This window comes from Schistocerca americana, chromosome 10 (genome assembly GCF_021461395.2).
Source record: "Schistocerca americana isolate TAMUIC-IGC-003095 chromosome 10, iqSchAmer2.1, whole genome shotgun sequence".
Lineage (NCBI taxonomy): Eukaryota > Metazoa > Arthropoda > Insecta > Orthoptera > Acrididae > Schistocerca > Schistocerca americana.
Window position 1 is genome coordinate 199,892,053 of NC_060128.1, and position 1,153,433 is coordinate 201,045,485.

General features: G+C 44.8%; 4 protein-coding genes and 1 non-coding gene across 19 annotated transcripts; 2 read left to right on the forward strand and 3 right to left on the reverse strand.

Moving 5' to 3' along the window:
- Positions 1–242,950: 242,950 nt before the first annotated feature.
- On the reverse strand, positions 242,951–243,025 carry Trnas-cga. Its single transcript has one exon. It is a non-coding gene; the product is annotated as a tRNA-Ser (tRNA).
- A 28,809-nt stretch (positions 243,026–271,834) lies between these two features.
- On the reverse strand, positions 271,835–273,319 carry LOC124552392 (extensin-1-like). The gene is made up of 2 exons (XM_047126653.1): positions 272,207–273,319; positions 271,835–271,879 (listed from the first exon to the last, which is right to left on the reverse strand). The coding sequence occupies exons 1-2, from the start codon at positions 273,317–273,319 to the stop codon at positions 271,835–271,837; spliced, it is 1,158 nt and encodes a 385-aa protein (XP_046982609.1).
- An 11,593-nt stretch (positions 273,320–284,912) lies between these two features.
- On the forward strand, positions 284,913–931,131 carry LOC124552519 (fasciclin-1). Of its 15 annotated transcripts, none has more exons than XM_047126816.1 (16): positions 284,913–285,158; positions 782,358–782,499; positions 808,746–809,040; positions 831,898–831,994; positions 835,244–835,421; positions 839,163–839,323; positions 842,104–842,112; positions 865,529–865,534; positions 886,977–887,219; positions 894,032–894,049; positions 903,455–903,678; positions 908,758–908,920; positions 909,795–909,939; positions 913,646–913,675; positions 921,281–921,513; positions 927,574–931,131. In XM_047126816.1, exons 1-15 carry the CDS (start codon positions 285,036–285,038, stop codon positions 921,496–921,498), a joined length of 2,052 nt encoding a protein of 683 aa, XP_046982772.1. In that variant the 5' UTR covers positions 284,913–285,035; the 3' UTR covers positions 921,499–921,513; positions 927,574–931,131. The 15 variants fall into 15 exon arrangements, with proteins under 15 accessions (XP_046982772.1, XP_046982770.1, XP_046982771.1 ...); XM_047126814.1 differs by having other exon boundaries at positions 927,587–931,131; XM_047126815.1 differs by having other exon boundaries at positions 927,624–931,131.
- Positions 931,132–975,143: 44,012 nt separating this feature from the next.
- Positions 975,144–1,107,045, reverse strand: LOC124552404 (protein disulfide-isomerase A5). Its single transcript, XM_047126668.1, has 10 exons — positions 1,106,926–1,107,045; positions 1,084,685–1,084,920; positions 1,044,229–1,044,433; positions 1,024,578–1,024,804; positions 1,015,733–1,015,901; positions 1,013,285–1,013,389; positions 1,010,860–1,011,166; positions 999,449–999,651; positions 987,991–988,192; positions 975,144–982,145 (listed from the first exon to the last, which is right to left on the reverse strand). The coding sequence occupies exons 1-10, from the start codon at positions 1,106,971–1,106,973 to the stop codon at positions 981,892–981,894; spliced, it is 1,956 nt and encodes a 651-aa protein (XP_046982624.1). The 5' UTR covers positions 1,106,974–1,107,045; the 3' UTR covers positions 975,144–981,891.
- Positions 1,107,046–1,107,342: 297 nt separating this feature from the next.
- LOC124552517 (protein D3-like) lies at positions 1,107,343–1,108,124 on the forward strand. The gene has a single exon (XM_047126811.1). The coding sequence runs from the start codon at positions 1,107,399–1,107,401 to the stop codon at positions 1,107,987–1,107,989; it is 591 nt and encodes a 196-aa protein (XP_046982767.1). The 5' UTR covers positions 1,107,343–1,107,398; the 3' UTR covers positions 1,107,990–1,108,124.
- Positions 1,108,125–1,153,433: the final 45,309 nt, after the last annotated feature.

Below are 1,153,433 nucleotides of genomic sequence, written 5' to 3' on the forward strand. Positions count from 1 at the left end.
TCCTTAGGTTAGTTAGATTTAAGTAGGTCTAAGTTCTAGGGGACTGATGATGTTATGTCCCATAGTGCTCAGAGCCATTTGAACCATTATACCATCACGAACCCGTCAGCCTCAACGCAGAGCTACTGATGGTTTTAATTTCAAGTTAGTCGTCGGATAGTGAATGACGAAAGAAATTTTTTTTTTCATGTGATGTAATTACAAATTAACAGTCTCTGGATTTTTCTCCTTTACCTGTACTGTGAAACCTTACTTCTTGTCAAATTTCATCATTGTACATCAACGCCGCGCGGGATTAGCCGAGCGGTCTATGGCGCTGCAGTCATGGACTGTGCGGCTGGTCCCGACGGAGGTTCGAGTCCTCCCTCGGGCATGGGTGTGTGTATTTGTCCTTAGGTTAATTAAGGTTAAGTAGTGTGTAAGCTTAGGGACTGATGACCTTAGCAGTTAAGTCCCATAAGATTTCACACACATTTGAACATTTGAACATCAACGGGAAGAACCCAATCGGTTTTGATCAGTGAGTTAGCATGCGTCAAAGTATGTGACGTAAACGGCCATATCTTTTGGTTACGTTGACTAGAAGTTTACATTTATTACACCGTCAAGGACCTAAAGACCTTAATATGTGACCTAAATGTCACTTGATACATCTACCCCTCCTTGAGAAAAAGTTTTTGACAATCAGACGGACATGCAGACAGAGAGTTAGACAGCAAATGACATCTTTTTCGCCTGATATAATTACAGATGCACAGTTTTAGAATTTTTTCCTCGGTTCTGCTGTGAAACTTTGGTTCTTGGCAAATTTCATGTTTCTAGGCCAATAGAAAGTAGCATATAAGTTGTGATGAATTAGTTTGCGAGTGTTAAAATATGTGACGTAAGTGTCTGTATCTTTTGATTTATTGACTTAGGAGTTCAGTACGTGACATAAATTTCAATGTGATACAACAAAATGATGCTATACGGGTTCCGCTTATATAGACTGAAGCACGGAACGCTCAAAATGGAGCTATTATCCGTTTCCTGCATGTTCACATTATTTTCACTGTTCTCATACACGTAACTGTGTTGGACAGTACTGAGAAACAAAGAATCATACAAAGCTTTTACTGCATTTTTTCTTTGTCATCGGTCTTCTGACTGGTTTGATTCTTCTCGCTACAAATTCCTCTCCTGTGTCAACTTCATCATCTCAGCGTAGCACATGCAACCTACGTCCTCAATTACTTGCTGGATGTATTCCGACTCTGTCTTGAGTTTTTGCCCTCTACAGCTCCCTCTAATACCGTGGAAGTCATTCCGTCATGTCTTAACAGATGACCTATCATCCTGTCCCTTCTCCTTGTCAGTGTTTTCCACATATTCCTTTCCTCTCTGATTCTGCGCAGAACCTCTTCATTCCTTACTACCTAATTTTCAACATTCGTCTTTAGCCCCACGTCTCAAATGCTTCGATTCTCTTCTGTTCCAGTTTCCCCACAGTCCATGTTTCACTACCATACAATGCTGTACTCCAGACGTACATTCTCAGAAATTTGTTCCTCAAATTGAGGCCGATATTTGATATTAGTAGACTTCCCCTGGTCAGGAATGTCCTTTTTGCTATTGCTAGTCCGCTTTTGATGTCCTCCTTGCTCGCCCGTCATTGGTTATTTTACTTCCTAGCTATCAGAATCCCGTAACTTCATCTACTTCGTGACCATCAATCCTGATTTTACGTTTCTCGGTGTTCTCATTTCTGCTACTTCTCATAACTTTCGTCTTTCTTCGATTTACTCTCAGTCCATACTCTGTACTCATTAGATTGTTCATTCCATTCAGTAGATCATGTAATTCTTCTTCACTTTCACTCGAGATAGCAATGACATCAGCGAATCGTAACATTGATATCTTTTCACCTTGAATTTTAATTCCACTCCTGAACCTTTCTTTTATTTCCATCCTTGCTTCAAAAATGGTTCAAATGGCTCTGAGCACTATGGGACTTAACTTCTGAGGTCATCAATCCCCTAGAACTACTTAAACCTAAGTAACCTAAGGACATCACACACATCCATGAGCGAGGCAGGATTCGAACCTGCGACCGTAGCGGTCGCGCGGTTCCAGACTGTGGCGCCTAGAGCCGCTCGGCCACTCCGGCCGGCCATCCTTGCGTCCTCTAAATATAGATTGTACAGTAGGGGCGAAAGGCTACATCCTTGTCTTTCACCCTTTGTAATAGGAGCACTTTGTTCTTGGTCGTCCACTTTTATTATTCCCTCTTGGCTCTCGTACATATTGTATATAACCCGTCGGTCCCTATAGCTTAGCTCTACTTTTTCCAGAATTTCGAACATCTTGCATCATTTTACATTGTCGAACGCTTTTTCCAGGTCAACGACTCCTACGAATGTGTCTCGATTTTTCTTCAGTCTTGCTTTCATTATTAACCGCAACGTCAGAATAGTCTCTCTCCTGCCTCTACCTTTCCTAAAGCCAAACTGATCGGCATCAGCAAAACAAAAACAAGGAAGATCCTGTAGAGAGCGCTTCGCGTCTGTACAACAGATAGCTTGACAGCAAAGTGTTCCTGGAAGTGGTAAAGGAAAGATGAAGGGAAAATGTTGTAGGGTTCCGTGGACAGCTAGATCATTAGAGACGCAGCACAAGCTCGAATTAGGGGAGGAGGGTTAAAAACTCGGTCGTGCCCTTTCGAAGGTACCATCCAGGCATTTGCCTGCAGCGATTTCGGGAAATCACGGAAGACCTTAAGTCGGGTTGAACCGTCGTCCTCTCTGGTGCGAGTCCAGTTTGCTGCTGGCTGCTCCCCCGGCTAGAGGAGGACAGCACAGGGCGCCAACCACAAGGGATCCGCCCGCCGACCAGAGTTACACTCACGGTCACCGCGGTCCACTGTTGCCGAACGGGTCCTCCGGGAAGTCGAGATCAGAAATGAAAACCTCCAAGAGCCGACCTTTCCAACAGGAAACTTGTTAAACATCGTAACTTTAACAAAAAAATCCCGAGGCTCAAAGCAGGTTGCACGATCCAGAACGGAGTGAAAGCAGGTGCGACGGTGTTGGGTGCGTGCGGAACTCTGGAGGAAAAGCTCTGTCCAAATAAAGCGGCCCGCAGCTGGTCGCGAGGAAAGAGCAAAAATAGAGAGAGGCGTGCAGTTTGACTGGAAGATTGGTAACCTGATGATGGCGTTGAAAAGGCGAGATACGTACCGAAATTTGTGTGTAGAGCACGACACGCAGCGGTGGTGGTGGTGGGGGGGGACTGTAAACAGGGAGACAAACGACGACGGCGCGCCGTATATCGAGGCTATGCGCGGCCGCAGGGCCGCCAACTTTACGAGCGCGCCTGGCCTAGCGGGTATCGATCGCTGGCGAGTGGCGGGTCGACCGGCGCCCGCCTGGCGCCTGCGGCGGTGGCGGCGTCTGGGGGCGGCGCGGCGCCCGCTGCCGACCTGGACACCTGTGGACAGCCTCTTTATATACTTCAAGTGATCCAAAGGAGTTTGCCACTTCATCTAACTGGGGTGAAATTAGATTAGGTGTTCCACAAGGTTCGACCGTGGGTCCCCTGCTGTTCTTGATATATGTGAATGACCTCCCGTCTTATGTGAAACAAGATGCTGAACTGACACTGTCTGCTGACGATACATGCATAATTATTAATCCAGTAATAGGAAGTCTGATATAAAATTATACAATTAATGTCTTTGGAAAAGTTATTAATTGGTTTCCTGCGAATGACTTGCTCTGAACTTTGAAAAAACACAGGACATCCAATTTTCTGTTGCAAGAAGTATAATTCCTTCAATAAACATAACACATCAAAAGAAGTCAGTAGCCGGGGTAGAGGATACTAAGTTTTTGGGTGTACATATAGGTGCAAATCTTAATTGGAAAATTATATTTCGGATCTCCTAAAGCGACTAGGTCCAGCAACTTTTGCAGTCAGAATAATTGCCAATTCTGATGATGTAGAAATTAGTAAGCTAACATACTTTGCATACTTCCACTCTCTGATGTCATACGGAATAATATTCTGGGGCAACTCAACACTTACGCAAAAGGTATTCACTGCTCAAAAGAAAGCAGTTAGAATAATGTGTGGGGTTCATAGTCGCACATCTTGTAGGCATCTGTTTAAAAGGTTAGGAATACTTACAGCTGCTTCACAGTACATTTACCCAGTAATGAAATTTTTTCTCAACAACATGGACCAGTTTAAAATCAACAGCGACATTCATGATTACAATACCAGAAAACAGAAGACCTATACTATCCTTCACTTAACCTATCTTTGGCACAGAAGGGGTAAAATATACTGTTATAAAACTTTTTGATAAATCACCAGATGAAATAAAATGTCTGACAGAAAGCAGTAATAGTTTCAAAAATAAATTGAAATCATACCTCCTTGACAACTCCTTCTATACCATGATGAATTCTTGAATATGAGTTAATAAATCTATAAATATAGTACACGCATTTTGTGCCATTTAAGGGAATGGGGTAAATAATAGAAATATTTACGTATAACACTATAATGTAAAAAAAACCTTGTTTCCTGTGCGCATTTCTTCTGCATTTGACACGTTCCACATTATAACGGTTTTCCGTGCTCTTGATCAATGGAACACGTAAGTAACTAACAAACACAACTGATGCACGGTGCAGGGCAGAGGGTGCCTCCTGCCGACGTTACCACCTCCCTGCCTACATCCACATATACGTGCGGTACTCCGCAAACCGCAGTGCAGTGCGTGGTAGAGGGTACTTAACACGATGCCATGTGTTACGGTTTCTCCGCGGTCCAATGTCGTACAGGCAGCACAGAATGCGGGACTGCTCGAGTGCCTCGGCGCGTGCTGTGGGGCGACAGGGGCACATTTACGCGGATCTCTTTCCGAAATTTTTAAATTTTTATCCTTACTTTCATCGTTTTTAACATTGTTTGGTTTTGTAACACGGTGATTAAAGTACGTGGGCGGTTTGACAACTCTCGCAAATTTCCATGAAAGAATGGAACATTTTTGTTGCCCCTTCGCGGTTGGTAAGCTTGATTAGGCCAAGGATCGCATACAGAATTTGAACAATGTACAGCTTGCAATTCATTATTGACAACCGTCTAAATTGGTTAGTGTGTCGAATGCGATTGAAAATAGAGTTTCGTGCTGTAATTAAACATTTTCATTTGAAGGGTGGGACTGTCGCAATAATCAAAACAAAATTGGTTGAACTTCACGCGTACTCTGCACCATCATTGAAGATCATTTACTTTTGTATTAATGAATTTAAACGCGGTATGACAAGCACCGAAGACTAGGCGTGCTCCAGCCGTCCAGCTGAGGTCGCCACGTAGGAAACCATGATCAAAATCCACGATATGCTAATGCAAGACCACCGAATAAAAATTTGTGAGACTGCCAAGACTGCAAGTCTCTCAACTGAACGAGTGCACAATATCCTGCTACGAAGTAGCGGTGTGCGAGGTGGGTGCCGCGACTGCTCACAGTCGACCAAAAGCGTATCCGGAATGACATTTGACACAATGTCTGATGACGTTTAACAGCAATCTGCAAGTGTTTTGCGCCTATTTGTCACTGTGGACGAAACCTGGATCCATCTTTATACACCGGTCGAAATGGCAGTCAAAACAGCGGCCAAAGCCTGCTAAAAGTGCAACCAAAAAGGCAAAGACCATTTTGTCAGCTAGTAAGGTGATGGCTACTGTTTCTTTTGGGATTCCTCATAGATTACTTGGGAAAAGTCAGAACCGTAACTGGACCCTGTTATGCTACGTTGCTGGATAGTGTGCACCGGGTGATGCTTTAGCATTCAAAGACAGTTAGTTGTAAGCATGTGCCACAGTCCTGTGGCAATGGATTGTATAAAGTTAAGTAAATCTTTTGATCATTCTCGTAATATTTCGTATGTTGTACTTCCACTCGAGCTCCTGCCAGAGCAATGAAACAACACACAGTTATACTTGGCGATTGTACTTTCGTGAGGTTGTAATATGACCTGGTATCATTTGACCATGGCACAGAGCCGGCCGATCTGGCCGAGCGGTTCTAGACGCTTCAATCTGGAACCGCGCGACCGCTACGGTCACAGGTTCGAATCCTGCCTCGGGCACGGATGTGTGTGCTGTCCTTAGGTTAGTTGGATGTAAGTAGTTCAGGGGACTGATGACCTCAGACGTTGAGTCCCACAGTGCTCAGAGCCATCTGAACCATTTTTGATCCATGGCACAGACTGCCGTGTGCAGGACGTAGTAATATGGATCCCTAGTATAAGGAAACGACTGAAAGAGCTGAAAGGAAATAAGTCGCCATGTCTGGATAGAATCCCGATTCGGTTTCACAGAGAGTATTTTCCAGCATTGGCCCCTTACTTAGCTTGCATTTAGCGTGAATCCATCTCCCAGCGCAAACTCCCAAGTGACTGGAAAAAAGCCCAGGTGACTCCTGTACATAAGAAGGGCAAAAGAACTGACCCGCAAAATTACAGACCAATATCTTTAACACAGGTTTCCTGCAGAATCGTTGATAATATTCAGAGTTTGAATATAATAAATTTCCTTCAGGGGGAAAAGCTCTTTCCTCACGTGATATACTGCGAACTATGGATGAGGTGCAATAGGCAGATTCCATATTCCTAGATTTCCGTAAAGCATTCGACACGGGGCCACACTGCCTATCATTAACGAAGGTACAAGCATACGGAATACGTACCCAGGTATGTTAGTGCCTTGAAGGTGTCGTCACTGAGTGACTGTAGCAGGATAGTAGATGACTTAGACAAAAACTTAGACAAAATTTCTAGTTAGTGTGATGAATGGCAGCTGCCCTAAATGCAGAAAAATGTAAGTTATTGCGGATGAGTGAGAAGAACAGACCCGCGATGTTCGAGTACAACATTAGTAGGGCCGTGCTTTTGGAGATTGCGGCAGTGAAGGCACACGGTCTACTTCGTTTCATTAGAGGAATTTTGGGAAAGTGCGGTTCATTTGTAAAGGAGACCACAAATATGGCACTGGTGTGACCTATTCTTGAGTACTGGTAGAGTGTTTTGGATCCGCACCTGGTCCGATTAAAGGAAGACATCAAAGCAATTCAGACGCAAGCTGTTACCGGTAAGTTCGAACAACATGTGGGTGTTACAGAGACGCTTCGGAAACTCAAAACGAAATCCTTGGAGGGAAGGCGACTTTCTTTTCGAGGAAGATTATCGAGAAAGTTTAGAGGACCGGCGTCTGAGGCTGACTGCAGATCGATCTACTGCCGCCAACGTGCATTCCGGGCAATGAACAGCGAAGATGAGACAAGAGAGATTAGGGCTGATAAAAGGGCACATGGACAGTCGTTTTTCCTTCACTCCACCTCCAAGTGGAACAAGAAAGGAAATGGCTACTATGGTACAGGACAATGCTCTGGCTTGCGGAGTGTGTATGTAGGTGTAGGTCTAGAGTTCCGCTTCAACATTACATTTAAGGTTGCAAAATAATGTTACGTAGGCTCAGGTAGAGCTCAGGTAGAGCGCACAAACACGTCCCAGGTATGGGGCGGGCTGGTGCACCAGGGGGCACACGTTTACGTCTACCGTAGAACACAATAATGGTTAAAAGAGCATACTTTAAAATTTTCGAAATATGTGTTTTAGGCACTAAACTACATTACATAATTACTGTAACCAATTAACATGGTAAAACACAAAATAATACACTACTGGCCATTAAAATTGCTACACCACGAAGATGTCGTGCTACAGACGCGAAATTTAACCGACAGGAGGAAGATGCTGTGATATGCAAATGATTAGCTTTTCAGAGCATTCACACGAGGTTGGCGCCGGTGGCGACACCTACAATGTGCTGACATGAGGAAAGTTTCCAACCGATTTGTTATACACAAACAGCAGTTGACCGGCGTTGCCTGGAGAAACGTTGTTGTGATGCCTCGTGTAAGGAGGAGAAATGCGTACCGTCACGTTTCAGACTTTGGGGAAGGTCGGATTGTAGCCTATCGCGATTGCGGTTTATCGTATCGCGACATTGCTGCTCGCGTTCGTCGAGATCCAATGACTGTTAGCAGAATATGGAATCGGTGGGTTCAGGAGGGTAATACGGAACGCCGTGCTGGATCCCAACGGCCTCGTATCACCAGCAGTCGAGATGACAGGCATCTTATCCGCATGGCTGTAACGGATCGTGCAGCCGCGTCTCGATCCCTGAGTCAACATATGGGCCGCGCGGGATTAGCCGAGCGGTCTAGGCGCTGCAGTCATGGACTGTGCGGCTGATCCCGGCGGAGGTTCGAGTCCTCCCTCGGGCATCGGTGTGTCTGTTTGTCATTAGGATAATTTAGGTTAAGTAGTGTATAAGCTTAGGGACTGATGACCCTAGCAGTTAAGTCCCATAAGATTTTACACACATCTGAACATTTTTTTCAACATATGGGGACGTTTGCAAGGCAACAACCATCTGCACGAACAGTTCGACGACGTTTGTAGCAGCATGGACTATCAGCTCGGATACCGTGGCTGTGGTTACCCTTGACGCTGCATCGCAGACAGGAGCGCCTGTGACGGTGTACTCAACGACGAACCTGGGTGCACGAATGGCAAAACGTCATTTTTTCGGATGAATCCAGGTTCTATTTACAGCATCATGATGGTCGCATCCGTGTTTGGCGACATCGCGGTGAACCCACATTGGAAGCGTGTATTCGTCATCGCCATACTGGCGTATCACCCGGCGTGATGGTATGAGGTGCCATTGGTTACACGTCTCGGTCACCTCTTGTTCGCATTGACGGCACTTTGAACAGTGGACGTTACATTTCAGACGTGTTACGACCCGTGGCTCTACCCTTCATTCGATCCCTGCGAAACCCTACATTTCAGCAGGATAATGCAGGACCGCACGTTGCAGGTCCTGTACCGGCCTTTCTGGATACAGAAAATGTTGGACTGCTGCCCTGGCCAGCACATTCTCCAGATCTGTCACCATCTGAAAACGTCTGGTCAATAATGGGCGACCAAGCTCTGCATGGGTCAACGCCCAGGCGTATCGAGGCCGTTATTACGGCCAGAGGTGGTTGTTCTGGGTAGTGATTTCTCAGGATATGTGCAGCCAAATTGCGTGAAAATGTAATCACATGTCAGTTCTAGTATAATATATGTGTCCAATGAATACCCGTTTATCATCTGCGTTTCTTCTTGGTGTAGCAATTTTAATGGCCAGTAGTGTATTACTGGCCGTTAGCAAAATTTCTTGGCAAACCGCCTGTCAGCATAATGTAGCCTTCATGGATGTCTGAATCTGAATTAAAAGCCTATTCATCATAAAAACTTTCATTTTCATTTTGCAGGATGGTATATGAACCGGTTTTGAATTATTTCGGAACAATAACAGTCACGGTTGCAAAGGTATTTAATATAAATGACGTTTTTCATCCTTTTGGGGCACCAGGAGATTCTCCATAAAAACAAGACACAAATCTGTTGTAAACAAACAGAGGGTCCTATCTTGTAGGACTACGCAGGTAAAATAAAATAAAAGTATTAGAAACTTATTCAAAAGTTGCTGGATGTGTAACCCATCCGTCCTAAAAACACATAAAATACACTAAAGCTTCAAAGAAACTAATAGACACGCTTATTCAAACAGGGAGCATATGACGCTGCGGTGGATAACGCATATACAAGACAATAAGTGTCTGGCGCAGCTGTTAGATCGCTTACTGCTGCTACAATGGCAGGTTATGAAGATGTAAGTGAGTTTGAACGTGCTGTTATAGTCGGCACACGACCGGTGGGACACAGAATCTCAGAGGTAGCGACGAAGCGGAGATTTTCCCGTAAGACCATTTCACGAATGTACCGTGAATATCAGGAATCCGGTAAAACATCAAATCTCCGACATCACTGGCCGGAGAAAGTTCCTGCAAGAACGGGACCAACAACAACAGAATCGTTCAGCGTGACAGAAGTGGAACCCTTCCGCAAATTTCTGCAGATTTCAATGCTGTGCCATCAACAACGTCGCGTGCGAACCGTTCAACGAAACATCGTCGATATGGGTTTTCGGTGCCGAAGGAACAACGTCGCGTGCGAACCGTTCAACGAAACATCGTCGATATGGGTTTTCGGTGCCGAAGGTCCACTGATGTGCCGTTGATAACTGCACGACACAAAGCTTTACAGCTCGGCTGGGCCCTACACGATATGAGGCAGGTGTACCAGTTGCTTTGGCTCTTCATTGTAGTAAGTGGGCGTAGGTGGGCCAGTATATCAACGGGAACGTACAAGAAGGTGGCGGAGAAATTTCAACGATTGTCGCATCTTACGTTAAGCAGATCAGCTGACTTCGCCATAGCAGTAAAGAATAGGGCCACGCTTACAAAGTGAAGGCGGTGTCAGCCGCACACAGCACAGAGTATACAAATGCTGTTGTGACAGACCAGGACGCAAAAGACGCCAGGGATAGCGCGGCAACAGGTAGGTATCCACGCGGTGCGCGTGGCCGGCGACTCGGCTACAGTCCACGCTCTCTGTTGCCACCCCCATCAACAGCAGTTGCATTTTGTCAAATGTATGGTGCACCGCATTACTAACGTACTGCTCCATCAGTGCTCCTCAGAAAAGAATTGGGCAATTTGAAATACATTGCTGTAGGCAAGGCATACAGTCCTGCAGTTGTTGATAAACTACACTGCCGCAAAAAATTAGTGCACCTGGAAAGACGGTGTCGAGTCTGATTCGATGGCGGCGTGCGCCACGTGGGGATAGCGGATTTACTGACACTGGTTTCATCGTCGTTGGCCGACCAGTGTGGCCGAGCGGTTCTAGGCGCTACAGTCTGGAACCGCGCGACCGCTCCGGCGCAGGTACGAATCCTGCCTCGGGCGTGGGTGTGTGTGATGTCCTTAGGTTAGTTAGGTTTAAGTAGTTCTAAGTTCTAGGGGACTGATGACCTCAGATGTTGAGTCCCATAGTGCTCAGAGCAATTTGACCCATTTTTCAGCGTCGTTGTCCAGCAGATAGGGTAGTGGCAGAGCTACCAGAGCGCCATCTGTTGTCGCGAATGGGTCAGGTATGTGAGTAGAAATGCATAAGATGAACGTTTAGGAAAGCAACCTAACGTCAGCCAGGACGCTCAGAAGCAGGAGAGGTTGCGTTTATGTGGTATGGGACGCTGGGGCTACGTGAGCAGCTACGGCAGAATGTTCTGGGAGGACGACCGGACACGGGAGACGCGGGGGATTGCGTCAGGCGAGCCGCTGCTGTTGCTGGGGGATTCCTTCGACAGTTGCCTCAGACGCTGGACCTGTGTTACTCTGCCCTCGGGACGGGACTTGGCTGCGCAGGGTACATGCACGATTGCTCAACTTAATTCAGTGTGTTGGTGCTTCTTAGGGTTCGACAGTGGTCTTATCCTACCTCGTGTTTCGTCTCAGTTATTTCATCAGAAGTATACGTCCTTTATCCCACCGAGTTCTCTTATCTGCAAATAATTTCCAGCTTGTTTTCCAGCACCAGGACTTCGAGTTGGACGAGCCACCTCATTACTGGATTTAGCGTCTAGCTCCCATCCTGATCCGCTCTCAGGAAACTACAGACGCGACGCTGTGTCTACTCTTCAGTGGGGAATGCTCACAGCGAGATGGCTCAGTGTGGTGGGAACGTGTGAAGTACGGAGTCAACCGTACCACGGAGTCGCACTCGTGCTTCCCACAGCCAAGCGAATGAGTTCGAAAGGTGTCAAATTGTGGCACTCCGCGTGACGGGATTGTGTGTCGGAGAACTGACACAAGTCTGAGGTGCTGTGTATCAGGGGTCAGGTGGACATCCTCACATCCGTAGACGACATTCTGGACGTCCACTCAGCAAAGTCGGCCACCGGGATGGTCGTATTGTAAGGGCAGCGGTGTTCAGGCAGCACAGCACGCGTCGACACGGACTGTTGCTAAGCAGTGGTCGGCAGTCGTGGCCCGCACACCTCCAGCCTGTCGTTCACTCACGCCACGCCACAGCATCGGCGTGCACGGCTCGACTGGTGCCCTCAGGGGGTCGCTTCAGAGGTGCGACGCTGCGCCGTGGTCCTCAGCGATGAAGGCAGATTCTGTCTGCAGGCAAGTGGTGGGCGTTAGCGCGTATGACGTGGACCTGGCGAGTGCTGTCCTGTAGCGCTTTCGTCCTAGACGTGCTGGCCCCATCCCAGGCGTTACGGTTTGGGGTGCGATAAGCTACGACTGCGGTTCAACTTCGGTGTTTCTGGAGGGGACGCTAACCAGCGCTCGGTACGTGCGGAATGTTGTTGGACCTATTCTTTTGTCGTTCTTGCAACAGGATGGTGATGTGTTGTTCCAACAAGATAATGTTCCCCCACACAGAGCCAGTAAAACCCAACGTGGCGTGCAGCTTCCCGGGTTGTCCAGACTTGTCTCGAACAGAGCATGTCTGGGATGAGAAGTGACTCGTGCGGCTCGTCAACCGGCAGCTCCTACAGGGCTGAGTGGACAGGCTGAGCCACCTGTACGATCGACTGGTCGCCAGAGTGAGCGCCCGCGTCGCCGCCCGTGCAGGCCACACCTAGTGCTGGTGTGGGTGTTCCAGCACGGCTCGGTCCCTGCTACCTCTGAAGCGCTTGTCCTACTGATCTGTAAATGTAATCATTTAGTGTACTCCATATGCAGTGTTTCAGCAATTAATCTTGAGTGAACTGGAAATATCTAAAAGGGTGTGCTAATTTTTTCCCCCCCAGAGGCGCACACAGAGAAGAGACACCAGTAGCTGAGCACAGGCGTCTCCCCGTCTCGCTGCTTTCGAGGTCCAAATCTGGGAGGATACCGTTCACGGTGGACGCGTCTCGTGTTCTGGTTAAGCTTTTGCTAAACCAGGATTTACGTGTTGTTTTCACTACTGTTGATAACCGTCAGCATAATTATATAATGAAAGGCCCCATAAATATTTGTATTACCGTGTGGTGATTGTGAAGTGTCGTACATCGGCCAGACGGCAGAATGTTTAAGACCAGGTTCACTGAGCACGTGCCACATTAAACAGAATTTCGCGTTTGCTTAGCATCTTAAGTCAAGCACGCACCCGTCTCCTCCACTGGAAAACTTGAGGAACTACACCTTTCTCGGAAGGGAGGAAAGGTGAATCTTCTCGAGGAACTGGAAATTGTCATACGTCACTGTGTTGTGAAATATTACTGTATCTCGTTGCTGCCCTGTCAGAACCCCTCGGAGAGCATTAAAGATAAACACCAGTCCTAATTGTCCAATGTGAATAACTAAATAACTGTTTCAAATGCAGTCATTTCGACATAAAGAGCAAAATGTAAAGTGACCTTTTTCCAAATTACATACAAAAATAACCACTATTTCAGTATACATATAATTCGAAAACACTGCTTTACTGAAACCGTATGTGTAAAAGCCACCATGTGTATTTTGAATGTGCCAAAAGCATTTAACATTGTTCTTATGTGAGAAACACAATATAAATGTGAAATTAATACTGTAACCAATCGAAAGAAATCGAGCATATGGTCAGGATGTACCAGTAAACCTATGATTATAAAATTACTACAGCAAATAAATAGAACATATAAATAAAGCACGTTAATTGAATCTCCGATATATGTTAGCGCTAAAATTCAGGCACTAGTTGATTTGTTATAAACAAATTTAGAAATTTAGTTGTTACCTGTAACATAATTGGTCAGAAAATGCTATATTAACTCGTAACTAAGTTGAAAATAGGTTCACCTTGTTCAGCACTGAGACTGTAAAGTTTTAGCAATGTGTATCTCATATTCTGTTTAACTTCTAATTGTGATTTTACGTAAAACTGTAGTTTTCATTGTATGTAATTGTTAACAAAAGTATAAATAGAGTTCGCGCAGGCGCCTCTTGGGGGCCCTCGTTTTTTGGCTAGGGTTGCGATCACATGTGTTGCAGGCTCACTCGTTTGTTGACTTTCGTGGCGTCAACTCTGTGTCGTTTGATGTCAACTTTTGTGTACACGTGCTGTAATCGGTACGGTTCACCAGGCTCGGACACCAGACTCCTGGAAATATATTGGTATTAAAACTGCACTGTACTTTCGAATTTATTTGGGAGTCTTCCGCAATCATTTTCATAGGCTGCACAGCGACGAGACATGAAGCCAGGAATTTTACAAAACCCCGAGAACTAAATAACTCTCAATGTTGGTAGAATTGACGTGAAAACAGCAGCGCATCGACTGCGCATTTCACTCAAAACATTTGCAACGGAGAGGTGGATCAGCTGGACTATCTAATCGACAACGACGCGGTGGTGGAAAACAAACCTCAGTTGATAACAAGTCTCTGTGATATCAGCTGATTAGCAGAAAGCGAATATAGTAGAGTACAATGGCACCATCGTTTGGAATGTTGCTGCAATGATACCTTTTATTAAATACTGTAGAGCCAAAGAAACTGGTACAGCTCCCTAATACCGTGTAAGGTCCCCACGAGCACACAGAAGTGCCGCAACACGACTTGGCATCCACTAGACTAAAGGTCTGCTGGAGGGAACTGACACCATGAATCCTGCAGGGCTGTCCATACGGCCGTAAGAGTAAGGCGGCGTGAACATCTCTTCTGAACAGCACGTTGCAAGGCATCCCAGATAACTCAATAATGCTCATGTCTGTGGAGTTAGGTGGCCAGCGGAAGTGTTTAAACTCAGACGAATGTTCCTGGAGCCACTTTGCAGAAATTCTGCACGTGTGGGGGGTCGCATTGTCCTGCTGGAATTCCCCCAGGTCCGTTGGAATGTAGAATGGACGCGAATGGATTCAGGTGATCAGACAGGATGCTTGCGTACGTGTCAGCTGTCAGAGTCGTATCTAGACGTATCAGGGGTCCAATATCATTAGAATTGCACAAGCCCCATGCCATTACAGATCCTCCACCAGCTTCAACAGTCCTCTGCTGACATGTAGCATCCATGGATTCGTGAGGTTTTCTCCGTACTCGTACACGTCCATCCGCTCAATAAAATTTGAAACGGGACTCGTCCGACGAGGCAACATGTTTCCAGTCATCAACAGAACAGTGTCGGTGTTGACGGGCCCCGGCGAGGCGTAAAGCTTTCTGTCATGCAGTCATCAAGGGTACACGAGTGGACCTTAGGCTCCGAGAGCCCATATCGACGTTTCGTGAAATGGTTTGCATGCTCATACTAGGCCTGTTTTTCGAGTAAGTACCGTTTTGAAATTAAAAAAAGACGTGCTAAGATATCTCAATAATTTTATTTTTACATGAAAGCCTGTACCTTAATCTACTTTTCTGCATAATTTTCGTCAATATTGAGGCACTTGTCATAACGTTGTACCAGTTTTTTAATACACTCCTCGTAGAAGTCTGCCGTCTGACTTGTTAACCAGTGCATCACAACTGCTTTGACTTCGTCATCGTCTTGAAGACGCTGACCGCCCAGGTGTTTCTTCAAGTGCAGGAACAGATGGTAGTCACTGGGCGCAAAATCGGGGCTGTACGGAGGATGATCTAGTTTCCCATCGAAAAGATGTGATGAGATCTTTGGTCTGATTCGCCACATGCGGACGGGCATTGTCTTGCAGCAAAACGATGCCCTTGCTCAACTTCAATGGACTGTTGCTTTGATTCTGGTGTGACGTAGGCCACCGATGTTTCATCGCCCGTAACAATTTGGCTTAATAAATCATCACCGTCGTTGTGGTACCGCCCGAGGAAAGTCAATGCACTGCCTAAACGTTTGGTTTTGTGCACATACGTCAACATTTTCGGTACCCAACGTGCGAACAGTTTTCGGTAATTCAAGTGCTCGGTCACAATGCCATACAAAACTCTACGAGAAACATTAGGAAAGTCATCCCGCAAGGAGGAAATCGTAAAGTGTCTGTTTTCTCTCACCTTATTGTCCACTTCCTGCACCAAACTTTCATTAACGACCGAAGGACGCCCACTCCGTTGTTCATCATGCACAATTGTGCGGCCATCTTTAAATGCTCTCACCCACTTTCTTGCCTTTACATCACTCATAATTTCTCCGTAAACTGCACAGAACCCACTATGAATATCGATCGCTTTTAGGCCTTTGGCACTAAGAAATCTTATAACAGCCCGTCCTTCACAGTCGGCGGGACTCACGATTATCGGAGGCATTTTAAACATTCAATACACAACGTAAATAAGGAAGAATGAGACTGTAATGGCGTCAGTGCGTAGATTAAGGTACAGGCCTTCATGTAAAAATAAAATTATTGAGATATCTTAGCACGTCTTTTTTAAATTTCAAAACGGTACTTCCTTAAAAAACACGCCTCGTACTTTTTGATGAAATCTGTAGGAATTTGCGAAAGTTGCACTAGTGTCACGCTGGACGATTCTCCTCAGTCGTAGTTGGTCCCGCTCTTGCAGGATCCTTCTCCGGCCGCAGCGGTGTCGGAGATTTGATCTTTCACCGGATTCCCGATATTCACGGTGCACTCATGAAATGGTCGCACGGGAAAATCGCCACTTCATCGCTACCTCGGAGGTGCTGTGTCCAATCGCTCGAGCGCCGGCTATAACACCACGCTCAAACTCACTTAAATCTTGATAATCTGCCATTGTAATAGCAATAACCGATCTAACTGCGCCAGACACTAGTTGTCTTATATCGGCTTTCCCGACTTCAGCGCCGTATTCTCCCTGTTTACATACGTCTGTATTTGAATACGCATGCCTACACCAGTTCCTTTGGCGCTTCGGTATATGTCGACAGCTTTATTTTTTATCTTGCTCGTTTTGTTATGAGGGTCTTTTTAATGGCCTCACTTTATCGCAGATGGGTTTACTTTCTATTTTCCATAGTTTATATTTCTTTATTCTAGTGACAAAAAAAATAGGTCTCTAGTTTTCAATCTTTACGACTGCGCCTGGTCCTGATGCTTTGATGTGTGTAGCTGTTGATCTCGAATGCGTATGCTGCGCGTACACTTTAACATTTAGTTATTTTACTCTGCGCGGCTGTTTGGTGACGTGTTTCGATATTTTTCATCTCACTATGTTACCTTTCTCTCCGCTCTATGTAGGGCTACCCTATTGAATGTTTGATTTCACTTGATGGCAATGGTTTGCATATGTGCGACTTAATTTATTCGTATTGTGAAGTTTTTATTTTTTTTATTTCGTAAACTTGCCTCGCGTCCGTCGTGTGCGCCACGTGGACACCCCTTGCCGCACTGCGCTCCGCTCTGTCGTAGCAGTGTTTTGTTTGCGCGCCAGGCGGACATTTATGACCGTGTGCGGCTCATAACCGCGTTGTGCTGCTATGGAAGAGTCAGCTTGCGACAATTTCTGAAATTTCTCCACAAACTTCTTATACCTGTACGTTTGCGGGATATGGATGTAAACGTGGACCGCCGTGGCTGCTGCCGCCCCCTGGGCCGGCATTCCGCCGCTGGCTCTCCGGACGCCGCACTCGCTTCGTCGCCGCGTGCGCCGATCCCAGCAACGCCGGGCGTAATTAAATTTTTGTGACGCCCAGATGCCGGCATCCCTTTCGCCGCGGCTGTTTCGCGGGTCGCCTGTAGTCTCCACCGCAGGGGCTCTCTCTCGTGTGAGGCAACATTCTGGCGTTATTGGGACGGACAGTTCCTGTTTCCGTTACGTGCGCCTTTGTAGCCGTCGAATGCAGCTTTTCTCCGCAATGTAATAAAAATACCACCTTCGGTTTTTTTTATGCAGGACGAAATCGTACTATTTCAATTAAAAGTGAGTTCCCGGTATTGTGGTGGTGTGGCAATAAATCGACCTCTGAGAAAAAACAGACGGCGCGGAAGGTTATAATCACCATGTTCAGAAACGAGGATGTAGTGATAAAAAATAGATGGCGCGGAAGGTTATAATCACCATGTGCAGAAACGAGGGTGTAGTGATAACACCCGAAGGAGACGAGAGAAAACTATTAGTTGAGAGGCGAATGAGAGAAATTTGTACAGTTCCCTCCATGTTATTCGACTTGTACGTTGAGCACGTAAAATCATATTAGTACCGAGAGGTAATACCAACGAGCTACCTGCAATACGACGGACACGCGAAACCAGTATTAGTGAAGCGAATGGAAGATTTGGATTTGTTGGAAGTGTTCTGAGAGGCGGAGTCATCTCTAAAGGAAATCGCACACAAGACGCTCTGCAGCAGCTAATCAAAAGTATCCGGACAACTAGTACTGAGCGCACATTATGGCAGCGTGTGGGCGGCCTTCGGCTTTATGACGGGCCGAACGCTGCTCGAGGTACTTTCAGTCAGGTGCCAGAGTGTCCGCGGGGGGGCGCGTTCTTCCAGGAGATCCGAAACCAGAGAAGGTAGTGAGATGTCGAACGCCGGGGTACGGAGCGAAGTTGCCGTAAAGGCGTTCCACTGGGTACAGGCTGCCGCTCTGGGCAGGCCAGTGCATTTCAGGAGTGCTGTTGTCCACAAGCCATTGCCTCACTGATGCCGCTTTATGACAGCGTGCATTGTCTTGCTGATACAGTCATCGTCATTAGTCGACTCTACGCAGTACAAAATGCTGTAAGATAACTTCGTATCGGTCTGCATTTACCACTTTCTTAACTCGAATAAGGGACCACGTACTAACCCCGAGAAAGATCGCTATACGGAAACAAAATCTCGTCTGTGCTTCGCTGCTGCCACTACGTTCTCCAGGCGTTGGAGAGACGCAAGCCCTTGCACTGGACTGGCGGAGGATGTAGCTCGGTTCATCAGTCCAAATCACTGTTTTCCAGTCGTCGGCTGCCTCTCTCTTTACACCACTCCAAGCGTCGCTTAGCATCCACTACAGAAACATATGGCTGCTCCACCACTGTACCCCATTGTTTTCACTCCGTACCTGCGGTCGACGTGCTGTCTGGGCTGCTGGTGGCCGTTTGGGACTCTCCGCTAACTTCGTGTGACTTTTGACACTCACTTTCTACAATCCTGACCATTCCTGCCTGACAGTTCGTGAAGTCTTCCAGGTCTCTGTTTAGATGCGGTCGTTCCTTCTCGTTTTCACTTCACAGTCGCGGAAGACGATTAGGGGAAGCAGTGGAAGGGTTGAAATGTCCGTGATGGAGTTTCTACGCAGGTGACAGCCAATGACTGGTCGGCTTTGGAAGTCCCCTCTGCCATTTGCTGCTTCTCTACTGAAAACACAACACTGACCGCCTCTTTTCGTACTGGCGGGGTCCACCTCTGGCGACATGCAGCGATTACGTAGCGGTGTCTGCGTACTTCAGACCACACAGCGTACGTTGCAGCACGTGTAGCAGCAACGGCAGCAGCTGTCGAATGAATTGAGACGGGCGCTGTAAGAGGATGGGAAAGTGCACACGAAAGCGAAACACGAGTGTTTCGGGAACGTAAATGGAAGGTAAGACGCAGCTCTCGCGAAGCCCTATTAGGTAACTTTAGGGAAGCTAGCGCGGACAGCAGCGTCAGAGCAGTTTCCGGAATGCACATCGTTCGGCTGGAGTAGGCGACGTGAGGAAGGCGTACGAGCGCAGTCGCTGTGTGCGCCAGTACAGTGGCACAGAAAAGCTGCGAGGAGCGTTCGATAGGTAATGCAAGACATTGTTTATCCTGGAAGTAGATTGGTCTTATTTAGGATTGCAGTACAGTATATTATTCCCAACTCTTTTGGCTACAATACGCTATTTTTCAATACAATCTCCGTTGAGTGTGACGCCCTTACGCCACCTTCGTGGGACGGCCTGTACGTCCGCACTCTGCCCCTCTGCTGGTCGACGTCTGCTGCGTCAGTCGCCTCCCCGTCGCGCACGTACTGCTTCCCGCGGAGTGCAGCCTGCGTTGGGAGTCGGGAGGCGCGAGATCCGGACAGTGGAGCGGGTGAAGGAGAAGAGACCAGTGGAGACTTATGACCTCCTCTCCGGTGCACAGGCGTGTGTGATGTGTTGCCTTGTCACTGTAACGTCTGGGTTGTTTCCATTCTCCCGGCGACGAAAACGCTGAAGTTGTTGCTTCACTTTCCCAAGGGCAGCACAATACACTTGAGATTCGATCGTTGCACCATAATGGAGGAGAGGGCATGCAGTAAAGTGGCATAAACTCCACCGCATTGAACGAAGATTACGTTGAAAAATAGGGTCTTGTAGCCGAGAGAGTGGGGACTAATATGCTGTATTGCAATCCTGAATAATACCGATCTACTACCAGGATAAGCAATGTTTTGCATTGCTTATCGAACGCTCCTCGTAGCTACCGCATCTAACTTTTACTTCGGAGGAGAGGTGATGTGGATGTGGCGGCACTCCACCGATCGTTGTTTTATTTCCGGTTCGAAGTGACGAACACGAGCCTCATCTCCTGTGACGATGTTCGACAAAAAACTGTCACGGTCAGCGTCGTAAGGTGCAGGCAGTGCGTACAGGCGGTCCTCCTTCGTTGCTCTCCGTGGTCTTCTGTTAGGCGGCGAGGAACGCAGCGGGCGCACACCTCTGAGCACCCCAGCTGGTGGACGAGTGTGTCGGGAGTACCAACAGAGACGCCCACTCGAACAGCGAGCTGTCTGTGGTGCGCCGCTCACCTCGAACGAGAGTGTCCGCACGTCCCAACACTGCGGGAGCCGCAGTTCAGTGCGGCACGCGGGACACGGGACATGTTGGCGCGACCTTGTACTGATGACGACAGACTCCTCTCCCAACGAATCGCCGTCCTTTTGTTCGCTGCCAGGTCTCCGTAGACATTCTGCAAGCGCCTACGAAAATCTGCGAGTCTCTGCTTTCCCGCCGAAAGAAACTCAGCGTCCGCTCTGTGTTTGGAACGCACCTCCGCTACAGACTGCGTATAGCGGCGCCACCTATGGGAACTTCATGAAACTACAGGGGCTGAAGCAGATGCCAGACTGAGATTCACTGGAAGAATCCTAAGGAAATGCAATCCGAAAACAAAGGAAGTAGGTTACAGTACGCTTGTTCGCCCACTGCCTGAATATTGCTCAGCAGTGTGGGATCCGTACCAGATAGGGTTGATAGAAGACATAGAGAAGATCCAACGGAGAGCAGCGCGCTTCGTTACAGGATCATTTAGTAATCGCGAAAGCGTTACGGAGATGATGGATAAACTCCAGTGGAAGACTCTGCAGGAGAGACGCTCAGTACCTCGGTACGGGTTTTCGTTGAAGTTTCGAGAACATACCTTCACCGAGGAGTCAAGCAGTATATTCTTCCCTCCTACATATATCTCGCGAAGAGACCGTCAGGATAAAATCAGAGAGATTAGAGCCCACACAGAGGCATACCGACAATCCTTCTTTCCACAAACAATACGAGGCTGGGATAAAAGGGAGAACCGATAGAGGTACTCAAGTACCCTCCGCCACACACCGTCAGGTGGTTTGCGGCGTATGGATGTAGATGTAGATTCCACCATGTCCCACAGCAAACTCCTCATTTTTTAAACCGAAACTGACCGAGAAAAAAGAAGTGTTACATTACATATTGAACGCCCCTCGTAAAACTTGAAAAGAAGTTCACTCACATTACGTATCTCTGTAGCAGTGTGTGTGTGTGTGTGTGTGTGTGTGTGTGTGTGTGTGTGTGTGTGTGTGTGTGTTAGTTAATACGATAGGATATGAAATCCGTTCCGTCACACAGTACACATTTGTCTCGTATGTTATCGCTGTCAGATCTTAGACAGTGACAATTCTTGATGACGTCTGACGTAACTGTCAAGTAGTGCAAAGAATTGACAGGTCAAAGATTCTACATTACCTGTCTTTCCTTATTTCTAATGCGTTCATATACATATAAAATCCAGCCTTTTGACAGTCAGTATATTAAGGTACAATGTATGAAGGCATAAAATTTCAAAGTAATCCAACAAACCATGTCAAACTAGACAATTTTAACTGCAAGTTGCAGAAAGACTCCGAACCAAACTTATTCGGCTAAAGCACTGTTGAAATTTTGCCTATACATCTTATTCCCTAACTCTGTTTGTTCATTACGTATGGTGTGGTGTATGAAGAATGGTGGTGTTCGTATTAATGTCATTAGTAGAATACTAGCACTCTCTTAAGTGATCACTGAATCCTGAGGGATTGGCTTTACTAACATTAATATGTTCGCTGGGCCCCGTTTTGAAGTTTCTCCCTGTTTGTCCAACGTTAAATTTATCACATTCGTATATTTTATATGCAACTGCCATGTTATATTTTTCGTTCTTCTCTTTATTCTGTATAATATGTGATATTACGTTCTTCTCTGTGATGAAGCCAATCTACAGCCTAGTTATTCGAAACAAAGGGCTTAATGACTTGTGTGTAAAACTTTCCAAATTGACGTGATATGTCGCATTATTTTGCAGTTTTACACACACATCAAAAAAGGCAAAGGTCCCGAGTTCGAGTCTCGGTCGGGCACACAGTTTTAATCTGCCAGGAAGTTTCATATCAGCGCACACTCCGCTGCAGAGTGAAAATCTCATTCTGGAAACATCAAAAAAAGTTTTGCATCACCTCGGTTCCCAGAGTTCCGTAACCTGTACAGAAAATTGGAATAGAGGTAAACATAAACATCACTCCCGCCTTTATTGCTTATCAAAACCACATATTGCATGTTGTACCACGATATAGGCAAGACCTCCACAGATGGTGGTCCAGGCTGCTGTACATACCGGTATCTCTAATACCCAGTAGCACGTCCTCTCGCATTGATGCATGCATGTATTAGTCCTCGCATACTATCCACAAGTTCATCAAGGCACTTTTGGTCCAGATTGTCCCACTGCTCAACGGCGATTCGGCGTACATCCCTCAGAGTAGTTTTTTTTTTTTTTTTTTTTGGGGGGGGGGTGTCTGCCCTTTTCAATCTATCCCAGGCATGTTTGACAAGGTTCATGTCTGAAGAACATGCTGGCCACTCTAGTCGAGCGAAGTTCTTATCCTCAAGGGAGTCATTCACAAGATGTGGGCACGAATCGCCGTCCATGAAGACGAATGTCTTGCCAATATGCTGCCGATATGGTTGCACTACCGTCGGAGGATAGCATTCACGTATCGTGCAGCCGTTACAGCGCCTTTCGTGTCCAGCAGCGGCGTACGCCGGCCCCACATAATGCCCACCCCAAAACAGCAGGAAACCTCGACCTTGCTGCACTCGCTGCATAGTGTGTTTAAGGCTTTCAGCCTGACCGGATTGCCTCCAAACACGTCTCCGACGATTGTCTGGTTGAAGGCATATGCGACACTCATCGGTGAAGAGAACGTGATGCCAGTCCTGAGCGGTCTATTCGGCATGTTGTTGGGCCCATCCGTACCGCGCTGCACGGTGTCGTGGTTGCAAAGATGGACCTCGCTAAGGACGTCGGGAGTGAAGTCGCGCACCATGCAGCCTATTGCGCACAGTTTGAGTCGCAACACGACGTCCTGTGGCTGCACGAAAAGCATTATTCAACACGGTTGCGCTGTTGTCAGGGTTCCTCCGAGCCATGATGTACAGGTATCGGTCATCCGCTGCAGTAGTAGCCCTTGGGGGGCCTGAGCGACGCATGTCATCGAGAGTTCCTGTCTCTCTGTATCTCCTCCGTGTCCGAACAACACCACTTTGGTTCGCTCTGAAACGCCTGGACGCTTCCCTTGTTGAGAGCCATTCTTGGCACAAAGTAACAATGTGGACGCGATCGAACCGCGGTATTGACCGTCTAGCACGGTTGAACTACAGACAACACGAGCCGTGGCCCTCCTTCCTGGTGGTACGACTGGAACTGATCGGCTGTCGGACCCCGTCCGTCTAATAGGCGCTGCTCGTGCACGGTTGTTTACATCTTTGGGCGGGCTTAGTGACATCTCTGAACAGTCAAAGGGACTGTGTAATACAATATCCACAGTCAATGCCTATCTTCAGGAGTTCTGGGAACCGGGTTAATGCAAAACTTTTTTTGAAGTGTGTAGTTTTAGTAGCGAATCCAGCGACTGCTAAATGTGTACGGTAACTGGGTGTACATCCTAATGTCCTTCTTCCCCCCTCCCCCCCCCCCCCCCGTGTCTGCCCATCTCCTCCACCTCTTCCCCCTCTCCGTCCATGTCCTCCTCTCCTCTCTCTGTCCACCTCCAACCCCGTCCCTCAGCTGTTCCCCCTGTCACTCTCCACTTCTTCCTGTCCCCTATTTCTATATGCATTCCCTCTCCCCACACACTCGGTAGATTTCCTGTCTCCCACTCTCTCTGATCTTGTTTATTGTTATTGCCAACGAATGGTATATGTTTTGTGAGAGAAACCTCTCGAGGTGCTGGATCTGTGAGGATAGAAGCCTCAGCGACAGTATTTCGCATGGTTTTAATTTGTGACAGGCTAAGATTGCAAAGATTTGGTCGATTCAGGTTCTTTTTGTTATTCTAATCGTAATAAAAAAAGCCATAAGCAGAGTTTTTTTATTAAAACCGACCCCAAGAAAGAAAAGAAAACTGTGCACAGTTGTGTACTCAGTTTTTGTTTAAAGTTATACTCTGTATATCAGCGCACACTCCGCTGCAGAGTGAAAATCTCATTCTGGCACATAGAAAATGTTATGCGGAAGGCTAACCATAGATTGCCCTGGCAGGACACTTAGAAAATGTAACAGGTCTACCTACTAAGGAGAGTGCCTACGCTACGTTTGTCCGTCCTCTTTTAGAATACTACTGCGCTGTATGGGATCCTTACCGAATTGAATTGACGGAGTACATCGAGAAATTTCAAGGAAGGGCAGCGCGTTTTGTATTATCACTGACATAATACACGATGTGGGATAGACATTATTAAAATAAAGGCGTTTTTCGTTGCGGAGGAATCTTCTCACGAAATTTCAATCACCAGCTTTCTCCACCGAAAGCGAAAATATTTTGTTGTCGCCGACCTACATAAGGGGGACTTGATCGCCATAATAAAATAAGGGAAATCAGAGCTCGCACGGAAAGATACAGGTGTTCCTTTTTTCCGCGTGGTATACGATTTGGGTTGGGGTTGTTTTCGGGGAGGAGACGAGACAGTGAGGTCTTCGGTCTCATCGGATTAGGGAGGGAAGTCGGCCGTGCTCTTTGAAAGGAACCATCCCGGCATTTGCCTGGAACGATTTAGGGAAGCCTAAATCACGATGGCCGGACGCGGGTTTGAACCGTCGTCCTCCCGAATGCGAGTCCAGCGTGATAACCACTGCGCCACCTCGCTCGGTGCGCCATACGAGGATGGAATAGTAGAGAATTGTGATGCTGGTTCGAAGAACCCTCTGCTAGGCACTTAAATGTGATTTGCAGAGTATCCATCTAGATGTAGTTGTAGATGTCGCAATTTTCTTGTGCCTCCTCCCATTTTTAATCTTTTAAAGCAAATGAAGCATCGTACCTCATTGCTACCGCACTTCTTAAAATACTTTCACGAACTAGGTATGGTACCATTCTGGCGTACAACGGGTGCCTGAAGATGAGTGCGAGGAACCGCCGTACGAGTCCCGCACGCTGCGTGCACACGCACACACAAACCGTCTGACACGCCACGCCGCGCGGCAGCACGCACAATCTGCAGTGCTTCGCCGAGTCTCGTGTCACGTGTTTGTTACCAGTTTCTAATTGTAGGCATTGCTGTTAAAATAGTGGCGATCGCTATTCCCAGTGTCTATAATACTCCAGTACTTCAAAAGAATGGAAGTTTTACGAATGAACGTTACCCATTTTTAAAAATATTTTATTTAAAAACCAAAAATTTCAGCACTGCTGCTGCGACACGCTAATATGCCACTTTTCTTATCCTGTTATTACTACATATATCTACATCTACGTACATAGTTACTCTGAAATTCACAATTAAGTGCCTGGCAGAGGGTTTATCGAACCCTCTATTTCTGTACCGGTCGACTCTCGAACAGCGCGCTGGAAAAAACGAACACTTAAATATTTCCGTGGGAGCTTTGATTTATTATTTATTAGGTGATCATTTCTCGCTATGTAGGTGGGCGTCGACAAAAAATTTTTACACTCTGTTAAGATAGTTGGTGATTGGGATCTTTGGTGTGACGTCACATACAGTGGAGTGCTGTTAAAATCGCTCGCAGATACTTCATAAAGTTTTAGATTTCCGATACTTTTTTAAAAAGTTTATTGATGTTAATATTTACTGTAAAACTAAGTTATTAGTGGACTTTCATTCATCTCAATCTTTGTTTTTGTGTGATTGGTTCGAGTGGTCTGTTATTCGTGAGTGTGCTTCCGTCGTTCATCGAAGTCGCATCGGCGTGTTTACATTTCGTGGCGTGCGGTTGCAGCTGTAGCGGTTCTAAAGGTAAGTACTGACAAAGTTGTATTCGAATATTAAATTTAGTAGTTTTCAGTCGTTCATTCAAATATTAGCGGTGTGTTTACATTTCACGGCGTGCAGTTGCAGCTGTCGCGGTTCTCAAGTTCTGACAAAGTTGATTGATTACTGTTACTCGGTTATTAAATTTAGTAGTTCTCAACGGTGTCTCGTACTGTTTCTGGAGAAATAAGGGTTTAATAAACTTTCGGAAACTTAGCCCACTGTATTTTTTAGAGTTTTGCGTTGAAGTCATTTATGAATTCAGTACAGAGCAGCTGTCAGCTGGCGTTTCTTATTGTTTGAAGTGAAATATTTCAGTAAAATTTTCATTCACTGTGTTTAATTTCATCGAGTGTTCCAATCATCGCTTGAATTTTTGGTTTTAGATAAGAAATTGTACGAAGTTTTCGTGGTATTGGTATTAGTTGTGATTTAGTAATATTAATAAAAGTAGTTGTTTTCTTAGCATAGAGCGAAACTCAGGATCACAACTGCCAGTTCTTTAAATAGTTCTGCTGTTGTAATTGAACTTGGGTCACGTAGACGTTTAGTTTTTTCAGTAACTGTTAACATTTTACCATGAGTGAGAAGTGCTGGCTTTGTCGTAGATTTGTCAGTAGCGGTTTACGGTGAGAGATTTGTTCATTCATTGGGGGGGGGGGGGGGGGGAGGAGGGATGCATTTGGGAAGCCATTGCGAATCCTAGCGAGATCTCCTAGAAATGCAATATTTATAGCAGAAATAAGTTGGCAGAGGTACAGGAGCGTAAGATTTGTGCCCTTCAGGTGCAGTTAAAAGACGCAAAGGAGGGAACTAGAAAGGTTGAGGAGGCAGCTAGGAGACAGTTGTACTTTGCGTATAACACACACATTTTACCAAATGTCAGAGTTGAGTGAACATGAGTCTTTGTAGCTTCAGGTGGTGGAAACCTGCAGCAGTCCTCAGCAGTTAAGGCTCCTAAGTCAGTTGAAAACTGTAACAGAAAGAAGAAGGTTCCGCTGCTAGGTAGTTGGCACAGTAGAGGTGTGGGCCAGCAGTTGCAGGAAGTGTTGGGGAGTGAGTGCCAGGACACCAGCGTTGTGAAGCCTAGTGCAGGGTTGGCTCAGGTGACTGACAGCATAGGGGAGTTATGTAGGAAGGAGGATCAGGTGGTGATAGTGGGTGGAGCAGGGAACAGCCTTGATGGGGACGGGGAATATGATGTAGGTGCATTTGGTGCAACTGTTACAGCGTCATGATCGGCCTCATCTTAATGCGGCTGTTAAGCGCGTTAACACGGGGCTGGGCAGGGCGCTGATGGCAGAGGACGTGGGTCACATCTCTGGGGTGCCAGCTGAGTCTGTCAGTAGATCGGGTTTCACTGGGCATGGCCTGAACCTCAATAGGTATGGGAAGGGGAGGCTGGCAAAACTTATAGGTGACAGCGTAGTTGGCGGTGGTGGTGGAAAAAATTCCTGTATCAGTTAGTGTTAGAGCTGCACCGTTTTTAGACTGAAGTCAGCTGGTAGGTACCCCTGCTTAACGGGGGGTAGGACGTCAAACGGGCCGTCTTGAAGCAGGAGAGGCACCACAGGACATTTTAATTTCCACTGTCTATACTTCTGCGAATAAACTCATAAAACTTTGTCAGCATGACCAGGAAGGATTCAGGTTTCACAATCATAGCAGTGGAAGTTCAAAAACATAACAAATTTTTTTTTACGTGTGAAAGATCATTTTTTCACTTCTATTGGCTGAGTTTGTTGCTAAAGGTACACGTTTCTTCATAAGTAAGAGAGATTCTTCGATGAATTTTGCACAGCATACAAACCATACTTACAGGTGTATGAAACTCTAGAAATTATTTAATTTATGAAAAAATGAATGTGCTGTTATATTTTAAACTACATGTTCACAAAAAAATTAATCTCAATTTTTACCACAGTTTTTAATAGATTTGAAAAATTCTAGAGTTTCATACACCTGTAAGTATGATTTGTATGCTGTGCAAAATTCATCGAAGAATCTCCCTTATTTATGAAGAAGTGTACCTATAGCAACAAATGCAGCCAATGGTAATTGAAAAAAGGTGAAATACCAATGTAAAAAAATAAAATATTTTCTTATATTTTCTTATATTTTTGAACTTCCACCACTATAGGTGTAAATACTGAATCCTTTCTGGTCAATATGACAAAGTTTTATGAATTTATTTTTAAAAGTATAGACAGTGTAAATTAAAATGTCCTGTGGTGTCTCTCCTGCTCCAAGTCGTCCCGTTTGACGTCCTACCCCCCTCAAAGAAAGGCTCTCTAACAAAGCAATCACGTTCAGAGGAGGTCAGGTATCAAAGTAGCGAAGGAATTAGCATATTTCATCAAAGTATAGAAGGCATTAGAGATAAAATTAGTGAACTGCTTATAGATATTGACTCTAACATTATTTGTGTATCGTAGGACCACTTAAATAACTTGACAATTCAGAGGCTTTATTTACCAAGATACAGATTAGATGGTTCTTTTTCAGGCAGTTCCTTGCATGGTGGGGGACTAGCCATGTTCATAAAAAACAGTATTCCATTTGATTCCGTAGACGTATCACAGCACTGCAATGAACAGGGATTTGCATCTGTTGGAGGGACAGTTACATTTAGTGAAACTACACTTTTGATTGTTATTGTTTATAGGTCCACTGACTTCAAAGCATTTCTGCTCAAGCTACAGGGGATTCTTGATTCACTTTATAGGAAGTACCAAAAATCTGTTATATGTGGTGTCCTCAATATTAAGGATGTTAGAACATCTCCTGAATTCGTATGATCTGATGCAGATCGTGTTTTCTTTTTCAACAAGAGTTCAGGGAAACAATAGCACAGGTGTATATAATATTTTTATTCATTCTTCATTACTAGATGGACATTGTTAGTAAAAGGGTGAATGGCCTTTCAGACCATGATCCACAAATTTTAACACTAAAATGTGTTTGTACTCAAACAAATGTTATATATAGTTACAAATTACGTATAAAAGCTAATACTACGGCAATGGAGTTTTTTAAACCTCTTTAAGGAACAAGAATGGTAGGATGTTAAGTGCCAATACCATAGGTGACAAATAAACCTTTCTTTGACACATTTCTCATGCTCTTTGAAATTTACTTTCCATCAGAACCTTCTAAACAGGGTACCAGCAGTAAAAGGCAGCCTGGGTGGCTGACTAATGGCTAAGGATATCATGTAGAACAAAGAGGGCGTTACATCAAAATGTTAGAGGTAGTCACAATCAAGCTGCAGTAACCCATTACAAACAGTACTATAAGGTGCTTAAAAATGTTATTACGAAGGCAAAGAATATGTGGTACGCAAATAGAATAGCTAATTCACAGGATAAAATTAAAACCATATGGTCAGTTGTCAAGGAAATGTCTGGTCAGCAGCCCAAGGTCCACGATATACAGTCAGTTCGTAATAAAAATATTTCTCTTTCTGATGAAATTAATCTCGGGTGAACAGCCTACCGTACAAAGGGCACAATATTTCGGCAATCGACCTTGTTGCTATCATCAAAAGAAACATATTTCTGTTTCTGATAAGTCAGATATACGTACAGTATTTGACAATCATTTCCTGAGCATTGCTGGTGAATTAAATAAAAACTTTGTTTCCACAGGGAATCGTATAACTCTCTTCGAAAATGTGTTTCCGAGACTGTCTGAAATACTCCTGTGTGATACAGACAAGGGGGAGATTGAGTTAATAATTAAGTCACTGAAGACCAAGGACTCTCATGGGTATGATGGAGTGCCTAGCACAATATTAAAGTACTGTGCTGCACATGTTAGCCCTTTATTTAGCCATATTGGTAATTTTTCATTTAGGAATGATCAGTTTCCTGAACGATTAAAGTACTCAGTAGTAAAGCCGCTTTATAAAAAGGGAGAAAGGGATAGTGTAGACAATTTTAGACCCATTTCTATGCCATTGGCATTTGCCAAAGTTTCCTAAAAGGCTGTGTATGTAAGGACAACTGATCATTTTATTTCACATAATTTGCTATCAAATGTACAGTTCGGTTTTAGAAGTCGTTCAACAACTGAAAATCACCCATGCGGGGTTGGGGGTAAGAATAGGCCCGAGGTATTCCTGCCTGTCGTAAGAGGCGACTAAAAGGGGTATCTTATGTTTCGGCCTTCATTTAATGGTCCCTTGTAGAGTTTGACCTCCATTTTTCAAAGTTTTCCCCAATATCGAACCAGCTGGCGCAGAATGCCTTACATGGTGCATGGTGTCTGTCGTGCATTGAGATCTTCATCCCACTTTCTCGTCGTCGCGTTGCAGTCCCGCCTATTCTCCATCTCTTGGGCGAAGACACCTTCCTGGGTGCGTTTTCCATCATCCACTGTGCAGTGTCACTGTCTGTGCTTCGATGACCGTGCACTTCTTTGTACCTCATATCCAGCACGGTAGCCAGTCCGTTGTGGTGGGGCCGCCATGCACCCTGCCGGTTGTAGCCCCCTGACCACACAGGGATCGCTCTGCTGATGCCTGCGCCGTTAACTCCCCACGTATGCCAAGGAGTAGATGCCCGTCACCCTGGGGCATCGGGACTCCCGGCAGTGGCCATCCTGCCAGGTGGCCCTTGCTGTGGCTGGGTGGCGCCCGTGGGGAGGGCCCTGGTCGGAGTGGGTGGCATCAGGGCGGATGACACGCCATGAAGCGTAGTGCATCATCTCTTGCTGGTGGTCAGCCGCCAGCAGTCTCTAAGCGGGCCAAGTCTAGCTTTAATGCTAAGAAATATGACCCCAAGTCGTTCCCCTCCCTGGCCACACCATGGGAGGAACGCCAGGCTAAGAATGGCGGTGAAGCTTATTCGCCCCGGTACCTCGTATGTACGAGAGTTGATGGGGACTCCTTTGTCTATATGAAGCCTCAGTTTTATGTTGAACATTTGAAGGACAAGTGTGAGGAGGTGGAGGGCTTGTCCAAAATGCGCTCTGGGTCAGTTTTGATAAAAACGGCATCCTCTGCCCAGTCACAGGCATTACTCGCTTGTGGCAAGATGGGGGATGTTTCTGTTTCTGTTACCATCACGCCTCATAAGAGCTTAAATATGGTCTGACGACGAGCTACGCGCCAGTTTAGAGCGGCGAGGTATTCATTTCGTATGGCGCGTCCATCGTGGTCCGAGCGATAACCAGTTTGCCATTGATGCCTTCATCTTGGCCTTCGTGGGTGACACATTGCCCGAGAAGGTCAAGGTGATGGTCTACTACCGTAACGTCAAGCCCTATATCCATCCCCCGATGCGGTGCTTTAAGTGCTGGAAGTTCAGCCATATATCTTCCCGCTATACTTCCAGCCCCACCTGTCAAATTGTGGACGTCCATCGCATCCCAATACTCCATGCGCCCTGCCTCCCATCTGTGTCAACTGCAGAGAGCATCATCCACCTTGCTCGCCAGACGGCAGGATTTTACAGAAAGAGAGGAAAATCATGCAATATAAGACCCCGGACCGACTCACCTAGACTGAGGCTAAGAGGAAATTTGAGCACCTACATCCTGTGGCTATGACCTCCTCAAACGCTGCCGCTACGAGAACAGTTTTCGCCCCATCAGTTCCTCGAATTCCTGTCGCTTCTCAGAACCGGAAGACTACACCTGCCCTCTTGATGGTGGGAGGCACTTCCTTCCCTGTTGCTCCCGCACCACCTACTTTGGGAGCAACACCCCTTCCCCCCCCCCCCCCCCCCCCCAACCATTGGGGATTTCAGTCCTATTTCTGAGCTAGAGAAGCGTAAGGCTTCTTTGGCTCCTCTCGCTAGGAAGGGGTCCCTTGGGTCACTCCCTTCCCAGGTTTCTGCTTATGGGAAAGATGACACCCGCCAGAGGCTGAAGAGCCCAAAAGAAGCTGGTCGTAGGGCTTAACGCTGATCCTCAGTCCTGGAGACTGATTCAGTGAAGTCCTCCCACCAGTGAAACCCAAGGAACAGCGTGAGAAATCCAAAAAGAGTTCGGGACCCTCAGACACAATGGATATCGACTGCTCAGGCAAAAAGTCGGTGGAAGCAGGTGACCCTGAAGCGTAAACTGCCTCACTGAATGTTCCATGCCTTTCCAGTCTCACGATGTTATCCTCAAGTGGAATTGCGGCGGTTTTTTTCCACCGCCTGGCTGAGCTAAGGCAACTGTTAAGCTTTACATTTGCTTTCTGCATTGCCCTCCAGGAAACCGGCTTCCTGGCAATGCAGCCCCCTGCCCTCTGTGGCTATAAGGAATATTACAGGAATCGTAGCGACTATAATCGAGTGTCAGGTGGAATTTTCGTTTATGTCCTTAGTGAAACTGTGCCCCTTCAAACCCCTCGTGAAGCTGTGACTGTCAGAACACGGACGACACAGGAAATAGCTGTCTCAAATGTATATCTTCCTCCATAAGGTGCAGTAACCCTGAATGTATTAGCTGCGCTGATTTATCGACTCCCTAAACCTTTTAACGCCCATAACTCCTTGTGTGGTGGCACTGTGCTTACTGGCCGAGGCAAATACGTCGAAACTTTACTGCCCCAGTTGTAGATGTGCCTCTTAAATGCTGGGGCCACCACACATTTCACCGTGGCTCGAGGTAGTTACTCGGCCATTGATTTATCAATTTGCAGCCCAAGACTTCTCCCATCTATCCACTGGAGACCACATGACGACCTTTGTGGTAGTGACCACTTCCCCATCTTCCCCAACGTAAGGCCCAAGGCGGCCTGCCCGTATGGGCTTTAAACAAGGCGGACTGGGAAACTTTCACCTTTGATGCCACCGTTGACTCTGCCACACATGGTAACACCGATGTGATGGTTGAGCAGGTGACTACCACAACCATTACTGCGGCAGAAAACGCGATCCCTCTCCTTTTAGAGTGCCCCTGGCGAAAGACAGTCCCTTGGCGGTCGCCGGAAGTTGCTGAGACAATTACAGAGCGTCGGCGAGCTCTACAGTGACATAAGCGACACACTTCCCTAGAGCATCAGATAGCCTTTAAGCCATCTGATAGCCCGGCAGAAACCCGTCTGGTGTGGATAGCTATCGGCCCATCAGCCTCACCGTTGTTCGTAAGCTGGTGGAATGTATGGTGTGTTGGTGATTGTGTTGGGTCCTGGAGTCACGTGGCCTACTGGCTCCATATCAGGGTGGCTTCTGCCAGGGTCACTCTACCACTGATAATCTGGTGCCCCTTGAGTCTGGCATCTGAACAGCCTTTTCCAGACGCCAACACTTTGTTGCCGTCTTTCCATCTTTTTGATCCACACAAAGCATATGACACTACCTGGCGACATCATTTCCTTGCCACATTATACGGGGGGGAGGGGGGGGGGGGAATGTCTCCGAGGCCCACTCCCGATTTTTATCCAAAATTTCCTATCGCTCTGTATTTTCCGCGTCCGAGTTGGTGCCTCTCACAGTTCCCCCATATCCAGGAGAATGGGGTCTTGCAGGGCTCTGTATTGAGTGGCCATTAACGGTGTAGCAGTAGCTGAAGGGCCGTCTGTCTCGCCCTCTCTGTATGCGGACGACTTCTGCATTTCGTACTGCTCCACCAGTACTGGTGTTGCAGAGCGCCGCCTACAGGGAGCCATCCATAAGGCGCAGCCATGGGCTCTCGCCTGTGGCTTCCAGTTTTCGGCCGCTAATTCGTGTGTCATGCACTTCTGTCGGCGTCGTACCGTTCACCTTCATGACGATCCACTCACTGTAGTGGAGACAAATCGATTCTTACTACTGGTGTTCGACGCCCGATTGACTTGGCTGCCTCACCTTCGTCAGCTTAAGCAGAAGCGCCGGCAGCACCTCAATGCCCTCCGCTGCCTGAGCAACACCAACTGGGGTGGAGATCGCTCTACGCTGCTGCAGCTATACAAATCCCTTGTTCAATCTGGCCTTGACTATGGGAGTGTGGTTTATGGTTCGGCGGCGCCCTCAGCGTTTGCGTGTACTCGACCCAGTGCACCACTGTGGCGTTTCCCTAGCGACGGGAGCTGTAGAACGAGTCCGGAGGCTGGAGTCCCTCCATTGCAGATCCGACATGCACAACTGCTCGCCAGTTACGTTGCACACATTCGTAGTTCTTCTGAGCATCCGAATTACCTTTCTCCACCCTTGGGAGTTCACCTCCCACATTGGCGGCCCAGGTCAAAGCTAACGATTGCGGTTCGCGTGTGATCCCTTCTGACTGAACTGGATTCCTTCCCTTTACCACCTCCCATCCAGGTCCGTCCGCATACACCTTTATGGTGTACACCTAGGCCGCAGATTCGTCTGGAACTTCCGCGTGACCCTAAGGACTCAGCTACTGTCGCTCTCTGCTGTCACTTCCTCTTGATTCTTGACGTGTTCCGGGGCTCCGTAGTGGTTTCCACCTATGACTCGCTGGCTGATGGTCATGTCGGCTTCGCCTACTTCCACAGAGGCCATTTTGAACAGCATTCCTCGCCCGATGGCTGCAATGTACTCACTGCCGAGCTGGTGGCCATGTCTCGTGCGCTTCAGTATATCTGTTAATGCGCCAGGGAATCGTTTCTCCTGTGCACTGACTCCTTGAGCATCTTACAAGCTATCGACCAGTGTTACCCTCGCCATCCTTTGGTAGCGTCCATGCAGGAGTCCATCTGTGCCCTGGAGCGGTCCTGTCTTTCAGTGGTGTTTGAAACGTCAGCATCCCAGGCAACGAACTTGCCGACAGGGTGGCCAAACAGGTACGCAGAAACGCTTCTGGAGATGGGCATCTCCAAAACTGACCTGCGTTCTCACTTGCGCCTTAGGGTTTTCCGGCTTTGGGATACAGAATGGCATAACAATACACACAACAAACTGTGTGTCATTAAGGAGGCTACGAATGTGTGGAAATCTTCCATGTGAGCCTCTCGGCGCAGGGAATCAGCTGTCCGCTGCTGGCTCCACACTGGTCACGGTTTGGCGACCTACGGCTACGTCCTGCGCCCTGACGGCCCACCTGAGTGTCGATGTGGCACCCGGTTGAGTGGCCCATATCCTGATGCACTGTCCCTCCCACTTTGACTGCCCTGTGACGAAATATTGGGTTACCGAACTCTATACCGCTGATTTTTTTTTTTTTTTTCTGACAAAGCCTCATCGGCTGATTTAGTTTCACGATTTATTCGTGAGGGTGAGTTTTATCATTTGATCTAAGTTGTAGCGCATGTCCTTTGTCCCTCTGTGTCCTCCACCTTATTGCTTCTAGGGTGCAGGTTTTAATGTGTTGCAGAGTGTGGCTCAAAAATGGTTCAAATGACTCTGAGCACTATGGAACTTCTGAGGTCATCAGTCCCCTAGAACTTAGAACTACTTAAACCTAACTAACCTAAGGACATCACACACATCCATGCCTGAGGCAGGATCCGAACCTGCGATCGTTGCGATCGCGCGGCTCCAGACTGTAGCGCCTAGAACCGCTCGGTCAACTCGGCCGGCCCAGAGTGTGGCTTCTCTTTTTTTATCATCGTGGTCAGCCAGCCATGATAATCTGCTTTGTTGTTTTTATCTCTTCATCCCGTTTCTTGTTTTTTTTGTGGTTTTCTTGTTCTCTTCTGTCCATTTACAAGTTTGTTGCCCTTCATCGTTCTTGTGATTTTTTCCTTTCATTCCGTTTTGAGTTGTCAGTCTCGTTAGTTTTATTCTCACACTTGCGGCATTGTTTTATTCGGAACAAGGGACTGATGACCTCGTAGTTAGTCTTTTAATCCATCCATTCAACCGACCAACAACTGAAAATGCTATATTCTCTTTTCCCTGTGAGGTACTGCATGGATTAAACAAAAGTTTCTAATGCTAGGTATCTTTTTTGAGTTAAGGAAGTCGTTTGAGTGTGTAGATCACTAAATATTGCTCCATAAGTTGGAGCATTATACAAGACGGCGAGTAGCTCACAATTGCTTCACCTCTTACTTTAACAACAGACAGCAGAAGGTCATTTTTCACAGTGTTAAGAATGACTACGATGTGGTGTGTGAGTGGGGCAGGATTAAGTGGGGGGTGCCCCAGGGATCAGCGATGGGGCCACTCATGTTCTTCATTTATATAAATAATACGTCTTGTAGTATTACGGGTAATTCTGAAATATTTCTGTTTGCTGATGACACTAGTTTGGCAGTAAAGGATGTTGCGTACAACACTGGCTCTGTTTCAAATAGCGCAGTACATGACATAAGTTCATGGTTTGTAGAAAATAAACAAACGCTAAATCCCAGTAAGACCCAGTTTTTACAGTTTCTAACACACAATTCAAAAAAAAAAAAAAAACTGACGTTTTAATTTCACATGATGGTTATATGATTAGTGAAACTGAACAGTTCAAATTTCCAGGTGTTCAGATAGATAGTGAACTGTCATGAAAAGCCCACATTCAAGATTTTGTTCAAAGACGTAATGCTGCCATTTTTACAATTCTAACAGTATCTGAAGTAAGTAGTCTATTTTGCTTATTTTCATTCGTTTATGACGTATAGTATCATGTTTTGGGGTACCTCTTCCCATTCTCAAAGGATATTTGTGGCTTCATTTTGGTCGCACTTCCTTGACTTGTGCAAAAACGTGTGCAGCATACTGCTCCATCCATTTTCAGTAAACTACCACAAGAATTTAAAACTTATAGCAGTAAACCACGCACTTTAAAATCCAAACTGAAGAGTTTACTCATGGGTCACTCCTTTTCTGTCGAGCAGTTCCTTGAAAAATTAAGATGATTGCTGAGTTATAGTGTTGATTGCGTTTACATAAAGTTATGGCTTGTCTTTTTTTGGGTTCATAAACATTTTGTAGTATCTGTTATTACTTTTGTGTTGGAATTTCAGGCACTGACACGTTTTATCACCTTGGAGATTTGCTCCTCAATTTGGTCCTATGGAACTAGACGTCTAAAATAAATAAGTATTGAGATTTCGTGAACATATCTCGCTTCAACGATAAACGCGTTTGTTTCAGTGACTGCCATTCATTTCGTACATCATATCCGTCGCACTCTCCCTCCTCCTTCGTGACTCAACCAAACGGTCTGCCCTTCTTCAGACTCCTTGGAAGTCCTCCTTCAGCCTAAATGACGCAGATCTCACACCGCACAGCAATACGTCACGTCAGGGTGGACAAACGTAGTGTAACCAGTCTCTCTAGTAGACTTGTTGCACTTTCTAAGTGTTCTGCCAATAAATCACAGCCTTCGGTTTGCTTTCGACACATTATTACGTATGTGATCATTCCAATGTAAGTTATTCGTAATTGTAATCCCTAAGTATTTAGTTGAGTTTGCAGCCTTTAGATTTATGTGATTCGTCAAGAGTGAAATTTAACTGGTTTCTTTTAGTTCTCATGTGCATGACTTTACACTTTTCATCATTTAGAGTCAATTGCCACTTTTGGCACATCACAGATATTTTGTCTGATTCGTTTTGTAATTGGTTTTGATCATTTGATGACTTTACAAGATGGTAAATACATACATCAAATTAAAGTTTTTTCCTCCTGCAGGTCTGGTGGTTAGAATAGACCTGATGTATTCCTGCCTGTCCTAAGAGGCGACTGAAAGGACTCTTACACGTTTCAGCCTTTGTGTGATGGTCCCCTGTAGGGTTTGACCTCAATTTTTCAAAATTTTCTAGAAGACCGACCCAACTGGGGAGGGGCGCCTTATATGGTGCACAGTGTCCATCATGCGCCGAGACCTCTCACATCCTCCGCCGACGTGGATCTGCACTTCCACTCATTCTGCAGCTGTTGGGCGGGGTCACCCTCCTGGGTGCGTTTTCCTCCACCCTCTGTGCAGCATCGCTGTCTGCGCTGTCGACGACAATGGACTTCTCAACCTGATATCCAGCACTGTAGCCAGTCCGTTGTGCTGGGGCGGCCACGTACCCTGCTGGTCGTAGCCCCCTGACCACACAGGGATCGCTCTGCTGATGCCTGCGCCGTTAACTCCCCACGTATACCGAGGAGTAGCTGCCCGTCTCTCTGGGGCATCGGGACTCCCGGCAGTGGCCATCCTGCCAGGTGGCCTTTGCTGCGGCTGAGTGGCGGCCGTGATACGGGGCCCCTGGTCAGAGTGGGTGACATCAGGGTGGATGACACGCCATGAAGCGTAATACATCATCTCTTGCTGGTGGTCAACCACTATGGGAGGAACTCCAGGCGAAGGATGGCAGCGAAGCATATTCACCCCAGTACCTCGTATATATGAGAGTTGATGAGGAAACTTTCTTGGCAATGAAACCTCAGTTTTTTGTGGAGCATTTAGAGGACAAGATTGGGGAGGTGGAGGGCTTGTCCAAAATGCGGTCAGGATCGGTCTCATTCAAAACAGCTTCCTCTGCCCAGTCATGGTCACTACTCGCCATTGACAAGCTGGGAGAGGTTTCTGTTTCCATCATGCCCCATAAGAGCTCAAATATGGTCCAGGGTATTACATTCCACAGGGACCTTCTTTTGCAGTCAGACGATGAGCAGCACGCCAATTTAGAGGGGCGAGGTGCACATTTCGTTTGGTGTGTCCACCAGTTTCTGAGGGATAATTAGGGCGCCACTGGTGCCTTCATCTTGGCCTTCGAGGGTTACTTTGCACGAGAAGGTCAAGGTGATGGTCTACTGCTGTGATGTAAAGCCCTATATCCCTCCCAATACAGTGCTTTAAGTTCGGCCTTGTGTCTTCCCACTGTTCTTCCAGCCGACCGCTACGGTCGCAGGTTCGAATCCTGCCTCGGGCATGGATCTGTGTGATGTCCTTAGGTTGGTTCTGATGACCTCAGAAGTTAAGTCCCATAGTGCTCAGAGCCATTTTTTTTTTGTTCTTCCAGCGTCATCTGTCGGGATTGCGGAAGTCCTTCTCATCCCAATACTCCCTGTGTCCCGCCTCCCATCTGTGTCCACTGCAGAGAGCAACATTGGCCTTGCTCACTAGACTACATGATTCTCCAGAAAGATAGAGAAGTAATGGAACACAAGACCCTGAACCGATTGACCTACACTGAGACAGAGAAAGTATGAGAAGCTACATCCTGTGCATATGACGTCAACCTACGCCGCCGCTACGACAACGGTCCTACTATCTTCTGTTCCGCCGCGTACAGTCAGCTCTCAGAGCAGTCGGACTCCACCTGCCCCCTTCATAGTGGGGGCACTTTCCTCCCTGTTGCTTCTGCACAAACTACTTCAGGAGCAACACCCTCCCAACCATCAGGGACGTCACTCCCCACTTCTCAGCCGGAGAAGTGTAAGTCTTCTTCGGCTCCTCTCGCCAGGAGGGGATCCGTTGGGCCCCTCCCTTCCCAGGTTCCTACCAGTGGCAAAGCTGACACCTGCCAGTGGCTGAAGCGACCACAGATAGCTGGTCGTAAGGCTTCACGGTCCTCCTCAGTCCCTGAGACTGAATCAGTGAAACCTTCCCAGCCAGACAAATTTAAGGAGCAGCAAGAGAAACCTGAAAAGAAAAAGACTCCCAAGAACAAAGGCACTGAGGTGGCACCATCACCACCACTACCTGCAAGCTCTGAGGATGAGGATGAGGTGGAGAGACTGGCGTCCGCTGAGGCTCTAGATCTCGCTGATGCCTCAGAGACAGTGGACGTACATCGCACAGGTACTCACTGGTGGCAGCAGGTGACCCTGAGGCATAACCTGCCTCCTTGTGCACTTCATGCATTCCCAGCCTCGGGATAACGTCACCCTACAGTCGAATTGCGGCGGTTTCTTCCACCACCTGGCTGAGCTACAGCAACTGTTAAGCTTTACACCTGCTTTCTGCATCGCCCTCCAGGAAACATGGTAGCCGGCAATGTGGACCCCTGCCCTCCATGGCTATAGGGATATTACAGGAACTGTAGCGACTATAACAGAGTGTCAGGTGGAGTTTGCGTCTATGTTGTGAACTCAGTATGTAGTGAACCTGTGCCCCTTCAAACTTCTCTTGAAGTAGTGGCTGTCAGGATAAGGAGGAAATAACTGTGTGCAATGTATATCTTCCTAGAGTTGGTGTAGTATCCCTGAAAGTGTTAGCTGTTCTGATTGATCAGCTCCCTAAACCTTTCCTACTTCTGGGAGGGTTTAACGCTCATAACCCCTTGTGGGCTTGCAGAGTCCTTATTGGCCGAGGCAGAGATGTCGAAAATTCACTGACACAACTCGACCTCCGCCTCTTAAATACAGGTGCCTCCACACATTTCAGTGTGGTACACGGCACATATTCGGCCATTGATCTCTCGGATTGCAGTCCTGGCCTTCTCCCATCTATCCACTGGAGACAACATGACGACCTGTGTGATAGTGACCACTTCCTCATCTTCCCTGGCGTCGTGTCTGCGGACTCCTACCCAGATGGGCTTTAAACAAGGCAGGCTGGGAAGCCTTCACCTCTGCTGTCACCGCTGAATCGCCCCCACATGGTGCCATCGATGTTGTCATTGAGCAGGTCACTAGAACGTACGTTTCTGCGGCGGAAAACGCGATCCCTCGTTCTTTAGGGTGCCCCTGGCGAAAGACAGCCCCTTCGTGGTCGCCGTAAGTCGCTGAGGCAATTAAAGAGCGTCGGTGAGCTCTACAGCAACATAAGCCACACCCTTCCCTAGAGCACCTAATAGGCTATAAACGGTTCCATGATCGCGTTCGCCAGCTTATAAAAAGACGGAAACAGGAGTGTTGGGAGAGGTACGAGTCGACCATTGGGTACCATACGTCACCTTCCCAAATCTGGACGAAGATCAGACGTAATTTTCGTTACCAGGCCCGAACAGGTGTCCCTGGCGTTACCATCAATGGCGTGCTATGTACCGACGCAAACGCGAGTACCGAACACTTTGCCGAGCACTCTGCTCGAGCCGCTGTGTCGTAGAACTACCCCCAGCCTTTCGCACCCTCAAACAGCGGATGGAAAGGAAAGTTCTCTCGTTCATTACAAGGCACGGTGAACCGTATAACGCTCCATTTCATTCTGCTGCCCAGACCCGGAGAAAACCCGCTTGATGTGGATAGCTACCGGCCCATCAGCCTCACTAACTTTCTATGTAAGTTGTTGGAACGTATGGTGTATCAGCGGTTTGGTTGGGTCGGGTCCTGGAGTCACGTGGCCTCCTGTCTCCATGTCAGGGCGGCTTCCACCAGGGTCGCTCTACCATCTTGTGTCCCTCGAGTTCCATCCTTTTTGACATATGTGAAGCATACGACACGACCTCGCGACATCATATCCTCGCCATATTGTATGAATGGGGTCTCCAGGGCCCTCTCGCGATTTTTATCCGAAACTTCCGGTCACTCTGTACTTTGCATGTCCAAGTCGGTGCCTCTCATGGTTTCCCCGTATGCAGGGCTCCGTACTGAGTGTCTCTCCATGGTCTAGCAGCAGCTGTAGGGCCGTTGGTCTTACCTTCTCTGTATGCGGATGATTCCTGCATTTCGTACTGCCCCTCCAGTACTGGTGTTGCTGAGTGGCGCCTACAGGGAGCCATTCAAAGGCGATCTATGCCGAATCTCCATTGGCGAGTATGACATACTGGACCAACAGTGCCTTGATGAACTTGTGGATAGTGTGCCACGACGAATACAGGCATGCATCAATGCAAGAGGACGTGCTACTGGGTATTAAAGATGCCAGTGTGTGCCATCTGAAGGTCTCGCTGTGTGGTGATATAACACGCAATGTGTGGTTTTCATGAGCAATAAAAAGGGCGGAAATGATGTTTTTCTGTACAGGTTCCGGAACCCTCGGAACCGAGATGATGCAAAACTTTTTTTGATGTGTGTAATTGCATCATCTGCAAATTATCATTAAGGGCTGCTCAGATTATCTCCTAAGCAGTTTTTCTGGATCAGGGACAGGAGAGGGCCTGTAATACGGCCTTGGGGAGCGCCAGATGTTACTTCTGTTCTACGCGAAGACTTTCCGTCAATTATTACGAACTGTAACCTTTCTGAGGGAGTTTGGAATCTAGTCATACAACTGAAACGATAGTCCATAGTCACGGAATTTCGTTGGGAGTCTCTTGTGAGGAGCTGTGTAGCAGCAGCATTCCTGGAAGTCTAGGTGTGCGACTCGTGGAGGGTACGGCGGACGATGCGCAGCGACCAGAGGCCAGTTGTCGCCCAAAGCGCTGGGCGACTCCGTCCGTTTGTTCGGAAGCGGAGGCCGGTGAGTGTCTGCCACCTTTCGGCCGCTCAGCCATGACAGAATCGAGACGCGGCCTGCAATCTTTCCCAAACGATCTTACAGAAATTATTCTGTAAAAAAAATTTTTTTTGCTTTATTCGTAGCGTCATATGTCAGGTTCTTGGTGATTTGCCCATCATTTCTTTGACTACGATAGTTACTGATATTTATGTGAAATTAAGAAACTGTGCCATATTCGGAAAAGAGCCCAGTGAAAAATAGAGAACGCTATGACTTTGCGTTTGGTGCACATTACACCATATGTTATTGCGTTTGCAATTTAGGCAATGTATTGAATTTTCCTTTAGACTTGGGTAGAGGTATCTATCTGTCACCAGTCTCGAGAAACCTGATCTGATGTAGCACACAAATTTGTGATCGCGCCGCACCAGCGATAAAGCACAATCCAGAGCTAATAGAGAACATAATGACTGATACAGGGATTAGTGATCACAAGGTCGTTGTAGCTAGGCTCAATACCGTTTCTTGCAAATCCACCAGAAACAAACGCAAAATAATTTTATTTAAAAAAGCGGATAAAGTGTCAGGACAAGCCTTTCTAAGAGACAATCTCCATTCCTTCCGAACTGACTATGCAAATGTAGACGAGATGTGGCTCAAATTCAAAGATATAGTAGCAACAGCAATTGAGAGATTCATACCTCATAAATTGGTAATAGATGGAACTGATCCCCCATGGTACACAAAACAGGTCCGAACGCTCTTGCAGAGGCAACGGAAAAGGCATGCGAAGTTCAGAAGAACGCGAAATCCCGAAGATTGGCTAAAAGTTACAGAAGCGCGAAATTTGGCACGGACTTCAATGCGAGATGCCTTTAATAGGTTCCACAACGAAACATTGTCTCGAAATTTGGTAGAAAATCCGAAGAAATTCTGGTCGTATGTAAAGCACACAAGCGGCAAGACGCAGTAAATACCTTCGCTGCGCAGTGCCGATGGTACTGTTACCGACGACTGTGCCGCTAAAGCGGAGTTATTGAACGCAGTTTTCCGAAATTCCTTCACCAGGGAAGACGAGTGGAATATTCCAGAATTTGAAAAACGAACAGCTGCTAGCATGAGTTTCTTAGAAGTGGATACTTTAGGGGTTGCGAAGCAACTCTAATCGCTTGATACGGGCAAGTCTTCAGGTCCAGATTGTATATCGATTAGGTTCCTTTCATATTACGCTGATACAATAGTTCCCTACCTAGCAATCATATACAACCGCTCGCTCGCCGATAGATCTGTACCTACAGATTGGAAAATTGCGCAGGTCGCACAAGTGTTTAGGAAGGGTAGTAGGAGTAATCCATCGAACTACAGACCTATATCATTGACGTCGGTTTTCAGTAGGGTTTTGGAGCATATACTGTATTCAAACATTATGAATCACCTCGAAGGGAACGATCTATTGATACGTAATCAGCACGGTTTCAGAAAACATCGTTCTTGTGCAACGCAGCTAGCTCTTTATTCGCACGAACTAATGGCCGCTATCGACAGGGGATCTCAATTTGATTCCGTATTTCTAGATTTCCGGAAAGCTTTTGACATCGTTCCTCACAAGCGACTTCTAATCAAGCTGCGGGCCTATGGGGTATCGTCTCAGTTGTGCGACTGGATTCGTGATTTCCTGCCAGGAAGGTCGCAGTTCGTAGTAATAGACGGCAAATCATCGAGTAAAACTGAAGTGATATCAGGTGTTCCCCAGGGAAGCGTCCTGGGACCTCTGCTGTTCCTGATCTATATAAATGACCTGGGTGACAATCTGAGCAGTTCTCTTAGGTTGTTCGCAGATGATGCTGTAATTTACCGTCTAGTAAGGCCATCCGAAGACCAGTATCAGTTGCAAAGCGATTTAGAAAAGATTGCCGTATGGTGTGGCAGGTGGCAGTTGACGCTAAATAACGAAAAGTGTGAGGTTATCCACACGAGTTCCAAAAGAAATCCGTTGGAATTCGATTACTCGATAAATAGTACAATTCTCAAGGCTGTCAATTCAACTAAGTACCTGGGTGTAAAAATTACGAACAACTTCAGTTGGAAAGACCACATAGATAATATTGTGGGGAAGGCGAGCCAAAGGTTGCGTTTCATTGGCAGGACACTTAGAAGATGCAACAAGTCCACTAAAGAGACAGCTTACACTACACTCGTTCGTCCTCTGTTAGAATACTGCTGCACGGTGTGGGATCCTTACCAGGGAGGACATCGAAAGGGTGCAAAATAGGGCAGCTAGTTTTGTATTATCACGTAATAGGGGAGAGAGTGTGGTAGATATGATACGCGAGTTGGGATGGAAGTCATTAAAGCAAAGACGTTTTTCGTCGCGGCGAGATCTATTTACGAAATTTCAGTCACCAACTTTCTCTTCCGAATGCGAAAATATTTTGTTGAGCCCAACCTACAGAGGCAGGAATGATCATCAATATAAAATAAGAGAAATCAGAAATCGAACGGAAAGGTTTAGGTGTTCGTTTTTCCCGCGCGCCGTTCGGTATGATTGTGGTTCGATGAACCCTCTGCCAAGCACTTAAATGTGAGTTGTAGAGTAATCATGTAGATGTAGATATGTGCACAACATTTCTCATATTTGATAAACGGTTTGAGATATGGAAATGAGATTTTGGGAAATGGTAGCATGCAAATGCGACAGTTTATTACCGCATCATTATTATGTAAAACTTCATTATCTACCGTGTTATTTCAATAACTACAGACTTTTTCGGTGAAAAAATGTAATTTTTGAGGGCCAGCGGAAGATGATGAAACGAGAAATGCTACAGGTTTTGGTGCAATATATGTTTTTTGTACCGAGGATGTGCTTTTTCATAAGCTACTGACTTCGCATTTCCCCACTTCCTCACTTAATAAACCACTGTTTCAGAATTTTCTCGCAGTTGTGTCTACACAACACTTTAGTGAGGTGAGACTGTGTAACTCTGCTGTGTTTTGGAAAAGAAGCAAATCTTGACATGGCAGCCGCAGATACGTGTAGGTCTCACTCAAAATTCGCCACGCATGACGCTTCTCTGAAAGTACAAATGGTTAACAAGCCGGGCTAAAATAAATCGCTGCATTATCGGCGGGATTCTTTTTAGATAATGACGAAAGCAAGGGCGACAGTAGAGCTCTTTGAACGGTCACCACGCAAATGTGCACGTGGAGGGGCTGCAGTCAATGTTTACAAAAGATCTGAGCTCAGGCTTCTGTTTACGACGGCACCTCCCCCCCACCTCCCTGAGCACCGCCCCACCACCGCAGCTCCTCGCACGCTTGCCCAGCCGACTGCCCATCTCGCGGCCACGGCATTTTGCGCGCACTATACGGAATAAATTTGACATCCCCTGTCGATAGCACGCATTACGTCGTGAGAATAACGAGCAAGTTGTATTTCACAAGAACGATATTTTTTGAATCCTTATTGTCTGGTTGTCAATAAATCAGTTTCTTCGAGATAATTCATAATGTTTGGAGACAGAATATTTTTCAAAATCCTATTGGAAGAGAGCAGTATGGGTCTCTAATTCAGCAGATTACGCATGATTGCTTTGTTGGGTACTGGTGTGAGTTGTGCAACTTTCCGGTTTTTGGGAACCGATCTTCCGACGAGCGAGTGGTTATATGTGATTGTAATTGTGCCAGCAGACTTAGAACAGAATTTTTAAAGAAAGCCGCTATAACCGAGAGCGAATGAAAACAGAAATATACCGGTTATTGGGAACTAAAATACCGGTGTCTGTTTTAATCGACCTCTTGAGCCCTGAGCTGGCAGGACTTGATCGTCAGCTGTCGGCCCGCGCCTAGCCCGCCCCCTGCTGCGGATGACCGGCGCCTTCGCTCAGCGGGTGCCTCACCGATATGCGGGAGGACTCCCACCGACCGCCGCGTCTACCGCACCGTTCTCAGAACCACAAACCGCGGGGGAACGGCCGCGCTCTGCGTGACTCGTCCACGGCGAGAAGTAGCGCTGGGCTGGAATCGCTCGTCCGACGTAGCCTCACCACAGTCAGCGAAGGCGATCACTCTGCGACAGCGTTCTTAGCTGCGACTCGGGAGGCAATACGTTACAAGATCTACATCTTTACTCTCCAAGACAAGGTGTGTGGCGGAGGGTACTTTGTGTCTCACAATCACTTCTCTCCCCCCCACCTGCCACCACTCCGCCCCCCATTCCAGTTCCAGCTGTGAATGAGTCGCGAGAAGAACGAGAGCTGGTGAGCCTCCGTGTGGGGCAGAATCTTTCTAATTTTATCTTTGTGGTCTTTTCGCGAGGTACTGATAAGAGGAAGCAATAAATTTGTTGACTCTTCCAGGAGAGTACACTCGCGGAATTTTAACAGTGATGCGGAAAGCCTCTCTTGTAGCGTCTGTCGCTCAGTTTTCGCTCTTACCAAGTGAACCTGTAACGAAACGCACCGCTCTTCTTTGGAGATTCTCTGTTTCTCCTGTCATTTCTATCTGGTACGGATCTTTTACTGAATAGCAGTATTAAAGCGCCGGTCGAAGGAGGGTTTTTAGATCTACCTCTTTTGCCGTTGGACTACACTTACCGAGGAGTCTGCCGTCGAGTCTCAGCGTCACGGACCGAGCGAGGTGGTGCAGTGGTCAGCACAATGGACCAGCGCTGGGAAGGACGGCGGTTTCCCGAGACTTCCCCGGCAACGCTTGAGGAAAGTGCCGCGCTGTTTCCTATGAGAGACCACTGCCGCGGTGTTTCCTTCCCCATCGTTCCCTAATCCGAGCTTCTACCCGTAGAAACACTGGAACACGTGAGGCAATACTGACCTTACGACTTATCTTAGAAGAAAGGTTAAGGAAAGGCAAACCTACGTTTCTAGCATTTGTAGACTTAGAGAAAGCTTTTGACAATGTTGACTGAAATACTCTCTTTCAAATTCTAAAGGTGGCAGGGGTAAAATACAGGGAGCGAAAGGCTATTTACAATTTGTACAGAAACCAGATGGCAGTTACAAGAGTCGAGGGACATGAAAGGGAAGCAGTGGTTGGGAAGGGAGTAAGACAGGGTTGTAGCCTCTCCCCGATGTTGTTCAATCTGTATATTGAGCAAGCAGTAAAGGAAACAAAAGAAAAATTCGGAGTAGGTATTAAAATTCATGGAGAAGAAATAAAAACTTTGAGGTTCGCCGATGACATTGTAATTCTGTCAGAGACAGCAAAGGACTTGGAAGAGCAGTTGAATGGAATGGACAGTGTCTTGAAAGGAGGATATAAGATGAACAAAAGCAAAACAAGGATAATGGAATGTAGTCTAATTAAGTCGGGTGATGCTGAGGGAATTAGACTAGGAAATGAGGCACTTCAAGTAGTAAAGGAGTTTTGCTATTTGGGGAGCAAAATAACTGATGATGGTCGAAGTAGAGAGGATATAAAATGTAGGCTGGCAATGGCAAGGAAAGCGTTTCTGAAGAAGAGAAATTTGTTAACATCCAGTATTGATTTAAGTGTCAGGAAGTCATTTCTGAAAGTATTCGTATGGAGTGTAGCCATGTATGGAAGTGAAACATGGACGATAAATAGTTTGGACAAGAAGAGAATAGAAGCTTTCGAAATGTGGTGCTACAGAAGAATGCTGAAGATTAGATGGGTAGATCACATATCTAATGAGGAAGTATTGAATAGGATTGGGGAGAAGAGAAGTTTGTGGCACAACTTGACCAGAAGAAGGGATCGGTTGGTAGGACATGTTCTGAGGCATCAAGGGATCACCAATTTAGTATTGGAGGGCAGCGTGGAGGGTAAAAATCGTAGAGGGAGACCAAGAGATGAATACACTAAGCAGATTCAGAAGGATGTAGGTTGCAGTAGGTACTGGGAGATGAAAAAGCTTGCACAGGATAGAGTAGCATGGAGAGCTGCATCAAACCAGTCTCAGGACTGAAGACCACAACAACAACCCCCACTCCGATGACGACGCTGTGGACGAGACGTTAAACACTAACCTCACCCTCCTGCCCTTCCATCCGCCTTATCTGCGGTTAGTTTTATGCACACTGAAGAGCCAAAGAAACTGGTACTGCCGTGCGTGTTCAAATACAGAGATACGGTAGCGAGCAGAGGACGGCGCTGCGGTCGGCAACCCCTACATAAGACAACAAGTGTCTGGCGCAGTTGCTAGGTCGGTCACTGCTGCTACAATTGCAGGTTATCGAGAGTTGAGTGAGTTTAAACGTGGTGTCATAGTCGGCGCACATCGAGGGGGCACAGCATCTGCGAGGTAAAGATAAAGCGGGGATTTTCCCATACGACCATCCCACGAGTGTGGCATCCGGTAAAACATCAAATCTCCGACATCGCCGCGGCCGGAGAAAGATCCTGCAAGAGCGGGACCAATTACGACTGAAGAGAATCGTTCAAAGTGACGGAAGTGGAAGCCTTCCGCGTATTGCTGCAGATTTCGACGCTGGGCCATCAGCAACTGTCAGCGTGCGAACCATTCAGCGAAACATCATCGATGTGGGCTTTCGGCCGGCCGAAGTGGCCGTGCGGTTAAAGGCGCTACAGTCTGGAACCGCGTGACCGCTCCGGTCGCAGGTTCGAATCCTGCCTCGGGCATGGATGTGTGTGATATCCTTAGGTTAGTTAGGTTTAAGTAGTTCTAAGTTCTAGGGGACTGATGACCACAGCAGTTGAGTCCCACAGTGCTCAGAGCCATTTGAACCATTTTTTGTGGGCTTTCGGAGCCGAAGCCCCACTAGTGTACCCTGGATGACTGGAAACATGTTACCTGGTCGGACGAGTCTCGTTTCAAATCGTATCGAGCGGATGGGGGTGTACGAGTCTGGAAACGACGTCCCGAATCCATGGACCCTGCATGTCAGCAGGGGACTGTTCGAGCTGGTGGAGTGTCTGTGGTGGTGTGGGTCGTGTGCAGCTGGAGTGATGTGGGACCCCTGATACGCCTACGTACTGAGCCGGTACGGCTCGCTGTTTAATTTTTGTTTTGTTTTTAACATCACGAGTCTTCCCAGTATTCGCCGCGATGTCAATATCGAGACCGGTTTGGAGTCTCTGGTCCCCACATGTCTTTGGCGGGTTGGCTTCCCGCGCGCCGCGAGGCGACAGAACGAGGAAAGAGGGGGTTTCTGGGGGGACGAGCTGTGGGCTGTGCGCGAGGAGCGACGTCGGTGTCGGGGGGGGGGGGGGGGGGGGAGGGAGGGGAGGGGGGGAGGCGAGGCCGCTTGGCCGGTGAGCCCTGCTGGAACAGTGGGTCGGGGACGGAACACCGTGGGTTCGAAGATCCCAGTGTGGACGGCCGGTGTCGTCCCGATGGCGGTCATCGTGCGGTCATTCCAGGGCTGAGAAGGGATTTCTTGGTACTGACCTTGGATTCCGAGGAAGAATTAACGCCAAGTTTGGTGTATGAGGTGAACATAAGAATTATAAGAAGGTGCTCGTTTGTGGCGCGTATATCAGACTTGAGTGGCGTTCGCTTTGCTTCGGTACTGCTGCCTCCAGTTAGAGCGCTGCTTGGGGGGAGAGCTTCGGTATTGGCATTGTCATCTACACTGCTGGCCATTAAAATTGCTACACCAAGAAGAAATGCAAATGGTAAACGGGTATTCATTGGACAAATATATTATACTAGAACTGACACGTGATTACATTTTCACGCAATTTCGGTGCATACATCCTGAGAATTCAGTACCCAGAACAACCACCTCTGGCCGTAATAACGGCCTTGATACGCCTGGGAATTGACTCAAACAGAGCTTGGATGGCGTGTACAGGTACAGCTGCCCATGCAGCTTCAACACGATACCACAGTTCATCAAGAGTAGTGACTGGCCTATAGTGACGAGCCAGTTGCTCGGCCGCCATTGACCAGACGTTTTCAAATGGTGAGAGATCTGGAGAATGTGCTGGCCAGGGCAGCAGTCGAACAGTTTCTGTATCCAGAAAGGCCCGTAGAAGACCTGCAACATGCGATCGTGCATTATCCTGCTGAAATGTAGGGTTTCGCGGGGGTCGAATGAAGGGTAGAGCCACGGGTCGTAACACATTTGAAATGTAACGTCCACTGTTCAAAGTGCCGTCAGTGCTAACAAGAGGTGACCGAGACGTGTAACCAATGGCACCCCATACCATCACGTCGCGTGATACGCCAGTATGGTGATGACGAATACACGCTTCCAAAGTGCGTTCACCGCGATGTCGCTAAACACGGATGCGACCATCAAGATGCTGTAAACAGAACCTGGATTCATCCGAAAAAATGACTTTTCCCATTCGTGCACCCAGGTACCTCGTTAGTACACCATCGCATGTGCTCCTGTCTGCGATGCAACGCCAAGGGTAACCGCAGCCACGGTCTCCGAGCTTGTAGTCCGTGCTGCTGCAAACGTCGTCGAACTGTTCGTCCAGATGGTCGTTGTCCTTCAAACGTCCCCATCTGTTGACTCAGGGATCGAGACGTGGCTGCACGATCCGTTACAGCCATGCGGATAAGATGCCTGTCATCTCGACTGCTAGTGACACGAGGCCGTTGGGATCCAGCACGGCGTTCCGTATTACGCTCCTGAACCCACCGATTGCATATTCTGCTAACAGTCATTGGATCTCGACCAACACGAGCAGCAATGTCGCGATACGATAAACCGCAATCGCGATAGGCTACAATCCGACCTTTATCAAAGTCGGAAACGTGATGGTACGCATTTCTCCTCCTTAGACAAGGCATGACAACAACGTTTCACCAGGCAACGCCGGTCATCTGCTGTTTGTGTATGACAAATCGGTTGGAAACTTTCCTTATATGAACACGTTGTAGGTGTCACCACCGGCGCCAACCGTGTGTGAATGCTCTGAAAAGCTAATCATTTGCGTATCACAGCACCTTCTTCCTGTCGGTTAAATTTCGCGTCTGTAGCACGTCTTATCCGTGGTGTTGCAATTTTAATGGGCAGTAGTGTACTTAGCTGGTTTAAGGCAAATGACTGTTTTGGATCGAAGGTGGATCCGAGTGAGGGACCGAATCATTGCTTGTCTTACTAAGAAACCTAAGAAGGCCCACAGCGTGTTAAACTCTGTTAGCTGAAATCATGACGAGTAATTTGGCACTCTGGTAGTGTCCATGAGTGAACTTTTGAGGTACTGTTAAGTGTTTGTAGTAAGGGAAAGATTGGCTGTGGAGCTTTTCAGTCGGGCGCTTATGAATCGACTTAATTGCAGTCCACTTTTTATGGTTTTTTTTTACAGTTCAACTTGTCGTGGTGAAATTGTCGATAGTATTTTCGTAGCTTAGCTTGGGATGTCAGTTTGTGGTTTGGTGTGGCCCTTCCGAATATTTTCTTATTGCCTTTACTGAGGTTGCCTTGAAACAGTTGTTGATTTGTCTCTTGTCTGCCCCACCGTACTGCTCTTTGGTGCGGTGCGGTATAGTCGAAGTGTTCAGTAGCACCGGATCTACTCGCAAGGCCGTTTTAAGATTTGCGAGCCGCATCCATATCAACGAATAATCGCAGTGTTGTGGATTGGCAGGAGAGCCAACCCAGGAATACTAGAGGAAGCCGAAAGGCACGCGTTTTAGCTCACGCAGGCTGGCGTGAGGTCTGGAACAGGAAAGGGAAGTTAGACTTTAGAAAATCGGACGTAGCTGGTGGAATACTTAACTTTAATCCATTAATGGTGAACGTCAGTCTGACGGTACATGCATCACAAGATCAATAGCAACTGATAATGGCGCCTTGCTAGATCGTAGCAAATGACGTAGCTGAAGGCTATGCTAAAATGTCTCTGCAAATGAGAGCGTATGTAGGTAGTGAACCATCGCTAGCAAAGTCGGTTGTACAACTGGGGCGAGTGCTAGGAAGTCTCTCTAGACCTGCCGTGTGGCGGCGCTCGTTCTGCAATCATTGATAGTGGCGCCACGTGCGTCCGACGTATACTAGCGGACCGCGGCCGATTTAAAGGCTGCCACCTAGCAAGTATGGTGTCTGGCGGTGACACCACATTCCTCCCCCGCAAATCGGCGTACGGTTGTCTTAAAAGGCTTCCGCCCGCCGTGGGGAGGACCCCATGTTGACGTATGCGACGAGGTGGGGAGCCTAGCAACAGGCGAGCCTGTGCCACCCGCACCCTACCATTCGGTCCGCGGGGAGCTAGGAAACGCCTGAAAACCTGCTCCAGGGTGCACGTCAACATGCGGTGTATGCGCCCGTAAAGAGACAGGAGGGCCGAAGGGTCGACCTCCATCGGGCCGGGGCACCCGACGGGCGAAGACGACATATGGTCCGGAGCGGGCAAGAGGTCCATGTCGGAGGACAACTCGTCACGGGAAGCGATCGGCGGCGCGTGACCCAGGGACGCGCCCGGCGGCTGCAGCGACGCGTCCACTGCGGGCGGCGCCGGCGGGAGAACAGGCGGCGGCTGCGGCGGTGGCGGCGGCGCGTCGCCATGGGGCAAAATGGAAGACAGCGTCGGTAACACCTGGGACCGAGGCGAGCCAGTAGATGGGTCCCCAGGGCGCTGACCGGACGGCACCGTCGCTGAAAGCAGACGGCGAGCGGCAGATCCCATGCGACGACAGAGGCGCAGCTGGTTGAGATGCCGACGCACCTCACTAGAGGCCCCCAAAACCAGATACATAGCGCGGCCGAGGCAGCGAAGAATGCGCCCTGCGAGCCAACGCCGTGAACCTCGATAGTGACGATAGTAGACAACGTCGCCTGGAGCAAAAGCAGGTGTCTGCCCCTGCACAGGAACCTGATGCGGCGAATGTAGCAAAGACATCAAGGATCGATGATGACGACCGTGGAGCAACTCAGCCGGCGAGCGACCATCTCGGGGCTGAGAGCGATACGAGGACAAAAAGAGCAATAACGCGCCCTCCCGAAAATGCGACTATTTTAACGTCAACATCTGTGACTTCAAAGTCCTGACCAATCGTTCAGCGGCACCGTTTGACTGTGGCGAAAACGGCGCGGACGTCAGATGTTGAATACCATTGGCCTTGCAGAATGACTGAAATTCTGCGGACATTAATTGTGGGCCATTGTCGGAAACAACAGTCTGTGGAAGACCTTCAGTGCAAAAGATAGCAGATAACGGTTGGATGGTGGCAGATGATGTCGTAGAAGACATCTGGACAACAATAGGAAAATTACTGAATGAATCTACCACAACCAACCATCGAGTATTCCAGAATGGACCAGCAAAATCGATGTGCAAGCGTTGCCAAGGGGAAGTGGCTTTTGGCCATGCAAAGAATTTCCGCGGCGGTACTGGTTGTTGCTCGGCACACGCCATGCAAGAAGAGCACATATTCGCAATCGCGGCATCGATTCCGAACCAAGTACAGTGCTGACGAGCAAATTGTTTCGTTCTCACTATACCCCAATGTCCTTGGTGGAGAAGCTGTAAGACAGAGGACTGTAACGAATGTGGTACCACGACCATGAACTGATCATTATCAGAACGCAACAGCAAAACACCACGTCGAACAAAAAGTCTCTCCATGTGAGCAAAAAATCGGCGAACCAACGGATCCCTGATGCGTGACTTTGACAAGGGCCATTGCGTAGCAACAAAACGCAGAACGGTAGCAAGGACAGGATTAGCAGCTGTGGCTGTAGCTACACGACGAAAATCAATCGGAAACGATTCGACCACGTCATTGGTTTCCGCATCAATGAACATGCAAGCAAGTTCGGAGGAATCGAATGCTCTATCCTCAGCAACAGGCAAACGGGACAACGCATCAGCGTTTCCGTGCTTAGCAGTGGACCGATACAAGATATCGTAGCGGTACTGCGAGAGGAAAATAGACCAGCGAATGAATTTCTGCGCTGTACGCGGAGGTACAGGCTTGTTAGGATGAAAAAGCGATGTCAAAGGTTTGTGGTCTGTGATGATGGTAAAGTGACGACCATACGAGAAATCATGAAACTTTGTAACACCAAACACGAGAGCCAATGCTTCTTTCTCGATCTGTGAATAATTTCTTTGCGCAGACGAGAGCAATTTGGACGCAAAGGCAATAGGGCGATCGTGCCATCCATCTTTGTGCGCAAGCACAGCACCGATCCCGAAATCCGATGCATCCACCATCAACAAAAGGGGTTTCTGGGGATCGAATGGCGTAAGGCAAGTACTGGAAAGCAACGCCGATTTCAACTGGCGAAAGGCGCGTTCGCATTCCGTCGTCCAGACGAACGGAACATCTTTACGGTGTAAGCGATGAAGCGGAGCTGAAATGGAAGAGGCGTGCGGCACATAGTTATGATAATAGTTGATTTTTCCCAGCACACCCTGTAGCTGCTTCAAATTCTGCGGCGAAGGCAAGTCCTGTATGGCACGGAGGTGCTCGGGACTGGGATGTTTGCCTTGGGCATTGAGTACAAGTCCCAGGTAGGGTAAGTCACGAGCAAAAAACACACATTTGTCCTTCCACAAGCGAAGACCATTTTGTCGCAAGACCTGAAATAATGTTCTGAGATTGGCTAAATGTTCTTCTTCCGTCTTTCCGGAGATCACAATATCGTCCAGATAGTTTGCTGCAGTAGGGACCGACACACAAACAGTTTGTAGATATTGCTGAAACAATGCAGGGGCGGATGCACACCCGAATGGCAGTCGTTTGAATCGATACAAACTAAGATGCGTGTTAACCACCAAAACGCGCTGGGATTCTTCGTCCACCGGTATTTGCAAGTACGCATCTGCTAGGTCCAACTTCGAAAAATATTTACCTGGGCACAGTTTGTCAAAAAGATCTTCCAGGTGGGGTAAAGGAAAAGTTGCAATCACTAGTTGTGGATTCACTGTTGCCTTGAAGTCCACACAAAGTCTCAATTTTCCCAAAGGTTTTGGCAAAATTACTAAGGCTGATGCCCAGAGAGAATCCTGCACACGTTCAATTACACGTTGTGATTCCAAATCGTGTAATGTTTTTGCGACCTCATCACGCAATGCGTGGGGAACTTTGCGTGCTCTGAGAAATTTCGGTTGCGCGTTGACTTTCAGTTCCAAATGTGCTTTATAGTTCTTAGCGCAACCAAGGCCCGGTGCAAAAATGTCTGCAAATTCTTCACAAAGACGAGAAACACTGTCTGAAGGCACAGTCGGGTTCACTGATAAGACCTGATTTACTATATACAAGTTACACAACTGAAATAAATCGAAACCAAACAAGTTCACTGCAGAAGAAGAACGAAGGACGTAAAATGACACAAGTTTTGTTTGTCCCTTGTATGTTGCAAGAAGGCTGCACTGTCCTAACACAGGGATTTCTTGACCGGAATAACTACTTAACATTTGCAGCATGCAACGGAGGTGTGCCCAGCTGTTTGTACGTGTCTTGATTGATCAGTGAAACTGCAGCTCCGGTACCGAGTTGGAATGGTATCACTTTGCCGTTAATGTCCAAATCTACAAAAAGTTTATTGTCCTGCTGACGACAAGAGCGACTGTCTCGTGCAACGTGAACTGACACTGGTACAGAATCACTTGCGACTTGATGGGATTTCCGACGATGTCGACACACACTATTTGTGGGATGAACACAGTCACTGTTAGAGAGAGTGGCACTGAGCGGAGTGGAATGAACTACATGAATTCCCATGGGCGCAGTTTCACGAGCCTGAGTATCCTTGGCTCGAATTCGGCGCGAGGCAAAGGGCCTGGAATAGTTGTGAGTGTCCGATTTGAGCTTTTTCTGGCAAACACTCTGAACATGTCCTTTTTTATTACACAAAAAGCAAATAGCCTGGTGTGACGGGCAATTCTCATGCGAATGTCTAGTAGCACATCGCGGGCATGATTTTAGCACTGCATTTGCTTGTCTGCGCGGCACACGTGGCTGAGAGCCTGGCGGCAGCTGCGCGGCCGGGCGCGAGGGCTGTTTACTGCTCCGTGCAGCTCGCCCAGCGGACCGGTTAACGTGACACACGGCTGGCGAAGTTTCAAATGATTCCTGAGCAAAGTCAAGTGTGTCCTGCCGATCCAATATGTCTATCACTTGTTGAAGGGATGGATTGACTAGTTTCAAAATCTGTTCCCTTATACGAACATCAGAAACGTTCTGTGCAATTGTATCACGTACCATAGTATCTGAATAAGGGAGTCCACATTGACACGCAAAAGCACAATCCCTAGTAAGGCCTTGCAAGGTTGCAACCCACTCCCGATTAGTCTGACCTGCCGTACGTTTTGTACGAAAGAAGGTATACCGTTTGGAAACTACATTGACTGATTATTTGAAATATGCATCTAATGCAGACAATATTTCGTCGTAGGACAGAGTCCCTACGTCGCGTCGGGGAAATAATTTGACTATCACACGGTACGTGGTCACCCCGACGGAGGAAAGGAGAAAATGCTGCCGCTCATTACCTTGAATTCTGTAGGCGGCGAGATGGAATCCAAATTGCCGTGATCACTCCGTCCAGCTTTCCAGTGCAGCATCAAAAGGACGAAAAGTTGGTGCAACTGCGTGTTGTGGCTGTGGTAGCGGTGGAGCGGCGGCTGCCGCATCGTTTTGCATTGCACGGTGACCCTGGACGAGCTGTCCAAGGGCATCCAGCAAGGCCTGCGTCTGCTGGTTCTGTAAGCGATAAAATTCGGACAGTACATCTGGAGATTGTGGCGAAGCCATTACACAAGTAAATCAGGGCAATATCGATACGAACGCGGATTGGCCTCTTCGCCAAATGTTGTGGATTGTCAGAAGAGCCAAACCAGGAATACTAGAGGAAGCCGAAAGGCACGCGTTTTAGCTCACGCAGGCTGGCGTGGGGTCTGGAACAGGAAAGGGAAATTAGACTTTAGAAAAATGGACGTAGCTGGTGGAATACTTAACTTTAATCCCTTAATGGTGAACGTCGGTCTGGCGGTACATGCATCACAAGATCAATAGCAACTGATAATGGTGCATTGCTAGGTCGTAGCAAATGACATAGCTGAAGGCTATGCTAACTATCGTCTCGGCAAATGAGAGCGTATTTTGTCAGTGAACCATCGCTAGCAAAATCGGCTGTACAACTGGGGCGAGTGCTAGGAAGTCTCTATAGACATGCCGTGTGGCGGCGCTCGGTCTGCAATCACCGATAGTGGCGACAGGCGGGTCCGACGTATACTGACCGCGGCCGATTTAAAGGCTGCCACCTAGCAAGTGTGGTGTCTGGTGGTGACACCACACCCAGTATGCAATTTGTGTGAGTTGGTTGCGCCCTGTTAACGTTTTGTACATTGTGGAAAATCTTTCCCCTGCCGCATGTGATCATGAAGGAGAGCAAGGTGCACAACAGCTCATGACCACGAAGAAATCAAAAGATACGTATTGTACATTTTTTTAACGGATGTAACCACTGATCCTGAGTTGATTTGTGTGCTTTTTATTTATTTTGAAAGGTAAAGATTTACATATCTCGTTAATTATAACATCTATGCTTAATTATTTGTCATAGTTCGTTGGGTGTAGTATGCATCACATGTAGGGAGGTTTATGGTATAAAGTGTTTAAAAGGAAAGAAAATATTTTGTGATACGGTGCGCATCGTAGAGGCTACAGGGCTTGAGTGTAAGTTGATAGTAATCAGATTGTATTACATTTGCCGGCCGGAGTGGCCGAGCGGTTCTAGGCGGTACAGTCTGGAACCGCTCGGCCGCTGCGGTCACAGGTTCGAATCCTGCCTCGAGCATGGATGTATGTGATGTCCTTAGGTTAGTTATGTTTAAGTAGTTCTGTTCTAGGGGACTGATGACCACAGCAGTTAAGTCCCTTAGTGCTCAGAGCCATTTTTTTTTGTGTTACATTTAAGTTGTTGTTTTAATTAAAATTTTGCGATCAAGATTTTGTTGCCTTTAGTGTTCACAGGTGATGTGTAGGAAAATTTTAGTATTGCCATCTGGCTTTAGAATCTTTTATTTAACGTCGCATTATGCGGTTAGTATTTTTTTCCTTTGCTTAAAAAGGGATTTTGTGTTTTAAGCGTTGTAAATTGATTCTGAGAGCTGTTCTTTGATCTGTTAAAATAATACTTCAGGAACTTTCATTAAGAAACTATCCTGAGGGTCTTGCCGTTCAGGATAACGAATGTTCACTTGGTATTTTAAAATCAAGTTAATAAAGTTGTTAAATTTTAAAGGTAAAAAAAGATTTTATTAGAGAAACATGCCTGCCCGTAGTCCCCACAACTTCCACGTATTCAAAGTATTGGCCTTCGGGCGTTGTCTGGTGTTTTCCCAGCTGACACCTGCAGAGCCACGTCAGATACGTCCCTGACAGGTGACACCTGCCTAAGCAGTATGTCTGATCACATTCGTGTCCATTGTGCATTCCGACGGACTTGGGCAATTCCAGCAGGACAATGCGACAGTCCACACTTCCAGAATTACTACAGAGTGGCTCCAGAAACACTGTTCTGAGTTTAAACACTTCCACCGGCTATCGTACTCACCAGACAAGAGCATTCTTGAGCATATCTGTGGTGCCCTGCAATGTGCTGTTCACAAGAGATCTACGCGTCCTCGTACTCTTACTGATTTATGGGAGCCCTGCAGGATTCATGGCGTCGGTTCCCTCCAGCACTGCTTCAGACACCAGTCGAGTCCACGCCAAGTCGTGTTGCGGTACTTGTGCGTGCTCGCGGGGGCCCTACATAATATTAAGCAGGTGTGCCAGTTGCTCTGTCTCTTCAGAGTGTTTTTCCGCTTTAGATGGCTCCATGGATCGATACTCGCAGTTACTTTACGGACGTGACTGCTTCCAACGATTGTTCTGGGATGGTGTAGGCACACTTTAATGGATCTCTCTGCTCAGTAGACGCAATAGGTTGAACTTGTTTACGTTGAGTCTCGACTGCCATCTCCTGCATGAAGCGCCGATCGTCTGTAGGCCTTTGTCCATTTCAATTACTCAAAATGACAGTCACAATCGCATTATTTATTTTGCCGCCAACCGGCTTCAACCCGCGATGGGGTCATCTTCAGGGCAATTCACACTATGCATAGTACCAACCGTGCACAGGCAGGGTGACGACTCCAGCGAGCGACCAAATGGTGTAAACTGCCCTGAGGATGACCCCATCGCGGGTTGAAGCCGGTTGGCGGCAAAATAAATAATGCGATTGTGACTGTCAGTTTGAATAATTGATTATAAGTAAATTAATCGCTTTTTATCTCCATACAACTATGTTGTCTAAAAATTCCTCCATTTCGCTACAATTATTTGGTGTCGCAACTCCTCTGTACACAACAGCATCATCCGCGAAAAGCCTCATGGAGTTTCCCGACGCCATCCACTGTGCACTGTGCTATCTACGTATAATGTGAAACGTAATGGTCCTAAAAAAAAAAACCACTGAGGGAGCTCGGAAGTTACTTTCACGTGTGAAGACTCCTCTCCGCCGAGACTGACGTACTGTGTTCTCTTTCCCAGGAGTTCAATCATTAGTTAACCCTGGAAATTAAGTGACCAGACTATTTTCCAATTTACAGACGCGGATCGGAAATGAAAGATCGCAGTAATGTACGAAGTCCTCCTTGGTATCCACTGGATTCACTACCGAAACAGGTTCGGAATGCTCGAGAATCCGTAAATACTGCAAAAATATACGTACGAATGTATGTGTGTGTACGAGAGTGTATGTATGTTCCACATTTCCTCGTAAGCCACTGGATCGCTTTGAACCAAACTCTGTACACACAACACTCACTGTCAGGCAAGAAATGCAGTTAGGGTAGGAGTCCATGAGGTATGACGTCATAAACACGGAAAACTGCCGCATTGTGCATGGCATTTAAATTTATTGCTTCTTTTCTACTAACTTTGTACGCAATACATACTGCAGATAGCTTGTACACATACCGCTTAGGAAAATGCCGCAGCATGCAAGCTGTTTTAATGCCTTCATTCTTTACTAATGCGACACTCCCACAGTCGAGTCAACTTGAGGTAATCCCCGACACGTGGCACCTCGTCTTCTGCACTTACAGACGAAAGCATCTCAGTGGTAGAAAACTCTAGCTTGTTAGATGAGTCCCAGCAAACAAAAGTGCTGCTGTTAACGGAGCCGATGGCTGCAGTGAGAGCAGTGAAAGGTCGGGGCTGGTCCAGGACACACGAGCACTGCGCTGTGAAAATACTGTAGCGCAGAATTCGACAGAACGAAGAAACCTGTAGGCGGACGAGGCAATCGGTCTGGGTTGAGAGTCACAGCGGAGGGTTGACCAGCTGGCAAACGAGACAGTTCCTTACGAGTGGATTCCGATTGCTCGCGAAAATTACTCTTCGCCCAACTGCACGAAAGCTGGTTCAAAATTAGCTCAACAGCCAGCTCGCCTGCGCGTGAGGGCCTAACGTCGGCGTCGGACTGTTGGTAGCACTGTTGTCGTCAGTCACTTTCTCAGAGTGCCGTGCTGTGCCGTATGTTCCAGCTGCTACTGCTGCTATCCGTACGCGACTAGTGAGTCAGAAGTGAATTGTAACGTGGAGCATCTGATAGGTGAAAGAGGCCACAAACTGATCGCTGTTGGAAGAAATAAATTCCAGAAAGACAGAGTAACACAACGTGGAATACCGAGCAGGTGCACAGTGAAAACACGTAAGTCACATATTTACTTAAACGATTCTTCAATCCGTATTCTATTTACTAATGACGTCAGTCGTGACCGTTCAGCCTTCGATAACTTTAATAGACATATAACTTACAATAGGGCAAAGCGGAAGGCTACTACTGAATAATGCGAGACAAGTGTCAAATTAATTCTTAAACAAGTTGCCTCCAATGGACTCCATACTTCTAGTCAAGGTGTTAGCAACAGTAAAAAATGTTTGTCCGGTCAGAAAGTCTGGCTGCCGTTACCAAAAACGTTAAACGACGTTCATGGTCTTTTGCAGGAAATGACTAAACTGTGAAAAAAGAAGAAAACGCTTTTCATCATCGACTCTAAAATCGTGTTCCGTTCAACTGAAAGTAATTTAGGACCGCTTTGTGATAATGATAGAATTGTTGTTGACGGTACTTTAGACTGCTGCTACAATTTTTTTTATCAGTTATTTTCAACTGACATTTCAAACACTGGTCAATACATACTCTTAGTATATTATTCGTTTAAAATTTTTTGGAACACTGTTCCAGGCAGAACAACGATCTTTATAATATTATAACTTTATTCAGTACATAGAGTCGTCTATTGTTAAACTGCTTAACGTAAAAGCGATCCCGACCGTGTGTAGTTATTTTATTTGTTGCCTAACAAAACAGCAGTCACGTACGAAAAATTATTAACTGAAATTGTAAATTCTTGAGACGATACGAACATTAAGTTTCAACCGTCGTCATTGTCTGATTTCGAAGTAGCTGTACATAGATCAGTTACTCGAGTGTGAGCGTTTCCACCGGTAGAAGGACGCGGGTAGGCGTCGCTTGACGCAAACCTAGTGGAGGGGAACTGAGCCGTCAGGGCTGTCTTCCGACTGTAAACAAACACAGGTGTAGGTAAATAGTTGCTCTAGGTGTCTGGTTTGGCTTTCCCCCTGCTGACGAATTTGGGGTATATTTATTGCAAATTTAATAAGCCTTAAATGTGAAAGTGTTTTGCTGATTGTTTGCAACGAATTTAATAGACTCAGAATGTGGGTTTACGCGCGAAATTTAGGCTTCCTCTGTTACAAAGAACAGCCAGTGCTTCTGGGGCGTTTCACAGGGCTTTCGGCCCTGTGTCCAGACCCCGCATCCCCATCCAAAGCATTCTGTGGACGCTACCTTTGAAATTCGGACGACCACCTACATTAAAATGGTATCTCAAGTCGTTGAAAATTTGAAGGGGAGTGCTGTAGTGCTCACTCAGCCTGTGTTCCCCTCCGCGCGCAGTTGACTGGATTCCCAAACTGACCGCAAGCTGTCTATTTCGAAAAGTGAAAGCGGCCGCAGCTGAGCGAGAACAGGGAAAATTTTGGATGTGCGTGCAGTCTGTATCAGCCGTTTCTAATAGACAACATGTCGGTATCAAAGCTCCCATATGAAGAATTTTATACCTGCCGGCATGAAGAATGGCGACTGATAGGCGATGTGGAACACGTCGAAACTCCTTCGGTGAAGGCACTAAAGGGATATTTACAGAATGAGATTTTCACTCTGCAGCGGTGTGTGCGCTGTTATGAAACTTCCTGGCAGATTAAAACTGTGTGCCGGACCGGGACTCGAACTCGGGACCTTTGCCTTTCGCGGGCAAGTGCTCTGCCATCTGCGCTACCCAAGCACGACTCACGCCCCGCCCTCACAGCTTTACTTCTGCCAGTATCTCGTCTCCTAACGTAGGAAATACGAAGCTGCGATGCGGCAGTTGTATTAATTACGTCTCCGGTACCCACAGGAGATTATTTCTCGTTACAGTGAGAACAAGGCGTAAAATATTGCAGGCGCCATTAAATTCACGTCGTAAAACAATTTATTTTGACAGTAATTTATGAACTCTTGAACATGACGACAGTAAGCAACTGTAGAATTATGGATACAATGGGACTCATTCAGCGAACCAGTTGCACGTCGGAAGTTTATCCAAGTGTCTACGTATGTTTCGATAGATATAAACTCGTCTTCCTCAGAAGAAGTAATAGCACGTTTTACATTTTGCATGAAAATGATGCATAAAAATGCTATGGCACAGCCATAAGGCTTATTTAACGATAAACATGATCCATGTAAAATCTAAAGCTACGTATATCATACACAGAAACAGAAAACTCCGAGCTGTTATTACTTCTTCTGAAGAAGACAGGTTCGTATCTGTCGGAACCAAGGTAAAGGTTTGAATAAATTTGTGACGTAGAAGTGGTTGGCTATATGATAGCCACTGTATGAAGTAAGTTATCTTACGGCTACAAACCTTGTGTGTTGTTACTCCATACAGTTTTAATGTGTGTTTAATATGGGCTGTGTTTCAACATGTATTAATGCCTGTTGAATATTGTAACTGCTTTACTTGTCTTTTCTGGTGAATTGATCGTAAAAACTTAATAATACTTTTATTGCACCCGAAAAGCCATACTAGTACAAAATGCTTATGTATAAAATTCTCGTGTCACAGTGTTAGTCGCCATACTCCTCCGAAACGGCTCTATCGATTCTGATGAAATTTGACATGTATATTCGGTACGTCTGGGAATCGGTCGTAACCTGTTTTTCATACCCTTAACTGATAAGGGTGGTCCACCCAAAAATTGTTTTTCTTATTTTTTGGAAAGAACTTTTTATTTTTTTATGATGTGGCATTAAAAAATACAAGCCTAAATTTTCACCCTTCTACCACCAACCCCTTATTTTTTAATAGCGATTTTAGTAATTTACTAATTTTCAACCCCGGTCGATAGCTGATCAATTATCACTTGATCAGTTATCTCCGCCAGGTGTCTACCGGTGACAGTCCTTCGCTATTCGATAGATAGGTAATTGAAGAAAACGTACCAAAAGAAACGACTCGAATATCCCTCTTTGAATCGACGTAACTAGACCGAGAAGTTTAGCTAGGTAGCACTCGTCATTCGCCAAACCGACATTTAGTCCTAGCGCACACGCATCGGTTTTTATCGTACTTAAAAATATTGTACTATCAAATTCTTTTAGTGGAGCAAAGAAGTTCCTATGCTCTCCTTTGTTCCTCTAAAAGAATTTAATCGTACAATATTTTTACTTATGATAAAAATCGAAGCGTGTGAGCTTGGCCTTATTCATAATGCTGGCGAACACGTTTCGACACGAAATTGCCGCTATGTCTGTATGCTCGTGGACGAGCCGTGTATCGGCTGCAATTGTTAAATCCGCGCGATCTACCGTAGAAACGCCAGAACTAATAGTGGTCGATACTGCCGGAGTTACCCCTAAGCTTTTCCTCACTCCCTACACACTTTTCGGCCATTATTATTGTTTGTGTCACGAGCTCCCGCCAACAACGGCTCTTGTGTTACACGCATACATTATTCTTATAGACTAGAGATAATTTATATGGCAAAACAACGTTTGCCGGGTCAGATATAACATACAAAGATTTTCAGAGGCGGGAAGAAGTTCGCCGTGGATAGCTAGTATAATAATAATATTGCTTTGGCCCATAAGTTCAAAAAAATGGTTCAAATGGCTCTGAGCACTATGGGACTCAACTGCTGTGGTCATCAGTCCCCTACAACTTAGAACTGCTTAAACCTAACTAACCTAAGGACATCACACACATCCATGCCCGAGGCAGGATTCTAACCTGCGACCGTAGCAGCAGCGCGGCTCCGGACTGGAGCGCCTAGAACCGCACGGCCACCGCGGCCGGCCCCATAAGTTCACGCCGTTTGTCAGTGTACTCGAGAACTGGCAGATGCGGTGAAGTACGATCATTCCACGGTCATTGGACGTTTCCATGCAGTGGGGAAGGTTCGAAAATGGGGCGTATGGGTACCGCACGCTCTAAGCCGAAATCACAAAAATCAGCTGGTGGTGGTTACACGTGCATCTCTGCTTGCTCGTCATCAGTTGGTTCGTGAACGACACCGACCACTGCTATCCTGGTACGTTCACTCGCGACGAGAAACCGCCTCTTTATGCTGATATAAAGGAAAATACAGGAATGGTTGAGCCCAAACAGAGCAGCAACTCCCCGTACAAACACCTGCGCGCATACACAAAGTATAAAGTTATACACCTGGTGCGACGGTGTGGTGTGCTACGAATTGCTTCCCTGAGGTGTAACCATCAGTGGAAACATTTGTCAACAACGGAGTCTAAGGACAATGGTCAGGACTGCGAGGAATGGCCGCCCGCCCGCATTCTGTCAGACTGGCGGACAGCGCTATATAGGAGTTGGGTCGGGAAGTCTCTCCGCACCCACCTTATTCACCTTTCCCGCTCTCTATCCATCACCCTTCAAGGAACTGCCTTTCCGGATGAAAATGCGCTCTGAGCAAGGCTAGACCAGTTTTTCACCTCAAATCTACTTGATTTCTACAGTTGCGGAATCGGAAAGTTACCCCAGCTTTGGCAGACTGTTATAAATAGTGAGGGAGAGTATATAATTGACTGAAGTCTGCGTTGTATGTGTGTGTTGTGTTTATTAAACTTCTGTTGTTGTTTTTGGGGAAGAGACCAAACTGCGAGGTCATCGGTCTCGTCGGATTAGGGAAGGACGGGGAGGGAAGTCGGCGGTGCTCTTTCAAAGGCACCATCCCGGCATTTGCCTGGAGCGATTTAGGGAAATCACGGAAAACCTAAATCAGGATGGCCGGACATGAGACTGAACCGTCGTCCTCTAGAATAAGAGTCCATATTAAACCTATGGAAGAACGTTCCGAAGTTGTGCTCCAAACCAATAATAGAAGAAATTAAAAGCTTACCTGCATAACGGACAATGTCGATGATCGACATCTGTGCAAAATACTTCCAAATTAATTCGTTGGCCGTGAATTTCCTGACACTGGCTGCACTGGGTATTGATCTCCTACCCAGTAGTGACACATGAAACTATGGGCTCCACCGGGACTAGAATCCGGATTTCGCCCCCCTTATAGCGAGCGATCGCGGTAACTGCTTCAGCTATTCCCGCGCGCTCAGCGGACCCACGCGAACTTCCGTGTGCCTCACTGTCCACGTCCTTATACCGTAGTGCACTAAAGTCCTCACCTAATGCTCGCAACATTACTTGGATTCGAGAATGGCGGCGACCTCAATGTTCCAATGATGCGGGGAGCCACAGCGGTGCTAGGTCACGGTGTGGGGAGCCACTATGACGTCATAACGGGCACGTCACGCACGTCCTGCGTCCTCACTTGCTGCCTCTCGTGTGACAGTGTGTCGGGGGGCCGTGTTTCAACAGCACAACGGTGGCCGGCGCGTCGCACCTGTCCCCATGAACTGTGGGCGGGATGTCGAGGCACTCGCGTCGCCTGTGCCCAGATGTGTCTGCGACGCGAAGCGAGTGGTACCAGCAGGGGACGCCAACCCCTCCCCCTCCCCCCTCCCCCGTTGCCGGTAGCCAGGATGCAGAGTAAGAGTTTCACAGCAGCTGAAAGTGTGGGCCAGCTCGCCCCAGGAGCGGGTGCGAGGGCTCTGCGACGCCCCTCCCAACCGAATCAGTGGATGCGTCCAGGCCAGGAGGAGTGACTGACTGCCACCTATTACTGGCAACTGGGCTCGCACTCTCAGTTTCTTTGTAACCTTGACTCCATTTCGGAAGTTTTATTTTATCAAAAATATGTCAATGAATGCCTGGGCGAAGTTATCGCGCAGTCGTGAGTAGCATGACGCATCTCCTAGTGTGCGTGCTTTTGTATAAAAGCACCCGGATGACATGATAGATTATTAGTAATTCATTTCTGGGGATAATTCGTATTTTGTTTTATTAAAATTAAATTTGGCCTCGTAAATACACAATTTCCTTTATAAAGTCTTTCTGTGACTCCACTGGCTGACTTAGGAACTAGCGCGAGAATAGGAGTGCTCGAGATGAAGTGATCGGCTGCCTGGCTCATCAGCGATTAGCGATTAAGAATGTTCCACGTTTTTAGAAGTGCTTCATGAGACGGTTCTGCGTACCTGCGAGACTACGGAAACCATCGTACAATGCAGATCAATGCTGAACCGCGCTAAACATACATGTGCTAATATGGAGGAAATGTTGCAGTTTGTCGGTTCTCGTTTCGTAATTATAAAGCGACTACATTTTCGTACATTTCAGTGAAGTATGCAATGTTTCGGTCGATTAGTTTGCAAGTTACCTGCGTGTGAACTTTCTTATCGTACTACGAACTCCGCATCGCGTGTTTCGTGAACATCGCGAGGCAGTACGGCGAGTAGCTGTTTCTAGGAAGCCCACCCACTGCATGACTTTACGTAGCAACTCGCCGACAGCTGTGGGCCAGTGGCTGCAGACAGCGTTAAAGTCACTCGCGTCGCAGTGGTGAACTTCTGATTGTTTTGGTGTCGAGAGCTTGTAGTGAAACTCTTTAACTTGCGTCAGCCTTTGTTCACATTAAATACGGACTCGACAGGATTTTGGAGGCAATGAACCCTAATTAGCTGAGATTTAAAAGATCATCAAGCAAACAACCTTCTGTCCATTGGTTCGGTGACAACGCTACTTCCATCAGTGTCAGGTCAAGTCACCACACACTACCGTTTTTCGATCGTGTATCGGAATATGTTGGCAGAAAGTTAAAAAAGACAAATGTCTGTCTTGTGTTGTTTATTCCAAGAAATGTTGGTAGTAGTTACAGACATAACTAAAAGGACCCTGGCGTTTATGAGATTGCCTGCAGTGGGTACTCCTAGAAATTTTTAGGTCAGACTGGGCGCAATTGTAATATACGCATTAGACAACACATAAGCTTCCCCGTATCACCTACCTCACCTCATCTAAAACATTGAAAAGAACTTGCGTATTATATTTAACAAGACAAAAGCAAATGTTTTAAATGTTTTGGAAGAAATACATATAACAAAGGCATTAAAGAGAGCCCCAGATGCAACTTTGAATAATCAAACTGAACTGAAACGCTACAATATCATATCGAATTTTGACTGAGTTCTCGCCGGGAGCTATTATGATGATTTTCAAGTTGATTTAGATAGTGTATAACGCTCAGAAACTACTCCTTTGCTAATTTGTGATACTGAGGTACGAATGTAACGCATATTACGTTTTATCTTCTGCTTTATATGACAATAAACTAGGGATTTCTTTAAAGTTATGTAATATGGCTCCCAGGCTTGGGTTGCTTTACTGATTTCCTCCTTGTAGCTGTTCGTATGTGTGTGGTTCCCCCCCCCACCCCCCGCCCCCCTCTTCGGCACGTCGGCCTTGCGCCTTCCACTGTACTGCTGGCCCCCACAGGCTGCTTACGCTACCTCGGCCTGTTAGCAATACGGGCAAGTACGCCCACCACACGGCATTTTAAGTTTCATTTGCACTGGTTTCGTACAGGTGGTGTGTACCAGATCTTATAGAGTCGTACAGAGTGTTATTTGGTAAGCCATTTTCTTGATTTCTTCCATTCTCGACATTTTCGGTTCTATATTAGAGGTCTTTTTTCGATGATATTTCCCGTGTGCCTATAGTACTTTCCCTAGACACTAGCTGATTTTTAAGTATTTTATCCCCGTTCACAGTAGTGTCTTGTTCATTATTGGTTTTTCCCTTGCTTTTTTGCAGGCTTGGCTCATTCAGCAGTCACGATTTGTACATTTTGAAAATTTTATTATATGGTTTGCCTGTTAACGTGGATAACTCTGCCAAAGCTGGGACTCCGTGATTGTCCACACCTACATTATGGAAACATAACCGCTGCGAGTACTTGTCGTTGTTTTCTGGTGAATGCCAACACTACGATTTTGTGTTAATACCATTTCATAAATTTGCTACAGTGATTTTTATTCTTGACAAATAACCCTGAAGATGAAACTTCCTGGCGGATTAAAACTGTGTGCCCGACCGAGACTCGAACTCGGGGCCTTTGCCTTTCGTGGGCAAGTGCTCTACCAACTGAGCTACCGAAGCACGACTCACGCCCGGTCCTCACAGCTTTACTTCTGCCAGTACCTCGTCTCCTACCTTCCAAACTTTACAGAAGCCTGAAGATGGGTCTGCACTGACGGCAAACCGGTATTTGCGAATAGAGCACCTTCATATTGCTCTGCGGCTTTTGGAAACACTTCACCGCTCTTGACTTTTTAATTTGTTGTAATTTTTATGATAATTTGAGTGTTGAGTGCTGTCGCTGTTGTTCACAGTTTGCAAGCAAGTTCTTCAGAATCCTGAACCTCTGGTACGGACTTACAGAGCGCTGCTTTCGAGCGCGAGGTGGGCGGCCTGTGCCGGGCAGGTGTTCAGCCGGCTTCAGCTGAGCCAGCGTCTACCAGCACAGAGTGAAAGGTACGGGCGGGAAGAAGTCTACTGAGTGGGATGGACTGAACTGTTAGGCGTGGGGAGTCGCAACACGCCTCGCCGAGGTGTACGTACTGCAGACAGGGTGTGTTGCCAACACTAGCGCCAGGGATCGGGGCTGCGCGTTCCAATCTCAGCTACCCGCCGCCACCACGGTACAGCGAAGAGATTCTCCCTGAGGATTGCTTGCTCTGTATCCTGGAGTAGCAGTGCTGAGTATGTACGGGAACTGGATGTCTGTCCCAAACTCCTCCTGCCCCCCCCCCCCCCCGTCCCCTCTTCCCCTCTACCTCTGTCCATCGTCTTCTCCCACTCCACACTCTCTATCCATCTCCTCCTCTCATCTCTCTGTTAGTATCCTCCTTCCCCTTCTATATACTGATGTTCTCCCCCTCTCTCTGCCCATCTCCTCTGCCCATCTCCTCTGCCCCTCTCTCTGACCGAACCTTCATTGGGAATAGAAGTCAAATGAGTGGGTAAACCAGCTGAAATCGTCTCCAGCTGGTCGATCTGTGAGGATAATAGCTTTGATGTCAGTATTTCACGTGGCTTTAATCTACGAACAGCGGTACAGCGAAGAGATTCTCCCTGAGGATTGCTTGCTCTGTATCCTGGAGTAGCAGTGCTGAGTATGTACGGGGACTGGATGTCTGTCCCAAACTCCTCCTGCCCCCCCCCCCCCGTCCCCTCTTCCCCTCTACCTCTGTCCATCGTCTTCTCCCACTCCACACTCTCTATCCATCTCCTCCTCTCATCTCTCTGTTAGTATCCTCCTTCCCCTTCTATATACTGATGTTCTCCCCCTCTCTCTGCCCATCTCCTCTGCCCATCTCCTCTGCCCCTCTCTCTGACCGAACCTTCATTGGGAATAGAAGTCAAATGAGTGGGTAAACCAGCTGAAATCGTCTCCGGCTGGTCGATCTGTGAGGATAATAGCTTTGATGTCAGTATTTCACGTGGCTTTAATCTACGAACAGGCAAGACTATAAAGTTAGCCATGTGACTGTACCTGATGATTTCTGCTGGCCACTGCCCTTCCAAACAGCAAACCAGCTGCGTCTTGTGAGGTAACGGCCGAGTTGTGGCGCCCTGGAAATATTCCAAGTTCGGAGTTGGCCAAAGCGAGAGGGGTCCTGCCGCGTGGCAGGGAGTTCCGTGGGGACGCTGTGTCGGTGAGGGAGAACACACCAGGAGTGCCAAAGATGGCGGACTTTGTGAAACCATCATGGCAGACATTTCACAATTCATATAGAAATTAATAATAGCCAGATGAATCATGATAACTCAAAAACAAACATGTACTTTACGATTATTTGCATGCCAATTCTGATGATATAATCAGATTTTCAATATCTTTAATAGTTTAAAGTTTAGTATCTGACTGTAAATTATACAAGTAACACCGAGCAACGGATTTCCAAAATATAAGCGGCTGATCCGATTTCGTCGATCGATGTGTCTTTGGAGAGCTATTAGTGTAAACCTAAATTGGTATACATTACAGGCATCAAATGGCTCTGAGCACTATGGGACTCAACTGCTGAGGTCATTAGTCCCCTAGAACTTAGAACTAGTTAAACCTAACTAACCTAAGGACATCACAAACATCCATGCCCGAGGCAGGATTCGAACCTGCGACCGTAGCGGTCTTGCAGTTCCAGACTGCAGCGCCTTTAACCGCATGGCCACTTCGGCCGGCTTACAGGCATCTAACTTGAATAGTACATGAGTTATTGGAGGTCAAAGTGACAGATTACTATCGATCACGTCAGGCCATAAGTACTCCACAATTACACAAAAAACGGTAGCAGCATGCTTAAAAATATATTTATTCATCTATGTCTTTGTTTACATTCGATATATACTATTCATGAAGAAATTGGTTAAATATTTACTGTTTTAGAAAGCACAAAGATATTAGGCTATTGGCCTACCTTTCGTTGCTATTGCTTTGATATACGTTTATTTAATTTGTTTATGTATTTAATAATGTGTGGTAGAGCGTGTTTGTGGCCCAGACATAGGAATATTTATTTAATTTCAAGTTATTTAAATGTAAATCCAGTATTTAGAATGTTTCCTTATGTTTATGTGGGTGTGTTAGCTTGAAGACATGGCGCGAGCACCCTAGCCAGTCACAGCGCTCATGAGTGGGGAGACTGCACGGAAGTGGGGGGAGAGTTCGGGAGTTCGGGAGAGGACGGGGGAGAGTTCGGGACAGTGCGGTGCGACGGACAGTCAGTCGGCGGAGAGGCTTGGTCCGTGGAGCAGTGTGCATGTGGTCGCGTAGGATAGGAATATTTCAGAGTGCCGACCTGTGCTCTTATGTGATTTCCGTGGCTTCTGCAGTGAAGACGCAGTAGGCGTTCAGAAGTGAACATCTTGCGAGCTATGTTGTTGTTCATAACTAATTACGTAAAGTAGGAATCTATTCCAGAATGAGGAGACGAGGTACTGGCAGAAGTAAAGCTGTGAGTACCGGGCGTGAGTCGTGCTTCGGTAGCTCAGTTGGTAGAGCACTTGCCCGCGAAAGGCAAAGGTCCCGAGTTCGAGTCTCGGTCGGGCACACAGGTTTAATCTGCCAGGAAGTTTCATGTTAGGAATCTATTGTTTCCCTGTTATTTAAATTACATTTTATTTAATTGCTGGATCATCGACACCAGTAAGTGTTTTGCAGAAATGTACCGCATTCTCAAAAGGACTCCTACTATCGTACTCATCATTTAAGGTCGTTAAGATAGTACCTGCAGATTTTATTTAATTGCGACCTTTCATTTATAAATTTATATGTTACTTTCATAATTCGCAATTGCCGAGTGACAGAAACCTTCAACCTTGCGATTCATGTGTGTATTCTTATCGTATACCGTAGACTCAGCAGTATTTGGCCTCTAATGCGGCAACTACGTATCCCAGCCCCTAGACAACGAAACGAGCCAAAACTTTTAATATTGCAGCTCTGAGTGGGAGGGTACGAAGGTGGGGGCCGTCACAACACCTCATTTCGTTTATGTTTGAAAGCCCGCAGTCTTTACCTGCGGATGCTCGCAGTTTAGGTACTTGGGCTACCCACATCTCTGAAAAGAATAGCTCGATGTAGTCACAGTCTGCTTCCGTGCCCCACAGCTGATTCGGTGCAAATACCAACCTGTAGCTGTGGTCCTGCAGTCCGTGCATTGGCTAGGATTACGACTTAATAAACTACACAGAAATACAAAATGAAGTTAAATGAATAATTTAATAGAAGGGTTCTATCCTGAAGTGTATAACTTCTGTAGACGACGAAGAAATGTTGAATAATGTTTATTCACGGGAAGTGATCCTACGATATTCACTTAAAATACACACAGAAAATACCCCTATCAAACGCAGTGAAGTTACTTTGAGAGCGTTACCAGCATGGTAGCAATTTCCCCAGACTAAATAATCATCAAACATACGCGGAAACTAAGTCCATTTCGCAAACACAACGCACGAAATATTCACCGGCTGAAAACAGTTCACAGTTCAACACGATGATTCACAAAATAACACACCCGAGGCGAAGAATAGTAACCCGTACTCTGTCCTTAGTTCCGTAAATCGAGCGGCAAAACCCGGAGCCGTACTCTGGATCACATTCAGACCTCTCGAAATCCAGGGTCCCTTCAGAAGTCAAGAGTCGTTCAGCAACAACCACCTACACAGCGGAATCGCGCACATCACTCCAGACAGGTGTGACTTCTTCGAGGTCTCGCCTAAAGGTGTCCAGAGCAGCTGCAAGCCTCCACTCGACTCCAGCCGTGTTCCGCCACAGTCCAACTCTCACTGGCTGACCGCCATCTCCACTGAGAATACGCCGATCTCTACCTCCACAGACACCATCTGATTCAACATGACCACTTGCCAGAGCAAACTAATATATTACAACAATATTTAAATTAAAGAAATGTTATACGCATTCGCTTGCATACAGATCGTTTACAAATATAAGTAATAGTTGGTTCATAAATAAATAAATCCTTATTCTTGCGCAAGTGCGCTGTCGTTGAATGACTGCAGACCATCCCTAAATGTTATTTAAGCAATTATTTATCCCGTCTTCATAGAGGCGTCCTTCGGTTCTCTTTTGAGATGTGGTGACCACCAAAACCTGCCACTGACCACTTCTCAACTGTCACAGTCTTCTAATAGCACTTGAAAACAACGTTTAAATAAAGTCACTGGGAAAATAATAAACTATGCATTAAATGAAGACAAAATATCAGGTATCGTGCTCTATTCATTAGCTGTGTAAATGTGAAGAATACGATGTTCTGGCCAACATTTGCACTACGAAAAACATATAATAGACGTCGTAACTCAATAAATAAAATAGATACATATACTTAGCTTTCAGGAACGATAGCTGCAGTGCAATGACGTCATCAAAGATATTGTATGTTGAAATCGCATGAAGCGATTAAAAGTTGTTGATTCAGCGGTTGATGGTGAATGTATTTAGTCTCTGCAAATTAAAAACTTTTGTTGTTTTAGAGATGCTGAAATATTGCTGTGTCACTGGATGTGCCTCATTTTTCTGGGATGGCAGACGTAAACAGATTTGCATTACTATTTGATATGAGTTATTGTAGACTCTCAAACAGCCGTAACTTGGCTATATTTATCCGACACTGTGCCACTTCCTGGAGCATACTCAGCACAGAGGCAGTGCGAGCATCAGGTGGCCAGCCAGCCCTGTGTGGGAGGTTTAGCCGCCTCCAGCGGCCCGCTCGTTCTGCCCCGCTGCACGTACCTGGCTGGCCGCGGGCGTCCAGCCAGCTCTCCGGGCGGGCACCGCTCCTCAGCCCTCCAGCCTTCAGACTCACCTCACCTCGTAGCAGTTCCGGGCGGCCGCTAGGCTCGCCTCGACACGCCGAACGTTATAAACACAACTTCCCCGTTTTCTGTTAAAAATGACCGCGAAATGGAAAAGAAAACCGCACATTTTCGCAGCACAGCTTAGAATGTCCTTTCGCACAGCTGGTTCAACGGAAAGTATTCATTGTACACCGTGTCCGTATCTCGAGTGCTTTAGGCTGCGTCTTATCTGTCACTCAGTGAGTCAGTCAGTTGGTCGAGAAGGCATCCATCCAGTCGAACCTTTCTTTGAATTTGTGTGGACTGAAACAAAATATGTTCAGTAAAACCACGAATTCAAAAAAATGAAATAATGGGAATTCACTGTTTTGAGAAAAATTTGTTGGTGTTTTCATCGCGTCCGTCGCAACGCTTGGTGAGGAACGATATTCTTTGGCAAACTGCCTCTTGGCTTCTGTCTCGGGTTCTTCGGCCGGCTTTCGACTGATAATTTTTCTGACGTCTCGCCAGCGCGAGTGGCTGGCATTGCAAAGCTTCACCCTCCACTGCTGGAGGTGGACTGGAGCCGAACTCGCGGCCGCAGACTATAATGTATGTACCTGGCGCGCCAACGTCCGAGGGCTTCTGCGTGGTCATTTCCGGTGCGGTTTCCTCTTGCTACCTGCAGCACGGGAAGCCAGGATCCGTTTACCTTAAGGCTTTCTTGTTTCTTATTGAAGCAGTTAACTTAGCCAAGCAAATGTTGCAAGCCCTCTGCTACTCTGCTCTCTACTAATGATTTCGGGGACAGTGTGAATAGCTCTAGACTATGTCTTTTACCTTCTAGCAAATTCATCACAAGATCAATACGAATAACAAAATGATTTGCGCAACACATCAGTATGGTACGAAAAGAGCAAACTGAGCCCGGACAATACAAAGCGTGAGGTCTTCCACATTAGTACTAAAATTAAATTGACTTAAACTTCAGGTACACGACAAGTAAAACAATTTCAAAGGTCCAAGCTGCCAAAGTTGGCCGTCATGTTGCGTGAGGTTTGTGTGTGTGTGTGTGTTTTTTTCCTTTCATCATGTAGTCTGTGACCAAACGCAAATGTGTGATGTCTTTTAGTTGTGCCTGTCTGCAACCTAACGTGTAACCTTTACGGTAAGTAGCAATCTGTCTTTTTGTTACATTCTTGTACAATTTTAAAGCTTGTCGATTCAAGTAAATATCTACCTGTTGCAACTCCAAATAATGGAACCAGCAAACAGGCAATGTTTTGGGAAAAGCAAACCAAAGGCTCCGATTTCTAGAGAGAAAAATGCAACAGGTCTACTGAAGAGACTGTCTCTACCTTACGTTTGTCCGCCCTTTTGTGGAGTACTGCTCTGCGATGTGCGATGCGCGTTAGATCCCACTGACAGAGGACATCGAAAAAGTTCAAAGAAGGGCAACTCGTTCTTTATTATCACGAAACGGGTGCGCCGTCTGAAATTCTTTTAAAAATAATGGGACAGGCAAACCGGATATGTGGTGCAGGTTACAGTGAAAATTAACAACAGCAATACTTTAGACGTATATTCGAGTTATTGCTCAAATAGTAAAACATGTACGCACCTTATTAAGCAGATTGCGCACCAAGGCGTGCTATCCGAACTAGACAAAGCAAACGAGAGTCTGGCGCTTTTTGTTTCACGCTGATACCAAAAAGAACACACACAATGATGATAATAATAATAATAATAATAATAATAATAATAATAATAATCCCCCGTGGAGGCCCGGGAAAAGAATAGGCCTCCGGTATGTTCTGCCAGTCGTAAAAGGCGACGAAAATAACAAACCACTAATAGGGCTAACCCTCCTTTTAGTGTGATTAGTTGGTTCAGGACAGAAGTAAAGAAGCCTCGGACAAGCGCTGTCATGGTCGGGGACGACGCTTGAACCCTATGCCCGCCCACAATGGTAACGACACTGCTAGCCAACTGGAAAATGATTTAAATCCAAATAGAGGTGTTTTGCAGGATATGCTTCCTGCAACCACCCTACAAGGAAAACAAAGACAGAGGATGAGATGGTCAGATGAAGTTAACACACACCTCATGTTCTGTTATTACCAAGCAACAAACCTAGGAACCAACACAACTGGATACAGATCACAAGTATACACAACATTTATTACCAAATACCCAGAATTAAAATTTTTAACAGAACAACGACTAGCTGAGCAGATCCGTGTAATAATAAAAAATAACAGGATACCCCAGTCAGAATTAGAAAACATCAAACAACAAGTACAACAAATACTGGAACATAATAATGTGCAATCAGAAAAGAAGAAGAAGAAAATACAGTAATGGACTCAAACATCCCAGAGCAAACAAACAAAGAACAACACGCACCAATTAAACAATCAGAGGAAAACAAATCTTAAGACAGCCACCAGAACAAGCACAAATAGAACACGAAGTGACACAGATGTTAGATATAGAAGAAAAATTTCAGCTGACATATATACAATACAAAGACACAAATACAGACATTAGACCATTCTTGCATAGACCACCAAATAACGAACAAGTCGAAACAATAATAAAAACTATCAACACAATCATACACGACAAAATAAATGAAAACACAACTATGGAAGAGTTACAACTACTTGTTTATATAGGAGCACTCACTACACTAAATATACACACTAGGCAGAGATCAGAACCAACCAACACACAGAAGAAACCCACAAAACCAGCATGGCAACACAGGCTACAGATCAAAATAGAAAAACTGAGAAAAAGTGAAAATAGAAGGAAACAAAACCAAACATTCAACAAAAACCAAAAGAGATTTTACCAAACAATAGATAACACACACATTAAAATAGACAATCCACCAAACATAACAGACATGGAACACTTCTGGAGCAACATATGGTCAAACCCGGTACAACATAACAGGCATGCACGGTGGATACGAGCAGAAACAGACTCATACAAGATGATACCAAAAATGCCTGAAGTGATAATTTTGCAACATGAAGTCACCCGAGCAATTAATTCTACGCACAATTGGAACGCCTCCGGAAATGATAAAATAGCAAATTTCTGGCTAAAGAAGTTCACCTCAACACATTCACATCTAACTAAATTATTTAACAGTTATATTGCAGACCCATACACATTCCCTGATACACTTACACATGGAATAACTTATCTGAAACCTAAAGATCAAGCAGACACAGCAAACCCAGCTAAATATCGCCCCATAACATGCCTACCAACAATATACAAAATATTAACTTCAGTCATTAAACAGAAATTAATGACACATACAACACGGAACAAAATTGTAAATGAAGAACAAAAAGGCTGTTGCAAAGGAGCACGAGGATGTAAAGAGCAACTGATAATAGATGCAGAGGTGACATATCAAGCTAAAACTAAACAAAGGTCGCTACACTACGCATACATTGATTACCAAAAAGCTTTTGATAGTGTACCCCACTCATGGTTACTACAAATATTGGAAATATACAAAGTAGATCCTAAATTGATACAGTTCCTAAACATAGTAATAAAAATTGGAAAACCACACTTAATATCCAAACAAATTCAAATAATATCACATCACAGCCAATACAGATTAAGCGTAGAATATACCAAGGAGACTCATTAAGTCCTTTCTGGTTCTGCCTTGCTCTGAACCCACTATCCAACATGCTAAATAATACAAATTATGGATACAATATTACTGGAACATACCCACACAAAATCACACATTTGCTATACATGGATGATCTAAAACTACTGGCAGCAACAAATCAACAACTCAACCAATTACTAAAGATAACAGAAGGATTCAGCAATGATATAAGTATGGCTTTTGGAACAGACAAATGTAAGAAAAATAGCATAGTCAAGGGAAAACACACTAAACAAGAAGATTACATATTGGATAACCACAGCGACTGCATAGAAGCGATGGAAAAAACGGATGCCTATAAATATCTAGGATACAGACAAAAAATAGGAATAGATAATACAAATATTAGAGAAGAACTAAAAGAAAAATATAGACAAAGACTAACAAAAATACTGAAAACAGAATTGACAGCAAGAAACAAGACAAAAGCTATAAATACTTATGCCATACCAATATTGACCTACTCATTTGGAGTAGTGAAATGGAGTAACACAGACCTAGAAGCACTCAATACACTTACAGGATCACAATGCCACAAATATAGAATACATCATATACATTCAGCAACAGAAAGATTCACATTAAGCTGAAAGGAAGGAGGAAGGGGATTTATCGACATAAAAAAACCTACGTTATGGACAGGTAGACAATTTAAGAAAAATCTTTATAGAACGAGCAGAAACTAGCAAAATACACAAGGCAATCACTCATATAAATACATCGGCTACACCACTGCAATTTAATAACCACTTCTACAACCCTTTAGATCACATAACATCAACAGATACGAAGAAAGTAAATTGGAAAAAGAACACACTTCATGGCAAGCACCCGTATCATCTAACACAGCCACACATCGATCAAGACGCATCCATCACATGGCTAAGAAAAGGCAATATATACAGTGAGACAGAAGGATTCATGATTGCAATACAGGATCAAACAATAAACACCAGGTATTACAGCAAGCATATTATTAAAGATCCCAATACCACAACGGATAAATGCAGACTTTGTAAACAACAAATAGAAACAGTAGATCACATCACAAGCGGATGTACAATACTAGCAAATACAGAATACCCCAGAAGACATGACAATGTTGCAAAAATAATACATCAACAGCTTGCCTTACAACATAAACTTTTAAAACAACACGTTCCTACATACAAGTATACACCACAAAATGTACTGGAGAATGATGAATACAAATTATACTGGAACAGAACCATTACAACAGATAAAACAACGCCACATAACAAACCTGACATCATACTCACCAATAAAAAGAAGAAATTAACACAACTAATCGAAATATCCATACCCAATACAACAAATATACAAAAGAAAACAGGAGAAAAAATTGAAAAATACATCCAACTGGCTGAGGAAGTCAAAGACATGTGGCATCAGGATAAAGTTGACATCATACCAATTATACTATCAACAACAGGAGTCATACCACACAATATCCACCAGTACATCAACGCAATACAGCTACATCCAAACATATATATACAACTACAGAAATCCGTAATTATTGATACATGTTCAATTACCCGAAAGTTCCTAAATGCAATATAACACATACCGTACAGTTAAAAGGAAGTGACACCTGATCAAGGTCCGCGTCACTCCATTTTTAACCGGACTTAACGTCTGTGAAAGTGAAGGAAATAATAATAATAATGTTCTGCCAGTCGTAAAAGGCGACGAAAAGAACAAACCACTAATAGGGCTAACCCCCCTTTTAGTGTGATTAGTTGGTTCAGGACAGAAGTAAAGAAACCTCGGACAAGCGCTGTCGTCATGGTCGGGGACGACGCTTGAACCCTATGCCCGCCCACAATGGTAACGACACTGCTAGCCAACTGGAAAATGATTTAAATCCAAATAGAGGTGTTTTGCAGGATATGCTTCCTGCAACCACCCTACAAGGAAAACAAAGACAGAGGATGAGATGGTCAGATGAAGTTCATCGACACCTCATGTTCTGTTATTACCAAGCAACAAACCTAGGAACCAACACAACTGGATACAGATCACAAGTATACACAACATTTATTACCAGATACCCGGAATTAAAATTTTTAACAGAACAACGACTAGCTGATCAGATCCGTGTAATAATAAAAAACAGGATACCCCAATCAGAATTAGAAAACATCAAACAACAAGTACAACAAATACTGGAACAAAATTATGTGCAATCAGAAAAGAAGAAGAAGAAAATACAGTAATGGACTCAAACAAACAAAGAACAAAACGCGTCAATAACACAATCAGAGGAAAACGGAATCTTAAGACAGCCACCAGAACAAGCACAAATAGAACACGAAGTGACGCACATATTAGATATAGAAGAGAAATTTCAGCTGACATATATACAATACAAAGACACAAATACAGACATTAGACCAATCTTGCATAGACCACCAAATAACCCACAAGTCGAAACAACGATAACAACTATCAACACAATCATACACAACAAAATAAATGAAAATACAACTATGGAAGAGTTACAACTACTGGTTTATGTAGGAGCACTCACTACACTAAATATACACACTGGGCAGAGATCAGAACCAACCAACACACAGAAGAAACCCACAAAACCAGCATGGCAACACAGGCTACAGATCAGAATAGAAAAACTGAGAAAAGGCATCGGACAGCTAACACAATTTATAAGAAATGAAATATCAGACAAAAAACGAAAAAGGTTAGGTAAAATCTCACAACAAGAAGCAATAGAGCAATTAGATGAAAAGAAGCAGAAATTATAAGCATTGGCCAAACGACTTAGAAGGTACAAAAAAAGTGAAAATAGAAGGAAACAAAACCAAACATTCAACAAAAACCAAAAGAGATTTTACCAAACAATAGATAACACACATGGAACACTTCTGGAGCAACATATGGTCAAACCCGGTACAACATAACAGGCATGCACGGTGGATACAAGCAGAAACAGACTCATACAAGATGATACCAAAAATGCCTGAAGTGATAATTTTGCAACATGAAGTCACCCGAGCAATTAATTCTATGCACAATTGGAACGCCCCCGGAAATGATAAAATAGCAAATTTCTGGCTAAAGAAGTTCACCTCAACACATTCACATCTAACTAAATTATTTAACAGTTACATCGCAGACCCATACACATTCCCTGATACACATGGAATAACTTATCTGAAACCTAAAGATCAAGCAGACACAGCAAACCCAGCTAAATATCACCCCATAACATGCCTACCAACAATATACAAAATATTAACTTCAGTCATTAAACAGAAATTAATGACACATACAACACAGAACAAAATTATAAATGAAGAACAAAAAGGCTGTTGCAAAGGAGCACGAGGATGCAAAGAGCAACTGATAATAGATGCAGAGGTGACATATCAAGCTAAAACTAAACAAAGGTCGCTGCACTATGCATACATTGATTACCAAAAAGCTTTTGATAGTGTACCCCACTCATGGTTACTACGAATATTGGAAATATACAAAGTAGATCCTAAATTGATACAGTTCCTAAACATAGTAATGAAAAACTGGAAAACCACACTTAATATCCAAACAAATTCAGATAATATCACATCACAGCCAACACAGATTAAGTGTGGAATATACCAAGGAGACTCATTAAGTCCTTTCTGGTTCTGCCTTGCTCTGAACCCACTATCCAACATGCTAAATAATACAAATTATGGATACAATATTACTGGAACATACCCACACAAAATCACACATTTGCTATACATGGATGAACTAAAACTACTGGCAGCAACAAATCGACAACTCAACCAATTACTAAAGATAACAGAAATATTCAGCAATGATATAAATATGGCTTTTGGAACAGACAAATGTAAGAAAAATAGCATAGTCAAGGGAAAACACGCTAAACAAGAAGATTACATATTGGATAACCACAGTGACTCCATAGAAGCGATGGAAAAAACAGATGCCTATAAATATCTAGGATACAGACAAAAAATAGGAATAGATAATACAAATATTAAAGAAGAACTAAAAGAAAAATATAGACAAAGACTAACAAAAATACTGAAAACAGAATTGACAGCAAGAAACAAGACAAAAGCTATAAATACTTATGCTATACCAATATTGACCTACTCATTTGGAGTAGTGAAATGGAGAAACACAGACCTAGAAGCACTCAATACACTTACACGATCACAATGCCACAAATATAGAATACATTACATACATTCAGCAACAGAAAGATTCACATTAAGAAGAAGGGAAGGAGGAAGGGGATTTATCGACATAAAAAACCTACATTATGGACAGGTAGACAATTTAAGAAAAATCTTTATAGAACGAGCAGAAACTAGCAAAATCGACAAAGCAGTCACTCATATAAGTACATCGGCTACATCACTGCAATTTCATAACCACTTCTACAACCCTTTAGATCACATAACATCAACAGATACGAAGAAAGTAAATTGGAAAAAGAAAACACTACATGGCAAGCACCCGTATCATCTAACACAGCCACACATCGATCAAGACGCATCCGACACATGGCTAAGAAAAGGCAATATATACAGTGAGACGGAAGGATTCATGATTGCGATACAGGATCAAACAATAAACACCAGATATTACAGCAAGCATATTATTAAAGATCCCAATACCACAACAGATAAATGCAGACTTTGCAAACAACAAATAGAAACAGTAGATCACAGCACAGGTGGAGGTACAATACTAGCAAATACAGAATACCCCAGAAGACATGACAACGTAGCAAAAATAATACATCAACAACTTGCCTTACAACATAAACTTATAAAACAACACGTTCCCACATACAAGTATGCACCACAAAATATACTGGAGAACGATGAATACAAATTATACTGGAACAGAACCATTATAACAGATAAAGCAACACCACATAACAAACCTGACATCATACTCACCAATAAAAAGAAGAAATTAACACAACTAATCGAAATATCCATACCCAATACAACAAATATACAGAAGAAAACAGGAGAAAAAATTGAAAAATACATCCAACTGGCTGAGGAAGTCAAGGAGATATGGCATCAGGATAAAGTTGACATTATACCAATTATACTATCAACTACAGGAGTCATACCACACAATATCCATCCAAACTTATATATACAACTACAGAAATCTGTAATTATTGATACATGTTCAATTACCCGAAAGTTCCTAAATGCAATATAACATATACCGTACAGTTAAAAGGAAGTGACGCTTGATCAAGGTCCGCGTCACTTTCCATTTTTAACCAGACTTAACGTCTGAGAAAGTAAAGAAATAATAATAATAATAATACGTTACAGATAAGTTTTTCTTTCAATCGCATTATTCCTTGACTTTCCGTAGAGTTTCTTTTACATAAGCCAAGTATAATTGCTTAATATCGTGAAAAAATATTTAATAATTTATAGTTGTCCTAATCTGGACCATGGGACGTCATATGGGGGAGAGAGTATCTCAGAGGTGATACGGGAGTTATGGTCGCAATCATTAAAAAAGAGGCATTAGTTGCTGCGGCAAGATCTTTTCACGAAATTTTATTTTAAAAATTTCTTCTCCTAACACTAAATTATTCTGCTGACTCTCGCCTGCGTGGGGTATAACGACCATTGTAATGAAACGAGAGGAATCAGAGGTCGCACAGACAGAGTTAGGCGTTTGTGTTTCCCACGCGCTATTCGAGAGTGGAACAGTAGAGAAACAGTGTGATAGCGGTTTTGTCAACCCTTCGCCAAACATTCGGATGCGAGTCGCAGAGTAGTTATGTGAATGTAGATGTGTAGATGCAGATGTGGCGAAACACTACGACCAGCTGCTTAGCCGTTTGACTACGGCCGGGACGCACTGTGTGTTCCACGATAGGTTAGCAGAGAACCAGTTGAAATTTAATGCGTGTTAATTGCTACGTATCTGTGTCGCACAGGTAAATGGAAGCGTGATAATGGTTATCAGAATTCTTACAATTACAGACAGGACCTGTAGGTTGTGCTGTTCCCAGGTCTCGTTTTTAACCCTCGTCGCCGTATTGTCACGTCGAATCAGTGGGCGCCTGTTGACGCTCGCCACATCATCACAAACAGAGCCCATACGGAGCACCTGTAATGTGAGTGACAACTCTGGAGACGCTCCGTCCACTACTGTGTGGGAGTGTTTTCTGTACACCTTGAAGGTTTTGCGCAACTGCCTTCTGAAACTCTGGAGTTAGTTATACACACACACACACACACACACACACACACACACACACACACACACACACACCACCCGAAACCCCCATGGAAAACGAGATGGCGTGAAGTTTATTCCTTTCCTATTGCAAGTCTGATTAAGACATTAATGAAAATAACCGTACTTTAATGTTTTTGAAATAAAATTCGTAGTCAAAGGATTAATAGTGTAATGAACCTAACTAGGGAACACAGTACGGCAGCGGCTGTTTGTGGCAAGGGGTCGCCAATTCCCTGATAGGTTCCCAGAGGCGCGTGCCACGGGACGGTCGAGCACAGGACACGCAATTCCCGTAAATTGGGAGCCGGTGGCTGTGAGCGCCACACCCACCCACCCACCTGTGTCCTGTTCTGTTCAGATCAGGCGGGCCTGGTGTGCTGGACGTCGCCAGTCCACTGCAGCAGCATTCCGGTCTTGCGGCAGCGACAGCCGGAAGACGCCATCGCCTTCAGGGAAGCCATTAAGTGTGACGGGATGCAGGTGGTCCGTAACAATGTTCACGTAATGCAGAACCGTCACTGCGTCTTCGTATTACCACCACAGGGCCGATGCCAACCTAGGTTAATGTTTGCCACAGGATGATGATATGTTGTTGTTTTGGTATTCAGTCCTGAGACTGGTTTGATGCAGCTCTCCATGATACTCTATCCTGTGCAAGCCTCTTCATCTCCCAGTACCTACTGCAACCTACATCCTTCTGAATCTGCTTAGTGTATTCATCTCTTGGTCTCCCTCTACGATTTTTACCCTCCACGCTGCCCTCCAATTCTAAATTGGTGATCCCTTGATGCCACAGAACATGTCCTACCAACCGATCCCTTCTTTTACTCAAGTTGTGCCACAAACTTCTCCCCAATCCTATTCAATATCTCCTCATTAGTTATGTGATCTAGCCATCTAATCTTCGACATTCTTCTGTAGCACCACATTTCGAAAGCTTCTAGTCTCTTCTGGTCCAAACTATTTATCATCATGTTTCACTTCCATACATGGCTACACTCCATACAAATACTTTCAGAAACGACGTCCTGACACTTAAATCTATACTCGATGTTAACAAATTTCGCTTCTTCAGAAACGCTTTCCTTCCCATTGCCAGTCTACATTTTATATCCTCTCTACTTCGACCATCATCAGTTATTTTGCTCCCCAAATAGCAAAACTCCTTTAGTACTTTGTGTCTCATTTCCTAATCTAATTCCCTCAGCATCACCCGACTTAATTCGACTACATTCCATTATCCATTATCCTCGTTTTGCTTTTGTTGATGTTCATCTTATACCCTCCTTTCAATACACTGTCCATTCCGTTCAACTGCTCTTTGCTGTCTCTGACAGAATTACAATGTCATCGGCGAACCTCAAAGTTTTTATTTCTTCTCCATGGATTTTAATACCTATTCCGAATTTTTCTTTTGTTTCCTTTACTGCTTGCTCAATATAAAGATTGAATAACATCGGGGACAGGCTAAACCCTGTCTCACTCCCTTCCCAACCATTGCTTCCATTTCATACCCCTCGACTGCCATCTGGTTTCTGTACAAATTGTAAATAGCCTTTTGCTCCCTGTATTTTACCCCTGCCACCTTCAGAATTTGAGAGAGAGTATTCCAGTCAACATTGTCAAAAGCTTTCTCTAAGTCTACAAATGCTAGAAACGTAGGTTTGCCTTCCCTTATCTAGCTTCTAAGATAAGTCGTAGGGTCAGTACTGCCTCACTTGTTCCAATATTTCTACGGAATCCAAATTGATCTTCACTGAGGTCGGCTTCTGCTAGTTTTTCCATTCGTAGGATGATGATGATAAAAAGCAATACAGAGATGCAACTCACTGAGGAACGAAGTAAACACGAAGTGCAGGGAAGCTAAGACGAAATGACTGCATGTAAAATGCGAGGAAATCGTAAAAAAAAGGTGATTGTCGGTAAGACAATATATATAGAAAAGTCAAAAGAACATTCGGTGAAGCTAAAAGCAAGGGGGGTAACATTAAAAGCGGAACGGGAATTTCACAGTTAAATGCAGGAGGAGAGAGCGGATAGGTGGAAACAGTACATTGAATGGTTATATGAGGGGCAGGATTTGTCTGATGACGTGATACGAGAAGAAACAGGAGTCGATAGGCAAGAGATGGGGTATTTAGTATTAGAATCAGAATTTAAAAGAGCTTTGGAAGACTTAAGATCAGACAATGCAGAAGGGATACATAACGTTCCATGCGAATATCTAAACTCATTGGAGGGGGGGGGGGGGGGGGGGGGGTACCGCAAGCAAAACTATTGTTCGCGTTTGTATGTAAAACGTATGAGACTGGCGATATACCGTCAGACTTGCGGAAAAACATCATCCACACAATTCCGAAGACTGCAAGAGCCGACAAGTGCGAGAATTATGGCACATCCAGTTTAACAGCACATGGTTGCAAAATATTGACAAGAATAATGTACAGAGGAATGGAAAATAAAACTGAGGCTCTGTTAGGTGACGACCAGTTTGGCTTCAGGAAAGGTAAAGGAAAGGCAGCAGGGAGGCTGTTCTGATACTCGAAGAAAAGCCAAGACATGATCATAGGGTCCGTCCACCTGAAAAAAGCGTTCGACGATGTAAAATGCTGCGAAATGCTCGAAATTCTAAGGAGGATAGTGGTAAGATATATATATAGAGAGAGGCGGGTACTATACCATATGTACTACAATCAGGAGTGAATAAAACGATTGACATACCAAGAACGAAGTGCTCGGATTAAAAGGAAGTAAGAGAAGAATGTACTCATCCGTCACCCCCTACTGTTCAATGTGTACATCGAAGAGCCAGTGAAGAAAATAAAAGAAAGATTCAAAAGTGGAATTAAGAAACAAGGTGAAAGTATATCAGTCATACGAGTGGCTGATAACATTTCTATACTGGGTGAAAGTGAAGAAGAATTACAAGGTCTCCCGAATGGAACGAACAAGCTAATGAGTGCAGAATATGAGCAAATCGAAAAAGATGAAAGTGATAAGTAGCGGAAGTGAGAACTGAGAAAAACGTAACATCGGGACTGAAGGTCACGAAGCAGATGAAGTTAAGGAATCATGCTAATAAGTGTACAATATGGACTGAGTGCAAATCGAAGAAAGATGAAAGAGATGAGAAGTAGCGGAAGTAGAAACTGCGAGAAATTTAGCATCAAGACTGACTGTCACAAAGTAGATGAAATTAAGGAATCATGCTACCTATGCAGCAAAATTACTCGTGCCGGAGCAAAGAGGACATCGAAAGTGGACTAGCACTGCAAAAAAGGGGCTTTCCTGGTCAACAAGGGCGTTCCCGGCCAAGAAAATTCTGCTACTAGCTAACGTAGGCGTTAATTTGAGAAGGAAATTTCCGAGAATGTACGTTTGGAGCACAGCATTGTATGGTAGTGAAACGTGGACTGTGGGGAAGCCGGAACAGAAGAGAATCGAAGCATTTGAGACATGATGCTACAGAAGAATGTTGGAAATTAGGTGAGGTAAGGAATGAGGAGTTTCTGATCAGAATCGGCGAGGAAAGAAATATGTGGAAAATACTGACAAGGAGGGGGGATAGGATGATAGAACACGTGTTAAGGTATTATTAAATGACTTTTATCGTGAAAGTCATTTAATGAGGTAGCTGTAGAGGATAAAAACGCAGAGGAAGACAGAGATTGAAATACATCCAGCAAATAATGAGGACGTAGGTTGCAAGTGCTTCTCTAAGATGAAGAGGTTGGCACAGGTGAGGAATTTGTGGCGCGCCGCTTCAAACCAGTCAGAAGAGTGATTGAAAAAAAAAAAGTATTATTATCCGAACCAGCCTCTGTCCGTGCCTGAGAGAACAGTTCGAGCAGCCATTTGCCTGGTTGATGGCGTACCCAAACACCACCATGGAGCTGATGTAACAAGGGACGTGATTCATTCAGCCGGGCGCCCGTTACCTTCCCACTGCATTCGACGATTGTGTTTCTACTGCAACCGTAGGTGTCGATGTCGTCGGATCAAAATGGGGACAGGTGTAGGGGTCTACCGTTACGGCGCCCCACGACCGCCAGCACGCACGAACGGTGTGCTCAGAAACACTCGTTCCTGCACCAGCGCTGTGCTTTCCCCTCAGATCTGCCACAGATGGCAGCCTGTCCCGCTTTAGAAAGCGGACAGGTCTCCGACCTGCACGTTCTGTGACGATGCGTGGGCGTCCACAGCACTGTGTACCTCGCACGTGGTCCCGCCATCATTCGAGCGCTTCCCACTGGCGCCCACGACAGCGGCCGACCTGCCCCGCCGAGTTGCTCGCTCCCAGGCACCGGTTCCGTAGCCGTCTGTCCTCTGACAAAGTTGCGTGCGTCAGTGTATTCGCCCATTTGGGACCCGTGTCGTCGGTAGAGTGGTTCCCCACGAGTCTTTGTTGAAGGCTGCTGCAGGTATAAGCGCAGATACTTTTATTAGTGGCCGAGGACATTGTGGTGAACTACATTACACCAGTATTTACGTCACTTGCAGCCTAATAATTAGAGCTGTTACAAGTCGTATGTTTTTAGGTTGGTTAATACCTCCACATACATGTGACAAGAGAAAGCCATTAATGGTTGTTTTCCTCTGGGTAACAGGTCACGTGTGGATGCAAAACGGTTAGTCTACACTGATGATGACGACGACGACGACGATGATGATGATTGCTTTGTGGGGCGCTAAACTGCGCGGTCATCAGCGCCCGTACAAAGTCGCAATTTTTTCACAGTCCAATTTTTTCACAGTCCAATTTTTTCACAGTTCAATTGAGGCACTGTCGCGAATGATGATGATGATGATGATGATGATGATGATGATGACAGCACACCCAGTCTCCAGGCAGAGAAAATCCCCTAGCCAGCCGGGAATCGAACCCGGGACGCCGTGATCCAGAGGCAGCAACTCTAGCCACTAGACCACGAGCTGCGGACCGACAGGCGTAGTCCACTTAGCGATGCAGTGCGACCGTGCAGAAAACTTCAGGTGAAGTTTTTGACGTGCCTCGGGGAAGATTGTTCGATGCAGGGAAAGAAAAACCGAAAAACTGATGTGTGTAGACATTAAGGTACCGCATATAAAAGAATCTGCACTTGTATCCGACACACCCTGTGTACCTTTCCTAACGCGTCAAAAGTGTATCCACCGGCACCGTGTGGCATCCAGTCGCGTGGTGGGCGGTAGGCGGGACGTTTTCGCTCATCAGTGAATCGAGACAGGGATTTCCCTAATTCCTGTGGGCGTAGCGCTGTCAGTGCTCAGTCGTGGGTAGTCCACGCACGCACAAGTGTCTTCCAGTCGTGACTCAACTGATCGCTTGTTGAGTTGAGTTTTGACCGCTGTCTTAGACGTATAATGAGGGTAGTGGAATGAAAAGAATAGCGAAGAAAAAGACCATTGTGGCTTAAGAAGTGGACTCTAAATAGGTTACCAGAACCGCATTGAACAGAAAAGGCAGACATATATAGCCAGGTGATATCAAGGAGAGCAGTTCGATTGCCTTCCCGAATGCGTTTCACCTCTGATTTGACACTAAGATACTAAACAGTCCGCGCAGAGACAAAAGCCCGAGCTACTTTATGCTATTAAGGCTCGGGAGATTCCACAAACGATCTGAAACTTCTATATTCTGTTAAGAAACATACAGTCAGTAAACCCACGGTCCATACCACTGAAGCCATCGGAAAGCTACTTACACAGTTCATAGAGATAAGGTAAATATTATGTGGTTTTCACTAGGAAGTTATTTACTGTTGCAATTCTGTTTATTTAAGATTTTGTTATAGGAATTGAGATTTTTGTAAAAGTTATGTTACAAGCGAAACTACAGAAACGTTGTATCATAATCAAAACACCTGTAATGCTCTCATCAGTGTTGACAACTCATGTTCGTCTAGAGATTACATCAACGCACAGGATCCGACACACATGAAGGTGTACTTGTTGGTAGTGACTTAATACGTGTGGGAGGGTAGTTGCTGAGTTCACTGAGTCTGAGTACTAATGTTGTCTTGCAGTCTCTACACCTGGCAATTGCCTCCGTGGATCGTTGCTAAATGTTCATTTGCCGGATCCGAAAGATTTCTTATGTAAATATTTCAGTGCTGGTGCTGGCTTTGTAGTGTATTTTCTTCATGTCCTGCCTTTGACTACGATTCAGCTTGTTAAAGTTTGCAGTCTACCGCAAGCACTTTTCTTACGTCTTTGTTTCTGCAACGTTCCATACTTGCATCATACAACTTCGTTTAACCTGCATACTATTTCAACTAAGCGCAAAATTTGACTCTATCGTTATTTCATACTCCGTCATGGCGGAGGAAAACTGGTGACAGATAGTCAAACAGCAGCCACGCCTTCCTGTGACGTCACAGTAACCCGAGACTTCTTGTAGATGATGCAGTTATCTACAACGAAATATAGTCTGAACGAAACTGCACAAATATTCACACAGGCACTGATAACATTTCAAAGGGTTTAATGATGGCAACTTGCTTTAAATATTCAGAAACGTTAGATTCTGCACTTCACAAAAGAGAACAACATACTATCGTATCAATATAATATCAGTGAGTCAAAGCTGGAAAGTTCGCTAAGGGTCGATACAAAATGATATCAAAATCGTAGCACATGCAGGTGATATCCAACATATGGCAAAGACTAACTAAAGACGTAGGAATGGGAATATGCTTAACAGAAAGAGAGAAAAATGAAAAAAAAAAAACAAAAACACGAAAGATGCAACTTCCAATGGAAAAAAATTAGTGAAGAAGGAAATATCAAGAATGCAATTTCGGACAAAATAGAAAATTTGTAAATTTTGTTATTGTGTATCGGACGCAATTAGAAATTGGCAAATACCTGCGAAAGCAAAGAGGATAATGTAGAAGTCATATTGTCTTTTAATTATGACCTGTGTTATTATCTTCACTCCAAAGACTGGTTTGATGCAGCTCTCCATGCTACTCTATCCTGCGAAAGTCTCATCATCTCCGAGTAACTTCTGCAACCGACATCCTTCTGAATCTACTTACTGTATTATCTCTTGGTCTCCCTCTACTTTTCCCTCCAGTACTAAACTGGTGATCTCTTGATGCCTCGGAATGTCTCCAACGAAACTATCCATTCTTTAGTCAGATTTTCTTCCCAATGCTATTCAATATCTCCTCATTAGTTACGTGATCTACTCATCTAATCTTCAGCCTTCTGTAGCACCACATTTCGAACGCTTCGATTCTCTTGTTGCCTAAACTGTTTATTGTCCGTGTTTTACCTCCATACATTGCTACACTCCATACAAATACTTTCAGGAAAGACGTCCTGACACTTAAATCTATACTCGATGCTAACAAATTTCTCTTCTTCAGAAACGCTTTTCTTGCCATTCCGGTCTACTTCCACCACCATCAGTAATTTTGCTTCCCAAATAGCAAAACTCAACTACTAGATTAAGTATATCATTTCCTAATCTGATTCCCTCACCATCATCTGATTTAGTTCGACCACATTCCATATCTTCGTTCTGATTCTGTTGATGTTCATCTTGTATCCTCCTTTCAGGACACTGTCCATTCCGTTCAACTGCTCTTCCAAGTCTTTTGCTGTCTTTGACAGAATTACGATGTCATCGGCAAACCTCAAAGATTTTATTTCTTCTCCCTGGACTTTAATTCCTACTTCAAACTTTTCTTTTGTTTCCTTTACTGCTAGTCAGTATACACTGAATAACGACGGCAATAGGCTACAGCCCCGTCTCACTCCCTTCAAAACCACTGCTTCCCTTTCCTGCTCCTGGACTCTTATAACTGCAGTCTGGTTCAAAAAATGGTTCAAATGGCTCTGAGCACTATGCGACTTCTGATGTCATCAGTACCCTAGAACTTAGAACTAGTTAAACCTAAATAACCTAAGGACATCCCATCCATGCCCGAGGCAGGATTCGAACCTGAAACCGTAGTGCTCGCGCGGTTCCTGACTGTAGCGCCTAGAACCGCTCGGCCACTCCGGCCGGAAACTGCAGTCTGGCTTCTGTACAAATTATAAATAGCCTTTCGATCTTTATGTTTTACCCCTGCCACCTTTAAAATTTAGGAGAAAATATTCCAGTCCACAGTGTCAAAAGCTTACCCTAAGTCTACAAATGCCATAAACATAAGTTTGCCTTTCCTTGACCTATCTTCTACGAGATATCGTAGGGTCAGTATTGCCACGCTTGTTCCCACATTCTCCGGACTCCAAACTGATCTTCCCCGAGGTCGTCTTCTACAAATTTTTCCATTCTTCCATAAGGAATCATGTTAGTATTTTGCAACCGTGACTTATTAAGGTGATAGTTTGGTAATTTTCACACCTGTCAACACTTTCTTTCTTTGGGGTTGGAATTATTATATTCTTCTTGAAGTCTGAGGGTATTTCGCCTGTCTCATACATCTTGCTCACGAGATGGAAGTTTTTTTTTTTATCATGACTGTCTTTCCCAAGGCAGTAGCTCTAACCGAATGTTGTCTACTCCCGGGGATTTGTTTTGACTTAAATATTTGAATGCTTTGTCAAATTCTTCACCAATACCGTAACTCCCATCTGATCTTCATTAACATCCTCTTCCATTTCCATAATATTGTCCTCAAGTACATCACCCTTGTACAGACCCTCTATGTACTCTTTCCACCTTTCTGCTTTCCCTTCTTTGCTTAGAACTGGGTTTCCATCTCAGCTCTTGATATTCATACAGGTGGTTCTCTTTTCTCCAAAGGTCTCTTTAATTTTCCTGTAGGCGGCATCTATTTTACCCTTACATTTGTCCTCTAGTCATTTCTGCTTAACTATTTTGCACTTCCTGTCAATCTCATTTTTTAAACTTTTGTATTCTTCTGTATTCCATATCACCTCTTTCACTGACTGCATTTTTATATTTTCTCCTTCCATCAATTAAATTCAATTCTTGTGTTACCTGTGGATTTCTACTACCCCTCTTCTTTTTACCTACTCGATGCTCTGCTGCCTTCACTACTTCGTCTCTCAAATCTACGCATTCTTCTTCTACTGTATTTCTTTCCCTTGTTCCTGCTTCCCTAATGCTCCCTCTGAAACACTCTACAATTTCTGGTTCTTTCAGCCCGCATCTCGTGGTCGTGCGGTAGCGTTCTCGCTTCCCACGCCCGGGTTCCCGGGTTTGATTCCCGGCGGGGTCAGGGATTTTCTCTGCCTCGTGATGGCTGGGTGTTGTGTGCTGTCCTTAGGTTAGTTAGGTTTAAGTAGTTCTAAGTTCTAGGGGACTGATGACCATCGATGTTAAGTCCCATAGTGCTCAGAGCCATTTGAACCATTTGGTTCTCTCACCGAGCGGGGTGGCGCAGTGGTTAGCACACTGCACTCGCATTCGGGAGGACGACGGTTCAATCCCGTCTCCGGCCATCCTGATTTAGGTTTTCCGTGATTTCCCTAACTCGCTTCAGGCAAATGCCGATTTCCTTCCCAATCCTTCCCTAACCCGAGCTTGCGCTCCGTCTCTAATGACCTCGTTGTCGACGGGGCGTGAAACACTAACAACCACCACCACCTGGTTCTTCCATTTCTTTGTGGCCGCATCTCCTTAAATTGATACCATTTTGCAGTTTCTTCAGTTTTGATTTGCAATTCACAACCAATAAATTGTCGTCAGAGTCCGCAGATGTTCTCGATTTGAATTCTAGAATACTTGTTGTGCCTTCTGTGATGGAGTGAACGTTTCATTACGATAAGTGGGTTCGACCTGGGTCGTCCTGAGATCTTTACTTGTAATGAGGTATGGATGAACGATTAACCAGAGAGCGACAGTAACAGAGTGAAGTTGTTTGCTGACTGCGGAGAACCGGACGTTTCCTCGGCCCGGGCAGCTTTAAACAGCAGCGGCCTTGTGGGTTACGTAAGGCCATCGACCGGCAGGAAGCTGCCGCAGCCGGGCATCGATCCGGGGACTACTTCAGGCCGGTCTAGCCGCGCCTCAGACGGCGTCTCGGCTCTGCGAGGGGCGAGCAGGGGCTGGGGGACTGAGGGACTGCACCACCAGGGGGCACGCACAGCCAAAGGGGAGAGTGCGAGCGCAACACGAGGGATCTGTCCCACACCGACACTCTAAAACAAACCAAAAAGAAAGGAGGAATTATCCGGATAATACGGAAATCACTATATGTGATGTACATTACTGGCCATTAAAATTGCTACACCAAGAAGAAATGCAGATGGTAAACGGGTATTCATTGGACAAACATATTATACTAGAACTGACATGTGATTACATTTTCACGCAATTTGGGTGCATAGACCCTGAGAAATCAGTACCCAGAACAACCACCTCTGACCGTAATAACGGCCTTGGTCCGCCTGGGCATTGAGTCAAACAGAGCTTGGATAGCGTGTACAGGTACAGCTGCCCATGCAGCTTCAACACGATACCACGGTTCATCAAGAGTAGTGACTGGCGTATTGTGACGAGCCAGTTGCTCGGCCACCATTGACTAGACGTTTTCAGTTGGTGAGAGATCTGGAGAACGTACTGGCCAGGGCAGCAGTCGAACATTTTCTGTATCCAGAAAGGCCCATACAGGATCTGCAACATGCGGTCGTGCATTATCCTGCTGAAATGTAAGGTTTCGCAGGGATCGAATGAAGGGTAGAGCCACGAGTCGCCACACATCTGAAACGTAACGTCCACTGTTCAAAGTGCCGTCAATGCGAACAAGAGGTGACCGAGACGTGTAACCGATGGCAACCCATACCATCACGTCGGGTGATACGCCAGTATGGCGATGACGAATACACGCTTCGAACGTGTGTTCAGCGCTATGTCGCCAAACACGGATGCGACCATCATGATACTATAAACAGAACCTGGATTCACCCGAAAACATGACGTTTTGCCATTCGTGCACCCAGGTTCGCCGTTGAGTACACCATCGCAGGCGCTCCTGTCTGTGATGCAGCGTCGAGGGTAACCGCAGCCACGGTCTCCTAGCTGATAGTCCATGCTGTTGCAAACGTCGTCGAACTGTGCAGATGGTTGTTGTCTTGCAAACGTCCCCATCTGTTGACTCAGGGTTCGAGACGTGGCTGCACGATCCGTTACAGCCATGCGGATAAGATGCCTGTCACCTCGACTGCTAGTGATACGAGGCCGTTGGGATCCAGCACGGCGTTCCGTATTACCCTGCTGAACCCACCGATTCCAGATTCTGCTAACAGTCATCAGATCTCGACCGACGCGAGCAGCAATGTCGCGATACGATAAACCGCAATCGCGATATTTTACAATGCGACCTTTATCAAAGTCGGAAACTTGATGGTACGCAATTCTCCTCCTTACACGAGACATCACAACAACGTTTCACGAGGCAACGCCGGTCAACTGCTGTTTGTGTATGAGAAATCGGTTGGAAACTTTCCTCATGTCAGCACGTTGTAGATGTCGCCACCGGCGCCAGCCTTGTGCGAATGCTCTGGAAAGCTAATCATTTGCATATCACAGCATCTTCTTCCTGTAGGTTAAATTTCGCGTCTGTAGCTCGTCATCTTCGTGGTGTAGCAATTTTAATGGCCTAGTAGTTTACATCTGCAGACAAATAAACGACTACAATTACAGAAAAATTGGATGATTTATTCGAAGCTTGAGGAACTGAGCAAGTCAGTAGTGCGTATATCCGCCTCTGGCCATTCTTCGGCTTGCCATCGATTGATGGAGTTTTCGGATGTCTTCCTGAGGGATGTCGTGCGAGATTATGTCCACCTGGTGCGTTAGACACTCAAAATACCGAGCTGGTTGGTGGGGCTTGCCCATAATGCCAGACACATTTTCAACTGGGGAGAGTCCCCGTGACCTTTCTGCCCACGGTAAGGTTTTGCAGGCACGAAGCAGTGAACTTCCACCGCAGGCCGATGTGCATCATGTTGCTGAAATGTAAGCCCAGGACGGCTGGTCGTGAAGCGGGGCAACGAAACGCTGTGCTGTGGGTTGCCGCGGAGTGACGACCAAACGGGTCCCGCTACGAAGTGTAGCTCTCCATGTGGCGGCCAGCAGTGACGCTGGTCTCCCACGGCTGCCTGCGGCGCCTCCCTACACGCCTTTCCTGATCGTCGGGGCTCAATCCGAAGCGGGGCTCACCGCTGAAGACAGTCCTACTTCAGTTAGTGAGATAACAGGCCGATGTTATTCAATCTGTACATTGAGCAGGCAGTAAAGGGAAGAAAAGAAAAATTTGAAGTGGGAATTAAAGCCTATGGAGGAGAAGTAATTACTTTGAGGATTGCCGATGACATTGTAAGTCTGTTCGAGGCAACAAAGGACTTAGAAGAGCAGTTGAACGGAATGGACAGGAGGATATGAATATCAACAAGGATAATGGAGCATAGTCGAATTAGGTGAGGCTGGAAGAATTAGACTACGAAACGAGTCAAAGTAGTGGATGAGTTTTGCTATTTGTGAAGCAAAATGACTCATGATGGCCGAAGTAGAGAACATATAAAACGTAGGCTGGCAGTGGTGTTTCTGAAAAAGAGAAATTTGTGAACATCGAGTACAGATTCAGTGGGTGGGAAGTCTTTTCCGAAAGTATTTGCATGGAGTGTAGCGATGTATGGAAGTGAAACATCGACGATAAACAATTTAGACAAGAAGATAATCGAAACTTTCGAAATGCGGTACTACAGAAGAGTGCCGAAGATTCGATGGGTAGATCACATAAGTAATGAGGAGGTATTGAATAGAATTTGGGAGAAGTTCGTAGCACAGCCTGACCAGAAGAAGGGATCGGTTGGTAGGACACGTTCTGAGGCATCAAGGGATCAGCACTGGAAGGAAGCGTGGGGGGTAAAGATCGTAGAGGGAGACCAAGAGGTGAATATAGTAAGCAGATTCTGAAGGCTGTAGGTTCAAGTAGCTACTCGGAGATGAAGGAACTTGCACAGGATAGAGTAGCATGGAGAGCTGCATCGAACGAGTCTTCGTACTATAAGACCGGAACAAGAAACCTCGCTGAGGCAGTCGCTGGCGCCCCGTCCTGCTGGACCCACACACGACCGAGCAGTGGAATAAACCAGTCGTGTAATGTCACGCGGCACGCCTTTTAGGTCACAGCACTGTCAAAGAAATGTGGGCCTACCGACTGGGTTGCAGACACTGCAGCCCGGACCGTGAGGCATGTTGGGATGTTTTCGAGTTGTTCTTAAAAATATGAGAGTTGTTTACTGCAGTACACGTTTTCCTCGCTCTTGCGCTGCGGCATATTGCACATTCGTTCGAAAAAACGGACACTTTTTCCGCCTTGGAGGAAGCGTTGTAAAGACATCGAGCATTCGCCCAGAAGCCTGAAGGCGTTTCTGCACACCATTATCACTCACTCCGTTTACAAACGAAAATTTCAGTGTATTTAACTTTAAACCTTTCTCGATACGTTTTTATAATGTCGAATATCGCGCTCCAGATGTACGTGACCACGGGTTGTTTTGGCGAACGTGCTGCAGCCTGCACACTCCCTCGCAGTCGTGTTGGTGGTCGTCGTGAGCGAGGTTCATCTTTAATGCAGTCAACTGCAAACGGCTTTGCCTTCCACCGTAAAGCTGTTTCTGAAACCTTAGAGTGAAATCATTCTGAATATCTCGCATTGACATTTCTGTACGAGCCGTTCCTCCGTGGCGCAAGAGGACTCACACTTCGACGTAAATCAGCACCTGCAATAATGAGAAACAGCAATCCGTTATCAGCTCTGTAATAAATAATCGGATTTCATTATCACTCTATACAAACTCCAGTGTCTCACATACCTTTCGACTTGAGAAAGAAATTTTTTGTTTGCTTTCCGTCAATATTCTCTCTTTCTTCTCCTCGAGGTAATGGATAAGCTAGTCCACCGTATTTTGAGGTTCGGCTTTTTTATTTTATCAGATCTGGTATACAGACGTGAGCGTGTCTCTCTACTTTGCGTCAGCTCTGCTGGACAGCTAGCAGGCGGAGACAGCTGAATGTGGGACCGCGGCACACGCAACATTCCGTATGTGAGCGCCTAAGCGGTAGGAAAGGATACTACACGAGAGAAAGGAAAACTAAAACCTTACACAAAATACGGAACTAAAGGGGAAGAGTTATTTTGCAGTCAGCGGAGTGGTAATGTATTAGGTTGGTGCACAACTTAGTACCATTTTTGTTTTGCATGTTGGCATTCCGGTTGCTATGGGTTTATTTTACGATTTCCGTTTTTATCTGTAATTGACTGCTACTATCTGAGATTGCATATCGTCATTTTGTGATTTGGAGACAGCGGGCAAAACTGTTGGTGTTAGAAAATGGAGTGCCAAGTGGGGGAAGTGGAACATTTCAGACGCAGCCTTCTGTCTGAGGGTCACCAGCGGAGGCGGCCGGCAACGTGTGAGGGGACAGAGCCACCGGACACAGCACGGCGAGAGAACGGCCTTCTCGTTAGTGGCTCTCCACGATTAAGGAATAACTTCGGGGTTGGGCGATGGTCGTCTAGACGCATTAATCCACAATGTTCCACGTTAGTCTACTCAAGTCCTGCCAAATGGGATGAACTGTGACCATTCCACCATCGTGCACATTCGCATGCAGTGATGAATGTTCAAAAATCGCCTTTATGAGTACCGCGTGTTCTAGGCTAAAATCACGAAACTGAGCGAGTGGCTACATGTACAGTCTTAGACAATAAAAGTGACCGCCGGCCGGCCGCCACAAGGACTAAGTCCGAGTCATTCACTTAAGGTGGCCAATAAAACTGACCGCCCCTGACAACTCTAAGTCCGCGAGACCATCGCGGCCGGCCTACTGTAAGCAGTTTGACAGCATAACACCACCACAACTACTGACAACCTGAACCATTATCATCACGCAGTTGTGTCTCTCAGTGGTTACAGGTTGCTGATGTTTGTCAAGAATAGCGGAAAGCGCCTCTGAAGTTCCATTTGCATTACGACTAGGACGGAGAGAATGCTAAATAACAGTAATAGGTCACCCAGGGAAGAGAAGTGTCCACGTATTGTCTCAATGCAGTTCATATAATGCAGTTCCCGACAGTTTCACACTAACGGGTTCTTTTGGCTTTCGAATTACTCATATGGGGATCATAAAAGTGTAATTGCTAGAACGCTCAACTACCTTAGTAACACCTCATTCTGGATTGAATACGACTCTGAAAGCGACGTTAATTTGACGTTTTCATCCATCTCCTGACGTCTCACCGAATGAAGTCTGAAGTGCACGCACAGTTGTGTTGCCTCCGCAAGGATTCTGTGAAGTGTTGTGGCAGCTGGCAGTCATTGCTGAATACACACATGTGCAAATATCCTCACTGCTCTAGCGGAACTCGTCTTTGTTGCATTTTTTCCATACCGTATTTAGCACTATAACATAGGCTTGTCCTGCTGAAGAACTTGATGCCCACAAGTTCTTAAATAAGATTCTCCTAGCGGGAGTAATACATGAAAGGAAACAGACTGTTGGACAAAAGAATGGACAGCTCCCTGCTTTTGGCGTTTCCGGTAGCGCCTACGATAAGAACCTGGTGTCATATTATGCTTCAGAACTCTAAACTGTTCATTTTTTTACTTCATACTAAAACAAAAGTTGTGATATGAGAATAGGAAATGACTTACATGCTTCTCAGGAACTTTAGTTTTTCGTGTTTATTTTCTCACTTCATATTAAAACAAGGGCGTTAATATGAGAAGAGGAAATGAAATACACGCTTCCAAGACATAATATTTCTTTGTGTGCTATTACCGCATACATGAAAGCCCTCCAATTAATTTTTGTATGTTGGATATATTTTGATATCACCTCACATTCCGTTGTGAGAAGGTTCCTATTTTCTTGGGATTCAAATAGAGTGGACATTTCATCACTGGTTAATATTCTGATGACTAATGACATGATACCCGTTGCAATTGCTCCATGGCACCTGTGAGTAGAGTCTCACGTTGGTTACTATAAGAACACGCAGGCAGTGATATCCGCTCACTGCAGTCAGAGCCAAGGTGATTTCTTTCTGTTTAGGGCGAAGCGTCTGCTGCAGTGTCCACGCTCAGCTAGCATAAACAAAGCGCGGCGGCATTGGGCACTGCTAATCGCTGCACTTGTCGCGAGACTCGACAACAAGAGCGCACTGTCTCTGCTAACGATACTATGGAGTTAATACATCTTACTTAACGTAATACGCAGGACGTGGGATGGGTAAAAATTCAGTTTGTAACTTCCCATCGCATTAAAATACTTTACAGTCATATTTGATGCAATATTTATTGTTTTTTGCCTCTCTAATGTTAACAGTATTGATTCAGATTGTGCGTTAACACGAAAACACACACACACACACACACACACACACACACACACACACACACACACACACACACACACAGTCATTGATTCCAGTGAGGAGGACAACTACTGTGTGTTGAACAACACATGCACCAGTCAGTTCCTCAGCTGTTTATCTGGCCCTGAAACCAATCTCACACTGCCCTGCTATGATGGATGGGTCTCTGCCCCTGTAAATAATCTGTTATCTCATTGGTTCATATATTTATATTTAAATAACGTATTTGTAATAATCACATTGGATTATTATTTTCCACAGTGTTTAAGAATTCAGGCCCTGTCATAGATAAGTGATCTGGATTCAACAGTCCGATTAAGAATGTGGTTCACCCAGTCTATCATATGATGAGAGCCGTAGTCGGATATCCAAATTAAGACTGACTGGCTGAATCCGATTAGGACGATCTTGTACGAAATGAAATTACAGAAATCGGATAATTTGAACGTCTGTATTGCAACAATTCTGCGCACATAAATTCCTATGATGGAGTAACAGCTAGCAACTGTCTAAGAAAAAGTGAGAAATATGTCGACTAGCAGCAGTGTAACGTAATTTTAATCCATATTTATCTGATGGAAATATTGAATCGAACAATACACATCTATTTCAGTGGTGGGAAGATACTCCATATCAGATTTGATGATGACATATTAATAATAATAATAATAATAATAATAATAATCATCATAATCCCCTGTGGCCGATAGGGGAAATCGTCCTCCATATGGGTGGTACCGAGGAAATCAAATACTTGGGGTGAACCAAATACTAACACAATCCTGAACGGCTACTCAATCCGTTGAACCCTAAATCCAGACACATCTGAGTGAAAATCACCGCTACTCCGGTCACCGTCTATTATCTCAATGAGCTTGGCTGAAAATATTTGCTTCCAAAGGCTTCAACACCCTCTGGTCCTGTCTGGTCCCGGTATCACCCAGGCCAAACCAATGAAACACAAGAAAACATGAACTATGCAAGCAAAGGTAACTTTACCCCAGGTGGTACACAACCTGGCCACCGATAGGCGGCAGTTGGATTTTCGCACTCTGGGGAGTCCAGGTTAGCACGGCAGAGAATATCGAAGATCTCTGGTAAATTTCCCTACAAGTAGAAAACATTCATTTAAAAACTAAACATCGGTACATTGATCCAAACAAGAAACTTCAATAATCTCACAAAAGAAATCGTCCGCCAAAAAATTCTCATCATTGCTCTTCAAGAACCACGATTAATTGACAATTAAAACTTGCATTGCGGAAACTATGGCATCTTCAAGAGCAAAATACAACAAAAGGTAGCGAAAGGCGTACCAATCTGCATTTCTCGAACACAGATCTGTCATCAACTCTGTCAAAGATATCGCATCCATCAACAATCGACTTATGACTATGCTCATTCAGAGCCCCTATAAAAGATATACACTCGAAAATACTATGAGCAAAATTCACCGAGATGACGTGAAAATACTAATGGGAGACTTCAACTCTCTATTTGGGACAGAAAAACCTGTAGAAAAATAATTGGTACAAATTCAACACACCGAAACGCTTAGACGAACGGCACACGTCTGACTGACATTTGCCAACAATTCAACCACAAAAGAATGTCTTCCCGCTTTAGGAAGTAGCCTGTTCCTAAGAAACATGTTTGGCTACCAGGTGCAAGCTGCTTTCGTTCGCCTTTCGAGACTCGCTGGGAGCCAGATTTTTAATTCTTTTGTAGCAGAGCTACAAGCAGGCAGATACAAACGCAATAAGGGAATCGTAAGACAACGCTCGAGCAAAATGCGCCTTGCTACTTTCAGTAACCCTTAGTGTCAGAGCGAAAACCTTACGGTACTGCCAAATTCATAATGACGATATATTTTTTGTTGTTGTGAATACATAATTTTATCTATGAAATGCCACATTTTCATAATGATTGCGAATGATACAGGAAATGAGGTAAATGCAGATCTTTTCGAAGTCAAAAGTCGATAATGTCCTACGAATTCGTGTTAAAATAGGCTCAATCGTCTTACAGATACTTAATGCTTTATTAAGATAGTCTGCCGTCGTCATGTTTCTGTAGTAAGCTGAATTTAATTTGTATTAGTACAGTGAATATTTTAATTGGATTTTCCATTAGTTTACTAAACGCAACAGTAATCATCAAAGAGAAATTAATCAGCAAAAGAATTTTCTTTCACGATATCTAAAACGATCTGACAATGCTAAAGTTGTTTACAAATTCTACGTCAGTAGAAACCTACTGGTTCCAACGATATCATTATACCAGAGTAGTTTTAAGAGTATTTTCGTCTAGAAATGAATTGCGTTGACGGTTGATCGATCAAGAGCGGGAAAGGTAAATCTTTACGAATATATGACGAGAGGGACAAGTGCTTGAGAGAGGACTTCTCTATCAATACAAGTGCTTGAGAGATGACTTTAATTTCAGTCTCCTGGATAGTTTTGTTTCTCAAATCAAGAAGTGCGTTATCATACAGTAACGCATGTGATGTAGCTGTATTACTCGATTTTCTTACGCTAAGACCGAAAGGTGTCTCAGTTGTTGGCAACAAATTCCAGCTGTGTTGCACACAGACCTTGGGGCAGAATTCGTAGCCCAAAACACACTTTTGGAGCTATCAGATGTAAAATATTATATTCATACTACTCTTTGCTCGAGTTTGTATCTTTTGGAGGGGCTCAGCCTTTCATTTCTTCTTAGGAAGTTAACGATAAAGGCATCATAACACGTCACCAGTAACAGTACTGCATACGAATGCTCAATGAGCGACCTGATGACGTTCAATAATAGTAACTCCATTGATTTTTGTTGTTTGGAATTAGAGCATGCAGTACTCCTACACCAGACTTCTGAACTTTGCCTGTTGAATGCAAATTTCGCGTGATGGTAAAATGGTAATCTATCACATATATCAGTAGTCGAGACTTCCTTAATGTGGAAAATCATTCATGCCAGAACGATCTTTGTTGAAACAAGAATATCTTTTCCTGGCGTATTTTTCCCAAAAGCAGTCGCTCCACACACAATTCAAATCTTTCTGGCTGCCTCCTCTGCATTCACCCCTCTGTTATACCAAAAGTAAACGTTGTGTTGCAGATGTTACACCTATTTCCACTTGCGACTCAGTTTTACAATGCTTAACTGTAGTTCATGATCTTCAAGTTTGCGAAATCCATTGCTTAGCTGCCAGATGATAACTAGAACTTCAAATTCGAAAATGACGGTTGAGAGACACACTGACAGCGTTGCGACGCGTTCACCTGGGCGGCGCCGGATATCAGGCGGCGGGTGGCGTCTGGCCGGTGGCCGGTAGCCGCTGCAGCGCGAGGAAACGCTCGAGAGAAAGCTGGTATGATCGCGGCGCAGCCACGAGCTATCCTGCGGAATTGTTTCTGGAATACTTGTTATTGCTGGTGGGTAGAATGTTAAGCGAATTATCTTCGATGTTCAGTCAGACTCATAACTTTTGACCGACTGCGGTTAAAAAAAAAAAAAAAGGTATGCAGTTGGACGCGAACAGGCGACTATAAGTTTAGAACGCACGACGCTTGCCACTAGACCACGGGCTCACGTAGTCCGGCAACCTCTCGGAAGTAGATAACACTTCCTCCTGACACTTCCGCATCTTACAGTGTTGCCAGATTGTGCATATGGCCGAACTTAGAGTTGTCAGGGGCGGTCAGTTTTATTGGCCACCTTAAGTGAATGACTCGGACTTAGTCCCTGTGGCGGCCGGCCGGCGGTCACTTTTATTGTCTAAGACTGTACATCTATGCTTGTTCGTCATCAATTGGCGGGTGAAGATCGGTGATCCACATCCTGTAACGTTACTGGTGACAGGAAATGGTGTGTCTATGCCATCATAAGGAAGAGAAAGGAATTAAAGTTAAAAGGGAGGTCAGTGTTGGCCGTAATATTGATGGTTCATTGATAGCAAAATCGATTTTCAATCACATAGTGATATCTTCAGTGCTGTGGTGTATAAATTAAACTCATAGGCGCTGGTATCAAGTTATTATCAGTAACCAAAACTGAAAAACGATCGTTTCTCAGTTTTGGTTACTGATAACTTGATACCAGCGCCTATGAGTTTAATTTATACACCACAGCACTGAAGATATCACTACGTGATTGAAAATCGATTTTGCTATCAATGAACCATCAATATTACGGTCAACGCTGACCTCCCTTTTAATTTAAGAGATATGGTCGTTGTGCACACAGGACTCAATGCAGTCGCCAATCAAGAGAAAGGAACGGTTGAGCCCAAACAAAGCAGCAACTCCTCGAACAAAGACTTGCGGGCATCGAGAAAAGTCAATGTTACACATCTGGTGGAACAGCGGCCGTCTGCTGTACTGTACTGTAATGTAAACTGCTTCCTCGCGGTGTAACCACATCACTGCTGACCTTTACTGTCGACAACTGCAGTCCGAGAGTAACGACCAGGAGACTGTGCGAAGCGATGCTACTCCACAACAACGCACGCACGTATTCTGCTACACTCACAAACAACACTGTACAACGAAATAATCAGCAACCCGCTGCATAAAAGTAATTTAGCTTCTTAACCGGTTTCGGGCACTTAATGCCCTTCTTGAGAGGCTTATACCTATCACATTATTTGCGAGTGTCAACAATAAGACGCATACAGCAAAGTACCGTGGTCCCGTGGTCCATAGCCCCTGTACAAAAATGGTATACCGTTGTTGACACTCGCAAATAATGCAATTTTTGGTATAATCTTCCGAATAAGGGCACCAAGTGCCCGAAAACGGCCATGAAATTAAATTTCTTATATGCCAGTGATTGCTGATTATTTCGTTACATACTACAGTTGCTGAGCATGGATCGAGTACTAAATAATGCTACACAGGAGCTGGGCTGGGAAGTCATTCCGCACCCACCTAATCCACCTGATGTTGCGCTCTCGGATTTTAGCGTTATCAGCTCTCTACGGAACGACTTTCAAGGAACTTCGTTTCCGGACGAAAATGCGCTCCGAAAGTGCCTCGAGGAGTTGTTCGCCTCAAAACCACGCGACCTGTACAGTCGCGGAATCGCAAAGTAACCCCAGCACTCGCACACTGTTGTAAATAGCGAAGGAGAATACATTATTGATGACAAAAGTCTCTTTTCTGTGTATCTGTTGTGTTAATTAAACTTACACAAGAACGCTACGAACTTTCGCGCCAAGCTAACATTAGAAGTGGCAGACGGTGCAAGAGAGGCGTTGTGCATCACGGAGAGTTTTATTGCGGGGACTGCGGTAGACTGCATTCCGGCAGGAGTCGGCCGACCAACACGTTACTTCGTGCCAGAAACGTCTCGCGAAATCACCACGAGGAGAAAACAACAGATGTTATACCGATTTTTGCGGACAGTCGATCATGCCACGCGCCATTCGCAAATGAAGCAAGGGGGAGGGGGGGCGACATGTAGATATCGGTAGCAGAAATGTCCTCCGCCACACACCGCAATTACGCCGGCGTAGTGAAGATGTAAACGCAGGTATAGATGACATGTCATTAAACAAAGCAAAGAGCACTTGCTAGAAAATAAAACGTACACGAAAGAAAAGTTTTAGTAGAGAACTTGCGCCCAAGGTCAAAAGATATTTAAAACCACCTCTGCTGCCGTTCTCTGGATACGTTAAACACCCGTCGTCAGCCTTATATGGAATGTGTTCGACACACACGAGCAAAATTCCAGGCTCTCAGGCGAAAGTGTTTCGTACGCAATTTGCTTTGTAGACTGACTGCACTTCCCCAGTGTCCTGCCAATAAACCCAAGTCTCAGCTGAACCTGTGTGACCGCTCCACTTCTCTTCCCTGCCAAGTGTAACATCCAGGTGCTCGTACGAGTTTACAGACTACAGCTGTAGCTTATTGATACCGCAGTCATGGGATACTAAATTTCCTTTTGAAAAGTCCACAATTTTGCATTTCTGTTCATTTTGCCTCACTCTCAAATGTTATGGAGGTGTGACCGGGTATTTGTGCTGATTTTGTAAGCCGGGATTTTGTTACAGGTACCTCCATCATCAGGAGAAAGTCTGCTAGTGTTGATACTGTGTCGTGGTCCACTAATGCGCAGCACGGAGGAGGAGCATACGCCACGCCGGAAGTTCGCCGTACTTCTCCCCACGCTGCACTCTCCCTGCGAATTCAAAACAGTGACAAAGTTCGTCCCATGTGCCGTACGACTGTAATTTCGATAATTAGTGCGTCTAGCAGACTGCCCTGATGTGTGACTTTTCAGGATGTGATGTGAGAAGAGCTTGCGTTGGGTTTCGTGTCACTTGGTTGGCGGTAATCGATGGTGGTCGGCATGGAGATGTTACATAGATGGCTGTTCAGTGGTGTACGCCTGTAATGTATACGCGCCTACATCGGGCGTCCTCACTGAACTCCGCTCTTCGGGCACGCACCCCGCACAGGACGGCCACCTCACTGGCGAGCGGCACAGACTCCGAAAGCGTCCACCGTACGAAATCCAACTCGCGCTTTTCTCACGTGACATCCTCTGCCACCAATCGAGGCAGTGAGGTAGGTGCAGTATTTCTACGCTATTTATCGAAAGTACGAGTGTATGGGGTATCGAGCGAAATATTTGACTGGACTGAGAATTCCTTGGCAGGGAGTACGCGACGGATTACCTCGCCGCACTGTCGCAATTGTTCGTCTCAGATCCTGCATGCATTCCTGCGGTTTTTAACACAGTGATGCTTGTCTGTAAGCACTGACAACTGTACGCAAACGCCGCTGCTGTCGGTCGTTAAGTGAAGGCCGTCAGCCGCTGCGTTGGCCGTGGTGAGAGGTGAGGCGTGAGATGCGGTATTATCGGCGCGCTCCTGGCGCTGTGGACCTCGGAATATTGAATTCCCTAACGATTTCTGAAATGCAACGCCCCGTGCGTGTAGCTCCTAGTATGACACAGCGTTCAAAGTGTGTTAATTCGCGTCGTACGGCCATACCCAAGTCGGACGCCACTTTTTCACACGAATCACCTGTGCAAGCCCCTTCATCTGGGAGTAGCTACTGCAGCCTGCATCCCTCTCAATCTGCTTACTGTATTCATCCCTTTTTATCCCTCTACTACGGTTTGCACCCCTCCCCCCCCCCCCCCCCCCCTCATCCTTCCCGCTTCCTTCCAGTACTGGTTGGTTCAAATGGCTCTGAGCAGTATAAGACTCAACGTCTGAGGTCACCAGTCCCCTAGAACTTATAACTACTTAAACCTAACTAACCTAAGGACATCACACACATCCACGCCCGAGGCAGGATTCGAACCTGCGACCGTAGCGGCCATGCGGTTCGAAACTGAAGCGCCTAGGACCGCACGGCCACACCGGCCGTCCCTTCCAGTAATAGGTGGCCTTGTTGCCTCAGAACGTGTCCTACCAACCGACGCTTTCTTCTATTCAAGTTGTACCGCAAATTTCTCCCCAATCCTATTCAGTACCTCCTTATCAGTAACGTCATCTACCCATCTACTCATGAGAATTGTTCTGTAGCACCACATTTCAAAAGCTTCTATTCTCTTCTTGTCTAAATTGTTTATCACCCATGTTTCACTTCCGTACATGGCTACACTCCGTACAACCACTTTCAGAAAGAACTTCTCACACTTAAATCTATACTCGATGCTAGGAAATTTCTCTTTTTCAGAAATGCTTTTCTTGTCATTGCCAGTCTACATTTTCTATCCTACCTACTTCGAGGATCATTAGTTATTTTGCATCGCAGTAGCAAATCTCACCTATTACTTTGTCTCATTTCCTAATCTCTCAACATCACCCGATTTAATTACTCTATATTTCACTATCCGCGTTTTGCTTTTTGTTGATGTTCATCTTATATGCTTCTTTCACTGTCCATTCCGTTCAACTGCTCTTCCAAGTCCTTTGCTGTCTCTGATAGAATTAAAATGTCATCGGCAGACCTCAAAGTTTTTATTTCTTCTCCATGGATTTTAATACCTACTCCGAATTTTTCTTTCGTTTCATTTACTGCTTACTCAATGTACAGATTGAATAACATCGGGGATAGGCTACAAACCTGTCTCGTTCCCTCCTCAACCACTGCTTCCATTTCGTCCCCTCGACTCTTATAAAATTTGTAAATTTGTGATAAGACCTTATGGGACCAAGCTGCTTAGGTCATCTGTCCCTAAGCTCGCACACTACTTAATCTAACTTAAACTAAGCTAGGTTATGGACAACACACACACATACACCGATGCCCGAGATAAATGCCTTCCGCTCCTTGTATTTTACCCCTGCCACCTTTATAATTTGAAAGAGACCATTCCAGTCAACGTTGTCAAAAGCTTTATCTAAGTCTACACTTCTTATACATCATTTCTTATACATCAGAAATGATGTTTATGTTACTCGGTTTAATTAATCAGTTGTTTGCAATTTCATTGATGTCTTATTTGGACTTCAGTGGTAGTGTGAGTGGTAATGTTCTAAGTATTCTCGTAATCTCCGTGTAGTTATCATGGCAGTCATTAAGTGGCACTTCCATCTGGTGAATGCTTCTCCTGCCCGACGTCCCGCTCCTAAGGGCGCCATAGGCTCAAATTCCAAAAGAAATTTCAGTCCTCGCAGTAGGACGTGCGAAAGTTGTCCGTGCAATGTCACCACTCGAGACTGGAGTCTGGTAGTATTATCAGCCCAAGAAAATCCTGGAAGAGGAAGACGACACTTGTCTGGTGATCAAAATTTCTCCCAGCAAAGTCCTCATCCTGCTCATGATCGTGGATTTTCGACCACAGTCGATGGGGAAGACAGCGCGATTGGTATGCACATCACCGATTGATAAAAAAAATATCGTAGTTACCGTTTCATATTAAACAACGATGTATTTTTCCAGCCGCGCGGTCTCTGGTGTCCTGTCACTGTTCGCGCAGCTCCTCCCGTCGGAGGTTCGAGTCCTCCCTTGGGCATGGGTGTGTGTGTTGTCCTTAACGTAAGTTAATGGCTCTGAGCACTATGGGACTTAATTACTGAGGTCATCAGTCCCCTAGAACTTAGTACTTAAACCTAACTAACCGAAGAACATCACACACATCCATGCCCGAGGTCGGATTCGAACCTGCGACCGTAGCAGCAGTGCGGTTCCGGACTGAAGCGCCTAGAACTGCGCGGCCTCAACTGCCGGATAGCGTAAGTTAGTTTACGTTACATTAAGTAGTGTGTAAGCTTAGGGACCGATGACCTCAGCGGTTTGGTCCCATAAGATCTTACCACAAATGTATATAAAATGCATTTTTTCATACTCTTGTTATACAGCAATAATTAGCGTTCGCGTTTAAGTCACTTGGACTTACTCCTTCATTAAGTTTCACAATTTGAAAGGCTCACCAAATGGCCGACTTCCAACAATAGACTCCATTAGCGTCATTCGGACTTCAGTACACGCCCCTCTATCTAGTCCGACAATTAACACCCGACTGTGCCTATTTCGTTTCCGCCGTGGCCTACTTGCGAAGTTTAGGGAAAACCAGTGCGTGCCACAGACCGCATAGCTCGTCTCTCGCAGGCACAAATCACAGACTGTCCCTTTCCTTTTCTCTTCTTTAATTACACTGCGTTACGTGACTGTGAGAGAGACGCACCAGTTCTTCTAGACAAAGACTGCACAACCTGGGCTGACAGGCCGAACAGTCGGGCAACTTCGATGACGGGTGCGTCTTCGAGCAGCTAGGCTTTTTAAATGCGCCGCCACAGCACACACCTTCGCTGGTGAAATTCGTTATAAATAATCCATCACACTCTGAGGAGAACAGTGATGTCCACACTTACATTATTAGAGGGAAAAACAGCTTCGTTATACATTATCAAAGCTGTCAGCGAGTCAGAAAGGGGTTGAATACGCAGAAAGAAAATTTTTTGATCGTTCGCCCAATAATATAAAATGTGTGACAGGTAGATTTTAAATCTAATTTTTAAAATCAGTTTTCCTGGACAATGCCTTTTATTTCGCCGATGAATTGTTGCTTAAAACCAGACAGCCAAAAGAAATTTTGTTTCTATTTCCGTGAGTAAGACTAAAAAGAGGTTTCATTAAGGCTGTACATACACTGCACAGTGACTCGTTCCACTTCATTTCGGTAAAAGATCATCTACGGAACATGTAACTAAGTAACTAAAAGTACACTACTGGCCATTAAAATTGCTACATCACGAAGATGACGTGCTATAGACGCGAAATTTAACCGATAGGAAGAAGATGCTGTGATATGCAAATGATTAGTTTTTCAGAGAATTCACACAAGGTTGGCACCGGTGGTGACACCTACAACGTGTTCATATAAGGAAAGTTTCCAACCGATTTCTCATACACAAACAGCAGATGACCGGCGTTGCCTGGTGAAACGTTGTTGTCATGCCTTGTGTAAGGAGGAGAAATGCGTAGTATCACGTTTCCGACTTTGATAAAGGTCGGATTGTAGCCTATCGCGATTGCGGTTTATCGGATCGCGACATTGCTGCTCGCGTTGGTCGAGATCCGATGACTGTTAGCGGAATATGGAATAGGTGGCTTCAGGAGGGTAATAATGAACGCCGTGCTGGATCCCAACGGCCTCGTGTCACTAGTACTCGAGATGACAGGCATCTTATCCGCATGGCTGTAACGGATCGTGCGGCCACGTCTCGATCCCTGAGTCAACACATGGGTACGTTTCCAAGACGACAACCATCTGCACGAACAGTTCGACGACGTTTGCAGCAGCGCGGACTATCGGCTCGGAGACCATGGCTGCGTTTACCCTTGACGCTGCGTCACAGACAGAAGCGCGTGCGATGGTGTACTCAACGACGAACCTGGGTGCACGAATGGCAAAACGTCATTTTTGCGCATGAATCCAGGTTGTGTTTACAGCATCATGATGGTCCCATCCGTGTTTGGCGACATCACGGTGAACGCACATTGGAAGCGTGTATTCGTCCTCGCCATACTGGCGTATCACCCGACGTGATGGTATGGGGTGCCATTGGTTACACGTCTCGGTCACCTCTTGTTCGCATTGACGGGATTTTGAACAGTGGACGTTAGATTTCAGATGTGTTACGACCCGTGGCTCTACCCTTCATTCGATCCCTGCGAAACCCTACGTTTCAGCAGGATAATGCACAACCGCATGTTGCAGGTCCTGTACGGGCCTTTCTGGATACAGAAAATCTTCGACTACTGCCCTGGCCAGCACATTCTTCAGATCTCTCACCAACTGAAAACGTCTGGTGAATGGTGGCCGAGCAACTGGCTCGTCACAATAGGCCAGTCATTACTCTTGGATGAACTGTGGCAGCTGTACCTGTACACGCCATCCAAGTTCTGTTTGACTCAATGCCCAGGCGTATCAAGGCCGTTATTACGGTCAGAGGTGGTTGTTCTGGGTACTGATTTCTCAGGATCTATGCACCCAAATTGCGTGAAAATGTAATCACATGTCATCTGCATTTCTTCTAGGTGTAGCAATTTTAATGGCTAGTAGTGTGTGTGTGGCTATGGGCACGTCCAAGAGCGATAGTAAGTTTCTGTGGCATGTCTTGCTTCGCTAGTTGCAGACGAGCGTCAGATACATAGACAGTGCTTCGCTGCCGTGACGTACGTCATTACATGACCGCTGGTGCCGGCTGCACTGCGATCCAAATCGGTCAGGGCGCCCTTCCGAGGAGGCCCCTGAGGTCGGCAGGTGGGTGATGCGGGGCCCGGGGAGGGCAGAACCGCCCCCCGGCTGCCCCAGACAGGGACGGCGCCGCCGCTGCGGGCCCGGCTGGCTGGCGCAGCAGTGACGTCACCCCGTGTCGAATCGTTACCCGCGTGACGTCACGAGGCCGGCAGCGCCGCAGTGCGGTGACGTCACTGCCGGCGGGCGCAACAGCGGCCAACCCTCACTGTCGCTATCACTATAGTGCACTAGCGCGGCGGGTTGTGGGCTGTAGTGTAGCGTAACGTAGCGTAGTGTAGTGTGGTTTAGTGTAGTAGTGGGTAGCTGGCTCTGCCCACACGTTAGGCGACTCTACCTGCGTGACGTGGGTCGCTCGACACTCTTACCTTACGAGGGGCAGGGAAAGGTCGGGGAGAGGAGGGGTGGAGGAGACAAGAGCGACTAGGAGAGATCTGGGCTGACAAGTTTTTAGCAGCACTAAGAAAAATCGTAACACAAGTTACTAGGTCTGCGGATTCCTACTCCGCGTGATGGCTATCCGACTACAGTTGAAATAGAGGACAAGAACGCCAAACGAGCACGTTACGAACTGTCATGTGATAGACATAGATGCGAAACTGCATTTCCACCAACAGAGAAGGCTAACCACAGACAAAGCAGGAAAAGTAGTACATAAATTGGTGAGGCTAACTTGAACACAGTACAGACGGACATACCACTGTGCGCCGGTCGCACGTGGACACAGCAGACTGAACCTGGTCACCAGCAAAGCATCAGCCAGTGTCCTACAGCGGCTGTGCTGCTCGGAATACACGCCATAGATATCAAGCTGCAAGGCACTGGTTAAACGTGGGGAGACCAAGTAAGGCAGACACAGCAACTGGTGTACCGGTGCAGGAGGCACGTCCCCTTAAAAGTTGGCGTTTGGATGGACGGCAACGTTTGTGGGACGTAGACTGCACGACCTCCTCTCTGACGTAAGGGAGCGGCTGAAAATGAAACGTACCGATCCCAGGTGCGGTGTGGTACATTTCTTAACAGGACACAGACGTTACCCATAACCGAGCGAGGTGGCGCAGTGGTTAGCACACTGGACTCGCATTCGGGAGGACGACGGTTCAATCCCGTCTCCAGCCATCCTGATTTAGGTTTTCCGTGATTTCCCTAAATCGTTTCAGGCAAATGCCGGGATGGTTCCTTTGAAAGGGCACGGCCGACTTCCTTCCCAATCCTTCCCTAACCCGAGCATGCGCTCCGTCTCTAATGACCTCGTTGTCGACGGGACATTAAACACTAACCACCACCACCTTACCCACGCAGTTGAACTGCGTGAGTCTGAGTCACTGACCTACACGCACACGCGGGAGAGAAGGTTCCCAGAACACAGTGTCTTCTTCTGCGGGAAAAACGCGAACAGTAGACATACACTATACTTAGACTACACAGAAACAGACGTACATATACACAAAAGGAATAAGAGGCAAAGAACAATGGGCACAACTAAATGCATTAACAAACAGTATTTTTTTAAAGCACCAATACTTGAAGAGTATTTGTGGACCCGTCATAAGAGACATGACTATATGAAGGGTACAAGTCCATTTTTGTTCATTTTGAGATACAGAGTCCTAAAGTTAAATGAGAGTTGAAAAATCTGCAGTTTCTTTCTCTTTGTTTGGATCATTAATTTCAGAAGCATTATAGGCAGAAAAGTTGAGATAATCGACTTGTACCACTATTGAAATAAGCCCTTCATATGCACTGTAACAACAGTCTCCAGAGGGTGAACAGTGACACTGAAGAGGAACAGGAAGAAGATGGGATGTAGTAGTAAATAAGACACCTGGAACTATGCATCAGACAAAACATGCTAAAATGCGTTGACAAATTGTACATATGGTTCAAATGGCTCTGAGCACTATGCGACTTAACTTCTGAGGTCATCAGTCGCCTAGAACTTACAACTAATTAAGCCTAACTAACCTAAGGACATCACACACATCCACGCCCGAGGCAGGATTCGAACCTGCGACCTTTGCGGACGCTCGGTTCCAGACTGTAGCGCCTAGAACCGCACGGCCACTCCGGCCGGCAAATTGTACATATCAGTCCAATAATAGTTAATAGCGAATTCTAGAGTAAACGTAATGTAAGCTGCTGGCATTATAGCCAAGAAAGAATTGAGTTTAGCAATACCGTTTCTCTACTACCAACTATGAACTATTTTGTTGTGACTGGCAGTGAACAGCCCTAAGAAACAGTTTCGAGGTATTCACCGTTAGTCAGAATTTGTGATGGCAGTAACAAATCAATCATCTATAGTATCATATTTTTACACTCTTCTTAAAACAACAAAATATTTATATATCAACCTCAAAATATTGTTATTTTTTAAAAAGCAGGCTGTTCTGTGTCAAATAATGTACCTAAAGTAAAAAAAAAAAAAAAAAATACGAAGAAGATGACAAGCGAAAACTGAATATCTGCATGCTTTAAAATATCAGGTAATAGGTCTTTAAATTTGTAGTAAATAAGTTAAGTAGCGGACTGCAGTTAGAGTTTTGGCCCCCGTCTCGTCGCCAGTGCTTCCTTCCTGCCGTGAAACAGCCGGTCAGGGGGTGGTCTCTGCTGCTACCAACATTTTAGCTTTACGGAATTCCATTTCGGCCTTGATCCGTCAAAACCGTCGTTGATAAAAAAAAAAAGGTCGTACAATCAAAATCACACGTCTGCAACAACGGGAAACAAGGCTAAAATATCAGAATATCTGTGAAAATATTCTTGTAAAGCTGCCAACGACTTGTTACGATTATGTAAGACTCAACAAAAAAAAAGAATCCCACTAAATATACCGCAAAAAGTACTGCAGCATGTTAAGCAAAAGTATAGAAAGTAAACACTGTCTTACATAAAGCGGAATATGAGCATGCTAAAAGTTGGTAAAAAGTCGTCGTCTGTGAAACTGCCTGTCAGATTAGAGTTGTATGTGGGCCGGAACTCGAACCTGGGACTTCAGCGCCTAGAGGCAAGTGCTCCACCAGCTGAGCTACCCATCCTGACAGTCCTACCTTCCAAACTTCACACAACATTGCGGTAGTGATACTGCAGGAAGCGAGGATACTGCGGAGGGAGACGGCTTGGCCACAGCCAGGGCGATGGTTTCCGGAATGACTTTCCACTTGCTGCCGGTGTCCCCCGCAGCCTTTGTAGCTGCAGTGCGTCAGCCTCCCCAAGGAATGCAGGAGGACTCGTGTGGCACCGGCGGGAGTAGAGCTGTGGGGGCGGCTAGCTCAGCTGGCAAGCACATGCCTGCTACAGGCGAAAGTCCCAGCCCCGAGTCCCGCAACGGCAGACAGTTTTAAGCTGCTGCCAGGCTGCTTCAGATCAGTGCACACTCTGCCGCAGAGAGAAAATTCGTTCTCGAATAATCTCGTTTAATTGAACGACGATAACTATAGTGCGTCCATGTAATACAGCGACCAAAATGCCAGAAAACGACATATGTCTCTAAGAATCCTCATATGTTCTAAAAAAGTGTAAAAGAGTTGCTACGTGTGGTTGACGTTTCGCATGTGGCTTAACAATTTCTGTTTCCTTAAATAACGTAACTATCCGGCTAACGGTCCGAACACATGGGTGATGTCGTCCAGGATACCGAGCAGCATACATAGCACACGCCCGTTGGGCATTTTGATCACAATGGCCATACATCAACATGATATTGACCTTTTCCGCAATTGGTAAACGGTCCATTTTAACACGGGTAATGTATCGCGAGGCAAATACAGTCCGCACTGGCGGAATGTTACGTGATACCACGTACTTGTACGTTTGTGACTATTGCAGCGCCATCTATCACAAAGCGAAAAAAGTGGTCCAACTAAAGCATTCATATTCCTTTACATACTACACGAATATGTAATAAAAATGGGGGTTCCTATTTTAAAAAACGCAGTTGTTATCTATTTGACCTATGGCAGCGCCATCTAGCGGGCCAATCATAGCCCCATCTGGTTTCCCCCTTCAAGCTAGACAAGTTTCGTTCGATGTAGTCTTTTCGTTTGACGCTTATTTCGTGAGATATTTGGCCCGGTCACTATCAATGGAACAGGAAACATTCCTCACACACAAAGAAAGAAAATATGTTATGTGGACATGTACCCGGAAACGCTTACTTTCCATGTTAGAGCTCATTTTATTACTTCTCTTCAAATCACATTAATCATGGAATGGAAACACACAGCAACAGAAGGTACCAGCGTGACTTCAAACACTTTGTAACAGGAAATGTTCAAAATGTCCTCCGTTAGCGAGGATACATGCATCCACCCTCCGTCGCATGGGATCCCTGATGCGCTGATGCAGCCCTGGAGAATGGCGTATTGTATCACAGCCGTCCACATTACGAGCACGAAGAGTCTCTACATTTGGAACCGGGGTTGCGTAGACGAGAGCTTTCAAATGCCCCCATAAATGAAAGTCAAGAGAGTTGAGGTCAGGAGAGCGTGGAGTCCATGGAATTGGTCCGCCTCTACCAATCCATCGGTCACCGAATCTGTTGTTGAGAAGCGTACGAACACTTCGACTGAAATGTGCAGGAGCTCCATCATGCATGAACCACATGTTGTGTCGTACTTGTAAAGGCACATGTTCTAGCAGCAAGGCGCTTCAGTCCGGCACCGCGCGACTGCTACGGTCGCAGGTTCGAATCCTGCCGTGGGCATGGATGTGTGCGATATCCTTAGGTTAGTTAGATTTAAGTAGTTCTAAGTTCTAGGGGACTGATGACCTCAGATGTTAAGTCCCATAGTGCTCAGAGCCATTTGAACCATTTCTAGCAGCACAGGTAGAGTATCCCGTATGAAATCATGGCGGTGAATCGAGGAAGTACAGTACATACTGACGAAACTAAAATGAGCTCTAACATGGAAATTAAGCGTTTCCGGACACATGTCCACATAACATCTTTTCTTTATTTGTGTGTGAGGAATGTTTCCTGAAAGTTTGTCCGTACCTTTCTGTAACAACCTGTATGTATAAAGGGTGGTCAGAAAATGTGTGAAATGCTTGTAGGGATGTTACAGGGCAGGTTGTACTGAGACATAAATGTTAAGAAAGAAATCCGATACGTTGCTCCGTTTCTGAGATATTTAGCACAGAATTTATCCAATCGGGGCGTCGCGCGCTCCCATTCAAGCGGCCTGCCAGGGGCGGTGTTGCCCAACGAGTGCTTTGTCTCGTTAGCTGGAACTTGAATTTACGCGCGCGACGATCCGATGGCTAACTTCAATGCTAAATAGCTCGGAAACGGCGCAACGTATCTAATTTTTTTTTGTAACATTCATATCTCAGTACAACCTGACCTGCAACATCCCTACTAGCGTTTCAGACTTTCTCTGACTATATATATATATATATATATATAGTGTCAGAGAAAGTATATATATATATATTATTGTGTGTGAGTGTGCGTGTAATGTTTGAATTTTCTCACGCTGAGAAATTAGAAGGAGCGCTCTGTTTTACTTGGTAAAAACTTTCTTTATTTTCAAACAACCGATTTCGACAGACTTCTGTCATATTCAGGTCCTCAAAAGTTTGTGTTATAAAACGCGCTCATTTTGAGGTGGATCTCACTCGACGTTGTCTACATGACAACTTGGCGTGAGGTTGCGAGGTGCCGGGGCTAGCAGTGTATTTAACACTAAATTCTTCTAGAATCTGCATATGTAAATGATGCTCTTACCCCCCCTCTCTCTATTCTAACTCCGACTTTTACTGTTGCTCATGATTTAAAAAGAAACGCGAACTAACTTTAATCGACCCTGCAAGTGGATTAGAAAAGAGTTTGCCACCTGCAATAATTTAATTTGATAAATAATTTAAATAAAGTAAAGTTTCATTAACGTAGTGAGAAATGATAGCATTGCTCTACCGATTAACAGAATGAAAGTTCTGTCCAAAATAACAATATGATTTATTATGACTAAAGTCAAAATAATAAACAAAAACACATGAAACATTTACAATACATCAAATTGGCTCAAATTGGATACTCAAATAAATGCTATGAAGGTGAAGTTGTCCCTAAACTAGATTGTGACATTTATGACGAAGTGGTATGTGGAGCCAATTCCTTGCAAATCAAATCTTAAGAGAGACACACAGCCAACCCAACATTAATTGCTGCTACATTAGTGAGAACTCAGACAATGAACACCCAAGACAGAACAAAGAAAAGACAAACAGGCGCGCTCTGCTGAGCTCTATCACCTAGCAAAATTGCCTGCTTTGCCGGTGCTGCGGACGTACAGTACCAAGTTGTCTTCTTAACTGCACGGACACGATCTGACGTACCGGAGGCGATGGCTGGTTGCTTCGATGTCCCGTTGTGGTGGTGATAATGTCGCGAGTATAGCCCGAAACAAATTATCCTGGTCTGGTTATTCCAGACTAAAGATTTCCTAGCAATACAAATGCGCCTCTGAGGGAGACGAAGAACGCTCGCCACACAATCACTGATGGTACAGTGATTGATTTTAACAAGTGAAGTCACACAGTAACTCCATACAGTCAACTTTAGCCAAAACTGCTCAAGACAGAGAACATAGGCCGCTTGTACGCAGAACGCTCAAATGCCAACTGTACTCGGAAAGTTACGTTGAATTCGAAACTTCAACAACTTCGTAAAACAGTTACAATTAAATAAAAGTATATTAGACAGTCAACGGAAGGCAGGCTGTCCAGACCAGCGAGAGCTCAGTCTTGTAACCTACTCCGACCAAAAGGCGTGAGCTGACCACCACAAGAGCACCTGTACAAACCGAACACAGAACATTCCCGCCCCCACGACAGTGGCCGTGGTTAAACGTTCCAATCAGCAACTCGAAAACCGGCGGAAAATTCCACTCTATTGCCGAAGCACTACCATTCCACCAATGGAGATTCTTGGCGCCAATTTCTGCGCCGATTTTGCTACGTCATGGAGCTATGCCCTGAGCAAGCCAATCACAGTTACGATGTTGCAGAAAACGCGGGAATTTGCCCAGCAAGACTGCCTGGGAACACAAGTCATTCCCACGCCTCGCTGGTAGCCCGCCAGAAAGTGTTTTCGCTAAGTTTCTGCGAAGTAACGGAATCCCTAGCCCAGCCGCTCCTTCAGGCCCCTGCGGGCGTGTCTCCGCCGCTATTGTGACAATGTTGGCGTCTGGAGCACATTCTCCCTCACACCCGTCGGCTTAACCCTTTCAAGATCAGCAGAGCCCGCCTGTCACCGGACCACCCAGGTGACGAGAGATGCTGCGTGGGAAGTCCGCGTGTGAAGGAATAGCAACTTTTCACCGCATGCAATTAGAGAGGAAAATCGAATTACTCAAAGTAAGATAGAAATATGAGAGGAGGCTTCTGCCACCTCTCAAGGTTCACCTCAAAATGAACACGTTTTATAACACAAACTTTTGAGCACTTGAAGACGACAAAAACTGTCGGAATCGATTGTTTGTAAATAAAAAAAATATTTGTGACCTTATGTTTAGAAAGTTTTTACCTACTGTATGTATATGTGTGGTGGAGGGGTGAGGTGGGGTCTGAGGGTCCAGCAAGAGGCGGACTTGAGGGGGCGGGTCAGTCTGTTAGGCTGACGCATTGAGATGATTTACCTGTACAACTCTGCGTTGCGCGCAGCTGATCTTCCAAAATTAACGAATCTGAAGGCCTGTAGAGACAGTGTAGCGTCGACTAAACGATGTAAGGCTGGAGGCGACAAAACGAGAAAAGAATACTATCCTGTGTTTGCACTATGATTTAACTACAGTTTGACCCAGTGGTCTCATACAAATAACTGGGAGTATGTAGGGATATGGGATTGCTTGGTCGCATAGGCTCAGTCGCAGGCAAAGCATGTGAGGGGCCAGCACTCGTTGATGAGCTATTGGGAAAGTAGTAAGTCTAATAAACGAGATTGCTTACAAAACACTCGTCCGAACCATTTGCTAAACTGTATACGACACATATCACATTGTTGCTTAGTTGGGGATATTGAATGTGAACAGAGAATGGCAGGACCAGTGGTCACAGCTTTCTATTACCTACGGAGGAGAACCACTGACACGCTGAAGAAACTTGGTTGTGAGGCGCTTAGCCGGCCGCGATGGCCGAGCGGTTCTAGGCGCTACAGTCTGGAACTGCGCGACCGCTACGGTCACAGGTTCGAATCCTGCGTCGGGCATGGATGTGTGTGATGTCCTTAGGTTAGTTAGGTTTAAGTAGTTCTAAGTTCTAGGGGACTGATGACCTCAGATGTTAAGTCCCATAACGCTCAGAGCAATTTGAACCATTTTTTGAGAGGCGCTTACAGATAAACATGTGCTGTGTGGCGGAAGTCTACTCGCAAAGTTTTGACAAGTAATACATTGTCCGTCCACGCCAATCTGGCAGCCTATGTTCGACGACGACGTGCAGCAGCCGCCCACAGTCGGCAGGTGGCAGCACCAGCAGTGGAGGGAACACAAAGCGTGTCGGCGGGACGCGGGAAACAACGCAATCGCTGGCGTATAATCCGGAGCGATTTATCTGACGAGCAAAAGAGCATGACCTTTGGCTTTGGGGTCTAGGGTGGAAGAATTTCCGAAGCGGCTAAATCTGAAAACAGTTCGCGTGTCGCCGCTGTTGAAGCATAGCGTGCGTGGCTGTATGGCGCTATCCAGTACCGGGGCTGCGACTCACCACGGGCCACAGATTACAGATAGGGTGGACGGCGGCGGCGGCGGCGTGTGCAGGCGACGCCGTCTAGTAATTAACAACCACCACACTCACAACAATCATAACAGAGGTACTATTTGGCAAGAAGCTAAACATTTGTCTGGAACCGTAAGTTTTTCAAAGTCGTATTTCGCAAAATAGAAGTTGCTTCTTTTGTCGCTCTTTCTTTCGCTATTCGTCATTGAAGTGGTAAATGTGTAGTTTCCGTGAAGCTATTAAAACACAGTTAGTGGCAAACGTCTGGGTAACGTGATCAATGCGGCTTTTGTTATTGGAAAGCGAATAAAGGACAGGTGAATTTGGAAGATGAAACTTTTCCGTTGTGGATTTTCTGGAAACCGTGTCTGCGTATTCAAAATACACTCCTGGAAATGGAAAAAAGAACACATTGACACCGGTGTGTCAGACCCACCATACTTGCTCCGGACACTGCGAGAGGGCTGTACAAGCAATGATTACACGCACGGCACAGCGGACACACCAGGAACCGCGGTGTTGGCCGTCGAATGGCGCTAGCTGCGCAGCATTTGTGCACCGCCGCCGTCAGTGTCAGCCAGTTTGCCGTGGCATACGGAGCTCCATCGCAGTCTTTAACACTGGTAGCATGCCGCGACAGCGTGGACGTGAACCGTATGTGCAGTTGACGGACTTTGAGCGAGGGCGTATAGTGGGCATGCGGGAGGCCGGGTGGACGTACCGCCGAATTGCTCAACACGTGGGGCGTGAGGTCTCCACAGTACATCGATGTTGTCGCCAGTGGTCGGCGGAAGGTGCACGTGCCCGTCGACCTGGGACCGGACCGCAGCGACGCACGGATGCACGCCAAGACCGTAGGATCCTACGCAGTGCCGTAGGGGACCGCACCGCCACTTCCCAGCAAATTAGGGACACTGTTGCTCCTGGGGTATCGGCGAGGACCATTCGCAACCGTCTCCATGAAGCTGGGCTACGGTCCCGCACACCGTTAGGCCGTCTTCCGCTCACGCCCCAACATCGTGCAGCCCGCCTCCAGTGGTGTCGCGACAGGCGTGAATGGAGGGACGAATGGAGACGTGTCGTCTTCAGCGATGAGAGTCGCTTCTGCCTTGGTGCCAATGATGGTCGTATGCGTGTTTGGCGCCGTGCAGGTGAGCGCCACAATCAGGACTGCATACGACCTAGGCACACAGGGCCAACACCCGGCATCATGGTGTGGGGAGCGATCTCCTACACTGGCCGTACACCACTGGTGATCGTCGAGGGGACACTGAATAGTGCACGGTACATCCAAACCGTCATCGAACCCATCGTTCTACCATTCCTAGACCGGCAAGGGAACTTGCTGTTCCAACAGGACAATGCACGTCCGCATGTATCCCGTGCCACCCAACGTGCTCCAGAAGGTGTAAGTCAACTACCCTCGCCAGCAAGATCTCCGGATCTGTCCCCCATTGAGTATGTTTGGGACTGGATGAAGCGTCGTCTCACGCGGTCTGCACGTCCAGCACGAACGCTGGTCCAACTGAGGCGCCAGGTGGAAATGGCATGGCAAGCCGTTCCACAGGACTACATCCAGCATCTCTACGATCGTCTCCATGGGAGAATAGCAGCCTGCATTGCCGCGAAAGGTGGATATACACTGTACTAGTGCCGACATTGCGCATGCTCTGTTGCCTGTGTCTATGTGCCTGTGGTTCTGTCAGTGTGATCATGTGATGTATCTGACCCCAGGAATGTGTCAATAAAGTTTCCCCTTCCTGGGACAATTAATTCACGGTGTTCTTATTTCAATTTCCAGGAGTGTAGATGCAGATAATCGTTCAAAATGAATCAAATGGCTCTGAGCACTATGGGACTTAACTTCTGAGGTCATCACTCCCCTAGAACTTAGAACTACTTAAACCTAACTAACACAAGGACATCACACGCATCCATGCCCGAGACAGGATTCGAACCTGCGACCACAGCGTTCGCGCGGCTCCAGACTGTAGTGCCTAGAACCGCTCGTCCATTGCGGCCGGCCAGATAACCGTGACCCGTCACCCAAAATGGTTGTGGAGGCTTTTCAGGCTTATGTAGAGGTGGGCCATGCAGAAGCGATACGCTGACTTCGGTGTGTGTGCGGCAATGTGGGCCGTCCTGCAGCTGCCACCCACCTACCAGCTAACACTGTGATTGCCTGCTGGCCCCAGGTGAACCACTTTGCACACTAACATAACTACTGGGTGTCACTCTAAGTCCACCAGGCACCGAAGCGGCAAAGAAACTGGTACAGGCGTGCGTGTTCAAATACAGAGCCGCGCGGGGTTAGCCGAGCGGTCAGGGCGCTGCAGTCATGGACTGTGCGGCTGGTCCCGGCGGAGGTTCGAGCCCTCCCTCGGGCATAGGTGTGTGTGTTTGCCCCTAGGATAATTTAGGTTAAGTAGTGTGTAAGCTAAGGGGCTGATGACCTTAGCAGTTAAGTCCCATAAGATTTCACACACATTTTTCAAATACAGAGATATGTGAACAGCCAGGATACGGTGCTGCTGGCGACAGCGCCTATATAAGACAACAACTGTCTGGCGCAGATGTTAGATCGGTTACCGTAGTTACAACGGCAGGTTGTCAGCATTTGAGTCTGAACGTGGTGTTTCAGCCGGCGCGCGAGTGATGGGACACAGCATCTCCGAGTAGCGATGAAGTGGGAATTTTCACGAGTGTACCGTGAGGGCTAGTAGAAATCCTTGGGTAACAGAAGAAATATTGAATTTAATTGATGAAAGGGGAAAATGTAAAACCACAGTAAATGAAGCAGGCAAAAAGGGATACAAACGTCTCAAAAATGAGATCGACAGGAAGTGCAAAACGGCTAAGCAGGGATGGCTAGGGGACACATGTAAGGATGTAGAGGCGTATCTCACTAGGGGTAAGATAGATACTGCCTACAGGAAAATTAAAGAGACCTTTGGAGATAAGAGAACGACTTGTATGAACATCAGCAGCTCAGATGGAAACCCAGTTCTAAGCAAAGAAGGGAAAGCAGAAAGGTGGAAGGAGTATATAGAGGGTCTATACAAGGACGATGTACTTGAGGACAATATTATGGAAATGGAAGAGGATGTAGATGAAGATGAAATGGGAGATACGATACTGCGTGAAGAGTTTGACAGAGCACTGAAAGACCTGAGTCGAAACAAGGCCCCCGGAGTAGACAACATTCCATTGGAACTACTGACGGCCTTGGGAGAGCCAGTCCTGACAAAACTCTACCATCTGGTGAGCAAGATATATGAGACAGCCGAAATACCCTCAGACGTCAAGAAGAATACAATAATTCCAATCCCAAAGAAAGCAGGTGTTGACAGATGTGAAAATTACCGAACAATCAGTTTAATAAGCCTCAGCTGCAAAATACTAACACGAATTCTTTATAGACGAATGGAAAAACTAGTAGAAGCCGACCTCGGGGAAGATCAGTTTGGATTCCGTAGAAACACTGGAACACGTGATGCAATACTGACCTTACGACTTATCTTAGAAGAAAGATTAAGGAAAGGCAAACCTACGTTTCTAGCATTTGTAGACTTAAAGAAAGATTTTGAAAATGTTGACTGGAATACTCTCTTTCAAATTCTGAAGGTGGCAGGGGTAAAATATAGGGAGCGAAAGGCTATTTACAATTTGTACAGAAACCAGTTGGCAGTTGTAAGAGTCGAGGGACATGAAAGGGAAGCAGTGGTTGGGAAGGTAGTAAGACAGGGTTGTAGCCTCTCCCCGATGTTTTTCAATCTGTATATTGAGCAACCAGTAAAGGAAACGAAAGAAAAATTCGGAGTAGGTATTAAAACCCATGGAGAAGAAATAAAAACTTTGAGGTTCGCCGATGACATTGTAATTCTGTCAGACACAGCAAAGGACTTGGAAGAACAGTTGAATGGAATGGACAGTGTCTTGAAAAGAGGGTATAAGATGAACATCAACAAAAGCAAAACTAGGATAATGGAATGTAGTCGAATTAAATCGGGGGATGCTGAGGGAATTAGATCAGGAAATGAGACGCTTAAAGTAGTAAATGAGTTTTGCTATTTGGGGAGCAAAATAACTTATGATGGTCGAAGTAGAGAGGATATAAAATGTAGACTGGCAATGCCAAGGAAGGCGTTTCTGAAGAAGAGAAATTTGTTAACACCGAGTATAGATTTAAGTGTCAGGAAATCGTTTCTGAAAGTATTTGTATGGAGTGTAGCCATGTATGGAAGTGAAACATGGACGATAAATAGTTTAGACAAAAAGAGAATAGAAGCTTTCGAAATGTGGTGCTACAGAAGAATGCTGAAGATTAGATGGGTAGATCACATAACTAATGAGGAAGTATTGAATAGGATTGGGGAGAAGAGGAGTTTGTGGCACAACTTGACTAGAAGAAGGGATCGGTTGGTAGGACATGTTCTGAGGCATCAAGGGATCACTAATTTAGTATTGGAGGGCAGCGTGGAGGGTAAAAATCGTAGAGGGAGACCAAGAGATGAATACGCTAAGCAGATTCAGAAGGATGTAGGTTGCAGAAGGTACTGGGAGATGAAGCAGCTTGCACAGGATAGAGTAGCATGGAGAGCTGCATCAAACCAGTATCTGGACTGAAGACCACAACAACAACAACCACCGTGAATATCTAGAATCCAGTACAACATCAAACCTCAGACAGCCCTGCGGCCGGAAAAAGATCCTGCAAGAACGGGACCAACAATAACTGAACACAATCGTTCAATGTGAGAGAAGTGCAACACTTCAGCAAATTGCTGCAGATTCCAATGCTGAGCCATCAACAAGTGTCGGCGTGCGAACCATTCGACGAAGCATCATCGATATGGGCTTTCGCAGGCGAAGGCCCACTCTTGTATCCTTGATGACTGCACGGCACAAAGCCTTGCGCTTCGCCTGGGCCCGTCAACACTGACACTGGACTCTTGATGACTGGAAAACAAATTATATCGACTGGATGGACGTATAAGGCTGTAGAGACAGCCTCTTGAATGAATGGACCCTGCTATGAGAGGGGTACTGTTCAAGCTGGTGGCCGGCCGCTCTGGCCGAGCGGTTCTAGGCGCTTCAGCCCGGAACCGCGCGACTGGTGCAGTCGCAGGTTCGAATCCTGCCTCGGGCGTGGATGTGTGTGATGTCCTTAGGTTAGTTAGGTTTAATTAGTTCTAAGTTCTAGGCGACTGATGACCTCAGAAGTTAAGTCGCATAGCGCTCAGAGCCATTTGAACCATTTGTACCTACACGATATTAGGCAGGTGTACCAGTTTCTAAGGCTCTTTAATGTAGATAACCGTTCTAAAATCGAGAGAAATATTGCGTCCGCTTTTTGCGAAATATACTAGGTACCTCGCTATGATTATCTTTCCATCAAAGAGTTCCTGAAAACCATATTACCTGTTTAATTTTATAGTACACTTCCAGCTTCTGCTTCACTAACAAAAATAGCACAAAATTTTAATGAATTCCAAATACAGATTTACTGTATGACCTGACATTTAATAATAATGTCTGTTTTTAATGGTGTAGTTTCCGGCGTAAGTCACACATTATAAAATCTGGAGTAGTTGATTAATTACCGATTTTCAGACTCTGGTTAGAAAGGGCGTAACACAGAAGCGGAGTGTTTCGGCCCTCCTGTACAATCTTTAGATGAGGGAAGTGACTGCGGAAATAAAAGAAAGCTTCGGGACTGCGATCAAAATTCTGGATGGAAAGATGTCGATGGTGAGAATCGCTGGTGACATCTGCTATCCATGGTGAAAGTGAATGTTTTCATTTCCGCCACACCTTTTTCGATGTTCAGGCAGGCTGAATAGTAGCTGAGAGAGGTTCCGTCCGAGAACTTCTCCCTGCGTCTCCCGTTTTCATCCTTCCCTTTTGGTTTCAGCAGATAATAACCGCATTGCCCTAGAGGTCACACGTGTTTCTCTTATATTTTCGAACATCTTGCATCACTTTATGTTAGCAAACGATTTTTCTAGGTTCAAAAGTCCTGTAAACGATCCTTGATTTTTCTGCAGTCCTGCTCCCAGTTATAATTCGCAACGGCAGAACTGCCTCTCCCGCGCCTTTACCTTACCTGAAGTCAGACTGACCGCCTCCTAACACACGGCCACTTTCCTTTTCCATGCGTCTGTAAACCATTCTCGGCAGCAACTTGTAGCTTTTATTTACCTTCGCTATTTTCTGGTTACTGTGCATGATAGTTTTCGGAAACTTTGGTGGTATGTTTCTTGTCCTGTAGATTTAACACAATAACGTAAATAATCGTTTGGGTGGCAGTAATAACAGAAATCCGGAAAGATTGTCGTGTACCCGTCCTGCCTGGCTCTCTCCATTTACCTCCTACATGTACATGTACATGTGCATGTGTACTCTGGAAAGTGAAGACTTAGGGTCTGCGGCGGAGGGTACTCTCTGCCCCTTTCAGTTCCAGTCGCCTATTGTTCACGGGGAGAGCGAATGCTGGTAAGGCCGTGTGTGGCCTTTAATCTCATTTTACCTTCGCGGTCTTTTCGCGAGATATGCGCGTTGCAGGAAGCTTTTCGCGGATGATTATGATGATGATGACGTGTACAGGGAAGTCGCGACGCTGTAAAATCGTGGTGAAGAGCAGGAAGACGTGCAGAGGACAGGCGGGTCGTGCAGGGAGTGGCAGTTAGCCCTCTACATAAACAAGTGTGACGTACTGCGCTTACATAGGCAGAAAGCCCGGTTACTAAGTCGAATGGCCACATAAAAGTAATCGCAGGTGGGTAGATCCGAAAAGGAGACAGATTACAAAACCTCTTATTTGACCAATACTTGAATACTGCTTGCCAGTTGGAGGCCCGCTCCAGATAGAATTGACAGAGGAAATAGAGAAGGTCCAAAGAAGAGCAGCGCGCTTCGTGACTGCTTCATTTAGTGAGGGCGAAAGAGTCACAGAGATTCTCAGCCAGCTCCAGTGGCGGGCGTTCCATGAGAGACTTGTAATGTTGTTACTTTATTTTTCTATGAAAGCGGTGCTGATAGACAATAAAAGCGGGTTAAAGCTGTGAGTCGTCTGGGAAAGTTAACCTTGCATTACTGAGCAACTGTTTCACCAGACATCCAGTCTAGCTTACCGAATTACCAACCAGACTAACATTAATTATAATCTTTTAATAGTCATACGACAACCGGTGATACATATATAAAAAAAAGAATTTAAATAAAAAGAAATAAATCAGTTAATATTTGGAAATTTATTTTACCATTGATCATTGAAATTTCAGCATATTAAACGTGAGTCATAACTAAGCTGGTGCCTTATTTAGGACTGTGAAAATGTGAGTTTGTAATCTTACGGAATACATCAAATAGGGAGCCAAGATTGGGAGACTACATACAACACTGCATTCATAATATAACACACAAAGAACGTTGAAACATATGCAAGAGAAAATTAACCACAACCAACCGATTCAATTTTCACCCAAAGAAGTTGCATTCGTAGCACAATCCTGTCCGTCGTGTAATTACCACACACTGGTCTACTAAATTCATACTAACTCTCTGTGAAATCTTCCCAAAAAGAATAGCTGAGGGCTACTTTGATGATTACACCACATGCTTCACGTGGTCAACTTGGTTTACACAAAGCGTGTAACTCCACAATAATTTTGATAATTAAAATAAATTAGATCGAAAAGCAATTTACAAAAGAAAAACCTCGAACTGGTTACTATCGTCTTACTATTAACCTGATGGGTCAAACAATTCTATAAGCACGTGGTACTGGTTTCACAAAGTACACCCCACGTGGGTTGAACATAAAGAAAAGTTGCTATATTGAAAAATATTGTCAAGACGAGACGTATTAATCTCACGCACATTCGCATTTAAGATTGATGAACTTAGTTAGAGTTACTGATCAACACGTGGTTCCACTTTACTCACAAAGTAGTGACAAAGCAACTACCGGAATATATTCTGAACTTCACACGAGAATTACACTGCGCTGCAATTTAAGATAACATTAGATATTTTAGAGCTAAATCTGAAATAAAGGTGATTAAATTTTCAGTCAGGCTGAACTTAAGAAATCCATTGTCCTCCGGACTTAGCAGACACGCGCTTAGCCGGAGATCTTACCTCTTCAGACGCTCGCCACGGACAAACTGACCTGCGCTCCTACCGAGCGTGCTTCCCAGATACAAACGGAAGTGCCCAGAGGGGCAGCTTCCTATACCAACATGACAAGGGACGGACAGGACCATGCTAAGAATGGAAATCTCTCTGTTTTTAGAAAGCGTAGCTACCTGTTCCGACATTGGTCCTACTGTTCTCTAGCAGGCAGGCTTGTCTGCTACCCTCAAGCATGCAACTAGAAACACATTTGCTCGTTCATCCTCTCACACAGAAGGGAAGGGGGATGACAGTATCTTATCATATACAGTATACAAAAGAAAGCGGATGTAGGTTCCGTATGAGACTGTGTGACATGAATTACATATAAACTGTGTTTTAAAGTGTAGTAGTGTGACAGATCGTTCTTGTTTATGTGTAAAAGTAACACGTTCCACTGCTCAGTCTCCTCCCAGATAGTCAGAAACGTCACAGTAAATTTAGAAGAGGAATTTATGCCGTAAATGACAACAGATTTAAGAAATCAACATGAAAGGAATCCAACAGAGACCTTTCAGACTTTCCGAGGGCGTACGTTGCTAGAAGACTCAACGCGCATATCTCGCGAAAAGACCGCGAAGGTAAAATGACGTTATGCCTTTGTCCACTGACATATATTACTAGCTCACCCGACAGACGTTGTCCTGTCCACATTTCAATAATTTTGTTTTGGAAAGTTTTGCTGTCGTACGTCCGACCTTTCTATCTGCGCAGTGAGTGTACTAATGTGTTCAAACTTAGCTTACCACTTAGCGCACAAATGGACAAAACATCTGAACTGTCCTCTCAAGCCCAGGGCCTCAAACAGACATTTTAAATAAATATGACCCTGGCCCTGTAAGACAGCTAACATCAGGTGCGGATCGTAACAAAAATCATTAGAAATGCCGCTGTCACGTACCTAGAATGCATGAATTCATAAAAGTAAAAGTTTGGTGTCTATTCTAGAAAGACAAAACAGCTTTTCCCTTTTTATTCTACATATAATTTACCAAGTGTTGCTTTCAGGGGTCAAGTGATAACCAACAATCATGTTCAATTACTTTTGATGCTCAATAACAAAATATTCAAGTCTTGGACATATTGAAATAACGATTATTAAAATCGTTCTCTCTATGTATGGAAATTTTTTTTATGACAGGAAAGAATGATTGTTTAAAATCCTCATCAGCTCATTTAAAATGTACATTGTCGCAGCTGCTCAATGCACTGAGTTGGTGGAGAATAAATTTATTTTCTGAACCAATGAAAAAAAGAAAAACTCTCATGTGCTCAATGTGAGGGTAGGTTAATGTCCTAGCTTTCGATATTCAATGGTCAAATCGTACGCAAGTTGGCGTGAGCAAAATCTAGACTCAACATTTACTCTGGCCTAATGCGCTATCGTACTTCACCAAGCGGCATCTGCAATGGCATTCTCTCTGTGCTGGATCTGAAACGCTAATTCCCTACTCTGACCTGTACTGCATTCACTCAGTTGCAACTTTCCTGCGTTTTTTAGAACGTTAATCTTTCCCTAGTCGAAATAATGGCTACTGCACACCCGCTGCGGGTTGGAGCGACATGCACAATTTCTTTACCCGCAAAAATTCCTGCAGGAATAATTAACTACCGCTTTGCTATCTGTCGCCACGATACGTGAAGCGTATCGTCCTCACCTTGCAGGAAGCAAACTCTCAACGTCTTCGCTTGTTTCCACACACGTGTACGGTCCGCCGCGAGACGAGAGGGAGGGAGAGAGAGAGAGAGAGAGAGAGAGAGAGAGAGAGAGAAATTTTAGGTCTCAGAGTGCTTTTATGTAACGGACATCTCCCCATCGCGTCGCGTCTCCGTCGCCAAGTATGGCTTCAGCTAATCACCGTCTCACTAGAGGTGGATACATTTTTATTTTTCTTGCTGGGTTGCAGCCTAGCCCTGTTAATGATGTGCAGCCGCTTACCCTCGGTCCCAGCCGTATCTACGTAAAAGGAATAGTGTATTGTTCTGGCCTTATCCCTTTCTGCGCTGAAGTTCGCCGTTCTCTTGCTAAAAGGAATTTTACATCGTTTACCACCTGCTCGGTTCGTCTCCGAAATGCGTTTCGCTTTAACTAGTTTGTTCATGCCAGTCCATATATTGGTAGATATTGTCTTGTTAGTTTTCGGTACATAAGATTAACTACAATTGCCTTCTGCTGATATAATGTAATTATTATTTTCTGAGGATCGCATACTGTATCGTTCTGTCGTTATGGATAAAGCTCGTGTAAGGTCCGTAAAATCCGGACGCCTTACATTGTAAATTCGCGTAAAGCTACTAGAAATACGGAAACAAAGTAAAAATGAGAAAGAAATGTTTATCTGAATGATTATGGTATATATTAACGGCTGTGGCCGCGGATATGCTGTTTGAGTAGTAGTACATTCAGAAGTGCAACAATGGGAAATTTTATCTGCGGGGCAAGCATAGAATAATGATAATAAATGTGAGACGGAAAGCGAAAAGGGACCTCTTGTGGAAAATGTTGGGTTTTGGGTTACTGTAATTTTTACGTTCACCATTAAATTCCGAACAGTTTGAAAAAAAAAATAGATTTTTATCCGTAAATTTGAATGAGTAATGACAGGCTGAATGTATGTGATTGAAACGAGATGTTTTGGGATAATGCGTTTTAATGTTTCACTTTATTGCCATTGTTTAACTGGAAATAACTAAGAAACAATTTCTGCATATAAGTTACCCTTGAAATGTCCTTTGACAAATGGTGCAGGGTTTTTTTTTTTTTTAAGTTAACATCACATTTCATGTGGTTAACTCCTTCAGACGTATAGCACATTGCAATCCACGTAAATTTCAAATCGAGTAAATTGGCCCCGCATTGAGAGAAATTAGTGAACCCTGTGGTGCTTTTTTTTGACAAAGTATTTGTTTTTTTTCTTTACATTATGGCTGACTGCAAAATTGGCAACATCTACAGGCATTAATGACTCTGATATAAAAAGGGACCATTTGTCTTGTTGTAATCACAAGATGTTCTTCTTTTATACAAAAGTACTCTGAGCTCTTTAAAATTTAGAGATGCTATTTTGCGAAGCGTTGGATGCACAGCTGCGATACATTAAAAAAGGGCCTCTGCTGGGGCCAGTGTCATTTCTCCACAACTGCAGGAGGTCTGTTGTCACAAGACCAACGTCAATTGCTTTTAATGATGTTATTGACTCCCGTTGGGTTCGAGCAAGCCTGAAATCGATACAGGCATGTACAGAACGAAGCAAATCAATGGAACACACAAAAAACTAAAATTAATGCTTTAGACATTTTCGGACGTTTTTACTTGTACTGAAAATTTTACTTCTCAGACAAGAGTTTCCTTTTCGCTTCGTGTCTCACTAGTGATGATGATGATGATGATGATGATCATGATGATGATGTTGTTGCCGAGTAATCATGTTGTGTGGAAGTGTAGAATGATGTGATTTTGTTGCAATCACTGTGAAAGTGGGCGTGAAATTGTCACCAACCACATTTGTTGCGCAAATTGAAGTCACCTGATAGCAACTGTTGTACTTCTGGATTTGTGTTGGGAAATGTGCGGAAAATGTTCGTGTTCCAGAAGGCAACGAGCGTAATGGTTCTCGCTGTGCGACAAACGGCGCCAGTTTGACTTTGCCACCTGCGCAGCGAAATCCAGGGGTTGCATTTCTGCATTCGTCTGCACTGTAATCAATTGTCACAGCATAGCGGAATGCGTATTCAAAGCAACATTTGTTCGCCTTCTTGCACGATTATTCAAATTAATACTCCCGCTATTGGTCTCTACTGACAGATGACGTCTCGTTCCGTGCACATCGTCTTCGTTTGGGTTTCCTCTTTCTGCTGCTGTACGTGCTGGTGAAAGTCGATTCCCGTTCGATTTCATTTCGCTCTTCGCGTTTCTCTGTAGTTCGGTTGGATTGAAAATTCGCGTGGTTGGCAGCACTCCACTTCTGAGGTCATCAGTCCCCTAGAACTTAGAACTACTTAAACCTAACCATCCTAAGGACATCACACACATCCATGCCCGAGGCAGGATTCGAACCTGCGACCGTAGCGGTCTCGCGGTTCCAGACTGTAGCGCCTAGAACCGCTCGGCCACAGCGGCCGGCACTGAGAGTTCTGCGACCTAAGTTGCTCCGTCTTATTGGCAGCGTTGCAGTACGATTAAACTGTGTCGGATCTGTTCAACTGTGGCGACTGCAACGCAGTGTCCGATACGTACAGTCAGAAGTCGCCTGAAAATGGACAACTGATTCACTTTGTTGTTAGTGTATAGCCGTTTGTCACTTCAAAACCCACGGTATTTCGTAGGCAAATCTGTAAATTTATTAGAGATAAATTCGTGAAATGACTCGATGAACTAATAACACAATAATTGAAAATAAACGGCTGAATCACGTTTTCGTCACCGCGTAACCGTTTCGCTTGATTCACAATTTGACAATGAGCTCTTCAACTACATTTGCGTACGCAGTAACGAGTTACACCGGAATTGGAATAGAAATAAAACAACTACATTTGACGAAGAGATTGGGAATCAATACAAAAGTAAAAAGAAATGTACATTTATTTTTAATTAGGCTGGAATGTGTTTTTTGCTAGATTTGTATCCACATCTCCCAGATTTTGTTCCAGTTGAAAACATTCAGTTGAGATATTTCCATCAAGGGAGCGTAACGAACCAAAAAAGAAAAAAAAAGAAAAAGAAAAGAAATATGTCGTTCCTATCGTGAGTTACGATCGAAAACGCGTATAAAAATTATAATCTTTTCACTCTGACCTAATATTCCGACTTTTGTTCGTAGCTATCCCGAATTTTTTTCCTGAAAAGAGTTCCAGGACCATAACGAAAAAAACAACAAAAGAACTACGCGTACCCATCTCTCGAATCGTGAGTTACGGGCTTGAGTTCGTAGAAAAATTCCATAGGCAAGTTTTCACGGGTTTCCCAACTTTCCTGGCAACTTTTCGAATGTTTCTTTTCCTAAAGACCTTATTCGGGCTATTACAAACATTTTTCAAAAAAATTGTCAGATCTGTGTAGCCGTTCTCAAATGATGCGCTTACCAGCTTACCAGCGAGCGCCATTTAATTTTGATTCATACAGGTGACAAGTAATGGTCGCGTACCATACCACCTACCTGATGTCGCTGTTGCCTCTACAGCCGTTGAGGACGACACGGCGTGTGGTGTTTGCTAGGAATTGAGCTGCTCGTTAACACTGCCGGTCAACGAACTGTCTGTCAAACACTGACTGGTCGAGGTCCTCTAGGTGGTCAGCAAGTGTTTCTCCGCCTCTTTCCAGTGAGTTGCTTTCAGCTGCTGTGGCTAAGTCGTCGCCGCAGCTAAACTTCACAGAAGCAGAGGTGAGTACGGTTATGTCGCTGGTGTAAAAATTAAGTAACAGCGGACGCAGCGGCGGGCCCTGTGGCACATCATTCTTTACGGTATGGAATTTACTGGCGGTTTCTCTAATTTTAACTTCAAAAGAGCGGCTTTTAAGCGCGTTTTCCGTTAGTGCTGCGCTGTTTGAGCTCGGAACCGTTTGATTTGCACATTTATCCGTCCACGTTGTACCCCGCGGCAGACGCCTACCGCACCATCAGACCGCGACCCGCAGAAGCAAAAGCAAACAAGTGTGTGGCACACCCCAAAGCGCTCGAATTAAATAAATATTTATTCGTTCTCGTTTTGCATCTCAAAGTTCGTTTCATTTCCCACAGCACTGGGAAACCGCACGGGCTCCAGTTTTATGCATTACCTGCTTACGTTTCCACGTACATCTCGCGAAGTGCGCGATAGTGAGTGCTTTCGGCGCCGCGTTGTGAAGTGCCTGCCTGCAACTGTCAGTTAAGCCGTGCCGCGAGGGCAACCCGACGCTACGTTGTGGCCCTGAGAGGAACGTTATAAATCTGGCCAGCTCTAGACCGCTTACAACAAGAAACTGCGCTACAGTCTTGTTCTTCCTATCTTCCCACAATTTCTTCGTGCGCTGACTGATGGTCTGCATTTGGCATTATCCTCCGAGGTTGTGGTTTTTGTCACAGGGTAGGAATTTTCGACGTACTGATGTGCCTGAAATTTGCCCTGTCCTGCATGGTCTCTTGTGTAATATTAGCTCTGCTCAAATCCCAACTTGACTCTTCCAGCCATCCTGTGGAGATTATTCTTAGTTTGGAAATGAAACCGAAAATTTTCTTGATTAGCCGATTCTTATTCATACCGTGAATATGACCGTAAAACTTGAATCTCCTGTTCCTTACTCTGTCTCTGATTGCTTCTGTATTTCTGTACAAATATTTAATTTTCCTCTTCATTAAGCTGTTACCTTTGTTGTTTTGTGGTCATAAATTTTTTTTCAGTATTCCCCTTTGCTTTCCACTTCTTTTTTTTTCGGTGTAAGGCATTCAGATCCGTACAGTGCTTCCAGTTTAATTACTGTTGGGTTGTGTCTAATTTCTGCGTGGAGCGACGGCAATTTTCGTTATATGCTTTTTGCGTGCATTTGTACACTGATTCCATTTTCTTTCATTTTCCCCTCACTTCTGGTGTTATCTCACCTGTCTTATTGTGTCCATTCTCCCAGATATTTACATTTTGAAACTCTTTCAATACCTCTGTTGTTTTTATATATATTTTCTGTTGTGCTTATGTAAATGCATTCCGTTTTGTTCAAAAATGGTTCATGTGGCTCTGGGCACTATGGGACTTGACATCTAAAGTCATCAGTCCCCTAGAACTTAGAACTACTTAAACCTAACTAACCTAAGGACATCACACACATCCATGCCCGAGGCAGGATTCGAACCTGCGACCGTAGCGGTCACGCGGTTCCAGACTGAAGAGCCTAGAACCGCCCGGCCACACCGGCCGGCTTAACTCTTGAACAAATATCACAGAAACCAATCGAAGATAAGAAGCTTATCAGAGAAAATGTCGTACCAGGTACGTAGAAATAGACGAAGCTGGCTTATTTGTCCTGCTAACTTACTAAGCACATTCTTAACTGATTTCTGCTGTTAGCTTCTTTCTTCCTTTACAGATGGTTCGCTCTCTCTTTTCGCTGGTCATAATGCACTTTCTTAGTGTCAGTAATATAATAAAAGCATATTTACCTAGCTAAACAGCAGAAGATCCCACGCCGCTCCTGTTTTCTCAACTCTGAACTCACAAGTAAAGAAATTGTTCCTATCAGCAGACTAACAGCAGGTCACAGGGTACTAATGGTCAAATCTGATACGTGTCCCACACAGATGAACAGTATTCTAGGACGGGCCGCACGTTTTTTTTTTTTTTTTATCACTTTGTAGACCGACTGCACTTCGCCTGTCTTTTACCAATAAACCAAAGTCTACCATCTGATTTACCCACAACTCAACCTGTGCGATCATTCATTTTCATGTCCTCACAAACTGTTACACCAAAGTATTTGTACGAATTGACCTATTCCACCTGTGACTCATTGATATTCTAGTCATACGACACGAGATTTTTTCGGTTTGTGAAGAGGACAGTTTTTCTGTGCATTTCAAACCAAGTTGCAAACCTTTGCACCACTTTCAAATCTTATCGAGATCTATTTGTCCAGCTTTAATTTCAGACAGGACTCCATGGCAGATAATTTCTTCACCTGCAAAAACTCTGAAGATATTATTCCCTTCTAGATCGTTAATGTAGAACATGAACAGCAAGGGTCCCAACACTCTTCCCTGGGAGGAAGCCCGAAGTTTGTTTTACATCTGAAGTTGACTCTCCATCCAAGTTACCTAGTTGTCTTCTCCTTACCAGAATAATCCGAAATCCTGTTACAAACTTCAGTTGATACTCCATACAGTCTTACTTTTGACAATAAGCATAGCTGTGGTAGTGCGTCAAATGTTTTTCGGAAATCGAGAAATGCTGCACCTACCACACTACCTTGATTCATGGCTTTCACTAGATCACGTGATAGAAGTTTACCATGGGTTTACCATGATCAATGTTTTCGAAATCTGTGCTGGTTTCGGCATGTAGGAGGTCATTTCGATCAAGATACCTCCTTACTTTATAGTTCAGGATACGTTCTAAGGTTCTACCATAAATCGATGCCACGGGGGTTGGACGGTAGTTTCGGGGACCACTTCTGCTCCCCTTCTTGTAGACAGGCGTGACCCGAGCTCTTCTCAATCTAATGGACTTTTTAACGTTTGTAAGGTAGATTATAGTTAAAAGAGGCTAACTTGGCCGCATATTCAGCATAGTAGCTGACAGGGATTCCATCGGACCTTGGATATTTATTAAATTTTATCGATTTCAGCTTTTTCTCAACACCACTGACACTCATCTCTATCTCTCATCTTTGCAGCGGTGAAATAATTAAATTGGCACAATAGCTTTGGATTTTCCTATGCAAAGGAACATTTGAAAATGCACTTCAGCACTTGTGCTTTTGTTTGCTACCCTCAGTTTCAAATTCTTTCTTAGACGTGATAGTGGGACACTAACTTTGGTACCACTTACAGCATTACGTAGGACCCGAAGTTCTTTGGCATTGTCCAGATGTCCAGAGATGCTTCGATGATCTTCAGCTACGGCGGTCGCTGAAAGCTACACGCATTGCCCCTTGACAACCAAACTCGTTCCCTTCAGCATCTCTCTGTCTCTAGTATTATACTTTGCTTTGCCTATCAGGCAGTTACAGTTACAGTCCAGCTACTTACTGAGTTGCAGTGTGGGCTGTAATTATCGCATGGCAGCAAAAATTGGCAGATATGCTAACACGTTAATGCGGAACCTATTTACGCCGGAAAAAAACAGTTGCGGCTGTAGCCACCAGGTGCAAATCTGGCGCTTAACACTGTTTGACGGTATGACATCCACGATGTCGTTTGACAAGCCATAACGTTTATGAACAGTGTGGCTATCTAGAAGGGAGACCGTGCGGAGTTAGTGAAAGTGTTTTGTGTGGACCGCAGCACTGAGAGAGTATCGCCGGGTGAAAGATGTGGGGAGAGGTCCGCTGTCGTTAAAAGGTTCAAAGATGATGATAATGAAATTCGAAAAACGTGGGTGAGCTTGGCGTGGCACCTGGAAGAGCGAGGCGTCCTCTCACGGTGGAAGCTACTGACCTGATCACTGCTGCTGTAGCTGTAATGGAAGTGCCCGTGCAGTGTTACGAGAATTGTCCATGCCGTGAGCAACACTACGGGAAGTCTTCCGGTCTATATTACACTGGTACCGGTACAAGATCTAGAGAGACGGTGCACCAACTGAAACCTCGTGATCCGCACCAACGTTTCGGATTCGATCATCGGTTTCTGGCAGCGATCGAAGTTGATGACATGTGGCGGGGCAGTATCCTATTGAGTGACGTGGTACGTTTTACACTACAGAGTACAGTGAACACACAGAGCCACTGAATGTGGGGAGCCATTAACCCGCGTGTTTTCACGCAGAGCCATTGCACTCGCAGTATGTCAGTATGTGGTGTGGATCCATGGATCCGCAAACACCCTTATCCTTGGTCCGTTTTTTTTTTTTTTTGTTGAACCGAATACATCTAGAGTACCTTCGGGGCTGCACGTTATCCAGACCACCTTGCGCGCCGTGGGATTCCTGCTTTGGAAAAGCGCAGTGAGACGTGGGTACTTACTGGAAATAACGAAAACGTGGAAGGTATGACCTACAATTATAACTTTCTTTTCACACAACCTGCTTATTTAACAATATATAATCATAATTTTTTTACAAAATTAATAAATTTGTGAAATGAATAAACTTTTTCAAAAGAAATCAGAGTAAGAACAACATGGCAATAATTACAAGACTAGCGACCAGCAGCCCGGCCGTTATCGGGTGAAACAGCGGTGTTTACCACCGAGCTGGACACAGTCCGTCTTATTAAATGCCCTTCTGCAACACGCGAAAACTATATAAGTATCATTGACGAGAAGAGGGATTCAATTACTCAGAACAGATGACGTAACTCGTGGAAACTGTATGTCGGAAGGTTCGGAGTTAAGATGCGAACCTGTGCTTAAAAAATGGTTCAAATGGCTCTAAGTACTGAGGGACTTTTAAGATCTCAGGTCATCAGTCCCCTAGACGTAGAACTATTTAAACCTAACCAACCTAAGGACAACACGCACATCCATGCCCGAGGCAGGATTCGATCCTGCGACCGTAGCAGTAGCGCGGTTCCAGACTGAAGCGCCTAGAACCGCTCGGCCACAAGGGCCGGCCAATCTGTGCTTAAAGCTTAAACAGATTGTCATAATTGTTTCCTGATGATAAAGCTTACTTCAAAGCAACCAACCTCTTAATTTCAATCACCAACCGAGGTGCGACTGGATCCCAACCCGTCCCTTTTGACAAACTTATTCTGACTAAAGCCCTGGTGACAGTTGGCTGTTAATATTTCAAAAGTTAAACTGATCGTCAGTTATGAAGACTGCTCTGAAGGAACGTTTTAAAACATTACGTGTGAATACTTACTACAAGACAACTAACTCGGCGGAACCACAAGATACACTAATAATGATCCGGACTTTCAAAGACAGCAACGCACAGTGTAGTGGTTAATAAAGAAGAAAAATAGATAAGAAAAGAAAGAGGTTGAAAATGTGGGAAGAAATGGTGAATAAAAAGGGGGTTTTAAAATCGTAAATGACCGTGAAAAAGGGAAAGAATGAAATGCAAATCGTATTACAGAAAAGCTATCGGACTTCGTGATTCGGAAAAGCTATTGTTGGGGTGGTCCTTGTGGCGTTTTTGAGCAAAAGTTAAACCAATTTCCACTACAAAAATTATTTGAAAGAGAACCGAGACTAACAAAATGTAACTGACTGGGGGAAATGGCGTAGATAAGAGTTCATCCTTTACCAGGTTAAATGTGTTCTTTCGTGCGGCGTCCAGGTCTTCAAAAATCTCCAACTTCATTTCTGCGTGAAAAGTCTGCTCCAAAATCTTGCAATAAGTGTCATTGTCCAGCAATTTCTAATGTATACAAAAACCGTCTTGATATTAAATGCAATTTATTTTACGTTGCTTCCCTCCTCCAAATGTCATAACAACTTCCACAATATGCCTACAAACAATGAATTAGTTTTTTCGTCTTAATCAGATCACGTCTGCATTAAGCTTCTGCCCTCGAGAGAGAATAAAGAAAAGGATAGAAAACAAAAAAGGAGTTACTCTCTGCCTTCGAGCGCTCATAGCGCGGCGAAATTCAAAGTCCCGCTACAACAGCTTAGTACAACAGGTTGTTCAGATTGTAACTAATGCAATTACAATCAAGGAATTGAACCGGTTAACATCTAAATCTAACCACAAGACCCTTGTTGGTTTAACGGGAGCCTGTGCCCTGTGCAATTGTTCCGACTGATTCATCAGAACATTAGTGGTCGGGTATAAACCAGAAAGGAAAGGCAATATAATGGCGGGACAAATTTTTAAACGACAACCAGTGTCTTAGTACGATACTACGTTCTATATTTACGACCAAGGAGCCGACCGAGTAAAACTCCGACGGTCGGGTACAAACCAGGCAATAATTAGGAGTGCAGTGGCACCAGTCACCACGAGGATTACAGAATGTTACTCCCCTTTGTCGGCAAGCAGTTCCGTGGACCCACGGTGCGTCCCGGCGGGTACTGAGCGAGTGGTGCCGATGAAAGCCAGAGCAGATGACGTAACTGGTGGAAACTGTACGTCGGAAGGTTCGGAGTTAAGATGCGAACCTGTGCATAAAAAATGGTTCAAATGGCTCTAAGCCAGGCCACGAGCGGTCGTCCGACACGAGTGTTGCCAACCAACCGACGTGACTGCGGCCGGCTGTCGGTTGTCGGCGCTGACCCCGGTGAAGCACTCCCGCATCTCTACGCTGCGCAGGCCCTCCTGGCGCAGCTCGTGGCTTCGGCCGCTCGGTCCTCGTGTCCGCCTTTGTCGTGTCGCTACCGCCAATCCCCAAACTTGGTGTCTCCTCTCGGGCCAGCGAAAAGACCTTCTAAGGCACAACCCAAAGACACAAACTGTTACTCACAGATATTAGCAATGGCGCCGCAAGAGGAATAGTCGATACTACCCTTGAGCTAGTGGCGCCAGACAGGTCTACTAATCGGATGGCGCCACGGCTCACGCAGCTGTATGGAGACCACTGTTTCCGTGCAAGATGGGGCAACACCTCGTGTCGCATTAAGTAGACCTATCCGGTTACTGGGCGTGCACGAACGTGTAAGCTCCACAGGTTTCTCAGATGCGTGGCCTGGAAGATCACGTCATCTGAACAGATGTGACTCGTGGCTCTGGGGATATGTAAGAGAACGCGTTTCCCAGGAACACGTCCGGCCTCTACTTGATCTGGAGGCCAGTAAACTGGAACACGTTGCTCAGATTCCACCGCCAGCAACTACTGATCACGCTGAACGGATGCAACATATCCTCGATATGTCTGGTGCTTACACTGAGCCGGCCGGGGTGGCCGAGCGGTTCGAGGTGCTACAGTGTGGAACCGCGAGACCGCTACGGTCGCACATTCGAATCTTGCCTCGGGCATGGATGTGTGTGATGTCCTTACGTTAGTTAGGTTTAAGTAGTTCTAAGTTCTAGGGGACTGATGACCTTAGAAGTTGAGTCCCAAAGTGCTCAGAGCCACCTTATACTGAACCACTTGGGTGAGGGACAGTTAATAACAAAAATCAACATTATGCCTTTTCTATCCACGTCCCGTTCCTAATACTTTAAATATGGAAACATTTCCACACGTCTCTGTTGCATTCACAGCGCCAGATTTGCAACCGGTGGGCAAAATTGGAACTAATTTCTTCCAGCGTAAATCGGTTTCGTACTAACGCATTAGCATTTCTACAAAGCTTCGATACGATACGATAATTATAGCCCACACTGGACCTCTGTCAGTAGCTGCAGTTTAATAATTACCACCAGCCGGTGTCATGCAGTATTCCCTGTTTCCTTTGGAGTCTCTTTACAACGAGTGTATACTATGGACGGTCTCTCCCACCATTAATTGATCTCCTGAGCACATATGTCAGGAGCATGGTCAACCATTCTTCTAAACATGAGCCATTTTCGTCTACATGCCAGTCTCCAGAGCTAAATGTTACGGGACCCCTACTGAGATGCGACACTACCGGCTCTTCATTTAATCTGCTAATAATAAAGGCCCTTCTACTTCTTTTGTCACCGTTTATAATTTAGTAATGGGCTCCTTTGGAGAATCGGCAATTCAAGTTGACTGCAGAACGATTCTACTACGAGTATGGACCACACAGGTAAGATATCCCTTTGGACTCTTTCCTGTGGCGAGAGATGTGCAGTCTTGTTTACAATACCCTGCTGAATCAGAAGAGGAGCTGGTTGCCCCGATAACGGCAACTGGACTGGGAATTAAGGACACTCCCGCATACTTTGGGCATAGACAGAAGATGATCGACCGGTGCCACCTCAGTTTATAAGTTGATGAAGGCATTTTTGAACCACTAATTTAAGTAACTGTGTTGCGCTAATGTTACTGTGTCTTGGTTATAAAAAACAAAAACTTGCTCGTCTTATATTTTGTCCTCAAAGGAAAGCCCGTTAGAAAAAATGTTTTCACTGCGCAGGCAACCTCCGAGAGTTTGTTGCTTTAGTTATTTTACATCCAGAGAAAATTCTCTCTGCCGGTTTAAAAAATGCTCGTGCGAAAATATGACATTGGAGACAAATACCTATTTCGGCGTGTCTTATAATCTCTACACCTGGATACGTTCTCTGCTAGGCATCGTACGGAGGGTAGCCTGTATGTACCACGACTAGGCGTTTCCTTCCTGTTCCACTCGCAAACAGAGGTAGGGAGAAACATCTGACTGTGTGCCTCCGCATGAGCCCTCATTTCTCGTACATCTTCGCGGTCCTTACGCGCAGTACAATCGTTCTGCAGTCAACTTCAAATGCCGGTTCTCTGCTCCTCGAAAAGAACGTCGCCCTCCCTCCAGGGATTCCCATTTGAGTTCCCAAAGAATCTCAGTAACACTTGCTTCTCGTTCGAACCTAACGGTAACAAATGTAGCAGCCAGTCTCTGGATCGCTTCGATGTCCTTCAATCTGACGTGGTGCAAATCCCAGTAATGGGTGGCACTATTGCCCTGTACACGGTCTCCTTTACAGATGAACCACACTCTCTTAGAATTCCCCCAACGAGAAGAAGTCCGCGGTTCGCTTTCCCTGCCGCAGTCCCTACATGCTCATTCCATTTAATTGCATTGCAACTTTAAGGCCCACGCACTTAATACACAAGACTGGGCCAAACAGCTTTGTTTTTCTCACTCATCTGCATTACTTAACAGTTTTGTTCTTTGAGAGCTAGCTGCCATGCATCGCACTAACTAGAAATGTTGTCTCAGTCGTCTTGTCCGTACATATGTTCCTACAATCACTCGACGACGACAGCAGAGTTCGTCGATTTACCTGTGTAATAAAACGGTTAGCAGCTAACTTAGGAGATTCAGTTCAGGATGTCATATTACGTCTTCCGTGCTGCAGGCCCAGCTACACAAAAAAGTATTGATGGCAGAGGAACACTCTGGTGGTGGTTGTGTCAGCCCCCTGCCGGGCACTCGAGTGTGACGAACTGCGGAGTAGACAGGAGCGGTCTTGTCCATCTCAGTCGGTGAGCGGCTGTTGACCCGTGTGGAGAGCGAGCGGCCAGCGCGGCCCACATCTGGCAATAACAGCAGCACGGCCTCTCTCTCTCTCTCTCTCTCTCTCTCTCTCTCTCTCTCTCCAGATATGCTGCGACCAGCACAGTGGAGCCTCTCGCACAACCCTCCCACCTCCGCGCAGACCGCCAGCCGCGCAGCGCAGATCCTACTGCGATGTGCCCTCTGCCGCGTTGGAGGACGCGCAAGCCCATAGTTCTCCCACCTCAGCAGCGTCCCTAACCAGCAGCCTCTTTCGCCAGCCTTCCGACTGCTTCGATGCAACCGTGCCGCGAATTCCTCTGCTGCGAGGTCGTAATTCACCGCAGCGTAGCTCTTACCCCTAACGCCTAGATTATTTCCTGATTCTATTACAATCTCTGTCTTCCCCTGCAGTTTTCACCCTGCATGGCTTCCTCTAGAATCATGGAGGTTGTTCCCTGAAGTCTTCACCCGTGTTCCATCATCCTGCCCTTCCTTTTCCCCTCCTCCACGATTCTGCTGTGACAACCTCTTCATTAACTATTTCATCAGCCCACCTAATTTTCAGCATGCTTCTGTAACACCACATCTCAACCCTACAATTCTCTTCTCTTCCACCTGTATGTTGTTGTTGTTGTTGTTGTTGTGGTCTTCAGTCGTGAGACTGGTTTGATGCAGCTCTCCATGCTACTCTATCCTGTGCAAGCTTCTTCATCTCCCAGTACCTACTGCAACCTACATCCTTCTGAATTTGCTTAGTGTATTGATCTCTTGGTCTCCCTCTACGATTTTTACCCTCCACGCTGCCCTCCAATGCTAAATTTGTGATCCCTTGATGCCTCAAAACATGTCCTACCAACCGATCTCTTCTTCTAGTCAAGTTGTGCCACAAACTTCTCTTCTCTCCAATCCTATTCAATACCTCCTCATTAGTTACGTGATCTACCCACCTTATCTTCAGCATTCTTCTGTAGCACCACATTTCGAAAGCTTCTATTCTCTTCTTGTCCAAACTGGTTATCGTCCATGTTTCACTTCCATACATGGCTACACTCCATACAAATACTTTCAGAAACGACTTCCTGACACTTAAATCTATACTCGATGTTAACAAATTTCTCTTCTTCAGAAACGATTTCCTTGCCATTGCCAGTCTACATTTTATATCCTCTCTACTTCGACCATCATCAGTTATTTTACTCCCTAAATAGCAAAACTCCTTTACTACTTTAAGTGTCTCATTTCCTAATCTAATACCCTCAGCATCACCCGATTTAATTTGACTACATTCCATTATCCTCGTTTTGCTTTTGTTGATATTCATCTTATATCCTCCTTTCAAGACACTGTCCACTCCGTTCAACTGCTCTTCCAAGTCCTTTGCTGTCTCTGACAGAATTACAATGTCATCGGCGAACCTCAAAGTTTTTATTTCTTCTCCATGGATTTTAATACCTACTCCGAATTTTTCTTTTGTTTCTTTTACTGCTTGCTCAATATACAGATTGAATAACATCGGGGAGAGGCTACAACCCTGTCTCACTCCTTTCCTAACCATTGCTTCCCTTTCATGTCCCTCGACTCTTATAACTGCCATCTGGTTTCTGTACAAATTGTAAATAGCCTTTCGCTCCCTGTATTTTACCCCTACCACCTTCAGAATTTGAAAGAGAGTATTCCAGTTAACGTTGTCAAAAGCTTTCTCTAAGTCTACAAATGCTAGAAACGTAGGTTTGCCTTTTCTTAATCTTTCTTCTAAGATAAGTCGTAAGGTTAGTATTGCCTCACGTGTTCCAACATTTCTACGGAATCCAAACTGATCTTCCCCGAGGTCCGCTTCTACCAGTTTCTCCATTCGTCTGTAAAGAATTCGCGTTAGTATTTTGCAGCTGTGACTTATTAAACTGATAACTCGGTAATTTTCACATCTGTCAACACCTGCTTTCTTTGGGATTGGAAATATTATATTCTTCTTGAAGTCTGTGGGTATTTCGCCTGTCTCATACATCTTGCTCACCAGATGGTAGAGTTTTGTCATGACTGACTCTCCCAAGGCCATCAGTAGTTCTAATGGAATGTTGTCTACTCCCGGGGCCTTGTTTCGACTCAGGTCTTTCAGTGCTCTGTCAAACTCTTCACGCAGTATCGTATCTCCCATTTCATCTTCATCTACATCCTCTTCCATTTCCATAATATTGTCCTCAAGTACATCGCCCTTGTATAAACCCTCTATATACTCCTTCCACCTTTCTGCCTTCCCTTCTTTGCTTAGAACTGGGTTGCCATCTGAGCTCTTGATATTCATACAAGTCGTTCTCTTCTCTCCAAAGGTCTCTTTAATTTTCCTGTAGGCAGTATCTATCTTACCCCTAGTGAAACAAGCCTCTACATCCTTACATTTGTCCTCTAGCCATCCCTGCTTAGCCATTTTGCACTTCCTGTCGATCTCATTTTTGAGACATTTGTATTCCTTTTTGCCTGCTTCATTTACTGCATTTTTATATTTTCTCCTTTCATCAATTAAATTCAATATTTCTTCTGTTACCCAAGGATTTCTATTAGCCCTCGTCTTTTTACCTACTTGATCCTCTGCTGCCGTCACTACTTCATCCCTCAGAACTACCCATTCTTCTTCTACTGTATTTCTTTCCCCCATTCCTGTCAATTGTTCCCTTATGCTCTCCCTGAAACTCTGTACAACCTCTGGTTGTTCCAGTTTATCCAGGTCCCATCTCCTTAAATTCCCGCCTTTTTGCAGTTTCTTCAGTTTCAATCTGCAGTTCATAACCAATAGATTGTGGTCAGAATCCACATTTGCCCCTGGAAATGTCTTACAATTTAAAACCTGGTTCATAAATCTCTGTCTTACCATTATATAATCTATCTGATACCTTTTAGTATCTCCAGGATTCTTCCAGGTATACAACCTTCTTTCATGATTCTTGAACCAAGTGTTAGCTATGATTAAGTTATGCTCTGTGCAAAATTCTACAAGGCGGCTTCCTCTTTCATTTCTTCCCCCCAATCCATATTCACCTACTATGTTTCCTTCTCTCCCTTTTCCTACTGACGAATTCCAGTCACCCATGACTATTAAATTTTCCTCTCCCTTCACTACCTGAATAATTTCTTTTATCTCCTCATACATTTCATCAATTTCATCATCATCTGCAGAGCTAGTTGGCATATAAACTTGTACTACTGTAGTAGGCATGGGCTTTGTGTCTATCTTGGCCACAATAATGCGTTCACTATGCTGTTTGTAGTAGCTAACCCGCACTCCTATATTTTTATTCATTATTATACCTACTCCTGCATTACCCCTATTTGATTTTGTATTTATAACCCTGTAATCACCCGACCAAAAGTCTTGTTCCTCCTGCCACCGAACTTCACTAATTCCCACCATATCTAATTGTAACCTATCCATTTCCCTTTTTAAATTTTCTAACCTACCTGCCCGATTAAGGGATCTGACATTCCACGCCCCGATCCGTAGAATGCCAGTTTTCTTTCTCCTGATAACGACGTCCTCTTGAGTAGTCCCCGCCCGGAGATCCGAATGGGGGACTATTTTACCTCCGGAATATTTTACCCAAGAGGACGCCATCATCATTTAATCATACAGTAAAGCTGCATGTCCTCGGGAAAAATTACGGCTGTAGTTTCCCCTTGCTTTCAGCCGTTCGCAGTACCAGCACAGCAAGGCCGTTTTGGTTAATGTTACAAGGCCAGATCAGTCCATAATCCAGACTGTTGCCCCTGCAACTACTGAAAAGGCTGCTGCCCCTCTTCAGGAACCACATGTTTGTCTGGCCTCTCAACAGATACCCCTCCGTTGTGGTTGCACCTACGGTACGGCCATCTGTATCGCTGAGGCACGCAAGCCTCCCCACCAACGGCAAGGTCCATGGTTCATGGGGGGTTCCACCTGTAAGGAGTACTGATCTCTGATGCTGTGACCTAGCGATATTGTACTCTTAATTTGCCGCTGCGTTCTGGAATTTTCCGAGTTGAGCCCGCTTTCTCTCTGGAATAGCGCTTCACAATCTGTGTTCCGCAGGATGTGAATGAGTGCTCCGTGAAAAACTAGTAAGAACGGGAAGTTTTTTTTCGTTATTTTTTCTTAGTGTTATGATTTCTGTGTTATTAGTTACGATTTAAAGTTGAAGTAATCGCACTCAGTTTAAATACTGCGGGGAAATCATACAAGAAAATCATCTGGAAAAATCTGCAAACGAAGATCGCCGTCAAAAAATGACAACTGCATTCAGATTAACAAAAAAATTTATAATAAAAAATCAGTTACTAAATTCAGTAAACTTGGGCGTTACAGCTCTGTAATCAAACCTGAATGTCTTTATGGACCAGAAACTGTAATTTTAAATAGAAAGAGGGACATTGAAGAAATTCAAAAGAAAGAAAGAAAGAAAGGAAAATTGTTAGGAAAATATTACCTCCCAAAATTACTGATGGAGAAAATTATAAGCTGAGAGGTAATAAGGAAATGGAAGAATCCACAGACATACATGGTGACATGAGAAAACGATGACTTACATTTTATGCGCACACTAAAAGAATGGCACGCACTAGATTGACAAAACAAACAGCAGAATTCTACGACAACAGAAGTAAGGCTGAAACTGAGCCAATTAAATGGGTCGCTGCTATTAAGGAGGATCTTAAAGTAGGAGATATAACTCACACAGACGTTACAAACAGAAAAACAGTCAGGCAAAAGATATTTGCTTGGAAACTTGCTCAGAGAGTAATTAGAAGGCGGACTGGAAAACCGTGGTCTGATGAAAGGAAGAGACCTCACTCTGAAAGGACGAAACAAATTTGGGCAAAAAGGAAGGCGAACAGTCAATAGCGATATTGTACCGCACGTGGTCCTATTGGGGTTATACCTGAATACTAATGGATAATACAAGTTTTTTCATTTTTTAAATAAGATAGTTTTATTAACCTTCAATATAAACAAGGTGTTCTATCAAAGTATCAGGATTCTCAGTGTTCCGTCAGAGGGAAAGTTTGGAAAGCCCTGTTATGAAGGGAGAAATGCCTCACTTTATAGTACTCCCAGAAAAGAACAGGCGTCTTTGTCAAATTCGCCCTTGTCCAGCCGTGGATTTTTCAAACAAGGCCAAACACGTACAAAGTTTTCCAGTTTAACCTCACTTTGAAGCAGACGATGTTCGTGTTCGTAGGTATTTTGACAGTAGTGAGAATGACCACAATTGCAGACGAAGCATTCCTGGCTATGACTTTCACACTATGTTTAAAGAAGAAGAAGAAGAAGAAGAAGACGCTGGCCCAGGGAACAGTTTAAAATGAGAAATACACTCACGAAAACCTGTCAAAGGAAATGTTACACTAGAAACCTAATGATTACCTCCATTTTTGCGGATAGGCAGTGAGGCTTTTAGTACCTTGTTCAGAGTTACTTCGCCCCCCTCGCATTACTTGCTCCCTAACGACAGTCCTTCAAAATACGGCAACGTGTAGATATATATGACGTCTGAGCAACAACCAGAGAATGTAGATTTTTTTTTTCATTTCATTTCACTACCGCTTGCATGTTAGGTATAGAATATTGATTCTCTTCTGAACCTCTTCCTGTGGAACATACGGCTGGGAAAGACGTGATACCTCTACCAATTTGGTAATTGCCAGTGCTGTTTTGTTTTTATCCTTGATCACAGTTTCCTCAGTTGGGAAAACTCACGATACAGTTTGGTATATTGCAATAAAAAACGATTTCTTCCTAAAAATGTGCGGCAAAACATCGACACAAACAACATCCGTCATCTTGTCAAATTTTGCTCGATACTTGACAAACACTTTGTAACACCCCACCCGTCACTTATCTGGTTTTGGCGTGTGTTCACCCCAGCTAATTGACTAACAGATCAACAGAGAGTGCAAAACTGCCGCAATATCGGATAACGCAAAGGCAGTAATAAGGCCCTGTGACTCGTGATTGAACTACGGTGGCAGTGTTGACATTAATTGATTCAGAATTGATCCCTTTTAATTAAAAAGGGGTGCACATTGATGTTATATCCAGCTATTGAACACCAGATAATGTTGAACATAAAATTAATTAAGAAAGTGACTTGGGATTTCAACTACTTGATTGAAAACAGATGTAGTCGATTAGCACAAATTTATTTTAACTCACGACCTTCGATCATCACATTACATGACTCTCCTAACAGGCAGTGGGGATAAATTGCGTTTACTTGGAGTAAAACGCGATAAATCAAAAGTAATTCGTATCGACTGACCCAGGCGTAATGCGAAGTGCGAGAAGAATTCTACAATACACGGCCCATGAAACCCTCGTGGGAACTTTGCCGACGTGATCCAACAAATTAATCAGTGGCTGGAGTGGGCGCAATATCACCGAATTCAGCGTGGCGGGGCGGCGTCGTTGTGTGGACGTCGGCCGGCCTCGTGGTGCTGCAAGGCTGCGCTCGTCTATTCACTCCCAGCTATCCTGCTCAGTACATAGCTGAACGAAAACTTTCTATCTCCAAGCTCAATCGTTCCGTTTGCTAAACCCTAAACTGCAGAGATGCTCACTCTTTCCCAGGCAAGCTGAATAAAGAACGCCACGTCCGCACTCTAGGCAAGCTGGGAACGGAAGACCTCTACGGAGACTTCTGCCACTCCGCTCTTCGCCTCGGTTTCCCCTCCAGCAAAATCACTTACGCCAATTGCAGCGCAAGTCGCGTTAAGTATGCGTCGCTTCCCAGCGCCGACCAATGCTTGCTCTGGGAAGTGAACAAATTCCCATGAAATTTCCTTTCCTCTCAACTTCTGCTATTTAGCTCCTCCCAGGCCACCCATCAAGGTTAGCATCTGCATAAAACACCATTTTTTCCGAAATTCTGACTCCCAGGAGAGCACTTCAAATTCCTCGGTCCTACGTTCCCATTGCAGGCCGGCGTATTTCGTTCTGTCGCTCTTCACCTGATTTACTTCAGACTCTGCGGACCGTGAATTCAGTGTGAAGTTGCTATAGTCACGAACACGTATATTTTAGCCTCTGTTGACCGCTCCAGCGTAGCTTTCTCACATGTTTCACTGAAAACGGGACGATGGACATTTATCAACAGGCGTACTAGTTCTCCGTCTGCTTCCCGGTACACCACCCCCTCACTGTCACTCATCTTAAGGCAGCTGGAGGCCGCGCCGCGTTACCGCTTTCTCAGAGTTTGAGCCGCCCTGAGCTGCCTATTGTCGCTTCCCTTCGCCGCTCCCCAGCTGCGCGCCTCCACCTGGCTGCGGTCAACTCTGAATACTTCCCTGGGATAAACTAGCCTCCAGTAAATCGACGCATTTCCACAAAGTTTTCATTTCGCGTGAATTACTTTAAAACCATCACCCAACATTAATTATTCCAATATGTGCATACTATACTCTCTACAAGATGCATTGTGCCTTGTCAGTCATTTTTGTTCAGCCCTACTGTTCGCTGAACGTGAGTTCGGTGATCTTCAGTGACTTCATGTAAGGGTCATAGTTCTTGCCATCTTACAACTTCAAACAGCTGTTTCCACGATCAAATATCTGGCAAACGTGGTAAAGTGTGACAAAGTTTTTGCTGGTGTACGGGGGCTTACAACGTCAGTGTGCAGAAGAGCCGCCGAGCTTCGGCACGGAGCGGCCGCCCATACACACACAATGAAGAATCTGCTGGAAAGTGTAATTATGAGTAGAAAAGTGATGTCGGGTCGTAGGAGAAAAGTGTTGGAGTGAACAACAATATGGGAATTGTGGGTCCACCTTGATGCAAAACACTTTCGTTATTTATTTATTTTTTTGTTTATTCATTTATTCCCAACCTAGATTCAGCGAGAAATATTGCCATCATCAGTAGATCTTTAATTATTATTTAACAGACGTCACAACATAGTTTTTAAGACTCCTGTCTCTGTTTCCGGCATAGTTTCTGTGTTTTTCTGTTGCCTTTTCTCTCGGCATAGATCATGTCATCTGCAAGTTGTTGCACGGCTTGCAGCCACTTTTATACATACGAAAACATAACTTTCGCACATCATTTTTGAATTATGAACGGAGTACGAAAGTTTTCTTCTGTGTATAAAAGTAGTTGCAAGCCTTCCAACAAATTTGAAGATGACGTGGTCTATGCAGAGGGAAATGGCATAGAAAAACACAGAAAATATGCCGGATACGGCGCTGCGGTCGGCAATGCCTATATAAGACAGATAAAACAGCAAGTGTCTGGCGCAGTTATTAGCCCGATTACTGCTGCTATAACGGAAGGTTACCGAGATGTGAGCGAGTCGTGATGCGGTGTTACAGTCGGCGCACGAGTGATAGGAGACAGCATCTCTGGGGTAGCGATGAAGCGCGGATTTTCCCGTATGACCATTTCACCAATGTACAGTGAATATCAGGAATCCGGCACAAGATCATATATCCGACATAGATGTAGCCGGAAAAAATCCTGCAAGAACGGGACCAACGACGACTGAAGAGAATCGTTCAACGTGACAGAAGTGCAGCCCTTCTGCAGATTGCTGCAGATTTCCGTGCTGGGCCACCGACAAGTGTCGGCGTGCGAACCATTCAACGAAACATCATCGATGTGGGCTTTTGGAGCTGAAGGGCCACTCGTGTGCCCTCGATGACTGCACGACACAAGCTTTACGCGTCGCCTGGGCCCGTCAACACTGACTTTGGACCGACTGGAAACATGTTGCCTTGTCGGACGAGTCTCGTTTCAAATTGTGTCGAGCGGATGGACGTGTACAGGTATGGAGACAACCACATGAATCCATGGACGCTGGATGTCAGCAGGGGACTGTTTAAGCTGGTGGAGGCTCTGTAATGGTGTGGGAGGCGTGCAGCTGGAGTGATACGGGACACCTGATGCGTCTAGATACGACTCCGATAGATGACACGTACGTAAGCATCCTGTCTGATCGCTGCATCCATTTGTGCCCACTGTGCATTCCAGCAGGACAGTGCGACACCCCACACGTCCAGAATTGCTACAGAGTGGCTCCAGTAACACTCTTCTGAGTTTAAACACTTCCGCTGGCCACCAAACTCCCCAGACATGAACATTATTGAGCATATCTGGGATGCCTTGGGACGTGCTGTTCAGAAGAGATCTCCACCCCCCGTACTAGGGAAATGTGTTACGTACCTAAAAAACAAAATGATTGGGTTTGTAACTGAAACACGTAAGAGACGCGTACTCGTATTAGATACACAGACAGGATTGTTTCGAAACGAAGCGTGTTGTTTTTGTAAAGTTCCGATAGCCGCAAGAATTAACGGGAATGAAACGAAAAAGAGGAGCTTTACACAGTCCGTGATCTACATCCATACAGTCTCGTTCTGCAGAAATACAGCACATTGCTAGAAATTTCTATCTGAAACTGGTAGCTCATGTTTGCTACCAGTAGAATACTTTCTGTGAGGAATTTCCGTCTTTGCCTGTCCTGTCTGCTAATAATGCGAGCCTTTTACATTGGTAATTTGGGTGAAATGAGCGACTTGCCTCCTCCTTTTCCGGTTTATATTTCCGTCTATATGCTGTTTTTTAGAACTTTTTTTGCGTGGGAAAAGCGGCAACATCTAGACGATTAAGGATTTCTTTTCCGAAGTTTACGGTTTCATTTTGGTTCACCATTGTGTCAACGCATTAAAATATTTTTGCTTCCCCTGGTATATTCAGTATTCGCAGTTTCGTTTTTTTTAAGTAGATCAGTTGTATTGATAAAGTATTTTCGGCCAGTCTTGCTTGTTCGATGAGCCGTTGCTCTGTCTATACCGCCTCCCACAAGTCGTCACTTAAAAACGATTTCGCTGCCTGCTGATCACTGCCGTATGTCCCGTACCCAAGTTCTGTTCTAGAATATTCTAGAACATTCGAAAACAATGGTTAACGTTGTAGAATATGCAGTGGCGTGCCAAGACAGCCAAGCCACTCGGAGGTAGCCGAAAGGCACGCGTTAAGCTCACGCAGATTGGCGTGAGGTCTGGAACAAGGTAAAGTAATTATCCTATAAAGAAAAGAACGTAGTTCTTGGAATACTTAACTTTAATCCACAATTGGAGAACATCGCTCTTGTTTAGACATTATTACACTGAATATAAACTGGTAATGGCGCCTTGCTAGGTCGTAGCAAATGACGTAGCTGAAAGGCTATGCTAACTATCGTCTCGGCAAATGAGAGCGTATTGGTCAGTGTAGCTTCGCTAGCAAAGTCGGCTGTACAACTGGGGCGAGTGCTAGTAAGTCTCTCTAGACCTGCCGTGTGGTGGCGCTCGGTCTGCGATCACTGACAGTGGCGACACGCGGGTCCGGCGTATACTAACGGACCGCGGCCGATGTAAAGGCTACCACCTAGCAAGTGTGGTGTCTGGCGGTGACACCACAGAATGTTCGTGAACACTCACATGTCAATCACAATTTTATCAATTCCGTGTTTCAGTTCAAGATAGTTATAATTGCCGTTAATGTACGAGCGGCGTTCAATAATTAATGAAACAATTTCTTTTCTGAAAGCGGGTTCGGTTTATTCATGTTTCCAGTACACCATACTATTCCCCACTCTTTTGGCTAGAAACCCCATTTTACAATGTAATCTCTACTCACTGTAATAGCCTTATGCCAGCTTACTGGCAGGACCTGTGTGTCCGCATGCTACCACCATACTGGTCGACGTCGGAGCCAACGTCTCGCTGCACCAACAACCTCCCCATCGTGAAGTACTGCTTCCCGCGGAGTCCACCCTTCATTGGGCCAAGCAGATGGAAATGGAAAGATGCGAGATCTGGGCTGCAGGCTGGGTGAGGAAGAACAGTGCAGTGAAGTTCTATGAGCTGCTGTCGGGTGCAGACTCGTGTGAGGTCTTGCGTTGCTGGAGAAGTTCATTTGAATTTTTGTGGCGGCGAACAGGCTGAAGTCGTTTCTCGAGTTTCCTGAGTTGATGTTGCACTGTGAGGGAGGACATCAGACAGAATAAACCCTTGTGAGTTCTGGGAGACCGTCACCGTGAGTTTACCGGCTGAGGCTGCGGCTGCGGCTTTGAACCTTTTGTTCGGAGGAGAGGTGGTGTGCCGCCACTCAGTGGACTGCTACACTCCTGGAAATGGAAAAAAGAACACATTGACACCGGTGTGTCAGACCCACCATACTTGCTCCGGACACTGCGAGAGGGCTGTACAAGCAATGATCACACGCACGGCACAGCGGACACACCAGGAACCGCGGTGTTGGCCGTCGAATGGCGCTAGCTGCGCAGCATTTGTGCACCGCCGCCGTCAGTGTCAGCCAGTTTGCCGTGGCATACGGAGCTCCATCGCAGTCTTTAACACTGGTAGCATGCCGCGACAGCGTGGACGTGAACCGTATGTGCAGTTGACGGACTTTGAGCGAGGGCGTATAGTGGGCATGCGGGATGCCGGGTGGACGTACCGCCGAATTGCTCAACACGTGGGGCGTGAGGTCTCCACAGTACATCGATGTTGTCGCCAGTGGTCGGCGGAAGGTGCACGTGCCCGTCGACCTGGGAACGGACCGCAGCGACGCACGGATGCACGCCAGGACCGTAGGATCTACGCAGTGCCGTAGGGGACCGCACCGCCACTTCCCAGCAAATTGGGGACACTGTTGCTCCTCGGGTATCGGCGAGGACCATTCGCAACCGTCTCCATGAAGCTGGGCTACGGTCCCGCACACCGTTAGGCCGTCTTCCGCACACGCCCCAACATCGTGCAGCCCGCCTCCAGTGGTGTCGCGACAGGCGTGAATGGAGGGACGAATGGAGACGTGTCGTCTTCAGCGATGAGAGTCGCTTCTGCCTTGGTGCCAATGATGGTCGTATGCGTGTTTGGCGCCGTGCAGGTGAGCGCCACAATCAGGACTGCATACGACCGAGGCACACAGGGTCAACACCCGGCATCATGGTGTGGGGAGCGATCTCCTACACTGGCCGTACACCACTGGTGATCGTCGAGGGGACACTGAATAGTGCACGGTACATCCAAACCGTCATCGAACCCATCGTTCTACCATTCCTAGACCGGCAAGGGAACTTGCTGTTCCAACAGGACAATGCACGTCCGCATGTATCCCGTGCCACCCAACGTGCTCTAGAAGGTGTAAGTCAACTACCCTGGCCAGCAAGATCTCCGGATCTGTCCCCCATTGAGCATGTTTGGGACTGGATGAAGCGTCGTCTCACGCGGTCTGCACGTCCAGCACGAACACTGGTCCAACTGAGGCGCCAGGTGGAAATGGCATGGCAAGCCGTTCCACAGGACTACATCCAGCATCTCTACGATCGTCTCCATGGGAGAATAGCAGCCTGCATTGCTGCGAAAGGTGGATATACACTGTACTAGTGCCGACATTGTGCATGCTCTGTTGCCTGTGTCTATGTGCCTGTGGTTCTGTCAGTGTGATCATGTGATGTATCTGACCCCAGGAATGTGTCAATAAAGTTTCCCCTTCCTGGGACAATGAATTCACGGTGTTCTTATTTCAATTTCCAGGAGTGTATTATGCTTTCGGTTCGAAGTCCTCAACCTGTGGTTCATCACCTGTGACGATGTTCGACAAAAGGTTCTCGCCACCAGCCTCGTAGCGCGCGAGCAGTTCCGCACAGCCGGTTCTTCGTTGCTGTTTGCGGTCTTCTGTTAGGCGGCGAGGAACGCAGCGTGTACTCGCCTCTGAGTAGCCCAACTTGTGAACGAGTGTGTCGCAGTACCAGCTGTGCAGCGAGGGGTTTGACTGCGATGCGTGCATAACTTCAAATTAGAGTGTCCGCACGTTCCAGCGTTTAAGGTGTCAGAGCTGTATCCGGCCGACCGGCAGGCGGGAGATCGGGCAGGTGCCACCTTGTTACGATGAAGACGGACACCTCGCCCAACGGCTCACCGTGCTTTTGTTACCTGTCAGGTCTCCGTAGACAGTCTACATATTCCTATGAATATCTGCGAGTCTCCGGTCCCCCCCACCAAATAAAGTGAATGTCACCGCACTGCTCGGAAGGCACGTCCGCCGTTAGAGGCGGCGTTTTGAAGGCTACGTATAGTGACAACATCTGCCGGAACTCCACGAAACTGCAGGGACTGACGTGGGACTAATGGACGGTGATACACAACAAATTCCGCATTTTCCCGATCGATATGGGCCCACAAAAACTATTGACCTCACTACTGGACGTCTCTGGTAGACCCACACAGCTCAAGACCCGCTTTCCTACGCCCTGCACTGTGTGCTGTGCGCCGCGGCTGCGGGCTCCACCACGAGGCCTTCCCCAGCGTGGCACCGCACCGCACCGCACCGTGGCCTGTGGCCGCGCACCAGCTCTGGCTGTCGGAAGAAACGGCGGTGAGCGCGCCGCGGGGCGGTCCTCACTAGCGTAGATAAGGCCGGTGTCACACTGTCAAATTTCTTTGTCCAATATCTTTGTCAAAGATATTTGATAGTGTAATAGGGACTTTGTCAAATGTCGTCCAATATTTGATCAAATCTAGGGCCTCGCTGTATATTTGATCAAAGAAACCGCTTGTTTTCTGTTCACTGCAATGTGACATGTTACCACATGGAGCGCTAGCATCGCTGCAGCGTTCTGTCGTCTGTAGTGTTTTTATAAACATTGCCGGTAAATACAATTGGTGTGTGCCGACAACTACAAAATTAATAGAGGTGTCTGAAGCTGATGAGGCGCTTTACAACGTGAGGCACCCTGAATACAAAAATAGATTAAGAAGATTCGAGACCTAACCCGACCTAACCTAACCTAACATAACCCTCTCCTGTAGCAAGGAATCGGAGTGTTACAGTGAGCCTATCTTCTGCAGATGTAGCAGTTCTTAAGTGAATGTTGTGCTTTGTGATATGAGGATACACTTCATTGAGCACATACATAAATGTATGCTCATCCATTCTTAAGTAATTGATGTACGACTTGACGTCTTCCACTGTAAGCTCACGTAACAAGTTTTGTTGAATGCTTTTATCGTGTCGTCGTAAAACCCACGGCTTCACACAGATTAGATTAGTTTTTCGTTCCATAGATCCGTGCTGAGGAGATCCTCGTGGATGTGGAACATGTCGATTTTTTTAAGCTGAAATAACAATACTAATAGTATGAATAAATACAATACATCATTTGTTTCTATTAAAAATTTCGCCAATGGAGTAGAAGGAGTTGGCCAGTAGTAAGTCTTTCAGGCTCCTTTTAAACTGATCTTTATTTCAAATTATTGAAGATGAGTGTTCCTGAGTAGTGGACCCCTTTTTGAACTAAAGTGCTTTTAAGTCCTTGTGCAGATCATTTTTGTTCCTGGTATTGTATGTATGAACTGAGTTGTTTGTTGGAAAAAGAGATATATTATTTACGACAAATTTCATTAAGAAGTAAATATACTGAGAGGCAGTAGTTAATATACCCAGTTCTTTGAAGAGGTTTCTGCAGGAGGTCCGTGAATTTACTCCACAAATAATACGTATTACACGCTTTTGGACCTTGAAAACTTTTGTTTGACTTCAAGATTTACCCCAAAATATTATCCCGTATGACATTATGGAATGAAAGTATGCAAGCTTTTTCATTTTTATGTTGCCTATGTCTGCTAACACTCGAATTGCAAATACAGATTTGTTAAGGCCTTTCTGCAGTTCTGTGGTGTGCTCCTCCCAACTGAATTTATTATCAAGTTGTAATCCCAGGACTCGTATGTATGGTTCCATCCCCCCCCCCCCCCCCACTTCTTTTCCGCATGTGCACACAATGCAATTGGAGTACGTAGAGGAGGAGGATATTAGTGTTTCACGTCCCGTCGACAACGAGGTCATTAGAGACGGAGCGCAAGCTCGGGTGAGGGAAGGATGGGGAAGGAAATCGGCCGTGCCCTTTCAAAGGAACCATCCCTGCATTTGCCTGAAGCGATTTAGGGACATCACTGAAAACCTAAATCAGGATGGCCGGAGACGGGATTGAACCGTCGTCCTCCCGAATGCGAGTCCAGTGTGCTAACCACTGCGCCACCTCGCTCGGTAGTACGTAGAACTGCTGCGGTTAATAACAAGTAGTTGTCAGCCATCTTGAACTTTGACGAAAAATTTGATGACAGTGTAATACCCCTTGTAGCGCCACGTCAAAGATCTTTGTCAAATATATTGGGCGGAATATTGGATCACATCTTTGATCAAATCCTTGACAGAGAAATTTGACAGTGTAATACCGGCCTAAGGTCGGTCGGCGTAGCTGTGTGTGTGGCCGCGATATGCCGAAGCTGCGCCCAGCGAAACCCGTGACCGCGCGACAACCTGCGCCCAGTTCGCCTGCAGACGGCACGCCCACTGTGTCACGGCCTGTGCGCAGAGTCCTCGTTCGTCCCGGTGGATCACCGCTCGGTACGACTGTGGCTTTCGTAATATTCGGCTGGTGCGCGTCGTGTTTCTCTGCTGCCGTGCGGTCGATGCGGAAGTGGCGAAGAGTAGAGGCGGACAGGTGCCTGGCCGCTGTCAGGGTCAGCTGCTTGTCTCACAGAGAGCGCCGAGGCAGGCGCAACTGCGGCGTGGTGCCGTTCGAAGCGGAATTCAACGTGAAAACCGAGCAATGTCTTAAGACCCAAGCTCGTAGGCTGCTCGGCTGAAACCACAACCATGTTAGAGCTCCCGATGACGCTCCCATCAAGATACCTCACTTTCTGAATTCTCACCTCAAATCTTATTCTTTGGAGCATACTGTGCCTTTTCAAAATGTTCAAATATATGTGAAATCTTATGGGACCTAACTGCTAAGGTTATCAGTCACTAACCTTACCACGGTACCCGTGGTCTAGGGTTAGCGTCTATGATTCATAATCAAAACGTCTTCGGTCCCGGGTTCGATCCCCGCCACTGCCTAAATTTTGATAAATAATCAGCATTGGCGGCCGAAGAATTCCGGCATAAGAAGTCAGCCTCATTCTGCCAACGGCCTTGTCAAAGAGGGCGGAGGAGCGGTTAGAGGTTCAGGGCACTCTCTTGTCCTAGGGGTGGGAAATTGCCCCTAAAGGCGGAAGAATCAGCAATGATCAACGACATGAGGATGGAGAAGGCAATGGAAACCACTGCATTAAAGACACACAGCAGACCAACACCGACAACGATAGTTCAGGTATACATTCCGACGTCGCAAGCTGAAGATGAACAGATAGAGAAAGTGTATGAGGATATTGAAAGGGTAATGCAGTATGTAAAAGGGGAAGAAAATCTAATAGTCATGGGCGACTGGAATGCAATTGTAGGGGAAGGAGTAGAAGAAAAGGTTACAGGAGAATATGGGCTTGGGACAAGGAATGAATGAGGAGAAAGACTAATTGAGTTCTGTAACAAGTTTCAGCTAGTAATAGCGAATACCCTGTTCAATAATCACAAGAGGAGATGGTATACTTGGAAAAGGCCGGGAGATACGGGAAGATTTCAATTAGATTACATCATGGTCAGACAGAAATTCCGAAATCAGATACTGGATTGTAAGGCGTACCCAGGAGCAGATACAGACTCAGATCACAATATAGTAGTGATGAAGAGTAGGCTGAAGTTCAAGACATTAGTCAGGAAGAATCAATACGCAAAGAAGTGGGATGCGGAAGTACTAAGGAATGACGAGATATGTTTGAAGTTCTCTAACGCTATAGATACAGCAATAAGGAATAGCGCAGTAGGCAGTACAGTTGAAGACGAATGGGCATCTCAAAAAAGGGCCATCACAGAAGTTGGGAAGGAAAACATAGGTACAAAGAAGGTAGCTGCGAAGAAACCATGGTAACAGAAGAAATACTTCAGTTGATTGATGAAAGGAGGAAGTACAAACATGTTCCGGGAAAATCAGGAATACAGAAATACAAGTCGCTGAGGAATGAAATAAATAGGAAGTGCAGGGAAGCTAAGAGGAAATGGCTGCAGGAAAAATGTGAAGACATCTAAAAAGATATGATTGTCGGAAGGACAGACTCGGCATACAGGAAAGTCAATACAACCTCTTGTGACATTAAAAGCAACGGTGGCAACATTAAGAGTGCAACGGGAATTCCACTGTTAAATGCAGATGAGAGAGCAGATAGGTGGAAAGAATACATTGAAGGCCTCTATGAGGGTGAAGATTTGTCTGATGTGATAGAAGAAGAAACAGGAGTCGATTTAGAAGAGATAGGGGATCCAGTGTTAGAATCGGAATTTAAAAGAGCTTTGAAGGACATACGGTCAAATAAGGCAGGAGGGATAGATAACATTCCATCAGAATTTCTAAAATCATTGCGGGAAGTGGCAACAAAACGACTATTCACGTTGCTGTGTAGAATATATGAGTCTGGCGACATACCATCTGACTTTCGGAAAAGCATCATCCACACAATTCCGAAGACGGCAAGAGCAGACAAGTGCGATAATTCTCGCACAATCAGCTTAACAGCTCATGCATCGAAGCTGCTTACAAGAATAATATACAGAAGAATGGAAAAGAAAATTGAGAATGCGCTAGGTGACGATCAGTTTGGCTTTGGGAAAAGTAAAGGGACGAGAGAGGCAATTCTGACGTTACGGCTAATGACGGAAGCAAGGCTAAAGAAAAATCAAGACACTTTCATAGGATTTGTCGACCTGGAAAAAGCGTTCGACAATATAAAATGGTGCAAGCTGTTCGAGATACTGAAAAAAGTAGGGGTAAGCTATAGGGAGAGACGGGTCATATACAATATGTACAACAACCAAGAGGGAATAATAAGAGTGGACGATCAAGAACGAAGTGCTCGTATTAAGAAGGGTGTAAGGCAAGGCTGTAGCTTTTCACCCCTACTCTTCAATCTGTACATCGAGGAAGCATTGATGGAAATAAAAGAAAGGTTCAGGAGTGGAATTAAAATACAAGGTGAAAGGATATCAATGATACGATTCGCTGATGACATTGCTATCCTGAGTGAAAGTGAAGAAGAATTAAATGATCTGCTGAACGGAATGAACAGTCTAATGAGTACACAGTATGGTTTGAGAGTAAATCGGAGAAAGACGAAGGTAATGAGAAGTAGTAGAAATGAGAACAGCGAGAAACTTAACATCAGGATTGATGGTCACAAAGTCAATGCAGTTAAGGAATTCTGCTACCTAGGCAGTAAAATAACTAATGACGGACGGAGCAAGGAGGACATCAAAAGCAGACTCGCTATGGCAAAAAGGCATTTCTGGCCAAGAAAAGTCTACTAATGTCAAATACCGGCCTTAATTTGAGGAAGAAATTTCTGAGGATGTATGTCTGGAGTACAGCATTGTATGGTAGTGAAACATGGACTGTGGGAAAACCGGAACAGAAGAGAATCGAAGCATTTGAGATGTGGTACTATAGACGAATGTTGAAAATTAGGTGGACTGATAAGGTAAGGAATGAGGAGGTTCTACGCAGAATCGGAGAGGAAAGTAATTTGTGGAAAACACTGATAAGGAGAAGGGACGGGATGATAGGACATCTGCTAAGACATGATGGAATGACTTCCATGGTACTAGAAGGAGCTGTAGAGGGCAAAAACTGTAGAGGAAGACAGAGATTGGAATACGTCAAGCAAATAATTGAGGACGTAGGTTGCAAGTGCTACTCTGAGATGAAGAGATTAGCACAGGAAAGGAATTCGTGGGGGGCCGTATCAAACCAGTCAGTAGACTGATGACCAAAAAAAAAACCTTACACACTACTTAACCCAAATTATCCTAGGCACAAACACACACACCCATGCACCCATGCCCGAGGGAGGACTCGAACCTCCGCCGGGACCAGCCGCACAGGCCATGACTGCAGCGCCTTAGACCGCTCGGCTAATCCTGCGCGGCTGTGTGCCCTTTGAAGGGGTACGTTCCTTAATGTGTAATTTTATAATGCGCATTCTCTTCTACTTGACACTACCGACACTGATACGGACTATCGTAATTCCAAAGAAAAATTGTTTTAATTTGCGATGTTGACGTTCTGCAGTGACACGTAGACAAGACGCGTACGTAGCGCCAGCAGCGGCTGGAGCGGCTACGTGCAGCGCCCGTACCGTACGTACGTCGAGTATCTCGGCCCATTAGCTAGTATTGCAACGGAACTTGGCTACGTCACATGTACCATATCCTGATCCATGATTATAGACCATATTTTGTACTACGTAACTTTGACAAGAGCAAGTCCCAAAATTTTTAAATTCCGTGTTTGTTAGTTGCTTTTTATGCTTTCTGTTGCAGTTTTTGAAGATCCACTTACAAATAAATATTCTTTAATTGTGTCAAACAGGAGTAAAATTATGATCACTTCCGATTATAAAAAATGTGAGACAACCTTGCTCGAGTATGTGCCGTGCTTTTGACGAGGAGTTGTCGCATAGTAAAACGCCACGTGAGAGACCGCCACAGTGTCAGACACAACATCCTTATACGTCAAGAAGTGCGAACACGTAATCGACCGGGGAACGTTGTGGAACATGATGGTTTTGGTGGTCCAGTGTTACGGTGTAAGCAGAGATAATGTTGGACGGGCGTACAGACCTCCAAATCTTAGAACGCGGCACACTGAGCGGTAAAGGTGAGTACTCGTTCCCCACGTACACGTTTTCAGCGGTGCATCCGGCCCTGACTTCACTCTTATGGGTGGCAATACGCGACCACATCGAAGGCAGCGCACGGAGTAGTTCTCGGAAAGAGGGGATATTCGCCGAACGGACTGGCCCGCCCGTACCTCAAAAAAGCATCGAGCACGCGAGGGACGCGCTGGCGAGGCGTGGGCCAGCCTACTCAGGAGCTGCGCGGGCGCCGATGGCCGTCCAGGGGCGGAGGACAGCTGCGCCCGTGCAGGCCTGCTCCGAGCGGACCTCGCGGTCAGCATGGCAGCGCGGCGCAGGGCGCGCACTGCTGTGTGTGCTGGCGTCACCTCCTGTTAACGACAAAGTCCCGTCTTTTGTTCAAATACCTGAGGAACCAAACTGCTGAGGTCATCGGTCCCCACACTTCCACACTACTTAAACTAACTTACGCTAAGGACAACACACACACACACACACACACACACACACACACACACACACACACACAGACACACCCGAGGGAGGACTCGAACCTCCGGCGGGGGGGGGGGGAGCCGAGCGGACTTTGACGTGGCGCCTCAAACCGCGCGACCACTCCACGCGCCCACCTTTTGTAACGTCTAGAGGACCATCATAAATAGCGCTGACTTCAGTGGAATTATTCTCCTTAAATAAGTGTGTTTTTCTGTTACCTTCTCCAGTATAACGATGATGATGATGATGATGTCCCATACTCCGAGGAGCGTAGGTGACGACGATGCGAGAGACCCGCACCGCTGTACTAGGCAAGGTCGTAGCGGAGGTGATTTTCCATTGCGTTCCTCCGTAATGGGGATTGATGATGATGATGATGATGATGATGATGATGATGATGATGATGATGATGAAGACAACCCAACACAACAACAGCCAGTCATCTCGAGGCAGGAAAAATCGCTGACTCCGCCGGTAATCAAACCCGGGACCCCGGGCGCGGGAAGCGAGAACGCTACCGCAAGACCACGAGCTGCGGACATCAGTTGGTCCAAGTTCCACCTTTGTTACTCGACAGTGGCACATCACGTGAAGCTACGCTCAGCCTTAACTTCCGTGCACCATTGCGTCTCGTAGGTGCTGTCCACCTCTGCTCAACACCTGGGCATTCGGAATTACGTCTATGCCCCCGTCTCTGCTGCCTTCAGTTTGTATTACGATACTCTACTGACCTAAAGAGCTGACACGAATTCATAAATACGATCGACACTGTTTCGCAAAATATTATGTCCTAATGTTACCGAAATATCAATTTTATAAGTCACGGTTGTGAAACACTAACAGGAAGACGGCCGCGCCCAGCGGACGAGCCGTACGGTTTCCCGTGTCGACCCGAACACGTCGCCTGTGCACGCGGCTGATGCCCTGGACTGCACGCTGTATCGGCGGCCGTGCCAGACAGGGAGTGGTCCAGGGTCGGCGGGTGCAGTGCCTGGAACGCGACCCGCCACACAGGCGGCAGGCGGCAGGCGTGCTGCGACCTGCTGTGTGTCGGGGGGCGACCACACACGCCCACCTGGGCTGAGACGGGGCCAACGGCGGTGACGGTGGAAGGCGCCGCGGCAGCTGTGCGGTACGCGGCCACCACTGCATCATCTTCCTGGTCCACGTGTTCCCCGACGGCGGCGGCGGCAGCGGCAGCTTCCAGAAGGACGGCCGCCCCTGTCTCGAGCCCGGCGTCGTCATTTCAAGTCGATGATTCTCAACTCACATTGTAGTCTTTCACACCATATTCGCTTGCTCCGAACCAGATGCAACACGTGTAGGATGCTACTGGGAGCCACTTTCGCAAATCACAAACCAGCTAATCTCTTCAGAGACATCACGTTTCCGCCAGTGACTGCCACCACTGCAATTTCGGCCTTAGGCCATTACCAAGTGCAGATGATTTCCCTTTAAGCCATGTCTACTTTATACAAGCTGACACATTTATATGTCGTTGACACTTGCTGTTATATACATCGGCAGCGTTACGAATGTATATAGCGGCCGGCCGGAGTGGCCGAGCGGTTCTGGGTACTACAGTGTGGAACTGCGTGACCGCTACGGTCGCAGGTTCGAATCCTGCCTCGGGCATGGATGTGTGTGATGTCCTTACGTTAGTTAGGTTTAAGTAGTTCTAAGTTCTAGGGGACTGATGACCTCAGACGTTAAGTCTCATAGTGCTCATATACATTCGTGAAATCGGTTCAAATGGCTCTAACATCAAATGACAAAAACATATAAATGTGTCAGCTTGTATAAAGTAGGCATGGCTCAAAGGCAAAACAACTGCACTTGGTAATGGCCTAAGGCCGAAATTGCAATAGTGGAAATAAAAACTTTAAAATGATGTATTCCAAGAAATTTCCCATGACTGTAAATCCCAGTAATGAAACGTTAATTAACAAACCAGCTACTTGCGTATATTAACATACGTAGTCTCAGAAGTACTGTGAAGTGCATGGCAAAGTGTGTTTCCTGTTGTGGCAGTTACTACGGTTTTCTGTGCGCTGCATCAGGGGTGTGGACCGCGCGAAGGGTGACTTCTCGAACGCCTCTGTAGGTGCCGTGATCTTACCTCCATTCTTGTTAAGAGTGCTAGTGGTACAGAGTTACGGTATATTCGTATGCTAAGCACTTAAAGTTACTTCTAGAAACTCTGTAAGTAAGCTTTAGCGGGTCTAACTGACGTCTGTCTGTCCAAGCTCTGTCTCTGTTCAGCAACACAGTCCGACAGGATCCAAAGAAACCCGTGACCATTCGTACTGCCCTTCTCTGTACGCGTTCGGTACTCCCCGTCAGCCCTATCTGGTACGGGTCCCGCACATATGAGCAATATTCTACGATGACCCAAACGAGTGTGTTGCAAGCGATCTGCGTTCTAGACTGTCCGTTGTTCCCGGAGTCCTGACAACGAAGCCAAGTCTACCGTCTGATTTACCTACCACTCAGGCTATGTGGTCGTTCCTTTCTGTATCTCCACTGATCCTCACATCGAGGTTCATTTCTGTTGACGCATTCCAATTTTCACTCGTTGATATTGCAATAACAGGTCACCAGTCTTTTGCGTTTTGTGAAGAGCACAGATCCACATTCCAGAACATTGCAGGCAATTTGTAAATCTCTGCAATAGTTTCTCATCTAATCAACATATGGGTGATTATTTGAACAGCTTTTTCGGGAAGTGCATCGTTACTGATAACAGCATCATACGCGCAGAATCTGAGGCTAATATTAATATTTTCTGCCACCTCATTAGTCAACTCACGCAAATATACTGCCCGGGGTTGACAATTTATGGGTGTATCAAACGAAACGATCGCACAGGCTCGGTAGGAGGTAAAGCAGGTAGCAGACTCCGGTTCATGTTATACTGGAGAGAATGCAGTCAGATTCGTTAAAAAGCACTCGTGCTACCCTCGTAAAATATTCCTCGGTGTGTGGGACCTGCACCATGTAGGACTGACACGACCTATTAACTGTACACAAAGCATTGCAGCCCATTTTGTTTGCTAAATAACAACTTTGTGAAACTTTGAGCTTTGCTGATGACAACGTTAATCTTCAGACACAGCAAAGGACTTGGAAGAGCAGCTGAACGGAATCGACGATATCTTGAGAGGAGTATGTAAGATGAACATCAACAAAAGAAAAACGAGGATAAAGCAATGTTGTCGAATCAAATCAGGTGATGCTAAGGGAATTAGATTAGGAAATGAGACACTGAAATTAGTAGATGAGTTAGGTATTTGCGCAGCTCCAAGTAGAGAGAGTATAAAATGTAGGCTCGGAATGGCAAGGAAACCGTTTCTGAAGAAGAGAAACTTGTTGACATCGAGTATACATTTGTCATGAACTCTTTTCTGAAAGTTTTTGTATGAAGTGTAGTCATGGATGGAAGTGAAAAATGGACGATAAGGAGTTTGGACAAGAACAGAATAGATGCTTTTGAAATGTGGTGCTACAGAAGAAGATTAGATGGGTAGATCACATAACTGATGAGGAGGTATTGAATAGGATTGGGGAGAAGAGGAGTTTGTGGCACAACTTGACAAGAAGAAGGCATCAGTTGATAGAAGACATTCTGAGGCATCAACGGATCGCCAGTTTACTACTGGGGGGAAGCGTGGGCGGTAAAAATCGTAGAGAGACACCAAGAGATGAATATAAGCAGATTCATGTAGGTTGAAGCAGTTACTCGGAGGTGAAGAAGCTTGCACAGGACAGAGAAGCATGGAGAGCTGCATCAAACCAGTCTTCAGGCTGAACACAACAACACAGCGAAGCATCACCGAGACGCTGAAAATCTTTAAACTTCCAGGCAGATTAAAACTGTGTGCTGGACCGAGACTCGAACTCGGGACCTTTGCCTTTCGCGGGCAAGTGCTCTACCATCTGAGCTACCCAAGCACGACTCACACTCCGTCCTCAAAGCATTACTTGTGGCAGTGTCTCGTCTCCTACCTTCATATCAGCGCACACTCCGCTGCAGAGTGAAAATTTCAGCGCTGAAAATCTCGATCTATTCCACGAAAGCCTACTTATTTGGGAATGTAATTGCATTTCAGTTGTTGAACTCTCTGATGATGTCTCCGGCGTTGGGAGATGAAACGCCAGGCAGAGAACTGTGTCTCGAACCTCGCACGGCCTTTTGTCCATACATAAAATATGAGCAGTAATGAAAATATGGGCTGCAGAAGTCTGCAGTCTACGACCTACTCGCAAAGTTTCATCAGCCAGTATTGATTGAAGAATCTCTCGGTCCTAGTGCTGCCTCCTTACGATCGCTACTGCTACAGCTAGATTAATTACGGCTCCATCCGTACGCGAACGGGACGGTAGGAGCCACTACTACGTGAAGTACCCCCTGTCGTGCACTTGCCGCTGCCTGCACGGTATAGAGGCAGAGCCTACAGCCGGGGGCTGGGCTGAGCCGAGCTGTGCTGAGTCAGCCACCGGCGAGCCTAGACGCCCGCTGGTCGATGGCTGGCAATCGATAGCGCGCCAGGTCGACCGACTTTGCGAGGTCGCAGCAGGAGCACCGCCTTATAGCCGCGAACGCTCTCCGGCTGCGGGCGGACGCCACGTCAGGGGCCAGCAAGGGCAGCCACAGAGGCCGCCAGTGCCTGCCAGTCTATCGTCGGGCCATAGCCGCTCTTTGAGTACTGGCTGTGCAGAAAGCCACAGTTAGGTTGGTCGCTACTGCAGTGCCAGTCTGTACAGTCCACCGTCCTCCTGACCTACACACACTGGAGGTTTTATTTAAATCAGGATCCAGAAAGAGCAGCCGCCCGCACTGTTCAGGTGCTCTCCGGAGGCCCGTCAAGTCTGCCGGCAGTCGGAATAGTAGGCCATACACGTCAGTTCATGTGTGCGTGACATAGCTGAAAGAAGGCTCACAAGCTCAGGGAAGGCTGGTGTTTCAGCGGGCAGTAATTGGAATCACGTTCGTGGTAAATGAATCTGCCACCGTTGTAAAATACTTTCATTGACCAAAGTGTTGCACGACAGAGGTCGCTGTACATTACTACGGTTTCGTGGTCTTAGCCCCATCATCAGGTATATGTGAATTGTAGCAAAAGTAGGACTTCATAGCCATGCTGAAACAGATATTAGGCAAATGTGTGCCGTACGCGGACCGTCAAAGAACATCCCAAATTGTTGTTCCAAAGAATCCCAGGTCGTGACTGAAAGTAGTAGTTCTCTGCAGTCACAAGTAACGTCGCTATTTGACAGTCGACCTACGGTAGATGTTTGCCCGTACTATTACTAGATTTCACTCACTCCGGATGATGGGGCTAAGACCCCTAAACCGTACTAATGTATAGGAACTTCCCTCATGCAAGACTTCGGTGAATTAAAGTATTCTATCATAGTGGGGGTTTGTTTACAATGACAACAGTTGCGCATGTCCCAGAAATAAATACGTTAATTGTAATTATCTTATTGCTTGGGAATCGTGATAACTAGTCAGCTCGTTGCACAATGGATGCGCGAATGTACGACAGGCACTGGGACACGAGGTCATCCTTGCTCCCACTCAGGTAATGGTACTAGTCCTTAGCTGATGGTATCCCTCTCTCCCTCTCTCTCACCCCCACCCCCCACCCCCCCTCTCTCTCTCTCTCTCTCTCTCTCTCTCTCTCTCTCTCTCTCTCTCTCTCTCTCTCTGTCACAGGCTCGCCTCATTGCGTAAGGCTTTTATTTAGCAACACTTTCAAAATCCTGAACAACTACCTTTTTCAATGCGGAGAGCACTGAGAGACACAGGAGGAGAGTCAGTGGGGTCCTGGAAGGCTAACCACATCACACAATATTTCAAGCCGTTTTTGGGCGTTTCTCTGATCGTGGTTACTTTCAGACGGACTAACGTGCAGAGAGACGGCGGATTGCGCATACAGGACCGGGTTCTACAAGTTATTGAGACGAACACTAGTACAAGCTCCAGGCAAATGCCCCAATAACAAGGTGTAAGCGAGAGTATCCTGCATGACAGCCGCTGCTACCCCTGTTACCCGGAACGAGTGCAAGGATTATCAGCAGCGGACTCCCCTCTACGGGAAGCATTTTGTCGGTGCTTTTTGCCATAGACCATCACAGTTATGGGATTTCTGTCATCAGTCCTTTTCACCGACGAAACAACCTTTATCAGAACTGGCATCATCAATCTGTATAACCGTTGTATGTGGGCTGCAGACACGGCACGTGGTCAGAGGAAGTTTTATTCGTCCGCGCCATCTACTCTGGCAACGGTGCATTTCCGGACATATGTTCATAGGTGCTCTTTTCCTCCATTTCATCTCAGGAATCCGTCCCTTAAATTTGTCGGTTTTATTAGTTTTCACCATGTCTACAACTACGTGATCACTCTGCTATTCACAATGCCTGGCAGAGGGTTCAATGAACCACTTTCGCCGGCCCGAGTGGCCGAGTGGTTCTAGACGCTGCAGTCTGGAGCCGAGCGACCGCTACGTTCGCAGGTTCGAATCCTGCCTCGGCCATGGATGTGTGTGATGTCCTTAGGTTAGTTAGGTTTAATTAATTCTAAGTTCTAGGTCACTGATGACCTCAGAAGTTAAGTCGCATACTGCTCAGAGCGATCTGAACCATTTTTTTGAACTGCCTTCAAGCTGTCTCTCTACCGTTCCACTGTTGAACGGCATGCGGGAAAAACGAGCACTTAAATTTTTCTGTGCGAGCCCTGATTTCCCTTGTTTTATCGTGATGATCATTTCTCCCTATGTAGGTGGCTACCAACAGAATGTTTTCCCAATCGGAGGAGAAAATGGTGATTGAAATTTCATGAGAAGATCCCGTCGCAACGAAAAACGACTTTGTTTTAATGATTGCCACTCCAATTCACGTATCATGTCTGTGACACTATCTCGCCTATTTCGCCATAATACAAAACGAGCTGCCCTTCCATGTACTTTGTCGATGTCATCCGTCAGTCCCACCTAATGCGGATCCCACACCGCACAGCAATACTCCAGAATAGGGCGGACAAGCGTGGTACAAGCAGTCTCTTTGGTAGACCTGTTGCACCCTCTAAGTGTTCTGCCAGTGAATCGCAGCCTTTGGTTTGCTCTACCCACAACATTATCTATGTGATCGTTCCAATTTAGGTTATTTGTAATTGTAATCCCTAAGTATTTAGTTGAATTTACAGCCTTCAGATTTGTCTGCCTTATCGCGTAATCGAAATTTAGCTGATTTCTTTTAGTATTCATGTGAATAACTTCACACTTTTCCTTATTCAGGGTCAATTGCCACTTTTCGCACCATACAAATATCTTATCTAAATCATTTTGCAATTCGTTTTGATCATTTGATGACTTTACAAGACGCTAAATGACAGAATCGTCTGAAAACAATCTAAGACAGCTACTCAGATTGTCTCCTGTGTCGTTAATGTAGATCAGGAGCAATAGAGGGCGTTTAACACTTCCTTGGGCAACGCCCGATATTACTTCTGTTTTACTCGATGACTTTCCGTCTACTACTACGAACTGTGACCTTTCTGACAGGAAATCACGAATCCAGTCGCACAACTGAGGCGATACTCCGTAGGCACGCAGTTTGGTTAGAAGACGCTTGTGAAGAATTATGTCGAAAGCCTTCTGGAAATCTAAAAATATGGAATCAATTTGACATCCCTTGTCGATAGCACTTATTACTTCATGAGTATAAAGAGCTAGTTGAGTTTCACAAGAATGATATTTTCTGAATCCATGCTGACTGTGTGTCAATAATTCGTTTTCTTCGAGGTACTTCATAATGTTCGAATACAGTATTCTTGTATAAACGTTCTGTCAAGTAGGCTCCCATTGCCACCTGTTTCATTGCTAGTTAAACAGCTAACTCGTGTGCTTTATTTGTGCCGCCTGTAAAAATCACAGTTTATGTCGTCTGTTGGAGTGTGATCGCGACTCTTAACTGTTAAGTGCTGTGAGCTACCTCTGTGTCCTGAACTGAGTAGCCAGAAGCGACGGGAAGGGCTACCCCTGTCTCGACACGCGCCGCGTAACGTCGCAGGGCAGAAGCTAAATGCTGACCTCGCCGATGCAAGACTCGCGGCTCACAGCGCATCGGGGATTACACGACAGTTCGGGTTCCCGAGGTCGGCAGAGTCCGGGCTGAGTCTTAAGTATCGCAGAGAGAATGTCTGTGCGTCCTTCAAACGCCGTGTTTTGTACGACCAGAAGCGTGGAGCTCCTATATTATACGCTGAATCGTACGCCATGTTTTCACCAACTCTGAGGATTCGGGCATATTTACCTTGTCGGTAGTTAATCTATTCACGCAACATTTTACAATATTTCTTATGAAATATTTGGTATTGGGTGTACGAAGTGTGCCGTACACTAATTAATGTGTGTAGAGGTACTTAGAATGCCCTTTTTCATGTAACAGAAATCTGAAAAGTATTATTACACGGCTGTAGAAATGTAGGCTCGGAACTTGCGTGGTAGTTTGCAGTTATTAAATGGAATGAGATAAGAACTCCGTATCGAAGTCTTCAAATATGGGTGCTGTGCACTAAGACCCTCTGCCTGTTTATTAGTTTTTACCCGTATATAAGCCCTTGGAGAACTGATGTTTATTTTTTAATCGTAATTACGTACTTCGAGAATTGCGGCATTTATATTTTACAGTGAGGGCCGGGAGTATAGTTTCATACTACGGTCAAATGAATTTTTATTAGAAGGACTCACAGGTTTTGCAAATATTTTAGACATCTCGTTTAGAAAATTTTCGATAACAATGCATTAGTTACAGAGAAATAAGCATTCTCATATGTGTATGTAAGAAGCAAACAGGAGCCGGCCGGAGTGGCCAAGCAGTTCTAGGCGCTTCAGTCCGGAACCGCATGACTGCTACGGTCGCAGGTTAGAATCCTGCCTCAGGCATGGTTGTGTGTGATGTCCTTAGGTTAGTTAGGTTTAAGTAGTTCTACGTTCTAGGGGACTGATGACCCCAGATGTTAAGTCCCATAGTGTGAGAGGTGGCATGAGCCCCATCTCATATTTCTATCTTACTTTGAGTAATTCGATTTTCCTCTCTAATTGCGTGCGGTGAAAAGTTGCTATTCCTTCACATGCGGACTTCCCACGCAGCGTCTCTCGTCACCCGGGTGATCCGGTGACAGGCAGGCTCTTCTGACCTGGAGAGGGTTAAGCCGACGGGTGTGAGGAAGTCGAGTGAATGCTTTGCAGACGCCGACATTGTCAAAAGACACGCCCGGAGGGGTCTGAAGTAGCGGCTGGGCTAGAGGTTCCGTTACTTCGCAGAATCTTAGCGAAAACACTTTCTGGCGGGCTACCAGCGAGGCGTGGGAATGACTTGTGTACCCAGGCACTTGTGGCGGGAAAATTCCCGCGCTTTCAGCAAAATAGTAACTGTGATTGGCTTGCTCAGGTCATAGCTCCGTGACGTAGCAAAATCAGCGCAGAAATTGGCGCCAAGAATCTCCATTGGTGGAATGGTAGTGCTTCGGCAATGGAGTGGAATTCTCCGCCGGTTTTCGAGTTGCTGATTGGAACGTTTAACCACGGCCACTGTGGTGGGGGCGGGAATGTTCGGTGTTCGGCCTGTATGGGTGCTCTGGGGAGTCGGCTCTCGCCTTTCGGTCGAGGACGTCGAAGCAACCAGCCATCGCCTCCGGTACGCCAGATCGTGTTCTGGCAGTTAAGAAGACAGTTTGGTAATGTATGTCCGCAGCACCGGCAGATAGGGATTTTCCTAGGTGATAATCAGAGCTCAGCAGAGCGCGCCTGTTCGTCTTTTTCTAACTTTGTTCTGTCTTGGGTAGCAGCAATTAATGTTGGGTTGGCTATGTGTTTTCTCTTAAGATTTGAGTTGCAAGGAATTGGCACCACATACCACTTCGTCATAAACCTCACAATCTAGTTTAGGGACAACTTCACCTTCACAGCGTTTGTTTGTGTATCCAATTTGAGCCAACTTGATGTATTATAAATATTTCATGTGTTTTTGTTTATTATTTTGTGTTTAGTCTTAATAAATCATATTGTTATTTTGGACAGAACTTTCATTCTGTTAATCGGTAGAGCAACCCATCATTTATCACTACGTTAATGAAACCTTCCTTTATTTAACTTATTTATCAAATTAAATTATTGCAGGTGCCAAACTCTTTTCTACTCCACTTGCAGGGTTGATTACAGTCAGTTCGCGTATATTTTTTAATCCTTGTGCAACAGCAAAAGTCGGAGTTAGAATGGGGGGGGGGGGGGCTTAGAGCATCATTTACATATGTAGATTCTAGAAGAATTTAGTGTTAAATACACTGCTAGCCCCGGCACCTCGCAAGTGCTCAGAGCCACTTGAACTTTTTTTTTTTTAAGCAAACAGGATGTTCATTGAGTATCGACATGGAATATTAACAAGCCACAGCAGTGGTATTATTGAAAACGTGATCCTGGCGATGACGTACCTAATATCGGCTTCTCATAGCGTAACATTAACGACTATGGAAACTGAAAGGTTGTATCGCTATAAACCACCCCGAAATTGCACAGTGCATGAAATCAACCCTAGAAGTATGTTCATGTAGACCTCCTATCCAGAACTAAAATTTAATGTTATTTTTTGTTTATTAGATTAAATTAGTTCTTACCCAGTAGAGAGGTCTGAGTAACTAGCCTTCTACACACAAACTTTAAATTCTGTGTATCTTGAAATCACGCTGTTGTTAAAGCTCTTCGTCATTAACACAAAAATAAGACAAAATTTGTTACTTGTTGAGCTGTGGTAGAAACTTTTTTCACTGAAGATTATGTTATTTGTCCAGCTTCTCACAATGACAAATCCACTAGAAAGATATCGTAATTATCACTTGCCCTACCGTATCAATACAGGGTGAATGACCTAAAACATCCAGCGCAGATATTGCGGAAATGGAAAAGTGCTACTGATGTGCGGTTTTCACAGAATGGATTGGTATTCAGGGGCTCGTATTTTTACTCAACAAACCCACTGTAATAGCTCTTAGAAAGTATATTTTTTTTGTGGAAACGTACACTTTTTAAACGGAACGTTGGCTACTGACATTAAGAAACTAAACGTAGGGTGAATTAAAATGTCAGTGTTGGTTGTTGCAGGTATCTGGCGCGAGTCGTTAGCGATATATCGTATTTTGAGAAGTTTCCACACCGACGCTTGTACAATACATGCGGTAGTACAACACAAATGCATATTGTGGTTATGTGGATTCTGACCTGTAACGAGACAACTGGCCATCACAGGTCGTGTTCAAAATGGCCACCGGCAGCGGCAACACAAGATTCCAGTCTGATGTGGAAATAACTTCTGCAGACCTGCTAGCACTTCAGTGGAGATGTCAGAGCAGGCTGAGCAGTACGTCGTTGCATACCATTGGCTGTAGTTTCTGTTTCCTTGCAGACAGCGTCAGCCACCTTTCTGAACAGAAGAAAGTCTACAGGCGTCAAATGCGGGGAACTGGCCGGCCAACGTACAGGTGCTGTGCGTGCGATTCAGCGATTTGCAAACAATTCGTGAAGACACGCTGTCTTACTTCCTGCACTATGAGCTGGAGAGCCATGATGTCGCTACCACAAGTTCTTCCTAGTGTGCAGAAGAACATTTTCTAGCATATGTAGAAGGTAGTTTTCGTAATGGTTTCCATGCAGCTCTTGATGGAGAGAGATGTGACCGGCACGGAACCCACGTCGACGGCGGATGCGTGGGACGCTTGCCTGACTCGCGCCGCTTCCTCGTGGGATTGCGAGGGAGCTGACGTGCGGATCGACTGCAACAGCAGCAAGAACATTAATTTCCCCCTCCTCTGTCGTTAATTGTTTCCTTGTTTTACGCTTTCTAGATATCACCCTGCCACTTTCACGTAACTGGTCGAAGAGGCTGATAAATAGTTGCCGAGTTGGTTGACGTCTATTGGGATATATTGCGGCATACACCGTACAAGAACGAACTGCATCCTTCCTGCATTCTCCACACACCACGAGCATGTCGGCTTTTCCTGCGTTGGTAAATCGCATCGTCCGCCCACCACCTGCTGCTTGGACTATCGGACAGTGTCTGACTAGTAAGTCGCGATGCACTCGAGGAACAATCGAGCACGCTGTACGCAAACATAACAGATCGTATGTAGGAACTACGCAGACTGAGTGGCACAAACAAGTGTCGGTGCGGAAACTTTTCACAACACGATATCTCGTAAACTAGTCGCAGCAGAACTCTGCAACAAACATCACTGATACTTTTAGTTCGATGATGTCAACAGGCATTGTTCAATTTAAAAAGTGTATGTCTTCACAAAAAATGCACTTTCCAAGTATTATTAGGTAACAATACAGCCCAAAACTCCCAATCCATTCTGTGAAAATTGCACATCGGTAGCACTTTCCAGTTCCGCAATAGTTGCGTTCTAAGTTTTAGGTGATTCAGCATGTATAAGAAATGGGGTTGAACATTATTCAGTTTGAGTATGTTGTTGTTGTTGTTGTTGTTGTTGTTGTTGTGGTCTTCAGTCCTGAGACTGGTTTGATGCAGCTCTCCATGCTACTCTATCATGTGCAAGCTGTTTCATCTCCCAGTACCTACTGCAGCCCCCTATTGCAGCTGTGACTTATTAAAGTGATAGTTCGGTAATTTTCACATCTGTCATCACCTGCTTTCTTTGGGATTGGAATTATTATATTCTTCTTGAAGTCTGAGGGTATTTCGCCTGTTTCATACATATTGCTCACCAGATGGTAGAGTTTTGTCAGGACTGGCTCTCCCAAGGCCGTCAGTAATGATGTTCAACCCCATTTCTTATACATGCTGAATCAGCAAAAACTTAGAACGCAACTATTGCGGAACTGGAAAGTGCTACCGATGTGCAATTTTCACAGAATGGATTGGGAGTTTTGGGCTGTATTGTTACCTAATACTACTTGGAAAGTGCATTTTTTGTGACGTATGTATGTTTGTGATAATGCCGTATACACACATGACAGTAAACGTCCATCACTTCGCCAGTTGCAAAATGCAGCTGCCACGTGGCGCAGAGTGGCCGTGTGTCTTTACTCACACCGCGACTGGCGGAATGATGTCGCATCTGAGTAGAGGGAAGTAGTTCGCGGAGTGACAGCGCCCTCTGGCGGCTGATACCACAAATGGTGGGTCGATGTTACGCTCGGGCAGTCTCCTAGCGGAGGCGAGAAGTCGGTGCTGTATGGTGACCGTCGTCTAGGCGGGAGTGGGTTGGAACTCAGTGGCCGGCGCGGCTGTCGTGCGGCGCCCTGGGATGCGTGTCGTTGCGTGCCAGACGTGAGCGACACGGCGGGGACGCAGTAGTGTCACCTCTGGGCCGCACAGCCGTAATTTGGACAGCAGAGCTTAGACGTGTACTCAGTCAAAGCTGGTGGCTACGCCCTCTACTCGATTGTCTTCGTGGCATTGTCTTTCAACAGGGTAACACAAGACGGCACGTTCGCTGTGCTGCCCTAATGCAGCACGGTACAGGTGCCGTTGTCCAGCACATTGTGCACACGTCCCGCCCGCTGGACACACGCGGTCGCGGCCTACCGACAGACTGGCGCGCCACCACCCTCCAGAAACTGCGACAGAGCTGAAGCGGCGTGGAGCGGCGTTTGCCTCGACGCCCACCGAGGTTACAGCTGTCGCTCCTGAAAGAGGTGGCAACTGTGTGCACTGAATTTCGCACCCTAAAATATCACATGAAATTTTAATAAATCGCGATATTCGACAAGTTAGCAGTCCATCACCCACTTCCATTTAGTTTATGTACTGACGACCTAGTAAAGAAACGGAAAGATAAAATACAGTTGTGAACTAAAATAGATCCAGCGTACCATTAAATACTGTTACATTCTGATGAATAGATAGTAATACAGGTAACAATAGATAATTCACAAAGAGAAATATATAGACTGACCCAAAACACTATACACTACAATTTAACTACACTACCGGCTATTAAAGTTGCTACAGCAAGAAGAAATGCAGATGACACACGGGTATTCATTGGACAAATGTATTATACTAGAACTGACATGTGATTACATTTTCACGCAGTTCGGTGCATAGATCCTGAGAAATCAGTACCCAGAACAACCACCTCTGGCCGTAATAACGGCCTTGATACGCCTGGGCATTGAATCAAACGGAGCTTGGATGGCGTATTCAGGTACAGCTGCCCATGCAGCTTCAACGCGATACCACAGTTCATCGAGAGTAGTGACTGGCGTATTGTGACAAGCCAGTTCTTCGGTCACCATTGACCATACGTTTTCAATTGGTGTGAGATCTGGAGAATGCGCTGGCCAGGGCAGCAGTCGAACATTTTCTGTATCCAGAAAGGCCCGTACAGGACCTGGAACATGCGGTGGTGCATTATCCTGCTGAAATACATGGTTTTGAAGCGACCGAATGAAGGGTAGAGCCAGGGGTCGTAACACATCTGAAATGTATCGTCCACTGTTCAAAGTGCCGTCAATGCGGTGACCGAGACGTGTAACCAATGGCACCCCATACCATCACGCTGGGAGATATGCCAGTATGGCGATGACCAATACACGGTTCCTATGTGCGTTCACCGCGATGTCACCGAACACGGATGCGACCGTCATGATAATGTAAACAGAACCTAGATTAATCCGAAAAAATGAATTTTTGCCATTCGTGCACCCAGGTTCGTCGTTGAGTACACCATCGCAGGCGCTCGTGTCTGTGATGCAGCATCAAGGGTAACCGCAGCCGTGGTCTCCGAGCTGATAGTCCGTGCTGCTGCAAACGACGTGGAACTGTTCGTGCAGATGGTTGTCGTCTTGCAAACGTCCCCATCTGTTGACTCAGGGATCGAGACGTGGCTGCACGATCCGTTACAGCCATGCGGACTGCTAGTGATACGAGGCCGTTGGGATCCAGCACGGCGTTCCGCATTACCCTCCTGAACCCACCGATTCCATATCCTGCTAACACTCATTGGATTTCGACAAACGCGAGCAGCAATGTCGCGATACGATAAACCGCAATCGCCATAGGCCATAATCCGACCTTTATCAAAGTCGGAAACGAGATGGTACGCATTTCCCCTCCTTACACGAGACATCGCAACAACGTTTCACCAGGCAACGGCGGTCAACTGCTGTTTGTGTATGAGAAATCGGTTGGAAACTTTCCTCATGTCAGCACGTTGTAGGTGTCGCCACCGGCGCCAACCTTGTGTGAATGCTCTGGAAAGCTAATCATTTGCATATCATAGCATCTTCTTCCTGTCGGTTAAATTTCGCGTCTGTAGCACGTCATCTTCGTGGTGTAGCAATTTTAATGGCCAGCAGTGTATGTATATCTGCATGCAAGAGAAGATAGTAGCTTTCATGGGAAGGAATACAGTCAGATCGAAAATGATAATAATTGAGGAAATTTTACAAGTATCCTATTCTAGTTATCTAGGATCTGTCATCAGTTTTAACTATGACAAGGCCATTGATAAGATAGTTGGTAAATATCAAGCTTTGTTCAGAACAATTCGAAGGAAAATTGGAAGAAAAACAAGAAAAGAAACAAAAAACGAAATTCTGTTAAGATTTTGCTGTACCTGCTGTTGTATATGGTTGCGAATCGTGGACAATAACAAAGAAGAAAAATCACGTATTGTAAGTAGGCTGTTTAGGTTTTCTTATTGGTAACGCCACGTAGCGCTCTGTATGAAAATCACTGGCTGTGCTGTGTGCAGTCTGTGGCTAGTTTGCATTGTTGTCTGCCATTGTACTGTTGGGCAGCTGGATGCGAACAGCGCGTAGCGTTCGGCAGTTGGAGGTGAGCCGCCAGCAGTGGTGGATGTGTGAAGAGAGATGGCGGAGTTTTGAAATTTGCAATAAGTTGTGGTGCACCACTTTAATTACATAGATATTAAGATGTGAATAGACATTTCCCTTATCTGCATTGTTGTCTTTAGTGTAATATTTTTTTCTGCTTGAGCTATGTCATGTTTAGATATAAGTTATTTCATTTGCTGCTGCTGTTTGCCAGGCATAATGTTACTGAATTTGACTTTGTATTACGCATTTAAGCCAGTTTACTACTGATTTATTTTTCTTGTTTGTTGTACAGTGCCTTATATTAGTTGTAATATTGTAATTGCTTTGCCAATTTGAATTTTTTGTCATTGATGTTTGTGTTAATTGTTTTGTGCTGCTGCATTGCCTCGACCCTTAATTTAGCATCTGAGCTCAGTAGATTTAAGTTATCTTAAGAGGGGGTAGACTATATAAGAGAATGAGTTATGACGAATTGGAAGAAATGCATTGAGAAGCTATAAGAAAATGTTTTGGCCAAAAAAGTAGTGTACAGTGGGGAAAAACTATTTTTGAAAGAGGATATGAACAAAAAAATTAGGGTTTAGAGACAACAAGTTTAGGTAGGATTTTCTTGGAAATAAATGATGTAAGATAATGGAAAATAAATAATGAGGTAAGAAATATGTGAACATATAAATACAGAAAGCATGCGTGGATAGGATGTTTTGGTGGAAACAAATGTTGAAATAAGACGAAAGATCTATGGAATGAAGTTTTGGGTTGGACTGCAGTACCAAATGTTACACTGAAAACAAACCCTGTCCTTTCCATCGTGTTATCCCCCTATGTGTTTGTGTACTCTTGTGTATTTCTGTTTTTCCTGTCTTTATATGTTTAGCTAATAAGAGTTATGTTGTAGAATTTTTCTAATAATATGTTATTTTCTTTGTAAAGATGTTTAGACATTATTTATTCTCTTTTGTTTTAATGCTCAAGTGTGAAGTTGATGTTTCGAAAGTTATTCTGATCTTTTATGTATGTACTCATGTCATAATTCCTGTAACACTAATGTATATGTTATTTCGATTCTTTTGTAAAGCCTGTAGTACAAATGTTATCTGTATTATTATGTTTTCAATCATGTTTTCTGTATCTTTGTAATTGTATTCTCATGTTATAAAATTGTAATTGACACCAGTTCATAAAAAAAAATTAACTTGTAAGTTACATTTCACTGCACACGTTTCTGTTGGTCATAGTATATGGACAATATGTGAGAAGTAGGGACTGTTAGTGTTTGCACGTGTGTTAATAATTCAGCAAGGGACTGGATAACAGCATTGCTGGTTCTAAGGACAATGCCAAAAACTTTGTGAGTGCACAAGTGGTGGTTATGGACTTGCTATATTATCCGCAAGACTCTTCAGTGGTGGTTGTGCACCTGCACAGTAACAACAGATGGCTGCTGGCCATCTCTACAAGGACTACAGTGGGTCTGCACCTCTGGTGGCCCACCAATACCATACTCTCTACCAGGACTACAGTGGGTCTGCTCTGTGATGACCTACCTACCAATACTCTTAAAAACGTCGAATGACTCTGCTGTGGGTTTGCCCTGTTGTGGCCCATTACCTGTCTGCATGTCAAGAGTCAGCACTGTCTTTCCGTTGGAAGGACAACACTACTTCTTCAAGACTGCATGGAAATCCATTACTTCCGTGTGCATTTTCTTTTACTGCTCAGACTTTGAGAAAAACACTGCAATTTTACTGTGATGAATGATCAGGACTGTCTTTATGGACTGTGAAAAAATTTTAGCTTTTGACCAACATTGTATCAATAAGTGTGTGCATTTGATATCTTTGTTATTGTAATTATGAAAAATTTTATCAAATCATTATTGGCCACTGCCCAAAACAATTTGTAAAATTTTTTGTCGGGAGTGTGGTGGCTATGTAAGTAGGCTGTTTAGGTTTTCTTATTGGTAACGCCACGTAGCGCTCTGTATGAAAATCACTGGCTGTGCTGTGTGCAGTCTGTGGCTAGTTTGCATTGTTGTCTGCCATTGTAGTGTTGGGCAGCTGGATGTTAACAGCGCATAGCGTTCGGCAGTTGGAGGTGAGCCGCCAGCAGTGGTGGATGTGTGGAGAGAGATGGCGGAGTTTTGAAATTTGCAATACTGGATACCATGAACTGCTGTATACATCATGACTTTTGAACACTATTGAGGTAAATACATTGTTTGTTCTCTATTAAAATCTTTTATTTGCTAACTACGCCTATTAGTAGTTAGTGCCCTCAGTAGTTTGAGTCTTTTATTTAGCTGGCAGTAGTGGCGCTCGCTGTATTGCAGTAGCTTGAGTAACGAAGATTTTTGTGAGGTAAGTGATTTGTGAATGGTATAGGTTAATGTTAGTCAGGGCCATTCTTTTGTAGGGATTTTTGAAAGTCAGATCGCGTTGCGCTAAAAATATTGTGTGTCAGTTTAAGCACAGTCATGTATAAATTTTTCTAAGGGGACGTTTCATAGTATATAGGCATCAGAGACGATGTCCATGAGATACATAAGGTACTGCAGTAAAATGTATAGAGTAAGGAGTGAAACAACAAAATCAGATTTAAAAATGATTTCCGAAATGACAAGATACGAGAGAATAGAAAGAAGTCGGAGGATTATCTTGATAGAATCTTAGAGAACAGATTGCCAAAAAAAGTAATGACCTGTCGGGCGATTAGCAGGAGAGAAGGTAAGAGGTGATGGATGGATGGGTGGGTGGCTGGATGAATGAATGAATGAATGAATGAATGAATGAATGAATGAATGATTGATGGAGGCCGGAACGCGTGATCTTATCCATGGAAGGGAATGACTATGATACATGTAAACATTGTTCTGAGTATGGTGAAGAGCACAATGTAGCGATATCAAGCAGTTCTGTTCGCAATCCATACGAGTGCGAAGCGAAACGAAAAGTTGGCACCTGTATGCGTCAGTGGACGCCCCAGTCTGTCTCGGAGAGTTCTCATAGTGCCTGCCAGCGTGATGGTCGCACTGTCTCGAGTTGTCTCCGTGCAGCCAACAGAACTACATCGACTTTCCTCAAAAGAATCCCGCCAATGGTCCCCGTTACCGCTTTTGGGCTGTCCCGACCTGTCACGCTCCTTCAGTATCTGCTCCATAAAGTCTCCGGATGCAGGATTTATTTAAGGAGCCGTCAAAAAGTTGCCGTTCGAGGACGTCGCTGCAGCGTATCTGCAAACCACCGCAACTCCGATGCGGGTCTGTAAGCACCGACGTGTAGGCGAGGGATTCGCGTGATATTCGTATCTCTCCGACGTGCATGCGGTAAATGCGGAAACGTCGGCTACGGTGGAGTTATTACCAAATGCCTCCAAAGAGACCAACGTGGCGCTATTCTCTCCAACAAACACCGTTGGACATCCGTCGGAGGGTGAGGAATGCTGCGGCGCAGCACGTCTGTCGTGAGTGACCGCGCTGGCTGCTTCACGACGACGCGCGCCCCCGTATCGCCAAAGTCGTAACGCAGGAGCTGCGCCAACTCGCGTGGGAGCCGCGATCTCCCCGCACGCGATTACCACGCCCTCGGTCCCAGAACGCCCACAGGGCTCAAACTGACACTTCTTTGTTTTTAAGTGATACCTGTGTTTCACAGAATGATTTTATAAGTTTTATTCATTTGGAATCTACTTTCATTTTACCGAAGAACAGCTCATTTTGCACAACTGATTGTTTTGTTGCAGATCATATTGATCATATTGAACCCTTTAACATAATGTTACAATATTCTTTATTGGTATGCCTTACGAGTATATCATGCACTCTTCAACTTCAGCTATTTTACTTTGTAATGCAATAATTAACTTCTGTTCCTATTGTTGTGGTATGAAGGGATAACAGTAGATTCAGATTATCTTTGTTCGTCATTCCCTTCCAAAAATTAGTGTTGCAAAGGTGACAGTGAGGCGAAGGTTGAAATGTATCGAACACATTTACGTAAAGATGAGATACTTTCAGACTCACAAAAAGTTCTACAGGATGAGCAGAAATAGATACCACGAAATTGTCAGATTTTTGAGGTTCGACGAGAAGTCTAAACGCTGTCTACGTTTACAAACGAATGAATTTGCATTCATCTCCGCTCTATGTAGAAAATTTGTAAAGAAACTGCGCCATGTGTTACAAACCCGGATCTGACCTAACTATAGGTGAGCAGCTGTTCCTGAGTATAGACGAAGGTGCTGATCAGCTCTAGGTGTTGACAGCAAGTGTATTCTCGATGCTTTCCCTTATGTTGTTATACGTGTGACACCAGCCCAGGATAAAAAGGGTGTCGTATTATGTAGCGATGTGTCTTATGCAACCATTTGTATCCAAAGGCAGAAACGCCATAACAGACAATTGCTTTACCTCCCTGAAACTTACGAAGAAATTGAAATAAAAGTCAACCTCCATCGTAGCAGCAGTAAACAGAGCAAGGAGGCTAACACCACGTGCTGTTGAGTCTTCGAACGCTCCTCTGCATTCGACAGACATTTTAAAATGTGATGTTTCCTGGACTATCAAGCAAAGAAAGTAAAAAATGTGCTAGCGAGGAATTCGCTTCATCGGAGTGGTACTACGAATACAAATGAGGAAACACTCCAGAAACTGTAGGCTATTACAACAAGACAAATTTTGGGGTTGTCATAGTAGACAAAATGGCGATGCTGTATTCAGTGAGGGCCTCCTCAAGATGATGGCCAGTACACTTCTTCTACGATATTCTTGACCCGATGGTGGTAATACTATCCAGGGCTGTTGCTGGGAAGACGATAAAGAGAGACATTATATTCGGTAACCTGCTGGGGAACTACGCTCTATGTGAAGAATCGTTCACCGAGTGAAATTGCAGACGTTCATGAAAAGAATGGAAATGAGGACGAAATAGCACATAAATATCATGAAAGTCGAATCCTTAAATTGTGGAAGCGTAATAAACACTAATGGCAAGTGTGTTGCTTGTAAGAAGATGGTTTGTGGAAAGTGCTCGCAGAAAACTGAATTCAGAAGTGTCAACTGTGTAGAAGTATGAGCTAGCTAAAATTGCTGTAGAAGCGAATAATTGAATTTTTTATCAGTTTAAAAATAAGTAAACCTCCTCAACTGCTCAGTCTTCATCGGGTTTTACGGATTTCAGGGAACTTTATTTTTTGGTAACTGGTATTATTCGTGTTGTGTTGCATCTTACAATTCTGTCTCTTGAATCCAAACAAGTAATAGGTTCAAATGGCTCTGAGCACTATGGGACATCAACATCTGAGGTCATCAGTCCCCTAGAACTGAGAACTACTTAAAGCTAACTAACCTAAGGAGATCACACACATCCATGCCTGAGGCAGGATTCGAACCTGCGACCGTAGCAGTCACGCGGTTCCGGACTGAAGTGCCTAGAACCGCACAGCCACCGCGGCCGGCCAAGTAATAGGAAATCATTAAAATATAATAATAACGGCATACAATTCTGAAATATTAATTCAGAACACTGATGTTATACAGGCTGTTCGAAAATTCCTGTTACAGACTTCTAGGATTTGCAGAGGGGATTGAGTATATAATATTCTGAACAGGAGCCCGTGTCCTGGAGCGCACCGTTCCCGTGCTGTTGTCGTTTGTAAACACGTGTGCCAGGGTAGCCATGGTGGGGGATGGTTACGTCGTATCGGCCGATGCCAAATGACGTCTATCCTATCTCTCTGACCTGGTTCGAGTCTCCTTCACGTGTGTGTAAATGTTGGAGAAACACGGTTGAGTACACGCTTGCGGAATACACCGACACGATCCTTCTGTATTTTTAAGCTCACGGTAACAGAAGAGATCGTTCTCCACAACGTCCGACTCCATCGCGTACACCCTTTCCGCCACCATTACGCAACGGGTTCGACAAAGGGTGCCTTCACCATCAGCAGGCGTGGCTCTGGTGCTCCAAACAGACCCGAACTGGAAGAGGCCGTTCTGCTTCACGTTGAAGAGAACCCGTCAACGGGTACACAACAATTTCTTTGGCTGTTAACGAGTGGAAGTGTAAAACAACTGATGCACTGGGTCACGCCTAATCAGTTACTTCTAAAAGTGGTCGCGTTGCGAACGTGTTTTGAAATGGTTGTAGCACGGAAACGGTACGTTTCCGGACATGGTTCCGATTCGAAGTATTATATACTCACTGCCGTCTACAAATCCTACAAGCCTGTAACGGGAATTTTCGAGCACCGTGTATAGCTGGCGTCAAAGTGACTCCACTGGGGTTTAGACAGCGAATGGAAAGGCTGGGTGTGGTGTTGAGAAAGGCCTCGAAGGGTCGGCGGTTCGTTTCGGACGAGGAAGCGCTGCAGCCAGTTGCGGAGTTCTCCACACGGCTGGACTCGGTGTTCTTAGCAGACGGGTGTCTGCAGCCTGGTGCGTCCATAGGGTGACTGCCAAGATGCTCACGGCGGGTTCGCCCGATTGGGATACCGATTTCTGACACTACGGCCTTCCAACGGAAACTTTTTGATCGCCCCTCATACTCAACGGCGCAATGACATGCGATTTGGTTTCCAAGCGCATCGCACTCTGCCAGCAGCCTCCCAACAACTGCTGAGGTTCTGTTCGCCTTCGCAGGTTTGTCCTCGTGCTCATCCCACTAAATCCGTGGAGTGGCGCGTCCAAGACGTTTAGCACAAATGCTGTAATCAGAAGCTAACTACTTTTTTGAATTCGTCACGCGCCTTCTCTTACGTTTACCGACATTTAAAGAGCGCCGTCAGTAATTACACCGAGTGAAAACGTAGTCCACGTCTTCCTACTGTCCTCCGAGATTGTCCACTGGCGAAACTTTCTTCCACATGACAGCGTCGTCAGCGAAGATGCGTGGATGAATACTTCTGCAGGATGAATCCGACACGTTGTGGAGTTCACGCTTTCAGACGTTACGAGCGGAAGTCGTGGGAAAAATGAAGCTATGTAATAATTTTTTTTTTATCTTGCAGGTAGATTGCGTGTCTGCGCCCCGTCACACATTCAGATCCCCGCGGCATACTCCGGTAGCAGGTCGCCTAGAAACCGAAATAAAACTGCGCAGCCCATTCGTAACACAGGCTGTCGGGCGGCGGTTCACTTTCTGCATATCTACATCAACATACATACTCCGAAATCCACCATACGGTGGTACCTCGTACCACAACTAGCATCTTCTCTCCCTGTTCCATTCCCAAACAGAACGAGGGAAAAATTACTGCCTATTTGCCTCTTTAGGAGCCCTAATCTCTCTTATCTGTGTGGTCTTTCCGCGAAATATAAGTTGGCGTCAGTAAAATTGTACTACAGTCAGCCTCAGTTGCTGGTTCTCTAAATTTCCTCAGTAGCGATTCACGGAAAGAACGCCTCCTTTCCTCCAGAGACTGCCTCCCGAGTTCCTGAAGCAGTTCCGTAACACTCGCGTGACGGTCAAACCTACCATTACAAATCTAGCAGCCCGCCTCTGAATTTCTTCTATGTCCTCCCTCAATCCGACCTGATAGGGATCCCAAAAGCTCGAGCAGTACTCAAGAATAAGGCAACCACACTGCGAAAGCAATGCTGTGTCGGTGGAACAGCTCGCTTTCGTGTGGCGCGGTGCTTGGGTGGCGTACCGCTTCCAGTCTGAGCGGCTGTACCGCCGTGAGAGAGCGAGCGGTGGAGGTCTGTGGCCAGAGCGCCGCCGAGAAACGCAGACACCCACCGTGGTGCCGAGTGTTGCTGGCGACTTCCGTGCACTGGTGCTGACAGACTCCGCCCGTAAGGGGCCAACCATTTCACCAGCGTGTAGTGGAATTTTTAAAAATAAAGTTATATTTTTTATTAGGGATAATTTTTTATTCAAAGAGACTAGAATTTTCTCAGATACGGGCATTTTATTATTAGTTTTGGACTCGTCAAACTCTACAACGAACGGCCGTGGCTACACCTATGGTGCGCATCATAATGAGAAGAAAGGAACTACAGTTTCACTTAGCACTATTCACTTAAGTACAAAAGACCTACAATTTGTGAGAAGAGCAAGCCGTTAATAAAAGAATACGTTCATGTTTTTGTACCACGATTGAGTACGCACTGGCAGCCGCCCGGGTGTTTTGCATTGTCTGTCGCGTTTATACGCGAGACCACGCACGTGACTTGTGCTCCTGCCGGTTGTGGTGGGTCAGTCGGTAAATAAACTAAACACACTTCGGACGACGGGTAGTGCAACAAGTTCTTTCTCAAAGCAGTTTGTTTTTATTTACTATTCCAAAACACCGTATTATGCCCCACTCTTTCGGCTGCAAAACCTTATTTTTCAACATAATCTGCGTTCTGTGCGACAGCTTACTGGAGGGCGTACATGATGACAACATGTTACCACTCTGCTGGTCGGAGCCGCCAACGTCCTGCCGTATCAACAGTCTCCCTGCCACACACATAGCGCTTCCCGCCGAGTACATCCTTCATCGGGGCAAAGAGATGGTCCTTCGTCGCTCTTCGTTGTCTTCTGTTAGGAGGACACGAATATTTAAGTGCCCCAACTGGAGAACGCGTGTGTCGGGAATACCAACAGAACTGTCCAGCTGTGGAGTGGGCCTGTTTGACTGCGATCCGTCGAGCACGTCGAATGAGAGTGTCCGCACGTTCCAGCGTTCCAGTGTTCCAGCAGTGGCAGCTGAGTGCGGCTGGCCAGCGCGCGGGAAATCGCACAGGTGTTGCGCGACCCTGTTGTGGTGATGGCGGACGTCTCGCCCCACGACTCAGCGTGCATTCCTCCACTGCCGGGTCTTCGCAGACGCTCTGCAAGCGCCCACACGGATATCTGCGACGCTCTGCTCTTCCGCCGAAGAAACTCAATGAAGGCTCTCTGCTCGGAACGCTCCAAGGCTACGTATAGAGTCATCACCTATGAGAACATCGTGAAACCACACAGGCTAAATCGGGAGTATTCGACTGTGTCCCACAAGAAATTCTGCATTTTTTAATCGAAACTGGCACTGAATTATTTATTGAACGGCTCTCGCATTAGCTCGGAACCATACTTTTTACTCAGTAAATGCACTTGGCTCTGAAGCAAACTTTTTACCCTGTCGGCAAGAAGGAGGAGACAACGTGTAGAACTCTAATCTAAAAACATTTCGAAAGTTCTTTTCCACGTCTTTTGTCCGAAGAGACAGGATTAGCATTTAGAGGCGCACGTTCACGTGTAGCGTTATTTGTGCCACTGTATTAGCACTGAAGGAGTCTTATTGTAAGAAAGGAAAAACGAGTAATAAAAAATGATGTGAACGTATGCGAAAACCTTCTGATCTTTCCTTGCTCGTACTGCACTGCGGGAATCCCCTGACGACGTCACAGCGGGCTGTCCGTAGGAGACACGCGGTCACAGCGCGCGCTGCTAGTCTGTGCCCTCAAATGCACCTGCGGGTGGTGCGTACGTGTAGAAAGGTCCCCGGTGCCTCACTGTCTTTCTGTCAGACAGTGTCCGTATGTGAGGGGCCGTGCTGTGGCGGTCAGGGGGACACGAAGCTGAGCTACAGGGCAGGTCCGGACTGCCGCGGCTCAGGGGGAGGGAGCTGGGCTGTTCTGAGCAGGGCAGAGGCTGGCCGTGTCGTACGCAGTGTGTCCGGTCTGGCCATCTGTGTGTGTGTGTGTGTGTGTGTGTGTGTGTGTGTGTGTGTGTGTGGCTGCGCCCCAGTGCTCTGCTGAGCCGAGGTCGCCCGCACCCTCCCCCGCCAGGAGGCAATCAATACATACCGCCGCACACCGCCACGCCGCCTGCTGCCTACCAGGACAGCTGGCGAAAGAGAGCCGAGTGTAGGAGCTGCCGCCGGCCGGAGTGGCCGTGCGGTTCTGGGCGCTCCAGTCTGGAACCGAGCGCCCACTACGGTCGCATGTTCGAATCCTGCCTCGGGCATGGATGTGTGTGATGTCCTTAGGTTAGTTAGGTTTAATTAGTTCTAAGTTCTAGGCGACTGATGACCTCAGAAGTTAAGTCGCATAGTGCTCAGAGCCACTTGAACCATTTTTTTTGTAGGAGCTGCCGTCACAGGGCAGGTGCACCGCTGAGAAAATGACGACTTGGCTCGTCACAAAACACCGCCACGCGCCCTACTCACGGACCGACCAGCCGACCGACACAATTTACGTGCAGCGTACGCACATCCCCTAGCAACTTCACACAGCGATTGCGGCGCCGTCCTCTTCGAATCGCTATTTGCGAATTGTTTTTAGGACATTCACTGGGGTTAGTTTCGAAGAGATGCTGCTGAAGCGAAAACTGTGAATTGCCTTGACTGTTTTGGATGTTACAACGCCAAGAAAAACCGAGAGAAAGCTGTGGGCAAAGAAAGACATTAACTCACGTTCTGTTACTTCAGGAAATCGGAAACGGCCGATTTTCACATTATCTTAGAATGGAGTGTAAGTATGCTCTTCGGAGCTCTTGAATATACTGAAACAATTTCATAATATGTATCAAACACTTATGACACTATTGTGTGCTATTCATTGTATCAGATTGCCCTACAACGTTCCTACTGTAGGAAAGTACATACCTTCTTCAATTCTCTTTTATAAGCCGTTCGAATATTATATATTTATGACTCAGGGTCAGAGCTGTGGCGCCTGGATTGAATTCATTACAGATTTTCAACGAAGATGTGAATGCTGCATTTCTTGCTTTCTCGTCACTATATTCGTTACAACTAATAAAACAAAGGCATTTCCTATTCCAATAATGCTGTCGTTTTAAGATGATCACCCTCGGAATCTGTGGTGTTTGCCATTTAGCTGTTGTGACGGTAAGTTCCTGCGCACAGACAGCTGCCAGCGTCACCGAGGCAGTTTCTCACAGACCAGTTTCTTGCAGACCACCACCTGTCCCTTCTTAATGATGGCTCCCCTACTCATTTCAGTGCCGGCCACGGTACCTTTTCTGCCATTGATCTTTCTCTTTCTTCTCCCTCCCTCCTCCCTTCATTACACTGGTCGCCACACGACGACCTTTGCGATAGTGACCATTTCCCGTTGATTATCACGCTCCCTTCCCGCTCCCCGATGGAGAGGTTACCTCGTTGGTCTTTCCACCGCGCCGATTGGCCCCTATACACTGCGCAGGTCGAGTTTTCTCCCTCTTTGTCGGGTTGTATTGATGACGTCCTACGTGACGTGTCTGACGCGATTGTTCGCGCTGCTAGACTTGCTGTCCCGCGCTCATCTGGACCATTTCGTCGCCGGCAAGTCCCGTGGCGGAGTGCGGCCATTGCCGTTGCCATCCGTGATCGCCGTCGAGCTTTGCAACACTTTAAGAGGCACCCATCCGTAGCCAGCCTTACTACCTTTAAACGCCTCCGTGCTAAAGCCCGTTATTTAATCAAACAGGGTAAGCGGATATGTTGGGAACGATTCGTTTCTTCCCTTGGTTCCACTGTCCCTCTGTCACGGGTATGGGCTACACTTCGCTCTCTCCAAGGTTGCCATCGGCAGTCCACCCTCCCAGGCCTTCACCTCCCAGATGGCATTTGTACGGACCCATTAGTTCTCGCAGAACATCTTGCGACCCATTTTGCAGTGGCATCAGCGTCAGCCTCCTATCCAGCTGCTTTCCTTCACCAGAAACAGCGGGCCGAAGCTTCCACCTTATGTTTCACCCATTGTGAGTCAGAATCTTACAACGAATCTTTTACTGAATGGGAATTTCTTTCTGCTCTATCTTCTTCTCATGATACGGCCCCTGGCCCAGATTCAATTCATAACCAACTGCTTCAACATCTCAGTGCTCCACAATGGCAACATCTTCTTCGGGTGTTTAACCGTATCTGGCTCCAGGGTGACTTCCCTTCTCAGTGGAGGGATAGCATTGTGGTTCCTGTCCACAAGCCTGGTAAGAACCCCCTATCTGTTAACAGCTATCGGCCAATTAGTTTGACCGATGTTGTTTGTAAGTTACTTGAACGGATGGTAGCCCGTCGGCTCAATTGGGTCCTCGAATCTCGGGATCTATTGTCCCCTTAGCAGTGTGGCTTTCGAGAGGGACGGTCTCCAATCGATCATTTACTTCGCTTGGAATCTGCAGTTCGGCAGGCTTTTTCCCAGCGCCGCCATTTGCTTGCAGAGATTTTGATCTTCGCAAGGCCTATGACACGGCCTGGCGCCATCACATCTTACTTGCCCTCCATCATGTCTCTACGTGTTTGTCGCGCAGTATTTATTTCGCCTGTGACGTCATCGTACCAGAGTCGGGGCCGAGGAGATGTACAGGGCCTGTGGCGTACGTCACATCACGTAACACTGCAAGTGTTAAAGAGCTGCAGCGACCGTTTCCACCGCTTTAATACCTCGCAGATGCGTGGTGAAATACACTCACGCTGTCGATGACATAGGACGAAGGTAAGGAGGTTATTGGGTACTTTTCTGTTGACATTCTGATTTCCTGCCTGTATGGCGGAAAAGCAACTAATGTGACGTCACAAGTTCGTTGCGGGGGCCCGTCGAGTGCAGACGCATCTGCGCGATGGCTGCGGATTAGCTTCGCGCAAAGCATCGAAACGCGTTTAGCTGAAACATTGATTCTGGTGCGACTGTGGCGGGCTTGCGCAGCGGTACGAGGACCCAACATGAGACTCTAAAAATTTTCGTCGCAATGCAAGTTAAAATCGGTACTACGTTGAAAATTACAAAATAATGAAAGCTGTCGTCTCTTTCTATCGAGTGGTCACTCTCGTGGCTGGCTTGATGCGGCCGCCACGAATTCCTGTACCAATCTCTTCATCTCAGAGTAGCACTTGCAACCAACATCCTCAATTATTTGCTGGATGTATTGCAGTCTCTACCTCTAGAGTTGTTACCCTCTAGAGCACACTCCAGTACCGTGGAAGGTGTCCCTGATGTCTTAACACATGCCCTACCATTCTGTCTCTTCTTCTCAGTGTTTTTCACATATTCCTTTCCTCGCCTATTGTGCAGAGGATCTCCTCATTCCTCACCTTATCAGTCCACCATGTTTTCAACATTCTTCTGTAGCACCGCATCTCAAATGCTTCGATTCTCTTATTGTTTTCCCCTGATCCGTGACTCACTTCTATACCGGTTATTTTGCTGCCTAGGTATCAGAATTCCTTAAGTTCGTCCACTTCGTGATCCCCAGTTGTGATATTAAGTTTATCGCTGTTCTCATTTCTTCCACTGCTTTCGATTTCCTTTGATTTACTCTGTCCTATTCTGTACTGATTAGCCTGATCATTCCTCTCAACAGATCCTGTAGTTCTTCATCACTTTCGGTGAGGATGGCAACAGCGAATCTTATCATTGAACTGACTCAACTCTTGAACTTTCTTTTATATCCGTCATTGCTTCTTCAATTATGGATTGAACAACGGGGGTTAAAGACTCCATCCCTGCCTTACACCCTGTTTAATCCGAGCAATTTCTTCTTGATCTCTTAGCCTTATTGTTCCCCCTTGGCCCGTGTACAGTACAGTGGATGAAGGCTTTTATGATTTTATTTAGCTTGGGTACCCGGCTTCACTCAGGGAGCTGATATGAGACTGTGTCGTAGTGTAGCCATATGAGAGTGTGTGAGTGAGACATTCCTCGATTTTTCCATTCGTTTGTGTACATCTATTATATAACGGCATCAAATATATGCTATTTTGAGATGACTTCAATGAATCTCATTTGTTTTTGTCAGTAAACTCGGGCTATTATGTCGTGTCAGTGCATGGGCGCTTCTCTGTATCTCAGTTCATTGATTTCTGGCCACAAGAAGTTCCATGTGAATGTTATGAAGAGGTCAGATCGTCCATATTTTCTTACGTAGGTCATGGCACCTTAAGTGTATTCGTGCATCTCTCGGACTTCCTACATATGATGAGGGTAAGATTACCATTGCTACAGTGTCATCAATGTTTTCGTCATTTATGACTGCGTCTCAAAGGTGAATGTATTTTTCCGTTCGTAGTTTCTTCTGATTTACTTTTATTTAAAGCATCCGTCCCCCTTCTATACATATCTTCTATACATATCTACCAGGAATTGTTGGAATAAACGGCGAGTGTTGAGAATGTGATTTTATGATTCATTGTCCCTGATCATTAAGCGGCAAGCAAAGAACTCCTTAGAATGGAAGTGACTTTGTTTCTACCCTTATTTCAGGTTGAATTTGTTTCACAATGAAATGATATCCGTCATCGCAGTGCAGAAGTAGTAATGGGTATTGGAGGGCATCATATGAACGGTGTGTCTCTGCTATGCCTTGTAGTCCTTCTCTTCTTCGTTGTACAATTATGTCACGGCATGCGTTTCCATTGTCCACATTTACGATGGCGACTTCGTCTACCTGGCCTGCATTAAATCGACGTTCGTGTTCTCCAGGTGCTGTTCTGTCGGCTCGAATCACACTCCTGGAAATGGAAAAAAGAACACATTGACACCGGTGTGTCAGACCCACCATACTTGCTCCGGACACTGCGAGAGGGCTGTACAAGCAATGATCACACGCACGGCACAGCGGACACACCAGGAACAGCGGTGTTGGCCGTCGAATGGCGCTAGCTGCGCAGCATTTGCGCACCGCCGCCGTCAGTGTCAGCCAGTTTGCCGTGGCATACGGAGCTCCATCGCAGTCTTTAACACTGGTAGCATGCCGCGACAGCGTGGACGTGAACCGTATGTGCAGTTGACGGACTTTGAGCGAGGGCGTATAGTGGGCATGCGGGAGGCCGGGTGGACGTACCACCGAATTGCTCAACACGTGGGGCGTGAGGTCTCCACAGTACATCGATGTTGTCGCCAGTTGTCGGCGGAAGGTGCACGTGCCCGTCGACCTGGGACCGGACCGCAGCGACGCACGGATGCACGCCAAGACCGTAGGATCCTACGCAGTGCCGTAGGGGACCGCACCGCCACTTCCCAGCAAATTAGGGACACTGTTGCTCCTGGGGTATCGGCGAGGACCATTCGCAACCGTCTCCATGAAGCTGGGCTACGGTCCCGCACACCGTTAGGCCGTTTTCCGCTCACGCCCCAACATTGTGCAGCCCGCCTCCAGTGGTGTCGCGACAGGCGTGAATGGAGGGACGAATGGAGACGTGTCGTCTTCAGCGATGAGAGTCGCTTCTGCCTTGGTGCCAATGATGGTCGTATGCGTGTTTGGCGCCGTGCAGGTGAGCGCCACAATCAGGACTGCATACGACCGAGGCACACAGGGCCAACACCCGGTATCATGGTGTGGGGAGCGATCTCCTACACTGGCCGTACACCACTGGTGATCGTCGAGGGGACACTGAATAGTGCACGGTACATCCAAACCGTCATCGAACCCATCGTTCTACCATTCCTAGACCGGCAAGGGAACTTGCTGTTCCAACAGGACAATGCACGTCCGCATGTATCCCGTGCCACCCAACGTGCTCTAGAAGGTGTAAGTCAACTACCCTGGCCAGCAAGATCTCCGGATCTGTCCCCCATTGAGCATGTTTGGGACTGGATGAAGCGTCGTCTCACGCGGTCTGCACGTCCAGCACGAACGCTGGTCCAACTGAGGCGCCAGGTGGAAATGGCATGACAAGCCATTCCACAGGACTACATCCAGCATCTCTACGATCGTCTCCAAGGGAGAATAGCAGCCTGCATTGCTGCGAAAGGTGGATATACACTGTACTAGTGCCGACATTGTGCATGCTCTGTTGCCTGTGTCTATGTGCCTGTGGTTCTGTCAGTGTGATCATGTGATGTATCTGACCCCAGGAATGTGTCAATAAAGTTTCCCCTTCCTGGCACAATGAATTCACGGTGTTCTTATTTCAGTTTCCAGGAGTGTATAACTTTATAGTCATCAGAAATCATTCGTTCTAGTACTGTTGCCGGCCGCGGTGGCCGAGCGGTTCTAGGCGCTTCAGTCCGGAACCGCGCTGCTGCTACGGTCGCAGGTTCGAATCCTGCCTCGGGCATGCCTGTGTGTGATGTCCTTAGGTTAGTTAGGTTTAATTAGCTCTAAGTGTAGGGGACTGATGACCTCAGATGTTAAGTCCCATAGTGCTTAGAGCCATTTGAACCATTTGAACTAGTACTGTTCTAAATACGTGAATCAGTTGATTGTATTCGTGTAATATCCTCTGTAAATCTCGCACTTCTTCCCGTCTCAATCCACTGATATTTGTGCATCTTTGATCTATTTGTATGTCTTCATTTCCGATGAAATACATTTACAGAAATTTATGGTCTTAGTTGGGTAGTGGTAGTAATGATCCCATGTCGTGATAAATGTGCTCTTGGATGAAGAAAACATAATCGATTTCATCTCTGTTAGTGTTATTCGAAGTGACATCGAAAGAAGTCATTTGGAAACAGGCGTTATGCGCTTTTATATATTTTGAAGAAATTGTTTTGATTCTAGACTTTCCCCGGTCATGTAACGTAAAAATTCCTGCGGAGATGCTTCCAGTGGAGGTAATCGAATTTTTTCATTCATGCAACAGAATCCTGGTGTTTCTCTACTAAATTTTTTCCCGTTGCGAAATTGGTATATGTTATCCATTTTTCCGATTACAGCGTGTTTACGTTTGTTATATTCTTTGTTCGGGTCGTCGTGCAATGCTTCATTGTTAGGTTGTACTTTCTTATCCGCGCTTCTCGTAGGTTGGTATTTTCATGGCTGGTTAGAGTTCGCAGTCTTTTATATAAAATTGTTTCGTAATTCTTATGTCGGTTCATTTCGTTGTTCTTCGGTTTCTCTCCTCCTCACTGTGGTTATTCTCATTCGTTGGGACCTTAAACGTGCTTCGCGCTCTTCGTCTGTTTCGTTTTTTCGCTGTTCTTTTCGTTTCCGCCGTTTTGCTTCAGAACTGGCAAGATGTCCTCTTTTATGTTCGGACATACACACTTTTCTCAGTGTATTTTCGATCTTTATTAAGTCATGTATCATTTCACTATTAGTTTTTATTCACTCACAGCATTACTTTTTCGGTTCCTCCCTTCGTCACTGATAAGAAACTGAGGTTCGAATCCACTACGGATCTTGCTTTATACACTCCTATCAATGGGTAGCCCCACCAGGGTCAGAACATACTAAAAAGGCCTCAAATGGTCCACAATGTTGCAGAACATTCCAAAACATTCGAGTGTGTTCTGGAATGATCCACAATGCTCTGTGATGTTCCCGAACATTTTGAAATCTTGCCGAATGTTGCAGACTGTTTGCGAACATTCCAGGATATTCCTGGACATTCCAGAACATCGCAGATCATCGTAGAACATCCAGACCACTCTGGAATATTGTGGAATGCTCTCGAATACTCTGGAATCTTCTGGAACGTTCTCGAATGTTCTAGAAATTTCTAGAGGGCGGAACTTCAAAAACACGCCCTCCAGATAAAAACTGGAACATTCTTCATGGATTGGGGACAGAGAGTTACGACATGTAATGTTATGTGTGCCTCGCTGCTTCTTTTTTTAACTAATTTGTGCCTGATTGTATTCTGAGAAGCTCAGTAAATACCGTAAATGTAAATGTGATTCAGAAAGTACTTGAAACGCAGCTGGACAGCAAGAAACTCTTTAGCGCGCAATCCCTGCAACGATAGAGAATCTTTGAGTATGGACTCTAAAAAAAGAAAAAAAAACAATTGATTTATTAAAAACAAGAAGAGAACTGTTAATCTGTATCTTGTGGAAAGAGGACGTGTTGCTAGGCCGTCGCTCAGAACCTATTGTTACATTTAATGAAAATTGATATTTTAGTGATAAAACCGAGTAAAGTATGTGTAAGAGTTGCCAAAACGTTATGTATACAAATTTTCTGGACGTGAAGAATAGAAATATCTTGTTTTTGGAAAAGGAGGTAAACTTCATTGTCGTCGCCGTCTATCAATCGACAGAATAGTAAGTGTGCAAATGTCACTAAAATACAGGAAAAGAAATGCATTCTCTATAGTTTTCATTCAATAAGTAACAACCTCTCATAATTTCTTAATTACAGTAATTGGATTATGTTCTTGTACAATGCTATGGTGCTGAACTCCACTGACCAAGTTTGATGCAGCAGGACGTGTAGTTTGAAGGAAGTTTGTGTGCCAAGCAATCTCCTTTTCTCACGAAAATCAGATTGCTGTTTTATCTTATTTACTTACAACAGTGGTCCCTTAGGTATGAAAAGCTACGAAAACTTGTGCTCAAGGCTATCCGCAATACGGCCAAGTAACTAACAAACACAGTTGTATTTTAAACCTTAAAGAACGATAACTTCCTCCAAATTGTAATACGTCACCAACTGGTACAGAGGCTGATCATTCAAGGAGGCAGCAACCAAAATTAAGGTAACAGTTACGATTAAAGTAAAAATCTCAATCAAAAATCTCTCTCTCTGGACACATATATAAGTATTCATATTATAAAAAAAAGTCATTTTATACACACCATATCACTCCCCTGATCTTACCGGGACTCGTTCCTGAGTTCTAGCAGCACGCATATTGTACAGATACTTTTATAATACAGGGTGATTCAAAAAGAATACCACAACTTTAAGAATTTAAAACTCTGCAAAGACAAAAGGCAGAGCTAAGCACTATGTGTCGGCGAATTAAGGGAGCTATAAAGTTTCATTTAGTTGTACATTTGTTCGCTTGAGGCGCTGTTGACTAGGCGTCAGCGTCAGTTGATGCTAAGATGGCGACCACTCAACAGAAAGCTTTTTGTGTTATTGAGTACGGCAGAAGTGAATCGACGACAGTTGTTCAGTATGCATTTCGAACGAAGTATGGTGTTAAACCTCCGGTTAGGTGGTGTATTAAACGTTGGTATAAACAGTTTACAGAGAATGGGTGTTTGTGCAAAGGGAAAAGTTCTGGACGGCCGAGACAGAGCACTTCATCACTGGCCTCCAAGAAGCCCTGATCTTACCCCCTGCGATTTTTTCTTATGGGGGTATGTTAAGGATGTGGTGTTTCGGGCACCTCTCCCAGCCACCATTGATGATTTGAAACGAGAAATAACAGCAGCTATCCAAACTGTTACGCCTGATATGCTACAGAGAGTGTGGAACGAGTTGGAGTATCGGGTTGATATTGCTCGTGTGTCTGGAGGTGACCATATTGAACATCTCTGATCTTGTTTTTGAGTGAAAAAAAACCTTTTTAAATACTCTTTGTAATGATGTATAACAGAAGGTTATATTATGTTTCTTTCATTAAATACACATTTTTAAAGTTGTGGCATTCTTTTTGAATCACCCTGTACATATTGATTGCCCGTCTTTTCCTGTAGATTACCCCTATTTTTCTCATTATTTCGAACATTTTGCACCATTTCACATTGTTGAGCGCTTTTTGTAGGTCAACAAATCCTATCAACGTGTCGTGATTTTTCTTTACTCCTGCTTCCAATATCAGCTGCAACGTCCGAAACACCACTCTGGTGCCTCTACCTTTCCTAAAGCCAACTTGATCGTCATCTAACAGATCCTCAATTTTCTTTTCCATTTTTGTGTACAGTGTTCTTGTCGGCAAGTTCCAAGCGTGAGCTGTTACGTTGGTTATGTGATAATTTTCGCACTTGCCGCCTCCTGCAATCTTCGGAATTGCGTGAATGATGTTTTCCCCAAAATGTGATGATATATCGCCTGTCTCATACATTCTACACATCAACGCGAATGATCGTTCTTCTTTTAACTTCTCCCAATGATTTTTGGAAATCTGACGGAATGTTATCAGTCCCTTCTGCCTTATTTGATCTTACGTCTTCCAAAGCTCTTTTGAATTCTGATACTGGATCCCCTCCGTCTTCTGTTTGTTCTTCTATCACGTCATCAGACAAATTGTCCTCCTCATAGAGTTCTTCAGCGTACTGTTTCCACCTGTCCGTTCTCTCCTCTGCGTTCAGCAGTGAAATTCCCGTTGCACTCTTAATGTTACCACCCCCTGCTTTCAATTTCGCCGAAGGTTGTTTACGCTTTTCTATGTCCGGAGTCAATCCTTCGGGTCAACCATTTATTTTTCGGTTTCGTCACGTTTGTCATGTATCCATTTCGTCTTAACTTACTTGCACTTCCTGTTTGTCATTCATAAGTGAGTAGTGTTAGTATGTTGCTAAATTTCTTCTGTTTCCCACGGTTTCTTCGCAGTTAGCTTCCTTGTGCATATGTTCTTCTTTCCAACTTCTGTGATTGCCTTTTTTTTATTTTTTATTTATTTTATTTTATTTTATTTTTTATTTTTTTTTTATTATTTTTTTTTTTTTTAAGATGTCGATTGGTCTGTACTGAGCTGTCCACTGCGTCAGTACGTACAGCCTCGGAGGAACTTGAAGTGTATTTTGATCCCTTAATACTTCCGTGTCCCGCGTCCTTACGCACTGATTCTTCCTGAGTACTCGCTTAAACCTCACCCCACTCAGTCGTGTGATATGATTCGTAAATGTGTTCTAAGTTGTAGAAAACGCATGCCAGAGCAACGATTGTCCCGAAAGCAATACAAAAAGTCTAAAAAGTTCAGCGCCGAGTGAATGCGACGGCAACGGCAACGGCAGCGTCGGAACGGAAATGAGGAAACTGGCGCAGAGCTATTACGTAGCTGAGGGGTCGAGCGTACGAGCGCTCGTTCCGATGTCGAGCCGGCTGCAGCTCGCCGGGTGCACGGCTGAGGTGCTGCTTCGGTCGGCTGCCTGCTCTACGGGGGACGCCGCCGCTGATGGCGGTGCTACACTACAGGCCGTCTGTCGGTGCGCTTGTTCGGCTTCGTGAGCGCACAGGCGCTCCCTACAAGCGACAAGCACCTTCTGTGCACCCATTGTACTAGTATGCTGTGTATCCCTATTGAGCAGATTGGTAATTGAATTACAGACAGATACGAAACAGTTACTATGATTGTATCCCTACGTTTCCGCGAAAAATCTACGGCGCGGACCCGAACGGCGCACACGGAATGTGTGTGTGTGTGTGTGTGTGTGTGTGTGTGTGTGTGTGTGTGTGTGTGTATTTTGTATTGCTATTTCAACAGGGGGTAGGGGAAGTGGATGCTTGCAGCCGATAAAACCGCTCTCCAGACAAGGGTTCCCGATTTGTCAAAGTGTTAATGTATGCCACAGATGAAAATCAATTTCTTTTTCCAAAACATACATTGACGAACAGATTTTTCAAACTTTTTAAATGATTTTGTCCAAGAGTTAAATTTTAATCTCTGACGATGTCAAGATATAATGATGACGACGCTGACGCGGGAAAATGGCCACCGAGATAAAATGACGAGTACTACAGTGAGGCCCTGTGAACATCAGCTGAGGCAGGTTCGTGTTACTGACAGGAGGCTGGCGGGTGTCGGCGGTCGTCGGTTGAAGCTCCGGCGGAAGAGGATGAAGCAGTGACGGAGGTGCAGCCGAGGTGGAATGCGGGTGGAGTACCGCAGCAAAGTGCCTGGATCGGTTATTACTGGGTGAGATGTTGGGGGATTGTTGTATTGGATCCGAAGATGCTACAAGAAGAGAAAAGAGCGAGGGAAGTGTATGAGATGGTATACCATGCGAGTTGCGAAAGGCAGGCGAATGTGGAAGGCGAGGCGGAGTCAGTGCTTTTACAGCATTTCCAGGGCTTTGTAGCACTTAGGATACAGGCGGATGAGGGATTAATGGGATGATGGCAGAAGGATGGGCAGCCCAGGAGCGGCCTTTTAGTGACTGTAAGCCGTTTCGGTCTTTGTGCCGGGTGGCAAGGTGGTCTGCACTCCACACCGATTTTATGTCCAGGGTTATTCCGAAATACTTAAACTGTATTACTGACAGTAGTGACTTGGTTGTAGATGCAGAGGTGGAAATCTTGATGCCGGAAAGCGGAGTCGTCCGAACAAAGATCGTGGCCCGCCTTTCCCGTGGATTCCTGCTTGAAGTTGCCACGAGCAGGAGATACAAGTAGCACGTAACGGAAGCACGTCGGAGGGGCGGGGGGGGGGGGGGGGGAGGGGGGAAGTGAGGTACGTAGCCACGTGTGGGCTGAGGCGCAGTGGCTGGTAGAAGAGAGTCCGTGGCGTGCGGGCGGCGACACAGGGACGCACTGCGCCGGTTCGCCACGCCCCGTCTGTGCACCTGTCTCAATAATAAGCACCGCACGAGCACAATGCGCAGCAAAATTAAAGGATCACTTCGCGGAGGCCCTGTAAATCCGTCTCACTGCCGCGCATAAGTTGGGAATTTGGCTCAAAGGCGCCCCCAGCCTTCCTCTGTAATGGTGCAAAGCAGTGGCGCCGTGGGGCTCCGTGGCTCTTCAGACTGCGATGTGTCGACACGTGCGAGAAAAACAAAAAGCCCGTTGCTCGAAATTTCATGTCAGCTGTAAGGTGGGTTTGTGATATGTTGGCACCAAATTTTACCACAGTTCTACTCAACGCCAGGGTGGACGTGTCACACTATACAAACGTCATCACACCTCCCTCCGACCCGCTTTTTTTTCTTTTTTTTCTCTTTTTGACGCCTCTGCTACTGATGTCAGAACCGCGACTCCGGCGTTGAACTCACACGATGTTCTTATCGGTGGCCGAGTGACAGATTTCAAACCGTCGATACGAAAAGGCCTCTGCGAGCGGCATAAAGGGCGTCGATGGAACCAGCCCCTTCCCTGGGGCATCGATTCCCAGACATTTATCTTTGGAAAACGGCAGTTGCCAGTACGACGAGCAACAGAATTGCGTTCTTGACAAATCTATCCACTGCTGCCAGCCGTGAGGCTTTCCACCCTACTCTAAGGACGTCGCGGGGCTACAACCACACTGAACGTCGTCTCACCAGTGTTTGCTGTACCATACAGGGTGCAACCAGTAGGGACCACTCAAAGCAATTCCACGAAACTTGAACGTGATCCGAAGCAGAAAAGTGTTTTTACGCTTTCTCATCCCTTCTTTCATACAGGCTGAACATAAGTGCAACCGACAAACTGCAGGTACAAATTCCTGACTGAAAATGTAGGAAAAAATATCCTACGAACATGTGTCCGAAAATGATCCGCTGTCGCGGTAGATGGCGCAGGCGAATGAAAATTCCTCTGACCACGTGCCGTGTTGTCCTCCTGTGACCGACGCAACGTACTCTAAGCAGCAGAGTTGTCCGGTATTCGTGTCGGGAACAAGCGGAGATGGTGTTCGCTTGCGGCCAAGCAGGTGGAAACGGTCGAGAGCCAGAACCTAAGCCTTCACACGTGATGTACGCACATTCCGCCGCCTCTTTGGACATTCGTCTCTCTGAGAGGACCCATGATCTCTCAAACGCCCAAAAAGGGCTTCAAATGTTGTGTGGTGTGGCTCGTGTCTGCGGGGGTACTTGTTTTCGTACAGCCGTGCTGCCCCTACACCGTTTCCACCTGCTTGGCCGCACACAAAACACCATCTCGGCTTCTTCCTGACACGAATACCGGTCCACCCTGCTGCTTTACAGTAGGCTGCGTCGGCCACACAGCCTGCAGCACACGAGGAACGCCCGGCACGTGGTCGGGGGAACTTTCAGTCGTCAGCGCCAGCTACCGTGGCAATCGATTCATTTCCGGACACATGTTTATAGGACTTTTTCCTGCATTTACAGTGAGGAAACCTGCCTTGCAGTTTGTCGGTTGTATTATTTATTCTGTACTTGAAGGGATGTACGTGTATGGGCGGTCCAGATAACGAACCGTTGCAGCGTTAAGAAAATGGTTGGTCGTAGAGTATTTGTTTTCGCGAATAGCTAACTCTCGAGTATGTCAGCGTGCAAGCAGTATCACTGGAATTGAGAGAGGAGAGCAGGAGAGTGGCACTGTGGTCCAGTCAGTAGCTCCCGCTGCGGCACAGTAGTGCTGACGGCGAGGGAGTGTCGGCGCAGGGACTGACCGACGTAACGTTGGGTTGGGTTGTTTTGGGGCAGGAGACCACACAGCGAGGTCATCGGTCTCATCAGATTAGGAAAGGAAGTAGGCAGTGCCCTTTCGAAGGAACCATCGCGGCATTTGCCTGGAGCTATTTAGGGAAATCACGGAGAACCTAAATCAGGATGGCCGGACACGGGATTGAACCGTCGTCCTCCCGAATACGAGTCTAGTGTGCTAGACTTAACGTAAATGCAGGGCGGCGACAAGAGAGTGGAAACGCGGAAAGACAATGTATTGTCCTGCCTAACTCGGTGCAGGAAAACCGTTGGCATTCAAAACAGCTTCCAGTCGCCTCGGAATGGTCAGGTACAGGTTCCGTGTGGTTTTCAAGGGAATCCCTCCTGCAAAATAGCCGTAAATTCAGTTAACGACGATGCAGGTCGGCAGCGATCACGCGCCCATCGCCGCAAAGTTGAAGACAAAAAATGCTCAGCAACAGTGAGACGCGGCGACTGTGGTGGGGGCAGACGCGACAGTTCGTCCTCGTGCTCACAAATCCGGTCCTGGACGATGTGAGCTGTGGGAACACGGCGCCCCGACGTCCCGGGCCACTGCGGGACAAACACTGTAGCGTCGGATGGACCTGATCAGCGACAGTGGACCCACAGTCCGTGGCGGCAGTGCGAGCTCGCAGAAAACCCAAGGGGCCCGTGGAGCACCGCGGTGCGGCCGCCCAAACCGCAACACAACCCGCCACACGTTTCAGTCTTGGGACGCAAACTCGGCCACAGAGACGAAGTAGCTTGAAACCAGAATCATTCGACCAACTGACTTCCTTCCACCTTTCCACATTCGAGTTCTTACGGGTCCGGCACCACACTTTCCTGTCGAAGGACATTCACATCACTGTTGACCGGTTTCGAAAATCCAGTTCCCCCTGCGATTCCCTGCTTCCGGAGCTCCCTGCGTGTTGTTTCGGTGCTGACAGCGTTCGCGCGTTTCTGCAGTGGCTCTGCAGCTGCCGTCGGCTTACCTTTCCTCGCGACCCCCTTCTACGACGGTCACTCAGACACACTTCCGTCCGCGTCGTGACTTGGCGGATGATGTTTCGCCGCTTTCCGTAGATCTGCACCTATTCGATACGGTGTCTCAAGAAACAGGTGGGTTATGTTGGTGACGGAAGCACCCACCAATACGAGCACCAACAATCAGTCGACGTTCGAATTCACACAGCTCCGACATAATGCGACCGCTGCCACGCAGAACCCTGTTCTCACCGCGACTTCCCCGTCGGAGTTTCGACTCCTCCCTCCGGCCTCTGTGTGTGTGTGTGTGTGTGTGTGTGTGTGTGTGTGTGTGTGTGTTGTCTTTAGCGTAAGTCAGTTCAAGTTCGATTAAGTAGTGTGTGAGGTTAGGGACCGATGACCTCAGCAGTTTGGTCCCTTAAGATCTTACCACAAATTTCCAATTTTGACCGCGCCTGATACTTGCCACGCATCGACGACTCCGCACAGCCGCCGCACAGCAGCCAGACCTGCGGGCCTGACCAGCGCCAGCATCTGTACACACCCGTGCACTCCTCGCGGTGTTTCTGCCCAACGCCTTGCAGGCCACAGCGACAGCACGGACTCCCGCGACAGTTGGCAAACGTCGGTTGCGAACACAAGCCTTGCCATTTCTTTCACGCTATTTCTCGCTGTCGTCTTTAAATTTGCTGCCTTTACCCCCTATAAGCACGACAAGAGTACTGTACCAGAACACACAAGAACGTCGAGGCAATGCCAAAAAGTTTACGAAAATTGTGGTCACGGTAAAACGTTTATGTGAACCAAAACCTGCATATAGTAATTCGAAAATGTATAAAAGGTTCTAAAAGTATTTCCATTTGAACCAGAGTTCGTCCAGTGTCTCAAGGCAGTGTATGTAGCTGGCTGGACTTTCAGTTTCCTAAACCACGAAAGGTTTCTTGCGACAATGTTGGAAAGAGAGATACAATTCAGATTCTGTCCCCTGTCTATATCCAACACAAATTTTTTTCCTTAGTTGTACCAAATTGAGTATAATCGTAATGTGGCCACTCCCAACACTACAATAAGGAGAGGATCGCGTCCCTTCTTTGGTTTCGTTGTCAATACACTATGTACAAATGTACACTACTGGCCATTAAAACTGCTACACCAAGAAGAAATGCAGATGATAAACGGGTATTCATTGGACAAATATGTTATACTAGAACTGATATGTGATTACATTTTCACGCAATTTGGGTGCATAGATCCTGAGAAATCAGTACCCAGGACAACCACCTCTGGCCGTAATAACGGCCTTGATACGCCTGGGAATTGAGTGAAACAGAGCTTGGATGGCGTGTACAGGTACAGCTGTCCATGCAGCTTCAACACGATACCACAGTTCATGAAGAGTAGTGACTGTCGTATTGTGACGAGCCAGTTGCTCGGCCACCATTGACCAGACGTCTTCAATTGGTGAGATATCTGGAGAATGTGCTGGCCAGGGCAGCAGTCGAACATTTTCTGTTTCCAGAAAGGTCCGTACAGGACCTGCAACATGCGGTCGTGCATTATCCTGCTGAAATGTAGGGTTTCGCAGGGATCGAATGAAGGGTAGAGCCACGGGTCGTAGCACAGCTGTTCAAAGTGCCGTCAATGCGAACAAGAAGTGACCTACACGTGTAACCAATGGCACCCCATACCATCACGCCGGGTGATACGCCAGTATGGCGATGACGAATACACGGTTCCAATGTCCGTTCATCGCGATGTCGCCAAACACGGATGCGACCATCATGATGCTGTAAACAGAACCTGGATTCATCCGAAAAATGACGTTTTGCCATTGGTGCACCTAGGTTCGTCGTTGAGTACACCATCGCAGGCGCTCCTGTCTCTGATGTAACCGCAGCCGTGGTCTCCGAGCTGATAGTCCGTGCTGCTGCAAACGTCGTCGAACTGTTCGTGCAGATGGTTGTTGTCTTGCAAACGTCCCTATCTGATGAGTCAGGGATCGAGACGTGGCTGCACGATCCGTTACAGCCGTGCGGATAAGCTGCCTGTCATCTCGACTGCTAGTGATAAGAGGCCGTTGGGATCCAGCACAGCGTTCCGTATTACCCTCCTGAACCCACCGATTCCATATTCTGCTAACCGTCATTGGATCTCGTCCAACACGAGCAGCAATGTCGCGATACGATAAACCGCAATTGCGATAGGCTAGAATCCGACCTTTATCAAAGTCGGAAACGTGATGGTACGCATTTCTCCTCATTACACGAGGCATCACAACAACGTTTCACCAGGCTACGCCGGTCAACTGCTGTTTGTGTATGAGAAATCAGTTGCAAACTCTTGTCATGTCAGCACGTTGTAGGTGGCACTACTGGCGCCAGCCTTGTGTGAATGCTCTGAAAAGCTAATCATTTGCATATCACAGGATCTTCGTCATGTCGGTTTAATTTCGCGTCTGTAGCACATCGTTGTGGTGTAGCAGTTTTAATGACCAGTAGTGTAGTTTCTGACGGTCACGTCTTCTCGAAGGACTTCGTGAAACGCTGTGCACACTGCATGATTCGTTAGTTATTTTCTACATAACAACACAGGAGCACCGGAATATTTCTGTATTAACAATTGTTAGACGAATGCTTCAATTAGGGTACACTTTATGCTATTACATTTGTAGTGGGCGTGCGAGCAGGATCTTAGACACAGTAAAGGTCTGTTGTAAAAAGGATCCCTTAGGAGTCAGCGATGGGTCACCATCAGTCGAATTCGTCGTCAGGACCGCCTTTTTACCCCGAGAGCAGGCTGAGTGCCTGGGACATTCGCCACTGCCCGCTCTCATTTCTGAACTCCGCTGCCACAGGGCGTCAGCGAGTGCAGGACAGTCGAATGTGTGTAACGCAGTCGGCTGAGCCTTCGCTTTCCCCTTCGATCACATTTCCTACCTTCGCAACGACATTGACCGATCCCGTATTTAACGCTCCGACTGGCAGAATGTTACCATATCGCCCGTAAAACTCGTCGCCACGTCGTTCTTAATAATCCCCTCCAAGAGATCCGAGTAGGGGATTAATGTAGATCTTTTACCAGTGGCCATATGTCCTGTGGACACACGTTACGTGTCCTTGGATTGGCTTCTACATCTTGGCGCCGTCGATCATCGCCGTTTCTCCAGTTCGCCACCGCAGGGGGGAGAGGAGGGGACAGCCGCGAACCTGTGCCCTTGTCAAAACGACGCTGCTGACAAGCCTTTGGCCGCCATTTCTCATCATTTTTATTCAAAAATACCTGCACTAGGCCACGTGTCGCCGAGCCTCAGTCCTATTCAAATGGAAAACGAAGAAAAGACGAACCACACGTTTCTGATATGCATGGGAATTGGATATACGTCCTAAACTTCTTCTCTCCCCTATCTGCATCTACAGCTACATCTACATGACTACTCTGCAATTCACATTTAAGTGCTTGGCAGAGGGTTCATCGAACCACAATCATACTATCTCTCTACCATTCCACTCCCGAACAGCGCGCGGGAAAAACGAACACCTATACCTTTCTGTTCCAGCTCTGATTTCTCTTATTTTATTTTGATGATCATTCCTACCTATGTAGGTTGGGCTCAACAAAATATTTTCGCATTCGGAAGAGAAAGTTGGTGACTGAAATTTCGTAAATAGATCTCGCCGCGACGAAAAACGTCTTTGCTGTAATGACTTCCATCCCAATTCGCGTATCATATCTGCCACACTCTCTCCCCTATTACGTGATAATACAAAACGAGCTGCCCTTTTTTGCACCCTTTCGATGTCCTCCGTCAATCCCACCTGGTAAGGATCCCACACCGCGCAGCAATATTCTAACAGGGGACGAACGAGTGTAGTGTAAGCTGTCTCTTTAGTGGACTTGTTGCATCTGCTAAGTGTCCCGCCAATGAAACGCAATCTTTGGCTCGCCTTCCCCACAATATTATCTATCTGGTCTTTCCAACTGAAGTTATTCGTAGTTTTTACACCCAGGTACTTTGTTGAATTGACAGCCTCGAGAATTGTACTATTTATCGAGTAATCGAATTCCAACGGATTTCTTTTGGAACTCGTCTGGATAACCTCACACTTTTCGTTATTTAGCGTCAACTGCCACCTGCCACACCATACAGCAATCTTTTCTAAATCGCTTTGCAACTGATACTGGTCTTCGGATGACCTTACTAGACGGTAGATTACAGCATCATCTGCGAACAACCTAAGAGAACTGCTCAGATTGTCACCCATAGGACAGGAACAGCAGAGGTCCCAGGACGCTTCCCTGGGGAACACCTGATATCACTTCAGCTTTAGTCGATGATTTGCCGTCTATTACTACGAACTGCGACCTTCCTGGCAGGAAATCACGAATCCAGTCGCACAACTGAGACGATACCCCATAGGCCCGCAGCTTGATTAGAAGTCGCTTGTGAGGAACAATGTCAAAAGCTTTCCGGAAATCTAGAAATACGGAATCAACTTGAGATCCCCTGTCGATAGCGGCCATTAGTTCGTGCGAATAAAGAGCTAGCTGCGTTGCATAAGAACGATGTTTTTTGAAACCGTGCTGATTACGTATCAATAGATCGTTCCCTTCGAGGTGATTCATAATGTTTGAATACAGTATATGCTCCAAAACCCTACTGCAAACCGACGTCAATGATATAGGTCTGTAGGTAGATGGATTAGTCCTACTACCCTTCTTAAACACTGGTGGGGCCTGCGCAATTTTCCAATCTATAGTTACAGATCTATCGGTGAGCGAGCGGTTGTATATGATTGCTAAGTAGGGAGCTATTGTATCAGCGTAATCTGAAAGGAACCTAATCGGCATACAATCTGGACCTGAAGACTTGCCCGTATCAAGCGATTTGAGTTGCTTGGCAACCCCTAAGGTATCTACTTCTAAGAAACTCATGCTAGCAGCTGTTCGTGTTTCAAATTCTGGAATATTCCATTCATCTTCCCTGGTGAAGGAATTTCGGAAAACTGCGTTCAATAACTCCGTTTTAGCGGCTCAGTCGTCGGTAACAGTACCATCGGCACTGCGCAGCGAAGGTATTGACTGCATCTTGCCGCTTGTGTACTTTACATACGACCAGAATTTCTTCGGATTTTCTACCAAATTTCGAGACAATGTTTCGTTGTGGAACCTATTAAAGGCATCTCGCACTTAAGTTCAAATGGCTCTGAGCACTATGGGACTCAACTGCTGAGGTCATTAGTCCCCTAGAACTTAGAACTAGTTAAACCTAACTAACCTAAGGACATCACAAACATCCATGCCCGAGGCAGGATTCGAACCTGCGACCGTAGCGGTCTCGCGGTTCCAGACTGCAGCGCCTTCGCACTTAAGTCCGTGCCAAATTTCGCGCGTCAGTAAATTTTAGCCAATCTTCGGGATTTCGCGTTCATCTAGACTTCGCATGCTTTTTCCGTTGTCTCTGCAACAGAGTTCGGACCTGTTTTGTGTACCACGGGGGATCAGTTCCATATCTTACCAATTTATGAGGTATGAATCTCTCAATTGCTGTTGCTACTGTATCTTTGAATTTGAGCCACATCTCGTCTACATTTGCATAGTCAGTTCGGAAGGAATGGAGATTGTCTCTTAGGAAGGCTTCTAGTGACACTTTATCCGCTTTTTTAAATAAAATTATTTTGCTTTTGTTTCTGGTGGATTTGGAAGAAACGGTATTGAGCCTAGCTACAACGACCTTGTGATCACTAATCCCTGTATCAGTCATGATGCTCTCTATCAGCTCTGGATTGTTTGTGGCTAAGAGGTCAAGTGTGTTTTCGCAACCATTTACAATTCGCGTGGGTTCGCGGACTAACTGCTCGAAATAATTTTCGGAGAAAGCATTTAGGACAATCTCGGAAGATGTTTTCTGCCTACCACCGGTTTTGAACAAGTATTTTTGCCAACATATCGAGGGAAGGTTAAAGTCCCCACCAACTATAACCGTATGAGTGGGGTATTTATTTGTTACGAGACTCAAATTTTCTCTGAACTGTTCCGCAACTAATCATCGGAGTCTGGGGGTCGGTAGAAGGAGCCAATTACTAACTTAGTTCGGCTGTTAAGTATAACCTCCACCCATACCAATTCGCACGGAGTATCTACTTCGACTTCACTACAAGATAAACCACTACTGACAGACACAAACACTCCACCACCAATTCTGCCTAATCTATCTATCCTGAACACCGTCTGAGACTTCGTAAAAATTTCTGCAGAACTTATTTCAGGCTTTAGCCAGCTTTCTGTACCTATAACGATTTCAGCTTCTGTGCTTTCTATTAGCGCTTGAAGCTCAGGGACTTTCCCAGCACAACTACAACAATTTACAACTACAATTCCGACTGTTTCTTGATCTAAACACGTCCTGTATTTACCATGCACCCTTTGAGATTGCAGCCCACCCCGTACTTTCCCGAGGCCTTCTAACCTAAAAAACCGCCCAGCCCACGCCACACAGCCTCCGCTACCCGTGTAGCCGCCATCTCCGCTTCTTCCCTTCTCTCCCCGTCTGCTCCTGCCGAATCTCCCCCCCTGTCTGTCCACCACCTCCTCGCCCTCCTCTATCCACACGCTCCTTCCCCCTCTGTCCGTCCATCTCCTCCTTTCCGTTTTCTATGTCCACTTACTCCCACCTCGATCCCACCATTCTTCGCCCCCTGTCTCTACCAACCTTGTTTATTGTTATTGCCATTCAGGTTCTGTAGTAGTGGTACTCTATTCATAAGCCAATAAGACACAAGTACAACTTTCCTGTTTGCTAACAACATTTCGGTATTACGTATTTAGAAATGATATACAGGGTGGTCCATTGATCGTGACCAGGCCAAATATCTCATGAAATAAGCGTCAAACGAGAAAACTACAAAGAACGAAACTTGTCTAGCTTGAAGGGGGAAACCAGATGGCGCTATGGTTGGCCCGCTAGATGGCGCTGCCACAGGTCAAATGGATATCAACTGCGTCTTTTTAAATAGGAACCTCCATTTTTATTGCATATTCGTGTAGTACATAAAAATAATGAATGTTTTAGTTGGACTATTTATTTCGCTTTGTGATAGATGGCGCTGTAATAGTCACAATTTTAGACGAACAGTTGGTAACAGGTAGGTTTTTTAAATTAAAACACAGAACGTTTGAAAATTTTATTTCGGTTGTTCCAATGTGATACACGTACCTTTGTGAAGTTATCATTCCTGGGAACGCATGCTGTTACAGCGTGATTACCTGTAAATACCACATTAAAGTAATAAATGCTCAAAATGATGTCCGTCAACCTCAATATATTTGGCAATACGTGTAACGACATTCCTCTCAACAGCGAGTAGTTCGCCTTCCGTAATGTTCGCACATGCACTGACATTGCGCTGACGCATGTTGTCAGGCGTCGGTGGATCACGATACCAAATATCCTTCAACTTTCCCCACAGAAAGAAATCCGGGGACGTCAGATCCGGTGAACGTGCGGGCCGCGGTATGGTGCTTCGACGACCAATCCACCTGTCATGAAATATGCTATTCAATACCGCTTCAACCGCACGCGAGCTATGTGCCGGACATCCATCATGTTGGAAGTAGATCGCCATTCTGTCGTGCAGTGAAACATCTTGTAGTAACATCGGTAGAACATTACGTAGGAAACAGCATACAATGCACCATTTATATTGCCATCGATAAAATGGGGGCCAATTATCCTTCCTCCCATAATGCCGCACCATACATTAACCCGCCAACGTCGCTGAGGTTCCACTTGTCGCAGCCATCGTGGATTTTCCGTAGCCCAATAGTGCATGTTATGCCGGTTTACGATACCGCTGTTGGTGAATGACGCTTCCTCGCTAAATAGAACGCGTGCAAAAAATCTGTCATCGTCCCGTAATTTCTCTTGTGCCCAGTGGCAGAACTGTACACGACGTTCAAAGTCGTCGCCTTGCAATTCCTGGTGCATAGAAATATGGTAGGGGTGCAATCGATGTTGATGTAGCAATTTCATCGCCGACGTTTTTGAGATTCCCGATTCTCGCGCAATTTGTCTGCTACTGACGTGCGGATTAGCCTCGACAGCAGTTAAAACACCTCCTTGGGCATCATCATTTGTTGCAGGTCGTGGTTGACGTTTTACATGTGGCTGAACACTTCCTGTTTCCATAAATAACTTAACTATCCGGCGAACGGTCCGGACACTTGGATGATGTCGTCCAGGATACCGAGCAGCATACATAGCACACGCCCGTTGGGCATTTTGATCACAATAGTCTTTTCCGCAATTGGTAAACGGTCCATTTTAACACGGGTAATGTATCACGAAGCAAATATCGTCCAAACTGGCGGAATGTTACGTGATATCACGTACTTATACGTTTGTCACTTATATTATTACATACACTAAAAATATATAGCGTATCTCTAAAAATTCGTTAAAATAGTGAATAAGATTTTTAAGAAAATTGGTCATGAACTTTTCGAGATTTTTCGTAATAACATTTCCCCTTGATATATTACATATTTCTTTCTATATCATATACGTTGCAAAAATAGGTACATAAAGATGCGCAGATTCGAATGCATTGTTTCGGCAAAATTTCAAAGCAATTGATTCACAACTTTCGGAGATACACGATTCTGAACGAAGAAACTCATTCATATTTTTATTTATATAAATTATTATTTATATAAATTTAAGCACTGACCGGGATCGAAGCCAATATATTTAGATTAGTAGTAGAAGACGCTGCCCATAGAGAACTGCTTCTTAAGTTTTCTTTTTCTAAAACACATTGAACTTATTGTGTCGTGAAGGCTCAGTATCAAAGTGCCTCAGAGTCCATTCCCAGTCCCTCCTACTACTTTTGTTTGTGAAGGGGAACAACACACCGGTAACGACGAACAATGCTTGTCATGTCTCTTAACATGGTACATGAATAACAGGAATTCCAGTACACGATATTATTCCAAACGCTTTGGCTACAAACAGCTATTTTTCAACATTGCCTCCTTCAATGCGACAGCCTTACGCCATGTTAGCAGTGTGCGATTTGCAGGGGGGGGGGGGATGGGGGGGATTTCCCCCCCCCCCCCCTCTGCATCAGACCATCCCCTCCTCTGGCTTTAGTTTATGCATCCCAACGTGGGATGTTTATTTCCCACGCATTGCAGTAAAACTTTACATATAATTTAAATTTGTGGAGCGGAACACTGAAAGTTTTTAATACAGTCTTACTATTAATACTATTAATATGTTTGCTTATTAATTTTGAAAAAGTGTTATGTAGTAGTTAAGCATTTCAAAACATGTTGCCATTGTTGCTTTCGCCTAAGGTGCGTCATCCGTTTACTTGCGAGCTTGCAAAGGGAAGTAGTGTGGCAGTCATACCGCAGAGTTGGGTGAGCTGGGGGCTGAAAGTCCCACCCACAGGGTGGTGACCGGCCCGGTACCTGTGCCAACATTCACCGTTAGGCCACCTTTTGGAGAAAGCACACATTACTAAATAACGCACCATCATCTGCTTCTAGTTCCTGGGATACTATTTCGTGGACCTTCTTTAAATACTCTTCTCGTCCACCATCGTTTTCTTTTCCTTTGGTTTTCATTTCCGTTGTTAGCTGCATGTGCAAGTACCAAGTAGGCCGCCGCTGCGATACTTTATCATCCTTTATACTGCAAGACTGACACACGTGTGGCACAAATTCTGTTGCTGTGGTATAAATTAACCTGCCACATGCAATATACGCCGCAAGATGTTGCCTGCTGTAGCATGCTACAAGACGACGCACGCCACATTTCCGTAGCATGCCACAGTGTTGCAAGACGTCGCCCCAGCGTAAACGAGGCTTTAGAGCCAGGTCTGTACTGTATGGAGGGTGTGATGTGCTGCGTACGAAACTAAAACCTGCAATCAGATCCAAACGTCGTGGAGAACTGTGGAGAGGTGTCATCCTCGCCCACATTCTGCCAAACGGACGAAATAAAGGAGTTGAGATTCGAGGTGCTGGAACACCCACCATACAGTCCAGACCTGGCTCCAAGTGATTCTCACATGTTTGGACCCTTAACGGAAGCACTACAGGGGAGAAAATATAAAAGTGATGAAGACGTCATTGCTGGTCGGTTGGTTACAGATGGAACCGATAAACGTATTTTCTGATGAAATAAAAAAACTCGTAAAACATCGGGAAAACTGCATTGAAGTCCAGGGATGTTACGTAGAAAAATAACGCATGTTTCAGTTTTCTATCATCAGAATAAGTACTGCTTTTCACAAATGTGCCTTTACTTTTCGAATTTCCGTCGTATACCTGTATGTAGATGATTTTGTAAATAAGCTTTACCTATAATGTACTTTTAAAGATATAACAAGGGATAGCTTTTCTGATAGTGTATACACGTGAATAGTGAGTTTCGGCCTTAACATCTATTTATAAATAACTGTTTAACCATGGGTAACGCCACGGTCCAAGCTAGTAACATATGTAATTATACTAAGCCCCTAAGACATCCCCCCCCCCCCCACTGGTAAAAGAACAAATCGCATACTGCATGTCAGTGATGTCGCCTATACTCCCACATGGTCGAAGCCAAGGTCTCGCTTCATCAGTAACCTCCCAGTCATCCACGTACTGCTCCCAGCGGAGTGCGTCCTCCATTGCGCGAAGCAGGTGGAACTTAGAAGGTGCGAGGTCCGGCCTGTGTAGATACCAGAAGGCACACACCTCGACTGGCTGATGAGTGTGTCAGCACTGCCAACAGTGACGTCCACTTGTGGAGCGATGTGTCTGATAGTGGTACGTCCACTACCTCGAGGGAGAGTGTCCGCACGCTTCAACACTGCAGGAGTCGCAGCAGCGTGCGGCCGGCCGGAGAGGGCTGCGACGACGACAGGCGCCTCGTTCAACGGCTCACCCTGCTTTTCTTCACCACCACATCTCCGTAGACATTCTGAAAGCGCCTACGAATATCTGCCATACTCTGGTTTTCCTCCAAAAGAAACTCAGTGACAGCTCTCTGCTGAGAACGCACCTCCCTTAGAGACACAATTTTGAAGGCTGCGTACAGCTCCGCCACCTGTCGCGACTTCGTGGAACTATAGGGGCTGAAGCGGGAATGGTCCACTGTGTACCCCATTCTGCACTATTTCAGCCTAAACTGTCCGAAAAAAATGTGTTGCTTACTTACCAAACGCCCGTCATACATTTCCAACCATTTTCTTCAATTTGACAAGTACAGGAGAGCGCTTGCCACATAATCCGACACTGCATTCAGCGAATTCATGAAGGGCACTGACGAATAACACATGCTGTTTCCTCCATTAGTGGAGGTGTATGCAAACTGTTCAACTCTTATGTTTGCAGGTTGAACATGATATTTCCTTTAGTGCATTCGTTACGACGTATCCACCGACGGAGGCCAATGATGAGATCTTAACAGGTTTAAACTGTCTATCCAATTTACAATTTGGAAGTTATTGGTTCTTGATCATTACTTAAAAGGGATATATTTAGGGAAAATGTAAATTTCACTTTCCTAGATTATTTTAATACTGGTAGGAGCCTAAGACAATGACTATTACACACACAAAGACTTTCATTTCATAGCACGCGTAGCAGCTTAACAATATGAGCAAGTGTACTTTCTCGCTGTTTTTCCTTACACTGTGAGGTGGTGATGTTTCCGTATGCCAATTTTTCCGTACTGAAAATGTCGTTTCGTCAGTGTCTACTGGAATTACATGGAGAGGGTAATTTGGAAATCTGCTGCGAATTCTACCTGTTTTCAGAATCTTTGGTTAGGAACAGTTTTATAATCTGCGTTCGTGAAATGTTGAATGCAAACTGCTGATGAAACAGATGCCGTATTTGGTGCCGAGATTTCTTGAGAAATCACTCGTAAACACGTAGGAGTTTTTTCCTTTTTCACTCTCACGGAGCGGCACGCGGCAGTAAGGTATCTGTATAGAGTAGTGGCTGTATTTGGGATTATCATAAATCGCAGAAACGTAGTATCGGCGTACTTTTAGCACAAATATTCAACACAATGAGCAACACAGACAACAGTAGCGCGAATGCTAACAGTTCAGCAGTATTTGGAACGGCATATCCTTTCGTTAAAAGGTGGCCGTGATTAGAGGCTAATCTGCAAACACAAAAAATGCAGCACATCATATATTGTATAGTCACTACTGACAGCCTACACGTCCACTTGTAATTCTGACGCTAACTATTCCAGGGTCCAGGAATGCCTGCGGAACTGTCAGTGTGCGCGGTGAAGTACGGGAAAAATTCAAACGCCAGCGACACGCCCACGCTCATATTATCTCGCAAAGTGCCGCGGCAGCTGGAGCGCACTGGCGGCCTGTGGGTTACCGAAGTGTTTATTTACTGACAGTAGAGTCTGTGGCGGGAGGCTGAATGTGTTGCGGTGCGGCCGAATCGTCCAGGGGAACCACGTAGTTCGTATCTGGTGGCTATACTCGTAAATTAATGTGCAGAGGTCCCGTGTGGGCTGTGGTTATCGTATGGCAGCCAAACTTGATAGACGTTCTAATGCGTTAATGCGGAACCCATTTCCGCTGGAAAAAAATTAATTCCAATTTTGAGCGTCTGGCGCAAGTTTGGCGCTGTGACTGGAAGAAAGACGTATACAAATGTTTCCATATGTACTGGATTAAGACTGGGACATGGCCAGAAAAAAAAAGTGAGAAAGGAATAATGTCGATATTATTAACCCTCACTTACACAGTTTCTCCAAAATACTGACGAGATGCTGTACCGCGCCAGATTTACACCTCGTGGCCGAAATAGGAAATAATCTTTTTTCCAGCGTTAATTGGTTCCGTATTAACACATTAGAACATTTACCGAATTCCGCTCCCGTACGATAGTTGCAGGACACATTGGACCTCTGTCAGTATCTGCAGTTCTCTTACAAGCACTCGGTACCTAGAGGAATTTAATTCGTGACGACAGCGAAGCAGGGCCTGTGAAGCCTGGCATCTCAGCTCGTGTTTTCCACGGTTCGTGGAATTTGGGGAGGCGTGGCAAATGCAAGTTCGGTGGTGGCTTGACAAAAGCGGAAAGGCGAGAGGCTTCCCACCGGAAAATCTCGCAGGGAGTGGTCGCGGGAGGAAGCTGCGTTGAGTACCTCTCGAGCCATAGGGCTAGAGGGCTGAGCGAGCCACGTCACATCCTGAGAAATTTGGACACAGCCCACAGGTCGTCAAGAAGACGGAAGCAGAAAAGCGGGGCAGCCGCTGCGTTCCCGCGAACCGTCGGAATCGAGCTGCATCTCTGCACCCAGGTATCTTTGATAACAGAGAACACGACGAATGCTGAATTAGAAAATTTAACGGTACCGTCACAGTACGTATATTCTCTAATGAAATTCGTCGTGAATAATCAGTCACAGTTTGAGAAGAATCGTGATGTACATAGCTACAAGAGTAAGGGGAAAAATGACTATGGTCAAAGCTTTCAGTTGTTCAGAAAGGAGTTCAATATGCAGCAACAAAAATTTTTGATCATTTACTCAATAACATAAAATAACTGAAGGATAGCGAAGCAAGTTTTAAACCTAATTTAAAATAATTTCTCCTGGACAACTCCTTCTATTCCATTGACGAATGTCTGTTTAAAAACTGGTAGCTAGTAAAAAAATAACTGTTGCATTGCTGCTTTATACTGGCAGACATAGTTTTCAAATTTGGAAACGAAGTAAGAGTCTCGAAAATGAGAAGAATTCTATATAACCGTAAACTGTGTTTAACCCAGTACGCATTTCACTTACGATACAATTCCAGCGGGGTAGGAGGGGCCCACACCCACGCGTTAGCCACACCTGCTGCGGGCAGTGTGTCTGACACGGGGCGTCGGTGCGTGGACAGAACTGGGAAATTGCTAGGACTAAGGTGAAACAGACAGTCAGACAGACAGAGAGAGAGAGAGAGAGAGAGAGAGAGAGAGAGAGAGAGAGAGAGAGAGAGAGAGAGAGAGAGAGAGAGAGAGAGAGAGACTGCATTTAGGAAAAAACGGCAACAGTGTGGCAGCCCAGGAAAAGAACAGGACACGTTAAATAAACCGAAAATAAAAAAAGACAAATGTCTCAAACGTAGTCAGAAACGACTTGAGGGAACAGCGCAGCCGCAGTCAGCAGACCTGTCCTCGAGTCGTTCTGTGCTGCTGGCTGCGAGTGGGATGTGCTGACGATACCAGTGGTGGGCGCGGGCTTCCGTTTTATGTTGCACAAATTTCGCCGTTATCAGGGCTGAGGCAGTTTTTTGTATCACACTCCTTAAATCAGTTGTATGAAGTGTGTACCTCCCAAATTTCCGGACGAATGCTTTCCGGATTCTATATTTCTCTTGTATTAAAATTTCTTCAGCATTATGCTACAGCGTCGTACTAAGTACTGCTGCAAAGAATTATTGCTATTATTACTTCACAATACATCACATATTTTCGTGTTTCTGCCTCTTCTTTGTTTCGTACTGTCCATTTGTGAAGCGCGCGGTTTCAACTGGGCCTTGCCTTTCCCTCGCACCCTGACTCTTCGGCTCAGCGTTCCCGCGTTTGCTTTCTGTGCCATTCCTTAGCACACGTTCCTCCAGGTTTTAATTTTGGCTTTTCTTGCCGCCTATTCCTCAGCGGAATGCCTTTACGGATATCCTCCCCCACTGCTGTTTCCTGTGCTTCCTGCAGGTCTCTTCCTACCGCGCTGAACCTCTTCTCCTCGGTTTTCCTGCTGAGGAAGTGGCGGAAGACTCGACTGCCCAACCCTGTGCCACTCATACGGGAAATGTGGGCATAGAAAACAACCTTCCTCGTTCAGATGTGATGTTCTGTGCACGAGTTTGTTCTTGTGTCGTCTCCTGAGTCCTCACCTTCTTTGATCGGGTCTACGATTTTCCCCAAGATCTGCGTTCGTTGACGTATATACGTAGACTGAAGCGACCAATGAAAATTTGTATCGAGGTCGGGATTCGAACCCGTGTCTCCTCTCACTGTGCAGTTCCGCTAACCACTACGCCGCCCTGGCAAACTATCTGTGCACGACCACACCCACCACCCTCGCGCTGTCCTCCTCAATCCAGACTCCAATTCACACCTCAGCGTACTTGATATTCCCCCTAAACTCCAACAGCATCCGGAGTTTCTCCAACTTGATTGGAATAGCACCTCAACATCGAGCGAAACAGATCATGCCCAAAGTCCGAGCATAGGTGCTTTAATCCAAGGGAAGTGTATGGTTTTAAAAAAGAACGGCTTCGAGGTGTATTTCCAAGCACGAAACGAACGAACTTACTGACATGCAGCAAAATAAATAATGGCCAAAATAGAGAAGATATCAAATGTAGACTGTTAACAGCAAGAACAACGTTTCTGAAAGAGAGAAATTTGTTGGCAAACGTATATTTATGTGTTAGGCAGTCTTATCTCGATTTTAGAGAGAATCCTTGTAGGGAAGTGGAACGTGGATGATAAGAACTTTGGACAGTAAGAAAATAGAAGGTTCTGAAACGTGATGCTAGAGAACACTGTTGGAGATTAGATGGGTGGATCGAATAACTAATTAGGTGATGCTAAATAGAACTGGCTGGAGAGTGTGGTGTGGGGAGAAATTTATGGCGCAACGTGACTAAAAAAAGTGACTACTTCATAGGACTGTTCGCGAGGCATCTGACAGCAGTCGCGATTTGGTTACGGAAAGAACTGCAGGAGTGGGGCAGATGCAGAGAAGTTTGAAAACGGATGAACGCTGTGGTAGTTACGCAGAAATGAGGAACCTTGTACGGGATAGAGGCGTGTGAAAAGCTGCATCAAAACATTTGTTGAACTGAAGACCACAGCAGCAGCAGCAGCAACAACAAAAACAACAACAAATGTCGATTGCACAGCACAGTTCAGTCTGGCAATTGTCAAGTCGCTGGATTCACTCTTGTTGCTAGTAACTTTTTTTATTATTGTTGAAATTCAGTATTTATTAGCAAGTGGGAATGCTAATCATCAGTATTGAAGATTACTTTTTGTAAAGAATAATTATTTCGCGTGGCTCAGTGGCGTGGTGCAGGCCATTCTATAGAATGTGTAAGTAGGCTGTTTAGGTTTTTTTTATTGGTAACGCCACCTCTGTATGAAAATCACTGGCTATGCTGTGTGCAGTCTGTGGCTGCTTTGCATTGTTGTAATACTCGCCATTGTAGTGTTAGGCAGCTGGCTGTGAACAGCGCGTAGCGTTGCGCAGTTGGAGGTGAGCCGCCAGCAGTGGTGGATGTGGGGAGAGAGATGGCGGAGTTTTGAAATTTGTCATGAACTGCTATATTTATGTATGATGATATGAAGGTAAATACATTGTTTGTTCTCTATTAATATCTTTCATTTGCTAGCTATCCCTATCAGTAGTTAGTGCCTTCCATAGTTTGAATCTTTTATTTAGCTGGCAGTAGTGGCGCTCGCTGTATTGCAGTAGCTTGAGCAGCGAAGATTTTTGTGAGGTAAGTGATTTGTGAAAGGTATAGTTTAATGTTAGTCAGGGCCATTCTTTTGTAGGGATTTTTGAAAGTCAGATTGCGTTGCGCTAACAAAATATTGTGTGTCAGGTTAAGCACAGTCATGTATAATTGTTCAAAGGGGAGGTTAAGCACAGTCATGTATAATTGTTCAAAGAGGACGTTTCATATGTCGACCCTTAGCAGAGGATGCCTCACTGGAATCTTCAGATTTTTTTTTTGTAGTTTGTGTAATTAGTGTAGATTTTGTTTATTGCTAGCGCGTAATTGTAGAGAAAATCTCCTTTGTAGTTGCAGTCTTTCATTGTTGTACAGTAAAACAGTTGTGGCATGCATGTAGATTTGCACCAAGTATTTCGCAGCTGCAATTAACTAGATATTTTTTTTAGTGCTATGTTAATGTGTTCTCTTATTTTTGATCTTCAAATTGTGTTTTTCTGTGTTGTCGTGTGAAATATTGTGACAATTATGGCGTGTGAAAAACGTAATACTAGGCTCCAAAGTAAACTGAGAAATGACAGTGAAGACGAAAGCAGTGTGTTAGCGCCGCTGAGTAATGAATTAACTAATGTTCAAAGTAGTAATTTGGTAATTTCGCATAGGGAAATGGAGCGGGCGGCAAACAATGGTGTAGACAGTGAAACAGGTAGTGAACAGGGAAGCGTTATCGATCGATTGGTCGGCAACAGCTCGCCTAAGGAATCGGGAATGACAGAACACAATATTGCAAATACTGCAGACTCAGGTTTTGGGTTCTCACCGTTTTCTCAAATGAGTCAAGACACATTTTCCGCTTGTCAAAATGTGAATGTTGCCGGTGCAACTTCACTGCCGAAAAGTACTGAGGAACATGTTTCAGACACCAGTGCATTGTTATTACAATTAATGCAACAAATGGGACAAAAGCTTGAAAAGTTAGACACAATGGAACAACACCAGAGACAAACACAGCAACAGTTAGACACAGTGGAACAAAATCTCAAAAAGTTAGACACAGTGGAACAAAATCTTAAAAAGTTAGACACAATGGAACAAAATCAGAGACAAACACAGCAACAGCTTCAAAAGTTAGACTCATTGGAACAAACTCTTGAACAAACGCGTGAAGATTTAACTACTGAGTTACATAACATTGAATCGAAATGTCAAAAAGTCTGTAATGACGTAAAAACTCAAATTTGTGAGCATTTTCAACCTATTTTTTCGCGGCATGAAAAGGCATTACAGAATCACGAAGCAGCCATAAAAGAACTGCAAACCATTGTTCATGAAAATCATGAGACCTTGCAAGCTAAAATTGACTCAGTTGCATCTACCGATTCTGTTACGCAACTTGCAAGAACTCAGGAAAACTTAAAGGACACAGTAGATACCCTGAAAATTGGTTCAGAAAGACACATGGAGGAAATAAGTACACTATCGGAGAAAGTAGCCGAACTTTCGGATCAGGTCACTAACTTATCTACAAAGGTAGATGATGATCTGAATGACACAAGACCCGTAGCCTTCACTGACACAGAAGAGTATGAACAAATAAGAAAATTCAAACAAAATCAAAATCAAATCAATACACAGTACAAAAGAGAAATCCGGGAAGTACAAGATCAGTTGACGCAGGTAATACAAGAATTACGTATTTCAGAGGACACTCGCGCTCCAATACGGGAAGAGGGACATAGAAATACGGAACAAACACAAAATAATAACACAGGACACTTCGGAAGTTATGAAAGAAATTGGCAAGGTGCACCGAATTTTGAAATGGAACCGCCGAAACGACGTAACAATGACCGATATGCGACTCGCCGACATGATGACTTTGACTATAAGCTGTTCATTACTACACGTAAATTCAAAACATTTAAGAATTCTGGCAACGACATTCATCCACAAGCATGGCTCCATCAATTCTCTCATTGTTTTCCTCCCAACTGGTCATTAGAGCACAGATTAGAATTTATGTGTGGCTACTTAGAGAATGAACCAGCTGTAAGAATGCGGTCGGTCATTCACGATTGCCACAGTGAAGGAGAGTTTTACCATGCCTTCCTCTCAGCATATTGGTCTCAGGCCACACAAGACCGAGTAAAACAAAGCATCATAATGATGAAACGTTTCGAACAATCTGAATTTTCCAGTCTTATGAAATATTTTGAAGACATGTTGCACAAGAATCAGTACCTGTCAAACCCATACAGCCCCTCAGAACTTATCCGCATTTGCTTAATCAAATTGCCTGAACATTTACGACACATTATTTTGGCAGGACGTTGCAAAGACGACATTGAAGCTTTTCAGGGACTGTTACAAGAATTGGAAATTGACACTGACAATCGCGGAATGCGGAAACAGGAACACAACAATTACAGGTCACATCCGTCACATTTCCTCGATAATAACTGGACGCGACAAGGCTATTCTCACAACACAAATCGTGACCAAAACAGACACCACCCGTATGACAACCATTGGCAGAGTAGTAATAATTACAGGGAAAGATCACCTCTCCGCGGTAATGACTATCACAGAGACAATCAGAGAAACAGACAATATGGGAACCAAAATAATTATTATTACGGGAGACAGAATAACGTTAGACGCAACGGTCCAGCGCGCAGTTACGATTCGGGGAGAAATTCTCCACCACTTAACCGACAAGAAAGAAACTACAGGAACTACCGACATGACGACAGACGATATATTCGTAACGACAGACCTGAATTGCATCAGAACTGGCGGGATTCAAACAGGGCAGGGCCTTCTCGTCAGAGTGAATTTGTAGAAGTTAGGTCTCCTAATCCCAATAACGGCGCGCGCCAACAAAGAGACAGACAATGACTAGCACAGCAGGCAGCCGCGTGCGCCCGCTGGCTCCGAGAAAAATAACATAAGACGCTAGCCTAGAGAAAAATTTTAGCATTCTTTACCGATGTATACAACATGATAATTGCTTTGAAGTTGAAACTCTGTGCACTAGGAAGAGTAAAGGTTTACACAACATTTCACATGTAAAACCGTTTATTGAAAGATAATCTGCTTTTTAACTTTGTCTTTGCCATAAAACGTTTCACTTCACGTTACTAGTATGCTTTAGAATCTGTTACCATGCAACAATGTTTGAAGTTAAATATCCAGCCTAGAACCTAGGGAACATTTTTAAACAGAAATTACGAATGCATTGTTATAGTGAACAGACGACACAGTGTTGTATTTGTACATTCTTGCTTGTTAGTTGCACGATTACGTAACGACTATCAGGCTTACATACTTAGGACACATACTGGTACTGCTAATGAGATTTTAATGCAACTTTTGGTTTACTTGAAAATACATTCTGGGTTTAAAGTACTTTCTGTGAGATACCAGATGACACAGTGGTTAGTTTATGTGACAGCTACACGATTTTATCACGACGCTACTAATGAGTGACAATATACAATGTTGCTTTTGCGGTGTTTCTGTTTTATATCCGCACAGTTTTTCTGAATTCTTCTGGAAAGCAAAACATGTTTTAGTAGTAACTTTTGTGGTATAGCAACAATGAGACAGCCTTTTTCGTAGCATAACAATACGTTACTGTACAGTACTTTCTTCATCACGCCAATAAGCATAATAACTACGATATCTATACGCAAAGCATTTCACTTTCGTTTATGATGGGGTAAGTACATTGACTTCTGCAGAACTTAGCTTTCGGAGGACGATAAGTACGACACTTCCACAGAATTATCTTACAGCAAGACGCACATTTAGCGCTACAGGACACGCATTTGAGAGATTAATTTTGTACTTAAGCCATTTATTTTTAAAGATTTTTGAATTACAAAGAAGGTTTTCCGTGATACATTTCATTCCATTGCAATAATCTATAACACCTGAGGGTATAATTACATTAATCCTCAGGGGGGTACACGCTTACTTTGTGTACCATGTGTGTGGCAACCACAAGGAGCCCTAGCTAATATGGTATTTGCTTACACAACTTTACACATCGGTACCATATTTCTCTAACACATAATTACACAGCTATCTGATCATTTAACTGAGAGATAAACATGTTTTTTACTACATCAGTGACAGATGTTTACGTAATTACACCGTTGGATAACTTCACACTTACGAAATCGTATTTTGTCTGTACTGTGTGAACTCTTCATATTTTTTCGGAACCATTGTGATACTATGAGAGCTTTGAATGATGTATTTGGTATGGATTCATGATTTTTAAAGTACGTTTGAGGCAGATGACACTTTTGACATGAGCAGAGAATTTTTTTAATTATTGGAGGAAGCTACGACGATTTTGAGATTTGACTGAGGTGTTATGATGTTATTTTTACGACGACGATGTGTATTATGCTGCTGAGGTATGTTTATGATTAATAGGCTGAGGCTATATGAGATATTTGATTATGCTTCATATTTATAATGACGAAATATTGACGAGTGTCGATGGATACGTATATGTGTAATAAGGTAAGGAATAATGAGTAGTGATTAGGGACTCTGATTTGTGGAAAAGGTTGTTGGAAACCAAGAATCGTACTTTAAGAGTTATGAAATGTGCGTAAATGCGTGACTGTATCACAATACTGACGAATATTTTATTTGGACACTTATATTTATAGGATTTTCTTTCTACAGATTTGCAACGCTAATTCTTGACCTGTGAAATATTTTTATGTGAGACTATCACTGTAGCGGAAACTGGTGCCGTAAATATTTCCGTAAGAAAGTTAAGTGACCACCTGCACGTAATGCGTTGTGGGCACGCAGCTGTGTCAAACACCTGGAGAACAAGCCATTAGGGTGTGCCTTTCAGAGCACAGGAAAAAAAAGGGAGGCCATTATCCTGGCCATTGTCATTCCTTTAGAGAAAGCATCGCAAATCCTACACGCTGATTACTTGGAAACATATCGTACTTTCTGATATTTACTGAAATGCCTAATGAAATGACAAGAAATAGTTTGTCTACACACCTGACTATGACTACTGTCTTTCTAGATGAGAGATTTTTTTTACTACTTATGAAATGCCACATGACTATTGAACGATGTTCTTATGCTTTACTTTGTACATAGTTGCTTATTTCATTTGATATCTAGTTTCTAGCTGCACTGCAGCATTGGTTAAAATAAAACTTAATAGATGTACTAATATAAATATTTTGTGCCTACAGATCCAGTAATTAATTTTATGAGCTATTCAAAAAAAACGAAGGAGCATAAAAAGACATTTCCATTCACAGGAATTGCATACGGAATTTTCTTTTCAACTACTTGGTAATTTTTTTGGTAGAATAACTTCTTGTGGTGCACCACTTTAATTTACATAGACATTAAGATGTGAATATACAGTTCCCTTATCTGCATTGTTGTTTTTACTGTAATATCTTTTCTGCTTGAGCTTTGTCATGTATAGATATAAGTTTTATATTTTTTATATTTTTTATATTTGCTGCTGCTGTTTGCCAGGCATAGTGCTACTGAATTTTAAATTGTGTTACTCTGTTAAGCTAATTTTACTACTGACTTATTTTTCTTGCTACTGTACATTGGCTCATATTAGTTGTAATGTTGCATTGCTTGGTAATTTATATTTACTGTAGCTTGCTTTGCAATTTTCCAATTTTTTTGCATTGCTGTTTGTGTTAATTTGTTATGTGCTGCTCCATTGCCTCGTCCCTTAGTTTAGCATCTGAGCTCAGTAGATTTAAGTTAGCTTAAGAGGGGGTAGCCTCTAAGAGAATGAGTTGCGATGAATTGGAAGAAATGCATTCAGAAGTTATACGAAAAAAAGTACAGAAAACAGGTTTAGGTAGGATTTTCTTGGAAATAAATGTTGAGGTAAGAAATGTGTGAACATATAAATACAGAAAGCATGCTTAGATAGAATTTTTTTGGTGGAAACAAAGGATGAAATAAGAGGAAAGATATATGAAGTTTTGGGTTGGACTGCAGTACCAAATGTTACACTGAAAACAAACCCTGTCCTTTTCTCCTGTGTTATTCTGGTATGTGTATATGCACCCTTGTGTATTTGTCTTTTTCCTGTCTTTATGTGTTTAGCTAATAAGATTTATGTTGTAGAATTTTTCAAATACTATGTTATTTTCTTTATAAATATGCTTACACATTATTTATTCTGTTTTGTTTTAATGCTCATGTGTGAAGTTGATGTTTCGAAAGTGATTCTGATCTTTTATTTTTGTACTCACGTCATAATTCCTGTAACACTGATGTATATGTTTATTTCTATTCTTTTGTAAAGCCCCTATTACTACAAGTGTCATCTGTATTATTATGTTTTTAGTGATGTATTTTGTACCTTTGTAATTGTATTCTTATGTTATAAAATTGTAATTGACACCAGTTCATCAAATTAAGTAACTTGTAAGTTCCATTTCACTGCACACATTTCTGTTGGTCATAGTATATGGACAATATGTGAGAAGTAGGGACTGTTAGTGTTTGCACGTGTGTTAATAATTCAGCAAGGGACTGGATAACAGCATTGCTGGTTCTGAGGACATTTCAAAAAAAAATTTTTTTGTGAGTGCACGAGTGGTGGTTCATGGACTTGCTATTTGTCCACAAGACTCTTCGATGGTGATTGTGCACCTGCACAGTTCCAACAGATGGCTGCTGGCCATCTCTACAAGGACTACAGTGGGTCTACATCTTTGATGACCCATCAATACCATTATTTCTACAAGGACTGCAGTGGGTCTGCACCTCTGGTGGCCCACCAGTACCGTAATCTCTACCAGGACTGCAGTGGGTCTGCACTGTGATGACCTAACTACCAATATTCTTCAAAACGTCGACTGACTCTGCTGTGGGTTTACTCTGTTGTGGCCCATTACCTGTCTGCATGTCGAGTCAGCACTGTCTTTCCGTTGGAAGGACAACACTACTTCTTCAAGACTACATGGAAATCCACTACGTCTGTGTGCATTGTCTTTTACTGCTCAGACTTTGAGAAAAACACGACAATTTTAGTGTGATCAATGATCAGGACTATCTTTATGGACTGTGAGAAAATTTTAGCTTTTGACCAACATTGATCAATAAGTGTGTGCATCTGATTTCTTTGTTATTGTAATTGTGAAAAAAAATTTTAACAAATATGTATTGGCCAGTGCCCAAAAGAAATTTGTAAAATTTTTTGTGGGGAGCATGGGGGCTATGTAAGTAGGCTGTTTAGGTTTTTTTATTGGTAACGCCACCTCTGTATGAAAATCACTGGCTATGCTGTGTGCAGTCTGTGGCTGCTTTGCATTGTTGTAATACTCGCCATTGTAGTGTTAGGCAGCTGGCTGTGAACAGCGCGTAGCGTTGCGCAGTTGGAGGTGAGCCGCCAGCAGTGGTGGATGTGGGGAGAGAGATGGCGGAGTTTTGAAATTTGTCATGAACTGCTATATTTATGTATGATGATATGAAGGTAAATACATTGTTTGTTCTCTATTAATATCTTTCATTTGCTAGCTATCCCTATCAGTAGTTAGTGCCTTCCATAGTTTGAATCTTTTATTTAGCTGGCAGTAGTGGCGCTCGCTGTATTGCAGTAGCTTGAGCAGCGAAGATTTTTGTGAGGTAAGTGATTTGTGAAAGGTATAGTTTAATGTTAGTCAGGGCCATTCTTTTGTAGGGATTTTTGAAAGTCAGATTGCGTTGCGCTAACAAAATATTGTGTGTCAGGTTAAGCACAGTCATGTATAATTGTTCAAAGGGGAGGTTAAGCACAGTCATGTATAATTGTTCAAAGAGGACGTTTCAAATGCCCCATCGGCGACCCGCGTATTCCTACCCTACGTCTACATCGATGCTCCGCAAGCTGCTGTACGGTACGTGGTGGAGGATACTCTGTACCACTGCTAATCTTCTTCTTTCCCGCTCCTCTCGCAAACAGAGCGACGCAAAAACTACTGTCTGTATGCCTCCGTATGAGCCGTAATTTCTCGTATCTTATCTTCGTGGTCCTTGCGCGGAATGTATGTTGGTCGCAGTAGACTCATTCGGCAGTCATCTTCAAATGCCGGTTCCCTAAATATTCTCAACATTGTTTCTCGAAAAGAACGTCGCCTTCCCTCCAGGGAAGTTCCCGAAGCATCCCCGTAACACTTGCTTCTTGTTCGAACCTACTGGTAATGCATGTAGCAGCCGGCCTCTGAGCTGCTTCCATGTCTTCCTTCAATCCGACCTGGTAGGGATCCCAAACACTCTAGCAGTACTAAAGAATAGGTAGCACCAGCATCCTATATGCTGCCTCTTTTACAGGTGAGCCATTGTTTCCTAAAATTCTCCCAGTAAAACGAAGTCGAACATTCGCCTTCCCTAGCGCAGTTTTCACATGAGCGTTCCAACATCATTCCCAGATATTTAAAGGACTTGACTGTGTCAAGCAGAACACTGGTAACGTTGAATCCAAGCATTACAGATTTGATCTTCCTACTCATCCGCGTTAACTTGCATTTATCCACATTTAGGGCTAGCTGCCATTAATCACACAACTGGAACTTGTCCAAGTCGTCTTGTATCTTCCTGGAGTCACTCAACTTCGAGACCTTACCGTACACCACGGTAAGCAGATTGTGTCCAGCCTGTCAGCCAAATTATTATGTATACAGAGAACAACAGCTTTCCGTGGGGCACACCTGAGACGATACCCTTGTCTCTGATGAACACTCGGCATCGAGGACGACATACTGGGTTCTATTACTTAAGAAGTCTTCCAGACGCTCATATGTCTGTGAACGTATTCCATATGCTCGTACCTTCGTTAACAGCCTGCAATGGGACACCGTGTCAAATGCTTTCCGGAAATCTAGAAATATGGAGTCTGCTTGTTGCCCATCATCCAGAGTTCACGGTGTACCGTGTCAGAAAACGGCAAGTTTCGCGCGAGTGGTACTTTCGAAAACCATGCTGATTCGCGCACATAAGGTTTTCAAGAAAGTTTAATTTACTCGAACTGGGAGTATGTTCAAGGATTCTGCAGCAAACAGAAGTTAGGGATTATGGACCGTAATTTTGGGGGTACGTTATTTTAGCCGTCTTATGTACTGGAGTCACCTGCGCTTTTCTCCAGTCCCCTGGGACTTTGTGCTGGGCGAGAGATTCACGATAAGCGCAAGCCAGGTAAGCGGCTAACGCCGTGGAGTACTCTTTTAAAACCGAACTGGGATTCCATCCGGACCTGGTGATTTATTTGTGTCAAAATCCTTCAGTTCATTAGATACGCTTATTACAGTGACGTCCGTACGGGAGTCTGTCCGATGGTCAAATGACGGAACATTTGTACGGGTCTCCTGTGTGGACGATTTCTTGAACGTGAAATTTAAAACTTCAGCTTTCGTTCTGCTGTCTTCAGCTGCCACATCAGACTGGCCCACAAGCACGCTTTCGAGCCGATTAGCGATTTTACATTCGACTAGAATTTTCTGAGGTTTCCTGCCAGATCTTTTTGCTAAGGTGTAAGGGTGGTAGTTGTTGTACGCTTCGAGCATAGATCTTTTCACAGACGAACGACTCTCTACTAATCTGCGCCTGTCGTCATTTATGCGTTCCGTTTGCTTCCATGCATTCGCCTACCCCAGTTACACATCCACAGAAGAGGGACCTCCAATCTAATGTGCAATCCGATACAAATATCTCTTCCGGAGGCTCCTCACATCGTTGAGAGGGGAAGGCTGAAGGCTGGGTCAAAACGAGGGCTGAAAAATCTATGGTCCGACCCGGATACGATCAACTGACCTTTTGTTTCCAAGCAAGCGCTTTACCACAACACCAGAAGGTACATCACTCTTAATAAAAATAACGTAATTTTATTTGTAATTGGTGGTCGTAGAAAAATTAATTACAGATTGATATAGACATGCGAAATGCTTTCTTGTTAAACGAAACAAAATGTATATGAATGTACAAAACTTGAGGACGGAAGTAACTTCCGCATGATGATTTCTGCCAAGTAAAACAGCTCGATGAGACTTGGGCTGTACGTAGAAAGAACGCACTCATGAGCACACGTGAACAGGAAACACCCGCAGTGGCAAACAGGTGGTTCACTCTCGCCTACAATAACAAAGCAGTCCACAGAACAGGCAACATACTCAAGAAACAAGGGCTGCAAATAGCCTACAGGACGGACAAGTCAACACAGAGAAAACTAAGGACAACCAATAGAAGCACAGACAAACACAACACATCTGGTATTTACCAACTAACATGCCAGGATTGCAAAGTAGCTTATATAGGACAGGCAAGCAGGAAATTGAATACCAGATACACAGAACACAGAAGAGCGTTAAAAAGTAACAGCTATCATTCTACATTTGCTGAACACGTCATGGACCAGAAACATAACGCAATAAACATCAATACTTATTTGAAAAATTCTCAAATGCAACAACAGCCTCCCACAAAAACTATTAATTGACGAAAATTATCAGATACAAAAAGCCATAGAGGAAGGCAAACAAGTGATAAATGAATACACAGCTCTCTTGATCGGCGACTCCATGGAGTGCTGTGTGCGCAACGACCATGTATGTTAAATTAAAGGGAAGGTCAGCGTTGGTCGTAATATTGATGTTTATTAATAGCAGAATCGATCACACAGTGATCATCTCCGGTGCTGTACACATTAAGCTCACGCACTGGTATCAAGTTATCAATAACTAAAACTGAGAAGCGATCACAATCAGAATCAATCATTGTGATCGCTTCTCAGTTTTGGTTATTGATAGCTTGATGCCAGTGCCTGAGTTTAATGTGTACAGCACCGAAGATGATCACTATGTGATTCTAAATCGTTTCTCCTATTAATAAACATCAATATTACGACCAACGCTGACTTTCCTTTCAATTTAACACAGCTCTCTGCAATAGAACTCTGTTCTCTGCCCTCAAAGAATTATTATACAAGACCAACCTATAGAGCTGTCACCCCCTCTTCCTACACACACACACACACACACACACACACACACACACACACACACACACACACACACAATAAATATATAAATATATATATATATATATATAATTTCAGGCATAGAAATAACAAGTTTTCAAATCGTAATTTTCGCTTAAACAATTTATCTACTTTAAGGTATAAGTGGTTGCAGATGACAAACTGTGGAACAAACGGTCACTGTAGAAACACAACACATCAGAAAAATCACACCATATGGTAAAAAGGTATGAATTCGTAATTTTTGTGTTTTTTCAAATATCTGTAATTACGATTTAAAAACTAATAGCTACATGTGTACAAACAGTAAAGAACACTCTTTATCTTTAACAGATGAAAAATAAAAGCCCACTGAAGATGCTGCAACTGCAGAGAAACATGTTTGGGTTAAAAAACAAAACTATGTTTAGCTGAAGGCGGACCCTATCCAAAAACATAGGTATTGTTAAAGCAAACGCGGAAAAAAGAGCTTCAACCCCAAGATGATTATAGAAAGAACTGCTACAGGATACTACAGGAGGTAACTGAAAGAAATAGGCAGTGGGGCAAACAGAAGTGGCGCTTCTATTCAGTGACGATAATTACAATGAACGTGATTCGTGGTGGTTCCCTGGACGTTGCAGACGATGCGTCGCAGGTGGAGGGGGGGGGGGGGGGTAAGGGGGGCGTCCCCCGCCTGCTGCCCACCGCTGGACGGGCTGGAGGCTGGAGGCCGTCTCCCCCACAAGTGCTGGGGTGGCGGCAGGCCAGTCCACTCGGCGAATATCCTCTCGTTCCGAGAGCTGCGCCACCTGCGGTGTTCAGTGCGCTCGCGCACTCTCACTCCTAAAAGTGTCAGGGCCCGAGGCACCCCTGAAAAGACGCACCTGAGGAAGGAGTAGTGTGTCACGGTAGCGCTGACCGCCGAGTGTACCGTGCTGAAAGATTTGGCGGTCATACACCGTGCAACATTGTTTCCACACCCACAACACCTTTACCACCAAAACAGTCATGTTAGACAATCCTAGACATATAGCGAGAGGTGGGAAACATAATGTTCCTAAGAACATTCTCGATATGAAGGGTATGTACAAATACCAGGTGATCAAAAAGCTAGTATAAATTTGAAAACATAATAAACCACGGAATAATGTAGAGAGGTAAAAATTGACACACATGCTTGGAATGACATGGGGTTTTATTAGAACAAAAAGAAAGTATTGCTAGACGCGTGAAAGACCTATTGCGCGTGTCGTTTGGTGATGATCGTGTGCTCAGCCGCCACTTTCGTCATGCTTGGCCTCCCAGGTCCCCAGACCTCAGTCCGTGCGATTATTGGCTTTGGGGTTACCTGAAGTCGCAAGTGTATCGTGATCGACCGACACCTCTAGGGATGCTGAAGGACAACATCCGACGCCAGTGCCTCACCATAACTCCGGGCATGCTTTGAAGTGCAGTTCACAACATTATTCCTCGACTACAGCTACTGTTGAGGAATGATGGTGGACATATTGAGCATTTCCTGTAAAGAACATCATCTTTGCTTTGTCTTACTTTGTTACGCTAATTATTGCTATTCTGATCAGATGAAGTGCCATCTGTCGGACATTTTTTGAACTTTTGTATTTTTGTGGGTCTAATAAAACCCCATGTCATTCCAAGCATGTGTGTCAATTTGTACCTCTCTATCTACATTATTCCGCGATTTATTCAGTTTTCAAATTTATACTGACTTTTTGATCACCCGGTAGGTGTGCATTACTTGTCAGTATGTGTATGAGGGCAAACCCACAAGTAGAAAGCTAGCTTATTGAGAGAACTCCGATGTTTTATCTGCGAGCCACAACCGATTTAGAAGGCAACATTTCTTATTCTCTGTCCATCTGCATTCTGGTGAGCCGTCCTTCGTTGCGTCGAATGACGTCCAGAATCGAGAGATTCTATCTTAAAACGTTTTCTAAACTTAATTAAGCATTCACACACGCTAGTGCACTAATGACCAATTTGGAAGTATGTGTCTCGGTCTGTTTCCTTTCTCACGGTACGGAAGTGCTGCATGTCCATAGAGGAGAGGCCTGTTCTCATATTTTCCGCTCTACAGAAAATCTGACAAGTAATGATGTCCTCCAGGGACTCTTATCAGATGAAATTCGTGCTACATTTAGAAAGGTCAGGCCGAAATTCTCCCTGGAACAAACACTGGCAACCAAGTTTCAGTGAATGTAAATGTAACACCTAGGCACTTCACAAGACATAAGAAAACGTTAGCTTTTAGCTAGTGAGTCAGTAGCGCAACGCAGATTCGGGAAAGTTAGAATGTCGGATAGGTCGACTTGTAGGCGAAACAGATAGGACACTGCCAAGATCGCTACCGTCATTTATTCACATAGATGACTGGTTTCGGTAATTGCCGTCTTCGGATCTGCAAAAAGTGGAACTGAAAATCGTAGGATACAGCTATTAACATAACAGCGCACACAATTTGTTGTGAATGACACTTCGCAATTTTTCAGAAACACAACTTTTATTGAGGTAAGTTCACAAGGTAGGTGACTCAACAACAAACGAAAAGGTAACAATAACGATGCTAGTAAAAGTCTCCAAATTTAGGCAAACAAAAGTTCACTTCTAATTTTCCACAAAGGTTCGTGGTTTTACACACACACACACACACACACACACACACACACACACACACACACAGAGAGAGAGAGAGAGAGAGAGAGAGAGAGAGAGAGAGAGAGAGAGAGAGAGTAAGAGTCCAATTCAGATACAAAGATGTAATCTTCAGCTGTCGAAGTACACGAGGACGGCATCCGGAGCGAACTGAACTTCAGGGCTGGTTCTAGCTCCTAAATAGCTGTCTCGAGCCAGTCAGGTTTTGGCGTAGAGATACTTCCTGCATGCCGTGGCTCGAGCTCCCCCTGCAGGAAGTAGTGCTCGGAATGTCTGTTTCCATTATCTTGTATGTAAGTAGCAGGTGTTTACCATGGTGCTTTTGGTACGCCTTATCCATAGACAACGCCGTCCTCTGTGGTGTAATATGGGTTGCCGGCGCTCAGGGGCTACCTTGGCTCCGGCATAACGCAATTAGTACAAAAATTACAGTACATGGAATAAAAACATCATTACAGAATCTCCTGCATGAGTACAGTAAGTGGTGCTGGACAGTGTATGTCGGTGTTGACATCGCGAGCTACTCCAGAGGTCGTCATGTCGATGTAAAAATAACAGCAGTGCACACACATCTTACTGCGCCGATTACAGGTGCTCACACTCGTGATCGCTTTATAACTGGTAGTTCCTAGCGAAGACATCCTTAGTGATATGTAAGTACATCAGACGGCGCAGTGGCAGTACGAATCGATTCTATCATCTCACATGAGACTAAGGCGTGGATATACTATTTCATATAATTACATATGCCTAATTATTATTATAACCTACAGCCAAGACAATATTACACATTTAAAAAAAAACTGTCTGTAAAATCCGTCTTTCGACGTGTAGGTGAGCTGATGAAATTCCGTGTGATAGAGTAGTACATGACACGTCAAACATTGGAAGAGAATTCACCTTACGTCAGGTGACAAGATCACACCTAGACGTCGGATTGGATCTCACCTACACGTTGAATGACAGATTGTCATACAGAAGCGTGTCTAAACAGCGTATTTGTTAACCAACTGTTAAAATTATTGTAGCCCCCATGTTGTCTTCTTCCTGTAATTTTTGCCTCTGTTTCCGAGTATTTCTGGATGCAATAAAATTGATCAAGATGATATCATTAGATAAACACTATGGCAAATTGATGATGGCCAAAACCATGCATGATATAATTCCAAATCAACAATTTGTTGTTTTTTTCCATTTGGTTGTACTGTGAAATCTAGATTCTTTCGAAATTTCATGATTTCTAGGTCAACGAGACGGACCCCTGTAGGTTTTGACGAGTGAGTTTGTATCAAAATATGTGGCACATGTGGCCGAAGCTTTTGATTGGATTGACTCAGAAGCTTCAATGTTTTTCGTCATAAATGGACGTAGAACTAAGTATGTGACCAATTTCAACTCGATGCGTCTACTTCATCTTGAGTAAAACAGTGGGACAGACAGAGTGATGGTACTGGAGCTGAGGTGTGAAACCCTAGCATCGTCTCACGTGGGAAACAACTCGTGTAGTCGCCACTCGTAGGAGTGCCACGAACAACGTAACTAAAAACGCTCACCTTTGCGCGTGATGGTGGTCGTGCGTTTGAAGGCCACTTTCGCATGTTTTTATTGAATAACTCGAAAACAACGTTTCCCGACACAAAATTAAACTACTGAAAATTTCCTACAATGAGGTCCTATTTCTCTCTCTCGCTCTCCCTCTCTCTCTGTCCCTCTCTCCCTCTCTCTCTGTCCCTCTCTCCCTCTCTCTCTGTCCCTCTCCCTCTCTCTCTGTCCCTCTCCCTCTCTCTCTCTCTCTCTCTCTCTCTCTGTCCCTCTCCCTCTCTCTCTCTCTCTCTGTCCCTCTCCCTCTCTCTCTCTCTCTCTCTCTCTCTGTCCCTCTCCCTCTCTCTCTGTCCCTCTCCCTCTCTCTCTGTCCCTCTCCCTCTCTCTCTGTCCCTCTCCCTCTCTCTCTGTCCCTCTCCCTCTCTCTCTGTCCCTCTCCCTCTCTCTCTGTCCCTCTCCCTCTCTCTCTGTCCCTCTCCCTCTCTCTCTGTCCCTCTCCCTCTCTCTCTGTCCCCTCTCCCTCTCTCTCTGTCCCTCTCCCTCTCTCTCTGTCCCTCTCCCTCTCCCTCTCTCTCTGTCCCTCTCCCTCTCTCTCTGTCCCTCTGCCTCTGCCTCTGCCTCTGCCTCTGCCTCTCCCCTCTCTCCCCTCCCTCTCTCCCCTCCCTCTCTCCCCTCCCTCTCTCCCCCGCTCTCTCCCCCCTCTCTCCCCCCTCTCTCCCCCCTCTCTCCCCCGCTCTCTCACCCCTCTCTCCCCCCCTCTCTCCCTCACCACCCTAGGACCAACAGCTCGCGCATCGCCAGCGAAGGAAAACTGAAACTGGGGCACATGGCGTATGCGCTGTAGCTTGGATGGTTTTTATGGTTTTTGTAGGCCAATTCGAGGTAGTTTCCCGAATTGATGGAGCACAAGTATCCTGTACCAAATTGTTCATCTCGGCTTGCCCTGCGCCACTGTGGTACGTTTCAAACAGAAACCCTTTGTATCCTGTGCAGCACGTAGACAACCGTCACCTGGCAGTGGTCTGAAATGAGATGGGAGCAAAGCGTCAGGCAGCGCTCCCAGGAGCAAAGCAGCCGCCGGCCTTGGGGGTGTGGCCACGGTGACGGCCGTACTGTGGGCGTGGCGTGGTGCGGACGGGCGGGCTGGGTATGCGAAAACTGACCGAATAAAAAAAAAATAAAAAAAACGAGACATAAAGGCGGCTTTTCACGTCGCATTGCGAATTTGTTTAAAAACATGACACCATTGGCACGACTAATGTTACCAAACTACTTTTTATACGTACTTAACAAACAGAAAGCAACAGGGTGTGGTGCTTAATTCAGACAGTGTAAGAAAGGTAGAAAATTTTCGAGAAAATCACGAAGAGACACCCAAAGGGTTCAATTTTGGGGGCATTCCTATTCCTTATACAGGGTGTTACAAAAAGGTACGGCCAAACTTTCAGGAAACATTCCTCACACACAAAGAAAGAAAATATGTTATGTGGACATGTGTCCGGAAACGCTTACTTTCCATGTTAGAGCTCATTTTACTACTTCTCTTCAAATCACATTAATCATGGAATGGAAACACACAGCAACAGAACGTACCAGCGTGACTTCAAACACTTTGCTACAGGAAATGTTCAAAATGTCCTCCGTTAGCGAGGATACATGCATCCACCCTCCGTCGCTGATGCAGCCCTGGAGAATGGCGTATTGTATCACAGCCGTCCACAATACGAGCACGAAGAGTCTCTACATTTGGTACCGGGGTTGCGTAGACAAGAGCTTTCAAATGCCCCCATAAATGAAAGTCAAGAGGGTTGAGGTCAGGAGAGCGTGTAGGCCATGGAATTGGTCCGCCTCTACCAATCCGTCGGTCACCGAATCTGTTGTTGAGAAGCGTACGAACACTTCGACTGAAATGTGCAGGAGCTCCATCGTGCATGAACCACATGTTGTGTCGTAAAGGCACATGTTCTAGCAGCACAGGTAGAGTATCCCGTATGAAATCATGATAATGTGCTCCATTGAGCATAGGTGGAAGAACATGGGACCCAATCAAGACATAACCAACAATGCCTGCCCAAACGTTCACAGAAAATCTGTGTTGATGACGTGATTGCACAATTGCGTGCGGATTCTCGTCAGCCCACACATGTTGATTGTGAAAATTTACAATTTGATCACGTTGGAATGAAGCCTCGTCCGTAAAGAGAACATTTGCACTGAAATGAGGATTGACACATTGTTGGATGAACCATTCGCAGAAGTGTACCCGTGGAGGCCAATCAGCTGCTGATAGTGCCTGCACACGCTGTACATGGTACGGAAACAACTGGTTCTCCCGTAGCACTCTCCGTACAGTGACGTGGTCAACGTCACCTTGTACAGCAGCAACTTTTCTGACGCTGACATTAGGGTTATCGTCAACTGCACGAAGAATTGCCTCGTCCATTGCAGGTGTCCTCGTCGTTCTAGGTCTTCCCCAGTCGCGAGTCATAGGCTGGAATGTTCCGTGCTCCCTAAGACGCCGATCAATTGCTTCGAACGTCTTCCTGTCGGGACACCTTTGTTCAGGAAATCTGTCTCGATACAAAGGTACCGCGCCCGGCTATTGCCCCATGCTAATCCGTACATCAAATGGGCATCTGTCAACTCCGCATTTGTAAACATTGCACTGACTGCAAAACCACGTTCGTGATGAACACTAACCTGTTGATGCTACGTACTGATGTGCTTGATGCTAGTACTGTAGAGCAATGAGTCGCATGTCAGCACAAGCACCGAAGTCAACATTACCTTCCTTCAATTGGGCCAACTGGCGGTGAATCGAGGAAGTACAGTACATACTGACGAAACTAAAATGAGCTCTAACATGGAAATTAAGCGTTTCCGGACACATGTCCACATAACATCTATTCTTTATTTGTGTGTGAGGAATGTTTCTTGAAAGTTCGGCCGTACCTTTTTGTAACACCCTGTATATGTAAATTACCTTCCAATTAACATTCAACAAACAACACTCATACTTCTTGCAGATTATACTACAATTATAACAAATCCCTTTAGAGAGAAAGCAAGAGAAAACTTGGTAAATGGTACATCTAAAGAATAATTAAGTTGTCCTCTTAAAATCGACTCTCCCTAAATATTGAAAAATAAACACATCCAGTGCCGCACAACATAGTCATACCAACAGTTGACGTAGCACATGAGCAGCAGTCAGTAAGTATGGCAGAATACTCCAAATTTTTGGGTGTAAATATTATTGAAAACTTGAACTGCATGAAGCATTTTACTAAGCTTCTCAAACAATGAAGTTCACATACTATTGCTCTTCGTATAATTGCTAATCTTAGAAAGAAACATATTTGGCATATTTCCACTCAATAATGTCTTACGAAATAATTTATTGGGGTAACTCATCACTTAAAAAGAAAGTATTGATTGCAAGGAAGTGAACAGTAAAAATAATACGTGTTCAGCCACGGACGTCATGTACGTACCTCTGAAAGGAGCTAGGCACCTCAGCTGTGCCCTCACAGTCCCTCATAAATAACCCACCACACTTTGGTAAGAACAGTGATGTACATACCTACAGCTCTAGAGGGAAAAATCTCTCAGTGGCTCACAAAGGTGTTCAATATTCAGCAACAAAAATTTTTGACCATTTGCTCAGTAACAAAAAATGTCTGTCAGGTAGCGAAGCAAGGTTTAAATTTAATTAAAAATAATTTCTCCTGAGAAACTTCTGTTCCATTGACGAATTTCCATTTAAAAACTAGTAGCTAGTAAAAACAATTAACTGTAGATGTATGAGTGGGACTAATGCGTTCATTAATGTTAACACTTAGCATGTGTATATATCGTGTAAACTGACTCTCTTCACATTACATAGAGAAAAGAAGAATGGTTCAAATGATCTATGGAGCATGTAACTAAGTAACTAACTAACGAGGGGCCTACAGCGAACAACTTTTTCAGATCTGTCAAAGATTAAATTGAATACAGTGGATATCCCAATTTTCATATAGGACAAACAGGGAGAGCATTTAAGACTACTTTTTCTGAGAATTGGTCAACAAAGTCGGTTAACAGGTTGGACGACGGTTAACAGGTTGGACAAGTGAACTTTTGCAGCACGTCTTTAAGACGAAAGACACACGCTTCCTCCACCATCTATACTTAATATGGAAATTTTCCACATAGTTGACAATCAATAATAAATGGATCGCTTAGAAAACCATTCCCACCTGAATTCTAAAGGTTTCCTGAACGACGATTAGATTCCGTTGAAAAAAGATAAGATTTCAATTATTTAGGATCGTCAGTGAACTAGAAATAACACTGAACCAGTTGCAAAATACTTAAATCTTGACCACGGTTTCGACGGTTTGAAAACCGCCGTCTTCAGATGTTGTACGTATTAAAGAGATGTCAACATTGTGTGTGGAAGAAAGTAACAGACAATAAGCAGAATTACAGGAAGTATTTAAAAAGAATTGTTGGTGAAGCACACTCGCGTAGAATCGCATTACCTCCAGCCAATGTCGTTGACTCTCATCGGTTAATCACCATTTAAAATACATTTTTATATAAAAGTCTCTGAAGGGCTTTGTCCTAAAACTTTTTTAAAATATCACGTTTGACGCTGGGTAAAACAAACTATAGTATGCCACTTGGAAGATTTATATAAAACTGACATTTAAATACAAATCGTGGTATCGGATTATATAGAGCGTAAACATGTCAGGTACAGAGCCAGAGCAGAGGCGCTGGCCTCGAGTCACCTCTGGCAGGGGCCGCTCCCGCGTAGCTGCAGTGGGCAGCGTCAACGTGTGTGGCTTCACCAGTACGTGTTGGCAACAGAACTAGCGTATTAACTAAACAGTTAAAAAGAGGGAGAGGAGAGAGTACAAAATTATATGGCTTATATACAACCTGCAGGCTCGAGTGAGCAGAGCAAGCCGGCCGGGGTGGCCGAGCGGTTCTAGGCGCTACAATCTGGAACCGCGTGACCGCTACGGTCGCAGGTTCGAATCCTGACTCGGGCATGGATATGTGTGATGTCCTTAGTTAGGTTTATTTAGTTCTAAGTTCTTGGAAGTTAAGTCCCATAGTGCTCAGAGCCATTTGAACAGAGCAGACTCTTTACAAAGTGTACAAATCGCACGAGAAGCACCTGTGCGTGAATACGCAACCGTATAAAGCATGAGCAGCAGAGCAAAACAGCTGCAGTGAACACCACCATTGTACCACACCCCCAACATTAGACCCCAGTCATGCTGGAATACCGTAAAAGGACGCACCGTAGCAGAGAAACTGAAAATGTTAAGACAAATGGAAATTGCGAAAAGACAAGGGGAAGTAGGAGGGGGCAGATCATCACTTGTAAAGCATCGCGCAAAGGGAAGTAATCTTCCTGATAAAGCATGCTATACGAGCAAATGTACTGAAGAGGGAATGCTATAAAATAACGAGTAAAATAATAATCGGAACCTCACTATGAAGTGTACATGCCCAAAAATCACGACTCCCACATCAGCTATAGGTAATGTGCTTCTACGTTGGTATGCTTTGCTAAAAAAAATTTGTAAACGTAGATTGTAATTTTGTTTATTGTAATGTTACTATCTTTGTTCCACACACAATGTTGTAATCTTGTTAACAGGTACAACACCTTCTGAAGAAGACGGTTTTCAAACCGACTAAACCATGATAAGTGTTTGATAAGCCTGTACTTTGCAATTGAACCTCTTGTATGCACAGTTTCTGAAGTGTAGCCATGTTCAAAATATGAATAGTATCTGTTACAATATGACGTACACTATCCTTAAGTAAGTACTAATGTTGCCAATAAGTGCAGGAGTATATGGCATACTTTCCATATAGCATGTTTGCTAGTTAGGTTGGATTGGGTTGTTTCGGGGAAGAGACCAAACTGCGAGGTCATCGGTCTCACTGGATTAGGGATGGACGGGGAAGGAAGTCGGTCGTGCCCTTTCGAAGGAACCATCCCAGCATTTGCCTGGAGCGATTTAGGGAAATTACAGAAAATCGAAATCAGGATGGCTGGACGGGGGATTGAACCGTCGTCCTCCCGAATGCAAGTCCAATGTGCTAACCACTGCGCCACCTCGCTCGGTCTTGCCATATTACATACATTTTTATGTGGTCTCTTCTGGTCACACTTAAATTGCAGTAGTTAAATGTGCACTAGTGTCTCCTGTTGTACTCATGTATTTTACTCATATTCTACACACCGTGTGTCTCGTTTTATTGTCTCGATCTCGAGATTCGCATGCCGTAGGGAGGGGCAATGGGCCAGCCAGCCGACTCCCGGCCGTTGTCGATTTTCCGACTTTGGAGCCGCCAGCTTTCACTCAGGCAGCTCTTCATCTGGTCTCACGAGGCTGTGTGCACCCTGTTCCAGTCCTCTCATCATGGAGAAACCTGGCCGTACCAGGAATCTAGCCCGGATTCTCCCCACACGCTGACCACTGAGCAATGGAAGCAGACACAGCCTCGATCTACTGTACATGAGCTGGAATGAGATTTTCACTCTGCAGCGGAGTGTGCGCTGATATGAAACTTCCTGGCAGATTAAAACTGTGTGCCCGACCGAGACTCGAACTCGGGACCTTTGCCTTTCGCGGGCAAGTGCTCTACCAACTGAGCTACCGAGCCACGCCTCACGCCCGGTACTCACAGCTTTACTTCTGACAGTACCTCGTCTCCTACCTTCCAAACTTTACAGAAGCTCTGCTGCGAACCTGGCAGAAGTAAAGCTGTGAGTACCGGGCGTGAGTCGTGCTTCGGTAGCTCAGATGGTAGAGCACTTGCCCGCGAAAGGGAAAGGCCCCGAGTTCGAGTCTCGGTCGGGCGCACAGTTTTAATCTGCCAGGAAGTTTCTGTGCATGAGCTGTTTGACTCCCACGTGCTGACGTGCTAAGATGTTAAAATTAACGCAATTGTTAGAATAAGTTATCTGCTTACAAGTATTTCGCAGTTAGGTTTTAATTAACTCTTACATGAGCCATATGCACGACACGCTTTTCACATTTGAAGGCAGTTCGTAAACATGCACACTTCTGCCCGTATGCACCTGACTCACCTCGTGCTGTGTTTATGCGAAGTCGCTTCCAGCTTCTCCAGCTCCGTTTCCAGGCTACTGGAAAGTACAACGAACTGCCACTACACCGTCGGCCCGTGGCGTCACCACCTTTCAATAAATAAAATTCTATACCAGGCTTTTGTTAGCTCTTTTAACCTAAAACTGTATATTGACACTTTCAGTTGAGCCTTATTGCCTGTCGTGGAACCTCCTTTTCGTGTCCTTCGAAAACAAATTTTTGCTGCTAGCGCAGCTACCTGGCTCTGTATGTTTAACCCGTGACTGGTACACCTTAGTCCTGGGCACCCGAGAGAAATTTATTTTTTCCAGCACTCCAATGTTTGCAGCAGCGCTGAGCTGCACTCCTGTGTACTCTCCCAGCATTCAGTTGGCTACCAGCCCGCAGCATTGTCGCAGGTGTCTCTTTGCCAGTTTTGTATCTATGAAATCACACAGCTCCCAAGGACCCAGTTGTACCTGCAGTGAAAGTTTTTTCCTTGCAATATTTTGGATGTATTGTATCAGATTTCATAAAAATGAGTGAGGAAGACATCGTCGATAGAACGAACCAGTGGACAGTGATATTGATGATATAAGCGGAAGTGACAATGAAAAAACTAGTGATGATGACAGCAATGAGGGGCAATCTACAGGTAATTATATCTGTAGGTGGAACAGATTCAAATGGTCAACAACAGCCAGCATACGTGGAAGAACCCCACAAAGCAATATCATCTCTCCAATTCATCTTCCTGGAATACGTGGCCCAGCTAGACAGGTAAACAAAAAGACATCTCTAGCATTTTGGTAACTACTTTTCACTGAGGAAGTTATTGCAGTGGTAGTACTCAGAACCAATGAAAATATTATATCATTGCCACCTGATTCTAAACGAAATTCTTTTTCAAAAGTAACAAACAAAGTGGAAATAAAGACCCTTATGGGTCTTTGTTATTTCTGGGGAGCCTTCAAATCAAACAATGAAGATTTAGATGGTTTATACGCTACAAATGGCACTGGTAGACCAATCTGTAGGGCAACTAGGCCCTTGAAACGTCTATTATTTTTATTGCGTTCTCTTCATTTTGATGATTCAGCAACCCGTGATGCCAGAAAACTCAGAGATAAACTGTACCATATCTGTTGGCTATTGAATTCATTTTTTAAAGCTTGCCAAGAAAACTATTCAATTGGAGAATATGTCACCGTGGACGAAATGCTGCTAGGATTCCGTGGCAGACCTGCCTTCAGGATGTACATTACTTCCTTGCCAAGGAAATATGGAATAAAAATATTCATCCTGGCTGATGCCAAAATGCATTACTGTTTGAATGAATGTCGAAATTTATAGTGGAAAATCAACTGTAACCACCCCACAGCGTATGCTAATTCCAACAGCAGTTGTCATTCGGTTAGTTGAACCAATTAGAGGAAGCCACAGAAATGTGACTGGAGACAACTGGTTCTCAAGTGTAGAAATTCGATTTGACTTATATTGGCACTATAAGAAAAAAATGTCGTGTGACGAGGGCCTCCCGTCGGGTAGACCGTTCGCCTGGTGCAAGTCTTTCGATTTGACGCCACTTCAGCGAATTGCTCGTCGATGACGTTGAAATGATGATGATTAGGACAACACGACACCAAATCCCTGAGCGGAGAAAATCTCCGACCCAGCCGGAAATCGAACCCGGGCCCTTAGGATTGACATTACGTCGCGCTAACCACTCAGATACCGGGGGCGGACAGTATAAGAAATAATAAGGCTGAGCTACCAGCGAAATTTTCGACAGCGAAAGGCAGAAATGTGTCTTCCTCAATCTATGGATAATCTGGCTGTACAACGCCACTTTCACACATTCCAAAAAAAAAAAAAAAAAAAAAAAAAGTAGTGAACACGATATCAACAATGCACCGTAGTGAATGTGAGGTGGAACATAAGCCTGAAATTATACACGGCTACAATAGAACAAAACGGGGTGTTGACGCTCTTGATGAAAAGACTCATAATTATAGAACTTCCAGAAGAGCAAGGCGATGGCCTATGGCAATCTTCTATAACATATTCAATATAGCTGGTGTAAATCCTTTTGTTTTACTCCATGGCAAAGATGATGATGATGATGATGATGATGATGATGATGATGATGTGACTCGTCGGGAATTCCTCGTTCAACTAGGACTTGTACTTGTGACCATATGAAAAGAAGACTGGATTCTCCATTTCTGAGAAAAGAAGTCAGAAATTCGATTTGTGATATTTTAGAAACGAATCCTAACGAGGCACCAGGAACATCCCAAGCCCTGCTACTAAATCTAAGAGGAAAAGCTGCTCACCGTGTCCCTCTAAGAAAGATCAGGAAAGCATCAGGACAGTGTGCCAGATGTGAAGCACTGTTGTGTTTGGAATGTTCCAGTGTTTTGTTTTTAAAATCGTTTCGGTGGTTTGGACGAGTAAATCTACTGAATTTAATTGGTAAAACCAATAAATTATCTAAAACCTTAGATATTTAACCAAGTTCTGCCATTTTTTTACCACTTTCGTAAATAAGGTATGCCATTCGGCTGAAAATGTTAATACAGAACCTCCCCAGAAGCTGTGCCTGCAGAAATCTTTATACTGTATTGGAACTTTTCTTTCTTTTGGTTTACAGCTTTGAAGAAGAGTCCATTTCGATTGTAAATGTCTAATTTCAGTTTTATAGGTTAAGGCTTGTAGCTCATGACTAGGACTTGACAAATGTATGTTTTTCACTTATTGTGCTGTAACTACTTCACTGTCTTTTTATATAGTTTCTGAAGGAGATGACCAGAAATAATGAAACAAGTTTTGTATTAGCATTAATACTACTATGATAAATAGTTGATATTTAAATTTTATCAACTTCATTATTTTCTTCTAAAACCTGTTCAAAATTTACCTGGGTCATGGGGACCCAGATGTACCTTGTGTGTTAACATTTTTGGATGAACCAGTTGGGGTTAAGTACGCACCCAATTATCGGCCAGCCGACCGACCACTTCCGTCGCAGTCCGCACGCGTGCCAAACGACTGTGTTAGGCGGTTACAGCGCCGGAGTGACAAAAGACGAACTTCCGTCCGGCGGGTGGCACTACAGCATCACACACAACAATTTGTTGGGTGAAGTCGCGGGGGAGAGGGGGGGAGGAGGAGGCGGAGGAGGAGGAGGAGAAGGAGAAGGAGAAGGAGGAGGAGGGAGGGGGAGGGGGGAGGGGGGATCGAGTGGAGAGGTGGGGGCGACTGTCGGGTATCCTACCAGACCGACATGGCAGCAAGAAAGGTTCGTTGGTCGGTTGGCCAACGCGCCTACAGCCTACACACGTCCAATTTATTTGTCGGCCAGTCAGTTGGTACGTGTCTGGGGAGAGGGGAGGGGGAGGGGGGTGTTCGTCAAAGGAGTTAAACCGCCCTGCATAGAGCCAACAGACCGACTGATCAACTAACTGGCAGACCAATCGACCGACCAATCAACCATCAAACGAACCAACAGATCGACCGACCGAGCAACCGACCAACCGACATACCGACATTTCACGGCAGCCTATACACGTCCCTACCGACTGCTCTCAGCGATTACCGTTGTTGTGATTTGTTCATTGAGTTCATGTTCGTCGAGATGTCGCTAGGTTTTACACGGAAACAAACAAAAACGGCCGTTTAGCTTGGCTCTTTTGGATGTAAGAAGTAAAAAAGAAAAACAGATAAGAATAAAAAAAAGCCGAGAGAAAGCTGTGGGCAAAGAAGTGGGTAATGTGAAGAAAGAAATTCACCCACGATCTGTTTCTTCAGCAGCTAGGGGTCAACTGTTTTCGTAGTTATCTAAGAATGGATGAATCATTCGAGCTACTTAATATCATGAAACCGTTCTTAACGAAAAAGAATCGGTTCGTGAGAGAGAGGCTATAAGCTGCGACGACAGCTTGTTGGCTACATTACGCTTTCCGGCCATGAAGAGCACATCAGTGATGTAGTAACCTCATGATTATTAACTAAAATAATTCCTGAAGTCCGCAGTGTGATTTATAGTTGCCTGAAGAAATGAATCGCCGTAAAGCAAAATAAGTAAAACAACACATTCACGTAAACTTCATTAATTTGTTTATGTATATAGCATAAAAGATGCCTCTGTTCGTTTAAGAAACTGATTCAAATTCGAAGAAGAAACACTACACATGGTGCTGAAGCACATTATCTAATAAATATACATAACAAATGAAACATTTAGCAACTGTTATCATTCTAAATGAGTTCCACACTTCTGTCTTCATAGCAGAGGGCTTGGGTGTAGGCTTGACTTTTTTCATTTGTAACAATGAAATATAGTAGTAGTAGTAGTAGTAGTAGTAGAGGGGTTGTTTGGGCGCACGACAGCAAGGTCTTCAGCGCCCGTTCAGTAACATAGTGAGACGGGTGTCAAGAAAAAAACTCAGAACGGGAATAGAAAACGGAACATAAAACACGGGTAACAATCGTTGAAAAATATGTGCCCACCCACACCGAAGCGTGGGATGAAGCAGGGTGTCAGCAGTAAAACATGGACAACACAGGAAGAAAATGATAGAGGGAGCTAAAACAATGTAGCAGATGGAAGTGGCTGGCTGGCCGCAAGGAAAAAAGGGGAGGAGTAAGCCACTCTGCAATACACTAAAACCTCCAGCCTAAAACTTTAGGCCAGAGTCCAGACACATCACAAAACTTTAAAACCCTAGACACACACGTCTCATCGTTAGCTAAACCACAGGGCAGATCCCCAGCAACTTGTGCTTCTGTTGCATCACGGTAATGAAATATATACATTTTATGAATTAACATCCATTGAATATCGATATTTCGGTTCTTAGATTTCATCTCCGGTGAGTATGGAGAAGGTAGGAGGGCTTTTATTCTCTCTATGTGTGGGTGGGGGGAGGGGGTGTCGTCTATCCTGCCAGCCCGACACACCGACAAGGAAAGTTTGTCGGTCGGTAGGTCAGAACGCCTACACACCTCCAGTTTGTCGGTCGGTTGGTTGCTGAGTGTTTAGGGTCCTTAATTTATAAGTCTGTAATTACAGTTACCACACACACTATGTACATTTTGCGATATGTCATGTTAGTATGGTTTATTAACGAAGCTGTCTTATTTTTTCGACTCTTCACTAGTGCGTATCAGAAAATTTTATGTAAATGTTTTAATATTTTGTAACTTAATTTTTTTAGGATTTCGTAATTGACCGCACCTAATTTGACGTCCATATGTCCATGTTATTAGGTAGTACCGAGTAAATTTTTTGTAACAATCCTCTTGAACTTTCACACACATTTATGACCACGTCCCAATGGTTTGTACCCGCCTCACACGCGCCTGTGCTGTGGTGTTCACCTCGGAGGTAAGCCGGTTCGAATCCTGGTGTCGCTCCCAGTGTTTGACCGGCAAGGGGATGAGAGGTGGTGGTGGCGGTGGTGCAGAGTTCCTGGTCGCCAGTCTTTTGACTCGTGGGTTAAATTCCGAACCTCTCCACAGTGTCTCGTGAAATGTGCGCATGCGGCACAGTCGGTCGTGCGTGATCTCTCCGCCGGGTGCGGGCGTTAGCTAAGGCTACACGGGAGGTCGTTTTAATGAAACTGTTGTGCGATAAATAACGCGATATGACATGGCTACGCTGTACGGAAATAAACTCGCTCTGTGGAAGGACAGACGCTTTCTCGAGGTCCCACCGCAGACGGATTTCCTTGCGTGAGAAGACGCGACTGTCGGGGGTTGCTCTGCATCCACCTTACTACCCAGCCCGACAGTTAACAATGTAATCTGATGTCAGTGAAGCGCTTAGAATGGAGGTTGAAAAGCGCAAATGTTTATAAGATGTTCGCGACACTGACTATAAAAATAGTTATAAGAAAAAAGATGCATGGCATAGTGTATGTCAAACATTTGTCGGAGATAGATGAGGAAATGGGGAGTAGAAGAAAAAATCAAATAGATCGGCATTTGAAGCGTTATTTATTATAATTCGTAAAATAGTATAGTGATAACAACTCCATAAGCGCGTTGATGCTACTTACTTTCATTAAATCCTAAGAGGCTGTTATGATGTACGTTTGACAAGTAATTAGGTGCACAGTGAAAACAATACAGACAGTTTTAAGGTTGTCAGTTACATCTCATTTTGTGTAGAATGTAACCCAATCCCTGAATCTATATGCAGTCATTCCGCCACGGAAGTAACCCATGACTCGAAGTGAAATACACTGCAAAATTTTCCCGTACGTCGATTCCCCCACGATTTCCTGCAGTTCCTCGCGGTGATACACTTTCGAACGACCACAGTAAGGTGTTTATCAACTCGAATCCAACCCTTTTCCTGACGAAGTTGTGTAACGACAAACATGTCACAATTATGGAATCCGCAAACTCAGCTCGAACGTCAAGTGGACAGCGAGAATGTGCTACTTACATGCCATTACTCCAAACTCGCAAATCCTCAGGTCTGCTGAGCCGATAATTGAAGATTTATTTTTCTAGATGTTAGAATTTTTCTTGGACAGGCTACTGGAAAGATGGTGGAGTAGTAACAATTTTGACTCATTTCTAAAAATGAGCGCTGACCACACCATACATTGTCATAAGCTGATAACATCACAAAACTAAGAGTTCTCTAACGTTGTCCAAGCTAGCCGTAGTAACCCGACCAATCAGAATTACCAGTAAGAAGGTCATGGGCACCATATTTACTTTTGTGATTCTGCTACTAGGCCTACAGTCGTTGATTCTTACTACAGTGTATTTACTTTTCTTACACTGCTTTCGATATGATCTGCCTGAAGTGAAGATTGCTTTCTTATTGGTGAACTGCTGTTGTATAACATGTTGTAGTTCTGCGGTTCCAGCGTTCCATTTGTGTTGTCCTTTGTTTGCCGGTTCCTGTGGTTTAATAGGATAGAATACTGCTGTTCGACAACAGCAGACGATGAAACTTCCTGGCAGATTGAAACTGTGTGCCGGGTCGAGACTCGAACTCAGGACCTTTGCCTTTCGCGGGCAAGTGCTTTATACAGCCAGGAAGTTTCATATCAGCGCACACTCCGCTGCAGAGTGAAAATCTCACTCTCGAATAGCAGACGATATTAAGAGACTAATATATAATTTTTCCTAGTGATTGGGAATTTTGTGACAAGGAGACGAGAAGCACTGGAGACCAAAGTAAGCTTATTGGTTTTTTAAAGCATTGCACACGTACGTTCAAGCAATGCTGTATGCTGTCCCTATTTTCAGTGCTGAAGTGAAGAACATAAGGAACAGTCTTCAAGATGACGCAAGCTAAATACAAACTCCGACCACTTCGGCACACTCGATGAAGTTTTCTTTTTGTGTCTTCTGACTGGTTTGATGCGGCCCGTCACGATTTCCTCTCTTGTGCTAACCTCTTCATCTGAGAGTAGCACTTGCAACTTCTATTACTAGCTGGATGTATTCCAATCTCTGTCATCCTCGACAGTTTTTGGGCTCCACAGCTCCCTCAAGTACCATGGAAGTGATTCCCTGATGTCTTAGCAGATGTCCTATCATCCTGTCCCTTCTCCGTATCAGTGCGTTCCACATATTCGTATCCTCTCCGATTCTCCGCAGAACCTCTTCATTCCTTACCTTATGTCGATGAAGTAGCAAAAATTAAACATCTGGGCAAAATTCAGGTGTTTATTGTCGCAACTGTAAACGCGGTGTCTGTATTACCGGCATGGTGCCGCCACCCAAACACTTGGAAGGCGCTCTCGCACTTCCAAATAATATTTGCTCTACACGCGGACAGGTGACGTGCGCAGATTTCATCCTAGGGGCGGCAGTGGGCCAGGAATGGCACCCGCTCACCAGCTGCCACTGTCCGCCCCGGGTAGCGCGACAGGCTGTCAATCCTAAGGGCCCGGGTTCGATTCCTGGCAGGGTCAGAGATTTTCTCCGCGCAGGGACTGGCTGTTGTGTTGTCATAATCATCATCATTTCATTCCCATCGACGCGCAGGTCGCCGAAGTGGCGTCCAATCCGAAGACTTGGACCCGGCGAACGGTCTACCCGGCGGGAGGCCCTAGTCACATGACATTTACTTTTTTACCAACTGCCACTTACGTAACCGCAACTCATGTAACAACGCCGACAACGTAAAGGAAACGAAGAACATGAAAAAGAAGACTCAACGTTACATATCTCACAATTGTTTTAGGCAGACTGTGAAAAATTACATTTCTCAGAGCATTTTCTATTTCAGAGTACAAAGCAAGGCGTATCCCGCGTTTGAGAGCAGTTTTCCAGAAGTTGACGCCGTGGCTCCACAGCCCAAGAACTGAAGCGCTATTTTTCTGTAGCTTTCGATAAGCAATACCGATGATTTGATTCCATACTTGGCTCTTGTTTGAGGTCTAGAAGTCAGTCTTTCAGGTAATTGGTAGGCCAATTTCTCTCCCAGTTCGCAAATTATTCTTTTCTTTAGCCTGTTTTATAATTCTCGCTCCATAAATCAAATCGACGTGTCGCCGAACAGCACCTGCAATCGTTTAAACAATTGCAAGCAAATCCCCGGTGGTTTTGATTTCATTCAAGCATGGTGAGACATCTTAAAAGTGTACGTCCTTGAATGTAGGACCGAGCAATGTAGATACGAATTACGGGTTAAGACAGGGCTCAACAACTGGCCGGTTTTGAGCGCGAGTACTCGCGTCTGCTCAGGCACGTGCTCGCGAGCAGCTGCAAGGTCGCTGAGTAGGGAGGGGAAATGGGCGCGCACGTTTGAATGTGATCTCGCGTTCTTAGCAGATTTAACTAGACATCTGAATGCTTTGAACATTTTACTACACGGTAAAGATCTGCTAATTACTCATTTCATAGATCGAATACGAGCTTTTAAAATGAAATTGACACTTTGGGTGAGTCAGCTGGAAACAGGAAACTTAGCTCATTTTCCTAAATTATCATCCATGCAAGATGTTCACAAAGACTGTGAACGTTATTCATATAGTTTAGTTGATCAGCGCTTTCAAGATCTGACAGCACTAGACAGTGATTTTGATCTGTTCTCTCCATATTCACCTAATATTTAATAGATTCGTCCTGAGCTGCAGCAAGAAATTATTGACCTGCAGTGTAACAGAGAATACAGAGACAAATTTCAGAACAAGAAAAACATTTTGGAATTCTACAGACACTTCCCTCAGGATAGATTTCCTCGTTTGCACAAACTGGCGGCTACAATAATATCAATGTTCGGTTCCACGTATATTTGTGAACAACTGTTCTCTGCAATGAAATGTAACAAGACGCGCCTGAGAAACGCATTGTCTGATCGAAATTTAAACTGCACGCTGCGCCTAAAATGCACAAGAACAATTACTCCGAATATAGACGCAATTGTAAAGGGCAAAAAGTACAAGATAACCGAGAATCCCACACTTCAGTGACACCTTTTATTGTGTAACAGTTCACAAATTAATGCGAATGTAGAGGCATACACTAAGGTAAAAAAATTATGTGGCACGTGTACATTGTCCTTTATTTGTTTCATTTGTGGCAGTAATAATTCGTGAGTGATATCCCTGCAGGTGGCCGCGGATTTACATTGACTGGCGGCAGCTGTTGCGTGCCCCCCACGTGACTCTCCCCACTCTCCGCTCTGGTCCGCTCTGGTCCGGTAGTGGGGGTAGCGTGCTCGCGCTGCTCCGTGCTCGCCCCTTGCTGCTCACATCTTGCTCCGCGAGCACGTATGTTGTGAAGCCCTGGATTAAGACATACAGTTCACAGTAAGACTGAAAATTACAAATTCGATATTTTCTAAAAAAAATTGCTCTCTCTTTCCCCTAATTGACGGCGAAGTGTGATTCGGAACTAGAAGCACACAGACAGTAAGTACTTAGTGTTGGCTTAGATTCCACCGACAAACGTTCGTCAGTGGAATGCGGTTGTTTAGATGCGAGGAGCCTTTGTCCCCAGTGGGAGTTTCCTGAACAATCCGTCCCGGTTGTTTCCCCAGATGGCTTTGCATCTGAACTGTATTGACAACGAGGATACCTACACGGCAGAACACTCCGTGCGGGGGACCGGCGTGTCTTCGCAGACAAACTTTAAGTGGTCTAGATGTTAAGAACTGGTGTGGTAACACGAATAAATAGATCAAGTCGTCATCTATTGAAGCCGATAATCAAGTGTATAAACGCAGTCTGAGCTTAGACAGCAGCAAGAGTAACACAGTAGAACACGTAGTACACCACGCAACAACGAAATCGATAGGCATAGCTTATACGCTTCAGCATCACACAGCGGTATAATCATTCAGAAAATCCTATCAGAATTGCGACTTGTGGATGTGGTCGGCTTCCAGCCAGAGTGCAATGTGATAATTTCTCGTGAATGTAATCATACGAGGGTTGCGCAGAAAGTGATGCAACGCATTTTTTTCTCGGCCGAAAGCAATTCCACGAATGCGAAACGTTTCGTATGTATTATTTGATGTCTCCCGAGTGAGCGCACCAAGTTTCCGTCACTCCTGACAGATAGCGTGGCTGCAGGACAGTTTCAAAATGGTGCCTGTAGGGGATGTTCGTTACAAGCAACGTGTCGTCATTGAATTTCTCACTGCAGAGAAAGAAACTGTGCGGAATATTCACAAACGCTTGTGCAAAGTGTATGGAGCATCTGCTGTCGACAGAAGTACAGTTAGTCGCTGGACACGGAGGGTGGGGTCAGCCGAAGGCGGTTCGGCGGAGCTCCGCGATTTCAGCGGTCGGGGAGACTGTCCACGGCTGTCACGTCCTGACACGCTGCAGCCAGCTGACCTCGTCATTCGCGAGGACACACGCATTACGACAGGCAGTTGGTGCTGCATCTGTCAATCGGCAAAGGAAGGCCACACAGCGAAGCACTGGCCCCGCCAACAGGACAAGGATTGGTACCGACGGGGCATACACACCGTTGTTCGCGCTGGAGGAAGGTCATGAAACGGGATGGAGATTACGTGGAAAAATAGTGTGTGTAGGTTCTTTAGCGTGTGTAGTTCAATAAAGAATTGTTGAGGGGAAAAAAATCCGGCGCATTACTTTCTGGACAACCTTCGTAATATTCTAAGCTAAAAATGCTCTATCACTGAAGCACTTGAGTAATTGTGTAGTTCGAGGGCAAAATCTGGAAGTGCTATCGTGAAAGCTGAAAGTGTCCCTATCCTTTCGTGTGCAAGTCCTTCCGTCATTACATAAGTACGCACACCGCAAAAAAATCTCTCACCGCAATCTGCATTCTGAAAACAGCACGGAACTCACCCTCCACAATCCGACAAGTAGTCATGCCGTAGAACGGGATATTTATTACTCATAAAGCGGCAGAACTGTATACGATTGGGTTGTTTTATTGCCTGTGCCACGGATAATCATTGAATAGGTTCAAATGGCTCAAATGGCTCTGAGCACTATGGGACTTAACATCTGAGGTCATCAGTCCCCTAGAACTTAGAACTACTTAAACCTAATTAACCAAAGGACATCACACACATCCATGCCCGAGGCAGGATTCGAACCTGCGACCGCAGCGGTCACGCGGTTCCAGACTGACGCGCCTAGAACCGCACGGTCACACCGGCCGGCCATTGAATAGGCAAAGGGGGATGTTATCAGTATGGCGTCACATAAAAGCCTGCATGAAAATGAAATGATTGATTTGGGAGAAGACAAATGAATGACACTAATACTAAAAATGATACTCTGTATTAACTTCACAGTGATCAAACGACAAGATATACAATACGCGGGAACGGCAATACACGTGAACAGCAATACACGTGAACATCAATCGAAGTTTTAGTGATCACTGAAATAAAAGTTTTCTATACGTGTCTTCCAGAAAAGCACTTAATAGTCCTAAACGCGAGCGGGAAAGATAAATCTGAGCGCAAAATGCAGCCGACTGAATAACGGCGACACGATCCTGTGATCAGCCTCCGACTCAGGAAACACGAACCACCTCTCTGTCTCTGGAATGAGTCGCGCGAATACGAATGTACCACGACTGGACTGTATTGTATTAAACGTTGCCTACTAATAAGTACTTTAACGGTGTCACCAAAATTGTCGAGAACTGCAGCCGCCACCTCCAGGTTGCTCGCTCCGACGCCCAGAACAAAGTGCCACACGTCCCACCTGAGCGCGCACTGCAGGCGAAACCTGCCAGGGGTGGAAGGCAGGCCTTAGTGTCTCACAGGGGGGTGGGGGCAACGCAGGAAGCGTGCGCCGCCTGTAACTTGACGATCACGGGAGATGTTTGTGAGATGGCTGTTTCCCGATCTAAAGAAAATAAAACAGCTGTTCGACACACATCTTTGAAAGTTGCACACGTGTTGCACTGATGTCATTACGACACATTTTCAGAAAAAAGTATCTTTCAAATAGCGAAAAGATTACGACAGCGCTGACGAGTAGCCTTTTGTTTGCTTCGGACACAGGAGGTTGGTACTTTGCGTCTAACTGCTGCGCCACTGTCTGGGGCGAGGCGGTTTCTCTCCTCCACTCTCCTACAGCAACTTCAGCTCACAGTTCGGAGTACAAGTCCTGCGTTTTGAGCTTTTCGTGAAGAAATTTCAGTCCACCTATATAGCTAGCTTCTTGAAGCCCGTGCCCTTGCCTCTTCGTTGATGGATACAGGTACAGCGGATGAAAATTAGCGTTGAAGGAACACCGAATAGCATCTACCAAGCAAAGGCCACGTAACTCAAGCTTGGAGGCGATATCTGTAAGTCCGTGAGAAAATATCGGGCGTTTGCGAGTCTAGCTTTTTGCATAAAATTTTCAGTGCGATAGAGTCCGCAACTGCGATGAATATTTTGAATGATTTCTTGAAGCCTTCAGCTGCCTATTTCTTTATTTGCTGTACGATTGTACAATTTCGGCCTTAGGCCATTTTCAAGTAGTGTATGGATGATTTTTTGGTAACAGATTATGTCATATTATGACAACATGTTTTGCTCATAAATTAGTTCGAGGTGTTCACGCTATTTTAGGTGCTCCTACCAAAAAATCATCCATACAATACTTGAAAATGGTCTAAGGCTGAAATTGTACAATTGTACAGGAAATAAAGAAAATGGCAGCTGAAGGTTTCAAGAAATCATTCCAAAAAATTTGCATTAAAGTTCAAAGTGTCAATTAATCAGGCTTTATTGGCTCCGAATAAATTCTAAATGAGTATAAAGTCGATATTTACTGCACAAACTACCATCATTGCAAGCATGTTACTGTTCGACTACAAGTCTCCACACGTAAAGCAACCAGAATTCTGCCAGCCCGTCGCCAGTACGTTCCGCGCTCCACGCCCTACACACTGACCCGCAGCTGTTCGCGGGCTGCCACGTGCAGTCGTTCAGTGGCCTTCTTCAAAAGAAGTGCTCGCCCCCATCTCCTTAACTTAAGCAAATATAGGCCAAGCGAACTTACCAAATTACGAAACCAATTTAAATAAAAAAAAGGGTCCGAATTTCCCGCCGGCCGCTGTGGGCGAGCGGTTCTAGGCGCTTCAGTCCCGAACCGCACTGCTGCTACGGTCACAGGTTCGAATCCTGCCTCGGGCATGGATGTGTGTGAGATGTCCTTGGGTTTGTAACACCATAGCTTAGACACTACATACCTTTTGTTGATTCATTTAGCTTTCTATTTTGTTCAACATCCCATCGTTGAACTTCTGTAATTAGTGTATGATTAATTCGATACTGTAATGAAGTATAATCTCTGTAATGATATGTTTTGTGTTTCTTACATAATCTCTTTGGTTATCTTTGAGGATGAATAATTTTGTTTAAATAATTTTTTATAGAAATGTTAATATGTGCAATGGTTCTGTTTTATTTAAAATGTTTGTTTGCTGTTATGTAAACTGCTGACCTTCACTTTGGATTCTCAGTTATTTTGTACGTAAAAGGTGTTGTGGTTCCCCTCTGGAATGGAACTGTGCAGCGCGCGCAAATTGTCTTTGGCCTAGGTAGAAAAGGTGGAACTGAGAGTCAGTCGTTGACGAGCTGCCAAACTATCAACTGCTCGTGTAAAAGTTGTGTATTTTGCTGGTTCCGAGAGAGGCTTTTCCTGACACTTTCCAATGCCTCGGTTGGATGGATGAAGAGTTGCAATTATTATGAAATTGGTATCTATCACCGCCACCAAGAAATGACAGAGTCCAGCAATTCTACCTGCAAATCCACCTACCAACATGCACTCGCCACCACATTGCACAATCACTGTAATGGAATACCGTAATACTGTACAGTGAAGGATCAGCTTATTACATGTGTTAGTGTGCTCAAATATAAGGTAATTTATAACTGAATTTATGTACCTACCTTGATTTTTTCCTTATCATAACACCTCTCAGGTTCCTCTCCGGTTGAACTAAAGTGATTACCGAGTGTCCTCATTGAAAGAACATTAAAGCCCAATGTTTTACTAATTAATGCCTCTTGAACATAGTAAAAAGAAAGTTAAAGTTAATGTGGCAAGAGAGTGAGTTAAAGTAAATGATACTTGCTGAAAATAATTTTCCTATTAAAAGTGCTTATTAATAATCTTGTTGCCAACTCAAAATTAAAAGTTCTTAAGACTGAGGCTTATAAAGTTTTGCTTAGTAAATGATCAAATTGATGCCTGTTGTAAATCGCAAAAGGTGAGTCAGTATCTTACAAATATGTTAATTTTGTGTCTCACTGTAGTAAAAGTGGAAAACTGCAATAGTGGAAAGTTATATACTCATGCTTGCGAAGCACTTGTTTCTTTTGGGTATTGAAAGTGCATATTAATAGTGTAATAGGATCCACAGGTTATCCTTTATGCTCACGATAAATAACAATTAATAGAAAGACCACTATTTATGAAAACAATAATTTTTTTATTCAAAAGACAGTGAGAAGTAACATGTTAGTGAATTCCAATTGCCTTCCATTCTAAATAGAATAGTATTTAGTTGAGAGAGACTTAACCTGTGATCAGTTCATAATTTTGCAGTGAACTACATTTACAATTTTATGTCAGCTAGGAAAATGTGTGAAAAGTAATACTGAACCTATATCCAATTTAAGATTCAACAGTGAATATTAACGGTAATGTTATAAAGACCATTCAGTTTGAATAAGCCATGAAAGTAATAGTGTGTATTGTTATCTGTTATATTTATGCCAGTAGTTTGTTCTGATCTGTTAGCTCCAACCTTAACCTGAACACACTGTATTCAGGTGCCAGAGTTCATTGCACTCGCATGTGGCAAAGTATAGGTTTTGTTTGTCCGTTGAAGTTACTCATACCTATTTTCTTAAACAAGAATGTTAATCATTCTCTTCCCTAATTAGGCTGGCGACCGTTCACTTTATTCTTTAGACAGTGTAGCTAGGTAAAATATTATTTGTTACTGTTTGAATATTTACGTAATTCTGACTTTCACTTCCGATAAGCCACCTCCGTTAGGTACAACGCGGTCAATATGACAAAATTCCTCTCAGAGGGTAGCACTACTCTGCTTCTTCATACTATAATTACTTGAATAAGAATAATGTCATTATACGAACTGCCTTCGGCTTTGAGGTTATGGTATAATAGTAGAAGGCGGTAGTGTTACAGGATGATTAGGTTTAAGTAGTTCTGAGTCTAGGGGACCCATTGTGCTTAGAGCCATTTGAACCACTTGAACCAAATTACCCCCGGAAATAGAATATTAATCCAGTTAATTGCTAATTGTCCTTCTGGCTGCTTTTCCACAAAAGCACGTTCACTGGACTTACGTCACTTGACTCCCGCGATTGCGCGAGACTATTCTCTCTCTCTCTCTCTCTCTCTCTCTCTCTCTCTCTCTCTCTCCCTCCCTCTCCCTCCCCACAACACACACAACAAATCATAATTAATCAATAATTTTGAAATGATCACTTTTACGTCAGAAAACTATTGCAATGAAAATTTGATATAACAGTTTCATTGAACTCATATATTTGTTCGTAGTTTTTAGATGACATTATAAGTAAATGCATTAAAATCCCTAACTCTGTTTTGTCTTAAAAGAAAAATTATTGTGAATTTTAGGTAAAATTTCATGTCTGCGGAAGTATTTAATATAAGGAGCTGAGATTTTTACACTATAAATAAAACGAAGTAGCAGCACAAGATTATATATGGAGTATAATTTTTTTTTAAATTCATAGGGGCTGTGAACACGTTTCGATAGTACTCTGCCCTCCCCCCCCCGCCCCCAAGCTCTCATCATCAGTTGCGCAGACGGGAGACCAAAACAAAAGCGACTGTCCCTTCCAGCTACGGAACGACACACAATAAGCTCGCGTTCTTCACTGCAAGCCGGCCGAAGTGGCCGAGCGGTTCTAGTCGCTACAGTCTGGAACCGCGCCACCGCTACAGTCGCAGGTTCGAATCCTGCCTCGGGCATGGATGTGTGTGATGTCCTTAGGTTAGTTAGGTTTAAGTAGTTCTAAGTTCTAGGGAACTGATGACCTTAGAAGTTAAGTCCCATAGTGCTCAGAGCCATTTGCCCATTTTTTTTCTTCACTGCAAGGAATAATAACTGAGAACAAAGCTCCAGGGCCGATGCAACTCCTGTCAGATTCTGTACTAAATGTGCAGCCAAGTTAGTCTCCCTGTTAACTACAACCTATCGTAGGTCACTCGACCAAAACACTGGCGCAGGTCACCCTGTCTCCAAGAAGGATAGTAGAAGCGATCCACAAAACTACCGTCCAGTATCCTTGACATCGATTTGTTGTAGAATCTTAGAACATATTCTGAGTTCAAACGTAATGAGGTATGTTGAACAGAACGACCTTCGTAATGTCAACCAGCATGGATTCCGGAAGCACCGATCGTGTGAAACCCAACTCGCACTTTTCTCACATGACATACTGATAGCCACGGATCAAGGCAGTCAGGTAGATGCAGTGTTTCTTGATTTCCGAAAATCATTTGACTCAGTACCGAACCTACATTTATTGTCAAAAGTTCGTTCATATGCGGTATCAAGTGAAAATTGCGACTGGATTGATTGATTTTTGTAGGAATGACGCACCATCTAACTTGGATGGAGTGTCACCGTCAGATGTAGAAGTAACTTCTGGTGTGCCCCACGGAATTGTGTTGCAACCCTTGCTGTTCGTGTTCTATATTAATTACTTTGCTGACAATATTTATGGTAACCTCAGACTTTTTGCAGATGATGTAGTTATCTGTGATGAAGACTGTCTGAAAGGAGCTGCATAAATAATCAGTCAGATCGTGATAAGATTTCAAAATGACGCAAAGATTGGCGACATGCTTTAAATGTTCAGAAATGAAAAATTTTACACTTCACAGAACAAAAAAAAGGAGTATCCTACGACTATAACATGAAAGAGTCAAAGCTGTAATCGGTAAACTCATAGAAATACTTGGGTGTAACACTTTGCAGAGATATGGAAAGGAATGATCACACAGGCCCAGTGGTGTGCAAGGCAGCCAGTGGAGTACTGGGGAAGTGCAGTCACTCTGCAAAGGACGTCGCTTACAGATCACTCGTGCGACCGTTTCTAGAATATTGCTCAAGTGTGTGGGACTCGTACCAGATAGGACGAACAGGGGACGTTGAACGCATACAGAGAAGTGCTGCAAGGTCGATCATAGGTTTGTTTGACCTGTGGTAGAGCATCACAGAAATATAGTAGGAACTGAAACTATCCAGAGAAAGCCTAATAACACAGCTTCGACAACCGTCCTGTAATGACGACTCCAGGAATATGCTACAACCGCCTACGTATCACTCACATAGGTATCATGAGAATAAGACGAGGATAATTACTGCACGCACAGAGTCATTCAGACAATCGTTCTTCCCACGCTCTATATATGAACGGAAAAGGAAGAGGCCCTAATAACTGGTACAATGGGGCGTACCCTCTGCCATGCAGTTCACGGTGGTTTGCAGAGTGCAGATTACGACGGTACTGGGCACCACACACTGAAGTTTGAATAGTTTGGCTCGAGCCCCCACGTGCTGCGGCACGAAAGTGTATACAGGGTGGTCCATTAATAGTGACCGGGCCAAATATCTCACGAAATAAGCATCAAACGAAAATACTACAAAGAACGAAACTTGTCTAGCTTGAAGGGGGAAACCAGATGGCGCTATGGTTGGCCCGCTAGATGGCGCTGCCATAGGTCAAACGGATATAAACTGCGTTTTTAAAAAATAGGAACCCCCATTTTTTATTACATATTCGTGTAGTACGTAAAGATATATGAATGTTTTAGTTGGACCACTGTTTTCGCTTTGTGATAGATGGCACTGTAATAGTCACAAACGTCTAAGTACGTGGTACCATGTAACATTCGGCCAGTGCGGACGGTATTTGTTCGTGATACATTACCCGTGTTAAAATGGACCGTTTACTAATTCCGGAAAAGGTCGATATCATGTTGATGTAGGGCTATTGTGATCAAAACGCCCAACGGGCGTGTGCTATGTATGCTGCTCGGTACCCTGGACGACATCATCCGGACCTTTCGCCGGATAGTTACGTTATTTAAGGAGACAGGAAGTGTTCAGCCACATGTGAAACGTCAACCACGACCTGCAACAAATGATGATGCCCAGGTAGGTGTTTTAGCTGCTGTCGCGGGTAATCCGCACGTCAGTAGCAGACAAATTGCGCGAGAATCGGTGTTGAGAATGCTACATGAACATCGATTGCACCTGTTCCATATTTCTATGCACCAGGAATTGCATGGCGACGACTTTGAACCGTCGTCTACAGTTCTGTCACTGGGCACAAGAGAAATTACGGGACGATGACAGATTTTTTGCACTCGTTCTATTTAGCGACGAAGCGTCATTCACCAACAGCGGTAACGTAAACCGGCATAATATGCACTACTGGGCAACGGAAAATCCACGATGGCTGCGACAAATGGAACATCAGCGACCTTGGGGGGTTAATGTATGGTGCGGCATTATGGGAGGGAGGATAATTGGCCCCCATTTTACCGATGGCAATCTAAACGGTGCAATGTATGCTGATTTCCTACGTAATGTTCTACCCATGTTACTACAAGATGTTTCAGTGCGTGACAGAATGGCGATGTACTTCCAACATGATTAGTGTCCGGCACATAGTTCGCGTGCGGTTGAAGCAGTATTGAATAGCATATTTCATGACTGGTGGGTTGGTCGTCGAAGCACCATACCATGGCCAGCACGTTCATCGGATCTGACGTCCCCGGATTTGTTTCTGTGGGGAAAGTTGAAGGCTATCTGCTGTCGTGATCCACCGACAACGCCTGACAGCATGCGTCAGCGCATTGTCAATGCATGTGCGAACGTTACGGAAGGCGAACTACTCGCTGTTGACAGGAATGTCGTTCCACGTATTGCCAGATGCATTGAGGTTGACGGACATCATTTTGAGCATTTATTGCATTAATGTGGTATTTACAGGTAACCACGCTGTAACAGCATGCGTTCTCAGAAATGATAAGTTCACAAAGGTACATGTATCACATTGGACCAACCGAAATAAAATGTTCAAACGTACCTACGTTCTGTATTTCAATTTAAAAAACCTACCTGTTACCAACTGTTCGTCTAAAATTGTGAGCCATATGTTTATTACAGCGCTATCTATCACAAAGCGAAAAAAGTGGTCCAACTAAAACATTCATATTTCTTTGTGTACTACACGAATATGTAATAAAAAATGGGGGTTCGTATTTAGAAAAACGCAGTTGAGATCCGTTTGACCTATGGCAGCGCCATCTAGCGGGCCGACCATAGCGCCATCTGGTTTCTCCCTTCAAGCTAGACAAGTTTCGTTCTTTGTAGTTTTTTCGTGTGATGCTTATTCCGTGAGATATTCGGCCGGGTCACTATCAATGGACCATCCTGTATATCTGTTGCACTCAGCTTAATTGAGTGGCCCAGAGATGTGACTGGTCTCAATGTTGGGCTACGTTTTTTTCATCATAGGGTGCCACCTCACACCTGTCTTACACTCAATTTTTTAAGCTGAAATACAATATTACAAAACAATATAGGCAGCTATTGCGGTGAAATTTAAAATATTTAGTCACTCACGTTCACATATAGTTTGAACGTTTATTTTTCTTCAGAATATTCACTAAACACTTAAAATGCAGTCTGATGGGCTCTTACGTAAGGGCTACAACAGTTCACTATTAAATTCATATGTCGCGGTGACGACACTCGACAGTCTGTTCACAATTCACAAAATACTCTCTTGTCTGCTGTCCTAAACTATATTACGCTCCATTTGATAGCTTTCGAACGTCGCTACATACATACTTGCCCCGAACGTGACAAACAACTCACTACTAACGCCAGATTCGCGGCACGTTCGGCTCTTAGCGTCGCTCAAAACCAACTCCCTTCTCATCAGAGACGGCCGCCCTATCCTACCTCGAAACTACTGCCTAACTCAAACCAATGTTAGAGAAAGAATAATTCTAAAATTAAACACAAAAAGGTATATGATACATCGAAAAATATGTCAATTTCCCGGGCAGTAACAATTTAAAGTCGAAATTTTTGTATCTGCCACCGAATCTTCACAAATAATGTTCTTGTGGCGTGATTTTGCTTTTCCCGGATTTTTTTATACTAAACTTAAATAAACAAATACATCCTTAGTTACTCATCTACCTCTTTAAACTTTAGAATGCTGCCGCTAATTTCGCCTCTTTAAATTTATTTATTACAAAAAAACAGCGAATCCCATATTCCGACCTCTCATTCAAAATTGGTACATGTTTTGCTTAATCGGCTATGATTGCTCAATGCAGCTCTAATAGCCGCATCCGTAGACACTTTGTTTATATTAATAGGCCAAGGCACTGCCGAGACATTAGCTTTTGAACTTTCATAAATTTACAATTTTTAAGACGACAATAACTTTTAAACTATTACATATTTTTGTGGCGCGTCTAGATAATTCAGTTTCACGTATTTCTCTGTCCACGACTGCCAACTCGCACCTCCGTGTCACTCTTAGTTATGTTTTTATCAATGTTTCTCTTGCGTACAAATTTCTCCAAGCGCGCCAGCACGGCCATATGCGCCCTGCCGAACGTCCACTCGAGTTTTTCCGACGCCGCGCAGACGCCGGCCGCTCGCCACGGCCCAGTAGCCACGTGCTCTGCTGCGGGAAACTCCAGCCACAGCTTGCACGCTCAGAAGATATAAATAATCCATCGATGTCAGGTTGTTTCATTGACTCCGGTTTCGATATTGAAACATCAATGTTTGACCTCCTGACACCAATATTTTGTAACTGTCGAATATCAGCCAACTTCCCTAACCGAATCATAAGCATTTTTTATATCTACGAAGGTCACTACGGAATCTTTACTTAGTTGTTTCAGGTAATGGTTGTTCATGTGGAAGCCATTGGCATCATTGCTAGTTTAAAAGTGGGGGACTTGACAAGTTGTAATTATTGAGTCGGGATGGGTGTTGTAATGGTTCTCTATTTACGTGACCATTACGGCACTCCAACCCCAGTTCTCGGTACCAGTAATATCGTACTACTTTTCTGCGAAGTCACAGACATATTTTTGTGACAATATTCACATTTGCTTTTATTAATGTATAGGTACTCCGATGTATCGATATATTACACTGATTTGGTTCTTGTGTGTATTCATTTCTGTGAGACTGTCGTAATCTTTGACTGACTTGTAACCGTTTTGGCGTGAATGCGCACAGAGCAGTCTTTGTTTCACTTTGCAGAAGTTAAGTTGTTACTTCGCTTTCTAAAAGAACAGTCAAGTCTTGCGTTTGGTTAAAGTGGAAATTAAATATATGTAGATTGATACAAAACTGTTTTCTTGATAATGTGACAACTAAGAAGTAGTATATGTGAATTTACAAGGAGTTTAATAAAAATGTGGATCGTGAACACCAAGTCAAAAATTATTTCTACCATACCATTGTTCTGATCTGGAATTGTTTGATCATTAAGAATTTCCGGAAAAACATATTTGTTAGGTCTTTAAATATTGCTAAAATCCAGATCTGGACCTTCTAGCAGTCAAAGTGGAATCACCCTAGAATCAACAAGATGAGCCACAACAACTTCGACGAAATCTACGTGGGAATCCATTCAAGATAAGTGCCGAAATTAATGACTTTTTTACAGTGACTTCATTATTTCCACTCTGAAGATACCATCCACAGTCAATAATTTTGTTGTTGCACGATAAAGCGAACATATGCTGCGTGAGGAACATTATTAATCTGATTTCTAACCTACTTTGCAAGTGGTGATATTGTTAGCGCGTGCAGGTGCGGTTGGCGGTAAAGACAGAAACAAGCCATCTCCCCCTTCCCCCGTCTCGTGCAGAACCAAACCGCGGAGCCTGCTTAACGCGTTGCCCGGTGTGGGGTGGTGCGATGCGAGCGACTGTCCCCTGCAGGCGTGGGGGACGCAGCCCGCAGCACAGGGGCGTCATGAAAATTGCAGGCCAATATGAGGCCAGGCGCGCGCCGTCTCCTGAATAATAACGGCGACCGCCGCGCGTGTGTATGTGGGACACGGGGCTACCCAACACCCCAGAACCTCGCCGGCACGCGCGCACCCCAGTTCCTTCCTCCCTTCCTTCCTTCCTCTTTATTCTCACTGCGGCCGCACTCGTGTCCTATTTGGCAAATGGCACCTTCTACATCTACGTATTACAGTTGTGGCAGGGCAGAGGCGACTGTTGCAGCGCGCTAAACTTCTGAGAGAGACACTGGTAGCCATCTTGTCACGGCGTACAGTGGAAACACGCTGCTGGCCTTTTAAACAACAGCACAGTGAGGGCGATATGTGACAAACTCCAAACTGACGTGAAGTGTACGGCTACTATACGCTTCGGTGTGCAGATGACTAGCATTCGTCGCAACGGCTCAAATCAGGCAGTATGCGCGCTGAAGCACCAGAGAAACTGGTGTAGGCATGCGTATTCAAATACAGCGATATCTAAACAAGCAGAATACGGCACTGCAGCCGACAACACTTATATAAGACTACAAGTGTCTGGCGCAGTTGTTGGATCGGTTACTGCTGCCAGAATGGCAGGTCATAAAGATTTAAGCGAGTTTGAACGTCGTGTTATAGACGGCGCACAAGCGATGGGACACAGCATCTCCGAGGCGGCGATGAAGTGGGGATTTTCCCGTACGACCATTTCACGAGTGTACCGTGTCATAAATCCGGTACAGCATCAAATCTCTGACATCGCTGCGGCCGGAAAAAGACCCTGCAAGAACGGGACCAACGACCACTGAAGAGAGTCGTTCAGCGTAACAGAGGTGTAACCCTTCTTCAGATTGTGCTGATTTCAATGCTGCGGCATCAGTAAGAGTTAGCGTGCGAACCATTCAACGAAACATCGATATGGGCTTTCAGAGCTGAAGGCCCACTTGTGTACCCTTGACGACGACACAAAGCTTTACGCCTCGCCTGAGCTCGTCAGCTCCGTTGATGACTGGAAACATATTGCTTGGACGGACGAGTCTCAATTATATCAAGCGGACGGACGTGTACGGTTATGGAGAGAAGCTCATGAATCCATGGGCCCCGCATGTCAGCTGGGGACTGTTCAAGCTAGTGAAGGCTCTGTAATGGTGTGGGGTATTTGCAGTTGGCGTGATATGAGACCCATGATACGTCTAGGTACGACTCTGACAGGTGACACGTACGTTAGCATCCTGTCTGATCACCTGCATCCATTCATGTCCACCGTGCCTTCCGACGCAATTGGGCAATTCCAGCAGGACAATGCGACACCCCACACGTCCCGAATTGCTACGGAGTGTCTACAGGAACGCCATTCTGAATTTAAACACTTCCAACGGCCACCGAACTCCACAGACATGAACATTATTGAGCGTATCTGGGATGCCTTGCAATGTGCTGTAGCATGTAGTAGACCTACATTTCGGTTTGAGGTCTGTTGCATGTCGCGTTGATGATGTGGTTTTAAATGCCAACAGCGTATTTCTTCTGTACACCGGGACTAGTTTGTTCCCAGTATGTCTCCCTTAAGTAATAAATTATGACGTCATGCCTCACGGGGTACTTTCACTGGATGAACAGCGGGAAAGTAGTAAGTGATAAACATTCTTCCATCCATCATTTTGTACGAATTGTAAGCTATAAAGAAGTTCGTAAAACTTTGAAATTGTGTGTAAAATTATTGTTCTCAAATACTGGACGGATAACTTCGCGAGTCACTGGCTACGCTTCTTTTTCACCCCCACCGGTTCTTACACGAAATTGTCGTCTGACAATAAGGTATATGAGGTACGACAATAATGTGATTGATGTAAAAAGATGTTGCTTACCGTTTTAGTCAAGTTTAGTGCTGTCTCCTTCAAAGTAGTTTCCTTCTGATTGCACACACTTTTTCCAGCGGTTCTGCCATTGATGGTAACATTTCTGGAACTCATCTTCTGTAATATCCTCCAAGACCCTCGTCACAGCTTTTTGAACATCTTGTGTTGTTTGAAAATGGTGTCCCTTGACCGCCGTCTTGACTCTTGGAAATAGAAAAAAGTCGGACGGAGCGATATATGGAGAATAAGGTGGCTGTTGTAGTACTGAAATTTGTTTTGAGGTTAAAAATTGCTGTACTGACAGAGCAGTATGGGATGGCGCATTATCGTGATGCAGAATCCAACTATCAGCAATGTTGGCAGAGACACGGAGAACTCTTTTACGAAGTCTTTCTAAAATTTCTTTGTAGTAATATTGGTTAACTCTTTGTCTTCGGTCAGATCGTACGAGTTCTCGCACCCTGGCCAAGTTGACATCCGTCTGTGAGGTTGATGGTCGTCCACTGCGGTCTTCATCTTCAACATTCGTTCTGCCTTCACTAAACATTTTATGCCAACGGAAAACTTAAGCTCTTGACACAACCTCCTCTCCAAAAGCCTTCTGAAGCTTACCGTGAGGTGTCGTCGCGTTTTCGCCCAATTTAACGCAAAAAGAAATGGAAATACTTTAGATGACATGTCAATCATAGATGTTCTTATCTCTATTTAGTGAACGTGTTTTCAGTTACGTTTTGAACATTGTCCCGCTAGACTTCTTCATTAACTAATGTTTTTAGAGAGTAAATTAATATGGAATACGTCGTTCTTCTTTTCAAACATTCACAAACCCATTTATTCTTTCCCTATTGTCTTTTGGGTATGCAGTTGTACTAATTAAAGTAGGCACAAACGCAGTGATCAGAAAGAAATGACTAGCGTACATTCGCATTCTCGTGTCATCGTGAAAGGAAGCTACCGTATAGACAGAGGAATCTATATTTATACTTGGCAGAATTAATTACATACTGACATAATCGTCGGTATTGCTTTCGTTTCCCAAAAGTTATAAATATGTCGATTTCGGAAAAGAAGTGCGCGACTGCTACGGTCGCAGGTTCGAATCCTGCCTCGGGCATGGACGTGTGTGATGTCCTTAGGTTAGTTAGGTTTAATTAGTTCTAAGTTCTAGGGGACTGATGACCCCAGCTGTTAAGTCCCATAGTGCTCAGAGCCATTTGAACCATTTGAAAAGAAGCTCTGTATTTGCCCAAGATGTCGAAGAAGGTCCCTTACGTACTGGTTGTATCGAGTAAGATGTGGAGACGCCGGTTTGAAAGCGGATAGAGGTAGTGCGGGGAAGGGCGTCCCTTACCTGAGGATCGCTACTCATGCTACCTGGCGAAGGGGCAAGTGTGGCGAATGTCCGGTGTGGCAAATGTCCGGCATTCGTTTTCCATCTGCCTCGGTGAATGCGGGCTGGTTACCCTTATTCCGCCTCAGTTACACTATTTGGCGATTGCTGCGCAAACAAGTTGTCCACGTAGGCGTACACCACCATTACCCTACCACGCAAACGTAGCGGTTACACTCGTCTGGTGTGAGACGTTCCCTGGGGGGATCCATAGGGGGCCGAACCGCACAATAACCCCGGAAGAGTGGTTCGGTGTGGGGCGGCGGAGGGGTGAAGTGGACTGCGGTAGTCGTCGTGGGGTTGCGGACCACTGCGGCTGCGGCGGGGACGGAGCCTCTCCGTCGTTTCTAGGTCCCCGGTTAACATACAATGTTGTTGAAAAATAAAACTACGGTCAAGACGTAAGAAAAGTAATTAAAGGTGCATCCAAATGCCCACGTCGGCTGAGAGCATTCTCGTGCAAATTACGAGAGTCAAATGTGTTTCGTGCTTTAATTCGTGGAGGAAGCGAGACAGTTTTCGTGTGTACAACGGACGCGGCACGGTGGGCGACTAGAGAAGCAAGGCGCGCGTACACGGCGTGGAAAGGCGTCTGCTCCGACGGGAGAGAGCCTCCAGCTGGACTGGAGCGGAGGTGCGACGCCGAGCAGGCGGCTGTGCTCCGCGGACGCGCCGCCGCTGCTCGCTTCAGATCGCGCGCGCCGCTCTCCCACCCCGCCGTGGAGCTCGCGCCGACGCCTGCGACAGCGCGGGGGTCTCGCACACCGCCACCTGCAGTCCGTGTGTAACCCGAGCGCCAACACTGTTTTCAGCGGCGAATCGGCAAACCGTAAATCATCGCCGCCTCACTGTCTCGGAATCGTGCAACGAGGCGGAGACTTTGGAAAACAGGCTGGCCAACAGGACGGCGCTCTTAGTTACCAAAGTCCAGTATTGTTTCCTCTTTAAAGTAAAAAGCTACTGTAGTTGTAATATTGTTTAGATCGACGGCATTGTCGCTGCACACGACCGACATATTAATGTACTGCTTGCTCCCCCCCCCCCTCCCCTCCCTCTCCTACAATTATTTTATTAGTGTGTGAAATAGTGGTCATATTCTCCCAAACTCATTCAGTGCACTCGCCAAGTTTTGGCCGATTCTGATTTGTCACAAAAGAAGGAAACGACTTCCTTCAGTGGCCAAATTTGCGAACCGCCGTTACACGATGTACGTGGCGGGGGAAGCTGTCAGGAAAGCTATTTTCTCTGATTGGCCTAGAACTGTAGCCCGCACTACATACGAATCTGACAGCAGATGTCCATGTGGAAGGGGTTTGCCTTGCGTAAATCTCTAACGGAGTTGAATGGGTTTCGCGCGTTAATGTATTGTGAGTAACTCGAGAGAATTTCTCCCTGCGTGCGTACTTATTCTTCACCAACATTAAATATACGAGCGTAATGTTGCAAAGCGATACGAAATGGGACGAGCTTGTAGGGAAGAGCCGGTCGGTGTGGCCGAGAGGTTCTAGGCGCTTCAGTCTGGAACCGCGCTGCTGCTACGGTCGCAGGTTCAAATTCTGCATCGGGCATGGATGTGTGCGATGTCCTTAGCTTAGTTAGGTTTAAGTAGTTCTAAGTTCTAGGGGACTGATGACCTCAGATGTTAATTCTCATAGTGCTCAGAGCCATTTGAACCAATTTTTGTAGGGAAGATGAATAGTCCACTTCGGCTTATTGGGAGAATTTTAAGGAAGTGTGGTCCATTTCTGAAGGAGACAGCAACTACGACACTAGTGGGACCCATTCTTGAGTGTTGCTCGAATGTTTCGGATCCGCAACACATCAAATTAAAGGAATCTATGGAAGCAGTTCAGAGCCGCGTTGCTAGGTTTGTCAGCGTTAGGCTCCAATCATACACACGTTTTACGGAGATTCTTCGTGAACTCAAATGAGAATCCGTAGAGGGAAGACAAGATTCTTTCCGAGGAACACTGTTGAGAAAAAATTTGGAGAACCGGCATTGGAAGCTGACTGCAGAACGATTCTGCTGCTGCCAACATACATTTCGCGTCAGGACCACGAAGGTGAGGAATCAGGGCTGACACGGAGGCATGTAGACAGTCGTTTTTCGGCTCGCCCTGTTTGCGAGTGGAACACGAAAGGAAATGACAAGTAGTGGTGCGGGGTACCCTCCGCCGCGCGCCGCACTGTGGACTGAGGTGTGTCTGAGTAGATGCAGATGCAGATATGCTAGTGCTCGTGCAGGATCACAAGAACCGTCCATCCCATGGTCGACAGTACGGGAAGTTTTGCGGTTTCCGTTACAGAGGTACCGGTACCAGATTCAGGCGGTGCAGCAGCTGAAACCTCTTGATGTGCGGCAACGTTCTGAATTATGAATAATCGGCGATCACGTCATTATCTGCGCAACTGATACTGAAGAAGTTTGTTTTTCGTGTTAATAAATGCGATTCAAAATGGTTCAAATGGCTCAGAGCACTATGGGAGCACTTAACATCTGAGGTCATCAATCCCCTAGGACTTAGAACTACTTACACCTAACTAGCCTAAGGACATCACACACATCCATATCCGAGGCAGAATTCGAACCTGCGACCGTAGCGGTCGCGCGGTTCCAGACTGAAGCGCCTAGAGCCGCTCGGCCACACAAGCCGGCAAACCCATTTCCAAGGGCTACAAGCAGATAAAAGCGTATTATGTAGATACAGGCAGCAGATGACTTCTTTCTATTTTTATTGCCTCTTACACTATGGATGAACTATTGTGCTGTTTTTAATGTATTACTACAAGTTCCTTCCTATTTTGTTATTTCATAGAAGTAGTAGACAAATCTGTAATCTCTTAAACCAAATGAAGCATTCTACTTCATTACTGTGTCGCTTCGGAAAAGTACTTCCAGACTAGAGCTGCGTGCCATTGTGCAACACAACGGATGTCCGCCGACGACAGAGAGGAACTACGGTGGTGGGGACCAGGTGGTGTGGACCAGGTGGTGCGGACCAGGTGGTGGGGACCAGGTGGTGGGGACCAGGTGGTGGGGACCAGGTGGTGGGGACCAGGTGGTGGGGACCAGGTGGTGGGGACCAGGTGGTGGGGACCAGGTGGTGGGGACCAGGTGGTGGGGACCAGGTGGTGTGGACCAGGTGGTGTGGACCAGGTGGTGTGGACCAGGTGGTGGGGACCAGGTGGTGGGGACCAGGTGGTGTGGACCAGGTGGTGGGGACCAGGTGGTGGGGACCAGGTGGTGGGGACCAGGTGGTGGGGACCAGGTGGTGGGGACCAGGTGGTGGGGACCAGGTGGTGGGGACCAGGTGGTGGGGACCAGGTGGTGGGGACCAGGTGGTGGGGACCAGGTGGTGGGGACCAGGTGGTGTGGACCAGGTGGTGTGGACCAGGTGGTGTGGACCAGGTGGTGGGGACCAGGTGGTGGGGACCAGGTGGTGGGGACCAGGTGGTGGGGACCAGGTGGTGGGGACCAGGTGGTGTGGACCAGGTGGTGTGGACCAGGTGGTGGGGACCAGGTGGTGTGGACCAGGTGGTGGGGACCAGGTGGTGGGGACCGGGTGGTGGGGACCAGGTGGTGTGGACCGGGTGGTGGGGACCGGGTGGTGGGGACCGGGTGGTGGGGACCGGGTGGTGGGGACCGGGTGGTGGGGACCAGGTGGTGGGGACCAGGTGGTGTGGACCAGGTGGTGGGGACCAGGTGGTGGGGACCAGGTGGTGTGGACCAGGTGGTGGGGACCAGGTGGTGGGGACCAGGTGGTGTGGACCAGGTGGTGGGGACCAGGTGGTGGGGACCAGGTGGTGTGGACCAGGTGGTGGGGACCAGGTGGTGGGGACCAGGTGGTGGGGACCAGGTGGTGTGGACCAGGTGGTGGGGACCAGGTGGTGTGGACCAGGTGGTGGGGACCAGGTGGTGGGGACCAGGTGGTGTGGACCAGGTGGTGGGGACCGGGTGGTGGGGACCGGGTGGTGGGGACCGGGTGGTGGGGACCAGGTGGTGGGGACCAGGTGGTGGGGACCGGGTGGTGGGGACCGGGTGGTGGGGACCGGGTCCCGCACTCTGCCCGCACCTCGAGCCACCACGCACGGCACTGCTGTACCGGTTCTCATGCCACGTGTTGCTTGCTTGTTCCCGTTGCCATAGTTATTAAAACAGCACAGATCACTTTTCTCGTTTACTCAAATAAAGCAATATTTCAAACGAATGCAAATTCTACGGATAAAACTTACTCCTTTTTTTAAGAGAGATTAATTTAAAAATGAAAAATTGTAGTGTTGGGTTATGGCTAATTGATACTTCGGTCTTTTTACTCGGTTATTAGTAAAAAATAAAAAAAACACCTGTTACAACCGAGACCACACAGATACAGAAAAATTCGGGCTACTCAAAACTAAAACACCGGTATCGGTTCCAACCAGTATCGACATTAATCGGTCGCGACGCGTGTGGGGCGAGTTGAGCCCCCCCCCCCTCCCCCACTTTCCCCCAAGCGTCTGCTCGTCGCCCACACCTCGCAGCCAGCCAGCCAGCCAGCCAGCCAGCCCTGTGGCTCTCTTTGTGTACGCCTCTCAGTGCGACACACTAGAAGGTGTTTCATTTTCTCACTAGGGAGCGGTAGCTAATTTGCCGACCGATCTTCCCTCTTTTTTGATTGACAATCAAACAAATGTGGTACAACTTGTAACGTTTTTTGAACTGTTCAACTTGTTCTCTACAATTTTTACGAGTATGCCTGTAATGGGTTACTAGGATGGCTGGCGCACCTGTCTTTTTGGTAAGTGATCAGCGAGCGTCAGATTGCTGTGAATCTATTTCAGTTTTCCTCTTGTCTCCCGTACTTCTGCTTGACATCACAACACTTTTAACGCTGTTCTCCACGACCGGACGTAGTGTCACGGGTGAGAGTGGGTGGGAGTTTGTATGAATTTCTCGCATTTTCTCCATTTTAACCGCGACCGTTTCTGTTTATTTCGTAAGGCCGCTGACAAACTACTCCTCCACACACACACACACACACACACACACACACACACACACACACACACACACACACACACACACACTCGCGCGCGCGCACGCACACACACAGTACTGCAGACATCTACCGGCTACCTGCAAACAAAAAAAAAAAAAGAGCAATTGCGTACGTTATGTTATTGTAGGTGATAATTACATTCAAGAGCCAAAGGAACTGGTACACGTGCCTCATACCGCGTAGGGCCCCCGCGAGCACGCAGAAGTGTTCAACACGACGTGGCATGGACTCGATTAATGTCTGGAGCAGTGCTGGACACCATGAATTCTGCAGGGCTGTCTATAAATCCGTAAGAGTACGAAGGGGTGGAGATCTCTTCTGAACAGCACAGCACGCTGTAAGGCGTCCCAGATACGCTTCATAATGTCCACGTCTGGGGAGTTTGGTGGCCAGCGGAAGTGTTTAAACTCAGAAGAGTGTTCGAGGAGTCACTCTGCACCAATTATGGATGTGTGGGGTGTCGCATTGTCCTGCTGGAATTGCCCATGTCCGTGGGAGTGCACAATGCACGTGACTGGATGCAGGTGATCAGACAGGTTGCTTACGTGCACGTCTCCTGTCAGAGTCGTATCGAGACGTGTCAGCCGTCCCATATCTGTCCAAATGCACGCGCCCCACGCCATTGTAGAGCTTCCACTATCTTGAACAGTCCCGTGCTGACATGCAGGGTCCGTGGGTTGGTAAGATTGTCTCCATACCCGTAAACGTTCATCCGCTCCATGTAATTTGAAACGAGACTCGTCCGACCAGGGAAGACGTTTCCAGTCACCAACAAACAGTCCAGTATCTGTGTTGACGGGCCCAGGCGGGGCTTAAAGCTTGGTGCCGTGCAGTCATCGAGGGTACACGAGGGGCCGATGATGTTTCGTTGAATGGTTCGCACGCTGATACTTGCTGACGGCCCAGCACTGATATATGCGTCAATGTGCGGAGGGGTTGCACTTCTACCACGTTGAAAGTTCCTCTTCAGTCGTCGTTGGTCCCGTTCTTGCAGGATTCTTTTCCGGCAGCAGCGATGTCGGAGACTTGATGTTTTACCGGATTCCTGATATTCACTGTACGTTCGTGAAATAGTCGTACGGCCAATCCCCACTTCACCGCTACCTCATGCGCCGACTGTAGCACGACGTTCAAAGTCAGTTAAGTCACGATAACCTGCCATTGTGGCAGCAGTAAGCGATGTAACAACTGCGCCAGACACTTGTTGTCTTATATAGGCTTTGCCGACCGCAGCGCCGTGTTCTGCTCGTTTACATATGTCGGTATTTGAATAGGCGTGCCCACACCAGTTTCTTTGGCGCTTCAGTGTATAGACTTTAACGGCTAGACGTGCTAATGCGAGTCGTCCATGTTGACCTTTGAGACAGCAGCGGTCGGCCAGACAGCCGCTGTGTCTGCACGGTACGTGTAGGTGTTGGTAGGTAGGTGTGTGTAGAGAGCCTGTATACAGAGAGAGTGGTCGTAGGTGAAGTTGTCCGTGATTGGTTGATCAGCTTTGGCGCCATTTTTCTGCCAAACGTCTGTCGCGCTTCCTATGTTCGCTATGCTTTTGAGTTGCATTGAAGTTCAGAGGACTTTTGGAAACGATTAAAAGGTATTTGGATTATTGAGAGACTTGTTATGCGTTGTGCATGCATGTTCGATTTAGTTGTATATCGTTTTTAGTACGTAATTAGCGTTTGCGATCTTAAATACGAGTTGTAATAGTGAAGCGTTTTGTGATGAAGTCGGTAAGCCTTCATGTTTGAAACAAACATGTTAGTAATTGTACAGTATTGTTTTTGACATCTGTAATTCCTTCTGCAGACGTTCGTAAACGATGCGAGGTTATGCTGCATTTGGTTATTCCAGTAGAGGCGAAGGTGGATTTCGCGTGTCAGCGTTTCCGCGCAATGAAGAAACACGAAAGCAGCGGGCAGTCACAGTCAACAGGGCTGACATAAATCAAAGAGGAGCCACGTGGAAACCAAACAAGTACTCTTATCCATGGGAAGTAAGTCGTTTTTGCTACATATAAAACTGTTGACGCAGGAAAGTTGTAGGCACGTTTTCCTCAGTTGTCGTGGTTGTTGAAACATTATTCGTAGTGAATAATTGTAGGTACTCTCGAAGACAGTTTTTAATAGGTCTACTTACTGTGGGGTAGAAGGGATACTGTAGTTTTCTTGTTATATTTGGTCGTTATTACAGTAGCCTACATTTAACGTTATAACATTACCTGATTTTTGAAATCTTTTTCGTTTGTTATCTACGAGAGGTACTCACTATATATATATATATATATGAAAGAAAGCTGTAAGCAGTTGTTTACTTGAGACATGCAAAAAGTTTGAAAACGTGACAAGGAGTACTCAGACGTCTCAAACTTTTTGCATGTCACAATTAAACAACCGCTTACGACTTTCATTCATCTGACGTAATACAGGTACGTTTAGCGTTATGCACTTCCGATACAAAATAAATGCTATACACTATATTTTTTATTTACGTTACTTTCATTGCAATATGTCTAGTAAACGAACTTTAAAGCAGATAAATGCAAGTAACGAATAATTTTTAGAGCCACTGTATCAAATTTTTCTGTGCTGTACGTAGTAGGCTACTAGGAGTATTTATAGCTGTAAAGAAAGGCATTTGACGAATGATTTCGCCATATTGTCTTGTGCTTTTGATTCGCTGAGTGTGTACTCCACTGCCGGCCGGTGTGGCCGAGCGGTTCTAGGCGCTACAGTCTGGAACTGCTCGACCGCTACGGTCGCAGGTTCGAATCCTGCCTCGGGCGTGGATGTGTGTGATGTCCTTAGGCTAGTTAGACTGAAGTAGTTCTAAGCCATTTGAACCATTTTTGTACTCCACTACTCCAGACCAGACCATTCAGAAGTCCCGCCCGCAGTTTGGCAGAAAAATGGCCGCCGTATCGTCCGGTTGGCCGCTCTCTCCCTATGCAGGCTCTCTAGGTGTGTGTGTGTGTGTGTGTGTGTGCGCCCCCTCCCCCCCCCCCCTCCCTGCCCGCGCCGCGCTGCACACCGTGTCCCGCCTGCCGCCCCCTGCTGCTGCTGCCGCCCCCAGCACCTGTTGACACAGGCAGCCGCCAGCCAGGCGACAGCACGCGTCCACGCCGACGAGCCCACAGACTATCGCGCCATCTCCAAAAGTGGCGCAAGCCTTTTCTCATTTTCAGACGGCATTTATTAACCGTGGAACCTAAAAGCCCTGCCCACTAAATACCACCGCTCACTATTTTCGTTATCCTGCCTATCACACGAGCACGCTAGAGTAAAGCTTTGTCCCGCTGAGGGCCTGAGGGCACACGGCACTCACGCTGTGTGTGGCGCCATCCCTGCCAACTGGTAACGGCCCGGCCTCACTTCGGATGCTTCGGGTACGCCGCGTCCAGCTGAATCCCTTTTGCTGACGATCACACCTCTCAGAGCAGCCAAATTGTGAGGACGCTGCCTGCTAGTTTCACCCGCTGCTCCAACCAGCCCCAGACATGCAGCTGGCCGAGGTTCTGGCGGCTACCCGAGTCCACCCAAAACACAAACGTACGCGTGGTAGGGCGGTACTCGCGAGGGCCAGTCGCCCTCCCTCCCACGGACACCTTGCTCGTAAAATAGCGCAGTTCAGCTAGGGGTTTACAGTTGGATAGCACGCACAATCAAGTTTATGACCGGAAGATCACGTGACCGGAAGTTCGGCCATCTTGGTTATTTAGAGTACAAAAGGAGCATGACAGCCGCCACCGATCAGTCTTCTGTGGGAGTTCAAAGTGTCAACATGGACTGCTCCCAAGTGCTTCACATGCCTCAGCTATTACGGAGGAGGAGACCAACAGACGAATGCTTTGGTTTATGGTTACTACTGCAGAACGACTACAGTCTTGTTTCTGACAATGGCAACGTAAATTACGCCGAAGATGGTACTTTCCTTAGCTCCTGTTACAGGGTCGTTTGCGATAACATTGTGGTAGTTAAAATCTGTGATCGAGGGACTATCAGGAGCAGTTAGAGAAGGGGCGATCTGTAATGCTGAAGGACGAGATGTGTGGCTCATTTAACTATTATCTGCGTAGTAAATTCTCCAACTTCTTCACGGCAAGACATGGTGTCAAGAAAAAGCTGCCATTTCTTCTACATGGAAACGGCAGTGTGGCAGCATGAGGAATATCGGAACAAATCGTCAACGAAGCACTGGAAACCATCTCGAAGAAATATAAAAACCCTGTGTCTATACCATATAAAGCGAAATTAGGCGATGTTAAATTGAATGTTCTAATGGCAGAGATGTTTGGAATATTGCAGCTGTTAATTGTAGACGATTATTATCTTTCTGAATTAGACATTGTAACGTCTGCTTAGAAAAATTGTAAATGACTGTGCTGATAAACCTCTTGCATTATGTACTCGGCCATTTCTCTCTCTACTTATTCTGATCATCACTAAACTGAGACACATTCCTTTTTTTTTTTTTTTTTTTTTTTTTTTTTTTTTGCGCTACGCAATCTCTCTTTCAATAATCTCTACAAAAGAATGCCCCTGACTAACAATAAATTCTTCATGAATCACTTACCTCACATAAACCTTCTTTACTCGAACTACTGCAATACAGCAAATATTGCCAGATAAATGAAAGATTATAACTACTGAAGGCACTAACTACTGACAGACATAGCAGATGAAAGATTTTGATAGAGAACAAACAATGTATTTACCTTAATAGTGTTAAAAAGTCATTATATATATAATCAGTTCATGACATCCAGTCTTACAAAAATGGTTCAAATGGCTCTGAGCGCTATGGGACTTAACATCTGTGGTCATCAGCCCCCTAGAACTTAGAACTATTTAAACCCAACTAACCTAAGGACATCACACACATCCATGCCCGGGGCAAGATTCGAACCTGAGACCGTGGCAGTCGCGCGGTTCCGGACTGAAGCGCCTAGAACCGCTCGGTCACGGTGTCTTCTCCAGTCTTACAAATTTCCTTTTTCTGAGGGAAACACATCCATAGATTCCGAGGCCTCGGTTTGAGGGGCGCTCGGCACTGCGGTCATCAGCACCCGCACAAGGTCCACATCTTCTTTCCATTTCCCGTTTCGGCACTTCCCGAAAGATGACGAGATGATGAGGACAACACAGTCCCCTGGCGGACAAAATCCCCGACCCGGCCGGGAATTGAACCCGGGACCTCGTGATCCAGTGGCAGCAGCGCTAGCCACTAGACCTCGAGCTGCCGACTGCCCGTGACACTGTAGGTCTTGCCACTGCCAGCAGCCGTCTACGGCGGGGAGCGAGCAAGTGTTTCAGACGCGTTTAATGACTCCTAACTGCTCGTTTAATTGCATGCGAGCTCTCTATAACACAGGAGAAAGATAAGACCTTCAGCAGGTACCTGTTCGTTGGCGTACAGATTTCCCGTGGGTCCAAGACGAAGCTGAGCGGACAAGGCGGCTAGTGTGACGTCACGCATTGGTTGCGCGGCCCGTATTAGAGATGGGCAAAGTCGTTCATCGTTGGCACTCGTTGACTGGTGATCGCTCTTTTTTGGGAACCGTTCATTTTCACTCATTCACCGTTCATTGTTCTTGGTATATGATTCTTATGAAAAATTGAAAATTAGTAGCATAGGTGACTGAAGATGGTGGCGCGCCAGGGGGGGGGGGGGGGGTCACTTAACTCCCCGCTGGAGTACAGTGTTTTTATTCATAACAGAATTCTCACACACTTGTAATTTTCGTGATTCTGCAAAGCCCCTCGTTTAGCCAACTGTAGCGTTACGTGGCTGATAACAGTGAAACAATATGAGATGGCGCACGAAAAACCGGCCGCGAGTACAGACTGCTCGCCATTTACGCTCGGTTTGTTGACCGCTACGAGCAGAAACATGTAATAATTAGGCAGTGAAGAAATAACAAATAAGGTAATGCGAACAACTTCAGATCAGTAGATGACGATTGGTAAGCGACAATGAGCAGTCTAGTACTCGGGGCCGATTTTTGGAGCGCCACCCTGTACCACTGAAATGATATTGTAGGAGTTACCATATTCTCTTTAAAAAATGTGGCACCATACACTCGATTACGAAGCGCGGGCTTCATTCGGCTGTAGGTCTGTCTGCTTTCCATAATAATGAGCACGCTCTTTTACCTTGGATGGAAAAAAACGGAAATTGGCCACTCGACTGTGCCGTGCTGACTTCCTTTGCATGTGTAATAACAAACAATCTTCCCTTTTTACAAGTATTTCTTCTGCTGTTTATAGAAATAGTGAAGTAAGCTGAAACGCCGTTTTGTTACCTGAAAATATGTATGTATGACATACCACGTAATTTTAATGTACTTTACGTAATTATAAAATACATTTTAATTGCCTGTCGTGGACACTGAATAGAATACGAAAAGAACCAGAAGTTCAGAGTTCAAAAAATGTTTGAAACAGATCTAGAATGGGCGTGCGAAGAGCGAATGAAAGAACAACAACTCGATACTGAACTGAGTAGTCGGCAGTGGAACTGCGACGAGTGGCCACGCGAAGGAGGACGAGTCCGGCCGAGCGAGGCCGAGACAGGCGGGAACGGGACGGGCCGTTTCCCGTTCCAAGTAGAACGCCGCGATTCAAGTGAACTATTAAAGACCGTTCCTTAAAATTCGTTCCTCGCTCGTTCCGTTCATCTTGGTGAACCGTTCCTTTGGACCCGTTAGTTCTCGACCGACACATCTCTAGCCCCTATTTCTCTCTGGCCCCGACAAACTCCCGCACTGTGGAGGCCAGCAGCTTCATTAGCTTCGCGTCGGAGAAAGCCTGCTCTTTTGCTCTGACCGAAAAACGTCGTCTGTATACCGTTCTTACGTACAATTCTGCTAATGTGGTCAGCAAGCCTACAAAATAATCGTAATCTATCAGAGTGAGAAGCTGTTTCCTCGTCCTTATTAGAGTAATTAATCACGATACATCGTTCTGAAGACCCGTCTACAAACGGACCATTGTGGATTGGCCTTCGTCGTGTTCTTTAGGGAATGGAACACTAATGAAGGTAGGCACATAGAGACAGAGTGTTGAGCACTGCGTTATTCATTTTACCCAAACAGCCCCACTTCTTCAGCATAAGTGGGGAAAACTCCGTTTTATAAGTGAACCTCACAGTGCGCTTCGATATTGTTCACAAGTGTTAAACCCTGCCTAGTCGTCGAATATGGGGCGTCGAGGAAACCTGCTTTCTCAGATCGCTAGACAAATCTTATTAATGAGTTTTAGATTACAATACTTAACTTTGTGTTACACAGGTGTGTCTCAAGCAAAGGGTGACCTACGAAATAAACAAGCTTCTTCAGTATGTACAATTCCTAAGTCGCTGCTACACGAGTGCCTGTTGTCGATCCTGCTGCTCAACTGGCCACAACCAGTCGGGGGCGGCGCTCGTGTCCTCTTCGCATAGAGGAGAGGCCGCTGCTGTCGCGTTGTCGTCCTGGAAAGGGGTCGGTCAGCGCGCGATTGGCTGACGCCTCCTCACAGCCCTGACTGGCGTGCCGGCGCTTCACTTTACTGAGGAAGATCGCAGCAGAAGAACCTGACACGGCCTAACACCCTACAAGATTTTATCACTTATTATTGGTTTCTCCATCTTAAGCTTACTGCAGTTAATATTTTTGTAAGCAGTACAGTGTCGGTGAGGTTTATCAATCTTGGGTAGAACTGACGTTTTCCGTTAGACTGGGTGTAACTTGTGGCTGTCTAGACGTTTATTTAGCTTTTAAGTTTGCAATCTTTTCTCTGTGGGTTTTTCATTTTCTCTACCACTGTATATATACGATGTCCAAGCTTGCTAACAAGTTCGGAGAACAAAGTGGTATTATTCAGAACTTCTGCAACATTGAGTTGTGCTCTGTATAGCTGCCCTTTCGGGGTTTGCTTTTTGGAAGAAACAGACTCGATTTCGTTGTTCCACCAAATTTTCTGAGCTACCCTGCTCTTTTTTTAGCACTGGAAAACAGTTTTTTAACCTATACAGTAATATATTTAGGCACAATATTATTTGATCTCCAAGCGTGCTCAAAAGGGGCTTCTAATCGTGTCCCTATGGACTATCGTCTCAGTCGTCCGACTGGACTCGTGATTTCCTGTCAGAAATGCCACAGTTCGTAGAACTTGACAGAAAGTCATCGAAGAAGTACTGTCTGGCGTTCCCCAAGGAAGTGTTATAGGCCGTCTGCTGTACCTGTTCTACATAAGATGGTCTACATCTTCAGCCTGTTAGATTGTTTGTAGCTGATGCTGTCATTTACCGTCTTCTAAATTCATCAAATGATTAAAACGAATTGCAACGCGAATTAGACAACATATCTGTGTTACGTGATCTACACATCTAATCTTCAGCATTCTTCTCTACCAATACATTTCAAAAGCATCATTTTATTCTTGTCGAAAATGTTTATCGTCCATGTTTCACATCTATACATGGCTACACGGACGGTAAACAGTTTAGAAAAGAAGAGGATAGATTTTGAGTAGGAATTAAACTCCACGGAGAAGTAATAAAAAATTTGAGGTTCACCAGTCACATTATAATTCTATCAGAGACAGCAAAGGACCTGGAAGAGCAGTTGAATGGAATGGACAGTGTCTTGAAAGGAGGATATAAGATGGACATCAACAAAACCAAACCGAGGACAATGGAATGTAGAGGAATTAAGTCGGGTGGTGCTGAGGGAATTAGATAAGGAAATGAGACACTTAAAGTAGTAAAGGAGTTTTGCTATTTGGAGGGCAAAATAACTGATTTTGGTCGAACTAGAGAGGATATAAAATATAGACTGGCAATGGCAAGGAAAGCGTTTCTGAAGAGGATAAAGTTTGATAACTTCGAGTATAGATTTAAGAGTCAGAAAGTCGTTTCTGGAAGTATTTGTATGGAGTGCAGCCATGTATGGAAGTGGAACATGGACGATAAAAAGTTTAGACAAGGAGAAAATGGGAGCTTTCGAAATGTGGTGCTACAGAAGAATGCTGAAGATTAGATGGGTAGATCACATAACTAATGAGGAGGTACTGAACAGAATTGGGGAGAAGAGAAATTTGTGGCACAACTTGGCTAGAAGAAGGGATCAGTTGATAGGACGTGTTCTGAGGCATCAAGGGCTCACCAATTTAGTATTGGTGGGCAGTGTACAGGGTAAAAATTGTAGAGGGAGACCAAGAGATGAATACACTGAGCAGATTCAGATGGATGTAGGTTGCAGTAGGTACTGGGGGATGAAAAAGCTTGCACAGGATAGAGTAGCATGGAGAGCTGCATCAAACCAGTCTCTGGACTGAGGGCTACAACAGTAACAGCAACAGCTGCTTCGGAAGATGGCCATATAAACATGTACAAGATTTTGCCTTCAATGAAAACGCCCGTGAAAGTCTGCAGACTTACAGAAAAAATTTTGTCCTTGTTGTTTTTGGTGTCCTGAAGACTGGTCTGACGCAGCTGTCCACGCCAGGCTCTTCGTCTCTCTACTGTAGCCTGCACGCAGCTCTTACTGTCTTCGGTCCTCTGTCTTCCCCTGCAATTTTTAGCTTCGCCCTCCTCTCCAAAACTCGGTCTACCTACCTAATCTTCAGCATTCTTCCATAGCATCACATTTCGAAAGGTTGTATTCTCTTCTTGTCTGAAATGCCCACCATTCAGGTTTCACTTCCTGAGTAATACCTTCAGGAAATACTTCCTAACTTTTAAGATTATATTGAATATTCACTAATTCCTCGTATTCCTATAGCCACTCTGCATTTCATATCCTAAATGCTTTGACCATCACCAGCATATTGCTTCAGGTCACCGCGTACAGTTGTTTGGCTCTGGACCGCTACAGTCACAAGTTACGTTTCTTTCTTGATGTGATATATTGCCAGGTTTCCACAGAAATGCCAAAAAGAAAGTGTGTATTTACTGAGGAAATTAAACCCGAACTTCCGTTTCTGAAGCTGGAACAGCAAAGCGAGAAATTGTTTCGAACATTTGTATGCACGTGATAACATTAAATGAATACAGTATTTGTTCGATTAGTAAAGCACGGTAATTTGATGTATTTTTAGTGTGGGTCATACCAAATAAACGCTACGATGAATGCAGTTGTAGTATAAACTAGTATTAACCGAAGTTTCCCCAATAGTCGATTCATTTGAAGATGTGATTTGAGTCCCATATTGCGATTTTGGAATTCTGGTTATCCTACAATAATCACACGAGAATTTCACTTTCGTGGGACACGGAAAATCTACAGAGATTTTCTAACGCCGCGGAAATCGCAGAAGGCCGTACTCGTCCCTACGACGCGACGTCGCAAATTCTGCTTTCTAACGTCGGTTTCCAACCGATTTAAATAGGACAACAGATTCGGCACGTTGACGAGCAAAACATTTGAAGGCGGAATCTAGCGTTTAATTTTGCCGTTGGCGCTGCTGCCCTTTGTTTTACTACACCTCTACGAGTGTGCCGTGTCCCGCCAAGAAATTGGCAGTCAACAATCGCGGCGGTGAGGGGGGGAAAAAAAAAGAAAAAGTAGCGGAACGTTGGCAGCCGTGCGGGGAGCGGAGCGGAGCGCAGCGCAGCGCCTCTGGCGGCGGCCGCGCGCACTAGCGCGACCTCGAGAGGCCGCCAAGCCGCGGAGCGCAGAGGCGAGTCCAGTCTGCAGCGGACGGCGGCCGGCGAAGGTGTGTGGGCGCGAGAGCAAGTCACAGAGTAGCGGATAGGGTTAGGTGAGGCGAGTGCTGAGGGGTAGTCAGGCAGGGAGAGAGTGCGCGCCGGCGATGGAGGGCCCGAGGCTTACCGCGCTGATGCTGCTGCTGCTGACGCTGGCCGCTGACAGAGCCAGCGCCAAGGGCGAGAAGTCGCTCGAGTACAAGATACGCGACGACCCGGACCTCTCACAGGTAAACACGGCCACACTCTGGCGCACTCCCGCTTCTGTAGCAGCCGGCAGCGTCTCCGTGTGCGCTGTAATTAGTGTAATAGTATGCCTTCACTGACCGCACGAGATCCACCTACATGTATACTCCGCGAACCACAGCACAGTGCATGGCGGACGATACATCTTATGTCACTATTAACATCGAGTTTCGTTCTGACTCCATACGTATGTTCAGCGAGGAAAATGACTACCGTACGTCTCTGTGCACATCTTAATGTCTCATCTTTTTCTCACGCTTCCTACGCGGGGTATACGAAGCGGAGCAAAGTTTCGCGTTCTGCTCCAAATGGGCCAACCGGGACCGACCGACCGCCGTGCCACCCTGTGCCAGTGCCGGCATTTGGATGCGGCTCTCCCGGTCGTTGTCGCTGAGCGCACCCGCTTCCCGCCTTCCCGCCAGCAAAAATGTCCCTGGCAGTGCCGGGAATTGAACTCGAAACCTCCGAATGCTAGCCAGGCACGCTGACCACTGAGATCCGTAGGCGGACTGACATACGCGAAGCTGCCAGCATAATGTTCGCGCGGTCTCCTTCGAATACAACTTCTCTAAATTTAACCAACGGCGTTCCGCGAGATGGTCTTACTTCCAATAACGTTCTCCGACCACCTCTGCCACACCTCCGTATTGGGTATACAGCTACCTAGCGGCCTCGTAACCGCGCCTCTGAATTCGTCCCGTGTTTGCTGTGACAACTACTGGATACGGACTCCATCACTGGAACAGTGCTCCAGAATTGCTCGCACTAACATCTTGCACGCATTTTCTTTCACTAACGCATCGCATTTTCCCAGAGTTCATCCAACACATATAACACTTCCAATCTTCAACCTGGATATTCATTTTTCTTGACAGTCTTCTGCCACGCCACTTCTCAGCATTCCGCTAAAAAGATGATGTGATATTTAGGGATCTGTGATGTGTACCTAGATTCTTCCGGTACTGAAACTTTGTAAGTAGGTTCTAAATAATGAATCCATTTTGAGAACCACTGTAGGATCTCAGTTTTATTATCCAAGAGTGCAACCATGTGTGCGTATATATAACATTACTTCCAATGTCAGGCGTTCAGCATTTTCAAATTGCCCTCTGTTTTAACTGACATTCGAACGAATTACGTGGGACTTTTAATTATTTTTTTTTTTAAGGAAAATGAGACAGCTACATATTCCTGTGTAGTTACATTGCCTTTTCTATTGTATTCCTTGGGTATTAATTGACAGTATCAGAACATTTGACCGTTGTTCGACTTCCTTCAAGGATGTTTGATGGTGCGAGCGACCATGCGTGAGGTGGGGAAAGAGTGAATGTAGTAATGTAAAACTTTTTCCCTCTTGTTTTCTAACACTGCTAAGACTGTACGTATTTTTAACGACATTCGTTCCTGCTAATTTTCGTAAGGGCGATCATGACGTCAAGGTTGAGTGCCCTCACCCGATACACACACACACACACACACACACACGTCTCATCTTCAGTGGTCTGCTACGTCAGGTTATGCCCGAGCACTCTGCGGCAGGTTAATCCAACACGTCGCCTTCTTCTCATTTCATAGTGGCAGTGCTTGGCAGACTCGGGTCAGTCACACGAGTGGGATACCACAGGGAAAGCGAAATGTGCAAATTATGCAGTAGAATAAAAATCAGCAACATTCACAAATCAGCAACATTTTTGATGTGTTCACTTCTTAGTGGAGGCTCTCTGATAACAAACTGAAGCCCTCGTGATGAAGTCTTTCCGAAGTTTGCATTACCATCGTAAGACGGACTTTATTATCACGTTTTCCAAATACATCACCGTAACTTTCACCTATCAACTTATACGTTTGCTATTTGGTTCAAATGGCTCTGAGAACTATGGGACTCAACTTCTAAGGTCATCAGTCCCCTTGAACTTAGAACTACTTAAACCTAACTAACCTAAGGACATCACACACATCCATGCCCGACGCAGGATTCGAAGCTGCGACCGTAGCGGTCACGCGGTTCCAGACTGTAGCGCCTAGAACCGCACGGCCACCCCGGCCGGCGGTTGCTATTTCCTGGAAGTCTAACTTGGTACGCGTTCGACACACTTGAGCAATATTCTATTACGGGTCGCACCAGCGCTTTGTAAGGAACGCTATTTGTAGACTGTATGTCCCCAGTACTCTACCAGTGAAGCTGCACCTGTACCTATAACCGAACCTATACGATTGTTCCGTTTCGTATCTCCACGAAGTGTTACACCCAGGTATTTGTGTGAATTGGCCGATTCCAACTGAGACTCGCTGGTGGTATAGTCATAAGGTACTACGCAGTTTGAGTTTTGTGAAATGGACAGTTTTAGATTGCTGAACATTTGAAGCTGTTTGGCATCACTTTCACAATCTCATTCAGAGATGCGTGGATAGTTGAGTACTTCTTTTCTAGTAGTATTCCATTAGAGACAGACACATCATCTGCGTAAACGCCGACGTTGCTATTAGTATTGTTCGCAACGCCATCAACGTACAGCATGTATAGGAGGGGTCCCAACAGACTTCCCTGAGGCTCGACTGTTGATACTTCTACATCTGTCGACTGCTCTTCATCCAACTTGTTGTGTCCTCCGTACCAAGAAATCCTCAATCCAGACGCAGTTTTCGTATCCGCGCTGTTATAGGCAGGTATTTTTGCGTTGCCCTGTTCCAGATGAAGATTGTCATCTTTAGGTTGTATCAGGTGGTTTTCATATCCATGTGGCATCGACGTCTCAGTTGCTGTCACAGTACTCTACTACAAGTCTGCTCCACTGATGTTGGTGGAGCAATTGTAGGAGTGAAACATTTGCTGTATACCACTGACATAGCTTTAGAATGGTATGAAAAAAGCATGTGTTCCATGTAACATATCTTCTGACCCAACTGTCAACACAGTTGTCAAGTAACCTCATTACGAAATCAACTTTCGTAATTCGACGACTTCACAAATAACTGCTCCAGCAAAAATTTAACACCTACTGTAGCTGCACACCGGAGGAGCAAACGTGTCCAGTACTGTGACAGCAACTGGGACAAAGACGCCACGTGGATATCGAGACCACCTGACATAACCTGGAGACGTGAACAACGCCGAAATAGGCCTCTTATGACAAACGATATTTTACAACGCTACAGCGTCATCATCTCACGGCATAACGTCAAACTTCCAGGCGTTCTGTTTTTACAACGTTGGTTTTTTCTGCACTTTTTTTTAGGAACACCACGATTATTGTGTCAGACAAGTGGAACGTATGACTTTATCCTGGATGGAGATAATATCCAGTTTTCTACTGGCACTAAAGTACTGTAGTTCTTGTTTTCTAAACAACTAACTTTCCGACATAATCACAAAGTATTTCGATAAGAATTATGTGCCTCGGTTGCAGACAGTAAGGCGGAGTTCACTGCAACCACTCAAGAAATCAGTCGGTTGATATGATAATGGACACGGGTGGCCCAAACCGGAATTTCGTGTTCAAATAGTGTGAGACTACAGCAAAGTGAACTGTTTCGAAAACGAGCACTCCAATAGCGAGTGACTGAGTTGCTGGCGTCTCCTCTCACGCCTAAAGCAACTCCTGGTGCGCCCCAAGGCACTGTGCTAGGACCGCTGCTGCTGGACACTGTTACTTGAAAACTTAGGTTTTCCGAAGCGGCTTGAGCTCTGTATCGGGTAATTCTCTGCGATAACGGTTGCCGTAATGTCGAGTTGCACATCGGCGTTCTGTAGGGCTGTAGCAGCTGGGGAAGTGGACCGCACAAACCGTCTCGCCTTCCGCTTTTCGGACACTTCTGCGAAAAGTTTCCGCGCCGACATTAATGGAGGTTACATCACTCCACTCGTATTTTCATAAACTCTCGATCGGTATGAAAAACGTTTTTGTTTCCATTTATCAGAAGCTATATTTCCTTCAATAGCTCGGCTGGTGGAAGAATTAAGAGGATTAGACAAAAGTCAAAATTACAGCCCAATCTGCGTGCTATCATTTGCCGGAAACCGCATTTCGACATCTTGAACCGTTCACGAAAAGAATGAATGCACCTGACGGTGCATGACGGAGAGAGGAAGAAACGGACTTTTTATCTTATTTTGACGATCCGTGCGGGAGATGAGCGACGTTCGCGGTGCAGCCTCTCTGGAATAAAGTTTCAAAAGCCAGCCACCGAGAGGTGCTCGCAAGCACGCCGTTTCTTTTAAGTTCCCTCAACATGTCTGTTACACTTTCGTGTTTGTGTGCCGGTTAATCAATTATTTCTACTCTGAACAGTGTTGTGAGGACTGCGACTATTAACAAAAAAAAGTACGTAATTGTGCGTCAGTCAGAAAGTCTTACTTCATCCACTTTACGCTCCGAAGGTTAACTACCGTCATCGGATAGAAAGGATCTTTCACATGCTTACCATTGACAGCGGTGCAAAAAACGCTTTGTGGATGAAAGACCACTTTCTGACGGACGCATACTCACACACTTTCATACGGACCGTACCTCCCTGTTACGGTCCTATGATCACGTCTCTCAATCCATTCGATTCGTGCTTCCACGCCTGTTTGATGAGGACCCCAAACACTGGAACAGTATTCTAGAGTTGGCCGGCTTCTACGTTGTGTCCTTCGCAAATGCACTGCGCTTTTCCGGAACGCATTCAACAAATCCAGGTCGCCGATTCACCTTTCCCAATACTGGTTTTTCACGCGATATTCCCGTTTGATATACTATACATTATCGCCTGATGTACAAAAAAGTGATGGACTGTGTAAGTTGTTCACCAATCCTGGCAGACACGTAATTGACGGTCAACAGCCACCCGGCTAAAGGCTACCTCCGAAGTGGTGTTCAGTGAGGAATACAGCAGTAAACTGCCCGTCCTCCCCGTGGGGACAGCAGAGACGAGGGTAGACTAATTACAGGCGCACACAGGTATCGCTCCTTACGTAAAGAAGCCATAATAAATGGGACAGTGTGAAGCGCCCTCTACCGTGCACCGCACAGCGGTTTGCACAGTATGGCTGAAGGTGTAGACGAATTGCAGTTGTATGCTAGAAACGAGAAAGGTAAGGAAAACAGGTAGGTGGAAGCAAGGCGTGATCAGAATGAAAGAGGTAATGTCTGTTTTCATTAATTTCCTCTTGCACTTACTTTCCTTTCTGTGTCGCCCCCCACTCACTCCGCTACTTGTATTCTGCTGTTGTCCTGCTTTCCGTTTACCCAAACCTCGTTTTCACATCCCTAGTAATCGTATACTTATTTCGAGCAACTAGTACTGTCTAATGGAAACTGTGACTGAATATTACACAAAGTAAACCAAAACACGTGTTATTAAACCTCCACAGGGCGTTTCGAGCACTTTCACTGCCATCCTCAGTGCTCCCCACTTGAAATTTTTGCTTCCTGCAGCCGGTCGTCTGCTTTGCCGTTACATCTTAGCTGTCATCTACGCCGTGGCACTTTACACTGTCAAAAATAGCATAGTTACTTAATACTGCATCCGCAGAGTCGCGTACTGAATGGTATTAACGTACAAACACCTCGCATTACTGACTGTATTAGCGAAGACGAACTGTCCATAGATTGTGCAAACTGAACTCGAAATCGTCCGTCAGAGTTTTTCCGCGTATTTTGTTACGAGGGGCCCGTCATCTCCAGTAGCTCGTCACAAAGCACTCGTATTTCGTTGTTTCCTTGCCCCCATTTATGCCGCCCGACGGTGTGTGGCGGAGGGTGCGTGTGGTGCCAGTGCGAATGACGCGTGGCTGGAACGACTCCCGGTAGTCCGAGTTTTTCGTTGCGCTCATTTCCGGAGACGTATGTGGGAGGAAGCAGCAACCCGAATCCCCACTGTTCCTGTAACATAATCTCGTAAAAACCTACTCCAAACTGTATTAAAATTGAGTTTAGATTTAAATCTAATAATCGGCCAACTTTAATTTACGTAAATCGCATACTGAGCAATTCTTTCTTTGGAGGAAACTTTATAAGAAGAAGTGCGGCCAAGAGATGAAATTATTTGTCTTTAATTTACCGTAATCTGTTTCCATAAAAGTCATGAATAATTAATAGTGCTATTGATTCCGTTCACTTAATCTCTGAAAACAGCTACGGCCCACAGTTAGGTAATTTCGAAGTTTTTTGTAATTGACCACGAAAAGAGGAAAAGTATTCCCTTCGGAAAACATAATCCGGAAATAATATCATACGTCGTAAAATGAATGTGACTGTAATTTCTGCGGATGTAACAATTTAATTGGAATCAAAACAAAACTGGCGCATATAAAGATCGGGGACAAAACAAAAAGCTTCCGTATTTAATCATTCTGATTCAGTTAGGTACTTTACTAATAAGAAGTCACAGTTGCAAAATACTAACGCGAATTCTTTACAGGCGAATGGAAAAACTGGTAGAAGCCGACCTCGGCGAAGATCAGTTTGGATTCCGCAGAAATGTTGGAACACGTGAGGCAATACTGACCCTACGACTTATCTTAGAAGAAACATTAAGGAAAGGCAAACCTACATTTCTAGCATTTGTAGACTTAGAGAAAGCTTTTGACAATGTTGAGTGGAATACTCTCTTTCAAATTCTAAAGGTGGCAGGGGTAAAATACAGGGAAGGAAAGGCTATTTACAATTTGTACAGAAACCAGATGGCAGTTATAAGAGTCGAGGGGCATGAAAGGGAAGCAGCGGTTGGGAAGGGAGTGAGACAGGGTTGTAGTCTGTCCCCGATGTTATTCAATCTGTATATTGAGCAAGCAGTAAAGGAAACAAAAGAAAAATTCGGAGTAGGTATTAAAGTCCATGGAGAAGAAATAAAAACTTTGAGGTTCCCCGATGACATTGTAATTCTGGAAAGGACTTAGAAGAGAAGTTGAACGGGATCGACAGTGTCTTGAAAGGAGGGTATAAGATGAGCATCAACAAAAGCAAAACGAGGATAATGGAATGTAGTCGAATTAATTCGGGTGATGCTGAGGGAATTAGATTAGGAAATGACACACTTAAAGTTGTAAAGGAGTTTTGCTATTTGGGGAGCAAAATAACTGATGATGGTCGAAGTAGAGAGGATATAAAATGTAGACTGGCAATGGCAAGGAAAGCGTTTCTGAAGAAGAGAAATTTGTTAACATCGAGTATATATTTGTCAGGAAGTCGTTTCTGAAAGTATTTGTATGGAGTGTAGCCATGTATGGAAGTGAAACATGGACGATAAATAATTTGAAGAAGAAGAGAATAGAAGGCTTTTCGAAATGCGGTTCTACAGAAGAATGCTGAAGATTAGATGGGTAGATCACATAACTAATGAGAAGGTATTGAATAGAATTGGGGAGAAGACGAGCTTGTGGCCAACTTGACTAGAAGAAGGGCATATTCTGAGGCATCAAGGGATCACCAATTTAGTATTGGAGTGCAGCGTGGAGGGTAAAAATGGTACAGGGAGACAAAGAGATGAATACACTAAGCAGATTCAGAAGGATGTAGGTTGCAGTAGGTACTGGGAGATGAAGAAGCTAGCACAGGATAGAGTACATGGAGAGCTGCATCAAACCAGTCTCAGGACTGAAGACCACAACAACAACTTTACTATCGTTTGCACTGAAAGGACGGTTAAATGACGTAATCTCTACACAGAAAATATTTTTTACATCTTTTAAATGTGAACCATCTGTTTCACAGATTCACTTTATGAAGTCATTCAGAGACACGAAGAAGTCGTAAAAGTATATACAACAGTTTAATAATATTGTCTTTTGTGAAAGAGATTTGTCTATTTTTGTATCTCATTAATGTTTGTAGAGTTCATGAATCGCTTCCTATCATAGATATTTAGAAAAAATGGAAGTTAAATATCACTTCAAAGAAACGCACTAGTCACTGTCCTCTGATACACGTCGCTCCTGACACGCGGGACATTCTCTGAGCGGTACTCTGATGTCACCCTCTCTCCCTGACTCTCAACAGCAGACCCCCCCCCACCCCCACCCCCACCCCCACCCCCACCCCCCTGCCCCACCACGATGAACAACGCCTGTCTTGTAGCGCCTGCCACTGCAGTTAGTTGAACATCTCATACCAGGAGACTACGCGAAGAAGGGGCCCGCTCTTCATTCGACCTTCTCCATCCCTTCCATCAGCCGCACTTGGCAAAGGTCGCGGGCTGATGAACAAGAGCCACGAATCAGTCGTGCCAGTGTTTTGTAAACCACTTTTTTTTTTCGTGGGTGAATACATTTTTGTTTAAGATTCTTCCAGTGAATCTCAACCTGGTATTTACTTTTGTCACTACTTCTTTTATGAGGCCGCTGGACGTTTGTTTGGTCCGGATGATTATTCCTAGGCATTTTGCGGTAATTCCTGTTTCCAGTCGTCAATTGCCAGCCAGTACTGTAATCGATCAATAACTGATCTCCTGGCCTGTTGATGGGCATGACGTCACATCAGTTCACGTTCAGGTTCACCTGCCAGTGTGTGCACGAGCCATCTATCCTCATGGAGCCGCGCGAGGTAGCCACGCGGTTTGAGGCGCCTTGTCACGGTTCGCGTGCCTTCTCTCCCCCCCCCCCTCCCCCCGTCGAAGGTTTGAGTCCTCCCTCGTGATGGGTGTGTGTGTGTGTTGTCCTTACGGTAAGTTAGTTCAAGTTAGCTCAAGTAGTATGTAAGCCTAGGGACCGATGACGTCAGCAGTTTGGTCCCATAGGAACTTACCACCAAATTTCCTCGTGGAGTTTTCCGCGCTATCCACTAGATGAGATATGTGTGCCGCAAACAGTAACGACCCTGTAACATCACTCCTGGGAGTACGTTTGCAGACGAGAGTTGTTGCCTTCCTCTCAATTTCGCTGTTGTTGTGAAATTTTGACAGAAACGAAGGTAACCCGGGTATTAAGGCGAATAAATCGTATTTATACCACTAACGAGGCACCGGAGATCACGGTTAGCTTGTATTAAATACTCGCAAAAGACGCCAGAACAACATTCTGAACTTTCTTGGTGGATTTGAGGTCGACCATATACAGATAAGTACAGGCAGTGGACCCTATGTCAAATAACACTGAATAGTTGCATGAGGACCTTAACAGCGTTATATAGCAATTCAAAGAAAAAGAAAACCTGGACCAATTCTTTTTTGTCTCACAGTTTTTTCCATCTTCGTATGTCCAAAGACATTTGTGTTACAGTGGCACTAACAACCAGTAAACTCACAACTGTTTAAAGAATGAAACTCCCATGTACGAAACAGCTTCAAAATTGTGGTTACTTAACGAATGAGATAATGTGTTAAATATTTGACTTTAAGCACGTAAGCGAGAAAAGGTCGAGAGAAGATTTGAAACTATGTTTAAAGTGTTTTGGAAGTTGCCAACTGCTCTTGTTCTCAAACACTGGGCGAATAAACTGTAGTTTGGGTACTTTTGCGCCTCGTGATCTTCGGTCCTCAAGATGTTTTAAACTTTTAACGTAAGGTTAGATTCTTAATGAGCAGATTGTGATGGCATTTTAAATTTCAAAATTCGGTCAGTAATAATATGCAATACTAGCTTACCGTCCATTGCTTCGCTCGCGTTCGTGTAGTGATAACAACAAAATTATTTTCGTAAACATATGTTAGACCTACTGAAAAGTTTATGTACCAGAGAGTCGTTTATTTTTCTGTGCAGTTCTGATAAAGCCAATCTGTCGTGGTGACTGTTAATTAGCTTTCTGTGATTTCGTTCACAAATTGCAACGCCTTCCAAACTTTTCACGCTAATTAAGCCCATAGAAGCACTTCCGACCAGAAAGCGATTCTCGCAGCTGGAGTGAGAGGTTTCTGTTAATCTCGCCTCTTTAGTTCTTGTGGTGAAATTTCCATAGAAACTTTCATCCCCTATCTCACTCTTAAGGGTGGAATTTCGAAAAATCCGTTCGTGAACGACGCTTACAATATAAGATCAACACCCTTCCCGAATCTGAGGTTTCTGTCCCTGGGCTTGGCGATTGGTGAATCCGTCAGGAAACTTCCTTTCACATACAGAGACTGACAACCAGATTTTTGTTGCGCCTGAAAGCCGGCAGATAGGCAGTCTGCAGTTGCCACTAAAAATATTATCTCTGCCACTTTTATTCTGGCACGTACGAGTTGCGTTTGATGTGACACGCGGAAATGTTCTCGATATTTCGTTTCTAACCTTTTTTTTTAGCAAATTCTCTTTATAATATTACAACACGAATTGTGCTTTCTGTTTGTTTTGTTAGCAAACTACGAGATACAAGTTCCCACGTGAAGTACGCTGTTACGAGTTCTATTATTTTATTACTAAATGCCATTTTAGTGTTGAATTTTCACTTTTACAGTAATAACCTTTGTTTTAGTGTCTGAAATTTTCATATCAAATATTACGAGAAGTCGTAGTAAACATACACTATCTTTTTTTGCACAGAGTTGTAATATATATAAAAACCAGGATCTAGATCCTGGTTTTATTAAATCTTTTGTCTACGCCTACATGATTACTCAGCAGTTCGCACTTAAGTGCCTGGCAGACGGTTCGTCGAAGTACTTTCACGTTATTTCTCTGCCGTTGCACTCCCGAAGAGGGCGAGGAAAAGATGGACATTTTTTTCTGTGCGAGCGCTGTTTTCTTATTTTATTACGATCATTTCTCCTTATGTAGGTGGGCGGCAACAAAATATTTTCGCATTCGCAGGAGAACGTAAGAGACTGAAAATTCGTGGGAAGATCTCGCTGCGACGAAAACCGTCATTCTTTTAATGATTGCCACCCGAACTCACGTATCACGTCCGTGACACTCTCTCCCCTATTCCGCGATAATACAAAACGAGCTGCCCTTCTTTGAACTTTTTCGTTGTCCAATGTGGTATGGATCCCAGATCGTGCAACAGTGCTGAAGAAGAGGACGGACAATCGTAGTACAGGCAGTGTCTTTTAGTAGACCTGTAATGTGTTTAGACCTTAGATCACAAGTTTCGCGGCACTGAAGACCTATCTTCAGATGACATCCGTATAACTGTGAATCATGGAAGAGTAAAAGATTGTATAAAATATGCTGTAACATCAAGAAATCGAAAAAAAAATCTTTTGAAAACATGTTAAATAGAGAAAACTGTACTCGCGTAACTTTCATAAGGACTAAGTAGCCGCCGGCCGGAGTGGCCGTGCGGTTCTAGGCGCTACAGTCTGGAACCGAGCGACAGCTACGGTCGCAGGCTCGAATCCTGCCTCAGGCATGGATGTGTGTGATGTCCTTAGGTTACTTAGGTTTAAGTAGTTCTAAGTTGTAGGCAACTGATGACCTCAAAAGTTAAGTCGCATAGTGCTCAGAGTCATTTGAACTAAGTAGGCCGGAACATGGAACACAGCATTCGTTACCAGACAGAACCAATAAACCGCTAAACAGCAGTACGTCAATGAATCAAAATGAGCCGGACGTCGGGATCAGAGTACAAAAAGGTCGGCGCAGCCTAAACAAGTTACATCACGCTAGGCGTGAAGATACGTAAAACGTAAGACAAAGATACGTAAAACGCCGTATAAAGGCATGATGTGCGGTGAAGGGGGGGGGGGGGGAGGAGGGGAGGGGAGGAACAGGCAGCTAAGTGCCGCAATAGCTCCAAAGACGCTGGACAGCGTTTGCCAAGCATGAGGCATGTTAGCGGAAAACGGGAGACACGACTCAAACAAAAACGTGCCACAGCTTTCCGCCGTGTCTTTCCGCGGCCCGCTGCGTGTGTTCTGTCGTCTCCTGTTGCCTGGCGCTGCTGAGCCGCTGACACTCTGTCCCTCGCTGCCGTCTCCCAGCTGGCGGTGGTCAGCCACGCTACGACGAAGCCCCAACCGCCAGCCCGGCGGTGCGCGAGCCGCACGACGCCCTTTGGCGCCCTTAGTGCGGCCCTTGCGGGAAGTACGGGGCGCTTGAAACTCCGTGGCCCGAGCACAGCAAGCAGCATTGTAAGGGTGGGCACAACGTGTATTATTCGCTTCCAGCCGCGCCGCTTTTGCTGTTTGTGACGATGTCTGCGAAAATGGGTTGTGCTTTCGAAGTAAAGCGCCTGAGATAATTTTTAACGCGACAATGTACAAGCAAAGCGAAGCACCTGAAGGAATATCTGTTGCGTTAAACGGCCTGGAATAGTTCCTTCTGAAGTGTGCAAAACAGCTCAGACAGGGTGACGGAAAATAATTATGTTTTAATTAACTGAGAGGACAAAAGTCAAGGGTTTAGAAAATATCGTTCCTGTGAAACACAACTAGCTCTTTATTTACACGAAGTGTTGATTGCAGTTGACAACGGATTTCAGATCGATTCCGTATTTCTGGATTTCCGGAAGGCTTTCGACACTGTACAACACAAGCGGCTCGTAGTGAAATTGCGTGCTTATGGAATATCGTCTCAGTTATGTGACTGCATCTGGGATTTCTTGTAGGGATTTCTTCGTAGTAACTGACGAAAAGTCATCGAGTAAAACAGAAGTGATTTCAGGCGTTCTCCAAGTTACTGTTATAGGCCCTTTGCTGTTCCTTATCTATGTAAACGATTTGGGAGGCAATCTGAGCAACCGTCTTCGGTTGTTTGCAAATGACGCTGTCATTTATCGACTGATTAAGTCATCAGAAGTTCAAGACAAACTGTAAAACGATTTAGAAAAAATATCTGAATAGTGCGAAAAGTGGCAGTTGACCATAAATAACGAAAACTTGGAGGTCATCCAGATGAGTGCTAAAAGGATCTCGTTAAACTTCTGTTACAAAATTGGAAGGAACACACAAAAAATGTTGTGGGGAAGACTAACCAAAGGCTACCTTTTATTGGCAGGACAGTAAGAAAATGTAACAGACCTACTAAGGAGACTGCCTACACTATGCTTGTCCGTTCTCTCTTAGAATACTGCTGCGCGGTGAGAGATCCTTACCAGGTAGGACTGACGGAGTACATCGAAGAAGTTCAAAGAAAGGCAGCACGTTTTGTATTATCGCGAAAAATGGGAGAGTGTGTCACAGAAATGATACAGGTTTTGGGCTGGAAATCATTAAAAGAAATGCGTTTTTCGTTGCGACGGAATCTGTTCACGAAATTACAATCACCAACTTTCTCCTCAGAATGCGACCCGGGTTCGATTCCCGGAGGGGTCAGGGATTTTCTCTGCCTCGTGATGACTGGGTGTTGTGTGATGTCCTTAGGTTAGTTAGGTTTAAGTAGTTCTAAGTTCTAGGGGCTAATAACCATAGATGTTAGGTCCCATGGTGCTCAGAGCCATTTGAACCATTCAGAATGCGAAAATATTTTGTTGAGACCGACTTACATAAGGAAGAACGTTCACCACGATGAAATAAGAGAAATCAGAGCTCGTACGGAAAGATACAGGTGTTCATTCTTTCCGCGCGCTGTACGAGATTGGAATAATAGAGAATTGTGAAGTTGGTTCGATGAACTCTCTGCCAGGCACTTGAATGTGATTTGCAGAGTATCCATGTAGAGGGGACGCCTCCTAGTATCCTAGTTGAAGTTAAGGAATTCTGCTACCTAGGCTCTAAACTAACCAATGACGGAAGGAGCAAGGAGGACATCAGAAGTAGACTTGAACTCGCAAAAACGACATCCCTGGCAACTCGACTCGAAGAGTCGCTGGGAGTCCCTTGCGGAAATACTGCCTGTGCAGCCGTCCGTAATTGCGAAAGTATTGCCGGTGCAGGATTCTGTACACGAACTGACCTCTCCATTACGTTCGATGGGATTCGTGTCGGGCGATGTCAGTGCTCAAACCATTTACTCAAATTGTCTAGAATGTTCTGTGGCCACGTGACATGGGGCAATGTCACCCACAAAAATTCCATCGTTGTTCGCGAACGTGAACTCGATGGGTACCTCTGAATGGTCCCCAAGTAGTCGAACTCCGGGGTAATTATTCTCAGTGAGAGATCCATGTAAACGCAACCCACAACGTACGCAGCCACAACCGACTTGCACTGGACAAGCTGGGTCCACGGCGTCGTGGGGTCTCCGCCACACTCCAACCCTGCCATCAGCTCTCATCGACTGAAATCGGAACTGACCCGACCAGACCACGGTTTTCCAGTCGTCTGGGGTCCAAACGATACGGCCACGAGCCCAGGAGAGGCGCTGCAGGCGATGTCTGTGCTGTCAGCAGAGGCACTCGAGTCGGCCGTCCGCTGCCACAGCCCACTAACGCCAAATTTCGCCGCGCTGTCCTAACGGATACAATGGTCGTACGTCCCACACTGATTTCTGCAATATTTCGCGCAGTGTTGCTTGTCTGTTAGCACTGACAACTCTATGCAGACGCCGTTGCTCTCGGTCATTAATTCACTGCGTTGTCCTAAATTTTCGTATTCTCGGCACACTCGTGAGACAGTGGACCTCGAAATATTGAATTAACTAACGATTTCCGAAGTGCAAAGTCCCATTTGCCTATCTCCAACTACGACTCCGCGTTCAGAGCCTGTTAATTTCCGCCGTAGGGCCATTAATCACGTCGGAAACCTTTTCACACGAGTCACGCGAATACAAACGAGACCTCCGCCAGTGCACTGCCGTTTTGCCGTCTATATGTGTGTGCATGTTGCTATCCCACGACCTTGTCACCTCAGCGCAGCAGGGCATCATTTGGGAAGCGATTTGACAAGAATCCGAAATAAGTGAAACAGACGACGTGAGTGACAAAGAAATACAAGCTTTGTAATAACACTTGAAGGTAAGCGACGATACGGCAGGTTTTCTACTTTCTATTTTTACATGGTTACCTGTTGTGTCTTTATCTTTAGGCGACTGCTCCGAAGAGACGAGATCTTCCTTTACAAATGGACACACAATCGCGGCCACAAAAACATTTATTTTGATTGCAATCAGTTTCGGACAGTTTTTGGCCATCCTCGGTGGTAGGCGGTGGGGTGGCGTGTGGTAACTCCACTCATGTCACACCGCCACGACCGACAGTCTTCTGACTGGTTCGATGCGGCCCGCCACAAATTCCTTTCCTGTGCTAACCTCTTCATCTCAGAGTACCACTTGCAACCTACGTCCTCAATTGTTTGCTCGACGTATTCCAATCTCTGTCTTCCTCTACAGTTTTTGCCCTCTACAGCTCCTCTAGTACCGTGGAAGTCATTCCCTCATGTCTTAGCAGATGTCCTATCATCCTGTCCCTTCTCCTTATCAGTGTTTTCCACACATTCCTTTCCTCTCCGATTCTGCGTAGAACCTCCTCATTCCTTACCTTATCAGTCCACCTAATTTTCAACATACGTCTATAGCACCACATCTCAAATGCTTCGATTCTCTCCTGTTCCGATTTTCCCAGAGTCCATGTTTCACTAGCATACAATACCGTACTCCAAACGTACATTCTCAGAAACTTCTTCCTCAAATTGAGGTCGATATTAGTAGACTTGTCTTGGCCAGGGATGTCGTTTTTGCGAGTTCAAGTCTACTTCTGATGTCCTCCTTGCTCCTTCCGTCATTGGTAGTTTAGAGCCTAGGTAGCAGAATTCCTTAACTTCAACTACTTCGAGACCATCAATGTTGATAAGTTTCTCGCTGTTCTGATTTCTGCTACTTCTCATTACTTCCGTCTTTCTTCGAGTTACTCTCATTTCATATTTTGTACTCATTAGATTGTTCATTCCGTTCTGCAGAACTTCTAATTCTTCATCACTTTCATTCAGGATAGCAATGTCGTAAGCGAATCGTATCATTGATACCCTTTCACCTTGAATTTTAATTCCACTCCTGAACCTTTCTTTTATTTGCATCATTGCTTGTTCGATGTAGAGATTGAACAGTAGGGGGAAGGACTACATCCTTGTCTTACACCCTTTTTAATCCGAGCACTTTGTTCTTGATCGTCCACTCTTATTATTCCCTCTTCATTAAATCAGATTAGATTAGATTCAGTTTTAGTTCCATAGACTCAAAAAAGGAGATCTTTCTCGTGGGTGTGGAACATGTCAGCAAGTATAATATAATAACATAAAAGATTTAAATGTAGTACTTACTAGCCTGATCATTTGTTAGGAGATTGTCGCAATAGGTGAATACAATTGCGCATATTGTATATTACCCGTCTGCCCCTATAGCATACTCCTATTTTTATCAGAATTTCGAACATCTTGCACCGTTTTACATTCTCGAACGCTTTTTCCCCAGGTCGACAAATCCTATGGACGTGTCTTGACGTTTCTTTAGTATTGCTTCCATCATCAACCGGAACATCAGAACTACCTCTCTCGTGCCTTTACCTTTTCTAAGCCTACCATCGTGATGTGACGGTCTGAAGATGTTCACAAACTGACCGAAATCGGTTACCATCAAAATAAATGTTTTTGCGGTCGAGACCGTTTCTGTCTATTCTTAAAAGTACTTTTAGCCAGACCAGTGTTGTCCACGAGAAATGTTCTCAAAAAGTGTAAAAGATAGTTTTTAACACCTAGAACCGCATTCATGACTCACAATCAGGCGCAAGAATTAGTGTTTCCTGTTCTTTTCGTATTCGGTTCTACATATTCATGCTAACAATCGTTTCGCCTCGTGAGAAGTCGTATTATTGATAAGAACATTGAACCGTGCCTAAAGTTAACGACATCCGTCAGTCTTTGTTATGAATCAGTTTTATGCATACCGTCCATTAATATACAGTACTTTTATTAATGTATAATATCGTTCTTACGTATGATATGAAGTTTTATTCGACGTACCTATAGTTTAACTAAGACCTAAAACTGTAAATAATGTTTACTAAGTTAATTTTAGGAGGAGTTGTGGAATGAAACAAATGTGTCCAGTACTGAGGAAGGTGTGCTCAGATGGTTTGGACACACAGTGGGTGGACGAGAGTAGACAGGCGAAACAAGAGTACAAGACGAGTGTTGACGGGAGAGGTGGGAGGGTAGATCTCAGCGAAAGTACCTCACTGACTATGATGCATCTGTGTAGTTGAAGTTTAAAAAATGTGTTTCCCGGAAGACATTTTACTCGTCGTACCGTCAGTGTTCGGCTGATGTTCGCCGGTCACCGCTGCAGCCAGCCTGTCTGGCAGGTGGTGCTGCGTGCCGCGCATCGCCGACTCTGGGCGGCGGGCGGCGCGGGAGGAAGCGGCGCCGCGTATTGGGGACAGCCGGCCATTAAGGCCGCGGCGCGCCACGCAGCGCCTGGTAGCAGCTACCAGCTACTAGCTACCAGCTACCAGGAACCAGCTACCAGGCACCAGCTACCAGCCACCAGTGCGCACGAGTGAGCGCGTCTCCGCTGCAGTGCGCGCATTACGTCACTGACGAACTCTCGGCGCCAGTGGTGGCTATGACCGAACGGAAACACCCGATTCACTCGGATATTCGAAAGGAATCGACGCATTCGGTTATAGTTTTGCGTAACGGTTGAGTTATTCAGCCAGTCTGTGGGAGCAACTGAATGAAAAAAATCGTTCAGTTGATCGGATTACTCATTCATTCTTTTGACTGCAACCAATCTGTGGGAGCAGCGGAATGAAAACGGTCGAGTAAGTCGGCTGTGGTTTTACTTCATATGGTTCAAATGTCTCTGAGCGCTATGGGACTTAACTTCTGAGGTCATCAGTCCCCTAGAACTTAGAACTAATTAAACCTAAGCTAACCTAAGGACATCACACACATCCATGCCCGAGGCGGGATTCGAACCTGCGACCGTAGCGGTCGCGCGGTTCCAGGCTGAAGCGCCTAGAAGCGCTCGGCAGTTTTACTTGCCGCTTGGAGTATTACTCAACTAGTTTTTCGACTAAAAGCAGTCTATGGGAGCAATTGGAACACTGTTGCAAAAGGCGGCCGGAGTTGCCGAGCGGTTCTAGGCGCTTCAGTCTGCAACCGCGCGACCGCTACGGTCGCAGGTTCGAATCCTGCCTCGGGCATGGATGTGTGTGATGTCCTTAGGTTAGTAGGTTTAATTAGTTCAAAGTTCTAGGCGACTGATGACCTCAGAAGTTAAGTCGCATAGTGCTCAGAGCCATTTGAACCATTTTGAACTGTTGCAAAAACAACGAAACAAACACGCCAAAATGTAAACAAACGCAAAATCCCCAAGATTGGCGATCCTTTACAGAAGCTCGAAACTTAGCGCGGAGTTAAATGCGAGACGCCTATAACAGTTTCCACAACGAAACTTTGTCTCGAAACCTGGCAGAAAATGCAGAGAGATTCTGGTCGTATGTAAAGTATGTTAGCGTCAAAAAACAAGGCATGCCTTCTCTGAGCCATAAAAATGGAGATACTATCGAAGACCGTGCTGCCAAAGCAGATTTACTAAACACAGCCTTCCGAAATGCCTTCACAAAAGAAGACGAAGTAAATATTCCAGAATTCGAATCGAGAACAGCTGCCAACAGGAGTAACGTAGAAGTAAATATCCTCGGAGTACTGGGGTAACAAATTACTTAATAAAAGCAAGTCTTCTGGTCCAGACTGTATACCAATTAGGTTCCTTTCGGAGTATTGAGATGCATTAGCTCCATACTTAACAATCATACACAATCGTTCGCTCGACGAAATATATGTACCCAATGACTGGAAAGTTGCACAGGTCACACCAATATTCAAGAAAGGTAGTAGGAGTAATCCACTAAATTACAGGCCCATACCGTTAACGTCGATATGGAGCAGGATTTTAGAACATATACTGTGTTAGAACATTATGAATTACCTGGAAGGAAACGGTCTGTTCACACACTTTCAACACAGGTTTAGAAAACATCGTTCCTGTGAAACACAACTAGGTATTTATTAACATGAAGTGTTGAGTGCTAGTGACAAGGGATTTCAGATCGATTCCGTATTTATGGATTTCCGGAAGGCTTTCGACACTGTACCACACAAGGGGCTCGTAGTGAAATTGCGTGCTTATGGAATATCGTCTCAGTTATGTGACTGGATCTGTGATTTCGTGTCAGAAAGGTCACAGTTTGTAGTAACTGACGGAAAGTCAGCGAGCAAAACGGAAGTGCTTTCTGGCGTTCCCCAAGGCAGTGTTACAAGCCCTTTGCTGTTCATTATCTATGTAAACGATTTAGGAGGCAATCTGAGCAGCCGTCTTCGGTTGTTTGCAGATGACGCTGTCGTTTATCGACTTATAAAGTCATCAGAAGATCAAAACAAACTGCAAAACGATTTAGAAAAATAACCAGCGGAAAGGCTCATTAAGCGACGAGGAGGAGGAGGAGGGGGGGGGGGGGGGGAGAGAGACAAGGGACTCAGCCCTTCGGAGCATGTAAAATCGTGGCAAATGTCCGGCGTGGCAAATGTCCGTACACCGGTATAACAGGCAATGTCTGGTTTTCATGAGCAATAAATAGGGCGGAAATGATTTTGATCTGTGTTCCAATTTCCTGTAAAGGTTCCGGAACTCTGGGAACCGAGGTGATGGAAAACTTTTTTTGATATGTGTGTGTAAAGATGTTGTGAGTTTGCCGGACTTTGAGGATGTTATCATAACGCTATCTACTCATCGAAGTCTTTTTTTTTTTTAATTTTTACACTTGGTCCAAATGAGCCAGTGATCTCTTGCAAACATTTTCTCAGAATAAAGTGGTAAATGAATGACATAATAAATGCTGATAATTTGCACAGTCATAGTAAATCTGTTCCAGAATGTCGTGTGAATGAAAAGTATCGGCGGCGAGTTTCGATAAAAGAAATAGTACATCCTTTTAGAGATTTCCGATTCATTCAAGGTTTGTTATTGTAACAGTGCGTATGGAGTATATGAAATGATAACATTTGTAATTCAAAAGCAGAAACGGCTCTGAGGAAGCAGGTGTGGACCCGCGTTAGTACGCGGTGCAGCCTCTGCAGGCGGAAATGCAGACGCTGACTCCGTCATCCGGTCTATCGTGCAGGTGGGGAGTGAGGCTGTCCTGGGAGCCGTTGCTCGGCCTGTTCACGTGGTTCTGCGAGAGTCGTTCGCTGACGTACCGCAGGAGTCAAGAAAATGGTTCAAATGGCTCTGAGCGCTATGGGACTTAACATCTGAGGTAATCAGTCCCCTAGAACTTAGAACTACTTAAACCTAACTAGCTTAAGGACACCGCACACATCCATGCCCGAGGCAGGATTCGAACCTGCGACCGTAGAGATCGCGCGGTTCCAGACTGTAGCGCCTAGAACCGCTCGGCCACTCCGGCCGTCTTGCACGAGTCACTTCTCTTCCTGTCGTATCCCACACGTGCTCGACTGAAGACAAATACGGAGATCGTGCTGGGCAGAGAAGTTGCTGCACGTCTTGCGGATCACGTCGAGTTTCACTGGCTGTGTGTGCGCCAGCGTTACCCTGTTGGAAGAACTCATCACTTTCTTGCAGGAACGGAAAAAGAGCGGGTGTAACAACATTTTACCCGTAGCGAGCGCCGGTCAGCGTCCCTTCCCCCTCCATAAACGACAGTGGCAGCTTATCGCAGCCCAGAACATGAGGCGTGCGGTGCGGCCAGTGTGTGTCGGATGAACGCACGCTACGAGGCACTCGCCATGTCCACGTTGTAAGCGCAAGCGGCCATCACTGGTGTGCAGGCAGGATCAGCTTTCATCGCTGAAGACCACGGTGCGCCGTTCCACCTTCCAGGTGATCCTCTGACGTCACGCCGATACAGTGACGTGAGTGGAATGCGGGCTGGAGGTGTGCGTGCCCGCAGTCCCACCGCTAGTAACTGGTCCGCAACAGTTCGTGTCGACACGTCTGCGCTCGCAGGCCCTCTTATCTGTGCTGTGGCAGCCGAACGCCGCTGCGCTTACAACACGACCATCCTAGCGGACGTTTGTGCCGCGTGGGCGTGCCGAAGCTCGTCTACAGCTGGCGTGACCGCCGACACCAGCACCGTTGCACAACTGTCGCAGCGCGTCCTGCTTGTGTGGCAGTTCTCCGAAAGGACTTTCCCACAACTCGGGAGGCCACCATTTGCCCCATTCAGAGTCGCTCAGTGTGCTGCAGTAAGCGCGAGGCCGCCTCCGCGCCACGTTTGGCTGCTCGCTTCGCACGTTGGCACCGCACCAGCCTTCCAGCTGCGTGCGTCCCCATCAAAGGTGGCGCCCTGGCAGCCGTGCCACTACGCTCCCTGTTGGCGGACGACTTGAGACCATTGTCACTGCGTCTAGTATCCCCAGGTGGCATATGCCGTCATCCGATCAAAATCTTTCCACGTGTACTTTTTTTTTTTTTTATTCTGGCAGTGTATTTTGAAGTGGTGGTCGTTCCCTACACATCCTGTCAGTCTGTATCAAATCGGTGAGGGGAGTTTGTACGGTCTTCTTCTTACGTGTAAAGATGCCATTAATGCAGGTTTGCCATTCTTTAAGAAAAGTCATAGGGTGAGTAATGTCTCGCGTGAACTGCATCAAAATGAGACCAAAAAGGCGGGATCGATTGCTGTGACATCCTGAGGCATAAGTGGTGGGGATCGGGGCGAAAGGGGGGGGGGGGGGATGGCGGTGGTACTGGACGTGCCGTCCACCGTGCAACCTTCAGTAGCTTGAGGAGTGTGGATGTCGATGTGGGTGCGGGGTGGGGGCCACAGCCTGGATCGGTCGCCACCGATGCCGCGGAGACACGGGATCGATCTCCGGACACGGCGAAGAGTAATTCTGTAGCTGCGGCTGCAGTTCCAATCAGCGGAGCCTCGCTTACCGCTGGCGGGAGGAAGCGGGCGGAACAGAACAGGAACAGGACGGAACGGAACAATGGCGGGCTGTCGCGCGCTGCGCTCAGGGAGTGAATGGAGCGCCGCGCCGAATGAGAGTCAAAAGCTGGCAGGCGGGCTGCCGTGCTGTTCCCGTAATGACGGCGAGGGAGCGGGGCAGGCTGCTGACTGCAGGTGTTCTAAGGGGCCGCAGCGTGGCACTCCGCGGTTAGTGTCTCCACCCATCCAGTAAATACTGCCTGTCCCTTCACACTAATACCTGGAGCCGAAATTCCGGCGCAGCTCCAGGCTCATATGGGGCTCTGTCCCTAAATGAAGTCGGCCTCTTCCAGACAAATAAATTAAGACCGCTCACTTCTGACTTGGATACTCTCTTCAAAATTATGAGGGTGTTGTTGTTGTTGTTGTTGTTGTTATTGTCGTTGTTGTGGTCCTCAGTCCAGAGACTGATTTGAATGCAGCTCTCCATGCTACTTTATCCTTTCTCCGAATAACTACTCTAACCGATATCCTTCTGAATCTGCTTAGTGTATTCATCTCTTGGTCTCCCTCTACGATTTTTACCCTCCACGCCGCCCTCCAATACTAAATTGGTGATCCCTTCATGCCCCAGAACGTGTCCTACCAACCGATCCCTTCTTCTAGACAAGTAGTGCCACAAATTCCTCTTCTCCCCAATTCTATTCAGTACCTCATCATTAGTCACGTGATTTACCCATCTAATCGTCAGCATTCTTCCGTTTCATCACTTCGAAAGCTTCTATTCTTATCTTCTCTAAACTACAGGTTGTCCGAAAACTCTTTCCCTGATTACATAAATTGATAACTCAGGCTAGAAGTAAGATACAAATATGAAACTGGTGTCTAATTGTTTACAAACTATTAAAGTTTTTTTTCACATCAGTAAATTTCCACACGAGCACCCTTGGTAGCACGTAGCACATCTAGGCGATATTCCATTCCCGTCCACACATTAGTAAACATCACTGGAGGGATCGATTCGACGACTGTGGTTATCCGTTGCCGCAGGGTTTCGAGATCTGGTACACGTGTTCGGTAGACCTCGTCCTTGACATAACCCCATAAAAAGAAGTCAGGAGAGCGTGGAGGCCAAACCGTTGGCCCATCACGACCAATCCATCGCCCAGCATAGGTTATATCGAGACAGGCACGGACGTATGTGCTACGTGCTACCAAGGGTACTTATGTGGAAGTTTACTGATGTGTGAAAAAACTTTGATAGTTTCTAAACAATTACACACCAGTTTCATATTTGTATCTTACCTCTAGCCTGAGTTATCAATTTATGTAATCAAGGAAAGACTTTTCGGACACCCTGTATTTATCGTCCATGTCTCACTTCCATACATACCTACACTCCATACAAATACTTTCAGAAAGGACTTCCTGTCACTTAACTCTATACTCGATGTTAATAAACCTCTCTTGTTCAGAAACTCTTTCCTTGCCATAGCCAGTGTACGTTTTATATCTTTCTACATCGGCCATCATCAGTTATTTTTCTTCCCCGATAGCAAAACTCCATTACTACTTTAAGTGCCTCATTTCCTAATCTAATTCCCTCACCGTCACTTGATTCAGTTCGACTACATTCCATTGTCATCGTTTTGCTTTTGTTCGTGTTCATCTTATATCCTCCTTTCAAGACACTGTCCATTGAAAGTAACAGGGGTAAAATACAGAGAGCGAAATGCTATTTACAACTTATAAGGAAAGCGGGTTGCAGTTGTAAGAGGAGCATGAAAGGGAAGCAGTGATTGAGAACTGAGACAGGGTTCTAGCCTATCGCCGACGTTATTCAGTCTGTACACTGAGCAAGCAGTAAATGAAACAAAAGAAAGATTTGGAGAAGGAACTATTCAGGGACACGAAGTAAAAAGTTTGAGGTTTGCCGATGACGTACTAATTCTGTCAGAGGCAGCAAGGACTTGGAAGAGCAATTGAACGGAATGGACAGTGTCGTGAAAGGAGGATATGAGATGAACATCAGCACAAACTAAACAAAGATGATGAAATGTAGTGGAATTAATTCAGGTGATGCAAATAGATTAGGAAATGAGACACTTAAAGTGGTAGATGAGTTTTGCTGTTAGGGCAGCAAAATAACTGGCGATGGCCGAAATATGGAGGATATAAAATGTAGATTGCCAATGCCAAGAAAAGCGCTCCTAAAGAAGAGAAATTTGTTAACATCGGTATAGATCTAAGTGTAAGGAAGTCTTTTCTGAAGGTATTTCTCTGCAGTGTAGCCATAAACACTGCGTAACACATAGGGAGCAGCAATGTTAGAAAGACACGAAGCAAAGGTAGCAAGAATCGTCATTATATTCATAAAAGCAGATCATTTATTTAGTTTAAATGCGAACATTTGACGGTAGTCTTTACCATGACTGTTATTATATCGAAGGAAACAAGCTTATGTTACCAGTCACTGTTCATTTATATCCACAACTCTTTTCGAAGGTTTAAACCTCCATCATCTTTCAAATTTGTTAGCGCGACACGCGTGAGTGAGTGAGTTTTTGAGTGTGTGTGTGTGTGTGTGTGTGTGTGTGTGTGTGTGTGTGTGTGTGTGTGTGTGAGATATGTTGCAATTTTAACTTGTGACACTGTGTCCAGTGCTCACACGCTCCTTTCTCTGTTGTAACGCGTCACATGTAAACTGTCATATTTCCGGACACCATCTTTGTTTACAAAATGTGATAGTCTACATGTGCTGTGACAGAGAACGGAGCCTGTGACTACTGGAGACAGTGGCACAAGTTACCCCGAAATCGCAACATAACACACTCGCACACAACTCGTAGGTTTTTTTTTTTTTTTTTCATCACTCTTCTAACTGGTTTGATGGGGCCCGCCGCGATTCCCCTCCTGTGCTAACCTCTTCATCTCAGAGCAGCACCAGCAACCTACGCCGCCAATTATTTGCCGGATGTATTCCAATCTCTTTCTTCCTGTACAGTTTTTGCCCCCTACAGTTCCCTCTAGTACCATAGAAGTGATTCCCTCATGTCTTAGCAGATGTCCTATCATCCTGTCCCTTCTCCTTATCAGTGTTTTCCACATATTCCTTTCCTCTCCGATTCTGCGTAGAACCTCCTCATTCCCTACCTTATCAGTCCACCTAATTTTCAACATTCGTCTGGAGCACCACATCTCAAATGCTTCGATTCTCTTCTGTTCCAGTTTTCCCACAGTCCATGTCTGACTACGATACAATGCTGTGCTCCAAACGTACATTATAAGAAATATCTTCCTCAAATTTAGGCCCATGTTTGATACTAGTAGACATCTGCTGGACAGGAATGCCCTTCCTGCCAGTGATAGTCTGCTTTTGATGTCCTCCTTGCTCCGTCCGTCATTGGTTACTTTGCTGCCTACTACTTCGTGACCATCAGTCTTGATGTAGAGCTTCTTTCTGTTCTCATTTCTGCTACTTGCAATTACTTTCGTCTTTCTTTCATTTACTCTCAGTCCGTATTCTGTGCTCATGAGACTGTTCATTCCATTCAGCACATCATGCACTACTTCTTCACTTTCACTCAAGATAGCAATGTCATCAGCGAATCGTATCATTGAGACACTTTCACCTTGAATTTATCTCGTACTAACACATGTGAAACCACCAGATGATGGAAGTTTAAACCTTGGAAACGCGTTGTGCAGATAAATAAACAGTGACTGGTAACCCATGTAAAAGATACGGACATCCCGTGCGCCGGTAACAAGGGAAGGGTGTTTGTCATCGACTAGAAGTCAGTTCGGGTGTGCCGCACGGCAGTGTGTTGGGACCCTTGTCCTTCGCGTTGTACAGTGAGTAGTACGTCGTGTAAGGGTTTCGTTTTTACCGTCCGATGCACGGGACCCAAGAAATGAGGGAATCCGCTGATGCTGGCTACATTTGGCCGAAACATGTACGGATGAGGAAATAAAAACTGTTTGTTAAAGGCAGAATCATTTTCAGAACTTAATTTGTTTGTGTGTGTCTCGGAAACTGTGGGCGGCGTCCATCCGAGCTTAGTTCGTGGACAGAAGATAGGGAGGAATACGCGGGACGCAGTTGGTGCAGCCACTGTGGGTGCCACGTTACCGTGGCAACAGATGCAGCTAGCTGCGGTGGCAGAACGGTGGGCTGGTGTAGGAGGTGACCGGCTGTGCTGCAGTAAGTAAAGGTGTCGGGCGGCGCAGAAGCCGCGGCGGGCGGCCACGCGCGTTCCACGGCCGTTATGTTGCGGCCGCGCGCCAGCCAATGGCGGGAAGCCGCGCCCGTGACGTCATGCACAGGTAGTCGTCAAGGTCGCAGCAGCGGTGTTTACGCTGCACCTCGGGACAGCGACAGCGGCGGCCTAGCAGCCGTGTGCAGTGCGGCCTGGGTATCACCGGTATTTTTTGGTACTTCTTTGCTCTCGCTTATGACAGAAATAAAACGTTTTAAAAGACGAGTAGTGTTTATTCTTAAAATTTCTAAAGCTTTAAAACAATGGGTCATTATAAAACGTAAGAAAAGTGGTATGTGATATTTTAATAGCAACACCTGAAATAAGGACCGGCACAGCGTTGCTCTTATGTTCTCCAAAATAATGTTTGAAATGCTTCAAACTTATGCTTCCCTTCCTTTACTGTCTGTTCTGCCAAAGTCGTATAATAATAAAAAAAAAGTACGTAACGATCAACAGTATGGATGGATCTTTTTGTTCATTTATTACATTATTAGAGTATTTTTATGTTGTAATCAGTGACATCAGTTAAACTCTCTCTTGTTGTACTATACATGGTCTACAAACATCAAAGATGCTACACCGAAGTGTGTAGAAGGCGTTACAAGCAGTGTTACCAACTCTAAAAAAAAAACGCGAGTCGCTAGATTCAATATCAAAAGTTGCTAGAAAGTCTCTAAAACTGATTTTACTAGGGGTGTACTGAAAATTTAGTGCTGTGAATGGTGCAATAAGCCAGTGGAGGGGGGGGGGGGGGGTAATAAAATATTAATAAAAATTGTCTCATACGTGAAACTTCCTGGCAGATTAAAACTGTGTGCCCAACCGAGACTCGAACTCTGGACCTTTGCCTTTCGCGGGCAAGTGCTCTACCGTCTGAGCTACCGAAGCACGACTCACGCCCGGTACTCACAGCTTTACTTCTGCCAGTATCTCGTCTCCTACCTTCCAAACTTTACAGAAGCTCTCCTGCGAACCTTGCAGAACTTGCACTCCTGCAAGAAAGGATACTGCGGAGACATGGCTTAGCCACAGCCTGGGGGATGTTTCCAGAATGAGATTTTCACTCTGCAGCGGAGTGTGCGCTGATATGAAATTTCCTGGCAGATTAAAACTGTGTGCCCGACCGAAACTCGAACTGGGGACCTTTGCCTTTCGCGGGCAAATGCTCTACCATCTGAGCTACCGAAGCTACCGCTGCAGAGTGAAAATCTCATTCTGGAAACATCCCCCAGGCTGTGGCTAAGCCATGTCTCCGCAGTATCCTTTCTTTCAGGAGTGCTAGTTCTGCAAGGTTCGCAGGAGAGCTTCTGTAAAGTTTGGAAGGTAGGAGACGAGATACTGGCAGAAGTAAAGCTGTGAGTACCGGGCGTGAGTCGTGCTTCGGTAGCTCAGATGGTAGAGCACTTGCCCGCGAAAGGCAAAGGTCCCGCGTTCGAGTCTCGGTCGCGCACACAGTTTTAATCTGCCAGGAAGTTTCATATCAGCGCACACTCCGCTGCAGAGTGAAAATCTCATTCTGTCTCATACGTAATTGCTATATTGTCTTAATTAAATGACGCATCGCTTGCAACAACAGACATATACAATACACTAACGTTTAATTAAACATGTTATCATAATTGACGCAACACATAAATTGTTGTCTCAATCACAGTAGTCAAATATACCAGAAATATACGACTATATTTGTAACAAAAGAAAGCAAGAACTCAAATTAGGTTACAAAATATATACATACCGGTATGTGAGCTATTCATCGTCGTCGCTCGGAAGATAAAATAGCTCTTCTGTTTCGTGCTCTGACAGAACTGTAGTTGATGGAGAGGGTTGAACATCGCTCAAAAGATGATGTTGCAGTTCGACTGGTTTTGTCGCAAAAGAGTAACTTTTGTTCGTTCCAATAAGCTCCAATACGTCTGAGGGTATGTCAAAAGATGCACAATCTTTATTTTGTTTCTTCAGCTGGTCTCTCAATATGATCAAAGCATTAATTGTCTTTAACGATAATCTGTTACGTTGTTTAGTTTTTATAATGTTCATAGAACTGAATATTCTTGCCGCTTCTGCATTTGAATGCGGTAGGCATAGAATAGTCATTGCTAGCTGTGAAATCAAAGAAAAAGGATTCTCCCCCGCGGCATTTTTATACTGCAAAACCTCACTCCAAAATCGAACAGTATTAGTAGTGTTATTCCACCTAATGAAGTTCATATTATGCCATTCTTGCAGCATACCGTCTATGAAATCGCTACTAAAACCCAATTCTTTGGCTGCATCCGCTACAGCATTATTTTTATTCACTTTTAGTGTTTCTTCAACATTCAGCACTGGCATTTTTTTCAGGATCGTAACGTTACTTGGCAGTCTTTGTTGAATTTCTTTTATGAGTTTCAGACTAAAATGAATGCATCTCTTCTTCAAATAAACTTTATTTTCTTCAGACAAACAATTTCTGTTCAAACATAAAGCCAAGGTTCGGATTTGCGCACATACATTCGCTTGGAACTGATGTTGTCAACAAATCAACAGTTGGAAAAACTATGTTTTGTCCGAGTGACTGCATGAGAAATACAAGTGTATCTAGTTATTTAGTGGGGTCATTGTCTTCTCCTTCAAAAGCTTTTATGCTATTTGTACGTCTTTTAAAGCATGTTTAAGGTAAAACATGTAAAGATGATTTGAGTCGTCACAATACATCTTGTACAAAAGATCGGCAGTGTAACAATTGTCTTGAACCATGGCAAGTGAAAAATGTAGCTTTAGTCCTTCCCACTGCTCCAGAATTCTTCGCATTGCTGGTTCAATTGAAAGCCAACGTGTTACACAGACCTTCAATTTATTATCTAATAAACTTTTTTATATTCCTCTTGTCTTTTGCGTGAAATGGAGAACCAATTGTAGGTTTCCCGTACAAGAAACTCTATGTTTCTAGGTATGGTATTCACTGAGGTGTGCGAAACTGCAAGCTGAAGAGAGTGACAAATGCAACGGATCAATACCAAATGCTTCAAACCATATTCTCTCTTGTTTATTCCAACCATTGCAGAAGCATTATCTGTGTCAGTTCCTACCATATTAACGATTGGAAGTTTGAGATCTTTCAAAGAATTCACAAGAACAGCAGCCAGATTTCTTGCATCTGCAGTTTCTACTAGAGAGAGTTTGAGAAATGCTGATCTAAGGGTTTGGTTGTTTACACTATAGTACCATATAACAATACCTAGCATTTTAGATATTGATACATCTGTGGATTCATCTATTAGTACACTGTATTTTTGGTTACCTATATCTTCAACCAATGATTGTGTAAAATATGGAGACAAAACTTCAGTTATAATGTTAGTGCACTTTGTACGATGTAATTGTATGTTTTTAGCGCCCTCATCACTGGAAAACACCTTCTTGCGCAGTATTCTTAAATGATCTACAGCTAAAATAGGACAACGTTCAGCAATAAGTAAAGAAAGGGCGCCTTCCGCTCTGCTTGCTATTCTAACTGTAGTTTTCGGAACAATTTTCATAGGTAAGGTGGTTTGTGTTTTTTTTAATCGATTTTTTGTTTATGCTTAATAGTTTTCGAATGCTTTCTAATATCACACAATTTAGCATAAAACTCTGTTGCACATACTTGACATCTTGCCTTGGATAAGTCTCCAACGGCTGGTTTGAGCCACCCATTGAATTCGGGTTCTGCTTCCCACGCATCCCGATATTTTTGAGCGTACTGCTTCTTCTTCTTCTGCGGTAAATCCATTATGTAAGCCACCACAACATAATTTTCACCAATTTATAATCACTTAAAATACATTAAAACTCAGGCGAACTAGAGGTCATGAAACAATCTACTCACTCGGTAACTCGATATCAGTCCTATTGTTCATTGTTTAAGACGTGATAATGTCTGAGATACCCCCACCGAATTGTTCTTGCGTTACCACTGTGCATGTGGTAATAATTTGACTGCGAGTTAACGTTTCGAAAAATTAGAGGAAGCTGGACAGAAATGTTACGTTTTTTTTTTTTTTTGTCAATTCGAAAAATAAAGTGAGTTCAAAAGTTGAAGAATTATAGATCGATACGCTATCGACGATTAGATTAGATTAGTTTTCGTTCCGTAGATCCGTGCTGAGGAGATCCTCGTGGATGTGGAACATCAACGATAACAGGCTAGTGGGTAATGAATAATGAATTGTTCTATAGTGAAGGTTTTCTTACTCTGTAGGCAATTCCCACATTCAGATTTACTAAATGCTGAGCAATGCTACATGATCTGCTAAGAACTTAATTGAACTTAGTAAATCTAGAACAAAGTCAGTGTAGTACCCATTCTATAATTGAAATCTTAGTTTTGTTAAAGAAAATACTGGCCCAAAATAGTTTTGATTTGTACTTCAAAAGTCGTCAGTACTCCAAATGTCGCCAGATAAGTCGCAAAATAATTTTTGTCGCTAAAAAGTTTTTGTTTTTTGCTTTTGTCGCTAAGACGAAGGCAAAAGTCGCCATTTCTAGCGACAAAGTCGCTAAAGTGGCAACACTGGTTACAAGGCAACAAGATCGATACATTGATAGTGAAGTCGAACCAAGCTTTGTTTTGGTCGCCATCTTGTTCCTGTTGCATAGTGGTGGTGGTCGTAAGGAATAGAGTTGTGTGTGTGTATAAGTGTAAGTTTACAAATTACTAAACGTTGTACAATAACATGCAGTTAGCCACAGCAGGGGACGCGAATGAATCCGCCACAAGCAGACAGCCGTTTCAGGTGAGCAATGTGATTTGTCATTTTCGCTTTTCTGTGTTGCCGGAAGAGCAAGATTTTCGTTAAATAGTTTTGTATTGACATCTTTGCCTCCAGATGTGGTTATGTGCGAAGGAAGTTCCAGTATTAAATAATTTGAGCAAGTTAACAAAAGCGGTTGTGTGTGGTACTAGTCCTCTGGAAGTTCTATTCATAAATTTTAACGGTGAAAGTTACTTAGTGGACACCCTCTCCCTCGTACTTTTCCCAGTTTATATACGATGTATGTAAATAATGTAAATGAAACTATTCGCCACAGACTTGCTCACAGTTTGATAAATCAGAATTTACCTTGCATTTTAATTTTTATGGCAAAAGATGCGTTAATATTGCAAATTGCATAATTAAGACGCTGCAGGTGAATCTGTTACCACAACCTTTATTTGGCATTGACATTGGTTGTCTTCGCTAACTCGCAAAAATGTGACGCCTCCAACCTATCCTAGACATCGGGCTACGCTGCAGATCAGTCTGTCACGACAGCCAAGATTTTTTTTGTGTGTGTGGGAGGGGGGGGGGGGGATGGGGGACAATACCACACAGTAGCCAATTTTGTCAGTTTCGGTATGTTTAATATATGCATTATTAAACTGGAAGTTAGGATGGATGCAGATTACGTGTTTTCAACACACATTAACGGCTACACCACCGTAGCCGTCACCTCCGTCTTTGCAATATTAGTTGAGTCGTCTGTAAGTAAACTGGAGAGCGAGCACGGCTCGTGGTGGGGAAGTGGGGCCATTCCCCGCAAAACCTCTCACCCGCCGCACAGGTTGACTAACAGCGAGTTTCCCTTCTATCAGTAGGAAGCAGCGTGGGGCGGTTCAGACACTTCTGTTGACGTGCGTTCCCCCCGTTATATTTCTCAGTAGCAACTGTACTCCGTATTTTATTAACACCCTCGGTTGTGTCTGTGTACTGCGTTGCGAGTCATTAAACGTGCGCTGCTTGTGTTGTGAAACTTTACGAGGGAAGAGAGGGCAGGCACTGCAGTGTAGTGACGTGGTCATGCACAAGGCAGACTTCTCGTTACTGGGCGGTTCGTAGAAAGAAGTCCCTTCTCGCTTTGGAGTTCTGTACCCAATGTACCGGCTGACGGGCCACAACCTTCTCCTTTAATGCTTTTGTATACTGCCGTCAAACCCGGCACTGCTCAGCATTTGCTAAATACGTACGTAATTTTGGATATATCCCCTAATCTCCTACTCTTACACCTCCCCCCTGCCCCCCCCCACCTCTCTCTCTCTCTCTCTCTCTCTCTCTCTCTCTCTCTCTCTCTCTCTCTCTCTCTCTCTCTCACACACACACACACACACACACACACACACACACACACACCGTCACTTTGAGTCATTACGACCGAAACCTTTATTGGGAAATAAAATCACTCAAAATGAGTGGGGTAAATCGGTTAACGTAAGGAATTCAGAACACGTCTCTCCAGCTGCTAGTAGCCTCAGTGAAGGTATTTCTCACAGTTTCAATCTGTGAACGGGTAGGAAAGCAAAGTTTCGTGTAAATGAGATTCCATAGTAGTTTTCTAATGACAACTCGAAAGCAATAAATACAACACTCCTCTTTCCTGTTAAACCTGACTACGAAGTAGAAAACAGACCACCACTCAGTCGTGTATTCAAAATCATGTGTGGAAGAAACAATTTGTTTCTTCTTTCTTCTTTATCGTCGCCTTGTCCCACGTCACTTAGGGTCGGCGTTGCTCTTCTGGATCCTTCTCCTCCATAGTTCTCTGTCCATTGCCTCTTCCTTCTTCCATCCTTTCGGTCCCCGGAAATCTTATCCTTCCACCTCATCTTCGGTCTTCCTCTCCTTCTTGCTCCTTCAATCTTTATATCTTTGTTTCCGATATACTCTTCCCCTTTTCTCTGCAAGTGTCCGTACCACCTTAATCTCCTCTCTTGTATCTTTTTCCCCATGGGTCCCACTTTCACAGCTCCTCTAACAAAATTTGTTCGCTCCTCTAACAATTTGTTTAATGGTTTACATGCCCTGATACCTAGTCAAAGCTGACTGCCAGGGAAAAAGGATCGAAACCGCGTATGCTCACAGCACAGCATTTTCTTTCTTGCAACCTCTTTTAACAGAAAATCTGTACATGGTTGTTTAAAAAAATATATAGCATATGTCTGTCTGAATGTTTCTTAGAGCATCGTGTAAAAATGTCAATTAAATCATATATAGTGCAGCCTTTGCCTGTCGGGACGTGTGTTAGAGTATAAATCAGTGGACTTTTGGAGAATTTGGCTGGTAACGTTTCTCCTTGACGTCTCCGTATATGAAAGGAAATATCCTGACTCGCTGACTCGTCGTAGCCCAGCCCAAACTGCTAAGGATAGAAACTTCCAATTTGCAGGAGGTCTTGATTTTATACTGTAGGCGTCGTATAAGAAGCGATTTTTTTTAAATTCCACCCCAAAGGAATGAATTAGGGGATAAATAAAAAAATGTCGTGTGACGAGGGCTCCCCGCCGGGTAGACCGCTCGCCGGGTGCAAGTCTTTCGATTTGACGCCACTTCGGCGACCTGCGCGTCGATGGGGATGAAATGATGATGAGTAGGACAACACAACACCCAGTCCCTGAGAGGAGAAAATCTCCGACCCAGCCGGGAATCGAACCCGGGCCCTTAGGATTGACAGTCCGTCGCGCTGACCACTCAGCTACCGGGGGCGGACAATTAGGGGATGAATGGTTTTTTGAAAACACGTCGCTGCTCAGGCAGTTTTGAAACTAGAATTATGAAAATTAGTATTTCATTTCTGGGACACAAATAACGGGACTTGCGTGTCAGCGTTTTTGGAAATTTAACTCCTGTGGGGGGGTGCAATAGTGGCTGATGTTTTGTTTGAGTAAATCAGTATTAAAAATTACTAAGCATTTTTAAAGCAACATCCCCTGTGGGAGTGAAATAGCGGCTGAAAGTTTTTTGTTTAAATAAATCATTATTAAAAACTACTAAATCATTTTAAACAACAACAAATAAGATATACGTGTTTCAGTAGTTTTGAAAATTCAGCCCAAAGGGACTGAAACAGTGTACGGTATGATGAAATGTTTTGTGAAGATTTGACATTAGGAAAACATTTTTAAAGTGAAATGTACGAAATTTTGAATCTGGCTTCGTGGTTAGAAGTAAAAAAAATTGCTTGTTGGAGGCTTTTTTTGGAAATTCAATGCTGAATGGGGTGAAATAGCGGTTTAGGCCTACTGATTCATGACGTATCACCACCCGGCCCAAATCGCTGGAAATTTGGAGAGGGTGTTGATCTCACACCGTAGGCGTCGTTTAGAAACGGCTTCTTCGAAATCCTAACGGTAAGGTGATGAAGGAGACGACGAAAGGTTATTATCGCAGTTTTGAAGGTAGAACTACGAAACTTGGTATTATTTCGTTTCTCGGTCCAAGAAATTAAACCACTAAGGGGTGGGAGGGGAGGGGGGGTAAAATTATGAGAGAAAGTGTATATTGAAAATAAATCATTATTAAAGAAATACTAAAACATTTTTAAAGATACATCTGAGGAAACAGGTTTTTAACTTGTCAGTTACAAATTTAAAAAATGATGTTCCAGTGTTTTTGAAAATTCAACCCCAAGAGGATCTGATAGAGGATGAAAATATTTTAGAGAATATGTCGTTATATTAAAACATATTTGAGGAAAAATGTATGAAAACTGGTATTCTAATGAAATCTGTGTTACAAGGATGAAAGTTTTTATGGAAATATCACCACAAGAACTGAAAACGCTTGATTAACAAAGACCTCCGACTCCAGCTAGCACAACCGCTTTTTGGTCACATTTACATTCGGAGAAGACAATGCTTTTATGGCCTTAATTAGCGTGAATAGTGTAGAAGGTGTTACTCTTTGCGAACAACATTAAAATTAGATAAAAAAATCCCTGCAGAGCGGGGGAAGCGACGTGCGCTAAGCTAATAGCGTGTGTGTGTGTGTGTGTGTGTGTTTTTTTTAATAATGAAGTTGATGATTCACACGTGCCGGGGCGATATTCATCGTAAAAACGGGTGAAACAGTAATTTTCTCGTCGTTGCAAACGCCGCTGTTTTACCATTATGTGATTGTTTTAAAATTTATGTACGAAAAGCGTTTACACACACAAAACTTTATCTCTTATCGCTGTTTGGCAGCAAACCAAGCGAAATGCTGTTGCTGAGGATAGCTGGTGACGTACAGTGGAATGTATTTTGACGCAGCATTCTCAGAATGCGAGTTCTTTTCCTTCCTCGGGCAGATAAGAGCAGTTTCGACGCATTTTGATCAAACTCTGTAACAAAAGATAAAAAAAATAGACACAGCAGGATTGCGTTAGCTGGTTGAGGGCTGCTCGAAGGCCAGAAGAAACTAACAGGGTACGAAGTGCTGTGCGTTTTTAACTACACTCCACTCGTCGGAAGGTCTCTGCAGAGCGCTCGTGGACGCTCAAAGTACGGTCCTTTCTCGGAAATTGATTTCTTTGCTGTGCCTTTCCGTTTCGTGCCTTTTATGAAAATATTAATAAATACAATATACCGAGCATATTCCGGTTTATTTTCAGTGTAAGTAACTAAGAAGTTGAAAATAAAAAAAAGGAAAAAAATCTCATTTGGAGACTCGTCGGATTACCTTTGTGAATCCACGCCTGCTTCAGAGTTACGCCAACATGAATGACTCACCCCTCGCCCTTACCCGTGGCAGAAGTTCTATTTTTTTTTATTTTTATTTTATTTTTTTTTTTTTTTACCGCTTGGCAGCCTGGAGCTCCGACTCCTGTGAGTTTAATTTCTGGGCAGGCCCTGCATACACTGCGCAGGAGCCGTCCCTTTTGCGAGTTGCACGTATTGCTACGTACACAGTTTTCGCGTAATATTTGAGGCGTGATGAACCTTTGCTGTAGTTGTGTGGGAGGTTGGGTTTTACGTAACCGGGGCGGCAGTTCGGTTCGACTGAGGCGACCAGACGTCCCGTATTAGCGGGGACAGTCCGTTTTCTTCTTCTTCTTCTTCTTCTTCTTCTTCTGAGTCTGTCTGTCTTCTGGCAATGCGATCGGCATAAATCGCCGTTGAGTATAGTTCTCAGAGATTCAGCATGTCCTTTTTTGCATCATTTTGATGAAAAATTTATAGATACTAACAAATGAGAAAGGGAAGCGGTGTTCGAATTACGGGTCTACAATATGTACACACACCCGAAAGCGTGAGGAGACTCGCTTGGAAAAGCAGAATTGCTGTCGACAGTGAAACACTGTCGGCCTGCGCTGTCTGCTAACAAATCGTAATCGTTCGTGTTCGTTGTGAAGGCCGCCAACGATAGCGAATACGGTAAGCGCGTATGTTAGGGTGCGAGTGAAGGCTTTGATAGAAGTTGGTATTGTATTCTGCATCAGTGAAATAACAAAATACAGTGAACATTTATGAACTACATAACCCTTGACATTATTAATAAGTCACCGCGGAAGAAGTAGTGTGTTGTGTATACTGAAAACGGTTCAAATGCCTCTGAGCACTATAGGACTTAACATCTGAGGTCATCAGTCCCTTAGAACTTAGAACTACTTAAACCTAACTAACCTAAGGACATCACACACATCCATGCCCGAGGCAGGATTCGAACCTGCGGCCGTAGCAGCAGCGTAGTTCGGGACTGAAGGGCCTAGAACTACTCGGCCACCGCGGCCGGCTGTTAATACTGACGTACTAAAGGAATATGCATCTACTTCCAGTATAAGCCTTGGGAAGGGGGGGGGGGGAGTGCGAACTGATCTATCACAGCATATAAACAGTGGAAAACGTTAAGGAACTGTGCCTGCAATAGCTTCCTGTAGCACCATATTGACTGACTTTTTTTTAAAAAAAATGTATGTTCTGGTGATAAGATATGAAGTTAGCAGCTTTTAAGCGCGCGTTCGCTTGCCAAACCGTCCACCACAACCAGTCTTTCAGATCAGTGGGCGGCAATGCTGAACTTAGCCGGTATACTGTTCAACCAAAATTTACTTGTGGCCGCAGCGAAACCGAGGCAGCTACATTAGATGTTTTAACACTTTTTGCCGTTTCTGAACCAAAATCTCACTTGCAGAGAGCTAATTTTATTTCAATAATGACGTATGTTCAAATGGCTCTGAGCACTATGGGACTTAACTTCTGAGGTAGTTCATCAGTCCCTTAGAACTACTTAAACCTAACTAACCTAAGGACATCACACACATCCATGCCCGAGGCAGGATTCGAACCTGCGACCGTAGCGGTCACGCGGTTCCAAACTGAAGCGCTTAGAACCGCACGGCCACACCGGCCGGCAATGACGTATGTAGCGAACTGTAAGGACGTAAAAATATTCGCGTAGGTTTAAACCTACTGAGGGGAATAAAGTTAAAATATTTATCTGAAATCTTTGCCTTCAAACTTGAGAAATGGTGGCTAAATTTTTAGCGAGTGCTTAAAAATTAACAACTTGAAAGAAAAAAAAAGATTCGCTCTTTGTGCAGATAATACGAACTGTAATTTTGGTGGTATATCTAAAGACGTTTAGGTCGTAACTTACCTAGGGTTCGGTGTTCTGCTCATAAAATCCACAATACTATCCAGATGGCTTCTGGTGTCCTTCCTGTTGACGTTGAAGGCATTGTTTCTATAGTGTTCTTATCCTGAAGTGTTCTTATTTCTGTTTGTGTACTGTAAGAGTTGGAAGTCTTAAAAAATTTTGTAAATTTGTAGACAGTATCACAAACAAGCTTTGGGCTATAGCAGAACAAGGTGGCCTCAAAGGCTGGACGCTGGGCGGCTGTATGGAGTACAGTACAGTGCAGTACAGCTACGGTACAGCAAGGTAGTAAAGTACGGGGTGTGCTCGTCCACGTCACTCGCTGCTGGCTGGGCTGTCGCTGATGTGAGGAGAGGCCGCGATTAACCGGCGAGCGAATACAGGCGCGTTAAGCGCCCCCCCTCCTCCCCCCACCCCAGCTGGCTGCTGCTGCTGTTGTTATTTACGGTGCTCGCTAATTACACACAGCCAGGTGCCGGACCGCCGGTCCCCTGTCCAAGCAGCCAATTACGTCGAGTGCCCTACCTAACTCCCCTGTGATCGTACTCCCACGGGCTACGGTGGCGCCAGCAAACCAATCCCTAGCGACGCCGTCGTCGACGGGACGTTAAGCCCTGGCCTCACACCCTCCCCCTCACACCCGCCGCCTCCCGCTGCCCCTCCCCTTCCCCTTCCGCCCACAGCCACCACCAACGCGTGACAACCGCGCATGCGCCACATTCCACTCTGTTTCCCTACATCCAGTGGGTTGTACCCTTCTTCTAAACTTTTTCCTCTTAATTATAAAAGAAATTTTAAAAAAAATAAAAAATGCACCTAACAGTTGATTGTGATTTTCTGCGCCGTTATCTTGCCAACGCTTCAGAAAGTCCCACGCATGTTGTATCGTTACGCTACGAAGTCTCCGATTGGCGCCGAAAAAACTATAAGATTTTATTTTTAAAAAAAATAGAGGTGACAGTTTGGCAGCTGCAAACGTTAAAAGTCACTGGCGCTTGTCACAAAATTGACGCATTGTTCACTGCAACTTAGCGAAAGCCGAAGGTTCACGTATATTTTCTCGTTCTCAATACTGTACGCCCCATGACCATTTCAGTAATTCCTGTATTAACCCCGTTTACAAGTTCTGATAACGCCGTAGATCTTTGCCCTGGAGCGAAAAAAAACATTAAGTATATGGTGCCCTTTAGCTTTAATACTTTTACTTACTCTTTCTGCAGCACCATCAGTGTATGCTCGTTATTTTTTGGTACACGATCATAATAATCGCCCGAATAGATCGCCAAACTGCAATGTAGTCACTTACAGGTCGCTTCATTATGCGAAACAACTTGTTCCCCTTCTGCCAGCAGTTTATAGTAGACCGCTGGAGCAACGCAGGGTACCTAGCGACTGGAAAACAGCGGAGGTCATTCCCGTTTTCAACAACGATTGTGAAATAGATACTCGCAATTATGGGCATGTATCAGTATAATATTTCATGCCCCAGCATGGATTCCTCAGAGACCCTGCGAATCTCAGCTGGCTCTGTTCCTCCAGGAGACCCACAGCGCAGTGGACAACGGCGGTCAGGCTGATGCCGTCGTCTTCCTTGACTCCAGGCAGGCATCTGACACCGTCCCGCACTGCCGTTTAGCGAAAGAAAAAATACGAGCTTACGGAGTATCGGAGCAGACTTGCGACTGGATTCAAGACTTCCCTTCAGGTGGAACTCGACACGTCGCTCTTAACGGAAGAAAATCGACACACGTAAAGCAAATTTCCGGAGTTCCCGAAGAAAGTGTGAAAGGACAGTTACTGCTTACATTGTGTGTAAAATGATCTGGTAGAAGGCGTTGGTAGCTCTTCCAGACTGTACGCAGATGATGCGGTTGTCTATGAGAAAGCAGCAACGCCAAGAGACGTATCGATCTGTAGAGCGACCCGCACAGAATTGGTGAATGGTGCAAGCTCTGGCAGTCGATTCTGAGCGTAACGAATGTTGACCTATTGCGCGTACTTAGGAAAAGAAATTCACTACTGTACAGGTACACTACTGCTGAAAAATTGCTGGAAAAAGAATCTGCAGTACAATATCTAGGAGTAACTACCCAGAGCGGTGGCATTACCACATAAAACAAATAGTAGGAAAAGCAAATAGCAGACTCAGATTCTTCGGTAGAATGTAAAGTAAATGTAGCTCATCCACGAAAGAAGTGGCTTATAAGGCGGTTGTTCGCCTAATTCTTGTGTACTGTTCATCTGTCTGAGATCTCCTGACAGGGGAGATGGAGATAGAGAAGATCCAACGGAGAGCGGCGCGTTTCGTCACGAGCTCGTGTAGACGGCGCCACAGCGTTGCGGAAATACCGAACAAACGCGGCTGGCAGACGTTACAAGAGAGTCGGTGCGCATCACGGAGAGATTTACTAGTGAAATTTCGAGAACACGCTCTTCGGGAAGAGTCGGACAATACATCTCTTCCTCCGACATACATCCCGCGAAATGACCACGGAGAGAAAGGTAGAGAAATCAGAGCCAGTACAGAGGCTTACCGACAATCATTCGTGCCATACGCCATTCACGCGTACCAGAAGAACCGCGCACCACACACAAGTGGCTTACGGGTTATTGATGGAGGTCTGATGGCGGGATAAACCGTTATAGCGTCTTGGTAATAACGCGCACCGGGTAAAACTAATTTTCCCTCTTTGGCGTGTCCGTAAAGTGGGAGACAGCTGAACGTGCAGAGGGCAATAAATACCTTTGTCATCACGTCGATCTCTACTTTTCCTACGCCGAGGCGGGAAAATAACAAGATATTACGATATACTTAGAGTCACATCTTTCATGCGTCAGGGCCTAGGTATATAATATCACTGATTTTTCAAGACACAGAACGTTTCTTTAAAACACAATAAACTTAATGTTTCACGCGTTTATCAGTTTGTGGAAACGAACAGATTGAAATGCGAAAGGAAGCTGATTCACTCAGGTGTTTTTCTTACGCCGCACACCCTCTGGCGACAGAATGCCTCTCAGTAACGCAGGGAACGGCCAGAATGAATGCAGTCGCCCGAGCATGCGGGACACGTGTACTACCTGGACTTAAATACCGTCCAACGAGCGGTGGCGGCTGTCTGTGTCGTACCGCACCAGCACGTTTCTCTCTCTCGTGGGAACACACACACACACACACACACACACACACACACACACACACACACACACACTGAATAGTTCGATGCGGCCCGCCACGAATTCCTTTCCTGTGGTAACCTCTTCATCTCAGAGTAGCACTTGCAACCTACGTCCTCAATTATTTGCTTGACGTATTCCAATCTCTGTCTTCCTCTACAGTTTTTGCCCTCTACAGCTCCCTCTAGTACCATGGAAGTCATTCCCTCATGTCTTAGCAGATGTCCTATCATCCTGTCCCTTCTCCTTATCAGTGTTTTCCACACATTCCTTTTCTCTCCGATTCTGCGCAGAACCTCCTCATTCCCTACCTTATCAGTCCACCTAATTTTCAACATTCGTCTGCAGCACCACATCTCAAATGCTTCGATTCTCTTCTGTTCCAGTTTTCCCACAGTCCATGTCTGACTACGATACAATGCTGCGCTCCAAACGTACATTCTAAGAAACATCTTCCTGAAATTAAGGCCTATGTTTGACAGTAGTAGACTTCTCTTGGCCAGGAATGCCGTTTGTGCCATTTTACTCTCCTACTGATGTCCTTACTCCGTCCGTCTTCGGTTATTTTGCTGCCTAGGTAACTGAATTCCTTAACTTCATCTACTTCGTGACCTTCAGTCGTGATGTTAAATTTCTGGCTATTCTCATTCCTGCTACTTGTCATTGATTTTGTCTTCCTTCGATTTACTCTCAATCCGTACTCTGTACTTATTAGACCGTTCATTCCATTCGGCAGATCATGTAATTCATCTTCACTTTCACTCAGGCTAGGAGTGTCATGAGCTAATAGTATCATTGATATCCTTCTACCTTGTATTTTAATTCCACTCCTGAACCTTCCTTTTATTTCCATCATTCCTTCTTCGATGTACAGATTGAACAGTAGGGGGCGAAAGACTGCATCCCTGTCTTACACCCTTTTTAATCCGAGCACTTGGTTCTCGGTCGTCCGCTCTTATTATTCCCTCTTGGGTCGTGTTCGTATTGTGTATTACCCGTTTCTCCTTATAGTTGAGCCTATGCTTCTCACAATTCTATACATCTTACACCATTTTAAATTGTCGAACGTTTTTTTCAGATCTACAAATCCTACGAAAGTGTCTTCATTTTTCTTTAACCTTGCAACGTCAGTGAACTAATTTTGTATTTTGGCATAATAAAAATGGACACGAAATGCTTTGTATTTACATATTGGTGTCATTTTCAGTTTATTAAGTGACTACTGATTTGTAAAAAGGCTTAACAGCTGTTTGTGTCTACCACACTGAAGAGCCTGTCTCAGGTGTAGCACGTTGTGGATGTGTAGTCGACAATCCAGATTTCATTGTCTCCATTGTCAGTGTCTGGAATACTTTCCACAGCATGAAGAGTATCAAATACCACCGCTCTCCCAAAATCTCAAGAGACCCAGACGCTTAAAGTGCAGTCCTTTACAACAGAAGTACGTCACCCGCGTGTTATACACCTTCATATATTTCAGCGTAAGTCAAGCAGTGCAGCGCAGTGCAGGGCAGCAGATTAATGTTGTAGACTGGAACATGATCCGTCGCATTGCAGCATACATATTCAACATCTTGGAAGCTACACTGTGGATGTGTACAAGTGGCTCTACGGAATGCAGAAATTCCTGAATGGAAGAGATTTGGGTAGCGTACCAGCAATACGGAAGGAAGGGCAGAAACGCTTTGGTCATTCTTCCATTCTTTGATTCATATTGTATGTTACTTGGTGGTGAAAGGACCGTACTTTGAGCGTCCACGAGCGCTCTGCAGAGACCTTCCGACCAGTGGAGTGTAATTAAAAACGCACAGCACTTCGTACCCTGTTAGTTTCTTCTGGCCTTCGAGCAGCCCTCAACCAGCTAACGCAATCCTGCTGTGTCTATTTTTTTTATCTTTTGTTACAGAGTTTGATCAAAATGCGTCGAAACTGCTCTTATCTGCCCGAGGAAGGAAAAGAACTCGCATTCTGAGAATGCTGCGTCAAAGTACATTGCACTGTACGTCACCAGCTATCCTCAGCAACAGCGCTAAGCTTGGTTTGCTGCCAAACAGCGATAAGAGATAACCTTCTATGCGTGTAAACTGAATTTCTCGTCGTACATAAACTTTAAAACAATCACATAATGGTAAGACAGCGGCGTTTGCAAACGTGCGCAAGACGCCGAGAAAATTACTGTTTCCCCTGATTTTACGATGAATATCGCCCCGCCACATGTAATATAAAAAAAAAAAAAATTATGTACGAAGTTCTCGTGAACGCCTGTCACACATTTCATGGAAATTTATTTGCAAATCCGAAAGTTTCTTTCGCCTTTCCTTCTCATGCCTTTTAGGAAAATATTAATGAAAAACAATACACCCAGCATTATTTCGGTTTCGTTTGCAGTGTACGAAACATGTAAGAGCTAAAATAAGAAAATGTTTCGGCATAGGGACTGCACTGGTTGGACCCCACGACCCTCAGAGCACCGTACCGTACCGTACTGTTTGCGCTGCGCCAGCCGCTGCCTGGAAACTACATTACACTGACATGAGCGGCTCACGCTCCATCACCTGGAGCTTCCACTCCTGGCTCTTCCATTTCTGACAGACACTTGCATGCACCACAAATCGGGACGAAATCGGTGGCGGTGAGCAGGCGCCGTCACCTTAGCGGAAATCTCGAGAATTTCTTGACGGAATTACTTCCAAGATTTACACAATACTCTAAAAAATGGACATAGGCGATGTATATACACACACACACACACACACACACACACACACACACACACACACACACACACGCACGCACGCGCTAAGTAGCTTAGCGCACGTTGCTCTGCAGAGCTATTTTTTGTTTTTATTTAATCGAATTTTGATGTTGTTCACAAAGGGTAACACCTTCTAAACTATTCACGCTAACTAAGGCCATACAAGCATTGTCTTCTCCGATTGAAAATGAGACCAAAAAGCGGTTATGCTAGCTGGAGTTGGAGGTCTTTGTTAATCAAGCGTTTTGAGCTCTTGTGGTGATATTTCCATAAAATCTTCCATCCCCCAACATATATTTCTTTAGAATACCAGTTTTCATATAATTTTCTTTAAATATGTTGTACTATGACGACATATTCTCTTAAATATTTTCATCCTCTGTTTCATCATCTTAGGGGTTGAATTTTGAAAAACACTGGAACATGATATTTTAAAAATTTGTAATTGACAACTTAAATACCTATTTTCGCAGATGTATCTTTAAAAATGTTTTATCATTTCTTTAATAACGATTTATGTTCAAAATAAACTTTCTCCCACTATTTCCCCCAACTGGTTGAATTTCTTGGACCGAGAAACGAAATAATACCAATTTTCATAGTTCTACCTTCAAAACTGCGTTAATAACCTTTCATCTCCTCCTTCACCACCTTACGGTTAGGATGTCGACGAAGCCGTTTCTAAACCATACCTACAGTATGAGATCAACACCCTCTCCTAATTTCCAGTTTCTGTCTTTAGCGATTTGGGCTGGGTGGTAATACGTCATGATTCAGTCAACTCTCGTTTCACCTCCTTAGGGGTTGAATTTCCAAAAAAAGTGCAACAAGTAATTCTTTACTCCTAACCACGAAGTCAAATTCAAAATTTGGTACATTTACCTATAAAATGTCTTCCTAATGACGTATGTTCACAAAACATTTCATCATACCGTATACTATTTCAGACCCTTTGGGCTGAATTTCCAAAAGCACTGAAACAGGTATTTTTTATTTGTTGTTGAAAAGTCAATTTTCATAGATGTTGCTTTAAAGTGCTTTAGTAGTTTTTAATAATGATTTATTTAAACAATAAACATTCAGCCGCTATTTCACCCCAAAAGGGGTTCTTGCTTTAAAAACGCTTTAGTAATTTTTAATACTGATTTATTGAAGCAAAAAATAAGCCACTATTGCACCCCCCCCCCCTCTCACACAGGGGTTAAATTTCCAAAAACGCTGACACGCAGGTCTTGTGGTTATTTGTGGCCCAGAAATGAAATGCCAATTTTCGTAATTCTAGTTTTAAAATTGCCTGAGCAGCGACGTATTTTCAAAAAAACCATACATCCCCTAATTCATTCCTTTGGGGTAGAATTTCAAAAAAATCGCTTCTTATACGACGCCTACAGTATAAAATCAAGACCTCCTGCAAATTGGAAGTTTCTGTCCTTAGCGGTTTCTTCGCAGCTACCTTCTTTGTACCTATGTTTTCCTTCCCAACTTCTGTGATGGCCCTTTTTATAGATGTCCATTCCTCTTCAACTGTACTGCCTACTGCGCTATTCCTTATTGCTGTATCTATAGCGTTGCCTCTGCAGAGAGAATGGCACAGCTGCAGTAAAGGGTGGGTAAGACACTGTCCAGATATTTACGTAGATTACAACCATATGCGTTACCTGCGTTAGTATTATCTGCATGTCGTGTGGTGTTGACGCCCCGAGGGCACGCCTGCGCACTGCCTCTGCCTCTCCAGTGTTTCGTGGCGCACGCTGTGGGCGGCGGGTGTTACGAGTCGTGGGTGCTTCGGGTGGCTTGGCGGGGCAGACGGAGTGGAGACTCAGCAGAGCTGTCACTTAGCAATTACATCATTGTACGACACTGAATCCAGCAGATCTGTCTTTATAAAAATTGAAGTACGTGAAAAATCAGCTGCTCTTGAAACGGCGTGGTCGGTAATGTAACAAAATGATTCATTTGCAAAGTGATCAGACGTCTGAAGTGCCGGCCGGAGTGGCCGAGCGTTTCTAGGCGCTACAGTCTGGAACCACGCGACCGCTACGGTCGCAGGTTCGAATCCTGCCCCGGGCATGGATGTGTGTGATGTCCTTAGGTTAGTTAGGTTTAAGTAGTTCTAAGTTCTAGGGGACTGATGACCTCAGAAGTTGAGTCCCATAGTGCTCAGAGCCGTTTGAAACGTCTGAAGTGGTTTCAGTGACGGGAGTTGGACTGAATCAGCGTTACAAGTTGCCGATCGTGTACTAGGCGACGGTGTGTTATTTTGTGAGAGAGATCCAGTGCAGGGTGTGAAGAAACCCGCCACCAGAGTGTGTGTGTGCGAGCTACTTGCTGACGTATCAGCATGCGTGCGGACGGTATCGCGACTTTGAGCGCGAGCAGTGCCTTTCCTCGTCCGTATCGGATGACGGTGTGAGTATTTTGAGAGTCGATTTCTTGCTGCAGATACTGTACGAGTGACCTTAATGGAACGGCCGCAGTAGGAAAAACAAAGCCCGCGGTGGTCTCTTTTCCTCTTTGCCACCGGGAAAACGAAAAGGCGGGTGAGGGAGGGTGGAAGTGACTCCGGTCACCTCTGCCCCACTGTCCCCCGCTGCACTGCGAGCCGGGGAAGGCTGCAAAGGATCCGACAGCGCCAGCAGCGAGCGGTCCCAGAAGCGCAGAACTTACATAAGCACAGCACAGCACGGCCCCGCCTGCTGCTTCCCGAGGAGGTCGTATGTAAAGTACACAAGCGGCAAGACGCAGTCAATACCTTCGCTGCGCCGTGCCTACTGTTACCGACGACTGTGCCGCTAAAGCGGAGTTATTGAACGCAGTTTTCCGAAATTCAAAAATGGTTCAAATGGCTCTGAGCACTATGGGACTCAACTGCTGTGGTCATCAGTCGCCTAGAACTTAGAACTACTTAAACCTAACTAACCTAAGGACATCACACACACACCCATGCCCGAGGCAGGGTTCGAACCTGCGACCGTAGCAACAGCGCGGCTCCGGACTGGAGCGCCTAGAACCGCACGGCCACCGCGGCCGGCTTTCCGAAATTCCCTCACCAGGGAAGACGAGTGGAATATTCCAGAATTTGAAACAAGAACAGCTGCTAGCACGAGTTTCCCTAGAAGTAGATACCTTAGGGGTTGCGAAGCAACTCAAATCGCTTGATACGGGCAAGTCTACAGGTCCAGATTGTATACCGATTAGGTTCCTTTCAGATTACGCTGATACAATAGCTCCCTACTTAGCAATCATATACAACCGCTCGCTCGCCGATAGATCTGTACCTACAGATTGGAAAATTGCGCAGGTCGCACCAGTGTTTAAGAAGGGTAGTAGGAGTAATCCATCGAACTACAGACCTATATCATTGACGTCGGTTTGCAGTAGGGTTTTGGAGCATATACTGTATTCAAACATTATGAATCACCTCGAAGGGAACGATCTATTGATACGTAATCAGCACGGTTTCAGAAAACATCGTTCTTGTGGAACGCAGCTAGCTCTTTATTCGCACGAAGTAATGGCCGCTATCGACAGGGGATCTCATGTTGATTCCGTATTTCTAGATTTCCGGAAAGCTTTTGACACCGTTCCTCACAAGCGACTTCTAATCAAGCTGCGGGCCTGTGGGGTATCGTCTCAGTTGTCCAACTGGATTCGTGATTTCCTGTGAGGAAGGTCGCAGTTCGTAGTAATAGACGGCAAATCATCGAGTAAAGCTGAAGTGATATCAGGTATACCCCAGGGAAGCGTCCTGGGACCTCTGCTGTTCCTGTCCTATGGGTGACAATCTGAGCAGTTCTCTTAGGTTGTTCGCAGATGATGCTGTAATTTACCGTCTAGTAAGGCCATCCGAAGACCAGTATCAGTTGCAAAGCGATTTAGAAAAGATTGCCGTATGGTGTGGCAGGTGGCAGTTGACGCTAAATAGCGAAAAGTGTGACGTGATCCACACGAGTTCCAAAAGAAATCCGTTGGAATTCGATTACTCGATAAATAGTACAATTCTCGAGGCTGTCAATTCAACTAAGTACCTGGGTGTTAAAATTACGAACAACTTCAGTTGGAAAGACCACATGGATAATATTGTGGAGAAGGCGAGCCAAAGGTTGCGTTTCATTGGCAGGACACTTAGAAGATGCAACAAGCCTACTAAAGAGACAGCTTACACTACACTCGTTCGTCCCCTGTTGGAATATTGCTGCACGGTGTGGGATCCTTACCAGGTGGGATTGACGGAGGACATCGAAAGGGTGCAAAAAAGGGCAGCTCGTTTTGTATTATCACGTAATAGGGGAGAGAGTGTGGTAGATATGATACGCGAGTTGGGATGGAAGTCATTAAAGCAAAGACGTTTTTCGTCGCGGCGAGATCTATTTACGAAATTTCAGTCACCAACTTTCTCTTCCGAATGCGAAAATATTTTGTTGAGCCCAAGCTACATAGGTAGGAATGATCATCAAAATAAAATAAGAGAAATCAGAGTTGGAACAGAAAGGTATAGGTGTTCGTTTTTCCCGCACGCTGTTCGGGAGTGGAATGGTAGAGAGATAGTATGATTGTGGTTCGACGAACCCTCTGCCAAGCACTTAAATGTGAATTGGAGAGTAGTCATGTAGATGTAGATGTAGATGCATCACTGACCGGGTGGGGCGACTTCCAGACCGCACGACTGCAGAGGTGGCAGCACGTGGTTCTTTGTTAAAGAATATATGGGCTCAACCACTTGTTTATAGTGTAAAACACTAAGATTGACGCGTTTCTGATGTTTTAATTTTATTATTAATTTTATTGTGTCTGGTGCATGTTCCATTTAAGCGAGTTTTAACAGGTTCTTTTACTTTTTATTATTCTGATGATGGAAGCTTGACTTCTGAAACGCGTCAATCTTAGTGTTTTACACTATAAACAAGTGGTTGAGCCGATATATTTTTTGACATTGAGATTCCCAACCACGACCTCTCACCCAGTACGGATAAAATCAAAGATCATTTCTTGACTTCAAATACGACCGGACAGTGCACCATTTGTTCTTATTTACGTCAGTTAGGCCGCTCGGCCTGTAGCTAAGCTCTGATACGCTTTAGACTGCGAAGCTTTCACAGTGTAATCTGCGCCAGAGTTTCTGTAAGCACGTCCGACGTTACCTCAGGGACACCATTCCAGGATGTCTGATTGGAAGAGGGGGAGCAGAAGATGAGCTCCATCGCCGGTGGCCTCCCAGGTCTTCACACCTCACACTTTGTGACTTTTATCTGTGGGGTTACGTAAAAGACCGCTTTTTTAATCGCCTCCTATGCCCGACAGTCTGCGACATCGCATTGTTGAAGCTGTGAATTCGATAACGAGTGGGGAGCTGCTTCGTGTGTGACAGGAAATGAGCCGCCGTTTTGATGTCTGTCGGTGCTCACATTGAATGCATAAAAATCTTTACGCAAACGTCGGAATTGTGTTTCTATCTTTCGTGGTTTGGAAGCAATAAATGTTTGAAATCTGTTCCTCATTTTGGAATCGCCCTGTATATTCGTACGAGCCGGAAAGTAAGCAGCATTCGAGTGTGTGGTTGTTCCGAGAGCAAAAGTTCTTCGATGTCGCAGAGCCCCTTTTACGAAAATGGCGGCTCGTTTCTCTCGTTGCCCTGGACACGTGACTGTAACTGCTTCGGAGAGCCGGTGCTGAACGAACGACACGTACCAAATGGCTGCCCACAACTCGTCGACGACGGCAGCTGAGGCGGCCGGAGGCGTGCCGCGTCGTCCTGCACGACGTGATGCAGACGCCTCGGGCAGCTCCTTGTTTGACGGAGGAAAACAGGGAGTGTGAGTGGCTCAGGTTTCCCTCATTCACGCCATCTGCCGCGTAACTGCTTTCTGCTTCGTTTCAAACAAAAAGTGCGCAAATAGTACTTTCGTCACTTCGAGTCGCTGTCGAGTCCTTCAAGGATCACGTTTTCAGCAGAGTGGCGGAAAAAGTGTTTCCATAATTGCTTCCATCGCGCGCACAACCGTATAAATTTTGAAGCCACGTATTTTGAGAAGTAAGAAAACGAGATGTATGAAAAGATGCTTCTGCTGGAACGCTTTTCCAAAAAATGTAGCGACCGGGGTACGAGTGCAGCGACACACCACGTCGCCGATGACGTCAGCGCGGCCTTTGCGAGCAACACAGGCCGCGGCGCGAGAGTCGCACGCTCGCTGGCTCGGCTCAGCAGATGAAATGCGTTTCTCAACCTGTTGAGTCGCAGCTGGGCGTGTACGTACTGACGAGACTTTCTTCAGTTGCTGGAATCTGCTATTATCAAGTCGTAGTGATGAACAGTACAACATCAAAATTTAATATCTACATCCATAGTCCGCAAGCCACCTGACGGTGTGTGGCGGAGAGTACTTTGAGTACCTCTATCGGTTCTCCCTTCTATTCCAGTCTCGTATTGTTCGTGGAAAGAAAGATTGTCGGCATGCCTCTGTGTGGGCTCTAATCTGATTTTATCCTCAGGGTTTCTTGGCGAGATATACTTAGGAGGGAGCAATATACTGCTTGACCCCTAGGTGAAGGTATGTTCTCGAAACTTCAACAAAAGCCCGCACGGAGCTACTGAGCGTCTCTCGTGCAGAGTCTTCCACGCGATACCTAAATGATCCTGTAACGAAGCGCGCTGCTCTCCGTTGGATTTTGTCTATCTCGTCCATCAACAGTATCTAGTACGGATCCCCCACTGGTGAGCAATATTCGAGCAGTGGGCGAACAAGTGTACTGTAACCTACTTCCTTTGTTTTCGGATTGCATTTCCTTAGGATTCTTCTAATGAATCTTAGTCTGGCATCTGCTTTACCGACGATTAATTGTATATGATCATTCAATTTTAAATCACTTCTAATGCCTACTACCAGATAATTTATGGAATTAACTGCTTCCAGTTCCTGACCTGTTATATTGTAGCTAAATAAGGGATCTTTGTTTCTTTGTATTCGCAGCACATTACACTAGTCTACGTTGAGATTCAATTGTCGTTCCCTGCACCATGCGTCAATTCGCTGCAGATCCTCCTGCATTTCAGTACAATTTTCCATTGTTACAACCTCTCGATATACCACAGCATCATCCGCAAAAAGCCTCAGTGAACTTCCGATGTCATCCACAAGGTCATTTATGTATATTGTGAATAGCAACGGTCCTACGACACTCCCTTGCGGCACACCTGAAATCACTCTTACTTCAGATGACTTCACTGAGAATGACATGCTGCGTTCTGTTATCTAGGAACTCTTCAATCCAATCACACAATTGGTCTGATAGTCCATATTCTCTTACTTCGTAGATTAAAGACCAATACCCGATATAAAATAATATAAATGGTATAACAGCTTGTTTGTAGCGTTTAATTTCTTTTGCTTGACAGTCCTCATTTCGTACAAGAAGTCGTGCCTTATTCAACTGATAATCACTTTGGCACGATTTCAATTTTATTGCACACCAGTACAGCCGTAACAAATTATAGCTACACCTATGGACTTGCGATCGTTGTACGACTAACAGTAAGACTCCAAAATAGCGGATTCCAGTAGAAGATGCAATTCTCGTTTTTACGTACACACCTAGATGATAGTTAAGAGGTACAGAAACGTAGTTTGTCTGCTGAGTTGAGCGAGCGAGCGAGTTTGGCGCCGCGGCCTGTCTTTCTCGCAGGTCTCTGGCCTTTGTCAGTGGTCTCTCCGCCGGCCGCGTTCGGGAGATAAGAGCCGGCTGCGTGTTAAGTTGTCTGCAGCCGACCACTGCGAGAACCCTCAGCACTCAGCCTCGCCCTTACACCTTATCTTAACCTCTGGCATTGTCTAGGCACGGCACGGGACGTCTGGGGAGATATGGCGGCCGAGCCTCCTACGGTCGCTTCGCCGTCTGCGGCCGAAGTGCGCGGCGGGCGAGTTGTGCAGGCTGTGCTGGTAGGCCGCCCAGGGGTGAGTGGCTGAGGGTGCTGAAGCCGGGGGGACGGGCCGCCAGCTGACCGTCTCTCTGCAGCGGCTGCGTCGTTCACACGCGACGCAGCAGGGATCTGAGACCCAGTAGCTGCCCGATGCCGCCGTCCTTGACTTCAGGAACGCAACCGACACAGTCCCGCACCGCAGGCTTAGCAACAAAATACGTTCGTACCTAATCTGAGACCAGCTGTGTCACTGGACCGAAGAGTTGGCAGCAAACACAGCTCAGAAGATCGTCGCTTCTAGCAGGGGTTTCAGCTGACTGTGAACATAAACTAGTTTACCGTATTGCGCATGAATCGACAGAAAGACTAGTTATTGCGTCTTTTCACGATTACGAAATCGTCGCTGGATGCAGTCAGTTACAGCCATAGAATACCACGTAGTACGCGTACGAATAAATTAAAACGACCAAATAACAAACTACTCGCAGGGAACGCAGATGCTTTGGTGGTACACCCAGGAAGGACGTAGCTTAGAAAACACAGTCTACAGAACCCTCGCTAACAGATATATATGGAAGATGCAAAGAAGAGCAGCGCATTTCGTATTCGGTTGGTTTATTAAGCGCTAGAGCGCTACGTGGATGCTGAAGTAATTCGTGTACCGGAAAGACAAAAGAGGTTTACTGTTCCGAGCCCGTACTTTGCAACAGGAGCCGATAAACACACAATCTGCTTGCACGTACGTCTCGCGAAATGACCAACACGAGAAGACTGGAGAAGTTAGATCCTTACGGAGACTCTTGCTAGAGAACATATTCTCAGTTCGAATATAATAAATTTTATTGATAACAGGGAGCTTATGTCCACGAATCAGGGGAGGGGGGGGGGGGGGGGGGCGGACCGTGACAAGACGTCGCAGACAGCGCGGCTACTCCTCGCGGCTCAAGTGCCATAACGCTGTTTCCCAGAAACTTCAGTCAGCGGAATAGGAGTCAAAATGAACGAACAAAATAAACGCTCCAATTTGTGAGAAAAAGTTTTTCGAGCTAATTTATGTGCCTCTCAGCGAGTAAAAGGTCTGACCGGAGCGTTGGGGTGGTGGCAAGCGTCACAGATTCACACTTTTGCTGCCTGTGTTCGAAACCATATTATTATTTTCGTTATTCATTTATCTACCTCTGTTCAAAATGCTTCAAATGGCTCTGAGCACTATGGGACGCAACATCTGAGGTCATCAGTCCGCTAGAACTTAGAACTGCTTAAACCTAACTAACCTAAGGACATCACACACATCCTTGCCCGAGGCAGGATTCGAATCTGCGACCGTAGCAGCAGCGCGGTTCCGGACTGAAGCGCCTAGAACCGCTCGGCCACAACGTTCGGCCTACCTCTGTCCGCAAAAGATTACTACACGAATGTTTTCCAGTGTGTATTGAAATAAGGTTCTCCTTATTCGTCTACTAATTGTATGTCTGGTGAATGCATTAGAAAAAAAGAAAAAGAAAATTATTTAAATCTGTTTTCGGTGAAATTCCTGTAGTGTCAGTTGCAAACGTCATTTTTCGAAAAAGTGATCCGTTATACGTGGATGCGCGCACACACACACACACACACACACACACACACACACACACACACACACACACACACACCGGCCGATGTGGCCGAGCGGTTCTAGGCGCTTCAGTCCGGAACCGCGCTGCTGCTACGGTCGCAGGGTCGAATCCTGCCTCGGGCATGGATGTGTGTGATGTCCTTAGGTTAGTTGGGTTTAAGTAGTTCTAAGTTCTAGGGGACTGATGACCTCAGAAGTTAAGTCCCATAGTGCTCAGAGCCATTTGAACGCACACGCACACGCACACAAAGGCACACGCAACTGCACTGACGGATCCCTGACTGGAAGGTCCAATGAGCATGTGTCCGGAAATGGACGGGGTGCGCAGTACAGGGCTGCATCGCGTCCACGCGACAACAGACGTTCAGGGTGGCCTGCACGGGACTGCAGAGGACAGGAGTGGTAGCGACTGTCGTGAAGCATACACACAAAACCGTACTTTGGCTCACACCGCGTTGGCGGGCCACTTGCCTGCAGCTTGTACCGGGGTTCCTCCCAGTGTCCTGTCGAACCCGGTCCCCCACATCTGGTCTCCCTGCAAGTTCGTCTGTCTGAAGGGACCCACCATCACACAGACGCCCAAAAGGGGCTTCAGATGAAACTTGCTGGCAGATTAAAACTGTGTGCCGGACAGAGACTCTAACTCGGGACCTTTGCCTTTCGCGGGCAAGTGCTCTACCAACTGAGCTACCCAAGAACGACTCACGACCCGTCCTCACAGCTTTACTTCTGCCAGTATCTCGTCTCCTACCTTCCAAACTTCACAGAAGCTCTCCTGCGACCCTGCAGAAGTAGCACTCCTGAAAGAAAGGATACTGCGGAGACGTGGCTTAACCACAGCCAGGGGGATGTTTAACGAATGAGATTTTCACTCTGCAGCGGAGTGTGCTCTGATATGAAACTTCCCGGCAGATTAAAACTGGTAGAGCAAAGGTCCCGAGTTCGAGTCTCAGTCCAGCACACAGTTTTAGTGTGTCAGGAAGTTTCATATCACCGCTCACTCCACTACAGAGTGAAAAATCTCATTCAGGGCTTCAGATGTTGTGCGACGTGGTCTGTGTCTGTGAGGGTACGTGCTTTGATTCAGCTGTGCTGCCTCTCGACCGTTTCCATCTGCTTGGCCGTACGCAAACACCACCTCAGCTTGTTCCCGCCACGACTACCGGACTATTTTGCCGCTTACCGGCGCTGCGTCAGTCTCACAATCTGCAACTCACAAAGAAGATGCAGCACATGTACAGAGGACCTTTTACTTCTTCAGCGCCATCTACCGTGGCAACGATGCGTTTCCGGACACGTGTTGATGGCATTTTTTATCCTCCATTTTCAGTCAGGAATCCGTTCCTGCAGTTTGTCGGCTTTATTAATGATTACGCTGTACAATAAATACCACACTTGTTGTGAAATAGAGTTGTGATTTCACAACTAATACAACGCCCTTGTATCCCCTAACTTGGTAAGAAACATTCGTGCAGTAACGTGCTACGGACATGGGTAGATAAATGAAACAATAAAATAAGAATAACTGTGGAATTTGCAACACGGGACGCAGAAGTGAGAGGCCGTGGTCCTACCCACTAAGCTGCGAGCTGTGCTGTTTCTGCCCACTAAAAGGCACCCTAACTTTGACCGTCGTCGTTTTTTGGAGACGGTCCGGTATCTACGGATAAGCCGAGACATGTCTGACCTTATTTTGACCCCTCTCCCACTCGGGGAAGTTTCTGAGAAATTGGGTTATGGCACCTGCCGTGTTCTCCTAAGTTTGAATAGTTTCCACGTTGTGCCACTGTACGAGTGTGCTGCATGAGATGTGAATTAAACGTCCGGATGAGTCTTCGAGTGGTCATTTCTTTCCGAGAGTAAATATCGCCGGTTTACGCTACTGCGGCACGTAGGATAATGTCGGGCATAAGTCGCAGAAGAGCACTCAGCGGCCGGTGGTCCGAGTTTGCCGATTGGATCGCCGCGCCTTCCTAATAAGACCAGCCATTTGTTTTGCGGGGTTATTGTGTTGTGGTGCTTGTTATCACTGGACGCGGCGAGTCTAGCGCGCCTCCATTATGATAAAAGCCGCGCAGCGCGTAATCTGTTTCCGCTAGCGCGTAATCGGATCTGGTGGTATGTCTGGTACTCGGCGGGTGAGAGAGGGGGAGGGGCGATGTGGGGGGGAGGGGGAAGGGGGTAGCACCGCCGCGGCGAAAAGGCCGGCAACTCCTCACGGAAAACGCCAATAAACAGGGGAAACACGCAGGGGATGGAGAGGGGCAGGGGCGCTTGGAACAATTGTGCAGAGAGAGAGAGGGAGATATTTCTCCGCAGCCACGGGCTCTTCTCGCAGATACGACGAAGGCACGCCAAGAATTTGTGTCCTGTCGAGCCGTATAGCACAGCGAGCTGTGCTCTGTCGTTATTTTACAGGCCGCAAGAGACTCTTAGTCGAATTTGTGTCTGTCCTAGGGAACACCACGACGACGTACTCTCTTTCCGATCCCCACCCATTAAAATTATTTACAGTATTTTTACAAGATTGCCAATGTGTATTTAGTATTCTCTTCACTTAAAACTTCCGGGCTGATAGGCCGTGGTCGAAGTATAAAACTCTCTCCTGACGTTTCGTCTCCGACTGCGGGAGACATCCTCGGAGATAAAGCGGCGAACTGAGGTGACAAAAGTCACGGGATAATTCTGTTATCGTGTCGGCCCTCCTTGTCCTCGGCGTAGTCCTGCAACTCTACTCAGCACGGACTCAAAAAGTCATTGGAAGTCCCCAGCAGAAATACTGTCATGTTGCCCGTATAGCCGTACACAATTCTAAAGTGTTCCTGGTGCAGGATTTTTGTGCACGAACTGACCTCTCTATTATCCCCCATAAATGCTCGACGGGATTCATGTTTGGCGTTACGTGTGCCTGTTCAAATGGCTCTGAGCACTATGCGACTTAACTTCTGAGGTCATCAGTCGCCTAGATCTTAGAACTAGTTAAACCTAACTAACCTAAGGACACCACACACATCCATGCCCGCGGCAGGATTCGAACCTGCGACCGTAGCGGTCGCTCGGCACCAGACTGTAGCGCCTAGAACCGCACGGCCACTCCGGCCTGCCGTGTGCCTGTGTCATTCGCTCGAATTGCCTAGAATGTTCTTAAAACCAGTGGCCCAGTGACACGGAGGATGTCATGTTCCATCATTGTTCGGGAACATGAAGTCCATGAGTGACTGCAGATGGTCTCCAGGTAGCCGAACATAACCTTTAGTCAGTGATCAGTTTAACTGGAGGAGAGGTCCCAGCTCGTTCCATGTAAACACAGCCCACGCCATTATGGAGCCACCAGCAGCTTGGACAGTGCCTTGTTGACACCTTAGGTCCACGGCTTCGTGAGTTCTGCACCATACTCGACTCTTATGAGCTGAAACCGGGAGCAGGCCACGGTTTTCCGGTGGTCTAGACAACAACACATGTCGTCACGAGGCCGGTAGAGGCGCTGCAGGCGATGCCGCTGTGTTAGCAAAGGCACTCGCGTCGGCCGTCTGCTGTCACAGCCGTTTAACTCCAAATTTCGCCACACCACACAGTGTTCCTTCTCTGTTAGTAGTGACAACTCTCTGTGGAAACGCCGCTGCTGTCGGTCGTTTAGCGAAGGGCGTCCGCCACTGCTTTGCCCGTGGTGAGAGCTAATGCATGAAATGTCGTATTCTCACCACTGTCTCGACACTGTGCATCTCGGAATACTGAATTTCCTGACGCTTTCGGAAATGGAGTGTCCTATGCCTCGAACTTCCAGTACCATTCGGCTTAATTCCCGTTGTGCGGACATAATGACGTCGGAAGTCTTTCCTCATGAATCAGCTGAGTACAAATGACATCTCCGCCAGCGCACTGCCCTTTTATGCCTCGTGTACGCCATACTGTCGCCTACTGCTGTCCCATGACTTTCTTCACTTAAGTGGAATTTCCTAGGTTGTGACGTTTTCTTGTTCACTGCAATTTTTGTGTGCGATTTTAAATTGACGACAATTTCGAGTAATTTAAGCTTTTCAAAACTCCCATTAGTCTTAATTACTGACTTCTTTTCTCGTCGAAATTAAGAAAAATAATCTGTGAAACCAGTGGTCGTGGTACTCTCCGTCTTACCGAAGATTTTTTACTAATTAAACATTTGCCGGCCGGTGTGGCCGAGCGGTTCTAGGCGCTTCAGTCTGGAGCCGCCCTACCGCAGGTTCGAATCCTGCCTCGGGCATAGATATGTGTAATGTCCTACCGAAAGCCGCCTGCTCTGGGCGACGCTGGACTCCTGCAACGCTCTCTCGAGTGACTCCGCCACACCGTGACCCAGGGAGTTAACTCTCTGAATGGCGAGCGGACTGCCCGGCGCGTGCATCGGCAGTTCCGCAAACTCCCGGAGAAACCGACTGGAAGGTTCCCACGAATTCCCGTGGCTGAAGCGACATGCACATCAAGTGGAGGCAGTCGTGTGCTCCCCGTATCTCGTCGCGACACGGGGCAGGCACACTGAGGTTAGTCACGGACGGCTCCGTTCGCTCGCTTTGACAGGCAGCCTCTTCCGTGCCCCTGTGCTGGAACACAACGTGGGAACACACGCAGCTGTTACGGTGCCTTAAAAGGTCAATGACGATTCCGAAAGTTGCTGCGTTCTCTGGTGTGATAGCGTGTGTCGCAAGCAGCGAGGTAGAACGAGACTTTACCTCTACTGGCTGTACCGGCCGCTCGAAAATACCTTATGTGAATCATCATAGCCTGTGGCGATGTCGACGCTGCACTGCCGGGGTGAGTCAGTGGCGGAAGTTTCCGTCGTGCCGGCCGTCGCCGCCGCTCTGCCACTTGCCGCAGTGTGCGGGAACTCACGTCTCGTCTCGGTAAATAACTAGCGCTTCCGATGGTTCATCTGTCCCTAATGCAGGGTGCTCAGTAAGGAACTGTGCCGCCCGCCTGGTTACTGGTTAGCCGTCCGGTCTAACGCGCGGCTTTCCAGGTTGGGAAGGAGCGGCTGGTCCCCGCGGCACGAATCCGCCCGGCGGACTTGTGTCGAGGTCTGGTGAGCCGGCCAGTCAGTGGATGGCTTTTAGGCGGTTTTCCATCTGCCTCGGCGAATGCGGGCTGGTTCCTCAGCTAGACTATGTCGGCGACTGCTGCGCAAACAAGTTCTCCACGTACGCGTACACCACCATTACTCTACCACGCAAACATAGGGGTTACACTCGTCTGATGTGAGACGTTCCCTGGGGGAGGGCGAACCGCACAATAACCCTGAAAGAGTGGTTCGGTGTGGGGGCGACGGAGGGGTGAAGTGGACTGCGGTAGTCGTCGCGGGGGTTGTGGACCACTGAGGCTGCGGCGGGGACGGAGCCTCTCCGTCGTTTCAATGCCCCCGGTTAACATACGAGTAAATGCTTTTTATTCCAGTCTCTGATCACAATACCAATTCTTTAGACGATGAGCGGTTTCAGACCGTAACGACCATCTTCAGATCTTTTTTACAGCATGTCCTAAAGTGATAAGGCTACAATGTCATCGTCAAAACATATAATCAGCACAGCATCGTGACATGGATCTAAAATAAGGTGTAGAATAGGCCACATCGTCCACATAGCCAGTTGCAATAATCACTACGTGGGCGATGTGGCCTATTCTACACCTTATTTTAGATCCATGTCACGATGCTGTGCTGATTATATGTTTTGACGATGACATTGTAGCCTTATCACTTTAGGACATGCTGTAAAAAAGATCTGAAGATGGTCGTTACGATCTGAAACCGCTCATCGTCTAAAGAATTGATATTGTGATCAGAGACTGGAATAAAAAAATATTTGACGGTATTGGATCACTGTTTGTGTACGAGATTATGTCGCAGTTGGTGACAATACAAGTAACTATGCAGTTCATAACTTGCCGTATTATAGTCATGGAATTTATAAGAGATGCTCGAAGTGATCCTTTTGAACAGTTGCACACGTTTCTGCACGTTCTCGAAGACGTCGTGCAGAACATATCGGGAGTGATGTTCCGCTTCTGATGTGCCAGTGCAGCTTTGAAGTTGTTGTACGGTGTGCGGATTGCCTTCATAGGCCTCTCCCTCCAACGTACCCGGTAGGAAGTAATCCGGTGGAGCCAGATCGGCTGACGCGGACCTTTATAAAGTTCACCGCCTTGTGGGCGGAATGTGCAGTCGCTCCCTCCGGTTGGATCCAGGCATTCTCAATTTCGTCCAGTTTCGGTTCACCTAGGAAGGGCTCCACAATGCAGGTGCAGTACCGTTCTGCATTTATGGTGTCCTGAAAGAAGATCGGCCCAATGACGCTTTTACGAGTCACGGCGCACCAAACACCAACCTTTTGATCATGCAGTGGGGACACCTTACATTCGTGCGGATTCTCCGTAGTCCACACACGACTGTTCCGGCTATTCACGTAACCGGAGAGGTGGAACCGTGAGTCAGCCGTGGAAAACGTTGCGTCAAGAATCCCCTTAGCATTCTCCTGCGGGAAGGACAGAAACCAGTTGCAAAAGTTCACACGCGCCGGGCGATCGCTGTCCCTCAGTTCTTGCACGACCGACATTTTGTACGGGTACGTGGTCAGTGACTTCCGAAGAATGTTGTGAGCGGAACCCACCCACACGCGGGCCTGCTGAGCTGGTCGTCTGGCCTATTTCTTTGGACTTTGCAGCATCGCGTTTTGCTACTGCGGCCACCTTCTCTTCCGATATGGCTGTGGAAGCCCTGCCTTATTTTGGAACGTTACGAACGCTTCAGGCCTTTCCAAACTCGGAGATGAGGTTCCGTACAGGACTGCGGCTAGACACCTCCACTCCTGGGAAATTTGCTACAAGTGCAGCCTCTACTACTGCTGAGGTAAACTGGTCTCCATTGCGGAACATGTGCTCCACAGGAAAATCTCTTTTTCGAATCGTCAGGAAGATGAACTGGATCACAATGAAGTTCACACAAGACGTTCGTCTTCAATCAAACAGGACCCGCGAACAAGTACAAACACCTGGTCACATGTGCCAAACAATGGAAAATGTTGAAAGCTTCTTAGTGGTGTTGCGGGCACGTGACGCATTGACGAAAGACTGTAATCGCAGTTATTGTAGCGAAGATACGGGACACAAATGCGGAAATTCACTGATGTAACCGGTTTTGACAAACGATGCATTATTGTGGCGCTGCATCTGGAAACGAGAATCTCTGAAAAGGCGGAGCTGGTCGCCCGTTGGCGTACCGCTGTCGTGAGCCCCTGTGGAAAGTGGTGGAAGGTCAGTGAAGTAACGAGTAGGCCGTATGGTACTGGACGACCACGTCTCACCACAAAATGTGGATGTATACTTGTATCAGTGTGTTGGTTAGGGACACTAAGAATGTAGTGTGTGGACATATAAAGTGAGAATATAGGTCTCGCGGGAGTCGTGGGCGAGATAGTCCCTGCAGTCGCACTATCCTCTGTGCCCTCGGTGGCTCAGATGGCTAGAGCGTCTGCCATGTAAGCAGGAGATCCCGGGTTCGCGTGCCGATCGGGGCACACATTTTCACCTGTCCACGTTCATTTATATGAACGCCCGTCGGCAGCTGAAGGTATTAACATGTAATTCTAATTTCACAAAACGTAGAGGTCGGAGAATCGCCCACTGTGTAATCCAGGATAGGTAGCGACCGGTGACAGGTCTGGCGACAGGGTACAGTCAGTGCTGGTCCAGGCGCCAGTGTTTCGGATCAGACTGTTCACAGGCCGCTGTTGGACGTGGAGCTGCACGTCGCGCGGTCCCTACGTGTTCCTGTGTTGACGCGACGACGTCGTCAGTTATGACTAGAACCGAAAAATACAGAAGTTCAAAAAATGTCCGGCAGATGACGCTTCATCTGATCAGAATAGCAATAATTAGCATAAGAAAGTAAGACAAAGCAAAGACGATGTTCTTTACAGGAAATGCTCAATATGTCCACCATCATTCCTCAACAGTAGCTGTAGTCGAGGAATAATGTTGTGAACTGCACTTCAAAGCATGCCCGGAGTTATGGTGAGGCATTGGCGTCGGATGTTGTCTTTCTGCATCCCTAGAAATGTCGGTCGATCACGATACACTTGCGACTTCAGGTAACCCCAAAGCCAATAATCGCACGGACTGAGGTCTGCATGACGAAAGTGGCGGCTGAGCACACGGTCATCACCAAACGACGCGCGCAAGAGATCTTACACGCGTCTAGCAATACTTTTTTTGTTGTAATAGAACCCCATGTCATTTCAAGCATGTGTGTCAATTTTTACCTCTCTATCTACATTATTCCGTGGTTTATTAAGTTTTCAAATTTATACTGACCTTTTGATCAGCCGGTATTTGACAACGAACTGAAACACATACAAATGTTATGTATGAACAAAAGATAAAGGCAGTTACAGTTAATAATACGTCCAGTCAGCCGCAGCATCGATTATTGCTTGGCATCTCCGAGGCATGTTTACAACAAAGTTGTCCGCGTATCGACGTGGAAGAGACCTGCAAACGCGACGAATGAGCGTTGGCAGCTGGTTTCAGAATCAGTTTTGCTGGCACTTGACGCGATGTTAGCAATGGGTTTCCCGAAAAAGGTTCATAAACATTTTTTTCTACTTTTGGAGTCACTTCCCCCATTGCGCCTCATTCTTCGAAGTAATCCACTTTTTAACCTTTTACAGCCCAAATTTTATGTTGCATTAGAAAAATAATGTAAAATACTTTTGAATTTGAAATTCTTCTAAAAACACATGAAACAGCATTTAAGTTTTTTCAGTTACTGTAATTTTTTTCTAGTGCGTCCGTATGAATGCAGTACTGGTGTTGGTGGTACCATCTAGTGATGTAGTTTACACACTAGATTGCATTGGTGCCATGTGGAACCAGTGGGGTTTCGTGGGTGTTGCAGAAATATGTAAAACTTGTAATGGTTCCAAGTGGAGCCATTGGGCTGGAAGGGTTAAGCAATTTACAGCGTGATACCCAACTTCGTGCAAATATATACGGTGACGTGACTCATTTTCGGACCTTTGCCATCTCAAAACGCGACGGGTAAGGTGCTCACGTGTCTCTTCTTGTCCATCTCGATCAATAATTTAAAGCAGACTAACGCTTTATGGACGTTGCACGGAGGACAAAGGTTTCCTCTAATGGGCAGTGAAAGAACTAAGGCGGTATCTTCCACCATTGTGTGTAGCGCCGACGACGCCCTTACTTAACTGGCTGTTTGTTGATCTCTACTATGTCCTTCACACATCAGTTATTTAACGAATCGCCGTACGCTGCGACCGAGCGGTTCTACGCACTTCAGTCCGGAACTGCGCTGCTGCTGCGTTCGATTCCTGCCGCGGGTATGGATGTGTGTGATGTCCTTAGGTTAGTTAGGTTTAAGTGGTTCCGTCTCGGGGAATGATGACCTCAGATTTTAAGTCGCTTGGTGCTTAAAGCTATTTCAACCATTTAACGAATCCCTGGATCTGACAATATTTGTGTTGTTTTTGTTATGCGGAAACGGGCTTCTTTGTCCATTTGTAAGTTTCTCTCTCTCTCTCTCTCTCTCTCTCTTTCTCTTTCTCTCTCTCGTGTGTGTGTGTGTGTGTGTGTGTGTGTGTGTGTGTGTGTGTTAGGGATTGAGACAGAGAGAGAGAGAGACAGAGACAGAGACAGACAGAGAGAGAGAGAGAGAGAGAGAGAGAGTGTGTGTGTGTGTGTGTGTGTGTGTGTGTTAGTGAGTGAGTGAGTCTGGTAATTTCCCTGCTCGATGCGACCCTGACCGTGTTGTTTGGTTTACAGGTAAGCGAGAAGCGAGACGGCGGGCGCGTGCTCCTGTGCTAGCAGTCTCAACCTGGTGAGTAGCAGAGCCTACTCTAAGCGTGAACGTTGCCTTGCTGAGAGAAAGCAGGCTTCTTTCAGAGAAGCGGCACGGATTCTCAGAAGAAGAAAGAACAGAGCTCTCGGTGAAGCCTCACTCAGACACGTCTCGCAAACCGCAGACGCGGCTGGGCAGGCCTCATCGCTGCGACTGTTGACAAGGCGAAAGCTTGTGCTACGGCCAACCGATTGTGTTCGTATAAGAAATGCATTCGCAGTCGCGAGTATCGGCAACCGCGAGCTGCACGGCGGAGTGACGACAGTGGAACATTTGCGCCAGACAGCGGCTCGAACGGGGACTCCTCGCTTATCGCAAGCGGCCGCCGTACCGTTAGGCTACCCGAGCACGACGCACGGCGAGACGCGCTCAGCCGTGCGTCTGTAGCCTGCAGTCGCGCATTAATTACGTGCAGGGTGCGGCAAATAAGTGGCCCCGAAAACGGACTTCCAGGATCACAACAGACGAAAGGAAGCACAGTACTGACCTGCCTGCTGAAAGTGAGCACCGTTCATCTCTTGGCACTTTTGGGCCCTGGTCAGCAAGCTGCTGAAGGCGGATCGGACGGTTGGAATGGCTGCAGTCTCATCCGACATGTGCTGTTCCAGTTCTTGAGGCCTATGAGGGTTATTGCGATACACCGTAGACTTGAGGGTCCCGCACACGAAGTAATCGCCCACTGGCAGATCGGGTGACCTGGGTGGCCAGCTATGGGCTGCGACCAGACTCACCTCTGCTAGCAACTCTGTCAGCCGCGAAGACTGTGTAAGTGTGCCCCAAGGTTCGCCCGGCTATATGGGTAATTACTCCATCCTGTTGGGAAGAAACTGTCGGTGTCTTCCTCGTCCCTTAATCCTGCCACAAATTCACGTCCAATCGTATCCACTGGTCCGGGCCACTTTCATTCGCCCCACCCCGTGTATTCCCGTACAGGGGAGGCACTTGAAAGTCGCTTGCCCGTTGTGGGCGGATAAATAAGATGTCGCAGTGCCTGTGGTATTTCGGATTACGATGCAGTGTTGCATCGGACGTGAATACGTTTCCGAGGTGTAAGCTCGCGTGAAGCGGGAGACGTGGGTTCGAGACCCGGCCAGACACAAATTTTCACTGTCCTCATCTCATTCTACAGCTGATGGTTGTCAATATTCGCTACAGCAAGTACATGCATGTGTTTCATAACGGTTGTAGTTGCCGCATCGTAATTCCTGATGGCACAACCACTGTAAAGTCGGATTCTGCTCGTATCTGGTGGGTCTCTTCTGCAGAGCCTGAAATGAAAGATTCCGAACTATTTTGGGCTCAGTACTCGCCTGCCTCCAGCCTCCCTGATCCCCTCCCCCCCCCCCCCCCCCCGTTTTGGGCGCAACTACTTCTAAAATTCGTGAAGCGGAATCGGCTCAAAATTGACAGGATCGACAGGTAAGTGAGAACCGAGCACTTTATCATCATCAAATATGTGGTCCGCAATCGCATAATTTGCTTCTTCTTCTTCCGTATCCGGATGCACCAATTATATCTTCCCTTCCCAGTACTTAGCAACGTAGTTTGCTTTGTCATTGACTTTCAGAATATCATCTTTAGTGCATGTTATAGACATATTTGGGCAGATCAGTAGGTGGTCCAAGTCCTGTATTGCTCCGCATTCACACCTATCGCTATCACTGTAACCCCATTTAAATAGGTTTGATTTGCACCCAGTTACTCCAGTGCGCACCCGGTTTAATGACCTCCAAGTTGTAAAAGGTAGTTGAAATCCTGCAGATCCCTCCTCGAGTAGTTCCATTGTGGAGTGTGGCACCATTTCGTCCCAAAGAGATAGCCGCCTTGCGACGGGCTCGGTGGCGAGCTCTTCAGTAGTTTCAATGAAACTCCTGCGGGATTTCAGCCGGACACGTCGTTTTCGGTGCTTATGCATTAGGTGTCGAGGATCATTCTTTTGTTTTGATCTTTCCATCTCGGCGGATACTTGTCTGCGGATTGTGGGTGGTGCTATGCCTATGATGGGATAAATGACGTCTGTGGGAGTTGGTTTGAGGTATTTACAGATAAGCCTTCAATATTGCAGGAAGTTGTCACTAGTGATGGTCTTGATAACGGCCTTTTTTGAGTCTCTTCGGAGAGTTGTTTTGTCATCTTTGGTTTTGGTGCTCCGGTGTTTGCAGGATTGGCCGACTAAGTCGTTTCCAGGGGATGCCCGATTGCTTGTTGTTCGAGTGGTGACCGCAATCTTCGTGGAGGCTCCTGCAGTGTCCCCCTCGAGGAAAGAAACCGCTACGACCGCCGCTTATGTGGCCGTTGTCAAGTTAACGCTGGTGAGCGGAAGCGCGTCTGCTGTGGCTGCAGAGAAGAGAACCTCTCACACCTATTCTGCATTTTCATTACCTGTATTTTTTTCCGTATCGGAGCTGGTGGCACTAGGAAGTTTAATAATTAATGAGGCAAAGTAACAAGGCAGCCAAATAAATTTCTCAGATAACTTCAATGACTAGGGATGCTGGTTACTGTAAAATGCCTTTTTGACTCAGTTTGTTTAAAAGTCCCCACTTTCCTTCGAACAATTACATGGATGGTACTTGCCATATAAAGAATGAAGCAAATGCCCTTATGGCGTCAGGAATATCTAATAATGCAATCCCCGAAGATTTGGCGGAAAACGAACTTGGTTTACGTTTCAAAATAGTTGTTTTTCGGGAATTAATTTTAATGCGTACCACACATAGAACAAAATCGCCCGAAAAATCTGTGCTGAAAGCTGATCACGACTTACGACATGGATGTCGTCGTTGCGTGCGCGCGGCTGTGCGGTGGCCGCTGCTTTCCCAGAAGCACATCGCTGTTTTGAAACCTGCGCGGTAGGCTGCCTTTCGACCCTGTTTAATTCCCAGTAGTATTGCCTGAAATACGTGCGACAAGGCTAGAAATTTTAACTCTTTACTAATCCAAGACATTCGACAAACTGGTTTGCCTACTCTGTTGTTGTTGCTTGCTTGCTGGTTATCTTACTAACCCGTCCGTTCCTTAGACTGCTTTTAACAGTGTTTACTCCGTGGCAGTCGTAGCGGTTTCTGTCCTCGCTTTCTACGAAAGTATGCGTTTGCGGACCCTGTATTTGATGATGGAAAGTGTTCAGCTGTCAGTTACGTATCGTGACGATTACCTGACATTGTGGGCTGTATCGCAGGTCTCCCCCTTGGAAGCAAGACACGGTGGTACGGAATGTGTCCACGTATACGAGGTGCCTCAATAAAGTAATGAGACTGATGTGAAAAAAATGCTGCTTACCGTTTTAGTCAAGTCTAGTGTTAGGTAACATTTCTGGAACTCGTCTTCTGTAATATCCTCCAAAACCCTCGTCACAGCTTTTTGGACATCTTGTGTTGTTTGAAAATTGTGTTCCTTGACCGCTGTTTTGATTCTTGGAAATAGAAAAAATTCGCACGGAGCGATATCTGGTGAATAAGGTGGCTGTGCTAGTACTGAAATTTGTTTTTAGGTTAAAAATTGCTGTACTGACAGAGCAGTATGGGATGGCGCATTATAGTGATGCAGAATCCAATTATCAGCAATGTTGGCACGGACACGAAGAACTCTTTTACGAAGTCTCTCTAAAATTTCTTTGTAGTAATATTGGTTAACTGTTTGTCCAGGAGGCACCCACTCTTTATGAACAATTCCCTTGGAATCAAAGAAGCACACAAGCATGTATTTCACTTTTGACTTTGACATGCGAGCTTTTTTGGTCTGGATGATCCCTTTGAGCACCATTGCGAAATTTCGCGTTTTGTCTCTGGATCGTACTGAAAAAACACTTACATCACCAGTGATAACACTGCTCAACAATCCTGGATTGATTTCCGTTTGCTCTAACAGATCGGCTGCCACATTTTTCTGTGTTCCTCGCTGTTGTGGTGTGAGATTTTTGGGGACGATTTTTGCACAGATCTTTCTCATGCGAAGATATTCAGTTATTATTAGACGAACCGTTTCTCGATTGATGTTCAGTTCTTCTGCAATCATTTTCACGGATCATCTTCGAGCAGATCGTACGAGTTCACACATCCTGGCCAAGTTGACATCCGTCCGTCAGGTTGATGGTCGTCCACTGCGGTCTTCGTCTTCAACATTCGTTCTGCCTTCACTAAACATTTTATGCCAACGAAAAACTTGAGCTCTTGACGTAACCTCCTCTCCAAAAGCCTTCCGAAGCTTACCGTAAGTTGTCGTCGCGTTTTCACCCAATTTAACGCAAAAAGAAGTGGCATAACATTGCGGAATATTATGCGGTTCCAATTCCGTGACGTGAGACACAAACACGTGTTAACTTATTACAGCACAACTCACGACTGAGCAGTTGCATCGATGTGCCGCTTCGACTAGAAGCAGTTTACAGACCAAGGTCAAAGATATTGTGCCTACGCAAGCCTGCAGAGTTGCCACATCGTGCAAAGAAAATCAGTCTCATTGCTTTATTCTCGCACCTCGTATGTCAGCCACTCGCTGACTGTTCTACAAACGGAAGAGACTGGGTTTTTGTACTGGACGGCTAGTGTTCCAAAGAAACCAGAGTAACATCGGGTGCGCCTCTAGCAACCGTAATGGAACCTCTGGCCTTAAAAATAAATAAATCGGTCATCAGAGAGAATCAGCAGGATGTAGCGTTATTCTCCGCGTTGGCGAAGTACCGTCGTTGGACGGTCGTAAGGAAATGCGGATGCGCGTGGATGAAATTTTCGCAACATAGTGCGTGTAACAGATGAAAACAAAAACCGTTGGCATTTGAGACGGTTCGGTGGTGAAGAGTAGTCGGAAGAGTTCCACGAAAGGGCGTTGCGTCTGTTAAAGGGAACGCCGTGCAGGACGCTCTACTGCGGCACGGAGTGAATTCAGAGACGCGAGGTCGCCAGAGGTCGGTGTTGTCCAAGTGGAACAGCGACAGAGGGGCTCGGGCAAGCTGAATGCGAACCCAGGGCAGGAGGCCGACCTAAACGGGGTACGAGGTGATTCGGAAAGAAAGAACGGACTTTATTACTGAGAAACTGTGAAAGATAGAAACACACTGCGCATGTCACTGGTTACAGGAAGGTTCGTAGTTTTCTGTTTGCGCAGACACTATACCGTACACTCGACGTGAGTACCGACCGGAGCTCGAGAAACATCGAAACGGCAATCCATTTGACTCCACACAGGAATCAGCACGTCGCTGTATTGAATGGACAGCTTCAGCAATTCGATTTCTGACCTGTTGAAGAGTGTCTGCCGTAGAGGGGACAAAGAGTCTGTCATTTACGTGTCCCCACAGAAGGAAATTGCAAGGTGTGAGGTCTGGTGACTCGAACAATGAACAAGATCTCGTTGTCCACCGTTTCCAATCCAACGTCTTGTGGTGGCGTTGTTAAGATATGGCCGCACCTCAGGGTGAAGGTGAGGCGGGGCGCAGTCATGCATAAAAGTGGATCACTGGAATCTTCGTGGAGTTCAGGTAACAACCAATTTTGCAGCATGCACTTTGGAGGACGACGGAAAGCTTTTGTGTCCACCAAATTTTTACGTTGAGGCGCTTTACTTTACCCGATGGACGAAACGTCGATTCGTCCGAAAAGATGAGGCTTCCGGAAAAAGGGCCCTCTGCCGTACCGTGGAAAACTGAAATGCAAAATTGGTTGGTTGATTTTGGGAGGGGACCAAACAGCGAGCTCATCGGTACCATCGGAATGGGGAGGGAAGTCGGCCGTGCCAACTCAAAGCAACCGTCCCCGCATTTGCCTGGAGCGCTCTTACGGAGATGTCGGAAAACCTAAATGTAGGTGGCCGGATTCGCGTTTGAACCAAGGTCCTCCCGAATGCGAGTCCAGTGTGCAAACCAGCGCGCCACCTCGCTCAGTGCAAAATTCGTGCACTCCCCGGGACTCAGTTGCGGCAGTAACTGCAACTTGTAGGGCTTCGTAAGCAGGCGCCGTTTCAGGACACGACACGCCACGACACGCCGCTGTTGGTCAGACCTTCAGTTCCCGGCCCACCCGTCTTCTGGACTTGCGAAGTCTGCGTGTGACAGAGAGTGTCGCGCCTCCATACGCTCGCTGCTTCCACCAGACGTGCGTGGCCGAACACTGCTGCTGCCTTTGGGTATGCAGCCAACTTGAAAGAATTTTGTACGCGAGTCATAAATCTGACTCTGCAGGGACGGCTCCCTGTTAAACCGACTACGGAATGCATGTTGTACTTGAACGGTGGATTGACTTTGCGCAAATTTCAACACACACAGAATGATTTCTCTTGTGCCGTATTCGCCATCTTGCTACGAAGAAACAGCATGACAGCTGTGTCATAACTCTGAACCTTCTTCTATCTAGTGACATGCGCAACGTGTTTCTGTCCTTTATAGTTTGCCTGTAATAAACAACTGAAACCTGCACTTCCTTTTTGAATCACCTGGTAGAGAGAATTTGGCTGGAGTGTAGTGCGGAGCCGTGTAGTGTAGTATAGTCTTGGTGTGACAGTGGACGGCGGTTCAAATCCCTGTACGACCGTCGAGTCTTAGGTTTTTCCGACGTTTCCCTAAATCGCTCAAGACTTGGCCCGATCCTAGATCGTGCTTCCTGTCCAGCGATAACTTCATCGGCGGCACGTTAAATTCTCGCCCAACCTTGCTTGTGGTTTCTTCCGGCGCAGTTCTCTGGAAAGCGGGGTGTGAGCAACCCTAGCGCGTGGCCGCCGTGTTGCAGCTGCCCCGCGTGCCTCATAGCGAACACGAAGTGGGGCTCAGAGGAGTCTGCACGTTCACATATAGGCGAGTAGAGTGTCATAGGTCCACCACCAGCTGCACGAGTGGCGCAGGACCGGAAATCGCCGATACCGGTACGGAGTACCCTCCGCCACGCACCGTACGCCGGCCTGCGTGGGAGTGGACGTTGTCTACTCTGACGGAAAGCTCACACGCTGAGCAGCAGTGTCAAACCTTCTGCGTATCGATCTTACGAGAGCACGTGTCGACTTGCTGTCAACACGAGAAATACTGGCGAGCAGCACTGGCGGCCCTTGTCAGCGTGCTCCGTTCGTAGTGACCGAGTGACGTCGAGTATTCGCGGTTTGACAATATTCGGCAGCGGTATATTGTGAGAACTTCATTTTTTATTTCAAAAAATGGTTCAAATGGCTCTGAGCACTGTGGGACTCAACCTAGAACTTAGAACTACTTAAACCTAACTAACCTGAGGACATCACACACATCCATGCCCGAGGCACGATTCGAACCTGCGACAGTAGCGGTCTCGCGGTTCCAAACTGCAGCGCCTAGAACCGCACGGCCACTTCGGCCGGCTTATTTAAAAAATGGTTTATTAATAGTGCATGTTTGTCAGACAGCATTGGTTTCCACCCTTTACCTTTCTCTTCCGTCTCTGACCTTAACATCCACCACATTCAATTTTTTATGTAGTTCTCTAACACAAAACAGTTTTAATAGGCTAATGCAGAGGTAGGCACTGTGTGTACGTCTTTGGACGGTCAGTGAAGGGATTCACAATGCCATTGTTTTCTTTATTATTTTGAAAACATAGTATTTTCTCGTCCAGCAGTGTGAAAAAACGCGTCTCCTTAAAAAACTACGTGAGATATATGCAGTGACTGGATATTCCTCCCACGTTTCCATAAGAATTCTCCTAATTGTGTTTGCTGATATTACAGCACTAAAGTTCAAGTATTTGAATGACCTTTTGTCTCCAAAACTGCTAACCTCTCGGCTACTGCGACTGACTCTCTCATTAACGTATTTTGTGTGTCTGCTTTGTATCGTACAACCGTTAATAATTTCCCGTACGAGGTGCAACTCATTCGAAAATAGTTTTATGAAATCTTCCGGGCCTGTGGTTCTGATTCGAGGCAGTACATTAACATGCGCGAAGTCCTTCATGTGCGTGCAGCAGTTATCGGCGCCGTTTTTTTTATCAATGTTTTCTCTTGTTTGTTGCCAGTTGTAGCTGAGGAAAATGCGGCACCCGCTTTGCTTTTAGTGTTCGACTTGTTGACGCCGCGAAATCGCCTTGCCAGATGACGTCTGACACATTTACCAAATTACTGGTGACCCAAAAGAGTCGCTTCAGTATATTCGGACGCCCGAGAAACAGCGTCGTCACTACATAATGAACGTGGATAGGACCCCCCATACTGCAGGAGGGTACGGCGGAAGCGAACACACGCGCCGCACTCGGAGCACGGCTGGGAACTGTCCGCGGCGTAAGCACTGCGCTTACACTGTGTCTCTGTGCTGTGCTCCGGTGTCCCGGCGGTACGCGCAGTCGGCGGTCTGCTGTATCCGGCTGAGGCGGCCGCCTAATTGGATGAATGGGGGAGGGTGGGAGGAGAAAGGGGGGGGGGGGAGATCGGCTTGACTTCAGCGGTCGCCACGCGCGGAACTCCACGTGCAGCTCAGATACACACTGAGGTGGCGGAAGTCACGGTATAGCGATATCCTGTAACATTACATGAGTATGTCCCAGATAGTCGAATCTACTTTGCGCCACATGAGTGTACCAGAGTCGAAACCAGTAGTGACCCATGACGTCATATCAACTTGAGATTTTTTTATACATGTCATTCATTTCTAAATTTTATTGATTATTTACAGAGTAAAGAATTTAATTAAGTATAACATTTATTGGTAATGTGTTTCAATGAGACAGATATAAATATGTTTCGACATGGCAAATGGTTCAAATGGCTCTGAGCACTATGCGACTTAACTTCTGAGGTCATCAATCGCCTACAGCTTAGAACTAATTAAACCTAACTAACCTAAGGACATCACACACATCCGTGGCCGAGGCAGGATTCGAACCTCCGACCGTAGCGGTCGCTCGGCTCCAGACTGTAGCGCCTAGAGCCGCACGGCCGCTCCGGCCGGCTCATAGCAAATAACCTTGTCGCATTACGCACGATATGTTCGCTTTGTAATAAAAAAAAATAAAAAAAAAAAAATTCCCTGTTGCTCGAGTACACGACCAAGTAGTCGTCGAGTGTGGATCTGCTGTAACTTTCATGAGTGGGCATAGAACTGTTAATTACAAGCCGAAGTTGGTTTGAAAATTATTCTAGGGAGCCACGGCCCTGCTTTGGTGCAGACAAATCGCGCGCAAATTCTCAAATATCGGCGCGGAGTATAAGATACGCGGCTGAATATCGGGCGTTATCGTCCCGTATGTGATTCAGTAAATTAACCGCAGTTTACGGTCATTAGCTTGATAATAACTATCAAAGACTTATATGAGCGGCATAGTAATCGTCTTGATGCTTAAGGCAAGCGAGAAGCGATTTACTGTCGGGATACGATAAATATTAATCATTGCATAGTCAGCTTGTTGATACGTTGCTTACCAACTCATAAACGGACAGCGATAGAATTATTGAAACTATCTTTGAAATATTAATGACTACTACACACACATCAGGAACTAATTAACTGTGAGTGACTTCTGGATTGGATGAGTTTTTTTCAGCTAATTGGTATTAATAAACTTCTTTCGAGGTTGAAACTCCATCAGTGGTGTCCCGCTCGTTCACACTTAGGTAACTAACAGCACCACACCTGTACACCCATGCGCACTGAATAGTACAGCTTGTTTAACGTCAGACGTACACCTTAGGCATTGTTGTGTGATTCATTTGTCATTTGTGGTCGACCACTATTAAATTACGATGCTTACAGCGCCATCTATTGCCACATTTTGTAACTATTTTTTTTTCTTCTGCCATACGTTTTCGCCCTTCTCCTATAATATTCCATTGCAATTTGACGTCATTCTGACCAGTGCTGTTATTTCAACAGCGGTCTGGAAGTTCTCAGTCATAGTTCGGAGATAATTTGTATAGCATGCATTTGATACATAGTCCTGTTGAAACGCTACTTTGGTACAGCCGAAAATGCTACTGAATTACTCCACCGCCATGTGCAATGACTGCTAATAATTGACAGCCAACTTTCGCGGTGTTGTTACAGACGCCCTATGTGGGTGTTGTTAGTAGTTACCAATACCAGTCTCGTGACTGGTTTGATGCGGCCCGACACGAATTCCTCTTCTGTGCCACAACCTTTAAACCTCAGAGTAGCACTTGCAACCTTCGTCGTCAATTATTTGCTGGATGTATTCCAATCTCTGTCTTCCTGCATAGTTTTTGCCCTCTGCAGCTCCCTCTAATACCATGGAAGTCATTCTCTCCTATCTTAACAGATGTCTTATCATCCTGCCCCTGTTCGTTATTAGTGTTTTCCAGAAATTCCTTTCCGCTCCGATTCTGCGCAGTACCACCTCATTCCTTACTTTATTACTCCATCTAATTTTCATCATTGTTATATACAACCATATCTGAAATGCTTAGATTTTCTTGTCTTCTGGTTTTCGCACAGTCTGTCTCCCGTTACCATAATGTGCTGTGCTCCAAGAATTTCTTCGTCAAACAGGCCTACGTTTGATGATAGTAGACTTCTCTTGACCAGGAATGCCCTTCTTGCGAGTGCTAGTTTTATTTTATATCCTCATCGGTTATTTTCCTGCCTAGTTAGCAGAATTCCTTAACTTGAACTACTTCGTGATTAGTTGAGATGTTGAGTTTCTCACCGTTCTCATTTCTGCTACTTCTGATTAATTTCGTCTTTCTTCGATCTGGTTTCAGTTCATATTCCGTTCTCATAAGACTGTGCATTCCATTCAGCTGTTCATGTAATTCTTATTTACTTTCACTGATTATAGCAATGTCATCAGCGAAACCTATTCGTAACCTGTCTGCTTGATTTTTTAATTCCGCTCTTGAACTATACAGCAACGGCCTTGCCGCAGTGGCTACACCGGTTCCCGTCAGATCACCGTAGTTAAGCGCTGTCGGGCGTGGGCGGGCCGCCATGCGCTGTTGCCATTTTTCGGGGTGCACTCAGCCTCGTGATGCCAATTGAAGAGCTACTCGACTGCATAATAGCGGCTCCGGTCAAAGAAAAGCATCATAACGACCGGGAGAGCGGTGTGCTTACCCCACGCCCCTCCTATCCGCATCCTCGGTTGAGGATGATACGGCGGTCGGATGGTCCCGATAGGCCACTTTTGGCCTGAAGACGGAGTGCGTTTTTCTTGAACTATACAGGCTGAAGTGGAGTTTTGGAATGATATCCCACAATAAATTCCGCATTGTTTTCAACCGAAATTGGCCGAGAAAGAGATGTTGCATTGCTTAATGAATGACCCTCGTATATGAGCGGAGCAGAGAGGAGAGGAATGGGGAACGATTCTGACAACAGTACGGACCGCAAACGAGCGAATTCAGTGCCGCAAGAGTCTCGATGCGTGGGGTCGGAGTAGGCAACGCTGGCCGCCTGTCGGCGCGCCGCCGCCCCCGGCGTCCGCGGGCAGGGGGTGGAGGCAGGCGGAGCGACGCGCACGCGGGGGCGGCGGCGCGTGGCGGGTGTAGGCACCGAGAGCAAAGCGCGCTGTGGGAACAAGTGTGTCGGAACAGACGCCGTTCATCGCTCGTTGCGGAATATTGGGTCCCGCAGCAGGCGGCGGGTACGTGCTGGCAGTGGACAGAAACGGCAGGGACGGCGCCACGGCGTCACAGAGGCTGGACCGCGGGTGAGTGGCGACGCAACGCGTCGCCTACTGGGACGGCTCGCGGTTCGTTCTCGTCACAACAGGGCGATGCCCGGGTCAGGGCGGCACACCGTCTTGTAGCCGAACGCCTGCTCGGAACGTGGACATAGGCCGACGGCGGCAACGCTGTGCCCTGAGGGACGTCCGCGTGGGCTTCCGTCGGGGGCTATGGGCTGCGCGAACGTCACTATGCAAAACGTGCGGCCGTTCACTCTCGACTGCCGTGGCAACTTCCAGCAAGATAGCTGACTACAGCACGAGGCAAAAGTCTTGCTACAATGTTTTGAGGAGTACGATAGTGATAGTGGTGTATCAGCCACCAAGATTACCTGATGTCACCCGCTGGAAGACATCTGGGGCGCTATCCACTCGCGCAAACCACCGATCGCTAATTTACGGGAATTGCGTGACGCGTCTTTGAAAGGTGAAAGACAGACACTTTCCGACCGGTAGGCCTCAAAATTAACCCTCAAAAGACCAAATCCAGGAGGCTCCATCGAAAACCAGTATCTGGATGTCGTTGTTGTTGTTGTGTTTTTCAGTCCTGAGACTGGTTTGATGCAGCTCTCCATGCTACTCTATCCTGTGCAAGCTCCGTCATCTCCCAGCACCTACTGCAGCCTACATCCTTCTGAATCTGTTTAGTGTATTCATCTCTTGGTCTCCCTCTACCATTTTTACCCTCCACGCTGCCCTGCAATGCTAAATTTGTGATCCCTTGATGCCTCAGAACATGCCCTACCAACCGATCCCTTCTTCCAGTCAAGTTGTGCCACAAACTTCTCTTCTCCCCAGTCCTATTCAACACCTCCTCATTAGTTATGTCATCTACCCATCTAATCTTCAGCACTCTTCTGTAACACCACATAGTGAAGTGAAATAATCGTATGGCATTATTGGCCAGGAGACCCCGTCTGGGATACTTGGGCCAACTAGTGCAAGTCCTTTTGACGATGATGATGTAGTAGTAGTAGTAGTAGTAGTAGTCCCAGAGAGCGTAAAATCTCCGCCCCGGGCGGGAATCGAACCCGGGCCCGCTGCATGGCCGTCAGGCGCGCTCACTACTCAACTAGGGCGGCTGAAATCTCGATGTAGAGAACGAATACGTTTATGTGGGACGTAATATCAAAAGTGGAAGAAGTAACGAGACAGCAGAGATCACGCGGGGAATGGGCCTCATCCCTGGATGGCATTCGCGAAAGTTGGTTACATTCTCCGTAAACCGACTGCTCCTGTACATAGAAGGGCAAGTTTGTTTGGCAGAGCAACGTGGAAACGTTCAGAAATCCCAAGTGGCAGTCGCGTCTGAAAATACGCCAACTGTCTCGCGAAAGGCTGCTCACAAAATTTCAGCTACCACTGTCGTAATACGCAGCCTGCAGGGACCGTGGAGACGAGACTGCAGTAATTACCACCTGCATACAGGCGTCTAAGTAGTCACTGCATTGCTGCCGCGCTCCGTACGCCACTGCAACGAGAAGAAACCCAGACATGTACCGACTACCCTCTGTCGTGCAACTGGCTGTGGTCTCCGGCGTGTGGATGGAGATGTAGAAGTGGGAGTCCAACAGCGCATTCGATATCATTACGACTGCTTTATGAGCACTGCATGGACTCTGAATGCGGCTGCAGTTGTTCTTCGCTGCCTGCAGTTTGCTCCGCTCACTCACTGCTAGCAACCAAAGAGCGGATCATTTATCTCGATTTTTCTCTCGTTGTCATTTAGCCGCGTTAATTAATTACTAATGCGTTTGTGTTGCTGGTGGTGATCGCAACAGGCGATACATCACAGCCGAATAAAGTAAAGTCTTCATTACTGGCAGTCGTAGTGCACGCGTGCGACATACGGCTAGCAAGAGTGCGCACATACCTGCATAGCGCTAGAGCACCTGTGCACCTGGAAAACGATCAGAATACACAAAATAGTCTACAACTTCATTACAGTCGCCGCTTAAGGTGTATTCTGCCTGGAGAAACTTGGTGCAAATTATTTGCAAATAAAATGTGGATAACATTCACTATGTACAAAGATTAACAGCGAACAGTAGGAGGAAAGCACCAGGAAGGTCGAATTAAAACAAAAAGGAAAGGAACTGCGCCAGGTAGGATCGCAGCCAGTCTTCACTACTGTTCAAACTCTGTATCGAAGAAACAGGGGAGGCAAGGAAAGGTTCGCAAGTGGCACTAGAGTCATGGTGAAAGAGTCCAAAACCAACACTGTAGCTGCACGGCGTGGCCGCAGTAATGGTTTGAAAGCTCCCTGACCACACCGCGCTGCGTTGCCCTATCAAGTGGACGGCCGCTGACCTCCGATCTCACTGTGTCTGCCCCACAGGAGGTGGGAGGGAACTTTACTGCCATCTCTAGAACATAGAACACGGAAGACACTGATAGTACTGCAGTGGTCATCTGGATCCTTCCTGCTGAAAAACACCAAGCAGAACGTCGGGCCATTGCGCCGAGCAAAGCCACCTGCTTGGCACGTGGAAACAGATGATTCGTGTTGCAGGCAGTCGGCGGCCTCACCGCGAATCCGCATGCACGCGACTGCATGCGCTACGTGACATGTTGCGAGACGCCGCACATGAAAACGGGAGTGTTCCGCGCCTCATACCTCGGGTTCTATTGGTAACAGAAATATAGCCCTTGCGCTAGGAACCGTCTCAAAGAGAACGATCTTCTTAGGAGCACTACCCTACAGTACGTGCTCAAAGTATGAGTGTTACACTCTCCATCCTGCTTCTGCAAATGGAGGAAATCTGTGACGGACTTGATGAGGCTTATAGAGACACCACTAGTTCATGGGCGGCTCCTCGGAAAACCCCAGAAAAAAATTATTTTTACTATATTTTCGCCGTCACCAGTGAGTCAAAACCCAGCCGGTGATTCGGAGACGGCTATCCACACCAAACGGCTGAAATTTTTGCAGTATATTCGTAAAATCACGACCTGTAACAACGTTGAAAATGTTCTTCCTACCTTTCTCCCTTTCCGAGATACAGAAGTTCAAACTTACTCTACTTCCACATGTAAAATTTGGTACAAGGCGAAATTTAAATAATAAATAACCACAGCAAATTTTAACGGTTTTATCTATAAGCATTTATCTAATAGAGCCCTCTCCACGTTTTCAAAAATATTTGTCCATTATCGACAAAAATTCCGAAAAACTTGTTTTTGGTACTAAAACGCAGCCACGGATTCCGAGACGGTACAGACAGCAAGTGGCTGTAATTTTTCCCGATCTCAAGCAACCTTCGAAAATCTTCTGTATCGGTTTCAGAGATACACAAGTTCAAAGTTACCCTACTTCTACACTTAAAATCCGGTGTGAGGCGACAATGTAGTTTATAAAGTGCCGCAGCTCGGACAGATATGCTGTACAGTGTCTCTGTAATGATGTGGGAAGCACATGTTGTAGTTCTGGAGCAAATTTTTTCGCGTAAAATGTGGTCTGAAGTGCAAATTTAGTTTTGCGTTATTTCAATTTCACATAAGTAAACTATCTACTTTTAATGTCGTATACATTGCTTTTCATATGACTTTGGTGCCCCGCTGCGGCAGGAAAAGAAGGCAACCAGCGGAAGAATGCTCCTGTCGGAGCAGAAAAAATTCGAATATGTTCCCGTTTATTTAAAAGACTCTGACTGAAACGTGGGATACCAGCTGCTTCACTCTGCCTTCCTCAGCACCTTTAAAAATTTTCACAGATTTTTGCATCAGAACATATTCGCACTTTTTTATGCTGAGAGAGTAGGAAACAGTGGCAGTGGCAAAGAGATGGAAAGGTAGTAAATATTGGATGATAGTAGACAGAGGTTGTGTCGTAGGAGCAAAGGAGACAGTGGCAGTCGAGAGGAAGAGAGGGACACAGTGGCAGTGAAACATAGTGACAGAACAGTGTTAGGAAAAGGGTGAGAGAGAGAATGCCATTGGGAGATGAATAAAGAGGAGGAGAAAATGGGAGTGGGTGAGAGCCAATGAGTGACAACAGAGGAACAGTGAGAAGAGAGAGAGCAGCAGTAGCAAGGAAGGAATGAGAGAGTAGCAGAAAGAGAGAGAGCAAAGGGGAGACAGCGACGGTGGGGGGAGACTGTAGCAGTGGGGCAGAGCGAAGGGCACTGTGGCCGTGACGCAGGAGACAGATAGAGAGAGAGAGGCAGAGAGATGACAATCAGTGGGGGCTGAATGAGGTATGGCAACTGCGAGTGACTTGACAGCGATGGACTGGTGGGTGTTAGGGGAGCTTGTGGAACTTTGAGGCGATTTGCATGTTAAAAAGAAAAAAAACTGAAATATGTTAGCATGCCAAGAGTTTTGCAGAACTTTTAAAGGTGCTGAGGAAGATAGAGCTAGGCAGGTTATAACCCTTTTTAAGATAGTCTTTTAAATAATCAGGAACATGTTCGCCTTTTTGTGCTCAGACAGGAACACTCTTCCTCTGCTAAGAGAATAATACTTCTGGCTGGCGAGAAGGGAAATCCGTGCGCCGCTCTGAAGATCGAAGCGTACGGGCAGAGAGGGCAGGCGACGCGTCGAAAGCTACACGTGGGGTGTGGTGCGGTCGACTGTACAGGACGGGAGTCTGTTAGTCGAGGCTGCTTCTCTGTCTGCGAGCGAACCGAACAGGACGAGGTTGTACGGCTGAATCGGTTACCGGAAAGCCATAATGGAGAGACTGACGTTAAGACCGATCTACGTCATTCAAAACTTATCTACCAGTAAGCTAATTCAAGGTGTTTAGCGGTGTCACCGTCTGTTCCAGACTGCGTTGTCCCATTCACTAACGGTGCGTGGGAAGATTTATTGTATTCAACCTGGTCGGTGTGTGGGAAGCGTTTAAGTTTCTGGTCGTGATTGTTTTGCGACACGTATGGAGGTGGGGGACGGGGACTCGAATGTCAGCTGACTCTTGCCCCAACACGCGCTGCAGTAAAACTCTCAGTGATGCACAGCGCCTCTCGTGCAGCGTCTGCCACTGCAGTTTGCTGGGCGTCTGAGTGAAGGAGCGCAGGCACCAGGCAAACGGGCAACAGGCGGTGGGTGCGGCCGAACCTTGGTCTACACTGCAGTGGCTTTTGGCTCCTAGTCCACAGAAGGGCTAGCGGCCAGCGGATTCGGACATGCCGATTCGCAGTTGGTTGTGATAACTTGCCGACGTTGTCACCATTTTGTTACTGTCATAAAGTAGCCTTTTAATTACAATTTGACCGGGCGATATTGTGAGGGAAGGAAAGTATTTAGCAGTCGTTGCATTTTACTGCAACAAGCTGATAATCATCATGAGACGAAGAAGGAACGACGGTGGAGGGCGACCTCCATTTTAAAAAGGAGGGAGAAGTGTGATGGGATAAAACTGTCTGACGTTAAAACTGAATCTAAATAGGGGCTATTTCATAATGTGTGTACCTAATGAAAGCTACAGAATTGTTGTAGAATGTGTAGGCCTTAAAATTTAGAAACGTAACACTTCTTGTAGGAGAGCTGTATGTACAGGAGAAACATAAATCCTCACTTCCAGTTTTGTGTTTTTATGGTCCACAGCGAAAAGCTCTAAATGCAGGCACCATTTTCCTTTTGACATCATGCGTCTCACTTTCTAATAGCTTAATTATTTCATTCTGAACGTCTAATCTTTTCAATTTGTTTTTATAGTTGCAATTCGAAGGGGCCCATAAGCATTGCCGTTCACGATAAAACTTTGTCAGCTGTGGTGCTGCCCCCATATCCGACTGTATACTCGAGTATTTGTAAACAGAGTGCATAGAGACCTTTAGGGACAGCAGGTATTGGCTGCAGGGGAAACAGCCGACTGTCGGAATTTAGTTTTTCAGGACAGCCGACAGCACTCAGTATATTTCATTGATCTAACAGACAACTACTGTACATGAAACTGTAAATTAAGGGTTTCTGATGACGCTGTTGTGTAATCAGAGAGCGAAACCGGCTGCAGAACCTACCGACCCGGCGTCCATGCTAGGCGAACGGTTCCAACGCCATCCAACCGCCAACGCCTTGATGTTGCAGCCAGCAGTCTGAACCGCAACCGAGGCTTCTTCGGTGGCTCCGGTCTGCCTCCCCCACACATCCAGCAGATCTCGACCAACGAAGCGGCTGGTTGTTATCTGTTTGCCTTCGTTGGTCGAATGTGTACGCACGTTAACGCTCTCGCGCCGTCTCAACGACCTCATGACGAAACACGTACCACTCTCCACTCTCTCTCTCTCTCTCTCTCTCTCTCTCTCTCTCTCTTCTCTGTCGTGCGCGCGCTCTCTCCTCCCCCTATCAGTAGTTCTACCCGGTAAGAATCCCAAATTGACGAGCCGGCCGCAGTGGCCGAGCGGTTCTAGGTTCTAGGCGCTTCAGTCTGGAACCGCGCGACCACTACGGTCGCAGGTTCGAATCCTGCCTCGGGCATGGATGTGTTCATGTCCTTAGGTTAGTTAGGTTTAAGTAGTTCTAAGTTCTAGGGGGACTGATGACGTCAGATGTTAAGTTCCGTAGTGCTAAGAGCCATTTTGAACCAAATTGACGAACAGTACTCAAGAATCGGTCGAACAGTAGTTTTGTTAGTTTCGTCTTCCACGTATAAGGTACATTTCGTTAAAAGTGTTCCACCAAATCTCAGGCTGTCAGTCTGGTTTTCGCAGACTTTGCCTCATGCAGTCATTCCACTTAAGGTCGCTCCACATATTTACTGCTCGACCTATAGGGTGGTTGCTGTTTCCAGCGATTTGCCACCAGTACCATATTCGCACAGTAGCGCACCTCTTCGCCTGTTTGTGCGCACTACGTCACGTTTTTTTACGTGCAGGGTCAGCTTCCAGTGCCCGCTCCATTCTCCCACACTCTGCAGGTCGCTGCGGCCTTCCAGCGTCGCTGCCTCCCTGCAAACAATGCGCATCGGCCGCCGATAGCCCTGCTGAGCCTCCAGCGCTGCCCGCTGCATCATTAACACGTGTTGTAAACAATAGCGGCCCTACAACACTCACCTCCACCACTCTGCAAATTGTAAACATTTTTTGTTTATTTGAAGTCGCAATCGCATTCTTATGACACAGTCATAACCGGTTTCGGCCCTACAGTGAACATCTTCAGATTCCAAAACAACACAAAAGAAAATTTAGAATCTCAAGATGTCATTGTGTGGCCGAAACCGGTTATGACTGTGTCATAAGAATGTGATTGCGTGCATAAATAAACAAAAAATTTCTACAAAATAATCAATCACTCACTCTATTGGCAGAATGTCGTTTTTTTCAAAAACTCTGCAACTTAGCTCTACCTTTGTCTATTTTTTTACATTTAGAGGGATGTGCTGAGTTGTGCCTGTTGTACATGTAACGAAGTTCTGCCTCCAGTCACAAATCTGGTGCGATATTCCGTAAGCTCTTCTGCCACACAAGCGGACAGTTTAGGGCATGACGCGACGGTTCTGCTTCGTACCATCACATATACACGTAATACTGTCGCCGCATTTCCTCGATAAGTTGAAGAAACTAACTGTGCCACTAAGCAACGCCCTGGTCCCTGTCGGTGCAGCTTCTTTGCTTACCAGAGTGCCGCCCACGTGGAGACTGACCTGCTGCACTTCCCCGGCAAGCCGCCACCTCTGCTGCTGCTCAACACCGACAACTCACGACTGTCGCACGACGCCTGCAGCTGGGAAAACAGACCACTTAGAACCGGTACCCGTATTTTAGTTCTGAACAACCGGCATTTTTCGGTACACATTTGGCTTCTGTTATAACGAGTGCTATTTATTTTTTACTTGTAACTGGGTAAAGAAACCAAAAATCCATTAGCCACAGCAACAGCGATAAAATTTTTGGTTTTAAATATAGCTTTTTTTAGAAAACGAGTAATTTTTATTCGACAAATTTCCATTACTGTTTAATATCGCTTTATAACAGAAAATGGGGAAAGCGATCAGTCCTATTTTAATAACGATACCGACAAAAACGAGCAGGAAACGCATGCCACGGAAGTTGCTCAGGCAGTGCTGTACCTGTCACCATGTGGCGTCGCCTGTTGGTTGGTAGGCGTGTGCGTGAAGTGCACAAGACTTGCCCCGCCTGGTCTGTGCGGTGGTATCCCGTAGTCGCCATCGGACACCAGTTGATTACAGAACGACACCGCCCCAGGTCCGGAAGTATTTTACGAGGTGTGACGCCAGTGAGGTACAGAGCTCCGTTTGCTTTAAAAGATTACAAACGGGAGGAGCCACAGCAGACTTGCGATATCATATGAGGAGAAAACTTCCAGCTTAACAATTAATTTGTAGTTAACAATAAAAATAGAAAGTAGGTGATCTCGTGCCCCTGTATGGATAACATCCTTTTGTTTGCTTCTGGCCCTTAAAAACGGACAAATTAACATGAAAAATATAGTTCTTCAACTTCAGTTTTCACCCTTTCGTGATACTCAGAAACGTACTGGTATGGTCGTCGATTACATCATGATTTTTGAGCACGCTTTCAAAAAATTTGAATCAGTGGGAGAATACTGGTGTTTTTTGTGGTATTCAAGAAGTTATCACTTTTCGAGGAAAGGGGCGAACGGTGGACGGACAAAGTTTCCTTTTATTTGCCTATTTAAATTAATATTTTGATTCTCTGTACTTTGAAACTGAGGCAGTCAAAAATTTTGAGTCTTCGTTCCGATTTCTATGTTTATTATTGGAAACAACATGAATAAGAAACCTATAATCGGTAATTTCAGGTATCGGTAATTTTGAGCGGTTTCAACAGTCGAGCTGAACTGCCATTGTAAGAGACCCGATATAACCGAAACGGATTGTTTCAGCGTCCTTAACGAGAGCTGCCCTGGCGTGACTCAGTCGCGTAGAAAAAAGGGCGCCGAAGCTGACACGCGCGCCACACGTCGCAGGCGTACAACTGAGGCAACCAATACAGACTGCGCTGTCTTCTAGGGCGAACGAGTGACCGCACAGTGCAGACTAACACCCGTGGCGTCGACTCATGCTTCGGGCAATCACGTATGGCTGGAACGCCTGGTCTAAGCCGCCACACACAACCCTCTTAAACCTGCAAAGCTTTCCTGATCATTTCACGTGCTAGTAGATACGTCCCAAGCACACACGTACGAGAACTACTGGACCAAATCTAAGACCTCCTTAATAGATATTATTTTTTTGTCTATAAAACTTTGTGTATGCTTGTGTAAACGAACATATAGTTGACGGATTGTCTTAGGACGACAGACTTCACATGACAATGCTTATGCTATCTCTACAAATACACAGTGTGCTGCAGTTCCTTTAGGACTGTGTTTATGAAAATAATAGTCATGGATTATTTTCACACAATCAGTATATTCAAAATGGTTTCCCCCTGAATCGATACACAGTTGAAATTGTTTTAAAAGTATTTTGAAACAATCATTGTAATAATAAAATAATGGAGGCATTAAGAATGATATTGATTAGATTAGCACTTTAGAAGCGTTCTTTGGTATTATAAGTAGTGGAAGGGATAATCAAAGAGGAGAGGATTGAAATGAAAGAGACAATGGCTGCTAAGAAAGAAGAGAATTTCAATAGAGAACTCTGTAGAGAAGGGGGGTGAGGGGGTGGGTTTGCCGATGAGGGGAGCTGCAAGCAGAGGTAGCTCTGGCGTGCCACAGGGGAGTGTTATGGGACCATTGCTTTTCACAATATATATAAATGACCTAGTAGATAGTGTCGCAAGTTCCATGCGACTTTTCGCGGATGATGCTGTAGTATACAGAGAAGTTGCAGCATTAGAAAATTGTAGCGAAATGCAGGAAGATCTGCAGCGGATAGGCACTTGGTGCAGGGAGTGGCAACTGTCCCTTAACATAGACAAATATAATGTATTGCGAATACATAGAAAGAAGGATCCTTTATTGTATGATTATATGATAGCGGAACAAACACTGTAGCAGTTACGTCTGTAAAATATCTGGGAGTATGCGTGCGGAATGATTTGAAGTGGAATGATCATATAAAATTAATTGTTGGTAAGGCGGGTACCAGGTTGAGATTCAATGGGAGAGTGCTTAGAAAATGTAGTCCATCAACAAAGGAGGTGGCTTACAAAACACTCGTTCGACCTGTACTTGAGTATTGCTCATCAGTGTGGGATCCGTGCCAGGTCTGGTTGACGGAGGAGATAGAGAAGATCCAAAGAAGAGCGGCGCGTTTCGTCACAGGGTTATTTGGTAACCGTGATAGCGTTGCGGAGACGTTTAGCAAACTCAAGTGGCAGACTCTGCAAGAGAGGCGCTCTGCATCGGGGTGTAGCTTGTTGTCCAGGTTTCGAGAGGGTGCGTTTCTGGATGAGGTATCGAATATATTGCTTCCCCCTACTTATACCTCCCGAGGAGATCACGAATGTAAAATTAGAGAGATTCGAGCGCGCACGGAGGCTTTTCGGCAGTCGTTCTTCCCGCCAACCATACGCGACTGGAACAGGAAAGGGAGGTAATGACAGTGGCACGTAAAGTGCCCTCCGCCACACACCGTTGGGTGGCTTGCGCAGTATAAATGTAGATGTAGCTGGTGTGGGCCAGTACTTGTCTCCTGAGGACTGAAAGGATTACAATTTCCCTAATGTCTTGAGGAAGATTGTCCCAAAGTTGTATTCTTGATACAGAAAATGAGAGAGATCCTGGCGGTAGTGTGTAGTGAGAAGATTTTTACTTCGTCGAAAACGAGTATTTCTGCTGTGTTTTTTGTTCAGACAGTAGCGTGAGGGTTGAGGATAAATGGGAAGCAGTGCAATGACTGAGAAGACGACACAGCGTACGACAATCTCTAAGCTTATCGGCACGTAGCCATGATAATTGTTCATAAGCAGGAGTGATACGGTCGAAATACACTCCTGGAAATGGAAAAAAGAACACATTGACACCGGTGTGTCAGACCCACCATACTTGCTCCGGACACTGCGAGAGGGCTGTACAAGCAATGATCACACGCACGGCACAGCGGACACACCAGGAACCGCGGTGTTGGCCGTCGAATGGCGCTAGCTGCGCAGCATTTGTGCACCGCCGCCGTCAGTGTCAGCCAGTTTGCCGTGGCATACGGAGCTCCATCGCAGTCTTTAACACTGGTGCGACAGCGTGGACGTGAACCGTATGTGCAGTTGACGGACTTTGAGCGAGGGCGTATAGTGGGCATGCGGGAGGCCGGGTGGACGTACCGCCGAATTGCTCAACACGTGGGGCGTGAGGTCTCCACAGTACATCGATGTTGTCACCAGTGGTCGGCGGAAGGTGCACGTGCCCGTCGACCAGGGACCGGACCGCAGCGACGCACGGATGCACGCCAAGACCGTAGGATCCTACGCAGTGCCGTAGGGGACCGCACCGCCACTTCCCAGCAAATTAGGGACACTGTTGCTCCTGGGGTATCGGCGAGGACCATTCGCAACCGTCTCCATGAAGCTGGGCTACGGTCCCGCACACCGTTAGGCCGTCTTCCGCTCACGCCCCAACATCGTGCAGCCCGCCTCCAGTGGTGTCGCGACAGGCGTGAATGGAGGGACGAATGGAGACGTGTCGTCTTCAGCGATGAGAGTCGCTTCTGCCTTGGTGCCAATGATGGTCGTATGCGTGTTTGGCGCCGTGCAGGTGAGCGCCACAATCAGGACTGCATACGACCGAGGCACACAGGGCCAACACCCGGCATCATGGTGTGGGGAGCAATCTCCTACACTGGCCGTACACCACTGGTGATCGCCGAGGGGACACTGAATAGTGCACGGTACATCCAAACCGTCATCGAACCCATCGTTCTACCATTCCTAGACCGGCAAGGGAACTTGCTGTTCCAACAGGACAATGCACGTCCGCATGTATCCCGTGCCACCCAACGTGCTCTAGAAGGTGTAAGTCAACTACCCTGGCCAGCAAGATCTCCGGATCTGTCCCCCATTGAGCATGTTTGGGACTGGATGAAGCGTCGTCTCACGCGGTCTGCACGTCCAGCACGAACGCTGGTCCAACTGAGGCGCCAGGTGGAAATGGCATGGCAAGCCGTTCCACAGGACTACATCCAGCATCTGTACGATCGTCTCCATGGGAGAATAGCAGCCTGCATTGCTGCGAAAGGTGGATATACACTGTACTAGTGCCGACATTGTGCATGCTCTGTTGCCTGTGTCTATGTGCCTGTGGTTCTGTCAGTGTGATCATGTGATGTATCTGACCCCAGGAATGTGTCAATAAAGTTTCCCCTTCCTGGGACAATGAATTCACGGTGTTCTTATTTCAATTTCCAGGAGTGTAGCTTACATCACAGATGTACACACATTCATAAAGGGTAAGCTAATTATTTTACGAAAAATCACGGAAATCGCCCCACCAGCTCGTACAAGGGTTAGGGCAAGAGCTTCTGAAATCTCAGAAAAGTCAAAAATTAACAGTTACGCGGCACTTAAGGAGAAACACTAAACACAAACGTTTACAGTAAGCAGACACGTCTCGAGTCCCCACTTTCTTGGAACCGCAGGCGCTGTGTGAAGTATGCCGGGCAGAGACCAGCGGCTATACAGAATTCAAAATCCGAATCCTCTCCTCGTCGTGGTGGACGCCACTTCGCCCCGATGCACAACGGTGTGCGTCTGCCACTCCACTTCACTCCTGCCTGGACTGGTCTGGATGGATGGCAGCCAAGGTCGTAGACACACCACCTGTGCTGGGCAGCCTCGCCCCCCCCCCCCCTCCCCCCGACAGTGCCAGGCCCTGTCTGTCTTCCCTTCCCCCACCCAGTTCCATCAAGCAGTTGAAGCCGCCTCCGCACCACGTACCTACACAGTGTGTCATGCCGTCGCAGAAAGAGCGCGCGATCTGAAACGAGAGTAAAATTTACTACGCCATTTGCTTGATTTCACGTGCATGGATCACTCGTACGATTAATCGTAATGACGCGGACAGACTCAGTTTTTACTGGTGACACCGTAGTATGAGGGACAGTGGCGACATTGGGTGACCGTGTAAGAGGATACAATATGACTTATACAGAATTTCCATTTGGTGTGATGGGGAAAATTTAAATCTTAGAAAATGAAGATGTCGAGGAAAAACAATCCCGTAACGTTCCAGTACAGTAGTACTGGAGTTATGCTTGACAGTCGTGTCGATTAAATATCTAGGCGATATGAAATGGAACGAGCACGTAAGGCAAATGGTAGATTTCGGTTTATTGGCAGAATTGTATGGAAGCTATCTCATCTGTTAAGGAGGCAGATGTGGAACAGTCGCCCGACTCATTCCGGAGTACTGCTGGATTGCTTGGGAACCCCACCAGATCGGATTAATGGAGGACATCGAATCAATTCGGAGGCGGGCTACTAGATGTGTTACCGGAAGAAGCGAACAAGACAAAATTGTTTCGGGAACTCAAACGGGAATCCGTGGAGGGAAGGCGACGTTCCTTTCGAGAAACAATATTGATAAAATTTAGAGAACTGGCTTTTGAAGCTGACTGCAGAAAGGTTCTTTTACCGCCAAGATACATTCCGCGAAAGAACCGTGAAGATAAGATGCAAGGGATTAGGGTTCGTACGGACGCGTACGGACAGTCGTTTTTCCCTCCCTCTATTTGCGAGTGAAACGGGATAGTTAATGATTGGTAGTGGTACAGTGTGGCCTCCAGCACGTTCATACTGTACTATGGCTTGTGGAGTGTGTATGTAGTCCTAGACGTTATTTCGTAGTTGCGTGACGCGTCATATGCTACTACCCGACACCGCGGCCCTGTTTACATGTTTAAAACGTGATGGATTGTTCAGTTTGCCTCACTGTTGTCACAATGTCACTTCCCCTTGGTCAGAGACATCCTGAGGAGGAACTGTCAGATTCGTAATGGACGGAACCCTAGAGGGAGTGTGTGTCTGGACTTTTACCGTAAGTGGGTTCAGACGGATGTGGGTTGCACTATTACGCAGAGATGCAGAGGCTTGCACAGGGTATACTAGCGCGTAGAGCGGCATCTTCGGGGATGAACACCACAGTAACGGCGGCAACCCGCCGCCCTAAACTCCTGCACCTTCTGGCTCACAGCCACCCCCGGCAGCACCGGCGACGCGATCCCAGCTGAGCTCCCAGGCTCGCGGGCGGGCGCTGTGTTAGTCACGCCACGCGGCCAGCTGGTCAGCCACCCGCACACCTGCACAGAGCGTGACTTCCGGCGCTGCCCTGTCCCGGCCAGCCGCATTTCTGCTGGCTGCGTGTTGGTCGCCCTCCCCCATCTGTGACAATAATTAGCCTCAGCAGCGCTCCACCGCATCGTAATGGTGTCCGGGCTGTGGCAGGGACACTCAGGGTCGGACGAAGCGTTCTCCCCGAACGACTTCAGCACTTCTTAGTCTCTGTGCTGTCGCCTCAGATGCGAACACGAGACGAGATTAACCACAGCCCGCACACAGGCATCTAACCAGTCATTCTTCAAGCACTCCGTACGCGAACAGAAATGGGAAGGAAGTTCAACTGGTACAGTACCCTCTGCCATGCACTTCTTTGAGGTTAACAGAGTACCGATCTAGATGCGACCTAGGACGTCGCAAGACGCGATATGTACGTCATCTGTTGGTTCCGTCACGGATAGCCAGGTCAGTGAGAAATTCGCAGTTGAAAGAGAAGTCGGGCGCGGATATTTGGTAGCATGTTGACTCATGCCAACGCTGCTAGTTAGAAATGTCAGCAGAGCCGTCCGGATAGTCTCATGGATTTTCATTCATTGTTTCGTTTAGGCCACTCTCGTAATCAGATCTGCAAGTACGCAAGTCGGGAGTGTTGATATAACAGGGAGTTTCAGCAGAAATAATAAGCGAGAAGAGGCAGGAAACTGAAAAGCGCATTAGCAAAATATACGAGGGTTGGAACTTTAACAGTGGCAGCTCGTACAAAATAGATACGTGTTTCAAAGTTTTACTGACGTTCAAAGTAGTCACCAGCATTGTGTATAACCCGTTTCGAGCGATGTAGAAGTCGTACTCTTAACAGTGCCAGTTGTGTTGACAGTTGGATGGTCAGGTCCTGCAGAAAGTGTCAACAGAAGTGATTCTGTTCATTCATGGGACACAGCCAGCTTAGAGACAGAAGTGATGACACCTTCTGCAGGACCTGACCATCATTTAGCAGGACAATGCTCAAGCACGTACAGTGAAAGCTGTTACTGATTTGTTTGACTGATGCGGCTGCTAAGCGCTATACCACCTACTGCACTCCCCTGACTTAAGCCCTCGTAAGTTCAACTCGATTGGAAGGAAACACTTCACGGCATTCGCTTCAGAACTGCTACATATTCGTCGAACAATAGACCCCGCCGCTCCAACTGTCAACACAACTGGCACTGCTGAGAGTATCCTACGACTTCCACATCGCTCGAAACGGGTTATACACAATGCTGGTGATTACTTTGAACGTCAGTAAAACTTTGAAACACGTATCTATTTTGTACGAGCTGTAAATAAATAGTTGCCAGTATTAAAGCTCCAACCCTCCTATATACGACTGTGTCCGGATGGCGCAGTGGTCAGCGCATTTGCCTAGTAAGCAGCAGACCCTGGCTCCAGTCCCGGTCGCCCACAGATTTTCAACTTTGGCTATTGATTTCAATCAATGCACACTGGTAGCTAATGTCATTCTTTCTATTAGGAAAATACCCACGCTTGTGAAATTTTTTTTATCCGCTCTTACATGTGAAACAAAAGTGTTTCAGTAATGGAAATGTGCCAAAAATCAATAGTCAAGTCGTAGAAATGAGTTAAAAGGTGAACTTGGCCGGCTTTGATAGTAACCACTGGATTTGTCCGTTTTTGAAACTAAACTGAAGTGTATCCACGTACTACTTAGATTGGTTTCCACTATATTTTTTTTAAAGAATGTTTAACAATCCATGCCTTATACGCTTACGTTTTAAAGATGGCCCTGTTGGGACTTAATACGAAATAGACATGTAACACAGAAAGGGTCAACGGTTTGAACGAAAAAAATTACTGAACGATCAAATTATAACGTTTATTAACTAAAAGTAAAATAAATAAATAATAACTAATGTGAATTTTAGCGTCGATTGCTCTTGAATAAAAAATAGAGGCGCTACACATACTTCAAAATCAACAAAGTAACAGTAATGAAGGAAGCACATGACCTGAGCACTAAATCGTCTTCTTCCATTTCCTCACATTTGCAGTGTTCTTCCTCCTCTTCCGCGCCAGAAGCGTCTTTGTCAGTGATGTTGCGATACCACTGCAGTCGCTTGCTTTCGTGCCATTTTTCACCAAAACGTTACTTACAATTTTTTTTTTACATCTGCAATCTTTTTGGAGTTCACGGCACACCTGAGAGATATTGCCGAATGAGTCGTCACCCCGAGAGATTTGCTTTCCTTTTTAACAGCGAAAAGGCTGCTAACGTCTTAGTTATAAACTAGCTCCCCAGCGGATTTTCGTTGGCAAGAAATCTGAAGCGTCTGCACGTCCCAAGGAAAATAAAATCGAAATTGAACAAAAACACAGTAATAGACATCGTTAACGCAGACACAGCCGTAACTAAGGACAATAATCGAAATTGAACAACAGCACAATAATAAACAGCGCTAACACGGACACAGTAGTAACCAAAGAGAACTAGATGGCTGCGGCGTACAGAGTCCTGTGTTGTGATTGGTGGGTGGTGGAGTTGGCCACTTTTGAAAGAATACCTGCTTAATCTCGGTTGTTTTTGAAACGAACCCACACTTTTAAAACCCTCGTCGGTTTTTTATTCTCAGTGAGGCTACCACCTGATTCAGCGGGGAAAGTACTATAAGCAAACATCGATATCAGAAAATCGAGAAAAAATGGGCTTTGCTGTCTTTGATACTGGGCTCCTCAAATATTTTAGGAGGGAGCCATATAGACTTATTCGAATCACATATTCCATACAACATCGTTCCAGTTTTCTTTTGTTACTGAGATTCGTTTTCCTATCGCGTGCCTGTACTCCAGTTACTATGGGTAGACTTTTCGATTATTGTTATTGTTTTTAACTGCAGTTTGTGCTCCAGTTGATATGATATAATTTTTAAACAATGGTCCTCGTCGAGATTTATTGCTCATGTTTCGTGCCATACGGCGCTACAAAAGCTTAGTATGCCGGTACGATTTGCTAAGACCAGAGCACCAGGGTCGAGAGCGTTTAGTGCTCTTCCCACTCAGCTGCTGCAGTGCCTGGCGGCCATATCTTATACGAACGTGCAAATGAACGGTGTGCATGCATGAAATTAATCAGTTGCTGGAACGTAGTCTTCAAAAAGCGCACGCAGAATTTCTGCACGTCTCAGTGTTCCACATACAAGAATACGGCGGAGATTACCTATGCACAGCCTCTGTCGTTATCATTAATAGCGGATTCAGCATCTTCGGAAATAATATGGAGATGAAAGGTTGGAATTTTGTTGTTGGGTAGTTCGAAATCACCGAGAAATCCCACTGACACTTTGTTTACTGCTTAATCCACTTTCACTCGTGACGGTACCTGGAACACTCGGTGATGCGACTAAAACCTGCGAGTAGACACATTTTTCGACAGCTCTTCCCTGTAAATGCGTAGTTTGGTGCGGCGCGCCGGCCGGAGTGGCCGAGTGGTTCTCGGGCTACAGTCTGGACCCGCGCGACCACCACGGTCGCAGGTTCGAATCCTGCCTCGGGCATGGATGTGTGTGATGTCCTTAGGTTGGTTAGGTTTAATTAGTTCTAAGTTCTAGGGGACTGATGACCTCAGAAGTTAAGTCCCATAGTGCTCAGAGCCATTTTGGTGCGGTGCGACAGTCAGTGGATTTGGGCTGTTGTATTAGACGGCCTCTTCACTGAGGCTTTCTTCTAAACGAGTTTCCAGCATTACTGGAAGAGGTTCCTTTGGCAGCATAACGGGTCCCCTGCCTCAACTCAGTATTCCATGGGGGATGGATCGCCGGAAGTGGCCAGATGTCGTGACCCAAACGTTATAACGCTTACGATTTTTGCCTATGGAGCTGGTTGAAAGCCAAAGTCTACGAATTGATCGTCCGGATTACAGAAAGAGCTGCCCTCTTGAAAGAACGCTAAGGCGACCTCAGAGAAGAAAAAAGAAAAAAGCTACACGGGGTGCTGTAAGGAGAGCTGGAAATTGCACTGAAGTGGGTTGTGGAATCTATGGAAATCAATTTTGAACTTAATCGTTTGCATTTGATTCACACCGTCTCTGAATACCTGTTTGGTCACATTCAGAAAGCTGTATCTCTTTAACCAACAACAACTGAACACATGTTACATGGAATCTGTCTTCAAATTAGACTATACTTGTGGTGTCACCCAGAGACACCACACTTGCTAGGTGGTAGCCTTTAAATCGGCCGCGGTCCGTTAGTATCGTCGGACCCGCGTGTCGCCACTGTCAGTGATTGCAGACCGAGCGCCGCCACAGGGCAGGTCTAGAGAGACTTCATAGCACTCGCCCCAGTTGTACAGCCGACTTTGCTAGCGATGGTTCACTGACAAATTACGCTCTCATTTGCCGAGACGATAGTTACCATAGCCTTCAGCTACGTCATTTGCTACGACCTAGCAAGGCGCCATTATCATTTGCTATTTATCTTGTGATGCATGTTCCGTAAGACCGATGTTCACCAATTATGGATTAAAGTTAAGTATTCCAGAAGCTACGTACTTTTTTTACTAGACTCGACTCCTTTAACTGTTCCAGACCTCACGCCAGCCTGCGTGAGCTTAAACGCGTGCCTTTCGGCTTCCTCTCATAGTGACTTGGCTGTCTTGCCAAGTCACAACAATACTAACACTTCGGAAAAACATTTTCTATTACTTCTGAAAGACATTTACAGTAGTCGAAAGCAAAGTTAAAAGAAACGTGAAAATTTGGAACTGGTAAAACAGAATTCATTTTGAGTATGCAGTAAAAACTCTGTGTTTGGAGGCATCAGCGGCCATCTCGACTCCACACACACACACACACACACAGTAATACCTGCCGTAAGTCCGTTAAACTTATATGTCGCCAAGATATATTGCCATTTGCTCACTGACAGGACACATTAAAAGAGCTACAACGGAACTGACTTGGAATATTTTTATAATAAGAATGGTCGAACAAAATTCCTGCTGTAGCTGATTGTGCGCGTATTAGCGTTGTTTTTTACGTTGTATTGAGGAGACAGGCCCACAATTCTCTGTTGGGTAGCAATAGGTTGGCTGGTGTGCGACCGAATGAAATTGCAGTACAGTGCGAGGAATTACATCGCACTGCATGGCAGGGAAAAGGTCGGACTTACGTAAGGCGAACGAGACTGCAGGCTCTAAAATACATGAACTAACTGATCACGCTATAATACGCGGGTGGCGCGTGGTTTTCAGATCATCGTACCTATGCTTCACTGCGGAAAGGTAAGGCTGAAACATAAATTGCGATCACACAAATAATCGTGTGTATAGGACAAGTATATGAAATAAACATAAGCTCATAGTCTGCTAACAATTACGGTTATTATTAGCAACTGACATGAGAGTAACAAGATAGATGTCTTACTTTTAAGACAGCAGAAGAAAGAAAGGCGAGTCTGAAGTACTCGAACATCTGTCGTTTGTTAGAGAGAGAGAGAGAGTGAGAGAGAGAGAGAGAGAGAGAGAGAGAGAGAGAGAGAGAGGGGTGGGGGGGGGGGGGTAATGAAACTGCGACAAAGATACGTATGATGCTATCACAATAGAACCTCAGAGCTCGGCTAATGTCGGTACGGCGCCTGGCGAGGGAAGGAGGAAGATCAGGGCCTAACGTGTAATAGACATCCAGGTCATTAGAGGCGGGAAAACAGCTCTGAATGTTTCACTGGTGGGGAAGGAAATTCGCCCTCTCCATTCAAAGGAATCATTCTCGCATCTGCTTAGAGCGATTTGGGGGGAAATCGCGGAAAACCTAAATGAGTGTGTCCGGACGCGGGTTTGAACTGTCGTCCTGCCGAATGCGAGTCGAGCGCGCCGACCACCGCCTCAGCCACCTCGCCGTGTGTATCAGTCGGACATCAGCTGAGCTGGACGACGTGGGCGCAGGACTCGGAAAGAACGTCAGTAAAACCCCTGTGAGCAGCGGAAGTCGGCTGCTCCGACTGATCACTTCGCACACCGCAGTGTCGCTGTACGCCAGTAACGTGACCGACCGGTCACGCACTAGTCAGAAGTGGCGGCTCTACGCGGCAGAAGGTCCCTCCAGTGGCTGGTGTCGCACAGCAGGCGCCTGCCTGTACTGACGCCGTGCAGCGGCTCGTCACGACGCAGCTGACGGGGGTCGTCCTGAGAGTGCGTGGCGGAGGGTACTCCGTGTACCATTGTTACTGCCCACCCTCTTCTCTTTTCTGTCGCAGTCGCGAATGAACACTCCGTGTGAGCTTGAATTTCTACAATTTTACCTTCACGATCTTTTCGCGAGATATTCGTAGGTGGAAGCAATGTATTGTCTGACTCTTCCACGAATGTACGCTCTCGGGACGTGATGCGGAACGCCTCTCCTGCGTCGCCTGCCACTGCAGTTGGCTGAGCATCTCCGAGACTCTTTGGCGCTTACTGAATGAACCTGTGACATAACGCGCTGCCCTTCTTTCGATTGTCTCTGTTCCCTCTATCACTGCCGTGTGACGCAGAACCTAGAGTGACGAGCAGTGTTCAAGTATTGTAAGCCGCCTGCTTGTGGGAGGACTACGTTTCCTGAAGACTCTTCCTGTGAGTCTGTCCGGCGCCTCCTATACCTGCGACTAGCTGTTTACGTTGCCCTTGCACTTCAAATCGCTCCGTACGTACACTCGTACATACTTATGGATGTGACCTCATTCAGGGACTGTTGCCCACTCGTTTTATCGCAGAATAATGGATCTTTCTGCTTGTTAATGGTCAACACGTTACATTTGTTTCAGGGGAATTCGAACTCCCTATCCCGACAATGTTAAATTTAGTGATTTGGCTTCCCTGTATTTCAGGAACCACGGCAGCCACAGACACGAAACATGTACAGGACACTAAACTGTATGTTATGGCTCTACTGACCTACAATAACTGCAGTTCAGCCACTGCTTTCGGAAATACAATTTTTTAATTACACGGTTAAAATTTTGTCTACTTTTTTGTACGTTATCCTAAATAATTTTAATTATACGTAGCATTATCTTCTTCTTTTCGTTCAATAGACTCAGGATATGTATGTTATTACTCCCTGAAAATTTGAATACTCTACTCGAAGTGGTTTCTGAGATTTAGGGAAAAATGCAACAGAAAATGTAAATTTTCAGGAACGGCTTCTAAAGTTTCAAATGTCTGTAACTCATTAATATATGCTTATTTTTTATTTTTTGTTTTTAGTCACTCAGAAGCACGCTGCACCATACTGTATATCATCCTCTTGATCTTTTTCCAATGTTTTTTCTTCTTTCTGGACTCCTCAGTGGCCAACTGTGCTTCATACTCTGCTTTATCAATGCGAGCCTTGTCCATCCGTCCAAGTTCTCTGATGCAGTTCGCTCCAGGATTAATTCCCATATGCCGTAGCACTTTCACCCCACCAATGTTCCCATCATTAAAATGAATAACAGCAACACTGACACCGCACTTTAGTGTCTTCATTCCAACAAAAACATTTTTTGGTAAGCGATTCCATACAAGATTGTTGAACGACTCTCGGCGGCCCAGCGCAGTGGCCTCGCGGCGTAGGGCGCCATGTCGTGTGTGTGTGTGTGTGTGTGTGTGTGTGTGTGTGTGTGTGTGTGTGTGTGATCTTAGCATAAGTTAAAGTAGCTACGGACCGATGATGACCTTGGCAGTTTGGTCCCTTAGGACACATTTGAACATTTTGACTCATTTTCAGTCTGACCATACAGACACTTCTTCAGTCATTTAGGATTTGCCAGGTCTCTGTAAATAGGTTTTATGATATCCATGACTGCTGCTGGGATGGAATGTTTATTCGGAAGGACGACGGTTCAATCCCGCGTCCGGCCATCCTGATTTAGGTTTTCCGTGATTTCACTGAATCACTCTAGGGAAATGCCGGGATGGTGCCTCTGAAAGGGCACGCTGTCTGGTCTCCTTCCCCAAACCAACCAACCAACCATGGAATGTTTATGGCTGTATGAACTTTCTGAATACTGGGCATTGCGGTAATTGCACCATGAATCAGGTCCAGGAGGGCAAAAGTGGTGTACTGGTTTTTCGTCAGTTGACAGTTCTTCAGGTTTTGCGAAATGAAAACTTTTGTCGGCTGGTCCCGGAGGAGATTCGAGTCCTCCCTCGGGCATGGGTGTGTGTGTTTGTCCTTAGGATAATTTAGGTTAATTAGTGTGTAAGCTTAGGGGCTGACGACCTTAGCAGTTAAGTTCCATAAGATTTCACACATTTTCGAACATTTTTGTTTTTGAAAACTTTTGTTACAGCAGAAATTGAAGAAGATTCGAAAGCAAGTACTTTCCTGTGTAACAAACCACGTTTACGAAATACCATTTCTGGAAAATAAGCTGTACGCAATGTGCTGTCACAGCTTTTTCAATATACCTAATTAAAATATCTAAACATTCAGTAATATTGTAGTTATTTATTTTACTTATTTGTTTCATGTTCTAAATTGTTATTTTACGTTTTACATCATGGTGTGCTTGCTTTATACAGTACCGTTCCACAGACGTGTCTTCCACTAACTGAAAATAACAATTAACTCATTATTATGGTAGAAAAAAATTACAATCACAATAATAATGTGTACGGAAATGCTTAAAACATGACGTTAACACAACATAAAATTCAGCAGGATTTGTAAAATTGTAATGGGTGATCCTCTAAATACACAGATTTGGATCAGGCATATTTCAGCACGGTAGTAAGCCTTGGCATACAGAGTTTATTATGTACTAGTGACTGCAGCTTGATTGTGTAGTTTCTCTTCAAGAGGAGGTTGACACCATAATCACTGAACAGAAGTAGATCTGGAAGTCTTCTCACCAAGTTCTTCCAGCATGGAAAGTAGTGCACGCCCCGTAGCCGCAGCTGCAGCGTCGAGCCCTTAGGGATCACCAGAGGAGCAGGTTCTTTGCCCTCAGACACGATGCTCTAAACGGTTCTTTCATACTGACCAGGAGGTGGCGCTGAAATCTAGCAATAATGCAGATATTTCCTCCTCACTGGGAAAGAAAACCTCTTTCTAATATCTTTTGACCTAATAAGACTTTTCTTGTCAGATTTCGTTAGTGTCACAACGACATTTGGGCTTCAAAGAGAGATACTCGAATGCTCAGTCAAAACTCACCATTACTTTCTTTTAAAACTATGAGTAGGCGGGTGGTTAGTGTGGAAAAAAAAATTTGAACGTCGTAGCCGAGGAGAAGGAAGATCCGGAGATTCCAAAAGGCTCGTCGGCATAGCTACAGCCGTGGTACATATACGGGTTTCGATGTTTGTGAGAATACTTTCACATCTACTTCTGTTCAATGATTATGGTGCCAATCTCCTCTTGAGAAACAATACAATCAATCTACGTTTACTAGTACATAATCTGTTCTCTTCGCCAAAGCTTGCCAATGTACTGAAATATGGCTGATACAAACCAAGCTGTTTAGAGGATAACCCGTTGCAATTTTAAATCCCGCTGAATTTTGTTTTACTTTGGCTTCTCCGTTGAGTATATTGCATGAAGAAATTTCGTTCATTTTATGTGCATGGTGTGAAAAAATGGTATGTTTTAACATTTCCTTACAGATTATCATTACTGTAATTATTTTCTATCATAATGAGTTAATTGTTATTTACAGTTAACAGAATACGCGTATATGAAATGGTTAACTATAAAAAAAATATCTACATACATACTTCGCAATCGACCATACGGTGCCTGGCGGAGGGTACCTCGTACCACAACTAGCATCTTCTCTCCCTGTTCCACTCCCAAACAGAACGAGGGAAAAATGACTGCCTATATGCCTCTGTACGAGCCCTAATCTCTTTTATCTTTGTGGTCTTTCCGCGAAATATAAGTTGGCGGCAGTAAAATTGTACTGCAGTCAGCCTCAAATGCTGTTTCTCTAAATTTTCCCAGTAACGATTCACGAAAAGAACGCCTCCTTTCCTCCAGAGACTCCCACCCGAGTTCCTGAAGCATTTCCGTAACACTCGCGTGATGATCAAACCTACCAGTAACAAATCTAGCAGCCCGCCTCTGAATTGCTTCTATGTCCTCCCTCAATCCGACCTGATAGGGATCCCAAACGCTCGAGCAGTACTCAAGAATAGGTCGTATTAGTGTTTTATAAGCGGTCTCCTTTACATATGAACCACATCGTCCCAAAATTCTACCAATGAACCGAAGACGACTATCCGCCTTCCCCACAACTGCCATTACATGCTTGTCCCACTTCATATCGCTCTGCAATGTTACGCCCAAATATTTAATCGACACGACTGTGTCAAGCGCTATACTACTAATGGAGTATTCGAACATTACAGGATTCTTTTACCTATTCATCTGCATTAATTTACATTTATCTATATTTAGAGTTAGCTGCCATTCTTTACACCAATCACAAATCCTGTCCAAGTCATCTTGTATCCTCCTACAGTCACTCGACGACGACACCTTCCCGTACACCACAGCATCATCAGCAAACAGCCGCACATTGCTATCCACCCTATCCAAAAGATCATTTATGTAGATAGAAAACAACAGCGCACCTACCACACTTCCCTGGGGCACTCCAGATGATATCCTCATTTCCGATGACCATCGAGGACAACGAATGTAACACGTAAAATAACAATTTAGAACATAAAACAAATATAAGTAAAATAAATAATTGGAGATAAAATAGAAGAAATAAAGAAACATTATAATGCAAGTTAAATGACGCTGCATAATAAATGTGTCAAGTTACCATTCAGACAGCTGGGTATTCACGTAGCCCTCCGCCTTGTTTCAGGTAAGCGGGGGCCAGCTACCGTCCGCCCTGCCACACAGAGAGAGTGGCACAGCCGACCCCACCACCCCACCTGGCGGTAAGCGCTTCAGTTCCTCACCTCTCACATCCCTCACCAGTGACGATTTTTATCTGCCCGGTTCTCGAACATGAACCACGCGTCTTTCAGGAAGAGTAATGTTATTGTAGTTGCATTACTCGGACAGTACACCCTGAACGACATTTTGGATTTCAGAACTCGTTGTAATGACATTTATACATCTGACCACGGAATTTTACGCGCAGTAAATTAAAACCTTTTACCTGGCGATGTCTTTTGTGACAGCAGTGAAACTGCGTAAGCAACAATATTTGTAAAAGCGAGAATTTACAGACTCAGTCTTGTTGCTTGCAAAAGGCAAATATAGTACAGGGGTCACTTTTTAAATTTTTATAAACCACCAGTAAGTGGTACCATTGGCACTACTATTATTTTATGAGTGGTTATTTTTTTAATGGAGGAACAACGACACTTCAGAAAACTAAATAAGTAGTTTCTCAACAGTGAGTGTTTGGGGAAAAAATATTATTAAAAATTGGAACTATCATACGAAAATTTTCGTTGCCTGACTTTTAGCGGTTTTCCTTAGATGTATAACTCCAAAATAATACGTCGAACTTAAACAATTGACAAATTCATTAAACAGACGTAACATACACTAGCACGTCAGCAAACCAAATACGGAGAACGAGAACTCCTTTGAATCAGAGGGCTGCAGGATTTATAAAGAGAATCCATAACAAGTTTGCGTCCCCGTCAGATCGAATATCACTGCTCTCGTTTAGATTAGCAAAGACTATACAATCACAAATGCACATGCGTCTACCAACAATGACAACGGGAAAAAACCAGGAAAAATCGAACAATTTAGGGAAAGACTAAAAAAATGAGACATCAAAAATATGAAAACACCACATAAAACTACTCATAGGTGACTTCATCTCACAGACCGACAGGGAAGAGAAATAAAAGGCAACAGCAGGAAATTTTCCTACACACAAACCCACCAGTAACAATGAAGAAAAACTCAACTTCTGCAGGCAATTCAACGTAAATCTAATGTCAAGATTTTTTCAGAAAATCAACAAGAAGAAAGGCTCATATCAACTGGATCATGTGGCAATAACCACAAAAATAAATAAATAAAGAAGACATGAACCTACGGATCAGAAGACTAGGTATACTATTTTTAACAGAAGTCAAAACCAGATTTCAACTTAAAACATTAGACACCAAAAAAAGTCAATGGAAACGACACAACATTTTTGGCAGAACAGAAACGAATCAATAAACAGTTCGCAAAAAGAAGATGGGAAATTGGGATAAGACCAGAGAAGTAGGGATAGAAACGGTGAAAGAACTAGAATAACCACTAAGAAGGAAACATAGATGACGAAGAAACAGGCTGCACATTAACAGCTTGGATAAATGGAACTCCTTCCAACGACAAAGACAACTGTGAGTTACTAGCAAAAAATTACAAAAACCTTGTCAACTGCGAGGGACCAGCACGACGACTAATTTTCAGACTGACTCAAAAGGAAATTCCACCTTGAGAGCCACCGTCACTACATCAAACGGAACAATACATTGTCCAGCTGGATAACTACACAGCGTCACGTGAAGATGGGATATTGGCTGAGTTCTGGAAACTGGGCGGGAAACTGGCTGCTGAAACCATTTGTGAGGTTATTAAAGATGCTGGGCGCAAAAAAGAATACCAGGAACACTGGAAACAAGGCATAATCCATCCGCTGCATAAGAAGGGCGGCACGGCAACCATCTGTTACCGAGGCGTATCTCTATTTCTAGTCACTACAAAATTCTATTCGAAGCTCTACTGAATAACAGAGAAGACCAAGCAGAACACCCAGTTGGCGGGTACCAAGTGGGACACAGAAAAACAATAGATAGACCACAGACTAAATTCTTAACTCGAAAACAATCCTCAGGATCAGTACAATGCAGAACCTTAACACAGTCGTTACTTTCGATGATAAAAGAAAGTCAACTCTAACAGCCCACTCCTTTTCTCTTTCGCCAGACATTGGCAGAAACGCCGGAGAGTGCGTAGGCGTCTATAGAATAAATGACTGGGGTAAGGAGTGGACTCTTATCCTATGACAGAGCACAGCGGTGTTTAGGCTGTGCACAAATTGGTTTTAATGCAGATGTTAGGACAGTTGTTAAGATAACGCATTTCGTCCTGAGTAATCAAAAAACTCTAAAACACAACAATATCAAATTTCTTACCAGAAGTTTCTTTACAAAATTATTCTTACTACTACGTCGTGAAGTTGGCCAATATTACGACGAATCATCCGATTCAAGTTCTAAGTTCGGTACTATGTAGGATGACAATCAAGTCTACAAAGGATGGTTAGTTTTTCGTGACAAGCTGGACAAAAGGTTACTCAAGGTTGCTCGAGTTCACAGTAGACTTCTCTGCTCGCGGTATTTACCTTGGCTGCTCTGAGCTGTCGGCTGCATGTATGCTCTCGTCCTCTGAAATTCCTGTAAAAGCTAATCAAAACCTTTGCTGCTCCTTTCATCAGAAACTGTCCTATGTTTCTCGTTAGGCGAGAAAACGTGTGCTCGTCCCCAGTCTTGAACTACGGCGATATGCAGGCGCATGGCTGGAGCAGCATGCATACCACAATGCCTTCTCAGTTCTCACAGGAACTATTAACTATGTGGCTGGTTTCTTTTTCTCTGCTACAGCTAATATCGAGCAGAATGTCAGCCGCAGTGTTCACACAAAATTCCTCCTCTGCGTCGCACAGAGCATTATGAACCCCATTCTGCACTTGACACCAGTTCAGACGAGAATCTCCAAAATTTTCGGTCTTGTGTCTCTCGTAGCGAAAACTGTCCCCCACCTTTCGTGCTCCACGTGATGCCTTTTTCCAACTAATAGCAGCATTCCTCTTATTTTGTGGAAACACTCTCTGCCATTCGCAAAAGGGCCTACCATTGAACTGCATCGAAATTTCGGCACTTCACTCCTTCCTAGTTCGTGTCAGCCAGTCGGTCATTTTGTGCCAGCTCCAGACGTCTAAAAGTTACACGCGTACATCACGAGCATACCACGTGCAGTTCACGAGATCGACTGCGTCACTCGTTTGTTCGTATCCATTTGGAAATTCCCCAGTGCAGTTTTATAAAGATTCTTTCCATACGACTCCGGTGGCCTGCTACTTGCCCTACTGGAAGAGTCACCTGGCCCGTTCATTGTTTCTCGCTGCCGGTCGCTTTTAAGAGCTTTCCATTGTGCTCTGCCCGTGATGCGCCCAGAATGTCGCCCCTCACATTTGTTTCCCAAACGAAACTTGTCCTCCAGCAGCTTGTTTCACCTCTTGCTCATTGACATGCTGGATATATTTTCGGTGTGTTAATACCGTCGACTGAGTGTCATGCCTTTGCATTGCATACTGTTCATTTTTACAGGAAAATCTGTTCATTTTCGCCGAAGTATGTCAGGTGACGTATTCATCCTTCCCGTTACGATATATAAAAACTCTCATGTAATGTGTGAAATTGACCTTTATTTAATCTGCCTCCTTACACAATGACAAAACAAGCAGACAATTAGTTGAACGAGCATTCTCAAATACAAGTTCAAAGTTAAATTCCAAGGAGAAATTTCTGAACCCTTCAGAATTAACATGGGCTCTCACCGATTCTCTTCAGTCTGGCCATAGTCAAGGTCATATCGGAGTGGGATAAAGAACTACAATAGAAAAACATCTAACGAAACCATCTACTCATAGGACAAGGAAGAGGAAGATTTGAGGCACAATGCCTTCGTATTGTTGATGATTCTACAGTCATTTCCAAGGACAAAAGTGTTGCAAAGATAATAATAGAAACATTTCACGAAATTGCAGCTAAAGTCGGATTACAAGTATCGTAGAGAAAAATGGAATACATTGAACATAAACACAACAGAGAAAAATATGTGCAAAACACCACACGGAAACATGAAAAAAATAAATTTATTTGAGAGAATGGATACAATCAAATGGGTTAGGCAATACCACAAGTAAAGAAAGATCGAATAAAGTGGAATTAGCATACAAACTCAGTCCAAATTGATACACTGATCCAGGCAAAAATTAAATACTACACAATAGTAATTGAACCGGAGGCACTATGGGGATAAGAATGCGTAACACTGAATAAAGAAGAACAAGAAAAATTGAAAAGAAAGAAGAGAAAATATTTAGAAAAATTTTAGTACCACAAAAGAACAAAATAACGATTGCACGAAGAGAAGAATTGAAGATCTATACCGAAACATAGAAACAACCGTAGCCGGCCGTTGTGGACGAGCGGTTCTAGGCGCTTCAGTCCGGAACAGCGATGCTGCTACGGTCGCTGATTCGAATCCTGCCTCGGGCGTGGGTGTGTATGACGTCCCTAGGTTAGTTCGGTTTAAGTAGTTCTAAGTCTAGGGGACTGATGACCTCAGATGTTAAGTCCCATAGTGCTCAGAGCCATTTGAACCATTTTGAAACAACCATAAACACAATGAGAAAGAGAAGATTAACGTTTTACAGTCACATTTACAGAATGAATGACGATAGAGTAAGGAAATAAATTTTTATTTCGTTTCCTAATAAAAAGTCACCACATGATGGCTGGAAGAGACAAGAAGGGCCTTGGGAAAACTTGACGTCACAGAAGACTCCGTGCAAGACAGTGAAAATTTCAGGGTGCTCGTCAGTGCTGTAAAGTTTTCTGTCCAAAAACAAAAACTGTAGCCTAGGAGAGCAGTGTCCATTGAACAGAGGGAGGCAATCAGCCAACGCATGAAGTAGTTTTGAGAAGATAAGAAGAAAAAGATTGTACCTGAGTATTAGGTTCTAAGCGGTCTTAACCAGTTCAGTTTTGTAGTAAAAGAGACAAAAATACGCCGAATGGGTTTGTTCGACTTTTTGGAAATCAGGCACCTCCACAAAAGACGATTGGTTTCCTGAATTTCGCCGAGGTCGTGATGCCGTCAGCACTGAATGTATTGAAGGTCGACCAAAATCAGTTGTTCCGAAAAACACCGATACAGTAAATTGGATTCTGCATGAACATGGACGATAAATAGTTTAGACAAGAAGAAAGTAGAAGCTGCATGAAGGTTTAGCGGTGGAAACGATCTGTTCCCGATGAATTCCTCACGCTTACACACTAGTTCAAAAGCAGGATATTGCCAAATGTTGTATGGAAATGCGAAACAATTCAATCAAGGAAATTCAGGATTCGTATACAGTATCGTAACAAGAGACGAATTCATGTGGGCGGGAAATAATAGCAGTCAACTGGTTGGGTGTTCCAGTACGCAAGGGAAACAACTGAAGTGGTTCGCTCGCGAAGCACTTCGGAGAAAGCGGCGTGCCTTTGGTTGCACGGCACATGTCGCGACCATTCATTCAGTCGGTAGGTCACACTCTGTAGACGGAATGAGTCATGGCTTGAGCGTCACACATGTTCGCGCGTTGAGTCAGCCGCCGTCTCAAGCTGACAGTGAGTGGCGAGTGAGTAGTTGAACTCAGAGCGAATACTACATTCACTACTATAAATTAAGGCATAGCTTTGTAATCCACCAAACGAGAGAGCCTTTCGCGATAAGAGTAATTACGGACAGCGTGATTTTCAGCTTGTTACATGAACTAACTTTTGAGATATATAAATTTACTTGAGTATATAAGATGAACATCAACAAAATCAAAACGAAGATAACGGAATGTAGTCGAATCAAATCAGGTAATTCTGAGGGAATAAGATTAGGAAATGAGACACTTAAATAGTAGATGAGTTTATTTGGGGAGCAAAATAACTCATGATGGTCTTAGTAGAGAGGATATAAAGTGTAGACTGGTAATGACAAGAAAAGCGTGTCTGAAGAAGAGAAATTTGATAACATCGAGTATAGATTTAAGTGTCAGGAAGTCTTTTCTGAAAGTATTTGGAGTGTAGCCATGTATGGAAGTGTAACATGGACGATAAATACAGTAGTTTAGACAAGAAGAGAATAGAAGCTTTCGAAATGTGGTGCTACAGAAGAATGTTGAAGATCAGATGGGTAGATACGTAAATAATGAGGAGATACTGAATTGGGGAGAAGAGAAATTCGTGACACAACTTGACTAGAAGAAGGGATCGGTTGGTAGGACATGTTCTGGGGCATCAAGGGATCACCTATTTAGTATGTGAAGGCAACGTGGGGGGCAAAAATCGTAGAGGGGGGCCAAGACATGAATACACTAAGCAGATTCAGAAGGATGTAGGTTGCAGTAGGTACTGGGAGATGAAGCAGCTTGCACAGGATAGAGTAGCATGGAGAGCTGCATCAAACCAGTATCTGGACTGAAGACCATAACAACAACAACAAATAATTTACTTCCAGAACTGAGAACATTGATGAGTCATTTCATGACATGTTAATGTATTTTTTTGTGATATGATTATTTACGCAGAATTACGTATTTATTTCGTTGTCTGAGTGAGTGAGAGAATAAACGTGGCGTGTAATTGAAGTGTGAGTCGCTGCAATTGTGAATAACGAAGTCCGTATGGGGAAAGGAAGTCTTTTGTGCGGCTCTGATGTGGGTCACATACACGAAAGAGGGAGGGGGGGGGGGGGGGAGAATGAGATCTGTGCACCGGTAGAAAGCTGAGGATGATTTGTTTTTTCTGTTTTTCTGAAATATGTTACATGGTAAATTCGTTTAAAGCAATACTGGAACTAGATTGGTCCGAAGCAGGAGAATACCAATTGTGTGTGTCATAATCTAAAGGTGATTGGCCACTTTGGGATTCGGCGAATGAGAAGAGAGATACTTCACTTGAGCTAAAACAATCGTAGATGGAGTTTACGGAAGTTTCAGAACTTTTTCTGTGCAAAGTCGAACTTTTGTTCAAAGGGCAATAATTCTGCGTCGCGTGCTGTGCAGTCGTAAAGGAGAACTTTCCAAGTCCAAAGTGCTGATTTGCAAACCATATGATTGAGCTTCCCATGTATAAAACATCCTGTTTCATTTTCAGTATAGGGTCCTGTTGAAAATCTTAAGGGGCTCCGGAACGCCCTATACTTGCAATGTTAAAATAACGCTTATAAATTACATCTTTCCTCACAAAGTATTTGAGGTAGGAAGTTGAACTTTTTACAGATTATTTATTGGAATATGGGCTACAACTTAACACAGGGATTTTACAAAATTTTAGTTCAGTTATTAAAGATTTTTTTTTCAATTGTAATGAAAATTCACAACATTTTTTGCAATTTTTTATTTATATATTCAAAAATATACAGTTTTTTGGAAAAAGGCTGTGTTAAATTATGCAGAAGGTACTGTGTAACATTTACTGAAAGTTTGAAACAAATATGTTTGGAAGATCCTTAGAAAACATGTAATTAGTATGAGAAAATAAAAGTTTTGGGAATCGAGCGACAAAGATTGGATTAACTTTTTAGTGCATTCCAGGTCCATAGGATGGATTATCTTCATCCTCTGCAAACTCCTCCAGCTCTCCAGCTTCCTCTTGTTCCTCCTCCTGTTTACTCTTGCTTGTATTTCTAGACTCTTTACAGCCCTGTCTGCAGCCCGAAGGCGTTCCTTGTCTAAAGCAAGCATCGCTCGTTGTTGTGTTCGTAGATTTTGCTACCATTTTCTTCAGTTGCAGTTACTGCAACACTGTTCCAAAAGGTGGTCATGTATGAACACTTATCACATTTCAGTTGTATTTCACTAGCAAGTCCTACGTGCTTTATTATGGAGAGTTCCAGACCAGCTTCACTACAATGAATACATCTTACACAGTTTGAAACTATTCCTTTGAGAACCGACATATCAAATATTTCATTCACATCCGATTCGCCCATAAAACATTCATAGTTTTCACTCATTGAACCAAGCTGCTTCTGTGAAGTATTTTCTTTCCCACTTTGACTGCTATGGGCAGGTGTACTTGAGAGGTTAGGTTCACTCACTTGGTTATCGTCTTTATTGTTTACAGTAATAACACATACCTTTGGCTTTCCAACATTTCTCCTTTTCTTAAAAGCCTTCAGAGGATTTCTAATAACTTTACTTTTACCCATTATTATACTTCAACAAAACAGAGACTCAAGAAACAGAATAAATTACGAATATTTTAGAGATAACGACAGAGTAAATAAACATGAAGCAATCGACAATCACACCAGCGATATATATTGAACCATCACAGGTTAGCCGCAACACATACTTTATCTCACATCACTAAAATGTACCTGATGAACACGGACGTTAATAATAACACCATTTGACAGCAGTTTAACAGCGCCACAGTGGGTCACGCCCATGTAGAACACATTTCAAAAAAAATTTAAAAATAGTTGTAGTCTTCGGAATTGAATAAATTATATATCTATTAAAAGGTAATAGTCTGCAGATTCAGAAAACGCAAAAAAGTAAAAATTGAACTTTTCATGATTTTGAGCCTTTCCGGAGCCCCTTAAACAGATTACCAAAGCGTTACTGTAAGTAATAATGGATTAGTACAGACTTTGTAGTGTTTCTTGCTTTTATGCTGAGAACTGTATAATACTACTGACTTAGGATATTTTTTTATAGAAAATTGACAATCTAGTGGAAGTAACATTCGATGACTTTCGCTCATCCGGTATTCTGGTCAGGACTTGAATTATATTGCACCCTATCGACGCGTCTAGAGCGGCTAAGTTTTTTTTTACAGGTTCTCAGCTAAAAGACACCACTCGTCGCTTTAGGGCAGCCGTCCCTGCGGAGACGGCCGTGGTGAGTGCTTTCCGGTGTCAGCAGCGGGCAGAACAGCAAACGGCGCAGGTTGCTTCAGGGGACAGTCAATGCCGGTCGGTGTACGGCTACGGTTCTGCTCCGAGTCGCCGATGAAATCGGAAACAGCAACCGGATACTTCACGCACCATTCTTCATCATGACAGTTGCAGGTCTCCCAGCACGCCAAGCAGCTCATCGTTTAACGGCGACAAACACGGAAACTGATGTCTGATTTGCCCGTATTCACCTGATTTATCGCGCAACCGCTTCCCATGCTTCTCTTGCGTCCCACGAAGAACGGTCGGACAGTCTGCTGAGCTGCTGATCCTTGCAAAATCGTGTCTTTGTGACATAGACGTCAAAGTGGAAAACTAAGTAGAAGTGTAGAAATTTTAAAGGCGATAATTTTTAGAAAAAAAAAATGAAATGACTTGCACACAAAAATAAATTTTTTTTTCAATATATTTAATACAAAAAATGGTTCAAATGGCTCTGAGCACTATGGGACTCAACTGCTGAGGTCATTAGTCCCCTAGAACTTAGAACTAGTTAAACCTAACTAACCTAAGGACATCACAAACATCCATGCCCGAGGCAGGATTCGAACCTGCGACCGTAGCGGTCTTGCGGTTCCAGACTGCAGCGCCTTTAACCGCACGGCCACTTTGGCCGGCATATTTAATACAAAGGCAGTCCTTACATTAGTTAAGGAAACAGTGTGGGAAGTTACGCGACTTATATAAGACGGTCCGTTTGTTTGTTTGTTTGTTTGTTTGTTTGTTTGTTATTCAAACAAATCTATAATTGGAATGCCGGCCGCTGTGGCCGAGCGGTTCTAGGCGCTTCAGTCCGGAACCGCGTGACCGGTACGGTCGCAGGTTCGGATCCTGCGTCGGGCATGGATGTGTGTGATGTCCTTAGGTTAGTTGGGTTTAAGTAGTGCTAAGTTCTAGGGGACTGATGACCTCAGATGTTAAGTCTCACAGTGTGCAGAGCCATTCGAACCGTTTTATAATTTCATTCCGAACTTGATCAAATTTTGCTCACTCTACGTTCAAGACGAGAAGAAGATCACTGTTTACGTAGCATTTGGTAATCTGATATGTCAGTTAGCACTGACAACTCTGCGCACTCTCTGCTGCTCTCGGTCGTTACGTGGAGGCCGTCGGCCGCTGCCTTGTCCGTGGTGAGAGGCAGTGAGTGCCTGGTCTTTGGTATTCTCGCCACACTCTTGACACTGGATACTGAATTTCCTAATGATTTCCGAAACGGAATGTCCCATGCTACTGTTCCGCTCTTAATTTCACTCGTGCGGCCATAATCATGTCAGAAACCTTTTCAAAGAAGTCAGTTGAGTAGAGATTGTACCTCCGGCAGTGCACCTTGTGTCATGGGTCTATGTGCATATTGCTATGCCATGACTTCGGTCACCTCAGTGCAGGAGTCGATGCCACGTACATTCGCAAACTCACACGTCAAAACATTGACGCAGAATCACGAAATTTGACACGGAGCAAGGTTTCACAGGGCAGGTAGAGGAGAAAAGTCGGAAAATTGTTGATTTGTAATTATATCACACCAAAAAAGTATATCTTGCATGTATGGATGCCGATAACAGGCAAAAGTCGTCTAGATTTTGGGTTGCTGTGGTGGATGAACTGTCTGTTTCCACACGTAATTAAGTTCGTGCGGAGCCCTGGGAGGGCGAGTTGTGCTGGCACGTGTCAAATCTTTTATACAGTCTTTGTCTGGCGGTTAAGGCACCCGCACAAGTCGCCGAGGAGGCGCTGCCGCCTAACAGACATGTGTGGCGAGCGCCTCAACACCTGTCCTAGACGAGCTGACACTGTCTGCGAAAAGGCGCTCCAGTACGTGCTGATACGTGTAGTTCTTAGAGGGCCGTGTTTGCCAAAACACGTGTGGCTGTGTGGTCGTACTTTCTACCCTCGATGTGTCAACGGAGTGCGGACCTAAAGTTTCAACGAAGCAGTTGAAACGCAGTGGGACGGGGCAGCTCGTGGCAACGACCCGGATGAAGTAATGTGGCTCCTGGTATCGGACCGCTGCCGGCCGGATGTACCGAAAACGTGTCAGCCTTCTCATCTGTCGATGCTGCTGCAGCTCGTGCTGGATATGTGTACGTGTTATGGGTCTGCCGGTCACTATAAGTGTTGCGACACTTTTCGGTGATGTTTTTTTAGTTGTTTTATTGGTTTCGTAATCGGATTTGTATCTTATTGATTTTTTAAGATTTCTTGTTTGGAGGCCTTCAGCCGTGAAAGAGCTGCATTCGGTAAAGGTCCGGCTTCCTGATTATCTGTTCTGGTCAGTACGACGTCATAAGCACCTTGGAAATGTATAGCTTACTTGCTATTTTCAAAATATACGATTTTCTTCCTCCGAGTCAATTGTACCCAATGGTGTTTCGTTTTCTCTCTCTCTCTCTCTCTCTCTCTCTCTCTCTCTCTCTTTAGTTTACGACACATTAAAAGTTATTCATGGTATTTGCATCTGAGTATCCCTGGGATCAATGTAACACCGGCTTAAGTTATTTGTTTGTTTCGTGACTGTAACTTTAACGGAAACGCAGTGATGATTCCGACTTATTTTTGTACCCATTGTTGCGGTTTCTTGAATCAGCTGTTGTCGTACCCTTACTAGTATCACTGGTGTCAATATGACATCGCATAATCTTTTCGCAGTGAGTACCACGGGGTTGAACATGCTCCCAATCTAAATTTGTTTGTTTCATGGCCGTAATATTTCTTAACCTAGTCATTATTGATACATTGGCCAAATGTAACGTACGTTTTTATGTTAGTCCATAAGCTGTACCAAATTGTGGGTATAGCACCGCCACGCATTCGAAGGCAAGCTGCAACAGAAGTAGAGAAGGAATAACAAGAAATCGACCCTAGACATCCTTTGTTCGGACATAACCCTCAACAGCCAAGACTGAAGTCAGGAAAAAGTTTCCTACAGAAAACTATGGCAATTCGTTCATCTCCCAGAACTCGCAGAGAGGAGCTTTGGCGAGACTCCCTAGCTGAAGACAATCGCGGAACGGTCGAGTAGGAAATAGCCGAAGGTTCACACCTGTCATACGTGACCTGGAAGACTTTGAAGAGACTGCGAGTGGGGGTGTCAAGGTGCAAAGCCAACCTCAGGAAGTGGGGCTTCAGTTATGTGGGGGAAACTTGTCAGTGTGGCGACGTACAGGACGAACAACATCTGCTGGTCTGCAGGAACCTACCGGCTTCGTGCACTACCTGTGAACCTCCTGCAGCCAGCGAAACTGCTGTGATAACCGCCGAATACTGGGCCCGTCAAAAAATATAATCATCTTGCTGCTTGTTTGTATATATTATTGAATCTGTGTCATAAATACTAATGTACATATTTAATTTTGCAAATTTGTTATGTGAATCAATACTTACTAGTTTTTGGAATCATTTTATGTCCTGGACTCGAAAAATAAATAAATAAAAAGAAATCTTAGTTAATTAAAATACTGCCAGTATATCAGAGTGTAAATTAATTGGGGGCTGTATGACTCCAGCGGTACTCAGTGGGCGGAGGGGGGGGGGGCGGGGGAGAGAGAGAGAAACGCGCTGCTAGTAGTAAGGTTAAACATTGACCGTACGTAAAGCTGGAGTTTCACAGATAAACCACCTTGATGAGTGTTAGGACAGGCATTTCTCCATGTTATTACTTACTTTCTTTTTTTTTTTTTTTTTTTTTTTTTTTTTTTTTTTTTTTTTTTTTTTTAGCTGATGCACTTCCTTGTTATTGTGACCGCCACGGGCCTTACCCCTGACCCCTGGCCGGCATAGCAGCGGCAGTGGGCGCAACTGGTCCCCTGACCACAGCTGGGCTCCATCACTGTGCCGATGTGCGAGCGACGCGCTTCCCCCTCAGAGTGCGTTGGGACTCCACGCATGTAGAGCTCTGTACTGTCAGGCAACCAGTTGTTAAATTTCGGTGCGCGCCACTTGCAGCAGGTTTCAACGGGTCAGTTCGCACAAATGTTTTGGTGTATAACTTGTGGGGATGTGAAGTCGATCACATAGCTGAGCTCAGGGAGCATACTTCGGTTCACTGGTCGCATGCTGAGAAAAATGGAGCCAGTGCAGAAGTGCGACTGGTTACAGAACACTCGTGCGAACCACTAGTCCGCAGCTCGTGGTCGTGCGGTAGCGTTCTCGCTTCCCACGCCCGGGTTCCCGGGTTCGATTCCCGGCGGGGTGAGGGATTTTCTCTGCCTCGTGATGACTGGGTGTTGTGTGCTGTCCTTAGGTTAGTTAGGTTTAAGTAGTTGTAAGTTCTAGGGGACTGATGACCAAAGATGTTAAGTCCCATAGTGCTCAGAGCCATTTGAACCACTAGTCTCAAGTGTCTGTAGGAGTACCGGGCATACCGCGCGCGAGGTGCGTGAGAAAACTAATGAGGCGTACAAGACAGCGAGCGGTGCGTGTCCATCCCTGCCAGGCGGTCAGGCCGAGTTTCAGCTCCGTGCAGCAGTCGAGTGGATTTTGAGAGCGCCATCGGCCAAGCTGTGTTCTTGTATGTTACGAAATGGAACAGCGGAGCGGAATTTAAAGCCACGTTATGCCATCATGTTTTGTGTTAAACTTCGGGACTCCGCGAACGGGACCCTTGAAAAGTTGAAACTGGCCGATGGCGAATATACATTAGCGAGAGCATAACCTTTTTCTGCCACAAATCATTTGTGGAAAACCGAGGACACATTGGACATATGCCACGCTCAGCGAGACCTGCAGTTTCAAAAACCTACGGAAATGTCAAATAAGTGCCTACTATTGTCAGATCAGACCGACATCTAGACAATAAGGATGATGTGCGACCTGTTAAACTTACAGTTTCACTTTACATTAAATTTTCACCGAAATTTTGCGCATGCGGAAGTTTTGTGCGAAAGCGGTGCTGAAGAACCTCACAACAGAGCAGACGGGCTGTCGAAGAAACGCGTGCGTTGATCGTCTTGATGGGGCTGCCATTCACCAGGAATGTGTGGCTCGCCCAGCCCCACGTCACAGGTCCTGCACCTCTGAGTGCGATCCTGCGGCAGAGCGAGCAGCGGCGCGCTGGCACGTCTCCTCGAGCGAAAAAAGCTCGAATGAGTAACTCGGAGATCAAGACAACGCTTAACTGCTTTTCTCACAGTAGACGTATCGTGGGTAAATAATTTGTTCCTGCAGGACAGCCTCAAACTGTCGACCAAGCGTTGTACGAAGATGTCCTCGAAAGGCCGAGGAAGGGGGCGCACCTGGTCACAGCGCACGCAGCAGACGAGTCGACGCTGCATCACGACGACGCCCTGTGCCACACGGCCGCTTCCATCTCCAAACTCTGAACCTCAAAAGGCATTCTTGTTTTTCCACAGCCCCCTGTTCACCTGATCCGAGTCCTTGTGAGTTTTTCCCTTTTCCGAATTTGAAAAAATCTTAAAAGGACGTCTCTTTGGGACTCTGGAGAACATGTGACCGAGTTGTTAAAAGCTTTACCATTCGAAGTCTTTCAGCGCTCCTGCCAAGACTGGGAACGACGACTCCGCTGGTGTACAGCTGCCGAAGGGGGCAGTACTGTTGTTTGGAAAAAAAGGAAACTTTGGTAGATAAAAAATCAGCCTCATTACTTTTCTCACATACCGTGTGTACAGAGAAGGGCAGCACAAATTGTGACGGGTTAATGTGACACGCAGCAGGACGCCACACAGATATTGGGAGAACTGGACTGGCAAAGTCTTCAAGACGGGGAACACGTTTAGGACGTTCAAGGAACCAGTATTGACAGAGACAGGTACTACAGCCTTCTCCGTATCAGTTCCTTGCACTAATCGCAACCCGCACAGAAGAATGTAAGCAATGATTCTCTTCGGGCTTAATATTCGTGTGCAATGGGAATAATCGCAAATAACTGGTACAGTGGTAAGGACCCTCTACCGTGCACTTCTTTGGCAGTCCTTGACCAGAGTACATGACGTGTCAATGTAGGACGCCGCGGCCCGCGGCCTCGTGAAGACTTAACCCGTCGCATTCCTACCCCCCCCCCCCCCCCCCGCCTCCCTGGTGTGGGTGGGTGTGCTTGCCCGCAAGGTGGCGCGACTGCGGATCGGGGTCAGAGTGGCGCGATCAATGCGCTGGCGCCAGCCGGGGTGTCGGCGCCAGTGCTGGCTGCCGGTTGCTGGCGCCAGTCGTCCCGCGGGACTGCGTCCGCGGACCAAAGCTGGCCGGCCGACCCGCCTCGGCTTTCTTAACGCGAGTAAGTAAGCCCACGGGGACTGAACAACAAATTGCAAGAGCTCACTTCACTTCGTTATCAGCTCTTTTCCTCCAGTACCACCACCCGTTGTCTACGTTTAGCGTCTTTGATTAGCACTCGAAACGATCTCGGTCTCGCATTAGATCCCCGCCACTCATTGAATTATGAATCAAAATCGTCAGCAATGGCGGCCGAAGACTTCTGGCATAAGAAGTCGCCCTCGTGCTGCCAACGGCCTTATCGAAGAGAGCGGAGGAGCAGACAGACATTCAAGGCACTCTCTTGCACCAGATGTGAGAAACCGGAAGAATCAGCAGTGAGTGCAATGAGGATGCAGAAGGCAATGGAAACCAGCGCATGAGAGACAGATAATGTGTATGCATAGGGCACGTGGCCTGTAATTCGTGTCAAGATGAGATCTCCATTGACAAAAGATTTGAACTATTCCCATGTCCGAAACCCCGGGAGAGGACTGCCAAGAGGGAGGTGACCATGAGAAAAAGCATGAATAACTAACGAAAGGATAACGTTCTACTAGTTAGGGCGTCGAATGCCACAAGCTTGAACGTGATAGGGAAACTAGCAAATATGAAAAGGGAAATGCTATGGCTCAATCTAGAAATACTGGGCGTCACTGAAGAGAAATATAAATGAGACAAGGATTTCTGGTCAGACAAGTATAGGGTAATATCAACAACAGCCGAAAATGTAATAATGGGGGTAGGATTCGTGATGAACAGGAAGATAGGGCAGACAGTGAATTACTGAACAGTTCAGTAACTAGGTTATTCTCATCAGAATCGACAGCAAACCGACAGTGATGATTCACAAGTAATTACCGACGTCGTAAGCCGATAATGGGGAGAGAGAGAGAGAGAGAGAGAGAGAGAGAGAGAGAGAGAGAGAGAGACGATATTGATCGGGTAATTCAGTGCGTTGGTAGATGAAAATGTAATAGTCATCGCGGATTGGAATGTGGTTGTACGGGAAGGAGTAGAAGAAAGGGTTACTGAGAATATGGGATTGGGACAAGGAATGAGAGGAGGAAGACTAATGTAGTTCTGGATTAAATTTCAGCTGTTAATAAAGAACCACAAGAGGAGGTGGTATACTTGGAAAAGGCCTGGACATATAGGAAGATTTTAGTTACATCACATCATACTCAGCCAGAGAACCGGCCGGAGTGGCCGTGGGGTTCTAGGCGCTACAGTCTGGAACTGAGCGACCGCTACGGTCGCAGGTTCGAATCCTGCCTCGGGCATGGATGTGTGTGATGTCCTTAGGTTAGTTAGGTTTAAGTGGTTGTAAGTTCTAGGGGACTGATGACCTCAGCAGTTAAGTCCCATAGTGCTCAGAGCCATTTGAACCATTTTGAACCGTAATCTGATGGGACAATATGTCACTTATTAGTTCGAAACTAGCAATTTCTTGAGAGCGTGGTCTTCGACAGAACTACGGTAATGCGGAAGGCGTCCTACCGGCGACTGAATATCTAGATCCCGTTCTCAGAGTCGTGAAACATCGTAGCTTTTTGTACAACTTCGTTGTCTGCAACTCTGTTCGTGGTTAGGGAGGGTTCCGTGCCTCAGTCGCTGAAAACGGAGGCGTTACAGGCTTGTTATTCTGTCTGTCTGTCTGTCTGTCTGTGACGAGTCCTTTTTCTCACGAAGGCGAAGAAGTATCAAGTTGAAATTTGTCACATACTAAGGTCTATGGTCCCTTTGCTGTATAAGAAAATTGGAGTTTCTAGGTCAATGCAATCAAGAGATACCGCCATTCACGTCACATATTGTAATATTCACAAACTCACTGATCAGAACGTATAGGGTACTTCCCGTTGATGTACAGTTACGAAATTTGGCAAGAAGCAAGGTTTCACAGACAAATAAAAGTCCGAAAACTGTCAATTTGTAGTTGTATCACACGAACAAATTTCTTTTGTCATTTTTTATCCGACGTCAAACTTGAAATTAAAACAATCAGTAAATACGCTTTGAAGCTGACAGGGTCGCGATGGTAAAAGTCAAACATCAGACAAGGAATGACTCTTTTGCTCTCATGACGCGTTTTGGAATCTATCCATCAACAGATATGCAGGAGCGATTACTGCAGGTAGATAGGAGATTTCAAGCTGCAAGTCAGACAGACATCCGCAGACTTCACTTTTACCATCGGCACCTAGTCAGCCTGATTGCAGAAATACTCATTATTGTAGCAACGGTCGCCTGCCTGCTGCTTAAGTTTATGCCACATTTGTGTTACTGAAATAAAAACATTCTAGAAAGTATCGAAGTCCCTGTGACCGTTACCTTGCCAGTATCAGTCTTGATAATGGGGAAAAATGGTCGGGGTTCTCCATTTCGAGAATGGGTGAAGTGTCTGTGTACGTAATCAAGTCTGTACTGGACCCTCGGTGGGCGAGCGGCACTCGTACCTGGACAGTTTTTATGTACATCATATTTACCTATGAAATAACTAGTGCAACATTACAAACAGTATCGAAATGATTTGAGTGTCTATATAGACAGTGTAAGTGATTCTGAGCATGAACTAACAAAATTAAAACTGGCATTACTTCTGGTGGTGATGGTGATGATAAATAATAACAGCGCGATATAAAAAAACAATTTATAGGTGCAAAAAATGGCTCTGAGCACTATGGGACTTAACATCTATGGTCACCAGTCCCCTAGAACTTAGAACTACTTAAACCTAACTAACCTAAGGACAGCACACAACAGCCAGTCATCACGAGGCAGAGTTATAGGTGCACAAGATGGATGTTTTGTGATGTGACGAGTTCCGGGGGAAGGAAATTTGAGGGGACTGCGTCAGCTAAAATTACTGTGAAAAAGGGTAAGATCTGGTTACAAAGAACGATGTACAAGGATAACGAGTGCGTAGAGGAACAATGGTAGTCATTATTGTTGCTTTAGCAGACGTGTCGTTACCTGTCTTACGAAGCTGGAGCTGTTATTCAGTTCTCTAATACAACGAGGGAGGTTATTCCAGAGTAGGGTTCCCGCTGAAGAGAAAGTCTTTGAGAAAGTGGCTTGAACGATGGAATTGGACAGAAGGGATTTTCCTCTATTGGGAGCGGGTGTTTTGTCACGTTGTTCAGACAAGAGCGTCAAGGTTGAGGAAAGATACGGGGCACATTGTACGTTGATAAGACACAAGAGAACTCAGAGAGGATGCAAATCTCCGCCCTTGTCTGCACGCAGCTAGGATAGCTGTACGTATGATGGTGAAATGTGATCAGAGAGTCGAAGACGTCCGTTCGTAACCAGTTCAAGGCGCTGAGAACTTTCCTCAGGAAGATCTTGCAGGATAACATCGCCGTAATCGATAGTTGGAAGTGTTTGTACAAGTATCTTTTTCAGGTTAATTGAGAAAGCAAAACTGGTATACTACTTTCAATGTCTCATTTCCTAACCTAGTTACGTCAGCACTGCCTGATGTACTTGAACTATATTCTATTACTCTGTTTTACTTTTGTTGTTGTTCATTTTGTATCCCCTTTTCGAGGCATTATCCATTCTATTCCAAATTCGCTGTCTGCCAGACTTACACTATCATGGGCAGACCTCAATGTCTTCATTTCTTCTTCATTTTTACCGCCTTTTCCAACATTGTCTCCGATTTGCTATATTACATGACCAATGTACCGATTGAATAATATCGGAGACAGGCTACAACCCTATTTCACTCCCTACTCAACCACTACTTCCCTTTCATGCGTCTCGAGTCTTACAACTGCCATCTGGATCCTGCACATGTTGTAAATAACCTTTCGCTCCGTGAATTTTATTCGTGCTACGTTCAGAATTGCAAAGAGTGTATTCCAGTCAACAACGTCAAAAGCTTTCTCTAATTGTACAAATTCTATAACCGTAGGGTTACATTTCTTTAACGTAACTTGTGAGGTAGTTCGTAGAGTCAGAATTGCCTCTTGTGTTGACACACCTCTGTGGAATCCAAACTGCTCTTCGCCGATCTGCGCTTCTACCAATTTTATCCATTCGTGTGTAAATAATTCTGGTCAGTATTTTACAAGCGTGACTTATTAAACTGAAACTACGGTAATGTTCACACCCGTCAGCACTTGCCTTCTTTGGAATTGGCCATTATTACATTGTCCTTGAAAGTCTGGGGATATTCCGCCTTCTTCGTACACCTCGCACACCTGATGTCGTGGCTGACTCTCCCAAGGATCTCAGTAAGCCCTGAAACTACGAGAAAGAACCTTTAAAGTGAAAGAAAAAAACTGAACAATAAAAAGCAGTCTGCTCGATAGTGCACAGCTGTGGCAGGGAGGCCTCGTGTTGACGTCACTCCCTCCCTGGCTCGCTACCCGCCGGCTTGTGGAGGGAGGCGCTACCTCAGCAGAGTTCCCAGCCAGAGGAAAGAGTACGGAATGGTAATTCCGTGGTCGTGCAGTCGAGTCACTAGGGAACTTCCGTTATTTTCAACTTCTTCGTTACTGACTCAGCAAGTGAACGGAAATAATGATCAGCATGTTGCACGGAGTATTTATTAATATCTTCAGAAACGGTATGAAAAGGAGACACAGACGAAAATTTGGGATTGGAAAAAAAAATTCAAAAAAGGATAGTATATAGAGCGTCCACAACGGCTGTGCTGGTAAATGTCCAAGAACAGATTGTAACTGAAGCGCACGCCCCGTCGTAGGCTCGAGTCCTCCCTCGGGCATGGGTGTGTGTGTCGTCCATAGCGTAAGTTAAAGTTAGGTTAAGTGGTGTGTAAGCCTAGGGACCTATGACCTACGCAGTTTGGTCCCATAAGATCTTACCACAAATTTACTTCGCCTTCCGCTAGTTTCATTTTTCACCTTCGAGCAAGTGGAAACTGCCAAACTGCGCGATGACAGAACACTTTTTATGAATGTAAATCAAGTTTGATTTTCTACAGAAACTTTAAAACTATGTACGAGAGCTTCGTGAAAAGTACGTCTCCGAATTTTTTGTGTGAAAATCCTTAAAGCTTTTTAAGTAAAACAAACATCTGCGTATGTGTTCTTCATGTCTGCGTACACTCTAAGACAAAAGAAAAGACGCACCGCGAGAGCATTATTCTAATGGGACTGAAATCGGTAGATATGATGTGCATATACAGACAAACAAATGAACGAAATAGGATTAACCCTGCCTGTTCCTCAGACGTAGGTGATGTATTAATCACGTACAATTCATGTTCCTGGGAGATATAGTCTCGCCTTTATCTACTGTAATGATGAAGGCTGAAGCAATGAATCAAAATTTCTGTCCGCGCCGGGATTCGAACCTCGTGTCTCCAGCTTTCTAGGCAGGTGCGCTTATCGGTATGCCACTTTATCTACGACAAAGATCAGATTCGGCATGTTTCGGAAACATTATCTGCGTATGATTAATGTACCACCCGGTACAGTTAGGAGTAACCCCATTTCGTTCGTTGATAAGTGGCTATTCCAGTACTGGACAACCTGTGCAAGACAAACAGATGATTACAATTTCAGAAAATTTGAGTAATTTAGTCGAGAGAAAGATATTCACAAATTCAGGAAAGTGTTGGTCCACCTCTGTCCCTCATGCAAGCGGTTACTCGGCTTGGCACTGACTGATGGCCTTGTTGCATGTCCTCCTGAGAGATATCGTGCCAAATTCTGTCCGATTGCCGCGTTAAATGGTGAAAATCCCGAGCTGGTCAGAGGTCCCTGCCCACAGTGCTACAGACTTGTTCAGTTGCGGAGTGATCCGGCGACCTTATGTCCGAGGTAGTGTGTGAGAAGCACGAAGACAAGCATTAGAAAGTCTCGCCGTGGCGGGCGTTGTTTTGCTGAAATGTAAGCCAAGGATGGCCTGCCGTGAAGAGGCGTAGGATATCGTCGACGTACGCCTGTATTTTAAGGGTGCCGGGGATGACAACCAAAGCGGCCCTTGAGGCGCCCCACAGACCAGCACTCGTGGTTGTCGGGTCGTGCGGCAGACGACAAACAGGCCGGTGCACCACCAGTGTCAGGGGACGTACCCAGACACCACGTCTTCGGCTTGCAATCTCTCTGACTGGAGCAGAATTGTCTTGAGTGATGATTCCTTCTTCGAACTCAGCCCCGATGACCAGCAAAGACATGTCTCGAGACGCCCCAGACAGCTGTGGGGCACCAGCCTGAGTGTCGCCCGCAATACGGGCCGACAACCAGTAGCGGTGGACTGGACCGCCATTTCACTACATGGCAGGACTCCTTTGGTTGTCATCCGCCGCACCTTTACAACACAGCGGTTATTGCTGTGGTCTTCAGTCCGAAGACTGGTTTGTTGCCGCTCTCCATGCAACTCTATCCCGTGTGAGCTTCATCATATCCGAATAACCACTGCAACCCACGTCCTTCTGAATCTCCTTACTGTATTCATCTCTTGGTCTCCCTCTACGATTTTTATCCTCCACGCTTCCCTCCAGTACTAAAATGTTGATCCTCGATGTCCCAGAAAGTGTGCCATTAACCGATCCCTTCTTCTAACCAGGTTGTGTCGCAAATTTCTTTTCTCGCCACTTGTATTCATTACCACGTCATTAGTTACGTGATTTAGTCATCAGATCTTCAGCATTCTTCTGTAACGCCACATATCAAAATCTTCTATTTAGTTCTTGTCTAAACTGTTTATAGTCATTGTTTCACCTCCATAAATGGCTACGCTCCACACAAATACAACAAAAGACTACCTCACACTTAAATCTATTAATAAATTTCTCTTCGACAGAAACGCTTTTCTCGCCATTGCCAGTCTCCATTTTATATCCTCTCTACTTCGGCCGTCACCAGTTATTTTGCTGCCCTAATATGATAACTCATCTACTATTTCAAAGGACTCATTTCCTAGTCTAATTCTCTTAATACCACCTGATTTAATTTACCTACATTTCATTCCTTGTTTTGCTTTTGCTCATCTTCCTCTTACATCCCCCTTTCAAGACACTGTCCATTCCGTTCAACTGCTCTTCCGAGTCCTTTGCTGTCTCTGACGGAATTACAATGTTATCAGCAAACCTCAAGGTTTTTGTTTCTTTTCCCCGAACGTTAATACGCTTTCCAATTTTTCTTTGGTTTACTTTGCTGTCTGCTCAAAGTACAGAATTAATAACATCGGTGATAGGCCGCAACCCTCGATCACTCCCTTCTCAACCACTGCTTCCCTTTCGTGCCCCTCGACTCCTACAGCTGCCATCTGGTTGTAAACAGGCTTTCGCTCCCTGTATTTTATCCTTGCTACCTTTAGATTTTCACCAAGCGTATTCCAGTCAGCATTGTCAAAACCTTCTATGTCTACAAATGCTATAAATGTAAGTTTGTCTTTCCTGAACCTGCCTTCTAAGGTAAGTATTGCCTCGCGTGTTCTACACTTCTCTGGAATCCAAACTAATCTTCCCCAAGGTCGACTTCTATCAGTTTTTCCATTATTTTGTAAAGAATTAGTATTGGAATTTTGCAACTATGCCTTATTAAACTGATAGTTCGGTAGTTTTCACACCTGTCAGCAACTGCTTTCTTTCAAATTGGAATTATTACATTCTTCCTGAAGTCTGAATGTGTCTCGCCTATGTCATATATCTTGCACACCAGATAGAAATGTTTTGTCGTGGTCGCTCTCCCAAGGCTATCAGTAGGTATGACGGAATATCGCCTACTCCCGGGGTCTTGTTTCGAGTTAAACCTTTGAGAGCACTGTCACATTCTCTCAGTATCATACCTGCCATCTCATCTTCAACTGCTTCCGCTTCCCTTCCTATAATATTGCTTTCATCTTCCTTCTATAGATCTTCTTTGTACTCCTTTCACCTTTCCCTTCTTTGCTTAGGACTGGATTTTCACCTGACCTTTTGACATTCATACAGCTGCATCTCTTTTCCTCAAAGGTCTCTTTAATTTTCCTGTGTGCGGCATAGTGGGAAATGCTTCTAAATGTTTACATGTGTTCTCTGGGCGCCCTTGCTTAGCCATTTTGCGCTTCCTGTCCATCTCAATTTTTAAACGTTTGTATCAAGGGATCATAAATTTAGGATTGGAGGACAGCGTGGAGGGTAAAAATCGTAGAGGGAGACCAAGAGATAAATACACTAAGCAGGTTCAGAAGGATGTAGGTTGCAGTAAGTACTGGGAGATGAAGAAGCTTGCCCGCATCTCGTGGTCGTGCGGTAGCGTTCTCGCTTCCCACGCCCGGGTTCCCGGGTTCGATTCCCGGCGGGGTCAGGGATTTTCTCTACCTCGTGATGGCTGGGTGTTGTGTGCTGTCCTTAGGTTAGTTAAGTATAAGTAGTTCTAAGTTCTAGGGGACTTATGACCACAGCAGTTGAGTCCCATAGTGCTCAGAGCCATTTTTGATGAAGAAGCTTGCACAGGATAGAGTAGCATGGAGAGCTGCATCAAACCAGTGTCAGGACTGAAGACCACAACAACAACAACAACAACATTCCTTTTCGCCTGCCTTGTTTCCTGTAGTTCATGATTTCTCCCTTAGTCAGTTAAATTCATCATCTCTTGGGTTATCCAAGGATTTGTACTAGACCTTGTCTTCTTACATGTTTGAACGTCTCTTAACTTTTCTACTCCACCTCTTGAAGGTATCCTTCCATCTTCTACTGTATACCTTTCCTCTGTTCTAGTCAACTGTTACCTAACGCTCCCTCTGAAACCCTCAGAAACCCCTGGTTCTTTCAACTTATTCAGGTCCCCTCTCCTTATTTTCCTACCCTTTTGCAATTGCTTTAGTTTTTAATCTACAGTTCATAAGCAATGAATTGTGGTCAGAGTCCACATCTGGAAATGTCTTCCAGTTTAAAATCTGGTTCCTAAATCTCTATCTAACAGTTATATAACTAATCTGAAACATTTCGGTTCTCGACGTCTCTTCCCTACGTATACTAACTTTTTTTATTTTATTTAAACCAAGTGTTAGCGATGATTATGGTCTGAGGAAAATTCTACCAGGTGGCTTCCTTTTGCATTCCTTTCTCCCACTTCATACTCACCTTCTCTTCCTTTACCTAGATCCGCATCACAATTAAATTTTCGTCTCCTTTAGCTACCTGGATAATTTTTTTAATCTCATCATAAACTTCTTCAATCTGTTCATCGGCGGAGCTAGTTGGCATGTGTACTTGTACTACAGTGGCAGAAGTGGGCTTTGTATCTATCGTGGCTACGTTAACGCGTTCACCATGCTGTTCATAGCAGGATACCCACATTCCTATTTTCTGGTTCATTATTAAACGGACTGCACTCCTATTTGATTTTGTGTTTATAAGCCCATATTCATCCGACCAGATGTCTTGTTCCTCCTGCCGCCGAACTTGACTAATTCCCACTACGTCCAACTTCAACCTATCCATATCCTTCTTTAAATTTTCCAGCATAGCTGCCTGATTAAGGGATGTAGCATTCCACCCTCCGATCCGTAGAACGCCAGTTTTGTTTCTCCTGATGACAAGATCCTCTTGAGTAGTCCCCGCCCGGAGATCCGAATGGGGGACTATTTTACCTTCGGAATATTTTACTCACGAGGACACATCGTTTAACGATACAATGGACGTACATGCCCTCGGGAAAAGTTACGGCTATAGTCTCTAGTTCGCAGTACCAGCACAGCAAGGCCGTTTTGGTTGACGTAAGGAGGTCAGATCAGTCATTCGCCCAGACTGTTGCCCCTGCAACTACTGAAAAGGCTGCTGCCCCTCTTCAGGAACCACACATTTGCCTGGCGTCTCAACAGATACCCCTCCGTTGTGGTTGCACCTACGGTACGGCTGTCTGTATCGCCTCCCCACCAACGGCAAGATCCATGGTTCACGGGGGATAGCCACCGGGCAGTCGTCCGCCATACGACGCCCAGAAGCGGTCGTGTGGGGTGCCATTCCTTTTCCCAGCAGGATCCCTTTGGGCTTCATTTGCGGCATCCTTGTAACACAGAGGTTTTGTTGTTGTGGTCTTTTGTCCGAAGAATGGTTTGATGTAGCTCTACATGCTACTCTTAATCTGTGCAAGCCTTTACACCTTGGGATAACTACAGCAACCTACATTCTTGTGAATGTGCTTTCACGGTACTTGGACGATATTCTACCCCCCGTTTTGTAGCCCTTCATGGCAAGCCGTCCTGGGCTCTCTTTTCAGCAAGGTAATTCCCGCCCACACACAGCGGGACTTTCTACTGCTTGCCAAACCGTACCTTGGCGAACAGGGTTGCCGGCGCTCTTCCCGGGCCCTACGACCAGCTCGGGATTGTGACGAAGTATCGCTCCAATTGGATAGAATTTGGCACGATATCTCTCAGGATGACATGCAAGAAGTGTGTCTGTCAATACGCAGCCGAGTAACTGCCTGCATAAGTGGCTTTATTGCTTTCGTCAGTTTGTGAAACTCTTTCAGTTGAATAAACGATCTAATTTTTGTGAAACTGTAATGATTAGTTTCCGATTTCCGTCGCATTTGGATAAATCCTGCGTGGTGCGTTATTTTTCTTGTTTTTTTTTTTTCTTTCTCTCGGAGTGTATTTATTTCTCCACATTGTCATCCTGGGATGGAATACATTTCTCCCAACGAGAGACCAGTTTGTCGATACAATTACTGTAGAGTCTCTCACTTTGTTGAAAGAGCAACCACGTCACCTGCGGTTTGCACTACTTCATCAGATTGAAAGTCAAGTCGTTGAGGCTGTTCTTCTAAGGTGTGGAAACAGATGAAAATCGGATGGAGCAAAGTTGGAATTGTGTGGAGGACGAGCGGCGGCAGCGAGGCGAGTGGACGCCAGGCGTCGGGCTGGTGCAGGCGCCGCGGCGCCGCGTGTGAGGTCCGGCGGTGTCGTGCTGAAGGAGGCGGAGGGAGCTCCGCGTGTGTGGAGGAACCCCATCGAATTCGAAACTCGCGCCGACAGAGTTACGTCACAGACCGCCGAGTTACAAAGTACAATTTGGAGCCCTGCAGCGGCAAAGGGCTGTAACGTGTAGATGCCAAGAATAAAGAAGTAGAATGATGTTGAAAGTTTTAAAAGTTTTCACATGAAACAGGAAACGTTCCAAGCACAGAACGTTTGAAGCGTTTACTACCCTTGACAGAAGTCGGCATGGTGCCTATTGTATTCAGGCATTCTTAATTGTAAAATTGCAGCGTTTACAACGTGTGCAAGATGTCCAGAAAATCACCTCCCCGTTTTTACTATGAATATCATCGCAGGTCGTTAAACCCGTCAATTGTGAAATGATAAAATATTGACATTTTATGTACGAAGCTCTCGTGTACGAGTTACAAAACCTTTGTTGGAAATTTATTTGCTATCCCACATTTCGGTTTGCCTTTCCCTTCCACGCTTTTTATGAAAGTATTAATAAATAAAGTGTTCTGGAATAACCACACGCTCCGCAACGGAGAAGAAGAAGAAGAAGAAGAAGAAGAAGAAGAAAAGACGAGAGGAGGCGGTGAGGAGACGTCGGCCGGCAGCCCGCTGATCAGGACCACTCCGCGCCTGAGCCGGCCGTGGTGGCCGTGCGGTTCTAGGCGCTGCAGTCCGGAACCGCGGGACTGCTACGGTCGCAGGTTCGAATCCTGCCTCGGGCATGGATGTGTGTGATGTCCTTAGGTTAGTTAGGTTTAAGTAGTTCTAAGTTCTAGGGGACTGATGACCTAAGATGTTAAGTCCCATAGTGCTCAGAGCCATTTGAACCACTCCGCGCCTGGAGCGGCCTCTGGAAGGGGTGAATGCGAGCGCCGACCGCACACTAGTGGAGTATCGGCACGGCCTGGAAGAGACAGCTGCGAGAACAGATATGACTGATCCACGAACTGTGTGTCAAACTTGCATCAACACGCCCATAGAAAGGACTCTGATTTACGTTGCATGTCGCCCATCGACGCGACACCATTGTAAATACAAGTTAAGTATTGTCAGTCTGCTTCATTGAAATAAAAACTACTAATGTTATTTGCTTGAACTGTTGTATGGCATTCCGAGAACATACTTTAGGCACCGTACACGAGACGGGTGGGCAGGACCCTACATAAAGTATATTGAGCAGTATTTCGGTTTATCTGCAGTGTAAGTAACGTAAATATTTGGGAGTAAAAATAACTTTGTGCAACGGGACTGCACTCAACAACCCTCTGATTACCGTTATGTACTGTTACCGCTGTGCCAACCACTGCATACAAATGCACATCTTGTCTCTAGGAATTTTACAAAGTGCATAACGCTATGCTGCTATCACAGGCAGCATAGTGTTACACATTTTGTAAAACACCGCCTACAAGTTACGCTAGCATGACTGCATCATTCGTCACCCGGCTGTATTTTTTTCCCCCTTCTACGTGGCTGTTCGTCTATTCCTGTCGGTTTCATATCTGGCCGAGCCTCGCATCCACCGTACATAATGTGAGATGACGAAGAAGCGCCATCTCCTCGGTGAGCTGGCCACCCACGCGGTCGACCGCTGCCGCCCTCTCGTTGCGACCTGGAGAGATGCGCTGGAACTCTCCGCGGCTCCAGGACACGGCGGAACGCCTGCGGTCGCGGCGCAGCCTGGCCCACAACGGACCCTGTAATCGGCCGGCCGCTTCTCTTTATTTTATGCGAGCACGCGTTCCAGCGCTTTCGCCCGTCTCCAGCTTGCGTCACACGTATAGATCTTCGTCGGCGTAACTTTTTGTTCAGTTCATACTGAAGGCTGCAGCTGCCCTGTGCAAAATAACATTACGCCCAGCTCTTCTGGATTATCCATTTACGTTTAATTATTTTCCTTATGTTCTAGAGGATTAATTTATTCAGTTTAATCAATCTTCGGTTTACAGGGACCTCAGCAGTCTTTAACCCACTATCGTCGCCAAAGAAGTTGCATAGTGATGGTGGCCTTGTAAGCTGAAAACTGATTAACCAGAATTAATTAATCCTGTGCAACATAACCAATACTGTGTTTTCCATTTGTAATTGTGTCGCTCTACCAAGAGCCGACAAAAGAACCACTTAACATGTTTCATTACTATTTAGCCACGCTTGCTTTTGTTCTGTAATTTGTGACTCCATTTTCCGCCGTTCCACGCACAGTACAAGCACTGTACCGTTTACATCTTCCAGACAATTGTAACTCATATGGGACGATAAACTGCAATGTCGTTGCTCCATTAGCACTCTTACAGACTATAGCCGTTAGTTTCTGCAGTGCGAAGATGTACCGGCATTTGTAGCGTCGGCCAGAAAGCCACACCCTAAATTTTTATGGACGAATTTTTGGGAAAAAAGTGCAGCTTATATTCGAACCAGTACGGTATAACGGAGGTAAGACCAACTATCCATCGCTGTGGTACACCTGTTGCGATTAGCCCTCACTGTGGATATACCGTTTCGCCGCGTACACTTCCAGTACTATAGTTACCAGGCGTACTTTTCGTTACGCAATGTAGAGTCCAGAATAACGTGTAAAAGTCTAAAGGATCCTGTGTTGTTAAGGACTCGCTAGTTTTGTGTGTACGTGACGGTACATAGCTCGCGGGCTGGGGACGCAGAACCCTTGCTTTCTCCAGTCGCAGCACCGCCAAACTCCTCTCTCCAGAGCTGCGGGATGACGATAATGGCGGCACTGAAGACACAGAGAGAGAGAGAGAGAGAGAGAGAGAGAGAGAGAGAGAGAGAGAGAGAGAGAGAGAGATCCCTGGAGCAGTCGTTTATAATTGCTGCAGCGATTGGTGAGTGTGGTTGGAGGGGTAGAGGGGGGGTGGGGGAGTTGGGAGGTAGGGGGCCGCTAAACTCCGCGGCGACTGGAACTCTGCTAACGACGCGCCCGGAGCTCCAGTCCGCCGCCCTGGACTCCAGGCGGGAGCCCCGTGCCGTGTGCAGCAGTGCTGGCAGAGTGCTACCAACTCTGAGGAGGCCGGCGTTCTGGCCGCCCTCGTATTGACCGGCCCACCACGGCAGAGAGAGAGAGAGCCAACCACTCACCACACCACCCCAACACAGGACCACTGCAGTATATACCCAGAGGTGAGGCTGACCCTGGCCTACAGCGGACACTGCAGCGAATATTCTGCCGTACGAAAGTAGGTTCTGCCGTTCACAGCTCCCCAGGAACGTCACAGACCTCCTGTTTAACCGAGCCACCTACTCCTACCTTTTATTGCGGTACTGCATACTCCAAGGAGAACTTGAACGACATAACTTATGCGGAAACTGATCAAAGACGAACACTTGAATTTCTGTTACATTTTAACAAATTTCTCATTTCCAAAAAGTTTTCCTTGCTATAGACAGTCTGGATTCTTTTACCGTCTATAATTCGGGCATCGTCAGTCACTTTCCCGCGGTTGGTCGATTGCTTGATTTGTGTGAGGGGACCCAACAGCGAGGTCGTGAGTCCCTCAGGAAGGCAGGAATGCGTTGCAGTTGTGGACGGGGCAGTGATCAATTACTGTTGGCTACTTTATTTTTGAATCGCGTACATTTTATTGGGAAACAACTACAAATAAAAGGTGACAACTAATTAAGAAGTGTTCCACGGCCGAAGTTCTTAATAACAAATTCAAAACTATTTCTCGGCTGAAGGCCCCAATACCAATAATTTAATAAGTGCTTCACGAATAAAGGCCTGAATTTAAAAACATCATCAAATCTGACCAAGCCGAGGGGGAAGGGGAGGGGGGCGCAGATGTTACTCCAATGATCGACCTGGAAAAGTCCCTCAAAACTTCGCAAGCGATGAGACAGGCAGCCAAGAGTTGCATTCACTTCACGAGATGGTAGCTCAGACTAGCGGCAGTTTAAACGCGGGACCTATAATCATTTGCCGAACCTGCCTAACGTCTGATGACCAATCCAACGATGGAATAACATACCCAAGCCGGAACCGGCATTCAGCACTACGTCTTCGGACTCCGGTGTTTAGAGCATCTGGAACCAGAAAGGAAGCGTACTACCAGAGAAGGCAAAAAAATACACCACATAGCCCACAAATGAAGGAAGCTGTCGAACTACACGGCTTACCAGAGAGCAGCGGCAAGGCGAGGAAAAGTACACTGCCGTAACATTCACTAAGCTCCAGGGCAGGTAACTGGGGCGTTAGCGGCCACTAGGCAGGAAAAAGTACCACTGGTTGAACTTCACAAATAATAACACATAGAATGCAACAATTAATAATAGGAAGTGGTGGAAGGCTAATTAGGTTCGCCCTCCCCAAACGCTCCACTCGATGCTCTTCCCCTCGGCGACACTGCGAGCAGCAACACGCCAGCAAATGGCGAGACCTCACAATGGTGGAGATTTAACTCCTTGAATTAAGGCCCACTCAATTTAAGCTTCCTGGGTTCGGTTGTGCCCCTCGCGACTACAGCCCCTCCATCGGGCAGTGCACGCGTGCTGCTCGTCCGCCCCCAAACGAACTGCTGACTCGCACGACACTGAAACACCACAATGGTCGCCTCAAGGATAGTATCACCGTTACTAGATATCGATAACCGCCGCTGCTGCCACTAGCGGACAGACAATGCTTGCAAACGGAGTGCCGCCGATGAAGACAAGAAGAAGACGAGAACCGTAACTATACCAAGTAAACGATGCCAACCTAGCAGCGGCACCAGTGCGAGCCGCAGCACTGCTCAGTCCCGAAGGATGAGGAAAGGAAGTCGGCCTTTCCTTTGAAAGCAATCATCCCGGCATTTCCCTGAAGCGATTCAGGGACATCACAGAAAACCTAAATAAGGATGGCAGGACGCGGTTTGAACCCTCGTCCAGCGTGTCAAACACTGTGCTGGCTCGCTTGGTGCAAAATTCGTACCCCCTCCGGGACGCAACTGCTGCAGTAGCTGCAACTTGTAAGGCTTCGTAAGTAGGCGACTTATCAGAGAATACGCCAAGCGGTTCTTTGAGGAGGGTGAAGTTCCTGGCTTGCTCGTGTTACGGACTTCTGAGCTCGGTATACTTTCCTGTGCAAATAGCAGAACCCATCTACTGATTTTTGGTGTCTCGTTTCGCAATTTAATTCTCATGCCATTTCCTGGTTTAATTAATTTAAACCCTGTTCCCTTACTTTTACGTCTCTCGGTGTTCTTCTTACATCTCAAGACACTTTGCATTCCGTCGAGCTGCTCCTCGAAGACCTGCCCCGCCTCCGACACAACTAGAGTGTCATCGGCAAACCGGGAAGTCCTCATTTCTTCTCCCCAATAATTCCTTTTCGAAAGTTCTCCACAGCTTCCTCAAGACAGACATGGAATTACATCGGGGGTACGCTAGACACCTGTCTCACTCCCCCGTGAAGCACTGCTCCCCTTCCGTGTTATGGGCTACTTCCAGTCTGGCATCCCCAGAACCTTTCGCTCCCTGTATTTTACCCCTACTACCTTCGTAGTTGTAAAGTGTTTAGGACATTGTGAAGCGCTTTCTATAAACGTAGATGCGCTATGAAGGTAGCTTTCTCCTTGCTTCACCTGTCTTCTACGATGGGTATCTCCCGATCGCAGCTCCGCCCTTGTCAGATATAGTGGTAAGACGGCCGAGTGGGTGGTCCGTCAGAAGCTGAACACAGATGAAGCATGAAAAAAGGAAGAAGGCATACTGGACAGTGAAAGAAGAAGGGACATAAAAACAGTGAACGCTGCAAGCCCGTTATCTGCAAGACCGTTATCTGCAAGACCGATCTAATTTGCATAGCCACGGCGTCGTGGTCACGTGGTTATGGTGTGGCGCTCACAAGGGGAAGCTCCGTGTTCAGTCTCCCTCGTGGCCCATATATATACAGGGTGATCAAAGTCAGTAGAACCAAAAAATACAAAAGTTCAAAAAATGTCCGACACATGACGCTTCATCTGATCAGAATAGCAATAATTAGCATAACAAAGTAAGACAAAGCAAAGATGATGATCTTTACAGGAAATGCTCAATATGTCCACCATCATTCCTCAACAATAGCAGTAGTCGAGGAATAATGTTGTGAACAGCACTGTAAAGCATGTCCGGAGTTACGGTGAGGCATTGGCGTCGGATGTTGTCTTTCAGCATCCCTAGAGATCACGATACACTTGCGACTTCACGTAACCCCAAAGCCAATAGTCGCACGGACTGAGGCCTGGGGACCTGGGAGGCCAAGCATGACGAAAGTGGCGGCTGAGCACACGATCATCACCAAACGACACGCGCAAGAGATCTTACACGCGTCTAGCAATATGGGGTGGTTCTAATAAAACCCCATGTCATTGTAAGTATGTGTGTCAATTTTTACCTCTATATCTACATTATTCCGTGGTTTATTAAGTTTTCAAATTTATACTGACTTTTTGATCACCCAGTATATATTTACACAATTCCTCCGGTCTTTGACGTGCATGTTCGCTGAATTCGAATTTGTGTGTGTGTGGTAGTGTAACGTCTGTGTGCAACAGCGAGGCGTAAGGAAGGTACCTCCCGACGTACATACATCGTATTTCTTACGCACAAGTACCACGTGTTGTCGCCCTTGCGTTCCGTTTTGTAAGTTCTGACTCTTCAGTTCCTTCGTTGTAACATACTTCAGTCTATGCGGCATCTTTCTTTCTCTCACTATTCATCGCATTTACGTGCGACGGCAATGTATTCTTATCACATGAGTCATACGCTGTAACCAATATATAGTATGACAGTTGCCAAGACTACAGGACAAGAACAGAGACGTCAATAACCGGACAGAAAGTTTATAATTTTCTGGAAACAGAATGGGCCACGAGGGACGTTTCAGGTTTGCAGCCCAACACCGTGACCACGCAAGCACGACGCCGAGGTTCTTGCGAGTCACTCGAGGTTGCGCGTGTTGAGCCTCAGCTTGGACCGTTCGCAGTTCCTGTTTCGCTTCTCTTTTGACAGTTCGGTACGCCTCATTCCTGTTGTCATGCCTGATTTGCGTTCAGTTTTTGACGGGCTATCCACAGGGTCATCTTACCACTAAATCTAAGGGAGGGGGGGGGGGGGGGGGGGACGCGGAGTTGACCCTGTGACTTAAGTCGCGTAGGGTCGCTGATGCCTAGCGTGTTCCTACATTTCAAAGCTGATTCTCTCCTCGGTCGGTTCGTACCATTTTTTTCTGCAAATTATTAGTGTCACTATTGTCAAGAATGGCCGATAGTTAGTATTCACACGTATGTACAGCTGCCTTCCATCGAGTTGCATTTGTTGTATTTTTACGAAACTCGACTGTATTTCGTCTGGTTCACACATCCGTTGTGCACAACGTGGAATATTTTCGTTATCACCGCCTTTCCCGAGTATCGCAAAAATTCTGATGGAATGTCGCCTGCTCGAGGTACCTTGTTTCGGCTTAGGTCCTTCAGTACTTAACTATAAAAAAAATGGAAGGCCTTCAGACTGCTGACTGCCTAGAGAACGGTATCATCGACCATGTATAGGGCAGGCGTGAAGTACAGATGAGGTGGTCGCACTGTATCGCGATGTGGTTCGCGTTTAGGATGTGATCCTCTCCTTCCGATTACGAACACACGTGCACACTTTATAGCTTTGCGTAGTGCGTACAGTAGAGGAACACTACGCAGACGAAGAGTGTATCAGTACGATGACAGACCCCGTCATTGAGCAGTATCTCTGAGGCAGTGGTTTCGAGGCAGTTACATTTCTCAAATGGACTGAACTGCCCAGAATCCTGACTTCGATCGGGTCGAACTCCTTTCGGATGAGTGGCAGCTTGGACTGTACTCCACACCCCAGCACGCAGTGTCACCATCTGCTCCGGTTTCGGCTCTCGAGGAACATCAGGCTTGAATTCCCCCACACACCGACAGACACCCCACTGAAAGCGGAGTTCAAGCCATCATAAAGGCGACAGGTCGGCACTGCCCCTCATTAATGGCCACTAATACATTTATTTAATCGATGCCACTGTTTCCAGTGATTGTTCCGGAATCGTATAGTGATACAATGGCTAATCTTTCCGCCTGGCTGTTTTATTTAGGATAAACTGCGAGTCAGTGCACCATAAATCGACTGTGTGCACTTCCACACAGTTTCCCAGCGTTTCAACTTCTCTGTGTACAAAAACGTCATCCACACACAGACTCACGGAGGTTCCGATGTTACGCCCTAGGCGATATAATTTTTCTACAACACTCTCTCCGGCTACTCCTCAGTTTATATTTACGTCTGAAAATTCGGGTCTTTTACGAATGACGTGCTGTCTCCACTTTTCAGGGAACTCTTCAGTCCTCTGACACGGCTGATCTGACGATACACTGGACGCTCGTATTTTGTTTGTAAGAACTTAATTGACGCCTTGAGGAAGTCGTGTATTACTTCGTTTCGGACGCAAATGTCTTAGGCATGTTTTCTCTCTGCGCTTTCTCGTTAGCTGACTGATGTGGTGTTTGTATCGGGTAGCAGTAGACGTGTGTAAACTTGGAATACAGGGGAGGGTGGCAGGCGCAGTTTTGTGCCGTGTGGGGACGGGGCCTGCCGGCTAACTTGGCTGCCTGGCGTGGCGCCGTGTTTGCACGGCAGGGCAGCAACGTGAGGCGATCTGACCTCTGCCCATCTGGGCCTTCAGCCTCAGACCACAGCGGAACACACACCACACCACACACCGCGCCACACCAGCTCTCAGTATCGACTGACACACACACATACACACACACACACACACCAGCAGCGCAACCGCGAGGTGGCGGCTGCGTTTCGTCTCCCGTATCCCACCCTCAGCCATCTGTTCCTGCAGCCCTCTACAGAGTTTCTGTGTAATGTCAACAGACCGCGCTCCCCACTCAATTGCAAGCGCATTCATGTCGCATGTGATTATCAGCTGGATAAAACGCTTTTTTCCCTTTTTTTCTCTTTTTTTGTTCAAAATGACTTCAGATAAAATGATAAACCGTCCTCCAAAATCTACAAGACACAAAGCTGCACGTATGCAAAATAACGGCCGGCCGGAGTGGCAAAGGGTTCTAGGCGCTACAGTCTGGAACCGCGCGACCGCTACAGTCTCAGGTTGGAATCCTGCCTCGGGCATGGATGTGTGTGACGTCCCTAGGTTAGTTAGGTTTAAGTAGTTCTAAGTTCTAGGGGAGTGATGACCTCAGAAGTTAAGTCCCACAGTGCTCAGAGCCTTTTCTTTTTTTTTTTTTTTTTTAAACATAAAGAGCTCAACATGACATCAAAGTTCACAAGTTAGCACTTCGTCAGTGAGTGTGGGGAGACGTCGAAGTAGATGCAGCCGGTGGGCAGAGGTCACCACATTCCACTTGATGCTACTAGCTGTCAAACAAAAGCAGAAGCCGTTGGAGAAATCAGATCCAAGTACTAGATACCTGCCTTTACTCGTTGACAACGTATGCAAATAACAAACAAATTTGAACAAAGTAGCTACAAAAATGACAATGAACAAACTGACATCATCCATTCTATACAAACGACTGTCAGATCACATATCCAGAACCTACAAAGTGGTGAGAGGAATCTTACTGCCCTGAATTTCGTGTGTGCTTGCCAGGGAGGAGAAATGTAGACAAAAAGGAGATCGTTTAAAATCTGCTGCCATCTGTTGAATGCAGTCCAGTAAAACATCCAAATTAATACCAGCGACTGACGTATCAAACTGGCTTTGTGTTTGGTAGAATATAAGTAGCTTATCTTTTCTAAGAGTGTGAAACAGCCAGAATTCTGTGGAAACGTTTCAACGTGGCGAGTGAATTTTGACTAATAGAAACAGACGTGGAATACAGGAAAAATAAATTAATTTGAATGAAATAGACGTTTCTCTATGAATCAATAGAAAATAGTATATGCAACCTCAGTACTCAGTAATAACTACAAACGTCGGCCTCGGTCGTCTCGCGGTTCTAGGCGCTCAGTCCGGAGCCGCGTGACTGCTACGGTCGCAGGTTCGAATCCTGCCTCGGGCTTGGATGTGTGTTACGTCCTTAGGTTAGTTAGGTTTAAGTAGTTCTACGTTCTAGGGGACTGTTGACCACATATGTTAAGTCCCATAGTGCTCAGAGCTATTTTTTTAATAACTACAAAACAACAAAAGAAATTGTTTCTTTTCTTCTCTATAATTAACTAAAATCATAATTGCAGGACAGATTATAGTAATTTTTTCAGTTTCCCATCATGGTTTAATTGCTTCAAAATTCGTGGGGATAAGGTCCTTCTTTGCAACTAAATCTAAGGCAGTTTATTTTTTGTCACACGCAATTCGCTTCTTTTACAGTGGCCTGTAATATATATATATATATATATATATATATATATATATATATATGTGTGTGTGTGTGTGTGTGTGTGTGTGTGTGTGTGTGCTCTCTCTCCCGTATGGGGACAGGCAGGGGATTTCATTAATTGTTTACTGAGGTTATGTTTCCTTTTCAATTCGATATTGTTTAAAGGGCTAACATAGTCAGTGAGTTATTGCTTATGTAGATTTGGTCTCTAATTACTTCGTTTTTCATTTCAAGGGCTCTTTGGATGTGAAAGTTTTCCTGTAATCTCAGGCGTTTTTTTTTTTTTTTTTTTTTTTTTTTTTTTTAAATGAGGTATGAGGTACCGACCAAAGGTAGAATGGGTGATTTTGATATTTCCAGCTTCTACCTTTGCTGAACAAATGATAAAACATGGACATGAACCATGCGACATGGAATAGGACATGAATATTACACTACACACTGGAAACGGACACAGTGTTGTAAAAAGTTGTGGCTGCAGGACCACACGCAAGGACCAACATCGCTGGAAATCGTGAGTGGCACCAAACGATAGTTTGACCTCACAATACTTGTGCTGCAAAAGTTGTTTCTAACCTGAAATGGAAGCGTAAAAAACGAGAAAACATAACATGGTAACATACATGTAATTGCTACAAAATGCATTGAAAAGTATATTACAGAACACTGAAGACACTTCATAGATAAAAGTAGCGAAGCGCGTATGGCAGAAAACAAACGGCTAGCTTCCATTTATTTGCGTGTGCGTCCATGAGATACAATTACCTTGTAGGTTTTCATGACAGTTGGCTTGCTGGTGTTCGCAGATATCACGCCAGTCAGACGACCTCCCTCTCATACCATTACCATGTTTTCTGCATCTGTTGTTTCCCGTGAAATCATTAATAATTTCTCATAAGCCGCAACAGACATCGTATGGCTTATGTCGTCCTTTTTTCTCAACAATTCGAGAACCTACGTCTTTTTTTCCCCTTTTTCACAGTTGAAGTACCAAAACAGGAACAAATGCTTAATCGTTCTTCGACGTGTTGGCTTTTTGAAATCGAATTTCCAGACGAAAATATTGACGTAAATGTCGATGCTGTAATGGTGGTTTAACATTGGAGGACTGAGAGTATAGTATTGTTTAGAAGTGCTAAACGTGAGGATATCCTTTATGTAGTGGGGCTGTCAGCAGAGGTGCGGACACGACGGTCTGAAGGCGGACGTTTCCGAACGGCTGTTGTGTCCCCAGGCCTGGTGGTACGGCCCTCGCTGGCTGCCGTCTGGCACAAGCGACGCATCAGCTGTCGCGTGACGTCACGGCAGACGCGCGTGCGTGCGTGCGTGTGTGTGCGTGTGTCCGGGTCCCGGCCGGCAGCCGCCTGGGAGGCTCCTCTGGACGAGGCCTCCCTCCCTCCCTCCCTCCCTCCCTCCGTCTCCAGCAGGCCACACACTATACAGTACACGAATGCTCGGTCCCAGTTGCTGAAACGGTCGCGGAGTTGGAACTGCGTCAGTTGTCAAAACGTGACCGGCCGTGGGATGCACGCCCCGGCCACTGTGAAATGGTATCCGACTGCTGCGTCCGTGACAGGGACGATCTTATACATTCTGTTCAAAAATAACGGGCGTTGAAATTTTCTCGGGCTATCAGGCGTCGTTCTGCGGTAGCGCTTCGACGAGTTTCCTACTCGTCATCTTCAGGCAAACAATGAACGTGCGGAATTTTTTTCGGGTTATCAGTCGAGTCAAGGCGTCGTTGTGCGACAACGAAAATGGTTCAAATGGCTCTGAGCACTATGGGACTTAATATCTGAGGTCATCAGTCCCCTATAACTTAGTACTACTTAAACCTAACTAACCTAAGGACAGCACACACATCCCTGCCCGAGGCAGGATTCGAACCTGCGACCGTAGCGGTTGCGCGGCTCCACACTAAAGCGCCTAGAACCGCTCGGCCACACTGGCCGACTCTGCGACAACGTTCCGACAAGTCTCCTACTAGTCATCTTCAGACGAAGACTGAAAATGACGCGTAGGAAACTGTCGAAACTTTTCCGTAGATCGATGCTGATAACCAGAGAAAACTTCAGCGAGAAGACTCGCCGAAAAAGCCCGCACTCCCTGAAAGAGCGCTGATTACTGGTGGGGGGTGGCGACTAGTGTGTCTTTTCAGTAGCGGTTATACTGTGCCGATGCCTGTACTGTCTGTAGTCTCAGCTTTGTAATCGGGGATGTCAACACGCTGGAAAGACGTATCCGCGAATTTTCTTGGTATTTCTTTTCGGAAATACATTGGATTTCTTTTTTCAATGTATTGGGTTTTGGGACCTGCGCATACAGCCATTTCACTAATGTAATGTCAGTTATGACGACAGAAACCCAAGGACAACGCCCAGTCCCTGAGCGGAGAAAGTCTTAAACCCTGCATTTCGTTACCACTGCAATGACATCGCATACCCTGCCAGCACGTGAAGTCTCATTTGGTTCCTTCCTCCCCCCGTGGTTGCTTCGATTTTTTGAGAGGCACTGCACTATAACATATTTATGAAGAAATGAATTACTACGAACCTCATTGTTAAAGGTCATTTTAACAGAGAAAAGGTTACAAAGTAGTCGTGATGAAACTGAGGTGTGAACTAGATGATAATAAGTGTCAAGTGAATTGTGTCGTTAACAGTTGTGGCCGTTGTATGTCGCGGGAAATTGAGAGAGAGAGAGAGAGGCAGGGAGTAATGAAGAGGATGAGAATGTATTACCACAAAAGAAATTCTGAAATTTACATAAAGGCAAATTCAGGATCTCCAATAAGCGCAAAAGTCTAAAAAGCCTAACTTCGTAGTGTTACAGCATTCTGAAGCTAAGTATCTTTTCGACGAGTGTGTGTCGACTGTCGCAGCATTCTCACTGTGTGGGTTACATATCGCGAAAAACCAGTCTGAAAGGGACTGCCGGCTCTTTACTTGTATGGGAGCCTGCGTGTAGTTGGCTCGTTCCTGCCGTCAAGGGCAGACGCGACGTAGATTCCATGGGAGTTGTCGGGACATCACACACTTGTTGCCAACGGCTGCCATTTCAGTTGCCCCAAACATCACTTCCTGGTACAAGTGCTTCGATCAAAGTTGCCAAGTAGTGTTATTTGCGGGTGTACTAATCATTCCGATTATAGTGTAAACTGTAAAGCAATCACAGTAATTTCATTCATAAGTCGGCTTCTTCAAATGATAATTTATTTTACGTATGTGAATGTGGATGCCGTGTTTGCTTTCACTGTAACGGCTTTTTCTGTAGTTTAGATTTCGTATGAGCCCTCCCAACTTTAAAAACTCTCTGAACGTTGCGAGAATGAAAGATTCGGAGCCGACCAAATATGGCAGAATATGAGCTCAGCATTATCGGGAGGAAGATAAAGAGCGAAGATCCGTTTCGTCAGTCTGGATTACGAAAGCAGCCATCTCACGTAATATGTTTCGCTTCTCGGTTCAAATACTCTGACTGGAAAGTAGGGTACCTGCTGCCTCATTGTACTTTCCTCAGCCACTTTAAAAATTTTCATTAAATTTTTGACATGCGAACATATCCGTGCTTTTTTTTTTTTCGTGCAACTCACCTCTTACTCCCACAAGCTGCCTCGCTCACACCAACTAGTTCTTCGCTCCCAGTTGCCCTTCCTCACTCCGTGATTCAGCACAACTCGTTGTCGTTATCTCTTTGTGTCTCTGTCTGTCATTGTCTCCTGTGTTACAGCCACAGTCCGCTTCGTTGTGTCCTCCTACTGTATTCTTCTCTCGCTGTCCCACTGCTACTATCTCATTCTCTCCTTCCTATTGCTACTGTCTCTTCTCCCTGTCACTATCTCTCTCTTCCTTGTTGTCACTGTCATGTATTGTCTCTCTCATTAGCACTTGCTCTCATCCACTTCCTCTTTCTCTCTATTTCCTCTCCCACTGGCGCTGACTTCTTCACTCTTTCCCTTGCACTGTTTTGTCACTCTCAACTGTGCTCTACTGCCACTGTGTCCCTAGCTTTCTGTCAAACTGCCATTGTGTTCTTCGCTCTTTCCATAACACAACCACTGTCTACTGTCTTCCAGTATTTATTACTTTACCATCTCTTTCTCATTGCCACTATCTTCTTCTCTGTAAGCATAAAAATGCGCGAATATGTTCGCATGCCAAAATTTTTGGGAGCATCGTTAAAGGTGCTGAGGAATTTAGAATGAGCCAGTTGGCACCCCACTTTACAGTCAGTCTTCTAAGCAGGAGAATATTCGTCTTTTTTTGGTGCTCCAGTAGCATTTTTTCGCGGGTACCCTGGTGGGGCAGGACATGCAATTAATAAGAAAAGAAATGTGTAGGTCATTAAAATGTACGTAGTTCACTTATGTGAAATTGAGATAGTTGCAAAACTAATTTTACATCTCAGACAGGATTTTACACGAAAAAAAGGTGCAGTACTAGAACGTCGGCTTCCCATAGGATAATGACTTTACACCATAGTTCTCCGTTAGTTTATAAATGACTTTTTCGCCTCAGGCCGTATTTTTACGCGTACAAGTAAGGTAACTTCGAACCTGTGTATTTCGGAAATGGATATCCGAGTCGTAGGAATATACCGTAGAAGTTATGGCCATTTGCTATGCATAGCCGTCTCTGAATCGGCGGCTGGGTTTTGGTCCGCTGGTGACTGTGAAAATATAATACAAAGAAAGCATTTTCGTGGGGCTTTCTGAGGACTCGCCCATGAACTAACGGTGGCTCCGTAAATCCCATCAGGCCCACCGTAGGACGCATCAAGTGCAAAAAGAAACAAGCAATTTGCTTAATTTGCGTGAGCAGGGGAAAGCGTGATTCATACTTCGGCCCTGTAGTATAGGATAGTGACACTAAGACTGTCCTTCTGATCCTTCAAATGGTCTCTAGCCCATCAGCTACCCAAAACATCTGACCCTACATTCCCAGTACCAATAGAACCCGAGGTATGAGCACCGGAAAATTCCGTTTTTATTCGTGGAGTTTTGCAACATTTTAGGTAGCGCATGCTGTCACGTGCATACCGATTCAAGATCAGAAAAACGCCTGAAACGCCATCCCGAAGTCGTGTTGTTCACGAAAGCACTTTTAACATTTTCTGTTTAAATCCTCTGAGCGCGCGCACGACAGGAACTAAGAAGCAGTCGTACAGAGTAGTGTTGCTAACGTTTTGGGTCATGTACCACTGCGGCGGCGGCGGCTCCCAAGCAGGGTGCAGCGTTAAGCCGTCGGCACACGGACCGTGCATCCGAGCGTTGAGCGTGCCCAGTTTCTGACGTCATAATTGTAAGACATTTCCAGGGGCAGATGTGGACTCTGATCACAATCTATTGGTTATGACCTGTAGATTAAAACTGAAGAAACTGCAAAAAGGTGGGAATTTAAGGAGATGGGACCTGGATAAACTAAAAGAACCAGAGGTTGTACAGAGATTCAGGGAGAGCATAATGGAGCAATTGACAGGAATGGGGGAAATAAATACAGTAGAAGAAGAATGGGTAGCTTTGAGGGATGAAGTAGTGAAGGCAGCAGAGGAACAAGTAGGTAAAAAGACGAGGGCTAATAGAAATCCTTGGGTAACAGAAGAAATATTGAATTTAATTGATGAAAGGAGAAAATATAAAAATGCAGTAAATGAAGCACGCAAAAAGGAATACAAACGTCTCAAAAATGAGATCGACAGGAAGTGCAAAATGGCTAAGCAGGGATGGCTAGAGGACAAATGTAAGGATGTAGAGGCCTATCTCACTAGGGGTAAGATAGATACCGCCTACAGGAAAATTAGAGAGACCTTTGGAGAAAAGAGAACCACTTGTATGAATATCAAGAGCTCAGATGGAAACCCAGTTCTAAGCAAAGAAGGGAAAGCAGAAAGGTGGAAGGAGTATATAGAGGGCCTATACAAGGGCGATGTACTTGAAGACAATATTATGGAAATGGAAGAGGATGTAGATGAAGATGAAATGGGAGATACGATACTGCGTGAAGAGTTTGACAGAGCACTGAAAGACCTGAGTCGAAACAAGGCCCCCGGAGTAGACAATGTTCCATTGGAACTACTGACGGCAGTGGGAGAGCCAGTCCTGACAAAACTCTACCATCTGGTGAGCAAGATGTATGAAACAGGCGAAATACCCTCAGACTTCAAGAAGAATATAATAATTCCAATCCCAAAGAAAGCAGGTGTTGACAGATGTGAAAATTACCGAACTATCAGCTTAATAAGTCACAGCTGCAAAATACTAACACGAATTCTTTACAGACGAATGGAAAAACTAGTAGAAGCCAACCTCGGGGAAGATCAGTTTGGATTCCTTAGAAACACTGGAACACGTGAGGCAATACTGACCTTACGACTTATCTTAGAAGAAAGATTAAGGAAAGGCAAACCTACGTTTCTAGCATTTGTAGACTTAGAGAAAGCTTTTGACAATGTTGACTGGAATACTCTCTTTCAAATTCTAAAGGTGGCAGGGGTAAAATACAGGGAGCGAAAGGCTATTTACAATTTGTACAGAAACCAGATGGCAGTTATAAGAGTCGAGGGACATGAAAGGGAAGCAGTGGTTGGGAAAGGAGTGAGACAGGGTTGTAGCCTCTCCCCGATGTTGTTCAATCTGTATATTGAGCAAGCAGTAAAGGAAACAAAAGAAAAATTCGGAGTAGGTATTAAAATTCATGGAGAAGAAATAAAAACTTTGAGGTTCGCCGATGACATTGTAATTCTGTCAGAGACAGCAAAGGACTTGGAAGAGCAGTTGAATGGAATGGACAGTGTCTTGAAAGGAGGATATAAGATGAACATCAACAAAAGCAAAACAAGGATAATGGAATGTAGTCTAATTAAGTCGGGTGATGCTGAGGGAATTAGATTAGGAAATGAGGCACTTAAAGTAGTAAAGGAGTATTGCTATTTGGGGAGCAAAATAACTGATGATGGTCGAAGTAGAGAGGATATAAAATGTAGGCTGGCAATGGCAAGGAAAGCGTTTCTGAAGAAGAGGAATTTGTTAACATCCAGTATTGATTTAAGTGTCAGGAAGTCATTTCTGAAAGTATTCGTATGGAGTGTAGCCATGTATGGAAGTGAAACATGGACGATAAATAGTTTGGACAAGAAGAGAATAGAAGCTTTGGAAATGTGGTGCTACAGAAGAATGCTGAAGATTAGATGGGTAGATCACATAACTAATGAGGAAGTATTGAATAGGATTGGGGAGAAGAGAAGTTTGTGGCACAACTTGACCAGAAGAAGGGATCGGTTGGTAGGACATGTTCTGAGGCATCAAGGGATCACCAATTTAGTATTGGAGGGCAGCGTGGAGGGTAAAAATCGTAGAGGGAGACCAAGAGATGAATACACTAAGCAGATTCAGAAGGATGTAGGTTGCAGTAGGTACTGGGAGATGAAAAAGCTTGCACAGGATAGAGTAGCATGGAGAGCTGCATCAAACCAGTCTCATGACTGAAGACCACAACAACAACAACAACAGCGTGGAACAGCACGTCCGGGAGTCTTTCCGAACGTGCAGAGCAATATCTGGCGTGTCAGATATTCTGAGCGTGCGTCTCAGCGTCGACCAATGAGGTGGCACCACGCCACCTACGTCACACGCACGCCGTCTCCCTTCAGTACAGAATTGTGAGGCGCCATATTGGCATTCGTTATAAGTCTATACGTATGTATGCCGTTTCTGAGCACCAGTAAACTGAGAATCACTGGAAAACCCGTTGTTAGCTGTGTGATTCGTTCCAATAAAATAATGAGAAACATCGTATTCATGGCAAAAGAATTATTGTAGTGAGCGTATTATGAGAGTAGGCTCAAAAAAGTCTCAAATGGCTCTGAGCACTATGGGACTCAACTACTGTGGTTACAAGTCCCCTAGAACTTAGAACTACTTAAACCTAACTAACCTAAGGACAACACACACATCCATGCCCGAGGCAGGATTCGAACCTGCAACCGTAGCGGTCACGCGGTTCCAGACTGTAGCGCCTAGAACCGCACGGCCACTCCGGCCGGCTATGAGAGTAGGCTATTAGAAGTTAGCGACACTCTGAAGATCCACCCAAAACGCATTGTTCTTCGTGCAATTTGTTATGATTAAACTTCAATTAGTAACATAATTATCTACGATTAATGTTTTTAGCAAGGGGTAACACAATATTTTTAAGGAGTACTAGCCTGTTGCTGGTTTAGCGTAATGAGTAACGTCTTTGCCTAGCGACGAATTATTGGTAGGGCGGTGGTTCGCGTCTTCATACTCCTAAACATTTTTTTTCTTAAAATTCGCGTTTTTTTTTAGTTCTCACACATTTTGATTAGTTTAATATAATTATATGCTGTAATATTTGATGTTATGTAAATACAAGTTCACCTTTTTTTGAGGGGTGACTTTGTTGGATTGGCTTAATCTACAGGACAGCTTGCGCTACTTGTAGAAAGATATTTTACTCCTTTTTCTTCTACGCTTCGTAATTCACATGTTGGAAAGATTCTCCTACTGGGTAGGAACAGTGATCATGTAGGACTGACCTTGGGGTTTTACTAAAATGTGGGAATGATGAAATAATGTTTACCTTATGCGGAGAAGTATTCCAAATTTGTACCGCACTGTTTGTAATGAAACTTTCATAAGCCTGTGCCCTTATTGATTGGACATGGTACTTTCCTTTTCGTGGACGATGGAAGAAATGTGCGTTTTAATAGAGCTAACGTTGGAATTTTACGCGCGCCCCTTGAGTAAACAGTGTGATTTACGAACTAGAAACATCCCTCAAACTGCCGCTGGAGTGCGTTGCGATCGCGTATACCACGTTGGTGCCCACGTACCGTATGCACGAGTCGCATCGTTCCTGAGCGTTCAGCAGCACGCTGAACTTGGCACGCTCAACGTTAACGTTCGACAGCACGGTCCGTGTGCCGACGGCTTAAGGTGTGTCCGGAGCCCCCCCCCCCCCCCCCCCCCCCCCCATCCTCCACCATACCCTCAGTGGCGCAGAGACAGCAGCAGCGGCTACCACAGCTGGCTTTTGTGAGTCGCCTTCGTAGAGAGCGGGGCTGCTGGAGTGACCGGCGGCACGGACCACTGGCTCCGACAGGTGTCCTCAGCTGACGTAGGGTTGGCGTGGGGGGGAGGGACGGATGTTGCGCCCAATTGCGTCAGCCATCAGCCAGTTCCGGCACGCTGCGGCGGACGCACGGTCAGAACGCGCCAGCCGCCGTACTAAATACACCGGTAGCAGGGGCGGCGGAGTTGGTGTTGGCAGCAGTGCCAGTGGTTTCATTCATGTCATTGGACATACGTACATACATACATACATTGACGTACTTGACAGGCATGTGGTCGGCCGTGGCCTTATACTGGGAACCATCCCGGCATTTACAAGAAGTAATTTAGAAAACCACGGAAAACCTAAATAAGGACGGCCCTGATGAAAATAGGAGCCACCACCTCCCTGAATACAAAGCCAGTCCGTTTACAACAATGTTACCTCATCCGGTTCATCCATTACCCATAGGAAAAGCTGAGTCAGCATCCCTCCATAATTCTTCATTTGTATGGCCATGAATGAGATGTTGAGTACAGAAAGAGAGCAGTTTCTTAGTATTTATATGGCGTGGCTCTGCGGTCTTGTGCAGTAGCTGTGGCAGAACAACACAAGTGTAGACGCTGGTCAGGTTGTGTTCAAAATGACCACTGGCAGTACGCCCTTCCAGTCTGGTATGGAACGACTGCTGCCATTTCAGCAGAGATGTCCGAGCAGGCTGCGGTGACAGGCCGTTGCACATCATTGCCTTGTAGGCAGTGTCTTTTAGCTCGGCACACAGGAGGAGGTCTACAGGCGCCAAATTCGGGGAACGGGCCGGCCAAGGTACAAGCTACTCCAACGACCTGCAAACAGTTCGTGAAGACGTGCTGAAGTACTTGGTGCAATATGGACTGGACCGCCATCAAGCTGGTACCACAGGTTCCTCCTAGTCTGCAGAGGAACCTCTTCTAGCATCCGTGGAAGGTGGTCTGTTAGGAGGTTGTGTGCGTTCAGTGTTCCGCCTATGAAAAACGGGCCTATCAGCTGACTGTTCACTGTCCCACAGCACAGCACACGTGTACACTCCGTGGACGAAGCCAACGTGTATTGTCGACAAACAAATAATGCATGTTTCGGCGGTGTATCTGGCCATGACTGATAAATGTGGTGTAGTCTCATCACTAAACAAGATACGCGATACATGTGCAGTATCCTCTCTTAATGCCCGTGCACAGACGTTAACACGATTCTCACAAACGTTTCGACGCAGCGCCTGATGGAGAGAGATGTGATACGAATGGAACCTATGTCGATGGAGAAAGCTTAGGACAGTTGCCTGACTCGGGGGACTGTATCGTTAGATGGCGCGGGAGCTGACGCACGCATCAACTGCAACAGCAGCAGCAGGAACATTACTTTCTTGTCTCTTCTGTCGTCACTTGTTTCCTTCTGTTACGTCGTCTAGGTGTTATTCTATCACTTCCACGTATCTGGTTGAAGAGGTTGATTAATGACTGCGGAGATGGTTGCTGTCTATTGGGATATCTTGCCGCATATACTGTAGAAATTGTATTTTCCTACACTCTCCACACACCGTGAGCTGGTCGGCATTTTCTGCGTTACTGAATCCCTACCACGTACTGCTTGGATCCTCACACACAAAGTGACCGACAACTTGCGGTGCAATCAAGGAACGCACAAGCGCACTGTGAGCGATCATAACAACCTCGTGGCTAGCAACTACGAAGGCTGACTGGCACAAACAAGTGTCGGTGTGGAAAGTTTTCAAAATCCAGTACCTGGTAAACGACTCGCACCAGAGCTCTGCAACAAACACCACTGAAATTTTAATTTGCTCTTCTTCTAGTCAGTTAATGCCTGTAGGCATTGTTCAATTTTCAAAGTGTATATTTGCACAAAAAATACACTTCGTAAGGGAACAATACGAGCTCATAACTACCAGTCCATACTGTGAAAACCACACTTCAATGGCTCTTTCCATTTCCGTAAGTTTTGCAGCTCAAGTTTTCCGATGTATGCAATGAAGTTTCCCGTGATTGTATGTTTACGAAGCTATACCTAAGACACTGCCTGACTAAAACGGATTTCTGCGAAATCGGTTTATCGTCTTCTCGTTATATGTAGAACGAAATTTTACAAAGTTACTAGCTATCACAAATGGGTAGCAAAGTTCATTTTGTGGAGTAGTATACACTTACAGAATGAAATTTTCACTGTGCAGCGGAGTGTGCGCTGATTTTGAAACTTCCTGGCAGATTAAAACTGTCTGACAATTTTACTTCCGCCAGTACCTCGTCTCCTACCTTTAATCTGCCAGGAAGTTCCAATATCAGCGCACACTCCGCTGCGGAGTGAAAATTTCATTCTGGAAACATCTCCCAGGCTTCCAGTAGTTTCGCAGGAGAACTTCTGTGAAATTTGGAAGGTAGGAGACGAGGTAGTAGCGGAAGTAAAATTGTGAGGACGGATAGTGAGTCGTGCTTGGGTAGCTCAGTTGGTAGAGCACTTGCCCGCGAAGGGCAAAGGTCCCGAGTTCGAGTCTCGGTCCGTCACAGTTTTATTAGTATCCACTTTGCAGTTTTTACTTTACGGTCGATGGTCTCCCATTAACGTTTGAAGATGTAATATAAAACTAGCAACCGCGTGATCACAGGAAATTACCTGTTCCTCTGTCTAATCCGTATTTTCCAGAGCGAAAGCATATTTCAATTAAAGTTTACCAGAAAGGAGGACAAACAATTATGGAAATAATCACAATTAAAACTCATATAAAAAGAGCGTCGCTCGCGTGCCTTCCACGCATTAATCAGTTTTTAGTCACGGCATAAACTTATGATATCGTGTCTCATGACCAGGTACCACTCCACCACGATATTATTACTGCACTTGGTCTCCCGTTGCCTTTATCGGACATGTGCAGTGACGTTGCAGTCACGTTGTCTGTATTAATCACTGTGGAAGTCCGGATAGCTTAAAGAGCAAGATGTCTGGACGTGAAAGCTTCAGAGCCGGTTCTGATCGGCTTGAGGGGCACACCTGAACAAGCGAGCCTTCCGAAGTGCCCTCGGTCCTAGGCGATCGCCTAATTAATACCAGAGAAGGACACAAGGCTATGAAATAAGGTATCAAGTTACTCGACGTTACACCCTATAAAACTACCATTGCCCCCAGGTTATGGAAACCGAACTACACTGTGTTGTTACTGTCCGCACCACACGTTCATGTTCTAGAGATACCTTTATGAGAATAGCTAACGGAAGACTTTTCTGCTGCCGATTTATATCATACTACGTGTTCCCCACTTTGGTGCTACTGGAAAGTTTATCGCACGCCTCACTTCTGGTACTCCTCACCCTGTCACGCTCAACTCAAATTCGACCCCTGAACACTTTCTCTTCTTCGCATCATTGCTTCCTCGATGTGCAGATGATTCAGTAGTAGCGGAGAAATACTGCGAGCCGGCGTCGCGCGCTTCTCAACCGTCCGCTCAAGGTGTGTGGAAGACCAGCCTCCCGCCGTATTTGTCTTAGGGTAGCGCAGGTCGTATTCCCAGCCAGCGTGTCCTCCTGGCCCGCTACGCTCACAGTCCAGGAGCGGTCGCCTGCTCCGTCGTACGTGTACTACCCGGGTGGGACTCCACCCCACCGTCTTGTTTACGTCCTTCCAGTCCACCTTCGTTGTCGGTCTTCCACTCTTGTTGTTCCCTATTGTTTCTTGTTGTACATATTGCATACTCTTCGTCATTCCCCATCTACCTACTTTTTCCCTGTCTTTCCGTCTTCCTTTCCATATGTCTCTCTCGTTATTTCTCTATTTATCTGTTATATATTGTGTTCTCATAATTTTCCTCTGATTTGCACAGTAAATTGCTTTTCCTTTGTTTCTCCCTTACTTTCCTAGCACGCTTTTCTCTCTCTGTTTCTCTCCTTTCTCTCTCTTTGTGTCTCTATTTACCTGTATCAGGACATTGTTTTTCTGTGCTTTGTACTGATTATCTGACTTCATTGTTTTCCTTTCTCTCTACCTCTCTCTCTCTTATTTTCTCGATATGTTTCATTGAGTTTCTTAATCCCCCCACCTCTCTCTCTCTCGTCTGTCTAGACCCGCAGTGGCTGGAGTATCTGGCAGAGCCAGACGCCACACACAACGTGTCCAGTAATTACTGTCCGCCTCTTGTTATTCCGCCGTGTCGCCTCTGCGTCCTCTTCGTCCGTGTAGCCGCTCTAATTAAAACTGCAGACCGCCTGACAGCCGCCGGACAAATCGCAGCTCCGCCTCCACCTCCGCCTCTACCCACCCACGCAGCCACCTGCCTTTTGACGTCACCCCCCCCTGCCCCCCCCCCCCCCCACCTCCGCGGCCACACTACGCTGTTGACGACTTCCTCCGCCTGCTTTCAAAAGGAAGCCCCATACGGCGGACTCGACATTCTGCCACCGCCTCGAATATCGATGCCTCGCTAAACAGGTGAAAAAACATCTCTGCAAATATCGACCAGCCTGTGTTGAAAGCCACACTCCCGTCTAGTACGGCACGCGCCTTTTACACACGACGGCTCTCAAATAAAAAAAATTAATGGTACAAAATATTTACTTACAAAACTGTTTTTTCCAGTTTTACAACCGCCCGAATCGATTTCTGAAAAACGTTTCCCGCCGTGGTCTTGGTACTTCAAAAACTTGGTTTCGGGATAATTCGACAGCTTCGTGAGGCAGTGAAAAATCTATTTCCACAATTTTTTTTCTACATTATAAGAGAACAAGAACAACTCGTTAGCTGATGAAGCAGGGGAATACGGACAGCGAAGCATTAAGTTGATAAACAGTTTCTGGTATTGCTCAGCAACAATACTTTTTGAATAAACACACCGCCATTTGACTGTATTGTAATTTGTTTAATTACAATCCAGATTCCGGTCTTTTATGCCATTTTCAAGTAATTGCTAAAAACAAAAACTGCATTAAGTATACGTAATTATACACATAATCATACACTAATTTACATTCATTGTTTAAGACATTCTACATCTTTTCAAATTTTACGTGGTCTTACTGTCTGCTATTTTTGCTTTTAGCAATCACTTGAAAAATGCCATAAAAGCCAGAAACCTGGGTCGTAATTAAATAAACAACAATACGGTCAAACGGTGTTTATTCATTTAAAACCATTAAGTCGATGTTTTCCTCCGTCAGACAGTCACCTGCTGCGACTTGTCGTTTCACGCAGCTGCCACTGCCGCCATGAAGAATTGTGCCAAGTTTTTTGTTGTTTGATCGATTTTGCCGGCCGCTGTGACCGAGCGCTTCTAGGCGCTTCAGTCCGGAACCACGCGGCTGCTACTGTCGCAGGTTCGAATCCTGCCTCGGACATGGATGTGTGTGCTGTCCTTAGGTTGGTTAGGTTTCAGTACTTCCAAGTCTAGGGGACTGATGACCTCAGATGTTAAGTCCCATAGTGCTTAGTCATTTTTTTTTGACCGATTTCATCGATACCTTGTCGCAAATAAATTGTTGTATATCATTGAGTATTAACTGTTCGTTGATCCTCCAAATCAATAGCCGCGGTATGTGTGTGGCAAAGAAAGGAACAAATTATCATTTCCTTGGAAGTGCTTCACGTACCAACCGCTTTTCACGATCGTGGTTCATCTTAAGAGCACCGAAACGGTTGGTGGATGACTGTTTGGTTTCCGGCGCATACGAATATACCGGAGTTTCGTTTCCTGTTAGACGTGCGGATTCACTAAAAATTATTGATTCGTTTTGGAAGCTCGATATTTTCCGAAGTATTACAGGTACAAATATGATTGATTGATGCACGAATAGAACAGTGAAATCACCGAGTTGACGTTTTCCGCCCTACAAAGATTTTTTATTTATTATTATTATTATTATTATTATTATTATTATACAAATTTGGCCGTTAAAGACCGTGAAAACAGTTATTTCTTGCGCTTCTGGGAAGTCTTCTTTCTCTCAGTCCACACTTCTTTCATTCATGCGCTGAAGGCGGCTTTTCTCTCTTCAGACCATTATTGAAAGACATTTCCATCATGCGTTAAGATTGTAACTGTTGAAATTCTTCAAAGTTGGGGAGATTACTTGCGTAGCCTACCAGGAATACGACTAACGTTGTTAGCATTAGAAGGTTTTCTTGAAACAGCCGCCTCTAACATGAGGAACAGACGCTGCCCACAGGCCGCCCAATCTGGGCACAGACGCTTGAAGTTATAGATTTTTGGTTCGTCCGCTCTCTCAGCCGTTGGGAGTTAAAAATTCCTCATCCGCCTATGAGACCGTTGACCGGTTTTCACCCGTAACCCTAGGCAGGGGCCCTCAGAGGGTGCTACCATCCGGAGCCAGATGGACCCAGGTTTTTTTACGAGGTTGTTACTCCTCCCCCTCCTCCTCCCTCATCACTTGTAAGATGAGGATCCGGGCTTGGGACCGGCAATGGCGGAGTTGATTATTTATTTATTTACTTTTTTTTGTGGAAGTAGATTTTCATTTCCTCACGAAGCTGATGAAACGTCCCCAAAGCAAGTTTTTGAAGTACCCAGACCACAGCTCTTTCTCTACGACTGTCCCTCTGGTCACACTTCTGGCTTCCAGGTGGTAGTGAAGTTGGTTCTCCCCGTACCTGATGCAGCAACATCCTGTCAGTGGTCTTCACATCGGCGCTGATTCTTTTTGTGAGGCGTTTCCTCTGTTCTTCGCCGCAGAGGTACGAAAGCACGGTCCTTAATGCACACACAAACGAAAAAGCCACAAGCTGTACGGTCAAGGTACCTGGGGGGACGAGGGAGCAGAGGCCACATCATCACCACCACTACGGCCAATCCAGCGATGGACTAGTTGGACATTTCGGTAGCGACGAACATCGAGGCTGCAGTGGGGGAGGCGGGTGGTTCCGTTTTGATGCAGGCTGACATTTTTGGGATCAGCAGTCAGTTGTGGAAACAACCACAACTGCAACATATCAAGGTAACAGGTACCTGTCACAGTTCCCAAAGAACAGAAACGGTCCACACACCCTCTATGACACTACACAGAAAAAAAATCTTGGTGAATCTAGTTCATGCGGCACAATTTCGTGAAGATGTTCAGTGCCCCAGACTCTCTCCAGATAACTGGAAGCTTGCTTCGTCTCTCGGTACCAGGTTGGAGGGGAAATGTGCATCCTCAAGTGCGTCCCGCATTGTGATGTAAAACTGAACGCGCCAACCGTAGTCTTCCAGTGTTAGATGCTGTACGAGCTGCAGACGGTACGATTTGAAATGTAATGGCCGTCGCAAAACGTCTCGCACAGTTTGCTGCGGTGTTTCTAGTTCGTGCTTTGTGCAGATCATTGCGTACGAAACACGTACGCAGCTAGTGTCCCTAAATGGTCGATACTAACGCACGATACTCTGTTTACTTGACGGTTCTTCACCATAACGCACGCTGCGCTGTTGCAGCAGATAAAGACGCCCCGTATGGCGACACACACACGAACTTCTCTCCCGCTGTGTCGCCAGCTTGTCGAGGCACTGCACTCATAACGCCAGCTGGTGACCACAATGCAAGCTCTGTGAAGTTACGGTTCTGTTCATGCAACAACCATATTTGTACACATAATGCTTTGGAAAATATAGAACTCTGAAAATGAATGAATCTTTTACAGTACACTTGTGTTATACGGACTTGGCACTTTCTCGGTCGAAATTTTTGAGCATTTCCTTATGACACTCGAGATGGACCTGTTTTGGAGCTTCCATCATATTCCGCGGAATTCGTCGCGACTTTAAACCACACCCTCGTAGTTAATAGCTTGAAGGGAAACAACTTAAAATAACACTAAACGATAGAAGTAGCATGTGGAGGTCCACTTAACGTTCAAACCACCAAGACATCATCATGGGGCCTGTCACATATGAGTAATAGAAACAACAAGTACTTCATTAAATGAAAAGACAACACTTTCTCGCCACTCATGTGGTTCGTAATTATAGATGAGTTTCACGAAAGAAGCGCCAGGCCAAATGTTCTGCCGACAGACCCATTTCCTACGCATGGGCCATAACCCATTCACACAACACGACCCCAGCTCCAGCGAGGTCCACCAGCGCTGACCGCAGAGTCCACTTAGCTGCGTCCGTAATGGCGCCGGCTGCAGTACGGTCTACATCACCTGATAAAGCCAAAACACGACGAGTCTAGAAACGAACCGTCGGAACACACTTGCCGTTCCACTTCCACAAGCTGTGGGCAGTTGGCCCGCCAGGAACACAGTCCTCAATTACAGAGGCCACCGTTGACAACTGTGAGAACGTACCGCTTCCAGTCTACAAATCCCCCTCCTGGAAATTCGAGTGTTTCCAAATACGAGGATCGTTCAATAAGTAATGCCCCTTTTTTTTTCCTCAGAACATATTTATTGCTAAGAGTCAGAATTCGTTGACAATATACAGCAACATGCTTTATCCTATTTTTCTACATAATTTCCATCAGGTTTTATGGCCGCACTCCAACGTTATGGAAGAGCATGTATTCCTTGCTGGTTAAAGCTCTTGTACTGTAGGCGCAGCCATGTTTTCACAGTATGACTGAAACTCTCGCCATCTTCCAAGTGTGTCCCCCGCAGAGAACCTTTAAGCGGGCCAGAGAGATGGAAGTGCGAGGGTGGCAGGTCTGGGCTGTAGGGTGCATGAGGCAGTGATGTCCAAGATGTGCGTGGCTGTATCTGCATTCCCTCAGGCTGTAACTTTAGTTACCCATCGACCAACTGTACTCCTACCAAATGCAGCTTCGCCATACACTGCACACAAATGTTTATGGATGTTCACCACGATTTCTTTTCCTGCACACAAGAAGTCAATATCAGCACACTGCTTGTAAAGTGAAACGTATGTAGACGCCATTTTGACGCTGTACTACGGCTCTGCCATCTGCCAGAAGGGTTCGAAACTTCACCGGCGCGTAGAACAAACATCAAATGTGAAGCAGCAACGAGGACGTTTGTCTGTGTAAATTCATGGGTTTTGAAAATAGTGTGGGGCATTACTTATTGAACGACCCTCGTAAATGCGTTAGAACCTTGGTTCGGAGCATCCACAGCGCCGGGTTCTCATCCGATGTCCAGGTCAGATCGAAACCAACTGTCATATGTCCTCAGCTTCGGCTCAAAAAGGGGGGTGGATGGGTGGGTTGTGGGGGGGAGGGGGGCACCGCACGCAACCAAAGATAACACAACGCGCCTCTACGACGGTATGTAGCGAGGCGGCAAAACAACGGTGTCTCTTTAAGCGCTCGGTTCTAACACACTATTCGGCCGATTTCTGAGCTTTCGTCGTTTTTACAGTAACACACTAAAACAATAGTTGTCTCATCTCGCCGGCCGGAGTGGCCGTGCGGTTCTAGGCGCTACAGTCTGGAGCCGAACTACCGCTCCGGTCACAGGTTCGAATCCTGCCTCGGGCATGGGTATGTGTGATGTCCGTAGGTTAGTTAGGTTTAATTAGTTCTAAGTTCTAGGCGACTGATGACCTCAGAAGTTAAGTCGCATAGTGCTCGGAGCGGAGGTGGTGACGGCGACGACACATCACCACCCAGTCATCTGGAGGCAGGTGAAAATTCCTGACCCGCCGGGAATCGAACCCGGGACCCCGTGCTCGGGAAGCGAGGACGCTACCGCGAGACCACTAGCTCCGTAGCGCCATCTAGTAGCCTACATATTTACAAATGAAGTTATATGCTAATTTTCTGTCAGTAGATTCATGGGATATGGTAATAATTGACGCGGGAAAGACAAATGTTGCACCGTTGTCTTTTACGCACTGATTAGAAATTTTAGTACAAGTGCTATAATGGATATACTCTAGACTGCGTACTGTATTGTAGCATCATCGCTTTGGTGGGTGAAGCCGTAACTTAACGAAGCAAGGAGTTACTCGACATTCACGTTGTGTGATACGGCGAATAATAAATACGTCAGTTTGTTCTGTTAGCAGATGGAGCAGAAGTTGGCCACCAATAAATCTGTTAGCATTCTCCTACACTGAGCTGTATTAGTAGCTAAGTAGACGTTTCTGTAGTTGCTGGTAACGTAATGGAAATAATGTGCCTCAACGCCTCATGAGTGAGCTCATCACTGGATCGAACAGGTGACTCCGTCTTTACGAAGTGTGTTCTTATTCCTGGTATTGGCGTGTAAGAGGGATGTATTATTTACGACAAATTTAATTACGGAATAAATATTTCGAAAAGCATTAATTAGTATACCGAGGTCCTTAAATACGTCTCTGTAGCACGTTCTTGAGTTCACACAACAAATAATTCGTGTTAAACGCTTTTGGACTCAAAAAAACTTTAGCTTGGTGTCAAGAGGTTACCACAGAATGACCCCATATGACATTACGGAATGAAAGTAACCGGAGTATGCCGGCAGTTTTATTTTTTCTTTCGTCACTGACAAAAGGGTAATGACAGTATTATCGTATTACAGAAATAAAATAATTCATACTTACAGGTCTAGTACGACAAGGGTGAGAGGTGTAGTCGGCCGCCGCCTTTTAATGGAAACCGTCCTGGCATTCGCCTGAAATAATTTAGGAAAACCGCGGAAAAACTAAATCAGGATGGCTGGACGAAAAGTGTGGCCTTAACCCTCCAGAATACGAGGCCACTGTCTTTACAACAGTGCTATCTCATTCGGTTAATTGCTAGTGTACAGTACGGCTTCTTAGAGAAGTTAATAATGTGAAAAGCTAGTGTTACACACACACACACACACACACCACACACACACACACACACACACACACACACACACACACACACACACACACACATACACACATTCGCTTACCATGATTCGGTGATAGAACGTAAATTTCTTCTTTTTCCTTCTCTGCGAATTATTATCCCGCGGAAAACAGTTTTATCCCGTAACTGAGTTCACATTATCAAAAAATTCATGTAGTTTCGCTAAAGTATTGTACTGTCAGAAATAAACAACTGAGATGTCGTAAATTAGATCTACCGGTAAATTACCGTATCTCGGCGTGTATCTACTTGTCATATAGGTTCCCCTGTAAGTACTCGGTGACACTGCGTAACAAGAGCGTATAGTACGCATTGCAGTTGCTTCTAAATTCGATCCTCCAGATGGTAATTAGCTTTTGTGTTCACATATTATGACATTTCTATGTAGGTATCAACATGGATTCACAAATTACGTTCTCCAGCTTTCCCTACTCGTCCACGAGACAACAGATAACGTTATCCAGGTTGCTAGAGTGTTCGTTGATATCCGGAAGGCGTCGATACAGTTCCACACTGTCCTATAATGAACGAAATAAGAGCGTGCGGAATGTCCACCCACTGTTGGGGCCGAATTCGAGAGTTTCTCGCAAATAGAACACAGTAAATAATTTTCGATGGAGAGAAGCCTTCATATTACCCTCCCCAACACACCAAAAAGTGTTCCCCGCAATGTAGACGTAACCTTCGCCGATCATAATTATTCTTTCAAGATGTGATTTATAGTAATATTTATCAGCTATTTGTAAATAATATTTTACGTGTGGTATTATTTCCTACGACTCTAAATGTGAATTGAATAACCAAATTAGTGTAATTAATTTTTCTTGATAACTCCCGAAGCTATAAAATATTTCCCCTCAAATAGTATTCCTCATCAGTTACTTTTTCCTGCTGTTAAGAAATTACATTCAGCTATTTCAAATTTATTTAGCAAACGTAGTATCTTTGGATATCGATGTACCTGTATGTAACCATCTTTGGTTTGTTGTGAAAAACAAACCTGTTGTTCCGACATTGGCAGTGAGCACAAGATGGAAACCTAACGTAAGCGGTATTTTAAGCCTTGGTACGAGTGTTTTATACATTAACGAGATTTCATAATGTCCCGTTGGAGGTGAATTTTTACATCTCTCGAAAAATAATAGCTATATTTTCATGTTTTTACGAAGTAGTTACGTTCAGTGTAGTTGTGTAGACAATTGCTTTGCTTACTGTAATCACTCACGAATTTACTGAAATTAGTGGGTTACGCAACGTGAACATACAGTGATAATCAATAATACAGGCGCATGGAAACTGAAGTAATACTGTCGAGTATTTAATGTAAGTTATTCATCAATTTTGTGAGAATTTAGACTCTGGGCTTGTTAAAGGTTATTTTGCGGTGCTTTTTACTCTGTGCAGTATATTTTACAAGAGTTCGCGTTACACATTGTTAATGTTTTTAGAATAAATTTGTCCGTTCCAGTGAGGTATTGCATGTAAATTACTCTGTTAACAGTTATATTAGACAAACCTGCCAGTAGCTGGAATCAGTTAGGTATATTGCTACACTATGGTATGAATACCCCCATCTGTCACCCCCCCCCCCCTTATTTGTTGACACACCCATCTCTAGCGTAGCCCGAGGTGTGTGGGTTAAGTAGGAAGATGATAACTTCGTTGAGTTGCCAAGCCAACGAGTGAGACTACCAAATAAAGCTGTGGTAACAAAAAAATGGCTCTGAGCACTATGGGACTCAACTGCTGAGGTCATTAGTCCCCTAGAACTTAGAACTAGTTAAACCTAACTAACCTAAGGACATCACAAACATCCATGCCCGAGGCAGGATTCGAACCTGCGACCGTAGCGGTCTTGCGGTTCCAGACTGCAGCGCCTTTAACCGCATGGCCACTTCGGCCGGCAGCTGTGGTAACAGATTGATCAGTTGCGTAGCCCGAGGTCTATGTTCGCCCCATATTTAACGCACATTTCGTTAAAAAAATTAAAACTGCAAGCTAAATTCAGGTTACATGGGTGAGATATTAAATACTGGACGAGTCTCCGGGAGGTATTTTGGTGCATGCTACGAACATATGCCGTACATAAACGGAATCCAATACCTAATTTTCTGACAAATGCGTTATAATGACGACGATTATATCTCGTTCTGCAGTGTGATTGTAATGATCACTTTCTTTGCAGGTATCCGCAGTACGATCACTCTCTCCGTTTTGTTACATTCTGTGTTTATTCTTTGTTGATGCCGTGAGTTCAGCCCATATCTTCCTCCGTGGTCATGGACAGTGCGGTAATAATCAACGTTCTCTTTGACGTACATCACTACTTAGTAGACGTACTACCCTGGTGTAGCTAAACTCCCCCATGTATGGAACTGATATTTACAAGGAGGGCGATTGATATTCGCCTCGTAGCCCTTTTCCATAGCCTGAAAACTGTGCTTTTATTTCACAAAATAACTCTTGGATGTATGTGTATGTTTAAGAAACTAAAAGGTGAAAAGACAATGATGGCAGAACGGTAATGGCATATAATGCTAAAGTCATTTTGTTTACAAGTATGTCCTTGTGTTCAAACCACTTTAACTGAGAGTCATTGTTCATTGCTATAAATTTTGTGTGTGTTTTGCAATCTTTGGACGTTCTATTTGCAGGGATTTTCTCTGCCTCGTGATGACTCGGTGTTGTGTGTTGACCTTAGGTTAGTTAGGTTTAAGTAGTTCTAAGTTCTAGGGGACTGATGACCATAGATGTTAAGTCCCTTAGTGCTCAGAGACATTTGAACCATTTTTTTCCTCTTCTCCCCACTTCTATTCAATACATCCTCATTAGTTATATGATCTACCCATCTAATTTTCAGCATTCTTCTGTAGCACCACATTTCCAAACCTATTCTCTTCTTGTCCAAACTACACTCCTGGAAATTGAAATAAGAACACCGTGAATTCATTGTCCCAGGTAGGGGAAACTTTATTGACACATTCCTGGGGTCAGATACATCACATGATCACACTGACAGAACCACAGGCACATAGACACAGGCAACAGAGCATGCACAATGTCGGCACTGGTACAGTGTATATCCACCTTTCGCAGCCATGCAGGCTGTTATTCTCCCATGGAGACGATCGTAGAGATGCTGGATGTAGTCCTGTGGAACGGCTTGCCATGCCATTTCCACCTGGCGCCTCAGTTGGACCAGCGTTCGTGCTGGACGTGCAGACCGCGTGAGACGACGCTTCATCCAGTCCCAAACATGCTCAATGGGGGACAGATCCGGAGATATTGCTGGCCAGGGTAGTTGACTTACACCTTCTAGAGCACGTTGGGTGGCACGGGATACATGCGGACGTGCATTGTCCTGTTGGAACAGCAAGTTCCCTTGCCGGTCTAGGAATGGTAGAACGATGGGTTCGATGACGGTTTGGATGTACCGTGCACTATTCAGTGTCCCCTTGACGATCACCAGTGGTGTACGGCCAGTGTAGGAGATCGCTCCCCACACCATGATGCCGGGTGTTGGCCCTGTGTGCCTCGGTCGTATGCAGTCCTGATTGTGGCGCTCACCTGCACGGCGCCAAACACGCATACGACCATCATTGGCACCAAGGCAGAAGCGACTCTCATCGCTGAAGACGACACGTCTCCATTCGTCCCTCCATTCACGCCTGTCGCGACACCACTGGGAGCGGGCTGCACGATGTTGGGGCGTGATCGGAAGACGGCCTAACGGTGTGCGGGACCGTAGCCCAGCTTCATGGAGACGGTTGCGAATGGTCCTCGCCGATACCCCAGGAGCAACAGTGTCCCTAATTTGCTGGGAAGTGGCGGTGCGGTCCCCTACGGCACTGCGTAGGATCCTACGGTCTTGGCGTGCATCCGTGCGTCGCTGCGGTCCGGTCCCAGGTCGACGGGCACGTGCACCTTCCGCCGACCACTGGCGACAACATCGATGTACTGTGGAGACCTCACGCCCCACGTGTTGAGCAATTCGGCGGTACGTCCTCCCGGCCTCCCGCATGCCCACTATACGCCCTCGCTCAAAGTCAGTCAACTGCACATACGGGTCACGTCCACGCTGTCGCGGCATGCTACCAGTGTTAAAGACTGCGATGGAGCTCCGTATGCCACGGCAAAGTGGCTGACACTGACGGCGGCGGTGCACAAATGCTGCGCAGCTAGCGCCATTCGACGGCCAACACCGCGGTTCCTGGTGTGTCCGCTGTGCCGTGCGTGTGATCATTGCTTGTACAGCCCTCTCGCAGTTAGAGATGGGTCGAGCTCGTTCATTCTCGTGAACTACTTCATTCATTTCACTCTTTGCCGTGAAGCGTTCAAATGAAGTAGTTCATTCATGAAGTACGGAAGGCTGGCGAAGTTGCCCAGTTCGCCGCTCAGCCGCGGCTACGCTCGCTTCGCCTCGCTCGTACAATGAAGCTTCGTAATACTTCATAATTTTACCAACAGATGGCCGACCTACTTTGCCGTGAAGCGTTCAAATGAAGTAGTTCATTCACGAAGTACGGATGGCTGGCGAAGTTGCCCAGTTCGCCGCTCAGCCGCGGCTACGCTGGCTTCGCCTCGCTCGTACAATGAAGCTTCGTAATACTTCATAATTTTACCAACAGATGGCCGAACTATGCAGTAACATGAACGCAACGTTTTACGCTCTTACAGTGTCTGGGAGTTAAATAGAGCATGGTCGAAGGGGACAAAGGAAAGAAAACAGAGAAACCTGTCACATATAAAGAAGGGATTACATTTAATCTTTTTCAACATTTTCTCATGAAGCGCCCAAAAAAGTCTTTATCCGCCAAGTGAAACCTTATTTGTTGTATTCATGGACTGAAAACTAGGGCTACCAACGAAATGCAGTCCAATTTTGTTCCTTTTAAAATTTAAACCAAAATAGAATGAGTATGTTTACCACTGTTACAAAGTTTATATACCTACGTTAAGTAATTATTCAGAAGTTTTCCTGTAGATTTTATTTTTGTTGAGAATAATAACCCACCAAATTCAAAACGTAAACTGTCACCTGTAGTCATTGGTACGATTTAAGGTAAAATCCCTCTTTATTTTCTTTGGAAAGCAGTTTTTGTGTCTGTTCACTCTTATACAATGGCTAGCAACTCGCGATCGCGTAAAAGTAGTGAAATTTGGGGTTTCTTCGCCGATTTAGGTGATGGGAAAGCAAAGTGCAATTATTGTTCTAAGTGTATTTCATATAAAGGAGGAAATACATTTAATCTAGCGCGTCATGTTCGAGTGCTGCATCCAACAGTGTCATTGTCAGTCAGACGCTTAGCGCCCCCTGCTCCTGCATCTTCCGATATTTCTTGGATAAAAAACCCGCACAATCCGGAACTAACATCAGCTAATGCCAGAAGCGAACAGCAGTTGGTGCCAGAAAATAACAGTACCACTTCAGTATCAGAAAGCAGACATCCATATCACGGTACATTACCCATGTATTTGCCGAAACCTCTTTCTAACAAAAGAAATCAGGAGATAGATTTCGCACTTCTGCAGACTGTTGTAAAGGATTATTTGCCCTTCAACATAGTGGAAAGCAAACATTTCCAAAGTTTTGTAGGCAAACTGAATGGTGCTTACAGAATGCCATCTCGGAAGACCATTTCCAATACGCTGCTACAGCAACAGTACGCCATGATGAAAGAAATTGTGAGAGCCAAAATTAATTCTGCGGAAGCGGTTGTGCTGACAATGGATGGGTGGACCTCAACTACAAATGAGTTATTTGTCGGTGACAGCACACTACGTTAAAGACCTGGAGCTGGCGTCTTCCCTCCTAGAGTGCTTTAAATACGACGAAAAGCACACGTCAGAAAAACTCTCGGAAGAACTGCTACGTGTCACAAGGGAATGGGGCATTCAAGAAAAAGTCGTCTGTGTTGTCAGCGACAATGCTGCTAACATTGTGGCAGCTATAAGACTCACAGCCTGGAAACATATCCCCTGCTTTGCGCACACACTCAATTTAATTGTTCAGAATGGGCTTCCGCACATTCAACCCGTTCTGAATAAAGTAAAAAAAATTGTTGAATTTTTTAAAAGAAGTTCGCAGGCCTGCACGAAACTGAAAAAGATGCAGGAACAGTTAAAAGAGCCAGTTCTGACACTAAAACAGGACACTGTTACAAGATGGAATTCAACCTATGATATGCTGCGAAGAATAATCGAGGTTAAGAATTCTCTAATGACAGTTATCACTCTGAATTATCCAGATCTTCCAAATCTGACTGCAGAGGACATTGCAAGTGTAACACAAGCCTGTGACCTGTTGAAAGTTTTCAAAGACTGCACTGAGGAAATGTCAAGTGAAAATGTTGTCACTGCTTCTAAAGTTATACTACTTAGTCGGTCGTTGAAAAAATGGTGTTGCAGGTTTGTTAATAACACTGAAATTCATGTAGACGTGCAACAGATGGCCGGAAAGTTAGCTGAAGACCTAAAACGACGATTTAGAAATATAGAGGAAAATTCCATTTTCGCGGAAGCAACTGCATTGGATCCCCGGTTCAAATTACATGGTTTTTCTGATAAAAATTCTGCTGAGAAGGTGAAATTAAACCTGATCAGGCACTGTGAGAAATTTGTGACGAACACATCCACTGCTACTGCAACAATCTCGGTTCCAACCACTGAATCAACTTCCAGTCTCTGGCTCGAATTTGATGAAGCGTTTTCCAGGCTGCAGAGTAATCCACACCCGAGAACTGCTGCAGTAGTGGAAGTGGACAAATATTTACAAGAGCCCCTGCTACAGAGACAAGGCAATCCACTTCAGTGGTGGTCTGAACGGCTGTCAGTATACCCCTCGCTCTTTGAACTTGCAAAAATACGACTGTGTATTGTCGCAACCTCCACGCCGTGTGAAAGAGTGTTCTCGAAGGCAGGACACTTTATAACTGACAGAAGAAATCGCCTGACAGGGAAAAAAGTGGAACAAATTATGTTTTTAAACGGAAATCTCTGAAGATTCACCAAATCCGTTGATGTTTATTCATAAATATATGTGTGTATTTTTTTAAAAATTTAATTAGGACAATCCTCAAATCGACATTTAGTGTAATTATTTCAATAATGTGTACGAGATAAACATTCCTACATGAACGATTATCTTTCAAGCGTGGATTCCACGCATGCGTCAGTTCCAGACTCACAAGGTAAGCATTTTATTTTCATGTTGGCTGTGCGTGCTCACACAGCCAGCCTCTTCTTTTGTATTTTAATATTCATTTGTCTGCAAGCGCTGCCAACGGTAGCTTACCCGTAGACGCGAAGTATAACTGAACTGCACAAATAGTCACGGGTAATGATGTCAGCACTGCAGGAAGCAGCTGACGCTGCCTTCCCCTCGCCCCTCACCTCCACAACCGCTCCTAACCCTATCGTTCCCCAGAAACACCGCGCGATTCGTCGACAGGCAGTAGAGGGGGGACTGAAGTGAAGGGAGAATGAGTGACGTAGCGCCGATGTACTGGGGGAGGGAGAGGGGAAGACAGTGAGTGAACTGGAAAAAAGTGTGGAGTGTGCTATCTGTGAAGAGTTTGAAGTACCAGTTCATTGAAATTGAGTGGTTAGTTCACACTTCACTGGAGTGAAGCGTTCATTTAAACGACTCATTCACGAGCTCCCCATCACTACTCGCAGTGTCCGGAGCAAGTATGGTGGGTCTGACACACCGGTGTCAATGTGTTCTTTTTTCCATTTCCAGGAGTGTATTTATCGTACATGTTTCACTTCCATACATGGCTACACTCCATACAAATACTTTCACGACTTCCTGACACTTAAATCTATACTTGATGTTAACAAATTCCTCTTCTTCAGAAACGCTTTCCTTGCCATTGCTATCCTCTCTACTTCGACCATCATCAGTTATTTTGCTCCACCAATACCAAAACTCATTTACTACTTTAAGTGTCTTATTTCCTAATGTAATTCCCTCAGCATCACCCGACTTAATTCGACTACATTCCATTATCCTCGTTTTGCTTTTGTTGATGTTCATGTTATATCCTCCTTTCAAGACACTGTCCATTCCATTCAACTGCTCTTCCAAGTCCTTTGCTGTCTCTGACAGAATTACAATGTCATCGGCGAAATTCAAAGTTTTTATTTCTTCTCCATGGATTTTAATACCTACTCCGAACTTTTCTTTTATTTCCTTTACTGCTTGCTCGATATACAGATTGAATAGCATCGGGGAGAGGCTACAACCCTGTCGCACTCCCTTCCCAACCGCTGCTTCCCTTTCATGCCCCTCTTACAACTGCCATCTAGTTTCTGTACAAATTGTAAATAGCCTTTCGCTCCCTGTATTTTATCCCTGCTACCTTCAGAATTTGAAAGGCAGCTATGGACGGCTATAGGGGCAGCATGGTTCAGTATTTCTGCAGGGGACTTCTAATGAGTTGTTGAGTCCATGCAAAGTACACTTGCTCCACTACTCCGTGCGAAAGGAGGTCCCACACTCTGTTAGGAGGTATCTCATGTCTTACGTCACCTCATTGGTTCCCCTCTACTTCAGCCATAATCAGTCAGTTTTGCTGCACCAATAGGAAATGCGATCTATTATTTCGTTTTCTTTCTTGTTTATTATTCTGTTACCCAATTGTCTCAGCATCATCTCATTTAATTCGACTTCATTCCGTCCTCTCATAATCTCTTTTCGTGGCATTGTCCATGCCACTCACCTGATGATCCAGGTCGTCCGGCGCGTGACTGAAGCGCAGTATGTCCTCGGCAAAACCGTGCAGTTTTAATTCCAGCCCCCTGAGCCGTGTGCTTCCTGGAGGCCCGCTGCTTCCGGCGGCGGCTTCGCTGAGGCACGCAGGGTCTACGGAGCAGCCCCGGCCAGCCTCATCAGCCTCGTTGGCGCGAGTTGACCCCTGGGGGAGCCGCTCTCCTCTCCTCGCCTCTCCTCTAATGGCCGCAATTAGCCGCTGCAGCTGCGGCCGCCCGCACGCGGGCCCGGGTTCGTCTCCAGGGGCCAGCGACGCACAAAGACGGCTCTGCTCCTACTGGCGGTCTGGCCTGCGTGCAGCGGTGTCTCACAGGGCGGCCCAACTGCTGAAGATGACACTGCACGGCAGACAAGAAACGCTTTCAGACGTAGTGTCAGCAGCTAGCTCGTGCGGTCAACACTTGAACGGCTTTCTAAACAGCTTGTATCTAAATACTTTTATGTCACTTACGGTACTTATCATAACACTATAATTTCCTGCATTCTCCGAACCATCGAATGGTGCGCAGAGAAGGAAGCTTCTCGTTAAGTCTCCCTGCTGCTGCTGCTGCTGTTGTTGTTACTGCTTTTGTTGTTGTTACTGCTGTTGTTGTTGTTGTTGTTACTGCTGTTGTTGTTGTTGTTGTTACTGCTGTTGTTGTTGTTGTTGTTACTGCTGCTGTTGTTGTTGTTACTGCTGCTGTTGTTGTTGTTGTTACTGCTGCTGTTGTTGTTGTTGTTACTGTTGTTGTTGTTGTTACTGCTGTTGTTGTTGTTACTGCTGTTGTTGTTGTTACTGCTGTTGTTGTTGTTGTTACTGCTGTTGTTGTTGTTGTTACTGCTGTTGTTGTTGTTGTTACTGCTGTTGTTGTTGTTGCTACTGCTGTTGTTGTTGTTGCTACTGCTGTCGTTGCTGCTACTGCTGTCGTTGCTGCTACTGCTGTCGTTGCTGCTACTGCTGTCGTTGCTGTTACTGCTGTCGTTGCTGTTACTGCTGTCGTTGCTGTTACTGCTGTCGTTGCCCCCCCCCCCCCCCCCCAGGGGATCCACAACTCTTTTGTGGATACGTGCGTAGCGAGCACGGGGCTCCGAGCTAATGTGGCCTTCCTTCCTTTCCGGGCTGCATACCTTCCCTTTCCGCATCCTTCCCCATCCCCTGTCTTCACCCCCCCCCCCCTCACCTCTGGCTCTTTCCTTCACTTTCTCCCCCTCTGGGAGTATGGTTTGCGCCTACGTCCGGAGACGGACGCTTGTCAATGTACCGCATTCTTCTTCTTCCATGCTTGTATGTCTTCTTCCTTCCTTTGTCCTTCTCCATTCCTTACCTCTTCTCTTTACCCTTTTCTCCGCTGCGGCGTTTGAGACCCCCTCTTCTTTCCTTTCCCTTTCTCTTTCTTCCTCCCTGTGCGTGTCTGAAGGCCGACCCACGCACTTCCATGCGTAGCCGGTGACGGGGTAACGCGTAATTCCCCGCCCCGGGTAGACAGGTAGGACACGTACGTACCCCCTGGTAAAGGCCAGGCCCAGGGAGGGGTGATTACCCGAGCTGATACCTTCCGAAAGTGCCGATTGGTCCCTCCGTCCGTTTGTCGGGAGGTGTGACCTGAGGTGTGAACAATCACCTAAGGCGGGTGTGCCCTCGGTGAGGGCCCCCACAAGGGAGGAGCGCGCCATCGGAGACGCCGGTAATCATGGGGGATTCTTCCGCAATGGTTTCCTCACCTTCCACTATGTCTGCTCACAAACGTAAGTTCACTGAGTCTCAGCCACAGACGGTTCTTCCATCGTTGCCACAGTTCCTTGTTGTTTCTCGGTCTGACGAAGGTCACGACTTTTCCACGGTCAACCCTTTCATTATTCAGAAAGGTGTCGACGCAATTGCGGGTCCTGTAAAGTCTTGTTCCAGACTACGGAATGGCACCCTGTTGTTGGAAACACACAGTGCCCTCCAGGCTCAAAAATTGCTGCGTACTTCTCTGCTCCACACCTTCCCTGTCCGGGTGGAACCGCACCGTACCTTAAATTCCTCGCGTGGAGTCGTTTATACACGCTCCCTCGATGGATTGTCTGACGAAGAAATTCAGCACTACCTGTCTGACCAGGGCGTCACCGCTGTTCATCGGGTTACGAAAAGGGTTGACTCGAACATCATTCCAACCCGCACTGTCTTCTTGACATTTGACAAAGTTCAACTCCCATCAAAAATCAAAGCAGGCTATGAGATAATTTCCGTTCGCCCTTATGTCCCGAACCCTACGCGTTGCTATCGATGTCAGCGGTTCAATCACACCAGCCAGTCCTGTTCCAATCCGGCCAAATGTGTTACGTGTGGCAGGGATGCCCATGAGGGTGCTTGTCCACCTCCATCCCCTCGCTGCATCAACTGTATGGGTGACCACGCTGCTTCCTCTCGAGATTGCCCTGTTTTTAAGGACGAAAAGCTGATCCAGGAAATAAGAGTGAAGGAAAAGGTGTCGACCTTTGCTGCTCGAAAGTTACTCGCCAGTCGACAGCCCACCGTGCCTCAGAAAGGAAAATACAGCGCTGTCCTTGCTTCTCCTCGGCCAACAAAGGAGGCGGCCACGCAGACTTGCGACCTCACATTTAGTACCACGGTCGTCAGATCGGCCAGCGCAAAGATCGCCCGTTCAACCTCACCTCTTTCGCCTGCCCACTCTATGGCTCACCCTTCGTCGAGTTCTGCTAAATCTCGAGCCCAAAAGTCAGACGCCAAGTCTTCAAAAAAAGAGCATTCTCGTGAAGAGTTTTTACGTACTGCAACTTCACAACCATCGGTTCCTCCTTCATCTAAACATACCTCCAAGAAGGCTACGAAGAAACACAGTTCCTCTCCTTCTCCGCCACGGCGTGTCCCATCTACAGCACCACCTGGCGGAAATCGCCCTCGGCCATCTTCTGTGTCGCCGAGGCGCACTGTTGGTGGCCGGTCAACTGGCCGATCGTTGGTGGCAGGAGCTGCTCCTGACCAACCTATGGATCAGGATCTTCTGCCTTCGACTGAATGCCATTCCATCCTGTCGGTCGCAAGCTCTGAGCAGTCGTTGAGTTGACAGCACCCTTGGTGACGTTCCTCCATTTTCTGTTCACCCTATGTCCATTATCCACTGGAATATCCGCGGCATTCGCGCCAATCGGGAGGAATTGTCGATCCTCTTACGATCCTACTCGCCGGTCATCTTCTGTCTTCAGGAAACAAAGCTGCGTCCCCATGACCGCTTTGTTCTCCCTCATTTTCAGTCCGTCCGATATGACCTCCCCTCTGTTGAAGGCACTCCAGCCCATGGAGGACTCATGATTCTTCTCCATGACACTATCCATTATCACCCAATCCCCTTAAACACTTCCTTCCAAGCTGTCGCCGTCCGTCTTTCCCTTTCTGGATACACGTTCTCTCTTTGTACGGTATACATTCCATCGTCTACACCAATGGAACGAGCTGATCTCCTTCATCTTCTTGGTCAGCTTCCACCCCCCTACTTGCTGGTTGGGGACTTCAATGCCCACCACCCGCTTTGGGGATCTCCACATCCTTGTCCACGTGGCTCACTATTGCTAGACGTCTTCCACCAAGCGGATCTAGTCTGCCTCAACACTGGGGTCCCCACATTTTTGTCTGCCTCCAGGGCAAATTTATCCCATTTGGACCTTGCGGTCGGTACTGTTCCGCTAGCTCGGCGCTTCGAATGGTTCGCCCTTGATGATACACACTCGAGTGACCACTTTCCATGTGTTCTTCGACTGCAGCCTCAACTGCCATATATGCGCTCGCGACGCTGGAAGTTTGCCCAAGCCGATTGGACACTTTTTTCGTCCCTAGCGACATTCGATGACCGTCGCTTTCCCAGCGTCGACGATGAGGTCACACATGTTACCGACGTTATTCTCACAGCTGCGGAACGTTCAATACCACGCACCTCCGAATTGCCCCGGCGCCCTCCAGTTCCTTGGTGGAACGAGGCATGCCGTGACGCAATACGTGAGCGGCGACGTGCTCTTCGCATTTTCCGTCACCATCCAACTTTGTCCAACTGTATCCGATATAAGCAGCTCCGTGCGCGATGCCGTCGCGTCATCCGCGATAGCAAGAAGGCAAGCTGGAAATTCTTTACTAGCTCATTTAACAACTTCACTCCCTCCTCGGAAGTTTGGAGTCGGCTTCGACGGTTCTCAGGCGCGCCTAGTTTCTCCCAGGTCTCTGGGCTCACTGTCGCGCATGATACCTTAGTGGACCCCGTCGCAATTTCTAACTCATTGGGTCAGCACTTTGCTGAGATTTCGAGCTCTTCAAATTACCCGCCAGCGTTTCTCCCGAAGAAACGTGCAGCGGAAGTGCGACATCTTGCTTTCTCCTCTCAAAATCGCGAAAGCTACAATACTGTTTTCTCCATGCGCGAACTCCAACATGCACTCTCTTCTTCTCGCTCCTGCGCCCCAGGACCGGATGGTATCCATGTCCAAATGTTGCTGCATTTATCAACCCATAGCCTGCGTTACCTCCTTCGCCTTTATAATCGAATTTGGACCGACAGTACCTTTCCCAGGCGATGGCGGGAAGCTATCGTCGTTCCCGTTCCGAAACCTGGAAAGGACAAACATCTCCCCTCTAGCTATCGCCCCATTTCTCTCACGAGTAGTGTCTGTAAGGTTTTGGAGCGAATGGTGAATTACCGTTTAGCTTGGTGGCTGGAGTCCCGCAGTCTTTTAACACCAGCCCAATGCGGATTCCGAAAGCATCGTTCTGCTGTTGACCATCTTGTTGCTCTCTCCACTTATATCATGAACAATTTTCTCCGGAAACGCCAAACGGTAGCAATATTTTTTGATCTGGAGAGAGCGTACGATACCTGTTGGAGGACAGGCATCCTCCGCACACTGTTCTCTTGGGGCTTTCGAGGCCGGCTGCCCCTTTTTCTTCGCGAATTTATGGCAGAGCGCACATTTAGGGTGCGGGTGAACACTACTCTCTCCCGTACTTTCTCCCAAGAAAACGGGGTACCCCAGGGCTCCGTGCTGAGTGTTGTACTGTTTGCCATCGCCATTAATCCAATTATGGATTGTCTCCTTCCTGATGTCTCGGGCTCCCTCTTTGTGGACGATTTTGCGATCTACTACAGCTCTCAACGGACCAGCCTTCTTGAAAGACGTCTTCAAGGATGTCTCGATCGCCTCCACTCGTGGAGCATCGAAACCGGCTTCCGTTTCTCACCCAGTAAGACCGTTTGTGTAAATTTTTGGCGACGTAAGGAGTTTCTTCCGCCCTCCTTACATCTAGGTCCTGTCAACCTTCCGTTTTCCGACGTCGCAAAATTCTTGGGTCTTATGTTTGACAGAAAACTGTGCTGGTCCTCCCACGTTTCCTATCTTTCGGCTCGCTGTCTGCGTTCCCTTAACACCCTCCGTGTCCTGAATGGTACCTGTTGGGGAGCGGACCGGGTGGTCCTTCTCCGCCTCTATCGCGCCTTAGTGCGCTCGAAATTGGATTATGGAAGCATAGTCTACTCCTCTGCTCGGCCGTCTATTCTTCGGCGTCTCGACTCTATCCACCACCGTGGATTACGTTTAGTGTCTGGAGCTTTTTACACCAGCCCTGTGGAAAGCCTTTATGCTGAGACTGCTGAACCTCCACTGTCCAATCGGCGGGCAGTCCTTCTGAGTCGTTATGCTAGCCATCTGTCTTCCATGCCTGCTAATCCAGCCTATAACCTTTTTTTCGACGCCTCCTTTGATGTCGAGTATGCAGGCCGCTCCTCCTCCCTCCTACCCCCGGGAGTCCGCTTCCGTCAACTGCTCCATTCTCTTTCCTTCCGCTTTTCTAAAACCTTCTTGACAACTTGGGGTACAGCACCGCCTTGGCTCCGTCCCCGGATCGACTTGCTCAGAGACCTATGTCAATTTCCCAAGGATGGTACCCCTACACTTGGTTACCGTCGGGCATTTGCTGCTCTATGTGCACAAATGACGGAAGCCACATTTATTTACACCGATGGCTCGAAAACATCGTTAGGTGTAGGGAGTGCCTATATTGTTGGCGACACCCCAAATCACTTTCGGCTTCCCGACCAGTGTTCGGTTTATACTGCGGAGCTTTACGCTGTTCTCCAGGCTGTCCACTACATCCGCCGCCATCAGCGGATACAGTACGTAATCTGCTCAGATTCTCTCAGCTCTCTCCTCAGTCTCCAAGCTCTTTACCCTGTGCACCCTCTGGTCCACCGGATTCAGGACTGTCTGCGCTCGCTCCACCTGGGGGGCGTCTCAGTGGCGTTCCTCTGGCTCCCGGGACACGCTGGTATCTGTGGAAATGAGGCGGCCGATATAGCAGCCAAGGCTGCAGTCTCTCTTCCTCGGCCAGCTCTTCAGTCTCTTCCGTTTACCGATCTACGGAGCGGTTTATGTCGCCAAGTCACTCATTTATGGCATGCGCATTGGTCAACACTTCCCCACAATAAATTGCGGGAAGTGAAAGCCGTTCCTTGCGCTTGGACCTCTTCCTCCCGAACGCGTCGTCGGGAGGAGGTAATTTTAGCCCGACTCCGGATAGGGCACTGTCTTTTTAGTCATCGACATCTTTTAAGCGGTGATCCTCCCCCACTCTGTCCCCACTGCTCTCAGCTGTGGACGGTCAGACACCTTTTAACTGAATGCCCCTATTTTAATCCGTTACGCTCCCGTCTACAGCTATCGCCTGATCTATCGTCGATTTTAGCAGATGACACGCGCTCAGCTGACCGCGTTCTACAGTTTATTAGAGACAGTGAAATGACGTCAGTCATTTGAAGCTTTTTTTTGGGGGACAACCAACCCCTTTCTATAGTGGACTTTTAAGCATTCCTTCTGCCTTTAGTTTCTCCAATTTTCTGACTTTGTTTCCATTGCTGCTGATTTTAAATTTCGTTTTTTTCCTGTTTTCTACGTCACGGGCTGGGCGCTAATGACCATAGAAGTTTTGCGCCCTAAAACCACAAACAAAAAAAAAAAAAAAAAAAAAAAAAAAAAAAAACTGCTGTCGTTGCTGTTACTGCTGTCGTTGCTGTTACTGCTGTCGTTGCTGTTACTGCTGTCGTTGCTGTTACTGCTGTCGTTGCTGTTACTGCTGTCGTTGCTGTTACTGCTGTCGTTGCTGTTACTGCTGTCGTTGCTGTTACTGCTGTCGTTGCTGTTACTGCTGTCGTTGCTGTTACTGCTGTCGTTGCTGTTACTGCTGTCGTTGCTGTTACTGCTGTCGTTGCTGTTGGTCTTCGCTGCTTGATGCAGCTCTCCACGCTGCTCTATCCTCTGCACGACTACTGCGACCTTCATCCACTCCTTCCTGCTTACTGTACTCCACCCCTGCTTTCCATCGACAATTTTAACTCTTTCCCCCTCCCCCCTTCCTTTCGTTACCAAATTGACAAAACCTTCAGTCCTAAAAATGTGCCCTTTCGATCGGGCCCTCCTTTTAACCAAGGTATTCCATGATTTTTTTCTCCCAAATTAATCAGTGCCACCTCATTTAATTCGTGTCCTTCCATTAACCTTCCATTTACTGTTGACATTCATGTTTATAATACGTTCTGAAGACAATATCAACATTTGTTGCGTTTATCCTGTTCTCATTCATCCGACACAAGTCTACGTAGACGATTAACTTCTGCTTTTTATACTTTCTGAACATTTTGGTAATTCTCATCATTACTTCAAATATTTGAACCATGTATATTTTGGACTAGTATTCTGTCAGTGATTCGTCTTTCAAGTTTCTCTGTCCTCTCGAGCTTATATAGAGTGGTTCTGAAGTAAGTACCTATTTATAACTACGAGTATTTCAAAAAGTAAACAACTCATCGTACTTCTATTTCCACTTAATACATTATTAGTGTCTACCATTTGGTTATTAAGTTACATTTCAACATACGCACCCGCATTTTCCACACAAACCTTGAATCTTTTAGAATCAAAATCCACGGCTTTGCTTAGTATCTCAGCTGTTTTTATTCTAGACTGTTATTATCCTTTTTTTTTTTAACTTGTAGACTTGTTTCTTAGGTCAACCCCAAACGAAGAAGTCGCATGACGTCAGACGAGCGCTGCATGCAGGCCATTCTGTCGGTCCCAGGCGGCCAATCGGTCTGACAGGGAAATTGTCATCAGGCCGTTATCTCACCGGAGTTGCTTAGTGGGGCTGAACTCCGTCTTGCGCGAACAGCGCTTCCCTTCCAATTTCCGATCCTTGAATCACAGCCCGTACGTACGTTGGCTGCATCTCCAAGTATGCTGTGCACTATTCCTGACGTCGCGTAGCACAGATGGGCCGATGACAGACTGACTGACTTCATCCCACACCAGGCGGTTACCTTTGGTCTTGCTTGCACTTTTTTTTACCAGTCGTTACATTTGGATCAAAATTTGACCAACAGTGAGAATTGTGACGTTTCACAAAACCTCCGACGTGAAATACCGCTTCATCAGACCGCAGGATATTGTCGTAAACATCGGGATAGTTAGCTCCGCAACCCCGTATAACCTCGCAAAATTCCACTCTCCTCATCGAACAATTGTTGCGTGTAGTGTGGCCTCCAAGGTCGAAAAAATAGCTCAGTTTTTAACGGTGTCATTGACGCGTCACGTGACAACACCGTTTCCCCAGCAACTTGTCTCGTTGAGTTTGAAGGGCTGGGTTGAAAGATGTGCTGAACAACATACAGATTATCTTCCGATTTGGTTGTCGATTTACGTCTTTGATACAACCACTTTTCACCTAATTTCCTCTGACGGTTTTCTGCGATCTTTGTTAGGGTTAAGAGTTGGATTCCTACCTCTCTCTTGCCTCCAACATGTCTGCACCTGCGCTGCCGAACTTCATACCTGGTGTCAATGTTAGTTATGTCTTCAACTGCGAGTACTCCTGCCATTTTTTAGTTTTAATTCGATCGACCTTTGAAATCATAAATTGTAATCATCGTATTAATCAACGCTGTTACACAAGAGCAAGAACTGATGCTACTTTCTAGGAGAATCAGAATTAAAAATTGACATCTTTGCAAGATCCCTGTACTTGATCGAGAAGCATTCAGAGGGATATAAACATATGATACCATTGTGGTGTAATGTTTTAGTCTTTATTTCAAGATACGCATTTCTTATGGGTGTTTTTAAGCAACCTGTATGTTCTATTTTACTAATTCTTGTATGTATTGCAGACTTGTCTAGTATATTCTGCTGTTAGTTATTTAAACTAACTAAATATTATTATTGTAGTAATGATTACAACGTGTGCAGAAGGTTCTGCGAATGGTGACGGCCCTACGACACTGCCTACCCGTGGTGACCAACGTGTTGCGAGTTGTAGAGGCTGGCGCACGAGACGCAGTACATTCTCAGTCGTTCTCCCGGCTAAGATCCACAGTAGATGTGCCCGCGCCATCTTCGTCGTCTAATCGCTCACACACACAGTGTGCCATTCAGTTCATTACGTAACGCTGGCCACAGCGGGTAGTTCGACACTGGACTCGCATTCGGGAGGACGACGGTTCAATCCTGCGTCCGGCCATCCTGATTTAGGTTTTCCCTGATTTCCCTAAATCGCTTCAGGCAAATGCCGGGATGTTTCCTTTCAAAGGGCACGGCCGACTTCCTTCCCCATCCTTCCCTAATCCGATGAGACCGATGACCTCGATGTCTGGTCTCCTTCCAAAAACAACCAACCAACTGCGGGCAGTGGAGGAGATGTGTGTGTGTGTCCAGAGCGTTACCACGGTCTCTCCCGTGTTGCAGACACGAGGACAACAGCCGCGTGGATAAATCAACGGTGCGAGAGGGGTTCACTGATCAGTGTAAAAACTAAGTCACCTCAAATCACAGTTTGAACGCCCGGAAATTTACGAGTTCGCCTAGCTCCGCAATCAAACGTACAGCGATCTGACGGTCGCCGTTCCAGACTGTTTCAAATCTCTCGTGCACCAATGCATAGGGGTGTGAAATAGGATTTGAAGTTTCATCTTTATAATTTGTAAGTGGCTCAATCGTTAGGGCCTGGAAACGAAGCGAGTAGCCGCAGTTACCAGACAGAGTTGACCAAGAAAACAAATATTGGCTTTCCAGTAATGGCAGTGTGTGTAGAGTAGTTGCCTATATCTAATATCGGTGCAAATGTGCGAAAAGTCTCACAGTAGCCAAATGAAAATGCGCTGCTGCCCGTGGGGCCAGCCTCTACCTGCACCGCCGGTCGCGGTGGCCGTGCGGTTCTGGCGCTGCAGTCCGGAACCGCGGGACTGCTACGGTCGCAGGTTCGAATCCTGCCTCGGGCATGGGTGTCTGTGATGTCCTTAGGTTAGTTAGGTTTAAGTAGTTCTAAGTTCTAGGGGACTTATGACCTAAGATGTTGAGTCCCATAGTGCTCAGAGCCATTTGAACCATTTTTTTCTACCTGCACCATGACGTGCTGAAGCCATTCGCGAACTTCGTCATACTCATTGAGCTCGCCTTCTCGTTTCACCAGGCGGCAGTCCGGGACTGTATCGATTGATTCTGAGGATACTAATTTCAGTGTCCTTATTTTTGGTTTGTAATGCACGCCAAGAGCGGCAATGACAGGGTTTTCTTTTTCTTTCCAGGTAAGATGGTCGATGTGCTACATAATTTCTCCAGCGCTGGATACTTAGCGGTGAGTAGCGTTCTCTGGTGGCGGTCTGCCGGTTGCTGCTCTTAGGATAAGCAGACTTTGATGTGCGCCAGCATGCCGGCCTGTGTGGCCGTCCGATTCTAGGCGCTTCAGTCTGGAACCGCGCGACCGCTACGGTCGCAGGTTCGAATCCTGCCTCGGGCGTGGATGTGTGTGATGTCCTTGGGTTAGTTAGGTTTAAGTAGTTCTAAGTTCTAGGGGACTCATGAGCTCTGAAGTTGAGTCCCATAGTGCTCAGAGCCATTTGGTGTGAGGCAGCATGTAATTTATGTGTGAGTAATCCCCGACAGGTTGATACAGCGCACTGCAGTAAAAATCTCTGAACACAGCAACGGCATGGAAGTGGGTCGCTATTTTCTCCACTTCGCCAGGCATCGTGAAAAAGTCGCAGGTCACAGGCCGGCGGATTTGCAGATACTCTCCTCCTCCCCCCCTCCCCCCTCCCCCCTCCCCTGCCCGCCCCCTCACCCCGGCTACAAGTGCGAACCTCCATGGTAATGCCGCCTTGGCACGGCTTGCCTCTAAAGCGAGAAGACGAGCTTGATGGTGTTTGATTTGACCTCAACGGTAGAAAACGAGGGCGGAGTGTCAGGTTATCCTTGCCTGTGAACGCGGAAGTCTATGAAAAGGCAAAATAGACTTTGCATGCCGTTTATCACGAGACAGCGTTGTTGGCACATAATAAATTAGTGGCTTGGGCAGAACTGAGAATACGAGTATATGCGGAAAAGAGAAAGCAAAAGGACAACGCACGCCTCAATCAAATAACGACCCCTGCCTGTTACACGATTTCTATATGACAGGTTTGTTATTACGCGGAGTATAAAGATCAGAAAAACGCAGGTCAGCTACTGCCTCTGATGGTACTTACGAATTAACAAAAATACTGTAACATGTAAATATCACGGAATACATCTTTAGTGAGTCTTTTCTGTTTGGTGTCCCGGATCCCGTGTCTGCGAGGTGGGCATGTTAATCCCTGGATTTGACAAACGTCTGTGCTAGATAGTAGCTGCATGACCTCTTAACGTCGTGGCCACACTGTTCGTGTGGTTTTTTTTTATTTTAAATTTTTAGCACGTCTAATTCCATAGGACCAAACTGAGCAGGAAATCTCCATGGCCACGGAACGTGTCTTTACATTAGATTAACATAATACAGGGTGGTTCAAAAAGAATACCACAACTTTAGGAATTTAAAACTCTGCAACGACAAAAGGCAGAGCTAAGCACTATCTGTCGGCGAATTAAGGGAGCTATAAAGTTTCATTTAGTTGTACATTTGTTCGCTTGAGGCGCTGTTGACTAGGCGTCAGCGTCAGTTGATGCTAAGATGGCGACCGCTCAACAGAAAGCTTTTTGTGTTATTGAGTACGGCAGAAGTGAATCGACGACAGTTGTTCAGCGTGCATTTCGAACGAAGTATGGTGTTAAACCTCCTGATAGGTGGTGTATTAAACGTTGGTATAAACAGTTTACAGAGAATGGGTGTTTGTGCAAAGGGAAAAGTTCTGGACGGCCGAGAACGAGTGATGAAAATGTAGCACGCATCCAGCAAGCATTTGTTCGCAGCCCAGGAAAATCGACTCGCAGAGCTAGCAGAGAGCTGCAAATTCCACAATCAACTGTATGGAGAGTCCTACGAAAAAGGTTAGTTATGAAACCTGAACGTCAACTACCCGAGGCGATGGATCGGCCGCCAGGCAGCCCGTGACAGAGCACTTCATCACTGGCCTCCAAGAAGCCCTGATCTTACACCCTGCGATTTTTTCTTATGGGGGTATGTTAAGGATATGGTGTTTCGGCCACCTCTCCCAGCCACCATTGATGATTTGAAACGAGAAATAACAGCAGCTATCCAAACTGTTACGCCTGATATGCTACAGAGAGTGTGGAACGAGTTGGAGTATCGGGTTGATATTGCTCGTGTGTCTGGAGGGGGCCATATTGAACACCTCTGAACTTGTTTTTGAGTGAAAAAAAAAAACGTTTTAAATACTCTTTGTAATGATGTATAACAGAAGGTTATATTATGTTTCTTTCATTAAATACACATTTTTAAAGTTGTGGTATTCTTTTTGAATCACCCTGTAAAATAAAATGTAGATGAATGGTATGCAGAGATAAGCTGCGACTATAGATTACCGATTACCACAGTCAATAGTATAACACAGGAATTAGCTTAAAAGTTTTTCATTCCGGGCTAGCTTATTGAAAATGGATACAGTCTAATACTGAACGCATTTCTGCACAGGAGTCAAAAAGGCGCTACCCAAATGTAGACTGAATGTTGCATGGGGGCTTAATTAAAAGGAAAGGACTAATATTAATGAATAAATACAATAATTTTAGTAGCTGTGTGACCGGTTACGATGTCTCGTAACCGGTTGGCTCTTACTAGTACTAGCACGCAATCAGACTGCATAAAATAAAAATAAAAAATGACAAGGAATTTCCATTAACACAATTGATTAATTAAGTCCCCTGCAACTATAAAAGCTACGAAACAACAAAGCACAAGTGTAGCTGTTCTGTGTTTGGTAGTGTGACTCAACGTACATGTATCCGGCTCGGTTCTTTCTCCATACGACAAAATATTTTAAACACCATTTACAATGAACGAATTGAAAAACCAGAAATACTATAATTGCACATAGAAACCAGAATTACAAGTCTAATAAATGAACACGAGCCAGATGCTTTGTTGACTGTACCTGTGAGCAAGAGGGATTGTCATTAAAGAAAACTGTAGTACCTCTTTACCCCATTATATATTGAAGAAAATATTCCATTACACCAGCATCATAAATCAAAAGCCCATCTCCTTTCTCAAATATATTCTGACAATTGCAACTTCTTCCATCTATACATTACACCAACCGAACGGTGTCTACTCTCTCGCCCAACAGAACAACAACTGCCCTCGACATCCTCTGAACTACTGCTGTGCCCAGTGGAGGCGGCGGAATAATAATCTTCGGCGCAATCTCTGGCGCTGTGACTCAGTGTAGCCACCTTTCAATGTTCGTCCAGTAGTAACAGAGTGAAAACTGCTGATTCTCGGGAGCACATTGCTAAGAAGAAACGACTTTAAAGGAAATATATATCGAGAGGCCAGTGTCACAACTCCTAGACTCTTGAACAGCAGGCGACAAGAGATTCGCGAACAACTATACATACTTCTCGAGCTGACAGTTTCTGAGCCGGCAATACCGTTTGTGAATGGGAAGAGTTACCCCAGAATATAATGCCGTGTGTGAGAAGCAAATGAAAATAAGCAGAGTGGACTCATGAATTGCAAATGCTGTTCTGATGGTAAATTCAGTTTTTGAACAAGATCTTGACCATGGGCTTTCTGTGACAACTTACTATGTATCCGAAGATAAAGAAATTTGAACTGTTCACACTCACAAATCATATGCCCATTCTGTGTAATTAAAACGTCAGTTTTAGTTGAATTGTGTGTTGGGAACTGTAAAAACTGAGTCTTACTGTGATTTAACATTAATTTATTTTATACAGGCTATCAACTTATGTCTTGACATTGGCTCTGCTGCACTCAACATCTTTAACTACCAACCTAACGTCATCAGGAAACGGAAATACTTTGGAATCAACTGTCATATTAGGAGACATACCGTTTATATTCGTAAATGCTTTAGTACTTGGATAGGTTGCTATTATGTACTTTCGTAGAACCCGCAGACGTAACACACCGGGAACATTGTTAAACTTTTTGACACGTTTTAGCCATAAATTTTAATGGGCGTAATATTTTTTTTTACTGGGTCTTATCATCCCAGGTTTCCACTCACACACTCACCTACTGATGCTCTTGATGCCAGGCCTACTATCTGCAACAGCGTGTGATGGATTGTCATTTTGGACTTACAACTGAACTGTGAGACATCGTAGCTTCCCGATAGTTTGATTAATATTTTAAAAATTCGGTTTTGTAGTTAATGCACACTTGAGAAATATTTTTTAAAAATTTATAAAAAGTTTTCCTCCTTTTTATAAAATTCTGTTCTGGGAAACTGAGCAACAGTGGATCACCTGAGGGTGCACCTGTAACGGCAGTGTCCCCAATGAGGAGCTACAGAACAGCTAACCGGCCTCAAGAGTCTTCATTCACCGCGAATCTCGTAAGTTCGCAAGACTTTCCTTAGTAAGAAACGGTTTGAACGTTCTTAAATATTAGCAGTACATAAAGCTCCATCACAAACACCCCTAAGTCGCCTACGTGACGTCAAATAGAAAGACTTGCACCCGGCTCTCAAACAGCCCCAAACAGGGTCTTCCGGCTAACAATGGCACACGACCGAATGTCAGTTCAGTTCGGGTGTGCTAGAGCAGAGACTTCACACCCTTCGCGCCCCCCCCCCCCCCCCCCCTCGTCGTAAATAGTGTCAGGGCGCTCTTGTTCCTTCCAGTAGGGATAGGGGCGGTGGACCTGCTTACCTGTTGCGTTAGGGAGGCCTCACGCCACACTTTCTTTGTTTACGTGAACCGTCAGGAGGTGCCCAAGGAGGACAAAACTTCCTCCATCTTAGGTAATTTCTTAATTATTTGAAAGTGGTGGGATGATACGTGTACTGGAAGCGCGAACATAAATTCCTCTTCCTGAGGTCCAGGATGACGTGGCTAGCCGGTTTCAAATTCTTTAAATTGATCGCGAAATGAGCCTAACAATTTATACGCATTCTGATGTAATAGAAATTTTTCTAAGGTAGACCTGTTCAGGTCTCATTCCTCGATCAGTTCTTAAAATTGTCGTTTGCTATTCATGCTCCGTTTTCCACATTTATCCAAGAACAGAGGCGTGCCAAAGCCTTCTTTCTGAATGCTCTGAAGCGGAAGGCCACGAATTCCTCTCCTCTTCGTCTCAGAACAGTATCTGCACCCCATGTGGTCAGTAACTTGATGGATTAGTATTTAAAAAAAAAAGTGTAGATCAGACTTGACCGCATAAAAGCGCACATTTATTCGTAATTCACAACTTAGGAATAAAAGTCTTTTTATGTGGTCAAGTCCGAGCTATGTAATGTTGTATTACTAGTTCATTGCGATCGCTGCTGTGCCCAATATTTTTACAAACATTATTTCTCTTATGTATTCTGAACTGTGTTCCTCACAGCTTTTACCCCCTACAATTCCCTCCAGTACCACGGAAGTTATTCCCGTTGTCTTAAGACGTGCGCTGCCATGCTGCACCTTCTTGTCAAGTTTCTCATGTATTTCTATCCTCTCCGATTCTGAGGACAAATTCATTTATCTCTCCACCTAGCTCTCGCCATATCTCAATCGTTTCGGTTGTCTCCTCTCCCGGTTGCCGCATAGTCCACGAATCACGTGTGTACAGTGGTCTGTTCCAGACGTACGTTCTCGGGAACTTGGCCCTCAAATGAAGGCCAGTGTTTGATACCAGTACTCTCATTTTGCCTCGGCCTGTGCAGTCTGCGTCTTTCATTTGTGAAAGTAGCACAGTTACTCCACCTTCTCTACAGTGTGATTCGACATTTTGATATCTTTGGTGCCATTGTCATTTCTGCTACTCCTCATTACTTTCGTCTTTCTTCGATTTCCTCTCAATCCACACTGTGTTCTCATTAGACTCTTCATTCAGGTCCTTAAATCCTTCCTCGCTTTCACTGCTAATGCCTTCTTGTCACTGGAGCCCCTTCACCCTGAATTTTAACCCCCCTCCTGAACGCTTCCGGTACGTCGTAACAGAGCAGCGATTGCCGGACCCAGGGGGGAGGGTGTGTTTATCGGTATATTCAGAGCCGTACACCTTCCGGCTTCCGCTGTAGCGTGGCTCGCGTTGTTACCCAGCGTCAACAAATGCCGTGGCAGCCGACCCACTGATTTACGGCTGTTTTCCACGAGTGTTTGTTTGCCACTCACTGTTTGTAAATCCCATTTCTCTGGCTGGCACTACTGCTCGTATCAGTAGTACAGCAGAATCATTGCTGAAAGGCGTCTGTGGCCGCCGTAATGATGCTGATTCTACGTGGACTCCCACATTCGTCACTCATCACTGGTTGTCTTAACTTTGTAAGTAGGTTCCCGAGAGACAATAGCCATCTCACAGTGAAACACACCTCTCTTTCTTGAAATGTACCTTTCACCATTCGCGATGCCCTTAGTTGTAAACCTTCAGTATGCTTTTTCGACCTATGTAGCATCAGTTTCACACATTTCACCAATATTCTAAGAATGGTGGAATCTCCTTTGTAGAGAGTTTGAACTTTCGCAGTGCCTGCTTTACCCGTGGTTGAGAATAAGTGATCCTACAGACTCATATCTATGCAAATAGTTACACCCAGCTATGTGCAACATTTGATTCATTTCCAATTTCAACTTACTGATGTACTCGCAGGATATTACGTTTTTCCGTTTTGTGAAGAGCACACTTTTCGTGTTTCTGGTCACTTCAATCAAGCAACATAAGCACCTCTTTGAAATTTTATTAAAATGAGTCGAAATATTTTTTAAGCTTTTTTGAGATAACTGCATCATTTGCGAAAAGTCGGAGATTACTGTTAATATGGTCGCCCAACTCATTAATATATAGCGTGTTCCGAAACTATTCCATCAGTTTAATGCAGGAAGTAGAGAACATCAAAACACTTGTAGTTACCCTTCCTTAAAGTCAGTACCGCCGTTAGACTTTTTTTATTTGCAGTGTTACATTTACACGTCATGATTTCGGCTTTACAATGCCATTATCAGGTGTTTTAACGTTATACAGTGCTTGAGATGGCATACTGTCTATTCTAAATACGGCACTATGCCATCTTAGGCACTGTATAACATTAAAACACTTGATAATGGCATTGTAAAGCCGAAATCATGATCGTGTAAATGTAACACCGCAAATAAGAAACAGTCTAACGGCGGTACTGACTTTAAAGAAATATGACTGTGGCCCGACATTGTGAAAAAAAAACTTATTACATGTAGTTGCGGAACGTACGGCTCCTGGCGGCGGTTTCCCACAGGCGGCGGTCCAGCGCGCCGACTACAGCAGTGGCCGTCCCAGGAAGTGCTGGGGTGCGAGGCAGCTCGCTCGTATTAGCGCAGTAGGCCTACGTCGTCGAACCGTTGACTGTTGTGTCCGTTCCAAGATTCCTGGCACGTTCGCAGTTCTGGTGGCAGGGTTTCGTACAGCAGCTGCTCTGTACGCCTCCCAGAGGAAGAAATCCGGCCAGCTGTGTGGCCGGGGCGCAGCCACAGATAAACCTCCACCGATCCGTGGATTGCCGACAGCAGTGACGAAATGGGCCGGAAGTACACCATCCTCCGTCACTTCTGGCGACACACGTTCCACCGAGATGCGGTATCTCCGTCCGCTGAGGCAGAGTGACAGAATGTATGTTCCAGTCAACTTATAGCCTAAAACACCGGCTCACGCGTGAATACTGAAACGCTATTCATCAGCACGAGGCCGAGTACCTCGTGGATTCACATGTGCCGAAACATGCGGATTGTGGATGCTGAAACAGCCATCACGTGTAAACAAAACCTCGTCGCTGTGTAGGACCTCGGCCGGAAATAGAGGATGCAGGCAGGGCAGTCTGGTATAACTACCAGGGTCAAGCTCTTGGTCGCCTAACACCTTCGGCGCAAGACCATGTCTGACGCCAAGGAAGTGAACAGTATGTCGCGTACTTGTATGTGGACTGTCTTCGACGTGTCGAAGGATCTCTTCTCCCATTTCGGGAGTTCACCTGTATCATGCATATTTGCACGGGAAGTGTCTGTTGCACGTAGCAGCCGATTCAGGCGTCAGAATGTTGGGTGCTGTGGAACCTGCGGCTGGGAAAGCGCTGTCGATACTCCCTAGCTGCAGTACGCCCAGTTGCATTCACAGACTCGCCTAACAGATGCATGTCAGCCATTACGGCATACCTAAACAGCTCCGTGTTTACTGTTGTTGTCACAGATCGGCAATGATTATGACTGAATAGGTGTGTCTACAATCATTGCGACTGAGTAGGTGTGTCTACAGGGGAACCAGCGTCACCAACGCAACAGCTCACGTCATCACCTCAAACAAAACCTTCCCAAACGTTACACAGACCATATGTTCCTTGTCGAAATACGTTTGTTTACCCCCTGTACTAATTTGAACAAATGCTATCGGAACAGCCTGTATGACATGTACAGCATGAGCAGCAGTTTTGCCAACATCTTTCTGCTGCACGCCTAAAGCTACTTCTTATGTGAATGACATTGTTTGCGAGGTAAACACGTTGCGTCCTCCCTACCAGGAAATCTCTGGACGATCGTAATAAGGTACCTTCGTTCAATAATCGTCCGACGTCGGACACACAGGTAGTGGGGTAAGGACCCGTGCTCTAGAAAATCAAATAAAATCACTGCTGAAGAGTGGAGAGATGTACGAAACTCGTCATGCGTGTAAATTCTGCAGGTATGGTGCGAAACAACTTGTTTACCTCCCGGAAACAAATAATTTAGTGTAAAAAAATGGTTCAAATGGCTCTGAGCACTATGGGACTTACGATCTGTGATCATCAGTCCCCTAGAACTTAGAACTACTTAAACCTAACTAACCTAATGACATCACACACAACCATGCCCGAGGCAGGATTCGAACCTGCGACCGCACCAGTCGCGCGGTTCCGGACTGAGCGCCTAGAGCCGCTCGGCCACTGTGGCCGGCAACTTAGCGTATATTGAATATTAATGGCCTTTCATTTACGATATTATGGTCTTCGGTGCGAAGGATGTTTTTATGCAGCTCTTCACGGTACTTTGTCCTGTCCAACCCACATCCATCCAGCCTGCTTCATCTTCAATTTTTACCTCCTCCCCCCCCCCCCCCCCCCCGCGCCCCCGCACATATACTTCCTTCCATTACCAAGTAGATAATTGCTCAGTGCTTGAGCATGTCTCCAGTCAACGGATCCCTTCTTTCAGCTAACTTATTTCTTTCATCCCAATTCGACTCAGTACCACTACATTGATTAGGCGGTCTACCCAACTGATCCTCACCACTCTTCGTAGCACCACATTCCAGAAGCTTCTGTTGTCTAATCTGAACTGCCTACCAGTCACGTTTCACGTACGTACGAGGCTACACTCCAGACATGTAATTTTCCTAACACTTAAATTTGTATTAGATGTTAAGAAATTCCTATTTTCAGCAACGTTTTCCGTGCTACAGCATGTCCTCATTTTATGTCCCGTCTGCTTCGCGCGTATCAGTTATTTCTCTGCCCAAATTGCAAAACTCATTCACTGCTTTCAGTGTGTGGTTGAAGTGGACGCGGGACATGGTGGGCAGTAACGTCTCGTGGTACATACCACTGGAGTACCACGGTCGTGGAGAGATGTCATGTCTTACGTCCTTATCCCATCGTGGAAGCCACTCGCAGCTAGCTGGAGCGGCGACAATTTCAACGTCCATGACACCATTGAGCCCCTTTAGCCATAGCATGGCGATTTTTTTTTCTTACGGCTGTGTAGTTGTGCCGTAAGCAAATCTCGCACACCAAGTAACATTTGCTTCACTGACAACGTGATTCCGTATGAGCAGTAGTGCCGATGGTGAGTCTGTGACAGTAATGATCGTAGCTTTACCTAAGCCTTTAGCACTTCTAAGTCCGGCTAGTATTGTAGTGAGCTCCGGTGTAAGAACCGAAGGCTTCCGCAGTGAACCATGGCGAATCTAATCGTCATGAAATGCGCTGCCGACGATTCCTGAATTTCGTGACAAATCTGTGTACAGGCTTTTGCGAGTGTTCCCATCCACTTAATAAAAAGTCCCTAATAAGCGCGTGTCCAAGCTGGGTTCCGTGTATGGCGTTTGCGTGGGAATGTGTAAATCTGATGTATTCCTGTAATGAGACTGTTTGCGACGTAAACACGTTGGTTTTGGATGTCACAGTGGTTGCTCTTGTGAAAAAACAGTAATCCAATAAACGTAGTTATTTCAGAACAATCAGTTTAATCTGACACGTAGCGAAAATTATTACAAGAGTACTCAACAGACGGCTGGAACACAAAACTAAAGTAGTTAAAGCAGTTTGGATCTAGGAAGGGAAAAGGCATGGATATTGTCGGAGAGAGTTCTGGCTGTTAATGAAGTGGTTTGTGTTTGTTTACAGAGTGGCAGAAGGCGTTTGACACAGTCAAGTGGATAAAATTGATGAACATCCTTAAGGAGATAGCAATAAACCGGGGAGACCGGAGACTAATTCTCAACTTGTACCTGGGAGAAAGAGTAAAGGTGCGGCTGAACTATGGAGAAAACGAGCAGCGTGGAAATTGGAAGAGGCGTCAGACAAGGATGTTGTCTATGGCCGAGTCTTTCAACCTGTATGGGTAATAGCTGGCGAGAGAAGCTTTGAAAGGATGCGGAAACTTCAGGTTGGGAGGACGCCTCATCAGTACTTAATATATTAAAAAACTAAAAACCCGCCTCGATTGCGAAAAAAACACTTAGTGTTAAGTGTTAACCCAGGTTTCGGCGTAGATAACTACACCTTCTTCAGAACAATCTACGCCGAAACCTGGGTTAACACTTAACACTAGGTGCTTTTTTCGCAATCGAGGCGGGTTTTTAGTTTTTTAATATATTAACCAACGATTGCTGACGCGCTGCGATCTTGAAGGTTCCCTCACCAGTACCGTTAAGGATGCGGATGACCTGGTAGTGCTTGCTGAAAATAAGACAGCTGAAAGACGTGACGAAGCAGTTGTGGAAACTGGAACGAAATAAGGGATGGAAATCAACAGCGAAAAATCAGACGTGATGCTGATTTCAAAAAGGGAGAAACCTTTGATGATAGCCATCAACAATCGAGAACTGGAGGATGTGAAACAGCTCAAGTACCGGGGAAATTTAGTCACAAAGGATGGCCAGAACTGCATTCAATAAAAAGAGGAATGAGCTGAGCAGAAAGTTAAGCTTGGAGTTAAGGTAGAAACTGGTGAAGTGCTACATCTGGAGCATTGTACTGTACGGAGCAGAGACGTGGACCATGAGAAAAAAGGAAAAAAAATACCTTGTGGTGCTGGAGGAAAATGGAGATGATCAAGTGGGCCGATCGTGTGACGAATAACGATGTACTGAGAAGAGTAGGGGAGAAGAGAGACATTCTGAATAGGTCTTCAGAGGAAGGCCAACTGGATCGGACACAGACATGGAGGGCGAGGAAAAAGAATAATTCAACTTTTGGATGACATGAAAGATGGAAAGAGGGACAGCAGACTGAAGGAAGAAGCTGAAGACAGGGAACACTGGCATCAGAAAGACACTGACCTGCCGGTAGGCAGAATACTACATCATAATAATAATAATAATAATAATAATAATAATAATAATAATTCCTGTAATCTACATTGAAAGAGCGCTGGTTGGAAAGTGTTGTAACCAGGGGACACAGTGGTGAAATATCATACAACATATATGCTGCAGATGGAAGTTTGTTTATAAAGCAGTATCTATTAGTGAAGCGTTTTCTGGCCAATACCGAATCCTCGAAAACTCTGGCCCTCTGCAGGTTTTGCGCGTCTGAGTAGAGATTTCCAGCGACCTGTATCGCCCGAGTTCGAGTGGAGGCTCGTTACAGTATTCGTTGGCGTTGGCCACTGGGGGTCCAAGCAGCACCTGGACTCTTCGAACTGGCATCTGTCAAGAATTTGTTTAGCAGAATCAGTGGGCGAACCATGGCAATGGCAACCGGAGTACATATGAGGCCGGATTAGCTTACGATATATACTGATATGTGCTATTGGGCTGGCATCCCACCATCCTTCCGTAACTGAATATTTCTTCTTCTTTATGGTCGCCTTGACCCACGTCACGTAGGGTCGGCGTTGCTCTTCTGGATCCTTCTCCTCCATAGCACTCTATCCATTGCCTCTTCCTTCTTCCATCCTTTCTCCCTTAGGTCCCCGGATATCTTATCGTTCCACCCCCTCTTCGGTCTTACTCTCCTCCTCGCTCCTTCAATCTCTATATCTTCAACTCTGTTTCCGATACACTCTTCCCCTTTTCTTTGCAAGTGTCTGTACCACCTTAGTCTGCTCTCTTGTATCTTTTTCCCCATGGGTCCCACTCTCACAGCTCCTCTAACAAATTCATTTCTAATTGTATCCTTCCCTGTTACCCCACACATTCATCTCAGCATCCTCATTTCCGCCACTTCCATCTTCCTTTCCTGAGCTACTGTGATTGGCCACGTCTCTGCCCCGTATATCATAGCAGGCCTTACCACCGACTTGTACACTTTCCCTTTCAACCCAGTGCTCACCTTCTTGTCACACAACCCTCCACTCATTTTCCTCCAGTTGTTCTAACCGCAATTTATTCGGTGTTGTGCCTCGCTTTCCAGTCCTACGTCCCTCTGTATGTAAGACCCCAGGTATTTAAATTTGCAGAACGATTTCAGCTCATCATCCTGGATCTTGCAAGACCTCATCTGCACATCCTTCAGTGCTAAATATTCTGACTCTGTCCTGCTAATCTTCATACCTCTTTCTTTTAGTGCCTTCTTCCAATCCTCCAGCTTTTCCTCAAGTCTGTCGATGCTCTGCTCGCAAAGAATCACATCATCCGCAAACATCATATTCCACGGCGCTTCCTTCTTCACATCTTTCACCAGCACATCCATAATCAGGTCAAAGAGGTATGGACTAAGCGCAGACCCTTGATCTAACCTTACTTTTACTGGAAACTCCTTTGTCATGCCCACACTACTTCTCACCTCTCATTGCTCCTCTGTACATTGCCTTCACTATTCTCACATCCTTCTCTGCCACGCACTGCTCTCTCATGCTTCTCCATATTTCGTCGCTTGGGACTCTGTCATATGCTTTCTCCAAATCAATTAAAGCCATATGTAGCTCCCCGTGTCTCTCCACTATCCGCCTTAAGGCATGTATTGCATCAGTCGTTCCTCTCCCAGGCACGAACCCAAACTGTTCTTCACACACCACAGTCTCCTTGCGTAATCTTGATTCTACAACTCTTTCCCAAATTTTCATCGTGTGTGCCATCAGTTTAATACCTCTATAGTTACTGCAGTCCTGCGCATCACCTTTCACCTTAAATATTGGGATCAGTACACTAGTAACTGAATGTGTAATATTAATGCAATGTAAATAGCCTTTTCAGTTTTTTTTCAGTATATATTTCGTATGGTAGGACCAACCGAGCTTCCAGTCGATATAAGAGCCAAGTTAGACATTGTGATTAGAAGTATACAGAGATCCCCGTGTTGTGTGCAATACACGACTAGATGAGGCGGTTTCGCCAGTATAGAAGGAGAAGGAAGAGTTGTGTAGTCGGCAGAAAGCAGTAACAGGAGAATGGGTGGACCATGGAGAGCTCAAACGTGGACTGTCAGTCACCTGAGTAAGAAACCCACCAGGTCGACTGTTCGTGAGGTGGTTGTGAAGTAGAAACTTGAAGGAAGAACTACCACTCAACCGAGATCAGGCAGACATGACGTACTGACAGACAGGGACCGGTGGTTGTGAAGGACTCGCACGGTATCAGTGTAAGGAATCAGTCGTGAGTTCCAGAGTGCAACCAGCAGTTGAGACAGCACGCGCAGGGAGTCGGAAAGAGCTGAGCAGCTCCTCGTGGGCCACGCATTTCTGTAGTCAGTGCTGGACGACGCCGCTGGACAGTGGACGGCTGGAAACTGGCTGGAGTGGTGGACCGACCTATACTGTGGGCCAACCCAGTGGAAGGGTTTGCAGTCAGCGAATACCTGGAGAATATTTGGTGCGGCCGAGTGTAGTGCCAGCAGTGAAGTACGGAGGCGGTGGTGCTTGTTTTTCGTGGGTAGGCCGTGATTCCCTTATTGAGCTTAAAAGCTGAATGCTGAACGATGTGAACACATTTTACAGTAGTGGGTACTGCATTCCGTAGAGCAATTGTCCGAAGACGGCGAGTTTTTGTGTCAGCGGGACAGTGCACCGTGTCATAGAGCAGAGGCAGTGCTCTGTGGACAGTAGCGTTCTTGGACTGGCCTGGCCTGGCCTGGCCTGCCTAGTCCCTTCCTGAACCCTGTCGAAGACATTTGGTGTGAGTGACAGCGTCCTCTTCGCTGCAGACCTTAGCGTCTCACATCGCTAGCGTTCCTGGTTTTGGTTCTTGAGGAAGAAAGGGCTGCCGTTCCCCCACGTACATTCGTATACCCCTGTGAAAGTGTCCAGAGCACCTCGTCATCACTTGGAACCAGCGTCCTCAGTTATTTGCTGGATGTGCATAAAAAGTTCTCGGTTTGCTTGCCGCGTCAAATTTGGATAACATCCCAAGCTTTCGGTGACTACCTCCGTCATCTTCGTTAGGAACGTTATCCAAATTTGACGCGGCAAGGACTCCGTCGCGAAAGACTTCGCAGTCGTATTTGCTGGATGTGTTCCGATCTCGTTCTTCCTCTACACCTCCCTATAGTAGCGTAATGTCCTAGTGTGTATCCTATCATACTGTCCCTTCTCCTGGTCAGTGCTTCCCATACATCCCTTTCCTCGCTGATTCTTCGGAGAACGTCGCGACACCCTGTTCCTCAGCCCTGCAGCGTCACAACTGCCTCTCCGGTGTGTTTACCATTCGCAAAGCCAGACTGATTGTCATGTGACACATCCGCAATTTTCTTTTCCATTCGTCTGTATATAATTGTTTTCAGCATCTCGGATGCACGAGCTGCTCAGGTGATTGTGCGATAATTCTCGCACTTGTCAGCTCTTGGGTTCCTCGGAATTATGTGGATAATGTTTTTGCAAACGTCTGAAGGTCTATCGCCAGTCTCACAGATTTTGCACGTCAACGTGAGTAGTCGTCGTGTTGCCAGTCCCCCCCCACGTGATTAGATTGTGCGGCACTGTAATCTTCAAGCCGTCTACTATTTGTCTGTGCAGCGGTTACTCTGGTAAATGCACAGCCAGTTTATGACCCCTTCCACATTTAGACATTTTTCTAGATACAGCTTCTAATGTCCTCGCCTTGGATGGATGTTAATAAGCCCCTGTGTACGCGCGACGTGAATGGAAATGGTTCAAATGGCTCTGAGCACTATGGGACTTAACTGCTGAGGTCATCAGTCCCCTAGAACTTAGAACTACTTAAACCTAACTAACCTAAGGACATCACACACATCCATGCCCGAGGCAGGGTTCGAACCTGCGACCGTAGCGGTCGCGCGGTTCCAGATTGTAGCGCCTAGAACCGCTCGGCCACTTCGGCCGGCTTGAATGAAAACTCAGCGACAACGAAGTGAGCAGTGCAGCATGTCGCCGACTGAATGAAACCGCGTCACATCGGCGCACACCGTTACGTATAAAAGCTGCGCGCTGCACACGCCGTGCGTGCTGCGGCCAAGTGAAGCGGAGCGAGCCGAGCCGAGCCGAGGTGGGGCTGTTAGGGCCAGTCGGAAGTGACGCATCAGCCGGCGATGCGTGCAGCCGGCGGACACACATACACACCCATTACAGAAGCAATTGTGGAGCACAATGAATCATTCTGGAAACAATACCTTGACACTGTGGCTTCTACGTTTCCCCGCAACTTCTGTTCGTCCACAGATGCAAAACTACTGGTTATGTCTGGTCTGTATGAGAAATGTAGAGGACGAAACATGAATGACAATTAACACTTGTAATTTCTGATACAACAATTGTTGCAGAAGAGGGTACTTACATTAAAATTTCGATCGAGAATTTGATTAATAATTCACGTAAATTCGCGGCATAATTTGGCGGTAATTAAAATGATTAGAGTTCGATTAGTCATATGAGTATGCCGCTAACTGGAGGTGTACCTTACGGGTTTCGGTACGATTATTATATCTCACTTTCAAGTGCGTATGAGCTTAACTAAGATTGCGGACCGTTAATTTCACAACCGTTGTCTCTCGCGGGCACGCCCGATACGACAGTTGCGTGATGGCGCCTCCCGGCAGATTTCCGTTTGAAAAAACTGTCGTGTAAGACCCTCTAAAGGAAGTCCACCCGTAGACATTTGCTCATACGTCTTCACTACTACAGGAAAGCAGACTCACCCCCTCTAACACGACGGTGCTGTCCCTGCCGTCCGCCACTTGTGTTGGCGTCAGCACTGCGTTTGGAATATCTGACGACAACATGTGCAAATATCCATGTAAGGTGTTACAATACACGTATTTTAATGGGTCTTTGTCCAGACGATATGCCGGTAACATCGATATTTTGCAGTGATGTGAAAGACAAAATTCAAATTTAATTTCTTTTTAATATTGAAATATTAACAATATAGGTACGTACGTAGGCTTTTTTTACTTTGAAGTTGTTAAAGAAATATTGAGTATTTTGAGTTGTGTATTTTCGTACCCTCGTCTCACTCAAAAGTAAGTCTGGAAGAAATGCTTGAAATGTAATACTTGCAGTCTTTTTTGTTTTTGCTGTTCGTTGATTGTTGTATGTTTATATCAGTGATTTCGCAGCGTGAAGGCAAAAGAGGCCTCTCAAAAGTGACCTGTGGAAGCATTTTGAATCAAACTACAATAAATGCGCATTTGTTGTGGGAAGGTACTCAAAGCTGCACTGATAGCACCACAGACTTAAAAGATCACTCAAGTCCCAGCATCCGCAAACTTTTGATCCGGGGCGGACGGCTATACGGTGTCGTTGAGGAAAAAGGCGTCAAAATCAAACTCCCATTGTGTTGCTGCAGAAAGCAAAGCAGGCCTCTCACTCCTACTGCTAGTCCAACAACTGCTTCGACTTTGTCGGCTGCCTTTTCAACTTATAAGCGAGGAAGCATGGCAGGTGCTGTGAAAAATGTTGCGGTACTTGCAGGAGGAGAAAAATGACAAGTAAATGAAACTATTTTATTTCACATGTGCAAAGATTGTGAGCTATTTTATACTGAGGAGAAAGAAGGTTTCATCAGTCTTACAACAGTATTATTAAAATAATGTATATTAAAATTTGGTTTTCCTCAATTTTTTTAAATTCAGAACAGCCACTCCTCACTGTTAATAATACGTGCAATCATAAGTTATAATTTGAATTTTAAACCTAAATTTTTCGTTCCGATGTATCAAATTAGCGTTTTTTTCTTCCGATTAGTTGTTGATATGGATATTTACTATTGCGGTTTTCGATTGTATCGGATATTGACACTTGTCTACGGATTACCCATCCGGAATCGGCATCCAGTGGAAGGGAACACTGCCTACGGAACTCCAACAGGGCAAAGGTAATCAAAGGACGACTGCGACGCGATTCGCCCTCGTTTCAGCTCAAACTTCTCACGAGTCTCTCGCAATGCCTATCACGTACGGTGTCAGGACGTTAGCACAGCATTACACGCCGGATGTCGGTGTTCCAAAACGGTAGGAGTACGTACACCCGATCGTGGGCCTTAACGCCAGTACACAAATCGGAATGGTTCGCGACCCGCCACACTCGTGCTCCAGGACCTGGACGCCAGACGTCGGCCAGTACGTTCCAGTCTGCAGCAGGCGCTACGAGTGTCCCGTACAAGTTCCCCCTCTCACGTAATTCTGTCTGCGCAAGCTGTAGCCACACGTAATTATCCTATCGTTGCCAAGCCGATGCTGTTTCCGACACCTCATTCAGTTGCTCAACACACATAATTATTCTTCTCAGTCAGGTTTTACGTCTGCTGTTACATGTATAAGTGTTAAATGGTCCACTCAATGGCTAAATAACCTATGTAGTGGGAGGCAGTAGCTGATTTCTCTTTTTTTCCTATCTCTTTTTAATTAGGCATCAAATGGCTAGTTGTTGTAAGGGTACTGTCGTAATCTTTTCTACTTCGATGTCTTCCACTAATGCTAAAACAAATATTTAGTCCTAATGTGAATCAGGTTTTTCCGCTGTAAATTAAGAAAATCTGACTGCAGTAAAATTTTGAACACTACTTTTTGTGTCATCTCGTTGTCACTGTAGGCTTGTACCATGGGGAGCAAAGAGAGGATGCTGTTGCCGACCGGTATCCTCTAACTGTAACACAACTGCACTCATGTATTAACGGCGTTCTTTACTTATCAGAACAGAAAATTACTTACCTCTTCTATAATAGTCCATGGTAGCCCCACTGCTGGTGAAGTACAAGTCCGGCTATGTACACTGCTCTGGTCGCTAGTTGCTGGCTGACTCCGAGCTGACTGCGACTCCCGCTGGGCTGCGACTGACTACTCGACTCGGTGACTCACTGGATGACTGACTGACTGGCCCTGTGGTCCGCGCCGGCGACCTGAACGCTGCTGGTGGAGAGGGGGAGTTGGCGGCGCGTCTCTCGCCAGTTTGTCTTTGGCCTCTCCTGATAGGCTCGCTTCCTCCGGTCCCTACTATCGATCGTCTCGCAGCCTCTTTGCCGATCGGAGTGCTGGCGACAGCTTGCACCATCATACTGTCTGTATACTGGCTGTTTCACAATTCATTTTACACACATCTAGAGGCAGCAGAGGAGACTTAGTAGACAAAGTTTCACATAGGAAACCACGACCAAAATCAGTTCGTTTTCATGTTACGATTAAAACAAGATGTGCAGATTTCACTCCTCTTTACTGTGTTTTTACAATAGTGTATCTGTGCAGTAAGTTTGCAAGAACTCTGTCCAACATGCGTGGTGTATGGTAAATCACTTCTGCCGCAGACATCATCCATCCAACCAAATCTTCCTCCTACTGGACAGGGGTCTCTTAAAATAGACTCTTAATGTGGTCCCACAAGGAAAAGTCCAGAGGGCTTACATCTGGGGGTCTAGGTGGCCAAGGCTGTGGTCTACATCGACTGATCCACTTGCCCTCGTAGATGATGATGATGATGATGATGATGATGATGATGATGATGATGATGATGATGATGACTTTCGGCTTGTGGGGGCGTTCAACGGCGTGGTTATCAGCGCCCGTACAAATTCCCAATCTTTGCAGTGCCCAGTCTCGCCTTTTTCCTGAATGATGATGAAATGATGAGGCCCCTCGGGCGGAGAATATTCCCGACCCGGCCGGGAATCAAACCTGGGAGTCTGTGATCCAGAGGCAGCAACGCTAGCCAGTAGACCACGAGCTGTGAACTATCCCCGTAGACTGCCTTCAGATTGTTTCGGACGCGAACTGCAAAATACACTGTCATCATCATGCTGAAACCCCTAATACGTGCCGTATGTCCAATGGCACAGCTTCCAAAAACTCCGCCAGCACTTTTTGCAGGAATTTTAAGTGCCTGACACCTGTTAGGTGGAGAGGAAGGATGAAGGGCCCAATAACACGACCTCCACATACAACCGCCCAGGCGTTGATGTCGAAGGTGTGCTGAAATCTGAGTGTACACGTGGCTTTGTAGTGGTTTCCTTGACCCCAGATGTGGCTATTTCGAGCGTTCAAAATACCTTTCCTATTGAAATACGCTTCGCGTGTGAAAAAATTCTCCTTGCAAACTGAGGAAAATCCTGACTCACTGACTCAAGAGTGGCCAGCGGAAGCCGCCAAGGATGGAAACGTGAAATTTGGAGAGGTTGTTGATCTTATACTGTAGGTGTCGTTTAGGAAGGGATTATTGGACATTCCAGTCCTAAACTGGTGAAATAAGGAATGAAAGGTTGTAAAAATATGTCACTGTTAAGGCAGTTTTGAAGCTAGAGATACGAAAGTTGATATTTGCTTCCTCTGTTACAAATAAAGAAATACGTGTTTCAGCATTTTGGGAAATTTAGGCCCTGTGGAGAAGAAATAATGAGTGAAATTTTTGTAAAAAACACATTGTTAAAGAAAAAATAGTGTTTCTAGAGTTACATTTATGAAAATTGTTATTTAACTTCTCAGTCACAAGTAAAATTATTCGCACTTGAGGTCTTTCACTTCCCTGTTAGATATAAAGAAATCTGTATTAAGGGATGAAAGTTTCTATGGAAATACCATAAGAACACAAAAGTCTTGGTTAAGAAAAGTCGTGGACGCCAGCTACCAGAATCGTTTATTGGATAGAAGTACGTTGGGAGTGGACGGTGCTTTGATGGACGTAATTTGCGTGAAAAGTTTTAGGTGTTGCAATTTGTGAACAGCACAAAAATTCAATTAAAGGGAAACAAAACATCTGTGCAGACCATACAATGTAGGCGAGCGAAGCAGTGGGCGCTTAGCTAGTTATTGTAATACAACTCACCTCGCCATCGTAGAAACGTTTCGAAATACATTTTTTGCGAGTATTGTATGGCGCATATTAACTGTGTAAACGCGAACTGTGTTCACATACTGCCTGGCCCGCGACCCACATCGAAACGGCACGTTCACCCCCCTTTGTTTGCGCAGTCCGCCAGAATTATTGTTGGCTATATCTGCCATTGTATCAACTACAGAATTAAATGATACGATTAATATGATAACCCCTGTTCTTGTAGCATTAAAAAGAGATCTGTTGTGAATCCAGCAAGTTCTTTTGTGGCAGAGGAAGCTATAAAGCAGAGAACGTGTGAGGAAGTTTCAAATACTGGATGGAGGAGCTGGTCTAAGTTGGGCTGTGAGAGCGCGCCCTGAGTCGTGCTCGGCCAGCTCAGCTGGTAAGAACACTACTTGCCAAAGGCAGTGGTCCCAGGCTCGAGTCAGTTCTGATGTGCCAAGAAGTATCAAACCATTGTGGGAAGTTCAAGGAATTAGGTTGTTTGACGCTCAAGCTTCACATTCTGAACGCTCACCGTGATTTTCGGCAATGAGGAAAGAGGTGGGTGCTTGTATGAAGACACGAGAGTGATGGACAGGGAGGGCGTGCTACAGGCGCCTGGCTGCTATGGCCCCCGTATGGGGTCTCACCAGGACGTTCAACGGGCACTGCCCTACCAGCGAGGGAGCTGCTCTACGTACTCGGAGGCAGTGTTTGTACCTCAGTAAGCCTTTGTTCATATTGAGAACGTACTTTTCATTCCAGTTACGTGTCTCGCTAAAAACTGTGAGGAAACTGTGACAATGTACGTGATAAAAGAGAAAAGCGTAAGTGAGATAGAGATTCCACCCCCCGACAAAACACGAGGCTTAAACTATTAGCCAGCAAAAAGTAGTGGACAAATACTTTTTCGTCGGCCTGTGTAATGTTAAGGAGGAGGGAAGAAAGATTTCACGTTAGGCGAACTACCGACATGCCAGTAAACCGCAGTGTTGTATGTGGCTCCTGTTTCCCCTTTCGATGGCAGTTGTGAGGATGCCTCTGGGAAGGAGGGGGGAGGGAGGGTGAGGCTGTTGTGTTCTGGAACCGTGGCTACCGGTGCTTGTGGGGGGTGGCGGCTGCTGAGTCAGGGCGGCAGGGGGGGGGGGGGGGGCTGCTGCGGCGAGGTGGCACACCCAACCACGGACTGGAGGTACTCCAACAGGAACTGTAATCCCTTCATTTTTACGACCTAAACTCGTGGTAATCATTTTATTCTTTGTCGGACACAATAGCGAAATTTATTTATGACGGTATCTTCAGAAACTCTAATAGGATCACTAACAGTGGCTGTCGAGATAAAGAACCACCTAGCTATCACAGCTATCAGGAGTTATGACGTCATAAACACTCAGATACGTCAGAAACTGCCCCATCGTGCATGAGGTTTTAATACATTTATTCCTTACTACTAAGGCACTCCTACAGTCGAATCAACTTAAGGAAGTCCCTGACACCTCACCTGGCAGCGCTCTCGACAGCTGCAGGCGAAAATAGCAGCCGTCTATAGAGGTAGGTGCGAAGAGGCTTTGCCGCAGACACGTTTACAAAATCGCTCTGTAGACACGCGAAGCAGCTGCGCTCAGCGTACAGGAACTGTCCGGGGAATACGTTTCTTAATGTGGATACTGCAGGCTACTTATACAGATGTACATCGAAAGGGTGCAAAACTGGGCAGCTCGTTTTGTATTACCACGTAATAGGGGAGAGAGTGTGGCATATATGATGCGCGAGTTGGGATGGAAGTCATTAAAGCTTAAAACGGCGAATCTACACTCCTGGAAATGGAAAAAAGAACACATTGACACCGGTGTGTCACACCCACCATACTTGCTCCGGACACTGCGAGAGGGCTGTACAAGCAATGATCACACGCACGGCACAGCGGACACACCAGGAACCGCGGTGTTGGCCGTCGAATGGCGCTAGCTGCGCAGCATTTGTGCACCGCCGCCGTCAGTGTCAGCCACTTTGCCGTGGCATACGGAGCTCCATCGCAGTCTTTAACACTGGTAGCATGCCGCGACAGCGTGGACGTGAACCGTATGTGCAGTTGACGGACTTTGAGCGAGAGTGTATAGTGGGCATGCGGGAGGCCGGGTGGACGTACCGCCGAATTGCTCAACACGTGGGGCGTGAGGTCTCCACAGTACATCGATGTTGTCGCCAGTGGTCGGCGGAAGGTGCACGTGCCCGTCGACCTGGGACCGGACCGCAGCGACGCACGGATGCACGCCAAGACCGTAGGATCCTACGCAGTGCCGTAGGGGACCGCACCGCCACTTCCCAGCAAATTAGGGACACTGTTGCTCCTGGGGTATCGGCGAGGACCATTCGCAACCGTCTCCATGAAGCTGGGCTACGGTCCCGCACACCGTTAGGCCGTCTTCCACTCACACCCCAACATCGTGCAGCCCGCCTCCAGTGGTGTCGCGACAGGCGTGAATGGAGGGACGAATGGAGACGTGTCGTCTTCAGCGATGAGAGTCGCTTCTGCCTCGGTGCCAATGATGGTCGTATGCGTGTTTGGCGCCGTGCAGGTGAGCGCCACAATCAGGACTGCATACGACCGAGGCACACAGGGCCAACACCCGGCATCATGGTGTGGGGAGCGATCTCCTACACTGGCCGTACACCACTGGTGATCGTCGAGGGGACACTGAATAGTGCACGGTACATCCAAACCGTCATCGAACCCATCGTTCTACCATTCCTAGACCGGCAAGGGAACTTGCTGTTCCAACAGGACAATGCACGTCCGCATGTATCCCGTGCCACCCAACGTGCTCTAGAAGGTGTAAGTCAACTACCCTGGCCAGCAAGATCTCCGGATCTGTCCCCCATTGAGCATGTTTGGGACTGGATGAAGCGTCGTCTCACGCGGTCTGCACGTCCAGCACGAACGCTGGTCCAACTGAGGCGCCAGGTGGAAATGGCATGGCAAGCCGTTCCACAGGACTACATCCAGCATCTCTACGATCGTCTCCATGGGAGAATAGCAGCCTGCATTGCTGCGAAAGGTGGATATACACTGTACTAGTGCCGACATTGTGCATGCTCTGTTGCCTGTGTGTATGTGCCTGTGGTTCTGTCAGTGTGATCATGTGATGTATCTGACCCCAGGAATGTGTCAATAAAGTTTCCCCTACCTGGGACAATGAATTCACGGTGTTCTTATTTCAATTTCCAGGAGTGTATTTACGAAATTTCAGTCACCAACTTTCTCTTCCGAATGCGAAAATGTTTTGTTGAGCCCAACCTACATAGGTAGGAATGATCATCAAAATAAAATAAGAGAAATCAGAGCTCGAACAGACTGTTTTAGGTGTTCGTTTTTCCCGCGCGCTGTTCGGGACAGGAATGTCGTATTAAAATACACTATTAGCAGAGCCTACTGCTTCGTTCAAGTCAAGATGGTGTACTAAGTAATGAAACAAAGCTGGAGGCTCTGCCAGAAATATCGACTCTTAGACAGTGTGTTTAACAGTGTATTTTAATACGACTGTATGCGATCTAAGGCAATTTATAGAACACTTGATTATGGCACTTTGAATCCGAAAACATCATTGTGTAAGTGTAAACGTAACACTTTAAATAAAGAACAGTTTAATGGCGGTACTGACTTTAAAAGCATTATAACATTCTTCATTGAGTATGGTATATTTTGAAACGACAGACTGTGCATCATAAAATAACGTGAAAACAAACAAAAACTTTTTATAAGGTGACAGTGGATAATGAGTTTTCATATTACGGCAGAGTATGTGTCATAGAAAAGGAAAAGCAGGATGTAAACGTTAAAGCAAACTAGAAGCAGTACTATATGCGTGTGTAGCAGGGTATACAGTAGAAGCTCTTGTCGAGCATTGGTGGCACTCGTGACATCCTCCAGGCAGCGGGGTATTTGCGCTGGCGATCGTCTGCCTGGCAGCTAAGGAGCGTTTCCGGCGGACGAGCACCCTCAGAGTGCAGGTGGTCACCAGGTAAATTACATCGATGGTTGGTTGATTTGGGGGAGGGGACAAGCAGCGAGGTCTTCTGTCCCATCGGATTTGGGATGGATGGGGAAGCCGGTCGTGCCGTTTCAAAGCAACCTTCCCGGCATTTGCGTGACGCGATGTAAGAAAATGCCGGAAAACCTGAATCAGGCTGGCCGGACGCGGGTTTGAACCGTCCTCCTCCCGAACGTGTCGATTCCTGTGTCGGCGCTACTATCTCCGCGCCCAGTTTTCGTACATCCACCTCGAGCAGAGCGGGTTGGCCCTGCCAACCGCATCCGACTTCACGCCCACGCTCCCATCATACCTAGATACATGTCTAGGAGGAGGAGTAAGGCCACGCACAAAGGAAGAGGCCAGTTGGAACCGCTGAAACCGAGTGAAGCTGGTTTTGAACAAGTGTCTGCTCTGTTGTACCATTCATCAAAGTAAATTGTCTGCAGAACCCCACATTTTGTGAACATCGGATACTGAAAGATTAATGAATCTAAAGAATCCTGAAGAAACAGTGCAGTCTCACAGTTACGGCCAACAGATCCACAAGAATCGTAAGTAACGTGTCTTTTGGCAAAGAGCTAAACGTTTTCCTGTCACGATACACAGCCATTGGGCAAACACGGCGACAAGTGCGTGCGTGCCTGAACACGGACGCAGACGCTGGAAAAGCCCGCGGGCTGCGCTGCTCTGTCTGGCCGCGAGTGCCACCCGTCCAGCGTCCTCTGTGCGTTTCACGTGTCACTCTCTCCCTGTACAGTGTCACGCGAGTGTATTTTGTCGGGCCTAAGTGTTCCAACGTGGGCAAATTGATATTATATTTTAACTCAAGTTCAGTCTTGATCACAACACTTATGTCTCAATAACATAGATGACCGGTTTCGGTTATATTTATGTAACCATCTTCAGACCCATGGCTCCCTTGGAGGATGGTAGGCGGAGCTCTCTTCAGCTGCCACGAAGTCATCTGATCAGTTAAAATATAATAATCTATTGATCACTGTATTCCAGAAATGTTTACCAAAATTGTACAAATTGATATTGCTCGTGCGGTGGTGAAGGTGGTGTGGTAGGGGATCTCCATAAGCAGGGAACTGCAGGGCCAGCTTGGATTCCAAAACCACTCGTCGGTGATTCAGATGTTTGCTACAGGAAAGTCTGATGCCAAAGCCGTAAAAGCTGGGCTATGGAAGAATGCTATTTGGTCGGATGCGTCTCGTTTCAGACTGTTCCTAGTTTCTAACTTTTGGACGAGTTAACGTCCCAAGAGTGAAACATGGTGGGGGTTCGTATGACTTGGACAGCCATATTGCGATATTCCATGCACCCCGAGGCTACTTTGCACGGTCGCACTATTGCGAAGGATCATGTCGACAGTTCTATCTGAACAAGTCCTTCCCGTGATGCGATGTTTGTTACCCAATTGTGACGGTGTAAGACTACAGGCTGCCTGTTCACACGACTTGCATCGTCCAGCACTGGTTTTGCGAGCACCAGGCCAGTTTTTCGCAACTCCCCTGTCCATCACATTCGGCAGATCTCACTATTACTACAGACTTTGTGGACTACTTTCCAAAGGAGAGTGCGTGATCAGCATCCACCTCCATAACCGTTACCTCAGTTTGGCACAATTTTGCAGGAGGAATATTATAAGATTTCCTAGAAAACGATATACGAGCCGTATTTATCCATTCCGAGGCGACTTGAAACTTAAGAACGCCAACAGGCTTCGTACATCATATTAACCACGATGACGTCCCGTGTTTTCTTCCATATTTCTGTCCAAACCCAGCGTGTTACGACGTGAAGTGGTCATAGCGCAACATTTCGCATAATGGAAGTGCCGCGTTGTCATAATTCTTCCCCCATGCGCCACTGAAGGCCGAATACGTAGTTTCAGCAGTGTGCATACATTTGACAAGACCAACAGCCGGACAGCCTGAATGACTTTCGACGTGCCCACACTGCATTTCCGGAGCATTAAAAGCCGTAGCGACCACATCATTCAGATGTTGCACACAAGCGGTTCCCCTTCTTCAGTCATCAGCCTTCTGATTGGACACGACCCGCCACGAATTCCTCTCCAGTGCCAAACTTTTCATCTCGGAGCAGCTCTTTCACCCTACATTTTCAGTTATATGCCGGATGTGCTCCAATGTCTGTCTTACTCTACAGTTTTTATCCTCTACAGCTCCCTCTAGTAACAAAGAAGTTATTCCCCGATGTGTTAACAGACGTCCTATCATCCTGTCCCGTCTTCCATATTGGGCTATTTTGCTGCCTCTGTAGAGAAATCCTTAACTTCGTCATCTTCAGTCCTGATGTGATGTTAAATTTCTCGCCGTTCTCATTCCTGTTACTTCTCATTATTTTCGCCACTCTTCGATTTACTCCCAATCCATGTTGATTCCATTCAACAGTTCCTGTAATTGTGTGTATGATGTTCTTCCGAAAGTCTGATGGTATGTGACCAGACTCATACATGCTATACACCAATGTCGACAGTCATTCACTTCCTCCAATGATTTCAGAAATTGCGATGGAATATTTTCTCTCTCTGGATGACGTCGTAAGCTCCATGAGGCTTTTCGTGGGTCATGCTGTTCTGTACAGGGAAGTCTCATCAACTTATTTCACAAATCAGTCTAATCTTCCGCCGTGTCCTGCAGTACCACGGTTCTCGCCGTACGAGGCAAATATCTCCAGAAGTGACCCAGCTTCTAATTTATAGTAAGTGCTAACAAATCCCTCTTTTTAGTAAACGATTTTTTTGCTGTTGTCAGTCTGCGTTTCATATACTGCGTAGTAAAGCACCTAGGGGGATAGCGCAGCGGCTAACACTCTCGACTCGCGTTTGGGAGAACGACGGTTCGAACACGCGTCCAGCCATCCTGGTTTAGATTTTCCGTGATGTCCCTAAATCGCCTAAGTGAAAACGTCCTCTAGGTAGACCGTCGTCAGTTATTTTGCTGACCAAACAGCAGCGCTCTTCTGCGATTAAAGTATCGCTTTGCAGACTCATTCTATAGGCGCCACATGATTTGTTTCGACTGCGTTCCATTACCCTCGTTTTCCTTCTGCTGGTGTACTTTTCAGGACACTATCAATTCCATTCAACTCATATTCCAAATTCTTTGCCGTCACTCACAGAATTACAGTGTCATCGGCAAACATTGAGGTTTTAATTTCTTCTCCTCTAGCTGCTACTGTGTTTACAAATCTCTCCGTGCTTGTTCGATCTGCAGGCAGGACATCATGAGTAGTAGACTGCAACCCTACCTCGCTCCCTTCTCAACCACTGTTTCTCTCTTATGTCCCTCAACTCTTATCACTCCAATCTGGTTTCTTGTCAAGTTACGAGAGACCTTTCGCTCCCTGTGTTGTATCGCTGCTAGCTTCAGACTTTCTAAGTGTACTCCAGTCAACACACTGAAAAGCTACGTTGACCGTACGAGTCATCTTACGGGGTAGGTTAAAGAAAGGGGGACCTACTTTTAAAGCACTTGTAGACTTTAAGGACGCTTTTGACAATGTTCACTGGAATACACTATGTGAAATTCTGAAGGTAGCTGAGGTAAAATACAGGGAGCGAAAGGTTATTTACTATTTGACAAGAAACGAAACTGGACTTAGGAGGGAACTCGAAAGAATGGTTTGCACATTATTGCGTCATACCATGTAAGTTTCATTGAATGCTGCACCGCAGTTGAACGTGACGCAACAGTTTCACAAAGTTTCCGTGAAGGACGATCGAATCGTTGTAGCAGTCGTCCAATAAGTTCCTCGAGTTTATTCCTTCTTTGCTCACGGAACCATTCGAGAACCTCGTCGGTGGAAAATCTGTCTTTCCCCCAAATACTCTTTCAGCTGGATGAGAAGGTTCGAGTGGCACGGTGGAAGATCGGGACTATATGCCGTATACTTCGAAGCCTGCCATCGATAATGTAGAAGCAGAGCGTGTGCCGTGCGGAGTGCAGCATTGTCGTGCGCGGAGAACAATGCCTTCCCGCTTTAATTTGCACGCCTCTTGTTCTTGACAGTCTTTGTCTGCAGGTGGCAGTGGTAGCGGATCGTGATGTCGTGATGTCGGGTTCAGCAGGCGGTATCGGGCGGCAGAGTGAGCACTGCCTGTTGAGGGTGGGCAGCGCCGGCGACTGCTGCGAACCGTCTGGATGTCGGCGACCCCCGCCCGCATCAGCCACGTCCGTGCCGCCCCGGTCAATCTGCTGGCACCGTTTCACTGCTGCTGGGCGATCGCTTCCGTATACCGCCAGCATTTCACGGCGGATGTCACATTTACACGTTTGGCCCAGAGGAATCGTACAGTGCACTACGTGTACTTCAGCTTTGGAGTATGCCTGCAGTTGCCGCGCCATTTCAGTCGCACGCTGTGTGGTGCCCCTGTTATCCGCACCGCTGGCAGAACTGCATCTACAGCAAACCTGGAACAAGTATGTACTCTGTTCTCAGAATGCTACCCTCTCGAAGCGCAACGGTCTCAGTGTGGGACGTCACATTTAATTTACTTTCTGAAGTTGCTGCGTATCTGAGCCGAAAGACAGGAAAGGGAAGCCACGGCTGAGAAGGCAGTGTGAGGGCGTTGTTGTTGCCATTTAGCCTGTACTGTGAGCAACCGGAGAAGGAGACCGAGGAGAAATTTGGAAACGAAATAAGAGTTAAGGCAGGGGAGAAAACTGTGACGTTTGCTGATGACGTAGTAATTCTGCCAGACAGTAAAAAAGCTGGAAGAACTGTCGAGCAGAATGGACAATCTTGAAAGGAGTGTGTAAAACGAACGTCAACAAAAGCAAAACAAGACGGGTAATGGAATGAAGTCGTAGTGGGTGTGCGTACTGTGAATGAGGTGGTGAGTATGTTACCTTTCGGTTGATGACTAGTCGTCTGGAGCGTAGCCTCGCACGGAAATGAAGCAGTTCACACAAATACGCGACAGATGGCTTTGAAATGTGATCCTCCAGAAGGATTGTCAAGACTAGATGCACAGATAGCGTAATTAATCAGAAGCCACTGAATGGAAAACCGGAGGAACGAATTTATTGGCTTGGTTCAAATGGCCCTGAGCACTATGGGAATTAACTTCTGAGGTCATCAGTCCCCTAGAACTTAGAACTACTTAAACCTAGCTAACCTAAGGACACCCCACACACCCATGCCCGAGGCAGGATTCGAACCTGCGACCGTAGCGGTCGCACGGTTCCAGAGTGTAGCGTCTACAACCGCACGGCCACCCCGGCCGGCACGAATTTATTGCACAACTTAAATAAAACAAGGTGTCGGTTGGTTGGACAAGTGCTCTTGCATCAAGAAATTGTCAGTTTCATGATGGGGAATGTGTGAGCGGTAAAAATTGTACACACACCAGTGGATGAATGCAGTAAGGACATTGAAAAGCAAGAGGCTTGCATAGAGAGGCTTGCATGGAGAGCTGCATCAAACCAGTCTTTGGACTGAAGACCACAACAATAACAACACAGGTACAAACCTGCGTAATGTTGGCAAGCGTCTAGACACATCAGATGTGCGGCATGAAGTTGGTGAAGGATCTCGCGGCGAGTAACGGCGTACGGCGTGTGGCAGCCGTACTGTGTTAATCAGGCGCAGCCGAGGTGGGGGCAAACTCAAACCGTCTGCTCTCGGGCCGCAAGCACACACAAGAGTTCCTTGTTTCATTTCCGCGCGTGCGCGCGATCGCCATAAAACACTCTTATTACTTTCCCCTTCCCCTTCCTCCCTACCGAAGCCTGGGGGGGGGGGGGGGGGGCGTCGTCCGTTTGAAAACTCGAATTTCACTTTTCGCTCCCCCAGGCGGGCCGTGCGTTTCTGTCTGGCGTTCATTCCATTGTTCTGGGAATGCCATCTGCGTGTTAGAAAAAGATAAAAGAGCAGTAATGCGGTATTAAAGAGAAACACGGGCGGCGCGCCCCCGCGCGCTCGTATGTGAGGGGAGCGGAATGTATTACCGCGGGGGCGGTGGGGCCCACGCCGGGGGCTGCGGCGGCGGTAATTTGCGACGTAATGGAAGCAAAACAGCGGCAGGTGTGGCCGCCCCGCCGGAACTGACCCCACGCACCCCTCGGCAGTCGGCAGTCCACCCCCACCCCCGTGTTGCCCTGTCCGGATACAACACGCCGCTCCCCAGCGGGAAGCACAATTAACTGCGCCACAGACTCCGGCGACAAAACTGCGCGGGATGTTCGGCGAGGCTCTGTGGCCGTTTTGGTGCAAAGTAACCATAACGTCCGGTGGCTCGCTTGAGAGTAAGAGTGCTGGGGGCCTAATTATCGTTTGAACGTCCGTCCCTATATTTCACAAACCACCTTCTGATGTGTGGCGGGGTTACGTCCGGCAACAATATCTTTTGCCTCCTTGTCTGTTCCGTTCGCGAATGGGGCAGAGGATCGGCGATTATCGATAAACTTTATGTAACGAAAACGTTCTCAACGGGTGTTTATTTTCGTGGTAGTCGGCTTGTCATAGGAAGAACATCTTGAGACCAGTACATACCTCTAGAATTAACAACGTAGGTGAAATACGTTACAGGTATTGTAAGTAGGCTGTTTAGGTTCTTATATTGGTAACGCCACCGCCACGTAGCGCTCTGTATGAAAAACACTGGCTGTGCTGTGTGCAGTCTGTGGAAAGGTGTCGTGCATAAACTCACCAGTGACTCATGGATCCAATATGTCGGTGCTAAAAACTAAACTCCGCCCGAACAGGCCATGGAGGCGCAACGGTACCGACCGGCCGCCGTGTCATCCTGAGCCCACAGGCGTCATTGGATGTGAGGATATGGAGGGGCGTGTGGTCAGCACACCGCTCTCCCGGCCGTATGTCAGTTTACGAGACCGGAGCCGCTACTTCTGAATCGAGTAGCTCCTCAGTTTGCCTCACAAGGGCTGAGTGCAGCTCGCTTGCCGACAGTGCTCCGCAGACCGGATGGTCACCCATCCGAGTGCCAGCCCAGCCCGACAGCGCTTGACTTCGCTGATGTGCCGGGAACCGGTGATACCACTGCGGCGGGACCGTTAAATGTGCAGGTACCGGCAGTTATAAAGAGAAGGCTCCACCCAGAGTTCCGCTTGTAAAGCAACGAGTGAGCAGTAACATTCACAAATAGCGGCTGTTCTTACAAAAATCGCATGTTGTACATGCAAACATAACACAGTGTTCCATATAATCTGCAAATATACACGGTGTTACGGGTAGAAAAGCAGGTGTTTGTACTGATCACTAAAAACAGTGCAGTGAACAGCGTCACATCAGTATTTACTTCACGTGCAGACTAATAATTGTAACTGTAAGAAGTAGTAGTAGCAGTATGTTTTTAGATTGGTTAGTACCTCCGAGTACATGTTGAAAGAGCAAGCTATTAGTGCTTATTTCCCCCTGGGCAGCACATCAGGTGTTGAAGTGCGGATGCAAAACAGTCAGTCTATACTGGCAGCCGTGTTCTACTCAGTGCTGCAATTACGACCAGTCAGGAAACATCACGTGGTAAGGGTTGTGAGATGTTTGCGGTAAGACTGTTACATACAGAGACAAAACAACACACTGAAGGAGCACACACTGAGGTCTGAATGATCACAATATCTGCACTTACATTCCTAACAACGTATATTTAAGACACTGAGGAGGATGTAAAGACTTAAAAGGCCGTTAGTAGCGGCCAGATTATAACAACATTGCCCTCTGCGTGCAGCAGATGGAACTATCACACCGCGTATATCTTTCCAAAGAATGTAATGTAGGTAGCCATCCGCGTCCAGCTCCACATATCTTTGCTTGGCTCTTTGTCTCGCCTGTACTACATTCTTTGGCAACACACACAATCTAGTAGTTCAATGTAATGCACGCAGAGGGCAGTCTCGTTATATTCTAGCCGCTACTCATGACCTTGTAAGTTTTTTAATGTGCTTCTCAATATTTTAAATGATTTTGGGGACTATATCTAACTCTGTGTTATGTTTGCATATACAGTAAGAGAATTCCGTAACTGTACGGACGCTGTTTGTAAATCTTACTGTTCGTTGGTTGCCGTACCAACCGGATGTGCAACGGTGGGCGGGTGTTCTCCCTTTGTGACTGGTAGCATCTGCGTCTTGCCACCTAGCAGCTCCCGACCGGTACCTCGTAGCTCCGCATGTCACCAGTCGGTTTGTACTCACTATATTTTGTAACGATCCTTGCTTGCGTAATACTTTATAAGGCGAATAGCTGTTGTATTTCGCCTACTTTGTGAATTTCAAAGTGAAGTACTAGTCTCAAGCTGGTCTTCCTATAACTGGTACTGGTTAGCCATTTTTTGTTAAATTACGAAAGGAGATCGCTGTTGTCTGAATTATGACGTCAAAATTTACTTTCGTATTACATTTAAATTTTGATTTTGTCGTGAAAGTCATTTGCGGCGACTTACCTGGGAGGAATTAATGACTGGCTCGTGTTGCAACGTCAGCTCTCGGGATTTCTATAGTAAGCATTTCCGAGACGCGGAAGGCCTGTCTTGCAGCCTCTGCCATTCGAGTTTGTTCAACATCTCCGTGACGGTCTCGCACCGAGTAAACGACCCCGTGGCGAAACGCGGTGCTGTTGGTTGGATCCTTTCCACGTTGTATTAATACAACTTTATAACGGTCCCATATTGATGAACAATACTCAGGTATCGGTCGAATAACGCCCTTGTAAGCCACTTCCTTCGTGGATGAGTTACATATCCTTAAGATTCTTCTAATAAATTTGTCTGGCATGTGCTTTTCCTACTATTTGTTTTACGTGGTCATTCCAGTTAAGGTCACTATGGAAAGCTATTGCTAGATGTTTTACGGTAGACACCATTTCCATCAATTTTTCTGCAATAGTGTAATGGAATAGCAGCGGATCTCTTCTGATATTCGTGCGCGGTATGTTACTCGTTTGCGATCTGGGTCAGCTGCGCGTTCTCACTACCTCAGGAAACAGGATCATCCGCGAAGTTCTCGGGAACCATGCGACGTCATGCACGACATCATTTGTGTATATTTTGAACAGTAACGGCGCTGTCACACTGCGGTTTGTTGTCCAGATTCCCTTTGTTCCTGCGCAAATATGCTGCACTTCACGGCACAAAACATAGCGACCGTGGAAGATGGCGTGGTCTCCTGACCTTCATTTCTTCCCGCTTCACCATCATATTCTGCGTATCAAGACGTTTCATTCGAGCCCAAACTCGATAGGGTAGAGTCAATTTTACATATTTCCATTTAATCGATATGCAAATCCAATAAATAAATCGCAAGTGGGCACCGAGATTAAAAAGTCGAGGCTGGCATAGACAAACATTCAAGACACGACGGCCACCGAAGCTTTTGTTCGGCGGAGGCAACCGGCCCGCTGTAAAGTCCGCAGGAGGGTGAGTTAGCGCGCAGCTGTGCTGGTGGCCTGACCACCTACACACCAAAACAGTTTTTGCCAGAGAAAAGGGACAATGGCCTGCAGCCGCGCACTGAGAACCGGAGTTTCTGTCAGTCGGTCGTGGCGGAGTGCTACAGTGAGCGGCGACCGAGATCAAAAGAACCGACGACAGCCTGTCAGCTTCTCCCTACTAAACGGGGAGAGGGTCAGTCACCCGTTCACCCTCTGTGCCTGGGCCGCGCTGGCATCCGTCTTCGTCAGGGACTGGTTCACTACTCAATGATGTCCACACACACTATAAAAACCGATCTGTGTTTGTGCGTGTGCATTGATGTTTTGCACACCTGCTTCTAAACCAGTGGATCGATTTCAACCAAACTCGGTACAAATGTCCCCTACGGTCAGGCAGCAACCGCAATGGCGGTAAGAACCACCTACCTCTCATAGTTCAGGAGGTTTGACGTCATGAACACTGAGATACGTGAAAAAATGTCGCACCATTCATACAAATATTTATTTTTTAGTACTAACAGGATACTGCAGTCGAGTCGACTTTTGGAAATGCCTGAAGCCTGTCAGCCGTTTAGGCAGCTTTCAACTGCGAAACACAAACGGCTGCGGGCGAAACCGATAGCCGTCTGTAGGGCTTTGAAGTGGCATCGCCATAGAGACGTTCACGAAATCGCGTTTTAGACACGCGAACCAATTTGCAGTTACATTATCCATTATTCTTTGTACAACTGTCTCATAATTTCAAAGGCGTTTCCACGAATACGTGAAAATGAAACTTTTTCGGTATTACACTAGGAAAAAAGAGTTCATTCTTTATTTTCGTTCCTAAAAGAAAATTGGCGAAATACCTCCCTGCCCCACCGATAGTGCCATGTTTGTCAGGTGGTAATAAATCAAAGGAGAAAGCTACTGTAAGGAAAGGCCTTCCGTGAACTTAAACATAAAAATATGATCCGAACCAAAAGAAACATGAATTCAGATAGCCCTGTCGCACAATTGAACTTGCCTAATCGGAGTTACCGACGATTTGACAACCTGCCTTCCTTCCATAGTCGAGATATTACACCTGAGAGACACACCAAGACGTTCAATGAAAGCAGTGAAGTGTGGAGAATGAGAGAGAGAGATCATGGCAAGAATTGATCGTCAAAAGTGAGAACTCCAAGCCACGGGACTTGAGATACGCCAGCAGAAATGCAGACGGCACGCTGAAGCTCGCTGCCTCACTGGTGACAGACGCCCGGTGCTGAATGTGGTCGATGCATTCGCCGTGGCTGTAAGGTAAGCAGGTGCTAGCGGCTGTCAGCCGTCCGTCGTGTAGTGCGTACACTGAGTGCGAGGCAGCCGCCTCCTTAAGTTCCAGCGGCTGCGTGCTTTCAGGAGGTGCGGTACGCTTCCGCGGTAGGCGAAGGGCTGCTGCCTGACGTAACTTCGGCCTCGAACTGCTGGAGCGGATCGACCGTTTGAGGTTCGGGTTACTGGGCCCGTTCGGAAATCAGTTCTTCGGATGAACTCGTAGACATTTGCTGTGGCAGCGTGCCCTCTAGCCGGGTTCGAAACTGAAGCCTCCGACTGTAAGAAGATTCGACATCTCGAGTGGTTACAGTATTAACTGAACGGTGGGTGGGAGGAAGTGTTTAGCCCCCTCCAGCCAACAGTCCGCGTGGGAGGCGTGACGTCGGCTCTGCCTGTCACCGAGAGAAAACTACTTTTGATGCTCAAACTGATTCATTTAATTAGCGAGCTTTTTAATTACACAGTTAATAGGTTCGTGCTTGGTACAAATAAACTCGTCATCTCGTCATCATATCGAATCTGTAATCGGATTTTCAGTATTAGTTTTATATCGTTCGCTCTGTTTCTTTTTTTTTTTTTTTTTTGCACCAGCAAGGGCAATCGCCACATGCTGTCTCTGTCCACGGAATGTGTGCGGGTTACACAAAGTAACATCGGGTGTCCCCTAAGGAACCGTGATCTATTTAGGTTTAATGCTGGGAAGCGACATCCGTAATAAAAGTACTGGGGAAGGTGAGACGAAAATTGGTCGTAGGGTTTCAGTGACGTGCAGTAATACTCAAAACAAAATACAATAGAAACCATACCGTGTACAATTCCAGCGTCTTGTTCCAATGGTTGGAGTCACTACCACAACAGCAGCCGTCGGACAACTCCAGAGACGCGCTCTTCACAGGTCGGTGTATCCCATTCAAAAGTATTAACAGGTCGACGTCACCCATTTAAAAGTGTAAGAGAAACTTAAATGTGAGTCCCTAGAAGGAAGATATACAGCTCTCGCGAAACAGAACATGTCTTCGAGAAGGACTGAGCGACCATCCCCCTATTAACGTGTGATGTATTGGCTAGAGCTCGTCACATGAAGATCAAAGAGTTTAGGCCCTTACAGACTCAGTCACTTTCGCCCCACTCAGTACCTGAATGGGATAGGAAAGAACCAGTAAAGAGCTGATTCTTTAAAGAATCGAATTCCCATGTATGAATAAGTTTGAAACGTTTGATTACTACGCAAAAGAGTTAAATGTTTTACTTTTAACGTGTCGGCGAAGAAAAAGTTTAGGAAAGGTTTGTTCGAAGTTATTAAGTACTGTCATTCTCAAATACTGGATAAATAAAGTCCCGGTATTTGCACGCCGTTCGTTACGCTGCCCCCCCCCCCCCCCTCCCCCACAGTTTCTAGTTGCAATATGTCTTATTGTGTTAAGCGGTTACCATAAGGTTGTACCTGTTAATAAGTAGACTCTGACAGCATTTTAAATTTTCAAATTAACTCAGTAACTAAGCGAAATATTGGAAATGAAATTCTTGTCCTCCTGGTCGCTGTTAGATACGCAACTTGCGACTCGAACTGGGTTGCGGGACAGCAGTCTAGTAATCTCTCTCTCCCTAGTCGTAGCGCATTGTAGCTTCTGCCAGGCACTGCACAGCAGCTTGCGGAACATGTAATCTCTGTACACATGGATGTAGGTGTAGGTGTTCGGTAAATGACTGTAGTCAGAGGGAATCCAGATACCGAAGTAAATGCGGCTCTTTGAAGTGGAGTGTTACGTTTCGTTTAAAGTGAACCGGCTGGTTCTGAAAAGACGAGTACACTGGTACATCGCTTGTCGATGTTCGTGTTGAAACTTTTGTCATGAGTGACTGAGAAACGAGTAAAGAATTGAGAAGCAGCGGTGTAGTCCTCCTCCGCTGCTGTATGTCGCGGAACCAATGACCGAAATTAAACGCAAGTAAAGTACAGCAATGATTAAAATGTCTTTTGACGTTCGTCTCTTCGGTGGAAGTGAAGAAGAATTACACGAGTCGAGCAACGGAATGAACAGCCTGGCGGGCACGAGGTGCCGACAGTGTACTCCGAGGAAATAGAAGAAAGATAGATGAACCTCTTGAGTATCTGCAAAAGCGAGACTGCCGACGAAACTAGTCAAAGTACACGAAATGAAAGAATTTTTGCATCTTGGACGCGAAATTACGTGTGACGGTCAGAAATAGTAGACTAGCACAGGCAAAGAGGACTCTCCTACCAGAAAGTGAGTTGGCAAGCGTAAGAAAAAATTTCTGAGAATGCACGTGCTGAGAACAGCGTTGCATGGCTGTGAATCGTCCGCTCCGGACAAACTGAAGAAGACAGAGAACCGAAACGTTTCACGTGTGCTCCTTTAATACATTGTTGAAGATTAGGTGACCTGACAAGGAATGAACTGGCAGAACAGGCGAAGTGGCGAAGTTTTGAAAAGCGCCGATACGGAGAAGAGACGGACAGGACGATGGGAAATGTGTCGAGGCATCAGGCATTAACCTCTGCTCCATGATTAGAGCCGTTGGTTTGAAAGAAGGTGTATTATTTTTTGACATATTTCATTAACGATTACAAATATTGTGAAGCAGTAGCTGCTATTCCTAAAGGGTGTCGATTCTTAAGGAAAATCTGGAATTCTCAGGGAATTGTTTTTTAGCTGGAAAAATGAGAGAAATCTCGGGGAATTTTATGTTTTTAAACTAACAATGGAATTTGTTATTGAGCTTCATAAATCACATATTTTAAAATACTCTATATTTGAAAGTGTGTTGATTGACCATTAGTACACATAAATAAGACATGTTAAAAAACTGTGGTTTAACTGCAGCCGAGAGGGGAGAAAAGTCGTTGTCGTTACTATGAGACGATCACTCCCTCCCCCCCTCTCTCTCTCTCCCGGTCACCGTTAATTTCTCAGGTTTTCTTATGGAATCATCATCTTCCCCGTATATGGAATACTCACTTTTTTTTATTTTAGTCCAACTTTGAGTAGCCATCATGCCCTAGTTCCTTGAGAAGGATTTTGCAGTACTTTGTTGTGTTGACATCACAAACGATTCGTATTACACGGCTTTGGACTCGACATTACTAGTTAGAGTTGTTGAGTTTGGCTAGGCTGAAGCACCCCCTAGATGGTCAATAAATTGCACAATTTTTTCTGAAGCGCTATAATATTGAAAACCTAGTAGTCAGAGTGAGAGGCTAGGAAATAATATTAGGAACATCGAAAAGTTGAGAAATATTTTGCGCTGCTCTGGAACATTGTGCCGTCTGTGGGCAGTGTTGACAACATCCTTGCCGATCTTTCGCCTGCTACAGATTGTGATTATCAATGTGTTCACTGTTCGTTTCCTTGTGGTGTTCAAAATGACTTCAAAATACGACGAAAGAGCACTATGATTGGAATGCATCGAAATGTATAAATAATTGCCGGGATTGTAGAATGTTAGGGCAGATGTGTTAAAAAGAGAATTGTTCTTAGTGAATAGTACGATGTGTTCCTCAGGAAACACGATGAAGTCCCACGGAGGACGATGTTTTAAAGAATTAACTAATGCAAGATTGTGAATAAAAGTATGTATAGTTATTTGTGTGTATATACTTTACCTACCCGAATATAATAGTTTGATGTTCGTATTATTGCATGACACGAGACGTGTCCGTAACTGTGTCTCAAGTACTTGAAGGTGAAACAGCACTTCTGGATTTAAAGTGTTCTAAAGAATTGCAAGTAGTATGGGTTCGTATCATAATAGATGAACGCTGACTTGGTGGAATTACGTCTCTCGTTTCAGTATTGTGGTTTTTGTTCAAGCGGGCACGGGCATTAGCAGAATTTTACCGCGGGTGTAGGGGTACGGTTACACTACTCTCAACATAACTATTGTGAGTGTGAATGAGTTGGTCAGTTTTGAGACTTACCTTGACACAGTACGTAAATTTTATAGTTGACATAAAAAATGTTACATACCGCAGAACTGATGGTTATCCACTTAATATTTTTTAGGCGTACTTTACTTCAGTAGTGAAAACGACGAACGATTTTACAGCAGTTGCTAAAGGCATAGATAGTATCGTCTCGCCGCTGTCAGCCTCGTAGTGGTACATTTCGCTAAACGAGAGGCTTAGTGCAATCATCGGAAATCGACGCTGGAGGTGTATAAGAATTTTGTAGTGAATAAAAACACCGCACTCCCTGTTCCAAGGGCGGGGGACGACAAGTGTGTATGTACTTGCCGGCCGGAGTGGCTGAGCGGTTCTAGGCTCTACAGTCTGGAACCGCGCGACCGCTACGGTCGCAGGTTCGAATCCTGACTCGGGCATCGATATGTGTGATGTCCTTAGGTTAGTTAGGTTTAAGCAGTTCTAACTTCTGGGTGACTGATGACCTCCGAAGTTAAGTCCCATAGTGCTCAGAGCCATTTGAACCATTTGTGTATGTACGGGGATGCCCGTCTGTGTTGACGACCATTTGTAGTCACGTATCAGATTTTGGACTATCAACAGACAAAAAGTTATGATAATCTTTTGTTTTCCGTTTCTTTTTGCTGAACTTCAATTCTCTGAACAAGTATTCGCGAGTGATCTTTGACGCTCCTCGATCCAATTTTTCGTGCAACTTTTTTTCCGTTGCAACGAAGTCGAACAATTACCACAGCAGCAGCAGCGTGTTTATCGTCCAGTATTCCGAACCACAGCATTACTGGGCAGCCTAGGGAGAACGCCAGTGATATTGCACGGTGTGGCTGTGCAGTATTATTGACCGTCTAGGGACCGTTTAAGCGACACAACGGCTGTCTATGCAGCGCCGGCTGTATAACATAACACCCTGGGTTGGGTCCCCGGAGACACACAACAGACACGCAGCGTTGCGGACGGCCGGTTGGGTTCTGCAGCCTTCCAGTCGGGTCCCAGAGCGACACCCCCGGGATAACAAGGCCGTCCAGCAGTGTTAGTGGCGTCACACTAAGCGGCCCATAGCCGACGCAGCAGTCCACGGACACCTCCGTACAGACGCGCCTGATGCTAACGATCTCCTGTCCGTCATACAGAAAGGAGCCAACTATAATTCCAACCAAAGACCAAATTATATATAGTCTTGTAAACAGCATAAAGGTTCATAACGAAATACCGATTACATATACGGGCAGGAATAGGTTCTAGAACTCCACTGAAATGTGTTTATCTTCAGTACCAGAATGAACATCAAATTGTCAGGTTTTCTAAATAGAAAAGCACTTTGTTAGTAACAGACAGCGATAACGAGACTTGCAGTTGGTGATTTCTACGTGGAAAAGCTGTAGAGAGATTGAAAATGGTAAGTAAAAAGAGCCTCAGCCTTTTGCTCACATTCTTACATGTAATGCATTTGGTTGTTTATCATTTCCTTACCTTTCATAACATTTTTAATATTGTTTCAAGAAGTGTATCTTCAACAGAAGAGTGAACTTCAAATTTTCAGGCTTTTCTTAAAGGAAAGAGCAGTCCCTTAGTATCACAGTGCAAGACAGAATCTTGTGTTCAGTGATGTCTATGTTAAAAGGAGAATATTTGATATCTATCTTTAGTTTCCATTCTTTATTACTGGGGATACACTTGCAAAAATTCTTGAAAAGAGCTGTCACCATGAACATATGAGTAAATTCACAATAGTCATCTGTTTTATGAGATAAAGCGAACTCTTGTTACCTTATTGTAAACGAAAGTTGTGAGGGTTTTGCTATGTATGACAGTGTTTAAGATAATTTACTTTCAGTGTAATAGCTTGAAAATGTTAAGTCCTGCTGTCAGTTGGCATTTGTCACCACCTGTATGCGAGTTTTAAAGCTAAATAGTGTTCTGACAATTATAAAATAGTGGCAAAGTTCCTCAATCGATTAAACTTATTCCTGCCCGTATATGTAATCGGTATTTCGTTATGAACCTTTATGCTGTTTACAAGAATATATATAATTTGGTCTTTGGTTCGAATTATAGTTGGCTCCTTTCTGTATGACGGACAGAAGATCGTTAGCATCAGGCGCGTCTGTACGGAGGTGTCCGTGGACTGCTGCGTCGGCTATGGGCCGCTTAGTGTGACGTCACTAACACTGCTGGACGGCCTTGTTATCCCGGGGGTGTCGCCCAGAGGCGGCGGCCCGCTGCTGCGTGACGTCACGCCAGGCAGTGCAGCTGAAGTACTCCCTGCCGACCAGCTCGGCTGGCGCAGCTGTCCGGGAGTTATCTGTTTTGCAGCCTAACGCTTCACAGCCCTCTGCAGCGCGCCATGGCTCCCAAAGCACGCAGGAGTTCTGTCTCCATTCACGCGGCAAGTGGTTGGTTGAGGACAGCGCGATAAAAACTCTTTCAGTCATTATCATTACCTAGCTTATTACTTGGCATTACCCTGTTTTCTCGACGTTCTCTTTTACAGCAAAAGTAGTCAAATATTTACACACACACACACACACACACACACACACACACACACACACAGAGAGAGAGAGAGAGAGAGAGAGAGAGAGAGAGAGAGAGAGAGAGAGAGAGAGACGACGCACCACGAAGAATTATCGGAATGCTACGAGATCAAGAGAAGTGATGTACATGTAAAGGCAAACAAATGACTGCAATTTCGAAAAAAATGGATAACTTATTCACGAGAAAGATGTTCGCAAATTGAGGAACTCAATAGCGCGTTGGCCCGCCTCTGGACCTTATTGTCGTGTCCCGAGAGGGAGTGAAACTGACACGAGTTGGATTCAGAGGTGCTACCTCGATCGATCACCTCGGCACGGGCAGCTTCTGCAACTCTGACAGCTGGAAGGAGCAAGGTAATGCTAAGATGCAGGATACGGAACTTGGTGATTACTGCTGCAGGGTAGAATTCATAAGACCGCTTGTAGTTTGATAACTGAGAATCCCTACTGGCAGTATCTTGCACTACTTTCTGTCTGTTGAATCTCTTACTCTGGCCCACTTCTGCCGCAGAATGGCGCGGAGCTTGCGTTGTTATACTCAGCAGATCTCGACTGACTATAGGGTCCGCCTGACCCCCTGTTTATACTACCCCCGTCCGTCACAGAAAGCTTCTAGGATGTTCTATACCTCCTCCCTGGAGGCTGACCACATATTTGGTATATTTCCATCATCGTGCGATGTGAGAAAGCTACTTTGATCCCTGTTACGCGTTCGGCTACAGCGTCCAGCTAGTCACATAACGCTATTTGTCTCCTGGCGCCGCTTCGTCGGCGCTGGCCCGTATCGTCGACAAATACTGTCGCAATTCTTCCGTACCGGAGTGTACGCCTAGCTGCCTCTCCCGCTGAATAAGTCCTAACACATTTAATTTGTACTCGTCGCTGATTGAGATTCGCAACATTATGCAAGCAGTTATCCGTCTTGGCACTGATCGCCGGCCGCTGTGGCCGGGCGGCTCTAGGCGCTTCAGTCCGGAACCACGCGGCTGCTACGGACGCAGGTTCGAATCCTGACTCGGTCATGGATGTGTGTGATGTCCTTAGGTTAGTTAGGTTTAAGTAGTTTTAAGTCTAGGGGACTCACGACCTCAGATGTTAAGTTCCATAGTGCTCAGAGCCATTTGAACCACTTGGCACTTACCGACAGATTTGTTGGATATTCTCCTGAGGTACAGAGTGCCGAATTCTGTCCAATTGACGCGTTGGATTGTCAAAATATCGAACTGGATGGAGGGCCCTGCCCAGAATATTCCAGATGTTCTCGATCTGCGAGAGATCCCGCGACCTTGCTGGCCAAGGCACGGTTTGGCAAGCACGAAGAAAAGCAGTAGGGTGGAGATAACCGTGCTGAAATGTAAGCCCAGGGAGGGGCACAAGTCGAGCCGTAGAATACCGTGGATGTAGCACTGTGTGGCGTAAGGGGCCACGGGTGCGACCAAAGCGGTCCTACTGTGCAATGAAGTACTGCAGCAGCCCAGATCGTCACCCCTGGTTGTAGGGCAGGTAAGTCGTGCTGATACCCCACCTTTGCCCAGGGCGTCTTTGCTGTTCGTCAGGGATCAATACGTAGCGTGCATCATCACCGGAGACAGTTCTAGACGAATCGACGATATTTCAGGCTGCATATCCCGACACCACTGCAAACGGGCCTGTTGCTGTCCAGAGGTCTACGGATGTCGATGCGAGGGGCGCCGTGAGCTCAGCCGCCTACGAGTCCTCCTTGTGGTCACTGTAGCACCAGTTGCACTTCGGATCTATGGTAACGATGAATCTGTGCTTGTGAGTGCCTCTCTGACGATCGCTGGGTCCCCTCGTTCCGTCGCCTCCCTAGGCCGACCGCTTCCATCCTGACAGTGCGTTCGGCCGTGGTTCACCCACGCCTGCCACCATCGTCCAACAGTGGCATCGCTCCCATTTAAATGTCGAACGATTCACCGATTACTCCAACCGGCATCTTTGAGCCCAACTTTACGTCCTCTTTAAAATGTTCACATCTGCGTATATTGTTCAGGCGCCTGTCAACGAGGCGTATTAATGTCCAGCAGAGTACACACGTGGTATCGACATGTTCCCTGTACACTATCATTTCCAGGTGTACACTGAAATTGCGCTGCGACGTCACACATTCATCCATGAGGTCGGTTAAGTTAACAATTTTGCATTTTCCGGCGATACCTGTACGAACGGTCCGCAGCTCGTGGTCGTGCGGTAGTGTTCTCGCTTCCCGCGCCCGGGTTCCCGGTTTCGATTCCCGGCGGGGTCAGGGATTTTCTCTGCCTCGTGATGACTGGGTGTTGTGTGATGTCCTTAGGTTAGTTAGGTTTAAGTAGTTCTAAGTTCTAGGGAACTGATGACCATAGATGTTAAGTCGCATTGTGCTCAGAGCCATTTGACCATTTTTTGTATGAATATGAATTTCTGACCAATTTGCATAAGTCCTTAGTGGTGCGTCGTATACTTTCAAAAGTATAGGTTTTCTTTGTTGCTGTAATCTGCAGTCCAAAGATTGATTTGATGCAGTTCTGCACACTAGTCTATCGTGTACAACCCTCTTCGTCTCTCGATAGCTACTGCAAACTACATCTATTTGACTTGCATAACATATTGAAGCCTTGGTCTCCCTCTACAACTTTTACCTCCCACACTTCTCTCCACTAGCTAATTGACGATTCTGTAATGCTTCTAGATGGGTCATCTTTTGCTAAAGTTGCGCCATAAATTTCTTTTTTCTCCAATTCGATTCAGTGTCTCCCGATCACTTACTCCATCTGCCAATCTAATCCCCAACATCCTTCTGTAACACCACGTCACAAAGGTTTCTGTTCCCTTTTGTCTGAACTGTTTATCGTCCACGCTTCACTTCAATACTGTTTTAGACTCTGAACCAATACCTTCAGAAAAGACTTCCTAACAGTTAAATTAACATTAGACGAGCGAACCTGCCAAAACCTCGCTAAATATCTGTAGTAACCCTCTCTCTGTCCATATTCCCTTCATGCCCCCCCCCCCTCTCTCTCTCTCTCTCTCTCTCTCTCTCTCTCTCTCTCTCTCTCTCTCTCTCTCTCTCTCTCTCTGTGTGTGTGTGTGTGTGTGTGTGTGTGTGTGTGTGTGTGTGTGTGTGTGTGTGTGTGTCCTCTTACCTTCTTACCTACTGTCTGTGACGTTACGTTTTGCTTACTGTTTTTGCGAACGAAACCTTTATTGAGAACTGAAGTCCTTAAAATGAACGGGTGAACCGGTTGGGTGTCATACGGGGTACGAGACACCTCTCCAACTGCTGGCTCTGTGAGGATAGCAGCTTCAGCGACAGTACTTACCACAGTTTTAATCTGCCAATGGGGACGATTTTAAAGTCTCGGACTATTCAGATTGCGTAATAGTATTCTAATCATAAACCATAAATGCAACTTTATTTTCTGTTGAAACTAAATACGAAAAAGAATACGAAACCGCATACTTTCACAGCGTAACAGTCTACAGTGTTATCTGTATCGCAGTTGATTTCGATGGGAAACTACGCCATTGTTTTTTAAAGAAATATGTACCGTGTCCATCTGAATGTTTGTTACAGTATTCTATAAAAATTCGAAGTAAATCAGTCAAGACCTTTTCGAGATATTTGCTAACAACGTTAAACAACGACTTGCTTTATATAGCATTGCAGACGTTAACAAGTTCCTCTTTTGTCCCTAGAGTAGAAGAATGAAGAAAATCGAAGATTGGCGGAGTGTAAGTTCCCCTTGTTAGAGATCATTGTTCACACATTAGACCTTTCTTTCCAGTCGACAGCTCCTGCAGTTCCTTCTCACTTTGACTCAGGATGGAGAATATTATAACTGATGTCCCTTCAGCTTGCAGTCCTGAACGTTTTTCCTGTCTTTGTTTGCGTCATTTAGAGACTGAATACGAGGGCGAATGACTGCATCACTGTCTTACACCCTTTGTAATCAGAGCACTTCGTTCGTCGTCTTCCATTTTTAGTATTATCCCTTGTTTGTTGTATGTATTGTACATTACCTGTCTTTCCATACAGCTTGGGCCCCTACGTATCTCTTCCTGAGTTTATCGACCGTCTTGCAGCATTTTCGTCTGTCGGACGCTTTTTCTAAGTAGACAAATCCTGTGATTGTCTCGATTGTTCTTAAGTCTTACTTCCACTATCATATGCAACGATACAACTGCCTCTCTGGGGCATATATCCATCATAAAGGCAAATTTATCGTCACCTAACACATCCTCAGTTTTCTCTTTCTGCCCCCATCAGTCCATTAAAACTGCGACATGCAAGGTGATTCCCAAGTGATGATAGAATCATCAAGCGATGGTGCTGGAGTGTATATGTATCAGATTGAGGTAGAGGACCCCAGTCTGGAAACGACAGAGTAGGAAGGTACGGGCGAAGGCCTACTCAAGTTCCGTCTCAGCCCCGCGCAGCGCTCAAACTGATAGCCCCGAACTTCCGGACCCTGATCATGTGACGTGCAGGATTCACGCTGAATACTCGACAATACCCTCAGGTAATTTCTCCTGTTGATGGATTACTAACGGCCCACTGAACTTAATGCCAGAGGAACCGAAAATCCCGAGTCTGCGGCACAGCAATAATGAATTCCATTTACCTGCACAAGTTTCACAAACTACTGCATTTCAAAATGGCGTCCCCCATCGTCAGTGCAGGCACAAAGTTCTGTCGTAGCCGTTCTACACCGAAGAGCCAAAGAAACTGGTACACGTACCTAATATCGTGTAGAGCCCCCGCGAACACGCAGAAGTGCCTCAACACGACGTGACATGGACTCGAATAATGTCTGAAGAAATGCTGGAGGGAACTGACACCTCGAATCCTGCAGGGCTGTCCATAAATCCGTAAGAGTACGAGGCGGTGGAGATCTCTTCTGAACAGCACGTTGCAAGGCATCCCAGATACGCTCAATAGTTTTCATGTCTCGTGAGTTTGGTGGCCAGCGGAAGTGTTTACACTCGGAAGAGGATTCCTGCAGCCACTCTGTTGCAATTCTGGACGTGTGTAGGGTATCGCATAGTTCTGCTGGAACTGCCCAAGTCAGTCGGAAGGCACAATGACCATGAATGGATGCAGTTGATCAGACAGGACGCTTACGTACGTGTTTCCTGTCATAGTCGTATGTAGATGCACCAGTCGTATGTAGATACACTCGGACTGCACACGCCCCACACCATTACAGACCTAGCTACCGACGACCTCAGCGGGTTGGTCCCGTAAGACCTTACCACAAATTTCCTACCGTTACAGACCTCCAGCAGCTTCAACGGTCCCCTGCTGACATGCAGGGTCCACGGGTACATGAGGTTGTCTCCATACCCTTACATCCGCTCGATACAAATTGTTACGAGAGTCGTCCCGTCAGGCAACTTGTTTCCAGTCATCAACAGACCGATGTCGGTGTTGACGGGCCCAGGCGAGGCGTAAAGCTTTGTGTTGTGCAGTCATCCAGGGTACACGAGTGGGTCTTCGGCTCCGAAAGCCCATATCAGTGATGTTTCGTTGAATGGTTCACACGCTGACACTTGTTGATGGCCCAGCAACTTCCGGAACGGTTGCACTTCTGTCACGTTGAACGACTCTCCTCAGTCGTCGTTGGTCCCGTTCTTGCAGGATCTTTTTCCGGCCTCAGCGATGTCGGAGATTTGATGTTTTACCGAATTTCTGATATTCACGTTACACTGGTGAAACGGTCGTACTGGAAAATCCGCACTTCGTCGCCACCTCGAGGATGCTGTGTCCCGTCGCTCGTACGTCGACTATAGCACCACGTTCAAACTCACTTAAATCTTGATAACCTTCCATTGTAGCAGCAGTAACCTATTTAACAAATGCGCCAGCCACTTGTTGCCTTGTATAGGCGTTTCCGACCGTAACACCATATTCTGCCTCTTTGCATATCTCTGTAATGGAATACACATGCCTTTACCAGTTCCTTTGGCGTTTCAGTGCAATATCCGCGGTGTCGTTTGGACAGCGTCAGAGGCAGCGAGAATTGTTGGCAGGTCTCGGCTGTTGTTTCGTACACCGACCTTTCCGATGGCCCCACGAGAAGAAATCAGGTGGGGTGAGAGCACGTGAACACGGGACCTCCTCAGCCCCTCCACTTTTCAGGGAATATCTGGTCCAGGTGTTCGCGAAACCTCAGTCCACAGTGAAGTGCGGTTCTAATCACGCTGGAACCTGTAAGTGGGACAAGTGCCACGAACCTGGGTAGCTCGTCTCTGATAGATGCTGTGCTCGTTTAAGTGGGGGAGGAATGAGAAACGGGTTGAGATCGTTTTCATTGACTATGGTTGCTCACACGTTGGACAGTCTATGTCGATGACTCTTCACAGCTGTAGCGCGATGATTCTCACCGACCCAAACATGACTGTTACGATCACGAAGCATTCCATCCTCGGTGAAACAGGCTCGATCCGTCAAAAGCACATTCGCAGGAAAGTGTGAAGCTGCAACAACCATTGAGTGACCACGACGCGAGGTCTGACGTAGGTACGAGTCATAGCGAGCACCGTCTGTGGATGGCTGGGTATTAGCTGTGCTACCCGCAGTGCTCGGCACACACAGTACCCTGCGAGAAATTCACTTCACGTGCCGATTACAAGGCGCCTCATCCACTCCAGCAAGCAGTGCGTCTTCTAAGTCGGGCGTCCGTGTAGTTCGTCTTCTCCGTCGGTCGTTGTAATTTGGTGGTAGCTGCCCTGTTCCGCGTCGTCTTTGGAATGGTGTCTCAAACGAGGTGTGAGCCGGATGTCTCCTACGCAGATATATCGTCATCCACAACCATTCCGCTTCTCTGCTACTTCCCTTTGCTTGCCCTCACAGAAAAATCGTGTCATCGGGTACAACTCCACTCGGTTACGGCTAATCCAACTTGTAAACTCAAGACCGGAGCCTACTACAGTACAGTCGTTGTACACGAGGATTGTCCAGGGTCCGCTGCTCGTGGTCGTGCGGTAGCGTTCTCGCTTCCCGCGCCCGGGTTCCCGGGTTCGATTCCCGGCGGGGTCAGGGATTTTCTCTGCCTCGTGATGACTGGGTGTTGTGTGATGTCCTTAGGTTAGTTACGTTTAAGTAGTTCTAAGTTCTAGGGGGCTGATGACCATAGATGTTAAGTCCCATAATGCTCAGAGCCATTTGAACCATTTGATTGGCCATGTGAGCGGAGAACACGCCACCTGCATTGGTTGATTTGTCACCCCGATGTCTTAACCTAAGTGCTCAACGGTACAGTACAGTACAGTACAAGTATTCCGCTCTCAGAGGTACCAGAACGATTCTCGCTTTTAGCTTACCTCAAATTGATACGTTCATCATTCTCGGGGTCATCATTATCAGTCAGTCAGTCACCCACCACTTGAGACAATTACCTGGAAAACACGTAACTAGTGTTCTGGGTGAAAATTTAATATTAGTCAAATTAATGTTGGTGTCTGTGTTACAACTGGTCAACGCCTAACCACTCCTCCTGCATGGGCAGCGTCAGTTTTGTGTTTTGGAATGGGAACCCTCCATATTTATTGCGTATTCACTTTCTACTCCAAAAAGTAACTGCAGTTTGCCCAAACCATTGTTTAAAGTTCGTGGCAGATTGCGCTGTAAAGACAAATACCAAGTGTGTCTGATTTTGCAAAAAAAATGGTTCAAATAGGTCTGAGCACTATGGGACTTAACATCTGAGGTCATCAGTCCCCTAGAACTTAGAACTACTTAAACAAGGACATCACACACATCCATGCCCGAGGCAGGATTCGAACGTGCGACCGTAGAGGTCGCGCGGTTCAGGAGTGAAGCGCCTAGAACCGCTCGGCCACAGCGGCCGGTCCTGTTTTTGCAGTTAAGACCCGATGACATATTTCTTTCTTCATTTCGTTTACGATGTAAACCATTGCGTTCTAACTGTTGATATTGATATTCAGACTTTACTTGAGTGTTCCAAATGTGATTGTACAGTGCATGTAACACGGGTAGAGGTTGACATTTATGGCATGCAAGCTACTTGTGTGCTCACGTAATTTCCTGCTCCCTAAGGTGTTGACTGTGGAGAACCCCCCGAACCGTCGTGGTGCTCGAGGCCGGTGGCCGCCGTCGAACCCGCCATCAGGGTGACTGATTTCGGTGTGTGTCTCCATCCGACCGTCGTATTCTCCCGCCAGGCGGCTACTGATGGAATACAAACCACAACCACTGTAATGAGGTACTATGTCCGTGAAGCTATAGTGACAGGCGCACCTGCTGTGGATTCTCAACGAAACCAAGCACCCCAGTGGTGAGAGGCAAGGGAATCACCCATATAAAGCATCCCGGTGGAAACAGGAAACTATTACATTGACGCCGTTGTTCCTGCACGACGTTAAACGTAGTTTTCAACCAGGAAGTGAAACGGCTAGCTGTAGTGTACTGTAGAATCAAACCTGCAACACTAAAGCAAATTTCGAACATAAATATTAACCGTTAGAAAACTAGGGTTTACATTTACATGGTGAATGATACGTAGAATGAAAGGCGTCGGAATTGCAAAAAACAAGCACACGTGATATTTTCGATTACGTTGCCATCTTCTACTGATGAAAAACAATAGTTTGAGTGAACTGTACTATTTTTTGGTGTAGAATCCGGATATGCGATGAAAATGGGGGACTCCTATTTGAAAATACAAAGTGACCCCGCCCACTCAAGAGGAGTGGTTAGGCGTTGACCAGTTGTAGGGCAGACAATGTCCCCTTTACTGGAAATAGCTTTCCACCTAGAACACATAATGCCTCGTTTGCCAGATATTTACTTGTCTCGAGTTAAAAAATTACCCTGTATACGCGAGTAGTGCGTCGCCGTGAAAGACGACGCCTGCCACGAAGGTAGGCAGGCCGCCCGCACAGCTGCGGCGCTAGGCGGGCAGCCTAACGACGTCCCCAGGGGCGGCCACGTGGACCCGCTCTGGCCACGCCTCTGGTAGGCCGCCCCTCAACTGCCGGGCTTTCACCCTATGTGATGCGATAACGCAGTCTGCAGCTAGAGGGTTGTATCGGCAGCTACTCTGCGGGTGAAAGCCCGGTATATCGGCAGGAACAGGCCGGCTACTCCGCCTGTAAGAGACCGATACGTCGCCGGTAATAGGCTCGCTGCTGCGCGGATTAAAAGCTCGCGCTGATGTGTGTGTGTGTGTGTGTGTGTGTGTGTGTGTGTGTGTGTGTGTGTGTGCGCGCGCGCGCGCGCCGCTGTTTCTGCGGATATCTTCAGAAAGTAACATTCTGCGTCTCAGTCAATAGGGTGGTGTCACAACTAGGAATTTCGTGTGTTGCGTTACATGCGATTTATAAGAAGAATTATTACTGCTTTACGTTAATACTGTTAACGCGTCTAGAACAGAATCCCAATACGTTTTCTTCACTTGACAGTGTCCTGGGAACGGTAAGAGAGTTGTCGTGTTGGACAAAGCCTAAACATGGCGACCTCCTTAGTTTCGCTCGCAATCACAAGTACATGCTGCTTTTCTCGTGCAAGTAGCGGCCTTACGCCTGAGTCATTGACGTAACGGGTACGTTAGGCAGCTAGGCAAAGCTGCCACAAGACTGCACGGTGTGGCGTGTAAGGTGCTCTATCCATTGTGATCTTCGCTCTGTGCTCGGCACCTTTTTGTGTGTCATAAAGGACACCAACAATATTCGGTATAAAATCAGTGAATGTATGTTTATTTTATTTAGGTTGAGTTCACTGAACAATACTGCCAGCAGCTCAATGCAAATACAAGTAGTGGAAATGACACCATGTAACATATTAAGCTGCTGTTGAGTTTATTATTTACTGTGCGGCCGGTTTCCGTCAAAGACGGCTATGCATCACAGATATTTTGCTAACAGCTAGAGTTACATAAACAAATCAAAGAAAAACTGTCAACAACAAAATGTTTATAAATAATGTTTAGTCGTGCGTAGAGTAGATGCACGACTAAACACTTTGAACCATCAATCTTCTGCGTTCCTCTACAAACTCCTCTCGTGCGGCAGCCTCTTCATCTCAGAGCAGGACTTGCAACCAGCGTCCCCTGTTATTTGCTGGACGCATTCCAATCTCTGTCTTCCTCTAGAGTTTTTGCCCTCTGTAGCTTCCTCTAGTACCATGGAAGTCATTCCCGGATGGTCTAATGTCCTAACAGACGTCCTATAATCCTGTCCCTTCTCCTTGTCAGTGTTTTCCAAATCTTCCTTTCCTCTCCGATTCTGCGCAGAACCTCCTCGTTCCTTACCTTCTGAGTCCACCAAATTTTCAACATTCGTCAGTAGTAGCACATCTCGAATGTTTTAGAATTTCTTCTGTTACGGTTTTCCCACAGTCCACGTTTCACTATCATACAATACCGTGTTCCCATTGCACATTCTTACAAGGGAACCTCCCCATCGCACCCCTCTCGGATTTAGTTATAAGTTGGCACAGTGGATAGGCCTTGAAAAACTGAACACAGATCAATCGAGAAAACAGGAAGAAGTTGTGTGGAACTATGAAAAAAAATAAGCAAAATATACGAACAGAGTAGTCCATGCGCAAGATAGGCAACATCAAGGATAGTGTGAGCTCAGGAGCGCCGTGGTCCTGTGGTTAGCGTGAGCAGCTGCGCAACGAGAGGTCCTTGGTTCAAGTCTTCCCTCGAGTCAAAAGTTTAATTTTTTATCTTCAGACAATTATTATCCGTCCGTCCGTCCGATGCGAGGTAATTGCGCCGTAGTATGGGGACGCTATGGGGACGCTACACCTAAACAAACATGGAAACACACGACGTCAGTCGACTACAGGGCACGGAAGAGAAAGTATTCCTGCTAACGAGGCTCCCTGGCTGGCAGTTGACTGTTCGCTGCTTTGGACGAAAGTGCATTAAATACGTGAGATGTATTCCGTGGTCAATATGAATCCAGCAAATATAGCTCGCGACTTCAATAACAAGGTCAATGAATATTTTCCGAACTGTAAGAAATCGGAAAGTTCCTTAAGGAATCGGACGATTGTCGAACATTTGTATGATTATTTCCTACATTTGTTGATAAACAGTACGTGTGGTGATGACGATACCTTGCTGATTCCTGCGGGGCTGTATGTACCAGATGATGAGATTATTGACGATCCGTACGAAGAACACGAAGAGGAAATACTGCGACTTCAATCTGATGGTATTTCTTTAGGTTACATGAAGGAAATGCTCCAATACAGGTTACTGTCCAAAGCAATTAAAAGACGCAAATATAGATTATGGAGTGAAGTAACAAATAAATTTAAGAAATTTAAAGGGATGGAGGGAAAAAGCGCAATTGAATATTGCATAGAAGTCGTGGAACGAGGTGGAACCCAAAGACAGAAGTTCAGTGAACTAGAAAACCATGTATACCGACAATTTATTAAAGCCACAAATGAATTAAGTGGAGTGCATGATACAGACCTACAGATTTGGGGATTGCATTACGCTAAACAAATGAGCCTGGACTTCAAGGCTTCGTCTCATTGGCTTGTCACGTTCAAAAGAAAATACAAAATTACAAGCAGGAAGATTGTGACTAAACTGGAAGAACTTTTAGAGTGTTCCGAGACGTTTGTTACAGAAACTAACGTCAGATTCCAACAGTATGAAGACGCATATATTATCAACACAGATGAGTCCGGTTTTAACCGTGAAATGAAATCGACCCGCACGTTATCGTTAGTTGGAGAAGGCGGCACGGAATGTACTGTAGACCAGCTGCATGCCACTTCACATAGTTATACCATACAATATGCTCTGAACAAAGCAGGATTTCTTTTACCTACATTTTATTTATGTTTGCAGGAAAAAATGGTGTATTTGGACCGCAAGTTCAGCAACAGGTGAATAGGGTACTTGCGCAAACGCCGAATGTCATTGTGAATTGATGTGCGACAGGAAAAATGGAGAAAAGACTAGTGAAAGACTTTCATGAAAGTGTGATTGCTTCTTACGTGGATAAAGATTTTGCCTTACTCCTTGACAGCTATACAGGACAGAAGGATCAGGCAGTGTACAATTTTAATGTGGGAGTAGACGTGATCACCATTCCTTCAGGTTGTACACTTCTTGTGCAACCGTTAGATGTGTTTGGTTTTCGGCAAGTGAAATACTTTGTGAAAAGACTCTATGATTTTGCGAAGCTGCACAGGTACACAGAGTAGTATTGTTTACGTGATCGTGTGTCAATTATCAAAGTTCAGGCACTCACACATAATCAACTTCGCTCTCCAAAATTCCAGGACATGTGATTTGCTTCGACATATGCAGGATTTGACGGTCTACACACGGAAAAATTTGAAAACGTTAAAAACATATGTTTTGGCAGAGTACAGCGAAAGCTGTGCGACTGTGAAACTGTTGCATTCATTTGTTGCAGTTTATGTAACAAACTCTTATGTTTTCATCACTTTTTTGGGAGTGATTATCGCATCCACAAGAAAACCTAAATCGGGCAAGGTAGAAGAATCTTTTTACCCATTCGCCAAGTGTACAAGTGGGTCGACAACATATTCCTGTCATGTGACGCACATGCCGTCACCAGTGTCGTATAGAATACATCAGACGTGTTTTCCTGTGGAGGAATCGGTTAACCTATGACCTTGCGATCAAATGTTTTCGGTTCCGATCGTAGAGACACGTCCTTTCGTCTACTAATCGCACGGTTTTCCGGTGCGGTCGCAAAACACAGACACTAAACTTATTACAGTGAACAGAGACGTCAATGAACAAACGGACAGATCATAACTTTGCGAAAATAAACAAAGTAAACTATTCACTCGAGGGAAGACTTGAACCAAGGACCTCTGGTTCCGCAGCTGCTCACGCTAACCACAGGACCACGGCGCTCCTGAGTTCACACTATCCTTGATGTTGCCTGTCTTGCTCATGGACTACTCTGTTCGTATATTTTGCTTATTTTTTCGTAGTTCCACACAACTTCTTCCTGTTTTCTCGATTGATCTGTGTTCAGTTTTTCAAGGCCTATCCACTGTGCCAACTTATAACTAAATCTGAGGGGGGTGCGATGGGGAGGTTCCCTTGTTAGAAATTTCTTCCTCAAATTAAGGCCTTTGTTGATTTGGTACTAGTAGACTTCTCTTGGCCAGGAATGCCCTTTCTGTCAGTGCTAGTCTGCTTTTCACGTCATCCTTGCTTTGTCTGTTGTTTGTTATTTTGCTGCCTAGACAGCAGAATTCATTAACTTCGTCTACTTCGTGATCACCAGTCCTGATAAGTTTCTCACTGTTCTCATTTCGGCTGCTTCTCGTTACCTTCGTCTCTATACGATTGACTCTCACTCCACATTCTGCCCTCATCCGACTGTTCAGCCCGTTGAACACATGCTGTAATTCTTCTTCCCTTAGCAGCCATCAGCGAATTTCATCATTGATGTCCTTCCTCCTTGAATTTTAATCCTACTCTTGAAACTTTGTTTTATTTGCGTTCTTTCTTCAATATACAGATCGAACAGTTTGGGCGAAAGACGTCATCCCTGTCTTACGCCCTTTTTAATCCGAGCACTTAGTTCTTCATCTCTGACTCTCACTGTTCCCTCTCGGTTGTTCTACACTTTTAACATTACCCGTTTTTCCCTAGGGCTTACCCCTGTTATTCTCAGAATTTCGGACATCTTGTACCATTCTACATTGTGGAACGCTTTTTCGAGGTCGGCAAACCCTGTGAACCTGTCTCGATTTTTCTTTAGTTTTGCTTCCATGATCAATGGCAACGTCAGAACTGCCCCTCTGGTGCCTTTACGTTTCCCAAAGCCAAACTGATCGTCATCTAGCACATCCTCAATTTTATTTTCCATTATTCTGTATATTATTCATGTCAGCAACTTGGATGCATGAGCTGTTGTGTTGACTACGCAGTAATTCTTGTACTTGTCGACTCTTTCAATCTTCCGAATTGTGTCAGTGATGTATTTCCGAACGTCGGTGGTACATCGCCAGTCTCATACATTCTATACACCACTTGCCCCATAATTTTAGAAATTCCGATGGAATGTTATCTGTCTCTTCTGCCTTATTTCATCTTAAGTCTTTCGATCCTGTTTTAAATTCTGATTCTAATACCGGCTCCCCTATCTCTTCTTTTGTCGACTCCTGTCGCTTCATCAGACAAGGCCTCTTCTTCATAGACGTCCTCCACGTACTCTTTCCGCCTATCCGCTCTCTCCTCTGCGTTTAACTGTGGAATTCCCTTTGCACTCTTAATGTTACCGGCCTTGCTTTTAATTTCACCGAATGTCGCTTCGACTTTCCTTTGTGCCGAGTCCGTCATTCTGATAATCGTTTCCTTTCGATTTCTTCACATTTTTCATGCTGTCATTTCGCCTTTCTTTTGCTACACTTGGTATTTATTTCGTTGTTAAGAGACTTTGAAATTCTGTATGCTCGAATTTCCCTAAACACTTTTATGCTTCATTGTTTCGTTGATCAACTGAAGTATTCCAATTGTTATCCATGGTTCCTTTGCAGTTGTCTTCCTTGTACCTACAGTTTCCTGTGACTGCCATTTTTAGACGTGCCCATTCCTCTTCAACTGAACTGCCTACTGAACTATTGCTTATGCCAGTATCTGTAGGCTCATCAGTGTGGCCGAGAGGTTCTAGGCGCTACAGTACGGAACCGCGCGACCGCTGCGTCGCAGGTTCGAATTCTGTCTCGGGCATGGATGTGTGTGATGTCCTTAGGTTAGTTAGGTTTAAGTAGTTCTAAGTTCTAGGGGACTGATGACCTCAGATGTTAAGTCTCGTAGTGCTCAGAGCCATTTGAACCAATTTTTGTAGGCTCAGAGAACTTGAAGCGTATCTCTTCATTGCTTAGTACCTGTGCGCGTAGTGATTCTTCCTGACTAATCTCTTAAACTTCCGCCAACTCTTCATAGTTACTAAATTATGATCTGAATCTATATCTGCTCACGGGTATGCTTGCAATCCAGTATCTGATTTCGGAATCGCTGCCTGACCAGGATGTAATGTAAGTGAAATCTTCTCGTATTTCCCGGCCTTTCCAAAGTCGAACACCTGCTCTTGGGGTTCCTGACCAGAGGATTTGCTATTACTGACATTTGTTGCAGAACTGGATTAGTCTTTCTCCTCTCTCGTTCCTATTACTTAAGCCCATATTCTGCCGTAACCCTTTCCTCTACTGGCTTAGCTACAACAGCATTCCAATATCCGATGACTGTTAGATTTTCCTTCCCGTGTACGTACTGAATTACCCTTTCAAATCCTCATATACACTTACTGTCCTTTCGTCTTCTGCTTCTTACGCCGGCATTTATACCTGAACTATCGTTTTCGGTGTTAGCTTGGTGTCTATTCTGATAAAAACGCTATCACTGAACCGTTCACAGTAACTTACTCTCTGTCCTACCTTTCTATTCATGACGAATCCTGCTCCCGTTATTCCATTTTCTGCTGCTGTTGATATTGCCCTGTACTCGTTTGACCAGGAATCTTTGTCTTATTTCCATTTCTCGTTACAGACGTCCACTTTATGCAGATTAAGCCATAGCATTTACGTTTTCAGATTTTCTAGCTTTCTTACGACATTCAAACTTCTGACATTCCACGCCCCCCCTCCCCCCTTTAACCTCGTAGGACGTTATCTTTCCCTAGGTTACTCAATCTTTCTCTCGAGGTCACGTCTCCCTTGGCTGTTTCCTCCCGGAGATCCAAATGGGAGACTAGTCTGGAATTTTTTGCAATGGGGAGATCATCATGATACTTTTTTCAGTTCGAGGCCACACGTGCTATGGATAAACACTATGCATCGTTAACACAGTGGTTTCCAGTGCCTTCTGCATCCTCATGTCGTTGATCATTGCTGATTCTTCCGCCTTTAGGGGCAATTTCCCACCCCTAGGACAAGAGAGTGCCCTGAACCTCTGTCCGCTCTTCCGCCCTCTTTGACAAGGCCGTTGGCAGAACGAGGGTGACTTCTTATGCCGGAAGTCTTGGCCAGCAATTGCTGATGGTTTTCATTCAAAATTTAAGAAGTGGCTGGGTTCGAACGCGAGCCCGAGGTCCCAATGTTGCTAGTCAGAGATCACGTGTGCCTTAAACAAACGTTATTTATAAATATTAAATTTTTTAATGTCTGTCTGTACATAACTCTTCCTATCAACAGAAGTCTGTGGCTGGATAGTGGTCTTTGACGGAAACCGGTCGCACAATAAAGAATAAATTGGAAAGCAGAATAAAGTGTGACACACTACCATTTCTACTATTTATGGAGGCTGTGTAACACAATCAAAATATAAATACTTTGAAGAAAGTGTTAAAAATTTTTTACACTGTCAGTAAAGGTACATTACCTACAGCTGATTAGACAAAACAGGAAAAAGAATTCGTCAGAGATTGGGATCCAAAGGTGGACATGAGACTGTTTACGCAGTCACACGTAGTACACGAAATTTCATACACAAACAATCCTTTCCAATATAAAATTTAAAAAAGGACTTCGAATATTTAAGTAACTTCGTGACGCAATATAAAGGGTGTCGACTTCCTACAAGTTGACAAGATTTTGTAGTAAATTGTTTTGGTTCGCTTCGAAGAAGTTGCAGGAAAACAGTGATTTACATCTTCTTTTATTGTGACAGTCGAAGAAAGGTTTATCCCTGATGGGGGAAGAAGCTGAAGGATGGTCGGTGCGATTTGGCGTCCTTTGGGCCTGCAAGCTCGGATCACGAGTGCTGTTAAGACATTCGTGTAGCCATCGTTCCCCTGCTGCTCGGTCCCAACGTCGAAAATCAGTGGTTGAAACAAAGTAAAAGCCGAGGAGTTCGACTGCAGTTCAGCGTGCCAGAATATCGGTGACAGGACTCAATGATCGCACTATTGTAGTCAGTGAAACTGAAGAACTGCGTGACTTGTTGAAGGGTCTCAAGTCTGATGAACACACACTATAGCTGGGAAGCAAACGGAAGACAAATGGCAATAATGAAGAGTAGCAGAAATCACAACAGCAAATAACTTAGCATTAGAATTGGAGGCCACAACGTAGAGTGAACGAATTCTTCTACGTGGGGCGTGCGAAAAGTCATGTCAGCAATTTCTTTTCTCGGCCTCTTTCGATCGAGAAACTGCGGGACACCGTACAATGTTCCCACTTCAGTTTCTATAGTTTCATGAAGTTCCGATAGGCGTCGGTGCTATGCGTACAAAATGGAATGTTATGTGGTATCTGTTCTTTCGGACATAACCGAATTTTGATCCTGCAGCCACTATGACGCAAAAGACACAAATAAATTAAACACATTACCTGCCACTGGGCACTGATTTACAACACGATTCGGCACAAATTTTCAACTTTCCCCGTTGATATAAACCAATGCCCACTGGCAGATAGTGTCATTGTTTTCAGCCTTTGGTCAAAATGTCTTCTGTAACGGAGATGCGTTCCAAGCACACAGCTGTCATGGAGTTTCTTTTGGGGGGAAAACCAGAGCGTGTTAGATTTTCATAGGCGCTTGCAGAATGTCTTCCGAGTTGGGCGATGTGTCTGTCGTCATGGCAACAACGTCGCTCGAACCTGTGCCATCTCCCCGCGTGCCGATCGGCCGCACGCAGCTGTGCCTCCTGTCATGTCGCAGCGTGCTGACACACTGTCATTCGAGGTGATCACAGACAACTCGCTGTTCGTAGTGCCGACACACTCGTTCACCAGGTGGGCTACTCGGAGGTGTGTGTGTGTGTGTGTGTGTGTGTGTGTGTGTGTGTGTGTGTGTGTGTGTGTGCCCGCTGGGTTGTAAAGAGCAACGAAGGACCGCCTATGCGGAATTGCTTTTGCGTTAGGGGCTGATCGTGGCAAGTTTTTGTGCAACATGGGTTCATCACTTGGAACCTGGAACAAACGGCAATCCGTGGGCAGGCGCCAACCGTCTCTCCTCCGAAGACGACGTTGAAAGCCGCACCGTCAGCCGGCCAAGTCATGGCGAACGACTTCTGGGACTCGCTATTCTGTCTGATGTCGTCCTCCATGGTGAGACGATCATCTCTCAAGTGTACTGCGCCATCCTCAGGAAATTGAAGAAACGGCATCAGCGTGTTGGACGCCAGAAAAACGCAAACTAATTTCTGCTTCGCCGTCAGAACACAAGGCCTGACAGAAGTCTGTGCACCCGAGAGGTGCTCACAAAACTTCATTGGACTGTTCTTCGTCGTCCACCCTACAGCCCGGATCTCGCACCTTCCGACTTCCATGTGTCTGGCCCGATCAAAGATACACTCCGTGGGAAGCGGTAAGTGGATGATGATGATGATTGAGCAACACGTTGGCTCTGACGTCGACCAGTAGAATAATGGACTGTGCGGGACACACAGGCCACCCAGTAAGGTAGTGTGGGGCCAGCGCACTGGACGGTGATTATACTGCAGAAATAGGGTTTTGTGACCAAAAGAGTGCGGAATAAAATGGTGTATTGCAATTCTGAATAAAACCAACCTGCTTTCAGAAAATGTATTGCGTTACTTACTGAACGACCCCTCGTACGTTGGGAGCAAAGCGAAGGTCGACAGATTAAGCGAGGAGGAAATGAAAAGCAGAGCAGGAGAGGCAAAGAGGACATTCCTGGCCAAGAGAAGTGTGCTGGGCTCAAACATAGGTCTTAATTTGAGGAAAAAAAACTTCTCAGAATGTAGCTTTGCAGCACCGCATTGTTTGGCGGTGAGTCATGGGCTGTGGGAAACCGGAACAGATGAAAATCGGATATTAGGTGCTACAGAAGGACCCTGCAAATTAGGTGGGGTGCTAGGATAAGAAATGAAAGGCGTTTCTGCAGGCTCGGCGAGGGAAGGAACATTTTGAAAATAGTGTCAAAAATGAAGGACAGCATGATACGGCGTCTTCGAAGACATCAGGGAATAATCTCTGCCGTACAAGAGGGAGGTGTAGCGGGTAAAAACCGTAGAGGGAGACAGAGGTTGGAATACATCCGACAAGAAACTCAGGACGTATGTTGTAAGTGCTACTTTGGGATGAAAAGGGTGACCTGGGAGTGGAATTCGTGGCGGACCGCATCAATTCAGTCAGAAGAGAGATGATTTTAAAAAAATCTCTTGAGTATTGGGGGTGCTATGTCACGTAATATTCTGTTTTCCCCCCACCAGATCAACTTTGAGTTACGCAATGCGTTTAGCTATGTGGAATGTTTGAAATCTTCTTATTACTGCGGTATGATGCCTGATTTTTGCTGCTACAGCGCCTGATTATCTATCGTAGATGATCGTGAAGAGTCGATCGCGGTGGCAGTATTACGGGCTCCGTGTTTTGATTTCATAGACAGCTGCTGTCGTGGCGCGCGGAGCCTAGGCAAACCTCGTTAGACGGCGGAGTTGTGCGCCGCCTCTGTGGCGCCCTTCGCCATGAAATACGCCGCTCTGCGACCCTGGGGGGAGCCCCCCGCCCTTTAAGGGGCGCAGCCACCCCTGGAGCAACAAGTCCGCCTCCGCCGCCCCCACGAGTCACTGGGACGGCAGTCTGCCTGCCTCCCTTCCTCTGAAGCCGTGCTTCGCACAAAATAACGTGGCGCCCGCTGCGTGCGTCCTGGGATCGCAGTGGTGCGCGGCTGCCCGCCCCCCTCACCTCACACTGTGCTCGCTACACAGCGTGGCACAGCAGGCAGTGTTTCCGCGCCGCGGGTGCGGGTAAAGTTCTTCATAATGAACGCATGGGAACTAGCTTAGCCGTCCGGTGCTTCTCGAGTGTACGCTGTGTGGGAAGCACACGTGCTTTGTTGTACATGGTATAACATTTAAACGTGGTATCTAATTCGTCATTGGTGGCGATTAGTTTGCATAGTAATTAGAACAAAATTTGTTCTATAATCATATTTTAGGCGTACTAAAATTAATACTGTTGAACAGTCGCTCCTTTTTCCTATGCTGTTCTGACAAAGTCTATTTCTCGCGGTGACTGTTAATAGCTTTACTGTGATTTGGTTCACAAATTGCAACACCTAAAAATTGACACTAGTTAAGGCCATAGAAGTATGGTCTTTTTCGAATATACTTAGGACGAAAAGGCCATTCTGTTAGTTGGAGTCTGAGTTTTTTGTTAGTCAGCCGGCCGGGATGGCCGAGCGGTTCTAGGAGCTACAGTGTGGAAGCGCGCGACCGCTACGGTCGCAGGTTCGAATCCTGCCTCGGGCATGGATGTTTGTGGTGCCCTTAGGTTAGCTAGGTTTAAGTAGTTCTAGGGGACTGATGACCTCAGAAATTAAGTCCCATAGTGCTCAGAGCCATTGCAACCATTTTTTTTCGTTAGTCCTTTTTGAGTTCTTGTGGTGGTATTCTCATATAAACTTTCATCCCTTAATACTTTCTTTTTTTTTAATTTCCAACCGAGAAGTCAAATACAAATTTACGTAGATTTACCTTTAAAAATGCTTCCGTAATGAAATACTTTCATAATATGTTTCACTTCCCTTAGGGGTTCAATTGAGAACGCTGGTAGTACGCCTGACTCTGAGATGAAAAGTTTGACACAGGAGAGGAATTCGTGGCGGGCTGCATCAAACCAGTCAGAAGACTGATGACTCAAAAAATAGCTTTCATTGCGAAATAGAGTGAAACATGTACTTTTCTATTTCAGACTGAGAAGACAAATACGAATTCTCATACATTTAGCCTTACAAATTCTTCAGTAGTTCTTTAATCATCATTTATTGTCAAAAAAACACTTTCACCCAGTATTTCATACGCTTAATGGTTGGATTTCGAAAAATGCTGAAACAAGTAATTTTTTTTTTTATTTCTGACCGAGAAACGAAGCACCAGTCGTAGCTTCAAAATTACGCTAGCTAGCGACATATTTTCAAAAAAACCTTTCATCGCCCATTTCACTCCCATAGGACAGATATTTCGAAGACCACCACCTCAAACGATACCTACAGTATTGACATCAACAGTCTCTACAAATTTCAAGTTTCTACGCTTAGCGGTTTGTGATGGGCGATGGTGACTCACTGAACCAGTCGGGACACTTTCTCTTCTGTATACCTAAATTTATTTCTGAAGAGGCGAACCAGGAAGCAAAATTCTCAGTAAACAGTGCGCTTGTGTGGGTTGCGCGAAGCACCTAGCTCTTCCAGTTGCGCAGTAGAGGGGATAACGCGGGAAGTGGAAAAACACAGCTGCAGGGCTCCACTACTTTCGCAATACTCGGAAGAAGGGAAAGGGAGGTTGCCTTTGGGCCATACTGCTCAGCGGGTTGTCACGGGACCGACACAAGGTTTTCCACGTGACTCGTGTTCTCTATTTTCCATTGTGAGTATCGCAGTAACGGACACTGTGTCTTTTGCAGTATTTTCTGCCCCTGTTTCGTCTTATGACATTTTGTTTGGTCACCATGTGGTGCGACTTTTTTTTTTTTTTTTTTTTTTTTTTTTTTTTTTTTTTTTTTTTTTTTTTTTTTTTTTTTGCATCTTGGACTTTTGTATTTGGTCAGTTATTAGCTGCAGTGAAATACGCGGTGCAAATTAGACCATACGAGATATGCTTTTCCTGCCCAGGCTTCAGCTGTGGAATGGAACATCCCCTTTCGTGTAGTGACCGTTCATGACGGAATCCCACGACCAAAGGTGTGGTGTCACCGCCAGACACGACACTTGCTAGGTGGTAGCCCTTAAATCGGCCGCGGTTCATTAGTATACGGCGGACCCGCGTGTCGCCACTGTCAGTGATTGCAGACTGAGCGCCACCACACGGCAGGTCTAGAGAGACGTCCTAGCACTCGCCCCAGTTGTACAGCCGACTTTGCTAGGAAAGGTTCACTGACAAATACGCTCTCACTTGCCGAGACGATAGTTAGCGTAGCCTTCAGCTATGTCATTTGCTACGACCTAGCAAGGCGCCATTATCAATAGATATTTAATTTGTGATGCCTGTACCGTCAGACCGATGTTCTCCAATTGTGGATTAAAGTTAAGTATTCCAAGAACTACGTTCTTTTCTTTATAGGATAATTACTTTACCTTGTTCCAGACCTCACGCCAATCTGCGTGAGCTTAAAAGCGTGCATTTCGGCCTCCTCTAGCAACACGGTGTTGGCTCTTCTGCCAACACTACAAAAGGTCATTTTGTTTCTTGCGGAGTGTACCACCTACGCTCTGCCCCCCCCCCCCTCTCTCTCTCTCTCTCTCTCTCTCACACACACACACACACACACACACACACACACACACACACACACACACACACACACACACACACACACACACACACGCGCGTGCGCGTGCGCGCGCCACTTTCTGAACTTGCCAACATGTTTCCTACAAAACACAGAACACAGTTAAGAATGCGAGTGCCGCATCTGAAGTTTCTGCAGTTGGTGCTGTTGACATGGAAACTCTGCTATTGTTGCAGGATTTGTCTTTTCCTAGTGTTAAAACAGTCCGTTTAGAGTGTTTCATTGAAAGCAGGTACACCTTTAAGAGCTGAGACCAAGTGACCAAAAGTATCTGGATACTATCAAGTACAGCGGAATTGGTCACCAGATGTGACGAGATGCGGACCCGCGAGTATAAAAAGGAGGCGACGAGGACACTGTGCGGTCAGCAGAGAAGCGGCTCTGTGAGGCGGGGGCAGTGACTCGGAACGTGCGCCAGTCTCTGGAGTAACAAACCCGTGAGGGCCTCCAGTGTTCCTCAGCTGCTGGAGACCAGGCCGCCCTCACGTAGTGGCGGGCAGGGACCGTCGACCGTTGCGGGGCGCGGCTGTGAGGTCAGCAGAAAGGAACCACCTGTGAATTCCTTCGTGGTGCCGGCTGTCCAGGTAACCCACAGTGGCTGCGCGTAGCCAGTTGAAAAGGACGAGGGTGCAGCGGTAGAGCAGCTCATCGTGAGCGACACGTTTCTGTAGTGAGTGGTGAACGACGCTTGGGGTGGTGTAAAGAGCCAACACAGAACACAGCAGTACTGGAGACCAATGACTTGACGTGATGGACCACTGTGCACCCCGTGGCAGCGCAGCGGAAGGGCTTTGAGACCGGCGAGCGTCTGCAGGGCGTCACCTGCCGCCGTGTGGAGTGCGGACGAGCTGGCGTGTTACCGCACGGCGTATTTCCCGCGGTCTGGGTGTGCTCCACTTACTGCGTTTACGAATGCGCTAAATGGCGCAGGATGTGAACACACTTTACAGCACTGTTTGGGAGACGGTGACTGACTCTTCCAGCATGGCTGACGGGCACCCCCGTCGTAAAACAGCGTCTGGCAGGCGACGACATTCGTGGAGTGGATTCGCCTGCCCAGAGTCACGGCGTGAGCGCGGAACAACTCCCATGGTAGTCAAACACCCTCCAGTCGACTAGTTTCCGACCTTATTTTATTTAGCAACCAGTTTCAGCGTTTTACTACGCCGTCTTGTGGCTCCTGACCGACGTGTATGAAAATTCTTCCTCGGTTTTGTTCAAACCACGGGCGAGCAATACTGGTATCAGTAGATTCCTAGTTTCTGTGGCTATCACTTCAGCCATCATGTACTGGTACCAGTGTTGCTGGCCCGTGTTTTGATCACAACCGAGGTAGAATTTTCATACGCGCCGGTCGGGGGCCACAAGACGGCGTAGTAAAACGCTGAAACTGGTTGCCAAATAAAATAAGGCTGGAGGGTGTTTAATCTGGCGTTCCGTATCTAACAGTCGAGTTCCGCAACCATCTCTAAAAAGATCGTGATACAGAGAGACACCTCTGATAGCGGTCAGAACGTCTGCTTCGCTCCACACGAGTACCTTATCTGGTCTCGGCTCTCGAGGAAGAGCAGGCTGCCATTCGTCCAGACACACTCAGACACCTCACTGCAAGTGTCCCCCCAGCATAACTGAAGCTGCCACGAAGACGTAAACGCTGGCCGCGGTGGCCGAGCGGTTCTAGGCGCTTCATTCCGGAACCGCGCGACTACTACGGTCGCAGGTTCGAATCCTGTCGCGAGCATGGATGTGTGCGATGTCCTTGGGTTTAAGTAGTTCTAAGTCTAGGGGACTGATGACCTCAGATGTTAAGTCCCATAGTGCTCAGAGCCATTTCAACCGAGACGTAAACTGGGCACACCCTCTATTTCTGTTGAGAAGTAGCAGTTCGGATATTTTAGACAGTTTGTTATGAGAGAGAAAAAGATTTGCGCGACGACAAAAGTTTTTCTTTTAAGACTTTTGCAAGTAAGTCATCGGTAGTAGGCCGGCATCCCTAAACAACTGCATCACAATCGATATTAACAAAGTTCGTCTTTTTTCAGGGACGCTTTTCGTCCTATTTGCACTCTGAATTTTTTATGTCCTGTGCTTCTCATTTCTCTTCCCGAGTAGAAAAAACTCATCGACTGGTTCTGGAGTCACATTTCGTGACGTAATTTCCTCGGCGTGGCCTCGCATTCCATTAGCCTCGTTTTAGTTTTATTGGTGTTCATCTCACAAACCGTTGGAGTACTCTTCCGAGTCGCGTGTTGTGTGTGGCGGGTTTGCAGTGCACCAGGGTGCAGAGACGCCAGGTAGTCGCCAGGTAGGCGCCACAGCCCGCCGTCGCCACAGACCGCTGCTCGGTGAGCGCCGCGGCTGCTTGCGGCGCAGACGGGCGTCAGCGGGCGAGGTGGGCCGGCGCGATACGTCCGCCACATCAAACGGCGCCGCTGCCGCCGCCGCCCGCGGGCGCTTATCGCGTCAGCTGGGGGCGGATTCTGCCCCCGACTAATTACCGCTGCCCCCCTACCTCTCCCCCGCGCTGCTCCTGCACTGAGGGCGCGTCTCGCTCTTCTAACCCCCCCCCTCACCCCCCTCTCATCTCGTACAAAACTCAGCTGGGCACCGTCTCGAGCATTGCGCCAGCAGACGCCCCGCCTTCTCGTACTCCATTAAAACGTCACGCACAGTCAGTGCCTTCTCAAGGAGACATTAAATAAAGAGTACGGAGGAAGGTTATCTAGTCGGTCCCCCGATCTGACAACAGAGGTGCGTGTACAGGGTGACACGTGATGGAGTGCCGCTGCACATGCACGCCACTTTCCTGGAGGAGGTACACGACGCGTGTCGTCTGCAGCCGCAGTTGTAATGTGCTAGCGCTACGGTCTGCTCGATGCGGTCTCTCCTGCTGCGGCCGGACCTTACCGTCACATAGTATTCCTCCACCGTGTAATGCTAATGGGGCACACGGACGCGCACGAACTCAGCAGCACAGTAACTGAAACTGTTTCTCAGATGCCGGCCGCTGTGGCCGAGCGGTTCTAGGCGCTTCAGTCAGCAAACCGCGCGACTGCTACGGTCGCAGGTTCGAATCCTGCCTCGCGCATGAATGTGTGTGATGTCCTTAGGTTAGTTAGGTTTAAGTAGTTCTAAGTTCTGGGGGACTAATGACCTCAGATGTTAAGTCCCAAAGAGCTCAGAGCCATTTTGTTTCTCAGATGAAAAGTTCAAACCTGGCTAAGTCACGTCAGATTGTCATCAGTGTTTAGAATCTGTCCAGCTTATGTAAACAGAAATGATAATTAAATCAAGACCCTACGGTGTCGACAGGCGTCGATATACATCAACAGGGACAGTTGAAAATGTGTGCCCCGACCGGGACTCGAACCCACCATCTCCTGCTCACATGGCAGACGCTGAGACACCGAGTGCACAGTTGATAGTCCGACTGCAGGGACTCATTCCTTGCACGCTCCCCGTGAGACCCACATTCCCAACTTAACGTGCACACACTACATTCGTAGTGCCCCTGTCCATTACACTCATTACTCGCGGCAGACAATCTTAGCGAGTCCTGTAAGAGTTCGGGCAATACGTGTGCATCCGGCACAGAATAGGAAGGCCAATGGCCGGTCAGCCTTAACTTTCGGTATATGAAGATGGTATCTGTTCTTTCGGACATGTCCGAAAGAACACACACCACCTTCATATATGCAAACAGATGTCCTGCTTTGTCACGTGACGTAACAAGCATCTGCAGCGATACAAACATCGACGTGGCCATTTGCATTCCCTCGCATCATGTTTTCAAATATTTTAGTTATGAAAAACTGTTTATAACGTACTGGTTTTTATTCACATGACAACGTAGTGTGAGGTCCAACGTAAAATAAAAAGATTTTTTACGATCTGAACATGACAACAGTGTCTGTCCAAACCGGTAGTTAAAAATAGAGAAATATTTATGCGATCATGGCTGTTACCTGTTTTTAGCAAGTGAAACAGGTCTTTCCTTCGGCCTTCTCAAAATGAGAGATTTCGGTCACGGCAGGTTACGTTGTAGTGCATAAATTGTTTCACCGGAGATGATGACGTGGCACGTCGTTCCTGGTGCTGAAATGCGACTTGAGGAATGCGTCCGTCAGCGCGACGAAACGTCTTCTTCACGAACCGTGAGGCACCCCTCCGAATATCAGTGTCGATGGCCTCGGCGTGGTGAGAAACACACAGCGTCAGGGGTGAGTGGGAAGAGACGGATGCATCCCACGTGCTTTACGTAACGATAAGCGTCTTGTATCTGGTATAGAATTCAACATTCAGAAATTACTGTGCTGCAAAAAAAAAAAAAACAAGCAGCTTACATATTTTATGACAAGTTCAGTAAAGTAAGATAACAAGTAGCTGCATATTGCTAGAAGGGTGGGAGAGAGAGAGAGAGAGAGAAACGGACGGAAAACAATCACAAGAAATGGAAGGGAAAAGAGAAAGAAGCATAACTTAGAAAAGATGACAGGATTTCCTTTATTGTCTGACGGGGGAAAGCTGGCAATAGAGCTACGTTGATTTCTGATGAAACGTTATGGGAGTGAGGAAACGAAGCGCTACACCGTGTCCTCAAAAGCGACGGGACACTGAAGTGTGCAAAGACAGCAGGACAGCGGGCAGCGAGTGTACAGAAGGGGTTTGCGGATGCTCTTCTTTCATAGCTAAGCACAGCTGGGGTACTGGGCAAGTGGGAGTGGTGTTTCGAGATGGTGAGGTGACACGTACCTGATCTCTTATGCGGCGTATGGGGGTGCATGCGCACTGGGGATCCGATGAAGTAGAGAGAGAGAGAGAGAGAGAGAGAGAGAGAGAGAGAGAGAGAGAGAGCGCCCCCACGGTACTCGCGTGACCTGTCTGGCCGCAGCCACCGTAAAAACGGGGCGTGTGAGGCGCCGGCGCGGTGAAGAAGTAGACGCGGATGTGGGCATATCTAATGCGCGCAAGCTTTCGTGGTTGGTTGTAACCGTGTAGACTTCCCATTAATCGTGCGGTGTGGGACCACATTGCAATAGTGGATGTTTGGCAGAGCGAGTGAAGGTGTAAAAGTTTGTTTTTCACAAGCTGTTGGAGCGTCTTTAGAGAGGGAACAGGGGTAAGAAGGCAGTATTTTCTAACTAGGTGAGGTGCCCATCCAAAGCTACGTACAACTTCTTCATTGTTCTCTGATACGGTATTGAAATGCAGCTGAGAAGAATAGGGGTAGGTGCGCGCGAAATTCGCAACCAGTTAGTATCTGATGGGACACTAAAATTAGTAAGGGCTTGGAGGCAACAATTTCAGTCCCCATGTTTGACGGCCATACCAACATTGAAGAGAGATGGTCGCTGCTTTCAAATTTTGATGCCTTTCATTTGGGTAAAACTGGAACTCATCGGAATAGAAATGTTATTTGTAGGAGGACTGGCCCGACGACATGTCACAACAGACAACACGAACGTTGCCGTGTACTGCATTCCTGATACTAAGTGTGGAGGCGATCTGCAGTGTGCGGCAACTGAAGAAAACTCCACGTGGCGAGATCGCTGAAGAAGCGTTTTACTGGACGACCCGTTTCCACAGAGCTGTACTGTCGGCATCGGACCTCACGCTTATGCTTGCATAAGATCCGACGATAGGAGCACCGCTCTGTCGAAACAGGTCAGCCATAAAACGCTTCATTGCCCATTTCGGCTCGTGAAGTTCTCTTCAGTTACCTTACGTTTCCGTGCGTTTGTCTTCTGAAGTAGCTTTGGAAGCGGTACATGGCACTGTGTAGGAACAGGTCAGGGTATACGGGACTCAGTGTGACGGCGGAGGGGAGGCGTTCCTAACGTGTTCTGCGAATACTTGTGGGAAACGTGTGGAGTCTATCCGGAGACATCTCCGTGCGACTCATTTTCTTCTTCTGTGCGACTGGGACGTGTCATTAACGTTAGTCTGGAGCCGAGCGACCGCTACGTTCGCAGGATCGAATCCTGCCTCGGGCATGGATGTCTGTGGTGTCCTTAGGTTAGTTAGGTTTAAGTAGTTCTAAGTTCTAGGGGACTGATGACCTCAGAAGTTAAGTCGCATAGTGCTCAGAGCCATTTTTTTTCTAAACCTTTCTGTTACGCCTGCTTATATTTCTGAGCTACATCTTACTAGGTCTGTACAATTGTGTTCAAACCACATAGTGTGACCAGTAATGAATATGTTGTACGGCCAAGTTAGTTTCTATATCTGTGTTTTACTTAATCGCGAAACACATAATGGAAGATAGTATTTGGTCAGCTGGAACACTTCAGTATATACATAATGTATGAAGTTATGGAAAATGGAGACATGACCGCCAAGCTACAATACGACTTCATTTGCTCGGTGACTCTTTTCGATAACATTCTGCTCTGGGCGACCTGTTCAATAACACGGTTATTGCAGTTCCTCTGTTGTTCTGAATACGATGTCTGAAGGAACAGACACTGCGGCGAGTAGAGCCGTTACGAAACACGTGAAATGTATTCGCAATTGGGAATACGGCCAACCATCAGTTGTGGATTGGAATGACGACAGTGGAAACTTGTGCCGGACCGGGACTCGAACCCCCATTACCCGCTTATGGGGAGCGGCCGCCTCGCCACCTCACTGTCGGACACAAACTTCCGTATGTCGTCCAGAGGAAGTTTGCACCGTGCTTCTGAGCAACACAGGTACTCCAGTATCACAATTATCCGCCGATACCGGGCCAAGCACGTTCGAGTATAATGTGTCACTTGTGCGGGAATATGCATAATGGACGTACGTCTAGAGGCTGTAGGCGCACGGTTAACGGCATGCGGAGCTTTGGGTGTGGCCGTGAGTCTTGCACGGATAGCCGAATGGTGAGGCGGCCGCTCGCGATAAGCGGGAAGTGGGGGCTCGAGTCGCGGTCCGGCAAAAGTTTCCACTGTCGTCGTTCCAATCCACAGCTGATGGTTGGCCGTATTCGCAACTGCGAATTCATTTAATCAAAATTTTAAACATGGTTCAAGCAGCAACTGTTGAAAATCTTCACGGTAAATAACAGCTGAACAGGCTACGTACTGATGATATGCCGTGTTCTCATCGACCTTCTCTTCATAATTATGCTGTACAGATAGAGGTGATATTTTAACTACTGACGGCTCCTTTGACACTGCAGGATGTGATTTTAGTGTATTTTTGCCTCTGATAAAGGTATATTTAGATATACCGAAACCGTGGTCAAGGATTTCAATTCATTTAATGTTAAATAACTTGTTAATTGGTATGTATGTGTGGTAAAATCTTGTCTAAGAACCAGAGTGCATCATGGCTCATGTAGAACATGGAAGACGTAATGAACACCCGATAACGCAAGGAATGGGGAGAACAGGAACAGGGACAGGGAGATAAATTTGTTCCGTGCCCTCTGTTGCATGTATTGGATGATCTGTAAGCAAGTGAGCTGCTGCTGTTATAACAGTGTTCTGTGAAGACGTCGCCTTTGGTAAGAGAGTACCGAAAACAAAACACCTGCAGTGAAAATAACACGAGGCAGAAACATACTGGCGCCGCCGTATGCAAGAAAGTAGCCGTACCCTCAGGCCGGCCGTGGGTTTCTGAAGCTGTCCTAGCGGCCTGCCGTAATTCCTGCTGACCGCCACCATACCCACTGGTCCATAAACTGAGCTAGGGTAACGGATTTTATAATATCTATTAATTTCGCTGTGTGGGGTTAATATAAGAAACCCATTTTGGATACGAGATGTGAACTGCGGACTTACACTTGGGTTCTCCCGTTTGCAGGTAAGACGAGCTGCCGCCGAGCCCCGCCTCGCTGCTCCACCGCCCGCCGCCAGCAGGACGCAGGCAGGTGAGTGTGTAGGAGACCAGTCCCACTGCGGACCTCTCCCCTTCTCGCTAATCTACACTGATGAGCCAAAACATGATCACCACCTGCTTAATAGCTTGTTTGTCCGCCTGTGGAACGAAATACCTCACTGACTCTGCGTATCAGGGATCTGACAGTTTGCGACAGTTTGTTGGTAGGTTTGTGCAGGTATGTGCCATTAGATGTCTACGCACAGGTCATGTAATTCGCGTAAATACAGGACCGCTGATTTGCGTGTGCCTTGTTGGCGTCCGATAGCGACCCAGATGGGTTCTGTAGGATTTACATCAGGCGAATTTGGTCGCCGAGACATCAGCGTGACTTCACTGTAATGCTGCTCAAACCGTTGCAGCACGGTTGTGGCTCCGAGACACGGACAAGATGACATCAAGCTTGAAGGGATGCAGGCGGTTCACAGCAGTGAGCGTGTCTCCGATTTCTACCACAGGTCCCCTGCAAACGCACGAGACTGTCTCCCTCAGCACAATACTGCTCCCACCAGGCTGCGACCGTGGCGCGCTGCGCGTTTCAAGTGCCGCCGTTCATCTCGATGACGGCCTTTCTGGAGACGACCAGCGAACTGGTATAGCAAAAATGTGAACCACCCGAAGAGCCGATCGTACTGTGCACATTGCAATCGTAACTGACGATGTCGTTCGACCAACGTGTAAACACACAGGGGTGGTCTGCTGCGTAGCAGTTGTCTTGTGACAGCCAGAGCGAGAGCACCAGCAGCAGCGAGTACTGTTTGTATAAAGCGTTTATTTTGCATTTTGTTTACGACCTTCCACTAATGAAGGGATTCTATTTGTGTTTATCTGCTCTGCATAGTAACTAACAGTTCTTGATAAAACTTTACGTAGTTTTCGTGTTAGATTTCTTAGTGTTTTCTTGATCGTTTAGAACAGAAAGCGCCCTAAAACCGTCTTTTGTTTGTTTCGCGGCCGTTAGCCACTAGTCACTTGAATCAGCAGTTGTCTTGTGACAGCCAGAGCGAGAGCACCAGCAGCAGCGAGTACTGTTTGTATAAAGCGTTTTTGTACTTATTTGCTGCGCTTAGCTTTTAAATAGTTTTTCTGGGAAAACCTAGCGTAGTTTTCGCGTCTCGTATTTCAGTGAGTGTTTCTTGATTATCAGAGTAGCTCATCAGAAGATTATCTTGGGAATTTGTCACCGTATAGAGTAGGGTAAACATAGTCATGTGTAGGGACTGTGGTTGTTGTGAGCGGACGCAAGGAGAATTGGCCACTCTTCGGAGGCAGGTGGAGGCTTTGTCTGTTAGGCTCATCGAGCTCGAGGCGCAGGCGTCGGCTCGTAGTGGCGTTGGGGCAACTGTGGTGAGACCTATGCCTACTTCGGTGGCCTTGGAATCGCATGGAACCCCTGATGTCGCTGCGTCTTCCGGCAGTGAGCATCTTACCGGTCAGCCATCACTCCAGGGTGAATGGCGGACAGTGGTGGGCTCGCGCGTGCCTGGCCGAAAGGCGAAGGTGGGATCTGGCCGCGTGGCAGCTGCCTTACCCCTTTCCAACAGGTACGGGGTGCTTCCTAGTGGTGATGACATCGTTTCCGAGCCACCACAGGATGCCTCGCCTGTTGGGCCAGTGGCCGATTCTCCGGCAAGGTCCCGACAGTCACAGAGGGCGGGCCTATTAGTTATAGGGAGCTCCAACGTTAGGCGGGTTATGGAGCCCCTCAGGAAAATAGCGGGTAGGTCGGGGAAGAATGCCAGTGTGCACTCGGTGTGCTTGCCGGGGGGTCTCGTCCGTAATGTGGAGGAGGCCCTTCCGGCAGCTATTGAACGCACTGGGTGTGACCGGCTGCAGATAGTAGCACATGTCGGAACGAATGACGCCTGCCGCTTGGGTTCTGAGGCCATCCTTGGTTCCTTCCGGCGGCTGGCTGATTTGGTGAAGACAACCAGCATCGCACGCGGAGTGCAAGCTGAGCTTAATATCTGCAGCATAGTGCCCAGAGTCGATCGCGGTCCTCTGGTTTGGAGCCGTGTGGAGGGTCTAAACCAGAGGCTCAGACGACTCTGCGACTATAATGGTTGCAAATTCATCGACCTCCGTTATTGGGTGGAGAACTGTAGGGCCCCCCTAGACAGGTCAGGCGTGCACTACACACCGGAAGCAGCTACTAGGGTAGCAGAGTACGTGTGGCGTGCACACGGGGGTTTTTTAGGTTAGAGGGACCCCCCCTTGGGCGAAACGATAAAATACCTGACGGCTTACCAGAGAGGACATTATCATCGTTGATAAAGAACGTCCGTCCTCAGAGACCAAAAACAGGAAAAGTTAACGTAATATTGGTAAACTGCAGGAGTATCCAGGGCAAGGTTCCTGAATTAGTATCTCTTATTGAAGGAAATAGTGCGCATATAGTATTAGGAACGGAAAGTTGGTTAAAACCGGAAGTGAACAGTAACGAAATCCTAGACAGAATGGAATATATACCGCAAGGATAGGATAAACGCCAATGGTGGAGGAGTATTTATAGCAGTAAAGAATTCAATAATATCCAGTGAAGTTATTAGCGAATGCGAATGTGAAATAATCTGGGTTAAGTTAAGTATCAAAGGTGGGTCAGATATGATAGTCGGATGCTTCTATAGACCACCTGCATCAGCAACCGTAGTAGTTGAGCGCCTCAGAGAGAACCTGCAGAACGTCGTGAAGAAGTTCCGTGGTCATACTATTGTAATGGGGGGAGACTTCAATCTACCAGGTATAGAATGGGATAGTCACACAATCAGAACTGGAGCCAGGGACAGAGACTCTTGTGACATTATCCTGACTGCCTTGTCCGAGAATTACTTCGAGCAGATAGTTAGAGAACCAACTCTTGAAGCTAACGTTTTAGACCTCATAGCAACAAATAGACCGGAACTTTTCGACTCCGTGAATGTAGAAGAGGGTATCAGTGATCATAAGTCAGTGGTTGCATCAATGACTACAAGTGTAATAAGAAATGCCAAGAAAGGAAGGAAAATATATTTGCTTAACAAGAGTGATAGGGCACAAATCGCAGAATATCTGAGTGACCACCATCAAACGTTCATTTCTGAGGAAGAGGATGTGGAACAAAAATGGAAAAAATTCAGAAACGTCGTCCAGTACGCCTTAGATAAGTTCGTACCGACTAAGGTCCAAAGCGAGGGGAAAGATCCACCGTGGTATAACAATCATGTACGAAAGGTACTACGGAAACAAAGAAAGCTTCATCATAGGTTTAAGAGTAGTCGAATCATAGCTGATAAGGAAAAGCTGAACGAAGCGAAAAAGAGCGTAGAGAGAGCAATGAGAGAAGCATTCAACGAATTCGAACATAAAACATTGGCAAACAATCTAAACAAGAACCCTAAAAAGTTTTGGTCATATGTAAAATCGGTAAGCGGATCTAAATCCCCTATTCAGTCACTCGTTGACCACGATGGCACCGAAACAGAGGACGACCGAAGAAAGGCAGAAATACTGAATTCAGTGTTCCGAAACTGTTTCACTGCGGAAAATCGTAACACGGTCCCTGACTTCAGCCGTCGCACGGACGCCAAAATGGAAAATATTGAAATAAACGATATCGGAATTGAAAAACAACTGCTATCACTTAGTAGCGGAAAAGCATCCGGACCAGACGAGATACCCTTAAGATTCTACAGTGATTATGCTAAAGAACTTGCCCCCTTTCTATCAGCAATTTATCGTAGATCGCTGGAAGAACGTAAAGTACCTAGCGACTGGAAGAAAGCGCAGGTCGTTCCCATTTTCAAGAAGGGTCATAAATCAGATGCGAATAATTATAGGCCTATTTCGCTTACGTCAATCTGTTGTAGGATAATGGAACATGTTTTGTGTTCTCGTATTATGACGTTCTTAGATAATACAAATCTCCTTCATCATAACCAACATGGATTCCGCAAACAGAGATCATGTGAAACTCAGCTCGCCCTATTTGCCCAAGAAATTCACAGTGCCGTAGACACTGGCGAGCAGATTGATGCCGTATTCCTGGACTTCAGGAAGGCATTTTATACGGTTCCGCACTTACGTTTAGTGAAAAAAATACGAGCTTACGGAATATCGGACCAGGTTTGTGATTGGATTCAGGATTTCCTAGAAGAAAGAACACAACATGTCATTCTTAACGGTTCAAAATCTGCAGATGTAGAGGTAATTTCGGGAGTACCGCAGGGAAGCGTGATAGGACCTTTATTGTTTACAATATACATAAATGACTTAGTTGACAACATCGGTAGCTCCGTGAGGCTATTTGCAGATGACACGGTTGTCTACAAGAAAGTAGCAACATCAGAAGACTCGAACGTACTCCAGGAGGACCTGCAGAGGATTAATGCATGGTGCGACAGCTGGCAGCTTTCCCTAAACGTAGATAAATGTAATATAATGCGCATACATAGGGGCAGAAATCCATTCCAGTACGATTATGCCATAGGTGGTAAATCATTGGAAGCGGTAACGACCGTAAAATACTTAGGAGTTACTATCCGGAGCGATCTGAAGTGGAATGATCACATAAAACAAATAGTGGGAAAAGCAGGCGCCAGGTTGAGATTCATAGGAAGAATTCTAAGAAAATGTGACTCATCGACGAAAGAAGTAGCTTACAAAACGCTTGTTCGTCCGATTCTTGAGTATTGCTCATCAGTATGGGACCCTTACCAGGTTGGATTAATAGAAGAGATAGACAAGATCCAGCGAAAAGCAGCGCGATTCGTCATGGGGACATTTAGTCAGCGCGAGAGCGTTACGGAGATGCTGAACAAGCTCCAGTGGCGGACACTTCAAGAAAGGCGTTACGCAATACGGAGAGGTTTATTATCGAAATTACGAGAGAGCACATTCCGGGAAGAGATGGGCAACATATTACTACCGCCCACATATATCTCGCGTAATGATCACAACGAACAGATCCGAGAAATTAGAGCAAATACGGAGACTTACAAGCAGTCGTTCTTCCCACGCACAATTCGTGAATGGAACAGGGAAGGGGGGATCAGATAGTGGTACAATAAGTACCCTCCGCCACACACCGTAAGGTGGCTCGCGGAGTATAGATGTAGATGTAGATGTAGCTCCACGTTCAAAAATGCACGATGTACGATGTGCTCCGGAACACTTTTGCGTCCTCTAACATTGTGCTGTTTCGGCAGAGATGCCACGGGTCACCATCTGTCCTGCTTTACAGAGCAGGCAAGTCTCCGAACCCCACGTTCTGTGGAGAGTCGTGGACGTCCGACCATTTAGCGCCAAGTGGTAGTTTCACTGTAGCTCAGCGTGTTCGGTGAGTGGGTTAGCTGCCCTCTGTAATAAAAAAAACTGAGTTAATCGATCAACAACGAACTTAAACGCATGTCTTACGACGTCCGCCCCGACCAGATGCAACGATCAAAAGCGAACAAAATGAGATTAAAAAAAAAAGTGGTAGTTTCACTATCCTTCTACCTCTTTCCGTAGATGGTCACGATAGTAGCACGCAGACATTCAACCAGCTTCGCCGTTTTCGAGAAACTCGTTCACAGGCTCTGCGTAATAATAAACTCCCTGTGTCATACTCGCTTACCTGAATGTATTTCCCCATTTGCGGCCCATATCTTCGGCAGCTGATGCCCCGTGTGTGTACATACTGTGGCCGCTTCACGTGCCCGCAACGCCAGCTTGCCGGTCGTAATGCTTGGGGGTGATCAGTCCGTGCCGCAAGTACACTACCTGACGCCCACGAGACACTGTCAAAACTCTTGCACGTACACACGGTCGGAGGGTATCTAAATTATTAGCGTTGCAATCGTGTGTGATACGTAGAACGGCCACCAGCGTCTATTACTGCTGTTCATATTTGGTTTCATTAGCAAACTCCGGGTAACGTTTATACGACTAATTCGCGCCATATGTAACGTTTGTGCAACCAATTCAACAGCAGCAGCAGCAGCTAAAGTTTATTTTTACTAGGAATGAATTTAATAAAAAGGAGTTTACATGGGTCCTGTTAACTACTAAATAACTTTTCAGAAGGGATTTCATTAAGTAAGTCTATTTAAAACTTCAGAATCATCATGAACAAGTATTAATAATGTCAATGACAAATGACGTAGGCCTCAATAATGGCTGAGTGCCGGATTAACAAATTATTTCAACTCCAAACTTTGATTAACATTAAGTAACTACAGCATATTATTTAGATGTGGACAATAATAATAATTATTACTATTATTTGGAGGATAACGAGGCTTCTTTCACTGACAAGCAAAACATGGAATTATTGCAGACTCGGACTAACACTCACGAGCGTGACCCTGCCATTGCGCTCTTGCGCTGTGCTTGCGGTTTTTACCTTTAATTCCATCTTCAAGCTTAGTTGAACCATCTGAATCTCTCCTGGCTATGTAGATCAGACCAGGCCCTGAGTGAGGTAACATCTGCCACCACCGACGTGAGGGCACCGTGACACGTCTTCTGTCTCCGAGCTCTCGACCAACACTACTACTTGCACTCTCGCAGCCAGACCTCGTCTCACAACAGTGCTTGGAATCCCGCTCCCATGTTTCACCCTCAGATTGTAACTATCGACACCTGAGTGCTTACACAATGCAAACAATAGCGTCAAGTTGGCTACATTGTTTTATGTAATGGAGAGTTGTGACACTCCTTACAACCGAGGTGAGAAAGGTCATGGACTAGTGGTACGTACATATACAGCCGGCGGTAGCGTCGGGTATACGACGTATAAAAGGCACTGCATCGACGGAGCTGTCACTTGTGCCCAGCTGATTCGTGTGAAAAGTTGTACGACGTGAGTATGGACGTATGAGGGGAACTAACAGAGTAAGAACGCGGAATGCTGGTTGGAGGTAGACTCGTGCGACATAACAATTCGGGAAATCGTTGGGGAATTAAATATTCCGAGATCCACAGTGTCGAGAGTGTGCGGAGAATACCACATTTCAGGCATTACCTGTCTCCGGTGAGAAGAGAGGCAGCGGCCGACCACCTCCACTTAACGACAGAGACCAGTGGCGTTTGTGTACAGTTACCAGTACTAACAGACAACCAGTGCTACGTGAATTTGAAGCTTATGGTAGCAGACCAACGACAGAGAGCCTTTCCTAACAGCACGACATCGCCTGCAGCGTTTCTGCTGGGCTCCCGCCCGTATCGGTTGGACCCTGGACAGCTGGAAAACAGTGGCCTGGCCAGATGAGTCCCGATTTCAGTTGGTAAGAGCTGACGGTGGGGTTCGACTGTGGCGCAGATCCCTCGAAGCCACGGACCCAATTGTCAGCGAGGCACTGTGCAGTCTGGTGGTGGCTCCATGATGGTGCGGGCTGCGTTTACATCGAATTTCTGGGTCCTCTGGTCCGACTGAACCGATCATTGACTGGAAATGGGTGTGTTCGGCTACTTGGCGACCGTCTGAACCAGTGAGTGTCTTCATGTTTCTAGGCAACGATGGAATTTTTGGGAATTTTTGTGGATGACAATGGCCATGTCACAAGGCTACCACTGTTCGCGACTAGTTTGTAGGACATCGTGGCCGGTTCGAAGGAATGGTTGGGCTATGCAGATCGCCCGACATGACTCCATCGAAGATTCATGGGTCAGTTCGTGCACAAACTCCTGCACCGACAACAGTTTCGCAATTGTGGACAGCTGTAGAGGGCAGGATGGCTCAGTGTTTCTGCAAGGGACTTGGAGCGAATTTTTGAATCTGTGCCGAGTCGGGCTGCTGCACTATGCCGGGCAACAGGAGGTCCGACGCTGTATGAGGAGGCGTCCCGAGACTTTGGTCACCTCAGTATGTAAGGAGGCGTGAACAGCGTCAGGTGCTGAGTGGGAGATACGGAGGCGTCAGAGGTTGTGTTGTACTACCCGACAGACTGTAAGATGGACGTCATTGAGTGTCTCCATTTGGTCAGCTGGTCGATTTGTGCAGTACTGCGATTTGTGGACCATTCGCCTGTCGCGCTGCATTGGCGTGAGCACGGGCGTACTCCTCGTGAAGGTAAAGGCAGTGCTGTCGTGACCATGGACCGTGGACCACTGGGGAATGGCATCGCATTGCGAACTGTGGGCGATTATGGGGCGGCCTGGTCAGAGGTGCCGGCCGTCCAGTGTTTCGAAGAGGCACAGCCGTGTTACTCCTGGGGTGACGGCCGGTGGCGACTGGGGGAGGCGTCATCAAACTTCACTCCGTAAGAGCCAATACTGACATTGTTAGGCGGCACAGGGGCAGCATAGGAACAGGGGAAAGCGGGGGCGGAGGGAGGGGTGTCTGTGTGTAAAGTCGACACTCAAAAAGAAATTCAGTTGTTGTCACCAAAGCATGGTTATTGATGGAAGCCAACCAGTGACACATTTTTCATCTACATATAAGGCAACGCGAAAAATATTTATAAGTAGAAAATAATATAATCCAACTACGTGCATTCTTCTGAAGGCTGCATATAGTGAGTTAATTTTCCGTAAGACTGTGGCCAGCGCGTTCGCTACAGGAAGCCGTGTTTGTTTTTCTGATGTGAGGACACGTTTCACAAGCGTCTTCACTTCCCAGTTCCTAAAAGAATACCGACCTGCTGCCTCAGACCGTTCTCAGTGGGACTATTTTATTAGGCCAAACATAGGAGGAAGGAAACCGTTTTAAATAATATGACTTAATTCGCTGGTCATAGCGGCTCAGTTCGAAGCGGGACTGATCACTGAAGGCAATTGTACTCCCGGTGCGATTCCAGACGGAAGGCGCGTCTGAAGACGTCCCAGACCGTGACAGCATAGCAAGCAACGTGACTGTCCACCGCCATATGAGCCGACAACTAGGCGTCTGGGGTGTCATAAGCCCCTTTGGTAGTCATTCGCGACACCCGTACAGCACAGACGTACGTCGACGATATTCTAAGTGCCATGTTGTTGCCCTTCATGGCAGACCGTCAGGGGCTTATCTGTCAGCAAGACAATGCGCACCTTCAGGCGGCGACAGTCTTCGTGCGTGGCAAACGCTACGTAGACCGGCAGGGGCGCCGGATCTCTCCCCAGTTGGGACCGTTTGGAACATTATGGGAGGGGCGGTCGAACCATCTCAGGATTCTGACGATCTAACGTCGCACTCGGACAGAATTTGGCACGATATCCCTCAGGAGGAAAGCCAACAACTCTAGCAATCAGTACCATCCGGATAACTGCTCGGATAAGGGCGTGAGGTGGACCAATGCGCTATTGACTCGCCCAATTTGCAAAGCTCTTTCTCTCTCTTTCTCTCCGTACGAAAACATCGTGGCGGGCCGCAGTTTGACGATCACTGGATTGACTGAATTCTGACGGCACAGCAATAAGTCACGTACGTCCTGCATCGTGGCGTGTGACCTGTCTCGCGACGGTATTGTTGTGCCGTTCTTCGACGGGACAGTGCTGTCCACGCGTGCCGCTGTCTCCTTGATATTGAGAAACTCCCTTGGCCAGCGAGATCCTCACCTCTGTCCCGCATACAACACGAATGAGACCACCTCGGACCTCAAATGCGTGCCGGTACCAGTAAACAGGAAATTAGCGACCGGGTACAAAAGTTGTGCACCAGCTGGTGACATCACATGCCGACGACACGGCGGGCTCGTGGCGGCCTGCCCAACCGAGAGCACACAGCCAGCCAGGCCAAGGTGGTGGTGCGACGTGGCCTCACACTGCACTATTCTCTGTAAATCTGAATCTATTTCGAAATTACTGGAACGACGTCAGATACCCTGTCGAGCCGTGACGTTTCATTTGGTTTCCTGCTGCCCTGTTCAGCACTTCACTTTTTCGACTGGTAGTGTATTGTTACACCACGGTCGCCGACTCTGGCGTTCTGAGGGCCGCCAGTCAGGCAGTCGGTTGTTGGCTGCGTTGCTGAGCAGTCGTGGAACAGCCTGTGGAGCGCAGGGGGGGAGAGAATTACGCAGGACGGCCAATTGTCAAATGTGATTCGGCAGAGACTAAATTCAGAAGCGACAGTCACCAGCTACCGCTGCTGCTGCTGTTGCTTGCTTGCGCGTACGCGAGTATCTGTTGTGTTTGAATAACGGAAGATCTTAGTGAAATTTCACTATTGATACGGGATCGTTAGTTCGTTGTTCAAAAGAGAGTAAGTAATGTGTAGAAACATTTCCGCTACCAGTCACAATAAAAGATTATTTATTCGTCACGCGGCCGGTTTCGGGCTTGTGCCCATCCTCAGGTGTTTATACATTTGTGTACGTGTTTATATTGCAAGAGATCATACTACAGATACAAAAAAAAAATAAAAGAACTTTCTTCGAATTTATACAGTGATCTCCAGCAGTATAAACATTTACATGAATGTATAAACACCTGAGGATGGGCACAAGCCTGAAACTGATCGTGTGACGAGTAAACAATCTCTTACTGCGACTGGTAGCGGAAAGTTTTGTACACCACACAAAGGAACAGTCACGGAGTTCAACAATATCCACTATGGGTAAGATTCACTTCAAATAAGTAATGCTATCAATTCACACAGCTTGCACTCAGAAATTATAGATTTTATCGCTCCCTTACAATTTTTAGTGATCAATTTTCTCGCAGAGAAATATTTCTTATAAATGGTAATTTCTGTGAAGATGATTGTAGTAGTCAGAGAAGGAGTTTCATTTTTTCCAGAACACTTTCTTAGAGGTCAGTTTTCTTTCAATCACTTCGGAATAACGGACTTGACCAGCATCTCACCACGCAAGTTGTTGACATTTTCTGATTGTCTGTGTCGCGGAGTTGCACTATACGGAACAAAGCGTGTGGTGGTTATAACAGCCACACCCCTTCGCACTGCTCTGTATTGGGTTCTCTTAGCTATTCAGCCTGCTGCTGCATATTTTATGTTCGTCACTTCGAACAGTGCAGAGTTTCGGCCGGTTACATCACACTCGGGACACTGCGTTCAGCATTACATTTCAAAATTAATTATGAGGTCAGTTTAGGCAAACAGATTTGTTTATACACACAGTGCAGTGTTATATTTCCGTGTGTACTGTTCAATGTTTGGAAATTTCTTGACTCACTTTGCGGACATAATTTCACAGGGTATTTTAGGAGGAACATTTTGGTTATTTATTGTTTCAAAATTAGTTTGGTTATTTTATGTAGTACTTTTATCCTGTTAACTTGTGCGCTGGAACTGCGGGTCACGCACTGTGACTTCACGCAGTGTAACACTGCACGGTACAGCAGAAAATTACACAGCATCGCTTATTAGTTTAATTTTCTAATTAATTGGCGTTCGTACAGTTTGAGGTTTGGCGACTCGTTCATCAGACACCGTTTCCTGGTTCCGCTTGGTCCAGTTTCAGCTCACAGAATTAAGACTCTGAGGAGTTAGCACAGCAGGTGCGCTGCCTGCCCTCTGTGCTGTGCTCCAACCGCAGCGTCAAGGGAAATCGGCAACTCGTCTCAGCGCCCAGGAGTTCCCACCATTTTGTTGCTTTTGCCGTTCCCCTGCGTCCGTGCTCCAATTTAGTCTTTATTTCCTAGCGGTGGTGGTAAAACTTGTTCAGACGAACCGCAAGCTGTTTGGCTAAAGGGGAAATGGTGAAGGCCATATCTCCATGTACACTACTACTCTGCCATTCACACTCAAATGGCTGGCAGAGGGTTTTTCGAACCACCTACAGAACGTCTCTTTACCGTTCCACTTTCTTAACGGCGCGTGGGAAAAAATTAACAGTTAAACCTTTCTGGAAAAGCTATGACGGCCACTTCTTCCTGCTTGGGTGGCCGCCAACATGTCATCACTCTCACAGGAGAAAGTAACTGATCGATATTTCTTGAAAAGATCTCGCCTTTCTTTTAATGACTGCCACCCAGACTGGCACATCAAGTCCATGACACTCCCTCCGCTGTTTCGTCAGAATACTGGACGAGTTGCCGTTCTTCGACTTTCCCGATGTATTCCGTGAGTCGTGTCTGGTAAGGATCCCATACAGCACTCTCAACAGAGGACGAAGCAGCAGTGTAGGTAGCGAGGTGTCTCTCCTCAGTAGGCCTGTTACGTCTCCTGAGTGTTCTGTCAATAAAACGTGGTGTTTCGTTTGCCTTTCCCAGAAGACTACCGATGTTACCGTACCAATTTAAGTTATTCCTAATTCTAATTGAAAAGTATTTACTCGAATTGACTGCGTTTAGATTTGTGTCATTTATCCTTTATTTAACGTGTTCCTTTTCGCACTCATACGGATGAACTGACGCTTTTCATTATTCACGGTCACTTACAATTTTTCGCACTGTACAGATAGCTTGTCTAAACCATTTTGCAACTGATTTTGGTGATCCGGCGAGTTGGCTGGACGGCGAATGACAAATCATATGCGAGCAATCCAAGAGGACTGCTCAGATTATCCCGTGACTCGTTTACGTAGATCAGGAACAGCACAGCTCCTGTAACACTTCCTTGGGGAACGCCAGATACTACTTCTGTAATACTCGATGATTTTCCGTCGACTACTACGAACTCTCACCTTTCTGACAGGAAGTCTCGAATCTAGTCGCATAGCTGAAGCCATCCTACATAGGCACGCAGTTTCATCACAAGTCACTTGTGACGAACGGTGTCAAAAGTCTTCTGGAAATCTAGACATGCAGAATCAATTTGAGATCCCCTGCCGATAGCACCCATTACTTTGTGCGAAAAAACCAAGAGCCAGTTGTGTTTCACAAGCATGATATTTTGTGAATCCGCCATGACTCTTTGTCAATACACCACCACCTCCGAGGTGACACGCTGTGAAGAAGGAATCCGCGGACATACTAAGCCGTGCTGAGCTTAAAACTTTTTTCGGGTGTTTTGTGTGAACGAGTTTGCTTGCCTCGCGTCACAACAGGATGTGTTTTCCATTCTGTGGGAGTACTTACTTATTTAAGCAGATTATGCACGCGGCCTCAACTCGTGAGCTCCAGACAGCTGCAGTTATGCAAGACTTAACACTGCGGCTTCGTTTTGTGTAAGGCTGCAGCCCAGCTGTGTGCGGTTTCCAGTTCCCTGTCGCGTCCTCAGTCACCGTTCGTGACCAAACGGTCAGTGCGCCCAGCTGCGCGGTAATACAGTAACTGTTACTTTAAATCACGGGAATTCGGCTCCGCCTATTATGTAGATTTTTCGATTTGCCATGGAGGTTTCGGCATATTTGCGTCGTTGTCAGTGAGTACTTTCCATCAGATAAATGAATGACAAACATGTTTTGAGCAATAAATATCGGTACAGAAATTTGACCTACAAAAACTATATATCACTGTTATTATTACTTTATTTTATATAATGTTTGCTTGGGTGGACCCTTTTCTGCGTTATTATATGCTTTATCATGAATCAGGAAATATTTTTGTGCAGTAGATCAGGTAATTGGCAAAAGTAGGCACAGTGAATGAATTATTGAAAGCAAAATAACCTATGAAAATGCTAGATAGGGGGCCATGAGAAGCAGCCTAGGACAGGGAGAAAAAAAGCATCCCTCCTCAAAAGCAGTCTATTGGTATCAAACATCGGCCTAATTCGATAAAGAAATTTCTCACAATTTACACGTGGAGCAAAGCACAGTATGGTAGCGAATCACAGACTTTGCGAAAACGGTAAAAGAAGGGAATCGGAGCTTTAGACATGTGGTGTTACAGCGGGAGCCTGGAAACGAAGCAACCTGATAAGAACTGAGGTTTTAGGGAGAATCGATGAGGTAAGAAATGTGTGGGTAACATTGACAAGAAGAAGGGAAGGAGGTAGTAGGATATGTGTTAAGAGATCAGGGATTAACTTCCACGGTAGTTGAGGGAGCTGCCGAGGGTAAAAACTGTAGTGGAAGGCGGAGATTGGAATACAACACTGGCTGTAGTTGTATATCTGACACGAAGAGGTTGGCACAGGGAGGAACTGGTGACAGGCAGCGGCAAACTAGTCTGGAGGAGACTGGCTCTCGACGAACACACGTGCGAGTACAAATCATTGGAGTGTCAGTGTGGGACATACTCAGTTTTACTGCTAATTACAACCACAAATGAAATAGTTTGGCACCAGGTATGTTCGTACCTGACCGAGAAATATTTAAATGGACAGTCTTGTCCCGAAAATCCATTCTTCCGTTTTTTTTGTGAGGTAAACAAGTCAGTAAGACTCAGGTATGCTGTGACTCATATTGTTTACTGTGAAGGGCAGTGCTGCTGCACAGTATGGGGTCCCTATTATAGCGTCGCTATTCTCATGAGAGTTGTGAAGCTGTAGTCACCGGTGTAGTTGACGTACTAGTAAAATGTTTTCATGACGGTGAAAAACTTTAGTTCCAGATACTTTCCGGTTGCGAAAGGGAGCCGCGGAGTGCAATGTCTACGTAGGCGCTGCGAGGCCTAAATAAGCTCGTGCGACGTGCATTTCGGCAGTAGAGTGGAGGGGTTTTTGCCGCCGTCGGATCAGACAGGCCGTCTGTCAGAGCGGCTATAAGCTAATTTGTTGCTTTATCCCCCCTGCTGCTTACCTGTGGGGATTCCCCTAGCGACTCACCTGACGCGCGACACGGGTCGATAGTCGCGCGACGTCGACTGCCGGCTTCCGGCCCGGAAGTCGGGAGACACGGGACAGGGGGAAGGCTGAGGAGTGGGGCGTTTGTCCGTCCACGTGTGCGGGGGCGCCGCGTGCAGCAAAAGTGTCGCCGTAGCGGTGCGGCGGCGCTGTTTCCAGTAAGGCGCCAGCTGGGGACATGACTGTTGTCATTCACGTTGTGATGCAGCTGATGCAAGGATCGGATAAAATAAAGCGCCCGTGTTGCATTTGGAACTGGAGTTTACCACAAATAACGCGGTGACGTCAAACGAATACCCGTAAATGAATAGCCGTACGTACAACACTCCCGGAGAATGAAAGCTAATGTCGAGTACTTGTACAGCTGTGCCTCGAACTTTATTAAAAAGTTCGATACTCACATTAAAGATGCAGTCCTGCCTCAAATAAAGCTAGAAGTGACAGTTGGATACTTGACATCTGGCGATTACAACTCTCTAATATTTAGGCCTCTGTTCAACAGAGGAAGCCTGCACTGTAGTTCCTTCTCCAGATTGTCCCACAGATGACAAAGTGGTAGATATCGAAATAGACGACAGAGGTATAGAGAAACAATTAAAATCGCTCAAAAGAGGAAAGGCCGCTGGGTGGACCTGATGGGATACCAGTTCGATTTTACACAGAGTCCGCGAAGGAACTTGCCCCGCCTTCTTGCAGCAGTGTACTGTAGGTCTCTAGAAGAGCGTAGCGTTCCAAAGGATTGGAAAAGGGCACAGGTCATCCCGTTTTGAAGAAGGGACGTCGAACAGATGTGCAGAACTATAGACCTATATCTCTAACGTCGATCAGTTGTAGAATTTTGGTACACGTATTATGTTCGAGTACAATGACTTTTCTGGAGACTAGAAATCTACTCTGTAGGAATCAGTACGGGTTTCGAAAAAGACGATCGTGTGAAACCCAGCTCGCGCTATTCGTCCACGAGACAGAGGGCCATAGACATGGGTTCCCAGGTAGATGTCGTGTGTCAAGGCATTCGATACAGTTCCCCACAGTCGTTTAGTGAACAAAGTAAGAGCATATGGACTATCAGACCAATCGTGTGATTGGATTGAAGAGTTCCTAGACAACAGAACGCAGCATGTCATTCTCAATGGAGAGAAGTCTTCTGAGGTAAGAGTGATTTCAGGTGTGGCACAGGGGAGTGTCGTAGGACCGTTACTATTCACAATATACATAAATGACCTTGTGGATGACATCGGAAGTTCACTGAGGCTATTTGCGGATGATGCTGTAATATATCGAGAGGTTGTAACAATGGAAAATTGTACTGAAATGCAGGAGGATCTGCAACGAATTGACACATGGTGCAGGGAATAGCAATTGAATCTCAATGTAGACCAGTGTAATGCGCTGCGAATACATAGAAAGATAGATCGCTTATCATTTAGCTACAATATAGCAGGCCAGCAACTGGAAGCAATTAATTCCATAAATTATCTGGGAGTACGCATTAGGAGTGATTTAAAATGGAATGATCATATAAAGTTGATCGTCGGTGAAGCAGATGGCAGACTGAGATCCATTGGAAGAATCCTAAGGAAATGCAATCCGAAAACAAAGGAAGTAGGTTACAGTAAACTTGTTCGCCCACTGCTTGAATACTGCTCAACGGTGTGGGATCCGTACCAGATAGGGTTGATAGAAGAGATAGAGTAGATCCAAAGGAGAGCAGCGTGCTTCGTTACAGGATCATTTAGTAATCGCGAAAGCGTTACGGAGATGATAGATAAACTCCAGTGGAAGACTCTGCAGGAGAGGCGCTCAGTAGCTCGGTACGGGCTTTTGTTGAAGTTTCGAGAACAGAGAAATTAGAGCCCACACAGAGGCATACCGACAATCTTTCTTTCCACAAACAATACGAGACTGGAACAGAAAGGAGAACCGATAGAGGTACTCAAGGTACGCTCCGCGACACACCGTCAGGTGGCTTGCTGAGTATGGATGTAGATGTTGTCAGAAGTACGATTTCGAAGTTTTTGTGTGGTATCTTGGATGACATTCGCGATGACCCAAATACTGATTTAAAAGTAATATGTTTCACTCGCGCAACCCAAATACTCCGAAATGTTAAACTTATTCCATAGCGAATTTTGGAGCTATGTGCGAGTGCACAAAAAGGCACTGTAAAATAGAGTGATCAACCAGAATTTTATGACGACCTACTCAGTAGCCGTTGTTTTCATCTTCTGCACGCATAATAGCGACGCGTCGTGCTACGGAAGCAACGAGGTGTCGGCAGGTGGCTGGAGGCAGTTGGCACCACATCTGCGCAGACGAGACACACAATTCGCCTAAATTCCGGCGACGGGTGGCGGTGAGTTGTGCGCCGCGATCAGCCACACCGCAGGTGTATTCGATCGGGTTGAGACCTGGCGAGTTGGGAGGCCACCACATCCACTGGAACTCGCCACTCTGCTCCTCGAACCACCCCGTCTCGCCCCTGGACGTGTCACATGGCGCATTACCTTGCCGAAAAATGCCGCCGCCATTAGGGAGGACGATCGCCGTGAAGGGGTGTCCGTGGATTGCAACCAGTGTACGATACTGCTTACCTTGCAAGAGCTGCACTGGATGACAGCGTGAATGTTCCGCAGAGGATAATGGAGCCGCTGCTAGCCTGTCCCCGTCCCGCAGTACAGGTGTCGAGGAGCTGTTCCCCTGGAAGACGACGGATTCGCGTCCTCCCACCGACACGATGAACGAGGTATCGTGCAACACCCTTCCACTGCGCCGACGTCCAGTGCCGACGGTCACGTGCCCATTTCAGTTGTAGCTGCCGATGTCGTGGTGTTAATTTTGGTGCTTGACCGGATGTTCTGCTGCGGAGGCCCGTCGTTAGGAGTATGTCGGTGCTCTGTGTGTTCAGACACACTTGTAGTCTGCCCAGCACTGGAGTCTGACGTTGGTTCAGCCGCAGTTCGCCACCCGCCCTGCCTTACCAGTCTGCCCAGCCTACGACATCAGACATCTGTAATGGGTGGTGGTCGACCAGCCCCACGGCGTCTAGCGCAGTTCCCGACATCCTTGTGCGGCGCCTCCGGGCCATCACAGTCTGCCCTCCGTGATGCCGGCCGCGGTGGCCGAGCGCTTCTAGGCGCTTCAGTCTGGAACCGCGCGACCGCTACTGTCGCAAGTTCGAATCCTGCCTCGGGCATGGATGTGTGTGATGTCCTTAGGTTAGTTAGGTTTAAGTAGTTCTAAGTGTAGGGGACTGATGACGTCAGATGTTAAGTCCCATACTGCTTAGAGCGATTTCTTTGCGCGAGAGAATGTGATGCATGGATCCGAGAAGCTGCTGCTAGTGTGGGGCGAGGTGTTTCGGCAGTTCAACGGGTGTGTGCCGAATAGTTCACGGAAGGCCGTACAACCCGACGAGATGGGTGAGGTCGCACAGACACCCCCCCCCCCCCCCCCTGGGAAGACGGACGTCTCATCCGAATGGCTCTGGCGCAACAGTGTGACAGGGGCGACAGTCCGTCGGCGTTCGTCAAGGCCCTGGTTACGTGCTCGTCCACTTCTCCGCCTGTCTTTGCAGAAACATGCTGGACGGCAGTGGACGGCGTCACTTGCGACAGCAACGGCATCAGTGTTTTCGGACGAATCCCGGTTCTGTTTTTCCGAAAATGATGGCCGCAGTTTGATTCGCCGCCGATAGGGGGAGCGGCATCACAGCGACTGCATTCGCACAAGACGTGCAGCGCTAATTGAAGGCCTCATGTTGGGGGCTGCTGCTGCGTACAACGACAAAGCACAGCTGGTGCGTGTCCAGGGCGCTGTGGTCACTGTGACCTGCGCGAGTGACGTCCTGCGGCCCGCAGCCACAGCGTTACTACGCACCACCCCAGCAAGACATTTTTCAGCAAGACAATGCATGATCTCGTGTTGCTGGACGAATAAGTGTCCTCTTAGTTCAGAGGATGTGAGCCTTTTGCCGTGGTCCGCTTGGCGTTGGAGCTTGTGTGTGTGTGTGTGTGTGTGTGTGTGTGTGTGTGTGTGTGTGTGTGTGTGTGTATGTGTGAGAGAGAGAGAGAGAGAGAGCGAGAGAGCGCAGTTTCATAAGTGCGCTACACTAACACCTCTTACTTTCACGATTCCTTATCAACGTTGCGTACAAAATAGAATAAAATTCACCTCCGATCGCGAAACTACAGTCCATTCACTTTCGGCAATCACATTCACGAATTCGCAGTTACGGCGAAAACAGGGTCACACGTAGTGGACAGTTTGAAAGTCTCCACGGCGACAGTTACTGTTTTATCGCAAGTGGCAGCCCATTAAGTTCCAAACGAGATAACTTTGTTAAGGTACATAAGTTGGTACAATTCATTTGGATGCCACCAGTTCGATTCTCGCAACGGCAATGACGGCCCATTCACGTGTACATTGTCACTGCTGTTTAGAGATCTCAACGAAGCTCGGAGACTCATACAGTCTAACATTCCCTTTCGCGACGTCCGCGTAGGCGTTTGCTTGTGACGAGTGTTCGTGTCCAGCACACGACCGCACCCCGTGCCACGCACCGCCTCTCGCTGTTCCACAGCCACTGCCGATATCGCTGCCACGCAACGGTTCACACGACACTGCTGTGCACTACTTTTTTATTACTCAGCGCATTCGTGAGAGGCATTCCAACTTTTGCATACTCGATTAATAAGAGATGGGTGCAGCGATATAAATAATACGAGTCACATTTAATACTGTACAACATGCGAAAAATCGTCTAGACCAGTAAAGATACACGCATTCGGTAGGACGACGGTGCAAACCTGCGTCCGGCCATCCTGATTTAGGTTTTCCGTGATTTCCCTAAATCGCTCCAGGCAAATGCCGGGATGGTTCCTAATCTGACGAGACCGACGACCTCGCTATCTGGTCTCCTCCTCCAGACCAGCCAGCCATTAAAGATACACGTACAGAGCGAAAGAAAGCAAAAACAGGAAGTGAACATTTATCTCTCGTCCCTACAGCATCTTCGCAATGCATACATAAACTTCTGAGTATGGAACCCTTAACAGTTGCAGGCTGAGAAGTGTCGCGGTGTAATATTTGCAGTCAGGCGGTGCGTCGTTTCTTCGTCTTGCGTGCGGCGTTTGGTTCACTCACTCGCTTTGAGTCTTAAATCACTGTTTGGATGTGGGCTGACGTACACTCAGGTCTGTTCGTCGTTTCGACTTCTCTCTGTTGTTCGAGTGCCGTCTGACTGCATTAGAACTGCTCTCTTCACTCGGTTCCGAATTTGTATCCTTCTGTCTCCACCGAAGACGGAAACGAAGTGCTTAAGTGACTTACAAAACTTTCGTCTCTGCATTCCTCCACTTGTCAACTTTCCCTTTTGTTTGCAACAATTTTTTTGTTTTTCGGGTTTTTACCACCATTTCTTTCTTCAGCTTTTGCGTTCACACACTGCTATTGTGTTGAAGGTAACCAGTATTTTACGCGACTTTTGCTGTAAAAATAATTGCCAACATTACGCATATAAAAGGCAATAACTGAACACATTTTTTGCACATTTTGAGTCATTGATGTGTTACGGCATAATATTCTGGAGTAACTACTCATTTTGGCAAAAGTGGGGGTTTCAGAAACGTAAATTTTGGAGGCATCTCTTTAAGCAGCCGCGAATATCGTGACCCGACAGTACAGTGATTCACGTACGTAATTTGTTAGGAACAATCCAGATGCGTTTGAGAGTAACTGAGACATCTACAACTATTACACTTGAAGAAAAAATGGATGTTGATCACCGTTTGACGAATCTAACATTGACACAGGAGGAGGAGAAATGTGCAACTTCAAAACTCTCGCAGATCTACCCATGGAAATTAAAATAAGTGCAGATGGCAGAAGCGTTTCCAAATTCACATTAAAGATGTTTCTGTTTAAGAAATCCTTTTCTGCTACTGCGGGATTCTTGACTACAAATAGTCACTTTTACAGAAAGAAAACCTGTAAATGATCAGCATATCGTCACAGAAATAATTTTCTTTTAATATTCTGTTCTACGTTTTTCTCCTGTAACACGTTCCACAGTATAACCGTTTACCGTGAATGTGATGTATGGTACAAGCAAATGATCACGTCACATATTCCCGACGTAGTGTCAGTGGAAAGGCGACCAGCAGAATACCGTACTGAGGAAGTTCCTGCTTCAGTCTGGGGTTGCAGTTTAATATTTCGCCTACTGACTACCGGGTTTCGGCATACAGTGCCATCCTCAGGCCGTCCCCTGGCACACAGTCTTCATGCTGACTTCCAGAGTGTGTGTGTGTGTGTGTGTGTGTGTGTGTGTGTTGTGTGTGTGTGTGTGTGTGTGTGTCAGTGGCAGTACGTAACACGCCTACTCGGGAACTCAGCGTAAAGACTGCGTGCCAGGGTTGCACTGCGTACCGTAACCGGTAGACAAAATGAATAAACTGCGACTACAGAGCCGGACAGAAACTTTGTCAAGTAAGTAAGTAACAAAACACGAGGAGATGACGTGCAGACGCCGAGCTGGTGCGCTGAAAGGCTTCTGCCTACACGACACTCCCCGCTTACAGTCTGACTGGCGCTCTACAAAAACCCTCTCGGAAGCGTCGTCGTGGACAGGAAAACGTCGAAGGAGTGGGCGACGCGGTGACAGCGCAGTCTGGCGGCGATATTAATGGCCTGTCGGGTGTCGGAGCGAGACAAAGCGAGCCTGTCGCGTCCCTCCTGATGACGCCTCTATAAAGTCCGCCCGGAACGCTGACCGGGCTGCTTGCGCCGTCTTCCGCGCTTCTGGGAACCCCGTATTCAGCACACGTCAGCCGCTGATAGGAACACGTCACGTTCTGAGAACTTCGTAGAACGCGGCGCTCTGAAGAAACGTGTCGATCGCCTTACCCCGTCGAACCGACCTTGTCCTCACCCTGGAATATCACGCTAGACACCCGAGTACTCTATTGTAACAGGCGCGGCTCGCCAGCAGTACACGCAGAGTTTGACGGATCGTGTAAAAGGCACTTAATTGTTACCATATGACTGAGACTCAAACTTGTCCAGTATTCAGACAGGGTGGATTACCTGTGAGTTAGGAAAGTCAGACGTCGTACAGCTAATTCTGAAAACCATCAAAAAGTTCAGTGCTATTTTTCACAAAGATCTGTCGCTACTTTCTTGTGTCTGTAAACGACAAATCTGAACAACATCAAACTAATTAATTTGATGATTTTATTAGAACCTGGGTTTGCAGTAGCTGAGTTTTTTTTTTAATGGTCCCATAGCACTTGGAAATATCAGTTTTTATTTCGTGTACTGTCGCACAATTTCGGACTTGGGCCATTTTGAAGTACTCAAATACATTCGTTGACTGTCCGAACATCAAAATTTGCGGTAGGAAATGTTTCTAAACTGGTGTCTTGCGCGTGTAATGTCCGCACGGTGTTGTCGGAGAAATGGTCAATATTGAGGAATATGACAGGAAACGCTCGTTTGGAGCAAAAAAAACTTCATAAGTATGCATGCCCTGTTCCGAATGGTTCCCGAGAGAAAAAACATTTGACATAGGTTTTAATGAGTGAAAACACTGCTTGGGTTTAATTGACGAGGCTACCTGTTTCACGGCTTGCAGCCGCATCTTCAGGTGCAATCTCCATACTTAAGGTTTGAAATATAAACAGTATTGGAACTTTGTGCTAGTACTTAAAGATTATTTGAAGACTTGCCCTCGCAGTAATTATTACACTAATCCATCTTAGGCGAACCCAACGTTCTTAGTCATGTTATTGCCGTTCAGAGAAATTGCCGATATGCATACGGACGAAGACTACTGGGGAAGAATGTGGTCCACGTAGCCTTCTCTAATAATCTTTCCGGGTATATCTTACCGGTATACTGCTCATTCATTGCATGCACAAGTATCCATAAAAAAAGGAAACAGTGCTGAAGGCTGAAACCGATTTCAGAGACGTAGCTCATTGTAGTAACGTTACTGCGAGCTGTACGCGTGACTAAGAGCGCCGGCTCGCTCCCCTAACCGTGTAGGCGGTCAGTTGGAAGAAATACTATGATGCTTCAAGTGCAGCTGACTGTTCCACGTGTTCAGTACCACTGTCCTTTCTGTGTCTGAAAGTTTGCGCTTCCTCCAGTAGATTCAAAACTTGGCCATTTTTTTTCTTTTCTGTGGAGGATTGCAGGGTTTTTCGCAACGCTTGTGGCTCTTCGCTTAGCTGTGGATACTCCGCGTATAAAATTGTTTGTAACATACGTTTGTTTTTGGACTAGTGGCGCGGACGTATGTCCCTTACCCACCCAACCTCTCTGACGTTGCAAGAAAAAAATATTTGTTTCGTAAACAGCTCACCTTACATCTCGACTCTGAGAAGTGTACACTTGGTCCAGCGATGCTCCAACTTTAAAAAAAATAAAAAGAAAAACAGGTTCTGTCAAACTTTTCAAAATACTCATTAACTGCAACTATCGCTTCCCCATTTGATGAATTTTTTTTCCAAACAAACCAAAGTTTCTGGTTAGGGGACAGGAAGAACTCGCTTGGGGCTAAGTCTGGTGAATGCGGTGGACGAGCAACCACTTCAGAGCCAAATTCAAGCTTTTTTCCCTATTGTTGTCGCTGATGTGTGGGATGGTGCTTTGTCCTGGTGAAGGGGAGCACCAACCATGGTCTTTTCTCAGTCGACGCAAGTTTCAAAAGGTCCAACAGTGGGTCGTAGGAGAGTCTAATTGTGGTTCTGTCTTCTCGCACGTTATTCGTTGGGAGTCCCCCAAAACAACAGTGGCCTTCACCTTACCAGCTGACAAAATGCTTTTCGACTCCTTTGTCCACTGTTTTGACTGCCATTTTGACTCTGGTGTCTACTTGAAGGACTCAGGTTCCATCTACAGTCACAAATCGATGGAAAAAGTCTTGCGCATTGCGGTTGTTTGGGTCGACTTTGAGCAATCGCGGCACCCACCTCTCACACAGCTTCTCCGTGGCCGGTTCTCCGTGCAGGGTAATTTACGAACTTCAGTTGAGACGACTACAGTCTCAGCAGCCTCAGGAAGTTTTATTCGGCGGTCTTGCGTTGCCACATCAAGGATTTTGTGAGTGGTTTCCTCTGTGGTGACCTTGGTTGCACGGCCGGAGCGCGCTTCGGCCTCAATGCTCGTCCGACCACGTGTAAATCCAAAAGCGAGTGGTCTTACGCGACGGGGCCGTGTGGAGGGTGGAGTCGACTGTGGAACAACCGGGAGGTGGCGCAGTGGTTACGACACTGGACTCGGATTCGGGAGGACGACGGTTGAAACCCGCGTCCGGCCATCCACATTTAGGTTTTCCGAGATTTCCCTAACGTCGCTCCAAGCAAATGCCGGGACGGTTCCTTCGAATTGGCGCGGCCGACTCTCCCCCCCCCCCCCCCATCCTTCCCTAATCCGCTGAGACCGATGACGTCCCCTCCCCCACATCAGCGCTGCTCGGCGACTGCCGGCCAGTGGATGAACTGGTGAAGGGACGCGCCGCTGGCGCCGCCCACTCAACACGAGCCGGCCACGTGGCGTCGCCCAACCCGTCTGCCTGTTCCGGTCCGAAGGCTTTTTTTTTTTTGAAAGTACGTCGTTGTTGAAGAACTACTAAAGTATTTTTAAAGCTAAGTCTGTGAACATTGGTATATGACTTCTCGGTTAGAAATAAAAAAAAAATACGTGTTTCAGTGTTTCTGGAAATTCAGGCCTAAGGCAGTGTAATAAGAGATGAAAAATTTCAAGAAAATATTTCCTTACATTGAAAAAATTTTAAACCTAAAATGTATGAAAATTCATACTTCCTTTTACAGTTTAATATAAAGAAATCTTCGTTGGAGGATGAAAGTTGCTATGAAAATATCTTCACAGGAACGCAAAAGGCATGACTAACAAGATCTGTTGACTCCAGCTCCCAGAATCGCTTTTTGGTCACAAGTACATTCGAATAACACCATGCTTGTATGGCCTTAATTAGCGTGAATAGCTTACATTGTGATGCATTTTGCGAAAAACATAAAAATTCGATTAAAGAAAAACAAATCAAACGAAAGTCTCTGCAGGACATACAGTCTACACGAGCGAAGCAGCGGACGCTAAGCGAGTTTCATTACTATCTGTGATGTTAAAGTTGTTAGGTAACTGTGGTATGTATGAAATCGAGGTCCGAGGTAAGAGGGGGTCTAAAGGTCCTTAAAGTGTAGTGACGCGTTATGAGTCTTTCTACAGAAAAAAATTGTCGGTGTTTGGCATTTTCAACAAATTGCGGCAGGCGTCACTTTTGCTGCGAGGCGAGGTTGTGCGGGACACACTTAGGACACCCTTCGCTGACAACATTCTGTTTGACGTCTCCAACACTCTATTCAGAATAGTCGCTCGGTCGCGATTTGTGACACCACAGCCGAACCCCTACCGCTGATAACTTCCTGGTGACGAGTGACGGTCCAATGCACACAAGCTGATTACAGTTGTCAGTTCAAGCTGCCGCGTACACCAGGAATACAATCGGTATCGGAACGTTTCGGACGGGCGACGTATAACTAGAGTTACTCGACATGTCTGAATGTTGTCCTCTGAGATTAGACGTACGGAAGACGGCGCGACGCCAGTGTGGCAGGCAGAGTGCTGGAGAAGTTACTGCTGTGTGGCGGCGCGGTACTGGAGAGCCACGCCCCGACAACCACTTTCAGAATTTCCGTGAGTTGCAGAAGGCGAAAGCCGCGGCAGGGAAGGAAATACGCTGTGTTCTTTCGAATCGGACGCTCCCGGCATTTGGCTTAAGCAATTTAGGCAAACGGCCGCGAAGGTAAATCAGGATGTCCTGTCGCGGCCTCGAACTGGCGGCCTCCAGGGTGCGGGCGGTGGCCGGCACGCCCCCTCGTTTAGACGTGAGGAGCGGCGCCCGCCGCCCAGGGTCGGGGGTGGCGGCGCGCCCCGGGTCCTCGCCGGTATCGACGGCCTCCAGCGCCGCCGCCCCCGTGGCGCCGCCGCTGCCTCCGCCGCCCCTGTTTGCGTGTCCGGCGCCGGGCAGGCGGCTGGCGGTACCAGACACCGGGCGCCAGGCGCCGCCGGATCAATAGGCGCCGCCCCGGCCCGCGGCTGCACAGCCCCAGGTGCCCTTTCTCGAAATACTGACCACCAGCCAACCCGGCGAGTCTTCAAACACTCCAACTGCCATTCATAAAATATCTTCAAACTTCTCATTACTCGACATGTGAGTTAATGCATTAAACATCTGACATTAAACATGTAAGCGAGAGCAAGTTCAGAAAAGCCTTGAAACTGTACTTAAAGTACGTCGGAAGGGCCAGTGCTCTCATTATGAAACTCTTGGTGAATGTAGGCTGGGCAATTTGTGCACCATTGTAAGGAAGCGCTACTTTTTCACGTATCTCAATGTTCATGATGTCATCTCTTCTGAACTGTCTGGATTACAATGATATAACTTAGTGGTAGGGAAGTGAGTCGGGACCCTTCTTGTTCGTGCCGTTGTATATTAACGGCGTTCCAGGCAGTATTGCTTCAAATGGCTCTGAGCACTATGCGACTTAACATCTGAGGCCATCAGTCTCCTAGACGTAGAACTACTTGAGCTTACGTAACCTAAGTACAACACACACATCCATGCCCGAGGCAGGATTCGAACCTGTTCCAGAATGTAGCGCCTAGAACCGCTTGGCCATTCCGGCCGGCGCAGGCAGTATTAATAGTAACGCCAGACACCTGCCAGGTGTGGAGCTGCCTGTGATGAAATGTCGTCTCATAAAAGCTGCAGAGATACGCAACGAGATGTTGAAGATTTCACAGTAGTGCAAAGATTGAGAGCTAGCTTCATGTATAAAATTGTATTCTTCACAAAAAAGGAAACAATATTGTATCTTATGACTACGAGTTGAGTTGGATCCGGTGAGTTGTTAGACGCCTGGATGTGCAATTTGTAGAGAAAAATCAATATAGGTGTGATATAATCATGAAGCAGTTGTGCGAACACGTTGAAAAATGTGTCTAGTGTGCAAAATGTTGAATAGGTCGCTGGGGGAAAAGTCATTGACTGAATGGAAAGTAAGTTCATCAGTCCAGTACTACGCGTTTCGACATTTGCCATCATCAGGTATGCTGGAACTTCAACTAACCTCTGGACATAATAGTTACACGTTCTGGTCCTTTCCCATGCTTGTTACCACTACAGCATGTGCAGTAGTTGCTTGAGGTTCCAGGATGTCTCATGATGGCGGACGTCGAAACGCGTAATACTGGATTACTGAAGTTATTTTCCATTCAGGCAATGACTTTTTCCCCCCAGGAACCTAGTCAGCAGTTTGGAGACTACAAACAGCTCGTAGAGATATGAAATCAACGGCGAGATGGATGCAGTCGTGGGCAAGGCATATGACAGAGTTGGGTTTATTGGTACAGTAGTAGGGAAATGCAGTCACTCGTGCGACGCGTTCTACAAAACTGCTGAAGCGTGTGCGACCCGCACCAAATGGAAGACACGGAGGATATTCCACGTACGCAGAAGGGCGGCGCGAGTTGTGAAAGGTTTGTGTGGCCCACGGGAGAAAGCAAGCATGACAGACGCCGGCTATCTCGGCAAACTCCGCTTACAGAACTTGAGGTACCCGCAACTAGCCCTCAGTAGAGTTTGCCGCCGCAGCGGCGCGTGGAGGGGGAGACCGCAGGTGTGTGCCGGCGCTGCCGCGGCCGCTGTCGGCTTCCCGGGGGGCGGCTGGGCTGCCGCGTGGTCTGCGCAGCGAGCTGTCTGCACACACACACGCAGTGGAGCGGCCGGCTGCAGCTGCAGCTGTTGCTTCACGTTAGTTTAGTGCGGCCTCACAGGTATACAAAAACATTTGCTGATATTTCACTACCTGCTAAGGCTTAAAACTGTATTTGTCCAACACTGTACACACGATCCGAAACATTTCTGTGTACGTTGGTACAGTTCAATGTGGGCACCGTTTGTTACTCGAAACAGTACCCCACTTGTCGCCACAGGGCACTTGCTATCCAACTTCTCTTTGCGAAATGTGGTAAAATCTGCACGATAGTGGGGTGGGGCACTGTCCTGATGAGAGAGGATATGTGGAATCTCTCTGGAACAACATGGCGAGATAGGTGACGGCTGCCACTCGCGTGCGTGTATCGAGCGACCCTGCGCTGTTCGTGAAATGGTGAGGATGACATCTTGCAGGGAGTCTCTGTCGATTGTGTATTCCCCCAACAACGTGAAATTTCGAATTCTTTCGTTATAAGGATTTATTTCTGTACATGCGTAGCTCAGACACCCCGACTATTTTACGGCGACCGGACCGAATCAGGAACTGAGTTGCTTACTCGAGAGGAGTAGTGCAGGCGTGTCAAGGCTAATGTAGCTCTGCTGAAAATCAACTTCAGCCATTGTAGGGCCGTTTCGTATGAACTTAAATATTCTAAATACTGCGTCTGGTACAAACGTCTGATTCCAAGAATCTTTTCTCGCCACTTAGTGTCTGTTATTCGAGTATTAACGTGCAGAATTGAGGAGTTCGATACGGTGCGTGTAAGTTAGACAGGCGGTCAGGAAGTAAGCTGCGAGTAAAGCTACCCGCCGATACCGTCGAGATCAAGTGTCCGACGCCCACCCAACACGACAGCGAACTGGAAAAAGTATTCGAGAACCGAGCGCAATCTAAAACCAGCGTGCCGCCTTACAGCAACTACTACTAAATGCGGATTCTAGGAACATACTACAATCCCATAAGTAGGACTCTGTTCGGGAGCACAAAACATCACCACCAGACGAATTACATTCCGCGTGAGGAATCTAAGCAGCCGTACTTCGTCGTCTCCATACGCGAATGGAGCCGCGAGAAATCTTTATAAGTCGAACAATGAAAAGTACTCTCTTCACAGTACTTTGCGCAGTATGGCTGTAGATGTAGATCCGGTTTCAGAACTGAATTGCCGCAGTATAAGCAGTGATCTAGTGCTTGCAAAGTGCCACGGTGTTGGCTGTGGTACGAAACTCGTGTCAGAACGCTGCGTAAGTGTAGCTACCGCCTAGAGGTCTCGCTTTCGCCGTATTTCTTCATTATAAACATTCGTATGGGTCTAGATGTTTTCATTTTCACCCCGTGTGCTCTTTATTGTTATTCACGTGCTTCGAGTAATAACTCTCGAAACTTCCTGGCAGATTAAAACTGTGTGCTGGACCGAGACTCAAACTCGGGACCTTTGCCTTGCCTTGCCAAGTGCAAGACCCTTCTTGTGAGTACGTAATACGTTCCACGCAGCATCAGGCGATGCCATTGTCGTCGTGTCTGGAGCCAGGTCGTGCCGTGCATCTCCACACGAGGTGTCGGCGGTCGATGTGAGGCGCCATCTTCAAGGTGACTGTGTGATCCGGCTGCAGACCCGACAAGAACGTTATGGGTGAGAACTTCTATCAGCGAATGTAACAACGTGGGGCGTGCGCTCCGCTTGTGAGCGGATTCCGTAGCAGATTAAAACTGCGTTCTGCAGCGGGGCGGAATCTGGTGATTCCCCGCTAGCGTGCGGCTGAGCCGTCACCGCAGTTCTAGGAGTGCGGGGATCCGAGGTACGCGCGAGGCGATGGCGGCCGGCTAGCTCAGAGGGTGAGGGCGTAGTCCATTGAGCACGGAGGCCATGCCGGGTGCGCGGTTCGCAGGCAGGTCCGCGGATGAGGCGCGTATCGACAGCCATTGTCCGCGCGTGCTGCTCGTCTCGTCTCGCCTCGTCAAGTCGCCGCGGGCCCTCGCGCCCTCGCCGATAATCGATGCGCGCCCACCGCCGCCCACCCACTCATCTCACCTCACACCGGGTCCGGCCCTGAGAGCAGCAGGCGGCACCAGGGACGACGGCCGTTGCTGAACGAAGCAGCTGCTTTTCGGTTATACCGTTTCCTAGCTTTCTGAAATAACCGATTTTCGGTTTTTTATTCCTGTTATTGCCTGTAGAAATGGAACGACGGTTGAAAAAGTTGACTCTCTCAGCTTCAAGACAAATACAACCGAAATATTGAATGAAATACGGAAATAAATAAAAAGTGTCCACCGTTTGCTGCATTTCTCGAAAAGTTATAAATGGTTGAATAGTACAGAAAATCACCAGCACTCTACTAGTGATACTGATTGTTTGAGACTCTGATGAAGACCCGTGTTGCAGTCGGGGACCGTACCACTGTTTGGGCATTACAAGAAGTCAGTGCTGAAGGGTGAAAACCGAGACTGAAGAACTGTGTCAGCCGTTTTCGAGGGCTACAAGCAGATACGTAGTCACAGGCTGCAGAAGAGCTACTTCCTTTTTTCACTGAGTACTGTGAATCAATTGTTAAGTTTTTAACCCATTACTGTTGACATAATTTCGTTCCTCTCTTATTACTTCACAGAAATGGTAAATAAAAATCTTTAACCTGGTAAAGCAAATGAAGCATCGTACTTCTTTGCTACGCCACTTCGTGAAAATATTTCGACACAGTGTAGGCGCCATTCTGCAGTACAGCGGATGCCCGGAGAGGACAGCCAGAAACTGCCGTACGGACCACGCGCGCCTCTAGGCCGAGACTCACGGCGGCAGGGACATCGTCGTCTAAGCAGTGTGTGCTACCACTTCTTATGCCACGAGTTCGTTGCTCGTTTCGGCATTGTTGTTAAAATACCGCTGATCGCTTTTTCCGTTTTCTGTACTAACGTAACATTTCAAACCACTGCATATTTTCCGGATAAAAATTACTTCTTTTTATCGCTAATCGGTACTATGTTTTCTTACTCGGTTTTTAGTGAAAGGTAAAAAAAAAAAACACCCGTTATAGTCGGGGTCAAACAAATACCGAAAAATACTGGTTTTTCAGAACTAAAATACCGATATCGATTTTACCACATTCCGAGGAACCTCTAGGCAGCAGAGGTGATGTAGCCGGCCGGAGGTCGTAGAGGTTGAAGGCGGAGCCAGCTGCGCTCACGATGACTGCATCCATACACGGGCAGTTGTTCTTCCATCCGTCACCAAGTCACCACCTCTACTGGTTGCTGTCTGGCTAGCGGAGGGTAACCCGCATGTACAGCCACAGCACGGTGCGTAGCGGAGGGTGCCTTGTACCGCTACCGGTCATTCCTTTTCCATTTCCACATGCAAACGCAGCGAGGCAAACACGACCGTGCACACGTTCCCGTACGAGCAGTGTCTCCTCTCTCTCTCTCTCTCTCTCTCTCTCTCTCTCTCTCTCTCTCTCTCCCTCCCCCTTCCCCCTCTCTCTCCCCCTCCCCCTCCCCCCTCCCCCTTCCCCCCTCCCCCTCTCCCCCCTCCCCCTTCCCCCCTCCCCCTCTCCCCCCTCCCCCTTCCCCCCTCCCCCTCTCCCCCCTCTCCCCCCTCCCCCTTCCCCCTCTCCCCCCTCTCCCCCCCTCACTCTCTCTCCCCCCCTCTCTCTCCCCCTCTCCCTCACTCTCCCCTGTTCACGGGCTCTTGGCGGCGGTAGAATCGCCGTGCATTCATCCGCAGATGCCGGCAGGTTCCCTAAATTTTGTCGATAGAGTTTTGCGAGAGAACTGAATTTACGGGCCGTTTCCGCAACAGCTGCTTCCCGATCACACCTGGCAGCACTCGTCTCAGTAACCGCTGGCGGAGGTTCCAGACACGAGAACTCAAATCAGGCGTGCTCTTCTACATTACAAGTAACTGATCCTAAGAATTCCTCTCTTATTGTTTCTAAGCACGGCGCGAATATAGGTGAATACCCATGCTGTATACCGATTCTTCATTCCCTCCCTCAAATTTATTCAGTCTTTCCTTGTACTAGTTTAGGTACAGAAACATGCATCTCCTTTGTGTCGATGCAATATTTTGAGATCTATTTCTTCCGGTTATATGAAAGGACATTTCATTCATCCTCAATGTGCAGGACGGTACAATGGCGGGAACACGTACAGGTCAGCTGAAAATGCCTGATTGTCGGTCACAAGTCGGAATTTTGTGTAGTAACTTTCACGTGACGGTGCTACTGGTTTTGGCGAATGTTACCTAAACATTCTGTGCACCCAATATGCATGCCAGTTTCCTCATTATTACTTTTCTTTCTTATTTTATTTTGCGTTAGTGTAGTGTCTGTAAGGTTCGATGCTGTGGTCATTCGGACATGCATGCAAAAATCTTTACACACACACAGTCAAATACACACACTGCCCTAATGAATTCCGTGCCAAAAGCAAACGAACCTCACGAGGAAACTAAATAAGTCCATGTGCGAGAATCACGTAATTTTGTGAGGAGTACTGGAAGCACACGCTCACTGACTGGGACGTACTGACGTGCCCGTGAAGCCTGGTGGGACATCCGAGCGACCAGGGCGGCGGCTCGAGTAAACCAGGAAATCCTGGTTCGAGTGCCAGTACAGCACAAACTTTCGTTCGTCTGCAGTACATTGTAAAGCTCTTGTGGTTGCCGCATTTCCGATTTTAGAATATATTTCAGTACCTTAATTTGTTTGCAGTTCAGTTGAAAAGATTGTCACCGGTGAAGGCTGATACCGGCTACCTAAAGTTACTGGTGCAACGGGTTTTCCATGTAGCGGTTTCCAAGATTCATTCCAAATAACCCAAGTTGGAACGATTACATAGATAATGCTGTCGGTGGAGCAAAGAAAAGACTGCGATTCATTGGCAGAACACTTGAAAGGTGCAACACGTCTACAAAAGAGACTGCTTACACCACGCTTGTCCGCCATATTCTGTGCACTGTGGGATCCGCATCAGGTGGACTGGCGAATGACATCGAAAAAGTACAAAGAAGGGCAGCTCGTTTTGCATTATCGCCAAATAGGGGACATAGTGCCACAGACATGAAACGTGAATTGGAGCGGCAATCAATAAAACAAAGGCGTTTCTCGTTGCGACGAGATCTTCTAATGAAATTTCAATCATCAGTTTTCTCCTCCGATTTCGAAAACATTCTGTTGGCACCCACCTGCACAGGGAGAAATGATCATAACGATAAAATAAGAGGAATCAGGGATCGCACAGAAAAATGTAAGTGCGCCGTTCGAGAGTGCAACGGTAGAGAGACAGCTTGAAGGTGGTTCATTGAACCCCCTGCCAGGCACTTAATTGTGAATAGCAGAGTGATCACGTAGATATACATGTCCAATAGTTAGTACATTACTGATTGGTGTGTTGCTACGTTTTGCGTCGTGGGAAGGCATGATGAGTTGTGTGTATTAACATTTGTTTTAGTTGGCATCCTTGAAATCTTTGAAGGCTTCTTTATCATTATGTTTGACGATACTTAGAGTAACAAAGCTGACTCCCTTTCCCAGTCCATATTCGTATGCGACGTGAACCTTGTTAGGATGCACTGGACTTGCTGCGTATTGTCCCAGTCAGTGGAAGAGACTATCTCATGTACGTAACTTTGCTGAAAGTGCAATTGTTTCGTGCGTGGGAGGCATACTGCTTAAGACTGCAAGAAAAGTTCCTCGCCTGAGATCTCAGAGCAGAATTGATAACACGACATTTCTAAAACATCTAAATCTAATTCATTTCGCATCGTATCGTACGCTAAATCAGCGGCTCCAAAAGACGTACACTGCCGTCCAGAACTGTCGTTTGACAGAGAGCGACGTCTTCTACGCAGACGCCAGTGACACGGCTCTCTCTCTCTCTCTCTCTCTCTCTCTCTCTCTCTCTCTCTCTCTCTCTCTCTCTGTGTGTGTGTGTGTGTGTGTGTGTGTGTGTGTGTGTGTGTGTGTGTGTGTGTGTTACTTGCATTGTTTCCGTAGGAAATAGAGACTTTAAAAGTGTTACGACTTGAATGTTGAGAAAATTAATAAAAATTGACGTTTCCCGGAGGTTATACGTACCAAACTGAGTGCAGTACGAAGCTGTGGAGACATCCGAGCGAGAGATTTGTCTACTTGTGTATTTTTATTTTGGTTTTGAATCATGAGCGTCGCCGTTGGTTTGTTGCGGCCCACCACGAGGTCCTCTCCTGTTACAACTTCCTCACCTTGACTGTTTGTCGGATGTACCTCTGTCTTCCCCTCTACGTCTCCCTATAGTACCGTTCCAGTCCCTTCCTGCCGTCTTAACGCGTGCCCTATCTTGCTGTCAGTGCTCTCGACGTCTTCTCCTCCCCGTCCACTCTACGGAGAACCTCCTCACTTCTTACGAGCCGATCCTCGGCATCAGCGTGCAACACCTCATCTCAAATGCGTCGGTTCCGCTCTTCGCCGGTTTTTCCCAGTACATGATTTACTTCAGTACGTTTCCAAAAACTTGTGCCTCAAATTCAGAATTTCTCTTGGCCAGACCTTGCCGTCTTCACTTGCGCTATTCTGCTGCTTGCGCACCCCGTTGCGTCGTCCTTTATTTTGTTGTAGAGGCAGCAGAATCCCTCAATTCGTCGCCAACATTGTTGGTGCGGTTATCGACAATCTGGGTCGTATTACGCCTCAAAAAAATGTTCAAATGTGTGTGAAATCTTATGGGACTTAACTGCTAAGGTCATCAGTCCCTAAGCTTACACACTACTTAACCTAAATTATCCTAAGGACAAACAGACACACACACACACACACACACACACACACACACACACACACACACACACACATGCCCGAGGGAGGACTCGAACCTCCGCCGGGACCAGCCACACAGTCCATGACTGCAGCGCCCTAGACCGCTCGGCTAATCCCGCGCGGCATTACGCCTCATTTCTTTTGTTTCTCTTCTTGGTAATCAACAAAACAAAGTACTTCATGTATTGAGTAGTTTTTTTCGAGAAATGGCCGCACCAATTTCAAACTGTTTAGTCGAAATTTGATCCATTTCAAAAAATAAAAAAATAAGGTCTGTCCGTACATATTAAACTGAGGGTATTTTTGACAACCTTACACACCATATAAATGTATACCACATGTGCATTTCAGCTATTATAAGTGGTTTTTATCGGAAACAGACTTGAAAGCAGTTTAGTATCACCACGGATAGCGGAGCGCTTTGGCGTCTCCGCGTGCAGGCAGTGCTTCACTTGTCAGTACTCCTGACCTCTGACCTCTGACCTTAGGTGCCGGCTGATTTAACTAAGACTTCGTGCCGATACAGAGAAGTTTCTCCGTGGAAAGTAGCTCTTCGTCAGCACGGGCTGAGAAACCTTCTCATATCCCGTACAAGTCTACAGTCTGCGTAGTGATTTTTCTTTCCGTCTCGGCGTCGCTTTTCTTCCTCTTCGCAGTTCTCGTGCAGTCCTGTTGTACGAGTGTCCCCGCTGCCGGGAGTCCCGCGATCGATATCTGGCGGCGCCCTTTCTGCTCGCGTGACGCCGCGGACGCCGCCGGGTATTAACGCTCCAGCTAGCCGGCCCGCTCTGGACGGCTGAATTATTCATTGCCCTGCCCGGGGGTCTATTTCCGGCCGGGCGCGGAATACTGCGTGCGTTTTCGTTATATCCGGGGAAATCCGTCCACGCCTCTCTCTCTCTCTCTCTCTCTCTCTCTCTCTCTCTCTCTCTCTCTCTCTCTCTGACTGTGTGTGTCGCTTCACGGACCGGTGCACACCCAGCGCTGGTCCTCCATGCACGTCGCTCCAGTTGACTGGTTCTCCAGGCCGTCCACCCCTGGAGGAGACGGTGCTCAGTTGTGTGGGACGGGTCAAGCCAGCCGTCCGTCCATCCGCTGTGAAATTGTGCGTCCGCTGCGCCATATGCGGCGCTAGAGGCCAGGCCAGGGAACGGCGGCACCGAAATGGGTAGCGGCCACAGAGCATAGGAGGATACTTCTGTGCTCTGCAGTAGCGGCCTGACTGCGGAAACGAAGACGCGCAAGCCACAGTTTTTTTTTATCCTATTAATGTTTCTCCAAATATTAGCGTTTAAAATTCATATACTTCTGCTGGCTTTCGAACCATGATGTCCGTGTGCCCCAAATACGAGGGACGTTCAGTAAGTATTGTAACGCACTTTTTTCCTTGCCCAATTTTGGTTGAAAACAGTGCGGAATTTGTAGTGGGGTATCGTGGAGTATTCCCACTTGCCCGCTGTAGTTCCGGCAGGTGAGGCGCTGTGCGTAGCCTTCAAAATTGCCACGGAGGTGCGTTCCAAGAGCTGAGACTCCAGCTTCTTTTGGCGGAAAACCAAAGCAGCGCAGATCTTCATAGGCCCTTGCAGAACGTCTGCGGTCACTTCGCAGTGAACAAAAGCACGGTGAGTCGTTGCGCGTGGCGCCTGTCACCATCGCAGCAAGACCTGTCTGAACTGCCGCGTGCCGACCGGCTACACACAGCTGTGTTGGAACGTGCGGACACTCTCGTGGCAGTTCATCAACGAATCCCAAACAAACACGCCGCGGCACAGCCGCTAGTGCTGACACACTAGTCCACCAGCTGCGTCCCTGCTGGGTACCTCACCGCCTACACACAACACTTCCATCCGTTTGCCCCAATGAAGGATGGTCTCCACGGGAAGCAGTACGTGGAAGACGGGGCGGTTACTGACGCAGCGAGACGTCGTCGTCTCGCGTCGATCAGCGGAGTGGCACCACGAGGGCGTGCGCAAGCTGCCAGTACAGTGCTGTAAGGTCCTTGCATTGGACAGAGATGATGCTGAAAAATATAGTTTTGTACCCAAAAGAGTGGGGGGTAATATGGTGTATTGGAATACTGAATAAAACGCACTGACTTTGAGAAAAGAAGTCTTGAATAACTCATTTATCGCCCCTCGTACATTAGTTTTGGATACATTCGATAGCTTCTTATCTTGATGAAAATTTATGTCGATCCATTTTTATTTTACACAAGGCAACAAAGAGAAGTCGTTAGGCGTTAAATCAGGCGAATGCTGACGGCGAGACGTTAGTTGGGTGTTTCTCCCTCCCAGTAGAGAACGGGCAGCCGCTCTCGGCCGCCTGTCGCGACTTCTCGCACGGCCTGTGTCAGACAAACTGCCCCGTCGTGTACCACAGAGCGCCTACCATTGTTCCATAAAGCAGCAGTCGCCGCATGTCAGGCGTAACCGAAGAAGTAAGCGACCATTTCCTCGGAAGCGATTCACGAGTGAACCATTTCTGTTTCTTTTCCGTTCGTATTACAACACTCGAACAGTGGACAGCTGCTTAGCTTCCGATGCGTACGAATGTATCAAAGTTTCGGCTTAGGATAAGCTTGCAGCTATAGTGAGGGAAAAGGCATTAGCCTGGGAAACTAGACGGCTTATAAACTCGCTATATTTACATCAAAAAGCGTCAGTGAAAGTGACGGGAGAAAGTATAAATTGGATAAAATTAAGGAGAGAAGTAAGACAGGGCTACTGTGTCTCGCCCGTATCCTTTTCAGTCTGTATTTAGAAAATATGATTCACCACTGCCCTCTAGATGACATTGCGTTAAAAACTGGAGATTGAAGATGGCGGTATTTGACGTGTGCGGACGAAACGGTCCTCCTAGCAAAAGGTGGATACTACTGATGCTAAAGGAAAAACTTATGGAATGAAAATCAGTACAAATAAAAACTAATTGTGCCAGGAGAAAATAAAAAGGTAAAGATAATGCTGAGAGGAGCAGTATTATTACAGCGCGGAAGCGCTCTAACAACTATGTCCGAAAAGGTCGCGCGCACAATCGGGGTTTGCGTGGGCCCTGGCGCTCGGTTCCTATTTGAGTTACGCACATTGGGTAAAAAGTTTGTAGCTTAGCCCGGACCAGGGGCCGTCAGTATAGCAGTTCCAAAGTCTGTCTTACTCTAGCTACGTCACAGGATCTTAAGCAAGGTTTGAACGACGAACCAGAGCAGCCGCCCACGAAAACTGTGCGAATCCATCAATTCCTTTTGCAAAACGTTTTAATTGGACTGAAACTAATGCTCAGCCAACGGCACCATTTGTATGTGCGCCGTTCGGATTCTATATGCAAAGACGCATCTGGGAGGTTTTTGAAGCACGCCGCTTCTGTACTTTGTCCTTGTACGAATCGGTGCAAACTCGGCACGAAGGTAGATAAATGGATAAAATCAAAACTAAAGTTTTTTATCGAAAATCTTCGTTCCGTACATGCGGTGGTTGAAAGAGGAGCTAAATGTTGCACGCAAAAATTCGTTCTTCGGTGAATGAGGAGAAATGGTTTCAAGTGTATCACATAAATTAAAAACGCATTCTTACGACAAAACCGCCGTCTCGATTTCAGAAATATAGCGTCTTTCTAATTTTACGTTCAAAAAATGCGTTTTTCTTTGTGGGTTTCGAAGCGCGTGTGTCCTGTGTTTGAGGCTTTTCCGAATCGGTGCACATTTTGTAAGAAGATAGAAAAATATATGTAATTCAAGGTTTGTTGCTGTACCCACGATACAAACAACATGGTTCGAACCGGATCTTTTGTCGCCCGAGTCAAGGAAAATCTACATCGGTTGCCAAGCTATGGCGGTCTAAAGTCAAAATCGCGATAGAGCAAAATTCGGGAACTAGAATCAAAAATGATAGTATCATAGCAGAAGAAAGGTGAATATGTCGTGGGCAGAGTTAGGGATGTAAAAGAAGGGAATAAGGTTTCCGACTTATCTGGCAGCTTCAAACGCATTTAAATCAAAGCATCTGACCATGTTTGCGCTTCTTTACGAGTTAACCCTACTTCCCCAGCGCAGTGAGCTCTCTTAGCTTCGAGCTGTTGGCACACCTGCATCCTGCTATTTGTAGGTTAAAGGCCCTGATTCTGTGCCAAAATCCAGATGATTTGGAAGCATAGTAAACAATATATATGGCTGAAGAGCATAGGTCTAATAGAACAAGATTCTACGGTTGGATTTGTTCCTGGGGGAAAACAATTTTTTGATTATTGTGTTGGAGGGAGAGTGATTTTTTTTTCCCCTCAAGGGGAGCATTTTTCCTCCAGACCGACCGCTTGTTACATGTATGGTGAAGGATTTAAGAACAGATACAAGTTTACGTATGCGCTTCTAGCTAGTGTGATGCACCTATAGTAGGAAACATCCCAGAGTAGGGAGGCACGCATCCTAAACTGTAATGACACGGTGTGTCATGTTTCACGACATGGCATGTGTCATGTCACTTTACGCGATGCTCTATATTACGTGACATGGGCAGTAATACTAACAAGTAAGCGCGAATGTGTCGAAATGTTTTGATTTCAATGCCTTTTAAGGAGTCAGAAAAGCCCGAAAGTTAGTTTCCTTCTTGTACATCCGTAATTCTGTCCTTTTTTATACTTTGATGACATTTTTCATTTTGGTGTGTTTATTGTTCGGTTCCATTCTTCAGAGCCGTTGCTAGTGCGATGGCGCAGTTCTACATATGTCTTGCTATATGCTCGTCATCCAGTGGTAGAAGTCCTGAAGCTTTTGATTTTCATGCAAGGTGTCCTGAATAAGCAGCGAAACATAATCGAGCATTTCGAGAGGAAAATGTGCTGGAGCAGAAGACATTCTCATATCTCTTTATTTGCCTTACAGACAGGAACAAGGCCGCAGCGCTGAAGCTGTATCCGTGAAAGACAGTTGCAACGCGCACTTCCTGTTTCAGGATACAAACTTGATGATGACTGGACGAAGCTCGTCCGTCGTGAGGGACGCAGGGTTCCATCCAGGCACCTTGGATTTAATAGCTCAAAAAAAAAACACCATCGTATGTTTTTTACTTTATGTTGGGTAAAAAAGCTTAGACAGTTGGAATATTGATTGTTTTCTCGAAAGCACTTCTAAGATCACCGTGAAGTATAGACAACTGTCCAAACTGCTTGCTCTAATTCTTGAACGTGCCGTCCGCGAAGAATGATTCACAGAGCAATAAACTTGATTTTCCCTTTTTTGCTGGCAAACAGCAGTATTCTGTCGTTCTATTCTCTTTTGTGACTAGTGAGTAAAAATTTCCTGCCGTCGTTCACCGGCAAATAATTTTCCTGAAAGAATACTGCCTCACTATCGACAGGGCCTCGTGTAAGTTTCATATGTTTTCGCCTAATGCGATGCTGTTATTGTTTCGCACTTCTGTGTGACGGTGACGATATTACTTACTCGTAGCATCGACTGAACAGCTGCGCTACTGCTTCAGCGTAAACTGATTAAATCATAGTATTTGTTTCTTTTGCAAGCCTTTTTTAATTTTTTTTTCACTTGCAGAATGTTTTCCCACTTCATTTCCTCCTTTATCTGGAACACAAACATACGCAGACTTGCCTAAAAGTATGGTATTTTTAGTGGTCTGGTTTTGCACTTACTCTTTCCATGTAGTCCACAAAATACTGATGGTTGGTGTAAAGCGGTAAAGGCTTCCCTCTGGTGGTCCGGGCGACCTCGCTCTCGACAACACGGAACGCTACTCGCCGGTCAGAGGTGACCTACAGTGCCGGACTCAGGGAGAAAGCCGCGCGCCACGGCGCAGCCGTTCCAGTCTGTCCACAAACTGACGCGCCGTAGCAGCCGGTGGGCTTAGCAGGTAGCAACTGACCGGCCGGTGCGCCCCACTTCTGGAACACCCTGTTCCGAGTCGCTACTGTGCGTGAAGTGCCGTAGGCTCCGTGGAAATGTGGACACATTCCGCCTCCGTGCAGCTGCCACAAAGTCGTCTCCAGGCCGGAGAAACGTTCATTGGCGCTGGAAGCCGGAGACCGGCCATGGCGTCCAAGCAGCCCTGAAGGCGACCCGAAACACGGGGCCAGCAGTGACGCGACGTACGGAGACTCCTCTGTAACCTGTACTCAACTCTCCGCCATGTTTTCCCCAAACAATAGGGTACTTGTTTACGTGTTTGTCATGAAGCGTGTGGAGATTACTAATTACATGTACTGAAGAATTCGTCGTAAATGTGGATGATTGCTCAGTTCTGAACTGCAATAGCCATTGTACAAGTGGCTGCCTTGTGTTTAGAATTCCAAGTGACCGCAAACGAAAAAAAAAGGCCATAAACTGCCGCAAAGACAACTGGGAGACCTAAGAACTGGCGCTCAATTGTGTGTTGTAAGTGTGTGTTAATGAAAGTAGTTGTAAATATGAAAGCAGTTTATACAGTTGCGTTTCTTCTCCCAGTAGAAAACTATACTGAAGCAGTCTGTTTCAAAATGTTTCGGTTCCTGAGATATTTTCACAACTGCCAAAGTGGAGAGGAATGTTTTTTGTATTCATATGTCGTTATCGTAAAGCTACATACAAAAACGGAATTATACTTAATCGGATTTCTTACATAGCTACGGTAGGTCGACTGATAATTCAGATACTTTCTACACCGGACTGGTCATTGTCAAGGAATATGTACAAGTAACATAACCTTCAAACAATAAAGTTACGACCACAGCTCAAGAAACAAATTTTTGGATAAATGTACATAAACGTACTTCTAGGGTTGAGTTCATGCATGTTAGAATTCTAGAAGCTTCAGAGTGATATGACCTTCCAATTTTCGCTATCGTTAGATTAAAGCTGTGAGGAGCGGATGTTCGGTGTTTAATCCACAAGATTAAATTTTCATTCCCGAATGAGAGCACTTGCCCGCGAAAGGCAAAGGTCCCGAGTTCGAGTCTCGGTCCGGCACACTGTTGTGGCATATTAATATTGGACCTTGATAGGCGGCCGGAGCGGTTCTAGGCGCTTCAGTCCGGAACCGCGCTGCTGCTGCGGTCGCAGGTTCGAATCCTGCCTCGGGCGTCGATGTGTGTGATGTCCTTAGGTTAGTTCGATTCAAATAGTTCTAACTTCTAGGGGACTGATGACCTCAGATGTTAAGTCCCATAGTGCTCAAGGCCATTAGAACCATTTAGACCTTGATACTCAGTCAAGATCCTACTCGCTGTCTGCATCAACATGTGTGAATACTGATTTCTGTCTAGCTAATGTGTTGTTAACGGGAAGTTTGCTAAAAACTTGTGTAAAGTAGTTACGAAACCCGTAAAAGAAAAGACAACTGAAAAACTATGTGAAGAAAATTCTGAAGGAATAAATGTTTTTAAAAATGTTTGTACCGTAGAACGTGATAGTCCAGTATAAATGTCATTTTGGAAAAAGACATTAGAGAAAAATTCGAACTGTAGTGATAAGTACTCTAAAGAGAATGTGTTTTTGTGGTATTTTAGGGTCCAGTCTGGTGTGGTTATTTCATGTTGGTCAAGAAGCACGCAAGTGCTGAGCCTACATACCTTTAGCCGTGTAATATTACATTTCAGTTTTTCTGTTGGATGAAAAGGACATCCTAAATATATCCACGTACAGTACACTCTTCTGTACTCTTCGTACATACGAGATACTTTGTGAGAAATATTGTGAAAAGTTGCGTGAATACGTTAACCGCTAAGAAGGTAGACAGTGGCGAATCCTCAGAGATGGGCAAAACGTGGCGGACGACTCAGCCTGTTGTGTAGGAGCTCTGTGTCACACACAGCTGCCAAGTGACGTACGGCCGCTGGCGTGCGTACAGGCGCACCCTGCCGAGTGTTGTGCGGTTCAGCGGCCGCAGGCCGGCCCCAGCGTGGCGCGAGGCGAGGCGGTGACGTGCTGTGCTGTACTGTACTGGCCTGTAGTGTCCAGAGACAAACAGCTGGGCCTGGGGCGCTCGGTTTCTCTTCTGGTGGCTGGCTGCTGTGTCTAATGGCAGCGCACGGCAGGGCAGGGCACAGATTGGGGTGGCGTTCCTCTGCTGCTGCTGCCGCCGCCGCCCCCTACATCTCTCTCCGAGTTCCAAAGTCCTGCGGGGAATTCCCGGCGCGGCAGTCCGCCCTTGCGTGGGCGTGGGGGGAGTCCCCCGGCTTTGAGCTGCCTTTGCCTGAGCCTCGCCTTTGCCGCTGCCTCCGGCCGGGCCTCCCCAGGAATTCCTTATCTCCTGGCCTGGCCCGGCCGCCCCCGCCTCTGGAATTCTGGCTGCTCTGCCGTGTTCCCGTCTCTCACAGCCTTCACGCCTGATCCACTTCCACCGTTTCCCCCCGACAGGGGCAGCCAGCTCCGCCTCCGTATCGTACTCTCTTAACTTGTTAATCGCCTCGCTAAACTTGCTGCAGAATTCTGCGGAGTTTGGCTGGTAAGGTCTCTCTCTTCCCTTTGCCACCTGTAGCGGCGTCTGGCGCTGCGCTTGGCAGCTGGACACGTGTGTGTGTGTGTGTGTGTGTGTGTGTGTGTGTGTGTGTGTGTGTGTGTGTGTGTGTGTGTAGTAGGGAACACTACGTGGTGGGTCTCTCTGCCATGCGGTCCTCTTTCAGTGCGGTCTTCTTTCTCGTGGTCGGGGTGCTCCATACCACGACCGTGGGCGACCTTATTCCTCTTGGCTTCGTCTCCTGGCTGGCTGATGTCCCGCTACCTCGAGCTAGTGAGCGGCGAACACGTCTTCAACTGTAATCTGCTCTATTCTTTCAGCTGTTTACGTCCATTGTGAAGACACAGCCACTTATGAATAACTCACAACTTAAAATACACCATTCAGTTTGTCTGACGACACCGAACTCAGCTTGCCTAGCACACAGGACCCGTATCCGCCTATCCTGATTTAGGTTTTCCGTGATTTCAGTAAATCGCTTACGGCACGTGCCGGGATGGTTCGTTCAAGAGGACACGGCCGATTTCGTACTCTACATCTACATGGATACTCTGCAAATCACATTCAAGAACCTGGCTGAGGGTTCATCCGACCGCCTTCTCAATTCTCTATTATTCCAATCTCGTATAGCGCGCAGAAAGAATGAACACCTGTGTCTTTCCGTACGAGCTCTGATTTCCCTTATTTTATCGTCGTGATCGTTCCTCCCTAAGTAAGTCGGTATCAACAAACTATTTTCGTATTCGGAGGAGAAAGTTGCTGATTGGAATGTCGTGAGAACATTCCGTCGCAACGAAAAACGCCTTTCTTTTAAGGATTTCGAGCCCAAATCCTGTATCATTTCTGTGACACTCTCTCCCACATTTCGCGATAATACAAAACGTGCCGCCTTTCTTTGAACTTTTTCGATGTACTCCGTCACTCTTGTCTCGTAAGGATCGCAGACCGCGCAGCAGTATTCTGAAAGAGGACGGACAAGCGTAGTGTAGGCAGTCTCCTTAGTAGGTCTGTTACATTTTCTAAGCGTCCTACCAATAAAACGCAGCCTTTGTTTAGCCTTCCCCACAACATTTTCTGTGTGTTGCTTGCAATTTAAGTTGTTCGTAATTGTAATACCTAGGTATATAGTTGAATTTACGGCTTTTTGAGTAGACTGATTTATCGTGTAACGCGTCCCTTTTAGCACTCATGTGGATGACCTCACACTTTTCGTTATTTAGGGTCAACTGCCACTTTTCGCACCGTTGAGATATTTTTTTCTAAGTCGTTTTGCAGTTTGTTTTGATCTTGTGATGAGTTTATTAGACGATAAACGACAGCGTCATCTGCAAACAACTTAAGACGGCTGCTCAGATTGTCTCCCAAATGGTTTTTATAGATAAGGAACAGCAAAGGGCCTATAACACTACGTTGGGGAACGCCTGAAATCACTTCTGTTTTACTCGGTGACTTTCCGTCAGTTACTACGAACTGTGACCCCTCTGACAGAAAGTCGCAAATCCAGTCACATAACTGAGCCGATATTCCATAAGCGCGCAATTTCACTACGAGCCGCTTGTGTGGTACAGTGTCGAAAGCCTTCCGCAATCCGAGTTGTGGTCTATCTCTTTAATGTCGCTGTGAACGGGACGTTAAACGCTGATTTCCTGCCGATGTTCCTCCGAACAGATTTACAGTCTCCCTCTGCGTTGAGCGTTTACGCTGCGGTATGATCTGTTTTCTCTGGGGTGTTCGTGACACCTTGAAGGGTCGTCACAAAGGCATAAATGTTGACGCTGCCGCTGTCACCTCGCTGCGCTTCGCCCCTGCTGCGTCGCGTCGCCGTCTGCACACGTCACAGACCGGCTGGCGGACTGTGCGTTTTCCACACTACGTAAAACGTTTCTAAAGCCAAGACCGTCTTTCGACAGCATAAACGATTTCAGTGGTACACGGGTCATTGTAACGAATAACCCCACGTCACACTACATTGCAGAATGTGAGTTGAGATGTTTAGTCGGTGCAGTAATGTCACGCAGCAAAGTCCCGGCTTCGAGGTTTTGCACAGCCCTGTGAGCGAACGCCTCTGACTCGTCCAGTTAGGCCGACACCGGCGCGCCACCCACCAGCTTCCTCCTTGGCCGGTGATCCAGGCTGCGAATGAAGCCCGACCAGCATTCCAGCAGAACACTCTGATACGCATTACTCTCTGATACATTCGTGTGTGGACAAGTTGCGGGAGAGGAATGTGTGTTCGCTGGAGACACCCGTACCTCAACGGTAGCTCGCGTTCTGGCTCTGCTCGGCTGACGCGTAATGAGATTCCCTCGTCCCACACAACTGTCCCCCAAAAGAATCCGCGTGTACATTTTAATAAATTCCTGGACGCGGAATGCCGCATTAACCACATATTTCGTGGCATTGTAATTTTGGCTGGAATTCGCTGCGCGGAGCGGGCGTTCCGTCCGCTTTTCACCCCCCACGCCATCGGCCGCAGACCGCGGCTTTTTTAAGGAGCGGCTGCTGGGGCGCTGCTGACCGTAAACTGACGAGGACCGGTCTGCAGCGTGCGGACTGCGGCGGCAGCTGCACTGCGTGTGCCGGGGCCGGGCCGTGCCGTACCGTGCTCTGCTGTTCTGTTGCCGAACCAGCTGCTGGCCACAGCGGCGCGGGGCCGAGGAAGTGCTGTACGAGCTTCCGTGTATTCTGTAAGCACTCAGTGTTCTGTGTACAAAGCAAAATGTGAAATACAGCGCTCGGAAGGACACTGGAGAATTTGTCCGCAAATCAAATTACAAAAACTCTAGCTTTTTCTTTTTTTTTCTTAACTAGTACTTCAGTTACATCAAACTTTATACAAACAGAAATAGCTATTCTAATGGGTACCGCCGGTATTGGTGACCTGATTATTTCGTCAGGCCCCGGCGACGCCTTTCAAATGGTTCCTGTACGAATCTCGCACAGCGAAACCTACGCTGTCAGAACCATTGCCTCGTAGCAAATGGCGGAGATATTTAGAGGGTGCCCGCTCAGTTCTCTGTCTCGTAATATGATTTGTTGCTGCTGACGAGGAGATCATCCTCATGTAGATTGTGCAGACAAGTTAAGAATTACTACATCCACTGTTGTCATGTTCTAGAGCGTCGGTACATAAAAAACGGGAAACACCACACACAGGTTTTCAGATACATACGACCTTCGTAGAGATGGTAATTCAAAATTGCTTCCTTATTGTCGACGTCTTGAAACTTGACGATAAGAAGTAAGAGATCCTGGCAATGTCGCACACAATGAAAGGCTATCTGTAAACGTTGCATGCAAAGAAAATTAACACTTGGGGTTACTATATTAAAGTGATGATTCAATTCAGAAGGCAAACATGATTTAGTTTACTGGCAGAAGTAAAGCTGTAAGGACGGGGCGTGAGTCCTGCTTGGGTAGCTCAGTTGGTAGAGCGCTTGCCCGCGAAAGGCAAAGGTCCCGAGTTCGAGTCTCGGTCGGGCACACAGTCTTAATCTACCAGGAAGTTTCATATCAGCGCACACTCCGCTGTAGAGTGAAAATTTCATTCTACAAACATTTATATTTACAACACACACAAAAAAAGAAACAAAGACAGGTCTAATTAAAACTAAACAGATTATTTTCGAATATCGTAAACAAGTAACAGGTGGTTTAAGAACACAATGGACAAGGATCCTGGGTGGCAAAGGTAAGTCAAACACACTGGCCCTAAAAATGTGGATAACGCTCTCGGTGTTAATCTGATGCTGAGGAGACTTTGACTTGTCCAGTCTACCTCAGGCTATGTCGGTGCAGCTGCGATTGCGGTTTGTACGCCTAGACAAGGCCGGAGCAGCAGACTTTACCCTGCTTGCTTCGTGCAGCGATGTAACTTGCAGCTGGCGAGTGGTGTGCGGCAGTGGAGAGGCGTAAGGCGGCAACTGTGAGTCGATCGCGCCGACGAAAGAAATGAAAAGTCCGACGATGTAGCGATCGGGCAGACGGATCGCAACTTACTCCCTACTAGAGCCCTGAAATCACGGAAGGCCTCAGTGTGTGACACACCCGTTCACTGGTCGTACCAAGGACTAGTTCGGCTCACTTATACGGCAGAGTGCACAAGGATGCCAAACGTAGAGACTGGTAAACCAAATCGCATAAGTGTGCCCTCGGAAAACTGTCGATACAGTGAAAACTTCACCACAGGCTCTCCGGTCTAACTTCCCGCAAGCTGAGTCAGTTTCAGGACAGGTCCCAAGTACCAGCCACACCTGCCAGAGCTTCGACGGGAAATTGCTTCTAGACCGAAGTGCCGAGCTCGAGAGCCTCGCAGCTCCCCAGATAGAAACAATTTCCGTTTTTCGGCACACTATACGAACAACAAAGCCTTCCATTTCGACTTGAGCCAACCACAGAGCTTTAGAGGCGCTAAATTTTTCCTCCTACACGCCAGCACAAACTCACGACGAACCGGCGCAAGAGTTAAGAGACCTGCATCTCTGGAAAAAAAAAAGAAAGCGACAATTACAGCCATTTTTAAGATTCGCGGTGGCAGCAGATGTTTTCCCCCCGAAATCTCGTCGCTTCCCACGGCAGCAAGCGAACAGATACAATCTTACAGATCTTTATCGTAACTGCCTGTGCCTTGAAGCAAGTTAGCCCTACCTGTGTGGTGTAATAAAGATTTATATATCTAAACGTTTCCCAGACGCCAGCGCTTCCTTTACGACCAAGGCGGCCGATGGAAGTGGGTCAGCGGCCCATGTGGAGTGTTCGGCGAACACGAAAACTTGTAAACTTTTATTAGGCGTAGCGGGGTTCGCAATGCCCTGTTTACAACCCCAGTGTGTAGACGCGTCCCTTCAGTCCGTCGCCCGAAGCCCAGCTTTCGGCTGGCGCCGATGCAGGTAAAGCGGACACTGTCCTGTTGGAAAGTCGTCTCGACTAGGGGGTGCTCTGTCGGCACCTTTGCGACCGTGGGGCAGTCCGGCAAGGTCAACTAAGGGATGTCTCGCCGCCGCTTGCGTTAAACTTCAAAAGTGCCGTTTCTAAGAACCAATCACCATAAACATTCCTCATGCTTCTATCTCAATCAACGTCCGCTCAGGCTGTTAACCTCTGGGGTCACGCACCGGTTGCGAAACGGTGGAACAACAATATTCATTTCAAACAAAATATTTACGAAAAAGAGGTGAGAGAGTGACTTGTTCTCCAAATATTTATGAAAATTCTTTGAGAGAGAAAGTAGGCCGGCTGGAGTGGCCGTGCGGGTCTAGGTGCTGCAGTCTGGAGCCGAGCGACCGCTACGGTCGCAGGTTCGAATCCTGCCTCGGGCATGGATGTGTGTGATGGCCTTAGGTTAGTTAGGTTTAAGTAGTTCTAGATCCTAGGGGACTGATGACCTCAGGAGTCAAGTCACATAGTGCTCAGAGCGATTTGAACCATAAGAGAAACTTGTCCTCTCTCAGCCTCCAGCTGGCCGAGAATAATGTCTCATTGCTTTTGCACTCACATGCAATGCCTCATCCCCTACAAAAACACTGGGCAAAAGAATGTCAGAACTGGGCATTTTGCACTGAGATGGAAAGATACGAGGCCTATCCACATACTTGTGACGTATGAAATAAAAAATTGACAGAATAGAAAAACAAATTATTACATACATTTCGAAGCTACACTCTTCAGTTATTTTTCTACGTGGTCAACATTCAAATTCAGACACTTATGGCACCATGACAGAACCTTTTCAGTACCGTGCCTGTAGAAATCTGCCTCTTGCGACTGGATATTGGAAACCCGCGTAGCACAAAAATTGTAGTAACAGTGATTTTGCGCCGCAGTTTCGAGCACCAAACTGCGTAAAATTTGGGGAAAATGTTACGAAACTTCCGCAACGGTGAAACGACGATTTTCACGAATTTAGTCGTCGATTTTTGTCATGGGTTCGTCAGTGGCAAGACTAGTCCTGGTAACGCTGCGCGTGTTCAGGGGGGGCCACCTGCCGCCCAGTACTGATGCGAGGTGAGGGGCCGGCGGCTACAGCCAGCCTGAGGGCTGAGGGCTGAGGGCGCAGGGCCGGCCAGCCGACCGGCGGGGGTGGAGAGCGGCCATTTTTCTGCCAAACTGCGGGCGGGGCTTTTGAATGGCCAGTAGTGAAGTAGCGGAGTACACACTCGCCGAATCAAAAGCACAAGACAATACGGCGAAATCATTCCTTAAATGCCTTTGTTTATAAGAATTATGTCTTATAATAATTTTCACACAGCCAATTTACAGGTCTGTTTTCATATTTAACTATGTATATTGCAAGTTGTTTTATATGTAGTAAAAAGCAAAAACGACTTACTTCGCATAGATAAGAGTACTTGTTTGGTTTCCACGAGGCTCCTGTTTGATTTATGTCAGCCCTGTTGACTGCGACTGCCCACTCCTTTCGTCTTTCTTCATTGCGTGGAAACGCCGACATGCGAAATCCACCTTCGCCTCTATTGGAATAACCAAAAGCAACACAACCTGGCATCGTTTACGAACGTCTGCAGAAGGAATTACAGATGTCAAAAACAATACTGTACAATTACTAACGTGTTTACTTGAAACATGTAGGCCTACCGACTTCATCACAAAACGCTTCATTATTTCAACTCGTATTTAAGATCGCAAACGCTAATTACGTACTAAAAACGATATACAACTAAATCGAACAAGCATGCACAACACATAACAAGTCTATCAATAATTCAAATACCTTTTAATCGTTTCCAAAAGTCCTCTGAACTTCAACTCAAAAGCACGGCGAACATAGGAAGCGGGAGAGTCGTGTGGTGCCATTTTTCTGCCAAAGCTAATCAACCAATCACGGGCAACTTCACCTATGGCCACTCTCTCTGTATACAGGCTGTCTAGGCAGGGGGCGAGTTGAGCGCCGCCGGAAATAATGGGGGGGAAATACCAAAGCTGCGAGCCTGGACGGGTGTGTGTGTGTGTGTGTGTGTGTGTGTGTGTGGCGGCTGTGCAGGAGACGCGGCGCACGTCTGGCAGTGGACGAGCTGAAAGGCGGCCTCTCACAACTGTCCGAGAGTCTGTAACAACATAGAATAAAGTTTTGGAGCAAAGCGAGGCGATACACGGACTCAACAACGTTTTCAGTGTCGTTAAAATTGCAGAAGTTGACACTCGGCAGTCAGTAAATATTTGCACAGTGACCCTATGAATTCACAACTTTTAAACGCTTTCTGCAATTTCAGCAAGCGGTATCTCAGATGATAGCACTGCGCGGTAGCTGTCATCCCTGAGAGCCACTCATCTGTATCTCTCTCGTATTTCTCGATTTATTAAATTTGTTACATCTCTTCAGTATGCAAATGTTCGGCGGAACATCGTATCCTCCGCAGTTACAAACTAAATCAATGCAATATAAATACTTCACTTTTTGCCCTACTTTTGTATTTATTTAATGAAAAGTTTACTATTTTGCCAGCAACTTTATTTAAATATTAATTACAAGTGATAATACAAAATCGTGGCAATTCAAGAAGTGGTCAGTCACGTTTGTTAGCTGAAGCAAATTTTGTAAAAGAGCGCCAAAGGACGCTTGTGGCAAGTACAGCTACAGAATTGCTTAAGCCACATTTAACGACACTCCCTTGCCATTTATCACGAGCGCACTCGCGCAATAATTGTAGCACATTTACTTATGGTCAAACCTATACTTTATTTGTTGCGAACGATCTGTGTGACACAATGTTTATAATATCACTTTATATAGATACTGTTACAGTGTATTAGTTTAGAGTGAGAAGTGGTCAAGATGAATCAAATCATGTGTGTAGAACTTAAGAACGATATACAGGGTGTACATAAAGTCCGGGAACACTTTGAAACCACCCCTTAGAAAAATTTATGAATGATTGTGCTGGTAAACCCCTTACGTTAATTAATTTTCAAACAGCTGAGCAAAACTGAACGTACTCAGACATTTCTCTCTTATTCTGATCATCACTAAACTGACACACAATATTTTTCGGGGAAAGGAATCTAACTTTCAATAATCCCTACAAAAGAATGGCCCTGACTAACAATAACCTATACCTTTCATGAATCACTTACCTCACAAAAATCTTCGTTACTCGAACTACTGCAATAAAGCGAGCGCCAATGCTGCCAGCTAAATAAAAGATTCTAAGTACTGAAGCCACAAACTACTGACAGGCATAGTTAGCAAATGAAACATTTTTATAGAGAACAATCAATGTATTTACCTTAATAGTGTTCAAAAGGCATAATATATTTATCAGTTCACGACGTCCAGTCTTACAAATTTACTCTCTCTGATGGACACACGTCCAGATCATCTGCTCTCAAAACTCTGCCATCTCTCTCCCCACATCCACCACTGCTGGCGGCTCACCTCCAACTGCGCAACGCTACGCGCTGTTCACATCCAGCTGCCCAACGCTACAATAGCAAAATATTCCAACAATGCAAACCAGCCACAGACTGCACACAGGACAGTCAATGATTTTCATACAGAGCGGTACGTGGCGTTACCAACATAAAAACCTAAACAGCCTTCTTACAACTTTCAATGTTTTATTGCACAAGAACCCAACATTGTGCAGATATCATACATATGACACTTAGAAGAGAAACGCTGAGAGGTTTTTCTTTTTTTTCTTTTAATGTATACCGCCACAGTGTAGTTTGGTAATTTGCCGTAGTCAGCGCTAGTGGCAACGCGGCGTGCTACAGAAGGGGACGGCTGTCTCATGAAACGGCCTCCCCGATCTCCAGATCTCACTCCGTGTGACTTTTGTCTGTGGGGACACATCAAAGATCTGGTGTATGTACTGCCCCCTACCTCGTGATGTAGCAGAGCTCCGGGAGAGAATACGGGAAGCGAGGCTGCCACAGTCGACGATGCCGTGCTGGGACGGGTATGCCAAGAATTCCATTACCGTGTTCACGTCTGCCTGGTCACTCATGGTTCGCATATTGAATGTTTGTAAAAAAAAGTTTCACAGTTCGAAATGCAATATGCATGACATCTGTACAATGTTTAGTTCTTGTGCAATAAATAATTGAGAGATGGACGTACAGTAAAGGTACCTATCAAAAAACACTATAGAAAGGAATGGTAACTGCGTGTAAGATATGGCCATTGGTTGACATGCCAAGGTTTCTTGGCAGAGTGGACCATGAGGCAGAGTGCCTTATTGTTCACCCTCACAACACACACACACACACACACACACACACACACACACACACACACACACACACACACGCACACACACACACACACAAGCCACAGGATGTCCGAACAAAGTACGCGAAAGCTTTAAAAATATTTTCCACTAGCATTGAAACATACCTGATCCAATGGACGAGGACCGCCGACATTGGCGCTGCCAGTCCGCCCCCAGTAGGGGGAAGATGCAAGAAGCGGTTAAGTAAGTAGGAGGGACGAGTGGCGCGTGCCGTAGTGTTTCATCCTGAGTGTAGAGTGCGAACGCTGAAGTCTGACTTGCTGGACGTCGTGCCGGTGACGTACTGAGGGAGGCGTCGGCAGTTGCTGCGTTTCGTAGCGTGCCGACCCATCATCAGGAGGCTGCAAAACCTGGCCTGCGTCTGGTTACAGCGGCGCGGCGCGTGCGATACTGCACGGGGCAGCGCGGCGCTGTTTTTGCTGCAGCAGGCCAGGCCGCACTGGAGCTGCGGTTTTTGCCGCCGCCCTCTGCTGCGGGCACGCGCGCGCCTCTCTCTCTCTCTCTCTCTCTCTCTCTCTCTGCGCCCACTTCCTCTCCCGCCTCCTCTGCTACCACAGCTCAACAACGCACGACACCGCGACAGCTGCCCGGGGTCCTCAAATTTGCGCCCCCCCCCCTCCCACCCCTTAAATTTGCGCCTGCCGCCGGTGGCCTGCTGGTTCTTTTTAGCGACTCTGCTTCTAGTTTGTGGGGTACCCAGGTTCGATTACCGGCCGCGTCGGAGATCTGCTCTCGTCGATTGCGTCCTTGTACTATCGCAGTCACTGCACCCAGTCTTCATCACGAAGATGCCAGAGTCGCCGGAACAGAGGCTAACAGAGAGACTCGCGCAACAGGCGGCCGAACAACCCGTGCAAGTAATGCGGGACCATCACTTCGTTTTGCGCCCTGTGAGATTTGTGTCGAGAAAAGGTTCAGCAATTTTCCCGGCAGTTGGGTCAGCGGCTCCTGTGTGGTACTGTACTTTACAATAAAGACCGGAGAGGAGCACTGGAGGTGCTGGAACAACAACTGTAATGCCAAACTCTACAGTCAGGGGTGATTGTGATTTATTATATTACATGTCTGTCGCAGTCACAAAACTTTTACTTATGAGTCGACCTTCGTAATCTGCAATGGAAAATGTAAAACCCAAATTACAGACATGGAATTTAAAAACGCTCTTCTACCTCACAAAGCATACTTTACAGCGAACATAAAATGCGACCCTTAGGTGTTCATCACCATATGGCAGATGTAATGGGCGTGACGTCCAGAGTGACACTACGTAAAAGACCAGGAGAGAGCGCACGTATGCAGGTGACGGAAGCTCTTCGCCGCTGGTTCGGCACTTTGGTAACAGAATCGTACCTTCGCCTGCGTACCGCATCGTGTCTTTAAGTTACTTAGAGAAACACAGCGGCCGATGGCAGCGACCTGTTGTATAGCTTCAGCTAGGCCAAGACACATTCTGGTTTACAGGCACCGTTCGTGTAGAACAACAGACGTTCGGTGAATCGCTAACGCAGCTGAACGAAAAAGTATTACTGGATTTCCTCAGGTTATCATCAATCCCGCCTGAGTTATTAAAGTTCAAACAGTGTAAGCTCCATTGTGGAATACCCTGTACTTTTTTTATACCCATTCCTGTGCTGTGTACACATACTCCGGTCACAAAATTGCTCTCCGACCCTGCGAGTAGGATGGAATCGATGCGCTTTGAGACAAAACATTTCAGCGTTTATACATCCCTTTTCATCTAATTACTATGGCGTGTGCTTCTCTTCGCTTAAATAAAGCGAATGAGTGATTCTCGGACAGTCCGCCATCCCAGCGCAGGCGGTCGCTTCGGCAACGTTGGCCGACGTTTTAAAAAGCAGGCAGTCGCGTGACAGCCCAGTTAGGATTGAAACTGCGCTGGAATATCGGTCGTGGGAGCTGCGAGCCGGCGGCCGAACTCGCAGTTTCCGAATTTTCGATATATTGGAGTGTTCACGTGACCGACCGGAAGCCGTTCTGAGAAGCAGGTTTATCGGAACGCAGGGCTTTGGAGAGCCCGCTGTGACGTTTCCATCAGATACGGCTCTTTGCTGTCCGTGCATTTCCATTGCGTTTATTCGTTGAGGCGAGTAATTTGGAAATGCCGTTGCCGGTGTCGGTGTAGCGGTATACAGCAGAGCAGCGGTGGCCGGCGCGACATGTGACCCGCCTGCTGTGCGTGGGAGTGGAACGTAGTGTAGTGTGCAGTACCGGACAGCCAACCACGTGAACGTAAGCCTGTGGAAAATGTTGCCTGCTTAGAAACCCTAAGCTCAGGGAGGGTTTCGTCAATCACGAAAGGGCGCCCTGGCGACCTACAGAGTCGGTGAGGTTCCCCTACCACTGTCGTTTTATGCAACCCGCAGTGTTTCATAAAGCACACGCGAGAGTTTCATATTCTCTGACTCGCTATGCGCAAACTGTTACTCAGACAGAAAAAAATGAGCACCATCTTTTTGTAGGAAACGTAATGTAGCTAAATTTTGCGCTGGGTTAATTTTTCAGTGGAGGCCAGGGTTTGGACTCATTCAGAAAAAAAACATACAAAAGTGACCTCGTAACGCAGCTCCACCAGGACACTCATCCCTCACCAGTGAGCATTACCGCTACCAGTGTGTCGGTCGTGGCGCTGCCTCCGACTACACGAAATATTCCCGATATTCGACCTTATTGGTTCGCATTTTACGCCACCAGCACAGCCGGCTACGACGACGTAATTGTTTATTTCATGTTGTTCAAATTCACAAAACTTTTAAGTAAAATTTTCACAAAATTCAGTTTTACATTTCGTAAGTGCTCGACTAAGGTGGTTACGCAATAAGGCGAGTAAATAAAGGCAAAATAAGGTTGAATGTGGGGAATAATTCGTGAAGTCTCAATTGGTAGGAGGGAAAGCCATGAGGAACATACTAGAAAACCCGACCGATTGGGGCTGAGTGTGGCAGTTGGGAATGCGTTTGAAGGTCATTTGTGTACTACTTCTTAAAAACAATAACTCGAAAACAACTGAAATAAAACTGCGCGTCCTAAGTGGTAATAGATGCTTCCAGACGTTGAAGAAATTGTTGGCCTCTAGGTTATTAAAAAGGTAGCTGAAGCTGCGACTACATAAGATCATGATCAGGCTAGTTGTAACCGTGGATGCGAAACATGGACGCTAATTGATCAGCGGCAGCTCAAGATATATGAACGCAGACTGCTGCGCAAGATCTGTGGGCAGTTCGCTATAATAATTATTTCTGGAGATGTAGGACAAATTGTGAGCTGGACCGCCTCAGACAAGCTGCCGACACCGTAAGAATTATAAAAAGTGGAAGAATAACCCGGCTTGGATATGTCCTCAGGATGGGTACTGGAAGAATGACTAAAAAGATTTCTGGATGGACGTCAACCGCAAGAAGACCGAGAGGAAGGCCACGAAAACGGTGCATAGATGATGTGGAAGAAGATGTAAAACCTCTGAGTCGGCAGCTTCATCTACATCATACTCCGCAAGCCACCTAAAGGTGTGTGGCGGATCCCTCCAACCCTGTTCCACTCGCGAATAGTGCGTGGGGCAACTGATTGTCGCTAAGCCTCTGTATTCGCTGTGAGTTCTCAAATTTTTTCCTCGTGGTCGATACGCGAGATGTATGTGGGGATAGGGGAGGGCGTAAGTAATAAATTTTCCGACTCGTCCTGAAAATTGCTGTCCCCAAATTTCAATAGTAACTCTCTCCGTGATGCATAAAGCCTCTCTTGTGACGTCTGCCAGTGCAGTTTGTTCACCATCTCCGTAACGGTCTCTCGCCAGCTAAACGATCCCGTGACGAAACGCGCCGCTCTTCACTGGATCTTCTCTGTCTCCTCCAACATTCCTACCAGGTACCAAATGCCGGGATGTTTCCTTTCAAAGGGCACGGCCGACTTCCTTCCCCGTCCTTCCCTAATCGGATGAGACCGATGACCTCACTGTCTGGTCTCCTTCCCCAAACCAACCAACCAACCTACCAGGTACGGATCCCATATAGCCGAATAGCACTCAAGAATGGGGCGTTCAAGCGCCTTATAAGCCACTTCTTTCGTGGATGAGTTACATTTCCTTAAGATTCTTCGGATGAATCCGAATCTGGTGTCTGCTTTTCCCAATATCTGTTTTATGCGCTCATTTCGCTTAAGGTCGCTCTGGATAGTTACGCCTATTGCGGCAGACGCTGTCTCCGACTGTTTGTCATCAATAGTGTAGCTGTATATTAGTGGATTTCTTTTGCTATGCATGCGCAATATGTTAAATTTATTTACTTTCAGGGTGAAATGCCAGAGTCTGCATCATTCATCATTTCTCTGCAGGTCGTTCTACAAATTCTTACTAACTTCTGGCGTCCCTACTTTCGTGTAGAGAACTGCATCGCCTGCGAATAGCCTTAAAGAGCATCCGACGCTTCCTACTAGATCATTTATGCATATTGTAAACAGCAACGGCTTTGTCACACTTCCCTGTGGCACTGCGGGTATTACCTTTAGATGTGTCCATTTAGTCCGGTTCTGAATTTACGTACAGTAAAGTCAGACGAAGAAGTACGCTTGTTATTTTGGTGATAGGATGATTCCAGCTGTGTATATTTTGTGGTTGGTCACCAACGATAAACTGCTTCAACAGTAGGAGCAAGGCTGAAGAAAAGTGTAAATAATACGTGTGTTCCGCGTTAAATACGGTAGAATACCTGCTTGGGGACCCAAAGCCGTCCTCGTGCATGTTTAGAAAATCGCGACAGGTCACGGGAGCCGCGTGCTCTGTACCACTACTGGTCATTACCTTTCCTGGTTCACTCGCAAATAGAGTGAGCAAACGCGACTGTCTGTATGCCTCCCTATCAGCCCTAAGCTCTCGTGTCTTATCTTCGTGGTCCTTAGGTAAAATTTGCGTTGGCGGCAGTAGAATCGTTCGGCATTCAGCTTCAAATGCCGTTTCTCTAAATTTTCTCAATAGTGTTTCACGAAAAAAACATCGCCTTCGCAACAGTGTGTCCCACTTGAGTTCCCGAAGCACCGCCGTAACACTTGCGTGTCGGTCGAACCTTCCGGTAACAAATCTAGCTGCCCGTCTCTGAATTTTCGATGGTTTCCTTCAATCCCATCTGGTACGGATCCCAAACAGTCTAACAGTTCTTAAGAATAGGTGGCATTACCGTCCCTTATGCGGTCTTCTTTACAGACGAACCACATTTTCGTAAAATTCGCCCAACAAATCTATGCCGACCAGTTGCCTTCCCTACCACAGTTTTCAGATGCTCGTTCCGCCTCATGTCGCTTTCCAGCATTGCGCCCAGATATTTAAACGTCTTGACACTAGTAATACTGTATCCGAACATTACAGGTTTCCTCTTGCTACTCATCCGCATAACACAGCCTAAATTTTTCCACATCTGCCATTCATCACACCAACTGCAAATTTTGTCCGAGTCCTCTCATGTCTTCCTACAGTCAGTACACCAAGGCATCAGCAGCAAACAACCGCAGACTGCTGCCCGCCAAATCATTTGTGTGTACACAGAACATCTCCGCTCCGCCCTCCGGCCTCTCTGGTGAACACTCGCCATCGTGGACAACGCACTGCGTTCTGTTACTTAAAGAACCCTTCCAGCCACTCACAGAACTGGAATTTACTCCGTATGCTCGTACCTTTGTTAAGTCTGCAGCGGGGCACCGTGTCAAATGCTTTCCGAAAAATCTGGGACCACAGCATTTACGAAAAGACTATGTAATATCAGTATGGCCTTATTGTAAAGTTGTTTTTACAATGCCATTTAGCCTGAAAATGAGATTTAACCCTCGAAACATGTCGCTAAATAAATAATACAATAGCTGACAAAGTTTGTGACTGGTAGCGATAATTTAAAACAAAAAAAACCTTTACATATTTCTTGAGACAGTCACGGTCGAAAAATAGTCAAAATGGCTTCAAATTCTATTGAATGTACCTGTTGCCCTTTATCCATGGTTCGCAGTATATGATGTGAGAAGACGGCGAGCTAAGTTTCGCACGAGCGATGCTTCCTGAATTCGTGCTTATCAGTGGACAAAAGCTTTTCCGTCTCAATGAAATTTACTGTATTCGAACTGAAAACATGATAAAAAAATTCCGCAGCAAATCGATGTTACGGATATTGGACTGAAATTTTGCGGGTTCGTTCTTTTACCCTTCTTATACACAGGAGTCGTGTACACTTTTCGCAGTTACTTGCGACTTTGTGCTGGGCGACACATAGTGCAATCTACGTAACAGAGTAAAGCCGTACAGAAGTATCTGTAAAATCGAATAGGTACTGGAAACAGATGTGAGATCCAATAAACGGAGACGGAGCAGTTGTTATTGTTCCACCATGTAAGCGAATTAACAGCGCTACATTCCACTCATAAGGAAACCTCTGACTGTAACAACACAAACCATTAAATGTGTATGTTCGTAAATACGAGGAAAATACTGAATGTTTTTAGAACACCATGGTTCTAAAAGCAAATGAAATTTGTTTGTATTTGAGAGCTCCTTTCTCATGTTTTGCGAGTTGAATTCCTTGTAGTTTATTCCATTTGTTGTAATATTATCATCATTTCAAGATTTTATGCGCATTAAGAAATGTATGTGACTAGACAAAATTTCCGATTTACCGGTTTTTACGATTTTAAATCGTAACCAGTGCCTACAAGATGTGAATATCAGATTAAAAATGCATTTGCCGAATAAGTCCCCGACTAAAGCTCCAATTTATAACTGGTACAGGAATTTAAAAGACTTTGATTTTTTTCACAACGATGAATTTTGCGAAGGACGCCCACTGGTATGAGTCAAGTGCAAAACATTTTATGTCAACAGGCAGACATGAGGAAACTTTGCGTCGGTGGCATTCCCAGAAGGTGACTCTCGATCAAAAGCAAGACTTTTATTGGTGCAGAAAAACTCTAAGGTGGCAGTTAAAATTTGCTTTGGAGCCGCGTTACCGGTGATAAATCTTGGATTTATTGATATGATCATGAAAAGAAAAGTTGTTCGTCTCAGTGGGTCTTCTGATCAGTGGCTGAGTCCAGAAGAGCCCAACAAATTCACTGTGCAGGTAAGAACATGGTTGCTAGTATTTTCTTGACACAGGCGATATTGTTACTATTGCATTACGCTCTTGCCGATTTTTATACAAATGTGTGGTTGCGGCAAATCTTTGGAAAATTTCAGGGAAAAAACTTCCACCACGACTGCGGAATATCGCATAGCGCAAAACTAACAGCTGAGCATCTACAAGCAGTAAGAATTAGAGTCAGCATCAGGGGCCCTCCACCATAAAAACTGCCGTGACCTAGCAGTTTCTGATGTCTTTTAATTTTCAGAAATTAAAGATAAATGGAATCACTTTTCCATCATCAGATGAAGTGGAACTTTAAAAAAACCTGGTTTGTAAAGTGACACGGGAAGAGTGATACCATTGCTTTAAGGACAGTTTTCATCGAATGCTAAAAGTGTTGATGTTAAATGAGAATATTTTGAAAACCAGTAAGATGATTAAAAATTTTTAAAACTAGTTTTTGTTTGGTCTTTAAAAAGTTTCGCTGTCGCCCTCGTATTGGCTGTATGACGCAAGTAAATTGTATGAAAACAGGAAGAAGCAAGAGTTTTGAGAAGAGTGTGGAGTGTGGGTGGAGACTAGGTGGCCTTGCAGCAGCTGGATACTGAGGATGGGAGAAAGGAGCGAACCGGCCGTCACGTTTTAATGAGCGCCGGGCATTCAGGTCCTTCCTGCAGGAGACGAGTCCACCTTTTGGACGTTTTCCAGTGGTGCTGTGATCTTCCGTAACGATGCGGAAGCACAAATAACTCAGTATGGCCGAACACCAACTTCGCCGACAAAACTTGGGACTTTCTTCGTCGATATTTTCCTCCGGCGGCTCTTCGCAGGGTAGTTTCGCTTGTTCTGTCTTCCCTATCCCAATTTATCTTTGTGTCTGTATTTCACTGAAATGATCTGCACAGCAGCGCAAATTTCGTCGGTATGTGTTGTGTAGGGTAAGGACGCCAAATTCCGCGATATTTCAGCGAGTGTAGCGCAGTGTTGATAAACGAAAAAAAGGTCGTTTAAATAACAACTCAGGAACAGCGTTCTAGAATATTACGTTTCGTAAATATGGTGAAGAGGTGTAGAAATGAATTATCTGAGAATGCCTCGTAAACGCGTGACAAGATTTATAAATCCGAGGTAGTGGTATATAAATTCCACGAATGCTATCCTAATACCGTGAGACCAAATCAGTAAAGATAAAGGCCACTTTCTGTTATTAAATTTTGAATTACTACATTACTACATTACTACTACTACTACTACTTTGTGAACGAGGCTTAAGTGCCACAATCCACAGAAATTTATTTCACCTAGCGGAACACATATGTTATAGTCTATACGACAAAAGAAAAATATACAGAAAGTGAAAAAGAAAGCAAGTAAGTACACTAATGCAAAAAAGGATCGGTAACACTAAACGGGAGTCGTGCAACATAAACGAAAGTTGGTAGACTCTTTCTACATCTGAAAGGTGATTTCTATTCAGATTTTTGCGCCAACGCCTGAGAACAAAGTGTCTACGGATGCGGGTAGTAGAGCTGCATCGAGCAGTCGTTGCCGATTTAGCTTAATGAGAGGTCGAAATATGGGATTCGACTGAGGGGAAAGTGTGTTTTAGGAAATAAATAAATTTAAATAGAGGAAACTAGCGGCAGCATTCTAAAGTTTAAAGAGCTAGATGAGTAATTGAGCATGTAATTTTGTTTTTTTATTTATGTGTAGTATCAAAAATCCGGGAATAGCAAAATCAGGCCACAAGATCATTATTTGTGAAAAAACTCTGCCAGATACAAAAAAAATTGAATTTTAAATTATTGCCCAGAAAATTTCCATATTTTTCAATATATCATATGGGATTTTGTGTTTAGTTTTAGAATATTCGTAATTTTTGTGAAACACTGTTTTGAGTTAGGCAGTCGTTTCGAGGGTGGGTAGGGCGGCCATCTTTGAGGAGAGTTGGTTCCGTGCGACGCCAAGAGCCGGACGTAACGCGCATCTGGGGGTAGTAGTGGGTTGTTAGCCACGTTCGAAAACGATCGAGTGGAGCGCAATACAGTGGTTTAGGAGAGCAGAGAAGAGTGTATTTTGTGAACTGTGAACAGACTGTCGAGTGCCATGATCGTGAGATATGAATTTTACAGTGAAGTGTTGTAGCATCAGTTGTTAAAGGCGACCCTTACGTAAAAAGGCCCTCACACTGCATTTTAAGTGTTTAGTGAATACATTGAAAACAGAAATAAACTACTTGTTCTAATTATTAATCAATGTGAGTGAGTCAGTATTTTAGATTTCACCTCAATACCTGCCTGCATTGTCTTTTTACATTTTATTTCAGCTTAGAAATAGAGTTTATGACAGGTGTGAGGTGGCACGCTATGACGAAAAATGTAGCGAAACACTGAGACCAGCCACATCTCAGTCTGAGTGTAACATATGTATGTGCCACAGCACGTGGGGGCTCGAACCAAACTGTTCAAACTTCAGTGTGTAGTACCCAGTACCGTCCTACCCGAGAACAACTCAAGAATACGTCGTAGTAGCGTCCTGTCTGCAGTCTCCTACACAGATGAAACACAAATTTCCTATATTCTCCCAATAAACCGAAGTGGACCATTCGTCTTCCCTACCAGCAACCTGTCAGGCTCGTTCCATTTCATACCGCTTTGCAACGTTACGGGCAGATAGTTAAACTACGTGGCTGTGTCAAGCGAGACACTAGTAATGTTGTATCCGAACAATAGGCGTTCGGCTTTCCTTTTCTTCCGCATTAACGTACCATTTATCAGACCAACTGGAAATTATGTCGTCTTGTATCCTCCTTCAGTTACTCAGCCCATCCTGTCCGCCTAACCATTCACGTGTACAGAGAATAACAGCGGTCCTATCATTCCTGACCACACCCTCGTCTCTGACGAACACTCGCCGTCGAGGACAACGCACTGCCTTCTGCCACGTAACAAGTGTTCGAGCCACTCACATACCATAGGCTCGTACCTTCGTTAGTAGTCCGCAGTGGGGAACCAAGTCAAATGCTTTCCAGAAATGTAGAAACATGGACTCTGCCTGTCGGCCTTCACTCGTAGTTGGAAGTACATGAAGTGAGGGAAGGGCAAGCCGAGTGTGACATGAACGATGCCTTCTAAAACTGTGCCCATAAACTTTTCGGCCTCAAGGGAATTTATTATAGTCGACTAAGAATATGTTCAGGTATTCTGCGGCAAACCGATGTTAAGGATACCAGTCTGTCCTTTTGCGAGTCGTTTCTCTTAAGCTCCTCATATACTGGAGTCACCTGCACGCATTTCCAGTCGCGTGGAACTTTCCGCTGGGCGAGAGAACTGCGATAAATGCAAGCTAGCTAAGTGGCGAGTGCCGTAGAGCACTCTTTGTTAAACCAGCTGAGATTCCACCTGGACCTGGCCACGTATTTCTTTTCAACTCTTCCCCTTGTTTCTCTAGCTCATTACTACTTCATCCTTTTGGGCGAGATCAAACTAAAATGTGACAAGCTTTTGTTATAAGTTTCCTTTAATTTACGTCTATGGTCACAAACTTTTTGTTAACAGATTACCGGTTTCGGTCTATAATGACCATCATCAGATGTGTTTTATAAAAACAAAGACCTAATGCACTGCAGCCGTAGTGGCATCGTCAAATGTTAAATGCAGAATCAGCACCAGCTTTCTGCATTTAACATTCCACGACGCCACTACGGCTGCAGTGCATTAGGTCTTTGTTTTTATAAAACACATCTGATGATGGTCATTATAGACCGAAACCGGTAATCTGTTAACAAAAAGTTTGTGACCATAGACGTAAATCGAAGGACACTTACTGTATACACGAATCATTGTTTTATCCGCGACAATGTCGCAGCTTGTGAAGGTTTTATCTAGCCCTAGATATGTTGTGAGACGAAATTTTCTTTTTGGTTGCAGGTAAGGAGGTGCCGTTGCGGTACCCTATGCGGAAGGCGACCTTTAGCGGGTAACGTATCAGCGTCTGCATCTGAACTTTGCAACCAGCGGAGCGGTGCGTGGCGGAGGCAACTGCTGTCACAGTCTCGCTGTCGCCGCTCCGTATGAGCTGACTGCTTCAACTTTATCGTCTTCGTCATGTGACGAGACGTCAGTAGGAGGGGGGACGAGTGCTTCGCAAACAGCAGAACGTCGTAGAAGGGCGCCAGCAAAGTGACTTAGGCTCAGATAAACGCATCCTTCGGCATACCGAGTACTGCAGCACATTCCATTTTGCACGAACATTTCTCTGAAACTGAAAACCAGGCTCGTGTTCGCTGGTGTAGGGAAGTGCTCCTGAAAATTCTACGGAGGAAATGGAAAAATATCCAAATACAACATTGCAACAGGTTACAAAACCCGGCTGTATTCGTACGAACCAGAAACTGAGCAGCAGTGAGTTGTCTTCTTGTTCAAAGATAAGCGCAAACGGAAAAACAGCGCTTCGTTTGCGAAGTGCATCCAACGGAATTAATGCTCGTTCCCTTAATTACACTGGACATGTTGCGACAGTTACTGCTGAGCGATATGCAGCTACTTTGCGACAAGTCACGGGTGAAATCAGGTGGAACAATCGTAAACGAAGCTTCGTTCTCCCCCGTGACAGTGGCAGGTGTCACTCAGCGCTTCCAGCAGTTCACTGTTTGACGGAGAGAGACGTGGAATTAACACTTAGCTGCCAGCGCTAGCCTCATTCACCCCATAACGACCTCTCTTTGTCCCCTTACGTCAAACAAAATACGGCTGCACATTGGTTTTCATCAGCTCAAAAGAACATGCCCGATGTTCCCAGAGCATTTATTATCGAGCGGCGAACAGCTGAGTGGAAAAAAAACTTCCAAGAACTGCTTCTAAAACGTGCAGAAGTGTGTATATTTTAAAGGAGGCAATTGTGAGAAACAGTAAAATGATTTAAAAAAAAAAAAGTAGTTTGGTGCGTCGTTCGCAGCTACTGCGCGCTAGGTGCTGCTGTCTCTTAACTAGGCAGCTGGCATTCTTGTTGTGTGTACACGGAACAGGGATGCGGCGTCTAGGGCGTTGAATGACTCTGCTGCGTACACAACAAGCTGGTCGCGTATTGGCTTGAACGTGAGGCACAGATGCACCACTCGTCCACTCCCTTAAGCAAGTGACTGCACAGCTTATGTCAGAGAAATGAAATAACCTTTCCCTGGGCGGTATTACTAAACATGTAGGCTCTTCTGCTTTCTTTTCTAGACCTTCGTACGTCGCTGTCCATCGTCGCTAAAACTTAATCGCTATTAGTGGTCCCAATGGCTATTTGATTTATGCTTAGAAGGTAATCATATTTTGTTTGCTGTAGCGTGTAATAATGTCTGTATTTGCAAAGAAAAAATGAAGAGACATTCCGCCTTAAGCAATATAGAGTGCCGGGGAAAAAATGCAACGCTGTGAAGGACTGTCTTGAGCGGCATTACAGTGCAGTATGTGTTGGTGATTGGTCTGTCACGGTAGTCGGCGATCAGATGGCGCTCAAGAGGCCCGTCTGTGCGCCACCCTGTCTTGAGTGTGTAGGGAGCGTCAGTTAAGAGGTGAGCAGTGTCTGCAGTACGCATTCTGGGCTGCAACGATGCCGCACCGACGAGCGCGAACGCCTGTTGAATAACTTCAACCACCCGAATGGGTCGCATTGTGCGGCTGTCGGGAGTTGCAGGGGCGTATCGAAGGACGTGTTGGGCACAGCGTGTCGGTGGCGTGTCGCAGCTTCCGGCTGTGGTCCGCGGAACATTCCATACCTGCAGACCGGGTCCTCGACGTCCGCGCAGTACACACGCTCGTCAAGGTCAACGCACAGTGCGAGCAGCGGTGGCCGACCGGCGAAACCCGTCCACATGTAGCGCCTGCCTGCCTTGTCGTCAGGGGGGCCACCAGTTGCAGCTCGCCGTCACATCTGCTGTTTGTGCAGCGCAAACGAATACACGGCGCAGGCTGTTATCCCCGCGCTACTGCCGGTTCTCCGACACGAGGGCGGCGTGCTTTTCCAACACGACAATCCACGTGTACATACGGCTGCTGCGACGCACCGCTCACCGCTCTCTTCCTGGTATGCAAGCACTGCAATAGCTAGCAAGATCATCCCTCGCCACCTGAGCACCTGTGGGACATAGGATCTGGAACAACCATTCTCGAATTGCAATAAAAGATGCGAGATGCCTGGGGCACTCTATCGCGGGACGGTGTTCGCCCAATAATATAATAATAATTATAAAGGATGGGGCCCACCAACGTGGTTGCCAAACCAAAAGTTCTACTGTCACCTCCGTACAACATGTTACTTTTTGAATCAGGACTCACATGATGCGGGCTGTGATGTTATCCGTGCGTCTCGGCGAGATTACTCATTTACATGGTCTATCAGGACATAGAAAGTGGTCGAAAGCGATTGTAAAGGCAGAGGAAAAAAGGGCCAAGGCAATAGCCAAGCGAAAAAAAGCTCCAGGACGTTTTAGTGTGAGGTGTATGTTTCGCGTTGTAATGCTTCAGTGATGAGCTAGCTGTTTGTCACAACCCGTCCCTGAGGATGTTGCCATCCTTCTTTTGCCGCAATGTAGTTGCAGAGAACAGTCGTGTCGGATGCTGCCTATGCGCTAACAGTGATGACACAAGGAAGAACGGTGCGTTCGCTCCGCCGTTTGGTAATGACGACTGAGAAGAGGTCGGACCAGCTGTAAGTATTCACAGCTGGCAGTAGTAACGGCTGGGCCCCCACTCCTGCACGGGAAGCGTGCGGCAGTGTTATTTCTTGACATACGTGTGTAGCCCTGGTGCAGTATAACCAGTGCGCACGCACAGTCAGTGGCCGTGAAGGGAGGTCACCGTAACGAGGAGGCGATGCTGCGTACCAACCACAGTGAACCGCGCAGGACGCAGCTCTGGCCGACACAAGTGAGCATTCGGTCAGATTTCAATCAGCAGTTCTCGTATGTTCTTAAATACCAATATTGTGGAGTGAGTCCGGACCTGCGAAGTCATTTCCCGACACGGGCTTGTTGTGAATATTTACGGGGCGCTGGATGACGAACGAATGACTAAATTAATTACTTTTGTATACGTTATGGGAATGACAGTGATCAATGTGTTACAAATATTTACTATTTTTGTCTTTATCACGATTTTTTTATTACGGCGACCGGTTTCGACCACTACTGTGGTCATCTTCAGACCACTGAGTAGGAACCTCTTTCTCCTTTCTGCTGGAGAAAGAGGTTCCTACTCAATGGTCTGAAGATGACCACAGTAGTGGTCGAAACCGGTCACCTTAGTAAATAAATCGTGGTAAAGAATGACTAAATGGTCAGTGTTCACCTCTGAAAATCTTCGTGATGAAATTTATTCTCGAGCAGTCGTTTATTTAACGAGCACCATTGGCGGAGGCGGAGTACGAAGGGCAAGTGAGTTAAAGGAACCAGCCCGATATTCGCACTCCCCTCAAGCGATTCGGGCGAACATGAAGCTGTGTGGGCGCCGTTGCAACTGCTCTTACGCGCGACGCAAGTTTCGCAAAGCGAAACCCGCGTGTCGGTTAATCGTTTCTTGCCGCCGTGTTTGCATCTTAAGGCCTGAGAAGATTTTGCTAGTCAAGTGAAATGTCGGTTTTCCGATCTATGTTGTTCTACACACATGACCTCTGGAAAGCAGCGGTCGCACTTGCCGACTTAGTCAGCTTCTCTTCAGTTACGCCGGTAACCGTCTCGGCCAGTACAACGTTTCTTGTGCTCCTCCCATGCAACACCCACTCACTCCATCCAGAAGACTCGACCTCTTATTTTTAATGATGGAACATGGCAAACCGAACAGAAACGGAATATCCTGCAACTACATCCGCATTGTCGAATGTTCGAATGACCAACGAAAAGAGGTTTACGAAAACTGAATATGCGACGCTCTCGTAAATGCAGTGAAGTGATGTGTCCAGTGTCTTACAGTGAATGCCTTACCCGGCTGTCTCGGTTGTTCTGTTATATCGGGAAGCGTAAAAGAGGTAGAGTTCTAATAGACCTCTCAAAAATAAAGCTACGAATTTAAATTTCGTTTGTTTGCTCATGTGCGTGTCTGAAGAGTTTAAACATGTCTGTGAGGCAGGAATCCTACAAGGATATGACAGGTACAAAACAGCCAGCGTGTTTCGTCAGAATTTACTTGTATCAGACTTCGGCACCAACTATGTGTGTTTTTATCAGAAAATCCACAATTACCTAAAAGGATTATAAACGAGCATTAACATAGAGAAAACCTAAGGAATAAACAGCTTTTGTTGCGAACAGATTTATAACAAGACGGTACTCACGTGTAGTAACTCACGAACAAATTTAAGAGTAGTAATGCTCGCGACACGTGGAAATACTTCCTTAAGAAGCTGATGTTAAAAGCACATAAAAGTAATACGATATTGTAGTGTCTGCGTTACATGTCCGAGTAAATACTGCATCGTACTTCTGACCAACACACGCACTTCAGTGTCGTATTGCACGCCACCTGCGTATGGAAAAACAAATAACGTAGTAGAGGAGTATGAGGGAACACACAGTATAACTCACAGTTTTTGATGTAACAATAAATTATATCGTAAAATTACATAATGAAAATGTAGTATTGATATCCGAAACAAAATTTACTATCGTGTATATTATAAATTTTTTTCACCAGTGACGTAATGGACTTATGGGAACCCAGACGTACGCCGGCCGGTGTGGCCGAACGGTTCTAAGCGCTACAGTCTCGAACCGCGCGACCGCTACGGTCGCAGGTTCGAATCCTTCCTCGGGCATGGATGTGTGTGATGCCCTTAGGTTAGTTGGGTTTCAGTAGTTGTAAGTTCTAGGGGACTGATGACCTCCGATGTTAAGTCCCATAGTGCTCAGGGCCATTTGGACCAACCCAGACGTACAGTTATTTACTTATACTAAGTTACTCCTCATAGCCTATAGTTACATGTGATAGGGCTTTTGCCACACGAGACGTTCCTCGGCAATAGTTGGACGACATATATCGTGTGTGGTACTTTTATCCTGTGTGTACGTACTGACTGTGGCCGATACTGATGTTGGCGACATTGTTTGTAACCGCAGTAAACGTTCCTGCGCACGTCGGGCAGCCCCTCCTTCAGCACGACAACGCAAGACCACACACACAGGAGAGCTGCGGCACCCGCAATAATCCTACGCATCGGGTTCACTGCCATCGATCGTCGACCACACCGTCTCGACCCGGCCCCGACCGAGTGTCATCTGATTCCAGAACTTAATGCACACGTTCCTGGGCTCCCCTTTCATACTGGTGAGGCGGTGCAACCAGAGGCGACTTTCGGCTCCTTCGACAAAGTGAGACATTCTGCAGTGACGGTGTCAAACTGGTCTCTCGTTGGGAGAACCGTGTTAACAGCCAGGGTGACTGTGTAGGCAAATAAGTAGACACGAAGAGTAAAGAATGTAGAATGTTGATAAAGTTTACTTTACTTAAAAAGCTTTAAGGGTTTTCACTTAAGAGTCGGAAGCATTACTTTTCAGCTCGCCCTCGTATCTTAACTGTGATGAAGTGTCGACTGCTGTCATTGAATGCGGAACGTGCAAGTTATCAGGTTTAGATGGTATTTTGAAAAAAAAAAAGGCGAAGTTAAAGACTATAAGAATTTAAGTGTAATGCTTTATCCGAAACAAAATTTATGTCTATTTAGTGAAGAATTACAGCAACTAGACAAGTTACTAATATAATATATCTCAGTGCAATGACAGTTTCCTTTTCGATTGAATACATGAAAATGTTTAGCATGTTATCGATTTTAAAGTACTTTTCGTGGCACATTTTTTGAAATGTAAGCGCTTACTGCTGGGATTTCTTCAAGTAGAATATACAACTTAAGCGGTTAGATAGTGACGTTATTAACACGTCGACAAAAAAATTAAATAATGTGTTTTCAACTTTTGTCGCAGTTCTTCACATGACAAGTGAAATGATTCGTAAATTACAACAGTAAAATATTCCATTATTAAACTGGAAAAATTACTCTATTTTTTTCGTTCTTCTGACTGGGTTTAGTAAGTAGCACATTTATTTGTATTGCAGCTAGGAGAATAAAATACTTGCCATTTTCTCTACTTTCAGTAAAAGCTGTTAAGTATCTCTGGAATTACGTTAAGTGAAAACGTATCGTTTCTTATTTTAGTATTTACCACTGGAATTGATTCAGTAATGTATTTATGTTACAGAGAAATAAGTATGTAGTACTCGTGTGGATTTATTTTTAAAATTGCCAAGAGAACAAGACAAGGCACTAATACGTATATGAGGGACGGCGTGCGCCGAATGGTGAATTATGTCGCTTGTGTTGAGAAACTTTCTCGAACCGGCCGGGCGGGTACCGACGCTGCAGATGAGTACCTGCTGGAGAACAAACCAGAAATAGTAGCTCTGTTTTTCCGACGTGATAAGCAGCTCTCGCAAAGCGTCCCAGATGTACGACGTGGAGCAGGTCGCTGTCGCCATAGAGAGCAACCGCTGGCTGCAGCGGAAGCAGGCAGGAAACGACACGGGCGGTAAAGTGCCGTGACGTGACGTGACGTGATGGCTGGCGGCGGAAGAGGCGGGCAGCGCAGTGGTGCAGTGTGGTGGTGTGATGTGGTGGTGGTGTGTGGTGTGCTGTGGTAGTGGTGAGGTGTCGTGCCGAGCGCTGGGTCGCTGCCGGCCTGCCTGGCGCGTAATTGGTTCGGCCTTGGTTCAATTGAAGCCAGAGAGAGAGAGCCAGCTCCACTCAGTGCAGGCTCAAAGCCGTGCGGGCAGCGGTGTAGGCGAGGCGCGGATTCCACGAAGAGAGAGAGAGAGAGAGAGAGAGAGAGAGAGCTGGCCGTTTGTGCGTGTACATGCAATGGAACTGCTCCTAGTTACTGAGAAGAACCTTTCCGTGAGCCGGCACAGTCAGTACGGCAGCTGGCCCTTTGTTTACACGAAGTGACGGCTGCTGCCAACAGAGCGCTCTGCTCCCGTATTGTCCTCAGTGGCGGCTACAGCCGCGGCCTCTACATCCAGGGGTCCCTGGTTCTGCCTGCCAGCTTCCCACCGGGTCGGACATTTCCTTCAGTCGGGGAGTGCGTGTCTGTGTGTCATCATTTCCATCTAAGCGCGGGCCGCCGAAATGGCGTCAAATACAGAGGCGCCCGAACTTCCCCACACACTAGTGCCGCAAAATCGCTTTGCACACAGCCCCTTCTCGGCAAACTGCGCATCGTCTGACGGCTGTGCGATTCGATCTGGAATTCCGTTTGGTAGGTAACTGTTCGTATGGACTGGCAGGAAGTGATATAGTGAAACGGATATGTGTCTGTGATTCCCCAACGAAGCTATGCAGGCCCGCTCCTGTCCCGGATTCTGTCGTAGTGCGGCGTATAAAACGTCCTCAACTGTATGTTGTTTAATTTTGGACGTGTATTCAGTGGTATTCATCCTAAGACAAGAGAAAAGACGCACCACGAAGCAGTTATCAGAATAGGTCGGAAATGGGTAGATGCGAAGTACGTGTACACACAAATATATGATTACAATTTCAGAAAAAAGGGATGTTGAAGATAAGGAGCTTCATAAATTGAGGAATCCAATAACGCGTTGGTTCACGCTGGCCCTTCTGTAAGCAGTTCTACCGTATCGTCCTTCGCCGCCGGCGTTGTCGTTGTTACCGTGAGGCACCGTTATACCAAGTGGAAAGGCGCGTCGACCTTAGAGCGTGAGATATGATGACCTTAAGCCATAGACAACACACAACGGTCACGGTAGCACCTGATTCCAGAATAGCTGCAGTAGTTAGGATCTACGAACTATCCCCTCTTGACCAGGTCCCCAAAACTTAACTCGTAACGAGATCCCTTCAAAACAAATTGTCATAACGATCGTCTATAAAGGCTTCGTACAACGAGAAGAAATGTTACGGTTTCTGGAATAATAACAGATTAATGATAATAGACCATACAATCACCAACAAATTTACAATCTTCCATATTAGACGTACCACTTATTTTTGACCAAATATAAATTTTTTCGTCGGAATTAATCTTACGCCTAGACCTACAATTAAGAGACAATGAACCATAAGGTACTAAATAAGAACCTTCATTAATAACAATAATTTCGGACAAATGTACAGTACGAAATGCCAAAACTTCACGAGATGTAAAACTTTCCAATCCAGTCCTAGAAGCATCATGACAAACAACAGCAGCGAATGTAATCCAACCATTACCTATACTACTAGATTCAGATGATTTAGCAATAGAAAAATTCAATTTTAGACCTAAAAAGTATTTAGGACCTGACAATACAATTATACTCGCAATCTTCTTCAGATTGGATACCTTCTTACTGGTACCTGGCGCTGGAACGGAACCAAAAGTGCCAGAAATATTCTGCTTTATTTAACATAACTTCGTTCACAGTTTCATTTCGCATTCACCACTCATTCACCGAAACCCTTTGATGAACAGTTTTGGTTGCTTGACACCAACAGTCAATGATAATGATACAGCTTTTCTCCTGTTTATAAATTGAAGCCCGCTCTCCGCGATATCCCGGAATTGACCGCCCTGTAGGTGTACTCAATTTAATGACCACACTTCGCTGTCCGCTATTTCGCGTAACTGAATGTCCATTTGTTAGTTTGATTATACACTGTATCTATTTAAAATTCGCCCCTATATTTTTCACAACGCACAATTAGCACTTCTTTATTTGTTTTTTTTCTAAGAGTAAACGGAAAAAAAGACGCCGTATCATCTGCTTAGTCGATATAAAGCAAAACACCTTAATATCCCCAATTTTACCTCTTCTTATAGGATCGGCTACCTTACTCATTAATCTACTACATATTATTTCCAATAACACTAAACAGGTTTTGCCGTTATATTTTAATTGTATTCAAAAGCATGTTACTACTACTATGAACGACCAAATCGTAACAAATCGCGCGGCGTGCGTTTTTAACGATAACTTTACGCTATGATAATGATACAGCTTTTCTCCTTTTTATACATTGAAGCCCGCTCTCCGCGATATAATTAAAAAAAAAAAAAGGCCTTAATACCGCGTCCGTCGTGAGATGCGTTACAGCTATCTTGACTCGAAATGTTACACAGTTACTCGCCTTAACATAATTCAGAGAGTTGTTGGATGTCCTCATGAGGGATATCGCGGCAAATTGTGTCCAATTGGCGCGTCAGTTCGTCAAAATCCCGAGCTGGGTAAAGGGCAGTACCCACAATGCCCGAAGCGTCCACAGTTGGGGAGGGATCCGGCTACCTGGCTGGCCGAGGTAGCGGCCGGAAAGCCCGAACAATACCAGCAGAAACTCTCGTCGTGTGCGGGCGGACATTATCTTGGTGGATTGTACCCCAGGGTGGCTTGCCATCGAGGGAAACATAATGGAGCGTACAATATCTCCCTGCCGTAAAAGTGCAGCGGATGACTACCAAAGGGACGCCAGACGGTGAGTCACGGTGGGCGGCAGTCACTTTGGTAGCCCATCGCTGTCCACGGTGTTTAGGGACACGTCGCTGTCAGTCGGGGCAGGAGGGACCCGTGTCTGGAGACACTCCTACCGCAGTCCGTGAGGTTCCAGGCCGAAGGTGCGTCTGGAGGCGTTTCCGAGCAGTGCCTGCCACACAGTCCGACAACTGAGTTATGCTCTGGGCCGCTGTTCCGGTTACTTCATTTCACAGCTGCACCCCTGTAGTTGTGATCCCTGGCACTTTTAAAGCACTGAGGTACGTCGAAGAGATTTTCGATCCCTTTTGTTGTCTTTGATTTGAAGGCATCCTGGGCTTACATCTGGGCTGGACAATGTCCGTCCGCAGGTGCTGAGATTTTCTACTGTTTGTATTCGTGCTCGCCAAGCCATACTTTGGACAGCAAGGTCGCCGGATCAACTGAGGACGTGCGGTGCATCGTGGTCAGAGCCCTGCAGCCAGCCCGGGACTCTGACGATCTGACGCCGCAGTTGGACGGAATTGGGCACGATATCCGTCAGAACGACGTCCAGCATCTCTGTCAATCCAAACGATGCCAAATAACTGCTTGCATAGGGGCCAGACGTACACCAACGAGTTATTTGTTGGCTTGCTCAGTTTATGAAGCTCTTCCTCTTCAATAAATCGTCAATATTTTCTGAAATCAAAATCATATACTGCTCTGTCACATCTGCCGATTTCCGTCACATTGTGACAAGTCCTTCGTGGTGCTTCGTTTCCTTTTCGTCTCAGAGTGTATCTGGATGCTGTCTGGAAAGTTTGCGGTGAATAGATCCAGTAGCTGTAAGGAAGAAATAAATTAAAACGTCATTCCTGCTGATTCCGTTATTTTGTGGAACTATGAGCGAGAAAAAGTTTCCAAATCTTTTGAATAATGTGGAAGGTTTCTTGGTAGTCGCGAAGTGCGGTCATTCTCAGCTACTGACTGAACGTAGTCTCGGTGATTTCTGCGGCATGAGGTGGGCTGTCTCAAGACACACGCAGTGGTTCCAACATTAATACTTGCCTTCCTGTGTTTAACCTCCAAAATAAGATTATACCCGTTAATGACTAGGCTACGGAAGCTTTTTAAATTTTTAATTTTGGTCGATAATTACGAGGAGTGTTCAATAAATAATGCAACACCTTTTATCTGGCCAATTTCGGCTGAAAAAATGCTGAATCTGTTGTCCGATATTATTGTGGAATATTCTCGCTTCAGCCTCTACTGTTAGACGAATCTGCGATAGGTAGCGCCGCTAAACGTTGTGTTCAGTACGGCGTCCGTAACGGAGATGCTGCGATTGACTTAGTTTTGACGGAAAACGAGAGCATCGCAGATATCCGTAGGCGCTTGCAGAATGCCTACAGAGAGCTGGCAGTGAACAAAAGCGCGGTTAGTCGTCGGGCGAGGCTTGAGTCACCGCCTCCCTTGCGCCGGCCGGCCGGCCGCACACAGCCGCAGCCGTGGCTCCTGCACAGAAGTGCCGACCAGCCTCCCCCTCTCCTCCGTGGCAGCGCAAGGCCTGACACGAGGCGCACAGACAGGGCTTCACTGGGCTGTCCCTCCTCGTCCAGCCTGCAGCACGGATGTCGCGCCTCCCGGCTTGCATCTGCTCTGGCGAAGGAAGGATGCACTCCGCGGGAAGCTGTACGTGGGGAGGTTACTGATCTGGTGGCCCGACGTCGACCAGTAGGGTCGTACCGTGCGGGCGTACAGGCCCTGCCAGTGAGGCGGGATTGTGTTGAAAAATAGAGTTTTGTGGCAAAGAGAGTGGGCAATAATATGGTGTATTGGAACTCGCAATAAAACAAACGTGCTTTCAGAAAAAAAAAATGTGTTCATCGCTTACTGAATGCTCTTCGTACATAAAACGTCGAAAATGATAACACTGGAAGGCATTAGCAACTGGATGACTGTTTATCCGTATACTTACAGTGATAGGATCAGCGTTCGGCTTTTCCTTCAGTTTGTTTTATTTATTGTTAGTCAGGGCCATTCTTTTGTAGGAATTATTGAAAATCAGATTGCGTTGCGCTAAAAATATTGTCAATTTAGTGATGATCAGAATAAGTAAAGAGAGAAACGTCTGACTACGTTCAGTTTTGCTCAGCTGTTTGAAAATCAAATAACGTAAGATTTTTTTCCAGCACAGTAATTCTTTACTTACAAAAGGGAATTTTCCAACTCCTCCACAGACGCCTCGTGCAGCTCGCAGCGTAGGCCATCACATCGTAGCAGCGGCCTTGTAACGCTCGATCCGGGGACTCCGGAAATTACATCTGTCGATTCTGTTCCTTTAACAGCGACGTTTTGGGCTGTGTCCGCAAGGCAGTCGTGAATCATCCAGTGGCAAACCTCTTCTGACTCTCGGCAGTCACGTATTCTGTGTTCGTTAAAAGTCAAGGAGCTGCTGGGGCGTTCTGAAACGTCGTGGACCAACAGTGTGCGCCGAGTTTTTATGCGACAGCCCCGTCTGCGGAATGCCTCCTCCGTCTCGCCGTAGGGGTGGCGAAAAACCGATACACGTACTTTTCTTCTGAATAAACGGTATTTTTCGTTATTTAGTTGGCCCCGGTTGCAACAGATATTTGTTGTTTTTTACTAATAAGCAAATAAATAAACAGAAATATCAGTTAGCCACAATGGGATTGCGAAAACCTTTCGCTTTTTAAATAAATCTTGTTTAAAAAGGGAGTAATTTTTATTCGTAAAATTTTCATTCGTTTAAAATATTGCGGTATTGTAGAAAATGGTAAAAGCGATCAGTGCTGTTTCAATAATAATGCCGGCGGGAACGAGCAGCATAAGAATTGTTACACCACTGCTCAGACAGTAACGCCCCTGTGGCTTGAGGTACGTCAGTGCAGGAGCAGCGTGCGAGACTTGCCCCCCACCCCGCCTGTACGGTAGGCACTTCCTCGCTCACCTTGCCGGACACCCGCTGTCTTGCAGGATGGCAGCAACCAGAGGCTGCTAATACTTTTAGCACACGTAGCAATGAAGTACAGGTTAAAGATTTGTGTGCCATTTCTATCAAATAATAAAAGAGGAAGGAAATTATGGTAACACCAATAGACTAGAAACTTTAAAACAATTAATTCACAGTTTGCAATAAAAATACAAAATAGCTGAGCTGCTGCCTGTGTATACGTAACATGCCCTTATCTGCTTGTAACCCTTGAAAATGGACAAATTAAAGCAAAAAAATAGAGTTCTTCTGTCTCAGTTTTCACCCTGTAGCATTAACAGTTGATAATGCCCAGAGAGTGGTATGATCCACGACTGCATCATTATCTTTGAAGAGAGTTTAAAAAAATTAGCCAATCAACGACTTATCGCTTCTCGAGAAACGCAGTGAACGCTTTTCTTTTATTTGCCTATTTAATTTTTTTTTGATTCGGTGTATCTTAAAACTGAGAGACTTAAAGTTTGTCAATTTTTGTTCGGTTTCTGCGTTTATTACATAAAGTAGTAGGAATGAAAAACCGAAAATCGGTTATTTCAGAAACCGATTATTTTGAGCATTTTTAAGTCAGGTTAAAGTGGCTTGGAAAGAAGATATAATTAACGGTAAACCGGTCGTTTCAGCGATGACCGTGCCCTCTGTAGTCGCTTCTGACAGACCACGTCTGGTTCACATCACATTCCTTTCATGCTGACTCAACTGAGTTTTTTAGGGCGCGCGGGGTAGCCGTGCGGTCTCAGGCGCATCGCCACGGTTCGTGCGGCTCCCCCGTCGGAGGTTAGTGTGTGTCTGTGTGTGTTTTGTCCTTAACGTAAGTTAGTTCGAGTTAGATTAAGTAGTGGCGACTGATGATGACCTCAGCAGTTTGGTCCCATAGGAACTTATCACAAATGTCCAAAAGTTTCAATTTTTTGCCCTATTTGACTAATATGTTACTTTGATCCTTAGTTCGCAATTTCACTACCGGCGACTGACAAAGCAGCAAGCTCTATGCAAAGGACTACTCTTGACTTAGTTTCCGTGCCGATGAAGGTAGAGGAGTTAATGGTTGGTTAGGCACTGTATTTGTGTGAACAGGGGAGCTCAGTGAGTGTAATTACGGTTCCATATCATTCCTTTGTTTGTAGGCGTAGTCGCTCCTCTCCCCCTTCCGCCTCGCGAAATTTGCTGTGCGATGCACGCCCAGTTGTGTTAGTAAGTGCGGCCAATTGCGCCCGCATTTAAGAACGGTATCCCAACAGCGGCTGCTGCCCGCACAAGACTCTGCCGGTAACCCCGCATCAGCGGTCGGCGCCGGCGCCACAAACTCGTAGAACACAAAGTGCCTTCCACCGCGGGCTGTCTCCACTCTGGCAGATCACTGCTACGTCTGCGTCCGCAACCCCGCACTTCAACCACCGCCAGGGGCGTCGCACAGTGTGTTTGATTTTCTACCACACGTCAGGGCCACGACGACGACGATACTGCTTAAACTCCTCTGTTGTGCCGTTTAACTGTGCTAGTGCTCCCTTTGCAGTCCTGTGTCAGCAGTATATTGCGGCTGGAGAATATTCCTAGGTTTCTCACTCAGTACAGGTTCTCGAGCCGGCCGGGGTGGCCGTGCGGTACTAGGCGCTACAGCCTGGAACCGAGCAACCGCTACGGTCGCAGGTTCGAATCCTGCCTCGGGCATGGATGTGTGTGATGTGCTTAGCTTAGTTAGGTTTAAGTAGTTCTAAGTTCTAGGGGACTGATTACCTCAGAAGTTAAGTCGCATAGTGCTCAGAGCCATTTGAACCAAGTTCTCGAAACTCTGTAAACAGTGTTACGGCACAGAATAATAAGTGGTAGGAAATATTTCTTATTAAAACTCGTTAATTTTGCTGCAGACAAAATACAGTCGTGCCAGAGACAAGAGACGGAAGCAGGAATCGAACCGGTACGTAGTTAAGTGGGTCAGGTCCGCCACACGTTACGGTCCAGTATGCCGAGTCAGCATGTCCATTCATCAGAGGAGACTGCGACAGGAAACCAAAGGGAGCGAGACAAGCACATATCTCTCTCTCTCTCTCTCTCTCTCTCTCTCTCTCTCTCTCTCTCTCTCTCTCTCTCTCTCTCTCTCTCGTTCTCTACAGAAGAACGTTGTGTGCAGTTGACAGCCTAGATAAAACATTGACGTGAAGGGCATAAAAGGGCGGTGCACTGCCGGAGCTGTCACCTCACCTGAGCTCAGGTTTCCCACTTGATTATGACCGCACGCCGGGAATTGAGACTTCGAACGCGGAACGGTGGTTGCAGCTACACGCATGGGACATTCATTTCGGAAATCGTTAGGGAATTCACTATTCACAGATCCACAGTGTCAAGAGTGGGCCGAGAATACAAAGTTTGAGGCGTTACCTCTCACCACGGACAACGCATTGGCCGACGGCGTCCACTTAACAACCGAGAACAGCGCCGTTTAGAGTTTTCAGCGCTGATAGAAGTGGCCGCAGAAATCAGTCTGGGACGTACGACAAACGTATCCGTCAGCACAGTACGACGACAGCTGGCGTTAATGGGCTATGGCAGCAGACGACCTTCGCGAGTGCCTTTGTCAACGGCGCGACGTCGCCTCCAGCGCCCCTCCTAGGCTCGTGCGGACCGCAGACGACTGGAAAACCGTGGCCTCGTCACACGAGTCCTGCCTGGTTTCTGTTGGTAAGAGCTGCTGGTAGGATTCCAATGTGGTGCAGACACCTCGAAGTCACGGACCCAGGTTGTCAACAGGGCACTGCGCAAGCTGGTGGTGGCTTCATAATAGTGTGGGCTGTGTTCACATGCAATAAACTGGATTCTCTGGTCCAATTGAACCGACCAATGCCGGGAAATGGTTATGTTTGGCTTTTTGGAGACCATTTGGAGCCATTCATGGACGTCTTATTCTCAAACAACGACGGCATTCTTATGGATGGCATTGTGCCATGTCACCAGGAAACTTTTGTTCGCGATCGGTCTGAACAGTGTTCCGGACACTTCGACTTGGGTACAGTATTTCTGCAGGGGACTTCCAGCGAGTTGTTGACTCCTCGCCACGTCGAGTTGCTCCACTCGCGGGTCCGACACGACATCAGGTGGTGTCCCGCGGCTTTTCTCACCTCGGAGACCAGCAGAATGAGGACGACCATGCGGTCATAACGAGCCCAGCGTCGCGCCATAGCCTCGCGCTAGCTCCCTTTAAAAGCACTCGTGTCTCAGCTGTCATCAAGAGTTCAGTATCGTAATTCCGTAAGACGGTACTGTTGTGAATCTGTGTCCTAGATGCTCCAGCACAGTCTGTAAACTAGCTGAAGATGTACTCTATACATTATGGTCTTCACCTGGTGAACTTCATGTTGCTCAGCCCCAACCGTCCACTGTTTGGCCTCTGTAGCAGTCTTTCACATTATTCCTGGCGTCTGTGTTCAAGCGATCCCCACTTCAGTTTTCCATCATCTTTGTAACGCCGAAACAAGACCTGATACCACTGTTTATATAGGTTGAACATCCCCTGTTAGTCCCATTGAGTATGTGATGCACATACTTGATCAGTATTCTAGGATTGGTCAGAGAAGTCTCTTGGCAGCCACGTATGTGGAATGACTGCGTTATCCTAGTATCTTACCAGTGAACCCAAATCTGCCACTGCCTTACCCACGCGTGAGCCTATGTCACCGTCCCAGCTACAGACTGTTAGACGCAGGTATCTGTGTTGCCGATTCCAGTTGCGACTAGTTGATGTCGTAGTTATAGGCAACTACGTATTTTAGTTTTCTAATGTGCAGAATTATACATTTCTGGACACTTTAAGCAAGTTGCCAAACTTGGGACGACTTTCAAATCTCGTCATGTTCTGGCTGATTATCTGTACGGCTGTTTTAAGAGAGTGCTCGACAACAGATCACTTCCTCCTATGCGAAAACTCTGAGGTCGCTGTTGATATTGTCTTCCAGGTTATTGATACACAACGTGAACACCAAGGATCCCAAAGCGTTGGGTATCATTAAAGGCACTTCTGCTTGTATGGATGGCTCCCCGGCTAAGATGGCGTGCTGTGTGTTTGCTTTTAAAAAATCCGTATCCGGTCACAAATTTCGGGAGGCACCCCATATAAGCTTAACTGCATTGGCCCTAGGGAATATTGTCTCATTTTTCGAATGGGACAAAAGGCGCGTTTGCACGGGAAATGAAAACTTGCAGACGCACCCCTTCACAACCGCTCATATCATCTGACTTGCAAGTGGAGACATCCTGCTGGGATGTTCAAACATTTGGTTCAAGGCTTTTTATTTGACACCCCGTTGTTAATTTTCGTGTGGATAGTGATAAAATGATGACAAGGACAACACACTCTCTCAGTTCCGAGTGGACAAGATCTGATCCGGCAGAGAATCGAACCCAGGATCCCGTGAATGCGGGTCGGCAGTGCTGACCACAGGACCGCGAGCTCTTGACGCCTAGCAGTTCTCTTATGACCGTTAATGGCGCCTGTACTGGACCAAAATTCAGACTTTCACAAAGGATCAAATATCGTTAAATTGACGCAGAAAGGAAATAAATGATTTGTAGTTGCTTGTAGCGCAAAATTAATAATATTTGTGTGTGTGTGCGATAACGTCAGCCGGCCTCACGTGTGTTCCTGGTACCCTCGCAGCCGCGCCAAAACCCTCCGACGTTCTGCACATAAACAGACGACGTGTGTCTGTCGTACAGCATTTAAAGGGCGCCCTCATTGAGACTTCGAATGTCTCAGAAGCTGCAAAATACGCTCGACGCTCAGCGGTTTAAATACGAGCAGTACGTGACTGATAGCAGCGCATAAGTATGCGTTAAACAGGTTGACGGCTAAGTGAGCATTGCATCCATCAAGTTGAATCGTGTTATGCAGAACATATCAAACAAAAAAAGCATTTTCAGTAATGTAACCCAGTTTCAAAGTCAAACTGTAAATTGCTTTTTCGAAGAGTAATTACTCTATTGTTCCATATTTTGCGTTATATTCTTCAAATCAATAAGTACCTTGTACTACACACTTTTCCTAAAGTAGCCTGTGTTATCATCAGCGTTAAAGCTCTCTCTATTCCGAATTTCATCAAAATCGCTTCACCGGTTTAGCCGTAAAAGCGTAACAAATGGAGTTACTTTCACATTTACAATATTAGTGTGGATTGACAATACTAGTAGCATCGTTAGTATTTTTACCGTTAGTTTCGAGTTAGTAACATTGATCCAAACAGTTGATAACTGAGATCAAGTCTCAGATCATGTTAATTAAGTGATTAAAATTCTTCTGGGTATTATGCCGCGTCATTGCTAAAAACTAACAACAATAATAAACTGAAGCCGACGTTTCGGTCGAACTGCAACGGCCTTCCTCAGGGCACGATTGGTTTTGCATGGGGATAGGTGCTTCTATTTATTACAGACTACCTATGTCTGACGTCACTGTTGTAAAACTTTTAAGTGGCCCTGTAATATGATTAAAAGTTTTACAACAGTGACGTGAGACATAGGTAGTCTGTAGTAAATGGAAGCACCTATCCCCATGCAAAACCAATCGTGCCCTGAGGAAGGCCGTTGCAGTTCGGCCGGAACGTCGGTTTTAGTTTATTATTGTCGTTAGTTTTCAGCAATGACGCGGCATAATACCGAGAAGAATTTTAATCAGTATGACACTGGCCGCGGAAGCCTACGTTCTTATATCATGTCAATTATATTTGCTATTATTTCATCACTACCTTACTCAAGTTATTCTGTTCTTTTAAGTAATTCTGATGTACACATTGTTGTTTGTGTAGTTGCTGGTCCGGTGTAACAGAGGGCCTGAAGCCTGAAGCCCCCCGGTGAAGCAAATAAAAATAAAATTTTCTTATCTAACATTTTTGACATGTGCGTTCTCTCTTCGCTAACGTTTGTGTGTGGTCTCGACCTGAAATCCGCACAACTACGTTTAGTCTCCCGCCGATTACTTTCTAATGGACGCCATCTCGGAAGCGGTGGCATTAGAGGTTTCGAGCGCGCTCGTGGAAACATTTGCTGCCGGCCTCGGGCGTCGATGTCGGGGGACGGGAGCGGAGGGTGTGGGGGTGTGGGGGGAGGCGCCAGTTTTGATTGCCTGTGCCGGCGGCCCGCTCATCGGGCCAATCACGCCGCCAGATGGCAGCAGTGGGGAGGGGTTGGCGGCCCTGTCTGTTTACAGGGCGCGCGGCGGGGCGCCCGCTCCGGGGGGGAACCCCCGCCGCGACAATTAGTCTCGCCCGGCGTTTAGTGGCAATTACACGGCGCGCCGCTGGCTGGCGGCAGATTCAGCACAGGGCGGCCGCCGGGGGCTTGTGTCGCGTCGCGTTGCGTGATGTGGCGAGCCGGTAGACTGGGCCGGACCTGTGCTAGCTAGAGCACGACCGTTATATATGCCGGGCCGTCAGGCGTCAGCAGTAACAGCGACAGCTGCGTGGCCCCAGGAGGTATAGTCTGTCTGTAAACTCAAGAGCGAGCAGCGGTTTTGGTGGGGGAAGTGGCCTTTCCCGGAAGAACCCTGCCACTGGACTACAGGGGCACCCAAAATCAGTTGCCCGTTACTTGTCTAGCGGTGTAGCTCGGCGTGCAGTGATATACGTCGTCTCTGTTCATGGAATCTTAGGTGCAAGAGTCAGTCAATTGACTTTGTGTACTCATTGATATACTTCAGTATCCGGAAGTTATGGATAATCGCCCTGCATTGCAAGAAAATGTGCAGAATACGAAGAAGAGGAGGTATTTGCGGAGTAACAAGCGTTCGATCGTCTCTAACGTTATCAAGAATGTGTGTTAAGGAGGCGACACAAAAGAAACTGTTGGCTAATATTTCCAGTCCCAAGCAAAGGGCTGCAGTATGTGCAAACGTCAGCCTCGCCACAACAGGAAGGAACGTGAAAACAAAGCGCATGGTTTCCTTGAATCGCCGCGAAGGAAAACTAATAATTTAGGGCGGAAACCCATCGTTATAGACAGCTTCACAGAATCGGTCATTCGACAAACGATGGAGGTCTTTTACATAAACCAAAAAAATAGTGCCCACATTACGGAAATTACTGCCTTGAAACAAAAAATACATTTCGCTTGGCACAAATATGTTTTACATAAGACATTGCGTGAAATGGGATTTACCAGGAAATACTTTTCAGACATGTTTACGAAGACAGTGACAAAAAAAGCAGTGCGAATCGAACTAATACAATATACGAAATTATAAATTTCTGGTTACTTTTTAAACACTCATCGTGCTCCAAGAATTGTTAAGTTTCAATGCAGCCCTTCAAAGAAAACGTTTACCTTTTAGTAGAAACACAAAGCAAGGACAAGCCTTAAATTCTACAGATTGATTGGACTATATCTGGTTCGTCTTACAAATAGAGGAACATACATTCACATGAATAGGCATTCGGTTCTATGTTTGTAGTAGAATCCTGACTTCAGTTAATATTATTATATGTTAATATTATTTGCTCTATAATGTTTTGTTTCGAAGAGGCTATCGTTTTTGTTTTCCTTATACTCTTAACGCATTTGCCTAAAAATAAACGCAGGCAGGAGGTATCTTCACAAGGCGTCGCAACAGATTTAAAGCGCGTGCCGCGGCCGGGACTGTACTGCGTTGTGAAACAGCCTGTAGAAGCGCCCTGTGACGTAGCATGGTAGGCAGAGTGGGGAATCGCTCGCTCGCTCTTCAGTTTACAGACAGACTATACCGTGGGGGCGGCGTCCCGAGCCCGGCACTACTCCCAGTAGCCGACCGCCGACATTTCCAGTTCATAGCTACAGAAGCAACAGTCACAAGGTATCGCAGCCTATCACAGATACGCGTACATGTCATCGAAATAGATTTGTGGCAGGGCTTTCGAACATATCCTGTGCTCCAACGCTCTGAAACACCACAGAGAAACCGCTCTATTGATATGCAATGAAGCCACAAGTGGCCTACCGGGACCATCCGACCGCCGTGTCATCCTCAAGGAGGATGCGGATAGGAGGGGCGTGGGGTCAGCACACCGCTCTCCCGGTCGTAATGGTGGTATTCTTGACCGAAGCCGCTAGTATTCGGTCGAGTAGCTCCTCAATTGGCATCACGAGGCTGAGTGCACCCCGAAAAATGGAAACAGTGCATGGGGGCCTGGATGGCCACCCATCCAAGTGCCGACCACGCCCGACAGCTCTTTAGTTCGGTGATCTCACGGGAACCGGTGTATCCACTGCGGCAAGACCGTTGCCGATATACACTGAAGTACCAAAGAAACTGGCATAGCCATGCGCACTCAAATGCAGATATACGTAAAGAGGCAGAATACGGCTCTCCGGTCGGCAACGCCTATATGAGACAACAAGTGTCTGGCAAAGTTGTTAGATCGGTTACTGCTGCTGCGATGGCAGGTTATTTGAGATTTAAGTTTGAACGTGGTGTTATCTTGGGCGTAAGAGCGATGGGACACAGCCTCTCCGAGGTAGTGATGAAATGGGGATTTTCTCGTACGACCGTTTCACGAGTGTACCGTGAATATCAAGAATCCGGTAAAACATCAAATATCCCACATCGCTGCAGCCGGAAAAAGATGCTGCAAGAATGGGACCAACGACGAGCGAAGAGAATAGTTCAACGTCACAGAAGTGCAACCCTTCCGCATATTGCTGCAGATTTCAACAAGAGTCAGCATGCCAACTATTCGACGAAACATCACCGATATGGGTTTTCGGAGCCGAAAGCTCAATCGTGTACCCTTGATGACTCCACGACACTACGCCTTGCCTAGGCCTGTCAACACCGACACTGGGCTGTTGGTGACTGCTCGGACGAGTCTCGTTCCAAATTGTATGGAGGGGATGGACGTGCACGGGCGTGGAGACCACCTCATGAATCCGTGGACGCTGGATGTCAGCAGGGGACTGTTCAAGCTGGTGGAGGCTCTGCCATGGTGTGGGGTGTGTGCAGTTGGAGTGATATGGAACCCCTGATACGTCTAGGTACGACTCTGACAGGTGACACGTACGTAAGCATCCTCTCTGATCACCTGCATCCATTCGTGTCCACTGTGCATTCCGACGGACTTGGAAAATTCCAGCAGGACACTGCAACACCCCACACGTCTAGAATTGCTACAGAGTGGCTGCAGGAACACTTCCACTGGCCACCAAAATCCCTAGACACGAAGATTATTGAGCATATCTGGGATGCCTTGCAACGTGGTGTTCAGAAGAGATCACCACCATCTCGTACTTTTGCTGATTTATGGACAGCCCTGCAGGATTCATGGTGTCAAGTTTTCTCCAGCTCTACTTCAGGCATTAGTCGGGTCCACGCCACGTCGTGTTGAGGCACTCGTGCGTGCTCCCGGGGGACCTACACGATGTAAGGCAGCTGTACCAGTTTCTTTGCCTTATCAGTGTGTAACCGACAGGAATTCAGCAAATAGAGTTCTCGTGAAACGCAAGTAGCTGTTTACTGATGCGTAGCAGTGAGTGGTACTGACAGGGAATCTCAAATTGATTGCATATTTGTAGATTTCAAGAAGTCTTTTCACAGCATTCATCGCATGGGATTTCTAATCAAATTGGTTGCCTGCAGAGTATCGTCTCAGTGGCGCGACTGGGTTCGTGATTTTGTGTCAGAAACGACGCGGTCTGCAGTAGCTTACGGGAAGTCATCTAGGAAACAGAAGTATTGTCTGGGACTTCCCAAGAAAGTGCTAGAGGTGCTGTGCTGTTACAACTCTACGGCCGACGATGTGAGCTGCTTTCTTAGACTGTTTGCAGATGATGCTGCCATTTACCTTAAAGTTATCAAAATACGAAAACCAATTGAAAACTGATTTAGAGAAGATATCTGTATGGTACGGGAAATGGTAAGCGACTTTAAATATGAAATGTGTGAAGTGATCCTTATGAGTAATAAACCATTCTGTGCTAAATTGCGGTTACTAGATAAATCTCACAAATTTAAAGGGCTGTCCGTTTAATTAAATTTTAGCGATTACAATTACGAATAACTTAAACTGGAAGGATCACTTTGACAATGTGGGGGGGGGGGGGGGGGGAGCAAACCAAAGACTGTGATGAGGTGGCAGAACACTTAGAAAATGTAAGACGCTTACTAAAGAGACTGCTTACACTGCGCTTGTCCGTCCTCTGTTGGCGTACTGCTGCGCGGTGTGGATTCCGAAGCAGACAGGGTTGACGGAGGTCATCGAAAAAGAGAAGAGAAGGGCAGCTAGATTTGCAACATCGTGACATACGGCGAATAGTTTGAAGGTTATTGCGTGTGGACCCTCTGCCGAAAAATCGCGAGTTATGATGTAGTACTAGAAGTCTGAACCGTTGATGGTCCGATTTTCACTTTCCTACGAGGTTACACTCCGGACAGAGAAGTTTTCCTAGCATTTAATTTCATATTCGATGTTACAAATACTCATTTTGAGAAATGCTTTTCTTGCTGATACCTGTTTGCATTTTATATTCCCTTCACTTCTCCCATTGTCAGTTATTTTGCTGCCCAAGCGGCAAAAACTCGTGTGCTATTTGTATGTCTGATTATTTAACGTAATTCCTCGGCCTCTCACGATTCAGTTTCATTACATTTCATTAGTCTTCACCTTATAATTACTTTGCAAGGCAATATGCATTCCGTTCAACTGCTCCACTAACTCGCTAACCGTTTCTGACATAATTAAAATTTCATTCGCCAATGTCGAAGTTATTATTTCCCTCGGTAATTTTTTTCTTCAAATTCCAAATCTGTCTTTGGTTTGTTTAACTGCTTGCTCGATGTACAGAGTGAATAACGTCGGGGATAGACTACAAACCCGTGTCACTGACTTCTCAACCATTGCTTCCTTTTCATCTACTTCGAATTTTACAGCTGGCGTCTGGTTCGTGTAAAAGTTGTGGATTACCTTTCGCTGGCAGAGTTTTATCCGCGGTGTCCTCGTAACTGCAAACAGCGTGATGCTGCGGACATTGTCAGACTCTCTCTCTCTGAGCCCGTGTAAATGCACACAGTTCCCGCTGCCTGACCATCTGCGACGCACTGCTGGCTGCAGAACTGCCAGGCGCTGCGCTGTGGAGAACATCAGCGTTCCGCCTGTAACCCTCCCGGCTAGCTGTATGTCCTCCTCACCTCCTCATTTTCATCACTTCCAGGATCGCCTCTGTCGTTCCACTGATCACATGTGCCCTGCAAAATGCGCGTGTTTCGGAACATTCCAGTAACTCGCACTGCTGCTGAGGATTCTGTCGGCGACGGGCGCCGTCTCCATGGGCGACTTCTCCGTCAGTTGTGGGCCGCGCAGTGTCCTGGTAAGGTCCAGGGCCCAGCAGCTTCTCAAAACGTCTCAATCGCTGCCAGTCATTGGTCCCTTGACTAAGTTCAGCGACTTACAAACGCCATGTCCATGTCCATAGCTGAAGCCAGCTTGTTCCTTCCACCGACAAAATTGCAACTTATTTTTCTGTGTTGTTGTTGTTAGGAACTTAACTGAATATTAGCCATCTTGCCCGCTTCTTGTCAAAATTGTCTCCATCCGTGACATTCCGTTTAAAGTTTCCTTTTGCATTAGTTTGGGTTCAGCTGTGGTCACATCCAGTAAACCTTCTTTCAACGTACATCGAATGGTCTTACACACTTGCGAATTTGAGTACTGAAATACGTTTTAGAAAGCCGTTATACACGATGTGTGAAACCTTATGGGACTTAACTGCTAAGGTCATCAGTCCCTAAGCTTACACACTACTTAACCTAAATTATCCTAAGGACAAACACACACACACCCATGCCCGAAGGATCAGCCGCACAGTACACGAGATTTCTAACAGTCGACCGATACGTGAACTGTACGTCATTTCCTTACACTTTTTTTTATATAGTATCACGAACGCTACCAAAATGTGTCAGTACGCAACAGAAGTAAAGGTTGCGCCGGGAATGGGGGCGACAGGGAGTATTTTTGACGCGGGCCACTCATTACGTAGGACAGCCTTCGGCTCCAAAAGTGAGGTAACGTATAGTTACTTCACTAATTAGCCTGCTGAGTGAGATATACGGTTCGTTGTTGCCGAGCAGTTAGATTTTGCGAATTCGACCTTCATTTACGTCTTTCTTTTTTCTATAAAACAAAAGTGTTTTTGTGCGAGTGAAACGGAGGAAATTCACAACTTCCTGGACAGGCCGTTCAACACACAGTCGCTTCGTGTACATCTTAAAAACACAGTTACAGTGCAAGTATTGTTGGGTGTTTTCACGGAGCCGAAAACCAGTTGTTGAAACAGAAATCCGGCAGCAAGAACCGCATTTCCAGCATCGACGCTGGAGTGTTCACGGGACGAGCTAGTAGCGGAACTGGAAATCAGCTTACGGTAGGTTGAAAACTGGATCTGGGAGCCGTGTGCCAGTGTAGTGCGTGGAAGCCAGGAGGGTAAGGGTAATAAGGTGGTCATTAGTGGCACTGTGTGACGTAGCTGCCCTTTCGCCAGCCCTCGCCACGGCCCCCCTGGAACTCCCCGGCCAGACGCCCCCCCTCTCACAGATTGAGTGATCACGTGACCTGTGCCACCCCATTATACCCAGACCGGTTCCTCGACACCCCTCTTTACGGTGCTCGTCCGCCGGCTGGTCGTCATGCGGATTTACCGGGCTGATACATTATAGTGACGCGCCGTTTGGTGTGACGGTTGTTCGTCCAGGAGACGCCGCGTCCAAACAGGATTCGCAGCTGCGGGCCCGGCCCTCCGAGGATAAAGTTTTGACAAACGATCTGACTGAAAACTCTGAGACGTTTCTGCCCTACATAAAGCCAGTCAGCGGTTACAAGTCATCTGCTCTGTCACTCCGTGACGGCACTCACTCTAAAACGGAAGGTCGCAGAGGGAAGGCCGAAATACTGGAATTGGGGTTCCTAAATTGTCGCACCGCGCAGGTTCGTGATACGGTTCCTGTTCTAAATCTTCGCAAGAATGCTGAAATTGCGGACACAGAGATAAGTGATCGCGGAGTAGAAAAGCACCTAAAATCGCTTAGTACTGCAATGGCTCTTGGACCAGGTGAGATACCCGTAAGATTCTACGGAAATTACGCGGACACACTTGCTGCCTTTCTAGTTCTTTATCAGTCAAGCAAAGTAGGGTACCTAGCTATGGAAAAAAAGCACAGGTAATTCCTCTTTCCAAGAAATGCTGTGGAAGAATCTCTCGTAACTGCAGGCCTACATCGCTGACGTCAGTCTCTCGTACAGTTGTGCACCGTGTTCTGTGACGACGCACTATGACGTTCCTCGAGAGCAAACATCTCCTCTTTTAAAACGAACGTCCAATTCGTAAAGAGAGAATTTGCCAAACACAGTTTGCCCTGATCTGGACCCGAGACACTCCTAGGTAAAGGCGAACAGGTTCCTTGACTTCGATGTTTCTCGATTTCAGGAGTGCATTCGATGCACTGGCGGTCTGGCGGTTACTGGAAAAAAAATTACCGGCTTACCAGATTTGTGACTACATTCAGGACTTCCGTGCAGACAGAAGTCGACACACGGCGGTTAAGCGTATTTTCTGGAGTGTTACACTACAGTACGTGTTAAGTCGTGTAGAGGATACTGTTGCAGTCTCGACGCCGCCTTTGTCTGTAGGAAGGCTGCAACGCCACGGGACAGGAACGAACACCTGCACCGGATCGATAATCGGCAGCCGACCTTGACCGCAAATAACTGTGACGCATCCTGCATACTGAACAGGCCTTCCAGTCCACTCGTTATGGACTGTACTGTTGGCGGCACACCACTGCGAGCAGCCGCTACCGTAGAAGACCTGGGGGGTTAACCGTCCGGGCCGACCTAAAGAGGAATCACCGTCTGAAAGACATAGCACAATGGTCGGCTGTGATTTAATGAGACAATTTTTAAGGAAATGAAAATTCGTCCACGAAAGAGGAGCCAAGCAAAACTCTTATCCGACCGATTCTTGGGTATTGTTCACAAGTCTGCGAACTTCCATCAAGTACGATTAATAGAAGAGAATCTCCGACGAAGAGCGGCGCGTTTCGTCGCGGGATCTTTGAGTCGGCATTGCGGGCATGCTCAACAAGATCCAGTGCAGTGCCAGGCGCTACGAGAGGGGCGTCCTGCTCATCGAAGAGATTTAGTGCTGCGGTTCCGACAGCAAACGTTTCGGGAAGCGTCACATAGCACATTAGTTCGCCATACACGCGTTCGCGAAATGACCACAGATACGAAATTTAAGTAATTAGAACTGATACGAAAGTTTATCAACAAATGTCTTTCGGCCCGTCATTCGTGAATGGAGTAGAATCACAAATATTCCCCGCCGCACACCAGAGGTAGCTCACTGAATACAGGTGTAAATGGTACACAGTGTTCGTCCATCATGGGACTCGTCAAACCTGTTGTTACGGTTCCGTAGCGCCGTCAGTAGAAACGGAAACCTTAAAGCTTCACTTTGTTGTCCGTCCGTCCGGCCATATGTTAAGACCTTTTTTCCTTCACAATGGGTAAACGGTTCAAAATGGTTCAAATGGCGTTGAGCACTATGGGACTTAACTTCTGAGGTTATCAGTTCCCTAGACGTAGAACTACTTAAACCTAACTAACCTAAGGACATCACACACATCCATGCCCGAGGCAGGATTCGAACCTGCGACCGCAGCGGTCGCGCGGTTCCAGACTGTAGCGCCTAGAACCGCTCGGCCACTCCGCCCGGTCGGGTAAACGGAGCAAGCTTCAAACTTTTGTCACATATGAAGGCCAGCGGTCCCATGCCAGTCTAAAACGTAAGCCTTCAAGTCAATGCAATCAAGAGATACGGCTTTTTATGTCACATATTTTGATACTGGAATGAGGAAATTTAGCAAGTACAAGTGAAGGAAAAAATGCGAAACTTGTTAACGTGTATTTACATCATAGGAAAAACATTTTTTGTCACTTTTTCACTGATGTTTAAGTTTTGATTCAGCTGAGTTAGGCGTTAATGGGTAACGATTTTAAAAAAGGTTTAAGTTATTGGTATTGCTAATTAGGTTAGCATGTTAATGTAACTCCAGAGTTGGTAAAATAAGTGTGACATTGTAATAACATGTACGGAATTACACAAATTTGAACCTGAAACCAAAACATTGTCGAAAGTCTTGCAATCTTGAGGATCGATATCTTGCTAGTGACGATAACAGGTAAAAATCGTGAAGATTCCCGATTCTCGGGATGAACGAACAGTCTGTATACATAACTAAGTTTGTTCGGAACATTCAGTGAGCGAGTCGTCTCGCATTTGGCCACTTTTTTTTCCGTCAGCAGACTTTTGACACGGCTTCTAGCAGGTCAGATAAACACTCCGATATCGATTCTAGAACTGGGGTCTCAACTCCAGGAATCGCTTTGCGTCTCCTTGTAAACGTTGCGCCGCAGTGCAATCTTCATCGGGTTGGCAGGTTGCTACGAGCTTCTTAAAATGCTGTTTAATTTGGACCAAGAGCCTTTTGTTAATTGAAGAAGGAACAAATACTGACCTAAGCGGGGAATTATTAATTTTATTTGCTTGCTTGAAGAGAGACACTCTTTATCAGATGGAATGAGATAAAAATAGCAATAGGGGGATGGGACTGCACTCCGGCATCCTCCCTGCAGTGGACTGAGTACTGCAGCCACTACACGCGTGTGGCACGGGGCGGCAGTGCGATTCTTTCTGGCAAAACATCCTAATTGAACGCAGATTCACCGTGAAGTTCTGGCGACATGTGGGCCTGATTAAGTGTCGCGTCCAACCGTAGTGAAATGGTTGCGGCAGTTTGATCAGAGCCGCGTCGACGTATGTGATGCTGATCTGCGAGGAAGGTGACGGACGACGACCACAGAGGGTAACGACCAGGGAAATGGGGAAGAGGTTTCCCATTCATGATGAGACCGTTCACACATCAGTTCCCGAACGGCCCCGTCAACAAGGAGCGGAATTCTAACATTAAGGAGGAACGGAGTCACAGGCAGAACGCTCCGGCAACTGTTCACAGCGACGTGACGATTATGGTCTCATGTTTGTGTGTCAGTTTGAACTGTAGTCCAGCATTCAGTAAAAGTGCGTTTGGCTGACATCATAATGTCCAACACGCTTTTCGAAGACCCTGATATGTAACGTTGTACTTAGTGCTGATTTTATACATCTTTTCATAAAATCAAAATCTAGGCAACCAATTTTAAGTCCACTTTTGACAATTTGAGATGAACCATCTCTGTTCAACGAGAAACAATCATTATTCGCAGTTGGGCTTGTTTTAATGCAGGCTAAATGGACTACTCCATTACGTCGTATTAACTTGAATTTTCTTCATTCGTTCACATATCTTGTTCGTCACTTAAGTCAAGCTCCATAGTTTCACTTTGCTGACAACTCAGTAACTTCTGTTACGCGAAATATATCTCTGAGAGTACCGCACATGTTAAGATATATTGACTGAAGCAAACGTTACGTTTCTGCTAAACAGTACCCTATTTGTGTGTCGTGAATCTGTTGGCCATAGTTCTCGATTACGCGGTATTACTTGTTCAACGACTTTTGCTTTTGCTGTCTTTAGACAGCGATTGTACACAAAATGAGATCTTTACTCATACATACTTTTGACGGGCTGTAGAGAAAAAGACACATCGTCGTTTCTTTCCCTTTCCCTTCTTCTTTGTTATCCTGGTGCCATTATTGTGGCAATGCTCTTATGGAATGCTATTGTTAATGCAGTAATATGTAAGAGTAATAACCATTGAACGGGTGATCGACAGAGAATTATGGAAATCGCCGTCATCTTAACTGCTCCGTTGTTTCTGGATCGTGTGTACCGCAGCTTTTGCGGCCTTGTCATTTCCATTATGTGAGTGTATTGCGCGACCTTTGATCACAAGTATCCCTCGGATGTAAGACCAGATTTGAGACACGGTTCTACAGGTGGAACTATGAATTAACGACTCAACGACACCACGAGTCTGACAAGTAAGAGTTGCGCTGAGGTCAGTGTTGTACAATTTTTCTCGGGTCGCAATTTTTCATGGACTATCTTGTACAACTTTCCATTGACCTTGGATGGTAGAACGGTCCTATGCAAATTCCTCCAGACAATGTTCAACTTAATATGATGATTTTTTTGCCGCTCTTCGTTAAAAAATCATAGGTGTATTGCAAATACACTTCTCAGTTTTGCCGCCGGATCGTATTGTGGAATTACAACAGTATTTCATCGATGCAACTGCTCGACATCTGCAGGTGGTGGTAGTTGCTGCAGTCTCCACTGCAAGACGCGACTGATGAAAATCGACGGACGGCATCGATATTCATCAGCCCAGGAGCAGGGAAGACGCTCGCAGTTGGAAGAAAGCAGTACTCGTGTTGGCCCCCCGCCGGGAGTCGCAGAAAAGTCTTCCGTGCGTGCGCTGTGGGCAGTGACTTTGCTGCCGGACGCTCGTCTGGTTAAAACCTGAATTAAATCTCAGCACTGCGCTGCATCGAACCGTGAATCGTAAGTTCTTGTTTTCCCAGTTTTGATTTAATGGCAGTCATTGCCGGATTCCAGGCGGCGCATAGTTGAAAACATGCATCCCTGTCGCTAAGATTGTCCGCCTTACAGATACGTATTCGTACGGTCGTTTTCCTGCTAGCTTTCGTCGGTTAAGGTGTTGCCCGCGTTACCTGCACGTTAGGTGCGTTGCATACGTATCAGGCGTTACCTCGTAACAGTCGCTTTCTTTACGTATGCGACCAATATTTTATTAGATTCCCCTGAAAATTGGAAACGGTGATCCGGCTACAAACTGAGTGAGAATATATGAAGGGCGGCATAACTTAGGGAACATTTTTGTTCTAGATAGTAATAGTCCTATCTGCTATTTAAAACTAAACGCTATTTACGGCAAAACTGAAACTGTTAATGTTTAATTCAGATTTTATTTGGAAAATTGTTGATTTGTAACGTGAAACAGAGCGATGTTGTAGAATAAGCAAAGAAAACAGTACAGATTTATCATACAGTGCTAGAAAACGCAGTTTCCTCAACAAAAAGATGAAAAAACAAAGAACCGCAAAACAGGAAAGTCTTGCCCTTCATCATAATGAAGGGGGTTATATTGAGTACAAAATAACAATAATAATTTCGTATAATTTATGTTTGTGCATGTAAAAAGTAGTTGCTTTGGTTATGTAGAAGCGCATAAGTTACGCGATCTAAAAATTTTTATTATTTACAAAGTGCAATTTATATTGTGTAAGGATATAAAATACACAGTTGACTAATATTGAAAGATATGTGGGCTAATCATATGCAAAACGGACAGACAGAATGAGCAGTAAGAGAAGTGGTCGGCTCCCAGTTGCTCTCTTACACATTCATTTGTGTTTCTTCCCCTGCTAGTAATACCTATGCGATTTACGTCATTTATGCAGTGTACCAAAACTACGGTTCAGTTTCCCAAATGATCTGATGGACTATAGAAGTTTGACAAGTTATTTGACCGCTTGCAGGTGGTATCCGTGACCCGGGCAGCCTGCACTCCGACCACCACGACAGACCGCACTGACGTTAGCCGCTCCTTTCGTTTCTTATTTGTTTCCCATATCGTGGCACACCAGCCGGCCAGGCGTATCGGTAGCGAGTGGATTTACGACCCCGGCACTGCGCGGCGATGACGTCACGGCGTCGCGACGCCCTGAACGCCGCGCCCGGCCAGGCAGACGCGGTGGCCTAATTGGCGTCGGCGGGCGTGGCCGCAATTACCGCCGCCCATTAGCAGGGGGCTGGGCGGCGCCGCCCACCGGCGAGGTCGGCCGCAGTCTGCCAGTCACTTACTCACACGGCCACCAGCCGCGCAATTGTGTGCCAGGCCGGGCTTCCAACTCTGCGTTTTTTCATCTTTAAGATTACTCACTTTTGAGCTCCTCGTTTCAGATCTTACTTTTTTGTGAATGAGAAGTTGTCAGCGGGCACTGTTTTGCGACAATAGAATTTAAAAATGGTGCGATCCGCAGCATAACTTTAGAACCGGTTGAAAACGAATACTACGTATGGTAGAAAATAACTCAAATACGTTGAACGTTACGGAAACTCCATATTAGGCACCTAAAAATTATGGAGTGGGTGTCCCTGTAGTGAGAGAGACCATACGAACGTAGTCTCGGTACCACATAGAAAAAATATATAGCGCCATATTGTTATCGTGAAATAAACAATGACTTACTTAGTAGCGTAGTGTGTGTTAGCATATAACAGCGCTTTCTAAACACACTTCAGTCCAAAATTAGTAGAAACAAAGAAAAAATGGTCTTCAAGGACAGGCTGACAGTGCGTTGAAGAGCTTTCTCCAGTCAAATGGTGGCAGCTATTGGAAACGGGAAGATACGACAGCGACGCACTGAAAGCACATGGTGTACAGCACGGGTGAACAACGGCGGTCCACGGGCAGAAATTCGTGGGAGAGTAAGCGAGGCGGTGCAGAATTTCGCAACGGAAGTTTTTAAGAAAGGTGTTGTCAAACGTCGTGAGTAAGAAAATAATGCACGGGACGGGTAAATAAATGACAGCGTCTGAAGGTGGGGTGAACTTAAAATGAATGTACTTCCCAAAACGCTTGTTTCGACGGATAATTTGTTGGGGTGGCGTTTCATGAGTTGGGTGCCATTGATATTCGGTGCTCTGCCCCACAAACGTTGACATCGCGGTTTCTGTAGTTCTTATTTTACGCCTTAAAATCGCTGCTGTGGCGTCACGCGACGGGTTGGCCCAACAGCTTAAACGTGCTCATCAGGCCCGGAGGACACCAGAAGTTGCCCATGTGTGCTCTAAAGTGTACGCTGCAATCAGCGAGTTTACTTCGGTCCCTCAACTGGGAGAAAAAGAAAATTGTATGTACCATATACTTCAGATAGAAGCGAGATGGGGGGGAAGGCCGACTCCAGCAGTCGATTGTTCGACGCGCTACGTGACAGCAGACACTGCCACGGCGAAGAACGATGTCACGCTTCTCGTTGTCTCTTCTGATTTCGTCGAACAGTTGTGGCAAACAAATTTTCGTATACCATTCGGCGTTAACTGTTGTTCGCTCCCCTAGAGCGGGGATGGGCAGTAGCTTTGTGGAAGTGGAGGGTCACACCTTTTAAAATGCTTCCATAAATCAGTTAACTTTCCATCTGGGAAAATTTATAAATTGTTACATAACAATTGTGACTGTGAAACTTCCTGGCAGATTAAAACTGTGTGCCGGACCGAGACTCGAACTCGGGACCTTTGCCTTTCGCGGGCAAGTGCTCTGGCAGAAGTAAAGCTGTGAGGACGAGGCGTGAGTCGTGCTTGGGTAGCTCAGATGGCAGAGCACTTGCCCGCGAAAGGCAAAGGACCCGAGTTCGAGTCTCGCTCCGGCACACAGTTTTAATTTGCCAGGAAGTTTCATACCAGCGCACACTCCGCTGCAGAGTGAAAATCTCATTCTGGAATTCTGACTGTCTTGGCAGGCCGCTATTTGCCCACACGTGCCCTGGAGTAATGGGCGCGATGTGTTCAGTGTAAGGAAAAGGAACGAGCGAATATTTTGTTGCAATCGCTTCGCTAACGAACCAATTGTGTTGGTGTCTGTTCACCACGGAAGACGCAAACAGTTGACCTCTGAGTATCGTCCGGGTCTTACCGGTGTGTGTTTCTTCTCCTGTTTCGATATTGTATAGCGATTTCGCATTTCTTCGTTCGAATTTTTTCGACACGTCGTTGTACGAATGTGCGCGGTCGTGATTTCGTGCTTCCGTCCAATTGTGTGGACTCGAAGCGAACAGATTTTTTCATAGCTGACTGCCGGGTAGAAGGCGCATGCGCTGCAGTTTTCGGCGTGCCTAAGGACATCTCTGCGCCAGCGTACGTGACGAGTCGACCCTGTTCAGACGTACTGGGCGCACCTACGACGCATTTTGGGACAACAGCCAGTGTTGGCCCACTTCAGCAAACTCCATCTCCGTTGGGAGGGAAGCCAATGGATAGCCACAGCCACGACCACCACCACCACCACCACCACCACCACCACCACGACCACTAGGCACTACACCTGACGAGCCCTCGCATAGTGTTGCAGCGCTGGACTAAGTACGCCCACCAGACATCCAAGCGGGATTCTGTTCGGTACCCAGCCACAACACTACATCCCTTACGTGCAATAAGAAAGACTTGGTTATTTCTTAGTCTTTCGGGTGCTCGAATTTTAACGGCCAACGATGTAGATTCGATCATGTCTGTGACGGCGTACCGCTCCACATGCAGCCTGCTACACTACACGAGTGAACATCACTAAGCGAAACCTGGAATGAGTCAACACGTAGACATAGATGGGGGTGAAATTTTGTAGGGGTGTGAAATGGAATCGTGACATACGCTTAGGGGCAGGTATAGCGAGTAGAAGACTTGGGTTCATCGGTAGAATGCTCCAGAAATGGAGTCAGTCGACAGACTGCTAGCAAAACGTCGGTGCGACCAGTGCTGCAGTGTTACTCTATTGTTTGAGATCTGTAGGGAGTAGTGAACGAGTACACCGACAGTACCAGTGCTCACAGGTTTCTTCGATCCGCCGCAGATGTTCGAGGAAGTTTGCGAAAGACCAGAAATAGGCGGTAAAAGACATGCGCCAGTAACGTACCGTCAAACTGTACTTGGAAAATTTGAAGAACCAGCATTAAGCGAGGAGTATAACCCTGTAGTTATGGCTCCTGTAGGAAACGGGAAGACAATGTTAAGCCGATTATAATGCGCCACGAACCATTTAATCGTCGTTCCAGTGTACCGTACACCGGTGATTGAACGAGAAGGAAAGCCGATTAGTTGTACAGGGGAAAGTATCGTGTGACATGCGTTTCTCAGTAACCCGCCCGAATAGTCGCGCGTACCCGAGCGGCGCTTCCGGGACGGGGAGATGCGCCGCACCCGGATTACCGAAGAGGACCGCTTTGGCGACCAGCCCGGGGCTGTGGCTTTTAGGCGGTTTCCCACATCCCGATAGGCGATCGCCGGGCTGGTATCCAACTCCCGTCTCAGTTACGCTATTCCCAAGAGTTTAGAAAACGCCACACGCAGACACTAGGGGCAGGCGTATTCCGTACGGGGCGCTGACTGTTTGGCGACACGAATGACGTCCGGTCACCGTTTGAAGTTCCCGTGCCACTCCGACGCTGCGCAGATGCGGGGCAAACGCACAGCAGAGAGAGGATGCGCTTCACAGCGGTACGCAGAGTGTGGGTGTGTCGTGTAGCAGGGAGAGAGCGGCCTCTCCTCCAGCTCTGCCCTTTCACAAATCCTGCCCCACCATTTAAAGTCCGTCACGGATTGCTAACCCATCGGAATGGGAAAGCTTACGAGTAAAGTGGCTGACAACGTGCTAAGTACGAAGCAGGGCTCGACACGTTGTGAGATAAACTTTTGTTTTGCTGTCCTTTGTGCAGCCTCCCATCCTGAGGTTATCAGAGGTCACTGGGACAGGGAAGCGTCCGGTGCGAGGGCCAGTCGAGACACCAGCAGGTCTGTGACCTCCTCTGTAGGAAGTCCGCCGCTGCCGCAGAGACGATGTCTCGTGAAAGTGGACGCGCTCTGTTGGCGGCGGAGAGCGGCGGTCAGTTTGAAGGCGCCGCCTCGCAGTGTGACTGGGCTGAGCCGTTACTCAAATGCAGACAGCAGTGAGCGCGGATAAGCCGTCAGGTGTGGCGGCGTCCCAGGGGGGACGTGCTGTACTCGCGCCGCAGGTTGCGTGCGGCTGGCAGCGGCTGCGCTGCGGTCGCCAGACGTAGCACAGACCTGTAGGAAGCCGACGATTCGTGCAGTGGCCGGCGGTTGACGCTGAACGTAAATCAGGAGTAGCGACCGTCTGCGCTGTTGTCTGTCCCTCGGCGACACGGATGACGTTACTTCCAAAAGTTTACGGAAAAAGAAAAGCCATTTGTTACATCTGTCAACTCCTGCAGGTTCTCGATGGACTATTGTCCGTTTCTTGCCTGACGCTGCACGTCTTGCGTAATATAATATCTTACACTCACATCACCGACAAATTTCGTATACACTGTGATTCACGAAGGTATGCAAATATTTTAATATCTTATTCTTCAATTAAAACTAAAGAGTCGTTGGGGTGACCGAATGGTTCTAGGCGCTACAGTCTGGAACCGCGCGACCGCTACGGTCCAAGGTTCGAATCCTGCCTCGTTCATGAATGTGTGTGATGTCCTTAGATTACTTAGGTGTAAGTAGTTCTAAGTTCTCGGGGACTGATGACCTCAGACGTTAAGTCGCATAGTGCTCAGAGCAGAGTAGTAATGGCCTTGGTGAAATGTGGAGGTGCGCCGTCATGTTGAAAATACATTTGCAATCGCGTAGCAACTTCAATATCTTTCAGCAAGTGGGGCATTTCTTCTTGAAGGAATTGCAAGTATGTCTCGGCAGTTAGACGTCCAGGGAAAATGAATGGTCCCATGAAGTGTGTGTTGATTTTGCGACACCACACATTTATCGCTGCTGGAAATTGCGTTGCACTGTTGCATGTGGGTTTGCTTCAGATCATACGTGCCCGTTATGTGAATTGTTTATACCATCTCGAGTAAACTGTGCCTCATCAATAAATAAAATGTATTTGTGTAGCTGCCGATTAGTATTTAACGAGTTGCACAACTCGAATGTAAGGGCAGGATCTCCCAGATGTAAATGACGCGTTTTTTGTTTATGGTAAGGACACAGATAATTGTACTTGAGTGTACGCCATACCTTAGAGTGTGAAATGCCTAACCGTTGAGAGATACGTGGTGTACTGGTACCCGGGCTACGTTGAACAGCATCCGTAATGTTCTCATCATCGTCTTTACGTATCGGGCGCTCGTACTGATCATGAACGCTAGGTAAAGAACCTGTCTCCCTTAAGATTCAAAATACTCCGCTAATGGTTCGTGCATTCGGAATCCTCAGAGTTGGATAACGTACGCCATATTTGTTAACTGCAGCCGTAGCATTACCATCACATTTGCCATAAGCAAACACCATATCGGCGTATTCCTCTGTCGCGAACTTCAAAAATGGTTCAAGTGGCTCTGAGCAGTATGGGACTTAACATCTGTGGTCATCAGTCCCCTAGGACTTAGAACTACTTAAACCTAACTAACCTAAGGACATCACACACATCCATGCCCGTGGCAGGATTCGAACCTGCAACCGTAGCAGTCGCGCGGTTCCAGACTGTAGCGCCTAGAACCGCTAGACCACCGCGGCCGGCTCGCGAACTTCAAAGGCATTCCTATTTCATAAATAATCTACAAACTACAACAGTTATTATGTGGTTTCACTTAAATACACTGTTGTTGTTATGTTCTTTCACTGAACAACACAAAATACTAACTCGTTTCAAGGTTAGGAAACGACTGAACCAACTCACTAACGGTTGCCAGCAATGACATATACGTTTTTACATTCTCAAAGGAAAGTAAACATTTACTTGTATAATAATGTTTGCTTCTCTCGATGTTCTGAAAAACTACTGCAGATAGAGGTTCGGACATGTTTTATTAGACTCACCAGACCAATAACAACAAAATAAATAGCAGCTGTGCTTTACTTCAACCTCGTCGAGTGTTGCGATGGCTTCATATTTGCTAAGTTGCTGAATTTCAGGCAAAATCTTTTATTAGCCTTAAGTCCGTAGTAAACATTTGCGGACCGATGTTTGTATGATCTTTTTTCTTTAGTTTTACTTGTAGAATAATGTATTGAAATATTTGCATATCTTCGTGAATCACCCTGTATATTACGCGACCACCCCTGGTAAGACTTCGTGTACAATATTACCACTGTCCTGGTCCACACAGCCGCGTCGTTTAAATATCTGAGCCTATCGTTGCAAAGCGATATGAGGTGCAACAGGCAGCTGAGGATCATTGTAGAGAAGGCGAACGACCGACTTCACTTTCGTCTGCGAGTTCAAGGGAACTGTGGTTCACCTGTAAAGGAGACCGCATATAGGACGAGGGTGCGAGCTAGTTTTCGGTTTTGCTTGGTCGGTTTGAAGGAAGGCGTCGAAGGGGCAGGCTGCTAGGTTTTCTACCTGTAGGTTCGAACAAAACGCAAGTGTTACGGATGTGCTTCGGGAACTCGAATGGGAAACCCTGGAGGGAAGGAGACGTTCTTTTCGAGGAACACAACTGAGAAAATTTAGAGAACCAGCATTTGAAGCTGATTACAGACCGGTTCTACTGCCGCCAGCATACAGGGTTACAATTATTGAATTATATGAAAATAAAAATTAGTTACAAACTACGGTGTGCGCACACTTAAGTCGACATTTAAACGTCACTGCAGGTATTCGGATTTAGGTTACGACATGTTAGATATGCCTGCCGTAATTGGCGATGATGTGGCATAAATAGCGAAATTTTGTGTGACCCGCTGAAGTGTCGGAAGATCGATGCTGTCGATGACCTGAATGGCTGTTTTCAGCTCAGCAATGCGTTTGGGGTTATTGCTATACAACTTGTCTTTAGTACAGCCCCACAAAAAGGAGTCGCATGTGTTCAGATCCGGAGAATATGGCGGCCAATCGAGGCCCCTTCCAGTGGCCTCTGGGTAGCCCAGAGCCAGAATGCGGTCCCCAAAGCACTCTTCCTGCTTGGATGGGGGTCGAACTCCGTCTTGCATGAACCACATCTTGTCGAAATCAGATTCACCTTCGGTAATGGGGACGAAATCATCTTCCGAAACTTTGACGTACCGTTCGGTGGTCACCGTGCCATCGAGGTATATCGCACAGGTTACTCCGTGAGTGGACGCTACACACCTCACAGTCACCCGTGGAGGATGGAGAGATTTCTCATCGCGAAATGCGGATTCTCCGTCCCCCAAATGCGCCAATTTTGCTTATGGACGAACCCATCCAAATGAAAGTTGGCTTCGCCACTAAACCATACCATACTGTGCGTACTAATTCCCATCATGCCCCTCGGGCAACCACGCACTGTGTACGTCCTAACGCAAACCGTTCAGTAGTTATGGCGCGCGGGGTAGCCGCACGGTCTAGGGCGCCTTGCCGTGGTTACCGCCCCCTCCCGTCCCGTCGGAGTTTCGAGTCCTCTCTCGGGTGTGTGTGTGTGTGTGTGTGTGTGTGTGTGTGTGTGTGTGTGTGTGTGTGTGTGTGTGTGTGTGTGTGTGTGTGTTTTGTCCTTCACGTAAGTTAGATTAAGTAGTGCGCAAGCAATGACTTCAGTAGTATGGTCCCATAAAAAGTCAGCAGAAGTTATAACGATTTTATTTCATATAGTTCTATAATTGTCACCGTGTACATTACGTTTAAGGACCACGAAGGTAAGACATGAGAAATTAGGGCTGCTGCGGATTAATATAGATAGTCGTTTTTCGCTCACTATTTGCGAGGTAAGGGAATGACTGATTCTCTGGTACGGGGGTCACTCTTGCACTCTCTGTACGGTGGGTTGCGAAGTATTTATGTAAAAAAAAAAGCATTTTCATCTTTAAATAATTTAGATACGTGACGAGAATGCACAGACACAGGTTTAACAGTGAAAAATATCCCTGACACACGAGTACCTGCAGAAACTCCTGCTTACATTACAATAAATTTTTCCACGTGCAGTTCAATCACGCGCAGCGAAATTTTCTAAAATAGTAGCCTATGAACGTAATGCAGGATCAACACGAGAAACAGCTACAGTAAGCCGGGCTTGACCAGCTTTCACCTCAACATCAGTGAGTGGGAAATCAATACGGTCGCCACGAAACAGTGGTGGACCGTGTAGCACATCAGTAATGTTAGCAGTATCAACATCCATATTGCAGGCAGTCCCTACATGTAAAGCAGTCTTGTAAATAGCAGGATGCCAAATGATGTGTGAGGCGTCGAGGTGTCTCGGTGAATGGGTAACAGCGGCAGCGCCGAGTTGCGTAGCAAAGCGTCTACTGGACCGACTGCAGATATGGATGTCGACACTGCTGACCTCATACCCTACGTGATCCATCAGTGCGTCGCGGCGCGGCGCGGCCGTATTGATTTTGCATAGAGTCGTGGTGAAGCGCAGGCTGGTCAAACCTCGAAACTTCCTGGCAGATTAAAACTGTGTGCCACAACGAGGCTCGAACTCGGCACCTTCGGCTTCGCGGGCAAGTGCTCCACCGACTGAGCTACCCGAGCACGACCCGTGGCCCTTGCTCACAGCTTTAATTCCGCCAGTACCTCGTCTCCCAGCAACCAAACTACCAGTGAAGTTTTAATCTTTTAGTTTACGGTTTCGCGAGAAGGATATTAAGAGCGCTGAAGGCAGGCGGAGAAGCTGGTCAAACGTTGGTCGCCGTAGCTACTTTTCGCGTTGATTCCGCATTACGTCCATTGGTTAGTAGTTTGGAAAATTTACCTTTACGTGATTTAATTGCATGTCTAACATTTATGGTAACGCGAGCTGCCGTTTCTAGACTGTGACCGTTTAACGTCTCACTCCGCTCCAGACGAAAGTGTGCCTGATGCGGAGAAGTTTAAGTACGCAGATCCCTAACGCGCACCTAAGTGCAGCCGTCATCGAGCCTGAGGCCGGTCTGGACACCGCAGCAGTTTACCAGGGACTGCTCCGACCTATCACGTCACGCATCCAGCCCGTTGTGAGGGCATTCAGTTCAGCGCCGATTGGGTTCGGTTGTTTTGGGGAAGGAGAGCAGGCAGCGAGGTCATCTGTCTCACCGGATTAGGGAACGACGGGGAAGGAAGTCGGCCGTGCCGTTCGAAAGAAACCATCCCGGAATTTGCCTGGACCGATTTAGGGAAATCACGGAAAACCTAGCCGGCGGAAGTGACCGTGCGGTGCTAGGCACTTCAGTCTGGAACCGCGAGACCGCTACGGTCGCAGGTTCGAATCCTGCCTCGGGCATGGATGTGTGTGATGTCCTTTAGGTTAGTTAGGTTTAAGTACTTCTACGTCTAGGGGACTGACGACGTCACATGTTAAGTCCCTTAGCACTTAGAGCCATTTGAACCATTTTTGAACGGAAAACCTAAATCAGGATGGCCGGACGCGCGATTGAACCGTCGTTCTCCTGAATGCGAGTCAGGAGCGCCGATTCCCAGCCGCGGTACTGCTCGTCGTCTTCTGCATCAACAAACACTGCCGGAGGTGAGACGAGTCCTAAGTGATCGGGAATCCATCGCGCGACGTTTCGATTCATTTGGTTCAGCTCTTCGGAGCGCTAGCAATTCAGCGTTCCCTTCAGCCCTTGCCTGCGCCCTCGAGTATTTCGTACCTCCTCGTCCTGGCTTCGGTGCTCCTAATATCCTTCTCGCGAACCGTAAACGAGAAGATTACATACTTCATTCTTCAAATATAAAGAATCCCTCTCCCTTTACAAACGACCCAAAATCTTCAAAACAAATCATTCAAGCACGTCTGGAAAAAAATTTAACTTATGCGAAATTGGTGGTCTCGTGAAACACCTAAACTTTTCAAAAGCGAAGCTTTTCGTGCCAAATTACTTAAAAGAATTTCACTCATCTTGGCAACCGTCTTAAACGACAGGCACTAATCAAGAATTATCGCTTCTTAACGGTAAACTAAGAGAAAAATTTCCAAGAAATGTTTGGTATTATGGACTCCTCCGAAGATTTTGCTGCTGTTCCAAATGTTCAAATGGCTCTGAGCGCTATGGGACTTAACTTCTGAGGTCATCAGTCCCCTAGAACTTAGAACTAGTTAAACCTAACTAACCTAAGGACATCACACACATCCATGCCCGAGGCAGGATTCGAACCTGCGAGCGTAGCGGTCTCGCGGTTCCAGACTGTAGCGCCTAGAGCCGCTCGGCCGCTCTTCCATTATATATTTGTACCTACTCGTCTACACTCACATTCTTTGCCTTTTTCGCAAAGTATGCGAGCTGGACTATAATCTAACCGTAGCTGCTGTTCTCAGTTTCAGGGAAAAACATTAGAGTCTGCCACAAGTACATATTTGTTTTGCTGCAGTCTCTGTAATCCTAATAAACCTTCCGAGATTATTTTTTTTTCTACTCGAGTTCCGTATTTGGAACCGGTGTGTACCAGTGTGTCGGCGGTAGGGCAGTTGTCGCACTGCGGACTGCGCTTTAATGTAATCTGTTGCAGTTTTTCGCCTTTGGAGACTCTTAGTTTACAGCACCATAAAGTACGTTTAATTGGAGTACGGGGTTGTCGGTATCTTTGCAGACATCGCTGGCTACTTCAGGAAGAGGCTCCGCGGTACGGTGGGCGGTCGTTGACCCCGGCCACACCCCGCCACACTCCGCCCTCATTACTCCGGACGCCTCGTTATCGGGGATCGTTTACAGTGGCAGCACCGCATTCGATACTCCGAAAATAACTGCGGCTGCGATGGAAGGCGACAATCGTTAAAATTGAACTGAGCCAGCTGCCAGGCGCTGATCGTGGTACGGTGCCAGTTAGAACGTTCACGTTGATCTGGCGAGGCTAAAATGGCGTCTGGGACCACCGAGGCGGCAGGCAGTTTTCGCGGGCGAAAAGGTTGGATGCACTGCTCTGCACTGCACAGCATAGGTAAAGGAGAACTGTTCGGAACAACATGTTGCAACGTCAACAGTGTCAAAGTCGGAGAATAAACCAAAGAAGACTTTTCTTTCGAAATGCTTGTTTGTCTTCAGACAGTCATGATGCATGATATGTGGAATTCGCCGCTTATTGTTAAGATTTTATGACATACGCAGACACAGCGGCGGGGTAGGACGAAATGACTGCCAGGCGGACACGACTTCGGCTGAAGTACATCCAAAGCTGGCGAAGGGCCTGCGTCATCGCGTTGCTCATAAAGAAGCACTAGTCTGGGTGCAGAAATAAACTGGGCGGTTCGATTGTTCCTGTGTACAAAACTCGACAAAATTCGTGTGAAAGTTGCATAATTTGTGCCACGGAAATAAATTCAACGTGCGTTTTTTATGGCGTTCTGATTATCTTGTGTCTTCGCGCATTACTCCGATTTTCGAGAAACCGGCTAACCTACGGTCCCGCCTAGTGCATATAGACGAGATTCCACTGTGCGGACATCGTATACGGGAAGGCGTCAAAGTCGAACTCTTACACAACATAACGCTCAGGGCCAGAGTTACTGGAAAAGCGGTGGTGTGGTGTAGTGTAGTGTAGTGTAGTGTAGTGTAGTGGACACCAGCTGGGAGTGTTGGGAGCCCGCTGGACAGAGTAGAGGCGCAGTTGCCGCTCTACAAACACGAGCTGTCGTGTGTTCAACTCTTTAAGTGCGGCCACGACCAGCAATGTACTATCACGACTGCCTGAGTGCTTCATAGACAACCCATTTAGCACCATTTTGATAGCTCATACTGCACACTCGTTTGAAAATGATTTCACGGGCGAAACTGTGGGCGACAGACTCTGTGCTGGAATCTTATCTTCGGTACATTCGTTTACGTATTTAACAGAGACATGCAGAGACGCACAGCGAACGAAACCGCGGACGTCATGTCCGCCATGTGACGCCTAGAAGGACGCGCGGTGCCGACCGACCGCCGGGCCACACTCTGCCGTCAGCCAGATCTCCCCACCGTTGTCGGGCTCCCAGCTGCTACTTTGCGTTCAAGTAGCTCCCCAGTTGGCCACACGTTCAGTCCTACCACCGAGGGGAAAAAAGAATTGCAAGGAATACCACAAATTGAACGCGAATACTCCGAATGACTGTGGATGGCAGCTGATCTCCCAGTTACGGAAGAGGACACTAACATTAGTACTGCTTCGTACGTGAAACCCGCGGACTCACGCACTACGTTTCGATTTGACTTAAGACGTAAACAAGACAGCGACAAATGATTAACGAATTTCGATTATCGTCTTCCGTAAGTTCGCCGTCGTCCGTGTAGGAGATACGCACCTGCAAAATAGGACAAATCTGTTCGGAAAAGCCGGCGTTTCGCGTAGTCCCAGGTCTAGAGAATAATGTAGCAGACCTAGCTGTACAAGTTTGAGCGCGAATTAATCGAGTCTACTGTCCTTGCGATGTGTGTCGCAGTAGTTGGAACACAAGACAAGACAACTCCTACCTCCCCCCCCCCTCCCCCCACTCACACTCTGTGGTCCCGTAATAGGCTGCAGGCGGGTAGGCACGCAGGGCAGCTACACACAGTAGCTGTAACTTACATTCTTGCGGCGGCGCTGGATAAGTTATCTCGCGCGCAAGTTTGCAGCGAGCGAGCGCTCCAAGTTTCAAACACACACACACACACACACACACACACACACACACACACACACGCCCTCGGCTCTCCCCAGAGGCTGGCGCGACTGGCACAGGCCTGGCACGGTTGCCCGCGGCGCACACGAAGCGCGCGCTTTATTTGATTTTCCTGCCGCTCCTCTTCCTCTCTGTTTTCAGGCAAAACCTGATTCGGGGCACAATCTTCTCCCAGAGGCGTCCATTTCCGGCGCCAGAACATGACCCCCTCTGCTCGAGGGAATGCGTGTTCCTTTGAAGAGACGCGCAGTGGTCCGGAAAGCAGTGGTGGCCCGTCCAGAGACTGCCAGGTTCCAATTATTGTTCCTGCAGGTGGGAAAATTGGCAGTCCGAATCCATTTCTACGCCCCCTCGATGACCTCCACACTTCAAACACACCTGCCGCTGCTCCCACTGGACGCCAGCTGCCTTGTTTACTTTACACGACTGACTTCATACTTAGCACCAAATTTTCGCTGGAAGGGCGCCCATGAAAAACGAGTGATTCTAGGACAGGGAAACTGTGTAAGAACGTGCGGTAGATGAATAGCGAATAAAGCAGTCAAAGAAACACATTTTAGTTTCCACATTACAGCGTGACATTTGTTAATTGCGCACCACGTACCTGGCTCTGTGTACAGGTGCCGGACTACAAATCCGTAGGTCTGTCGTTCGACCCCAGGCACTGCCAGGACTTCCTCCGTCACACTACGCATCTGTCTCGCAGCTATTTACTAAAGAATTAACTTGGCGCACGGTACTTCGCTCACGTAGAGTTTACGGCCTGCACGCACAATTATTATTGTTTTGTTTCTCTTGAATCAAATTTGTATGTTGCTACGCCATTGCTCGTCTACAAATCAAAACACTTCGCTACCCGTGTAAAACCAAAGAGCAATTTTTGCACTTCTAGATTCAAAATAGCGTTACTAGAGGCATATTTTCAATAAATCCTGTCATGCTGTTAGAGGCGGAATTTCGTAAAATCCCTCCTCAGAAGACGCGTACAATATAAGGTGGACACCGTACCAAGTTTCTGTCCTCAGCGGCTTGGGCTGTGAGGCAGTGAGTCAGTGAACCAGTTAGCACGCTTCCTTTTATACGCGGAGAGACGGAAAGTATCAAGTTGTTTGCAGCGCACGGTAAACTCCAGATGCCGTTTAACTCGGCTGCGATATCGGATCACAGCACTGCGGTGCTGAGAGCAGCCTTTGGTTTGAAGCCATCTTTAGCTCACACCCTGAGTCGTAAGCTCCAGACTGCGTGGGCGTGCTGGTCCGGTCTGTGAGGGAACACTTGGCCATACTGTGAGGAGGGTTTCCCTGAACGTGGCGGTGCGACTGGCGGTTGCGCCCCGTTAGCCGACGCCTACGTGACCCACAGGTGGGGGTGGTGTCGGCACGCAGAACTCGAGTCGCAGGGCCCCTCTTGAACGGTGTGCGGGCGTTACTCGCCCCCGTGAGCCAGGTGGTTCGAAGCCAGGAGGCGAAAGAGACCTCGACCGCCGTGGTCGGCTAGGGGTGGAGGGGTTCGCGATAGCAGCAGCAGCAGCTGGTCATCTGCAGCCCTCTGAGGAGAGCAGCGCCTGCTAGCTGGGTGGGGGACGTTGTCCAGAACCCTCCCTCCTCTCCTCTTCATCCATATCCACACAAACAGTACGAAACGCGTTGCAGTTCCTCCGCCACATTCACTTCCACTGAGATGTTGCCTACGTTTCTATTTTACCCACAAGGTGTGGATGTTGGATGCCTGTGAGTTTAAAAACAAAGCTTTGGCTTTGTTAAAAAAACTAGCTATCTCCCGCTGCTTTGCTCCCGTAGAGGGGGGAGGGGGGCGGGGGTTGATTTGGGGTGAAGAGACCAGACATCGAGGTCATCGGTCTCATCGGAATAGCGAACGACGGCGAAGGAAATTGCCCGCGCATTTTCAAAGGAACCATCCCGGCATTTGTCTGAAGCAATTCAAATAAATCACAAAAAAAAACATAAATCAGTGTGCCCGGACACAGGATTGAACCGTCGTCCTCCCGAATGCGACCCAGTGTTTACCCCTGTAGACTGTGGGAGCTGCACATTGTTCCTCTTTGTTTGTTTGTTTAATCGAATTCTATGTTGTTCACAAATTGCACCACCTTCCAAACTTTTCACGCTAATTAAGGCCACGCGTGCTCGGTTTTTTTCCAAAATAAACGCGACCAAAAAGCGGTTCTGGTAGTTGTAGTCCGACGTCTTCATTAGACCTGCCCTTTTGCGTCCACGTGGTGATATTCCCATAAAAACTTTCATGCTCTAACACACATTTATTTAAAAGTCAATTACCAGTTTTCATAGATTTAGCTTTAAATTTATTTTAATATAACTAAATATTTTCGTACCAAAAACAACTTGAACATGTTTCTATTTATTCAACACCGAGAAGCCAGATTCAAATGTTTATAGATTTAGTTTTAAAAATGCTTTCATAATGAAGTATCTTCGTAAAACATTTCATCCGTATTCACCCCCTTAGTGGTTGAATTTCCCAAAACACTGAAACAAGTATTTTTTTATTTGTAACCAATTTTCATACACGTGGCTTTAAAAATACTTAAATACTTATTTAATAATGATTTATTTTCAAAAAACATTCACCGACTATTTCACCCCATAGCGGTTAAATTTCCAAAAATGCTAAAACACGTTCCACTTTATATGTGAACGAGAAAACGAATACCAATTTACGCCGCCTTACATTTAAAATTACCTTAACAGCGACGTATTTTCAAAAACTCTTTCATCTTTTACACCTTAAGGACGTGATTTCGAAATATCCCTTCTCACACGACGCCTACAACGTAAGATCGGAGTCCTCTCCAAATGTAAAGTTTCTATCCTTAACGGTTTGGACTGGGCGATGGTGAGTCTGTGAGTGAGTGAGTGAGTGAGTCATTCAGTCAGTCCGGACGTTGGCTTCTATGGACAGCGATAACGTTTACCGCTGTCAGTGAAGTAAATAAAACTAGTGCCGCCTGTTGTCGAAATTAGACCGACTATGTCGATGTTATAACCAGGTGGACGACGATACGTAGAGGTCATTGGACCCCATCTGTGATTTAAAAAAAAATTCGTGTATCTTCTTTAAAGTGATACACTCCACTTAAAAGCGTCTCTGAAATTCTACTTCAGCGTTCATTGTAGCAAATGCTACGTTGTAACTATCGATATTACTGAAATAATTCTTTGATTTCTCTTCAAGAGTTCAGTCATTTGAAGCGAGTCCTTGATAAAATGCGCTGGAAACATAAAATTTATGTTCATGGCGGAAAACAACTTTCTCCATTAGGAAAACTCCAATTTGAACGCCGTTGCATCACGTAAAGTAACCCCAGATGGAAATGGTTTTCATTACAAACTGCAATTACGTATCTGTTTTTTTCTGTTTTTTTTTTTTTTTTTTTTTTTTTTTTTTTTTTTTTTTTTTTGGAATTACGTTCACTGCACGTCTACAAGTATTTTTCAAAACAACAATACAATTATCATTATCGGTATCCACGTTATTGTTTACACAAGAATTCTCAATCTCTCTCTTTGTCTTCCAGTCCGACTCCTTAGCGTTCTTCTTCGAGAAAAGTACAGTTTTCGTACAATGAGGGAAGCCTTAGGTGTTGAAAACCAAGAAACTGAAATTAGGAACTTGGTTAAAATTTCGTGGTAACGGCGGCTAGCTCCAGAAAGTAATCAAGCAAACGACTCCAGCAAACAACGTTATGTACAATCTGTTTTGACTCCAAAAGCTCCGTTACTGCGCTGTTTTGTTTTCCACTGCTGACATTAACAACAGCCTAGCAGTCGCGCATTCTAGCTGCCAGGCATGCCCGTCCTAACAGTAACCGAACGTCTGCTACACCTAAACGTGATCGTCTGTAGAATGCGGTTTCGCGAAGTGTTGTTACTTCCGTGTGCCATTTCAATCATGGCACCTTATCGTTACATGGGGCAGAAGTTGGTGACACTGCGCGAGACAAACTTTTCTCATGTGTGTGTGTGTGTGTGTGTGTGTGTGTGTGTGTGTGTGTGTGTGTGTGTGCACGCCTATTCCATCCATCTTTGTTGACGGCTACGGACACGAATTTTTATATGCAACCGTATGGCAAAGTACGTTTCGAGATACACATGTTTCATTGGCCTCCTTGTATTAATAATACTAAAAATCGGTATTTCAGTTTTCGGTGTTCAGTTACTGATAGTATGATAGTGAAAACAAGAAGAATCCGGTACCGGCAACGGCAAATGTTTTACGAAACAAACTGCTCGCTAGTTACGCGTCTCTGTGTGCCTCCCACAGCCTCGGCCGGCCGGCGTGGCCGAGCGGCGGTTCTAGGCGCTACAGTTGGAACCGCGTGTGCAGTCCGGTCACGTGTTTCCAGATCTTCCCGTTTCCCTGGAGCATCGCGCTGCCGCCCTCCATCACTCTGCTTGCAGCGTCATTCTGGTCCCTCTCTGCACAACATGCGCCCTAGTTGTTGCCCTAGTGGTATCTGGTTCGTACAATAACTCTGGACTTAGAACTGCCTTATACGCCTTTCTCCTTGACTCTGACACTAGTCTTTTTGTGGCGGAAGTTTCCAGACGTCCTTTTCCAACTCCTCCTCTCAGCTTAAATTCCGAAGCCTATTTGAGAATCCGAACTTCCGTTACTTGCCTTAGCTGAAGCGACGTATTGGACCGATCTGTCATCTTCAGGCTGTGCCCATTCATTACGGCTGCGCCACCTTCCGCGCCTCCCAGCCACGAGTTCTCCAGTCTCCTCCCTTCTGCTGATTTCCAGCCCCCTGCCCTCCAGTGGCCGCCTCCAGCCCTCCAGACTGAACCGCTCACCGTTCCTGCTGGCGCTGCACTGAACATCGTAGTCTACCGTGCGGGGCTGGGTTGCGGTTTCCTTCCGTCGCGGCGTCCACAGCGTAACGGGAGAGGGGCAGCGCCTGGCTGCTGGGTCGCCATGCCTACACTGCGTCCCACACTTGTGCTTGCATTTTAGTAAATACCTCGTACTTAGATGATATTACCTGCTCTCTTGAACATCTCAATTTTTTTCCTACCGTCGCACCCTGCGCTGTGTCTTCCGTAGACCTATAAAGACCACATGTGATTCCTGTTTCTTCACACAATGTTTCACCTGAAGCTGGCGGAGTGCCAAGGTAGCATTTGTTGTCCCTTTTCGTGGCATAAATCCAAACTGTTGCTCGCCTGCTGGTGTTTCGCCCCTGGGCCTTTTTTCTGCGACTTCTTGACAGAGCGACGTTAGTTTCACGCTTCCACGACTGCGCTGCCCGCCCACTCTGCCGTACAGACCTCATCCCCGTCAGGTCTGCCCCTACCGAACCACGGCCTAACTCTAACACTCCTCCAGCTAATTAACGAAATAGCTAGTATATTTTTGCGTTCCAGGCATTAGTTATCAGAAGATACGAATCAGTGACACCAGCAACAACTTATCCGTGAAGAAATACTTTCGAATACGTGTGTAAGTGGGGCTTACTCCGCTGAAATATTTCACGGAGGAGAGGCATTTATTTCTGTTATTGTCTGTCCTTATTATGGTACACGCATTCCGTGACACGTAACAATTTTCCATGGGGTCTAATAACAGTACAAACACCCTTCGCTCCACTTTCTAATACACTAATGTTTTTGTAATAGTCATTCCTTTTGCTTCAAAAACGAATGAGTTTAAGATTTTGCCGTTCTGGCTCAGACGTGGCAACAACTGCGACGTGGGAACAATTGCGGAACTGGTTTCTTCAGTGTAGGGGAAAAAGTTTTATTGCTTTTGGCGTTTCATCATCGCGCCAGTGTGGTTTTCTTTCAGCTACAGTTGCGGTGGCTTATTTGATACGTTAAAAAAATATGGGTACTGCATTCCGTACAAGTCTAGTGCTTTCCACAACTGCTTATTTTACTGTGCGCGTAGTGACGAAAACTTCACTTTTTGAGTCGATACATGCGCCGTCTTTGTACAAAAGGTCAATTATTTTATTTTTTAAAGAAAACATTTTTCACCGGGGGTATTTGTACGTTGCAGGAGAATCGTAAATAAGCTTTCATGTACTGTACGGTTTCATACTCCCACGGTACTTCGGAAACTGAAGAGAGAAAAGCATTGTCATTTTCTAGTTCGCGTTGATTCTTAAGGCGCTACATACGCTGCCTATTGTAGAAGTTATGTTACAAATCAATACAAACCCGATATCGTATTGAGAAGTATAGCTTTCTGTCCGCTTGGAGCTCTGCTGTCGCAGTGTATTAGAATGTGGCTCAACATAGGACACTATAAACCTCTGTATTTCATCGCGCCCAGCTGTATTACCAGTTATTTTATAACAAAGAAAACCACTAAACTATTACAAAAATGGCTCTGAGCACTATGGGACTTAACTTCTGAGGTCAGCAGTCCCCCTAGAACTTAGTACTTAAACCTAACTAACCTAAGGACATCACACACATCCATGCCCCAGGCAGGATTCGAAACTGCGAGCGTAGCGGTCGTGCGGTTCCGGACTGAAGCGCCTAGAACCGCTCGGCCACACCGGCCGGCAAACTATTACACTTCTGGCAAACGACAGACAACCGATTCAAACGAAGTAGCTTTCGAAGCCCTCCATTACTACCACCACAACAGGCACACGTTTAACTCAGTTACTGGATCTGAGTGTCCCATGTTCTGCAAACAGCCGCTTTTTCTTCATTTAAACCCAAACAAATTTCGACGCCTCTGTGCCATCATCAGTGGGTACACCAAATTACTTGATATTGGTAACTTGTCGGGTACAATTATATAATGATACTGTGAGCTTGGTTGACTAGTTAACGAATCACTTTACCTACAAACGCGATTTCGTTGTGCGAAAATATTTCGCGACTTCATTTTACGATTACTTACAGTTAATTACAAACTACCAGTATCCAATAATGTAGAGAGGATCGTATACAGCCCAGAAATGTAGCAAAATTGGGTAATTTCAACAACAGACAAAATTGTGATGCCAGAAAGGCGCCGAAATATGTTTGGGCTTTTGTTTGCATAACAGGCGGACTTCATACCTAGTAATTTTGTCTGCAAACATAACTACTGCTAGAGCTTCAAAACCAACCGATCAATTCAGATTTATTTACGGTATGGTGTCGCCCAATTTACGAATGTACACTCCCTGACAGAACAGTAACCGGCTAGCAAAGAAGAGGGAGCGAAATCAAAGCTCACGTGTTGAGACGTTGTCGCTAAAAGCCATCGATATTTTTAATTGCAGCAACAGCCGGCTCATTCGTCGCTGACTAAATCATGACGACGACGACAAAATTTTGCAGATCAATTGGCAAGTCACTTTCTGGAGGCGATTGACTGTTAAAAGTTGAAAGAATCGAGTAGAGGCGTTGTTGGGGAGATAGACCTTTCTGAAAAAAAATCACACTCCCAAAATCTTCAGGTGTTATGTCCATTGTTACACGATATACAGTTTTCTCGAACACTCGTCGTATTTAGCCATTTTCACAACTGCTATTGCTTTAGCGATGACAAATTTTAAGACAACATTGAAACAAGTCAATAGCGTCAGACTGTATTGGGCGTATGTAATGAAGTGTTGGTACCCTACTTTGATAGACTAGTTGTTATTTTCGAACAGCTATTGTTCCAATAAAACACTGAATAACCAGTATGCTGTGTCAACAGCGAGATCGGAAAACATGACCCACGCATCTGTATACTGTACATGCCAATTACGTTAATAGCAGCGTTCCGCGTTCTGTTTGTTTGTTGCTGTTAGCGTAATTGCGTTATCTATTGTTTATCGCTGTTAATAGTAATTGCAGGGCACCGCGGAGAGAGCAGCTGTTTGTTGTGTGCGATAATTTGACGCTCAGGTATCAAACATTAATGATGATGCACAAAGAGGCCAACGTGTTAATAATTTAATTGCGCAATAGTTGCTGTATTCGTGGCAGGCAATATTGACAAATGTTTCCATAGTGTTAGAAGTCGAAATTAATTAGTAAAAAAAAAGCTGGACTCGTCAATTTGTTCGTAAATGACAGATTAAATTTCATATAAAAGTGAGTTTCTCATATAGAAAGAAAACCATAACACCTAGAATTAGTTGTGTCACATAAACGAAAGCTGGTAGGCGTCTTTCTACATCTGAAAGTTGACGTTTATTCAAATTTCGCGCTAGTGGCACCAATATGCGGATGTAAATCAGGTTTGCTTTAAATACACGCCATCACGGTCGTGAGCGTCCGTTACCTTTCAGATTGGACGTAATGAGTCAATGTTAGTCAAGAATGCCTTTAAGGCGACAAAGGAGTCATTATCAACAGCTGACTGAGTTCGAACGAGCTCGTGTAATGGGGCTGCTGCGATCCTGCAGATTTTCTTGGATTGTAGCCACTGTACACGGTAGCTGGCAGCGGTGGTCGCGAGAATGTACGGTCGCAAGGAGACCGGGCTCCAGACACACACGTGTCACTACCGAGAGGGAAGGCCATCGTGTTGGGCGTGTGGCTATGGCGCGTCGTACTGCATCAGCTTGAGCAGCAATTGGAGCCACAGTGACGCCCGGGGTGGCCGAGCGGTTCTAGGCGCTGCAGTCTGGAACCGCGCGACCGCTACGGTCGCAGGTTGGAATCCTGCCTTGGGCATATATGTGTGTGCTGTCCCTAGGTTAGTTAGGTTTAAGTAGTTGTAAGTTCTAAGGGACTGATGACGTCAGAAGTTAAGTCCCGTAGTGCTCAGAGCCATTTTTGGAGCCACAGTGACGCAACGAACTGTTACGGATCTATTACTTCGAGGACAGCTACGAGCCACAGACTTAGTAGCGTGCATTCCACCGATCCCAAATCGCAACCACTAGCGACTTCGGTCGCATAAAGCGAGAGCACGTTGGCCGACAGGGTGGAGGTGTGTTGTGTTTTATGATGACAGCTGGTTCCGCCTCGATGCCAGCGATAGCCGTGTGTCGGTTAGGAGGTGGTCAGCTGAGGGCCTGCGTGTTGCACACACACTGGACGTTCACCTGGAGCTACGGTCCGGTGTGCGACTTCGTGTGACAGCAGGAACACCGTCGCGGTTGTCCCACACACCCTGACTTCCAAATTCTGTCAGTCTGGCGATCTGACCTGTTGTGCTGCCATCCGTAAGCAGCGCTCGACGGGGTGTCTTGCAACACGATAATACACGTCCACATATCGCTGTTTTAACCCAACATGCTCTACATAGAATGTAGATATTGTTGTGGTATCAGACGCCAAATATGGCGTGAAGATACCAAATGTAGTGGGGTGGGTGCCAGGAGATGCCGTATTTAAACTTGGCGAAAACTTTCCAAATGATTTATTTGCCTCCACTTGAGTGCTCCGTCCACCTCGGTCTGCGTCACAGGCCCCGCATTGTTGAGGTAGCAGCCCAGCGGCCTGTGCGGCGCGGCGCGGCGCGACGCTGTGTCGTGCCGGCCTTGTTCGCCAGCTGCAGAGTTCCGCGCCAGCAGCCGACTCAGTGGCCACTGTCCTCAATGCCTCCACGCTGCTCTGCTTGGAGACGTAGGCCGGCCCCGATGCTGCTTCTTCCTCGCTAGGGTAGCTGAGAACGCGGCGGCAACGACCGCCCGCGATCTAGCGTCAGAGTCTGCGGCCCTCACCTCGGAAGTCACCGGCACGTGTCGGGAGCCGAGACGACTGCCCGCGGTAGCTGGCCGATTAGAGTGGCCCGCCCTGGCTGGCTGCGGACCCCGCGTCGGCCTCAGAGGGTCGAACCGACGGCCCGCCGTGGGCTGGGACACCGTCGCCCCATCTGTTGCTGAGTGTAGCCCGGCGGTGCGACACGCCCTGACAACCAGCAGAGCTGCCACACTTAAACGAATCTCGTTGGAAAACGACACTTATTAATAGTCGGCTGTGCGCCTCTGTTTTGGCAAGCGCGCCACTTCGCGTCGTGTATGCGTAACGCTTAGGCCGGCCAGTGACCCCCTTCTGCCTGTGGCTTGCGCCACGGAAACTGCTGTGTGCGCCCTCTGCGGCAGTTCTACGCCCCTGCGGCCTCTATTTGCGTACGCAGCTGCTGGTATGCGTAAGGTACTGCAATCTGGCCAGCACCTGGCTGTAACTCGTGCTCGGAATATCGCACAAAACTAACCTTTCCCTATCCTAAATGGTGGTGGCGCTACAATATGTTACCTTTGCCTGCTGCATCACCAGATGTGTTTCCAGTCGAGAACATGTGGAACATCAATGGAGGACAACTGCAGCATCATTGACAACCAGAATTAACTGCCCCTGTATTAACCAACCGAGAGAAACGCGCACGGAACTCCGTCCCGCAAACTGACGTCCTCGGGCACCTGTGTAACGTAATGCGTGCACGTCTGCATGCTTGAACTTAACATTCTGGCAGTTACATCGGTTATTAATGTGCCAGCATTTCACATTTGCAATGGCTTATCGCGTGGTTACATTAACCTGTGAACTTCCAATATTAATGACTTTCCAAAATTGGATTATCTACATTATTTTCCATATTGCAAAATTTAAAATACCTCCTTATATGATAAATGTCAGGCTGCAAGTGGAAAGATCCAGAGTTCGACCCTCGATCGGCGTTAGGATCACATCTCTTACTTATTGCTTCTTATTTTTCTGACAGTGGTTTCTTTTAAAAGTAATCGTGTGTGTTTCGGTGTGTTACAGTCCGTAATAGAGTGACAAACTACGGACGCAAAGGTCCCAGGTCCGACCTGCGACCAGTCGTACTATTTTCACCTGTTTCTTTAGACTTCTTTCATCCCTGCAGTATTTGTCGATGTGACAGGCGCCGAACTGCAGTGCAGTCCGTGCTGCTGCTCGTATAAGTGGTTGAGTCCAGTGACGGTCTGCAGCATCTACAGTAGCAGACCGACCTCCCAGTCGGTGGCAGCTTTACTTTCTCTTCGTGTCCACTTCAGTACAGGGACTGAACCTGCTCACCTGAAGGGCTTACTTCCTTGTTCTCACAAAGTCTTCTCAGCTTCTCCCCGAAGTTTCTCTCCCGTTCTTCCGTACACGCTGTGTTGGTTCCAGTTCTCATTTTCTCTGCATATCTGTTATTCTCGACAAGTGTTCAGAATCCACTCATGTGCTGTACCGTGTCACCCGTCACGCCACATTTCCGATCAAGCTCTGTTTCACTTTGAAGCGGCCAGTTGTTAAGTATCACTGAGAAGGTGACAAGACAGGAGCCGGCCGGAGTGGCCGAGCGGTTCTAGGCGCTACAGTCTGGAACCGCGCGACCGCTACGGTCGCAGGTTCGAATCCTGCCTCGGGCATGTATGTATGTGTGTCATGTCTTTACGTTAGTTAGGTTTAAGTAGTTCTAAGTTCTACGCGATTGATGATGACCTCAGAACTTAGGTCCTATAGTGGTGTGAGCCATCGGTGAGCTTGACACCGCTGGTTCTGAGACTGTGGTCGCAGACAGAAGACAAACCACGTCTCGCTGACGCTTCTGTTGGGTGGTTTCACTCGCGCTGTGTTACCATTTAAAATTTTTTTAGGCCTTACTTCATGTTTTTTTTCTGAACGCCAGTACCGTGTGTGTGTGTGTGTGTGTGTGTGTGTGTGTGTGTTAGTGTTAGTAGCTGCTACCCCCGCCGCCCCATGTCGTGCCACTTATCAGCTATCTATCTATCTGTCTGTCTATCTGTCTGTCTGTCTATCGTCTGGCCGGCTCTCCCCTAGGGCAGGCCGGGCCCCCATCACACACACACACACACACACACACACACACACACATACACATACACACAGCTTGTTTCGACTGTTGCGATAGCATCTTCATTCCCCCGTTAATCAGGCCATTTTTCAGAATTACGGCGATCAGAGTCGCGCCGGCTGCCTGCGGGAGCCGCGATGTCTATCTGCCCGTGACGTCATGGGGGGGCTGCCCGCCCCCATTATAACGTCGCGTCGCGTCGCTACCGACCCCCGCCACAGCGCACCACGTCACACAACTGGCCACAGCCGAACGGATACACGCAGCTCGCGGCGCTTTGTACAGGCTGTGAATGAGCCACCAGCATGGCTAAACCGTAGCTTGGGCACAGTAGGTATTCTCTTTGATTCAAGAGCAGCATTTGATTGTGTGGAGCGTGCAGTACCTTATGCAAAAAAAATGGTTCAAATGGCTCTGAGCACTATGGGACTTAACATCTGAGGTCATCAGTCCCCTAGAACCTAACCAACCGAAGGACATCGCACTCATCCATGCCCGAGGCAGGATACGAACCTGCGACCGTAGCGGTCGCGCGGTTCCAGACTGTAGCGCCTAGAACCGCTCGGTCACCCCGGCCGGCTACCTTATGCAGATTGGAACATTATGGAATTAGAAGAAAGGTCCGTCAATGGTTCACTTGCTACGTGGAAAGTAGAAAGCAGGAGATTGTTGTGTGATGTCAACAAAGAGTGAAGAGGTTTGAATCTGGTGAGGGCCATGTAAAGTGGTGAGGTCCACGGGGTTCTTTCTGCGTCCGTTGCAGTTTTCGATAAACAGGATGTTCGGAAATTACCGTTAGAAACTTCTAAGACTTTTGGAGGGGAGTGAGTACATAATATTCTTAATAGGAACCTCTGCCAGGAAACGTTATTCAACGGCGCTGCAGAGCGTTGAAGCTATATGCGGCGGTGCCTGAAAATGTATGGGGGAAAAAACTTCTGGTAGGGCAGCTTTGGTACTTTTATGGCTTTAAATTGGCATCATTGGGGAGCCCTGATCGGCTCAAGTATCAACATTGTTTCGCGTATAACCTCAAAAATACATTTCAAGATGGCCAGTCCGCTTGAAACGTCCACATTGGTTGAACAACGTTCTGTTATTCGTTTTTCACTTGCTGAAGGCGAGAAACCAGTGAATATGTAATGTAGAATGCCTGAAGTCTATCGTGAAGGTTGTATGAATCGCGACTCAGTGGCTGACGAACTCCGTTCTAGCCGACCAGTTGCAGTTTGAACTCCCTCACTCAAAAGTCGAATTGATGACATTATTCGTGCCGACCGCCGTGTGACTGTGGAAATGATAGTTGATAAGGTTCAAGTTAGTACTGGCATAGTTCAAAACATTATCTGTAACAATCTGAAGTACCGCAAAAACATGCGCAAGATGGGTCCCAAAGGAGTTGACACGGTTACACAAGGAAAGAAGGTTGAGAGTGTGCACAGAGCTGAAAGAACATTATGAAAGAGAAGGTGAGGACCTCCTCAACAAAACTTTAACTTGTCATGAAACTTGGTTTCACTATTATGAACCAGAACCAAAAAGACAAAGCATGGAGTGGAAGCACACGGACTCACATATCAAAAAAAAAAATTCAAAACGTAAGCATCAGCAGGAAAAGTCATGTTGACGTTGTTTTGGGATGCTGAAGGTCCAGTTTACTCTGATTATCTCGAATAGCAGCGTACAATGAACAGCCACTAGTACTCGGTTTTGCTTTTAAACAACGTGAAGCCAGCCATGAGAGTTCTTTGCAGCCGGAATAAAAAAGCTTGTAGATCGTTGGAACAAGTGCATATATGTCCAAGGCGATTATGTTGAAAAGTAGAAAAATTACTGTCCAAGGCGATTATGTTGAAAAGTAGAAAAATTACTGTTTTGAAAAAATAAACGCTTTTTTCTCCAGACCAATTTGTCTCTTTAATCATTGAATGACCCTCGTATGTATGTAGAGGGCGTCCGTGATGATGATAGAAAGTTTCTACGATGGTGGAGAAGGATAAATGTATAAATTTGAGATGAAGGGTCACTGTACCGGAAACGAACCAGTCGAAAGTTGCAGGCGAAAACCGTTCTGATACTTCCGACAGGCAGTGGAATACATCTGGCGCTACTGTTGCTGCTAAGGCTGTAGGAGAGGCAGCTTTCAGAGGTGGTAGTATGGACCAGAATAAGGGAAAAAAATGCAGTAAACGTGGGCTCTGAAATGCATGCCCGAGGAGTTGTGGGCATATGTTCATCTTCGCTACTGTGAAACACATCTGTACTGAACAAATACATGTAAGTTTGTAAACGGGAAGAAATTAAATCGTAATGAATAAATAACTGTAGCTAAATTCACATGTACGAAGATTGCAAGTGGAGAGAGAATGAGAGAACGAGAAAATAAGCAATTGAAACAATTAATGCGCTGATTAGAATGACGTGACAAAGGAATAAAAATAAAGAAAATATTTTAAACTACTTAACTGAACGAAAATAACGATGAAAGTCATTTCGACAAAAATGAAAAAAATTAAACATCTCAACGCACATATGAGATTCGAACCCGAACCTTTCTCGTGTGAAGACCGGACTATAACCCTTACTCTATGGCAAGAATCTGATTGATCTCACTACTTAGTAAGCTGTAGAAATATCACGTGAAATTCCGAATGGTTATTATTATTATTTTTGTTTTGTTGCAAATGAGGGCCCCGGCAGAGCGAATGGCTGCAATGTATGATACCTGTAATCTTAACCTATATCTCACCATATAAATGGTTTCAAGATGTCGACCTGACGGCTGGGGACCTCTCCTCGTGAGTGACGCAGAAAGCGCGTTGCTCGAGTGAAGTTACGACCCGACAGCCGGCAGGGCTCTTCTGTTTTCAGGACAGAACCAGCCAGCAGAGTTAATTCCTCAGCATCTCTCACTTCCAGTCATAAGGCGGAATGTCTGGAGGAGCTGAGTCAGTGCAGATTCAGCGTCCGTCGTGCGATCCCAGTACCCACTGCAAGTCGTTTTGAAAGAGTGCAGATATCGCTGTGATGCATTTTCCATTCCTGTCTCTTGTGAGTATATGTTGCGTAGTTACTTTCCCCACTTTGTTTATCCCTTATGTTGCCCCTCGTTAAATATTGTATCATTAATTGTTAGTGAGACTGAGCTGCTTTAAGCTTCATCAAAACGCTGGCTCGTTCTTCTCTTCCTTCCCCTGGCATCTATAATTCCGTGCGTTCAGTCGGACAGTAACTACGCCTCGCCGGATGGCGCGTTAACAGGATACCCAGATGTCAGCATTTGAGTGAGAGGACGTGTAGTCGTGCTGTAACAAGTCGGATCAACTAATCGGCGTCCGCCCCCGGTAGCTGAGTGGTCAGAGCGACAGAACGTCAATGCTAAGGGCCCGGGTTCGATTCCCGGCTGGGTCGGAGACTTTCTCCGCTCAGAAACTGGGTGTTGTGTTGTCCTAATCATCATCATTTCATCCCCATCGACGCGCAAGTCGCCGAAGTGGCGTCAAATCGGAAGACCTGCACCAGGCGAACGGTCTACCCGACGGGAGGCCCTACTCACACGACATTTACATTTAACTAATCGGCGAATCGTTCGACATTTCAATATGAGCGATACCACTATTCGACGACGTTGGCAGCGATGTGGGGTACATTCGGTCTGGAATCCCACTGACTGGAGTAGAATTGTCTTGAGTGATTCGAAGTTATCCCCCATGAGCAGCGAAGACGTGTCTCGAGATGGCCCGCACACTGACGGGATACTGAACTGACTGCCGGCCGCCGTACGCCCCGACAACCTGGGATGTCATCCCCTTTCATAGAAGGACCCCTCTGGTTGCCATACGTGGCACCATTACAGCGATATGTCGACGATATTCTACGCCACGTTTCCTTGTCCTCCATGGCAAGCCATCCTGGGCTTACCTTTTAGCAAGATAACGCCCTCTCGCACACGGCGAGAGTTTCTACTGCTCGTCTTCATGCTTACTAAACCCTACCTCAACCAGCAAGTTCACGGAGTCTGTTCCCAATTGGGAACGTTTGGAGCATTACGGGCAGCGCCCTCCAACCAGCTCGGCATTTTGACGATCTGACGCGACAGTTGGAACAGAATTTGACTACTGTATCCCTCAGGAGGACATCCAGCAACTGTGTCAATCAATGCCAAGGCGAATAGTTGCTTGCGTAAGGATCAGAGGTGGACCATCGCGCTACTGACTTGCTCAATTTGTAATGCTCTTTCTTTAGGGAAAAAATCACTCAATTTTCTGAAACTGTGATCATTTCTTTGTTAGTAACGTACGTCACCTCTACAGATTTCCATCCCATTCTGACAGTTCATTCCTAGTGCGTCTTTTTTGTATCCAGAAGTGTGTGCCGTGCAGTTCCGTTCCTACCTTCATTCTTTTTTAGTTGATTTAGAAAAATTTAGTAATTATGTTAACAAGTGCATTTCCAAGTAAAGATTTAGCGAACCACAGATTGTATGGAAATTATTTGCGTATATTTGCAGCTACATTTTCTTCTTTATGGAGAAGGAAACAGCGAACATAAAGTTCGCTTCCTGATCTGCTTTATCATAGATTAGACGAGGAACCAGGCGCCAGGCGCCATTGTAGTACTTTGGAAGGATTCACATGATTGTTGTTGGACACACACAAAGTAAATGATACAAAGATGATCAAACGAGAAAACGTAACTCGACGAAGATAACATCTGATGCAAGATCTAGTTGTTTAGTTCATATTTCGGAGCTACTGTTATCAGTGACACGTCTGCACAGCTGCTAGCGTCGGTACGCCGCTTCCGGGATTCGGTCGGCGGATTAACGACGAGGGCTGGTAAGGCGGACAGCCTGGATGCGGTTTTTAGGCGGTTTCCCACTAGGTGAACGCCGGGCTGGCACCCACGGCGAAAGAATTTATGCCCTGGTAACGACATGTTGCCAGTTTTGCGGCGAAATTGCGCTGCAGCGTCACACAAGCACCCATCGGCCGTCGCCAGAGTTCACAATTCTGCGTTTTCCATCGATAGGCCTCCTGTGTGAATACCAACTTGTGAACAATTTTGCGTATCTGCTTCGTGGTGCGTCGTTTGTTTCTTGGAAATTAATATTATTTATGCTAATGCGTGTTTTGAGCTTCCACGAATGAGCGGTTGGTGTAATATATATCTCAATCACCATTTAGCACATCGTTATGCATTACGCGACTAGAAGATGGGTGAAAGCCCTAAACGCGTATTGGCATGAACAGAGATTCACAAAGAAAATGACTGGTTGTTGTTTTTCTTAAAATAATGTAATCTACATCCACGGAGCTCGACAACCAATATAAAAAATGAATTATCATCTTTTATTTATTAAATTAAGTGTTGCTGATTACTATTTCTGGAATGTAATATGTTGGCGTCCAAGATAATTTTCATTTATTTATGTATTTCCCTTTTGAAGTACCTAGTGGCTACCCCACGCAGTAGGTACTTGTTGGTGGAGTGAAGGCGGCGCTGGCGACTCCAGTCCGTCGCGCACACGTGTCGCGTTCGCCGGCGAGGCGCCACGTGTCCGCTGCGTAGCGTAGGCCGGCATTAGTCGGCCGTCCTCTCCTCTGCTCTCCTATCCTTTTAAGCGCCGGCCGCCCCCGCTCCGTGTAAGCTGCTGTAGGGGGCAGGGAGAGAGAAGGGTAATTTGGACGGCCGGGTCACGCCGGACGAAACAGCAGAGCGGCGCACACTGGCGGCTGACATCATCTCCCGCCTGGCTGGCTGGAGGAGGGGGCCGGGGGATGATTTATAGCCTGCGGCCGTCTGCTCGTCACACACACACACACACACACACACACACACACACACACACGCCTTTTTTCGGAAGGTTACTCTGCAGCCCAAATGAACACACCCTCTCCGCCTCCCCCTCCTGCCCTCCAGGTCGATTTATCGAGGCCTGCCATCGCGCGCCGTTCCACCGGAAGTTGGCATTCAGAGTGCTCTCTCTCTCTCTCTCTCTCTCTCTCTCTCTCGTGTGTGTGTGTTCTGTCCACGCGTCATTAAACTCCACCGAGTACAGAGCTAGGGAGTCCCGGCGTGCCACGGTGAGGACTCACCTGTCTGTATAAACTCGTTTCGGTGACAAATGCTCAGGTCCGCGCCGGTACAAAGAGTGCAGCTGTTTTGTTGCAGAAGCCACAGTGACATCTGTCGTTTAATGCCGCAGACATGAAGCTTACGGAGAGTGAACGACAATACGTCGACGCCAAAAACCCACACACTACGAGGCGTAATCCGTGTGTAGGAGAACCGTAGCCATTCGAAACAGCTTCCAGTCGTTTTGGAATCCATAAATACAGATCACGTATGCTTCTCGAGGGAATGTTGTTCAGCTAACGATGTTAGAGGTCGATAGCGATCACTCAGCCTTCTCTCCCAAGTAGACCGCAAAGGCTGAATAGAACTGAGATCTGTTGTGTCCAGGGGAGGACGGTACACTTGCTCTCGTGCTCACAAAAACAAAACCAGCTGTGCGGCCAGGGGGCCCTGTCGTCTTGGAATACACCATCACCACTGAGGGGGCGGAGGGACAAACACTGTACCATGCGCGATGGACCTGGTCAGCCAGAAATGGTGACGTAATCCTTGGCAGTAATGCGGCCCCCAGGGTAACCGTGGGGGCCGTGGAGTAGCACGAGACATGACTGCCTGTGTCATCACCGAACGCTCGCCGTATTTCACTCTAGTCGGCAGCAGTGTTAAACAAGAAATTATGTTTCTCCATTGTGCATAGTCCACGTTTTATGCCTTCGGCGCCACGTTTTCCTCTACTGGCGTCTGTATCACTGAGTGGCTTTGCAGTTCCCTCCTCCTGTAGATGCCTCCCTGTTGCGTTCGTGGACAGGATTTGCGAAGTGCGACATCCATTTCTGTAGTGGTTTTCGCAGCCGACGTCCTCTTATTTTTCGTCACAATCCTCTTCAGCGACCGTTCATCAGGATCTCTCGACAGACACTTTTTTCAGCCTTGGAGTTTACCGCTTTCGCTGTTTGCGTTATAAATCTCCGAGGATGGGGAGCCACTTGAAACACCGAACATTTCGGCTAGCTTGGTTGCAGAACCGACCACAACACTGGCACGAACGGTTTGCCCTCGTTCGAATTCACTGGGCGAGAGTTGGACAAAAGCGTAACGAACTTAGACGTTACCGCGGTGTCTCCATTCTGGCCAAAAGGAACAGTGGTGTACGTAATTAGGAGAAGATGAAATGTGCGTGATTGCTCCACAGTAAGGTTGTGTTTTACCACTAAGAGGGCTACATGGTGCTGCAAGCAAAATTTTTGATCAGGTCTCCGTGAAATAACGCGTGTGACAAAAGAAAAGAAAGTTTGAAAACAAAGTGGAAAAAGTTTCTCCTCGACAACTACACCCATCCCGTAAAAGTTGTATTATTGTAGTGTGTAAGAGATGGTGGCTTGGAGTACTGGCTCACATAAGTATAGTTGAAAATAAAACCTTATAAATGTTCACCATGCAGCGGTATTTAAAAATTAATTTGCGATGTGAATGTAAAATGATTCGTTCCACGTCGATACGATTTGCCGTGCAAAATGATCCAGGGAACACAGAAGTAACTGAGAACACAGCCACGTACTTTGCAACCAAGTTCCTTTGAGGGATAGATTTACGTAGACACACATCCCCTTTACAACAGCCGTCACAACCGATGCTGACGACATAGCAGTGTCGGCTGAAAGTGATGCGGAACTGAACTTGAGCTGGCTGCTGGGTGTAACACGCACGTTAATGAGAAGGAAACTGACCCAGTGTTGTGTGAGTAGGAGTCGATGGGCGGGGGACAGAGGGAGACTGGTGGCGAATGGCTCAGTGTCAAACTTTCGCAGCGAGACCTTCAAGAGGAAGCAGGATTTTGCTATCTACGTGGTAGCAGCAGCACACAGAGACAAGGAACGTAGTATGTAGTAGGTAGGATTCCAAAAGGCAGAACTGCTGTCTGTCTGAGAGGAAACGTCCTAACATTGATATCGGAAAAACACCCGTGGATTGGTATGTTTGGAGAGTAGAGAAGACATGATACCAGTACGGATGTTGCACTAGCCGGCGGCACCACACCAGTCTTCAGACTGTATTTTTGTTAAATCACACACACACTCTTCAGCTGCGCTCTGTTTGTCGAGCGTATCAATGTTTGCAGGAAGCACAGCGACTTGTAGTACATTCCGCTTGGCCTATTGAACTTGGTAGAATGCAAGACAACGCCCGCAACACAGAGGCCGGCAGTGGGAGGTGAGGTGCTGTGTGGCCAGGTTGAGCCGGCTGTGCCGTTCACAACCAGGCGTGTACCAGGCGGAGTGCAGTCGGTGTGAGGGGAGGCGGCTCGCTGGCGCTGCTGGAGCGCACACTCGCTCGCCGCAGTCTCGCGTAGCTGTGTCGCAGGGCGTGATGTAGGGGCAGGATCTGGAGGCTGTAGTTGCTTTCCGGTCGTTTTCATGGGCGTGTTCTGGTAAAACTCCTCCCTAGTCGCCGTCATGAGCGCACACTGACCCACGTGCCTTGGTGGAACTTTAGCAGAAACATTCGTGGAAACAAAGACGTAAGTACGTATACTGCAGTAGTAGTTACAAGTCTTTCGGTACTTCGTGAACGGACGTTATTAAGTGATCGTCACTAGAAGTAAAACAAGGGTGACGGAATGTAGTCGAATTAAATTACGCGATGCTGAGGGAATGAGATTAGGTAGGCATCATCATTTCAGGGATTAGGGCCTACGACTTCAGTCCACCTTTGTCCCGATGTCGTGGGTGTCTCTGGCCGATAGGTTTGTGTGGAACTGTCGGTGTAACCGTCTTGCTTGAGATAAAAGGTGCCCAAATAATAAATAACCAAATCAATGAAGTCTTTACGAATATTAATCTTGAACAAAGTAGCTGAAATAAAAGGTGTTGAAGTTTGGCGGGTCTAACTCAGATTGTTAAAAAAGAAAGGAATGTTGACCGGAACTTAACTTCTTTCCGTTGGTCCGCCGCAGTTGGTTCTTCCGGTAGATTTCTTAAGTGACGACGGGCGAGAGAGCACGTCACGGTTCTCCAGCAACGTGGAGGGCCAAAAAGTGATTCGGCTGTACTCAGAACTATGATTGTCGTTCATTTCTTGACTTGGTTTTAACTCGCCCAGTGCAGCTCAGAATCTCACACTGTACTAGCCTCCTCGCGGCTCTCACACACTGATCAGGCAAAATACATTACGACCAGCTGCTTGATAGCGTGGCGGTCCTCCTTAGGAATGCAACACAGCGGCAGTTCTGCTCGACTTGGACTCGGCCGGTCCTCGTCGGGTATCTGGAGGCTCCATCTGCTACCACACGTGTTACGCACAGCTCACGCAGAGCCAAATTACGGACAGGTGGTTTCTCAGCGGTGAGGTGGCACGCGATAGCGTCCCAAATACGTCCAGATTTGGCAAAGTCGGTAGCAGAGACATCGACGTGAGTCCACTGCAATACGCTTCCAGACAGCCCGTCTGCCGCCGTCTCGTGCCTCCAGCCGCTTCCCACAGACGCCGGTGACCTCAGCACGACAACAGTCGACCAGCTTCGCCCTTTCCGGTGTCACCGTTTCCAGGGCCGGACCGTGACAACGCATTCTTTGTCAAAGTCGCTTATGCCAGTAGATCTGGCTGTTTGCTTCCCGTATCGTCTCTACGATGATTCCCCACTCCCCCCTGCTCTCCTTAACCCGTAACGTGCCCACAACGCCACCGGGCGGCATTTAATCTCGCTGCGGCCAGAGCTCGTAATGTTTTGGCTCTTCACTCTGTACATTCGCTGACCGTTGGAACATTGCTACATATAGTAATTTCGTTAATTACAATCACATAAGGTGTTCAAATTTACACAAAATGTTATCATGCGCTAGTTACAATTGAAATGCACGAAATAAGATACGTCAAATATGTATTCGTCGTTTTGATGAAAAGTTACGTTAAATGATTCAAATAAACAGTGCTGATTACATTTTTTCAAACTACGTTATCCCATGTAGTTTTGCCTTGTTTCCTGCTTCAAATAAGAGTGCATTACTTTTAATGTAGAAGGAATTTCAGTATGTAACCAATAGCCCCGATAAACACTTTGTTTACATTCTCATTTCCGTTTCGTATTATGAACTACAGTAATTGTGAAGTAATTAGGCGTCGGTATGGTGAACAATAGTGTAGCAACTGGAAGACAGGAGAAAACTAGTACAAGAAGTTGACAGTGTGACAGACAGTTGTTACAGGTTTCGAACATTATAACATCCCCCCCATGAACCATGGACCTTGCCGTTGGTGGGGAGGCTTGCGTGCCTCAGCGATACAGATAGCCGTACCGTAGGTGCAACCACAACGGAGGGGTATCTGTTGAGAGGCCAGACAAACGTGTGGTTCCTGAAGAGGGGCAGCAGCCTTTTCAGTAGTTGCAAGGGCAACAGTCTGGATGATTGACTGATCTGGCCTTGTAACAATAACCAAAACGGCCTTGCTGTGCTGGTACTGCGAACGGCTGAAAGCAAGGGGAAACTACAGCCGTAATTTTTCCCGAGGGCATGCAGCTTTACTGTATGATTACATGATGATGGCGTCCTGTTGGGTAAAATATTCCGGAGGTAAAATAGTCCCCCATTCGGATCTCCGGGCGGGGACTACTCAAGAGGATGTCGTTATCAGGAGAAAGAAAACTGGCGTTCTACGGATCGGAGCGTGGAATGTCAGATCCCTTAATCGGGCAGGTAGGTTAGAAAATTTAAAAAGGGAAATGGATAGGTTGAAGTTAGATATAGTGGGAATTAGTGAAGTTCGGTGGCAGGAGGAACAAGACTTCTGGTCAGGTGACTACAGGGTTATAAACACAAAATCAAATAGGGGTAATGCAGGAGTAGGTTTAATAATGAATAGGAAAATAGGAATGCGGGTAAGCTACTACAAACAGCATAGTGAACGCATTATTGTGGCCAAGATAGATACGAAGCCCACACCTACTACAGTAGTACAAGTTTATATGCCTACTAGCTCTGCAGATGACGAAGAAATTGAAGAAATGTATGATGAAATAAAAGAAATTATTCAGATTGTGAAGGGAGACGAAAATTTAATAGTCATGGGTGACTGGAATTCGAGTGTAGGAAAAGGGAGAGAAGGAAACATAGTAGGTGAATATGGATTGGGGGACAGAAATGAAAGAGGAAGCCGCCTGGTAGAATTTTGCACAGAGCACAACATAATCATAACTAACACTTGGTTTAAGAATCATAAAAGAAGGTTGTATACATGGAAGAACCCTGGAGATACTAAAAGGTATCAGATAGATTATATAATGGTAAGACAGAGATTTAGAAACCAGGTTTTAAATTGTAAGACATTTCCAGGGGCAGATGTGGACTCTGACCACAATCTATTGGTTATGACCTGTAGATTAAAACTGAAGAAACTGCAAAAAGGTGGGAATTTAAGGAGATGGGACCTGGATAAACTAAAAGAACCAGAGGTTGTACAGAGATTCAGGGAGAGCATAAGGGAGCAATTGACAGGAATGGGGGAAATAAATACAGTAGAAGAAGAATGGGTAGCTTTGAGGGATGAAATAGTGAAGGCAGCAGAGGATCAAGTAGGTAAAAAGACGAGGGCTAGTAGAAATCCTTGGGTAACAGAAGAAATATTGAATTTAATTGATGAAAGGAGAAAATATAAAAATGCAGTAAGTGAAACAGGCATAAAGGAATACAAACGTCTCAAAAATGAGATCGACAGGAAGTGCAAAATGGCTAAGCAGGGATGGCTAGAGGACAAATGTAAGGATGTAGAGGCCTATCTCACTAGGGGTAAGATAGATACCGCCTACAGGAAAATTAAAGAGACCTTTGGAGATAAGAGAACGACTTGTATGAATATTAAGAGCTCAGATGGAAACCCAGTTCTAAGCAAAGAAGGGAAAGCAGAAAGGTGGAAGGAGTATATACAGGGTCTATACAAGGGCGATGTACTTGAGGACAATATTATGGAAATGGAAGAGGATGTAGATGAAGATGAAATGGGAGATACGATACTGCGTGAAGAGTTTGACAGAGCACTGAAAGACCTGAGTCGAAACAAGGCCCCCGGAGTAGACAATATTCCATTGGAACTACTGACGGCCTTGGGAGAGCCAGTCCTGACAAAACTCTACCATCTAGTGAGCAAGATGTATGAAACAGGCGAAATACCCTCAGACTTCAAGAAGAATATAATAATTCCAATCCCAAGGAAATCAGGTGTTGACAGATGTGAAAATTACCGAACTATCAGCTTAATAAGTCACAGCTGCAAAATACTAACACGAATTCTTTACAGACGAATGGAAAAACTAGTAGAAGCCAACCTCGGGGAAGATCAGTTTGGATTCCGTAGAAACACTGGAACACGTGAGGCAATACTGACCTTACGACTTATCTTAGAAGAAAGATTAAGGAAAGGCAAACCTACGTTTCTAGCATTTGTAGACTTAGAGAAAGCTTTTGACAATGTTGACTGGAATACTCTCTTTCAAATTCTGAAGGTGGCAGGGGTAAAATACAGGGAGCGAAAGGCTATTTACAATTTGTACAGAAACCAGAGGGCAGTTATAAGAGTCGAGGGACATGAAAGGGAAGCAGTGGTTGGGAAGGGAGTAAGACAGGGTTGTAGCCTCTCCCCGATGTTGTTCAATCTGTATATTGAACAAGCAGTAAAGGAAACAAAAGAAAAATTCGGGGTAGGTATTAAAATTCATGGAGAAGAAATAAAAACTTTGAGGTTCGCCGATGACATTGTAATTCTGTCAGAGACAGCAAAGGACTTGGAAGAGCAGTTGAATGGAATGGACAGTGTCTTGAAAGGAGGATATAAGATGTACATCAACAAAAGCAAAACGAATATAATGGAATGTAGTCGAGTTAACTCGGGTGATGCTGAGGGAATTAGATTAGGAAATGAGGCACTTAAAGTAGTAAAGGAGTTTTGCTATTTGGGGAGCAAAATAACTGATGATGGTCGAAGTAGAGAGGATATAAAATGTAGGCTGGCAATGGCAAGGAAAGCGTTTCTGAAGAAGAGAAATTTGTTAACATCCAGTATTGATTTAAGTGTCAGGAAGTCATTTCTGAAAGTATTCGTATGGAGTGTAGCCATGTATGGAAGTGAAACATGGACGATAAATAGTTTGGACAAGAAGAGAATAGAAGCTTTGGAAATGTGGTGCTACAGAAGAATGCTGAAGATTAGATGGGTAGATCACATAACTAATGAGGAAGTATTGAATAGGATTGGGGAGAAGAGAAGTTTGTGGCACAACTTGACCAGAAGAAGGGATCGGTTGGTAGGACATGTTCTGAGGCATCAAGGGATCACCAATTTAGTATTGGAGGGCAGCGTGGAGGGTAAAAATCGTAGAGGGAGACCAAGAGATGAATACACTAAGCAGATTCAGAAGGATGTAGGTTGCAGTAGGTACTGGGAGATGAAAAAGCTTGCACAGGATAGAGTAGCATGGAGAGCTGCATCAAACCAGTCTCAGGACTGAAGACCACAACAACAACAACAACATACACTATATTTGGTATATTTTTTTATCCAGTTATACAACTGTTTTGCAAACGAACAGTGCTAACTTCAACTAAACGAGTCGACGACACATGTTCCTACCAACATATGTATGTACTACGTAGACAAGAAGTTGCTGAAAATCACATCGCAGAACTCAAATGGCGTAACTATGTTATGGGTCCTGTCTAATGACATAACAGTTAATCGAGCGATCTGAATCAGCTTCGAAATCTTATATATAATGAGTTGTTCTTTTCCAGTGCCACTTTCGTAACCCTTGTATTGCCCATTCTTTCAATAGGGTGCCCACCGAAGGAAACCCCTATTTCAAAATTCAGTATGTCGAAAACCTAGATTCACAGACGAGTGCAACAAAAGATATGTTGGTGGTGAACGCAGTAAGCATTTTGTATAAAAGTCACAGAAGTTACGCCATAGATCGAAAAGCTGCTAGCAAATGGCGGTGTGCGCTATGCAATTCGTACAGTCAGCAGGGTGCGTGATCAGACTCGGCCTGTGCAGGCGTCCTCTGCAGCCTCTTCGAAATGTCCGCTACTCGCAGTACGGAGGTGGCGCGAAGGAAGAACGAAGCCCGCCGCCACGCCCTGTACTGTCTCAGCACACAGGTCGCCGGTTAGAGGCCGTGCAGCGTGGTGTGCCCCACAGAAAGTACTCACTACCAGTTATACGGGCCACTCCACCCGCGCCCCAGAAAATTTGCAGCAATCCAGCGCTATAACTCAGTTCACGAGGTATTCGCCGAGAAAGCGAAACAGCTGTTGGGAGCGATGTGGTCTGGCCCCCAACTTGTACGAACCACTTGGTCGATACTGCAACGCTGTGCGGCCGCAAATTGTTCCAGAACTGCAGTCTCACGTCCACTGGTGATCGTTTCTCGCATAAACAACGACCAGTAATGCCTCTGCTGCGTACCGCAGCCCAAACAGTAACTTTGGGAGAAGGCAGTGGCCTCCCTTCGCACACGCGAGGATTTTGGGATCCCCAAAATCTCGAGTTTTGTTTATTCACGACTGCATTCAGGTGGAAGCGCGCTTCGTCTCTGAAGCAGATGAAGCCAATATCAAATCCTTCGTTATCATTTACTGTGAGACTCTGGTTTGCAAAGTCGCACGCCTCGCGCGGGTGTGGCGTAGTGGCTTCGGGTTTTGAATGGAAACGTGCGCAGACTTTTTCTCAGTACTCCTCTGTGGTGGAACGCTCCAAAGCAGTCTCTGATGTAATTTCCGTGACGGATTTCCTCGGGTTCTGGTGAATAACTCCATAACCCGTGGCGACGCTCGTTTGCCTGGTACACCAACATTCTCGCCTACGTCATCAGCCACGCTAGCTGTCCGTCTGAATTTGACGAAAAGCTTGCGAACGTTTGTGGCATAGGGTCCTTTTGCAACATCAAACCGCGTTTGAAAACTGCGCCTTGTTGCCCTAGTACAGTGTTCTGACTTGCGACATTCCAGAACCGGAAAATCACGCTGTTTGGTGCACCTTCGGTACGCCGACCCCCATTCACGTCTCAGCGGTGAAACTGATCGCGGTGTACAATGTGATCTGTCAGCAGGCTTCGAAGTATTTCGAAACTTCTGTATGCAATTCTCACAGATTTCACAACAAACTTACCCTTCCTTGCACTCGTCTATTGATATTAGCTTTCGAGATAATTCATTTTGAAATGTAGGACTGGACACACTGTAAATGCCCTTCCCACTTATTTGTGTGTTCCTCCATTTCACCTCGTATAGCAAATATTTCTAACTGAATGCGTATATGCTGGTACCTTACTTTATCGAAGCGTGTCCGTCCCAGAGACGCGCTGCGGCTTCACCGCCGCTCGCGTCGTCTCCTGTGCCGGTCGGCGCTGTTCCCAGTGTCCTCCGAACGGCGTGCGGACATTTGCCACTGTTTTCCCTGCTCCGAAGGGTTGGGCCCCTGTCTCCCCCTCCCCCTCCTCCTCCTCATCGCTGTCGCGCAGTAAAGGTACTGATTGAGCCTTTCCGCTGGTTTCCTTAACATAGGACCAGAACCTTTTTGGATTCTCTGCCACATTTTTAGAGAGACTTTCGTTGTGGAAACTATGAAATGCATCTCGCATTGATATCCGCACCAAATTTCGATCCTCAGTAAAACTTCGCCAGTCTTGGAGATTTTGCGTTCGTCTAAATTATACGTGCCTTTTTCGGTGCTCCTGCAGCGGCTTTCTGTCGCGTTTTGTGTACCATGGGGGATCAGTTCCGTCTCTTATTAATTTATCTGGTATGAATATCTCGAGTGCTGTTGATACTGTTTCCTTAAACTTAAGCCACATATGGTCTTCACTTACATAGTTTGGAAAGATTGGAGACTGTCTCTTAGAAAGACCTCAACCGAATTTTTAGCTGCTTTCTTAAATAGATATATTTCGCGTTTAGTTTTGGTGAATTTCTTTGTTACGGAAGTGAGCCTCGCTCGACCGTGTGTTCACTAATCCCTGGATCCGTCGTGATGCTCAGGATTATTTGTGGCCAAGAGGTCAAGTGTGTTTTCGTAACCATTTACAATTTCAGTGGCCTCGTGAACTAATTATTCAAAATGATTTTTAAAAAAGCAATTAGAACAATTAGGGAACTTGTTTTCTATCTACAATAGGGTCTGAAAACGTATTTTTGTCAACATACGGAAGGTAGATTGAAGTCACTGCCAACTATAATTGTATGTGTAGCGTACCTATTTGTTATGAGACTCAAGTTTTCTTTGAACTGTTCAGCAACTGTTTCATCTGAGGCGGGGGTCGGTAAAAGGAGTCAGTTATTAGTTTATTTCGGTTGTCGAATATAACCTCTGCCCATACTAAGTCACAGGAACTATCTGCTTCAATGTCACTTGTGAGCTCAAACACACATTACATTACTTTTCCTTAACTTGTGCTCCTTGTTTCTGTTGTAGTGCAGATCATTACAATTACGGCTTTTCCCTCCGAGGCCTAGGATGCGTTCTCTGTGACCCTGTAAATACCAGAACTAAACAATGTAGGACAACAACGTACGTTACAAGCATAGCATTCTCTATTACTTCATTTCCTTATTTCTAACAGTTTAAAATTGTACGTCGACTTTAGATGACATGTCAATAATAGATGTTCTTATGTCTATTTAGTGAACGCACTTTGTCATGTTTTGAACATTGCCCCGCTACACTTTATTAACTACTGTTTTTAGAGAGTAAATTAATATGGAGTACGTCGTTCTTCTTTTCAAACATTCACGTACCCATTTATTCTTTGCCTATTGTCTTTTGGCTATGCAGTTGTAGTAATTAAAGTAGGCACAAATGCAGTGATAAAAAAGAAATTACTAGCGTACATTCGCATTCCCATTTCATCGTTCCTTTCTTGTTGCTCCCATGCCGATGGACTGTTTCTATCGCAATCAGTAAGCGTGAAAGGAAGCTACCCTACAGACAGAGGGATTTATATTTATACTTGGCAGAACTAATTACATACTGACATACCGTCGGTATTGCTTTCGTTTGGGATAAGTTATATATATTTCGATTTCGGAAAAGAAGCTCTGTATTTGGCCAAGATGTCGAAGAAGAAGGTCCCTTACGTACTGGTTGTATCGAGTAAGATGTGGAGACGCCGGTTTGAAAGCGGATAGAGGTAGTGCGGGGAAGGGCGTCCCTTACCTGAGGGATCGCTACCTGGCGAAGGGGCAGGCGTGGCAAATGTCCAGCGTGGCAAATGTCCGGCATTGTCTCCGAACAGGTCCGCACGTCGTCCGGTATCTTCCTAGAGTCTTCTTTATCTCTCTGTCGTAGTCATACGACACATCAGAGCCTAAGTAAATCAAAGCGTGAGTAATACGTGGCACAGCAACGCGGTAATCGATGGATCCGCACTGAATAGTTCAGTACACTCTGGGCATTCTGGCGCTCAATCGAAGTCCCTCCTGCAAAATGTTTTGGCCGCTATTGTTTCACTTCGCTGACGGTCGGGAGACACGCAGCCGAAATACCAGCAGGAGGGCGGCTGCACTGTGCAGGTCTGGACGCTGCCGTTACTTTAGGTGGTGGGTGCGGCAGAAGCGGCTGGCTGTTCCTTGCCAGGCTGTCGCCAGGTCACGGGCTTCGCGCTCTGCAACCGCGCAAGGTATAAGCTTACAAAGAGATGAAAATTAGAAGTTCGAAAAAAAAAGGCGGTCAAACGTTTTGTAAAATGATCTGTCTAAAACTGAGAATGTAGAGAGAGAAACGTTTTATGGGCCTCTGAATTATGCTGGAAATCATGAGCAGCAAATGAGGTTTTGACTTGCAAATTTAAGCTTAAACAAGCGTTAAATGTTTCTCTAAACTATTTTATTTCTTACTTTTCGTCATTTCATTTCAGTAAACAGTTTTTATTCTTTTCTGGAAATTTTCTGGTTTTGTTCAGAAAGCACGAATTGTTCTGCTTGCGTACCTGTTTTCGAAATTTTGCAAATTTAGTACTCGATTCGAAGAAACCCATTTTGACAGTTACGTATCGAACTATTCTATTTACACGTTCAATAGCTAGGGCTTGAAGAGATGAACTTTTTGGCACTTCATTTACATAGCGAGAAGCAGATGTTCGTGAAATATTTCAATTTTTTGTCAGACCACTCATTGTTTCTTGAGTACCCCTATTTCATTAAAGCAATTTTTTTTCTTTTTGTTGAGAAAATATACTTCACACTAGTCACTTTGATAGCCTATTTGCCCATTTCTCCCCCCTCGTTTCGATATGAAAATTAAGATAAAAATTCTATTAGTAATTTCTAGCGATTTGCGTTCGCTCCGCCACTTGACCAAAAAGTACAAGTAAATAACGTAGGATTGTGAGGCGGTGCCCGGATGCCTGTCTGAGAGAGCGAGGCCGCTGCCTGGGGCTGCTCACTGCCGTGTCCCGCAGGGCCGCGTGTTGGGACCGGCGGAAACTTCTCCTCTCCCTGTCCCCCTACCCTTCCTGTCCCCAGCCGGCTTTTGTTGTAACCTGAGCCCTGAATGCGCGCCCCCGCCGTACCTGTGGAGCTACCTGCCCGTCTGCCGGCTGTTGCGTCCCAAACCTGTCCAGCCGGCCCACCTCGCCCACGCACAGCCGCTATCAGCTTCCAACGCCGGAAGTAGGAGCTCCAGGCGCGCCCTAGCGTGTAAACCGACGACGGCGTCTCTAGTGTTCGCAATATATCTAAAAATATTCAGCAGGGAGCATCAGAGCCAGTGTGAAGTTACTCGCTGAAAATACCGTCACTGGGCTACCGTAACGAACTGCAGGAGCACTGGGACTGAGCCGTCACTTGCTGCAACGAGTCCTTAACTTCGATTTGCTTGGAAGAAGCTGTCCATCTCTAAATAAAAGTGCGTATAGGAAGGGCGTACGGCCCGCAGTGAATCCAATTCTTGTAATTTTCTTTTACTTTTTCACTCCTTTTTCATTCCCCCTCTGAAAGGAGAGGGCTGCTACTTTCAGAACTTAGCCGTTTCCAGAATCCGTTGTTGTAAGCGTATCTCTTAAATAAAGTGAATGTCTGTAAAACGAGTGATGTGCACAGCAGTGCACGTTTGTAATCTGTTCCAGAAAGCAGCTCACGAAAGTGCGATTTTTGAGCGGGTATGTCGAGTTCCATTGATCGCAGAGATGAGTGGTTTAAATGTTTTGAGTAGCCGTTGGCCTAACGACGGTTTCTGTACCCGTCTGAAGAACGAGTGTACTGTGGTATCCTACAGCACAGGGTCAAAAGTCAAACGTTACCCACTTCCTGCTGCCAGGCACATAGAGGAAATATGTTGTTTCTTCTGCAGTGGCTGTTGTCTAGGATGAACCTTAGGCAGCTTCTAAAAGCACCATTTGTCCTTGTAGCGGTTCCTGAGGTGGTACCAAAAGTACCAGCTGTGGGGATGACCACTTCTGTCATTCCTGTCCATTTCATATTGTCGAAACTTATACTATACACTGTATTCTTAAGATCATATTCTCGCGGAATTTTCAAACTTTTTTCCATACCCTTATGTATTACCGAGAACTGAGAGGTTCGAAGTTACCGTAATTGCGCACGTAAAATATGCACATAATATCAGGTACGAGGCGTAATTGTGGTTATAAATGACGTAAACTACACATGGGTAGGATTATCGCAAGACTTGTGACGTCCCAAAGTATTTCTTAGTCAGCATTTCTTCAGCCGTAAAACTTTGATGCCCTGTCTCCCTGTGTAGAATCGGTCTATCACACCTATTAGATATGCCTGTAGTGCATACTGCAGTGTCAAAGAAGTGGTCTAAAAAGAACCTCATCATTCCTAAAAAGAGTTTAAGAACTACCCAAAAATATGTAAAACTACAAAGGCTGCAATTTCAGCAAAATATTTCTAATCAAATATTGCGATCGATAGCCAAAGTTTCCAAATAACTAATATATATAAAGCAAACGTTTTTGTCATAACCTTGCGCTAACCCTCTATTATGCACACTTATTTGTTGTTTATGTGTGCCCAAATATGTAAAATGTAACGAAGTATATTAATAAACTGCCAAAACCTTACTGACCTATAGAATTCACTTTATACAAGCAGCACACCGAGCTGCAGCAGAGAAAAAAAGCAACCAGCTGAAAGATGCTCCTGTCGGAACACGAGAAAGGCAAATGACAGAAGAGTAGGCAAGAGGTCCTTCAATCCTCATTCCGCCTTAGCCACCTAAAATTTTGGCACACCATCGTGTCCGCGCTTCTGTTTTTGTGCCGAGACACACACACACACACACACACACACACACACACACACACACAGAGAGAGAGAGAGAGAGAGAGAGAGAGAGAGAGAGAGATTGGTGAAGGGAATGGCCGTGGGAGACAAAGAGAAAGAAGATATTCATGCTCAGTGGCTGTAAAAGAGAAGAAGGGATGAGTGAAGACCATACATACGTTTTCGAAGTCTGGACCCTCCCAGACCTGTGAACTTTAATACGTAGGTATAGCGGGGTGGGGGAGGGGGCGCGTTTTGAACTGAAATTGTAAACTCGGGGGTGTGGGCAAAAAACTAAATTGGATCCCCAGAGTTGTAGGCTCTCAAACCTTCAGTATTTGAAGCGACTCTCGCAGCATCAATACTGTTGCCAGTTGGCAACCCGGTTTTAACGATGTTACGATGTCGAAGACCCAAAAGAAAGTGTGCTCGTATGTCACAGTTTATATTAGGTATAGCTGAAAAAGAGTAGAAAACAAAGTGGCAGCGCAAGTGGGTCGGAGAGTGGCTGAAGAACGGAGCGACTTGTCGCACGTTAATTGACTGGCTGAAATCAGAACGACGAACCGCAATTACTCCATAAACTATTTTTCGACGACTCCTGCGTCCTACCACAAAATTTTACTATCGATAGGACATAAAATGCAGAGGGGGGGAAAATACGTCAATGGAGCAGACAGTCGGAGACAAGAGATTGGGTGTAATTTTGAGATCAACAGTGCTCCAACGTCGGCAAACCCAATTACAAAATCTGCTGTTGGAACTTCTGAAGAAATTATATCTGACCTGCAGTTGTATGCTCTGGTAATACCGTAATTCTTTTAAAGTTTTGTGATAATTTGGTATGGCTGACATGTATTTGGGAGTTATTGAGTGTATATGGCGGGGCGTACTGCGTTTTTAAATGAGTAAAGCAGGCAATACGACTGTGATTCCTCAATTGGCCACTTTAAAATAAATATAACGACCACCGCTGCATAGGCGTATTAAAATTGTTTTGTGTTCAGACTTCTTGGAAAACTCAAACTGCTGGCTGTTAGGCACACAGACGTAATGTAAACAGTGGACTCGACCGGCGTGTGGGTGGTCCTTGAGGCTCTCTCTCTCTCTCTCTCTCTCTCAACATCTGAATGGCGCAAACAGTCAGACCGCCAGTTCTCGACCTCACACGGTCAGTACGTACTGACAATACCGAGAACACCTTTTAGGCCATCGCTACTGCTCGCCAGTTTCTTGGACGGACGACACACCAGTGCGCGCTCTCGGGCGGATAGTGTGCTGAAGGTGCGACGGTAGTCTGGAAGAATGTGCGCGGCCCGCCCCGCTTCCACCGTTCCCCACCGCTTCCGCCAGTAATAACAGCGTTCGTAGTGTGGCGCCGCGTTGCCGTCCTCAGGGTGTACCAAAAAGAATCATGCGATTTGGCACGTCTGTATTTCTGAAACTGATAAACATATACAATGAATTTTGTTTTTTGATGAACGGGAAACTCAAAAAGTTTTTTATTCATACCTTTTCATAGGAGTTAAAAATGGCCCCCTTGAGGTGGACGGCATATATCAGTGCGGTATTCAGATCGTTCCCACGCTGCAGCGAGCGTGTCTTGAGTTACAGCTTCCGAGATGCCGTTATCCGGTGACTCACTTCATTCATTGCTGTTGGTAATAGAGGCACATGAGCACAGCCTCTTATAAAACCCCACAAGAAATAGTCAGACACAGTCAGATCCGGCGACGTTAGAGGCCAGTAATGTAATGTTGAACATTTGGTCCAGTGCGACCGATCTATATCTTTCAGTAATCTTTTGATTTAAAAATTTCCGCACTTCCAGATATTCCAGTGTGGCGGTGCCCCATCTTGTTGGCAAATGAAGTCGTTCGAATCAGTCCCCAGCTGTGGGAAAACAAAGTTCTGAGGCGTATCGAGATATGTGCTTTCTTGTAACAGTGTTCTCGGCAAAGAAAAATTGACCATAAACCTCTTCCCGTGAAACTGCATAAAACACATTAAATTTTGGAGGGTACGTATCATGTTGTACAACTTCATGTGGTTGTTCCGTACCCCATGTACTGACATTATGATGGTTCACCTTTCCGTTTAAATCCAATGTTGTCTGGTCACTAAAAACGAAGCGTCATCTTGCCAAGGACGAAATTACACAACTCCACACATCGTTGTTTGTCACTTTCACGAGGAGCTTGCGGTAGCAGAATTTCGGATGGTTTCGTGTGTGAAGGTCGACACTACACACGCCAGACGGACATTGAGGGCCACGCTGCACGGCGAACGGATTTCTGCGGACTCCTTGTCAAACTGTGGCGGATGCGTGTCAGACACTCCGGGACGGCCCGGCAATTTGCCTTTACACCAGTAACCTGTTTCTCGGAATTGTTCGTGCCATCGTCTAATGCCCTGTGCTGTGGGAGGGTCTACACCATACCTGTACGAAAGTCACACCGAACACTGCACAAAATTTAGTACACAAAACACTTTCTGTTGTATGACAGCAGTCTTACCAGAACTGCAGTGGACGCACACTGCTACTATCTAGCGGGAACCACGTAAAACTCGTGAGTTTGCTCTTTCCGACAGTACCTTGTTCACGCACATATCTCAAATAACATAATAGTTACGATTTTTTTTAAATTGGATGATTGTTTTTGACAAAACCCTGTATAATGAACTCCAGACTACGAAATACGGTAGTAGGCGCAGAAGGAGGTAACTGTAACCGTGGCAGGAACGTTACTTCACCCGCTACCATACGCGGCAAAACTTTCACCACAAGTGGCTCCGTCTGCGGGAGACGAGGCAAGTGTGGAAGTCTGCAGTGTTTGCGGTCCTTATCAGGGAGTAAGCATCGCAGCAGGCGTCGAACGAATTCACAGGCTCGCTGCTGGGATCGTAGCAGAACGATGTGGCTGACTTTCTGCGCGAACCCTCGCAAGAAGGGCGCGAAATCCCGTTGGGCAGTCTGAGGCAACTCTTTCGACGGAAGAGGGCTGTGGCGTCGGTTAGGCTGCCGCCCTCGTATGCGTCACGTGAGAGTCAGATTACGGCAAGTACACAGGCACGTAGACAGCCGCTTCTGTTTCGCTCCATGCGTGCAAATGGAAGAGGACAGGAAATCGGTAGTAGGGGTTCAAAGCGACCTCGGCTGTACGCTGCTCAGTGACCTGCGGGTTACGTGTGCAGACGCGCTATCGTGGCGTGTGCGTGTCAGCTCGACTGTGTTCTCCTCTCTGTTCCAGGTGAGCTCCGCTGCTCTGGAGGCTGCTGGCTCCAGCGCTGATGGCTGCCGCCACAGGTGGTGAGTGGCAGACTTGTGTGTTGGCGTTTTACCTAGTGCGTGCGCACCGTGCTGTAAATGTGTCGCACCCGGAGGCACTGTGTCTCTGGTACTTACGGCGGAGCTGTAAGCCTGCGGCGGAGTTGAGGCTGCGTGGCACACCGAGCTGAGCTGAGCTGAGCTGAGAGCTGCCCGCCCACGACTCGCGCCACCTGTGCGCCCGGCTCCGCTACCGCCAGCGCCACGTGTCCGTGTCCGTATACCGGTACTGAAATCAGCAAACGTACTGCGTCCTGCACCGAACTGGACCACTTTACTGTAGTCGTACCTCGGTCTGTCTCTGTAATATTTACACAAAATGTGTACGCAGTTGCAAATACGAACAACCGAGAGCTGTAGAAGGCAATGACGACACTGAAAATCACTGCCGGGCCGGGAGTTGAACCCGGAGTTCCCGCCTTAAACCGCTTCGGCCATCCGCGCACGTCTCACGGCCAGAGCCAGACCCTGACACGTCACAGCCTCCACCCGTACACACGTCGTGTACTTCCCGTTCAGGGGAGGAGATTTTTCTCTTGGTAGTCCAGAAAGGGTCTCCTCAGCTTCCGGCTCCTCTCAGTCAAGTTGTGCCACACATGATTCTCCTCCACAGGCCGAATCCCTACAAACCACCTCACTAGCTACGCTATCTCCACATGTAGTCTTCAGCATTCTTCTAATAGCATCACATTTCAAAAACTTTTACTCTCTGCTTCTCAGAACTACTATATATACTTGCGTATATGACAACACTATAAACAAATCACCCATAGGAAGTAATTTCGTGATGTTTTTTTCTTAATCTACTGCGACCACACATGTTGAGGGGCAACACGACACGTCGGCATGTAGTCTCATGGGACATCGTTGTTATTGACGTAGGTGCAGCTATCATGAAATGACGTTACACTTGTCAAGAAACTGCGTACTCATATCACGAAATTACTTACCAATGTCTGCACTACTTGAGCAGCAATCGAAATTCCACATATACTTACGACATAAAAATTGCTACATTGCTATCTGCACTTGATGCCACTAATGTGAGTAGCTGGATGCAGTGTTTTCGTATTACTTAAAAAATGGTTCAAATGGCTCTGAGCACTATGGAACTTAACTTCTGTGGTCATCAGTCCCCTCGACGTAGAACTGCTTAAACCTAACTAACCTAAGGACATCACACACATCCGTGCCCGAGGCAGGATTCGAACCTGCGACCGTAGCGGTCGCGCGGTTCCAGACTGCAGCGCCTAGAACCGCTCGGCCACACTGGCCGGCCATATTACTTAAAAAATGTTGTAAATGTAAATCTATAACAAATACGCAGCCCTTTACTTTACTTGCCGAAAATATTTGCTAATAAATTTATTTACATCCGACGTCCACAAATTTCTCTCTTGCAGGAAAGCTTTCTTGTTGTCACTCAGCATTTTCTGTCTTCTTTACTTCTGCCATCGTCAGTTTAGTGCCGGTGTGTCGAGAGGCATTTGCTGCTTTCGGTGTCTAATTTCTTATCTATTTCCTCAGCATCGCCTGATTTAATTCGACTCCAATCCATAAGCGACGTTTTACGTTCGTTGATATTATTGTGACGACTTCTTTCCGAGACACTATTCATTCCGTTCAGCTGATCTTCCAGATTGTTTTGCTGCCTTTTACTGAACTACAATGTCAGCAGCGGACCTCAGAGTTCTTTATTACTCACAGTTCAATCTTAATTCCATTTACTCATTTCTAGTCGCTTTTACCAACCACTTGCACTATGCACAGAGCATAGTACATGTGGAAAACATGCGCTGATAATATGACTAGCCGTACCTGTTTTAAGACATTTCATAATATACACTGAAGAGGAAAAGAAAGTGGTATAGGCGTGTGTATTCAAATACAGAGATACGTAGAGAGGCAGAATACGGCGCTGCGGTCGGCAACGCCTGTACAACACATTTGTTAGATCGGTTACTGCTGCCTCAATGGCGGGTTATCAAGATTTGGCTGAGTTTGAACGTGGTCTTATTGTGGGCGCACGAGCGATGGGACACAACATCTCCGAGGTAGCGATGAAGTGGGGATTTTCCCGTACTACCATTTCACGAATGTACCGTGAATATCAGGAAGCCGGTAAAACTTAGAAATCTCCGACATCGTCTGCGGCCGGAAAAAATCTTGTAAGAACGGGACCAACGACGACTGAAAATCGTTCAACGTGGTAGAAGTATATCCCTTCCGCAAACTGCTGCAGATTTCAGTGCAGGGCCATCAACAAATGCCATCGTTTCAGCGAAACATTATCGATATGGGCTTTCGGAGCCGAAGGCCCACTCGTGTACCCTCGATGACTGCACTACAGAAAGGCTTAGAGATTTCCTTCCGCGTGTGTCGACTGTCATAACTGAACAAACAGCTACTATGCAGAACGGTCGTGGAGCAACGCGTTCGCGAAAGACTGCCGGCTGTACACAGAGGCGACTGAAGCCGTGCTGTACCTCCTAATGTGGTGTAGGACCTACTGCTACTCCTGCCCGGCGTACGGCAGCAACTCGACACGACATGGACCCAACAAGTCTTTGCAAGTCCCCTGCAGAAATACTGAGCCATCCTACCTCTATGGTCTTCTGTAATATAGTTGAAATCTGTGAATGGCTGCAAATGGTCTCGAAGTAGCCGAACATTATCATTTCCAGTCAATGACCTGTTGGGTTGGACGAGAGGACCCAGTCCATTCCATGTAAACAGAGGCCATACTATTATGGAAGCACCGGCAGCTTGCACAGTGCCTCGCTGACAACTTGGGGTTCCACGGCTTCGTGGGATGTGCGCCACACTCTAACTGTGCCATCAGCTCTTACCAACCGAAATCGGGACTCGTCTGACGAGGCCACGGTTTTTCAGTCGTCTAGACTGCAGGTGATGCCGTGGTTTAGCGAAGGCACCCGCGTCGATCTTCTGCTGCCGTAGCTCTACGCAAACGCCGCTGCTATCGAAAAATGTTCAAATGTGTGTGAAATCTTATGGGGCTTAACTCCTAAGGTCATCAGTCCCTAAGCATACACACTACTTAAATTATCCTAAGGAGAAACACACACACACACACACACACACACACACACACACACACGTCCGAGGGAGGACTCGAACCTCCGCCGGTGCCTGAAATTTGGTATTCTCGGCACTCTCTTCACACAGTGGATCTCGGAATGTTGAATCCCCCAACGCCTTCGGAAATGGGATCTCCCATACGTCTAATTCCAAGTACTATTCCACATTCAAAGTTAATTAATCCTCGTCGTGCGACTATGACGGCGTCGCAAGTGAATCACTTGAGAACAAATCACAGCTCCGCCAATGCACTGCCCCTCTATTCCCTGTGTATGCGATATGTATATGTGTATATCGCTATCCCGTGGTTTTAGTCTCGCCAGTGTGTGTGAGAGAGAGCGCGTGTTCCGTCACGGAGCTTGCCAATACGAAGTTGGTACGAAACGCCGGAGTTGACGTCTTCCACGCTTGTGGGAATTCCGTGCTGGCAGCTACTGTCCTCTGCCGACTGCGCGGACGGCGGCAGAACCGGTGGCCGTGACGTCAGAGCGTGCGCCGCCGCCCCCGTGTTACAGCCGCTACTTGCCCTTTCATCCTCCTCCTCTGCTGCTGCTGCTGCTGCTGCTGTGTTTACCCTCCGGGCCGTGTGTGATGCTAATCAGGCGGATAAAAACCCCGGCGTGCGCGGCCGGCCGTGTCGCGTAGCGCATTGTACAGTGCCGGGGGGAGGGGAGCTGACCCCGGGGCTGTAATCTAATGGCCCGCGTGCGCCCGTGGCTGTGCCGCGCCGGCTTTGTGCGTGCCTTGCCGTGCCCGGGATTAAGGCGGCCCCACGTGCCGCCCGCCCGCCTCGTGTTGTGACAGACACGCCGCTGACGTCACACGCCCACGGCCGCAGCCGCAGGCCGGCGTCTTGTCACGGACACGCGTGCAGGGGGAGACGTGGCGGTGGTGAAGTGCCAGACCGCGGAACCCGGCCAGTCTTAGGTTATCTGTGACTGCCTTGTGCATGTGCTACAATGCCGGTTGTGTCAGTTGCTATGTAGAAACGTGAGCTGCCAGCCAGCACGTATAGTAGGATACACGGTAGAGATCCCTGGGTGTGTGCACAGTAAGCAGCAAGCCGCGCTGCTGACGTCACAGTGAACCCACAGGCGCTCAGTTGCTCCCAATTGCCGATACCGTATTGTGTGTTCACTGCGTTAACGAACGAAGATGGGGTTACTACAATTAAATTTTCACTCTGCAGCGGGGAGTGAAAATTTCAATCTAGAAACATCCCCCAGGCTGTGGCTAAGCCATGTCTCCGCAATATCCTTTCTTTCAGGAGTCCTAGTTCTGCAAGGTTCGCAGGAGAATTTCTGTGAAGTTTGGAAGGTAGGAGACGAGGTACTGGCGGAATTAAAGCTGTGAGGACGGGGCATGAGTCGTGCTTGGGTAGCTGAGTTGGTAGAGCACTTGCCCGCGAAAGGCAAAGGTCCCGAGTTCGAGTCTCTGTCCGGCACACACTTTCAATCTGCCAGGAAGTTTTGAAGATGGGGATACTTATGACAGTGTGAACTTTTTACTCATCACTGGCGATTGAGTACAGAGTTACACCATAACTATGAATGCATTCAGAGATGTTTCAGACCGAGTTTGTAAGTGAAAAATAATGGTTTGCTGCGCGTCCTACAAACAGTGAGACGAAAAGAAAAGCTGCAAATGCTTGTAAACTTGCAAATTCGTTTTCAATTGGAAAAACTTCTCTCTCCTCAATACATTTTACTACTTCCGATTAAGAAAGAGATTTGAAAAGTGAACTGTTGAATATTCCACTGAAACGCAAATTAAGAGTGATGCTGTTCCAACTCTGAACCTACGAACCTTCGGTGCTGATTTCGGCCGTAGTAATGAGTCTAATACTGATATATTCGGGCACAAAAATGAAGCTATCGCAAAGAAACAGAATATATTAGAAAATAATGAAGGTATTACTAGTAGAGAAAACGTGAACTGTGAAAACAAAGTGCGAGAATGCGTGGTTATGCCAACAGTTACAAATTATGAACATGGAAATGAAAGACTGCTGGCTTACAATATCGTCTTTCTTGAGGTACTGCTGACTCACTAAAATTAAAACATTTTGAAAAAGTGATTGAGGGCTCTTTTTCTGATTGTGAACAACAGGTGGTTCAAATGGCTCTGAGCACTATGGGACTCAACTACTGTGGTCATCAGTCCCCCAGAACTTAGAACTACCTAAACCTAACTAACCTAAGGACATCACACACATCCATGCCCGAGGCAGGATTCGAACCTGCGACCGTAGCAATCGCACGGTAACAACAGGTGGTCATCTGAAAATATTGCAAAGGTTGCGATCTATGTTGCCTATTTTACAAAGCGTTATCTTTGTTCAGAACTTCGCTCTAATGTGTTTCATAACGACACACACTTTCTTCAGAAGGAAAACTATCAAGAAGCAAAAAAAAAAATGCAGTGTTAGTAAGCAAACTGAGAAAAGACGAAAACTGAAAAAATGAAAAAAGTTGTAACTTTCCAAAATAGAAAAATAAAATCTTTTAATGCAGTTAATGTGTTTGAAATGATAATACAGGGGATTTCACCGTGCTACAGATCTGGTCTAAGCCTACGTATGCTACAGATCTGGTCTAAGCCTACGTAAGCCTCTTCCTCCACAAAATAAAAGCAGTGCCTTCCGAGATAGTGAAACTCGTTGAAGTCCTTTGGATGCTTTACACTAGCAGTTCAGCGACCGTAGAAAAAAATAGCCTAATGTAAACCTTAATAATAATAATAATGTTCTTGTTGTGGTCTTCAGTCCTGAGACTGTTTTGATGCCGCTCTCCAAGCTAGTCTATCCTGTGCAAGCTTCTTCGCCTCCCAGTACCTACTGCAACCTACATCCTTCTGAATCTGCTTACTGTATTCATCTTGGCCTCCCTCTACGGTTTTTACCCTCCACGCTGGCCTCCAATGCTAAATTTGTGATCCCTTGATGCGTAGAACATGTCCTACCAACCTATCCCTTCTTCTAGTAAAGTTGTGCCACAAAGCTCCTCTTCTCCCCAATTCTATTCAGTACCTCCTCATTAGTTGTGTAATCTAGCCATCTAATCTTCAGCATTCTTCTGTAGCACCACATTTCGAAAGCTTCTATTCTCTTCGTGTCTAAACTATTTATCGTCCACGTTTCACTTCCATACAAATACTTTCAGAAACGACTTCCTGACACTTAAATATATAGTCGATGTTAACAAATTTCTCTTCTTCAGAAACGCTTTCCTTGCCATTGCCAGTCTACATTTTATATGCTCTCTACTTCGTCCATCATCAGTTATTTTGCTCCCCAAATAGTAAAACTCCTTTACTACTTTAAGTGTCTCGTTTCCTAATCTGATTCCCTAACCATCGTCTGATTTAGTTAGACCACATTCCATATCTTCGTTTTGCTTTTGTTGATGTTCATCTTATATCCTCCTTTCAAGACAGTTTCCATTCCGTTCAACTGCTCTTCCAAGTCCTTTGCTGTCTCTGACAGAATTACAATGTCATCGGCGAACCTCAAAGTTTTTATTTCTTCGCCATGGATTTTAATACCTACCCCAAATTTTTCTTTTGTTTTCTTTACTGCTTGCTCAATATACAGATTAAATAACATCGGGGATAGGCTACAACCCTCTCACACTCCCTTCCCAACCACTGCTTCTCCTTCATGCCCCTGGACTCTTATAACTGCCATCTGGTTTCTGTGCAAATTGTAAATAGCCTTTCGCTCCCTGTATTTTACCCCTGCCACCTTTAGAATTTGAAAGAGAGTATTTCAGTCAACATTGTCAAAAGCTTTCTCTAAGTGTACATATGCTAGAAACGTAGGTTTGCCTTTCCTTCGATAATAATAATGATGATAATAATAATAATAATAATAATAATAATAAGACACTAAAAGTGGAAAATGTCGATTACATTTATACCTGCATACGAGTTAAATGAGTGCACATCTTGGACTTGTAAGCTTGAGACCCAGTGGAAGATGGCGAGAGGGTTCACAAGGATGTGACCGCTGACCTGCGCATGACGCTAACGTGTACTACAGTGTCGCTGCCACTCAGTACGTTGTGGTGTCGCGTGTCGATGCTGCCCCACAGGTAGCGTTGCACTGGTGACGGAACGGCAAGCCTCCACTGGACGTCGGCAGGGGTGTGACGTGTGACGTGTGGTGTGTGGGAGCCAGTGGAGCGCGCGCGCTGACCCACGACGCCGGCGGCTCCGTGGCAGGGGCGCCCTCTGCCGCTCAGAGCTCCGTGCTTTCCTGTGGTGACAGCTGCCACAACAGTCTGTACAACATCTCTCCCTACCATTGTGTATGAAGCCGTAAACAACACGTGTCAAGTATGTATTGATTGCCGGACTAGTGGCAAACTCGGGTGTGGGTAGATCAAATTGGTAACACCTTATCTTATGCAGGATTTCACAGGACCAGCGGTCAACATTCGTGTCAGCCACGATCGTTCGGAGCGAGAAAGTCCAGTAAACGCTGCCTTGCACTAAGCGCTACGAGCACTTGTTCGTCCTCCCTGCTGTGCAGCGCGCCTCCTCTGATGAAAAGTTTGCATTTTAGAGCCATTCTTTACCTGACACTTCGTTCTCGATATTCCATTCTTATGTTTCTCCTTTTTCTTCATGCATATTGTGTATTAACCGTTTTTCCATATAGCTTAGTCCTATTTCTGGGTGAATTTTAAACGCCTCCGACCATTTTACTTTGTGGAGTGCTTTTTCCAGGTGGGCAAATCCTATGAAGGTGTCTTAATTTTGCGTAAGTCTTGCTTCTAGTATCAAGCGAAACGTCAGAATTGCCTCTCTGGTGGCTTACCTTTCCTAAAGCCAACCTTAACGTTTCTTTTATTTCCATCACCGTACGAACAGTTTCGGGCAGCAGTGTGCATCTCCAGATCTGCAGCAAAACGTGGGAACAGAAAACAACTACAGAACATTCTACATCTTAAAACAATTAAATGTGCCAAATGAAAAGTACTATTTCCGTACGTGTGGAAAACATGCGCTCATAATATGACGAGCCGTACCTGTTTTAAAACATTTCATAATATACACTGAAGCGCCGAAGAAAGTGGTATAGGCGTGTGTATTCAAGTACAGAGATAGGTAGACAGGCAGAATACGGCGCTGCGGTCGCCAATGCTTGTATAAGACAACAGGTGTCTGTCCCATTTGTTAGATCGCTTACTGCTGCTACAATGCAGGCTATCAAGATTCGAGTGAGTTTGAACGTGCTCTTACAGTGGGCGCGCGACTGATGGGACACAGCTTCTCTGAGGTAATTATGAAGTGGGGATTTTCCCGTACTACCATTTCACGAATGTACCGTGAATATCTAGAATCCGCTAAAACATCAAATCTCCGACATCGTCTGCGGCCGGAAAAAAGTCTTGCAAGAACGGGACCGACGACGACTGAAGAGAATCGTTCAGCGTGAGAGAAGTGCACCCCTTCCGCAAATTGCTGCAGATTTGAGTGCTGGGCCATCAACACGTGTCATGGTGCGAACCATTCAGCGAAACATTATCGGTATGGGCTTTCGGAGCCGAAGGCCCACTCGTGTACCCTGGATGACTGCACTGCACAAAGGTTTACGCATCGCCTATGAATGGAAACATGTTTCCTGGTCGGACGAGTCTCGTTTCAAATTGTATCTAGTGGATGGAAATTTACTGGTATGGAGACAACCTCATGAATGCGTGGACTCTGCATATCAGCGGGGGACTGTTCAAGCTGGTGGAGGCTCTGTAATGGTGTGGGACATGGGTGTTTTGAATGATGTGGGACTCCTGATACGTCTAGATACGACTCTATGAAGTGTCACGAACGTAAGCATTCTCTCTCATCACCTGCACCCATTCGTGTCCACTGTGCATTCCCATGGACTTGGGCAATTCCAGCAGGACAATGCGACGCTCCGCGCGTCCAGAATTGCTACAGAGTGGCTGCAGGAACAAGACATGAACATTGCTGAGCATATATGGGATGCCTCGCAACGTGCTGTTCAGAAGAGATCTCCCTACCCTCGTATTGTTACGAATTTATGGACTGTGGTGCTGGATTGAAGGCGTCAGTTCCCTCCAGGACTATTTCAGACACATGTCGAGTCCACGCCACGTCGTGTTGCGGCACTCCTGCGTGCTCGCGGGGCCCTGCACGATATTAGGCAGCTGCACCAGTTTCTTTGTCTCTTGCCATAGAGGCGAGGTGAAAAAATAGACAGGAAATGATCTTAGCATCATCGCACATGTTTAAAATGTGGTGTCGACTAGGTGACAGTGCTGGCGGACTCACCTTGTTAACAAGGCTGCTGTGCTGTGGTACAATAGCCATTAGACGTTGCTACTGCAAGTCTACACATATTCGTCAGCTATGGAATTGAACAGAATCAATAAAGTGAAGAATGTAACTGATAAAATCTATAGTGGACTCATTACGGGCTAAGTTAGTACAGTGATAGACGCTGACATCAAAGAGGTTAATGCTTAACTTCATTAATTACCTAGACCTTACCACTGAGGAAAGTGACAAACAAACATTTTAGATTGTGAGAGAACCTGGATGTACAGTTACTGTCATGAGCACCAGCTCACGTCGTGCAGGTCAGGGGGTCACCGCCTCTCTCGTTGGCCTTAGGTTCAGAGTGAAATACGCGAGGAAGCCAGTATTTTAAAGCGAACTGCAAAAGTCGTTTTATTTTCGTTAATCATGGTATGCAGCTGTGCAATATGTTGAAGAAACAAAAAAATAAAGAGCATGCAAACGCACACTCACCCGGGAAACAGAACTAATGCAGATAGAGTGAAAGTATTCAGTGACATTTGAACGGCTAATAGAGAGATGTTTCAGACATCCTGAGGTGAGGTGTGATTTTGAAGTTAACAGCAGCCTACAGCGTCTTGTGGAAGAGAAGCTGTGAAGTGCATATCGCAAATTTGATGGCTCTGTGGTGTTCAGGATTGATCATAATAATTGTGCTAAGTATTCTGTCGGCCAAAGCGGCAAGGTTACAGGGAGCACTGAGAATGGTAAGCGCAAAAGGACCCTGCTCTAGATTTGTCGGGATAGCTGGAAATGTAGAAACCCGAAAAAAACAGCAAGAGTAGTCTCAATGGTCAGACAGATTTTCTAGCTGATGCCTACTTTCCTTCGTTCGACAGAGCATCAGAGTAATGAGTGAAGGCGTCTCGTTTGTACGTCTTGCCCTTTCTGTACCTAGCATATTTGGTTCATTTTCTTACGTCGATCGTAATTCTCTGGCGTCCGATTGTTCCTTTTCTGTTTATACGCTGTTGCGATAGGTTAAATATATTTTGATACGGGCGGTCCCTGTAGTGGCTATTGCGCAGATTTAGATCTTCTCTTTCAACGTAGGCAACAATTAAAACCATTCGCCATTTATTGGCCGTGTTGTGCAGCGCAGTGTCAGGTGAGGCTCTCAGGAGGAAGTGAGTACCGGTGTCCCGGCGCTTTCTGCTGAGGTACACAGAAGGCGGTTGTCATTTGTGGACGCTGTCTTGGACCAGGCACACGCAAAAAATGGTTCAAATGGCTCTGAGCACTATGCAACTTAACTACTGAGGTCATCAGTCGCTTAGAACTTAGAACTAATTAAACCTAACTAACCTAAGGGCATCACACACATCCATGCCCGAGGCAGGATTCGAACCTGCGACCGTAGCAAGGCACACGCAGTGCGGCATGTTAATGCAGTGCAAGTTGCAAGGGCGGCGGTCTGTTTGATCGGAAATGATGGACTTTCGGTCGTGCAGGTGGCAGTGCCTCTCCGTCTGCCACCCATAGGTTGTGTAGGCAGGTCAGCACACGAGGCGGGGTGGGCGAGGTCGGCGACCCATCAGAGCCCCACGCGGAGACGGGTAAACCTGGAGGCCACCTCTGCGTTGCGGCGTCGTGCGGCGTCCGCCCTAACCGTATCTTAAATACAAATACGTACCTTCCAAAAACAGACCAAGCTCCAAATTACTCGGCCACTAAATAAACAGCAGCTTTGATGTTAAGCATTCAAAAATGCAAATTCCTGGTAGATTGTGTTCAGGACGGAGACCTTTCCTTTTCGAGAGCACAATTGACGACCCGTCCGCACAGCTTCACTTCCGCCAGACCTCATCTCCTACGTTCCAAACTTCACGGAAGTTCTCCTGCGAATCTTGCAAGACCAGCACCTCTGGAAACGTCCCCCTAGGCTGTGCCTGAGCCATTTCTCCACAGTATCCATCCTTCGAAGAATGCTACTTTTGCAAGTTTCGCAGGAGAACTTTTGTGAAGTTTGGGCGTAAGGAGACGAGGTACTGGCGGAACTGAAGCTGTGAGGACGATAGCTCAGTCGGTAGAGCACTTTCCCGCGAAAGCCAAAGGTCTCGAATTCGAGTCCCGGTCTGGAAGACGGTTTTAATATGCCAGGATGTTTCACAGCAGCGCACATTCCTCTGCAGAGTGAAAATCTCATTCTGGGTTCAAAAACGCCTTTTCTTCGATATTTGAGCTCTGCCAGACGCGACCTACTGAAAAACTTTACATGAAAGTAATTGGGTACTGTAAACAGCAACGAATCACATTCTTTCCAAGACTCGTCGAACAGTCGGGGCAGCAAGTATACCAGACGCAATCAGCCGTTCTACTTTCATCTTTTGTTAGGTACAAGCCGGTAAACTGTTAGAAAAACGTTGCACAGGTGGTCGTGTCGTGTCATCACGATCGTCGTGCCAACTGCAAAGTGAACGAAACCTTCCTTCGACGGGAGACGTTGTAGCGAGACAAGCGCTGTGTCGTTTGAGAGGTACAGGGGCGGGCGAGTGTGCTGGGACTCACCCCCAGTTCACTGCTGGAAGCGACTCGTCACCATAAAGCGCCAGCGCGTAGCGCACAAGTATTGCACCGTAATTAAGAATAAAATTAAAAGTTAAAATTGTTTATTCAAACTTTGTCAACATATACTTTAATGTTATAGTGTTTTAAATGTCAAGTTTTACAGTTACTAAACCAATAGTTTTCCAAAGTAGGCCTACATCGTTTCAAGAAAAAAATAAGTGGTGCTAAACAATAAAGCTAGAAAACCAGAAATTGGTCTTGATGTGCAGATGTATGTTAAAATTAAGTGGTGCAAGTTTCAACATGATAAAATAAAAATTGTGGTCAGAAGAAAAATTGAGGGCGCTGAATATTAGACTTAGAAATGTAAAAATTTGTATGATGCTTCAGTTGAACCTAATTAAGCAACCTCCAATAGTTTTAGACTAATTTAATGAAAACTAAATTTGGAACTGAAACATCCCATTTTGTAGTAGTGTCTGTAATTTTAATACTATAAAATTTTGGTTACAACACATGATGAAACCGATTAAATAATAGAGCTATAGCAAATTTTAGAACCGTAGTGTTAATAACGAAGCAAGCGAGCTGAAACTTTTTCTGTGATTTCAACCAACCATTCTACATGCATGTTCAACTTGTTCAAATGGTTCTGAGCACTATGGGACTTAACATCTGAGGCCATAAGTCGCCTAGAACTTAGAACTACTTAAACCTAAGTAACCTAAGGACATCACACACATCCATGCCCGAGGATGGATTCGAACCTGCGACCTTAGCGGTCGCGCGGTTTCAGAGTGAAGCGTCTAGAACCGCTTGGCCACTCCGACCGGCTACATGCATGTAAAAATTAAGAGTATTCTAAATTAATTCATAACTTGGTTATTGAAGATTGTGTGTCCTAGAAAGCGGCCGTTTAGAGGCTTCTGCCGTGTGCGTAAGGCGGATGATAGCAGGCGTTCCCTTGGCCGTCCGCTGCGCCACATACACTATAAAATACAGCCCGAGGGGCAAGCCGAGCCTCCACTTCGCACCCAGAGACTGTAAGATCCGCGTCTGCCAAACGCCGGATTGCACGTTGCCTCGGATGACATGAGAGACGGGCTGTTGCAAAACTCTGATTTTCAGTAAACTGATAGAGAACTCGCGAGGACTGTACACTGTTTGGATCGCTTAGTTTTTCGCTAAAGTAATTGTTAGTGTGCTGTCAGTGGTATTTACAAATCCGCGTGACAAGTGGTGACAGTTATTTTCCACTTTTGTGACGAGTATTTAATTTGAGTATTAGTAATCGGGGCGAAAGACAATTTGGTAGGCACTTACCGTAGAGGTCGCCTCTGAACTGCTCGAAGTGCAATATGAACATAATGAATTTCACTTTATTGTTCGTGTGAAACTGTTCGAAATATATGTGTCAATTCGAACTCTAGATCTTCATGTATAATCATAGTCCTGATCCCTTTAGGCACATAGAGAATAGAAACATTTCTTTCAGTAGGGTGGACGAGAATGTGGACTTGCAGGCTGGGAACTATGGTCAATATGTTCTCCATCGCTTTGTGGCTGACCATAAAAAAATTTCCAGGCTCGTAAAAAAGACGGCGAACTATTACTGTAATCGTACCCGCCACCCCACAACGTTCAACCGGTCCTCACCTCTCGGAACTCGACCACGAAAGTTAAGAGACATCCACAAAGGTCGAAACTGTGCAGAGGCGTGACGGAGGAGGGAGAAAGCGGCGAGGTCACCGTCTCCCGTCGACGCGCGCCGCGTGCCTGCTGGCGTCCCCTAGTCCGGGGGGGTTCCCCTGATCGAGTAATCGACGATCGGCCAGTAGCGGGCTCCGGGGTCGCGGGCCTCGCTCCTCATTGGCTGCCGGGCGAGCGTCTCCACCCCACAGCTGGGGTGCGATTGGTTGACTGCTGATGGCTGGGGTGCTCTGCAGACACCGCGGGTCCGCTGCAAACAGTTCGGCGAGTCCCCAGAGCCGTAGTGTGGCCTGGTAGGAAAGACCGCTGCCCGAATGAGCACCGCGTATCAATCCGCGTGCGCCGGTCCGTGCTGTGCACAACGTGCGACACACACGACGAGCACGTCGAGAATTAGGCAGTCACGTTGACAGTCACTCGCTGTCTCTAGTCAGCCAGTAATTTGTTGCGTTCGTTTTGGTTAGTCACACGTTACTGGTGTTTTTAACGTGACTTGGGGACTGTACCATAAACATCAGCACGTATAGTGCGTTACCCTCAGTAACACAAACCTGTCGCAGTAGGACCGTCCGTGATACTCTCACAAGTTTAGCTGGAGTGTATGCGGGGGTCACAACCACTGGCGCAGAGGCGGGTTCCAGTGAAACGCGGTGCCAGCCCTTCTGTTCATTCACCTCACCTGCAGCCCACCAGGTCTCCGTTTAATTCCACTACATTCCGCCACCCTCCACTTGGTTTTGTTGACGTTCATCCTATTAGGTTGGTGCATAAGTTTGTAGCGTTTACGTTTCGTAGGTTATTATTCCGGTTGCTATGAGTTTACGTACTGCCATTTGCAGACAGTAGATGGAGCTGTGGACCCCAGAGTATGGACTTCCAGGTGCAGAAATCGGAACATTTCCGACATATTCTTATGTTTGAATTGAGTAGAGGGGTGAGAGCAGCGGAGGCAGTCGGAAATATTTGCGCAGTGCGTGGGGATAACGCCACTGGGCAGAGAGCCTGCCAAGGAAGTAGTTTTCTCGTTTTGAGGAGGATGGTTTTGACGTTAATGACTCTCCACGTATCGTTTAAACGCATTAATCCACAACAATCCAAGTTTGTGCACTCGAGAACTGGCAGGTGTGACGAACTGTGACCATTTCACCTTCGCGCTTCTGAACAACACGCATCATTCCTATTCTGTATGGTTGTTGGTAACCAGAAGTGGTGTCATGCTGACGTAAGGAAAGGAGAGGAATGGTTGAGCCCAAAACAAAGCGGCAGCTCCCCGTACTGACAGGCCTGCGCGCATCCACGAAGGATAACGTTTAAGTGCGTGGTGCAACAGCGGTGGTGTGTCGTACTGCGAATTGCTTCCCGGAGGCATAACCGTCACTGCGGGCGTTTATTGTCAACAACTCAGCAGTCCAAGAACAACGACCAGGGAGACTGCGTGAAGCGATAGTACTCTACAATAAGCCCCGACCGCATTCTGCTACACTCACAAAAAGCATTACACAGCAGTTGCTTTGAGACGTCATTCCGCCCGCACCTGATTCGCCTCATCTCGCGCCCTCAGATTTTCATCTTTTCTGCTCTCTATCGAGCAACCTCTAAGGAATTTCGTTTCCTGATGAAAATGCACTCCGGACATGGCTCGACGAATTCTTCGCCTCAGAACCACGTGACTTTCACAGTCGCGGAATCGAAAAGTTACTCCAATGTTGGCAGACTGTAGTAAATAGTGAAGGAGAATATGTTCTTGATGAATAGAAGTGTCTGTTACGTGTATCTGTTCTTTCCGTTAAAATTAATAATTTTATCTTGAAATTCTTCCATTTGGTCCGTGTTTGCATAGAAAAACAACAACAACATCAGAAATTGAATCCGCCTTGATGCAAAGCACCTTGTTATTTGTGTACTTATTTATTTTCCCCACACTAGTTTCCGCGACAAAAATCACCATCATGCAGCAAATAGCATAATTATGCTATTGTCTGCATGTTTTATATTTAAAAAAAAGCCAACTGATGATGGTGATATTTGTCTGCGAAACTAGTTTGGGAAAATAAATAAGTAAACAAATAACAAGGTGTTTTGCATCAAGGCGGACTCAATTTCTGATATTGTTGTTTTTTATGGAAAGCACTATGAACTTCTGCAGCGACACAGTGTATAACCTCAAAAATGGCTCTGAGCACTATGCGACTTAACTTCTGAGGTCATCAGTCGCCCAGAACTGCCTCGGGCATGGATGTGTGTGATGTCTTTATGTTAGGTTCAATTACTTGTAACCCAACTAACATAAAGACATCAGACACATCCATGCCCGAGGTAGGATTCGAACCTGCGACCGTAGCGGTCACGCGGTTCCAGACTAAAACTCCTAGAACCGCACGGCCACTCTGGCCGGCTGTATAACCTCTTTCCAATACAGTATCCATTCGGTTCGGCTGCTGTTTCAAGTCTTTCGCCACCTCTGCCAGAATTACGTTTTCATCCTCGAAACTCAGTTTTTATTTCTTCTCCTTGAACGTTAATTGCCTTTCCAGATTTGTTTTTAATTTCCTTCAGTGCTTTCTCAGTGTACGGATCTAGTAACACCGTAAATAGGGATAAATCCTCTGTCGCTCCCTTCTCAACGACTGCTTTCCTGTCATGTCCTTCGAATCTTATAACGCTGTCTGGTTTCCAAATACGTTTGGTTCGCTCGGCTTTATCCCTGCAGCCTCCGGAATTCCCAAGTGTGTGTGTTACAATCAACATTGTCACAAGCGTTCTGTAAATCTAAAAATTCTATAAACGTATATTTGTCTTTCTCCAGCCCATCTTGTAAGATAAGCCTCACTTCTTGCTACGTTTCTCGGGAACCCAAACATATTTTCTCTGAAGGCAGCCTCTACGGGCCTTCTCATCTCTCTATTAACACTCTGTTTTGCCACGTCCGCCAGCCTTGTGCTGAACTGAGGGTTGTGTTTCCGTCTCAGGAACTCTAATTACAATGTTTACAGTTGTTGCTGTACGACTGTACTCGCTCGGAGAAACGTTTGTAGCGTCTCGTTATTTCGCCACCTCCGGCGTTGGAAAAGTCGAGATCGACAAAATTAGAATGAGTTTTATTGCTCTCTGGACGTTCACCTGTCTTCACAAGACGATGCAGAGATATAAATTAATTCTCGCAGGTCCTCGTCACTAACAAGGCGCAGTAACGGTTTCTCCGACATGACACATAAGCGACACCATTGCAGTTTGGCGATCTGTTTCACCCATTATTATGATCATGTATTAAAAAATAATATGCATGCTCAGCACGGTGTTGCAGAAAGGATCAATAAAAATCTGAAATGTAATCTTACATTTTCCTTTTTTTCTCTGCTTAATTAATCAAAAGACCTTCTATGCTCCAGTGTCGAAATCTTCATTACCAAGACTGGTAAACGAGATTAACTCAAAAATTGCTGAAATTGTTGAGTGACAACACACGCTGAGTGTGCCAGGCACTCGGTGACTACCTCTGCCGCCACTTTTCTGGCCTCCAGGATCGGTTTCCGGCAATAGTCTACGGGCAGAGGTCGTTCACCTTTCACCTTTCACCTTGCCCTGCCCCGTCCACCACAAGAGAACCTAAAGCACCGCCGGCCGAAGTGGCCGTGCGGTTAAAGGCGCTGCAGTCTGGAACCGCAAGACCGCTACGGTCGCAGGTTCGAATCCTGCCTCGGGCATGGATGTTTGTGATGTCCTTAGGTTAGTTGGGTTTAACTAGTTCTAAGTTCTAGGGGACTAATGACCTCAGCAGTTGAGTCCCATAGTGCTCAGAGCCATTTGAACCATTTGAACCTAAAGCACAGAGCTCAGCTCTCTCGCCCCCCTTTTTTTAATTTATACGTTTGACAGCTGCACTGGACGCTTGGGTTGTTAGAGATCGCACGCTCAAAATACACGCTCTGCACCTACTGGGAACGCTTGCTGACGGAGTGAACCGCCTCTCCAGGTGTCGCTTAGCCCTCCTTAAAAGAACCGTCTGCATCCAGCGCGGGACGTACAGCAGCTTTTAGCAACATTTGCAACTAAAATAAATGCAGATGCAGTCGTGCAGTTAATCCGCCCTCCTTAAGCACCCCTAGTACTGTACACACACGTTCTGGCCCAGAGGTCTAGGCTATACGACGTACAGTACCTGTCGTCCTCAGTCAGCGCTCTCTCCAGTTCCTGCGTTCCAGCCCTTCCTAGCTCTGCCTTCTTCCAGTAACCTTTCGTCCCGTAACAACCAAATGGCCTCATCCGTTCTCAGCAAACCACTGTGAAGTGCGTGGCAGAGGGCACGTCCCACTACACCAGTTATTAACGCTTCTTGTCGTTCCATTCACGTACGCAGCGCGGGAACAGTTATGTGCCTAAACGCTTCTGTGCCCGCTCTAGTTAACCTAGCCTGTAACAGCGAATTGAGAAATCGAGAGAAGTGAACTTCAGGCCAACATCATAGAAATCGAAGAGGAACTACACGAAGATGAAGTAGGTACGATACTGCGAGAAGAATTTGACAGAGCACTGAAAGATTAAAGTCGGACCTAGCCACTTTTAGTAGACGACATTCCGTCACGACTATTGACATCCTTGGGAGGAGTAGCACTGACAAAACTCTTCCATCTGCTATGTGAGATGTATGAGACAGGCGAAATATCCTCAGACATTCAAGAAGAATGTAGTAATTGCAATTAAAAACAAGGCATGTACTGACCGATGTGAATATTAGCCTACTATCACTTCATTATTCACGGATGCAAAAAAACTGAGACGAGTTTTTTAGAGAAGGATCGAAAAACTTCTAGAAGCCAGCCTCGTGGAAGATCAGTTTGGATTTCGGAGAACGCGAGGCAATATTGACCCTGTGACTTGCCTTAGAAAATGCGTTAAAAAACGCTAACATACCTTTATAGCTTAAATAATTTATAGAAAGCTTTAGACAATTTTGACTGGGACTCTGTTAAATTCTGAAGGTAGCAGGGATAAAATACACGTAGCAGAAGCTTATTCACAACACGTAGAGAAACCAGACGGCAGTTATCAGGGTGCCGAGCTCGAAAGGGAAGCAGCGGGTGAGAAGGGAGTGAGGCACGGCTGTAGCCTATCCCGATGTTATTCAGTCTGTACAGTGAGAAAGCTGAAGAGGAAACCAAAGAAAAATTTGGAGTAGGAATTAAGGTTCAGCGTGAAGAAATAATAAAACTTTGAGGTTTGCCAGTGACATTGTTTCTCTGTAAGAAACAGCAAAGGACTTGGAGCAGCAGTAGGAGGAGATTCTACATCTACATCAATACTCCGCAAGCCACCTGACGGTGCGTGGCGGAGGGTACTTCGAGTACCTCTATCGGTTCTCCCTTCTATTCCAGTCTCGTATTGTTCGTTGAAAGAAAGATTGTCGGTATGCCTCTGTGGGGGCTCTAATCTCTCTGATTTTATCCTCATGGTCTCTTCGCGAGATATACGTAGGAGGGAGCAATATACTGCTTGGCTCCTCGGTGAAGGTATGTTCTCGAAACTTTGACAAAAGCCCGTACCGAGCTACTGAGCGTCTCTCTTGCAGAGTCTTCCACTGGAGTTTATCTATCATCTCCGTAACGCTTTCGCGATTACTAAATGATCCTGTAACGAAGCACACTGCTCTCCTTTGGATCTACTCTATCTCTTCTATCAACCCTGTCTGGTACGGATCCCACACCGGTGAGAAGTATTCAAGCAGTGGGCGAACAAGTGTACTGTAACCTACTTCCTTTGTTTTCGGACTGCATTTCCTTAGGATTCTTCCAATGGATCTCAGTCTGGCATCTGCTTTACTGACGATTAATTTTATATGGTAATTCCATTTTAAATCACTCCTAATGCCTGCTCCCAGATAATTTATGGAATTAACTGCTTCCAGTTGCTGACCTGCTATATTGCAGCTAAATGATAAAGGATCTTCCTTTCTACGTATTCGCAGCACATGACACTTGTCTACATTGAGATTCAATTGCTATTCCCTGCACCATGTGTCAATTCGTTGCAGATCCTCCTGCATTTCAGTACAATTTTCCATTGTTACAACCTCTCGATATACTAGAGCATTATCCGCAAAAAGCCTCGGTGAACATCCGATGTTATCCACAAGGTCATTTATGTATATTGTGAATAGCAACGGTCCTACGACACTCGCTTGCGGCACACCTGAAATCACTCTTACTTCGGAAGGCTTCTCTCCATTGAGAATGACATGCTGCGCTCTGTTATCTAGGAACTCTTCAATCCTATCACACAATTGGTCTGATAGTCCATATGCTCTTACTTTGTTCATTAAACGACTGCGGCGAACTGTGTCGAACGCCTTGCGGAAGTCAAGAAACACGACATCTACCTGGGAACCCGTGTCTGTGGCCCTCTGAGTCTCGTGGACGAATAGCGCGAGCTGGGTTTCACACGATCGTCTTTTTCGAAACTCATCCTGATTCCTATAGAGTATATTTCTAGTCTCCATAAAAGTCATTACACGCGAACATAATACGCGTTCCAAAATTCTACAACTGATCGACGTTAGAGATATAGGTCTATAGTTCTGCACATCTGTTCGACGTCCCTTCTTGGAAATGGGGATGACCTGTGCCCTTTTCCAATCCTTTGGAACACTACGCTCTTCTAGAGACCTCCGTTACACCGCTGCAAGAAGGGTGATTGTTTAACGTACCGTCGATAACGACGTCATTAGAGACGGAGCACGTGCTCGGTTAGGGAAGCAGCGATCGCGACATTTATCTCAAGCGAATCAGGGAAATGACGGAAAACCTAAATCAGGGTGGCCAGGCGCGGGTTTGAACCGTCGGCCTCCCAAACGCGAGTCCAGCATAAGGTGAGTACCAGTAAAAGCAAAACCAGGGTAATGGAAGGTAATCCAATTAAATCAGACCATTGTGAAGCGATTACATTAGGAAATTACACTATAAGTTTCGCTATTTGGACAGCAAAATAAATGATGACACTCAGAGGAGGGAGAATATCAAATTCAGGAAGCAAAGAGTCACTGAAAAGTGAAATTTGTAACATTCAATAAAAATTTAGGTATCGGAAAGTATTTTTGTGAACGTATTTGTCTGGAGTGTAGGCTTGTGCAACGTGGACTATGAACAGTTTAGAAAAGAAGAGAACATAGGCTTTTGAAATGTGGTGGTTGGAAGAACGCTAAAGATCGGGTGTGTGTGTCACGTGACGAATGAGAAGCTACTGAACAGAGGTGGGGAGAAACGAAATTTGTGGCATAGCTTGACTAAAGGAAGGGATTGCTTGATAGGACACATTCTGAGGCATCAATCGATCTTGAAAAAGATAATGGACAGAAGTGTGGGGGTAAAGTTTTAGAGGGCAACCAGGTGAAACTGTTGTAGATTGCAGTAGGTGCTCGGAGATGGAGCGGCTCGCCCAGGATAGAGCAGCGTCTAGAGCTGCATCAGACCAGCCTCTGGACTAAAACTTCCTGGCAGATTAAGACTGTGTGTGGGACCGAGACTCGAACTCGGGACCTTCGCCTTCCGCGGGCAAGTGGCCTACCAGCTGAGCTACCCGTGCACGACTCACGACCCGTCCTCACAGCCAGCAGCAGACGAGGTACTGGCGGAAGTCAAGCAGTGAGGACGGGTCGTGAGTCGTGCACGGGTAGCTCAGCTGGTAGGCCACTTGCCCGCGGAAGGCGAAGGTCCCGAGTTCGAGTCTCGGTCCCACACACAGTCTTAATCTGCCAGGAAGTTTCATATCAGCGCACACTCCGCTGCAGAGTGGAAATTCCATTCCAGTCTGGAGTTATGATCGCGACAACAACAACAACAACGACGACGACGACGACGACGACGACGACATGAGAGTGATCTGTTGGGTGTTGTTGTATATTCCTGTATCCCTCACTAAATATCGGTTCTTCAAAGTTTGTCAATAGGCTTTGCCGGGATAGTTTGCGTGTCTGCCTTTAGGCGTTTCCCACATCACGTTTTTTAGGATCTCTGTGACAGCCTCCCGTAAGTAAAACAAACCTGTGATCATTCGTGCTCACATTCTTTCTTTACGTTCAAAAACCGCTGTCAGTCTTACTTGGGACGGCTTCCACAAACTTCAGTAAGATTCTACAACGTGCCGCGCGAATGTTTTGTAGACTGGCTGTCCTTGCCCAGTGCGCTACCAACAAATGGAAGTCTGGCAGCTGCTTTACTTAAAACTGATTCTTTGCGTTCATCAACCAGTCGTGACAGCCTAGTTTTTGTACGATTTGACCGATTCCAATTTTGTCTCACTGATATTGTAGCCAGAGGATACTACGTTTCTTCATTTTGTGAAATGCACAAGTCTACATTTCCGGACGTTTAACGTAAGTTCACAACTGATGCAGCACTTTGAAATCCTATCAAAATCTGGTCGAGCAATTGTGGAGCTTTCGTCAAATAATACGTCGTCATATATAGCTGCAGCGTCTGCAAGGCCACTAGAGTACAAGATGACCGGCGTTGGTCCCAACACACTTCACTGGTGCACGCCTCACGTTTCTTCTACGTGTGTTGTACGGCAAGTTGGAAACAGAGAGATGACAGAGAGGGGGGCGATATGTATACGTGCGTACGATAAACTCGGAAATTTCTCTCCTTCATACCTTCTCTGTATTACTACAGGTGATGTGTCAGTTACGTCATTTGTACTGAGGCTGCAGTACATGCGAGGTGCCTGTTTGCTTCACTGCCCTGAGTGGAATGATTAAGTTTTAACAAATGTTCGCCAGCCTGCAGTCTTCTACAATTGTTGTCCCCTGTGCATAAAACAACACGTAGGTCGTGAAACCGAAATTGAGAGATGTTTTAATTCGAAACGCAAGTAAATACACTGATATTTGTAACAGAAGATTACCATTTTGGCGCGCAACTACGGAACGCAGCAGCCAATCGCGGAAAAGGAGCACAGTTTAGGCGGTCTTTCTCCCTAAACCCGTCCCGAACAAACCATCTGTCATCGGTATCTCACACCACATAACGTCCTCTTCCCAATGCTGCCTTCTCTACTTGTTGTAGCCGAATGTGATGGCTGTAAAACCAAAAATATTACAGTCGATTATGCGTTTCTGCTTTTGGTCGTCTGTCAGTGCGATATTGACACGAATCTCTTTAGTTTTCTTTGCGAATATATGCACTTCTGCGTCTAAATGAGCCTTTCGCTCAGTGGGAAGAGTACGTCGTTAAACGCGGACAAGTTGTTCTGGCGACAGTACAGGAGTGTCGCGCATTATGCATGAGGCGCGCGTCGCCAGCCGGGGCGAGTTAACTGCAGTGGCGGGAGGGCGGCCGCCTGGGGAGGTGTAAAGAGGGAGCGAGGACAACTGCTCGCGATTGGCCAGATAGGGCCGTGAATTTCCATTAGGAAAATTGGATCGCCACTTTGGCCGCCGGCGGCGGATTTTCCAGCTGCGCGCACACCACCCTCCGCCACCGACCAACCCTTCCGGTCCCGACCCTTCCCGCCCTTCCGCCGACACGTGTGGGCCTGCCCTGCGCCCTGTGTAAACCCGGCGCCCTGCCGTCTGCTGACCTGCAGTGTCTGTCGACACAAACTTCCTGACCGTCAGAGTTTGTTTACAGGCGCCGTGTAAGTAGGCAATAGCGTCACGGTTCGAGGCATTCATCTCATCTCTATGAGATACAACCAACCGCATATGTTGATGTGGATCGTATAACTATGGGCCCTCGGAATATGGAGAAATTGGATACGCTGTACCACAAGGTTCTATTTTTGGTCCCCTGTTAATCGAGAGATACATAAAAGAGCTTGCAGTTGCAACTTCGCCAATACCTCATCTCCACATTCAGAGGAGGCGAGGCACTGGCGGAAGCGAAGTAGGACGAGTCGGGAGTCGCGTCTGGACAGCTGAGGCGCTTCAGCACTTGCCAGCGAAGGGCTGAGGTCCCAGGTTCGAGTGGCGGTCCCGCACACGGTTTTAATCTACCAGCAAGTTTCATTGCTGCTCCGCTTGCACCTGTGCTGTTACCGAAAGCTCCAACGAAGCGACACTAAGTCTGTTCTAGGACACTTCATCGTTTGCGTTTCACATACGACGTAAATAATGTGCAGTACAAAATCCATGAGAATGTCAACAGCTCTCTGGAATATATATAGACGCACGAATTGCAGTGCTTATCACACTGAAAAGCGCAACATGTTAATGCGTCTCAGTATTATGCGAAATTAAGGTAGATTTGATGGAAGAAGTAAATTACAAACATTTGATTATTTGCAAAATAGTTAAGGCTTTCGTGGCCACTTGTTGACAAACTGCTTGTTGGCTTCTGTGTCGGGTTCTTCGGCCTACGCTCGTCTGATGATTTTCGTGACGTTTCGCCAGCACGAGTGGCTGGCATTGTCGAAGCTTCACCCTCCATTGCTGGTATTGGACTGCAGCCGAGCTCGCGGGCCGCACACTCTATGTAGCTGGCGCGCCAACGTCCGGGATGCTTCTCCGCGGTCATGTCCGGTGCGGTTCTCCTCTTTCTACCTGCAGCACGGGAAGGCAGGATCCGTTTACCTTGAGGCTTTCCTCTTTCTTGTTAAAGCTATTCCCGTTTCTTTTTTTTGTTTTTTTCTTCTTTTTTAATACCTTCTCTGAACAAGCGGGTGGGTGTGATAGTTCTCTACAGCCAGAACATCCGTCCGGCGCGAATTATTTGCACTATGTGAGAACAGTTGATGATGACTTGAGTTTGTTTCAAGTAACGAAAGAAAAATTGTGCAGAAAAATTCAGAAAACCTCCTTCCACAGTTTCGATGTAAGCCGCGCGAACCGTGCTAAGGCGCCCTAGACCACGCAGCTAGCCCGCGCGGCGAGTGTGCAGTAGTGGTTGGATGGCGCTGCATGTGGAACTTGTATAATTCAGTAGCGACGTTGTGTGGGCTTGTAGTTTTTGCTATAATTATCATGTCTGATGGAATAGTATTTTAAAGTGCCACCAATACTCACAACTCGACATCGAAACACACCGAGAAAGCTTTTTATACCTGGGATTCAGAGTCGTGTAGAACTTCATAAAAGACATATTTACGGCAGTGACTGTAACACTTTCTTTACTTCACGATTACAATTTCGGCCTTACGCCATTATCAAATGAAGATCTTAAGGCTATTAGGCGATGTCAACCGTAAATGAGCTGCAATATAAATGTGTCAGCTCGTTTTAGGTTGACATGGCCCAATAGCCATAACATCTTCACTCGATAATGGCCTAAGGCCGAAATTGCAATCGTGAAATAAAGAAAGTGTTACAGTCACTGGCGTAAATATGATGTCTTTTATAAACATCGAGAAAGAATACCGTACAAGGAATTAGGCCGATTACTGCGACAGTCTGCGAACGGTTCGAGCGCTCTGGCTGGAGTAAACCAGCTCGAACGGCTGATGTGTCGCCTACCGAGCAGTTGTAACCGGACTACAGGAAGCGATAGGTTGTTGAATGGCCACTGGGAAAGGCGAATGGGAGACACGGATTTGTTGGAAGGGTTGCCGCGCAGAAGCGACGCATGCCCGAACAGAAATTATCTACGAGACGCCGGCGCGACCGATTCCAGAGTGCTGTTGGAGTATTTGGCGTCCAGCGTGCAACGATCTCTGAGACAGGCGCTGTTAGGGTGGCAAGACTGACAGCTGCCGAGACAGGGAGGCACGTGCGGTGGGGTTTGGCCGCAGAGAGCGAGCAGCCAGGTGAGAGAGACAGGTGTCGCGTGAAGTGTGTGTGTGTGCGTGCGTGCGAGGCCTTTGTGCGCGGCGTAATGTGCCCGCGCAGCTGGCAAATCGCAGTGTGTGTGTGTATGTGGGGGAGGGGGGTGCACACGTTGTGTAGTGTAGTGTAGTGTAGCGTGGTCCGCTCTGCGCTTTGACGTGACCCGCCGCCTGGGTCGTTGCTCTCTGACTGCCGCGGAAAAAAAGGGCGCGGTCCCGCCCCCACACCCAGCGGGGTTACGCTGCCGGGTCGTTAGCGGGGGCGGGCGTTCACACACACACACACACACAGAGAGAGAGAGAGAGAGAGAGAGAGAGAGAGAGAGAGAGAGAGAGAGAGCAGGTGTTCCAGTAGCTGTCTCCTCTCTCCCTTGACACCCAACATCCAACTAGGCGTTTGATTCATTTTCAAGCTTATGACGCATGTCTACAACTCATCCACGTGGGTCTACCAAGCAGCAAATATTGCTCTTCGTGTGCAAAGGGAAATACTTTTTCTTCGTTTTTTTTACATTATGCATTTGAGCGCCAATCACACAAGTGACGTCGTTGTCGGCTTTGACTTCTTACCAAGTCGTCATCAGATGATATGTTCGAGGAGAAAGGGAAGGGGTGCTAAAACAGTGCGCAAATAAATTGTTACAAAATGAAACCAGCGTGTAGACACAAGTTGAAACGTCTTCCCGTGTACCAACCGCAGCATGTTTATGTCAGAAGTGCCGCCAGTGTGTAGTCGGTGAGGCGGCAGCTGTACTGCCACACACTGAGCTCGTGTTCTCACTGGAGACCGCAGCAGCAGAGAGAGGGGTAACCTGTTTCTGGATTAACTCTGCGAGTCGACGCGTGAGACGCCGTGCTACGTGCTGTGTGCGCGCGCTGCTGTCGCTCATTTCGTCCGTGGGAGCTGAGAGCTGCACGAGGCAGGACTGCGGCTTCAGCCGGACACGCCGGGCTTCCGACGGCGGCGTCCGAGCAAAGGCAGCAGCCGAGTCCGCCCTCCCCCGCTCTTGTCCGGCTTCCCACCACAACTGAGGCGCCTTCTGAGCTAACGTCGCGAAACCGCTCGGGCTAGGAGAGTAAGCAGGAATAAAGAGGCGCACCGTAAAGACGTATAGCAGCCAGTGCTATCCGGGGAGTCTGCCTCCCGCGTGTTTACTCGTTGGCGGAACGAGCGGAAGACGCGGTGTGTGACAAAACACGGTAGGCTCAGAGCGAGCGAGGAGCAGTACTGCAGTGTCTGCGGTGCGTCCTCCCCTCCCCTCCCCTCCCCTCCCCTCCCCTCCCCTCCCCTCTCCATGCTCGCCCTACGCTGGACAGCTTATTTCAAATCACAGCGTAAGTAAGAAGTGTATTAGGAGTTACTTAAATTGGCAGATTGTTACTTTGCAGTTCCAACTCGTAATGTCAATGCTGAAACGCTGTTCTCTTCCTTAAACATCCAGTGGACAAAATTATGCCGGCAAGAGTTCCACGAAATGGTTTCCAACGAAAATAACGTTCCTGGTGGAGCGGGTTGAAATCGGAAGCCTAATACCTAACTACAGATTATTAGTATTTCTTTATGAGCCCACTTCAGATGATTGAAGGTCTTGTATATCCTTCTCTTTCACGCCCCCTCAGAGCAGATAATTAGTTGTTTAATTGAAACCCTCAGCTGCCGACAGGTGGTGTTGATATACCTCGATGGGGAGTAACGAGTGGATGGGCAAATTTCTGTTAGGTACATTACATATGTAGAATTGTCAACAGTTGGCAATGTGCGTCTCACGGAAAACGTGCAAGTCTCTGCAGTCACGCTATTCATCTGTGTCCTCGGTGGCGCAGGTGGATAGAGCGTCTGCCATATAAGCAGGAGGTCCCGGGTTCGAGTCCCGGTCGGGGCACACAATTTCAGCTGTCCCCATCGAGAATTATTTGTTCGATGAGAAACATTTGCGTGCCCATATACCGCAGCAGCTGTTGGAGTCACTTAAATTTGTATCTCCGTCTTAAGCTTACTGCAATTTAGTTAAAGAGAGTTTTACAGCAGACGCGTTTCCCTTTTATTTACAAAGCATCTTTGTGGTTATTTTGGGAATTGGGCACACATGTTCGTACATTTTTGTTTTAGGTTAAAAACAGCAGTGTTCGTAATTCTGGCTATTCCACACAATCTCCAAAACACTGTTTCTTCCCTCTTTCTTAGCAAATTCTGACGTCTAAAGACATCGTCTCACTTATAGACAGTAGCTTTTGCCTTTCTGGAGTCTTTCTTACGCTGCATTTGCTTTATTTACACTTAAATTCATATCTGAAAATCGAACTAAAGCTAAATTTTGCATTTTTTTCAATTTATTTTCGCACAAAATGATCTTGGGAAGAAGAGTGAGCAATTAACAACACTCAACACTTAGTTGCTGTGATAATTTGCTAATTCAAGTGTGTTTACTTCATTATTTTTAGTATCAGCACGTTTAAGGTTGAAACGTCCCCTTAGACAAATTAATGAATTACTGTGCTGATAAACCTCCTACATTATTTGATTTTCAAACAGCTGAGCAGAGCTGAACGTACTCAGACATTTCGCTCTTTACCTATTCTGATCAACACTAAACTGACAGCCAGTATTTTTAGCGCAACGCAATCTGACTTTCAATAATCCCTACAAGAGAATGGCCCTGACTAACATTAACTATACATTTCACAAATCGGTTACCTCACAAAAATCTTCGTTACTCGAACTACTGCAATACAGCGAGCGCAACTACTGCCAGCTAAATAAAAGATTCTAACTACTGAAGGCACAGTTAGCAAATGAAAGATTTTGATGGAGCACAAACAATATATTTTCCTTGATAATGTTCAAAATTCATTATATATATATATATATATATATATATATATATATATATATATATATATTTCCAGTTCATGATATCCAGTATTACAAACTTACTCTTTCTGATGGACACACGTCCAGATCGTCCGCTCTCAAAATTCCGCCATCTCTCTCCCCACATCCACCACTGCTGGCGGCTCACCTCCAACTGCGCAACGCTACGCGCTGTTAACATCCAGCTGCCCAACACTACAATAGCAATATTGCAACAATGCAGACCAACCACAGCCTTCACACAGCACAGTGAGTGATTTTCATATAGAGCGCTACGTGGCGTTACCAACATAAAACCGAGCGAGGTGGCGCAGTGGTTAGACTCTGGACTCTCATTCGGGAGGACGACGGTTCAATACCGCGTCCGGCCATCCTGATTTAGGTTTTCCGTGATTTCCCTAAATCGCTCCAGGCAAATGCCGGGATGGTTCCTTTCAAAGGGCACGGCCGAATTCCTTCCCCGTCCCTAATCCGATGAGACCGATGACCTCGCTGTCTGGTCTCCTTCCCCAAAACAAACAACCAACCAGCAACCAACATAAAAACGTAAACAGCCTACTTATAAGGTTGATGTCGCAAAAAACTGAGTGTAATTGTTTATTAATGAAAATATAACGTGGTGTGTGGCTTTCCTATTTCTGCACCCTACTCGCAGCGGATTGAGTGGCGGCTCTGGAAAAATTCCGACCTGACCTGGAAAATTTCCACTTGTGCGGCTACCGATAAATGTGCGAGCGCCGGCCGGTGTGGCCGTGCGGTTCTAGGCGCTTCAGTCTGGAACCGCACGACCGCTACGGTCGCAGGTTCGAATCCTGCCTCGGGCATGGATGTGTGTGATGTCCTTAGGTTAGTTACGTTTAAGTAGTTCTAAGTTCTAGGGGACTGATGACCTCAGAAGTTAAGTCCCATAGTGCTCAGAGCCATTTGAACCATTTTTGAAAATGTGCGAGCAACAAATTCATCCTAACTAATGGTCAGGGTTCTTATTTCTTTGCCTTCACTGAAAAACACCGTTAAAACAACACAAAATTAAACACAAACGAAGCAGTGAATATACTACATAAAGACAAATCATTGTTTAACGTTGTTGTTTAAAATCTGGAAATGTACTTGACCGATTTACTTGGAGTTTTTACACAATACTCTCATGAACATTGAGACACATTTAATCTAGGTGCAGTCTTTAATATCCCTCCATACTATAAAACAGCTGTACGTATGCATGTGTGTATGTATGTTTGTATATATGTATGTGTTCCACAACTCCTCCTAAACAAATGGATCGATTTCAAGGAGACATGGTAGACACATCACTCACTGCCACAGTGGTGCTTGCAGCAGGTACGAGGCTATCCACCTCTCTCAGTGGAAGGGCAGATGCCTGGTGTGTGTGTGTGTGTGTGTGTGTGTGTGTGTGTGTGTGTGTGTGTGTGTGTGTGTGTACACGCTGCGAGCTCTGCGCAGCAACACTCGTGGTGCGGCACGGTCAACAACAGGTGCGCGGCAGCGCGGCCGCTGGAGGCAGCCGTACTGCAGAGCTGAGGCACGCGTCGCAGTGCGGTTCTCGTGGGCCGAACGTCCAAACTGCGGCCCAATTCCGGCGGCATAGGGACCGAACACAGTGTGACGTGCGGCCGTACTGAGGCGGTGCCGGCGGTCTCGCGAAGGCGTGGCTGGTAGTGACCGGGAAGCAAGGCGGCGGGCGTCCACCACAGTGATACAGTCCAGGCAGTCCAGGAGCACGACAGCTCTTCTCCGACGGCTCCGTGACCAGCTGGTCGATTCGTATTGTCTAGAAGTTGAACGACTTGTAGAACGCCCCAACAGGGCTTTGGTAACCGTGTGTCATGTATCCGTGTCATTTTAAACTGTAGTGCAGCGTTCAATAAAAGTCAGTTGCTCTGCCGCAATAGCGTACAAGTTTGTAATCCCCTCGCAGATGTTTGTCAGAAGGGCACAGATACATCGACATCCACACCACACTCCGCAAGCCATCCAATCGTGTGTGGCGGAGGGTACTTCGGTACCACGATGTGATCCCTCCAACCCTGTTCCACTCGCGAATAGTGCGTGGCGAGAATGGTTGTCGGTAACGCTGTGTAATGGCTCTAATTCCTCGAATTTTCTCCTTGTGGTCAATACGCGAGATGGATGTTGTCAGACTCCTGGAAAGTGCTGTCCCGAAATACCAGTAGTAACTCTCTCCGTGATGCATAAAGTCTCTCTTGTAATGTCTGCCAGGGGAGTTTGTTCACCGTCTCCGCGACGCTCTCTCGCCAGCTAAACGATCCCGTGACGAAACGCGCCGTTCTTCCTCGGATCTTCTCTATCTTCTACAACATTCCTACTCAGATAGACGAACAGTACACAAGAATGGAACGTTCAAGCGCCTTATAAGCCACTTCTTTCGTGGATGAGTTACATTTCCTTAAGATTCTTCCGATGAATCGGAGTCTGGTGTCTGCTTTTCTCACTGTCTGTTTTATGTGGTCATTTCACTTAAGGTTACCCGAGATATTTTACGGCAGATGCAGTTTCCAGATATTTGTCATCAATAGCGCAGCTGCACAGTAGTGGATTTCTTTTCCTATGCATGTGCATTTATTTACGTTCAGGGTCAAATGCCAGAGTCTGCACCATTCTTCACTTCTCTGCAGGTCGTTCTGCCTCCCAATTCTTACTGTCTTCTGGCGTTCCTGATTTGGTATAGACATCTGCATCATCTCCGACTAGCCTTAAAGAGCATGCGACGCTTTCTACTACATCATTTACATATATTGTAAACAGTCCTGTCACACTTCCCTGTGGTACTGCGGGTATTACCTTTACATCTGACGGTTTTGTTCGGTTAAGAGCGACGTGTCGAGTTTTGTCTGCAAGAAAGTCTTTAATCCAGTCGCAAGTCTGCTCCGATTCTGGTTAACCTGGTATTTTCTTTCGCTAAACGGCAGTGCGGAACGGTGTCAGACGCCTGCCTGGAGTCAAGGAAGACGACGGCACCAGCCTGACCGCCGTTGTCCACTGTGCTGTGGGTCTCCTGGAGGAACAGAGCCAGCTGAGTTTCGCAGGATCTCTGTTTGAGGAATCCATGCTGATTTTTATAGAGGAGATGCTCATTTTCCAGAAACGTCATAATTCTTGAGCATAATACGTGTTCCATAATTCTATAACAGATGAGGTCACCGATATACGTCTGTAATTGTGTGGATCTGTCTTACAGTTTATCGTAAGGGGGGGAACCACATTAGTACAAGGCTGTTTGACACTGGTCTCTTGGGATTATTTTGGGTGGGAAGAATTAATTAGAATTTAATCAAATTGTTACATCATTTCATTCATATTTCGAACAGTTTTTATGAATTTTTATGAATAATTTCTGGCAAAAATAACAAAGTTACCCTGTGATGTCCGCTGAAGGTTCTGAGTACAGTTCTCCAATTGCGTGCAGTGTAACCATTCCGATTGTCATCTGAAAACAAAAAGGTTTTGATTTTACGTTAATAACTTACTTTGTAGAATATGAACCTCAATACAGGCGAAAATAATGAAAATTAAAAAATTTTCAGGCGTTGGAACAATTTACTTCGATTTTCACGATTTTTTCTCTAATTATGCAAAAAAAAGCCTTAAAATATTATATCATCTGACAAGTTGGTTCATATAATTCGTAATTTTATAAAGAATCATACTATCAATTTTCATAATTATCTGTTCTATACTTTTTGAGATAGGCTGTACGCAAATGTGATAAGTCATTTCGAGATAAACGCGTTTGAAAAATAAATTCTCGGAAACTATACAAATTCAACGAAGTAAACACTAATGTAAAGTGCCTACCGACTAATCTGCGATTGCAGCACCATATATAGTAATCCTTCGTTCGCCGGCCGGAGTGGCCGAGCGGTTCTAGGCGCTTCAGTCTGGAACCGCGCGAGACCGCTACGGTCGCAGATTCGAATGCTGCCTCGGGCATGAATGTGTGTGATGTCCTTAGGTTAGTTAGATTTAAGTAGTTCTGAGTTCTAGATGTTAAGTCCCATAGTACTCAGAGTCATTTGAACCATTTGAACCTTACAGATTTCGTTTTGCGATTACAGCAGTGGTTTCCGGGCTTTCCGACCTTCCTTCGATTCCAATGAACTACGTCGATTCTGCCTGTTCACGCGCTCTTTATCCATTTGTTCGGCATAGTTGAAGTTTTGCGTGGATACTGAAATTGGTACCTCGTTCGTGACCATCAGAAGGGATGAATTTTCTTCACTGAATAACCGCGCTGCTAAATACGCGCTAACTCGACGAGTTTCAGTCCAGAGTGCGGGTGTTTGGGTACTAATCGTCAAATAGTGGAATTAAAACTTTCATTCGTATTTTGTGTGTGGCCACCTAAACATCTCTCCAGTAATCCATTCCTTGATAAATTTTCGTATATTGGAAGACTTTCCCTTCTGAACGTTGGGGTGCAATGCAGTAGGGTGCCGTTCATACCCCATTCCGAGGGCTGTTCGTTTCTGCCGCTCGCACCAGCTGTCTTCCCCCTCTGGGCCATACTCGTGTCGACGTCTTTCATCCGTGGAGATCATATGATAGTATGTCGCCATAATTGCTTTTTTCATGTCTTGCACACTGTGTGTCTTCGAATCGCTAGTCCGTAATAAGTGCTATGCTTTGTCACTAATGACTCTGTGTGTTCGCCTTTTCCACCAAGCTTTTTAATTTTCCGAATTTTTCGGAGTCGAGTCTCCCCATTCTCTTCTCGTCGTGTCCTATACATTTGCTTTTTAAAACCAGATGGTCATAAAATCTAAAGGAATGCGAATTTCGCTTTGAAATTTTGACAGCGTATTCTTGGATAATTAAGCTAACGATTAATGCAATATGAAATCGATTTTTTTAACCTCGAAATGTGGTTTCGCCTCTTAAAAACGGGAATGAGCTGCGCTTTTTTCCAGTCGTTGGGTACCTTTCGTTGCCCAAGCGATCTACAATAAATTACTGCTAGAAGGGGAGCAAGTTCTTCCGCATCATCCTTATAGAATCTGCTGCTGACACCTTCCACTACGGGCTTCCGTAATAGTGCTGCAGATGTTTCTCTATTTCCCTCAATACGAACACAGTGAAAGCGAAAGTCGGACGAAATTTGCCTGCAGCGCAAAATTTCGTCGAAGCATTTGCAGGAAACCAGCGAGACTGTGAAGTTCTCAGCTTATGTGAATGAGTCGCCGGATTACTCCCTGCTCGTGCTGCGCTCTTCAGACACTGCTGCAGTCGCTGACAGGAGGTGGGTAACCGGCACAGAATCAACTAGTGTGTCGCGTGGAGACAGAAGTGCCTGAAATTCTCGCCCGACCACAGTATGGCGGACTTCTGCCTCACTGGCGACACCTGGCGCCCTCTGTCGGTTTATGCGGCACGTGTCGGCCTCAGAGCCGCAAAGTGTTTCTCTCTGACTGACGTCGAAGCTCGTAGGAGGATTGTCCGACAGAACGCCGGCTATCCCATTAGCTCGGACAGGTACTTGGTGTAGCTGACAGACCCAATCTGTACAGAGCACGGGTTGTTGGCGCGGGTCAAACCAAAGGTCAGGCGGGCGCGCGGCGTCGCCCGCCATTCGGCAATCCCTGCCGACGGGCGTCCCAAAGCCCCGACTGATTGGACGCAAATCCTGTCCCTCCGCTGCTGCGAGTGACGTCAGCGTAACGCGCAACAGGCTGACTGCGAAAATATTTTGGTATACGTAGAAACGTCTTGTGTAATATTTATGATATAATTCTGTACTAAGCTTAGGCCGGCCAGAGTGGCCGAGCGGTTCTAGGCGCTACATTCTGGAACCGCGCGACCGCTACAGCCGCAGGTTCGAATCCTGCCTCGGGCGTGGATGTGTGTGATGTCCTTAGGTTAGTTAGGTTGAAGTAGTTCTAAGTTTAGGGGACTGATGACCTCAGCTGTTAAGTCCCATGGTGCTCAGAGCCTTTTGAACCATTCTTTTTACTAAGCTTAGGCAAAGTAACAGCTGTAATGAAAATGATGTAATTGCTAATTAAGCTTAGATAAATTTTTGCCTTGCAGACAACACAAACACACAGAAATAAGAAAGCACAAATAATGTACTCACTATGCCCTGTATTAAGCACACAACACCCACAACGTATTTAATATAAGTGAGATACAAATACAGGTCTGTACACACATACTATTAAATATATATTTTGTATGCTACCTCGAATGTGACAGAGTCGATTATTTTCCGAGCCCTCACGACCGAGGTAGCTAAGCGGAGGAATCTCTAATACAAATCTATGTACTTTCCCCTTATCTTTTATTTCTCCCTCTTAAATGCAAGAATATTGCCATTCTAAAAAAAATCCTAATTTGTAATATGTCATAAAGTTATGTCATAACCTCTTCTCTGTCGTCTTGAATTCCTGTCTTCTATACTTCAATCGTTACTTTTAAGATTTTCCGTTTCGTTAATGTTTCAAGTCTGTAAGTATTTAAAGCTGCAATATTGTTAAACCTCATTAAAAATACGGAGTATCAAATAAGTTTCAGATTCTAGACATGTGTAATTTCATATTGTAAAAATACGAATTTCTTAGTAAAAAGGTCGGGGTTCATTTCTAAATCTCAGCAGCTTTAAAAAATGAGAAGCAACAGACTACTGAGCTGGAGCAATGTGGACACCTTCCGCCGTTCCGTCCTTCTCCAGACCGATGTGTTCCCGTGCACGCCAGCTACGAGTCGAAGGCTGGACAAATTTATAATTTTACGTTAACAGCGACGGTAAATGTAAATGTAGATGTAAATGTAAATGTCGTGTGACTAGGGCCTCCCGTCGGGCAGACCGTTCGCCTGGTGCAGGTCTTTCTATTTAACGCCACTTCGGCGACTTGCGCGTCGATGGGGATGAAATGATGATGATTAGGACAACGCAACACCCAGTCCCTGAGAGGAGAAAATCTCCGACCCAGCCGGGAATCGAACCCGAGCCCTTAGGATTGACATTCTGTCGCATTCGGTCTACCGAGGTGGAAAAGAGCGACGGTAATATATTCTAACTGTAGTAATTACTCAATTTATAATCAGCTACATACCATAATATAGGGGGAGCATAATAGGAGGACCTCGGCTGGGCGGAAGCAATGGGAGGCGAAGCCGCCCGGCAGACTTCCGCACAGAGCATGATTTACTCATTGGAAGAATTTGCTTTATGGACCACGAAAGGAGGTTGCATACTAGGAAGAGACCTGGAGACTGTGGAATGTTTCGTAAGTAAGTGTAGACCGAGGTAGTTCTTCCTGGCAGCTTTGACCAGCTGAGGTGGTTCCCGCGACACGTGTACCTAGTGTAGCTTCACTTTTAATCTGCATTTAATAAGCGACAAGTTGTGGTCACATTACACGCTGCACCCGGAAGTGCTTTGCAGTTTGAAATTTGGTCTCGAAATCTGTCTTACGATACCGTAATCTGTTTGAAACAGAGTTGCGCTCTACCAAAGCTACGGTCACGTACTCTCGGTACACTACATAAATAACGTGGTAGAGAAAGAAACACAAACGGATGTGTGACGGAGAAACCTCAAGCCGAAGAATTCTCTCTCTTTCTTCTGCACGCAAGTAGAGCCGAACATCATTCAGTGTTAGTTCACTGGATATCTTATATATTTACGGAACATAAAGTGTATTTTATAACTAATAAAACTAGTTCAACCTGTAACTTCTGTGCTTTTATGCAGACAAAGCAATTAGTTTTGATGTAATTACAGTCTACATGCACAAACATAATGTATATACATAATTGCTGTTATTTTGTACTCAATAGAACGTTCTTCATCATGATCAAGCGCAAGAGCTACCTATTACAACTAAGAAGTCCGAAAGTTGTGTATAAATAACAGAAATATGTTTTATAAAAATTCGACGAAGTATTCAAGCGAGGTTCATTGTGATCTTTTGAAACTTTTTGTTGAGGAACTCGCTGTATGATAAATCTGTATTGTTTTCGCCTCTGTTTCAAGCTACAAATCAAAAATTTTCGAACGAAACCTGAATTAAACTCTCTAGAGTTTCAATTTTGCTATAATACTGTTTACTATAAAGTATCAGACAGGGGGGGTAACTACGTAGAACAGAAGTGATCCGTAGATGATGCAGCCCTTCATATGTCCTCACTCATTTTCCAGACGGTTCACCGCTTCCGGCTTTTAGGGGGGACTAGTAAGACGGTGATCGCATACGCAAAGAAACCGATCGTTATGAGGCAACGCCTGATAGGTGTAATCGAGGAAATGAGAAAACATAATAAAAAGTGCGGTAACTGAAGTACGTAAAAGAGAATGCAGGCTACTAAATACGAGACTGACAGTAAGTGCAAAATGGCAGACCAGGAATGGACGGACGATAAATGCGAGGCTGTGGCATCGTGCACGACTGGGGGGGGGGGGGGGGAGGTGGGGGGGGGGGGTAATTCAGGGACCTTTGGAGAAAAGAGAAGAAGCTGTGAGGATTTACGGGCTCTGATGACAAGCAAGTACTGAACGAAGAAGGGAAAGGTGAGCTGTGGAAGGACTACACAGGGAGGAAACCGACTGGAACTCCTTTCTGGGAGGCGACGCTTCCTGAGAACTTTTGAGATCCTCGGGAGAGCAAGTCGTGACAGCACTGTGCAAGAAGTGTGAGACAGGCGAAATACCCTCGACTTCAGTAAGAAAGTATTAACTGTGTTTCCAAAGAAAGCAGTTGCTGACAGGTGTGAATATTACCGAACCATCAGTTCAATAAGTCATGATTGTAAAAAAAAAAACTGACTGGAATTTTTACAGAATGATGGACAAACTGGTAAAAGGCGATTTCGGGAATCAGTTTGGGTTTGTAGGAAATGTAAGAACACGGGAGGCATTACTGACTCTACGACTTATCTTGGAAGATAAGTTTAAGAAACGCAAACGTAATTTACCAGTAGTCTTATTCCGGTGTTCGAATTAATATTTTTGAAAGTAAACGTGTTTTTATTTTTGGAGAAATCACTTTTGATCTTTGCAGGCTTTCTTGTACGTTCCTTCTTTATGTTTTCTACTTCCCAGACAACATGTCAACCTCTTCGAGAGTTTCTTACCCTGCTGCCACACCATTGCCACATACAGAGGGGGCTGAAACCCCTCGCTGCGTCTCCCACATTAAACGTGGGTGGTGAGATGGGCAGCCCTGCCCCCCTCTCCCCCCCCCCCCCTCCACCCCTGCCGCTACTCCAGCCAGTTTACTTCGCGTAATGAGAATGTGAGTTACCCTTTCATCCCTGTAGTCGATGCTGCGCATTGCCACAGTACAGTGCGTCTCCAGATTCTGCGCCTTGCCTGCAAGTCTCACCCCTGTCTGTTAATAACCGCAGTGCCTGAAGTGGTTTAAGGAACGCCGCCGATGTTTCTGCCGACTGAAAAGTCTTCCTGTCCTAACCTGCAGGCTGATTCAGAAAGACTCACAACACTCCACCTGCTACACGAATGAAAATTAACTCTCGGGCTGCATTTTAACTTACAAATGTATCTACAAAGTTTGTATCGTATTTTGCAAGAACGTATTTTAATTTTATTTTCGTTTTTGTTTACTCTTTACAATGACGTATAGAAGCAAAGATTTCATTTAGTTTCGACAGATGTTTTTATCAGACCCTGCTCCGGACCTGTGACAAGTATCCACACTATAACATTTTTAATTCGCTTACGTTCATTGATTCATACTGTCTACAACTCAGTACAATTATAAAGCTATGTACACAGGGAAATCACAATGTAAATAGTTTGAACAATGATTTAAATTATTATACAATTTCCATATTTGTTTAGTACTTGTAAATCTTGACCTACCAATTGAGCACAAAGTAGAATATTAAAAAGACAACTCGAGAGAAGCCTACAGCTACAGATTAAGAGTGATTATCCGATATATGACCAGAACCTCCTTTGTTACGGAGTAGTACTATTTTCACACATATCTCTTATTAGTGACCACAGATAACCGTAACAGTAATTTGTAGTTGTCAGTTCTGATGGGAGGTTTTTACACTGGGCCAACAATGATCCCTAGGGCAGATAGGGTCCTACACTACCATGGAAGAGGAAAGATCAAAGTGAAACATAGTTTAAGCTAATCATTCGATAATCAAGCTTCATTATTGAAAGTTATAAACAAGTAATCATAATGTAATAATGCTTGAAACTGTGCAAAGAATTCGTCATGCAAATACACGTTACATTTGCCGCACTATTTGACAGCTTTATTTTTACGAAGTGCCCATCTTTTTATGAGCTGACCAGTGAGAATAATAAGTTCAACTAAATGTTTTCTTACAGTAGCAAGTTAGGCGTTTTCATTTGCCGCTGTGGCCCTAGCTGAGTTTTTGCGTTTCTGGAAACCTGCCCTATGCCCAGTACTACCCGACTGGCACACGTGTTGTGCGGGTCAGCTTGTGTCAGGTCGCACCAAGGTCGTTTTCGACCGCTTGGGCGTATCTGCGTTAAGCAGGCACAGGCACAGGCACAGGCACAGACACAGACACAACACAAAATTTCATACGCGCACGTAACATTCTCGTAGAAAACCAAAGACGAAGTTCATGACATAATAAACAGGAGCACTTGTCGGAAGCGACACGTTCATGTTACAACGTTTTGCAGTAAGCGGCTTTGCTGCAATTCGAAGAAACTGCAGGAGAACAGCAAGTGGTTGATATCTGCTTCTTTGTTCTGACAGCCGCAGACATTTTTACCCTTAATGCCTAGACGACGCAAGTGGCAAGGAGCTGCACCATGGCTGGCACACATTCCTACCAATGTGGTTACCACCTTGCTGCTCGCTTGAAGTTTTCGGAACCTGTGTCGTTACTGGCAGGATCGCAGTTTGGTGTTGACCTTTATATGTGAAAGGGGGTGATCCTCTGCTCATTCTTCCTCATCCATAACTGGGAGTCTGGGAATGGCAGACTGACGTTGGTTACAGGGCCAGAAACTCTGGCTGCCCCCACAAGATGATCGAACTTCTCATAGTAGTCCAGTACACAGACCTCTTCCTTTATTTCGTATGACCTCCTGTACGGTATTTGAATGTTCATTTTATTCTTCCACTTGGAATTTTCAATAGAATGCAGTACGCTTTTTGAGTCTTATACTACCATCAAGTTCTGGAGTCCCATATCACGACCAATTTTGAATGTGTATAGAATCGCTATCGTCTCCGCGGTGAAACTGAACTATATGGGGCCAGACGTAATTGCTTGGAATATTTCACCTAGGGGGCCAGAAATGCATATTGTTCAGCTCAAGTATCTGTATGTCGAGAGTCACCAGCGTACAAAAGATCGAAATGGGGCCAATAAAGAGTAGTGAAGTTTGCATTGATTGTGCTACAGCTATGTTTCATAGAAATATAATAGCGAATATGGACGTTTTCAAATCATATAGGGGAGCCTTCAGTAAGTAATGCAACACATTTCGTTGTTGGCCCTTTCCGGTCGAGAAATGTGGAATTTGTTGAGGGAAATCATGGAATATTCTCGCTTCAGCCTCTGTAGTTTCATTAAGCTCCGATTGGTGGCGGAGCTATACGTACACTTCAAAATGGCGTCTGTAACGGAGGGGAGTTCCAAGTGCGTCACAGATCGTAGGCGCTTCCAGAATGTATACGGAATGCTGACAGCGAACAAAAGCTCGGCGATTCGTTGAGCGACGGGTCTGTCAACATCGCAACGAGGTCGACGGCTGACCACACACAGCTGTGACTCCTGCGGTGTTGGAACGTGCGGACACACTCATTTCAGGTGATGGACGGATCACAGACAAACACCTCGCTGCTCTACTTGACGTCTCTGTTGGTACAGCTGACCCACTCGTTCACCACTTACAGGTTTACGCGCGCAGGATTCCTCGCCGCGTAACACAAGACCATAAAGAGTAAGGAAGGACTATCTGTGCAGTGAAGGATGCACTCCAGCAGAAGCACTACGTGGATGATGGGACACTTATTTATGCAGAAAGACGTTGGCTCCGACGTGACCGGTGTAGTGATACCATTCGGGCATGCGGGCACTCCCAGAAGGTGACGCAGTTCCGTCGCATTGAAGGAGATCATGTTGGAAAATAGAGTTTCTTAGCCAAAAGAGTGGGAAAAAGTGTGGTGTATTGGAAGTCTGAAAAAAAACCTTTCATAAAAAACCGTTGCGCTACTTACTGAAAGCTCCTCGTATGAATGGTGTCCCAAATAGCGTTATGTACCAATGTGTTCGAATTTAGTGCGCTATGGCGCGCACTGAATCAGACTCATCCACAACATTTCCGAGCGAGTCTGGAGTTTCAGTGCTTTTACTGTGCTTGCTGTGCAGCGTCGCAGTTCAGCCAAAGCTGTTTCCAGGGAAAGCAGGTAGGTGGAGTCTTTCAGGAATTTCCTACCAGGAGACCAGTGGCGCACTGCGATCGGTCGATCGCTCAACCAGTTCACTGTTAGGAAACACTCTCAGTTGCAGTAGCCCTCCGTCCTGTTGAGAAATGAAACTTTCGGCTCGTTTTCCCAGTTGTGGAAACAACCAGATCTCCGACACGTGCAGCTGCTTGCGCCAGAGAGACACCGCCACGTGATCCTACTCTGTTTTGTCAGATAGTTCTTGTGGAACACCCTGTAATCGTGTGTGTTCGGGTCGTGTGTCATGATACTAGACTGACTGTACAGCAAGTTTCAGGACTTTTTCACTCTTGCTGTGTTCGAAAACGTAACACTTATAGTCGTTCCATGATCTGGTGGAACTCGTCCGGTGCCATAAACTTCATTCATGACCCTGTATGGATCATCACCTTTCCATTTGTAACCCTCCCTTCACATTAGTGCGTAGCTTTGTTAAAATTCTTACATACATATTGTTCTTAATTCTCCTAATTTCTTCTGAGCGCTATTACCATTTCGACCCTCACGACTTATTTTCTCCCTTAGCCACTCCCCTGTGTAGTCTGTGACCATTGTGCTTCTGTTGGTGTGGGCTCCCTAGAGTGAGCGCTCGCTAGTCAGCATGCGGTACCCACCTAACCCCATGGTTTCCTCATCCATCCTTACTTCGTTTTTCTACATTTCCAGCAATTTTGTACGTTTACTGTTCTCTTCCATGATTTCAGCATTTACATAGTTTCTTATTTGATCTATCCTCCATGTACTCTTCTTCAACTTCCAAGACTTCCAGTGGTTCACTTTCATAAAGATGCATACTTTTGCCATTGACAGGTAGTATCTCATTGTGCACGGCTGCCTCGTTTCTGCACTTCTTTGAATGCAAGTACCCTTGCTGCTGCATTTACACCTCTGCCGAGGCCGTTGGATCGATATTCTATATAATCACCCGATAAACGCTCCGGATCGACCAGTGTAGTCTGTCTTTGATCCTCTCAGCTTGTTTTGTCCTAATGTTTCAGTTGCTTTCTTCCCCCCCCCCCCCCCCCCCATCTTTTCTTTTATCTGAATTATATGCAAAAAAAGTCTCTTTGATGTATGAAAATGATTCGTAGAAGTAGGTTAGTCTCGACTCCCTAAAACAGTGAAGTTGTGCAGTTTCATTTCGGACGTGAAGTCTAATTATTTACTATCGCCGTTTCGAATCGCCACAATGTGTTTCCAGTTCCACTACGGTAGTTACTCATAGTGCCCTCGTTTGACCCTCGAGAAGCCACGTCACGCGCAACGATACGTAAATTAACTGTTCTGCACACAGGCTAAATTTCGTGCTGATGGGACAACATAGGGTACGGCGATTGTACCTCGCATTGCGACGGCCGAATGTGCTGCGGGAGTTAGTGCTTGCTTTCGCTTTCCGCTGCGAGCGCCGGGCGATGCGCACTGCGCGATAGCGGCCCGCCTTCGGATCCCGCGGTGTGGAAACTGCCGATAAGCCCGCCGGGTTTGTCCGCCGCCGTTTCGTGCGCCGCGGAGCGTGGCGTGCGGGCGCCTGCCGGCTATACTGACCCGCGGAACCGCCGTGGCGTGTCGGCTGCCTGCACGCGAGGGGCCGGCCGGCTTATGCGGCCGTAGTAATTCCCCGGGCAGATCCTATCAGCGGCCGCCGCTCCCTCTGACCGCATTCTCGGTAACGCAGGGACCCACAAGGCGGCGCCGTCGCTAGTATCGTAAAAAAAGTTTAAAATTGGCACTCTCGTGCAGATATTCCTTGCACAAAATCTACATAATGATGAGAAGAAAAGATTGTCCCCGACTTTCATCGTTCTTGTCACGAATAACAGTTATTCGCTGTTTCTACACAAATATCTAGACAGATCTCGATTCTATCTGAAAACAGTGCCGAGATTGCCGCCTCGCTCTTTAAATGTTAAGAAATATAAAAATTGTGCACGTCATTAAACGCAGAACGCCTATGACTACAGTACCATTTTCTATCCGTAGCCGGAAAACTACGGTGACTGCAAGTAGTTCCCATTCTACCAGGTATTACGGCTGCTTCCAGTCTCACTGATGTATAAAGAATGACTAGATGAGCATCTCTGTGCCCGCTGTAATTAATCTGATATTACATGAAACTATATGGTTCTACAGATCTTTTCAGATCTCAGACATCTGTTATTAAGCCAGTTACGCCTCGGTTTCAGACAGGATTCCCCATTCGGTCGCCGCTGAGGTGCTGTTCCAACATAGTTGAAGAGGCTCTGCAACTCAGATGACTGTTCTGTAGTTGCCGGATAGTACGAATATACACAAATGTGGCCTCTTGTTAGGATGTTGCATACGGATTTCGCATTTCCTCAAGATGTTAAGTCCCATAATGCTCAGAGCCATTTGAACCATTTGTGCGCGGATTCGTTATCCGCGTTTTCCTGTATACGCGATTTTGTTTTTAATTATGTGCTGCCAGGTGTTAAAAGTACACGAAAGCTGTAAAGCGTCAGCGCAACTTAACGCGCAGATCTTGTGTCGCGAATGTCGAGACGTGAACCGTCGGTTGATATGAGTAGAGCTGTATTTAAAATGTCAGGTTGAAGGAGAGGAGAAGAAGCACGTATGAAGGTCGTATTTCTTAGAAACGGAGAACTCTGGATCGGTGTCAGAAAAGTGAGCTTATGTTCACATTCAGTATACTTTGAGACTTTTTGAATCCACCGTGAGAACTGTTCGTAACGACGCGGAATCGTATGAAAAAGTTCTCACTCTTCAACTGACTAGTGATCAGATCTCGCTCGGACGCAATGGAGAGAATGGAGAATGTGCTAAGGCGTTGTATTGAGTGCAACAAGCGACAGCGCATGCCTCTCTGTGGAGTTATTGTTCGAGCTAAAGCCGAGAGCTCGCGTGCAGATTTAACGAAAGAAGAGGGCCGTTCTCGCCCACCTCAGACCGGTTTGATGGCTCCAGGCTTTCACAACATTATAGTGTCGAGGTAGGAAGCTGCGGCCTACGGAGAACTGTGGTACACAAAGGCTACTCTGCGAAGCGCGTTTCCAACGTGGATGAAACGAGCTTATCTTGGAAAACAATGCAGAGCCGCGTGTTCATTTCCACTGAAGAAAAAAGAGCGCTGGGATTTAAGGCTTCCAAGGACCGACGTACGATTCCTTTCGGAGGAAATGCTGCAGGGGATTGCAAATCAAAATCTACAGTTCTCAAAAGCGCAGGGCACTGAGGAGTAGCTATATTAGCACACTGGGAGTTTATTGGAGATTTAATGATGTTTTACTTTGTTATTGTGTGTTTGTGCTATGTTTTTGAGTCTAAATTTTGCGTTAAAATGCGTTTCATTAAGATGAGGATGTTTCGGTAATAATGCTAAGAAAACTAGAACCTAACCCCATATTTTACACATAAAATGACTCTCAATTTACGGGAATTCGGTACGCGCGGTGATTCGGTGGAAGACAATCATCGCGTATAGCGAGACATACATGTACTTCAGCGTTCGGCGGAACACAGCGCATATTTTCAAAAGTGTGCAGGAAAAACACAGGCGGTGGTCAGTTTGATTGCTTCGTCGTAGGTGACTACAGAAATTGTGTGTAGTGCTGGATGGAGCGCCATACGCCTTTCCGGTCCCCCGTGACCTCGCGACCTGAGCTGAACCGCGACTCAGTCTCTCGCCGGTGCCCTTCGATCGGGTCCCGCATTGCGTCGATGGTTTCGGGCTGACAGTAGCCTTTGGTCGACCTTCACGAAATCCACCGCCGACGGAGGCACGACCGCGACAAAAACTCTGCAAACCGGCCACAAGCGTTTGTTTCACCGAAACTGAGTGACGACGAAAAGTTGAACGAAGCTGTTGGCGCATTCGTTGCAAACGGACTGTAACCGCGTAAGTAACGAGCAGCCCTTAGTGTCTCGCCATAACAATTTTTTATCTTAAATATCTTTGTGACTAATGCCCTTTTGGCATATTTATTATTTTATAAATTACATATAAGTACTGCCACTCTTTCACGATGATTCTGTGCTTATAGTCTGTATCATATGTTTTTATTCATGATTCTGTGACCATGTTAAAGACCATTCTGTGATATAAATTCTGAGGAAGACACTCCTAGCAGTGTTGAAAACCGGTTTTAATTCGTTAAAAAAAGTGATCGAGGGCTGTTTTCTTTCAATTGTAACTATTCACGGTCTCTGAACGTGCAGCCATGTACAAAATTTAGCGATTCGTGTTAAGCTTTTCCCAAATCCGTTAAAACATCATCGCACGAAAACGTTCACCTGAACTATGTGCCGGGTAAGTGGATTGAGGACGGAAAAGATGCGCCGTGGTTTAACAACGAAATTAGGAAAATGCTCAGGAAGCAAAAGCTGTTGCACTGCCGGTTCAAACACAAACGACGGAAAGCAGAGCTTTGTATAGATTCGTGCAGCTGTAAAAACACAGATGCGCGAAGCATACAGAAACTATATCACCGTGATCCGTAGCAAAAGATGTTGCCGAGAAAATGCTGGTGCTACGTAAAATCGCTAAGCGAGTCTAATGCTTCTACGCAGTCAGTCGTTGACGAATCTGGTGTGGCAGTAGGAGACACTGAAAGGAAAGTAAAGGTTTTAAATTTTGCGCCTAGGAAATTGTTCACACAGGACAATTGTACAAACATACCGTCGTTTAACTGTCGCACACATTCCCGTATGGAATAGGTAGCCATATATGCATCCCTAGCATGGAGAAACAACGGAAAGTTTTGAAAACACGTAAATCATCAGGTCCGGATGGAATCCCAGTTCTATTTTAGAAAGAGTACTCCACGTCATCGGCCCCTCATCTGGGTTGCGTTTATCGCGAATCCCTCGCCCGGGGCAAAGTGCCAGGCGACTGGAGAAAAGCGCAGGCGACTCGTCTGTATGAGAAGGTCAAAAGAACGGACGCGCCGAATTACAGGCCAGTGTCCTCACCATCGGTTTGCTGCAGCGTTGTTGAAGATTTCCTCAGAATAAATTTCCTGGAGACCGAAAAGCTTGTGACCACGAATCTGCACGGTTTTAGAAAGCATCACTGGAGCGAAACACAGCTTGCCCCCTTTTCTCACACGATATACTGAGAACTATGAATGAAGGGCAACAGGCAGTTTCCATATTTCTAGATTTCCGGAAAGCATTTCACACGGTGCGGCATTTCAGGCTGTTAAACGGTGTAGGAGTAAACTGGTTCCCCGATATGTGATTGTCTCGAAGACTAGTTAAGTAACAGAACCCAGCACGTTTTCCCCGACGGCGAGTGTTCGTCAGAAGAGCCCAGGGAAGTGTGACGGGACCGCTGCGGTTCTCTGTATACGTAAATGATTTGGCGGCAACCTGTGTTTGTTTACCCGATGATGCTGTGGTGTACGGTAAAGTGTCGAACTTGAGTGACTTTAGGAGGATACAAGGTGACTTGGACAAAATTTGTAGTCGGTTTGATGAATGGTACCTGGCTGTAAATGTAGAAAAATATACGTTAATGCGAATGAGTAGGAGAAACCGACTCTTAATTTTCGGATAGCGGTGTCAGTAGAGCCGTGCTTGTCACTGCCACATCACTTAAATATCTGGGCGTAACGTGGCGAGGCGATATGAGCGAGCGTGTGAGAAATGTAGGCGCAAGGTGAATGGTACATGGTACACCTCGGTTCAGTGGGAGAATTTTAGGAAAGAGTGATTCACCTGTAAAGGTGTGTCGGCATATTGGACGCTGGTGCGATCTATTCTTGAGTACTGCTCAAGCGTTTGGGATCCGGACCAGACCTGACTGAAGGGAGATATCGAAGCAATTCAGGGACAGGCCGCTACATTTGTTAGCGGTAGTGTCGATCGACGGGCAAGCATTGTGGAAATGCTTCCGGAACTGAAATGGAAACCCCTGGTGGGAAGAAGACTGATAAAGGTAAGAGAACCGGCGATTTTGAAGCTGACTGCAGAAAGACTCTACTGCACGTTTCTTGTAACCATCACGAAGATACGAGCAATTGGAGGTCATATGGAGGCGTATACACGGTCTCGTTGTTCCGTCGCTCTGTTTGCGAGGAAACAGGAGAGACGAGTAGTGGTCCAGGTTAACCGCGCCGCACACGGCACGGCGGCTTCTTGCCGATTATTTATGCAGAGATTGTGTTTTTTTTTTTTTTTTGCGCCAGGAGCACTGCTTCTTTGAACGCTCACCTTGGAGTTACTGCTCTGTCAGTTTCTGAGTTGCCATTGCCTACAACAAGTGACGAGGCTCGAATAAGTAGCGCCACGAAGCGGCCTTTTATAAAGGCGCTGGTGACGCGCGTGCCGTCGGGGCGGGCCGCAGCTCCTCCAGCTCCAGCGGGCTGTTGCGACACGGCGCGCGCCGCACCACAGCACACTGCTATCCTCTCCAGTGGTCGGCACAAAGCCGCCATTGACGGCTCGCATCGCTCGCTTCCGGCCACCGCTGCTGACGTCACCCCCCCGCCTGCCTCCTCTGCTCCTCTCCCACGTCGGCGCCGCGCGAGCAGTGTGTGGCAGAGGGTGCTTACCGTGAGGCGGTATCGTTCTCTCTCCCCCGACCCTCCCCTCCTCCCAATCCGCTCAGCCCCCTATAAATAACTGTAAAATTTTATTCTGTTGGGGTCCGCACCGCAGTCTCAGAGAGTTTTGAGAGTGAAAACACGGTCGAAGTAGGCTGTAATTTATCCATTATCGGTGAAACTGGCCAACTTCAACCGTGGGTCACTTTCAGACACCTGACCGGTGTATTAGAATGTGAAATGAAGCGTCAAGCTTAAAGCGTGTGCTTGAAAATGGACCACGATTGAAATTCGTCAATTTCGCCGACAATAAACAGATTACAGCCTACACGGACCATGTTTTCATTCTCAATGCCGCTCCAAATACCCCCCCCCCACGTTGGAAATGACGAATACGGACTTGTTCTGTCAGTGATGCTACGTTCAAATGTGTGTGAATTCCTAAGGGACCAAACTGCTGAGGTCATCGGTCCCTAGACTTACACACTACTTAAACTAACTTATGCTAAGAACACGCACACGCACACCGACGCGCGCGCCCGAGGAAGGACTCGAACCGGCGGTAGGGGCGCGCGGTGATTACAGAAATCTGACCCATATTACGACTGGAGATCGTATTGGTCAAAACAGGAAAAAGTGTGCTACAAAGGTACGTCCCAGATGAGGCACACTTTCTGGTAGGAGATTATGCAGACTCCTGTTTGGCGTTCGTTGATGCCCATCCTCCTGCCTGAGGACACTTTGGGGGAGGTGTGTCAGCGTCTGTGTGTGCGGGAACGGCTGCCCCCTGTCCGGGGGCGTCGCTGTTTTCCACCACCACAGACACCAGCTCCACCACTGTGTCCCGTTCCTTATGACTCCCTGCGCACATGATGTTGCAAACAGTCGTAGGTTGCGCAGTATTCTTCATTAGCTCAGAGAACGACTCGTTTCGCCAGGGTAGTACATCATCACATTATCTGTAATGACGAGGAGGGGACGACGATACAGCTGACACTCTGTGCTCCCATCCTGGCCTGCCGTCACAGGAAAGTGAGGACCAAAAACCAGGCCAAGCGAAGGAGCTGGAATTTTAAATTTGCTGCCAACAGACATGCGTCAGGACTGGAGAAAAACGCCGGCAACAGCGAGCGGTAGAGAACAGGAGGGGGAAACGAGAGAGCGCTGGTGACACGCCTGCGCAGAACAGCAGCACGCGCTCACACTGTAACACTGGGTCGACGCACAAAACGGCGACGGAGGCGCATTCACGCAAAGAGCATAGGCCTACGTACGAGTCAGTGGAGCTCTGCTTTAGATTCTGAAGCGAAGGATGAACTGTAGTGTGTTTCATTGCATAGCCACAGCGGCGCTTCAGTGTACAGAAATCGTATTTTCTAAACCTATCAGCGTATTTCACGATTGACACATCTGTTGGTATAAAAAGTTTGTGTGTGTTCCTATCACCGTGTTTATTTCATATCCATGCTTTATTTTTGTGCCCATTCCACACTGAAGAGCCAAAGAAAATGCTACACCTGCCTAAAATCGTGTAGGACCCCCCAAACCACGCTGAAGTGCCGCAACGGACTCGACTCTTGTCTGAAGCAGTGCTGGAGCGAACTGACACAATGAATCCTGCAGGGCTGTCCATAAATCCGTAAGAGTACGAGGGGGTGGAGATCTCTTCTGAACAGCACGTTGCCACGAATCCCAGATATGCTCAATAATGCTGATGTCTGCGGATTTTGGTGGCCAGCGGAAGTGTTTCAACTCAGAAGAGTGTTCGTGGAGTCACTCTGGAGCAATTCTAGACGTTTGGGATGTCGCATTGTCCTGCCGGAATTGCCCAACTCTATCGGAATGCAGAATAGACACGAATGGATGCAGCTGATCAGACAGGACGGTTCCGTACGTGTAGACTGTCAGACTGGTGCCTAGACGTATCACTCCACTGCACTCGCCCCGCACCATGGCAGAGCCTCCACGAGGTTCAACAGCCCCTCGCTGACACGCAGCGCCCACGGGTTAATGAGGTTGTCTCCATACCCGTACACTTCATCCGCTCGATACAATTTGAAATGAGACTCGTTCGACCAGGCAACATGTTTCCAATCATCAGCAATATGTTGACGGGCCCAGGCAAGGCGTAAAGCTTTATGTCGTGCAGTCATCGAGGGTACACGAGTGGACTTTCGGCTTGTGAAAGCCCATATCGATGATGCTTCGTTGAATGGTTCACACGCTGACACTTGTTGATGGCCCAGCACCGAAATCTGCAGCAGTTTGCGGAAGGGTCGCACTTCTGTCATCCCGTTCTTGCAGGATCTTTTTCCGGCTGCAGCCGTGTCGGTGATTTGATGTCTTACCGGATTGCTGATACTCACGGTTCACTCTCGAAATGGTCGTACGGAAAATCCCCACTTCATCATTATCTCGGAGATGCCGTGTCACATCGCTTATGCGCCGACTACAACAGCACGTTGAAACTCACTTAAATCTTGATGACCTGCCGTTGTAGCAGCAGTAACCGATCTGTGTATAGTACTGCGCTGGGCCAGACAGACATTACGTGTGCCCTTGTCAGCAGTTGCGTACGTTGGCTCAGCTGGCCGGAGCGCGTCTTCTGTGCCCGTCTCCGCCGCTGCCTGTGAACATGTGTGTCAGGGAGCGTGGAGCGGCGCCGTCCGCCTAGTCTTCGTAAGGTGAGGACGTGTCTTTGGTCATCTTCGGTAATGTAAGTCAGCCAGCTGGAACGCGTAAGGAGTTGCTTGAATCTGAGGTGCTAATATGTTCCGTAGAACTATGGCAAATCATACCGAAGTAACTATTTGAGTTAGGGGGTGCGACCTTGCCCGTAAATATTTCTGTTATTTAACGGGGTTCTCTTTTTCTGCTATCCCCACTTAACGACGGTAGAGTGCTTCGTCCAACCATGTCTCGTCTCACTTAGTCAGAGTAGTTTATGTGCGGACGCGTTGTACGTTTTCCCTTTTGTCTGGTTAGAATTCTTTTTCCATGTTTGAGTTTCAAGTTCACTTCGCGAGTTCCCTGCATCGTATGAACTGGTAATACCTGCGACGCCCTTCTCATGTCTAGCGTCCTAGCCTCGACCTCTGCAAATCTCATCTCTCTCTCTCTCTCTCTCTCTCTCTCTCTCTCTCTCTCTCTCTCTCTCTCTCTCTCTGTGTCTTCTTTTTGCAACCTTCCGTGTACGTATAACTTCAGTTTCTCCGAATAACTATCATAAGATCGGTGTTAATTGCAGCCGGTTAGCCGGCTGGGGTGGCCGAGCGATTCTAGGCGCTACAGTCTGGAACCGCGCGACCGCTACGGTCGCAGGTTCGAATACTGCCTCGGGCATGGATGTGTGTGATGTCCTTAGGTTAGTTAGGTTTAAGTAGTTCTAAGTCTAGGGGACTGATGACCTCAGATGTTAAGTCCCATAGTGCTCAGAGCCATGTGAACCATTTTTTTACTGTGCAGGAATCGGCTTTCCTGTGGGGTGTCAACATGAACTCTGTTGAATCTGCATTAAGCGGTAACAGAAAAAAAAGAATTACCAGGAAAAGTTAGCCGCAAGGACACTCCAGGCCAGATCCGGTTTCCGAGAAACTGACGAAATCAAATAAGCGTGACTACAAGCGAACATTTAACAAAGAAGTGAATAATAGCGAAAGTTATTATGTGGGTACAAAGTAAGTGTTGTATAGCTAGAGAAGGCCGAAATGCACGCGTTAAACTCAAGCAGGCTGGCGTGAGGTCTGAAACAGGATACGGAATGAATGCTATAAAGAAAAGTACGTAGCTGCTGGAATACTTAACTTTAATCCATCATTTGTATACATCGCTCTTGACGATACAAGTGAGACTCTGTAGATACATGCAATGTAATGCTAATGGCGCCTTGCTAGGTCGTAGCCATTGACTTAGCTGAAGGCTATTCTAACTATCTGCTCTGCACAGGAGCGAGGCTTCGACAGCGTTGCATCGCTAGCTAAGTCGTCCGTACAACTGGGGCGAGTGCTAGTACGTCTCTCTAGATCTGCCGTGTGGTGGCGCTCGGTATGCAATTACTGACAGTGGCGACATGCGAGTCCGTCGTATACTACCGGACCGCGGCCGATTTAAAAGCTACCACCTAGCAAGTGTGGTGTCTGGCGGTGACACCACAGTAAGAATATCTGATTTTCATCCCAGAAGCTAGTTATTTAGCTAATACATAATCTTGTACATTTGTCCGAAAAATAAAAAAACGCACGGAAACTCCTACTTAGACCAAAATACGAAACGGACAGTAAGGAAAGCTTAAACATTATTTCGTTCTTGCCATAAAATGTACTTAATGACATAAAAAACAACAAAGTTCCATAAAAACAATTCTTCCTTTTTTAGACAAGTTATGATAATAATAATAATAATTATTATTATTGTTATTATTATTATTATTATTATTATTATTATTATTATTGACAGTGGCTGAAGTTGTATAAATATGTTGTTGAACATAAGTGTTATATAGCGGATGCTATTAACCTCGGATTCTGATATTTATCTGAATTTACAAATTTGTGAACGCCCAGAATGTATACTTGCGAGCCGCTACTGCGCCCGTGTATCAGACTATAGGAACCTATGAAATGTAGCTCGTTCCACGTAGGCCGTCAAGTGCGTTAAAAGCAACAACACACACATCTCTAACGGAATGACGTCCGCCACGGCAAGAGGCATGGATTCCGAAAACACCGATCGTCTTAAACCAAATTCGCACTTTTCGCACGTGAGATACTGAAAGTTGTGGCTCAAGACAGACAGGTGGCTGTAATGTTTCGCCCTAAAGCTCTTTCCTCCTCAACCCAATTACGTACCTCTTCATTAATTACCCTACCTACCCATCTAAGGTGCAGCATTCTTCTGTAGCATCGTGCTACTTCTACGACTACATCTACGTTCCGCATGGCACCTTGCGGTATGTGGCGGAGAGTACTTTGTCTACCACTGTGGCTTCTCCCACTTCCTGTTCCGGGAAGAAAGCCTCCTTGTGGGCTCTGGATCTGTCTAATGTTATCTTGGCGATGTTTCCGCGAGATGTTCGAACGAGGAAAGACTTCTAGGAGCGACTGCTCTAGAAATTTTAACAGCAGGCAGTACCGTGATGCAGCGCCTGCCACTGCAGTTAGCTGAGCATTTCCGTAAAGCTTCCGCGCTGATTAAATGAACCTGTAACGAAATGCGCTGTCCTCCTTTGGATCTCTTCTGTTTTCTCTGTCGATCCCACGTGGTTCGGATGCGAGACTGACCAGCAGTATTCATATATTGGTCGAACAAGTGTTTCGAACTCACTTCTTCCTTGGGTGAACTACGTTGCCTTAAGATTCTCCGGATTGAGTCTCAGCCTTATACCAGTTTCTGATACACCTGTTGGTACGTAGGTCATTCTACTTTAGGTCGCTCCGGACGGCTACTGCTAGGTATTTTAGAACATTAAAGCATACCTTCCGCTGTTTGTGGACAGCGTTCTACATTTTTTTACGTTGAGAGTCAGTTACCCGTCCCTGTAGCAGTCACACATCCTCTGCAGGTGCTCGTACAGGTCGCTAGGATTTTCTAACGTTCCAACTCTGCTGTATACGGCTGCACCATCCTCAGACGGACGACTTCGTGCGACACAGTAATTTTACAAAACCTCGTCGGCAGTTTTGTAAAGGCCTCGTCGCCACTGCCGTGGAGACCGAGTTTGTGAGATCGTGAAACGGCTTCTGGTGCAGCAGACGGCTAAGACAATTTCTCCCTGCCACTATTACACAGCTATGCCCCAGGGTGAGGTAACAGGATAGGAGAGCGAAGCTTCTACAACACTCCAACAATTTAGTAACAAAGTCACACATATGAGTGAAAAGGGTTGACTTATCTTCGTGACTTGTCGAATAGTGAAGTCTGCAACACTGCATGTAAGACATCATAAAAGGCCCTCAATGCCTAAGTCTAAATAATCGTAGGTAAACTTCACAGCACATAGCAAATGCAATCAGAACTACTGTCTGTTCACTTCTAAGAGTTCACTAAACGACGTTCCCTGTTTAAGTCAACCCTGGAAATGATGTATATCCATGCGGGCGAGAGCTGATCTATCTTCCGAGTCACTGGCGGATTTAAAAAAAAATCTGTATTCACAATACATTATAATTATACAAATGTAACCCACCACCTTAATGATTAGTGGGTCCTAAGTGTTACAATGTTGTTATTCACAGCTATTAAATTTTTACTTCTGAACTCCACACAGTACAGGTTAACGGGCAAACTTAAGTTCTATGTTAAGCTATAGACACTAATACCTATTTATAGCTAATCTCAACTGCCTGCACGGTTAAGTCCCATAAAATTTCACACACATCTGAACATTTTCTTTCAACTGCCACAGGTGTGTCAGTGTGGATACAAACCTACTGCAGTGCTTTCCTCATCGAGCTAATCCCGATGAGCGTGTCCCTGACACTGGGCAGGCCAAAATTGCTTGTCGCTGCAGGTTCCTAGTTTAATGTCTACTTCTACTGCTACTAACTAACCTACGTCAAATCCGGTGCTTAGTCCAGAATAGCTGTAGCCTGGTCCCCCTAGCCCTGCACGTGGCGGATTGCAACTAAAAGTCGACCTGTCCACGCGCAGGCGGTACAGGATTGGGGTACTAGGACACGTTCCGTGGTTGGTTCTAGTCGCGAAAGTCCCTCAGGTATGCAGTCAGAACTTTTCGTGAGACCTCATTTGCGATGTTGTTCAGAGTTTCGAAAGTGTCTTCGCGTCTTAATAAGTCGTATGTGTTGTTGTTTGGAAGTTGTCGTCTTAATGTAGCTGCTACATCATCGAAAAGGGGGCACTCGTAAACCACGTGGTCGGGAGTACCCTACACTGAGGTGTAGCCCTTTTCCCAAACCGACATAGACATGTCGGGTAGGGCCCATGACCAGTGAGAAAGTGTGTTAGACCCCGGTTTGGTTCGAAATACCTCGTGCCTAACCTTTCTTTAACATTTGGTAAGAATCCGAAGGTTCTTCTGCCAGATTCATCCATTTCCCAAGATTCCTGCCATAAGTCCTCACCCCTTCTCCGTAACTGTCCCTTGTCCCTTGCCAAAGCTCCCAGTATATTCTCTATTTTCATGTCATTCCCTTTTTTAGCCGAGTACCATGCTGGTTGTTCCCGTATTTTGATATATCACTAATAGGGCACTTCCTGGGGATGTTCTGTAAGCCCCGACAGAAGTAAACAGCATCTTCCTCTGTACTCGTCCCACTGCCATGGCATGCACCACCCTCGTGAGACTGTGCGCCCAGATTCCCGATCCGTAACCCACTATTGAAGTTAGATTGGCGGATTGTACTCGGCCAGCGATTGGCCGAGACGAAGTCGGTATCTTCATCCTCAGCACGGCCCGTGGCGCTGGTGGAACCTGCGCAAGTGCCAGCGATTGGCCGAGAGGAAGTCGATATCTTCATCCTGAGCACCGCCCGTGGCGCTGGTGGAACCTGCGCAAGTGGCGAGTCTCTCTACGGCACTGGACCACCAGTACCAGCTCGCATCTTCCAGCCTGTGGTGCTTTTGCCCCGGCTGTGTCTTGTTCGGACGACACAGCAAGAAATTTGCTCACCAGATGCAGTGGACAGTACCGGCCCAGAAAAATTCTTCACGCGCTCTTTGTCGCAGCACTCAGAAGTGAGTGTGTCGTATGAGGCCTACTGCCCAAGGGAGTCTTGTACGTCGCGGGGCTGCTGATGGGTTCAGTAAGAGAATCTGAGAACTCGGGAGCGGCAAATAGTTTCACTGAATCTTGCGGCGGCTCAGATGAAGCGAAGTATTTCCGCGACACGCGTGTGGCTGTAGAGCTGTTCAGAAATGGTTCAAATGGCTCTGAGCACTATGGGACTTAACTTGTGACGTCATCAGTCGCCTAGAACTTAGAACTACTTAAACCTAACTAACCTAAGGACATCACACACACCCATGCCCGAGGCAGGATTCGAACCTGCGACCGCAGCGGTCGCGCCGTTCCAGACTGCAGCGCCTAGAACCGCTCGGCCACTCCGGCCGGCTGTAGAGTTGTAGTCGCTCGCTCACTCGTTCGCGGGCAGCTAGCTGCTACGCCACAGTCTCCGGCGAATGTGGGACAGCCGCAAGCGGCACCGATCGACCGACCAGTCAGTCAGTCAGTCAGTCAGTCGAGGCAGGCAGCGGGCGCTCCACCCCGCCCCGGCTGACGGAGCCGACTCCTCGCGGCGGCTGCGGATTTAAATGCTCGCAAAATTAAAGCCAGACGGCAGACGGCAGACGGCTGGCGGCGGGCGCGCCTTTCACGATCCTCATAGCCGGCAGCGGAATTGGATATCGACCCAGCAGGCAGGCAGGCAGGCAGGCAGGCTGCGCTGGCCTGGACTGGCCTGGACTGGCCTCCAGAAGGGAACCCGACCGCCAAGTCCGCCCTACACTGCCTGCCTCTGCCGCCTGCTAGCCAGCCGCGGCTCGCCCACAGTACACCGTCTCTCAACCCTCTGCCGCACCCTCCACGAGTAGCTTCATTTTATTCGTCCTCATAAACCACTTTCTTCATGACAACAATGCAACATACAGAATTACATGTACGTGACTTTTCACGACACTCTACACTACTCGCCATTACAATTGCTACACCACGAAGATGACGTGCTACAGACGCGAAATTTGACCGTCAGGAAGAAGGTGCTGTGATACGCAAATGATTAGCTTTTCAGAGCATTCACACAACGTTGGCGCCGGTGGCGACACCTACAACGTGCTCACATGAGGAAAGCTTCCAACCGATTTCTCATACAAAAACAGCAGTTGACCGGCGTTGCCTGGTGAAACGTTGTTGTGATGCCTCGTGTAAGGAGGATAAATGCGTACCATCTCGTTTCCGACTTTGATAAAGGTCGGATTGTAGCCTATCACGATTGCGGTTCATCGTATCGCGACATTGCTGCTCGCATTGGTCGAGATCCAGTGACTGTTAGCAGAATGTGCAATCGGTGGGTTCAGGAGGGTAATACGGAACTCCGTGCTCGATCCCAACGGCCTCGTATCACTAGCAGTCGAGATGACAGGCATCTTATCAGCATGGCTGTAACGGATCGTGCAGCCACGTCTCGATCCCTGAATCAACAGATGGAGATGTTTGCAAGACAACAACCATGTCCACGAACAGTTCGACGACGTTTGCAGCAGCACGGACCATTAGCTTGGAGACCGTGGCTGCGTTTACCCTTGATGCTGCATCACAGAGCGCCTGCGATGGTGTACTCAACGACGAACCTGGGTGCACGTATGGCAAAACGTCATTTTTTTCGGGTGATTCCAGGTTCGACTGCTGCCCTGCCCAGCACATTCTCCAGATCTCTAACCGATTGAAAACGTCTAGTCAATGGTGGCCGAGCAACTGGCTCGTACCAATACGCCAGTCACTACTCTTGATGAACTGTGGTATCGTGTTGAAACTGCACGGGCAGCTGTACCTGTACACGCCATCCGAGCTCTGACTCAATACCCTGGCGTATCAAGGCCGTTATTACGGCCAGAGGTGGTTGTTGTGGGTACTGGTTTCCCAGGATCTATGCACCCAAATTGCAGTAAAATGTAATCACATGTCAGTTCTAGTATAATATATTTGTCCGATGAATACCCGTTTATCATTTGCATTTCTTCTTGGTGAAGTAATTTTAATGGCCAGTATTGTATTTATTTTTCCTTTTTTACCTTAAATTTTCTTCTCTTGTTGTGCACGGCAAGTTCACAGTATCTGTAATAATATTTTTTTTTCTTACCTTCATTTCTTTCTACTGCTACAACATTCAGATGCGTACTTATGTGTTACTCTACATGAACTGGTGTGGCTGTAATTAAAGTGCGGCTACTTACACAGGTCCAGTCTTGGGCCGTAATTATGGTGTGGCAGCGGAACTCGGTAGATATTCTAATGCGTCAATGCGGGACCAATTTATTCTGGATAAAAAATTAGTTCCTATCTTGGCCACTACGTGCAAATCTGGCGCTGTGAATGCAAGAAATACGCGTAGAAATGTTTCCGTATATGGAATGGATTAGGAACAAGATGTCGGCAGGAAAGGTGAACCAAGTGAAAAAGGCACAAAGCTTCTTTTTGTTATTAACCGTCGCTTACTCAGTCGTTCCGTATGAGCGCCGGACACGTCGACGAGGTGCTGTACGGCGCCAGATTTGCACCTGGTGGCCAAAATTGCAACTAATATATTTTTTTTCCAGAGTAAATATTTTCCGCATTACCGCTTTCCCAAATCTACAAATTATCGCTGCCATGCGGTAATTACAGTCCACAGAGGACCTCCATGAGTATGTGCATTTTACTTACAACCACAAAGTACTTTACTTATAGAATCATTCTCCAACAACTCTCGGATCTTCCTTTATTGTTGCACAAAAATAACCTTTGGTTTTCGTTATTTCAGATATCTTTACTAATTGTACACTTAAGTTTATACCTAGTGCTATTAGTACTGCTACGGCAGCATGTACTACTACTGCTGCTGCTGCGGCTACAATAACAGACAATATAATTGTTACTGTAGAAGATCTGTATTTACTACACCGACCTTCATTTTCCTTCAGGAAATGCTGCTCCAACCGAAAGTTGTGCTACTTTTTCTAGTACTTCTACGATCACACGTCACAACCCTCAGTCACTGTCCGCTGCACAATAGTTCAATAATATCTTGTTGAGTCAGAGTGCTTTGGACATCACAGATTTTTCCCGTTCGCCCTAGCTACTCTTGCGTCATCTTCCTCCACTCTTTCGTAGACCTATTGGACTTCGGCATCGTTTCCTGGGGACGTGTAGAGGCCTCAACTCGTAACTGCTGTGGTGCCTATTGATTACACTTATGCCTTACGTTTTCTGGTACATTGGCTACAAGATTTGAGATATCCGTCCTCTTTTATTATAACTATGTGGTAAAAATGAATTTGTAGGCCTCGACGGCCGGTGTACTTTTGGATAAAATACTTTTGGATAAAACAGTTTTAGATAAAATAGTTTTGGATAAGATAAAATAGTTTTGGATACTGAACCGTGTCATCGTAACTGCTAAAACAGCTAAATTGCCGACGTTTCGACCGACTTGCTGTGGTTCTCTTCAGGACCGGGTGAATTGCTCTGAAGAGGACAGCAGCAAGTCGGTGGAAACGTCAGCACTTTAGCTGTTGCAGTAGTTACAATGACATGGCTCAATGCCCAAAATTATTCTATCCAAAATGTGTTTAACAGTTTTCCCCCTCAAAGTCTGCCTAGCAGTCCATGCTACATCTTCAGCTGGAGGACGATATCATATCACGTGTATCGGTGTGCCGATTTTGCTACACTCACAATTGGTCTTTGCACTCTTAATCAATTCTATTCAGATATGTACTCGTGGGTTATGGACAACGTCCGGATTAGTCGACACACCCCCGCCCCTTTTGTGTCCAAATGTGTTGTCTGAAGCCTTTCGTTTACACGAGGAACAATTTGAAACGCTCTACTTCCTGTGTCTGAGGCATTCCATCTGTGCTGCGATTCTGGAAATACTGAAAAGAAACAACTGATCTGCAACAACAGCTCAGGACCAATTGTGAGCCGCGCTACCTGACAGTAGCAACAACTAGATTAAAAGCGATAAAACTAATTCTAAAATTGTTGAGCGCGTCATAAGCAAAGTGAGAGAATTACAACAACATCTTACGCGTGAGACGTGTCAACTCTATGATAAAGACGTGTATTATAAAAGAAATAAAAGTCGAAACTGATCCAGTAGAATCAGATGGCTGCCCAGTTACCACTGTGATGGCCGTTTTCGAAGGCGCTATTTCAGGTGAAGCTTTGGACCCTGTGATATGTCAAACAGGTGGAAGATTTCACGACAAAAATATTTTCGTATTCATCTGAGCGCATCTGTATCCCTACTCGTAGCGTAGTGTGTCAGAAAGTTGACCCGTTTCTTGTGGAGACACCGCTACTGGTCTCTGTCGTTGCGGACTCGAGTCCGGAGACCGGCCTGGACGCCTGCCCACGCTGTCAGTGCTGTGCCGTGCTGTGCTATGCTGTGCAAGTCTCTTCGCCTCTGCAAACTATACCGCAGCCGTCCCGGACCTGTACGGTAGCAGGTTCGAATCCTGCCTCGGGCGTGGATGCGTGTGATGTCCTTAGTTTAGTTAGGTTTAAGTTGTTCCAAGTTCTAGGGGACTGATGACCTCAGAAGTTAAGTCCCATAGTGCTCAGAACCATTTGAACCTCCCGGACCTGCTTACCGGCATCAAGCGCTGTGGTCTGCTACCCTGCAATTACCCCCCCCCCCCCCACCCCCCCCCCCCCACACACACACACATACATACATACATATACATTCACACTCAATTCCTTGATGCCTCAGGACGTGTCCTGTCAAGTGATCCGTCCTATAAGTCAAGTTCTTCCAGAAATTTCTTTTTTCACTAGTTCGATTCAGCTCCTTTTCATTAGTTACTGGGCTGTCCGCTTCATCTTCAGCAGTCTCCTGTGTTACCACATCTGAAATGCTTCTATTCCATTCTCATTTGGGTACCTGTGCATTATGGGGTCCCAAGTTCGATTCCCGGCCGTGTCGGGGATTTTCTCTGCCCGGGGGCTGTATTGTCATCATCTCATCATCATTCGGAAAGTGGTGAGATTGGAAACTTGGAGATGGGGAACTTGTATGGACTCTGATGACCTCGATGTTGAGTGCCACGCAAACCATCGTCATCATCATCTTCTGGTTTGAACTGCTTATAGTTGGCATTTCCCTTCCATACGGGGCTACCTTCCGTATGATTACCGTCACAGAAGTCTTCCTAACACTTAAATCTATATCCGATGTTAAGAGGCTTATCTTTCTCAGAAATGCTTGTCTTCCTATTATGATATATATATCCTCTCTACTTCAGCCATCATCAGTTATTTTGCTGCCCAAGTAAGAAACCTTGTCATCTTCTTCCAGTCTCTCATCTGCCAAGCTAATTCCCTCTGCACTGCGTGATTTAATTCGGCTATTTCCGCTCGTCTTGTTCTCGTCGATATTCGCGTTGTATCTTCTTTTTCAGTACGCTGTGAGGGCGCAGGAAGCTGTGGTCTCTGTAGGTGCATGATGCCGAGGTCGGGACGTGGGAGTGCGGTTAGGTTGTACGCTCAATCGCGTCAGCGATGTAGCGTTGCCTGTAAATGCGTTTATTTTGAGGATTCGTACAATGAAAATAGCCTCTCCGTTGGTCGTTTGGCGGATTCGGGGGAGGGCCTCTCCTCTGCGCCTGCAGCTGGTGCGGCGTCGTGCGGGATGCCGACACGGGGGTCTGCAGGCGTTGTTCGGGGCAGCCGGCGCCGACTGGCGGTAGCCGTGGACGAGTAGAGCGCGCCAGGGCAGCAAGTGTGCGCCGGCAGCGCACGGCGTGCGTGACCGGCAGCTCGCGGCTCACCCGCCATTGGCCCCCAGCGGGATGCTCAGCCAGTGGCAGCAAAGTGGGCGGTACCGGCGTCAGTTCAAGTCACCACAGGAATATCAGACATCTCTTCATGCGGCAGTAGAAACATGGATCCGCTGTAAGGTACAAGTCTGGCACACTGTCTGAATGCTTCGTACTGGATAAAACGGAACAGAATGTGTGCCCCACAAGTCCTGCCTGGTACTCGTGCGGGTCGGCTCGCACCGACGACGTTATCGACCTGGCTTTGCATGTCTATCCTCGTTGTAGATAAGCTTTGGCTATTCGGTATGAGGCGAAATTTAAAGTACCGGGAGCGTCCTCTTTTGCATTTCATTTATTCACGCTAACACTTTCGGTGTTGCATTGCACCATCTTCAGGCCCCTTGAGCAACGTAACCTGGGACGACGTCAATCTCGTGTGCGGTCATAACGGGAGCCACTATTACTCCGTTCATAAACGACACACTTGTCGGGAGGTGAACGGAGCAATAGTGTCCTGTAAGCCGGAGATCTGTCCACACCAGGTATTTACTATTGGCTCCTGTTACGAGTGCACTCGAGATTTGATTCTTCCCGATTTACGTTGTCGATAGCCCTGACGATGGTGTAATGAAACATGGGAACTAGTTGCGTTAACAAAGTAAATGCTGCGGGTGTTTTCATTTTCGTTTTATCGATCTGTGGCGACGAGCGAACTCAGCCCCGTTTTCTAAGCTTGTCAGCACCTCACATCGCACTGCGGCCTACCGAGCGAGGTGGCCCAGTGGTCGCCACGCTGGACTCGCATTCGGGAGGACGTCGGTTCAGACCCGTCTCGAGCCATCCTAATCCAGGTATTCCGTGATTTCCCTAAATCGTTTCATGCAAATGCCGGGATGGTTCCTTTCGAAGGACACAGGCGATTTCCTTCCCAATGCTTCCCTTAATCCGGGCTTGTGCTCCGTCTCTAAAGATCTCGTTGTCGACGGGTCGTTAAACACTGCTCTCCTCGACTGCGGTGTCCTTCAGTGCAGCCCCGCACGCTCGCCGCTACGACGACTCGGCGCGCTGCCAGTGACGTCACGGTGCAGCGCGACACTCCGGCAGAGCTGCCTTCCGACTGGACTGCGCCGCCGCATTCGCGCCTGTCTCGACTCTCGCTTCGCGCTCACCAGGGAGACACCCACACCAAGATTTTATGTTCACCCTGGATTTCTTTTTCCGTTGCAACAGCGCCATCCCTTCTGGCCAACTGCTCTTCCAAGTCCCTTACCGTCTCTGACAGAACTACGATATCATCAGCAAACCTTTAAGTTTCTATTTCTTCTCCCTGAACTTTAACTCATACTCCACATTTTTCTTTCGTTTTCTTCAGGTCTTGTTCAATGCAAACGTTGAATAACACCTTGTATAGCCTACAACCCTGTCTCACTCCTTTCTTAACTACTGGTGTTCTTTTATGCCCTTTTATATATATCGTATGGTTCCTGTACAAACTGTAAATACCTTTTCGTCCCCTATATTCAAATTCCAAATACCGCAAAAAAAAAAAAATACGAACGATATGCATTGAAGGCAGAAGAACAAGTAATTAAAAGTTTGTTCCGGTTAATTGCACATGAGCATAAATGTTTATTCCACAGTGAGAAAATATAAATTCCTTACTACAAGGAAAGAGCCCCTGTGTATATAGCGCACAGTGTTTGCCAGGACGCCTGGCTTTGGGGCCGGGCGGAGTCCTCGGGAGCTCAGCGCGGCCTCCCCCCTCCCCAGGGCAGCCACGCCGCCTCCACTCCACTCCACTCTGGCTCGGCAGATAATCGGCGCGCCTGAAATATTCAGCGCCGCCCTGTGTAGCCGGGATTAAAAACGGGCCCCCTGGCTGGCTGGCCCTTAGCCCTCAGCCCTCAGAGCCGGGCCGTCAAAGGCAGCCACCGCCGCGCAGCAGCCAGCCGGCCGGCCGGGCCGCCCTTATACAGCGGCGGCCGCCCCGCCGCAGTTCTCGAGGCGCCGCACCCAACACGCCCCTGCTGCTCGCGTCCAGACTCCACGTCGCATACGGCTCTGACACCCGCATCTTGACGCGCGACTTTCGACTTATCATCGTTTGACAGCGACTGACAGTAACCGCTTCCTTCCCGCTACTAAAAGGCACACCGCAAACCCTTCCACGAAGCCATCGTGTCGCTCGTGCTGCGACATTAGGATGGAACACTGGCACCGGTTGAGTTGCAAATTGCAAAAAAATTGTTCGTTTATTTAAAGATTTACTTTTGGAATACACAGTAAATCACAAGACTTCATCACATCTCTCCTTCGAGCATGTCAGCAAAACACTTTTCAGTCTCGAAATTTAACACTTCCCTCCTCCGCACACTGTGCAGCAAGTACACCGCCAGATAAAAAAGCTAAGCAGACGCGAGGGGGAGGAGCGAACGAAATAAGATTTGGCGTGTTGAGAGGGCGCGCGATGATGCCTCACTGATTACGGAATCGGCTCAAATGCAGAGAGAACGCGACAGCGGCAGCCTCTGCCCTCTGATTGTGTTGGCGAGCAGTGGTGCCCTCTGCTGAAGCAGGCCGGCTGGCCCTCGACACCAGAGTGGGACACGTGCGGCGGCAGCTCTGTCCCAGAAACTTCCGGGCACGTCCTGGAAACACTCCCCGGGCTCCGCCGTATCCTTTCTTCCAGGAATGCCGGACCTGAAAGTTTCGTGGCACTCTGTGAAGTCTCGAAGGTAAGAGGGTGCTTCCCTGCTTATGGAATACCGTCTCAGTTATGAGACTGGATTTGTGATTTCCTGTCAGAGAGGTCACAGTTCGTAGTAATTGACGGAAAGTCATCGAGTAAAACAGAAGTGATTTCAGGCGTTCCCCAAGGTACTGTTATAGGCCCTTTCCTGTTCCTTATCTATATAAACGATTTGGGAGACAATCTGAGCAGCCGTCTCCGCTTGTTTGCAGATGACGCTGTCGTTTGTCGACTAATAAAGTCATCAGAAGATCAAAACAGAACGCAAAACGATTTACAAAAAATATCTGGATGGTGCGAAACGTGGCAGCTGACCCTAAATAACGAAAAGTGTGAGGTCATCCACATGAGTGCTTTACACGATAAATCAGTCTAATCTAAAAGCCGTAAATTCAACTATATACCTAGGTATTACGATTACGAACAACTTAAATTGCAAGGAAGACACAGAAAATGTTGTGGGGAAGGCTAACCAAACACTGCGTTTTATTGGCAGCACACTTAGAAAATGTAACAGACCTACTAACGAGACTCCCAACACTACACTTGTCCGTCCTCTTTTACAATACTGCTGCGCGGTGTGGAATTCTTACCGGATAGGACTGACGGAGTACACCGAAAAAGTCCAAAGAATGGAAGCACGTTTTTTATTATCGCGAAATGTCGGAGAGACTGTCACAGAAATGATACAGGATTTGGGCTGGAAATCATTAAAAGAAAGGCGTTTTTCGTTGCGACGGAACGTTCTCACGAAATTCCAATCACCAACTTTCTCCTCCGAATGCGAAAACATTTTGTTGACACCGACCTACAAAGGGAGGAACGATCACCACGATAAAATTAGGGAAATCAGAGCTCGTACGGAAAGATACAGGTGTTCATTCTTTCTGCGCGCTATACGAGATTGGAATAATAGGAAATTGTGAAGGTGGTTCGACGAACCCTCTGCCAGGCACTAAAATGCGATTTGCAGAGTATCCATGTAGATGTAGAGGAGGCAGTGGCGGAAGCGAAGCTGCAATGACGGCTCGTGAGTCGGGTTGCTCAGGCTGTACAGCAGTCGCCCGCGAAAGGCAAACGTCCCGGTGTCTAGTACGGCAGTCAGTTTCCCTCTGGTCCTCGACGCCACGGCTACTGCTGCTCTTGTTCCACCACGGGCAGATGTGGCGATGCTGCCGACCACGGGAGCACCGCGGCGTCACGCACACAGTTCGTACAGTCACACGTGTCGTATGTGGACGGGTAGTGTGCTATTGGAAAATGGCATCGCGGTTCTGTCGCACGAGAGAAGCCAGAGCGTCGGTGACGTGCCGCTGCGCTGTCACCCAGAGTCCGCTCGGCGACCACCGGCGGTCGGCTCCCCACACCGTGGCGGCTGGAACGGCGCTGCACGTGCTGCACTGCACTGCGCTCCGCCTCAGGCCGCTGCCACGCGGCGCTCGCAGAACCGCCACTCGTCACCGAACACGGTGCGACGCGATTCAGCAGCAGTCCGTGCCTCCCGGGCGCGGTACTGCTCCAGACGCAGCCACGCGTGTTGTCCTGACACGTGCTGCCGCCCGCTCCCTGTTCCGGCTGTTGCCAAACTCTGGAACGTTGTCCTCCGACGTGACGCGCACCGGATCCTGGATGACCAGCGAGGCTGCCCTCGCCTCGGGCTCTCCCGTGCAGTCCGACACCCGACACCCAACACCCGGCCACTGTCACACACACACACACACACACACACACACACACACACACACACACACAGTGAAGTCTCTTTCAAACACTGTGAGGTGCTGATAACGCTGCCCCACACGAGTGCCCTACACGGCGATCACCCGACGCCTGTCGCTGTTCTCGCCCCTTATATGCCCTACCGGTCCTGGTGACAACGCTAGAGCCGTCGGCACACGGACCGTGCTGTCGAACGTTAACGTTGAACGTGCCGAGTTCAACGTGCTGCTGAACGCTCAGGAACGATGCGACTTGTGCATACGGTACGTAGTCGTGTGAAGTTAGCACCCCTTTTTCGAGAAATATACATTTTTTTCAGAGTTCTTGATAGATATGGCATAGTTCTAGAGTTCTTTGTACAAAATTTCAATAGTTCTGCAGAATTTAGCGAAGAAAACAACAAAATTCGAAAAAATTTTCGTATCGAAAACATTTTTTGTCAATTTTCGTAAAAATTAAACTTGTACAACAGTTCTGAGGACAGTTCGGAACAGAACCCCAAGAGCTCTATCGAAAATCCCAACAACATTTTTCTATGGCGATAATGGTTTGAGATAAATTGATTTAATATGGGACACACTTTCTTTACGGAAAATGTAAATATATTCGTACAACAGTTCTGATGACAGTTCTGGACACCACGTGAAGAGTTCTATCGAAAATCCTAGTGAAATTTTTTTGTGCAGGTAATAGTTTAAGAGGTAATTGCAACTTAATTAAGAATTCCATAAGAGCTCCTACTGTGAAGCTGGCACCCTTTTTTCACAAATGTATACTTTTTTCAGAGTTCTTGATAGATATGGCATAGTTCTAGAGTTCTTTGTACAAAATTTCAATAGTTCTGCAGAATTTAGCGACGAAAACAGTATTCGAAAAAATTTTCGTATCGAAAATGTTCTTTGTCAATTTCCGCAAAATGTAAATAAGTACAAGAGTTCTGAGCACAGTTCTGAACAGAACTCCAAGAGTTCTATCGAAAACCCAAGTAACATTTTTTTGCGCAGCTAATAGTTTACGAGATAATTGCAATTTAAGGAGAAAATCTTTTCACTTACTGTGAAGTTGGCACCCTTTTTTTCACAAATGTATACTTTTTTCAGATTTCTTGATAGATATGCCATAGTTCTAGAGTCCTTTGTACAAAATTTCAGTAGTTCTACAGAATTTAGCGACGAAAACAATATTCGAAAAAATTTTCGTATCGAAAATATTCTTCGTCAATTTTCGCAAATTGTAAATAAGTACAACAGTTCTGAGCACAGTTCTGAACAGAACTCCAAGAGTTCTATAGAATATCCTAATTACAATTTTTTGTGCAGCTAACACGTTACGATATAATTGCAATTTAATTAGGGAACCTCTTCACTTATTGTGAAGTTGGAATCCTTTTCTTCAGAAATATATATATATATATTTTCAGAGTTCTTGATAGAAATGTCATAGTTCTAGAGTTATTTGTACAAAATTTGATTAGTCCTGCATAATTTAGCGAAAAAAACAACAATACTCGAAAAATTTTTCGTATCGAATACATTCTTTGTCAATTTTTGCAAAAAGCAAATTCGTACAACAGTTCTGAACAGAGCACCAAGAGCTCTATCGAAAATCCTAATAACATCTTTTTGTGGCGATGATAGTTTATACGGTAATTGCTTTGATGTTAGACCCACTTTCTCCACAGAAAAAGTAAAATCGTTCAACAGTTTTGATGAACAGTTCTGGTTAACACGTCAAGACTTCTATCTATAATCATAATAACATTTTTTGCGGTTGTAATAGTTTGTATGGTAATTGATTAATTGTGGGGCACTCTTACTAAAAAAAAAAAAAATTATGTCTGTTCGTATGCTCTGATGCCAGCTCTGGATAGCATTGTAAGAGTTCTATCGAAAAAACTAGTAACATATTCTGTGCAGGTAATTGTTTACGTAGTAACTGCCATTATTAAGGAATGCTTATGAGCATTTCCCGTGAAGTTTGAACCCCTTTTACGATAAATATAAATTTTTTTCACAGTTCTTGATATATATGCAATAGTTCTAGATTTCCCTGCTCAAAACACGAATAGTTCTACAGAATTTCGGGAAGAAAACAATAACACGGCAAAATTTTGGTATGGTAAAAAATTATTTGTCAGTTTGGAAAAAATAAATTTGTATAACAGTTCTGTTGGCAGTTCTGGATAGCACCGGAAGAGTTGCATTGAAAATGATAAGAACATTTTTGTGGCGATAATAGTTTATGCAATAATTGTTTTAATCTGATACTCACTTTATCTAATATAGCAAAATTCGTAGAATAGTTCTGATGACAGTTCTGAATATCACCCACAGAGTTCTACCAAAAACTATAATAACATTATTTGTGACGATGACATTATATGAGATAATTAATGTGGGACTCACTTTTGTCATGTAAAAGTAATAAATTCGTACAAAAGATCTGACGGCATTTCTTAATACGACCCTAAGAGTTCTACCGACGACTGTAATAACATTTTTTGTGGGGATAACAGTTAATGAGATAATAGCATTTTCGAGAGACCCACTTGGTCTACATTATAATAAATTGGCACAACCCTTTTGCTGCCAGTTCTGGATAGCACCGAAAGAGTTCTTTTAAAAACCCTCATAACATTTTTATGGTGCCAGTAGATTATGAAATAGATTGTGTGTTCACTCTGCAGTGGGTGTGCGCCGATGTGAAACTTACTGGCAGATAAAAACTGTGTGCCGGACCGGGTCTCTAACCCCAGGCTGTGACCAAAGAATATCGTCACAATATCCTTTCGTCCAGGAGTGCTTCTTCTGCAATTTTCGTAGGACAACTTCTACGAAATTGGGAACGCAGGAGATGAAGTACTGCTGGAAGTACAGCTATGAGTACGATCGTAAATTCTCACTTTTATTTTGGAAAACCGAAAATCGAAAACCCGGATGTATATTCTACTAAATACAAGAAGTCTAAATGTTCAGCACTATACAAATGCCAGTACACCTTCTTAAGGCTGACTGTAGTAACTGTAGGTGGAAGCGTGGGATGTGCACGCTTAGATGATTCAAGGAGAGAAGGCTCGTCAGTGCAAAACAAACAGATGGCTGAGAGAGCAGATACATTCACACGCGCCACTAACCAGATGGTGTCACACCTGTCGAGAATCGCACCAGAGGTACAATGAGCTGTGGTGGAGTGCTGTTGGCGTGGTTACTATGCAACTTACTTGATGGGCATCAATACACCGTTATATTAATGTACAATACTTGAGAAACAATGTCATTCACACACTCCGAGTTCCTTATCACTCAGTACTAGACTAAATTACCGGCCTGGTGATAAGCAGCCTATGTACCTCACCGACTACACATCTTCGTGTAATAAGAAAAAAAAGACAAAAATACCAAGGGACACAAAATATGAATCCGGATAAACCGGAAATCAGGATTATTGAGGACCAAATAAACGAGGTTCTTATTTACAAATTTCGAACTTCTTATTAACTTTAATACTGTATCCCCTCAACATTATAACACCTCTATCAGTCATGTATTGAATTAGGATTTAAACATACTACTTAGTTCGTTTGTACGATATATTCAGTAAATATACTTACATTTCTATACATTGTAAAGACTTTTTACTCTCGCTGTAGTGTAACTCATCAAACTTCCACACTTCCTTTCTAACTAGAACAAATGTTTGCAACAATATTAACGACATCAATTTCAAATTTGTTCGTTACACACAGCACATGTTTTTATGTATCCTAGCGGCTGGTGATGTTGCAATATAACTTTCATCCATGAGGGTCCTGGGCATATTTTTAGCTGTTAGTGGGTCCTGGATGTCATGAGAGTTCAAAACAATTACTGTTTTACGTGATAAAATTCATCTGGTTCTTCCTGATTCTAAAAATATACACTTCATGTGTGCCTTTCATTGTTGTATGTATGATTCAGTATCGACGCTAATGCTCTCTTGATGAGATATGAGCCGATTGCTCGTTTTTATCCACTGTGCCCTTTCGTATTTCATTTCAGCGATTAGTTTATTTGTTTATCAACGTAGTAAGTAGTACAAAGCTAATCCAGAATGTAAACTGCACTTAAATTCTGTTTGAACTGTTTAATAGTCAGTGTCCGCTGTCTGAACGTCAAATATCAGATTAATACACTGCGCCTGGTTGCGTTATTTTATAGGAATTTTATTATTTTAAGTGGGAAGTACTAGATAATGTTGAAGAAATTCGAAGCATATTGTTCGAAGAGCATAATATTATTCGAAATTTACCTGTACCAATAGGTGCAGCCAAAGCAGCATTTGTGATGCTGTAATTACCTCATAGATAACGATATTTGTCTATTGTAGTTTTGTATTCCAATCAGAATTTTGAGAGCATCAAAGCCTCATTTCAGCGTGAGAGGGGGGTAAAATCAATAGATGATATTGAATTGAAAGCCTTCATCAGTCTCTTGTTTTTAATTGTTGTTAACAAAAGTAACAGATAAAGCCTGGAAGATCTGTGTGGAACTGATGGTGATGGCATTGAAAAATTTCACCTCGCAAACGAACATAAAACGTTTCAAATTTATTCTGGAGAGCCTTAGATTTTACAGTCGCGCTATTCGTGATGAAAGGAGACAATTAGACAAGCTAACAGCTATTCGGGAAATATTTACTGTGTTTGTACGCAACTACCACAAATCTTACACCCTTGGAGAAAATGTTACAGTAGGCAAGAAGCTGGAAGGATTCTGTGGAAGGTACAGTTTTCGCCAATACGTATCAATCAAAACAAACGAGTATGGATTCTTAAGTGTGGATTCTTAAGTATTTTACCTGTACAATTTGGAAATATACGCTGTGTTGCAACCAGAAGGATTTACCAACTGAGCAATAAACAATTTGATGTTGTTCTGTGACTGTGTAAACCTATATATCAGTCAGGTCGAAATGTGAAAGCGGACAACTCGTTTACTAGTACTGGAATGATAATAGAGCTATGAAGGGAGAGTTTTTCTTTTGTTGGCATGATGAAGAAAAACAAGTGTGGAGATTTCTCTAGAGTTTGCTATCAGTAAAAGAAGGGCTGCCCACATTTCCTTTTTTGACTTCCACAAGACTGAACTCTAGTTTCCTCCGTACCTAAAAGGGGAAGTGAGTGATCCAGGCATCACGTTTGCATGATGATAATTCGATAGATGCTGACATTGTAGATAAACGGAAGCCATCCACCGTAAATTTTAAAATAGCGTTAAGTGTAGTATTTTCACAGCGGATAAGCCGAATGCTTTGTACAACGCTGCAAGAAATGTGCGCCGCTGGTCAATGGTTGTATTTTTGTAATGATCAGTACAGTTGGAATCTATGCACAAGTGATTTATTGTGGCAACAGGAAGAATTGTATCAAAAGGAAAGGGTTCCTGAATCAGCTTTGTTATACAATGTTGTTTTCTTCGCTAAATTCTGCATAACTATTGAAATTTTGTACCGAGAACTCTATAACTATGACTTATCTATCAAGAACTCTGAAAAAAATATATATTTCTGAAAAAAAGGGTGCCAGCTTCACAGTAGGAGCTCTTATGGGGTTCTTAATTAAGTTGCGATTACCTCTTAAACTATTACCTGCACTAAAAAATTCTACTAGCAATTTCGATAGAACTCTTCACGTGGTGTCCAGAACTGTCATCAGAACTGTTGTATGAATATATTTATATTTTCTGTAGAGAAAGTGTGTCCCACATTAAATCAATTTATCACAAACTATTATCGCCATAGAAAAATGTTATTAGGATTTTCGATAGAGCTCTTGGGGTTCTGTTCAGAACTGTCCTCAGAACTGTTGTACCAGTTTAATTTTTGCGAAAATTGACAAAAAATGATTTCGATAGAAAAATTTTTTCGAGTATTGTTGTTTTCTTCCCTAAATTCTGCAGAACTATTGAAATTTTGTACAAAGGACTCTAGAACTATGGCATACCTGTCAAGAACTGTGAAAGAAATATACATTTCTGAAGAAAAGGGTGCCAACTTCACAGTAAATGAAAAGATTTTCTCCTTAAATTGCAATTATTTCGTAAACTATTAGCTGCACAAAAAAATGTTAATTAGGTTTTCGATAGAACTCTTGGAGTTCTGTTCAGAACTGTGCTCAGAACTGTTGTACTTATTTACAATTTGCGAAAATAGACGAAGAATGTTTTCGATACGAAAATTTTTTCGAATATTGTTTACGTCGCTAAATTTTGCAGAACTATTGAAATTTTGTACAAAGAACTCTAGAACTATGGCATATCTATCAAGAAATCTGAAATAAGTATACATTTCTGAAAAAAAGGGTGCCAACTTCACAGTAAGTGAAAAGATTTTCTCCTTAAATTGCAATTATCTCGTAAACTATTAGCTGCACAAAAAAATGTTAATAGGGTTTTCGATAGAACTCTTGGAGTTCTGTTCAGAACTGTGCTCAGAACTGTTGTACTTATTTACAATTTGCGAAAATTGACGAAGAATGTCTTCGATATGAAAATTTTTTCGAATATTGTTTTCGTCGCTAAATTTTGCAGAACTATTGAAATTTTGTATAAAGAACTCTAGAACTATGCCATATCTATCAAGAACTCTGAAAAAAATGTATATTTCTCGAAAAAGGGGTGCTAACTTCACACGACTACGGTACGTGGGCCCCAACGTGGAATACGCGATCGTAACGCACTCAAGCGACAGTTGAGGGATGTTTCTAGTTCGTAAATTACACTGTTTACTCAAGGGGCGCGCTTAAAATTGCCAAGTTAGCTCTAATAAAACACACATTTCCTCCATCGTCCACGAAAAGGAAAGTACCATGTCCAATCAATAAGGGCACAGGATATAAAAGTTTCATTAGAAACAGTGCGGTACAAATTTGGAATACTTCTCCGCATAAGGTAAACATTATTTCATCATTCCCACATTTTAGTAAAACCCCAAGGTCAGTCTTGCTTGATCACTGTTCCTACCCAGTAGGAGAATCTTTGCAACATGTGAATTACGAAGCGTAAAAGAAAAAGAAGCAAAATATCTTTATACAAGTAGCGCAAGCTGTCCTGTAGATTAAGCCAATCGAACAGTCACCCCTAAGAAAAAGGTAAACTTATATATACACAACTTATCTTAAACTAATAATAAAATATCGGAACACAATAAAAACTCGACTTTTAGGAAAAATTTGGGGAGTGTCAAGACGTGAACCACCACCCGTCCAAAGACTCATTATCGGGCAGTGACGCTATTCAATACGCTAAACCAACAAGAGACAAGTTATACTTGCCTTGCTAAAAACGTTAATCGTAGATAATTATGTTACTAATTGAAGTTTAATTATAACAAACTGTACCAAGAACAATGGGTTTTGGGTGGATCTTCAGTGTGTCGCTGCCTTCAAATAGCGTACTCTCATAATAGACAAGTTACAATAATTCTTTTGCCACGAATATGATGTTTCTCATTATTTCATTGGAACGAATCACACAACTAACAACGGGTTTTCCAGTGATTCTCAATTTGCTGGTGCTCAGAAACGGCATTATACATACAGGCTTGAAATGAATACCAATATGGCGCCTCACAACTCTGTACTGAAGGGAGACGGCGTGCGTGTGACGTAGGTGGCGTTGTGCCATCTCATTGGTCAACGCTGAGACGCGCGCTCAGAATATCTGGCATGCCACATATTGCTCTGCACGTTCGGAAAGACTCCCGAGCGTGCTATTCCACGCTATGTCAGAAACCCGGCACGCTCAACGTTCGGATGCACGGTCCGTGTGCCGACGGCTTAAGCCATTCTGGTGGCCGTTCTGCCCGTCACACAGAAGTACAAGTCTCAATCACTTACATACCGGTACACACACACACACTACACGGCGCGTACGTGTACAGAATTGGGCCGACATCCGACGGTGTTTTATGGGTGGGTGCTCCACTTGGCAAAAAAGTGGGCGATGGCAAAAACTTAGATGCACCAGCTTTGAGGCGAAAACCGCCGCCTTGTGGTCCTGCTTGTTTCCAGTGAGCGCCGAATGGAAAAGCGGCGCACGTCACGTCCTGGGCCGTTTGCATCTGGTCGGCAGTCTGGAGCTCCAGAGCTCCAGGGATGTGCAGATGTCGCCACCGCGAAGCCGCTCTACCTGGTTCCTGTCCAGTGGCAACTCAGACAGCGTGCGACAGCTCCCAACTTGTTAAGTTCTGCCGATGATACGCCAAGAGTGCGAGGCGCAGTCGCAGCCACTGCCTGACGAGAACACGGCGGGAACGCCGAGTAAGCGGGGCGTCTTTCGGGAGGAACGGCAAGTGTTTTAGGAGAGGCTCATTCGAGTAGACCTCACAGATGCCGTTAAGCAAAGGAAAATCATCAAGTTCAGAATTGATTTTTATAAATTGCCACTTCGATTTCAGTGCAAAATTTTGAACTGTCATGTCAGCACCACGCGCAGGTCTTTCGACGTCATCTTGCCTTTTTTTATGAAGGCAACACTACTTTTTCTCGGTAGAATTCGGCTTTCAACCATCCGCACTGGCAAAAAAAGAAAAAAAAATCATGCGCGGAGAGGACGACTGATCAAATTCCCGTAGTACCGTCCACACTTAGCTTTACTGTGACTTCCCTAAGTCGCTCCACGCAAATGCCGGGCTGGCTCCTTTGAAAGGACATGGCCAATTTCCTTCTCCGTGCTTTCGTAATCCGAGGTTGTGAACCGCCTCCAAAGACCTCCCTGCCGACGGGGGTTAAACTCTGATATTCGTTCCTCCCTTCTGATGCGATTAGAAGCTCGTTTGCAAGAAAGCCCGGATAACGGAGCCCTGTAAGACTATGCAGCAACATAACACTACAGCTTGTCTGTCACACCGCGGCACATATTTGCAGGTAATGGATCGATGAACGGAAAATTCAGTTACCGCTCTCTTGGAAATACTTACAAATAACAATATTTCCACTTCACCTGGAATCAGCTCGTAATTTCTTTCTATATTACCCTCCTTGTGCAAAGTATACAGATAACCAGTTTTTTCCGAGCTTCAGTCGCGAGTTTAAATGAAAGCGGAAGATAGGTATGGTACGAGAAGCAACAAACACCCTCTGCCACGCTCTTCACATTGAGTGGCAGTTGGCGATATATATTTAGGGGATTATCGGACACAGAGAGATGAGACGAAATTACCGGTACTTCGGTCCGCTCATGACAAAAAAGAGAAGCTTCATAAAATTTTAGCGGAATTTTTACATCCGCGCGTCTCGTACTGAGAGATTATTATTGAATAGCCAACCGAGCCTTTGACAGCGCTTTCGCATTTATTAGCGAAATATGTCGCAGTTTCATATCCATGAATTCTCGCGCATTACGACCAGAACGACACACACACACACACACACACACACACACACATTGATGGCGGAAGCACGGCGGAGTTAGTTAACGCAGCTCTGCCACGGGGCGAAATGGCGCGTCCACTTTTAATGTCTGCCAGCCTCCATTATTTCCGAGAGGTACCGCTCTGGAATACGCACAGCTGTGTTACGCACGTTCACCCGCCGTGCGTGGGACACCACCCGTACAGAAGGCCAGCACTCACTCCACACTTCTCGAAGAAACATAATCAGCTGTAAGCACGACACAACACCTTGCGAATACACAGGCGCATACCTGTTACTGGAATCCAGTGAAAACACACACGAATTAGTCCCGCAGTCCCCGTTGAATCTTGTCGCCTGCGGCATAGGTCTTCTGCGTACGCGCTACAGTGAAATCCGTGGCTGAGGGCACTTCCCACTGAAACAATAAGTAGGGATTCCTCACTCCCCATTCGCTTACGGAGTTGGTCAAGAACGGCTGCACGCATTCTTCTGTGGGACCTGTGACTGGCGTGGCCTTGTCTTCGGAGTCCCCACGACAGTGGTAGGTTGTACAGTAACGAGTTTAAATGAAAGTATGGTATGAGAAACAGCACCCTCTGCCACGCTCTTCAACCTCACTGGCAGTTGCCGGTATATATTTATATACCTATGTATGTAGGCTGTTGCGGGTTAATTGCTGTCTGTTTTAAAGCGTCTCTAGTAGATTTGTTTCGGCATCCTCGTGGCATTCTCCCGTGGGTCCAACAAACCTCTAGCCATTCGTGGTGCCTTTCTTCGGTTGCCTTCGGTGTCGCTCATTTGTCCCGTTTTGCAAAGAATCCACACACTTCAGCAGCATTCCTACATGGGTTACGCGAGTATTCTGAAAACTATCCATTTCCTAAGCTGATTGCATTTTCCAGTACCCTGCCAACGAACATAAGTCTGCGATATGCCGTATGTACAGAAGATACTGAAACTTCGACTAAAATAAATAACGGGTAGAGAGTTCTGTATCTTTGGTGCAACGTGTAGCCACTTAAAATTCTTCTAATACATTTCATTATTGCTTCTTAACTTCCAAAACTTTCGCAACTGCATCTGTGTGATCATTTCATTTCGGATCGTCACAGCGAGGTACTTGTGTTCCGTAAAAGATTACAAATGTGACTCACCGATATACCGAACTGTGTTCCTGCACTTCTTCAAAGTGTAGAATTTCACAATTCTGAATATTTAAAACAACTTTTCAATTTTTGCTAAACTTTGAAATCATTCTTCCGCTGACTCCGTTCCCTCCTACAGCACCTCGTGTCACTCGTGTGAAAAGAACTCGATGGGTCAATAAAATCTTGATACATTACCCACGTGAAACTGAAATAACGCAAAACAAATTTTACACTTAACACCGGATTTTACCTGCGCAGAAATTTTCCATCTGCTTCAGTACCACAACAAGGGGTTCCCAGATCCCTTCTGATGATGCTAACGGAGACACTTTCGAACACATTTCTCCGTATTACGTCCCTTTATAAGCAGCATTTTCGCCTCGCAATGGATTTCACGTGCGTATTTTGTGTGTACAAGAGGAGTAACTTTCAACCTCTGTTTCTCGGAAACGAATAAACAAATCAAGGAAATTTTCGGCGTTGTTCGCCATCGGGATCTTAGGAACACATCGTAAAAATTTCAGTCATTTGCTGTGCATAGCCGACTTGGGGCCCACGGCTATTGTTTGGTACTGAAAAAACCATTTTCCTGGGGTGTTTCGTGATGGCGCATAAATATTTTTGAAAACGGGACGATAGAGCCTCTAGAAGAATGTATCAAAAAAATTTGAGCAATTTGAGCAATTTGTTGCAGTTAGTTGTTGAGATACCCGCTGCTTCCCATGAGCTAGATGGTGCCTCCGTAAGACCATTAACGCGCGTATTAGACCACATCTCGTACAAAAGGAACCAATCGATTTGCTCCACGATTTACCTAAACTGCAAGAAGTGTGTAATATTACAAAGTTTGACCCTGTACTTCAGGACAGTTACAGTAAGAAAACCTTTCGGTTGGGTACAGAAATCCTTCCTAACCCAAGGGATATTCAAAAATCTTGACCATACATCCCTTTCGCCGTCTCAAGTCGAGTTATGAGCCCCGGTAGAAAAAAATTCTCGGTTTTGTGCGCGGCGCTTTGGCAGTCCTCGTATACAGGACTTCACCACCAGAGGGCGTGCTCACCAGCGCTGCTAGAGACCTCTGGCAGAGAAGCCCCGCACTACGAACGCCTGAATAGATAAGGGACTACTAGAGACATCTAGCAGCCAGGTGGTGGAAACTCAACACGGTACGAAAACTGAACGACTCAATTTTCTAGTTGCTGTTATCTATTTCTTAATTTACACCAATATTACAGAACAACTTGACATGTTTGCATATTGTACCGACACACATTGTGCTATTTTTCATACGTTCAGTATGCACGTAACTGGTCTTTATGTAACTAGTCTTCATATATTATAATGGAGTTTTTTGTGGATTATTGTCACAACCAAAGATGGCAGGGAATAAGACAGAACTAGTAATGTGGTGGTTTATGCTAATTGGTGGCCATCTAGACCTAATATATTGCCTGAATCTTTATAAGATCGCATTTTAGGATAGGTCTTCAAATATTTTCTCATATGTATTACCATTGCAAGCACAGCCACTGAAATATCAACATTTTGCTATAAAACCTAGTAATAATAAGTAAATATTATATGGTATGGAATAGAAATAGTCGACACACATTTGTTTAATATTGAGGGCTAACTGTAAGCAAATTGTGAGTGTATGGTATTTCATAATAATACTGAGCACCCTAAATATTTTGTCATCTTGCATTATATATATTAATTACACTCAATCTTTAAATTTCGGCACAGGCAGAATTAAAGGGAAAAAAGTATCATGCATTGATTTCGTAAAAATGTACATCTTATTTGCGAAAGCATAATCAGGCTGTGGTTTGTAGTTTGCGTGTGAACACCACGTGGGATCCGAAGCACGGACCCCACTGGGGTTCCCGGCATGCTCCACATGCCCGGGCGGAGGTGGAGGCTAGTGCAGAGAAATCTGAAAATTCCAGCGCCGGCCGGGGATAGAACCCCGGCCCGGCTGGGGCGAATAGCCCCAGCCGAGGCGCTGGAACGTTCCAGACCCTCTGACCACTAGACCACCGAGGACCCCGGCCGTGTGTGGCTTGGAGCCGGGGGTCGTGGCACTTCCTGCTGTCTGTGTTTACACGGGACACCGGCAGAGTGACGCAGTCCGGTGTAGCCAGCAGGTGGGTGTTTACAGCCGCTTGTTTACCGGGCTTGCACCGGCCTGCGGGCAAGCGCTACGACTCAGTGTTTCTCTGCTCAAGTCCCACCTCGTAATTTACAGTTGATAGTGGCCACGTTGTAAAAGTAGTGTTAACATAGCCCGTCATATTCTTGATACGTTTGGAGAGGTACAACTTTCCACTCAAATTTTTGAAATGGATGTGCTGACGCTTTCTTGGAACATCTTTGCAGCATTGGGAGGGCAGGTAAAGGTGTGGTGTGAGGTGTCGTAGCATCTTCCATATAGTTACCTGTCAGTCACGTAGCTCATTTATCAAAGTACGTCAATTCATTCTAACGTTAAATCGATTTATCGAGTGGCTGAACTCGCGTCACGCTGCATAACGTGTTTCCGGAGGTTTGCGCTGAAGTTCCGCAATGAATGGTGCGGTTGTGTGGTGTGCGGGACGGAAGTTGCGTAGGATTCCTGCTGCTGGGAGCTAAGCAGAGAGAAGGAATTGTGCGGATTGACGTACATCATCTTAAGGTTTATGATCCGTCAAACAGCAGTATACTCGTATCCTGTACCACAGGGATGCGCCATCACAACTTGAGCAAATTCTTGATCAAAGTTGTTGTCTAACGATGTGACGTTAGATTAAAAACGCGTCGATGATTTTTATTTCTCTACAGATGCTTGAAGCGCTCAGACAAATACGGCGTATCTGTGAATTACTCAACAAGGTTGGGGACTGCTCCATTCTTTCCTGATACGTTTACTTTCCTTTAATATACCGGTATCGTTACAACGAAGAAATAAAATACGCATAGTAAAGCATATCAGCACGTGCAAATGTAATCGGGACGGTTCCGTTTTTAGTCCTCGGTATTTCGCAGCCGTTTCGTTGCTAGACTAAGCTACTGACATGCAAGTACTAAGTACAATATAATGTATATTTTTCTGATAGTTCAGAACTTAAATATCGTAATAATTACACGATTCTGCATAATTTACACTGTAGTCGAGATATTCGTGTGTGGGCTGTTAATTATCAAACAAGGATATTGCCAATGCTTCACCCTTGAGTCTGTTGCCTGAACGGGTGGTACTGTTCGTTGCACGTGCGGTATCTTTGAGGAGGATAGAGCTTTCGCAGTAATGTGCTCTAGTAAAAGTTTCCGCCGCGAGAATGCCGCAGTGTCACTACAGACATAGTATAGAAAGTTCTGTCTCGATAATAAACATGGCTGTTGCGTATTCCATGCTGAGCACTGAGTGTTCAACGAAAGCCAGTCTTCTCCTCGGCTGTTCGTGCCGTCTCTACAGTTTCCGTGTCCCTCCAATTTCTTATTCTTGGCGGCCAAGTGAGACGGAGTACCGAATACATTTCGCCACTCGCCATCTTTCCTTCTCCCTCATGCAATTCGACTCGGACGCAGTCAGCAGTATGTGTCATCTATATCGTACTCCACCTGCCACCGAACGGTGTGTGGCGGAGAGTAATTTTGTTACCAGAAACTGATGTCAACTTCCCTGTTTGATGAGCGAATGGCGCTTAGGAAGAATGATATAGGTAAGCCTCTGTATTAGCTCTAATTTCACGGATTTTGTTGTCGTGGTCATTTCGCGAGATGCATGTGAGAGAAAGTAGTATGGTATCAGATTCTCCCCCAAAAGTGCTCTCTCGAACTTCCGATAGTAAACGTATTAGTGACGTACGTCACTTTTGTTCCAAAGACTGCTTCTGTGGCGCTCTCGCGCCAAATAAACGATACCGACACTAAACGCGCCTTTCTTCGTTGGATCTTCTCTGTCTATTCTATCATTCCTCACTGGTAAGGATCCCAGATCGATGAGCAGTACTCAAGAATCGGCTTTGATATATACACTACTAAATTTACGCGTTAGAGTCCCTAGCAATAAGTGATAGCATTGCTTGTCTACTGCTAGTTTTTGTGAACTAAAGTTGTTCCACAATTTGGCTGTTTAAGTGAAGCTTTGATCTCTCTTCTTAAAATGATACTTTGCAACCTAATATGGGTTACCTGCTTCTAAATGATCAATTTGAAGCTGCTTACGGCAACAGTCGCAATTTGAACTGCTTGTCGCAATTTGAACTGCTTGTCGCAATAGACTCTGGGAACTCTATAAGTTTTTTTGTTGCTGATGATTGTTGACGTTCAGTTAAAAGCCAGTGCTCTATATGAGCAGCAGACGGGGTATTTCACCTCGCTTCCCTGATGGAAACAGATCTACTGTAGCGCAATGGACTCGAAACAGCGGCCGTGGCAATCCCCGTTCACAGGACCAGCCGAAGAGTGTTCCTTTGGAGCACAAAGTAGGCGAATACGCTTCTGTTTAAAAGTATGACTGGAAAGTGGGTCACCAGCCGCCTCGTTCTACCTTCTTCTGTACTTTTACAAATTTCTCCAAAAATTTTCGCATGCGAACATACTTGTGCTTTTTTATGCTGAGACGGAAGGCCGTGAGGCGAAAAGGTAGCAAATACTGGAAGATAGTGGTCGTGGTACAACAAAGGGTAGGAGAGAATAGCAGTACGACAGAAAGACTGGCAGTGGAGTTAGCTGATAATGACAGAACAGTACTAGCAAAAGAGTTAGGGAGACAGTGCCGGTGGGAGAGGAATGGAGAGGAGGAGAAAGTGGAAGTCGGTGGGAGAAGAATAAGGGAAGAAGAAAGTGCAAGTGCATGAGAGCCAGTGACAGTGAAAGAGCGAATCAATGACAGTGACAGCGAGAAACAGAGAGATAGTGGTGGTGAGAAGAGACAGCAGCAGTAGGAAGGAAGGAATGAGATAGCAGCAGTAAGAGAGAGAGAGAGAGAGAGAGAGAGAGAGAGAGAGAGAGAGAGAGAGGATTGTGTAGTAGTAGGACAGAGCAAAGGGACTGTGCCTGTGGCATAGGAGGCAATGACAGTGAGTTGGGCTGACTGAGTGGGTGGGTACGAGCGACTTACAGCGATGGCCTAGTCGGTGTGAGCAAGTTACAGTCAGGGCAGCATTTGGCAGGGAGAGGCTTGTTAGGAAGAGCTCGAGTGTGTTCACACTCCAGAATTTTTAAAGGCGCAATGAGGCAGCCTGTACCCCACTTGTCAGCCAGAGTCTTTTAACAAAGAGGCGCATATTCGCCTTTTTTTGAGCTCCAGTTGATTTTTCCCTACTACAGCAGCCCATGTCATTCCTACTAAAAGATCTCGATGGGTCAGTATAATTTTGATAGTTTACCTACGTGAAACTGAAATAGCGCTAAACTAATTTTAGACCGAAGAATGTCTTTTACCTGCACAGAAATTATGCGTCCGCTTCAGTACTACATGAGGTTCCCAGAACCCTTCTGATGCTAACAGAGACACTAAAAACCATAATTCTCCTTATTAAGACACCTTAAACAATACGTTTTCGCCTCACGTCGTATTTTATGTGCGCATAAGAAGTGTAAATTTGAACCACTGTTACTCGGAAACGAATAAAGAAATCAACAAAATTTTGACTGTTGTTCGCGGTCGGGATCTTACGAATACATTCTAAAAATCTCAGGCATTTTCAGTGCACAGCCGGGTTGGAGTTCGCGGCTGTTTTTTGGTACTGAAAAAACCATTTTCCTGAGGTCTTCAAGATGGCGGATGAGTTTTGAAAACAGGAAGATGGTACATCTAGAAGAATACATCGTTAAAATTGCTCAAATTTGTTGCAGTTAGTTGTTTAGATACCTGCTGCTGGCAGCGAAAAACGCTTCCCATGAGTTACGTTGTGCCTCCATAAGCTCTTTAAGGCGCACTGTAGACGCATCTCATGGAAAAAAAGGAACGAACCGGTTTGCTCCACTATTTGCCTAATGTGGTTGAAGTGTGTAACATTCAAGCTTTGACATTGTACTTCAGGACAGTTACAGTAAGACGACATTTTTGTTGGGTATACAAAAGGTCTCTTGCACAAGGCCTATTGAAAACACTTGGCTGTACAACTCGAGTTATGAGCCCCGGAGTAGAGGGTCCCGGTTTTGTACGCGGCGCTTTGGCATAGTCCTCGTATACCGGGCTTCACCACCAGGGGGAGGAGATTAGTGTTTAACGTCCCGTCGACAACGAGGTCATTAGAGACGGAGCGCAAGCTCGGGCGAGGGAATGATGGGGAAGGAAATCGGCCGTGCCCTTTCAAAGGAACCATCCCGGCATTTGCCTGAAGCGATTTAGGGAAATCACGGAAAACCTAAATCAGGATGGCCGGAGACGGGATTGAACCGTCGTCCTCCCGAATGCGAGTCCAGTGTGTTAACCACTGCGCCACCTCGCTTGGTTCACCACCAGGAGGCGTGCTCGCCAGCGCTGCTAGAGACCTCTGGCAGGGAAGCCCCGCACTACCACTACGGACACCTGAGTAGATAAGGGACTACTAGAGACATCTGGCAGCCAGGTGGTGGAAACTCAACACGGTACGAAAACTGAAACACAAAATTTTCTGGTTGCTGGTATGTATTTCTTAATTTACACGAATGTTACAGAACAACTTGAAATGACACGGAAATTGGGTGTCTTTTACCAACATGTTTGAATATTGTACCGACACACATTGTACCACTTCCCATTACGTTCAATATGCATGTAACTAGTCTTCATAATTTATGACGGAGCTGTTTGTGGATTATTGTCATCCAAAGACGGCAGGTAACAAGACAGAACCAATAATGTGTTGGTTTATACTAATTAGTGACGATTTCGACTTAATATATTGTCTGAACCTTTATAAGATCGCATATTCCATTTCGGGTTAGGGCTTAAAATATTTTAATCAGTGTAAGCACTACCTCTCAAATTACAATAAAAACTAATAACAATGAAAGAGAAGTAGCTGAAATAATTTGTTTAATATTGTGTGCTAACGGTAAGAAATTAATGAGTATCTTATAATAATACTGAGTAAATATTTTTTTCATCTTATAAGATGAAAAATAAATTTATATTTGATATAATAAGTATTTAAATTTCGCACAGAGATTTTAAAGAAAAAGTATCCTGCATTGATTTCGTAAAATGTACGTCTTATTTGCGACAGCATAATCAGGCTGTGGTTTGCAGTTTGCGTGTGAACGCCACGTGGGATCCGAAGCACGGACCCCACGGGGGTTCCCGGCATGCTCCACATGCCCGGGCAGAGGTGGAGGCCAGGGTAGAGAAATCTGAAAATTCCAGACCCTCTGACCACTAGACCACCGAGGACCCCGGCTGTGTGTGGCTTGGAGCCGGGGGTCGTGGCGCTTTCCGCGTCTGTGTTTACACGGGACACCGGCAGAATGACGCAGTCCGGTGTAGCCAGCAGGTGTGTGTGTTTACCAACGCTTGCACCGGCCGGCGGGCAAGAGCTAGGACTCAATGTTTCTCTGCTCAAGTCCCACCTCGTAATTTACAGTTGATAGTGGCCACGTTGTAAAAGTAGTGTTAACCTAGCCCGTCATATTCTTGATACGTTCGGCAAGGTACAACTTTCCACTCAAATTATTGAAATCGGTGTGGTGAAGTTTTCTTGGAACATATTCGCAGCACTGGGAGGGCAGGTAAACGGCAGTGCGATGTGAAATTTCGTGGCATCTTTCATGTAGTTACCTGTTAGTCACGTAGTTCATTTATGAAAGTACGTCAATTCACTGTAACGTTAAATCCGTTGGATGTGCTACACTTCTTAATATATCAAGTGTTGCATTGTGTACTTGTGAATATATTTAACGGAATCGTTGATAGATTCACTGGTTTTGTGAGAACGTTGCTTATGTGAACGAAAATCTGTTCACAAGTCTTCGTCTTCATTATTTGCCTATTACGCCCTCTTGGTTGAAATTATTGATCTTTCCACCTCATCGCGGAGTGAATCAACATGAATTTTGGTATTGCGTCGTCTTCCAGTCTTGTGTGGTGTTTTTTTTTTTTTTGAGCTGATCCTGTATTCCTCAGTCACGTCATTCAAACTTTTGGCTCCAAGTTCTCCTATGATGTGTGCTCTCTTCGTGCTGTCGGATAATCAGTACCCAACTTTTTTGATTGAGGCTTTCACGTATTCCATTTCCGTTATAGTCAGCTCATATTTTACTACAAAGTTGTCATCCCTTTGTTGAAGCGCTGTTGCTGTGTAGCCTGGCGTAGTAATGTTTCCATTCTTTTTCTTGGTGTCGACCAGTGTTAAAGATTTTTAATGTAATTTGCGGTAACTCCTCTAGTCGAACCGCTGTTGTCAGATTTTACACCTGTCGGTATTGACACGTTCACTGAAGGGATTGGAAACCGTACCTCTCTTCGTCTTCATTAACATCACTTTCTGTTGTAAAGAGACATGAAATTAGATGGAAGTTACTTGCGTACAAGCCGTGGACCGTTAGAACCTGCAAGTAAGATAAGTAAACATTGACATTTGGAGTTAAATTTTCCTAAACTTTCGTTTTTCATGATTGGCATATGGTGCTATGACGTCCATGTCCGTTTTAATACGAAATTGACGCTCGATCTGTTTGCATTGATGTGGAATAGTATTTCTCTGTTTCTGGCAGATGTGTCAAGTTAAACATCAACTCACGTATCAATATGTACGGTCGCTTCGCAGTGTACAAAAGTTCTAAGTGAATGCAATCTAAAGCTACGGCTATTTATGTCACACACAAACTAACTCGTCACAATCTACGCGGCACTTTCCGTTGACCTAGAATGATGATATTCGGCGAGAAACGAGGTTTGTACAATAAAAGAAGAAAATCCGAAAATTGTCAAGTTGTATTTTTATCATACGACAAAACTTTTTTTTCTGCTGTTTGGTATACGACTGTTTGTCCGTTCGGACCCGTTTTTCCTCAGAAACGAGTCAGGGTATCAAATTGAAATTTATATCACATGGTCCCTTGGCGGTGGGAAAAATGTAAGCTTTAAAGTTCGTGCTGCCAAAAGATACGGCCACTTATGCCATACATTTTGACACTCGCGAACTCAATCATCAAAACCGACAGGGTATTTCCCGTTCACCTGGAATCATAAAATGCGGTAAGGAGCAAGGTGTGAGAGTACGAGTAAATTTTTGTCATTGTCGAAAGTGTTGGAGTTCCCGCGACCGATATCTTGTCGGTAGCGATATCGACAGCAGCTGAGATTCTCCATTGTGGGGATGGCTGAACTGTGTGTACGGAGCCCCCGGTGGGCTTGTCCCACTCACAGTTATTAGACTTTTTTTTCCTTTCGTGCCAGTAGGAACGGCAGGTCGAAGCGTCGTTCGCAGCGTGCCTGAGCCTGATGCTCGCTCCTTTGCAGTAGCCGCTATCTGGAGCGTTCCAGGCCATTTCTCCAGCAGATCTCGCCGCGTCAGGCGTTCACTTTCTGCCCAGCCCAGCGCTCAGTCACGGAACAACGGCCCACCGGCTGCCGAGCGATAGCGTCCACCCCCTACCCCCCCCCCCCCCTCCTCGCGCTACCTCCGGCTCCTAACATAGGAGGGGGCTGTGTGAGGCCTGCGAGCTTCCCACTTGTAACACTGCACTCCTGTAACACGGCCTAACAGCAGGAGACACGGTTGGGTCTCAGTCTAGCTTCATACACGTGCCCACACTGTCAGTCAAATCGTTAGAGCTTGAGTTCTGTGACAGGTGGAACGTCCACCGGAGGGCACTGGTGTAGTCAGTGTTGTTACCAGACCCGACGATGCATGAGACCGCGTCAGATGTTGAGTGAGCACTGCGAAGGACACGCAGATGCTGGTTGGTAAACCTCCGTGTAAGCGCCTCTCTCTAATTTTTCGTTCGCGGTCTCTGTCCTAGATATAGTTGGGAGTAAGCGAAACGTCGGTTAACTCTTCTAGGGGCGTGCGATTCAGGCCTTTCGACCGTAAACTACAGCTGTACGAAGAACGCCTCTCTTGGCTCATCTGAGCATCTCCGCGATTGTTCCGCAGTTTCGAAACGAACGCTCCATTATTCGCAGAGACTCAGTTGTGAGGACCAATTAGGGATAAAAGGTCACGCGGGTGGGTGGCGTGACCTTTTTAGGCCGTACGCTCCCCTGTCGCCGGTCATTGGCCGCTGCGTGACGTCACACGGAGCATGCGCAGATTTGCTGCTGCTGCGTGGGCGCCTCACCGCGTAACAGGCGACCCCTAGCCGCCTGCAGCCCGGCGCGCGCCCGTTCAATGTGGGTTGCAGCGCCGTAGGCGGAATTTCCAGTATGTGGCCAGCGAAATGTACGTGTGAGAAGAGCAACGTTGGCCTCTTCTCGATATATTGCAGGGTTACGCTGTACCGTTTGTTCGACAAAGTGATGCGGTTGGATTGTTGGAAGAATAGATGAAGAGTGTCAAGGTCAAACGTTCTAAGTGCTAAACCTCAAATTTTTCAGGCGAATAGAAAAACAATGTGTATCATGCTGCTCACCGGATCACTGCCAAAAAATACACTCTTAAAACGAAAAGACGACACGCAACGAAGCAATTATCACAATGGAACGGAAATCAGTAGATGAGATATACTTCTGTAGACAAACGAATGGTTACAATTTCAGAAAAACTGGATGATTTAGTCGAGAGAAAGAGCTTCACTAATTGAGCAAGTCGGTAACGTGCTGGTCCACTTCTTTCGCTTATGCGAGCAGTTATTCGGCCTGACACTGATCGTTGGATGCCCTCCTGAAATATATAGTGCCAAATTCTGTCCAACTGTCACTGTAGATCGTCAAAATCCCGAGGGGCGCAGCCCGGAATCCAGGTAGGGAAGCAGGTAACAGGACCAAATCATCCCAAACTGACACACAGTATGTTGTATTATAGACTATAATATATCTCTGCCACGTTACTTATCTCCTTCCCCTACCCCTCCCATGTTTTAAACAACGTATATTGACTGACTTATGCAAACTTTGCACGTGCCTTAGTCGCTGGGGCTGTGCCGGCTGGACTTTATCTCAATTAGATAAAAGATAAAACTTTTTAAACACACAATACATGCGAAAAAATTTACGTCTTCTACTGTAACGATATGCTTTCCTTTACCTGCTTGGAGTATTCAGAACTTTTAGGACGGCTACGGGAGGATTCTGTCCCATCGTTTTTGAGACCCTTGCGGGCTTGGGAGGATTCGGTACCATTTTTCTGAAAGCGGGAGGATTCGGCGCTGTGCCCATCCCGAGCTGGTTGGAGGGCCCCGCCCATAATTCTCCAAATGGTCTCAGTCAAGGAGAGATCCGGCAACCAAGGTAGGGTTCGGGAAGCAGGAAAGCAAGCAGTAGAATCTCTCGTCATCTGCGGACGGGCATTAACTTGCTGAAGTGTAAGCCCAGGCTGGCTGCTTTGGAGGCCGTAGAATGTCGTCGACTCACCGCTGTGCCGTACAGCTAAGCTGCCGCGGATGACAACGAAGTGGGTCCCGCTGTGAAGAGAAATGGCCCGTCAGAGCGTGACGCCCGGTTGTCGGCGACAGATCCCACCGCTGTCCGGGGCGCCTCCAGGCGCTTCTTTGCCAGCCGTGGGGGCTCAGTTCGAATCTGAACTCATTACTGGAGACAGCTCTACTCCATTCATTCACCACTGGCGCACCGTGCCGGGGAGCAGCGAGGTAGCAGTATGTTGAAAGTATATTAGGTCATAAAAGTTGGCCGCTCTTACAACGGTGGGCAACTTCGAGAAGAGCTCAGCCATCCGCACCTCACAGCGACAGATCCCACTATTGTAGTCGTGCTTCCGTAGCGTCGGAATAAACAGAGCAGCTGCGAAGGTTCACCGCAACAGATACTCTCTAAAAAGCGAGCCACCACCCCTCCCCCGTATTGAACGACCTCTACCGTCCCTATGCCCCACCCGCATGCAAATTTTTTTTTACTTCTTTCTCGTTTACTATTCACATCTTCTCGCTCTCCCCACACATTTTTCCGCTTTGCTCACTTGTCTGGGGACATCAAACGCGCGTACTTTTTTTCCGTTTACCTTCTTATATGGCGCAGCTTACAAAACAGAGCGAGTCGGAGACAGAGACGGAAACGAAATAAAAACTATGTATTGCCGTTTCTGCCCTCCCGCAGCGAGGAGGCGTGTTCGCTAGGGGAACGACGTTCCGTGTGAGAGAGGAGTGTCGCGGAGGGTGCTGCGGGCTTAAAGGCCGCAGCTGAAAGGATTCCGGGATTCCGGGCCGTCCTGGCGCGTCTCGCTCTCTCCGCCGGGTCGTTTTCCGCGCGGCTTGCCACGACACACGCGCGCGCGCGGCAGATTGACGGATGAGAGTAGGAGGAGAAGACACAGAAAGAGGGGGATACCAGAAGGAAGGCTACAAAAGTTGCCGGAGTGCGCGCCAGAGATCAAAGTCCCGCCCGGGGTTTCGGCGCTCGCGCCGCTGAACAGGGCGTAACGAACCGCCCCTAACAGCCCCCTAAGAGCTGGTGGGGTGGGGGCGCGCAGACTGCGGCGCTGCCACGGAAAGGACAACTCGTGACGTCACTGGGACGACCTGCAGCACGGGTTAGGTCGAGGGGGGAAAGAAGAAAAACCACTCCACTCCACTGCACTCTTGTGATCACTGCCGAGCCAGCATCGTCACGGCTTGCCCCTAGCAGACAGATCTCGGCCACCCGGTACGTACCTCGGGGCCGCTACTGCTGACACTGTATGCCAGACGTTTTTTGACCCCGAGTATGAATTCGCGTCCCCACTTAAACTCACGTGGCGTCTTGTCACCTGACGGTACAGTAGCGCTCTTCGCACATAGTCAGAACTACAGTGTCCGTGTTGGTGGGATAATGCGCTCATATAACGGGCAACCCTTTTCCGTCATTTTATGTTCATACGATCTTCAAATGTTTACATCTAGTTACGCTTCAAGATCATTGTTTGTTTACTACGACGTGTAAAGTAGGTGTATTAAAATTTCTGTTGCAAAAGTCTGCGATGCCACTTGTAAAGAAATGTAAGTAAATGTAAACATATCAAGGTGGGATGCTAGGCATCTTGAAAATAAACACCCATAAAAGCAACTGCTTTCAGCTAATCGAAAAAAATGGTTCAAATGGCTCTGAGCACTATGGGACTCAACTTCTGAGGTCATTAGTCCCCTAGAACTTAGAACTAGTTAAACCTAACTAACCTAAGGACATCACACACATCCATGCCCGAGGCAGGATTCGAACCTGCGACCGTAGTGGTCTTGCGGTTCCAGACTGCAGCGCCTTTAACCGCACGGCCACTTCGCCCGGCCTAATCGAATATAGGTTCGTAATTACCTTCAGTTTCAAAAAGTGCAGAGTTCTAACGCGTCCAAAACGGACAGGAAACATTTAGTAACGCTAATACGAGAAGGAGAGAAACGAAATACGGCAGTGAGATAGGCAATCGCGATAGCAAAAGCAGTTACGAGTAACTTTGCGATTTGTCGGCATGTCATTCGAGGGTTTGAAATTTAGTGTGTTGATATCCTCAAACACTAGTAGCGAGCTCTTTTTAAATATTGATGCAAAAATACTTTTGATGACTGATCGCGTAGGCCCGCGTTGTTCCTGTATCATTAAAAAGCTCTCCCTCTTCAGGCCACAAGTAGCCCATCGGGACCATCCGACCGCCGTGTCATCCTCAGTGCAGGATGCGAGTAGGAGAGGCATGTGGTCAGCACATCGCTCTCCCAATCGCCGCGATGCTTTTCTTTGACCGGAGACGCTACTATTCGGTCGAGTAGCTCCTCAATTGGCTTCCCGAGGCTGAGTGCACCCCAAAAACTGGCAACAGCGCATGGCGGCCTGGATGGTCACCCATCCAAGTGCCAACCACGCCCGACATCGCTTAACTTCGGTGATGTCACGGGAACCGGTGTATCCATTGCGGCAAGGCCGTTGCCTCCTGTATCATTACTTAAAGTAATTTTCACTGATCTGCATTATGAGGAGCAAATCCGACGCGAGCCGAGCGTCGGCGGAAATAATCGAAAATGCGTCCCGGTTAGAGCACAATCGCGCTGTCATCTAGACGAGGCGCGCGGTCCGAGGCGCCTTGTCACGGTCCGTGCGGGTCCCCCCGTCGGAGGTGCTGCCTCGGGCCTGGGTGTGTGTGTGTGTGTGTCTCGTCCTCAGCGTAAGTTAGTTTAAGTAGTGCGTAAGCCTAGAGAGCGATGATCCTCAGTAGCTTGGTCCCATAGGGACTGCACAGATGTGACGCCGCCTTAACGTTGCAGTGGATGCTGACGGTCGCCACAGTCTGCCGGCTGACTGAACACACTGCACCTGAACAGGCGTCTCATCAGGGGATGGTCTCCCATCACCGAGTGCCTTCCGTCCACAACTGTCTGAAGGCGAGCAGCCACGCAGAGCGGGCTGTGGCTGTGGCTGTGGCTGTGGATGGGGAGCACACCAGCGCACTGCAGTCGCTACTGACTCAGTCGTACGCGCCACAGAAAGTGTGTTAGTGGTAACTCGCATCGAGACTCACATTTACTGGAAGCGCCAGTGTGACTCAGACACGAGAGGTGTCGCTCACCAGACCCTGGATCGACCAACTCTCCAGTCTCCTTCGTCAGACTGGGGCTCCGCGTTAACGGAAGAGAAAGACCACCCGATCGAAAGTATCCGAACGCCTGTTGAACTCTGCTGGGAGCAGTTTGAGTGAGGTGTCTCAATGTTCAGTGGAGGAACGGCAGCGCATTGTTCCTCGAGAGCCGAAAACCGGAGAAGGTATTAATGTTGGATCCTGCGGTCTAGAGCGAATCCGACGTTCCAGATCACCACAAAGCTGGTCCATTGCGTTGTGGTCGGGCCACTATATTTCAGGGATGTTATTGTTCACAAAGCACTGCCTTACATATCTTGCTTTATGACCGTCTGATTTTCGCATCTTTTGGCAACGTGGACATCGGTTTCAGAGGGACGAGAAAGTTCAACAGTGGCTGCGACTGCGGATCTGTCAGCGACCGACCGCGTGCTGCGAAACGGAAAAATACCGTCTCTTCTCCCAGAGGGATAAATGTAACGCGTGTGGTGATTACCTTTGAGTGGAAGCATTCCGTGGTCCTGTAGTTGCAGGTGTTCAGTTTTCGTAATTCCGTCAGCATCGCCCGTTTTAATTTGGCTACATTCCATTAATTACGTTTTAGTTTTGTTTTCGAGACGTTATTTAGCCTGTTCAAGAGATCTTCCGAGTCGCTTGCCGACTCTCAGAGAAATGAAGCGTCATCCGCAAATGTCTTAAGTTGCAACCCCCCCCCCTCCCCCTCCTATGACCTTTGGCTGCATTTCCAAATGTCTCCTTGCCTTGCCTTACTTTACTGCACGCTCAGTGTACAGGTTACATCCCTGTCACTCCCTTCTCAACCACTGCTTCCTTTCAGTGCCCTCTGAATCTTGTAGCAGTACTCTGATTTCTGTCCCACTGTGGACAATCTTTCTGTCTGCATTTTCCCTGCTTCCTTCATATCTTCAGACAGTGCCTTCTATCCGGCGTACTGTAATCTGCAAATGCTATAAATACAAGTTTGCACTTTGTGGACCGTCTCCACTTAAGTAATTCGTTGGATCAGCATTGCGCGTGAGAACAAAATACGTCGAAGTAGTTGACGCAGGTAGGAGGTACGGCGAGTGGCTGCAACTTGCCAGCAACTTGCCAGTGGGGTGCGCTCGGCGCCTGACCCAGCAGAGCCACGAGGGGGCGTGGCCCGCGCCTTTTAGGGCCGCCCCCGCCCCCACCCCCACCCGCTCCCCCGGCCATCCCGAGACGGGCTTAATTAGTTCGCCTAATTGCGGCACAAACATTTGCCCTGTCCTGCGACGCTCGTTAAAAGTTAATACCAGAGCCGCAGCCTCGCCTTCATTACGGTGGCGCGTCGCCGGGACGCGGTCTGCGGTCACACGTGCGGGAAAGTAGCCCGTCCTAAGAGGGAGGCGGGCGGGCGGGCGGCGACTGCACGACACGACACGTCACAGAGGTGCCTGCCTGCGCGCGGCCCTAACCACTACGGCTGCTGGGCTTCGTTCGTCCTGGGGATAAACCTGATGCGAATGAAGACACCAACCGCAGCATACGTACAATGGTCTTGTCACGCTCTTGGAAATCGGCACAACTTCTGTATTAGGCATTTTGTTACTGTGTCGTCGTAAGTGATTCTTTAAGATATGAGGGGCAAGTAATGCAACCCGTTTCCTTTCTGAAAGCAGCGTGGTTTTATTCAGTATTCCAATAAACTCTTCTATGGGTACAAAACCCTATTTTTTTTTTCCAAACGGGTTAGTACGAGGACATCCCGCACTTGTGGCTTTAATTCAGCCGGTCAGTAAACGCTGTTTTCAATATCGCGCTAGCCTTATTACGTTGCAGAGCGAAATAAAAAGGGTTGCCGTGCCGTCGATTCAGTCGCACCAGTATTGCCAGCTGTCCGGTAAAATTCATAAAAGTCCGCCTTTCTGGTGACGAAGTACAGAAGGCACAACTAAGGCCGCGGTGGCCAAGCGGTTCTAGGCGCTACAGTCTGGAACCGGGAGATCGCTACAGTCGCAGGTTCGAATCCTGCCTCGGGCATGGATGTGTGTGATGTCCTTAGGTTAGTTAGGTTTAATTAGTTCTAAGTTCTAGGCGATTGATGACCTCAGAATTTAAGTCGCATAGTGCTCAGAGCCATTTGAACCATTTGATCCAAGCTAATGGTGTGCGAAGACTCAGGAGGTGTAAGGATGTGTAGAGGTATCAACCGATGCCAGTGTTTCGTCTGTGCGGTCAGTTGTTGTTCGTCCGCCGAACGAGCCATCGCCACGCCACGCCACGCGCGGACAGAACAAAAGGCAGGGCGTGGCGGTCGGCGCTCTCCGACCTATCCGTGTTGAGACACGCAGCTGCGAACGGGAGTCCCTCTATGCTGCACCATCGCAACTGCATTTTTTTCTGTAAGTTATCGAAAATCTTTTCGTTTTCCGTCCTAGAAGAACAGATATTTTTCTTTTTTGTTCGACGATGAACTTTTCGTTGATTATGACGTACTCCTATCTTACGAAGTAGACTGGCCAATTAAGAAAACTGAGCATTTAGTTTCTATCATAACGGCCAATTATAAGGCTTTTTTCTGAGACTTTTTTTTTAAAAATTAAGCACATCTCAGGTTGATCTCGCGAAAAACTGACTATAATTATTAGTAAACGATTGAGAACACTCAAGTGATACTATTTCTATTTAAAATACGTAAATTTAGGGCAAAATGTCGGTCGCTGAATACAGGGCTGAGAGCGGCCTTTCTGTTTCTGGGGAGGAGGACGGTTCAAACCCGCCTGCAGCCATCCAGATATAGATTTTCCGCGATTTCCCTAAGGCTTAAGGCAAATGCGGGGGTGGTTCCCTTGAAAGAGAAGGACCGACTTCCTCCCCCGTCCTTCTCTAACCCGATGGGACCGATGAGCTCGCTGTTTGGTCCCCTTCCTAAAATCGACCAGTCTGTTTCTCCACCTGGCAACCGTTGTCGCGCCACACTGAAAAGTTTCGCCCGTTGCCGGAACGTTTCTCCTCACACCTGGCTGGCAGTACCGGGTCCTCCGCGCGGCAGGTCAGCCTCGCACGCTGACTTGCGTTGGGTGGGCAGGGAGGCTGCGGTAGATGCAGGTGCCGGTGCCGGCTGTCGGCGGTGCGAGTGCAAATGGATCCCCGACCAGCCCCAAGAGCTGGGGGACACGCGAGGCCCAGAACAGCCTGCCGCCTGCACCTGTTGATCCGCCGTCTGGCGCATTCCAGCGCTGGAGGCTCCAGTGGGACACTCGGCCAGCAGCTGCCGCTACCTCTGGAGGGGAGGCAGCCCCCGTAGCGTTGCTGTTGTTTTGCTAAACACTTGCTCTTCTCCCACGTCTTTACTCCGCGCTGCTTCCCGTTCCAAACGCCTACGGAGCGTCAGAAGAATCGCCGCTTACGCGCCTCTGCGCCCACTCAGACCAGCCTCCTCTCCGTGGTCCCAGCGCCAGCGATACAGACGCCGTCCCAAGAGGAATGGTCGGTATTTGGGGATCTTCGTCTACGTGGATTCACAGCCTTTAGATTTGTGTGTGTCATCGTCTAAACGAAATGTAGCGTACATCTTTTAGTAGTCATGTGGACGACTTCACACTTCACATTCTTTACAACCAATTGCCGCTTTTCACACCATACAGACATCTCGTTTAAATCATTTTTCTATTCGTTTTGATCACCTGATGATTTACTAGGCGGTAAATAATAGCTCCGGCTGCAAATAGTCTAAAAGGGCTGGACACGCTGTCTCTGTGTACATCAGGAACAGCAGAGGGCCTCTAACATTTCTTCGGGGAACGGCAGATGTTACGTTTTGCTCGATCACTTTCCGCCAGTTATCATGAACTCTGGCCTTCGTGTCAGGAAATTGCGAATCCAGTTGCACAATTGAGACATTACTCCATAGGCACGCAATTTGATATGGAGTCGCTTGTGAGGAAGGCGTCAAAACCCCTCACGAAATCTAAAAATAGCGCTCATTGCTTCGTGAGAACATAGAGCTAGTTGTGTTTCGCAAGAACGATATTTTCTGAACCCGTGTTGGCTGTTTGTCAGTTTCGTTTTGGCTCTGAACACGATAGGCCTTAACTGCTGAGGTCATCAGTCCCCTAGAACTTAGAACTACTTAAACCTAACTAACCTAAAGACATCACACACATCCATGCCCGAGGCAGGATTCGAACCTGCGACCGTAGCGCCTAGAACCGCTCGGCCACCCCGGCCGGCTGATTAGTTTTCTTCGAGGTAACACATAAGGTTCGAACACAGCATATGTTCCAAAGCACTACAGCAAATCGACGTTAATGATATGCGTCTGTAATACAGCGGATTACGCCTGTTTCCTTCCTTGGGTAATGGTGTGAATTGTACAACTTTCCAGTCTCCGAGTACGGCTCTTTCTACCAGCGACCGGTTGTATATGATTGCCAGGTATAGACCTATTGTATCAGCATATTGTGAAAGAAATGTGCCTGCTATACCAGTCTTCACTGGAGGTTTTGACTTTATCGATAAGCTACTTCGCTTCATCGAGTACATCTACTTATAAGTTAGTCACGTTGGCAGCTGCTCTTGATTCTAATTCTGCAATATTCCCTTCGTTCTCATCGGTGAAGGAATTTCGGAAAACTATTTAGTAGCTCTGCTTTAGTGGCACTACCATCAAGAACATTGACTGCGTCATGACGCTGCTCTACGTCCGACCAGAAGACCGGTGGGTATTCTGTCAGATTTCGACACAAAGTTTCACTATGGAAAGTATTAAAAAAGCATCGCGCTAAATTTGGAGTTTCTGTAAAACTTCCGCCGGGCAACGGCCGTGCCGCAGTGGATACACCGGTTCCCGTGAGATCACCGAAGTTAAGCGCTGTTGGGCGTGGCCGGCACTTGGATGGGTGACCGCCATGCACTGTTGCCATATTTCGGGGTGCACTCAGCCTCGTGATGCCAATTGAGGAGCTACTCGACCGAATAGTAGCGGCTTCGGTCAAGAATACCATCATAACGACCGGGAGAGCGGTGTGCTGACCCCACGCTCCTCAGCTGAGGATGACACGCCGCTCGGATGGTCCCGGTGGGCCACTCGTGGCCTGAAGACGGAGTGCTTGCGGAACTTCGACAGTATTGGGGGTTTCGCGTTCTTTCAAATTTGGCATGCTTTCTTCACTGCTTCTGCAGCAGTGTTGCGACCTATTCTGTGTGCCATCTCTTGTTAATTTAGTTACTATATATTCCTCTCGATACTGTTTCTTTGAATTTAAACCCTTCTGTGTCCTGCGCGTACATAGTCAGATTGCAAGGAGTGGAGACTGTGTCTCAGAAAGGTATCAAGCGAAGGATGTTACGATATTCGGTCTCATTGTAGCGAGCGTAGGTTACTAACCCCTGTATCCTTCATGTTGCTGCCTATTTGCTCAGGATTGTTTGTTGCTAACAGGTCAAATACATTTTCGCAACCATTCACCCGTGGATTGGGCTCCTGAGCTAATTGTTTAAAATAATTTTCAGAGCAAACATTCAGTACGATTTCGGATGTTTAGCCCACCACTGAATTTAAACACGTATTATCACCAACATACTGAGAGTAGATTGAAGTCACCACCAACTATAATTTTAGGAGTGGAGTATCTATTTTTGATAATCAAGTTTTCTTTGAACTGTTCAGCAGCTTAGTCGGGGGTTGGTACAAGGAACCAATTAGTAAAATATAACCTCTACCCTTAATAACTCAGGGTAACTGTGTAAACACTTGTGTTTCACTACGATGTAAACTACTTGTGGCAGCAGTGAGCACTCCACCACAAACTGTTCTTAATGTATCCTTCCTGAACACAGTTATGTCCTTCCTATGGCACGAACGATGATTCGAAACAGGAAAGTCTATGAAATGCGGGCTCTAAAATACACATCTTAACAGATATGCGCGTTTGTTCAAAAGAAGAGATGTGTTTGACAATGTCAAAGATGAACAAGTGTTCGTCCCTCTTAATGTATGCGTTTTAGAGGCCACGTTTATTGCAGTTTTCTTGCTTGGAAGATCGTTGCTGCCATATCCTTGAAAACTGACCATCCTTTCTGGGACACCCTGTGGGGAAGGCTGCAGTATATTCCTAGATTCGTGATTCAGAGCCGGTTGCTGAAAGTTTGTACGAGGACCATTCCGTAAGTACGGTCCGACCAGTCGCGAAATGGAAACCACTGTGAGAATCAAAAATGTCTTATTTCCAGCTACTTGTCTATTAAGTCGCCGCTCCGACTTAAAAATTTGTCCCAGACTTGTACCACATTCCCAGTACTCTCATCACAGAAACCAGCCGCCTTTGCTTTCCGCCAGTTCTCTACGCTTGTCAGCTGTGTCAAAAAGTCTTCGTCATAGTCAGGGGTTCGTGTGCTCAGAGATAGGGGCATCCAGTTACGGGCTGTATTACGGGTGATCAAACAGTTCCCCTGGAAAACGCTGCAGGAGCATCTTCAGTGCTGCTGCAGAGTGCGGCCGAGAAGGAACTGCATGACAGTTGTGTTGTGTGGGCTGCATGACATCAGGCGATATCTCTCAGCGGGGATTCGTACTTGGCGGCGGACAGTATTTTGTGTGCTCGCTGTGCGGTCAGTACTGAAAAGAGCGACGGGACGCGGTCGTCGGGCGTTCTAGAGGCACTGCCCGACTCCTCTCTGCAAAGCTTTATCGGATTCTCGCTGTGGTTTCCATTTCGCGCCCGATCGGACCTTACTTTCCGAATAGCGCTCGTAAGCAGGCTTTCGTGGGGTAGTTGTCATTCATCATGAAGCGTCTGCCAGTTGTTTTTCCCCTCATCATTTCAGTGACTTTCTCCTGTGGGCCAAAGAAACCCGTGATCGTTAGAGCTACCATTCTTTATGCGCGTTCAGTGTGTCCCCATTAGTCGTATATGGTATCAGTTAGAAGCAGTTGAGCAATATTGTGGGGTTGGTTACAACCAGGTATTTGTACGAATTGACTCATTCCAGTTTCTGCTCACAGAAATTATAGTGACAGAATACTACGATTTTTATTTGAGCTGGAGGAAACGTGATACAAACAGAAATCGTATACGTATAGCGGAAGAGTGTAAGTCATGCATGCGAACTTGCATAGCTTGTGGCGTGTCAGAGAGAGAGACTGGTGTCTGCTAAGACACACCAGGTAGCCGATTCGTCGTCCGTTCAGATCAGAGCCTATCTTATAGAAGCTGCTCATTAAAACTACAACACTGCAAAGGATAGCAAGTGGCGAAATGTTACTTTGTTGTGCGTGTACAGTATGGCGGGGAGGGGACTGAAAAGGCTACAGAGCTGCCACGTCTGGTGGCAATAACAGGTCTAATCGAGTCGATGTACGCTCAGATGTCGTTGATTGACGCTTCAACTCTGTGCCAGCGCTCACCAGCAGCAGTGACTGGCGAGAGCGGGTGGGAAGGGGAACACTCCAACACTGTATCGAGGTAGGCCAGGGCAATTCGGGAAACGTGTGGATTTGCGTTATTGTGTTGGAAGTGAGGCACCTCGGAAGTAAGGGACAGCAACCGCCTTTAACTCGTCAGTAGTGTAACGCCTGCTGTCCAAATTACTGGCTATATGAACCACATGTGGCTGTTGCTGAGTAGCCAAAGGCACCCACCGCCCCCCCCCCCCCCCCCACATCATCACGGCATGTGTTGAGCCCGTGTGATAACGACAGTTGCAGTCTGGAGGCTTGAGCTTTCCTGGGGGCTCCGACACGCCGACAGCACCGCTGTCGGTCCGCCCCTCCCCCTCCCCGCTGCCAGGCGGCGGTAAGCCGTGCCGACCGTCGCCGCAGCCTCCGCGTGCGTGGATACTCGTGTCGCTGGCAACGAGCTCACACGAGGCGTGTGGTGTGGTTGGACGATCCTGCACAGCGTGTGTCTGGTCTCTGGGACGCTAGGCACGTGGCATCGCGCACCGTCCTCCACACTGACGACGATTGCGGCATCCCTAGTGACGCGAGCAGTGAACCGTAGCCCCGCCGCTGCAGACTTGCCACGCGTTTCTCCTCACTATACGACGCCAGCGGCCGCCAGCCGCGCAGCAGAGCGCCGCGGGTTGCCGCGCTGTCCAGGCGGCCGCAGCTCCTCCTGCCCGCCACGGCGCTAGCTCGCCTCGCCACTTTGCAGTCTTCGTCCGCCGGGCGGCTGTATGACGCTGCCTGCTTGCTGACCAGTCAGTCTGAGAGTCCCAGTTCGAGTTTGACATCGACAGTAAGTAAGTGACACCCGTCAGAGCGCACCGCGCGCCAGTCGGAAGCGAGAAATCGATAGTGTAGTAGATATCGACTCAACCTGCGGCAGTGTTCCCTGTGACAGACCACATTCTCAACTGTTGTCCTCTAGTCCAGTTTCTCATCAGATCAGGGGCCATTTTTCGGCTGCATTCATTCAGAGGCTGTCTAGTTGCTGCTCAGAACTTTACGTCGGGGTGTAGTCTCCATGTCAGTAATAAAATTCTGTTCCTCTTGGTTACCTGGGCTCGTATCACCCACATCACGGGATAGTAAACAAACAACATGCTAATGCCATTTCTGAATCAGACACCCGCTGCGTATTCTTTCCTTATACACTCTAAAAGACAAACGAAAATGCACTACGGAGGAATTATCGGGATGGGGCGGAAATCGAAAGATGCAATCGTTTGTTTGTCCGCACACGTAGATTACAATTTCAGAAAAAATGGGTGACCTGAATGAGATTTTCACTCTGCAGCGGAGTGTGCGCTGATATGAAACTTCCTGACAGATTAAAACTCGAACTCGGGACCTTTGCCTTTCGCGGGCAAGTGCTCTACCGACTGAGCTACCCAAGCACGACTCACGCCCCGTCCTCACAGCTTCAATTCCGCCAGTACCTCATCTCCTACCTTCAAACTTCACATAAGCTTTCCTGCGAACCTTGCAGAACTAGCACTCGTGGAAGATAGGATATTGCGGAGACGTGGCCTAGCCACAGCCTAGGGGATGTTTCCAGAATTCTTTACTGGATGACCTGTTCAAGAGAGAGAACTTGACAAATTGAGCAAGTCAATAATGCGTTGGTCCACCTCTGGCCTCGTTATTGGGTGCAGAGCTGTTGGATCTCCTCCTGAGGGATATCGGGTCGAATTCTGTCCAGTTGGCGCGTCAGATCCCCAAAATCCCGTGCTGCTCGGGAGGTGGGGGGGGGGGGGGGGGAGGGGGGGAACTGGGAAGTATTACCTACGTGCAGCGTTAGTCCAGGATGGCTTGCATGAAGGGGAGCGAAAGAGCGCATAGGATATCGCCGCTGTTCTGTAGCGGCGCCGCGGATGACAACCGAGCGGGTCCTGCTGTGTGGTGGCAGGCGACACTCAGCCGTCCCCAGGGCCACGTCTCCGGCTTGCAGCAGAACAGTCTTCAGTGCTGCGTCCATATCGGAACTGAACCCTGATGACCAGAAAAGATACCAACCAGACTGTCGCCCGCAATACGTCCCGGTGACCAGGAGTGATGGTCTGGACCGCGATTTCACTACACAGCAGGACCCATTTGATTGTCATCCGCCGCACCTATACAGCGAGCGGTATCTCGACATTGTTTCGTGTCTCGTTTTGTTGCCCTTCGTGGGAAGGCAAACAAGATAATGGCCGCCTGCACACGGCGAGACTTTCTACTGCTTGCCTTCGTGCTTAACGAACTTTCTCTCGGCCACAGTTTGTTGCACGTTTGGAGCATTGCGGACAGGGCTGTAGAACCAGCTCGAGCCAATTGGACAGAATCTGGCACGGTGTCCTTCAGGAGGACAATCAACGAATCTATCAATCGCTGCTAAGCGAAAAACCTGCTTGCATATGGGCCAGAGGTGAACCAAAGCATCACTGACTTGCACAATTTGTAAGCGCTTTTTCTCGAATAGATGATGGAATTTTTTTTGAAGTCGTGATCATTTGTTTGTCAGTACATGTGCGTCACACCTACCGGATTCAGTTCCATTCGGATGACTGCTTCGTGGTGCGTCGCTTGTTTTGGTCTTAGCGTGTATATACACTCCTGGAAATGGAAAAAAGAACACATTGACACCGGTGTGTCAGACCCACCAGTGCGACGTTTTTTGCTGTTCTAATGAACGGGCGCGTAGCTGCCGGCTTTGTGGGAGAACGCCGTCCAGAACGGCCCCTCTGTTTCCTGCGCCGTGCTCGAGCAGAGTGGCGACGTCCCGGCGTGGCGCCCTGCGCCGAGGTCCACGGATCGATACCTGGGGCGGCCCTCCTTAGCGCGGCAGGCGCGCTGTGGCGGCTGCGGCGCAAAGGAAGCAGCCGCTCGTGTCGTGACTCGGAGGAATGAACAAGTTCATACGGTGCCGAAAATGTACGACGGCTACCCTTAGTTCTGACCGTCACCTTGAAAAAAGAATAAAGTCGCCCAGTTATTTTGACGTGAAAACGTTTCTCCGGTCTCTTGTGTGACAAAATACCGTCAGATTTTAATCTCTAATAACTGCGATACTGGTAATGCGTAAACAGTGGTCGAGCCCGTAACGGATGTATCGTACTGTACCCCACCACGCTACTACTGTACTCAGCGACGCGTGGTAAACGTGTTGTATAGCGGCGGCCGAGGAAGACGCGCCGCACTGTAAGTGATCTAAAGACGCCGCGTCCTCGTCAAGTACCACGATAAAAACTCACGAGAAGCCGACCTAAACGCACACACTGCCAGGTGCAATTATGTTGTGCTCGTACAGCCTTTCTTTCGCTCGTGAAGTCATCGTACGAGTGTAGGCGCGTCTGAGTGACTGTAACAAATTAGTTTTGCGTAAAGTTATAAATTGGTGTAGCGTGGAAACCCGTGGAGGTATGATATCGGTTGGGGTCTCATCATGAAGAAGTTGTTGCGACCCAGAGAGAGAAAATAAAAATATTGGACGCAATATAAGCGAGAATCTTGATTGAATTGGAAATAACAAAGTATGCCTCTTTTTTTTCAGTCTTCTGATTGGTTTGATGCGGCCCGCCACGAATTGCTCTCCTGTGGCAACCTACGTCCTCATTTATTTGCAGGATGTATTACAATCCCTGTTTTTGTTTACAGCTCCCTCTAGTACCATGCAAGTTATTCCCTGATATCTTAATATACGACCTACCATCTAGTCCCTTCTTCTTGGCAATGTTTTCCACATACTGCTTTCCTCGCCCATTCTACATCTACATCTACATCCATACTCCGCTAGCCACCTGACGGTGTGTGGCGGAGGGTACCTTGAGTACCTCTATCGGTTCTCCCTTCTATTCCATTCTCGTATTGTTCGGGGAAAGAAGGATTGTCGGTACGCCTCTGTGTGGGCTCTAATCTCTCTGATTTTATCCTCATGGTCTCTTCGCGAGATATACGTAGGAGGGAGCAACATACTGCTTGACTCCTCGGTGAAGGTATGTTCTCGAAACTTTGACAAAAGCCCGTACCGAGCTACTGAGCGTCTCTCCTGCAGAGTCTTCCACTGGAGTTTATCTATCATCTCCGTAACGCTTTCGCGATTACTAAATGATCCTGTAACGAAGCGCGCTGCTCTCCGTTGGATCTTCTCTATATCTTCTATCAACCCTATCTGCGGGGAAACTCGTCACTCCGTACCTTATCAGTCCACTGAATGTTCAACATTCGTCTGTAGCGTGACATTTCACATTCTTCGAGTCTCTTGTGTTCCACTTTTTACCACAGTCCATGTTTCACTACCATACCGCGCAATGCTGCGCTGCAGACCTACATTCTCAGAAATTTCTTATCTAAATTAGGCCTAATGTTTGATACTAACAGACGTGTCTTGCCCAGGAATACCGTTTTTGCCAGTGCTGGTCTGCTTCTTATGTCCTCTTTTCTCCGTCCGTCATGAGTTATTTTACTTCCTAATTTCGTCTCCTTCGCGATCATCAATATAGGTGTCATTTCTACTACTTCTCATTACTTTCGTCTTTCTTCGATTTGCTCTGGCCCTTTCTGTACCCATTAAACTGTTCGATCCATTCACCAGATCGTATAATTCTTCTTCACTTTTACTGAGGATAGCAAATGTCACAAGCAAACCTCGTCATTGATGCACCACCACGTTGAATTTTAACCCCACTCTTAACTCTCTCTCTCTCTCTCTCTCTCTCTCTCTCTCTCTCTCTCTCTCTTTTATTTCCGTCATTGCTTCTTCAATGTATGATTGAGCAGTAGCGGTGAAAAAACAAATGGTCAATGGAATCTACAAGAGAACTAAAATATCTGTGGAGAAGTCTTAGCACATTTAAAAGCCTTCGTGTTTAACTACTCCGCATACACTAAACATATGGTTACGTCATATGCAGTCAGCAACAGACAAGTGCAAACTCATTTCTGGTACTACGAGAAGGCGCTAAGGTAGCAACCCGTCTAACATTTACATATATGAATGACAACTTCCACAAAAATTAAAATTAAATATTGCAGTGTCATATTACAGTTGTTCAAACAACTAATTGCGCTGTTAAAGACATATGTGCAATACTTAAAAGCAAGACAGATGTCGTTGCCTGTCTAAAATAATAAAAATAATAATAATAATAATAATAATAATTCGGCATATACTTAGGACTAACATTCACATTAGTTAATGAACGCATCCTTCATTTACAGTCACTTAAAATATATGTACAAACACGTGTGATAAACTGTAAAATGATTACATATGTGAAACAACATAATAAGCAACACCATATTACAATTGTTGATACATCTAAACATGAATATAAGGGCGTAGTCTTTTGGCGAAGCTGGGTGGCATTGCTTACAAAAAAATAATTATAGCTTAGCTGTGGCACGAACGGTTATAATGCTATTCAGACGTGGCTCACGTTATTTTACTTACAGTGCATTAAATAAAGCAAATAACCAATCACGTTTAACCATAACACAGGTGTACATTTTCTAATAATGAATAAACACAAATGTTTCCGTACATGGTGTAACTTACATGTGTAAATTTAAATAAAAGAGGAGTAAATGATGGGAAACGAAACAGTTCATTAAGAGAAGACTGCTGCTTTTATCGAAGAAAGTTCAACCACGCATACGAATACAAACTTGTTCCTGCCACTTTCTTCATTTAGCTGCACAAACAGGTGCGAAAATCCTAAAATATCATAATGCTTAAGAATTTGTAGTGGAACTTTACTGCTTTTCCAAAAAAAGGCACTGAATCCCATAAAATACTGAAGTACGTTTGTACAAGATGACTTTTTTGCTCCAGTCTATAAAAAGAATAACTGAGCAGTGGAAGTCTGGTAAAACTTTTCAATAGGGACGCTTTAAACAAAATAAACAACTCTCACTTGAGTATAGTAGACCACATTCTAAATGAACAAGTTACTAAACTATATCTTTTTTTGCGTAATAGTCTTTCGCTACTTACCATACATAGCAAGTGTATTCCTTCACAAAGAAGAGCCAGTGATTCATAAACTTCACAGCGTCGTAAATACCTTATTTAGGGATAGATTTATGAAACCCTCTGAAGTACTTACTTCTGGTTGCGTGCTGGAATTGAAATTGTGAAAAAATAAATATCAGAAAGAAGATATTGTCATTTGTGTAGGCACTAGAAGCTATATTCGTCATACCAGATTTGAAAAATCTGTTGTTGCAAAACTTTATGAAGATATAACAAGTCTCTTCGTCAACTAATATAGTCACATCAAAGAAAAACTTCGTATAGCCGATTTCTTCTTAAAAAAATGTTGTAAATGTTGGATCTAGGAAAAGTAAATTGTTATCATCGGTTGCAAAGCTGAACTATTTCCTGCCGTTCTGAGTCAATACGGAAAAAACAGTAGAATTGGAGTTTCCAAGATATCAGTTTGATGACCTTCCACTTAACCTGCTTTTTTTGTAAAATTTGCAGTTGTTTTTATTTCAGGAAAACCTTCTTTGTGCCGGAAAGTGCCAGGTGAAAGGTCTAAACCAGGACCCGTCTCTATATTTCACGTGTGGTTACTGGCGGCTGCTTCTCAAGCTTGGTAGCTGTGCACATCGTATTAATCTCGTAACTACATACTGTCAGCTATTCCATCTTACATGTAAGCAGAGTGTCGACTAATTACACTACTTGAAAATGTTGCGCACACCCTTGTGCATCTTCTCAGGGTCACCCAACATTGATAGTTTTCGTCGCCGAACAACGTAGCAAAACCCAACTCATAAACCGTTTAGTATTCTCAACGTACGCTGCCTGACAAAAAAATGAAGCACATACAAAACATGGCGGGCGCTATCTTCCAAGTTCTTTGTAAATTTGACCCGACTTTGTAATCGCTTTGAAGACAGTACATAGAGGTCCTAATGCGCTTCCTCGGAACACGCCCAATGTCAGTTTCGCTTTTGTCGAACGTGTTCCGACCAGTGTAACGTACAGGGTTGTGTAACTATAACATTCTTCGGGCCATTGTAGACGTGTGTGGTCACTGTATATGCTACAGTCTCCTGCGCCGTTCGGAACTGTGGTGCGCGAGTACAGTCCTCTTCTGTATACAGTACAGAGTACGGCAGGCTGTGTGTGGGTTTCGGCCCGGCGCCGTTAGTAGGTCACCGCCGTAGCCTGGTATCGATCCCGGGACTCTGGCTGCCAGTGCCTGCGGGCGGAAGCGCGCAGTGCTGCCGCCTGGCGGCCGCCGCCGGCCGCCAAATCAGCGAGAACATAGCGAAAAGAATGTGTGTGTCACTGCGGTACAGGGAGCTCTCCAGGCAGACCGGGGGACAACCCCGCGCCGCCCTGCTGTGTTGTGACAGCTCCTGTCAGAGCAGACTCGCTGCAGGGACCGACAGTTGACGCTGGACGTAAATAAAACTAACGAGTTGGTCGTAAATAGGCCAAGACATTGGCTAGTGTTCGATTACAGTACACCATGGGCGGCAAGTCACTGTAGACAGTAACTATCGTAAAATGCACAGGAGTACTTCTCCAAAGCGAAGTGGAAGTGCAATCACCCATAAAAGAGTTAGGAGCAAAGGCAAGTGCTAGTCCGCGAGTCACTGGAAGAACCTTAGGAAAATGCAGTTCACCGATTAAAGTATAACAGGTAAAGAATATCCAAATAGGAGCGGCGCGTTTCGTCACGGGATCGTTTGTTTAGTCGGCAGGAGGCGCCCTGCGCCACGCACGGCTCTGCTGATCAAATTCGGAGAGTCTACGTTCCAGTGAGAGGCTTGCGACACCCTGCTTCCGCGCCGAAACCTCTGGCGAAATGAGCGAGGACTGAAAGTTAGGGTGGATGCGGAAGTTAGCCGTCAGTCGTTGTACCCGCGTCCCGTTCTCCAATGGAGCAGGTAAGGGGCAAAATGGTATTTGTGCCTCAAGTACCCTCCACCACACACCGTCAGATGGCGTGAGGAGCATCCACCTACCAACTTAGGTGTATTGGGGGTTGGGGGGTTGCCTGCATGAGTGAAAATTAAATGATTCTGCAGGAATTTCATAAATTTACACTGCTGTTTTCTCATTTGTATCCCAAATTGAAGTCGCTATTCCATAGTAAACAAATTAATCAATGTGCTGAGACGATTAACTTGTAAAATATCGAAATGGTTTTTTTTTCTTATTTGCGCTCGAAGACTTACTTCGCAGCAAACTTAACTCTTTTTCTGACAAAGTCTCCGTTGTTTGAATCGTGAAATCAGTGTCATTCTTACAAAGACTGAGAAATCGCATACACCCACGCGCAACAGAAATTGTGCTAAGCAATACCGTGTTCTGTATGTGGTAACAAGAATGTGAGTCACTCTGGAGACGGATTTCAGAACTCATTATTCAGTCTCTATATGCGACAGTAAATGTGACCTCACGCTGTAACGTGGCACAAAATCCACGCATTCGTAACAACATATTCCGTCCTTCAGAAATCTTTGCTGTGATATGACACTAATTCCGTGAGGGTTTTTATTCCGTTTACAGGAATAGATTGCGAAGGTCGTCACTTCCGTTCTCCATGCCAGTCTGTACCGCTAAACGGACCTCATACTTCCATCGTCTTCGGTTCCAGTTGCAGGTTGTCTTTCAGGAGCAACAAAAAGTTTACTTTCAATATTTTGCATACTTATTGATCGAATTTAAAATGCTGTCAAAACTTAGTCACTAAGTTCTACAATCTTACGTCAGAAGTTTGACAGAGTGAGACAAATATAACTGTTAGAAACTGATAGTCTTGAGTCCTAGCACGGAAATTGCCCAGGCCATATTTATCCAGTGACTGAGAACAAGACCACTTGCCAACATCTGATTAACTGCAAACATAATTTTACATCTTTACGAAACTTTTTCTCGCTGACGTACCCAACAAAAAACATTACATGTCGCTGTTCTTCCAGTAAAACTTGAGTATCAGGCACGACGTTTCTGTTCTTTGCTGACTGTTTGCACACAACCGACACGTCCCACTGAATGTACTTCCGAGATTATATTGCTATCTGACACGACACGCAGATCAGGAGATCCGGGAAAATCCAGCTTTCGCTTAAAACGGAGTGCAGATTACCCGCTCATCCATAGTGAAAGCAGGTAACGACTTCCAACAAACTTTATAAAAATAATTTCGAACCTTTTCTTCTCTTGCATGATTAACGTCAAACATTTAACAGATAAAGTCGTTTGTAAAATAATCATACGTTTGAAGGTGTTCTATAAACTGGAATTCAATAATTTTTTTTTTTTTTTTTTTTTTTTTTTTTTTTTTTTTTTTTTTTTTTTAGTCGTGATTTTACTGGTTGTGGACCAAAAGCGTAAATAATCGCGAACCCATAATGGATTCTTTTTATTTTAAAGGAAAAATATTTTCTGCATTTTATATCCAGTTCTCCTACAAGTTTAAAAGTCAAAACTCGTAAATCTGTTCGAACTGATAAACATGATCGATGTGTCGAATAAGGTGTGACTGAAACTAGACTTTTTCATAAAAAAGTAGAAGACGTTAGTCGAATGCAACACAGGTCGTCCTCGTGGCCGAAGCGGAAACAGAACAGCCCTGCCGCCTGCAGCCTCTGTGCAACATCACAACCTAAAATATTAAAATGTGTGAGAGTTCCTAAGGGACCAAACTGCTGGCGCCATCGTAAACTAACATTCTAAGAACAATACACGCACACACCCATGCCCGAGGGAGGACTCGAACCTCCGGCGGGAGGGGCTGCGCGATCCGTGACATGGCCCCCAAACAGCGAGCGAAAGTATTGCTATGGCGCGCGTGAACTAATGGTTACGTTTAAGAGAAGCGTGTCCCTTGTAGCGTTAGAGGGAAGGACCGGATTGTCGGACTTTCTGGCGATGCCGCTAGTGCGTAAGCCCTTCTAGGTCCGTCAGCGACGCAGTTGGACCTCGTTTCCTTCGCGCACTTTACGGCATGTCCCATGAGGAAAAAGTCCGATGAATGTGGACTCTCCAGCGCATACCTTAAGAGCTGTGAGCACTTCTTCGTCTTCGCTACTGTGAGAGACATGTCTTCTAATGGAAGCTCTTTGATTTCCATATTTAGGGAGGAGGTTACGTGCACGAAAACAAGGAAAACTTGTCCAGGAAACGTGGGTTCTAAAATGCGTACCTTACGGCCTATGAGCACTTTCTCAGTGGAAGAAGTGTGTTCCACAATAGCGGAGACAAGCGAGTGTTCATAGCTGTTAAGGTATGCCTTTCAGAGCCGACGTTTACTGGGCATTTTTTTTTTTTGCTTCGAATGATCTTTCCTGTCGTACCTCCGGCAACTGGCCATTCCTCCTGGTAAACCCTGTGCGCTTTGTAGCTTACATACGAGCAGTGAGGTTGGGACGCCCCCTCAGTTTCCACGACCAGTCACCGTCATCCTCAGGTAACTTTTATTATAGTGTAACAGAAGTAGCTTAGCGATCATGTGAAGTCTTAATAATATCCTCAGGTGGCTAGGAGCTTGCTAAGTGCTTTGTGATCGTGAAGAGTCACTCATTGGAGAACCGTAACTTACAGTAACAACCATTTTCAGAATGCTAATGTATTCCCTAGAGACCTCGTCAAACACGTGGCTATTTTGACAAGCATGTCCTTTGTTGTTAGCAATATTTGTGATTTTTCAAAAATAACGCCAGTACTAGAACAGTGAAGTGAGAGATTTCAGACGTTCAACATTAATACAGAGAGGAGTGAAATATATGTGCTCAGATGCGTACAACAGTTTCCAGAGCATAATACATGTCTTTTTGCCAACAGTGGGGGAATTTAACAGTGAGTACACGAACCTCCTACTGACCCATTTTTACTGTTCTGCGTAACACTTTCATAGTGATTGTTAAATGTTTTTATAACTTAACTTTACAAGTTTTGCAATCGTAAAACGCAATACAATGTAAATTGTATGCCAGATCTTAGTTCTGCATGTGTGTGCCGGCAGTTCTACTCGTGGCTGGAGCACAACGAGGTGGCCAACAGCACGCTGCAGCTGCGCCAGGTGACCGTCTTCGCGCCCACCAACCTCGCCTTCCAGAACTACAAGGCGCGCGACGGCGACGAGAACATCATCCTCTACCACATGAGTGAGTACGGCCGCAGCTCCGTGCGCACGCTGTAGCTCCACCCCTCTGCCTCCACTGCGTGAATGAGTACATCGTGACACGTTTTGAGTGTACCACAGTACGATCCTCAACAACATGAGCCTCACCCCCTGCCACATCACTTCTTCCCTAGAGGCGGCAGCCCTCTTCATCTGCTGGCATTTTTGTGGTCGAAGCATCCTGTGCAGTAGGATGTTGAGGTTCGGAGTGGCAGAATTTTGCTTCTCATCACGATCCCCGCTACATTTTATGTACCGCAGTGCCTAGCGACGTGACGCAGCCCTCGACGTTGGTAAGCAGTTCATTCTTCCCCCGAGCTAGTCGCGGAACGGGGGATCAGTCAGTGTTACCAGAAGCTCCCTCCGCCGGAGTGTGGCGTTCACGTCCCACGTACTGACTTCTCCCTCTTCCGTTAGCGCTAGCAGAACCAGTGCTCCGACGCGTCTGCGTTGTCGCCGGCCCGACCTCGCATTCGCCGTCCCTACGGGACTCGTACGTAGCGGCCTGCTGTGTGTTACCACATTTCCCACTTACGGAGGCTTCGGCGTAGCAGTCGGGGTCTGTTCCAAACGTCAACCGGTCCACGCTTTTCAGTATTCGCCTGACGCCTTTGCGTGGGCGAAACAAACCTGTGGCCACCCGTGCTGCTCTTCTTTCTATACGTCCACTATATTCTAGGATTCAGTGCCCGCCTATGCACTACCGCTGTAGTTGTGCGACGGGATTCGTCATTTCCCGTCAGAAAGGTCACAGCATGCAGTAACCGGCGGAAAATTCTACAGTGCTGCCCTGCGTTTCCCCAAGGAAATGTTACAGGCCCTCTCCTGTTCCTGATCTACATAAAGAATTTAAGAGACAATGTGAGCAGCCCTGTTAGATCGTTTGCAGATGTTGCTGTCTTTTACTGTGTAGTGAAGTCATCAGAAGATGAAAACCAATTCCAAAATGACGTAGATAGCGATATCTATATGATACGAAATCTGGCAGTTGTCTCATTCACATGAGTACGAAAAGAAGTCCGTCAAGTTTCGGTTACACGACAAATCACACAAATTTAAAGGCTGTCAGTTCGACTGGGGAATTAGAGTTGCGGACATCTGCAATTGGAACGATCGCATAGATAATGTTGTGGGGAAATCGAACCAAAGACTGCGATTTGTTGGCACAACATACAACAGTGGTGTTAAAGGGACTGCTTGCATTACGCTTGGCCTCCTCTTCTGGAGTATTGCTTACCGGATAGGACTGACGGAGGACTTGGAAAGAAGGGCAGCTCATTTTGTGCTCTCGGGATATAGAGGAGAGAGTTCCACGGATCTGGTAAACCGTCGTTAAAACAAAGGCGCTATTCGTTAGTCCGATATTTTCACGAAATTTCGATCATCAGCTTTCTCCTCTGAATTCGAAAATATTTTATTCTTACCAACCTACGTAGGAAGAAATAATGATCGTAATAAAATAAATCAGAGCTCGTACAGAAAAATTTAAGTGTTCATGTTTCCCACGCGCCGATAGAGTGTGGAAAGGCGGAGAAATAGTGTAAGGGTGGTTCGAAGAACCCTCTGCCAGGCGCCCAAGTCTGAATTCCCGGGTGCTCTTGTCGCACGAGTCACTAGTAACCGGTTTCCTGGCAGTATGTGCTCAGTACTGTACCAGTGAACGGAGGTTGCCACCCGGTCGTTCCATGTGATATATCTTAGGTGTAACTGTTGGTATGAATTGGCCCGCTCCAACTGTGACACGTCGATGTAGTAGTAATAGGATACTGCACTTTTTTCGCATTTTGCGGTAGCTCCGAACATTTAGAGCACTTTGCCAATCTTTCCGTCACCTCGATTATTTGCCCAGCTTTCTTCACACAGTACTTTATCGTAGGTAACTGCAAAAGGTCTCACATTTCTATCAAGGACCCCAACACACTTCTCTGGGCCACGCCTGACGTTACCCTCTAGAACGCAACTCACTGCACCCCCCCCCCCCCCCTCCCCTACAGAAGAACCCTAGACTCGCGCGCGTCTTCTCTCTGTTACTCTGTACGACACGACTTGTATTTTCTCTGGTCAGCGACGGTCTGGCGCTAACAGTTGACCCCGCCTACCCCTCACCGTCCAAATGTGTGGTACGTGCAGGGCCTGGCCGGAGATCAAAGTAATACAAGTTTCAGCTCCAGATGGCCAGGCGTTTGGAAAAAGAAAACCAGCGTATCTGGCGCGAGAGGCATCAGCCGTTAATATTAGCAAAGTATTGTGCAGGCTGCGGAAAGAGCACAGAAAGGTAATCCGACGGTCGTGGCATCTAGACCGTCTACAATATGTACTTCTTTCATTTTGAGATTTACGTTATTTACGCTGCAAATGTTACGATATAATGCTCAGTATATTGTGTTTATTAATATATTTTTTTAAAGCTAGAAAAGGAGAGGCAAAAGGAAAATTTGAGATCGTGTATGAATTTTCAGGAGGGGATTGAAAGGACCACACGACAACTTTGTGTATAAAATTAGATACTTTCATTATTTTACAGTTGATGTCTTACACGTTCAGGGGGAAGCAGTAATAGTCTTGGCAATTTCCTCACGCTACGAGCGACGCAATTTTACGATTACATGATTGCATTAACGTTGCTGTAGAAAAACACTTGGTTTACATTCGTGCAAGGTTCTCGCTCACCGCATAGCAGACTAAGCGTTACACATCATGGCGCCGATAGCTGGAATGTGGAGTGTGTTCTGGGGTAGGCAGTGTTCTCCGCATGTGGTTTCTTTCTCTCACCCGATAGACCGATTTTACACGCACTGCGAGCCTTTTGAGCGGCTGCCGGGCAGGGGGGCTGGGGCTGGATGAAAATTAAGCTGACGCTTCAATTACAGCCCTATTGCGGCAAGTTATTTGCAAAGTCCTTGTGGACGCTGTAAGTACGAGGGTAATCCCAAAAGTAAGGTCTCCTATTTCTTATAAGTACATAGACCTGTTTATTTCTGCAATGGTTTACAGCTTGAACATTTAGCTATTTTTCGACGTAATCATCATATCTGTTGCATTTTTTGTAGACGCTGTGGCAGTTTTCGTATGCCCATGTCATACCAGCTCACTGCCATGCTGTTCAGAAAGTTATGAACCTCTTCTTTCACCCTATAGTCTTGACTTGGCGCCCAGTGACCATCACCTGTTACCTAGGTTAACAGAACATTTGGCCGGAAAGCGATTCAGCTCCAACGAGGAGGTGAAAGAAGAGGTTCGTAACTTTCTGAACAGCATGGCGGCAAGCTGGTATGAAATGGGCATACAAAAACTGCCACAGCGTCTACAAAAATACATCGACAGAAATGGTGATTATGTCGAAAAATAGCTGAATGTTCAAGCCGTAAACTGATGTAAACCATTGTAGAAATAAACAGGTCTATGTAAGTATAAAAAAAATAGGAGACCTTACTTTCGGGACTACCCTTGTACAATCCTTTCTTGGATTTTTTTTTATCCAACATTTGCCTTTGGCATACCTTTCCACGACTTCTGTGCAAATATTAATAAATACAATGTATTCACCATTATTTCAGTATATTTCCTGTGTAAATAACATAAAAATTGATGATAAAAAGTGGCTTCCTCACAGCGTTTCGACCCCCTTAAGCTCTCCGTTACCGTTCTGTACTTTTTCCGCTGCGCCAACCTTGGTTTGGCAGTTAGGCTAACATTAATGACTTATGCGTCGTCAGACCCGCGTCAGAAATGCTGTTTTTAGAGTTTCGTACTTCAGTTCAACATTAGAGGATCACTTCATCCTCAATTTGTTAAAAACCCTGTTTCTCAGCAACTGGTTGGCGTATCAAGTTGAAATTTACGTCATATAGTAACATCTATGGTGCCCCGTCGATATAAAAAAAATCAATCCAATCAAAAGACACAGCAATTTACGTCACATGTTTTGATGTTCAGAAACCTGTTGTGTACTTTGTGTATGGTAGTATATTTATGACAATTCTGGTGCAAAGGGCATATTTTTCCATCTTCTCAGATTTAAAAACACGATTTTAGTCATGTAGCTTTTCCCCATTTAAAAATTATCTATGATTCTCATTTAAGTAAAATTTATTATTAAATACTGAAGTTAAAAAATGCAAAAATTTATTGGAATTCAATAACATGAACTAATTTATCCTTATTTTGTTTTTTACCTTGATAAATAAATATTATTCAAAAGTTTTTTCTAATTTATCATCTACTAAATATATTTTAGTATAATGATGTGGAAGTGTAATTTTGCATGTCATCTAAGAGTAATAAAACTTTTTCTCCATATTTAGTTACAATATTTCAAAAGCCGAAATTTTGGTAAGACATACTATTAAACTCCAATAATTTAGTGAACACTTGTACCAAACCAGTATTATAACTGCATTTTCAATGCTGACATTCATACTCATTTTGTTTTGCTTTTATTTATATAGAAAAAAATTTAGATTTTCAAATTTGGGTATGAAAAGTTTAAACATGTATCAAATGTTCTAATTTTTGAAAATCGAATTTTTTCAGTTTTTATCTTCTTTATCTTTCTGAAAATATTTCAAAAGGAAATGAAGAAATCAGGCTAACACTTTTATAACTTTTTAAAAAATTGTCAATTCAAATCTGTTGTAAATTATTAAGTTAAATTCTTTTTACCGTACATAATTATACATACAGTTGTATCATTTGGTATATTTAATTAAAAAATGCACATAATATAATTTTTGTTTTTAGAGTAGTTAAAAGATTCATTCTTAAAGTCAAATTCATGACATAGATAGGATAATTTCCAATAAAATTGAATGGGATTACATTTACATCGTTACTTAATTGTTGTTCTTTTTAAAAGTTTACAGTGCTTTTCAGATTTTAAAAAGTTGTTCGGCAATAAGGAATTCATAATTCTTGAGCAGAAACTTCATTCCTTCCATAGATATTTTGCAATTTAACATGACTAAATAAAGAAGAATCATTTAACTGATAATTTTCGGATAAATGTGGAAAACAATGAAAATAAAGCATACCAAATTCGACAGAATTATAATAATTAGTAATACTTAGTTCAAACTTTCGTTTTCCATTTAATCCAGCAAATTCAATAGTTTACAGTAAAAAGACAGAAACTGGAATGTTTGGATTTTCCAGTGTTTCATGTTCTAGTTCAAGTGAATATTCTGGGTCATACTCGACAACAGCAACAGGAAATTCCACGCATTTTACAACAATTTCACCTTCTTTTGGAAGTGTAATGCCATCATTACTATTAGTCCATTGGGACCGGTGACCGTAGCAGTCTGGTCCCTTTCATCCCACAAACCAACCAACCAACCAACTACTAGTCCATCGAAGAATAGAATCTTCCTGATCTTTTCTTGAACTCTAAGTAAAAATTACTTTTAAATCTCCTTCCCAAAATTATTTTTTTAAATACTTAAAAGATCCACCAAGATAATTATAGTGTATAAATTACTTCATTGTGTTTGTTTATAACATTATCACTGTTAAGAACATTTCCTTCCATAGTTAATTCATTTTATACAGATGAAGTTAATTGAATGAGAGTTCCATAGTTAATTCATTTTATACAGATGAAGTTAATTGAATGAGAGTTGCTGAAGCAATCAATCGATGTTCTACTCTACATAAAATTAGATTTATCATAATATGCTGAAAAATCTGTGTGAATAACATCAAATGCCGTATAAAGCTATGAACAATTAGGATGAACCTAGCCATCACCAATATTAAATTCTGTTTCTTCATTAGGAAGATTTAAATTATCTTTTGTTTTCTCATTATTAGGTAATGAGTAAAATTGATAACTCTCAACTTTGCTTATGATTTATTTAGGAAAAATACATTAATTCATTTCTTAATTATTGTTACACTAGCACCACTGAAGTCAATCAAATTATCATTTTTTATCAGTGATAGGAATTCCTAAGTTTTGAATAGTATCAAAAATTGGAATATTTATAGGATAATTTGGCCCATAAATTATCGGTCCTCCAAATTCAGCATTTGGTTAAAATGACGAAATAATTTTCATAGAGAAACTAATATTATCATCATGTTTAACACACACTCCATCAGCTAAATTAAAATTAATATTTATAGCTTCAAATGGAATAACTTTATAACATTATTAGCAATTGCTTTTTCATTAGCTTCCATAATTTGATTATTAAAGCCTAAAATTTAGCCAGTAGAATCTTCTTTATCTACAAAAAATTTAATGTCACTCTGTTTAAAATTTTAATCTCCTTTAATGCCTATATAACATTCTTTTGATTGCAAATTTACTCAAACTGTATTGTCCAACAGGAATTTCTATTGTTAGTATGTAATTTATTACTTTTTGTTGGATAAAAACCACCCAGTGAAGCATTTTTCTTTTATTAGAACAGTTATACTTTTTCAGAACAGATGAACTATCAGTTAATTGAAATAATTTACTCATTTTTACTAATAAATACAAGACGGATTATGAAACAAAAACAAGAACTCCTGAAAATAGTAAAAAATAAACACAGTAAACATTTAACAAATTCTATTCAATGTTCAATAATAGGGCCAAGTGGTTGTCGGAAACAACTTAATGATTGATAATTATATTCAGGTATCAGGATGGTTAAATTGGAAAAAAATTTTCATTTGTACATTTATTCTAAAAGTTTAAATCAACTAAAATATCAAGAATTTATAAAGAGGTGTGAAAAATTGAGGATAAAGTTATTTAAACAATTACTACTGTTATTGAAAATAGTTCAGTTGTATTTTTTGACGATTGCATTCCTGAAAATCACGATATAGTTTAATATTTTGGTACAGGTAGACTTAAAGGAAGTGATTTTTTTACTTAGCTCAAAACCTATTCAAAAATACCAAAACAATTATAAGAGGTAGACTTAATTATTTAAATATTTTCAGACAAGATGATGCAAATTTAAATCATATTTATCATGAATTTGTTAGAGTTGATTTAAAATTAGCCAATTGAAGGAATTGTGTAGTAAATATTGGAATACAGTTTTATAACAATAAGTATGACAAAAAAATTAATAAAGGTAAATACAGAGAAAATGTTGAACATGAAACAACGGATGTAAAATAAAAATACTTACTGTATATTATTGTTGATAAATATGACCCACAAGTTAGTAATAATCCAAATTAAAATAATTATTTTATTAAAACAACTGTAGAAGAATGTTTTCCTAGTTCTTCAGAACGAAATCACTTGAAAAAGTTGGGGAAGATTTAAAAAATATAAAGAATAACAACAAGAAATTAAAACAATTTTATTACATTCAACTGTATAAAATTCTTGTTTAAATGCCTGAGTTAACTTCATTTTTCTGTATTGTTTTATATTATTATCTAAACAATTTTTTAAGTTCTGGAGATCATTTCTCTTCTTTATTACCAACTTCATAAGCATATATTTTCGATCTTAAACTAAAATACTCTAACATAATCTTTCCACAATTTGCATCTTTGATTTTTCCCTAAAAACTTTATTGTGGAATTCCATAAATATTAGCTTTTGAATAATCACTTGTGTCAAAAATCTACAGTTGTTACATCATAAATAAATGAAGCTGTTTCTATATAATATAAAATCAATATTTTCACCCTGTTGTGGTTCTGTAACATTATAATGAAAATTGCGTATTTTAATTTTCAGAATATCTAGAATAGTCGCTTGTTTAATTTTTTTCGTGTGAAGTACAAATATATTTTTCTGAAATTACACTAGCATGTTCATAATATGGTTTTGAAATACATTTCACATATTTTCTGGAACTGTTATTATTTTAATATGTCTTACCAAATACTGAATTATTCGAGAATTGCTAGAAATCTTTTTTGGCTTTAGGTCTCCTTTCTGTATTAAAATCAGTTTACCTTTTTCAACCAATCTGATTGTTCAAATGATAAGATTCTATCAATTTTTGTTAATTTTAAGCAAAGATTAAAACATTGTCTAAGATTTCTATAATGTTAAACACATATTCATTTATTATTAATTAATATCCTGTTTCTGGTGCTAATCATAAATCCCTGTGTAATTCTTTTGGATCTTTAAAATATAATTTATTAATAATAAATTTGTTGCAGCCAAACTGGCCATTTGGTGCGTGAAGCACAGCAATTATTCTACAGAATTTCACCAGTGATTCTGTTCTCAACTTACAGATTAACACATGTTGTCTCTCACACTGCACATATACAGCTCGTGCTGGGCTCATGAAACCTCTGGGTGTTGCACAGTTTGTGGTGAAGTCCATGCATGGAGGGTCATGTCACTTCGTACCCTCCTTGCATCCATTAACAGTTTGTCATGGCGTCTGTAACATAGAAATCTTTCCATCTCATGTAGTTCCATCAATAAGTCCTGGTAGGCTGTCGTTGCTGATAGTAAGTGCCTCAGTCACATCTCTTCTGTGAAGAAGGGCTCTCTGGCCAATTCATACACAAGTCACGAGAGTGTGTATTTGGACCGACATGGCACCCTTTTTAAGTAAGTAGCCGTAAGTTTCCCAAATTTTTCGAGATCTGTCTTCCTCAGATGAATCCACATGTTTTCCAATCTGTAAATTGCAACGGGTTCAACTCTAAGATCAAACAGACAAAGTGCTGTTTCCAGGGAGAGTTTGCCTATCGACTTCATATCATATATGACTCTCGTTGCGCTACTGGCTCCACAGTTTATATGGTGTGTGAATACTGTTCCCTGTGACTGAAGGATAACGCCTAGGCACATGAAACTGGTGACTGACACTAGCGTTGTCTCTCCAACATAGAAGGTGCCAGATCTTACTTCTCTTCGTTCAAGGATAGGTTGTTTTTTCGTGCCCAGTACACTAACTAGTTGAAGGTTTCCTGTAGATCATCCTCAGAAACTGAGGTTAATGCCATGTCGTCTGCATACATGAGTAGATTTACAGTCTTGGGTTTTATTGTGTCAATAGTGTCTGCTGTAGCTAAGATGAACAGTAAGGGGTCAGTGGGTCACCTTGCAACACTCCAACTGTTTGCTGTATCAGGTTTGTCTTAACTATACCATCATGTAGTTCCACCCAGTCATTAGTGACAAGATCTCTAATATAATTGCGTAGGCTTCTGCAGCCGTAGTCAGTCGATACAGAAGTTTTCTGGGTTTGGTACCGCATCATAATGTAAAAACTACTACTGCTGCTGGAGAAAGATCCAGAAGAAGGCCGCTGCAATTGTGGCCGAAACGTTGGTTTTTTTTTTTTCTCCAGCATCAGTAGTTCTTACATTATGAAGCGGTACCAAACTCAGAAAACTTCTATGTCGAAGATCTCTAATGATTGGCAACAGGTAATATCTTGAACCTTGGCCAGTTTCCAGTATCTTCATTAGAATGAATCTATTGATTGTGTCGAACACATTGGTGGAGTCTATGAAAATTGCTTGAAGCTTTTCCCCCTCATTCCGCCAAGGTCATTTCTATATCGGTTTGGAGACAGTGTTCATCTTGGATCATTGACCTACCACATCTGAGACCGAACTGTGAATTGGGAGTTTCTTATTAATGATATCTCTAAGACGCATGCACAGTAGTGTTGTAAAGATTTATTGTCATCTAGTATTATTTTAAGAATTAAAACATATTGGTTCTAACCGTCTGAAATTGCTAAATGGTAAAAATTGAGGCCCTGCCCAAACATATGAAACATTTATGTCTAAATATGCTATATAATTTTATTGTTTTCTGGTTAAAATTTGTTCATGTATTAACAATTTGATCTAGCATATCTTTTAATGCATTGAGAAATTCCAGCTCGAATTCTTTTTTCCGGAAATAAAAATCATATCATAATCGTCTGATAAATGTAATTCAATTTTTGTCATTTATAAAATAAAATCTGTAGATGCACCAGGTGCTAGAAAATACCAACATACTTTGAGTTTATAAGATTTAATACATTTACCTTGTAGTGTTTCCTTTCCTCGGGTTTCTGCCGTGAAAGCACAAAATAGAAAATGTGATTGGGTTTTGAATTTTGATGCAAAAAGTTATAGATAAGGCGGACTTTGTATTACTGATTGAGATAGTGCTGTAATTTGACTGTGAATGGCAGACTGGGCTGTAAGGGAATAGCATCAGAAATAAGTTGAAATTTACCTCATAATTCTGTCAGAAAAGTAGTCTCTATTATAATATAGTCTTTGTGGTTGCATCTAGAATACTTCTTGATTTTCTTGTAGGATGTCCCTTTTTTATTGTATGCTGGGCCTCTTGTTCTCTGTCTGATGAAAATCTCTTGAAGCTCTCACTGTCTGGACTAATTTATAAATTTGGCGATAACCATTGCCAATCACATCTGAAATAACTTGAAGACGCCGTGTGTTCGTTTCATAATGTAGTTTTAATTTCCACTTAAAATCATTCTTTAATATCACGTTTTGAACATATGAAGAAAAGATAACAAGAGAGTAATGAACTAGTTGTTAAAACAAGCACCTACGCAAAAGAAAAAAAGTTGAAAATTACTTATGAAAATCTGTCGCTGGCGCAGCGCTCTTCTGCATGAGCAAACATAAATCACATCTTTGCTCTGGCGGAGGTGCTGTAGTCAAAGTACCATTACAATCTCTAAAATTAAAACATAGTAAATCCTGTGTAACCACCTAATTTTTAGTATTGAATTATCCCCATACTGTTTATGCACAATTATATAATCTTCATCAGAAATATTTCCTTTATTAAGCCTTGAATAGAAACATTCTTTTTTTACACAATTTTTCTTCAGAATCCATATTTTTTGTTAGGGCATAGTCCTTTTTAATTATTAAATCCACTTGTCCATCTTTAACATATTTTCCTGTTTCTCTAAATTGTTCCTTTGTAAGATTAGGAGACAAGTTTTTCAACACTTGAAGCCATAGATTCAAATGTGTCCCAAAAATCTTAATGTTAACCCATCTTAAACCTCTCTACTAAAAGAACTATATTTTTATCATTATTTGGAACAGAATTAATATGTTCTTGATCTATTACTAATTTTTGACTAAACAAATGAAAATCATATTTGTTAAATTATGAATATAAATATAGGAAATTAAGATTACAGTCTTTGTGAGTACTTCTCCGATATTTTCCTGTTAAAAATGACAATGATTTCTTACATTTTTCTGAATTAAAACAAGTTTTTGAATTTTTAAAATGTATTTTGTCTTCGTTTGTCATTATTATTGGTACATTTTGATCATATCTTTTAGCAATTTCTCTACATTCTTGTTTTTAACATTTCAGTGAACTTTTTTTTACCGAATGTTTGCCAGTACACATATTAGGTTTGTTTAAAATGTTTTTGATTTTATTAGTACAAGGTTTTTCATGGTTTGTTTGAGAAGGTTAACATCATTGAAAAGACGTTGGCAATTTGAAAAGGTACTCAAAATGAGTACTACAGGCATATCTGTTTTTACTTCTTCATAATAGTTTTAGTGATTGTCTAATTTTGTATGTGAATGAAAATATCTAAAATGTGTATCAGAAGGATAAAGTTTTGATTTGTTGTTTGTGAGTTAATTAAGCCAGATAAATCTTTTATCCAACAGTAATGGGAATTATTTTGTGCTTCAATTGAAAGATTAACATGTTTTTCTTGTTTATTTTTTTATGTGGGAAAGATGGTATATAATAAGTTCTTCGTCAGAAGTGTAAACATTAATGGAAATATTTAACATATTATCAAATATTGGGATATCAGTTGAATGAAAGGGAAAAATTAATTTTCTGTTTTTCTAATTCTAATCCAATATTTTGGTGTTTGCAAATCTTTCTACATCACAAGCTACTCGATATTTTTTATTGAATAGAGATAAAAATGTGTAGTTAACGAAAAAAATGTTAAATTCTTTTCGTAAATCGATATAAAAAGAACCAGGAATTGGATTTTGTCTATTAATGTGTCATTCCAAGTTATTTATATAAAATAAACATCAATGTTTTTTTTTAATTTCTTCCGTTTCAGAGAATAGTTTATTTAGTTTTGATAATAATCTTCTAAATTAGTTGCTTCATTACTTCTTTTAGAATGAAATTTATTTTTATATAAAAATTCTTGTGGTTCAACAGTATTAATTTCATAAGTATTCGCCTCGATTTAGGGGTTTTCTATTAATTCGTTCTAAAACATCAATATCATATAGAAAATTGAAACCAATGTTTTTGTCTCCAACACACATAATGCTCGCTTCACACTTGAACTTGCCATGTTTACGACTAGTGCTGACTATTGGCAAATCACCAAATCATGCTGTGGTGGTGTACATGAAAAAAAAACTTCCAGGGTTTCTTGAAAATGACACATATATATATATATATATATATATATATATATATATATATATATATATATAATATTCGTATTATTTTGGCTTCTTTGCAATAAATAATTGTAAGTGTTCTTGGACATGACCTTGGAGAACTTATTTATAAATAAGAAATTTTTTAAGGAAATTATGGTTTTGTTCATGGATAAATTTATGAGTGGGAGAAATGACGAAACTTAAATCTTGTATTTCAATCTGAGAATTATGTAAAAGTGTGCTCTTTGCACCAAAACTGTAATAAATATACTGCTGCTTTCACCTTGAATCATGTAATTTTGCAAGAAGGAAGGTTCAACATTAAAAGTAAAGAGGGAGAAAACCCTGGAATGATATAATTACAAATTAATCACAATATTAGTGTCATGTTAAGTGTGTCTGAAGACTCCTATACTTTACTGAGGAAAAGAAGTATCAAGTTCAAATGTAGTATCTACAGTCTCTCGGCAGTGTAAAAAATTCAGTGTTCTAAGTCAATGCAATGAGTCATTTTTATCACATATTTTGGTACTTGTAAACTCATCAAAATCTGTACATGAACAATCTGATACCCAAATGCTCAGTGTGCGAGTCATACTTGACACCTCCTGGATGAATTTTTATCTAAATATTCGACCAACCGGGGCTCTCAGTTCTGTCACTTTCATTTCTGGCCTAGCCCTGCACGTGAAATCAACAATGAGGAATTGGCGGCTGGGCTGCAGGCTGTGAGATGAAATGCTCACCACTTCTCACTGCCTGCCGCCAACTTTTCGACTGCCCACCAAACACTTGCACACCCCGCCCCTTTACTTGTCGACAATACAGCCAGCAGGCTGAAAAGACGCTAAAGAGCAGCTGCACAACTTTGCCTTAGCTAGCCAGATGTAATGTAGTGAGGAAATTCTTCTTCTCGCATCTTCCTCTGCCTTTTTAATTTTGACCTTCGTCCATTGTTACCAATACTGTTTTAAAACTCTTAGTCATTCAGTCTTCAGACACACACAGAAATGAAAATTTTCTTTGTATTGTCATGCAGTTTCGGTCTTAAAAGCCATTTTCAAGCACCTGCACACATTTGGTGACTCTACCACCACCAGCTCCTGTGAAGGGTAGTACTGACACATGCAAAACCACTGTCCACTCATAGCACATGACTAACATGTTATTTAGGTTTAACATGCATTATACAGTGCAGTGATAAGTCTGCTCTCTGTACATTTTAACTTTACATATGTAAAGCCTAGCAGGCAAGATAGTAGCATATGTATTGTGTTTCTGGACCAAAGAGAAGCTTTATAAAAATTCCCTAATGTAAAACGAGCTTTTAGGTTTATTATTATTATTTATAAATACAAAATCAAATAAGGGTAATGCAGGAGTAGGTTTAATAATGAATAGGAAAATAGGAGTGCAGGTTAGCTACTACAAACAGCATAGTGAACGCATTATTGTGGCCAAGATAGACACAAAGCCCATGCCTACTGCAGTAGTACAAGTTTATATGCCAACTAGCTCTGCAGATGATGAAGAAATTGATGAAATGTATGACGAGATAAAAGAAATTATTCAGGTAGTGAAGGGAGACGAAAATTTAATAGTCATGGGTGACTGCAATTCGTCAGTAGGAAAAGGGAGAGAAGGAAACATAGTAGGTGAATATGGATTGGGGGGAAGAAATGAAAGAGGAAGCCGCCTTGTAGAATTTTGCGCAGAGCATAACTTAATCATAGCTAACACTTGGTTCAAGAATCATGAAAGAAGGTTGTATACATGGAAGAATCCTGGAGATACTAAAAGGTATCAGATAGATTATATAATGGTAAGACAGAGATTTAAGGACCAAGTTTTAAATTGTAAGACATTTCCAGGGGCAGATGTGGATTCTGACCACAATCTATTGGTTATGAACTGCAGATTGAAACGGAAGAAACTGAAAAAAGGCGGGAATTTAAGGAGATGGGACCAGGATAAACTGAAAGAACCAGGGGTTGTAGAGAGTTTCAGGGAGAGCATAAGGGAACAATTGACAGGAATGGGGGAAAGAAATACAGTAGAAGAAGAATGGGTAGCTCTGAGGGATGAAGTAGTGAAGGCAGCAGAGGATCAAGTAGGTAAAAAGACGAGGGCTAGTAGAAATCCTTGGGTAACAGAAGAAATATTGAATGTAATTGATGAAAGGAGAAAATATAAAAATGCAGTAAATGAAGCAGGCAAAAAGGAATACAAACGTCTCAAAAATGATATCGACAGGAAGTGCAAAATGGCTAAGCAGGGATGGCTAGAGGACAAATGTAAGGATGTAGAGGCTTGTCTCACTAGGGGTAAGATAGATACTGCCTACAGGAAAATTAAAGAGGCCTTTGGAGAGAAGAGAACCACTTGTATGAATATCAAGAGCTCAGATGGAAACCCAGTTCTAAGCAAAGAGGGGAAAGCAGAAAGGTGGAAGGAGTGTATAGAGGGTTTATACAAGGGCAATGTAGTTAAGGACAATATTATGGAAATGGAAGAGAATGTAGATGAAGATGAAATGGGAGATAAGATACTGCGTGAAGAGTTTGACAGAGCACTGAAAGACCTGAGTCGAAACAAGGCCCTGGGAGTAGACAACATTCCATTAGAACTACTGATGGCCTTGGGAGAGCCAGTCATGACAAAACTCTACCATCTGGTGAGCAAGATGTATTAGACAGGTGAAATACCCTCAGACTTCAAGAAGAATATAATAATTCCAATCCCAAAGAAAGCAGGTGTTGACAGTTGTGAAAATTACCGAACTATCAGTTTAATAAGTCACAGCTGCAAAATACTAATACGAATTCTTTACAGACGAATGGAAAAACTGGTAGAAGCGGAACTCGGGGAGGATCAGTTTGGATTCCGTAGAAATGTTGGAACACGTGAGGCAATACTAACCTTACGACTTACCTTAGAAGAAAGATTAAGAAAAGGCAAACCTACGTTTCTAGCATTTCTAGACTTAGAGAAAGCTTTTGACAATGTTGACTGGAATAATCTCTTTCAAATTCTGAAGGTGGCAGGGGTAAAATACAGGGAGTGAAAGGCTATTTACAATTTGTACAGAAACCAGATGGCAGTTATAAGAGTCGAGGGGCATGAAAGGGAAGCAGTGGTTGGGAAAGGAGTGAGACAGGGTTGTAGCCTCTCCCCGATGTTATTCAATCTGTATGTTGAGCAAGCAGTAAAGGAAACAAAAGAAAAATTCGGAGTAGGTATTAAAATTCATGGAGAAGAAGTAAAAACTTTGAGGTTTGCCGATGACATTGTAATTCTGTCAGAGACAGCAAAGGACTTGGAAGAGCAGTTGAATGGAATGGACAGTGTCTTGAAAGGAGGATATAAGATGAACATCAACAAAAGCAAAACGAGGATAATGGAATGTAGTCAAATTAAATCAGGTGATGCTGAGGGGATTAGATTAGGAAATGAGACACTTAAAGTAGTAAAGGAGTTTTGCTATTTAGGGAGTAAAATAACTGATGATGGTCGAAGTAGAGAGGACATAAAATGTAGGCTGGCAATGGCAAGGAAATCGTTTCTGAAGAAGAGAAATTTGTTGACATCGAGTATAGATTAAAGTGTCAGGAAGTCGTTTCTGAAAGTATTTGTATGGAGTGTAGCCATGTATGCAAGTGAAATAAAACCAAAATATACTCGAAAGCTGAGCTATTTCAAAACTTAGGAAATTATTATAAAGGGAAATGTGGATTACGTTATGCTGATTCAGAAGATTGGTGTAATGAAATTGGTTATTCAAATGCAACTGAACCAAATCTATAGGAATTTATTGATTATTGTAATGAAAGAAATGAGATCTATGATAGAAAAGAACTTTGAAAAATGATAAAATTATTCTGAACTAAATAAAAAAATTAATCGCTCTTATTCGCAATATTAATAATAACGAATTGAATAATAAATATTCGAAGAAACTTCATGAAATCTGTAAATCGAAAACTTCACAACATTTTTTTTAAACTTAATAAACAACACTGAATCGATAGTATCAATAGATGTGAGGTTAAGAGTAATAACATCGATAATGGGGATAATTTTCAAATGTTTCTAGTACAGAAATATCATGCAATTAAACAAAGAAACTACCAGAAAAATTTACCTGGTTTCAAATTTCCAGAAAATTACTTTTTAAAATCAACTAAAAGAATACATAAGCTTTTCCTTTTAAAACAAATATAATTACTTACGAAATTAATAACATTGTTGAACCACACGAATCTTTTAATCTGATGAAAGTAGTAGCAATCACTAAATTTAAGAGCCATCAATTCAAACATGAAATTGTAATCTCATTTCAAAAGACAAGAATTTAATTTTAAAACAAGTAATGTTTTATTAAGAACAACTAATTTAGAAGATTAATATCAAAAAGTCAACAAATGAACTATTAACAGAAATTGAAGAAATGCAAAGGAAAAAAATCTGATTGGTCTTTATTTTATATAAATAGTTTTGAATTAAGTTTCAACAGACACAATCCAATTCCTTCTTATATCAGTTCACCAAAAGAAATAAAAAAGCTATAATTAATGTTAAATATGTGGGTCAAAAGTGTTTTCATTATTCAATACAGTCACCTTTATAGCCAGCAAATGATCATGTAGAAGAGTTGAAATTATAACAAATGGGATTAGAATTAGATGAAATCTTAGAAAAAGAGTAAATTAATTTTCGTGTTTAATTACCTGAGTTACCAGAATTAGAAAAGGTCAAACATTTAAAATAATGTTTATGCATAACTTCATTACCATCCAAAAAATAAACAGGAGAAACGTTACTCTTCTTTTAATTTGGAAAGGAACTAATTCCCATTTGTTTGGAATAAAGACGTGTCCAGATTAATTAAATCCCAAACACAAATCGAAAATTCATCCTTGTGACACACATTTAAGAAGTTTTTATTCATATGAAAAATAAGGCAATTACGAAAACGATTGCAAAGAACATAAAGAAGTACAAATCGATATGCTTGTACATGGTGAAAAAATTGAAATATTTCATTACGGGTGTGTTTTGTAATTTATGCAGGTTTTGGATGACTTTTAAAACAATGTTAACACTTGTCAAATCTGAAGAAGGCCTATATTAAAAAACAATCACCATTTTCATTTAGCTATGTAAATATTCTAATGGTGACTATAAAAATCTTGTTACAGGTACAGGTAAAGATGCAGCAAAAATATTCATTGAAATATTAAAACAAAAATCTAGAGTAACTGCCTAAATATATATTCGAAACATACAAATGATGATGAGACAAAAAAATTACTGTTGGCGAAAAAAAGTAAGAGAGATGTCCGTCATTTTAGGGGAAAATATCATGAACGTCTTCACAAAGATTGAATCTTAAATATGAAAACCCTAATTTTATTTCAGTTTATATTCATAATTTAACAAATTACGACGTTCATTTGCATAAGAATATATTAATGTTATTTCAAAAGTCTGTTTCAGTCAGTAAAAAGGTTTAAAGGGTTTTAAATTTAATAATTAAAAAGGTCTTACATGAAACAAAAATGTTTCTACTCGAGACTTAATAAAATATTTGTGATAAAGATTATATTCTTGCAAAATAAGTAAGGAAAAGATTTCATTTTAAAAATTTTTTAGAGATATATGTATAAAAACTTACGAACTCAATGTATTTTGGTATTTTCCAGCACTTTGTATAACTTGAAATTCTGTTAAAAAATCACAAAAATTTAATTGGATTTTTGGACGATTATTACATGATTTTATTTCGTGAAGAAGGTAATCAAATATTAAATACAGAGAAACCATCAAATTATACAGCATATTTAAAAGGCAAATAAACATTTTTGAGTGGTTAGAACCAAAATATTTTAGATCCAAAAAAATTACATGTAAGAATTTACCAGGAGGAGGAAATAAATTACTAACAACGTTAAATATAAACATTTTTTCCTTATAATTATACAAATCTTGAACAATGTTTAAAAATTAACAAAACTTCATATAATAGTATCTTTTTACAGCTAGATAGGTTAAAATGCTGCTCACAAATTTGAAAATGATTTCTATAAGGTAATCAAAATTTCAGTATTTGGAAAATACTAAATAGAAATAGACATAATACTGAAAAAACTAGATCAATACGTAAAATATATATTTCAAAACCAAATTATGAACATAGTACTGTATTTTAGAAAAATGTGGTCACGATTCAGTTGAGAAAACTAAAGCAAAGTAAACCAATTTATATTGGAATGAGTATTCTAGACATAACGTAATGCCACGAAAATATTGACACAGATTAGTTTACTTGTTATTAAGAACAGGTGGTCTGGTTTTTTTCATAAAGATACGAAATCGATGATAAACGAATTTGACAAAAGTGATTACTGAAATGATAATATTTATGGAATTCCACAGTAAACAAGGAAGTTTTATGAAAAGAAAAACCATGGAAACATTGTTAGTTTAAGATCAAAAATGTATACTTATAAACTTGGTGATATAGAAGTGGAAAAAAAACTTCTAAAGGACTAAAAAAGTGAAATTAGTTTTTATTATAAAAATTGTATATATATGTATATGTATATGTATATATATATATATATATATGTATATATATGTATATGTATATATATATGTGTATGTATATATATATATATATATATATAGCAAAGTAAAACAATGAATTCAATTAATCATTTAAGTAGGAATTGTATACAGTGGAATGTATGAAAAATTGTGCTGACAGTGATAAACACATTATATTAAAAGACTGAATTAATACATTGCCGTTATAAATTTCACTCAAAAAAAAAGGATGATACCAATGATTTGTCATATGAATTAAAATGTTGCATAGAAGATTAACTAAAACAAATAATGGCACTTTTTTTTGGCCTTCAGATATACTCTACATACAAATTTTTCCACAACCTTTTTTATATATATAGTTATTCATAATTTTTGGTTATTTATGAATTTCTTGTTTGCTCAATGGACAAATCATTTTATTTTCTCTTCCCATTTATGAAGATAACTTTATTTTTTTTTAAGAATTCCAAAAAAGTCTTAAAATTTTAAGACATGTATAAAAATGGAGTTCTCTTCAGATCTAAAATGTAACAAACTGACATAGAGCATTTAAAAAGTTTAAATAATTATTGATGAAACTAATAATGCATGGTTTAAAGCCCAAGATGTGGCTGAACTGTTAACAATATTAAAAAAGTTGACAAAGCCTTGAGCATTTTCATAATTAAGATAGTCTTACTTTTCTAATGTAACTGCCACACTCAACTGGACGTATTGAAAGGCAATGAAAAATCGACTGTTTTCAGCAATGATGGAGGTCTTTATAATTAGAGAAGAAAGAAAGTGAAGTAATTTGACCATTACAATTATTTGGTAATTTTTTTAAGGATATAATTTGGGAAAGAAGTTACTAGTTCTTTTTTTGTTTTTACTTGGAGTTCAAGAAAAAGATCAGGATGATTCTGTTCTTTGACAGTCTACTAATAATGATAATAGCACACTTCAAAAAGAAGGTAAAATTTGTGATCTTGTTATATATACAGAAAATGAAAAAAATCCAATTTCTTTCTTGGAACTACAAACTACCGAATTTTTCTGATTTAAATAGAAAAAAAATTTTTACAAGATAACCCTAATTAATCTAATTTCTGTTAAATTTAGCATACCTTACTTTATTTACGTTGTTTTCTAAACTAAACATATCTTTTTTAAACGAGTTGAATGAATCTTTTTTATTTGGTTGTGTTAGATTACAAAAATCTATGTCAAAATTGCAAGAAACGAAGTTTTTTGCTCAAGGATTGTGGAGTCTACATTTCCCTCTCTTCACCTTTTTAATAGCTTACAGTGGTTTTAGAGATTTTTTATTCAAAAATTTAGGTTTTAAAAAATTCAGTTTATATAGAAAAAGACAAGATGAGAATGAACAACTTCATTTAAAAATCTAGTAATGGTTCTGCAGAGGTGAATATCTTACATTTCAAATGTTGAACTTTTTATAACTAAACATGGTGCAAATGTTTTATTACTTTTAGATGATAAATATAAAAACTACTCTTTGACATTGTTGCACTAAAATTATTCTTGTCAATGAATAAATTTTAAATCAATGAAAATGTTATTTGTGGATACACATAAATTTTTAAATGGGAAGTCAACAGAACTGTAGTCGTGCTTTATATTAAGGAATTTTTTTAAAAAAATATTCTCTTTTGTCCAGAAACCCTCATATGTATACTACTCAAACTATATATCCTCAGACTTCAGGAACAAAGTAACAATTTCGACTTCAAAGACAGCAGGTGCTGAGAGGTGTGAATATTACCAAACATTCAGTGTAATTAGTTATTGTTTCAAAATACGGACACGAATTATTTACAGAAGAGTGGGAAACGGGTAGAAGCCGGCTTTGGAGAAGGTCAGTTTGGTGAAAAATTACGAACACTTGAGTCAATACTGACTGTACGACATGCCTCACAATACAGCTTAAAGAAAAAACCTGGCTTTATAGGAATTGTAGACTTAGAGAAAGCTTTTGGCAATGTTGACTGCAATACACACATTGAAATTTTGGAGTAAAGTCACTGAGCAAAAGGTCTTACACACCTCATGTAGAAACCAGAATGCACTTATCACAGTTGAAGAACTTGGAAGGGAAGCAGTGAGACAGTGTTGTACACTACCCTCAAAATACCCAAGTGAGCAAGAAATTTTGGAAAAATGAATTCGGTTTCAGGGAGAAGAAATTAAAACTTTCAGGTTTGTCAACAGCGTTGCAAGTCTATCAGACACAGTAAAGGACTTGGAAGAGCAGTTGAGTAGCATGGATAGTGTCTTGAAAAGCAGATGATATAAAGGCAAGTTTGCCTTTCTGTAAACTATATTGTGAGACATATTGTGGAGTCAGTATTGACTTGTGTGTTCCCACCCTTTTTTTTTTTTTTTTTTTTTTTTTTTTTTGTAGAATTCGAACTGATCTTCCCCAAAATCGGCTTCTGCTAGTTTTTCAACTCTTCTGTAAATAATTTGTGTCAGTGTTTTGCAACAATGGCTTATTATTTAAATGTTTTTTCTGACTCTACAATACTGAAGCCATAGTCACAGTACATAAAATTTTTTTCTGTAACAAGTAGGGGTTATTTTACTAGTTTCAACGAACTGTGTCATCATTTTCAAATGTAAAACATCAGTTGTACATTATATAAATATTCAACTGCTGTTTTACATTTGAAAATGACTATGTAGGTCGTTGAAACCAGTAATGTAACTGTGGTGACACCACACTTGCTAGGTGGTAGCTTTAAATCGGCCGCGGTCCATTAGTACATGTCAGACCCGCGTGTCGCCACTGTCAGTGATCGCAGACCGAGCGCCACCACACGGCAGGTCTCGAGAGACTTACTAGCACTTGCCCCAGTTCTACGGACGACTTAGCTAGCGATGCAACACTGACGAAGCCTCGCTTATTTACAGAGAAGATAGTTAGAATAGCCTTCAGCTAAGTCAATGGCTGCTACCTAGCAAGGCGCCATTAACAGTTGATATTTTTTATACCGTACCGACAAGAACGATGTATACAAATGATGGATTAAAGTTAAGTATTCCAGCAGCTACGCACTTTTCTTTATAGCATTCATTCCGTGTCCTGTTTCAGACCTCACGCCAGCCTGCGTGAGTTTAACGCGTGCATTTCGGCCTCCTCTCTCAATTAGTGTGCGTAGTGTTGGCTAACTGCCAACACTACAAAAGTAACCCCTTCTTTTTAAAGAAAAAATTTATGTACAGTGACTTTGGCTTCACTATCGTAGTGTCCAGTAAACATTTAGGTTGGATTTTGGTCACAGTGCTTTCGCCAATTATATCGGAATATAGAATGACTTATTACACTGATAGTTCGGTAAAACTCACACCTGTCAGCACCTGCTTTCTTTTTAATTGAAATTAAGAATAATATCAGCATCAACAAGGGCAGTGGCATGTATTCTAATTAAATCAGACGATGCTCTGAAGATTAGATTAGGAAATGACACACTAAAAGCAGTAGATGACTTGCTATTCAGACAGCAAAATAAGTGATGTTGGTCAAATCAAACATGACCTAAATTACAGACTGTGTATAGAGTATTTTCTGATGCTATTTTTGCGGAATGTAGCATCGTATGGAAGTGAAACGCGCACTATAAGCAGTCCAGAGAAGAACAGAACAGGAACTACTGAGATGTATTACTATAACAGAGTGCTGAAGACTAAATGGGTTGATCATATAACTAATGAGATGGTAGCGGGTCAAACTGTGGAGACAAATTTGTGGCACAACGTAGCAGAAATTATTTAAAAGCAGTCTTGATCGCAGCCAATGTTAACTTCTGACCGTTGTCGGCCTTTTCATTATGGGCCATCTTCATCAGAGTTTGCTCCATCTGTATGGTGGCGATGGCGCCTATTCATTGGGAGCTCCAAGTTGTAGTGCAGTCAACTTAGGAAAATTAATGTCTTTTTTCTGCACAGTCCCGTGTGTAAGTAATTTGGAAAAAAATCAGGGGGGGGACACAATGTTGCTGAATGCGAGGGGTAATTTATACATTTGAATATAATGAAATTAGCTTCAAACCTTGCTTTTAATAAACAATGTGTGGCTTTTAGAGTTATTCCAAAATATGCAGCAGCAATGTTAAATAGGAAATCTCAGCCTAGCAATGTTGTATGTACATTGGAAAAGCAGTAACCTCTGTATGAAGCATGAAATTAGAGTCGCTTGTAAGTTTTAAATGTATAAATTACACCTCGTATTGAGCAGCATGATGTCCCTACTGTTCTTTCTTTTTCAATTTACTTAGTATAATTGACGACAAAATTATTTACACACGGGTATGTGAAAAAATGACATAAAAGGAAATTTAATAAGTTGACTGCACTACAACCTGGAGCTCTCGATGAATAGGCGGCATCATACAGATGGTGAAAACTCTGATGATGGCCCATAATTTAAAGACCGAAAACGGTCAGAAGTCAACATCGGCTGCTATCACGACTGCTTTTAAATAATTTCCTCATAAGATCGCTGTTGTGCGACAATGTTATATAAAACTAACAACGTAGCTGAAAGTAGGGACTGATTGCAGCGACACATTCTGAGGCATCAAAGAACTGTCATTCTATAGTAGGAGGGAAATGTGTGGCTAAACATTGTAGAGGGAGACCAGGGCCTAGACACAGTGACGTAGGCTGCGGCAGTCACGCACAGGACAGAGTGGCGCGGAGAGCTGAAGGCCACAGCACCAACAGTGACTACCCTAAACAAGAAAAGAAAACTTAAATCGCTCCAGCCTCCTTTAAACAATGTAAACAAAATATAGTCTTCTTTCGTATTACGAGACCAACTTTTCATTAATTCTCCCTTTCGTCAGACATCATAAATGTGTCATGGCAGACTTTTTCATTTACTCCCATATTTAAATGTAGTCGTATAAGAGGTCGTTCGTTCCAATCCGTTGTCAGTTGAGAAATCAGAAGTTTGAGTTATCATATCATTTCTTCTTGCGACGCGGGCAGTCTGTTAAAACAATGGCGCCATCGGAAGCATATTGTCGATTCATTGATTTCATACGGCGCTGTCCTGGTAGCAACACTTTCTACTTCGCCGTTAATCGATATTGTTATCGTGAGTTACTGTTATTTACCGGATTTACCTTCCCCCCCTTTTTTTTATGGGAATGATATATGACTTGTTTTGAAACTAAAGTTATTGGCATCAGAAATGGTGTTTGGGCGCTGAAGCACCAGAATTTGAAGAATGCCCAAGAGACTGTGAAGCCCGTGACTTGAATGCACCGTTGGGAAAGTAACACCTTTACATGACCTATGCAGGAGTACAATTTTCGTCTAGTGCGGCGTACAACATACTGCACAAAATTACGGGAACATCCTAGAATGCAGCAGCAAAAACACTTAAAATTAAAGCTTTATCTTTACGTTACGCAGCAGGCAAATATGGAACTTCTGTTTGCTGCAATTCTGCCCATTCTAAAGCGGTGGGTATCGCTCTTAATGATTCATTTAGTGGATTTCAGAGATACGTACCGCGCGACTTAAACTCTGTCGTTTAGCTGGAATTGTCCCTGCAGGCATCACACGTGAGGCAACTGCTTGTAGGGGAAGGGGCGAGGTATCTACCTCCCATGAATTCCCGTTAAATGCTCACCATGCTCTTCCTTCAAGACTGGCGTCCGGGAACAGTTTCATGTGGGCAACACTGCACAACAAACGTGATCGCTATTAGCTTCGTGGAGGATGAGTTCCGAACACCATAAGCAAATGTAGCTGGTGATTTTACTGAAGAACTTCTCGTGGGGAGTACTCTGAACAGGCTCAGAACTGAGGTCATGACGTCAAAAGACAGTTTGCAGCAATCAGGTTATCCCACATTATCAACTCTTAGTGAGTGTGTTCAACAAACTCCGAAGATGGATGCAAGCTCTGAAGCCATAATTGTCAAATACCGGGATAAAAGATGCTTAGATTGTCGCTTTTGTTAGAACATTCTAATGTGTTCTTCAGGTTCAAAATTAGCATTTTTCGTAAGTGGCCATGATGCTGGAATTCGACAAATTATACCAATGTAGTCTACATCCTACAAGATGTACTAATGTCTTTAAATTTTAAATTAGCAATTAGTTAGTTACGTATTCCATAGGTCATTTAAACGATTCTTTTATCGAAGTGTGGAACGAGTCAGTTTACACGATGTGTCTACAGGATTAGAGTTTACATTAATGAATACATTTTTTTAGTCGTACTCACGCAACTATACTTAAAAATATTCGTAATAAATGTACCAGTGTATAAATAAAAATTCTTCCATGCAATACGAGGAGTTGTTCAGGCAAATGATTTGAGGTTAAATTCAAAATTTCCTTTGCTGCCCATCAGACATTTTATGTTATTGGATAAACGATCGAAGATTTTTGTTGCTGCTTACTGAACTCTTTTCTGAGCCACTGACTGATAAAGATCATTTTACACTGTACTGTTTTGAGTATGGACGTCACTGTTATTCTAAACATTGATGCATTATTAATGACGAATTACGTTAGCGAATATATAGGTTGTGACTTTGCAACTAAAACCGCAAATTTCTTGAACACATTACGACCACGGCTGAAGACCACATATAATTGCTACTGCCCGCTTTCGTGCAATCAGTACTTCCTTTCCAAGTGACGAGTTACCCCAGAAAATTGCTCCACAACTGTCTCCCATCCGTGTACTACATTAATTGTTGGTACGACTCTGTTTGTTGTACTGGAATAAGTGTAGTGTGTTTTCGCAAAATGTGGGGATAATCCAATATCAGAGAACAACTAGGTAATTCTTTGAATAACGTCATTAACAATTTGTTCTGTTGGTTTCTCGCTAATTGAATTTGTAACACTAGTATTGCCTGCAAAAAGTACCAAGTCTGCTTGTCGAATGGTAAGTGGAAAGCGTAAGAATGGATCCAAAACTGAACAGTGTGGCACTCCCTTTGAGATTCCTCCCCAGTCACTAAAATTTTGTATCCTCCAAACATTCTTTGAATTATTCAGCACAAGGTTTTGCTTTCTGCCAGTTAAATGTATCAGCATTCTCATTTTGTTTTTTAGTGGTGTCGCTCACGGATCTTGTACGTAAAGGTGGGTGGTTTTCGAAGAATAAATAAAAGGTGCTAAGCAGTGGTTGTATCCTCCGACGGATCTGGGGCAGACGTGAGTGTGTTGTTTTAGTGACTTATGTGACGTTTCGCCAGCCACAGCGCTGACGCGCCTGCCCGCTCTGCTGTGCCCGCAGCGAACCTGGCGCACTCGCTGGACCAGCTGGGCCACAAGGTGCTGTCCGAGCTGGACGGCAACCCGCCGCTGTGGATCACGCGCCGGCGCGACACCATCTTCGTGAACAACGCGCGCGTCCTGACCGAGCGCTCCAACTACGAGGCGGTGAACCGGCACGGCAAGAAGCAGGTGCTGCACGTCGTCGACTCGGTGCTCGAGCCCGTCTGGTCCACGTCCGGCCAGCTCTACAACCCGGACGCCTTCCAGTTCCTCAACCAGTCCGAGAACCTCGACCTGGGCCTGCACCGCGTCCGGTCAGTCTCTCCACTCACAACATTTGCCAAAAACTGTAGGTAATAGGACGAGGCTACGCGGAGGGAAACAGATCGCAGCACGAAAAAACATAATTAATGTAGAGTAATGAAATTCCGAGAACACATTTCTGTAGGTAACATATTCCAGTCGTCAACACCCGCAAGATCATAGGTTATTGTTGTTGTGGTCCTTCAGTCCTGAGACTGGTTTGATGCAGTTCTCCATGCTACTCTATCCTGTGCAAGATTCTTCATCTCCCAGTACTTACTGCAACCTACATCCTTCTGCTTCTGAATCTCTTTAGTTTATTCCTCTTTTGGTCTCCCTGTACGATTTTTACCCTCCACACTGCCCTCCAACACTAAATTGGTGATCCCTTGATGCCTCAGAATATGTCCTACCAACCGATCCCTTCTTCTAGTCAAGTTGTGCCATAAACTCCTCCCCAGTTCTATTCAGTACCTCCTCAGTAGTTATGTGATCTACCCATCTAATCTTCACCATTCAGCATTTTGAAAGCTTCTATTCTCTTCTTGTCCAAACTATTTATCGTCCATGTTTCACTTCGATACATGGCTACATTCCATACAAATACTTCCAGAAACGACTTCCTGACACTTAAATCAATACTCGATGTTAACAAATTTGTCTTCTTCAGTAACGCTTTCCTTGCCATTGCCAGTCTACATTTCATACCCTCTCTACTTCGACCATCATCAGTTATTTTGCTCCCCAAATAGCAAAACTCCTTTACTAATTTAAGTGTCCCATTTCCTAATCTAATACCCTCAGCATCACCCGACTTAACTCGACTACATTCCATTATCCTCGTTTTGCTTTTGCTGATGTTCATCTTATATCCTCCTTTCAAGACACTGTCCATTCCGTTCAACTGCTCTTCCAAGTCCTTTGCTGTCTCTGATAGAATTACAATGTCACCGGCGAACCTCAAAGTTTTTATTTCTTCTCCGTGGATTTTAATACCTACTCCGAATTTTTCTTTTGTTTCCTTTACTGCTTGCTCAATATACAGATTGAATAACATCGGGGAGAGACTACAACCCTGTCTCACTCCCTTCCCAACCGCTGCTTCTCTTTCATGCCCCTCGACTCTTATAACTGCCAAATTTTAAATAGCCTTTCGCTCCCTGTATTTTACCCCTGCCATCTTTAGAATTTGAAAGAGGGTATTACAGTCAACATTGTCAAAGCTTTCTCTAAGTCTACAAATGCTAGAAACGTAGGTTTGCCTTTCCTTAATCTATTTTCTAAGATTAGTCGTAGGGTCAGTATTGCCTCACGTGTTCCAACATTTGTACGGAATCAAAAGTCATCTTCCCCTACGTCTGCTTCTACCAGTTTTCCATTTGTCTGTAAAGAATTCGTGTTAGTATTTTACAGCCGTGACTTATTAAACTGATAGTTCGGTAATTTTCACATCTGTCAACACCTGCTTTCTTTGGGATTGGAATTGTTATATTCTTCTTGAAGTCTGAGGCTATATCGCCTGTCTCATACATCTTGCTCACCAGATGGTAGAGTTTTGTCAGGACTGTGGCTCTACCAATCAGTAGTTCTAATGGAATGTTGTATACTCCCGCGGCCTTGTTTCGACTCAGGTCTTTCAGTGCTCTGTCAAACTCTTCACGCAGTATCGTATCTCCCATTTCATCTACATCCTCTTCCATTTCCATTATATTGTCCTCAAGTACATCGCCCTTGTATAGACCCTCTATATACTCCTTCCACCTTTCTGCTTTCCCTTCTTTGCTTAGAACTGGGTTTCCATCAAAGCTCTTGATATTCATGCAAGTGGTTCGCTTTTCTCCAAAGGTCTGTTTAATTTTCCTGTAGGCAGCATCTATCTTATCCCTAGTGAGATAAGCCTCTATATCCTTACATATGTCCTCTAGAATCCCTTCTTAGCCATTTTGCACTTCCTGTCGATCTCATTTTGAGACGTTTGTTTTCCATTTTGCCTGCTTCGTTTACTGCATTTTTATATTTTCTCCTTTCATCAATTAAATTCAATATCTCTTCTGTTGCCCAAGCATTTCTATTAGCCCTCCCTTTTTTAGTATACAACCTTATTTTATGATTCTTGAACCAAGTGTTTGCTATGATTAAGTTATGCTCTGTGCAAAAATTCTACCAGGCGGCTTCCCTTTTTTTTTTTTTTTCCTACTATCGAATTCCAGTCACCCGTGACTATTAAATTTTCGCCTCCCTTCACTATCTGAATAATTTCTTCTATATCTTCGTCATCTGCGGAGCTAGTTGGCATATAAACTTGTACTACCGTGGTAGGCGTGGGCTTCGTATCTTGGCCACAATAATAGGTTAATGTCAGCGCGAGGGAAGCCATTGCAAATGTGAAATGCTGGTGTATTAACAAGCAGTACATCCGCCAGGATATTGAATGCAAGCACGCAAACGTGCATGAATTGTGTTGTGCGGGTGCCGGATGTAGTTCCGTGCCTGTTGCAGCCGATCAGTCAACACGGGGCAGCCAATGCCGCTTGTGGGTGACGCTGGAGTTGTCGTCCGACCAAGTCCCATTTGTGCTGCACTGGAGGCAGACCTGGTGATGCAGCGAGACAGGGCGACGTGTCGACAGTCTGTGGAGCTTGCTGCGTTACAACATCGGTATATGGACGAGCGTTATCCTGTTGGAAAGCACCGCATGTGTGGCAGCACGACATGGCGCATCACCCACACCGAGTTACAGATTTGCGGTCTGTCGTACGAAATCGCAACCCACACTCGCTCCAGACGCTCCAGTGTGTCCAGCACGCAGACATGTTGCTGGCCTCTTCTTGACCAACAGGCGTCTGTGCCCGCGATGGCCATCGTCAGACCTCCAGTGAGCTCTCGCGTGACATCACGGAAGTCGGAAATGTCGGTGGTTTGGGGTCAGTGAAACACGCTCTAGAGGGCGTCTCGCTCGGAGCTGTCCTCGAAGTAACCGACTTGTAACGGTTCGCTGTGTCACTGCGGTGCCAGCTGCTGCAGATGCAGTACGACACGCCAGAGCCGTACGCTGAACACGCTCTGGTTGGTGCCACGTGGCCGTACATTCTCGTGATCACCACTGCCAGCAACCGTGTACAGTGGCTACGTGCCTGCCAAGTCCTTCTGTAGTACCGCAGCTCCTTGTAGCTGCATTACACATCATTCAAACTCAGTGCGGTATTCGTAATGGTGTCTGTATCGTCTTATAGTTATTCTCGACCATCACCAACTCAGCGCGCGCACGCTCAGCGTGTATTCAAATCAAACCTGATTTGCATCATCATAGTGACGCTAATGGCGCCACTGTCGTACGAAATCTGAATAGGCGTCATCTTTCAGATGGAGAAACACGTCTACGAACTTCCAAAACCTTCGTGGTGTTGCGATTCGTTTTCCGTCGGTGTATTTCGTGCGCGCCTAGCCTCAGTTTCGAATACGCGTCGTCTGTTTGTAGAAGGAGGCGGGGCAGCCTGTCGTGTGAGGCTGGTTGTCGTCGCCACTGTTCAGGCCGGCTCCCAGCCGCAGGTTTCCCGACCAACCGGCGGCGCCTCAAATCTCCGTCCGTGATGACTGTGCTTTCAAGTCCGTGGCAGAGATTACTTTCTACCAGACCGTCTATTAGTGGCGGCTCATGGGCCTGAACACTGGAAAATCGCCTTCCCTTCCCAATTAGTGTACACTTACCTAGCGTTCCTAACGACAACCGCCGCCACCACCACCACTACCACCACTACTACTACTACTAATAATAATAATTAATAATGGCATTTTAGATAGGGCGTCTGATCGTTGTTACTCGTAAAACAAGCTAACTCGATGGTTATTCTTCTTCCCGAATCTTTCGATATATCATCATACGATGTGTGTCTGCTTTCAAGTACTGGCTTTTCAACTGAGGTACAAGCAAGAGCTGCGATCCTAAAATATGGTTCAAATGGGTCTGAGCACTATGGGACTCAACATCTTTGGTCATCAGTCCCCTAGAACTTGGAACTAATTAAACCTAACTAACCTAAGGACATCACACACATCCATGCCCGAGGCAGGATTCGAACCTGCGACCGTAGCGGTCGCGCGGTTCCAGACTGAAGCGCCTAGAACCGCTCGGCCACTCCGGCCGGCCTGCCACCCTAGGCCACACTGTTCTTCAGATACGTTTTTACACGTTTCAGAAAAAGAAACACCTCATTTCAACTGAAACAGTTGTTGCAGAAATGTCAGGAATTACATAAAATAGTTTAGAAACTTCTGGAAGAATTCATTCCGTTTCATTCTTCTTATAACACCTCCCAAACTGACAGACTCAAATGATGCTTTATGCTGGAAAGAAAAATACAGTCTCCAGTTGTACACATAACAGCGAGCTATTGGCCGGCGCACTAGAAGGAATCCAAACTGTGAAACACTGGGTAGCATCGCCTAATTTATAAAAGAGGAGTTTATCAACATGCGAAAGTCTTATTTCCAGCTGTGTTACAGTATTTTCCGGTACCTGGAAGTACACCTGTTTGTATTGTGACATCAATGGATTCCCAACGCATTCGTCCCTCATTTCATCTCAATTCGTGGAAGCTTCAGGCAGCAGATTAGTCGAGCGTTTTATGGAATTTAAAAAGTCGATCCATTTAGCTTCATTTCTTAAGTTCTTCGCGTAAGCTAGGCCTTCTGACGCAACATAGTTGCAAAACTCCGCATCACTGTTTTTTTTTTTTTTTTTCCTGAAGATAGTTGAAATGCCTTTTACTCTTCAAAAACATGCTTTGAAAAACAGAGAGAAGATAGTCAAAGTCTGGGAGGCTATTTTTGAAACCACAGACTTCTGTTGTAGCCGTTGCACTGGAGACTTGACCGCCGACTATTTCATTTAAAACTTCAATTATCCCCCGACGGTTTTCATAGTTACCCGATATTACCTTGGCGTTTCAGTTCCATCTCCTGTCGCTGTTGGAACGAAAGCGTTTAGAAGCAATTCTGTCGACAGTTGTACGTTTGAAAGTCCGGTGGAAGGAAACATTTCCGTAGTCCTGAACGTATTATTTATTAGTAACACTATTGCAGCTTCTAACAACCCTACCACAACAAAGGTCAGAATTTAATGACGATTGTGGTGTTGCTCACGCCGCTAAATACTGCATTTTCGGGCAACAACAGTCATATTACGTGGCAGGTGTCATTAGAGCACAGTTAATAGTCATTTCATGTAATAATGAAAAAACTAGGCACTCATCTTTTTGTGTTTCCCACGCTGGTCTCGTAAAATCATGGCTCAATCGTTGAAAATCTAGGTGATTATGATTCCAAGCTCGGATGCAAAGAGGCCTAGGTTTTATTCTGCTATATTCAAACGTTATGTAGATGCGCTTCACAAACCATTATTGGAGATTAAACCATTCAAAGTTAGCACAATAGTGATGTAAAAAAAGTAATCAGCACTCCGAATTTAAGTTACACTTCCTTTTAATTGCTTTTATTGCAATATCACGTAACACACAAAACTTCACATTTTATGCGTCTTTCCAACATGACGTCCAACACTTGACTTTCTCAAGGTCCGACACTCTAACAACTATCGCTTACGTGCCCAAAAATCAGAGTTACAAGTACGTCAAAGATCATAGTGACAAAACAAAGAATACACATAAGAATAATATCATTGCAATATAAACATATCGATGTATCACAAATGAAATCAAATCTGAATGTTGTCTCAGAAATATGTTAAGTAGTTAACAGAAATAAAGTAGAATATTACTGGTATCGAGAGGTTCGGGTGAGGTACCATAATGGTTACGTAATTCAAGTACCATTACAAGCTACAGCACTGCTAAGGCTGAGGTCTAACGTTCAGGACTACGAAAATTAGAGCAGTGATATCAGTTATTGTTAAAAAGCAACGTATTAGAACAACAGTTTTACCAGCCGACATTACGAATAAAGAGGGGATTTAGCAGTCGTCTCATGGGTAGCATTTATTTCATTGCAAAAAGCTGATCATCAGGAAAAGAAGGTGGACCATCTCTCTTTTAAAAAGTAGCGAGCAATGTGGTGCAAGAAAATTAATGTCTGACCTTAAAACTGAATTGGAATACGGACTGTTTCATAATTTTTTGAGGATGAAGGCTAAGGACTTGGAATTGTGCGGGCTCCAAAATTTCCTAGGACGACACCTGTTTTAGGAGAGCTGTATCTCCATTAAAAAGTTAGAATGTAGCAGCTCACTTATTTCTCCTCGAGCAACTACGTTTTTTCGTTTGTTTTTGCTGTCGCATTTCGCACGGACCCATATACATTGCCATTCATGATGAACCTATTGCCCTGAGCTCAGTCTCCGTATTCCTCTCAATGCGCCAATATTGTTAGACACAAGAAATCGCCGAACCGAACCTCCGACCCGGGGTCCACACTGTGGAGGTGGGTCCCGAACCCCCCCAGCCACTTCGTCGCCCGTGCACACTAAGCACATTCCGGCCGACCAAACTAAAGTGCACACTAAGCACATTCCGGCCGACCAAACAAAAGTGCACACTAAGCACATTCCGGCCGACCAAACTACAGTGCACACTAAGCACATTCCGGCCGACCAAACTAAAGTGCACACTAAGCACATTCCGGCCGACCAAACTGAAGTGCACACTAAGCACATTCCGGCCGACCAAACTGAAGTGCACACTAAGCACATTCCGGCCGACCAAACTAAAGTGCACACTAAGCACATTCCGGCCGACCAAACTAAAGTGCACACTAAGCACATTCCGGCCGACCAAACTAAAGTGCACACTAAGCACATTCCGGCCGACCAAACTAAAGTGCACACTAAGCACATTCCGGCCGACAAAACTGTCCGTTGGCCGTGTGGTGCGTGACAGTAGCCTTCCTGCCAGATTTTAATAATCGCATCAAAAACTCTAACTGGCTGCTTAGTTCTTTTTCCAGCAGTTAAATTTTTCTGCTGTACTCTTCACGATTCTGTTGGTAATATACAAGAAACAGCATGCAATAAACAACATGCTTTTTCATCATTATTTAATGCAGGTGTAATGTTACGCAACACTTCCTTCACGCTAAAGCCAACAAATATGGCAAGAGCTTTAGAACAAAAGCAAACAACTCTCTTGCAATGTAATACAACATAGTTGTTTCTCTCGCATCATAGCTTCCAAGGTCGCTTATCTCTGCAATATTCCACCCACAAAGTCCTCTCTGACACAGCTCTTTCTTCTTCTTCTTCTTCTTTAGTTGGAAGCCATCTCAGGCCGCCAGTGTACACTCAGACGGCATACGTGCCCACACAACATCAATCATTTTGCTTCGGTCTTATCCATTATAGAGGAGCTGTTGTTCGTTCTCGTAGGCGTGTCTTCATTTTTAAATCTATCCAGTAGTGCCAACCGACATCGATACCTCCGAGATCCCATCTCCGTTGTCTGTTAAGGTCTTTATAATTGTTTCAGTTATTTCCCGTGTTTCTACTGCATTCCTTGCCATATTTTCTGAAGTAGTTTTAGAAATTCCGGATTTTCTCTAAATGTAAAGGAAAAAATGTACAACTTCGTGTGACTCAATACCTTCAAATACCTGAAAATAAGGAATCTACGTATGCTGGAGAAAATCCGTAAGCCAACTGTCTGTATTTGAAAACAAGAGAAAATTCCGGAAGAACGAAAGAATTCGTCCTGTATATGAAAGAGAAGCTCTCTTTACCAGCAACGAATACAGTTGATATCATTACTCGACGTTGTATATACAAAATGCCTAACAAACATTATTTATCGAGACTAGAAACGTATCTCTAAGGAATTACGGATTGTGCGAGGACTGATTTCTAAAGTAATAGATCAACAGTGGATAATATCATTTTATGAAACCTTATTGAAACGAAAGACAACCTTGACCCTTTTTCAGAAAGGAGTGAATTACTCAGGCATGTACGTTTCCAGTGATCGTGCTACATTTAAATTAAAGAGTTAATTGAAAGAATGCCTGTTGCACAGTGCGTTCAGTTTTGTAGCAAAAATGAGTGCATATTTATGTAGTTGTAGAGCTGAGGTGTGTGCATATCTTGCACAGGGGGAAGGTTCAAAGTGCCAAACAACATCGGTGCCGCTGAGCTGCGAGGTCTGGGGGCCACGGCGTTTATCCGCCATGCAGGTAAGGCAGCGAGGCAGAGCGCCATCTTGTTGTCGGTATAATCTTTCATTTACAAACACCTCTCGATTGGCAGGTGAAATCGATGTTTGCAGTGTACGAAGCCTTACCTCAACTGTTACGGAACCCCCAAAGAAGAACGGGCCAATCAAAGTGCGCGATGACAGACCACACCACACATTAACGTGTGGATTTTCGGGAGCCCATTACACACAGTTGTGTTACTGTAAAATCCAGTTTGAATTCCGCCTCGGCAGACCGTATAACCGTCCATCCTCGCAAAAATGTGCCTTCAAACCACTCGCAGTACTCCACTGTTCGATCCGGGTCGTCCTCGTTGGTAGCGTGTAGCGATCTTGGAATGTACACTTTGCAATCTTCAGAATTCGTCATGTGCTGGGTCGGCTTACCCCGCTTTCACAGATTTTTGAGGTGACCTAGTAAAATGTTGCCACAGAGCAGCGCTGGAAGCTGGACTCCATGTTTTTGGCCGGACCTTCCCTTCCCTTTCGCACGTCCTGAACAGTACTGTCGACTTCAGATTTATCCCAGATACGATAAAACGTTGCAATTGTTAGTGCCTGAGTTTCGTACACACTACGCCATTGCAGTTGTACCTCCATCATGTTTTCGTATTCCAGTACGGCTTTGTTGTTTGGGCAACGCAATCTTACTTCTTCATTGCTACACTGTCTTCTACTGAAAAATGCGTGCCGAGATCTGCTGATCTGCTCAGAAAACAGTAGACTACACTACCGTGCAAAATTGCGATTATTTGTCCTTTTTCCAAAGATATTACCTATAAAGAGCGTCTACATTTTTCTGGACACACACACACACACACACATATATATATATATATATATATATATATATATATATATATATATATATATATATGGCATTTTATATACAACTTTATGAAACTGTAAATTGATTTTCAAATGTTAATACCATACTAATATGAATTTCTTGTGGTGTTCGGGTAAGTATTAATTCTGATTTCTTGTATTGTGTTCCTTATTTACTTTTGTGCGTTATGCTATACATTCTGCTAATTTTATTAACTCATCACTTACATAGGTTATTGTGCCGTTTTAAACTGAATGTTTTACTGTTTGTGATGTTGGAGTTAGCCGCGCAGGGTATCCGATCGGTCTGGGCGCTATGTCACGGTCCGGGCGGCTCCCCCTGTCGGAGGTTCGAGTCCTCCCTCGGGCATGGTTGTGTGTGTTGTCCTTAGCGTTAGTTAGTTCAAGTAGAGTGTAAGCTTAGAGACCGATGACCTCAGCAGTTTGGTCCCATAAGACCTTATCCCAAATTTCCAAAAAATTGATGTTGGAGTTAGTCCAAAATAAAAAGCGAGCACCACACATTGTTTGAAACAAACTCCAAGAGCAAAAAAAACTGAGAAAAGAACTTCATGATGCTGTATGTAATATCTATGAACTTGAAAATGGCGTAATAGTTATACGTAACTCGTCACATGTCAATAAAGAAATAATAAAATCATTATGCAGAAGAAACTAATAACATACACGGTATGAGTATTATCATGAATCCACCATATTTACTCTACCGTATCTATTATTGTAAATTTTATGAAGAATTCGTATTTATAAATATTGTAAAAACACTCACTCGTTCCATTTCCACTTCAATACAGTTGAGATCTTGGGAACTTGTGTTGGGGAAGGTCTCACTTGCTCTGCTCCGCACAAACTACTCTGACAATCAGGCAACTTCAGGTAAAACATTGTAGGCTGTTCTTAAATTCTGAAGTAAACACTATTTCGTTGTAATGAGTTCAGCACAGTCACAGCTGCTAGGAATACAACTAGCTATCATAAACGTCAAGTCCCTATATAAAAGGAGGGGGTGGGGGAGAATCCTGATAAAGGTGGATCTGCGATAAGTTAACTTTGACCAGCAACGTGGTAGATGTGACAAAGGAAACAAAAAGGTGACTAATTTCTTATCTTCGGTGATATCTCATAATACTACAAACATATAACACAGACAGTTCTGATAACAACAGTTTTCTGCTTCGGGGGGGGGGGGGGGGGGGGGGGGGGGGAGTTCGAGCCCCGACTATTGTGGCCAGTTAAAGTTGTTAAGAGAAACAGCTATGGGAAAGAAAACTAATTGAGTACTTGTGTTCAGATAACACGAATCGTATAACATATTTGGGAATTGTGATTCCGCCTTGATGCAAAACACTTCGTTATTTCTTTATGTATTAATTCCCCAAACTCTGACATATGTTTCAATATTGGTGGATTAAAGAAAAAAGTAGATTATCACAAAAGTAAAGTAAAAAATAATGTTACCATTTTTCACCAACATATTCTGGGATTGAAGAATAAAGTACATGAGCTCCTGGTTTGTTTAGATGACATTGAATCTGATAAAGTAAAAGATATACTACGCCTGTCTGAGCATCACATTCTGCCTTATATGGAAAAGGTAAATATCAGTGGTTATAAACTAGCTGCACATATGAGTAGAGAGAATAAGGTGAGAGGAGGAGTTGCCATATTTGTCAAAAGTTATCACTGTGTAGAGAGCTTAGATACAAAAAAGTTTTGTCTAGAGCAACATATAGAAGCATGTGCCTGTCAACTTAAACTGAAGCAGGGCTCTTTTATAATTGTAACAGCATATAGGTACCCTTCAGGAAACTTTCATTTATTCCTGGAAAACTTGGATGCCTTGTTGTGCTATGTGTCAGATAGGGGAAAGCAAATTATTATTTGTGGGGATTTCAATGTTGATTCACTGAAAGAGTGTAAATAGGAAGAATGACCCGAAAGTCTTGCTCGGTTCTTTCACTTTGACATCTGTCATTAATTTTCCTACTTGGGTAGTAAAGGACAGCAGCACATTGATAGATAACACTTTTATAGACCAAGATAAATTTAAAAACATAAATTCTTGTCCTGTTGAGAATGGGCTTTCTGATCATGATGCTCAGCTAGTTACAGTATATGACATAGCTCCATTCAGTAATTCAAAACTACCCTCCAAAGTTGTGCGTTCAATTAATGACTCAACAATTAGAAATTTCAGGGAAAATCTTCAGCAGTTAGACTGGGATGAGGTGTACAAGGAACCCGATGCTAATTTAAAATATAACTTATTTCATGATACATTTGCAAGAGAATTTGAAAACTGTTTCCCCAAGAAAGTAGTTAAATCTAATTATAAGAAACGATGCAAAAAAAAACCTTGGCTGTACTAAAGGAATAAAAATATCTTGTAATCACAAAAGGGAACTGTATCTAACAACAAGAAAGAGTAATGACTCAGAAACAGCCAAATAGTATAAAAACTACTATGCTACATTTATTTAAAAGTCCAGAAGCATGTGCATCATGTCTGAGATTAATACCTCTGATAACAAAATCAAAACAATTTGGAATATTATTACAAGGGAGACAGGGCAACCAAAAGTACAGGATGATGGCATCACCATCAAAGCGAATGGAAACTTGATAAACGACAAGCCAGAAGTGGAAAACATTTTGAATAATCAGTTTTTAAATGTTGTAGAGAAAACAGGATCTAAATTTTCATTAGAAAAAGCAAGGCAGTTAATGGAAGAGGCCTTAGCCACACCATTTGATACAACTGAAATTCCAACCACCTCTCCTGCTGAAATTGGGAAGATGATAAACTCTCTCAAGAATAAAGGCTCACATGGAATTGATGGCATTTCCAGCAGGATAATAAAAGCTAGTTCCCAAGAAATAAGTGGGATTCTTAGCCACATATGTAGTAGCTCTCTGAAGCAGGGTATGTTCCCAGATAGACTGAAGTATGCCATTGTTAAACCACTGCATAAAAAAGGGGGATACGTCTGATGTCAACAACTACCGCCCAATGTTTCTTCTGACTGCCTTATCCAAAATTAAAAATTCTTGAAAAAGTAATGTATTGTAGAGTAGCTTCACACCTTTGTAAAAATAAATTTTTAACAAAATGTCAGTTTAGTTTCCAGAAGAGTTTTTCAACGGAAAATGCTATATATACTTTCACTAATGAAATATTAAATGCTCTGAGTAAGCGGAAGTCACCCGTTGGGATTTTTTGTGATCTATTAAAGGCTTTTGATTGTGTAAATCATGGAATACTTTTAGATAAGCTCAAGTACTGTGGTATGAATGGGACAGCGCTCAAATGGTTTAAATCATACCTAACTGGAAGAGTGCAGAAAGTTGAAATAAACAGTTCACATAATATGCAAGAAACTGGGGAACAATCAAGAATGGGGTGCCACAAGGTTCGGCCTTGGGTCTTCTGCTGTTCTTAATATATATTAGTGACTTGCCATTCTATATTCACGAAGATTCAGAGCTGGTACTTTTTGCCGAAGATACTAGTATAGCTACCACACCCAACACACAAGAATTAACTGGTGAAATTGTAAACGATGCTTTTCAGAAAATCATTAAGTGGTTCTCTGCAAATGGGCTCTCATTAAACTTTGACAAAACACAGTTCCACACAGTAAATGGAATGACTCCATTAATAAATATAGACTTCGATCACAAATCGGTAGCTAAAGTAGAATATTCAAAATTTCTAGGTGTATGCATTGATAAGGGGTTGAACTGTGTAGTGGTTAAATAAAAAAAATGGGAGAAGAGAGACCGTGAAAAAGGGAAAGAATGAAAAGCAAATCGGACTTTGTATTACAGAAAAGCTATCGGACTTCGTTATTCGAAAAAGCTATTGTTGGGGTGGTCCTTGTGGCGTTTTTGAGCAAAAGTTAAACCAATTTTCACTACAAAAGTTATTGAAAAGAAACAGAGAATAACAGAATGTAACGGACAGGGGGAAGTGGCGTAGACGAGAGATCATCCTTTACCAGATTAACTTATCTTCTTTAGGGCGGCGTCCACGTCGTCAAAAATCTCATTCATTTCAGCGTGAAAAAATCTGCTCCGAAATCTTGTAATAGTCCAGGGATCACTAATTTATACCAATTAAAATCATCTTGATACTGTATGCAATTTAATTCACTTTGCTACTTCCATCCACCGAATTTCTTAATAATTTCCACAATGTCTACACATTACAATCAGATCAAGATTAGCCATTAAGTTTTTACGTCAGCATCCGATCACGCCTGCCTTAAGCTACGGCTATCAAGAGACAATTGAAACGGAATAAAAAAAACAAAAAAAGTTAACAATTTTGGTAGTTTCTCTGCCGTCGAGCGCTCATACCGCTGCGACGAGATATTTTTTATCTGAGGGAACGAGTGTAGCGCGGCGAAATTCAAAGCCCCGCTACATCGCCCCCTCGACTGTCACGCTAAAACATTTAGCGTGGCAGGCTAGCAAACCTAAAAGTCAATACATGTAATTTTCATTGGAAAGGCCACGTGCATCCATAGGGGATAATCTTAACGAACACTTACTTTCTAAACCTATATACTAAATACAATTATTACAGTTTGGATCCTTTTTACACAATTAATATATATATATATATACATACAGTTTGTTTGAACAAGCTGTTCACCAGAGCAGTTAATGTTGTGTGCTCCCAGCGTTGGTTTCCCAATGCACATCTGGCAGCACGTAGTCTTTGCGCATGCGCAGTAGCATCACTGAATTTCGCGTGCGGCAGTTTCAAAATCGCTGTGTTATGACAGTCTTCAACAGTATTCACTCTCACATAGTGTTCATTACAAGTTGTTATTCCAGCATAAATGGCGTGTTAAGTTCGGTGACACCATAAGATTGAGCGTGTGCGTGATCTGAAGCAACGTCCATGTCTTCTGTTACGACACAACACTCCAGGTCCTTGTGCGTTTTCATGACTATTGTTCCCGGGGCATATATGGTCGATGTAGTTTTTAGCCTCCACATCGCCTACGACAGGTGCTGAGTTTATTGTCTCCAAGCATCTGAAGGCCGGCCAGGAACAACGGCGTCGATGTTCGCAAAGGTAGGTGTTTCACCACATTGTTTACACTTGCCAACAAACGTTCATTTGCAGTGTGAAAATCCTCATTATCGTCAAAGTAAACTGCAGTTTATATCGATTTATAAACAGTTATTTGGTTTATGCGCCATAAGTTTCACAAACAACACAAAATTCGTCGTTCATAACGTTCACTGTTTAACACAGTTTGCATCACTTTTTGCCACATTTACATTTTAACAGTTCACTTTGTCCAAGCATGTTTACATCGTTAATTATGAAAGCTTACATTTCGTGGTCATGTTTCAAAATGTTGACAATATGCAAAGTTTTAATACATATACAAATACATATAAATTTACAAGAATATACACGTGAAATATTTACGCTAAAAAAAATTATACTAAGTCCCATTGGCTTTCTTTTATTGGGGTTTATGGTCATTTTGATTTTCTTTATTAAGGTTTTGACGTGCCAAGGGATATAAGACTTAATGTTTAAAAGCACGGGCTTTCCTTTATTTATTATTTATTTCTTTTCTTTGATTCCATATCTTGGCTGGCTAGTGGTTGATCAGGCCTGTAATGCCATCAATATTCAGTTTTCTTCATGTCTTTTTATTCATACCTGAAAGTTTACTGTCACACAATATATTCTTACATTCCATAAACAAACAATACCCAGCTGCAGTATGTGGTAGGATAATGGAGAAAGAAAGAAAGATAGACTGGAAGAAACTATTCACTACCTATAAACTACCAAATCCTACAGCTAATACATAAAAAAAAAGAATATAATACATTGTAACGTTTGCATCACCTTCAAGGGGTGTGTGAAAGGAGGTGCTTACAATTTACCAAATCATGGGTAAATGTAAGTGTCCTTACGTCAAGTCTGTGTAGTGTAACATCATGACAGATTCTCTGTTTGTGTTCTGACTGTTCATATGACTTAGTGTATTATACCTTAACAAATCCTTGCATGAGTGAATCGCATGTCCCCTCAGTGCTTCCTCAATATCTCCACTTCTTGTGGATACCGTCTATACAAATGGAAAATGTATCTCAGAGATTGTCTCTCTCATAATGTGTATTATATGGTAACATATCAAATTTCCTCTCAAGAGTTCAACCATGAACTTTCTTCGACTTTAGTGAAGGTTAAATATCATGTATGTAGTATATATATATATATATATCATTTCTATCTATAAATTATAAACAAAGAACATATTATTATAATTGACAGCAAAATGTCTCTTTCTCACTGTCCGTTGCTCGACGTCGGCTGCACGGATGGTCACTGCTCCTTTGCACTTACCTTGCATAGCCTAAAAAGTCAAATGTCTTCAACGTAGATGTAATTTTGTCATCTGTTCGCTTAAGTGGAGGTGTTGTACGAGTCGCAAAACGGCCTTAATAACTCTCCTATCTTTTGCTTCCTCAGGGTTTTCTGTCATATGTAATTATAATAAAGGCTAATATGGCACTAAATTTCACTTTCGTATTTTTTTTTTTTTTTTTTTTTTTTTTTTTTTTTTTAACAAATGCATTCACATGAGGGCTGTGTAAAAACTATGTTTCAACTTAAGTTCCTTAAAATATCATTCTCCTGTCTGAACACGAACTATAAATGTTTTCTTCCACACAATGGCGTAACAAAACTTAACGAAAGGTTACTAAGTTACACTTCTGAAATAAATTAAAGCTAATGTGTTTCCAAGTTACATTCTTATTACACTTCTTTCCACAGCTGTAATCATCGTTATGTTCACTCTGCTTTTCTTGCATTCATTCCTTTTCAAGGGCACTGAAAATAGATTCACATTTAACGTCTTGTACTCACGTGTTCTAACTCATCACAAATGTTTTCTTTCAAACTGAAATTCTTATGTAATCTTAAAGATATAAACTGTTTACTCACTTCTCCATGTAGCACAATATTACCAAAACATTCTCACTCATTCCTTACTCACATATTCATCATAATATATATATATATCCTTATACATTAAACATATTCCTCATCAAACATTAATATATCACATACGTGGGGCCATTTGGCACTTCCATTCTCATAAAACTCCAATAATATTTTCCTCAAATAATCTCTTGTCTCCAACTACTTCACAGTAACTTACCTTCTTATATTAACTTAAATATTAACTCATTCATACTGATCATTCATTCTTACATCCTCATTCATTCTGCTACATACCTATGTCATTACTGATGTCAATAGCTATTATTTCCTCTCATTATAGTGCCTTGAAATAACTAACTAGTTGTTGATTCACCTTATAATTTACAATTAACAACCAATGTAACCTGCATAGACCTCATTCCTATATGAATATCTTTTCTCATTCAGCAAGTGTGCTCACCTGGGTTTACCTTCTCTTCATAATTATGTGTGCAAGTGTAACTGCAGTATATAATTTCCATAAATGAATGTTTGTGTTCTTAGGCTGTATAACTTAATGTTCGTGTATTCAATACAAATATTTATGATCTCGTTTTCACAGTAACCTGCTCATGTTCAACTTAGTTATCATTATATTATGTTGTTTTAGTGCACAAAGGGTTTCAAATGTCTGTGGGGATGCAGCCCCCTCGGCTTGTGAGATAACGGGTATTCTAGGGAGTAACAACCTGGGTGAGGTATGCTTGCTATTCTGAAAGGACCTGAGTATAATAGCTGTCATTTTCTGTTCAGTTGTTTTAATGTTGTAGACTTGGGACGTGAACGCAAAAGAACAAGGTCATCAACCTGATAGGTTTATTAATTCCTGTTCTGCTGTCATTTTGTCGTCGTACCTGAGGAAACAAACCGTCTCAGCCGTTGCGCTCTTACAACACCCCACGACCGTAGCACGAGCGCTTAGCTCGGTCGTCGACTGTTTTCCGTCGTCTGCTGTGTTTGGCCGGGTTCATTGACCAGCTCCACTATGTTTACATTCCGGCCGGTTGGCGCCCACGCGTCAGCTGATGGCGCGCCGCAATTGTTATTGCTACTTCGTGGCGGGGAGTGCATAACTGTACCGGGGAACGGCGGCGGTTTCCGTGGAGGGTTATGATTTGTCATGCGTGAATTTTGTGTGTTCCACATATTCTGTCGGTGATTGTTGGGATTGGTATTGTTTTGGTGGTAATTATGTCTGTTATATGTCATGTTCCTGTCAAAGTAGCCCGGGTTGTACCGGTTATTCTCACGTCTCCTATTGTTGTTGTTGTACTGTCTGTAATTTTCATTTTGCTTGTAGTTACCATTTTGATATGGGTGATAATTATTGTTATTATTCCACGAATTTCTGCGGTTGTTCCTACTGTCATACACGTTTCCATTTGAATATGTTTCGCGCGCAGGCGGATGGTTCCACCAACCACCGTCACTACGGTTCCTTTGCGGTGGGTGCTGGTTTTGGTTACTAATATGAATAAAATTTGAATGGCGTGAATCGCCTCTGTAAACTACGTCCATTTGATCTAAGAAGTTTAAGAAAGTCTTAACGTCATTCTCCGGTACTCCTATTAATCTGTCTCGGTATGGAAAGGGTAAGTGGCTCTTTAAAGTGTCAATTATCGCTGACAAGTCGGCTGGTTTGGACCAGTACAGTGTCTTGTCTAAGTACCTCTCAAAGTATTGTCTTAATGTCTCTTTTTTAGGGTCATAGGTCTCGGGGTTGCACACTTCTCTCCTTAGACTCTGTTGCTCATTCTCGGACCAGAATTCGTCCAAGAAGGCTTGTTCGAACTGTTCAAACGTAAGGCACCGCCGCTTCATAGCGGCACCCCACTTAGCTGCTCGTCCTCTCATGAGATTGGTGACGTATCTGATTTTATCGACTTCTGACCAACTACGTGGAAAAACACCGTCAAATGATCTAATAAACACAATAGGGTGGACTTTGTGCTTGTCCTCACTGGAAAATGTCTGGAAATACCCATGTCTTACAAACGTGTCATCGGCCATGCCGGTAACGTAATATTGCTCGTTCGGTGGAAAAGAAAGCGGCACATTGTAATTTTGATTTGAAATAGGTGATTCCACAATAGGTGGTGTTCTGTCTGTGTCATTAGCCATGGTTTTAGCTGTTTTGTCGTTTCCTGACGATGCGTTTGCACCTATCGCCAAACACGGCACAACATTGTCTCGTAATTTTGTCACTTCGTCTTCTATGTGTTTTGTCTCGTCTTTAACATGTGTCTTTGTTTTTGAAAGTATGTCCTGTGTAATTGTTTCAAGTTTTTTGTCCAGATAGTCGTCACACAATTTACATTCATGTACAATTCTTTCGGCCATGTTGGTGTCGTTGTTTAGTGACGCGAGGTCCGCTCGATCTTCTAACTTTTCTATCTTTTCTTTGAGGTGGGTCTGTTCAAGAACTACCATTGTGAGTTGTTGGGTAATATTTCCCACTTCTTCAGTCAGCTTTTCTTGGGTGGAGCTAGCTGAAGTGTGGGCCTGAGCTAACTCTTCCACACGGGTGTTCACTTCCTGCTGCACATTAACTATTTGAGTTAACTGATTCTCACATCGGGTGATATTGTTTTTTGTTTCGTGTGTGAATGTAACCAAAGTTTCTTCCTGTTTAGTGACTCGGTCGGACAATGTCTCAAATCGCTGGCTGAGCTGTTGAGTGGTGTTATTTAATTCTGTCATCTGTTTTGTCGTCCGTTCAAAATTTTCGGTCATAGTATGGTTTAATATGTCAATTTTCTGACTAACGTCTCGTTTCATGTCTGCAAATAACTCTAATAGTCGGTCCAGTTTGTCAGTTTCCTGTGTCCGATTTGTGTCACATTGCTGAATTTGTCTCATATTCGGTTCTGACATTGATGTTAACAATGGTGCTGACGGTCTAGCCTCGCGTCCATTCCACATTTCGTCATTTAAAGTCGCCATCTGTGTATTATCACAAATGTTGCGAGTTTGAGGCAAAATCATTGCATTGATCTGTGAACTCGTCCATGGAGGGAAACGCGGACTTTCTTGTTGGTTGAAAGATGAATCTACTTCACTTAACTCATCTGCCGAAACTATCTCTACCTTACCACGTTCCATTGTAATAGGATGTATAATAGTAAGTAAAAAAGGGAATAATATAAGTCTGATTAATAAAGATTTGACTCAAATTTAGGTTGAAATATTTTCTCGTCAATGTAAATGATTGCTCTATTGCAAACAATGGTTGAGAAAGATGCAGCAGGGCGGACAAAATTTTTCGTAACAAATGACTGTTTGGCGGTCAAATTCACGATCTTCATATGCAGCTACAACAATACTATAATTACCACAAACTACAATAGAGATAGATAATTTTGTAAAAATCTAGAAGAAAACTACAGGATGTGTGAAAAAGGAAAAATGGATTCTGCAGTTGGCTATTGAATGTTTGAATGAAACATAATTGTGTGACTCACCATTAAATTTTCTGTCCTGCAACGGCTGGTCAATCACTTCTGCGTAAATCGTATTCGTCAAAATATGGATTTTCTTAATACATCTCCATCGGATAATCACCAAAAGGTCTCAAAATAACAGTTTTGCATCAATATATGCCATGAAAAGAAAAACAGATTGAATTAGTTACAAAAATTCTTTACAATATTGTGCTATCATTTGCTTAGGTACAATAAAGTTGGTGTTTTCGTTACCCTTTAAACTTCAGGATTTTATTCTCTGTTGGGAAAAATACAAATTAAAGTTTCAAATTTGCTCAAAAACGACACATCCGAAAATTGCGTCCAGTCGCGGGAGCCAGTTGTAGTGGTTAAATAAAAAAAATGGGAGAAGAGAGACCGTGAAAAAGGGAAAGAATGAAAAGCAAATCGGACTTTGTATTACAGAAAAGCTATCGGACTTCGTTATTCGAAAAAGCTATTGTTGGGGTGGTCCTTGTGGCGTTTTTGAGCAAAAGTTAAACCAATTTTCACTACAAAAGTTATTGAAAAGAAACAGAGAATAACAGAATGTAACGGACAGGGGGAAGTGGCGTAGACGAGAGATCATCCTTTACCAGATTAACTTATCTTCTTTAGGGCGGCGTCCACGTCTTCAAAAATCTCATTCATTTCAGCGTGAAAAAATCTGCTCCGAAATCTTGTAATAGTCCAGGGATCACTAATTTATACCAATTAAAATCATCTTGATACTGTATGCAATTTAATTCACTTTGCTACTTCCATCCACCGAATTTCTTAATAATTTCCACAATGTCTACACATTACAATCAGATCAAGATTAGCCATTAAGTTTTTACGTCAGCATCCGATCACGCCTGCCTTAAGCTACGGCTATCAAGAGACAATTGAAAACGGATAGAAAACAAAAAAGGTTACAATTTTGGTATTTTCTCTGCCGTCGAGAGCTCATACCGCTGCGACGAGATATTTTTTATCTGAGGGAACGAGTGTAGCGCGGCGAAATTCAAAGCCCCGCTACAACTGGAAAAAACACACTGAGGATCTGCTGAAACGTTTGAGTTCAGCTACTTATGCTATTAGGGTCATTGCAAATTTTGGCAGTATACATCTGAGTAAATTAGCTTACCATACCTATTTTCAGTCTCTGCTTTCATATGGCATCATATTCTGGGCTAACTCATCATTGAGTAAAAGAGTGTTCATTGCACAAAAGCGTGTAATCAGAAAAACTGCTGAAGCTCATCCAAGATCATCCTGCAGACACTTATTTAAAGATCTAGAGATCTTCATAGTGACCTCACAGTATATGTATTCACTTATGAAATTTGTTATTAACAATCCAAATGAATTCAAAAGTAATAGCAGTGTACATGGCTGCAACACTAGGAGAAAGGATGATCTTCACTATTCAAAGTTAAATCTAACTTTGGCTCTGAAGGGGGTAAATTATGCTGCCACAAAAGTCTTTGGTCACTTACCTAATAGCATCAAAAGTCTGACAGATAGCCATATAGCGTGTAAAAGAATTTCTTAATGGCAACTTCTTCTACTCATTAGATGAATTTTTTGGATATAATAAGTGGGTAATTTCCCCAACACCACCAAAAAAAAAAAATTAAAAAAATAAAATAATTAAGTGTCGTGTAATATTTTGTGTAATGTAATATCTTGTATAGACACCTTTTATTACCTGACACGTTCCACATCATTACGAAGTGTCGTATTCATGATCCATGCAACAAGTACTAATCTAATCTAAACCAGTTAGTATTTGTTTTAACAGCCGCTCACGCAGTTGCAGATGACATGGTGTACGCTGAGAAAAACGGCAACAGAAAATATGCCGCAAATAGTGACAACAAATCCTAAAAACATTCCATAACGTACAATAAATAAGGCAGTATTGAAAGTACGAGGGTTGGAACTTAAATAGTGGCAACTATTTATTCCCAACCGATACAAAAGAGTTACATGTTTGCACCTGTTACTGACCTTCAAAGTAGTCACCAGCTTTGCGTAGAACTCGTTGCCAGCAACGTGGAAGGCGTAGTATACTGTTAGCAGAGCTTGTTCTGTTGATGGACCACAGAAAACCACATTAAAAAAAAATTGTTATACAAACACAATAACTATGCTATTTTGTCCATGGTGTAGATGTAAAGAACCCACTGAAGATGGCGATATTTGTCGCTGAAACTAGTTTGGGGACTAAGTAAGTAAACAAATAACAAATTGTTTGCATCAAGGCAGACCACAATTCCCACATTGTTGTTTTTCTACGCGACCACGGACCAAATGGAAGAGTTCCAAGCTAAAGTTGTTGCTTATAAGATGCTTCACACAAATAACATGACCAAGTTTCCTGCCTCTAGAACGGCGATCCGGGTGGAGACAAAAGGTGAAACTATCGTAGTTGACTCGATGTGCAACTATGACAAATTCAAATGTATCTAAATAGTGATTGTGCATGTTAAAAAAAATATAATGTCAATGGACACAAAGTGACTTGATTATGTCATTTTAACACGTCAAAACCACCATACATAAACACTACTGGGTATACGAGAATTACGTTTATAGGGTATTTAGTAGGACGTTTATCACAGCTCAAACCCATTATACACAAACACTGTACAACAGAAGCATGAATTACAATTATAGAATATTCAGTAGCAGCTGAGTATTTCCATATAGTGCCACATACAGCACATAACGGCCGACTATGAAACTGTTTAAACAGAAATACTGTACCCCGCAACTATATTTGAAAGGAAATAAGTAAAGAACAGAAGAAAATGAGTAAGGTGTTGAGTGGAAGACAGGCATATTAATAAAAGACGGTCTGATATTATTTTAGCTTTAGGACTGAGTACTTCATCATATGCAGACAAAACTCTCACATATTCAAACACATGGCCAATGTAGTCCCCTTTGTTCAGGCCCAAGTGCCCAGGCATGATGGTCTCTCTCTCTCTCTCTCTCTCTCTCTCTCTCTCTCTCTCTCTCTCTCTCTCTCTCCTCTCCCTCCCTCCCTCCCTCCCTCCCTCCTTCCCTCCCTCCCTCCCTCCTTCCCTCCCTCCCTCCATTTGTATATATCTGACAAAGGACTTAGACCAATAGCTAAAATAAAATCTAGCAGTCTTTTTCTCAATGTGCCTATACGCCACTCAACATCTCTGTGTGATGAGTAGCAATCTATTCTTTAGTTATTGTGGTTGAGATGTGTGACAGATAATCTAAAACAGTAGTTTTTCTTACTTTCACTGACACAGCAATGTTGCTGACAATTGTATGGTCCTTTACTTTGTGTTGTGTACAAATGTATTCATTTCCTAACAGATCATTCAGGCAACGAGTCTTCCAGAATCAGAAGCAAAACGATTTCAAGCTGGAGGGCAAGCACACTTTCTTCATTCCTGTGGATGAGGGTTTCAAGGTTGGTATCCTTTGTCATCTTTCAAATAATGTGGTAAACAGATTACGCGTCAACAGTAGTAGCAATTATTGTAAGAAAACTTTGCGTGATTTGTCGGTCAGATAGTGGAACTATCAATAATACTTTGTGGAATTAATATTTGTAAGTTACCACTGCCAAAATAAATGGGAGAAACAGTTGCTAAGTAAGGGAGTTGGAGGGATAAGAAAAGATTGACATAATATGGGAGAGTTGTTCACTCTTTGCTTCATTCCGTTCAAACCGACAGCTCAGGCCATGTATATCAATACAAACTTCCAGAAAGGCCTCCATCATTCACGCACATACATTTTCCACAATTTCCCAACAAAATCATAAAAAAGTTCACCCACTAATAAAGTACAGTTCATAGCGTCCTATAGTATTTATTCTACTCCAGCAGTGAATGTCTAGGGGAACCAATTCAGGTAATATTTTGTAATACTTCCTTACATTGGTGAAATATGATTATTTTGTATAGTGTTTGTGTAATGTATCTAAAATAAACACTATCAAATCTGCCTCCCAATCTATACTTTTGAAGCAGAGACAAAATGAATCATTGTTAGCTCATTTCAACACAATTTTTCGACTGATTCCCTAGACTCATTTATTTTGGGTGAGTCATAAGATAATTTATTACTTTCAAGAACCTGTCAGTTTTATGTAAGAACTGCATAAATACGAATTCACCAAGGATTTTATTGTCTATTTTGACAACAAACAATAATAAACTTATTTTGCATTTTTTTGAACAAAATGAATATGCTAAAAGCAACATACACAGTATCAGGAAATGTTGCAGAGAGGAGAAAAATCCTTTTAGAATGTGGTCCAGTCTAACCAGTGGTTTGTCAAGTACCTTCAAGTTTTATATCCACATTCAGTATGACATCGTGAAACACTTTCATGTCTTCTGATGAAGCAGCCGATTCTAAGTACCACATCGAATTGCAAAAACATTTGTCAGAAACTGTTGCACATAACATCACCAGAAGTAAAACAGCTGGAGGTACTTGTGTTAATTGTATTGAAAGGAGGACTGACTGGAGATACTGTAAACTTACAAGGAAAACCGTACTTATCTTCCAGAGCAAGATTTCAAGTGCTGCAGACAGAAACATTCAGAAGCAGAAAAAAAACCTACTTTCTTCCTCTAAATGCCACGTAACAGCAGTACTAGGCTAGTACCAGACAGCCATTCCGCCCTGTCATAATTCTCCAAATATTAAAGTTCCACTATTTAATAAGCATTTCAACACCGGAATGCAAATACTTGTCACCTTGCAAGAGTCCGGGAACTTCCGGCATCACAAGTAAGCTTGCAGGTAAGCGCAACACACAGTTCACTGGCCACTTAGCTGCCGTTCCCATAGTCCTCCAAAAGGTGCATCACGGTATCACTGTTACTGACATTCAAGTAGGAGGAGGGGGGGAGAGAAAAAACCCTCACAAGAAAGAGGAATTTGCTCGTAATACCAAGTCAACTTCATAATTCTTACACTATCTGCCGGATAAAGTCTGCAATGCAGGAGCAAATGCATCAGACACCACCTACAGTAGTCTGCAGTAATCAGATTGTTGATTGACCAGCGTCTCAACTATGTTGCAAGTGGCTACCTTTACTCTGTCTATTATTTATATTCCACTGAGAACTTAATTTTACTGTATTTCTCAAATAGTCACTTTTTATTTAATCATTGTGACATATAACGGCTTATTAGATTGGTGAAAAAGCTTGTAACATTTTTGTTTTGCATGCTGGTGTTATGGTGCTCTGCATATATTTATCAGTTGTTATTTGAGTTTACATATTGTCATGTAGTCATTTGCAGATAACAAATGGAGCTGAGGACACTAGAAAATGGAGTGCCAATTGGAGAAATCTGAACATTTCTGACATCTTCTGTCAGAGTTCAATCGAGGGGTTACAGCAGCAGACGCAGTAGGAAACATTTGCGCCGTGTACGGGGGTAATACTATTGGACAGAGCACGGCAAGGAAATGGCTTTCTCATTTTGAGGAGGATCGTTTTGGCGTCGGTGACTCTCGAGATTCAGGAAGGCCTTCGGGGTTTAACGAAGATCGGTTAGACACATTAATTCACACCGAACCACATCGGCGTACTCGAAAACTGGCAAACATTTGCGTGCAGCGGGGAAGGTTCAAAAATTGGGTGTACAGGTACATCACGCTGTAAGCCAAAAACCACAAAAAATCAGCAGCTTGCTACGTGTGCATGTCCGCTCTATCGTGACGAATTGGCTCAGTGAACAGCACCGACCATTCCTATCGTTATTGGTGATGAGAAATGGTGTCCTTATGCTAATCCCTAAGAGAAAGAAAGGAATGGTCGAGCATAAACAAAGCGGCAACTGCACATATCCGAGAAAGGTTATGTTATGCATCTTGTGGATCAGCAATGGTGCGGTCTATTACAAATTGCTTCCTCGAGGTGTAACTGGCACTGGTGACATTTATTAACTGCAACTGAGACATCTTCGCAAATACCATCTGAGAACAGTAACTGGGGAGACTGCGTGAAGTGACGCTGCTCTGTGATAACGCCTGCCAGCATTCTGCTAGACTGATGAAAAACACTGTACAGGAGTTGGAAAGTCATTCCTCATTCTGCACCCACCTTATTCACCACCTGGTCTCTCACCCTCAGATTTTGACCTTCACCCCTTCTCTATCCGGCTGGCCGTGGTGGCCGAGCAGTTCTCGGCGTTTCAGCCCGGTACCACGCAACTGCTACGGTCGCAGGTTCGAATCCTGCCTCGCACGTGGATGTGTGTGATGTCCTTAGGTTAGGTTTAAGTAGTTCTAACTAAGTTCTAGGGGACTGATGACCTCCGATGTTAAGTCCCATAGTGCTCTGAGCCATTTTTTTTTAACTTCTCTATCCAAGAACCTTCCCAGAGGAAAATGTGCTCTGAAAGTGGCTCAGTGAGTTCTTTGCCTGAAAAACCTTCAATTTCTAAAGTCGCAGAATCGAAAAGCTATCCCAGCATTGGCAGACCAGTGTAAAGAGTGAAGGAGAATAATTTTGATGAATAAAGTCTGTGTTGTGTGTATCTGTTGTGTTTATAAAACTTATGGAAAATTGATACAAACTTATACGCCGAGGGATTTTTTTCTGTGCACCTTTATTGGCCCAATAATGAAACAGTCCTACTTCCAGTAGCTCTGTAGATATGCTCCTTACATTGTACGTTTTACTTTCTCCAGCCACTTCCTCGGCCTGAAAAAATTGACCAGAAGGTGATCGACGGTCACATTATTCCCAACCACGTGCTATTCACGAGTGCTACTCCACTCGACGAAGAGTACGAGACGTTGGCGTTCACCGACATGCTGCGCGTCGTCATCTCCTTCACCATGGAGTCTGACGGCAAGGCCCACAAGCGTAAGTATCGGCTACACACAGTTGGGCTCTCATTTCGATCTTTTCTGCCCTCGTGTCGGTTGGGGACAGCAGAGGACTCGCGTTACACTCACCGAACATCTGTTTCTTTTTAGTGACCGTCATAATTGTGTTTTTGTTCCAGTTAGCGCTCTGATGCATTTGCTTGTTTCTCTGTCTCTTCTATTTATTCCAACATGGTTCACTCCATGGTTGACTGATCAGCCCTCAGTTTTCACATCAAAAGCCCATAAGTCAGACTACTTAATACACTTATATTGTAAATTTTCCAATACAGACAAACCGGAAGTTTTGATTTGAAAAACTTATTTGCTGCACCGAAAGCAGAAGAGAACATTTTTATTCGTGCTGTCGACCCAGTTGTCATCTTCAGCTGTCCTTGCTTTGAGGTTTTATCACTTTTTACTTTATCTCTGTCCCGTCTTTCATCTGTATATTTTTGTGTATCTGTTGATAGGAATGAATAATTAATCAAATCAATAGACCCCCAAAAGAGGGGATCCTCCTGGGTGTGGAACATGTCAGATAAACACATTACAAAAATATAATTAGAAAAACTTGAGTGTCATTAAAATTAATGATCCTCAGTCAATAAACAGTAAAACTATGTACATGAATTAAAATTAAACTTCTAATATTTACAGGTTTAATACTTACATCTGCTTTCATTAAATCCATCATTCACACAGTAGCTAGTTACTTGGTTGTTACAACCAAGTACAGTCAAAAGTTAAAGTATAATAAATTTTCATTAAAATGGTCTACTGCACTTGTTGAGAAATTCATGGATGGAATAGGAGGTGGCCACCAAACATTCTTTTAAATTATGTTTAAATTGTGCCTTGCCTGAAACTGAACTCTTAATGGTTGCTGGTAAAATATTGAAAATATGTGTTTCTGAATACTGGACTCCTTTCTGGGCAAGAGTAAGTGATTTTAAATCTTTATGTATATTGTTCTTATTCCTAGTACTGATACTGTGTACTAAGCAGTTAGCTGGAAAAAGAGATCTATAATTCACAACAAACTTCATTAAGGAACAAATACACTGAGAAGCTGTGGTTAACATGCCCAATTCTTTGAATAGGTTTCGACTTGATGTTCTTGGATTTACATATTATGTGCGTCTGTACTCTAAAACTTTTTTTTCTCTCAGTTTGTGGAGTTACCCCAAAATATGATACCATATCACATAAATATAAAAAACTGGCATATTTTGCTTATGTCCACTCCATTATATCTCCTATGTCTGACATCATTCGCATTGCAAACACAGACTTGTTTAGGTGCTTTAGCTGTTCCTCCTGTTACCCGTTGCCACTTTCCACCTCTCTTTACCCTTCTCCCTCCTTAACCTGTTCAGATCTTCCCTAGCCTGCTCTAACTATGCCTGAGGGGCAGCAATTTTCCCCTCCTGTTCCACTATTTTCCTATCTCTACTGCATATCCTACAGAATCACTGATGAGTCTGATTCACTTCCCCATTTACGAAGCCGCTACAGTTACCCCAATGGAAAAAAAAACTACTGCAGCCATCACACCAAACCCTGGAGCTAACAATTCTGTGGCTCGTCAGGCACTTTTCTCTCATGGTAAAAGTCTTACTTTAGTGAGAATAAGTCAAATTAAATTACTGAAAAACAAGGAAACACGTTTACGAAAGATTAGGTCTAATCTCAGTCGTATGTAAACAAACTTACTTTAGTGACAGTAAGTTAGATTACAGAATAAAAGAAGCAAAACAGGTTTACAAAACTTAGGCCTATTTGTTTCTGTACAACTTGTGAATAACCTTTTGTTCTCGACATACTACCATATGTGCAAAGTTTCCAGATACCAGAGCTTAAAATTTACACTGTGTTTCGCAAAATAAGAGTTAAACTACAAAGGGATATGCTTTTCTTAACTTCCTGGAATGGAACAGAACAATTAAATGAGATTCTATAAGTTTTACTGTGCTAAAATGTATTCAAGAATACGATTGTAACCCTACTTTATGTTCCTTTTGTGTTTTCTGGAATAATACGCAAAGAGAAGTGAAACCTTTAATAGTAAGCTTGCAAAACACACTAATACAGGTATTAAACTAGTTTCCTGAACTAAACTGAGTTTTATTACATTCTAAATCACTTACCTGTACAGCAGCACAAAACTCGCACGTCTCGCCTGGTGCAGGCGAGCAGTAGGATGGGGTGTGTGACACACATAGCATCTTTCTTGCAGTGCATTGTTCTCGTCTTTGTAACTGATTAAACTATCAATTTAATTAATCATGTTTGCAGAATATTGACGCACATTAAGTGTAGAAAATAATTTGGATTCTGGAGAAATGCTGACTGTACTCTCTCTGTTTGGAGATACATTTGAAATTCTGGAAGTAGCAGGGACAAAATGCAGAGAGCAAAAGCTTATTCACAAGTTGTACAGAAACCAGACTACAGTCGTCTAAGGCAGAGGGTATGGAAGGGAAGCAGTAGTTGAGAAGGGAGCGAGTGAGAGAGAGACAGGGTTGTAGCACCTCCTGTTATTCTGCCTTAGGAACAAAATTTGAAAAGAAATTAAAGTTCAAGAAGTAGGATAAAAACTTGTAGGTTTGCTGATGACATTAGAGTACTGTCCGAGACAGCAAAGGCAGTTGATTGAAATGGATAGAGTCTCGAAAACAGTTAAAAGATAAGCACTAGCGAAACTGATACAAGGTTAATGGAGTATAGTCAAGTAAGGTGACGCTGAGGGAATTAGAGTAGAAAATGAGACTATAAAAGCAGTAGACGAGTTTTACTATTTGGATGGCAAAATACCTGACGAAAGCTGAAGTAGAGAGGATGTAAAATGCAGACTGGTTATACCAGGTAAAACTTCTTTGGAAAAAAGAGACATTTGTTAACATATAATTTAAATTTTAGGAAGTTTCTCCTGAAGATCTTTGTGTAGCAATTACTTGCTATTTTGTAGACAAAATACAGTTAAAATGGCACATCCTGACAAAAGGAAGAGATTGGTTGATGGGACAGATCCTGAGGATTCAAAAGATTGTCACTTTGGTAACGGAAGTAAGTAAGTGCGTGGGTGGGGAGGGGCTTACGGCTAGAGTACAGGTAGCAGGTTAAAATGGATCTAGGTTGTAGTAGCCGGACAAAGACACCTCCACAGAGATGCATCAAACCATTACTGGCCACAGCAACAAAAAAAAATGTGATGGAAATTTTAATTACCTTTCATACTGGTAACGATAGATTCTTTGCTACCCCTTTTGACTAAGCGCATGTATTGAACCACAAGAAGAGACATTATACTCCATTGTGCTGTATTATGTATAAAATTTGTGCAGCATTAACAAATACTTTCTATAACCTCTATCAGTCACTGAAATATTTTCAGAAATCTTATTGAAATGATACAGGCAATAATTATATCGCTATCATCATTTTATAGCTTGTACAATTTCTATGTATTCCATTTTACTGACAAGAGATGTATAATAAAAGACATTTGCTACAAACATTGCTCCTCTTTAATAGGAAGTAGTTTGTTTTGAGGTTTTATCACTTTTTACTTCAGCTCCGTCCCATCGTTCATCTGTATATTTTTGTGTATCTGTGCAGAAGAATGGTGGTGTGTGATACACCTAGCAATTACTTCCTAGTCTGATAGGAATAAACTATATGTCTTTTTTTTAGTATCTAATCGTCAAATGTCACAATGTTCCTTTCGATGCTGCAGCGTACGTTAAAAGTAACACAGTTATCGGAGACGCGAACCACGCGACCGGTGCCGTCCTCGCCGAAATCGTGAAGGCGAACATCCCCGTCAAGAATGGCGTCGTGCACCTTATCCAGCGCCCACTCATGGTTGTAGACAATACGGTGAAGCAGTTTCTGGAGGTGAGTAGCCAGTGCGGGAGGGGGGGAATTGTGGAGGCGGTCAGTGGCATTCTCTCATTATGTGCGCTCGCACAATCTCCTAAGCCGACGATGTTATATTACACTGTGGAAATAGACGCACTCCTTTTCTATTAGTGTGGCTACATCCGGAAAATGTACGCAACAAAAAGACAGCTGATAACTGCCATCTGTAACCAGCAATAATGAATGGTTTGTGATAAGTTGCCAGTCAAAATTGTGAAATTAGAGCTTTTTCTTTAATGAATGTGAGTTTCTTTTCTTCAAATTTTCTAATAACCACTGCACATTTAACATTAATACCAAACGTGAGATTACATTGTACATTTTCCAAATACAAACTGTGAACACAATGTATTTTACCTCAAAATGTCCGCAATTGTGCTAACAGAAGTGTGCAATATGGTGAGACGTGTGTGTCATATTCTTGCCCTCCACAAGAAACACAAGTTTCTGAAAATAACTGGGAAGCTTCCGCACTCACAACATTAGACAGCTGGTTAATAGTTTGTCCTGTAAGTGCAATGCAACTGTCTGGTGATGAATAAAATGTTTGAAGCTAGTAATGGCAAGAAACAAAGTGCATCTTACCTTACACAGCAGTACCCTCAAAGTGTCATAAACTGACAAAATAGCTTAAGCTAACACAAAAACTGGTGTAATAGTTAAATTATTAACACCCTGTTGCAGATACGTGCTAGTTCATAAACATATAGTGTGAAACACACTGCCTAAACATAAATTTTTATTTTTAAAGTGCAGAATTCTGACTGGCAGCAACAATTTATTATGTGCAAAACATTCATTAGTGAACTTATACAAACGCAGTTGCAGAAATCGGCATACACAGTGTAGTCAAATGTGTTAAAAACACTGGCCGTGTAACACATCAAAGCTCCAATTCAAAACATAGTTTGGGTGAAGCACTGAAGAACTGTAAAATGCTTTTGCTTCTTCTGTGATGTACGTAGTGGGAGAACACCACCAACAGTACAAATTGTGTACAGACCTTTTTTTCCCCAACTCCATTGTGGATAAAACATGGAGGGAAGATCACAAAGACATAAGAGCACACAGTGTGATGTAGAATGTGATACCATTCACTAATATTTCCCATCACTCTTATGCCTCCCACATTATCAGTAGGGATGTAAGAATACATACACTTGACGACAGTAATTGAACTTAAATAAAATGTTACATTTTACACTTAACAGCTGCTGAAGGTGGTCACCAGTAATGCCACTGCACTAAAATCATTGTGCAAACTTGAGATAACGCCTACAGTCCAAAGTTTAGCAGAGAAATATTTAGATTCCCAGCTCCTATAAATACAGTCTCTCGTAAGATTAAATCCACCGTGTTATCTTTATGATAGAATTTGGTGACTTAAAGGGCACCCTCATACATTATATGCTGTTTTCAACATATAGCATATATAGTTCCCTACTATGTTGACAAACTTTGCCAGGAAAACACTGTAGTTCTAATAGGATATAGTCTCACGAGAGACTATTTATTTTTATAGGAGATAGGAATCTAAATATTTCTCTGCAAGAATTTCTACACATAGGCACAGCCAGGAGTCAACCCTTAGCTACAACAGTACTGATTAGCACTAGCAAAGATTGCATTGTGGTCTTCATACTTCTCCACGACATCAGGTTACAGGCTAAAGTCATCCATCAGAAATCAGGGTGTGAATTGTGCATAATGAGAGGATGCCTGTGTTGAATTTTGAGCCATAAATATTCTATTATGTTGCCAATTTCTGCAATAAAATACAATACTGCTGTCACATTTGCTTCAGCATTCACCTTCTCAACTAAGAATAACAAAGTCTTAATTTGAACTATTTCTCTTCCTGTACAAGAAAAGACTACTCTTAACAGAACAAAAGACAGTGACTATTCACATTAAAAATATTTTCCAAATCACTTGGTCACTTGTTTATGTACAATATACAGTGTGCATTTCTGTTTTACAGCTTTAACATTTGTGATCAGATAATGCAATTGGAAATTTACTGTTCACAGGAAAACAATGCATGAAAATGCTCATATCTGGTTTTAGTTGAATTCCTGAGTTTAATCAGTTTTTCTGTTATTTTATATGCCTCTCAAATGCACACAACAAGACTAGTTCATTTGAATTAATGTGTGCACGAATTATTCAGAACCTAATCAGTGCATAACATAAAAAAACCTGTAGAACAGAATGCAATACATGACAATATTTTTCAGTTCAGGAATGGGATTGCTTGATATAAATTGTATGAAAAAGAAAGTCAAAAAAGCAGTTTAGATTTCAGTTCAGCAATTATAAGGAGCTGCTTTTTTGCAAACATGTGGAGATAACGTTTCAGTTCAGTGCTCTTTGGTATTTAGAAGCTAACGGAACCAAAATGCAGTAGATTTCTTTGTCACACTAATTGATTATGAATTACAGACATAAAAGATGTCACACCAGGAAAATTATCTCTGCAGCAACCACATTTTTTGTGCATTACTTACTGTGAGTTTTGAGTTAGCTGAACGTCAGTCATATTTCGTGTCCTTTTGCGGCTTCGGGACCAATGGAAATGAACAGCTTTCTCATGCAATCCCATACCTGAAATGTGCAAAACCAACTTGTACTGAAATTTCTCTCCATTCCAGCACCACAGTACCATCAAATACTGTAACAATTTCATGCACAAACAACTAAATGATTCCTTTTCACTTTTTCTTTTCATATTTGGGTAACTTGACTATCTTCTGAAGTCATTCAAGGTAAAATAGTTTTCTTAGTTTCTTTCAGCATCTTTCTATAATACATGGTGTTCTGTTATTGCTTGGAGTTTTGTAATTAATAATGGACGTGTTTTTACTTGATGTAGTTTTCATTACTAATATCCTTATAACTGTTACTGTTGATGTTTATTTTTGCAACATTCTACAACATAATGTAATAACATATTTTGTATATGTTGAAAAGTAACGGTTAACTGCTGTGGTGGTGTGCGTAATTTAACACCAGCTGACATTTTTCTTCCTCCCTGTAAAATCTGGCGGAGGGTGGCTTCCAGAAGGCGACTCCTTGCCATTGAAAATTTTGATGCACAGAGTTTGTGGGTGTAAAATCTCTCACCATTTGTAAGGGCTGTCAGTAATACAGGGAGGGGATGGGGACAAGGGGCCTCTTTCACAATTTTTCTAATTGCATGGTCACCACCCTCCCCCCCCCCCTCCCCCACCCCGCCCAAAAAAAAAAAAAAAAAAAAAAAAAAAAAAAAAAAAAAAAAAAAAAATGGAAAAAAGTAAATTTGCCCATGTGTCATCACTGCAGCTTCAAAATGCAGTTAACATTATTTGGTTGTATATATTGTTGAAAATAAAAATATTGTATTTTGTTCAACAGAGCAAATGAATCTATCAATGAAATTCACCAACAGCTGTCTAATTGAGATGTTATTTTATTTTCACTACCAGTTTCAGCATGCCACTAGGCCATCTTCAGGCCCCTTGCATAATAAGAGTATGGTTTTAGTGTATATCAAGGTGCACAAAGTAATCATAAAAGTACAAAACGAATCTCTGTTACAATCGGAAGCTCCCCCAAATAAAACTTGTCAATTTTTTTCTTTATTTGAATATAAAAATCCTATATAATTGTTATACTGGATGATTATAATTAAAGTTAAACTTTCAAACTGCTGTAGAAATAACACCACTGCTCAGAATGACGTCAAATTGCAGTGGAATATTATCGGAGAAGGGGGAAAATGTATGGCAGAAGAATAATAAATAGTTACAAAATGTGGCAATAGATGGCACTGTAAGCATCATAATTTAACAGTGGTAGACTACAAATGACAAATGAATCACACAACAATACCTAAGGTGACAATCTGACACTAAACAAGCTGTACTACTCAGTGTGCGTGGGTGCACAGGTGTGATACTGTTAGTTACATAAGGCCATCCACCACATCGGATGGGAAAAATTAGTTTTTAATTGTCCTGAGGCCCAAAAACTGCATCAATCAAAATCAAATTGGATTATTAATTTCCGTGTGACTGTTCAATATGCTGTCCACCGTTTTCTGAAAAAGTTGAAATCGAGAAACAGCACGTTCCACAACTGATCAGAGTGTTTCCGTGGTCACGTTCAGAACGTGTTGCGCAATGCGTGCCTTCAGTGCACGTAAGTTCGCTATTGTAACACTGAACACGACATCTTTCAGATAGCCTCACAGCCTGGAGTTACACGGATTAAAATCAGGTGAGCAGGACGGCCGGGCCGTAGGGAAATAGTGGCCGATAATTCTAGCATTTCCAGAAAGGCATTTCAGCAGCTGCTTAACTGGATTTTCAATGTGTGGAAGTGCGCCATCTTACATAAAAATTATCCCATCGACACACCCGTGCTGTCGGAGAGCTGGAATGACGCGGTTGCGCAAATGACTCTCGTAGCGCTTACCAGTGACGGTACAGGTAACGGGACCGGAAGCTGTCTCTTTGAAAATATATGGCCCTGCGATAAATGGTGCCGTAAACCTACACCACACGGTGACCTTTCCAGGACGAAGTGGTACTGGTCGATTTGCGTGTAGATTTTCTGTTGCCCATATTTGACAATTCTGTGTATTGACATATCTTGTCAGATGGAAGTGGGCTTCGTCTGTTCACAAAATCTTCCACGGCCAATCACTGTCCACTTCCATTCGAGCAAGAAATTCTAAAGCGAGGGTCTCTCTTGCTGGCAGGTCAACAAGAAGCAACTCGTGCACACGGGTAATTTTGAACGGATAGTAAAGAACGATGTTTTGTACGATTTTATGCACCGTGATCACGAGTATGTCCAATGCTCGGGTGATTTCTCCATGCACTACAAGTTTGCACACCACCACTCATCTCCTCAAGCATTGCTGTGGCAACCTGCTTCCACTGACATAGATCTAATCAATTCGTTTCCTCCCTCAACTGAGCACTGTTTTCATTTATGTATTCTGACACATACGGCACCATCTGTTGATCACTTTTCACACTGTTTTTTCTTCTTCTGCCGTAAGTTTTCTCCCTTCTCTGATAATATTCCATTGCAATTTGGTGTTATTTCTACAGCATTTTGAAAGTGTAACTTTAATTATAATCACCCTTTAGATGAGAAAACACCTAGTATATATGAGTACCTATTGTCATTTAAAGTAAAATGTCACTCTGTAATCAAAGTACAATAATGTGCATATATATGGCCTAGGTACTATGACGACTACTGATATAATTGGTTCTCACGGGCATCAAAAACGCAACTTGACGCAAAACCCAATGCCAGACAACATATTAAGAGAAAAACGGAATGTACAGAGCACGCGAAGAATAGCCACAAATATCTTTCCAGCCTACGTTATACAACAAATTAAAATTAAAAGATATTATTTGGTGTCCTGTTGCTTAACAGGTTGGCACTACCGTGGTGAAACAACTTAACAAGGCTCTCAAATCTGGCTTAACTAAGGGGAGTCATCAAAGTTTTCAGCCGACAGTGTTGTACTATTTCCCTGAGACTATTTAACATTACCCTAACAACCTATCTACAAAATGACAACCCCATCTAAACAGTACCAGGCACTTAGCAAGCTGGGTTGCGATAGGTAATACGGGTACGGAAAAAGCTGAAAGATGGGTGAATGAGCTAGAGAAACGTAACATCAAAGACGAAGCCCGCTAAATAAGTAACGTACTTGCGTGCCAAACGGGCACTGATTCTGCACAAAATAGAGTTTACTAGCTGGAATCATATTATAAATGGCAGAAAGTGTCTGTTTGGGGCTAAAAATGTAACAGGCTATAAAGTAGTATGCTGACGAACACACCAAATCACACCAGAAGGACCGGTATAAAACTTCATTGTCCTAAGTATAAAAGTAACGTACAAGATAACAAAAAGAAACGGAAAACTTTGTCAGTAATAAAAATGTGCTGCATACCAACAGATTACACTGCTATAAAGCGAGATACAAAGAGTTGCAAGATCTACGAGCTAATCCTGTACTTGCAGTAAGTTGACTTCTTGTATGCCACAGCCAAAGAAATCAATGTGTTACAGTAAAGCAGAAAGGATATTCATACTAAGAATTGTAGACAACAAAATTACAGGTGAAGAAAACTTTAGATTGTTGAAAACACAATGGTCGTACACATAAAAACTTACATTAATACAGAGGTACACGAATATAGGTGGACAAAAGTAATACCTATAAACCAACGGAAACACCAAAGTAACAATACAAAATTTACTAAAGTCAATCCCAGAAATGACATAATATGTAGACCCTATCTTGCCAAATTCATAATTGGTTATTCAAGATAAATGATATCAGAAATTTAGTTATAATGACAGAGAACGCCCAAGGGGAATACGTAACATATCGAGTAGCTAACAAATTACATACCTCGCTCACAGAACCGGCTGTGCCACAGTAAAACTGCTACAATGCCTAGTATCAGCAAATATGCATCTTCAAAGGCATGACGGAAGCCTAAACAGTGACAGCAAGCTAGGTTTCCACAGTTAAAACCGTAGAACCACCGTGTCCTATCAAAATTCAGATACGGCAAGCATTTATACGACACACAGTCCCGCATCACTCACTGACAAAGACTATCACCTGAAGGACAAACTGTTTTCAAATTGAAAAGACGTGATATGTTGACCTATATATGTAAAATCCAATGCAATAACCTATTCGACTCAGACCGAAAAGTCTAATATTTATAAGCAAACCAAAATTTTTTGTGCTAATCATGCAATAAAAGAAACCCAAAAGTGATCCACTATTACTGAAATTGAATCGTCAAAAGCAGACTATCCTCAGACTATGGTAACACCTACTGTTGATACATCAAAATTTAGAAGAGGACCAGTAAGAACAGCATTAACTCCTCAGCTGTCACATAATCCAGTTTAGTAGGAGCTAAGACAACAGTATTAACACGTGAAAAATCTAGGACGGACTGTAACAATACGAGAGACGGAAAGTCGCTACTCACCGTACAGTGGAGATGCCGAGTCGTGATAGGCACAATAAAAAGACTCACACAACTGTAGGTTTCGGTCATTGGGGCCTTTGTCAGCAGTAGACACACAATCGTGCAAGCACAACTTGCACACACGTCTGCAGTCTCAGAGAACTGAAACCACACTGCGAGCAGCAGCACCAGTCCACGATAGGAGTGGTGAGTGAAGTGTCGCAGTTTAGATGGGAGGGCAGGAGAGAAGGGGGGAGGGGGTAAGTAGCGGAAAGGAGAGAAATAAAAATAAATTAAAAGACTGGGTGTGGCGGTGAAATGACTGCTGCGTACTGCTGGAATGGGAACGGGGAGGGGGCCGGATGGGTGAGGACAGTGGCTGACGAAGGTGGAGGCCGGGAGGGTTACGGGAACGTAGGATGTATTGCAGGGAAAGTTCCCACCTGCACAATTCAGAAAAGCTGGTGTCGGTGGGAAGGATCCGTACGGTACAGGCCGTAAAGCAGTCATTGCGATGAGGGGTATTGTGTTTGGCAGTGTGTTCAGCAACAGGGCGGTCCAATCGTTTTTTTGGCCACAGCTTGTCAGTTGTCGTGCCTACGTAGAATGCGGCACAGTGGTTGCAGCTTAGCTTGTAAATCACGTGACTGGTTTCACAGGTAGCCCTGCCTCTGATGGGATCTGTGATGTTAGTGACCGGACTGGAGTAGGTGGTGACGGGAGGCTGCACGACACAGGTCTTGCATCTAGTTATTTACAGGTGTACGAGCCGTGAGGATTGGGAGCAGGGGTCATGTAAGGATGGACGAGTATATTGTGTAGGTTCGGTGGACGGCGGAATACCACGGTAGGAGGGGTGGGAAGGATAGTGGGTACGACATTTCTCATTTCGAGGTACGACGAGAGGTAATCGAAACCCTGACGGAGAATGTAATTCAGTTGCTCCAGTCTGACGGTACCGAGTTACGAGGAGAATGCTCCTCTGTGGCCAGACTGTGGGACTTTGGGAGGTGGTGGGAGACCGGAAAGATAAAGCACGGCAGATTTGTTTTTGTACGAGGACGAGAGGATAATTACGGTCAGTGAAGGCTTCGGTGAGACCCTCGGTATATTCTGAGAGGGACTGCTCGTCACTGCAGATGCGACGACTGCGGGTGGCTAGGCTGTACTGAAGGGACTTCTTGGTATTAAATTGGTGGCAGCTGTCAAAGTGGAGGTATTGCTGGTGGTTAGTAGGTTTGATATGTACAGAGGTACTGATGTAGCCATCTCTGAGGTGGAGGTCAACATCTACAAAGGTGGCTTGTTGGGTTGAGTAGGACCAGGTGAAGCAGATGGGGGAGAAGTTGTTGAGGTTCTGGAGGAATGTGAATAAGGTGTCCTCACCTTCAATCCAGATAGCAAAGATGTCATCAGTGAATCTGAACCAGGTGAGGGGATTAGGATTCTGGGTTTTTAGGAAGGGTTCCTCTAGATAGCCCACGAATAGGTTAGTATAGGGTGGTGCCACGTGGGTGTCCGTAGCCGTACCGCCGATTTGTTTGTAGGTAATGCCTTCAAAGGAGAAGTAATTGTGGGTGAGGATATAGTTGGTCACAGAAACTAAGAAGGAGGTTGTCGGTTTCGAATCCGTAGTGTTCGATAGCGGTAAGGTCACGGGCATTAGGAATGTTAGTGTACCCTCCGTCTAAACTGCAACACTTCACTGTCCGCCACTCCCACCATTCTATCCCTCCCCCTCCCCGTCCCAGCCTCCTCCTTGCCCCCACCCAGTCGCCACTCCCATCATGCACTAGTTTGTGTGTGTGTGTGTGTGTGTGTGTGTGTGTGTGTGTGTGTGTGTGTGTGTGCATCTATTGCTGACAAAGGCCTTGATGGCCGAAAGCTATGATTGTGAGAGTCTTTTTATTGTGCCTGTCGTGACTCACCATCTCCGCTGTATGGTGAGTAGGAACTTTCCTTCTCTCATATTGGTATTAACACATGACACATCCAAATAGAATCATCACTGTGATGAGAAGTGCCAATTGTAATGTAAATACTATGTCACATATCTTACAATAAAATCGGTAGGGAATTGAATCAGTAAACATACAGTAACCGTTCTACAAAAAGACTATATCAAATTACACTTCATTAAGGAATCCCCTCTGTGTTAAGGTGTATATAACCATAAGATAAGCCTATCCATAATACACCAGTGAAGCAACATATGAACAAAGTTAATAAAATAACCCCTCTATCCAATTAGCCATACTCTATGGCATGCTTTATAGCAGTGTAATCTGTTGGTATGCAGCACATTTTTATTACTGACAAAGTTTTTGGTTTTTTAGTTATCTTGTATGTTACTTCTATACTTAGGACAATGAAGTTTTCTACCAGTCCTTGTGGTGTGATTTGGTGTGTCCGTCAGCATACCACTTTTTAGCCGGTTACATTTCTAGACCCAGACAGACAAATTCTGCCATTTATAATACGATTCCAGCTAGTAAACTCTATTTTGTACAGAATCGGTGCCCCTTTGGTGCGCAAGTACATTACTTATTTAGCGGGCTTCGTCTTTGATGTTATGTTGGTCTCGCTCACTCACCTATTTTTTTAGCTTCTACCATAAACGAATTACCTATCGCGACCCAACTTGCTATGCGTCTGGTACTGTTTAGATGGGTTCGTCATTTTGTAGATAGGTTTTTAGGTTAATGTTTAATAGTCTCAGGGAAATAGTACAACACTGTCGGCTGAAAACTTTGATGACTGCCCTTAGTTAAGTCAGATTTGAGAGCCTTGTTAAATTGTTTCACCACGGTAGTGCCAACCTGTTAAGCAACGTAAAGGACACCAAATCATATCTTTTAATTTTGATTTGTTGTATAACGTAGGCTGGTAAGGTATTTGTGACTATTCTTCGCATGCTCTGTGCATTCCGTTTTTCTCTTAATATGTTGTCTGGCATTGGGTTTTGCACTTTTGACGCCCGTGGCAACTAATTACATCAGTAATTTTCATAGTACCTAGACCATAAATATGCACATTATTGTACATCAAAGATTACAGAGTGACATTTTACTTTAAATGAGAATAGGTTCTCATATATAATAGGGGTTTCTTGACCTATAACAATTGTATAAGATTTTTATATTTGGGGAGAAAAAAAGAAATTCATAAATTATATTCGGGGGAGCTTCTGATTCTATAAAGTCTAGTTCAAATTTTTAATATTCTCTTGCAAATCCATGATGTTAAATGACTATCAGGTATGTACACATGTTGTATTCTATTGTGCTGGAGGTATACAGAGATTTGTTTTAACAGTGCTGCTTTCGTTTTTGTGGCTTTAAGTTCTCCCGTCACTTTCTGTGAAGCTCGCTTTGTACACCTCGATATACGCTACCGGTATACTCTTTTATTATGCAAGGGCCTGAAGGTGGCATAGTGGAATGCTGAAACTGGTAGTCATAATAAGATAAAGTAACATCTCAATTATACAGTTGTTAGCAAATTTCATTGGTAATTACTTGGCCAGCTGATGTCTCATGTCCACAATGGATAAAGAGAGACTGAGCCAATGAGAATTTTCCATTGCCGTTTTTTCAAACATCGGTACATGCTAAGAAACAAAGAGCAGTAGCTGTGGAATGTGCTAAAACATGTCTTCTTACGATCTTTAGCTGGGGTGGCAGGCTCTATAGTGACCAGTGGACACATTTCAGTCAGCTGAGACAATCACTTGCTCCACACGGAAAGTGGAGGGGAGGGGGGTGCAGAGTGCAGTACAGGCAGAATCAGTTATTTGGCAGTGACAGACAGGAGTACGAGTGCCACAGTCAGCACTTTTGTGATTATAGGTAAAGACGGCGGTGTCACATCGTGCAAACAGATTGAAGTAGCAGAGTAACGAGCCAAAGGAGACCAGAGCTTTACTGTTAATGCGCTGCAGCGCGAGAGCTACAGTTCACATTCTAACAAGACACACTACCAAACGGCTGACGGTGCTAGCAGACTCCGTGAAAATCAAAAATTGATCAGTAAGGATTACATTTTGGCCACTACCGACACTAGGTAGCAGACGACACTGTGTCTACAACTTTGAAAGTGAAAATGGCGTGCAGTGTTAACGGTCACCTAGATGCACGAAACAGTGCCGTCTGTGAGCTTAACTCCGTAGCAGCCATTGCCAGCTATTCCTGTCGGTCTCTCTAAAAGTCTTCTTAAAGTGCATGTATGACACAAAGGAGTGGGATTATTGAGTACAAGTTGCTCTTTGTAGCATCCTGGCCTGTGAAAAATGGAAGTCCAGCTTAGAGAAGATTCGCTGCATACAATAAAAGAAATGAATTGGTACTTGCCCACATTTTGTTTGTTTGCACGCGAGAGAGAGAGAGAGAGAGAGAGAGAGAGAGAGAGAGAGTGTGTGTGTGTGTGAGGGAGCAAGCGAGCACGCGAGCACTGCAAATTCGAATGCCTTGTCCTCACTGTATCTTGGCCAGTGTGTATAAGAATGAACTGGGAAACATTATTTTTTATGACTAAATGTCAACATCAGCTGGATAGAATTTGTTTTTAACATTTTATTGTGCCAGACTGATATAAGTCCACAGGCCCATCTTCAGTGGCACTCTATTGGTGTCATTATGTTGTATGTAGTCTTTAAGACGCATACTACAAAAGTCCTGTGTGCATGTACAATAATAAGTGTATTATTATTGTTATTTGTGCCCATTTCCAAGAATGTCCACAGAATAACTCCACCCATTGTTTTTAATAATATGAAGCATATGCTGCCAAACAAGTTTATACCATTGTTTTTAGTTAAAGTCTTAAAGACTCTCAATTCTACATAGTGATACTTCAGTGCACCATTGAAGATGGGTGGATGGACTTACACAATTTTCTTTGCAGCTGATGTTGACTTTGTATGAATTTCTGAGCACAGAGTATGTAAAATGGGTAAAAATGTATCTGGAACCAAATAAAGATTAAATGAATTCGTGTCTAGTCATATGGGGGGAGGGGGTGAATTGGGAGTATTAGATTGATAGAGACAAACAAAAGCCAACAGCAGAACGCACTTTTATCCAGTCAGCAACAGGGAAAGGGGTAGTCAAAGGACTGCACAAAAAAGTTACACAGGGCCCTGAGTTGATGGAATACTATTTCAAAATGACGGCAACAAGTAAGATTTGAAGTCTGGAATTTACACTGTCAGAAAGAGAGCTTTTGTTCTTGTGGATCAGTCTGCTGCCATTGGGTGAATAAGTAATGTTTGTCTGTTGGATTTCCCATATACAGTACTCTACAAACATTGACCATTGTTGATAAAATCTTCTCGGGTTGACAGCTGAGTCAGATTTCCAGTTGGAAAACAACACACCGACTCGGCTGTCAACCCGAGAAGATTTTATCATCGAGATTTGCCGAGAAAGTCTGCATTGTATCATTATACATTTCCTTTCATTTTTAGAATGTTGTCACACAATCACAGACCAGTCACACAACGTGGAAGCTTTTTTCCTTCGTTAATCATCCTTATCATCACATGCCAGCAACTGCCAGCTCATTTTCATTAGCCTTCTTATTTTTTCTTGTACTCCAGTCTGTTCTGTGACCCATTTGTTTGCCTTCACATTTCCAGTAGTTATTCTCGACCTTCAACTTTTTAAATATTTTTCACAATAAAAGTCTGTGTCCGACTTCCTTACGTAAAACCTGCCTACGCACACTCGATGTGGGCCTCCGAGCCGTGTGTACTCTTCTGTTTACTTATTTTCTATCTTTCACACGTTCTTTCACACCTGCATAACTGCTGCACCTCAATTGCGTCTGAACCCAGTTACCAGATTCCAGATTCGAGCCTCAGCTGCCCTCCATTGCCACGTTAACTTATCTTCGAGAGCTCGGGATGTACGCTATTAATGTCCGTCTCCTTTTAATCGAGTTGGGTCTTAAAGTTCCTTTCTGTCCACTTCTGTATTTCAAAAGCTTGTATTCTGTCATTGCCTTAAAACAAATCTAATTTCAGTAACCCACCAGCAGGTACAATGCGTTTGTAAAATACTCAGTTCTCATTTTATGTAGATCACCATTTTAAAAGAGGATCAGGTAAACACTTGAACTTTGAAGTCTGACTGTCTTGTACTGTCACTCATTTTAAGTTGACATTTTTTTCCGTCAGAGAATAAGTTGCTAAAATTAGGTTACCTTTAAAGTTTTCCCAGTGCATCGGCAGATGGCTTGTTTTTGAGTCTCCGCCGATGTCTACGTAGTACGTCAGTTTGACACCAAAAACTCTAATCACCTTATTCGCACACAGTGGCAAACGTTCCACTACCACCAGTTACACATTTAGTGTTGTTCGATTCACGTGAACACTAAATAACTCTCACAATCACTGTCATCCATTTCACTATTGTAAATAAGCCGACATACGAAAGCTCGAAACCTTCACCTTCTCCGGCTTCACAGATAGAGATCGCGCATACCCCACCAGATGTTCAGGGTAACCTGTCGATATACGTGCCCCCGGTCGGCTAAGACGGATTCGGATTTTATCGAGACAAATTGTAGATTACGTACGACTTCCCTCTATACGGGGAGGCGAGGTACAGAACGTTCGACATCACCGCAACCCGTACCGTCTCGCCGAAGTTACTGTCAGCCGAATCTGCAAAACGTAGCCTCGAAATGCTGTCGTTTCAATCTCTATTCACCGGCGGCCTTCGGCTTTCCGGAGAAGTGGCGTTTAAGTCCTCACCCGGCCACTTCAGGCCGAACGCCGTTTCTCGAAAATATTTGCAGTGAATCCCGGAGTACGTCCTTCGAAAAGACCACTACCGATCGTTTATTTGCCCTTTCCTCGTGGGGGGCCGTCCCTGAGGGCCTCGTCAGTAGGACTCTGCCAGTGCTCGGCCCTCGTCTCTCGAGTCGTGCGGAAGGAGGAAGGGGAGGACTAACGACATCTTTAAAAAAGAGGCTCCGGACGGCAGCACACCGTAACGGCCACTTGTCGGGGTTACGGGGGAAAATGTTCTACGCTTTTGAAAGTGAGAAAGGATAAAGTCTCAGTGGTGGCAAAGCGTTCAAATGGACTTTCTGTCCTATTACCTGTAGCGCCTGTACTTCGGAATAATGGCTACAAAAGGTGTCGGTTACTGTGACAGGGGTGGCCCAACCCCGCGCCGGCAGGGAGTGGCTTCCTTGTCGTAATAGTAGCCCGTATACGGAACAGTACCTCGGAAAAGATTAGGGTGTAACCTGCAGGTGAAGCACAGTTTGCAGGGTGACGGGAACTGTCAGAAGTGGACGACTAGTCACCGACGCGACGTAGGTGGGCACCGTCAATGTGTCGACCCCGTTTGGGAAGGCCGAAGAGCTGGTAGACTTAACGGAGGAGAAGAGTGCAAAAATGTTAGGGCTTTCATAAAGTCGGGCGGAAGAGGAGAGGACGCCCACTTTATTGACACGGCGGGCGAATGCCCAAAAATTAAGTTCAGTAAAACTACCGTAAACTGGTTGCAGACCACATACGGACCTCCATTACAATCACGTTTCGCAACAACTGACATTTTTCGGCAAGATAATGTGCCGGGAGTGTGACGGAGTGGTTAGAGGAACACGGTGGTGAGTTCCGTCGATGTGATACGTATGCGATGCAATTGAATGTGTGTCACAGGTCGTTGCCCGCTTCCCCGGAATTTACGGGAATTGGGTGCCTTACGTAGCGCCGACTCCCTCTCGTGACTTACCGAGGCCTCACTGCTTCCGTGCCACAGTGCTTTATCACTGTTATCTGTGGTCGAGGACAAGTAATAGAATAGGGGGCTACTACCCAGAAAGGAAATAAGGGAACACTGAGCAATTCCTAGAGAAATAGGAGGATGAAATTACAGATGTGGAAGCAATAGTGATGGGTGACTTAAATGCACAGGCAGGAAATGAGAGACAAGAGAAGGAAGAGAGAATGGGTCTGCACGGATATGAGAAAAAGAATGAGAAAGGAGAGAAATTATCCAATTTTTCTGAAGAAAATGGTTTCATTATGGGCAACACATGATTTAGGAAGGAAAGTAGTCAAAAGATAAAACGATTTGGTCAGTGATAGAGAATGACAAAGACAGTTGTTAACCACTCTCTGGTGGAAAATTGAAATAGTATACAGTTAATGGGTGCAACTGCCCTCTCAGGAGAAGTTTTTTATAGAGACCATTAAGTAGTTGTGGCAAAAATGAGGATGAGTGAAAAAGAAGGAATCGAAGCAAAAAGGGGGAGAAAATAAATTGTGGAAAACGGAAGATACAAGAAAAGTTAGTTAAGCTAATAATTCCGAGAACTGAATGTGGAAAAGAAATGAAGTAAGTCCAGATAGGTGTCTGTGCGCATCTGTGGCAGAACAAATGTGCAAAATAGCAATGTAAAGGGAATAGAAGTATGGCAGAGAGACTTAGAGCTAGACCTGGAAGAAGAGAAAAATATTACAAGGTTAGAAGTGGCACAGCAGTTAGAAGAATGGAAATGGAAAGGCAGCTGGAGCTATTGGGCTACAGTGGTTATATAGATTGCTAAAATGTGTATGGACTCAGAAATGTGTGCCTGAAGAATGCAGATAGCAGTGTTCAAGAAGGGAGACCGAAACGTACGTGATAACTATCAGGAGATCAAATTGTACCACAAGTGCCAGAAATAATGGAGAGGATACCAGATTGGGCGGGGCGAGGGAGTGGAAGGTCAGTTAGAAGAAGAATAAAACTGCTGTAGACACAGTGGACCGACGTGGAGCCAATCTTTAGTATGAGACAGTTGATGGAAAGGAATCAGGAATGTGGAAAAGATTTGGTAAATAGATTTTTTGACTCAGTAGGAAATGATCATACGGGAGACCCAGTGTGGGGTTTTTCAGGTGACTGGTGCAGGTCTTTCTGTTTGATGGCTTTTCAGTGATGGTGGTGGTGAGATGAAATAACGATTAAGACAAAACAAACACCTAGTCTCCAGGTGAAGAAAATTTCAAACCTGTCCGAGACACCACGATATAGAGGCAGCCTCTAGACAGTGAGCTGTGGGCTTTCGACTTATTGGAGGCGTGTCGTAGTGTCCCCAAAGAAAAGGCACGGGAAATACCGGAGAGAAGGGAGTTGGAACAACGGAAATTCTTTGAGCACCGTATGACAAAAGCTTCAGCTGTGGGCAGATCCCAAGTTGGAAGAACCGATCAGTTTAGGAGTATTCCAGGATCGAGATGACAAAGACTGGTATCACCGTTATTATTTACAACAGTGGTGGGTGGAATTGTGAACGAGGCAAAAGTTAACGGAGGTAGGGAGACGAAGTTACTGCTATTTGTCGCCTGTATTGGGCTGTTGTGGTCTGGTGTAGGGATGTATAAGAACTAATAAATATCTTAAATGAAAAAAATATGCGACAAAATGCAGTGTGAAGAAAAACGGTTTATGGTGGTAAAGAAGAGAAGGTAAAGAAGAAATCAATATTATAGAATAGGACAACTTTAAATATTTAGGAAGTGGAATAATGCAGTGCGAGGAAGGAGGCAGAAATAAGCCACAGGGTACAGTAGAGCGAGGCATTTCACCAGTGTGTGAGATGCTTAGTCTGGGGAGGGAGGTGCCACACGAGACGTATCAGTGTACACTTTATAAACCTGGGCAGTAATGAGAAGAGAGGAGTGGAGAATCTGAGCCAGTGGAAGGAAATGCTCAAGGAGTATGTCGGCAAAAATGAGGAGACACACAGAGAGATGATGTGAAGAGAATTGGAGTAGAAAAGCTGAATGAGAAGAACTGCTTAGGCCATGTAAAGAGACTGGAAGAGTACCAAAACAAATGATGCTGGTCAAGTTTGAGGGCAAGAGGGAGACTGAAAGCAAGATGGATAGACTCTGTCAAGATCAATTTAGGAAGGAACATGGATGGGAACAAAACAGTTATAGGAAAAGAATGGTGTAAAGACGGGGAAGTGTCCCAACCCAGCCTGATGGCAGATAGAGGAGGAACGAAGACTGAGACAAAATAAATGTGGCTTCTCATATTACTCAGGGGCTGTACGTTTTCAGCTTTTCACGACATAATTCTGCTCAATTCTGGGCAAGCATCTGTCCGAATTCCTATTCTTCCACTGATATTTCACCACCGTGTCATCTGGCCACCATCTGAGTGGACGTGACCTAGTGGATTATCAGTTTATATTCATCGTGGTGTATTAGTGCCTTATTTTTTCCATTTTGAACTGTGTCATTCTGCTACCACAAGTTTCACCAAAGCAGATGGACACAGTGTTAGCATTGTGCTCTAACACACTGCCAGGAGGCACCGTATACAAAGTCGGCCACAAAAGTAGCGGGGAAAGTTCTGCAAACATCTCAACATAGCGACTACGGGAACTGAGTATCTCGTGACAGCATTCTCGTACGAAATATTCTCGAAGTTCTCGGCATGTCGCATTAGAATTAAAATATAATCTCTGGCAGAATGACAGTAGTCAGTCATTTGTGATGAAGACAGTGGAGATTTTTTTATTGTCAAAAGTTGCAGTTTTTATTCTAATTTTGTGTGTCAAGAAATCAGAGAACATTTTATACTTGTATACATTCAGTCAGCTGTGATGCCCACGACTACACATCAGCATTAGTTCCTTCCACTGCCCGACACATTCTCAGATGTGGAGATGCAGTTTTCCTCGAGGCCGTGCAGGAGCTCGGACGCATTTGCCTTGTGGCAGAGACCTCGACAGTGTTAATTAGTTGCACGTTCCGTCGACCGTACTTCTGACTTCGCACTGTGATCTGGAACGACACAGTTTCACAATATAGCAATACATCTTCCAACCATTTACACGATTTCATAAGTCACAGAGACACGTGGGTTAAATTCTTTTCGTCAGTGGGTAGGCGGTCAAAATTTTTTATTTCTTAATGCATCACTCTTTTCTGTGTCAGACTGAGGTTGTGTGACGAATAGTACACCTGTACTAAATTGCCACAGCCTCAATGAGTTTTGATACACTGTAACGACACAGTTCTGAGTAGAGAGGCTCAGACTACTGTGTATTAATGTGCCATTGCAAATAGCTCGTTCGCAGTCTCGTAGTGTGGTCGTATTTTCTGTGAGGCAGTTTTCTAATACAGTAATCTCAATGGAGAGCATTCGGCAGGAGTAAGCAAAAGATATTGTAGAAAAGTCCTTGGAAATATCCTTAGAAGTTTCTCATTGCTGTAGGTAATTTCCCCAGAACATATTTTCTGTAGCAAAAAGTATATTTCCTGTGCTGAAAATAGTGCAACATTGGTAACTGATTATGGATACGAGACGAATATGTCATAAGGATCTTTCAGGCGGAATTAGAAAATGAAATTTCTCCTTTCATGTTTCTCAGAATTCTTAGAATAGAATCTTTAAGAACATGCTAATTGCATAAGTGAGGCAGAAGTGAGTCGCACCCGGAAAATTCTGTCGGCAAGTGAATGGCTTGCTGTGAAAGGTGAGGTTACCATTTTGAGTCACAGTTTTAATTTGCTACGAAATATCAAAATGGCACACACTTGACTGCAGAGTGAAACACTGTAAAAAATTACATATTATCAGTGGGGAATAAATGACTGACTAATTATTGTCTTTTATCTTCTTAACAAAAAATCACTTAAGACTTTTCGAAATGCAGTTACGAACAACTGGTGGTCATTGTCAAGGGGTCGGTTGAAACTGGGAACTACATTTTGGAACGTTTTATGATTATTATCACTAAAAAAAAAAAAATCAAAAGGCAAAAGGTTCATCCTGAAGTTACACGAGTGTGACGAAAACCTCAGATGTTTTTGGCAGTCCCCCTGCTCTGTGCATCGTCTACAACTAAAGTTGTAACAGTTTCAATAGCAAGGACTCGACCTTTGCAAAGGAGCTGTAGATACCCAATTCGCACCTTGTGTGACCTGTAACCTGCTTAACTCACACTGTGTCCATCTCACTGGACTGCTAAGGGACCAATCTTTTGACCTTGTACAGATGTGTGGGTTTAATATGGCACCTACAGGATAACTTGTATATATTATCATTATTATTTTATTTTTATTTTGCTGCTTTTTGCTGCAGTAGTAGAAATTAACAACAGAATTAACTAGTGTTTATCTGAGATAGCTCAGAGGTCCATAACCTTAGTTGTGACAGTCTTAATTTTTTTTTAGAGAGGTTTGTAATCTAATAATGCCTGCAGACAGTCTTGTGCATGCTGTCTAGATATTCGGGGAGGGCAGCGAACTAGTGATATGCGAGCCCACGACTGTCCGTACCCCGCTACAAAATCCATTGTGTTGCGAACGTTTACTCGAAACTCTGTTCTTGTGTTTCAACTATATTTGCATATGTTTCACAAACTTTATTTCTGAAGTCTTTTGATGCTTTAATAATCTATAAAGCTTGGGCCAGAAAGTAAATATTGATTTAAGATGTGTGTACTGATCTTGTAATAGAGATATAAAAAGGTACAGGTGACTGCATTGTTCCCTTATATTTTCTTTAGAATCAGATGCCCAGTAAAGTTATTTTAAGTGATTCCAGCAGACGGCTTTTGTACATGACTTTTCCCACAGGAAATTCATTTCTTTTTGAAGCTGAGTGAACTTTCATAATAACTTTGCATGAATAAAAAGAAATTAGAAATTGAATAAAAAAAGTGCTTTTGCTGCTTGACAGGAAAGAAATTTAATTAAAAAGAGAGACCAATTTTCACAGATTAATATGTGGAATGTGTAAATAAGGACTGACTGGATATAAAGTTTACAGTGATTGACAAAGTCCATGTGATTGAGAAAAAAAGGCAAAGTAATTTTAACATATTGCACTTGCACAGTCAGGATTTACAGAGAGCACAACATATGAAGATGGTTTGTGTGTGTGTGTGTGTGTGTGTGTGTGTGTGTGTGAGAGAGAGAGAGAGAGAAAGAGAGAGAGAGAGAGCGCATGTGTGAGAAAAAGGAAAAGGACTGTGTAGATCATTGCTTCAAAAGAAATGAATATTCCACATGGATTTTGTAATCATTTTGCTGATACGTACAATAGGGGTAGCTGGCTACATTGAGCACAATGTCTGAGGGAATTCTGGACCTTTGGTTACTGACTGCATGCTCTAACAATTATCCCTCTGCTCAGAACAGAATGTACAGCTGCACTGTTCTGAGTAGAGACTCGTATTTGCTGACCTTAGACAGTAGAATGAGTTGCTTAGTTTGGTTTTGGAACTTCACAGTAGAGCTTTGTAAGTAGCCACGGGCACCCTGCATGCGTCATCTGTGTTTCTCACTAACTCTCAAGTTTCTTGTTGCTATTTCTGTCTCTTCCTGTCAGTTCCAGTAAAGTTTCGTTTGGGCCACTGCCATGCGAGGCGTAGCACAGGTATCGATCGGGCAGTCACTGTTTTTTAACGACACTCGTTTAACGTAATGAAATGGCTGCGACTGTAATTTTTTGTGTTCTCCATTAGACTGGGCACCTGTGTGAAGTAAGATATCATGTCGTAATAATTCTTGTATTACACGTAATAAACTTCAGAGTACATCCACAATATTGTTAAAACGTATTTCATACTCATGTGCTAAAGTAAAGTGTAACTCTCTATTTATTTTATAAAGTATATTATGTGAACTATGTAGCATGCAGTGGCTCAACTTTAGCTTACAAGGATGCCAAACAGAACGGATGTACTGAGGTGGTGTAAGGGACCACAAATCAGCCCTGTTAGTAATCTCAGATGAGATAATGTTATGATTCAGTGTACAATGATTAAATGTTGTGCAACTAAATGAAATACTGTATATCTGTCTGGAAATAGATGCAGTTTACTTAATGTAGTTTGGTATGCCCTGTCTCCTTCTAGGTAATGACACAGATTACACCATTGAGCCAACTCGTATGAGGCCGATCTTGTATACGATTGGTGACTTTTGCTCTAAAATGAAGTAAACTGGCAGTGCATTATTATCCTGGAATACAAATAATGGAAGAAGTACAAATAGCCACACACTGTATACAGCACGCAGTGCGGTATTTGAACTGTTGTGTTAAACCTATTAAATGTGATTGCTTAAAGAAGAAACAGCTCTGAAGCCAAACACGGTCAAACATTCTTCCAAAGGAACCACTATTATTTGTAGCAAATTCTCGTCCAAGGGATTATCAACCGATCTGTCGACACCCTCTCTGTAATGTGAAAACAGCAACTTGGAGTCGAAATGTGGAAAACGAACTTATCAAATGCAACAGCAGCAAATTGTAGGTTGTCAAATCTCTACAGGTAATGAAACTTAGTAATTTCCATGTTTCTTTCTGGCATGGGAAGTTGCTTTTCCATTATACACTGAAGCTATTTAGTGACAAAGGCTTTGAAATGCCAGCACGGACAAAATTCACTATCCATCCTGAGGTTACAACGAGAGAACCTATAACCACGAAGACACACTTGCAAGGATCTGTAGCTAAGAGTTAGTGGCCAACTTACCCCAGCATGTTTCAGCACTAGCTTCCTCCTGCTTGATGTTTTTGCCTCTTCATGTTTTTCAAGGTATTCTGGTGTCATCACCAAAACTTCCTTTTGTCACACGGCAAAGCTGTCTTCAATCCGTATCAACTCTGAATAGGGGAAACGATGTTATCTGGCAACAGCACGTCGTCTGACACTTTTTAACTTCAAATCATTGCAAAAAAAGAAAAAAAAGGGGGGTGGGGCTGGCGGCACGTTTTTGGAGTGATCTTGAATGTGGTATACAATTAGAAGTGCAAGTAAAGTGAACAGGCACCATGTCAATTTACTTGATTGCAAAGATACCGTGGCTTAATTGGTGTTTTTCATATTTGTACTTACGTATTTTGAAAATACACAGTTTAATTGATGCACTATGTAAGATCTCTCTGAAATGTGTAATTTTTGGAACAATTTGCTGTGGAAAAATGCCAGGAAATGTGATATCAGTGAATAAAACTGTTAGTGGTCGGGTATTTTCATCTGTCGTTTCATCTGGGGGATAGTTCTTTATGTGAGAAGTGAATGGTTATTTTAAGGTTATATGGAGGTCAGTCGTAAATAGATTCAAGATCCAATTTTGGAATAAAATAGCCATCAGTTTATAAAATTAGTAAACTGCTACTCTCAGATTTAAATTTTTTTCACGAGAAGAGGAAATACCATATTCTTGACATATTGCAGAAGTAATCTATTTCACCAGATGATGTTAAAACTGTCAACTTCAGCTTATTGTTTAATCAAAACTTCTGTGTCCTAGTGCTGACCATTCATTATCTGTGCAGTACCGTGCGAGTTGTTGCATATAATCCTTCTGTTATTTGAAGTTGGTGATACAGACCCGATTAACTTTTTCTTCTAAGAGCATTGGTTTGCTATGCTTTTTACTTCTTGTTGTTATATCTCGAGTACTTATAATTGTACTCTGTGACCCAGAAGAACTGACAGAGTTGCATATCCCTAGAAAAGACCAGGTAGAACAGTCACAAAATCAACAGGAATTTTTATCACAAATTTTTTTGCACTTTTATTGTGAAACAAAGACTTTTACGCTATACGAAAATGCAGATGAACATGTGTGATTTGTTTTGATTCACAACTACTATTTTATTCTAAATGGTAGTCATCATACGTAACATAGACTCAGAGTATTTTAGATTGTATGAGATTTTCTCAATTCGGTCACTAATATTTAAAAGTATTTTGCTTGTATACTTGCTTAAAACAGACATGTACCAAATGACATCTTTTTCTCAAGTCCTATTTTTAAAAGTCACCTTCATAAATTTTGATTCTTAATGTATTTTGAGTAATCAAGTTTACAAATTGGTTTTGGATATAAAGTATCAGAAGATCTGCCTAAAAATAGTGTGTACCTATAGACTGAAGCATCTCCCAGATGTGCTGACCACTCCGGCACAGACTGCCCTATCACGACTCCCTCCTCAATCCAAATTCCCACTCACGCGTCAGCCTGCTCGCTATTCGTCACAGATGTTTGAGGCTCGAAAATGTCTCTGGAACCTTATAATTTCATTTGATTGAAGCACCCACATCTGGGTTTTGGGCCGTATCCCCCATTTAATTTGGCGTCGAAGTGTTATTCTGATACGTTCGGAGAGCCTCTGCAGTCCTCTTACAGTTCGAGGGGAATATCTGTCCAGTGAGCAGGAGATGTGGGTTCGAATCTCATCCTCCGTACAAATTTTCATTCGCCACTTCAATCTGCGTACCGCAAGTCGTAAATGTTTGAGCCGTGAAAATGTCACTAGAACCGCATAGTTTCATTTGCCTGGAAGAAATTAACACTGTTTATGCTAGACAGTAGTTATATTTTCTGTGATAGATTATATTTCACAGATACAGCAAGCCATTTTTCGTCAAAGGTTGCTGGTGGTGTTCTGTTTCGTCACATAATTTCCAACCTCATCATCACACACACACACACACACACACACACACACACACACACATAAACACACCAATACTTTGAATTCTGTGACGGATGCTATTGCAAAATTCCTCTAAATCTCCAGTGGAGTCATTCGGATAATTTCTCAAGTAATTAGGAAGGCTCATTTGTGTTTCTCTCTCACACACTGAATGACCTGGTGCTTCAGTTCACGAAATCTATCGTGATTTGGTCCCCTGAAAGTTGGGTGCTTAGAAGTGGTGATCTACAATTTATTCTTCCTGTGGCACTGTGTATGGACGTGCACTTCTGTGGCACCAATTTTCTTCACGCTCTATTGTTATTTGTGGCTTCTCTGTCGTGACTGACAATTAACTTAAAGTTAGTTTCGTATTGTCTCTACGAACCAGACGTGCACTGCAAATTTGTAGACCCACATTTCTCGACTGTGATTTTCGTCTTATTGATCACTACAGTACGTCATTATTACACCGTTAAGCAAAATGAATAATTGTAATTTCATCCTTTCAGCTCCTCAGTGTCAATTTGTTCGAAATCCGACCACGTCGGGTTACATACAAACTTCGTCATTTGTTGCTGAGCCTGTAAACCGACTTAGCGCCATTGTCGAACCTCGTGTGAACACATTTATGTTACAATTGATTGTGTCTTCTGTAGAGATGAATATTGTCGCCGAACAGGTGTCCGATTGTAAAGTCGACAGTTTCAGCTAAGTTCAGATTCGTGTGAACTGCAGTTCAAATGTGGTAGATGTTCATAAACGAGGTATGTGGAATAAATTATGGTTGGGAGCACGATGAAATTAGTTGCCACTCATCACCGAGTCCCCCTCTGGCCACACGGTTACCTCCACACCCTGCCTGCCTTTCTGAAATCGTCAAGTTAAATCCGGGTGTGACCTCAACCTGTGAATGTAAGATGGAAAAACTTTGGTCTTGTAGTCAGGTAAATATGGTATTCATACACCTCTGTGTATTCTTAAACAGTGTAAATGTCTTCAGTTCATGGGAAATATTAAAAAAAAATACATAGGATTCATTTGAGAAAGTGCTTATAATGTATTTTTAACTCTGTCATTTTAATAATGCCTTTTCCAGAGCTGGTGATTTCTTAGAGCCCTTTATGTTTTCAGTGCAGATAATGCTCATCAGTCATTCAAAAAAACTGAAGGAAGTGTAAAACTATAATGCCCTTATTGCAAAAATGAATCATTACGAGTCACTGATTTTCTTTCATTTTAGCGCAACAGAACACAATCGTACACATTGACAATTGGGCTGAAAACAAAAAGTTGCAGTGTAATAATTCTAAACTCTAAATAACATGAAGAAGTTTTTACTAAAGCTAGATAATTGATGCTGATTATCAGAATATATGACTGTGCTACTACCAGATTAAATTCTGTCTCTTAATTGTTGTCAGCTGTTCTCTCCCCTCATTGTAGACTCGGTTAATACCAGAATTGTTCAATCAAAAATGTCTCGTGCAATTTCTGTCTCGTGCTCACTCGCTAAGAAGAAACAAATCACAAAAAGTACATTCTGATTGAAGATGTGCACAACCGTGCCTAATTTCTCTAATTTATGTCTATGAAACTTCTGGCTACAAAATTTTGTATAAGAGTTTAGAATGAGTAAGTTTTGAGTGGAAATTAGCAACCACTCAGTTTCCTTAGTTTTTGAGGTGCAGCCATGAGTATGAGCAGGTAGTGATTAAAAAATGTTGTGCCCTCTGGGCCCAGGAAAATTTTATATTTACTGGATGTAATAACTGTTACGTTTCAGCAGTAATTAGTGTACTAACATGATTTAAAAGTCCTTGTGCAGTTTATCAATGGGTATACATTGTTCAAACAAGTTATGACCCCCCTTTGCTTCACTCTGCACACAGCCTTTGTCTAATTAGAAAAGCAGTAGCTTTTCTCGGGGTAATTAACTCTGTCATTCAGCCTTACCTCCCTCCCTCCACATTACATTTCAGAAAGAATTTATTTCTTCCATAGGAACTGTCATAGTTTTGGTAATTCAGATCATTTATCTAGCTTTAGATACTTTTGAAGGATTTTCCCCAAGAAATGTCTCTTACTCCATGTTATGGTGTGAATATTAAAAGTCACTGCTCATTGCAGTTTCTTCACACTTAAGTAATCACACCACCAAGTTGATAGCAGTATAGAATAATCTTTATAACTTAGTACACCACCAATATGAGAGAGAGAGGGAAGTTTGGCATCCTTATTCATGAAGCTGCACTCTGTATATGGCCCTTGTCTCTTCTGTGTACTTTCATCTGAAATAGTCTACCCTGTAAATTAACTGCTGTTAAACAGATATTCTTCAAACGAGTATCCGTGCTTATCAATTTACATTTCTGTTCTCTTTTAAGTGTATGTTCACAGTCTTTTCAGAACAGCTTCTTTGTTTTGTAAAATATGAGAAAAATTTGTCTTATGCTGTAATGTGCTGTGTGGTGAGAATCAATGTCTGCCTTAAAAAGATGTTTCCTGTGTAAGTATTTCTGCAATGATTAAGAAAATAAAATGCTCAATTTTTTTTAGAACACCACATTCCAGCAATTGTGTATTTCAGTTAATTTTTTCTTAATTGTTACTATTTGATGCATATTATTATATTTACACTGTTTTTCAGTGTCAATTAATGTACTTCTTCCCTTGCTTTGCATGTGACGTCGTATTGCGGACTGCATGGTGTGAAAAAATAGGGTTTTGTAAGTATTGATTTTTTTTCATTTGTAAAATTGAATAGTGGCAGTCGCTTCAGAGATACTCGGAAGGCACTTTCCTGCCGACTGGGGGTCAAATGAGGCGTACGTTCCGTGTGGCTCCAGGCAATGTTTTCTGTCGAAGCAGAAACCGGTCGTCACAAATCTTTTTCGACGCAGTTAGTTTTGTAGACTTTACAATTCCCGTGTTTCCCAGTGCCACATTCTGTAGTCTAGGCAGGTACAGTTTAACAGTATTTCACTGCCCACCACAACTCGGAGAATATTCTCCTGTGTTCGGCTGTCGACTATGAAAATCGTACTGACAGTGGCCACACGTGCCTCCTACACCACCGCTCTGCGCTCTCCAGGCGTACGCGGGCTACAGTAACTACCGTGCTACTCTCCTTCGATATAAGTTTTGTACATTTTATTTGTGATACTGAAGCACTGTTATTGCTTCGATTTATAGTGTCCACCCTCGAGCGGTCGTGCCAATTTTCGTAACGTGATCAGACACGTAGCAAGATTTGTACACCTGTAAGGAATACCTGTCTTAATGTTACCTGGGTAAATGTGTGTCAGCAAAATCACAGTTTTATCTTAGTTTAATTAAACAGTGGCAAAATGAACTTACATTATATGAGCTAAATCACTATTTAATGGAAATGAGCGTTTGGCGTCATTGGCCGGGAGGCCCCTCGCGGGGCAGGTCCGGCCGCCATATCGCAGGTCTTATTACATTCGGCGCCACATTGGGCGACCTGCACGCCGGATGGGGATGAAATGATGATGAACACAACACAACACCCAGTCCCTGAGCGGAGAAAATCTCCGACCCAGCCGGGAATCGAACCCGGGCCCAGAGGACGGCAATCCGTCACGCTGACCACTCAGCTACTGGGGCGGACACTATTTAATTAAACACTAATAAAACTAACTTTCACTGTCTGACTCTGGTACTGCATACAAGTTTAGCCCAACAGAATGACTGACTGGGAGCATTAAACAGTGCAGCTCCATCACCTCGTAGACAACTGTCTCGTCGTGGGACTGTGCCGGTAGGTCGGAATCTGGGGCATTTCCTCGCACAGATCTTAAAGTTTTTCTCACCGACCTCGTACGACGACTGCTCACTCGGACGTACGACGACACCACTTATCACTGTGTTAGCTGAAATCACAGCAGGGCAATAGGTACCGGCACGCAGTTGTGAAAAGACAGTGGAACGGTACGAGACACTGGGACTCCCAGCCGGCGCACTTTATACGCGGGTGCACCCGATCGAGGGTCAGTGAGGGTCCAAATGTGGGGGCGTGCCCGGTGACAGGAGGTGCGCCTTCTGACCCCCCCCACCTCGCACCGTGTCCTGCAGCACAGGTAAACGTACTAGTTCTGTATCGTTTTGGAGGAAGCCGGAATGGATAGTGACTATTAGTGAGTCTTCACACGGCCAGTTGTCACAAAATCTCAAAACTATTTTACCTCTATCCACTATTCTTGTAGTAATTGAAAAGCATCCAGTAGTGACGTACCTTCAATTCACTCTGATTTCTCATTATACCAGTCACTGCCAGAAACTTCTAAAAATTTATACTCGCGTAAATCCAAATGTCAGCTGCTGGAAAACAAAAATAATATGTACAGAGGTCCTGGCAGATTGGAACTGTGTGCCGGACTGAGACTCGAACTAAGGAACTTTGCCTTTGGCAGACGAGTGCTCTACCGATTGAGCTACCTGAGCACGACTCACAGCTTTACCTCGTCTCCTATCTACCGGACTTTACTGCACACTCTACTGCGGAGTGAAAACTCACTCTGAGGTAATAAGTACAAATCACTCAGCTGAGTATACTGGTAGTGGGTGCCTTTTATAGAGTGGTAGCGTTGCTATATTTTTGGTAATTGATAAACACAGTTTTTCAATAATTTTGAGTTTTATTTGGTAATAAATACTGCTTTATCCCCCCCCCAATACCCTTCCCATCATTGAAACTAATATGATTCTCCTTCACTCTCACTTACCATCTCAGATTGTAATCACATTTTTGCTCAAAGGTCTGTCATTGTTTATATGGTTACAAATTTGACAGTAAATTCTTGAGCAAAAAGGATTGTGTTCTTGCTTGAGGAAGTGTCAAAGTATAGAAGAGAGACATGAGGCAAAGAAATTTTCTATGTAAGAACAAAATGAGTACATTGTCTGTCATACAATGATTCAAAAATACTAACACATCCAAAATTGCTTCTCTCTCTGTAAATGAGTCTCCATCCAGAAGAACAAGTTGCAATTTGCGTGTCAGCTATTCTCAGTTTGGGTTTGTGACCAGACTGAGAATTTTTCAACAGGTAATACATAACACACTATCTCGAGCAGACAGTCGCATGTAGATACACAAGTAATTGCAGGTGTGTACGTAGGCGGTTACAGTTTATGTTAAATTGAAAGTCATTAAAAGCACAGACAAATAAGTACATATAAAAAGGAAAATAAAATTCAACTTTTCATGATAACAGTGAAAAACTCACACAGGTAACTACCCTCAAATACCTTCGAAGCTATACTTTGGTGGACAGATGTAGTAAACTGGACGTGTAAGTGAGAATAGCCCAGCAAACTGAATCGGTTCTCAAAAAAGATACCTCGATTGTTATTTGTCACGGGTTCTCTCGATATATGTTAAGCATGGCAGATGATTCAAAAAATGGTATATTTGCAGATATACAATAAACATTCTGAAAGATGTGGAAAGTGATATAAATAATTCAGTGAGTAGGATACCGTGGCGCCAGCACAGGGCTTACAACATATCACTTGAAAGCAACATCATCTGGCTTCTGGTACACAACTATTATAAATGCATGATTTTACCATCACAAGATGCAGGCTTACTAAAGAACCCATAGAATGTAAGCAAAAGAAAGACAGCTGTTCAAAACCGGAATAATACTGCAACTTCTCTGTTTTCACAAGAAAGAGAACAAAATAAAAAAAAGGAACTGTAGACTCATCAGTAACCTCTCTATGATGTACAAAGCATTCATTAGAATTATAAACAACCACATTGAAAAAAATATTGGATTTTGAATGAGCAGGTGAGCAAGCTGAAAATCTTAGACCAGTGCAAAGTGTATGAATTACCACTTTCCCTGGGATTCAGTTTTACAGAAAGTTCTCGATTCAGTTTCAGCAAAATTGTTATCTCTTAGGAAACGAAGCACCGATGTAATCTGTGTTCGATTACTGAAGAAAACACGTGACAGTACTACAGCTACTGACATTAATTGATTGTGATTGAGGGCAATTCAGAATTTAAAATCAGGCGAGCAGATTCTACACAACCAAATATACTCTCAGCAGACACAGAGAAGCTTTTCAGTCTAAAGTTGGGAAAATGGCAAAGAAATGCAGATTAACGGAATGTGTCCTAACTGCCATAATTTTGTTGTTGATATTGTACAGGTTGCCTCTAATATTAAGCACTAATGGAAGATATTAGTAGAACTGGCTTAATAATAAGCCTTAAAGTCATTCAAAATTTATCTATGACTGACACATTAAAAAAGAGAAGAAAATAGTACTAATTAACAATGGAGTCATAACAGCAGATCATAAGGTTTAGAATGTAAGTCAGTTGAAGATGGAAGGACAAGAAAAGAAACAAACAGAAGAATAAATGTGGCTCAGGATGATTTTGATTATCTAAACAGATTTTTCAAAATGAAGATTCCAATTCCTCTGAAATTTAAAGTTCACATTTGGTACATATATCACCAATTTGGACTTAGCAACAGTGAGATAAGAGGTCTAAAGTAAAAACGTGTTCAAAAAAACGGTGAGTGGCTCGCACACAGTGGCGCGAGGTGGGTGTCGGAAATTACCGGGAGGGACAGGGAGATGAACAAACGGATCAGGGGGTGGCACAGGGTGAAGATGTAATTGTGACCAAAAAAAATATGGAAACATTTGGCAGATGCAGCCAGGCAAACAGGTGGTTTACACACCGACCGAGTTATTCGCCAGACTCCAAGATGCACTAAAATATCGAGACAGCGACGTAATGGAATTGGGTAGGCAGTAGGTGGGTGACACGTGGAAGTGAATTGGTGTCTGAGACTGGGCCTCTGGCACTGACAGATGAAATTTTAGCCAGAGAAGTACACGCTGCACCGTTCCCTAAAGCCCGTAAACAAAAATTGCTACCTCGGCACACTGGTACAGTGTTTATTTAACCCAGAAAAGAGCTTTCTTATTGAGTTTCTGTCTACAAATTTTGTTTAAAGGGAAAATAAACATTTTGGAGCTCTTAAACATAATGCGTCAATGGAATGATCCATTGTTTGACAAACCTGTCAAAAAAATAACACAAAGGTTTCTATGGAAGGTAAATACGTGACCTATATTAACAATGCAGAAAGTAAAAAAAATTACATTCCGAGATGTTTCATGGACAGCACTCCATCTAGGCGAACACTTGAAAATGGGACAATTGCCGAAATGAGCTTGTCGTGAACTCGTGTAAAAACGACAAGAAATTTTGGAACTCCTTATCGTGTCATCCTACTGCACACAGAGTATATCTACAAGGAGTAGTTATAAACTTTTAACTGTCACCTCAGAAAATAAAGCTACATAACGAATTGTTCATTTAGTCACTCACCGGCAGTGTCCGCAGTCCCGGTACATGTCGAAATCCCCACCCCACAGTACAACCACTAGAGGAACCGAAGCGAAATGCTACAGTCTGTCGATAAAGTGGTGTATTGTGCCAAATTCGTTTTTGGCAGTAGCAGAAATGTGGCAGCTCTGTAAGGCCAACCCAAATGACTTCTTCAGTTCTCTGGATTGGCCCGACAAGGCCGGAACATTTCTGGTGTCGCCGAAAACAAATTATTGCACAATGCGCTATCTAATCGTTGTGCCGTACCGCTTTGTTTTGTCTTCTCTAGTGGTGTGTCAGGGTGTGGGATTGAAAATGTACATCTGCAAACAGAGGGAAAAAACTAACTAAATAATTAATATTTTAAATGTGATATTAAGACTTGATGGCTACATCTCACAGTTAATACTGTTGCCCCATTTAAAAGGAACTACGAGTCCGTAATCTTGCGACGAATAATAGGCGTCAGATGTTTGTATATAAATGGAAAGCCTACCTCGAGTTCGACTCATTTTGCTGTCTATAAAAATTCCTCACGATAGTTTAGATGTCCCTCTCGCTTTACAATTAGCCGTTACGTGATCGAGTGGCTCGGGTTGAGACTGTCCCACGAACCTGAAAAAATAAGGCAGGAAGGAAAACGGCAAGGAAAATCATTTTCACTACGTAATAAATCCTCTAACAATAATTGAACTGAAGTTGATGTCAGACAGTCAGTTATATTCTGACTGCTCAGCACTATTGGCGACAGAAAAACGAATCCAGATTACTGTGACAGAAAAATGAGTAGCCGAGAAGAAACAGTGTTTTTTCCTGAGCTATTTCTTATCTCCTCCTGTGAAGCCATATCAAAATGCACCATCAACTGACAGGGAAAACTACTGTTCATAATGCTTTGTAACTGTGTTTGTTATATCACAAACCAGTTTCAGGCTTTTCGGATTATGGGGAGACTGATAATAGTCGCAGTTTCAGCAGAAATAGCGGCAGGACTGACTGGAATACTGTACGGCACTGCAGAAGTTACATTATTGTAAATGTCGATGTTATTGACATTGTATGCCCAGTAGGGTTTTGAAAACGAGTATTTGTTTGAAAGATATACCTTAGTAATGTCGTGAGAGACAGAATTTTATAGTTGCAAATAATACATAAATTTAACTTTAAAAAAGGAAAATATTAATTGTGTGTTCTGACAACTACATTTTAGGAAAAACTCGGTTCCTAAAATTTACCTTTTTATGTCAATACGGTGTAGTATTCCGCTCTCGTGATTAATTTTATTAAACACTTTCCCCGTAACACGTAGCACCCTATTTCACTCTGAAGGCTGCGTCGATTCACTGCGAGTCACTAAGAGCATTTTGGAGACACCTGGATCAATGACTGTTCAGCCGGTGCCCACAGCACACGGAGATCGGTCAGAGCTGCACTCGAGCTACAGATATCTCACCGAGTGACGACCCAAATGTGTTCAGTAGGATTGAAGTCAGGGAAAATACAGGGGCCACATGGCCGCTCGTGTATAAGGAATGTTCCTCAAACAATTCTGGTAATTTTGGGAGCAGTAGCGCGGTCCACTGTCCGGACGACTTACACGACGACCGGGGTGCTGCAACCGAACACACTGATGTCTGACGAGAGACTAGGTTCGCCTACTGTTCGCCAGGGGGAGTTGAAGGCAGGGGTATAGGTAGCCCATTTTATCAGGTGTAAACAACCCGCACACAATAATGCCTGTACCATCTGGTGGGTGGGTCCTTTACTGTTTGATCTGCTCATTGAAGAAGCAAAGACAAAAACGTTCAGTAGTGGGTTCAATATTCGAGGTGCGAGGAAACTGGTGATCTTCACTGTTGCCGTTGCTATCTGCAGTGAAAGTAAAGAAGAATTACAGGACCCGTCCAATGGGACGAACAGTATAGTGAGTGCGCATACTACGGATAAGAGCAAGCCAAGGAGAGGTGATACTGATGAGGAGTACTGGTGACCACAAAGTAGTCGAAGTTAAGAATTCTGCTGCCACGGGAGCAAAGGCTGTATGACGAATGAAACGAGGAGCACGTAGGGAGCAGAATGACAAAATCAGAGACAGCATTCCTTGTCGAAAGAAGCCAACTAGTCCGTACATCACGACGTAAACATTGCCCTACATACTCTTCCGCATTTGCTATCACCTCGTCGGGTTTTATTTCCCGTACAGCTTCAGCCGCGTACAGTGGGGTACAATAATAACCTTATGTTTTACACGGCAGTGAAGAGTTGCAGATAATAATGTGGAAGCTTATTTGTTTCTGATCGACATTCCACAACTGGTTGTTAATAATGATTCATTTAATATGTTTCGATTTGCGTTACTTTAACCCTTCTCATGGATAGGTATTTGAAAATGCTGGAATTATGAAATTATCCGTGACAAAAATACTGAATTAAAGCATTTGGAAGCAGATGAACATTACACCTGCAGATAATTAATAAATTCGCCAAATGGCAGACAGATAATATAACTTTAAATCCCATTTAAATTTTACTACTCTTTCTTCTGTTCTTTGCGCACCCACTGTAGACATTACTACGCTCGTGCTAATCTCCGTGCCCCTCGGTACGGGGTGAGCGGAGTCGGCTCCGTAGGACCTGTAACCCACACCGAGGAGACGGTTCTGACCCCACTCGCCCTCTATGCGGCAGTACGCGAAAAGCCCGGTCCCTCTACGATTTCAGAAATGGAGCGTCCCACACGTAGAGCACACGGCTTATCTCGTCTGTCCTCCGCTTGACGGCACCGCTGAAACTAATTACAGAATTGCCTTACCTCACGTACTTGTGTACGATGATCTCGTGCAGAGTAGAATATAGCCTGGTGCCTGTTCTCGAACCTCGTGTAGGTCACTGTTTAAAACAATTAGACACACATCGCCGACCTCAAAATTGATTAATTCTTATACGGAGTCTTTCGTGAAAATAATGGCAGCATTCGTAAAAGCAAAATAACATTAAGAACTAAAACAGCACCCACTATCCACAACTTAACATAGCTCTTGAACGGAAAGGATGAAAGTAAACAGCCAAAAAAATATTTGCCCACCTCCCTTGTGAATTACATATAGAAGTGGATAATGAAAGTATTTAAAAAAAAAACTGAAATCAGTTCTGCTTGACAGCTGCTTCTACCCTATCGATCAGTTTCCTGTACGAAGTTGGGTTGCGTTTATCACATTTTATTGCAGATTTAGATACATAAATCTAGTTATGTAGTGGGCTGCAAGTAGCAACGTTTTCACATAAGAAACGGAGTCTTATTTGTAAATCTCCTGACGCGTTACACATTATAATGTGTTGTTGAGAAACTGATTGCGGAACGTGCCAAGAAACTACAGTAAACTGACCAGCGTGAAGTCTGGGGGAAGGGGGGAGGTGGTCTTTACGCACTCACTGACACGTCAGTGATCTCGACTGTATAATGTCTCCTTTCGTCACACTCTGACTTCGTTTGAAGTTTATACTGTCAGTTCTCTAGTGATGGTACCCTAAAAATGACTGAATAGGTGTTTTGTTTTTGCCATTATCATCATATTCTGCAAAACACTATCAGAAATTTCAGTTTATCTGCCACCACATCTACTTGCATGTGTAATTTTTCTCACCAAATTTTATGTGTAGATTATTGCTATTCAATTTGTGATACTCTCACTCTGTTGTCATTGTGAGTGAGAGTCATCCTTCTAGTAGCTGGTGTCTGTAAATGATCCGCAGATTTCATTGCCTGGAGTGCTAGTAATAGTTGTAAACAGAGGCGATTGTGGCATCAGTCAACAAGTGTCTGGTATGTTGACACGTATTGACTGACTGGGTTCACTAGTCTGAGCAGACGCGCAGGGCAGGAAATGCTCGTACATTTACCTCACTGAAGCCACTGCCAGTAGGAAAATTACTGAGTTTTTTTGTTATGACAGGGTCCAGAACTCCTGACTCTGCTTGAATTGGCATCAGATTTTTTTCCCGAGGGTCTCGTTTTGTACACGTAAACAAAAATCTTTGTCTTCTCAAACGTTATCAGATACGAATCGGCCAACAGTGTGGGTACCAGATCACTTATTATTGGCTTCAGAAATCTGCTAGCTGAAAATAAAAAGCTTCGTACAATCGCTTAATTCACACACACTCTTGTGTCTACACAAGTTGATACCTGCGTCTTTTTCATTATTATTCTTTTTTATGTAAGTAATGTTTTGGAAAATCTTTTGTTTCATTTTGTGTGGCAAATTTTTATGTCTTTACATTGAAGTCACCTAAAATTAAAAATATTTGTAAAATTACTATGAATTAGATTTTTGAAAATCCAGGAGAGAAAAAGGTGAGTGGGAGTTATTTAAAACTGTTTCTGGCCCTAGAGTGTGGACTTCTGGGCCCATTATTAATTAGTTTTTATCTGTCTCCCTCTGCCTGCTATATTTTTAATATGACACTCAACTGTCTGTCACTCACAGGCATTGACCTAAATGTGTATTTTGAGAAATTATTTGAATGTGTTAGTACATTTTTTAACTAAAACTACATATTGATAAAGTGTTATACCTCTTGTAAATCTATGAATAAAGTTGTTTAATGAAATTTATTGAGAAATAACTGATTCCTGTTATCTTTTGGTGAATTCTACACAGAACATTTTTTTAATGAAAAATTTTTTTAAACTGATCTTTTTTCTGCTAGCGTAATTTTGATATTTTTGTCTTTTACTGTAATACATATTTTTGTGGTTGTCTTTTTTCATTATCTGATTATATGGTTGCAGTTGAATAATTTCCAGTAATTATTGTAGTTACTTACTGTGATAATTTTGCATGCACCCTATTTTGAGTTACTGCATGCTTACTTTTCTACAAATACTTGTTAATTTTTTTGTGTTTGTTTTTCGAAATCTGTTTCATTTTGATATGTCAATTCACTGATGACAGTATGTCCAGAGTGCTGAAAATACAGTTTTGTGGCATGGGAGTGATCGTTCACAGGCAGTTGGAATAAAGAATTTTTATTTGTGAGATGGATAGGAATCTGCCATCTTGCATATTAATTAATATCATTGAGTCATCTTGCATATTAATTAATATCATTGAGCATTCCTACAGCATAGCTGAAAGATTTAACATTTTAAAAATACAGACGGAATTAATAGTTTCAGTGTATTATGAAAGTAGTTGACACAGTAGACATTGGCAACAAACTGGTTGCTGTAAGAAGTTAAATCATTTCCTTTGTTATTCCATTTCATATCACCCCCTGTCATTCCAAGTTTCCAGAGCTGTGGAGCGGAACAAATCCTCAACCAGCCACTGGAGAGTAGGCTTTCACCAGATAAGGGCACAGAGAATGACAACCAGTTGCTTCCTCAGTAGTTGCCCAGCTGCGCTTAATGGTATCAACATTTATGTGGAGTAATAAAATTCTATCCAATGAAATCCTTTGTCAACAGAATAATAGATACTGTTACAAAAGTGTAAAAGAATGGATGAAAGTTGCTGAATTAATTACAATGTATAGTCAATGGTAGACGAGTGGTCAGCATGACAGAATGTCAATCCTAAGGGCCCGGGTTTGATTCCCAAACGGGTCGGAGATTTTCTCCACTCTGGGACTGGGTATCGTGAACTCCTTATCATCATTACATCCCCACCGACACGCAAGTCATCGAAGTGGCGTCAAATCTAAAGACTCGCAACCGGCGAACGGGCTACCTGATGGGAGGCCCTAATCACATCACATTTATTATTAATCTGATGGTGTCTAAGTAGATATGTTACACGAAGTACAAGAATCATTAGTCTGTGACTCACTGAAGGAAGTATAAGAGGATAATCACCAGGTGGACGGTCAGAATACTATCCCCGACCGTTAACAACTCGCGTGCAAAGCAGAGGTTGTCAGCGTGCACCTGTGCCGTGGCACTCAGCTCGGAGGTAGTCAGTTCGAATCTCGGTGCCGGAAGAAATTTTTGCTGACAGTGTTTAGCCGGCAAGTAGAGGAGAGAGGACCTCACTTGCAAACTTTTGCACCGGTGCCCCACATTAAAATTCAAACCTCTCCCCAGTACCTCACAGAATGAGCTCGCGACACACTGTCGATAGATTTCTTTCTGCCCGATGAGGACGTCGAGCCTGGCAGTCCCCCGGTGCATTCAGGGAGAGGAGTAGGCTGTATGCCAGCATCTGTTTACAAACTCTCCTTTCTATCGTCGGCATACAAACTAGACACGATACTACATTATGTACACACTCAATACATTCACCTTCATTTAGAAACACTACTAAACTTAAGCCTCTCCCATGCATTAATTGTTTAAATAACACGGGATGCACCCGAAGAATTCCGTTGACGGCTGCCGATATTTTGACAGACAAACACCCTACCTTTTTTTTGAGCTACCAGTACAGTGAAAGATTGTGGCGGATTTCAGGAAAAAAAAAAAAAGAAGAAAAAGTGCACGCTAGAACATCTGTGCTGTTATTATTCCGTAAGATGACCGGTATCGAGCTGGCCGTAAGATGACCGGTATTGAGCTGGCAGTCTGTGACACCAGATTTTCTGGTATGTTGTGGGTGAGTGTGATGCTTATGTTACATATGCCGGTCCTCCTAAGGTTTGAAGGTTCCACAGTTGCACGGGATACGGCTGCCACCCACATTATGCAAACTGAGATCGTTCATCGCCGATCCTAATCATAGACGGTGATTTCTGCAAAGCGTGACCGATTCTCTCAGAAATGCTACCTGCACGAGGCAAAAAGGATGTAGGTGCCACCTCATTATTTTTGACACCCGACCGATTTGCTGACGGTCAGTAGTGCCGACCCGGACGGTGACGACTGTCGGTCCGGAGGTACAGGTCGGTTCGAGTCGGCTTCCCGTTAGTGGCGTTGTATGCAGAGGAAGAATACCGTTCCGATTAAGCAGCCAAACCTACCTTTCAGGGTTAGCTGACTGTGCTGTGCAACTCGGCTTCAATTTTTACAATTTAATTTGTGTATTAGTTGATGAGCTGCAGTGCTTAAAACAAGATTGGAATTCCAGTTCAGCTACATACATTTTTGTTTCCTACAGTTTCTCCAAGTTATGATACAGAGTGAACTGGTTGTACAAGCTCAGTCATAAGCACAGCAAATTGCAGGCTAAGAGTGAAATGTTGGATCCTGGGAAAGTGCAGTTGTGTTGAAAAGAGACTGTACAAAACACTCATATTGTGAATACTGCTCAAGCGTTTGGAATCTGTATCAGAGTGGACTAACAGGGGATATGGAGTGAACTGAAAGAAGATTGTGCAAATGCTCACTTCCTCTTTTGACTGGTGAGAGAGTTTAAAGCTGCTTAGAAAATTCTAAGATCTGTTCAAAAATGGCTCTAAGCACTATGGGGCTTAACATCTGAGGTCATCATTCCCCTAGACATAGAAGTATTCAAATCTGTGACCTCAGCAGCAGTGCAGTTCCAGACTGAAGTGCCTAGAACCACTCGGCCACAGCGGCCGACTCTAAGATCTGTCCTTATGCGTATTTCTTATATGAAGACTGTACCGAAAGAAAGGTTCCCATATTTTTTACAAATAGAAAACATTGCCTGTTGTCATTATTTTATACATTGTCGAAAACCTTACACTTTTGTCTGTTTTTCAACATAGTCTCCATTTTTATTACTCACTTTTGAAGACAATGCTCCAGCTTTTGTGTTCCTAAGTCGAAGTAGTCTCGCACCGACCCATCGAGGAAGTGTGTGACCCCTGCTCGGACTTCATTGTCGCTCTCGAAGCGTTTGCCAACTAAGTGTTCCTTTAGCTCGGGGAACAGGTGGTAATCGCTGGGGGCTAAGTCTGGGTTGTAGGGGGGATGGGGCATAACAGTCCACCCAAATTTCTTGAAAAGCTCTCGTGTTTGACCAGCATCGTGGGGTCAAGCGGTGTTGTGAAGAAGCACTACTCCCTCCTTCAGTCGTCTTCTGCGGCGACTCTGGATTGCTCGCCAGAGTTCGGTCAGTGTTTCACAATATCTGTCCGAGTTTATTGCCGTCCCAGGTTGCACAAAATTGACGAGTAGTACCTCCCTTCCGATCCCAAAACCCAGTTGCCGTAACCTTTCCTGCCGACTGCGTCTGTTTGAATTTCTTTGGTGGCGGTGAACTGGAGTGACACCAGTGACGAGACTGTCGTTTCGTTTTGGGGGTGTAATGAAATACCTAAGTTTCGTCTCCCTCGACGATAGAGTCCGACAACTTCTCGTCGCCTCCCAGCCCACACTGTCGAGGAAACTTCTCGGGACACTCGAGGTGTCGCTAGCTGTGACCGCCAATCAGCATCCGGGGGACCCGGAGAACACACCTCGTGATAACCCAGAGTTTCTGTTAAAATTCTTTCAAGTGTGCTGCGGGAAGCTTCAGAAATGCGTTCGACGAGTTCACGGGCAGTGACGCTCCGATCTCGGAGCAGCTCACTGTCGATCTTCCGGACAGTCACATCTGAAACCGGCAGTCTTCCACTCCGTTCTTCACCGCGAACTACTTCGCGACCCTTGGCAAAAGCCCTGCACCGTCCACATACGTGCCGAACGAACGTGCACTCTTCACTGTAAACCTCAGCGAGTTGCCGACGAATCTCCACGGGCGGTAACTTCCGTAACTTCCTCGCGTGGAGAAACCGGATCAGTGCGCGAACCTCGCAGTCGGCAGGAGCGGCGATCGGCACTTCCGCCTCTGACGGCTGCCGAGCCGACGCCGAGCGACGTACGAATCGCGGACAGGTGGGCTCGAGAGCGGAGGAACCCCTGCGCACGGCACTGTCGTCGGATTTAGCCCGGCACCTTCCCTGGACGTCGCAGCTCGTCGGGAACCTTACTTTCGATACAACCCTCGTATCTATAACGTACGAGGGTCAGAACTTTAATAGTGGGAACTATTTATTTACAGCTCGTACAAAATAGATACGCGTTTCAATGTTTCACCGATCTTCAAAGTAGTCACCGGCACCGTGTATAACCCATTGCCAGAGACGTGGAAGTCGTCGGATACTCTCGGCAGTGCCAGTCGTGTCGACAGTTCGAGCGGCACCGTCTATTGCCCCACAAATTTGTAGCCGTTCCGAAGCGAGTGCCGTGAAGTGTCAGAAATAGAGTCGAACCCACGAAGGCCTGAGGCGGGAGAGTGCAGTAGGTGGTACAGCACTTAGCAGCCCCATCAGTCAAACAAATTACTAACAACCCGCACTGTACGTGCTCGAGCACTGTCCTGCAAAATGACGGTCAGGTCCTGCAGAAAGTCTCATCACTTCTGTCTCTGTGCCGTTTTTCATTCCCTGTACGTGTCCAAGTTTGAGTTCCGTCTCTAACGGTCACATTATTGACAGTACATTACAGCTGTAATCTACCTTCCGAATAAATTCGGCAAGTGTGACAGACACGTTTTTGGGATAGGTCGTGACCAGTTTACTTCTCCGCTTTTGTCCGACAGAGTGAATAGGTGTAGTCTCGAACTCTGATCTTCCTTCACACGCACCCGGTTTTGCCAGTGCAGATTGTGTAATACGCACTTTGTCAATTAAAACACTGCACGCTTGTTGAGGCTGTCCCGCACCACTGTGGGTGGGCAGCTGCCACTTACACCGGCACACTGCAACAGCTGGGTGGCCGAGGGGCGAGGGGCGAGTGCCTGCACCAACCAAGGGAACTTTATAATGTGCCTTTTCATTTTACCAGTTCTACACACACACTGAAAAGCTGTGTAGTGATAGCCAGTATTTCAAAAAAAAAAAATTGTACTCAAGTCTTCACTTTATAGTGTAACATACTTTATAATGTGTGTCAAATCTCTGTATATTTTTGAAGAATGGTTATTGATGATAAAATTATTACTGGACGTATTAAACAGCCGGTATGTGGTTCTCGGTGTCAAATGCATTCTTAAATGTTAAACGAGACAAAAATGCTTTATTGTCAGATGTCGTGACTTTTGAGATGGACTGTAGTTTCCTTTTCTGCTCCTTTCTTTGTCTACTTTCGTGTGACTGCACTGCAGTTAAGATAATCTCCTCCAACTCTCGAACAGCTTTTTCAGTTCGTTTGCCCAACCACTATACGAACAGTGTTGTAAAACACATTTTTCCAAACCAATATATATGCCAAAAACTTTCACGTACATGCCACTATTGAATAATTCTTCAAAATGCATAAATTCCCGGGCATTTATGAATTTTGGGCATTTGCCCGAGCATTTATCTCGGGTATTTGTCCCAGGGATTTTACACCACTGGTTCAGCTATAGACACATTCACAATGTTGCACTGTAATGGAGCGAGCATAGGAGGAGGGGGGAAGTAGTGGAAACCGTAGGAGGATGCTGAAGCAAATAGTGTGAAATAAAGGCAGGCGGAGGGCAGAAGAGTGAAAGAGTAAAGGACAGAGAGGGTCGTGGCGACGAGGAAATTAATACCGAGAGTACGGACCCGGCAAGGAAGTATAGAGTTTTTCGAAGTCCTCTGACATTGATTTTAAAAACCGTATTCTTTACTTTTTTAAAGAAAAATAATACAGTTTAAAGAACTCGAAGCACAAGTAAAAACAGTGTAATTCCAGTTCGAGCGCGATGCCATTCCAGTGACGGCACTTCTCGTTCGGGTATTGTCCGAGGTAGGTGGAAAAATTGTCCTCCGAATTTCCGAGTCCAAATATCTCGAGAGCTGTGGCTTCCAAAAGGACTACGATAATTAACTGTTTTTCAGAGAGAGTCATACTGACCTTTTCGGTAGTCCGTAAAGAATAATCGGAGAGTGGAAGGTCTGGTGAGCCGATACACGTCCCCCGGCTACCGAGTACAGCATTCGGAAAAATATTCTTTTAAAAGTGTCACATTTTCTCTTAAGCTTTGGCACGGAACACCGTCCAGTCGAATCTGGACCCTATTTAATGCAGTCTCAATGCACCCACTATAATAAACCATTTGTATTGTCGTAAGCCGACACTGAGAGGTGACAGTCTCAGCCCAGTCCGATCCACTGCCGTACAGCTCACTACGTAACGGGTTCGAGGGATGTCCTGTCAGTTAGTTACCGACTGTTTCTGGCAATTCTGTTTGTTTTTATCAGTGCTCTTCAGTCTGTGGACTAGTTTGACGCTAGTCCACGCTGTGCAGATCTCTTAACCTCCGTGTAACTACTACGACCTCAATCGAATCGGGGCTAGTTTCAGCTCTACAATCCCTCCACTTCCCTCTGTTACCGAATTAACTATTCCTCGCCACATCGAGACCTGCCCCACTGGCCGATTCCTTCTTTTAGCTGGGTTGCTCCGTAAATTTCTTTTCAGTTCTGTTCCTCTTCATTAGTTACCCAATCTGTCCATCTAATCTCCCTCACTCTTTTTTAGTAGCACATTAGAAAAGCTTCTATTCTCTTCTCATCTCACTTCCATTCGAGGCTACATTCCAGACAAGTACTTTCAGATAAGACTTACTAACAAATACATTTCTTTTTAGTATTAACATATTTCTCTGTACCGTAAATGCTTTTCTGCTCTTGCCATTCTGCATTTTGTATCTTCCCAACTTCTGCTATTGCCACTTATTTTGCTTCCCACATAACAAAACCCACGTACTGCTCCCAGTGTCTCATTTCCTAATTTCCACAATATCGGCCGAGTTGTTTCGTCTTCACCCCATTGTCCTCATTTTACTATTGTCGATTTCATCTTATAACCTCTTTTCCGGACACTGTCTGCTCTACCGGACGGATCTTCCGAGTAATTTGCCATCTCGGACAGAGTTACAGTGTCAGTGGCAGACCTCCAAGTTTGTATTTCTTCTCCCTGAACTTTATCCTGTTTCCACACTTCTCCCAGTTTGGTTCGCTGCGTGCTCGACCTACAGACTAGTACTGTGGGAAACGGGCTAAGTCCCCGTCTCTGTCACTGCCTCTCTGTCGCGGCCTTTGCCGGTACCGTAAGAGCGCGGGCAGGTTACAAGGTTCTGTGCATTTCTGTTACTCGAAACCTCTGTATACGGTCATTTCCTTCTGGCTCTAGTGCGACATTCGTAACGGAGAAAATTGACAAACTCTCCTCCGTGAGGTGGACAGAGAGAGAGTTCGTCACACTCCCGAATGGCAAAGTCTGGCATCTGCAGCCTACTGAGCTCTTTCGATGTTTTCTAGTCTTGTGACTGCCTCACAATGTTATCTTTGTGTCAGATGCTATTTGCACAGTACTAAATTTGAAGGTAGTTTGGTGGCTCTCTTACCTGTCACGTCTCTTAAGCCGGTGCCTCATCTGCCGTAGCTCCGGCCTTGCTTACAACATTTTAAACTGTTAAGAAAAAAACAGCTCCCTAAATTACCACTGAGTCTTTTTTATATTTTTTCTACATCTTATTCAATCTGGAATACTTTGCCGTGTCAGTTAATAAAACAATTTACAGTCAAATCTTTTTTTAACACTGCACGTGTTACTTACCCAGTTAAGAAGTCAAATATTGCTGTACATATGCAGGCAGAAAAGCTTTTGTAAATAAATATTTGCTTCTTAAGATGCTATGTTTCTCGAGAGATTTCCATTGTTTTGTGTAGAATGGCGCTCATTATTTGAATTTATACATTTGCTTAATAGAGAAACTGTACAAAATACAGTACTTTAAGTTTAATAACTTATGTAAATGAAAAAGTAACAGTAAGAAGTGGATTATATAAAAGTGTGACGTTCTGGAAGTAACAAACGAAATGCAAAAGTAGATAGCAAAGGGGGATACTTACCTCATTAACAACAGATCTAAGTTAGTGTTGCAAGCAAGAGAACATTGCTCAGATTTTAAGATGCAAATATCACCGAGTCTGTATCGTTATGACAGTCTGTTTGATGATCGTCGTTAGTCGACCCACATTTCTTGTCGTATGCTGGCTTTACCCTGGGTAGGATTTGCTCACTAATAAAAGAGTTTTTTAATTTTTGCAGTGAGATACAATTAAAAAGGTCCACAAATGTTTTCATCTGAGCGAAACATCGGTGCAAAACAAAATTAAGACAGCAGGTATGGACTTGGTAAAGCATCGTAAAAGTTTAAAAATTGTAATCTAAAATATTCCTCCAAAATCCTAACAGAAACTATACAAAATACTGAGGGTGTGAATACAATAGCTACACCGCCTCCACTTCCAAAACAAATGAGTAGTAACCCATTACTACAGAAATACTCCGTCTCTCTGGAACTGACGTTATCAGCAAATTACATTTGCTGCACAATTGAATGTTCAGATACTGAGCTCGAGAACAGACTTCGGCAGCTAATCTCTTACGAGTTTGCCTTCCTCTAATATGATAACATTTACTCCACAAAAGGATATGCCAGGTGAGGTAAAACAAGAGTTTTGAAAAGTGAACCAGCTACGGTGCTCTTAACTTTTCCTAGATAATTTAGAGTGAATGGTGAGATAACTCCTTTGAAGAAGTGAGCAATTCTCAATCCAATCCTTATCCAGATGTTAAAGTTCTCAATCTACAGTGGCCAAAATGGCAACAAGACAGTTAACTTTTGTTACTGAATAGCATGCTGAGTGCGTATCTTGTCAAATATACAGGGTGTTTCAGAAGTTGTGGCCAATTATTCACACATGGAAAGTACAGGTCAAAAGTAGTTAAAAGCTAATGTTGTTGCACCCTTTGGCATAAATTCTCTCTAGGAAGGAAGTCTGCATTGTTGAGGGCACGCACTCGCCAGAGATGATACGGATAGAGTACTCACCAATGTAAAATTGGCCACACACTGCTACGACTCAGAACACACACTCGGGTAGCAATTCTCCTCGTCTAAGTACTCGAACGTTCGTGTACAGTGCCTAACACCCTTCCCTCAACATTGGAAATTACGGATCTGGGTCAGCTTTCTCATACACGGTGTACAAAACTCCCAGTTTATTTTAGATGCTGACGTAACAGGCTAAATGTGTGCCTGTCGGGCTGTCTGCAGAGAAGAAAAACTCCTTCATACAATTGTGCAGCTTCGAGGGCACTGCCATTCACTTTGCCGTACACAAATTGACGCATTCCTCATTGGGGTAACCTCTGTGCACAGTGCTTCACTTTCGTAACCGACTGTGAGGCTGGTATGGCACAGTACAGGGAGAGGGGGAGGGGGAGGGGGGGAGGATTTACGCATGCACAAACAAACGGGTAGTCGATCCCAAACCTCAAGAACTGGCATAAATACGGCAGAACCCGGGGGCACGTACAGCTGGTTCCCAACTCAAATCAATGGTACACCTTGGCAACAGTTGATTTGTGGACCCATGTTTATTGGAGCTTTTTGGCTAATTTTGGCCTATACTTTCCATGTGTGAATTATTGACTATCACTTCTGAAACACCCTGTATACTAGGTTAGAAATTAATGGTAGTACTGTATGTGTTAAACCTCATAGGCTCCTCTTCTAACATGATAGGTCCTCATATTTATTTCTTGCAACAAACGCTAGAGCTACTACAAAATTTGTTGCTGTAAATTGTCAAAATACTTGTACCTGACTACTGACAGCAAAGTGAGAATGTTATATTGTCAGAAAGTAGAATCGGGCAGATATGGAAAGTTACATTTATGTGTGACCTGAAGGTGAGATGAAACTTTGTGTTTGAAACCTATATCATAAAATTTAAATTTTCATACTGCAACCATTAGAAGTCCCAGTTACAGATGTGACATGAAAAGAACAAGATTGTGTTTGGAAGAGCATGTGGTTACAAAGATACTGCGGTAATGGGAGTTCCAGTATGTAAATGGAAGACAAAAATTGGGATATCAGAAAATGTGTAATTATTGATTTCCACTTAAAGCAAGAGAAATTGTGTAACAGGTTGTTTCTTACAGGGCGAATGAGATGCCACAGTATACATTAAATTTGTGCCTGGGAGGCCTCGTGTTCAAATTCTCTCACAGCGGCTCTGCTGTCATTTTCTGCGTTCTGTAGGTGAACGCTGCAGTGACTGCCTTACTCGAGGATCACAACAAATGGATTTCGTCCAGTCACTGGCCTGTTGTTTTGTATAAACCAATTTCCCATATCTGCCAGCAAAAGTCTATTCGCTACAACACCAAATTACTGAAATAGAGAATCGTGTGGGTGGACTGGTTTACATTGCTGTCTGGCCATCAGATGATCAATTTGATGTGCCAGGTTTTGCATCCAGTCTCTTACTTGCCTTACGGTGTTTCTCATCCGGCAGCACCGTGCGTACCCTTACGCCGAATGTTATTTCGAGTGGAGAGTCACTTGAGAAAGGTAGAAGTAATTTCTGGTGTGTCGGGACCCCTCACCGTCTGTTAATGACGTGACAGATCCCAGACTTTTGTAGACAATCAATTATCTGCAATAAAGTACTGTCTGAAAAAATATGCACACACATTCGGTCAGATCTCGAAGAGGTGTAAAGATTTGCAACTTGCTTTAAATGTTCAGAAATGTAAAATTTTGCACTTCACAAAATGTAACAGTATAATATAGTGTGACTGCAATGTCAGTGAGTCATAAATGGAATCAGTAAACACATACATAAATCTGGGTGTAACAACTGAATACAATATGAAATGGAATGATTAATTAAGTTCAATTGTAAGTAAAGCAGGTGGCAGACTTCAGTTCATTGTATGATTCTGGGCAAAACGGCCTACAGAGGATTTACCTTACAAAATGCTCGTGCGAGCCATCCTAGGATATTGCTCGGGCCTGTGAGACCCGTACCGAATAGGATTAACTGGGGAACAGAGGCAGCACAAATGGTCACAGGTTTGCTTTACCTACTGGAGGACAAGACAGAGACACCGAAAGACAGATTCTAACTGTGTCGTGAAAGCCTGCTCGCATTCCCCCCGCCCCCCTACGTATCGGACCCGAAGCCACTGCAAAGGTGAGATTGGACTAATGACTAATTACTGCGCACACAGAGCCGTTTGAACAGATGTTTTCCCAAGTTCGTTACCCAAATGGAACAGAAAGAAATTGCTATTCACCAATACTTCCATTTCCTGAAAGAGAATGATATATTTTTGTTGTACCTGATGACACAAAACAGTGCCTATATAAATAAATTCAGACATATTGTGTTAAAACGTCCTCCTCAGTAACGGAACAGTCGACACAACCGATTGCCGTACGGAGGACCCGGATTCGACTTCCAGTACGTCAGAGATTTTTTTCTCCCAGTGAAAGGGCCGGGACGGTGTGTACTCTGCCTCGTGAGACTAATCGGTGGGCTACTCGACCGAGAAGTAGCGGATCGGAGGCCCGGGAAACGTAGACCGGAGTGCTGACCCTGTACTACACCACGTGGCAGAGGACGGCACGGTCCTCTGGGCCAAAGAGCGGAGTTGGTGCTTTTCTATCTCACTAGTTACAGCAGCGCAGCAGTTCAGAGACACAGTCTGTTATCGGGAAGAACTGTCTGTCCGAAACTGTTTTCCCGGTGTGCCCGCACCGGTAAAGGAGGAACACCGGGATCTTTCCTTCGCAGCAGCTCCTCTCCCGTCCCCGTCCACCTACGCCGACTCTCGATCTGCGACGGCCTCTCCGTCGACACGACACCGTTATCTCGCCTTTCCTTTTTTCCCTTCCGGCAGTCTCGTAAACCCGACTCCCGTCCCGTGAAAGCTAAATAACTGCTCAGCTTGGGTTACAGTCACAGAAGTCGGCTGTCGGCAGTCGCGTACGACCCCGCCCCGGGGCGCCGACGCTGTCCGGACCACTCCTCACGTGTGCCATTTCGTCTTTCTGACTGTCCCGTAGGAAAAGGAGGACGGCCCCCTGTACAAGTTCTACCAGGTGATACTAGACGCGGGCGGCGACTTCATCAACCAGATCACCGAGATGAAGGACCTCACTCTCTTCGCGCCGTCTAACGCCGCCTGGTCGGAGACCACGGCCAATAACCTCCTCACCGACCGCAAGAAGTTCCGAGAGATCCTCAACCTGCACATCGTGGCCGAGAAGCTCAGCATAGAGAGCATCGTGGAGCAGAATGTCAAACAGGTACTGCCACACACCTGTCCGCTTGCTGCACCTCGATTCCAAAAATTAGGAAGTATTGGGCAATCTTTTTTGGCCTTAAATATCACTTCTGTCTTTGTAGGAACTTGAAGGGAGAAAGTGTTTGACAGTTTGTGATCTGTTTATTGTAAGATGAGAATTATTTCTCTGTCACATTGTTGTAGTACATCCACTGATTTCACAGCGAAAAATTGGTGAAGTCTTTGAGAGCTGTCGGTTGTGAACTGTCTTATTTGAGTAAGGTGCTAGTCTGCTGTCTGGTCACCTACCCTGCTGGAAACTGACATTCCAAAATTCTGTCCACGAGTTAAACTGGGATGTAAAGAGTTACACAATTTTAAAAATATTTGCCACTTTGCTACCCTAATCCAATGGAAATTGCAGAGGACTTTACCAGTTTGATTTATTGAGCAAATTTGCACTTAAATAAGAATACCGTCCTGAAATTTGTTAAATTTGCAACAAAACAGACTGTAAATAGGGTTCTCGGGTGAGATGTCGGTTGTCACCGTAAAAACTCTGCAACGATTTGTCGTTACGACCGACCGACCGACACCTTCGGGTTCGGCGAACACACGGCATTTGGCAGCGCGTTTGCCACACCTGAAGATGTCGGCCCATCGTGGGACGAAATATTGTGGAGTTCTCACGACGGCATACGACGTCTCACTTAAGAACCGTATTTATAACCTGTCCGTCGGGAAAGGCTCGAGTGACAAAACAGATTCTCTGGTCAGTACTTTACTTCGAAGGGTGTAACTCCCAGTACGACAGATGGCCACAAAAGCAAATAATGGCAGAGATTTTTTCTTCACAATGACTTTCTTGTTTTGTAGCTATGAAGAAAGGACTGGTAGTTCTAAACTGTATGAATATAGTGTCAACAGATGAAAATTAGGGCCTAATCTGTTCTACACTCCCACGGAGTTTGGAGGAAGCCGAAAGGCACGCGTTTAAGCTCACGCAGGCTGGCGTGAGGTCTGGAACAGGACAAGGAATTTAGACTTCAGAAAAAAGGTGGTACTTGGTGGAATACTTAACTTTAATCCATTAATGTTGAACGTAGCTCTTGTCTGTGCATTATTTACAATATCAATAGTAACTGAATAATGGCGCCTTGCTAGGTCGTAACAAATGACGTAGCTGAAGGCTATGCTAACTATCGTCTCGGCAAATGAGGGCGTATTTTGTCAGTGAACCATCGCTAGCAAAGTCGGCTGTACAACTGGGGCGAGTGCTAGTATGTCTCTCTAGACCTGCCGTGTGGCGGCGCTCAGTATGCAATCACTGACAGTGGCGACACGCAGGTCCGACGTATACTAACGGACCGCGGCCGATTTAAAGGCTATCGCCTAGCAAGTCTGGTGTCTGGCGGTGACACCACAATCTATTTTGTGTTTTCATACAGCGATGTCAAAAATTCACAGGGTAGTGATATGCACATATATAGATGAGAGTAGTATTTTGTACACCAGGCATAAAAGGAGGGTACATTGGTGGCGCTGTCATTTGTAGGCAGGTGATTCCGGCACCATTACGGCCACACGACAGGAATCAACAAACTTCGTATGCGGAATTGTAATGGGAGCTGTTACAGGTGGGACATTGCATTTTGGATATCATTAGGGAATTCAGTATTCTGAGATCTACAGTGTCAAGAGTACGCATACCAGATTTTACAGATTACCACGAACGACACAGTGGCCGAAAGCCTCCATTTAACGGCTGCAAGTTGCAGCATTCGTGTACACTTGTCAATGCTAAAAGACGAGCGACACTACGTGAATTAACCACAGAAATCGACTCGAGATGTACGACAAATGTACCCGTCGGGACAGTGCGGCAAAATTCAGCACCGACAGGCTTCGGTGGCAGGTGAGTGACGAGAGTGCCTCCGCGTCACCTGCGGCACCTCTCCTGGGCTCGTAACCGCCTCGCTCGGACCCCAGACGACCGGAAAAGACGGCGGCCCCGTCAGACGAGTCGCAATTTCGGTCGGTAAGGGCCGACAGTAGGGGCCGAGTGCGGCGCGTATCCGCGGACCCGCGGACCGAGTGGTCGACGAGCCACTCGGCCGGTGGCTCGGTAATGTTAAAGGCCGTGTGGAACGGACTCGACTTTCTGGTCCGACTGAACTTACCGTCCGGTCACTGACTGTAAATGCGATCGGTACGGAGAACATTTGGGAAGTCGGCCACCCGCATCGCCGAAACGAATCCCGTCGATCGTTTGAGGAACGTAATTGAGAGATTAGTTTGTGCACAAAATCCCGCACTAGCTACACGTCCACAATTGTAGACAGCTATAGAGACAGCACGGCACAATATTGCTACGGGGGACTTCCTGCAAATCGTCCAGCATCTGCAGCGTCGAGTTGGCGCACTGCGCCGGGTGAAAGGAGGTCGGACGCGACACTGGGAGGCAACCCGTCACATTTCTCAGCTCAGTCTATTGTCCTTATTGGGAATTGTGTCTGTGAAGAGAGGTAATGACTAGACAGTCTTTGTATTTTAGCAAATACATTAAATTGGATACATAAAAGTGATACACGGTAACTGGAATAGGTAATTCACGAACAGCTTTGATATATATATAAGTTAGCCACTTATCAGTGATAATTTACAAAATACTTTAAGTGTATCTGTTTTGTGGGAAAGCTCCTTCAACATTTCACGCTTTGCAACACTTGCAGTACAAGTGAGGCACTTTTATTTACCCAGATACTGGAAATTTTAAGTTTCATAAGTTGATTTAAAACTAGAATTTTGATAAGGGTGTTTCAAAAATAATGTAGAACTTTTCAGTCCTATAGTTAAGTTTCTGATGTTTGAATACAACAAACGATGATATCAGATTCACACTTTAAATCGTGTTGATTGTCTTATGGCATTAATTTTTTTCTCTGCCAATTATTATTATTAGTATTATTATTTCCTTCCTCAATGCACTGTTACTCAATTTCTAATGACCTTGTAGTCAACAGGATATAAATCCCTGTCTTTCTTCTTTTTACTAGTTTTAGCTCTGTGCTTTGTTACTGATATTGAAAAAAAGTTATTTACATAGTGAGATATAAAATATCAAATGTATCATTATGAGACACGTGCTGGGTATGTTTTTTAATTCTTTGTAGAAAATTCTTCACGAAAACCATAAATGAAAAATCCAAGTGAACCCCTTTCTTTACAGGGAGCTACATCTTAACACTCCTATTTCCTATTTGTTGATATTTTTAAAATTTCACACTGTTCTAAAACAACTATTTTTGGATGCACAATTTACATTGCTGACAAACAATAGGACAAAAAACAATAGGACCACGAAACCATTACACTTGAATTTGCCAATTTTGAATCAGAACTGGGTTACTATTTTTAAATATTAACATTACACAGTTAAAAAAAAAAAATTACAGTAGAGTGTCAGCTATCCGAACTTTGGTCAGGAGAACAATCGCTCAACTGAACTGTTACCCGCTCGTGCGTAACACAATAATACGTCCCAGTTGCTCAGTGTGCTAAAAGAGAATACTTACCACGAATGCGACAAAGAAAGAGAAGTCGAATCACGGACAGATCCAGGGCACCGAACGGCGAAATTGTCACCGATAAAGCTGACGCCGCCAGCACCTCGTTGACCGGTGGTCTATAAAATGGAGGTGAAAACGTAACAGCTGCTTCTCAAGCATTTTCACATTTAGATGCTGCCTTGCAACAATTTGAAGCTCAAGATGACAGTGACCAGTGTCAAACATCTCTCCAGAAAAAAAGTGTGCGACTTACCTGTCCGTAAGCAGGTAGGCTCACTCAGAATGATCAAAATTAAGGATTTTCAAAATGTTAATTCTATATGTATTGCACATGCAGAATGTATATCTATTTCATATTTTTTGTTTACTAGGCTGTACTACATACATTCCTACCGTGCTTGCCTTTTTAATAGCAAAAGAGGTTTCATATTATTAAAAATATAACAACGAAAATCTGAGACGGAATAACGACAGTATTACGAAAAGGATAAGTTCCTACTCACCGTACGACGGAGACGTCGAGTCGCAGACGGGGACGACGAGAAGACTACTAAATACGTAAGCTTTTTGGCCAGAAGGCACGCTTTCGAGATAGACGACACGTGCAAATGCAGCTCACACGCACACGACTGCCGTCTCCCGCTGCCGGGGCCGGATCACGAGGAACGGCACGCGGCAAGAGAGGCAATCGGGGTGGTGGGGTAAGGAGAAGGACGGGGCGAGAGAGCAGGGTACAGGTGGGGGACGGTAAACTGTTACTCGTGGGAGCGTACGGGGACGAGGTGGAGAAGAGAGGATAGGGCAGCTAGGTGCACTCACGAGATTCGGTGCCAGGGAAGTGGAAGAGACTGCGAGGCCGCTCACGGAATAGGAGGCTGTCGAATAGGGACGGGTGGGTAAAGGACGGTGACTTAACGGAGGTTTACGGAACAGAGGCCATACTGCAGGGAGAGTTCTCGCGTGTGCCATTGGGAAAACCTGGTGCGGGTAGGCGTCCACACGGCACAGGGTGTGAAGCAGTCATTAAAATCGAGAATACTGTGTCGTGCAGCGTTCTCAGTAACTGGACAGTCCAGCCGTTTCTCGGCCACCGTTCCTAGGTGGCCTTCCGTGCCGACAGACAGCTCGGCAGTTGCCGTACCCACGTAGAATGCGGCACAGCGGTAGCGACTCAGCTCGTAAATCGTGTGACTGCTTTCACGAGTAGCCCCGCCTCTGGTGGGATAGGTGACACCCGGGACTGGACCGGAGTAGCCGGTGGCGAGAGGACGTACGGGACACGTCTCGCATCTAGATCTATTACAGGGATACGAGCCGTGAGGCGAGGAGTTGGGAACGGGGGCTGTGTAGGTACGGATGAGCATATTGTGTAGGTGCGGTGGGCAGCAGAATACCAGTGTGGGAGGGGTGGGAAGAACAGTTGGTGGGAGATTTTTCACTTCGGGGCCCGACGAGAGAGTGTCACAATCCTGGCGGAGAATGCGGTCGAGTGGTACCGAGTGAGGAGGGGTGGGACTTCGGGAGGTGGTGGCGACCGGAGCAATAACGCAGTGGACATCTGTTTCTCCGGGAGGTCGGGAGGGTAATTTTGGTCTGCGGGAGCTCCGGTAAGGCCCTCGGTAGATTTCGAGAGGTACGGCTCGTCACTACAGGTGCGACGGCTGCGGCGGCTAGGCTATCTGCGAGAGACTTCTCGGTACGGGACGGGTGGCGACCGTCCGAGTGGAGGTATTGCCGGCCGTCGGTAGGTTTCGATACGTACGGAGGTAACGGTGTAGCCGTCTCCGAGGTGGAGGTCGACGTCGAGGAATGGGGCTCGTCGGTTTGAGGATGACGCGGTGAACTGAATGGGGAGAAGGTGTTGAAGTTCTGGAGGAGTGTAGATAGGGTCTCGTCACCCTCGATCCAGATCGCGAAGGTGCTGTCAGTGAATCTGAACCGGGTGAGGGATTTGGAATTCTGGGTGATGAAGAATTCCTCTAGACAGTCCACGAATAGGTCGGCACGGGATGGTACCGTGCGTGTGCCCGTTGCAGTTGTTAATTAAAAATGTATGTAGATTTTATGGGTACAATAAACGTCTACTGTACGATTATCCAAATAAATTATTTTACGAACATCTCGGGAAGCTAGTCTCAATTAAGGATACGAGCGGAATAATTAAATGTTCGTGGATGTGTTGAGCTGTGTTTGAGGGATTAGTCTCGAGTAAGGATTTACGAGTGGAACAATTAAATACTCATAGATTCGTTGTGCTATCTTCTACATTGGCATTGTGGCGAAACCTCATTACTGAAATTGCATTTAATGCGGGGTTTGTGTTAGTGGCAGTTATAGGTATTTAAGATTGTAGACTTTCCTGTATTTGTTTGTTATGAACACATTCAAATAGGTTTGTGTTAGTGTGAAATCACACGAATATTTGCACGAATTATACGTTTCTTCTTAGGATCTTTCCTACCGACATTCTCACCACGTCTTATGTAACGAGTGGTTTGTGTCTATCGCTAACGAATCTTTCTGCAACTGTGTGTGATTTTTGATTATCAAACCGAGCCCCACGTGGGGAAACATTATATTGTAGGCATGAGAGAGAGGTTAATATTTCTGCTAGAGGCATCTGGACACACCAGTAAACGCAGTAGAAGGAAAGGAAACGGAACTCGAAGCAGTGTGTGCAGTAGCACACGTGGTTTGAGAAAAAGCTGGTGGTATCTCGTGTTAACAGATAGACCACATTATCACACGACAAGAACGTGATCTTCTTATTGTGAAAATTGACGATTGACTAAAGCCTACAGTACCATTAAAATCACCAATGATTTGACATACTCGTTTACAGTTACTGCAGTTCTTATATATTGACATATACGAAGGTGCATTCTCGGCATTTCTGATAGTCTTCGAACAATGAATAGAACAAAATGAACAGTCGATTAAGTGACATGTGACCTGGAAACAAAATTAATAATAATGACAATTGGGAAAATAATGACAGGCATTAACATCGGTGGGCAGTAGCACTGCAACGACAAGACTCGACCGGCGGCTGTCCGAGTATTCAGGGGGAGTGTCCTACGATACAGTGAAAGACACACACAAGATCACATCACTTTTGCCTGGAATGATATTGGAGCTGTTTTAGCAAATTATTTTTTAAAAAACAAAAAGGGATTATTTTTTCTATTACCATGTATTTCCTGTTCTCCAGATATATTTCACCATTGATTCTTAACAGTAAACTTTTCATAACTTTAATTTTCAGAAGGATTGTTTCGTGCAGGTATGTATACTACCTTCTGTTTATTTCACATACCTCATACCTACCCTTCCCGTAATTCACACGTGCCAATTAAGATGACCTACTTTTCCTCTACATTTCTTAAAAGCTACCTCTCACCTTTATGTCCCGACTTGTAAAGACCGACTCAAATCTGCTTTCTGCATACAATAGCAATAAACTGTTTCCACAATATCTGTACTCCACTGCATTAGTGTAGCGCAGCTTGGCGCTTAAATAGGAGCTGCTCGACTTGGCGCGTTTAATTATTTTCCATTCTGACTACCCGGGTGAAGTGAGTTTGAAAAGAACTTACATTTCTCTAAAATTCTTCACTTTTGGTGCAGTGGTAGAATGACATTAATATGCTACATTATTTGCAATATTTTTGACACCTAAGTAAAAATAAGTAATGTAAAATGTACTCATGTTTGAATAATATTTTTATCTGTCAATTAGAAATCCAAAGAATATGCTCACATTTGCAAAAAAATTAGAAATTGTTGTACTGCTGACTTAGTTGTTACTTGAAGTATGAAATTACTCTTATGTAATGTAATGTAGAGAAACTGTAATTTGTCACATGTTATAAGTATTTTTATGAATGGATAATTGTAGTGAGTGTGGTGAATGATAATGCTGTACTTCCTAAAAGCAACACACATAAATACAGTCAACAGTCGCATCAGGAGTGACCGAACACCAGCATTTGTGAACGGTATGACTTTTTCTGGGGATGGACACAACATAAAATTTAAAATCGGTTACTGACGAATGAGTAAGTCAACTCCTTTAGTCACACATTGAAGTATTACGACTTCAGAACCCAAAGCACACGCTTAGAGCTACTTGGAAACTTAAGAATTTGTTTTGACAGCTATATGTGGTTGTTAACAATAAGTAGTACACGAAATCTACCTCACACTATTGTGACACACAGTTTTGATGGGTTACACGGAAATACAGTGTAATAGGCAGCCACTGTCAGTGTCAATGTTGCTGTTATACAAGGTGTTTATAAATGAATATCGGGGTTTTACTGCTTTATAATATTTATTACATTAAACTTACAGTTATAAATGATATGTCAAATGAAAGAGCAAGTCAAACAGTTATGTTTGGCAGCAGTGTGCGTGCGCAGCGCGCACTGTTTCTGCCACGATCCGCTAGAATCCACTGTACCCGAGCACTGGATAGACCGCAAGGGGTCCAATGACAGGGCTCGCTTTGCACGGATTCCACATTCACCCGACCTAACACCACGCGAGTTTTTCCTTTGGGGCTTCATCGAGAATCGTGTGTACGTGCCTCTGCTAACAGCAGACCTCCCTAAATTAAGAAATTGGATTGAAACAGCTGTTGCTACAATCACTGAAGACACACTTCTCAGCATTTGGGAAGAACTCTGCTATAGACTTTATGTGTGCCACGTGACAAATGGTGCTCACATTGAACATTTACAAGGTTCTTGGTAAAACTGTCTGATTGCTCTTTCATTTGACATATAATTTATAACTGTAAGTTTAATATAATAAATATTATAAAGTGTTAAAACCCTGATGTTCATTTATAAACATCCTGTAGAATTTTGTCATCTACGTGGCTTAAGATGTTACATACGTATCCTATCAGCACGAGATGTCAAAGTGAGGGATTACACTCCTGGAAATTGAAATAAGAACACCGTGAATTCATTGTCCCAGGAAGGGGAAACTTTATTGACACATTCCTGGGGTCAGATACATCACATGATCACACTGACAGAACCACAGGCACATAGACACAGGCAACAGAGCATGCACAATGTCGGCACTAGTACAGTGTATATCCACCTTTCGCAGCAATGCAGGCTGCTATTCTCCCATGGAGACGATCGTAGAGATGCTGGATGTAGTCCTGTGGAACGGCTTGCCATGCCATTTCCACCTGGCGCCTCAGTTGGACCAGCGTTCGTGCTGGACGTGCAGACCGCGTGAGACGACGCTTCATCCAGTCCCAAACATGCTCAATGGGGGACAGATCCGGAGATCTTGCTGGCCAGGGTAGCTGACTTACACCTTCTAGAGCACATTGGGTGGCACGGGATACATGCAGACGTGCATTGTCCTGTTGGAAGAGCAAGTTCCCTTCCCGGTCTAGGAATGGTAGAACGATGGGTTCGATGACGGTTTGGATGTACCGTGCACTATTCAGTGTCCCCTCGACGATCACCAGTGGTGTACGACCAGTGTAGGAGATCGCTCCCCACACCATGATGCCGGGTGTTGGCCCTGTGTGCCTCGGTCGTATGCAGTCCTGATTGTGGCGCTCACCTGCACGGCACCAAACACGTATACGACCATCATTGGCACCAAGGCAGAAGCGACTCTCATCGCTGAAGACGACACGTCTCCATTCGTCCCTCCATTCACGCCTGTCGCGACACCACTGGAGGCGGGCTGCACGATGTTGGGGCGTGAGCGGAAGACGGCCTAACGGTGTGCGGGACCGTAGCCCAGCTTCACGGAGACGGTTGCGAATGGTCCTCGCCGATACCCCAGGAGCAACAGTGTCCCTAATTTGCTGGGAAGTGGCGGTGCGGTCCCCTACGGCACTGCGTAGGATCCTACGGTCTTGGCGTGCATCCGTGCGTCACTGCGGTCCGGTTCCAGGTCGACGGGCACGTGCACCTTCCGCCGACCACTGGCGACAACATCGATGTACTGTGGAGACCTCACGCCCCACGTGTTGAGCAATTCGGCGGTACGTCCACCCGGCCTCCCGCATGCCCACTATACGCCCTCGCTCAAAGTCCGTCAACTGCACATACGGTTCACGTCCACGCTGTCGCGGCATGCTACCAGTGTTAAAGACTGCGATGGAGCTCCGTATGCCACGGCAAACTGGCTGACGCTGACGGCGGCGGTGCACAAATGCTGCGCAGCTAGCGCCATTCGACGGCCAACACCGCGGTTCCTGGTGTGTCCGCTGTGCCGTGCGTGTGATCATTGCTTGTACAGCCCTCTCGCAGTGTCCGGAGCAAGTATGGTGGGTCTGACACACCGGTGTCAATGTGTTCTTTTTTCCATTTCCAGGAGTGTAGAATTTTGATGAAATGAGTTCTGAGAACATTAAAGTGTTTTAAATTTCTACATCAGACAGTATACCGAATGTTTTAGTTGGTGTGACGGAATCACTGTAATTAAGTTCTCTGAAGTTCTACGTCTTATATTGGTACACTGCAAAAATTTAACCAAGCTGCACCGAGTCATAAGGTGTGCCATACGACAGTGCCGAGAAAACGTGTGCCGGCAGTCCCGGTGAGAGCTCACCACAGCGAGAGATGTTTCAGAATGCGAAGCGGGCAGAACTGAGCTTTTGGGTTAACGTGCCAGTGCCCCCTCGGTTCACTGACGGGCTGCACGCTTAGAAATTTCAAATTTGGAGTTTCAGTCTGGCGCATGACGTCGATTTCTGTTCCCAGTACGTGCCTTTGTAAGCCTGTCCTGTTTTTCTCGTGCACCCTCCACCAGTCTGCACTGCCTGACAAAAAAGTGAAGCAACCAGAAGGGGAGAAGGAAACTGAACGAAACTTCGTGGGTCGAGGCGGTACATCGTGTTATTTCAGAAATTACAAAATCGAGTCAAATTTACGAAGAACTTGCCAGTACGAGCCCACCTGTCGGTACGACATTCCGCCCCCTCCGTCGTGGGCGCAAACGCCGATTTCGCGGGGGAGGGTGCCGTAGAGCTGTCGCAACTTCTCCCGAATCGCACCAGCTCGAGACTACCGTAACCGATCCTAGGTATCCCAAATATTGGCACCGGAACAGTGTCGACGTCCGAGACGATCCCGTGCGTGACCCTTCGGGAACCGGTCCGGGGATTTTGCCCACTGCGGGAGTACCTCGACGCTGCGCAGACGGTCCGTAGACGTGCGTGCCACGTGAGGCCGAGCACAGTCCCATCCGAATATCGCACCGTGGTACTGTCGCACGAGAGTCAGTGTACTTGTGTGATCAGGAAACGTCACAATTTTACAAGATTCCTGCATTGTGTCACGTAAATCACTTATATAGGGGAAGAACAGGAGGAGGCGTAGCATTGTACCTTGCAGGACACTTTATTTAATACTTCCCCACTCCGAATTCAGTCTTGTTCCTGTTGTGTCATTTGCTAATGTGATGCTATGTGGCTTCCTCTAAGCAAATGCAATGTCTTTAATCCCATACCATTTTTGTCTCCCCCAAGACAATTTTATGATCTACACAGTGAAACGCATGAACTCTTGTACCTTATATCAGTTTAACAGCTTCCTTAAATTAGCTTTTAATCCAGATTTCATTGCCTACACTGTTTGGAGGGTAAGGCTGAAGCTCTACGGGAATGCAGCTGCCCAATTCACACTGTCGGGGCTCCCTCCTCTGGCACAATCACATAAGGAGATCCTTTTCTCCTTTAAAACAAACGTGACAGCTTTTTGAAGGATGACTTTTGGTAAATATATTATAAGCGCAACAGAGAAGCTAGTCAGAGGGATATTGCTCGGTAGTGTTTTTCTGTAAGGCTCGACACATCGCCTCAACTGGTGACTCGGATATCGGTGTCGAGGACAAGTCTCTGCCCAGTGCGGGGGGTGGGGGTGGATGTTGAAGTAGTTTTCTAAAGGCAAAAAAAAGTGTAATTGTCACGGACTGTATTCTCTGTTGTTATTCTAGGAAGTACAGTGTTTGCATCTATCTTTATGTAGTTTTGAAATAAATGTTTACTTTTACTAAAAGAATTACAGAAATGTTTACTAAAAACTAAACTCATTATGGCTGCTCAAAGCTATGTTTTGATTTTTAATGTGGTGGTGGTTGGAATGTTAATTAAATGTACCTAGAATGGTGAATGTACGGGAATGGCATGCGGAAAGGCACCGGCCCGGACGGTACCGACAGGCGGAGGGATGGAGGTTGAGAATGGAGGGATGGGAGGGGAGGTCGTGTGGCTGAGATCTAGAAGGAGTGGACCACACTGCTCCTAGCAGAGTCTCTACAAGAATAGACCACATCCTACGTAATGGTACGGTACTGGTAAAGATGGAAAAATAAAGACATACTTTTTTGCATATTTGAGGCACATAAATTTCACGTGAAATATCTTTTTGAGTTAAAGATATTGACAATTTTGCATATTGGCACATACTCATTAACGGCTCATCAAAAAGTGCCCGGTATGTTTCTACAGTCCATTTTAACATCAAATTTATTTTTTAAAAGTGAACTGTGCCATTTGAACTTCAAAATAGTAGGACTTGACAGTCTTCAATAGTAAGACTGAATTAAAAAATTGAATTTTGTCTCTGTCTTTTGATAAATTGATTGATCCATTGTCCGGAAGTCAAAGGTTAAAATTCACTTCTGTATTAGGAGATGTCGAGCGGCTGAGTACTGTTTACTGGGGAACTCGACTGAGGTAGAGAGCACCGACCGCCTACCGATGTCCCTGCCAGATTCCTTCCTCGGACTCGAAATCGGCAGGCCAGCTACCGGCAGCAGTAGCACTCTGTCCGAGAAGTAGATATCGACCTGCCCGTAGGAGCCCGGAAGGCCCCGGATACGAGTTCCGAGCAGTGGCCGAAATGTTGAGTTGCTGAAAAGGTGAAGGGGGAAAACTCTGCAGTCTACATCAACCAAAAGATTTTGGTTCCACTGACAGTGAGCAGGCTCACAGGTCGACATTTGTCGCTCGTCGGAGGCATTTGTCGTTCTGTACTCCGTTCGAGTCCTCTGGCAGACGGTACGCAGCTGGCCTACGTCTTTCGCTGCAGCAGATAATTTTAACCTCGAGTCATTTGACACACCAAAAGATTGGCAAAAAAATTAAAATTTTTAATCCAATCTTATTCTGTAATTTCTACTCAGGCCTGTGCAAAATAGTGATTCTGTTGAATTTGCCCAACTACTCTTTTGGATCCAGATGTACCATAGTTCCATTTGAAAGACAATAATTGATGTCAGTATTGTTACAGAAAATCAAAATGACGTGCCATTAGATTTTACAGCTAAAGTCTAAAAAGGGCCAGCCGTGCACTGTGCTCGCTCGCAACGTCTAGAAGACGACGGTAGTGCGTCTCCGTGCCGAGTGGAGGCAGCCCGTTAACAGATTTTCACTGGATACGTCTTTATACCTCTAAAATACAAATTAATCGAACTTTGCAAATTGCTTTTCGTCCACATCGGTCGTGTACCGAAGTTGACGTAGATAACGAATGCGATTATTAAGCCTAGGATGCGGTGTCCGATCTGTAGCACAGTGCGAAATCTAGGTTCGGTCTGAAAGTGACAGTGCGGCCGAGAGTTGGTGAAGCTAGTGAAAGAGAATATAATATCTGCTCAGGGTAACAGCCTCATCTATACCACAACGCGAGGTCTGGGTACCGTACACATTTCTCGGTACGACACGGCCTACAAATAACTTGCGACGACTACCACAGAGGAAGTAGCTGAAAGCTCCCGGTTGCGTACGAACCTCGCGTGACGAGAAATCTGTGAAGCATTTCTCTGAGAATGTCGCCACAAAAAACTAAGATCTCACAGTTTCGTCCCCACTAATACCGCTCTTTCATTTCGGTGAACTTAATGCCCTATCAGTTTTATTAGTCGAGATATATTCGAAGCCGCCTCTTTACCAATTTCGTTGTCATCTATTTGTTTGTTTAATTTCAGTAAATCTAATTCAAACTTTTCCCTTTTGGAACTGCCACCGTATCTTCGTTAGTGCATCATCTGACTCACCGGAAGAGTGACAGAAAAACCAAATTTTAAGTGCATTTTTACTCCGTAATTTCTTGTCAGACCTGTGGAATACGCTTTTTGCCAAAGGCACCTCACTGAGAAACATTATTTTGGAGCCAAAATCTTCTTATTCATTTGTGGAGCAGATTTTTTCACTGTGGCTGAATGGAGTTGCAGAACTGACAGGAGACACAAGACATCGTACAGCTTTAGACTGACGACATTTTGATATACACATATTTCAGGGCACTATTAACCTCAGTTGTGCCGATCGAGCTCCACGGCAACTGTGTTTGTGGAGCGAAAACACAGTACACACACACACCAGTCATTATCTGATGATGAAATCAGATAACCAATATCTACAAAGCAACAAAAGGTACTGTGCGTGTAAAAGTTAGTCGCCTCAATCTATTTATGGGGAATAGTCATACAGTTTTAATTATCACCTCCTGAAATTATCATTAAGTAACTAGTTTTATGTTTATTTGCAGGTTTGCGTCAGCACCCGGGCACGTCAAATTCCGTGTGCCACACCGTAGCGTGCTGCTGGGGGAGCCATTTTCATTTTTATGTAGGCCCCACTATTCCAGTTTGGCTTTTCTAGGACACCAGAATTTCCCGTTCCTGCAAACAAATAAGAAATCAGTTACGTAACAATTTTTTCGAGGTGATAAAACTCGACCTCACCTCGTACCATTAGGCACGCTGTAGACTCACAGTGGGTCGCGGTGCGAGAAAGTGGTCCACGCCTCCACTGCCACGGGCAGTGAATCGGTACAGCCTTTGAGTGCCTCGTACGTCTGAAAGGCTGCCTCTTCGTGTCGAGACACGGTATATTTAAATTTATTTTTGGAGGATTCACATCTGGCAGTAGTAGCAGAAAGACGAATTAAGTTTCAGTATCGACCGTGAAACTAAATGACATTCAGTGCAATTAATTTAAACGTGTCTGCATTAAAGGGACTGAAACTCGCTCCCGGTCGGGGAATGACACCTGCACACGACAGGATACTGTCGGCCGGTTTGTTCGCACGACTGTGCCGGTCGACGTCCGGGCCGGAGGCCGGTGCCGTGTCGTAGACGCTAACTGTGGCGGGTGCTGTGTGTACTGTTTCTTCTGTAGACTTGACGTGTAGATGTCGCCTGACGTAGTAAATTGCATAACTTTCTTTCTGTTTCACATCACTGTTGTTGCCTTTTGGAACAAACTGCCTACATTCCATGCTGCACCTGTGACTTGCGGAATGCATGTAGATCCGACAGGTATGTTTTGATTTTTGGAACTTTAATGCTACGTGTTTGTTGCTACTTCTCTTTACTTAACTTCTTTTTTTCCTACCTCTTTTATCTTAGCTACTTTTTTCAAATTTGTTCTGTAGATTGGGACGTATATGGCTTTTCTCAGTTCTCACCTCTCCGCGTAACACGGGAGCAGCCGGCCAGTTCGTACTTCCGCCGTCTAATAAGAAGAGTCGGGACGACTGCTCGTTCGTGTCTGTCGTAATGGCTCCGGATTTTGTGTGCAAATAATTCCTCACTATTTGTGAAGGTGACTTCGTACGGTCACCTAAAAGTTTCGTTCGGACATTTCTCCGTGTTCAGAACTGCGAGTTTTCCGAAGCGCACCGTCTGAACTTCCCAGTTTGCACCTTCTGCAGTTCCCCCGAGTTGGCGGTGGCATAGTTTCTTTCAGTAACGAGGTCAGTCCGAACGAGCTATCGCTCAATCTCGAGTGGCTCCACAGTCGACACCGACAGGACGTTTCCCGTAACCTTCCCTTTCTAGAACTAAGCTCCCACTGTGCAGACTGTAGCGGTTCAGGTCCGTGCAGTAGCACAGGTGGTTTCTCGTGTTCCTTCCTTCTGTCCATTCGAATGAGAAAACAACTGTGCCTCAGTGTCGAGTGCAGAGCGAGAGCTCGTTCTGTTCCGTCACCTGTTGTGCACTTCAGTCGTACGTGTGTGTCTACTTGCTCGACTCGGAAATTATCGTAACGAACGAACGGAGTGCAACTTACATTCGGCCATACACTTCACCGAGGAATTTGTGCAGTCGGTTGTAAATTGCAGACTGTATTTGGTGAGAAATTGTCAATTCTCATTTCATCAGATGTCACTGCATTTTTAATATAATTTCTTCAAACCGTCGTTGAACTCGACTACGTTTTCATTTACAGGTTTCGGCAATGCTTTTGCTGTATCGGTTAGTAAGCTCGTTTTCAGACATTTTTAATTCCTCTTCACAACACCTCTTCATCATCTCTCTGCATCTATAGCTAGTAGATCACGCCTGATAATAAGAGCAGACTTCACTACTCGAGTACCTGTCAGAAATGCACCACCGAGGGACTGGGGCCGTGATACGGCAGACGGTCAGTGACGAGTGCACAGATGTGAAGTGCATTTAATGTGACTCGCAGCAGCTGCACCCCGTTACGTTAACGAGCGCAGTTACTTGTCGAACTAGCTAGAGGTAATAGTTTAAGCTGCTGAGTACGGTGACGGGAGACGCGAAACTGCGGACGGTCGCGGCGGCGGAGGCACGAGCTGGCCGACGTTCCCGGCGTCTTCCGGTGCACGTACCGTGTAGTTCGGTGTCTGGGTGTCGTAAGAGTAGAGGGCGGAGGTCAGGCACTTCACCCCAGCTGTTCCAGGTTCCGACGATGGCCGACCGTAAGAACCTCTACTTCAACGTCGTGCATGGCCCGGCGGGGAACAAGACGGTCACCGTCGAGGGCGGCGGTGTCAATGCCACCATCGTTCAGCCCAACATAGCTGCCACCAACGGTATGGTGCACATCATCAACAAGATACTGGGTGTCCCGTACACGACAGTCAAGGAGAAGCTCCGGACGGACCCCATGCTGAAGTAAGTAGCTACTGAGACGGTAAAAGCGTAGCATTTCTCGACTTAGTGAAGAATAGAAATTTGGGGAGCGACAACCGGAGCAAATCTCAGTAAGAGATGTAAGAGTTGTCTGCGGTGCTAAATATAAGGAATCAAGCCGTGGCCCGTTTCCGAAACCCAGTTTCTGACATAATAAACCTGTATATTTGAAATGTAGTACTTCTCGTTAAAAGACTACACCTCACATATATCTCGTATGCTTCAGTACAGTGTCGGAAATGAAGAAAAATTTTACATCCGCAGCCAGAGGAGAGCACTTTGTAAGAAGGATCCAATATGTAGGATGAAAATTAGCCAATGCACTGCCTAGTATGGTCCTGACTCTCCACACAGTGAAGCTTACAAAGTTCCTTCTGCAAAATCCTTTCTAAACATTAGAAAGGTGTCAAGTTGCAAGGAGAATAACGAATACCTTCGAAAAAATACATGAATAGCAGCATACCATTTATGTGCAATGTTATTAGATGTTAATCAGTGATTTATTGCAAGAATTGTAACCTTTGTTGTTTTTGTACATACACAGTAAATAATTTGGTGCTGAATCAAAGGTTGTTTGGTCTATTAGGCTGCACGGTCTACCACTTCCTTTTTAATATGTATTTTTACTTGCGCGTGTGCGTGCACACACACACACACACACACACACACACACACACACTCACTCACTCACTCTCCCTCTCTCTATGACCTCATGAAACAGATAACATCGCATTGCAGTAACATTGTTTAACCACAGAGATACAATATCAAATTTGTTTCTTCAGATGAAACTATATGGATTTTTTGGTTTCAGAATAGTGTTTCTACACAAGTTGTTATGAGTCTTATTCATTCTGCACAAGGTCACATATAGTCAGCTAATTCTTAATTACTCATAAATCTTGTAGACATAAAAAGCTTAATAGGATATGACAATAAATATTTTATTTTCTTCTTCTTCTTCTTCTTCGTCTTCTTCTTGTACGTGATCAGGCCCAGTGGACTGCACGCTGCTACAAGTTTCCTCCTCCATTGGATTCTGTCCGTTACTGCTGTCCACCATCTGTCCACATCTATTGATGCTCAGTTTAAATCTTCACGGAGGCCATCCCTCCGACGATTCTCGGGTCTACCTTTGGGGTCTCTTTCCTGCAGCTGTGAAATCCGGGAGCTTCCGAGGCCTTCTGTGATCTTCCATCCGGGCCACGTGGCCGGCCTACTGCATTCGTTTGGCTTTGACAGTTCCCACTACGTTCAGCTGCCGGTATAGTTCCTCGAGCTCTCGGTTGTGTCTTATCCTCCATTACCCCCGTGTCTTCATCCAGAACTGGACCGAAGATCTTCCGAACCACTTTTCTCTCAAAAACTAGGAGCTTACGGAAGTCCTGTTTCTGGATGCTTCGTGTCTCACAGCCAGATAGAACGTGCCCCTAGGTATTTAAATTCGTGCACTCTTTTGTAGGACTGGTATCCCACTTGCAGTGATTGTACATGATCAGCAGTCTGACTTTGGTCAGGCTTCATAACGAGGTACTCTGTCTCAGCTTTGTTTATGTTTAGCCCAAATTTGCTATCAGCCTCCGTTAGTGCTCTGGTCATTTGCTCTAACTCCTCTTCAGACCTAGAGAGTAAACAGATGTCGTCTGCATAGGCTAAGTATGCCAGTCTCTTTCCTTCGATTTCAATCCCTTCGTTCTCTCTGAAGGTCTCACGTACGATCTTCGTGAGGGCAGAGTTGAACAGGATAGCAGACGAATCATCTCCTTGTCCAAGTCCCGTCACAATTTCAAATTCCTCAGTTATGCGATATCCCATCTTCATATTTGCACGTGTTTCGCTCAGACAGGTCTTTATCAAATTGACGAGTTTCTCTGCCGTGCCAGACTCTCTTAAACAGCTGAGCTGTTCCATATTGCCTGTATCAGTCAGTGTATTCTTTCTGCAAGTTTCTCTCTTCCTGCCAGAATCATTCCAGATTCCATCTTCACCTGGACTCTTATTCTCCCCTGTAATTAGGTACTGGAAATCAAACTACAGTTCGGGTTCATCACAATTTAGCAGCTGTCGAAAGTACTCTTTCCACCTCTCAGCTGTATCGCTATCATTTGTCAGGATCTTATCGTGGGAATCTTTAACAAGTTTCTGCTTGGCCTGGTGACCTTTGCAGAGGTTCATCATCTTCAGAAACATTTCAGCAGTGTTTTGTCCTCTGAAATCTGTTTCTGCTGCAGTGATGATATACCTTATACAGGGTGTTACAAAAAGGTACGGCCAAACTTTCAGGATACATTCCTCACACACAAATAAAGAAAAGATGCTATGCGGACATGTGTCCGGAAATGCTTAATTTCCATTTTAGAGCTCATTTTAGTTTCGTCCACCTACGCTCAATGGAGCACGTTATCATGATTTCATACGGGATACCCTACCTGTGCTGCTAGAACATGTGCCTTTACAAGTACGACACAACAAGTGGTTCATGCACGATGGAGCTCCTGCACATTTCAGTCGAAGTGTTTGTACGCTTCTCAACAATAGATTCGGTGACCGACGGATTGGTAGAGGCGGACCAATTCCATGGCATACCAAATGTAGAGACTCTTCGTGCTCGTATTGTGGATGGCTGTGATACAATACGCCATTCTCCAGGGCTGCATCAACGCATCAGGGGGATTCCGTGCGACGGAGGGTGGATGCACGTATCCTCGCTAACAGAGGACATTTTGAATGTTTCCTGTAACAAAGTGTTTGAAGTCACGCTGGTACGTTCTGTTGCTGTGTGTTTCCATTCCGTGATTAATGTGATTTGAAGAGAAGTAATAAAATGAGCTCTAACATGGAAAGTAAGCGTTTCTGGACACATGTCCACATAACATATTTCCTTTCTTTGTGTGTGAGGAATGTTTCCTGAAAGTTTGGCCGTACCTTTTTGTAACACCCTGTATATTTCCTCTTTGCTCTTCTCAGAGTTGTTTGTGTAGACTTTCGGACCTTCTCAAATTGTACTGTGTCCTGTGCCAGATTTGTCCCCTAACGCCACTTGCTCCTAGCTTCCTTCCTCCTTTCCAGGGCATCTGCACATTCCTTTCCAAACCAGATCATCTTGCCCACTGTTTCCCATAAGTGTTTCCTTTGCTGTATCACTAACTGAGGTTTGTATGTTTCCCCACACAAATATTTTATCAACAGCATAAATTAACTGTACTTCTACATGTGTCAATTATCATTTCAGTGCACTCCGTTCAAATCTTCAGATAAGAAACACTCAATTAATTGGGTACTTTCCATATATGTGAGGCATTCTGTTGCCAAGAGAAACTCAAAATTTCAGAGACAATGGAAACAGATGAGAGATGTGAAAATGCATTGAAGTTCTTCACCAGCTGTGACTACCAAATCCACATAGACTACCATCTTTTTTTTGTCATCTCGAATACTATCTTACTCTTGTCATCTCATTTTCCATCGTATTAAATGTGGCAACATACCTATTATTTTAAGTATTGTTACTTTACAAAATTGTTAAGGCTTTCTCAACCACTTGTTGGCAAACTGTCTGCCTCGGGTTCTTTAGCCGGCTTCGGTCTGACGACTTTTCTGATATTTTGCCGACACGAGTGGCCGACACCGTCGAAGCTTCACCCTCCATTGCCGGCAGTGGACCGGAGTCGGGTTTGCCGTCGCAGCTGTACGTACCTCTCACGCATGTCCGAGGGCTTTTCTGCAGTCATTTCCGGTGCAGTTCTCCTCTCGCTGTCTGCAGTGGTCCTTCGCTACAGCACTGGAATCCGAGATCCGTCCACCTCGAGGCTTTCTCCTTTCTCGTCAAAGCTTTTCTCACGTTTGTGTATGTCTATAGCTTCCCTAAATAGACACTTGTGATAATTCTTCTCTACAGCAAGAACTTTCATCTGCAAATTTCACCGAGTGGTCGCCCTCACACAGTTTCTCCACCTGCCTCAAACCGCAGTGCCGCTTACACTCCCAGTGTCGACCAACTGTCCAGCCGCAGCACCTCGGACACGAGATGCGACACCTGGAAAGCGTCGTAAGGAGCAATGGGTACTCCACTAGTGGTATGAGAAGTGTAACAGAGTCAAACACTCGGAAAAAGAAATGTCGGGTACTGCCTCTGTGCCGTACGTTCCCCGACTGACATCGGTCACGTATTGCACAAACACGGCATAAAGACTATTTATAAACTGATGCAGAAAATTGAAGAGAGTCTCAGATCGGCAAAGGAGAGAAAGGGCCTACTCGCAATGTCGGGACTACACTGATACCGTGCACGTGCAGGAGACTTTGTGTCGGAAAGACCAGACGATCGCTCGATACAGGGATCGGAGAACGTAAGCGGCACTACGTGGGGGGGCAGGCGGAGAAACCGTGTGAGGCCAACCACTCAGTGAAATTTGCCGAGACAGAAGTTCTGGCTGTAGAGAAGAACTGTCGTGCCCACTCGTTCGGCGAAGCTATAGAAATACACAAACGTGAGAATAGCCTCGACATGAAAGAAGAAAACCTCAGGGAGAACGGATCCCGGATTTTGTGCTGCAGTGAAGGACCGTTGCAGGTAGCGAGAGGAGAACCACACCGGAAATGACTGCGGTAAAGTCCTCAGGTGTGGGCATATGGGTACCTACAGTCCACAGCCACGAGCTCGACTGCACTCCGCCACCAGCAACGGAGGGTGAAGCTTTGACGAAGCCAGCCGATCGTACTGGCGAAAAGTCAGAAAAATTGTCGGCCGAAGAATCCGAGACAGAAGTCGACAGGCAGTTCATCATTGTTACTTTAACTGTTACGTGTGCATTTCATCCCAGAAACACAGCTTCTGGCATCAACTCGCGTGTTATCGAACTACAGTAACGTGCATACTGCTGGTAAAAAAAAATTGTGTTTTTGTGGTGAAATAACACACTTGTGTGATAGTTAAAACAACAGAAGTGAACATTGAGCTAAATTCGTAGTCTTGCTTTTCATTTAAAAATGTGTACATACTATTAAAATCTTATTCGTAGCTGGTAAGGTTGTCTTAAAAAACTGATAACTGAATTTCAGTAAGACGTACCACCTCGGTGAGATGTCAGACTTCAACAAGATGCTGGACGAGAAGCACACCAAGTTCACATATTTTGTCCCCCGAGATTTGGCTTGGAAAAAAATGGAGGTCCGCGACCCGTCAGCGCACCGCAAACTCTTCATGAAGGAATTTACCTACCAGGTGTGTACCCGTGTCCCACGCGGCACGTCACGACATTTAATCTTTCGACTGTGAAGGAATACGACAGGAGTCCGAGAGTTGCGTGCCGGGACAGGTACGCTCGGCAACGCAATTCGCACTAGAAAATATTTCGAGACTCGTGTTTGTCGCATATCTGTAGACGATTCCAGTGTTATTCTGTCGGCAGCACAACTGGCGGAAACTCGCCAAACTTTCTCGTGTTACGTAAACCCCTTACGCAGTGTTTCAATGTACACAATTTTGCTGCCAGTTCACCATTAGCACTAACGGCACCTTCTTTCGGCATTTGACAACCTTCTTTACGCTCGACACAAACTGACAGAACACAGTCACCAGCTCGTAAGTCTCGAGTGGACACAGTACGGCCGGGACGAAAAATTGTACCGGGCGTCTGCCGTACACTCGTGACGGCCGGTGGCCGTTTTCCGTTCGCGGACTGCCTCGCCGAGAAGTCGAAACTAATTGCGACACCGTTTGTGTCACCCGGGGCTCGATAGTACAATAACAGAATTTTGTCAACACGTCGGGTTTCAAACAACCTTTTTTAAAAGAACGAATTTTTTTTCTGTTTGTTTTTCCGTTTGCGTCTTAAGACACACTACTAATCAGAAATAAATTACCTGGTAAGAACTCGTACCACAAAAATGTACAAATATGTAACAACTGCAATCAAATTTTTACGCCTTTCAATAAAAACACAAAAGATGTGAATATAAAAAGTTATAGTAAATTCAGAATTACTATCCTTTTTAAAAATATTGTAGTACTAAAAACAGAACTAATGTGTCAGCACTGTGAAATGTAGTGAGGTGTGTTGCCACCCGTTTGTAGAGTATTTGTATTTATTTTGCAGGTGAAACAGATCCTGGAGAGACACCTGGTGATCTCAGACCGGGTGTACACGATGGGGGCGCTCAAGAAGCTCGCCTCCAACACTTCGTCCGTGCTGCCCACCATGCGGGACCACCTCAGGCTGAGGGTTAGGGAGACCGAAAAGAGTAAGGACAACCGATTCTTTCAGCTGGCTAACATTTTTCTTAAAATTCTTTGTGTCTTTTTCCAACATTCACTCCTGTAACAGATCCTCAGTATCTGCATACGATTTTCTCTTTTACCCCTCATCGTTCCTTGTGGTTCGATGTGCACGTGTGACTTTTCTGTGTTTTTAGTGTACCGTTACTAATTCCCCCTTTCTCGTTCACTTTGTAATCGTCATTTTTCTACAGTCCTCTGTCGTTCGTAATCTTTTCGGCGTTCTGTAGTGAAAATTTCCCTCTTCGGTGAAGCGTTTTGACACTTCCCGTCAGGTTAAAACGGGGTCTCGTTCTAGGTATCTGGCCTATGCCGTCTGCCCGCGAAGTTCCGGGGCCAATTTTGATCCCGGCTTACCGGTCGCACCGGCACAGTAACTGCAGTGCCAGCTGGATACCGTAAATGACGGACGCGCATTCGGCCACCGAGTTGCGAGCGGGCAGTGTCGAGTAGACGACGTGCGACCGTAGTGCGCCGATGTCGTCACGTCGGGAGTCGCAGCTTCTCTAAATGGAGTGTTTGAGAATGTTTTGAAAAAGAAAAATGTGTGCGAGCAAAGTCCGTCACGAGCACACCTCGACTTTCGAACGCAGACGACGACGTGCAGACACTTTCTGCGATGTGATCCAAATGCACAGTGTGGACAATTATTTCTGAATAGAATTGTCACAGGTGATGAGAAACTGCGTTATCGATACGAACCTGCCAAAAAATGAGAAAGTACTGAAATTCGCACAAAGGGTCGACACTATTATGACGTAACTGACATTAAAGCCAGTACAGTAAAATTATTTAATTAGATAGATGAAAAATCTACTCACCGAGCGGCAGCAGGACACGCGCGTAAAAGACTGGTGCGATTGGCAAGTTTCTGGAGCCAGTGACTCCTCCTTCAGGCAGAAGGGTTGAAGGGGAAGGTAGAAGGAAGAAGGAAGAAGGATGAAGGAAAAAGACGGGATAGGTCTAGGAAAAGGGGAGATTTTGAGAAAGTTACCCAGAACCGCGGGTTAGGGGAGACTTACCGTACGGGATGAGAAGGAAAGACAGACTGTTGTCCCGTACGGTAAGTCTCCCCTGACCCACAGTTCTGGGTGGCTTTCTCAAAATCTTCCCCTTCTCCTAGACCTATCCTGTCCTTTTCCTTCACCCTTCCTCCTTCCCCTTCAGCCGTTCTGACAACGAGGAGCCACTGGCACCAAAAGCTTGCCAATCACAACAGTCTTTTATGCGTGTCTTCTGCTGCCACTTGGCGAGTAGATTTTTTTATCCATCTAATTAAATAATTTTATCAATAATTGTTTGTTTTCATCGTTATTTAGAACCACTGTGATGCACTAACTGAACGTCCCGAAGAACGACTTTTCTGGCATTTCGATACGGTTGTACAAATGTTCTGTGCATTGTACTCAATTGTGGGAGGCTATGTAGAAAACTTGAGGCATTAAAATCACTTTCCATATTTTTTATTAAACTAGTCTCGAAACTTTTTGGACTGACGGGGGTGTTTTGGGCAGTGCTCTTACCTAATGAGCTGTGCAGCCCCCCCTCTCCCCCCTCTCTGTCTCCTATCTTCCAAAATTCACAGCAGGCCTCGCAGATAGCTTGCTGGACAAGCACTCCTGGGAGATGGGATATCACGGAGTGACAGCTTAGTGATAGCCTAGGGGTCTGTTTCCAGGATGAAAACTTTCACTCTGTACTGGAGCCACGAACCCAAAAGTAAGCCTCGCACGGGATACGCCATTACGAACTGAGCCAATTTGACACGACACGGAATCCAACTTCAAAGCTTCAAGTGCCTCGAGATGTTTCTAAATGCCACCGACACTGGTACAGAGGGAAATATTTATTCTGGAAACAGTCCCCTAGACTGGTTAGCCATTTATTCACATATACTTTTCTGAGAAATCCTCGTCCGTCGAGGTACGGTGGAAAACTTCCGTGAAATTGGTGAGGTATGAGACGAGGTCGTGGTGGAAGTAACTCAGTGAGGGGTGAGTCACAAGTTGTGCTCGGATAGCTCAGTCGGTATAAGTATTGTACTGCCAACAAATGGTGAGGTTGCAGGCTCAAGTGCTGGTCCAGCATAAAGTTTTCAGCTGCCCTTCCCTGCCCTGCCCTGCCACCCCCTCCTCCACCTCCCCCCACCTGCCACCCCCTCCTCCACCTCCACCCCCCCCCTCCCCCGCCCCCAAAGAAAAATTAACACTATTAGAAAAGCAACATTTTTATACAAATTTTATCATGTTTCAACTCTCTCAACAGCACAAGAAGAACTCGACTGTGTGACTTAATAATCTCAGAATTTTCTTCATTATTATATTCGTACAAAGTCTGTCAAAGAAATATTGAGCTAGAATAAGTACAGTATAAACAGTTAATGAGACAACAGTGCTATCGGTTCCTGGTGGAAGTTTTCCATAATGTCGTACTGTGGATGAGAACAACGGGTACAATGTCGCTGGCAGCACAAACCTACGATAAAGGAACAAGACAAATGATTCAGAAACCTTTCAAAGCAGTTCACTTTTTCTGAAAGAGACCACGAGAGTGGATGTCAACTTTTAAGGGCAACAGTTGACAAGAATTCACCAAAGTGGCGTACAAAATGGACTAGAGAATCGAAAAAATACAGCGCTCGACATATCGGGTAGAGCAGGGTGTACTCGGCACGAAATGCAATGCGAAAGTAATTCTGTGCCTGCTATTGCTACAGAAAAATTGGAATGTGATTTTCCTCACAATAATAATTAAGAAGTGATTTGATTAAAATTTTCACTGGCCGCTTATCAAAATGTGTTTTGCACTTGAGGCCTGACGTGTGATATTGGAAAGTAACCTTAAGACCCATTTCAATTGTGTGCACCCCCAGGTTTATCATATACTTATCCACAGTTGTCCTCTAAATACCCTCCAACCCCACCCACCCCTCTGGAATTGGATAACGCACAAAAGTCGTGAAATTAATGATATTTATTGGAAGAACTAAATGCCCTGTACTGAAAGAATGAAACAAACATAATGAGACGAATCAGCATTGGAATAAATGTGAAATTTGGTGCTTTTTGAAATAAAGGTCAGTGCACAATTAAGTTTACTGGCAATTTTTATTTTTGTATAAAACATAAGAACGGAGGGTAATGCTTTCCACAATATGAGGTACGAAAATTGAAGTAGTGTCCAACCGAATGCCAGACTCCTTTCGAGATGTCCGACAGCGCCGATAATACTCGGCCTCTACGAGGAGCGCGTGAGCAGAAACCTCTAATGCAAGAGCTCCAGACTGCCCGAGTCATGAATAGAGAAGTTCTCGTACATAAACACTGTGTGCCAGTGCGTATAACACGTCAGATAATTGTCACTAAAAATATAAAAAGCTTGTCAAAATGCATCTGGAAATAAATATTCATAGAAGTGAATGGCAGAAGGTTAACTTTGTAACAATTCGGTAACTCGTCATAGAAATAATTTGACCGAAGGCAGGTCGTCGGCTGCCGGCAGTATTGTGTACTCTTCTCAGTCGGAGACTTGGACAGTTCTCTCTGTAACATCCTAGCATTAAGTGCAAATGTGTGATCATATAAATTTTTAGTTACTAGAAATGTTGCTGTGAGTGTATTTTGCCGTTTCCTGACTGTTCTGAGTTGACAGAGAATTTGTTTCGGCTTGTAGGTAAGCAGAACCAGTCGCGATACACGTCGGGTGAGTGGGCGAGAAGCCGGCTGCCTCTCTGTGTGCGTCTGCCCCTTGTGTGAAAACGTGCACCCGCAGCCGTTGTCGCTCGTAGATCCGACTGCTGCGGGTCGCTTAGCACCAGAAAGCTCCGCTTTGCACTGTCGTAGTTGTGGAGTGTGGAACTACTCGAATTTGTCTCGTTTGACGTAGTGTTTGTGTGTGACGTGTCTTGTGCTTATTGTACTGCTTTAAATCTTCCCTCAGAGAAATCACCTCTGCATCTCCTCCTTCTCTGACTGCCCAAAGAAAGGAAGAGCCACTCCATCTTTCACGTGTACAGATTTCACAGCTTTTCCTTCCAGGTGTAAAGATTTCACAGCTTTTGGCTTACATTAACCCTAATGCACGTGTGTGAGCACCGTCTGTCAGTTTCCTCTGCTGTACCTGTGTCGCATGTCAGTGTGTTTCATTTCCGCGACTGCCCAGCAAATTTGGAGCACCCTCTTTGCGATTTGATTATTTTGCCGGTGAGTTACACCCGTCAGGAATTCCTAGGTGTCTGAGAAAATGAAATTGTATAAAGTGCACGATATTTGAGCAGTGTTCTGTGCTGCTGATAGGTGCGTGTAAAAGTAAATACACATTCCCAGGAAATGTTTATAAGACTGACACAGAACTGATGCCCGTCAGTGAACAGGAGAACAGCCCATCACAGAAAATGCCGGAAACCTCAATTACGACGCACCGCACGGCTGCCGTCACACGTCCGAGCGCGTGCGTCTCCCGTGTGCTCCGTCCGGAGTACTTCGTCGTCTCGTTATGTCCGAATCGGTGAGAGGAGCAGATGTGTTTTGTGACCGGTCGAATGCGATGCGAAATGGTCCTCGCAATAAAATGGCACTTATCCGTTGCCGAGTGTTACGCGGAGCACAATTCGTGGGAAATGTTCACGGAACTGTTTGTGCCGGGAGACAGTTTGAGACTGGAGGTGTTTTATCCGAGCCTCCGGCAAAGTCTACAGCACAAAACTTAGTGGCAAAATGGTACGAAATGGGCTCCGGAAAGGGACGAAGACATTGCTCGAGTGAAGTAAAGCCCCGAAACGGAGTCCGACAAAACCTCGGTGCCGTTCGCACGCGCGAGAGGGAAATCGGAGATCTTCGTGTCCTAAAAAATTTACTGTTGTGCTCAACTTAAAGGATCAGTACAAACTTTCACATACTGAGCCCTGCCAGTGGTTTCCAAGTGAAGTGGAATCGGGACTTTTGGATCCAGTTTTTTATTTCATCAGCTGTGATTCCGTTATAAAATCTGTACACAGAAAACTCGACATCTGTTAATACGTGTGACGTGTTTAAACGATACGGTAGAATCGGTCAAACAGATCGCGGCTGAAAATTTGAATTATGTAAATTTGAACACCTCGTCACAACCTCTTAATGTAAATGACAGTATATTAAAAACAAAAAATCCAGAGCAAGATTAGTACTAACATGCGAAATGGGAAATTCTCTCTGATAATAACTGGACCCGTGCTGAATGGGATGTTTTATTTCTATTGTTCTGTACCACTACCCCACTATTTCCCATTCGTCATATACACAAGTGTAAAAATTCCCAGGCCCCTGGAAGAGGCTTCAGCAAGACGTTAAACTACCGACTGTGTACAATACTATTCTACACACACCTCGTCGTCACTTTCGTATTTTGTGTAGATGTGTGACAGGTGTGGAATTTGCGTGGGATTCTTATTCGGGACATTGTACGAATTGGTTTGATACACCTCATTGAACACAAAAATACAAAGAAAGATTGAAAGTGTCGTGAACTTGTGCTTCTGTTCAGCTTTGGCCCAGTGCATGCAACCCTTCCTTGTCACAATTAGGCTGACGGTATGTCCAGAAAATGCTTTTTGTTTCATTCCACAATGTCACGCCTTACAGCACTGTGGTTGTATGTGTGTTTTTGTAAACAGCACTGTATTAGATTATGAAGTGTAGTCTAAATATATATAAGTAAGTTCTCCACTGGAACAAATTACAGGAACTGAGCAGGAAAAAAATTGTGAATATATCTTATATACTCTTATAGAATTTATTTTAGACGAGCAGATAATGCGTGATCTATTTCAGTGTATTAATTGAAAGGGATATTATGATATTTTTCAGTGATTTAATCCACAGTATGCACCCAAATGTCTAGAACTACACGAGTATAAATCTGTGCAGCACACATACCTGCACACCTTCCCTGACAGTATTTCGTCAGGTACCGAGTCGGTCGACACCAGCCACGTGCCACTGTGGCGTTGCCGTGACGACGCTCACTTGCCGCACCGGTCGAGGAGTGGCCAAATGGGCAGTGTACCCTCTGCACGGACTGAAAGCTCTCTCCGGTCAGTCAGTCACTCGCACTTACAATCGTGTATTGAGATGGAGAGTCACATTTTGTTCTACATAAAATCAGTGCTTAATATTAACACACTCGCCAGTCCATTAAGAAGTTGGCGCATTGTGGTGTCTGAAATTCTCACTAGAAAACTATAGTGTGTGGGGGAGGGGCGCGGGGGGGGGGGAGGGGGGGGGGGTGCGCATGCTTGTGCACGCGTGTCAACAGTAATGACATTTCTCCTGAAGGTACACAGTGTCTAGTAAGTTGCGAAGCAAATAATTTTGAAATTTGAGTTACTGTGTGCTTAAAATATTGTTTAATTTGTAACACACTCTGATTTAACAAAAAAAAAAGACCCCGCTTATTTGCAGAGTACTGAAGTTGCATGCAGAGACAATTTAAATGATAATTTTTAAGACTAATTCACTGCCAAGCTTTATCCTAATTAAGAACGAAGTCTTTCGTGATGGAACTGCCGTGTAAATTATTCTCGGAATTTTTTTCGCTTCACCAGTTCAGAGTAAAACCTCGAGCTTTAGACGATACCCACCGTCCTCTTCGTCGACAACAACTGACTGTCAAAATACCTGCTGTGGTGGCCACATATAGCCCAAAGACACCTTCCAGTCGCTCGGTAGTTGCAACGTGCTGCCCGAGACAGTACCAGAGTCAATGCTGGTGGCGCAACTGATCTTGCCGTAGTGTGAACATCGCAACAAATACCTCCGGATCTTTTCTGCATCGACAGCTCACTTTTGGGCCCCCAAAGATTATATCCACTGTCACAGTTGAAGGTTTTCTCACATATTCTTATTTATATGGCCTCTTCAGTTACACAATCGCAGTATATGGAAGCCTGGGACAAAACATTTGTTTCTTCCGACACTATTTTATGACAGTTTGTGAGGCTGTGCTCGGCAACTGCAGAGTTCTCCAGTTCTCGATTTATAATTTGTCACCGACGTTCTGCACAGTGGTCGGAAACGGCGCAGACGGACTGACCGATCCCAGGAATCCTGAGCCCGAGACTGTCCTAAACACGACGTAACATCTGGTTTATCTTCTCAGGAGGTCGGAAAATACATCCGATATCTCGCCTTCCCAGGACTCTCCGTATTTTCCCAGATGTAGTGCTGCAAAAGGGAAGGAATGCTGACGTTGGCTCGTCGTGCAAACGTTTAGCATTTTCACACTTTCTTTTCTCAGATAACGTCGACTCGATATCACGTGACCCATGGCCGTTATCTCAGAATTCGTGCTTCAGATACTTAATTTTGGAACGGAAGTGGTCCTCGTCAGGAAAGGTTTCTGCTCTGTGTACTAGGGCCTTTAAAGCTGTCCTCTTCTGGACCGGATGGAGAGGACTCTGGGCAGTGAGACGTAAATCGGCGTGCGTCAGCTTGCGGTACACCGAGTGGCCGAGGCATCCTTCCGACCCGACTTTCTTCATATCGGGACGTCTAAAAATGGCAGCCTTTCTTCTTTCTCTGTGTCGATAGTGAACTGGATATCTGAGTGAATGCTTTTCATACGATCCTGGAAGTGCTCAAGAGCTTCTACCCCTGTGGCCAGACCATAAATGTGTTGGTGAAGATGAACAAAGAGGAGCCAAATTTATTGCACAATCGTCAAAATGTTCAATAAAACCACACACATCCACATATCCTGTACACCATCAAGACTGAGAAAGGAGAAAGGCTGCCATTTTCAGATGTTCCGGTACGACGAAAATCACCACCTCGGCCACACAGTGTACCGCGAGCCGACGCACACCGATTTAAGTCTCAGTGCACAGAGTTTTCACCGTCCGTGTCGAGAAGAGAGCAGCTTTACATATGTCGATACACAGGGCGAAAACTGTTTCTGACAAGGACCACTTCTATTCCGAAATTAATCATTCGAAGCACGTGTTCAGAAAGGTCGGCTACGAGTCACGGAATATCGAGTCGGGCTCTCAGAGTAAAGGAAATGTAAAAATGCCAGACTTTCACGTGATGAGCCACCGAACGCCTTCCTCCCCTTTCACGGCACTAGATCTGGCAAAAAAGGAAGAGTCCCGGGAAGACGAGGCATCGGACGCTTTTTGCGAGTGCCTAAGAAGATAAAGCAGATGCTACCGTCTGCTTAGGACAGTCTCAGCCTCAGGATTCCCGGGCTTCACAACACCGCGTTTGAGTGCAGAAGGAGTTACATCGGCTAGTCTGTCTGCAGCATTTCCAACCACTTTGCAGAACACCAGTGGCATATTAAAAATAGAGAATCGGAGAACTCTGCGATTGCCGAGCACAGACTCGCAGATGATCGTAAAACACTATTTGAAAAAACAAAAGCTTTTTCCCCGTCTTCCACATTTTGGGACTCTATAATTAAACAGGCTGCAGAAATAAGAACAACGTGTGAGAAACCCTTCATCTGTGACCGTTCGGAAACTGTCTTTGAGGTACCTAACACCACTACGACAGCAATTTTGACAGTCAGTTGCTCCCGATGAAGTCGACTGTGGATATTGTCGAAAGCTCGATGTTTTACCCTGAACTGACGTTGCGAGAAGTCCGAGAGTGTTTCGTACGACTGTATCCTAATTACCGAAAATAAATGCTGACATATAACTGTACACGAAGGGTTACGACACACGAACACTTTTCATTACAGACTCCACTGAAGTAATCCGACGACCTATTTTTAACTACTTTTTTTATTACACTTTAAACAAAAGATAAAACATGACCAAAGTACTGCAAACGAGACACTGTGGTCGTACCTCCGTGGCGTTAGAAAATGATATTGATCAGAAGTAATTGTCCCTTTGTCTCTATTTAATTTTTAATGTTATTGATTTTAAAGTAATTAGTTCTCAAGTAAGTAGTTACTACTTATAACAGAATGCCTGTTATTAATATTGAATGTAAATGTAAACATAAAAGTAAACTCCATCTACATGTTGTCCTCTGACAGTGGCACCGTCGAATGTAGTACGGACGCGGAAGGGGGGGGGGGGGGGGCGGCTTGGGTCGACACCCTGCTCTCCTGGCTATTGCCAGTTTTCGTCACCTGGAGCCACAACTACTCGGTCGAGTAGCCCCACAACTGGCATCATGAGGCTGAACGCACCCCTGTCTAGACCTCCCACCGAGGAAAGTCTGTGGCACTACAGGGAACCGACCACTCGGTTGTGGAGGTGTACGACGTGCCAGACGTAAATTAATATATTCTTATCAAAATCAGTATAAAAATCGAATAGCAAAATTTGGTTAGGCGCTAGAGATTTTTAAAATTTATTTATATAAATATATTCTTAATATGACACTTGGAAATTTAACAGGATAATGGGAGAGGTGTCTTTGCCCCAGCTAACAACAAATGAGAAAAATAATTATTTAGAACTAAACTGCAGTTAAAACAAAACAACATTCTTGAATTTTGAAAGAAAAAGTAAATTCACAGCCACCTAACTATGCGAATAAATGATTTCTTCTTTCCTCAGAAAAATAAAAATGAGCGAGATATCTAGGAAAAAGGATAAGTTTGTTGCACATTGAGTTTCATTTCTTACATCTTTGAAGTATGTACTGACAGCTATGTTGATTGTTATCTGTTCTATTACAATGAAGAGATCCTGTTTTAGTTTGGAGTTGTTCTACAATGCCGGAGTTTTTGTTGTACCTTACCTGAGGGCTCTTAAAGAAATGAAGAAGAAGAAAAGAAAGTTAAATGAAGTTTTCCAAAACTTCTTGATGTAAATATAGATGTAACACAGTGGGATAGTTCATCTCCAATCCTCTTACACTATTATCGGGGGGCAAATGGAAAATTATCAAAACATAAAATATCAGCAGTAATACTGGCAAGAAAAAACAAAGTTTTCAAAGTAATTTGCTTGGCATTTGCTGGCAATTCTGCTATACTTTCAGAAAGTTTAACAAATGTGGTAGTGCAAGGCAAAGTCTGGAGATGCTAGGCAGCAAAGAAGTTTTAACAGTCTCTATAGAACTAACTAAACGCTTAAAAAATCTCCATAATTTTTAGTGTGAAGTATTATTTAATTTTCAAAAAAGGAAAACGTCAAATATTTGGGGACTGCGAATCATCAGTGACTCTCGTGCAAGTGGTTAGCTAGCATTAAAATATAAGCTCCGTGAACTAGTGATGTAGGAAATAAGACTTGGAATCAAAATACTGCCAAGCTCTTGGAATATAGGAAGCATAGCAGAAACACCTAGAAGAAATTTGGTCATTTGTATGGAATTGATAACAAGAGAACAACCAAACAGATCTCAGTCATTAAGATGCCGAGTTCAAGATGGATTTACAAAGAAGCAGCACAAGAGAAGGAACAACAGAGTGAAGCAGCATCAGAGGAAAAATGTTATGGATGAAAGGATTCCTAGCCAGGAAGGAAAAGGAAACAGGTTGTAAGTGGACCTATAAAAGGAAATAGGAACACAGTGAAAAGATGGGGACTAATTGACAGAAAGGGAAAAAAAAGAACCTTAAAGTGATATGCATTCTGCAAAAGGTCACAATCGTCCTCTGAAACACGTTGTACTATAATACTAGAAAAAAGAATCTCAAGAGAAACAATTAATGCAATACAGATGACATATGCAGCTGATTCTTAATATACCAATATATACTCAAAATTTGGTGCCAACAGCAAAGCTAAGAAAATGAAGAATGAGTGAGTACAGAGCTAAACGTAAGTTCCAGTATTTTCACAAAAAAGGGATTAACTTTAACGCAAATAACAGAAATTGAGACCTGTGCTTAAAAAAAAAAAAGTCCCAAAAATCGGGAATAAATTGGAGATTTTTTTTAAAAGTAAATACTAAATTCAGAAAGGTATATATGCTGAAAAGGTAAGAAATCAAAAACAATGTTCACAGAAGAAGGAAAAAGAGCAAAACAAGGAGCCCACACTGCAAACACAGCAGCATTTCGCAGAATTTGTCGAGATAAGCTGTTGCCACAGTATGTAAGATGAAAACATACTTCACTGTCACTAGTAAATTGCTCAATACGGCCGAGTATCCTACCAGCCGACCTCCCCCGTCACAAAAGCTGCTCCTACGACCCGTAAGAAAAACGGTCAGTCAAATTTCACACCAGAAATCGTATTTGTTTTCCGTTGTTTTCACAGATGATCATTACATGTGAAATACCTTCAGGTGCGAATTTGAACTCAAAATGTTTGGACGGTGTGACGTGAGTGCACACCGTGTCTTTACTGTGCGCCTCCCGCAGGTTACTACGTGGAGTGGCAGGGCGAGTGGATCCACATCTTCCGGCCAGACGTGGAGTGCACGAACGGCATCATACACGTCATGGATTACGTCTTCATGAAGGAGGGCGACATCGTCGTGGGCGGCCCGGACGGAGCCGGCCAGCGGGTCGCGTCGTTCGCGGTCGTCGCGTCCTCTCACCTCGTCGTGCTCGCCACCGTCCGGTGGTTGCTGCACTAGTGGGCACTCGGCAAGGTACGTACGACTCGAGAGAGTGTAGTGGGCTAAAAAAAAAAAAAAAAAAGGCCATTACATTTTGTCTTATTCGACTCAGTTTGCCACTTTGCCGAGTCAGCTATTTCACTGAACGGGTAACAAAATTGTTGAATGTTCTAATATCAGCAGCTTGACCCCTCTGAGGAATCTGAATGAGTCACTAATGAAATCTGAGTCAAAGAGTGTAATTTTTTGAAATTCAGTGTTCGAGTATGCCCACTTTAGTTCTCGTTTAAGAACCCAGATACAGGAAGCTACATCAGACTGTCGAAGTAATTCACATCGGAACGTCACGGAAAGAAACTGAAGAGAGGTTCTGCAGGCTTTAATCGCAGACCTTTATGTTAATGATCTGCCATTTTATTTGAAGCGGGAGATAGAATTAGTCCTTTTAGTTTACAACAAGTGTCATTTCAAACCCTGTAAAGATTCCTCTAATGGAAACATTATAAAATTTATTAAGTCGCAACAGTTACCTCGAAGGAAACTGCAAAGCGCCAGCTGGAATTAGGTATACGAGGCAACGTAAATTACAAATTTAATGCATTTCAACCTTTAATGGATGTCTCCCAGTGAATGTGAAGTACGGTGCCATTTGTGTGTAAAAGCAGTAGATATTAAGAAAGGATAACATAGCAGAAAGACGTGCGTATACAAAATGGACGGATAAGAACAGATGTGCAACTGCTTTCAAATTACAGAATATATAACTTTATTAAGAAGAATGGTATAGTCAGAAAGCTCACTTATAATGTCAGAGATTAGTAAATCTGAAAATTAAATCGAAACAGTCAGGAGCAGAATCAGAAGGGAAATGCAAAAGTCTGTCAGTGAACGAGATATTGTAGTAATTAAAGATAATACCAAATAGACCGTGACACCAAGTAGATTGTAAGCCTCTTTAAGAATCACTTTGTAAACGTAACTAAAAAATTCTATACTGTCAGTTCGAAAGGAAAATCCTCGCCATATATGCGACAGTAGGTACCGCGAGCATTTAGTCGATTCAAAATTACTCCAAATTCTTCCAGGGAAATCGGAAAATTAATTAACTCTCTTAATTGAAAAAATCCTCACGGGGTTCGCAATGTTTTAAGCAAAATATAAAAGCACGTCCTCCCGATACGGCTACTATACTCGGCCATATATTTGAGGCACCACTTTCACGAGGTATCTTTTCGTACAGATTAGAGTACGTGCCGTTTAAGAAAGGGAGTAGAATAGATATCGAGAACTGTAAGCTCGTTTCAGTATTTACTCCCTTCTCAAAAGTCGTGGAAAAGATAACGTATTTAAAAATAGTCGAGCATATATGCAGTTATAATACTTAAATCGTACAGTGTAGGTTGTCCCAGCCAGTGTCTACATTTTTGGTTTAGTCGTGCAATCATTAGGCCGTGCCGTAAGGCACATTTCACCTCCTAACGCCGGAGACACCGTCAGAGGCTCAACCGCTTATCAGAATCGAATGAGATCGGCAAGCAAAACTGCGTGTCGATCGGGTCGTGACGTTGTCAGACTGCAGCCACAGATCACCGAAATGCACCAGTGCATTTTATGGAGTTTTTCTCACGAGAGAGTTGGTACCTTTTGTTGAGGTTAGCACTGAAGCCCAAAATTTGTCTGCTTTCAGTCCTCCTCCTCTTCTGTTGAAGTTTTATATATCTAAACAGTGGAAACCCCAGATTGGAATATCAATAGTGTACGGAAAAGAGAGACACATATTTACTGTAAGAATGACACATTACTTTGCAGACAGGCACAGTTAAAAAGACACTTACACATTAACTTTCGGCCACAGACTTTGTCAGAAAAAGCAGAGAAAAACAAACACACACACACACACACACACACACACACACACACACACACACACACACACACACACACACACACACACACACACGGAGAGAGAGAGAGAGTTAAAACAGTTGGGCACCTTCCTGCACCAACCTGTTTACGGGCCATCTAGAGGCGGCCTTCCTAGCCTCCCAAACAACCTGACCCCTAGTCTGGTTCAGGTTCACTGACGATATCTTCACTGTCTGTACTCACGGCCGAGACACCGTTCCTCCATTCCTTCACAGCCGAACACCCACTTGACCTGGTCCTCCTCACCCCTGCGTGCCACCTCCCTCCCGTCTCCACATTAAACGCACCGACTGCTGAGAGTAGCCGCACTTCGCACCGGAAACTCCTTCCCGTACACTGAGGCCACGCGATGATTGCGTATCACGGTGACAAAAACTCCCTCGCCTACTACGCCGAAGTTCTCGCCTAGACCTCCACGTACGGGCACTGTCCCCGAGAACCGGCCACGGCGGAGTGCCCCCTCCGTCACCCACTACCGTCCCGGACCGGGACGACCGAACCGCGCCCTCTGCCGGGGCTCCCGTTACTTGTCGCCGTCCCCCAAAATGGGGGACATCCTACCCCAAATTCTTCCCAACTCTAGTAAAGTGGCGTCCTGTCGCCCGCCCGACTTCCACGGTGTCGTACTCCGTCCCCGTGCCGCTTCCGGACGTACCCTCTCGCCACGAGAATCGTATCCCCGCGGGAGACCCGCATGCGACACCTGCCCGATCCGTCCGCCCCGCACTTCTTATTCCGGTCCCGTCACGAGCTTATCCTACCCCGTCAGAGGACGGCCCGTCTGCCCTACGGCAGTTCCGCTGCGACCGCCGCACGGCTTTCGGTACCGGTAAGACTGTCGACCGACCTTCCGCCGGGAGGAACGGCCGCCGTCAGACTGTGGCCGAGAGCGAAGTAGACCACCCCGTGGCACAAATGCGGCCGAACGTAACGTGCTCGATTTTGGCAGCCGCTTCACTACCCGAGCCGCCTGGATCCTCCCCTCCGCCACCAGCTTTTCCGAACAACGCAGACGGGAGTTACCCGAAGTTGTACCGGCCTCGACCTACGGTAACCTACTGTCCCCACGCCCTCCACGTGACAGTTTCGACTGCCTCCGTCCCGTCACCTTCTCACAGTTCTCGTCTCCCCTCCCCCCCCCCCCCCTCCCCCGCCGATGCACTCACCACGCTCTTCTCCATTTTTGCTCCGTTACCCCACAACCTCTCGATGCTGCATTTTTTGGCATTCTAATCCCCGCACACTCCACCAGTCGTCGTCTTTCTGCCCGTCTGTACCACTATCTGTTCCCCTTCCCCTTCTCTGCCCCCTCCAGATTGCTGCTTTCATCCCACGTGATAGTCGCATACCCGCCTGAGATGCTGGAGTTGGCAGCCATACTTATGAGGTGTGCTTGTGTATGTGAATGGTGTGTGTGTGTGTGTGTGTGTGTGTGTGTGTGTGTGTGTGTGTGTGTGTGTGTGTGTGTGTGTGTTACTGATGAAGGCTGTGGCTGAAAGCTCTGCATAAGTGTCTTTTAAGTATGCCTGTCTACAACTTAACATTTCTTCTTTACAGTAAGTAGCAATCTGTTTTTCCTACCCTGTTTAATACTATTTATACGTGTGTTCTTCTACTGCAACTCGGCGAGTACGTTTTTTATCTATCCAAATAAAGGGTGTCCCACTCAAACCTCCCTGATTTCAAAGACCCGGGAAACAAAAGCACAGTAGATATGACAATGGAAAGTGGACCACATTGTAGATCATCTCAAAGAATTTATTTATTTATTAACAATACACCTCTACATGTGAACCATTTGTAGTACGAAGAATATCGAGTCTATATTCAGTTTCTTGCCAAGTTGTTTGGAACATTTCCTCTGTTATTGTTGCAATCGCATTAGTGATACGATGTCGCAACGTAGGAATATCGTCCACTTTGGTCACGTGCTCGCAGTCTTTCACAAATCCCCGTACAAAGAAATGGAGTGGCACAATGTCGGGTGAACGCGGTAGCCGGGCAGTGGGTCCTCCGCGTCCGATCTGACGACTGGGAGATTTCCTATCTGGGAACTTGTGAACAGTCATCGACCGATGTGTCCAGATACACTGACCCATTCCCTGTTTGTTCTGCAAAGACGAACCGTCCAACAGTCTCGTCTTGCATTTGCCCGCACCAGACGTTTAGATTAGGGCTATCACGAACATGTTTGGTGACCTCGTCTGGATTTTGTGAACCCCAAATCAGAATATTATGCCTACGAACCCTTTCTGATAGATGACAGGTTGCCTCATCTGAGAATAAACATCTTTCCAGGAAGCTGGCATCCATATCAATACGCTGCAGCATATCCGCAGCAAGTTGTCGTCGGCGTGGTTTGTCGTTGGGCGTCACGTGTTGCAGAATTTGCACTTTGTAAGACAATGGTGAACTACACGATACATTGTCGATCTAGGTATATCGAGTTGCCTAGATGCTTGACGAAGTGACTTACGTGGGCTTCTGAAAAACGTCTGTCTGATGTCCTCCACTGTCTCTTCTGAAACTCCGTAATGTGCACCGCCAGAATGTTTCAGAACACTTGCTGTTGCCAGAAACTTCCTATATCATTCCTTAAATGTTTTCACATCAGGTGGATCACATTCATAGACACGACAATAATTTCTTTGCACAGTAATCGGCAATTTCGTTTCTGCAAACCGCACTGTTGCTTGCGCACACTGCTGTGGAGTCGCCATTTTCACTTCGTGCGACCGTGCTGCACTCTGGCGACGGTACTTGGCACTTCTGATGCGGGAATATAAATTCTTTGAGACGGTCTACAACGTGGTGCATCTTTCATTGTCATAGGTACTGTGGTTTTCCTCTCCCGGGTCCTCGAAATCAGGGAGGTTCGAGTGGGACACCCCTTATGTTTATTTTCAAAAATAGATTATTTTCCTCGATTTAGGAAATAAATTAAATGCAGTGAAATGATATCAGTGCAAACTATTCAGATAAGCTGAATCTGAACAAATATGTTGTGACAGTTGAAAATGTGGCTCGATCCCATATTTCCCGTCACAATTTGGTCAATTATCTAATTTAGAACAAGCAAAGGCCCTTTTACAGGGCTGTCCCATGTCACCGTCATTATTTAAAATCTATATAGATATTAGCCTTAGTACATGGTCTCGTAAATATAGTATGGGATTAGAAATAAGAGATGGAGTTTACCTACATCATTTATTGTTCGCTGATGATCAAGTAGTCGTAGCACAAGATGGGGAGGATGCTAACTATATGTTCAATCAACTAGCAGTAGAATACAAAACTTGGGGTTTGAAGATTAATTACCAAAAAACTGAGTACCCGAGTAATGATTCAGATGAGCTATACATTGAAGGAAAGAAAATCAAAAAGATAAAACACCTCCTGTTATTTGGGATCCATTTTAGAAATCGAGGGAAAATCAGAGTCAGAAATCAATAAAAGAATTAGTAGCAGACGGAGGGTCATTGGGATGCTTATCTCAGTCTTATGGAGCAGGAATGTAATGAGGAGAACTAAAAAATTAATATACAAATCCATATTAGAGAGTGCAGTTCTGTATGGAACGGAGACCTGGACAGTTAACATGAAGCACATTAAAAAATTACAAGCTCTAGAGATGGACTTTTGGAGAAGTTTGGCAAGAATCTCCAGGAAAGAAAAGATAAGGAACACCGAAATAATAAGGAGAATGGAAATAAAAGAAAGAATATACGACGCAATGGATAGGAAGAAATTACAGTGGTACGGGCATGTACGACGAATGGAGAAAACCAGAATACCAAAATTGATACTGGAGTGGGAACCGTAGAAGAAGAAGAGGGTGACCTATGACCACCTGGCTCCAAATTGTACAGCACATAATGAGGAGAATGGGCGCAGAGGAAGAGGACACACAAGATCGAAACACCTGGAGGGATATTTTGAAAATATAGTTTAAGAACATTTATTGTTTGTATTGTAATTTCCAAGTAAATTATTATGTTGGAGATAAGCCTCTGTAATGAGGAAAATCACAAAATAATAATAATAATCATCTAATTCTTTGACACTCAAGGCCTTGTACCCAGACCAGCCCACTCGGTCTTTGACTCGGCCTTAAACATTTTATTTTAATGTGAGGTACGCATTACCGTAATTACCCTACACGATCAGTTCTATATTTCAGAGGCCGCGTAGTGCCAACTGGGATCTCCTCGTTCCAGAGTAGAGACGCCGCCCATTTCCGGCTCCGTGCCAGGCGCAGACTGCCCGAGAACTGCGAAGTGAACAGTGTCAGCGTGTCGGTGCGACGGGACGGGACGGGACCGCCGCCACAGAGACGGGCGGACGCAGTCGTCTGCGCGTGCCGAACTGACGGACTGCGTTCCGGCTTCTCGGGCACACTGTGGACTATTACGTGTCTAATTCGGTTGAATGTGTGACTTGTGTAAACTGTATTGTGTTCTCCTTAGAATTTCTGTCTACTGTTAGCCTGTCGTGTTGTGACTGTGAGACGATCCCACGTGACACACCGACAGAAGTTCACTCTCAGTTCCGGTCTGCTGCTCTCTCGAGTAGAGGACCCGTCGTCTCTTAATGCGACCTCAAATTTTTGACATTCCTTTAATCTCCTTGTTAGGTAATCCTCAATATTTTATAGGCATAACAGATTTTCCAATTCTGCATTCCATTCCTCATTCCTTACTAGATATATTCAGTCATACGAGCATTCCGTTTGGGGGTGTAACCTAGCCTATTTATGGAGTTATTTTCTTTTTTCAATCTGTGTGTGTTCAAAAGTGTAATAATGGTATCTTATGCTGAAGTAGGCTCTGTTGCAGTGTACATCTAGTCCATTAAGAGACTTCAGTGTAAGGTCAGCTGAAATGCCATTTATTTGAAGTCGGGTCTGACACGTAGTGCGTGAAATCTACCACTGGATTCCTAAAATCAGTAAAGGAAACCTATATGTATATGCAATCTTTGAATTGAGTGAAAACATGTGGCTTTGTTTTAAAGTTATGAACTAATTTTGTGTGCATTTCCTAAAAAGAACTGACAAAGAGTCATTTGAATTGATTTGTAGGTGTAAGTGTTCAGAGTATGCTTTAGATTTTATTTCGAAGATAAAGTCTATTGTCTCAGAGGTTATTTATCATTGTAGGCTAAGAAAACAGTGCTATGTAGACAAGAATAAAGTGATATTGTCAAAGCTGTGAGTAAGATTACTATAGCTGCCTCTTTGTAATGCTAAAGATGATAAATCAGATGGGGAATTACTTTTTCATATCTCAAAAGTACAAGGGTTAGTGCTGCAGAATTAAATGTAATGCAAAGAATATTTTAGGCATAACTGTAACATATTTGTGCAGGATACACCTTGCTCAAAATATCGGATTCTGAGAGATTCACACGTTAACACATTTTAATAGCAGAAAAAGAATCTTTTTGTTAGTATTGTGATAGCCAATATTTGTGCATCTCGTAAATCTGGATTTCGTTCTAGAGACAATAAGAAGAAAATAAATACACCCTCAACTTAGCACACACTCCACGTACGGCACTAACCCACACCACTCTGTTACCCACGCCGTTTCCCTATCGCAATAGATTTAGTAAACACGTGCAGGGTATTGCGTCAAATTCTGACCCGTAGGAAGAGCGTCCTGCCAGAACATAGCCGGGCAGCTTCTGGTGACCAAAGTAGTCTGCGCGAATGTAACAGATGTTTTCCATAGAAAGCTTCAGATTTGGGCCTGGTTTTGCTGTAGAACGTGCACATATCATAGTGGCAGGATGCCCTAAAATGTTTTTAAACTCATTTTCTTATCCTCCCGGAGACCAATAACAATACAGGAGGATACCGGGAAGAGAGATTTCCTCGAGCCGCGTCACGAGAGCTCGTGGCAACGACTTGCCCCATCTGCAATTCTGTACTGGCAGGAAACTTCTTTCTCGTCAAACGTCGAGCTCGGGCATCCTTTTCTTTCGAGGTGCCGGTTAGCTAGTGATTACTTACTTTAAACTGCACACAGCCAAGTTTCCTCGAGTAGTCGAAGAAATTTTCACCTACCAGAAAACTGATCTGCCAAAATATGTGTTAAGTCTGTATCCCTGACAGATTGTAAATCTTTTAAAAATGCATAGTGAAAGGTTTAGAAAGAAGAAATAATTTTTGAGAACAAAGTACTCTCACTCTAATATACTTTATTTTAAGGAAGTGAATTGCAATTGTTAAATATAAAACTTTATCTTTCACGATTACAACAGATACGGGGGAATAACTGTATCATTTAAAAGGATTACATCTTAACACTGGAGCCACATTGATATATTTTGAACTAACGCATATATGTACATTTGTAAATGCGTACTGTGTCCCAAAGTTTAATTTGCTCGGTGTTTACGGCACTAGAATGTCGGTGTGTTAGCACGTCAGTCTCCGTGTGCATTCTCCGAGCCTGTCGTGCGCTCTCATGCTCTGTGTCGCGGGTAGTAAGATGCGAGGCACTGCTGCCGTGCGTGTCGCGACTGCTTGCGAGCGAGCAAACGGTAACCCGTCTCCGTCTCCGTCTCCTTCCGACTGTTTCTTTGAGAAGAATTTCTGAGGCACACTCGTAGTATAGAATGTAAAGATTCTCTAACTCTATTTGTCAAACAGTTCATTTATTAAAACTCGGATTTTACATAATGCCGTAAGCAAGATCGTACTCGACGTGTACGAGAGAAACTATTTAAACAAATGCGAGTAAATAAGCTGCGTTCAAAAATAAAAAGGTTCAATTAATTTTTAGTAATACCGTTCCTGTACACATTATCATTACAATTTAAATATAAGCCCGAGATAAATGTGTCAGCAATAAGGGTGGCAGCTAATGAACAGAGCTATTAGAACCGGACTGTCATCACTATCCAAACTAATTATAGCCGAGCGACGTGGCTCCAGGTGCTAACTGGAAGCCAACATCTGAAGTATGAGTACGTGGATACTTCAAAAATGTTTGCTCAGCTTCAGAAAATGTATTCATAAGTTTTAGAGTCAGGTTTACGAAAAATCTCGTGGGTTACTTTAAATAAATATTGTTTGCCAGTGGAGTTTTTATTTATGGACTTTGTGTGTGTATGTTAGTGTGACTTATAATTGTACACCAAAGTGATTAGTTCTGATTGTGAATCTCATTGTATGCTCTGATTAAGTACAAATTGTATGCCCAAATACAGCTTAGAAACTCTGACACAAAATTTAGCAATATTTATTTCATATTATTGATTAATTACTAGCAGTTTTACAAAACTGTACTGTCAATAAAAATGTGGAAAAATTGTATCATAAAACTGTTGCTCTTCTGTATCAGGGGCAGAGAACCTCATTTTTGTGCAAGTCAATAAAAGTGTAATTGTAATTAAGCTTTCAAATCTGCTCTCAGTACTCACGAAGCTCGGTTGTGCTTACTGAAAGACAACAACAAATGTATCTACTTACCGTAAGATCACAGTCAGGTCAGTGTTTGCTGCTGTTAATTTTTTTCCAGTAGCCCGGAGATGTCTGCTGTTGCGGTGACGGAAGCCGCAGACTGAAATGCGAGCTGTTTTTAATCTGCCAACTCGGACACTCGTGACGGTGGGCTCTGTGCTGTTTCACTGAGGGTCAGATTGAGGTCACGTAACTTTACCTGTAACTGTGTAAACTAAAAATTAATGGACCAAAATAAAGTGAAACTTGACACACAAGCCAGACTTTGGAACATTTATGGCAGACAGGGTCTTCTCCCCGACCCTTCTACCCCCACGTACTTCCTACTCGTCACTGGCTGAGCTCTCGTGAAACTTGCACTGTGATAAATTTCACACTTCTTTCTGCTCGTATGCTCACTAGACAAAACATTGATCACAAGGTATGTGAAAGAAAGAGTGATTTCAGATCCCTGCGCATCAGACAGCAATTACTATAATGGAATGCCGTTCGAGTACACCGAAATTTGTAGATCGTGCTCTAATTATACGGTAAGTAAAAATATGGAGCAAACTGCACGAGAAAAGGGAGGTCTCGTGTAGGAAATCAGAAACATACGTTATAACAATTTATTTGAGAATACAAAGGTATCCCAGATCGACTTAAGTTCAGGATACAGTGAATAAATAGGATTATACTATAATCTATGTAAGGCGCATTAATTTAATGGAAGTACTTAGGCAAAAAGGAAACAATGTTTTAGATCGAAGAGACAAAAAGGAAAGAAAATCTCAAAAGAGACGAGGCAACTATGGTATTGGAGGTAAGAGTTTCCAGTACCCATTAGTACTAAGACAGTAATATATGAGGACTGAAGAAAGCAATTTGTAAGTGTAAAAATGTTAATACGATAGTGGTCAACCCTCAGTGGAATACAAGTAATCAGGGTAGAGCTGCACTGGCCAGTCGACAGGCACATAAGGGAGATTGAAAAATTGTTCAGGTTTCAGTATTTTTCCTTCACATCTACCTTCATCTTTCACGAAACAGATCTTTGGTTTATTTCATATCTTCTCTTTTGTAGGCTCTAGGCAGCAGGTCACAACATTTTTGCTATGTTGCTGTTGCTCCAAACAATAGTTTACCCTTGTAGAACTTTTGGACTGGGTGACTGTCAAGGTTCTCTCTCGGCAGCCACATATTAGGAACGAATTTACGCTATACTTAATATACGCTATATTTACCTATACTTTTCATTAACATCCCCTACTTATCAGATATATTAATGCTTCCACAAACGAGATCAATATCAATTCCGAAATTCATTTAGCTCCCATTTTGACACGTATCAATTGTCGATATAACAATTCTGTGTAAAGTAATTTGTCCAGCCGAGTCACCGCAACTGCCGTCCCGTGCGGAAAATTTGTGTCAACCTCCAATATGCCTCGTCACGTGCACAAAAATTTTATGTTATTATTTTCTTACTACACGAATTACTTTTGTTGCAAGTATCGAAAAGAGATAAGGATGCGCCTCAATCCCCCTGAAGTTGTACGCGTCGCCACATACTCCCCAACTTAGACGAATGATCTCAATGTAGACATATCTGTGTGCCATACGTAATATAAATATTTGTACTCTTAAAAAGTCCTAGGATGTGAGTCACGAATCTTTCTGATATCTCTCCCTGCATACACTATGTGACCAAAAGTATCCGGACACCCCCAAAAATATACATTTTTCATATTGGGTGCATTTTGCTGCCACCTACTCCATATCAGCGACCTCAGTAGTCATTAGACACTGTGAGAGAGTAGAATGGGGCGCTCTGCGGAACTCCCGGACTTGTGTCATACATCTGTACGTGAGATTTCCACACTCCTAGGTATCCCTAGGTCCACCGTTTCCAATGTAATTGTGGAGTGGAAGTGTGAAGGGTCACATACTGCCCAAAAGCGTACAGGCCGACCTCGTCTGTCGACTGACAGAGGCTGCCGACAGTAGGAGTGGGTCGTAATGTGTAATCGGCAGGCATCTATCCAGACCGTCACACAGGAACTCCGAACTGCATCAGGGTAAGCCACGCATCACGCCAGTAAATGCCAGACTACACCTCTCTCGGTGTAAGGAGTGTAAACATTGGACAATCGAACAGTGGAAAAACGTCGTGTGGAGTGACGAATCATGGTACACAATGTGGTGATCCGATGGCAGGGTGTGGGTATAGCGAATGCCAGGTGAACGTTACCTGCCAATGTGTGTAGTGCCAACAGTAGAATTCGGAGGTGGTGGTGTGCCGGTGTGGTTGTGTTTTTGTGGAGGGGGCTCGCATCCCTTGTTATTTTGCATGGCACTATCACAGTGCAGGCCTACAATGGTGTTTTAAACACCTTCTTGCTGCCCACTGCTGAAGAATGATTCGGGGGGCAGAAATTGCACCTTTCGACACGATCGAGTACCTGTTCGTGAGGCACGGCCTGTTGCGGAGTGGTTATACGACAATAACATCCCTGTAATGGACTGGCCTGCACAGAGTCCTGACCCGAATCCTATAGAGCACCTTTGGGATGTTTCGGAACGCCGACTTCGTGCGGGGCCTCACCGACCGACATCGATGCCTCTCCTCAGTGCAGCACTCCGTGAAGAATGGGCTGCCATTCCCTTAAAAACCTTCCAGCGCCTGACGAAACGTATACCTTCGAGAGTGGAAGTTGTCGTCGAGGCTAAGGGAGGGCCGACGGCATATCGAATTGCCGCATTACTGACGGAGGGCGCCACAAACTCGTAAGTCATTTTCAGCCAGGTGTCCGGATACGTTTGATCAGATAGTGTACATTTGCCAGTAACGTAAACAGTGTGATAATGATTCTTTTGTCAACAACCACCTCAACAGTGTGATAATGATTATTTTGTCAACAACCACCTTATGTGTTTATTACTGATTCTACTTCTGGCAAAGATATTTGACACTAGTATTCTAATGTAATGACAGTATGTTGCGGTTAATGTACTTGACACATTGCTTGACTTGTAACAGACATTTATGGCAATCTCTTTGGTTTGTTAATTAGGACTTAGGACTTGTATAAATCGAAAATTAACTCAACAACAACTTTATAACTATTAGAGCAAGAGTTTGCAGGCACTTTCCTTCTAATACAAACTTCCGCAATCAAAAAAGATTGTACATATGTGCTATAGTTACAATATACAATCTTCACGATCACTGACTCGGGAGGTACGTGGCACAAGGGTTAGCATCGCAGATCGGCGTGCTGTGGTTTTCCCATTCAAACCCGACCGTCGGCAGTTATTAGTTATTTAGTATTTAGCACTTGTTTATATATAATGGGAAATTTGATGTGTGTATAAATACTAGCATTCTGGAATATTCAGTGCTCGTACGAGTAGCTGCACAGATCGCCTAGAAGCTCAGTGTACCCACCTGCAACGAGCAATGGAAAGTATGTCTGACCAACTGACAGTGCTCGAAAAATAACTTCATTACTTGTGTATCAAATTACTAAGTAGTCTGCCTAAACACCTGCACGATAGCGCTAACTTCCCAAAGAAACTCAAAGACCACCTGGTGGAAAAGGAATTTTAGTGTCAAAGAGTACTTACCACACTTAATTTCCTTATACAGTTGTATATAATCAGTGACATTAGAACATAAGCAAAATGGTTAGGAAATAACTTATAAGGACTGTTTTCTGTTTCTGATTTGTCCTGCAATACATATACATTTATTGTAAGCCCAGAGGATCAGGTGACAATTCAGTTCAAAATACACTTTCAGTTCTGCATGTTTTACTTCACTGACAACTCTGCCTCCAGATTTGCTCTCGACTGTGGTTTCAATGCTGCCAGGTACTTCAAAACATCTACATCACCCTGGTTCCAATTAGGCAATATAGAAGTCACCGTCTACACGGAAGGTAAGCAGAATTCGAGCAGTACATTGTTTCCGAGGTGTATATATTCAGAAGGTCAATGGGTTCCGAGATGGCGAGAAGTCGGCCGCACGTCAGTGTTTCCTGGATACGCGCATCACCACCCAGTGAAATTGCCGAAAGAATTCCGGCGAGTCACCGAGTACAGTAGGTGGAAAGGTGTGACGTGTTTGTCAAACGTGTACTTTTCCTCGAACGGCAAAGCCTGCAGTGCTTCGGAAAAAGAAGACGAGTGAGAGGTTCAATCTGGGACAATTCCAACTGAAGCCAATAATTGGCAGCACGTCCACATAGTGAAAGAACAACTGAAGAACAGTGCCCGACACCTTGGAGAAACGACACGGTCGATAGACGGCACGTTTCGAGCCAGCGCCACATCGAGACTCCAAATATGATAGAAACTGCAGAGAGTCACACTCGATAGGAGTCAAAGGAGACACGTACTGAGCTCTTCTAGTAAAGGATTCAGGACAACAGAGGAGTAGTGCCAGTAAATTGACGAAATACGACGGTGTGTGGTTCCGGTGGCAGTTGCGGAAGCTCGCTTCTCTCGTGTGTCAGATAGTGAGAGAAGAGATACGGCAGCCAGAACTGTCGGACACGAGGAATAGCAGCCGTGAACGTCAGTGCCGTACTTCGAGAAGTGATACAGAATGTTAAGCGAGAGGTGCAGATGTGTCAATCTTTAGCACTAAGCTCCATTACTAGTCGAACATTGCAGGAAGAATGGACTCTGCCAACTTGAACTAATGCCACAACTGTCAAATGACAACCTAGCAATTGACCGACGTAGGTAAACCGAGTCCTCCACCGAAGACCAGCACACCAGCGTGTTTCCGTTGTGGATGCCCTCGACACGTCGTATGCTACTGCAGAAAAAGATGGAAAGTTTTTGACAACTACTACACCACCACACATTATCCATCACGATGAGTCCATTTAAAATGGTCAACTTCGGACAGTTACAATTTATCTATGGTGCAAAGCCTTTCAGCGTATTCCGGACGAGTTCGCTCCCCTACACGCCGTGGGTGTTCCCGACCACTGCAAAGAGATAGCAGTTGCTCACTCAGCTGGCGACTCCAGGAAAACGGAGTGTGGCGACCGCCTGTGGACGTGAGGCAGCTACAGACGCGTACCCTCCTCGGATGACAGTCACCGGCACGACCCGTCTGGGTGACGGTCCGCTCGACGGTGGCGACGTTTGGGTTGCGGGGCGCGCAACTGCGCAGTTGTCGGCACCCGTACAAATTCCAAATCTTTGCTCAGTCCAATCTCGCCACTTTCACAAATGACGATGTAATGATGAGGACAACACAAACACCCAGTCATCTCGAGGCAGGTAAAATCCCTGACCCCGCCGGGAATCGAACCCGGGACCCCGTGCTCGGGAACCGAAAATGCGACCGCGAGACCACGAGCTGCTGACGGTCTAATCGAGGGCTTCCTTTTCTTTAATGTCAGATGTTACCGTGTTCAGCTAAGGAATGTTCCACTATGCAAAAGTGATTGTGTTTAAAGTTGCAAATGGGAAATATGTCCACCTGACAGGAATCTGCATTGCTAGAAGAACTATCAGTGACAGAAGACAGCCCTTTGAATTCGCTGTCTTAACAGAACGTAGTCTTAATAATACTCTCGGATGGGACTTCTTGCAGGCACAACAAGCAGTCATAGACTGTATAGAAGATCAGAGCACCAGATCGATGAAGCCATTCCAGTGAGCACACACAGTAGAGAATGCTCTGTGGGGTTGTTTGCCGTCAGTCACGTTATTACACCATCGTCAACAAGATGAATTCCAGTCATCAATCGAAACGCTCAGTTGAACTGTGAAGCTATTGTCAATTACAAAAAGCTACTCTGCGTTACACAGAAAATCTACTTGCTGGCGACGGTTGTACGTACTGTAGGTGGTCGAGAAGAGTTTTGGATCGACAACTGACACGAGTGGCCAAAACTCGTCCTTAAAGGTATATGCGTAGGTGTAGGTAAACCAGTTCGGGAAGGGCAGTTCAGTGTCAGTGACGAATTGTTCCTCGTTACCAATAAAGACAATGCAAGACAGGAAGCTACTGCCGAACTGCCAATACAGCCTGGCCTCACCGAGGGACGAGGTGGGTGAGTGATAGCTATTCTGTATATATTTCCAGGTGCTTTCAGATTTGGAGTGGACATACCAGGTGGCTGTTCATAAAATACCTTCTCGACAGTGGAGATTATGTACCAGTCGGTCAGTGATCGTATAAAATGTCGCCAGGTGAATGGTGGACAATTTGGGAAGGAGTGGAGAAGACGCTGCAAGAGGATGACATTGAAGTTTCTGAGCCACTGATCCTCTGATTTAGTCCTTTCGAAGAAGAAGAGTGGCACATAGTGTTTTTCTGTCAACCTCTGACGACTGTACAGAATCACGAAGAAAGATTATCCATTGACAAGCACTGATTGACACCCTAGACTGTTTGAAAGGAGCAAAGTATTTCTCAACTAAGGACATGCAGAAAGGCTACTGGCAACTCACGGTTGAGGAAGGTGACTGAGAAAAAGACTTCATAATTCCTGATGGCCTCCACGATTTCAAAGTTATGGCTTTTGAACTACGTAACACTCTAGCCACTTACCGATGTATGATGGTCAATAGCTTGTGCTGCCCCTGAGAAAAATTCGCTCATCTTTTATCAGCACAAGATGTACGTAGATTCAAAATACGCAAAGTAGTTGGATAATAAATATATAAATTTTATTTGTTAAAAGGAATTCTGTTATATGTTATAGAGCACACGACAAAGCGGTGGACTTGGCTGCCGATCGCGGTGCAACAGCGACCTGGCGTCTAAAGAAAAAAGAATACAGAAGGCCAAAGAACAGTTAATCATTTAAAACAACAATTATGTAAAAGAATAAGAATTTTAGTAGTATGTCGGAGGTAGACAGAGTTCGTCATTTGTTCACGGTTAGGACACCAGTTCGGCATTTGACGCTTGATTAATATTATATCTTGCAGTAGGAGAATTTATGATCTAACTTACGTATTTACATTGATACGTAAAGAAAGGAAAATTAGCAAGATAATATTGGATTCTACCCTGATTGGAAAGTTTGAAATTTGTCATCACTTACGTAAGGCTCATGTTTTCCTTTAATTCTGAAGAAGACAAGTCTGTTTTCACTTAAGGTGAGTGAACAACCATATAAAGTTCGTTGTAAAAAAAGGGAGTAATTCACGGTCGGAGATTGTTCTTATATTGATTGAAATGGGAAGTTTTGAAGCTAGATGCTTCCAAATGGTTTATAAAGTAAGGGCTGTCCTAGAAAGTTAAACACAGGTTCAGTGTAGTATCTGAAGTTAATTTCAAAATAAATTTTGTTTGGGTTGAAAAGTGACACAGGTGATTTTTGTTGAATTTTCGTTGTCTTCGGGGTAGTAGTTCTATATTGTAAAATACGCGAACCTATTAATTGATGAGGAAGTGACAAGCGTAAGTGAAGCCTCTGTCGTATATTGATTTATTTTGATGATAGGTGTCGGTATATGTATGGTATATTTGTTGGTGGTTGTGAATGCTAACCCCTGTGGAGAGTGTATACGATTGTGTGATTAAATTCTGGTCATTTCACCTAAAGAATTTATACTATTGTAACAGTTGTTCTTCCCATTTCATACTGAAATAAGCAATTGCGAGTTCAATAACTGTGAGCACTTACGGTGATGACATTACTATTGGACAGTAAGTAAAGTGAACAATTACCGGACATACTAAAAAAAAGTTCTTATTCTACATTGCTGGAAAAAGATATTTTAAAAAGGGTTAGTAACCGCGAATGTCCAACACCTGAAGAGGTTGAGTCTTGTACATTATTTCATACAGGGACAAAAGTGGCGATGAAACTTAGTGATTTGTTTTTCTTTATTTTTGATTTATTATTCAATACCGAAAATGGGGATTTTTTAAACCTTTTCCAGCAAAAGATTACATAACAACTGAAATTGTTGAAACATAAAAGACTGAAATATTGTGTAACGTTCCTCAAGGACAATAAATTAACATTCATAGTTAAAATAAAATCAAATGGCTCAGAGCACTATGGGACTTAACTTCTAAGGTCATCAGTCCCCTAGAACTTAGAACTACTTAAACCTAACTAACCTAAGGACATCACACACATCCATGCCCGAGGCAGGATTCGAACCTGCGATCGTAGCGGTCGCGCGGTTCCAGACTGTAGCGCCTAGAACCGCTCGGCCACTCGGCCGGCTAAAATCAAAGTTCCACTGGTGTCCGAACTTATTGTGTAGTTAGTTAATACTACTTATATTCTTGTGTCAATGTCTCTGAGCATTTTAAATGCAGAAATAATAATACAAATACTTCTGAAGAGAAATATTTAGTAACGTTTTTCTCTAAAGTGAAAAGAAAAGCATAAGATTGAATTTTGACAGTTACGATATAAAGTTTAAGCTGTCAGAGAAGTTAACTGCCTCTGGTAGGAAAGATATATTTTATCACATCGATACAATACGCAAACAGTAGTCATTAGTCTATCAGATCAGCTGATCGCAAATAGGCGTTTTGTGTCGTTCATTTTTAACATTCTGATGGAAATAACGATTTCTTTTAGTATCTAAAGAAATAGCTTTTTATATTAATCCTCTTCAAATACAGGGCACTGATATAGGATTGTTTTTTTATGACTTACAGATTGCAATACTCGGGTACGTAATATTTTGTGCATCTATGCACTGAGAGTCCCACTTCTATCTATATTGGCATTTATTTGAGCGGAAGTTATAAGTAGGGCAGTAATTTGTGAATTTGTGATTTGCCGACCTGAAATTACAACGTTGTGAGTTTTTATTTGGGTGTCGAATTGAGGCGGAGCGGGAAATCTTCTGAAAAGAAAAAAACTATTTATCCAATGTGTCGGTGTCAGATTGATTTTGTTGCATATAACGTAGGCGTAAAGGTTGCCTACTCTTTTCAACACTAACGGCCTAAATAAAACTGTGGTGTTACATTACTGAAGGAAGTTGTTGTTACCAAAGTATAGGCCCGACGAAGATACATTAGTTTAGCGAATCCATCTCTAAAGATTGTAGTGTACTGAGAAGTTTTCTTATATATTGTGGATTGATTTCCGATATTGATCTTGAGAGATCACAACTGTACATCAATATATTTTAACACCGCTAATCGTTTCTACTGATTCCTCAACTAAGAACGTATATTGTATTATGTTATGATTGTCTATTCACACTATTCTTTGAAAATCTGTTTGATACGCTAGTCGGGTAGTGTTGTACCCTGTCAGTGTCCTCTCTTGATATCTTCACCGTAATCTTCAGATATGTCAGTCAGGCACCCACAGCTCAGAAGTGCTGTGCTGTTTTCCTCAGAATTGATGTTGTACTCTAAAGTGATTATCTATTGCCATTCTCTTTGGGATCTTCTGTTGAACACTAGCCGGTAATAAAGTTTCTTCAGGGTAGCAGTTCAAGCTTAAATGGACGCTGTGTCTTTACTGTCTGGATGACACACTTGATTGTTTTTATGACACTAGAAAAGCATTTAAGCCACACAACAACCGCAGGCGTCTATGGAAGTGCCTACTCGCAGTCAGAAATAAAAATCTTGTGGCTCCCCGTCCACACTGATGCAGAGAAAATAAGAGCACTGACAGGTTTTCCGACTCCTCGGCAAATTCTGGTTGCGAGTAGTTTTTATCGGAATGTGCACGTAATACTGGTGATTCACAAAGGAATTCTGTTCTGAGACACATCACTTGCAAGAAATGCTGCAGGGAGGTGCCAAATTTTCCTGGAACGAGGTGTAACAAAGATATTTCCTCGTCCTCACACCATCTCGGGTCCTAGCAGCGAATGCCGAAACAGAACTTAGACACCGACACGAGCAGTTTTGGGATAGGTGCAGTACTAGTGAAAATTCAGGAAGGTGCTGAAAAGGTGATAGCTTATGTTTCCGGAGTACTCTCCAAGTCTGAGAAAGAGAGCCTCGGAGTTCTTTGGGACATCGACAAGTTTTGGCCACCTTTGTTTAACAAATCATTCACCACCGTGACTCAACACCAATCCCTGCCGGCCGACTAGCCAGAAGGTCGATCGACCGACACGGGCACTAGAGCTTCAGAGTACGAAGCCACTGCGGTACACAGACACGAGGACACCAATTGCGTTTCGAGAAATTCTTTCACAGAATACTGTAGCGTGGATCGAATCTCAGTGATAGCCGCATTAAATGACTGCTGCCGAACAGAGGGAGATGCTGCGCCGGTGACAGCTGTCGAAGTCTTAAAGCAGTAGGAATGGAGCATCGTATAAGAGGTAGAAATAATTGTACATCGTCCCACTTAACGTATGGCCAGCTAGCACGAAGTATTTCCACCGTGTTCCAACATCCAGTCACTTTTAGGAACATCAGTAGAAGTGGTGGAGGGAATTCGAACTGTCGATAGACACTTATTCGGAAGAAAGTGCAGGTGACACGAAGTCACATTCGAGGTTCACGGTACCGTCGATATTTCAATAATTCACACCAATTATTTGTGTTAATGCTTGAGCAGACAAAATCGTTATCAGGTTAGCTCCCATTTTAACATTTCAGTACTGTCGATGTAACAATTCTCGATACGTGTGCACGTACCTAGGGCACGATGCTCATCCAAAACATACTTATATCCACTTTCCTCCAGCAAAGTCCCAGAAATGGCCGTTCCGTGTGCCAAACTCGCATCCTCCCCCGAAGTGGCTCTCCACGTGTGTGAAACCGATGCACAATAACTGTACGTTTATAGTGAGTGTATTATTTTACGTTATTATTTTTTATTAAATAAATGACTAGTTCCTCGCATCGTTCACTGTTAAGAAGATATACCGGGTGGGTACAAATAAATTGACAGAGTTCCGAGTGCTGTCGTTCGGGTTGTACGCACTGCTGGGACCCTGAAACGTCCTCGGTACGTTCGTCGATCAGTGTGCTCTTGGAGTACGCAAAAGCATTAATAGTTCCTCTTTCTGCCACCAGGTGAAAATTGGTACCGTAAGCAGTCAGGATGTGATGTGGGTGAAGGGAAAGGGGAAGAATGATCGAGTACAGGATAACTGTGGTTCTGGCACAGTTATTACGATACAGTTACAACATCTGTCGAATATTGTCTCCCGATTCAGCAACACGCTGCATCTGTTACACAGTACGATCGACAGTCGCTCGCAGCGTATCCAGTGTCATCGGAAAGTTATTTCACTGTATGCTATCCTTCAGATCGGAAAGAGTCTGGATATATCTCCGACAGACACAATCTTTCAGATATCCCCTTAACCGGAAGTCACACGGATTTAGGTCAGAGGATCTGGAAAGCCACACATCTCGAAATTGGCGAGAGACGGCGCGGTAATTACTGACGGTTTCTCGTAGCAGATCTCTCACCTGTGTTGCCCTACCTCACACGAAAATAGTGGTCGTCAGAGTCGCATTCTTCCGACACTGGAATCACACGCTGCACGAGGAGACACAACTGTACACCCGTGTCATCTCCTCAGAGAATGGCAGACCGAGAACGGAGGACCTTGTGAAACCACACTACACAGTCAAACAAATTGAGTGCAGTGGATCTTCCTGCGCAACATCTGGCAGAGTAAAACACCATTTGCAAAAGTTCTGCGCATTCTCGGCACTGTGCACAGTAAAATGTGCCCCGTCCATCCGCAGAATATTCCCTGGCCAAACGTCATCCATTTCCGTGTGTGACAAAAAAATGAAGGACAAACTTAGGGCACTGTAGCCTATCTCGGGGCTTCGTTTGGTGCACATTGTGAATCTTTTAGAGATACCTGTAAAATGCACCAGAAAATATTTCGAACTGTCGACAGCCGGAGAGGGAATCCCCAGACACAGCTCGAGCAAGCACTGGCTGCAGGATGTGAGGCCCGTGCTGCACAGCCTGCTACAGCTGCAGCAACTTCTCCGACAAGTGCCACACGTACGGGCCACTTCCCTCTCCCACAGATTCACCTGTCTCTTCAAATCTATTGCTAATATCCTGTAGACCATTTATTGACACGAGGCCTCTTCACAGCTGTTTCTATCAGCGATATTCCCACAATGTGGCACTGCTTTCGCTTTCATTCTCACAAACATCTTTACCGAACAGAGCACAGTATTTCTTCTCGACGGCCGGTGCGTTTCGTACAGAAATTTTCAACCTTTTTAACCCTACACACCGACATTCACGAAAGAAATCGACACGTGTCGCTAGGCGGCAGACGACGTACCGATATCGAAACGAGTAACATTTTACATTCTGGGTGCTACAGTGCCATATTTTCACCCAATGGCAGAAAGTGGTCTTTCTCCTCTTTTTTTTTTTCAGCATTCTCGGTGAGCGCACTGATTAACGAATATACCTAGGATGCTTCAGCAACCTGTGATGTACACAGGCCGTGCTGCAGCACTCGGAACAGAGTCAGTTTAATTATAATCACCTGGTACTTCGCTCCCCTGGAGTGGTGTCAATCACTACAGCTAATCAGAAACTTTAGTCCCACAGAGGCTTTAGCTGCCTCGTTTGAGCTCAGATCGTCCAGAGCCGCGTCACTGTAAGTATATCATTTGTTTCTTCCACACCGAACTCTATGTCTGCTTTCATAACAGAAGAGTGTTGTCTTTCCTTCCACACCAAAAAGTCATTCCCATACAGTGCAATCGCCCACCGGCAGGAACAAGTAGTCCCTCACCCAGAACACTATAGCTCACACGCACATCACTACCCCCACACCCCACCCATCCAAACGAGAGCTGACACACAGATTTCCACTCACGTCACTAATCATCTGCCCACCCCTAGCAATCGGCAGCACAAAAGCACCCCACCACCACCCAGTCCGGAACAGCTTACGACTATCCTCCGCAGGGCTTCGAAGATTTGTCGCCGTGCGCAGAAATGGGAGGTATCTTACAATACTTCCCACCCCTGCCGAAGTGGTATTCCAGTGGCCGTTCAATCTACGACACGTCCCAGTCTATCCACATCCACTCGTGACCTCTAGTTTCTGCGGAAGACCCAGGTGCAGGACCTGTCCGATGAAACCACTCGGTGCCTCCCCCTCCAGTCTTATCCTATCTCGTCACTGGCGAGGCCGCCTCGAAAGTGGTCGTGCCGAGCTCTGCCGCAATTTCCGCACGGCATTTCACACGGGCGAGGCACGCGACGGGCCGTCCACTCGTACGAGTGGCCCGTACCGTCCGAAATGTTCCTCCACTCCCGACGCCGACTTCTCGCGCAAGGCCGGAGTTGTCTTCACAGCACGTCCCCCGGTCACTCGATCCTGCCGGCCTCCCCCTCTGCCCCACACTTACCTCCCGCCTGCTCCGTGACACTCACTTCGCCCGTCCTGCACCACACCGCCTTCCCTTTCCCTCTGTTCTATCTGTTCCTCTCAACCCACTCCCCCACATCATCGTGCACAACTCTGCCTTCCCACTTAGAACGAGCTGACAGGTGCCAGCCACACTGCCGGCGCACGCGCCACCCTCCACCGACACCCCCCCCCCCACCTCATTTCTCCTCCCCTCACCCACTCTACCCTACCCCCTCACACTAGCCAAGTTGCAGTGCCAGTACAAGGTAGCCAGCTGAGACAGTGGAGCAGTACAAGAGAGAGAGAGAGAGAGTGTGTGAACTATTTAAGTGCCTCAACTATTCAGAGTTACTACTTTTACTCCTTTGCTGATCTCCTGCCAAATTTCATAAAACATTATTTGAATGAAGAGGAGTATATTGATAAAAATACAATTAATAATTCGAGATAGAAAAACAAAATGTAGCATGCCATCGAGTTATGATATTTCGGAAAGTTACATTGTAGAAATAATAAGCAGCTCCAGCTTCTGTTCACACAGACATTAATAATCTAGGGCGTCCCTTTAAAACACATGGGAGGGGGGGGGAGAACTAGAGTAGATATGATAATAAAAATCCACCATATGTTACAGCATCTCAAAGAATTATTTCATAATTGTCAGTGCACATTTACAGGTGAACCACTTGCAGTATGAAGAATGCAGAGTCTGTATTAAATTTCTTGCCACATTCTTCGTACTGTGTTCTGTAGGAACATTGTCGATTGCATACCACGGCCCTACGAGAAGCAATCGGACGGGTCACGTCGGGGGAACGTGACGGCCAGACGACGGGTCGTCGACATCTGAGCCGGTGACTCGAGATTTCGTATCCGGAAACTCGAGAGCAGCTAACGACCGGTGGGCTAGAGCTCCGTCTCGTCGAGAGACGGTGGGGGGTCGCGACTCTCGTATCTGAGGACATGCAAACTGCTCCGACCTGTCCAGATACAGACACTCGCTCACCGTGTCGTCTGCAAACAAGAACGGTCCGACAATCCTGTCGTGCGTCACACGTTCAGTTCGGGGCTATCGCGAACACATTCGACAGTAGCGTGTCCAAAATCTGAATGCTATGCCAATCGCTTCTTCCCGATACATGACAAGTTGCCTCATCTGAGAATAAACATCTTTTGAGATAGCTGGCATTCACGTCAATACACTGCGGCATACCTTTAGTAAACTGTTGCCGGCACGATCTGTCGTTCGGCATCAGATGTCGCAGAATTTGCGTGCCGATGTACTACACAGTGTAGTGTTGCTCGGGGCAAATTAAGCTGCCCAGATGCCTGCCGAATTGACTTACGAGATTTTCTGAGAAACACTCGTTCTGTGTACTCTACTGCCTCTTTCGAAACAGTACGACGTGCACCGTCAGACTGTTGCCGAAGACTTCCAGTAAACAGAAACTCACAATACCTTCCCCTAACTGTCTTCACGTCAGGTGAACCACATCTGTACAAAAAGCCGTGACAATTTCTCTGCAGAGCAATCTTTCTGCAAACAGGACCACGCACACACTTCACGGGCCCAATATGACGTACCACTTTGTTTAAGTGTCGTGTCATCGTCAAACGTATTTAGGACTGACAAATAACGATTCGATTGCTGAAGAGAATTTACTTATTGTGGTTGAGAAGGTGGGACACGTGTGTCGAGCTCGGGGTTTCCCTGTACGTGCACACTAACTGAGTGGCAAAGGGGGCTGCGTTGCCTCCAGACGTGGCATTTCGCCACGCTCGGCATTCTCAATGTTTTCTCTGTGCGGCCTCCACAGGAGAAGACGGCTGAGACAGTGCGTGAAAGCGTTAGTAGAGTCTGCTGTGAACAGTGACTGATTGCTGATACTGTATTTGGAGTACACTTGTCAAGCAGACAGAGAAGAATTTTCAACACTCAGCAGCACACGAAAAAGAAGAAGTAGTCAACGATACGAGGTATAACTTACCACGTGCCAGTTTGGTGAGGGAGGGAGGGGGTGGGGCAGAGGGATGTGGGAGGGGAGAGAGAGAGAGAGAGAGAGAGAGAGAGAGAGAGAGAGAGAGAGAGAGATTTTCAAGTCAAGATGCAGGTAATGACAAAAAGGCATTTTGACGTTAGTAGCCCACTCTCCATTACCCGACAAAACTGTCACGGAGATATCCGGCAAATATTTCAGGGCCTCCAAGCCTTCTCAGACCGTAGGAGTTAATGATCATAAATACGAGGGCAGTTCAATAAGTAATGCAACACATTCTTTTTCTGAAACAGGGGTTGTTTTATTCAGCATTGAAATACACCAGGTTATTCCCCAATCTTTTAGCTACACAACACTATTTTTCAACTTAATCTCCATTCAATGCTACGGCCTTACGCCACCTTGAAATGAGGGCCTGTATGCCTGCACGGTACCATTCCACTGGTCGATGTCGGAGCCAACGTCGTACTGCATCAATAACTTCTTCATCATCTGCGTAGTGCCTCCCACAGATTGCGTCCTTCATTGGGCCAAACATATGGAAATCCGACGGTGCGAGATCGAGGCTGTAGGGCGCATGAGGAAGAATAGTCCACTGAAATTTTGTGAGCTCCTCTCGGGTGCGAAGACTTGTGTGAGGTCTTGCGTTGTCATGAAGAAGGAGAAGTTTGTTCAGATTTTTGTGCCTACAAACACGCTGAAGTCGTTTCTTCAATTTCTGAAGAGTAGCGCAATACACTTCAGAGTTGATCGTTTGACCATGGGGAAGGACATCGAACAGAATAACCCCTTCAGCGTCCCAGAAGACTGTAACCATGACTTTACCGCCTGAGGGTATGGCTTTAAACTTTTTCTTGGTAGGGGAGTGGGTGTGGCGCCACTCCATTGATTGCCGTTTTGTTTCAGGTTCGAAGTGATGAACCCATGTTTCATCGCCTGTAACAATCTTTGACAAGAAATTGTCACCCTCAGCCACATGACGAGCAAGCAATTCCGCACAGATGGTTCTGCTTTGCTCTTTATGGTGTTCGGTTAGACAACGAGGGACCCAGCGGGAACAAACCTTTGAATATCCCAACTGGCGAACAATTGTGACAGCACTACCAACAGAGATGTCAAGTTGAGCACTGAATTGTTTGATGGTGATCCGTCGATCATCTCGAACGAGTGCGTTCGCACGCTCCGCCATTGCAGGAGTCACAGCTGTGCACGGCCGGCCCGCACGCGGGAGATCAGACAGTCTTGCTTGACCTTGCGGCGATGATGACACACGCTTTGCCCAACGACTCACCGTGCTTTTGTCCACTGCCAGATCACCGTAGACATTCTGCAAGCGCCTATGAATATCTGAGATGCCCTGGTTTTCCGCCAAAAGAAACTCGATCACTGCCCGTTGTTTGCAACGCACATCCGTTACAGACGCCATTTTAACAGCTCCGTACAGCGCTGCCACCTGTCGGAAGTCAATGAAACTATACGAGACGAAGCGGGAATGTTTGAAAATATTCCACAAGAAATTTCCGGTTTTTTCAACCAAAATTGGCCGAGAAAAAAAATGTTTTGCATTACTTATTGAACTGCCCTCGTACTATAGAAATTTTTCCAATCCATATGTGGCACGAATCAGCAAACCAGTGTTTAATAGTATTAGCTGAAAACAGTCTCGGTTGCAATTTTAGTTTTTCTTATTTATCAACTACGTGTTTCACCTTATTTAGGCATCTTTAGGCTGATCTCAATTTGGTATTTCTTAGGACAATCCTTTAGACAGTGTAGTTAAAAGGCACCGTGGTTTACATCGGGCCGACATCGCCTTCGTTAACCTCAGTAAATACTTTCTAGATGGACGTTAGTGACTCCGAGACCTGCACAGTGCGTACACGTTCACAGGAGCCCGAAGATACGTAAATAAGGTGAAACGCATAGTTGATAAATAAAAAACTAAAACTGCAACCGAGACTGTTTTCAACTAATACGATCGTAAATACTGATTCTTCATTTGTTAATTGAATGAACCGCATTTTAATAGATACAAATATTAGTATTAAAATGATAACAATAATAATAGCTACTAAAAGAGACACACCGAACATTCGGTGGCAGACCTTTGCAGCGTATTGAAATGTCAGCGTCAACTGTCGACAGTTTATGAATCGTTGAATCTCGTATCCTTGCAGTTGATGAAGTTACCTATTACATGACAGAACTCATTTTAGAAGAAAGTTCGTGCTCTGTTGATAACAGTGCTGGACGATTAAGTTTCAATTGGCTTAAAGTCGATCTTAAATGGTTTTTGATTAATGCCAATTTATTAAATCCTCACACCTAAACAATAGTCTCTAGTAGGGCCACAAAAATCTCGAGTGCAATGCAAAGTTGAATCTCAGTTTATGAATTCTATTTGTTTTCTGTTGTCTTAATGAAATCTGTAAAAGTAGCTTCACTCGCTGACTTACACATATATACTTCTCGATAAGATCATCACTCGTATCGACAGGAAAAGTTCCAATTAATTTCTTAATTGTATCGCCATCATCCAATGTTGTATTTATATCGGAGGATAGATTCAAATGTTGAACAAATGTAGCTCGTTTCATCAGACCCGGAACCGATCTGAGAAACAATCTAGTCTATGATTGCGACAAAAACCTCTTTTTGAAACTGTTGTTCTTCAGTTCCGTGTGGGAATGAGCAGGTGCTCTACTGCACAGTCAGATTCGTCAAAGAAAAGCTTCTTTTTCATTCCTCTCTTTTTTGCAAAAAGTGCCTCAGTTCTGATCTCAGTACCCATTTTTTTGGCTGTGCTTAATTCAGGCCAGAGAGCTCTTACATAATTATTTATGGTGGCTGTAAGAGCTTTAATAATTTTCAGTTCAATATTTGACTGGAGACTCAAATTTGTTTCGTTTATATGGTCTAAAATGTCTCTCCAAACATTCAAGATAATCAGTATTTCAAACTTGGAGAAATAACTGATCAGTCCATTTAGTTCTGCTATCCCATCATGAGACAAAATGCACTGACATTGTGTGTATTTTAAAGCTTCTATTACATCTGGTAACTTTTCTGCCTCAATTTTCGCACTCCCATCTCGTTACAGGCAGCCCACGAAGAGATCGACCACCAGTGTATTTTAATAACTTTTCCCAACTCTCTCAGCTTGCACTGATGAAATTGTGCAGCTGATTCAGATGCGTGAGGAATTTACCTACTATTACATTATGTGTTGCAGCACATAATCCTACTAGGGTGAGAGTACAAGCTGCTAAAGGAGAAAATGTTGCCAGAGTAGAAATGTCTCTGATTTTTGCCTGCACACATTTTATTTTCACAGCCATATTGGAGTCATTATCAAAGCACCGACCACAACAATGCTGTAACTCAATTTCATGCTTGTTAAATATACCTCTGATAAATGCATCACCTGTCTTTTCTGCAAATGAAAGTATTTCAGAAACCTCTCATGAATTTCCCATTTATTTTCCTTAATGTAAAAAAACTATACTTAAAAAAATACTAAAAAACAGAGCTTCTTGTCTTTTTAAAATATTTTCTTTACTATTTTACTCCCACACAAAGATTAAACCTCACACTGTTATGCAAGATAAATGGCGAACTCTCTTTCGTGCTTATCTTGACAGCTTTCAACATTGATAGTACATTCTCTTAAAAAGGGGTCACATTTAGCCAGCAACTCAATATTATCTGTCTTTCATGTTCCACGAGGCTAAAAGATGGTAATATCTAGAAATCTTTTTAACAGCTTACGTAAAAAGTCTCTTTCTTTCTACTAAAGTTTCTGGATCGTGGAATGCACACTGCTACATACTAGGCTTTGACCGTAACACCTCCATGCTAAATAATTATTTTTATGCAGCAAACAGTTCTTGTGATCAACAAGGGGTTTTTGTGCAGTCATATCCTTCATCCAGTTTAGCTATCCTATATGTAATATGCTTTTTGGGATCATTCTGAAATAATAAGCACGGCCAATAGAAGAGTTTTTTTCTGTCTGTGGGAGTGAAGGGACGAGACTACAAGGGCCATCGGTGCCCCCTTCACACTAAGAAATCTCTCTTTTCTTCAGATTTGTTGTTGGAGCTTTTGGCAAATTTTCTACTTTGTTTCTTTACAAACTGTTGAACTGTTCAAAAGCCAATATCTGAAACGCCCTTTCTAACAATTCTGACTGAAGCACATTTATTAAAAGGATATGGCAATTGCCCAGGATCTCTTTGATTCCATCAAAATCAGACTTTCGTTCAGTTACCTTTCATTCGTCAGGTGGCAAAATACCTACATCAGATGCAGTTAGTTTATATTTTTGCTCAGAACAAGTTTCTGCTTCTGCTCCCATTAAAGGATTACTAACAATCAACACTGAATTCTCTCTGGCAAACAGTAACCTATTTGTTTTTTATTTTCTCTAGCTCTTTCACAGATTTTTCATTACATTTACATTTTTCTAGTGTTTACCCACAGAATTCACAAAGATACCTCTTCAAGGACTTAGACATTTTAAATAAGCCTTCAAAATACATTTATTTGCTAATGAAATTCATCAGAAATAATCCATCACAATTTAAGAATTGTGATGTTCATACCTACAACACTCGAGGAAAAATGATCTATCTGTCAGTGACTCAGAAAGGAGTTCAATATATAGCAAAAAAATCTCTGATCATTTGCCAAATAACATAAAATATACGATAGGTGGCAAAGCAAGTTTTAAATCTAACTTAAAACTATCTTTCCTGGACAACTCCTCCTACTCCACTGACGAATTTCTACTTAAAAAATGACAGTCACTAAAACAAAATGGAAATCTCATTTTTACGAGTAGGACAAAAAAAATAATGTTTCATTAATTTGTGAACACTAATCATGTGTACATAACCTGTAAACTGACTAATTCCACATCATTTTGATAAAAGAATCATTCAGATGATCTACGGAACACGTAACTAACCATTCCGACGTGTCTGTGAACCAGATTTATGTGCATAGCCCGACAGTAAATAAACGCGGATAGGGGCAAATTAGGGAAATCACGGATAATGTATATCTGGAATTTTTCCCGAATTGTGTCACCAGTATGTTTAAACTGCATCAAACGATCTTTAACATAACAATAAAATCGGACTGCCGACGACCTCCCCCTGACCCAGTCCTGGCTATCGGCAGGATTGTGTTCAGAACAATGGAGTCACCCAAAGTAAATAATCTGGAATAAATGAATGCCAAAGTAAAATAATTCTGGCTAAATAATGTGTTTAAGAAATTCACCAAGAATGTGGAATCTTGTAGAAGCCAATTACTTCTGGTAAAAAGTGATTTCAAGAGGGAAAACATCAAAGAGTTCAGCAAGTTAGTGCACAGAACAGGTGCTTCAAGTGACTTGTATATGCCGGCTATCTCAGCCCACGGTTTAGTCAGGGTCGTTTTACTTTCACGTTTTCTCATTAGTGTCCCATCGCACGAGGTCCAGTATGAATCGATCGATACTTGTACTTTTTAAGAGTCAAGCTTCTCCTCTCTTCCACCTTCTCGTGCAGTTTCTCACTCACAATGACCACTTTTTTCTTTTCATAACATATCTATAATTAGGTGACAAAAGTCACAGGATGCCTCGGACTTCCTGCCGGCCGGCAACTCGACTGCGGAAATCCTGAGCCGGGCTGTCTCCACAGTGTGGTGGTTAATAAAAAAAGAAAAGGAGAAGAAAATAAAAAGTTGAAAATGTGGGAAGAAATCGTGAATAAAAAGGGGTTTTTAATATCGTTAATGACAGTGAAAAGGGGAAAGAATGAAATGCAAGTCGGACTTCGTATTACAGAAAAGTTGTCGGACTACGTGATTCGGAAAAGCTATTGTTGGGGTGGTGCTTGTGGCGTTTCTGAGCAAAAGTCAAACCAATTTCCAATACAAAAATTATTTGAAAGAGAACAGAGAATGACAAAATGTGATTAACAGGGGGAAATGGCGTAGATAAGAGTTCATTCTTTACCACGTTAACACGTCTTCTCTCGTGCGGCGTCCAGGTCTTGTTCTCCAAAAATTTCCTGTTTCATTTCCGCGTGAAAAGTCGTAGCTGCTCCGAAATTTTGCAATCGTCCAGGAATCACTAATTTATACAAATCAAAACCATCTCGGTATTGAATGCAATTTATGTTACGTTGATACTTCCATCCTCCGAATTTAATACCAATTTCCACAATACGTCTGCACATCAATGAGTTTTTTCGTCTTAATCCGACCACGACTAGCTAATAAGTAAGTTAAGCTTCCGCTCTCAGAGACAAACGCGGGTAGGAAAACAAAAAAGTTACAATTTTAGTACCTTCATTTTCTTATATATTTTCTCTGCCGTCGAGCGTTCGTACAGCTGCGACGGTATAATTTATATCTGAGGGAACGAGTGTAGCGCGGCGAAATTCAAAGTCCCGCTACAACAGCCGTCCACAATTGCAAAAATGTTGCCAGTGCAGGATTTTACGCAGGAGCTGACCACTCGATTGCGTCCCACAAATGTTCGACGGGATTTTCGTATAGGGCAATATCGGTCACCGAACGATTCACTCCAATTGTCCAGAGTGTTTTTCAAGCTGGTCGCAAACAATTTTAGTCCTGTGGCGTGGCACATTATTATCCACAAAAATTCCATTGTTGTTTCGGAACACGAAGTTCGGGAATGGCTGCAAACGGTCTCCGAGCAGCCGAACGTAACCATTTCGTGTCGACGATCGGTTCAGTCCGATAAGAGGACCTAATCCTATAAACACGGCCCACGCCATTACGGAGCAATCGCCAGCTCGCACAGTGCCTCATTCACAACGCGGATCCACAGTCTCGTGGAGCCCGCGCCACACTCGATCCGTACAGTCAGCTCTTACCGACTGGAATTGGGACTCGTCTGATCGTGCCAGGGTCGCTGCAGGCGATGTAATTCTGTTAGCAAAGGCAATCAATTTGGTCATCTGCTGCTACAGTCTGTTAACACTAAATTTTTCCGCGCTTATTTTACGTAGTGTTGCTCGTCTGTTAGCACTGACAACTCTATGCAGGCGCCATCTCTCTCCGTCGTCAACGGAAGGCTGTCGGCCAGTGCATTGTCCGCAGTGAGAACTGGTGCCCGAAATTTGGTATTCTCGGCACACACTCTGGTCGCAGTGGATTTCTGAATATTGAATTTCCCGGTGATTTCGTACCATACATCTAACTCCAACTGCTGTTCCCATTCAAAGTCTGCTAATTCTCGTTGCGCGGCCATAATCACGTCGGAAACCTTTTCACTTCCTTCACTGGAGTACAAATGACAGCTTCGCCAATGCACTGCCATTTTATACGTTGTGTACACGACACTGCTGCCATCTGTATAACTGCATATCGCTATCCTATGACTTTTGTCACCTCAGAGTATACATTTATATAAAGAAACGCTGTCATCAAAAATCTCAAAAAGCAGTTGAATTTATTTCAAATTTTTACACGATAGTTTAATAAATGTTTGTACAGACAAACACTATGTATAAAACACACACACACACACACACACACACACACACACACACACACTTATATCTAGACAAGAAGAGTTTCGTATTATTACCGAAAATCTCGGAAAATTCTTGACTGATTTACTTCCAGTACGAAGGTGTGGACTCCAGGCACTGTGCGAGGTGGTGGCGGCTCTATAAAGGTCTGGTCTCTGTTTGAGAAGACTGGGTCCTCTGGTCTGTTCGGCGTCTTCGACACCATTCACAATCGTTCGTGCACATTCGTGTTCCCGTGACTTTTGTCACCTCAATGTGTATTGCCAAAATTCCTGGAAAGTTCTTGACCGAATTACTTCAAATTTTTACCGAGTGCTCTCACGAACATTCACAGACGTAGGCTATACAGGGTGATTTACGAATATATGCAGGAATCCTAATATGTTATTCTGCAAGTAAAACTAAAGAAAAAAAAGTTCATATAACCGACGTTCACAAATGTTAAGTTACGGCTAATAAAAGATTTTGCCTGAAATTTAGGAACTTCACTAATATGAAGCCATTGCAAAACTGTAAGAGGTTAAAGTAAAGCACAATTTCCATTTATTTTGTTGTTACTGGTCTGGTGAATCTAATAAAACATGTCCCAGACGTGTATTTGCAGTAGTTTTCCAGAACACCCAGAGAAGCAAAGATTATTATACATGTAAATTTGTTTACTTTCCATTGAGAATGTAGAAACGTTTATCTCACTGTAGGCAACTGTTAGTGAGTTGTTTCAGTTGTTGCCTATCCTTGAAACAACTTCGTTTTCTGTATTGTTCAGTGAAACCACATAATAACAGTACCACGTAGTAAATGTTGTAGTTTGTAAATTATTTATGAAATAGGATGCGTTTCAAAGTTAGAGGAGACAGGTTCTCTACCTGACGCTAATGATCAGTACGTGAAGACGACGAGGAGGACATTAGGGATGCCCGGCTACCACTACACCACGTCTCTCTCAACGGTTACGCATTTCACACTCTAAGCTATGGCGTACACTGAACTACAATAATCTGTGTCCTTACCATAAACAAAAAGTGCATCATTTACATCTGGGAGATCCTGCCCTTCGATTGGAGTTGTGCAACTGGTTAAATACTAATCGGAAGTTATACAAATACATTTTATTTACTGATGGGGCTCAATTTACATAACGAGCACGTACGGTCTGAAGCAAACCCACACGCAACAGTGCTACGCAATTTCCAGCAGTGATTTAGTATAAATGTGTGGTGTGATATAATCAACACACACTTTATTGGACCATTCATTTCCCAGGACGTCTAACTGGCAAGGCGCACTTGCAATTCCTTCAAGAAAAAAAAATGCTCTGCTTGCTCAAAAAATGTTCCACTCGCTACACAAATGCATATGTATTTTCAACACTATGGCACGCCTCCACATTTCACCAATGCCGTTACAACACATTTAAATTAACATGAAACGGAATGGTCGTCTGCGGCCACCCAGATCGCCCTATTTAAAACCAGTGGATTTTTGTGTACGGGGAGGGCAAAGTCAATACACGTGAGGCATTACTTGCCCGCATTATGAATGCAATAGACGAAATTAAGAACAACCCTGTGATGCTGAAACGAGCAGCAAAATCTGTTCATACAGGTGCAGCTAAATGCATTGAACTTGTGAAATTGTATGTACACTGTACAACTTCCGTAACACTGAGCTTCGTTTTTCTTTTCGGTTTAACTTCAATTCACGTGTGCTACGGTATTAATAAAAGTAGATTCTCTCACACATTCAAACAGTTTCCGTTAACGTTATTGCCATCATTTTTCCAAAATTAAATTATCTACAACTTCAGTTGATAACTTTCTGCAATTGACTGGAATTTAAAAAACAAACTGGACTAAGTAGTTAATAAATTAAAAATCTTACGAAATTACTTCTTTGCTTCTCTGGATGTTCTGCAAAACTACTGCAGATACACGTCTGGGGCATGTTTTATTAAATTCACCAGGCCAATAACAGCAAAATAAATGAAAATCGTACTTTAACGTTGTACAGTTTTGCGATGGCTTCCTACAAGCGAAGTTGCTAAATTTCAGGCAAAATCTGATATTAGCCGTAACTTAACATTTGCGGACCTATGTTTATATGAACTTTTTTCTTTAGTTTTACTTGTAGAATAACATATTAAAATATTTGCATACCTTCGTGAATCACCCTTGTATAATTTTATAATATATAAATATAAGATATAAAGGGGAAATGTTGTTATGGTCCTATTGTCTGCAAAGGAGCGTAAGCGTAAGATATTGGGCAACTTAATTTGTAAGTAGGCCTATGCAGTCAAAGTGATGCCGTTAACATGACTTTGAAGGTTTTCAAAAGGTTCTTATCTCGCTTTTATATTTTCAGGAATTTTTTATGATATAGCTTAATTCCCATGTAGAAACTACAGTTTTGGCACAAGGATGCATTGATTTGGGTCACAAGTAAGTTTTCGTTTTGCCTGGTGAACTGACCACGAATATCAGAGTTTTTTTTTTTTTTTTTTTTTTTTTTTTTTTTTTTTTTTTTTTTTTTTTTTTGCAGTCCTTACCTTTGAGGAATATAATGGTATCAGTTATGTAGATACACGGTAAAGGAGAAACACCAGAAAACTTACATAGAGCTTTACAGGAGCCTCTAGATTTGCACACGAATGCGTGCATTAAACACAGGCAACATTTCCCATTCATTTCTCCATGCTCTTTAATGAACATGTTACTGGGCAAGTTAGGGACACCGAATATAACACAAATCTGGGATCTGAACCATCCTCCTCCCAAAGATGGAGCCAGTGAAGAAATTTTTACTCTAAATTACATTAACAACAGACGGTTCTAAATGTTTTTCATCTGCTTAGGGAAGCATTTATGAGTCGTAAATTAACTACAGTTACTATACTCGAGGTCACTCCACTCGGCCTCGGCAAATGAGCGACGGCTATCCACTAAGTGCTAGTTCTCTAAATTTTGTCAATAGTGTTCCTCGAAAAGAACATCGCCTTCACTCCAGGGATTCCCATATCGTCTCTTTAACACCTGCATGTTGACCGAACCTACCGGTAACAAATGTAGCAGTTCACTTCCGAGTTGTTTCAATTCTTTTTTTTTTATCTGACTTGGTACGGATCCCAAACATTCGAGCCGTACTCAAGAATAGGTACTATACGAGGTCTCCTTTACAGATGAAACACACATTCCTAAAATTCTCGCAATAAATCGAAACCGACTACTCATCTTCCCTATCACAGCCCTCACACGCTCATCCTTTTGCGACGTTATGCCCAGATATTTAAATGATGCGGCTGTGTCGAGCAGGAAACTACTAATGCTGTGCCCGAACATTGCAGGTTTGTTTTTCCTATATTCACCTACATTTAGAGCCAGATGTCATTCATCAAACCCGCTAGACAGTTTGTCTAAGTCATTACCGTACACCACGGCCTCGTCAGCAAACAGCCACAGACTGCTGCCACATCACACTTCTCTGGGGCACTCCTCACGACACATCAGTATAGTAAAATCGGCAAGTGTATAATTCGGAAATCTGCCCACACCGTACAAGTATTTCTGTGCACTTTTCTATGCTGATTTTTTTGTATTAAGCGGATCGTGCCTAACGCAGAAATGGAAAGCAACTCTTAGAACATTCTTAATGATTCATTGTATAACGTGGAAAAGAGCCTGTACAGTACTTTTGTATTAAAGTTGATTAGTTATTCACGACTCTACAAGGACATTACTTTTAACACCTCTGTTAAGCAGCGCAAAACCGAGAAAAAGGGGTCCAGCGCAGCGTGGTGTTGCTGGTGTGGACCTAAAACCGCGCTGCTCTGTGCGACAACGAATAAGTTAGGTTCGGTGTCAGTACACTACGTCAAAGGAAACGGTCCGTTCGTCAGCTTTCTTGTTTTCCTCATTACGGACGCACGCTGGCGGTACAGGAACATTGCTCTGCATATACCGACACTCTGCGCAGTGAAAGAGGTGGGTATTGTTCCGCTAAACAATGGTTTTACCCGGCGAGGTCATTATTTTCTGCCAGTTTCAATTGACTAGTAGCATTTTAAGAGATACAGTGACACAATGTGGAACAAACAGTATGAGTCGTTAACACTTAATGAAAAGATTAATGAATCGAGCCGAGTGAGAAAGATAAAACCCTCAATGCGCAAAATAATGTTGCGTTTCTAATGGGGTAAAACACAAATTTATGAGACTTAAGAAACGAGGATAGGATTCGGGACGAATGGATGAAAGGAACAGGCAGATGAAAAGAAAGGCGAAGAAGACCGGAAATGAAGAAATTAACGAAACAGCGTGGGAATTGTTCGAAGTGTGCGGGTAGAAAAACTTACATTTATCTGGACCCGTGTTGCAGAGAGAGGCTCTGAAAGTCGCTATAGAGCTTGGAATTACAGAGTTTAAGGCATCCACAGGATGGCTGGACAGTTTCAAAGCTAGACATACCATCGTGTGGATGGAAGTGTGCGTGTGTGCACTAAAAGTGTAGCAACAGAATGGAAGACAATATTGCCCAACTTAATTGTGAATTATGACCCGAAAGATTTATTCAATGCCAATGAAACGGGACCGTTTTATCGTGCGCTGCCTTCAAAATCGCTTGCAATTCTAGGTGAAAAGTGCATCGGCGGAAAATGTCCGAGGAAAGACTTACTGTACTACTGGGTGGATACGTGTCAGGTGAAATGGAGAAGCCACTGGTGATCGGAAAGGCAGCAAAACCGCGTTGTTTCAAAAACAGACACGTAAGCTGATAGTCACATGGCGAAGCGATAAAAAGGCGTGGATGGTGAGTGGTGTTATGAAAGAATGGCTGGGCTCTTTCAATGCCAAAATAAAAAAGGAAAAATTGCCAAGTTCTCCTTTTCCTAGACAATGCAACCTGCCACCCGAAAGTAACGTTATCAAACACGAAATTGGCTCGATTCCCTCCAGTTTCAAATAGCCTCTCACAACCCGTGCATCAGGGGGTTATTTACACATTCGAGTGTCATTATAAGCAAGTATGACGCAATTTCTTATTCCTAGTGTTGAAGAAGCCGAAAATGCTTTTGCTCATACACGGTCGGTTTCTGTCCTCAATGCAGTAAATTGGATTGGCTTGGCAGTAGAGGAAGTAAAACCCTAAACTGTCACCGAGTGCTTCAAAAGCGGAGTTTGGAGGTCAAGAACAAGACGCTTCTGTGGCCATCGAAGTTCGAGAAAATGCTGCGGCAATTGAATTAATGAAAATACGAAACATTTTGTGTAGTTCAGATGATTACATTCGAAGTGATAACCCTGTCAGCTCACTCCACCTTCACTTCAGCAACAGGTTCGATAGAAATCTGCAACACAGCGGATGATGAAGAAGAAACAAAGGAAGAAGAAGAAGAAGAGCAAAATGATGTCCCTCGAAAAATTATTCCCGAAGAAGCCATTGCATGCATAAATGATGTTATGCAATTTGCAGCACACACAATTTCTCCCAACTTCTTGGAACTATTGTATCGTGCAAAAAATTGTCTAGGAAAAAAAAGCAAATAAACATGAGAATAATATGTATGTACATGCAATGATAAACAAATTTCAAGTTCAATTAAAAATATAGAAATGCCACGTTATTTATCAGTTAGTGTAATAGTCCAACGTTCTGTTGACTAATATATAATAAATGAACATTTACTGTACTCTAGTGAATTACACAAATACAGCATATGCATAATTACAAATTTTTACTGTACTTTTGTGCATGATACCTGGAAAATTTTATGTAGCCCAGTGAGTTTTGTGTAATCCAGAAACTTTCCCAATTTGGAAAATTATTGTAGTTTCAGGCGATTCAATTTTGAGCAAGTTTTACTGTACTGACTTTGTAAAACATGAACTGTTTTAATATTAATTAACTTCATGTTTTTCAATGACATTTACGATATAATTGCTGTCCTGTTTCTACTACGGAAATAGTCAAATGTTGTGGGGAATCAATTCTTTTTTAATCTTTCAACTGGCTTTTGCAAATCCTTATCTCATTTTGTTCAGAAGATTTTAGCTCGTGGCAAATGAAAGGAATGTCTCGACAATAACGTCCCGTCAGAACCTTTTAGTTACAGAATCTTAAAAACGAAAAATAACACATTTTGTACAAATATAAATCTACTCACCTCGATATAACCGACAATTCTCCAACGGTGAGACTCGGGGCCTGCACTTTGTCACCTGTACCTGAACGGATATGTTCCCAGCTCGCTCATCAAATGACTACTGACACATTCCTCTCACGTAAGTGAAAAACTTTTTGCCGTATTTTCTCAGGTCATTACAGAAAACTCTCAAACTGTCCTTACTTCTTCGTTCTGGCAGCAGAGTGAGGGCCCAATATTTTTTCATTTGCTGCACACTGGAAGCGAATAGCCCAGATTGTCCGCTAAACGGTCTCTACAGTCCGGTCGCTGCCACTAACCACAGTTGCCGGCGATCGATCGACAATAAGGAAGAGAACGGAGAGACTGCCGGAGCAGCCGAGGAACGGCAGCTGTAAGAATACAAGAATATACAGAACTGCCTGCAGGCAGGGAAAGGCAGTGTTACATTACTGGTCTTCTGTCGCCTCTTATCTCAACTACATCAATGTTCACTCTGTGACGGCTACATTCTTTAAACAGTTCCTTAAATAATTCGAGTCAATACCATTGAAGTTGATGCATATTTGTCACTCGTTACACTGGTGATAATAATGCTACTACAGATGATGGTAACCAACGACCAGTCATAATAATTCAGATGAGTGTTGCAGACTGACTGTACAAACCTAATGCACCAAAGGCTCAACCGTGACTAACTTTAACATAATCCGCAGTTTCTATTTAAAAACTGACATAGGAAGACTTTTAAGTAACTTTGCATTTTAAAGATATTACCGTGCATATTCAATTACGACATAAATATCTGGAAAAATAGGAAATACATTATACACTTTGGAAAATGAAGTTTTTGTTTAACTATTGACCATACATTTTTCAAAGGGCGTTAATAGCAAAGACTGCTAAGAAATTACTGGTAACTCAAATTTTATATTTGAAAATTTTTTCATAACTAATATGTTATTTAAGTGAGAATATACATTTCTGGATACAGAAAAATTAGGACTTTGTTCAAGACAGTAACATTATATTTGTTAGAAGATTACATTTTAAGCTTTATACGGTCTTCAAATTTTAAAACAATGATAATGAGGGGTTTTCAAAAATGACACGACAATCCCAAGATAAGCAATTGTTAGTGAGATCAGATTTTTAAATGCACGAAGTTTTCCTGGATTGTAAATTTTTGATATTTTCTTACAGATAATGTTCCTACATGAACTACTTACACTCTGAATAATAAACACTAGTGAAACACAGCTTGGAAAAGAAACACTATACTTCAATTATATGTGGTAAATGTACCGAGAATATAAAAAAAAGAGAACGGACAGAAAAAGGTATTTATAATGGCTGTGGTTATACAGAGAGTGCAAATTAATCCATCTTGCTACATTTCAAAGGGTACATAATATCTTTTTTTCAGTTTTTATGGAGAATATATAATGATAACTGGGCACATATCACACAAAAACTTCAAAGAGTTGAAGGGTATTTAATCATCAACTTGGGACAACCTGATGCCACAACACTTAACAGCAGGTGTGAAGAATAGATTAAAACTGTGCTGGGAAAAATACAAGAAGAAAGTGAAAAGAAAGGTCTGACACCACACTTGAAGGAAACAAAACTTCTAGCTATATCAAAAAGCTGAGGAAGTTGCAGTTCGGAACAACTGCTGCAACTAAAAAGAAGCACATTGTTTAAAAAAAAAAAAACACTTTCTCTACTAACCAAAATAGAAATTGTAGAAATTAGTGCTGAATATGTAATGAAACCCCCCCATGAACCATGCACCTTGCCGTTGGTGGGGAGGCCTGCGTGCCTCAGCGATACAGATAGCCGTACTGTAGGTGCAACCACAACGGAGGGGTATCTGTTGAGAGGCCAGACAAACGTGTGGTTCCTGAAGAGGGGCAGCAGCCTTTTCAGTAGTTGCAGGGGCAACAGTCTGGATGATTGACTGATCTGGCCTTGTAACACTAACCAAAACGGCCTTGCTGTGCTGGTACCACGAACAGCTGAAAGCGAGGGGAAACTACGGCTGAAATTTTTCCCGAGGGCATGCAGCTTTACTGTACGATTAAATGATGATGGTGTCCGCTTGGGTAAAATATTCCAGAGGTAAAATAGTCCCCCATTCGGATCTCCGGGCAGGGACTACTCAAGAGGACGTCGTTATCAGGAGGAAGAAAACTGGCGTTCTACGAATCGGAGCGTGGAATGTCAGATCCCTTAATCGGGCAGGTAGGTTAGAAAATTTAAAAAGGGAAATGGATAGGTTGAAGTTAGATATAGTGGGAATTAGTGAAGTTCGGTGGCAGGAGGAACAAGACTTCTGGTCAGGTGACTACAGGGTTACAAATACAAAATCAAATAGGGGTAATGTGGGAGTAGCTTTAATAATGAATAGGAAAATAGGAGTGCGGGTAAGCTACTACAAACAGCATAGTGAACGCATTATTGTGGCCAACATAGATATGAAGCCCACGCCTACCACAGTAGTACAAGCTCTGCAGATGATGAAGAAATTGATGAAATGTATGATGAGATAAAAGAACTTATTCAGGTAGTGAAGGAGGACGAAAATTTAATAGTCATGGGTAACTGGAATTCGATGGTAGGAAAAGAAAAGAGAAGGAAACTTAGTAGGCGAATATGGATTGGGGCTAAGAAATGAAAGAGGAAGCTGCATGGTAGAATTTTGCACAGAGCATAAATTAATCATAGCTAACACTTGGTTCAAGAATCATGAAAGAAGGTTGTATACCTGGAAGAACACTGGAGATACCATATAATGGTAAGACAGAGATTTAGGAACCAGGTTTTAAATTGTAAGACATTTCCAGGGGCAGATGTGGACTCTGACCACAATCTATTGGTTATGAACTGTGGATTAAAACTGAAGAAACTGCAAAAAGGTGGGAATTTAAGGAGATGGGACCTGGATAAACTGAAAGAACCAGAGGTTGTACAGAGTTTCAGGGAGAGCATAAGGGAACAACTGACAGGAATGGAGGAAAGAAATACAGTAGAAGTAGAATGGGTAGCTTTGAAGGATGAAATAGTGATGTCAGCAGAGGATCAAGTAGGTAAAAAGACGAGGGCTAGTAGAAATCTTTGGGTAACAGAAGAGATACTGAATTTAATTGATGAAAGGAGAAAATACAAAAAATGCAGTAAATGAAGCAGGCAAGAAGGAATACAAATGTCTCATGAACGAGATCGACAGGAAGTGCAAAACTGCTAAGCAGGGATGGCTAGAGGACAAATGTAAGGATGAAGAGGCTTATCTCACGAGGGGTAAGATAGATACTGCCTACAGCAAAATTAAAGAGACCTCTGGAGAAAAGAGAACCACTTGCATGAATATCAAGAGCTCAGACGGAAACACAGTTCCAGCAAGGGAACCTTCCCATCGCACCCCCCCTCAGATTTAGTTATAAGTTGGCACAATGGATAAGCCTTGAAAAACTGAACACAGATCAATCGAGGAAACAGGAAGATGTTGTGTGGAACTATGAAAAAATAAGCAAAATATACAAACTGAATAGTCCATGCTCAACACAGGCAATATCAAGGACGGCGGGAGCTCAGGAGCGCCGTGGTCCCGTGGTTAGCGTGAGCAACTGCGGAACGAGAAGTCCTTGGTTCAAGTATTCCCTCAAGTGAAAAGTTTATTTTCTTTATTTTCGCAAAGTTATGATCTGTCCGTTCGTTCATTGACATCTCTGTTCACTGTAATAAGTTTTGTGTCTGTGTTTTGCGACCACACCGCAAAACCGTGCGATTAGTAGACGAAAGTACGTGTCTCTCCAATGGGAACCAAAAACATTTGATCGCAAGGTCATAGGTCAACCGATTCCTCCACAGGAAAACACGTCTGATGTATTCTATACGACACTGGTGACGGCATGTGCGTCACACGACAGGAATATGTTGTCGACCCACCTAACTTGTACACTTGGCGAATGGGTAAAAAGATTCTTCCACCTTACCAGATTTAGGTTTTCTTGTGGATGTGATAATCACTCCCAAAAAAGTGATGAAAACATGAGTGTTTGTCACATAAACTGCAACAAATGAATGCAACAGTTTCACAGTCACATAGTTTTCCCTGTGCTCTGTCAAAACATATGTTTTTAACGTTTTCAAATTTTTCCGTGTGTAGACTGTCAAATCCTGCATATGTCAAAGCGAATCTGAACATGTCATGGAATCTTGGAGAGCGAAGTTGATTATGTGTGAGTGCCTGAACTTTGATAATTGTCTGAAAATAAAAAATTAAAATTTTCTCACGAGGGAAGACTTGAACCACGGACCTCTTGTTCCGCAGGTGCTCACGCTAACCACGGGACCATGGCGCTCCTGATCTCAAACAGCCCTAATGTTGCCTATGTTACACATGGACTACTCAGTTTTTATATTTTGCTTATTTTCTTTCATAGTTCCATACAACTTCTTCCCGCTTTCTCGATTGATCTGTGTTCAGTTTTTCAAGCCCTATCCACTGTGCCAACTTATAACTAGATCTGAGGGGGTTGCGATGGGGAGGTTTCCTTGTAAGCAAAGAAAGAAAAGCAGAAAGGTGGAAGAAGTATACAGAGGGTCTATACAGGGGCGATGTTCTTGAGGACAATATTATGGAAATGGAAGAGGATGTAGATGGAGATGAAATGGGAGATATGATACAGCGTGAAGAGTTTGACAGGGCACTGAAAGACCTAAGTCGAAACAAGGCCCCGGGAGTAGACAACATTCCATTAGAACTACTGACAGCCTTGGGAAAGCCAGTCCTGACAAAAATCTACCATCTGGTGAGCAAAATGTATGAGACAGGCGAAATACCCTCAGACTTCAAGAAGAATATAAGAATTCCAATCCCAAAGAAAGCAGGTGTTGACACATGTGAAAATTACCGAACTGTCAGTTTAATAAGTCACAGCTGCAAAATACTAACGTGAATTCTTTACAGACGAATGGAAAAACTGGTAGAAGCCGACCTCGGGGAAGTTCAGTTTGGATTCCGCAGAACTCTTAGAAGAAAGATTAAGGAAAGGCAAACCTACGTTTCTAGCATTTGTAGACTTAGAGAAAGGTTTTGACAATGTTGACTGGAATACTCTCTTCCAAATTCCAAAGGTGGCAGGGGTAAAATACAGGGAGCAAAAGGCTATTTACAATTTGTACAGAAACCAGATGGCAGTTAGAGTCGAGGGACATGAAAGGGAAGCAGTGGTTGGGAAGGGAGTAAGACAGGGTTGTAGCCTCTCCCCGATGTTATTCAATCTGTATATTGAGCAAGCAGTAAAGGAAACAAAAGAAAAATTCGGAGTGGGTATTAAAATCCATGGAAAGGAAATAAAAACTATGAGGTTCGCCGATGACATTGTAATTCTGTCAGAGGCAGCAAAGGACTTGAAGAGCAGTTGAATGGAATGGATAGCGTCTTGAAAGGAGGATATATGATGAACATCAACAAAAGCAAAAAGAGGATAATGGAATGTAGTCGCATTAAGTCGGGTGATGCTGAGGGAATTACATTAGGAAATGAGACACTTAAAGTAGTAAAGGAGTTTTGCTATTTGGGGAGCAATATAACTGATGATGGTCAAAGTAGAGAGGATATAAAATGTAGACTGGGAATGGCAAGGAAAGCGTTTCTGAAGAAGAGAAATTTGTTAACATCAAGTATAGATTTAAATTTCAGGAAGTCGTTTCTGAAAGTATTTGTATGGAGTGTAGCCATATATGGAAGTGAAACGTGGAAGATAAATAGTTTACACAAGAAGAAATAGAAGCTTTCAAAATGTGGTGCTGCAGAAGAATGCTGAAGATTAGGTGGGTAGATCACATAACTAATGAGGAAGTATTGAATAGGATTGGGGAGAAGAGAAGTTTGTGGCACAACTTGACCAGAAGACGGGATCGGTTGGTAGGACATGTTCTGAGGCATCAAGGGATCACAAATTTAGCATTGGGGGGCAGCGTGGAGGGTAAAAATCGTAGAGGGAGACCGAGAGATGAATACACTAAGCAGATTCAGAAGGATGTAGGTTGCAGTAGGTACTGGGAGATGAAGAAGCTTGCACAGGATAGAGTAGCATGGAGAGCTGCATCAAACCAGTCTCAGGACTGAAGACCACAACAACAACAATGTTGTCTTTTTAACATACAAAGGCTGGAAGAATATTTTCTTAGAGATGCGAATTAGACGTAAAGTGCAATTTTAAGTAACATTTTCTACAGATTTACATTTACAAACCTCACTTCTTACCAATTACCTTTCTTTCCTAACTCTTCATGTGCTTCACTATATTTCAATAGTTTGATGACCACTTGTAATTTTGTTGATGAACACACTCAAACTTAACAAGTCTGTTGCAAATTTTGCTTGCATTCCTACATATATTGCCCAACTTCTTAGTTATATGACAAATGGTAGTTTATTTTTATGTAAAATTTTATCTCAATAATAGAAAGTTGTGGTTAAGATTTCTTTTTTTCTCCTTTTTGATGGCTTAACAGTTGATGCAACTAGGCTCTAAAATGCTCTCAGATTGTGGGGGAGAGTACTTTTAGAAAACACACACACACACACACACACACACACACACACACACCTACTGATGGCAGCTTTTGAAAGTCATCTCAGACATTATTTCTACATAAATTTTGTGAGATTTACCTTCAGGAGGCAACATGACAATATCCTGGCTTTTGGAACTATTAGTCCCTTCATCGTAGAAGAGTGAGGGAAGGAACAGCAGCTCACTCTTGACTCCAGCACAAGAGGGACTCGTGGGTAGTGGGGATGTAATTGACACAGATGGAGGGGAGGCACTGGAGAAAGTACAAACAAGCTGTGTCCAAAGATGACAGAAGGGCACAATGAGAACTAAGGATAGATTACTGCAAGTAAGATCTGAGACAGAATAAAGAGAAAGAGGCAAGGGAGAAGACAGTGACAGTAAAACAAAACACTGACAGTTACAATGTCTTCGTTTATACGGTGTCTGTACCTTCACAGTACAATATACCTCAGACACGTAGGTAGAGAGACACTGTCACGGACGACTACGGCAGTGGTAAACATTACAAAATAGATTCGCATTCTGGAACTATACACTAACGTCAGCTGTTTCTCTCGACAGGCAAAAATGACAATACAGCATTTGTCTCGCTATGCAGGAATCGCGAATTGTGTGAGCGTAAGGGTCGTGACTACGTAACGTACAGAAATTTGGACAGATCCCGGACGTTTGCTCAGGTAACCAAAGTGGTCAACGTGACTGCTCACAATAAGCGGGAAATGCAGGTTCGAGTCTCAGTCGGGCACAAATTTTCGTGTGTCGCAAATAGTGGATGTCAACGTATCACCGCAATGTGCAAATCTATTTTGTCACGAAAAAATAAAATTGATAAAGAAAATAAATGATACACAATAAATCTTCAAATAGCAAGATGTGAGAGTTCAGAACCAGTTATGGTTATGGGGATCCAAATGCCCCACAAGGTACAGAAGCAGCAGCAGCAGCGGGTACTCCACTCGCAGTAGAGCGCTGACTGACGGCTGTACACAGGCGCGCAACCCTGCCGTGTCCAATCGTGCACTTTAGTGGTAGTCACACCAACACAGAACAGTATGATGTCAACACGAGTTAGTCATTGACAACATGCACAGTCTTGCTGGTTGTTCTGCCTTTGATATTACAGGATTTACCACTGGTGGAAAAGAGTGGGTGGCTGTTGTTGTTGCCGATGATGATGATATTATTTTAGGTGATAAGGCCCTCAACATCAAGCTCGTTAGCACCCTGACGAAAAGTCAGCGTGCCAATTTCACGGGTGGAGAAGAAGGTTGTCCCCACATGTCAAGCAGTTTACAATGCACTGAAGTCTGCCTCCCTTTCCCACCAATTTTGCGTCGAGGCCCGATAGTCCACACAATTTCACCACTCTCGTACCGTGAGAACCGGTATTGGCGAGGACGGTGGACAGATCTCCGTCGGGACTGAGGGCTGCCTCGACATCGGTACATAGGATACACTTTGCCAAAATATGCCGAACTGAAAGTGGCGCGCCACGGAACCTCACAGAGTGGTGGATCCTCCCACGTGTTAAAGGGCCGCGCCTCACGCACAGCCCGGTAAGCACAACCTCCTTCCGGCAGTGCGGCTCACGCGAAGTCCGCCGAGCACGTGTGACCAATTTGAGCGACCCCAGTTCGTTTTCTGTCACCTTCGACCGTTCGGTCTCCCACTGGCGCGCGATACGCGTCAGAAAATGAGATGACCTCCTCGCCACCATTTCAGTGCCACAGTAAGGAGTCGTGCGTGAGCTGAATCGACTGGCCTACATTCCGTAAAGCACTTGCAGTGCACCGGGCGAGTCGGAATATACGAGAAACCGCGTATACTGAGGTGCCTGCGAATCGTCTCCGGTGCCGCGATAGTGCCGTATAACTCCGCATCGTAATTTGTAAATTGTTCCGGAAGGTGCACTTTGAAAACCCTGTCGTGGAAAACGGCGGAACAACTGAGGACATTCTCTCTCTGGGATTCGTCTCTATAAACAGTGATACAACTACGGTACATACTAAAAATGGAAGAAAACAAAGTTGTAAAAATGTACTCCGGATTACAAGTTCTCTCTACAGCATCGAGCTCAAAATCACTCCGGGTCCCCGGAGACACCCGGACGTCAACGCGTCCCGAACCCGACTGCGTATCCGGAGGTCCGATAGACCCAGATCCTCGAGACAGACAGTAACACGCACCCGGGACGGCTCAGTCGTGGGGCCGATTCCTGAACAGCTGTTTAAAGGTTTAATGTTGGGTCGGACCACAGCACTATATGCCAACCGCTGAGGTGACACGGAGAATTTTAGTGCCTGTCGAGCCGAGAGGATATGTCGCCAAAACCGGAGTTGTGGTTCACCGGCATCTGCAGACACACTCTTAACTGCGCCGGTCCGAAAGGCTCCAGTCGATACCCGAGTGCCCTCACGGTGGACGGCATCTGACATCTCGAGGCAGGAAATACGGGCCGATCCTAGGCCACACTGCCACAATTTAAATGTGATCGAGTACCCTGTAGCGGGACTTTGAATTTCGCCCCACTACACTCGTTCCCTCAGATATAAATTATACCGTCGCAGCAGTACGAGCGCTCGACGGCAGAGAGAATACTAAAATTGTAACTCTTTTTTTGTTTTCTATCCGTCTATTGTCCCTCGAGAGTCGAAGCTTAATTCAGACACAAAAACTTATTAGCTAGTGTTGGTCTGATTAAGACGAAAAAACTTATTAATGTGTAGACGTATTGTGGAAGTTGTTATGAAATTCATAGGATGGAAGTAGCAACGTAAAATAAATTGCATTCAATATCGAGATAATTCTAATTTCTATAAATTAGCGATTCCTGGACGATTGTAAGATTTCGGAGCAGCTACTACTTTTCATGCAGAAATGAAGTACGAGATTTTTGAAGACCTGGCTGCCGCACGAAAGGAGACATGCTAACACGGTAAAGGATGAACTCTTATCCACGCCATTTCCCCCTGTTAATCACATTTTGTTATTCTCCGTTCTCCTTCAAATAATTTTTTTAGTGGAAATTGGTTTTACTTTTGCTCAGAAACGCCACAAGGACCACTCAAACAATAGCTTTTCCATATCACGAAGTCCAATAACTTTTCTGGAATACGAAGTCCAATTTTAATTTCATTCTTTCCCTTTTTTCACAGTCATTAACGATTTTAAAACCCACTTTTTATTCACCATTTCTTCCCACATTTTCAACCTTTTCTTTTCTTCTCTACTCTTTTTCTTTTTTATTAACTACTACACTTGGCGACCGTGACAGGACAGATTGTCTGTCATCACTCGGTGCACTGCAAGCGCTTCACCGAATGTAGACCAGTCGATTCAGCTCACGCACGACTCCTTACTGTGGCATTGAAATGTTGGCGAGGAGGTCGTCTCATTTTCTGACGTGTATCACGCACCAGTGGGAGACCGAACAGTCAAAGGTAGCAGTAAACAAACTGCAGTCACTCAAATTCATCACAGGTGCTCGGCGGACTTCGCGTAAGCCTCACTGCTGGAAGGAGGTTCTGCTTACCGGGCTGTGCATCAGACGCGGCCCTTTAACACGTGGGAGGATCCACCACTCTGTGTGGTTCTGTGGCGTGCCACTTTCAGTTCAGCATATTTTGGCAAGCCTCCCTTTCCCACAAATTTTGCATCGAGGCCTGATAGTCCACATAATTTCACCACTCTCGTATTGTCGAAACCGAGAACGGCGGACAGATCTCTGTCGAGACTGAGGGCTGCCCTGACATCGGTATATAGGATACACTTTGCTCCACAGTTTGTCTCACGAGGCGCAAGTCCACCACACCGGATGACACTGCTCGACAGACTGGACTGTCACCCGTCGAAGTGCTAGCCCGGACTGAGAGCACTTAGCTTCGGTGATCTGACTGCGACCGGCAAGACCGTCGGCTCCCGAAAGGATCTGGGAAAGTAAAAATGGCATAAAAATATCTGAGAACGACACCGAATGAGAAAACAAAAGAAGTGAGCCAAAAGGGGAGGCCACGAGATTTTCAGGTTTTTTCGCAGGTAACGGGATCGTCAGGAACATCTGCAAATGTCGAGATGCCCGAGAGCTGACGCTAGCCCTCTGCCGTACACTCTTCACGCTCGAGCACTACAAATGGAAGATCGATCCGATCAAATTAGGGTACAGCTTCAAGTCGAGCGCCTGGCTACTGGGTGACGAAGAAAACACCCACACAATTTATCATCCGTTTCTGTGTTTGACATCCACACAGGCACCTCGTATGTAAGAAATGGGCCTACCTGCTTAGAAAGGCAGAAGCATTTCAACTCCGTAACAAACCCATTTCACTGTAACAAGTAACAGTTATACATTCCGTACATCAAATGAACGATTCTCTTATCAAAATTATGTGGAGCGATTCAGTTTCCACGATATCTATACAGAAGTAGTGTTAACATTAATGAACAGACATCTTTTTAGTCCTGCTTGTACAACTGCACTCAAAAACAAAGTCGTTTCTTTCCCAGCTGCCAGTTTTTAAGTAGAAAATTGTCAATGGAATAGAAGCCATTGTCCAGGAGAAATGATTTTTCAATTAGGTTTCAAATTTGTCAGACATTTTATGTTATTGACCAAATGATCAACAATTGTTGTTGCTGCATACTGAACTGCTCTGGGAGCCACTGACTGCTGTAATACTGCATAAGGAAGGCCATCAGACATTTTATGTTATTGACCAAATGATCAACAATTGTTGTTGCTGCATACTGAACTGCTCTGGGAGCCACTGACTGCTGTAATGCTGCATAAGGAAGGCCATTTTTCCCTCTAGTGTTGAAAAAAAAGGTCAGTACGCTTAGATGGAGTACCAATGTGTGTACTGAAACAATGCATAGAGATTATACAAGGTCCCTTAACAAATATAATAATTGAGTTCTTCACATCAGGGACGTTTCCAGAGCAGTTTTTGCTTAAAAAAAAGTAATGCAAAAGACATAGAAAATTACCGGTCCATTTCCCTGCTGTCACCATTCTCAAAAATAATAGAAGCAATTATGAAAGACAGATTAATGACTTCTCTGAGTAAATATAATCTTTTAAGCGAATCACAGCTTGGTTTCTTGAAGTGATAAAAATACAGAGTCAACCATAGTAGAATTCACAAAAATTGTACTTGATGCTCTCAATAAAGATGAGTGTGTCACAGGCATATTTTTGGATCATTCTAAGGCCTTCGATATAGTCGATCACAAGATTTTATTAAATAAATTAGAAGCATTTGGAATAAAAGGGGTAACTAATGACTGGTTTCGATCATACCTAGCAGATAGCGTACAAAGAGTAGAGACAACACATACTTCAAATACACTCCTGGAAATGGAAAAAAGAACACATTGACACCGGTGTGTCAGACCCACCATACTTGCTCCGGACACTGCGAGAGGGCTGTACAAGCAATGATCACACGCACGGCACAGCGGACACACCAGGAACCGCGGTGTTGGCCGTCGAATGGCGCTAGCTGCGCAGCATTTGTGCACCGCCGCCGTCAGTGTCAGCCAGTTTGCCGTGGCATACGGAGCTCCATCGCAGTCTTTAACACTGGTAGCATGCCGCGACAGCGTGGACGTGAACCGTATGTGCAGTTGACGGACTTTGAGCGAGGGCGTATAGTGGGCATCCGGGAGGCCGGGTGGACGTACCGCCGAATTGCTCAACACGTGGGGCGTGAGGTCTCCACAGTACATCGATGTTGTCGCCAGTGGTCGGCGGAAGGTGCACGTGCCCGTCGACCTGGGACCGGCCCGCAGCGACGCAAGGATGCACGCCAAGACCGTAGGATCCTACGCAGTGCCGTAGGGGACCGCACCGCCACTTCCCAGCAAATTAGGGACACTGTTGCTCCTGGTGTATCGGCGAGGACCATTCGCAACCGTCTCCATGAAGCTGGGCTACGGTCCCGCACACCGTTAGGCCGTCTTCCGCTCACGCCCCAACATCGTGCAGCCCGCCTCCAGTGGTGTCGCGACAGGCGTGAATGGAGGGACGAATGGAGACGTGTCGTCTTCAGCGATGAGAGTCGCTTCTGCCTTGGTGCCAATGATGGTCGTATGCGTGTTTGGCGCCGTGCAGGTGACCGCCACAATCAGGACTGCATACGACCGAGGCACACAGGGCCAAAACCCGGCATCATGGTGTGGGGAGCAATCTCCTACACTGGCCGTACACCACTGGTGATCGTCGAGGGGACACTGAATAGTGCACGGTACATCCAAACCGTCATCGAACCCATCGTTCTACCATTCCTAGACCGGCAAGGGAACTTGCTGTTCCAACAGGACAATGCACGTCCGCATGTATCCCGTGCCACCCAACGTGCTCTAGAAGGTGTAAGTCAACTACCCTGGCCAGCAAGATCTCCGGATCTGTCCCCCATTGAGCATGTTTGGGACTGGATGAAGCGTCGTCTCACGCGGTCTGCACGTCCAGCACGAACGCTGGTCCAACTGCGGCGCCAGGTGGAAATGGCATGGCAAGCCGTTCCACAGGACTACATCCAGCATCTCTACGATCGTCTCCATGGGAGAATAGCAGCCTGCATTGTTGCGAAAGGTGGATATACACTGTACTAGTGCCGACATTGTGCGTGCTCTGTTGCCTGTGTCTATGTGCCTGTGGTTCTGTCAGTGTGATCATGTGATGTATCTGACCCCAGGAATGTGTCAATAAAGTTTCCCCTTCCTGGGACAATGAATTCACGGTGTTCTTATTTCAATTTCCAGGAGTGTAGATATAAACATTTAGTAGATCTAAACATTTAGTAAAAGACTGATCAGGACCAAAATACATTAATATAGGGGTTCTGCAAGGTAGCATACTAGGAATGATATACATCAACAACTTTCCCAGTAGTGTCACTCGTGGTGAAAAAATTCTCTTCGCTGATGACAGCAATATTATAGTCATTGAGAAAACGAGAGAACTCCTTGCAGAGAAAGCAAATGAAACTCTCGAGGAAGTTTACTATTGGTCAATAAGCAATATAGTGACATTGAACATAAAGAAAACTAATGCCATGAATTTTAGTCTGAAGAGGGAAAATGACAGTGTTAAATTAAATGTAGGTGGCACCTTTATAGACTATGTAACAAATGCAAAATTTCTAGGAATGAATATTGATTCTCAGTTGAAGTGGTGTGAACACACAAAGGTACTTGCAAACAGAATATCATTAGCATGTTATGCCCTTCGAGTCCTATCATCAGTGTGTAACATACAGTGTCTTTTAGTTACGTACTATTCATATGTACACTCAGTTCTCAGCTATGGCATTCTGTTTTGTGGAACAAATGCACAAAACATGAACACAATTTTCAAACTCCAGAAAAGAACCATACGAATAATAACCAAAAATAGTAGTCAAACTCATTGTAAAGACCTGTTCAAAACACTGGGGACTTTAACTGCTCTGTGTGAATACATTTACCAGTCAGTTGTACACATCAAAAATAACATTGGTAATTACTGCACATGACCATGGAACAAGAGCTTGACTCAACTTACACTTACCAAGACAAAATAAACATAAAACTCAAAATAGTATTTTCTGCCAAGGAATAAAAATGTGCAATAAATTACCAAAAGAGATTAAAGAAATTGCAAAAATACCCTTATTTAAAAAGGCAGCTAAAAAGTACCTGTTATGCAATTCATTTTCTATATTGAAGGATTACTTAAATAAAACAGTAGGCGTTTGGTAAAAAAAAAAATTTATACAAATAAATAATAATAATAATAATAATGATTATAAAACATCCAACATTTCACATAACACGTTCACACTATGTTTTAACCTTTTTTTTTTCCTTTTCTGGGAATACTAACCGCCAAGCTGTGATAGCACAATACTAATACCTCTTTCTCTTTCTGAGCTCAACATCTCACTCATTCTAGAGGGATGGCAACTCAGTTTTTCAGGATAGCAATTGGGAAGTTGTGGTACAGAAAATGGCCCAGAGATCACCAGTGTGTGTGTGTGTGTGTGTGTGTGTGTGTGTGTGTGTGTGTGTGAAGTGTTATGAAACAATGTGTACATAATGTTTGCAGTGTCTGACAATGAGATATAAGTGAACAGTGTGGCATTACATTATTTAATAAGTTATTTGTAAAAAAAGTATTGTATACCAGGAGGAAATCTACTGATTGTCTCTAACTAGAAGTCTATAAATGTATGCTTATACGATTGCGATTTAGCATATTTTAAATTGGTCTAAACTTGTAAATAGTTTGACACATTCTACATCCTAGTAAAAAGAGATCTACGGATGAATAAAGCAGCAGCAGCTGTACCTACACGGTGTCTGTGGGTGTGAACACCACACATCATTCTTACTGCTCGCTTCTGTGCAATTGGTGCATTCTTTCCGAGTGACGAGTTACCCCAAAAAATTATTCTGTAAGATATTATTCAGTAGAAAAATGCAAAATATGTCAGCAAGCTGATTCATTTACTTCCAAGTTAGGAATTACACGAAGAATATTTCCAGAATGCTACGGGGTCAGACAGAGCCAGTGAAGAAACTGGATGCAAAAAATATTATAAAAGACAACCTGTACTTTAACGGAAATCAGTATCTTTCAGAATCTAGAACACACTCGAGGAAAGCAGAGGGGGTGTCAAGAGAAAATTTGAAAGCTCAAAATCTTTGTTTATTCATTTCTTTTTCCACCAAGTATTTAATAAGACACAAAATCTGGTACACATTTAGAAAATGAGATCCCACCGTGTCGTGGAGGCGCCGCCGTCCCGTCCCTCGGGATGGTCGGGATGGACGGGTCCGAACACCGACCCGTCCGCAATGTGCGGCTATCGGAACTCGTAAAAAACAAAATACAGGTCTGTAAATAGATATATTATTTATCAAAACACACTGACAAGGTTACAGACACCGAACATTGAACAATGACACACAATCTGTGCTTATCAAAGGCTACAGCAATGTAATTTTTGTTTCATTTACATCCACAGTACGAAATAACAGACACACGTGAAGAAGCTGACAGAAAGCTTACTACAAGAATATAAAGTTCTGTCAGTGACAGCACAGACACCTCACACAGACAGCTCACATAAAGTATACGTCAAAAATTACCCTGATTTTGCCATTTAGTTCTTACAATACGTGTACACATATATATGTATGTCAGTAGCACACAATATAAAAACAGTTTAGTTTCATAACATTTTGATAGTTCCTTTTAGAAAAATATATGACAGCTTTAATCTAACTTTATACACACTACTATCAAAATCACATCTTACGTCAAAAATGACGTCAGTCCTCTTAAAACTTTCACACTCTATATTGTACAGGTCAAGTGAGAAGCATTCGGACCGCTTTACAATACGAGGAGACGAGCCGCAGCACGCCAGCCGAACAGAAGAGATTCCGATACTTGTCAGATACTGAATTACGTACGTGACAGAACGTGAGATCGACAAAAGAGCAGTTTGAATCCAGAATTAAACAGTGTAGTTAATACAGTGACATAAGCTAAAATTTTGAAAACGATTAGAGGGAGAATTCAAACTACAACAACCTGCCGAGTTTTGCATATAAACTCTATGGTGCTGCTACAAATGATACAGCAACACAATTATTTTTAGAAGTTACTTACAAATTGAGCGAATGTGGCTGCTACAGTTTTGTTTATGTCATAATAATCAGTGAAACAGAGGGGGACAAATCAGGCAGGTTAGCAAAACTCAACATCTGCAACTGGCACATGACTAGCTGAAGCAAAGGTCATTCTAGTGGTTCACGTGAGCACAGAGTGTCTGCCTACCGCACAAACACAGTTAACTAATACGATTGTTCACATAAGAATCAATTAACCATTTGCTAAATAGTTACATAAATAATCTAGGTTTGGGAATTTTGCATAATTTTACGTAATGCTGCAGCAAATTTTTGGATCTATTTGTCTGAGCTTACCGAGAACAAACTATTTCCTTATTCAAAAATTAGTTATAACCATACAGACATTTAAATCCGTGCAGCACACTTAAAAAATATTTAAAACGAACGAGATTTGTAGGAACTGTAATGGCCATTCAACCTGTACAGTTTCTGAGCATCGATGTCGTATTAAAATTCCCGATTCAGAAAAATCGACTGTTGCCGAACACAGTGTTACAAATATGTTCGATTTGATATAAAATATCTTCTACACTTATCAGACTGGTGGCCGACATCGGGAATAACTCGGACATCGTCTGTAATCTTACTTTTGCACGGAACGGGCTTTCAGTGTCGGCAGACTACAGAGAAATTTGCCGGGTCGGTGACGTTCCGACAGGAGCGACCGGGAACGCAGGCACTTACACGTCTCGCAGTGTGTTGACAGTCGGTGACGACTGAAACTGCCACCTAAAGGTGAGCTGTTATTCTAGTTCTACACAACAAGAATACTGAGAGTATCTTATACGAGTCAGATTTGTACTAAATGTCACATAAATTTGTGTAGCAATAAATGAATATCGTACGGGGTTTTTATATTGCTTAGTGTATATCATGTTGTGTTCCACTTCAGAAAAGACAACCACGAAGCAGTCGCTCGGTGTTTTGCACGCTACAGTATTTACTGACAGACATTGTCTGATACAGGATTTATATGAAGACACATTAGCTCCAATGGAAAATGGAGGGGGAGGGGCGTACTGTTATGCTGAGGAAACTGAAGGAGGAAGGTACAGCTGTGCCATCAATTTAAAGCTCATTAGAGATGGGACACCGACATTTATTACCTGTGTCAAAAAACACCTCACCTCAGCATTCGTGAAACTCGAGACAGAGAAATGACTCACAACCTCAAGCAGCACACCCACTTTTCCCAAGTACAAAGCAGATTGCTCAGTCACCACGCACTCTCGTTCTGCTTTCAGAATTTCACATTAATGACTGTATTTCAGTCCGTACCAGGTCTGTCTCGTCGGAATCGACACGCTCTTTCTCCAGAGGAACGGCACGTACTGAGGTCAAATACTCTGACCTGGCATCAGTCTGATTTGTAACTGTGGACGAAGCCCGACCGACAGGCATTACGTGCACTAAGCAAAAATAATAGTGCATCGAGAATGGTTAGCTTCTAGCCAAAATCTAGATCTGCACAATCAAATTTAAAAAGGACGACTGATAGTTGCAATCTACAATTTACAAGTCAATATAACAGTCGTCGAGTGCGACAGCTTTCCGAATGGAAGGTAACCTGATCATTTGTAATAGTATTCATATTTAGTCTCAGTTTCCTAAACAGCCCTTACGGGTCGTTTATTATGCTATCACTCAATAATTTCACAATACCTATTTTCTTTCCAAAAGTGCCCTGCATTCACAAATATTTTTTTGAAAGAAATTTCCACTATTTGGCTGTAAATTACTATTAATTTATTTCACACATCACGATTTCAGCTTTATAGCCGTGCTAGAGGGGAAGCTGAAATGTCGCAAAATGTCCGAGACACCTAAATGACACGTCACCATCGAAACAGCTTATCTCTGGCCACACAGTCGCGTCATCGTATTACGGGATACGAGCGATGCGACCGGTTTATAAGACCGAGTTGGACATTTTGTGACGTTTAAACTTACACTCGAGAAAGGCTATAAGGCCAAAATCGTGATTATGTGAAATAAATTAATAGTAATTTACAATCAAATAGCAGAAGTTTCTTTCAAAACGTTCTACGTGACTGTGGTCCCTTATAATGGAAAAACTTAAAAATATAGTCCCTAATTACATTCACAACACTCAGTCTCACCTCTGACACTGTTTTTATTTCCTGACAGTGTTTCCACTGCCACGATCAATGCCAAACACGACACGAGCACTTAGCTCCTTACCCATTATCACATCGAAGTAACTTCGACATTAGAGGCTCGAAAGTAAATTTGAGAAATAACTTGAAGCTCTACAAAAAATGAAAGATATCCGGTAACTGTGCGAAAATACGGCCTACACAGGGATAAAAGATCATCGTCATAAACTAAGGGACACCAGAGTTCACACAGAAAGATACCGGTGTTCGTTTTTTCCGTGTGCTATTCGAGATTGGAATAATAGAGAATTATCTCGATGAACCCTCTGCCGGGCACTCGAGTGCGATTAGCAGAGTGTCCGTGTCGATGTAGATTGTGGAAGTACAAATTTAACTATTAAAATAACTCAAAAGATTATAAATAACTTTTTGTGCATTTCCAAAGCAGGTGCAGTGTGCTTACACAATTTTAGACATATTCAAATAACGAATGAAAATGCAGCTGAAGAACATCTTTCACACTCGTGAAAGATCCCGTAAGTTATCTGAATACTCATTACATTCAGATTTTAGGCACATTCAAGTGATATGCTGCAAACTTCTCTTAAATACTGAGAAATATTTGACTGACAAAAAGATATGAAAACATTCCATTTTCATACTAAATTTATGTACTTATGTATGCAACCTTGAAAATTACGTCCTCTCCCCAGAAACAATGAAAAACTGTTCCAAGAGAAAGCTCGGCAACAATATATACGTAGCAAACTCCTCGTGTAGGCCTACATATAAATTATGCAAACTTGCAGTGTTTCACTACAACAACAGAAGCGAGTATAACAAATACAATAATGCACGTGCTAATTAATACTCAGATGCTTATCCTTTAGCACAGAGTGAATAATAATGTAATTAATCAGCAATACAGAAAAGGTAGCACCAACGTTCTACTAAAAAGTAAAATGTAAATTACACAGCAAAACAATACTCTTAACACATACAGCACTGTTAATGTCACTGCTGACTGCAGATCCACTCTCAGCTTATACAGAGCACACAAAACAACTTCTGATATTTCATTTGAACAACGTACACACTTCCTATAGCACAATTTTGTTATGTGCGTAGGGGAAAGGCAGGACATAGGTATCCTATCTTATGTGGAAGATTCTGCCTGGTCGACACTTGCTAATTTAAAATGCTGTGCCTTTACAGGAAGAAAACGTGATGCGTATATTTTCTACTGAACTGCATTCTGTAAATATATAATACAGCAGTTAATAAACAAGAAGCCAGAATGCCCATAAAATGCTCAATAACTTTGTGGGTTCGCAGAGAGATTGTCACAGGCTTAGAGACATTGTGTGTCCCCATAGTGCCCGACATCTAATATGTGACTATCTCTAACCACAAGTGTAATATAATCCGAAGTCGAATATCTCGAGGAACCCATAATTCTTCACGGTTAGCACTGAAAATGACGTTCTTTACTGGTCGAGTGTAAAGGCAAGCATTTTGCAATCCACTTGGTGCTCTACAGATTACTACTTCTGGCTGAACACAGATTTCTCTCAAAGAAGACATACTATTTTAGTGAAAATACTTTTTTTCAGTACATTTGGAAAACAAGAACCGTATTCAGAAATATAAAAATTGTAAAGTTAGGTGAGTTATGAAAGACCGACACTTTTTGATTTCTGGAACAAACATTCACAGTAGTGCATGCAGTAAGAAAATAATAGAATTCATTATAGAAGTTGAGAGAAGTACAAAACAGCTCATAAAGTAACTTAGCAATTCTGATACGAATGGCGTTTGCAAATAACTGTCCAACCAAAGTTTTTCACACTGGCCAGATGACTAAGCTATTATTTGTAACAATATAATGAAAAAGATAGCGCTCAGTGGAGTCAGCGGTGTTCCCCACGTTCTCGTACGGCTGCGAGACGTGGAGTGCGGAGGCTAGAACGAGGTGCCACGAGATGTGGTGTCGGAGAAAGACGTTACGAATACCGCAGACAGAAAGGAAAACTGATGCTTTCACTACAGAAGAACTTAGCATCACAAGAAACGTATCTTCCTGTGCCAGTTAAAGCTACTTCATGCTCCTTGGACACATTTTAGGAAGAAAGCGAATAATTTTTAAAGACCATATAGCAAGGCAATATTGAAGGTAGAATACCACAAAGAAGAATAACAAGTGAAGAAGACGTCTAGTCGAAGATACAGTTACACGAGAAATAAGGTCGTGACATTCTGCATTAAGTAAACCGGCTGCTGATGACAGCCACTGCCACCGCCAGGTGGATTTACATCAATCAGATGTGGACGATTTGTATGTGCAAATTTTGAGTTATCTGTGGCCCCATCTTTAATCGGTGACAGGCTGTTTTTCCAGTCGTATTCACACGGCGTGCACTTCCTATGAAAATCTCTATAAATAGGTCATCCGTCTCGAGCTGACTGCAACCTAATTAAAAAGAATTACTTCAGATGCATTTTGCTATTATTTATAAAGCATCTTCCATTGTTATTGGTGTTTCTTTAAACATTCTGCTCCTACCCTCCTTGCAAGCAGCGGTTGGTGTCGAAAGACTTCATTTCACATTTGCACTTGGCAGTTTTTGCCATTCTACAATATTTCCTGTGCTGCATTATTTACATTTCACCGCCACATCGGCAGTGCGGAATGAGAAGCAGTTTACGAAAGTGAAGTGTAAATAAGGTAGTGCAGAAAATACAGCAGAATGCCAAAAACTTCTTAGTGCAGATGCGAAATGAAGGCTTTCGACACCAACCGCTGCTAGCAAGGAGGGAAGGAACACAATTATTGAAGAAACACCAATAACAGTGGAAGATGCATTATAAATGAAAGCAAATCGTGTCTGGTGTAATTCTTTTTAATTAGGTTGCAGTCAACTCGAGACAGATAACCTATATGACAGGTTTTAACAGCTGCTGCAGAAGATGGCCACGCAAACAGACGTATTCTATAAATATACTTTATAGAAAGAGTATCTAGTGTAAATACAACTGGAAAAGAAGCCTTTCACGACAGGAAGATGATGTTTCAGATTGCATAAAAGCTAAACGTACAAATTGTCCGTTCTTCACTAACTGAAACAGGTCCACCAGATGACAGCTGTGTAATCCTCAGAAAGGCGCAATGGGAGAATAATAAATGTACACGGTATCAATAACTTGTGCTTGCAATTCAAACATAAAAATAATAAATTGTCAGATCTACTACAGTGAGAAGGACGGTGATACTTTGTGGCAGTAGGAAATCCTAAGAGTGAGACATTCAGTATCTACAACCACATCGACAAGGGCAGACAGAAGTGGGAGAATGTTACAGATAATACAGAGTGCAACTGTTAAAAATCCCGTCACCTAAAATTGAGAAACAAAAGCTCACTCTTCACACTCCGACCCGACAAAATTGGCAGAGTAGAGAGCTCCGTACCTGAGGAACAGTCCCATTATACCTAAGTGAGACTACCGTTACAGATCGATTTGTGCAAATAAATTAGTGACGACGCCAATAAATACACCTCCGACAGACAGACGTCGGCACCGCGCGAGAGGAATCTCTGCGGAGCTCGGGTCTTTCCTCTCCCTTCTCCTTCGGCTCAGAGCTCGTCACGTACGGCGGTCCTCAAGAACGACACGAACCCGTCCGCTGTTCTAGCACCCCGGTAGTCCCCGATTACGGAACCCGAGCGGAAGAGCTTCAGCGTAGGGAATCCCGGGACGTCGAAGCGGCCGCGCACAGTCGCCGCCGCCGAGGCGTCGATCGCCGCCACCGCCGCGCCCAGCTTCTCGTCGTGCGCGCGCTTTGCCGCCAGCGCGTAGTCCGCCTTCATGCTGCGACAGTGCCCGCACCCTGCGGGAAGGAGAAAGTTGCGGTCAGAGACACCCGGCAGCTAAACCTCCAGTCTCACCGAGGTACAGGTGACACCTGACGCGTAAAAATGACCTGAGGGCGACGGAAGCAGAGTGTGCGTCCACTGGACCGGGTTCGAGACACGGAACGACGGAAGATAACGGTGACTGCCATTTTATGCGAATTTGTGACTCGGCCGCAGTAACCGGCCACAGTTCAGATTTAATCACTACCTTAAAATTCATTGTCAGATGCCACTCACAAAATTGCACGATAAATTGAACTGGGAGAAGCATTCTAAAGGACTATTCGTGCACATAAATAAATCTTTATTTGCAGTTCTGATATTCTGAGATGCAAATAAAACAGCTAGCACACTTCACTTACTTTCAGTCCGTAATACCATTCTCGGCAGTGCATCATTAAAAAAAGCTGAAGTTTTCAGACTAAAAGCACGTAATACGAATCATTTGTGTTGTTTGGCTCTTCAATCCAGGACCTGGCTCATTTGAAGGCTGTGCTCGAGCACAGTGGGGACTACGAGAAGCAGATTTGTCAGGCTACAGAGTTTGGGCTGTTCCCCAACTAGTCTCGCATCAAAACACGACGTTCTCCAATCTTCGAGGGCGATACACCGTCGACACCGGTGTCGTAATAGTGGCGGCGCCACCGAACTAGTCTCGGCAGTGGGAGCTGCGGAGGGCGACGTACGCGTCCCGTACGCCACGTAGGCCTACAGGGGTGACAGCTCGCAGTTTGTTTTCGGTGGGACTCGGCCACGGCAGCATTCTCGTGATGCAGGCGACCGGACATATCGCCGAATGTCAATTTTAGCATCCGGCAGTAAACCCGAGGAGACCGACAAAAATTAGTACGCGAGGAAGGCCCGAGCAGTCAAAACTCGGGGAACCCTCGGTGGTCGTGTCGTATATTGACGACCTGGCAGACGGTACTAATAGGCAAGGACTTCAGAAAGTAAGTCACAAGCTCGGACCACTGCGCGACAAGCGTGGTGCACTGTCAGGAGGTAGTACTAGTTCTGAGTTTCCTGCAGACACGGTTGTGACGTAGTGTGGGTAACAAGTGCGTCACAGCAGGAGGGCGGAATGGCACAGCTATTGAAAATGTGCTCCAGAGTTGAAGTATGCGGGACAGTACAATTATCGAGTGCAACTCGTCTAAATTGCACGCAGATTCACTGTGAAATCCTGGCAGCGTATCAACCGAATGCAATTTTGCATCCAGAAGTAGTGCGACGGTGCCACTAATTTGACAGAGGTCGCGCAGATGGGGGCCGATGCCAGTCCGGAAGGGAGGCCGTCGACGTCGACTGCAGTGTTTGTCGGTTGAGAGCGATCGGCACGCATTTGTATGCAAATACGGGAAAGCTGCACCTAGTCACTAGAGCATTTTGCATCGGTATTGCCAGTTGCACGATACCAGTTGTCTGTGAAAAAGGAAAAGAATGGAGTGACCGCCATCTCAGAGGAAATTACGAAGTGCTCGCACGGCCCACAAAAATCGACAATACGTACAAACTGTAAACGGGGCATTCTGCAGAAAACACTTTGAAATGTTTTGCGGGGGCATTTGCATTTCGAACCCTACAGTTTGCAACTGCTACAACAATACTTAAGTCCAGAGGATTACGCTTGCTGACTGCAGTTTTGTACCCGAATGCGGCAAGTTACATAAGACGATAACAACTACGTAGGGACGACGATATTCAGTGGCGAGCTGTCTCTGTACGTGTCGGGAAGTGTGAACCGTTACCGTGTGAGACTGTGAAATACAAAGTGAATCTCTTCTGCGCAATATCTGAGACAAAAGTGTACAGCCTATTTTTCTTCGCCAAAGCAGGCAGTGACAGGTTCCGTGTACACGACACGACAATGTTGCAGTTGTGGTCGTCACCACAACTGACTGCCGGTTCCTCAATTTTCATCTTTCAACAGAATGGGGCTCCATCTCACTGGAGCACACCCGTCTAAGCCTTTCTCGACAGAGAACTGCCACACCGCCAGACCGGACGTGCCAGTTCCTCCGTCGCCACGGCCACGGAGGTCGCCAGCTCTCGTGCCGCGCGATTTCTTCCCGTGGGGTTACGTCAGTGAAAAAGTTCACGTAGCCCCCGACACCGACAACGCTGCGAGAACTGCAGAGGTGTGTCACTGCCGCTGTGACAGACACCGACAGAGTCGTGCTACCGAATGTACAGACGGTACCGGATTACCGATCGGACGTGTACCAGGTGACGGGGGTCACAGGCACTGAACATTTGTAGAATGCAGCAGAGCCTCCGTTTCTGTATCTGTCATTTCACGTACCACCTGTCTTTGTACGTCACACACTTGCAAATAAACAGTGCTTTTCAACTCGGTGAATCGTTCACGCTAACCCTGGATAAAAAGAAGGGCAGCAAGAATGGCCAGAAGTTTGTTGGAACCGTGGGAGAACATCACAGAAATGTCGAAAGTGGCACACACTCAGAGGGAGACACTCCAGTACCTGTATTAAATGCAGAATCTCGAGATATTCTTCCGCCTCACACACATCGCTCCCATAGGGACTCAGAAGACGAGATCAGACTAACTACAGCATGCACAAAGGTGCTTGACTGGTCATTCTTTCCATATTTGGTATCTGGTTGGGGGGAGGAAGAACCACTAATGTGGTGCATATCCCCTGCCATGTACTTCACACTGGTTTTCAGAGTGCAGTTGTACCTGGAGATTCAGATGTATGAAGGGCAAATTTTTGTTGCTTTATTACAATCGCTAGTTCAGCTACAGAAGACACTAATACTTAGTGAAAAGGCCACTTAAATAATATTTATTTATTTATTTATTTATTCCATGTGATCTGATGGTACACAGTGTGTCGCAGATGTCGGAAAATATCATTTAACATTGTTAACACATATTAACATAGGCCTATAGTATCCTAATGTATTATATTGCTCAATGTTTTCAATTTAACACAAACTGCAAGATTACTGTTCTAAGTATTCATTTACAGAGTAAAAACAATGACACAACAAATATGACTTCACAGCTTTGCTAAATTTTATGTTGTCTTCGATGGACTTAATACTAGTGGGAAGATTGTTGAACAGTTGGAGGCCCGTGTGGAAAGCTCCCTTTTTACACAGTTGAGTGTTTGTACGTATAATGTGCAGGTTTGCGTTTTTCCTGGTGTTGTGTTCATGTATTTCATTATTTTTTATGACTCTGGGGTCAGTTGGCACTATGTTGTTTCTGAAAAATTTTAGAGTCTCAAGAATGTAGAGGCAAGGCAGTGTAAGGATTTCCAACTGTCTGGAGATGTGTTTGCAGGAGTCTCTGGGTTTGCTCCCAGCAATAATCCTCATTGCTCTCTTCTGGATTCTGAATGTGCTCAGAGCAGTTGGAGAATTTCCCCAGAATATTACACCATATTTTAGGTGGGCTTGTATGTAAGCGTAGTATGCACTGGTTAATGTTTTCAGGCTAGTACATGTTTTCAGACACTCAATGTATAACAGCCGGTGCAAATCCTGGCATTTACCTTTCCTGTACATGTATTCCATTTCAGGTTATCTCGAACCCACAGACCCAGGAACTTGAAAACAGTGTCGGTATGTATTGACTGGTTATTTACAGTGACGAATGGCTGAGAGGAATTTGCATTTTGTGTTGTGTGGAAGTTCGTGGAAGCTGTCTTTTTGGTGTTGATTGTTAATCTGTTGATTTTTGCCCAGTTGCTAAGTTGTTCAGTGGCCAAGTTCACAGCTTTTTGCACATCCTCTGTATTCTCCCCTTTGAGGAGTACAGTTGTGTTATCAGCAAATAATATTGTTTTGTGTGCTTCAACATTCAGGCTCAAGTCATTAATATACAGGAGGAAAAGTTGAGGTCCCAATACTGAGCCCTGTGGTACACCTTGCTTAACAGTTTTATTACTTGATAGTATTTCGGTTATTGAGTTGCTTTGTCTATTAGTGTATTTCATGCTGACACTCTGCATCCGACTGGTTAGGAATGTAGCAATCCAGTTGTTTGCAATTCCTCTGATACCATAGTGTTCTAATTTCTCCAGTAATATTTTGTGGTCAACAGTGTCAAAAGCCTTTGACAGATCCAGAAATATGCCTGTTATGGGTTGTTTTCCATCTAACAGCTCTAATAGCATATTTACGCAATCATATACTGCAGTTTCAGCAGATTTGTTGCTTCTGAACCCATGTTGAGCTAAACTTAGTAAATCTTCCCCCCCCCCCCCCCCCTCCCCCCCCCCCCCCCTCAATGAAGTCCATCATTTTTTTTGTACATTATTTTTTGAAAAACTTTAGAAAAGCAGGATGAGATTGAGATAGGCCTGTAGTTATTCATATCTTTATTATCATCTTTTTTGAAGACAGGAATTACTTTAGAAAGTTTCAGAGCTTCAGGGAAGATACCTGCCTGGAAAGAACAGTCACAGAGGTGAGTTAATGGTTCAGCAATTGCGTGTTCACAATTTTTTATTACAGCTGCTGGGAGACCATCAATTCCAGCTGAATATGAATTTTTTAACACTCTGAGGGCTTTTGCAACAACAAGTTTACGAGTTAGAAAGTGCTTTTTGTTTGGAGTATAGCCTTGTACGGACACCTAAGCGGACTGTAAACAGTACTGAGAGAATGGAATAGAAGTTTCTGAAAATGGTGCTGCAGAAGGATGCTGGAGATAAGACAGACTGATCAGATAATTAAGGACAAGTTACTGATCTGAGTTAAGGGGAAAAGAGATTTATGACACTATCTGTCTAAAAGAAGGGATCAGTGGTAGGATACACCCGGGGGCATCGAGGAGTCAAAAATATGGGTGTGCGGGTGGGGATCGAGGCCCGATTAGGTCAGATGTACATTTTGTTCCACTCGATCCACAGTGAGGAGATCCTCCGGTGTGTGGAACACGTCGGAAAACAACGTGTGTTGTCGAATAGTGGACATCTTTCTAAACAGAAGTAAATGACTTTCTAACTCTTCCTGAAAGTTGTTTTCATTTCTAATAACGATTCCACGGACTGTGCTGACGGTTTACAAAAAGATATATTTTTAATGCCAAATTTCATTAAGGAATAAATATATTCAGAAGCAGTAGTTAGTACCCCCAGTCCCTTACACAGCCCTCTGCAGGATGTTCTCGAGTTCACACCACAAATAATTCGTACTGGGGCTCAGATAAGTTTAGCTCGGCTCGACGAGTTTTCTAAGAAAATAATCCTGTACGACACTGTGGAATAAAGCAAGCACAGTACACTGGGATTTTTATTTTTATATCACCTACATGTGACAACATTTGCATAGCACTCAGAGATTTGTTTAGGCACTTCAGCAGGTTCTCACTTCTGCCATAGTAGTAGTTCGTGAAATTGAGAGGAAAAACACAGTCCACCTGTGGTACACTCCTCCCAGTTAAATTTATTATTGAGCTGTAATCCCAAGAATGTTACGCTGTCAGCTTCTTCTATACACTCGTCGTCACAATTTAGGCACCTGTCGGCAGCAAACCTTTAACCAGTTCTGAACTACATATAGTATATTTTTTCAAGGTTTAGCAACAGAAAATTGGCTACAAACCATTTACTAATGTCCACAAAAATTTTGTCAGTTGACTTTTCTGAGGCTGTATTCAATTTACTAATATGCCGATTACAGTTAGCAGGTTGCTCACGAGTCGGACTAGCACACAGAACTGCATCAAATGAGTCTCTGGCCCGATAACAGCAACAGTGATAGGAAACGAAGGAAGAGGGAGGGGTGCTAGGAGGAGGAGGAGGAGTAAGCACCCGAGCTTCAGCGTACAGAGCCTTTGGTACTCACACGGGGCGTAGAAGAGCACGAGCGTGGGCGCAGGCGAGGCGACGGCAGCGTCGAAGTCCGCCTCGGTCAGCAGCCTGACGCGGTCGCCGCCCGGCAGTGCGGCCCACCCCTCCGCCTCCGCTCTCGCAGAAGTGCCGGCGTCCGCCGGAGAGTCTGCGCCGGCGCCCAGGGGGTCGCGCATGAACCGCACGAAGTGCTCCTCCTGCAACGAGGGCCTCACCGGTTAAAACCTGCTGCGTACCGAGGGAGGTGGGAGAAGGGACCGAACTACAAGATCGTCGGGCCCTCGTTCCTAATAAAACAGTGCCACAAGTGTGAGAATAAAACGGACGAAACATACAACACAAATCTGAAAGAAAGGAAAAGCCGCAAGAAGAACGAAGGGAAGGCAACGGACACTGAAAGTAACAACTGAGGACAAGAAAACAACAGAGAGACGCTACAAACAGAAGAGAGTAAAACGTGGAAGCAGATTACAGTGGCTGGCCAACCACGAGAATAAAAAGGGAAAGCCAACCACTCTGCAACACATGAAAACCTCTATCCTAAAAGCACTAGCGTGGAGGACACAGAGGGACAAAGGACGTGTGTTAAAACGTAGATAAAAGTATAATACTCACTCTCACGGATAAAACGTAAAACTAAAGCTGCCGTGGAGGCACTGTCACCCGACACCGAAGGCAGGGTGCCGGGAAAGTTAAAAGTCTGCCGCAGAGGGGCTAAAAGTCGGCAGCCCGGCAAGAGGTGGACGACTGCCATTTGGGAGGCACAGCGACACTGACGTGGGTCCTCACAATGGCGTGTGTAACCACGTGTTAGCCACATACGGCCAATGCAGAGCCGGCAGAGGACAACAGATTCCCTGCGAGAGGCCTACACGGAGGACTTCCACACATTCGTAGTCTCCTTAATGACACGTAGTTTGTTGTGGGTGCTGTTAAGCCATTCGTCTCCCAAAGCCAGAAAACCCTGCGGTGTAAGACAGAACGCAGCCCAGCTTCGGAGATGCCTATCTCCAGAAGCAGTTTCTGCGTCACTTGTTTGGCCAGCCTGTCTGCACGTTCATTGCCGGGGAATCCGACGTATCCTGGGGTCCACACAAACACCACAAAACGGCAGGACTGTTCCAGGGCATAGACGGACTCCCGAATGGACGCTACCAGAGGGTGGTGAGGGTAGCACTGGTCGAAACCTCGTACACTGCTCAATGAGTCGGTACACAAGAGAAATGACTCGCCAGGGCACGACCGGATGTACTTGTGAGCACGAGATATGGCCGCCAGCTCCGCAGTGAAAACACTGCAGCCAACTGGCGAGGTGTGCTGCTCAATATGTCCTCCACCGACATATGCGAAGCCTACGTGACCGTCAGCCATCGAGCCGTCGGTGTAAACCACTTCAGAGCCCCGGAACACGTCAAGAATTGAGAGGAAGTGACAGCAGAGAGTGGCGGGGTTAACGGAGTCCTTAGGGCCGTGCAAAAGGTCCAGACAAAGCTGTGGCTGAGGTGTACACAACGGGGGCTAACGTCAACGGACCCCAAGTACAAGTGGTAAAGGGAAGGACTCCAGTTCGGAGAGAAGGGACCGCACGCGATCCGCAATCGTAAGCCCCAATCTGGGCCACAATGCGGGAGATGGAGCGCCGCAGGCAGGAGAAGGAGACGGTAATTCGGATGCTCAGGGTAAGTATGAATGTGTGCTGTGTAACTGGCGAGCAACCCCAATTGGTGTTGCTGAGGCAACGGAGGGCATTGAGATGCTGCCAGCACTTCCGCTTAAGCTGACGAAGATGAGGGAGCCAAGTCAATGGGGTGTCGAAAACCAGTCCTAAGAATTGATATGTCTCCACTACAGTGAGCGGATTGTCATTAAGGTAACGTGCAGGTTCCGGACGAACGTACGATGCCGACAGAAGTGCACGACACACCACTTTGCGGCCGAAAATTGGAATCCGTGGGCTAGAGCCCACGACTGCGCCTTGTGGATGGCTCCCTGGTGGCGCTGCTCAGCAACAACAGCACTGGAGCAGCAGTACGAATTGCACAAGTCGTCTGCATACAGAGAAGGTGAGACGGAGGGCCCGACAGCTGCTGCTGCTGCTGCTAGACCACTAATGGCCACTAAAAATAGAGACACACTCAATACAGAGCCCTGCGGGACTCCATTCTGCTGGATACGGATGGAACTATGGGAGTCACCAACCTAGACACAGAAAGTGCGGAACGACACAAAGTTTCGGATAAAAATCGGGAGAGGTCCCCGGAGACCCCACTCGTACAATGTGGCAACGATATGATGTCGCCAAGTCGTGCCGTACGCTTTACCCAAGTCAAAAAAGACGGCAACCAGGTGTTACCATCTGGAAAAGGCTGTTCGGATGGCAGACACAATGGACACAAGATTACCAGTGGTAGAGTGACCCTTGCGGAAGTCGCCCTGATGTGGAGCCAGCATGCCACACGACTCCAGGGCCCAACCCAGCCGCCGACATACCATAGTTCCAGCAGCTTACAAAGAACATTGGTGAGGCTGATGGGCCGATAGCTATCCACATCGAACACGTTTTTACCGGGTTTGAGAACGGGAATGATGGTGCTCTCCCGTCATTGCAAGGGAAAGGTGCCTTCGCACCAGATCCAGTTGAAGATGACGAGAAGAAGTCGTTTGTAGTCAGATGAGAGATGTTTAATGATCTGGCTGTGGATGCGATCGGGCCCAGGAGCTGTGCAAGGGCACTGTGCAAGGGCACTGTGCAAGGGCACTGTGCAAGGGCACTGTGCAAGGGCACTGTGCAAGGGCACTGAGGAGCTCCCACTCTGTAAACGGGACATTATAGGATTCACAGCAGCGTGTAGGGAACGAGATGACGTTTCCTTCCAGCTGCCATTTGAGTGTGCGAAAGGCTGCGGGGGTAATTCTCCGATGCAGAGGCTCGAGTAAACTGCTTGGCAATTGAGTTTGCTTCGGTACATAACTCGTCATTTATGGTAACACCGGGGACAGCTGCTGGGGCCTGGTACCCGAAAAGACGTTTGATCTTTGTCCAGACTTGGGAAAGTGACGTGTGGCACCCAATGGTGGAGACGTATCTCTCCCAACACTCCTCCTTCCGTCGTTTGATAAGGTAGCGACCGCTGGCACGGAGCCGTTTAAAGGCTACAAGGTGCTCCAGGGAAGGGCACCACTTATGCCACTGTAGAGCTCGCCGACACTCCGTGATTGCTTCAGTGACTTCCGGCGATCACCGAGGGACTGCCTTACACCTCGGGCACCCTAAAGAGTGAAGGATCGCTTTTTCTGCTGCAGAAACAATTGTGCTAGTCAGTTGCTCAACCGTCACATCGATGTTACCGTGTGCGGGAGATTCAGCGGTGACAGGAGAGGTGAAAGTTCCCCAGGTCGCCTCGTTCAAAGCCCATCTGGGCACGCGTCTGTGCACCTAACGCCGGAGCAGTGACAGGAAGATGGGGAAGTGGTCACTACCACACATGTTGTCATGTGCTCTCGAGTGGATAGATGGGAGAAGTCCTGGGCTGCAAATTAATAAATCACATTTAAGAGGCAGAGGTCGAATTGCGACCGTAAAGTTTCGACGTCTCTGCCTCGGCCAGTAAGAACTCTGCCACCCCACAAGGCGTTGTGAGTGTTAAAATATCCCAAAAATAGGGAAGGTTTAGGGAGTTAATCAGTGCAACCAGGGGTACTGCACCATCTGGAGGAAGATATACATTGCAGACAGTTATTTCCTACGTCGTCCTTATTCTGACAGCCACAGCCACAGCCTCAAGAAGGGTTTGAAGGGGCACACGTTCACTACAAACCGAGTTTAGGACATAAACGCGAACTCCACCCGACACTCTATTATAGTCGCTACGGTTCCTGTAATATCCCTTATAGCTGTGGAGGGCAGGGGTCTGCATTGCTGGGAACCAGGTTTCCTGGAGGGCAATGCAGGTAGCAGGTGTAAAGCTTACGCTTGCCATAGCTCGGCTGGGTGGTGGAAAAAACCACCGCAATTCCACTGGAGGATGACATCGTGAGACTGGGAAGGCACGGAACATTCAATGAGGGTTTATGTCTCACACCGAGTCACGTGCTGCCACCGATTTATTGCCGGAGCAGTCTATATCCACTGTGCCTGAGGGTCTGGCGAGATCTACGTCCTCGGCGGACGCCAAAATCTCCACCCCGTCCTCAGCCGCAGAGCTTCTAGGTAGTAGTGGTGTAGGTGGCACTGCAATTTCTTTGGTCTCAGAGGTTTTCTTCTTGGATTTCTCTCGCTGCTCCTCGGGTTTCCCTGGTTGCGAGGACTTCAGTGGTTCAGTCTCCGGGACTGAGTATGAGCGTGAAGCCCTAGGGCCAGCTGCTTTTGGGCTCTTCAGCCACTGGCAGCTGTAGTCTTTCCCACTAGAAGAAACCACAGAAGGGAGTGACCCAAGGGATCCCTTCCTAGCGAGAGAAGTCGAAGAAGACTTACGCTTCTCTGGCTTAGAAGTGGGGACGGATGTACCCTATGTTTGGAGGGGGGTAGCTCCCAAAGTAGTTGGTGCAGGAGCAACAGGGAGGGAAACGCCCCCACAATCAAGGGGGCAGGTGTAGCCTTCAGGCTCTTAGAGGTGACCTGGGTTGGCAGAGCTGATGGTGCCAGAAATGTTGTAGCGAGAGCGTAAGACAATGTCATACGCACAGGCACAGGATGCAGGCACTCAAATTTTCTCTTAGCCTCAGTGTAGGTCAGTCTGTCCAAGGTCTTGTATTCCACAATTTTCCTTTCTTTCTGGAGAATCCTGCAGTCACGTGAGCAAGGCAAATGGTGCTCTCAGCATTTGACACAGTTGGAAGGTGGGGCACACGGAGTATCGGGACGTGACGGGCGTCCGCAATCTCGGCACGTGACACTGGATGTACAGTGGGAAGACGTACGGCCGAACTTCCGGCACTTAAAGCACCGCATCACGTTAGGGATATAGGACTATAGGGCTTTACATCACACCGGTACACCATCACCTGGACCTTCTCGGGCAATGTATCACCCTCAAAGGACAAGATGAAGGAACCGGTGGCAATCTGATTATCCTTCGGACCCCAGTGGACATGCCGGACGAAATGTACACCTTGCCCCCTCTAAATTGGCGCGTAGCTCATTGTCGGACTGCAAAAGAAAGCCTCTGAGAAATATGATACACTGGACCATATTTAAGCTCTTATGGGGCGTCACGGTTACAGGAACATCCCCCAGCTTCTCACAAGTGAGGAACTCCCGTGACTGGGCAGAGGATGCTGTTTTCATCAAGACTGACCCAGATCTCATTTTCGACAAGCCCTCCACCTCCCCGAACTTGTCCTCCAAATGCTCAACAAAAAACTGAGGCTTCATCGTCACGAAAGACTCCCCGTCAGCTCTCGAACATACGAGGTACCAGAGCGAATAAGATCCGCTGCCATCGTTAGCCTGACGTTCCTCCCACAGTGTGGCAAGGGAAAGGGAACGATTTGGGAACGTAATTCTGTGTGTCGAATTGAGCTCGTGATCACTTAGAGACTGCCGGTGTTTCACCACCAGCAAGAGATGACGGACTACGCTCATCGCGTGTAATCCGCCCCGATGCCACCCACTCTGACCAGGGGCCCTCCCCTCGGGCGCCACCCAGCCGCAGCGAAGGCCACCTGGCAGGACGGCCACTGCCGGGAGTCCCGATGCCCCAGGGTGACGGGCGCCTACCCCTCGGCATACGTGGGGAGTTAACGGCGCAGGCAGCAGCAGAGCGATCCCCGTGTGGACACGGTGCACCTCGTAAGGTGCCCTTCCCCAATTGGCTCACTCTTCGGGAAAATTTTGAAGAATGGAGGTCAAACCCTACAGGGGACCATCACTTAAAGGCGGAAACATTTGAAACTCCTTTTAGTCGCCTCGTACGACAGGCGGGAATACCTCGGGCCTATTCTAACCCCCGGACCTGCAGGGGGGCGTACCGAGCTGGACGCGTCCCTTAAAGCAGTGTCGAAGTGGCACCTCTGCAGTACCGTGTCGAGTACTACCCACCGTTCACAATCGAAGTGCGATCACGAGTGATACGTTACTGGATCCGTGCACTGCTTTTCGTTATCACCGAATCGTGTGAGCTCGAAACACTCTTTTCCTACACGGGCCGTAAAATTCCAGGTTCTGGTGAAATACTGAAGCTTATTTACACTGACTTCTTGGCGTTTGTCTTCCCATTTTCCACTTTGGCCAATTATGCTTAACTTATGTACACTAGTAGCTGTGTATGTAGAAAGGAGCGTGTAACAGTGAGATGGAACAAGATCTTCCTCAGTTTTATCAGTAATAATTCTGATTAAAGTTAGTGGACCGATTGGAAACTCCCATATCTAAAAAGTTATAAAAGTGCTTCATCCGCAAGTCGTTTACTCGTGTCGACTGAGCCGTGGTAAAAATTTGCTGTTTTGAAGAGCGCACCGCAGCGCGTAGTGTGAAGAAGTCTCCCTCCGTTTCTGGCAGTGGCGCCGCTGTGGCAATCGCAGCTTTGGTGTCTCCCTCTGGTGGAAAAGGGGGGGAAAGGTTGCCTGTTCACGTGTATTTAAGGGGCACTATGAGCTCGCCAGTGGTGAGTCTGGAGTCAGTACGGATCTGTCTCTCGTCCGCATTTGTAAGGCAGTTAGTGTCTGTCTGTCGGAGTGCTAGTACGCGTGTCGTTCGGATCAACCTTTAAAGCCAGCAAAATGAGAATCTTCCCACTCCGCCAGTAAGAGAACTCGGCGAGTGGTCGCCCAGTGGTCAGATCGATCGGTCGGTCAGTCGCGCACTGAGACACGAGGTGACTTGTCGGTCTCGAGCGTCGGCGCATGTGAGGTCGCCCTGTCAGTCCAGTAGGCCGCAGCGTATAGTGAGGGGTAGTGACTTTAGGTCGACCCGAGAGCAACAGGAGCCAAACCATGACATCAGCCTGGTCGGTACGAGCTCTGACACCCTGGTGTAACTGGTTCTCTGAGCGCTCCTGGTCCCCTTCAGTTACCATCTTGTGGAGCTCGGCTCGGTCCTTTCCTGGTGCAGGGATGTCGCTTAGCCAGTGGGCGTGTTTCCTCTGCACGGTTGGGTCCGAGCCAGTATTTCCCCCGTCGTGTGTCTGGAAGTGAGTGGGAGACGCACCAGCAGTGCAGTCGCGACGGAGCAGCAGTCGCGAACAGAACAGCGGGCAGTCGGTCGGTCGGTGCGGACCAAGAAAGACGGGAGATCGGCGTGCCTTCCTGCGTCCGTTGAAGCGGCTGGCAGCGGACGGTTCAGGAGAGCGATTTGGGGGTGCTGCGCCAGATCTTCTCCAGAAATCGCAGTCTATTAGAAGTTAAGTGACTGGTGATATGTTGTTTCATTTACTTGTTTTCTTGGTCAGTCTCTTGTCCCCAGCTTGCTCGTCTGTCTCTCGTCCGCATTTGTTAGGCAGTTAGTGTCTGTCTGTCTGCTGTAAGTTAGTAGCTGCCACTGTCATGTTTGTCGGATTCTCTGTTAACGAGTTTATTCCTTGAAGAGTAACGGCCGAATTCCTGAAATATGTTTTTATCTTGCCTATTATCTTGAGAGGCGGTATATGTGTAATGTAGAGCATGTTGTATATTTTATGTAAGACTGCATTTCATGGGTTTTTATTTAAATGGTCATTTTAGTATATAAAGTCGCCACCCTTCCACCGTAAGAATTTTTTTTTAAAATCAAGTTGCACTTTTGGTGGCGAGTTAATCTTTTAATGATAGTGTTTTGTACCATTTCCATCCCTCCTATGGGATGCATAGTTTATGTGCTTGTGTGAGTTGTTAAAATTTTTAGTTTAAAGTAATCTGGTGTGTTGCAGATTTGCACCAGTGTAGTCTTTCAGAGGCTGTTATGAGCGGTCGTGACTACGGCCGTGTCAAAAGGGAGTGGCAAGGTTCTCAGTCCGAAAGCTCATACACTCAAAAATTTGTTTCTTTCTGCCTCTGAATAAATTGTAGCTTGATATTTAGAGGGTGCTTTCTGATTATAATTTTAAATCTGTTTCTTTTTTTTTAAAAAAAAAAAAAAAAGCTTTTAGGAATAAAATTCCGATTTGTTAAAAGCAATTTCATTTTGATTTCATCAGTTACTCCCTGCCAACTACTTCCACGCTCACATAGTGTGAGTAAATGTGTTAACGTTCTTGATGAATCGCTAGTAAATAAAATAAATTTTTAAGAATAGTCTTTGAAATCAACTCCACAGTTCATCGACCCTCACAACAGTTGTGGAAGGAAAGAGATACAGCCATAAACTATATTAAAATATAGAGTGAAGAACAACTATTGACTGTACAGGGCAGACAGTAGGCCAGTTAGGTGTCCTCATCTCGACCCACTTCCACTCCCCCCCCCCCCCCCCCCCCCCCCCCCCCTCCCCCCCCCCCCCCGTCAGAGTGTGGTGAAATGTCACCAGCAGAGACCCAGTCGGTGAAAAAATCCTCAAGAATGTGGATACGACAGTAGTATTTGTTATTTTCAATCATTTTTAAGTTGGCCCTGTCCCACCCTACTCCCGAAAGACACCCGAGGGCGAAGCGGCGTCGGAACAATCGATAGTCGGCACGTTGTCACCAGAAATGATGGATTTCACATTGATGTTAGTCATTTTTGGTTATTTCTAACTGTAACTCACATCACAGCCCCCTAAAAATCTTTAATGGTGCTATGTGTGTCTTACCACACCAACATACTTTTCCAGATAGTAAATTTTACATTCTGAATATTACGCAGTCACTCAGATTAATAAGTCACAGTTCTGAGACACTGACACGTATAATTTACAGACAAATGGAAAAACGGAAAGTCAGTTTGCATTCTGGAGATATGTAGGAACACAGGAGGCAATACTGCCGTACAATTTATCTTAGATTATGGAATGAAGAAGCCATACTTGTGTTTAAAGCAACTGTAGATACGGAGAAATCAAAATTCTGAAGGTAGTAGGGATAAAATAGAAGGAGCAAAAGGTTGTCTGTAACTTTTACAAGAACCACACTCCTGTTTCAGCAGTCGAAGGGATAAAAACTTCGAAGTTCAATTATGACACTGTAATTCTGTTGGAGATGGAAACAAATTTTGGACATACGTTGAATGGAATGTAGAGTGTCATAAAATGAACACAAACAAAAGTGGACTAAGCATAATGTAATGTAGCTGAATTAAATAAGATCATGCCGAAGGAATTAAATTAGACAATAATAGTAGTTCTCTTATTTAAGCAGCAAGATAACTGACTGCCAGAGTTCTGCTCAGATGTTTCTGGTTTCTTTGAGGGAATTCGCTCTGAGCTTCTTCCTTAACACTGCGATGGCATTGTCTCCCCCTGATGCTATATTGTTTTTGAGTCTAAAAATGTGTGTCTGGATTTTTTCTCGTATCTCGGTGAATGAAGGTGAGATTTTCTCGAGAGAATCTAGAACGGTGTTCAGAGCAGTTGAGAATGTCAGAGAAGTACTTTAACAATTCCTCACTGTTTTCCTAATTGGTGAGAGGGAATTTTTTTATTTGGTTTTCTGAAGCAATAATTTTGGGCCATCACTTTACTTCATGGATCTTTCCTGTGAAAGTCCTATAAAAGTGCCTCAGGTTGTAATATGAAACTTTTCTTAAATGAAATCTCGATTTGCCTGAAGGTTTTTGCTACTTATCTTCTCATTCTCTAGAAGATTTTTTTAACTTCAGAAAGGTATGTTTTCATTCATGCAGTGCTTTCTCACATTCTGAATCCCACTTTGTGTGTGTGTGTGTGTGTGTGTGTGTGTGTGTGTGGGTTGGGGCAGGCGGGCAGTGTGCTTTTTTAAGGGCATCAAATCTTTGATCTTTGTCATGATTCTGCTGTGAAACTTATGCCAAGTGTCTGCCTGCTCTTTACCTCTTGCCTCTTTGCAATTAGTTTCTATGATCTTTTTTGTGTCTAAATTTCAGTATGTTTCAAATACAAATCTTATGCTAAATTTGCCTCAACAAAGTCTTGGACATTGTATTTCTTTCTGTAGAAAAAAGGAGACAGTAGTACAAACCATATACGCTGACGAGCCAGAACATCACGACCACAGACCTACCTGCCCAGGCGACAGCAGCATCATCTGGACAGGAACGACTGCTGGTCAGACATACACACAGTGCGTGTGGTATCGAATTTTCTCATTATGAGAGTACTGAAGGGTGATCTGTTTTAATTGTTAAAAACCATTCAAAAGCCACGATTGTACAAAATACTTTTTATTCGAGTCAGCCGGTTTCGACAGTCATCTTCAGGTCTTTTGATTTTTTTGTAGTAAAACATGTTCATTTCATGCTGAACCTCATGCACAAGATGTCAAGTGGATGAAAACTTGGCACATTTAGCAACGACAAATGTTTCTAATGTGCTGAGTTTTACCCACTGACACTTTGCGCACGAGGTTCAGCATAAAATGAACACGCTTTATTAAAAAAAAAACCTCCTTGAAGATGAAACCTAACACTGTAGAAACCAGTAGTCTCGAATAAAAAATATTTTGTGCGCTGTTGGCTTTTGAACGATTTTTAGTACACAGTATCACCGATCGTGTTGTCCACGTGTAGGATGGGGAAAGCGCACGATCCATCCGAGTTCGACCGAGGGCAAAATGAGACGGCTCGGAGGCTCGGCACGAGCATTTCAAAAACTGCACAACTTGTGAGGTGTTTGAGGAATGCTGTGGTGAATGTCTTCGACATGTGGCGAAACCAAAGTGAAACCACTGTACGTCCATCTCATCAGAGATCCCGTAAAGTGAAACCGTGTCCAGATGTCACGGGTTCGGGTTGCCACACCTCGTTACGCGTGTTGGAAATCGTAGGATGGACAGACTGGTAAAGCAGAAGAGGCAGCAAACTGTGCCAGACCTAACATCGGACTTTAATGCCGGGCAGAGTACGAGTGTGTCCGAAAACACACTGTGCCGAACACTCCTAATAATTCCCCGCGTCTCGTGGCTGAGAGTGTGACGGAACGGTTCGAGAACTCGGTGTCAAATTCCAACTGGTGCACTGGCTCCCCAACCCGTCAGATCCGAACCCAGCTCGTCACTCCCGTCCTGGGAATTTACGAGAATTATGTGACTCGTATTGTGCCGACTCTCTCCAGTGACCTACTGAGGTCTCACATCTTCCACGTCACAGTGTGTTGCCGCTTTTATCTCTGTCAAAGGCGAACGTACTGGCTATTAGGGAGGCGGTTATCATGTTCTGGCCGATCAAGGTACACGGGGAAAATGTGGAAAATATGTCTCGGTGGCTTCAAATGTGCGATTACGATTTTAAGGAGGTCTAGGTGAAATGGCGTGTTCTGAGGCAACTATCTTATTCTGCGCGTAGGCTACTCGAACGTTACGAGAAAATATCATAAAAGAAAAATTTGAAAAATTATTAGAACGGCTGTGCAGCCCGTATTCTAGACGTACCGTCCGCTCGCCCCCGTAGTCCTTGGTCTCCTTGTTGAAGTAGTGGAAGTACTTGACGGTGGGGTAGCCCTTCACCTCAAAGGCGCCGCACACAGCGCCGAACTTCGTGCAGTCGACGGCCGCGAACTCCACCTTGGGGTCGTCGCGGAACCGGGCCGCGGCCCGGACGAACTCCGGCTTGGCCCTCTTGCAGTGGCCGCACCCTGAATGCGGGAGAAATGCACACGTACCAGTCACTCTCAACTGTCCGAGCGGCATTTAGAAGGAAATTCAAACTCGTCGTATCCAAAATCTCGAACTGTAGACCCCACCAACTAGAAGCCAGTTGAGTAGAGCGAGACCTGAGGAACTTACACGGTGTATATTGAGAAACCGATGGACCTTCAGTATGTCAGAAAGTTTCATCATATTTCTCTATGTTGTACATATTTTACGGGTTGTACTGATAATTGGTTTTTTATAATTCTTTCATTTGCTCCTACAATTTCTCTCCGTATTCACCAATTTGACATTTTATCGGTTCACCTTTTAGGCCGAACTGCCGTATAAACAGAAATAGGAAATGGAACTGCTATTGTTTTACGAAATATAATTTTAGTATTTTCATCACCTTAGCTATTAATGTTCTGTTTACAGTTCCAAAAGTACATTGGAATTACACAAGGTTTTTGGTTCAAATGGCTCTGAGCACTACGGGACTTAACTTCTGAGATCATCAGTCCCCTAAAACTTAGAACTACTTAAACCTAACTAACCTAAGGACATCACACACATCCACGCCCGAGGCAGCATTCGAACCTGCGACCGAAGCACACAAGGTTTTTAATCTGAATCTTTATCTTTTAGATAACTTACGCGATTTCTAATACAGGTAAAACTTGTTTTATTATCTTGTGATAAATGACAACGTTTTATCTTTCAAATAATGGAATAATCAGGATGGAATAATGACAATAGTATGAAAAGGATAGATTGTTACTCGGCATACAGTGAAGACGATGAGTTGCAGACGAGCACTGCGAGAAGACTGTTAAACAAGAGAGCTTTCAACCAAATGGCCTCCTCCTGAATAGACAATATACACCCACACACATTCATGAAAACACAACTCGCACACACGCACACACACACACACACACACACACACACACACACGCATGCGCACGCGCACGCACACGTGACCACTGCCTCTGGCTGCCAAGACCAGGCTACTAGCAACTGTGCACGACTAGAAATGCAATCGGGGTGGTGAGGGTAAGCAATAGGAGGGGGAGGGATAGCAGGGCAGGGGACAGTAAAGAGCGTACAGAGATGGGGTGGGGAGAGGGCGAGCAGCTAGGTGCAGTAGCACGTGCAGGGGGGGGGGAACAACAGATGAGAGAAGTAAAATGACTTTGGGTGCACTGGTGGAACAGAAGACTGTGTAGTGCTGGAGTGGGCACAGGAAAGGAGATAGGTAGGTCAAGGATAGTGACCTGACAAAGGTAGAGGCCAGAGGGGTTACGGGAATGTAGGATATATTGCAGGGAGAGTTCCCACCCGTGCAATTCCGAAAAGCCGGTGTCGGCAGGAGGGATGCGTGCGGTACGACCCGCGAAGCGGTCACCAAAATAGAGGACGTCGCGTCGGGCAGCGTGCTCCACGACCGAGCGGTCCGGCCGTTTCTCGGCCGCAGTTTGTCGGCGGGCATTCGCGCGGACGGGCAGCTCGTCAGCTGTCGTGCCCGCACAGGACGCAGCACGGCGGTCGCAGCTCGGCTCGTAGATCGCGTGACCGGTTTCACAGTTATCGCCGGCCGTGACGGGACGGGCGACGTCAGTGACTGGACCAGAGTAGGGATACGAGCCGCGAAGCGAGGGAGCGGGGACCGAGGAGGGACTGTCGAGGAGGGTACCGCGCAAGTTGGGTGGGCGGTAAAATACACTGTGGGAGGGGTGGGAAGGGTAGTGGGTAGGCACGAAGAGAGGCAGTCGAAACACCAGTGGAGAAAGCGGTTCGGCTGCTCCGCACCCGGGTGGTACCGATTTGGGAGGGGAATGCTCCTCTGTGGGCAGACGGCTAGACTTTGGGAGGCAGTGGGCGACCGAAGAGATAACGCGAGGGAGAGCTGTTTTGTACGAGGTAGCGAGGATAATTACAGTCTGTGAAGACCTCAGTGATAACCTCCACACATTTCCAGAGGGACTGCCAGTCACTACAGAAGCGGCAGCTACGAGTGGCTAGGCTGTACGGAAGAGACGGAGTGGGTGGCAGCTGTCGAAGTGGAGGTCTCGCTTTCGGTCGGCAGGTTCGATACGGACGGAGGTGCCGACGTAGCCGTCACCGAGGTGGCTGTCGACGTCGAGGAAGGTGCCCCGTTCGGTCGAGGAACGGGGAGAAGGTGTCGAGGTTCTGGAGGAATGCGTACGGGGTGTCCTCATCCTCGATCCGGATCACGTAGGTGACACTGACGAATCTGAACTGGGTGAGAGGTTTGGGATTCTGGGTCGTTAGGAAGGGTTCCACTAGACGGCCCACAAATAGCCCGGATCGAGACGGTGCCGTGTCAGTGCCCACTGCCGTACCTCGGGTTTGTTTGTAGGTAATGCCTTCACGGGAAAAGTAACTGTGGGTGAGGATATAGTCGGTCGTGGTGACCGGGAAGGAGGTGGTAGGTTTGTAATCTATTGGGCACCGGTCGGGGTAGTGTTCAATAGTGTCGAGGCCACAAGCATTAGGGATGTCAGTGTAAAGGGAGGTGGTGTCCCTAGTCGTGAGCAGGACACAGTACGGCAAAGGAACGGGAAGTGTCAGTGGCGGTAATGGTCTGTGTCTTATATAGGAGGGAAGGTTGTAGGTAATAGGATGTAGGTACCGGTCTACGAAAGTAGAGATTCTCTCGGTGAAGGCACAGTAACCGGCCATGACGGGGCATCCTGGGTGGTCGGATTTATGGACTTAAGTAAGCATGTAGAAGGCGGGATTGAGGGGAGTGGCAGGGGTGTGGAGAGAGACTCTGGGGAGAGCTTCTGGCACGGGCCTAAGGACGGGAGATCCTGTCGGATTTATGGAATGGGGCCACCGAGACAGAGTTTGTAGACGGACAAATCCGACAGCCGGTGGAGTAATTTTGTCAGGTAATTCCTTTGGCTCGAAACAACAGTGGCGAATCATTTGTCGGTAGGTAGGATTATCAGGTCGGGATTAGTTTTTAGGTAGTGGATTTATGTTTTGCAACACTAAATGTCATTATTTTTGTTTTACCAGAAAAGATTTTCATACACTGTTCCTTTCAAAGTGATCTAAGCTTGTAGACAGTGGTTTGCAGTTTACTTCATTAACCTTCATGTATAATTTGTGTGTCAAAAGCAAGTTAACAAGAATTAAAGACTACACGAGTGTGTGTGTGTGTGTGTGTGTGTGTGTGTGTGTGTGCTTTGTGTGACGCTTTTGCACGAGGGTGAACCAACAATTTACAGTTACTCAAGAGATTACCAATTTAAATATTAATGTGGTCACAGACTAACCCCCATTTAATGCTCCAATTTATGTGGATTTTATGGGATATTTTTGAGCCAATTTTTACTTTTATTGTCTGTGCTACGGCTAGGGTATACTATCTTTTTTATGCTCCAGAAAATTAGTCTATCTATCCAAACAAACACCACAGTGGAGTGTATAACTGCTGTACGGGGTTTAATTAATTATTATACTCTATTCTTTTTCCTGTCAGTTGTCTTGGACTGGCCTTCCTATAATTGTCTGCTCCTCAGAAAGAAGTGCTTAATCTATTACTGGTACTAATATGCCAGACAGACTGAACAGCAAACACGTTGAAACTTGAGGAATAGTCATTATCCTTATACACTACGGATATGCTTGTCAACATCTGTTCTCTTATTAAAAGATAGAATTCCTTCAATAGAAGAAGAATACACTAAATCGACTTCACAGCTCAGACTGCATACGACCGAAGCAGTGCCTCGATAAACAAAGTGTCCCTATTTCTCTGTCGCAGGTGATCATCACAGTGGCCACTACAGAACTATTTGGTATTGGATTAGTGTGCAACTGGTTTTTGATCTCTATCTGCGTGCACCCTCCCCCCCCTCCCCCCACCCTACCCCCTTTTCAACTCGCCCAATCAGCTCGGTTGTGGTGAGGGAGCACGAGCAGTCTACTACAGCCGTTTCGCCACACTCTGCCGGAGGCGAGAAAGTTGCAGCTCTCACACGGCCCCACACTCTGTAACGCTGTGACGTGCGAGGGACAGTGGGGGACAGATCTGAGTGGGGGACAGATCTGAGTGTGGGACAGATCTGAGTGTGGGCTCAAACCGGCCAACACTAACTGAATGTCTGAAGCAAAGTCATATTTCAGAACTACCAACGAAATAAATCCTTACAAATTACGGGTTTCTGTCATGCAGTCATAATCAGGTGCCGTGTGACCGGATGACTGAAACTAGTACTTAATAAGGATTTATTTCGTCACTAGCACTCGGCAGTTTTGGAATATGACCTTTTTTTTTCTTCAAATATATGCTAGCTGTGGGGCACCATTTTCAAAAAATATACTGGCAGAATATAGTTGGTAAGCACACAAATTTGGAGCTTCAGTCTCATTTCATTTGTGTTACCTCCGCGAGAAAAAAAAATGCACTCAGCAATTTGGCCTTCAGTCTGAAAAATGGTCTGAAGCAGGTTGCCCTTAACTACTGCAACCTACACCCATTTGGAACTTCTTAGTGTATTCGTGCCTTCGAGAGTCTATAATTTTTACACCCCACACGTCCCTCCATTTCCAAAATGACGACTCCTCGATGCCTCGAGGTGTGTCCAATCAGCTGATTCCTTTTTTCAGTCAAGTAGTGCCATAAAGTGCTTCTTCTCCAGATTGACTCACAAGGGATACCTCGAGTGTGAGGTCCCGAAAGGTCAGCGACCTATGAGGCATTCGGTGCCCCACGTATTGTCTACGACACAGCCACAATATTGGTTGTTAATGTCGACAGGGGACGGGACTGGAGCTATCTGACTGTGAGAACAGCTGTGCAGGATAGTCAAACTGCTCAGGCGACGAGTAACTCACGACAGTGATACAGCACTACTGTTCTCGAAGCAAAGCTGGGCAATGACAGCGATAAACGAAGCGAACGGTGCATTATATCTACAAAAACAGTTGCCGAAGTTGACACTCGGTCGGAAAGGAACCCGAGGAACTTCACAGAGCGAGACAGAAGGGGCAGATGAAATATTAGCATTTCTGCAAGGTAAGTCCGTGGAACGTGGGGTGTCGTTTACACTCTATTGTGCAGACAATGTATATGAGGAATACAAAGATGACAATACGTGCTTAACGAGTGAAATTGATAATGAAACAGGTGTCGAGCCACGTAGTTCGTCATCATTCTCAGATTTCACGTACATTTGCAGCAATACGACTGTGTAGTGCATAAGAAAAACTAAAACTACGGATATTCAGAGGAGGACAAGGCACACTTGTTATAAAAACTGGTATTTGCACAGTTTGAGGATGCTCGACGCAATTTAGAGGACGGCAGGAAAATGCACGCGTATAAAGGTACTAAAGTTTGCAAGCTTTCAGAACTAATGGCTCCTTCTTCTTGGCAAGGGTTGAAGGGAGAGGAAGACGGGTGAAGGAAGAGAACTGTTGAGATTTAGGAAAAGAGGTAGCATTCAAAATAGACACCTGCACCCACAGGTCAGGGTGAAGCAAAGCAAGCAGTGTATCGTGTGTGAGAGACGGAGGCGAGCGAGTGTGCCGGGACTTACCCCAGTTCACTGCTAGTAGCGCCAAGCACCTTAACGTGTCTGCACATAGCGAGCAACTATTGCACTGCAATTAAGTATGAAATTAAAAATCAAAATTTATGTTTAAAACTTTGTTTAAATATAGTTCAGAGTAATAATGTTCCAAATATCAAGTCTTTATGTTCTAGACTTAACACTTTACGTAAAAATGCAGTTTTAAGAGAAAAATAAGTGGCGCTAAATAATGAAGCTAGAAAGCCAGAATTTGGTTAGAAGGTGCAGTTAGAGCTCGTAAATAAGTGGTGAAGGTTTCCAAAAGCACGTAACAAAAATTAACACCAGAATCCACGTTTTTAGGAAAAATCAGGGGCACTAAATATTGGACTTAGAAACATGAAAATTTGTTTTATGATTCAGTTCAACCCAAAAATAATAACTGAAAGACCACGTTAAGCTACTCTTACAGTTTTTGGGTAATTAAGTACACACCAATTTTGTAACTAAAATGTACCCAATTGTTGTAGATTAAGAACCTATAATTTTAATGATAGAGAATTTTGGTTAAAGTGGATGATAAAACATAGTAAATGATAGAGTTAATCAAATTTGAGAGTTGTAGTATTAACAACTGCTGACATAAGTCCTAGTGATGATCTACCTTTAGTTCCACTATAAAGATTTTAGAAGGCAAAGTTTTCATTCTAGCGAGCTGAAACTTTTTTGGTGATTTCAAACAACTTAACTGAATAAAAATAAAAATTAAGAAGTTTCTGAAGTAATTTGTAAACATATTATTAAAGATTATGTGCCCGAGATAGCGATCATTCGGATGCCGCTGCAGTATGCAGATAGCTGTAGACAACAGATGTTCCATCAGTCATCTGCTCCGGCACCTATACGAGTACAGCTCGAGAGGCAGTAGAGGACTTCACTTTGGATTCAGCTACTCTACGATCCACGTCTGTTAAACGTCAGATCGCGCTCTGCCCCGGATGACGTCAGAGCCGAACTGTGACAAAGGGCGTATTTTGCGGTAAAAACGGATAGTGAACTTGCGAGGACTGTACACTGTCCCGGATCGCTTCAAATTCGCCAAAGTAACTGTCAGTGTGCCATCCGTGTGAATTACAATTCCACGTGGCAAGTGGTGACTTTATTTCCACGTTTATGGTGAGCATTAATTTTGAACATTTATTGCAAACTTTCATCGAATAATTTTAGTCAGGGCAATAGACCATCTCGTAGGAACGCACCGTAGAGGTCGCCTCTGAACTGCTAAATGTGCTGTTAGAATAGAAAGACTCATTTTCAATTGAACATAGTGAATTTCCTAGTGTTTTACGTGAGAAACTTTATGCAATATAATTTTTAACTGAAACTATATACCTTAATTTAAATCACAGCCCTGATCCTGGAAAGAAATAGGAGAATCGAAACTTATCTTTCAGTGGGCTGGACCAGAATGTGGCTGTGTAGACTGGAAACTAAGGTCAGCATGTTTCCCTTCGCTTTTGACTGACCACTAAATTAGTTGCCAGGCTCGTGTGAGTAAGACGGTATCAGTAAATTTTACTCGCCACAAAACAAGGGGAGACATAATGGATGGGATGAGAAGTAAATACTGATTGTGGGGGACTGAACTGGACAAGATTTTAAAATGGAATTAAAGGTGCAAGATGGGGTAATTTGCTAGACAGCGATTACTGCCAAAACATCTTGCACGAGTTATTAAGAGTAGAAACCTACGTGCTTTGTACGTCACGAAGGTGGTAGAGGGTTAACGAAAAATAGTCGGGTCGGAAAATGAGAGATACAGAAACTGAAACGGGGTGAAGAAAGGAATAGTTACTGAGAATAAATATCGAGGTCTAAGAAATTAGCGTAAATTAAGACTAGGTGGCAGGGTGAGAACTGAAGACATGTTCCCCCATAGTACTGAGAAAATGTTGTATGGGGGAAGAATACAGATGCCACATGTGGCGAAGCAGGCACCGAGGTCACGACTGTCATGTTGCGGAGCACGCTCTCCGTCAGGATGTTGTGTGCTGCCAGTGTAAGCCGTGCCCCCAAGCCCATTCATCCCGACTGATAACTCGGTAGTTGTCGTGCCGACGTAAGAGGCCGAACAGTGTTTACGTAACAGCTGGTATATGAAGTGTGGTTCCACGATCCACAAACCCAGTCACCCAGGCCGTCCTGTACTTGCTGGCTTCAAATAACCCACCAAACATATCTGCCTTAGTCGATTAACACGTGCAACCCACAGTACAGAGATTTCCCTCCTATATTAAAGAAACCGACCACTTCTTAAATCGGCTGAAATACTTGTCTGTTCCACTCCCACCACAAAGCTCACTCGTCTCCACTCGTACCACCTCCCTCTATACAGACATCGCCCTCGTATGCGGTCTGTTTGTTGCTCGACATTTTCTCAGTCGGCACCTACCCGATTCCACACCTGTGGCATTCACCTTAATCAACTTTACACTTACCGACAACTACTTTACTTTTGAGGGGCAGACATACAAACCGATCAGGGGCACAGCCACAGAGACCAGGATGGCTCTTTCCTACATCAACCATTCCTCGGGTCACTCAGATGGGGTTTTCTGAGGACCGGCTGCCATCAGCTCCCACCTTGTTTTAGATACACTCAGGAAATCTTTACCAGGTAAAATGCCTGGACTCTTCCAATTAAATTTCACACGGTCCTATTCTGAATTCACTGCCACTTTCCTTGACATTTAGCTCATTCTCACTGAAGGTCAGCTACACACACTTCTGTCTCACATAATACTTAATAACAAACAAGAGTATTTACTACCTTTCCACGTCGACATTCCCTCCCATACGGCCTTGACGTTTGAGGCAAAAGTATCTGTCCAGATGCAGACTCTTTACAGCAAAACATCTACATCTGCAGGGTTACGTCGCAAATCACGGTTAAGTGCCTGACAGGATTCGTTGAACCACCTTCACAATAGTTCAAAATTGAATGCCGCTGTCTTACTACGTGAAGTCCGATTTCCCTTATTTTATTACGGTGATAGTTTGTCCCTACGTAGGTCGGAATTAACAAAATATGTTAGCATTCGGAGGAGAAAATTGGTGACTGATATTTGACGAGAAGATTTCACCACAGCAAATATTGCCTTCGTTTTAATGCTGTCCACCCCAAATACCGTATCACGTACGTGACACTCTTTCCCCCATTTCTCAATAATACAAAACGTGCTGCCCTCCTTTGAACTTTCTCTATATGTACTCCACTAATCGTACTTTGTAAACATCCCACACTATGCAGCAGTACCCCAAAAGAGGACAGACAAGCACAGTGTAGGCAGTCTCTCCAGTAGATCTGTTACCTCTTCTAAGTGTTTTGCCAATGAAATGCAGTCTCTCGTCTCACAACATTTTCACCGTATTCGCACCTCGGTCTTCGCTGGACGTAATTACCCCACCAGCGTAGTTTGGAAGCAGATTTTCTGGACCGTCACATCTAATCCCGGTACTGCTGATCCGTCCAAAAAAAACAACTGAGGACTGCACCACCTGTCACTCAGAATTACTCTGGTCCCGAATGTATTAATCAGCTACTTTGACTAGGCACTGACTTCCAAAAATCGTGTCCCGAAACGAGGTCCATTCTGTCTGACATTTTGTCCGCCACACTTCGAAATAGCTTTCTGTCACCCTCCCAATCTCTGCGATTCCTTGGGTAGCTTCTACCCGTGTGACTGTTCCCACTCTGAGATTTGTCCTGTGCACCCTCCTACCACCACCTATATAGTAGACTTGTAACTGCCAAAACACGTACTACCATAGGGAGAGCCACGTGTGAAACGACAAGTCACATACCAGCTGTTACGTAAACACCGTTTGGCCTCGTACGTCAGCACGACTACCACCGAGTTACGAATTGAGATGAATGGAGAGGGGCACTTGGCGTTCACTGGCAACACACAATATCCTGCTGCAGAGCACGCTCTACGACATGACGTCGTGCCCGTTTCACCACATGTAGCATATGGGTTCTTCCCCCAGACGTAGTTTTCTCAGTACTCGGGGGGGGGGGGGGGGGGGGGGGGGGGGGGGGGGGGGGGGGGGGGGGGGGGAGGTGGGGCGCGGGGGGGGGGGGGGGGGGGGGGGGGGGAACAAGTCCTCAGTTCTCACGAGCCACCTAGCCTTAATTTACGCTAATTTCTTTGGTTTCAGCATTTACTCACAACTTTCATCACCCCCTTTTAGTTTTCCCTATATCTCATTTCCCAACCTGACTATTTTTCGTTACCCCCCTATCGACCTTGTGACATTAAAAACACTCAGTTTTCTGCTCTTATTAACTTGTGCATGATGTTTCGGCAGTAATCTCTGTCTTGCGAATCACCGTATCTTCCACCTTTAAGTTCCCATTATTCAAATCTTGTCCAGTTCAGTCCCCAACTATAAGTTTTTCCTTCTCAACACTTGCATTGTGTCTCTTTTTTTTAACTCTACCTCTTTTTCTAAATCTCACCAGTTCTCTTCCTTCACCCGTCTTCCTTCACCTTGAATCCTTTTGCTAGAAGAAGGAGCCATTAGCTCTAAAAGCTTGCAAACTTCAGTACCTTTATACGAGTGTGTTCTGCTGCCACTTGCAGAGTAGATCGTTTATTTATCCAGCTACATTACATTTTCAAAACTTGACTCTTTTTATTGACATATTAGCCCACTCATTTCTCTGTGTTCCGATCCACTGTTCAACAGTCATCGTATTGTCGTCACCGTCATCGTGTCTCCCACCCAAAAATGTTGTACGATTGTTGGACACGGCCTGACGAACTGATGAGTCACCAATTTGTTAAGTAGGGTGTAAAACCTGTAGAGGGAGCTTTAGGCTTGAATACAGCACGCAGTTACGAGATGAAGAGGCTTGCACAGGACAGAGTTCTGCCAAGAGCTGCATCAAACCAGTCTTCAGATTGAAGACAACAGCAACTACTGAGACGACAACAACAACAATCTGTTCCTGTATAAAAAATATAACCAATAATGTATTCAAACACATATTATCTTGTTTATACCTAAGATTTCATTTTTCTGCGCAAGATATAAACGACAAATTTATTTATCTTCGTCAGATGTTACAATCAATCATCTGAAAAGTACTTCCGTCACTGTGGAACTGCCACACCAGCTGGCCTCTCAGAAAACAGAAATCGAACAAATTCAGAGATGTGCCACTAGGACCGTAACTGATCGGTACAGCCCACCCGGAAGTGTAACGTAAACGCTTGGCGAACTGAAACGGAAATCCGCAGAAGAACATCGGTACAGGTATCACGAAATTTAGAGAATACATATTCTGAGATGACGTGACAATTCTGCTCCCCGTTAAATATCTCACACGAGAATCGTGAGAATGAGCTGACAGAGATTAGAGCACATACTGGGGCAGATACGCAATCATTTCTCCCTCACTCAATACGTGAACGAACAAGGCAGAAAACTGATATCGGTCGGAAGTATTCTCTGCCGTGCACTGCACGTTGCCTCGTAGGATGTAAGTGCGGATGTCGTCGCTGCTTCCCGACGTGGCTGTGACAAATCCGAGTGTCAGACACCGCCGCCACGGCGGGCAGATTCCCTGCGACGCCACGGGCAGACGAGGATACTCACAGGGTGCGTAGAACATGACGAGGACGTGCTTCTTCTTGCGCAGGAAGGGCTTGAAGGTCTCCTCCGTGAGGTGCACCACATCCTGGCCCTCCTCCTCACTCCACGGCTTCTCCGGGGGCGGCGGCGGTGGAGGTTCCTTCGGGTCCCGCATGAACTCCGTCAGACGGTCGGCGTCCCGCAGCGTCCCGACGTCGTACGCCAGTGCACCGTCGCGGAAGTACTTGAGCGTCGGGTAGCCCCTGACGTCGTAACGCGTCGCTATCGCCTGTTCCTTCGTGGCATCTAGAGCTGCCAGCACTCCTGGAATCTGAAACGGCAGAAACGGCGACCACGACTCGCCGTGAGGTACTGTACGTGGGCTCACAGACTCGGTTACGTAACAAAATGGTGAAAAAACTATGTAACATGAACACGTCTACTGCAGTGAAGGAAACGGAAAGCACCGCGACACGATACCTCGGCGGAACACTACCGCTCTTATTCTCCAGTCTTTCCGTGCTCGTGGGATACGTCCGTTAAAATTTCATCCTTAAGCGAGCTTATTTTCGGTACAGAGAAAAGTCAGCCCTACATATGAGGAACAGTGTGAGTGAACAATGGTGACCAGATGGAGAAAAAAAGAAAGTGTGTGTCACATTAGTGCAACTTTTCGGGCAGAGATGCCAAGACGGCACTGCTCGAGGACCGGAGCATCCGGCTAACTGCCCCCTTTCTGCCTTTGAGAAAGGTCAAACTGTCAGCACGAGGGAACGGGAGTCACAGAGAGAGGGTGCACAATCGGTCAGACGTAGTGTGACGACTGCAGAGTGCGTGACGGGCTCGGGGCGAGAGTGTGACGAGAAGGGTAGGCACAGGTCCTTCCGGAAGCAGCACACCACCTGTGGATCGTAGGACCGTTCGACCAGGTCTGCAGAGTAGACAGATCGGAATTGCCGAAATCCGGGTGGAAGTTACAGGTGAAGTGTCGCCGATACTGTACCGCAGACGAGATAGACTCGCACGGTGTACGGCCAGAGTGAACTGTGACACGGAGTGGCAGTCAGTGGTGCTCGACAGTGAGTGTCCCTTCCGTCTCTCTGAGTGAGATTGACGGCAACGTACGTTTACAGGACCTGCCGAAAGGTCACAGGAAGTGGCAATTCTCGATATCTGTACCTCTCCGACTCGTCGAAACGTGACACGGGGAACTATTTGATACGCCGACGGGATCAATTTGGAAACTGTCAAAGCTGAATGCTCGATAGTATGAGAGAATTACGATACATCTCGATGTCATACCTTTAGTAACAAGGGTAGCAAATCTCGTATCCCAGTAGGGTACTGCAAGCCCCCACACTGCAAACACACCGACGAATGTAAGGATTGTCGACCGGTCTCTCCAGTCCCCTCGTCTGTCACCCCCCACCGGCAATCACGTTTATTTCCAGCTAGAGTGTATTCGTGTTGTATCGTGAGGAGTCCACTTTCGACCGGCAGGCGCACGTCTGAATGGGTTACGAGCAGAGCACCCCACTCGTGGCGGTCGGACGCGGTTGACAGGAACCTCGATGACGAGTGCGTCCGCTCCGACATTTCCTCGCACTCCCCGAGACTGGGCCAGTGTCACATTCGAATGCCCCACAAATCTGGATATTTCACAATTCCACCAGTTGCAAAAAGCAGACCCTCAACGTAATCACTTTAAAATGTCACGTGGCGATAACACTGTGTCAAACGAGTAAGCGGCACCTCCGTGTCCTTCGCAGTGATCGATCGACGTCTGACACTGTCGGTGCCCCTTATAAATCCTACCTGCAAGTATAATCATTTAAGTGCCTGCCGTTGTGCATACATGTACAGAGGTACACTGACATCCGAACACATCCTCCGTGTGCTTCATTTTGTCATGCAGTGTACAAATCAACTTAGTTGCACGATTCAGAAACCTGGATTTCTCTCTCTACGTCTATGATGGGGTGGGCGGGTTAGTGAGGGAGTGGGAGGGTGGACGGTTGCACGCACCTACACAAATCTGAAAGACAACTAGTCCAAAAGCTCCATCTCATTCAGATACCTACTGACAACACAGTACCTCCACTATCAGAGTGTCCTACTTGTTACCTTTACCCTCACATTATTTATGTTCCGCCAAGGACCTTCTATTAGCATATTAAATGGCATCTCGAGAATTCAATTTAAATAAAACTGCACCTTATGTAACCACGGAAAAACATCAGAAGGTCATAAAAGAAACATATGTATACACAAACTGAGCATACTGTTACAACAGAAGTGTCACACAAAACTCTCAGGGCTGATGTCCACCAGTGTCATATGCAAACAATATTCTACAGCACGTCTGGTACTATGAGGAAGTTTTAATCCCACCTCGACTGCAGTACTTGACTAGATCGGAACGTAAAAAAATACTTTCCTCCAGTATTACCTTCTGCGCCTTCAGCGTCTCGGCAGCTTTCTCGTACTCGGGCTTCATTTTCTTGCAGTGCCCACACCACGGTGCGTAGAACATCACCAACACAGATGGCTCTTCCTGCAAGATACCGTAACATACACTTTTACTGCCCTACCCACCGTCTCAGTTCGATGGTTACATACATTTCTAATTGAGAATGTATCCCACACACGAAAAAATTGAACACGGTCGACCACATTATAATGCCACTGGTTTCACCTTCACACACACGTGATATAGAACTAATGGAGAATACGAGGCGAGTCACAAACAACGAAAAATATTCTGAGGAGCTGACGCCGCTACGTTGCACATGTCGAGAATTGCCAGGCTTTTCTGCCGTTTCAAAAATTGGGGAAAAAGTTAGCCATTTAATGAAACACCGAAGACCCTTGTGGTCTGGGCATGTTACTCTGCCACATTACACGAGAGACCGAAGTTACGATTTCTGTCGGCCGACACCGAGAAGACACGAGTCACAACTCCGTTCGTCACAGACTACGAAGTATCGTATAAGAACTCGCGAAACGCACACTCCGACAGTACGGCCCCGCGTCACTACGGGTATGAAACGTTAACGGGAAGCTCGACAGACACAGACTACTGCAGAGTGTGAGAGCCTCGGGCAGTGTTTTGCACTCTCTCTTCACATGTTTCGATGCCACACGGGGTTACTTAAAAGTTCGATTCACAAAACTTCTCGGCGGGTTAAAACTGTGTGTCATACTGGCACTCGGACCGAAAATTTCGCCTTTCCTGGGCAACGCTCGTAACAGACGAGTTATCCGAGCACGGCCCGCAGTTTCCCTTCTGCCCCTACCTTTCCCCGGGCTGTGGTTAAAATGTTTCTCTGCAGTACCGTTCTCTACAGGAGTACTAGTACCACAAGATATGTGGGTGGTCCCGTGTGGAGCTGGTGGACAGTAGTGGAGAGGTCCTGTCAGAATCGGAGCTACGAGGGCGGGTCCCGAGTTCTGCCGAGCTACCTCAGTCGGTAGTGCACTCGCAAACAAAAAAGCGAAATTTCCGGGTTCGAGTTCCAGTCTGGTGCACAGTTTTAATTTACCAGAAAGCTTCAAATTGGAGCACATTCCACTGCAGAGTGAAAGATACAATCGGGTCTTCAGTTTGTATTTCTCAAATTTATAAAATTTGGTTGTATAGCCATTTATACACAGAGGAACAAGGGAAAAAAGATTTTATGTCTGTAGCTCAATATGCAATGTATTCTTATTTACGTGCAGTGAAGGCTTTTAGTTTCGTGCAAGTATAGTAATACCTAACTGATTTATTGCTTTCAGATACGTGACCTCTTTTGTGGAAGAACACTTGCAGCAAAAATATCCAAGTCTCGACAGAACCGTTGCGATGTATCACGAAAATGAAACGAGTAATAAAATAAATACTACCGGGAGATAAAAGCACAAAATCCCCTACTGTAGGTGAAGTGAATGCAGTGATAATAGAGTAACATCCAATGTTAGCCGATGAAACCACGTTACACAAGTATGTCCTATATAGTCAGATCTAGTTTGCGTCACGTGAGTGTAGGGGCGTCGAAACCAGTAGTGACCCGTGATGTCATATCAACTTGAGATTTTTTTTTATGCATGTCATTCACTTCTAAATTTTACTGATTATTTACAGACTAAAGAATTTAATTACATACAACATTTAATAGGTAATGAGTTTTAATGAGATAGATATAAATATGTTTTGACGTAGCAAATCACCTTGTCGTATTATGCACGATATGTTTTCTCGTTGTAAGAACAAAAACTTCCGTGTTGCTCGAGTGCGCGATCGAGTAGTCGTCATTTTGCTCGAGCGCGCAATCGAGTAGTCGTCGAGTGCGGATTTGCTGTAACTTTCGTGAATGGGCATAGAATTGTCAATTTACAACCCGCAGTTGATTTAAAAATTATTCTAGGTAACCACAGCCCAACTTTGGTGGAAAGAAATTGCGACCAAATTCTCAAATATCGGTACGGAGTTTATGATACGCGGCTGGATATTGGGCGTTATCGCCACGTGTGTTATTCAGTAACATTAACTGCAATTTACTTAGCTTGATAATTACTATCAAAGACTTATGTGAGCGGCATAGTAACCGTCTCGATGCTTAAAGCAAGCGAGAAGCGATTTACTGTCAGGATACAACAAATATTGATCATTGCAGAGTCAGCTTGTTGATACATTGCTTACCAACTCATAAACGGACAGTGATAGAATTATTGAAATGACCTTTTAAGTATTAATGACCACTACACACACATCAGAAAGTAACTACCCTAACTGGGAAACAGAACAATTATTGTTTGCCATCACTCTCTTATTTTGAGAATAAATGAGCTGTAAGTGTTTCTGTGTATTTTGATACACGACAGCATACAAGACGAGCCAATTTGACAGAACACTAACCTCGAGGAAAGAATCAAATGTCTCGGTGGTGAGGTGAGTGACAGAGGTATCAGTTTCGGCCCAGGGAATCTCCTTCGGTTTTTCTGGAGGTTTCTCGGGGTTCCGGATGAACCTTACAAGTGCATCCTTCTTGTTCTCTCCCTCGTACACCATCTTCTGGCTTCCATTTCTGTGGAAAAACGAAAATGATGCAACAATGTAACTGAAGCACTGCTGCACTATTATTGCAGTAATTTACTGTAAATCGACAAGAAATGCAATGACACACACAGAATTTCCAACTTCTAGAATTATTAGTCAATTTGTGACGAGAGTGAGCCAGCAGTCGAAAGTGTTTCCTAATTGTGCTCAGAGTTTGTCGGAAGTGACTAAGTGCTCCGATTCTCAAATGCTGCACAATTAAAATTTAGGTCTTAGCACACCGTGAGTTACACTGCCTCAGGACAGATCGGTCGGCTTCGGGGGAGGGGACCAATCGGCAAGGTCACGGGTTCTGTCAGATTAGGAAAGGACGGGGAAGGAAATCGGCCGTGCCCTTTCAAAGGAACCGTCCCGGCATATGCCTGAAGTGATTTATGGAAATCGCAGAAAACCTAAATCGGGACAGCCACACGTGGGTTTGAACAGTTGTCCTCCCGAATACGAGTCACAGTGTGCGAACCACTGCGCCACCTCACTCAGTCTCGAGACAGACACACAGCTTCTAACTGTAATATTCGTCGTATCGTTTAAAACTTTAAATGTAAGATAATGGCAGCCTTTTCAATTTGGTCGCTAAACATGCAAAATTTTGAAAATCAAATTTGTGTTGCACCTCGACGCTGTTAGACAGGCAAACTGAAACTTGCACCAGGTTCTGGAATAATTGCTCAGTAACGGAGAGCTGCCAAACTGAGCATCTAACGAGGTACAAATCCGTTACACGTGTAAACGGCAGTGTTTATCTTACGCATGCCAGACTAAATGTTACCCATCTACGGAAGACAATACAGTAATAGAATTCAGTGCCATCTTCAGCCTTCACCGTGACTGCAATTTGGTAAGGAATGTCCGGCCTCACGCTAACAGTAACCGGTAACCCGAACGAGTGGGTCTGAGCCGCGGTACAAAAACCACCCACACGTATTAGATACTCCAGACATTGCAGATTAAATGCCTCATCGAACTGCCGGTGCATTCGACGCCTCGCACCGTTCGATAAGAGCCAAAACTGCGACTCATTTAGTCACACCGCTATTTCCGTGCAGCAACGGCCTCGTTTCTGTATAATTTGGCTCACCGAAAACATGAAGTTTTACACGGCACTGGACCGTTACCTTTTGTGAGGTACTGAACTTTGAATGTCTGCACGTGCAGTTCCGTTTGCAACCTTCACTCCGGAAATGACAGAGACGACAACCATTTCTGTCGGGTCAGAAACAAATTGTCTCTGGTAGAGTGTGACAGTCATCTCCGGTTCGGATCTTTTTACAACAGCCACCAGTATGCCACATTACGTGGCTGCGAGTGTATCCCCGTGGACTCCGTGTCGATAGACCGACAAATCGGACAATTTAATTCGAGGTACACTCGTGAACGCTTCCAAACACCGTAGCATCTTTCTGTCATTCTGTCACGTCTCCAGTACCTATTCTACACAACCGACCGGAACCACTTCGCTTGCCACGACTTAAGATCACACGACCAATTGCAGCAGTTCTACAGTCGAGCCCTGTGGTGAAGCGTGTGTTCAGAAACCGAAAGTTCAAACAACCGAATCGTGATCAGACAGAGTTTTTTACTCTGCCTTTTAACCTAGAATTCACCTCTCGACAGTATGGAGGTCTACCAGAAATAACGTGCTGTTCGGATTCCACATTAAACTGCAGATCTACTTCCTGACCAATTAACTGGGGTAGGTCAGGGGCGAGCGATTCACAAAGTGGCATCCCGACGGAAGACTAGCATCCGGCCATCGAGCCACGCGAAATAATTATTATAGTGGTCCTCAGCAATCTGTAGCACCAGAGAGAGAGTAGTGTGCCCTTTTAAGAGGTGACTAACATTTTGTCCAGTGAGTTCATATAAAGAATGGAATAGAGGGACTTTTCTTTCTCTCCATAATCATAAATGATTCTGCTCTACAGCACGGCACTGTCAGGTATACAATTTTTTGTGAAGAGGGAATACACTCGTACGAGGACGACTTACGGAATTTTGGTCGTGCCCAATAAAATGAGTACCTCGTACCCTTCTAAAAGCCGAGGAACAACGTTTTCAGAGACAGGTTTCTAATTTATTCAGGAGCATACCAAATCACTAACCCCTTGTGGGTACTTTCTTTGGGAAACTTCTACACCTCAGTAAGTGTTGACAACAAGTAATTTTTTTGTTTTTCCATGTCTAGTTGTTCCTAATGAAATACTGTGTGCCCCTGTAAGCTGCACAGTCAGCGTTGCCACTCTACTGTAGCGTGTGCCTCTGGACGTTGCCGAGTTTCTCAGTCAAACCTTTCAGTGGTACCCTGTCTGACAGACCAGCCACTCTGCACACGAACCTACCTCACATGCCGGCACTCTCACAAAATTGCAGCACTGGCATATGTACGGTCTTTGCAATTTTCGAGGCCTTTAACTAGGTTACTTGGCGAGTGATAGTTATAACACTGTACAAAGGAAAGAACCCTCACTTACAGTTCAAGATATTTCCCAACTTTTGGGGCTCTGCAGGATTTTCTTCACAAAACCACACATTACATTTTGAAAGCTTCTCTATTAGAACTGTTCTTCACACAACGAATAACGGAGAGCGCAAAATTTTTGTCGTAACTGCACTCGGTTCCGAAGTTTGTCGACAGCTGTCTTTCGCCGTTACCACTCGGTGGTGTACATTAAATTTGCCTTTTACTTAGACAAAAACTGTGCCACACCTGTAGCGTAAGATAAGATAACTGAGAGCGAGATAATAGTCACTATCTAAACGAGAAGTATATTATAGAAGACAATTAAATTTTTACTAAATATACGACTAATTTTCAAACATTAATAATATAGAAATTACAATTGATGTACATATAGTGTGAAAATTTACCAGTATTTCTAGGGTCACACAAACATGCTCAATCTTAACTGTTTTGCTACTACAGAAGTGCTCTCCGCATTCCGTGCTGAGCGCAGCTTCGTCGTAGCCGTAATGCTCGTCAAATGCTCCTACCTAAGCTGGGAGCTGCATTCCAGCCACTATAAAATACTTATCGTCCAATTTTAAGAAAACTATTATGTGAAAAAAATTGACTTTTGTATATCTTACAGTCCGATATCTTCACTTGATAGAAAACTGTATTTCTTTTTGTTATTTGTCATAGTTATTGGGCTGCATCCAGTTAAGTAAAACAGTGCACAAGATTTTAAAGAGTTTGAAGAGGTAAAAATGCAGTGCAAAAACTTTTCGTACGGTTCATTTTAGGCCAGACACTGATATTTATGAAGTGTAATTAAGATACCAAAATTTTATTTCAACTGAGAACAGAATGATATGTCATTTTGTTCTCAAGTGCAGCAGAAGGTAGCGCGATGTGTCCACTTCTGTCCCTGCACGACGCGAATCGAGTGGTCTTATGTTGTAGCTGCAGCTCCCCGTGCTCCTCTAGCTCGTGCGAGCTTCCCCGTCTCCGAAAAACTACTGCGACCTACATCATTCTCGACCTATTTGCTGTATTCGTCTCTCGGTCTCTCTACGATTTTTACCTCCCGCACTTCCTTCCGGTACTAAATTGACGATCCCTCGACATCTCAGAAAGTGTCCTATCGACCGATCCGTTCTTCTGGTCTGGTTGTGCCACAAATTCCTCGTCTTCCCGACAAATTCCTCTTGTCCCCAATTCCATTCGGTACCTCTCATTAGTTGCACAATCAACCCGTCTAATCTTCAGTACTCTTCCGTGGCACCACATTTCAAAAGCTTCAATTCTCTCTTTGTCTAAACTGTTTACTGTTCACGTTTCACTTCCACACATGGCTACATTACAGCCAAATACCTTCAGAAAAGACCTCCTAGTACTTAAATCTATAACAAATGTCTCTTCTTCAGAAACTATTTTCTTGCCATTGCCAGTCTACATTTTATATCCTCTCTACTTCGGCCATTATCAGTTACTCTGCTGCCCGAACAGCAAAACACACCAACTACTTTTAAGTGTCTCACTTCCTAGTCTAATTCCCTTAGCACCACATGATTTAATTCTACTACATTCCATTATCCTCATTTTGCTTCGGTCGAATTTTTTTTTTTTACGTCTGCCCTTCGAGACACTGTCCGTGCCATTCGACTGCTCTTCCGAGTACTTTGCTGTCTCGGACAGAATTACAATAATGTCGGCAAACCTCAAAGTTTTTATTTCTGCTCCTTGGACTTTAATTCCTTCTCCAAATTTTTCTTTTGTTTCCTTTACTGCTTTTTCAGTATACATATTGAATGACATTGGGGATAGGCTACAATCCTGTCTCACTCCCTTCTCAACTACTGATTCCCTTTCTTTCATGCCCCTCAACTCATATAACTGCCATCTGGTTTCTGTACAAGTTGTAAATAGCCTTTTCCTCCTTGTATTTTAGCTGTGCTACCTTCAGAATTTCAAAGCTTTCTCTAAGTCCACAAATGCTACGAACATACGTTTATCTTTCCTTAACATATCCTCTGACGGGAAGTCGTAGGGTGAGTACTGCCTCACATGTTCCTGCATTTCTCCAGAATCCAAAATATTTTCCCCGAGGTGGGCTTCTACCAGTTTTTTCATTCTTCTATAGAGAATTCGTGTTAGTATTTGCGGCCGTGACTTATCAAACTGATTGATTGGTAATTTTCACACCTGTGAGGACTTGGTTTCTTTGGAATTGGAATTATTACATTCTTCTTTAAATCTGAGGGTATTTCACCTGTCTCGTACATCTCACACACCGAATAAGAGTTTTGTCACGGCTGGCTCTACCGAGGCTATCAGTATATACGGTGGAATATCGTCTACTCCTGGGGCCTTGTTTTGACCTACATCTTTCAGAGCTTTGTCAAATTCTTCTCATCTTCATCTGTGTCCACTTTCCTTTGTATAATATTGCTTTCACATTCATCTCCCTTGTAAAGACCCTCCATATACTACTCCTACCTTTCAGCTTTCCCTCCTTTGGTTAGGACTGGTTTACCATCTGAGGTCTTGACGTTCATACAGCTGCTTCTCTTTTCCCCAACGACCTCTTTAATTTTCCTGCAGGCAGTATTTATCTTTCCCAGAGTGAAGTATGCTTCTAAAGCCTTACCTTTGTCCTCGAGCCATTCCTGCTTAGCAACTTTGCACTTCTTGTCAATCTCTATTTTTTAAACGTTTATCTTCCCTATCGCCTGCTTCATTTGCCGGATTTTTAAATTTTCTCCTTTCATCAATTAAATTCAATATCTCTTGTATTATCCAAGGATTCGTACTTGGCCTTGTCTTTTTACCTATTTGATCTACTGCTGCCTTCACTATTTCATCTCTCCTACTGTGTTTCTTTCACCTGTTCTAGTCAACCGTTATGTAACGCTCCCTCTGAAGCCCTCAACAACCTCTGGTTCTTTCATCTTATCCAGGTCCCATCTCCTTAATTTCCTACTTTTTTCCAATTTCTTCAATTTTAATCTGTAATTCATAACCACTAAATTGTGGTCGGAGTCCACATTTGTTCCCGGAAAAGCCTTACAATTTAAAATCTGGTTCCTAAATCTCCGTCTAATCTTTATACAATCGTCCTGAAACCTTCCGGTGTCTGTAGGTCTCTTGCAAGTATACAACCTTCTTTGATGATTCTTAAACTAAGTCTTAGCAATGATTAAATTATGCTCTGTGCAAAATCCTACCGGGCGGCTTCCTCTTGCAATCCTTTCTCCCGGTCCATATTGACCTACTATTTTTCCTTCTCTTACTATCAAATTCCAGTCACCCGTCACGATAAAATTTTCATCTCCTTTAACTATCTAAATAATTTCTTTTATCTTCAATCTCCTCATCTTACGCGGAGCTAGCTGACAAGTAAACTTGTACTACTGTGGTAATCACGGAACTGATGAAGCAGTTACTACGTTGGAAAATCTTTAAAAATTCAGTTTCACAACACGTCAGCAAAAGATGACTGATCACTGTATAATTGGTTCACTACAATTGCAGTCACACAACTGTTGTGTCAGGAACAAAACTGTGACAGTGAGAAAGTGCTTATTGTCAAAGAATGAGTGGAGCATGTCTAATCAGTAGTTGTAGTAGAAGGAAGATGGTTAGTTAAATCGGAAGAAAAATTCACACAAGAAAAAAATGAACAAACAGAGTCTGTAACGCAAGAAGAAGAAGAAGAAGAAGAAGAAGAAGAAGAAGAAACAATAAAATACTGAGGTAGAATTTCTGCTCAGTACTTACCTTCAAGAGGCAAAGTGCTCAGTAAAGTTGGCACACACATTTGAAAGCACATCTTTGGTGTGTATTAGTTTCTCTCCCAGGGAAGAAAGAGGGACAGGCTAGAAAGGACAGGGTAGGTCACTCAGACCCAGAGATGAAAGCGATACACCTTACGTTGGGCGCAGGGGTGACAAAAGATCAATAATAAAAATAAACATTATCTTTTTTGTTAAACAGCACAGACAGTTGTTTTTGTGTATTTTGGGAGGTAGAGTGGGTCATATCAGGGGGAGGAAGTTCTACGAAGGCAGTCGCGAGTCCTCGAGCATCTCGAGGGCCCTAGTGCTCCGAGCATTTTCCGAGAGTCCAGACGGAAGGAAGAGTTTCGTACGTCGAGGTTGCGGCGCTCGTGCCACAGTGCAGTTTACGATTTGTCGTACTGTACGTAACGTATCTGCTGCTGTAGTTACGCGAGCCAGTAAAAGAGACAGGTTACAGCTCCCGACAGACCACCGCGCCGACCGGACACGGAGTGAGGTAAAGCTCTGACAGCAGGCAACCTCTGCCCCCCTGTGACAGCCGATCGGAAGGAGTCCCGTATCAGATTTGGCCCCGACACGTGTAACAGTCGGTGTTAATATTTAATGTACGATTGATTAAAACACTAATCTGACAATACCTGTAATGACGTGTTAATCATTACAATATCATTTATTAAGCACTGACTCACAAAAGTTAACAGAACAAGCAGACCTCCATTACAGATACCGGCGGTACAAGCTGAACTGCAGAGGAAGTGTCTCCCGAACTGGCAGGTGGAGAGCAGTCGGTCACAGTCGCGTACTCATCTCGGAGAAGTCACCGGATATCTCGGAGAAGTCACCGGACGACCTCCGCAATGTGAACACGTACCAATTGCGAACGTTTATTTTCATTTAATTTGAGTGATTTATAGTACAATTTTGCCTCAGAAAAGCTAGTTTTGACTTAAGAGACAAGAAAGTAATTGTAGCAGATTAATATTTAATATCTGTGGTGCTCGAGGTATTATAACTGTACTCTACAATCGTCACAGTGATTTATGGGTTGCATTATACTGATCAGTTTTTCCTTGTTTTACTCAGAAGAATAACTACAGTGGCATCACATTTTCTTAATGACTCGGAATATTACTGCAGTGCATAGTAGCAATCCCAAAAGGCACACTGAATTTTAACGATCAAAATAGTACATCAGAAGCTGTGACTTTCGGAAAAGAAACCTAACAGAGACAACGAAACTGTTACAGGACGAAGGAGGTAAGAGGGCCCCTATCGAGTAATGGGTGACACACTGAGTGCAGACTGCTAGGATTTACTCAAACAGTTTACCTGATACAGCTCTCCACATCAAACTTCACGTAAGGGGAAACTTACGGTGTCGCATATTTAGATGCGGTAACCTAGCCGAACAGTTAGCGTCACTGCCTGGTGTGTGAAAGAATTCGAGTTCAATTCACAGTGTCATCACAGATTTTTTTAGGAGGTACGAAAGTCTCAAATGGAGTCCACTCGGCCTCGTGAAGTCAGACGAGGAGTTGCTCAAATAGAGAAGCCACACCACTGTCGGGATTCATCTGCAGGCAGTAACGGCCAGAGAGACCGGCGACACACTCGCCACACGTCCCACAGTCGTCTACTGCTCTCACCTCGTAAGCTGCAGTCGGCCAGTCGGAACGTGCCCGAGTCCTAATCTGCGAGTGGCGTTTACGTTTAACGTGTCGCAGCAGGAAGATTTCACGTCGGTAAATTAAATTTCATTTATTTTCGAGAGGGGGAAATGCATGGACGAGTGACACAGTAGAGGAGTTACTGTGAACCGAAAGGACTACGACAGAGCAGTGTGCCGTCAGGTGACATGTACCTCGAGTGAAATTCGGAAGGAACGAAGATTAGCATTTTAACGTCCCGTCAACAACGAGGTCTCGGAAATGGAGTACTATCTCGAAAACGGAAAGGTGAGGAAGGAAATTGACTGTGCTCTTTCAGAGTAACCAACTAGGCACCTGCCTAAAGCAATTTACGGAATTCACGGAAAACTTAAGTCGGGACAGGCAGAATGTATTTCGAACCGTCGCCCTCCCGAATGCACCTACGGTGTGCTAATTACTGCACCACCTAACTCGGTCAGTACATTTTTTAGTTTCTTCGGTATTTTTCGGGAAGGATTGAGAGGCAATGCTGAAAGTGAAGACTCCCTGCAACATATAATGTGACAGTTTTTGATTGTACGTCACCTGTGCCACTCGAGCAACACGAGGTATATATTCTGTCTCTCAGAGGCGAGCGTCGGCCAGCTGTCTTGTCTCACTGTAACGGCACAGTTACAAAAGGAGAAAAAACGAGGGCAGCAGGGGAGGAACGGACACGACCGTCCCGAGAATCGCGACGCGCGTTACCGACTCACTCGAAGTAGATGACGGTGGGGAAGCCGGTGATGTTGTACTTCTGCCGGAGGACCGCATTCTCCGGGCGGTTGACATCCACGGCCGCCAGCGTGGCGACGCCCCTGAGCTCCGACGCGGCCGCCGCGTAGTCCGGCTTCAGCTGCTTGCAGAAGCCGCACCAGGGGGCGTAGAACAGCACCAGCATCTGCCGCGGGCCGTCCCTGCGCTGCAGCACCTTCTGGAGAGCCTGTGAGACACGGCACGGTTCTCCTAGTCTGCCCTTCCGGAACACGGGCGACCTAATAGCTCAAATAAAATGTGCGTCAAAATATTGTCACAAGGGGTATTCAAAAAGTAACTGTCACCTACTAATATTTAAATATTAAATACTGATTGTCCCAATTACGACCGTCCCAAAAACGAAATTATCATCTTCCGTACTCGACCTTACCTCTTTTTCTGCCAGTCAATCACTGCCAAAAATCCAATCCACAGTCAAAGAGTCAGGAATCAAAACCAACACGTCAAAACGTCTGTTTAAAATCTTGCACCTAATGAGCGCCCGTATAGTAACAGCGTAACTTCTGTGCCCAGCTGCTGTAATGATATGTAAACTACTGACAGGGAAAATAGGTACCTCTCCTATTTCATGAAGCTGTTCATACAAACTTTTGGAGATCACTACAGTATCACTACCAGAATCTAAAATTGCCGTCATTTTCTGACTTACACTAAGTTCAGTCACCAGATTCGACACTTCATCTACATGTGTGTATCTTCTGTCAGTAGTTCAGCACTAATATCTTTAGTTTCATGTTTAATTGTTTGTATTCTCCTGTTTGACCCATTAGATTGTGTGGGTCTCGTACAAAACTACTTCTAGTTTACCGGGCATTGCACGCATCTCTGAGTGGTGAACGATCCCGAACTCTTCCGCTGTCTAATGTCTGCCGGTTACGCCTACCAAAACCATTTTCTCTCCTCTCACTGTTTCAAATATGGTCATCACTATGCCGGTAATTCCTCCACGTAGGTCACTGTGTTGCTGGTGATTGCCGTGTTATTGGCCCCACAACTGATATTTGTAATTATCTTGCCTGATTTCTTGGAAATTGTTGATTATGATGAGCCAAATTTCACTCTGATCCCCTCAGCATTCATTCATAATAAGTCATCAAACGTTCACAATGCTAACTTTATTCACTTTCCACAGCAAATGCTTTATCAAAACTACGATCAAATCGTCATCACCAACACGATCATCACGATAACGATTGCCCCCCCCCCCCCCCCCCCCCAGTATTTTTGAAGAAAGTCACACATCGACCCCTCCCGCACGGCAAATAATTTCTCTTTTGTCCTTCTTTTTCATGTGAGAACACTTATTGACACCATCAGAGACATCACAATATCCAATTCAGCAAACTTTGCAGGCTTCAACATAGTCTACATGTCCACCGACGTACCTATAATACACATGCTTCGAATAATAAAAAATAACTTAATGCGTCCAAAAAAGCTAAGTAATGTAGAAACCTATGAGCTAATGGGGCTGCTTGAGTTAGTGCTATCACACAATTACTTTATCTTCAACAACAAAATATATATTCAAAATGTTGGTCTAGCAATGGGCAGTTAGCCCTCTTGCTGACATGTACCTCAATGACTTAGAAATCAAATTCTTTAAAGCAGACCAAATAGGAAAGGAAAAACACATTTATTATAAACACTAAATTGCTATATGATGGGACAGCCACTGATGTTGACACCTTAGCTGATAACTTAATAATGTTCATCCAAAAATACAGTTTACAGTACAACATCAAACTCAAAATGGAATCAACTTTCTTTACCTAAATATAATACACCACAACAATAAACATAAATTTCAAATATATAGGACACCTACCATATCAGATGTCATAATTAACAATACATCATGCCACTCAAATCAGCATAAACTTGCATTCTTTAAATCAGCACTCAACCAAATAAACAAAATTCAAGCTGAACCTACTATAAAAATCAATGAAATAAGTATTTTAAAAACAATATCATCAAACAATACTTATGATGCAACCATAATTGATACACTGGCTGTCAAAATGAAATCAGATAAAACAATACGAACAAGCCAGCCCTCAGCAGCAGAAGAAACCAAATAAGTCTGTATGTCCTTTCACGGTAACATGTCGTACAAACTCGCTAAGCTGTTCGAACCACACAATGTTAAAATAAGTTTTCACACGAACAACAGAACACAAAACAAAATAGTCCACATTACTACGAGAGCCATCACACCCTTTCACAAATCTGGCATATATAAATTAAGGTGTGATAGGTGCTCCTGCTACTACATAGGGCAAACTCCATCTAAACAACTTAAGTAGGTCAAAGTTTGCCACCCATCTCACATAAAATAAACATTCCGTTACAGACAAAAAACCAACCTCTGTATCCTACACGCTGTAGTCGAGGGAATAATGATGGATCTTCTTGAACAATTAGAGATTTTTCATCCACAAACCTAAATCACCATACACCATTTTAAATGAACAGACAGAATTAGCAAATAACCCCTTCTTTCAGAATTTTGAAGACTCTTTAAACTTGAAGAACTAAACTGTTGTCATCCAGAAACACACACTCTCTCTCTCTCTCTCTCTCTCTCTCTCTCTCTCTCTCTCTCTCTCCCTCCAACCCACCCCCACTCTCACAGTCTCTCTCCCTCTCTCCTCTCATTCAAACCCCCCCCCCCCTTATTAATTGTAAATTAACCACTAACCTGATAACCTCAGAATTGTATGGCCACTTCAACCAATATATCACGGAAGAAAATAGCTGTTAAAAATAATCCTAACACCAGTACTCTTAACTGTAATAGAAATATCATCTAAAAATGTAGTTTCATACATCTTGTAAATTGCACATATTAATTTTCAGCTCAATTATTACTAATTTAAGTTAATTTGGCATCTATATTTCCTGTAAGTAAGATATAACCCTCACCAGTGTGTGTTAACCAACAACTTGTCTGGTTCAACACAAGATGTTTGAGCCTGTAGTTTAATCACACTCTCCGGTTTTTAAAACACGGAAGTTGGTGCCTGTGGCAAAGTCTGTTAATTATAGTGTGTAAAAGCAATTAAAAAACACAAATACTCTTTTCCAATGTGCTACACATAACAAATATATACCTGCAGCATCTACTATCCGTAAGTAACACCTTTCAAGTAGAACTTATACCGTAAATATTTCGTGAAAGTGTACCACGTGTAGCACTTACTTGCTGTCGTTTTCTATCTTGCCTCAGATACATAACAAGCCTCACAAACCTACAACAAAAAAAGGCACTGTACGTGTATATGTACCATCTGATGAGGAGCTACTAGGGAACTAAAACTGATCACAGTTTACTGAAATACATCTATTAAAAAGGCAAGTGGTTGTGGTAATTACTGAAAACCTTTCCATAATCCACATTATTTGTACCTCCCTTATACTGTCAGTGCCTTAATAACTAGTATACAATATTATGAAAAGGACAGATTGCTACTCACCATATACTGGAAGTGCCGAGTTGCAGACAGGCACAACAAAATGACTGCTAAACAGGTAAGCTTTCAGTCAAAAATCCCCCCCCCCCCCCCCACACACACACACAGAGAGAAATGTGACTCCCACACACACAACCACTTGACACTGTCTCTGACTGCCAAGGAAGTCTGGTCTCGGCAGGCAGGCACAGTGGGTATGAGAGGGGTGTGTGTGTGTGTGTGTGTGTGTGTGTGTGTAGGGAAGGATGGGAAAGGAAGTCAGCCGTTCACTTTCAAAGGGACCATCCCAGCATTTGCCTGAAGCAATTTGGGGAAATCACACCTATCATTTTCATAATACACCACATATCGGCAACTTAAATAATCTACAAGTGCTCTAATAACATTTCACAAGTGGCAGTGCTGATAGTTAACATATTAACTCTGTTTTTCAAAGCTAGACAACAACTGAAAAATACTAACCGAAGTGCAACTGGATAGAAGTTCACCCATCGATTACCGGGTGCAAGAATAACAACTCTACAGCTTAACTGCAAAACCAGAAGTGACTTTAGATCCTTACATCTCGAGTACTCGCTACAGATTAAGACCTAAGAACTATATAGCTTAACAGCTCTACAGCGAATGACTCACTGAACGACACAGTGCCCATATCGAATACTTGCCACAGACCGATTCGGAACGGCACACATTAAATCTCAACTACACAGTAGTTGTGGCTTCGTGCATGAAATCTATATAAAGATGTGCGTAGTTTAGAAGTAACAAAATGGTAAAATACGAGGTAAATAGATCTTCAATAATATTATAAAAAAACAGAAAATTAAGTAATACATATACACTTTATACAACGAAGTAATTTGGTTTAATTTATAAGCAGTACAATCAAGAAATGGCAACAAACTTAGGTCAGTTAGTCGGTTTAAAAGAGGGAGAGGAAGGAACCAAATTGCGAGGTCATCGGTCTCTTATTCCCGGTAAAATAATTACACGAGGGAAAGAAGAAAAGAAATGAGTCGTACAGCACAATAACAGGAGAAAGGAAAAACCAGAAGAATGACAGAAAGACAACCAGCACTACCGTGGACAAAACAGGAAAAGAAAACCACAGAGAGAAGCAAGAATCAGGTAGAAGGGGTACAAACAAGAGAGCAGACGACTGTGGCTGGCCGACCACGAGAATAAAAGGGAAAAGCCGGCCTGTCCGCGACACATTAAAACATCCATCCTAAAAGCATTAGAGTGGAGAAGACAAAGGGACAGAGGACACGGGCTAAAACTCGTATAGAACGGTAAAACCCACTGTCACGTATAAAATGTAAAGCTAAATTAGTTGTTAATGGCAAAGAGTCCAGAAACAGGGCAGCCAAAGAAGGGCCGCTCACCAAGATATGCGCCACCGTCAGCTGGACACCACACCGACACTGAGGTGGGTCATTGCAGCGCAGGAGGTAGCCGTGTGTCACCCAGGCGTGGCCAATGCAGAGTTGACAGGGAACCACAGAGTCCTCGCAAGAGGCCCGCACGGAGGACTGCCACACATTTGTAGTCTCCTTAATGACACGAAGTTTGTCGTGTGTGAAGAAGTTACAGCATTCCGTCTCCCAAAGCTGAAAACCCTTGCGGAGTAGTACCGAACGCAGGTCAGTCGCACAGAAGTTGATCCCCGTAAGCAGTTTCCACGTAGCCTTTTCAGCCAGCCTGTCGGCTACTCCGTCGCCTGGGATTCTGACGTGACCTGGGGCCCAGACAAACACGTCCAAACCACTGGACCGTTTCAGGGCACAGATGGACTCCCGGACGGTCACTACCAAAGGATGACGAGGGTAGCAACAGTCGATAGCTCGTAGGCTGCTCGAGGTGTCAGTACACAGAAGAAACGACCCCCTCGGGCACGAACAGATGTGCTCAATTGCACGAGATATAGCCACCACCTCAGCAGTGAAAACACTGCAGCCACCGAGCAAAGAATGCCGTTCGGTACGTCCTCCACGAATAAACGCAAAGCCGACACGAGCGTCGGCCACCGAGCTGTAGGTGTAAACCACTTCTTCGCAGCCTCGGTACACGTCGAGAATTGAGGGGAAGTAGCAGTGGAGAGTCGCGTGGTTAACCGAGTCCTCAGGGACACGCAAAAGGTCCAGGCGAAGCTGTGGCCTAGGTATACACGACGGAGGTGTACGTGAATGGACCTCGAGTATAGGTGGTAAAGGCAAGGACTCCAGCTCGGAAAGAACGGATCGGACACGAACTGCAAGCGGAAGCCCCGATCTGGGCTGACGGTGCGGGAGACGAACAGCCGTGGGTGGGAAAAGGAGACGGTAATTCAGATGTGCGGGAGAACTACAGACCTAAGAAACTTAACTGGCCACTAGTTGTGCACGCCTAGCCTGCAATGGGGGGACTCCGGCCTCCACTAGGACGCCGGTCATCGGACTCGTCCTAAAAGCTCCCGTCACTACGCGAATGCCACAGTGGTGCACCGGGTGGAGTAAACGCAACGCAGAGGGTGCTGCCGAACCGTAAACCAGACCCCACAGTTAATACGGGATCGAACAAGGGTTCTGTAGAGCTGCAGCAGCGTAGAGCGATCTGCACACCAGTCGGTGTTGCTCAGGCGGCAGAGGGCACCGAGGTGCTGCCATCACTTCCACTTAAGCTGACGAAGGTGAGGAAGCTGAGTCAATCGGGCATCAAAAATCAGTCCTAAGCATCAATATGTCTCCACTACAGTGAGTGGATCGTCATTAAGGTAAAGTTCCGGTTCCGGACGAACGCCGACAGAAGTGCATAACACACGACTTCGCGGCTGAAAATTGGAAACTGTGGGCTAGAGCCCACGACTGCGCCTCGTGGACGGCTCCCTGTAGGCGCTGCTCAGCAGCACCGGTACTGGTGTAGCAATACGAAATGCAGAAGTCATCTGCATACAGAGAGGGTGAGACGGACTGCCCGAGAGCTGCTGCTAGACCGTTAATGGCCACTAAAAATAGAGACACTCAATACAGAGCCCTGCGGGACCCCACTCTCCTGGATATGGGGGGGAACTATGGGAGGCACCTACTCGGCACGGAAAGTACAGAGCGACAGGAAATTCTGGATAAATATCGGGGGCAGGCCTCAGAGACCCCACTCGTATAATGTGGCAATTATATGTCACCAGGTCGTGTCGTAAGCTTTTAGTAAATCAAAAAAGACGGCAACCAGGTCTCGGCATCTGGAAAAGGCTGTTCGGATGGCAGACTCGAGGGACACAAGATTATCAGTGGCAGAGTGACCCAGGAGGAAGCCGACCTGACATGCAGCCAGTAGACCACGTGACTCCAGGACCCGACCCGATAGCTGTCCACATCGAGCGGGTTTTTACCGGGTTTGAGCACTGTAATGACAGTGCTCTTCCGCCACTGCTACGGAAATACACCATCGCACCAGATCCGGTTGTAGATGACGAGGAGATGTCGCTTGTAGTCAGATGAGAGATGTTTAATCGTCTTACTGCGGATCCGATCTGGCCCGAGAGCTGTGTCGGGGCAATGTCCGAGGGCACTGAGGAGCTCCGACTCTGTACTGTGTGGTACTCAGGTACCATTTTATGAGAGAGAAGTTTCAAAGTGCACTGTGTATTAGAAAACCCACCATTTTCTGGACACTCAAATTCTCTAAATGAATTATTTCACAAGTTAACGTGTCACTCTACGTAAGTTATGAGTGCTGATCTAGAAGTAAGGTTCCCCCCCATTTTTACAAAGAGAGAACATTGTTTACTCTCATAGAAAGTTACATCATTGGAAAGAAGAAACTGAGCTCTATTTTTTCTACACAACTCCCACGTTTTCCTACACATTTTTGTAGACGATGCTCTAATATCTGTATCCCCAGGTCAACCCGCCGAGGATGTGTTTCACCACTTCTTTGACTCGATCGTCGCTCCGAATGAATTAGCCACTCGAGTGCTCCTTTAACTTTGGGAACAAGTGATAATCACTGAGCACGAGGTCCGGAGTGTAAAGTGTGTGGACCACGACAGTCCAATCAAAATTTGTCAAAGTTCCCGGGTCGGCAGGAAACGTGAGGACGGACATTTCGCGAACCGGCGTTACACCTTCTGTCAGTTGTCCTCTCCAGCAGTTACGGATAGCTTGCCTGCATTTTCGTAGTATTGCACAATAAGTGTCCGATTCGGTCGATGTCTCAGGTTCCACGAAATCTTATCACCAGTATCCCCTTACGATCCCATAACACAGTGGCCACGACTGTCAGAAGAAGGAGATTGTCGGAACCCCGAGTGTCTGTCTGAACTTTTCTTTCGTTTTGCGAGTGAAATTAAACACCCACGTATCGTATCCCGTTACAACGGAGTCCGACAATCTTTCCTGATCTCCTTGACACTTTTGAAGAAACTGGCAAGCACAGTGAAGACATTTCTCCTAGTGTTCTGCAGTCAGCACGTGCAGTACCCATCGAGTGCAACAACTTTTCCATCAAATCTCTTTCACCTGTACCGTAATAACTCTAGGAATCCGAGGAACAAATTCACAGACAGTAATCCACCCGTTTGGAAGCACTCCGTGTCGGACCATCTCGATAAGCAACTCCGGAAATGAAGTTCTTCTACTCTGTACTTCATCGTGGACCACCTTCCGACCGTCACTAAACTCCCTGCGCCATTTTCAGACGTATCAAACAGATGTACACTCTTAGCCATACAATGGTTCTGACTGACGAATATCCGCTGGTGGAGTCATTTTCACGTGCAAAAACCAAATTACGGAACAAATCTCGTACTTGACGTGAGGAACAATGGGCACCTCCCTCCACTGCGGACAGCTGCCCAGCCAGTACCGAGCAGTGCAGCGAAGCACGGCCGCGCGGAATCGCGAGTTGGGGAACAGCTGCGCACAGCAGTTTTGACAGATTTCAACTCTTTGGGAACCTTACTTCTGGATTAAGCCTTGTGTACAGGGTGAGTCCGTGATTATGTTGCAGATTTTCAGGTGTGACAGAGAAGAATAATGATCAGTTTGAGGTAAGGGTCCCTGATCAACTTTTAGAGGTGGTAGTACAGACCAAAAACAAGAAAAGGTCTAGTAAATACGGGCTCTAAAATGTGTAAATCTTCAACACTGTGAAACTAATCTCTCCTACATTTGAGGGTACTTAATGAGAGTAGCTGTATGGGAAGTTTGTTGGAAAAGTAAAGAGAGACTGACTTAATAAACCAGGTCTGCAAACAAATGGTAACGAGATGGGGAGCTATTAATATCAATGGGGGCTACTCTGGGAAGAAGGTAGAGCTGGCAGAGGCTGCAAGTAAGATGGGGCTGGACGTTTTAGCTGTTAGTGACATTCGGGTAAGGGGTGAGAAAGAAGAGGAAGTGGGAGAATACAAGGTCTACCTGTCAGGAGTCAAAGCAGGAATAGCACAATGGGGTGTAGGGCTTTACATCAGGAAAGAAATGGAACCCAGCGTAGTTGCAATAAAGTATGTAAACGAACGACTGATGTGGATAGATCTGACAGTGTCTAGCAAGAAAATTAGAATTGTGTCAGTACATTCGCATTGTGAAGGGACAGATCAAGATAAGATGGATAGTTTTTATGATGCACTCAGTGATGTAGTTGGTAGAGTAAAGGACAAGGACAGTGTTCTCCTCACGGGTGATTTTAATTCCAGGATTGGAAATCGAACAAAAAGGTATGAAAAGGTTTTGGGTAAATTTGGAGAGGATATGGAGGCCAACAGGAACGGGAAACAACTCTTGGATTTCTGTGCCAGTATGGGGTTAGTAATCACAAACTCCTTATTTAAACATAAGAACATTCACCGGTATACTTGGGAAGGCAGGGGAACCAGATCTGTCATTGACTATATAACAACAGATCAGGAATTCAGGAAGGCTGTGAGGGACACACGTGTATTCAGGGGATTCTTTGATGACACTGATCATTATTTAATCTGCAGTGAAATTGGGATTGTGAGGCCGAAAGTGCAGGAGGTCAGGTCCATATGTAGGAAGATAAGAGTGGAGAAACTTCAGGATAAGGAAATCAGGCACAAGTACATAACAGCGATCTCAGAAAGGTACCAGTTAGTTGAATGTAGTCAATTACAGTCATTGGAAAAGGAATGGACAAGGTACAGGGACACAGTACTAGAAGTGGCTAAAGAATGTCTTGGAACAGTAGTGTGTAAAGGTAGGATGAAGCAAACAGCTTGGTGGAATGACACAGTCAAGGCAGCCTGTAAAAGGAAAAAGAAGGCGTATAAAAAATGGCTACATACTAGAACTCAGGTAGACAGAGAAAGTTATGTTGAAGAAGGAAACAAAGCCAAACAGATAATTGCAGCATCCAAGAAGAAATATTGGGAAGACTTTGGAAACAGGTTGGAGACTATGGGTCAAGCTGCTGGAAAACCATTCTGGAGTGTAATTAGCAGTCTTCGAAAGAAGGAAATGACAAGTATTTTGGACAGGTCAGGAAAACTGCTGGTGAATCCTGTGGATGCCTTGGGCAGATGGAGGGAATACTTTGAAGAGTTGCTCAATGTAGGTGAAAATACGATCAGTAATGTTTCAGATTTCGAGGTAGAATGGGATAGGAATGATGATGGAAATAGGATCACATTTGAGGAAGTGTAGAAAATGGTCAATAGATTGCAGTGCAATAAAGCAGCTTGGGTGGATGAAATTAAGTCAGAACTCATCAAATACAGTGGAATTTCAGGTCTTAAATGGCTACACAGGGTAACTGAAATGGCCTGGGAGTCGGGACAGGTTCCATCAGACTGGACAAAAAGCAGTAATCACACCAATCTTTAAAAATGGAAACAGAAAAGATTGTAACAACTACAGAGGTATTTCTTTAATCAGCGTTGTGGGTAAAATCTTCACAGGTATTGTCGAAAGGAAAATGCGAGTATTAGTTAAGGACCAATTGGATGAAAATCAGTGTGGGTTTAGGCCTCTTAGAGGTTGTCAGGATCAGATCTTTAGCTTACGGCAAATAATGGAGAAGTGTTACGAGTGGAACAGGGAATTGTATCTATGCTTTATAGATCTAGAAAAGGCATATGACCGGGTTCCTAGGGGGAAGTTATTGTCTGTTCTACGAGATTATGGCATAGGAGGCAAAATTTTGCAAGCAATTAAAAGTCTTTACATGGACAGTCAGGCACCAGTTAGAGCTGACGGTAAATTGAGTTCACGGTTCAGAGTAGTTTCATGGGTAAGACAAGGCTGCAACCTGTCTCCGCTGTTGTTCATATTATTTATGGATCATATGTTGAAAACAATAGACTGGCTGGGTGAGATTAAGATATGTGAACACAAAATAAACAGTCTCGCATATGCGGATGACTTAGTTGTGATGGCAATTTCGATTGAAAGTTTGCAAAGTAATATTTCAGAGCTAGATCAGAAATGTAAGGACTATGGTATGAAGATTAGCATCTCCAAAACGAAAGTAATGTCAGTGGAAAAGAAATATAAACGGATTGAGTGCCAAATAAGATGAACAAAGTTAGAACAGGTGGACGGTTTCAAGTACTTAGGATGCACATTCTCACAGGATGGCAACATACTGAAAGAACAGTGAGCACTCAGCTACGATCTACTCTCTTCTGCGAGAAGGAAGTCAGTACCGAGACTAAGTTATCTGTGCACCGTTCAATCTTTCGACCAACTTTGTTGTACAGGAGCGAAAGCTGCGTGGATTCAGGTTACCTTACCGACAAGGTTGAGGTTACGGACATGAAAGTAGCTAGGATGATTGCAGGTACTAGTAGATGGGAACAATGGCAGGAGGGTGTCCACAATGAAAAACTGGGAATGAACTCCATAGATGTAGCAGTCAGGGCGAACAGGCTTAGATGGTGGGGTCATGTTACACGCATGGGAGAAGCAAGGTTACCCAAGAGGTACCTGGATTCGGTTAAGAATGATTTTGAAGTAATAGGCCTAACATCAGAAGAGGCACCAATGTTAGCACTGAATAGGGAATCATGGAGGAATTTTATAAGGGGAGCTGTGCTCCAGACTGAATGCTGAAAGGCATAATCAGTCTTAAATGATGATGATGATGATGATGATGATGATGATCTTCACTGTTTCTGCAACAATGTTCTGACCAGTTTTGCATAGCACAGCGTATCAGTACCATCTCTTAATCAATTTATTTGGCATATATCTCTCGAGTGCCATCAATACTATCTTCGAATACGATCGACATCTGCTCTTCGCTTACACAGTCAGTCTGGATGGAGTTAAGAATTTCTCTTCGGAAGGTGTCAAGTGAACTCTCGAGGCAAATTTTTATCGGCTCGTTTTAAACAGATGTACTTTGTGTTTATTTTTGGTGTGTTTCGGTGTTACGGTATTTGGTCTCACTTCAAAAACCTCGGGTCACTAAGCAATGTATCTGTCACAATTCTCCCTTCTTGCTCAGGATTATTTAATGCTAAGAGGCCCAGTATGCAATCATTCACACTTTGAGTAGGCTCCTGAACTATTTTTCAAAATGTTTTTCTGAGAAAGCATTCAAGTAAATTTTGGATAATGTTTTATGCCTACCGCCAGCTTTAAACGTGTATTTTTGACAACGTATTGGGGATAGATTGAAATCACCTTCAACTTCAATTGTTGGAGTGGGGTATCTATTTGACATAAGACTCAAGTTTTCTTTGAACTGTTCAACAACTGTATCATCTGAGTCAGGGGTTTGGTAAAAGGAATCAATTATTAATTTATTGTAGTTGTCAACAGCCTCTCCCCGTGCTAAATCGCTGGAATCACCTACTTCAATTTCACCACAAGGTAAACTATTTCTGACAGCAACGAACACTCTACCACCACAGATAGGGCCTTCGTAAAAATTTCAGCTGAACTTATTTCCAGCTTTAGCCAGCTTTCTGTACCTATAACTATTTGAGCTTCAGTGCTTTCTATTAGCACTTTGAGCTCTGGTTCTTTCTTGATGTAAGTACAACAAGTTTCAACTGCAATAGCAACTGTTGCTAGGTCTACTTTCCTGTGTTTGTGCACCCTTTTAGACTGGAGCCCATTCTGTGGTTTCTGAAACCACCCAGTCCCCTCCCCCTCCACACAGCCCTTACTACCCATCTAGCCACTTCCTTTGTGTAGTGAACTCCTCACCTACTGAGCAGGACCCGCAAACCCGTCACCCGTCGATGTTAGTCTCGGAATCTGCAGTCTACGAGGTGGCAGAACTTCCACGATCCGTACCGTACTGTGCACCTAATGCTGGAGCTCCCACCTGCCAGTAAACCGAACCGCCGTCAAAGCCGAGATCTTTCCTCCAGAACAGGATAAGCGGCTGACCCTGGCTCGGGGGACTCTGTCGGCCACAGATAGTACTCGAAACCTGTCCGTCACGAGAAGCAGGGAGGCCCTCCGATCGGCCCTTCGGAAAGTATTTCACTGCCCGCCACACCACGGGACGAACTCTGGCTCGACTCCAGGCGAGGGATCGTACTCGATGCGGGCAGTACCCGGGCGGCCACAGTAGTGGACCGACCGGGGAAGACGTGGGACGTTCCGGATGTCCCTCCCACCTTCACGTCCGGCCTCCCTCGGTGATGTCAGAGCCGACACCGCCTGCAGCTGCGAGCGGAGGGTCACCGACTCGGCTCGCGTTCGAACACCGCGGCCACTACAGTACCTGTCTGTACTAAATATGGCAAAAATATATTTCAGACAGTAAATAAACATTAAACCGTGCCTGATAAATAGACGAATACAGACAGAATTAGTGTCTTTAAACTAAGGAGCACAGAGGAAATATAAAATAAGTTACTTCTTATGAGAAGCAGTATCAAACTCACTGATGAAAGCATTTTCCTCTGATGTGCACTGCAGTAACAAAGCATACTTTCATTCAATGACGGATGGAGCACTGACAATACCAATGTCAGATGAACAGTTACACACACACTGAAATATGTGGCTACAAGGAAAGATTGTAGCTCCACTCTAGTAGAGAGATTATTCAGTAAAAAGGTTCGGCTGAGACAAGCCAAAAAACAATGGTGAAATTACACTTTCAAAAATTACAGCCAAAGAAAAAGACGTGTGTCAATTTTCCGTATGTTGGAAACATTTCAGATAAAATATGCTAAATCTTTAAGGGAACTAATGTTTCCATCGTATTTCAGATAGAAAACAATATCAATACTTTATTAAAGAACATGTCAGATAGAAAACCACTAATTCGAGATGCCAGGGTGTACAGAATTGCTTGTGACCAATGTGAAAAATTCTACACAGGTCAAACTGGTAGGCAGTTGAGAATACTTCCGGCAGTCCAGTATCTCTGCTCTAAGCACGCTGAGCATACAAGTACCCTACAGGTCGACCCCATAGGAATTTAAGATAACTGCATAAACTTAATAAAAGAAATTACATGGAACTATCAAAAGGAACAGAAGTATTTTGCCACCTGCAAATTATACCAACAAGCCATCTTAAATGAGCAGAAAGGGTTTAAAAATAAAAGTTTTCTGGAGAAATTCATAGATGTTCTACAACTCAATGTGACCACCTAAATTGGCTAAGATGGTTTTTCTGGTAATATAAAGAATGCTTGACTATATGTGGACCCTCCCTAGAATGTATCTCTTTATATGACTGACCTGTACTGATAGTTTATAAATCTAACGAATGATGTTGTACTGTACTATGTCTCAATACATGTTGGGAACTGGCCTTTGTAAAAGTTGTATCATTAAGATGAATGTGGTATGCACACCAATTTATATTTTCAGTTTATTTCTTCTGACGAGTAATTACAGAAATTAATGAGGGCATTTTAAATTGAAAACTTTTAACTGCATTTAACAATGCAATACTAGCATTTTTTAAAGCTAATAAGAGAATTAAAAATATAATATGTTATCTAGTACTGACAACTGTACAATTTATGTAAAAGGTTACACTGATTTCTCGTACATCACTTTCTAAAGTTAATCAAGTCATTAGTAGCGTAATGAATTTCAGCTTCTACTATATTGCAACACATAATGTATTTTTAAACTAGTTCCATAGTGCGCAGGGTATTTGTGCATCTATGTTTGATTATCTATTTGAGCAAAAACTACATACACATGAAAGCAAATGTATGTCTCCTTTGATTGGCAAAAGAGTAATTGGAAAGTTCTCTCTCTAAGTAGTTAGTAGTAGTAATGAGACTCGTTTTTACAGCAATGTACATAACTAATATTGCAGTACATTACATACTTTCACCTATTTCCATAGCGTGCAGATAATCGGGACTCCTATACTTCATAATTTTCTACAGCAAACATCACATACACGTGAAAGTACATGCTTCTCTCCATAAATTAGCAAAAGATAATTAGGAAGTTGTGTCTCATACATCTGATGACTATGTCAGGTTAGACTAATAATCTCAGTGTGCATCTACAATAGCATTGCACTAGACTATCATTCCTCAGTTACTGTATTTGTTTTCTGAAATGAAGCCTCACCTACTAGAACACTAACGGTGCCATGGGTTGCCTGAGGTCTAGGTTTGTGAGCAAGTAAAGTGCTGCATGGACAATACATGTCCTTATACAAAAACTTCTTGGATTACCAAGTCACAAAGAGAATTTGATGAGACAGAGAGAATAGAGCCGAGGAGCGGGAGGAAGGGGGGGGGGTTATGGTTTGACTGTAAAATTTGAAATTAAATAATTTATGTGAGTTCAATGTACATAAATTTTACAAACATGATATTTGCTAATGCTTATTTAGTTTTGTATGCAAAAGTGACACAAATTTTTGGGTATAATGTGTCCTTGTCACCGCAACTAATAGACGCATCTTAATTTAAATGTTTACCCATTTCATATGTTATCAAAGAAACAAAACAGTAGATACGGTGGCAACGCACAACTATAACCTGATGTCCTTTGATGAATGTGTAATATTTTCTTCTTTTAGTATTATAAGATTATCTATGGACTGTTTTTGGCACGTGCACTACATACAGATGAAATAGTATCCTCTCATACGGATCCTGTTTGTACTGGGCTTGTGATGGTTGTTTGATGTTATGGTTAAGTGTGTACGAGCACATACTACCAGACTTCATTAAATAGTGGAGATGCTGAGTCACTCATAGGCAAAACAAAAAGACTGTCACACAGTCAGCTTTCGGCCATTGTTTATTGTGTGACAGTCTTTTTGTTGTGGCTATCTGTAACTCAGCATCTCCACTATATGGTGAGTAACTACTATCCTTTCTGCATTATTGCTACATTCCATACCAGCTTTTGCACTGTTTGATATTACCACACTACAACAGTAGAAACTCAATGAAACAATTATTGTGATAATTTGTCACTTTTCATACTTGTTGCTATATTTGGCATATAAGTATTTTTGACCAATTGATGTGCATTATGTGTATCCAATGCTTCAACTTTTTTTGCACCTGCTTTCATGTGTAAAACTGTAGAAAATCACAAACTTGTATGTCTTGTACTTTCAGTATCTCCTAGGAAGATTGTCGCCCATACCAAAACCAGTAGAGAATAAATAAAATTGTACAGCTGTTGGGACAAAAACGTTTTTTTCCCCCCCGAATAATTTGAAGGTGGAATATTAAACACATGTGTTGTTACATTGTATGTAAGGGGGCACAGCATGTAAAGAAGTCTGAAGCCACTATTGTAAAATCATTGTGAGAGACTGCATTCGAGTGAATTAATACTCAAAATATACTGAGCTCAACCTTTCTTTTAGGTTTATTTGGCAACTAATAACAACAGTTCACGTGTTAAAAACCATTGTTTGTGTGTTTCGGCCCATAACTATATCATCACATAAAAGGACTTAATACACAGTATACATAATGTAAGTTCTTTTATCTCACTTATATGTATACAATGTACTATATACAGGGTGTTACAAAAAGGTACGGCCAAACTTACAGGAAACACTCCTCACACACAAAGAAAGAAAATATGTTATGTGGACATAAGTCCGGAAACACTTACTTTCCACATTAGAGCTCATTTTATTACTTCTCTTCAAATCACATTAATCACGGAATGGAAACACACAGTAACAGAACGTACCAGCATGACTTCAAACACTTTGTTACAGGAAATGTTCAAAATGTCCTCCGTTAGCGAGGATACATCCATCCACCCTCCGTCGCATGGAATCCCTGATGCGCTGATGCAGCCCTGGAGAATGGCGTATTGTATCACAGCTGTCCACAATACGAGCGCGAAGAGTCTCTACATTTGGTACCGGGGTTGTGTAGACAAGAGCTTTCAAATGCCCCCATAAATGAAAGTCGAGAGGGTTGAGGTCAGGAGAGCGTGGAGGCCACGGAATTGGTCCGACTCTACCAATCCATCGGTCACCAAATCTACTGTTGAGAAGTGTACGGGCACATCTACTGAAATGTGCAGGAGCTCCATCGTGCACGAACCACATGTTGTGTCGTACTTGTAAAGTCACACGTTCTAGCAGCACAGGTAGAGTATCCCGTATGAAATCATGATAACGTGCTCCATTGAGAGTAGGTGGGCGAAACTAAAATGAGCTCTAACATGGAAATTAAGCGTTTCTGGACACATGTCCACATAACATCTTTTCTTTATTTGTGTGTGAGGAATGTTTCCTGAAAGTTTGGCCATACCTTTTTGTAACACCCAGTATAAAGTCCTTTCAAATGATGTTCTGATGCTGGGCTTTGCCCAAAATGCATAAACAAACAAATATTTTTAACAAGTGAACTGTTGTTGTTAGTAACCAAATAAAGCTGTGAAAAAGAAAGTGTGCTCACTAATCACACAATGTTGAAAGGCCTCCTGCAAAATTTTACGTAGCAGCATAAGCTAATAATAATAATTACCAAAACGAAAAATGAGCATTGCACATCCTAACATTACAGAGTCATCGAATACCTCATAATAATAGGGAAAATACGCAATACGTTTGGGACTGAGACCTGTCAGCTACAGGCTGCACACAGCAGAGAGCAGGCCGGGCTCAAGCGCACCACCAGCTGGCAGGTAACACTTTTACGTCTAGCTGTTTTTCTGCTGAGGATTTGCAATTTGTGCTTATTTTCCATGAATAATGCAGGTGTCATCAGCTAACAGACAAAAAATTCAATTAAATTAACTTTTTATTTTATAAAAAGAATTAAGGGCGTGAAAGTTAATTCTTTTCTCACGCTGCTAAAAAAATAGCAGTTTTTGCACTATAACAATGATTTAAAACTTTGTGATTGTGGGGGGGGAAAACGGAGAAGGGAGAGACAGACATCAAAATGAAGTTCAAGGCTGTAAAGAGAGAGGGATATTGAATTTTGTTGGAGACTACAACATAGTGTATGCTGTTGGAAGAACCACATCTATTTGCTTCCCAGATTGCAGGTTGATATTGCGAAAGAATTCATTTACAGAGAAACGCGTACAGGATTCTGGGTTTGCCAAGAAAGTAGATTTAACTCTTTCCAGTTCGGGCACAATTCTGCGCTTACACGGGGCTGACTTCGACTCTTTTCCCCGATACTGGTGTAGTTTGCCATAGCTTTTCACATAAGTAAAGAAAAAACCAGCTTCACAAGATTTGTGCTGGAAATATAACCTATTTTGTGCCAGTGATGGTACAACTTTCTTGTGAAGTCATAGTAAAGATTGAGTTAGCCAACTGCTTTCTGTTGAAACAGACATCCACATTCTTTCCTATAAGCTGAATATATGTGGAAAAAGGTGCCTCTGAATGTGTGATACTGGTGGTATAATTAACTTTGAACTAAAATACATGTTTTTAATATATAGGGAGCAGATCTTTTTATCTTTAAAACCACCATATACACACTACAAGGAAAAAATGTACACTGGTGAACCAAACTTAAGAACAAAACTTACATTCGCACGACGTGTCACTGCCGAGTGCCAGAGCTCGATGAAACTTCATCCGTAGATAGATATAACTGTTACACTATAGTACTGTAGGTAACCGAAAGCAATACACAACGAGATGGACAGAAATGACACTTTTACTGAAGGGGGCGGGAGGTGGCGAAGAGAGGAGGAGGGGAGGACAACACAGTTTTTAACGTGGTGCGAAATCACCACAGACGACAGTGCACGACCTAAAATGAGCTCCTGGGCTGGCCTAAAAGGTCACTAATAAGTTCTCACAGTAGATCGTTCTGTTACTCCACCAGTGGCTGATAACTGTCGAACTGCCATCGGCGTACGGACGTCCTGCGACACACCTCGCCGACACTTCCCGGACATTCTCACGGGGATTTACACCGTGGAAACGGGCAGCCCGTTACCGAATATCCTGTCTCGTGCAAAGAGCCCCTCCACCTGGACTGTATGACGCAATGACGCAATGTCGACCAGAAATATTAAGTCGGAGTCAAAGGCACGTGCGGAAGGGGTCCAGTGTCACAATAATGTCGACCCGTGAGAGTGACGTGTTCAAAGATTTGGAGATCAGTGCACCGTGGAACATTACGCCTACCCACACCGAAACACCCGAAACGGCGAAACAATCGCTTTCGATGACGTTAACGGGTGCTCTACGTATTTCCACTTCTCGCCGTAGGGTACGACCCTCCAAAGTTATCGACTGCTGCCGGAGGAACGGAATGCCCTACCGGGACAATTCCTTACCGAGGTCACGGCCACAACGGAAGCCCGTCGCAGAGCACGCACTGTCGTCTGTGACGATAAAACACCCTATTAAGAACCGATCTGTGCCTTTTATAATGCCTACGGGCCATCATAAATCACTCCGATTTCAGTGTAATTATTACCCTCGAATAAGAGCGTCATTTCCGTTCGTCTCACTGTATACTCCTTTCAGTCGTCATCTGTGTTACAGTGCAGTAATTCTTTCTACGTACGGACCGAGTTTCACCAAACTACGTCACTCGGCAGTGGTGCGGAAGTTACTTTTGTCCTCAAGTTTTGCACACCGGTGTGTTTCTTGTGAAATAAGTATCAGAAAAGGTGTCAGTTTCATTGGTCATTTGAGGTCAGACTTTATTCTTTCTAGCAGCAAACTCGTCGTATTTCGGATCGGGTCTACTGGGCGTCAGAATACTGGTGACTGACCGCGGCATCGGGCAGATGCGCGACGTCGGCGGCCGCCGGGTCCTCCTCCCAGGGCGCGTCGCCGGCAGGGTCCCGCATGAAGCTGACGATGGACTGCGCGGTCAGCGGGCGGTCGTAGTTCTTGTGGAACTCGCCGTCCTTGTAGTGGCGCAGCACCACCGGCTCGGGGTCCACCTTCAGCTTGCGGCACATCTTGCGGGCCTCCCTGTGACACATTTCCGAAACTAGTTAACACCGACAAAACTGCTGCGCTCTCTGGACAGGTGAATGTGTGGAAAAATTGTAGGAAACCTACTTCAAAGTGCACCGACTCTCGTGAAAATTGTTAACCGAGAAAGGCGTACGGGACCGAGCTGAGTTTGCATTTGAAAATAAACAAATTACACCTTTAGAGCCTCCACGTTTGTCTCACGCAAGAGGGAACAGAGCGTGATTCACAGAAGCATAAATTATATTACTGCTGCTGTGAGAGCTCGCATTAAGTGACGAATATGCGAACAGCCTGGAGCTCTCTGTTTTGGTTCTTTCAGCCTATGGCTACTTTACTGATTATCTGACTTTCTGCAAACACATGTGGCAGGCATTCTTGCAGAATTATCATCCATTACGTGTCACGGACTGAAGACAACCTCGAAAATTAGGGTCATATGTACTTGCTGTGGAGTAAAACAGTCACTGCGATGCACAGCCGTGATTTGACGGTATTGTCTATTGGTGAAACCTGTGAGGAAGTTATCAGTTGCACGGAAAAATCTCTTCCTGAGCTTCCTACTTGGATTAAAAATAACAATTTCAAATTACATTTTGACTTATATCAACCGAACATCATACGGGATGTTTAAACTTAATGGTGACTTCCTTCTGTCCTCCTCAAAATTACTTGTCAACGTTGGAATAATTCAGTCAAGACAGTACTTCCACGATGAAATTGCCAACTGTTTCGTTTAGTGCTCTTAACTGGCACGCGAGTAGAAGCATCCCCTTTTTGCAAAACATGAAATTGAGAAATTTTTACGAAATTTTACAATTTTTTCGCAAAATGCAAAACTATATCTTTAAGCAAAATCGCAAAATGATCGAAGAAATTGTGTAGAATCACATCATTTGAAGTTAGCTGTGAAAATTCAATTCAACTTATGGCAATGAAATCTGAATATCGAGGTGAATCGATTCTACACCACTTCCTTGTATATCAGATAAACTTCACTTTTAGCACAAGGAAACCAATCAACTATGTCCAGCGCATTCTTTGAGGCGACGGTGTATTGCATGTTGGAAACTGTAGCTGATCATCGGCGACAGGGGTTTCAGGTGTATTTCAAGTCCTGATATACGATCCTAAGTGAAGCATTATAAGTGAAAATATGATAATTTTGAAATTCACACTTTCTGAGTGAGGAACCATTGCAGAACAAATCAACCCTGCATACATTATTAGGTTACTGTCAAGCGATTACAAACTATGTGCACGACAATGGACTTGGCTTACATTATTTAGTTGAGCATAAGAACACCATCCGATGCACGAGCCCGACAGCGACCCTGTCGCTCAGTAGGGTTGACTTTAGTGCTGTCTGTCCATTATGGTTCGGCTTAATACTTACGTATTTAACCAACAATGGATTTCGGCTAGGTGCTTTCCATGGTTTATGATTTCTCATTACACCAGCAGCTATGCTGTGAGCTGTTTAACAATCATTCTCAGTTCTTTGATATGTAATGTAGCACTGCTTGTCAAAGAACATATAACATTAACATTTTGTGTCATTTATTATGCACGTATAATGTCAAGAGGTGATGGATGTGTGTGAAGTGTTTCTATGCCAAAGAAATTACGCCTGAAAAACGAACTATGAACCCAAGCTTAAAATTACTGTGTTCCTATCTGCTCGTGATATTCTTTTTAACACAACTGACCACTTGACAGCTATGTTAAAAGGTGTGTTTTCTCATTCTAAGATAACACAAAATGTTATGAAAAGGAGCGAAACTACGACTATTATAAGAAATTCTATTTCATCTTTTCATAAAAATGATAATATTTCCAAGCCTCACAGGGTAAAATTCTCCATTTTGACAGATGAAAGTAGCAATATTGCTTCAGTCAGTTCTGCTTGCATTTTTGTGTGCTATTATGCCAGAATGGAAAGCATAATATTGAGCAAATTCTTCAGTTTGACTGAACTAATTACAGTGTCTGTAAGTGGGGCAACTGGGGCTAACTTGTATGAGAAACTCACTCATGCCTTAGTACAATATACTTTTCCATTCGAAAATGTAATTGGCTCAGAAGGCACAAATACTATGGTGGAGAAGCACAATTCAGTATCCAGTCGACTAAAAGAGTTTCTTCCTGGAAATGTACGAACAAAAGGCATTTGTCATTCGATTCACTTCTGTGCTGATAATGGAAGCAAGAGACTTCCTAGTCATAGAGAAGAATTTGCAACATGTGTACATAATTCTGAAAACTAAGTTGCAATGTCGGCTAGCGCAATTTCAAAAACGTATGCATCCTAAAGAACATAAAATACCACATCCAATGCAGACTCATTGGCTGTCACTACTTTCTTTTGTGGAATGAATGTTGGAGCAGTCGGATATGTTAATTTTATTTTTTGTTGCTCAGTGGGCAACAGAAAAGTTTAATAAGTGCAAAGAGATCCGCAACTTGCTCCCTGAGCCATTCATTAAATGGTATTTCCAATTTCTGAAGTGGATTTTGCCCAAATTTAATACAATGAATGTTTACTTTCAGTCTTCAAAAGCTGTAGTGCTAAATTTAAACAAATGGAAAAATCTACTAAACATATTTTGTTAACCTACACAAAACAGAATTGCGTTCAGAAAGAACCTTTCGGTACAATTATTGTAGATCCTGTAGAGGTTGCAGATGAGACCAGTTTTATGGACATTAGCATGTATTTAGGTGTAGAGCTGCTGGAAGCAATGAAGTCAAAGGATGTTTCGGTTGTGCCTCATCCTATATGGGAATTTAGGGAAAGATGCTGCAACTTCTTAATTCGTGGATATAAAGAAATTCAAATGTGGTTTAAATTTAATGACCCTCTGCTAGAACATTTATCTGTATTATCTCCGAGAACAGCCTCGTCTCGTACGGAGAGAGAAGTTGCACCTACATTAACAACATTGTCAGATACTTTTTGTTTGAATCCGTATATGAAGGGAAAAGAGTTATGTCACGAGATTACTTAATGAATGAGGAAGAGTTAGAGATGGGACACCCCAATTTCCAAATTTTCATTATCATTTTCTAAAATTAATTTCCTTTTCAAACGTTTGTTTTCAACCAAGCTGCCTGTCTGCACCTACAGTGAATGGAACTCTCCCAGCATCACATTGCGTCAAGCAGTTCGGCTGCTGCTCCGCTACATTCCAGCCAACGGAGTCTACGATTGAAAGAATGACTACAGCCCATCTTTACCCATTGGAGGATGTACATGAAGCTGATAAATTTCCAACTATATCAGATGTCTGTACTGAAGTCAGCGACAGTGAGCAGATTCGTCTAGACAGGTGCAAACAGTTTTTAGCAGTGACACTGTTTATTTTTATTTTTTTTTAATTTCATTAAATACTTTTTTTAACTTTGGAACATAGGCCAATCATACTATCAGCATTACACCACGATGGTAGTAGGTGGGCAAGAATTGAAAAATAAAAATGTATTATATTTTTCAGCAAAAATTTTTGTAGTGATTTGTGTAATCCATTTGCAATGACTTGTAACAACACTGGTCGAAGCATTCAGTCTTACACTTTGTGATTCGTTTTTGTGCTGCAGTTTGTTAATAGGCTAGTGACAGCTTTCACCCGAGAAAAAGAATTTCGTCAGAAGGAATTTACGTGTTTGGAAAAATTATAAAGATACTTATATGCAAATACTGCAATGTGCTAACTGAGTGGCAGAAAAAGGACATGTGCCTAAAACATATCAATAACAATTCTTCCCAAACAAAGAATAAGGAGGAGGCACCAATGACAACTGGCGTCAAAAGGTGAGTTACTCTCACCGACATCAGTGCAGTGGCAAAACCAACAAAAACTGAGAAAGAAGAATTCGTATCGACCACTCGAGATTTTGTTGAGACGTATTCCACTGGAAAAATTTGTTTGTCCAAAGTTGAGAGAGTGGATGAACAAATAAGTACCCGGATTGTGTAACATTACACATTTTTGAAAGGGAAGAATTTTGAGTTTAACTTATATTGATGCACAGTTCGGCTGTGGGGATTCGGGGCAGCAATTTTCCTAGTTTTATTAAAAATAGACAGATTATGTTTTACATAATGAGATGTAGCTGGGAGGGAAGATAACACCTCCACACTTTCTTAGAACCCACCATCCTGTACTAAAAACTTACTCTTACTGTAAAAGCAAGAATGAGACCGAGACCTTGCGAATCAGCAATATTTGGACTTTCCTGTGCCGGCCACTTTTGTGCGGCAAGAATTTCAAATTGTAGAAATAGAGGACCTCCTCAACCTAACTAACTGCCACACATCAGCTTAACATTAACTGCACGAAGTACGGGACAATGTATCGAAGTTGGCAACCCTCTATTTAAACGTGCACGAGTTGGCCACTCGACACGCGATTGCTGCGTGGTCGCTATATTGGCAATCGGAAGCCCTGAAATCGAACTAATATCGATATTTTTTCATAATATCAATTACTATGTTAATGTGGGGATGGGAATCAAACTGAATACACTTTTCGTACTCAGTACATTAATTATTATTTTGATATTAGAGATGGCAAGATATGAAGACTAGTGAGCTGCAACCATTGAACACAAATGCAATTGCAGGCACAATTCAAGCAGCACAAATGATGATCGAACAATCCAATACATTTCAGTACCCCGTGGTGTGGTTAAGATCTTATTTTCGTTCAGTGATATTTGGGCTTAGGTAATGCATCCTGTATCCCTCATTCATTTCAAAGGCAATGAAATTAATAATTTAATTCCTTAAAAAGTGTTAAATAGTACTCTAATATGGGGTCTACTGACATTTTCAAGATGCTGGAGACTTGCCCTCAACTGGAAGACTGTGGGAAGGTTCTGTAGTTTGAATCATCAAAGAGGAGGAGAAAAGTTAAAAGAAGCTGTGAAAGATGACAGTTTCAGTTCTTTGTGATGAAACGAGACAGAAAAGGACAGTGTGTGTTCACGATCTTAATAAAAGTACTTAGTTGTGGTGACAGTACAGTTCAGAAGCTGTTTGGTGGGGGTGTGAAAGAAAGTTTGCAATTGGTAATGCCACAAAATATTCACGAACAATTATTAGTGTAATTAAGAGATTTGAAATTGATTGCCGAAATGTAATGTCTATAACTTCAGATTAAGCCCATTACATGGGCAAGTGTATAAAAGCAATTTGGGTTTTTGGTTCAGAAGGCTTACTACATGCACACAAATTAAACTTGGTTGGCACTGTGTGGGCTGTACAGCTCAGTGATTTCAACCATTGTGTTGTGCAGGCAAAATGTATCTTCATTTTTTGTCTGTTCTGTTTTAGCGTGCAAGGGTGCAAAAATAACTAAGGTCATACGCAGAACCGTAGAACACGAAGAGAAAGAAAAGGAGTTAAAAACGACTACACACGAAGCCCAAATGACGAATAGAAAGACAGCTAAAAACAGGGACTTGGAGAAAGGTCCATAAAATACACCGTAAAGAAATTAAGGTCCCAAACTAAAGATTAAATGTTCTTCACCACATCGCTACAGTGGATAAAAGTAAATGCGGTCGACTGCCCCCGTTTGCTAAAATGGCTGATAATCGTAACGTAAGTGATTAAAAGAAGGGATTCCGTCAGGAAATGGCGAAACGTCAAAAGCTGAGGGCAATGAGCACAAAATGGGAGGAGCACCACTTAACAAATGGTTATGGCTAAAAAGACAGTGACCAATACACAACCTAAGTAAATTGATCTCCACACGGCGAGAGGGCCGAGAGGTTGTCCAAACTGCTGGGAGAGCAGTTCCCGTGAAGGGAGGACCGGTGGTGATACCAAATTTGGTCGGTCGAATTGGAGAAGAGACCAAACTACACTATAAGAGGGAACTACAATGGCCATAAAATTACAAACAACTGACAGAGAAGGAAGGAAGAAGGCAGAAAAAGAGCGGAGGGAAAGAAAAGGACAAATGACAGGAGCACGAAGGAAGAAGCACAGGTAGACAAGATAGACACTCGAGATAAAACAGAGCCCATAAGGAAAGGAATGGGAAGGCAGAGGGCGGGCTGAACCACCGAGCCCAGTCGAAGCCAGTCCGATCGGGCTGAAGGGGGGAGCGAGACGGCCTGCCAACCCCTCCACCCACTGATAAGGTTGAAGGTCCCACCCTTAAATAAAGCGATAAAAATCCCCACCACGAAGAAACCGTAAAACGAGATCAGCCACTGAGGCACTGTCAGCTAATACCAGTGGTAGCGAGTCAGGAAAGCTAAGAGGTGAACCACAGTCGACACCGATCCACGATGACAGAGAGGGGGATCCTCACGACGGAGGAGATAACCGCGAGTCAGCCAAGTACGGCCGATGCGGACCGGCAAAGGACGACAGAGGCTTCACGAGAGGCCCGTAAAGAGGACTGGCACACAGTTGTAGAATCCTTTATTGTTCCGAGCTCATTTGGCGAAGAAAGAGTGTGCCGTTCTGCATTCCGAAGTCCCAAAACCTGATGACATAATGCCGAGCAACGGTCTATTTCCGGAATGTCGATAGCAAGATATGGCCTGTAAGTAGCCAATTTAACCAGTTGATAGACAAGTTCATTACCGGGGATCCCAACACGGCCCGGGGTCCAAATGAAAATCACTGAGCAACCACGTCGATCGAGGAGAGAAAGGGAGTTCCGGATAGCTATGACTGATGGGTGATGACGGAAGCACTGGCTGATAGCTTGCAAACTGCTCAAGGAGTCACTACAGATAGTCAAGGACAGTCCTGAGCAGAAGCGGACACCACAATTAGGGTGCTTTGAGGCACAGCGAATGTAGAGCGCGTAAGATATCAGCTGTTGTTGGCGCAAAACTTGCTGCGGTCGAATCCCCGCCTCTGCAAGAAGGCTAATCACGAGACTAGTCCGGAAGGCACCGGTCGCAAGTCGTACCCCACAACGGTGGATGGTGTCTAGTATCTGCAATGTCGAAGGTGAACCGTAGACAGGAGTCCCGTAGTCTAAACAAGACTGGACCGGCACTTCGTACAATCGCAAGAGAATAGAGAGGTCTGCACCCCACGTGGTATTGCACAGAGATGACACTCAGATGTAACCAGCACGTTTTCTTCAGCTGGCGAAGATAAGGGAGCCACGTCAAACCGGCATCGAAGACGAGACCCGAGAAACGACGGACGTCCCCCACCTCGAGGGATCGGCCGTCGAGGAACAGATCCGAATGGGGACGGACTGTACGGCGACGGCAGAAATGCACGACACACGACTCGGCCACCGAAAACTGAAAACTGTGGGAGTGAGCCCAAGATTGCGCCCGGTAGATTGCCCCCTGTAGACTGCGTTCTGCACCGCCCACGACGGAGGAAGTGACGTAGATACAAAAATCGTCAGCATACAAAGAGGGGGACACTGTTGGCCCAGCAGCCGCCACCACTCCATTAATGGCTACGAGAAAGAGAGGGACATTCAGCACGGAACCCTGTGGAACCCCATTTTCCTGCCAATGGGAAGTGCTGTAGGAGGAACCGACTCGGACCCGGAAAGAGCTACAAGAAATATAGTTACGGATAAAAACAAGCAGAGCGCCACGAAGGTCCCATTCGTCAAGGGTGGCGCCAGGTGGTATCGTAGGCATTATGCAGGTCAAAGTAGACTGCAACGAGGTGTTGCCGATGGGCAAAAGCCGACCGGATATCGGACTCGAGGTGGGCCAAGTTAACCACCGTAGAGCGGCCACGACGCAAACCACCTCGAAACGATGACAAAAGGTCGCGGGATTCGAGGATCCAAAACAGCCGCCGACTCACCAGGCGTTTGAGGAGCTTACAGAGGGTGTCGGTAAGGCTAATGGGACGGTAGCTATCCAGCTGAAGAGGTAGCTTCCTAGGCTTCGACACCAGAATAACAATGCTTTCCTGCTAATGGGTAGGAAATAACCCCTCACTCCACAAGACAGTGAAAACAGTCAGTATACGACGGTGGCCAGCCACCGATAAATGGTTAAGTATCAGATCCGGTCCAGGAGCTGTGTCAGGACAAAGGACGAGGGCGCTGGCAAATTCCCACTCATTAAATGGGGCATTATAAGGCTCCGAGCAGTGAGAAACGAAAGACAAAGGCAGTCGTTCAGAGTGCTCTTTCAGGAGGAGGATACTGAGTCGATGCAGAGGCTCGGGCAAAATGTCGTGTGAAATGCTCTGCGACAAAGTCCAGACGGGTAAGGACAACACCGCGCACGGAAATGCCTGCAACGCCAGTGGGAGGACAGTGGCCAAACATTTGCCCAAGTTTTGCCCAGACTTGTGAAGAGGGCATGTGTGGTCCTATGGCAGCTACATATTGTTCCCAGTAAATCTGTTCGTGAAATTCGATTCGGTAATGGGCCCGAGCGCAGAATCGTTTAAAGACCAGAAGGAGAGCAGCAGAAGGATGCCGCTTGTAGTGTTGAAGAGGGCGGTGGCGGTCTTTTATGGCTGCAGCAATTTACGGAGTCCACCAAGGGACCATCTTCTGATGGGGATGAGGGAGGGGGTGGGGGGGGTGAGGAAGAAGGGATGGCTGAAACAGCTGCAGAAAGAATGGCAGCAGTCAAAGTCTGTGTGGACTCATCAATACTGCTGTTTGATAGTACAGAGGGATGGTAGAAGAGGAGAAGGCACCCCAAACACCTTTACAGAAGGCCCACCTGGGAGGGTGACAGAGCGAGATACTCTGAAAAAAGGCCAAAACAATCGGGTAACGATCGCCGTCACGTAAGTCATCGTGGACACCCCACCTAATGGAGGGAAGAAGGCCGGGACTGCAGATGGAGAGGTGAATGGCAGAGAAAGTGCCGTGTGCCACACTAAAGTGTGTGGGAGCGGTGGTGTTTAGTAGACAGAGGTCAAGCCCTGCCAGAACAGCTTCAAGTGTCCAGCCCGGGGCAGCAGTCATATGACTACCCAAAAGAGGGTTGTGGGCATTAAAGTCCCCTAGAAGCAGGGAGGGAGAAGGGAGACGTCGAAGAAGGGTGGTTAGGGCAAGGGATGTGGGGGGGCCTATCGGACGGGAGGTAGAGATTACAGATTGTGATCGGAGTGGCCAGAAGGACCCCGACAGCAATTGCTTCCGGAGTGGTACGGAGGGGAACCCGTTTACTTGCGGACCGAGGTGCAAGCACCAGCGGGAGCCCGCGAGGGGTCAATTTGGTTTCGACAGAAAGCGTGGAACCCTGCCCTGTAGCGGGACTTTGAATTTCGCCACGCTACACTCGTTCCCTCACATATAAATTATACAGTCGCAGCAGTACGAGCACTCGACGGGAGACAAAATACTAAAATTGTAACACTTTTTTTTTTCCATCCGTCTATTGTCTCTCGAGAGCAGAAGCTTAATGCAGACGTGATCTGATTAAGACGAAAAAACTTATAAATGTGTAGACATTGTGGAAGTTGTTATGAAATTCGGAGGATAGAGAGAAGCAACTAAAATAAATTGCATTTAATATCAAGACGGTTTTGTATACATTAGAAATTTCTGGACAATGAAACTTATTGCAAGATTTCGGAGCAGACTTTTCACGCAGAAATGAAGTAGGAGATTTTTGAAGTCCTGGACACTGCACGAAAGAAGACATGTTAACCCGGTAAAGGACGAACCTTTATCGACGCCATTTCCCCCTGTTAGTTACATTTGTTATTCTCTGTCTTTTTTCAAATAATTTTTGTAGTGGAAATTGGTTTGACTTTTGCTCAGAAACGCCACAAGGACCACCCCAGCAATAGCCTTTCCAAATCACGAAGTCCGATAACTTTTCTGTAATACGAAGTCAGATTTGCATTTCATTCTTTCCTTTTTTCACGGTCATTTACGATTTTAAAACCCCTTTTTATTCACCATTCCTTCCCACCATTTTCAACCATTTCTTTTATTTTCTTCTCTTTTTCTTTTTTATTACCACTACAACCCACGAAGGGTGGGTGAGTAAGGATTGAAAAAATGGGTCTCCCGGAGAGCAATGCAAGCAGCGGAGTAGGAGGAAAGAAGGGGCTGCAACTCCGGGAGGTGACACAAATAACCATTCCAATTCCACTGGAGGATTCTCCAGCCAGAGACCAAATGGCAAGCGAACGGACCGGAGCCGGTCACGCTGCCGAGTCGCCACCCGTCACCGATAAGGGTGGGATATTTGTCCACACAGGTGGGGTCAGACGTCGGTTCATTGGCCGGAGGAGGGGAAGGCGGCACCTCAGGGGGTACCGGAGGGGCACTGCCCTCGTTCTCATGTTTCTGCTTCTTCTCTTGTGAAGGAGGAGAAGGGCAGACTGCAGGGAGGTCGGGCACAGAATTACACCCAGCAATCTCGGCGGCCACCGGCCGGGGATTGTGCGAGCGACGTGGAGCTGCAGATCGTCTTTCAGGGGGGTGCTGGGAAGAGGAGTCCCGGGAGGGAGATCCGGCACTGGCGGCTGCCGAAGAAGGGGAGCGCTTCTCCGGTGGGGGAGGGGGAGCGGCACCCAAAGGGTGGGTACGGGTACTGGTGGAGGGGGGCGGGGGCGGGGGCGAGGGCGGGGGCGTTTCACGTGTGAGGCGTCTGCCCTAGTGCCACCCAATCCGATCGACGGTTTGCCCCGTGGCCGCCACCCGGCCACAGCGAGGGCCGTCTGGCACGGCGGCCATTGCCAGGAGTTCTGATGCCCCAAAGTGACGAGCATCCACTCCTCGGCATACACGAGGCATTAACAGCTCGGGTACTAGCAGTGTGATCCGTGTGTTGTCAGTGGGCTAAGCCGAGTGGGTACTTAACAGCCCCACCACACGGACTGGCTACCGTGCTGGTGAACTGGCAGGAAGGGGACCAGGGTACAAGGGAGAGGGGGAGAGGAGCCTGCACCACGGAAACTAGGTTGGCAGTTCATCCCCAAATGGCTCACACTGAATGGAAAACGTTGGAAATGGAGGTCAAGTCACGAGGGGACCAAAAACGCTGAAAAGGAGATGGAAACAGCAAACTAAACAATAGCAGATACCAAAAACAAAGCTGGGAGGAGAGCCAGGTTGATATAAAAAGTCCACCGAGAGGGAAGGGAGGGGCAGGGAGAAAGGAGCAAAGACAGGAACAGGGATGGTAAAGCAGCCTGGAAAAAGGAAGGAGACTGCAGTAGCTCGGGGCCCCGTGCACGCCACACACGTACCCATTAGAGGGACTGTGGGCCCCTCGGGGGCGACGACGGGCAGAGATCGTCGGAGGGAATGGGAGAAGAAGTGGGTCGAGGTACGAGGACTGCAGTCTCGGCAGCAGCAACATCGGTGGCCTCAATTCCCATCAGACTGATGTGATCAGTTACTCACATTAACATCACAGTGCTCCCTCAAGAGTGAGCAAGTGAAAGCTTTCCCGAACCTGTCGCACAAAGGGACGGACGATGTACGGCACACAGAGGATCCGAAGGGCACAGAAAGAGTCAGAGCAGATGACACAACTGAAAGGCCAGTGTCTCCGGGTGTACTGCGGGGGCCCGATACAGGGTGAAGAGCTCTGCTGCAAATACTGAGCAGTGTTCCTGAAGCCAATACTGAAAATCATTGGTGCCAATAGTGAAGACACAGTCTACACCACGGTCAGTCCGAGAGCTGTCAACGTACACAGAGGTACTATTGCAAACGTCTGGGCAAAGGTCGTGAAACTTACAGCAATACAGAAAGGTCGGAGTAGTGCCCTTAGGAAGCGAACGGAGGCCGAGGCGAACGAAGGGCGCCGCACGGAGCCGTGTTGGTGAAGAGTTCACACCCGTTGGGAAAGTAGCAGGTAGCATGAAGTTAACCTATCGGAGCGAGAGCCGAAAGTGAGCTCCAGGGGCTAACAGAGAAGAGTGACACACCCCATAATGGCAGTCGAAGGAGACATAAAAAAAGGAGGCATCAGATGCGTGGCCAGCCGTGCCAGACAAACTGCACGTGTATCTGCCGAGGGAAAAGTCGTTGTGCTATTACAGCAGTAGTTCGGCAGCTTCTGTGTACAGACTTTCAGCCGGGCTAGTGTAAAAAGCACCTGTGGTAAAACATATGCCACGACGATGGAAAGTATAGAGACGATGGAAAGTATTGAGACGATGTAAGAGGTACGGTCATGCAGATGCATAAATGAAACACTCTTAGTCTAGTTTCCAACAGACCGGTACACACTGAGGGGGATAGCCAGATTTGCTCCCCAGGAAGTACTGTTGAGGATGTGAAGGACATTAAGGGACTGCATGCAGTGGGCGGCCAGGTAAGATACGTGACAGGACCGAAAAAGTTTCCTATCGATCACGAGCCCCAGGAATTTTGTAGTTTCAACAAATGGAAGAGCAACGGGCCCGAGATTTAAAGACGGCGCAAGAACCTAATTGTGCCACCAGAAATTCACACAAACAGCTCTATTTGGTGGAAAGTGAAAACCACTGTCTATGCGCCACGAGAAAAGACGATCGAGGCATCGCCGAGGACGTCATTCGAGGAGACTAGTCCATTGCGAACTGCAACGGATAGCAAAATCGTCAACGAAAAGGGAGTCGGGGACACTTGTCGAGACACAGGTCACAATACGGTTAATGGCGATAGCGAGCAGGATGAGGCTCAGGACGGAACACTGAGGCACACCGTCATCCTAGATGAAGGTGTCCGACAACGCCGAACCGACAGGTACCTCGAAAACTCGGTCTTTTAAAAGTTCCCGAAGGAAGCGGGGCAGGCAGCCTCTGATGCCCCACCTGTAGATAGTACAGAGGATACCAGTCCTCCAGTAGATGTCACAGGCTTTCTCCAAATTGGAAAACGCGGCCACAGTCTGGTATTTCCGCTGAAAACTGTGCACAATAGGGGTCGACAAAGTAACAAGACGGTCAACTGCAGAACGGCGCACTCGAAAACCACAACGTGAAGCGGTTAGTAAATTGAGACACTCGAGCCACCGTACCGGCTGAGCACGAATCGTACGTTCCATCACCTTGCAAACACAGTCGGTAAGAGAGATGGGGCGGTAGCTAGAAGGGAGGTGCTCGTGCTTACCACACTTAGTTACGGGTACGATAGTGGCTTCGCGCCAGCGTCTGGGAAACGTGACGTCTGCCCAGACGCGGTTTTACGTATGACGGAGAAAATGCTTGCCCACAACAGACAGGTTCTGCAATATCCGAATGTTAACACTGCCCAGCCCAGGGGAGCAGGTATCACTCGAGCCTCTTCCACTCGTTTCCAACACAAGAAGGCAGGGTGATAGTGGACGGAGCTCGAAATCTCAGCAAAAATGCGGACGAGGTGTCGGAGATAGCAATAGGGTCCACTGTGACGTCACCACCTACTGTCGGGCCAGAAATTGGTCCCGGAGAGCTATCGGAGGTTGGCCTAGGCTACAGAAGAGGGAGTTGAACTATTAAAAGAACTACTAAAGGAAATCCAGCTAGCTGTTTTGCTATCCCGAAGAAAGCAACGACACTGTGCATGCAACAGTCTACAACAAATAAACTGTAGCGGGACTTTGAATTTCGCCGCGCTACACTCGTTCCCTCAGATAAAAAATATCCCGTCGCAGCGGTATGAGCGCTCAACGGCAGAGAAAATACTAAAATTGTAACTCTTCTTTTGTTTTCTATTCGTTACTTTATTGTCTCTTGATAGCGGAAGCTGAAGGCAGACGTGATCTGATGCTGACGTAAAAAACTTAATAGCTAGTCTTGATCTGATTGTAATGTGTAAACATTGCGGAAGTTGTTACGAAATTCGGAGGATGGAGAGAAGCAACTAAAATAAATTGTATTTAAGATCAAGACGGTTTTGTATACATTAGAAATTCCTGGACAATGAAACTTATTGCAAGATTTCGGAGCAGACTTTTCATGCAGAAATGAAAGAGATTTTTGAAGACCTGGACGCCGCACGAAAGAAGACAAGTTTACCTGGTAAAGGATGAACCCTTATCTACGTCATTTCCCCCTGTCAGTTACATTTTGTTATTCTCTGTTCTTTTTTAATAATTTTTGTAGTGGAAATTGGCTTAACTTTTGCTCAAAAACGCCACAAGGACCACCCCAACAATAGTTTTCTGTAATACGAAGTCCGATCTGCATTTCTTTCTTTCTTTCCCTTTTTTTTCACGGTCATTTACGATTTTAAAGCCCCTTTTTTTATTCACGATTTCTTCCACATTTTCAGCCTCTTTTCTTCTCTCTTATTTTTCTTCTCTTTTTTATTAACCACTACAAAAGTATGCCACCACAGGATTACCGTTAAACACGCGGAGAGCACATCTCCGCGCAGAAATTGCGTTGCGGCACACCTCAGTACGTCGAGGGACCGTGACACAGTGCAGTAAGCAGGAAGTGCAAGGAACGGAACTTTCTGCGGCAGTAAGGATAACATTCGCAAGATATTCTATCCGTTCATCACAACTGGGGAAATGCTGTTCGACAAAGGTCGATAGGGAGGAGTAAAGCCTCCAGTCAGCCTTAGAAGGCTCCCATTTGGGTGTGCACGTAGGTGGGTCAGGTGTCAGCAAACGGATGGTACACGGGAAACGGTCGCCCGAGTACGCATCGGAAAGAACGGACCACTCGAGATGGTGGGCAATCTAGGTAGGGCAGAAGGAGAGGTCCAAGTGGGAATAGGTGTGCACGGAGTCTTAAAGGAACGTCGGTGCTCCAGCGTTAAGGCAGACGAGGTTACGTCGAGTGAGGAGTTCAGCCAAGAGGCCACATCTCGGGCAGGTTCAGGGAGAATCCCAATGGAGATGGTGCGCATTTAAGACACAAAGCGGCAGAAAGGGGTGAGGGAGTTACCCAATAATCCAGAGGAAGTCTGTCCCAGTGACACTGAATGACGGAGGGATGTAAACGGTACAAAGGAAAAAGGTCGAGTGACGAAGGAAAATGTAGACTACCATAGATTAAAGCCGGGTAGTCAAGGATACGGTCTGACTACGATAATCGTCCCGTACGAGGAGCACTACTTCCCCACGAAGAGGCACGCCATCCTCGAGGAGGTCAGAGGGGACGGGAAACAAAAGGGAGAGCTCGATGCAGTCGTGAGGACGTAATTTTGTTTCCCGGAGGCAGAGAATGAGCGGATGGCGCGATTCCGAGAGCAGCCGTAAGTCCTCTGTCGGATCGGAGACCGCAAACATTCACTCGGAGGAGAGTCGTAACGAAAGGGGGGAAGGGAAAATATAAAGGGTCATCATCTCGGCGGCTGCCGAGTACCGGAATTCGCAGACTCACTGCTACGGGGCGCAGTGGTCGGAGCACCCGGTGAGATCTACAGAGGCGTCAGTATTCCTCGTCTGTCGGTCTGCAGAGTCCGGGGCAAAAGAAACAGTTGGAAGTGTGCACTGGCACCACAGAGATCAGCTGGGCGAGGGTGTCACGTGACGACACCGTCAGAGAGGATCTACGAGTCGGTGAACGAGCAGACCGTTGGGTCCTTTCTGGTTGGCAGAAGAAGACTCGGATGTTCGGTGGCTGGAGGGACGTAAGAAGTCTTTGCACGAGTATTCCTTCTGTCCTGCCAGTTGTGTAGCAGGTGACTTCAACCCCTGAGGCAAAAGTTTGGTGGCTCGTCACACAGCTGGAGGAGACGGGGACGCTACCGTAAGACTGGGCAATTTTACAACCGCAGTGCCAAATTTGAGATCGCCTGCCTGCACGGCCATGTCCTTTGTGGAGCGAGATGTAGCGAGAACTGTACTGTAAGTGCCGGAAGGTAGAACGCAGGATTTCCGACAACTTGCGAGCGATCGGGAAAGGCACTTTTTCCTTCACCCGGTTCTCCCAGACGGCCCGCTCGTCAACGTACACGGGACGATCTCGAGAGGAGGTAGCACGGTCGCCATTGCAGTCGATACAAAGGGGAGGAGGCAGACAATCGTCCTCGTGAGCATCTCTACCACAAATTACACATTTGGCCAGGTGTTGATACGACATTCGAGTGTGTCGTAATGACGACACTGGTGGCAGCGCGTCGGATTCGGAATGTACGGTCGGACTGTGATAACTTTGTAGCCTGTGTTGACCTCGGATGAAAGCACCACTCTATGAAAAGTAAGAAAGAGTGTGCGTAGGCACAAAGGATGCATCTCTCTTTTTCATCACCTGACGGACTGCAATGACACACCTACCAGAGAGGAACGTTTGGATTTCTGCCTCGGTTAGACTGTCGAGCTACCTAGTGTACATAACACTGTGGGTAGAATTCGGCATTTGATGGGCCTCGACGCAACGAAGATAGCTGCGTAGGAGCAAAGCTGCAAGCAGATGTGCTCGAGAATCAGACATAGTCTTCCAAAGCTGAGTATCACTGTGTAAACGAGAGCAGGATTTCAAAGGGTCAGCAATTGCATAAACACCTTTCTGAGTAATAAACAGATTTACCACAGCAACGGACTTTTCGTCTTCAGTATGTGAAACCACGAGGAACTGTGGTGCACCTGGGAGGGTCTTTGTATCGTTACCCTCATTAACCTCAGATAAAATTCATAAACTGCTGAAGCACATGAAAGTACATCTAACATCCCTGTTCCAATCTGAAGGTACAGAAATCCTGATAAAACCGAATTCCTTAATGGAATGTGACACAGGAAAGGTTGTCATTTCTTCTATCGGTAAACTGCTTAATCCAAAAAAACTAACAAAATGCGATTTAGATAGTGTTGAAATCTCTCAGCTAATGTAGCAAATTCCCATCCTACAAGAACTTTCAACATCAGAATATCTTGACTCGTGCACATTGTTTAGGGATTTCGTAGCTAGTTCTTGTACAGACTGTAAAGAAGCTGATGTGATTGCTATTCTTCATTCCCTGAAATTAGAGTATGGGGATTTGTGGAAGCTGCAGTCACTAATGTTGATACTGAGAGGTCATTTTCTATATAATGTAACATAATGTCTGACAGGAGAACAGTTCTGACTCCCAGTAATACGGAAGTGAAGGTATCCCTGTCTTTCTCAGGCTCATTTGTAGGCTAGCCCTGGTTATTAAAGTAACAGGGTAAATGTTTTTCAAACATTTATGCTTTGATGTATGTGTTTTTATCAGGTGTGTAAATTTTCATGCTTTTTGAATTTATGTAAAAATAAAAGACTGTTTTACTGCAAATATGCTATCAATGGCTTTTTCTTCAGCTTTTATCGCTGGAAAGTGATGATAAAAGTTAGCAAAGTTACACACAAAATTACATAAAAACAGATAAAATATCTCAAAATTGCTTTTTAAAAAATGACGACATCAGGCAAAGTTTTTCACCACAAATAGGTGCTTCTACATATGATTAAGAGACCGCTTTAACACAGGGAAATGCTGAGACCTGAGTGAAGAACTTAATAATTCAAAACTCCAAAACTGACTGTTGATGAGAAGCACAAATAAATTTGTGAGCTGCATACTGTTTCCTTTTTGTTTTACATTATAATTAAGTTTGCTGCAAATAATTACTTGCACATAAAATTCTTTCACAACAGCCAAACCTTCAGTAAATGTGAAGCTTATGAGAAACCACGGTTTAGAACATCAGCTATCAGTTTAAACTGTTGGAGAAGTGCAAACTTTCGAAATGTGTGAGGCTACGAAGAACAATTAGTATCCAATACACTTCTGGTTGTAAACTACTGTATTTCAGAAGACATACTGGACAAAGGTGAGCAGGTTATTCCATCTCCAATCAACACTGGATCTAAACCTCACCATGTCAAATTTCCTTGAAACTTGGCACTGGTATAGACTCAGAAAACAATGAAATTTTACTGAGATATGTCAACTTGTTTCTGAATTACAGAGCTGTAAAGTTATCATAAATGGGCCCAAATGGGGAAGGCAGTTTTTAGAATTGCTCTACAAGCTTTCCCAATTGAGCTACAGACCTGGGATATAAACCATTTTACATGCCCATTTTGCATTTTTCATGCCCTTACATATGGTACATTTATAATATGTAGGTTAATATACGAAAATTCTTTTCAAAACAACATTTAAAATGTTAATTTACTTTTTTCAAAAGTACATATTTTAAAATTTGCAAATTTCCTCCATGAGTAGCTAGTACTGTTGTATATCCCAGTCCAAAAAATATATATCTGGAATATCAATTTCTTCATTAGTAAAAAAAAAAATAAAAAATAATGAAGCTCTATTTCCATAATTTGACTGTATACTCATGCTAATTGCTACAATTCTCAATGGGTTGTGTGTAGCAGATCAGTTACTTGTGAACTGGTATTCAGGATTACTTATTGTTTTGGCCAAATATTTAGTGCTTCAGCAAAACAAGGTGTTACTGGAAGCTATAAAGTGATTTAAAATCAATCATGAAAATGTAAAAGTCACTGGCTAATTTTTAACAGGTGATTTTCCACTCGAACATTAAGTGTGTTTGAGTGTCCCCTGCCCCTGAAGATGGGAACACACATTGTTCTTATGGTGGAAACAGACACACTGCCCCTAAGGTTACAGAAACAAACCACTTTGTTAGAGACAGGAGTAAGCTCAGAAATGTCACATCAGGGATGCCTGAAATCTATCTGCAAATAGTCAGCAGTTCAAAAATCTGTGATAAATGTAGGAAGGAAATTGCTATGTTAAAAATGTACAGCCCCTAAGTGGCAAAAATGTTGAACACAAACATTGTCACTTGGAAACATTATTGCACAATATTCAGAATTTATAACTACTTCATATATTGTTCAGCCGCTTAATATATCTCTCAAACAGTAGGGCGAGTCTACCATTACTAACAGAAAAATGAAATACAAGAAGTACTGCACATCAAAAGTAAGAAAAATTTCCACAACTACAAAACAAACTTTTTTCCGCTTCTGCTGAAAGTTTGTCAACAGAAAGCAACAGTGATGTCGAGAAATGTGAAGTCGTAAAGAATAAGAGAAATAAGTTTTGCAATTGCACAAGTACAACAGAAAGGCAAACGTTTCTAGCATGTTTACCAGATAATTGGAGCAGAAATATAATTTATCACTTTAATGCCCCAAACTACGCGAGCAGTCAGCCAAAAAGAAATCATATACAAAAATGGTTTTTGGAAAGTTCAAATTTGTTGTTGTGGTCTTCAGTCTGGAGACTGGTTTCATGTAGCTCTCCATGCGAGTCTCTTTGTCTCCAAGTAACTACTGCAATCTACATCTTTCTGAATCTGCTTACTGTATTCATCACTTGGTCTCCCTCTACAGTTTTTACCACCCACACTTCCCCCCAATACTAAATTGGTGACCTCTTGATGTCTTTGAATGTGTCCTACCAACCGATCCCTTCTTTTGGTCAAGTAGTGCCAGGAATTCCTTGTCTTCCCAATTCTATTCAGTAACTCCTCACTAGTTACACGACCAACCCATCTAATCTTCAGCATTCTTCTGTAGCACCACATTTTGAAAGTTTTTTTTTCTTTTTTTACCTAAACTGTTTATTATCCATGTTTCTCTTCCACACATGGCTACACCCCAGACAAATATCTTCAGAAAAGACTGACTAATGCTTACATCTATATTTGATGTTAACAAATTCCTCCTATTCAGAAATGCTTTTCTTGCTATTGCCAGTCTACATTTTGTATCCTCTCTATTTTGTATTCATAAACCTGTATTCACCTGACCAGAAGTCCCGTTCCTACCACCATCAAACTTCACTAGTTCCTACTGTATTTAACTTTAACCGATCCATTTCCCTTTTCAAATTTTCTACCCTATATGTCCGATTAATGGATCTAACATCCCACACACCGATCTGCAGAATGCCAGTTTTGGTGTTCTTAATGACGACATCCTCATAAGCATCCCCACCTGGAGATCCAAATGTGGGACTATTATTAACTCTCGAATATTTTACCCAAGAGGACGCCGTCATCACGTAACTATACAGTAGAGCTGCACGTCCTCACGAAAAATTACAGCTGTAGTTTCCCCTCACTTTCAGCCATTCGCAGTACCCACATAGCGAGGACGTTTCGGTTTATTTTACGAGGCCAGATCAGTCGATCGTCCAGACCGTTGCCCGTGCAACTACTGCCCCTCTTCAGGAACCACGGGTTTGTCTGGCCTCTCGACAGATACCCATCCACTGCGGTCGTAAGTACAGTACACCGAGGGACGCAAGCCACTCCGACAAAAGCGAGGTCCACGGTTCCTATTTCGATGTAAATATAGTTCGATTATTATTACTTTATATTCAAATGGGCTACATATCAGAAGAGTCAATATTCAATGTTCAAAATATTTAAAATGCATACAAAAAGTCACTGTTTACCAGACAGACACCTCAATTCTAACACTTCCATTTCACTCTAGTCTCGACTGACAATACCAATTTCACTGTGGCAATACCAATTTCACTGTGGCAAGTGTCGTTCTAGACTGTTCCTCACGAAAACCTCGAACATTTTGTCGGAACATAGTCTGTGACAGTTAACATTTCTTATCACTCACAAGAGCCTCAACTTAATTCACTCGATCCACTTTTAATCAAAACATTACTTCTTAATAACGGCTTTCATTTGTATTACTGATTAACATTCACCTTCTCTTCACATTTCCACTATTTTGCTCACTGTTTACATTAATCTCACATTTCACACTGTAGTGATAAATCCCATTCCTTTAATGAGAAGCATCACATCCTTAAATACACGTGTCAGAGAAAAGATGTCCGTGACAGAGTAGTCGACAAGTGGCGGGCACCCCACTGGCGAGAGGTGACGCCAATACCAGAGCTGAGGATCCAGTGACTGCACAGAAGTGGGCAGGAGTCAGACGACCGTACCTGCCGAGGTGAAGGTAGGAGTTCCACGGAGTGGCGGTGCAGAAGAATGAGCTACACAAAATCTAAGATCGCAGAATGTCACAGATAATAAATGTATTGTAATTGTTAATTATCAAGTCGAGTATCAGATCTGTTATGTCTGTAGTACAGAGAGGCAGTATACAAGTTGGTACCCATCCTCATCTATTGTGTACTGAACTGTAATTTCGAAGACAATATAAGAATGTGAATTGCAGCTCACTTCTTATTTATGTGGTGGAGTGACAGAGAACAAGAAGCTAATTTTCAGCAGCTTTATCTGCAGCCTATAAAGAGGCAAAGTCAGCCGGAGGAAGAAGGCCCGCGGATCAGGGCACAGACTACCTGGACCCTAACTGATAATACTTAACAGTGACCCAATATTCAGTAAGCGACATTCACGGTATATAAAAGAGTGTGTGGCGGCAACTTCTTTAAGTTGTTCGGTGCCCGAGATGAAGTATAACAAACCGCCGTGCAGCCCGAGCCGACCTGAAACACTTCGGCACTCGTCGCTATTCCGCGTAACGCCACTCGCCAAACTCTGAACGTCTCGAAACACAGATAGTCTCTACGTCACTCGAAACGACTCGACTCACTGACGACGACAAAACGGGAGGGTACGCACAAAAGAATAACCCCGCAGTGTCTCTCTACGGAAGAATTTGTACTCGATAAGTACAGTGTGGTACTATTTATGAACTTCTACCGGTACACCGGAACTTCTAATGTAACCGATCACTTCACGACGATCACAAATATGAAGATGTTCGTACAGACCGAACCTGGCAATCTTACTTTTGTCGTACAACTGAGATGGGAAATAACGTGTTATTAAATGCCAGTCTCCCCAGATGCCCTCGTTCGTCAGCCGGAAACAAAAAGAATCGGAGCTGTATCTTTCTATGCAGGAAATTGTCAGCCAGTCCGTCCCTCCGAGTCACACCCTTAAAAAACTGCACAACTGCTCCGCACCACGCAGTACGCCAGTGTAACACACTCCGTTCTCGGCAAACCTGCAGTCGACTCCTTCCGAAAGCCAGAGCAATGTTAATACGAGAAATTGTTAAAAATTTTGATTCACTTGTCGGTCTGCACTGTAACTACTGACCTAATGGCTTTTGGCTCGGTCACAGGTAATGCTGTTGGTTCTGCCACCTCTTTCACTAGCAGCAACTCTCTGCAGGGTGCTGCATCCAGGTAAGTGCTCTCGTGAAATTATTTAACACACTCACAGTCAGAAAATCACAAGAGGAGGAGGTATACTTGTAATGGGCCGGGTGTTACGGGAAGATCTCAGTTAGATTACATCACTTGTCAGGCAGAGATTCCGAAATCAGATCCCGGACTGTAAGGCGTACCCAGGAGCAGATATATACACAGATCACAATGTAGTAGTGTTGAAGAGTAGGCTGAAGTTTAAGAGATTAGTGAGGGAGAAGCAATACGCAAATAAGTAGGATACAGAAGTACGAAGGAATGATGAGATATGCTTGAAGTTCTCTAAGGCTATAGGTACAGCAGTAAGGAATAACTCAGTAGGCAGGACAGTTGAAGAGGAGTGAACATCTCTAAAAAGGGAAACCATAGAAGTTGGAAAGAGAAACATAGGTACAAAGAAGGTAACTGCGAAGAAACCGTACTTCAGCTGATCGATGAAAGACGGAAGTACAAAAATGTTCAGGGAAATTCGGGAATACAGAAATACAAATCACTGAGGAATGAAATAAATAAGAAGTGCAAGGAAGTGAAGATAAAATGGCTGCATGAAAAATATGAAGAAATAAAAAGAAATGACTGTGGGAAGGACCGATTCAGCGTACAGAATAGACAAAATAACCTTCAGTGAAATTAAAAGTGAGAGTGGTAACATTAAAAGTGACACAGGAATACCCTGTTACATGCAGAGGAGAGAGCAGATAGGTGGAAAGAGTACACCGAGGGCCTCTATGAGGGGAAGATTTGTCTGATGTGATAGAAGAAGAAATAGGAGTCAATTTTAGACAGAAGATCCAGTATTAGAATCAGAACTTAAGACAGCTTTGAATGACTTAAGATCAAATAAGGCAGAAGGGATATCTAAAATGATTGGGGGAAGTGGCAACAAAACAACTATTCACATCGGTGTGCAGAATGTACGAACTGCCGGCATACCATCTGACTTTCGGAAAAATACTATCCGTACAATTCCGAAGACTGCAACAGCTGAAAATTGCGAGAATAATCACACAATCAGCTTAACAGCTCGTGCAGCCAAGTTGCCTACAAGAATAATATGCAGAAGAATGGAAAAAAACTGAGGCGGCATTAGATGATGCCAGTTTGGCTTTAAGAAATGTAAAGGCACCAAACAGTCAATTTTTACATTGCAGTTGATAAAGGATGCAAGATACATTAGTAAAATTTGCCGACCTGAAAAAGCGTTCGACAATGTAAAATGGTGCAAGATGTTTGAAATTCTGAGAAAAATAGGGGTAAGCTATAGAGAGAGACAGGTAATGTACAATATGTACAAGAGCCAAGAGGAAATAATATGAGTGGACAACCGAGAATGAAGTGCTCGGATTAAAACGGGTGTAAGACAGAGATGTACTCTTTTGCCCCTACTCTTCAGTCCGTGCATCAAAGAAACAACGATGGTAATGAAAGAAAGGTTCAGGAGAGGAATTCACATTCGAGGTGAAAGGATATCAATGATACTGACGACATTGCTATCCCGGGTGAAAGTGAAGAAGAATTACACAATCTGCTGAACGGAACAAATAGTCTAACGAGTACAGAATACGGATTGAGAGTGCACGGAAGAAAGTAGCAGAAATGAGAACAGTGAGCAACTTAATACCAGGATTGAGTGTCACGAAGTAGACGAAGTTAAGGAATTCTGCCACCTAGGCAGCAAAATAACCAGTGACGGAGCAAGGAGGACACCAAAAGCAGACAAATACTGGCGAGAAGATCATTCCTGGCCAAGAGAAGTGGACTAGTATCAAACACAGAACTTAATTTGAGGAAGAAATTTGTAATAATGTATGTTTGGAGCAGAGCACCGTACGGATAGTGAAACCCGGGCTGTGGGAAAACCGGAACAGAAGAGAATCGAAGCATTTGAGAAGGTGTACTACAGACAAATGTTGAGAATTGGGTGGACAGATAAGGTTAAGGAACGAATAGGTTCTGCACAGAATCGAGGAGGAAAGGAATATGTGGAAAACACTGACAAGAAGAAGGGACAGGACGACAGGACATCTGTGGAGACATCGGGGAATGACTTCCACGATACTAGAGGGAGCTGTAGAAGCAAACACTGTAGAGGACAACAGAGATTGGACTATATCCAGCAAATAATTGAGGACGCAGGTCGCAAGTGCTACTCGCAGATGAAGAGGGTCGGCGCAGGCGAGAAGTTTGTGGCGGGCCACATCAAACCGGTCAGAGGACTGACGTTCGAAATCAGAAAAATATCTTGACGAAATAATAATGCATTCAGAAAATGAGCTACCCCAATATCGACTGCAAAAGCAGAACGGGAGAATACCTCCAAGCGCTCTCTCCTAGAACTGGGGAACGGAAGTACTGCCGACACGGGGAAAAACGAGCAGACCAGCTTATTGTCGGCGACAGAGGCAGCATCCCAGAAAGACGCAAGTCTTCTCTCGTGTTTCCCCAGTTCTCTTGACTTGCAAACATCAGAAACAGTGCTTTAATGTATGTAAATTCAATTAAATATTGTTGTCCGTCACAAAATGAGTTCTTACGCTTCGAACAGATACGACGAGAATCGCAACTGGACGTAACGAAAAATGTTAGCATTTAACATGCCACAGGTTTCGTAGAAAGGGTCAGAGAATTTTCTACGTCGGACAAAACATATAAGTGAAATCGGCCTTGTCGAAATAACTTCCCCTGCCGTCACCCAAAATTATTTGGGCAAAGTATTGAAAACATTAGTCAAAGGGAAGGAGACGAGACGTCAATGCCTCGCCTACATTAAAATCTCAACCGATCGATCGATAGGAAATTGTTGCAAATTGTAATAAGAAAGCCAAAAAAAAACATATTAAAACTTCAATTGGAACGACTGGAAAGGAATTTTGAACGTGTCTTTTTCGTAACTGAGTCTAGTTGTTTCATTACTCGTCTCACCGATACTACACTCACCAGAGAAGGCTCCGAACCCGGCACCCCTCGAGCACTTGCCACACTGTGTCGCCCGGCTCAGAATATCAAATAGCAACCTCAGACTTCCGTCACAAATGAGAACGTAAGTCACGTAGCAACTCGACAACCTCTAACTCTACGAGGCAGCGGAGCGCACGCATCAAACTTGCCGCATACTGATGTCGAAAATAATCTGCTCGCAGAAATTATTAATGGCAGTGACCTCATATTTTGTGTGAAAATAAATGGGACAATTTTAATCGTGCAAGCAGCTTGCACACTAGCCGCCAATTGGTAAGGATTCAAAGCCATATTTATCACAGTGAATTCAATTAAATCTGTACTGCGGAGCATATATACGGCAATTTTGTATACCAGCTTACCAATCGGTAGAAAGGTGAATTATAAACAATCTTCGCTAACTGTTCATTCATTTTTGCTCGCGCATTTAGCGTGGATTGCCTGGGAATAGTGAAGGTACTCGTATTAACAATAATATCAAAAGGTGAAGGAAACTTAGCAGTATATGGCAGGAATGTAAATCGGAAGTAGGCTACAGGACGAAATTATAGTTATCTTGTGCTTCATCAGTTACCTTTAAAACAGAACTAAATCCTTCCAAGCGAAAAACGCTTCTAGTTTTAAGCATAAATGTAAATTTAAAACCAGGAAAGAGCTTGTCAACAGAGACAGAGGGAACTTTACATTCATTTTATGAAAATTTTGATGTTAGTAGGGGAATGCCAGGTATTCAAGACTGTGACAGTCACTGTATCAGACAGAAGTATATCAAAGATTTCCAAAAGACTCATACTGTCAAACTTTAAAGAAGCATACAACAAGTTTTCCAGCATAAAAATAGGTTCCTCTAAACTTGCTGAACAGAGACCTAAACATTGTATGTTAGCCGGTCAAAGTGGCACACACACTGTTCGTGAGCACACGAATCGACACAACGTGAAACTAATCATAGAAAATACTAAATTGAAAAATGTAACAAAAGGTATAATTCAAAATTGCAAGCAATGCCTCACAAAAGTGCTTTCTAACCCGTCGTCTATCGATTACGACGTGGGGAACTGTGCGTACTGTCGAGGCGGAACCGAGAGGCATAAAATTTTGGAAGAATCCTTTGCTGAAAATTCAACTGAAAACATACAGTTTCACCAATGGATTTAAGTTGACCAATGTAATCTATAAACTTTGAAGAAAGAATCAAAAGAGTTTATTGTTTTGTTCTGCAGCAAGTTGCCCTCTTTGGTTCAGCATGTCACATGTGATTTTCCTGAAAATTACAGTGTGCTTCTACAAGATGAAGCTCAGACTTACTACTGCACAAACCAACAGGTCACAACTTATCCCACTGTTATATATTTCAAAGAGGAAAATGAAGTTGAACATCTCAGTTATGTAATTGTTTCCGATTCACTATAACACAACAAAGTTGCTGTATGTAATTTCAAAAAAAAGCATAACTTTTCTAACAGCCAAATTTCAAAACCTTGCAAAAAAGTTATTCTATTTTTCAGATGGGTCTGCCATCTAATACGGAAACAAAAACAACTTCTTGAACCCCTGTTTCCATGAGGAAGCCTTTAAGGTGGAAGCAGAGTGACACGTTTTTGCCACTGCACACGGCAGCGAAGGGGTATCTGTTTAGAGACTGGCAGTTTGCACCAGTTTACAAAGACCCTATGAAAACCAAATACAAACCCTTCTGCAACTTTCTGAATGGACAGTAGAAAACGTTGCCAGTGTAGACTTTGCACATCTAGCTCAAGAGAACTACAGTGAACCAGAATGATCCTCGAAAAACAGCTTCAAACGAGCACCGATTATCAAAGTGACATATCGATACCGTGCATTCGTACTGAAAAGCAGATCAAAAATATTGATGAAAAATTTTCTTTGGATTCAGAAGTCTGTGAAAGGGAAGTGTCAAAATCTCCTGATAAATTAAAATTAGCAGACATAACAAACTACATCATTCTATCAAGCAAACTGGTGGCTTGGGTATGTCTTACAGAAAAATTAAGAACCTGATGAAGCAAAATTAACTTTTCTTCATTCAGCTGAGCCATCTGCATCCTTCTCATATGTAAGAAATGGATATTCTGAGGGTGTCAGTAATGGATGTTCTGCTGAAAGGAAATCCTGTGACTCCTACTGGAAGTAGTTACACTTTACTTGAAATTGATGTGTACCAAATGAATGAAGCCTTCTCAAACTTAGAATGATAAAGAGATTCTGTTAATTAATAGTTAATTTTACTGTGGCCTCTTTGCTTGAATCTTTATCACAACAATGTTCATGTTTATTTTCATTAAATGTCAATATTAGTAATGTTGTAATAATTAACATGACTACAGAGTCATTACTGGAAATAGGGCTTCGGTCTTTTTTTCTTTTTTTTCCTAATGAAGAAATCATCATACCAAATTTATATTTCGTCCTGTGCTTTACAACACTAGATACTCACGGATTAAAATTGAAAATTTTAAAACATGTACTTTCTAAAAAAAGTAAATTAAGTTTGTGGAGGTATGTTCCATTTGTGCAACTAATTGAAGGCAGTTTGCTTATTGCCATACGCGTTTTGCTTCTTTTATTTGTGAAGCATCTTCAGTGGCCTGTAATACATGTTTCTTTTTATACATATAATAAACAAATTACATGGTAGTTACAATATGTTTCCATGTTACATTTTGTTGTGTTTTTCCCCTTGTTTTTTAGGTTAGAATCAACTTATTTAATTCATATAATCTTATGCAAACCGTATTCTTTCCAACGAGAGTGCAAGGGAACAGTAGAACAACTATAGACAACATTTTTGTTCATTCCTCATTACTAGAAGGGCATTCTGTTAGCAAAAAGGTGAATGGCCTTTTAAGATCATGATGCACAAATTTTAACTCTAAAAGGTTTTTGTGCTGCAATACGTGTTAAATATAGTCATCAGCTGTTTAGGAAAGCTGATCCAGTTGCTGTAGAGACCTTTGTAAACCTTATCAAGGAACAAGAGTGGCAAGATGTTTATAGCGCTGATACAGTAGACGATAAATATAATGCTTTTCTCAAGACTTTTCTCATGCTCTTTGAAATTTGCTTTCAGTTAGAATGTTCAAAACAGGGTACTAGCACAAATGGGCAGCCTGGGTGGCTGACTAGAGGGATAAGAATATCTTGTAGGACAAAGTGGCAAATTCACATATTTTGCTGTCAAACGTTAGAAACAGTCAAAATCTAAATGCAGCAGCCCATTACAAACAGTATTGTAAGGTGCTTAAAAATGTTATTAGGAAGGCAAAAAGTATGTGGTATTCAGATAGAATAGCTAAGTCTCAGGATAAAATTAAAACCATATGGTCAGTCGTAAAGGAAGTGGCTGGTCTGCAGGGACAGGTAGAGGATATAGAATCAGTGCGTAGTGGGAATGTCCGTGTTACTGACAAGTCACATATATGTACACTATTTAATAATCACTTTCTGAATATAGCAGGTGAACTAAATAGAAATCTAGTCCCAACAGGGAATCATATAGCGCTCTTAGAAAAAAGTGTTCCGAGACTGTTACCTGAAATGCTCCTCCACGATACTGACAAGAGGGAGATTGAGTTAATAATTAAATCACTAAAGACCAAGAACTCTCATGGATATGACGGGGTATTTAGCAGAATACTGAAGTATTGTTCTATGTATGTTAGCCCAGTACTTAGCCATATCTGTAACTTTTCCTTTAGGAATGGTCGGTTTCCTGACCGATTTAAGTACTCGGTAGTGAAGCCACTTTATAAAAAGGGAGACATTGATAATGTTGACAATTTTAGACCTATTTCTATGCCATCGGTGTTTGCTAAAGTTATTGAGAAGGTTGTATATACAAGGTTACTGGAGCATTTAAATTCACATAATTTGCTGTCAAATGTTCAGTTTGGTTTTAGAAATGGTTTAACAACTGAAAATGCTATATTCTTTTTTCTCTGTGAGGTTTTGGACAGATTAAATAAAAGGTTGTGAACGCTAGGTGTTTTCTTTGATTTAACAAACGGTTTTGACTGTGTTGACCACAAAATATTACTCCACAAGTTGGACCATTATGGAGTAAGGGGAGTAGCTTACAATTGGTTCGCCTCTTACTTTAAGAACAGAAAGCAGAAGGTAATTCTCCACAATACTGAGAGTGGTAGTGATGTTCAGTCCCAATGGGGCACTGTTAAGTGGGGCGTTCCCCAAGGGTCGGTGCTGGGGCCACTGCTGTTTCTTATTTATGTAAATGATATGCCTTCTAGTATTACAGGTGATTCAAAAATATTTCTGTTTGCTGATGACACCAGCTTGATAGTGAAGGATGATGTGTGTAATATTGAAACAGTAACAAATAATGTAGTTCATGAAATAAGTTCGTGGCTTGTGGAAAATAATTTGGTGCTAAATCACAGTAAGACTCAGTTTTTACAGTTTCTAACTCACAATTCAACAAGAACCGATATTTTGATCGTACAGAATGGGCATATTATAAGCGAGATGGAACAGTTCAAGTTCCTAGGCGTTCGGATAGATAGTAAGCTTTTGTGGAAAGCCCATGTCCAGGATCTTGTTCAGAAACTAAATGCTGCTTTATTTACCATTAGAACAGAATCTGAAATAAGTGACACTTCAACACGAAAAGTAGTCTACTTCGCATATTTTCATACGCTTATGTCGTATGGTATTATTTTTTTGGGTAATTCTTCTGATTCAAAAAGGGTATTTTTGGCTCAAAAACGGGCTGTTCGAGCTATATGTGGTGTTAGTTCGAGAACCTCTTGTCGACCCCTATTCAATAGTCTGGGAATTCTGACATTGGCCTCACAGTATATATTTTCTTTAATGTCGTTTGTTGTTAGCAATATTAGCCTATTCCCAAGAGTTAGCAGCTTCCACTCAGTTAATACTAGGCAGAAATCAAATCTGCATGTGGAATGCACTTCCTTGACTTTTGTGCAGAAAGGAGTGCAGTATTCTGCTGCATCCATTTTCAATAAGCTACCACAAGAACTCCAAAATCTTAGCAGTAGCCCAAACTCTTTTAAGTCTAAGCTGAAGAGTTTCCTCATGGCTCACTCCTTCTATTCTGTCGAGGAGCTCCTGGAAGAGCTAAAAAATTAAGCAAAATCCAGTGTTACATTGTTGATTTTCTTCATTTAAACTTACGACTTGTCACCTGAATATGTTTTTTTATATTTCATTTTATCTGTTTCTAATATCGTGTTATAATTTCATGTATTGACTCGTTCCATGACCATGGAGACTTCTCCTTAATTTGGTCCCACGGAACAATAAATAAATAAATAAATAAATAAAATCACAAATTTCGTGATGTGAAATTATCATTTGGTGTTACTTAAGATATCCAGCACTGTCAACTTATGCGTGTGGTCCTGGAGATGTATTTGTAGTTTCCATGCTCCAGTTGGCTGATTTCTAGCGTTCTTTACCCACATTTGATTCAAGGGAAGACCCGTGGTCTAGGGGTAGCATCTTTGATTCATAATCAAAACGTCTTCGGTCCCGGGTTCAATCCCCGCCACTGCCTAAATTTTGATAAATAATCAGCATTGGCGGCTGAAGACTTCTGGCATAAGAAGTCAGCCTCATTCTGCCAACGGCCTTGTCAAAGAGGGCGGAGGAGCGGATAGAGGTTCAGGGCACACTCTTGTACTAGGGGTGGGAAATTGCCCCTAAAGGCGGAAGAATCAGCAATGATCAACAACTGCATTAAAGACACGTAACATGTATCCACAGGACAAGTGGCCTGTAATTGAAGAAGTGTCATGATGATCTCTCCATTGGCAAAAGATTCCGGAATAGTCCCCCATTCGGATCTCCGGGAGGGGACTGCCAAGGGGAGGTTACCATGAGAAAAAGATTGAATAATCAACGAAAGGATAACATTCTACGAGTCGGGGCGTGGAATGTCAGAAGCTTGAACGTGGTAGGGAAACTAGAAAATCTGAAAAGGGAAATGCAAAGGCTCAATCTAGATATAGTAGGGGTCAGTGAAGTGAAGTGGAAGGAAGACAAGGATTTCTGGTCAGATGAGTATCGGGTAATATCAACAACAGCAGAAAATGGTATAACAGGTGAAGGATTCATTATGAGTAGGAAGGTAGGGCAGAGGGTGTGTTACTGTGAACAGTTCAGTGACCGGGTTGTTCTAATCAGAATCGACAGCAGACCAACACCGACAACAATAGTTCAGGTATACATGCCAATGTCGCAAGCTGATAGAGAAAGTGTATGAGGATATTGAAAGGGTAATGCAGTATGTAAAGGGGGACGAAAATCTAATAGTCATGGGGCGACTGGAATGCAGTTGTAGGGGAAGTAGTAGAAGAAAAGGTTACAGGCGAATATGGGCTTGGGACGAGGAATGAAAGAGGAGAAAGACTAATTGACTTCTGTAACAAGTTTCAGCTAGTAATAGCAAATACCCTGTTCAAGAATCACAAGAGGAGAAGGTATACTTGGAAAAGGCCAGGAGATACGGGAAGATTTCAATTAGATTACATAATGGTCAGACAGAGATTCCAAAATCAGATACTGGATTGTAAGGCGTACCCAGGAGCAGATATAGACTCAGATCACAATATAGTAGTGATGAAGAGTGGGCTGAAGTTCAAGACATTAGTCAGGAAGAATCAATAGGCAAAGAAGTGGGATACGGAAGTACTAAGGAATGACGAGATACGTTTGAAGTTCTCTAACGCTATAGATACTGCAATAAGGAATAGCGCAGTAGGCAGTACAGTTGAAGAGGAATGGACATGTGTAAAAAGGGCCATCACAGAAGTTGGGAAGGAAAACATAGGTACAAAGAAGGTAGCTGCAAAGAAACCATGGGTAACAGAAGGATTACTTCAGTTGATTGATGAAAGGAGGAAGTACAAACATGTTCCGGGAAAATCAGGAATACAGAAATACAAGTCACTGATGAATGAAATAAATAGGAAGTGCAGGGAAGCTAAGACGAAATGGCTGCAGGAAAAATGTGAAGACATCGAAAAAGATACGATTGTCGGAAGGACAGTCTCAGCATACAGGAAAGTCAAAACAACCTTTGGTGACATTAAAAGCAACGGTGGTAACATTAAGAGTGCAACGGGAATTCCACTGTTAAATGGAGAGGAGAGAGCAGATAGGTGGAAAGAATACATTGAAAGCCTCTATGAGGGTGAAGATTTGTCTGATGTGATAGAAGAAGAAACAGGAGTCGATTTAGAAGAGATAGGGGATCCAGTATTAGAATCAGAATTTAAAAGAGCTTTGGAGGACTTACGGTCAAATAAGGCAGAAGGGATAGATAACATTCCATCAGATTTTCTAAAATCATTGGGGGAAGTGGCAACAAAACCACTATTCACGTTGGTGTGTAGAATATGAGTCTGGCTACATACCATCTGACTTTCGGAAAAGCATCATCCACACAATTCCGAAGACGGCAAGAGCTGACAAGTGCGAGAATTATCGCACAATCAGCTTAACAGCTCATGCATCGAAGCTGCTTACAAGAATAATATACAGAAGAATGGAAAAGAAAATTGAGAATGCGCTAGGAGACGATCAGTTTGGCTTTAGGAAAAGTAAAGGGACGAGAGAGGCAATTCTGACGTTACGGCTAATAATGGAAGCAAGGCTAAAGAAAAATCAGGACACTTTCATAGGATTTGTCGACCTGGAAAAAGCGTTCGACAATATAAAATGGTGCAAGCTGTTCAAGATTCTGAAAAAAGTAGGGGTAAGCTATAGTGAGAGACGGGTTATATACAATATGTACAACAACCAAGAGGGAATAATAAGAGTGGACGATCAAGAACGAAGTGCTCGTATTAAAAAGGGTGCAAGACAAGGCTGTAGCCTTTCGCCCCTACTCTTCAATCTGTACATCGAGGAAGCAATGATGGAAATAAAAGAAAGGTTCAGGAGTGGAATTAAAATACAAGGTGAAAGGATATCAATGATACGATTCGCTGATGACATTGCTATCCTGAGTGAAAGTGAAGAAGAATTAAATGACCTGCTGAATGGAATGAACAGTCTAATGAGTACACAGTATGGTTTGAGAGTAAATCGGAGAAAGACGAAGGTAATGAGAAGTAGTAGAAATGAGAACAGCGAGAAACTTAACATCAGGATTGATGGTCACGAAGTCAATGAAGTTAAGGAATTCTGCTACCTAGGCAGTAAAATAACCAGTGACGGACGGAGCAAGGAGGACATCAAAAGCAGACTTGCTATGGCAAAAAAGGCATTTCTGGCCAAGAGAAGTCTACTAATATCAAATACCGGCCTTAATTTGAGGAAAAAATTTCTGAGGATGTACGTCTGGAGTGCAGCATTGTATGGTAGTGAAACATGGACTGTGGGAAAACCGGAAGAGAAGAGAATCGAAGCATTTGATATGTGGTGCTATAGACGAATGTTGAAAATTAGGTGGACTGATAAGGTAAGGAATGAGGAGGTTCTACGCAGAACCTGAGAGGAAAGGAATCTGTGGAAAACACTGATAAGGAGAAGGGACAGGATGATAGGACATCTGCTAAGACATGAGGGAATGACTTCCATGGTACTAGAGGGAGCTGTAGAGGGCAAAAACTGTAGAGGAAGACAGAGATTGGAATACGTCAAGCAAATAATTGAGGACGTAGGTTGCAAGTGCTACTCTGAGATGAAGAGGTTAGCACAGGAAAGGAATTCATGGCAGGCCGCATCAAACCAGTCAGTAGACTGATGAAAAAAAAAAATTGCTCCAGTTGGCTGATTTCTATCGTTCTTTACCCACATTTGATTCAATACATTGCACACATCACTTGTATGTGTGTTTTCGGCATGTAGTGTTGCCAACTGTTGTTATGTGTTTATATCATCGTTTGTTCGCGTGTGTGTGCACACGAGCAGGAGTGTGGAGGGGGAGAGGGGGGGAGAGGGGTGAGGTGGGAGGGGGGATGGGGGCAGAGAGGGGGGCAGAGAGGGGGGGCAGAGAGGGGGGGCAGAGAGGGGGGGGCAGAGAGGGGGGGGCAGAGAGGGGGGGCAGAGAGGGGGGGCAGAGAGGGGGGGGCAGAGAGGGGGGGGCAGAGAGGGGGGGGCAGAGAGGGGGGGGGCAGAGAGGGGGGGGCAGAGAGGGGGGGGCAGAGAGGGGGGGGCAGAGAGGGGGGGCAGAGAGGGGGGGGCAGAGAGGGGGGGGCAGAGAGGGGGGCAGAGAGGGGGGCAGAGAGGGGGGCAGAGAGGGGGGCAGAGAGGGGGGCAGAGAGGGGGCTGTCGTTATGTGTTTATATCATTGTTTGTTCGCGTGTGTGTGCACACGAGCAGGAGGGGGGAGGGGGAGGGGAGAGAGAAGGGTAGGGAGGGGGAGGGGAGAGAGAAGGGTAGGGAGAGGGAGCGGGAGAGGGGGGAGGGGGGACGGGGGTAGAGTGGGGCAGAGGGGGGCAGAGGGGGGGAGAAGGGGGGAGAGGGGGGAGAGGGTGGGGAGAGGGTAGGGAGAGGGGGGAGAGGGGGGGAGAGGGTAGGGAGAGGGTAGGGAGAGGGGGGAAGGGGGAAGGGGGAGGAAGATTCATTAATTATGTATTGTGGTTACAGTTTGGATCTCTTTTTGTTATTGTTTTGGTGGCTAGCATGATCAGGGAGTTATTGCTTATATGGATTTGGTCATCGAGTACCTTCTTTTCCATTGCGATGGCTTTTTGTATGTGAAAGTTTTCTTGCAATGTCAGGAGCTTTTTGTCATGATTACTCATCTGGTAATTGTCATTTCACATTCCATGTCGGATAGTTCGTGTCCATGTTTCATCAGGTGTTTGGTGAAGGTAGAATGGCGATTTTCAAGTATCCAACTTCTTATATGTTCTTTATATCTAGTTTTGAAGTTCCTGTTTGTTATCCCCAGATATACTGATTTACATTTTTGGCACTCTAGCTGGTATATACCTGCTCCTTGATATTTATGTGGTTTGTCTGTTGTTTGTAAATGTGACTGGAGCGTTTTCTTGTTCTGTAAGCCATGTGTAATCCCTGTTTCTTTAATACACGTGCTATCTTGTGTGCTGCTTTGTTTTTCTACGTAAGATTGGACCATTTCTTTTCTCTCTCTCTCTCTCTCTCTCTCTCTCTCTCTCTCTCTCTTTCTCTCTCACTAACAGAGAAAGAAACACAGCTATTACAGAAAGGGCTCAAGCACAATACTAGTACAAAAATAGATAACCAGTACATAGAAAATATGATTGTAGAAACAGGAAACATCCTGACAGAAGAAGAGAAACAAGAAAATAACATTATACTTATTGGGCTAACATGAGAACTAGTGAAGAAATAAACAAACAACACGATCACCTTTTCAAAGAAAGAGCAAAATAGTTAACTTCAAACAGAAAAGAAACACCACTACGAAATTAAAAGAAAAACTACAAGCTAACAACATCATAGTCACAAGAGCTGATAAAAGGAACAGCTCAGTATTGATCAATAAAGTGCAGTATATAGAAAAAACTGAAGCTTTCATCTCCCCCAACAATATCACAAAACTGATCCAACAGCACACTTCTAGACATACGTAAAAAACAACCTCAAAGACATCAGACACATACTTACAGATAAACAAAAACAACACGTCACACAGAACAACACAAAAGCGCCAACACTCAGAAGCCGACCCAAGGTCCACAAACCCCACATTCCATTGAGGCTCATTGCAACATTATGAAATGAAAAACAGCAAAACAGGGAAAAATACAAATGAACTCATAACACAAATAAAAAACTTACACATCTCACGAACAGCACCACTCATCTATTTCAACACAGAGAACGTGTACACCTCAACACCCACCACAGACACAATAAAACTAGTTGAAGAAAACTTACTGATATACAATAAACTACCTGCAGACAATATTAATGAAATAAGTAAAACCCTCAAAGCACTCACATCCCAAAATTATTTCCAATTTGAGAAGGAGATGGGTTTCCAATGGGATCGCCAATATCAGGAACACTGGCGAACATACTTGTCAACCACATAGAAAACACAATCTTTGATACAGTCATCACAGAGAAGAGATACAAATTTGCTTACTGGTACAGATATGTGGATGGCATAATCTGTATTGTAGATGAACCAACAGAGAAAATTGATAAACTTCATACAAAACTAAACAACATACATAAAAATATTTAGTTCACCATCGAAAAAGAAACACAAAAACAAATACATTTCTTAAATATAAGAAGAGAGAGAGGAAGAGAGAGAGAGAGAGAGAGAGAGAGAGAGAGAGAGAGAGAGAGAACAACACACACACACATTTGACAACTTCAGAAAGCCAACAGCCACAGACACAGTTATACATGCTTCATCCAACCATCTGCAAAATCAAAAATTAGTGGCCCTAAGACACATATTACGCAAGCTAAATAACATCCCGCTCAGAAGTAAAAATTTAAAAAATAAAAATGAAAAAAAAAAAAATTATGACAAAGAATTACAAGAAACACAACTCATAACCATAAACAAAGGTTACAGCACCAATATAGTACAAAGTCAACCAAAAATTAAAACACAACTAAAGAAAAATTAAAACAAACAGAGAACACAAACAACAAAGAACCCCACAGACACTACAGCACATAGAACAGTACCACTCATGACATGACTGGCAGAAAAGAAATGGTCCACTCTTACATAGAAAAACAAAGCAACACACAAGATGGCAAGTGTATTAAAGAAACAGGGATTACACATAGCTTACAGAACAAGAAAACGCTCCAATCACATTTACAAACAACAGACAAACCACATAAATACCAAGGAGCAGGTATATGCCAGCTAGAGTGCCAAGAATGTAAATCAGTATATCTGGGGATGACAAGAAGGAACTTCAAAACTAGATATAAAGAACATATAAGAAGTTGTAAATATTAAAATTGCAATTCTACTTTCTCCAAACACCTGATAAAACATGGACACGAACCGTGCAACATGGAACGTGACATGACAGTTATCAGAGTGAATAATCACAACAAAAATCTCCTGACATTGCAAGAAAACTTTCCCATACAAAGAGCCATCATGATGGAAAAGAAGGTGCTCGATGACCAAATCCATATAAGCAATAACTCCATGATCATGCTAGCCACCATAACAATAACAAACAGAGATCCAAACTGTAACCAGAATAATTATTTATTTAATGAATCTCCCTCTCTCTCTCTCGCACACGCACACGCACACAGAGAGAGAGAGAGAGAGAGAGAGAGAGAGAGAGAGAGAGAGAGAGAAATATCCATTAAAAAAACTCCCACTTGAATTATCAGTGCTGGTAATCGTAAGTAACACTGAACAATAATTTCAAATCACGTACTTTGTGATACAAAAGTTGATTCTAACTTCTTTTTAAAAAAAAAGGGAAAAACATGACAAAATGTAACATAGCAATGTCTTGTAACTGCCACGTAATTTGTTTATTATATGTATAAAAAGAAACATGTATTACAGGCCTTTGAAAATGCTTCACAAATAAAAGAAGCAAAGCATGTATGGCAATAAACAAACTCCTTCAATTAGTTGCACGGACAGAACATACCTCTATGAATTTTGAAGCAACTAAGGAAAGACGGAAAATAGAAAAAGCTGAAATTTTAAATTTTGTTTTGAAAAGAACGTTCTTATATAAACTTTTATTTTATTGTAAAGCAGGGGAAAGTGCATAAAAATGCTATAAAATGGTACTTATCCCAGGTGTGTATCTCAATTAGGAAAGCTTCTACAGCAATTCCAAAAACTACCGTTCCCTTTTTTTGGGCCCATTTAGGATAACTTTACTGTTCCATTATCCTTATACAAGTTGACATATCTCAGTATAATTCCACGTATTTTTAAGTCTATACCGACAGTACACCTGAGCCAAATTTCAAGAAAATCCGAGACGGTGAAATAGAAACTGGTCTCCTCCTGTGCCGATTTGACATAAAATGAGCCAAACCTGCATTTATTACATTTGTAGAGTCAGAGAAAACTTTCGACAATGTCGACCGGAATAAACTCCTCGCAATTCTGAACTCGGTACGGATAAAACACGGGGAGCTAAAGTCTACGTACAGTCCCTACAGGTATCAGATCACTGTTATAAAAGCTGCAGGACACGAAAGGGAAGCAGAAGTTCCCTCAGTTCAAAAAGGAACGCACAAACGACAATAATAAATTTCGTCGAGACAGAAGAGTTTCTGTCCACAAATCGGCACAGATGTAGGAAGTGTCACTCGAGCGAAATTCCACTCGTCCTTTTTTGCCAATGTTATCCTGCAAACTGTGGATGACGGACAACAGGTAGATTTCCAGGAAGCGTATAACACAGTGCCCCACTTCTCGAGTAATACAGCGCGGCACACTGTCAGAGGCAGTGACCGTCTGTCACGATTGCCCCCAGAAGACACGATAGGATTGCTCGTTCTCTACGTACACAGACGATCTGACGGACAGGGCAGAGAGGAATTTGTGGCCGTCTCCAGATACATCTACAGTGACTGACTGACTCCACGGCACTATGGTCCTCTGAGGACCTCAGAGTCCTCAATCACAGTTTCCAGTCTTCTCGGTCTCGAGCACTCTTGCACCACTGCTCTCAGGTCGGCTTCCACATCTTCCAGCCATCTCACACGCCTTCTTCTACCACCAGGATGTCCCATCATCATCATCATCATCATCATCATCATCATCATCATCGGGAGCCTTTCTTGCTGGGGCATCAAGGAATAATCAGACAGGTAATGTAGGGCAGACGAGGCTCCGTTACAGGAGGCAGGTCGCAGAAGACGAGAGCCGAGCACAGAGTAAAATAGTACGGACGGCAGCACCAAATATCTCCCAACTGCCGACTGTGACAGTAATCGATTTTATTTCCACCTCGAGTGGAATTACGTAATTTGGGAGCGTAGCTCATTTCGTTTTGAAGCTGTTATAGCAAAGCTCTACAGAGATAAGTACTGCATTTCTACACCAATTCATAAGAAGTTTACAGTTTAACATCAGACAGTAAAAAGTCACCGGAGGTGGAGCTCGAGTTCTTATCGGGAATCGATCGGCGACCTTCCCGTAAGAAATAACAGAGACAATCGACCGTAGTGAAGTCGGGAAACCGAGTACCGGAATTTAAACCTTGAAAAATAGAGTGGAACTCAACTTCTAGGTTTCGTCAGCAATCCCCTCGCTAACCGAACAGTTGAGGCATACCCCACAGCCCGTGTCACGTTACACGTCCGACAGTTGTGACAAAAATTAATCTTTTTAGTTTTGCAATTGATAGACGACTGTGTGCATTTCAACATTTAGCAGAGTTTCTCTGCACAAACATCTCACTCTCACTGCTGCACACACTGGCCCGCTGCACCTCGTACAACGTCGACCGCACCACTTCCCGGACACCCCGTCTTACTCTCGGTGTTAAGCTCGGGTATAAAATGCACACTACGATTTATGCGGTTACATCAGGTATATATCTGTGGGATAATCTCTGCTCTGAACACCACATCAATTAAGGAATTTATTTACGTCGTATTATTTATCACCGTTATTTTGTTTTGGCAGTTTTATCTCCGTTGACAGCACCTTACCACTTTTGTAACATTAATTACATTTTGTGGTTTGTGTCAGTGTCCTACCGTGTATTACATAAATTAATGATAGTATATAGCAATATTAATGTAATTCACCAAAAAATTCTATCTCGTGTGAGAGTCACTCTTTACATATTATTTTTACACGAGAGCATTCGAGGATGGGGCTACAGTAGTGAAACTAGTAGCAAACAAAGAAAGAAAGAAAAAATAAAAATGTACAGCTGTGGATCTGTTATACTTTGTCAGCTGTGGGCTCACACAAAGCAATTTTTCTTATAAAATAATGGAGAAGATCACGGGTAATTCCGACGTGTTACAGAAAAATCACCAATTTAGTACTGGAGGGCAGCGTGAAGGGTAAAAATCGTAGAGGGAGACCGAGAGATGAATACACTAAGCAGATTCAGAAGGATGTAGGTTGCAATAGGTACTAGGAGATGAAGAAGCTTGCACAGGATAGAGTAGCATGGAGAGCTGCATCAAACCAGTCTCAGGACTGAAGACCACAACAACAACAACAACAACAACAACAACAGAAAAGTCAGTTAACACACGCCAGAACTGAAGTCGGGTGTTAGTATTACAGTTCAGCTGTTTCAGAGTACTAGCTCACTGATAATTCTGTACACAGAAAACAGTAAAAAATAAGCCGACTACTCACCCCGAACAGTCGACCAGCACCATCGTGCCCTGCCCGCGGATGGCGCCCGCGGCCTCTCGGAACACCTTGACGGTCGGAACAGCTCGCTTTAACGAGCTCACAAAACACACCAGCACGTTGTTCTTTGTGCGCAGCAGTTTCTTCAGCTCCTTGACGTCAGAAACTTCCTCGACCAGGGGAGCCTTCTGGCGATTCGATTTTGCTTCGACACATTTTTGATCTAAATACGATAAAATCTGTAAAGGTCCAGAAACATTTGCAATATTGATCTCTAGGTTCTTAAATCCACTAAAGAGCTAAATAAATCATCCTTTACACAATTTATTAACTCTGAGAAATAATGGAACAAATAAATTAGGAGTAATAAATTTTGTGTACGAATTTGATCTCTGGTTAGAATGACTGCAACACTCAAGGTACAAGAGATTTCTTGGCATTACAAGGAAACAGAGTGTGATCTTTTTTTATTTTTTGGGTGAAGGAAAACAGTTTAGAATCCAATATAGATCAGAAACTATCTGATATAGATAGTCAGAAACGAGACGGTCAGACACAGAGCACAAAGTCAGACTTTGAAAAGAAATCAGGCTAAAGTACAGACCATTGCAAGGGCCAGACATGGCAGTGTTTCTGTTCTTTGCTTTTGAAAGCCAAAGAACACGTCAGGTACAAAGAAGCAGTCTCTCGGAATCACAGTTGAGGTGACAGACTGGTCTGTAGCACAGTCCAAAGTCTCGGTCAGGTTGAAATACAGTAATTTGGTTGAGAGCTGGCAATGCCAACAAATGTTATATTATGACACGAATGTTAGTTACATTTACTGAAGAGTACATACAACAATTCAAAATACATTTAATCATCACAAATAATGTACGAGGTCTGTTCAAAAAATTCTGGAACATCAGTAATTTCGTACCAACGGTATGTCGGAGTGTAGGCATCCCTGCACACACCTGTTTTTAGTGCATAACTGCCGGAAGTTCCATTGTCGTACGTGTGTCAGTTATTGTTCAGCGCCGTATCGAGTAGAATGCCGTGTCGCACAGTTTGCGAATTTCAGATGGCAGAGTCAGAGGAGCAATGCGTCTCCATTAACTTTTGTGTGAAACTAAAAAAATCTGTACAGAGACACATCATATGATGCAGGAAGCCTACAGTGATGAGTACTTAAGCCATACTAGTGTTACAAATGGTTCACACGGTTTAAAAATGGCCGGACGGAAGTTAAAGACGATCCTCATTCCTCATCCTCTGACGTCTACTGACGACGCTCAGGTCGGGGACGTCAACGACTCTGTGTGCCGACTGAAGACTGACTGTCCGAGAGATTGCAGAAGTCTAACATTTCAATTGGATTGTTTCACTAAATCCTGAGACAGCATCTCGGAATACGTCGTGTTGCCACCAAGTTCGTCCCACACCTCGCGAGTCGAGACCAGAGAGACCTTCTCCTCACAATCTGTGAAGGGCTTTCGGATCGTGCAAATGAGAACGAGGCGCTCCTTAAGAGAGCCATAACTGACGACGAGACGTGGGTATACAGTTATAATGTCGAGACCTACGTTCGACCTCGACACCGGGTCGGAAAAGGTTCTCCGAGACCAAAATAAGCTCGTCAGATCAGGTCAAAAGTCAAAGCCGTGCTGATAGTTTTCTTTGACTTTGGAGTATTAGTTCATCACAAATTTGTGCCACAGGGACAAACTGTTCACGGTCGGTACTACCGGGAAGTGTCGCGCAAAAATGTGAGAAGGAAACTGCCTGAAATGTGGAGAGACAATTCGTGCCTCTCGCATTGCCATAACACACTTGCACATTCGTCTCTGTTGGTGTGTAACTACTGCACAAAAAAGGAAATCAACATGCTGCCTCATCTTCCATACTCTCCAGACCTGGTCCCTGTGGAATTTTTTTTTTAAATTTCTTTTGAAAGTTAAAAACCCCGTTATAAAAACCCCGTTAAAAGGATGAGGATTTGCAACAACAGACAAGATAAAAGAAAATTCGTAGATGGCATTTCGCACAATCCGGCAAGAGGTATACCGAGACTGCTTCTGTGGACAGTCTATCAATTGTGGAGAAGAGTATTTCGAAGGAGACTGTGCACAATCAGTAAAAGGCGAGTGCAGAAAAATTTTGTGGCCAGAGTTCTGGAATTTTTTTTGAACAGACCTCATATATCTCACATACCTATAGGTTCTTACTGCAGTTACAGCTCACACGTATCTTACACTCTGTTTACTACGGAGAATATTTTACATTTCGTTAATGCAATAACTACTGCAACGCAACTTAGTGGATTTAAAGTATTCACACGTGACACTGTTTGCTATTCTACCTGTTAAATTGACTCGGAATGTTTTAAAAATAAACATACGATATTTCGTGAAAAAATTCAAGACTATGTAGCAGGGTGCCCACAGTGAGGTCATACACGCAGGACTTAACACCGGCTCCCAAATGAAAAACAGAAAATGAGATCGACTATATTTCACCAAATAATAACGAAGTAACACAGGATGCAGTGTGCCCTCAAAACACGATACGTCAGAACTCCCAGTGGACGCAGCCTAACGGCCGCCGTGTCTCAGAGCGTCATTCGGACGCGGACGGGAGGTCACGGGGTCACTGTTGTCGAGCTCAGAGCCACTACTTACCGCCCGAGTAGCTCCTCGGTCAGCCTCACAAACCCGAGTGCGTCTCGTCCCACTCTTCCCACCGGACAAAAAACAGACAGACAATTCGCCGGCCGTGCCGGGAATCGAACCCCGGCCCACGACACAGTAGTCGACACACACAGACCTCTCCATTACTGAGACCGACAGGGAGCAGAGTAAAATTAGGTACAGAACTAGCGAGAAACAAAAATTGTCGAGTGGAAGATTATAAATACACAGTTCAATATGTTAGCTTCGGACGTGGAGGTATACTAGATGGAATCGATCACAATGTTCGGCACCCTAAAAATTTAAGATGCTGATAGAGACATAAGAGGCAGTTATTTAGCATCAGTGTTTACACAAACAGCAAAAGATTTTCAGCTATAAAGACTTTCCATAAATAATGGGCAAATGAGGTTTACAAAATCATTCCAGATACAAAAAAATATTGAAATGCACCTGTGGACAATATGCTTCAATAAAGGTAAAAGTAAAACTGTCCCCAGCCCAAAAATCAATTTGAACGAGGCGCTGCTGTCCTAGGCGCAGTCTCACTGGGACGGCGTAGTGTCGCCTTCCTGTAAGGAGACCTACAGTATAATGTAGACTTCACACTACAAGGCTGCTTGGCACTTATCACATACCTGAGCAACTGCCAGAGGTGAAACAACTGATAAGCAACAGAAAAAAATTCATCAGATCAAATGAAGATGGAACTTTTGGGCCTGTATGTTTCTGGGTGTAGCCCATCTCACAGAATTATTAATGTATGGAAAAAACAGTTAAACTTCACTGTAAACTATTTATTACTTTCACAATTACAGACACTAACAATAAACAGAAGAAAAGAAATGAAAGAATATTTTGATGCTATTTGAATTTTCTCTGTGAACATAGTTTTTCTCCACAAAGGCACAAAAACTACTCTGCTCTATTCGGTTTCTCTGATGCAACAATTGTGTTGTTATCAAGAAAAGCTTTAAATCTTAAGTCCAAATGCAAAATTAATTCAAATGACTTTATTGTTTACAAGGGCCTACCACTATCGCATTTCAGACTTTCATCCGCCAAATGCGCTTCATTCACTAGATACATACGCCAGAAGGTGCATTCGTCGACTGATTAGCCGCAGTATCGGATGACACACAGACACTTGAAGGTCTGAAGGTAATTCTCAAAGATTGAAACCAGGTACTCCAAATAAAATATTTTGTGATCAAAAGTAACTACTTTAATAAAATTGATTTAGGACTGTTGATTTCCAATTGTGTTAAAAAAAAGTATGTGCTATAAAATAAACCGTATCTTGACTTTTTGTAACAACCTGGTTGCTGTCGCTGCTGTTTTATAACAGCTGGGTAGATACAACTGGTGCTGCACATTCAACAAGATGATGTCAAAGTCACATTTTTTAAAAAGTATCTGTGGTTGTGGTTGCACGGACTTTTTGTGACAACGTTTACATACATTTCTGTATAATAGGACTCCACCGTTATCTCAAATTTGCGCACAAGTTGTACCGTACGACGGACGATATTCCGAAAGACGTAGTGTTATGTCCGTATAAGCAAAAAAACATTTTAATTAATAGTGTCTGTGACTGTGTCACGTCCATAGCTAAAATGCGAGTCCTGTAAAAAGTAGTGAAAGTTAGCTAAAGTAAAGACAAAGGATGAGTGTGGTAGGAGAAGCCACAAGTATCAGTCCACGGGAGTGCAGGAGAGAGGCGTGGGAGGCCTTTAAAAATAAGTTACCTGACAACATTTATGACGTGAAGTCTGGAGACAGTAAAGGATCAATAAGTGAAGTGAGGTGCTTAGGTAATATATGGGGAACAATTGTGAGACAGAGAAAGAGAGACAGGCTCACGGTGGGAACTGAGCTACGTCACGAAAAACAGACGAGAGGTTTAGGACGTACTCTGCAGTCGTAAAGGGAGAGAGAGGCTTCCTCTCCCCGCCACTCACACACCGAAAGATTTCTGAAGAATAACTAACCGAGTTAGCCGGTAAGGTGACGCAAATGTCTCCGACATCGTACCGTATCGAGAACGGGCAGGATCGGAGGGGAAATCAAAACAAAACTCGTAGGCCTAGTGCCCAGAGAGAGAGAAGTCGATCAGTAGAGAAATTGGCGGAAGTGAGACGGTCGGAGTCAGAGTTACGGGCCAGGGTAGAGACAGCTGCGAGGCTCTGCCGATCTCAGATTGTGCGACGATTTCAGTTCGCAGACATACCAGTGATAAGCAGTCACTGTATCTCTGTAAAAACTCAACTTTAGCTCAGAAGCACCTCAGTTGAGAAAGTCCACAGATTGCAAGTCAGTTTCCGACACAATCTGTACTCGGAACCATCGATGCCAGAGATATGTGACAACAGTGTTATAGCTTTCGTCAGGAAAGCGAGAGATTCAGAATCGATAGAAGAGTCGACAGCTCTAGAGAAGACTTTCAAATGTGTCAATAGAGAAGAAATACACCTCTGAGGAACGTACTGGGACCCCGTTATTTTGCTTATGTCTTTTTGCTGTTTTTCTCTAGAGCAGGTGAACAAATCAATTTTAGAATACCCACAGACCAACTTCATATACAAAAACTAAAATAACAAAACTGGCCGATGACTTTTAGCATTTAGGGCATACGAGTACAATGAAGTGGGCAGCAAACTAAAAGGGTAAAAGAGTGAAACAAGGCCCAGAGTACTACTGGTACGCAAAATAAGAGATCTGAAAATCGAGTTTCTACATTCGAAATGTGACGTTTACAATCGGTACGTGGCAGTAGATTCGAGATGAGGACTTCTAATGCGGTAGCTACCAGTGCGGGCAGAGTGAACGACAGAGATTAACAGGAAAGATCAGAAAACGTGTAAATGTGTCAGTGATCGAACTGGAATGCAGACATAAATATGACTGCGACAAAAATTAACTGGAAGGTGGAGAGCCATATTAGGGGCATTTCTCAAGTTTTAGTCGTCATCTCAAAAAGATAAAATTATATAATAAATTTTGCAGTTCTGGCACACACAGTGCAGCCTGTTGACGCGGTCGTGTGTCGTGCAGTTGCAGCCAATTCGGGCACGGCAGCTGCATTTCCAGCACGATACTCCGTGTTACCGGTACACCAGCTCCTCTAGAGGTGCACTACAATACCGTGTCACGAGAATTACCGGGACTCGACACGTCTACCTGCAAATAAACAAATCGATTCCGTAACTGTATTTTTTTGAGATCGTAATTAAAAATGAATGACCACCCCCCACACAGGCGAGAGAATATATGGCAGATCGACAGAGATGATGAACGACCGTGAGGACGGAATAACAGAGCTCGTGGTTGACATCAGAGTAATGTATACGGGCACATCTGAAGGCTGCAATCTATGGAAAAGTCTAGACGAGACCTTCGTGCAGCGGCTGCCGATTACGAATAATCCAGTGAACTTAAAATTATTAGGAACAGAATGAAATGAACTTATTCCACAGAAAATAGGATTTATCCGAGAAAAAACTCTTTGTAAAACTGCACTTTGGCACTGACTGCCAGCACTCTAGCAGAAGCTTACCGAAAATGGGCACCGCGTAGTGCAACAGTCTTTTTTTTTTTTTTTTTTTAACAATACGAGAGGATGTGTCTCCCATTTAGTAGACAGATGCCGGAGTTTCATTTGCGGTGAACAAATTTAATAGTCGAGCAGACATACTGCGACGACAGTCTCGGGATGCTGGAATTGCCTTTTTACAGATCTACACGAAGTCGACAGCGTGTGGGATTCCTACTGCTTCCATCCGAGTGATGAGCATTCTTTGTCCCTGAACTGAAATTTCCAGTGTATTAACTTATGCAATATAATTCGACACGAAGTCCTAAGTGAAAGCAAGACTCCTGGACCAGAGAACATTCCCTCAGGAGATGTACCAGATATTCTCTCTTTGGGAAGAATTTAAGAACTCCAATTTTGAGGTAGGTGTGTGCTGGCACGTGTTTGCCATTGAACTGTCAATTTAATAAGTCACAGTTGCAAAATACAGACACAAATTATTTACAGAAAAGTTACAAGACTGGTAGAATACAGTCTCAGCAAAGATCAATCCGGACTTTGAAGAAATGTCAGAACATACGAAACTGACTCCGCAGTTTCTCTTACAAGATACGCCGAAGAAAGGGAAACCACATTTATAGCATTTCTAGATTTAGAGGAATGCTTTCGACAACTTCGACCGGAATACACTCTCAGAAATTCCGAAGGTAGGGGAGATAAAATATTGCGAGCAAAAAGTTGTCCATAAGTTGTATAGTAACCAGACTGCAGTTACGAAGCATCGAAAGATGTGAAAAGAATGCAGTAGTTAAGAGAATGCAGTAGTTAGGAAGGGAGTGGGCACAACCTACGTGCCGCACATGCTCCTTCTCAGGGAAGCTTTCCACACTACAACCGCTTGTATTCTATATAACAGTGCCATCTGTCATGCACTCTGTTGGGACTACTGTTTCATATTAAAAATGCTCCACTTCCAAAATGTTTATTTCATCCATTATTCACTTTGACAGTTAAACTATCACTGTCGGGAGGAAGGTCTCTTTTATATAGCCGTTTTTAGTGGCAACGGGTGATAATTTCTTTTAGTGGCATGCGAGTTTATGTTACAACTTGTAAGTGTAAGGAGGACAGTAAATGTTCTGCATCAAGTGGTGGAACATCACGTAAGCTTCTTATTGTGAATCAATCACATAATGTTGCAGTCGTGTCCAAAGGAAACCGTGTGCCGACTCGACAGTACGAAGCCTACACAAATTTCGATGTCAGAACGCAGAATGAGTACAGTTCTCCTTCTACCCGCAAGTTGCAACCTATGTTCATGGCCAGCCATATGCAACTACAACAAATTACCAATGGCTGCCATTAAAAATAGCTACATAAAATGGGGCCTTCCACGTAGTGACGGTTTAACCATCAAAACAGATACTGGATGGATAAAACCTTCGTGACTGGAGCAGAATTATGCAATTTTTACTATCTTAATTATCAGCCACTGCCCTCAGAACGTAGTCTGTAATGGGCTAATCTGTTGCCGTATAAAATACGAGCAACAAAACAACCTGAAAAAGAGAGATGTACTAACAACAAATACTCCTTTAAGAGTTAAGCAGTCTTTTCCAAAAGTAATCATCCAGAGTTCAGCCTCGTACGAAAACTAAATGTGCACAATAAATGGGACAGACGAGAACCTTTCAAAATGAGGCACTACAGAAGAACGCCAGAGACTAAACGGGTATATCACACAACTTACGAAGAGCAGCGAATCGAAGCAGGTAGATAAGAGCTCTACAATACAACTCAGCTGAGAGGTCCGCTGATATGATGGTTGGTTGGTTGGTTTGGGGAAAGAGACCAGACAGCGAGGTCATCGGTCTCATAGGATTAGGGAAGGACGGGGAAGGAAGTCGGCCGTGCCCTTTGAAAGGAACCATCCCGGCATTTGCCTGGAGCGATTTAGGGAAATCACGGAAAACCTAAATCAGGGTGGCCGGATGCAGGATTGAACCGTCGTCCTCCCAAATGCGAGTCCAGTGTCTAACCACTGCGCCACCTCGCTCGGTCGCTGATATGACAAACCTGAAGTATCTAGTAGTAGATAACTTGGTAATGGAGGGAAGTGGGGGGGGGGGAGGGGGGTAAAAACTGTACACGGATGCCATGGCTTGACAACAGGATCTGTGGACCTGGGACTGAGCAGAGACAAAGCAACTGGCACAGGAAGCTGAAGACCGCAACAGCAGTGGCACGGTGCCGACTCTGAAGGGGACTCCACTGCTGAGGAAAGTTGGCTGCATTCAGCTTCTGCAGGAGTTCACAGATGTGTGTCTTTGACAATTTTTTTCCCATTTGCCTTCAGTCCCATAAATCTAGTGTTTCCTGCTTCACTAACACTACCAACATTACAGGAACATTGGCAAAAACAGAACTGTAAGTGACATCCTGCCATTTATCATACTTAAAGCGTCACCTGCTCATTATTTATCACATTCTTTTAAATGATTAACCTCAGAAACCACACAAGCTACAAGAGCGAGGCAAATGTGAAGAACCAAACACTGATATTCTGCCCATTCTGATATAATATTTAATTTTTGTAACACCGAGAAGTAATAATGACAATAATAATAGATGCAGCACAGACATACGAAACAGAATGAAGTATTCATCACATACACAACACAAAAGTAGTTCCATGGGGTTAGAGCAGATAGTAGAAGAGGCTATTTTCTGTTACATGGGTTTATGCACCACACATCAGTTTGCTGTAGGTGGGTGGTTGCCTTCTCCTTATTTTACTTATTGTTCCACCCAGAAATTTCCATTACTATAATAGTAATAGTTGGGTAGGTAAGAATAATGTTAGAAATTATCCAATCTATTCAGAATTAAAGTCCAGGATGGAGTAACAATTTTGTGAAGAGTACAGACCAGCTACTCACCATGCAAAGGAGATGATGTGTCTCAGACAGGCACAACATAATGACTGCTATATATTTTAGCTTTTGGGCAAAAGGTCTTCTTCTAAAGTAGAAAGCACTTGCACTGACCCCCCCCCCCTCCCCCCCCCCCCCCCCCACACACACACACACACACACACACACACACACACACACACACACACAGACAGAGAGAGAGAGAGAGAGAGAGAGAGAGAGAGAGAGAGAGAGAGACTATGGCTGTTGGGACCACGGATTGTGGTCCTGTGTGTCCGAGTTGTGCTTGTGTGAATGTGAATGTGTGTGTGTGTGTGTGTGTGTGTGTGTGTGTGTGTGTTTTCTTCTGCAGAACAAGGCCTTTTGCCCTAAAATATATAGCAGTCTTTCCGTTGTGCCTGCCGGTGACACAAAATCTCCTCTACATGTTGTTGTTGTCTTCAGTCCTGAGACTGGTTTGATGCAGCTCTCCATGCTACTCTATCCTGTGCAAGCTTCTTCATCCCCCAGTACCTACTGCAACCTACATCCTTCTGAATCTGCTTAGTGTATTCATCTCTTGGTCTCCCTCTAGATTTTTACCCTCCACGCTGCCCTCCAATACTAAATTGGTGATCCCTTGATGCCTCAACACATGTCCTACCAACCGATCCCTTCTTCTAGTCAAGTTGTGCCACAAACTTCTCTTCTCCCCAATCCCATTCAATACTTCCTCATTAGTTATGTGATCTACCCATCTAATCTTCAGCATTCTTCTGTAGCACCACATTTCGAAAGCTTCTATTCTCTTCTTGTCCAAACTATTTTTTGTCCATGTTTCACTTCCATACATGGCTACACTCCATACAAATACTTTCAGAAACGACTTCCTGACACTTAAATCTATACTCGATGTAAAAAAATTTCTCTTCATCAGAAACGCTTTCCTTGCCATTTGCCAGTCTACATTTTATATCCTTTCTACTTTGACCATCATCAGTTATTTTGCTCCCCAAATAGCAAAACTCCTTTACTACTTAAAGTGTCTCATTTCCTAATCTAATTCCCTCAGCATCACCCGACATAACTCGACCACATTCCATTATCCTCGTTTTGCTTTTGTTGATGTTCATCTTATATCCTCCTTTCAAGACACTGTCCATTCCATTCAACTGCTCTTCCAAGTCCTTTGGTATCTCCGACAGAATTACAATGTCATCGGCGAACCTCAAAGTTTTTATTTCTTCTCCATGGATTTTAATACCTACTCCGAATTTTTCTTTTGTTTCCTTTACTGCTTGCTCAATATACAGATTGAATAACATCGGGGAGAGCCTACAATCCTGTCTCACTCCCTTCCCAACCACTGCTTCCCTTTCATGGCCCTCGACTCATGTAACTGCCATCTGGTTTTTGTACAAATTGTAAATAGCCTTTTGCTCCCTGTATTTTACCCCTGCCACCTTTAGAATTTGAAAGAGTGTACTCCAGTCAACATTGTCAAAAGCTTTCTCTAAGTCTACAAATGCTAGAAATGTAGGTTTGCCTTTCCTTAATCTTTCTTCTAAGATAAGTCGTAAGGTCAGTAGTGCCTCACGTGTTCCAACATTTCTACGGAATCCAAACTGATCTTCCCTGAGGTCGGCTTCTACCAGTTTTTCCATTCATCTGTAAAGAATTCGCGTTAGTATTTTGTAGCTGTGACTTATTAAACTGATAGTTCAGTAATTTTCACATCTGTCAACACCTGCTTTCTTTGGGATTGGAATTATTATATTATTCTTGAAGTCTGAGGGTATTTCGCCTGTCTCATACATCTTGCTCACCAGATGGTAGAGTTTTGTCAGGACTGGCTCTCCCAAGGCCGTCAGTAGTTCCAATGGAATGTTGTCTACTCCCGGGGCTTTGTTTCGACTCAGGTCTTTCAGTGCTCTGTCAAACTCTTCACGCAGTATCGTATCTCCCATTTCATCTTCATCTACATCCTCTTCCATTTCCATATTATTGTCCTCAAGTACATCGCCCTTGTATAGACCCTCTATATACTCCTTCCACCTTTCTGCTTTCCCCTCTTTGCTTAGAACTGGGTTTCCATCTGAGCTCTTGACATTCATTCAAGTGGTTCTCTTTTCTCCAAACGTCTCTTTAATTTTCCTGTAGGCTGTATCTATCTTACTCCTAGTGAGATAAGCCTCTACATCCTTACATTTGTCCTCTAGCCCTCCCTGCTTAGCCATTTTGCACTTCCTGTCGAACTCATTTTTGAGACATTTGTATTCCTTTTTGCCTGCTTCATCATTTATTGCATTTTTATATTTTCTCCTTTCATCAATTAAATTCAATATTTCTTCTGTTAGGATTTCTACTAGCCCCCGTCTTTTTACCTACTTGATCCTCTGCTGCCTTCACTACTTCATCCCTCAGAGCTACCCATTCTTCTTCTACTGTACTTCCTTCCCCCATTCCTGTCAATTGTTCCCTTATGCTCTCCCTGAAACTCTGTACAACCTCTGGTTCTTTCAGTTTATCCAGGTCCCATCTCCTTAAATTCCCACCTTTTTGCAGTTTCTTCAGTTTTAATCTACAGTTCATAACCAATAGATTGTGGTCAGAGTCCACATCTGCCCCTGGAAATGTCTTACAATTTAAAAACTGGTTCCTAAATCTCTGTCTTACCATTATATAATCTATCTGATACCTTTTAGTATAGTGAGTAGCTATCTGTACTCTTCACAAAATTGTTGCAATATATTTTATTTATTTATACTGGATACTGCTCTACAGTACTCGAGGGATCTAGGAAAACCCTTTAAGTGCCTAGAGCCGACGGAGGGAAATTCCTTATCTACGTCTCCCCGTGGTAGACAGAGGGCAACGTGACTGTGTGTGACAGCTGAGGAGACAGGGACTGAAGGACGATGGGGATAAGTCGCACTCCAGCATTTGCTGGGCAGGACATCCTCTTGCCCAGGGAACGGGAAACAATTTCCGTAAGTAGAAGAACCGATTGATAACCAATTGTATAGAACGTGTAAGGCAAAGGGAAATGAGCACATTAAGGATCCACAGGTATTCCACACATTGGCAGTAAACTGTGTTAGTATATTTTGTAAAATTTTCCAGAGATTAAATAATTCACCAGTCGGAGCTCTTGGTGGGTACTACAAAAGATACAGACAAAGTGAAGGAAAATGATCCCCAGTTTTAAAATAATCACCTGAAATGTGAGAAGACTGCTGCAGTGCAGCAAACTATAAAACTTAAAACTTGAAATGGAATGACTGGAAATAGATATCCTCGGCACATCAGAAATTAGACGGTCCTATGCAGGAGACTTCTGGTCCACACCAGAACTGACCGAGGTAGACCACAAGTGGGAGATGTCTGAGTAATTTTAAGAAAAAATATTAGCTCACGTGTCGAGGTAAATAAGCAGTACAGTTCTACGACAATACTAGTCGAAGTTGAAACTAAACCAACCGACATTGTGATAATACAAGTGTGTGTGCCAATTGTAGCGGGACTTTGAATTTCGCCGCACTACACTCGTTCCCTCAGATATAAATTATACCGTCGCAGCTGTACGAGTGCTCGACGGCAGAGAAAATATATAAGAAAATGAAGGTACTAAAATTGTAACTCTTTTTGTTTTTCTACCCGCTTTTGTCTTTGAGAGTGGTAGCTTAACTTACTTATTAGCTAGTCGTGGTTGGATTAAGACGAAAAAACTCATTGATGTGCAGGTGTATTCAGGGGAGTGGGGGGTTGTTTGGGGAAGTAGACCAGACAGCGAGGTCATCGGTCTCATCGGATTAGGGAATGACGGAGAAGGAAGTCGGCCGTGCCCTTTCAAAGGAACCATCCCGGCATTTGCCTGGAGCGATTTAGGGAAATCGCGGAAAACCTAAATCAGGATGGCCGGACGCGGGATTGAACCGTCGTCCTCCCGAATGTGAGTCCAGTATGCTAGCCACTGCGCGCAGACGTATTGTGGAAGTTGGTATGAAATTCGGAGGATGGAAATATCAACGTAAAATAAATTCCATTCAATACCGAGATGGTTTTGATTTGTATAAATGAGTGATTCCTGGACGATTGCAAAATTTCGGAGCACCTATGACTTTTCACGCAGAAATGAAATGGGAAACTTTTGGACAACAAGACCTGGACGCCGCACGAGAGAAGACATTTTAACATGGTAAAGAATGAACTCTTGTCTACACCATTTCCCCCTGTTAATCACATTTTGTTATTCTCTGTTCTCTTTCAAATAATTTTTGTAGTGGAAACTGGTTTGACTTTTGCTCATAAATGCCGCAAGGACCACCCCAACAATAGCTTTTCCGAATCACGAAGTCCGATAACTTTCTGTAATACGAAGTCTGACTTGCATTTCGTTCTTTCCCTTTTTCACGGTCATTAAAGATTTTAAAAACCCCTTTTATTCACGATTTCATCCCACATTTTCAACCTTTTCTTTTGTTCTCTTTTTCTTTTTTATTAACCACCACTACACAATGTTAAAAGAAAAGGTGTAGTAGTTGACAAAATACACAAAGAAATAAGTAATGTCGTAAGACGTGTTAAGGGAGATGAAAACCTGTTAGTCACGGTGGACTGGAATGGGAATGTGGGTGAAGAATTGGAAAAATGGATTGTCAGCAATTGGAGGAAGAAATGAAAGAGGAGCCCGACTAATCGAGTCCTGCTCAACGTACCAATTAGTTATCGCAAACACACTTTTCCGACATTACGTGGAAAGACAATATATCTGGAAGGTCCCGAGAGACTTAAGGCAACAACAGGTCGCTAACAGTTTAGTGAAATCACATTTTAGGAACCGAGTAAAAGATTGTAGGAGCTGGAGACACGGACAGTGATCACAACCTGGTTCTGATGAAAAGTTCATTGGGGTTCAAATGTCTGAGGAAAAAGACAATGAAGCAGAAATCAGAAGTAGAAAATTTGAGAATGAGGGTCAAGCAGGGCATTATACACACAAAACAGACAAACTAGTTAGAAATTTCCAATATGGCGAAGTGAAAGAAGATGGAACAAATGACATCTGGTATATATAAAGTATCAGAAAAGATAGTTGGAAAATCTAAACCCAAAAACAGGAGGAAATGTATTACAGAAGATGTTCTTCAGCTTAATGAAAAGAAGACTAAGCAAAAACACAAGAAAGTTTTCTCGAGGAAATATGCACAGAAAGAGAAGAAAATATATGAAATGGAAGAACTGATATAACCTACAGAATAATAAATAAATTTTGTAACAAACAGATAAGATCAATCTCAGATACAGCAGAAGACAAAGAGGGAAAAATACTGTCAGTGAAGACACAGTGAAGGGAAGGAAAGAATAAAACTAGGAATTGCATGACAGAATGCCTTTATCAGAGGATGTAATAGGAAAGGAAGTATATGAAGATGACAAAGGAGATGACATTCTGCAAGAAGAATTTGAGAAAGCTCCTAAAGGTCTTCGGGAGAACAAAACAATGGACACTGAGGAAATTCCTGCAGAACTAACTGAGAATGTTGGTAGCAGCATGATAATGGTTAGGTCTATCTGTAAAACAGGGGAGATACCAAATGACTTCCGGAAATGCACGACGGTTCCTATACCGCTATAAAATGTCAGCAGTACCAAACCTTAAGGCTAATATCACACGCATCGACAATCGTCGTAACGATAATTCCGAGAAGAAAATGAGCTCGGCAACTCGCAACAAAATGACAGCAGAGTATAGTTGTCGGATGCTGCACTGACGAACGGGCAACAGTTGCCTCCCAGAGCTCCGCAACGCTAACACGATCGGAGATCTAGCTAAAGCCGAGCAGAGGAATTCTCACCCCAGTTCACAGCCACCGATCGAGATGACAGTGTTGTCTCAGATAGCCCAGCAGTGTAGTAAATGCCTCCGGCAGAAGTTTAATGAGAACATTACGTCACTCACGCCTCGAGTGAAGAGTCTCGCAAATTCACCTGTATCGAGTGATACTTTAATATTCAGAGACAGTGGTAAATACTCTGAACATTATTGTGGAAATGGATAGTTGAAAGTTAAATACGTGTGTATACCTATATTGTGATAAAGTGAACTAATATTTTACGTGTTACAGTTTCACTCAATCTACTCCTCACCTCTGTACTGGTGAGCACATTTTTGTCAGGACCAATAAGTACGGTACGAGAATACGTGTTCGAAAGACGAGGTGACTGTATGCAGTGCTGAAGAAGAGTACAAGCCTGCAAGAATAATAACTGGTAGACAGGAGCTAGAAGTGATAAAGGAATTTGCCTGTTTGGGAAGAAAGATCACAAGGGACGGCAGAAAGCAGAAAGAAATGGTAAGTGCAATACAGCAGCCAAAACTGCATTCAATATGAGAAAGAAGTTACTCACTAGCAAGAATAAACAATGCAGTCCCCAACAATCAATCTTTCCTTCTCACCCCGTACAGTAAATCTCCCCTCACCCGCGGTTCTGGGTGACTTTCCCCAAATTTACCCCTTTTCCTTCACCCTTCTTCCTTCCCCTTCAACACTTCTGCCCGAAGAAGGAGCCACTGGTTCCGAAAGCTTGCCAATCGCAACAGTCTTACGTGTGAGTTCTGCCGCTGCTCGACGAGTAGATTTTTTATCTATCCGATTAAATAATTTTATCATTAATTGATTGTTTCTGTTGTTATATTAGTCTGGAAATAAGGATGCATATCACGAAAGTGCTCCTCAGAGTGTTGCCCTATACGGATGCAAAACTTGGACAGTAGGAAAACGAGAGGGAAGCCCAGGAGATGTGGCGCTACAGATGACCCTGGAATGGGAACCGGAGGGAAAGAAGAGAAGAGGACGCCCTATGACCACCTGGCTCCAGAATGTACAGTTAACAATGAGAAGATCTGGTGCACAGGAAGAAGATATGCATGATCGGATCATCTTGACGGATATCCTGAGGAGATAAATTAATATTTTATGTGACAGACGTAATAATTTCCTGGTATTTGTTATCTTGGAGAAAAACCTTAGTATAGGCGAAAATCTCAATAAATAATAAAATAACAATAAATGTGAGAACATCACAAAGGCAAATCCAAGATCAATGCACGTACTTGTAATACGATATGCAAATTTCAGGTCAACAGACGCGTCTGATCCTACCAGTCGGCTTTGACCCGTGACATTTGGGTGTCGAGGTGTGTGATGTCATGATGGCGCAGAGTTTAGTTTACGAGTTGGTTGTGTTCGTAGATTTCGTCTTGTTGCAGTCGGTGGTGTCCTGTGGTGGTGTGTGTACGGTCCGAATATTACGTAGTGTATCGGGTTCCTTTGAGCGTTGTCGGTAGCAGTACGAAGTAATTTGTATTGCCTGTGATTGAAGAACAGAAATTAGTTTCAGTAAGTGATCAATTTTTTTTTGGTTTGTTTATGTAATTGCAGTGTCAATTGGTGTTATTGGTTTGCTGTTTGTCGTGCAGTAAGGTGTTTATTTTGTTGGGTGTGGATATGACAATGGAATTTAACAGTTCACGGTTGCGTGCTGAGATGAGGGAGGACGCGATATCCCTCATAAAATTTTTGCAGATGTTTGGACTGCTGCCTGAAGTAGTCAAGTGCAGCGCCTGTAAAGAGAATACGTGGTTGGCGAAAATTCTGGCGTCTCGGACCGGGGACTGTTAAATGTGACGGTGCCGAAGGAATAACCTATGGCACTCCATTAGACGTGATACCTGGTTCGAGAAGTCCAGGTTGGCCATGAGAGAAATTGTTTTGATGACTTATTATTTTTGTCATACATCCTCCATCCACGCACGAGACTGGTGAGAGTGAGAGGACAGTTTTAGATTAGTTTTCTTTTTGTGGGGAAGTGTGTTCAGAATATGTGAAGTACATTGGTAAGTCGGGTGGGCCGGGGGGTGGTGGTCAAGACAGATGAATCGCAGTTTGGCAAGAGAAAATATGGAAGGGGTAAGTCTTTGGCTGGTTTACGGGTGTGGGAGGGTTTTTAATTTCGGGAGGTGGATACGCAGATTGTGTTTTCAGGATTTTGGAGGGGCGTACGAAGAGAGAATTGGTGGGGTTAATTGAAGTGTATATAGAGGAGGAGAGTACGGTAGTGTCAGATGCTTTTTCGTCGTATAAGGGGTTGGGGAAGAGGGATTATGATCATTTAGTTGTAAATCATAGTTTACAGTTCAAGAATTACGAAACTGCAGCATGTACTAATACGATAGAGGGCTTTTTCAGGGCAGTTAACTCAGTCACAGGGAGGGGAAGAAACAGTCTTCCGACCTGCAATCTCAATCTCATATAGATGATTATTGCTGGTGGAAGAGCGTCCCTGGGCAGTATTTCTTTTCTCGCTTTTTTTTTTTTATTTTTTTTTTTTTAGGGCTGTTGGTAAAATGTATGGGCAAAGGATGGTTAGCTGGGGGTTTTTGTATGTGGTCAGGGGTGTGCAGGGCAGGTTGTTGGCAATGTTTGTGGATTTAGGTTTGTTGGGTGGGTTGTCTTATGATTATGTTGCCGAGGATCCGTTTTGTTGCAGTTGTTTTTGAGTTGTAGTGTGTGATTGAGTTACATTTATTTTCTGGTTTTTATTTGTTGGCCGCTTTTGTTTTTTTTTTTTTTTTTTGGTGGGGGGGGGGGGGAGGTAGGGAGAGGTTTGGGGAGGAGGAGGAGAGGGGTTGTGGTTGGTAGGTTGTGTGTGGGCTGAGAGTTTTTTTGGTTGTGTTTTGTTTGTTTGTTTGCTTGTGTGTGGGTGTGGAAAGGGGGGGGGGGGGTGTCTGGGTTTGTGGATGTGGCTGAGTTTGATTAGGGTAGCTGACCTAGTATGTAGCACTGGAATTTTTTCATGTTAAGTAGTCTATTTTTGGGTCTATTGTTCGTGCGTTTTGATGTTTTGTGGGGGTTTTTCATGTTGTCGGTTTCACGTTATTTATCACAAGTGTAGGTGTTTGATGCTTTGGTACTGTCACCTGTGGTTGATTTATGTAACTTAAGGGAAGTATCCGATTCCAATTTTTGTAGTTGTAGATGCGTTGTGGTATCGTGAGCTGTTGTTGACCTATATAGGTGTGAGTGAAGTGTCCAATTCCAAGTTGTCGTAGCCCTATGTGTTTTGGTATCATCGGTTGTAGTTGACCTATATAGGTCAAGGGAAGTGTCGGATTCCAGTTTTTGTTGTTTTTTGTGTTGGTTTCGTGGTATCGATAGTTGCCGTCTGATTATAATTTTTGGGTGTTGTCGTTTTTTTATTTTGTGGTATCGACAATTGCGGTTGAGCTATGCAGGTAGAGGAAGGTGGCCGATTCCTACGGACATTGTGAGTGTAGCAGAACGTGGGAATTTTGTGTTGTGTTTCTGTCGTCGTTTTGTGTGGTTTGGGATCGTGGTGTGTGGTTTTATACGTTCATATTTAGTTTGTCCCCAACCAAAAACCCTCAGTTCCCACACTGATCCCGTTAGTTTGATTATATTTTTAGAGGGACATGTGTTTGTTGTTTTTATATCTATATGTTTACGTAATGACGTCATTGGTGTCATATTGGGGATGTTGAGAAAGGTCATTTCCACCACATTGGTGATGTCACGGGTCAAAGCAGACAGGTGGAATCTGACGCATCTGTAACCCCCAAATTTCCATCAAAGAAATAAGCACACATCACAAACACACTGGTATGTGCAGTATTTTGAAAAAAAGCACTGTCATTTGTGTTCTCATCCCCTTAGTCCTGAGACATTGGCACCTAAGAAGACCAGATGAAAGCCAAATGCCAGGATTTTCTCAGAAAACTCAGGTTTCTTGCTTACCAACTTAGTGACCAAAAGGCTTCTTATCCCAAAGTATGACACTGCAGAGTATCATTAATGTGATTCAATGATGAGTCAACTGCACTAGATAAATTTTCCATATACTTATACGAATAACATAATCCAAGTTTAGCACAACATTTATAAGTACAGTCTTCGGAATTCACAACATTTAAAGTTTGCTTATCCCCACGACGATAACAGCTAAATTTTCAATACGGTAATTTCACACAATTTACTGTTTCATTACTATTTAAAACTTAAAATGAATTTGCTGCTTTGAGGAGGCATTTCCAAAAGTATCCATTTCATCATCATCACCAGCAGCAGCAGCAGCAGCAGACGCAGCAGCTAAGGAAAATGGATGGGTAACTGTCAGTATTAGAAGGTCCTTCCAGACATTTAAATTTTCAGTTTTGCATAAGCACTAACCCAATATATAGGTCTTTGTTTACTATCCCACACATAAAAAAAGAGTATAAGAAGTGAACTACATAGATAACATTCCACTCTCTGTGCTGAAGGTATGCACAAAAAGCATACAAGCCCCATTAATAAATCAGTCCTTTAGTTCAGTTATTTACCTAGAGTACTGTACCTAAAACACACCCAAGGTATCCTTACTAATTAAAGACAATTGAATCAATCACCAACACTACACTAATGAGTTACACGAATAAATACAACATTCTTAATAACGTACAGTTCGGCTTACTACCTGCCTTTATAGAGTTCACAACAATGATACTTGAAGCTCATGGCAAGGATGACTGTGTTACGTGCATATTCTTAGCCTTGTTTACAGCTTATGATGCTGATACTACTAATCAAGCTACCATTCGATGTAGGCTAAGAGGAATAGTGGTTCCAATGTTACCTCGAAAGCAGGGTGCAAAAGGGAAAGCTAGTTCACATATCTTCTGATGACAATTTTTTTAGTACAGCAAATGACAGACATGAATAACACAGGTGTTCCTCAAGGTAGTGTTTTGGGTTCAATTCACAGATAAGGCGCGAGATTGGACAGCCCCATTCCCCAACACCTCGAGATCTAGTTAAGGTTAAAGGGTTGGCATTTGTTCGAGAGCTGGCAAAACCCAAAAAATATGAAAGCAAATGAAGATTGTGGTAACAAATTGACTAGTAGTGTAGGCTAATGTTTACAGCTGTGCCACACTGAAAAATGCAAAAGGGGGGGGGGGGGGGGTGTCTATATATAACATTAACCCAATTCTGTTTTCCACATAAATCAAAGACTTTACAGACAATACAAGACACAGAAAAAAGTTCTCTTTTGTGATGGTAACAGCATCACACTCGCTGATAAAATACCATAACCTCTAATACAGGAGGCAAATGAAACTCTTATGGCTGTTTACAGTTGTGCTGCATGCAATAAATTAACATTGAAAATGAAGAAAACAAACAGTGTGTGCTCTAGCACAAAGAGGGATAACAATTCTGTCACATTATGTACAGATGAAAATCTGTAGACTGTAACAAACACAAAATTTTAAGGGATCAATCCTGATTGCCAATTAGCATGGAATGACAATAAGATACTAGCAAAAAGAAAGTTATGGGGATATTTTTATCTTGGGTTCTATCATCAGTTTGCGACAGCTAATGTCTTGTTGTGACATATTATTCTCACATACACTCAGTTCTCAGCTATTGGATTCTTTCCTAGTTGTCAAAGACCCAAAACATGGGGATCACTTTTAAACTGCAGAAAAGGTCTGTAAGAATAATAACTAGAAGTAGTTGCCTGGGTTACTATAAAGAACTGTTAAAAACTGTAGATCATTACTGCACCAAGTGAGCACATCTACGAATCTGTTGAGCATATCAGGGAAAAGAATCCTAAGTGTTTCACTAATTGGTCTACACGTAGCTATAGAACAAGAGCCAGTTTGGAACTACCGTGGAGAAACAGAAAAAATTCAAAACCGCCCTTTCTATCAGGGAATAAAACTTTATACTGAATTGCCCAACGAGATGAAAAAGATTATTAAAATATATCTGTTTAAAGAAGTAGTTAAAACGTTATCCGTAAGTAATTTATACTATACAACCACAGATAACTTTAGATGACTCAGATTAGTGGTTATAGTGAAACTGGATAACAATAGCACTCTGTCACATTAAAATACACATTACATGATCACATTGTAACACTTTTATAAAAATATCCTATGACAATATCTACACCTTAGTCATTCTCCTGAGTTCAACATCTCACTCATCATGGGGGGATGCTGACTCAGTTATTCAGGCGGACTGAGGGTAGGACACGAACACATCCTTGGAGCATAGTTGTACGTTCACAGGCATGGAATCAGTTTTCCAAACTGACTGGAGTTTGTGCAATGGGTATAGCAGCATGTTTATGGTTCAGCAAGTGTCCTGGGTGTGTGCACTAACGAAGAGCAAGTCTATATTTTATATTATAAGTTATCTGGAAATTGTTTGCATATCTAACAATATTATACAATAGGAACAAACTGACTGAGAAAGTGCAGTTATTAAGACACTGATCTCAAATTCAGTGCGATGGAGTTTGTTCTGTCCGGGCATCATGACTAATGTTTCTCTGAATTATTTCAGGTAAATGCCACGATGATTCCCTCATAGAGGCCACAGCCAATCACATGATCTAGCCTCATAAATCATACTTACACATTCAGTGTGTACATGTATTTTGGAGAAACTTATTTTCATAGTATTATGATGGCAAATACTGTATCACTGTATGATGATCCCTGGAAGAATAAATAATCACACTGCAACTGGAGGTATTTTGTCGTTATGTAAACGCGCAAAAGAATTATTTGCTAAGACACTATAACTGTTTCCGGTAATATTGTTCTCATTTTATTTATAGTTCGGATGTAGCGAAATGAATGCGCGGAACGCTAAAATATCCTTCCCTCTTCAAAAGTTGCAAGCAACGTTCTAGAGTAACAAAACATCGATGTGATGGAGTTCTTAAGAAAAAAAATTTTTGCATCAATTCAACGCGTTACTAATTAACACACAGACCTTTCATGACAAGGTTTCCCCTGACATAACTAGAGGACGTGGGCAGAAGGTTTCTTTGATAAGAACGATCAGCTAGTAATCCGTATGAATACATTTTATCAAATGACTGAACACTGTTTGCAATTCATTTCAAAGTCTTACGTAACAAAGAATATTTATTAAGTTGCCAGGGGTCCTGGTACATCATGCTTCTTAAAGCCGGCTGGTCCTGCTGTTAACAAGTTTCGCTACAGGACTAATATTATAATAACCAAATATGCCTAAAACTTACTCCTAGAAAGAGTAACAGTAAACACACGACGTTTCTATTTGGATTCATAATTGCACAGTTACTTTACTTTCAATTCACTATACGCGTCATATACACATTGCCTACTCTACTTTGACAACTTCAACCGGATGTGACGTATGTAAACAGTTGCCGCTAACTTATTCAAAACACTCGTTATGGCAAAGACATGTTTTATTACTTATTACACACTTTTGCCAACATAGTCAGAACTACATCACACTGAAATATCGAGTGTTTTGACTCCTCTAATCAATTTTTAGAATATGAGGAAAATATATATCGTGACAAAATGTAATAGAATAAATAGATACACTCTTATCTCAGGGAAAAATTATTACACTACTTCGTATTTTGTTTCAGATTTGGCCACCATGAATTTACGGACGACGAATTGTTCTATCAATACACGTTCGTAGTCTGTGAGTTGTAAATTTTGAGCAACAGCTGGGAAGATGAGGGGCGTCCTATTTGGTGCATTTTCACTATTTCTATGCGTCTCGTGTTCTGCTGACACATTGGATTATGTGCCGGATGTTGTTCCTCAAGAACCATCATCGGTTTTAAATGTTCACTACGGAAAACATGCTGTAGAAAACGGCAATCAGTTGACGCCTACTGATGTAAAAGACCATCCGTCAGTGACGTGGGACGCGGAGAAAGATACCTATTATACTCTTGCGATGACGGATCCAGATGCACCGAGCAGAAAAGATCCAAAGTTTCGGGAATTTCTTCACTGGCTCGTGGTAAATATTCCAGGAAACGACATTGCCAAGGGGGAGACACTGGCAGAATATGTTGGATCTGGGCCGCCGCGTGGAACTGGTCTACATCGCTATGTATTTCTCGTGTTTAAACAACCAGGAAAGCTCGATTTCGACGAAGAACCTACAAGCAGAACCTCTCGTATCGGCAGACCCCGATTTTCCATTCACAAATTTATACAAAAATATAACATGGAAGAACCAGCAGTAGGTGGAAATTATTATCAGGCACAATATGATGATTATGTACCTGTTATTCAACGGCAGCTAAGCGGCTAAATTTCTCGCTTCCAACAATAATTACTTAACCGAAAAATCCATGACATTTGCTAGTCTAATTCTTGGAATCTCATTTTTTTGGTTGTTGGTCAGAATAGAATGTTAATTTCCAGATTAAATGATATTTAACGCTTACTTTGTGCCATGTGAGATAATTACTTCGCAAATTTTTCTAAAAAATGTCGCTGTGGAAGATACAGAAATCAAAGTATTTCGTTATTGTGCCAGTTCCTATGCTTTCCTTTCTTCTTACAGATCATCAGTTATATATTGTTTTTAAAGTCCAATACTTTAGTAAGTTACGGTTATAGTTAAATGTTTTCTTTCCTCTGTTAGCTTGAAGCCTAGGGTAGTACTAGCCAATTTTATGTGCCCTTTATGGATTATATTGTTTATAGTATTGATAAAACATTGAGCTTTTTGTGCCATTTAATAATGGTGATTGTATTTTAAATATTACTTCCTAACAAATAGGGTAACATGGTGCTACATAATTTTTATTTTGCTCATAGTAATAATTTACTACTATTTGTACCTTTTTATGATCTGGTGATTAAAAAAAAATTTCATTCTATGAATATCAGTATTAAATGAAAAAATTAAAACAAAGTTTCTTCATTTCCAGTCTCTATTTTTATGTAATTTCTGTCTTCATCAATGAAAGACTACTTCACAAAATTTGAAGTAGTGTATGGTTGGCTTTACTGTTGTGTAAGAGTTTAATATGTATCTAAACTTACTTTCAGGATGTTACTGTAGTGTGTGTGTGTGTGTGTGTGTGTGTGTGTGTGTGTGTGTGTGTGTGTATGATTTCAAACAAAAACATTCCAACCTCTGTCCAACATTATTTTGTCAGCTCTTTTGGTCTGTTAGTTTACTTCACCACAGACAGCAATGTTTAATTTGGATTTGCATTGCTTTTCACCAACATAAATTTAAAGTAGTTCCACCTTTTCTATGCACATTACCTTAGGTGTTTGCTTCAATGTGATTGCCAGAGCTAAATGGGCAATGCTAAATGGTTTGTGCTACACTTCAGAATTTCATTCCTTTTTAGTTAATGCACACTGCAGCCTAGTATGTCTCCCACAAAAAACACTAGTGTAATTACTTATTACATGAATTTTGTGTTTATTTGATTATAATACATAGGTATATACTTTGGAAGTAATATTGTGAACGGAAAATTTGCCACATAAGTGAAAAATGGACATGATTTAGAATGCATAGACACACACATAGTGCCTGCTTGTAGAGGTAGAGGTAGAGAGAGATATGTACAGAAATAATTAGATTTATATTCCACTATTAATTTAATAGCAGTTGCGAATGCTACAACCAGAGTAGCTAAGCTTAGCGGATTATCAGTTAAGAGTTTAAAATATTTGACTATAACCAAATACAATGATATCCAGATTGGCTAAATGGCATCCCTAACCTTGTTATTCATTTGAGTACAACAGACAGTGTGACAAATCACTGTGATTTAACTCACAGTATGTATGATGCATACGACAAATTAGTTTTAAACAATATTTATTTTACAGGGGTCATGTTTTTTTAATGTTTAATTGCAAAAGTGTTGCCATCAGCATTGCAACACTGTGGCATAGCCGAGCAGTATTCCTGTTGAAGAGATGCCTTGCTGAGGTGTTGTGACCTGAGGCCACTGCAAAGAAGAACGCATACGACAGGAATGCAGCAGGTGTCGGTTTTGCATTATGACGTACTAGATTCTATACTCCTGAGCAGAATAGTATGCAAATTCAAAAAAACATTGTCGTTATGCAACCGTGCCATCGTTGTGGGAATGGTTTGTTCTATTAATGTGAAAAGGTCACATGTTTTCAGCGTGCTGGTAGGCCCTACTTCCTGTATAATAACGGTCAAATTCTTCATTTGTGTGGCTATGGATCTCAAGTGGGTGGATAAACACTACACTTTATTAAAGTTGGTATTGTGCATGCAACTATTGAAATGCGTTATTTCGCCGCTATAAACGCTTTATTTTATTCAGTTGAAACTTAGTGATCGGTTTTCTCATCTGTGTCTTGCTACAACGAGGTCTCGATGTTTTCTTTCACATTTCACAAGAATTTTCACCTATGGCACAGATGCTGTGAATAGAAAAGAAAAAAAAAAATGGTGAGACTTAAATAGCGGACAACGAAAAGCAACACAACACAGCAGGGTTGACAATGAAGTTTACTTGTAGGGTAACATTTTTCGGACGGCCAATAACAAAGCGGGGTGGGAATGAGAGGTTAAAGGATTGTTTTTCCGCATTATTTCGCTTTAGTTCGGAAGACGGCGCGCGAACATGTGAAGGCTTGTTTGTTATCGACAGGAGTGTAGAAGTGCGCAAACGGGATAACTATGAATTTCATAAGTATGATGCGTACATCAACGACCAGTGGTGTAGAACACAGAAAATAACACTATCTACAAAAACCGCAGTCTGAAAGAGGGCATTGTTGCTGCACAAGCGTAGTAAAAGGCCTGCATTAGTGAGTTTTAGGCAGCTAAAACTTTTTTCAAACTTCATTACGTGTGTTCCGTGTTTATGGGCAGCAACTTGCAAACTCTGATTTCATATTGCGATGTTCGTTTACGTTATTTTTCACATCCTGTAACTGGTCGAAGACATCACATTTATAGTGTGTTAATGGTAAATTGGCCGATCAGCTCCTTATCACGGAAACAGTAGAAGTTTGTTTTTGGTTGTCATAATTATGGTTGTGATAACCAGGGCGCGCGTTCTCGCATCATTCTCATGAAATTACCGATAACAGTAAACAAACATTCTCGTATGTTCTGAATAATACTGTATTCGTGGTATATTATAGACTACACGTAGTGGCTACACAAATTGACTTCCAAGAGACCTAGAATAAAAATATAACAAGATTTTGTACCTTTGATTCAAATTCGTAGGCCATTTCTTCTTCTTACTCTTGTCTTTTCGTTTTATACAGAAAGTCATTTTCTGGTACATTTCATGTATTGGTTGAAAAGTTAGACAAGTGACGTTTTCTGGATCCTCGTAATACGTTCGGAGGCAAGAAGTGTCCCATCATTTAGTGTGTTGGCTTCTGATTTTGGTTTTCAGCAGGTTTAGCTGAAATTTAACATAAAATGTTAACGTAAAAAGCATGATTACATGTTAATAACCAGTTTATAAGCTTTAACGATTTACATAACTCAGAAAAAAAATCTTTCACAGTCAGCACTTAAATGAGTTAAACTCAAAAACTGAGAGGGCAAAATAGCTCAATTCCTCGAATACTTCAGCTTAATTATTTAATATATTCCACATTATATCTGGCGATTGCTCCTTTTGTAGATTAGATTAGTATTTGTTCCATAGATCATAATGCGACACTTCGTAATGATGTGGAACGTGTCAGGTTAATAAACGGTGTTTTTACAAAATGTATGTATGTCTACACAAAATGTAATTACACAAAATTATATGACACTTAATATTTTCAATTTTTTTGTGGGGGTTGGGGAAATTACCCACTTACTATGTCCAAAAATTCATCTAATGAGTAGAAGGAGTTGCCATTAAGAAATTCTTTTAATTTCCTTTTAAATGCTATATGGCTATCTGTCAGACGCTGTTAGGTGACCAAAGACTTTTGTGGCAGCATAATAAACCCCTTTCTGAGCCAAAGTTAGATTTAACGTTGAGTAGTGAAGATCATCCGTTCTCCTAGTGTTGTAGCCATGTACACTGCTATTACTTTTGAATTCGTTCGGATTGTTAATAACAAATTTCATAAGTGAATATATATATTGTGAGGCTACAGTGGAGATCCCTAGCTCTTTAAATAAGTGTCTGCAGGATGATCTTGTACGGGCTCCAGCAATTATTCTGATTACACGCTTTTGTGCAATGAACACTCTTTTACTCAATGATGAATTACCCCAGAATATGATGCCATAAGAAAGCAGAGAATGAAAATAAGTGTGGTAAGCTAATTTACTGAGATGTATATCGCTAAAATTTGCAATGACCCTAATAGCACAAGTAGCTGAACTCAAACGTTTCAGTGGATCTTCAGTGTGTTTTTTCCAGTTCAACCCCTCATCAATGCATACACCTAGGAATTTTGCATATTCTACCTTAGCTACCGATTTCTGGTCGAAGTCTATATTTATTAATGGTGTCATTCCATTTACTGTGTGGAACTGCATGTACTGTGTTTTGTCAAACTTTAATGAGAGCTCATTTGCAGAGAACCACTTAATGATTTTCAAAAAATGATTATTTACAATTTCACCAGTTAATTCTTGTCTGTTGGGTGTGATAGATACATTTGTATCATCGGCAAAAAGTACCAGCTTTGAATCTTCGTGAATATAGAATAGCAAGTCATTAATATACATTAAGAACAGCAGAGGACCCACGACCGAACCTTGTGGCACCTCAATCTTGATTGTACCCCAGTTTGAGAAATCACCAATTTTTTTGCATTATTATGTAAACTGCTTATTTCAACTTTCTGCACTCTTCCAGTTAGGTATGATTTAAACCATTTGAGCGCTGTCCCATTCATACCATACTACTTGAGCTTATCTAGAAGTATTCCACGATTTACATAATCAACAGCCTTTGAGAGATCACAAAATATCCCAACGGGTGACTTCTGACTACTCAGAGCATTTAATATTTCATTAGTGAAAGTATATATAGCATTTTCCATTCTGGAAACCAAACTGACATTTTGTTAAAACTTTATTTTTCAAAGGTGTGAAGCTACTCTACAATACATTTTTTTCAAGAAGTTGGGTAAGGCAGTCAGAAGAGAGATTGGGTGGTAGTTGTTGACATCAGACGTATCCCCTTTTTTATGCAGTGGTTTAACAATGGCATACGTCAGTCTATCTGGGAAAATACCCTGCTTGAGAGAGCTGTTACATACGTGGCTAAGAATCCCACTTATCTCTTGGGAACAAGCTTTTATTCTCCTACTGGAAATACCATCAATTCCATGTGAGCTTTTATTCGTGATAGAGTTTATTATCTTACTAATTTCAGAAGGAGAGGTGGGTGGAATTTCAATTGTGTCAAACTGCGTGGGTAAGGCCTCTTCCATTAACTGTCTTGCTTCTTCTAATGAACATTTAGATCCTATTTTCTCTACAACATTTAAAAAATGATTATTCAAAATGTTATCGACTTCCGGCTTGTCGTTTGTCAAGTTTCCATTCGCTCTGATGGTAATGCCGTCATCCTGTACTCTCGGTTGCCCTGTCTCCCTTGTAATAATATTCCAAATTGTTTTGATTTTGTTATCAGAGGTATTAATCTCAGACATGATGCACATGCTTCTGGACTTTTTAATAACCTTTCTTAATGTAGCACAGTCATTTTGATAATATTTGGCTGTTTCTGGGTCAGTACCCTTTCTTGTTGTTAGACACAGTTCGCTTTTGTGGTTACAAGATATTTTTATTCGTTTAGTAAGCCAAGGTTTTTTGCATGGTTTCTTATAATTAGATTTAACTACTTTCTTGGGGAAACAGTTTTCAAATTCTCTTACGAGTGTATCATGAAATAAGTTATATTTTAAATTAGCATTGGGTTCCTCGTAGACCTCATCCCAGTCTAACTGCTGAAGATTTTCCCTGAAATTTCTAATTGTTGGGTCATTAATTGAACGCACAACTTCGGAGTTAGCAGGCAGTTAGTCTGCGAGTCAATTGAAAACCAGGGGCAGACGAGTCCACTGGTCATCTATAGTCTGTGTTAAATCAACATCTGTGGGAGCAAAAATACGTGGCTACAGTTCCATCGAGGCCACAAACGGTCTTGTTCTCTGAAACTTTGTGACAGAGCATGTTTAGGCTTCAGAGCCGCTAGTGTGGACAGCACTTTATCGCCCCTAGCATATCTCATTTTGATTTGGCCGAAGCTGTCCGTTAACTCTGAGAATTAATAGCACTCATCGGGTTTGCCACCAACGGCCCTGCTGCAGTGGCAAAAACCGGGTCTCTTCGTATCACCGAAGTTAGCGCTGTCGAGCTAGGCTGGGTGACCGCCGAGCGGGCTGCACCCAGCCCTCGTGGGGCGAGTTGGGGAGTTACTAGGTTGAGAAGCAGCTGACAGCGGCCCGGAAAGCCCTTCCACTCTCGCATCCAAATGCCACACTAGGCGATTTGCTCCGGGGAAGGTCAACGATTTTTGTCGCGCCGTAAATGGAACTCCTTATTGCAAACGGAAGGTGGCACATTGGGCTGTAATCGTCGCTCCCTTAAGTTTCCGCGCGGGACTGTCGCAGCTGAATGGGCCCGGGCCTATTTTCGGCGCGGCAATAATCTTCGGCATCCCTGCCACACTACAGACTGTTGTTATCAGCAGTCGCGCAGCAGCCACATGGATACTGCACGCACTTCTGTTTCGTCGTTCCAGTGGATCATTTGGACAGTGAACTGAGAATACCTGAGTTGGAGGAATATCCCCGTCTCTACAACATAAAATCGCAAGATTATAAAGATCGTCTGCTGAAAACAGAAGCATGGAAGAAGGTGTGTGCAGACGTTGTTGGGGCTGAGAAGTGGAAGTCGTTATCACTGGATGCACAAAATGCAGTTCGTAAGATGATACACGTAAGTTTCATAAGAATCGGCGTAACTTTCGCCTAGACTAAAAAAGTAATTTCTATTTTTCCTTCTCCCTCCAATAATTTGACTTGCATACAAACTTGTTGCGCAAAAACAATTTAATTAATTGTGTTGAAACTTTGCCTTATTCAATTTAATGTTTTTAGAGGTATTTTCAGATGGTTTTCAATATTTGAAAAAAGTTGAATTTGTACAAATATTTCTTACTAATATCGCAATCCAAATTACCTAAAGTAAAAAAGTAACAGTTATGAGGATACAGTTGAAAAAAAATCGAAAACTTAAGGTTTTATGGAAGAAGTTATTTCAAAAGTTGAAAGGGAAACTACAAAGGGTTGTTTGAAAGAACGGTATTCTTGTGAGCGCATTCGTAGCATTATATACTTAAGTCATAAACCAAATAGTTCAAATGGCTCTGACCACTATAGGACTTACCATCTTAGGCCATAAGTCCCCTAGAACTTAGAACTACTTAAACCTAACTAACCTGAGGACATCACACACATCCATGGCCGAGGCAGGATTCGAACCTGCGACCGTAGCAGTCCCGCGGTTCCGGACTGCAACGCCTAGAACCGCACGACCACCGCGGCCGGCTAAACCAAATAGTGTAACATGACAATGTGAACATGAAATGTACGAACTATTAATACAACTAAGTACAGCTGATGACAACAATGACATCCTCAGTAGTCCTACGTTTTCCACAGATTCCAGAGAACAGGTTAAAGTACCTTCAAACCGATAGCCATCATGCTACCACACAAAGTTATGCAGAACGCAACAGGTTTTTGTAATACTTTCAGCCAATATGGCCCTGTGGAAAATTCGCCATTTGTAAGCAAGGACGCCAAACGAACATTCTACTACACGCCTTACTCTACTCAGCCTATAATTGAACACTCTCCTCGAGAATGTGAGTGATTTTCTTGCAAAAGGCCGCATTAAGAGTTTTTCAAGAGCAAAACATTCGTCGCTTATAAATACGAAAGGTACATTTTCATTGTTTGGTTCATTAGTCAAAGGTTTGGCGTCTGATAAAGGTAACCTTCCAATGTAAGTGCTCTTCGGAAGTTAGTTCGTGTCCATAACCTCTAATATCAACGTATCAGAAGCAATAGTTACTATCTGCAACTGCCATAAGCACTACGGAATGATACTGTGTATGGCAAAAAAATTCACTTCCACTATTTCAGGGCTTCACCAACCGCACGTACTTACCGTCAATGGCACCTATACAGTGAGGAAAATTTGTGGTTTTCTCAAATTTCAGAGCTATTTCTTATAAGTCATTTTTCCTTGGCATTGGTTGTAAGCAGTTCCAAATTTCTCTGGATGTATCTTCAATTATAGATTCAATAGTTGAGCGTCCTAGTAAAAACTCAAAGTGCAGGGACTTCATGGAGCATCCCATTCCAAGACACCTGTTATAAATAAATAGAGTATAAAACACAATATCAGGTTGATGGAAATTAATTAATTTTCATTAGCAGGTGTAAGAATAATTATTTTTACGTTCCGTCAAGGAAAGACGTACAAAAACGGTGGAAAAATATGCGTGATGCATACAGTCGCAGCCTGTAAGAATTAAAAAAATAATAAAGAGTGGCAGCGCAACGACTACAAAAAAAAAAAAAAAAAAAATCTGCTATAGACAGATGTCTTTCCTGCAAGAAGCCATGGAATTGAGGCAGTAAGTAAAAGCTTTCTTCTGCAATTTTGTAACATTTAAATGTATTTCTAATGAATATGGTAGTTAATTACCTACTCAGTACCGACTTACTATCTGCTTATCTCATCACACAATTTGCACAGTACAAAGTGGCATGTGGGATTTGCAGTAATGTTTCTTTTAATTTCAGGAGCTCAGGAAATATGAATGATGCCTGTGTTCTTGAAGATGACGAAACGGAAAAGCACCTTTAATACAGTGCACCGCCACCTAACACTGCTGCTCAGCCGTCCACTGCTAGAGCAAATAAAAGGAAACTTCAGGGCCTATTTGAAAATGAGTTGATAAGAGTTTTAACACACAGTTCAACTTGCGCCGTACCAGAAAAGGATACTGATGAGTTGTTTTTGCATATCTTTTGCATTGCTTAAAAGAAATGACTACCGACGATAAACTAGACTTTCAAATAAAAACATTACAGTTAGTAAAATCTTACAGCCGAAGGACTGCAGAGAGTCGTCAGGTACGTCGACATCTACAAGCACACCTGAGAGCCCATTCACTTATTTTTCGCCAGTTACTGGACTGTCGGATGAAGACTCGATCTTGCCATTTGAAGAATATTACAAGCGATTAGACAGCTCAAAATGGTTCAAATGGCTCTAAGCACTATGGGACTTCACGTCTGAGGCCAGGAATCCCATAGACTTAGAACTACCTTAACCTAACTAGCCTAAGGACATCACACACATCCATACCCAAGGCAGGATTCGAACCTGCGACTGTAGTAGCAGCGCGGCTCCCGACTGAAGCGCCTAGAACCGCTCGACCACATAGCCCGGCGATTAGGCAGCTGACATGAACTTGTAAACTCTTTCTTTGTAACCTAGTTTGTGTTAACGTTATGTTAAGTGTATGTTCATGTCCATTAGTTAAAAAACGCACCTCAATGTTACTGCAAGTTTTTCTTCCGTATCAACACAATCAGGTAATTTGGTATCCTCCTTTTGTAAGTTGGTTTCTATATTCGAGAGCAGTAAGCCGGAAGATGCTACGGACATGCGGTAGTAATCAAAGAATTTCTCCCGATAACTCCTAAGTTCCTTGTATAACAACACAAAGTTTCCTTCACTTTGACGGTTCATAATAATTGGATGAATCCACCATTTTCGTTGGCGGTTACGCCTCCTGCGACGTCGAACTACTATAATGCTACTGCAGCTAAATATTTCATCTCTGATGACAGGTCATCATGGACGGTATCTCTCGTGGCTTGTTGCAACACAACTGCAGAAGCCACCGATTTTTGTCGCTAGTGCGTCACCCAGTTTCTTCGGCGCGACTTCGTCCGCCGCGATTATAATCGTTTGTAAGTGTGACACCATAGGCGACTATTTCAGCCGTGATTATTACCGAAGGGAGAAAATCGCCTAATGTGGCATTAGCTTACCATTGAGGATGACACGGCGGTCGGTCGGTACCTTTGGGCCTCCCGATGCCTCCCGTCTACTTTAAGCTCGCACACGGCAACTGCGCTTTAGAGTTGTGTCGTGTTCGGAATAACGTTGCCAGCTAGGCGGCAACCAATTGCCGATGCAGATCGCCTAGCTGTTGCATTCCTTTTCAGTCGTTCTGTGGACGGGTAGCCTTGTTTTATTACGATGGTCATTTCTGCTTATGTCTGGGGTGGACAACAATTTCGCGTTCGGAGGAAAAAGTTGGTGATCGCAATTTCTTGAAACGATCTCGTCGGAACTAAAAAGTCGTTTTAACGATTGCCAACACGCCTCGTCTATTAGATTCGTGACTCTTCCGCAGTTCGCAGTTACGCAAAATGAGCCGCCCTTCTTTGGATTTCTTCGATGTCTTCTATCAATCCTGTCTGATACGAATCCCATACTGCGCAGAAGAGAGCGGACAAGCGTAGTGTAGGCAATCTCTTCAGTAGATCTGCTTCATTTTGTAAGTGCTCTGCCAATGAAGTGCGGCCTTTGGTTGGCTGTCCCGATAACATTATCTATATGATTCTTCCAAATTAAGTTACAATTGTAACTCCTAAGAATTTAGTTGAATTGACAGGCTTTAGATTTGCGTGATTTATAGTGTAGCCTAAATTTAGCGGATTGGTTATAGTACTATTCACATGGAGAACTTCACATTTTTCATTACTTAGTGTCAACCGCCAATTTTCGAGCCATACAGATATCTTGTCCAAATCATTATGCAATTGGTTTTGATTTTCTGGTCACTTTACAACACGGAAAATGAAGGGATCACCTGCAAAGAATCTAAGAGCGCTGCTGAGAAGACTAGGAACGGCGGAGGCCGTAGGACCCCCGCCATCACCGCTGGCGTTGCGCTCAGTGTGACGTCACGCAGAGTGGGCCAGTCCCGGCAGCGTGCTGCGCCCACAGAATCGAGACGCACGGCCAGCTATGTTTCTCAAGCGATCTTACAAAATCTTTTTGGTAAAAAAAAAAAATTGATTTTTTCGTTACTTGTAGTTTCATATTTCAGCTTAAAGGTGAAGTTCCCATCGTTTCGTTAGTGGTCTTAGTTACTGTGATATTTCACATATAAGTAACGTATTCGAAAACGTTGCAATGAAAAACAGGGTCGCTACGTATTTGCGTTTGGTGCATATTAGACCTTATGTTGCTGTGTATGAAACGTAGATAACATTTTGAATTTTTCTTTAAACTTGGGCGAGGGTTAATATACCCAGTGGTAATTTAAACTATCCCTACTTCACACATTACAACACGGAAACTAGTTGCCGTACCAGTACCAAACTCGGTAGCACCGATGTCCAGAGTGTGGGGTGCACGACTTCCACCTCCATCCAGTTCCAGCTGTGGCCACCAGGTGCCGTAGTCGGTCATCGTGGTTCCTAGTGTCACACGCACTCGACCACTCGCAGTGAACTTGTTGGCGTGTCAACACGAGCCTGGGCAAGAGGAGCAGGGCATTACTGGTGAAGCTCTGTCATCTAAACGACAGTAATGCTGCAGCTGCACTTTGAGGATATCGCCGGCCGAAAGGATTACGGAAGGGTCCTCCTCCTCCACCTGTCGTGCAGAGCGTGAAGAAGTTCGAATCGAGCAGAGAAGAGGCCGACGACCGCTCGGACCTCAAGTGGTCGATGAAATCGCTGTCGCTACGGCAGACGACGCTGCGCGCAATTCCCGATCGTCAAGCAGTGCGCGTGCTGTGTCACGATCCCGTGTCCTCTGTCCAGAAGGTACTTCGAACCATTCTCAAACGTTATTCGTACAAAATCCGTACGGTACAGTAACTTGCACCACAGGGCACACAACGACGTGTTGACTTCCCTCTTCACCTTCTCACAAGGACTGAGTTTACGAGGACTGGCCTCAGACCATCCTACGGACAGACGAAGCTCATTATATTCTCTGACGGGTGAGGCGAACACACAGAACTGCCGAGTGTAGGTATCTTCACCTCCAGTGACTGTGTACAAAGTTCCTCAGTATGACGAACGTGTCACCGTACGGTGTGGCTTCGCGGCTATGTTCATCATTGGTCCATTCCTTTTTGAACGAGTTGGCGCTCGATGATCAAAGACGTGCAGCGTAACTGACCAGCGTTACTGCGATACGGTTGGCCGGCATGTCACACCCGCCCTACAGGAGAGAGAAGCATCGAACTCGACAGTTTTCGTGCACGATGGGGTCCGACGTCCGTGAAGTTCACCTGCTTCTCCAAAACACATTTGGAAACGATCGAACTGTCAGCCGATCGTTTGCAGATGCTTGGCCGGCACGATCACCTGCTCCCACTCCCTGTGGTTTCTGGTTGTGGCGCTACCTGAGGGACGGGCTTTACCAGGGCAATATTCCCACATGTGCTGATCTGAAGTGCAAGCATATCAAGAGACGTAGCCAGCATACCTACGGACCTGCTTCGTTCCGGTGTGCAGAATGCAGTCCTGCGCTTTCAGACTCTTCTGGACACTGGTGGGCGCCATATCGAGACCCTTTTGTAGAAGTAATAATACCGGTATGGAATGGTACGACCGACCGCAGCAACACGTCAAAAGTGTTTCAATTGAATTAATTCGACACTAATTCTCTTCTCCATGTCCTTGAGATTAATGCTACCAAGTTTGGTACCCGTACAATAATTAATTTCCGTATTATAACATGTTAAATAGGGAATGTTTAATTGTAACTACCCGGTATGTCTACAGTCTCGAGAAATAGGATTTTACGTAGCACGTTTACTTCCGGACGCATGCGCACAGGTATGAGATATTCATAAAATGATATTTCGTTAACTGTTGGAGATATCGAAACGAGATTTTGGCAAATGATAGCATGTAAGGAGCAGAGTACTGAGTACTTTTCCGTCTGTTTAACATATGGAACTTTGTCTATAGCCATACAGCGGAAACTACAGTTTTCATTTTATTTTTCCAAATCTGTACTGCAGTTTTTTAAGACTCATAAGCAGCTAGTGAAAATTTCCTAGGATGGAAAACACTAAATTTCTTTTCTTCAGACCAGAGGCAGATTTTGAGTCTCTCCTAAGTTTATAGAAAAATTCAAAATGTTAGCTACATTTCATACTTAGCAACATATGGTCTAATATCCACCAAACGCAAATTCATAGCAACCATTATTTTTCATTGCAACGTTATGGAACCTGTTACTTGTATGTGAAATATCACAATAACTATGAGCGCTAATGAAATGATGGACACTTCACCGAGAAGCTGACACATAAATGTACAAGCAAAATGGAAATCAATTCTTTTTACCAAATAGATTGTGTAAAAGCGCTTGGGGACGACAGCGGGGAGGTCAACTCGCTCTTCATGACGTCACACCGCAGCCTTCTCTGTAAGTGATGGCGGTTCAACACATCCTCAGGGAAATGCCAGATATCACTTCTGCTTTACCAGACGACATTCTGCCAGTTGCTACGAACTGTGATCTCTGTGACAGAAAATCGCGAATCCAGACCCACAACTGAGATGATTACTACTGTATAATATTTGGCAATTTTTTTAAAAAATCGTAATACGTAAACTAGACACTTTTAGTCCTTAGACTAAGCGGATAATATAGTCGTACAGGACCAAACAAAACTCAATCAAACAAGCGAACGTATCGCTCTAAATGGAACGAAATCGACAGATGCAATTTAGGGTGTTCCCCAAGGGAGTGTTACATAGTAAGGACTGTTTGCATCAAATATACAGGGTGTTACAAAAATATACGGCCAAACTTTCAGGAAACATTCCTCACACACAAAGAAAGAAAATATGTTATGTGGACATGTGTCCGGAAACGCTTACTTACCATGTTAGAGCTCATTTTATTACTTCTCTTCAAATCATATTAATCATGGAATGGAAACACACAGCGTGTTCAAAATGTCCTCCGTTAGCGAGGATACATGCATCCACCCTCCGTCGCACGGAATCCCTGATGCGCTGATGCAGCCCTGGAGAATGGCGTATTGTATCACAGCTGTCCACAACACGAGCACGAAGAGTCTCTACATTTGGCACCGGGGTTGCGTAGACGAGAGCTTTCAAATGCCCCCATAAATGAAAGTCAAGAGGGTTGAGGTCAGGAGAGCGTGGAGGCCACGGAATTGGTCCGCCTCTACCAATCCGTCGGTCACCGAATCTGCTGTCGAGAAGAGTACGAACACTTCGACTGAAATGTGCAGGAGCTCCATCGTGCACGAACCACATGTTGTGTCGTACTTGTAAAGGCACATGTTCTAGCAGCACAGGTAGAGTATCCCGTATGAAATCATGATAACGTGCTCCATTGAGCGTAGGTGGAAGAACGAAACTAAAATGAGCTCTAACACAGAAATTAAGTGTTTCCGGACACATGTCCACATAACATCTTTTCTTTATTTGTGTGTGAGGAATGTTTCCTGAAAGTTTGGCCGTACCTTTTTGTAACAGCCTGTATAAATGATTTAGCGGTGAACGTCGGAAGCTACACGACGCCGCTCGCAGACAACGCCGTTGTCGACAGGAAGGCCTGCAGAGGGGCGGTGCCCGGCAGCGGACCCTGAAGTGTAAACGGCCGGAGGGACCACACCGACCTAAAGTGGAATAAACTAAACTGAACAGGCGTCCGAGTCCCAACGGTTCCGATCCGCCGCCGTGTCATCCTCAGCCCACCCAGGCATCACTGGATGCACGTGGTCAGCACGCCGCTCTCCCGGCCGTACGCCAGTTTACGAGACCGGCGCCGCCACTTCTCAGTCGAGTAGCTCCTCAGTTTGCCTCTCGAGGGCCGAGAGCTCCTCGCTCGGCGACAGCGGTCGGCAGAGCGGCTAGACACCCGTCCGAGTGCCAGCCCAGCCCGACAGCGCTTAACTTCGGTGATCTGACGGGAACCGGTGTTACCGTTCCGGCGAGGCCGTTGGCCACCTAAAGTGGAACGAGGACGTAAAACTAGCTGTAGGATAAGTAGATGACAGACTACGTTTCGCTGGCAGAATCTCGAGGAAATGTAAGCCATCCAGGAAAGAAATGGTTTACAAAACGTTAGCGCGAGCGATTCTCGAGTATTGTGCGTTGTTGTGAGATTTAGCAGGTCGGATTAATCGAAAAGGTAGACAACACCGAGGAAGAGCGGGGCGTTTCGTCAGCGAATCGTTTAGTCGGCACGACGGCGTTACGTGGATGCCCGACAGACTGCGACAGCAGACAATACGAGACGAGCACTGGGTATCACGGAGAGGTTTACAATTGAAATTCCGAGGCAGTACTTTCCTAGAAGAATCTCGGAAACTACGGTAACAGAAAAAAGAAATCGCAACACCGAGAAGGAGTTGTGCGACATACACGAAACTCGGTAGGCGTGTTTCTACATCTGAAGGACGATGTCTATTCAAATTTCGTGCTAGTGACATAAGTGTGATGCCATTATCAGGGCGGGAATCAGGTTTGCTTCAAATACTCGACGTAACGGTCGTGAGCGTTAGTTACCTTTGTGACTGGACGTGGTCAGGCGACAAAGACGCCATTATCGACACCTCACCGAGTTCGAGCTAGGCCGTGCAACAGGACTACGAGAAGCAGGATTGCAGAAAGACTCGGCGGGAGTGTAGCCACTGTACACGGCTGCGGTCACGGGAATGTACACTCGCAATAAGACCGGCCTCCGGACGCCCACGTCGCCGTAATGCGTCTACAGCAACAATTTGAGCAGCAGCTAGCATCACCCTCACACAGCCAACTGTAACAAATCGTTTACGTCAGCTACAGCTCTGAGCCAGACGCCCTATAGCGTGCATTCCCGTGACCTCAAACAACCGCCATTTGCGACTCGGGTGGTACCAGCCGAGAGCCCATTGGAGGGCAGGGTGGACTTGGGTCGTATTTTCTGACGAAAGCTGGTTCTGCCTCGGTGCCAGTGATGGCCGCGTGTTGGTTAGAAGGAGACCAGTTCAGGGCCTGTCTGCGTGCTATGCGCAATGGACCTGCACCTGCAGCTACGGTGTGGGGTGCGACTCGGTAGAACACGGGGGCGTTGTTGCGGTTACCGCACGCACCCTGACTGCAAATCTGCACGTCAGTCTCGTGATTCGACCCGTCGTGTTGCCATTCCAGGGGGTGTTTTCCAACAAGTTAACGCTCGCCCGTACACCGCTGTCGCAACCCTGCGTGCCAGAGTGCTCTACAGTGTCGACGTGTTGGCGCGGCCTGCCGAACCGACACATCTGTCTCCAGTCGGCCACACACGGAATACAACTCCAGCGTCATCGGCAAACACCACTCACCGTCCCCGTATTGACCGATCAGGTGCAACTGGCTCGGAACTCCATCCCACAAACTCACATCCGGCACCTGTGAAACACAATTCGTGCACGTTTGCGTACTTCCATTTCGATATTGTCGCTGCTACAGCGGTTGTTAATGTACCAGAATTTCGGATTTGCAATGGCTTATGTCGCGCTTACATTAACTTGTCAGCTCAGAACGTTAATCACTTAAATGCGTTACCTAGACTAATGTATTCCCCAAGTTTCATTACCCTACATTAATTATTTTTTGCTGTTGCGATTTTTTTCCGTCAGTGTAAGTGTTCGTGTACTCGTTCTCGATATTTTCTGGAGCATTTGAAGGCCACTTCGACTTGACAGGTTTATCCGCTATACTCACTAAACGGATTCTTTACACCATTATTCCCGCGTAAACAACAATAATATGGCTCAGTTTTCAATGCAGAATTCTGAAGCAGTCAATTCACACACATACGGTTCCCGAACCTCTGGTTTATTCGATTACTGACAGTGGCGAGCGCCAAAGCAGCGGAACTTGCAGGCGTAATGCAATTTCTACGTTTCCCGCCCGCTGGTGGTGACGTCAGCTCAGTGGTTCTTATCTGGACTAACTATTCTGAAAAAACTGTAGCTTCAGAGAGGCAGAAAATCCTGTTGCGCGCAGGATCTAATAGTACAGGAACGTGAATCTGTTACAGCCGCTTGATGCTGTTGTTGGCCACCTCGCCAGAGAGGCTGCTGCGGTAGGGGACGAAACTCGGAAGGGAACTCCAAGTTCGGACTGCACACGTGTGACGGTTAGGGGCAGCGAGAAGCACCTGGCTCGACACGACGACAATACGTACCAGTACAGGGCAGCAGACGTAGCAAGCGAAATTTATTACTGGACCGAGCATTTCTTGGTAGGGAGGTCGCTGAATGTTATCAAGGGTGGAGAATCGTCGACTGAACAAGAAGTGAATTCGGTCTTATTCAGGGAAGTGTGACGGACACCTGCTGTTCGCGTTGTATCTTAATGACGTGGGACACAATATCAATGGCAACTTCAGAGCTGTCTCAAATGACGCAGTTATCTATAATGCAAAACTGTCTGAAAAAAATCTGCACAAGTATTATAAAGACATTTATACAAGGCGATTCACGAAGATATGCAAATATTTTAATATGCTATTCTAAAACTAAAAGCAAAGGTTCATATAAACATAGGTCCGCAAATGTTTAGTTACGGAATTGTGGCTAATAAAAGATTTTTGCCCTAAATTTAGCAACTTCGTTAATATGAAGTAATCGCAAAACTGTACGAGGTTAAAGTAAAGCACCGTTCCATTTATTCTGTTGTTATTGGTCTGGTGAATGTAATAAAACACGTCCCAGACGTGTATCTGCAGTAGTTTTTCAGAACACAGGCGACGAAACTTGGTGCTATGCCAGTGGAAGACTTCAAGTTCGCCTCGTCCCAAAAAAGCTCTTCAGGTGAAGTCAAACATTAAAACTATGGTGATTTCTTTTTTCGATTTGAGAGGAGTCGTCCATTCAGACCTTGTTGCGCGGGGTCGGACAGTTAAGCAGGGTTTCTACTGGGAAGTTTTGAAACGATTGTGCAGCGGTGTGCGACCTGATTTGTGGCAGCCGGGTAACTGGTTTTTCCTTCGCGACAACGCCTGTGCTCACACAGCCCCGTCTGTACGACAGTTCTTCACCAAAGCTGTTCCTCAGCACCCCCCCCCCCCCACCCCCCACCATCCCATACTTAACCGAGCTTGCCCAGTCGGACTTTTTGTTTGTTTCGTTTCCTGGAATGGAAAGAGACACGAATGGAAAGCGTCTAGCTGATGTTTCTGTGGTGAAGTAAGAACGACATAGGCGCTGTGAAGTTTCACAAAATATAAATGTTTTCAAAAATGGAATAAAAGGTTAGAAATGCGTATTAGTGAAAGTGGAGAAGACTTTGAAGGGGACTGATTTGTGCTTAAAATGTGAATGAATAAGTTAAAAAATTAGTTCGATTTCTCTCGGGTACCCACTCGTACGAGGGTTACTCAGAAAGTAATGCATCGCGTTATTTTCCTTCAACAATTCCTTATCGGTCGTAATGAGGATTACACATGTGAAAGAATGGTGTTCTACCCTCACACTATATTTTTCCACATAATCTCCATACCATTCCACGCCATTCCTCCAGCACCAAACTAGGGCGTGTATGCCGTCTCGTTACCAATCCTCGCCCTGTTCGCGGAGCCAGTGTTTCACTGTGTGAAGCACCTCCTCATCGTCCTCAAAATGTATTCACGGAATGTCATCCTTTAGTGGCCCAAACAAGTGGAAGTCCGAGAGGGGCTAGGTCAGGCTGTAGGGTAACACTGTATGTACGACCCTGTTTTTCGTTGTGTTCAGCAGCCCTCTGACTTGTGTGGGGCCGACAGTTATTGTGTTGCAGCAAAACATCTCCTCGGTTGATGTGCTACCCAAGTCGCCGGAAGCGCGTCTTGAGTTTTGTTAATGTGTTGACATACCCTTCCCCTCAGCTTCAGTACTTTGCAACAGATCAAGACAAATGTTTTTTCTGTGCGATTTGTATCCACCGTTAGACACTGCGGGAGCCATCTTGCACACACTTTTGAATATCCGAGAGTGTGGATAATTGCATCCACGCTTCCTTTGCCGATTGACAGATGCAGCACCAACTGCCTGTCGTAATGCGTTGTCCTCGCGAATGACGAGGTCAGCTGGCTGCAGCGTGTCAGGACGTGACAGCCGTGGACGGTCTCCCCGACCGCTGCACGTATCACTCCTGCAGGGATCAGGTAGGTGAGATTACACCACTTTCCTTCTCTCGTATTGTTACATTCCATCCTGGATTTTCCACTGTTTGATTTAAACATGTCAGTAAGTGTTCTTTGAGAATAGTGATCATTAAGATTGGTCAATTTATTATGCGTTCCTAAGTCAACCCTAAGTTATAGGGTAATATTCATACCAATGAAGATGTGCTGAGAAATTGGCAAGAAATTAGCAATGTCAGCTTCAGTTAGCAAACATATGGTCTCGGGAGAAAAACATTTCTACAGGACTGTGGCCCACAATCAACTTTAGATCACGCAAGTAAAACCACATTTGCTGGAACTTCAGTATAAGAATCAGTTTCATGACTTCCACAGAATGCTTCTTCAAGCACAGCCAAAGAGCCGATCCTACGTGCTTCATCTGTACTTTATGTTTCACCCGTGGATCCTCTTGACACTGGGTTACCAAGACTATCATATCAGTTACTGCAGCAGTGTTTCATTAGCTACATCTTCTATATCAGAATTTCCTCCAAACACTGAATCTTCAGCATTCCGTTCTATAACCTTTTCCCAGCAATTCATTACACTATCAGCCAGAACTTCATATGCCACCGAACTATGCTCCCTCCACGAAGTCGTTCTTATAGAGCTAAAATAAATATTCTTTAATGTAAGTACAATGCTTCTGATTATAAAAACAAACTCAGAATTAATAAATACTGTGCCTGTTACATTGGAGCGTGTACATAAACTGTTTTCGAAAAGTTCTGAACTTTCAGCAGTAGTCCTACATCTGCACTGCCAGAGGAAATAATTAATATTATTATTTCAGCAGATAATAATTTTAAGATAATTTATGAAATATTATTATCTACAATGCTCATTCTTCATTAGAAGTAACATTTCACAGCATATAATTATTAAAATTGGATGTAACTAGGAAGGAAACTCACGACAATCTATTCGATTATGTGTACAGTGCAGAACAAAACTAGCTGTAAATGTGCTTACAGACAATCCCGATATTGATTTTATACTTTGTAACGCAGGAAGAGTTACTGTGAATTGGATGTAATGTTGCTAGCATCAGAGGAGTAAATCGACAGCTGACTACTGCTAGCTGAACACAAAGCCAGCTCTGAAATTGAGTGCCCTAAATGCCGTCGGTACATATTTGTACAGTGACTCACTCAGTGTCCGATACCTCGAGCCTGTTGACCTAGAAACGTAAAAATGGTATCCGTACTTATCAGAGAAACTATTGTGCGTATATTAATATTGATACAATTGGTCATTTACCAGTCAATTGAAGGGTTAACGAACCATTCTTCCCTCGCCCTGTACTGTCATGCATTCCACAGTGGTTTGCAGAGTTTAGATGGAGACACAGAACAGAACTAACTAAGCACTTTGTTGAAAATAGCAAACTGGGTTTCATTTCCGTGACACTATTTCTCTTTTAACTACATACACTGACGAAAGAAAAACAGTACATCCTTTTAGAGATTCTCAGTTCACACAAGATTTATTGTTGCGACAGCGCATATGGGGTAGACGAAACCATTACATTTACAGATCAATAGAACAAGTAGTTCTGAAGTACCAGGCATCGAACCCTGCCGAAACACGGGTACTAGTACACGGTGCAGCGTCCACCGGCAGCAATACAGGTGCTTCCGCTGCTGCCCTTAAATGTGACAATCCTGAATGGCAGCTGTGCTGCCCGGACATCCAGAACATCGCTACACGTGTAAGAATGTTCACGTGACCATTGATAGTAGCGTTCTTGCACAACTGGTGCAGCACGTCCAGCTCGTGTGGGAGTTCTCAGAAGGGACTGTCCGCCCACAATGAGATCCCTTCACACTCACTCAGTCGGCTGAAGAAAGCACAAATGTGTCTCCGTGTCTGCTTGCTTGACTTGTTTGCACCACAATGAGCCTCGTGGCTGTGAGAATGCCGTACTAATGGGTAGACACAGATGGCCTTCTGGTAGCTATGCCACACTATACGTTGGCGGGCTATGTTGAAACCACTATCAGTACATCTACAATCCTCGAGACGGCATTCGTCACCGTAGGATCAAAATCGATGTCATCTTCGCAGGTGTATTAATTTTTTTTCCTGCAGTGTACAAGTGATGGTTTAAGACAACTTTAAGAGCCATTATTTACTTATTTTCCTTAAAAGAAAAAGCTGAGGAAAGCATTAAAAAACTTTCACACACCTCCCAGTGTGAAATAATTATAAGATCCACTGTCAGCCACAGTTTTATTGCTGAACAAGCTCTCACCAGTATGTTTCAGAAATTGATAACTGTACTCATTGAGATTCGTACTACTTGTCGAGACATTTCTGAAAGTCACCGACAAAATATTTTGGGCAACTTCACACACATCTATCAGACATTCTCTGTGCAGTTCAGCATTTGACTGCAAGGTCTCGTACCTCGAGGAGGAAATTTTCACAGTAAAGACAGTGACCGCAGGCACACGGTCGAGGAAGAAAACCCGATCCTGTCGGCGTTCCTCTGGCAGTGGTGGGTCGGCTCCTGTGCGTGAAACCTGCAGGATCGCGGGTCTCCAATCTCATTTTCCCAGAGTTGCGTTTTGCTTCGGTCTCTCCTTTCATTCGGCTGACTGATTTGTCCAGCTGGAAAAACAAAAAAAAACTTTTTGTACAAATCGTAATATCAGGAAACACACTCAAAATTTCTATATCTAGATCTACATCCGTTCTCCGCAAACCACCACGAAATGCACAGCACAGGGTTCATCCCATTGTACCAGTTATTAGGGTTTCTTCCCGTTTCGTTCGTGTACAGAGCACAGGAAGAATGACTTTTAGAATGCCTCTGTGAGTGCAGTAATTATTCTAATCTTACCCTCACCATTCCAATGTGAGTGATACGTAGTATATCCATAGAGTCGTCGTTTAAAGCCAGTTCTTGAAACTTTTGCAGCAAACCTTTTTGGAATAGTTTACATCTATATTCAAGAATCTACCAGTTCAGTTTCCTCACAGCATTACTTTAACACTTTCTCACGGGTCAAACAAACCTGTGACCATTTGTGCTGCATTTCTCTGTATACGTGCAACGGCCCCTGTTAGTTCTATCGGATGCGGATCCAAACACACGAGCAATATTCTGAAACCAGTACTCCACCAATAAACCAATATCCACCACCTGCTTTGCCCACAACTGAGCCTACGCTGTTACTCCATTTCATATCCCTGTAAAGTGTTACACCCAGGTATTTGTGTGAGTTGGCCAGTTCCAACAATGACTCATTGATATTACAGTCATAGCATAGTATGTTTTTTTTGTTTTGTGAATTGCAAAATTTTACGTTTCTGAACATTTAGAGCAAGTTGCCAGTCCCTGCACCACATTGAAATCTTATCAAGATCTAACTGAATATGCAGCTCCTTTCTGACACAAGTAGGTTTTCCATTATAGATAACTGCATCATCCACAAAAAGTCTGAGGTTGCTATTAAACAAGGGAAACTCCAGGTAGGAACATCAGCAATGCAGGAAAAGATTGATTGCTACTTACTGTAAAGAAGACACATCAAGTTGCAGACAGGGACGATTAAAAGTCACTCACATGCAGCTTTCGGCCACAGCCTTCATCAGCAGAGAGAGAGAGAGAGAGAGAGAGAGAGAGAGAGAGAGAGAGAGAGAGGGGGGGGGGGCGGTTGTGTGTTGAGGTTACTATTAACATTGTATGCAAGGGATTAATATGTAACACAAACAGCAAGGGTCACTAATTACTTCCCCGGGGCACACCTGAAATCACTTCTGTGTCTGACAATGATACACCACCCAAAATAATGTGCTGTATCCTCCCTATCAGAAAGTCCTCACTTGATACGCCATATGAGAGTACTTTTGACAAAAAGCGTACAAGTAGTATTGAGTCAAATGCTTTTAGGAAATCAAGAAAAGCTGCACCTGCCAGGCTGCCTCGGTCCGAAGCTTTCAGTACGTCATGTGAGGAAAGTGCGAGTTGGGTTTCACACGACTGATGTTTCCAGAATGCATGTTGGTTGGCATTGGGGTCATTCTATTTGAGATACCCCATTTGTTTGAGCCCAGAATATCTTCTAAGATTCCACAACAAATTGATGTCAAGGATATTGGACGGTACTTTTTGGATCACTTGTACTACACTATTGTAGACCTTCGTTTTTTCTAAGAAATCGGCTCGGTTTTTCGTTTGAGGGATCTACGATGGATTATATTTAGGAGAGGGCTTACTCAGCCACACATTCAGCACAGAATCTGACAGAGATTCAGTCAGGCACTGGAACTTCATTCAATTCTAACGATTGCTGTTGTTTCTTAACACAACTTATCTCATTTGTCTTTTCGTGGTATGAGGATTAAACTTGGGCAGTTCTCCTGGGTTTTCCTTTGTAAGCAACATTTGAAAACAGAGTTAAGCATTTCAGCTTTTGCTTTGCTGTCTTCAATTCCAGTTCCAGTGTCATTTGCTTGGGACTGGACACTAACAGCCTTTGCATACGACCAGAAGTTCTTTGGATTTTGTGGTGCGTCATTTGACAATATTCTGCTACAGTAGTTATCGAAGGCATCACACATTGCTATCTCGACAGCCAAATACGTTTCATTCGGCACCCCTCAGTCTACATCCCTATTCTTTATTTTACATCTGTTATGCAGTAGTCTCTGTTTCTTTACAGTGACTGTATACCACGGAGGTTCTGTGCCATTACAACTGGTTTTACTGGTTACATATCTATCCAGTGTGTGGCCAAGTATTCTTTTAAACTTGAGCCATAGTAACAACAATACCAGAAACAGAGTCCGCCTCAATGCAAACCACCTCGTTATTTGTTTACTTATTTATTTTCCCAAACTAGTGTCGGCGACATATATACCTGTCATCAGTGGGTTTTATTTAAATCTAAAATGTGCAGAAAATAGCATAGTTATACAAAGACAGTAACACAATATTACATTTTTACTGTTCATTTTTTGAAATACGATTTTTTAAGGATACTTTCACGTTACCTTATTTATTGTATGTTATGGCATGTTTTTTAGAATTATTCTCACTGTTTGCGGCACATTTTCTGTGCTTTTTTCTGTTTCCATTTTTTCTCAGCTTACATCACGTCATCTGCAACTGTCTCGTGACATCGCACAGTGGGACCACGAAAATAATTGACATCCAGAACGGTGACTGGAATGCTTAGGCACGAGCCTCGAGGTAAAAGTGTATCCCACTGCAACCGACTGACCACCGGGCTACTCTTTATTTTCGTGCCTCAGTGCAGGGTACAAATTAGGAGAGCAAAAAGGAGAGTGCGTTCGTGATTTAGAAAATTTTAAGAGAACATGCAAGAAGATACAATGTTGCCCAGAGTGAGCCAAGTCAACGACTGAGAAGATATAAGTGGGCACATGTAATAGTGTTGCCCTAATTGATTTGATTAATTCAGAAGAAATAAGTTTATTTAGTGTTAAAACTGAGGAAGTGTTAAGTAGTAACAAAAGTTGAAAAACTAATAATAGTGGACCACAGCAGCGGGGTTTCCAGTGATAGACATTTTAGTGCTCGAGAAGAATCTCACAGGCGACACAGAATAATCGTGTGTCGCAGCTCCGCAGCAGCGATGTCCGGGGGCGTCCCCGAGGCAGAGGCGCGCGCACTGGCGACGCAGTTGCCCTCCGCAGTGCGCGGCGGCTCGTCCCTGCGCCAGCGAGCCCGCGCCAAACACGTCGGCAGTGCAGTCCAGCTTGCTGTGCACCCGATTAGGTGAGCTGTAAGCAGCCCTGTGATGAGAGTTACAAAATTCAGTCTGTGAAGCCTTATTGATTTTGTATGTCAATGTCAAAACAGTCACAATGTTTCAGTGTTATTAATTTAACATACTATTAGCCATACTATACGCTTGTTACCACAGGCGAGGTGGAAGCATAAATGGCCCACACGAGGGAGCAAGCAGAGAAATTAAAGGATTACACGAATTAGTAAATAGTATTAAAATCCGTAGAAAACATTAGAGAAATTGGAAGCGTTACCTAAGAATATTATATCCACCACAGACGAGGTGACTAACAGTATTTAAAACCCACGGAGAGAAATTAGATGAGTTGTTCGTTGGTATTACAAGCCGAGCAGAAGCAAGATCGAGTATCTGAGAAAACAGATAAAATTTCTAATAAAAAAATGATCTTAGGAAAGTTACCTAAGGAGTTACAGACTGAAATAGAAAAACAATTTCTCTCAGGTCTCAGGAAGGTGGTTCGACAACAGGTTAAAGAGGTAGATGATAAGATGAAACATATAGAGGAGATGTCCACCCAGGAGTTTGAAGATATACACAGTCAACTCTCAGATACCCGAGGCCGAGTAGAGGCATTAGAACAGAGTAGAGATTTTGGCGAAGTAATTAGTGCTCCAAAGGCTTTGATTAGTTTGGAGGAATATCTACAAGAGTTAGTTGAAGAGAAGGCAAATGAGGAACCTGAATCCACTAATGCTACAACTAATTCTTTGGGCAATAAGATAGAATATCAGGAGGAAATTCAAAAGTTGTGCAAAAAAATTAGGAAATATCCAGTATGAACACAGTAAGAAAGCAGCTGTCAATAATACTGGTGTGAGTGATGTGTATTACATGGACTTGAGTTTGGAAGTGGAATGAATTTATCTAAATATTTTCCAAAATTTAAATCAGATGTAGAAGTACAGCAAACTTATTACTTGTATCTAGATCATTATCTAAGAATTAGGAGTACAGCAAACTTATTACTTGTATCTAGATCATTATCTAAGAATTAGGATGAGCGTAGAAAACCAATTTTGCATTTGGTTATTTGGTAGGGGCACAGCAGAATAAAGAACAGCTCATTCAGAAGATTTTAGATCCTGGGATGATTCTCAAGAAAAATTCGAAAGGAAATACTGGTCTATAAGTCATGTTAGTAGCCAAGGTAACAATCAAAGTCATTCACAAAATCTGAGAAGGAACAACACACTCTCCAAGTGTTTGCACCAAACACAACCGAGAACGGTACAGGTAATCGATACCTGTAAATACATCTGTGGCAAATAATTGGGTACTCAAACGGAATTACCTAGTATTATAATAGTAAATGTGGAAAGTCCTGAGACAGGGTCCAGTACCCAGGATGTAAAAATGCAGTCGTAGTCGTACAGATAGAAAAGTTCACAACTCTTATGCACGGAACACCTACAAGAGAGTGGAACTGTGCTGTATTAGTCTTGTGACATACACACCTGCAATCCATTTGGTTCGCGTGCAGGAGACGTGTCAAAAATTTATAATACTGTTACAATGATTTTTACACTAACAAATAATAGTACTAAAATAAATAATTACACTAGAATGACATTTCTCGGGATACGTAACACGCTGTACCCAGCTCAAATTTCCAGAGCGTTCTGCAGGAATTCATCCACTGAGTAATAACATTTCAGTGCCAGTGCCTCATTCAGTTTTCTTGTAAGTGAACCTAATTCATCTGCATTAACTTGTTTCCTTTGAATTTATTATAAAGTTACATTCCCATATAATGTATTGGGGTCCTTGGGCATTAATAATCTTAATCTGCTCATATTTTGACTGTTTGGTTTTGAATTGTGTCATATGAGTCTTTTGATTCAACCTATTTTTAGCTGAAACCAAGTTTGTAAGGTACTAATGATACCGATCAAAAATTTGCGATTTTTTCCGAATCCAAAATTTCGACTACCACAGAAGTATCGTCTGCAAACAGAGCATACTAGAGAAACGAGAAACAGGACCGGGCCTAGTACGGGCCTCGTGGAACACCGCGAGATATTTTTTTCCAGTCGGAATAATAATTTGTCTGACGTCAGTTCCGACACAGTTCGCCACCCGCCTCGTTCTGCCGTCACACCTGTAACGAGGGGTGGCCACTCGTCCCCAGGATGTCCGGAAGTGGTTTCACCTCAGTTTTGCCACGCGCTGACGACACTCCTCAAACACCCGACGAGTGGTGCAGTTCCCGAACTTTGGTGCCGAGCTATCGGGTCGTCACAATCTGCCCCCGGTCAAAGTCACACAGATCGTCCACCTCCCCCATTCTGTACAGGGACAGCACGCTCGACATTACTACGTGTACCGTTATGTGTGTCTAAAGGCGATGCCGCTACTGCCCGGACGGGTCTCTATCGATACTAGGTCGGTGGTCAAAATGTACCGGCTGGTCGGTGCACCTTTGCCTCACTCTCCAACAGTTGCACTGTATAGTCCTATAAGGTGGATCTACGATCTATGTAACATGTCACGCAAACATAAAGAGATGTACAAATGTGCATTTTACTGTATATTGTGCGTTTTAAGAATTAACTAGCCCCTGTGAGCATTACATATGTGAACTTACCCGTGTGCAAAAGGTGCTCCTTAACTGTAAATAGTTTTATTGTTAACAAACTTGTGTATAATGTGCCGTATTTTATCAGCGTAATGAGACGAGGTACTAACTCACAATGGAACACATTTTATAACAAACATTATTTATAATTTCAAACAAAAACTTTTTCAGCAAACTTTGAAGTGAGTACAGCCACAGCCTGAATTAACATACGTCCACCGAGTCTCTCCACAGAAGTCTCTTCTTGCGGGACACGTGATGTTGACAGCACATTCGTGTTACCGTACAAGCTAGGAGCTGGGATTCACTGCTAGTGACTGCAGTTGTGTCGGGAGATGGGATTCGACATGATAACAATTAAAACAATGAAGTTACGAATTATACTAATTACAGTTAGTTAGACTGTACTCACCAACATCAAAGGAGGTGCTGAAAATTATTTCCTAATTCTTGTAGGCACAGCTCAACATTTTACATTTATTTGCAAACACCTTTACCAGTGTTTCACGTGTAGCCTAATGCACATAATCGGTACTCTGTCTTCTTTCATCTTTGGTTTATTTTGATACACAAAATTTTTAGCCACACCTCAAAAGAAATAGTTAGCCAAAGACAGATCCGGTTAGTGCAATGTCCAGAGACCTTTCATAATTACTCTGTCTCCAAAGATTTCATCTATAAATTGTACAGACTAGTGTGCCGTACGAACAGTCGCTCCGTCTAGTTGGAAAAACGATTGATTGATCTCGCTATTATTCAGCAGGGCAATAAATGGATAAATCATCTGGGAACAACAGACATCGGAAGTGACAGTAGTACCGAAAAAGATTTGTGCTCCCATTATGGCAACCCACACTACAATTTCCTCTGCAAAATGGTTCAAATGGCTCTGAGCACTATGGGACTTAACATCTGTGGTCATCAGTCCCCTATAACTTAGAACTACTTAAACCTAACTAACCCAAGGACATCACACACATCCAAGCCCGAGGCAGGATTCGAACCTGCGACCGTAGCAGTCGCGCGGCTCCGGACTGAGCGCCTAGAACCGCTAGACCACCGCGGCCGGCATTTCCTCTGCACGCTATGGCATTTCTCTTATGGCGCGTGGATTTTTTGATGACCTAATTCGTTAATTTTGGGAATCGATGTAACCAGATAGGTGAAACCGAGACTCACCAGCGAAAAAGGTTTGATATAGAACACCAACTCCACGTCGGTTAACATATTGCTGAAACCGTCAGCACAATGTAATTGTGCACAGCAGTAATTTTAAAGGATACATCCCCAGTTCTTTGGTTACGGCCTTTCGTGCTGTCATACAAGTCCGCTGCTCGATGTCTCGCGGTAGCGTTCTCGCTTTCCGAGCACGGGGTCCCGGGTTCGATTCCCGGCGGGGTCAGGGATTTTTCCTGCCTCGAGATGACTGGGTGTTGTCGTGTCGTCTTCGTCATCATCATTCATCCCCATCACGGTCGGAGGAAGGCAATGGCAAACCACCTCCACTAGGACCTTGCCTAGTGAGGCGGTGCGGGTCTCCCGAATTCTGGTCCACAACACGACGTCCAAAATGTTGTCGAGTTTCTGTTCCATAAAAATTGTACGCCTACCAGTTTGTGATGCATAACAAACTGAACCTGCCGGCTAGAACTGGCGAATTACATCACGTACAGTGTTACGATGTGGACACCGTAAAGCTGGAAAAATTTCTCCTGCACAGAAAACCCTTTCACTAAAAATGCTGTCTCCAATAGTAAGCATTCTCACTACCTTAGCTTACATAATAACTAGACAATACGACAACAAACAGCCAAAGCACACACCCTACACTACTACTCCACACCCACTATTGCAGATCCACGGACGTGCAGGTGAGGTTCTAACGTGCTGCCGACCTTACCCGCTCCGCAAGTTAGACACGCGACGCTCGCTGTTCCGGAGAGAATTTGTGGATGCACGGTGACATTTTGAAAAGGTAAGATCGGGTTTAGCTGCAAGGCCTTTATTTAAGGACACAATCCGTTTTGCAGCATTTTGGCTACATCATCAGGTGCAATCTATACAAACTCAGAGGCTCACGTAAGGCAAGAAAACATAATCAAAATGAAAGTGAGTGCACGGAACAACAGTCCAATTGAAAAAAAAAAAAAAAAAAAAAAAAAGAATGGGATCAGCCAGCTCTCGTAATCAGTAATTTTTCACTAAGCAGCAAATGTCACACATAAAATAATGTAATTAGGAAAAGGACAGATTGCTAATCACCGTGAAGATGACATAGTGAGTTGCAGACAGCACAACAAAAAGATTGTTACACATTACAGCTTTCACCCACAACCTTCTTCAGAGAAAACAAACACACACACACACACACATACACACACACACACAGAGAGAGAGAGAGAGAGAGAGAGAGAGAGAGAGAGAGAGAGGATGGCCAGTGTCACTGGAAGCTCCGAGTGGAACGCAGTTGTCACATTGAATAGCAATCTGGAGTGGGGTGGGGAAGCGGGAGGGTTAGCAGGGCACAGGCTGCAGGAGAAAGAACACTGTCTGGCAGGGCATGCAGGGACTGGAGACTACCAGCAGCAGTGTCATCAGGAGGTGGGATGTGGGGAAGGGGAAAGGATGGGGGTGCACTGACAGAGGGCACCACACACTGAGAGTGGGGGATGTGAAAAGGGAGGAGAGTGATAGGACAGAAGGCGAGGAAGCTGTCGGGTGGGGGTCGTGGGGCAGTAGGTTACCGTGCACCGAGGCCGGGATAGGTTTGGGAGCGTAGAGTGTGTTTTAAGGATGACTCCCCTACGCACAGTTCAGAAAAGACGGCGGTGGAGGGGAGGATCCAGACTGCTCGGGATTTGAAGCAGTTGCCGAAACTGAGCCCGTCGCGTTCGGACGCGTGTCGCGCGACCGGGTGGTCTACTTTGCTCTCGGCCGTAATTCGGTGGTGACAGTTCGTCCCAGTGGGCAGCCGGTCGGTAGTCACGTTAATACGAAAAGCTGCGCGGAAGTGTCGCAGCAGAGCCGGTGGCCGGTGTACGACACGGCCGGCACCGGCGGCCAGGCTCCGACGAGGTGGGACGAGCCCGCGACGTGACGGGACCGGACTGGACTGGACCGGCGAGTGCCGGCTGGGCCTCGCACCTCGGTCTTCCGCAGGGACACGATCTCCGTGCAGAGGGGTCGGGATTTAGAGTGGCGTAGGTGCGGGTGGACGAGGAGGTTACAGAGGTCGCACAGGTGACAGAAAACCACTGTAGGAGAATGCGAAGGACCTCAGGCACGAAGTCCGCCATTTCGGGGCACGACGATAGGTAATCGAAACCCCGACGGAGGACGCGGTTCGGTCGTTCCGATCGGGGACGGTATCGGTTGACGAACGGGGCAGTGCTTTGCGGCCAGCTCTAGGGGGCGGTGGGGGGATCGGAGGTAAGGAGGGAAACGGCACGGGAAATCTGTTTGCCGACTAGGTTTGGAGGACAGTGCCCACCCGTGAAGGCTGTGTCGAGACTTTCGACACACTAGGGAAGAGAGTTCTCGTTACTGCAGATATGCCGTGCCCAGGTGGCCGGGCTGTAAGGGAGGCATTTTTTAGTGTACGAGGGATGGCAGCTGGCAAACTACAGGTACTGTCGACATGTGGTGTGTGTAATGTGGACAGAGGTACGGGTGGAGCCGTCGGAAGGGAGAAGGCCGACATCCGAGAATGTGCACATTGGATCGGGGAGGACCAGATGAAGAAGACGAGAGAGAAGGCATTCGGGTCGTGAAGGAACGCGGGCAAGTCGTCTCGGTGCCGAGGCTAAACCGTGACGGTGTCGTCTGAGAATCTGAACCGGACTAGGGGGGTTGGCGTTTCGGGAGACTGGAAAGTCTCCTCTAGTTCGACCGTAAACAGGTCGGCATACGGCGGCACCCGAAAGGGTGCCTGTGGCTGTGCCGTGGATTTTTTTGTACACCTTCCTTTCGAAGGAGAGGTAATTATACGTTAAGATAAAGTCAGTTATTTGTACGACAAATGAGACAGTAGGTTCGGAGACTGGAGGACGACGGCAACAGTAGAAGCGAGATCGCGGGCACGAGGGATATCGGCGTACGGGGATACGGCACCGACAGTGACGAGAAGGGATCTATGAGGTAAAGGGGCGCGGGTGGTGCAGAGGCAGTGAAGGAAGTGGTAGTTATCTTCGATGTGAAAGGGCAGTTTGTGGGGAAATGGTTGGAGGAATTGGTCTGTGAGGGCTGAAATCCTTTAAGTGGGGACACAGTAACCACTTACAATAGGGCATCCAGGAATGTCGGGTCTGTGAATTTTGGGAAGCACGTAGAATGTGGGTTGCCGTAGGGGTGAGGAAGGAAATGGCTTCGGGGCAGATGTTCTAGGAAGGGTCTTGAGGCTTTAAGCACGGATTGGAGGTTATGTTGGACTCACTCTTGGAATCGCTCTGGCATAGTTTATTAACCAATTACTGGCCAAAACTCTATCGGATCATTTTTTGCAAACTTTAATACATAAATACGTTACATTGAGTGATTAACTGAACAAAAAGTTGTTTTGAAAATTTTCAGCTTATCAGAACAAAAACTACAGACCGTCCCATTTTTGGGACATTGGCCAAATGCGCTATCCAAATTCACAACCTTATTCTCCATGCATAATATTGTAAGAAACAACACAAACAATAAATAAAGAATGTTTTAATATTATTGAATATCTACTCAGTATGAAATGAAGCAAAACACTTGTGTACACCAACATTGCACATATCATAAATTTTTGTTGTTTTTTTTTCTTGCAGTAAGCACATCTCTTCTGTGTTTTACTTGGCACAATGAAATGATTTCCCGGATCTAGTCGTAAATCTGTGCTCACCCGTCCTCCCACCAATTTGCTTCCTTGTGGTCCTCTGCGTTTTGGTACTGATCCTGTTTTCTTTGATAGGTAAAACATCACTATTCTCCGTCGGACATCCAAAAGTGAGAGCTTCTCATTAGAGTTAGCAATTTGGAATGCACGCCATGTGTTCACTAAGCAGATATCTATCATCTGTGTGAATAATGGCCACCACCATTTCTTTGACCTCATCCTCGTCGTATAAAGTGGTATCTGCTTGTCCAGTAGATCTACGCCACCGATATGGGCATTATATTCTTCAATGAGATGTGGCACTGTGACAGACATTTCCTTTTTCTTTGCTCGTGAGTATCTTTTAGTAGAACTCGGAGGAGTAATTGTACTGCAATTTGTCGCTACACATACTCGTTTGTTGTCACTCCATTTCACAACCAGAACTTAGTTCTCTATGTCAAACATCCAGTCGTAGAATCCTCGTTCCTTTTCTGTTGCCACTCTTTTCGAGTCAGTCAAAGGACATGCATTAGTTTGGATCTCTCTTATTATTCCTGTAGCTTTCATTTTACTCTTTCCGAGTGTGATCAGTGTGTTGCCAAAGAAAAGCTTATAATCTGGATACTCTGATTCTGGAATCATTTATTACCCTTGCACCTAAAGGCTCCTGTTTGTTGTCGGTCTTGCCACAGTATGGCGAAAAATCATAAAGAAAGCCACTGAACCTAGTAAGACACCAAATTTTATATCCAAATTTGATAGGCTTTCCCCTCAGAAACATTTTAGCTGAATGTTTGCCATAATAATGTACCATTATTTCATCAATTGAGAGTTCTGAATGAAATTTAGCTAATTGCTTTTTCAGCATTTCAAAGTACAACCTCCGTTTGTACATCTTGTCGTTTCTGTCTATTTTGGAGTTGTCATTGAGATGAATGAATCTCTTTATTTCCCGAAACCTATTTCTTGACATGGAGTTGAAGACTAAAGGAACACCGACATCAGGAGCCTGTTCCCAGTACATATTCTCATGGGAAAGCTTATGATAACCACTCAGAAGTAGTATGCCAATAAATGATTTTAGTTCTTCTTTGGTTAGCAAAAAATTTATTTTGTTATGTTGGCAAACATAGATTTTGCTTTGTTCAATAATAGTATCCATTAGTTTCTCAGAAAAAAATTCCTCAAACACCTGGGGCACTGTCTTATTTGCTAGACATTCCGCAACATAATGTTCATTGCTCTTCCCTGGTTCACTAGTGTGTGTACATTGGTTGACATTTATACCACTTAACATTTATATTTTTTTGTAGATACCATACCACTTTCTGCTCCATCTCCTAACGCGTTCCTTCTTTTGGCTTCTGGAGGTACAACTGTAGCATTAGCTTCATCTCGGCTGGTTATGAGCTCTAAAGTACCGGCTACATCTTGTACAACAGACTCATTGATCAGTACATTTTCGTCAATGCCTTCTTCATCTGTTATTACATCTGCATCGGGTGGAAGGATCACCAATTCTACGTCATCATCTTCATCGTCACTCTCTTGATGGTTCTCTAGTTCTGCCAGAATTTCTTCAAGTGTAAGTCCACGCGGCATGTTTTTATCCTGTTTGAATCGTAAAATTCGAATAGAATATGAAAAAAAGCAGATATAAAGAACGTAAAATGCAATTCTTCTCTGTATAATACGTGTATACAAGAATAGGGCACATCAACAATAAATGATAGTCCAACATGCCATTGTCCCATTATAGGGACGCATAAAATATATCGATATTGCATTTACTTGAAAAATCTGAAGTATACTTAATCTTACATGGACATCCATATGTTCATAACAAACATGCCCCGACAACTAAATCACAGCTCATTGTCATTCAGGAACTACCAGCACACATACAGTGCTGCCAAGTGTGAGAACAAAAAATCGGCAAGTTTATAATTTTCCTGACGTGAAGTACTTCTAAAAAAGTTATTTATTTTACATTTACAGGCATTATAGCAGTTAGTTGAACCTACAGGTGAAACAATAAAGGCTAAAAGCTCCATTGCTTACGTAGAAATAAGTAAAATATACGCGTCCCAAAAAAGGGACAATGGCCAGGGGATGGGCTCACTCTGGCAGGTTATATTAAGTGGAGGAGTCAGCCAATTAGCCTTTTGACTGGCAGTCACTGCTACTCTGTGACAGTGGTGGAGCCTTTGTCTGCAAGGAGGATGATTACGTCAGCATCTGTTTTTAAACTGTATATGGCTGTTCTTTCCTCTGCTGAAAGGACGTACTCTGATAAAATAGCACAGAACACTCCCATGATACCCAGAAATAACAAAAGCTCATCAAAAAAAAATTCCTAATACGAGATGATTGGGCATCTAAAATACTGACAAAATCCACTTACCACAATTAAGAGTATCTGATGGGCTAGTAGGAACACATATACAGAGGTAGTGATCAAAGCACAGACTGCACCTGATCATCGAGGGGTAATGTCAAACTTGAGCAGCTAACCATCCCCCATTTTCCTAAAATGGATTGAAAAACTTACCCAGATATCCACTCTGAAATTATTGTCAGTCTCCCCTTCCCCCCCCCCCCTCCCCACACACAAAAAAATCCTGTACCTAAAAGGTATCAGATAGATTATATAATGGTAAGACAGAGATTTAGGAATCAGGTTTTAAATTGTAGGACATTTCCAGGGGCAGATGTGGACTCTGACCACAATCTATTGGTTATGAACTGTAGATTAAAACTGAAGAAATATCAAAAAGGTGGGAATTTAAGACGGGGCCTGGATAAACTGACTAAACCAGAGGTTGTATAGAGTTTCAGGGACAGCATAAGGGAACAATTGACAGGAATGGGGGAAAGAAATACAGTAGAAGACGAATGGGTAGCTCTGAGGAATGAAGTAGTGAAGGCAGCAGAGGCTCAAGTAGGTAAAAAGACGGGGGCTAGTAGAAATCCTAACAGAAGAAATATTGAATTTAATTCATGAAAGGAGAAAATATAAAAATGCAATAAATGATGAAGCAGGCAAAAAGGAATACAAACGTCTCAAAAATGAGTTCGACAGGAAGTGCAAAATGGCTAAGCAGGGAGGGCTAGAGGACAAATGTAAGGATGTAGAGGCTTATCTCACTAGGGGTAAGATAGATACTGCCTACAGGAAAATTAAAGAGACCTTTGGAGAAAAGAGAGCCACTTGCATGAATGTCAAGAGCTCAGATGGAAACCCAGTTCTAAGCAAAGAGGGGAAAGCAGAAAGGTGGAAAGAGTATATAGAGGGTCTATACAAGGGCAATTTGCTTGAGGACAAAATTATGGAAATGGAAGAGGATGTAGATGAAGAAGAAATGGGAGATACGATACTGCGTGAAGAGTTTGACAGAGCACTGAAAGACCCAAGTCGAAACAAGGCCCCGGGAGTGGACAACATTCCATTAGAACTACTGACAGCCTTTGGAGAGCCAGTCCTGACAAAACTCTACCATCTGGTGAGCAAGATGTACGAGACAGGTGAAATACCCTCAGACTTCAAGAAGAATATAATAATTCCAATCCCAAAGAAAGCAGGTGTTGACAGATGTGAAAATTACCGAACTATCAGTTTAATAAGCCACAGCTGCAAAATAGTAACGCGAATTCTTTACAGACGAATGTAAAAACTGGTAGAAGCTGACCTCGGGGAAGATCAGTTTGGATTCCGTAGAAATGTTGGAACACGTGAGGCAATACTGACCTTACAACTTATCTTAGAAGAAAGATTAAGGAAAGGCAAACCTACATTTCTAGCATTTGCAGACTTAGAGAAAGCTTTTGACAATGTTGACTGGAATACTCTCTTTCAAATTCTAAAGGTGGCAGGGGTAAAATACAGGGAGCGAAAGGCTATTTACAATTTGTACAGAAACCAGATGGCAGTTATGAGTCAAGGGCCATGAAAGGGAAGGGAGTGAGACAGGGTTGTAGCCTCTCCCCGATGTTATTCAATCTGTATATTGAGCAAGCAGTAAAGGAAACAAAAGAAAAATTTGGAGTAGGTATTAAAATCCATGGAGAAGAAATAAAAACTTTGAGGTTCGCCAATGACATAGTAATTCTGTCAGAGACAGCAATTGATTTGGCAATTCCTGTAAGAGTTTGGGCACAGGTTGCGCGAGTAATGAGTGAATGAGCAAATGTCTATAAGGTACATTACATATGTAGAATTGTGGACAGTTGGGAATGTGAGTCTCACGGGGAGCGTGCAAGGGTTAAGTCCCTGCAGTCGCGTTATTCATCTGTGTCCTCGGTGGCTCAGATGGATAGAGCGTCTGCCATGTAAGCAGGAGATCCCGGGTTCGAGTCTCGGTCGGGGCACACATTTTCAACTGTCCACATCGAGGTATATCAACAACACCTGTCGGCAGCTGAGGGTTTCAGTTAGTCATCATTTATTTCAGGGAAAAGCTGCACGGTCAACAACAGTAATCTGTTCTTTCGAGAACAGTTACTGTCTTCATATATATGATCCTAAACTTTTGTTATTATTAAAATGGAGACCTAAATGAATATGAGGAGAAGGGGCATCAGAAGCCTTCAAGAACATTAATGAAGCATTAGTGAACGTGATTATATTGAATCACCTTGTGATGTAAGAGTTAGCAACAGATGTGTCAGAATAAGGTGTTGCTTCGAAATTATTTCGAGTAGAATGGAATCGTGGAAAGGTTGAACATAAGACTATCACTTTCGCAGCAGAAGCCTTAACAAGCATGAACTGCACAGAGTTGCTAGCTATTGTTCTGAATGTACAAAAATTCCATATGTTGATTTGGGGATCAATAATAATAATAATAATAATATATACTGACCATGAAGCATTAGCAACCTTGATGGAAAGCAAGCTATTGCATAACCACACAATGAGGTTTGCCTTGTTTTTACATAAATTCCAAATAGAAATAAAGTTTGACATTGCAGTTTATATCACCTGGAACCAGTATACAAATTCAGCCTCTGGATGTCTTACTGTGCCTACTTCCAGCTATGCCTTAAAGGATAGCCAGTTTTACTGTAAGCTTCGCAACAGACAGTTTCGCATTCAGTTGCGTGCCATCACACCAATATTATTCTATATGCTTTTTTAAAAAATGGATACCTTGAATGTCTTGCAGTTTTTAATTCCCACAGATACTGCTTTCAATCTTTATTGCGTGAACCTTTGTGATTACAGAGGTGCGCCATTTTTCCACTACGTCTTCATGATGCTTTTTCGAACATTTCTTAAATGTCAACATCCATTTTGTGAAGTGTAACGCATACATCCCATGGAAGGTTGATCTCTGCACCTCCTTGACACTCATTTTCTGTCGCCTTCTGGATGCACATGGAGCATAATTAGCAGGTAATATTTTTCCTGTCATAATAGTTAACACAACACTTTCAAATGAGCCTTACTAAAGAATGAATTTGCGGCCTTGCACTCAAGGGATTTCTTGTGAGGGACCTGGTGTCATTCTTTTGATTAATTTTTTAACCTTAAATTATATAAATAATGAGATAAGGACTCTGGTCTTAAAAAGAAAGCAGGGAATAAAGACAGATTGGTATTTCCACGTACATTGGGCACCTGACTAAATTTTATTAGTTTAAGAATTTAAGTAGGAAAATAATAAAACTACTGTAATCCTATTAATTATGCCAGAACATTAAAGATGATAACAGCTATCTACAATGTACGTCATAATAAATAATACCTGAAGAATTACACGATTTAACTGCTGCTAATTTTTTTGGACAGTTATCTACAGGTGAGTCCATAAACCTTATCCTATCAAAGAAGCCAATGCAGATGCAGTAATAAAATATTTAATCCTACAGTGGGCGCTCCGTGGCATACGCATCGCAAATGTTAGATTTCTGTGTGTCCACTGGCTGGTGCTAGTTGTCGGTTTCCATGGAATCCAGTATGCAATCTTCTTCATAGATGGAGTGTGTGTAACCTTGTTTGAAACCAGACCTGGCCATTGTTCTGTTGCAACAGCATTCTTAACTTCAGTTCTGCCTCTGAAGTGCGATTGCCGCCACATGCCTGGTCGTGTATTTGTTCAACAATATACGCTTACGATTTGTTACGCAAGTTTTCATCATTTATTCTTGTTTAGTGTTAATTTGTCGTTTTATGGGTATGCTATATTTATTTCCTGGGAAAAAGTGATATTTAAGTGATCCTGAAGAGACCCTACGAATTTTAGCAGAAATTTCAGAAGATGAGTTGACATGTGATGAATCTGAAAACAATTTTGATATGGAAGAGGAAATTATTGAAGCTGACAGTGGTGAATCCAAACAGTCAGGAAACAGTGGCACCTATGTTATGGAAGGTAACTATACATTTTATATTAGAAAAGATGGTGAAACTCTTTGGATTAGTCAACCCCTAACTGCAGGGAAAACAAGTGATAAGAACATTATTAGAACTTAACGGGGCCCAAAAGGGACAACCAGAAATGCACTTACACCTTTAGATGCATTTTATCTTTTTATTCGTAAAAACATGATGAAGACATCATAGCTCATACCAATAGATGGATTGCAAAAAAATGTAGTGATACCAACTATCCTAGATCTGGAATATGCCACATATGTGGACGACAGAAAATTGTCAGGAGGAAGACATCACGCAACAATTGCGGAAACAATGTCTGCAAGAAGCGTTCTTGTCAGAACGTTGTGTATTTCTCTTGCGATGCTGATGACCAGCAGATGGAATTTTGTTCCGACTGAAGATGTGTATGTAACCTATTTTAATAGAGTTGACTGATTTTCCAAAATAAATAATTAATGCAATGACATTCTGTTTTATTTCAGTTTGCCTAAAAACGATAACAACGTGAAGACAAAATTGTGGTGTAAACGCTGCGGCGCACCAACTCACGTGAAAACAGAAGGTGCTCCCACCAGAGGGTTAAGAGATTATTTTAAAGATGTAGGTAAGCCTCACAGATAATGGATCACAATTTACAAGATATAAATTCAAAGAATTTTTTGCATGGGAATGTGTAAAGCACGTAGCTATTTCAAAGTATCACCTACAGTCTAACCCTAACCCTTGTGCCTGGGTAAAATAAGGAGACTGGACATCTCAGTATAGCCTACTGTTCTAACAAGCACGGGTTTATTGTATACCTGTGTTCCAGACTATTTTGAATGAAGCACTAGATGTGTCTACAGCTTTTATCACTCTTAGACATTATGAGCAGAAATTTTATTTGCGAGCCACTTTTAAATTTGTTTTAAGTGGCAATAACGGACAGAATATATACAAAAATTATGAGCAAATAACATTACATTAAACTCATTACGGACCAAGTATTAAAATAACAATCATTTTGAAAATAATGTTTATTTGATCTAATTGTACACTAATATAGACATAAATATACAGATCATAAATAAAGTACAGCAAAATGTTGTGTTTACGCAACTTTGGAACTGTAGGGAGTCTTATTTTGTTCTCTTACGAAATGTTTGAAAGGAGATGCACATTACATTTATAAATTGTTATACTTTTACATATCCTACATAATTTTCTTGCTTTATTTTCCTCCTCTATTATTATGTGGTCCACATCATAACAACGTATTTCTTTTGGAAGACGATTGGGAGGGACATTTCTAAGCGCATTTTCCTGTGTCCTGAGGAGTTGCAGTTTCTCTGCTTCCTTCAATCTCAGTTACAGTATCTTCCGAGTTCATTAGGGGTCACACGTAAGTATGACCGAAATCCAAGTTGTGACATATTTTCTTCATTTGCAAGAGTGTATATTATCCATGAATTCACAATTACACTGTCTATCAAGTTGGTGAAGAGATGCCACCACCATTTTTTGCCTCTTATTCGAATTCTATAATTGGCAATAGCATTATCAAGTAAATTGACACCACCTATATGTTGATTGCACTGAGCTATTACCCTGACTTGGAGCATAGAAATACTTTACCTTTCTTTCCAACTGTGCCTTTTTGCATCCGCTTAAGGCTGGATGGCGCCGTTGTTGGTAAGTACTGTCACAGTGGAACTGTCATTCCGATTTACCATCACGACATCAGCTTTATCGTCAAAGAGAAAGTTAAACACACCCTTGCCTTTTTTCTTCATGCTTGAGGTGGATTCCAAAGGGCACTTTGCAGTGTGGTCCTCCTAAAGAGTGCCAGTGGCAAAAAAATCCGTTTTGGTTTAAAATGCAAAATAAAGAACAAGAGGAAAAGAAATCACCAAAATATATAAAATGACGAGACTGGTCTTCAACAACTGAAAGAAAATTCATAACTATTTGTTCACCCAAATAAAATTCAAATGTTTCACATTCTGCCATCTTCCCACCATAAGGAAAGAAGTTGCACAAGTAGCCATTTGAACTGCATAAGTACCACAATTTGAAGCTAAATCTGACAGGTTTTCCTCTGACGAAAAATAATAGACCATTTCCTCGTCAACAAATTATATGAAAATATTCCAAATTGAAGATATTTTTCACTGACTATATAAGAGATTCCTCGCACTTAAAAAAAAAAACTTGTTATTTTTATCCCAGTCTGCAATTATCAGACAAATGGATGTTTTGTTTGACTGACAACAATTTACTACAACTCAAGCAAATTCTTACAATTGATAATCCTTTGCCTTCATCTTTTGACCATTACAGTTTCATTGCAGGTAATGTGTGATATCCTGAAAGAATCATTATTCCTATAAATTGCTTCAGCAATTGAACAGTTATTTGAAATGAATAGCGATTATCATCTTGTGCATATTTGTTTTCAGTAACTTCTGAGTCAATGTGAAGTGAAAAAATTTCATAAGGTGTTATGTCTTCTGTCTTGATTAGCTCCTCTGTTATTGGTGAAGAAGTGTAAGTTCATTAAAACTTCTTCCAGTTCAGATCATTATCTTTTCATTACATTCACACTAATTCATTTTCTTTTCTTAGCAGGTACACTGGGATTTGACCGTACAGTTGAATTCAAATGTACCAGCAATATCAGTTGCTTCCTCTTCCTGTCTTCTTCATCTGTGATCTGATCAACATCTGGTAGAATGTATGTTCGATCAATGCCATCTGCAACCTCAAGTTCTTCATCTTCATTCAGTATGGCCATAAGTTCTTCAGTAGATAGGGCTTTTGTGTAATAACCAGACATTCCAAAATAAGCAGAAATCCCTGTATGTATTGTCTGCACTCATTTACAGCAAAGCTGTTAAGTTTCAATTTGTAATACGCAAAAGTAAATAAAATGCAAAACTTCAATAAAACTGACTTACCGGTCGTGAATATTTGATCGGAGTTATTGTTCAATCTGTAAACACAATGAAACTGCACCGAACTGAATAAACATATTTCAAAAATGGCTAACAGTAATAAACTGGTCAACAATGGAATACCAATAAATTATTACGGTAGAATGAGGCAGCCGTGTTTCACAAATATACTCGGCTGCCCCAAAGTTGTATAACGCCAACGTTATTGTAAATAGCAAAAATTTGGTTCGAATTCTAACTGATATGTCTAAATAGTAATGTAGTATGATAACAGAAGTTTGAAACAAGTCCCCGTATAAAATTCGTGTAAGAATCATCGTGTTCTAATTAGGAAAGAAAGTGAAAACTTCTGCAATAAAACACACAAATTTATCTAGATGTTTGAAAATTCATAGTGGTCAACATCATGGTCAGTTACCTAATTAAAATGCCTAAACTGGTTTTTTTTTCAGATGTCCTCTGAATGTTGTAATAAATTCGAAATTTGTGCAACTCATTTTATATATAAAAAAAATTACAAATGAACTTTTGCATTAGCGCTACTTCGCCCCTTAATGGGTTAACTGTATTCCTTGTCTAAATAAACTAGATCACTTGATTAAGATTTACGTTCAAAGATAAGATTGGATTGTGACTTAAGGGACCTTAATGGAGTTGGAACACCCTATCCCGACAATGTTAAATTTAGTGACTTTGCTTCCCTGTATTTCAGGAACCACTGTAGCCACTGACATGAAACTTTTACAGGACATTAAACTGTATGTTCTGAGTCTACTGAACTACAATACTTGCATTTCAGCCACTGCTTTCAGAAATACAATTTTTTAATTACATGGTTAAAATTTTGTATACTTTCTTGTATGTTATCCTAAATAATTTTAATTATACATAACATTAGGTTCTTTTTTTAGTTCAGTAGACTCAGTATATGTATGTTATTACTCTGTGAAAATTACAATACTCTACTCAAAGTGGTTTCTGAGATTTAGGGAAAAATGCAACAGAAAATATAAATTTTTCAGGAATGGCTTCTAAAGTTTCGAAAGACTAACTCAATTTTTTATTTTTAGTCACTCGGAAGCACCCTGCACTGTACTGTATATAATCCTCTTGATGTTTCTCAAAGTTTTTTCTTCTTTCTGGACTCCTTAGTGGCCAACCGTGTTTCACCAATGCAAATCTTGTCCATCTGTTCAAGTTCTCTGATGCAGTTTGCTCCAGGATTAATTCCCTAATTCCCGTATACTGTAGTACTTTCACCCTACCAATGTTGCCACCATTAAAAGTAGTAACAGTATCGCTGATCTCTCCCCCCCCCCCCCCCCGCCCCGCCCCCCCCCCCCACTTTAGTGTCTTCATTCCAACAAAAACATTTTTTTGTAAGCAAGTCCATGTAAGATTACTAAAGGACTCATTGGGATTTTGTCTGACCATGCAGACACTTCTTCAGTAATTCAGGATTTGCCAGGTCTCTGTATATAGGCTTTTTGATATCCATGACTGCTGCTGGGATGGAGTGTTTATGGCTGTATGAGTAATGGACATTGTGGTAATAGCAGCATGAATCAGGTCCAGGAGGGCAAAGGTGGTGCACTGGTTTTCCACCCGTTGACTGACTGTGGAAGAAGGTAGCCCATACTACCTGCTTCATTTTCAACAAATGATTTCTAATGGCCATCCCATAAGACTGGTGTAGTTCTTCATTTTGTCTGCCATGAAGTAATGCACGTAAACATTTTTAACATATTCAACCGATGTAGATTATATTTAAACAAAAAATTCTTCCTACGAGTTGATAGGTGATATATATTATTTGGAAAATTGCAAATTTTATTGTGAGAAAAATCCGAAAATATAAAAAAAATTATTTTTTCCGTTCTAACACTGGAAGTAATGACAGATATGAAGAGAAGCGAATTATTAAAATTTTTATTATGTAAGTAGTTAAGGAAGTTGGGTTACACAATACTTCTTGTCTAACTGGAAGCCTGTTTTGGCGCATCATAGGATTCACATAACACGTTACACCTTTACCCTCTTAGGCCAATGGACAAGAGTCGTGGAAAGTGAGAAGATAGTTTGGGTAATGTTTAAGTGTGGAACATCCCACTGGGCACTTCAGTTTAACATATGTGCAGATGGGCTGCAGAAGCCACCAGGTCCAGGCGTCGAGGCTCAGCGGTGATCGCACATCTAGCCCCTGTTGGGGAGGCTCACTTACTTTTTCGCTTAATGCTTGGAGAAAAGGAGGCATTGGCAAGAATGTAAATGACCAACCAGTTGGAAATCAGACTTGTTAACAGTCATTCTGACTCAGCTATCAAATATCCAGGCATCAGATATATATAATAAAGCTACAAATTATGAGCGATCTGCATCACTTGCAATTGTAAAAATATTGCTGTTACAATACAGAAGAGTTACTGAAAACTTGTTTATGTCATTTGGTAGCTCAGGCAGATTTGAACACTCTCCCCAACTGCAGAACGTTGAGAGACGTCACACTTCACTGTCTCTTGACATGGCACAGTAAGACGGTCACTGCTCTGGAAGTTTATTACTTTGATGGACAGGACACAAAACATTCACATACACGTACATAAGGGTGAAAGATTGTACACGGGATGTATCACACCGTAACCAATCAATCACACGTTAGACTTCAGTACTTTATATACATGTATTAGTCAGTAGTAGTATGGACTTCTAAAAGCAGGGAATATCATGGTTGCCAGAAATTTCCTCAAGTGAAATTTCCTCAAGTGAAATTTCCTGATTTCCAGACAAGTTTTAGCATATTTCCCTGACAAAATTTTGAGATATCAAGGATAAGTAAAGGCTTAAGTTGACAAAACATGTAAGGACTTCTTTATTTCTAAACGTGTAAACAAAAATCCTTTGCAATAAATTGTTTTTAGACGGAGAAAGCAAGAAAAATGGTATATTATGTCTCATTAAGAACACCGATATTTTATTTCAATAAAACAAAATACGTCTGGTGACAAAAATACGCATTTCGATGGAGTTGCAAGGTGAATGTAAAATATCTTCACCGATTTCGGAAATAATCACAGAAAAAAGTAGGCCTCTCGAAAGAAGTGTAGAAGGCTGGGAAATGTTACGTAAACCAACACTATAGCTGAGCGCCAATAAAATGTTGTTTCTACTATGTTCGTTATTGTCAGTTACTACCCACTTTGTTACGTCTATTATTTTACAGGTATTGTGTGGTTTTTCTTACAAGAAATACACGAGTACATAGCGTACAAACTGCCACAATTTTCTTCTTCTTATTATTGTCAATACTTTCTAATACATAAACTACTTTCAAAGTGCCAGTATGTAATAGAATAAAGGTCTATAAAACGACACACTATACAATGAACGTGTGGTGAGGCAGTTGCAATTCCTGAAATCCATCACCTGCCAAGCAGCACTGCATTCCTGGGTTTGTGGATAAACCGTGAAAATCCGCCACACACAAACAAACCTGGCTTGCAGGCAGATCAGTGACAGGGGCTGCACATTAGTGGGAAACAGTGAGCTCCAGATTGGTATGCCCGATCCATTAGATACCCACAGGAATGGCCTGCGGTTTTGGCCCGCCGTGAAAGTCCACTGGTGTTGCCAGCTATTTGCAGACACAGCACACACCCACATTCACTCTGACAACTCGTGCACACGTGACCACCGTATCGGGCACTGCATCGACATTCTCTGGGAATCCAATCCGAATGAATTACTACTAACACCTCCCCGCCTCTCGTTGGCAGCTGCTAGGCTAGCAGCAAGAAGTGGTGGCAGCACAGATTGCAAGCTGAGGGGAGTGGTAGAGAAGGGAGAAGCAGTAAGAATGTGGCAGTAGGGAAGCAGCCCACATACTTAGCTGTGCCCAGCCAGTGGCAATGCACGACATCTCAGTAAACAAACCATTTCACCTACTGAGACGAAAGTGTGACTTTACAGCGTTCATTTATTTATTCAAATATCCCTGACATGTTTCAAATTCCCTGACTCCC

What these genes read in the sequence shown, in the direction of transcription:
- LOC124552517 (XM_047126811.1), top strand. Translation starts at nt 1,107,399, where the DNA reads ATGAGGGGCGTCCTATTTGGTGCATTTTCACTATTTCTATGCGTCTCG.
- LOC124552404 (XM_047126668.1), bottom strand. Translation starts at nt 1,106,973, where the DNA reads ATGAATCCAAATAGAAACGTCGTGTGTTTACTGTTACTCTTTCTAGGA. An exon ending in CGTCATGTTCTACGCACCCT is followed by an intron (nt 999,652 to 1,010,859) that starts GTGAGTATCCTC and finishes TCCCGCATTCAG; the next exon opens with GGTGCGGCCACTGCAAGAGG. An exon ending in CGTGCTCTTCTACGCCCCGT is followed by an intron (nt 982,146 to 987,990) that starts GTGAGTACCAAA and finishes TCCTTCCCGCAG; the next exon opens with GGTGCGGGCACTGTCGCAGC.
- LOC124552392 (XM_047126653.1), bottom strand. Translation starts at nt 273,319, where the DNA reads ATGAGAACCGGTACAGCAGTGCCGTGCGTGGTGGCTCGAGGTGCGGGC. An exon ending in CACCTGGTCCCCACCACCTG is followed by an intron (nt 271,880 to 272,206) that starts GTCCGCACCACC and finishes ATCTGCTTGTAG; the next exon opens with CCCTTGGAAATGGGTTTGCC.
- LOC124552519 (XM_047126816.1), top strand. Translation starts at nt 285,036, where the DNA reads ATGGAGGGCCCGAGGCTTACCGCGCTGATGCTGCTGCTGCTGACGCTG. An exon ending in ACGACCCGGACCTCTCACAG is followed by an intron (nt 285,159 to 782,357) that starts GTAAACACGGCC and finishes GTGTGCCGGCAG; the next exon opens with TTCTACTCGTGGCTGGAGCA. An exon ending in CATCATCCTCTACCACATGA is followed by an intron (nt 782,500 to 808,745) that starts GTGAGTACGGCC and finishes CTGTGCCCGCAG; the next exon opens with CGAACCTGGCGCACTCGCTG.